Genomic DNA, 1,153,433 nt, shown 5'->3' on the forward strand with positions numbered 1-1,153,433 from the left:
CAGCGATGAAGTTATGGGAGTTCTAGATGACTACAAAGTAAATATAAGTATCCTGAAACCAGAATGCACCTTTCTGCAGAAAACTCTGCCTTATTGACTGAGTTGTTCAGATTTGCAAACACTTTTTTGGATCTTTCCTCCACTTCAGCTAAGAGATTTCTGTTCAGAGAAACTACAGAAAGAGATGTCTTGGCATATGATCATTCTGTGCCTAAGTTTTTAGACAAACTTTTCCCCCTTAAAGCGTCTTCCTTATCCTCATCTTCTTACATAAGAACGGCCATATTGGGCCAGGGTCCATCTAGCCCAGTATTCTGTCTACCGACAGTGGCCAATGCCAGGTGCCCCAGAGGGAGTGAACCTAACAGGTAATGAGCAAGTGATCTCTCTCCTGCCATCCATCTCCACCCTCTGACAAACAGAGTCTAGGGACACCATTCCTTACCCGTCATGGCTAATAGCCATTAATGGACTTAATCTCCATGAATTTATCCAGTTCTCTTTTAAACGCTGTTACAGTCCTAGCCTTCACAACCTCCTCAGGTAAGGAGTTCCACAAGTTGACTGTGCGCTGTGTGAAGAAGAACTTCCTTTTATTTGTTTTAAACCTGCTGCCTATTAATTTCATTTGGTGACCCCTAGTTCTTGTATTATCTCCCTGTATCTTCTCCCTCCTTTCCTCTTTTCTCCATCCCTCCTTTTCCTTCTTCCCCGTTGCAGGCAACATTCATAAACTATAAAGAGTTGTACATCCAGAGAAAAATACTTCTTATCACCATTGAATTTCATGGGACAAAGAGAGACTGTGGGAGTAACATAGTAGGGGAAATGGTCAATATGGGTGCTGAAAAATAGAGATGGCTGACAGACTTTGGATGCATTTTCTCCTAGCTCTCATACTTGCCATCCTGTCCCAACCCCTATCACTTTGATTACTCCCTGTTAATTTCACTTTGCTGCCAGTCCTTTCCTCTTCTTTCCCCCTTTTTCTGCATAGCTCTGGCATTGGAAATGAGATACTCAAACTGCAGTGATTCAGGAAGGGCTTCCTGCTATGTGACTTCATCTAAGACAGGTTGCCAAAGCCTTCAGCTTTGCTCTGCGTGGGTTTGATGTGCTAATGTGGGCATCACAGAAAGTGTTGCAGCCAGGGCTGTCAAAGTCATTCCAAACCCTTTTCTCTCTTCTCATGAGTCCCCAGAGGTCTCTCCAGCCTATGTCCTGTTGCTTCTGCCCCTCTCCTGACCTTCAAAGGCAACAACTCCCCATGCAGAGGTCCCAGGACTTGCACGTCACAGATGTCTGGAAGAGCTGAACAACATCTGGATTCCTGTGTACTGTGTTATAACCAGTGTGCAAACAGGAATCCTGGTATGATGTGTCCTTTATGCTGTTTATAACACAGCAGCGTATATCAAAGGGCCAGTTCTGTAATCATATATAGATTCTGTAAATATTTAAAGGGATGGTGTGAGGTCAATCTTGCTCCAAAACTTTGGTTTTGTAAAAATAAAAATAATGATTTAAGAAAAAAATTCAGTGGAAACAATGAGCTTCATTCTGCAGGCTCCGAGTCCCTTTAACGCATATGAGGAAGGACAGCTTGTATGACTGTGTGAGTAAAGGATGCAGGACTGGATCCAGGGATTTTTGCAAAGAAGTAAATATGCCCTTTCCGGTTTGCAATACAAATCTGGCACTATTGGGCTAATGCATGAGATCCTGACAGTAAAATGGTTTAGAAACTGACAAACTCAAAGGCAACTAAGTAAGTGCAAGAAGTGACAACAATAAATAAAGTGAAAAATTAATGAGAATTGTAAAATCATTTCAGTTTTAATAATCTCAGGTGTTTGTACTAGGTTCAAGGATTTTTAAGTGAAAAACTATCAGAAAACACTGCTCAAGGGCCCAGCAAAACTCTGTGGCTCAATGGAGGTAGCTTTGTAACAACTGGTAGAGCAGAACTGTACTCAGTATATTTGGCAACAGTATGGCCTGTTCTCTCCAAACAGGAGGTTAGCTAATAATGATGGTGACTGGAACAGGTTTCACGCTATAGTTTTTCACTCTGACAGTGACCTTTTAAAGCCTATTCTCATTCCTTTGTTCTCTCTTCATCCTAGGATTGCCTAGAAAAGGCAGGACCCCGGCCCCAACTAACAGATTACAGTGTCTTGGCTGATTACCTGCAAAGAGAAAGAAAAGAGTCCTCAGTCATGGTATCTAGGAACAATTCTGATATATCCAGAAAAGTGTTCAGTCATTATAAAGCAACCTCAATTGTAATATCGGAGGAGTCAATTTCTTTGAGTACTTTAAAAAACTGCCTTCTGGCTGCTGCAGGCAAATCCTTTAACTACATCTACCAGATGAGAGTCTGTCCTAAAAACTTGTCACTTAAGTCAAATTAATTTCTTAAAATAGTGAAAAATCATCATGGATAGTGAGAGTCTCGGTGGGGAGATGGACTGATAAATTACCTATCCTTTTTATCAAGGGTTCAAATCCTGGATCAGGCATTAGGTGCCCAAACCACAACAAAACCCTGTCATGTCAATACCTGTTCAAGAGAAGGGGAGTCAAAGGGGCGATAGGCAAGTGGGGTGCCACAGATCAGGAATGAGGTGCAATGTTTAGCACAGCTCTGTGGGGAAGTTGCAGTTTACCACTGATGAATCCATCCTCCTTCTTAGAGCTTGTCTAGATCAGGGGAACATTCAGATAGTTACACCAATGTAAACCCTCTACTGTGTAAAAGAGGGCTTGCAGTGGTCTGATTTACTCTGGTAACTTACCAGGATAAATTGCACGGATATTAGCCCCATTTTATGCCAGTACATCTCATCTATACTGGGCATTTATACCAGTGTAACTACATCACTGTAAGATACCCCAGTATGGACAGAGCCTTAATCCTGCATGTCCATGAGCAATAAATAGCAACAATTTGTATAAAAAAAATAATTCCATATATTTTTCCAGCCTCTTCAAGCACGTAGAACACTTACGCTAATGGTAGAATTAACCAATCTTCTGCGAAAAACATTGTAAACAAGTCTTTTTAAAATAAATCTTCAGGGTAATTTTGTATGCACACGACAGACACATATATGCCCAACATAAAGGTGAAACAATAAGACATATATACAAAGAGAGAGAAGTGTATAAATACAGATCTAAACCAACGTCAGCTGAAATAAGCCCTTACTTACACCAATTGGCTTCAATGACTCTGCACTGGTGTAACGGAGGATAGAATTTGTTGAAAGAGAGCAACACGTCAGCCAATCAGAATTCATTGAACTTCTCTTCACTTCTCAACTCCTTTTGCCATTTACCTTGCGTCGGAGTTGTTTACCATTCTTAGCCACTCCTTCTGGTCCAGGGCACGTAGGACTTGGGAGTTCCAGTCCCTTTCTCTTCAAATTTTTTCTTGACAGTCTTTCCATTGTATCCTTTGTCTTTCATATCCTTTCTCACGGTCCTCTTCCTCCCAGGATTTCTTTGCTGGTCTTTCTTCTTCCATTCTTATCACATGTCCAACCCACCTCAGTGCACTCTCCATGCTATCTATGAGGGTATGTTTACACTGCAATAAAACACTTGTGGCATGGCCACAGCTGGCCTGGGTCAGCTGAGTTAGGTTCATAGGCTCAGAGTGGAGTAGAGGGTCTGAGATCACATGTGGGGAGAAGGTCTCAGAGCCAGGGCTCCAGCCCAAGCTCGAATACCTATATTGCTATTTTTAACCCTGCGAGCCCAAGTCAGTTGACTTGGTTTCTGAGACTTGGTGCCATGGGATTTTTATCACAGCGTAGACATACCTTAAGTGTTCCAGGTTCATCTTTGCTTAATTTCTTCCAGGTACACTCTGTGTGCCCTCTGCTAGCCTGCCATTCTCCTCAGTATATTACTTTCAACTGTATCTTCTTTGCTTACATCTCTGTAAGACCCACTGTTCCCAAACCATAGAGCAGGCAGGGACAAGCACATGCAGCATCCACTTTTCTTTTCAATTTGTTACTTAATTGCTTGCTTTAATTACATCAGCTAATCAGAACTGATATACAATACCTTAAAAAATATTAAAAAAAAACAAGAAAAAATTACAGTACAGAACTCCCCGACCACCCTCAATGTGTGTGTGACACATTAGTGTTGCCAACGCTCCCAAATGTATTTATAATTCTGCCCTGCATACCCCACTCCCATTAGTTCTTCCCTCCCAGCTCCCACCCCGTTCAGCCCCTTTAGTTCAGCTCCTCATCAACCCCCACCCATCACTTCAGCCCTCTCAGTCACTCCCCAATTTAGCCCAATTTCACCCCCCATTTAGCCTTCCCCCCCGCCCAGCCTCACCTCTGCTCCTTCTTTGCCCTCCTTCCCTAGGCCTGGGGGACTGCAGCAGTGTTCCTTCTTCACCTTCCAGGATGGGGGGAGGGTAGGTGGGGTTGCCACCACTGGGATACCAAAAAAAACAAACAAACAAACAAACCAAGCCAACAGGAATTATCCCAATTCCTGAGCCACTGGAGCTGCACAGCTGGCAGCATGTGCTGAGCACCCTTATGGAATGCCTGGGACAGAAACCTCAGCAAAGGGACAATACGACAGCACCAGCTCCAGAGTCCCTTTCCCAGGCCAGGAGCTGCAGGACTGAAAGGAGAGGGAGAAAGGAACAGAGTTGCTGTCCCCTCACTCACAGGAAGGGTGTGGGAGCTGCCCCCATCCCCTCCTATAAAAATGGTGTCAGGAGCAGGGGTGGGAAAGAGCTCTGCTTACTTCCTGCAGCAGCTCTGGCTGGCTGATCTTTCACATTAGGCACAATAGAGGGGCGCTCCCTCAGGCAGAGGGGCTCCAGCTCAGACTCATATCGAAATCCCCACAGCTGGTAACACTGATAAATAGATTCAGCCATCTCAATCTGAAGCTTCTTTTCACAGAATAATGGGTGGAATCCTGGACCCAATGGCAACGCTCCCAGTGACTCCAGTAGAGCCAGGACTTCACCCAGTGAGGATGAAGATCCACATTGTGATACCCACAGAACATTTTACCTGTTCGATTTAACACATTTGTACAGTATTCAGAATACACCATGTTGATGAGTGTGGGATGATTAGATTAGATAAAATAGATCTCTATTCTTTAAAACGCATAATTATCACCCATGATTTAGTCACATAAATTATTGTACCTGTTTAATTGTTTAAAAAAATGGAGGGTAATTAGAAAATTTAACAATGCTGACAGCAGATGTGTTTCTTTACTTTAGGTGTCTGCTTATTAAAAAAAAAAAAAAAAACCACACACAACAAGTATGTCAGAGGCACAAAGATGACAACAGAAAAGGTTCCTTAATTCACAGATGACTGCACCTTTCCAAAAACATTAAAATGGAAAAGCTTTATTGATTTAATCACCCATACAAGCGAAACAACGTAATGATGATACTTAGTGCCAAATTGGTCTTTTGGGACCTTTTCCATGTAAATAATACAAATCAAACCTTGAGGTTCAGTGCAGATATGATCTGACAAGTGAGCCAAGCTTTTCACTTTACTTTGATCCAGCTCCAAAAACATACCCAAGGTAAAATTGTGTTTAACCATTTTCCATTTCAATTTTAAATTTTAGACATTTATCATATGGGAAACTTGCCTATAGTGCTTAAAAAACAAGTTGACTAAACTGACTCATAGCCTTTAACATGAAAATATTCCTATGTTTGCTATTAAGACTGAAAAACATAATCTGCAATATGTCATCTGATGAGATTCTGCATTATCTGATTGTTTTTAATGGTGTGTCCTAGATTTGTACAACCTGACTCAGAATCTTGAAATATTTCTAGCACTGTTCCCCTTCTCTTAGATTTAATTGTTTGAACCTATAGTTCTGAAGATAGCAAAGTGGATAGGCCTTTGTTTTCTAAAGGACTTTCCAACTTTACCACATGCTTCCTTTCTACAAATAGCCAGAATATACTCTGCAAACTGCAGTGAATTGCTTTAGAAGAAAAACTCTGGATGTATTAATTTTATTTTGATTTGTGGACTCCTTTGGTTATTTTGTTATTATTGTCATGCTTAGGTGTTAATTTTAATTTTCACATTTGACTGTAAAAATAAAAGTCTCTTTCCTTAGACCCCATTTTAATAACAGAGTGAAGGTTCAGCAACTTGAAATCTATACAAATAAAAGAAAAAAATCCTGGCCAATGCTTTCAGAATTGGATGCCTAAATATGGATATAGTAACCTAGCTTTAGGCACCCAATTTTTTTTTAAAAAATTGGCTCTTGTGAATAATATAAATCTTGGGTATTTTTTTTAAACTTCCATAATTACTAACTGGTGTATTTAGGATTAAAAAGGCTTTTCTCTTCCTCTCCCCCCCTCCCCCTTTTTGTTGTTGTATGTGTGGGTCAAGGTTAATGAAAATAAGATAGATCTTTTATTTTGGGTCTTAAATATAATATTATGTGCCTACCAGAGATATAGGATAAAATATTTGCTCTGCTTGAAGATTATGTGATATTTGTATTCTAAGCCTCACCACAGTGGGTTTCTTTAAATAGAAGCTATACTTTACTCCTAAATTGCTTAAGGCAAAGGAAGCAGAGATGATGTTTTTATGAATGTTTAAATGCAAATGGAACTGAGAGTGAATGCTATGCTAGCTAACATCAAAGGCTCACCAAAATCTCTGCATTAATGAGGCTCTTTGTTTCCCGGATCACAGATTACAACAGGTTTCCAACTCATTGCCAAGGTTTTATCTCCATTTGGGAGGGCTGTAAATCTGCCGATTTTTTTTTTCAGATGCAAAACAAGAGGATCATCTGAAAGAAAAGAAAATTTAAAGTAGCAAATATTTCATTCAAATTATTCCTCACAATTGATTGCAGCTTTTGATTCTTTTAAAATATAATCTGAAAAAGAAAGGAAATTTACAAATGGATTCGCCTAAAACTGTAGCACTTTCATTAATTTGGTTTGACTAGCTGAGTAAGGAGAGGTATAAGCAATATCATGTATAGTATCCTGTCTATTTCACATATCATCTAGTTTTCCCCATAAAAAAGTAGCAAAAAAAAAAAAAAACCTGGTCAGTGTTTTTTAAAAATTAAATATATTGATTACTTTTTAAAGTGGCACCAATTAATTATTCTCACCCCAAAAAGCAATAAAAAGCCACACACAGCAATAAGCTTCTTAATTAACAGTCAAAATAGGGACCCAGATTTTCAGCTCCTTCAAGTGTTGAATGCGACAAATATGTGCTATATTGGGTCATAAAGACCAATTTACATGGCGTCATTACAACCTGTAGAAAAACTCTCCGAAACTCCGGGCTATCTTATGCAATCTTAATTAAGGAAAACAAACAGCGGTATGTTTTTCTAAGCTACCAGAGACAAGCACCGGACCTGTTGTATGTGATCAGCCGAGATGGGGAGTTTCCTTTCCATGGGAACTGTGGGGTGGTTGTTTTTTTTTTTCCCTCTTCTCTCCAAACTGACGCCAGAACAGACGTGTCTAGTGTCTTTGGAAATTGGCTGCGAAGATGTTTAATTTCAGGTTTCCGGACCCTCCGGGCAAGTTAGGAAAACTAATAATTTTCTGAAATCCGACGTCACGTCTATGTTCCTAACGAGATCGGGGAGGGGGAGGCGGGTGTTTGCAAGACTTGCAAACGAGAATGCCCCTGCCCAGGACCCAGCCAGGACTGGACACCGGGGCTGGGCAGAGGGGACGTGGAGGCTGAGATGTCCCCTTCAAGGATATGCTCAACCCACTGCCACGCTCCCTCGAGGTTTGCACGTTGCCTCGGCCCTGGGCGCGCTGGCAGAGAACCGACGACGCACGGGCTCGGTCAAAGCTAAAGAAATAAAAAATAAAAATCAATCCCCACAGCAAAACGTCTGGGCTGGGCCCGATCCTACTTCCCCGGTGTAAGTCAGGGGCGTCTCCCATTGGCTCCAGGAGCGGGTCCCCGGGCAGCCACACGCCCCAGCGAGCTGGGTAGCGCCAGGGCCGGCTCGGGGAGAGGCTGAAATTTAACATTTCAGCAACTGGTGCCTGGTTAGTCCACAAATAACATTAAAATCTCGCTGTGGAAACCCCCCGGGGAGACCTCCCCGAGCCCAGCGCGGGCCCCGCACAGGCGCTGGGGCAGAGACGGGCTGTGCCCCCGGGGCGCCTGGCGGCTCTGCGGTGGGGCATGTAGCGGTGCCCAGGCTCCCCCCAGCCGGGCTCCAGCTCGCTCCGCGGGGACGCGCCTGGGCGTGCAGCGAGCGAGCGCGGGCCCTTTAAGACAGGCGCGCGGGGCTGTGTGTGTGCGCGCGAGAGAGAGAGAGCCACCCAACCCCTCCCCTGCGCTGTCAATCAGCCGGCGGCTGCTTTGATGTCTCCAGCCCTTGGCTGCTGGAGCTCCTCCGTCTCGCTCGCACACACCGCTCGGCGCCGGGCGCTCCAGAGCCGTGTCTCTCCCGGCCAGAGCCTCGGGCTTGCACCACCCCAGGCTGCTACTTCGCTGAACTTTCCGGGGGCTGGGGGGGCGGGGAGGGGGGGTGCTGCTGGCCCCAGGATCTTGCTGCTGCTGCTGCTTCATCCTCCTCCAGGCTGCAGCATTGCAACCCCCCTGCCCCCGCCCCTTCCCCCCCAAAAAGGGTTTGATCTTCGGGGGGTGGGGGGAGAGCGGCTGCAGCCGGCGAAGTTCCCGTGTGGCTCGGAAGGGGCGAGGCGGGGACGGGGGGTGGGGACCATGCCCCAGCTCAGCAGCGGCGGAGGGGATGACCTGGGGGCCAATGACGAGATGATCGCCTTTAAGGACGAAGGGGAGCAAGAGGAGAAGATCCAGGAAAACGCCTTCACCGAGCGCGATCTGGCCGACCTCAAATCCTCGCTGGTGAACGAGTCGGAGAGCAACAGTAGCCCCGCTGCCGCGGCGGCCGATCCGGAGGTGAGAGCCCGCGGCCAGCCCCCAGCCCGCACAAAGGGCTTTGCCTCCTTCCAGCCGATTTCTTTCTGGTTTATTGCAATGAATAAAACTTTCTCTCCCCCCCCCCCCTCCGGCCCCTGCTGTGCTTTTCTCTCCCTCCCTCCCCCACAGGCGATCAGGCGTGTGCAAGATCCACAAAGGGTTTATCAGGAGAAACTCCCGGATCACATGGAAGATGGTTAGTTTCATAAACCATTCATTTCTCCTGCCCTTCCTCTTTCTGTACATCCCCCCTCCCCAACCACTTGGGTGATGCGCTGAGTCCTGGGGCGGGGGGGGGAGAGAGAAGAGAAACTTCGGTTTCTTTCTATAAATCAGAGCAGACAAAAAAAAATCAGGGAGGAACTTTGATTCGCCAGATGAAGAAGCCCTTGCGTGCTTGATACATTGGATTGCCACAACACAAGGGGGTTTAGTCACTCCCTTGACATTTAATGTGTAAACAATCCTCCCCTTTCTCACAGTGTCTGAAATATTATTGATCTGCTCATCTCTTGGTGGGGTCCTGGGAGGCAAGTTTTGCAAAGCGGCGGTGATGCAGGGTGGATGGTCCAGGAATACTGCTGCTGTGTGAAGTGTGCTTCACCCGAAAGGGGAAAAGGCTTGAGCACGAGCTTTTATTTGGCTTTGTTACTAAAGCCAAGTCAGAGCTGTTGATGGGGGTGGGCTAGTCCCACAGATAAAAAATACAGTCCGTTTATAAGTCCTAAGGGCAAACATGAAATAATTCTACTAGTAGAGAAGGCACCAAAAATATATAGGATGCACGGAATGTTCTGTTTGCAAACTACAAGCACCTCGTACAGGCAGAGGAATGACCTGTTGCAGGGCAAGTCCTAATGAAGTACTTTAATTTTAACAGGTATAAAGCATCAGGACACGGGGATGTACAAAGGATCTGCTTATTCTGGCTACCCTTTTCTAATGCTCTCAGACCCTTATCTGCCAAATGGATCTATGTCACCTTTGGTGAGTTCATCATGTTTTCGAGAAGTTTTTAACCTTTCACAGTTGAAGTATATTGCTGTCTGCCATGCAATCACTTGATGCCAGTGTTTTTACTGACCTGATGTAGCATTATTTCTAAAATGCCTAGGACGGTGGCCTAAAGAAATGACAGGAAAAAGATCAGAGAGGATAAATGATGCTCGGCCGTAGGACAGTGGTGTAGTTCTGAATTATCCAGAGCGGTTTCTTTTCAGATCACCTCAGCTTCTAGTTTCATCTCCAGTGTTTCAACAAAAAGAGTTACCTCCAGAATGCCCCCTTCATTTTTGCTTAAATATTAGATGATAATTTGTGATGTATGTGTTTAAGGATCTAGCCCCCAGATCAACTTCCCCTTGTAAAATGGCTTGCTTTGCACTCCCCCCCCCCCCCATGAAAGGGTTCAGTGGTGGATGATCTCCATACTGATGTACGTTTTACCATATTTAATTAATTGTAGTTGGTCCTACACAAAGGTCTAATGTGACTAGTAGGCAATGTTTGTTCCAATCTTTATTTTACAGAAGTTTTGCAAAGAAATATCAAGTAAGTTCTAGTAATTAGATACACTTCAATACTTACAGTAAGTTGTGCTAAATGAATTCTTTGATATAGTGTGCTATTTAGGGAGGGGTTTTAGCAGAAAATCCCTATCCATAGCTATCTCTAGCAGAGTTTCCAACAGAAATTGCAACTAACAAACACAAAGGGGCAAATTCTGCCGTCCTTAGCATTGCTGTAAATCTGGAATGATTGCATGGGTTTCAACTATTATTCTGGACGTGGAGGAGTTGTGTAAATGAGAACAGAATATGGTTGTCATCTTTAGTTTTGTTCTTACTGCTACAAGATTTTGAAGAATACATTTTGACCTCCTTAATGTAAACCCGAGGTTTATTGAAATTCTACTAAACTTAGTAGAATTTCTGTGCACTGGAAAAGTAAGAATACAAAAACCGCTTGCACAGGGTAGTGGTGGTGGCTAGTTATTTTTGAAATCTACTTGTGTCTGTAGTGCAGTTACACTTTACCGGGCAGATCTTCAGCTGGTGGAGTTGTTGTAATTCCACCAAAGTCAGCATACAGCAGCTGAGGACCTGCCTCTATGTTTTTATAATTTTCTTCATTGTACAAAAATAAATGATACATTTGCCAGGCAGTGCCAATATGGAGCATTGTATATGCATCTCGTCGCTTGCTTCCTATCCCCCTACCCATTACTCCAGGTTCCTGTTAATCCTCTCATTTCTCTAACAGATAATGCTCTTCTTTCACTATCACATTTTGAAACGTGATACTAAAGCTGTTTTTTACAATGGCATTAATTTGTGCTCCCTGGTGCAGAACTTGGATGAGCTGTCACTTGTGTTGGCACAGGAGCTATTCAGATGCTTCAGAAGTCTGTGAATATTTATATCAATCTTAACCCTTTGCAGATCTTATTCTATTGGTTAAAACTGTGGCAGCCTATTTATTAGCAGTGTGGTTAAGAAATACGCTTTTGGTTAGTGAACCAGTTAAGGAACCTCCCACCACCGCTAATGTAAAAAAGTACAGGTTTACAGTTGGAGGAAGACAGAGTAAAACAAACAGTACAGAAATCAAGAGAGTGAAAAATGACAAGCTGAGCGGGCATGATTCAAAGCCCATTACAATCAATGGAAATCTTTTAAATCAAGCCATACAGATTGTGCAATGCCTTAAGTTTGGTGGATCGAAATGGTGATTTAATTTTCTATCTCAAAATCTGCAATCTATTTAAGAAGTATGGGAAGAGTTCTTCCTTAAGTCAAAGAGCAGTTGCTAGTCTTCCTTTAAGTGTAAAGAAGGTGCAATACGTATAATACAAAATACGTATACAAAAGTTAACCTAGTAAGTACTTTTACTACTATATTTGTGATTATATTAATACTGTCCATGTTCTATAAGAAGTAGGTCTTGATCTGATGGTTATTCCCACTGACTGTGTGATCAGTATTATACTGAAGATTTGGGATACTATGCTTGTCCTCAAAGAAAAATATTGTGTTTTTAATTAAAATTCTGGCAGGTTAAGGAAATGGAGTTTGTTTTCTTTTAATGTGTGAAGAATGGGGTTGTATATCACTATAGTGCATCTACTTGGTAGTGAAGTGCTTTCTCTAGCTGGGGTTTCCTGTGAACATTTGTGGGTGGCTGGGATGAATTTTGTAATCTTCCCCGCCCTCTCCCCTGCCCACCCCACCCCCGAAAAGAGAGAATGAGCCAGGCAGTGCTTTTTCAAACCATCAGAGGTTTTTTTCATTAAACCATTGAAAAAAATATACCTCAGGCATATCAAAGATCCTGGAAAGATCCAAGAGCATTCAGAATTAAGGCTGAAAGTTGAACTCCCGCACTGTAGTGTGTTATAAAATTACATATTGTCTGGAGATTCCTGCTTTACTTAGACATGGTGTTGTGAATTAAGGCTGGAGTTAGTTTGGAGTGTCTCTACTTTTGTGAAGAAGTCACAACTTTAGCATAACTGTGGTAACGTTAATTTTTTAAAATTTATTTTCACACTAGCCCCAGTTGTGTTTCAGTTTCCTTTAGGGCTCAGTCGTAGTTTGCTAACTGAAGTAATAGACAGGAGTGCTTGAATTGATTTCTTGTTAAGACTTCATATAGCATAGTAGGTTTCATATATACATATACATTTTATTGAAATGCACCCAATCCTGATTTTTATGTGCATCTGTACCTTTCTTGAACCATGAATTAGAAGTGATTTGGTGCTTGAGTTCATCATCAGTAGAATGCTCCGGTTGATGGGTTTTGCTCTCACTTTACAGCGAGATGGTGGCTAAAGGCCATAGGTGCTGGAACTAGGGATGTTGCCACACTCTCTGGTTTGAAGTAATTTCCATCATATATTGGGTTTACAGTTTGGTTCAATGGCTCTCAGCACCCCCATTATACAAATTGCTCCAGCACCCCTGCTAAAGACCTCATTTTAGCGCCCTGTGGTCAGCTATTTGGCACTCTGGCCAAATTCAGGTTGCCCATGCAATAGACCGACAGGGCTCTTCTAATGTGATTATGATCGATCATATTGATACCTGTTTGAGCATGCTGTGCACAGATTGTGGATGTATTAGGTCACAAGGAGTTCTGGACTAGCATTGTCAATATTGGTGCTGCATATGTGTATCCAGGGACTAATCCCGCACTCCATCCTCTGAGAAAACTCTAGCTTTTCCCAGAACAGAAGGTGTAGACTCTGTCAGTTACAAATCTGCATGAAACTTCCAATGAATGAATATGAATGTGTTCAGAAAGTATTTTTCCAAATGAAACATCAAATCAAAAAAGTATATCCTTTTTTTAAATGGTACAAATGACTTTTAAAGCGAATTAAGGTGCGTCCTTAGTAGTTACATCTGTCTTTTAGGTAGTTACAAACAGTAGAGGTCAAACATGTTAAAACTTTGCTCAGATTAAAATCTTCTTCTTGCTCTGGTTGTATAATTGAGTTTAGGCCTGAGGGAGTTTTCTGAACATTGTTACATCTTGTAGCGCATGGTAGTTAAAGGTTTTCAGAAGCACTGATAAGTTTCCTGCATTTTGTATATGGGAATATAAAATAAGGAAATTAACTGTGTGGTAGTGGAAGTGCGTAGGGGCCAACCTTGCACTTCTAAAGTCAGTGACAGAATTCCCAGTGACTTTAACTGGGCAGGATCAGACCATCTACTCCTGGGGCCAAATTTTTCCATCATTTTCCATGCAACACAGTTGGATTTGGTGGGCTTGTAAGGTAATTTAGGGAATAATTAATGCTTTTCAAATACAAGGCTAAGACTCTGGAGTGGCTTTCCCATTCTTTGGACTCCAGCAAACTGAGGCTTCAGTGTCCCCAGTTATTTGGAAAACAAACACCCTACAGAATCTCTTTACAAGTACTTAAGAATAGATCTTCAAACCAAAGCTCAAATTGGAAGGGGGAAAGTAGAAGTACTATCCTAAGCTTCACCCATTTGAGATACCACAGTGAGATGCCATTGACAGAAGATTGCATGGATTTTCAAAATCTAATACCCTATAACTCTGTGGGGCTCCTCAGATTTGGTTCTTTCTCAGTGGAGTTTGGATACAACCTTGGGCAAGGCTGGATTAAGGCATAGCCACACAAGGCATATGCCTAGAGCCCCAGTTCTCAGGAGTCATGTAATCATATCAGAATCTGTTTGAACTAAAAGAGAATCTCCATTAGCTGTTAGCAGTATGACATCTATGGCACACGGCGAACCAGTTCAGTTTCCATTCAGTAGAAGGCAGTGCTACACAAACTCTAACCGCTTCCTTAGAATACATTAGCATGTACTTAGTATAAAAAAGAAGTCCATCCTCCTTAAAGCAAACAAGACATACTAAAGAACCTCCCCAGAATTATCCTCTATAGCCCATTTCACCTGGGAGGAGTCCAGAGTTTTCTAGACAAGCCAGTCAGTTTTGTGTCTCCTCCATTACTAGTACAAGACAGGGCTAAATTCTATTCTAGCGCCTTTCCTTCAGAGATGCAAAGTTGCCTTCTCAGTGTCTGAAAATCGTGTCCTGTTCCTGGCAAGTTCCCTCCACTTGCTGTGCCAAAGTATCACATCGCAAAATATTGATCCCTAACTCTCCAGAATATGAACAGAAAAGAAGTATTACAAGAAGTGGCCAACAAATAATGTGTAAATGTAGTTCAGTGAGCTACTCAAATATACTTTAAATCTGGAACTTTGGGTTCACATTCCCATTGGTGCAAATATTGTAATGGTTTGAGATTTAAAAAATGTTAGGGGCAGATTCTGGTCCTATTGCAATCAATGGCAAAACTCTTCTTGGGCTCAGTGTAATCATAATGTGTCACTATCTATCTCTTTAGATGCTCAGGGCCATATAAATACCTGATTAGATAGATTGGCTCAGACTAGCAGCTGCAAAGGAAAAGTAGCTCCGTGCCTTACCACTAGTGCCTGCTGCTGAGTGAAATCGGTGGTGCCATCATGATTTCAATCAGTTTCTCTTGACGGTAGGTGCCACACTATTGGGCACTAGTGGGACAGTGCTCTTCCCCTGCAGATGCCAACACCAGTTATCCTGCTTCTGTCATTTGAAGGGAAAGGCGATAGTTGAACAACTCTCTGGCCAAGGGACATCCGAGCAGGCCGGCAGATGACTATTTTGCTCTCCCCTGACCAAACCACATCTTCTAGCTCTTCACCTTGCTTGAGATCAGATGAGGATGAAAATAGTTCTTTATATTCAAAGTGAAATGTTGGATGGTCGAATGTATCAAGAGATAGAGATTCCAAAGTATTCTATTTACGTTTGGTTCAGCTGTGGTCATATTCTGGGGATTCATATTGTACCACCATATTGTATTTGAAGCAGTACTTGAAATAATTGAACTGTTTGAAATAAATTAGAGAGTAAGAAGCAATGACAAGGTATGGCCCTTTGTCCCCCGGTAATAAAACTTTCTTTTAAAAAAATTTTGACTGAAAAAAACTGAAGAAAAATCTCACATACAAAAACTTATTTGTTTCTATAACTCTCTTTGCTTGTGAATAGCTGTATGCTCATGTTTAAAGGGTGTAGTATATGTATCCTCCCACAACAATTCCTTAATAGGATACCTTGTCATTTGTTGCATCAATCATGAACATAGTTTACTGGTATTTAGTTGTAATTATGTTAATTTTGACATGTGTTAAAGTCACCACCCATGCAGGTTGGATTATAGTTGTTGCTGTTTGTTAAAGTGTTACCAAATCAGCTGTGTGAATATTTTAAAAACAAGAACAAACCTAAACCAAAATTCACAAGGCTCATCCATGTTAATGATTAATGTCCTGGAAACTTTCGCTTTGAAGAACAAAGTGATTTTTAGGTTTCAGGGATACAATGTGTCTGAAACAAGGGAACATACTTGTTCAGCCTAATACTCACCACTTAGCTCTTTGCAAATTGATATTAAAAAATAAAATCTTTAACACAGTATTGCTCCAAGCTCAAGACTAACACATTTCTGCCTGCAGTCAATTTTTTGCAATCAACTTACAGACACTATTAAACCTCTGTGTTCACATAGAAAGCCTCAGTGCAGAGTTGCTGGCAGAATGCTTCTCTTGTTTACCTGTACATGTAACCATGTATGTGACTAAACATGCAAACACATTAACACGTCTGTATGGCTGACTATATTTACTATTTTCATAGTGTATCTATGCTGGGCCAGATTTTAATAATAGATATATGAGCAGCTTGTATCCCTGTGTATCTTAGAAAATCTGCTAGTATAGCAGATCTTTCAAGGTGCGGTTATGTGCATTGCACACCTAAGATTAAAGTCTGATCCTTACTGTCTATGTATAAAGATGTCAGATTACAGTTATACACTGACACATACCAGCTGTTTTTAAGGAAGTATCTATCACTCATGCTTATTTCACCTATACAGTTCTGTCTGGTTACATTTGCACTGTAAGTATTACAGTGACACCACATTTAAAGTTCCTTTAGTGCAATTTAGCATTTCACTTTCAGTGATTCACTTGTGGCCTTAGAGAAAATAAAGGAAATTCATAATCCAACGTCCCCTACCTCTGCTCCTATAGAATTTAAATGAATGATGTGAGTATTTTTGTAGGGAGATGAATGACATTTTCTTGGATAGAGTGGGTTTGTGAGAGTTGTAATAAAGTCTGTGCATCAGCCATTCAGTCAAGACTTCTGCCTTGGGTATGAGTCCAGATGGAAAGGGTTTCATGCATTCATTGTTGCTTTGCTTCTGCCATGGGCCACTTCCGCTGTAGTGCTGGCCATCCACAAAGTACTTTGCTGTAGTGGTTCCTGGGGTACTGTATTTCTACCACCATAACTGCAACTTCCCTCTCACTTACTACCTTGAATCAGTGATGCATGACTGCTTAGAGTGACTCAACCCCAGACAATACTCATTCCTTTATTCTCTGCTGCTATTCTTTAGCTTTTTATGCCTCTCTCACTGCAGCTTACTTCTTTATCTTGGTGCGTTTTCTTGGTACTGTCAGCATCTCTCAAAGAGTGCTCTATATTGTTGCCTCAATTTACCAGTGGTGGGTGGAGGTCACAAAGGCAGTAAAGTATGTACATGACTCTTGTCAGAGTCTTAAAGGAGTCACCATCCTAGGGGAAAGTTCTCAGCCTACACAATGTCCTGTGTTGCTGCTACAGTGGGATCTCATGAATATCCCCACGTGGGCTCTTTCATGCTGTCTACCTTCAAATAGTTCCTCAAGAAAAAAAAAAAAAAAAAAGCTATACCATGATATTTGCTCATTAATCTTCCAGGATCTGGAAGATGGAACAAAGGTTCAATAGGAGGACTTGATGACTCAGAGGACTTTTAACGGGCTACAGAGCTGTTCGCTTTGTGGTTGCTAATTCTGATCTAGCTGGATCATAGAGACCTAAAGACCATTACTATCTGATAGGCTACTGCACTAACTCCTCGCAGTTTGTCATCTCAGTCCAGTTCCTGATGGACTTGTGCCTGCATTATAAAAGCCACTGTTGCTGTTGAGCTGACTGGTGAGCCGTCCCAGCAGACAGCAAGTTCTGAATGATCTGGATAATGGAATGTCTTCTCACCCTGCTATGTTAGTGCTGAGGCACGCTTGGTGCCTCTTGCTGTCTGCACCAAAACTATTGTGTGCGTAAACTGAGGACTAAGCCGACCAGTTCAGTACATGTTATGAGCATTACCTGCTCCTACTTTGTTTTTGTAAAGGAAATTACAGCATCATATACTTTTGAGCCTTGAGGATCCAAAGGCCTTTTCTCAATCACCTCTAAACTAAATTGGCCAAATATCTCTGACTGTGCATTGGTCTCTCCTCACCATGTGACGCATAATCACCGCAGAGACCCACTGTTTTCTGTCTGTTTGCATTTAGAGGTTTATGAATTAACACCATACTCCAAGCTACTGAGGGCCAAATTCTGCCACCATTACTCAAGCTGAGTAGTTTAATGGAAATCAGTGGGATTACTCAGAGTGAGATACTACTTAATGTGAGTAAGGATGACAGAAACTGGACCTAACTTAACTTGTAGATGTAAGTCATTGAGTGAGAAGGAAGCAGTTGACCGTCCAGGAAGGATAAGCCTTTGAACAGGCCCTTTGTGGTTTAGCTCTGAGCAATGGTACCTCTAGTTAGGAAGCCCATCTCTTTTCTCCACACATGATATATGGAGTGTTTAGTTCAAGTCAGAAATAAAGTGAGTTACGGATATTCTTGGTGCATAATTTTTTTAAAATATAAACGTGATACATGTTGAACTATTAGAAAGTGTCAAAGGATAAAATGTATATAACATGATGATTCTAAAAGGAGATAGCTGCTGCATTGATAGGCTTTGCAGAATTCAATTTTTTTTACATAATTTCAACAGCTAATATCAGTTTTTTTTATGCATTTATTTTTATCAATTTAAATTCACAGTTGTGGGAAATTATGAAGGGTGCCAGAATGGGGGTGCAGACAGTTAATGACCGATGTTGAGATTCAGAAAGTTAAAGCTTTAATTGTTAAAACACAAATTGTCAACAGCACATGTCAAACTGTACAAATAAATATTTTTAAATCAAACTAACTTCTCAAGCAGCATTTTTCTTTTTTTGCCTATAACTAAATTTCAATCATCAGAGGAAATATTTTTCATCAGTTTGTAGGGGGTGGGTGGGGGTGAAATTGACGTTTTACTGACATTTACAGATAAAAATCTAATCCGTCAAAGCCTAGTTATTGTGATGAATCATTTCATATGTATTGGTGAGTATTAAAAAAATTCTCTAGATGATCTATGACTGACTGACTGCTGCAATTATTGACTAGAAGGCTTAATTAATCCTCTGTGATGATCTAGTATTATTGTTAATATGACATTGGTGTAAATGGTCACTCAGCAATGTTTCTAGGTAGCTAACTATCTTGTGATTGTTCCTGGTCTTCTCTCTCCTTCCAAATCAGAGTTGTTTTCTAGTATTTCAGTGACATAGGAAAGGGGTCATGGTTGGAGTGTGCATCCATACTCTGGCAAGCCCCAGCTGACAAAATGGCCTTTTGGCGCCATTGGTACCCAGACTGTCAAACTGGCCAGAAGCTCAGGATTAAAGGGTCACTAAGATGGCTGACACCCCCAACCTCTGGTCCCGTGCTAAGCACAGCTCAGCCGCACCAAAGAATCTGGTCCATTTTGTTTTACTCGATCCCAAAATTAGTATTCTCTTAAAAACTAACATGGGAGGTTTTAACTACAAACTAAAACTAGATATTTTAATCTAGAGCACTTTCCACATCCACTTAGAATAGTTTGAAGTCTGATCAAATGTTAGGCAAAAAACACTGAGTGTCACTTTTGTTCCGCTGAGCCGTTTGAACTGTATACACAAAATACACATCTGTGTAAAAGAGCCACACAGTAATCATGGACTGACCAAATAAGTATATTTTTTAAAAACGTGATTCAAACCCTATGCTGTATGCTGAATTTATTTTCTCCTGTGGTTTATTCTTTGGAATGGCATATGTTAGTGGAAACAGAGATTCTTCTGGGATGTGACATACACAAAAAGGAAAATGTGAGAGGCTAGAATCACAAAATATTATTGACTCGGCAAAAGGACAACAAAATGAGCATGTTTTTAAAATAATTGTGTAGTTGATGTTCTTCACGCAAGGTTCTTGAAATGAACCTGTGTTCTAACAGAAGAGTGGTCCTACAGATGTTGTTTTCATGTTTGGGAGATAAAATCTCCTAAGCCTACCAAGTGAAAATTAGTTCCTGTTCTATGGCATGGAACGATTAATGATTTGGATCTCATAAAATATTGCATCCTGGAAATTACTAGCACATGCTTTTGTGTCATGTAAATTGAAAGAGAAAAGAAGTCGTTTCCTGCTGAAAAATGTTCTGCATCCAACCTCTTTAATATGACTTTGCTGTTTAGATATTGGACCAAATTCTGCTCTCAGTTACACTGGCAGGCATAACCTCATTGACACTGGTATAATGGAGATCAAAATCTGGCCTTTGGACTGTGGTTTCATGCCATAACTTACAACAGGTGGCAATGTGGGCTTTGAAATCAGAACACTAATTGGCAAGCAGATTTTCAGGTCCCTACTAACGTTTTCTGGGCTCGTGAGTTGATTTGATGAAATGCCATGACAACCAATTTTGTCACTTATCACAAACAAATACTAACCCTAAATTTGAAGCAGAAGCAATAATATAAAGTAAGAAATGAAAAAAATTCTTAAATTTTCTCTGATACAAAGCAATTTGAGCAGGACTCTACACCATATGAAACACATTATAAATACTCTTGTAAAATCCACATCATTATACCACATGAAAAGCTGGGTCCTAAAAATAGCCATTCACAGAGGATGCTGGCTAGTAGTAATTTCGGCAATCATGAAATAGTTGCGTTGAAATCCACATGCATGCACACCCACAGAGTGCTCTGACTTGAATACACTTAGCAACGGGACATTATTGTCCCATAAATAGTCTTCCATCTATTGCCTTTTCTTTCTGCTTTTATTCCTGCTCCTCTGACTAGTTTTATTGAAAAAATGGGTAATCAGTAGAGATTTGCTTTCTCACAGGAAAACTCTTTCCCTGTCATCAATTTGACAGCCTTAGTGCTTGAAAACATCAGCTGTTGTGTTCTCCTTTCACCATTCTTCTGAATTATTCCTCTCTTTTTTCTCCTCAATAGGGAAGTTCTTCTCACAGGCATTGTCAATATAATTTCCTTAAACAGTCATATTTTTCTTGTATGGTTTATTAAGTTTTCAGTTTGTCATAGACGCAAAGCATGTACTTGCCTGATATTTAGACATGTGGCTGTCAAAACTTATATTCTTACCTAGTGCTCTAGGTTTAAGAACTGCCATGCCTAATCAGACCATGTTGTTTAGTATTCAGAGGAATGTGCAAGAAAGTCACCAGTAGGCAGTTATGGAATAACTTGTCCAAAAGGAAAGCTTCTTCTTAACCTCATCAGTTAGAGTTTGGCTTATGCCTTGAAGCCTGAGAATTTATAATCTCCAAACTTTGGAATTTGAGGGGCAGATCCTCAGCTAATATAAATTCTCATAGCTCCATGGAAAACAATAAGTTAGGTCAATTTACATTACAAGTTGAACTTCCCCTGTTTTTAAAAAAAATCCTCACTATTTTAAGGGTATTTCTTTTTTTTAAAAAGTTTGCAATGTAGGTGTTGATCTGTAATTTAATTTGTCTTTTGTAAGTAGAGATCTGGACCATGGATCCAAGAATCTTCACATTTTGAATGGGGGTGTTTTGAATGTGGCTTAAGCCCATCCCTACCTTTAACTGTATGTCTCCTCTAAACCCACTGGAAACTATTTATTTCCCTAAAAGTTAGTTTGCTTATGGGATTGGGAGAAAAGCTTTGGAGATATCAAACAAAATAATAGGGTGTTCAAGAAAATAGCTGGCATGAAAACCATAGCTGGCATGAAAACCATAGCTGGCATGAAAATAGCTGGCATGAAAACCATTACGTCTGAAGTTTCATTAAAATCAGATGTAACTGTGGTTCTAATGGTATAGTAGACAAAGTCTTTAGGAAATATAAGTTTAAGGGATTCACGGTGGGAGTTTTATTCAGCCTTCAAATTGCGTTTTAACTTAAAGGGTAAATCTTGTCCCACGTCCAGCTTCAGAGTTCCTTTCCAGTGGTAACATTGTCTACAATTTTTATTCAAGCTGTTGAATTTTTACAGGCCTTCAGTAAGTTTGGAGAATCAAGAGCCATCAAATAACTGTTAGCTGTTGCTAATGTAGTTCCTTAAAAGACTCATGACCTGACTTCATGGCTGAGACCAAGGTCACATTTGGCAATATAAGTGTGTCTAGTTTTCCTGCCATTCCACTGGCCTGGTACAGGGAAACTTTGGGGGTTACTTATTATGAGCAGAACCCACTAAAGAATACATATTAGATTGGTGCTACGTTTGAATATTGGAAGTTCTTAGTGGCACTTGAATGCAAGAGTTAACGTAGAGACAATTTTACTCATGCATTTAAAAGAAAGATAGAGTTGCTCATTACATCAAATTACAGTTTTCAGAGTTTGGCGTTGATTGACATTATTGTGTAACTAGAAACATTGTAAACCTGCTTGCAAAGGTATGACTGTAATATATTTAAAATTACATTAGTTGTATTGCCATAGTGCCTAGAGGATCAGGTCCCTATAGTACTACAGACTGTATAAAAAATTGAGACATCATTATTTTTGGTAAGGATTTAAGCCCAGCCCACATATATGAATGAACACAATAGGTCTTGGCTAAACCTAATCTATGTTGCATAGTGGGAATTTAACTCATGATTTTCTGGTTTAAAAAACAAAAAAACCTAAACAACTTTGGCCTCTACTATTCCACTGCCTTATAGCTGACTCTCTTTTTGAAGAGACAAGGTGGGTGAAGTAATATCTTTAATTGGGCCAACTTCTGTTGGTTACAGAGACAAGCTTACACAGAGCTCTTCTTCAAGTCCTGAAGAAGAGCTCTGTATAAGCTTGAAAGCTTGCTTCTCTCACCAACAGAAGTTGGTCCAATTAAAGATAATTACTTCACCCACCTTGTCTCTCAAATATCCTGGGACCAATACAGCTACAACACCACTGCATTTCTCCTTTTTTAGACTTCCCGCCACTAGCAGGTGAGACCATTGCAAACTAATAAGCACTTGAGCAGTTTTAAACACATTCCACCTAGCACAGGGGATTGCATTACACCCTTAGGGCCAACTGTCTCACAAATAAGACTTTGATCTTCACTTTTGTGACAGTTACTCTTTTGGCTACCATGATGAAGACAAATAGAGTAGAATGATTGTGCAACCTGCTCACCTCACACACAGGCTTAAAAAAATGAAATGAAGCAAACAGTAGAAATTGTTTGACACAGGATACTTGATGGGGAGGTGGCCACATATCTGGTATACATGTTACAGTTGAAGAGCTGAGATCCAGCCCCAGAGACTAACTTCTGTCATGTGACTGGAGGGAGGAAGTGAAGATCAGACTTTTACCAACACTTGTGTGTCACACTGTTATTATATGGTGTCAGAAGAAAGTGAAATCTCTGGTAAAATGGAGATAATTAAGGTGCCCAAATCCCTCAGCTGGAAGGAAACCTGGACAGAGCAGGTTGCACCATTTCCAAATTTTTAATGGAAGCAGTTGGTATTGCAAAGAAGTTGGAAAGGGTGGAATCCTCCACACTGCTGAAGAGGGAAGATCTACAATCCACTGGGAGCATGGAAAGGATGGCAAAACATTCAAAAGTGTCACCTGAAAACATTGCCAGGTGAGACCAATGATGATTACATTATAGGCCTGCATAATGAAGTTAAGTCACATGTTAGTCCATTTGTTCAAATACTAGAAACCAAATTGTTTGTGACTTAACTTATAATTCAGTCAAAACCCATGGTTATTGCCAAGTCAAGTCCAATTCTTGCAAAGAACTGTGGACGTTTGCAGGAATAGTGAAAACTGTTTCCCAGACTGTGGGAAAGGACAGAAGTGCATGTAAATGAAAAATATGTTCTAAGGGATTAAGGTAGCATACTAGGATAAACAATTAGACCAGATTTGGCTTCAGTAAGTGTGCAGGCAGAGGTGTCCAGCACAGAAGCTGGTGTCATTCATACAATGACTTTCAAAATGGTTGCTAGGTGTGTCACTCTTGGCACAAGTTGGAAAAAAAAATGCAAAAGCAAATACATGAACTGTGAATCCCAACCATGAAACACACTCAAAGGAGTTGTGCCTGCTTCCACCAGGCAGGATTTGACCCTCTGTGTATAGCATCTAGGTTCTAGTAAGATGTTCATATTTATTTATTTGTAATTGAGTGATCTTATTGATGTAGGGCACCAGGCGCTTTGCCTGATAGGCACAACATGTAAATATCTAATGAATGTGCATTAGTATAGAAATTGTATATGGGATAATGGAGAATGTTCAAGTCATGTAAGTAGTGAAGGATGTTACCAAGATTTGTGGAAGAGAAATTGGATGGCCTTGTGAATAAAGCACAGGACTGGGAGTCAGAGAACCTGTGTCCTCTCCCAGCTCTGACATTAACTCCCTCTGTGAAATTTGGTCGTTACTTCTGTGCCGCAGTTTTCCTTGAGGTTTAATTATTCAGTGTTTTATAAGGTGTTTTGGAAGCACTGAAAGGAAAGCCATGTCAAATTTAAAAACAAATATCTTGTCCCAAACCCATTGTCAACCTACTAAGGTGATGGGCATTTTAGAAATACTCAGAACGGTTTAAAAAAAAAAAAACCCTACTGTTGCTTTCTACAGCATGTATTTCTGAATATTAAACAAATTGTAACTTCATAATCCTTCAGTAAGTTGCAGGTGGCTCCAAACCACTGTTCCCCCCCAGGCAATGGGCATTTTGTTTCACTTGAAAAAACAAATAGCTTTTCCAACATAAATGATAAATTCCATAAGGTGGTGGTAGCTGGATAGAAATGTTGTTGTGAGTGTGTGATCCCAAAATGTTTTATAAGATACATGCACTATACAAATCCGTGTTATTAATCTGACAACAAAGTATCATTGCTTATTTACCAGCTTGTAACATGCTGATGAGAAAAACCTCAACAGTTGTACTACATACTTTTTGGACACATGTACCAAACCTCTGGATGCATAATTCAAATTCCTTGTTGTAAAGAAGCCTGTTTAACTTGGAACATTTTTTACTTAAACTGTAATCTCTGGGAAATCATTTGTTAACTGTAGTTAGCAGCTAGTCTGTCAGTTAATGGCTTGAGGCAAAGTCAGAAGTAAATAGGATCCTTTCATATGGCACAGAAAGGTTTATAATGAAAATATTAGAGGACTCTGTCAACTGGATATAAACCAAAATTTGAAGACATGAAGGAACTAGGAGTTATTTGGCTGCATAAGTGAGTCTTGCTAGCATGTCTGTTTGTAAAATATTAAAGCCATCAATCATGCCTATGTTTTGGCTTTTAATTCTCTGTTCTTCAGACCAAGAGCGACAGGTGAGAGCATGCAGGCACACAAGTGTTCACGCAGACTGTCTGCTCATTGCTTGACACCTCTTGCGTCGCAGCACATTGATTCTCGTCTGGGCCCAGAGAGCTCCCACAGTTCAGACCGCTGGAGGAATCAACCAAAGCCAGCTTTAGTGACACTCCAGAATTTTCAGAGTAGCAGCCGTGTTAGTCTGTATCCGCAAAAAGAAGAACAGGAGGACTTGTGGCACCTTAGAGACTAACAAATTTATTAGAGCATAAGCTTTCGTGGACTACAGCCCACTTCTTCGGATGCATAAGAAGAAGTGGGCTGTAGTCCACGAAAGCTTATGCTCTAATAAATTTGTTAGTCTCTAAGGTGCCACAAGTCCTCCTGTTCTTCTTTTTACTCCAGAATTTGTCCATGGCAAAATTCTCCCAAACCCCACGCAGGTTGCATCGCAGCAGAAAGTGGGAGGTACAGACTGTATCATTTCTAAATAAAAGCATGGCTGTTATTTTCATTTAGGTAACAAGAATTATCTGCTTCTTTTTCTGAAGAACATCCCATGCACAATTATATCCTCAAATTTCTGTTTACATTTAGCCAGATGCTGTTCAGAAGGAAGCCAAGCAGCAGATATGGCCTAGAATTTGCAGAAAGGGGAGTAGAGAAGTCTACTTGGTCTGCTCTAAATCCTCTCCGTCTCCGTGTCAGGGTGGGGAATAGCTGCCATAAACAGCAGCTCTCCTGGTAACCCACAAAACCCAGCAGAAATTAATGCTGCCTCCTGCAGCAGGATCTTCCTTCCATCGTATCTTTGCACAAAGGGCGGTAAGGTGTGCGCCCTGCCAAGAGCTCAGTAGCAGCACAGGCAAGTTATGTGGCCAAAAGCTATGCGACCCAGACAGAACTACAGATAGGCTTGCCCCCAAGATGTGTGTCTGAGGCCAGATTTTCCGCACAGATTTTTGGCCTTCATATGATTTGAAGATACCCTTATCTGCAGCTGCAGTCCTTCCCTCCCCTGAGGGGAAAACAGGGTGGCAACTCAATGAGCTGAACCCTGCGGAGGTTTAGGAGCGCAGCCATGGAAGGGAAGATTTGGCTGATTATTGTGGAACATTGTGTTGCCAGGACTGAGTTTTGGGACAGAACTAACAGTGTGGAAACAAATGCAGTCAGCTTTTACTGAACTGGTTTGTAGATTACTTTAAAAAGACAATGTTTGTGTCTTGTAAAAGGCAAGACTCTCCTTTCGGATCCATGCAGCAGAGTTTGACTCTGTTATTCGGGTCTGCCTACAGGTGCAGAATGCCCATCAGGAACTCCCATGTGGATATGAGAGAGGAATTTGATCCTAAGTGGTGTTTCAGAAAAATGCGGTTGAATTATTCCTTTAAAAATGTGTGTCCTCCTTATATCTCTCTTGGAACTAGCCATAGCTTTAAAGTCAGAGTTTAAGGTCAAAAGGGGCTATCAGATCATCTAGTCTGACCATCTGTAGATCACAGGCCATTTAAATTTCACCCATTTACCTCTGTGTTGAGTCCCATGTATTGAACCCCTGTACTAAGAGTTGAGCAAAGATTTTAAGGATATTCAGTCTTGTTTAAGACACCTTCGTTTTGCAGATGGAGATGCATAAACTCCGCTTCGAATCAAGTTTTAAAGCACTGCTCTACTCAGCAGTTTGACTCATGCTTCATGTTGCTCTAATTATCTCAATTACACTTAACTTCTCCAAGCAATGTGTTGGATCCCATTTCCTGAAATGTGACATTCCATGATCCCAGGAACAATTATTTAAACTGGTTCTGTAATTGCACCATATAGGTACCTGGGTGGAATACCCATCATTTGCATTAAAAGTTGTCCTTCCTACCTCATCAGCAGAGCCAAGCAAAGCCATTGCTACTTCAGAATTTCATCAGAGCTCATCCCTTTGCGAGCTCCAGTGATAGCCTGAATATTATTGTTCTTCCTCAAATGCTTTCACCACCTCTACCCTGTTGGGCCCATTCTGTCATGGTCTTCTGGGCATAACAGGCATGGTCCACCCATTATGGTCTTTTGGTTGTAACTAAGCATAGGCTCCATATGTTTCAGTCCACCACCAGTAGTCTTTCTGGACTTCCACGAGCTCCTGAGCATTCCCTCTTTTCACAGTGATTTCTGCAAAGGCTTCATAAACACAAAACACACACAGAAAACTTTTCCATGTATTCTGCACCCAAGGTTAGATCAACAAATGGAACAGCCTTTCATTCATGCATTCCTTACATACTCATTAGTCCCAGAACATTCAGTAAGGTATAATGAATGTCTTTTCAATCTTATTATTCTGTCCTCTCTCTGCTGTGCAATACTGTTTTTTTCAGCCAGTTTCTAAACAGATTTCAGAGTAGCAGCCGTGTTAGTCTGTATCCACAAAAAGAACAGGAGTACTTGTGGCACCTCAGAGATTAACAAATTTATTTGAGCATAAGCTTTCGTGGGCTACAGCCCACTTCTTCGGATGCATAGAATGGAACATATATTGAGGAGATATATATATATATATATACACACATACAGAGAGCATGAAAAGGTGGGAGTTGTCTTACCAACTCTGAGAGGCCAATTAAGTAAGAGAAAAAAATTTTGAAGTGATAATCAAGATAGCCCAGTACAGACAGTTTGATAAGAAGTTTGAGAATATTTACATGGGGAGATAGATTCAATGTTTGTAATGGTGTTGTATCCATCTAAACACCACAAATGGCTCAGCCATTCCCAGTCTCTATTCAAGCCTAAGTTGATTGTATCTAGTTTGCATATCAATTCGAGTTCAGCAGTTTCTTGTTGGCATCTGTTTTTGAAGCTTTTCTGTTGCAGAATTGCCACGCTCAGGTCTGTTATTGAGTGACCAGACAGGTTAAAGTGTTCTCCTACTGGTTTTTGAATGTTATGATTCCTGATGTCAGATTTGTGTCCATTTATTCTTTTGCGTAGAGACTGTCCGGTTTGGCCAATGTACAGGGCAGAGGGGCATTGCTAGCACATGATGGCATATATCACATTGGTAGATGTGCAGGTGAATGAGCCCCTGATGGCATGGCTGATGTGATTAGGTCCTATGATGATGTCACTTGAATAGATATGTGGACAGAGTTGGCATCGGGCTTTGTTGCAAGGATAGGTTCCTGGGTTAGTGTTTTTGTTCAGTGGTGTGTGGTTGCTGGTGAGTATTTGCTTCAGTTTGGGGGGTTGTCTGTAAGCGAGGACAGGTCTGTCTCCCAAGATCTGTGAGAGTGAGGGATCATCTTTCAGAATAGGTTGTAGATCTTTGATGATGCGCTGGAGAGGTTTTAATTGGGAGCTGAAGGTGACAACTAGTGGTGTTCTGTTATTTTCTAAACAGAGTTGTTCTGGGATCTGTAAATAGCACAATGAAAGTCTGGATCTCACCTCAGGTTCCGTCTTTCAGTTCCAAGGGTTTAAAATCATAATACCACATTTCCAGGGCTTTCACTCTCCTTATCTAATGTGCAGCATTTTGTATCTCTTGCAGTGGTGCTCTCTCTTGCCAACTTTCCAGTCTTTCTTTCCTAACTTTTATGGAATCCTTGTCTAAACTCCCTCTGCACTTCCTCACTGAGACTGTTGTTGATCCATCAGGCAGACCAGAGATCTCTCGCTTTACTACATTTGTTCTGGGACCACCATATTATCCAATAGTCTCCTTAATTTGCTTCTCTTAGTTGAGAGCTGCTCTTCATGGTGCCTCATGCTATTGCTGGAGAGGATAAGGCTATTCTAGTTCTAACACGCTCATACTGATATGTGTTTGTTTGTTTTTTAAAGTCTTCTCTCCATTTCCCCACCCCCTCCTATTTTTTTGATGATAACTTGTAAGATTCCACTTGCATGGGCAATATGTGTGTGAGGTGTCTTTCATGGTTAGCTGCAATACACAACAACATACAGTATGGAATGTAACTTGCTGGTCCTCCTGAACCTAATGGAAGCACATTCAACATCTCTTTGTCTCTGAGTATGTGAGGAATGGATGGATTGTGAATAGAATAACTAGGTGCTAATTTATTTATTGGTGACAGTCATTTCACCCATAAAGCCTGTATAATCCACACCCCAAGCCCAGGGCAAGGCTATGGGCCCCATCCATGCATGCTGCTGCAATTTATATGCTTGAGTGGTGTTTTCAGTCACCCTTCCCATGCTACTTATATAGGATGTTAAGGGTGCTGGAGCCATGTAACTGCAATTTCCCCCATCATCCCATCCCTTCCAGCCTACTTAGGGCTGGCACCAAGTTTAATCATTCCCCTCCATCCTGTTGTGCAGATGAAATGGAGTTCCCCTTTCACAGCCATTCCACTTGCATTCCCCCCTCCCCCAAACAAACTAGTGTCTTAAGTGGCATGTATGGACCCTAGATGGGCTAGTTTCATGGATGCAGTTCCCACTAGCTATTTTGTTGTATAAGTCCTTCTGAACTAAGTACTTTGGTAATTAGCAAATGCATAAACACTTAATCTTGTGATCATGACAGGCAGATTAGCTCTTCTGCCAGCTTTGCAATTTCTGTGCCAGTTTTGGTTTTAATTGCAAATATATCACTGCCAATTCCCTTGCATATTGTAGCAGTAGGCAAATTAAAACATTTGGGCACAGTTGGGCTGGTCAAGTTTCAGTTAAGAAATTAATTGCTGCTGCCAACCAGTGGGTTTTTTTTGTTTTTTTTAGTGTGTGGTTGGCATTGGCAATTTTACACTTAAATACAAACTCAAAGACCTTTCTCCCCCTGCACCTCCTTCCAAACTGCAGTCTGCATTGATGTGGTGTTAAGCTCTACCAATTTTGTGCAGCAAATTCCTGTTTCTTTCAACTCATGGTCAAGAAATTTTGTAGGTATGCAGCTCTATCACACAGAATCCAGTGGACCAGATCCTCAGCGGGTGTAAAACAATGTGGCTCCAATTATTTCACCAGTTCACACCAGCTGAGGATTGGGCCCACAGTGATGTTATTTCATGGGAGAAAATATAATTGATGTAATATACATCTTGCAAATGGGGCCCATTGCCATGTATTTTCCAGAAGAGAATTCCAGGTAGACTGATGAAGAATGGAGAATAAAGGAGTCAAGTACAACTTAACCTTGAGGGGGTGTCATCCCTCTCCTAATACAAAAATCTAGAGTATCATTAATTTGTATACAAAGGCCTGGTCTACCCACAAAGTTACACCAGTTTAACTAAAGGTGTGATGTTAAACCATTTGGTTAAACTAATGAAGCTTTGTGTGGGGGCATCTTTATATCAATTTAAACGTGTCTTTATAGATTTAGCTTGCACCTACAAGGCCTTTGCCTTTCTTGCACAGAGAAATTGCATTGCTTAACTTAAATCAGTTTTTAAATCAATTTACTTAAATTGGTGCAAAAGACTTGCTCAGTGGCTACTTTTATTTTGGTTTAAACCAGGTTTATTTCAGTTTCAGGAATTGACTTAAACTAAGGCCTGATCTACACTGGGGGGCCAGGGGGCAGGAAATCGATCTAAGTTATGCATCTTCAGCTACGTGAATAACGTAGCTGAAGTCATCGTACTTAGATCTACTTACCACGGTGTCTTCACTGTGGTAAGTCGATGGCTGATGCTCTCCCGTCGACTCCGCCTGCACCTCTTACCTTGGTGGAATACCGCAGTTGACGGGAGAGTGCTCGGCGGTCAATTTATCATGTCTAGACTAGACGCAATAAATCGACCTTTGCTGGATCGATCGCTGCCTGTCGATCCAGCAGGTAATGTAGACGAGCCCTAAACCAAAATACACAGGTCCACACGTGCTTTTGCACCAGTTTAACTAAATTTATTTTAAAATCACACATTGATTTACATCAATGCCATGTCCCCATGTAGACAACAGCCAGGTGCAAGCTAGACCACTATAACTGAGTTTTAAACTGTTATAAGTGTTGTCCACACAGGTGTTTGCACCACTATAACAAAATAATTTTTAAACCAATTTAGGTTAAACTGGTGCAACTTGTATGTTTAAGCAAGACCTGTAGGGGCGTAAAGACCAAAAGGCTGACACTGTGCAGAGGAGTGCTTGTTCTCTTAAAGGTAACCAGCAAAAGGGAGAGTGCCCCCCTTTGGTTGTTTTAGTTTGCTTTTTTAGGCTTACAAAGCAGCAGAGAGGAGGGTGCAGGCAGGGGTGTGTGTTTCAAAATAAATAAAAAAAATACTTTAGAAATTCAGGTCTTACCTCTTCCTGTTTTTGTCTGGAAAATTGTAAAGGTAACTAAGGGACTGGTAGGACTATGCCCTCAGACATACCATGCTAGTGAAAACCTGACTGAGTGAGAGTGTAGGAGAGTGACTTTTATTCAGACTATTAAAACTCTGTTTCTCTGGACAGATCTGTTGGAGAAGCACTTGAGAGAAAAGGCAATTTTGCTAAAATTCTGCAATCCCGCCCTTTCGATGAAGGGCTGAGAAAGCTCATAGTTTCTCTGAAACTTCAGTTAAGTCAGGAAAACCAGGTATGATACCACTGCTATTTCTAAACAAACAAACAAAAGCAGGGAGGAAAGAAACCTTCTCAAGGCAAAACTCACAACCATGGAGGGTGGGAATTGGACATTGCTTAGGGAAGGAAATGCAGAGCAGAACCCTAGGGTGACCAGATGTCCTGATTTTTATAGGGACAGTCTCAATTTTGGGGTCTTTTTCTTATATATAGGCTTCTGTTATCCCCCACCCCCTGTCCCAATTTTTCATATTTGCTGTCTGGTCACCCTAGAGAACCCAGAAAGAAGAAGTAGAGCAAGGAGGATGGGAAAGGAAGAGAACCAAAGGGAAAAAATAGTTGTGCTCCTTCCGGAGAGCGTATGTTCCTACTGAGCGATGCAGAATGTGACAACAATGCATATAATGAATAAGGAGGGCAACTAAAAAGTTTAGTTACAACATCAAAGCCATATTTTTAGGGACATTGGGGAGATGTGCTGTGGATTGAGGTGAATGTGGAGTCCTTAATTTATTCCGAGGACCATAATTAAAAATGGAATTGTGGCCGCCTTCACACAGGGATGGTTTAAGACCATCCAGAGCCCTAGGCACACACATCTGTTTCCCCCCCCCCCCCCCCCCCATGTCCTCACCTGGTATTGGCAGGGAGTGATCACACAAGAGCTGCCTATCATCACCCCTCCACTTTTGGCAGGTTAGGTTTTCCCATGTCCCTGGACCATCAGTTCCTGTCTTCATGTGAGCTAGGGTCTGTTTCAGCGCAAGGAGAACTCAGCCCCTGCCCAACTGAGCAGAGAATTCTGTGTGGGGGAACCCAGCTGACTCTACCCCAGCAGAGCCAGGATGGAATGGCCCAGTGACACCACAATTTATGCCTATATCTTGCCGCCACAGAATGGGTTTGACACCCATCTCTTATAAAGTGGCACAAGTATCATATGCATGTAATATGGTGTTTAAGCTTTCTGATATTAGGGGATATTCAGTGCCCTAAACTCAGAGTGACTCCAATGAGTTGAGCATATGCTGTGACAAGATATGCTGAATTCCCCTGCACTTGTCTCCTGATTAACAGGCCAGAGCTCAGGCTTTTCATGACAAAGATATATTCTATAGCGTTACACTTCAGAAAGAGACTGACACAATTTCTTAGAGGAAAACACCCAGCATTAAATAAAAGTCATCTACAAATCATATTGAAGTTGATTGTGAATTTCTCCTAAGCAACTATTGTGTGACAGCCCTGTGTTTCTCACCTCAACTTCCACACTTGTTGCTCTGACAACACGTTGAGGTAATGTTTACTTGTACCCCCTCACATACACTTCCTTCTAGTTCTCTTGTGGGGCGAGTACTCATCCCGTCTCCTTCTGTGACTCTGGGGGGAGAAGGAGGGAGTACCATCTGGATCCAAATGGACTGGCATCATCAGTGGACACCTCGTGTCTTAGTGCGGTGCAGCCGATGAGTCTCGTCTTATCACGGTCACTTGCCATGCCCCTCACCTTCAATGGAGTTTTCCCAGGTAGCTTCTGACTGCCTTTTGAGCACACCCAGTGCTCACCACACCCCACTTCTGGCTCGTTCCAGCACAGTCCCCACTGACTGACTCCAACAGGTCTCCAGGCATACAAAGCACTCCAAAAGAAAAGAAATTATGTATTCTTCCCCACTGTTTACTCCCCTATGTATACCACTCTATCCCGAAATGCACGCATGTGGCTTACATTATTACTACGATGTCTCCGTGCTAAAGACAAGCTTCAAGTGTATTGTTGAACGTTTTAAAAAGTCTATGGGATCTACAACTTAATAGTCAGTGTAGTGCGCTGGAAAGCTTAACTAATCCACCCTGATCCAATAATGAAATGTTGTGCCAACAATATGTGTGAACAATTGCTCAGCAATGCAGACGGTTGCAGATCTCCTCTCAGTGTTCCCATTCTTATTTCTCCTTCCATAGCCAATACAGCTAGTTGAGAGGTTTTGAAGTTTCAATATGGCACCTGTAAGTGTTTTGAATCTCTGCCAATGCAGAGCCAATATAGTGATGGGAAAGGGAACTGGGTTAAAATCTGGTCCCTACATCATGCAGTAAGTGTGCATTCAAATATAGGCAAGCAGTGAGTGGGGTCAGGTCATTACTCCAAACCTGGCCTCATATATAGTTTATTGAATTTTATTTTAGCATGATGCCTTCCATGGCTAGGAGCTTGATTACTTTGTTTCCATGATAATTGGCCCAGTGATGTGTTAAAGTGCGATTCTTCTCTGAAAGTGGACTCTGAAATTGTCTAATTGTGCATGAAGCTAGTCTATATAATTGCTTGTTCCTACCTCTTTTCCTCTTTTCCCTGTTCCTTCCAGTTGTTTAACACACTTGCTCTATTTTGTCTATTCAGTTTGTATTCTCTTCGGGGCTGAGGCTGTCCGTTGCTGTGTGCTTGCATATTGTCAAGCACCATGTAACCCTGCTCTATAGCGGCACAACTGTAATGCACATAAATAATCATATGATCAATAAATGAACTTTTTTTTTTTTTTTTGGACTGCCAGCACCGCAAACTTAGGCTCAGGTCTGAGAGTCAAGCTAAGTTCTTTCCTTCTTGTGCATTATCACCAATAACTAGAAGTACTACAGGACAAATTATGCCTTCAATCTCACCTGTAAAAACTCCATTGCCTTCGCCGGGTTTGCATATATGTGAATGACTGGAACTTGAACAATTCCACTGATGATGCACAAGGAACCGAATCCAGCTTTCTCTGAGTTGCCTCTGCATTGCTAGCAGAGTTTTAAAAAAACAAAAAAACAAAACAAAAAAAATTATATTTGGTCACGAAAGCCAGCTGTTGGTCTCTGCATTGTTGAGTGAGGTGGACAGTTTTTACGTAGTCAGTGCAGAATGGCACTTTAAACATTGTTTTTGTTTTCTCAACAGAAAACAATGGAGGAAGCACAGTTTTGCTGCAAACAAAACTGAATGTGCTTTAAATTACACTCTGAATATCAAAGAGCATTTATTCAATACACATTACCACCCTTCCGTTCTGCAGCCGGCACCTTGTTGCTTCTGAGAGGGCCTGGAAAACGGCGTAGAGAGTATTAAGTACTTGAGAGTTCTGGTTCAGTGATGTTGTGGCTAGTAAATCTCTATCAGTGCAGACATCAGGTTTGAGTTCAGCCACCATGGAGTCAGGAGAAGTAAACATGCATCTACAGTAAGATCAAAGCACCAGAGAGGTGCGCATGTGCTAATAATAATAGCTTATGAAAGCTCATATTTTCCTTCAACAACATCCTGTCATTTGTGTATTAGCTTTGAAAGGGTAAAAAACATTCAGTATAATTTACTCCAGTGAAGTGAGAGATAAGGCAGATATTTGATTGCACCAGTGCGTATGTGGTTTGCTAAAGGACTGTATATGAACCACCTCCTTCAGTGCATGTGAGAGTCTAGTATGCAGAAACTGAGCTTGCTGTGACCGAAGTACCATTGTTATCTGATTTTTTTTAAAAAAAGAAGGTATATACAGTCTGTGACAATGTGATGCAGAAAGAAAGCTGAGGTAAACAGTCACAAAGTTGGTAACCGCATCCACACCTGGTGGACCTCGGAAAAACGTCTGTAAACAGATTGCGTAGTGTGTGAGGTTACAGCTAGGCTAAACATGGGTGAAGATATGTAACGGTTTCTAACTACCCAGGCAATCTCAGGAAAATAAACACGTTTTTTTTTTTTATACTGGTATTTTTGTTTCAGTGGTATTGCTCCGGATGTACCCAGTGTAATTAAGATCAGAATCTGGCCCGCTTACTACTGCATGCAGACCTACCGGGCTTTTTAATCAACTGAATAGAAAATGTGTGATCACTGGAATGAGATCAAGATAATCACATCACATGAGGCGTTTCAGGACAAAGTGTCCTCAACATTAGCCTAAATGTCAGATCAACAGTGATTTATTTTTCGGACTTACATGACCTACTTAGGATGAGGTGATCGGTCTTCATAACTGGACATAATGAAGCTAGGACACAGGAAGTTGTCACTGTTAAGTACTGTAGAGACTTTGCCTATCAGTTTTTGTGATCTAGGACACAGACCTACATGTTGTGTTAATGTTTGTTTCGCTCTGTACCAACTTATAATGAGCCTGCCGGCGGTCAGTCACAAAGGCTTTGGGGAGTTAGTTAACTGCAAGGGGTGATACTGGGAGATAGGTGACATTTGAACTGGGCATAAAATAGAGCCATTTTGCCCAAGATCAGTTAATTTATGGAGGTGTGCCAAAAGGAGGGGCCAAGATGGAATCAATGCTAGTTGCTGGAAAAGGTTACTTTTCTTTCACATTTCATACATAACTTCATAGATGAACTGAATGTCAACATTTGCAGTTATCTAGTCTAAGGAGAGAGGGGTCATTTGGGGAGCAGGAAAGCAGGGATAAGAGGTGGTGAAGTAAAGTAATCCAGGTTAGTTATTAAAGATGGGCTGGTTGAGGCACTGTAGAGTAGCTAGAAAGGCAGATAGGGATACCTTTGTTCTTAAAAAAAAAAAAAAGGGGGTGGGGGGGGTTGGTTTTAGACAGAGGAGCTGTTCCAGGCATGTTTACCCATCTCTCTGATCCCTTTGCTTCTATGATGTATCCCGCATAAGTCTTGTCTTTATTTTGTAAGCTCTTTAGGACAAGGACTCTTACAATATGTTTGTACAAACAGCCAACACAGATTGGACCCGCTCTTAATTGGCACCGTTAAGTACTACTGCAATAATCTTAGCAACCATAAAGCTAGAAACTTTAACAAACAAACAAAAAGAGCTGATTCTGCAACCTAACTTTGAAGCCAAGATGGAATATACAACAACTTCTGCAGCCACTGAATCCCAGTGAACATGAAATCCTAGTTAATGAAGTGGTGTTACAGTAAAAATAATAAAATATAGGGTTATTTAATGCAGAAGAGAGTCTTATCTCAAGGACAGTGTTATAACAGAGAGCCTTAGATGGAGGATGGATTATACCTGTTCTCTACTTTCAACAATTCAGCTGTGGTGTTGCAAGCAGGTCAAATTGTAATAGTTATTTATTATCTGTATTTCCATAGTGCCTAAGAGTCCTGTTCATAGACCAGGACCCCATTGTGCTAGGCGCTGTACAAAGACTGAACAAAAAGATGGTTTCTCTCCCGCTGAGTTTATGCTCTAAGTATAAGACAAGACGATGGAGAGGGGAATAAAAGGAAAGGGTGAACAGGATTGTTCAGCCTATACACAGTGGTCTTGGTGCATTAGCAGCCTAACTATAGTCAAGTTCTTTTAGGCATCAGGCAAAGGAGAGTTTTAAGGAGGGAGTTGGAGGATAATGAGGTAACTTTAATGGTCATGGGAAGTTCCTCCAAAGTGTGAGGGGCTGCCTGGAGAAAGCGTGAAGGCGCTTGTTGGAAAATTTAGCGAGAAGATGGCATCACTGGGTGATCAGAGGTGGGAGTCGACATTTTGTTAATGAATGAGAGAGGATAGGTAGGGTCGAGATAAACTGAAAATGGCTTTGAGAGTGAAGTATTATGTTTGATGAGGAAGAGAAGGCCGAGCCAGTGGAGGGATTCAAAGAGAGAGATGGCTTTGTCAAAGTGATGGGCTAGGAAAATGATCTTTGCAGCAGCATTCTGAATGGATATGAGCGGGGCAAGATTGCATTTGTCAACACTAGAGAAAAGGATGCTGCACTATATCAAGATGTGATGAGATGAGAGTTTTAGCTGTCTGGATGGACAGGAAGGGCCGTATCTTGGAAATGTTGTTTAGACGTAGCTTGGATATAACATTGGGAGTGCAGGTCTGGGAGTCTGGAGACATAGGGTTTGTTCTCAGCTATGCCACCGACTTGTGGTGTGACCTTTGGCAAGTCACATCATCTTTGTATGCCTAAGGAAGGAACACACCTTAGGGCTCTACATAATCATAACAACAAAGCTCACCCGCCTCTGTGAACGGTTTTAGAATCTGTGATTAAAAAGTACAAAGTATTTGTGTTAAATTAATATCTGCCATTCTAGTCTGTAATTAAAGTGGAGTATTTATGCATACATCCTGCTCCCCATTAAGGAACGGAGTAAGTCAGACTGCTTTGCCATTCAGTACCTGGCCTAGAAAGACAATAGAGGTAAGTGCTGCCATGGGCATAGTTTGGAGGGGGTAGGGGGACATTGCCCCCCAAAACTGCAAGTCTTGGGCAAGTGTGGCATTTGCTCCCCCCCCATTTGCCTGACTGGAGCTGCCCCCCAAATATAGAAGTCAAACTACACCTGTGAGTGCTGCTATGCCTGATGCTAGTGGCGCTGCTTGGTTGGCTCGCTGGATAGACTGTTTTGAGGGCTGAAGGTAATAAGATCTGTGCTGCGTGCGTGCAGTTAGTGCCTAGTGCTGCACCATTGAAGTCAGGGAGCTTTGCCATTAGCGTCAATGAGCACAGGATCAAACCCTTAGCTAGCAATAGTGCTGCCAGTGCAACCAAGCGTCACTGCAAATTGGCACTGGATGGACTGATTTCTTGTAAAGTTCATATATTCAGAACTGAACCGGAAGGCAAACTGCCTTCACTGTGTAGAACATATAATGTACTGTTTTGTGGTACATGTGCTCCACTTCCTATTACAGATGGAGCGGATTACACTTGCCTGAGTCCTGAGAGATTCCTTCATTAGACTGATACAGCGGAGCTGCTCCATTAGTTTCTTTTCTTGGAGATGATGGTTGAGAGTTGTATTCTCCACACAACATGCAAGTGATTAGCTGGTGAATAGACAGTATTTCTTTTTGCAAGGGCAGGGGGCTCCATATTTGCACTGTCTGGTTTTGTGTCACTAAACAGAACCAGTGCCAGACCAGGGGGTCTCCAGCTTTTCCATTCATTGACCCATCTCAGACAAATATTCTCTCCCTACCTATCTCTGTCCCCCAAACACACCGCTGCTTGGTTCACAAAATATAAACATGTTGTGTAGTTCCTCACCCTCCTTCACTTAACTCCCCTATTCCCATAATTATAAAATACCCAGTCATTTCACTTCTCAGCAGAGACTTCATAGCACACGAGGGATTATTGCCAAAGTTTTGTTACTTTTACAGACTATAGTACAGTATATTCACTAGTTTAATCAGAAGAAATGAACAAAGTAGATTCGACGATGTAATCTCCTTGATTTTTTGCAGTCTGTGGTGTTGGCATGTTGCTGATTCACAAAATAACTTACAACCCCTCCATTACAATTTGCCTTCATCATTACTGCTTCACAGAGATGCTGAATCTAATCAAGAACAAACTCACTCCCCTGCCAGGTACACAAAATAATTAAAAATAAGGGCAAAAGCTGAAAGTACTGTAAAGAGCATCTTGTCTAGGTGCAGAACACATCAGTGGCAACAATGATGATGTTCTTTTGTTTCATTATTGGTGTGTGGCATCCCTGGATATATGCCTTTGCAGATTCAGGGCTGTATCCTCAGCAGCTGTAAGTCAGTTAATGGAGCTGCACTAACGTACACAAGCTAAGGATATGGCCTTTATACTGCCAGCATCTAGGGACTGCAGGTAATATAGCACCCTCAGCTTCATATTTTACCTTTGATTTTTGTGGCAATGGTTTGCTGTTTCCCTACAGCAGCAGCTCCTCTTGCTTTTTGATCATTCTTGCACCATATGGAATAAGTCACAAGGGAGACTAATAGGCCGGTAATCTCAAAGGATCAGTACTTTTTATTTATGGTGGACTGTTATGGAAAAGTCCTAGGAATCAAATAGCTATTAATAACTTTTCTTTGGAATGTGTTAAGCCAGACTACAGCTTTTATGACCCGGTCACCACTCCCAGAGCACCCCTCATCAAATGGGCGGCTCTGCAGCAGCCCTGCCTCAGTTCTGCCTCCCCCGTTTCTCAGGGCTCCTCAGAGAAACTCCAAAACCTGGGTTGGCTGCTGCAGTGACTTGGCCCTCCAGCTAGGTCCTTAACACAAATCCATCCCTTCCAGGGAAATAAAGTTCCTTAGTCCACGTTCAAAACAAAATACAAAGTCTTTGACCCAGTCTCAGACTGGGCCCAACATCTCCTCTAATCACTCTGCCAGCCATCCAGGCTCAACTTTCAGCCCTTCCCAGGCTCTTTTCCATCTCTCGCCTCAGCCCATCCCTTGGGTTGCTCGCTGCTCCTTCCCAAACAGGCACTCCCAAACCTTCCTACCTGCAGTCTTCCACATGCCTCTGCCAGCTTTGTGTTCTCCTCAGTGCCATCTGCCATCACCCTTTCTCCCCAAGCCTCTGGACTGGAAAAGGTAGAGTCCTGATTGGGTCACATGATATTCATTTTCTTCACCTGGTGAGGGGAATTAACTGCCGCACAGGTGAGGAGAGATCCATCTTCCCCTAAACAGCCAGCCAGCCTGTGATACAGGGATATAATTCTTTATTAAATTCTGCACAACGCTTAGTATACTTCAAAGAAAGGAGATAGTTCTCTGCAAAATGCTGTAGATTTTTAGATAAAATTCTATATGACTTTTTCCTAAAGCAGAGGTCTTCAATCTGTGGGGCACCCCCCTCCTGGGGGGGTGCAGCATAAGATTCGGGGGGTGCGGCTGGGGCCTGGACCAGCTTCCACAGGGGATGGGGCAGAAGCATCACCCAGATCCGCTCTTGGCCCTGGTCCTGGCTGCCGGTCCTGTGCCCGGGGATCCATTTCCAGCTGCGGCTGCCCACCCCATGCCCAGAGTCCCGGCTGCTCGCCCCACACCTGGGGCTTCACACCCAGACGTGGCTGTAGGCCTCGGCCCTGGCCAAGGGTCCGCTCCTGCCCCCAGCCTTGGCTCCAGCTTTGGCCCCCTTACCTTATCCATGTGCTCCCTTCCAGGAGCCGCAGCCCGGCTCCATGGCAGAGATGTGGACAGGGGTAAGGGCGGGGGCGTGCATGAGGTAAAACGTTTGGGGATCACTGTTCTAAAGGTTTTACACTCCTCTTGAATGATGAATCTAAACTTTCTGATCCAAGCTGTACAAGTCATGGTTTACACTTTGGGCAGTGTGTCTACATGAGAGATTTGCACCAGTGCAGCTATCTCACCAATGGCTAAAATCTCAATGTAGACAAGGCAAGAGGTCTATGCAGCTCAATCTTTTGGAGCAGTTATTAAAATTCAGGGTCCTGTCAGTTCTTTATGGATGCTAAGGCCCAGAGCTTCCAAGGTCTGTAGATGCCTAACTCCCTTTTCAATGGGATTTAGGTACTTAGATCTGGGTCTGAAGGCCTTATGGCATTGTGAGTAAAAGTAGAGTTCTGAAACACTGTCCTTTATAAGAAACAGCCCCTAGTTCCAACTTCCAGTAAAGTTGGTTGCTACTTTCCACTACACAAGTGACTTAAAAATTTCTGTGTATTCTATGTACGTAGGCTCCTACCCTGCAAACATTTAAGCACATAAGTAACTCTGTGCACATGGACAATCTTGCAATCAGCTATACACATGTATAAATGTTTGCAGCATCCGGGACGTAGTTTGTAAAATGTTTAGGAATAAATGTAAATGCTAATAACAGTGTTATTGGCTAGGATGTTCAAAGGACCCCAGTGTGGTTAAATGCCCAGCTCCCATTGAATTTCAATGAGATTCACGCACCTAACTATCTGGAGCTCCTTTGAAAATTGTACCTTTTAGTATTATTTTAAAATTTATGACAAAGTGAAAAATTGTTTAATTTCAATCCAGGAGACAAACGCAATGTAAAGTGTAGTAGATACAATTGGCAATATACAGTTTTATATAGCCAAAGACAGATTTTGCATAGAACTGAGGAGTATACTTTCACCCATGGCCTGTTTTAATATGATCAATTAAACAAAGATAATTATGCTGATTTGCAGCTGGATTATTTTAATACTTTGCTATAACATCATTTTGACTGACAGTATCTTGAAACCTGTAGATTTTGCTGTTAATCATTATGTACATGATAATTAATTCTTCATCTGATCTGATCAGATGTTTAGCATCTTACAACTATTTTAGACAAGACAGATTGAGTAATATGGGACACAATTGATTTCATTGTCATTTTGGGGTTTGAACGATATCCAGGCAACTATCCCAGTAAATTTCACTGCATCTATCTTCCAAGTCTATTGCTGATGTCTTACAAAATAGTGCACTCGGAAGAGTTTTCACCAATAGGTTGAATAGCCAACTAGTACCCAGGGTGGAAGCTAAATTTCAGTTTTGAAGACATTTTTAGGCCTTCTGTGGTATCAAAGGGGATAATTTTTTCCCTGAACACTTTGATTTTGAAAATCCTAACTCACAATTCATGTGGTCTAGGAGCTGGCAGTACTTACACTGAGTTCTCCAGATTCAACAGGAGCCTGCAATCTGCTGGAGCGCAAAATGTAGGCCAATTACATCAGCAAAATAAACCTTTCTTTGGAGGGACAGAGGTTCCCCTGGTCGCCTCCCCACATACACACACTTTCCCTCCATAAACATTTTAAATGCTTTTTTTCTTAGTCACTGAAATCTGTAACATTGTCAGGAATGCACTATGGCTGCTGGAAGAAATAAATGAGGAAAATGAAGTCTATGCATGCTACAAAACTGTAATCTTTAGTTTATGAAAAAAAAATTGAATTTGCCTTGATAAAGTCTAGTATCCTGCCTTCAGCACTGACCAATGTTTGATGCAATCTACAACTAAAAAACCAAACAAACAAACCTAAAAACCATAATTTAAAATTCTCTGTATTGTCCTCGTCTAGTTTTCTCTAGAATTTTCCTTCTGCTTTAAAATGTTCACCTCAATAGGCAAAGTGGAGGTTTTGCACTTTATCTTACAATTGACTTGCCTGGTGCTAAAATCAGAGTAAGACATGGAACTGGTACAGAGGGAGCAGAAAGAAGGAGAAAAGACAGCAGCGGACTTAGTAGTTCTTCAGTCAAGTTATAAAGAGGAGGGTGAGTTCAATAACTTAAGTATCAGGGGTTGCATCTGAAGAATGAGGTTTTTACCCACGAAAGCTTATGCCAGGGGTCGGCAACCTTTCAGAAGTGGTGTGCCGAGTCTTCATTTATTCACTCTAATTTACAGTTTCGCATGCCAGTAATACATTTTTAACATTTTTAGAAGATATCTTTCTATAAGTCTATAATATATAACTAAACTGTTGTATGTAAACTAAATAAGGTTTTTAAAATGTTTAAGAAGCTTCATTTAAAATTAAATTAAAATGCAGAGCGCCCCCCGGACCGGTGGCCAAGACCCGGGCAGTTTGAATGCCACTGAAAATCAGCTCGCGTGCCAGCTTCGGCACGCGTGCCATAGGTTGCCTACCCCAGGGTTACCATATTTAAAAAATAAAAAAAGGACACTCCACGGGGGCCCTGGCCCCGTCCCTTTCCCACCCCCTTCCCCGCCCCAACTCCGCCCCTTCCCTGCCCCTTCCCCAAAGTCCCCGCCCTAACTCCGCCCCCTCCCCTGAGCACCCTGCATTCCCCCTCCTCCCTCCCAGCCACGCAAAAAGGGCTGCCTGAGTGCTACCGGCTTCACGGTTTGCCGGGCAGCCCCCAGACCCTGCGCCCCCGGCCGGCGCTTCCCCAGCGCAGCTGGAGCCCGGGAGGGGAAGCCCGGCAAACCGTGCCCGGCAAAGCGTGAAGCCAGTAGCGCTCGGGCTTCGGGCAGCCCCCATGCCTCCGGACCCTGCGCCCCCAGCCGGGCACTTCCCCTCCCGGGCTCCGGCTGCTGTGCTCCTCCCCTGACTCTTCGGCTCTGTTTACGAGCCAAGCTGCCTGAACGCTACCGGCTTCGGGCAGCCCCCTTGCCTCCGGACCCTGCGCCCCCGGAGCCAGGGAGGGGAAGTGCCCGGCCGGCGGCTCAGGGTCCGGAGGCATGGGGGCTGCCCAAAGCCGGTAGTACTCGGGCAGCTCGGCTTTAAACAGAGCAGAAGAGTCAAGGTAGGGAGCACAGCAGCCGCGGGAGGGGAAGTGTCCGGCCGGCGGTATTTTTCCCGGACATGTTTGGCTTTTTGGCAATTCCCCCCGGACGGGGCTTTGATTACCAAAAAGCCGGACGTGTCCAGGAAAAAACGGACGTATGGTAACCCTGCCTACCCCTGGCTTATGCCCGAATAAATCTGTTAGTCTTTAAGGTGCCACCAGACTCCTTGTTGTTTCAATAACTTAGATACATAGCGAAATTATGCTTATACGGGAGATAGGCTGCCATTCCATCCAACAGATGTCAGCCTCCTCCCCAATCTTTGGACTGTATTATCTAATGCAAGACACCTGGCACTTTTGCTATCTAGGTTCCCACACAACAAGATAACCTAGCAGATGGGGGAGCTGAAACCCATTGAAAGAATGGAAGGAAAGATCAGAGACTTGTAAATGTTTGTGTAGCTGGTGTAATCAGACTTTAAGATATTTACCTCATCCAAACTCTGTACTTTTTATCATGTACCTGCATGTAATTTTATCAAAATCTATTTGTTGATGACCAATCTGGGGGGAGCAAGAGGAGTTACGTTAATTGTTGGTTCCATATTCTACACCTCCCCCGCCCCCTTTCCTCACCATAGCATACATTTTACAAAGGATCCTTTTTCTCTGGAAATGTACATCGTAGTCAGTATTTTTTTTTAAACATTCTGTAAAGTGTTATGTGTATTGGCAGTGTGGGTGAGGACAGATGTCCCAAATGATAAAACTGTTGTAGCACAAGTTGCGGTGGTATATTAATTGCTGGTGATCATGATAATATAGTCCTTTGCACTTACTTATTTGATCATCAATTTGGTTTTCAAAGCACAGATTTGTAGTCTCCTTATAATGGCTTGTAGTGGTACCCAAAGACAGTATTCTGTAGAATATTTTTGTATGCAAACTCATCTTCGTAAAACATGGAGTGTAAATCTGAATGTCCTGGTCAGATTCTAACTCAGATAATTATATTCAATCTCCCTAAACCTTCCCTGCGTTTTCATGTGGGTATGATATTCTTTGCTAATTGTCCCAAATTGTAGAGTTACTGTGCAATGGTAAAGATGTTTAGGGTTGTTGCTAAAGATATTGAAAGGGGTTGCATTAAGAGCACTGCGGACTGAAGTCTTTTTATTTTCTGCATAAAGATGGGAAGATTGAATGGGCATGAAATTATCTATCATTTGCCTCTCTGTTGAGACAACTGTGGTGTTGTGTTTTTGTGGAGTGGGTACTGGAAGTTGGATTCATTTTTCAAAGGCCACCAAACAGCTCTCAGATTAAAACAACTTTCAATCACTACTGGTCTGGGCTGGATTCAAATTGACAACCTTGAAGCAAATGTCTCTCTGGGCCAATGCAAATCCTGTGAGTTTTTCAGCCCTCAAGTAAGGTTGGATTTAAAATGTAAAATTGCCGGGTTGAACAGGGTAACTGGGGCATAATTTGAAGATGATAGGGCTGGACAGTGTGGCAGAGTAGAATTTGGCATATATAATCTTTAGAATTGGTGATGATGTGCAAGGAAAGAACCCAGCTTGGCTTTCAGATCTCAGAATGAGTTTTCAGGATGGGCATATAGAAAAACTATAATTTTATTTGTAAACTTGGCAAATGTGTGTTGAAATCACTGAGCGGCAATAAACACGGAACCCCTCATGACTATTTTTGTAAAGCCACTTATCAAACCCACACTTTAAATGGGAAATGTGCTATTTGTAGATGAACCCACATTTAATGTGAGATTCATAATGCCCACCTGAACTAAAAGGAAATTTAAAATTATTAAATCATTTTCTTTCAGAAATTCAACTATAAAGTTACGTTTAATAATTTCATCTTGAAAAACTTTGGCACTTTGTACAGTTGAAGACCATTCGTGCCTCTTGTTGTACCGTAGCATAGGTTCAGTATATGTGTTCATGAACAGTCTTATGGAAAGAGCTATGATAAGCCAAGCAAGCCAGTATATGGAAGAGTATAACAACCACATGCAACAAAAATGACTCTAAGATTTATGTTCAGAATGTATATTGTACATCATCATATTCCATTTAATGTTACTGGCATTGCAATATATCTACCCACTGCAGTCTTCAACTGAGATATGTTGCTTTCTGTGAACATCCAGTAGGGAGAACACTGAGAAATAAGAGAACATCAACTTCAGTTGCTTCTACATTTACGGTTTACACCAGTGGTTCCCAAACTGTGGTGTGTGGACGATTGGTGATAGCCAGAGGACTGACTGGTGGTCCAGGAGCTGCCAGATCACATGATCTTTGATCTCTTGCTCTCTGACAGTTGCTTCTACAGGTTTCTAGGCTGTTCATTGCAAAGAAGAGTGTGGAAGTCTATAAAAGCAGCTGGAAACAAGGAGAAGCCAGTCTTGCTGCCTCTACTAGGCTCTTCCTCTACCTAAGAAGAGGAGAGGTAACAGGGTCTTTCCTTAAGGACTGGGGCCACTAATGAGACTAGAGTGGTCAGCCACCAGTGGGGAAAGGAATGTCCAGAGAGCTCAGCAATGTATGGAGAGGAGAAACAGGTAGCTTGGCAGGTGTTCTGCACAATCACAAGTGGGAGTAGAAGTGTCCTGGAGACAATCTGTCTAGTAAGAGGGGCCCATGGCTTAAAAAAATTGGGAGGAACCCTGGTTTAAACAAAACCATTATTTGCTCCTCCTAACATATGGTTTCTATCGTACAAAATAACTAAATAGTAATTTTCCTTTTCAATCTAACTAATAATCTCAGCAACGAGTTTATATGAACAGAAACCATTTGTGTTATATTTCCTTACTCTTCTACTCATGAGTAATGCACGAGTAAACCCTGCATGATGCATATTACACCTCGGGACTCCATAGGGCGGTGTTTAGAAGCTAATGGTAAGGACTGGTATTTTGCCAACCCATCTTATCTCCAGATCACTGGACACTGCCTCTGGAATTCCCTGGAGTGCTGGGTGGAAAGAAGTGATACTGGGTGTAGTAGGAAGAGAGCATAAGACATAAGTCCTTGTATCAGATGCCTGGTATGAGGCAGGACCTGCTCACAGAATCTGGCAAGAACAGGGCTGATATTGCCAAAATACACATTCCTAAGAAGTGGTAGGCACTGAGTACTCAGGCAAACACATCCCAATAACAAATGATACCAGAACATCCCGATATCAAGGATGGTACAAAAACATTCCCCAAGGATAACAGGAACACACTGACCCCTCCTAAAAGATAAGGTCAGGATGACCGTATGTAATAGAGATGTTTTAATCAAACCAACATGTACAAAGTGATGGGTAATAACTAGCCACATCAGGGGGCAGTAACTAACTATGTCAGAGGCAGTTTGTAACTTGTTTGTATCCGGGTATAAAGATGGATCTCAGAAGGAGTCTTTGTCCAGCCAAGGTGGGAATGGAAAGTCCCACCATTCACTGAGCTGCGTCCCCATTGTCACGGGTATATACGTCTTAGTATCCTTGTAGAGTCTGCCAGGTACTATTGCAGTGCTCTGTTGACAATAAACTTGGCCTGGTGCCTTCGGACCTGACAGAGCTTGTGGTCATTGGGCAGTTCGCTCGAGGTCTGCTGTGCTGGCTGTCAGCGCAGAGCTGGGGCAGCACACAGGAAGAACACACACGCAGCCAAACATCTAACCATGCTGGGATGGACTGGGGATTCTCAGGTAGTTCAGGTGACCCCATTTTTATTAATCTCCACCAGGGGAAACTAAAGTAACAAAACAAAACAAAATCTCTTTTCATCTCATATGGTAGAGATCAGTTGCCACGTCTGATTTTTGAAGTCTTGTCTATCTCGCTGCTTGTGGTAGTAAGTTGTCATTTGTAGTAGGGAGTAATCACAGAATCACATAAAATATCAGGGTTGGAAGGGACCTCAGCAGGTCATCTAGTCCAACCCCCTGCTCAAAGCAGGACCAATCCCCAGACAGTGTAATGATGGTGCTGAGACAGCCATAGACTCCTTTTAAAGAAAGATTACTGTACCTACAAAGAATGTAGGTGAGCCAGATTAAATGGTGCAACTTTCTTAGGAAGAGACTAGCAACAATTGCAAATAAGAATATCTGGCCACTCACCCAATGGCTTTATTTTCTTTCTCCCACCCCACTGCTTCTGTTTTATCCACCAGCTGACAAGGAGACAATATAAAACATGGAATAACACCCACTGCTCTATCAGAGGAGCCCTTTGAGCCCTTCTGCTGCTTCCCATCCCATAGCCAACTTTCCTAATAAAGGAGAGACATGAAAAGCCTGATTAGGAGCCATATGACTTAGGAACTTGCCTTTGCACCACCATAATATCACAAACTGGATGGAGCTCTGGGGTTAGGGCAGGGATCTCAAACTCAAATCAGCACGAGGGCCACGTGAGGACTAGTACATTGGCCCGAGGGCCGCATCACTGACACACACACCCCCACTGCCCCTGGCCTGCCCCCACTCTACCCCTTCCATGAGGCCCTGCCCCAGCCCCGCCTATTCCAACCCCTTCCCCAAAGTCCCCACCCCAACTCCGCCCCCTCCCTGCCCCATTCCAACCCCTTCCCCAAATCCCCGCCCCTGCCCCGCCTCTTCTCCGCCTTCTCCTCTGAGCGTGCGGCTCCCCACTCCTCCCCCCTCCCTCCTGGAAAGCGCTAAGCGCTGCCAAACAGCTGTTTGGTGGCAGGAAGTGCCTGGAGGTAGGCAGAGGAGCGGGGATGTGGTGTGCTGTGGGGAGAGGGGGCGGCGGGGGAGGGGAGCTTGGCGGCCGCATGAAATAACTCGGGCCGGGGGGAGCTTGGCAAGCCTCAGGTAATAACTCCGCGGGCTGCATGCGGCCCGCAGGCCACGTGTTTGAGACCCCTGGGCTAGGGTCTGATCCCTAAAATCTAAAAGATCCAACCTGCCAAATTTCTTGTTGCATGTTGGATGGTGAATGGGAGTGATTATTTAGACACCAAGTCAGCAGTGTTTAGATGCAGGCCGTGGGGCTGGGGAGAGGATTGGTATTCATTCGTCTAGTACCTGAGAGTACTGCTGAATTCCATCTCAGATAGAGGCGCTGGGGAAAGGAGTCGGAGAGTGCAGGGGTAGTTGTACTCAGAATCTGGTCTTAACCAACCCAGACAGACCAGGTGTTTGGCCCAGAAAAATAAACCAAAATTCAAGCTGCAATTTTGCTAGTGCTACACAGGACACAATGGGGCTAGCTCTGAGGTTTATTGCTTGTGGTTGAGAATTTAACTTTCTTGTTTTTGAAAGTGCTTTGACATAAGACAGTTCAGGGGTTAGGGTTTGAAATGAAACTAGGATTTCTCTGCATGCAGGAGCTGCTTGTTTGCAAATACAGTGATGTGAATTTAAACCCATTGTGGTTTACCATGGAAAATAGAGATGTAGTGTTTTTCACTTGAGCTACACTACAAATAAATTGCAGTGAGAGGAGACCACTATCGAAGAGTAAGTAACTTCAGGCATGAAACTAAAATTAACCCCCCAAACACACACGTAGCTCCTCTCAGGTAACTTCCTAATATGTACTAGTTTAGCTTGTGGGCCAGTTCCTGTCGCTAGTGAATAGGAATTGGTGGCAACTTGACAGAGTTTGTAAGGAAAATCTGTCTTGTATCACCTAATTAAATACATTCAAACAGATAAGGCCTTGTCTACACACAAAAGTACTGGTCAAGTGGTATAGCCTCACTAGTGTAGATGCAGTTACACCAGTATAAAAGTGCTTATACAGATATTGCTTATTGCCATAGCGATACCAGTATAAGAGGAGTAAGCTCTACCGATATAAGCACTCTCATACCAGTATAACTGCATCCACAACTATATCAGTTTAAAAAAAAAAAAAATCAGACCCCGAACTAAAATAGTTATATTGTTACAAAATCCATGTGTAGACAAGGCTTAAGTCTTTTATTTAGAGCCATAGAGTTTAAGGCTAGAAGAGAAAGCCAGATCATCCAATCTGACCTCCTGTATATCACAGGCCACTAAATACCACCCAGCCACATCCATACCAAGCTCAATACCAGGATTAGACCGAAGTATTACAGCCCTCAGGAGACTAAACTATTGCATGGGCTCTTGTTCAGGGATGAAGCATAAATGCAGTCCTTGCATCCCCCTGAGCGCAAGGTTATATATTTGAGCGTAGTACCCCGATGGCATTACATTCCCCAACATGGGAAGGGCATGTGTGTGGCTCTCCTACATCAGTTAGGAGGTGTACACAGGCCACACCATGCACCTCGTAATTCCTGACTGTGCTACCTCCAAACACCTTCTGCATTACAATGGATCAGGCCCCAGGGAGCAGAACTGCAAAGTGCAGAGAGGCTAAGGGATGTGCAGAACATAAATTCATTCTAAACAAATATTATTCATTCTAAAATATCTGTTACTCAGTGTCAGGGATAAAATTATGACTGACCAGGTCTAAGAATAATCACTTGAGATTGAAAGTTTCTGGTTTGATATTGGAGATTCAATCTGCATCAGAAGAGAGGGAAACCCAACAGACATCGTGCCAATGAGATCTTCTGGATTCATTTTATGACTGTGTTTGAGACCCAGATAACTTCCCCCAATAATCAGAACTGCATTCATTTCCGATTCTTTCTGGGCTAACTTTAGAGTTGGTTACATACAGCCTATAAAGTTCAGAATGGGCTGTGGGTTTCACATATTAATGTATAAACCTTAAGTGAAATGTATTCAACCTCTCCCTCTCTCACACACGAACATGCTTTTCGTGAGCTCAGGGCATTGCCAATAGAATGTGGAACCTTTCACTTCAGTTGCTTCTGGATGGTCAGTTATCAGCAGTGGAAAGAGAGCATTAGTTTTCAGATGGCAATAGTTGTGTTACTTTCTCTCTCAGATGTGGAATTTACCACAGTAATCCATTCCTTTGTAACCTCCAGAGTGGGTTATTGCAATGTGCTCGACATAGGGCTATAGCTTGAGACCATTTTGAAATTGGACATGGTGCAGAATATGACAGCCTGCTTGTTGAAAAGTATTTAATGCAGAAAACAAACAAGTATTGACACAATTGATTTTTGGGTGAAACTTAGGTTGTTGGTTTTGACCTGTGGTATAAAGGCATAAATTATTAGGGTCCTGACTACCTCAGAGCAAGCCTTTTTCCTCCTGTGATACCACAGCAGCTGCAATCAGATACTGACTGAGTATATTTCTGCATGTGGATTCCTTTACTTTCAACCCTTCTTAAAGTCGGTCTAGCTTCAATTCAAGCTCAAATAAAAGTATCTGGCCTTCCCAAGGATTTGCTCTGATGGAAGGTGCATTTTCTGGATATGGGTCTCTCTAAACTTGCTAGCATTGCAACAGAGGATGCTCTTCCTATGGTCGGAGTACAAAGCAGCAGGGTGTTCCTTTTCATTCTCTGACTTTATTTTGGGATTTATGAAGGAAACTTTGGTGCTATTTCAGCATCTACCAAAAAAAGCCTTTCTTGGAAAAATCTAGGTTTCATTAACAAATATCTATTGTCACCACTACAGTGAACTTCATTAAACCACTTGACCAGAATCTTTTCCAAAAGTGAATAAGGTGAGCTCATGTACTGCTTTGAGGTTCAGTAGTATAGCAGAGGGAAAGCTTTAGTAAGTTCTATTAACTTTCAGATGAGATCAAGGCATTTTAATAGGGAGTGTGCAGGATCTATTGATAGCCCTAACGATAGCCGTTTGCTCTTTGGATCTTGTATTTTGCCTGGATGCTGCGTTGCACATTAAAAGTAGTTCAATCTCCAACTCCATCACAAGAATCAGCTGTTTTCTGATTTTGCTTGCAAATAAACCTGATGCTTTTTTTCATGGAGGTATACATATGCAACAGAAGGACCTTTCCCACTTTGCAGCTTGCCAGCAAACATTCAAGATATGTGAGTGTTACCCCTATTCTGCATGAATAAAATAGTTTCAGCATTCATTTGATCAACAGTTCAAATATTTTCAGAAGGGCAAAAAAAAGGGATCAAATTGTTTGCAGTCCCACTTTCAGATGACCCCAAAGAAACTTAAGGCTAAAGTTCACCTAGAATTGAATAATTTGCTGTCTTCCCATCCACTCTGTTTAAAGTTTCATGAAGATCTTATTTCTAAAAATAGTGGCTGAATGACAAATGAAGAACTTGCATTTTGGGGCACATCTTTTCTGATTTGACATTAAGCCTTTCAAAAGATTGAAGTCATCTCACAGGTTCAAATCTGCATCCCATTATGTCTGTGGACACCTCAATGATAAAGCCATACATCAAGAAGTTAGTTCTGAAAAACAATGATCGTTTTCCCATTGATACTCCTTCCACTTCAGGCTTCCAGCTGTATTTTTTCTTTCTACATGCTTTGTGAAATGCTGTATACACCTACTGTAATCTATAAATAAAAAATCAGATGCATTTAATGCTTATTAATATCCTCTTTAAATTTATATGCAAACTAGTTGCAGCCACAGGCTCCTGGCAAGTTGCCTATGAAGCCCTTTGTACTCTTAAGGTTGTATACCACTGATGAGGCAGATACATTTGTCTCCATCATCATAGTCTTGTCTAGGCCCTGAATCTTTTTACAACTGCTGGAAGATGTAGGTTGAGAAATCCTGGTTTGATTAACTGAGCTTGCAGTTGGTCTTTTTTGCACGCCGAAGTCATGCACTTAAGTGTTCGTGTCATGGCGTGTACCCATGGAATCTATTAATACATTTCTTCTGGAGGCATCCTAATTCCTAAAGTAGTATGTGATGAAGCATCAGGATCCATCTTGAAGATAAGCTATCTAACTTTAACCCAAGCTCCAACCTATCTGAGAAAATGTTAGCTGTGCAGTCTGTTGGCTACCATTTAATTAATTAGTTTTTGTTTCTATAAATTTTTTAAAATGCTCCTCTTCAAAGCTCAAGACACATGTAGACATATTTTTTTTAAATACATAACAAAATGAGCAACGCTTCTCCACCTACTAATCCAATATCCACCCTGATCGCACCCACCGACACAGCTTACTGCCTCAGCAGGCCCTGAAAATCAACAGACCTTGGGTCTGTCAACCCAGTGGGTGGAGTGAATTCCATATTTGAGGAGCTTTTTGTGAGAGAACCCTGCTTGCAGCTCCCTTACATTACAATCTGGAGGCTGTTAGCCCCAGAATTTGTTGATCTAACTTCCTGCAGTTTCACAGGTATCACATTTAAGGAGTTTGAGACAATAGGTGGCAAAAGGAAATATTTCTCTGTTGTAGCCCAGTGAGATTATGTCGGGTGGTTGTGATATCAGACTCAGTTCCCCTCACTTTACACAAAAGTCTGGATTAATTTTTTTTAAACAATTTTGTAGAAGTATCTTATTTTAGAAAGTCTTCCCTTTTACCTTTGACAAGCAAAATACCTAGTGACAGTGAATGCTGCAAAAACTTTCCCAGGTATAATCCATAGTTTGGCATGGACAATCCTGAGCTATTAAAGCTCATCACAGATAATGATGCCACAATCTATGTCCAGGGACCATGTTCCAGCAGCATAACCAGCTGCCTCTCAGCTGTTCACAGCAAGAGGCCAGTATGCAAACATGACCCTTCCCTAGATCCCAAACTACTGGTTTATTTAGAGAATTGTCTCTGACAAATTTCTTTGCAAGTTGGCAACTACAATATTCATTCCGTTTTTTTAATGAATTGGCTTCAGCTCTCCTCATAACCTTTTGTTTTCTTTAAACATTGGTGCAAGAAAGTTTTGCTAGCACGAATGCTGGCGGGAAAATGACTTTTAAGCTGACATTTTAGTATTAGCAGAAAGATAATTGACTTTCAATCAGACTTAGGTTCCTATGAGCCAGATTTGTAAAGACTTTTAGGCCTTGTCTACACTGCCACTTTACAGCGCTGCAACTTTCTTGCTCAGGGGTGTGAAAAAACACCCCCTGAGCGCAGCAAGTTTCAGCGTTGTAAAGTGCCAGTGTAGACAGTGCACCAGCTCTGGGAGCCGCACTCCCAGCGCTCGGAGCTATTCCCCTCATGGAGGTGGGGGTTTTAGAGAGCTGGTGCTGCAACTACACAAGCCATGTTAAAGTGCTGCTGTGACAGCCCTTTACGTGCCCTTAGACACCTAGTGGGATTTTCCAAAGTGCCTAGTTACCCAACTCCCATTGATTTCAGTATGTCTAGGCACTTTTGAAAATCCTAAATACCGTCACGAAAGCTTATGCTCTAATAAATTTGTTAGTCTCTAAGGTGCCACAAGTACTCCTGTTCTTCTTTTTGCTAAATACCGTCAAAACTCTGACCCTAAGTGCCTCATTCATTTTTGAAAACAGGACTTAGAGCGTCTCAACATGCAAAATTTAGTTTGGGTTGTGTGAATCTACCTCACTCTAGCCTGCTACGCACTAGCTATCCATAAAAAGAAGAACAGGAGTACTTGTGGCACCTTAGAGACTAACAAATTTATTAGAGCATAAGCTTTCGTGGACTATAGCCCACTAGCTATCCATGTGCACCCTGCTGATGCGTATTGACAGTTTCTTAATGAGCTTGAATCTAGTCCTCTTTGAAATGGGTTTCACATCCCAGCTTGCCGCAAACTGAATATTCATGTAGCTAAGCCATGAGTCTCCTAAGTCACTTAGGTGCTTTTGAAAATTGTATCCAAAGTTCCTGCAATGGAGACTTCAGTGCAACTCCATATTGGTGCAGGGTGTCTGCACAAGAACCTCCCCAGGTGCAGGAGGAAAAAAACTTGTATTGCTCGGGTGTGTGGATTCAGAGATCTTTTTAAGAATCAGAATTTAAAGGATTTGAGAGTGCAGCCCTCTGATACTTCTCTAGTTGTTTTATGCCAAAGGATTTGCACCTTAGGCATCCAGAGACCCAGTTGAGGTTATCTGCCATTAGAAATGCTTCTATCTACAATGGAATTTGCAGTGGTCTAGTAAATTATAATTATGCTGATATGACTCCTCCATTATTGTGACACACACACACACACTTTTGAAAAAAACTAAATAGACTTTTTTAAAGAAACCACTGTCAAAGGGTTTCAATGCATCATTGTATTCTGCAGAGTTCTTTGGGGTTGGGGGGGGAATAGGTCCCTTTGAACTTTGGCTCTCTGATTTTAGTGTAACTTTTTTGGGTTTTGAGATCTATGGATCTGCACTGTACTGAACTGAAAAAGAGGTACAGGAATCCCTGTCCAGTTCTAGAAGATTAATGGATAGAAATATTTGGTAGAGTTGCGTGGCTTTATACTTACCAGCAGATGTCATTGTAGCCAATGCAGATTAGGATGCAGAGGATGAGAACAAAGATATACACAAATTCAGTTAACCAACCAACCTATACATTAAATTTAAGAAAAAATCAAATGATCACTGAATCTCATTGCTGTATTTGGGAAATCCAGGTTAAGAAAATTAGGGATAGCTAATTTAAAAGAGATGTGCCTGGGGTGTAACATACCACACAGTAAAGTTGTTTTCCATGGAATACTTATGACTCATATGTCACAAGTTAAATTATAGTCCTTTTGTATCAGATTTAATATTAAAATTTAATATGTAAGCAGAAATGTATTTAATGATGCTAATCTGGACCATGTAGCAGACATGCCAAGTCTGAATTTATTTTCCCAGCCGTGTATTCCTTTCCAAAATTCTGTGAGTAGCACCAGACTTAACTGCAAAAGGAAGCGCTAATAATTTCTCTTACACCTACCCCTCCCATCACTACCTGCTGAAAACTCTTCTGAAATCATAGGGCCTAATATCAAAACCTACTACAGCATAGCTAATTCCTATTCAGTTTAAAACATGTTGTTTAGAGATGTGTCGGTGAATCAATTCAAGTGGACATTTCTTAGGAGGAGAATAATTCTGCATATATTACGGTTTGTTAAACCTCTGGGGTGAAATATTGGCCCCACTGAAGTCAATGGCAAAGCTCCCATTGACTTCGGTAGAGGCAGGACTTCATCCCTGAAGTAGAGTTTAGCAGGGGTAGGCAATCTATGGCACGCGTGCCGAAGGCGTCACCTGAGCTGATTTTCAGTGGCACTCACACTGCCCGGGTCCTGGCCACCACTCTGGGGGGCTCTACATATTAATTTAATTTTAAATGAAGCTTCTTAAGCGTTTTAAAAACCTTATTTACTTTACATACAACAATAGTTTGGTTATATATTATAGACTTATAGAAAGAGACCTTCTAAAAACATTAAAATGTATTACTGGTACACGAAACCTTAAATTAGAGTGAATAAATGACGACTCGGCACACCACTTCTGAAAGGTTGCTGACCCCTGGTTTACAGTCTAGATCAGGAATAACGTGAACATAGGTTGGAAAACATGATCTTACTCCGTATAAATGCATTGCAAAAGAGGCTGCTTAAATTGTCCCCTAGGATTTGTCTAGATGCAGAAAATAGTCATGTTTAAAAATGTATTAACTAGCACGTTTTAACTTATACATCTTCAGCACTACTGCAGATGGGATTTAGCACAATTTAAAGGTGTTACATCCTGTGTATACTAGTATTTAAGGGGGGGTGACTGGTTGGGGGGGGAGGAGCGGTTTGAGGGGCCAGAGGAGAGTAATCTCTCCTGCATCTTACAGAGAGGAAGCATTATTTAGTAGCTAAAGCACAGACTGGAGCATTGGGAGATCTTAGTTCTATTTCCAGCTCTGTCCCAAGTACCCTGTTTGGCTTTGAGCAAGTAATTTAATTTTCTCTGTGTCTCAGCTTCCCTGTCTATAAAATGGGGAGAGTAATATGCACCTACATCATAAGGCTATTGTCAGGATTAATTAGTCAATGTTTGTACAGGGCTTTGGAACAGGAAAAACACTATGGGCTAAATTCAGATGTCCTTACTCATGGTAAGCGCCTATTAACTTCAATGAGAATGTTGCCTTAATAAGCACATTAGGATTTGGCCCTATCTAAATGCTGAACATTATTGTTACTAATAAGGAAGAAAGACATATGCTGACAAAACCATACCATAATATAGCCAGAAATCATGTTAAAGATGCAATCATGCTTTCTGTGTTGTACGTATAGTGACAGGTGCTACAGAAAAAACCTTAGCTGACATTTTAAAATAGATGAACTTTGTGTAGTAGTAGTAGTAGTAGTAGTAGTAATAATAATAAAACCTTCTTAAACAAAAGGAAAGCTCAGATGCCTTTTGTATTGGCTTACCTCTTTTTCATTTTAACTCGTGATACAGATATTTAAAGGACGGTGTTCACAGAAATGTTTATGCATTGCTTGGACAGCACTCAAAAGTGTGCTAGGTCACTTGGAGATACACAGGCAAAGATAAGGGCCCTTCCTGGAAAGTTTACAGGCTGATTTTAGACACGACACAGCTACAGGATGGCAAACAACAGGGTTAGGTGTGTAAAGAAAAGATTTATAATACTAAGATCTCATCGTCACCATTAGTTTGGGCTTGTGCCACATTTTGAGGGTTTTTTTTTTACACATTCATATTAATTAATTCTCTTAAATTTTGTAGGTGTGAAGGCAAAACATTTTCTAAATTGAAACAGTTGTTGTTACCATCATCTGTCAGATGTCACTAGTGTGAAAGAACACAGGACAGACAACTCTTCTAACCACAGGCAGTTTTTGAAAAGGAGCGGTGAAATTAATTTTACCTGAAAAGAGAGAAGATGGTAGCCACTGGGTGACCTTGTACAGCCTTTCCAGCAGACGTGGGGGTGGCTAAATCTGAAGAGATTTGGTCTCATACCTTACTTGTGTTGTGAAATAATTATATTTATGTCATGGCACTAGCTCAGAATATTATTTAACTTTTAGAATGACACAGTGGTTAAAATGGTGGCGGCCAGTCTCCATTCACAGTCTACATTGTGATCATCAATGGCGTTGTGGGGGCATTAGTACCACACAGGAAGATTGTAAGAATACTACCAGTTTATAGGTCCTAGACGCCAGAGAAAGCAAAAGAGGGAAAGTTAGTATAATAACAGCAAATTATATGTTGAATCACTAGTCTGCTGAACACTCCCCCCAGTCCACAAAATGTTTAATTTACCATCGAGTTGCCAGGGCCGGCTCTGGCTTTTTGGCCTCCCCAAGCAAAAAAAAAAAACACCTGCGGCGCGGCCAGAGCACAGGTGCAGGGGGACCGGCTGGGGGCGGGGGGGAAGGGGGAGGGAGCAGGCGGGAGAGAGAGAGAGAAGGGGGCGGCCAGGGCTACAGCAGGGGCGCTGCCACGCAGCCCCTCCCACTGCGCCGCCTCCTGCCGCCTGCCGCGAGGGCTCCGCTCCGGTCGGCGGGGAGGGAAGGAAGAGGACTGCCCTGCAGGGCGCTCTGGTTCTCCACGCCACCACCCCCTACAGGGCGGCTGGAGCGGAACAAAAAAAAAAAAAAAGCGGCCGTGCCGCCCTAGGATTGGGCCGAATGCCGCCTCGAACGATCTGCCGCCCCAAGCACCAGCTTGCTCAGCTGGTGCCTGGAGCTGGCCCTGCTGGTTGCTTTCCAGCCACCATTTGTCTCCCTTTGTGCTTCTGGCTGTGCGGTGTGATCCCACAGCAGACCAATGCCACAGATGTGGAGGGGAGTGGGAACTAAGGGCAGGTCTACACTAGAAGCGCTAGTGTCTGGTGAAGACGCTTTATGTGGCAGAGCGTCTCCCGCCAACATCGTGCCGGTGTGGACAGCGCTTAGGTCGCTGTAACTTGCATCACTCTGGGAGGTGTCTTTTTTCACACCCCTGAGCAACTTAAAGTTAGATCGACTTAAATTAGTGTAGACCTGCCCTATGCCCGTGTGGAGGTCCCTGGCCCCCAGAATGCCCCACCTTTGGTTCGTAAGGAGCAACCATAAGAGAGAAAGAATTGTAGTGAGTTTTGAAAATGGCAAGACATGGAAAACAGAACTGTAAGGGGAAATTTTTCTGCAAATCTGCACAGAAGAATATAGAATAGTGAACGTACATACTCTAGCAGCGTTGTCTGCCGGTGGAGGTGCTTGTCCAATTAGATTCTAGAGTGCCAGGCTCAAAGTCTTTTAGTGGAGGAGAAGGAATAACCTGGCCATCAGACCACATGAAAGAGTGTGGGGGTGTAGCCAACTGTAACCAAACATTGCAATAAACCGTTTTGGATTAGCAACCAAACACTGAAGAACTGGAAATCAAATGATATATATATAGATATAGTCATCACTGTTACAATAAAGGCATATATAGTACAATACATCATTGCTGTTAATAGCTATTCAATATTATCAGACATAGAATGTAATATTATCCCAGCATTTACTGTGCTTCTCGGCTCTCTGTGAGCTGAGGGGTGAAAACATTATCTACTATCTGTTCTTATCAGTTTAAATGTGTTCACTATACTGTTACCAGCTGTTCATCTGCAGTGCATCTACTTCAGCTAGCTGTGCTGGGAACTGTGGGATAGGAATCCACAATGCACGGTCACTGCAGACTTTGCTGCCTATTAGTAGTGTACCCACCCACCCCCCAAAAAAACCAAACCATGGTTAGTGTGAGCACAGTGGCAACTAGAAGTGTTTCAGTCCCATCACTGGAAGTTTCAGTGGTATGATTCATTCTCTCATGTAGACAGAGCTTCTCTGTTTGTGCAAGGGTACTTACTTTCCAGAATGCTATTTCTGTCCCATTGCTTCTGATTTTGGTGTTTACTCCTCTCTACTACTAATCAGTGATCTGGCTTTTTGTTTGTAAGAATCAGATAGGGAGGTGGCTTTCTATGGGGCTTTCACAGGCTTGAAAGAATTTCACATCTCTCTGGAAAAAGAACAGGAGTACTTGTGGCACCTTAAGAGACTAACAAATGTATTTGGGCATAAGCTTTCATGGGCTAAAACCACTTAATCGGATGCCGAAAGCTTATGCCCAAATACATTTGTTAGTCTCTAAGGTGCCACAAGTCTGCCTGTTCTTTTTGCTGATACAGATTAACACGGCTGCTACTCTGAAACCTGACACCTTTCTGGGTGCAGCTTGGCTAAAGGTATTAAAAAAAAAAAAGTACCAACTCCTGGGAGTGCTAATTACAGCCAATTATACATTGATTCACCTTTCTTGGTAACAAAATGTCTTGCAGAATGCCCCTTATCCTTCAAAGATGGAGGTTTTGCTTCCATGCAGGTGACCTGGGATACTCAACAACTCATGAAACCATATGTAGTTGTCATTCGTACGCATTAATCAAAAAGAGAGATGGTTGTCCTCCAAAATGACCTCTCTGGGCTCCCCGTGATTCATCTGAAGATGCTTCAGAGCTGACTAAGCCTCTTCCAAGCTCCCTTTGTGTGCTTAGCTCAAGACTCAAATATTGAAGACATAAAAATATGACTCCTTTGCACATGATCATTATTGTGATGTGACAAGAATTTTGGAAACAGCCTGATTGTCTCCACTCAGGATTATGCATTCCTTAAACAGCCCGATGACACTCTATCTAGTTTCTAGCACAATTATTTCTCTGCACAAACATACATTACAATAAAGTGCTAGTGCAATATACCTCCTATTGAGCTGGCATGATGGCTTAAGATCCTTCTTAGAGAAGTCTCAACATTTGATAGGATTACTTTAGCTAACCATGACAGGCTTGACAAATAGCACATTCGCATATGTGTATTTGGAGTCCTTCCAGCTTATTCAAGTACTTGGGTGGGGGGAAGGAAGGAGGGAGTTATTTTCTTCACAGTACATAGAGAAGGCCTACTCCTAAATTGTATTATTATTTGTATTGCAGTAGCATGCAAAGGCCCCACTCAAGATCAAGATCCTATTGAGCTAGGTGTTCCAACATAAGATGACACAGTCCCTGCCCCAAGAACTTAACAGCTAAGAAATATGAGTTGTGATTGAGCTGTTATTGTATGAACAGGGCAGTCACAAAAAAACAAAAAACAAACAACCTGTAGGGGATAGCTATTAAGATAAGATAATCCCTGTTTAATGCAATGTATTACCAGACTTATGTGTGTTACTGGTATCTTCACAATACTATAGACAGGGATTTATCTTGTGATAAGCTTAAGGGTGACTCTTCAAGGTTTTACACAGAAACTTTGTTCACAAAAGATAGTTGGTTATATTGCAAAAAGATTGTACGTGCACAGTACCTTCTATACACCTGTGTGTAACCATACTCCTTTAGTGTGGTTCTCTTGGGAACCAGGATAAAATACTGTCAGTTAAAAAGCAGAGGTAAAGTAGGTTTGCAGATGTTCTGAAGAAATAGCAGAGCTGTAGCTGCTATCTTCATGCCTGAAGCAGCTTTTAAGCCTGGTTTTCTCTTTACCCTGGTAAAGCAGGTGGCTTTTCAGTGGTGCAGTTGTTTTGAAGTTGTTCTTGGAGGTGAATGATTAAAAGGAATACACTAATGTCTAAATAGGACACTGTAGTCCTAAATAAAATAAAATTGTATATTCCTGTTAAGACCTTCAGAGTGATTTTTGGTATCTTTGTTATCTATTTAGATATTGATGCCATGCATATCACCATAGTAGCTGAGTGTTTTACTACTTTAAAGCACTTTGGGCACCTAAAGATGCAGCTAGGTGCCTAATGGGATTTTCAGAAGTGTCTAAGCAAGTTAGGCACCCCCCTGAGCGTAGCAAGTTTCAGCGCTGTAACAGGCCAGTATAGACAGTGCACCAGCGCTGGTAGCCACGCCCCTCATGAAGGTGGATTTTTTGGCGCACTCACCCAGCGCTGTGCCGCGACTACACAAGCCACGTTAAAGCGTTGCCGTGGCAGCGCTTTAACGTTGCAGGTGTAGACAAGCCCTAAGTCTCAATGATTTCAATGGGCTTTGAGCACCTAATCTTCCTAGGCGCTTTTGAAAGTCACATTGGGCACCTAACTGTATCTTTAGACACCTCAGTATCTTTGAAAATCTGTCCTTCTGTGCCTTGAAGTTAAAGGTAAAATTCCCATTGACTTCAGTGGGAGCAGAGTTAGTCCAATGCTGAGCACTTGTGAAAATATGTCTTTTAAAAAAAAAAAAATAATAATAATAATAATAAACTGTTCCCAGCCTCAGAGGTCACTTTTTCATTTTACCACAAATCTGATTAATGAAAAAACTGGAATTTGGGGCTGACAGTACATGTTATGTTCTAGTTTATAATAGGAACAACACAGAAATGTAGATGGGTGAGTGGTCCATCTAGTCTAGGATACCCCCTCCTGACAATGGCCAGTACCAGATGCTTCTGAATAAGGTGCAAGAAACCTCCTAGTTGACAGTGATGGAATAACCCATACTTGAGATTTTTCTTCCAAAATCCTGTCAACTAGAGGTTGGCTTGTATGAGGATGTATGTCTTCAAAAAGTCCCAGCACAATCTCCTTTATAGTCTGAAACAGTACCAAAAAGTAGGCAACAAATTAAAGGGGTATGGTTAGGCTTAGCAGTATGTCTAATAAATGTCTTTCTTTGTGGGACACCTTAGCTTAGTAAAAACTGAAAGAACTTTTAAAATGTCTAGCCGTTCATCATTTCTACGTTAGTTTCCTTTTTGCTTTTAAATTATCTTAGACAGTGGACACGGAATAGTCAGTTTCGTTTTTGGAAATTATGCTTTAACACAAAATCATCATGTTTGGGCTTCAGAACACTGCAAGGGAATATTTAAATCCCAACCAAATAAAACATTGTTTAGTGTGGATTTTTTTTTTAACAAATCCTGAAAACATTTGTTTCGTAGAACATTTTTTACTTTTATAAAACCTCAATTAAGGCCTCAGCTCCATAGCCTGTCCCGTTATAGCAAGTTTCCTTTGTCCTTTGAGCATGCTCCCATTATAGAGAGGGGTTTTTTTTATTCTCAGACTTTCAGAGATCCAGGTGTCGAATACACAGGCCTTTTAAAAAGGTATGTCAAAGACCCTAAATGAGAGAGAGACAAATAAAAAACAGCAGCATACGGATCTAAAAATGATGTGGAGGTGGGTGGGGTAGGTATACCACTTGGGTACAATCGATGTTCTGTATAACCTCCGTTTCAGCGTTCAGCATTGCCGCTGTCAATTACAGTAATAAAACAAGGATAATCCAAAGTAAATTCTAAAATGAGTTTCATGCTGCAAAATGCCATTTTATTTATTGTGTAAATTAGTTAATTGTCTGGCGATAAGCATGAATAATTCTATCATCAGAGAAAATCTTATTCCAAAATATCCACAATCTTGGTACGTTGACTAAAAACCAGAATTGTAATTTGTCTTCTTCCTTTTTGTTTTAAATCCACCTTTTGGAACAAATCTGGCTGCTAAAACTGTTACAGTGGATGAGAGCTTGCATTTCAGGGCAAAAGCAGCCACAAAATAATGCCCAAGTACTTTAGTACAGTAAACTACAGCAGTGGAAAACCCCTAGGTAGTTCTCTGAGTTCTGCTATTAAAAGGATTCAGATTCCTACATACATATGAAAAATTGTACTTTTTTTTTTTTTTTAGACCAGACTGTTTGCATATTCAGATCTGCACACTTAACTCTGGGGTATGATAGTATACTATAAACTCAAGTCTGCTCTCAAGGCAGTGTGGTCTAGCAGATTAGCACAATGGACTGTAGGAACCTGGCTAAGCCTGGGTTCTATTGTTATTTGAGTCAATAGCTCCCAGTGTGACCTTGCACAGGTCACTTCAGCTCCTTGTGTCTTAGACCAGCCTTTACCCGTGGGGCACGACCCTTCATTTGTTCACCATGGGACATCCAGTGAGTCACACCCACAAGGTGAGAAAAAGACAATGTCACAGGAAGCTCAGATGTAGCAATGAGGAAAAGCTAATAAAGTATCCTTCAGCTTTCTAGGGAATTAACCCCCTCAAACAACTGTTACAGTAAGAGCCTGTCTACACTACAAAATCAACGATGTAGGGGGAACTTATAGTTGTAACACAATTGTCTTCTGACATGGTGATAAGATAGTTCAGTCGTGCAGTATAGACAGGACCTAAGTATGTTATAACTATAATCTTTAAAGAGACCCACTCAGGTGAACACCCACTGAAGTCTTTGGGGATCTGTATGGACACAGGAGGTCCACCCTCTCAGTTCTCTTTTTAGGAATGGGTTATCTGTCCTCATCCGTACTGCAAGCTGAAGCTAGGTCTTAAATGTGTTTGCAGACTAACATTTTCTAATCAAATTCCCTGACACGGCTGACTTTGTAGTGTCAGTGGTTCCTAAGTCAGGTGACTGGCTCCCACTGTGAGGAGGTTCCTAAGTCAGGTGACTGGCTCCCACTGCACTGCATTCCGTGGTTTAGTTTCCTGTGGGTTTGCACCCTTTGTATTTCATGTTCAAATGAACCCCAAACTCAAAGCAAAATCAAGTTGAAAGAGCAAAGTTGCACGGGAAAAAAAAAATTCTCATCAAAACCATATGAAATTGCGAGTTTCACATTGTTTCAACATGAAACCTTTGATCAGCCCTAGTTTGTGAACCTTTTGATGAGCCTAGGCTGAGTTTCATGTTTGTAATGAAACCCAAGGCCAGCCACACTTTGTGTGGTCTCAGATTTCGTAGTGAAAGTTTTTCATGGCTCTACAAACCATGTTATCCCCAGAGTGTAGTTCATGGTCTCCCTCTTCAAGCAGTCGCTGGAACCTTTGAAAAAATTCTGCTTCGAAGCAATTCTAATTCTCTGTTCCCTCATTATTTAATAATTAATATGAAGCGAGGAGAATAACTAATCTGCTGTTTAGTCTCCTTGTAGTCAAAGTCCTAATCCTCCATTTATAATGTCACCTTGCCACCAGCAACTTGTTGTGGTATCACAAACAGGAGATGATAACTTCAGCTGAGGTTTGAACAGCAGAAGCAAGCAGCCTCTCAAAATCCTGGTTTCATATCAAAGACTAATAAACTGAAATGATCATACCACTTAGTACTTTTGTGCCAAACATTACGCAGTCCAGTTGAGGAATCTCAATACCTGAAAAACAGGATTTGATGATACATGATAAGATCTAATTTATAATATGAGTGACATAATACGAGTCAGGTAGGTAATCCTTATTATGCCAATTTTATAGATAGAGAAACTGAGGTACAAAGCAATAAGGAATAGAACTAAGGTTTCTTGACTTCATGCTGTTCCTTGACTACAATATCATCCTATTATCACTCCCACCCCCAAAATTATATCAGAATAAATGTTTCTTAATAGAATGTATTGACAATACTGATTAAAACCTGGAAAAGGAACTCAGAAATCCCCAAATGTCAAGGGTAGGTACAGACGTTGCTCTGGCAGTTAATATATCATCGATTGCTGTTATTTGTTTTACTATGTGTCCTCTAGTATATGGTGTGAAATATAACATAGTAGTGTTATTAACAGTAGAGCTGGTCCTTTGAAATATGAGTTAGCTACTTATGCTAAACAATCTGTTCAACCTTTTATTTAGCCGTGACACTGGGCTGGTCCACACTAACCCCCCACTTCGAACTAAGATACGCAACTTCAGCTACGTTATTCATGTAGCTGAAGTCGAACTATCTTAGTTCGAACTTACCGCGGGTCCACACGCGGCAGGCAGGCTCCCCCGTTGACTCCGCGTACTCCTCTCGCCGAGCAGGAATACCGGCGTCGACGGCGAGCACTTCCGGGTTCGATCCGGGATCGATTTATTGCATCTAGACAAGACACGATAAATCGATCCCAGAAGATCGACTGCTTACCGCCGGGCCCGGAGACTGAATACATTTCCTAGACCTGAAGAAGAGCTCTGTGTAAGATGAAGAGCTTGTCTCTCTTACCAACAGGTCCAATGAAAGATAATACTTCATCCACCTTGTCTTTCTAACCGAGCTGGTTGAAATATTTCAAAATTCAGAATTTTTCATCAAAATTCCATCTGGTATAAATCCAGATTAAGGGCTCAATCCAGCTCCTTTTCAATTGAGTGACAATATTTTCATTGATTTCAGTGGGAGTTGGATTGTGCTGATGATTTGCAATAGAGTTATTTGGGTTTACAGCAGATGTAATTGACTGTGGATTTACTCTGAAGTAGCTGAGAGATGATAGTCTACAAACCTAAGTGCTTCCTTTTGTCATTTTTTCTTTTTCTCAAATAAACTAATTTAAAAATACCATCCTGATTTCCTTTCTCGACCCCCTTCCCTCCCCCCGCCAAATAACCATTTGAAACAATTTCCACCTTTTTCCTGGTTGAGTATTAAATATAAGAGGAGGCAAGGTGTTAATTTACATACAGGGTGAGAGAGAAATCAACAAACACTTATGCAAGGTTACATGTGAGTGCGGATGGAATGATTGGCCTTGCGGACCAGCACTACGCATTGCCCGGGAATGCAAAGAGTAGCTAGCATAGCAGAGACTGCCTGTTGAGACTATTATATTTTCAATTTAATTACAATTGGCATTTTGGCTAACTGGGGTGTTCTCACAAGTAAGAACTGCCCTCACAAAACTGTTTTTCAATCAGGCTTGATTGATAGCAGCCATAAAAATGGTTCATTGTGTCAGAAAGGTGAAAAGCAAAAGGATCAAACAGTTTCTTCTTTAAATCTGGGTGATCTAGGGCACATTGAGTCAGCCCTAATGTATATTCAACATTCCCAACACAGGCAAAGAAAGCTCTCACTAAAAGTAACTGAAATCCTATTGAAATCATTGGGCCAAATTTGACCTTTCATTACACCAGTGCAACTCCATTCAAGTCACTGAGGTTGCATAGATTGTATCTGAGTGAAAAATGTGGTCATAGGGAGTTTTACCAACAGAGGACCAAATTGTGCCAAAATGGTGGAGATGTGGGTCCAGGGGAGGTAGGGAGGGATTACTTCTGAGGGCCTTTGGAAGGTGCACTGTTCTCCCCTCCTAGTGCCTAATCAATTCCAAGGCCTCAGCTGGAGTTCTGTGTCCAGTTCTGGGTACCACACTTCGGGAAAGATGTGGACAAATTGGAGAAAGTCCAGAGAAGAGCAACAAAAACGATAAACGGTCTAGAAAACATGACCAACAATTGAAAAACAGATTGGGTTTGTTTAGTCTGGAGAAGCGAAGACTGAGACAGAGACTTGTTAGCCTTCAAATACATAAAAGGTTGCTATAAGGAGGAGGGTGATAAATTGTTCTCCTTAGCCACCGAGGACAGGACAAAAAGCAATGGACTTAAATTGCAGCCAGGGAGATTTAGGTTGGACATTTGGAAAAACTTCCTAACTGTCAGGGTAGTTAAGCACTGGGACAAATTACGTAGGGAGGTTTGGGAATCTCCATCATTGGAGGTTTTTAAGAACAGGTTGGACAAACATCTGTCAGGGATGGTCTGGGTAATACTTAGTCCTGACTCACTGCAGGGAATTGAATCATAGAATCATAGAATATCAGGGTTGGAAGGGACCTCAAGAGGTCATCTAGTCCAACCCCCTGCTCAAAACAGGACCAATTCCCAACTAAATCATCCCAGCCAGGGCTTTGTCAAGCCGGGCCTTAAAAACCTCCAAGGAAGGAGACTCCACCACCTCCCTAGGTAACACATTCCAGTGCTTCACCACCCTCCTAGTGAAATAGTGTTTCCTAATATCCAACCTGGACCGCCCCCACTGCAACTTGAGACCATTGCTCCTTGTTCTGTCATCTGCCACCACTGAGAACAGCCGAGCTCCATCCTCTTTGGAACCCCCCTTCAGGTAGTTGAAGGCTGCTATCAAATCCCCCCTCATTCTTCTCTTCTGGAGACTAAACAAAATTGGACTTCATGATCTATGGGGATCCTTTCCAGTCCTCCACATCTATCATTCTAAGAATCTGTGCCCTGTTTTCTCCCCACTTTTCACTTTGGGGCCATTTATACCCCTAGAGACATACAGAGGGAGCATTGCCTATGCTGTCCAAGCAGAGGAATTGCAGCTTTCCCTGGACCTTACATGAGGTCTGCCCTCTACCCCTGCCCAAGGCTTTCATATGGACCTCTGGCAGTCTGGCCCATAGGAGTCAGTAACAATGGCTGAATAGTGCCTGCAGTGGGGATTAGCTGACCAGTCTTCAAACTGCTCCTTGTTTTAAATTAAATTGTAGGTAACGTTGAAGGAATTTCCAGAAGTCAAATGGCAAAATGAGATTAGTTGGGATTCTTTTCTAATCTAACAATGGGGGCATTTGCTTCTCACTGTAGGAAGTATTTAGTACCATATGTGTATGTTTGGATTTTTACCCTTCCTGCTGCTCCCCTCTTGACAAAAAGTTTAAGTAACATTTAATACATTTTTAAAATGGTTTAAAAAACAAAATTAAACTCTTTTGTCTTTAATCTGGTAAAAGCATCAGATGTGGTGGAGGAGGAAGCCATTAAATTCCCTGTTAATTTCCCTGGCTGTCTAATTTTATGCAAATCCACCAAGCACAGGTTTTAATTCGGCCGTTCTCATCAAGAGATCAGAGAGAGAATTGAAACGGGAAAGTGGGGTTTGACATATCAGTGCCGGCTTTCAAGAATTCAGCTGTAAAAACATTTTACATTTTAATTAAAGTGTTTATTTCATTTGGCACAATAAAGCATGCTTGTTTTCAACTGAAAAAAGGGTGTTAGGCATTAAAGAAACTAATTCCATATATCAAGAAAATTAAGATTTCTCCCAGGCAGACCTATAGTATCATCCCGGATTAGTGACAGTGGCATTCTTTGTAAACATGTCATCCTTGAAAGTGAGTAACAAGGAAAGCTCCTATCACTTTCCTGCTGCAGGGTGTCAATAAAAGATTCATTTGACTCTAAAGAGGATTATTTTTCCTTTGCCTCCTCAAGAGAGGAGTTTAAGCAAGAAACTGAGAAAAAACGTTAGTGCAGATTAATATAATATGCTGGTGGTTGTGAGCAGAGAGACTGTTCTGGGTTGGCTATCCCTGTCACAGAGTGGCTCTCCACTACCCTGCATTGGGGACAACTATTATATGTTTGTACCAGGGCTTTTCATTTCTGGCCATGCTCGTGAATTTGGTTTTGTGTTTCTGAATTTCAGTTTAATTGCTTCAAGGATGTATTTTAGACATTAGCAATCAACATTCCACAATCAAAGCTCTGGGTGTGCTGTGACAAGATTGGCCTCAATTCTTCAGCGAGGGGCCTAGATTCAGCCGCACTGCAGTGCTGCAGAGTGGAAGTTCTGCAGCAGCTTCAGATAAATTAAAAAACAAACGTTTTTATTGAATTAAATGGGTAATGGGTAATACAATTCGTAGGCCGTTCACCAAGTCACTTAAATAAATTTCATTCTGCCCCCTAGTTTTAAATTTTCAGTATGTCACAGGTTAGATTTTGGAGCGTGTTTTTGCGACAGGGGGTGGGGTCTGCAGAAAGTCTTATGGCAGCAGAATCATGGTGTGCACAAGGCCTTCTCCATATTGGAGAGAGGGGAGCACGTTCACAATTGGTAGGGTGACCAGATGTCCTGATTTTATAGGGACAGTCCCGATTTTTGGGTCTTTTTCTTATATAGGTACCTATTACCCCCAACCCCCTGTCCTGATTTTTCACATTTGCTGTCTGGTCACCCGAACAACTGACATAAGCAGAGGCAAAACCATGGGAGTTAAACAAACAAAGTTCCACCTATTTATGTCAGTGGTGAATTAGGACCATGCTGTGAATTTCTCTCTTGTATTCACTAGGTGAATTTCTGGTCCCATTGAAGTCAATGGCAAAACTCTCATTGACTTCACTGAGGTCAGGATTTTATGCACTGTGTCTGTTTTTCTGCCTGGCCTTTGTGAGACTTCAGTGGAATTTGGATCAGGCCCTAATTAAATTATTCATGATCATTTACAGTGGAAATGGTTTTGGCATCCACATAAATATCGAAGGAGTTCATCGTAACAATAAAATAAATACTGAGGAAATGTAATAATGATTATAAATTACTATCCCATGTTGTCTGTACCTTATTATCTTTCAGTTAGGCAGTAGCCCGCACCATAGAATGTATGTGTGATGTGAAGCACCATGTCCAACATGTTAAAATGACCTCAAACTAATGTCATCTGACACTTGAATAAATATGTAGCCTTAGGAATTGTGTGAAATAGGGATCTAAAAGGGACATCAGGATTAGTTTATCATTATTTTACTCTTACTTACCCCTTTTGCTGAGCGCAATCAGCATGCTTAACGTTGTGCAGAACATGGAGGAAACGTGATATGACGCTTACAAAGAAAAACGGCAGACAACAACATACTGAAAGCATCAGTCAAGGACGAAATGATATCATCATAGAGTGGTGTAGGAGGGGATTTTGTTTCTCTATTTTTTAAATAGATACTGCCCACTCTTCTTTGGATGGGGAGTTAACAATGATAGACTTTAAGTGCGTTTTGGAGAAGGGATTTGAGAGAGGACAGATTGGACATAAGAACAGCCATATTGGGTCAGACCACAGGTCCATTTAGCCCAGTATCCTGTCTTCCGACAGTGGCCACTGCCAGGTGCTTCAGAGGGAATGAACAGAACTAGGTAATCATCAAGTGATCCATCCCCTGTTGCCCATTGCCAGCTTCTGGCAAACAAAGGCTACGGACACCATCCCTGCCCATCCTGGCTAATAGCCGTTGATGGGCCTATCCTCCATAAACTTATCTAGTTCTTTTTTGAACCCTGTTATAGTCTTGGCCTTGACAACATGTTCTGGCAAAGAGTTCCACAGGTTGGCTCTGCGTTGTGTGAAGAAATACTTCCTTTTCTTAGTTTTAAAGCTGCCCCCTATTAATTTCATTTGGTGACCCCTAGGTCTTGTCTTATGAGAAGGAGTATAACACTTCCTTATTTACTTTCTCCAAACCAGTCATGATTTTATAGACCTCTATCATATTTCCCATCTTAGTTGACTCTTTTGCAAGCTGAAAAGTCCCAGTTTTATTAATATCTTCTCATACGGAAGCCATTCCATACCCCTAATCATGTTTGTTTGCCCTTTTCGGTACCTTTTCTAATTCCAATATATCTTTTTTGACGTGGGGCAACCAGATTTGCACGCTGTAGTCAAGATATGGGCATACCATGGATTTATATAGAAGCAATATGATATTTTCTGTCTTATTATCTATCCCATTCCTAATCATTCCCAATGGTCAGCTACTTTATGAGGAGAAGGGAGGACATTTCAATATTGCCAACTCTAGATGTTAAAAAATAATGAGTCAGACCTGAAAAACTCAATATTTTAAAATATAATAAATTTGGGGTTCTTGTTATTTGCCTTTGGGCTTTTGAGCATTTAGGGGTCACAGTTTCAAGTTTTTCTCTCCAACCAGGGCTAGACACTTTTTTTGTTTTGTTTTAATGACCTCTGAGATTCTCAAATAATAACATGACTTCAGGAGCTGGGACTAAGAAAAGCATCAGATATCACAAGAAAAACACAAAAGGCCTGATGCTGCTCTCACTTTCCCTGGTGTGAGACAGGGGTTGGGGGTAACTCTGGTGAAGCTGACTGAATTTTACTGATGTGAGCAGACACTGGTCAAAGGAAGACCAGGTGAAAGTAGAATAAATGGAGTGTGGGTGGGAATGGTATAGGCAGGAATGAAAGTGGAGTGAAGCCAGTTGGGTGAGGGAATTCATGTGAATAAGGAAGGGAAACCAGTGAAGAGATTTAAGAAGGGAAATTTTATGATCAGGAGGGCTGATGCTGTAGATGATCTTGGTGGTAACACGTTGGATGGATTGAAGGGACATTAGGTAGCACAGGGAGGCTGGAGAGGAGCAGGTTACAGTGGTAAGTCTATTTGAGAGAGTCTTGTCTGGAGGATTACTGTTTGGCTATAGTTGTGCTGAAGCACCACTCAGATTGCAGCCATTCATGCCCTTGGATTTATATACAAGGCCAGCCAACTTTCAGCTGCTCCACTTAACGCCTTCAATTTTACCCAGCTTGTGTTTGTGTCAGTAAGGGGTGCATCATCAACAAGCACTCGTGTGAGTCAGATCAGTGCAGCCCTTGTCACTTGTGTGAAGAGGCCAAGTTTCATCACCTCTGATGTTAGAGAAAATCGAAACACCGTGAATCACATCAGGTTTTTTTTTTTTTTAATTTCCCTTCAGCTCTTTCAAGTGAAGTAGCTGTTTTTGTTTTTATTTTTGTTGTAAATGGGGAGGGGAAAAATCTAAGCAGTTGCAAGCCTTGTCATGAGTGGAGAGACAACGTTTTAGCAAGTAAATGGCAGAAAATACGGACTGATAACAGACAAGGAAATCATGAGGTATTTGCCAGTAGATATGCTGAGAAATCTCTCAAAAATTTGCCATCCTACTGCTAGAGCATATCCTGACTAAAGATGAACCCAAACCCAGATCCTCAATCTGATAATCCCTTTATCTTTGTTCCAGATTCAAATCCATATCTGGATCCATGTTTTGTAAATGTCTCCTTCAGAATGGCGTAAACTAAGTCCCTGGATCTGAACTTTAGATTGTTTGAAATCTGGATCCAGATCTTGCAGTTGGAGCCCATTTCTAGTTCTCAACAAAGGGTATCTGTCTCCGTGTTTTGTCTGGCTTGATGATGTTACATACATACATACATACATACATACATACATACATACATACAAGGCAAATCAAAATAATTCCTTTAGTACCTTATGGAATGGCTATCTCACAGCTCCTTAAAACATAATGCAATAAATAACTAAACTTCCTGCTTTCTTGTTTTTGCTTTCCTCCCCTTCCCTCTTGAATATTTTCCTGATTATTTCTGAGTAAAATCTCATACCTCTATCAGACTCTTAGCATAAAATGGAGGCCAGATCTTACCAGCCTTTGGGGGTCAAGTAAGTACCTTTCTAATGCGATGGATCTGCCCTCTCTCCCCCGCCATGACAGCACCCGAGCTGGGGCTGGGAAGGAGGGGGGATCTCTCCCCAGCAGCCGCAGCCCTGGAGCTGAGGAAAGTCGCCTCTTTCTCTGGCCACTGCAGCCCTGCACGTCCCAAATTCCCCCCACCCCCTCTTCTGACCCCACTGCCCCCTCCCATCTACCCCCTAGTCCCCCCCAAGGCCATCACCTCATCTTACATGTGCATTTTCTTCAGGGTCCAGGCACCTAATTAGTGGAGCTGCCCAGGTGCGCACCTTAGAGGAAACTATCCACGGACCACCTGAATGGAACTCTTGGACCACTGGTGGTCTGCAGACCACAGTTTGAAAACCTGTGGCCTAGAGCAGTGGTTCTCAAACTAGGGCCGCCGCTTGTTCAGGGAAAGCCCCTGGCAGGCCGGGACGGTTTTTTTACCTGCTGTGTCCACAGGTTTGGCCGATCGCGGCTCCCACTGGCTGCGGTTCACCGCTCCAGGCCAATGGGGGCTGCAGGAAGGGCGGCCAGCACGTCCCTTGGCCCGCACCGCTTCCTGCAGCCCCCATTGGCCTGGAGCAGTGAACCATTGGCCGAACCTGCGGACGCAGCAGGTAAACAAACCGGCCCACCAGGGGCTCTCCCTGAACAAGTGATGGCCCTAGTTTGAGAACCACTGGTCTAGAGGATGGCATGCATACATTGAAGCAGGAGCCCAGGACCCAAGTGGAGATGGATGTTACAGAACTGAAGTAGAAATAAGCATTGGATTAAATACTGCTTTCTGTTACAATACAGTTAGTTTTCAGAGTAGTAGCCGTGTTAGTCTGTATCCGCAAAAAGAACAGGAGTATTTGTGGCACCTTAGAGACTAACAAATTTATTGTAGCATAAGCTTTCGTGGGCTACAGCTCACTTCATCAGATGACATGCATCCGATGAAGTGAGCTGTAGCCCATGAAAGCTTATGCTACAATAAATTTGTTAGTCTCTAAGGTGCCACAAGTACTCCTGTTCTTAATACAGTTAGTGTGGTTGTACCACTGTGACATTTATTCCATTACCCCGAATGTCCCTTTTACTTTGGCACATCACTATACTTGTAGGGAATTTTGGTACAGTGTACAGGTCCCCTTGAACATGTGCATTAGTGTGAGTTTGATTAAGTTGATTAGTATTGCAGCCGTGGAGGGTTTCATAAGCAAAATTTGAGTGGAGAGCAGGGGGACTTTCTGCACCATTAAGAAGGCTTCTCGAAGTGAGGTAGCTCTTCTTCTAAATGTGACTGTAAATATTGGGCAGTGATGTCAAAAGTTCACTTTGCAGGGAGTTTCTTTTCTCTGATATGGATGTAATCAACTCAGTACTTGTCCCTGCCACTCTAGGAGAGAAGCAGCCACTCAGGGACCTTTCCGATCTCTTTTTTTTTTTTTTTTTTTTTTGCAAAGAACCACCTACATCTTTCTCTCAACAGATAGATACTCCAGAATTGAAATGTCTCTTCCTGTGCCCGTAAGCAGTGACAAGTTCAGCTCTTTCCCCTACTGAGTGTAGCTTAAAAATAATAACCATCCTCATTTAAAAACAGAAACCCACAGCAGCAAAATGAACATCAAAACTACTCCTTTTCTGAGACAAAAGAACCTCATGCCAACAGTAAGCTCAGAGCATTTTAACTTTTGTTCTTTTAGGAAAAGTTAAAGCCCTCTGTAACTTAAACTTTGCCAGTGATGGAACAGGTGTGGAGTTCTGACCAGAAATGTATAGACAACTGAGAAGATTGCTCAGATCTTTCCTCAATCATGCATAGAGCTATTTATAAATAACAAAGTTGGCATTGCTTTAATATTGGATAACCTTAACATTTAGGACAGATGAAATTATTTTCATAGAATCATAGAAATGTAGGGCTGGGAGGGTCCTTGAGAGGTCATCTATCCGCCCCCAGCACTGAGGCAGGACCATCCCTCAGGTGTTTGTCTAACTTCTTCTCAAAAATCTCCACAACCTCCCTTGGAAGCTTGTTCAGTGCTTTACTATCCTTATAGTTAGAAAGTTTTTCCTAATATCTGTCTTAAATTTCACTTGCTGCAGATTAAGCCCATTACTTCCTGTCCTACCTTCAATGGACATAGAAAACCATTGATCACTGTCCTCTTTATAACAGCCCTTAACATATTTGAAGACTGTTATCAGGTCCTCCTTAGGCTTCTCAAAACTAAACATGCCCAGTTTTTTAACCTTTCCTCATAGGTCAGATTTTCAAATGTTTGATCAGTTATGTTGCTCTCCTCTGGACTCTCTCCAATTTGTCCAGATCTTTCTTAAAGTGTGATGCCCAAAACTGGACACAGTATTCCAGCTGAGGCCTCACCAGTGCTGAGTAAAGCAGGACAATTACCTCCCATGTCTTACATACAACGTTCCAGAATACACCTCAGTTTTTCTACAACTGCATCACATTGTTGACTCGTATTCAATTTGTGATCCACTATAACTCCCAGCTCCTTTTCAGTAGTACTACCACCTAGCCATTTAGTCCCTATTTTGTGCATTTGATTTTTTTTCCTTCCTAAGTATAGTATTTTGCACTTGTTGTTATTGCATTTCATGTAGTTGATTTCAGACCAACTCTCCAATTTGTCAAGGTAATTATGAATTCTAATCCTGTCCTCCAAAGTGCTAGCAATCCTTCCATCTTGATGTAATCTGTAAATTTCATAAGCATAGTCTCTATTCTATTATCCAAGTCATTAATGAAACTATTGAATAGTTCCAGATTCAGGACACCCCACTGTGAAAACTGACTAGATACAGCCCCCCTAGTTTGACAGCCAACTATTGGTAACTACTATTTGAGTATAGTCTTTCAACCAGTTTTGCAAACACTTTATAATAATTTCATCTAGACCACATTTTCTTAGTTTGTGTAGGAGAATGTCATGTGGGACTGCGTCAAAAGTCTTTATCAATATATATCTTATCTACAGCACCCCCCGTCTTTGACTAATAAATCTGTTAAAGAAGGAAGTTAGGTTTGTTTGGTAATATTTATTCTTGGCAAATCCATGTTGGCTATTACTTATAACCCTATTATCCTCTAGGTGCTTACAAATTGACTGTTTTATACATTTGTTCCAGTATCTTTCCAGGTATCCTAGATAGTCTAACTGGCCTGTAGTTCCCCAAGTCCTCTTTGTTCCCTTGTTTAAAGATAGGTACTATGTTTGCTCTTCTCTAGTTCTCTGGGACCTTATCCATCTTCCATGTGTTCTCAAAGATAATTGCTAGTGGTACCAATAGTGCTTCAGCTAGTTTCTTAAGTATCCTAGGGTGAATTTAATCAGGCTCTGCCAACTTGATTAATCTAAATATTCTAATATATTATCTAAATATTCTTTAATTTGTTCTTTCCCTATTTTGGCTTAGGTTCCTTCCCCTTGCTAATATTCATTGTGTTAAGTATCTGATCACAATTTACCTTTTTAGTGAAGACTGAAGCAACAACAACAACAACAACAAAAAAGGCATTAAACACTTTAGCGGCCTTGATGTCATTAGTTATTAGCTGTCCTTCCCTGCTGTCTAGAGGACCATGCTTTCCTTCATCTTTCTATTACTCCTGGTTCTATTTATAAAATCTCTACTGATTTGCCTTTTATGTGTCTTGCTAAGTGTAACTCATTTTCTCATTTTAGTCTTTCTGGTTTTGTCCCTACATGCTTGTGCTATTCTTTTGTACTGGTCCTTAGCACTTTGTCCATGCTTCTACTTTTTATAGGATTCCTTTTTGATTTTCAGGTCACTAATGAAACCATACTTGGCCTCTTATTCTTCTTCCTATCTTTCTTTTGCAGGGGGATAGATTGCTGTTGCGCCTTTAATATTGTCTCTTTGAGAAACTGCCTGCTCTCCTGAATTCCTTTTTCCCTTAGATTTCTTCCCTTGGGACCTTACCTGCCAGTTCTCTGGGTTTGTTATAATCTGCTTTTTTGAAGTCGATGGTCCTTATTCCACTGCCCTCACTCCTTCCTTTCCTTAGAATCCTGAAATCCGTCATTTCAAGATCTCTTTTACCCAAATAGCCTTCAGTGTTCAGACTTTCAACCAATTTCCTCCCTGTTAATCAGAACCAAGTCTAAAATTGCTGTCCCCCTAGTTATTTCCTCCACCTTCTGAAACAATAGCAGAGAAGTTCAGTGTCCTAGCGCAGCGAGTGCTACTCTAGTGTATGGCTTTGGAATTGGATATGGAAAAGATTTATCCGTTCATCTTGTCTATCCAGGCTCAGCACAGGATTGTTTTCTCAGCACATTCATCAATGTGTTATCCTATCAAGTTTTAAATGCCCTGATATCCAAGGCTTTTTACCTCTTTCCTTTGGAGACCTCTTGCTAACAGGACATTTCTTCTGATATACAGCTTAAAAATTCCCTTTTCTGCATTTCATCCCATTATTCCCAGTTATCGTTCTTTGGACCGAGGCAATTCCTCTCATCTTTGGTGTTTACATCCAGGTATTTTGCAGATGATCCTCACATCCCCACCCCTTAATTTGTTTGGCCATACACACTATCTATATTTAGTTCTTTTGGTCTTTCCTCCTAGGTCAATCCCTCTTGCTCCTTAAATGCAATTTAGCTCTGAAAAATAGGTAAATAAAGCAGCTTCTTACACAACAGATCTGCCTTCTTTGTATATTCAAAGTCATAGAATCATAGAAATAAATGTAGATCTGAGAGGGACCTTGAGAAGTCATCTAATCCATCCCCCTGCACTGAAGCAGGCTTAAAGTACCTAGACCAGCCCTGATGGGTGTTACTCTAACCTGTCCTTAAAAACCTCCAAGGATGGGGATTCCACAAACTCCCTAAATAACGTGTGCCAATGGTTAACTATCCTTATACTTAGAAACTTTTTCTTATTATCCAAACTAAATCTTCCTTGCTGCAAACTAAGCCAATTACTGCTTGTCCTATCTTCAGTGGACATTGAGAACAATTGATCACTGTCCTCTTCATCACAACTACACCGCTACCTCGATATAATGCGACCTGATATAACACGAATTCGGATATAACGCGGTAAAGCAGTGCTCCGGGGGGAGGGGGCGGAAGGGAGAGGGAGGGGGGCAGGGCGGGGCTGCGCACTCCGGTGGATCAAAGCAAGTTCAATATAACGCGGTTTCACCTATAACGTGGTAAGATTTTTTGGCTCCCGAGGACAGCATTATATTGATGTAGAGGTGTATTTACATATTTGAAGACTTATCGTGTTCCCCCTTCAACCTTCTCTTCTCTAGCCTAAACATGCCCAGTTCTTTCAACCTTTCCTCATAAGTCATTTTCACTAAACCTCTCATGTTTTTGTTGCTCGCCTCTGAACTTTCTCCAATTTGTCCATGACTTCCTTAAAGTGTGGCCCCAGAACTGGACACGGTACCCCAGCTAAGGCCTCACCAGTGCTGAGTAGAGTGGAACAGTTACCTCCCCAATCTTGCATACAACACTCCTGTTAATACATCCCAGAATGACATTTGCCTTTTTCTCAACAACATCACACTGTTCACTTTAGTGACAAAACCTCCTGTTCACTTTAGTGACAAAACTAAGTTTTTACAATGTTATTTTACTCTTGCTGCTGCTCTTATTATTTTTTCTTATTTACTGTTTGTATTACAATAGCATCTGGGGACCCCAGTCAGAATCCTGCCCCTCCCAAGGTGTCAGGTGCTGAACATATATAGAGTAGGAGGACAGTTCCTGCCCCGAAGCAGTTCTTATAGCCTGGGAGAGTAAGCTGAATTCTATTCTGGCTCATGCACAGTAAACAGAATTCTGAGACATGTTCCATCTGCTTCTCATAGGGCTCCATGCTTGTCATCTTACTAATTTCAAAGGCAAACTTTATCAGTAAAATAAAAACAGTTTTATTTTACTGATCAAATAAAAAACAGTTGTCTAGTTTATCCCCTGAAAACTCAACCTGAAATATGAAAGTCAAGCAGGGCTCCTGGCTTGGGGGTTTGTTCTGGTGAAGAAGGGAAGTGATAAAGTGTAAAAAGATAGCACTGCACCCGGGAACTCTGAGCTGGCAATGGCCCTTTGAGGGACACAGCCAACTATCATCTAGTTTGCCTCAGAATCAGGGACATTAAACTAGCTCCTTTTTGCCCACCCCAACCACTCAGGGCACCTTGCAGCTGAGAATCTGGCCCCAGAGGCTTTAGCATATGGGTACCTATTTTAGGATTTCAAAATGCAGCCGCAACCTGCCATTGTTTGTCACCCCACTCATCACTCGCTAAGTCCTTTTAGCTCATCTCCACTTTCTAGTATCTCTTCTCAGCACTCATCATTTGCTCATTAGAAGAAGCAGGCAGGCCTCCATTTGTTCTAATTAGGTCAGAGGCCAGTACTCATGCGAACCCAGAAAGTCATATCTGGTAGCCAGTACTTCAGTGACACAGAACAGAGCAGCAGCAGAGATGCTAACCCCCCCCCCCCAACTTGGTGAAGGGAGCAGCATGGATCGTAGCCACTGAAAGTAGCACCCAAGTGTGAGCGGCATTAACTTTCCTTATTTCCTTTCTGCTACGACAGTGGGCTGGAGAGATGAGACAGTGTAGCAAAAGTGAGAAAAGAGAAAAAGTGCACAGAGATGTGAAATGAGTTGACACTGGATGTAGCCCAGTTGCTAAGAGAGTTGAGGTGTCAGCGGCTGCTACTGCTATATTCAAGTGGTAGGTGCTCACACGCTTTCAAACAACAACAAAAATTATATTGAATTTTTACTTTGGGTGTGATATTTTCTATCAGTTAAATTTTTGTGGTGCAATAGCACAAAGAGACAAGCGCTTAAGGTGTCTAGAGGCATCAGAACAATCCTATTTGTTTTATTTTTATTACCCAGTGGCTTAAACTGGCAAACCAGCCAGACTCTAGACATATCATGGGGCTGTTCAGATCTGGTTCTGAACTAGGTTGTTCAGGCCAATACCTGCAGTGGACCTAACTCAGAACATTGCATGCAAACACACATCCACCCACCCCTGTGAGCTTCTAGTGAACTTCAGCTCCAATCTGCAGCATGGATCATGTCCCTAATACTTATGCACTAATTTGAGTTGGTTACAGTGCAAGGAGATGAAAATGAAATCAGCAAAGGCATGAGGGTATACCCCATCTGAGCTTGGGAACTTTTCCAAAGCAAAACGTGCTTTGTATTCAGTGCAGCCTGACCTTATAGCTTTATTTCTCAAGCACAGAAACTGGGCTCGGATGACTAATTTTACAGAAAAAAAGATAATTCCCCATTGAATCAGCAACAGTAAATGTTCATGCGTTTTTGTTTTTCATGGCCTAAATGTGGACTCATCTCTCCCTGAGAAGTGGTGTGTGACAAACACATGTAGGATGACTTCTCCTGACTTGACTGCATAGCTTGCAGTATGTATGTTAGAACCAGAGTCATTCTAAGGTCTTAAGTGGGAGATATCCATTTACTTCGGATTATGGCTCCCCAGCAAGTCTGCGTGCAGGCTTCAGTCTCTTCCCCTTAAGCCACCTCAAGTGTAATGAACAGGTATACAGAACTCTTAGGACTAAGCTCTGCACATACACAAAATTCTACAGAAATGGAGCTCCTCTTTTCAATTGGGCGAACAGGGAAGCCAGCTCACTGATTATCCAAACTTTTCTTATCTGAATTGTCCAGGGGACACAACTCCCCTTCAGATAACAGGGTTTTTGAGACAGTCAAGGCTCCACTGCTGAAGACTGCTGTTTTCCAGCAAACCCAGATGGACAATGAAAAATGGTTATTCAGTGAGTACAGTTTACAATTGTCCTTGTTTATGTGGCTCCTATGGGAGAGTGAGGTGAATATTCACATGAGTTCTGATTATTGCCTATCTCCCATCCATATCAACATGTGCAGCTGTGTTTATGTGTAGGACCTACACTAACTGTGGGATATGTTGGGATTTTCTACTTAGAGTAGGAAAATGTAATCCATTTTAAAATATTTGGGGTTTGATTCTCTACCAGTCTGAGCTCTACTTGCATGCTTTGGAGAGGGGAGGCTGTCAGGGACCTGACATGCTCCAAAGCGGGACCGCTTTAACTCACATGTAAGGACCCAATCAGTGGAAAATTGGGTGTAACAGAACTTCCCCTCCCTGCCCTGACACACCTGTCCCTAACCCTTTCCCTGCCCCAGCACTCCCCTCGCCTCCTGTCAACACTTGTGTTCCAGCGCAGACGGCCACAGAACTCGGTTACAGAGCTGATGCAGGTGGCAACACTGTCACCTTCTCCAGCTTCGTTCTGATGGAAACCATCTCCCTACAGAGGGACAAGTCTCCTGGGGCAATCTCCAGCTGCTTTAAGTTCAGCTTTTTGGACTGGGGAATCCAGACAATACATATAATAATAAGCAGGATATGGAACAGCTCTAAGGATGGGGGAAAAACCCTTGGCAGCATACCTCAGAGCCCGGGTCTCATGAGGCTCGTGTTATGGTGCTAAAAATAACCATGTGTGGATATTCCCATTCAGGCTCTGAGGCCTATCCCCATTGCCAACTTTCAGAGCCCAAGAGGGAACATCTACATGGCTATTTTTAGCACTGTAGTGCGAGCTCAAGTCTGTAGACCCAGGCTTTAAGACCTGCTGCCAAGGGGTTTGGGGTTGGGTTGGTTGGTTGTTTTTTTGCAGTATAGACACCAATACAAGTCAGTGCAGTCCCATGTCTGAACAAGTGGTGAGAGAAAAAAGGAGGGAATTGTGCAGCTCCTCAACTTTGTTTAGGATCTAGAGGTTAGTGACTAAGGGTCAAAATTTCAAAGGGGCCTAAGTGCTTTAGGCACGTGTCACTGAAAGTCATGGGATGTAGTCTAAGTGCCAAAGTCACCTTTGAAAAATGGGGTTTAGGCTTCCAATTCATTTAGGCCACTTTGACAGTGTTGCCCTGTACGTACAACAATGCTTAGCTCTTATCTAGTGGTTTTCATTCTTCCATTGAGCTCAAGCACTTCGCAGTGATGGATTACTATCCTTATTTTACAGCCGGGGAAACTGAGGCAAAGGGCAGAACAGTGACTTGCGACACAGCAGCCACTGGAGCTGGAATGAGATCTCTTCGTTCAAAATTTTGGGCAGCTCATTCTGTTCTATTTCTTTATTTTGCCAGGCAGGGATTCCCAGTCCCGTGCTCAATCCCTGAAACCACAACTTCCCTTCCATTAGATGGAAAATCAAATGCTTCCTTCAGTTGTCTGAATCATTTTTTTGCCCATCTCTGCCAAGTAAAGTCAATCTGGTAAAATACAAAAATAAGATGGAGTGAGCTGCCCAGAATTGTGACTATTTTCATTCACAAGAATTTCTCATGGAGTCATGGAGAGTCTCCCCAAAGGTAAAGGGAGCTGACAGACTTGCCCGCTGCTTTTTCAATGAGCTATTTCTGGGGCCAGCAATGTGGGAAAGTTTGAAAGTGATATGACTAATCTGCACTTACCGCTGCTTAGGTTACCCTGCCGAGTGCTAGAAACCACAGTGATCACTCAACTCAGCAGCGGCGGCGGCAAGCTAGTGTACAGTATTTGGTTAGTGACAGTGAGGGACTAGTCATACAAAAACTTAAGGGGGTGTTTCCAGATTTGCGCCTCTTGTGACCAGAGCTCACTGGTAGGAGCTCACTGCTATGTGCATGTGTCATCAGAACACAAAGAGATTTCAGCAAGGTGGGGAGGCGCAATTGGAGAGGGGAAATGCAGAAATTCTGCACAGCAAGCTTTTGTAAGGATACATCTGGATAACATCGGTAGCAATGTCTACTAGTTAAAAGACAAGACTAGGAACCGATGCTTTGGATTCAGGTCCCAACTCTGCCACTGCTTTATTGTATGACGGCAGGCAAGTCATTTAACCTTCCTGTGCCTCTGTTCCCCATCTGTAAGGAAAAAAGGGCACACTTAAGACTTTGAGATGAAATGAGCTGCAGAAAGGCAAAGTTTTATACTAGGCAGCAACCATTGGTAAATATATCCTTGCTGATAGTCTTTTTTCCTACTGATCTCTTGCATGTGGCATATTCCTGTGATCACAAGGAGACTGTATCACACACCATTCCTCAGGGATCATACTCTTATAAGGCAGCAGCGACATCACCAGGGAAACAATTAGGTAGCAAAAATGGAAATTTTACTTTTTTGTCTAAATAAAATAATATTTGGGAAAAACAACCCTCCTCCCAGATTTACACTGAGTTGTCTGTGCCTGTTAACTGCTTAGAAGCCTGGCATTTTCCATGGCGTCTGCCGAACTAATTTTCAGGAAGATGAGGCACCATGATCCAGAGACCTGGGCAGGGGGTCTGGAATCCTGGTTGTATTCATGAATCTGCCATTGACTTGCTCTGTGATTATAACGGAGTCACCGTGCCTACCTATTTGTAATATGGGGCTAATGGTCTTACCATCCTTTGTAAACTGATTTGAGATCTAGGCATGGAAAGCATTAGATAAGTGAACATTATTGTTGTAATAATTAATTCGGCCTTTGCTAAAGAAGAGCTATTGTGTTTTACCGTTTGGATGATGAGGAAACAGACTGTGGCAGTGCGAAGCTCCATGAGCCAGATCCTCCATAACAGGCACAATTCATTACCAAATGGTCAGTGTAGAAATGTCTGCGGTCAGTACTTGATTTCTGTTTCCTTTACGGCTGAGGTGTTGGTAAGGTCTGGAGACCACAAGTGTCAACTGTCATCCACTCCTTGCAGTTTACCCACTCCGTTTAAGGTAAGTAATCAGTGAATGCAATGGAAAGTCAGAAGGAAATTAAAATGTTTTAAATGTAAATTAGAGGATAGTCTAAGATTGTTTTCACCTTACAAGGTTTCCAGCGTTTTGAAGCTGATGGACCAGATGAGCCCATTGTGTTCCACTCTGCAGCTGCAAACCAGCCTTACAATTGGCTAGTGTAGGGAAATCCTCAGGTGGCATAGAGCTGATTCAGCCAACTTGACACCACAATCACTGTTAACTCCTTGGCATAGAGGTTAACAGGAAGGGGCATGGCCAGAGCATGCTATGCTCCAGTGATCGCTGTCTGCTGAAGGCAGATACAAGTTAGAGCAGCCCAGAGGCTACTCTAATTTATGCCAGGAACCCAAACCAATTCCAGCAGCCCCAGGGAGCCAGAGTTGGCATAAAATGTTTCTCTTACAATAGGGCAATAACTGAAATATGATAGATGCTCCCCTACTGTTTCTCCCTGAAAGAGAGTGTAGGAAAGAAAAGGCAAGAGTCTTGCTCTTGTACTAAAGAAAAGATTTGAGGTAGTTAATAGGAATTGGAGCCAGAGGTTAGGATATTTCATATGATGTCTCAAACATAAATTTGGAGAGCAGATACTTTCTTACTGTTTTACTTATTTTATATTATTGGTATATTTTGTAGTGGCTTCCTTGGATGAAGTGCTAACAGACTGCTCTGTAGCTGCAGAGTCTGCCATTTGACTATAGTTTTCCAAAGCCTCAGGAATACTTGCAGTCCTTTACAAAAAAAAAAAAAAAAAATAGAAGGCAGGGCAGAATAGTGGCAGAGTATGATTTAAAATATCGAAAGTGTAATGGAAGAAACTTTGATTATAAATCCTCACCCTTATATGGAGGATTCAGGAAGCTGATCAGTTAGTTTTAGCCCTCTTCATTTTTAGTGGGGATAGAGTGACATTGCAGGTTCTGAATTTTGCTTATCTCAGCAGTAACCTGCTGCTAGGCTCGATTGTTATAAAGTGTCAGCAAAATCCTCCAGCTAGTTTCTTCTCAAACAGAAGGAAATCTGAGAAATGACTTTTGTAAGTTTCCCTCTTACAGGAGATGCACCTAGTTTTATTAAACATCTTTGTACTAGTTCTATTTTGTTCAGAATGGGGAGGGGGTGAGGGGGGGAAACCTTCTTGAAACATTAGCACCTCTATCAAATGTCTGTCCCACCAAAGATGCCCCATGCACAGACCCTGCTAGGATGAACCATGTTCACCACAAAAGCTAAGCTCCTCTGTTGTCTTTGTCTGTTGTGTAATTCAAATTGTGGTTGGATGTGTGTGCTTTTTTGCTTTAATATATTAATTCTGGTGTTACCTGCATTTCTCTCTTATTTTTAATGTGTGAAGAACAAAGCACAGACCTGGAATCTCAGGTGAGAGTCCAAAAGAAGTTTGGTATCATGCTGAATGCTATATCCAGAGTTTACAGCTCACGGCTGCAGACCCTGAGTGCTTGCTCCAACTCCCAGTGAAGTTAATAAAAAAGGCTTTCATTGGCTCAGGCCCCTAGTGGGTTAAGGGTCACCAGAATTACGTGTCTTCCTTTCAGTTATGACTTGTCTACACAAGGGAATATTTCTAAAAAACAACATGTCCTCTAGCTGCTACTATTGATGCAGTTCCACCAGCGGCATCAATGGTGGGATCCCAAGTGTAGACAAGGGTCCTGCGGCTGTTGACATTTTTAGCACTGCATCAATACTTGAGCAGTTTTGGATAATGCAGTAGTAAAACTGCCGGTGGCTTCAGGAACCTTGGGTAGCCAGGGATAAATGGTACCCATTTGCATATGCATCTTGGTCACGTTTGGCCAAGGATGGGAGTTGCCTAGCCCTTCATCCTGAAGAGAAGGGAAAGATACTGCGGTGGTGGTGGTGATGATGAATCTTCTGGTTTTATGTCCATTCAGCAAGAATAAGAATTTGATAGTTAGCCTAGAGCCTCTCTGAAAGTTGGACACACCTATATGTGAGGGAGGAAGTCTCCTAATTGTCCCTTGCCAGAAGTTCATCTTCCTTAATAATCAATGCACCTGCATTTCTGCACTGCCCATCTAATTACATTAGTTAGGAAGGTGGCTTTTCTGCTTCAAAGTGATAGCTGCTGCTCTCTGGGTCATTTTTATTTTTTTTTCCCCTCTCTCAATTTCACACAGGTTAGTACGGCTGAGTAATCTCAGTAGTGTGGCTACTTAAAAGTAAGAGCAGTATAAGATTATGCATGACGGTGACAGGAAGTCTGCACCAGAACACAGTGTTATTTGGTTACCAGGGTGAACAAAAAGAGAATGCGCAGTTGCGCACTTAAGAAAGTAGGTGTTTAGAGACCACTCTGAGATGTCAAGCTTGTCAGAGAAAATGGTGGTCTGGGACACAAGAACATTCACGTACTGTCTCTCATTTGGGAAAAATAGTTCTTGTGTCCATCCTCTTGTCCATAAAACAGGTCCTGTGTGGGTAGCAGAGCAGCGTAAGCTGGCCTGTAGTGTCCTATGAACGGTCCCACTTTTCAGGATGAGAAGACAGGTTAATCTCTTCGGCCCATTCATTCCTTGGCCTCTACTGAGACTGCGAACAAAGACTCCAGTTTTGGTGGGTTTTGATGTAGACATCTGTGCATGGGAGGCTGGACTGAAACCAGACTGGTTATTTTAGATAGGCATCTAAACAGCCCATCAGTTGATAACTAAAATCTTTCAGTCACCACTGACCTAAAATCGATTTGAATCAGTGACTTTTAGATAAAAGTTCATGGAACCCTTCACCAATCCCAGAGTCATCCAGTTCCTCATATTTTTAGTATAACTTATATTTTCCCATCCCAGTTTCCCCTGTATTCTAGATAGACATATTTCTGATACCATCACATCCTTTACAGTGTCATTTAAATGGTTTTTTTCCCAGGTGAAATATTTAAACTACATAAAAATAGATGCAAAGCAGTACAGTTCAGAGTCCTCCAGTAACAGTTCTACTTCTCCTGCGTTCTCTCTGCAAATTGTCTTCTCAAAGCTAATATAGGTTGAAGGTTAAATAGGGGCCTGGTTGGAGGGACTACTAAAATTTTTAAAATACTCCTATATTAAATGGAATTCAGCTTGTGGAAACATTTGTCTTCAGATCAGTTTTCCTAGCATAAGGCAGTTATTGGTTGGTAATTTCAGATTTACCTTGAAGATTCTCTCAGGGTTACAGTTTTTGCAGGAACTAAATCCAGGCCTTATCAAAAGAGGAAATGATTCGCCCTGTCTTGAGTATTGGCTTTCATAGCCGTCAGGTTTGATTTTACAATTTGCAGTGTCTGGCAACTTATAGAGAATCTGATGGTGACCAGTAACCAGGAAGATGGGTCCTGGTTGTGAACAGATACAGACTGAAATATTTAAAGTTGTGAATCAAAGTGGAAGACACCTTCTCAGTTTCTCAGCATCTTCCCAGAACCTTCCTTCCTTCTCCCTATTTTTTACCCAGGGATTTTAAAATACTTTATACAAGTTCAGCTTTGCAAGACTGCTCTGGAGTATGCATTATTATCCTCTTTTATAGATGGAAAAAACCAATACACAGAAGCCTGATTCTCCACTTTCTTCTACCTGTGCAAATTGAGTGTGAAACTGCTATGAAATCAGAAAAGTCATGTGTTTTATACTCATCTTTTACAGGTGTAAATGCTAAACCAGATGAAAGGTAGTGGAGAATCCAGTCTAGAGATAAGTGATTTGCCTACAGCTACACAGCAAATAATTTGTAGATGCTGAATAGAACCCAGGAGAGCTGATTCGAAGTCCCCTCCTTTAACCACTGATCAACATTTGTATATGGTCCACTCTTATTCCTCCTAATCTTGTACCATTATTAGTCCTAATGTTGTCTGCAAATTTTCCCTGGGACATATCCTGATTGTTTCCCCAATCATGGTGAAGTCAGTTTGGGTTTAAAGGCAATTGTGGGCGAAACTGGGCAAGTATGAAACAGCAGACATGCTTGAGGCAGACAGCAACATTTGTGTGTGTGTGTTTTCCTTACAGCACTGCAACTGTTTTAAACAAGTTCCCTTTTCTTTGCTCCAACATGCAGAAATATTCTGCATTGTGCTTAACACAGCAGCCTGATTTCACAAAGATTTCAGGCCTTGATTGCTCTGATAATGTAACAGAGAGAGAGGGAGACTGAAATTTTCTTTTCTGAATTTAATTTTGTTTGCTGCATCCTTCAGATTTGTCCATGACTACCATAAAGCTACCACCAGGTTACTCAGGTTTGGCTGTGTAGAAGATATAGATTTTGTTGATGTTTGCTCTGGATGAGTGCTTACACAGCACTCAGGAAAGCCAGTGTTTTCAAAAAGTGTCCACTAAATATGGGTTTCTCCATTTCTGAGAACCGTCCATGAGATATTTTGGGCCTGATTTTCAGAGGTGGTGAAAACCTTAAACAACAAGAATCAGTGACTAGAACATGTGAAAACCTAGAGTGTTCCAAAGTGTGGGCCTATAAGCTCCTAAATTCTGTGTCCCAGAATGTAGACTCAGGGTAGAACCTATGCAGGAAGCTTTGGGGCCAGTATTTCCTTTGGGTTTTCCAAAGTATAGCTCAGGAATCTGGAGGGGCTGTTCTCAGGACATACTGTCCTTTTGCTTCCTATTGTTCTCCTTCCTTTTTTGCTCCTTCCTTTCTTCACCAGCAGTTGAAGGGATTGTGCTCTTTCCAGAATCTCTACATTTGACACCTGTCCCTACTTCAAAAAGACCACTGTGTATGGTTTAGCAGAGTCTGAGGCAGGGAAGTGTCTTTTGTAAGTACAAATTAGCACTGAAGGGCAGATCTGCGCTATTTATTCTTTACCTTTAATTACACACTTTTCTGTCCCATTTTTTCTCTGTCATATAGGGCAACGAAGAGGGGCCAATGTATCCCTTTCCTTGAAGCCATTTTGCTGTGTGTTCTTTAAGCTTTCTTTCAAGGGATTACCTTATTTCTGCCAATAGGGAAGAATTTGGTAGTTGAAGCGGCTAGATGTAAAGTGTAGCACTTTATGCACTAACAAAGGTGACTAAACTTATGCCAGAGATGGTGGCAGAGTGAGGGCAGTGGCTTCACCAGATGTTACTGAGCATGCTCAGTCTGTTTGAGCATGCTCAGTCCAAGCCAAGCAGCAACTCCGGGGGGGGGCACATGACCTCATGTGTCCCCCCCACCTCCAATGCATCGCCTCTGACTCATTCCCTCCGACATCTGAGAGTGCAAGAAATAGGCGTGCTTCAAGTCTGCTAAACTGAGGGGCCCCTGGAGTCAGAGGGCTGGGTCTCTCTATTAGTGCGTACCTTTGATATAAAGGCACCAGGCCTGTCGCTTACTTTAGTCTCGAAAACACGTGTTCAAATTTAGTTTTAGAAAAGAGAGAATGTGTGTGTGTGTGTGTGCGCATGTGCGCAGAGCACACACACCCCGGCATGCCTCAGCAGAGAGAACTGGCAGAGCAAAACAGAGGGTGCTAGCATAGCAGTACATTTGCTAACATGCTCCGTATCATCTGGAGATAAAGAAGCTATTGTAGGGTCTCACAACAAATTTTTTGGTGGCCTCAAAGTGCCGCCACCAACTCTTGGTGGTGGCCGCACTGACAAATTTTTCCTAAAATACTTAATTAACTTTAGGAAAAACAAATAAATTTGCACATACACATGTCCAAATCATTCTAATTTATTGACTCTTTTTGTAGACTCAATAATAAAAACAATGTAGTTGTCTCTATTGTTTACTGAACCTAAACAGAATAGAAACACAAATAAGGTACTCTGCAGGTTCTTGTCTTTTTTGTTGTTGTTTCTTTTGCTTTTTTGGTTGCTTTTTTTAAAAAGACTTGCTAGCTAGTAAGTCTGCTGCTGTGAAAAGGGATATCAACAAACATACACATATCACTTTTCACATCAGCAGACTTACTCAGTCCTGGCAAGCCCAGGGACAAATTAAGCCTTGGATGGGGAGGTCAGTAGGGAGGATGTGGGGGACGGGGGGGTGGGGGGGGAAACCTGACAGGCTGGCAGAGGCAGCAGGGGTCAGGGGCGATGGGGGTTGGAGCCCGGTGACCAGAGCTTGCTGCCTGCCACCCCAGGGAACTCACTAGCTGCCTGTTCCTCCAGCATTTGTGTTTCCAGAAGGGGGGTAGGGTCCAACCCATGCTGGTGGCCCTGTGGGAGGGACCACTGCTTTGCTCTCCCCTCCCCCAATCACAGGCGAGGAGGCTGTGGCCGCAAGAAAAGCCACTGGTGGCCACATTTGAGAAACGCTGTGCAGAATAGGTACTACTTCAGAGTTTGAAAACTTCATGTTGGTTGTGCTGGTCTAGGGTAACATCATAAATATTACAAAACCGTGTTTCATTTTACAGTGATGGTCCAAAATACACCAGCTTACAGCAGTGCCACTGCTGTTGTGGATCTTTCCTGTAAGGGACTGTAGCATTTATTTATTTAGGTAAAGCTATTTTTCTGCTCTGTTTTTGAGAGGATTTATTATAATTCTCAGCATCTCACTTCCAAAGCCAGGCCTATAGAGGGCACTTGCAGTCTTAGGCAGGCAGGAATGGCTGCTTTCATATATTTACCCCGTGAAGTCTCTGAGCCAGAGCTTTGCTGTTGCTAGGAATAGCAGTTCTAATGATATTTGCTTAGACACTTAATACCAGATACTCAATATACCTGGATTGTAAAGCACAAAGGCATAAATTGCTGAAGCCTTTCCCCTCCCCTTGTATTTTACAGTCCAACAAGGTTCCTGTAGTGCAGCCGTCCCACGGAGTCCATCCACTCACCCCACTCATTCCATACAGCAACGAACATTTCAGCCATGGCTCCCACTCACCACACCTGCCAGCCGACATCAACCAGAAACAAGGTAACTCTTATCCTACATAAGCTTATTGGGGCAGGGGTCCTCATGATGATTTAGAAGAGGGGGCTGATGCCGAAAATTGTTGAAATTAGAGTTGCTACATAGCCAGTGGTTCTCCAGCATGGCCAGATTCTTTAACCTATGTCCAGTTCAAAAAATAAAATGACCATCAAATTTGCAAACGCTGAGTGCAGTGAGCCATGGGCAGGTAGGGGCACGGGCTAGCAGGGGAATTTGCTTTGGATTTAGCTCCTTGAGGATGCTTTGCACTCATGGCCAAGAGAAGCTTGAACATCAAAAACTGTCTGCCTTGATCATCCATTTTGCTTAATTCTCCGTGTAATAACTCTCTTTGTAGCCTTAGAACAGACCAGAGTCTGGGGATGATTCACAAAAGTCAACCAGAAAATGGAAAGTAACCTTTCCTTTGACTCATAACCGAACAGTTGTCAGGTTGTCATTTTGAGAAAATAAATGCTTGAAACAGGAAATATTTTGACTAACTAGGATCTGTGTCTGGTGTGTAGCTGGATTTTTACAGTCCGCGGCTGTGCATATGTGGTTGTCACGCAGTTTGACTATTTGGGTTTCTCTTATTTGTTAATATAATACATAGCAGACAGACAATCATCTCAGGAAGGGTATAGAGGAAAGTACAATAAGGAGAGGTTAGACCCTGTACTGTGAAAAGTGAATACGTGTGTGAATTTATCATAAATCATTTTTGGTTTGGGGGCTGGTGAGAAGCTGCTATTATATGTTGTATTGGTGCAACAGACTCAAAAATCTTCCAAGTTCATCCAAAGCCATGCTAAGATTCACAAACTTTGGGCTGACCCTGGGCATAGTTTCAGGTAAATCTAGGTTAATGTACAGCTTTGTGTCAACCTCAATTCTGGCAGGGATTTTGGGTTCATTTGAACCTGGAAGTCAATGGAAAACTCCAGGTGCATACACAAGATGGTGTGTTTCACGCAAAGCCCTGCATACGAAAGCCACATGGCTATCTGCTGTTCTAAACTTTATGTGAAGCTATCCTGCCAACGCCCCCATTGAGAGGTAAAGACATGAAGTCTTCCACCCACACAGTATTGCTGCTCACCTTTTGGAGTGGGGGAGTTTTCTGTAATTTCACGCAACAGTCACCAGTCCGCGTAATCTCAATTTCTAAAGCTTCTGAGTATGTTGCAAAATGATAGTTGAGCTGAGTTACAAGTGCTGCCAAACAATGTGCCATCAAGTAAGGGGAATGGCTAAGGAGGTGATGGTGATTTGTCAGCAGTTTGAACCCTAGGGGGCACATTCTGGTCTCACCAGTGTTACCCTCAGGAAATCCACAGACTGCTGAGGATTTACACCCATGGAACAGATACCAGCATATGTCTGGTGTTTCTTCCAGACAGCAAATCGCTTGCCAGCCACCAGCATGTAATAAAGTCAACAGAAAAATACGAAGTTAAATTAAAACCTATTAGAAGCACAGCTCATGGAAGATGTCCAAGTCTCACAAAAGTGGAGAGGGAAGATTATTATTATTTTTTTTAATCTTGCTTGCCTCCTGAGGGAATATAACACAATGCACCTTATTTCAGGCTACCCTTGAAAACTACTTGCAGAACACAGCTCCATGACTACTCAAGGGCCTTTGAAAGTCCCTGCCTGTGAGTGTGCTTCAGGGACTTCCTATTAGTATGTAAAGCTTTAAACAATAGAGCACCAGCCTACCCCAGGGACTGGCAGCTGCCCTATGTCCTTTCATGAAAATTAAGATTGGCACTGGAGCTGCTAATGGTCCCACAGCACAAGTCTCTGTTGAGGGCCCATGAATCTAGAGTGCTCTCCTCCTGGAGATAGGCCAAACTACATCTTCAGTGTCTTTCAGGGCAAGGCTCTAATGGCTAATACATAACTGGAAGGTTATTTGATGTTCTGTTGTCACCAGGTAACTATACAAAGGTCAGTGTTGTGTTCAAGGGATCATTCATTTCATATTCTTTCACCACAAGGCATTTCCCTGGCAGCATCTCACTCTTCATCACACAGACAGATGCGCACACATACACACACTCTCTCTTTCTTCCCACATCGGGGGCATTAATCTGGGGATCTTTCTTCCCCATGTGCCTTTTGGAGGTAGAGATCTAAAGCCTGGTTCTGGGTTTTAATCCTGTGCCAAATGCAGTGAGAGCAAAGCAGGGTGCTTATGATTTTCAGTTCCCCAATTCTGAGGGCAGCTGAAGACCCATTTGGCCCTCCGTGTAGGAGCAGCTTCAAGGCTGCTCTAACTTCTTCCCAGCTACCCAAGGCTCCAAGAGAAGCTGTCCTGAAAGCCAGGAAAATAGCCAATGTAGAGGGACACTCTGGCCATACCCCCTTTCCTCTAACTACACCCCAGTACCAACAGCTGTGAAGAGCACCCAGCGAATCCCATTACCAAAGGGGAATTCTCAGCTGGCCACATGAACCAGTTTTATGGTTCCTTGACACCAGCAGAGCAGCACAAATAGGTTGTGGTGTAATAGAAAATCAGGCCCTTAAAATCAAGGCCTCTCTGAAATGGAATACACAAGGTACGCTTAGAGAAACAGCCCTGAGGGAAGCTCATGGAAAAAGTCATTATGGATAAAGAGTGCACAACAAAATGGCAGGAAGTCACAGGGAAGGAAGGCCTTGCTCCTGAATGGTGTCATTGGTCAGCATTACCGTGAACACCCTAAGGAAGAGTTTATCTGTGATGAACTGGGGAGTGGGGGAAAAAGAGAAATAGAAACTGATGGGATGGAACAGAAATGCAAAGCACAACATTGTTTGGCAGGTGAGTGTTGTGGCCTGTGGATGACCGAAACATGAGTAGAGGAGTCATCTTTTTTTCTGCAGTAATATTTGAAGGTTATCGCTTTGCCCCGCCCCTCCGCCCCCCCAAAGGGCTACACCGAAGGGCATGTCTGGGGGTGAGCCTCCCAGCCTGGGTCCATGGTGTTAGCAGGGCTCACACTAGCCCTTAAAAATAGCTGGCTAAATGGCGCTTTGATCTTGCCGATCAGGCTGGAGCTTGGCCTCTCAACCCCAACTTGCCTCCTGCCCAGGCTTCAGAGCCTGAGCCGCAACATCTATTTTTAGAGCACTAGTGTGAGGACCCCGAGCTGGGAGGCTTGCTCCCAGATGCAGTGTAGACACACCCTTAGTGGTACAACCGAACCACTAAAAGGGATTAATTGTTGTACTCTGTCATTTGGAACGATTGTGCATAGGAGAAAACTTTTGTCACACATGTTTCTCCGGGCAGGTCTGCACTAGAAGCCCTGCAGTGGTGCAGTTGCATCAATGCAGTTTTAGCGCATCTGGTGAAGATGCTGTATGCTGATGGGAGAGCGCTCCCCCATTGGCATAATTACTCCACCTCTGCGAGAGGCAGAAGCTACGTTGGCAGGAGAGTGTCTCCCACTGACATAGCGCTGATGTGGACAGCGCTTAGGTCACTGTAACTTGCATCACTCAGGGGGGGACGGGGGTGTCTTTTTCACACCCCTGAGCGACATGTTACATCCACTTAAGCGGCAATGTAGACCTGCCCTCACGAGTCACAAACCTACACTGAGTTGCTGTCCTTGAAATACATGGAAGTAAATACAGAAGTTGAAAACATATTGACTACCATAAACCTGGAAACGCTAGTGCTTGCTCTTCCCAAATTTCCTTCTCTAACCAAAGTCTTCATCCTCTGCTTAGGTGTGCACCGTCCTTCCCAAACATCGGATATCCCTGGTTTCTACTCCCTCCCTCCCGGCGGGGTTGGACAGATAACACCTTCTATGGGATGGTAAGTGTCGACAGTTTATCCAGGCCTCTGAAGGCAAATTGAGCATTGCTCTTACTCCTGCATCCTAAGCTGCAACAAGGTCCATTTACTCTCTAGGTCTTTGATCCACTCTAAATAGTATAATTTACTGGTGCACAATTTGTTTACCAAGCACTTTGCAAACATTATCTCTTTAATCTTCACAATTGCCCCACCTGTGAACTTACAAGGCCTAATTTCTCCTGTTCCCTGTGAGGTTGGCAAGTCGGAAGCTGAGACACAAAGAAGCTAAGGTATTTGCCCCAGGTGACTCAGCATCAGAGCTGGGACTGGGACTCTGGGCCACTAGCTAAATATCTCTCTGCGTTCCCCGATGCCTTTCACCATAGTATATGACGTTGTGCAGGGATTTAAAATAAAAAATTGAGAGCTGTTTGGGTCAGCAGTCCATTGCCCATCCTGCTTTAGGTGTAATCAAGGCGTCTCATTTTGAGTGGGATGCTAGTTCTGTCCTGCTCTGGATTTAGCCATGGGCTGTTATTTGTGAACATATCAAACTTCTGTGTCCTAGCTCTGTGTTCAATCCACCAGAAGCTGCCTTTTAAAAAGGGTAAGACAGAGAAAAAAAAACACAGTATGGCAGAGAACTGTTTCAGCGGAGTACAAAGAATGCTTGCTCACCCAACGGCAGGATGTGTGCATCCTGATATTATCCAACCCATGATCTCTTGGAATCCTGCATTCTGAGTGGCCCAGAGACGTATTTAAATCCTTTACTCCTTATTAATTAATGTTTTATTTTTGTCATTAAAACTGAGTGACTTTGAGTACACATAGGAACCAGATCTGGTGAGTCAGGAGATGCCATTTTTGCGTGATCTCTGTTCAGATTGGATTAACATTTGCAATGAGTGCCATCATCAGTCCCTGGTAAAGTATTGAAATTGTAGAGACATGAGGCAAGATTTACAGTGGTAGGGTGAGTTTGGGAACATACATCACTGACCACTGGCATGGGGGAATCTTAAGGTGAAATAATCAATGGACAGCAGGTGCAAATAATTTCCTGCCTGTTTCTCTTGCAAAAACCCAGTATAGACATGTAGATATCTTAAAATGGGAGAGGTGAAACAATTAAAGAACAATGTGAAATGTTAACTAGATTTTTGTTTATTGTTAGTGTTCCAAATATTTAACCACAAAGAAACGGAGACTGAGGCCAGACTAGATTTATGTTTGGCTGTGAGGAGATTAAATTTTGCTTTCCATCCTAAACCTGCTGCTCTTAGCCCATGGTTTAACTCCTTGGACAATGTGATTCCTCCTCAGGACAGACAAAATAGAAACTGCAGGAATGACTGTGCTGTAACGTGGAAAAAAAATGTTGGTGGAAAAAGCACCTACTTTGCCAAATGCACAGCTGGGAGAATGGGAAACGGTTAAAGGCAGCCTAGTTACATGGAAAAAATCTATTTTTCAAAATGTTTGTTTGTTGGTCAGACAGGAAATCATTCTGCTGACAACCACTACAGCATCTGGCAGGATTTGGCGCCTTTAACCAAGTTAGTCAGACAAGTTCATTAATGACTAATGAAACCGATATGGTAAAATGACAAATAGAAAAACAGCCCTGTGGATCAGAGAGCAGACCATTCAATTAGCACGTTTCAAATAGGAAATGTATGTAATATAGACTTTTCTTTTTTTAAATGGTTGTCTGCTTGAAATTTACAAAATTCCATAAAATCACTTCCCAAGGTTCCTAGTCCTAAACTTTAGTTTGATGCTTATTTTTCAAGATCTGTTGTGAACAGAAACATGGTAAGCTCCAGTAAGTTTCAAGCTTGGCTTCCCCCAGAGGAATGATGGGCCTCCCAAAGGGAGTTCCCAGTCAGAACTGCCTCTGAGTTATGTAAATGATGAAATTCTGCATTTGAGAAGTGCCTAGAAGCAAAGATGGTTCTCAGCTGTGTCCGCTTAGACCTTCTGCATGTGTTTACAACCCAAATGTTGTATATCTCCAGAGCCACAAGTTATCAGCTCTCCCCACGCACTTCAGGGAAATGTAACTGATATTTTCAAAGGTTTCATCAAAGAGATAGGTCACCAGTTTATGCTTTTACAGAGGTTTGGTGCTTAAACAGTGTGGAAACTAATTGTGTAGGAGAAGAAACCCTACAGAAACTCCTTGTGCCAATAACTAGTGCTGTGGTATGTGGACAGTTCTTAAGGTTCACTGTTCTGGAATGAAGCTGACTTCAAACGCAAAGCGGTCTTAATACAGGAAGCAGCTTTTCCTTAGCAAGCTGTCTAACAAGAGTTCAGCAGAAATGGTCTTTGTTCCTGCTGAGCATTTTGAGAAGAGGAGCTGTAATAACTCTCTCTTTAATTAGCTGGGATGACAGTCAGGAACTTCGAATAAAAATGAATTATAGTCCAGTCCAGTGAGTTTGATCGCTGGAGCCTGACAACACACCTTAACCAAGAGCCTTGTAAATTGTGTCATTTGCACAGCTCACCAGCTGAACTATGCACCAGGTTTGCTGGTGTCTCATTATTATGTTTTCCTCTTTGTCTTTAAGAGCTGTTCTCTCATCATGGGGTGATAAAATCTTTAATTGTACATTCCCAGGGATCATGGATTGGTTTTGCAATTGAATTAATTTGCATGTCAAAATCACTTTGGATAAAGGCTTGAGTGCCATGATCCTTTTATATTCGGATATCTTGGCCTCTAGAGTAATGAATGTCACTTCTGGATTAACTTTGAATGTTTTCTCGCCCCTGGGGCAGGAATGTTAAACTTCAAAGGTTGTTTAGGTTTCCTGATATATTGTAGCGCTTGGCTGTTTGTTGATATGTTTATACACTACTAACTTCTAAGCAGTGTGAGAGGAATTTTTGTCTGGCAGGTTGTAAACAGAGCAGGCCAGTTCTCAACCACGTGCACTAACTTTAATACACACAGAGCTTTTTAGATTTCATCAAGCTGAGACACAGTAATTCACTGAGTGGCATAAGCAAAAACCTTATTCTTTCAGGTTTAGGGGCTAAGTACCATGATTCTACAGTTATGGCTCTTCAGATCAGGGACTGTGATTACCTCTGTCTGAACAGCACCAGGCAAAAGGCAATCCCAGTCCTTTTCAGGACATCTGGATGCTTTGGTGATATAATAATTAATAATAATGGACCTCATTTTCAGAAGAGTGGGAAATCAGTTGGAGCTGTTAATGCAGAGCACATCTGCCAATCATGTTCAGTAATAATGACTGAGGCAGCACTTCTGTTCTAAATCCCCATTTTCTTGTGCTTAACAAAACTCTCATTTCAATTTCTTTGGGTTTGAAACTTCATGCCCAGCTTTAAGCCAGAGGTGAAATAATTTTTGGAAAGTGTGTAGAAAATCCATTCTGAGGGGGTATTTTAACCTTTCATTGATTAAGAACATTACTCAGAGATTTGCACTCTAGTAACTCCAAAATAGTTTCAAATTCCAAACCTGGCACATACATTCCGTACTCAGAACGGTGTAAGTGTTACTTCATTTGACGAAATATGGCCTGACCCTCAGCCAGTGTAAATCAGCCTATCTCCATTGAAGTCAGAGTCTTCAGTTGAATTCAATGGAGCTACACCAATTTACACCGCTTGAGCGTTTGTCTCCTACTTTTGAAATCAGATTACTTTAAACGGTATAATGTTTAACGGTATAACGGTATAACATATAATAAAGTATGTTATTTTCCTTATTGACTTAAAAGATCTACCAAAGCCTGCTACTCCAGTGATCCCAGGGGCAGCTATTTGATTGGTTGATCATTCCCCAATCACCAGAGCGGGATTGAGGCTGATTTTGAACTTGGCAGTTCATCTTGGTATTGCACAGCAAGTTTCTATGCCTTGTAAACTTTACCTTTTCAGTTAGGGTGTGCACTGCTGAACAATTTGTTCCTACAGTAATAATCCACCTGAACGTTTCATCTTGATACCTGTATAGCAGATTTTAACTGTTTAGAGCTAATGAAGCAATACGCTCACATAATGCTCTAGTACTTTCAACCTTTGGGGGAAGTTGGGATCCACATTCAGATCTGAACTTTGCAGTCCAGGTCCATCTGCATTACCTCTGCACTGAGGTTGGAAAAGAATGTACGCCACAAGCATCTGTCTAGCCGCCGGAGCAACTAAGGCTTTCACATCGATGAGTAGCAATGAGTCCAGTTATAGAGGATATTTTTAGGAAAAGCCACACAGATGTAGATGCTTTATAGACTCTTTCTTCCCGATCCCAGGCAGAGCCAGTCTGTCTATCCGCTCCCGTCATGTGGATTTAGACAGCCGTATTCGTCAGCGCTCTCTGCTGGGGCTACTTTCTCCAGGTAAGTATGAGCTGTGTGAGACAAGACAGCAGCTTTGCTGGTCTCGCAGCTTGCAGTTTGTGCCATACAAGCTTGCAGCAGACTGCAAATGTCCAGGGAGGGGCTGTCAAGATTCCAGATGGCAGGAGTAGGGAAAGAATTTTGCTTTTAGTTGAGTCTCTCTAAAATCATAAAAACATTGAGTTTCCATGGAGAAGCCATGAAGATGTGGTTTTGAGCAATAAAAGTATAAAAATAAAATATTTAAAAAATCCCCCACTATCAATATTATAAAGATTGGATGAGATCCAGTTTTTATATTTGGTGTCACTGAGGTCACTCCAAACAGCTCCTTACGTTGAACTGTAATCTTTACTAGAGATAAAACGTTCCTTTCCTCAGTATAATGGACTGGGTTATGTTGTGTGGAGACTGACATGTTTTACTGGCTCTCGGTCAGGTTGTAAAGCTGGTGGAGAGTATGATCACTACCAGTGATTTTATTTGTCCACGGGACCGCAAAATTTAAACATCTTGAGCCTTTTAAATTCCATTTGTCTCCTGCTGCACTTCCCTGCATTCCAGTAGATGCTGCATCACTGGATTGTTGGAACTAACTCCTTGATGACCCCTGTAAAAGCCTCCCCACAAAACTTAAAAACCTAGGGTCAGGTACTTAGCAGGTATAGAACAGTGTAGTTCCATTGACTTCAGTGGATCTCTGCCAATTTAGACCAACTGAGGATCTGGCTGCTAGAACACAATAAAACTTTCATACAGAGCAAGTTGCATTCTGCAACACAAGCCTAGGACATTGGAGTACTGCAATGTCCCTCTCTTCTCCCTATGTTACCCTGGCAGATATATGAGCATGTCAGGCCGAACTCTGCCTTCAAATACATGTACACAGTTCCCACTGATTGCACTGACATGCCTGTTAACACAATTTGCCCCTTAAGTGTGGATTTGTCCTACAATTACATAGCACTAGAGTGCTCACAAACATGTTTGGACAAAATTGTGAAGAGTTTGTTACAAATGCTTGCGTTGTTCCTTCAGCCGACCGACAGCAAGCCCCTATGCTACTGTTGGTCACTTCAGCTAGACTAGATTAAGCCCCAGGGGAGTTTATGTGCAAGCAACATTTGTTCGCATCTCCAGCTTTTGCTTCTGCTATGTGTTGTCATGATATGTAGGGGATAACATTCAAAACTGTTGTTGAAGGCATTCTTCAGGGACTTATCCCTGGAACAGTGGCAGGAAAATAGTCAGCCACGTTACCTTAGTTTTCCACCATGCTGCCTGAGGCAACTTCTCCTGTTGAGCATCTAAATAGAATATAAAACGAGAGAGAGAGGAATTTACAGTCCTCCATGGTTGCCCCAAAATCTCATCTTGAATGGTGTTGGCATTTTCACTTATACTATAGAGTGGGACAGGTTTTGCAATACTGCAGACAAAAAAGAACTCCTTGTTAGATGAGGATCAAACTCACACTGTGGCCAATGGATCAAATCAAAACCGTCTTTTTTTGTGTGTGACAACGTATCTCATGAACAGTTGTTTATCTCCCAGGGGCAATTCTTGCTCTCTCCAAGCTCCAGCCATAAAATGGCAAGCTTGGCAAAGCCTGGCTATGACCTCAAAAATCTATACAGACCTAATGAATCTTGTAAGTTAGTAAAACCTCTTACGATCTCATTTCTGTGTTGGTGGATAACGTGGCTAGGGCTGGGCGTTGGGTGTACCTCCAAGAGTTGCAGTTTGATTTGTGCTGAGACTCATGCTTTTTCTATTTAAAAAATATGGAGGTGTATGGGGGTCCCCATTCAAATCCAAATGTTGGTGTGGTTTTGGTTTTTGCTGTAACACTAACAAAAATAGTGTGATAACTGAGATCTGAAAATGCCTTTTTTTTTTATTAAATAAAAGCTGCTGATCTCTGTAAGGCTAGATTACATTGCAAATTAATTTTTATAAAAAACCCATGGAATCTGAATGTCATTCCAAATCTTTTCTGCTATCAGTTTGGCTACTATGTTATGCACTCATCCGCTGTCGTCATGACAGAGGAATACTCAGCAAGGATGCATTGATGGATGAAGCCAAAGAAAAGCATCAAAGACCCCAGGCAAAATGCACACCTCCCCTTTGTTTTCATTGATTCAGAAACTTTGTAAGTGCCATTCTTCAGGTGAAATCAAACACCAAGTGAAGCACTGCTGCCTTTATTTAACTACTACTGCTAGAACACCAGCAGTGATGGAAAAGTCCTGGGTTAGGCTTGGCAGATCTGCAGCACCTTGGCATCCCTACATGGACCCCTATTATTATTTCAGGAAGAATGCTTTCCTTACAAAATTTCAGAGCTGCATAAGATAAGGAATGTATCTCAACGATTTGCTTTGTTTACTCCTGTTTAGCATTTGTTCCTGTGACTTAAAAACAACTCAAAGAGTGCCATCTAGTGAGAAAAGATGTGTTCTCCATCTGCCAGACACAAAAACTGATGGAAAGAGCTGTACCCAGCCACCCCTTTTCCTGTTCATCTGGCAATAATGTTCTGCAGATGGGTCTCTCTCCCACATCTGAATCCTTCTTTAAGAGCTGAATCCAGCCATCTATCACGGGAGGGTTGTGCTAAACGCAAAGTCCCAGTGATCACTGACATGCCCTCTATTGCAGGTTTACACATCCCCTGATGCTGAGCTCTGGAATGCATACCACTGGAATCCCTCATCCAGCCATAGTACCCCATTCCGGGAAGCAAGAAATGGATCATTACGACCGGACCATGTAAGTCAGCAAGTCTTGAGACAATGGTGAGACTATCAAAATGGTCTCCTTAACTATTTAGTCCTAGTCTCAATTATTCCACTTTTTATATGGGAGGGGACGCTTTGGGTGGGAAAACCCTGTGGAGGCCAGACATGGAACATTTGCAACTCTGTCGATTCAACAAGCAAGGTTGGCGGCACTACGCTGTTGCCCCAGCAACTGAAAGGCGCCGGTGTCATGATGGGCATGATCATTAGAAGGGTCCGTGCCCTAGTTGCATAAAATACGCATTAGTCTAGGTTTGAGCTCAAGTGTTTTACTATTTAATATTTTCACGAGGAACAATTTCTTCTGACTACTGTTCAGTTCCAATAGCTGAGATGCAAGAGCATGATCGTTACTGACTGTTTTGTTTTTGTCCAGGAAACCCCAGCCAGAACCAAAGAGAGAGAAGGAAGCCAAGAAGCCCACTATCAAGAAGCCCCTGAATGCTTTCATGTTGTATATGAAAGAAATGCGGGCAAAAGTCATTGCTGAGTGCACTCTGAAAGAAAGTGCAGCTATCAATCAGATTTTAGGAAGGAGGGTAAGAGCACAGAACAGAACATAATGCTAGCTTCTAAGCAAAGCCATTCTCTTCTTCACAATCCCTTAAAGAGAGAGAGAACTGATTAACTACTTAATAACAAAACTATTACCTGGGAGGCTTTGAGGAAATCAGTGTTTCTTTAAATGTGGTCTGTGTCACTCCACAGAATAAAATGTTTAGATGAGCAAACAGTAGGAGTGATGGGGGTGTTCCTTAGAGGGATTAAGCCCATGGGAGGGTCTCTCCCCTACTAGTACTTTTTAAAATAACATTTTTAAACCACCAGGTAGGTGCCGTTTTATATCCTGTTACTGAAATGAATATTTACAAACCCCCTTTCAATATATGAGGGCAGAGGGGTGGAAGTACAAGATCGTTACTGTAATGGGGCTTGGCCGCGGTTCGTCCCTAAGCGGGGCTGTGGGGTATCCCACCGCCTCGCTCTAGTTCACGGTCAGTCCTGGTCCTGCGGTAGTGGAGGACAGCAAACCCACTGTTAGGGGCTCAGGCCCTTTAGGCAGGGACTGAGCCAATAATTCTATACAGACACCCAGGCCCTAGGTCAGGGCGGGGCAGCAACCAAACTGTCAGGAACTCAGGCCCTTAAGCAGGGGCTGAGTCAATAAGCAAGAGGTCCCAGCCTCTCCAGGCCAGGGAAAGGGGGAGTCTGCCACCCAAGGAGTGGGTGGCAGGGGGGACGCAGGCCCTCCCACTCCACTGCCTCTCAGCCCGGGGCCCTAGCAGTAGCGGAAACTCGCTGCTGTCAGTGAGGATCCTGGCCGCAACACACTGACATAGGCTCTGGCAGTGCTGCAGCCTGACTGTGGGCTACTTCCACACTCCCCCTCGTAGGGTAGCTGGGTCGCACCAGTGTCCTCGGCGGTCTCCAGCAGCATCGGTTCCTCCGGGTAGGTGGTGAAGGGTAGGCTCGGCTGCTCCTCGGGGTAGCTGGCAAGGGGCAGGCTCAGCTCCTCCTCGGGGTAGCAGGCACGGGGCAGGCTTGGCCAGTCCTCCTTGGGGTATCGAGCGAGGGGTAGGCTCGGCTGGCCTGGTGAATCCTCAGGCCGGCCGCGGCCTGCTGCCGTCTCCCAAGTGGGGGCACGGTCACAGACGTCTGGTCTCTCTGTGCGGCTGGTTCTCAACTGAGCTCTGCCGGCGGGCTTTTATACTTCCGGGTCGGCACCGTGACCTCTGAGGGGCTGGCGCAGGACCCAGTGGCTCCGCCCCCGTTGGTGTTAGGGGAGGTTCGTCCCTCAGCGGGCCTGTGGGGTATCCCACCGCCTCACTACAGTTACCAATAGATCAGTGATGTGTAAACTAACCACTCCGACACTGGATCCTAATTTAAGGAGTATTATGACTAAGGCTGCGAGTTTGTCATGGAGGTCATGGATTCCGTGACTTCTGCAGCAGCCAGTGTGGCTGGCTCTTGGGCTGCCCTAGCAAATCAGGCAGCGGGGTATCCCACCGCCTTGCTCTAGTTCACTGTCAGTCCTGGTCCTGCGGTAGTGGGGGACAGCAAACCCACTGCTGCTGCTGGGCCTCCCCACGCACCCGCAGCACCCCCCCCCCCCCCCCAAGCACTCGCGGTGCCCCCCAGCACCCGCTGCACGCGACCCCTCCTGGACTGCGCCTCTTCCCCTCCCTCCCCCCAACTCAGCACCTGCAGCACTCCCAAGATTTAGTCAGGGGTATAGTACAAATCAAGGACAGGTCATGGGCCGTGAATTTTTATTTACTGCCTGTGACCTGTCCATGACTTTTACTAAAAATACCTATGACTGAAACGTATCCTTAATTATGACTATTGTAGAGGCGATGTGTTTGTTCCTGCTGGGGAAGAAGTGACCCCTATGGATCCAGCCATTAGGGGTCTATAAAACCTAAGGAGAAAAAGACTGTGGGGAAAGTGTTCCAAGCACCACTAGCTACATAGAGAACTTTCCCTTCATTCCCTGGGGAAGCCAATTAGCCATGCCACTACAGATTGAAGGGTCAGCCTTGCATCGCTTACCAGTGTTTTCCTCAAGCAGGTAGCAAGCTGCTCACCTTTAGAAGTGTGTACATTGTCCTTATGCCACTGTAGATGCCCAGCATCAAATTACCCTGATGGAACTCAACTGACATGAGTGGCGCTACGCAAGGGATAATGGAAGGAGATCCCATCTAGCCCTCATCTCATTCTGACAGCAAAGAGGAATGGTGATGAAATGCACTGAGGAGTCTCACATGGACTTTTTTGTTGTTGTTGTTGTTGCAGTGGCACGCACTGTCACGGGAGGAGCAGGCCAAGTACTATGAACTGGCTCGGAAGGAACGGCAGCTTCACATGCAGCTCTACCCAGGCTGGTCTGCTAGAGATAACTATGTGAGTGCTTAATGTAGCGAGGGACTAAAGGCCGCATCTTGGCAGCGTGTTTAGAAATCTATAGTTGAACCTGAAAATGTCACCTGCCTGATTTAACAGCTGTCCCTGATAGCGTACCTCCTGATAGCCATGGGGCACACCAGTGCATTCATACAGATAGGTGATAGAGGGGAGGGTATTCATATACCCATAGGCATAAGAATATATGTCTAAGGAATACATTACATTTTTTGTTTGTGGATTAATATATACTTTTGGCAAGCATGTCACATTTCCCAACAGCTGCTAAATGATGTGTCTTTATTAACAAGGAGGTTTGCATACTTATTGTCTTAGGTAGAAGCTCTAATAAAAATACCGAGGTTCATATGAAAAATAAGCAGAAATCAAAATGATTTTTAAATTACTTGAATGGTTGTTGGCAATATTAGTCCTATGGAAATATACTCCTATGATGGCCTTAGGCAGTCAATGGTTTTCCATCTGTGGTCCATGGACAACAGAGGAGCATTTCCTGATGATCCGCAGAATGGAACATTTTGAGAACTACCTCTTAGGGCGGGGTGAAGGTTAGGAAAGGAGGGGGGTCTAAGAGGAAATCACAGCCTCTGAATAAAAGATCTGGAGAACTCCTGGCCTAAGACTTTGATAAATAGAGAGCTGCAATGACTTCCACAATACTCACTATGGTGCTTGTTAGGCCCTTTTCCTGAATTCCTTGGCGGGGGGGAAATCAGCTTTATGGATTCAGGAATGACCGAGAGAAAATCCTTCTCCTTTAATATGGCTACCTCCCCCATGGAGACTTTATGGTTTAAAGACTTTATACTCATTTTTTATTATTTGTTGATGGTAGCACTTACTTTGCTGGTAAGATGGAATGTCCCTGCCCTAAAGAGCTTACAGTCTAAGGACAGATAAACAGAGGTTGGGGGTAATGGGAAACCTACTTTTTTCTTTCCTTTTACTTTATTGTTCTTGTCAGGAGATTTACTGCAGGTGGCAGTAGGTCTTCAAGAGTGCCTTAACTGTGGAGAGTATACAGGCTTTGTAGATGAACTCCCTTACTGGCTAAGCAGTCTCTCACCTATCCTTATAGTACTGTATCATAATTTAAAAAACTATTTAATCTAAAAAATTAGAAATATCCCTACTCAATGACATGACATGTAACATCAATATTGTTTTGCTCTGGGACTGATGTGTCTCTCACTTAAGCCGGTTTTATAACTGAGTAACTCCACTGATCTCACAGGAATTGCTCCTGATTTACACCAGTGTGAAACTAGACAAAGTCCTTTGATAAGTTTGCCAGCACTGGCCTCATGTACGGAAGCAGCTCTACTGCCCAGCATCAGTCAGTGCCCTGAAGTTACTGGCGATATCAGTCTTTGTATTTTCTGTTTCCTTAACTATACAGAGCATAAAATATTCACAAGCTGATTCTGTTGCATTTCCCACCCATATATAACAATTAACCAGTAGTTTTAATTAGCTATAAATATACTGTAACAAGTGAAAGTTACTGAACTTCCATGAGCTTTGGGGAATTTCAAATGGGATCCTTATTGTTTCTTCACTCTAATTCCATTTACCATGGTTATAGCCTCTCTTGGCCATTATTATGACACCTTTATTATCAGCGGAGTTGGTGGCCTTTGGACTTTTTCCAATATTGCTTGCCATTCATTAGGAGAGAATTCCACAACAGTGGAGATAATGATCTTCATTGTACAGATTCTAGTCCCGGCCTTAGGTTAGCTGCCTACCTGGGTTAACTTTCAATCCATTCATGATGCTGCTGTCATAAATAAAGGTAAGTACAATGTTGTCTAATCTGGGATCATATGCTGCGTTTACAGGATGACAGACTCACTGATCTAATAGGTCTTTACCCGATCCTATGATTCTAAAGGGGTCCCAAACAAATGTTATGTTCACAGTGTTCAACTAAAACAGGAACATCCAAACATGGCAGCGGTTCGTCTCTCAGCGGGGCTGTGGGATATCCCACCGCCTCGCTCTAGTTCACTGTCAGTCCTGGTCCTGCGGTAGTGGGGGACTGTCGGTGTGCTAAGCCTAACTCTTCCATGATTCTCCAGTCAGAGCAGGGATACCAGGGGCAGGTGTTTTTATTTTAAATGACCATTTTAGACAAGTGTCCAGAATAAGGTTGCTGAATAGAACAGCAAGAAATATGCTCTGTAAACATCTCAGCTGTCACTGCTGGATTCAACACATGGCAATGTCAGAGCAGCGTTCCCCAGTGGTTGTTGGCAGTGTGAAGCATGATCTGCAGTAACCAATGGGGAAGGCCATGAAGCACACTGAACGTTGGGATTTCGAGTACCCATAGGCTATGTCTACACTTAGGACGGCATGTAGACTACATACACTGCATGGCTGTCTAGCATGGGTATAAATAGCAGTGTAGCTGGTGAGGCACTGCTTAGGTGAGTAAAGTAAAGACATCCTAAGGTTCTGGCGTACGTACCCTACCTGGCTCTCTACACACCCAAGCCATGCCTTCATAGCAGTGTAGCATCCTGCCACCTCCCCCTGCCAGAGACTTTCCCCGATGGGTGTAGCTACACTCTGCAATATGGACACAGCCTGCAGCTATGCACACCCTACATGCCGCAACCACCAGTGTAGACAAAGCCATAGTCACACAAGCCATATCTGGGTCTCTCCAATTCTCTGTATGTTTGTTCTCATCTTGATTAGATTCCTAGAACAGTAGGATCCAACAGCCTTGGTAGCAATTCTGAATCAATTCATTAAACATTAGTGAAATATTATTTGTTTTGTTCTGTCTAGAAATCTGATTAGGTGGTTATATTTATAGAGGATGGGATTTTCAAAAATGCTCCCTGTTGGCCTAAACTCTGCTCCCATTGAAATCAAGGGGAGTTTTACCAGCAACTTCAATGGGAGCAGAGTTAGGTCATTCATAGATGGTAGGAGCTGAATCTCTTGGAATCAAGTAAGAGAGAATTTTGAAACACAAAGCCTTATTTGAATTAGACTCTAAAGAGTATTTTTTAAAGCAGACACCTGATGTCCCTTTAGCACCATTTTCTTTGTGTTCTAAATTGATTTTTTTTTTCTCCTGACCATTCCAGGAATGTTTCTGTGACTACTAACTTTCAGGCGAGTACCAGCTTCCAGTAGCTAAACCCTGGTATAGAGTAGTCTGTCTGAAACAGTCTCATCACCTCTTTACTTTCTAATCTGTGGCACATTTGAGAAGAGCCACTATAAAAAATAAATCATTTCCCCATTTTCTCTTAGCTGTACTGATCATTTAAGCGGCAACCCCGTTAAGTGAGGTTTTGTAGGAGTAAGAGTGCTACACAAACGTGCACATTCAGCTTTGCTTTTCTAGTCTTTATTTTGAGGCTAGATAGAAATTCCTAACTAGTTAGCTTGGGACCTGATCCAAAGCCCATTGCAATCAGAGGGAGTCTTGCATTTTCTTTTAGCTGCTCCCTTCTCTCCTAATGCTGCTAAGATAAATGATCACGCCACCAACTGTGTTTATAGCCACTCCTTGGCTTCCCAGAATGGCTGTTCTCCAGGTGACTCCTCATTCCATAAGTCTGCATCTCTCTCTGTGGCACTCCACCAACCTCAGCCAAGGATCTCCTGATGGAACATACATGGGGGAATTTTGCATGTAGCTCTTCAGGGTTCTCAGTGGCGTGTATTCCCCTGGGATGGCTACTAAACCAGTATCCGAAGCAGCAGTCAGTGGTGTTATGAGTGCCAGGGCAACACCAGCAGCCTCTGATACAGCAGGTTGCTTTCCCCCCCGCCCACACATGAAGATGGAGTGCTTCCTTTAACAAAACCGCCTCGTTCTGCATTTCTCCCACTGAATCTTTTCTCCTCAAAAAAAAAAAAAAAAAGGAGCTGCCGTCTGTGCTCTGGAAACATTCTCTCACCCTACCTGCACTTCTCCAGTAGCCCCCATATCTTCTGCTGACCATCTAGGCTCTAGTAGTCTGCTCATCAGCTCATCCAAAATTGTTTTGGGACAGAAGTGCCCAAAGCCAGGAAGCGGCTGCTTTGTGATTTTTCTCACTGTATCTACAACAAATGCTTTTCTGTCTCCCCAGTTTTGTAACTCAAATGGGGAGGAGGAATCTAGGTCAACGCCCTTGGCACGTGACTTGATATGAGACAGGAAATACAGTTACTCCCACACTGAAGAAAAGCTCACCGCGATTAGGAGCTTTCCACCTTCACTCAAACCACAAGAAGTCATATAAGAAGTCACAGGTCAAAGCCAGCACTGCAAGCAGCCCTTTCATACAGGACAGATTTGCTCCAGCAGCTCTTGTGCGCTTGTTAATAGAACTCATTGGGACACAAAGGGTGTTATTATGCATTCTGTGTCAGAGAAGCAAGTAGAGGATAAAAATGTGTTTCCTTACTAATGGGCAGAAGAAACGGAAGAATTGATAGGTGGGTCCAGAACAGTGAAGAGAGAATTGAAAACACAAAACTGGCTATTTTTAAGAGTCCTTAACAACACTAATGTGGTCATGGCTGTTATCACCAAATATTGTACACTAAGAAGAGCATCTTCTCTTCAGTGATACGTCAGCCGCACAGAATGCTGTCAATCCCATGGAAGCTCTTCTGTTCAGCCTTAACATAGGCTTCCTTTAGAGTGCACTGCTTTACTAGCGTGAAGATAAAATCTATTTTATTTTTACAAGTTTCTAAAATGCGCCCAGCACTGCACAGAAACATAAAAAGGCATGGTCCCTTCTGCAAAAGGTTTTAGTCTCATTTTCTTTGTGATGCAGTGAGGTGACAAGCAATAGGAAGGGAAGTTGTGAAGAATGGCCAGAGTTACGGTAATAAGATCACAGAGTGCCTCAGTGGGGTATGGGCATATTTTGTTCTATTCATTTAAAAAAATAATAATAATAATGGGCCAAACTTACTGCTGGTGTAAATCACTGGGAGAAGCTAAAGAATGTTGTTCAGCAGTTTAGACCCAACGCTAATGTGAGTAGAACTATCAGTATGTAAAACAATTCCAGTGATAACACGGGGGAAGAGGGGAAGACAAGGAGTCAATTGAAATATTGCCCTATGGTGTTGGCAACCCAAATAAAAGAGGGAGTCTGAAGAAAATAATAATCTACTGTGTTATTTGGTAACACAGGCAACATATGAATTTATCTTGACCATATTCTCGAACGTCTACACACTGAAAGAAAGAAGATACCTCTTAGGGTTGTTTAACCAGCCAGTTGCCATTTTGAAGAATCAGTTTTGGCACACCTGGGAAGCAACAAGAAGGGATTTGCTGATTCGCCGTTACTGATTTAAGGTTGGGACTAGTATTGTATTGTCAATCAAGTAACAGTGCATTACTTTCCTCTTCGGATCTCATTATACCCAGCTTTGCCAACCCCAAGCATTCAAGAGTCATGCCTTAAAAACAAAAAAAACCCACACACACCATTCCTGATATTTTAAAAGTAATACAGTTGGGGTTCTTTTTGTTTGCCTTATGCTGTTTGATGGGTAGATCTCCAAATATATAAGGTTCATGATTTCAAGCTTCTCCCTGCAACCCTGAGGGCTATTTTTGTCTGCTGAGATTCTCTCATACCATAATTCTATGAGCTGGGACTTTAAAAACCACCATTGTGAGACTTGCAATAAAGTCTGGGGCGTTGACAACACTGTTTACCTTCTGTGCATGTATTGGATTTATTTAAAGAGATCAGTTACTATTTTAAAACTTTACCATTTTTACTATTTTAATACTTTGCTCTTCAGTCTTCAGGCTCTTCAGCCCGTGAACACACTCAGTTATACTCAGGGCCCCTGGAATTCTGCGGCACTTCAGGGCCAGTTTCTGCGGCAAGGGTAAGAGAATTCTGCAGCGAATGTTAGTCAACTCTGCAGCAGTGAGAACGTGTAGCTGTCTGCCACTCTGTACCCACCGACTCCAGTGTTAGCTGCAGAATTCCAGGAGCCCTGAGCTTTTCACACTTCCATGGCCATGGAATCGCTCACTGGCTATGGAATTTATTTAATCCTCTCACTACACTTCAGAGTACAGTGTGGGCTAAATGTTGCTTTAAAGTCAATGCCCGGTATGTCATTGGACATTGTTCTATTATGGAACATAACAGAACAGAGACAGACGTGAAGAAATTGCAACAAATGGACGATGTGTTTTTTCCATTGAGGTATTGGAAAAAGTTAAGTCTGGGACCAGCCCAGTAGTGCTGGTATCTTTACTCCTGATCTTCAAGAACATTAGCTGGAGTGTGAGCATTCAACGCTATCCAGCGACTTATACCCATAAGTCAAGCCTGTGTCAGCAGGGCAGCTGGCATCAGACACTCATTGACAAGCAACAGTGAATGGAGTGCCCTGGATTTAAAATGCCAGCCTTATTTTGCTCAGATGGAGTTTAGTCCAAAGGAGGAGGGTTATAGCTGTGTTCTAACCAGCTCCTTCAGTGCAGCTGAATTTGTAACGTGGATGTGATCGTAGACTAGAGTTACATAACGTGGTTTGACCATACCCGCAAATATCAGGGAAGCAGTGTTAGCACCTTGCTAACAATTAACATGTTTGAGCACAGTAAAAGCTAGAGTGTGGACAGGGCCTCAGTGGTCTCCAAACTCTTAATCACTTTTCTTAAATTATATGTAAGTCTTATGCACCATCTTTGCTGCCTGTTGTGGAATAATCAAAGTGCTTATGATATTGGATTCCAGGACTTTGAAAAATCAGGAAAATATATTCCAGAAAATAGTAGATTTGTGGAACGTGAAAAACAGGCCCTAGATAGTTGAGCAAATGTTTATTTTAAAAACATTGGCTATGGTTTCACTCAAGGGGACCAGAACATGTAGTTGGAAAAGTAGGTGTTCAGATAAATAAACTGTTTGGCCATCTCACCTGCATTGATTTCCATTCCATGTGCCTAGTGCTTAGCCTCAGAATGGAAAACAATTCAACCATCACCTCTCTGCTTTTTGGTTACGATCAAGTGTTTTGTTAATCTAACTGGGGGTCGTATTCTCCTGTGACCGGAGTTTATGATCTACCACACTGGGGCATTTCCTTCTCTAACTACTTGACGATGATTTATCTAGAGACACAAAGTGGGTGAGGTAATGTCTTTTATTGGACCAACTTCTGCAGGCAAGAGAGGCAAACTTTAGAGCTTACAGAGAGCTCTTCCTCCAGTCTGGGAAAGGCACTCAGAGTGTCACAGCTAATTATCTGTCAGTGGCATCCTCAGAACTGCTCATCCTCTCTCATTTTTAGTAACTCCTTCATGACAGTTGAGGAAGATATAGCCTCTCTATAGAATTTGCTACCTATGTTAGCGATATCCCTCCCTATCAGTTTACTCATGCCTTTAGGCACATCCCTCCAAGAGGAGCTTCAGGAAGAAGAAATTCCACCTCCAAGTTTCCTGCTGCACAAGAGGAGCACCAGGCTTCTACAGTCTTTCAGGCCCCTCCCTGCTGCAAGGCCAGGCCATGATGGTGACTCTCTGCTGCACAGGGACCCAAAGCAGGAGGCTCCTTATAGCTTCCTTCTCTCCCCTGGCACTTTCAGAGATCATCAAGGCACAATCTGGCCCTACATGCCCAGAACTGTCTATACACAATATATATTACTGCATGTGGAGAGAGATTCTGATTTGGTGAATTCTGAAAAATGGTGTTGCAGCCCGTAACTTCCAGTGTATGTTGAAATACTTGTCCTAAGTCGTTACCAGTATGTTCCCTTTCCACGAGGGTTCGCGCTATATCTTTTTGTCTGTCCATCTGTGTTGAGTTGGCATTTATACAGATCAAAGAAGCAGTGTTTCATTCCTGCAACGATTCAGCTGGCCCATTGGCGGCTACCTTGTGGAAGATCCCTAAGCCTGCACAGGCTGATTTGTGGAATAAATCACTGGTTTTGGTATGTGCTTGCATTTGGGAATATGGCTGGCAAAGGAAAGCCCCCACTGTGCTGCCTGAGCACTTCTCTCACTGAAGGGGAGACAAAGTATAACAGTTGTTGTTCAGGACTCTGTGTCTCTTCCTTTGTATTTAAAAATATGGTATTTCATAGTAGAGTTTGCTGTCTCCAACTGTCAACAAGGTTCTTCAAAATGAATATCAGAGACTAGATCATCTCTGGCAACTGTGAAGACAGATAGCTCTAAACCAGACAGAAAATGAAGCAGTGGTTTCTCCCTATGCTTTTGTTACACCACGCAGGCCTGTGTTCGCCACGACTCGCTAAACTGTAGCTTAACCATGACTGTACATACATCTCTAAAACTCTAAGGAAAGGTTGGTTTTACCAGCAACCTTTTGCTGAAGTTATCAACCGTAGCTTTGAAAAAAAACCCACACACCTTTAATTCCTAATGTGTGGATTATTGATGGGCAAGTGGCCAATCAGGTGCCACAGAAAGCTGTCTGGTTCTGTACAAGGCCCCTCGTTGCATCATCTGTGATGAATGAAATGACAAAAAGGGAGATGTACATATCAGACTGGGCAGGTCATGTTGGGAGGTTTAAGTTTGCTACTGCCCCTGAGCTAATAGACCTGTTTTTTTTAGTATAAGCAGAAGAGGGCTCATGCTTTTAGTTCCAAAGGTGCTTGGTTCAGTCCTCATGGGCAACAACAACTCCAGATGTTGTGACGCTTCATGAATTTTACTTATGCCCTATGACTGTCCCTTTCAATTGTTGTAGTCATAATACTGAACAGCCTCCTGTCCTGAGAGAAGAAACTAATATTATTTCCCCTCTTGCATCTTAGGGAAAAAAGAAAAGACGAGCAAGAGAAAAGCAGCAAGACTCCAATTCAGGTAAACTAATTGGTACTGGATTCAGCATGTTACTCAGTAGCTTATCACTGGGTGTTGTATTTTGCCATCCAGGTTTTAGCTCATTTGATCAGCTTTCTAAAGCTAAAAAAATGGCATTTTAAAATCACAGTAAATTTCTTCTATAACTATCTTGTTCCTAAAAACACATGGGTGGCGTTTATGAAAACTGAGCAAGCGGGATTCCAGACCTGAAGAGCTCTTTGTAGCTCAAAAGTTTGTCTCTTTCACCAATGAAAGTTGGTCCAATAAGAGATATTACCTCACCCGCCTTGTCTCGAATATCTTTGTACTGACACAGCTACAATACTGCAGTCAAACTAGATTGTGGCTAATAAATCATTTTTAATAGAAGTCACCCCTACAATTTGTTCTGCCACAGAGATATTCAGGGGAAATGCTCCAGTAGGTTCTGAATGGCAGGAGGCACCAATGTCCTTTAGGCAGAAGTGATGCCTTTATCCGTTAGATGCATCAATATTGCATATCTAAGAGCTATGAAACCTCTTTAAAGGCCACCCCAGGGACCACATCACAAATCTTTTTGTAGTAGAAGTGGCCTAAAAGTCAAACAAAATTGCACTGAAAACCATGGGGTACTTTAATGTGGTTGCTAACAACAGAGAGCTCTTTATTGGAGGTGGACCTAGTGCAGATTTCACTGTGTAGATAGATGTGTGTGCACACCCACACAATCCAAAGTTATTCACATCCTAAATTTGGAAGCATTTCTAACTTATCTGTACTAATGGACCTTTGTTATATCACATCCAGAGAAAATGTCCAGGCATATGCTTTGTGTCTCTCATGAAGCTAAACTGCACATTTCTTATAGTAAGTTAATGTTTCATCTCACTTCTTGCCTAGATTGATAACAAATGTAAGATTTCATGTAATATAAGTGGTGTAAAAATAAATAATTTCACCCACCACTGGAATGCAACCCTCTTTGGGCTGGAAGGCAGCTGCTGATTAACGGCACAGAGCAGGAAAAGTTGGCAATTATGAAAGTGAACGAGTAACATTGACACAAAGGTACTGCTCAGATTTCATTTACACTAGTGCAAAAAGTTCAAATGAAAATAGGGCACTACCCCAATCAGCCCCTATTGTCACACAGCAACACTACACAGGACTTTAGGGCAGTACATGCAGAAGAGTGGCTTGTCCATTAGAACTAGAGAGAGAATTTAGGGAAGCAGAATGGAATTGCCCCATATGGGTCTCATTGGTGCTATTTGTTTCCAATCTGCTTCTGCAGTATTTTCCTCTTCTGTTTTAATATATATGAGGACTCAGTTCTTTGGGCGGCCATTTAACCAGGGAGCAGGTAAGATTTCAATACAGGAGGCAATGGGTGGCTGTCTGATTTGGCAGCATTTCAAATCTAAGAAGTTTGACGTTCCATAAGAAGCAATTAATTTCCAGGTAAATTCCTAGCTTTCCTGTAACTGAGTGTCGACTGCCTGGACTTGGCTTTGTGGAGAAGTGGTTGAGCTAGGAGAGCACCAGAGGTGGGAGGGACCAAAGTCTCCAACATCTGTAACATGAGGCCATTTCCCAAATATCTCCCCCCTCCCCCGCACTGGGTGTAATCTCTGAGGCTAGGTCTACACTACCCACCTGAATCGGCGGGTAGAAATCGACCTCTCGGGGATCATTTATCGCGTCCCGTCGGGACGCGACAATCGATCCCCGAATCGACGCTCTTACTCCACCAGCGGAGGTGGGAGTAAGCGCCGGCGACAGGAAGCCGCAGAGGTCGATTTTGCCGCCGTCCCTACAGCGGGGTAAGTCGGCTGCGATACGTCGAATTCAGCTACGCTATTCACGTAGCTGAATTTGCGTATCTTAAATCTACACCCCCCCCCCCCCCCCCCCGTAGTGTAGATGTAGCCTGATACTTGCCTAACAATCCCTTTTTTACAGGAAAGTGGGGTCTGAATAGTTCCGTTGCTGAAGAATTGGATTTTAGTCTGTTAGTTTTGTCTTAAGTGGCTGAAATGATGTTGCATCTTTTCTTCTTCCTCCTGCTCCTCCTCCTCCTCCTCCTCTTTGTGCCTCTGTCTTGCCCATTCTCCGCCACGCATGCTTCTGTGTTCAGATCCCGCCTCTCCTAAGAAATGCAGAGCTCGCTTTGGCCTCAACCAACAAACGGACTGGTGCGGCCCATGCAGGTGTGTATCAGAGAAACTCTACTCTGCTTTTAGTGCCTTTTCCTGAGCGCATTGTTTTCCCCCCTGTATGTGGTTTTATTTTTCATGCATGTTTCTATAGTGCCCTTGGCTCCTAACACACAAAACAAACTACTGGCATTGCTAAAATTTGTTCCTTCCAAACTGGGAAGGTTTTCCCCGGGTATCATTGTTGTGGGCTGGTATTGCTGAAGGTTCCCCCCCAATTCTTTCAATTTCTAAGAGAAGGGAGTTAAAGGGACGTATGTTGTCAAGGTTGCTAGACCCAAAATTCGACACGTATTTCTTAGAGCAGGTTGGTGAAGTGCATGTAATAGTTTACGTGTTTTATTAAGATTCATATTTCACTGTTCCTGGGAGGCTGATCTACAGGGTCAGAGGTTCCTACAATGGTGCACATGTGGAATGGAGGAACACAAATGCTTATTCCCCATCTTCCTATTTCCAAAGAGGGACCTGATGTGGAGCCTTTTCCCCGCCTATATGGCCACCACTTTGAGGGCCCATACAACGTACCCAAAGTGCTGCCTTTCCCTATTTACATTTGGGACTAAAAATGTACATTACTGTAGTACGCTGCCATTAGAACAGTTAGTGCCCCACGCAATGAGATGTTCTGAGGACTCCACCAACTCAGGCTTCCAAGGAACGAATGAGGGACTAGAATGAAATACCTTGACAAGTGAACAGAATGAGTAATACCTGGGTCAGAGTGTCATTAAGCAGTCCCAGGCATGAGAGGCCCATGACCTACTTCTGGACAACCATCTATGGAGTAAATGCAGCCTGAGCAGAGTAGAGGTGTGTACAGTTCTCAGTACAATCTGCTGAGTCACAGGGCATTATAGTTCCATCTTTTGGCTTCTGTCTAGCAAAACCTGAAAGTTATTTGCATTGCATTAAAAAGCAAATAACCTGAATCTCTAAAGGAATATGCAGCTATGAGGGGCCTAGATGTTGGCTGATCACAGCCTGTGATGCTGGTACATTCTTGGCTGGAAATGGGGGCTTCCAGACTGGAGCTTCAAAAAACACTCTCTTCTGATTGATCCAGGGTGTCAGATACTGGTTATCCTTCAGAGACCGCTCTATTTAACGGGCAGTGTCCTGATGCAAGTTGTGTAGTTAGATTGGTCCAATTTCCAGCATATCACTGGTCATAAAGAGTCTTAGTTAACCCCTTGTATTCTCCTCCTACACAAAATTGCTCCCAGTCTGTATTTGATCTTTCCCCGGGGGAATTCTTTGTATAGCCCTGAAAATTCCTCATTTCCCTTTTTAATACAACACACCCTCATGATGCCACCACAATCACCACCTTTCTGACCTTGGACGACTGGGGTGCCCTTGGCAGCGCTGAATGCTGCACCTAAAATTGGTCAAAGAGCCTCTTGTGTGATGTAGGCCTTTCCTAGCAGCAGTGCCAGTCAGGGAATTGACAGACCACGACAAAGTGTTGAATCCGGGTCTCCCATGCAGCCCTGAAGAGCACAATTCCTAGGTGTGTGGGCAGTGTTCGTATTTTTACTCCCAAGTTTATTTGAGATCTCTTAATTAGGATGCAGTGCTAACACTTTGCTTTGCCTGATGTTGCTTACCAACTAACACGCATTGCTGGAGTGCTCCTAAGACCTTAGCATGCTTTCTTGTTTTTTACCCTGACATCTCACATACTGTATAGTAGCAGCTGTTCTGCAATTCCAGGTACTAATACACAACAGCCAACTTGGGGGCTTCAGAAGTGTATGCTTTCTCATCATTGACATCTGCCTCTGACAGAAACCTCCAGAGAATATCCTTTCCAAAATGGGAGAGAATTAACTGATTAAAATGCTTTGTCCCCTCAGAAGTTGTATCTTCATCTGGGAAAGCTTGGTTCTATTAGACTTCTTTTCCAGTCCCAACATTTAGAGGAAAGATAGTGGAATCTATGTAATTGGTGAACTAGTCTAAGCAATCCATTGAAGTCTCCACAGCTTGGGTCATGAGGTGTATTTTTATTGTGTCCATTTATCTTTTAAGTTGCATAGCCTACATGTAAATTTTAGGCCTCAAGGGTTAATGTATCTAATCAGGCATGGCAGGTCTCCTTATGGTTTATAATTTTACTGTTTAAAGAGGGAGTTATTCAATTCATTAACCTTTCCCCTCCCCCACACAGATTTTTTGATTGAGTATAAAATACGGTAGTCAGTTTTCTTCCTGCACCTACCTCACACACAGCAGCAAGTGCCTGAGGTGGCATGGGGAAATGACTTCACCCTGGGCTTGTCTACAGTGGAAAATTCTATCCCATTAGAAGCCAGGTGAACATTCAGTTTACACAAGGACTGTCATGTTTAATACCATACCTGCTGGTTCACCCTAAAGTGAACCACAGCACTGACACTTTGAATATAGAAATCCTAGAGACCAGGTGAACTGGGAGCAATGTGATAACTTTAGTCCAGGCCTTCTTGCTGTAACACTGAGAATACTGTCTTAACTCCTCCTGCGTACTTACAGATAACTAAACGTAGGCTAAATCTTAGCATTTCCGAATAGATTGAACAATGGAGTAACCTGTCAATGACTCACTGCCAAGTAAGTTTACAGAGAAGAGGATTATTAGTACATGCACTGTTGAAGCATCCCTCCTCATAGTCTGTGAATGAATGGGGCCCCTGGAGCTACTCTTCTGCAGTGATGTATGGGGTGGACTGTAATGACCCAAGTACCCTTCTCTTCTGCCTGGATTTGCTTTTCAAAGTGGTTAGAGTTTGTCCTACAAAGGGATCTGGTCCATAAGACTGGGGTCATGTGAGAATAGAGGTAGTGGAATATTTTAGTGAATATTTGCTGTGAATTTACCCATTTTCCTTATTTGAGAATGGATTTTTCGCAACATCTGACCAGCTCTGTTTAATCACAGTCCATTGAGAAAAGGTGTAGAACGGATTGTTTTGAATCAAGGGTTTGGTTAAGGGTTCAGTCCAACACTTCCCCCTATTCTACCTCCATTACACTCCTCACCAGTATCGGAGCTTCTTATAGGGACAATTCATGGTCAGCTTTCCTCACCCAGAAGGTACATTGGTTGAAGTGTGAGCAATGGAGTTGTCATGGCAGCTGCTGTCTTTTCCTGAGCTAATTAAACCAACAACTGCAAGTGGCCTGTACACCAGTATAAACAGGCGTTCTACCCTCCAGAGACTCACAGGCCAGACAATTCTATGTATTCGTGACTCTGCTGACTTTCTGCCTTCCCCAGGGACAATGCTGGCCCTAGATTAATTAGCATCCCAGACTTGAAAGGATTTGGCACCTTCTGACCACTTTCCTCCTCTGGCCAACCCACCCAGTCCACTCCCCTGCAGTTTTTCCTCCTCCAAAAGATGGTCCCTGTTCCTCTACTCATGGCTGAGCAGGAGCACGTTTCAGTCTTAGATATGCCCCAGAGTGCTCTGTGGTTGTGCTTTAATGCAGGCACTGCACAGCCAGTGCAAAGAATTTGGGATTCAGATACACTGTGGAGGCCTAGGCAGGATCGAGGGTCCCCTTCAGGAGGAACCAGGGTGGGCAGATGTAGGAAGCAGTTCAGAATAGCACTGGGGATAGATCTGTTCTTCCATGAGGAGCCATGGGTGGCCATCTGCTATGCCTGAGGCTGTCTCTGTCTTCTACCTGATCCCCTCTTGTGGATCAGGTAAAAGAACCAGAGTGGGTGGCACTGCAGCTAGAATGGAGGGACATGAGCGCCCTACCCCTAATTTGAGTCCAACTTTTGAAAATGTTGGCCTCTTTTCGATCCTCTGGGGAAACTGCCATCCTTTCACCTGGCTAATCCTGAAGGGGAAGGGCAGAACGCTGTAGTTATCCTTCCTTGTTTCCCCAATGACTACATTGTTCCCAAATCATTCTTCCTTGTGCCTTTGTTTCCACTTCAAACTATAGCCGTAGAAGAGTTCAGGTTGGTGCACCCCTCCTCCTCTACTGAACAGGGATGTTACCAACGTGCTCTCGTTGTTGGGTTCTCAGAACGAACTATTGGTAGGTTGTCAAGCTACCATAAAAATGATCGCGTATTTACTAACAAATGTTGACACATGTTACAGGTCTTACCAGCTGATTGTTTAAAATACATGTATAGAGAGAAATCTTTTTGTCCTGCACTTCAAGTGTAGCCATCTCTGGGGTAACCCACAGCCCACATTACTCAACAACTTGGAAAAGAGAAGGAGTCTATGGCCTACTGAAATAGCCATGGGGAAGGAGATAGGCAATTAACCTCAGCGACAAAATCCAACTGGGGTAACACCCCTATTCTTGGGAGAAGACCATGAGTGATCTGAAAGCGTTACATCCGATCTGAAAGAACCACCAGTAGCAGCAGTGATCTCAGAACCATGACTGGGCACTGGCTCACTCTGGATTCAGTAGGTGACACTTTTCCCTTTGAATTACCAGCACCATTTCACTTCCCACAACACTTGGGCTTTCCCTATATCCTAGCCAAGTACCTGCTTAGCTTATGTGGTCCAGCTAGATCTTGGCTTAGTGTGGTCTGAGTGCCAGAACATTGCATGGTCGGCTGTCCAAACACCCTCATTAGTCATTCCCTTCCTACTGCTCTGTAAAACCAGTATTTTGAAGTACTTACAGGACTGGAAAGGATGAGATTAAGGGAGCTGTAGAAGAGGACTCACCACTGGCACACCTCCTTGTGGCTGGTTGTGGCATAGCGTGCTCTCTGTGTCCCCTGCCAACAGCTGGTCAGGCTCTGTGGTGACATGCTTCTTCTGGTGACTCAACCCATCCAGCCAGGTCACTTTAAAGTGTCTCCTCTTCCAGGGAAACCAAAAATCCAACAAACAATTGTCCAGCATACTCAAGCCAACTCTTTGACCCAAGTCCCAGCTTGCTAGTCCTTCCACTCCTGGTTTGCAGGGTCTTTGCATAACCTTTGTTGCCAACCAGGGAACCCAGACCCTCCAGCCCAGAGACCTTGTTACAAGCAGGCAAGGTCTGTCCATTCAGGCCCCCTACTTCCGCCTTGAGCTTCTTCCTGGCTGAGCCAGTACATCAGCCCCTTCCTAGGCTCACCACACACCGACATTGCCCCCCAAGCTACCAGAGGTCTCAGGCTTTACCCTTCCTGCAGGGCCTGGCTTGCAGCATTCCCCTGGAATTCTCCAAATCCCCAACCAAAAGTTCAAACTTAAACCACTGCTGTCATTGAAGTGGAGTTCTTCACAAGCCTTCTGCAGTACTCTGCTCCTCAGCTGAACACCAGCACCATCTCCCCAGAGCTTTGGCCCCAGTTTGAGACCCACCACCAGAACTATCTCCCCTCTTACTGCTTTTCACAGTTCTCTCTCCCGACATCTATGAGCCCATTTTCAGACAGCAGGGTCATCTCCAGCTGAACCCTCTTAAGCCTTTTAAGGAAACTTGACTCACTTCCAGGTGGATCTGCTAATTTACCTACTTGGCACCTCTCTAGTGCCAGCAGGTGCATTAATTGAGCATTCAGACTCCTGCTAACCCTCTCGGTACCAGTGTGGGCTTTACACCCTATCACAGGGGCCCTCACTTAAGGACCTGCTGTCTGGGCCAGATAACGGCAGCCCTTTCTGTGCCCCCGGTTCATTGTCAAGTTACCAAGGCTGAGCGCCTCTAACTGAAGGGGTCTGCCCTTGCTGCTGCTTTGTAATTGTCTCCCCTCGCAGTGACCCACTTCTATAGTGGGTGTGACTCTTTCCCAGCCCTAGGCAGTGCCAGCTTTCTCATACAAATGCAGCATTGCCCATCTTCCCAGAAGTGACCTTGGGCCACGTAGGCACAAAATAAGTGCTCTTGGGCTAGACATGGAGGACAGAGTTGAGAATCAGCCCTTTTCTCCAAGTAAATACATAAGATAGCCCTTCCATCACAGTCATCGTACACACCCCTTTGTTAGAAGTGAGGGAGGGCTCCCATGCTGACGTTTGAACTTTACATAGCAATTCATGCCGACCATAAGCCTTTGCACAAATTCCACAAACCTAGGCTTTGTTTTGGGTATCCTTTGTAGGAAGTTAGCAAGGGTGCAAACGCCAGAGATAGGCAAGGAAAGGCAAAATCTGCACCTGCTCAGTTCACCCCAATATCAAGCAGAGGTAAATTCAAGCAGTGCCACTCGCAGCATTCCCTGATTCTACAGGGGGTTTCAGCCTTCGCAGCCATACTTGTTGCTGGGGTCTGACGTCTGAATTGGAACTAGTCCAAAGTATAGACCAGGCCCTAGACTGGGGTCAAATTCAGATCTGATGTAAGTGGGTGCACCTATTGAATCGCCAGGGATGGGCAAGCACAAGCCCGCCTACATTTAAAGTAAGTGGGTGCAACTGCACGTTGCATCATGGGGTTTCAACCCATTTACATGAGGCCTGAATTTGGCCCTGCTCCCATTAGGTCAGCAATACAGCACACAACTCAAATGGTGAGCAAAAAGCACCTTCTGAAAGTGGAACAACTTTGCTATTAGAAGGGCTGTGCCTAAGGAAGGGAGTAACCATGAAGGAGAGTTAAATTTTAGTAGCTTTAAATATTTAGCACTTGTTTTCTTGACCCTCATATACTCCACTTGACTTGTGTTTTGAGCTCTGAATAGTCACACTAGAGGTGTTGAGAATAATGGTATCAGCTGAAGCTTTATTTTTTGGCTCATTCTGGATTAGTCTAATTGTCCATTCTTATTAGATATCAAAATGGTTAAACTCGTTAAGGTTACTGATCTGTATAAAAGATCCATAGAACAACTATCTTCTTGTCACTGAAAAAAAGATGGTCTTCATTTGCTAGGGCCTTTGGTTCTTTATCCACCAGCCTAAAGTAAGGCTGAATGCTGTTATGCTGCCACCTAGTGACAAGATTTGGAAACTGAATGTAATCAAAGACAACACAGGCCCAGTTCAATTCTTGAGTTATGCCGATTTGTATTGACGTTTTGACGTTACTCTGCATTTACACCAGTGCAGCTGAGACCCGAATTTGGTCCTCCACTTCTGTTCTGCACACTGTCTGTCAGCCAAAGGCTAGCTCCAAATACTTTTGGACAGGCCAGTTACAGTTATCTAACAAAGAGTAGCAGAGAGCAATAGTTACAGGCCCAGAAGAGAGAGGCTGTTGGCTCAGCATTGAAATAAATTGGATTTTTATTTTTTATTTTGTAATTCGATGTTCTGTCTTTAGCACTCATTTCTGCTGTGTGCCCTCTGTTTACAGTGAATACTGTAATGTTTTCATTTTAAATATATGACACTGTAAATTCACCCTTTATTTACAGATAACTCTCTTCACTGTTCTTAGGAGGAAAAAGAAGTGCATTCGGTACTTACAAGGAGAAGGACCCTGTTCCAGCCCAGTTTCTTCCGATGGAAGTGCTATAGACTCCCCTCCCTCTCCTCTGGATACACTCCAATGCATATCCTCTGCTTTTACTTCAGACAAGCTTGCTACACCTGCTGATTTCGCACACAAAGAACAACGCAATCCTTTCCCCACCTCTATTCATGTCAAAAGCGCTCCATGCTCCTCTGGACTGACCACTCACTGCTCATCCACGCCACATGTGTCAGTAGCATCCAGCGACTCCTCAAAGTACAGTGTGCCATCAACAGGAACATAGGACCACATTGTACAAGTCAACACTTACTAATGCATGGGGCACTTTGCTTTTACCAAGTGGTTTTGCTGCCCATTGAAATGGACTGGAGGCTCATCCAAATTACCCATCATGCTGTAAAACTGTGTTTTCAAAGTCAAGGGACAGCTGTGTCCTGAGCCCCCAACTGATTCAAAGATGCTGGAATAGTCAACGTTTTTATCTAGAGCAAAGACAGAAAAATGGTGTCTCCCTCCATAAAAAGGGTGAAATGAGGACTCGCCAAAATTAAAAATGCCAATCAGTAAACAAATCTTTCATCCCCACCCTGCGCTTCCTTTTACTGCATCATCTGCTCAAGTAGATGAAAGTGAAAGCTAACTCCCGGGCTTGTTGCATTAGATGGTAGAGGCTATAAATCTTAAGCATTGGTTTCTGTTTCTTGCATCCCAAACAGCTTTGAATCATAGTCAGTCACAGATCTCTGGCAGCTATTTCACCATGGAGTTAGGAAAGCCCGTCTCTGTCTGAGAGCTAAATGTTGGGAAGCTAGATTTCACTCTGACTGGCTTATAAGAAAAAAGTGAAATATAGGCAAATATTATTAAACTTCTTGTTCGAGGACAAGAAATTATTGGTTACAGGTAACAGGTCTTTGCAGACATGTCAAGTTCTCTTAGCATACACAATGGCAGACAAACAGTGAGAGCACTCAAGGCAGAAAAGGAAGCTTGGACTGGCTGCTTGAAGATCTATCTAGCCAATGTTTCATTGTTATAGAGCTAAAATACAATAGTAACATGTCAGTCAGGTGCAGAGTCCTCCTTGCTGCTCAAGTTCTTCACAGTAAACACTGGAGAATCAGACCCCTTCAATAGAGGACCTTGCAAGGCTCAAAGTAGACCCCATTTGCCATTAAGGCCTTGATCCTACAAGTTCTGGCACAATAGCTGCAGCAGGGTCCATGAGATTATTAAGAATCAGCCCAAGTGTAAATAGAGGCTATATGTAAGGTCAAAGCATGGCTTGCTGCACAGAGCTGATGTAACTCTCAAGCCCCTGTGCACTCGTTGCCTTACTCTTACAAACCCAGAGTAGGGTTAACAGGGGATGTTCATCACATTAATGAGGTGCTTACCTCCACTCTTCCCTTTTCAGCCTTTCTCCCCTTGGAGGCAGGGATTTTGAAGCAGAACACAGTCCCTGCTGCAGGGTTTTGCTCCCCATCCCCTTTAACCTCAGGTGTCACTCTGCAGTGCAAGATCAAGCTCTCAGTGTGGTTATAAGTGAAATGAGCTGGTATACAGCTTCGACTAGCTAGTTACACTATAGATTTTACAATGCAAATGATTTCCTCTCTGCTCCCTTTCCCATCTAGTGGCTGTCAAACATTAATACAGTCTCTCTCTCGCTCAAGTGTCTAGGGATTTCTGATATTTTATTTATATTTTGAGCCTGGTAAACAAAAAACCTTTAGGGGCCAGATTCTGATCTCAGCTCCACTGATGTAAATCCAGAGTTATTCCACAAAAGTAACTGGCATGACTCCAGATTTACACCATTGTAATTAAGATCAGAATCCAGACCCTTGTGGGTTTTTTCCTGCTTTATAAAAAACCTATTCTAGAGCAGTGATTCTCAAACTTTCGTACTGGTGACCCCTTTCACATCGCAAGCCTCGGAGTGTGATCCCCCTTATAAATTAAAAACTTTTAAAATATATTTAACACCATTATAAATACTGGAGGCAAAGTGGGGTTTTGGGTGGAGGCTGACAGCTCATGACTCCCCCCCCAATAATAACCTCATAGGCCCCAGAGGGCTCCCAACCCCCAGTTTGAGAACCCCTGTTATAGAGTGAAGAGAAAGTACCATAAAACATGGGGGGGGGAGGGGGAGGAGGGAAGAGAAGAGGAGGAGAGACTTTTTTTTAATTATACACGATAGGATTTAGAATACTGAATACAAACTTAAACTAGTAGTATATAGGCTTGCAAGAAATTTAAAAGGACCTTTAATAGACAAACTATTTTTGTATTTTTTTCTTAAGGCAACAAAAACTTTTTTTACATATGTTTATTCCAACTCATTAATAGGTTTCTATATCAGAGACTGAAGATCAGAAAGCTGCTTATAGTGTAGAGCTCTATAGTGATTGGTTCCCTCCACCCCATTTAGTTCCTGTTGCTTCAAGCTGCTGTAGATTTTGGGGGGGGAGGGGAGGGGACCATGCAAATTCTTTACAAGAAAATCTAACATGGTTGCTTTATTAATCTCCATTCTCTGTACAACTGTAACCTCCATTAGTACTAATGGAAGTTACTCTAAAAGAGCTTATTTAACCCTCAGACCACTGGCATTGTCTAAACTGCCACACATATATACATAAAAGCATATGCTGACAGTCACCACAGCATTAATGGTGTAGCACTGGTTCAATATTTGAACTAGTAGCATTTGAATGATTTCCAACCAATGTGGAAGACAGCATGGCCAAGTGGTTAAAGCTGAGGTAGGTGTCTATTTGCAGCTTAACCACTGACTGTGACCTTACGCAAGTCTCTTCACCACTCTGTGCCTCAGTTTCCCTATTTGTAAAATGAGAATGCTAATATTTTTTCCAAGCACCTTGAGATTCTCAGATGTAAGGTGCTGTGGACGTGACAAGTAGTAGTAATAATATTAAAACCACAATATATGGTTCAGCTATAGCATGGGTTAGTGGTTGGATAGGTTAGTAAAAAAAAATTGGGTGTGACAAGTGAAACTTGCATCTACTATAGTTGTGCAAAACAAATGTAACCTACTCCCTCAGCAGACACGAGAGGCGAGTACAAATGGACAAACAGAGGTGGCTAGCTAACAGCCCAGGATGCTATTGGGGAAAGTCCTGCTGTATGTAACTAGCACCCTTTGACCAAGGGCCAAACTCAATGCTGGAGTAAACAGACATCACTACCATTGACTTCAGCATTCAGTGGAAGTTGCACCCACTTAGTCTAATGCTAATTGGGACCCCAGAAGTGCATGGCAGCATCTGGCATAGTACAGGGAGGCACCCCTTCCCAATTTAGGGCATGATATCAGTCTACTCTTAGTTGATTTCCATTTCCCACTGTTGCAGGATCTGCTTGGTGGCACTCTGGCTAACACCCCCTATTCCTCCTACAGCTTTTCCTCTTCCCCCCAAAGTAGGCAAGTGATGTTTGCATAGTTCTGGAAGCAGGATTAGATCCCTCTGCAACTTACACCCATGTTCTGACTGATGTACACTATCACTAAACGTAGCCCTTAACCTCTAGCCTTCTTCTGACTTTAAAGCAAGGCAAATTATATTTTGCATAGATGTGCACATTCAGCTTTTGACCCTATCCTCTGCTCTCAGACAGCAGGGTGGAGGGCTGTAACTCCAACTTACACACACCAGTGTAACAGAGCAGACTTTGTTTATTATTCAAAACATGCAAGGAGACCTTGAAGCTGCCCATTCCAAGGAAAAATATTGAGTAAACGTTATCACCTTTTACAATATGCCACAGGAAGCCAAAACACAGATCCTAAGTTTTTTAAATACCAAAAAAAAAAACAAAAAAAAGTCTTTAGCTATGCTATAGGAAGTTTTACTTTTTTAAAAAAAGAAAACCTTGCCTGTAAATTTTTACTGCAGCAAGATTTAGTTCTCATATGACAATTTCAATTTTTTTTAAATTACCCATTTGATTTCCTGTTTGAATGTAGAAGTCACAGAAATACCACTTCATTAAGTCAAGTAAAACCACTGTATGTATGTAGCACGGATAAGTGTTTTGCAGCTGTACTTTCATTTGTCCAATAACTATCCACCATATACTGTAATTTTTTTTTTTACTTCACTGAGTTTGTATTTTTTGGCTTTTATGTTCAAAATATGTTTATAAATAAAGAAGTGTGCCAGCCTGGCCCTTCAAAAAGGGCCACTGGAGGTTATAATCCTATAAAATCATATGATATGATCTCATTTCTTACTATTTTAAAGATTCCTGTGTTTCCTCCCCACCTGTAGGCAGCAGGGCTTTTTAGACTATTGCGTGTAGCTAACTGAGTATATGAATGACAAAGAAATCTGCTGCTTCAGTTACTAGCATTCTCCATATCACCAATCCTCTTTTCCATGCACAAGGGCCTAGTTCAGTCACCCTTTGCACTGGCTCAGCTAACAGCTGTATCTGTTACTGAACATGTCAAGGGGAAAAAGCCAAACAGAAAAGAACATGAGCACAGCTCAGAGGGGACAGAAGCAGCCTCATTTCTTTTTAAGCATTTTGAAATGAATGTAGTGCTGATAAAAGATGCCCATTTATTCACATCACTGACAGAAGCCTGGGCTACCGCCTCCTGTATTCTACTCAACACATGCTATGTCCCAATAACCTAGAACTACCACCTTTATATGTGAGGGGAGCTCCTGCTCCACCTCCTTACACAGCTGACTGATCTGAGCAGTCCAGTATGTCACTGTAGTCCTATATCCTCCCCCCTGCAACAGTCAAAAACCTAGATGCTTTAAAGAAAGGCGTAAGAATTCTGCAATAGGCAGCTATAAAATATGCACTATCCCTACCCGCTCCCCTGGATCTCATCCTGCTCTCTAGTAGACTGGCTTTAGCTCTCAAACATGAGCCTTAGTCTTTCTTCCAAAGCTTTCCCCCTTCATTAGTTAGGACAACCCTGGCTATTCTTGATATCCATAGAAACCGCCAATCCCTTTTTGACTCTGGTTAAGTTCACCCTACCTTATCTGCTGAAAGTAAGACAACTAATATTTCACAGGCTCCTACTGCCCTCGGCTGGTTTTGAACTGGCACTGCAGAAGCTGAAGCCTGTAGTCCTGTAATAACTCCTGAGCCAATCAGTTCCCCAGAGACACATTTCTAATGCACACTTATAAAGGAAGATGTGTAAAGGCTAAAGGATGAGCTGTTGGATTTAAATCAGGTTAAAACTGGAAGAGTTGAGATATTAGATTACAGTATCTGATTAGCAACAGCTGATTAGCTGAAAGTTTGGGGGGCCAGAGGAACCACTAATCCAAAACTACCTTGACTTGTGCTGGGGGTGGGATGGGCAGGGTTCTTTTCTCCAGCTCACCCAAACAGGAACACAGTAGGATACAGAGCAAGTGCTTTTTGGGCAGTAGATTAGGGCCCCGGCTAAAGCCTGAAGAGTTGCTCCCCTAAACAGAGGCATAATCAGCTATTTTGATGGAGCAGCCCCACCCCCACACTTCTAGTTTTCAGAATTAGCGTAAGGAGTACCAGGGAGCATACTTCCTACCTTAGTCCCTTTAACTAGGCCTGTTCTCCAAAGACCTCCACACAGCACTTATCACATTGCTTCTCCCTTCACACACAGCTCAGAGGCACAAAGACTAAGTTTTACCTATGCTCCTCTCCCCAGCAGGGTGGGTGGTCTTTAGCACACAGATTTCTATTGACAGTGCCTCAAATCAAGGGCACCCATAAACTCCCCTCTGTAGCTTTGCTACTTGAACTCACTTAAGGCAGCAAGTAGCATTTTAAGAGGGCGTGTTCTGCTTTGAAGAAAAAAAATAAAAAAAAAAATCACACTACTTTCCCCAAACTTTGGTACAGGCACAGCATTTTTTATTTATTCTTTAAAACACTAGACTAGTTAGAATATCAGCTCATTGCTGATATTTTAGACTAGAGAGAGTTATTCTGAGGTCACAAGAATCCTGCAAATGAACAAACATCTTGGATTATCAAACCATCCATTGAAGATCAGCAATTCTCACACCAGAGGAGACACCGCTTCTCAGGTGCATTACCTACAGTTAGGGCAATTCAATACATATTCTTTAGTCTGCCCCCCCCCCCCCCCCACTTTTCCACTTGTGCCATGTGGCACTACACATCTGCCTCCTCCCCATCCTAAACTCTGACACAGTCCTCACTTTATGGTACAGCTGAGCATTGATACCCGCCAAGCCTAGGTCAGGACGTACTGGCAGATAGCAAGAGTGCAGCTGAGCTGCATATAGGTTTGCCTCTCATCTTCTAACGATGCCTTATGACATGGGAAGGGAACATTTAACGAGAGAGAGGTGAACTGCTCCCGATTCGTAGGACTGCAGTGTCTCTTCCACCCACTAAAAAGAAGAATCAGTTTGAAGTTGGGTATATCGCATCACTTTTTGTGGTGGCCAACCCTTGTCTCAGGGGATAAACTTGCTGAGTGTAAGCCCTTTGTTGCTGAATGCAACATAAAACAAAGCCTAAAAACAAGTTCATCTTGATACCTGTGTTAAGGAAAGAATTGAACATCAAAGGATCCAGGACCTTGCTTTAATATTAGTCTTCGAAACAGGATTAACTTACTCCACTAACCATAGCACTGGGTCTCATTTTCTTTCCTAAAGAGTATACTGTTTCCTACAGAAGATTTTTGGTGTTAACATGTCTAAGATTAACTGCATTGCTTGCATAGAAGAGGCCCCATGCGTCATCAAGAGCATTTATTTTTGGTAGCATTAGGATGCTCCAATGATGCTACCATTAAACTGAACCGAGGACCCATTATCCAGCAACCCCTCTTGAGATGCTTTGGCAGGCTGGAGGAAGCCAGTTAAGGGATGGATGGAGAGCAAGTTTGCTTGGGTGCTACAGCAGTGGCTCGCCAACTTTTCATGCTGTTGACCATCTCTTAATAGCTATCCCCAACTCTCCATTGTTTGTCACTCAGTTCCATGGACTGTAGTCGGAGAAACTGTTTATAGTGCAAACTGCCAGTCAGTCAACACAGAGTCAGATGTTAAAATGTTCTCTACATAGATTGTTTATGCAGCAGCTACATGGAAGTTTACCAGCAACTTCAAGTTTTAATGTTTAGCAAGACGTGTGCTATTCACTGAGTGTTCTAGAGGCTGTCAAGTTGCTCGTTAAATTAACTAGATTTTTCTAACACAATGGTCATTAACCCTTTAACACCACTTAGTGCAACACCATGACCTTTAAAATGAAGATAAGTATATTTATTAAGGTTAATTCTAGTCTAAGGTTTATACAGAAAATGGAATGCAATAAGCTAAGATCACACCTCAAATGTTTAGTACACATCCATCTCCTTCTCCCTATAAGGGAACCGTAAAAGTCAGAAAACCAGTTACTGTTTAACTAGTTGTAAGTGGCTTTGTCCAAAAGAAGTCACACTAGATACAGCGTTAGCTTTGTTTTGTATGCAATAATGAAGAATCTACAAGCTGTGATTGTGTACAGTACATAGGTGAAATATTTCTTGCAGACACATGAAGCCATGTTTAATAAACCTACATCACAAGCGGGTTTAGAATTGCCTAAAGCCAGCTACTAATGACATGCTGGATCAGTAAGTTTAACTTTGGTAAAGTCAGTCATTTTTGGTCAAACTGGGAATTAGCTTTTCCTATTAAAATTCATAACTCTCCTGTGCCTACAGCAGTTCAGATTTTGCTTTGTACCAGCTAGAGGCAGGTCTTAAGATACATGGCTAAAAAGAGTTTCAGGTTAACTGTAACTAGCTTACCCAGTTTTTGGGAAACCCACATTTGTGCTAGGGCTTATTTTTTTGCAGGCAAAACTGAAACAGGGTTAGAAAGTACTAGCCACTGAAGAGATTTTGTAATTTCTAAGTATTTGCCTGTGACCAACTAAGAACTGTGTCAAGTACTAACTTACTCCAAGGGTAATAATCCTTCATATTTAGAAGTTTGGAGGAAATTCAACAACTCTTCACTCAGCCTGGTTCCCCAAGAAACCCTTTGTTCTTTGAATAAAAATATGCTTTGTTAATTCTATTTCAGAAAACATTTGCAAGTGGTTTTATTTACAGTGGAGTTTAAATGCTTATCTAAATTCTGACATCTCAAGAGAACATTGTAACTGGACATGGACAGTTAAGAGTAATGAACAGGATGGCCTGAAGTGCTATTTCCATACAGAATCCACGCTTAGTTCAGTTTTATTCTTTGCAGGGTAAAGTAAAAAGACATCTGATTACACTGGTAAAAACTCAACCATAGGATTTAAATCTGTACTCAAAAAAAACCACTACACATGCAAAGGGAACAATATCCTGCTAATACAACTTCATTTGCTGCTGCATTTGTCTAATATTAACAATTATAAACAGAGCAGTGCAACTAGTATTTGGAACGATCCTTACAGTGTTAGAGTGTCAGGCACAAAACTTCACTTCTCTTCACACCACTGGTTTTCTTTGCGTACCTTAAACAAGATAAAGCTTTAATTAGATGCAGTGCTACACACATGCTATGAACTTCTAAAAACTAATTAGACAAAAACAGTCACAGTGGCATCTTGGATTATGCTCCTTTCCTGTAAAATAGGGCGACACTGGAAGAAATGCTGAATTTTTACTTGGATGGTTGAAACTAATTTTTGTAAAATATTTACCATTGCAGATTGAGAAGTTACCGAAGATAATATATGCATCTTTCAACTACTTCCTAAGAAACTATTCCTGAGTAGAACATGGTCATCTTACTATACATCAGCAGCTGGCTGCTGACACATCTCTGTGACCTGTGGGGAAGGATCACTGTACACTGCCTGCGTCCACAAGCACTGCCCCTGCAGCTCCCATCGGCCAGCTCCTGGACAATGGGAGCTGCAGGGACAGTGCTGGGGGTGGGGGCAGCACACAGAGCTGCCTTCCCCCCACCCCAGGGGCCAGAGACATGCCAGAAGCCAGCTGCTTCCGAGAGCGGTGTGGGGCCACGGCAGGCAGGCTGGCCGGCCGCCTGCCTGAGCCCCTTAGCGACCCAGAGATTGCAATCGACTGGCAGAGGCTCCACAGATTGGTGACCACTGCTATACATGATTTAGGAAGAGCTGAAGTGCATTGACTTCACACTCAAGTTCTTCACACACTGTTCAATGATGTTTGCAGCTTCTATAGTACTCTGCTTAAAAATGGTTGTTGAATGATCATTTTAAGGTAGATCATAAATCACAGCTTGTTTTATTTAACTCTTTGAAAGGCCTTATTAGGGAAATTCTGAGCAGCTTGAATCTTCGTAGGTGGGTGCCCCAACACACCTTCAGCTTTACTGTTGAGGCTTTTGAAAGGGCAACAAAGGACTATTTATGGCAACCCAGAATATCCTATTACTGGTTTAGCTTCAGTGATTTACTTAGGGTTTGTCTACTCTATGGAGGCTACAGCACCATAGCTGTGCCACTGTAACCCCATAGTGCAGACATACTACAGCGATAGTACAGTGACAGAAAAAACCCTTCTAACTCCATCTCTGAGTGGCAGCAGCTAGGTTAAGGGAAGTGTTCCCTCAACCTAGCTGCAGCTAACACCAGGGTTTAGGTCAGCAGAGCTACCTTACTCCAGCTATGTTACTCAGGGGATGGGAAATCCCCCGCCCCCCCGGCGTGATATAGGTCAATCTACATTTTAAGTGTAAATCTGACGGTCAAAAAAGTTGAGCAAGTCTGACACGGCGATATTAATTCACTGGTGAAAAGTGAACATGAACATTAACTTGTAACGGTATGTCTACACAGGGATAAGAAACCTGCAGCACGGCCGCAGCTGGCCTAGGTCAGCTAACTTGGGCTTGCAAGGCTAAAAACTGCTATGTAGATGCGCAGGCTGGAGCCTGAGCTCTGGGACTCCCCACCCCCAAGGTCCCAGAGCTTGTGCTCCAGCCCGGGCTCAACCCTCTACTCAGTGATTTGTCAGCTCCGGAGCCCTAGCCACAAAAGCCTAATCAGCTGATCTGGGCCAGCCACAGGGTATGTCTACACAGGGATAAACTTAAGTGGCAAGTTAACGGGGACACCAATTCTAGCACAATTGCTTTACACTTTATAACATTTGGACCAAAAATCCTAGTTTTACCTGGGAAGTCTGTGGGTTGAAACACATATAGCTATAACACTAGTGTGGCTACTTCAATGTATAAGCAACCCAGAATTTAATGAAACCCAGACTATGGAGTACCTGTGCTTCTTCCTCTTCAGTGAAGTCATTCTTGATATTGAAGGTCTTGCGAATTTCTTCTGGAGTTTTCCCCTTAATCATATTTGCAACTGTCTTGCATGTGACATCAAGCAAACCTTTAATGTCTAAGTAATTTGCAGCCTGCAAAAAGAGTCACCAGATTTAAAGTCAATGTTCTGCCTCTGTGGATGTACAACCTCAAACCAAATACAGGCTACTTTCGTTTTATGATAAACGTATTACTTTAGTACCTCATTACAGCAAGCATTTAAGTATATTGGACAGGGCAGTCCTAGTTGAACGGTTCACATAGTTCTAAGCAAACTTAAAATTTGAGACATTCCTGTTAGAAAGGGCTTATAGAAGCCTATGAACACGGAGGTCTTCGGGGCAGCCAGTTGGCTATCCAAGCAATACAGACATTGCCTGTACTAAGTGCACACCAACTTACATACCATTAGGGTCAAGGGGAACTAGGCCTCAAAACATTAAGACTGAATTCTGAAGTTAGAAGTGGGTTCAGGCTGCTCACCAGAATCTAGTACACAATCCTATTCCAAATGAAGGAAGTTACCGTGTCTGCGACAAACTTGACTCAGAAGACCCAATTCTGAACTTGAGTGCAAAGCTAAACATCAAATTTGTACTTGGGTCTGCAAGTGTAGATTGGGCTGCTTAGTATTAGGTAAGCATTTGAAGAATGTCCACAACACTTATCTTGAATGATTTTACTATGAACTGGGAAAAGTCAGACCAATTCCACCACTTCTAGGTACACAGCCAAGATAAAGTTCAGAAGTCTAGAGAATGTCTGAAGAGAGCATCTAATGGAACATGAACACCCACCAGGATAAGTTCAAAAAGTGTTCCTTGGTCTACTTTCAGGAATTCTTGGTCCCACACAGGGATGTCATCTGTTCGTTTTTCCTTGTTCTCATCGTCCTCAGGGGGAGGTGGATCATCCTTGTGGTGGGTGCACCATTGGATCACCTGATATTAAGACATTTGAATCAATATATTAAAAAAAACACACACTGTCCTTAAGCATTTTCATCAGCTCTGTTTAGACTGACTTCAGATTACAGGAACAGTTACTTTCCCAAAACTGCAAAAAAGCCACAAAATCTTGGACACAGTGTGCTGTGTCAGTGCTATTTGTGCCAGATGGTAAGACATGTACAGACCCAACAGTCTTAAATACAAGACCCTGGAATTTCAAAGCCTTTTAAAATCCTGTTGAGTGCGCCTGGGTAATGAGAGTCAGACATTTTGGTTCTCGCGATTTCCCAGAAGGTATTTGAGCAGATTTACATTTGCATTAGTGCACTGTCTAATCAAACACAGCATTAACATTAAGAGCACAGTTCTAACACAAAAGGGTTTAAGTATGACCTTCTCCATACACTTGAGAAATGCAGATTAGTTTGCTTAACAAGAAAACTACCACCTATTGGCAGACAGCATGGTCAGGCATTAGTGCTACTCTGTGTGAAAGATTATGCATTTGTATTAGGGAGAAAACAAGTAGTTAATCTACTAATATTACATTTTTTATTTAATCTGAATTTTGACTAGTGAAGTGTTACCTAAGCACTGCACAAGGAATATAAGAGCAGGCAACCCCTAATCTCCTTTTGCACTCTGGCTAGGAGTTTATAACACACTGTCCTAGCCTCACTAGTCAAACCCGGCTTATTATAGAACTAACCCAATTCATTTCAAACATTGAAATTGGTTCAGACTCTTCCAACACAATGCAGACAGGGTCCTCAAAGAGACCTGACCTACAAATTTGTTCCTCCTTTCATTTCACCTAGTAACAACAGATTCCAGCCAGTGCATTTAATGATCTGAACGTGAGCCTCCCCATCTTTCGTTTCAATTTGGTGTGCTCAAGTGAGTGCTCAGATAACACCAGCTGTAGACTTCTTGTGGAGAACCCCAGGACAAGAACAATGAGGGAGTGGATGGCGAGTTTGGTGCACAGCATAGTAGGTCTGGCAACAGCTATTACCACTGCTACTGGCCCCTCACTCTGAGCATTAATATGAAAAGATTTGTTTTATCTGTATGATTTACAGGAAAAATCTCATCTAGAAATTTAAAACTGCAGTTCAACAAATCCTGCTTTTGACTGATAAACAGTTTATGTTCTAAAAAATATAACTGGTACACAAGGAAGTTTGTGTTTAAATCTAGTATTTCCAGTTCTCATTAAGTGATGGCTCAGTCTACACATTTTTGTAGTTCAAAGCTACTAACAGCACCTTGGTAGCATCTTACCTTTTTTAATATAGCTGCATTAACATTCGGAAGAGGAACTGGGTCATCATCTCCTTCATCATCCATTCCCAGATCTAAGAATGGAAAGAAAATTTAGATGCTGTAACTTGCCATTCACTCATTTTTCTGAAATTCAGATGGCTTCATCAATCCACAACTACAGATATAATTCTGATACAGAATGTTGCTAATCCACTCGATTTGTATTCAGATTATGGTTCTACTGCTAAGTTAAGCATTCTTAGACAAGGCTTCATAATACCACGGCTGCATCACTTTTACATGCTATGTAACAGAATGCTCATCATACTCAAGTAGCTAATATTTTTATTTATGTAGGTTTCCTTATTCACAAGGCTATTAAATTGCCATTAGATGTTCTTTTCATCCCTATTTCACTGTAATCCCACTATTAACAGTGTTGGATAATTGGAAGGAAAACTCTCTAGCCACTACCAGCTTTTAGGTCCCAAATTTGCTATCAGCATTCCAAAAAAGAATTCCCTTTGAATCTATTAAATGAGATCTTAATGAACTACAAACTATACTTTGTCCTCTCTGCAGGATCAGTTTATACTGTAGCCATAGAGATTCTGGGTATTTGGCTTACAAGGCACTGTATATTGAAACATAAAAGCCATATTAGTTTCCAGAGACCAGGTGGGTAAAGATATTACCTCACCCACCTTGTGTCTCAAATATTCCGGGACTGATACAGCTACAACACTGTATACAACAGTTAATTTCCACTCTATTTGAGGCAATGACAAATCACTTGACCACATTAAGAAAAATTCTTTAGGGAATGTGGTAAAACCAATAACCACTGTTTGAAAAAATTCAGAATACACTTGAGACATGTGTTAAACACATTTATGCTCTACTGAGTCATCAAATTCAGAATTAAGTGACTAACAGCATCATGTAGAGAATATTGAAAGCACACTGCAATTCACAATGTAGACTTTAATCCATACCTGGATTGAACTACACAGGATAAATACCACATTAAAGTAATTGCCCTGATTAAAACGAAGCACCATACCATTTTATTGCAAAGCAAGATATCAGAATTGGTATGTTATCTTAATTTGAGTGCCCTGTATAAGGGTATGCAGCCATGTAAAGTGATGCATAAAATTATCTATGCATTTGATGAATAACTGAGCTGCATCATCCAAATACATTAAGAAATTAACTTCGTTAGAATACACCACTGTTGCACCTGCACCACCACCACCACCACCACCACCTCAAAGCAAGCTAACATGCCAATGTCCTACCTACACTGGCACTCCACAATTACCACTATTGGGAGATTTTAAACAGAAATGCTACTGTTATCCAAGTCTACTTGCAGTAATGAGTTATAACAGGTATTGTGTATTTCACGGATGATCATTTTATTGGAAACTTCAAATATACTTCATTGAATGCAGTGACATATATAGGTGCAGCAAGAGAAGCTAGTTGTCAAAGTGTTGGACTGTGGAACGAAGAATTTAAACACTCCAAGGAAGAGAGCAGATATGTCCTGGCTGAAGCCTCTAGCACCCCCTAACTAGGAAAGACTGCCTCCTGCTTTCTTGGGGTAGGTCTACACTTACCTCCGAGTCCGGAGGTAAGCAATCGACCTTCTGGGATCGATTTATCGCGTCTTGTCTAGACGCAATGAATCGATCCCAGAAGTGCTCACCGTCAACGCCGGTACTCCAGCTCAGCGAGAGGAGTACGTGGCATCAACGGGGGAGCCTGCCTGCCGTGTCTGGACCCGCGGTGAGTTCGAACTAAGGTACTTTGAATTCAGCTACATTATTAACGTAGCTGAATTTGCGTACCTTAGTCCGAATTGGGGAGTTAGTGTGGACCAGGCCTCAGTGTCAAAACCCTATCTGTCCCACCATCCCCCTTTCAACCCTCCAGTTTCTCCTCCTGTTCCCCTTTGGAGAGAATTCTGCATTATCAGCATATGAATCTGCAGCAGAGATGTCTGGGAGCAATAGTGAGTGTTTTATTGGCACAAGAGATTCTAAAGCAGTAAGAGGCAGTGCCATGTAATTCCAGAGTTCCCAATACATGGTTTGTCTAGTGTGCTACTTCTGATTTTCAATGTAAACCAAAAGCCACTGATAACACTGAAGAGTTTAACAATTTTCTGAACTGTAAAAGTGGCAAGATCCCTTTGGATGGGCTTACCAAGCAATTGTATTCTCTGCCACCTGCTCAGAGAACTTTTATAACTTCCTGCTCATGTTTTCCAAATTGTTTATTGGTCACACAGAGCAGCATCACACTAAGCAGCTTTTGGTGGTGTTACAAGGTGGAAATGACAGACAAACAGTAAAAAATAAAAAAAAATACAATTTTAAGTGTCCATAGTATTTTATCCTGTCTCTCATTGCTAAAAACAATTTCTACTTGAGGGTATGCAGTCTGTTCAGCTAGATCTATAAAAGTCATTTCTAGAAGTTAAGGCACTAACGTATTCATTTCTAATGTTTGGGATTTTGCGTGTAAGAGCACAGACAGGCATCCCTATTGAGAAGGATTAGGCATAGGTTTGCTATACATACAGACCATCTGGTAGACTTGCACAGATGTTGGTTTGCAATTTGTGTCAGTGGGAGATCAGAGCTAAGTATTATCCTGAATAATTTAACTGCTTTCACAAATGAGACACAAAGGTTTCTGCTTTAATTTTCCATGTATTGAGACTTTCTGAAGTCTCATCCAGTGTTCCAACATATGAAGGCGAGATCCACTGTATTTGGAGCTGACCAAGCCATCCGGTCTGTCCATCTTTGCAGTATCTACTATAGTTTAACATATTAAAACAGTAAGCTAAGGCTGCATGCAAATGAAGGTAGGTGGCTTGTGTTTTTATGAACCTCCTTTCTCGAAAAGTGTTGGAACTACACAAGACTAGAATATTCAGGGGACATAAGCATTTTAAAGGGCTTTTGCCTAAGAGTCCGTATAACCTAGACTAGAACTGCTGTTAAACGTCAATATATTTGTAACTTTTGGTTCTGTTCCTACCACTCCACATGGGAATGCCAGCTTTCCTTATACCCCTACAGGCAATATCTAGATGGCACTTTTAAGTGACTGCCTCAGCCAGCTGCAGGGTGGATAAAAATCAATTAAAAAAAAACACACCTGATTTTTTTATTTAAATCCCCCCCCCCCACAAAAGCATTATCAAAATCTGATCTAAAGATAGTTTTAATTAGGATACATTATAGCTTAAAGCTCTCTCATCATGGAATCAGGATTATAAATTCTAATTCTATAGTATTCATGTAATGTTTAAGAAAAGTTTTGTAAATGAGTTACAATAGTTCATGGATTAGGGACCCAATCTTGTGGGGTTCCAGGGGCTTCTGTATAGATTATTTAGGTTAATCTTTCTTAGGGTGACCAGACAGCAAGTGTGAAAAATGGGGGGGGGAAGGGAGGTAATAGGAGCCTATATAAGAAAAAGACCCAAAAATCAGGACTGTCCCTATAAAATCAGGACATCTGGTCACCCTAATCTTTATATCTACCCTATTGGACTCAGTGCTCAGTCTAGAAGATACCATCAGAGCAGCTTAGTTTTGCAGTTCTCAAACTGCGGATTTGTGTCTCCAGAGATAACATTCTTGTTAAAAGCAAAAATGTTTATTTATATATAAATATAAATAAAAGGTGAGAAACAGACCTCAACCCTGTTGTCCCTCTGCAAATTTATGTACACAGAGTTAATCCCTTACCTCTCTCTAAAGTGCAAAGTTTCAAAAAGTTCAATGAATTTCTAGAAGATTGTTAGGGGCGGAACAGATCTGGACAAAGAGAAGAAGTCTGGAGATAAATGTGAGAAGGGAGGGACACGCAGTAGAAACAAAAGTGAAACTGTTTGAGCAGTATATTCCAGAAGTCTTGAGGTTTTTCTGAGTGTAGCATTCATTGATTTGAGATCTACCATACCATTCTCTCACTAGAAGGGAAATACTAGAATGGCAGCAGGCTGTAAAAGAGACCCAGTTTGGGAATAAGAACCATTCAAAAAATATGTTTGCTGATGATGTTTTAAAGACAGTCACACCAGCGAACTGGTGGAAGTCACTTAAACACTTGGATTCAGAGACTGTTGAAATGATAATCTCACTTAGCAGTAGCTTCGTCTGCCGGTGTAGAAAGACTATTTTCTTCCTTTGGATTAATTCATTCCAAATTGAGAAATCATTTGGGACCTAAAAAGCAGGAATGCTTGTTTTTCTTTTCCAGATTATGAACAAACAGGAAAATGAAGGTAAAGATGACAGAGTTCGCTGCAGAAGCCAATATTTTAAGTTTCTCAGGTTTTTCGCAGATTTTTATTTTCATTTAACTATTTTAGTTAAAACCAACAAACCTGATTTTAAAAAACTTGACTTTATAAATTCAAAATTCATGTTTGTTTTGTTAAAATATTATGTTTGCTGTTGAAGAAAAAAATCCAGAACACATAACATTGTTTTAGTTAACAAACAATTTAAACATCTGTCTAGTGATGTTCTCCTCCTATTACAGCATAGCAAGAAAATCCTCCAAATATTAATGATTAACCTGTTGAATTGGAGATATTTATGAAGTCATTGGGAGGGGAACTATCTGCTTCACTTCTCTTCAGTAAATGCAATAACCAAACAATCATTCATTTTCTGTTATAGCTGTAAAACTAATTTGAAAAAAGTTTTCAAAATAAATCACTTTAAAAAAAGGATAGTGTGTACCTTCTAAAAATGAAACCTGCATCTATCTCTGAGTTGTGAAGAATATGCATTAAGGTTATACCGACCAACAAGAACGCACTTTTATGTAGAAATCATGATTAAATCAAGTCTTCCTGACTAGTGATTTAAATCAAATATACCCTTACCATGGCCGCCTCAGGTGCCAGACTGGGGGGGAGGAGGCGGGCGCCACTAGGACCCAGAGGGTAGAAAATTGTATCTGCTGCTGGCACATATATATGCTCTCTGCTCTAGATGCACAGAGATGGCGGAGTGCTGTGCTGGAGGAAGGAGGGCACAAGAGACAACAGGCAGGAGAAAAGGTGAGAACAAAGCAGCAGGAGCTGCAGGGAGAGAGGAGGAGCTGCCTCTTCTGTATCTCTCTAGCACCCCCAGGAGCCTGGACTGATTAACACCAGCTTCTCAGGGAGCTTCCTGTTTCCTGCTGCTTCCCTGAACCCACCTGAGGAGAACAGGCAGTCAGCTGTAGGAGGAGCAGCCAGTTAGGCCCTTAAGACGATGATATCTTCCATCACTCAGGCCCTGTTACCAGCCTGCTTATTTGTCCCCTTCAACTGAGTGTTGAGAGCCACTACAGCTGGCACAGAACAGCAGTCATGAGTGAAAGAAGAAAATGCCTCTCTGGGGCAGCATTCAGAAAAAGAAAGCAAAGGAAGCTTTTCTATCTAAACAGGAAGGAGCTCTCCTGAGATACATAGACAAGTGTTCACGGTGAGCCTTCCGGCCCCAGTGAGGATGTGAATGGTGAGGCTTATCTTCCAGTTAGTCAGAGTGCAGGTGTCCTGGCAGCTACTGCAGCATCCATATCTCCATCTCAAATGGATGTAACCATGCACATTCCCGAAGAAAAAAGTGTAAGTCAGAGAAGAGTGTGGTGAAGGTGCAAGAAACAGCTGCTGCTGAGTTTAGTTCATGAAGTCTAGAAGATACAGGACTGGACCCACTTGAGTAGTAGCCTGAGGGACTTCCTTTTACTGCATGGGCACAGCAAGTGAAAAAACTTCATGTTTCCAAAGACAATGAAAATAGAAGTTTCCATCCAATACATTACTGGCATGAAATCCCCAATGGTGACAAAAGTGGAGAGGCCATGGCTTATGTACTCAAAAACCCAGAATGCTGCATACTGTTTTTGTTGCAAACTCTTCCAGTCTAATGTTCCAGCCACATTGGGTTCTACAGGAACAAAGGACTGGAAAAATCTGGCATGCCATGAGAAGGCAGCAAATCCCCAGAGAGCATTCCATAGGTGGAAAGAGCTTGAGAGACAAGACTAAGGTTAAAGGCCACCACAGATGATCAGCATCAAGAGAAGATTGCATCAGAGTCTCTTTACTGACAAAATGTTTTCACAGTGGCTATGAGCCTTTTCAGAATGCTTGTTACCCAAAACCTAGCACTGCATGGCACTTCAGATCAGCTGTATGTGCCAAACAATGGAAACTTCCTTAAAACTGTGGAGCTGATGGCCGAGTTTGATGCTGTACTTCAGGAACATCTAAGCAGAGTCACCAACAAAAATGTACACAGCAAGATTACTGTTATTCTGGACTGCACACCTGACATCAGCCATACAGAACAAATGACTTTAATGGTGCGTTTGGTAACAACAGAACCTAGTGAAAATGTCCCCGCAATGGTGACTGTCAAAGAGCATTTTCTAGAATTTATTGACATTGATGATACTACAGGAACTGGTATGACAAATGTGATTCTTAAAAAGCTGGAAGATATGGGAATTGTGATAGCCGACATGAGAGGTCAGGGCTACGATAATGGTGCCAACATGAGAGGAAAGAACAGAGGAGTACAGACATGGATCCGAGAGTTAAACCCTTGAGCTTTTTTTGTCCCATGCAGTTCTCATTCAGTGAGCTTGGTGGTCAGTGAATCAGCATCAGCTTCTAGTGAGGCTGCTGAATTTTTTAATGTAATTCAAAGCATCTATGTATGTTTCTCTGCATCAACTCATTGATGGTAAATTTTGAAGCAACATCTGGGAACATCCTCTGACACTGAAACCACTGAGTGCCACACGATGGGAAAGTCAAGTGGAGGCGATAAAGCCTATCAAACACCAAATTGGGAAGATAGATGATGCCATAGTTGCCATTATGGAGGCTAGTGCTATGACAGGAACTGTTCGTGGGAGAACTGTGGAAGAGGGAAATGGAATCACCAGAAACATACATTGCTTCAAATTTCTGTGTGGCTTAGTGTTGTGGCATGACATACTGTTTGAAATAAATGTTGTAAGCAAGAGACTCCAAGGTGCTGACCTTGATATATCTGGAGCAATGGAACAACTGGACAAAGCAAAGTCATACCTACAGTCTTACCGGTCAGATGAGAGATTTCAAATAATTCTGAAGAGTGCACAGAAGTTGGCAGAGAGCACACTTAAGCGACTTTCCCCACCCATTCAAGAATACAAGAATCCCCGAAGAAGACATTTTGATTACAAGGCACAGGATAATCCCATAAAAGAGATTCAACAACAATTCAAAGTTGAATTCTTTAACCAGGTGCTAGATTGTGCAGAACAGTTGAACGTTTCACACAGCTCAAGGAACACAGCAGTATATTTGAGATGTCGTATCATATCCCAAAACTCCTCACTATACCGGAAGACCTACATCAGCAATGCAGCGCACTAGAGACAGTGTTGACATATGATGACATGCAAGATATTGATGTGAGTGATTTAGGTGATGAACTGAAAGCCCTTTCAAGATACATTTCAGCAGGATCAACTCCAAAGGCTGTTCTGGAATACATGTGCACAAAGATGATGACCACCCTCTTTCCAAATATGTTTGTTGCTCTGCGCATACTTCTAATACTTCCTGTAACAGTTGCCAGTGGAGAACACAGCTTCTCCAAGCTGAAGTTAATAAAAAACACATTTACACGCCACAATGACACAGGAGAGGCTGGTCGGCCTTGCAACCATCTCAATAGAGCATGAGCTGGCCCAGACTGTGGACCTTCAGGAAGCAGTTCAAATCTTTGCGACCAAGGAGGCACGGAAAGCACCATTTTGATTCTTCAAACAGATAAAAATACCAGTGTTTACTATGCAGACAAGAAAAATTAACTTTCAAATTCCTGAACAGCAAATGTAAGGATTATTTAAAATTTTTGAACAAGGCATTTTAATTTGTTAGTTCTACTTCTCTCATGGTACTGCTCTGCTACCTACCCCAATAAAGGAGAACAAGAAGAAGGCAGAATTGAGACCTTTCAAAGTTCTGGCCCAAGCAAGGGTGCATGGGGTCATCATTTGAGCTCCCCGCCTGAAGTGCCAAAATGTTGTGGGCCGGCCCTGCAGCTGCTCAAAGGTATTACTGTCTTCTCCCCAACTGCCTCACAAGAAGGCAAGACAGACTTCAAACCTCAAGGACAAAAACAGGAAAGCTAGCTATCTAAGAAACAAGTTGCCTAAATAAAACCAACATGGAAAAATTGAACGGAAACAAGAAAAATGGTATGCATAACCTAACCTTTATTCTGTAGGAGGTACACTAGAAAAAGCAGTCTTTTACAAGTTTTAGATATGTATCCTCTCCCCCCACTAACATTGGTGGCACAGAGCAGGTCAGAGAGGCTCCCCCAGTTTCTAGTGTATTGCCACACCGACACTGCAAGAATATAGTCTGATCCTCAGTGTTCAAGAGGTAGCCCTTTTCCATAAGCCCAGGCACTTGAACAGAAGTATTTAGATAGACATCACTCCTGAGAGAGTAACTTTAAAACAAATTTAATTTAGACTCTCACTATTGTAATCACTGATCAAGTAAATTATCAGAGGGGTAGCCGTGTTAGTCTGAATCTGTAAAAAGCAACAGAGGGTCCTGTGGCACATTTAAGACTAACAGAAGTATTGGGAGCATAAGCTTTCGTGGGTAAGAACCTCACTTCTTCAGATGTATCTGAGTGGCCTTGAGCAGTGTCTGCCCCAGGGTGGTTGGAGGTTACAAGAGGCTATGTATCTGAAGAAGTGAGGTTCTTACCCACGAAAGCTTATGCTCCCAATACTTCTGTTAGTCTTAAAGGTGCCACTTGATCAAGTAAATGGTTCCCCCCGTTTTACTTATTTTGGTAAAAGGCTTTTTGAAGGCTTATCCACAAATTAGTTGTGCAGAAGTCCAAATTAGCATCTTAAGAGGACTTCTAACAGTCAGCCTGAGGATGACGAACGCAAATTTGCCTTTCAGACTATCCCTGACCAAAACAGCTCAATCATGGAAACAGCTCACTGCCTATAAAAACAGTTTATATTTCTTATTTTCAACTGTATTCAATATGAATTTGACATTGACAAATTTGTCACAGTTGAGGAAATAACTGTATTTAGAAACAAGCGTCTTTTCTGACATCTTAGGAAAAGATAAGAAATAAGACATGAATGAGTACTGTATAGACCCTTTCTCTGAAGTAGTAGTTCAAGTGAACCAGCAGACTTGTGGGGGGGGGGGAGGGGGGAGACTACAGCACGTCTACAAGAGGGACGGTAGTTTGGAAGGAGACTGCCACCAGTGTCACAGGTGAAGGTTCATGATAGACACCCTGGGGCAGACACTGCTCAAGGCCACTGGCACTTAACACCATGTCATAACTCTGCTCAGGCTAAAAGCAACAGTGATAAGGATTCCAGTGCTGAAGTCTTGTATGTATCAGGGCTTCCACCAACTGGTAATTTTGTGCTAAAGAAGCCTAATGTAGAATATTCCTGAGGGATTCTGTACCAAAAATAAAATAAAAATTCTGCACACAGTATTTTAAAATTCTTCCAAATTTGTCAATAAATAAATGGTGGTTCCAGCAGCGCAGTAGGGAGCTCAGGCCACTGGCTGCACAGAGGTGGGAAATCACCCTGCAGCCCCCATGCATAGGACATGGTGGTGAGGCTGCACCTGACCCTGACAATGCGAGGGCCAGATCTATCCAAAGACACCCTGAGGCCTTGCCCCTCCAAATCAGGGCAGGCTCAGACTGGCAGGATCCAAATGTGGAGGGATCCAGGTGAGGTGAGAAGGCTTTGGGTGGGGCAGTCTGGGTGTAGTCAGCTCAGTGGAGGGCTGAGGGGTGGGAGGATCTGGATTCACAGGAGCTTGTTGGGGGTGCCGGGGCAATGGGATTCTGCAGGGGGGTCCAGGTGAAGGTGGTTGGAGGTCACAAGAGGCTATGCAGGGAGGAGCAGCTGCCTGTATAGTGACTGACCCTCCCCCCACAGCTGAAGGAGCAATGGGAGCAAGAAGCTGGGTTGGGTGAGATGCAACGCTTCCAGCAGCCAGGGGAGGTTTCTGGTGGTGGGTCTGACCCGGCCCTGCCATTCCTTGCAGGGGAAGAGGAATTCCAGTACTGCCCCACCCCCACGCCAAGCTGGGACTAGGATAGGCGCCACCAGTCTTGGCATCCCCCTCTCTGGCATTACCTCTCCGCCAGCTGCTCTAGGTGCCTGAAACAATGTGCCCAAGCTGCTGGGGAGGGACATGACCGCTCTTACAGCTTCACTTTGCTTCCCCCATCAGAAAGTCATTTTTCTGTGGGGAAGCAAAGAAATCTGAGGGGGGACATAAATTCTACTCAAACGCAGTGATGCAAAATTCCCCCAGGAGTTGCAAACAAGGTTTAAGAGAAGCACTCATACCACAGACATGTCAAATACAGAGGTGCATTTTGCAGAGGCTATGATGACACCACAACTTCTACAATAGGAAGTCTTTCAAAAGATAGATAGTTTTCACATCAGCTGGAAGATATCTAGTAGACTTGCACTGACAGTCTGTCCTCTGTTGTAAGCTGCCAACAGTGGGAGGTTAATGTATATGAGATCTTGAGACATACTGGGTATTTCAGCTTTAAAAAGCAGCAGCAGCAAACAGTTAAAGATTCAGACGATAGGGCCAGTGATACTTTAAAAAAAAAAATGGTGACAGGTGTAACACACTTATCTCTTAGCTTTGATGTTTAAGTTATGTTTGTTGTACCTTAGTAGCCATCATACAAAGCCAGTAAATTCAACCCATAATAGAAGTGTTTTGTAGAGATCAACTATTTAGCATGATCACATGCCTAGAATCAATTTGTGTTACTTGCCTACCACCACCAATCACTACCTGAACATTAGAAATCTAAATATCCAAGTAGGTTGCACATCAAAACATCTCTATCTTACAACTACCCCATAAGAACCCACACTTAAGAGTTACTTGCAAAAGTTTTTGCTTTGCTATTTGTGGTTGTACTAATCCCTTCTCTTACTACTATATCTGTGCCTAGGACAGTGCTTCCAAGAACCATGTAAGTGGAGTTGTGGTAATGCACCTCAGTTTTTAAAAATTCTGATTTGAGTGATGTTTCCTGGGACACTAGTTTGCGATAAGCTTTTATCTCAAATCTGCACTCTTACCTTCCAACATAGTCTTGATAGTTACAGATTGCTTTGCAATTTCAACGTCAACTTCAAAAATTTCTCCATCTGAACTCTGTAGTTTAATTGAAGGCATCTAAAACATGAGAAAGTCACCAGTTATTTTCATGCAATAGTTTGCAGAGAAGTTAGTGTACAAAGTGCTGTTCAAGTTATAAAAGCCATCTTTACCATTCACATTGCCTCTTCAAGACAAATGCCATCAAGATGGGACACACCATTGTATATGGAAGGGCAAATGAAGTGTCCCCCATACAATCAGAGACATCTTTACAAAGTTTACTGTTTGAATAAGCAAGTCTTAATTCACTACTTCTAGATTAAAGCATCCGAGGATGAGAGAGTGGAAAAGGAGTAATCTAAGACTGATCTGAGCAATTATGAAGTGTCTAATATGTTAAACAAGAGGCCAACACATTTCACATTTAAATTTTAGGGCAATGATGCAATGTGAATGAATGCCAGCCATATGTTGGCAGTACTACAGATGCAGTAGCATCCCTCCCTGGTCTTGAATATGGTTTTAAGTGACGCACCAAAACTTCCAAGTGCTCCCAAATACCAATGTCAAAATATTAAGATTAATATCGTCCTTCAAATCTGCTAGCTAGCCCTTTCTGCCATCTGGAGACTATTCAGGTGCAGTTAGATCCCACAGCACTTTCAAAATTCTGGTTTCTTGGACAAGTCTCCCTCAAATGAAACAAGATTGACATATTACTGATATTGGAGAGCTTTCAGAACAGATTCCGAGCAAGCTTTTTGCACCTGCCCCCACACTTACTGTTCAAGACATTACTAGGTCTAGGGGGAAAAAATGGATTTTAGAACATAAGTCAGTCAGTCTTAACAAGTTCAGGAACAACAACAATAAATTGTAAGATCACTGCTTCTTGTTGCAGTACGTGTGTTTGAGTTTCCTGGAGGTGTTTTATTAGGAGTCCTATTATCAAACCTCTCAAAACTGATCTTCCTAAGAGTTATGCTACAGCTCAAATACAAGTTATAGGCTTGATGCAGGAGTTACGGGTGAGGTTCTATGGCTATGCAGATGGTCAGACTAGATGATAATGGTGCCTTACTGCCTTAAAAAAAAAAAAAAAAATCTACCTACCTACCTACCAAGTCCTTCAAGTGCTTCTGAAGTCAGGCTACTTCAAATTTTAGAAACTGGCTTTAATTCATTACAACTAATATGCAGGCTGTATTAGTGAATTTCTTCAGTTAACAGCTAACAGAAGAAGAAAGCAAGCTTGTTTCTATTGCAGTGTTAAAGAAGTAGTCTAGACTAATTGGTTCTATGCTAGCTGTGAAAGTGATTTGCTTTAACAGGAAAGGTCTTTGAAGGCAGCTATACTTGGAGAAGAGCCTGTGTGAAGTCATTAGCCCTAGTGCCTTCGATGTCTCAAGACCTTTTTTGGTCATTTATTACCTATTTGTTATTTTGCTTTGCAGAAGGATCTCACAGTTTAGAGCTCCTTTAGTGGATATAAGAGAGCTAAGTCATGCATCATTTGATGCAGCCAGACAATCCAGTTCAAAACCTGTTGGAAAAAGCTTTAGGGACAAAAGGTACACAGAGGTTAGGGGGCCTAAGGCCTTGGCTACACTCGCAGATTCACAGCGCTGCCTCGGCAGCGCTGTGAAGCGCGAGTGTAGTCACAGCGCTGCAAGTACTCCACCTCTCCAAGGGGAATAGCTTGCAGGCGCTGATTACACTGGCGCTTTACAGCGCTGCACTCGGGGGGGTCTTTTTTCATACCCCTGAGCGCATCAAGTGCAGCGCTGTGAATTGCCAGTGTAGCCAAGGCCTAAGATTCCACAGACCCAAGATCTACTGCAATTAAAGCAGCTTACTGGCTGTATCCCTTTCAGCCAGCTTGCATTAACTGCTCCACAGAGCAGACTAAGGCATGCCAATACTGCTGATCCTGACTACTGCAAAAAAACCCAGCCCAATGAAGCCCAGCCAGTGCAGGTTATTAAGCAGCACGCAAGCTGAATATAGAACCTCATCTGAGAGGATAAGTGCAATCTCAATTTATGTTTGGCAGCGTTAGAGCCAATCCTTTAACCCCATATGAAAATATTATATCTTAAGTGGTATGGGTATTTTTGGATGGACTCCGACTCATGAGCACTGCATCTCTCATGGAAGTATGATACTGAATTATTGCTACAATGTTACAACTATGGTGTCAAGTATCAGAGGGGTAGCCGTGTTAGTCTGAATCTGTAAAAAGCAACAGAGGGTCCTGTGGCACCTTTAAGACTAACAGAAGTATTGGGAGCATAAGCTTTCGTGGGGAAGAACCTCACTTCTTATCTGAAGAAGTGAGGTTCTTCCCCACGAAAGCTTATGCTCCCAATACTTCTGTTAGTCTTAAAGGTGCCACAGGACCCTCTGTTGCTTGTTACAACTATGGTTTCTCTTAAGAGTGCTGAATATTGATTAAAGTTATTCTATATTATTAAGCAGACCAGTCCTACAATGAGAAGTTAAGATTGCTCAAGTACAAATCTAGCTTCTTATTTGCGAGATATAAATATGACTTCACATCTAAAAACAGTCACCCTGCAGTCTCTTACTTTTTTGGGTGGGGGGAAAAAAAATCAGCGACAAGACAGGAAGTCTATTTTTGACTATTTGGACTTCCAAAATTTCAAGGAAACTAATAAAATGCAGAAATTAAGTTATTGCTTCCCGTTTGTTTAGTGTCAATACAGCAAATTTCTACTAAGTGTAATTTGATTTACATCATAGCACTGCTTGTTCCATAAGCAGAGTGAGTAGGCATTATTTTTAAATGCCCTATTTTCAGTCTAACTATTCTGAAATATTCTGTGAAGTGAGAGTCTCATACATTTAAGTATTTTAACTGCATGATGTCATAGAAATTACTGCTTATTGTGATCAGAAAATGCAAGACTTTCTTTAAACTGAAATTTTCATATTTGGGATTTACACTTCTCCCTTCATGTGAATGTTTTTTTTAAAAGGAGCAATTTCAAGTTTATGTTTGTTATCAGAGAGACAGTATCAAGTTCTCTTGTATATTCAGTCTACATGCATGACAACTGCATTGACACAATAGGTCGAGTAGTTATTAGCATGACCTGATTAACTACATGACATTAAGCAGCACAAAATATTTTCACACAATGAATGGTTTAAAATTAACCACAGCATCTTGACATTATACCTATTTGGATCTCATCAGCCAAAATTTAGTCATGTTAAGGTGCAACAAATGCAAGAAGTGTAAAATTAATTTTCATACATGTCTAGGCTGTACACGTCAAGGATTATTACATAATTCTACATGATGGGATATATCCATAGATTTTGCCTGATCAAATTCAGTCAATGCAAAACTATTTACATTAAAGTCGGTTTCACACATTAGTTTTAGTCCATAATTCAAATACACATTGATTACATCCCTTACACAAATAGGGCTTTATTGTTAGCAGTCTTAATCAAAAGGACATTTTAAGTAGTTTAATTTTCATTATCAATCATGGAGATCAGTGTTTATACTTCGTTAGTAAAAAAGAGACTACCTCCTGGAAGAGAAATATCATTTGCAGTGCAGAACTTGGAAAACAAGTTAGCCTCAGATACCAGTACAGCACAGTGACTAAGCAGAACAGTGTAGAGCCTGTATTTAACAACTCTGAATCAGGTAACTTTTATTGTTATTATTGTTTTTAAGGGATGTACTTAAATTACAGCACTGTGCTCTACGGGCCCTAGCTGCTCAGCTCAACCATTTACGGTCTCTTTAGCCAACTCTGTGCCCTGCGAAGCTGTTAAAGCACGTACTCCGGGCTCTTCCCCTGTATTTCTCAGGCTCACACACAACATCCATTAATAAGGGCCACGTTTCAGACACTTGTTTAACGGTTCTAGTCGCAAGGTCTGACACACACACACACACACGAAACGCGCCGTGGAGCCCAGGCAACGCACAACACAGCAGAGCAGCCCGGGGGTTGTTTGCGTTTCAAGGGCTCAAAGAGACCCTTCTACCCGAGCAGCATCGGGGCCAGCGCCAGGCCCAGGGCCACGGCCGGGCTGCCCTTCGCCCAGAGAAGCCCGCGGCCCTCCCGCCATAAGTGGTACGAAGCCCCCAGGCCCCCGCCCCATTGGGAGGAAGAGGAGGCGCCCCAGGGAGCAGGCCGCAGCCCATAGCAACCACCTGCCGACACCTCCCCGCTCACTTTCCTCCGCGCGGGGCCAGGCCTAGCTTCCCCCGGGCGGCCGCTGCGGCCTCCATCCCCGACCTGGCCTAGAGCCCTCGCCCCGCCCCGCCCTGCTCCCGGGACTGCCAGTCCCACCGCGGGCACGCGCAGCCCAGCTGGGGGACAAGACCTGAGCCGTCGGCCCTCACCGCGAGACGGCGCCCGGCTCTACGTCCCTCCGCGCTGACCGAGACCCGGCAGCAGCTGCAGCTAGGGCCTGACTGCGGCGACGCCTTTTATACCGCGGGGCGGGGCGGGACTCCGGGAGGTGGAAGACGAAGGACCCCCCTCCCCCCCACTGCCTCACAGACCAACTGTAGGTGTCCGCGCAGATCGCCTGACTGATCGTGAGGAAATGTAAAATGCAGCCTGCCCGCGGGACACAAACGCCCTCCTCACTTCCACCTTAGATACAGGGGAGCGAAGGGGAAGGGATTTCATGCATGTAAACGGATTGGGGGAGTTAAGTAACAGCTATGGCGTCTTTCAGGCAGAGGGTGCCCCTGTCAGAAAAGCTGCCTCACATGGCAACGGCAACAGCCTCATAGTGGATGGAGGGGGCTTACCCCAGCACGTGTTTGTTGCATGCCCCTTGTCAATGCTGTGCACAGCCTTCAGTGCTAGGCCCCGTGTTGCCCTGTTCCCAGGGCCCAGCCTTTAGCCAGCAGCTTCTCATCCCCCCTCTGCCTTCCTCCCCCACCAGGAGGGAGTAGTGCAGACTCCTCCAGGACTAGGCACTCATGGGTTCTATTCCCAGTTCTGGCACCAACTCCCTGCATGGCTTTGGTCTATCTCATTCCCCCTTAGCAAAATGGGAGGGATGATATTTCCATGGCAGCAGAGGCGTAGCGAGCGCCCTCCATACCCTCCGACGGGAGGGGGTCCCGCAAGGAAGGGGGCCCCTAAAAGTGGCAAAATAAATACCGCATTCCAGTTTCTGCATTGTAAGGGGCCCTGCCCGGACATATGTTCGGAGGGGGCCACGTTCTTTGTTGCTACGGCCCTGCATGGCAGGATTCATTAATCCCTGTCAGGCAGGGGCCACATCTTCCTATGAGTTTGTAGCATGATCCTGATCAGATCCTTGAGCTTCAACTACTATACAAAATCATACTAATACATTTTGAAAACTGCATTGGAGGAGTATCATAACAAATCTCAGGGCAGTTTGGACATGGTGGATGTTACTGAGCTAAACACCTCAGCCACTCTGTCCTTCATCGGAATAAAATTCAGCCTCCTGCTCCAAAAAACAAAGACCCCTAACACTTGCACTAAAGGGAAATCTCCACCAGCTCTGTCAAGTGCACCTCATTTTCAGAGATTTAATCCTAAAGTTTCCTACCTTCTACACAAATTGGTGTCCCCTCATTTTTATTGAGAGAGGAAAATTAATATTAAACAGGTTATAGCAAAGTTATTTTCACTACAAAAGAATGAAACCTACAACATTTTAAGATTCCTGTATGAATCATTTCTGTGTCCTTCATTTTGATTCTCTGACGCACACATTTGTGCCTCTGCAGGTGCATGATTTTCATTAACTGTAAACTGTGTGGCATTGGCCCTATACTGTTGAGAGGTTCTGATTCTGTCCTGTGGAGGGCGGGGTTACTCAAAGGATTATGATTGCATAACTACATATATTTTACTCTATATTTTACTCAGAAGGCGGAGTCAACTCTGCGAAGATTCATACCTCTGCTTTCAAGGTATTGTACTTACCTGCACGCACTGGGAGTGTAAAACAATGAAACTCGCAGTTGTCAATTCCTCTGAGTGAGCTAGGGTTACAATCATTGTCTGATGAAGGGAGCGTGACAGAAACTAGGCTATTAAAAAAATTAACATTGAGGGCTGCGGATAAATTTGCTAAGCAGCAATTTAATCTAAAAGCTGCATGTCAGCTAAAATCCTCTTACATTAATGTGTTAATGCTGTCAATCGTTACATTAAACCCCATCTCCACTAAGGGAAATGCCATGTCTCTACTGCAGCACTTGATTTCTGAAGAAAGGTTGGCTCAGTGCCATCTCTTGCAAACAAATGGCCTAGAGCCCTCAGGCACCGTTCACAACATTAGTACTAGAATAAAACGCTATTCAGAGTAACCCTGATTCAGTTTAAGGGCCTATTTGTATGGCTCCTGTCATCCTCTCAAAGCTTCAGTGTGAGGTAAAATTTCAAAATAAGAGATCTAAGAAAAATAATGGTAAGAGAAGCTTAAAATAATGGATTCATTCTGTATTACTTCCGTTTCTTGAGTCACCCTTTCAGATGTAAACAATAAAACCTTGCCTTATGCAACCACTCAGCAGAGTAGCAAAAATTTGGTCTTTAACTAAACAAAATAGGATTGGAGATCTTGAGGATAATTTTTATTTGTTGCTTAAGACAATGGTTTGCCAATCTAAACTGGAAATTTATAACCATATAGCTGGATAGCAGTTTCACACAAGTTTATGTGGCACATAATCATCATTAATGATGATTAATCATTTAAACCCCATGTCTCCATTGAGTCCAGGCAGGTGGATAGAACCCTGCCTCTGAGTGGAGTCTTACTGATGCCTATGAAGGGGAGTCTGCCAGCATGGAGCTCATAGCAATAATTGGCCCTTGGGCCCAGAACCTCAAAGTACTTAGGCATTGCTCTGCTCCGCGTTGCAACGCCTAACCCCTACGGCAGTCTGCAGCCTAGCGGAACCCTCAACCCTAAGCTAGGTGCCCAGACTCCATATACAATGCAGGAAATAAGTTAGGCACCTAAGCAAGGGATCCTCAGAAGCCAGAAAGCTGCGTAAGCAGCTGACCCGGTGCTCTCATGCTCACCCTATATTTCCCTTTACCATCAGCTTTTTTGCAGATGCTATGTGTGACAGGGCTACTGGGGTGCCACCTGGACTGTGGGACAACTTAGCCCTCTGTTCCACCAACCTAGGGCATCCTTCTCACACTGTGAGGCTGTTGTTAAGCCACAAACCTCTGGCAGGTACTGCACTTACACAGACATCCACAGGCAGGGACACACACAACTGAGTTACATGGATGCTTTGCCAGCCACTCATGAAACAACAATAGAGAGGCTCCAACCAGTCCCCCGCACACTCCTTCAGCTCCCCAGCCTTGCTCCCTGGAACTGTACCATCTTGCCCTGTTCAGAAGCCTGACCAGTGTAAATTCATTTCCAAGTCCGATCCTCCCCTGATGTGGAGAGGACACACATTAGCCTTTGTAACCTGAGCTGAGATTTCCTAAGCACTTCAACCAAAACATACTGTTTTAGGTAAAATATAGAACAGATGTATTAACTACAGAAAGATAGATTTTAAGTGATTATAAGTAGCAAGCATAGAGATCAAAGTTGGTTACTTAAGAAACAAAAATAAATTCACAGTCTGAGTTCTACAAACTAAACGGGATTTGAATCAAGCAGTGTCTCATCCTGACAGATGGTACAATCCTCAATAAACATGCGGGACTCTTTTCCAGCCTGGGATCACGTTGACCAGTTCAAAGCCTTTGTCAGCCAGATGTTTCTTCCAGGTGTTGAGTTGGGGAGGGGGGAAGAGAGATCAAGTGATGATGTCACTTCCCTTCTTTTATAGTTTCTTCCAGCTTGCTGGAAAGATATATGTGATATAGATACCCTTGTGACATGAGGGTCCGCCCCTATTGGTCAAGCAGTCTATCGTCTACGTCAGGGGTGGGCAAACTACGGCTCGCGGGCCGGATCTGGCCCATCAGGGCTTTGGATCCGGCCCGCGGGATTGCCAGCCCTGTGGCGCAGCAGGGCTAAGGCAGGCTCCCTGCCTGCCCTGGCCCCATGCCACTCCCAGAAGTGGCCGGCACCACGTCCCTGCGGCTCCGGGGTGGCGGGAGAGGGGCAGAGGGCTCCATGAACTGCCCTCGCCTGCAGGCACTGCCCCCCACAGCTCCCATAAATTGGCCGGGAACAGGGAACCTCACAAAATGATACCTCACAAGGCATACTTTTTACAAAACATAATTATATGACAGTGGTGAATACGGGGGTTCCAGGGTGCTACTCTGAGGTCACACTGTACTGCCTCTAAACCTAGTAGTAGCCTGCATCCAGCCCTTCTGCTGGGGTCTGACAGGCATGAAGTCAGGATCAGGCCCCACTGGCAAGATAGCATTCCCTCACTTAGTATGAGAATCCTGCTTCACGGTCTCGAGGGCTTTGGCTTGAGTTAGGCCTCCAAGTGGCTCATTAGCTGTGGGGTGGCATCAGCACTTAGGCGACTCTGCAAACACCAACCAGCAGAAATATAGGTGCCTGCAGGGCTAGGCAACAGTTTTGAAAATGTCACCATTTGAAAAGAGGCAGATAGGCACCTAAATACCTTTGAGAATATGGGCCTAATTCATCAATAGTGCCTGTCCATTTTAAAGAAAGAAAGAAAGAAAGAAAGTAAAGCCTTTAAACTGCAGTTAATGTATGTAACCTGGTGGTCCTATTACTGTCACCCTTTTCTTCCTCCCCAACCACCTCCACTGTGTTCTTCAATTCTCTGTTGGTCTTGTCCCTTGACCACTAGTCCCTTCAAAGTAAGCTCTTTAAACTAGCTTTTATTTGCTGTTGATATAGCATTCAGTACAATGAATTCCTGATCCTGATTGTGGCCTCCGGGTGATACATAATTATTGTTAATTATTATACCTGTCCTGTGCACTTTATCTTGTCTTTGTATTATTAGAATTGTTCATCTGCTTTGCTTAGCCCAAATACAAATACAGTAGACCGAAGCTGAGAAAATCCTGTCACACTCCAAGACGTGAAAGTCACTAATTGCCTTTAAGAGCCTTGTTTTCCCAGAACTAGCAGAACCAGTCCCGTCTAGCAGGATGGTGTCACCATAGAGAGAACACAGACTTCCTGGGGACTCAGACAATAGCATAAACATATCTAACAGGACAGATGGGAGAAAATATTAACGATAAAGATGCCTGTGGAGTCAGTGGATGGGAAAAGAAACCACATATACTTAACTTTGTTCTGCTGTTATTTGTTTGTATTTTGTTGTTGAACTACTCCCCAGTAAGCAAGTAGAGGTGGGAGGATGTCATGAAATACTGTAAATAAGTGAAATGTCTGTCCAAATGTTATACCAAGGGGATGAATCTTTCATTGTATATTTACCAGTCTTCAAAAAAGAATTAGCACAAAATTTTCTGAAGCTGTCTGCAACCAGCCACTTCCACCAGGGAAAAGTGTTTCCATGGTCAGATTATTGAAGCATACACAACATAGGCCCAGGCCTAGAGCCCACATTGTGAAGTCATGTGATTACTTTTTGTTTTGTTTTTTTAAATGAAAGCTGATGTTCTAATGTAAGTTTCTTGTTTTCCTGGTTACAAAGAAAAGTTTGAAACCGTGATGTGGAACCAATGCATTGATGTCTTCAGAGAGCCTGAAACAATAGCTCTGAGATATGAGAATTGCTCCATGGATCTCACCCAGGTATTAATTCCCAGACTCTCTGCTCCAGGGGGCCCCACCAACACCATCTCAGCAGAAGATTCTATAGCCATGTCTATACTAGGGGAAAAAAGCTGTGTGTTTAACACCTCTTAACATGTTAAAACCATAGTGTAGCGTTAACCCCCCTCCCCCCACATAAACAAGACAAGTAGTTCTAACACATTAGCTGGATGAAGTAAACTTAGGTTCCCTCTTAGGGTTGACCCTGAGCAGCGAACACGTATGAAAATACAAATTGCTCTGTCTAAACCAGGGTTTTAACATACATTCTATAAACACTTTTTTTCTAGTAAAGACTAGGCGTATGTGTTGGAGAAGAAGAATGCAAAAACCAAGACCCATCCACCCCAGCTGCTGGGAGTAAGTACTGAGGGCTACCTCGATACACCTGTGACGGGTTGGGTCACAGAAACCCGCTTGGGACTGCCAGCTGATGTACTGAGACTACCTCTGAGCCCATTTTCCCTGGTAGCTTGGGACTTCAGTACCCTATCTTGAGCCACACACGCTAGCCTGCTACAAACACAGACCCAGGTCTGAACCACATCCTCCACAAGCTGCAGACTTAACTGAAAACAGCTTAAGACGTGCTCCTATCTCTAGCATCCTGATACCCAGTTCCCAATGGGGTCCAAACCCCAAATAAATCTGTTGTACTCTGTATAAAGCTTATAGAGGGTAAACTCAAATTGTCCGCCTTCTATAACACTGATAGAGAGATATGCACAGCTGTTTGCTCCCCCAGGAATTAATGGCTTACTCTGGGTTAATTAATAAACAAAAGTGATTTTATTAAGTATAATAAGTAGGATTTAAGTGATTCCAAGTAATAACAGACAGACCAAAGTAAATTACCAAGCAAAATAAAACAAAAACATGCAGGTCTAAACCCAATACAGTAGGAAACTAAATGCAGGTAAATCTCACCCTGAGAGATGTTCCAATAAGCTTCTTTCACAGTCTAGACTCCTTCCTAGTCTGGGTCCAGCAATCACTCAAACCCTCACAGTTGCTGTCCTTTGTTCCAGTTTCTTTCAGGCATCTCTTTGGGGGTGGAGAGGCGATCTTCTGAGCCAGCTGAAGATAAAATGGAGGGTTTTCCAGGGCCTTTTATATTCTCTCTCTTGTGGGCAGAAACCCCTTTGTTCTCCTGTGTGAGATCACAGCAACAGGACAGAGTCTGTAGCCACCTGGGCAAGTCACATGTCTATGAATTATTCACCTTTTTGCTGGCCAATGCCATTGTTTGCATGTTAGTTTGAACGTTCCCAGGAAAGCTCAGATGTGGATTGGTGTCTCCCAAAGTCCACTGTCAGTTAAGCATTTCTTGATTGGGCACTTCCTGAGAACAGTCCTTTCTCAAGAAGCTGACCTAATGCTTCACTGAGGCTACTTAGAATCAAACAAATACATAGCCAATATTCATAACTTCAAATACAAAAATGATACGCATATACAGACAGCATAATCATAACCAGCAAACTACAACCTTTCCATAGACACCCCACTTGGCCTCCTCTATATAAGAACTGGTGCAACCATAGGACCCTGGTTGCAGCAATGATCTGTACGATCACAGTTTATGTCAATAATGTCACAACACCCTTGCCTCTACAAGAGGAGAGGGGATCCCTGCTGCCACTTCTGGGGTGTGAGGGCATGCTACTGCCTGTACATGGCTGAGAAAGGTGACAGGGCAATGCTCACTAATCACTGCTCCAAGTGGACGGCAGGGCAATAGCATGTGGACAGTTTGAATTGCCTGAATCCAGCTCTGGATTGTACAAAGTAGTTTTCCTTTCTGAGATATCCTAATTTTGCCTACATTTTTGTAAGGAGGGGCTAAATTTGAGGAACTTTGTCATAGGAACAAGTATAGTGTGCTTAAAAAAAAAAAATCAACCTGCGTCCATCTCCTCTTTCTCCATTGTAACTCATGTTATATTAAAAAAACATAGTTCAGAGGATCAGACAACTGTAACAGCTGGTCTGTTTTTCATATTGCTTTGTTACATCTCTGAAGGAATAGTAAACCTAATCCACTTTTTTTACACCAAAAAGTGGGGGGGGGGCACCTGCCAGAAGAGAGACTGTAAGCTCTCCCTCTAAGCCAGGAGGTCAGACTCGAGATGTGTTGTTTGTTCTTTATACAATATACTACCAGTTCCTACATCCATGCTTATTTATGGTCCATGGCAGGGTGTATGTATATAAATTCAGAACAGTCTCTCCCACCCCCTCACACTGTACAGCAGTTCACCTAGTGGTATTAATGAAAGGTTTGCATAGATATCAAGGGGAGAATATAGCCTTTATGGTGTAACTAAATATGTAGTATCTATTATTTGTGCTTTGTCCTGTCGTTGCATCCATCACTCAGGGAGAAGCTACATGTGGGCCCAACGAGAGGTGGTGTGTATTTCTGCCCTTGGTATCTCTTCCTCCCACATCCTCCTATCTCTATGCCTTTGTGAGTTTCCACTGTTCCTTCTGCATTTCCTTCCCTACAAAAGCTCCAGATTCCCACTTATCAAATTCCACCTTTCCAGCAACTAAACTAATCAGCCATGAAATAGTTAATGTTATCAAAATGTCATCACTGGGCTTTACAGCTGATGCTTTCATCAGATCAACAAGGAGCAGAGGCGTTTACCCCTCTCAGAATCATTAATTCATACTTGCTGTTGCCAACTCTCACAATTTTCTCTCATGTCTAGCATGTTTGGGGTGTTTTTTTTTTAAACGTGTCTCATGAAAACATGATAAAAGGCTGCCAACACAAATTTTCCCTTATTCAAAATGGTCACCATCTCCTGTTACTGTCAATGGGGCTGAAACCAGCAAGATGGCCACCATTTCCGTGCAGCCTATCTGCACGTGGCAGTGAGGCTGCCTATAATAAAGTTGGCTGCCACAGCTCACTGTTTTCAACGACATTGAAGCCCCGACCCACAAACAAAATGGCTGCCTCTCCATGGTTCGGGGGCTCAAAGGACACAGGGACTGTGAGGAGTAGCAGAGATGCTGTGAAAAATGGATGGGGAGAATGAGTAGCATCAGAAGGCAGGATTAGAGATTGTAGTGGGATGGGATACAGGAGGGTGCCAAGAATAGTGATGTGGTCAAAGATGTAGGATACGGGACACTCTCTTTCAAACAGGCACTGGCTCAGTGGCTGTGAAAATCATATGTGCTCTGAATTATTCAGCTGTACTATTTGTCAGACTATTACGGCGCTGATAGATCTACGTACGTTACTATTTATTGTTTCAAACAAGCCTTTGAGCCATTGTATAGCTACCATGAAGTCTGACTGTGTTTCCTGTTATATTTTTATGCAAAAAGACTATTCTATAGTTTTAAAAAGCTTTGAGGAGAAACTAAAAATGCTCCTCCACAATAACCACACTACCACAGTTTCTTCCCTTCAAAAACACTGTCTGACAGTAGCATCTTTGTGAGTACGAAGAAGAGCATCATGTTCCTCTTATTGAGATGTGGGCCAGCAGTTAAACAGCTGATGCAGTTTGTCTCACCATCTTAGGTGTATGGCAGGTTCAAACATCATCAGTATAAATGTAAGCATTCTAGACATACAAAGCATAAATATTAACAAGTCTGAAAAAAAAATCAGATTATGATAAGAAGCAATTCAGTCTAGAGGACTGAGCATGGGATTGGAAGCTAAGAACCTCAAACCACTAACCTCAGGTCTGCCAGTAACTTTATGCAAAGCCTACGAGCAAGTCACTTCCCTTTTATTCTCAGTTTCCCTGTTTGTAGATTAAGGATAATACTACTTACCTCTCTCTTACAGTTCTGTGCGGATTAAAGATTGAGTAATGCTCTGGAAATACAAAATGATTTTACATGACTGTTTAAAAAGGAAAATTATAAATAAATCTGTAACTTGAATGCATCTATAATGGGTGTTGCTCGACCCTATCATCCCCTTCACTTGGTATTTATAACCACATTATCTCAGTCTCAGCATTATTACCATGGGATCTCTACACTTGCATCCATGCATAGGTTACAAAATTGTTACCATATAGCTCAGGGGTCAGCAACCTATCAGAAGTGGTGTGCCAAGTCTTCATTTATTCACTCTAATTTAAGGTTTCGCGTGCCAGTAATATATTTTAACGTTTTTAGAAGGTCTCTTCCTATAAGTCTATAATATATAACTAAACTATTGTTATATATAAAGTAAATAAGTCTTTTAAAATGTTTAAGAAGCTTCAATTAAAATACAGAACCCCCCGGACCGGTGGCCAGGACCCAGGCAGTGTGAGTGCCACCGAAAATCAGCTCGCGTGCCATAGGTTGCCTACCCCTGATATAGCTAATAGAGAAAATGGTGCCAGGCTGGTGACAAAACTTGCATTCCACTGAGAATCAAGAGATTTGTTTGAGCTCAGATAATGCAGGCACGAGGGCCACATAAATACCTAAAATATGGAATTAAGTGAAAAAACAAAGAACTTTAGTCATGGAGTTGGTAACGATATCTCCCTGATAGATGTCCACTGTGTGCAGAGAGTAATACGGATTTATCCCCAAATCTCCAAACCCAGCTACTGCAATTTAGAGCAGTTCTGAGGATCCTCTGGGTTGCAACAGCGTCTGCTTTCAAGTTTAGAGGGATGGAAGAGTGATGAATGCCGCATTTGCCTCTTCTCCTTGGAAGGTGTGTGTGTGTGGATTTTAAACCCTTTCAAGCTATCTTTACCCACAGAGAAAATGGGCACAACCCCAGTGCTTTTTGTGTGTTTATCTTTAAGTGAGAGATAAACAGCACTACAGTAAGTAAATGGTTGAGGATGAATGTGTTATTTAGTTTATCCAGCAGATGGTGCCAGACTCAGAATTAGATAGACCCAAATAACAGGCCTGTGGCCAGAAGTATTCTACATTGCTGTAAAAGGAAGTTTCAGAGATAGTTAAGTCAGTACTGCAGTTCTCAAGGGGAACCATTCAACATATACTGCTCCCCCACAGCGGGCGCACATACACACACACTTTTTTTCTACAACATAGCAGTTGTCCTGCCTACCCAAACCTCTGCTGTATTAGAACATCACAAAATCATTTTAGTGCCTGGGGCAAGCAAGCAAGCATATTTGCACCTCCTAGAGGCAACATTTGGGGAGACATGCAGAGTGTGGTCCACCCTAGATTTCTGCCTTCCATTTAGTACAGAGGATTTCAAACTGTGGGGCCCCTTGCTCCCCTTGGCTGCCCTGCCCCAGCCCCATGGTTGCAGGGCTTGCGGTTGCCCAGCCCAAGCTCTGAGCTCGGCCAGGCAAGCCTGGTGCCCAGCCCAAGGCCTGGGGGCAGGCAGCTGCTGCTGGCAGGGCAGATTCGTTCCCGCCAGCTCTGGAAACCAAGGCCATGAGAACAGAGTGACCCCTAGAGTGACTATATTTCAAGTTCCCAAATAGAGGACACTGCCAGGAGGAGAGGGAGCTGGAGGGGGGTTTCAGTTGGAGAGTGCTGGAGGGTGTGCGTTTGTGTGTACTGGAAGGGGGTATTTGAGGGGCACGGGAAATGGTATTCAGGGGGTTCTGGAGGGGGTACCTGCAACAGGGAAACCCACTGGAGGTGGGGGCAGTGTCATGCTCCCTGTCATGGTGGCAGTCACAGGTCTAGGATGCTGTGCCAGGCTATCAGTCAATAACTCCCCGTGGGCCTCTCCCTGAGCTGGCGGCACTCAGGGAACTGCTCACTTGCTGATGCAACCCTCGCGCCGTGGGGCAAACTTGCTCTGGCCAGGGTCCCTGGGCCTGTGGGGAGGGGAATGGCACTAAGCATCTTGGGCTACAGCTGTTGGGCCCAACTCAGTGTGTGTGTGGGGGGGGGGGGGGGAGGGGCTGAGCACCCTTAGCTCCAGCTGATACCACTGGGTCCAATCCTGCACCACTTCATTTTTTCCACCCCTGCCCGCTTTGCGCCCTGGCAGCTGCCCTGCTCACCCTGCCCTAGTTACAGCCCTGAATGTAGAACTGAAAAGGACCTTGAGCAATCATCTAGTCCATCCCCCCTGCAAAAGCAGGACAAAGTGAATCTAGACTGCCTTTGACAGGTGTTTTTCTAACTTGTTCTTAGAAATTTCCAATAATGGGGATTCCACAATCTCCCTGGGAAGGCTATTCCAGTGCTTAATTATCCTTGTAGTGAGAGATCTAAAATCTCCCTTACTGCAGATTAAGCCCATTTCTTCTTATCCTACCTTCAGTGGACATTGAGAACTGATCACTGCCCTCTTCCCAACAACCAAGTTACTCTCAGATGGCATTTGAGCACATACCCTTCACTTCACTATGCCCCTATGTCTATAGGAATCCCTGTAGTCCTGAAGGACTGTTTGACCTATAAGGATAGAAGACTGCAGTGCAATGGTGGAGATAATTTTATTAAGACAGACTCCACAGTTGGGTGTTGTACCTAATGCTCACTGAATAGAATAGGAGAAAGCAAATACAATACATACTTGAGAGCATTAGAGGGAATTTAGGAAAGGACTCACTCAAGAAGAGATCTGCACAAAATGGTGAAAAGCGGTTACATTTCAGTTTAAATAAAGAATCACATGCCATCCTAGCAACTGCTTGTTTACTTCAGTGACAACACAAGTGAAGGCTTCTGAAGAATGAAATGCAACATATTTAGAAGCAGTAGTAGACAGGTTCCAGAAAAGAAGTTTGACTGGGTTCAGAAACTTGCTTTGCAACCTACTGCCTTCTCGAAGATCTAAAAAGAGAACTCAGATCAGGGACTCAGTATTAGAAAAGCTGGCTTCTAATTATCCATGGGATAGTAAGGAAGAGATGGACTAAGGCCTGGTCTACACTACGACTTTAATTCGGATTTATCAGCTTTAATTCGAATTTACCCTGCAACCGTCCACACAACGACGCTATTTATTTCGATGTAAAGGGCCCTTTAAATCGATTTCTGTACTCCACCCCGACGAGCGGAGTAGCGCCAAAATCGATTTTAACATTTTGAATTAGGGATAGTGTGGCCGCAATTCGATGGTATTGGCCTCCGGGAGCTATCCCACAGTGCATCATTGTGACCGCTCTGGACAGCAATCTAAACTCGGATGCACTGGCCAGGTAGACAGGAAAAGCCCCGCGAACATTTGAATTTCATTTCCTGTTTGCCCAGCGTGGAGAGCACAGGTGACCACAGATAGCTCATCAGCACCGGTAACCATGCAGGCTGATAATCGAAAAAGAGCACCAGCATGGACCGTAAGGGAGGTACTGGATCTGATCGCTGTATGGGGAGAGGATTCAGTGCTTGCAGAACTTCATTCTAAAAGACGAAATGCAAAAACTTTTGAAAAAATCTCCAAGGGCATGATGGAGAGAGGCCACAATAGGGACTCTGAGCAGTGCCGCATGAAAGTCAAGGAGCTCAGACAAGCCTATCAAAAAACAAAGGAGGCAAACGGTCGCTCCGGGTCAGAGCCGCGGACATGCCGCTTCTACGCCGAGCTGCATGCAATTCTAGGGGGGGCTGCCACCACTACCCCACCTGTGATCGTGGATTCTGGGTCGGGGATAGTCTCATCAGCGACGCCTGAGGATTCTGCCGATGGGGGAGAGGAGGAGGAGGAGGAGGAGGAGGATGAGCTTGCAGAGAGCACACAGCACTCCGTTCTCCCCAACAGCCAGGATCTTTTTCTCACCCTGACTGAAGTACCCTCCCAAGCCTCCCAAGCCAGTACCCAAGACTCTGACCCCATGGAAGGGACCTCAGGTGAGTTTACCTTTTAAAATATAAAACTTGTTTTAAAAGCAAACGGTTTTTAATGATTACTTTGCCCTGAGGACTTGGGATGCATTCGCGATCAGTTCAGCTACTGGAAAAGTCTGTTAACGTGTCTGGGGATGGAGCGGAAATCCTCCAGGGACATCTCCATGAAGCTCTCCTGGAGGTACTCCAAAAGCCTTGCCACAAGGTTTCTGGGCAGTGCATCCTTATTCCCTCCTCCATGGTAGGACACTTGACCACGCCATGCTTGCAGCAAGTAATCTGGTATCATTGCCTGACAAAGCCTGGCAGCGTATGGTCCCAGTGTTTGCTGGGGGGGAGGCTCCGTACACCTTCCCATTCCACCCCAGTAGACAGCCCAAGCAAAAGGCTGTCATTTTTTTAACCTTTTCTTTGTGGCTTTTTCCTTCCCAGCAATCCTCCTCCCAAATACCACCCGGGTTCCCTCCCTCTTTTTCTAATCTATTAATAAAGAATAAGTGATTTTTAAATGATAGTGACTTTATTTGGTTTGAAAGAAAGCTGGGGGAAGGGGGAGGGTGGGTTCCTTACAGAAAATCAGTCAATAAAGGGGGCGGGTTTTCATGAAGGAGAAACAAACAGATATTTCACACTGTAGCCTGGCCAGTCATGAAACTGGTTTTTAAAGCTTCTCTGATGCACAGCGCTTCCTGGTGTGCTCTTCTAATCGCCCTGGTGTCTGGCTGCGCGTAATCAGCAGACAGGCGATTTGCCTCAGCCTCCCACCCCGCCATAAAGGTCTCCCCCTTACTTTCACAGAGATTGTGGAGCACACAGCAAGCAGAAATAACAATGGGGAGATTTCTTTGGCTGAGGTCAGAGCGAGTCAATAATGATCGCCAGCGACCTTTTAAACGGCCAAATGCACATTCTACCACCATTCTGCACTTGCTTAGCCTGTAGTTAAACAGCTCCTGACTCCTGTCCAGGCTGCCTGTGTACGGCTTCATGAGCCATGGCATTAAGGGGTAGGCTGGGTCCCCAAGAATAACTATTGGCATCTCAACATCCCCAACGGTTATTTTCTGGTCCGGAAAGTAAGTCCCTTGCTGCAGCCCTTTAAACAGAGTAGTGTTCCTGAAGACGCGAGCGTCATGAACCCTTCCCGCCCAGCCCGCGTTGATGTTGGTGAAACGTCCCTTGTGATCCACAAGTGTTTGCAGCACCATTGAAAAGTACCCCTTGCGGTTTATGTACTCGGTGGCTTGGTGCTCCGGTGCCAAGATAGGGATATGGGTTCCGTCTATCGCCCCACCAGTTAGGGAATCCCATTGCAGCAAAACCATCCACTATAGCCTGCACATTTCCCAGAGTCACTTTCGTAGCAGCACCTGAGTGATTGCTTTGGCTACTTGCATCACAGCAGCCCCCACAGTAGATTTGCCCACTCCAAATTGATTCCCGACTGACCGGTAGCTGTCTGGCGTTGCAAGCTTCCACAGGGCTATCGCCACGCGCTTCTCAACTGTGAGGGCTGCTCTCATCTTGGTATTCTGGCGTTTCAGGGCAGGGGACAGCAAGTCACAAAGTTCCATGAAAGTGCCCTTACGCATGCGAAAGTTCCGCAGCCACTGGGAATCGTCCCAGACCTGCAACACTATGCGGTCCCACCAGTCTGTGCTTGTTTCCCTTGCCCAGAATCGGCGTTCCATGGATAGAATCTGCCCCATTAACAACATGATCTCCAAAGCACCGGGGCCCGTGGTTTCACAGAATTCTGTATCCGTGTCCATGTCCATGTCAATGTCCTCATCATGCTTGTCGCTGCGCTGCCGCCGCCGCTGCCTCCTCGCCTCGTTTTTCTGGTCCTGGCTGAGCATAAACTCCACGAGAACGCACGAGGTGTTTACAATGTTCATGACTGCTGTCTTGAGCTCAGCGGGCTCCATGCTTGCCGTGGTATGGAGTCTGCAGTGTTCACCCACCCAGGAAAAAAGGCGCGAAAATGGTTGTCTGCCGTCCGTTGCTTTCATGCAGGGAGAATGGGGGGAGGAGGTGAGGCTGTACCCAGAACCACCTGCGACGATGTTTTTTTGTCCCATCAGGCACTGGGATCTTAACCCACAATCCCAATGGGCGCGGGAGACTGCGGGAACTATGGGATAGCTACCCACAGTGTAACGGTGCAGAAATCGATGCTAGCCCCGGTACTTGGACGCACACCACCGAATTAATGTGCTTAGTGTGGCCGCATACATTTCGACTTTATACAACCTGTTTTTCAAATCCGAATTATATAAATTCGGATTAATCCCGTAGTGTAGACATACCCTAAGAGTCATTCAGTGTTCCTAGTATGCTAAAAAACTTCCCATGTTCTCCCTCCACCCACTTGCTCTTCGGAAAGTTTTCATAAGTGAACTGAGTGCAAGAAGTTGATGTGCCTTTACCTATTTACCCATCACATTTCTTAGTAGCATAGCTGGAGCTATAGGCTAAGAGACAGAATGTGCCCTTTGCATCTAGGTCTTCAGCGGCAAACTGTAGAGAATTGTCATTAGATTAAATTCACTCTTGTGCAAAGGGTCAGCACAAAGTGATGCACCACTTGAAGCTCAAAATAGGGTTGAGTGAGACATAAGCGGTGCATAGACCTTATGCAAGCTCTCCGCACAGGAGAACCTCTCCCATTGGCACAGATAGTTTCTACACTTAAAACCCTACAGTGGTTCAACTGCAGTGGCACAGCTATAGCATTTTAAGTGTAGACAAGCCTTCTGCCATTGATTTAAGATGTGGCCTTGAGCCTCAGTTTCCCTATCTATAAAATGGGAATAGTGACACTTTATCCACCTTTATGTAAACCGCTTTAAAAATCTACCAATGGAAACTATCAAAACTAATCATGCAGAAAAAGCAGATTTTCTAAGTAATTTTGTCAGAAAATGCAATTGAAGTCTCAGAGAGCTTACCCCCAGTTTCAGTGTTAACTGTGCGACTACCAACCAAACAAAATTATTTAGCGGTATATGTTCAGTATACTGTTTTCAAACCATCACATCTTTGTTAAAACAGAACATTTGAGGACATTAATACCCTGTGACGTTGTGCAGTCTATATGGTTTTATAAAAACTTGATAATAAGTCAATATAATGTAACTGAGATAGTTTTAGAGAAAATACGGTAATAAGTGAATGTAAGTAACTGGGATATGCCTCATGCAAAAGGTCTCTTGTAAGGTATCATTACAAAGCTTATAATCTACTGAGTGTGATCATCTGATTTGTATAAATGTACCACTCTTGTATCTAAAACTAGAAATATAAAATGTAACTCTGAGGGCCTATTGTAATTGTGTAAAGTGTGGACCATTAATGATGGTTTGGAATCTTGATGACTCCCATTGTCTGCAGATGGCTGTATTTACCTGTGAGTCTTCCTGTATATGTGTGTGCTGGCAAGTGAGTAATGAAGTCTTGCAGTGACATGTGATCATGTCACCTGAACTGGAATCCATCTTTAACCTGGTGCTTTTCCAATGAGGGGGGGTGGAAACCCAGAGAGACAAAGAGTTCCCGCCTTATGCAAAAGATATATAAAGGGGGGGAAGAGAACAGAGAAGGTGAGAAGCCATCATGAAGAATCCCCTAGTTACCACCTGAGCTGCAACAAGAGCTGTACCAGGGGAAAGAATTGTGCCCAGGCCTGGAAGGTGTCCAGTCTGAGAAAAACTTACTGAAACATCTCTGAGGGTGAGATTATCTGTATTTAGTTTGATTAGGCATAGATTTGCGCATTTTATTTTATTTTGCTTGGTGACTTACTTTGTTCTGTCTGTTACTACTTTGAACCACTTAAATCCTACTGTCTGTATTTAATAAAATCACCTTTTATTTAGTAATTTACTCAGAGTATGTATTAATACCTGGGGGAGCAAACAACTGTGCATATCTCTCTATCAGTGTTATAGAGGGCGGACAATTTATGAGTTTGCCCTGCATAAGCTTTATACAGGGTAAAACGGATTTATCTGGGTTTAGACCCCACTGGGAGTTGGGCATCTGAGTGCTAAAGACAAGCATTCTACTGTGAGCTGTTTTCAGGTAAACTTGCAGCTTTGGGACAAGTGATTCAGACCCTGGATCTGTGTCTGGAGCCAGACGGGAGTGTCTGGCTCAGCAAGACAGGGTGCTGGAGTCCTGAGCTGGCAGGGAAAACAGAAGCAGGGGTAGTCTTTGCACATCTGGTGGCAGCTCCCAAGGGGGTTTCTGTGATCCAACCCGTCACATACCCCATTCCAAAATTCAAAACTTGACATTTCCACTGCCAAACATCTAAAAAAGGGCACACTGTGTTTTGTATGATGGGAGAATGGAGAAACGCACTAAGACTTTGCTCAAACATTCCATCAAGATTCTCTTTCTATATTCTCCCATAGAATAGGTTCCAGCCCAAGAGTTGTGTCATGGAAACTATGAACATAGCTATTGTAAGTACCTGCTGTAGAAGGGACACCTAGCCCTGTTGAGCAAGAGTCTCAAAGGTACTAGGGGGATTAGGCACCCAAATCATTTTGCATTTCAATAGAAATTGGGCAACTAAACTTCCAGGTGAAATTTTTAGAGGCACCTAAGGAGCCTACAAGTAGTGCAGTGTGGTAACATAGAAGACATGAGTTCAGGACTCTACCTCCAGTGCTGCCCAGGAGTGGCAGGAGCGATCTGTGCAGAGGTGGAAGGACTGCTTCACAACACTACCATGTTAACTGTCTAATTAAGAACTCCATCCAGCCTTTCTGTGGTGGAACACTGCAGCTCCTTTTAAGGTGGCCTGCAACCCTCTGATTGGCTAACCCCTTGCAGCCTCTACACTGCTCCTTTCCTGGGATGGGTGTGGCAGGATCCTGAGGCCTCCAGCAAGGGGCCTCTGGGCCTTGCCCATCCTGTCATTTCACCCTGCCTCTCCCTGCTAGGATTGGAGTGGTAGTTCTATAGAGAGTAATCTCTCATAACCCCATCTTTTGCCCCACTTTGGCAGGATCTTCTTCCCAGACTTCTCTGTGTGGAAAGCTACTAGTAATAGTCTCTGTACCCCAATCTACTAGGGTCCTTTTCTTGGGCCTCTGCCTTGAGAGCTGGTCTTTCCTTTCTAGCAGGTCTCTCTCCCCCAGAACTCTGTCTGGAGAGCCTCTATCTGGTCTTTGCCCTGGTCACTCAGGGTCTACTCTCCCATATCTTTCTTCCTGAAGAGCATGTCTATGGTCTTTTGACTCATTCTCTTCTCTGGATTTCAGGGTGTCTGTACACCGAGCCTCTAGCTGCATCTCCTAATCATATACCATGTGGAACAAGCGCTGTTTGTTTTTCATCCTCAGTGAACTGGAGATCTTCGGTCAGCTGAACTTGAGATCCTCCCATTATTTTTCTGCTGCCTCCAATCATTTCGCCAGGTCATCCTCTTAGGAGGGAGCTCACAAAGCCTGCCTGTGCTACTCCCTTCCCTATCCTAGGGTCCTGTTCTATACCCTAGCTCTTCGCTTTCACTTCCCCCTGCTGGGGCAATTGTTTGGGCCTCTGTGCTAGTTAGCACACTGGGTATGTTAGCTAGAGTTCCTACAGTACCCTGCTGAACTCTGAAATCTGTCCGGGTCTCTATGGTATCCTGCTGTGCCCAAGGCTCTGTCTGGATCCCTGCTGTAGTTCCCAGAGTTTTCTCCCTGGGCCAATGCTTCCTGCAAAGCCAAGCATTGTTCCCTCTGCCCCTTGGCTTCCACTAGCACCCGAGCCAACTCCTGCTCTACCCGGACCAGCTGACTAATGACTTTTCCTCGGGAGATGCTGGCCTTGTCCAACTCTTGTTGGCATTTCCTCAGCGGGTACCTCATGTCTGGGCCATTCTGGTCTCACCTCTGGGCTCTTTTCCAGTGTCTCCCTACCCTGGCTCCCAGCCCCTGCTTTCCTTCCCAGCTGGGCCCAGACTCTCTTGGTCCTAGGTCACTATCCTGGTCCCATCTTTCCCACATGAAGGTTGAGTAACCCACCCAGTCTCTTCCCAAAATTATGGGCCACAGCAGGTCCTTGACCCCGCCAACATGGAGTCAAGCTCTCCAGTCCTGTACCTTCAACCCAACTTCTGCCGTGAGATAGACTCGGGTTCCCCTCTCTGTTTACCAAACAGCTTGGGCCTTTCCTCTCCTTCAGCCTCAAATTAGGCCTCAGCTAACTTGACTGCTTCCCCCATGGAGGCCGGCTGAAAATGCCTTACCCAGCTCTGTACCCCTCCTGGTAGGGCCTTTAAGAATTGCTCTAGAAGCTTTTCCACCAAGCTGGTCTCTGGACAAAGCCAGTGCATTGCAAGGTCTCAACTTCTGGTCTACTACTACACCCCTTGTGGGAACAATTTTGTCCAGAACTTGTGTCTGTATGCCACCGGAGTCAACCCCAGCTGATCCAAAATGGCTGCCTTCACCACTGGGTAAGAATTCGCTGCTCATCACTTACCACTTGGCAAGCCACCTGCACCATGCCCATCAGGAATGTAGCTATGTGGGCCACCCAAGTCAATTCTTCCCATCCTGCTGCCTTTGCCACCTGCTCAAAGGTCTGGAGGAAAGCCTTTGGGTCATCATCCAGTCTGAGCTTTGCCAGGCCCAGAGCCAAACCAATCACCAGTTCCATCACAAACTTGGTTCCTAGGTGTGGTGTGACCCAACTGCTTGTGTATCCACTCCTGCAGGTTGGAGTGGATCTCCTGCCACTGTTGCTGCACCACAAACTGGATTTCTTGTTGTTTCTGTAGGTTCTCTGTCAACTGCATCAGGAGAGTGCATAGCTGCTGCTCTTGCTGCCAACAGGTAAATCCTCTTCAATAGTTGTGCCCCTTGTTGATCGGGGGTTGGGCTGAAAGAAACCCTACTGGTACCAAATGTAATGGCATAGCACCTACCTCTCGCGCACCCCTTCTAGTTGGGTGTATGTGCAGTCTTTAAACAGCCCCAGCCCTGGTATTGGGCCATATTCCCAGGACTTCCTCTTGGAGGCAATGGTTTCACCCTTTTGGGCCATTCTGGCCCCAGTTCTCCAGCTGGGCCACTAAATAGTTCAAGTCCCCTGCTGGTGATTTATCGCTGTCCAATTATAAGCCACTTTGCCCAGTGGCCTATGGGTGGAGGGGAGGGGGAGACTCAGGCCCAGCCCAGGGACCCTAAGAATAGCAGCCATACACCATTGTGTCCCTTTAATGAAACTGCTTTCAGTTCTGTGGGCTACCTCCCTGTGGCCCCAGCCTTCACTAAAGCTTCACCCTTATCTCAGGGCCCTTTTATGTTCAGGCCCAGCAGCCAGCCTGCAGCTCTTCCTTGCTTCCCTCCCACCCCTGAGCTGTCCATGGTGCTGCAGTTCCTTTTGGCCAGACAGGAACACCATGTTTACTCCTCTGACTGGTCTGAACTGCAGCTCTTTTTATACTAGCCTACAACCCTCTGATTGGCTAGCCCGTGGCAGCCTCCCTTCCTGATTGGCTGCTTCCTTCGCAGTCTCTCTAAGCTGCTTGGAGTATTTAGCTCTACTGTTCCTTCCCTGGGCCAGGTGTGGTAGGACCCAGAGGCCTCCAGCAGGGTGCCTCTGGGCCTAGTCCACCCAGTCACATGTATATTTTAAATATCCTTCATGGGGGATGGCTGAAAGATCTGGAAGCAAGTTAACATTAACAGAAGTTCTGAACGGACATCCAACATTTCCACTGCTTTACCTCACAGTGAGTTTATACTTGCATGCAGCACTTCTTGTCAATCACTGATGGAATGTGTACTGTAGTTAAAGTGTTCTCATGGTATATGTAAAGCAACCACAGTGAGGATTTTTTTTTTTTTTGGCATATGAATCCCAAAACTCTCCAAAATAATTTAATTTACATTCACTTGCAAAAAATGTATTTGGGGCAAGATATGCTTTACCTTCATGGCCAAACATAGGGATTGTCTCCAGAGGGAGTGTCTGCTTTGATAATATATGCACTTGTTTCACATCAAATACCCAAACTGCTTTCATAAATGACTGTCCAGGCTGCGTGAACCTTGGTCCTTTTCAAGCTGGTCTGGCAACACTCTCCTTGGTGTTGCAGTAGTATTCTTTCAGTTTGGCTGCCATTTTCTTGAACACTCCTTTTAAAAACGCATTCTGCTCTGCATCTTCATTGTACTTTTCCTTTGCATTGAGTCTGCCCAGTGTGTCAAATCCATTACAGAGTTGTGCAGTTGATGGATAGAAACAGAACATCTCAAAAGATTTAATAGTTTTCATCGATGATTTGGCATTCTGAGCAATGACTATGTCAAGTGGCAAGGTCATGTCATTTAAAAGCAAGATCAGTGTGTCCATTACCTGAATGCAGAGTGAAATCTCCATTTCACTTTCAATGAACTCACAGTAGTCACACATTCAGCGTGGTAAAGAACTGCTTCAAACCAGAATTCCATCGTGTCACTACTGGTTCTGGACACAGGCATTTGGTCAGGATTAAGCTTTTTTTCCCCCTGCAAAGAAAATCCTGAAACGCGGTTTGAGAGCTGGGCAGTGTTTAAACGTTTTCTTCATTGCAGCAATGGCTATTATTTTAGAAAAAATGAACACGCCACCGATTGTTAGCCAGACTTACAATGTATGCATTGCACATTACATGCACCATATTAGGAAGCAGGCCCTGTTGAACCTGAGTATATGCTCGAGTACAGTATGTTGCATTGTCTGTTACTATCCCAGACACCTTAAAGTCTGTATCAAAATTGGTTAGGCAGTTTGGTGACAAAGTTGAATAATTTACCAGGTTAAGAACAGGACTGTCCAAAAGAAATGATCGTAGCTTTTCTGAGCCATTAATTTGGGGTACAGCAACGATATGCAGTACATAATTATCTTTGTCAGCTGTTGACTTGTCAAACACAGAATCATCTTTTTTCATATGCTCTTTCAGCTCCTGTGTACTTCAAACATCTTGGATAAGTAATCTTGGTGATGCTTATTAGCAGAAGGAAGAGCACCCGTGTTTGGAATTTGTTTCTGAATGTACTCCCTTAAGACTGCGCTATACCGTTTCTCCACTGATATAGTTGCACTTGAGAATGCCTCAACCAGTTCAATATATGCCACATTTTGAGCATCACGACTCTCGGTACTGCCATTAAACAGATATGACAGTTGTCTGATGTTTTGCTTTTGATGTCAGATCTGTTTCTGCTTTGTGTTTGGCATTATGATGCTGATCAGAATTTAAGAGTATCAATATTTGACTTGTGTGTGGTCTAATGTGACATTGCAACTTTCCTCCATCAGCATGCAATTGCTTGGGATGCTGCTCTGTACAATCGAAGCACTGATTTTATTTATTTTTGCAGTTTGAGTCTTAGGATTTGCCATATGCTTAACCTCGTGGAAGTACTGTACTGTGTGTAAACAACCGCTTGTCTCCTAGCAACGCAAGTATCGCGAGATCGGATGAGCCTGTTTAATTTGTCATGCACATTCAAACTTGAACACAGTACACCCTCGCTATAACAAACCTCTGAGGATCTAAGCCATTTGTTCAGTATACCCCAGGCTTAGTTATAGCAAAAAGGAAGGGACCACAGCCCCAGGGCTAGAGGATCTCTCAGCTCCCCACCACATTTGATCTCTAATGTTGAATTGAGCCAAATAAGCCACCCAAGAAGTTTTTCTTCTCAAAGTTAGTGGTCTTTTGCATCATTTGGGATGGGGCAGCCCAATCTCTCTCAACTACAAAGAGGGTATAAAAACTGTTGTAAATGTCTGCTCTTACCCAAGTCCTCTGGCTGGCTCAAATCCAAGCGGTTGCCTTCCACTATGATCTGTGATGCCTTGGTCTCCTTCTGGAGTTGAATTTTCAGCTTCTTAAGTCCTTACTGCAGCTCATCTATTAGCAAGTTTTAAGTTGGCAAAAGGTTGCTTGGTCTCTACTATTTTGTGGAAAGTCTTCTGGTCTATGGAAATCAGATTGTTGGTCACTTCCACCTGTTTTACTATTCCAGCCTGGTTGGTGTTGCTGGATTTCCAAATCACTTTGTAGTTGCTGCTCCAACAGGGATCTCATCGCAGCCTGCAAGTCATCAGAGTCCTTTCTGGGAAACCTTCAGCTTCTTTTAGGTAATCTTAATTCCTTTTGCAAAGTCTCGAGCTCCTGTTTTAAACCTTGGCTGAATGTTTTTGATATTTACAAGCATTTCTAATTATTTGTTTCATCTTAGTTCAAGAGGAATCCTATACTCAATCTCGCTCCTTGGAAACTCGAACCCACTTCTCTCTCAGTGTTGTCCCCTTTTGACTAAGTGCCTAACCAAAAATTTGGGCATCGGGGATGTTCTAGTTGGGAGTAGAGGTTGATGGAGTCTAGTATTTTCTTTGATGCAATCTTGTTTATATACGAAGGACCACACAAAATGCTACTCCTCCAAATGTTCTTAGTTCCTTCTGCCAAAGGAAGTTTTAGACCCAAGCCTTTTTAGCCAACAGACCCAAAAGCTCTCTAGCTTTTCCCAGGGTCACACTGCTTACAGGCTTTCTTGCCTCTAGTTCTGTTCTTTTTGGTCCTGTGTGTTCTGTCTTCACATTCACACACAAACACTATATATGCAGCAGAAGCCCTCTGCCCACTCAGTCCAAACTCCTGGACAGTTTCACATAACCCTTTTGTCCTAGGCAGGGGCCTATGATTAATGTATTTGACAATTATGTTAACTGAAGGCTGAGTTCACACTACCAGTCTCAGTGAGGTTCTGACTCTACCCATAGAAAGGTTTCACCAAGTTTTAACAGTATGTGAAGCTCTGGAGATCTTCTCTTCACACCTGTCTAAAGCAACAAGTATGCTGCTGGTACTACACAATCAGCAACGGAGGAAAAAAAAGGCAATGCGGGGATAGTGCTTTAGACAGCCCCTTATTCGGTTAAAAAGTCCCTGTAATGTCTACACTTATCACAACAGGTAAGCATTGCACCTGCACCACTGTAGTGAAAACATTTAGAAGAGGTTTTCCATTGCTGTAGTAAATCCACCCCGTTGACAGGCTGTAGCTAGGTTGAGGGAAGAATTCTTCTGTCAACCTACCGATCTCTATACCAGGCTTATGTTGGCTTAACTACATCTCAGGGATGTGAATTTTTCACACTTGAGTGGTGTAGCTAGATTGACCTACATTTTGGGTGTAGACCAGGGCTAAGACTTTTGTGCTCCTAGTGTCTTAAGTTATTAAAACTGAAAGTTTTAACTCATTAGAACACTTTAAGCACGGTAATAGACTATTCAGATTCTTTCTGGTTCTCATGCACTAACTCGTAATGTGAGCTGCAAAAACCAAACCTTTAAGATTCCATGAAAGGAGAAACAGGAATAGTCAAAGTTTGATTAACTCTTTATGTAACTGAAACATGAGGTAATTCCTACCACCGTAAATGTGGTATGCAGCTCATTTCTCACGTTACTTACTCTGCCAGAGCAAGTGACAACTCAACTTCAAAATTAATCCAAATTTTGTTTATGGGAATTGTCAGTTTTTCTGGTGCTGAGTAACACAACTGACCAATTGCTCATATTTGTCAACCTTGGAGGAAGGTAACTTAATAGCAAGATTACATTTTTAAATAGGCAAGCACTTCTTTCTTTGGAATCTTTTAAACTTTTTTCAATGGTTAATGATGTCATGTAGCTCACCAATTTTCAATTAAACCATCCCATTATGAAGAACAATTTTAACATGTTAATGGAATCTTGAAACACACATTACATTCTCCTTGGTTTTCCAAGTAATTAAAAACAGGACAGATTATGCAGAGCAACTAGAGAAAGGCTGGATGACTATGCAAAGGGAGAAAAACAAAAATATTTTAGTTCAGATTCTGTGCTCACATCTATTTATGCAGCACCCATTGACTTTACGGGAGAGCTACTTTTGTGTATCTGCAGAGAGAATGTCACTAAGTTACCTGCTCTGTTCACATGCTTCTGCAGAGGCTGCCTTGCACCTCCTTGAAACAGAAAATTCAACGTGCCTATTTATATAATAAGGAAGGACTGGTGGGGCAGCAGGGAATGATGTCAATTAAAATTGAGTAGCAAGTTCACTCCACAGACCAGCGTTTACAAACATGGGAAAGGAAGGAGCGCAAAAGCAATTCAGAGTACAAGCTACTTGTAAAAATTCGTATTAAAAAACTGCAAAGCAAAAAAACCAAAAAAACTGACATATTGAACTAAAGCCGAGCTCAATACACCCCCTTCTATTTATGGATTAAAGAGCACTGCAGAACATGTTTCTACCCCTGATGCTACTTAAAACCCATCATACTAATCAACCTTTTATGAAAACCCGCACAGAGTTGACCTGAAATACTTAGTTCACAAGTTTATTATGAAAAAACACTGCAGTACTCTCCCGCAGTAACATCATTTTACAGGAAAAAAAAACAGTTCTGTTCAAAATAACTCACTATGCTTGAACAATTACAAGGGACAATGAAGGAGGCAGAATGGGGAGGAAGAAAATGAGTGAGACAAAAATCAATACAATTAAATTAAACAGTATTCCCTGAAAAAACAAATCAGAACAGATTCAGAACACAAATAGGAGGCGGGCTTGGTACTTATTTTAAAAATGTTCATTAAGCTTCAATGATTGTTTGCTGCTATCCTTATCTACAGTCATGCTGAATAAAGCTATAGCTAAATGGAAAGTTAAATGTATTCACGAGGTGTTAATGTCTACATCTTAACATTTGCAGTCTCTCAGAGAAAGCAAAAGTAACTACAAATAGTGCTATGCCAGAAACTGGTTTCTTGACCGACAATGTTGCTTCAGCATGCAATGAACTGGTTCATTCTAAAGTGGTCACGGTTGTTGACAAGAGGCTTTGTATTTTATTATGGCACATCTTTTGGTCCATGTGAAAACGAGTTTGAATGTTAAATATTTTCTGACACTTTGGAGTTACTGTTGCTCTTCCCATTTCCTTTAGGTCAACATATGGTTCATGGCAATACTGTACAAGTGTAAAATCTTTACAGGAAGTAGTCTGGGGTGCGACGAGTAACATGTGGTTCACCTCTGCGTGGTGCTGGATCAAACTGCAAGCTGAAAGAAAACACATTTTTATTCAAATTGCTACAGATTTTGTTGACTTGAATTCATAATTACCATATGCGTGCCCCTGATTAGCTGTCTTCCCCATAAGAATTCTGGGACTGGTGGTGTTTCCTTTTTAAAGAATTACTTATTCAAGCTACGAAGGTCTTCTGAAATGTTTTTACATGGTATTTAAGTGCAATTTTCTTCAATATTAAACCCATAGTTGGAGCCATAGCTTAATGGTTTTTTTCTACAGTCAATATGAACTGAGGACTGGTGAAAAATATCAAGGCTGTCACTAAAATGTATTCTCTACAATACCCACAAACCAGGGTGCATTTAGGAAGTCTACAAGGTACCCAAATACCAATGCTGCAGAGTGGCGGCGATTTAAAAGTATGCCACATTTCCAGGTTCTCACTCGTCTTTCATATTCCAAGCATTCTTGTAACTCAGTGCTTTTCAACCTTTTTTCATTTTGGGGACTCCTAATAAATTTTGAATGGAGATTGGAAATTCAATCTATGGTTCACGGATCCCTACCATAAAAGTCTTAGACTGAACAGAATTGAATTATAAATGTTGTGCATGCTCAGCACGGCATTTGATGCAGCATGAGGCAGGGTGCTAAACTGTAGGCTTCCCTGGTAACAAGAATACTTCCCGATTTTGGCCTGTAAGTGGGGTATGCACATACTTTTGATCAGAAAAACGGAATGCCTTTTTTTGGATTTGAAGCTTTATTTTCAGAATCACCTTTTGCAGACCCCTTATATATAGTCCGCGGACCCCGGGTTGAAAACCACTATTGTAACTAAATGCTTTCAATGTATGACCCCCACCCTACAGAAATCAAACGTATGAAGAATTCCAATAACCTCTGACATGGGGCAAACATTGGAAGAAACATGTTTTCTGACTTTAGAACTATCAGAGAAGAGATCTGAGCTGAGCTTCAATGGCTAATATTCCAAAACCAAACAAAAAATAGTTGAAAATAGTAAATAAAATATCAAGTCACGTTTTAAATGAAAATATATATAAATAAAAATAAATATAAGGGGGGGGAGAGAGAGCTGCTGCTATATGAAGTGTTTAATTCAGTCATGTCTGAAATGTAATTTCTGGAATCTGTGTTTAACAATCCCTTCTCCTTCCACCTTCAAATTACCTAGTCTTAATACTTAACATTCATATAAAAGCTTTCATAGAATCATAGAACATCAGGGTTGGAAGGGACCTCAAGAGGTCATCTAGTCCAACCCCCTGCTCAAAGCAGGACCAATTCCCAACTAAATCATTTCTGTTTGCATAGCTCTGTAGAGCTATTGAAGTTTAATTTCATCTTTAAAGAATTTCAGAATTGCAGTTAAGAATTAACTCTACTTGATGCCTGGACAGCCACTACTCACTAGTCCCTTTTTAGATTTATTTGGCATTTGATATTAGTCTTAACAGTTACCATACTCCTCTCCCCCACAGCAATATAAAGTGATCTATTTTCTTAACTACATTGATTAATGAGAATCTGATCTATAAATACTTACAAGGAGTATTTTAGAGTATCATCAAGTTCCATAATTGCAGCTTGGTTGCCACAGCGGTAACAATAGTTTGGAGCACTGAAAATTGTTACTACATTCCGATCATGGCACCAGTTGTACCCCTAAAGAGGGAAAAATACAAAAATCAAATAAGTCTTTATTAAGGTGTCCTTCAAACATCCATTCCCTTTTCTCTCTGTATGTAGCTGTAAGAACCAGACAGTCTCAGTGGTTCACAGATTATGGTTCATCGAACCCTTCTAGGTAGTACATCTAAGAACATTAAAAACTAAGCAGTGAGGAATCAGAAGGAGAGGTTGCCCACATTGGATATTGTATCTTCACTGATAATTCTCAGAAGGGGGGAGAAATCTGTTCTTCATACCACAACCAGAGATTTGTGATTTGAGAAGAACACAAGAATTTCCCTGGTTAAGATCAGACAAAGTTAATATTAAGTGTGATTATAACTAGTGGTGCAAGTAAAATCCATGTCTTACCGGTGGGTGAAGGGAAGCTAACGGGGGAGGAGCTAAAGGGGGCATGTGACCTCACCATGTGACTCCTCACTGCAACACCCCTAGCTCGGGGCCCCCACATTCTCCCTATCCCTACCCCACATCCATCCCGTTTCCTGGGGCAACGGGGGGAGGAGGCGGCTATCTCCACCTCCTGCTGTGCCTGAGACAGGGCTAAGGGGGGAGTGAGGCTGGGGGCCGGCAGTACAGCCGCCGGAGGAGCTGCCGGCGGTCTGCTCCTTTCCCCGCTGTCCTTCCCAGCCCTGGCGGGGTTGCTGCTGTGTCTTTCCTGTACGTTGTACAGGCTATAAATAGCTTGCTTGTATGGCATACCAGAGCGTAATGGCCTATTTGCACTGCTCATTATAACCTCAATGGATTTTATCAGTAAAATTTTATCTCAATTACACCAGTATTAGAGTAACTCCACTGAAGTAAATAATTGCACTGGATTTACATTGGTGTCGCCAAGATCAGAACCTTGATCTAAAGAAGTTTTACCGGAACCACTGGATATAAAAGTCTTTTTGCTTTTGCATGTGTAGTTAAGGTATGAAGCCTACACAAAGCCTAAACAAAATTATATGGCAAACATTTAGACACATTTACCAAATCAATACAGATTCAGCCATAAACTAATAGGTAATTGATTTTATTGTGTGACATTTACCTATGTCAACTGTAAAAAAAACATGAAACAATTTTGTAAAACTGCAATGAATTCTCAAAAGCAAGGCAGAAGATTAGTAGTCGCAATGCATTTGACTTTAGATACATTAACTATTACACAGAAGTTTAATGCTCTTCCAGTTTCAGGATGAAGCTTCTGGGTGTCTTTACTTTCTCCTATCGGAGAAGGACTACGTATTGCCACAGAAGCCCATTCTGAAACAGAAGCACTAGGATAATGGCATTTAAGTATCAACTGCTCAAATTGTGGGTATTTAAAACAGAACTGCACAATACTTACCTCCATTACCAGCTGATGCGCTCTTGAAACCAACGTAAGGCCATTGGCATGATTAAAAGTTTCTGAAATATCTTGCCCAAACGTATAGCCAGCACCACGAGGAGAAATGCCCCAACCACCGCGATCATCTGGATCTGACCATAGCAAATCACACATTGGACCCTGCAACACATTTTTAAAGTCATGAGTTTTCAGTCGTATGACATATGGGGGAGATTATATATATCTGTGTGTATATCTATCAGACTCAAGTGTTCATTTAAATATACTAACAGCACAGTTGACACTTGGGAAACCCTGGTAACCGATTACACTAAGTGAAGAATCTTAGGCCTAGTCTTCACTTACCGGCTGGTCCGGCGGCACGCCATCGATGTTCTGGGATCGATTTATCGCGTCTGGTTAAGACGCGATAAATCGATCCCGGAAGTGCTCACAGTCGGCGCCGGTACTCCAGCTCGCCGAGAGGAGTACGCGGCGTCGACGGGGGGAGACTTCCGGCCGCGTCTGGACCGCGGTAAGTTCGGACTAAGGTACTTCGAATTCAGCTACGTTATTAACGTAGCTGAATTTGCGTACCTTAGTCCGAAGTCCAGACTAAGTGGGGACCAGGCCTTAGTGAGGAATGGAATTGCTCTAAGAAGAGACTGGAGACCTCAGATTAAAAGGGCTTGTCATGATCTAGTATGATCACCTTCTCCAATTTATTCTCTAAACCAGTGGTCTCCAAAGTGGGGTGCGCGACAGGAAAAGCGTGCATCTCCCCCCGCCCCTTCGACAGTTTGGGCGGGAGTCTGAGCGGCTTTTTTTTTTTTTTTTTTTGCGCGCTTTGGCAAAAATGGTAGAGCCGGCGCGGCAGGGGGTGCGTGCTCAAATTTTTTTTACACTGATAGGGGTGCGTGATCAAAAAAGTTTGGAGACAACAGCTCTAAACCATGGGCAAGAATAATGTATGTGTACCACTACCTTCCTTCAGACAGTCTGCAGGGAGACTGACATTGTCACACTATGAATACACATCCGTTTGTCATGAACTTCATTCTTGAACTATGTTTACATAAGTACACAAGGATATAAAGAAAGTATGCTGAAATGGAAAGACTTGTGTCTAAACAGCACATTTTGATAATAGATCTATCAATACCTCGTGGGGAACTTCTTGCAGGCGATCAAGTGCTCTGATGTGATCCAGTGTATCTATGGATGGTGAGAGGCCACCATGTAGACAAAAAATCTGGAAGAGTTGTACATCTGTTAGAATCATCCAATTGATTTGCAAGTATTTTATATTGACACACATGCTAGTAAATTGTATAATCAGCAGCAAAATTGCAAATGAGAAATAAGCAATAAGAAAAGAGCTCTGAGATTTAATCTTGATTCTACACCTCTTAAAAGCTACTCTTTTTTTAAGACAGCTTTTTTTTTTTTTTTAAAGTGTCTAATTTCAACATACCTGGCCATCCACCAAGGCAGTTAGAGGAAGATAGTCAAAAAGGTCTGTGAAGTACTTCCAAACATTTGCATTTCCATATTTCCTTAAACATTCATCGTAGAAACCATATACTTGTGTTATCTGTCTGCTTTCGTGGTTCCCCCGAAGAATTGTGATGCGTTCACGGTAACGGACCTACACAACACAGAGCATTTATGATGACTATCAAGTATCACTCCTCCCTTAAAAAACAAAACAAAAACAAAACAAATCTTCCCAGAAGGAAAAGTCAGAACCAAGGGAGAACAGGGCTAGGTTATATTTTTCATGAAATGCCCAACAGAAGAGAGTTATGTAGACCAGATCCATTTATTTTGATGTAATCTGCAGAAAGCTAAAAGTAAAAACATTTAAGCAGAAGATCTATTAATAAAAGACCTTGAACTGCCAAAGCCCTACTATGGGCCAAAACTGAGCTGAAAAGGTCTGTGGCCACTACTATTCATGGATTTCACATAAGCTTTTATCTGCTCTCAGTTGCTTTCTCCTCATAGCTTTCATTTAGTATACTATTTTCAGAAGATTTATAACCAATTAGTTTAACCCTGACTCATTAAACTTTAAAGTATCTTTAGGCTCTCCCTTTTGTCAGGCCTAAACACCTCAAGTTTCTGTCTCTACCTATGGATAGTCTCTCCAACCCTCTTAATTCACCCCCAGCCTTTGCCCAGTAGTGCAAGACCCACAAACTTGAGAAAACTGATATTTATAAAACCAACCCTTTCAAACATGAATTGCAAGTTACTATAGTTAATTAATACAGCACTGGTTTTCAATAAAATATTCTTAGAAATCACAACTTTTGCTGAGGCAGAATAGTCTAGTACGAACAAAGAACTGGGAGTCAGGAGTACCAGCTCTGCCAGTGACAAACTGTGATTTTAAGAAAGTCATTTAGTCAGTGTGTCAGTTTCTACATCTATAAAACAGAGGTAACATCTAACAGGAGTGTTAGATGTAGATGGTACAAAAAGTATATTGTAAAACAGCTTTAGTAAGTTAAATATAGTCATAAATACAGAATAAACTTGAGGGGGGAAAATGTTACCTTAAGAGCTACAAGCAGTGTGACTGTTTCAACTGAATAATATCCTCTGTCAACATAGTCCCCCATAAACAAGTAATTTGTGTCTGGTGATTTGCCTCCAATTCTGAAGAGTTCCATGAGGTCGTGAAATTGCCCGTGGACATCTCCACAGACTGTGACTGGACATCGCACTTCTTGTACATTGGATTCTTTTGTCAAAATTTCTTTAGCCTGGAATAGAATATTTAAGAAATTGTTTACAAACAGCCATGATGTTAAAGCTCTGCTCTACATTTCCAGATCATTTACTGTATGCTCCCTTCAAGTACTTTTGCACAGCCGTTTCAAGGCTGATCTGTCTTACCCCAAATATTTTGTTACGTGCATATTCTTGCTTTACTATTTTTAAAGTAGTTTTAAAATAACTGAACTGAAAGTATGTCATTCTGCTTAATACTGGTTTTTGGTTTTTCCTTCAAAGGAGAAGTTTTCAATTGGCTACTGTGAAATATAAAGGCTGACATCATGCAAACAAGTGTGCCACTGGAGACCTTTTATGTGGTGGGGAGCAATGTCCACGGACAGCCTAAGACAACAGCTCAGAGAAATGCAAACTATTTATCTCAATGAGTTAGTGCTGATAATTACAGTATGAATATTTTAGAGTGTCAGTTGCTTTATTGCTCACCATTTAACAGAAACATCAAGCTTAATCAATCATTGTTGGATATTGTGGGAGATACTGGGGCAGCTACTTGATGTTAATGGTTGCTGGGCTTAGCAGGTAAGAAATTCATAACCCTCTCTAACTTTAAAGTAATCTCTACCCTTTTTGTTTCTCTCAGCCCCCCAAAAAAGTGCAAAGGGGAAGAGGAAATGCATCTCTTTGACAATACCAAAAACGAAAGCAACCCCCAAACTTTTGAGTATCCTAGAAAACAATATCCTACTCTCTTGATACAGTATTTCTAAATTTCGTGTAGTGTCTAAATAATACACCTTGGTATTTGAAAAATTTAACCTCCCCCCTCCAAAGCCTCCATATTCAATTACTCAGTGGAAATAAAACAAATTAGTCTTCATCTGCCTAATTATAGTTCTAGGTTCTCTGCTTTATAATTTAGATCTAATGTGCTGCATAAGACAAAGATTCTTGGTTACAGACCTAAAATAAATAAATAAATAAACTAAATAAATAAATACAAAAAAAATCTATTTTTCCTTCCTGGTTGGGGGTGTATAGAACAACTCTTTCCATAGTGGAGACTACTTAAAGAGAAATGCATTACTCCGATCTGTTAGGGGAAAGGATGCCAAGCAATACCCCACAGTGAAATAAAGGAATGATTCCTTCTCTCCATCAAAAAAAAAAAAAAAAAAAAAAAAAAATGTACTGCATGGAAACTAGGAGGAACAGAATGTCCTGTCAGTATCACAGGTATTAGGGCTGCCATTTGTGTGCCCAACATACAAGACGTCAGTTCATATGAAAAGTAATAAAATGTAGCATAGAAAATCATTTTAAAGCATTCAATTCATTACATTATTTTAATCAGATGATCTTGCTGCCAGCTGTCATAGTTTGTCCCCATTTTGGGCATAGGATACATGCCAAAAAACTTTACACTTCTCAAGCCAAGGGGATATGTGCAATATAAATAGGAGCACATTTAACAAGGTACTTCTCTTGATATTTCAGCTTAACTTCTGTAGCTCCAATATACTTATTTAATACGAAAAGTCAATTTTCTAGATGCATCACTACAACTAATCAGAAACGTAGAGCTACAATGACCAAACTATATCTTGCTTTACGGTTCTGAAACATCAAAAATAAATAGGCTTACAAAAGTATGTCACTGCTAGTTAGACTATCTGTACACAAGCTCCGTTTCAACTCTGTTCACGGACTACTTAAAATATAAATCTAATGATTATATTGGTTTATACTTTAACTAGTCCGTGAACAGAGTTGAAACAGACTAACAGCTCACCTCCACTTTAGGGTCAGTTTGACGCCCTAAAAAGACCTAACAAATCTGACAATCTTGGCCCATGCACCAGTTTACTTTATTTTGTACAGCACAAGTCTTCTGAAAGCATTGTAGGTAGAACTAATTCGTGTCCATTTAAAGAGCATTATATTTAAAGTTTAGGGAACCAGAGACATTAACTCAAGTCAACAACCTTCATTTAATGTACTGTTTATATTCAGAAACTTGGATATACAGAAGCATGTTTCATATCAAAGTTTCCACATTATCTATAAAACAATCAGCTGGATGGCTGAAATGTCATCTCAATGTTTCTGGATATTATCCAGTCTAGCAGCCATGGTAACAGAATTTTAAACAAAGCAGTGCCAGAGATAATTAAACTTTAACTAAATATATTAAAGTAAGATGTAACTCACCAGACTTCACCTAAACCTGGAAAGAAGTTAAAAAATGCCAAAAGGTGATAGGTGCCCCGGAATACACAAAATTAATCTGAGGGACAGAATTCTCTTTGTCCTTAGAATATAAATAAATATCATTAAATTAATCCAGTTGGCATAAGAGAAACCTGGATCTACTCATGCTGTGTCCAAGACTGAAGTCGCACAAGGCTGGTGGTGGCTACATACTGGTATGGTAACTTTAGGACAGAATTCTGATTTGTTATTTTAACCCAGAGCACAGATTTTATTAAGAACATAAGAATGGCCGTACTGGGTCAGACCAAAGGTCCGTCCAGCCCAGTATCCGGTCTACCGACAGTAGCCAATGCCAGGTGCCCCAGAGGGAGTGAACCTAACAGGTAATGATCAAGTGATCTCTCTCCTGCCATCCATCTCCACCCTCTGACCAACAGAGGCTAGGGACACCATTCCGTACCCATCCTGGCTAATAGCCATTAATAGACTTAACCTCCATGAATTTATCTAGTTCTCTTTTAAACCCTGTTATAGTCCTAGCCTTCACAACCTCCTCAGGCAAGGAGTTCCACAAGCTGATTGTGCACTGTGTGAAGAAGAACTTGTTTCAAAGATGCTAGTTGCCAAACATTGCTTTGGATACTATTTAACTCTGTTCTTTAATATGAAATGTTTAACATGACGACAAAACAATTTCATTCAGAAGTGGCTCATTTGTCTTTTCCAAAAGTAACTGATTCTGCATAATCATGCACAAAACATGTAGGATCAAACTCAAGGAAGTTGTCTCAATTGTTAATTTGAGTACTGAGAATGTTATTAGTTCATAAACTCCCTATGGCATTTCACTACTAACCTGATTTCTTCATTAAAAAGAGAGCATACTTCCATCAAGCCTTGCTAATTCCACTCTCAAAAACCATTATCTTCACCATTATGTTAAACATCTCTTTTCCTGACTAGCGTTTAAAGTTAACATTGTAAGAACAAAAATGTGTTAAGGTGTACAAATTTGCCAGTAAATGTCCTTACAAATAATTTCAGCTGTAATAGAATGTGTAAGCAGTTTTATGCAAAAATAGCACAAGTGCTACAAAGAAGATCCTCCTAAGAATTTTTCATCCAAGGTTAACACCACTTCACATCAAAATTGCACACACCTTTTTGTTGTCCCTATCTTTAGGAGATAAAAGTCACTTTCAAAATATTAAACATCCTTAGTCAGCTTTTAAAAGACTCATTTGTTGAATCTTAAGAGCGTGTACCCATCCTTTAACAACAGCTATGTTTTCCAGTCTTAAAGCCACAATATAGAGGTACAGATTTCAAGAATATGAAAAGAATTAAAGATTTCAAGATGAACACAGGTATTATGAAAAACCTATGCTGAAGCAATAGTCTTGGTCAGAAGTACACTGCTACAGAAAATATTTGTAGTTCCACTTTAAAGAGAAGAGGCAGGAGAAGTCAGCAAAATGTGATGTAATGTAGGCTGTTAATGGAGAACTCCACCCATTTTACTCAGCAGGGCAATCCAAAAGCTCAAGACATAAGAAGCACTTATCAGATGCACTTCAGATTAGTCATACTGTGACTAAAGTTCATTTACAATTGGCATCTGAGTTGTCTGCTTACCCAGCCAGTTTTCTCAAAAGCAATTTGACAATGACAGAATAAGCCCTCAGACTACAAATGGAAAAGACTCAATATTGATTTAGTTAAAAATAGGAATTTGGTTTGCAACATGCTGTAGTACAAGTATTATCAGAGGAAAACTTAAAATGGTATTTTTTTAAAGAATACATTATTGGATTATTGCTCATCCCACCCTATGCAGTTTGTAATGAGATCTCAGTACCTAGGAAGAAGACAAATCTAAAGTACTATTCTGTAGATTTGCTTTTGACTACCGAGCACATTTCTGCAAAAATAATCATTTTAAATACACAGTTCAAATATTTTGTTGGAGGTCATCTTTTTAAGGCATAGAGCAAATTATTGGTCCACTAACCTTCAGGAACCATTTATTACCAATCGTCAATTTGGTTTTAAGTATAGAAGATTGGTCAACTGCACCTGCCACTGCTATTAAAAAGCAGATAGTTTCACTTAGCAAGAGTCATAGGTTGTGGCCCAGATTCTTTGGTGCACAGAATTTCTGCTTGATGCAACAGAGATGGGTGTGGAAGTATCATGTATATGTATACATATTGGCATTCATTTCTTACAGCTCCCCTGATTCTCAGGGTAGATCTTCAGCAGATTATAGCCCTGCCAAAGTCCAAAACACCCAGGAGCGCCTCTGAAATATATCAGCTGGGGCACACTGCATTCCAGCTTTGCCCTATTTACCACCTCTCTATGCTGGGGCTATGTGAGTTTGATATAGGCATATATCAGCCTAACTCCAGCAGAGCTTCTCTAGATCTGAGAATTCCCTTAGATTCAGCTGTTTTCCGGCCTTTTTGCACTGCCAGAGTGCTCCAGTCAGGCACAATCATTTTTCAATCATTCCTGTATTTCCTTCAGGTCCTTTCATGGTTTTCCAGTCAGAAGTCCCTAGCCAATGCATTTGATCATTTATAATAATATTATTTGGTGCGTGTAGCTCAAACGTTGCAGGCAAAATAGGATCCCTGCTCTGAGAAACTTAAGGACTAAATGCACAACACAAATATGAAACAGAATAATGTAGGAACTACTGAAATTTTGTAGATGTAGAAAACCTAAAAAAAAAAAAAAAAATCAATACAGCGTAGTGTACACCAGAAAGAACCCACAGGTAACAAACACCAACTAGGAGTTTGTATGCAGATCATTTTAAATAAAAAACTTAACATCCAACATCTTATTCTGAATAGATCACAGCCTCTTAGATCCCCAAAAGACCTGATTTCAAGTCAACATGCATAACCAATCTTTGCATAGAACTCAGAGCTATTTATGCAAGCACAAATCCCAAGTTGCATACACTGCGTATTAATAAGATATTTCCTCTGTAGCCCTGTCCCATGTGTAGCAGTTTAGCATATGTATCTTTTTTCTCCTTTAGAAGACCAAATCTTTGAGCTGCTTTTGCTCCCGTGGATGCCCCAGGATATTAATCTGGCATGTCTTGCAAGATGGACACTGGTTTCAGCAGTAACACCTCTTCTATAGTGTGCTGTTTTCAGTCACCAGGAAAGAGGGTGCTCTGACCAGTCTGAAGACACCACCCATTCCCCCAACTTCCTCCCCTAGATCTGCTACACAGGATATGACTAAACCAGATTGATCAACTGAATGGGATGAAGACTGGCCTTGGCTCACAGGTTCAGGTCCTGGTACAAGACCACAATTCCATGCAAGGCCATTCACTGATGGACATTATTTCTTTTCTTTGTGTGCAAAGATTCCCTATTTGTATGTTTCAGCATGGGGATGGGGGGGAGGGAAGGGGTGAGGAGAAGAGGAAATTTGGATCAGGGTGATTTTAAAAGCTGTGAGGATCTTTTGACTACATAATAAATACCTGAGTCAGTTAAAAGAATTGCAATTCTATGAACATTCTTAGAATGCAGATGTTAGCGTTTTCTGCCATTCAGCCTAACAAGCCAATTTTGACCTATGTTGAACCTTAGAAACTGCTGATGAGAAAGTTGTGGGTAGGTGCAGGAGTCAGATCAAGAGATAAGGCTCTCCCCTGGGGGTATCTGACTCAGCTTAATTTACTTTTGCCTTTTAGTTTATACTTCAGCTTTTAGTGGGAAGTAGACTTTCATCCCGAGGAAGGAATAGCAATAAACCTTGTTTGGCCAGGCTATTACTTTGAGCTGAAAATACACTGTCCTTCATTTTGTGAGCTTCCTGCACTTCCAGATGTTCTCGGTTCCAGCTATGGTGAATATTTAGGGTTCAACGAAAATGCAAGCCTGGCCCTTCAATACACGTGCTATGGACACATAGTACAGCCATACAGTATACTTGCTGCCCTTTCTTTTAATGATTGCTGGGGACGTGGAGAAAGGTGCTGAAGAGGATCAAGACAGCCGTTAAAACTGTAGGTTGTGTGTGTTAGGGTGAAAACAAAAACAAAAGCTGCAAAAAGCATATGGATAGTAGGTTAACTTTAGAAATGGGTAAACTGTACCACTACTGGAGTTCAAAAGCTTTACCCAGGGGCTGACCATTCCAACTGAAGGCACGGTAACAAAATATATAGCTGCCTGAAGTGGGTAGCAATGCTCAATCTTGAAGGATACAAACACTTCGCTATCCACAGATTGCTACTTGCCTGAGTGACAGAGGGAGCAACTAAACCAATTTGATTGCACTAGCAGCAGCAAGATCAACAAACAACTCATTCATAAGGAAGTTAACTAGAAAATAAAAATCAAGCTAATATACTCTATAATACAACATAGGTAAGCAATTTATTTTTCACTCATGTTTTGGAAGAGTTTCTCCCTCTGAAGAAAAAAAAGGTTCTACAGTGCTTTTAAGCTTAATTCTGCCAGAGCACTCTCCATCCTTGATTTTTAACTCAAAGCAATAGGTTTGTCAAGGTTGCAAATACCTATAGTTTTAATGTATTTCTGTCTCCACCCCACCCCCAAACTGGAAAAACACATTATTATTCTACTAAAATGATTCATTTTAGGTACTAGACTATATTAAAGACTTGGGGTGGGAAGGGGGGAGAAGAATCACATTTCACTTAACACCAACAGCTGACCTGTCCAGAAATGTCATGAATAGCTCTGAAGCAAAGGTCAATCCTTGAACTCAAGTTTATGAAATTTTAACACAAGAGTCACAATGAAATGGATGGCTCAGGTAATTAAGTAAACAAACCTTCATCCTTAGATGACATTCAAAAACAGATTGGTAGTACATGAAGCCAACTATTCAGGTCTTGTCTACATGCAAGAGTTGTATTGCTTCAACTTAAGTCAGTTTTTAAACATTTAGTTAAATCACTGCAAACCTCTGCATGGATGCTTTTTTCAGTTTAAGATGGTTTATTTTAAACCAATTCCTAATTCACTTTAAGTAAAATCAGAATAAGCATTTCCACACAATTTAACTAGTTAAAAGTCACACCTTTAGTTAAACCAGTGCAACTGTCGTATGTAGATGAGCACTAAAGTTAGTTCTCAGCAGAACACGGATGTTGGTAATATGGCCACTGGAATTGGTAGTTCAAGCATTTAACAGGCAGGACTGAAACCCAATGAAGTACATGGCAAGGACATTGTGGGTAAGCCAACACTGCCGCTGGCTGTCACATACCTGTTCTGTGGATACAGGATTTCAGCATTACATTAGCAACCAGCACTTTCCATAAAAACTAGGATTACTTTAAAGAGTGAAAAGATTGAATACTTTTTAACGAAAACTATCGTAAAAATACAGAGCTGGAAGGGATCTCAAGAAGTCATCAAATCCAGTCCCTGCACTGAGGCAGGTCCAAGTAAACCAAGACCACCTTTAACAGATGTTTGTCCAACCAGTTCTTAAAACTCCCAATGAGGGGAATTCCATAATCTACCTTGGAATACTATTCCAGATCTTAACTACCCTTATAGTTAGAAAGCTTTTCCTAGCATTTACCCTCAATCTCCTTTGCTGCAGATTATTTGTCCTACCTTCAATGGACATGGAAAACATGATCACCGTCCTCTTTATAACAGCCCTTACAATATTTGAAAACTGATCAGGTTCCCCCCATAGGCTTCTTTTCTCAAGACTAAACATGCCCACTTTTTTTAAACCTATCCTCACATCAGGTTTCCTAAACTTTTTTTTTTTTCTTTTTTAGCTGCACGCTCCCCTCTGGGCTCTCAATTTGTCCAGATCTTTCTTAAAGTAGAGCACCCAGAACTGGACTCTCTGATACTGTACAGTAACTCCTCACTTAACGTTGTAGTTATGTTCCCGAAAAATGTGACTTTAAGCAAAACGATGTTAAGCAAATCCAATTTCCCCATAGGAATTAATGTAAATAGGGAGGGGTTAAGTTCCAGGGGAAAAAATTTTTGCCAGACAAAAGGCATTAAACAAGTAATTTAATACATGTATTAAACACGCTGGCAACCTCCCCATCAGCTCCCTTACCCCTCTCCCCCAGCACCTCCTACCCACCGGCAGACCCCATGGATCAGCGCACATCCTTCCCCATCCCTCCAGCCTCTTGAACACCGCAAAACTGCTGATTGCCGTGGGCAGAAGGTGGGGGGATTAGGGGGAAGGCACTGTTCTGGAGTCCGCTGACGGGCAGGAGGTGCTTGGGGGGGTGCGGAGGCGTAGGGGAGCTGATAGGGGGCTGGCAGCCGGGGACAAAGCAGGCGGCCAAACGACGTTATAGGGAAGCATTGCACAACTTTAAAGGAGCAAGTTCTGTAATGGAGCAGGGACGTAACATCGAAACAACGTTAAGTGAGAGGACATTACGTGGGGAGTTACTGTAGTCCATCTGAGACCTCACCAGTGCAGAGCAGAGCAGGAAATTTTTAGTTAGAAAGTTATCAAAAGCTTTCCACAAAGCATCAACAATTCTTTAAAAGTCCAAGCTGTGACAATATGCCCTCCACATCAATGACTCAGTCCTCAGCTGCACTAAGCTCAAGGGTGCAGAGGCAAAGATGGTGCTCAATCACCTTTTCCATTTCTCTTGGAATGGCTAAACAGACTCCCCCAAGCTTCCAGAGCTCAATGTATGCTCTTGTAGTGTACCCCACAAGAAGGGCAAGAATGTGAAGCTGGCTATGTCACTTACACTAACTCTGAGTTTCGCTACACTAGGGTTGGGCAAACTACAGTCCGGGGGCCACATCCGGCCCTTCAGACGTTTTAATCTAGCCCAGGTCATGGGTTTGCCCCACTCCGTATGTGCCGTGGCTCCCGGAAGCAGCAGCATATCCCCTACTCCAGCTCCTATGCATAGGGGCAGCCAGGGGGCTCCACATGCTGCCCCCTCCCCAAGCGCCACGCCCGCCAACAGGTTCCCGGCCAATGGGAGCTGCAGGGCAGGTGCCTGCAGACAGGGCAGCACGGAGAGCCGCCTAGCCGCACCTCCATATAGGAGCTGGAGGGGGAATATGCTGCTGCTTCCGGAGGCTGCTTGAGGTAAGCGACGCCCAGATCCTGCCCCCTTGCCCCAGCCCTGATCTCCCTCCCACCCAACCCCCTGCCCCAGCCCTAGCCCTGTTTCCCCTCCCACCCTCTGAACCCCTCAGTCCCAGCCCAGAGCACTCTCCTGTACCCACAACCCTCATCCCCAGCCCCACCCCAGAGCCAGCACCCCCAGCCGGAGCCCTCACCCCCTCCTGCATCCCAACGCCCAATTTCATGAGCATTCATGGCCCGCCATACAATTTCCATACCCAGATGTGGCCCTTGGGCCAAAAAGTTTTCCTATCCCTGCGCTACACCAAGGACTCCCCGGCTGTCCCTTTAGTGCAGCTTTCCAGCTGTCTGCAACAAGTTCAAACAAAAGCAAGCTCATTTTTACAGAGCGCTCTCAGACAATATTATGAACTACGCAGTTTTGCATGAAGATAAGATACAAAATGTGTGGCCTGGCATTCATGTATTGAATTGAATTAGCCCTCAGGATCCATAAGCAAGCTTTGTTGCTACAGATCATGCTTTCAACCTACACCACCACCACTTCAATTAAAGCGGAGTGGACAGTCAAGTTCAGAGGTCTACAATGGGCCTAAATTACCTGCTTGTTAAGTTTGTTCTCAATTGTAAATAGTCTCGGAAACTAAATTAGAAGTACAAATTAGGTTTCAAATTTAGATTGCTATGAAGAGTTGACTCAATGAAAAAGTTTGTAATAACAAGTAAATTATTCCATTAATTACAAAATTATGTCAATTGAGTTTGTATGGCTTTATAAACCTGTTTACACTAGGAAAGTTACTTATTGCTGACAAGTACTGAACATAGGTAAAATAGAAGTGTAGCCAAGGACAGAGTGTCCCACAGTTTCCGAAATTATGGTATGAGCAGGTTTGGACCAAAGTTTCTGGAAGAGTGCTGAATGCGGTTTGCTCTTGCCACACCTGCAGTTAATCCATGTTCAGTACTGGTTTAACTGCATCCATTTTTTACTAGCTAATTTTGCTAGCAACAGATATACAGAAGTAGAACAAAGCAGTTGCAGCTACCCTTTAAGAAAAGATTTTCCTACACAGTGATGTTTTTTAAGGGGGGAAAAAGTCCAAGTCTAAAGAGTGGCCAAATTATAGATTGTACGATCTCCAGAGCAGGGACTGTATGAACATCAATTTTGTGCTAGTTGTCGTATAAACAAGACACTGACTGGAGTTTCTAAAAACTATGATATAATTCAGCCCTTAATGCATCTGTAAGGTTGCATCTTACCTTGAAACTACACAACACACCCCTGCTACATCTCTTTTCAGCATACTTCGTCTGCAGACAGGCCAGGGGGCAACTAGACCATTGCCCCTTCTCCCAGTAACGCACTGTGGACACTGCATCCGAAGAAGTGAGGTTTTTACTCACGAAAGCTTATGCCCAAATAAATCTGTTAGTCTTTAAGGTGCCACCAGACTCCTTGTTGTTTTTGTGGACACCAAGGAGTATGAAAAGCAGCCCATGTTCCAGAACTTAATTTATGCCTTGCTTTCCCCTTCTTTTCATACTCGCATAAGAGCTGGTCTAAACCTGATCATGGGGGATTTATACTGCCCTCGATTTATAAACACTCATTAAGGAATCTTCACACAACGCAATGTTATCAAAATTAACATTAGCATCATGGCCATCCAAATAGCAACAAGCTATGCGCAAGTTTTATTATATTTTTAATAAATGGAATACTTAAGAATTAAGAATTAATGGAGATATCCCATCTCCTAGAACTGGAAGGGACCTTGAAAGGTCATCGAGTCCAGCCCCCTGCCTTCAGTAGCAGGACCAAGTACTGATTTTGCCCCAGATCCCCAAGTGGCCCCCTCAAGGATTGAACTCACAACCCTGGGTTTAGCAGGCCAATGCTCAAACCACTGAGCTATCCCTCCCCAGGTTTTAAGCAAAACACCTGTAAGATGTGTCAGTTATACACTAAGAAGCCATTCATCTTAGAATAAATATCAACTGTTGAAAAATCTAATCACCATTCCTGACTGAAGTTTTATTTTTAATTTGAAAAAATAAAAATTTAGAAACCTAGTACTTCAAGGAATTATTTCTTTCATACATCCAGTGGACATTTTGCCAAGTTATAGCATAGTCACCATTAGCTATGTGACCAGGCACAATACAACGAGGTGGTATATTAATGAAGCAACTAGATTAGAGTCATATTACAGCATGGAATAATGCAAACAGATGTGTATTCTTAACCAGGAGAGCTGAAGGAGGAAAGAACAGAACCCTTAGGCGTACTACTATTCCACTAGCTCCAATTTACAATGCATACAACCCAAGCTTCTTAAATGGCAGAGTTCAGGGTCTGACAATCCTTATCAGATAAAAGTTATGAACAAAATATACAAGAATCCATTATAAACTGATTTTTCTTATCACAGCACTAAAATAAGTCTGTAAAACACAATATATATACTCAATACTGCCATTCCCCTTTAAAGGCACATAATGAAACTATTTAATTCAACTCCCACTTTCAAACATCCTATTTTGTTAATAAACCCTTCCTTAATCCCATTCAATTTTCAATTATTCCCTCCCTCTCCAGCCTTCTATTCATGTCTTGGAACCACCAGGAAGCTTCATTTCCAATCCAATCTCTCACTGAAACTAACTTTAGAGTCAGTAAGGCCTGGTCTACACTAAAAAGTTGGGTAGACCCAGCTAAGTCACTCAGACATAGGGAAAATCCACACCACTGAGCAACATAGTTAAGCCAACCAAAGGGCCCCCATGTAGATAGAATTCTTCCCTCCACCTAGCACTATCTGACTCATGTAGGCCCTGCTGATGCACTCTAAAAGACTCATAGTGCATGTTAACACAGTACTGTTTCCAATGGGACTAAATCAACATGTACTAGGATATTGCAGATTATGTATTCCTTATGCCATCTGATCTTAAACCAAACTTTGCCTCACTATGAAGACACGCCTTAAGTCTGTACAAAAAATTACTCCTGCTAGATCAAAATATTTATTCCAAATTAAGCAATCACACAGAGCTGCACCTAAATAACAAAAGGTGCGACTTTAAGCCAATTTAGTTACTTTAGTTGAAGTTTGTGTGTTAAGCTAATTTCATAGATGTGCAAGGGACTGTCAGTTTCAGTGGGGGTAGATATATTTTTACAAGTTGAAGCAGATCCATGCCAGAGGCTCAACTACATCCCCTTCTCTGGCCACTCCTGTTACCTATCTACTCTCACTTCTGTTATCTCACCCTTGAAATCTGACTACCATTCTTATGCCAAACTTCTTTCCTTCTACAACCTCATCTTGCCCACTGACAATTCCCCCATCTTCACAATCTCAGAACTACTTTTTTACGTTTATTTCCTTCTACACTGTGGCTGAAAAGGTCTCGTTGCTTCAATCTATCCTTACTGCTAAAACTGGTTCTCTCACCTTATGGGAGTTTCAACTTCCCTTCTCTCTATCAAAAATGGTTCAGTTTAGGTCATCTTTCCTACCAGCTGTATAAGAGGTACTTCTGCAGTGCTCATCACCATTATACATAAGCACTGAGGGAAAGATCCACAAAGGAAGTAATGCATCTAACTGCCACTTTAGCCACCTAAGTCCAAAATTCAGATCCTCAAAATGTCCATTCAGCAGCTGCCACCTAATGCCGTAGGTACACAAGTTTCTTTTTATGAAGTCCCAGCGGCACCTAAAATTCTGCCAGCAATCATGGAAATACTGCCTCAGTCCTGACTCCAGATGCCTCTCTCATGCCTAAGCCCCAGCAGGATCTTAAAAGGAGATGTTCCCCCACCACTACCTTCCCTGAAGGGCCCAATCCAGTAGGCATTATTAGAATCAGCCTTAAAGCACATCTACTGGATCAGGCCCCATACAGAACCCCACAGGAATATAATGGTGTCCACCACATATAACCTTTAAACAAGTGGTTATAGCAATCTGCCAGGATGCGGGAGATCTGGATTCAATTCATTCCTCTGGATTTGCAGCATGGATTTGAACCCACATCTCCCATGCAACAGGAGAATGGCCTACCCACTGGGCTATAATCATTTTCACATATTCCAATTACTATTTAATTTATATATAGTGGAACAGCTTCAACAGGAGATACTGAAATACCAACCCTAGAATGCCACTTTGCACAGTGGCTAGAGCATTCTGCTGAGAGGTGGGAGACAGGTTCAAATCTCTGCTCCACATCAGATGGGGAGGAGATCTGACCCCACGTCTACCACATTGTGAGTGCGCTAACCACCGGGCTAAAGGTTATAAGGGGGCACTACCATCTCCTCCTCAGTCTGTTTTTTTGGGGGAGGAGAGTGTTCATGGCTGTGAACCCCAAATGGAGTTAGGCACCTAACTCCCTTTGAGGAGTGGAACTCATGCCATACACACACCCCATGGCATTTTCTATGTTCAACTTGCTGGTTTCTATGGATTCCATTTCTAGGCACCTAGCTCTCCCCATGCATCATACAGGGAAGCCTGGACATTTAACTTGGGGATGTGGATTCCATTTGGTAGCAAGATGTCCAAACTCAGGAACTGCAATACTGAGTCAATTCCCTTCCCATTCTTTGTTTTCTCTCCTTGCCTCAACCAAGCTGCTTTCCTTAAGTCTCCTTTCCCAACCATTCTTCCTAACAGTGTTCAGATTCCCTGCATGCCCACCAACCGTAGTAAATTGTCATTGTGTTTAATTTAATTGCAAGCTCATTGTGGCAGGGAACTAGTCTTGTGTATTTGTAAAGCATTATGCATTATTTTAACAAGTATTAAGGCATATGTATAGGCATCACCATGCTTACTAGGATACCCACTTTATATATCATTTGGAAGAGTAATTTAAGAAAAAGATGAGTATATTGTGTTCAAACATATGACAAACAATTTTTGCACTTATGTCTTATTACCTATTTGAAACATTACAATTTAGAGAATTAAACGTGCACCATAATTTGAACAAAATTGAAGTGTTGGAATACTTCAGAGTTGTAACGTTTGGACTCAGTACATTAATGTGCACTTGTCTATTAAAGTACTTTTCAGTGACTATCAAGATTACAAAGAACCCTCTGGAAAGAAGCAGATTCAAACAACACACTGTAGTGATGATAGACAATGCCAAATCAGGCTCTTCAGTATTAGGGATAAAGAATATTTACAGTGGGCGTACATCAGCAATGTCTCAAACTCTGCAACCTGAATTCCTTCAAAACACTCCACAAATATTTTCCCCACACTAGAATTATATGTACACCCTTATACTAAGCCATAAAAACTTTTCAGTTATAAGTCAACATAACTTGATCAGTATTCAAAATTAGAATGCCATTTGTGAACGACAGGTTGGTATTAAAGGAGACTATTGTGACCTGCACAAAAACAGTTTCTAAAACCCAGGAATGAGCATACCACATCATTCATTGCTCCAAGTGATCTTACCATGGTGCAGATTTCCATTTACCTAAAATGAGTTACCTATTCACACAGGTATAAGACCTTGGACACATGTCAGAAAGCCACTGCACTGCAAATAGACTAGTTTAAGAAAAACAAAATCTGCTCTAGCATAAATTTTTCACCTTCTGGCATTAAACCACACTTTGAAGGGGAAATAAAAAGCAAGCGATTATACACCCTCTGCAACAGCTTTACAAAATTGTCATGAAAATGTACTTGTCCAACCACTGAATCTACTTTTTTTTTTTTTTAAACTAGAGTATCAAATGATTATTCTCTAGGTAAATTTTCCAGGGCTTCTCTAAACTGATGAACTCCGTGAGCATAGGAATGACCCCCAAAATAGATTACAAGTCCAATCCTCAACACCTATAACAACTCCACATAGTTGCATAACATGAAGTAAGTTTGTTACTTCTTAAATAAGTTTACTTCAGACAAAATTTAAAAACTCCTACAAAGAGAAACCGATACCTCAAATTAATCTAATTCCCAACTACATTTTAAAGGCCATTCCAAACACATCCTGAAGTTAAAAAAAAAATGAATGCAATGAAAGTCAGAAAATCCCAAATCCAAATTACTTGGGGGGGGGGGGGGGAGAGAAGAGGGGATGGGAACATCTACATTCCCACCTTAAAATAAAAATTTCCATTTCCATTGTAATTGCTGCTATTTTGGTAGACTATTACTAGAAAAACAAACATGTATTCACTGTCCCAAGGGGGCTGGCATCTTGTTCCCAGGTGCTCCAAGATGGCAACAATTACAGAATAGGTTGGAGATTAGCATCATAACACAGAAGATACAAATTTGTGGCCACAACACCCCCCTCTCCTGCTCATACAACTGAATACCAAAGATATTTCAAACACTTTTTTTGAAATGGCAAGTGGGGCTGGGGCACTGGAGAGACGAGGATGCGCGTTTGGACGCCGTGCAAATGTTGCTTTACGGATTTGCCTTTGTACGGCGAGCACGGAGCCAGTAAGAGGAACTAGGCGAGGACACCGCGAGCGAAATACCCCGAGCGCCGAGGATGGCTGATGTGCACAAGGGTCTCTTCGCCCCGGAGAATCCCTGCGAGAGGCGCCATTTTAGGAGGCAGCGAAAAGCAGCCGAAGGAGTCAGTCTCCGAGCGGAGCGACAGGGGGCGGCGAACTGCCCGGGAGGAGGATACCCCCGCCTCGCAGCTCTAGGACCCGCTATCCCCGCGGGGTGACAGAGCTTCAGGCGCTAGGAAAAAAAAAACGGCCCCGCCCCAGGAGATTCATCCACGGAGCCCCCCGGCCATCGCCGCTTCCCCGACTCTGCCCTGCTCCACTGCCCCTCGGAGAGGCCAACCCCGCTCCCCTCCCACAAGCGCTTCCCCAGCCCCCTCCTTCTCCTCCCCCTGTCAGAGGCGCTGCAGTTGCCCGCCCCTCCGCTTCGCGCCCCCAGCCCAGACTCCCCTCCCCAGGTCTCGCCTCACCGCAGAGGCTCGCTCGTCCCTGCCTCCCAGGCCCCCAGCTCCGCTTACCTTCTCGCAGAGGCTCTTCACCTGCCCCTCGGACAGCTGCTTGCACTCGTTGAGCTGCTCCACCCACTGGTCGAGCTCCTTGGTGAAGACCTTCTCCTCCATGCCGCCCGCTCGCTCTCCTCACCGGCTCCTGCCGCTGCCGCTCGGCTCTGCCACACCACCGCCTACGATCCGCTCCAAGCAGCGGCCGCGGCCTCACAGGACACACGGGAGGCGCGGTACCGGCGGTAGACGCTAGCAGCTCCCCCGGCTAGATTCCGGCTCCTAGCAGCGGTTCACTCGTTCTTCGCTCCCCTCCGTGTAATGGCCGCCGCGCCCTGACGTCACCCCCTCTGCTTCCCCCTCGGAGGAGGAGGGGTAACACGGCGCATGCACAGAAGCGGACGAGGAGGCGGCGCATGCGTGATACCGACAATGAGAGGGCGGGGCCGGCCGAAGAGAGGCAGCGCATGCGTAATGTTCGTAGCAAGGGGAGGAAGCCCGAAATATCAGCGCATGCTTACTTCAACGCCGTGGCGATGTCAGGATTAGCGCATGCGTAATGATCACAGTGATTGCCGGACGAATGGAAAGACGCATGTGCAGTGCTGGAGCAAAAGGAAGAGGAGACCGGCTGGACAGCGACGCATGCGTAGCACTAACAACGAAGCGACGGGTGAAGGTGCCGGGACTGACCGACTGGAGACGATCAGAGCATGCGCAGTACAGCTGGGGGGTGTTGTAGTCGGAGTCGACCACGGAGTCTGGATTCTAGACTAGAGCAGCGTTAGGTCCCCCTCCCCATTCCTGTCAGGGTGCTGCCCCTCCCTCTAGGCAACTCCCCCGGCAGGGTGCTCCCTCCACACCCACTCCACGGAGCCGGCTCTCCATGGGGAGGTGGTTGGTGTCTGCTCCTCACCTAGTGGTGCTGAGTGACCTGTAGGGGAGCATCAGCTGTGTGGTTTTCCTAAGAGCATCAGAATGCAGCTGATATTAGTCACCAGGACACAACAGAAAGGTAAAGTAGCTGATGAGTTGTAAGTGGTATGAAGCTTTCGGCTTACAAGGAAAGGTCAGTATGCCCAGTGAGACGTAGCGAAAAGCATTGCTCTGTCTAGGAAAGCTAGAACTAAGGTGACCTGCTCCTGGCCTAGGAGACAAAGCCCATCTCTGCGCCCATCCACTTCAACCTTGCTGAGGCATTTCATGCTGTTGATCATACAGCGTTAATGACATGTATGAGATCCTGCAGGAGTGAATGGGTCTGCCCTTTGCTGGATCCACTCATTTCTAGTAGAGAAGTCACAGAGGGCTGTGGTGGGCACATGGTCCTTGTTAGCAAAGTCACTCTTACAGAGACCCACCTGGCTCAATACTCTATCCCTTCTCCTACCACGTCTATAATACTGCAAGGTAAGATTACACAGATTCATGTGCCCTTAATGAGAATATTATTCCAACTGTATATCTCCACTGATGCAGCTTCCATCATCAGCAAGGTGTCTCACTATCTGCAGATGGACGAGGAGCTGGTGGCCCAACTGTAAACCAAGATTAGGCTTAGTAGGAACCACTTAGAAGAAATTGCCAATAGTTTAGCCTCACCCATGATCAGGGGGAATAAGACCATAGAAATAAAGATTCTGAGAAGCCTTTGAGTCATCTTCAATCATTAGTACTATTATATACAGTAGTGTTATGAAGATGTTTTCCGCATTTTAATTTGGCAACAAAATTGTGCCCCTTACTCTTAGGTGAGAATGTAGTCAATGTGAGTGGTTCTTTAACTTTCATCATCTCTGAATTAGACCAGTGGTTCTCAACCAGGGGTACGTGTACCCCTGGGGGTATGCAGAAGTCTTCCAGGGGGTACATCAACTCATCTAAATATCTGCCTAGTTTTACAACAGGCTACATAGAAAGCACTAGCGAAGGCAGTACAAACTAAAATTTCATACAATTACTTGTTTATATGGCTCTATATACTATACACTGAAAAGTACAATATTTTTATTCTAATTGATTTATTTTATAATTCTATGGTAAAAAAAAAAAGAGAGAAAATAAGCAGTTTTTCAGTAATGTACTGTGACACTTTTACACCTGATTTTGTAAGCAAGTAGTTTTGAAGTGAGGTGTAACTTGGGGGTATGCAAGACAAATTAGACTCCTGAAAGGAGTACAGTAGCCTGGAAAGGTTAAGAGCCACTGAATTAGACTACTATAACTCTCTAGCTGAGGATGCATGAAATGTCCACAGAAAGGCTAACATTTGTGCAGCCTACAGTGATAACTGTATTTTACACTCAGTTTAGACGGATTTAAATGACTTCACAAGTTTCAGGACAACACTGAATTAGGCCCACCTAGTTTGTAGTATTTGAGTCAAGGTGAGCCAACTGATTGCTGGACATAGCTTTGCTCACACTCAAGTCACCACTGCCATTGTTATAAACAGCCTTATTTGGAAGGTGATATTAATTGTGAGAGTTTGGGTTTTTTTCCCCCATTAATATTGCTTAGGAAGAAGATTCACGTTTTCTATTAAACAGGTCATGGGAGGGGTTTGTTGTTTTCTTCATACTGGAACAAAGTCTATCATGGAAAAATAAAATAAATGTAGCATTTATAAGTGTAAATTACCTGCTCCACTAATGGGTGACGGTACCCATCTTTCAACTTAATTAACACATGACCTACAGTGACACTCCAGGGCTCTAATATTAGAGTTGGGAGAGGGTGTTTCCATCAGTGGTATTGTAAAAATGCATCATAATTAATGTTACAAAAGTTGCCATTGTGGTCACTAGTCACCAGCAGGGCACTGCAAACTTTATGAGCGACCTGATTCACCCCATAATGAGGGTATAAGCATCTTTGGAAAAAAGTATTAGACTGAGAAGAGAACAAAAAAAAACAGAGCAGCAAATCCTCACTGATGAGCATACCAAAAGAGACAATGTCAGTGTGGCTCCCCTATTATGAATTCAAGGCCAAATTCTTCCCTGGTATATCTCCATCCATTTAGTCCATAGAGTTATATTAAAAATTATTTTAGGCCTCAGAACCACAGCTGTTGATAAAAGTGATGAATCTGCTACCACCCAATCCTTCTAGCCAACAGTAAGCAGAAATAAGGGCCTACAAAGTATGACAGAGTATCAAACTGTAGAGAAGATTGCATGCAGCAAACGGGGAGGATTAAAGGGGATGTTTGCCTTACTGTGAAGCATCAGGCATGGATTACTGCAGGAGGCAAGATCTGGTCTGGCTAATGTTACATTCCTGTATAAACCCTTTTGTGAGGAACCTAAACACTTTATAAAAAAATGTCACTCTGAAAATATCAGTATGTTTAGGACACTTTAAATATGAGCTTTTTGGTTATTCTGGCCAGAAAGCAAGGAGAGGGTGGCCCTATTCCTTTATTTTTAAAAAATGCAACAATTTCTTTGTATTTGTGCACATCCAAACATAAAATCAAATAGAACAAAATCTATATAACTCCCTCATACACACACAACCCAGGACAAAGTAAAGTATAAATATATCCCACTCCTTAGGCAAAAGCATAGCCCAATATTTTCAACTTCAAATTTTGTGTCCCCAACCTAAGAAACCATGGATCTGAGTTTCAAAAGCACATAGCACCCACATTTTCTTCCAAATGAAGTTAGTCCCTTCAACAAGAAATCTCTCAAATCACACACTTTTGTTATTCAGTGTTGCACTCCCTTCCCCGCCCCCATATTTTATATTTCATCACAAGAAAAACTGCCATGTTGTGTTCAACGTGTTCCCCTAATTATTTGCAGAACACTTAGCTGGGTCTGAATATAATAATCATAGCATCCACTTAACACTCTGAATCTTCAAAACACTTTACAAACATTCTCTCATTAATCTTGCAGCAACTCTGAGATGGGGTAATAATGCTTACTTCCCTATGTTACCCTCTCGATCTCAGTTTCCTCCTCTGTAAGTGTCTTGCCGCAGGCCACAGAGAGAGTCAGCAACAGTGGTGGGTTTAGAGGCTCCAGTTCAGCAAAAAAATTAAGCACATCATGCTTAAGTGTTCTGCTGAATCAGTCCCACAGCACTTTAGGTTTGCTGACATGCTCACATCAACACACTTCACACCACTAATTCAGAAATACGTTCCTGTTGCCTGATGATCATTTCCAGAAGCTTCTTTTAAACTCTTGGAACATGGAACAGATCATAAACAGGCAGTTGTCATGGAAGTAATATGTGACAGGTTTTTATTGCAAGGAACATACACTTGGCACCTCCGCCATGCATTGTATAGACATAAATCCCACCTAATCTTTCTTGTGCTCTGGATGGAATCTCTTCTCTGCTCTTCCTACCCACACATAAAGGAATGACAACTGTTTCTGACTGAAACAGCCAACTTCAGAAATCCAAATTATGTAGGATTTAAATGTATCTAATATTGTAGCTAAGTGACTGCAGTCTTCACTTCCTTTAAAGTCAACCTCAAACAAAATGTAAGGTCTAAATTAGCTAGACCTGTGCAGGAGCAGAAAGTATCTTCTTTTCCTATCCCAGTGAACAGGGCTGTGGCAAAACACAGACATCAGTGATTCCTACCCACGTAGAGGGCAGCTGGCTAATGCACTCAGGCATGCTTCATAGTCCTAAGGAGCCAGCTAAGTTGGCAAAGAGACCAGGATTCCCTCCCCCTACCTTCTTATAAGCCCAGGACGAGCATATGCTGCACCTTTCATCAGCAAATATAAAGAATGCAAAGCACTGCCCTTCCCCCTGTAGTCCCACAGGCCTTCTACCTGGATCTGCTCTTTACAGACCCAAAGCACCATTCTTCTGCAGCTATGCGTCTATAGCCCAGCTCCAAGGGCAACAGAGAGGCGTAAGACACAATTTAGCCAAGGGAATACATGATTTTACTTCTATTTGTGAGCTGTAACTCCTTTTCCCTTTCTTGAACCCAAGTAAGGAATAGCAGTTCCCCAGCTTGAGAATGCTGAACTTTGCTGACATAAGCAGAGTAGGCATTTTTTGCTGATTATAACAAGGGGTTTTCAGAGTCCCCGTCTCCAATTAACACCTCATCTCACAAAGCCCCTGTAATAATGACCAACCCTCTTTGCCCAGATGGAGGATGAGAGTCTATCAGAGCTATTCCTAGATTGGCCAGAGAGATCACTGCAGGGAAAAGCCCCTTCAGGACACATGCATACTGCCTCCACAGTGCACTCAGCACCTTGCCGCTCAGGAAGCAAGAGTACAGATTATGGGAATCACACCCATGTTATTCAAATGGTAATGAAAAGTTTAACCACAGGGTCACCAAGCCAGTGTGATTGATAATCCAGAGCTGCGGCTAATATTGGTTTTGGTTTGGTGATATTACAACTAGGGAAGGGGAAGACAGAGAATTTTGCCCCAGGGCAGATTCACTTATATTTACGTTCACATCCAAAATATAACTTAGGGGGACCAGATGTCCTGATTTTATAGGGACAGTCCCAATTTTGGGGGCTTTTTCTTATATAGGCACCTATTACCCTCCATCCCCTGTCCCAATTTTTTACACTTACTATCTGGTCACGCTAATATAACTCCTAACGCAAATGCTAACCAGTGCCTTTTATCCAGTTCATCTTCAGCTCAGAGACCTAATTCTGAGAAATGCTGAGCACTTGCAACTCCTGTTGACTTGACTAGGAGGCAACTCCACATTTGTAAACAGTTCAGAGTTCAAATAAATTCTGACCTTTTCCTATATGTAGGGCAAAGTGTTCAGGAGGGAGAAAAAATTCCATTTGAGACTCCATATTCATGCTCAAGTACAAAGAAACCGGATAAAATGAGAAAGGGCCTGTGAATGTAACAGGCACTGCACAGAAAAGCTATTCTTAGATCAGAATTTTAATTTTGTTTCAATGTGACTGATAAAGGCATTAGGTTATTATTTATCCATTATTAATACTAATAAGGAATCTCCTTTTTAAACAAATACGTAATCAGATTTCAATTTAATGAACAGATCCACCTTGTTACATTTTGTTCTCTAGACAATACTATACTGAATTTCTGTGCCTCACATCTTGGCTGTTATAAATAGATAGTGATGCAGTTAAGATAATTATTATGGTTCTGAATGTAGTTTACATCTTACATAACAGAATGTTCTAACCAAAATCCCTATTATAAGGGTGGAGTAGAAGAACATGCTGCAGCACCCTGAAATTATTGATGTATCACAGTTCACTTTATACAGCATCTACAGTGAATACACCTTTTTGGCTTGAGGAAAGTTTGGAAGCATGTTTAATGCTTATGCAAGTGGGCTAACAGGACCGACTCAAGTCTGGCATTATGCCATCAGGTGCTGCTGTTAGTGCACCTTAATCTTGACCTGCAACCACACCTACCACTCCACCCAGGCATCATCAGAGCAGAGACTGTGAGGCATAACTTAAATTAGTGTAATAATAAATCAGACAAAAATAAACCATAATTCTCAATCACAAGGAGGAAGAACATTCCTGTGGAGTGGAGCCAATCCCCAGGAGCTAGGGAACTCCCCCATCAGTAGCAGCCAGGAGCAAGGCAAGAGCTGAAGCCCAGCTAGGTTTCCCTTGTCCCCTCACCCTCTCAGATCTGAAGCAGCTGGGACATCCTTCCCTATTCCATGTGGCTGTCAGAGAATGAAAAGCATTGGGAGGGGAAGAGAGAAGGGAGTCAACTCAGGAACCTAGGTCATCCCAAACCCAGCAGCAACCACCTTCCCAATTCTCTAGATGCCCAGAATGACATCAGACCTGCCTTCTCCTACTTGAATTATGGATAGGGCTGTCAATGAATCGCAGTTAACTAATGCAATTACCTAAAAAAAATTAATCGCAGTTTTAATCGCACTGTTAATAGAATACCAATTGAAATATATTAAATATTTTGGATGTTTTTCTACATTTTCATATATATTGCATTGTGTTGTAATTGAAATCAAATATTTGCACTGTAAAAATGATAAATAAAAGAAATAGTATTTTTCAGTTCACCTCATACAAGTACTGTAATGCAGGCGCTTTGTTGTGAAAGTGCAAATTACAAATGTAGATTTTTTTGGTTACATAACTGCACTCAAAAACAAAACAATGTAAAACTTCAGAGCCTACAAGTCCACTCAGTCCTACTTCTTGTTCAGCCAATCGCTAAGAAAAACAAGTTTGTTTACATTTATAGGAGATAATGCTACCCTCTTCTTATTTACAATGTCACCAGAAAGTGAGAACAGGCATTTGCATGGCACTTTTGTAGCCGGCATTGCAAGGTATTTACATGCCAGATATGCTAAACATTCATATGCCCGCTCATGCTTCGGCCACCATTCCAGAGGACATGCTTCCATGCTGATGACGCATGTTAAAATGATAATGTGTTAATTAAATTTGTGACTGAACTCTTTTGGGGGCGGTGGGAGAATTGCATGTCCCCTGCTCTGTTTTACCTGCATTCTGCCATATATTTCATGTTATAGCAGTCTCGGATGATGACCCAGCACACGTTGTTCATTTTAAGAACACTTTCACTGGAGATTTCAAAAACGCGAAGAAGGTACCAACATGAGATTTGTAAAGATAGCTATAGCACTTGACCCAAGGTTTAAGAATCTGAAGTGCCTTCCAAAATCTGAGAGTGACGAGGTGTGGAGGATGCTTTCAGAAGTCTTAAAAGAGCACACTCCGATGCGTAAACTACAGAACCCGAACCACCAAAAAAGAAAATCAACCTTCTGCTGGCGGCATCTGACTCAGATGATGAAAATGAACATGTCTCGGTCCGCACTGCTTTGGATTTCTATCGAGCAGAACCCATCAGCATGAATGCATGTCCCCTGGAATGGCGGTTGAAGCATGAAGGGGCATATGAATCTTTAGCTCATCTGGCACAACAGTGACGCCGGCTACAACAGTGCCATGCGAATGCCTGTTCTCACTTTCAGGTGACATTGTAAACAAGAAGCCGGCAGCATTATCTCCTACAAATGTAAACAAACTTGTTTGAGCAATTGGCTGAACAAGAAGTAGGACTGAGTGGACTTGCAAGCTCTAAAATGTTACATTGTTTTATTTTTGAATGAAGTTTTCTTTTTACATAATTCTACATTTGGAAGTTCAACTTTCATGATAAAGAGACTGGACTGTAGTACTTGTATTAGGTGAATTGAAAAATACTATTTCTTTTGTTTTTTTTACAGTGCAAATACTTCAAAAATATAAAGTGAGCACTGTACACTTTGTATTCTGTATTGTAATTGAAATATATGTGCATCAAATGTATTCTACATTTGAAAATGTAGAAAACATCCAAAAATATTTAAATGGTATTCTATTACTGTTTTACAGTGCAATTAATTGCACGATTAATCACAATTACTTTTTTTAATCGCTTGACAGCTCTAATTATGGATACTTTTTTTTCCTCTGCTGAGTGTTTGCTGTAATCTCCCTTACCCATCAAAGAATTTATGCTACCAGCATCATTCTCCCAGCACTCCAAGCTCCTCCCCATTTTGCCTTGCCTCCTCTACCCCTTTTTTTTCTGAGGCTCAGACTTCAAGGCCAGAAGGGGCCATCAATCTGACTTCTTCCTTATCACAGGCTGTAGAACCTTATCCATCCACTCCTCTAATAGACTCATAACCTCTCTCTGAGTTATGGAAGTCCTCAAATCCCTATCACCATGAGTACTTCCTTATGGCTGGGGGAAGTATTGCAATCTTTCTCTCACCCCAGTGCCTCCTGCAGGCCAACCTCAGTAGGTCTTCAGTGACAGCCCTCCAGCCCAGTCACAAAGTCCAAATGAACCCCTTCTGGAGTATTAAAGAGTCCAATATATAAACAGCCTCTCTGCCCTTACTAGGATCTTCAGCCCTGATTCTGGGTCCTTTAAATTTAGCCCCTTGTTCAGGCTCCCAAATAAGCTCTAACTCTTCTGGGAGTTTATGCCACTTTACTTGGTCCCACACAGGGAACCTGGGCCCAGCTATTACACCAGGTTTCAACCCAGGGACCCTATAAACAGCAGCCACATACTGCTTGATTCAGTTTGTCACCACTTCTTCCCTGTGTCTCTTCCCACCTAGCCTCTTTATCTTCACCCTTATCTCAGGGTTAAGGTTCTTAGATCTTGAAAACCTAGCTATATAAAATACATCCAGAAAACAAACTCAAGCTCCTCTAGCCAAGGGGAGCAGTGGAGGCAAAAGACATATCTGGCTTCAAGACTAAGTTTGATAAGTTTATGGAAGGGATGGTATCAGGGCCGGCTCCAGGGTTTTGGCGGCCCCAAGCAGCCAAAAAAAAAAAAAAAAAAAGCCGCGATCGTGATCTGCGGCGGCAATTCGGCGGAAGGTCCTTCGCTCCGAGTGGGAGTGAGGGACCGTCCGCCGAATTGCCGCCAAATAGCTGGACGTGCCGCCTCTCTCTGGAGTGGCCGCCCCAAGCACCTGCTTGCCAGGCTGTTACCTGGAGCCAGCCCTGGATGGTATAATGGGATAGCCTAATTTTGGCAATTAATTGATCTTTGACTATTAGCGGTAAATATGCCCAATGGCCTGTGATGGGACACTAGATAGAGTGGGATCTGAGTTACTACAGAGAATTCTTTCCTGGGTGTCTGGCTGGTGAGTCTTGCCCACATGCTCAGGGTTTAGCTCAGGGGTAGACAACCTATGGCACACGTGCCAAAGGCGGCACATGAGCTGATTTTCAGTGGCACTCACACTGCCTGGGTCCTAGCCACCAGTCCAAGGGGCTCTGCATTTTAATTTAATTTTAAATGAAGCTTCTTAAACATTTTAAAAACCTTATTTACTTTACATACAATAGTTTAGTTATATATTATAGATTTATAGAAAGAGACCGTCTAAAAATGTTAACATGTGTTACTGGCACGCAAAACCTTATATTAGAGTGAATAAATGAAGACTTGGCACAACACTTTTGAAAGGTTGCTGACCCCTGGTTTAGCTGATCGCCATATTTGGGATCAGGAAGGAATTTTCCTCCAGGGCAGAGTGGCAGAGGTCCTGGGGGGGTTTCACCTTCCTCTGCAGCATGGGGCACGGGTCACTTGCTGGAGGATTCTCTGCATCTTGAAGTCTTTAAACCACAAGTTGAGGACTTCAATTGCTCAGACATAGGTCAGGGGTTTGTTACAGGAGTGGGTGGGTGAGATTCTGTGGCCTGCGTTGTGCAGGAGGTCAGACTAAAAAGATCATAATGGTCCCTTCTGACCTTAAAGTCTATGAGTTAGAGAAGCAAACCCTTCCTTCCCTAGGCCAGGGGAGCTCCTTTTATCTGGGTCAGCAGGGCCCTGATTGGCTGCTGCTAGCCCTTCTACATCTTGGAGGACCAGGTTTCTTTAGCTTCCAAAATGGCTATTATAGTAAGGTCTCTCTAGGCAGGCTCAGAGAACTAATCTTTGCTATTCTTTTCCTCCCTTCTGCTTGCTCCCAGGGGTGGAGATGATATAGGAGAGCAGTAGGGTCTCCAGCAGGGGGCTGTGAAAGCCTGGTACACCCCTTCAAAAGGCCATTATCTTAACTGGTGCTGATCTTACTTGATGGGACATGGAGGTGGTGTCTCATTATGCAAGCCAGATCTTGCATAATATTAATCTGGTGCCTTTGCTTGTACTGTATCTGACTGGGATGATTCAACAGAATGGTTTCTCCTTCTCAGAATGCAGACTGAAAAGATAATGAAAATGGTCCTTCCAAATGATAAGCATTGCTTTCACCAGCTGAAATTCAGGAATTATCTAAGGATATCAGATGCTTTGTCTGGAGGAGGAATGAGTTTCAGAAAGTTATCATTACCCTAGGCAATTTGAACTGTCTGCCAAATTTTCAGTCCCGTAATTAGTTTAAATTTATTAGGGGATTTTATTAGCGGAAAGGAGATATGGGGGTCCATTGCAGCAGTATTTTAGCTCTCTTTTCATTGCCCAATTAGCTTCATAGTGGGGGGAGGCAGCAGTTTGCCAACAGCACACAGGTGTTTTTCTATTACACAGAAGCCTTGTTGTCAGGCCTTGAGAATTAATGGGATATTGAATAGAAATTTTAGCTCTGTGAGTTGTAATTCTTGTTTTACTTTATAAAATGATCTCACTAAAAACTGACTGCATTGCCTAGGAAGAATGTATTTGTTTGGTCCAGAAAAGGCACATTCAAGAGCACTCTCTGATAGCTGTGGCAGAAATTCCCAGTCTTGACAACCAAGCAGTGTTAGATCTACTGGTCTGTAGGCACAATTCACTCCATCCACGCTGAGTGTGATTAAACTTAAGCATTTGTATAAAGTGTTTGCAGGAGTGAGAACTTAAGGAGTTGCTATTTTGTTGTAAAAATGGCTTTGCCATTTTTCTTTAGCATAATAACAAATACTGTCTTGGGTATAATCTTAATTGGGTTCCTGTGTTTATATCTATCCACAAATGATGCCATGGTTACTTCTCCTGGCTGGTACTGGCAATTCTATGGTTTATTTGAAAACTAGAAGTAGTATAATCGTAGAATAATAGAAATAGGGCTGGAAGGGACCTCAAGACATTATCTGGTCCAGCCCCTTGTGCTGAGGCAGGACCAAGTAAACCTAGACCATCCCTGACAGATGTTTATCTAACCTGTTCTTAAAATCCTCAAATAATGAGGATTCCACAACCTCCCTTGGAAGCCTATTCCAGTGCTTAACTACGCTTACAATTAGAAAGATTTTCCTAATATCTTTAAGCCTATTACTTTTTGTCTTACTTTCAGTGGACGTAGAGAACAATTGATCCCTGTTCTCTTTATAACACCTCTTAACCTCTTGAAGACTGTTATCAGGTCTCCGATCAATCTTCCATTCTCAAGACTCAGTATGTCCAATTTTTAAATCTTTCCTCATAATCACAGGTTTTCTAAACCTATTATCATATTTGGAGAGAGTCCAGAGGAGAACAATTTATCCAATCTTTCTTGAAGTGTGGCTCCCAGAACTGGACATAGTACAGCATTTGAAGCCTCACCACTGCTTAGTAGAGCAGGCCAATTACCTCTCAGATCTTTCCTATAATACTCTTGTTAATGCCCCCCCCCAGAGTATCAGACTTTTATACAACTGCATCACATTGGTGACTTATATTCAATTTGTGATCCACTATAACCCCCAGATCCTTTTCAGCAGTAATACTGCATAGCTAGTTATTCCCCATTTTGTAATTGTGCATTTGATTTTTTTTTTCTTCCTAAGTATAGTACTTTGTCCTTATGGTTTTAGTCAAATTATTATTAATAGAGGTAGACAAAAAGAGTGATATGTTTGTAATAATTTGTTATAGCCTATACAGGGGCCCCAAATACAGGGAAATATGAGTGAATTGGGGTTGCATTGCCCAATTTACCTCACAGTGGAACAAACACAAGGTTGCTGGTAACAAGCAGGTGTTTTTGATTTTACAATACGCTGAAGGCTTGATCTCAGAACAAGAAACATTGTTCACCTAAGGAACTATTCTGGTGTTTTGCTACTAAAGCATGGAATGAGAGATTAGTTAGTAGCTATTTGGGCATTTTGAGTTGTGGACTCAGCAAGAGGTTGGTTGTTTAGATGGTGAATCCTTATAAGAAGGTCTTTTCAGAAGCATTGCTATGTATATAGGTTTCTGAAGAGTTTATTTGGTTGCCAATACCTGTGTCATTAAGAAACAGTTTCTCTTTAGTCCCTCACTGTACCACCACTAGAGAGATGTTTTCTTTACATTTGAAATAGAGACTTGCCTTTATTTCAAAACTTTGTTCTCTTCTTTGTAGAAAGCCAAGGCACTTCCTGGTGCTATGTTGTGTGAGAAGCAGATTAAAGACATGTGGTCCTTAATAACAACTGGCTGGAAAGGATATCTTAGTAGTGAAGCATAAGTAGAATACCTAATCTCCACTGAACAGATTCAAATACCAGCTGTATCAAGTCAACCCTTTATCCTTCTGATGTAAAAAAACAGACTACCATGCAGTTTACTATGTGGTGGGTCAGGACTTTGATTTTATTTTCCATCTGAAAGACAGCAATCTCCCTAGCGCTCTGCTGCGGTATTGTTTTCTCTGTATATTCATTGAGCTATTGTTAGAAACTATTCTTGCTCCGATAACATGGCACTTAGTTTAGCAGCAGCAGATGTTCTTCGTAACTTCAATCCCACAATATAATGTATGTATTGATCACTTTAATTATAATAGGAATGACTCAACAAGACTTTCAAGGTAATTATCAGATTTAGACTATTTGTAATAAATAACTTGTTGGTGTAAAATCTCATTATAAATGTAAAAATGTATTTTAAAAATGATCCCTAAAGGGATTTAATAATGTGGACATGTTACTATTTACATTATTTAAATAGGAAAAAGTTGGTTTCTAACTTCCATTAATTCTGCAGTGTCAAGGGATAATCTTGCAGCATTAAAGTGTGCAATTTGTTGTAATGTAAGAATAATTGAGGCTTTGTATAAAATCTGCTTAAGACTTCACATCCTATTTATTTCTTATAGATTTCTTTTGAAGGGACAGAATGAACATCTAGAGGGCAGTACTTCCTCGGTGATATTCCCACCATTTAACCAGAAAAATATTGATTATTTGAAGTACATTATTAGTACTGAATTTCAAAGTTCAGACCAGCACAGCAGTAACAATGTACTAAAAGCAGTAGTTAGTATTTTGGATCCTATTGTAACATTGTTCAATAAATCTTTGCAGAAGTGAGGAGTAGGTGCTTAACTTTATTCTTATGAGAAATCCTTCTGTGGGACTACTCACATGAGTAAAGTTAAGCATGTGTGTAAATCTTCGCAGGATTGGGACTATAGTGAACATTTGTATGGTGCGTCATTGGTGCATGTAGCCCTTTACAAAGAGAATAAATTTAAGGACATACAATACTTTTTTTTCTTTAAATATATCTCTTTTTCTTCTCCTCTTCATCTATCCCACTTGTCTAATTAAATCTTGCTCCTGCAGCTGGATCTGCTTGGACTTCCCATGAATCTAAGTGCAGGATCATGGCCTTAAGACTGTAAGTCTTTTGGAGAGGGGGGTTGTTGTCTTGTATGTCCATAAAGAAACTAACACACCATTTGGCTGATATACACTGTGGTAAGCTGGACTGAAGCTCTGCTGCAAGACCTGTGGACTTATGACAGGCTGGTGCTGAATTCTGTGGCAGACTAGAATATAGAAGGTTTTACTGAATGAAGAGAAGAAAGCACCACAAGAGTGAGCATTGTCATATATCTGGCAATGGCAGGAAATAGCAGAAATCTCACAAGAATGCTTATTTTGTGAGCTTTCTCACCCAAATTTGCAGATAGAAGAGATGTGGATTGTTCTGGAATAAGCAGCTGAACTTCTGGAGCCTTAGCTGAAACAAGCCCAACTGCAACTTTTTATGGTTCACATGTCTTTATATTGAATAACATGTCCCCTCTGTTAAAAGCCACTACGATGTACAGTGGTTTATTGATTTATATTCACACCTTAGATTGTGCTGAAAAAACTTTCCAGTGCAGACGAGGGCTAAGGTAGGTTCACTTTGGTTTTTTACACTGCAGAGTGTGCAACTCCAGAAAGAGGCAGGGTCAAACAAAACTGGGATAATGGAGATCCAGCAGGTGAGACTCCCAAATTCACACAGATGTACCAAGCCCCCCCCCCCCCCAAAAGTGTAAGCTTTTAAAAAATAAAGGTGTGTACATTACTGTAACCCTGAGGCAGGGGTGGCTTTTTCCAAAACAAGTTCTGCTGGTTTCATGTGACTATTTAACATACGCTAGTGTTCAGGAAAGATAAATCTTGTTCTTCGGAAACTGCCATATTACATTGCAGAGGGAGGCAGCATGATCTGTTTACTGGTGCAGAATAGGAGACAATCACTCGCTGTCTGAATTTGAGTGTCACTTCCCCTTTCCAAGCCTATTTCCCCATTTGTAAAATGGCATAATACTACTTATCCACCCTGTAAAGTGCTTGAGATATGCAGATGAAAGGAGTTATGTAAGTTCAAAGTAGTGTTATTAATGTAATAAAATACCTAATAATAATAAAAACATTTTCCACCTCTACATCTGAAAGTCTATTCAAAGATAGATACGTATTATTATCCAATTTTTCTGATAGGGAAGCAGAGAGAATTGAAGTTATTTGCCTAAGGTAATACTGGAAACCATAATATAATATATTATGCTATAATAGTGGCAGTAGGAATGCAATCCATCTTCTTTATTCTAATCCAGTACCCCATCTCTTGGGCAACACTGTCTGCCCCGATACATATACTACAATATATGACGAAAAAATGCTATAACCCAAGCAATTTCAATTGTATTGAAAGAGGAAATGTTTCAAGATGGCCCTTTTGTCAAAACACTAGCCTGAGATTTCCATTAATTCTGAGTTCAAATCCCTTGCTCCACCACTGGCTTCCTGTGTGTACTTGGGTGAGTCATTTACTCTCTGTGCCTCACTATTCCATCTGTAAAATGGGTATAGTAGCACTTCCTTATCTCACAGTTGTGTTATGAGAATAAATACCACAGTCATGGAGGGCCACGTAAATACCTAAGATAGCTAGAAGCTGCAGATATCGTTGACGAAGATATGATTCCTGAAAAATACAAAGCTTCTTTAAAAAGAAAACTGTGTTTCTCTAATTATTGGGTGAACAAACAGCCCTCTCCCTACTTCCGTTTTTGACTGTGGGCAACAGGATGACAATGACATTTTGGCCAAGTGGAAATACTTGCTTTCCATTCCTCTGCTTGTAAATGCTCTTCCCATGTCACCCAGCCTTTACCAGTTTACTTATCACTCCTCCCACCACTTGGAACCCATCACATGCCATAAATGATCAGAAAGATGCCCAGTGGATAGATAGTTGGCATTGGGAAGAAGAGGAAGGGTATGGACAGATGTTAAAGTGGATGAGCCGGGAGCCCACTCCAGACAGATTTTTTTAAATTATTTTAATCAAGCCTGAGGCTACATTTTAGTAACCAAATTAGTTTCAGTTTGGTTGACTGATAAACTGTGTTCAGACAAACCTGAATTTTCTGCTCAAGATTCCTCACTATGTATTTTCTTGCATTTTTAAGGAAAATACTGATGTTAGCTGATTTGCTGCCGTAAACAAACATGGTCGTTTTTTTATAATTAAAGATGTGTCCAAGAAGGTGAATCAGAGACAAGAAAGATTGTTAAAGTCAAATTAAAAAAAAAAATCATACTGCTAATTAAGTCTAAGAAAAATAGGGTCATTTATTACTTCTGAAGAGGGTAGTTTGGTTTGGAAAATACTGCCCAAATGTGTCTTTGGCCTTTGCTTATTACATTTCTGTGGCACCTTTTGTCCAAAAGGGTCCTAAGGCCCTCTATGGACTGCATTACCCACCCCAAAAAGCAGCTGTCTCTCAGGCAGAAACAGAGCAACAACACCAGAGAACACAATTTCTACGCAGGAGCGCCGCCAGCTTTTTTGCCGCCCTAGGCGGCAGAAGGTCCTGCCCCCAAAATGCCACCCCCGACAGAGGCGGCGGAAGGTCCCACCTCTGAAATGTGCCCTAAATGTTAGCGTCCTAGGCGACCGCCTAAGTCGCCTAATAGGTTGCGCTGGCCCTGTTTCTAGGGGAGGGAGTGACTACCTATTTAACCAACTGAAACTCCCAGGGAATATTTTTTTTGAATAGGGATGGTACTACATAGCAATGGCTTCTAGTCAGGTAAAACCCTTTCTATAGCAGATGCTTGCAGTCTGGAATATAAAACATATCTGTGGATCTAAATCACTTCTAGTCTAGTTTTTATGACACAATGGTGAATTGAGTATTTGTAATTAAAGGTGGAACAGATGGTGAAGACTTAAAGTATTGCGTCCATTAAATTAACCTATGCTATGTTTCCACATGAGTATAATGGAGTATAACAGTATAATGGAGCTTTTGCTGCAGTGAAACAGTACTGGAAAGAAACTAGACCTTGGGAGATGTTTACTATATGAAGAGCTTCACAGTTAAAGGAGTTCATTGTATTTCAGCAAGTCAGGCTCCAAATACCATGTCAGTGTCAAATACCAATCATATGACCAGTTCAGTATAAAGAATGGTGTTTCTTCATGCCAATATATTTCACCTGTATGTTCATGCTAGCCTAAGCTGCATTCAACTTCCACTATATACCTGCAGTTATCATATAGAACAAAGAAATGTATCCTAACTGCATATTAAAACAAATCAGGCAGATATTAACAAACTATCTCTCTTTTAATGTCTACTAATGAAGATAATAACTTTAAAAGGACTCAGCCATATTTAAGAATGTTCAAACTTTAATCAGAAGCACAGAGTTCTCCTTGATAGAAAGAAAAGGACTTAGGAGAAAGATGGAATCTCTTCCAAGAGCCAGACTGGCCCATAGCTGAAATCATGTCATCATAACACCCCAAGAAGATGGTATGGGAGAAGGTTGTTCACCAATAATATCCAAATAGGGCTTCTCCATGTTTCTAGATGCTACTGTTGGATGGCTACCAATCCTGAATGCTCATTGCAGCTGCCTTATGTGTATCTCAAATGCAAATGAGGTGGGGTTTTCAAGTTCTATGGCTAACAGAGGAGGAAGTTTCTGAAAATAAAGCCATGAATTTCACAAGTAGTAGTGGAACTGTGCTAGGTTCTCCTAGATGTCAGGTAATGTTTTCATTAAATGAGGAATTCCTCTGTGATACGTTTTTTTGGGGGCACTAGATGCTATTGAAAAATTCTTGAGCTAGAGTGAGGTTTCAGCAAATGTTTCACAATACATTTCACCCAGCTACAGCTGTGGCTGGTATAATGCTCATCTCCCAAGGAACTCACCTACAACTGGTATAGTATTGATCAGTAAGGTATTCTACACACAAAGGAAACTCCTCCAATATGCAGGCGTTGGGGCAAGGATGAAATCCTTATGAAAAATGGCATGAGATTGAACACAAAAGACCCACAATGGGTTAAATTAGTCCCTGCCATAACTCTTATTGCAATGGAAGTTACACAACGAATTAATCTGGTCCAATGATTAATGATGAAAGAAATTAAAGGGACTGCCATACACCCTATTTAGCAGGGGTAGGCAACCTATGGAACGCGTGCCAAAGGCAGCACGCGAGCTGATTTTCAGTGGCACTCATGCTGCCCGGGTCCTGGCCACCGGTCCGGGGAGCTCTGCATTTTAATTTAATTTAAAATGAAGCTTCTTAAACATTTTAAAAACCTTATTTACTTTACACCACAACAATAGTTTAGTTATACTGTATATTATAGACTTATAGAAAGAGACCTTCTAAAAATGTTAAAATGTATAACCGGCACGCGAAACCTTAAATTAGAGTGAATAAATGAAGACTCGGCACACCACTTCTGAAAGGTTGCCGACCCCTGCTCTACAGCTTTAAACTGTATTTTCTTTTAACTCAATCTGTAAAATTACTATTGTGTTCTGTGGAAATGGCTTTGAAGTCACTGAGGATAATGACACAAACCAACCTCTGGCATAAGTGGGTGCAACTATATTGCCATTGGTAAAGTTGTTTGCATTTTCAACAACGCCGAGTTTGCCTGTATGATTTAATGTGAGTAATAATAAAAAAAATACTAGTAATAAAGTCATAGCAGTGTAGGACTGGAAGGAACCTAGAGAGGTCATCTATTCCAGTCCCCTGCACTCAAGATGTAGGAGCAGGATTTTATATTTGTACTATAAGAATTAATGTATGATTTGAGCAACCTGCCAGCCACCCTTTTTGAATAGCAGAAAGGACTGATCCTCTGGGACATTGGTAGAAACGCATCTGACAGACTGCCAATGTCTGAACTGATGTTAAGGCAGGGACAGACCAGAACAATCCTTATGACTGATTATGGTCACCCTTTTGTTTTAGGATAAGTTATAATGTCTACTATGGTTTCCTATATGTGTTATAAATTAGGCACTCTAGTTAAATATACATTTCTTTGTTTTAAGGTTTAGTAAGAGACAGAATCTTGTATTGTGTCTATGTTAAGGAGATTAGAGGAATGCTGAAGGCCTGGGCCACAATGTGAACTGTTTTGATTACAAGATTTAGTGAGGTGTAATTTACAATGCCTTTCTTGCTCAACCTAAAAACTGCTGTATACCTTTGAAGGTCTCTGTAAAAGACTGTTTGTGTGAATGAGGAATGCATGCATCAGGAAAAGATAAGGTGTGAAGGCCATTGTTAAAGTCAGATGGTCAAGGAAGGAGGAGTGAAGAAACTTAACGACATCAGAGAACCATCAACGCGCATCCATAAGTGAGGAAGGGCAGATTGATGAGGTGGAGGCTGGCACCCCTAAAGACAAGACAATTGATTAAATCAAAATCAGGACAGGATGACCCTCTCGGAGGTGTTTTGGAATGTTAACATCAAAAGATAACACCAATTAAGGAGTAACCGGTCATAAACTGACACAGCAAAATCCATGGGCTTTAATGAAGTGAAAGGACTATAAGAACAGGGTGCTTGGCCCTGGGACTTTGGGTTCATCTTGCCACAACTCCAGGAGCATCAGATCACTACCGACAGAACCCGGCTCCCCTCTGCGACCAATCTGGCTGGCCACTAGATTGATCCAGACTCTGCACTGGTACTTATAAACATCAACTGGCAGAACTGTGTGCATGGTGTGTGTGTGTGAGACTGAAAAGCATATGCCAACTGCTGTATTCTCAATAAATGCGGCGTATTGCCTTTTTCCCTGAAAAAGATCCCGTGTGCTTCTTATAAGCATAACAAAGGCAGGACAATGTAATAACTAGACCATTCCTGCAAGGTGTTTGTTTAACCTGTTCTTAAAAACCTCCAATAACTGTGACGGGTTGGATCACAGAAACCCCTTTGGGAGCTGCCACCCGATGTGCAAAGACTACCCCTGCTTCTGTTTTCCCTGCCAGCTCAGGACTCCAGCACCCTGTCTTGCTGAGCCAGACACTCCCGTCTGGCTCCAGACACAGACCCAGGGTCTGAAATCTCCTGTCCCAAAGCTGCAAGTTTACCCGAAAACAGCTCGCAGTAGTGCGCTTGTCTTTAGCACTCAGATGCTCAACTCCCAATGGGGTCTAAACCCAAATAAATCCGTTTTACCCTGCATAAAGTTTATGCAGGGCAAACTCATAAATTGTTCGCCCTCTATAACACTGATAGAGAGATATGCACAGTTGTTTGCTCCCCCAGGTATTAATACATACTCTGAGTAAATTACTAAATAGAAAGTGATTTTATTAAATACAGACAGTAGGATTTAAGTGGTTCAAAGTAGTAACAGACAGAACAAAGTAAGTCACCAAGCAAAATAAAATAAAATGCGCAAATCTATGCCTAATCAAACTGAATACAGATAATTTCCTCACCCTCAGAGATGTTTCAGTAAGTTTTTCTCAGACTGGACACCTTCCAGGCCTGGGCACAATTCTTTCCCCTGGTACAGCTCTTGTTGCAGCTCAGGTGGTAGCTAGGGGATTCTTCATGATGGCTTCTCCCTCTCTCTGTTCTCTTCCCCCCCTTTATATATCTTTTGCATAAGGCGGGAACTCTTTGTCTCTCTGGGTTTCCACCCCCCCTCACTGGAAAAGCACCAGGTTAAAGATGGATTCCAGTTCAGGTGACATGATCACATGTCACTGCAAGACTTCATTACTCACTTGCCAGCACACACATATACAGGAAGACTCACAGGTAAATACAGCCATCTGCAGACAATGGGAGTCATCAAGATTCTGCAACCTCCCTAGGCAATTTGTTCCAGTGCTTAACTCTCCTGACAGGAAGTTTTTCCTAGTGTCCAACCTAAACCTCACTTGCTGCAATTTAAGCTTCTTGTCTCCTCAGAGGTTAACAAGAACAATTTTTTGCTTTTCTCCTTGTAACAAACTTTGATTAACTTGAAAACTATTATCATGTCCCCCCTCAGTCTTCTCAAGACCTGAACAAATCAATTTTTTTCCAATCTTTCCTCATAGGTCATGTTTTCTATATTTTTTACCATTTTTGTTGCTCTCCTCTGGCTTTCTCCAATTTGTCCACCTCTTTCCTGAAATATGATGCCCAGAACTGGACATAAAACTCCAGTTGAGGCCTTATCAGTGTGGAGTAGAGCAGAAGAATTATTTCTCATGTCTTAATATGGACTTATTTATCATCTATCCAAGGATCTCCAAGCACTTTAAAAACACTAATGAAAGACATTTCCACATACTCCTATAGTGAAAGGAAACTGAAGCACAAGGAGGTTATACAATTGTCAGAGTTCACACAGTACATCTCTGGCAGAGAACAGACACTATGTTGTCTAGTGGATAGGGCACTGGACTGGGTGTCAGGAGACCATGAGGTTCTGTCCTTGGCTCTTCCACTTATTTTCTGTATGATGCGGGGCAAATCACCTCACCTCTCTGTTTCCCCTTCCATCCTTTGTCAATCTTTATTTAGTCAGTAAGCTCTCCAGGACGAAGCTCTTACTATAAGTTTGTACCGCATATAGCACAATGAGGCCCCCATCCTGACTGAGACCGCTAGGTGCTACTCTAATACAAATAAAAAATCCAAACTTCCTGACTTCCAGTCCTTAACTACTAGCTTCTGCGTCCTCTCCTTAAAAAGCAAAAGTTCTCTTTTCATGTAAATGTTCACAGTAATTAAAAAGAATATAAACATTGTTACCTAATAGAGTTTCTCATGTGGCATCAGCGGCTCTTTAAATTGCAATAAAAAACATTCTATCAGATAATTAGCAGCTGTATATCAGTGACTCAAGGGAAGCTCCCAGTTCTGAATTTTGAGTGGATGTTTGTACCTCTGATGTAATTTTTTTCTTATCGTAATCTGCACAAGCTCCGTGTCAACACAACAAAGAATAGAGTCAACCATCACATATTTTTTTGAGCCAACAAGCCAAAGAAACTATGATTTATTTTGTTAAGAGTTGCTACTCTATTTTTACAACTCACTCTTCCCTTGTGACAGGAACTGCAGACGATCACTCAACATTGAAAAATACAAGTTTTGCAATAAGATAAGAAAACAACAATTTGAAAGGAAAGATATTGCTACTGTTAGAATAATGTTTGTCTAGTGCATTTGGGCTCAAAGCTGGTTTTGGAAATAATTTACCTGTAATAAAGCAATCATGGTTTAGTTCTGCACTATGCAATAACATATATTTAGAGATATTAACTAACACCCTATTTGTTTACTCTTTCTACAGAAAAACTCAGAGAATGGAACTGAGAGGAATAAATCTCTCTCACCTTTTAGGATCAGAACCCTAACTTTTTGTTAGTCTTCCAAAGACAAATCATGATCTGTAAACCTGTGAGCAGAAACATGCCCATAGCTGCAACAATAAATGTAACAAATACTTTTGAATACAGTGGTTGCTTTCATATTACTCACATACACAGTTCTATTCTTGGTTGTACATTTTTGCCTTGAGGGAAGTTCCTGCCTGTATCCATCATATTTGATAGCATTGTTGTTACACTGGTTAACTCTACAGGGTGGAGGTAGTCCTATGCTATTTTTCCTGGGGGAAGAATTTCTTAAGGCAAAGACTGGCAAGTTGTTTAAGTTCCTCATCAGGACTTTTTTTTACCACTCTGTCAAATTCTGTATCTAACAAGGATGGGCAAACGCACTTTCAGAAGAGTCCAAATATTGGCCCTCTTTGGGGAAACTGTTTTCAATTAATAATACCTAGCTCTTATAAGCCCTTTTCATCAGAGAGTCTCATGGCAATTTACAAAGGATGTCAGTATCATTATCTCCATTTTACAGATGGGGAAACGGAGGCATGGCACAGCCAAGTGACTTGTCCAAGATTAGCCAGCAGGCCCTTGACACAACTGAGATTAGAACCTATATATCTTGAGTCCCAATCCAGTGCTCTATGCAATAGGCCATGGTAACTGAAAATTTTTTAACTGTTTGTTCTTGCAGCCTCCCCCTTGCACCATGTCTTTGAGCCTCATAGCTGCAGTCCTTTTCCTCTGAGGATCTTCAGAGTACACTAGGTGGATGCTCGCCCATCTTCTATATTGGGGTTGGGTGGGTGGTAAACGCACTTCTTCCTCCCAAATCTGACCTCCAACTCCAAGAAGGCCTTTTCCAGACTGGGTGACAATGGGCCTACTATACACCATGTACACCCATCCCCCAAAACACATTTAAGATAAGAAATGGTTCCATAGAGCGGCAGCGGGAGAGGTTTGAAAATGCTGATATTTGAGAGATCTATCATCTAAGTAATAAGACCCACCCCTTCCAAATCTCAGCATAGTCTCTCATCTCTAAATTCACATATTCCCACTATGTGAGCATTGTGTATAACCGTGGGTCTACTCTGGGAAAGTATTGGTTCAGTGCCGGTGAGGAGGCGACAAAGGATCATCCAGCACACGTAGAACAGAAATTCCAAACTGCTGGCTACACCCTAGTGATATCATTACACATTTGCCTACAACAAATCTGCGTTGTGTAGGGGACTGTACAGCTTATTCACATTCATAGCTGAGACAACCCACAAAAACATCTGTTTTTTATTCTAATTAGTGCCTGTCAGTCAAATACTTCCCATTTAAACCTGTCAACACTTAAGAAGAGCTAGAGTGTCAATGCTGCATAGCTGGCTTACAACAAATGGCAAAGCGAAATTGTATGGACCCTGGTATATTTATATATCTGTTTAATCTTGCATGCCTCAGACATTAAATAAAAAGCAATTAAACTGTTCTCAAGTAACCTAATTTTGATTCTGTTTGATTGCTTTGCTACCATAAAATCTGCTTTTTAAAAATGTTAGTCGTATTTCCATACTATATTTTAATTGCTAGATTTAAACAGCCACCATGTTAAATAGACATAAAGTGAAATAGATACTTTTAATAAAGCTTACACATTGGGTCTTTCTTAAATTTTCCACTCTTTTCTTTAGATTTTCCTTAGCCCCAAATACCTAGCCTTAAGTTATGTTTAATTCTCCCTGTTTGGTTTCTTTTCACTATAAAGTTTTACATATTTTATTACCAAGTATTTTTCTTCCTTATCTCCTAAGGATAAAGACAAGAAGGAAAACGAGGGTCCTCATAATAAGGTACTTCTTCTCCCTCCTTGCAGTGTGGAGGATACACTACAAACCAATGCTGCAGTTAGCTAAATCGGTTGTTACAGTACTTAGAAACGTCAAACTTTGATGCTACAGCTTTGTATGTATTAGTATGAGGAAGCTTCACCTCCTCCTGTTTATTGTGATCTAATAGTTTGGGGAAAAAGACAAAGACAAGGAAATCCTGAGTCATCCAGTCAGTGATGATTTAACAACTTTTCCAGCTGCTCCAGTGACCTTCTGGAAAATAAAATAAATACAGTTAATAGAGAAATTAAAATAGGTAATAATTAAAATGAAAAATTAGGACAGGAAGAGCTGGTATGTGCTTCCTAATTCTTGACATGCCACCTATCCTTCCATCCCCTTTGCATACAATTTACATTCATTTTGCATACCCACTGAATGCCACATCACTCAAATTTACACTACTTCACCTCTTACACACACTTACACATATGTGTAACTGCTTACATTGTTATTGAATATAGCCTATATTCAATCAAGGCAGGATTAGTAACATAGGAGAAAGCAATAAGGAATACAAAATATCTATTAATGATCTGTTATCTTTCTCTGTTCTTCCAGTATGCATTTGTTCCCTTGCACAGATGCATGCTATTGTTTGTTAAACTTGCAGTGCTATGCAGGTTCCTCTTACATAAGCAGACTGTGGGCTGTAGTCCACGAAAGCTTATGCTCTAATAAATTTGTTAGTCTCTAAGGTGCCACAAGTCCTCCTGTTCTTCTATAAGCAGACTGATCCCTCTAATGGGTCATTAATACATAGAGGTGTTAAATTAATTCATACATGCAGCTTAGAGAAACACAATTAAAACATTACTATAATATCAGAAGCCTGATATATTTTTGTTGTTTTAAATACCACAATGGCCAATTCATGTTGGGAAGAACTGGTTGAGAATTTGGAAGTGGAAGGCAACTTGGGTGAAAGTGATCATGAAATGGTAGAGTTCATGATTCTAAGGAATGGTAAGTAGCACAATAAAGACAATGGATTTCAAGAAGGCAGACTTTAACAAACTCAGGGAGTTGGTAGGTAAAATCCCATGGGAAGCAAGTCTAAGGGGAAAAACAATTGAAGACAGTTGGCAGTTTTTCAGAGACATTATTAAGGGCACAAGAGCAAACTATCGTAGGAAAAGATAGGAAGAAACTGCGTAGGAAAGATAAGGAGTATGGCAAGAGACCACCTTGGCTTAACCAGGAGATTTTCAATGATCTAAAACTCAAAAAAGAGTCCTACAAAAAGTGGAAACTTACAAAGGATGAATATAAACAAATAACACAAATATGTAGGGACAAAATTAGAAAAGCCAAGGCACAAAACAAGATTAACTAGCTAGAGACATAAAGGGAAACAAGAAAACATGCTACAAATACATTAGAAGCAAGAGGAAGACCAAGGACAGAGTAAGCCCATTAGTCAATGAGGGGGGAAAGACAATAACAGAAAATGTGGAAATAGCAGAGGTGCTCAATGACTTCTTTGTTTTGGTTTTCACCAAGAAGGTTGGTGGCGATTGGATGTCTAAAATAGTGAATGCCAGTGAAAATGAGGTAGGGCCAGAGTCTAAAATAGGGAAAGAACAAGTCAAAAATTACTTAGACAAGTTAGATGTCTTCAATTCACCAGGGCCTGATGAAATGCATCCTAGAATACTCAAGGAGCTGACCGAGGAGATATCTGAGCCATTAGCAATTATCTTTGAAAAGTCATGGAAGACGGGAGACATTCCAGAAGACTGGAAAAGGACAAATATAGTGCCCATCTATAAAAAGGGAAATAAGGACAGCCCGGGGAATTACAGACCAGTCAGCTTAACTTCTGTACCAGGAAAGATAATGGAGCAATAATTAAGCAATCAATTTGCAAACACCTAGAAGCTAATAAGGTGATAAATAACAGTCAGCATGGATCATGTCAAACCAACCTGATAGCTTTCTTTGACAGGGTAACAAGCCTTGTGGATAAGGGGGAAGTGGTAGATGTGGTATATCTTGACTTTAGTAAGGCTTTTGATAGTCTCGCATGACCTTCTCATAAACAACCTAGGAAAATAAATCTAGATGGAGCTACTATAAGATGGGTGCATAACTGACTGGAAAATCATTCCCAGAGAGTAGTTATCACTGGTTCACAGCCATGCTGGAAGGGCATAACGAGTGGGGTCCCACAGGGATCGGTTCCGGATCTGGTTTTGTTCAGTATCTTCATCAATGATTTAGATAATGGAATACAGAGTACACTTATAAAGTTTGCGGACGATACCAAGCTGGGAGGGATTGCAAATGCTTTGGAGGATAGGATTAAAATTCAAAATGATCTGGACAAACTGGAGAAATGGTCGGAAGTAAACAGGATGAAATTCAATAACCACAAATGTAAAGCACTCCACTTAGGAAGGAACAATCAGTTGCATACATACAAAATGGGGAATGACTGCCTGGGAAGGAGTACTGCGGAAAGGGATCTGGAGTCATAGTGGATCACAGGCTAAATATGAGTCAATAGAGTAACACCACTGCAAAAATAGCGAACATCATTCTGGAATGTATTAGCAGGAGTGTTGAAAGTAAGACACAAGAAGTAATTCTTCCACTCTACTCCACGCTGATTAGGACTCAACTGGAGTATTGTGTCCAGTTCTGGGTGCCACATTTCAGGAAAGATGTGGACAAATTGGAGAAAGTCCAGAGAAGAGCAACAAAAATTATTAAAGGTCTAGAAAACATGACCTATGAGGGAATATTGAAAAAATTGGGTTTGTTTAGTCTGGAGAAGAGAAGACTGGGGGAGGTAGGGAAATTATAACAGTTTTCAAGTATGTAAAAGGTTGTTACAAGGAAAAATTGGTTTTCTTAACCTCTGAGGATAGAACAACAAGCAATGGGCTTAAATTGCAGCAAGGGAGGTTTAGGTTGGATGTTAGGAAAAACTTCCTAACTGTCAGAGTGGTTAAGCACTGAAATAAATTGCCTAGGGAGGTGGTGGAATCTCCATCATTGGGGATTTTTAAGAGCAGGTTGGACAAATTCCTGTCAGGAATGGTCTATATCAGGGGTCGGCAACCTTTGGCATGCGGCTTGCCAGGGTAAGCACCCTGGCGGGCCGGGCCAGTTTATTTACCTGCTGACGTGGCAGGTTCGGCCAATCGTGGCCCCCACTGGCCGCGGTTCGCCGTCCCGGGCCAATGGGGGCGGCGGGAAGCGGCGCGGGACGTGCTGGCCGTGGCTTCCCACCGGCCCCATTGGTCTGGATTTAGTTTCTTTTATTTTCAGAAACTACAACAAAAATAGTAAGTAGAACTCTAATGAGCAAAAGATGCAAATAATAATGAGCAAAATAATAAACCAGAAAACACAAGGGGCCAGGTTTTTAACCCTGACATCTGATTTTGTGTACCCACTTTTGTACATACTAAAGTGCATACATAAACAATCTATAAATGGGGTAGCTGGCCATTAAAATGACCAATCTGCATGTGCAAAATGGATAAACGACCACATATGCAGTCACAATAAATTGTTTGGAAAAAATAGTTGCTAAAATTAAACAGCCAGAAAATTTGGCCCACATTACCCTAACCCTAAAGCGTCTGAACACATGGAATGATCCATTGTTGTCTGGTACACTATTACAGAAGTCTTAAATCATCATCTATCAGAGAAAAGAGTAACAGACTCTTATAGAAATGCCAGGCTAATTAATGACCTTTAGCCAGTCTTAGATCAGCTGGACATCCAGTAGTGATAGGTGTACAGATTTTATACATAAGTACTGGAAGGAGCCTAATGTTGGTCTTAGCCTTCAAAAATAAGTTTTGTGTGTTTCAGATTTCATAAAAGTTTAATGTAAGCTTCATTTATATAAGCAATTTTAGGACCAATGCATTCTAAAGTAATTTCCTGGAGAGTAACCATATATTACATGAAGTCTATAAATTTTTCTGCAGAATTATCCAAATATCTTCATTTATTAAAGGTTAATAGAAAAGCACAGATTTTACTGTACTGTGATTCTTCAGTCTCTCAAGCTTCATGCTTCTACACTGCTTATTCTACATCTCGCAGATTGGTTTTATTTTCACTTTGTGTATTTCCGGTATTCTGAAAAATAAATTGATAAGGAACATCAGTTGATTGGCTATTCATTCTTACATCTATTTAGTTTTATATTAACACTGTTTCTCCGCTAACAATTTTTGCATCGCAGCACTAATTGCTAAAAGCAGTCAGATTTGTGAATCAATGGAAAATGATGCCTTTAACCATTCCCCAAACTCCTCTTCACTAGTGTGAATAGCTACTGGAGACCCAAGCTTGATGAAATTAAGCAGTGTACTCTCTTATTTCTCATTTCCTCCATCAGATCCTATCTGATGATGAAGATTAAAGCCCCTGACAAGACAGTGGTGTCTTTTGTTTTCCATCTGTCCAGCCAGATTAGACACTTGGCATCAACTACTGGTATCATGGGCAGGCACTGCCCATGAAGCATTCAACTGTCATCCTCAAACATTTAATTCAATGTCACATTTTTCCAAATACATAACATTGTCCCATAACACTCTATGATATAAAAGCATATAGTTGTGTTTGGCTTTACTCTTTCCTTGACTCTTGTAATATTTGTGCACAAAGATGTTAGGACTCAGTTGTGCAACAATTCTTCACAGTGTACATCCACAGAAACTAGGATACCAATGAATCTTTTTATATCATTGAAGCTGGATGGATTTTCCTTTCTGGCACAGTTCAGTTCTCACTATATAAATATATGAAATCTGAAAATTATGGAAAATACGATCAAATAATAATGGGAAAAATCCTTAGGTCCTTACTCAATTTTCAGTCAGTTCTGACTCAGGTAAGTAGTAACCGGCTTTAATGGGAGCTGACCTCAGTAAAAATGGAGTAAGAACCTCAGGATAGGACCTATTTAATAATACCTGACATTTATACAGAACTTTTCCTCAACAGAGTTCAAAGTGCTTTATGAAGATTAGGTATGAGGGAACTGAGGTACAGAGAGTTTAAGGTTATACTGCAAAGTATGCAATACATTTAAGTTACAGACTTTATAATCATACACTTTACAATGGATTGCAAATCTATTTTTTCAGTCTTTCTTACTGTAAAACAATATTTTATATAATTTAATAAACATGTGATCTTGCATGATAAAGCCAAAAAGGAAGAGTTTGGTATGCTATCTGATTCACTGACATGCCCACAAATGTTGCAACCCTTGTCCTTTCTCCTTCTACTTTTAAAGCCTAACCTGCTGGTGACAGTACACATAAATTAATGGAGTATCTAGCACAAGAGATGCACATAGATGCTGGAACTAAGGGTGCTGCACCCCCCAGCTTGAAGTGGTTTCCATCATATACAGGATTTACAGTTTGGTTCAGTGGCTCTCAGCACCCCCACTGTACAAATTGTTCCAGCACCCCAGAGATGCATGACCTTTATTCTTTTTATTGGTGACAGTGTGTAAGATCTTGCCCTTCTATTAAATGTTGTTTATACTAAAAATGATCAATCATGGAACAATGCATTATCTATTGAAATCCTGGTCTTCTTGCACACACATAAATGGACTTCATATAGTGCCTAATTATGATATTGAGATGCAGCATGACCTGGTGGAACAGAATGAAACTGGGAGCCAGGAACTCCTGACTCTAATCCCAGCTCTAACACTGATTCAAAGTGATTCTTTGGGACAGCTATCTGTGCTTATCTTCCCTGGGTCTCAATTTCCCCTTCTAGAAAACGGAGAAAATAATACTTACTTTGCTGCTTTACAGAGATATTCTGAAGTTTAATTAGTTAATATTTGTACAATGTTTCAAAATTATAAACTGCTACAGATATGTTAAGTATTACAATTGTGTGTAAATTTAGGCTGGGAAATAGCGAAGGAACTTGTTCTGTGTTTGGCAACTAGAACATCATACTCTGATCCTTATATCCACCCCCAGATTTGTCTAGCTTTGGGGTGAATAATTACTATGTGTTTGGTTGCAATGCAAATTTGGAAACCTCTTCCCTTTACAAGCAGGAAAAGATCTGGATTGATTTTTGATGCCCTGCTTGAGCGCAGAGATCCTCAGAAAATTGGCAGATCTGCTTCTGAGCCTTCCAAACAGTAGCATTTAACTCTTAACCTATTTTGATTGCATTGTCAGAAAATGGAAAGCAAGGAGTTTCTGCAGGAGTATCTGGGGATATAGTGAGCAAAATCAAGACCAGCTCAGTAAAGTCAATAAAGTGGCACCTGGTTACACCAGATCTGAACTGGTTTATTGTGTATTAAGTTCAACATATTCTCCGCAGTCATGGATTCTGACAGTAGATCAATTGTTTACCAGTTGTAGTCATTTATCTTCAGCTTAAGTAAAGTTCCAATTCTTAATGATGTATTACATTCTGAAGCAGTTATAGAGTTATATTTTTGGTTACTGTGTTAGAAATATGGCTAATAACTGCTATCTATTATTTACAAATTTAATTATGCAACATACTTATTTGTAAGTTACTGAACAAGGGAAACTTTTATTAGATACAATATCTAGTTTTTAATGAGCTCTTGATTTTAAGTTTTTATCTAATTTCCAGCTAGGTTTACTCAGACACAAGACTGAGTAATTTTCCCCCATGTTCACATAGTGAGTCAATAGCCCAACCCACACGATTTCTCTACTAAACAAACATACAGTATTAATTTACCTCTTGTTTTTCTTGATTCTGATCCACATTTAGTAAAGATGGTATTTTAGATACTTCCAATTTCTTTGACTCCCTCTTCAGCACTTTTACCTGTTTAACTTTTACAAACAGACACCTTATTATTTCCGCATATTGTATTTTTTCTTTTCTACATGGTCCTTCAGTTTCATCTTCTGTGTTTAATTGATTACTTTTGAAATAGTGTTGAACAAGAAAACCAGGGTCGTACTGAAAATTGAGTATGGAGATTACAGAAGAAGACAACCACTTGTTGTATGCTGAAGGACTGAATATGAGATACAGTTCCCATTTAAATTCAGACTGTGATCATTTTAATTACAAGAACCAAGTTACTGAAACGCTACTAAGGGTGTCCATTTGGCTGCACAGCTGCTGTTACTTGAACTAGTCTCTAGATGTCATTGTTTTCTATAGAGAGACAAGGTAGGTGAGGTAATAATATCTTTTCTTGGACCAGCTTCTGTTGGTGAGAAAGACAAGCTTTTGAGCTTCCACAGAGCTCTTCTGTCCTAAAGAAGAGCTCTGTGTAAGCTCGAATGCATGTCTCTGTCACCAACAGAAGCAGGTCTAATAAAAGATATTACCTCACCGAGCTTGTCTCTGTAATAACCTGGGACCAGCACAACTACAACATAACTGCATACAACAATGGAAGATATTTTTATTTCCCTAGAAATCCTGATTGAATCATTTGTCTGGCAGTTCACATACGTGGAAATACAAATAAAATAAAACAAGCTGACAAAAAATTCCAAACTATATTTTTAAGGTTTGCTTAATATGTTAAAAATAAATGACCTCTTTAAAAGATGGTGCTAACTTCAATTTGCAAATGAGGACTCTTGTCCAGTCCAAAGACTCGGCTGTGTGCACAGCAGTGATTTTGTCCAATTTGATGCATTTTTTTTTCTCAGCACCTTTCACCAAAAATCACATACTGGTTTTTAAGTCTTAATTAGATTAATCCTTCTCTTCAACTGGCACATGATGTAGATTTGCAAACAGCAAAAGCCAATTACAATTTCATACCTTCTATTCCTTTCAGCTCCTTTTGTTGTGCTGTTACTGGCAGTTCTGGGAAATGGATGTCTTTCTTCTCAGATTTTGAAATACTGCGTTTCTTTCGGTTCATATTGGCCATTTGATCAATCTGAGCAGCTCGTTCATACAGTGTGACTTTTTCTGTTTGCGTCTAAACAGAAAATCACAACATATTTAAAACTGTATGTGATATGAGTATGGCTATATCTTTCTTGGCATGTTTCAAGAGGTTGCCACCAACTAAACAAAGTAAAATATATTTAAAGTTCAAACTTCAATAGTGTTCCAAAAGCCAAGGTCTTCACATGCTAGAGGAAGCTAACTCTGTATCACTACTAGTTATGAATCACCATTATGGGATAGGAGAACATTTAGAATTTTTATCTTTCAAAAAAGGTCTATCATAATGTAGCTCTGGCTCCCCTGCAGGTGGCGGTATTCAGGGACATAGGCACTTACATCACTGTGTATTGTTTGCCACCTTACCAATTTAAAAATGAAGAACAGAAGCATACAATTACTTTGTCATACCTCCTTTCAAGTGGGAATGGTCAACTGACCTGAGACATACCAAAAGAAAAATGTGTGTTATTCTTTGGCCCCACCAGGGTTTTCACAATAAAAGATAGGAAGTGAGCTCTGCAGGGAAATGAGTGTATTTGTTAATGTCAAAAAGTGGGGTTCTCAGGATGAAGATATGATTATCTTCATCTTCACTTGCATCTGAAGAAGTGAGGTTCTTACCCACGAAAGCTTATGCTCCCAATACTTCTGTTAGTCTTAAAGGTGCCACAAGACCCTCTGTTGCTTTTTATATGATTATGGTAATTGGTCAAGGATTATCATGGAGAAAACCCAACACTAGTGAGAGAGATGTACATGAAAGTGTAAAACTCTCTCAGGAATATAGGGCAAAATCCTGGATCCACTGAAGTCAATGGTGAAACACCCATTGATAGGTCCAGCATTTCATGCAGAGTCTGAATTTCTTTTACTCTAGTTTCTGGAGCTGCTCCTCCACCCTCAACCCCTGCCCATCACCACCAGCTGGGAATCTCCAGAAACCACTAGGCCTGTCCTTAAATAAGAGTTTCACAACATGAAAGTCTTATTATGTGTCAACAGGAAAAGTATAAACACATAAGACAGTAGCATGAAATACAGAATATTATGGAAGAGAGAAGAAAGGGTTTAATTTTAAACTACCAGTTTTGTAAACATACTTGAGCCAGGGTCCCATCATCTTGTCTGTTGTTTGGACCTATTTGTCCCACTGACTGCCAAGGGCTTCTCCTTTTCTTTGCTTTTTCAGGTAGCCTATGACAAAGAAATACAACTATAATATGCAACATTAATTATCAGTTAAGTGCAATATGTAAACAAACATGCACATTCACAAATGTATTCTAAACTAGCTTTGTTGGTGAGGGTGATGTCTGGCATCTGAGAACAGACATATCTCAACACAGCTTTGGAGGCCGCCATTTAATAGTAATACTTAGCATTTAAACACTACATTTCATGTTCTAATTATTTTAACAACATTAACTAATTAATTTTTACAACACTCTTATAAGAGTGATAGGAAATATTATTCCCAATGTACAGAAGGGAAACAGACAAAAGAAAAGCTAAGGTCACTGATCTAAAGTCATAGAGGGAGTCACTGTCAGGGCAAGGATTCATATGCAGGAGTTCCTGCCTTGAGACCTTTCCTCTGACCATGCATCTATCTCCATCTCCCATAATATTCACAGATGCCCACCACCACGCTGCAGCCACTTTTACAGTGCTCACCCTTCAGCCAGAGGACCACTTTGCCAACTTGTCAAAAGCTGAAAGACTACATCTTATTTGGAAAAAAAAAAGCAGATTACAGGAACCCTCTTCTTCTGAAAGAGCATTTGTTCTTATTTTAATAGAGGTGTGGATTGTAGAAATGACTGAGCTCGGTTTGTCCTATCTTTGACCCAACAGACCTGATCTGTCTCAATCCATGACAGGACAAGTAATCGCTGTGGGCTCCATCTCTGTACTTAAGATGAAGCAGCCATGTGGGCTGCACTGTGAAATGTCACAGCCAAGCTGGCCTTTAGCTAGCCCTAGTCATACAGCATATTAACCAAATGAAAGAATCATTCATGTAACCGAACCATCACTAGATACATAAATGTGGTAATTCATTTCAAAAGATACTTTAATTAAATAAAGAGTAACTGTCTATTCGAACACTACCTCATTACATAAGCAATAGGCTCTAACCTTGTATTGGAGTGTGGGAAGGGTGAATTGAAATTTGCAGTAGTAAGGTTCCCACAATTTGGATTGATGGGTGGCATTGTTGTACCAACTGCTATTAGTGGAGGATCTTCCTTCACACCGCTGGGATCGTTGCTAGCTGCTACAGCGGTGGTTATATCAGTGATTGTAGGTTTACTCTCTTGAGGAAAACTGGGAGGATTCTGTGAGGAAGGAGCCCACTGATTAACTGCATCTTCTTGTTCAATCTTTTTTATTTCTGGAATCTCTGGTTTCCCTCCTTTCACTTTTGTACCTTTTACTTTTAAGTCCTTTGATTTTCTGTCCTTTTCAATATCCTGGAACAGATACTACATCAAAATATACATACACTGTGAAACATAAAATGTCACCTAATTTAGTCTGCTAGGTCCTGGTCAGGCGAGGTGTTGAGTGTCTTTCAATTCCCATTGAGTTCAGTGAGAGTGGAGAGTGCTTATTGCCCCGCAGGACTGGACCCTACCATTGTTTATGCTTTGGAAGTCCTAATGCTCTTTTCAGACCATCAAAGATCAATTTTTAGAACTTGTAAATTCAGTTTTTCAAATTCAGGCATCAAATGATGACGTCAAATGTACCAAGGTGGCAAGATCATTTTAAAATAAATAATAATAAACTATTATATTGCTGTCCCAGTAGAGGAAAACATAAACTGCATTTCTAACACCAAGTTTGTTTCAGGCAAACTCCTTTGCCATTTGATAACTTGAAAACTTTTAAAAACGAAAGTGTTAATGAAAGGACTATTTAACCTGGCAGCCACATGTCAGAATAAAACTCTAGCTACAGCTTAAAATTAATAACAACAACAAATAAGTTTCAGGTCAGTAGTTTAATGTGAGATCTTATTTTCTTTTTCCCAGCCCTGTCTGCTCAGAGGCTGAGGTTACTCTGTTGATGGTGACTGGCCAGAGCAGATAGGGTACCAATAACTATACCGGGACATTGCAACAACAGGTAAGTGACATTTCCCCCATCTCTTAAATGAAGGTCTAGCAAGCTACTAGGACTATGTTTTACCTCGTATTTCCCTTGGTTTGACTCTTGCTCTATGTCTTATAGGAGGACTACAGTCCTAGGGTTAATTGGAGGGTGGTGGGACAAATGAACCAAGCATATGTAGAAAAGGAAGCTGCTGACAGGCCAAACAACCACTTCTATACATAGTGGTGCGGGAGAGCCTTTATCCCTGAAATGTTCTGGGTCTACTGCCAGAAGCCAGCTCCTTCCTAAGCCTCCCTTCCCTGGACCAGCAGTAGCCTGCTCCACTCACCAGCTAATCTCCTATTCCCTACATTTGTTTCTTGCAGGTGGTAGATCAGCTAGTGAGGGAAGCTTGCTGCCAACAGAGGAAAGAACAGAGCAGGAGCTACTCAGGAGAAAGAGAGAGAGTGAGTGTGTGTGTGTAAGCAGAAGCACCCATCTGTCCTGTCAGAGGCTTCTTTTCCGCTGAGGAGTCACTTCTTTTCTTGGCTTCCCACCCACAAACTAAGCCCTAGCACTGTGGTCTTGCTCTCTGTCTACCCTCGCTAGACCTAGAGAAGGGAAGGAGAGGGGAAAATATCACTTACCTGCTGCAGTATCCTAACATAGTAGCCAACTAGCTTCTGGTCAGAATGTCATCAGCAGAATAACCTTAATACATGCCTTCATCAAGGAAATAGGATGTGGCCTGAGAAAAACAAAATGTGAACTACATTTAGACTGCTGATTTTAATATATTTTTCTAATACTCTAAATGGAGTCCAGAATTAAAGGACCTATCCATACCTGCAAAATGTAACTGGGGAAGAAAAGGCTATAGCCATGCTTTAAAGGGACATGCAATGAACATAAAAATCACACTTCAAGTAACACCCAAGATTACTTACTGTAGCTAAAAGCAATTAGAGAAAAATAATAATCTATTTTTTGTTTATTTTTATCATTTGACAGTACTTGGTAAACAGTCAATTCCACTTTTTATAACCAGTCAATCTCTTATTTAGTTTGTGTCGGTCATTCACACAGCAACAGAGAATAGAAAAAACATTTTTACAAATAGGGAAGTGTGATTACAAAACCACAAAATTTGCCAGCAAATTTAGACTTAGTACTTAAAAGTACTTTTAATTCATGTTTTGAAATTGACTGGATTTTAGATTGATTATGTTCCTTTAATATAGTACTATTTGTTTCCAGAATACTGTGATTCTCCTACCTTTTCATCATGGGGACCACTTCATAACAAAAATAGCCTCTCATGGATCATCTCTTCTCTCAGCCCCTCACTGCTTGGTTCTCAAATTGTTCCAGTACCAGTGTTGCTAGTTGTATCTTATCGATGTTTCTGAACAACACTAATATTATGGATTCCTCAACTAATAAAGTGGTCTCAAACTTTCCTTTGAAGGCAGGGTATGTGTTTTCATCTGTCTTTGGAAAGTGCCTAGCACATTTTTGGTGTTACCACAATGTGAATAATAATTTGCAAATCACCAAGAAAGGTTCCTTGCTCCCTAGTTTGAGGACCACTTTACAACTGGAAGAATCCTTGGTACTGTTGTCCCAAAACATCTGTAAGATAGAAATGGCAATAGAAAGTGTTATATATAAAGGTAGCTAGCAGGTAGATTAGAAAGGTATCTAAATGAAGTCACATAAGACCCTTGCTTCTTTCATCATCTTTTAATCAGATTTACTCTAACTACAGACATCTAGACTCCAGTTCAGCGAAGTATTTAAGCATGTGCTTAAGTCTATCCCTAAAGTGCTTTGCTGAATCAGGACTGACTGCTGAATCAGGGTCCCAATGAATATATAAAATTATAAGATAATGGATTAACAATTTTGTTTCATTTTGATAATATTTGTCTCTCAAATTGTAACAGACCAAATTCATTCCTACTGTAACTACACTGACTTCAGAGAGACAGTCAAATCTATTACATAGAACCTCAGAGTTACGAACACCAGAGTTACGAACTGACCAGTCAACCACATACCTCATTTAGAACCAGAAGTACACAATCAGGCAGCAGCAAGGACAAAAACAAAACAAAACAAAAAAAGAAGCAAATACAGTGCAGTACTGTGTTAAATGTAAACTACTAAACAAAGGAGGGAAAGCAGCATTTTTCTTCTACATAGTAAAGTTTCAAAGCTGTATTAAGTCAACGTTCAGTGGTTGAAAGAACAACTATAACATTTTGTTCAGACAAACATTTCAGAGTTACGAACAGCCTCCATTCCCGAGGTGTTTGTAACTCTGAGGTTCTACTGTACCTCTATATTGTAGGTATACAGTTTAAGATGACAATTTAATGCAGCAATAAATATTTTAAGAAAAATAATTCTCACCTTCCCAACCACTGGACCATTCTGAGAGGCATTAATATGAATAGTTCTCTTTTCATCTTTTATTAGTTCCATCTCTTTATTATTCTCTCTGAGTTTTGAAAGAGAATTTAGCTTTGCTTCTTGTAATAATTTAGCCTTCAGTTCTGGTAAGAATCTGATAAAGTGAAATGTTCTTTTTATTTTCATACATACAGTTTTTCTCTTAACATTTTATGGCCAATACTTAGCCTAACCCATTAATTAGCAAATTTATTTGCCAAATAGCTCATGAGCAGATCTATGCATGACGCAACTCTATCTGGCAAAACTATAAAGCATTTCAATAAAGGACATATCTTTAACAAATTTGATTTTGGCTCTTTAGTCAAAAGTTAAAAAAAAATATTTGCTAATAAATACATTATGTTCCTTATAAAGTCTTTTTCAAAAGGCAACGTTTATTCACGTTTAGAGAGTTCAATTTTAGTGTTGACAAATTATATACCAATCTATTTATTGTTGTTCTAAAGTTCAAGAAAACTTTTTGGCATCACACATTAAAAAATCCCTTTGGGGTCTGACTGATTCAACATATGTCTAGCCAGCTTTGCAACATTTTTAATAGATGCTTTAGTTCTTTTTTGCTAAATACTTGACACCAACATAATTAATTCTGCAAAAGGAAATTTCACACTGATCTAATTCACACACTATTGTTTTGCATCAGGTCTAATTTACATCCACTGTACCAATTAGCAGTTAGTTATACTGTACTTCCAAACTGAAAAGTATAGTGTTATTCCAAACCATTTATTCCATTTCATGTTTTGTTTTGTTTTTTTCTGGCCACTAGAAATCAGTTTTGAGAAAGGTGGCTGACACTAGTCCTCCTCAAAACTACAACACAGAGAAACTAAAACATTTAAATTATTGTACACAACTGCTCTTAAGAACTAAACATTTAGGGCTGGTCTACACTAGAAACTTACATCTGTATAGGTACATCCCTCAAGGGTGTGAAAAATCCACACCCCTGAGAGACATAGCTATACCAATCTAACCCATAGTGTAGACCAGTGGTCCCCAACCTTTTCCGTGGGGCGGGTGCCGGACAACTAGCTACCAAGGACCGTGGCTGCCGGACAAGCAGCCGCCAAAATGCCGCTGTGAAGCGGCAATGTCAAGAGGCATCGCCGCCGAAATTCGTGAAGCGGCAACGTCAAGAGGCGTCATCGAGAGGCATTGCTGCTGAAATGCCGCTGAAATTCGGCGGCATTTCGGCGGTAGCGCTTCTTGACGTTGCCGCTTCTTGGCGGCATTTTGGCGGCTGCTTGTCCGGCGGCCAGTAGGCGGGCGCACATGGATGCCCCGGCGGGTGCCTTGGCACCCGCGGGCACTGCGTTGGGGACCCCTGGTGTAGACAGTACTAGGCTGATGGAAGAATTCTTCCGTTGATCTAGCTACTGCTTCTTGGGGAGGTGGATAAGGTACAGTGATGAGAGAAGCCCTCCCTTTAGCATAGGTAGGTGTCTACTCTGGCCTTGTCTACGCTAAAAAATTAAGTAGGCTTCACTATGTCACTCAAGGGGGTGTGAAAAATATGCCCCTGAGTGACATAGTTAAGGTGACCTAACCCCTAGTGTAGACAGCTGTTGCGTCTTAAGTGTAGACATACCCAGTGTAGCGCTACAGCAGTGCAGCTGCAACGGCACAATTGTGCTGCTGTAGTGTGTTAGGTGTAGACATTCTGCCTGCTTCATTGAGGGGGTGTGTATCGGGAAAAATCTGTACATTTTTGCAATAAAAAAAAAAACATGTATATGCATGCAAAACAGGTAATACCACAAATTAATGGGCACTTGTGTGTGCAATTAGAGATTTTGGGCAAACCCCTGGTTTCTGAGGTTGCAAAGTGGCAGACCCATTATGCCCTTCCCCTCCTAGAAATGGTGACCTTTAAGCTTTGAACCTCTTTGTGCATTTTCTATTGTTCTCTATACGGCTAACTCAATACTGAAGCTATATCTACACTTGGAGCTAGGGGTGTGATCCCTTGCTTGTGTACACATACTCGCACTAGCTCTCATTGAGCTAGCATGCTGAATATAGAAGTGTAGCTGCAGTAACATGGACAGTGGCAAGCAGCAGCATGGGCTAGCCACCTCAAGTACAAACCCACCCAGAACCCGTGGGTACACGCTCGGGGGGGCTAGCCCAGGCCAACTCTTGCCGCTGCCCATGCTACCATGGTTATGCTACTATTTTTAGCACATTAGCTCAATGAGAACTAGTGAGAGAATGTGTATGCAAACTTGGAATTGCACTCCTAGCTCATAACCTCAGAAACCTATGTGTGTGCCCAAAAGCTCAGGCCTATAGTGTAGACGTTGCCTTACTGAAGACAATGGACGAAATCCAATCAACTTCAGTGGGCATCAGGCCAGGTCACATAGGTATAACTGGCTAACTACCTAAAACAGGCAAGGGTGGTGTAATATAAAGGAGTGTGGATAATGTAAAGTTTTAGGAATGGCTGCATTACCAATGAGTGATGAAACTAAGTGAATTATACAGGCTATCCCAAAAGAATGTTGATAAAACCTTTATTCTACCCACACCATCATGTCCTCTGTATGAGTCAGAGAAAATGTATTTTCCAAAATGCTTTAGAGAGTTTTTAAAATGCTACTGGAAATATTTTTGGTATTCATCCACCTGTGAATTCAGATGCCTTAGTTACCATGAGTTCAACATACAAGGGCAAAAGAGAGCCCAAAAAGTCTAAATGTGGCCTAAAATAGCTTTTCTGTAGATGAAAGTGTCACAGTTTTAAGCTCTAATATCTTGCAATTAGCTAGGGCTAAAAGTAAGAGTCTCAACAGAAAGATGGTAATTTCCCCTTCCAAGCGTATAATGATTTTGTTTCTACTCCTAACAAATTATAAGATATCTAATTATGACCATTTAAATGCTAACACGGTTAAGCATAGCCAATCGCTTTTTTCACTCCTGCTTAGTTTAAAAAAAAAAACTAGAAAATTAAATGCAACACCTATTTAAGTAATTTTAGCACAATTAAATTCAATAAATATAAGGAAATGCAAAATTTAAGATTTCAACAGCAATATTAAGTCAATTGTGTTACACATATATTTATTACACACAAAAAAATTCATATGAACATTTTTAAGATTGCAAAGTCAAGCTCTAAAAGGTTAGGAAATGCCAGAATTAAGACAACCTTAATTCGGACCCCTTTTTTACGATACAGTCTTTAATAACATGATCACACACTATTTTTTCCACGGGTTTCTCATCCTAGTCCTACTCTCCCCTTCTGGGATTGCTTTCTGAGTTCCAAACTCCCCTTGCCACTCCTAGTTCTCCCCATCTGCACATCCAGTCCTAATCTCCTTGCCCAGCCTTCCACTCCCCCTCCCCCATTCCAGGTTCCAGTCCCAGACTCTCCTCTCCAGCTCCAGCCTCTCCTCTCTCCCAGTCCCAGCATCCCTTCCCCACAATTACCAGTCCCAGTTTGCTTGACCAACCAGTCCCAGTTTCTCTCCCTCCTCCTCCAGTCCCAGTCTCACCAGACTCCTTGCCCCTTTTTACTCTTTTCCCACCCCACGGTCCAGCTTCTGTCTGTCCCCACTGCATTTGACTCAGATGGCTTCTTCCTCCATGCTGCTTGGGTGCCAGTAAGGAGACCAGTGGTCACTGAAGGCAGGGAAGAGACAGGCTACCTGCTCTCAGTATCAGTGCCTGAGCAGATGGGAGCCATTACAGGGAAAGCCCAGTTTTGCCGCTGAGCTTTGAGCAGGAGGGAACATGCTCAGGGACTCTGTGGCTCTGAGTCTGCAGAGTCTGGTCAGCACTAGGAGCTCTGAGTGGATGAAGTATGCTCAGTGAGGATGGAATTTTTGGAGATTTTAACTACTAAAATCAAAGAAGTCTCAAGCACGCACAAACTGCCATTTTGCAAAGGCTTATAACTTGCTCAGACTTGGATGGATTTTCACTGCAATAGCAAAAAGCATATTCCTGAGACAAATTTCAAATCCCTGCTCTCGAAGGCTGGGTGTGACAGTGCTGCTCAAAGAAAAAAGTTGCCAGGATTTTTTTGACACAGGCAAAACAACATATTTTCCTTTGCTTTAGTCTCAGAAACAACTGAACCATTTCTGCTGAAATTTTTGAGAAAAATTCAGCCAGTGGTAGACACCTGGCATGTAAAATTGCAGCCCAAGCAGTTAAAGTTTGGCAACGTCATAAGCAACTGAAAACCAGGTCTTATAATGTGAAGTGTTGGGCAACCTTAATAATAGACAGCACTACCACTCCCGCGTATAATTATAGTTTTTCTAGTTAGATGTGTAGCTTCATACATTACTATTTCTGTTCTTGACAGTATTTTCTAATTTTTTGTAATTATATCAGTGCTTTGCATGACAGGATTTCTTCCATTTAATTTGCTATTTTTACTTGTATAAAATATACCAGCTGTACAAATAAGCAAATAAAAATTACAAAGAAGTAAAATGTCCCTTGTTTTATGTTATATAAAGGCTCAGGACTATTCAATTATATGTCAGACAGGGGTTAAAATTCACTTTCTGTGACCTATACAAAATTAGCAGAGATACCTTTATGACAGACAAAGGGCTGGATCCTCCAGCTGGTGTAAGTCATCATAGCACCATTAAAGTCAACACAATCATGATGACTTACAACATCTGAGGATCCGGCCCAGTGTGGTAGGGACATGATTGGAATTTGTGAAATCACCCCTGTATTAAAGCCTTTTGGGAGGACATAATAGCTAAGATTTCTCAGTTTATCTTAAAGAACAGTTTTCCTAAAAAAACTCATGTTCAATTTTGGGGACACTGCCATATTCTTATTCCCATCTCTGGTTTACTGTTGGCAGGTAGAACAGCTGTAATTATGTCCTCAACTACCCTAGACCCACCAACTGGGCAGAGTTGGCACAAGTACTTAATGAAGCACAACTTTCATCATGATCTGTTACCTACAAGGATGTTGAATTCTTTTAGATCCTAGGAATAAAACAGTCAGTCATTGAATGTTCCTATAGCTTCACAAAAATACACTTGTTCTAAATTATTACCCTTGTATATTTGTATACCATGTACTTCCCTATTTACCGTAACTCTTACAAAATCATATAAATTATAATAAGCTGAAACTAGGGCTTTTTATGTTTTATTGGCCAACAAAATACTTACTTTTCAATAAATCCATCTCTAGTAAAATAGTCATGTTGCAGCAGATCTGTAGATGAGATCCTATCAGTGGGATCCATTTGTAAACAAGCCTGTAAAATATTAGAGAGGTTATTTTAGAAGGACTTTTAAAATCACATACTGCATAATGTAAGCAATGTTGTGTATTATATCTCTTTAGAGTCTAAAGCATCTTTCAGGTATAACACTACTCACTGCCTCTACACTCTAATCTGTAATTCCTGTACAGTTGAAAGCCCTGCATAACATTATTTCATTGATTATTTTCTCATTACACCATTTTTCAGCAATGCCTATTATGTCTAGGTCCTCTTCTACTGCTATACTATCTAGTTTATTTATTTTCACTGTAAAGCTTTTTATGTTAGTAAAGATATTTTTAGGAACAGATCTCTAGCTGTAGCCAAACTTTGCTTAGTGTCAGTTGGTTGGAAGATGGCTCTAAGCCATCATTATGCCCTCCTGATCCTCAGGCTAGCCAACGGCCCACGGGTTACTCTAAATTATACTGGCTGGAATGGTCCCCTATGGACTGCACTACTGTCTAAAGATTTCCACAGCATATTCCTCCTGCCCCCTACATAGAGCAGGTTCTGGCAACTTTACGTCAACCAGGGATTCTCTCCCTCCGGAGGGCTCCTCTGCTTTCTCTTCAGGGCAGCTTTCCCACTTTGCACTATCAAAGAAGACTAAGTGGCCAAGCATCTGACCCCTCCATTTTTATTTTTGATTGGGTGCCTATGTTCATTTAACTCCTTATTCTCACACCTTGTTGCTATTCTGGAATTTACCTAACTAGTCTCAACATGACCTTCCTCTACTCTATCTATAATTTATGTCCTATCCTTTACGGGATGCAGAGTTATCTTTGTATTACTGACATCCATGTCTTCCAGATGTCTTTGTCCAATCAGAGTTCTCCTCAGCACCTGTTAATTTTCTCCCAGGTCCTCATTTAAATAATATACCAAAAGTGTGGTAGTTTCCTTTGCCTGCACTTTGATTATTTTTTTGACCATCATTTCTGTATATGTTCCTCCTTCCTCAGAGGTCCTAGGTGCCCAGTAAATGTAAATCCCTCTCCTTTACACCTTATTTTCATCTATGCACTGAGAATCTGAAGCTTCTTCTGTCTTGCTGCCCAAGCATGGAGTGGGAAGCATTTCAGAAAAAGCTACCAATCTAGATCTTTCCCCAGTAATCTAAATGTCTCTACCATGACCACAATCCTCACCACTTACTCCATGTTGTCTCTAGATGTCTTGGGAGATTTAACACCTTTGCACCCAGTAGAGAAGTCACCAAACAGTCACATCGTTGTCAGAGATCCTTCTGTCAATATTTCTATTACCACAGCCTTTCTATGTCTCACATCTGTAACTCCATTTTCTGGAGTGACCAACTTAGAAAATGGGTCCTAACTAATGGAGAATATCCTGCATCCCCAACTAACTAGATGATCAGGATGAATAGTTCTGAGATGGGTCTGTTCAACAATATTCTTATATACCGCCTCTGTAAAGACACACAGAGAGCTAAAAGAAATCCACTAAAAACTCACCTATTTGCTCTCTCAAGTTTTGTAGATTAAACTTAAAAAAAAAAGAGCTTTGTTGAGCTGAAGTGATGCAATATATAAACTATACTCCCTCCCCTGAGGCTTGAGTTCAGTGCTGCCTTTGATCACAAATGAAATGATCTTGGTGGTCACAACCTATTCCCTTCTGAAAATATATCAGTTTCACAAAACCACCACAATTAGCACTATTGGCAATTTCTTCTCACAATAGATTTCCTACTGAAATTGTGAGGGATGTGTACAATGCAACAGAACTAGGCAGAGAAGAATGGAATAATCCTGCAACACTATACCCACTTTAGTCTGTGTAATCATTCATTTTGTGAGTGCTATAATTCATCCACTTAAAGAAAACTTGGCTTATGGTCCTTTCACTGAATGAATGAGATTCTTCATTTTCTTGAAACCAGCAGTATTTTCCAGTGCCAAAGAAAGAACTGCTGTATTCCAACAAAATGCATTCATTTTTTCCACTATTACTCTCTGTAATTGTACAGTAGTGAATATAGTAATTAAACAGTACATATATGTATAGCATTGGGTAGAATTTTTAAAAATCACCTAAGTGACTTAGGAGCATAAGTCCCATTGACTTTCAATGCCAGCTCTAAACAGACCAACGTGGATGGATTGGGTCATTAAGGGTTTGCTAGAGGAATTTTGGCTTGTACATGTGTGATGTTGTCTAATTAAAATATAACCATGCAAATCATTATTGCTACCACTGTTATATAATTGCAACAAATCTTATACAAAATATAACTCATGGCCAGAAAGGGTTAAACAGCTTGCAGACTAACTAACCCAACGCTGACCTTTAAAGACATGTTAGAAATAGTAATTAGGGCCAGTCTATGGCTAAGTAGGCTAAAACTTTGAAATGCAAACCTATATTGTTAGAAGTGATACTAATTGTGTGTATCTTAGATGCTACCCATGTAAACAGACAGTTCCTGTCTGTCCCTATAGCTACTAATTCAGAGATCAAAAGGGAATATTAACATTTAGATCAGGGGTCTCAAAGTCCCGGCCCGCAGGCCATCTGCAGCTCGAGAACCTCCCCACTGCAGCCCCTGGATGAGAGACGCATACAGCCACGCTGCCGGTAATGTCTGCTGCAGGCACCGCCCCCCATAGCTCCCATTGGCTGGGGGAGAGGGACAGAGATACCCTCACTAGTCACCGGGCAGAGTCAGCCATGGAGGCAGCATCATTTGTTGCCAGGCAGAATCAGCCATGGCAGCAGTGTCACTTTTTTCCACAATGACTATAAAAACAAGTCAAAATACTGAACACAACTATCTGATGCACACCTTGCTGCAATCCTGAAGGTTTCAACTGCTCAGTCACTGAGGCCAAACATCAACAAACTGACAGAACTGAAGCGTTGCCAGGTGTCTGGCAAGCACTAAAAACTCTCTGGCAGGCGAAGAATTGTATAAAGTCGTATGACAGTTTTATTATTTCTAAGAAATTCAAAATAAAAAATGCAATATAAATGTTTTCTTTTCTGAACACCATCTTCAGTTACATTATTGGCCCACTGATAGGTTTTGAGGACTGGCACTGGCCCTAAAGTAAATTGAGTTTGAGACCCCTGATTTAATGAATCTTGAGTGAAGTAATGTCATTGTCTATATGTCTCTTTGAAGTTTATGATAGACTACCTAATGAATAAATTGTTCTTAGTTAATGTGTGTAACGAATTACTGGTGATGTTTAGAAAGCAGAAGGTTACATCAAAAGCCTATTGTTTACCCAGGACTGTATGGTCCACTGGAGGCTAGAAAACTATATAAAAGACCGTTCGGTCCTCATCCTGTTTATCTCAGATCTGCTTGAGGTTTCATGCAGGGGATGCCTAAGCCATAAGGACTGAGATCCAATCTCAGTTCTGACTGGACCACCCTGAAATATAAACATGGGACTATAACCTATGAACTATTTCTGAAAGAACTCTTTGCAACTACAAAGCTCATCATCTCTGCTATGTATCTGAACCTCAAGAACTGAACTCATGTCTGTATGTATACTGATCTTTTAACCATACTCCCTCTCTTTTCTTTTTTAATAAATTTTAGTTTAGTTAATAAGAATTGGCTATAAGCATGTATTTGGGTGAGATCTGGAATATTCAGTAACCTCAGAGGTAATGTGTCCAATCCTTTGGGATTGGTAGAACCTTTTCTTTTATATGATAAAATAAGATTTTCAGAAATCTTCATCATATTTGACTTGGGTACCTGGATGGAGGCCTGAGGCAGGGTTACTTCAAGGGAACTGTGTTGCTTGGACTTCTGAGTAATCAGTAAGGTATAACAGAAGTTGTTTAGTGTTGGCTTGGTAAATCTAAGTATTGAATTATCCACCATTTTGGGGGTTTGTCTGCTCCATTCTTTCCAGTTCACCCTAATTGGGTAACCTCAGCTGGCCCCCACTGGGACCCTGGTCACAACATGATATTATACATTAGGCACAGCTACAAATAATAATCATCAGCAAGCATGATACTCAGACCTCTTCTAACATACATGAACAATATCTGCCAGTAATGCACAGAGCTTGGGATATTTTTTCCTTGCATTTTTAGGGTGCTGGACTTCCGGAAGGACCACCCCTGAAAAAACTGGACTCCTTATAAAAATACTCTGAAGATGAGGTGTCAAATTCCCTGAAAGAAAATATAGTTTTCAAAATTCACTGTGAGCAGCCAATAAATCAAATACATATAATTAAGTATATATACACAATACTCTTATTCTACTATTTATGAGGATGGCTAAGCTTAATTAAAAATCTCTCAGCAAAAATGCCTTTAGGCTTCAAAGTAAAGCTGAAAAATATTCAACAATGTTAGATTGCTAAATTTCCCTCTATACTTCCCCTCCCAAAGAGGAAAGCTACATAAAAAGCAGATCCCTGCAGTAAAGACTTGTTCTGCACTATAGATTATATTTGCAGTTTGATGCATGAAGTAGTTTATACATGTATAACCCTGCAGATGATGAGGCTTTACCCCCATCTTTGCAGTTCATGTCATCAGAACAAACTACTACAGCAGCATGAATAAGGATATTGACTATGAAATGATCTTCACTCATCTTTACAATTAGAATTCTCCTTCCTACAGTTTCATATTGTTAGGAGAATAAAATAAACAGGACTTATGTTGCTGCAAGTCTGAAGCTCAGTGCAAAAGAAAAAAAAGACTGTACTCAAAGAGTAGTTATGAATGGTTTGCTTTCAGGGCCGGTGCTACCATTAAGGCGAACTAGGCGGTTGCCTAGGGCGCCAAGATTTGGGGGCGCCAAAAAGCGGTGCCCCCAATTTTTTTTTTACAGTGTTCCTCCCCGAGCGCGCGGCCGCCGCTCCACTTCTCCCGCCTCCCAGGCTTGCGGCGCCAATCAGCTGTTTGGCACCGCAAGCCTGGGAGGAGAATTAGAGCGGGGACGGCGTGCTCGGGGAGGAGACGGCGGACCAGAGGTGAGCTGGGGTGGGGAGCTGCTGCACGGCTCCACGGGCGGGGGGGTGGGGGGTGGAGAGCTGCCGCGAGGGTGCCTCAGGGCGGGGGGGGGGGAGCTGCCGCCGGGCTCCCCACCCCAGCTCACCTCTGCTACGACCCCTCCCCGAGCGCGCCGTCGCTGGTCCACTTCTCCTGCCTCCCAGGCTTGCGGCACCAATCAGCTGTTTGGCTCCACAAGCCTGGGAGGGGAGGAGAATTAGAGTGGGGGCAGTGTGCTCGGGGAGGAGTCGGAGCAGAGGTGAGGTGGGGTGGGGAGCTGCTGCAAGGCTCCCCGGAGGGGGGGAGTTACCGTGGGGAGGGGTGCCGCAGGGCGAGGGGGGGCGAGGAGCTGCCGCAGGGCTGGGGGGGGCAAGGTGGAAGTTTTGCCTAGGGCGCGAAACTTCCTTGCACCGGCCCTGTTTGCTTTCCAACTGGGTGGGTGTATCTAGTGGGGTCCTGCAGGGGCCCGTCCTGGTCCAGTACTATTCAGTATTTTCATTAATGATTTGGATAATGTAGTGGAGAGTATGCTTATAAAATGTGTAGATGACACCAAGTTGGGAGGGATTGCAAGCACTTTGGAGGACAGGGTTAGAATTCAAAACAACTTTGAAAAATTAGAGAATTGGTCTGAATTCAACAAGATGAAATTCAATAAAGATAAATGCAAAGTATTTCACTTAAGAAGGAAAAATCAAATACACAACTACAAAATAGCGAATAACTGTCTAGTGGTAGTAGTACTGCCGAAAAGGATCTGGGAGTTACAGTGGATCACAGTTTCAATATGAATCACCAATGTGATGCAGTTGCTAAAAAGACTAATATAATTCTGTGGTGTATTAACAGAAGTGTTGTATGTAAGACACCTGGGAGGTAACTGTCCTGCTCTACTTGGCACTGCTGAGGCCTCAACTGGAGTGCAGTGTCCATTTCTGGGTGCCACACTTTAAGAAAGATCTGGACAAATTGGAGAGAGTCCAGAGGAGAGCAAAAAGAAAAATATAAAAGATTTAGAAAACCTGACTTGTGAGGATGGGTTTTAAAAAAGTGGGCATGTTTAAACTTGAGAAAAGAATACAGAGGAGGGAACTGAAAACAGTCTTCAAATATGTTAAAGGATCTTATAAAGAAGCCAGGGATCAATTGTAATCCATGTCCACTGAAAGTAAGCCAAGTAATGTGCTTAATCTGCAGCAAGGGAGATTTGGGTTAGATATTAGGGAAAACTTTCTAATTATAAGGGTAGTTAAGCTCCGGAATAGGATTCCAAGGGAGGTTGTGGAATTCCCATCATTGGAGGTTTTTAAGAACAGGCTGTAAAAACACCTGTCAGGGATGGTCTAGGCGGTTTACTTGTTCCTGTCTCAGTGCAGGGGGCTGGAGTTGATGACTTCTCAAGGTCTCTTCCACTTCACATTCTATGATTCTATAGCACAGCAATCCAATTGTTAAAACATGTCAATGTTTTTCTTAAATACTGTCTGCATTACACATCAGCAATACTCACCTACTTTTGTCACAATTTTATGGAGCAGGTCTAGGTCAGAGCTGCTGGGTAGATAAGGATTTCCAGTGGCCATCTCAATGATCATGCAACCTAAAGCCCAGATGTCCACAGGTCTAAGATCAGGAAATGAACAAAGTGCTCAACAATAATGCTGATGCTAAGATAAAACATATTTAAAGAGAGCTGATATTTTAAAAGAACATTTTTTTAAATTAAATACCTCTAAAATAACAGAATATTTGACAATATAAAAGGATAAAACATAATTAATCACACTTTAAAATAATTTCACAGTTAAATGCTGCAGTATTATTTTGTAATTAATTGTGAAGATATTTTAGATTGTGGAACTGTATATTAAGATTTATAATTAATATAGCTACAAAACAACTATCTACTAAGACAGTCCTTAAACTTGTGTAGTAGCATTAGCATGTATTATGAGTGAATTTGGCACATTATTCTCCAAAAGTCATACTTAACAGCAGAACTTTAATTAGCATTCTCATATGAAATTGCCAGATATTTTTGTTTCTTGTTTCATGACATTTCTCTTAATCCTCTTTTTGAGACTCAGACAATAGCCCTAATCTGATTAAAGATTATGATGTTTTTGATGTTGTAACACTTAAAGGATTGCCATCTGTCTAGGAACTATATAAAAATATTGAGAATCTCCATAGTCTATAAAATTAGAGTATTCTATTTAATGGTACACCGTGTACCACTGAAGTCTGTAAAAGCTTTGTCACTGACTTCAATCGGCTCAAGATCAAGCCTTAAATGCATGTATGTGACCCCATATGTGGATATTTTGTTGGGTATTGGGAATGAATTTTGTTATTATTTTACTCTCCTCTAGCAAAATAAGAGCCACTCTTTAAAATATGTGACAGAGCGCATCAAACGTTCCCCTACTATGTCCAGGTACTAGAGATTTGATTTGTCAAAGTGATTTTAAATCCTTTGGTTGGTTTAAAGTGATTTTTATATGAAAATTGTTTCACCTACAAGCAAATTAATTTCTGGCTTTTTGTCAACAGTATTATATTGCTCTAAAAAGTGTAAGTTCTAACAATGCTGCTCCATGCCAGTTTAATAATAAGATATGTAAATAAAAATACATACTTCCCATATGTGGTGTCTTTTAACACCAGTTCGGGAGCCCTGTACCATCGTGTGGCCACATAATCTGTATAAACATCACCAGGGGCAGCTAATGTCCGAGCAAAACCAAAATCACATAGTTTAGTAATTCCCGTCTGTGATACTAAGATATTCTCAGGTTTGATATCACGATGTATGACCTGGACAAAAGAAAGAAAGTCAAATCTACCTTAATAATAAAAGGGATTCTGCAAAAAAGATTACTCTCAAAGAGCATGGACTGAAACAAACATATACATTTTGCCACTTTAGGATCACAATAAGCAATACAGTGTCCTAAATTCTCAAAATTGTCTGCAGAGGGGAAGACCATAGGCTGCTACTGCTACGCATGGCAACAGCCTACTGTGTATGGGGCGGAGAGAAAAAGAGAAGTAACAGTGCACCCCTCAAAATAAAGAAACAGAAAAAATAGGCACCCTGGAGACAAGGGAAGAAACTGCAAAAAGACAGAGAGAGCTGGGGTGAAGAGCTATGTGCTGTAAGCAGGGCCGGCGCTTCCACTAGGCGACCCTAGGCGGTCGCCTAGGGCGGCAGGATTTGGGGGGCAGCATTTTGCCGCCCTCGGCAGAAATTCAGCGGTGGGGGGTCCTTCTGCTCCGGGTCTTCGGCAGAAATTCGGCGGCGGGTCCTTCACTCACTCCGGGACCCGCTGCCAAAGTGCCCCAAAGATGTGGAGCGGAAGGACCCCCCCCCGCCGAATGCTTAGAGGAGGAGTGCTGCCGCCTAGGGCTGCAAAAGCCCTGGCGCCGCTCCTGGCTGTAAGCAAACGGCCCTGAAAATCTGAAACTGGGGGATACAATGGTGCAGTAGGTTAATAAGAAAGCTATAATAATCAGAAATGGACAAGAACCATAACCCATGCTCCAAACATCTCAGAACCAAAGTTTAGATCTGGATCAAAACAGTGTGGACACAGCCCACCCCTGAGAATAACAGTACCTAACCTTTTAATGGCTAACCCTTTAATGTATTTCATCTTTTACTGCACAAGTGTTTCAGTTCTAAAAATCAAAATTCAGTTGGAGGCATTTAGGCTATTATTATGAAACTATAATATTTTAATATGGAATTAACATTTTCAAACTCTGGGAGATGATACACTATGTAAAATCAAAAAAATGTAATCAGAAAACATAACACCACTTTGTTTTAGCCTTATTTTGTAGCTTCTATAAAGTACTTACATTGTTGCTGTGGAGATACTCAATTGCTCGAAGGATCTGGAAGAGGTATCTTCTAAGTCTTTTATTATCCAGGCCGTGACAGTAATGTTGTAGCTCATCTAAAACTGTATGATCAATAAATTCAAACACCAAATGAATTTTTTTTTTCTGTCTAAATACTTCGATCAGGTTGACCAGGTTTTCATGACGAAATTGCTGTTGGCGAGAGAAAATAAAACATTGTACTGTAGCTTTTCAGTATTTATTTCTATTGGGATAGTTTTTCTCCTTGACCAAGACATACTTGCAAGGGTAGACATGAAAGATTCACATCATTTTGTAAATATTCAGAAATTCTTATTCCCTCTACTCCAGCCTTCCCCCAACATTTAAACCAAGGCTATTCAGCTATTTTGCCAAAATGAAGCTGAATCTGACCCCCCACTTGGTAAGGCAACTCCCATCTTTTCATGTGCTGTAATATTTATACTGCTTACTGTATTTTTCACTCCATGCATCTGATGAAGTGGGTTTTAACTCACGAAAGCTTCTGACCAAATAAATCTGTTAGTCTTTAAGGTGCCACAAGGACTCCTCGTTGTTTTTGCTAATATACTCCAGTGAGTTGCTAAAACCACTGGACCTAATTAAAAAAAAAATCCATGCTGTACAGACTTTCAAGTCCCCAGAAAATCAACTTCTTCTCTGGTATAAAAGCTAGAACTTTCCCACCCCCCTTTGTCAGAGCTCACTAACAGTGAACCAAACACTGCTGTCAGTTACAGGGGGATAAGCCAGGAATAATATAACTGAAATGGTTGACTGAGAGAAGGTAAGAAAAACTCCTGTACATGCACTTTATTTGCATTGATCAATTAAAGATGCAAAGCCTCGTGTCAAACTGGTATTGTTAAAAATGTGCACCATTTCCCATTAAGCTCCATATTCTATTTTTATTTATATTCTAGTTTTAGTATTTTTAAAGTTTTATTAAGTTGTTTATTAATGGACTACAAAGATGATGTGTCTCAGCTTTTTAATTATAACCAGTCTGAATAATTTTGGGTTACATTCTCAGTTATAGAGGCATCCATTCAGGTTAATACTACTAAGGCACATGGAAATTAGTCTAGATTTAGAGCCAGAGCCTTTATTCCCCTTGACTTCTATACAAGTTGGAGGATCAGGCCCTTGGCATAGAATCTGTTTTTTTGTACTTTCGCCAAGTCTTAATTAAAAATTGATAAGGATCAAATTAAAAAATAAATGTCCTGTGAGGGCAATGAGTGGGGTTGGTACTGAGAGTCAGACTTTATGACGCAGTCATTCAACTGTAAAAAATGAATTTAAATCTTAGGCTTTGAATTTGCAAACACTAGGTTGGCTGAGAGAGAAGAGGGCAAGCCAGGTCAAACAGGAATCTGTCCCAAACCATCTCTAATATGTTTAACAAGAAAACATAATACATTATGTCTGCATTAACTTTCTTGCAGGATCCTCCACATGCACTGCTTTTACCTCCCCTGAATCCACTGCATTCGGGGGAGGATGCTGGGGAATCTCTGGGAAGGAATAGCCAGAGATTCCTCCTCTGTTCCTAGATGGCACAGAACTGGGATGACGACTACATCACACCCCTGTGGTGATGGTGTAGGCTGTAGGAAATGTACTGGAGAAAGGGCCTGGGGAAAGTGGTGTCTGGGTACTGCTGTATTCTGGTGATGTGCAGCTCCCAGAGTGGCCTCCCCGGGGCTGCTGGATCTAGGCACCACTCAGAGCTGCAGACCTGGAGTTTAGATTGGAAAGTCACAAAAACTGGCTTTGCAGCCACTTTTGCTCTTCCTACCCAGTTTCCTGATGCAGCTGAGGATCTAGTCCCAAAGAGAATGCACATGAGTTATCTGAAGTCAAATGGTAAATCGGTGACAGACTCAAGCATGGGACTCTGTGACTCCCAACCCAATATTAAAAATGGGGAATGTTTTAATTTTATAAGTCAAATATGTATGTAGATTGGTAGAAAGAAGTTAATGTGTTTAATATTTCTCTTACAGTTGAGAACCTTCAGCAAAGCTGCCATGTATCGCAATAGACTGAAACACAATTTTTGGGGAAAAGGGGTAAAGAAATTACAAATTTATCCATGTCAACTGCATCAAAAGCTGACACCAGCAGACTTTTGTGCCAGTGCAGAAGTCCATAAGACTACACAGAGGATTAACGGTCTGCAAAATTGTGGCAAATTAAAAGCCCATCAAAATTCGTATCCGTGCTCTCTACTGTTTTAAATATTAGCGAGACAAGGTTAATATGTTCATAAATATGGAGTGTTTAACTTATCAAGTTTCTTTTAAAATCATAGTCACAAGTTTTATCTTCACTTTACTTTTTATATTCACTTTATTTTTTAAAAGGCTGGGCAATAAAACAAGTCAAATAACACGCTTTTTCTTGGTATATTTTATGTGTTTAATAGTCCAGGTATATGCCAATAATGATGCAAATTTTATTTCTAAGCACTTTCCCTTTTGATTTACAAAATGATTAAAGCAAAAGAAGCAAACCTTTAGAAACTTTATTTCTCTCATAGCAATTTTGTTGACAGATTTTTCTGGTTTCTCATAGAATATCTTAATGGCTACTATCTGTCCTGTTTCCTTGTGTTTGCACTTCACTACTGTCCCATAACTCCCCTCTCCCACTTTGCCAAGGGTCTCGTACATCTCCATCTTCCAGTCTGATTTTTATTTCTTCATAGAAAGAGAAAATGTTAAAAATTATTTTGAGGCATAAACTATTTTTTAGTTTTCTTAAACTATAATTTGCAGACAACATTAGCAAGGTGAATTACTCCTACAGACAGCAATAACTCCATTGTACATTTTAAATATTTGGTTCTATGTGTGAAATTTATCCCAGTAACAACAATAATAGTCTGATTGGACGGCAGGATCAGGCCCTTTCTCAAATGTGCATTCCCAGTTCAATCAAGTGGTCAGCTGCAGGACTGGTGTTATAGACAATATCTAGAAACTTCTTAAATAACAGTACATTTAAAACAATTCTTGTATTTAACTCTCATTAAAAGGAAAGGACCGAACAATGAAACCATGAACAATATAAGAGGCAAAGTTAGTGCGAAAATATTCATATCATTATACAAGTCTAAAAAATGTAAAGGTAAGCCAAAAAATGAACAAGAAGACTTTTGAACAACCTAAATAAAGTCAAATTTAACATATTTCAGAAAGTTCACTTGACCTCTGCATAGTTTGTACCACTGATTACATGAATACACAAAATTTGCTCTTACCTACAAATGAGGAAGGGGCATAAGAATGAGAAAATCACAACTCCTTCACTGACTAGTCAGTGAGATCAAAATCACTACATTTATTGGGGTGTGGTGAAAGCAAACCAGAATAACACTGTGATTCACTCTCTCAAACTCTGTGATCTGGAAATGTTTCAAAAATAACCTCCGTCATTTTATGGGTGGCAGGTGCTTCTTGAGAATCCAGACAGACCTTAGCTACCCTTTGCCCAGAATCTTTCACATGGGTCTCTCACCTGAAACTCTTCCCAGCAACTGCCCACACCCACAATGCCTGAAAAAGAGAACCAAATCCTCCCTGAAACCCTGATCTAACTGTCTAGGAATTTATATTGAGTTTCTTAGTGCAGTATCTGTACTTCCCCCACACGGGGGCACATGATTCCTCAGGAAGAGTCCAACTCCCCCCGCCCCCCTTCTTCCCAATTACTACTAGGGCTATACATTGGGAGAGAACAGTTACATTCCACGCCTTGCCAGGTTTATTACACACCTGAGGAGGGCCCTGACTGGAAGACAGCTGCCCTCACAATCCCAGAGAGACATTGGAAAAACTCCTCACTTGAGCCCTTGCTCCTCATGCTCGAAATCAACAACCCCCCAGCCTCCCGCCAGCTCCCAGCTCCCCAGCCACGGCAACATCGCCTGCTGCCCGGCCCAGCCACCAGCCCCTACCCAGCACAGTCTCCCCCCAGCCCTAGCTACTCATCCAGTTCAACCCCCAGCCTAGCTACCAGCCCCTTCCCCCAGCCGCCATCACTGCCTCCCTGCCGCAGCCGCTTCCCCTGCCAGCCCCTCGGTTCTCCCCCTGGCCCGGGCAGCTCCAAGCCCCAGCCTCCCTGAGCTAACCTGACCTGCTCGAGCCCGCTTTCCATGCTGGGCCCTGCTATCCCCGCTCGGCACGGCTCTCCCCCACGGGCCCTGTTACCATAGCAACCACCAGCTACAGCAACAGCGCCCGCAGCATCCGCCCACGGGCTGCGGTGCTTCCGTGACCTCACAGCGTTCCAGCCGGAAGTGACGGCAAGGCGCGGGGTCCTGGGCGGCAGAGGGGGAGAAGGCGGGGCTGTTAGGGGTGGTAATGGGGACGGGGGAGAGCAGGGGACGGGGCTCTGACTGGAGCAGAGGTGGGGGTGGGATTCAATGGGGGGGGAGAGAGGGGTGGGTGGCTGCCGGTGATTGGCGGAATGATGGGGGGGGTGGGGGCGGCAGCGACAGCGACGCAGCTGCCTGTTACGTCACTGACAAGCAACACAGAGCGTGGGCAGGAGCACAGTCATGCGTGTCAGCATCCCTGCCCACGCACGGGATAGACACGGGCGCCCTGTTCTCCCCCAGCCTTGGCAAAAGGACGCGTGTGACGTCAACGTTATATTTGTTCGCACATCAGTCGGGCTCAGCCTGGGGCAGGCATGTGCGAGTTTGCCGCGGACAGATCATGCCAGGCACTGTTCCCGCTCATCTACATATGCAACAAACAAACAGCAGTTCTGAGCACCTTATGAACTCCTATAGTGTCTATACATATATGAAGTAACCCGTCCTACTGAACAAGCTCTCTTAGTATATTTATGATTACAGACAGAAAACAAGATAACAAAAATGCACTTTTAAAATCCAGAGGTTAGAGTTAAGGTTGTGATAAAATGCCTACTTCTTTGGGCTTGGTAAAAATAACGGGGCTATGGTTATATTAATATATTGGGAGGCAGTGTGTTATATTTCTTTTATCAGCCTTTACCTGCTCCATTTAGGGCTCAATCATTGCTTTGTTTTGCTGCCTCAGAAGCCGTCTGGAAAACGGTGTCTCGGTCACAATCTGGCTCCCTGTCTCCCTTTGGTTCTGGGGTGGTATCCAGCCTTACAGCTGGTACAACATACATTCCTTGGTGCTCCACACATCCACATCTTCGTTGTTTTTGCTGATACAGTCTAACATGGTTACAACTCTGAAATCCATTACTAGTAGTGACTTTGCAGAAGCTGCTAATCATGATCCTTATATCCAGTTATTCCCCTTCAGAAGAGCACAGAATGGGTCACATTCTGGTCCCTTATATTGTAAACTTTTGGAGCAGGGACTGTCCCTCACTATGTGTTTATTGAAAACCTAACAGAATGGGGCCTCAAACTCAGCTGGGGCCTATAGGTGCTACTGTAAAAGAAAAAAAAAATTATGACAGATGCCTTTGATTTTTCAGTTCCTTGATTTTAGGTGCTTGGGGTGTGTAGATTATATTATAGGTCTTGTCACGGAGGCTCTGATCCTGCTATAAGCTCCACAAGGACATTGCAGGAACAGGGCCCCAGTAGCCTGAATGTTTTTAATGAAGTTTTAAAGGGTTTGAAATACCATAACAAATATAAAAGTAAACAGTTCAGTTTCATTGCCATTTCCTAACATTCTTAAGGCTTATTAAAGGGCAGAAATCCTTTATTTCTGCATGTAAGAGGATTTTCTGTTTGAGGATGTTATAAACATGTATTGTTTATAATCTGAGCTGTTCAAGATTTTAACAAAAATAATGTCACTGTCTGAAAATATGCCACTTTTGATTAAATTTCTGCCATAATCAAATGTTATCCCTTTTCAGGGAAAAATAATTAAGAATCAATAACTGACTTAAAACCAGACAATTGTATTAGCCACTACAGTGTTATTCTGCACATTCCCGAATGAAAAAAACCCAATAATGTTTTAAATATATGAGACCAAGTAAGACAAAAATTCTAGTTTGAAAATATTTTATAATGAATCATTGTAATGCAGTGTTGCATGATGAGTTATAGTACATGATAAAGTGAACGTAATATTTTAACTAAAATGTCCTTAGTGAGATACAATAGGATGTAACTGCAATAACAAGTTAAAGTCTATTTAACAACGTATTGCAGGATAACAATATCAGCAGACATGTCTAAAATGACTGACTCCTGCAGTGAGGTTTTCGGTAAATACCAAAAATTGGTTATTTACTGAAGATTCGGTTACCAAGATTCGGTAAATCTTCATAGCAAGGGAATTATAAGAGAAACCCCAAAATCACATGCATATTAACTGCATACTTTGACTATTGCAGTTGTGATTTAACTTAAAATACAACCCAGAATGAATTTAATTTGATTAAAAAAAAACTCCACATAATCCACCTAAATAATAGTGTTACATATAACTGCCTGAAAGAGAAAATGCACAAAACTTTGTTTTTATTTTTTCTAAGAAAATAAATTAATTAAAATGTATCTTTAATCTCAGGATAAAATAAAATATCCCCTTAATTAGTTAAGATTAATCCATATGATATGGTCACACTATATCTGATTTTGGACAAAGCACTGTGCAATATTGTAATGAACTAGCCAGTGTGGATGGATACCACTGCCCTCTACTGGAAGGAATCATAACTGCTCAGCTATATGTCATAGGCTGTACTCTGCCAATCGCTAATGTAGTGAAGGTCTCCTTCAAGGAGTAGGGAACTATGCTTTTGGCACAGGAGATCTGAATTGTATCCCCACTGCCACCACAGAGTTCTCAGTAGCAAGGGTACGCAGTATATTAACAACAGTGAAGTCAATTAATTTTGTTAAACTAACATTATTATTATTTTTATTATTGTTGTTGTTATTTATTTTATTATCTATTACCTATATAGGGCCAAACATGCATATGGCTTTTACAAACACAAAGTTGGATAATGTCCTTCCCCTGAAGAATTAATAATTTAATTTGCACAATATAAACAATTTGAAGGCCAGGTATGCAAGAGAATTCGAGATGACCAGCAATAGAATAAAAGTGAAGGAAGTCAGGGGAGCAATTTTGAAAGAGGAAAGAGAGATCACTTGGCACACGGGCAGAGGGAATTATTTCCTATTGATGTAGGCAGGACCGGCTCCAGGGTTTTGGCCGCCCCAAGCAGCCAAAAAAAAAAAGCCGCGATCGTGATCTGCGGCGACAATTCGGCGGGAGGTCCTTCGCTCTGAGTAGGAGTGAGGGACCGTCCGCCGAATTACCGCCGAACAGCTGGACATGCCGCCCCTCTCCGAAGTGGCCACCCCAAGCACCTGCTTGGTAAGCTGGTGCCTGGAGCTGGCCCTGGATGTAGGAAACAATTCTGCATTAACAAGTATGAACTAGCTCTAGCTAACTTAATAGATCCTTTCTGTCTTCCATTACAATGGAAGATTTTATAAGATTTTTGTTTCTTTATATTAAGCCCTGACCCTGCAAACATGTATGCACATGCCTAACTTGCAGGTGAGCAGTTCCATTGTCTTGTGACAATGGAAATATAAACATTATTAAAATTAAGCATGTGAATAAGTGTTTACAGGATGGGGGGCTTACATTATAAACTCTTTGGGGCAGGGACCATCTCTTTGTATATGTTTGCATGGCACCTAGCACAATGGGATCCCTGAATAAAGCACACAAAGCAGCTTTAGTTTAGAATCTGTTTCATCTAGTAATAAGAAAACACCATTATTAGCTAACACAGGTGTTTTTAAAATACTGCATTAGGGGTTACAAGTAATTAAGGGCCTGATGATCCTCTTCAAGTATATAGGTAGCAGGAAGCAAAAGCAAGCAGGTAAGGAAACAAGTGACAGTTGTTAGGTCAACGTCCACACTAAGGGTTAGGTTACATCATACAGGAGTGTGGATTTTCCACACCCCTGAGCGATGTGGCTACGTCAACCTAAATTTTAAATATGGACTATGATTCAGTGTAGCTGCTTCTCTGCTCCACACTTTAATTGCCATAGAGTGCCCATTTCATTGTGAACAGGATTCTGGGGGGTCCAAGGATAGGGTTGCCAATTTTGGTTGGAGATTTAATCACATGCCATAATCTTTACTTCAATATTAATCTTTAATTCCTGGAGACTCCAGGCCAATCCTGGAGGGTTGGCAATCTGACTCAGGGAGGTGGTGTTCTTACACAAATGGAAAAACCTCTACACAGATGGACAAACCTCTTCTGTCAGCGTAGGCTGTGTCTTCACTACTGGGTTATGCTGGGGCGATGTTGCTATACCAGTATAGTCACTGTAGTGTAGGCATGGCTTCAGTAGCATCTGCTTCTTGAGGACTGTGCTGGAAGCAGCATTAACTATGCCCTGTGCCTGATAGCCCCTATGGGGGCTAGTTTACACATGAAACGAAAGTAGGGTGACCAGACAGCAAGTGTGAAAAACTGGGACAGGGGATGGGGGGTAACAGGAGCCTATATAAGAAAAAGACCCCAAAATCGGGACTGTCCCAATAAAATCGGGACATCTGGTCACCCTAAAGGAAAGGCCTTTTGGGATAAGATGGAGTGTGAATTTAAAGCAGAATAGCTACTCCCAAATAGCTCCACATGGGTGGATGTTCTTATTTTGGAATAAAAATGTCTTTGGTTGAACTCAATCCACTTCCAAAGCAGAAAAGGCAGGGGGAGGGAGCTGCAGCCCACTTTGCCCTCTGCTCACCCTATGGAGCTGTGCAGCTGGCAGGCCCATCTGCCCACCTGGCAGGTGAGGCTAGGCAGGAATTTGCCAAGGCCGCTGAGGATGTACCTAGGGCAGGGGCCTATTTCTCTGTGTGCAGTCCTGCTGGCACAATTTGTATAATGGGGGGGCTCTGAGAGCCATTGAACCAAACAGGAAACCCTGGAAACCACTTCAAGCCAGCAGTGCGGCAGCACCCCTAGTCCCACCAGCACCCGTGTTTGTGTGCATTATTCATACGTTTCTAAAGCGCAGGGAACTTGTTAGACACTGAGTTGTGCCTCCAGAGCGTTCTCCTGCCTCCAGGGCCGTCGCCTGGCAGCCGGGCTGGGCTCGCGAAGAGATTCGCTGACGTCGCACGTCCCTACTCCGGGCCGCGGCCGGTCCTGAGGTTAGAACGTCGGCGGCTTGCCTCCCCCCGCGGCCGGCGCAGTGGTACGTTCGGAGGGCGGACACGCGCACACACTCTCCCCACCAGAAGTAGTGGTACGGTCGCAGAGAGGGCCTGTGACTTTCCCTCCCCCAGGCGGAGGGAGACGCCATTGCAGGGTTGTTTGTGCCGCCGTCACTGCTGCAGGCTGGGGAGGGAGACCGCCGCGCTGTGAGCGGTGCTGAGGCTCCTGGGGACAGGGACTCTTTTCCCAGAGAGGATCATGTCCACTCCGGCCAGGCGGAGGCTCATGAGGGACTTCAAGAGGTGAGCGTCTCGCCTTGGCCGGCTCCCCAGCCCTCCCCGGGGGGTGCGTGCCGGGGTCGTGCCCTCCCGAGGGAGCACAGGGGCTCCCCTCATGCCCCCCCGTGGGGCCCCCTGGCGTCCCGCCATGCCCTGCGTGTAGCTGGCCCAGGCAGGAGCTTCCCCGCGGGGTCCTGGCTCGCCCCGGGCGCTGCTCCAAGCTCCTGGGGCTGCGTTGCGTGCGGTGGGGAGAGGGGTAGGAGCCCCCTGGCACCCCCACCACAGGGCCGTGTACCTGTGGGGCTCGGGGGTACCCGGCAGCTAGCCCCTTGTTGCTGCGGGGTGGGAGCAGCTGTGGGCGCTCCCTGGCTTGGGGGCGGGGTGGCAGCGCAGGGGGTTCCCCTGTCCTGTTCCACCCCGCTGCTGGGCTGGGGTCGGCGCTGTGAGCTGGGTGAGTCAGGCCTAGGGAGCGGCCCCGAGGCTGGCGCACAGGAGCTGCCAACACAAATCCACAAGGCCTCGGGGCCTGGCGAGCTGTGCGGGCGTTGCCCAGGTGTAAAGCAGGGGGCAGGCAGACCCCTCAGGTGTCTCGGGTATCTGCCTCCGGATCGGCCTGCCATGGTCTGGAGACCAGGAGTGACACTTGGCTCTTGTACAGCCCTCTCCAGCCACTGAGCTCAAAGGACAGGTAGGTATTGCTGTCTGTGTGGTACTTGGGGAAACTGAGTCCCGGAGAGGTGAAGTGACTTGCCCAAAGTCAGTAACAGAGCTAGGAATAGAATCTAGTCTGCTGACTCCCACAGTCTAGAGCCCTATTCACTGGACTACACTGAATCCCTAAATTCTCCAATGTATCAAGTATGTGCACCAGTATAGGGCTTCTCCATGTTTAGGATTTAATCTGCTTTATTTATCTTTGTCCCCTTTCCCCTTCCCCCATGCTGGACTGTTCTTTGAAAGGGAGACTTAATAATACAGAAACAATCTTTTCACTTTCTGGATTGTCTGCTCTCAAGGAATGCAAAAAGCTCTCTTAATGCTGGTAAGAGGGCAAAACGCTGGTTTGTCAAAGCTCTGTTCCTGGGGTCAGGACTACCAGACCAGCAGTCTTTTCCCCTTGTACTCTTTGGGGCAGGGATGCTGAGCAAATTTGGGTCTATATGGTAAATGCTGTTCCTACACACACACACACACCCCTTGATAAGAAAGTTAAAATATCCTGCCCTACTAAAGGGATTAGTTGAATCTCTGCCTCTGTAGAAAGGAGGCTGCTTTTGTTTTTGTTTAGGGTTACTTCCTCCAAAGTTCTCTACTTCTTACTGTATGCTGACATCTGGAGGCATCTATGGATAAAAGTTGCTGCTTATGTCTTTAAAACAGTGGCCACTCTCCTTTCTCTGTCAACAGCTTGCATGAGAAATGTCCAAAGAGCCTTTCGTTATACACCTCTACCCCAATATAACGCTGTCCTCGGGAGCCAAAAAGTCTTACCGTGTTATAGGTGAAACTGCGTTATATCGAACTTGCTTTGATCTGCCAGAGTGCGCAGCCCTGCCCCCCCGGAGCGCTGCTTTACTGCGTTATATCCGAATTCGTATTATATCGGGGTAGAGGTGTAATGCCTGTGGTTGTGTTAGGAAACCTGTATTATTCCTAAAAGCCACTGTTTATAGACCAAACACTTAGTTATAACATTTAAAGCAGTACATTCTGATTATATCAGAGATTCCATGATGCAATAACCCTCTAATTTAAGGGAACTGGCTGCATGATGTCAAACTTTGCTTCAGGCTGGAACTTGACAGAGGAGGAAATATTGAGCCTGTAAATATTTATGCAGGTTTCAAATATACTCTCATTATTCAAAGACTTAAGATCTTTTAAAAACAAACAAAACAAAAAAAACCCACCTCTGGAGATCACACATCAACATTCTCTAGTTGTTTTTTGTAACTTTTTTGTGAGCCTAGAAGTGAAATGCTTAGTCAATAAAGCTAACATTTTCAGAGTTTGCCTCATTTTTTGGGCCTCCGTTTTTGGGTACCTGTCTTGAGGTACTTTGTTTGGTCTTCCACCCTCCTTGCCCCCATCCTCCCAGTGCTGAAGATCGACAACTCCAGCTGAAGTGAATAAAAGCATCAGCTTGTTGGCACCTTGGCTTGTCTCAAGATGAGCACACAAAACTACTAAACACTTCTGGATTCATGTATATGCTATTCTGGTTGATAGTTTGTCACACATTGTTTAAAAATGTTTGTAAACAAGGACCTTTTTCTATACATTAGTGAAAAAAGTACGGTAGTTATATTCTGTTTAAAAATGGTAAGTGCTGAACTACAGACACTCTGGAACAACTGTTCCAGTTTATCATTTAATTACATGTGTTATGTACAACATCTATTATGCACGTAGAAAAGCCTTTTATAAGCTAATTGTTATGGGCTTTAAATTGTATGCTTTGTTTCAACATGATATGAATTAACGTGGCTGATAAATTATTGGAAATGAGTCAACTTTAATAGTATTCCTTTTTAGCTATAGTTGTATTTGCAGGTACCACAGTATTACATCCGTAAACCATGGTCATATGTGTATGATATGCATTTGTAGCTTCACATAGCCTTGTAATACAATATTAAAAGCCTGATTTGAACCTACAAAGCTGGGAACCTCTGAATTGAGCTTTAGACGCTACTTAACTCACCCATTGCATCTGGATATTGCATTATTTGAACATAACGTTTTTTAGTTCCCGTTAAACGAAAATAGGATATTAAATCTTTTTGCTTGTGGAGGGTCTCGTAGAGGGTAAAAATGAAAGTAATTATGATACCCGTGAAAAGGAATAGCTGTTGGAAGCAGTGATTTTTATTTTATTTTATTTTGTTAAAATTGGAGGTGAAGTGGAGATTTTACATGTGAGGGGAAAGTACATCTAAATAAATACATTAAAACATGGAATGGAATGTATCAGACATGTAATCTATCCATCTTATGCCTGCAAACTGAGATCACATATCTTTAAAATGTCAGAGTCTTGTCTTAAGTGAGTGGGGAATATTGTTTGTTTTTGTTTCCTGTTTCTTTTAGGGTGACATAGCAGCCAGGACCATGCAGCTTATCTGTGCGGCTATGAACTCTGATTACTGTTTGAATGTAAACTTTGTACAGTGACCAACAAGGTGGTGATGAGAAAGGGATTTGACAGATTACACACCTAAATACTGATTTTTTTCTTCCCTTTGAATAAAATTACAGAGAAATATTAATTTAATTACAGCTTTTAGTTTTGCTTGTAGAAAAGGAATGTGAATGCTATAAATACCATATTGTTCCTAGCTCTTAAATATCTCTGGACTCTGTTCAAACAAGTTAAGCTTCCAGTTCAGGCCACACCACAAATTCTCTGTAGTTAAAGACCTTCCCACAGTGCAGTGTGTGAAACTTTGTCCTGATTTAAATGCCAAAGCTATCTTCTCTTCCTGGCCAAAGTGGTAGGTAGCTCATGCTGTTGACATTTAACTTGTCTGAACTGAGCATGCTGAGAGAACAGGTTACTAGTCAAAATAGGCCTATGTGGGCTGGCTAAATTTGGTCCATATAGTATTAAAAACATAAGAAAAACCTGATCCGTGTTCCCTTCTACTAGTTTCCAATGTGTGCATCACACAAATATAATTGGTTGGTTTCCACAATAGTTACAGTTTAGATGTGTCAATTTGTGGTTATACATCATTTTCTCTTCACCGCTGTAGCCAGCGGGTGTCGTTCTGAATGCTCATTTCATCATTTGCTATGTGGTGTTTTAAACCAGATGTACAAGATGTTTCATAACTGCTCTTGTATTTGATGCTGTGTTCCATGCATGAGGAAACATATGCTGCACTTATTTATTTAGTGCTGATCTGTCTTTATATATTGACAAAATATTTGAAGAGAAAATCCTGATCTGCATCCCTTGGTGGGCTTCTGTGTCTGGAATATTTAATGTGCATATAACACTGAAGTATGTAGTCTGTGTTCCAAACCACAGCCTGAATTCTCTAGTCCTGAAGGAGAAATGGGTACAAACTCTGAATATGCTTACACGTTTCTGTCTGAGTATTATCCTGTTTTGCTTGTGTGTGTGTAATATATATATATTTAACATGTATATCTTTTCATATTCTATTTTTTTAATTGTTAGATTGCAAGAAGACCCTCCTGTGGGTGTCAGTGGTGCACCATCTGAGAATAACATTATGCAATGGAATGCAGTTATATTTGGGTAAGAGAAGACTTTTGCTCACTGTAGAGAAGATAATACTAAATGGTTAAATATAAGTTAGATAATGGCTGATTCTGTGAAAATGCTTGAGACTATGTGCATGTACTAAGTCAAAATGCTGAGTTTGAGACAAACTGGCAAAAATTAGTAAGTATGTTTTGAGGAGGAAATAGGTTTCTTTGGTCTATAGCCTTGAATACTGAGGCATAGTAGAGCACACAAGGAAAGCAGCTACATTTTTGTCCTGCTGTAGCCTTATAATGTCCATTTTCTTGTCTTTTTTTTAAATTTTGTATCCATTCATAGTGAAAGCAAGGAGATTGTTATGTTGAAGATTGGGTAGGAAAACAAGAAAAGGCAGGGTTCCCCCTAAGAAGCACATAAGAATTCCATGCCCTTTGCAGACAAATTTAGATGTGTTAGCAGTGACCAGATTGGTTTACGATACAATTCTGTGGGCAGAACTTGTCTAGTTACATTAGGTATCTCACGGATTGGGAACCAGTTCAGTCTTTCATCATAAATCTTAGTACTTTGCTAGTGACCTTATTGCAGTTTGAGTGGAATCTGAATCTGCCCATTGATTCTGGTCATCCCCATTTTATGAAATACAGTTATTGTCCTGGATCAATTGTAAGAAATCCAATTTCTGGATTAAAAACTAAGTTACCAGTTTAATAGGAGAGTACTTTGCGTATCCTGGGAAATATCAAGGAGTTACATCTTAATTATTTACTCCCACCACCCCACCCCTATTTCTAATTTGAAGGGGATGGGGGAAGTGTGGGTGCCTGTGTAAAAATAGATAGTATGTTTATATTTGTATTTTTTATTTCTAGGCCAGAAGGTACCCCTTTTGAGGATGGTAGGTAGCTAATTTTTTTTATTCCCTTCTTCTTTTGTAAATGGTCCCAGCATTGCTTTTAAGAAGGATTTTTATATTTCGTATATATAAAATGTTGTATGTTGGGGGTTTTTTTTTAAGCCACAATACACACAGAACTTAATTTTGAACTAGGAAAATCAAGCCAACAAACAATGTGAGTTGGTAAGGGCTTGCTGTCTAACAGAGACTACTGTATTTTGACCAAAACTCGTACCAGTGCATTGTCTTGTCTCTGCAGTGGTTGATGAGTAACTGTAAACCTGTGAAGCAGTGGCCATATCTAGAAGTGTTTATATACAGGGAGAGTGGAATGTTCAGTAGGAGATCTGAAGGCTAATACCATCAGACTGTTTCATATGTCTTATGCCTAATCACAAAGATTTTCACAGTCTCTGGTTACGTATGGCTTTGTCTTTAGCACAGGGTACAACACAAAGGTGAATCAGATTTCATTAAGAGCAAGAGGAAATAATCTTGACGTGATCTCTGTATAAAATTGTTTTAATGAAAAAGATCAATTGTAAACAAACACGAAAGAACTGTATAAGTGTAATATCTACTGTATATGCAGAAAGGGGGGGTGGTTTCAGTTCTGCAAGGAATGGTCATTAAGAAGGGGGCTTTCTAGTTTCCTTGCAAGTCAGAAAATAGCTTGGTGGGTGGGTGTGTGGAGCGGGGAAGGGAGAGAGAGGTTAGGTGAAAGTGGATGGAAATTGGTTGAAATTAGTGCTAAGTGGCATACATATTCACTGGTCCTTAATAAATATTTTTCAGTAAATCAGTCTCAAGTTTTAAAGGTTGAAGCCATTTCTTATAAAAATCCATCTTTTCATGTACTGGGCTCAGCCATAGTCCATTTTTAGGTCAAACTCCCATAGATTTCAATGACTAAGCACTGGAAGGTCAGGCCTACTGAAGAGACACTAAAATAGCTAGTGGGTGATGATAGTCATTATTTTTAAATTGTTGATTAATGGTGTCAACAGAAATTCAGTAGTTCTCCTTTAAAAAAAAATTCTTCTTTAGAAGTGTTTCCAGGCAGGAAAACTTACCTTCTGATTCACTGAATCCCCAAAACTGTCAAAACAGGAACCAATTGGAAACTTTGGCTGAACAAAATGGCAGATGAGAGAGCGCGCGCGCTCTCTCTCTCTCTCTCTCCTTTATTTATTTATTTTTTTTTTTAAACTATTGGTCACATACAGTTGTCCAAAACTTCCTGTTATCCAAATGCAGTGTCACCTCCCCGGAATCTGGTAATAACCTAGAAAATCCTCCAGTGGTCTGAACTAAGTGTCAGTTACAATTTTTAGATAACTAAAGTTGTACGCTATTTAAATAGTTGCTTTTCTGTGTATTGAGTAGGCTCCTCTAAATTTTACAAAGATGCTGATGCTATTTTTGTTCATAGCAATACGTATCAGCTTTATTGGCATTTGAAATATAAATACCATGTTGTCAAGTGTTCACAAAGATGTTTTGATACAATTATAGTTACATAATGTTTTTGTGTTTGCTTTCTTGGACAGGTACTTTTAAACTAATAATAGAATTTTCAGAAGAATATCCAAATAAGCCTCCAACTGTTAGGTTTTTATCAAAAATGTTTCATCCGAATGGTGAGTATTCAGACTTATTTTGCCAAAACAAATATAGAATAGGATAGTGTGATATCACAGCCTGAAGCTCAGCAATGTTTAACATTTTTTTTTCAAAGTAGATATACAGTATATCAAATGTTCAGTAAAAATCCTGATGCCAGGAAAGTTTTAGTTAGAAGAAGCTACTTCTGTATTCTGTAATCATTGTGTAGTCTTGTTAGCTAATGCAAATATTAGCCAGTGAGGAAATGAAATATCTTGGAAGACTATTGATATCCTACTCTCTTATAACCACTGTAGGTTTCTGAGAACTTTCCATTTTAGCAAGATGCTTTATTGCTGGGTCTCTTGTCTCCTGCTCTCACTAAAATCAAACACTTAATTTTTTTCCCTCTTATTTTTTTTTTTTCTTCTGCTCCTTCTTTTTTAGGAAGGTCTTTTGTATAATCCTTTTTACTTCCTTGTTCCACTGCAACTACCTGTCTTGAATAGTGGCAATCTTCTGTTTGGCAGAGGAGACCTTGGTGGTTTTTTGTTTTTTTTTCTTATTTTAAACAAAGCTTATCAAAGCTGCTCCTTCAGCCTGCTAGAATGATGATATAATTACTCTCTTAAAAACTGAATGAACTACTTCTGAAGTTTTGCTGGCCTAAGCAGCAAGGGACTTAATTCAGACCCTGGTACCTGTCACTAGCTACCTGAGGCTGTCTACATGAATAACTTAGCTGGAGTCAATGTAGCTTAGGTCAACTTACTGCGGTGTCTACACTGTGCTGGGTTGACAGGATACACTCTCCCATCGACTTACCTTACTCTTCTTGTTCCTTGTGTAGTACTGGGGTCGACCGGAGAGCGCTCTGTCGTCGATTTAGCAAGTCTTCACTAGACCCGCTAAATCGACCCCCAGTACATTGATCGCCGGAGCATTGTGTGCATTTCTCCTTTGCTCTTTTTTTTTTTTCTCTGTTCCCCTTTTTCATCAGGATTACTTGCTTTATGTATGCATATGTGTCATGATCATGCACCAATTCAAGTTAGCAGGAATCTTAACTTCACTGGGAGCAGGATGGGTCCTTAGTGCTTCTCTAGTCATGCTCCAGAGACACTTCACAAGACACTTGGTGTGAGGGGTAGATAAGCTGTATTTTTTCCCCTTCTCTAAGAAGCAGCAAAGGAGTGTAATTATACCTCTGCTATTCTAGAATACTAGTGCTCCTGTTGGGCAAACACTGAGTGAAGATCACTGGCATCATATCAGTTTGATTCAGCACTGTGGCATATGTAGCACTCTGATGATTCTTCCGTCACATGGGCCATGAGAAATGTAGGCATACCCTACCCAAATTCAAATCTGCCTACTCATTTTTCTCCCCACTGTGAAACATAAAGAATTCCAGTATCTCTTTTTTAGGTACTTCATATGGCCCTTATTCTCATAGTATCTGAGTTCCCACAATCTTTTAACATAATTATCTTCACAACACCTCTATGAGGTAGGGAAATACTGTTATCTCTGGTTTACAGATTGTCTCTTTGTGACTCAGTTTCCTAAGTGACTTGCCCAAGATCATACAAATGGAGGAGGGAATTGAAGCCAGAGCTCGCACATTCCAGGCTAGAGCCCTAAGTCCTGGACCATCCTTCCTCTCCTCTTATGTTACATATTTTGTTTGCTTTCAGTATTTTCCCCTAAATACAAGGTATAAAACTGGTGTCAGATTCTTACAAAAATGCTCTCCTCAGAAGTACACTTTATTTCCCTTTATCATGCTTCCTAAAATGTTCAGTGAAACTGAATTGTCACATTCCAATATAAATAGTGCATCCATTCACGCAGTGTTTAATCACAACAAATTAAAAATGGCCAGAGTTTTAAATAATTTCTATGTTCTGTTTACAGTTTATGCGGATGGTAGCATATGTTTAGACATCCTTCAGAATCGCTGGAGTCCAACGTATGATGTTTCATCTATTTTAACTTCAATTCAGGTAATTTTTAGCAAGCTAAGTATATGATGATTACCCTCCTTCACAAAACCGATGACACAGTGAAATAAACAGCATCAACACCAATGAAATGTACTGAAAAGTAATCAAGTCCTTTTAAGCTGATTTTAAAGACTAGTTCGTTGATGAACTATATATTCACTTTATTTCTAAGCAATAAAAATAATCCCGTCAGGGAATGCTTATAGGAGGACATTTATTTGGATTCATTTTTCTGATCATTATTATTCCAGATGTGACAGTAATGTTTGTGTATTTAAGGCCAGGGTGTCTGAGAAATGTTAACGCTTTTATTTTGAAGCCTATGTTTCGTTATGCTTATGAAATCGTTAAAGAGCCAGTATTACTGGAATCCAGCTACTTGGACTGCATTAATTTAGGATGGAACTATTTCATATGTTAGGGCTACTTCTGGGGGAATTCTGCACCAAAAAATGAAAAATTATGCACACGCTATTTTAAAATTCTGCAAAAATCTGCATATTTTATTTGTCAAAATAACACAATGTAATCACTCCATTTTCAATTATTTTGGTAATTTATTTCAAAATACCTGTCAACAAGTGTGTCAACAATACACACAACAACAAAAGAGATTCCCCAGGAGTAGACAGTTAAAGAAACCCTATGACAACCTAGTTCCAGTTGGGGGGTCTTGGAGGGCGCTGTGTGGGGCCCCCGGAGATAGCCACACCCTCCTCCCCCCAGTGGCGTGGCACCCCCTGACCTAGACATCCTCACCCCCAGAGCCTTTACTCCCCTCAGCTTCTTTACTGTTCCGGCTGGGTATATGGTGTGGTGCAGCCCTGCTCTTCCTCACTCTTTGCCAGACCTGGGTCTCTCAGGCCCTCTTCCATCCCAGGGAGAATGAGGAGGCTGGGTGTTAAACTTACTGTGAGCCTGGCTCTGCAGAGTCCAGCGGCCCCTAGTGGCAGTCAGCAACTCTGCAGCCCTAATTCTGTCGGGGGGATAGAGGGGGACATGAAATTCTGCATTGTGGCACAGAATTACCCCAGGAGTACAGGGCTTGAGCTAGTTGTAAAATCAACATCTTGTTGTTTCCCATGGTGTGTGGGTTTTTTTAAATGAAATTACTATCTAGAACATAATGGTCCAAGTATCTCATTTTTTTTTTCTTTCCCCGTCCTCTCACAGTCTCTGCTTGATGAACCTAATCCAAACAGTCCTGCAAACAGTCAGGCAGCACAACTTTATCAGGAAAACAAACGTGAATATGAGAAAAGAGTTTCAGCTATTGTTGAGCAAAGCTGGAACGATTCATAATAGATGACTACTTTGTTAATCTTCCTCCTCATAATCATTGTGTACAATTTAACACTCAGTAGAAAGGCTACCAGAAATTTTAAGTGCCACAAGTTCTAAGGATTTGCATACAAACATGTTTGCAAAAAAATTAAGCCCTTCAGTTTAGAAACTTTAAAAGCTTGTGTATCTTGATTAATGTACTTTTTATTGCATGGTATGAACTAAGTTATTGCTACATAAATTTGTAATATATCCTGTTTGTATTTTTTTTCCAAGTGTATAATGTTGATGTGGAGTTTTCATGAAAGAATATACACATTTTGTAAATCTGTACTTTTTCAAATATTGAATGCCTTATTTTTGAATTCTTTAGATTTTTAAATTGGAGAAAAGCACTTAAAGTTTTTATATATAAATATTACATGTAAAACTGTTAAATACATAACCTCAGTGCAAGACATTCTTTTGTTACTTTCTTTTGTATCTCTTTCAAAGGGCTTAGTTTTAGTGTTGAATCTTTTTTCTCTTGATAAATGCTAATATTATGCACTTTACAAATATGAGGAAAACCTTGCTGTGATGTGTAACTCATTAATAGTCTTCAGTGGAGACATGTCTACCTACACTGGAGCTTAATTTGGTCCTGAAAGTCTTCTTGCTCATATGTGGTAGGGAAGTATCTGCCCCATTTTACAAATGGGGAAACTGAGGCACAGATAAGTGACTTGTCTAAAGTCACACTGCAAGTCAGTGGCACAGCTGCAAATAGAACCCATATCATCTGACTCTGTCCTGTGTTTTGGCCCATAGGCCATCCTTTTTCTCACTAATACAAGCTTTATTAGTATCACTGTTTCTTACATGTATAAGATGCTTAATAGCTTGTCACATGCAGGGAAAGTATTAATAACTTAACAGGTCTTTCACATCTCATTTTAACACATATGAAATAGGTTTACTATAACTTGATCTCTGATCATCCAAAATTGCGTAATTCCTAAATAAGAGGTTTTGTGTCTTACTGTGCAAGTTGATACATAATAGGATATTATTTTTATTATTATATTTACTCTTCCTTAAATTGGGAGTATGGGATTTTCTAAATTTGTTAGTCTCTAAGGTGCCACAAGTACTCCTGTTTTTGCGGATACAGACTAACCCGGCTGCTACTCTGAAATCTGAATTTTATCTAATTGCAAAGCATTACCTAAATCTATCATGTATCACATACTGTTACTGAGATGTATTGTTGATGTTTATTTTCTAATTGTAGCCAAACAGTTGGGTCTCTTACCCATTCCACCTAGAAAACAAACTCCTGCAAGACAGAATGATTTCAGAGAACTACATTTAAATGTGATTGTAAAAGTGATATTGTCTAGTTCCATGGCTGTTTCTGAGACTTGAGATCAAATTTGTTCACTTTACAATTAAAGTGAGGTGGGGTTTTATAACTGCCACTTTAATAACTTCTCCCTGCAATCGGAAAGTTAGGTTGGGTCCCTGTAATATCACATCATCTGTAATAAAGATTTTACAGGCCCTATTTTGTCCCCAGCGATACACGTACCATCTCTTAGACTTCAGATTCCATCTTCCATTACCTGTGTACAACCGTGCAATCTCTACGGGGGTTGTACAAGTATAAGGCATGACAGTAACTGCATTTCTATCTTAGTTAACAATTTTGCTGAGGATGTACAAGCCAGCACAAACTTATTTTTATCATTAAACTAAGGACTTGTCTACACAGGGAAGTAAGTGCGAAGTAATCTAGGGTGTGAATTTAAAACATACTAGCTATTGCCTACCAGCTACCCGTGTGGACACTTATTGTGCATTGGATGCCTGCGGGTAATTTAGCTTAATCAACTTCCAAAGTGCAGTAAGCTACGGTGCACAAAGACTGTTTTAGTGTGCAGTAAGAGTGTCTACTGGGGCAGTTAGTGCAGAATAGCTAGTGTGCACCAGCTGCTATGGCCTTTTTTCCCATGTAGACAAGCCCTTGGAATACATTGAAAACACACGGGATACCGACGCAACAAAGGTGCTGATATTAATCACTTTGCCAAACTGCCTTTTAAGGGCTCATTTGTAAGATGTTGTACGAATGAGTAATAAAAAGGGAGCAATGTAAATATATGCCAGTGTATTGCTCAATACTCCTCTTGAAAAAAACAGAAGTTTAATTTGGCTTCAGTTAGAAACTAAAAGACTATGAAATGCTGGCAGGTAAAAGCAAGCTCTGCCTTTATTTATACACTGATGCAGTAAACAGTTGTATTATAATTCATCATGGACTATTTACTGACTTTTGCATGTATTGATATTAGATTTCAAAACTGAAACAGTATATGCCCAACAGAGAAATGCCATCTAGTTGAATATAGGACCTCACTTTGCTCAGCCAATTACGGTACATAATGAAAATAACTTTTTGTATTGGTCATCCTTAACATCATGTGCCTCTTCCTTCCTCCAACCATAGATGGAATGTATTCATCTAGAACGTTAATGAAGTCCACCTCATTGTCCTTCAAATTCTCTTCTGTGATGCGTATAAAAAATTTTTGCAATGGTTAGGCAGCTGGTTGACTCTGACTGCTGCTGCTTATAGTGACCTGTGTTGTCTCACTGTTACCTTGAACTTCCCTCTCTACTGCAGCTGCCCATGGTCTCTTATCTTATACTTAAGCTATAAGCTCTTCAGGGCTGGGACTGTCTCTTTGTGTTTTATATGGGGCCTGGCACAGCAGGGCTCAGATCTATGGCTGGAGCCCATCGGTGCTACCGTAATATAAATAACAGAACCATGGGATGTTAAGAGAAGACTTCTCCTGATCATAGATAAATTTGAAATGTCTCCACATTGAAAAAACATTGTCAAATTACTGTTTCAAACAGCACAGCATCTCAAAATGATTGCCCTGCCAATAATAGGTGTTTTAAAGCTATCAATTCACAGGTAGGCAATAAACCAAAGAAAACTTCAGTTTATGGGGAAATATTTATGAAGATAATAATGGAGTGAAGTCACTGCCGTCAAAAGATACTAAAGCAAGAGGAAGTGTTCCAGAGTGCTGGTTGGTTGAACTGAGGCAGCTGCTTTTATTTATTTATTTTCAGATGCAAAATGATCTGGAGAAGCCACTTGTAGATGAAAGGATAGAATGGACTGTAATTAATTGTTTGGGGGGATGACAGTAGTTCTCTGCACAGTTGTTTCTGGAGAATTTGGTGTACAGCAGGGATATTAGAAACGAAGCTCCTAAGACTGCGTATATTAATTTGAAATCTTTTGAAGAACATGTTCCATTATGGTACTATAAGAGCTATTTAGATGAGTAATTTATTCATGTTTCTTTCCTCGATAGTGCTAGTCTAAACTTGTGGCTATGTATTTAAACTTCTTGATAAATAAATATATGCTTTTATTTAAAACTACTGAGAAGCTTTGAGGAATGGGAATGCTTTGAATTTTCCATCCCCAGAAGCTCTTGATACAATCTGCTGCGTAAACAGATTGTTTATAGCCTTTGTAACTCAGGTGGCTGATTTAAGAGAGAATATCAAAGAAAGATGAATGGACAGAAGTTGGATTTTGTGTTAGCCCATTGCAAATATAACAGTAGTTTTATTTTTTGACTACTCTCTAAACATGGTCTTTGTCGTATTTAGGGTAACATTGCATAACTATGTGCAGTACTGGTGGACTGAGATATGGAAGTACAAGTGTCACTCTAACAACTTTTATATTGGTAGAAATGCCAAATAATTTAAGCCTGCTCATACTACCACTGAAGGAGAGGTTTGCCATTGCAGAAGCAGATCCTTAACCCTTAGGAAACTGGCCAGTTCCCAGTGGGATTCAATGTGAGCAATAGGTATTTTGAAGGGCTTTAGGGCACCATAGTAGAGATGAAGCTAGGTCTGTTTCTGCTGGAAGGAGAGGCTAACTGAGGCCTCCTGCCTGAAGAGAGTCCCACTCTTCCTTCCCCTCCCCTTCTTGGGGATACTCCCTCTTCTTAGCCAACCTTCTCTATGAAATGCCTTTCCTTCCATCAACATAGCAGGGGAAAGGTGGCACTGGTCTGCAGCAGTGAGCGAGGTGGGGGCTGGACATTTCCTTTACATGGAATCTGGATCAGCTCTGGGAGGAAAAACAGGATGGTTGCTGAGAGCAGGTAGGTGCTGTTTGGGGTTGAGAGGAAATGAGTACTGTTCAAGTGGTCATGACAGGGATGAGGACTTCCTTATCTTTCCATTTTTAGGAGGGAAGGATGAAATGGGGCTGAAGGGCCTAAGACAAGTATCAACCACCTCAGTGTACTTGTTCTTAGCTAAGAATCTTAGGGTGCTGAGTGGGGACAGCAGCTTTTCCTGGCTTGGGTAAATAGAGTTCATTACAACTTCTCCTCTCTGACTGGTGCAGTCAGAGCTTCCCCTCCTCTGTCTACTATAACTACTGCCTAAGAGTAGTTACTATTTCTCTCCCGACTTGGCTGAGAGATCATTGCTCATAGTTGCTTGAAATTGATATTTCTGAATTCTAAGATGCGCATTAGTACAGTGGTGGTGTTTTTCAATCTTTCGGCATCTTGTTTTAAAGGAATAGTAATTTGAAAGGATGTAGAATAAAGATCTTTAATTTTGTCCCACTTCAAAGTCCTTCCCTGTTGCTAGTCTAAACTCACTGTACCAACTTCAGTAACAACTTTTCAGCTGTAACTTTCTACATCGCTACTGAAGCATGAAAAAAGGGAAAATATAAGTAATATCATAAAAAACATGATTTTCAAAAAAGGTGGTCACATGACTGTTAAATAATGCTGACCTCCTCTAGTGGAAAAGAAATATACTCGGCTGCAGGTTTCCCTTTTGATAAGCCAGGTGCAAGTGTGAGTAGATTAGGCAGAAACCTATGGGATCTCTAGGGAAGAATATTTTGGGGAAGCAATGTGTTCAGTTTCCAAAGTCCAGGACACACACTGTCAAGGTAGTTCTGCAACTCCAAGGTAAGCAGAACACTAGCCACTTATAAGAAAGTGAGTGCAAACAATGACCCAAATTCAAAAGTGTATTTATTTACAAAAAACTGTATGCGAAAGATGGCTGCTACTCCTTAATAAGAGAGTCTCCAAAGTAATTGGGAAATGCATACAAAGTAATAAACTGTTGTAAAACACTTAGGGCCCAGTCCTGCAATTGTTCTTGACATATAGCTCCCACTTCTGGGAGGTATGTATGCAGGATATCTCCAAAGGAATAACTTAGTGGTCTAAGTGTCAGGTAGTTTAGAATAGATTCTCTGCATCCATAGGTTTAAATGCTGGTTGGATTTACACCCTTAATTCTTAAAGGTAGATAAAAGCAGTGTCATGCCATGTATGTATATACACACTAGAGTGTGTGACTTCACTGGTACTATTAACATATGTAAAATTACTTGTGTGCCTAAATGGTTACAGGATCAGAATCATAGTGTGTAAATACTTCAGGATGAAAAGAACGATGTGGGTGTAAAATATATAGTGATGGTCAGCCTGCTCTATTGGCTGCATATTTTTACTGTAATACTTAGAACCGGCCCTACTGTAAGAGTGAGAATAGGAGTCGGGGGACATCAGTTATTACCACTTATGACCGTCACTGTCAGACCAGATGTCATAGGCCATGCTCTCAGAATTTTAAGATGTTTAAAAATAAAACTTCCAAAGAAAAGATTTTCCTCTTTTGGGTCTGAGGCTGCCACCCTCAACAAAACCCAACTCCAGTCCCAGAAATGGGTTAATCAATTATGCTGGTGAAAACAAAGGGCTGCATAAATCTCACTGCTTCTAGAAATGTGAAAGATACTGCTATTTGCTCATTTAAAACAAAACTTTAAAAGTGTGATGTCTAAATTTGACGTACTTACGTCACCTGTTTTGTTGTTGTTTTTTTAAAGAGGGCTGAGTGCCCCCAACATATTGACTTCAGAAGGAGTTCTGGGTGCAGAGCCACTTTTATGTAGGGTGCCTAGATTTTTAAAAGTGACTAGTTTATTTTGAATAGCCCAACTCAAGGCACTTTGAAGGACCTGAATTTCAGAGGGGAGGTTCTCAACACTTAATGAAAACTATGAAGTTAAAAACCCAAAAATCACTAATGACTTTTGACAGTCTTCACCTAAGTATAGACACCCAAATTTGAAAATTTTGCCTTTAAATTTTGTTTTAAAAGTCAAATGTTAGATTTTTTTTTTAATATTTCTGGCTTCTAAGGTTTTATAAATGATACTGTATTAATGGAAAAGTAGTTGAGCATCTGATTTGATGTCATAACTCATTGGCCAAACCTATTCACTAGTTGTACTAAATACTTTCAGGAAACTTTGTACATTCATATTACAAAAAGCTTTCAGTGATGTTCAGTCAGTCAGTGTTCTTGAATAGTTCCATTTAATAAAACATTTCATGTAATGTGTGTTGCACTTGCAATGATCTATGGTCCAACCCAGCCTCCACAGTCATTAACAAACAGACTATGTACAGCATTAGAAATAGAACTCTGGTCCTTTAGTACCAAATGGGAGGACCAGGTTCCCTAGCTGGGCAGCCAGAGGAATTAGTACAGCAGCCTTAACGTTCTGGCCAGGGCACAACAGGTGTGATACTACACACTGTTAGCTGCTGTATGAGGGGGGATATCATTAGTGTCCCACATTTACTTTAACTTCTGGAAAATATGGGCACAATGCAATACATTTACAGTGTCCTAAGCAGAGTTTAGGCACATAGAGCAGCTCAGTGTAACCTTCGCTCAGAAAAGTGGCATTGTAAAAGAAACTGAAGCTGTTCCTTTATAATACAACTTTAAGCTTTTGCTGTCTGCCCAGCTTTAAGAGAGAGAACATGATACAAAGGGAAGAATTCTGCTGCCAAAACAGAGCTGAGAGGCTGAAAATCAGCTCTAGTTAATAAGTATAGAAACTGCTGAAAGTAAGCTGTAATAAACTAATTTAAGAGGTATGCATGCTTTTTCAGAGTGCAGTTCTTCCACTTTAAACATGTTTTACAGCTCAGTATTTCATCCAAGTGTGGTTAGCAGTTGGCCAGAGCAGCAGTTCTCTGCTATATATTATGGATTTTCCTTTTATTGGCCCTGTGATACCCTCCTAAGTTGAAGCTGGTAGCTCATTCCAATTATTCAAAGCATTCTTGGAACTCTAGTAAATCTTAATAAACCAAATCTACTGTTTATTATTACACCCAGCTGAGCACTGCTGTATTAAACATGGGGGATGAGTAGTATAAAGAGGGCCTGGTAATGCCTCACGGAGGGGCTAATGACATTTCCATTCATTGGAGATTTGAAATTTGTAAATGCTTCTTCACTAATGTCTAGAATTTTTTTTTCATTTTAGGTCATGACTGTTTTATTCCCTCTAGCCCCTGCTTCCCTATTGTCTTGACATTGATCAGATTCTTAAACACAATAGAAAGACGTTCTTCAGTTCCTACTGTTCTTGTTTTGGCCCCCGATACAATGGGGGGGGGAGGGGAGGGTACCTGTGCCTTCACAAAATAGGTAAATAGCTTGTTCCACTCCGCATTTTAACATTTCCTACATTGTTTCAATAGGACCTTCACTTATACCATGACTTTGATGCAATGTTATAAATGCAAGAGCATCATAGGTATGTCAACTATTGCGTTAAGAACACAAGCCTGGGAGTCGGTAGATCTGGTTTCTGTTTCCAGCTTTGACAATAGCCCTCTTTGAGGCCTGGTCTACACCAGGAACTTACACCAGCATAGCTGTCTCTCTCAGGGGTGGGAAAAAGCTACACCCCTGACAGACATATCTTTGCCAGCCTAACCCTAGTGTAGACAGCATTAGGTCAACAGAAGAATTCTTCCATCGACCTAGCTACCACCTCTCTGGGAGGTGGATAACTTATGCCAACAGGAGAACTCCTCCTATCAGCATAGGTAGTGTCTACACTGACGCGCTGCAGTGGTGCCACCATAGTGGTTTAAATGTAGACAGATCCTGAGATCTTGACCAAGTCACTTAATCCCCTCAGACTGAGTAGCTTAATTAGCTAATGTCTAAAGCACATTCAGAGCAACAGCTGGAAATCAAAAAAGCACAACATATCCTTCTAAAATGTCTGGTTAATACTGGCAAATCATGACACCGCAGTTGAGTTGAAAGTTTGCTATCCAAAACTGTATTTAACACAGCTGAAAAATACATCAAACTCAGATTTAGGGTACAAGGTGTCAGCACATATGAGAGATTTTTAACCTTTAGAACCAATAGGCTCTAGGTTATCAGTCTTCTTTCTCTCAAACCACAGCACAACCCCCAGCCAGTGATCTATCCCTTCCCCACAAGGAAACTTGACCCTGAACAACCAAATTCTAATATAGACTATTTTATACTGTTACCACACCTTCCATCAGAGAATCTCAAAGCAGTTTACAAACAATGAATTAACCATCTCAATCCCCTTGTCAGATGAGCAAGTACTATCCCCATTTGTGTCTCAGTTTCCCAATCTGTAAGAGACAGGAAGTGACTTTACCTAGTGCTACATGGGAATCTGGATCTCCTGACTTCAAGAACTGTGCTTCAGCCACAATGTCATCCTTCCTCTCCCTCAGCCCAGCACAACCTTTGTGGACATGGACTACAGAGTCCAGCCTCACCAGCTGCCCCTCACTATTCACAATCACTTTACTGACTCAAGTCCAATAGGTTTGCATCAAGTCTCTAGACATAGGAGCTCAGATATAGGGGGTGACATCCTGGCTCCACTGAAATCAGTGGGGCTAGGACTTTAACTTTTCTTTTAAATATGCATTTTGAGATTGTGTGTGTTGATTTAAAACATGAGTTTGAAAACACATTGCCAATATCAACAGTTATTCTATGTAGAAGTGGTGCTACTAACACCAATACCCATGTACTCTGTGTAAACTGATGTATTGTCTTCCCAAGTCTTCAGGCAGCCTGAACATGAAGTTTGAATTCTCATTTATGTCAGTGGGGTGTTAGCTCTGAAAACTACTAATAATTTAAATGTCAGCAGCTAACAACTTCACTGCTGATCAAATGAGCAGAACGATTCAGCTAATGTGCTGATCCCAGAATCCCCAAACTGCCTCCTTTTGCGTATCTAGATTTTAAAAGCCCCAACGCTCCCTACCCCAACATGCAAAATCCTCCAGCTTCCCATTACTTCTATGATACAATTATAGACTGGTCAGTACAGTCTGTGGTATACTGAAAATGCTGGGACAGACAAAATAAATTGAATATCAAAACAACACAAGCTACTGTAGTGATGGTATTCATTTTTATATTTAATGCAATAAAACATTCAGTTTTAAATGTAAATAAAGCTACTGCAGAATGTTCAGTCTGCTGTACCACAAAACCCATTGTTTAGGTCCAGAGCACAAAGGATCTTGACCTCATTTATGAAATGGCTACTGTAACTCCATGGTGATTGGAAGAGGCTTTCCAGAAAGGCAATTTATCAATGGAGGCAATGCTTTTGGTAACTGATCTGATTACTGGTCTGGCACTTATGCTATTTAAGCCTCTGTTCAGATGAAACCTTCAGCATTTCCCCTGACATTTCCCAGAGATTACAAGATACATGTGAACAAATCTATGGCAATTGTTATTCATTTGGAAGATTACTAATCTAAAGCATTCTGGGGCCTTGATTCCAATGGGCTTTGGATCAGATCCTGACAGAACAGCAGTAGATATGTTTTATCTAAATAAAGCTTCAAGAGAGGGAATTCACTTTACATGAAAGGAACATGGTTTTATTGCTAAAATTCAAAAGAGAGTTATCCAGATTTCATGATTGAAATTTTCATTCTAGTGACTGAATGGACAGTTATTAGGCCTTCTAAAGACTTTAAAAATGTGGCATAAAACACTTAAAAATAAAGACTTTTAAAAGAGAGAATATTCTGTGTTACTTTTAGACTCCTAGGGTTCCCCTGCAGTAGAGAGAAACTCTGGGGAAAAGTCATGCAGGCATGCAAAGGGGAAAATCAGCTAATTGGGACATTTGCCATCACCACAGACCCATCTAAGTTGCATATAGGAGAAGGGGAAGAGCAGAGTAATGACCACTTTGTGCACCATGCCCTCCCTTTCTCCTGTTACACAGAATGAAACCTGGGTAACTATAATATTAGTCAATGGTCAAAACACCCTTATAAATTCCCCTTACTTTCAACTGAGAGTGAAGTGTAAGATCCTGTTTTCCTAAGTGGGTGTGTGCTTTGAGGCAAGTATTCCCCATGGCCTCTCATCCTAAATTGGACTCATTGGTCATTACACAGAATTGTACTCAAACAAGAGGGGATGCTGCAGCTCCCCAGTCCGTCCCCCCCCCTTTTCTGGGAGTTATTGCTCTTCCCTGTCTTCATGTGAAAGGGGAAAATACAGTCCATCATATCTTTTTCTTTGCTCTATGAATCAATGAGTTGTAAAATTGTTTAAAAAATCTGATTCTGTCATTTTAAAAAGCTTTGGAAGTGGATGTCCATCATCATAATGGCACAAAGTTTTTAAAAAAATCCTTTCCCTAGGGTACAGCATAGGTAGTCCTTTTAGAAACAGTATGTTCAATTAACACTGGGTCCTCCACATAAACTGATCTTGTATTATGGCAAAAATTTGAGACCTCTTCTTCGCACGTATTAATGTTGATGCTAAAAATAAAGAGAAAACAAGTTATGTATTTGTAATAGGGAAATGCTCATGGTAGTGAAAGCAAATGATACCTGAATTTTTACTCCAGTGAAATAATAGGTAGAAAGAAGATACAAGTACTTGATATCTTGCAACAGAAAATTCTGTAGAATACAACTAGTATCTATTTCTTGTTCTCCATAAGGCAGAGCATATTTAGTTTACATCTGCTGACAATAATCAAAATACTTAAAATAAAATCTTACTCCCCAAACAGTTAGCAATACAGTTACTTGAATAGTTAGATTGTTCTAAATTTAAAATAGCAAAACCCATAGAACAATTTTCAAATTTGGCTGTAGTGCTGAATAAAGTAATTATGGGATCTGAACTTTATTCATTTCTGAATGTAACACTCTGCAACTGTAAAAATACGGCCGCCAAGAAAGTAAAACAAACAACCTGCTCAGCATTCTTTGCCACTGAATGAAAATTTACATTCTGATTTAACCTACTTTTAAACAGCATGAAGAACTCACACTGACTTGTACCTACATTAGCTTTAGAGGATTTCCTTAGCATAATAGAGTACAAGACTTACACAAAACCTACTTTATTACATCCTAGTGTAACTTCTTGTAGAGTTTTCAAGGAATAGTTTTATATAATCCCCATTAAATAAGAATAAAAGTGCATCCCTGTGCACGTGCGCACACACGCACACATACAGAGCTTGGTCTTGAAATTTCAAGTGATTTTGCAAGCAACTAGATTTTAATAATCCAAATTGTTTAGATTGCATTTTAACTCCCTGTAAAGCCCAGAACCAACTTTGGGAGATAAAAGCCGAAGTATTTTCAGCTTAACCATATAAAAATGTCATTTAATAAGATTTGGAACCCCCTCTTCACCTGCTTATATATCCAAAAAGTGTTAAACAACTAAGTGAACAAACAAATCATATACATAATTTTAATGGCTATGTTTTAAAATCCCAGTTATCTCACAGTAACTGCTCACTTAGGAGTTTGCTATCCTAAAAAATGATAAAAATACAGGAGATCTCCAATAATGACACCAAAAATGACCCCCATTTTCAGAATATAACAATTTGGAACCATTTATTCATGAGAAGACACTTTTTGTACTCTCACAGTGCCTCATTTAACACCACCAAAAGTATTTAGAGTCATATTAATAGGCTTTGAGTGTGGAAAATAAAGCTTCCAAAATCAACATGAAGGACAGCTGCATATCTACTTAAGGCCTCTAAATGTTGTCTAAAAGAGAAGCGATTTCAATTGCTTCTCCTCTTGGGAAGCTGTTACCATTATTTGTTTGTTTGTCTTTTCCTAAGGGGGGGGGGGAAGAGAGAGAGAGAGAGAGAGATGCTAAATTGAGTTAAAAAAAACGGAGCCATAATTTAAATTCAATGATTCAAACTCTGCCTGAAAACAACAGGCAGCTGTTTCTATGGCACAGGGGTTTACTAGTTTGTTTTGGGGTTTTAGTACTTGGTTGTCACAGTACTTTCATTTATAGCTCTACTTCTCATCTAGTTGTAAGAGAGATATACAAGCATTCCAGCTCACCCACAACCCAGCCAGATAAGATTAATGCCTTGATCTTGCAAACACCAGCATATGTACTTAACTTTAAGCACATAAGTAGTTCCTAAAGTCAATGGGACTATTTACATGCTTAAAGTTAAGCAGATGCACTAGTGTATCAGGATTGGGGCCTTAATCCTCTGGGAATTAGCTTCTCATCACAGTACTTTTTAGAGTACATAGCACTTGCAAAGCTGGTGATAACAATTCTTCCAGTGAAATACGTAAAAATGAAATTAGTGGTTTCCAATTAGCAGAATGGATAATAAAAATGCTTTTTAATAAATTGTAGAAATATATTTGACCAACATTTCCTTAGTAACAAAAACTGAAAAGCAAATATTGCAAATATGCTAGTAGCTCCACCACCAATGTATAACTGATCCATGTGTAATATTCTTCTGGGATGTTGTTATTAAGAACGCTGTAAGAAGCACAAGAATGAGAGGAGAGAATTTTAGAGTAGTAAAGCAGAACTCTTAGGAACAAGTACTTGGCATACTTTTCTTGAGACTTATTGGTTCTGTACATCGCACAAACCTGGAAATTTGACATAGTATCATCCCCACAAAGCAAATTCTGAAATTCTAAACTGAATAGTTACCTTTTTCATTATTTCATCACGTGTAGTAAAATGTGGTACATCTTCAACTTCAATCCCCTCAGCCATTTCTATTACCTTGTCTAAAAGGTCTTTGCTGTAACTATAATAAAGATAAATGCCTGTGAAAAATTACCGATCCCACATTAAGAAACTGCAGTGCACTGTATTATAAAACTAACCCTCAAATGTCTCAATATGTTCAGATCAGTTATAAAGCTGAATGAAACAGTCATCTCTCAACCTGTGTGGGTCTATCAAAATTTAAATACATATAGTTTTTGTGCACAGGTGTTCCATACTAGTTCTGCAGCAGCACAGTGTTGAAACCAAAGTTATACAACTTAATAACATAACCTTTTGCACATTTACACAGACACAGCAATGCTGGTCATGGTTGTAGGGTTTAGATCAAAAGTTTTCCCTACAGTGTTAGCTTAAGATGTAACTCAAGCATCGCCTCTAACCAGACTTCTGTATATACACACACATCTTCAGCTCAAGTTAAGGGGTGCTTTCAACTTTGGGGTGCATATTGAAATTTAGATCCTACTAACACTGGAGCTCATAATGCAGTGCTAACTCAGCTGTATGCTAATCCAGTCACTTGGTGCTGCAATGTGTTGTTTTGCAATGTGATGCTCTCACTGGAGCTAGGCTAACCTGAGAGGCATTAACTAAATTTAACAAGGCAAGGACCACTAAAAAACCAGAAGTGTTTTGTTGTTGTTTTTTTAATTTGGTGATAACTAATGCGTGTGAGCTATCCCGAGGTAAACACACACTGAAGACAAAAGGTGCTTTAGTTCTACAGCAAGATAAACTCTCCCCCCCTCCTGGAGCTGATCTCAGCAAGTTTGCCTTGATGTGGTAAAACTGAAGTGCCTTCGTGCTGTCTTCACTGTGCGTTTCCCTGGGGGTTGCTCACATACGTTAGTTACCTCCAGGTAAACCCGCCCACCCCTTTTCAGCCGCGACGGGGAGCTCGGAGACGTTCAGACCCAGGAGGCGCGCTGATGGCTGGAGAAGGGAGTGTACAGGGGTCTCTCCGTGTACTAACCTACTGTGTAGGCAGGGGAAGGAGAATGACGGAGGCAGGATAGAGCAGCTGACCCTCTCCCAAGGACTCTCCACCTTAGCCCGGGGGTGGGTTCAGTGGGCTGCCTCTGCCCGCAGAGAGAGCTGGCTGCACTTGGGGGATGGGGGGTGGAACCTCCCTCCAGCTCTCTACAGGTTCGGGATGGGTCACTCACTAGGCCGCACCTGCAACCGAGAGGGGAGGATCACTGGCCTCCCACCTGTAACGGGGGGGCGGCGGGGTCAGGGGCGGATTCACTGCCCCCCCCCCACACACACACCTGCAACGGGGGGTGGGGGCGGCGGCGGGGTCAGGGGCGGATTCACTGCCCCCCCCACACACACCTGCAACGGGGGGGGGGGGGTGGCGGCGGGGTCAGGGGCGGATTCACTGCCCCCCACCTGCAACCGGGGGGGGATTCTCTGGCCCCCCACCTGCAGCCCAGGAAGAGGTGGTTGGCCCACACCATGGAGAGCGAGAGCAGATGGTCGATGCGGCCAGCGGGCCATGGCGCTTCCTCCACCCAGTCCGGGGGCAGGTTCCGCAGGATGAACTCGCGGCGGGCCTGCCAGTGCCTCTCGTTCTCCGAGTAGGAGCGGAACCGCTCAGGAAACTCGGCCTCGGCTTCTTCCACCTCCCCCACCATCCCGGCTACCATTGACCCACAATGCAGCGCGCACCGGAAGTGGCTACCACCGACTCTTCCCCCCCCCCCGCCCGGAAGCGTCAGGCTAGAGCGGCCCAAGCAAGTCCGCTCTGACCTGCACACTCGACTGCGCTGGAAGATCTCGGCCCAGGTGGCTGTGCTTTACCGCAGCCGCCTCCGAGCAGCGGGGCGCAGAGCCCCTCCCCCCACCCGAGCTCGGGCTCATGGGGGGGTACGAGCCCCTTTGCTGAGAGGCCCCCTTGAATTGGGGCCAGCTTACTCCAGACACTATATCCGGGCCCCGCCGCCCGAGCCCTGCGTCCAGCAGACACCGACCCGGCAAAGCCGCCCCGCGAGCGGAAACCGGCAGGTCGGTGGCCGCTGCCCAGGCGGTGCCGGGGAGCGGGGAGGCCCAGCCGAACCTACCCCGGGACCGCTGCGAGCGGAATGCCCGGCCCGGGTCAGGCGCAGGGCTGGGGCCTCCGCAATCCCCGGGCGCTCAGCTTCCCTCCTGGGGGCTCAGCGATAAAACCAAACCGCCCGACCCTGCTCTCCCTTCCTCTGGTTTGACACCTGTAACGGCACTAAAGTCAGGGGCAGGGCTCCTGGTTTACGCGAGTGGGAGAGAACCAGGCCCAAAGATGAACAATCAATGGTCAGATTTCAGGGCAGAAGTAGATTAATAATAAGATGCCTTCAAGAATCCTGCTAGAGCTTGGCTTAAAAACTAGATTAATGACCTGGAATGAGGGTGACCGATGAAAGGGTCAAGTTTGCAGGTCACACACAATTATTTGGGTTGCGCTAAATCAATGGTTCTCAACCTCTTTACCATTGTGGGCCGCAGATGCAATTCTCTCTGTGTTACATCCACACTATATATATATTCACACACTACCTGTTGGCCCTGAGGATGTCACATGGACTGCAGCTGTGGGCTGCAAGCGGCAGGCTGAGAACCCCTGCTCCATACTCAAAAATACTGTGAAGAATGTCAAGACCCTAATAAAGCTAGGAGATTAGATGACATGTTGGCATATGAAATTCACTGCGGGCAAGTGCTTGGTGTGATGTATGTTGGGTCTTACAATTTGAACTATTTATACGTATTGCTGGGTTCTGCATTAATTACTCAATAAAAAAGCCTCTGTGTCACCATGGTTAGCTCATTAAAATTTTTAGTAGTGATCAAAAAGGGATGGATAATTATGGAAAATATTTTAAGGACAATGCAAATTGATGGTGTCCTCTCATCTTGATTGTTGTGTCCGCTTCTAGACACTTCATTTTAAAAAAATCCATGGAAGTTGTCTAGAGAAGGGCAATAAAAATTATTAGAGGTTTGGAAAATCTTCCAAAGGAGAAGCAATGGAAAAGGTCTGTTCAGTTAAGAGAGCAGATTAACGGGGGGTGACACGATAGTCTATAGAGGTATACAAAATAATGAATGGTATAGAGAAAGTAAAATATGTGTTTTTATTTACCCTCTCATAATACAAGATCAACGGGACATCCACTGAAATGAAAAGGCAAACAATTGTAAACAATATAAAAATTTACAGTAAATAGAGATGCTTTAAAATTGTCTCTAGAAAGAAGAGCTCTCGTTTGGTCTTCTTTAAAGTAATAGGTTACTGATGCTGGATTCTTTTTGCATTTACAAAAAATGAATTTAGCGAGGGAGAATGTAATAAACCAAGATGGAATTTTGCTAGTATTAAGAGAAGTTAGTGATCAAGATAGACTTCGATTTTATATCTTCTCTGGGATATGGTTTATTAATAATAAAGAAGTTCATAATACCTTTCCTTTCCATAGACTTCCATATAAAAGTCTGAAATCAGTTTAGAAACATTATTAAATTAATCCTCCCAGCATTCCTGTCATGTAAGTAAGTAGTGTTAGGCCTATTTTACAGATGGAGAAACTGAGTTTGAAGGGCTTGTTCAAGATCAGAGAGGAAGTCTGTAGTGGATCTGTGAATGCAAATGCAAATCTGTAAATATCTCCTGACTCCCAATCCTTGGCTTTGACCATAAAATTGTCTTTCCTCCCAGATTCAGTACAGAATTTTCATAGGAAGAAGTACCAAATATTGAACCACCAACACTCTTGCTCTTGGTTCCCTAGAAATCTTTCATCCAAATGCAGACCTGACCAAAACTTAAGTCCTGATGCTGCAAACACAAACGTGCTTAACTTTACTATTGGGAGCAGTCCCGCTATTATTTCTCACAGTCCTTACTGGGACTATTAGTAAAGTTAAGCATGTGCATAAGTATTTCCAGGATCAAGGCCTTAGGGGGTGGGATGTGATGAAATCACAGTTTGAGATGGCACATCCATAGCTTCTTGTGGGAGCAGGAAGGTTTTGAAATAATAGTCAATGAGTGTCAAACAAATAAATCTTTAGATATTTAGCAATTAGAAGCTCCCTACAAAAATCTGACTGATCCATCAGAATGATACTTAGATAATCTGGGCATCATACAAATGCCTATTAGATAGGATTAGATACATAGATTTTAAAATATTTTTGCAGTGAGCCTGTAATGAAAGCCACTGAGGGTCAGAGAGTGTAGTTCTTGACAAGTGTCCAGTAAGAGGCAGCATAACCCTCTCATGCCTGTTCCACTGTGGATTCAATACTTAAATTGTTATTGAATTGGTTAGGGCACCTGCCTGGGAGGTAGGAGACGGTGGTGCAGTTCCCCTGCTCCAATCACTCATTTGTCCACAGTGGCAAGCTTCAATAAGAAGAATACACATCAGCGTATCCTATAACTCAGTGCTTAGAGCACTTTCCTGAGAGGTGGGAGGCCCCTGTACAAATCCTTTCTCCCTCTCAGGCAGAGGGGGTAACTGAATGTGGGTCTCCCACATCCTAGGTGAGTGCTCTAACCACTGGGGTAAAAGTTATAAGGTGGGCATTCGGACCACCACCTCTTCATCCTCCATCAGCTGGGTTTTGAATGGGACCCAATCCGGTAGGCAGCCTACTGGATTGGGCCTCACACTCAATGAATGCCTACCTTCTTGTGGTTTGTGAATTGCTCAGGGGAATAGGTGGGATATACGAGTTTGGAAGCCCACTGGGAGGCAACAGTGCACGTGCTTCTCTCTAGGCAGGGGGGCCAAGGGAATTTTTACCCTGAAAACTTAGGTGCCAAGTGAGTTTAGGCACCTCCAGGGTTTGACAAGAGTTTTGTGGTTTGCAGTGGAGCCTAAAGCTGGGATTTAGGCACCTAAATCTCAGGTTTAGGCACTTAAATACCTTTATGAATCCCACCGTCAACTCCACAACACTTTGACTATTTAAAGAAAAGTACTGTGGGAGGAAAAGGAGGAAGGAGCTAGACTCAGAAATAGGCAAGAATTAAATAAAAGGCCTTACTCCCAAACATTCCCACTTCTCAAATTATTGTGAACGTAAAGGACAGAGCAGTTCTTTTTAAAACAGAATATACGCTGCACTATGAACTTCAGTCTGACTTCTCTTAGTGAAGATGGGTACTGGAGGTTTGGGGAAGGCTCTTTGAGCTGGATGGTATGGAATTTTGAAAAGCTCTAGCAAGTTTGGATACAAGTATTCAAGATGACATTCAAACTTTGGACTATTCCCCCCCACCCTCCAATGTTCCTCTTGCACCTTGAGTCTCTGTCAAATCACAGTTATCATGAGCTGAGAACACCCCCCCCCCCAACTTTAGATGATCTGTCATAACAGTTGTAATTAACATCAAAAAGTTATGGAAATTGCTATATTCTCCAGAGATTTTCCATCATTCTTCTATGTTTCTGCAGTACCAATAAAGATTTTAAAACAGGCTGTCTTCTGTGTTTAGAACTATCCTGCCAATGATAATTAATATTCCAGTTCCCCATGTCTGTGTCAATCTCTTATTTATATTTGTGATAGTTTGGCATTTCTAAGTCAGGTTCTGTGAAAGCTCTATCCTGTTTCAAAGTAAGAATAAGACTCTTAAAAATAAATTATGCTCTTCTGTGTCCCAAATGGGGCAAATTGTTTTCCTTTTCCTTTCTGACTGCTCTTCCAAGGTATGCAGCATGCTTTTTGTTGGCCAGTGAGAAGGCCAGTAAAATAAATAAAATACTTTTGTCAATTCCAGCATGGAATTTTACAGTCTGGAATTTGATAATGTATAATGAATTATTCCTGCCTATAAACACAGCAATGTCAAGAAGAGCTGTTGCACACAGGAGTTGGTGGGCTGGTGGGGCCATTGATTGGAATTCAGGATATCTGGGGTTCTAATCTTGATGCAGCCACTAACTACTGTGATCTTGGGCAAGTCATGTAACTGCTTCATGCCTCAGTTTCCCTATCTGTAAAATGGAGTAATGAATCTTAAACTCAGGATGTTAAAGGGGTGTTAACTGTGTCTGGTCCAGCTTGAGTAATTGTGACAACTACCATCTTGGATGACACACTGGGGACCTGTAAAGTTAAAAGCATGAACTACTATATCTTGAGCTAAAGTGCTGTAGCTGATGCTGTAACATGCTCCTATCTTCTGTGAACTGGGCACAGAGGGAGACTTGTAGATACGCACACCAGTGAATTACATACTGCTTCCTCTGATTAACCAGATCTCATCCTGAGCATATGAATAGTTCAAATCTGATATGATGACTTCTATTTTGGTCAGTATGTCCACAAAGCCATTCAAAAATTCCATTAAAGGTTTTAGAAGCATTACATTAGGTAATGAATGTTTTATTGACTTAATATTTCTTTTGTTTTCATTCAGATCTCATTGGGTATGGAGAGAAGACCATAGGGTTGGGACTGTGGCCAGAGTTCAATCATTCAAGCAGATGTCTGGTAAATGCTAAGTATTATTATTTGATGTTATGGTGGGAGTAGAGTTTGAGGAGTTTAGACTTTGAAATACAGCCCTTTCATATTTATGGAGGGGCTGCCTTGTCTTTTGTTACTAAACAAAAAAGAAAATAGAAATGCCATCTCTTTTGAATTAATTATGAGTGACACAGCTCTTCCAAAAATCTGTTTACACATTACTGACCTTGTGATGTGCTGGTGAGAGATTTTCTTTAATCATCTCTAGCTTTCAGATTAGGTCCAACTTCACTTAAAAAGGCTGCTTACTTTACTTGTTGAATGGGTCACTGCACGGCCTATTCAAGTGTTTTTATTGTGCTAGTTTCCCCTGAAACCCATTAACTATTTTGTAAACTGAACATTTGATGCTTGTGAAAGTTGCTTTACTGATATCCTTGGAGCCTGAAATTTATTGTCTACAGAGATCTTTAAAGTGATCTTGTGGAATTCAGGTATTTGTGGTTAAATGCTATGGACCTCATGCTGTTCCTAAGTGAAATCTAAAGGAGTTTGCCAATGGGAAATTCAGTGAGAGTAAGAGCAGGACATTTATTCACTGGGGAAGGACAGGAGTAGATAAGTCATATCTAGGTGAATTTGTTGTTGTTGCTGTTTCTTGTTTGCACGTGTGTGTGTATGTTTTTGCTTGGGTTGTTCTGTATTTTAAACAAAGAGAACAGAAGAGATTGAAAGCATTCAAATTAAGATGAATCTGCATGACACTTATTGCAGGGCAGTGTCTTGAGGGGACAAATGCAGCGTCTTCTCTGTTTGATTTATGGCCAATGTCTTTCCCTGAAGTGTCTGTGACATTTCAGGAGGCCACTGAATATCCCTCCTGGGTGCTAAAGGTCAGCAGTGATACAGTCACTACCTCTTTCTGAGAGTTGGGTGCCAGGGGTGTTCTCAAGCAGGTAAGATCTCTAGTCAAGAAATGGATCCATAATTATGATGATTTCACCAGCTAGCTCTCAGGTAACACTGAATCTCCTGGCTTTTGGATAGATAATCAAGCAGGTCCTGGTAAAGCAGTTATGGTAATATCTGCAGTCTTCAGACTCCCTTCCCCAGGCTACCACAGGTTATGTTTGGACCCAGCTTCTGGTTCAACACATATACAAAGCTGTGAGGATGGTTAGTAAGGAAAAATGGGATAAAGTGTATAGGTTATACAGATGACAGTCAGCTGTATAACTCCATTGTAGATGAGTCAGTGTCTACAGGAGGTTGGGGTTTGGCTGAGGTCTAGCTGGCTGAGGTGTAATCCAGATAGGAGAGATGTTAGTAGGTTGGGGAAAGTCACAGAAAGAATTGGCTATAAATGAATCCTCCCTCAGTTAGTGATGATTGAAGCTGGTATTTGTGAAACAGGTTTGCAATGGAGGGATTTTGGTAGACCCATTTTGCTGCTGAATGTGGTGAAATGCTTAGTAAGAAGAATGTGACTTTTTGGTTTGGATGCATATTGTGCTACACCTATTCGTGACGGTCATTGGTTCCCATGATGCTTTCATGAAGGTGTTTTGTTGACTACTCTATTTTAACCTGCTTGTGCAGCACCACAAACACTGGGTGGAAGGAGTGTGCATTTGAAATATTACTATAGTTGTAAATTCTTTGTACATTTAGAAGCTTCTCTGAACAAATTTTACTGTTAATATGGTATACAGCCTCTAGTTCTATAGTGACCATAGTTCTTCCTTCACCATGACCTAAAAGTGAAAGTTCTGCTGTTACATGTGACCTTTGGGTGCCTTGCCTGTGTATTTATGGCAGGGGTGGGCAAACTTTTTGGGCCGAGGGCCACATCTGAGTGGGGAAATTGTATGTAGGGCCGGGGTGCAGGAGGGAGTGCGGGGTGTGGGAGAGGGTGCGATGTGCAGGAAGGGGCTCAGGGCAAGGGATTGGGGCAGAGGAGGGGTGTGGGCTGTATGAGGGGGCTCAGGGCAGGGGGTTGGGGTGCAGAGTGCAGGAGGGGGCTCAGGGTAGGGGTGCAGGAGGGGTGCAGACTGTGGGAGGGGGCTCAGGGCAGGGGGTTGGGGGGCAGGGTACAGGAGGAGTTCGGGGTCCAGCCTGGCACCGCTTACCTCAAGCGGCTCTGGGGTGGCAGCGGTGTGCACTGGGGCCAGGGCAGGCTCCCTTCCTGCCCTGTCCCCAGCCCCGCGCCACTCCTGGAAGCGCTGCAGCCCCTGGGAAGGGTGGGGGGGGCGGAGGGCTCCGCGTGTGCTGCCCTTGCCGCGCCTCCAGGTACCTCCCCTGAAGCTCCCATTGGCCACAGTTCCCCGTTCCCGGCCAATGTGAGCTGCGGGGGGTGGTAGCTGGAGGCAACACATGGAGCCCTCTGCCCCCCTGCCCGGGGTCCGCAAGGGCGTGGTGCCAGCAGTGCCGCTGGCCGTAGTTTGCCCACCCCTGGTTTATGGTTTAGCACAGGGGTAGGCAAACTTTCAGAAGTGGTGTGCCGAGTCTTCATTTATTCACTCTAATTTAAGGTTTCGCGTGCCGGTAATACATTTTAACGTTTTTAGAAGGTCTCTTTCTATAAGTCTATATTGTATAACTAAACTATTGTATGTAAAGTAAACAAGGTTTTCAAAATGTTTAAGAAGCGTCATTTAAAATTAAATTAAAATGCTGATCTTACACCACCAGCCTGCTCAGCTCGCTGCCAGCCTGGGGTTCTGTTCACCTAGGCTGGCAGCGGGCTGAGTAGGGCCTGCGGCCGGGACCCCAGACCTGGGGGTGGGTGTTTCAGGGGTCAGGGCAGAGGGCTGGGGTGTGTGTGGGGGGTGTAGGGCAGAAGGCTGGGTGTGTGTTGCGGTGGGGGGTTCAGGGCAGAAGGCTGTGTGTGTGTGTGGGGTTCAGGGCAGAGGGCTGGGGCTGTGGGGGTGCAGGGCAGAAGGCTGGGTATGTGTTGGGGTGTGGGGGGTTCAGGGCAGAGGTCTGGGTGTGTGTGTGGGTGCAGGGCAGAAGGCTGGGTGTGTGTTGGGGTGGGGGGGGTTCAGGGCAGAGGGCTGGGGGCATGGGGGTGCAGGGCAGAAGGCTGAGCGTGGGGGGGTTCAGGGTAGAGGGCTGGGGGTATGGGGGTGCAGGGCAGAAGGCTGTGTGTGTGTTGGGGATCAGGGCAGAGGGCTGGGGTGCTCGGCTCGTGGGGATGCTCCCAGCCCCCTGCCCTGAGTGTCTCATGGCAGGGGGCTGGAAGGGATATGCCCTGTTCCACCCCCTTCCCCGAGGCTCCGTCCCTACCTCTCTCTGCCTCCTCTACGGAGCTGTGTGCACGGTGACGCTCTTCCCCCTCCCCCTTGCTAGGGCCATCAGCTGATTGGCCAGGGACGGAGAGGAGGCGGGGCAGGAAAGCACCACGCTGGGGGAAGAAGTGGGGGACAGGGGAAGCTTGGCTGCTGCAGAACCAAGCTTCTGCCTCCTGCCCCCGCAGGGGAGAGCGGGGGGGGGGAGGGGTTGAGGGCCGGGACTGCATCAGGGGAGATGAGTGCCACTCAAAATCGGCTCGCGTGCCGTGGGTTGCCGACCCCTGATTGAGCATAATTGACTTACGGTCCAATCCTAGAGTTCTTGCACAAGCAAAACTCCCATTGACTTTAATCAAGGCCTAAACATTGTATCACATGATGCTTGTAGCAGGGTCAGCTGCCTCCTGAGCACTCCCTTACAGCTAGAAGTCACTCTGCAGGACCCTGCTTCTGTTCCTCTCTTCAAGGACCCTTACTACCTCACACAGTCCAGAGGTAATTAAAACATTCCCCTTCTGGGGTCCAATTTATTTAGTCCTTACACACTGGGCTTCCAGATCCTAACTCCAGTTCAATGTGTTTCTCCACTTAGGTAGGGCGTCCCCAGCCCTACTTCCTAGACCTGGGTCACAATTCAGAATCACTCCCAGGCTTTACCTGGTTTGAATTAAGACTCCTGGCTCTGACTTCTTAATTCCCCTACTGTCTAGGTCTTTCTTGTAGGCAGGGCTGGCTCCAGGGTTTTGGCCGCTCCAAGCAGCCAAAAAAAAAAAAAAAAGCCGCGATCGCAATCTGCGGCGGCAGTTCGGTGGAAGGTCCTTCGCTCCGAGCGGGAGTGAGGAACCTTCCGCCGAATTGCCGCCGAATAGCTGGACCTGCCGCCCGTCTCCGGAGTGGCCGCCCCAAGCACCTGCTTGCCAAGCTGGTGCCTGGAGCCGGCCCTGCTTGTAGGAGACTCCCTCTTCTATTTCCTGCTGCCCTTTATAGGGGAATCAGTTTTCATCCATCAGGCCCAATCAAGGCTGCTAAAGTGGCACAGGTGGGCTGGAGCAGTGCCTTCAGTAATCGGCGTTGGCTGGCCCCAGGCCCCTAGCTCTTAAATGGGAAGCCATCCAGTTACAATACTGAATATTGTACTTCTAATGGAGATCTTAAGGTGAAATCCTGGCTCCACTGAAGTCAGTAGAATCGTTGCCATTGAGTAGGGCCAGGATTTTACCCATATTGAAGATCTTCCTTTTTTTGGCCCACAGTGAGATTTCTCTTGTTCCTTTTATAGTGCTTTTTGACATTCACTCCCTGATGTAGAGGATGATTAGAAATTATAATTTCATAGTCACTTTTTAAATATTTTCCCCTTGAGGACCTTCTAAAATGACTCCTAGGGGAAATTCTTCATATAGATTTTGCTATTTATGTATAAATAAATCTGAATGTGGTTAGGCTTTGAATGTTCTGGATTGCTTGCTGTTTTCTTTGTAAAGCTGTATGAGTCTAGAGAGAGAACATGACTTTAATTTAAAATGGAGCTAGACTTTACTATTGCAGGGGACTTCTTGTTGTAGCTGTCTCCCTTGACACGTGCATTAGTAATATCAATAGGATCAAAGAGTTCTGATTATTGCAGTTTTACAGCAGGCTGGAACCTACTTTTCAGTGTCTGACACTGGGTTCCCTCACTGCCTGTTTCATAGCGAGGCCAAAATCCTGTTCACATTTTCGTTTATTATTACTATTTTAATATTTTATTTTATTACCATAGTGCCTATGAGCTTTAGTCATGGACCAGGACCCCACTTTTATGTGCTTTACAAACACAGAACAAAAAGATGGTTCCTGTTCCAAAGAGCTTACAGTCTCCGTGTAAGACTAGAGACATTTAGATGGAGAGATGGGGGAATACAAGGAGACTACTGGTCAGCATGATAGTGGTCTCACTAGGGACTTCATTACTGCTAATCTATTTTTTACGTGAAAGGTGCTCAGATATTACAGTGATGTGCAACAGTATGAAGCCTTAATATAAATAGATTTATTGTGACCATTTTTTACTTTGAATTAAAAAACGAGGAAGTTAGGCACATACGAGCAAAAGACCAAATTGGCTCCAATTCATGTCTCAGAGCTCCAAGAACTCATGACACACAGTATAATTTGCCTCTAGAAGGACAAAAGATTAATGTTTCATTTCCTTTTGTTCAAATACATATTTATCTGTCACCTGGATCCAAATATGCCAACATAAATATATACTTTATATGCCTATATCTAAACAACAGTTATACATTGTCATTACAATATTATGCATAAGGCATTTTTATTGAATTGCTCTCAAGCATTATCATGGTAGCTTGAAAATGATCCTCAAAACGTTTTCAGCTCTAAAATGGTTTAACAGTGTTGAGAATTGAAGGAGACTCCAACTGTTGCTTGCTTTTAGCATTCCCCAGATATTCTGCTTACGCAGCAGGTAGGTAAAAGGGATGCATTGTTACCTGCATGATCAATAACAACTCCCTTGCATATGTACTTCAAAGAGGCAGTACCCCTAACTACTACAGTTATGTCTGCCATACTGTATTGCAGGTACTAATGTCACAGCATCTATTTATGGTCTGGGTGAACAAGTATGGATCTTGCTAATTTCCTGCATTTGCTTTTTAAGAAGAATCAGATCCCCAGTGTTCATCTCAAGTCCTTTTGTCACTGACTTCAGTGGGAGTGAGATGGGGCTCATAATAATTTTGATCAGCAGAACACAGCTAAGTCAGCGCACAAATCCACAACTTTGCCCCAGGCATCAAGCAATAGCTGTGTGCAAAAATATGTTTGTGCATGATGTGCACCGTTATAATAGCAATATTAATTATGAGCAAGGACAGTCAACATTAATGGAGAGTTTGGTCTATGAATCTATGAGTATGGTAAATAATTAAGGGGACTGGTCACTGATACAGAACGATTTGGATTGGTTGGTAAGCTGGGTGCAAGCAAACAATATGTATTTTAGTACAGCTAAAAGTAAAAGACAGACATTTTGACAAAAATAGCAGGCCAACCGGTGCTCAAAAGTAATTACACTAAAACAAACATCCTTGAAACCCAAATGTTAAGCAGTAACATCATATTAGAAGGCAAAAATATCAAGAAAATAGAACAGTTCTTCTTCGAGTGCTTGTTCATGTCAATTCCAATCAGGTGCGTGCATGCGGTGTGCACGACAGCCGGAAGATTTTCCCCCTAGCAGTATCCGTAGGATCGGCCTGTGTGTCCCCTGGAGTCATGCCCTCATGGCGCTCAGTATAATGCCCTGACGACCCAACCTCCCTTCAGTTCCTCCTTACCGCCTGTGATGGCTAGCTGGAACTCCCCGTTGCTCTTGTCTCAGCAAGCGCATGGTTTGCAGTGTCGTGTGTGTATATAGTTAGATTCAGTAGTAGTTTAGTTAGTATACATAGTTCTCTCATAAGTTTCCTTTGGGGTTCCCCCCGCCCAATGTTTTCCCCAGCTCCGGGGTATGCCTTGTCCCCAGGCTTTAAGCCATGCTCAAACTGCGGCAGGTTTATGCTGAGAAATGACCTGCACATTTTGTGCTTGAAGTGTCTCAGGGAGGGTCACCTTAGGGACCATTGTAAAATCTGTAGAGGGTTTCGCCCCAGGACCCTCAAGGACAGAGAACAGCGCCTCCGAGTTCTGCTTATGGAGGCAGTGCTTCCGCCTCAGTCAGACCCCAGCCTCTAAGGACCCTTAGCACCGCCACGGCTCCGCGCACAGGTCCCAGGCATTGGTCAGGTACCGGTCTCACTACCCTGTGCCCCACAAAAGAAAGAAGGCCGACAGAGGGCGCTCCCCGAACAGGTCTAAAGAGTGAGGTGGCTATGAGGAGGAGTTCCTGGTTGCAGGTCTCTGGCCCCCTGTACGAGGTGCAGCAGGCAATCCAGGATCTCCCCTTTCAGGGTCAGTTTTTGTTTTCCTAGAAGACTGACCCTCGTCTGCACACCCTCAAGGACTCTCGAGCCACCTTGAAGTCCCTGGGCCTCCACACCCCTGCAACTCAATCGAGGCACTTTAGATCCCAGCCCCCTCAGAGAAATTATCAACCTCAGAGTAGGCAGGACGGGTCGCGTAGGAGAAATAGGAACTCAAGGAAGAGACCTCACCCCTCTTCTGGCCAGTCTAAACCCTCCTCAGGCCCAAAACTGGCCTTTTGAAGATGTGCCCAGGGGCAGACACACCAGTACAAAGGATGGATCCATCCTGCTGTACCTTTTTGTCCCATCTGTCCCCTTTCTACCATGCATGGGCCCATAGTACATCAGACCTCTGAGTACTCTGCACGGTAAAGAGGGGATATTCACTCCAATCCTCTGCCCTCCCGCCCTTCCAGCCCCCATTCCCCATCCCTCTTCAGGGACCCTTCTCATGAGCAACTCCTCACACAGGAGGTGCAATCGCTCCTCTTGCTGGGGGCAGTGGAAGAAGTTCCTCAGGAATAGAAGGGCAAGGGCTTCTATTCCCGGTATTTCCTAATACCGAAAGCCAAAGGCGGGCTCAGGCCCATTCTAGACCTGCAAGAGCTCAACAAGTTCGTGAAGAAACTGAAGTTTCACATGGTCTCCTTGGCCTCCATCATCCCTTCCTTGGATCCAGGGGACTGGTATGCTGCCTTCGACTTGAAGGACGTGTACTTTCATATAGCAATCACACAGTCCCACAGAAAATACCTCAGGTTTGTGGTGCACAACAACCACTTCCAGTTCACAGTCCTTCTGTTCGGCCTGTCAGCGGTGCCTCGAGTATTTACCAAATGCCTGGCAGTCGTGGCCGCATTTCTGCGCAGGTGCTGGGTACAGGTGTTCCCATACCTCGATGACTGGCTGATCAAGGGCCGCTCCAGGGCTCAAGTGGAGGTGCAAATTGGATTTATCATTGCAACGTTCAATGAACAGGGCCTTCTCCTGAACGCGGGGAAGTCAACTCTGTCCCTGGTTCAGAGGATAGAGTTCATAGGGGCAGTGCTGGGCTCAACCCAGGCCAGGGCATACCTACCGGAATTGAGGTTCCGGGCCTTGGGTGACATCATTCGGAGTCTCAGGCAGTTCCCTACCACCACAGCAAGGAATTGCCTCAAACTCCTGGGACACATGTCCGCTTGTCCCTATGTGGTGCAACACACCAGGCTCAGACTTCGGCCGCTCCAATCATGGCTAGCCTCAGTGTATCGGCTGGTCAGGGACAGTTTGGACAGGGTTGTGATTTCGCCTCACCCGGTCCTTAACTCCTTTCTGTGATGGCTCTATCCATAGCTAGTGTCTGCAGGAGTCCCCTTCGTCAGCCGCCAGCCGACTCTCTCCTTGGTTACGGACGCATTGGACTTGGGGTGGGGGGCACACCTGGGAGACCTCAGGACACAAGGTCGCTGGTCTCAGGCGGAGCTCACTCTCCACATCAACGTCAGGGAGCTGAGAGCGGTACGCCTGGCATGGCAGACTTTCCGAGCCCACTTAAGTGGGAGATGTGTATCAGTGATGACAGACAACACCACGGCGATGTTCTATATCAACAAACAGGGGCATGTATGCTCCTCTCCCCTGTGCCAGGAAGCCCTCATGCTGTGGGACTTTTGTTTAGAGCAGTCAATACAGTTGCAAGCATCGTACCTCCCTGGGGTACAGAACGAGTTAGCGGATTATCTCAGCAGGTTGTTCCACGGACACAGGTGGTCCAGACATTGCAAACTCCATTTTCCATCAGCGGGGGTTTCCCCAGGTAGACTCCTTTGCCATACGGCACAACAGGAAGTGTCAGCAGTTCTGCTCCTTCCTGAATCAAAGCCTGGGCTCCATAGCAGATGCATTCCTCCTTCCCTGGGAAGGCCGTCTCCTATACGCGTTCCCGCCTACCCCTCTTGTTCACAAGGGGCTCCTCAAGATATAGAGGGATCGAGTGGTGGTAATTTTGATAGCCCCAGCCTGGTCCCACCAACATTGGTACATATTGTTCCTAGAGACGTCCGTGGAAGCCCCAGTCATTTGCTGCTCTTCCCGGACTTGATAACTCAGGATCACGGCCATCTCCAGCACCCGAACCTTGAGTTGTTGCACCTCACGGTGTGGAAGGTCCATGCCTAAACCCGGTGGAGCTTTCCTGCTCAGACCAGGTTAGACAAGTTCTCCTTGGCAGTAGGAAACCCTCCACTTACCTTGCCAAGTGGAAGAGATTCTCAATTTGGTCAGCACAGCATCGTTTGTCCCCGATGCTCACCTCTATTCCACTCATATTGGACTACCTTCTCCATCGCAAGCAGCAGGGACTATCCATGTCATCAATAAGGGTTCACTTGGTTGCCATCTCTGCCTTCCATCCAGGCGTAGAGGGCCGGTCAGTCTTCATCAACCCTATGGTCAACCGTTTCCTCAAAGGTCTCGAAAGGTATCCACAATTTCGACAGCCGGTCCTGGCCTGGGACCTCAGCCTGGTCTTTTCCAGACTGATGGGGCCGCCTTTTGAATTGCTAACGACATGCTTCCTGCTCTACCTCTTGTACAAGGTCACATTTCTGGTAGCGATAACCTCAGCCAGGAGGGTGTCTGAGCTCAGGGCCTTACCGTCAGAGCTTCCTTACACGATGTTCTGTAAATACATGGTTCAGCTCAGGCCCTACCTGGCTTTCCTCCCGAAGGTTGTCTCCCATTTCCACATGAGCCAGGACATCTTCCTCCCAGTGTTCTATCCTAAGCCGCACTCAAGCGTCTGGGAGCAGAGGCTTCACTCGTTGGATGTCCACAGAATGTTAGTCTTTTACATCAAGAGAACAAGGTCGTTCCGAAAGCCTGTGCAACTTTTCATGGCTGTGGCAGACAGAATGAAAGGTCTTCCAGTCTCTTCTCAATGAATTTCGTTGCGGATCACATCCTGCATCCGAGAATGTTACAAACTGGCAGAGATGCCTGCCCGTCTGCTCATTGCGCAGGCTTCTTCAGCAGTGTTACTGGCGCAGGTTCCCATCCAGGAATATGCAGAGCGGTGACGTGGTCCTCCATACACACTTTCACCGCGCATTATGCGATTACCCAGCAGGCCAGAGACGATATGGCCTTTGGTAGAACGGTGCTCCAATTGGTGGACAACTCCGACCCTGCCTCCGTAACTTAAGCTTGGGAGTCACCTGATTGGAATTGACATGAACAAGCACTCGAAGAAAAAACGGTTACTCACCTTCTCGTAACTGTTGTTCTTCGAGATGTGTTGTTCATGTCCATTCCAATACTCACCCTTTTGCCCCGCTGTCGGAGTAGCTGGCAAAAAGGAACTGAAGGGGTGTCAGGTCAGCAGGGCACTTTATTGAGCACCATGAGGGGCGCCCCGGCTGACCTTACGGATACTGCTAGGGGAAAAATCTTCCGGCTGTTGTGCATGTGGCACGCACACACACCTGATTGGAATGGACATGAACAACACATCTCAAAGAGCAACAGTTACGAGAAGGTGAGTAACCATTTTTTCATCTACCCGGGCAGCACCATATTAGCCAAAGTGTACCTCAAGAAGGAAGTGATATCAACAATAGGAAAGGTATCTGCTGCATTCAGTAAACTCCGGAACATATGGACATCAGAATTTTACAGCACCAGAACAAAACTGACAATTTTAAATTCAAACAATCTCGGTACTAACATATGGCTGTGTGCAGGGGTAAACAAACCCTACACTAGGCAACAGGGTTAAGGAGCTGCCCTGAGCTCAGCCAGCTCTGTCCCACCATGCCTGCAAGAGATGCACAGACCGGAGGAGGAGTTAAAAGGGAGAAGAACAGCTCACTTGTAGGCAGGTCAGGGAAAAGAAGGGACCTTTGTCTTGCAGCCCCAGAAGAAAGGACTCAGGGAAGGCAGGATCTCTCTTATCCACAACTGCCTGAAGGTCCCTCCCTGAGGGAAGGGAAGACCTGCTTTAGATAGACCTTGAGAGGGAGACATTTCCCCCTCTCATATGCTAACCCAGTTTATTTGTGTTGATTTCCTGTGTTTTGTTTATGGACCCCTGAAGGAGAGAGACTTGGAACTGACCTGGCTGGAGGGCCAAGGCATGAGAGGAAGCAGCCACTGCCCCAAGAGGGAGAGAGTGACAGTGTCCCTTCCGGGCACGAACTGGTGTCACACAGTGAGCTGACCTCCTTCACACTTTCCTGTACGGACTGCAAACTGTGGACAATAGTGGGGTGGTAGGAAGTGGCCCAGGGAAGGCAGCCCTAAGGCACTCCTGGGTGTCAGACCCTTTTGTTGCTCTCATAGGGCCTTGAGCTGGAGCCCGGTGGAGTGGGAAGGCCTCAGCTCCCCTACCAAAAACCTCTCTGTAGGTCAAAGGGCCTAAGCACTGACCATGAGCAATGCTCCCCATGATTTAGTTGGTGTTGGTCCTGCTTTGAGCAGGGGATTGGACTAGATGACCTCCTGAGGTCTCTTCCAACCCTAATATTCTATGAGTGCAGACCATCACAGGCTGCAAGAGCTGGAGAGCTACTAAAATTTTAGAAAAACTAGGCACCTTCAAAAATAAGTGCCTCCAGAAAATGTTGGGCATTGATTGGAAAGACTATTCATCATCAACATCAAAGATACCTGAAAAATGACCAACGAGCACTCGTTTTTACCAGCATCAGAAGGAAGCACTGGACACGTTTGGGGCATGTACGCTTGATGTCAACACAGTCTCCCACATGAAGCTGTCAAGGGAAACCAACTGGTGTAAAGAAAAGAGGGCACCCAAGGGAAACCTTAAGACGACTTATCAGCAGTAAGGTTAGAATAGTTGATCTCAACACCACACAGCAAATGGAGGCAGCAGCAAATGAAAGAGGAGAATGGACGAGACTGGTTTTCTCCTGGTTCGCCAACATTGGCATGGGAACGATGTTAGGGAAAAAAAAGTAACAAAGAATGTGGGCATACTTACAAGATGGGGGACGCTATCCTGGGAAGCACTGACTTTGAAAAAGATTTGGGGGTCATGGTTGATACTCAGCTGAACATGAGCTCCCAGTGTGATGCAGTGGCCAAAAGAGCTAATGCAATCCTTGAATGCATAAACAAGGGAATCTTGAGTAGGAATAACGAGATTATTTTACTTCTGTATCTGACGCTGGTGTGACCACTACTGAATACTGTGTCCATTCTGGTGTCCATAATTCAAGAAGGGTGTTGATTCATTGGAAAGGGTTCAAAGAAGAGCCAGGAGAATGATTAAAAGATTAGAAAACATGCCTTATAGTGATAGACTCAAGCAGCCCAATCTATTTAACTTAACAAAGAGAAGGTTTAGGGGTGACTTGATTACAGACTAACGTACCTGCCTGGGGAACAAATATTTGATAATGGGCTTTTCAGTCTAATAGAAAAAGGCATAACAATCCAAGGGCTGGGAGTTGAAGCTCGACAAATTCAGACTGGAAATGAGGTGTACATTTTTAACAATGAGGGCAGTTAACCATTGGAACAATTTATCCAGGGTTGTGGTGGATTCTGCATCACTGACCATTTTTAAATCATGACTGGATGTTTTTCTAAAAGATCTGCTCTAGGGATTATTTTGGGAAAGTTCTATGGCCTGTGTTATACAGAAGGTCAGACTGGATGATCACAATGGTCCCTTCTGGCCTTGGCATCTATGCATCTATGAATTGCAAAGCACAAAGTGAGTCATTACATAGCTAACACCTTACTGAACCGTCTTCCCTGCTGACTGCACAGTACAGATAATTTTTACCTTCATTTTTAAAGACATAAGAGTGTTTCAACTATATGAATGATCAAAAGAATATTTTACTGTGTGCACAATCAGAACTTGCAGCCTATGAAACATTCCTTCAAACGAATGAAATATCAAGACCTGATGGGTATATCCAACCTCACTGAATAAGCATGTTAGCTGGAGGTTTCTAGTACAAACAGTCTAGTGGTGAGATACGTACATTAGAAATACCATGATATAAATTTGATAGCTAGATTAGGACTCCTATTACTGTAATTTAGGGAATCATAACAAATCTTGAAAATTAACACCCTATTAATATGAGTCGGGGGAGGTGAAGGGGAATCTGCATTTTTTTTAGTGTTATTGTTTTACTCTGTGTCCCAAGATAACTGAGCATGTTGCTTTATGTTGTTAACAATATTCTTGCGGTCCATGGAGCAAAGGAGAAAAATAAAAGTAATTTTTTTTAAACTCAAAATCTTAGATTGTAGAGAATTGCATAAGAAGACAATAGATCCTTGGAACTCACCAATTTTACACTCCGAGATGATGTTTTCATTGCAGTCTTACTGTTCTTTATTGTTTGTGTGTGTGCATTTTATTCCAGTCTTTTTCACATTCTTTTGATTCTCAGTATATCTATTAAAATGATACAGATTCTCTCTGCTACGTTAAGTGGTTAGGAGCTCTGAGACCTTAGACGGTAATTACACTGCTTCAAATGTCAAGTTCTTCAAAAGCATATTATTTTTCATGATATAAACCTAAGCAGCTTAGGTGATAAAAACCTAAGTAGCTTAATAGCTGCACGATGCCATATAATAGACTGGGAATGTCCCCACACAGGGAATCTGATAGGAGAAATCTGATGGTGGCAGCTTTAACAAACATGAGGACAGTTAAATAAAGTGGGTATGTGATGAGCTCAGAATAGGTGAGTTGATGATTTTCTATTTATAGACTCACTGAGAGGCTCAGTGACAGGAACTCCAGACAGGGACACTATTTGCTGCTGTATGGATATTATTCCTTTCTAGACTTGCAAACAAAATGGAATTCATGATTCATATATAAGTTCTGTTTGAGGGGGGAAAAAAACAGTTCTGAGTCTATGAAGCACACAGGTGCCTCCCAAGCAAGAACTCTGCTCTTTGACAAGAGCCTGAAAACACAACAGAAACCCTATTTTGTTTAAAAAAAAAAAAACGATGTTGTGCCTCCTTCCACCTCTCAGCAAAATGGGCCCTTTCACACCATGCAGCCCCATTGCATTATTATGGGGCCTAAATCAGGGAAGAATTTGGCTCAACTTTTTTACTGAAAATCCCCCTCTGCTGACCAAATTTGGAACAAGACTTACTGAAGAACCCAAATGCAAGAAGCTTTGTTTTCTCTTCTTAATGGACTTAATGGCAGGAGCCAGCAAACAGAGCTGTAGACAGGGGAGTTTGAGTGGGAGTTCTGTTGGAGGAGAAGGGAGGAGGCATGCCTATGTTCCTTAGGAGCAGTGAGTGAGTTTTTGTGTGTGTTGTGTGTTTTTTCTGTTTTGTGTGTGGGGCCTGGGGAGGGGGGAGAGGGGTGTTCCTGTTCCTGTTCCATTTGCAGAGGCTGGTAGGGAGCAGTGTGCTGTGAGAGAAGCACAGCCCTGGTTAGGGGGTGGGGCTGCCCTGATTGGGGGTCCTCCTATAAATGCAGCCAAACAATGAGTCAGCAGCACAGGAGCCAGCCAACAGATCTGCAAAAAGGGAGTTTGTAAGTGGAGTTCGGGGGAGGGGGGGTATGTAGTGTTTGTTTGACTTTTATTTTATTTTTTTGTTTGGGGTTTTTTTGTTTTTCCTTGACAGGACTTTCGGTGGGAACCTATCAAGGGAGATTATGCCAGGCTGGGGAAGATGATTAAAGAAATGGAGGCTCAGGTGATCTTCAGTGGGATTCTACCTGTCCCTGGAGGAGGAGAATGAAGGCAAAACAAACTTATGATGATCAACAGATGGCTCGGGCAGTGATTGTATAAGGAGGGCTTGGGGATGTTTGACCACTGGATGGCATTCATGGACGGAGGACTGTTCTCGGGGGATGGACTCCACCTGAGTAGGGAGGGAAGAGACTTTTGAGATGGAGGTTGGCACAACTCATTAAAAGAGCTTTAAACTAGGAATTCAGGGGAGACTGTTGGGAGATGCTCATGTAATCTTCATGCCCAATTCTAGTACTGAGCGAGAGGAAAATCAAGTAAGAAAGGTTACAGCAATGGACAAAGGAACAGCAGTGGGTAGGAGAATGGATATTAAGGGGAAAGAGCTTTATTGGTATCTGCACTAACAGTCAGGTAGGCAATACTGGCAGTAGAATGACTGTACCCAGTTGGGTGAGGAATGTGGGCGAAGCTAAGCAGAAACAATTAAGATGTTTGTACACCAATGCAAGGAACCTGGGTAACAAGATAGAAGAACTAGAACTACTGGTGCAGGAAGTGAAACCAGATGATATAAGTATAAGAGAAACATGGTGGAATAGTAGTCGTGACTGGAGTACAGCTATTGAAGGGTATGTGCTGTTCAGGAAAGATCGAAATAAAGGTAAAGGTGGTGAAGTAGCACTGTATATTAATGATAAAGTAGACTACAAAAAAATTAGAAGTAATGGAATGGATAAGACAGAGTCTGTTTGGGCCAAATTCACTTTGGGGAAGAAAGCTACTGGAGATTCCCCTGGGATACTGCTTGGGGTATGCTACAGACCCTCACTATCCGATTTGGATATGGACAGAGACCTCTTTTATGTTTTTAAAGAACTAAAAATACTACTGGGTATTGTGCGATTATGGAAGACTTTAATTTCCCAGATACAGATTGGAGGACAAGTGCTACTAATAATAGTAGGGTCCAGATTTTCCTGGATGCCGAACAAACAAGAAGTGATGCCATTTTAGATTTGGTATTGGTGAGCAGTGAGGATCTCAGAGAAGAACTGGTTGTAGGAGACAACCTTGGTTCAAGTGATCATGAGCTAATTCCATTTAAATTAGATCTGAAAATAGGGTCTTTGATTTCAAAAAGGCAAACTTAAAAAAATGAAGGGAATTAGTTAGGGAAGTGGACTGGAATGAAGAACTCAAGAATCCGAATGTGGAGGATGTTTGGAATTAAGTTTAAGTCAAAGTTGCAGAAACTATCTGAAGCCTGCATCCCAAGCAAGGGGAAAAAAATCATAGGGAAGGATTGCAGACCAAGCTAGATGAACAAGCATCTCAAACAAGTGATTAAGAGAAAGCAAAAAACCTACAAGGAATGGAAGATGGGATGGATCAGCAAGGAAAGCTACTTCTTGGAGGTCAGAAGGTGTAGGGATAAAGTGAGAACTGTCAAAGGCCAGGCAGAGTTCGACCTTGCAAAGGAAATTAAAACCAATAGTAAAAGGTTCTATAGCCATGTAGATAAAAAGAAAACAAAGAAAGAAGTGGAACTGCTAAACCTGGAAGATGGGTAGAGATTAAAGATAATCTAGGCATAGCCCAACACCTAAGCAAATACTTTCCCTGAGTTTTTAATAAGGCTAATTTAGAGTTTAGGGGTAATGGCAGGGTGACATCCAAGGTGGAATTCAAACTCAATAATGGGACTAAATTGGGGGAGGAGGGGGTTGGATAATCTCCATCCAAGAATATTAAAGGAACTGGCACATGAAATTGCAGGCCCAATAGCAAGGAATTTTAATGAATCTGTAAATTTGGGGTTCATACCTTATGCAGGGCCGGCTTTACCAAGAGCGGGGCCCGATTCCTGGGGGCGGGGCTTGCTGCAAGCCCCGCCCCCAGGACCCGAGCCGCGCAAGCCGCGCTGGGGGGGGGGGGGGCCGAGCCGCGCTGCGCCACCGGGGGGGGCGGGGGGACCCAAGCCGCGCCGCCGGGGGGCCGGGGACGGGGGGACCCGAGCCGCGCCGCAGGAGCCGCGCTGGGGGGAATCCCAGCCGCGCCGGGGGTGGGGGGGGATCCCAGCCGCGCTGCGGAAGCCGCGCCGGGGGGGGACCTGAGCCACGCCGCGGAATCCGCGCCGGGGGGGGGGGACCCGAGCCGCGCCGCGGGGGCCGCACCGGGGGTCCCAGCCGCGCCGTGGAAGCCGCGCCGGGGGTGGGGGGGGGCCCGAGCTGCACCACGCCACCGGGGGGCCGGGGACGGGGGGACCCGAGCCGCGCCGGGGGGAATCCCAGCCGCGTCGCGGAAGCCGCGCTGTGGGGGGGACCTGAGCCGAGCCGCGGGCGGAACAGGGGGGCCCCGAGCCGCGGGGACTGGGCCGGGCTGGAGCCAAGCCGGGCCAGAGCCGCTGGGGCCTGCGGGATGGGCGCGCCTCCCCGGAGCCCTTCTCCCGCCCCCACCCCAGCTTACCTCGTGCTGCTGGCCTGCCCCTGCTTCGTCTCAGACTTCCCGCGAATCTCTGATTCGCGGGAAGCAGGGGAGGGGGCGGGGCGTTCAGGGGAGGGGAGGAGGGGCCGGGGAAGTGAGCTGGGGGCGGGGCGGGGTTGATAGCTGCAGCGTGGGGCCCTCTTGGCGCGGGGCCCAATTCAGCCGAATCGGCTGAATCGGCCTAAAGCCGGCCCTGACCTTATGACTGGAGAATTGCTAGTATAGTTCCTGTTTTTAAGAAAGGGGGGGAAAGTGATCAGGGAAACTACAGGCCTATTAGTTTAACCTCAATTGTATGTGAGGTCTTGGAACAAAATTTTGAAAGAGAAAGTAGTTAAGGACATATAGAGGTAAACAGTAATTGGGATAAAATACAACATGGTTTTACAAAAGGTAGATTGTGCTGGACGAACCTGATCTCCTTTGAGATAACTGATTTTTTTTAGACAAAGGAAATGCAGCAGATCTAATCTACCTCAATTTCAGTAAGACATTTCATACAGTTCCACATGGGAAATTATTAGTTAAATTGGAGAAGATTGGGATTAATATGAAAATTGAAAGGTGAATAAGGAACTGGTTAAATGGGAGAGTACAAAACGGGTCATACTGGAAGGTGAACTATCAGGCTGGAGGGAGTGTACTGGTGGAATTCCTCAGGGATTGGTTGTGTGACCAATCTTCATTAACATTTTTATTAATGACCTGGGCACAAAAAGTGGGAATGTGCTAATAAAATTTGTGGATGACAAAGTTGGGAGGTATTGCAAATATGGAGGAGGACCCAAATATACAAGAAGAACTGGACAACCTTGAAAACGAGTAATAAAAATGGGATGAAATTGAATAGTGCAAAGTGCAAGGACGTGCACAAGAATTTTTGCTTCAAGCTGGGGACTTACCAGTTGGAAGTGACAGAGGAAGAGAAAGCCCGGGGTGTACTGGTTGATTACAGGATGACTATGAGCCACCAGTGTGAAGCGACCGTGAAAAAGGCTAATGCAGTCTTAAATGCGTCAGGCAAGGTATTTCTAGTAGAGACAGGGAAGTGTTAGTACTGTTATACAAGGCATTGGTGGCACCTCATCTGGAGTACTGTGTGCAATTCTGGTCTTCCATGTTTAAGAAAGATGAATTCAAACTTGAACAGGTGCAGAGAAGGGCTACTAGGATGATCTGAGGAATGGAAAACCTACATTATGAGAGGAAACTGAAAGAGCTTGGTTTGTTTAGACTAACCAAAAGAAGGCTGAGGGGAGATATGATTGCTCTCTATAACTATATCAGAGGGGTAAATACCAGGGAGGGAGAGGAGTTATTTAAGTTAAGCACCAATGTGGACACAACAACAAATGGATATAAACTGGCCATCAACAAGTTTAGGCTTGAAATTAGATGAAGGTTTCTAACCTAACTGGCTTAACGACTGAGCTTGGTAAGTTTACTCCTGGGGGAATTCTGCACCAAAAAATTAAAATTTTTGCAAACAATATTTTAAAATTCTGCAAAGTTTGTCAAAATAACACTATCTAATCACACCAGTTTCAATTATTTTGGTAATTTATTTCAAAATACCTGTCAGGAAGTATGTCTGTAACAATACAGACACATACAAAAATGCCCCCAGGAGTAGAGAGTTAAAGAAACCCCTATGACAATTCAGTTCCTCCTTCTCTGCCCCCTTCTCCTCCCAGAGTCCAGCCAGGGGGTCAGGCACTCACACCCCGTTTCCCTCAGATCCCAGCCATGTCCCTCCCAGTACAGACACATCCCCCCCAGAGCCCCACCCTGCCCAGATACTCACAGACCCTAACCTCCTAGAGCCCAGGAATCCAGAGGGAGAAACAGCCTGATGCTGCCTCCTTCCTTCAGGGCATGCTGGGAACTGCAACTGCTGGGAACCCTCCAGTTCCCTCCTCCTCCCCCTGGCCTTGTCTTTTATTTGCGAGCTGGGCTCTGCTGGGTCCAGCAGCCCCTAGTGGCAGCCACCATCTCTGCAACCCATTTCTGTGGGGGAAAAGGAAATTCTGCACTCACAATATTAACTTCTGCAAAATTCTGCATTGCGCAGGGATGCAGAATTCCCCCAGGAGTATAAGTTTATGGAGGGGGTGGTATGATGAGACTGTCTACAATGGCATGTAGCTGATCTGCTGCTGCCAGCAGCTAATATTCCCAACAGCTGGTGATGGGATGCTAGAAGGGGAGGGCTCTGAGTTACTACAGAGAATTCTTTCCTAGGTGTCTGACTGGTGGGTCTTGTCCACATGCTCATGGTCTAACTGATCACTATATTTGGGGTCATGAAGGAATTCCCCCCAGGTCAGATTGGCAGAGATCCTGGGGTTTTTTTCACTTTCCTCTGCAGCATGAGTCACTTGCAGGTTTAAACTAGAATAAATGGTGGACTGTCTGTAACTTAGTCTTTAACTAGGGTTACCATATCTCATAAATAAAAAAAGAGGACCCTCCACGGGCCATGGCCCCGCCCATTTCCCCACCCCTAGCCCCGCCCCAACTCCGCCCCTTCCCCCACCCTAACTCCGCCCCCTCCTCCCTCCCACTCCCAGCCAGGGGGAAAGGGCTGCCCCAGTGCTACCAGCTTCACGGTTTGCCGGGCAGCCCCCAGACCCTGCGCCCCCAGCCGGCGCTTCCCCAGCGCAGCTGGAGCCTGGGAGGGGAAGCGCCCAGCCGGGGGCGCAGGGTCTGGAGGCTGCCCAGCAAACCGTGAAGCCGGTAGCACTCGGGCTTTGGGCAGCCCCTATGCCTCCGGACCCTGCGCCCCCAGCCGGGCACTTCCCCTCCGGGGCTCCGGCGGCTCTGCGTAACTTACACTGTATAAGTTACACAGAGCCGAAGAGGAGCAGAGCCCCCGCAGCTGGAGGCTCTGCTCCGCTTAGGCTCTAAGAGCCGGGCTGCCCCAGCGCTACCGGCTTCGGGCAGCCCCCGTGCCTCCGGACCCTGCGCCGCCGGAGCCCGGGAGGGGAAGTGCCCGGCTGGGGGCGCAGGGTCCGGAGGCAAGGGGGCTGCCCGAAGCCGGTAGCGCTCGGGCAGCCCGGTTCTTAAACAGAGCCTCCAGTGGCTGCGGCTCTGTGTAACTGACACTGTGTCAGTTACACACAGCCCAGGGGGCTGGAGGCTTTGCTCCTCTTTGTCTCTGTGTAACTGACACTGGGTCAGTTACACAGAGCCCCGGGGGCTGGAGGCTCTGTTTAAGAGCCGGGCTGCCCGAGAGCTACCGGCTTCGGGCAGCCCCCGTGCCTCCAGATCCTGCGCCCCCAGCCGGGCACTTCCCGTCCCGGGCTCCGGCGGCGCAGGGTCTCCAGGCACGGGGCTGCCCGAAGCCGGTAGCTCTGGGGCAGCCCGGCTCTTAAACAGAGCCTCCAGCGGCTGCGGCTCTGTGTAACTGACACTGTGTCAGTTACACACAGCCCCGGCGGCTGGAGGCTCCAGCTGCCCCCGCTCTATTTAAGAGCCGGGCTGCCCGAGCGCTACCAGCTTCGGGCAGCCCCGTGCCTCCAGACCCTGCGCCGCCGGAGCCCGGGAGGGGAAGTGCCCGGCTGGGGGCGCAGGATCTGGAGGCACGGGGCTGCCCGAAGCCGGTAGTGCTCGGGCAGCCCGGCTCTTAAACAGAGCGGGGGCGGCTGGAGCCTCCAGCCGCCGGGGCTGTGTGTAACTGACACAGTGTCAGTTACACAGAGCCGCAGCCGCTGGAGGCTCTGTTTAAAAACCGGGCTGCCCGAGCGCTACCGGCTTCGGGCAGCCCCCTTGCCTCCGGACCCTGCGCCCCCAGCCGGGCACTTCCCCTCCCGGGCTCCGGCGGCGCAGGGTCTGAAGGCACGGGGCTGCCCGAAGCCGGTAGCGTTCAGGCAGCCCGGCTCTTAAACAGAGCCGCCATTTTCCCGGACATGTTCGGCTTTTTGGCAATTCCCCCCGGACGGGGGTTTGACTGCCGAAAAGCCGGACATGTCCGGGAAAAAGAGGACGTATGGTAACCCTACTTTAACTCATGATTTGAGGACTTCAGTAACTCAACCAGAGGTTACAGGAGTGGGTGGGTGAGGTTCTGTGGCCTGCAATGTGCAGAAGGTCAGACTAGATGATCATGATGGTCCCTTCTGGCCCTAAAGTTTATGAGCCTTTAATTTTTACAGAATCTAATTGCAGCTCACTACCCTACATCATCTCAAATAAAGAGAAAGAGATTGTGTTTGTTTCAGTTGTTTAATAAAATTAACAGAAACTATAGCTTGAATCCAGTACAACAGGGGACTCCAGGGCTCAGTTCAGCTTTCACTTCTTGGTTGCTAGATAGAAGCCTTCTACTTGTTGTTTGGTGGCCTATGTAAAATGAGTCAGTGGTCTCAGTCTTGTTGTTAGTGGAAAGATGGCCATAACCCAAACATACCAAACATAATTGCCACAAAAGTAACATGGAGATCAGGGATTCATTAGCCACAGAAAACATACAACTCATTAACCCCTGGAGGTGGGCCTTCTAGGGCAATGTAGATCCATATTGCCTACTTGCATGGGGAAGCTTGCATTGAGGTTGTCTGTTTTTCCAAGCAGTTAGTTTACCACCTTTTGTGAGTATCATAGAGGGGAAACCCCAGTTTTTAAAAAACACAAAATATCAGACATTGTTATTCTATGGCCAGTTTTGAACCTTTGCACCAAATATTTCCTGCCCTTCTTTAAATCATAATAGGAAGCCTATTTGTATTTCTGAAGTCAATGGATCCAATTCTGCCTCTACTGAGGCCCTAATCCTGCTTCTATCAGAGTCAAAGACCAAAATCCCATTAACTTCAGGGATGCAAGATCAGGCCCTTAGGGCCCAACCCTGCAGTTAAAGAGAACCCTGACTTCAATGGGTATAGAAGGTGCTCTACACCTTTCAGGGTTGCACTCTTATTCTGCTCTCATTGAAATCAATGTGAGTTGCATCCTTATAAGGGCCTGATCCAGCTCCCATTGAAGCCCATTGGAGTTGGATTGGGCCCTCAGTGATATTACATTGGACTTAATGGATGTGTATGCAGCTTACAAGAAGTTATTTCCTGGCGGTGTAAAATTCAGACATTTTTTCAGGTGTTTTTGCACAGCATGAAGCTAGCAAGCTGAACTGTATTCATCTTCTGCATAATGAGACCAGTCACCAGTCTTGTAAGTGGCAGATGGGAAGAACTGCCACATTGAGAAATATTGGCCCTGTTTATAGGATCGATTTTAAGCACACTGTCCAGCTCCTATTAACCAAAGTGAGAGTTATGTGTCTAACATTCTGTGCTGCATGCTTACAGTTATTTGTTCCATGATGTGCAGGAAGGAAGGAGACGGGTGCAATCTCCGTTCTTGTTAACAGGAATTGTGCACCTCATTCTCTGTGCATTGTACTGAAAATGAACTAATAAGCCGTGTTCTGAATCAGCAAAAAGATTACCCTATTCAGCTGGAATGAGAACATGCCGGCTATAACCTGGGAGGGAAAAAAAATCACTGGAAATGATTTTATTAAAAGACAGAATCTGTTTTGGGGTTTTTTCCCAAAATGTTGCTGAGACTGAAAATTCGGAATCATTTTTCCTTCTCTCTTCCACTCAGTTGCTAACCTTTGTGTTGCATGCAATTCAGCTGTAACCAGCACTTCCGTTTCAGTGGCAGTTTTTCATCTCTTTACTAGTTTATGGCTAAAACAGCCCTTGTAATAGTAATTTTACAGTTACTTACTTTCCAGTATAATTATTTTGTGCTCTCTCGCTTTCTCTGTCTCTCAAGTTTCCCTAGGGGAAGGGCTTCCTGCTGTGTCACCTTCATAGAGCCAGTCTCAGAATTCCTCTGCTTAGTGTAAACATCTTCATTGCAGGTGCAAAATCAGGTGACAGCCCCTTTCTGAGGTACCCTTTCAAGCTGTAGTGACTCCTTATTCCTGGCTTTATGTTGGTTGCATCACTGTTGAAACTTTACCAGCTGGTTACTCAATTGGTAAGTGGAAACTAACATATATTGGCTTACACACTCTTAATGGTGAAGATACTTTATATTTCTGTGGTAGGTTCTGTCTGATGATTCCAAAGCACTTTGCAAACTCTGGGGAGAATGGGACTGAGCCTTTCTTTTACTCCACAGCATGTCCTGACCTCTCTAGCTCCTTCTTTTCAGTATTGGTCATTACCCCTTATCTCTTGCCTGGAAGGTTTATGGGGGCTATGAACCTGTATAAAATGCTTATTTGTCTTTATGTACTGTGAAGAATGCACCCAGGAGCAATATATGGTGAGTGCATGCCTTTTCTCCTTCTATGGGCAGAATGTATGGAATTTGGAAGTACTGTAAGATATGAAGAACAGTATGACTTACATTGATATATCATATGAACTGTTTTGGCAATATTTATGTCCCTTCCTAGGGATGTGCATACAAAACTAAAACATAATGTTAACAATACAAAGCTCATGGTGAAGAGGTTAGAAAACCACCATATGAAAACAAGGATGAGCTGCCCTAGGAGAGATGATTCCTGTGGCTTCTTCCAACTTTTTTTAACATTGTATTTAAAACTCAATAACTGTGCTTGGCATCAAGTATCTGGGGCAGTATACGAATCTGAATAGACATTTGTTGAAGTCTTCACTTAAAACCTTGACCTAAGTGGCAGCAGTTTTACCCGAATAAAGGTTGTCTAAAGACTTCAGGATAAGAATGATGATGATGAATAATTAACAGCAATAATCAACACCACCAGAAGTGTCCATACCTGTCCAGCTCTAAGAGAACCACCCAGGCAGAGTGTGACGTTAGCAATGTATGAAGTTACACTATATATGGAGATATACCTATCTCCTAGAGCTGGAAGGGACCCTGAAAGGTCATCGAGTCCAGCCCCCTGCCTTGTCTAGCAGGACCAAGTACTGATTTTGCCCCAGATCCCTAAGTGGCCCCCTCAAGGATTGCCCATGCTCTATTTACTGTTTGTAAAGAGAGTTCTAAATGAGGATGTAATCCATAGCTAGCTGAAGAGTCACATCAGTGAGGTATGCCAAGCAAAGCAGACATTCCAAGTGTCAGGTTTTCTCAAGGAATGTAAGTCCCTCCCACTGTCTACCTGACGGCAACGAAGGTGTTAGAATCATCAAGTGATTTAAAAATCTGTTCCTCCCCAACCCAAATTATGCTGAGCTTTGCAGGGAATAGGACGGGTGGCAATAGCTCCATATCTTTCAGACTCTTCTTTACCTCATCAACACTTTTCCTTGACTTAATGAGGGACAAGCTGCCACAATCCCAAGTCATCTGCCTTAGCTATTTTGAGACTCTTGTTCCTGATGAGGTAAGTCTCGCAGACTTTGTGTGAGACTCAGGAAAACAGGACACTATGCTTTCTCAGTAGCTTTTAGAGTAGCAGCCGTGTTAGTCTGTATCCGCAAAAAGAACAGGAGTACTTGTGGCACCTTAGAGACTAACAAATTTATTTGAGCATAAGCTTTCGTGGGCTACAGCCTACTTCATTGGATGCATGTAGTGGAAAATACAGTAGGAAGATATATATACACAGAGAACATGAAACAATGGGTGTTACTATACACACTATAAGGAGAGTGAACAGTTAAGGTGAGCTTTTATCAGCAGGGGAGAAAAAAACAAACCTGTGGTGGTAATGAAAATGGCCCATTTACAGCAATTGACAAGGAGATATGAGGAACTGGGGGAGGTGGGGCGTGCGAATTTCCTTAACTGAATTTCCTTAAGCTCACCTGTACTCCTGTTCTTCTTTTTGCGGATACAGACTAACACGGCTGCTACTCAGAAACCTGTAATTATTATTCAGTATAAGAATAGATTTTCCATGGTACTTTGGGGTCTACAGTGTAAGTCATACCATGTCTACTCAGTAAGACTGAACCATGTTTTAATTATGTTGGAGAACTGCTGGGTTGTGACCTGGATCCCTTAACACAATAATGTAGATGGGACTGTTTTCTTCCAGCTCCTCTGTTCTTGGCTTCCATATAACCTTCAGTCTAGGAAAGTCTATACTGCAAGGAGAATGTATTTACTGCAGTACCTAGAAGCTGACATTTCAGCATATTTACACTTTCCATTTTGTAATATGAAAACAGAAAATGTTCAGGAGGCTGTTCAGCTGTAGAGGAGACTCAGGACTCTCTTGGCTGAGGTGACCCTATAATGGTTATTTATTACTAATTACCAAATAGCTAATGCAAACTAAGTACTTTTTATTTTAACGTTTGAGTTCTGCAGAGGAGTCCCAGTCTCTGTTATATTTGCTTGTATGTAAAAGTGATTTATTTTTTCTGACTTAACATCCATTTTTGTTTTTTCTTTGTACTCTCAGTGTGCAAAATTTAGGGTCACAAGCTTGGTTTTACTTTGTTTTTTGTTTTTAATAAGTGTAGGGCCGAACTTTCACCCGCTTCCAGGTTTTCACACAGCTTTTGCAGGCTTAATAAGTTAGGCATGGAAAAGTGGGGGCACAAAATGTGGAGGCTTAAGCTGAAAATGTGTCCCGTATTGCTCGGAATTCTGTCTCCCATGTCAAAGTCTGTATCCAAATTCAACACCCAGGGTCCCGTAGTATGGTGGGAAATTAATAATTCAACCCAGATCACGAAAAAAGGTGGAGTGCACAGACTGCATGTAAGTATGCCATTTGGAAACGCATTAAATTAATTTCCCCAGGGTGAAAACAGTCAGTAATCACCTTCCCATTACCCAGAGATGGGTGTGGGCATGGAGGAAAGGTACTGAGTCAACAGAATACCAACTAGATTTCATGATGCTCTGTTTTAATTGTGTGCAGAGAATGAACCTGCCATTTTCCCAGGAAGAGGCAGGTCTTCTAATAAGGAAAGCGTTTTCTTCTTGGTAGAGGAATGTGTGCTAGTGCTGGGTGTGACGTTGAGTTGGCAGACGGAGATGTATGCGTTCAAAGTTTATAGCAGGGATGGCATTCGGCTTGGAATTGCAATTAAGCCTTTAAGTGACCTCCTAAGACACCAGAAAAAGTCAGTCGCCTTCTAAATTGGTCTTTAACTACTGCTTGACCAAAATTGCCCTAGAAACATGGAGACACTTTAAAGTGAAACGGGATTGTTGCCTATTGTAAGAATGTCTTAGTTTTGGATTCATGGTGTATTATTATGTCCTCTATTTATTCTAACTGCATGTGATACTCAGTTATATGTGGTCACTGGTGACTGGTGAGTGTAACAAGCCACAAAATCTTAACCAACCATTGTAAATAAAACTGAAAACCGAGCAGACATTTTGTCCTGGATCCTGGATAAAGTTTGTACCCTTCATGGCTAGTATTTGAGTGAATCTTAATAAAAAGAGAGAGATGATCTCTAGCCTGGCCTCTAACTAGGAGAACCAGATAATACAGGCACCTATAAAATATCTCAGGAGTCAGTCTCCTCCTGGCTGCTGAATCCTTTTTTTAAGCCCCTTTCAGGTGTATTAGGCCATTTCTACATAAGGCTGCATTTCAGCCAGGAGAGTCTGATGGGATCAGACATTAAGAAATGAATAAAATGGTATATGCACAAACAAGAGCCAACCAGAACCTTCTCCTATAATGAGAGGTGTCCAAACGAGTGCTTTGAGAATCCAGACACCCCCAGACTTTGGGAAGGGAGAACTCAGGATTCAAAGCTGGATCTTGATGTAAATTTCACAGTGAAACCTCTGTCTTTAGACTGGGCTGAACTGAACCAAAATTCTGAAAGTGAAGGCATGCTGTTGGCACAGTGTGGAGAAGCTTGTATTGCTACCATTCGTGCTGTACTAATTCTGTAGACAACTGACTTCACTCTCAGGGACTGTCAAAATGGCACCTATCCCCAGTGTTGAATGCCCTTTAAACAAAGAGTGCTATACACCAGGACCATTTGGGAAAATATGCATGAGAAGGTATTTCATCAATGCCTGTGGTTTGCGATCTAACATCTATGCAGGTTAAAACATGCACACTGATTAAGTTTTTGATTAATTATCCAGTATCAAAAACATATATATTTAGGGCTTGCAGAATCAGATACGTTCTCCAGATGTGGCTTCATTTCAGTTAAGTAAGATGAATGGAAATCAAAGCCTCTGATCTTTAGCCTGGCTGAAACTTGCTGATGACATAAGGCCCTAGAAAATTACACATCAGAGAGCACGTGACCATTCAGAACCTTGATACAGAGACAGCAAAAATATAAGAAAAAAACTCCAAGAAGTATAAATACATCATTAGGTCCCTACTGGTGTATATAAATAGCAATCTTCCAAGAAACTTCCTCTTAAAAAACACATTAAACACATTTAAATACATTGATTTTATGTTCTAGCTAACGGATGATTTCCAACACATGAATATCCTCCTCGCTTCATAGAACTGGCAGAGAATGTCACCATGGGCAAACCAGATTCTGGCAACCGATAAGGCTGTTTCCATTGTTCTAGCAGTGTAAAGCAGACAAAGCTGGCTTCCTGTGGTGAAATCTTCAGGGTATCATAGGGCCAGCATCAGCAACTCTGTACCAGTCTCCTCACAGCCCTGAGGAAGAAGTCAAGAAAAGACAGAGAGCTGCAAATTCTGGCTGATCCTGGCTACTGTAATGCCTTATGGAGGTGATAGGCAGCTGGGCATATGATAGAGCAGCTCCACACAGTATATACAGACAGCACCCCTGAAATACAGCCAACTCTGGTGGAGGGCAGCACCAGTAGCCAACAGCTGCACAATGCACTGCACAGCAAAAGGGGAAATGCTCGACTTACATAAAAAGTGCTACAGGGTCCTTATCAGCACAGAGCTGACAGGACCTTGGTTTTTAAGGTCTCCTCAGGAAGACCCCACACGCAATAAGCAACACGGAGCGCAGTTTATCTGCTCTGGTGGGATGATGGGCTGTGGCAATGATTCTGGGATTTAAGACTGTGGATGGCTCTATGGAAACAAGATATGTTAAATTAGATGATTTCTCCATTAAGCCATTCCCCACCCACTTTAGGTCATAACATTAAGAAAAAGAGAAATTGTTCACAAGGCTTCTTCAGTTATAATATAATACTAACAAACTACATCGAGATGATAGACCCAAATCAAAGCCCTGCATCCAGATGCAGATGAGATCCTCTCTCTAATGGTTTGAATCCAAACATCCTGACCTTTGGGAAAGTTAGGAGCTGGATTTTCAGGCACCCCAATTTGGTAGTGTTCAGACCCATCTGTATTTAGAGGAACAGTCAAATCCATAAGTTTACTTATTGCATTTTATGAAACATTGTTCAGTTGCCAGAACAAGATAGGTTGCAGGGTGCTATTTCCCCAAGCGACGTATATAGTTTGTTACCAAGACATGCATTTTGTGCTTCCTCAGATATTTACAGTGCTTATTTTCTTATGTATAACTTCCGTGGTGAATGTATTGGAGCGTAGTTCCAATGTGACACACAGCTTATACATTAAATCTAGCTCAGAGAGACTTCCAGAGCCATTGGCACGAAGTGAAGATTTCCACTCTGCTCCCTGTTGCAATACACAGCACATAGGTTGCTGTTCATTTTTATTTGCTTTTATTGCCCCTCAAACAATTCCTCATGGAATTTGTTTGAATTTTACATATAATTTGCACAGATTTAATATGACCTTATAGTAATCTTTGGAAAGCCAGAGGACCTGATATTTTGACCAAGACATCCTGTTCGATGTATTATCTTTGCTGTAATGTAGGTGCGGTTTTAGCCATGAGAACTGGGGAGTTGGGCTGTCATATTACACACCTTCACCACTCTCAATTAAATTATTCTGAGCCTAACAACTTCTGCTTCAACAAATATGCATCTCAGCAATACCATATGACAGTGGACAAATAATTTTATTTTTTAAAACAGAATTGGCAAACTCCTGAGCCACGTTGAACTCCACATTAGCTCCACCTAGGGCCTTCCATTCTGCCTTATGATCACTTGATACTGCAAATATTTTTCTACAGTCCTAAATATCATTTTACACAGTGGACCAGGTAATTCCTATTAAAAATATGAATATACTTTCCTAGTGGAAATACATTTTTAATTCTTTTTCTGTCTGCATTCAAGCTACTGTACCGTGAAAGTTGTAGGGCACTAAATCTCAGCCTCACCAAGTTTGTTTCAGGTTCCTAGTATAGATCACAGTTTGGTTCCATATTGAGATGACTTCCCTCTACAGTAAATTTCTTCAGTTTGGCAGCATCGCTATTACTGAGGCTATTGTAAAATACAAAATATAAAGTTCCCTGTGTTGAAAATTTCAAGTTTCCCGTGTTTTTATAATCACTTGAGCCATGCCAAAACACCTAGGGACTGAATCATATTGAATTTGCTGAACCCAAAATATGAGACAATAGAGCTGTTCAAAACTGTGATACAGTGGCACACATACAAAGTCACTTGGGATCTACATCATCTGAGCGTGAACGACAGGGTCCAGCAGGGGAAGTTTCAGTTTCTACAGATTAACTAGTGTTTCTTTTGTTTCCTTACATTGCATTTCTGCTGCAATTGTTCTTTTTGGACCTTCAGAACAGCTACAAGGATGAAAAGCTATAGTGACCAAAACCGTGTCATTTGAAAAAGTCAGTAAAAAGTAAACTTTAAAAAGAAAAAGGGTTGTTTCTAAGAACAGATTAAAGTAACAAGTATCAGGCATGTAGCTTTGTTGTTAGAAATAACATTTTTGCAGTGGAAAGCAATGAGAAACTCCAGCAAACATTGCCCTTCTTGCCCTCCCCTGTTCTGCATCCAGCGGTGAATTGCAGTTTCAGGAATATATATTGCAACTCACTCCAAAACTAATGCTTCTCCCTAGAGTGTATTTTGGGAAACAAAAGATGAACAATGAGAATGATTATAGTAAACACACCTAGTTGGCAATGTTGCAAGTATAATTTCCAGAGAAAACTTTGTTACGATAGAGCTAAATTTATAATTACAGATTAATCCGAGATAAAAGGCAGATCAGAAAAAGCTCTATATTATCATAGAATGTTGTAGTTACTTTAGAAAAATGTTTGAAAGCAAAAAATTCTAAGTTAAAGGTAAAGGAACCTTAGCTGCTATAAATCATTGTAGCTCCACTGAAATCAATGGATCTATGTTAATTTACATCCACTAAGGATCTGGCCCGGTCTTAAAAATACTACTACTACTAATAAAAAAATCAATTGCAGAGTGCCCACATCACATCACAAAAATGCCTTAAGTGGTACCACAGCTGATGGCAAAGACTGAATGGATTGTGGAAACTGAGTGACCCTCTCACCTTGAATGTGGTAACTTCAGAACAGAATTGAGGCAAAAATATAGGGGAGCCTGCCATTAGAGATAACAGCAGTTAGATACTGCAATGATGGGCACTATATTAGCACTGTGTCCCGTATGTGGCACTTCAGCCAAAATACATCCCCTGGTGTTCTGCCAAGTGGCTAGTGATTTTACTCTTTAATATGTAGGAACAGCCTTGGAAATGTACAATGATCCATCTTAAATTGAATGGATAGGATGCTTGGCTCAAGATGTAACATGCATTCTGAGACCTGTAGTCTGCATTAGAGATAAGTGGCTGCAGTGTATTAGATTTTAATGCAGATTAGGTATTGCCTTAGGCTCCTGGCCAGTTGACAGTATGGCCCTCAATAGGGCAAAGTTTGGGCACCCCCATTGTAGCATTCCTGCTGCTGATGTGGTATCCGTCAGATGCGTTAAACACAGTAGGTTCTTGGAACAATATAATAAGCTCATATAGTCTAGTGTTAACATTCCCTGTTGCACTCTCCCATATCAACTTCAAATTTCTTTGGTTAACCTTATGCAGCTTCTGAGCAGAAGGCTGAGTCATCGCATAGGCCATTAGCTTTATCTGTAATAAAAAAGTTTACAGTCTCAAAAAGCCGCAGGCCCATATGGTTTCACATCTGATTTGTTTCAAGTCATTTAGGTAACAAGTTGAAACACTCTCCCTTTGACATATGTTTGGGCATGGGGATGTGTGTGGATTTCCTTACTAAAGGCATCTTCCGCCAGCCTTTGAAGACAGTGACACTGTCTTTGATCTATAAGCAAAGAAGGGGCTTAGTGTCATGACAGTAATATAACTGTATTTCTTTCACAAATACCTCAACTGTAGGATGTTATTTATAGTTTGTCTAGGAGACTGGGGGCAGAGCCTTGCCATACATTGCTAATCCTGATCAGGCAGAATTGACTATAATTTATAGTACAGTATGTATACACTCATTCATACATTTTGCTCCTGCTTAAAGTAAGGAAACCTTTTCGTCTTACTAGATAGAAGAACTTTTAAGTCTTAAATCCATTTGCTTTAAAGGGGAGCTTTGTGAGATGAGTCATGATAGGGATTCAAGGCTTTAATAAAAATGGATCTTTTGCAGGGACTAGGAACTTTTGGGGAAGAGAGGGAGATGCTCTCCCGTGGACACAGCTCAGTGTAGCCACCGCGGTAAGTGGATCTAACTACGTTGACTTCAGTAACATTATTCACGTAACTGAAGTTGCGTAAGTTAGATCGATTTACTGCAGTAGTGTAGACCACAAATGAAGGACTCAACATATCATCCTCTGAATCATTCTTTCCTTTCTACAAATTTCTGAATACAGTGTGTGCATCTTAATGTAAACAGAGAGTTCTGCATGAGTAGAGAGAGAGAATCAGTTTCAAAAGACTGCCCTCTGCATGGTGGAGGACAATTTCTCCCTAAACAGAGGTCTCCTGATTTAGACTTTAAAGAGATTTAACAGTTATGCAACTGTTTGTGGAATATGGATAACTCCTGCCCAATGTTAAAGGCAGCCAAAAATATTCATGCATGAAGGAGGGGGCTAACGCCCAAGTGGCAATCACTGGATTTGTTTGCCTTCTTCATGGAACATATAAGCCTCATTAAGAGGAATGTCATTCAAAGGCTATGCTATTCTTGTTTACCCTGCCTGTGACTTTCAGAGGGCTGACAGTGGTTTCTCTAATTCAGTTTTTCCAAACAAAATACATTTAACTCTCCCTAAACTTCTCCTCCTTGGCAAACATTCAATTCCAGGCCAGCCCAAACCTTTTTATAATGGGCTGAACCAAAATCTTGGATCAGAACACCGCAGTGGCTGCATTGGGGAAACTTATATACCGCCCTGTAGCTGAAGGCACTTGGAATAATTAGCTGACCCTTGATTAAGGCATCTGGGTAGTGAGAACGTTACCAAAGCTTCCTGTATTTCACTGAAGCTACAGAACCTTTGTCTTGTCAAGTATTTGTTTAAAAGGGACATTTGTCAAGGCTGGACAGCTTAAAATTAGCCCCTTCAGCTGTGTTGTAGCTCACGGGTGTGTGCCTATGCTCACTGCCCGTCCCTTCCCTCTGCCTCTCTGCAACCTTTAGTGAGCTGGCCAAAGTATAAGGATCCTTCCCTTTGAGAGGAGAATGCATTGCTTGCACCATTCACTCCTCTGCCTACTTAGAAAGGATTGGGCTGACAGAGTCTAGGGAGGGGCAGGATGACCTGCACATGCTCACATCATATGTACAGTTGCCATTGGTTGCACTGGCTTAGTTACGGTTGGGTGGCTGTACTGTTTGACAGCCTTCAGTGTGGTGATGCATTTTCTTAGATTCAAAAGGAAAAGTTTTTAAAAAATAGACCAAAGTTGGCTGTTGTTTTCGCTTCGTTCCTCATCTGGATGCAGTTATGTTACTAGCCAATACAGGGCGAATTACAAATTGTATGGGTGAGTGTAAAACCCTGTTGTTGCTATTGCTATTTTATTTATTTTAAAGTCTCTATTGTGGTAGCACCGACAGGTTTGTTGTACACTTTGAAATTTGCATTTGGTGAATATATAAGCTTATTGTAGCTTTCTGGGGCAGCGGCTATATTTTGGTTCTGTGTTTGTACAGCACCTAGCTCTCCTGGTCCATGATTAGAGTGCCTAGGAACTAAATTAATATAGATAATAATAATAAAAATAACAGTCAGTGATATTCACTATCTTAAATCTTTATTTTTTTATACTTCTTACATTTTGTAACTGTACCATCTCCTGCGCGTGTTCCTAAACTGACTAACCACAACGTCATATTGCTATAACCCCCATCTTTCCTTGCTCCATCCTCTTCCTACTGTTAGTCACACTCATTTCATTCCATATAAAATTTAGGTTTGGGGTAGGGACAGTATCTTTCTGTGACTTCTGAGAAATGTTTAACACACTTTTCAATGCTGTAAAGTAATAATAATCATTAATTGTACTTTAAATATGCAAAGGCTGTTGTGGGGGATGTTTTTCTGGGAAAGAATCTTTGCAGGTGTTTCATGCTGATTTTATTGGAGACTGGCTGAAACAAAAGCTAGTTCCAAGCACCTACGCACTTTGGGGGTGGGGGTTGAAATTTGGATCCAAATGTTGTAGCTGGAACTTACCTCCTTAGAAGCCAAAAGAAACTAGCCTATTTGACTTTGGGAGCAGATCCTGGCCTGAAAATTTTGTCAGTAGTGTTATTGGGAACATGTGGTAAGGGACTTCACCTTGAACCAAGTCTAGTTTGTTAAGTTTTAGATACTAGAAAGTGTTTTATCTTTATTTCTCTTTTAACCATTTCTGACTTTAATTCCTTATATTTGTACTCACTTAAAATTTCTCTCCTTGTAATTAAACAAACTTGTTTTATTCTTTAATAAAAACTAATCCAATATTGTGAAATGTGTGGGTAACTCCATTTAGGGTAGCAGACTGTTGTATATTGATCCCTGTAAGGGGCAACAGACCTATTATATCTGGATTGTCCAGAACACATGTTTTGGGGGGAAATCCGGGACTGGGAGTGTGTTAGGGTCACCCTGCAAGTGGTAACCCAGGCTGGTGGAAGCCAGAGTGTGACTGGTGTGTGGCTAGCAGGCTGCAGCTGTACACAGACGTGCAGGGTGTTACCTGCAGGCTGGAAGGCTGTTTGGGAGTGGCCCAGGAGGGAGCTACAGCATCAAGGCATCGTGAGGTACTCGAGTTTGTAGTGCGGGGGTGACATATAGCCCCTCACTGGTCTAGATTGCACCCTGCAATGTCATATTGAGCCAGTACCAACCACCTCATTTTATTTGCAAAGTGAAAAAATGTGCTTTTCAGTTTAAGCAGAAAGAACAAAGGTAAATTCTCCATCATATACAAAGCAAAGTGTGTGTCTCTCACACTAGAAGACCCTCCATCTAAAATTACCTCCAAGCACACTGCCCTCCCAGGAGCCTGGTGCAGAGACAGCTGGTTTAAAGGGGGTAATACACATAAACTAAAATTATAACATTGTTTCAGTTACATAGCCATGTGCATCACACTGCAAACTTTAGGTAAGATCAGCTATAAATCCAGTGTTGTGTCTTTGGCCCTATCTTGAACTCTGAGCAACAATTCGCTGTGTCATAACCTGGGCAGGGAGCTATTGAATGTAATGTGTCTGGGAAAGATCTGTTTTCTGCCATTGAAGCATCTCTCTTGAGTGGAATAATGGGTTGCAATGGAAATGCCGATAAAAGCTGTAAATGCACAGCTGCTGATGCAAAGCTATAATGCCTGTTTAGTTTGCTATCACACAGCATATCAAACAGTTACCGCTTGTCCTTTGATCAACATTTTTTGGTATAAACTGAACCTGCTGATAAATTATGTCACCAAAAAGAAGTTCAGCTCTTTGATTAAATAAAAGGAAACAAGCGAAAGCTGAGAGTTTAAAAACGTATGTAAATAGAACAGAATTTCATTTTACATAGCTCCCTTCATGCTCAGGGTATCTCAAGGTATTTGACAAAGTGATGGGTTAGATAATTATGGGAAAGTGTCCTTCTGGCATAGGCTGATGCAGCAGCCCCGACATGCTTGAGAGTGGCTCCCACATAGCCCCCTTTGAGTGGGATGCTAGCCAGAACACTAGGGTTTTAGCCAGTCTTTTTTGTAAGTGCCATTGACTTTTTTAACATCTACCTGGGGCAGATGCCAGAGATGGTCATAAGTGAATGTTTCATCAGAAGGGTGGCACTTCAAACAGCACTGCACCTTCCAATACTGCACTGTGGTGTCAGCAGTAGGTACAGGGCGAGACTTGAACACATGACCTTGGGATTAGAGCACTGTGACCTTTAATAATACATGTTGAAAGCAAGAACATTTGAGGGATTCATCTGCATTTAGCTTTGATTTTGGGGGGGTTAATTTGAACCTGAAACTCAAAGTGAAATTCTGGGCCTGCAAACCTCTCTGCTCAGAATCTCCAAAAAGGTTTGCACAAGCCCCATTTAACTGATACCATTGAGTTTCCCACAGCTTTGCATTTTGCCCAAAAGTGAGAGTGTTACCAACTGCACTGAGCCATCATAAATAGCCCCAAAATGCAAAATTTGGTTCCAGATTTGGATCAAAACTCTTCCAAAGCGTGAGGTTGTTCAGGCCCAGGCTTTTCATTCAGTCCATTATGGAGTCAGGGGCCAGCCTTGGAGTTTGGATCAAGATCAGATTTCCCCAAAGTTTAGATCTGGAGCTTTGGTTCCTTTTGAGTACTGCCGTAAATAAATGTCTCTTTGGACTCAGGACATATGAGAGAGCGTGGGTCCCAAAACACAGCTAAGAGGTTGAAAGTTCTGCTTCTGTGTAGTAAACAGGACCTGCCAGATTGGATCAGGCTCACGGTCTATCTAGTCCAGTAACCTGTCTCTGACAGTGGCCAGCCTCAGATGCTTCAGAAGAAGATGCAAGAAATCCGCGGTAGACAGATGCACAATAATGTGTCCCCCATGAAGGTCTCATGTTAATCCCAAATAGTTAGAGATTGGCCTTAAACCTGAACCTGAAATTTTATATCCCTTCCAGGGTTTTTTTTTAGCAAAAAGTATAGTTCTCGATATTCTATTTATCTGTATAAATGTCTAATTCTCTTTGAATCATGCTAAGTTCAGGGCTTCAGTGGTATCCTGTAGCAGTGAGTTTCACATTCTAATAACAATGTGTGAAAAATCTATTTCCTCCTATCAATTTTGAATTTGCCACTTAATTTTGGTACACGAATTACATTATCATTCTTCATGTGAACACATTATCCACGTTAACAGAAATTATGTCTTGGTTAGTCTAAGGGTATGTCTACACTGCAAGTCAAGGTGTATTTGAAGCTTGGGTGGATATACCCACAGTAGCTTTTCCCATTCTAGCATGGCTGAAAATAGCAGTGTAGATGTGGCATCATGGACTTCCATAATGTGAGTAGGAACCTAGATTCTGGGCAGGCTTGTACAGCCTGTGCTGAAGCCCATGCTGCCAGATCTACACTGCTATTTTTAGCCATGCTAACATGTCTAAAGCTAGCGCAGGTATGTCTACCTAAGATTCATAAAACATTGGATTGCAGTGTAGACATAATCTAAACTAAAGATGGAGGTTTATAATGCACCTTATCAATGGTTCATATACATGATACCTCAAAGAAATGCAGCATAGCTAGGAAAATACCCAATGAAGTACAATATGTAAAAAAGGGGCAATGAGATTAATTATGTCATGGAATCATGATTCTACATTTTGGGCCAATCTGTACTTGTATGCATGCAGCTTTGTATGGGAAATCACTTGGGCACACATTTTTTCACGTGGATGGGATAGAATTTGCACTGACAAAATGCCAGTTTTTACACTTTCTGTACAGAAATGGGGCTTGTGCTTATAGACTGCCCATGTGGGTGACTACACACCAAAAGTTACATATGCACAAAATGGAGCTAGATTATGTATGTGTCCCTTTTGTGTCATCACAATTTGATCAGAGCAAACCAAATAAATGGGAAAAGGCAGGACGTGTTCCTAGAAGGACTGATGATAGCTAAATAAAGAAACAAGAGAATTGGAATAGATGCCAAGGACTGGAAAGTGCCATCGTTGTAGACAAAATACCAGATGGGGAAACAAAATATTTCAGCTGGAGGACTGGAGAGTAGATATGATTTGACAGGAGAGGCCTTCATTAAGTTGTTGAATGAGAATACTAATGCTTAGCATTCATACAATGCTTTACATTTTCAAAGGCTTCAAGTGCAGATTGATCTTTACAACGTGGCTGGAATGTTGGCAAGAAAGTATTATTCCCATTTTACAGATAGGGGAACTGAGACACAAGGGATCTGATTGGGGGAAAAAGCTACTAGAGCCTGGGATAGTGCTTGGGGTGTGCAAAAAACCCCTGGGATCCGATTTGGATATGGATAGAGACCTCTTTAATGTTTTTAATGAAGTAAATACTAATTGGAATTGTGTGATCATGGGAGACTTTAACTTCCCAGATATAGACTGGAGGACAAATGCTAGTAGTAATAATAGGGCTCAGATTTTCCTGGATGTGATAGCTGATGGATTCCTTCACCAAGTAGTTGCTGAACCAACAAGAGGGGATGCCATTTTAGATTTGGTTTTGGTCAGTAGTGAGGACCTCATAGAAGAAATGGTTGTAGGGGACAACCTTGGTTCGAGCGATCATGAGTTAATTCAGTTCAAACTAAATAGATCTGTGACTAGGGTTTTTGATGTCAAAAGGGCTAACTTAAAAAAATTAAGGAAATTAGTTAGGGAAGTGGTTTGGACTGAAGAACTTGTGGATCTAAAGGTGGAGGAGACCACGTCAAGTCAAGTCAAGGAGACCTTACTTCAAGTTAAGGTTGCAGAAACTATCAGAAGTCTGCATCCCAAGAAAGGGAAAAAAATCATAGGCAGGAGTTGTAGACCAAGCTGGATAAGCAAGCATCTCAGAGAAGTGATTAAGAAAAAGCAGAAAGTCTACAAGGAGTGGAAGATGGGAGGGATCAGCAAGGAAAGCTACCTTATTGAGGTCAGAACATGTAGGAATAAAGTGAGAAAGGCCAAAAGCCATGTAGAGTTGGACCTTGCAAAGGGAATTAAAACCAATAGTAAAAGGTTCTGTAGCCATATAAATAAGAAGAAAACAAAGAAAGAAGAAGTGGGACCGCTAAACACTGAGGATGGAGTGGAGGTTAAGGATAATTTAGGCATGGCCCAATATCTAAACAAATACTTTGCCTCAGTCTTTAATGAGGCTAATGAGGAGTTTAGGGAAAATGGTAGGATGACAAATGGGAATGAGGATATGGAGGTAGATATTACCACATCTGAGGGAGAAGCCAAACTCGAACAGCTTAATGGGACTAAATTGAGGGGCCCAGATAATCTTCATCCAAGAATATTAAAGGAACTGGCACATGAAATTGCAAGCCCATTAGCAAGAATTTTTAATGAATCTGTAAACTCAGGGGTTGTACCGTATGACTGGAGAATTGCTAACATAGTTCCTATTTTTAAGAAAGGGGAAAAAAGTGATCCGGCCTGTTAGTTTGACATCTGTAGTATGCAAGGTCTTGGAAAAATTTTTGAAGGAGAAAGTAGTTAAGGACATTGAGGTCAATGGTAATTGGGACAAAATACAACTTGGTTTTACAAAAGGTAGATCGTGCCAAACCAACCTGATCTCCTTCTTTGAGAAGGTAACAGATTTTTTAGACAAAGAAAACGCAGTGGAACTAATTTACCTTGATTTCAGTAAGGCATTTGATACGGTTCCACATGGGGAATTATTAGCTAAATTGGAAAAGATGGGGATCAATCTGAAAATTGAAAGGTGGATAAGGAACTGGTTAAAGGGGAGACTACAACAGGTCATACTGAAAAGTGAACTGTCAGGCTGGAAGGAGGTTACTAGTGGAGTTCCTCAGGGATCGGTTTTGGGACCAATCTTATTTAATCTTTTTATTACTGACTTTGGCACAAAACGTGGGAATGTGCTAATAAAGTTTGTGGATGACAAGAAGCTAGGAGGTATTGCCAATACAGAGAGGGACCGGGATATCCTACAGGAAGATCTGGATGACCTTGTAAACTGGAGTAATAGTAACAGGATGAAATTTAATAGTGAAAAGTGCAAGGTCATGCATTTAGGGATTAATAACAAGAATTTTTGTTATAAACTGGGGACGCATCACTTGGAAGTAACAGAGGAGGAGAAGGACCTCGGCGTATTGGTTGATTACAGGATGACTATGAACTGCCAATGTGATATGGCTGTGAAAAAAGCTAATGCAGTCTTGGGATGCGTCAGGCGAGGTATTTCTAGTAGAGATAAGGAGGTGTTAGTACCATTATACAAGGCACTGGTGAGGCCTCATCCGGAATATTGTGTGCAGTTCTGGTCTCCCGTGTTTAAGAAGGATGAATTCAAACTGGAACAGGTACAGAGAAGGGCTACTAGGATGATCCGAGGAATAGAAAACCTGTCTTATGAAAGGAGACTCAAAGAGCTTGGCTTGTTTAGACCAAAAGAAGGCTGAGGGGAGATATGATTGCCCTCTATAAATATATCAGATGGATAAATAACAGGGAGGGAGAGGAATTATTTAAGCTCAGTACCAATGTGGACACAAGAACAAATGGATATAAACTGGCCATCAGGAAGTTCTGGAATAGCCTTCCAATGGGAGCAGTGGAGGCAAAAGACATATCTGGCTTCAAGACTAAGCTTGATGAGTTTATGGGAAGGATGGTATGATGGGATAGCCTAATTTTGGCAATTAATTGATCTTTGACTATTAGCAGTAAATATGCCCAATGGCCTGTGATGGGACTCTAGATAGGGTGGGATCTGAGTTACTACAGAGAATTCTTTCCTGGGTGTCTGGCTGGTGAATCTTGCCCACATGCTCAGGGTTTAGCTGATCGCCATATTTCGGGTCGGGAAGGAATTTTCCTCTAGGGCAGATTGGCAGAGGCCCTGGGGGTTTTTCGCCTTCCTCTGCAGTGTGGGGCACGGGTCACTTGCTGGAGGATTCTCTGCACTTAGAAGTCTTTAAACCACAAGTTGAGGACTTCAGTAGCTCAGATGTAGGTCAGGGGTTTGTTACAGGAGTGGGTGGGTGAGATTCTGTGGCCCACGTTGTGCAGGAGGTCGGACTAGAAGATCATAATGGTCCCTTCTGACCTTAAAGTCTATGAGTCTATGATTCTGATCTTACTTCCATCAGTATCAATAAAAAATAACTCCATTCAAATCACTGGATTAAACTGGTGTAAATCCTGTTCTCCTGTTGGCGTAGGTAGTCCACCTCCCCGAGAGGCGGTAGCTAGGTTGACGGAAGAATTCTTCCACTGACCCAGCACTGTCTACATCGGGGTTAGGTTGACTTCACTGTTCATCATAGAATATCAGTGTTGGAAGGGACCTCAAGAGGTCATCTAGTCCAACCCCCTGCTCAAAGCAGGACCAATCCCCAACTAAATCTCCAAATCGGCCCCCTCAAGGATTGAACTCACAACCCTGGTAAAAGCAGGCTAATGCTCAAACCACTGAGCTATCATCCCCTCCTCCCCCCTTGTTCACTCAAGGATATGGATTTTTCAAACCCATGAGCAATGTAGCTGGGTAGACCTAACTTTTTAGTATCGACCAGGCTTTGGCCCTTCTTTCTCCTGAAATAACATCACAGCTCAGTTCACAGAATGATACAACTCTTCTCTTTCAAACACTGCCTTCTATGGGAATTGGGCAAAGCAGGTAGCACAGAGCTGCCTTTTGCTAAAATTAAACCTTGGACCAGGTTCTGCTGTCACATACACTGGTGTAAATCTGGAATAAGCAGTGTTCTTCCGGACTCACCCTGGTGTAAGTGAGAGCATCTCTAACACACTTGTGCTAGTACAGGGGGCCCTGCTCTGCTCTCTAGCTACACTCTGCCCTCTAGCTTAACTGATTGACAGAGCATGTACAACTCCACACCAGACAATAAGGCAGCTTCTTCCACAATAAACTGTACAGCTGCACAATTCATTTAGTCCCTCTGACTATCTCACACTTAGGGCTCAATAAATGCTTTTGATCCAGATTTTGATAAAGCTGCTACAGCGATGGAGGCTCTGAAAATCAATGCATTCACTCAATACATTTTAACCTGCACGAGTACCTAGCAAGAGGGCTTTCATTCCATTTCCCCAGAAAACAGCTGAATTAGAGAGAGGACATTTCTCAACAAAAACAAATATTGTTTGACAAGGTCAGGGTTAGCAACCTGCTTTCCAGGGTACTTTGGGGCCTATGGCTTCCCCCTTTTGCTGCCTTAGACTCACCTCTTCACATAGTTGATAGGAGTGGGGTGGTGATAATAATAATTAATAGTAAAGTAGCCCTGATTGCTCCCTCTCACCACAAGGTTCTCCTCACTGAGATTGCTCTGAGTTACTCCACTCAGGATGAGGGGATGCCCTGGAAGAAAAAGGGGTTCAGCCCCCCAAATGCAGCTGATTCCCTGAGATCTACATGGACCTTGGGAATCCTCCAGACGCACAGATCCAGCTTTGGGAAGGTCCTGTCCTTCTGCTCTGCCTCCTGGCCTCCAGCCCCTTCCCTTTGTCTCCCTGGCATTGGAGCCAGGTTGGCAGGGAGACTCCAGCTTCAGCTGCCCCTGGACTCCTTCCCCCAGATGGGAAGGGAGGTTCACCAGTGCAGCACCAGGCTAGGGGATGATGTGTGTACCTCTCTTCCTCCCCATCCCTTCAGGATCACCCCTCTCTGCCCTGTCCACATATGCATATTCTGGACCTTGCAGAGAGGCCTCCCTAAATCTCAGGAAGGTGCTGTGCGGGCAGCTAAGCATCCTCCCAATGCAGGTGGAATGAAAGCCATATTTTTTTACTGCTTGTGACCCAAGGAGCTCTTGATACCAACTGGCAGAGGGCATAGGGGTACAGAGATCCCCTGCGTTCACTAAAAAAGTCATGTAAAGTTTCTAACGAAAGCCTGAGTCACTCTGGTCATGATAATCATTGAGAGATGTTTGTATGGAAAATATGTGAGAAGTTATATATATCAATTGAGAAGTATGTTCTCTAGGTCTGAGTTAAAACAGGTCACCAACAGGTAATGCGCATACTCCTGGCAGGTGTGGGGAAGAGATGCTTATCTCACTCTGGCTGATCATATGCAAACTGAGTATTGTATCACTCACAGTGGACATCTGTTTACAGTCTGAGGAAAAGGCTAATCAATAGATTGTGGGGCCTGGAGGAAAAAACAGAAAACAGCAGGAAGTATCCTGTTTAGGGGTAAGAGAATGAACTTTAGAAAGTACAGATGAACTCCCTCAGGTATTCCTTCAGTCTGTGAGGACAAGCTGCTAATGGGCTTGATTTTATGAGAAGGGGTCTCAACCAAACTGGTTGTAAATGCTGGGGAAAGAACTTGGGGTAAGCTGTCTAGTGGGAGAGAGGGGATTGTCTCATTAGTTAAGTTTAGGTTTTAGAAAGTGTGCTATAATTTTGTTTTATATGTAGCCATTTGTTTCCAATATTCTTCAATATCACTTGAATCTCTGTTCTTTGATGGTAAACTTATTCTTGTTTTCACTATATATATACATTATATATATATATGCTGTGTGTTAAGCAAAATGGCGATCCTGAGTTAAGTCTGACAAGCTGGTGAGTAGTACAGTATTCCTTTGGGAATAGCGGATCGAAGAGTTCTGGGAGTGTTCACTGGAACAGGGGCTGAGCACCCCAGAAGATCACTTGGAAGCTTTGGAGGTTCCTGTATGCCTGTCACGATCCCGTACAGAGAGAATGAGGCTTGCGGAGGCCTGGCAGGCAGTGCTTCTGCTGCCAGAGGCAGGTGGTTTCAGGGAGCTGATCCACAGCAGGCACAGACCAGACTCGCTTATGCTACGGGCAGGTGGTAGTGAGGTGCCTTCCAACCCTGAGTGCCCCTGGGCAGCGTCACAGTGTTCACTTAGGTGCCAGACTGAAAAGAGCTCTGGAGACCAAGTCCCCGTCTGTCCAAAGAACAGACACAGCACAGGCAACAACAGTGCAACTCTTCCCAGCATATCTTTTAAAAGAAAGACAGTCTTTATTTAAAATTTGCCAGTGATGAAGAATCAATACAACCCTTGGTAAATGGTTAATTACCTTCACTGTTAAAAATCTACACCTTATTTCCAGTCTGAACTTGTCTAGCTTCAACTTCCAGCCCTTGAATCTTGTTATACCTTTGTCTGCTAGCTTGAAGAGCTCATTATCAAATGTTTGTCCCCCAGCAGCTCCCACAGAAATGTCCAGCACCTTTGAGGATTGGGCCTTTGTTGATGGACAACTGTGCTGGCCCAAGTGCATTCCACTTCCTGCATTCCATTAAACTATGCACATTCTAACCTGGCATAGAACTTGGACTGCTTCAACCCCTAGTCTTGCTGTTGTGTGATGAGGGCTTGGAGCCCCTCGGGCTCCCTGGTAGTCTAGATAGCACACAACTGAATAGAAGGTTGGTGGGATTGGCTCGTAGAGCTGGGGTCTTAGTCTAGAAAACTGGTAAAGGTGGCTGAAAAGGCAGAGAACCACCATTTCAGGTGTTTCCAACACCCTGGAGGCAGAAGATCTGCAGGAGAGATGAAGCAGCAAGGATGGAAGTAGAAAAAAAATCAGACTACCAGCCACAGGAGTTTTTATCATATTGATTGGTTTCTAATGCTCTAAGTGTAGACATTGAATAGAATGTTAAAGTCCTTTGAAATGAAGCTACAAGTATCAGCCCATTATACGTTATCTATGACCTTTTTAACATTAAAACCACTACATTATTATTATTATTATTTATTTTATATTTGGAGATTTTTATTAGGCTTCCAAATGCTGCTGAAGCTTGATTCATAGGTATTGCTCACTCATTGGCATTAATGTTGTATTGTTAGTAAAAGAGATGCTCCTTTGGTGTTTTTAACAGAAGCTTTCTAATGCCAAGAAACAGCCATTGCCCTTGACAGATCATTGAAAGCTGATGAAAGCTCCCTACTGAGGAATATTACATCTATTACAATATAACTTCTGATACTGCTGCAAATAAAATCTAAAGCCCCCTGCAAAAGATATAGGTGAATAATTTCAGAGGCCCAATTGATGGGGGGAAAAAATCCCCTTCAATTAGTTGGGTCAGATTTACTTTCACATAGAAAGCAACCTTTTGATTCAATGCTCCTTTCATGAGAAATGTCCTAGTTTTAGGGGGCTCATACTCCTGTGAAGTTGAGATTCAGGTTTGAGGAGAAGCAGTCTCATTAACTGATGGAAGTAATGAAAGGCCTGGAAACAAGCACACTGTGGAGCAGATTCTAAATCTGAAGTGAGTTGGGGTAGCACATTACAGTGTGTCTAAGAAAAATCTCCTGTTGCATTTTGCACATATGATAGTGGATCATTCAAGAGATGCACCAATATGTGCCACTTGTCTGAAACTAGAATTCAGCTCTTGGAATATTTTCTTTTGATTCCCACAAAATACTACAGCCGTGTGAATTGTTATTTTGGACTCAATTCTGCTTACCGCATATGAGGAATATTGCTTGCTGCAATGGAATTACTCACATGCTACTCTGAGTAAAGGTTGTAGTCTTGTCATTTATAAGCAAGGTGGCTTCAGCTGGATTTTATATGCAACAATGCAAAGCAAGGTTTATCAGTCTGATATTATCGGAACAGGCCAATTACAAACCTGCTCCATATTATTATTATTTACTGAGCAGTGACTGTGCTAGACTCTGTCCAAACATAGAAAAAGTCACTGTCCCTGCCCTTAGGGGCTTCCATTCTATATTAATGTAATAGTTAGAGTTACGTGTTGTCCGCCATCTTTCTGTACACTAACCCTACTGTGTTACCATTGCAAACTGTGCTGTACATACAATCCCTGACTCTTGCATAGCTGCAACCTGCAATCCATTTTCCTTACTGATGCACAACAGACTGAGAAATGTGGTATAAACATTTTCAGTCCCACTTGTTTAACAATAATCTGGGTTATAATTGGGTTTAAGACTCAATTAAGGAAATGCCACTTTTTGTGGCTACCCTGTTGGTATCCTTGAAGCTCTAAAAGCTATGTTGGTTAAGTAATGTAGTCTTCAATTTTATTCACTTTAGACTGCAACACCTTCAGATATTTTCAGGAGGCTCATGGAAGGAAAGCAATGATTGTTTGACACAGTCTAAAAAGTATGAAGAGTAAAAAGTCCTAAACTACCAAAAGGATTTGAAAATAAAGGTTGGGTTTTTATTTCTTTTCTGATGCAACTCCTTTGTTTATTTTCACATTTTTTTTATGACCTTTGCTCCTACAATACATATTGGTGACTCACAGTGAAAGGTCTGCAATAATGTTTCATTGCTATGAAGTCACTCTATAACCACTATTCATTGTCCAGTCTATCACGGTTACAGATATTTTAGAATATGACCAGCAGTGAGCTAGAATCAGTAGAATTATGTGTGACAGAATCTGAATCAAATAAAATGAGCAACAGAAGAGCATAACGAAGCACGTACCAAGGGCTTATATACATCCTGCGTACGGTGTTAGAATGTATTGTAGTACATCACAAAAGGTATGTGAAAATTCAGTGACATTCTATGTCATGTGATAGTTGTCATTAAAATAGATTATTTTCTTCTTCCTCCAGTTCAGATCCTCACAGTTTGCCCTCAGTCACATCTGTGCAGGCCTGTGCTATGATTCGCAGTGACCTTTCACCCTCCATTTAGCATCACAAACTGCCTTTCATGAGAAATGCCCTAGTTTTAGGGGGCTCATACTCCTGTGAAGTTGAGATTCAGGTTTGAGGAGATTACCATTTTTTTTGTCTTGTATATATTGTAAAATAATATGGTTTATCTATGTTTGTAAGGGGATGTAGATTTACAGTGCTACAGAAATGATTTTTAATAGTTGTGGCCCCAATTTTCCAAAGTACTCATCAGGTTCTGTTGTCTCAATGAGAGCTTTTGGGCACAGAGCACTTTTGAAAATCTGGCAGTTCATTTAGGTTACTTGACGTGAGATGTTGGATGCTGCCCAATAATAATAAGGAGTCCAATCCTGAGGGCTTTTCTCAGTCTTTACTCATTATAGGGACATCCCACAAGACTAAGTTCTGAGTAAGGAATTTGGGATTTGACCCAACAATAACCCCAGTGACTTTGGTCAAAATTTGATTCCAGGTTTTTAGTTAGAATTGGCATTCTAACTAATGCCGTCTTCATGGCTGAGGATGTTAGGGAGATTCCCAAACCTGAGCCGGCTTTTGTAGGTGACAAATCTGAGGAACTGTCACAGATTGAAGTGTCACTAGAGGAGGTTTTGGAATTAATTGATAAACTTAACATTAACAAGTCACCGGGACCAGATGGCATTCACCCAAGAGTTCTGAAAGAACTCAAATGTGAAGTTGCGGAACTATTAACTAAGGTTTGTAACCTGTCCTTTAAATCAGCTTCTGTACCCAATGACTGGAAGTTAGCTAATGTAACGCCAATATTTAAAAAGGGCTCTAGAGGTGATCCCGGCAATTACAGACCGGTAAGTCTAACGTCGGTACCGGGCAAATTAGTCGAAACAATAGTTAAGAATAAAATTGTCGGACACATAGAAAAACATAAACTGTTGAGCAATAGTCAACATGGTTTCTCTAAAGGGAAATCATGTCTTACTAATCTATTAGAGTTCTTTGAAGGGGTCAACAAACATGTGGACAAGGGGGATCCAGTGGACATAGTGTACTTAGATTTCCAGAAAGCCTTTGACAAGGTCCCTCACCAAAGGCTCTTAAGTAAAGTAAGTTGTCATGGGATAAAAGGGAAGGTCCTTTCATGGATTGAGAACTGGTTAAAAGACCGGGAACAAAGGGTAGGAATTAATGGTAAATTCTCAGAATGGAGAGGGGTAACTAGTGGTGTTCCCCAAGGGTCAGTCCTTGGATCAATCCTATTCAACTTATTTATAAATGATCTGGAGAAAGGGGTAAACAGTGAGATGGCAAAGTTTGCAGATGATACTAAACTGCTCAAGATAGTTAAGACCAAAGCAGACTGTGATGAACTTCAAAAAGATCTCACAAAACTAAGTGATTGGGCAACAAAATGGCAAATTAAATTTAATGTGGATAAATGTAAAGTAATGCACATTGGAAAAAATAACCCCAACTATACATACAATATGATGGGGGCTAATTTAGCTACAACAACTCAGGAAAAAGATCTTGGAGTCATCGTGGATAGTTCTCTGAAGATGTCCGCGCAGTGTGCAGAGGCGGTCAAAAAAGCAAACAGGATGTTAGGGATCATTAAAAAGGGGATAGAGAATAAGACTGAGAATATATTATTGCCCTTATATAAATCGATGGTACGCCCACATCTCGAATACTGCATACAGATGTGGTCTCCTCATCTAAAAAAAGATATACTGGCACTAGAAAAGGTTCAGAAAAGGGCAACTAAAATGATTAGGGGTTTGGAACGGGTCCCATATGAGAAGAGATTAAAGAGGCTAGGACTCTTCAGCTTGGAAAAGAGGAGACTAAGGGGAGATATGATAGAGGTATATAAAATCATGAGAAAGTGGATAAGGAAAAGTTATGTACTTATTCCCACAATACAAGAACTAGGGGTCACCAAATGAAATTAATGGGTAGCAGGTTTAAAACAAATACAAGGAAGTTCTTCTTCACGCAGCGCACAGTCAACTTGTGGAACTCCTTACCTGAGGAGGTTGTGAAGGCTAGGACTATAACAGTGTTTAAAAGAGAACTGGATAAATTCATGGTGGTTAAGTCCATTAATGCCTATTAGCCAGGATGGGTAAGGAATGGTGTCCCTAGCCTCTGTTTGTCAGAGGATGGAGATGGATGGCAGGAGAGAGATCACTTGATCATTGCCTGTTGGTCCACTCCCTCTGGGGTACCTGGCATTGGCCACTGTCGGTAGACAGGATACTGGGCTAGATGGACCTTTGGTCTGACCCGGTACAGCCGTTCTTATATTCTAGTGAGCCTCTCACTATGAGGAAGCTTCTCTCATAGCAAACATTGCCACTGGACAATGCAACAGAGAGTATCTGGAGAACGAACACTGGCTTAGCAGTGTTGCACAGCCCCCTCCCGAATCTCATCCATTTCTCAGCTGTTGCCTGCCTTAGGTCTTAGTAAAATCATATTTATTTACTTGGCTGCATTGCTTTAATGAAAAAGCCACTTAAAACAAATAGAAGGAAGGACATTTGCAACCAATTATGTTATTGCTGATCAGTCAAATTGCTTTGGAAATTACATGTTAACGTTCATTTTAGGCAGCTGATGAATTAAGTAGTGGTCTGGCACCAATATTCAGTATCAGATTAATAAATCAATTTCGTTTCAGTCAGAATGGCAGAGGGAAAAGTGTGTGTGTAAAATATATAAAATAATGGCTAGTTACTGGGCCAAACTCTGTGCTCACTTATATGCCATGCTACCCCACTGAAGCCAATGGAGTTGCAACAGTATGTAAGTCAATGTGGAATTTGGCTAGCTATTCTGTAAATATACCCTTGGGCACATTTAAAATCATGGTTTTTAAACCTTTATTTCTCACAACCGCAAGGGAAGTTAATACTCCAGCATCTAATTCGGGGTTGATCAAATTGCCAGCTAGCGATCTGTTTAGGGGGAATACTTGCTGTACACTCTGGCTTCTGGAAAGGATTGTAGCAAAATTGCTGCTTTCTCTTCCACGGCAGATGCACTTCTTTGGTGTTTTATGCACAGCTCTTTTTTCTTAATGAGTTCTGACATTTCAGCCTTCATGTTATAGGCTTGTTTTAGAATAAAGGACTTAAAAAGCCAGTCTCTTCTGAAAACAAAGTTTGATTTAAATTAATTAAAACAGAGTTTTCAGATTGGTAGAAACTTCTATCATACAGGGCTAGAGCCAAGATTACAAAGATTTTTGAGCTATGGGATCTACGTGTCACTCACTTCTCCACAAAATATCAACCATTTATATTGCCTGTGATCTCATATTTAATTCTTGTTCGTGTTTCTGTGCAGTGTTAAGCAGCCCATGTGCTTTGCACCAGTGGTGACTGCATTCCAATTGTGGGCCCTTGGCTGCTCCTTTTCCATCTCACAAGCATGTTGTGAGGCTTAATTAGTTAATGGGACATATGTGTTACCCACTTTGAGTACATCCTTGAGCCCAGTGGGGTTTCAGACCTGAACTGAGAAAAGAATTTGTCCTACTGTGTGAAAAGTGCTTCAAAATCCTCATAATAAAAAAATACTACATTTTGGGAAGTGTTATTGGGCCCAATCCTACCATCCCTTTTCAGTCTTTACTCATCATCACTATTAGTAAATATTTATATAATAGTAGCTCCAAAAGGCCCTACTTGGGAGCTCCCACCGTGTTTGGCACTGTACAAATGCGCACTGCCTGCTCGGAAGGGCTTGCAGTCTAAAGACGCACACAGTCAAGGGCTAGGAGATGGGGATACAATATACAAGCAGTGAGGAATTGACATAGCTTTGTTAGTTACATGGATGGTAGTTTGATTTTTTTTAATTGAGGGCAGAGGTAGAATGTAAAAAAAGGAAAGAATGTGAACAGGGACGGTCACAGCTCACCATCCCAGCCATGCTCCATCCTGGGTTTTGTAGGCATCCCAGCAGAGGGGAATGTTAAGGAAGGATTTAAAGGAGGATAAAGCAGTGGCTGCTGGGATTTTATCAGGAGTTCTTCCCACATATGGGGTAGTGTGGGGGGAAAATAGGGAGATGTTTAAGGAAGAAGCTGTGTCAGTAAAGGCTGGTAATGCTGGCGGAACCAAGGCTGTGGTTGATGGCATGGTACATTAGTGGATCAATTAAGTAGGGGGAAGCTTGTGTTTGATGCAGAGGTGAAGAGAGAACCAATGGAGGGACTCTCAGAGTGGGCTGATGAGGTACTTGAGGGTAGCAGGTTTGCAGTAGTCAAGGCCTGAAAAGAGGACGCTGTAGTAGTCCAGTTGTGATGAGAGTTCTGGCTGTGTATACAGAGACGAAAGTCTGGATTTTATAGAATCATAGAATCATAGATTATAGGACTGGAAGGGACCTCGAGAGGTCATAGAGTCCAGTCCCCTGCCCGCATGGCAGGACCAAATACTGTCTAGACCGTCCCTGATAGACATTTATCTAACCTACTCTTAAATATCTCCAGAGACGGAGATTCCACAACCTCCCTAGGCAATTTGTTCCAGTGTTTAACCACCCTGACAGTTAGGAACTTTTTCCTAATGTCCAACCTAGACCTCCCTTGCTGCAGTTTAAACCCATTGTTTCTGGTTCTATCCTTAGAGGCTAAGGTGAACAAGTTCTCTCCCTCCTCCTCATGACACCCTTTTAGATACCTGAAAACTGCTATCATGTCCCCTCTCAGTCTTCTCTTCTCCAAACTAAACAAACCCAGTTCTTTCAGCCTTCCTTCATAGGTCATGTTCTCAAGACCTTTAATCATTCTTGTTGCTCTTCTTTGGACCCTTTCCAATTTCTCCACATCTTTTTTAAAATGCGGCGCCCAGAACTGGACACAATACTCCAGCTGAGGCCTAACCAGAGCAGAGTAGAGCGGAAGAATGACTTCTCGTGTCTTGCTCACAACACACCTGTTAATGCATCCCAGAATCATGTTTGCTTTTTTTGCAACAGCATCACACTGTTGACTCATATTTAGCTTGTGGTCCACTATAACCCCTAGATCCCTTTCTGCCGTACTCCTTCCTAGACAGTCTTTTCCCATTCTGTAGGTGTGAAATTGATTTTTCCTTCCTAAGTGGAGCACTTTGCATTTGTCTTTGTTAAACTTCATCCTGTTTAACTCAGACCATTTCTCCAATTTGTCCAGATCATTTTGAATTATGACCCTGTCCTCCAAAGTAGTTGCAATCCCTCCCAGTTTGGTATCATCCGCAAACTTAATAAGCGTACTTTCTATGCCAATATCTAAGTCGTTGATGAAGATATTGAACAGAGCCGGTCCCAAAACAGACCCCTGCGGAACCCCACTCGTTACGCCTTTCCAGCAGGATTGGGAACCATTAATAACAACTCTCTGAGTACAGTTATCCAGCCAGTTATGCACCCACCTTATAGTAGCCCCATCTAATTTGTATTTGCCTAGTTTATCGATAAGAATATCATGCGAGACCGTATCAAATGCCTTACTAAAGTCTAGGTATACCACATCCACCGCTTCACCCTTATCCGCAAGGCTTGTTATTCTATCAAAGAAAGCTATCAGATTGGTTTGACATGATTTGTTCTTCACAAATCCATGCTGGCTGTTCCCTATCACCTTACTACCTTCCAAGTGTTTGCAGATGATTTCCTTAATTACTTGCTCCATTATCTTCCCTGGCACAGAAGTTAAACTAACTGGTCTGTAGTTACCTGGGTTGTTTTTATTTCCCTTTTTATAGATGGGCACTATATTTGCCCTTTTCCAGTCTTCTGGAATCTCTCCCGTCTCCCATGACTTTCCAAAGATAATAGCTAGAGGCTCAGATACCTCCTCTATTAGCTCCTTGAGTATTCTAGGATGCATTTCATCAGGCCCGGGTGACTTGCAGGCATCTAACTTTTCTAAGTGATTTTTAACTTGTTCTTTTTTTATTTTATCCGTTAAACCTACCCCCTTCCCATTAGCATTCACTATGTTAGGCATTGCTTCAGACTTCTCGGTGAAGACCGAAACAAAGAAGTCATTAAGCATCTCTGCCATTTCCAAGTTTCCTGTTACTGTTTCTCCCTCTTCACTAAGCAGTGGGCCTACCCTGTCTTTGGTCTTCCTCTTGCTTCTAATGTATTGATAAAAAGTCTTCTTGTTTCCTTTTATTCCCGTAGCTAGTTTGAGCTCATTTTGTGCCTTTGCCTTTCTAATCTTGCCCCTGCATTCCTGTGTTGTTTGCCTATATTCATCCTTTGTAATCTGTCCTAGCTTCCATTTTTTATATGACTCCTTTTTATTTTTTAGATCGTGCAAGATCTCGTGGTTAAGCCAAGGTGGTCTTTTGCCACATTTTCTATCTTTCCTAACCAGCGGAATAGCTTGCTTTTGGGCCCTTAATAGTGTCCCTTTGAAAAACTGCCAACTCTCCTCAGTTGTTTTTCCCCTCAGTCTTGATTCCCATGGGACCTTACCTATCAGCTCTCTGAGCTTCCCAAAATCTGCCTTCCTGAAATCCATTGTCTCTATTTTGCTGTTCTCCCTTCTACCCTTCGTTAGAATTGCAAACTCTATGATTTCATGATCACTTTCACCCAGGCTGCCTTCTACTTTCACATTCTCAACGAGTTCCTCCCTATTTGTTAAAATCAAGTCTAGAACAGCTTCCCCCCTAGTAGCTTTTTCAACCTTCTGAAATAAAAAGTTGTCTCCAATGCAGTCCAAGAATTTGTTGGATAGTCTGTGCCCCGCTGTGTTATTTTCCCAACATATATCCGGATAGTTGAAGTCCCCCATCACCACCAAATCTTGGGCTTTGGATGATTTTGTTAGTTGCTTGAAAAAAGCCTCATCCACCTCTTCCACCTGGTTAGGTGGCCTGTAGTAGACTCCAGCATGACATCTCCCTTGTTTTTTGCCCCTTTAAGCCTAACCCAGAGACTCTCAACACTTCCGTCTCCTATGTCCATCTCTACCTCAGTCCAAGTGTGTACATTTTTAATATATAAGGCAACACCTCCTCCCTTTTTCCCCTGTCTATCCTTCCTGAGCAAGCTGTACCCATCCACACCAACATTCCAATCATGTGTATTATCCCACCAAGTTTCAGTGATGCCAACAATGTCATAGTTGTATTTATTTATTAGCACTTCCAGTTCTTCCCGCTTATTCCCCATACTTCTCGCATTTGTATATAGGCATCTAAGATACTGGTTTGATCTTTCCTCCCAGTTTTGTCCTGACTCTCCTTTCTCTCTGCCAGTATAGCCCACACTCCCTCTTGTTTCCGACCCATCTCCCCGGTCTCCATGTTCCCCACTTACCTGTGGGCTTTGCTCACCTGTCCCCATCGAACCTAGTTTAAAGCCCTCCTCACTAGGTTAGCCAGTCTGTGTCCGAATAGGGTCTTTCCTCTCCTCGAAAGGTGAACGCCATCTCTGCCTAGCAGTCCTTCCTCAAATAGCATCCCGTGGTCTAGGAAGCCAAAGCCCTCCTGGCGACACCATCTTCGCAGCCAGGCATTCACCTCCATGATGCATCTGTCTCTGCCCGGGCCCCTACCTTTGACAGGAAGAATTGAAGAGAATACCACCTGGGCTCCAAACTCCTTCACCCGTACTCCCAGAGCCCTGTAGTCACTCTTGATCCGCTCAGTGTCACACCGCGCAGTATCATTTGTGCCCACATGGATGAGTAGCATGGGGTAGTAGTCAGAGGGCTGGATAATCCTCGACAATGCCTCCGTAACGTCTCGGATACGGGCCCCCGGCAGGCAGCATACCTCCCGAGATGAAATGTCAGGGCGACAGATGGGCGCCTCCGTCCCCCTCAGCAGAGAGTCTCCGACCACCACTACCCTACGTTTCCTATTTGCATTGGTGGCAGCAGACTTTCCAGCCTTAGGGGTACGAGGCTTCTCCTCCTTTACTGTAGGGAGTGATTCCTTCTTTCCTGTATCGAGAAGAGCATAACGGTTACCTATAACCACGGCAGGAGGGTTCGGAGCAAGGATGGAGCACTGCCTGCTGCCAGAAGTAACCAGCTGCCAGTGTCCACCCTGAGCCATCTCCTCCTCCACCAGTGGTGTATCAGCAGTCCTGTGTACTGGGACAGCTACCTCAGCTGTCTCCACATGGACACTGTCGAGGAATTGCTCGTGGATACGGATGCTCCTCAACCTAGCCACCTCCTCCTGTAGCTCTCCCACCTGCTGCCTGAGAGATTCCACCAGCAGGCACCTCTCACATTGGATGGTCCCCCCAGCCTGGATATCAGTAAGTGGAAATTGCAAGTTACAGTCTTTGCAAAACCACACCAGGATCTGAGTAGAGGCATCCATGCTTAGGCACTCTGTCTGGCTACAGGCACAGGTGGAGGAGACAGCAGCAGTGCTGGCACAGGTGTTGCGGGTCTTCCTAACCATTGTAAGCCTCCCTCTGTCAAACTCCCGTCTGCAGCCCCCTGTCAGCTGAAAGGATTGTTTAAGCAAAAAGTTATGAATGTAGTTGCTTTATAGGTATTAAGGGGAATCAAGAGAAAACAGATGGAACTGGCAAGGGACCCTCGCCCCCTGCCTAACTCCCTTGTGAAACTCCCTGTTAGCAGCCCCTGGTCGCAAAGCTCCCTGGTCGCTTGTGTGCTGCTTTATAAAGCCCTGGCCTGTATGAATGCCCCGCCCACTGATGAAGGCTCAGCCACTTACCAGAGGCTTCTAGCTTTCAAACCTTCCAACTGCCAGCCACAGCACACGGTCCTTCAAACAACCAAAACAAACAAACAGACTGACAAACACAAGCTCAGCACACAGCAAGTAACCCTCAAACACAAACAAACACACACTACAGACAGTCACTTACCCCAAAAGGGTGCTGTATTGCTCCTCCTTCACCTGGAGAACTCCCTTGTGAAACTCCCTGTTAGGGATGTTGTGTAAGAAAGAGTTGCAAGATTTAGAAATGTCCTGAACATGTTGATCCAGTGAGAGGGCTGAGTCAAAGATGGCACCAGATTAAGGGCCTGAGAGACTGGGAGGATGGTGGTGTTGTCCACCATGACAGAGAAAAGTGGGGAAGAGGAGGATTTGCAGGGAAAGATCAAGAGCTCAGTTTTGGCCATGTTCAGTTCATGCAAGGACCTGTTGAGCCACATGGAGTGGAAATACAAAGGCAAGGGTCCCTGGCACAATGCCCCTGGCGTCCAAACAGTCTGCAGGCGTGAAGGGGGTCAAGCCTCTCAGCCCCTGCTTTGTGGGGTCAAACCATGCCAACCCATGACAGAACTACAAGGTGAATCTCTGAGTTTCCTCTTCTGTATATGGAAGTCACCTGGAGTGCCTCTAGAATTCATGCTTTGGGGGTGGCGGGTTGACCCCTTTGGAGTAGGCCAATTTTCTATCTCCTAAATCCATAGATCCCCCATGATCTATTTAGTTCTCAGGGATGCCTCAGAGGAAAAGACCATCCACACGGAGATCCCTTATCTTTGTTCTGCTGCTCATGTTCCCAACCCCTGCAGGAGCTGTGCTTTTAGGGACTCCTCTGGCCACTGCTGCTCCCAGAATCCCAATCTGGGAAGGAAGGTGGTTTTCCATGACACAGAGGGGGAACTGTGTCTGTGGGTTTGATTAGGGGAATCCAGCATACACAGATTATAATTCTTTAGGAGGTACATTCGGGTGTTTTCAATTCCCTTTTCTTTCCATTGTGTTTGACATTTCTGTTTGACTGTTTTTTTTCCTGATTCCTTTTTGATGAAAGAATATTAATTTTTTATCATTGTTTTTCTCATACCTTCTCTTGTTAACAAAAGTGGGTGGCATTCAGGGTCAGAAAAAGAACCCGAACTTTCCAGTTGATCCAGTCCTTTACAGTCTGTAAACGTGTGCAGAAATCTCACACAAACAAGCTTTCTCTTGAGATTTCAAGTGCTACAGTTATGGAAGAAATACTGTGAGAAAAGTTTTTCTTGTGGTGTTTTATCCCTTCCGATTCTGGTCAGCACTCAAACCATGAATTGCTGGGGTGTGCAGAAAAAAATAATAATTAAAAATAGCTGTGCAGTAAAATGTTACCAAACCACTGAAAAAGGTTCCATTGATCTTGAATTTTGCAGAAAGTCTGGTTCTTATTTTCAAACTGCTTTGCCCATTCTTTACAAAATACGCAATCTAATAATATCTTCCCAGGATACAGAATGATGAGTAGATTCAGAATTCAGATATGGTTCTTCATATCTGTCTTGTCAACTGTAAAAGATAATCAGCTGTTTGCTCTCCTCCAAATCTTTACATCTAGAAATGGTACAAAGTTAATTTATTTCCCTTGATTAATTTATTGTTTTTTTTCTGTTTAGATTTTTTGTTTGTTTCTAGTCCAAGTAGATGGTGGAGAAGAGATGTGTGTAGCTATGGTGAGGAAATGGGAGATGTAGATTTATAGGCACGTTGTATTTATAAACCAAAACTCAGTGGGTGAAACTCTGCTCCAATTACACCAAGGCATCTTGTAGCTTTGGTATGGTACACATGGAGAGAAGGTGAAATCCTGACTTCATTTAAATGAATGGCAAAACTTCCATTGACTTTAGTGGGGCCAGGATTTCAGTCAGAATGTTTAAATTACTATTGTACTCATCATATATCTCCAAGAGCAAAGACTGACTCCCATCAAAAATACATCGTTGCCTTGTGATCTTCTCCAAAACTGTCAACACATTTATTTCATTTTACTACTCAGACACATTTATACCAGCTGTGGTTTTCTGTCTGGAGAGAATCCTGAATCAAAATCTCAGCTCCAAGCTGTATGACCTCCTGCATGCACTTCCATGTGGGAACTGCTGAGCTCTGCAGGGAATGGTGCTGCAGAGAGGCACTGCCAATGTTACCCTCCACCCCCTGCTGCCCGAGGCCTGCCCCCTCAACTCTTCAAAGCTCCAACCAATGGAGGAGCAACCACAAGGGGACAAAGAAGGGAAGACTGTGGTTGAAAAGGCAATACTCCCCAATTCCTGTGGACAGCAGGAAATCTGCTTGTGGAGTGTGCCTTCCACATGTGGACCCTCTGGGGCAATCTGGCAGACAGTTAATGCATAAAGAACCACGGGAAGGGAATGGCTCTGCCCATTGGAGAGCTGTCTTCTGCTGCAAGTTCTATGGAAGGAAGCTGTGTGGCCAAACGATCTCTTGAATCTGGTGTCCTCTAATCAGTGAGGTTGTCCATTGTCAATACTTCTGGAGACCCATAAACTCAGAGAAGGAGGTTCTCTTCCTCCCAAATCATTTAATGAAGTTTCTGGCTAGCACCAGTAAGTGTTAGATTAATGCCTAATGTCTGTTGCCACTGGGAGATCTAAAAGCATTGTTAGAGCGATTTCAACTGAGGCCAATATTTGGGCTGAAAAGGCCTGTGCGATCAAATAAGTCCATTAGACATGACACTGTGTATTAGTAAGAATACTTGGCAATTGTATAATTCTTTTCATGCCTAGATTTCAAAGTGTTTTGCAATGGTAAGTACCTACCAGTTTAGTGCCACTGGTAGTCATGGTTATTATCCCCATTTTACAGATGATGCAACTGCGGTATAGAGGTGAAATGACTTGCCCAGGGTCATACAGTGACTCAGTGGCAGAGCCTGGAACCTTAGATCAGTGTCCTGTCTATTGAAATATACAGCCTCCAATGTTATAATATTGCAAGTCAACTGAGAGTTCTGTAAGAGAGTTGTCTGCTGCACAATGAGAGTGGCCAGATCACTGAGCTTCAGTTTGCACTCATGAGGTGACATATTTATACCAGGAGAGGTATCTCAAACAGCCTTCGATTCAAAACTTTTCACACTCCTAACCCAGAAATACTGTATTCGTATAAGAAGCCAACTGAGTGAGCAATACCTGCTTCTGCAGAGACATCAAGTGCTAGAAGTATTTTGTGGTCAACTTGCTGCTTATCCTGGGCAGGGAAGATACACCTTCCTCCGAAAGCTAACAATGAAAGCTTTTGTGGTAACATCTGTTCTTTGAAAATGATAAAGCCAAATCATCTGCACAAGCAACTGTTCTGCTATCAGGCTGAGTGATCTTTCAAAAGAAATTAACACCATAGCTTAGAAAAAACTGCGCCAACCCAACTGGAGTCTTAAACCCTCTTTGTATGATTATCCCAGGTCTTAAGCTCATCCCCATCAAATTATAACTGTGAGTTACAGAGAAATTTTCAGGAGATTAGTAATGGGTTAAGGAGACTTTCACCTTCAAGTTGCTGATTTGAATCCAAACCAAGTTGGTAGGGATCAACATTAATTGCCATCAGATGGCTGTTCAATGACAATGTGAATGGAGTTGGGGGTGTTGGCCCAATTCCTAGTGGACAGGAGTGCACATTACAAAAACATGACAAGCGGCACTAAACTGAGGCTATGATTGTCATCTCAACAGTGAGGCCAAGGATGGACTAGTATGGACATTGAACACCCCTCTGCAGGTAGGACCTCCAGCTCAGGGTTAGGATACATTGATTGGACAATGTGTAGAAACTCACAGAGCTCCTGCTTGTGTGTTCTGGGCTTCCACCAAAACTACATGCATTTGCAAATATATATATAACTGTAAATTTGTAGGTCTTTCAGATGTAATCTGAGGAAGTGGGTTACCAACAAAACACTGAGTTAATACAGCTTCTTTATTTACTGTGTGAGAATCTGAACATCACACTCATTTTCACATCACCTAATATTAAAATCCAGGCGTTTGGGTAAACTGGTAACTTAATGCCCCAGGGATTTAATTACCACTACTCTGTAATCAGAACTAAAATGTGGAGAAAGCTGTAGCTCTCAGCTTCAACAAGAAATGTCACTCTCTGCAAAGCAGTCAATAAAAAAGAAGATATACACCATACACTCAAATGTTGTGGTCCTTCCCATAGCTGAACTTGCAAGTCTTCTAATACTAACAATTTTCTTTCAAAGCTCAGATTTTTCCTTAGCTATTATCAAACTTCACAGCGTCTTGTCACTATGTTTTAACTTTGCTCTGTCTATAATTTCAATCTCAACATGTGTGGTATTGAATTAAAAGGAGCTTGCACTGTTGGAAACTGAATTCCTGTTTTTCCAATATCGGCAGAAAACATTTGTCTGAACTGGTCCAAATTGTCCCTGATGATTTAAGCTTTTACCGGTGGCCTTGGAGAAAGAAGTGACAAAAGGCTAAATGGTCTCCTTCCACAAGAAGGCAAACAGAGCTTGTAGATCTTGGCTAATGGGGTCTGTGTCATGTGACATTGTTCTCTTTTTCTTGGATGCTTGTCTGCTGGAGCTCCTTAGGGTCAGAACTTGGTAGTTTTAAGGCAAAGGCCAGGAGGAAGTGGACCAGCAAGAGGACTTCAATAGCTCAGACATTGGTTAGGGGTTTATTACAGGAGTGGGTGGGTGAGATTCTGTGGTCTGCGTTGTACAGGAGGTCAGACTAGACGATCATAATGGTCCCTTCTGACCTTAAAGTCTATGATTCTACAATCATCCCCTGCTGACCCTGCAGATATCCCACACAGATAATGCTTGAAGTAGCATGAACTCTATTCTGTCCCTTTCACAGCTGCTATTCCTCAACCTTGCAAGGAACCCAGGAGCCTGCTGTCAGGGACAGGGGACCAGTGGGGCAGCACAGAGGGGCCAACCCTCCATTTGCACTCTTGTCTCCATAATTATAGGGTTTCCATTCCCCACAAGGGCCATGAGAAAGAAGGTGAGAATCCACAGTGTTCAGAGGATGTACTCCAAAATCCCTCCCACCAGAGGGAACAAATGGCTATACAGTGCATCTTCTGGAGGGAGTTCCCTAGGCCCTTTGCCCATCATTGTGGGCCTCTCTGTAAGTGGGGATGATCCAGCTGTAAATTCTTATGTCTTGCAGTTAGGATCAGAGAGATGACTTGGTTCATAATTTTTTTTTCTTGTCAATTTCTTAATAAATTAAGAGAGAGAGACTTGGCTCCAGTATTGTCTGCACTCTCATTGCCAAAGGAAGGGTTAACTGGTTCCCTGTTAAAAACAACCCAAGTTGCAACCCGCCCCTATCTGCCAGAGGAAATAAGAGATACCCTATTAGCAGGCCTTGTACAAACAAAGCATTGGCCTGGTTAGTGCCAGCTATTACCATCCAGTAGCATTATTTGTTTTTCCATGCTCTTAATCTTATAAACTGAAATGAGACGGCTAAAAGGGACTTCCTGAATGTTGTGTAACATTCTGTATATGTCAAGGTGGAAGACAAACAAACCTGACTTTGAACTTAGGAAAGTTTTCATAGGCCAGGTAGATGCCTGCAGGAGTCTTTCCAGGGACGCTATGTGCTTTCTCCCTTAATTCCTGCAGCCTGCAATGGGCCTTCCCTGGCAGTTACACCCTTTCAGAAAGAGCCTAGGAAGCATGAGATTTGCGTCATCCTAAGTATGCTACTGTTTGCTGTCGGTACTGGAGACCCCCAGAAAAGAGCTGCAGCAGTAATAGAGGGCTGATATCTCACCATAAAAAGGAGGAATTCTCTAGTTCATGCTTAGAGAAAGGGGCCTAGTTGGGCTCCAGTGATGAATTAAAGGCTTTAACAATTCTTATTTTGGATCACCAAGCTCGTCTCTCCCTCACTGTAGCAAACAGCTCCAAATGAAGAGAAAGTAGATTGCTTTCAAAACCGTCACTAAGAATCCCCCAACTGTTTCAATTCTTAGCTGTCACAAATGGTGTTTTCCCTGTTGGGAATAGCACAGAGAGGCCAGACTTTGCTCTCCTCAGCAGCAGACTGTGTATTGCTAAGAACAGTCCCTTCAATGCATGCAGCCAAGAGGCAGCAAACTCATTTAATGTAAGATGTAGATTCTGTGGTGATGGGCGACTAGCTAGCTGTCAAGTTAAATAGCATCTGGGGTAACTGAAGTCATAAGGTGCTATCTTATTTATCTGTCATATTTTCTCCAGCTAGCCCCCTTCCTAGCATTTCTTTTAGTATTTCATAGGCGGTGTTTTTCAAACAGGTTTTTAATTAGCCAGTGACAGTCCTGGCCCTAATCACAACAAAACAGGTGACCACTCTTTGGCCTTCATCTTTGGGGCAGCAAGGTGGACCCACATCCCAAGGAAATTTTGCAACTCACGGGCCATCCTGGTCTCCCTCTCCTCCAGCAGGACTAGAAAGAGAGGAAACAACACCCAGCCAGACCTCCTTCCCCCATTCTGCAGGCATGACCAGAGAGTCTAATTTTACACTTGCACATGGGTGCTTGAGTCCCCCACTTTTGCCAAGGGCTCTGCAGATCATAAGGCCGGTGCATTTGTATTCTGACTCTATTACCTATTCCAGTTTGGATTTCTGCTGCTTAGATTTGATTATTGTAAATCCCATAGATATCTGATTATTAGCAGCCCAGCCAGACCAGATACAAAGCATCCTTGAGGATCCCCTGCAGCAAGGGAGGTTTAGGTTGGACATTAGGAAAAAGTTCCTAACTGTCAGGGTGGTTAAACACTGGAATAAACTGCCTAGGGAGGTTGTAGAATCTCCATCTCTGGAGATATTTAAGAGTAGGTTAGATAAATGTCTATCAGGGTTGGTCTAGACAGTATTTGGTCCTGCCATGAGGGCAGGGGACTGGACTCGATGACCTCTCGAGGTCCCTTCCAGTCCTAGAATCTATGAATCTATGAATCACAGCGGGATAACTTTTCTGACCTTAATGCAAGTATGCGTGGAGGGGGAGGAGAGAGTGAGCGAGCATTATGGAAATGACAAAGCAGTACTGGGCGGGAGGCAGCCTCTACTCTCCACTGCTGCAGCCCCAGAAAAACTTTTCTACCCTGACTGCGGGAATATCTAGCTGCTGTAACCAACCAAGATATGGAGAGATCTGCAATGACAAAAGTTTGCCATCCAACAGGACACATCAGTAACTGGCATCCTAGTGCACACTAACCCCACGCAAGCAGATGAGGATGCTTCTGGAAACAGCAGACTGAAAAAAGCATAGAGCTCTATTCTCTCCAGTACAGCGCTTGTCCAAGGCTGTACAGCATACCAGCCTGTTCAGCTTGCAGTGAATTTGTAATGTAGCAAGACAGTTCGGTGCAGCCCTTCATGGCCTGGTTTTGCTCCTACCCTGAGGTTCTCTATTGTTATCCTAAGGCTTCTCCTTCCCCTCCTCCCCCAGGATGAAGAAGCCTCCAGCTGGACTAGGAGGCTTATCTGCTCTGTCTGTCTGGGTGTTAACAGTCTATTTGCATAAGTACCCGTCACTATCACATGCCAGGTTTCCTTTGTGTATTTGTTTGTTTTTTCCCCTCAGCAGTTTGGCTTCAGGCACTCACCCCTCTCGGGGGAACCTTACGCCAAGGTAGATGCGGAGACAGTGCTGGATGATATAAATACATTAGTCAGGGTTCCCATCCCTTCTTTTAGGTCACCTTTTCTCTTGGAAATGAAATGTGTAACTCATGGGATCTTATTTTCTCCTGATTATAGACAGAAAAGTGAAGTCAGATCTTCCTCCCACCTCTTAGCAGCTGCCACCATCAGTGCCCTGAGGCTGGGGTGTATGGCCTTTGCTGGGAGGGTGAATCTAGCTTTCGGGGCATGGATGGGGGCAGGGGGGAAGTGCTAGACAAATGACTAGGATGGATAACCCACCACTCCTCCCCACAAACACTAACAAACCCAGCCTTTTGTGATCCAAGGAGGAGAGATTCCCAAAGTCCCTTCTGAACCCTGATTTCACATATGACAGCACACAGCGCTTACTGTTAGACCATCAGGCTGAGATCCCATGAGTTGTTATAGTAAAGGCACCATAGCTACAGTTCTGCTCTAACTGATGGTGACCCTGGACTCACCTCCCAAGGTAACAGCTAAACTCTCTTTTTTCTAGTCATTAGGTCTGAAAGGTTTTTTCTCTCCATAATATGAAAGTCATTAACATTAAACTTTAGCTACCAGGTAGAATTGATTTGAAAATTATAACCTCCATAAAACGTGTATGTACTGCATATCCAATGTGTTAGAAGTCTGACATGTAAGAATTGCCTCGTTGATGATTGTCGGTCTATTGTACGACAAGATTTCCAAAATGTATGTACCCCTACTTCAGGTATTCCTTCAAGGGCAGAGTTGAGCAGCATGAATGCTGTTACTGTGGTCTATTTCCTAAAAGTAGTCTCAGTTTAATATCTGATGTGTCCTCTCTCAGGCCCTCTGTCCTGCCCTGGCAGGGAAATGGACTTGATGATCTAATAGGCCCTTGCCATTTCCCACTACTGTGATATTTTACAAATATGGGGCACAAGCTAGAAGTCCTCATAGTTTTCATGCAGACCTGCCTCAGGCAAGCACCCATTGACTTCATTTTGCCTTCATTGAGGGTTTTGTCACCTTATGGAGTTTGTGATAGCTAAGTAAGGTCTTTAGAATTTGGCCCAGATATATTAACTCTTGAGGTTATGCTATACCTCACTGGCAGAGTATCTATGTATGTAAACCATCATCATACTATCTAGGTGCCAATTCAGCAGAATAACCACCATTGTGCTATCTATACAGAAATTCAGCAGAATAGCAACTTTTTGCTGGTTTTGATAGTGTAATATGTTCACTGCACTAGAGACAGGGTGTCTGGAGAAGAGGGAAGGTTTGGGAGAAAAGATAAGGAGTTCAGTTTTGGTCATGTTTAGATTAAGCTGCTGACATGACATCCAGGAGGAATTGTCAGAGGCGCAGACTGAAATGTGAGTTTGGATGGAGGGAGATGAGTCGAGAATGAAAAGATGGATATACAGATTGATGAGACATCAGTGTAAAGATGTAGTTGAAGCTGTGTCAATGGATGAGACTGCCCAAAAAAGGGGGTGGAGTGAGTAGGGGAGGGGGAGAAGATGTACGCACTAAAAAAGATGCTAAATGGAGTGGCCAAAGAGCCAGGAGAGGACAGCAGCATCAGAACCAAGGGAGTGTAAGATTTTGAGAAAAAGAGCTTAGCTGACTGTCATAAGCAGCAGAGATGTCAAGGAGGATGAGGATGGAGCTGGGACCCTGAAATTTGTTCCTAAAGAGGTTGTCCTTGAGGAGAGTAGTTGCAGTGGAGGGGAGAAGATGGAAGCCCAACTGGAGGGGATGCAAGATGGAGTTACAGGATAGCTGTAGACAGCTCAGCCTAGATCAATCCACACAAGCGGTCCATTTCCTGGACACTACTGTGCTAATAAGCGATGGTCACATAAATACCACCCTATATCGGAAACCTACTGACCGCTACACTTACCTACATGCCTCCAGCTTCCATCCAGGACACACCACACGATCCATTGTCTACAGCCAAGCCCTAAGATATAACCGCATTTGCTCCAATCCCTTGGATAGAGACAAGCACCTACAAGATCTCTATCAAGCATTCTTAAAACTACAATACCCACCTGCTGAAGTGAAAAAACAGATTGACAGAGCCAGACGAGTACCCAGAAGTCACCTCCTACAAGACAGGCCCAACAAAGAAAATAACAGAACACCACTAGCTGTCACCTTCAGCCCCCAACTAAAACCTCTCCAGCGCATCATCAGAGATCTACAACCTATCCTGAAAGATGATCCTTTACTCTCACAGATCTTGGGAGACAGACCTGTCCTCGCTTACAGACAACCCCCGAACCTAAAGCAAATACTCACCAGCAACCACACATCACTGAACAAAACCACTAACCCAGGAACCTATCCTTGTAACAAACCCCGATGCCAACTCTGTCCACATATCTATTCCAGTGACATCATCATAGGACCTAATCACATCAGCCATACCATCAGGGGCTCGTTCACCTGCACATCTACCAATGTGATATATGCCATCATGTGCCAGCAATGCCCCTCTGCCATGTACATTGGCCAAACCGGACAGTCTCTACGCAAAAGAATTAATGGACACAAATCTGACATCAGGAATCAAAATACTCAAAAACCAGTGGGAGAACACTTTAACCTGTCTGGTCATTCAGTGACAGACCTGCGGGTGGCTATATTACAACAGAAAAACTTCAAAAACAGACTCCAACGAGAAACTGCTGAGCTAGAATTGATATGCAAACTAGACACAATCAACTCCGGTTTGAATAAAGACTGGGAATGGCTGAGCCATTACAAACATTGAATCTATCTCGCCTTGTAAGTATTCTCACACTTGTTATCTAACTGTCTGTACTGAGCTAGCTTGATTATCACTTCAAAAGTTTGTTTTCTCTTAATTAATTGGCCTCTCAGAGGTGGTAAGACAACTCCCACCTGTTTATGCTCTCTGTCTGTGTGTGTATATATATCTCCTCAATATATGTTCCATTCTATATGCATCCGAAGAAGTGGGCTGTAGTCCACGAAAGCTTATGCTCTAATAAATTTGTTAGTCTCTAAGGTGCCACAAGTCCTCCTGTTCTTCTTTTTGCGGATACAGACTAACACGGCTGCTACTCTGAAACTTTTCATGCTCATAATGTGAGGAGAAGGCACCAGGAGAAAGTGAGACATTAAGGAGGAAGGTAAGACAGGGGGCTAAGGAGGTCAGGAGGTGGGAGAGAATGGAATAGGTCTCAAAATATTTTCCAGAGATGGGTGTCATTATCCCTATTGTACAGATGAAGAAGCTGAGACAGAGAGGTGAAGTGTTGCCCAAGACGACGCACCGAGTTAGCGGCAGAGCTAGAAATAGAACTCAGGTCTCTTAACTCCCCGACACTATCCCCTCTGCCTTCAGGTGCTCAGTACCTCTTAGGATCAGGCCCCAAAGTGGTAATTTAATAATGGATGTTATTGTGTAGGAGCAAAGTTCAACTATAAGAGAGACTCTCTTAGAAGCATCTTTTCTTCCCATTCCATATGTAACCATGTTCTGCTAAACCAGGGGTTCTCAAACTGGGGGTCAGGACCCCTGAGGGGGTTGCGAGGTTATTACATGGGGGGGTTGCGAACTGTCAACCTTCACCCCAAACCCCGCTTTGCCTCCAGCATTTATAATGGTGTTAAATATATAAAAAGTGTTTTTAATTTATAAGGGGGGGTCGCACTCAGAGGCTTGCTACGTGAAAGGGGTCACCGGTAAAAAAGTTTGAGAGCCACTGTGCTAAACACTAATCTCATAAACAGAACTTAAGAAAATCATCTTAAATTGTGGGTGTATTCTACAAAACATGTTCAGGAGATTAATTCGAAACAAAGAAATGGGACCTGTTCTTTTCTGTTCACCGGCACTAGTGCAAGTGAGACATAATGTGTAAGAATTTAATTCCTTTAGACATGCATCCTGAAAGTGTTACACTTACAATTTTCCTTTACAGAGCCAAATTTTGTTCCCAGCTATACCACTGTAAATCCAGAGTAATAGAAATAAAGCGAGTGGAGTTACTCCAAATTCACACTATGTAAATGAAATTAGCTTATATTCTTTATTAGCCCTATCCTGAAGTATTGTGCAGTGCTGCTGTGCACTATTAAACAGCTGTTGAATTTCACACTGGGGTGACTGCATTTCTATGGTGAATGAAATGATCCCTATACATAAGGCAACATTTCCCGCATGCTCTGCATTGAACCAATTGGCAAACTTTCATTGATATCACTGGGAATTATACGTGCATAATATGAAACTACAATGCAGGAAAGAGATCCAGTGTAAATCAGATGATGATGTACACATGATCTGTAACTCATTTTGCGAGGCATTTTGTGGTCCCTTTGAAAGAATGGCAGTATGGGCCTATTTCTGCTCCCATTGACTTCAATAGGAGATACGAAGTTTGGAACCAGGTTGGATCAGAACTTCTTCAGGATTCAGAGGAGTAAGAAATGGAGGTTTTGGACCCAGCGTTTTGTTTATTGTCAATTTCTAATATAAAATGTTAGTTGTTAGCTTAGTCTCCATCCTCAAAGGGCACTTTGCGCCGCATAAACATAAATAAGGCTGAACACTAATGGCCTGATCCAATCCCCAATTAAATCAATGGGAGCTGCAAGGTACACAGTACTTTGAAAGTCAGGTCATGCATTTACATGACTAAATATGGGGAATGAAGGATCAGTATCAACTCCCACTGGTTATAACTAAACTCTTGGACCAGCCTATCTCATTTTATTTATGTCCAAACATTTGTTATAATGGAAATAATGTAACTACAGAGACACTTTCGGACAGGATAATGGTTTTTCACATTGAAAATAAAAGTTTCTACTTCAGCATTTATATTGCAACAGGAGAAGATTCAAGTGACATTATCTGATAAATATCACATTAGACAGCTGCAATTTACAATGCATATATTTTTAATGGTGCTTCTAACCTAAATTAAATGCTCCTAAAATATGGTATTTATGGAAAACAAATATGTGTTCTAGCAATTTTGTTGTTCAGGGTACACTATTTTTTTTAAAACAGATAACATCTTTATCCTGTCTTACAGTAAATTATGCACTTGCACTTTTATAAACTTTCCCCTTGGGAACTTATTCACTGAAATGGAAATGTCTTCTTTACATCTTCATACCTCAGAGAAATGGAATGAAATTGGCTAACGTAAGTGATATACTGAGCATCTAGAGGAAATCCATATAGAATACGGAATTTGGACAGTCTTAATGCCTGTATTGTTTATACAATGAGGAGTCCTTATGGCACCTTAGAGACTAACAAATTTATTGGGGCATAAGCTTTCGTGGGATATAACCCACTTCATCAGATGCATGGAGTGGAAAATACAGTAAGCAGGTATAAATATACAGCACATGAAAAGATGGGAGTTGCCTTACCAAGTCGGGGGTCAGTGCTAACGAGGCCAATTCAATTAGGGTGGATGTGGTCCATTCACAGCGGTTGACAAGAAGGTGTGAGTATCAACAGAGGGAAAATTATTTTTTGTAGTGACCCAGCCACTCCTAGTCTTTATTCAGGCCTAATTTGATGGTGTCCAGTTTGCAAATTAATTCCAGTTCTTCAGTTTCTCATTGAAGTCTGTTTTTGAAGTTTTTTTGTTGAAGAATGGCCACTTTTAAGTCTGTTATTGAGTGTTCAGCGAGATTTAAGTGCTCTCCTACTGTTTTTTTATGTTAAAATTCTTGATGTCTGATTTGTGTCCATTTATTCTTTTGTGTAGAGACTGTCCAGTTTGGCCAATGTACATGGCAGAGGGGCATTGCTGGCACATGATGGCATATATCACATTGGTAGATGTGCAGGTGTATGAGCCCTTGATGGTGTGGCTGATGTGGTTGGGTCCTATGATGGTGTCCCTTGAATAGATAATGGACAGAGTTGGCAACGGGGTTTGTTGCAGGGGTTGGTTCCTGGGTTATTGTTTCTGTTGTGTGGTGTGTAGTTGCTGGTGAGTATTTGCTTCAGGTTGGGGGACTGTCTGTAAGCGAGGACTGGCCTGTCTCCCAAGGTCTGTGAGATCGTCCTTCAGGATAGGTTGTAGATCCTTGATGATATGCTGGAGAGGTTTTAGTTGGGGGCTGTAGGTGATGGCTAGTGGCGTTCTGTTACTTTCTTTGTAGGGCCTGTCCTGTAGTAGGTGACTTCTAGGAACCCTTCTGGCTCTGTCAATCTGTTTCTTCACTTCTCCAAGTGAGTATTGTAGTTTTAAGAACGCCTGATAGAAATCCTGTAGATGTTTGTCTCTGTCTGAGGGATTGGAGCAAATGCGGTTGTATCTGATGGCTTGGTTGTTGACAATGGATCGTGTGATGTGATCTGGATGAAAGCTGGAAGCATATAGGTAAGTATAGCGGTCAGTAGGTTTCCGGTATAGGGTGGTGTTTATGTGACCATCGCTTATTTGTACTGTAGTGTCGAGGAAGTGGATCTCTTGTGTGGACTGGTCCAGGCTGAGGTTGATGGTCGGGTGGAAATTGTTGAAATCCAGGTGGAATTCCTCAAGGACCTCCTTCCCATGTGTCCAGATGATGAAGATGTCATCAATGTAGTGCAAGTAGAATGGGGGCTAGGGGATGAGAGCTGAGGAAGCGTTGTTCTAAGTCAGTCATAAAAATGTTGGCATACTGTGGGGCCATGCGGGTACGCATAGCAATTTGATATATGCCATCATGTGCCAGCAGTGCCCCTCTGCCATGTACATGGCCTAATCGGAAAGTCTCTACGCAAAAGAATAAATGAACAAATCAGACATCAAGAATTATAACATTCAAAAACCTGTAGGAGAACACTTCAATCTCCTTGGACACTCAATAACAGACTTAAATGTGGTCATTCTTCAACAAAAAAACTTCAGAAACAGACTTCAACGAGAAACAACAGAACTGGAATTAATTTGCAAACTGGTCACCATCAAATTAGGCCTGAATAAAGACTGGGAGTGGCTGGGTCACTACAAAAAATAATTTTCCCTCCATTGATACTCACACCTTCTTGTCAACCACTGCGAATGGGCCACATCCACTTTGATTGAATTGGCTCATTAACACTACAAAAAGTAATTTTCCCCTCTGTTGATATTCACCCCTTCTTGTCAACTGTTGGGAATGGGCCACATCTAGCCTAACTGAATTAGCCTCGTTAGCACTGACCCCCCCACTTGGAAAGGCAATTCCCATCTTTTCATGTGCTGTATATTTATACCTGCTTACTGAATTTTCCATTCCATGCATCTGATGAAGTGGGTTATATCCCATGAAAGCTTATGCCCAAATAAATTTGTTCGCCTCTAAGATGCCACAAGGACTCCTCGTTGTTTTAACTGATACAGACTAACATGGCTACCCCTCTGAAACCTGTATTGTTTATGTATCTTACACTCAAATGGTGCATTGATGGTGGCTCAGATCCTTAGTCATTGACAAAAGTGGGAGAGTAACTGCATTCTATAAAAATACTGGACAAAGCTGGTGTTTACTCATCCAACAGTGGGAAAGAACATCTGCCACTGGCATCCCATCCCTCACTTCCACAGGAAGTGATATCACAGAGCGGGGAAGGATAAAGCTCCACTTTTTCCTCACATGCTGCTTTTGATGCCGGAGAGAAAGAGAGAGCCTCATGTATTGCTCCCCCCACCCCTGTAGGAAGTGACAGCAATGGATGGGTAAGGTGACCAGATGTCACGATTTTATAGGGACAGTCCTGATTTTGGGGTCTTTTTCTTATATAAGCTCCTATTACCCCCCACCCCCGTCCTGATTTTTCACATTTGCTGTCTGGTCACCCTAATGGATGGGGGAGGAGAAGAAAACTCTGCTGGTCTCCTTGGAAGTTGCAGTGGCCCAGGAGGCAGGAGCTGCCTTTGCAAATAAATGGCCCTATCAGAGTGAATTTAGGCATATGCCCAGGGAAGTTGAGGACCCACACCAGCGTGACACTCCCTTGCTGGAAGCTGATGTTGGGGTGAAAGGGCTGCTTACTTTCCCTTCTGTCCGTGCTATTAGGCTCAAATACCTTTATTTTTTGTCTTGTTTCTTTTTTATTTATGTTTCAAATCATCTTTTTACAAAGAGTTGGGATGCTTTATAAAATAAATCCTTAATTTTAATGTTAATTTCTTATAATTAACAGGACCTCTTAGAACCGTTACTATGACTGTGTAAACTGCTCAGCTGCTCCTAGCACTGCTCATTTTGGAGTCTACAAATTTTTCTTTTATTAGTGAAACGTCTTAAGTGCTGCACTCAGGGCCATGTTTCCCCATTATTGTATTTTAATTGTAAAAGTTTAAAATGTCTCCAGGAACAGAGGAATAAAAATGGGGTTACAAGGAGAAAGTACATTACAGCGGAATCTACTGTGATGCCTAAAGTATCCATACAAGGCGAAAGGAGATATAACAGGTCTCCAATCACAGCCACAGCACTTAAAGGTGTTCAGCTCTCTGACAATGCTTCTGATTTCCCTAAAACTACTTTTACACCTGCGGTTTCTTTGAAAACTGTAACTCTTCTAATGCAGGGATTAAAGGAAGGGGTTGCTGTATTTGACTCCAAATTAGATTAGCTTTCTAATAGAACTGCACAAGTAGAAAACAGAGATGTCAATGAAAAGAATTTTGAAAAATTGCAGAAGAAATTCAATGCATTGGATTGTGCACAACTTTACACAAAATCCCTTATTGATGCGTGAATGAAAGATTATTCCTTCAGATACAGGAAGACTGACATTTCTGAAAATGATATTAAACAATCAATGCTAGGATAGTCTTGAACTACCTGTGGGGGGGAGGAAATTTCTTATTGAATATCTGCTTTTTTTCTTATTTTATATTTTATTTTGACCCAGCTTTCTGGTAACTAAAGGTATTTGCGATTGCAAATAAAATCTCACTATCCTCTAAACTGCCAGATTTAAGTTTTCCTCTATTGTAATTCTAGTACCTCAGTTTCAGACAGAGAAAGAATTATGTAACAAGAATGGGAAGGAAAAAGGATTTTGATATAATGACCATAGGATCCATCTCTCCCCAGATCTTTCTATGACAACTCATGCTAGAAGATGGAAATGATTATTATAACATAACAGATCTTGTTATAAATAGGATGGTGTTAAATTATTCTCTTTATCCACTGAGGACAGGACAAGGAATAATGGGCTTAAATTACAGCAAAGGAGATTTAGGTTAAACATTAGGAAAAACTTCTTAACTGCAGTTAAGCACTGGAACAAATTACCTAGGGAGGTGGTGGATTCTGTATCATTGGAGTTTTTAAAGAACAGGTTAGACAAACACCTGTCAGGGATGGTCTACATAATACTTAGTCCTTCCTCTGTACAGTGGACTGGACTCAATGACCTACTGAGGTCCCCTCCAGTCCTACAATTCTATGATTCTTGCTTTCTGTTTTTCTGTATCTATTTATTACCCTGCAAACTTACACCTGTCTTAAAAAAATAAAAAACACATAGGCAAAAATCCTCAGCTGTAGCCAAAAAGTGGGCATTACAAATTGGGAGAGGGATGCACAAGTGGCTTTAAGCCACCGTGCTGCTTCCCAATCCAGCTTGCTAAATGCCAATCCAGTTTTCTGATGTAAATTAGAGCAGTTCTTAGGTGGCTCTAACTTCTGCTGGCTGCCAAAGGCCTCATGAGGCAGGTACAGCAGGCAGGAATCAGCAGGATGATATTGCCTACATCAAACTGCAAGTTGTGGAGTGGCAGAGACGTTGCTATGCCAGCTCTGTGTCATCGAGGATCTCTACATTTTGATGATCCTCCAATCACCAGCAACCCTGGCTTTAGGCCACTTTGGGTATGTCTTCACTACCCGCCATATCGGCGGGTAGCAATCGATTTATCCGGGATCGATATATTGCGTCTTGTTAAGACGCGATATATCGATCCCCGAACGCGCTCACCGTCGACTCCGGAACTCCACCAGAGCGAGCGGCGGTAGCGCAGTCGACGGGGGAGCTGCGGCCATCGATCCCGTGCCGTCTGGACCCCAGGTAATTCGATCCAAGATACTTCAACTTCAGCTACGCTATTCACGTATTCATTGTTCTGCTGTCTTTTTCTCTATCCAAGTGATGTCCACATTATCACTTGCATTGGAAGTTGTATTGGTGGATCCCTAAAGCATGTCCTAAATCTGTCCATTGTCATCTTCTTACCATTTTTGATTATTTAGATTGGTTTGCTCTACTTATGATTTCTGATGTTGCAAGAAACACTTTCCAATGGACTCTGAAGATATTCTGAAGGCATTTACTTTGAGATGAGTTGATCTTCTTGTCAATTTTTGTTGTAGGTTTCTATGACTCTGCTCCATAAAGGAGGACAGGCATACTGCCGGTGTTAAAAATTCATATTTTTTGTCAGTATCAATCATGTTACTTTTCCAAATCTTTTCAAGTTTATGAAAGTTGTTTGCTGCTTTTGATAGTTGTTGCATAATGTCACCATCACTGCACATCTCACTCCCTAGATAGATTAAATGACTTTTTTCTTCTAGTGTTTCTTCATCCACTCTAATGGTTGCGTTTGGGACATTGATAGCTATATATTTTGTCTTTGGGTTGATGAACAAACCAACTTTTTTCCTGCCAAAAGCTGTTTTTTTTCCCCTTCCATTAAACAATGTGTTGAACTAAGCAGGACAAGGTCATCAGCAAAAACGAGGTCATCCAATTGTACTTTATCAATTGTTTATAAAATTCCTCAGTTGCCTTTGGTGGTTACTTTCTTCAAGATACAGTTAATGACCAGTGCAAACAGTAGTGGGGACATAAGACACCCTTGCCTTACTCAAGTTGTCACTGCCAACCATTGGCCAATGTTGAAGGTCCACTCTCCATGTGTTTCTTGATACATTCCAGAATGATGTTGCACATGGTTTTCCCAGGCACTGAGAGTAACATGATTCCTCTCCAGTTCTTGTAGTTGGTAAGGTCACCCTTCTTTGGCAATTTTATTATGATGCTTCTCTTCCACTGGGTTGGGTTCTTTTCTTGGTTCCATATTCTATCCAAAACACAAGGAAAGTCTGTAGGGGGCTTTTTGTTTTTTGTTTAGTTATGCAAAAATAAGTACTCACACTGTTTTGGTGAATGAAGATGAAAGAAAAACGTTGCTGGTTTCTTCCCCAGAGATCATATTTCTTACTTGTTGCAAAAGTGCTTATTTAAGCATCAATCATCTTAGCCTGTGCTGTATAGAGAACTCTGTTTTTTTAGAGGATTTGTACTGTTATTTCTTCTACAATGTTTTTCTTTTTTACTATTAGATTTATTTCTCCTATAAGCAAAGACCAACTGACAACATTCTGTCAAAGATCTTCATAATTGTCACATAAATGTCATGTCACATATATATGATATTCAGATCACATAACACGACATATATGAGAATTATGTATTACACACAAAAACTATGTTAAAATAACTTTATTAAGATTCAAAAATTCACAAGTTAGGAAATGCCAGAATTCAAGTTGCTTGTGCAACCTTAATTCAGCCTCCTTGTGCACACAGAATCATAGAAATGGAAGGGACCTCGATAGATCATCTAGAGTCTAGACCAGTCCCCTGCACTGAGGCAGGACTAAGTATTATCTAGGCCATCACTGACAGGTGTTTGTCTAACCTGTTCTTAAAAACCTCCAGTGACAGAGATTCCATAACCACCGTAGGTACTTTGTTCCAGTGCTTAACTACCCTTGCAGTCAGGAAATTTTTTATAATGTTTAACCTAAATCTCCCTTGCTGCAATTTAAGTCTTCTTGTCCTCTCCTCAGTAGTTAAGGAGAACAATTCACGAGTCTTCTCTGTTTAACAACCTTTTATGTACTTGAAGACTGTTATCATATCCCACCTCAGTCATCTCTTCTCCAAACTAAACAAACCCAATTTTTTCAATCTTTCCTTGTACATCATGTTTTCTAAACCTTTAATCATTTTTGTTGCTCTCCTCTGGACTATCTCCAATTTGTCCACATCTTTTCTGAAGTGTGGTGCCCAGATCAGAATATATTACTCCAGTTGAGGCCTTATCCATGCTGAGTAGAGTGGAAGAATTACTTCTCATGTCTTGCTTACAACACTCCTGTTTATACATCACAGAATGACGTTTGCTTTTTTTGCAACAGTATTTTGTGATCCACTGTAACCCCCAGATCATTTTCTGCAGTACTCCTTTCTAGGCAGTCATTTCCAATTTTATATTTGTGAAATTGATTATTCCTTCCTAAGTGTAGTCCTTTGCATTTGTTCATATTGAATTTCATCCTATTTATTTGAGATCATTTCTCCAGTTTGTCAAAATAATTTTGAATTCTAATCCTGCCTTCCAAGGTGCTTGCAACCCCTCCCACATTGGTATTGTCCACAAACTTTGTAAGTGTACTCTCTATGCCATTATCCAAATCTTTTTTGAACAGAATTGGACTCAGGACAGATCCCTGTAGGACACCACTCAATATGCCCTTCCAGCTTGTGAACCATTGATGATTACTCTCTGAGAATGCTTTTCCAACCAGTTGTGCATCCACCCTATAGCAGGTTCATCTTGCCTATATTTCTGTAGTTTGTTTGTGAGAATGTCATGTGAGACAGTAACAAAAACCTTATTAAAGTCAAGATATATCACATCTACTGCTTCCCCCCATCCACAAGTTTTGTTAACTGTCAAAGGAGAATATTAGGTTGATTTGACAGATGTTCTTGACAAGCCTATATGGACTGTTACTTACCACCTTATTTTCTTCTAGGGGCTTGCAATGGATTGATTACTTGCTCCATTATCTTTCTGGGTATTGCAAATGAGCTGACTGGTCTGTAATTCCCAGGTTGTCCTTATTCCCCTTTTTATAGATAGGTAATATATTTGCCCTTTTTTGGTCCTCTGGGATCTCTCCTGTCCTCCACAAGTTCTCAAGGATAATCACAAATGGCTCAGAGGTCTCTTCAGCCAGTTCCTTAAGTATTCTAGAATGTATTTCATCAGGCCCTGCCGACTTGAAGACATCTAACTTGTCTAAGTAATTCTTAACTTGTTTTCCATTTTACCCTCAGCTCTTACCTCATTTACACTGACGTTCACTGTTAGTTGTCCAATCACTGCTAACTTTTTCTGTGAAAATGAAACAAAAAAGGCATTTAACACTTCAGCTATTGCTGCATTTTCTGTTTATTGTCTTTCCCTCCTCATTGAGTAATGGGCCTACCTTGTCCTTGGTTTTCCTCTTGCCTCTCATGTTTGTTAGGCTTTAGGTATCCAGCTAGTTTAATCTCATTTTGTGCCTTGGCCTTTTTAATTTTGTCATTACATGCTTGTGTTGTTTTTTTTATATTCATCCTTCGTAATTTGACTTCATTTCCACCTTTGGTATGATTCTTTTTTGAGTTCCAGATCCTTGAAGATCTCCTGGTTAAGTTAGGGTGATCTCTTACCATACTTCTTATCTTTCCTATGCACTGAGATAGGTTGCTTTTGTGCCCTTAATAATGTCTCTCTAAAAAACCTGCTAATTCTCCTGAACTCTTTTTGATATATGCACTATGATACAGATTATGATACAGGTTTTAATTACATAGTCACATATTAGTTTTTCCATATGACATCTGCCTCATTCAGTGCACAGGATAGACAATGATCAATTAATAAGCAGCTTTTCGATATTTTTTTTATCCTCATTGTACATTGTGTAGCTTGAGGCCTTATATATGGCACACTATTCAAATCCTGCTCTGAAAACAGAATTATTAATTTCCTCATGGGCTTTTTTATGGCACTCATCACTTTAGTATCTAAGTGCTTCACAAACATTAATTAATGTAAGACCCCCCTGTGCGGTGAGGGGGTAGTATATCCCCATTGTACGGATGGGGAGCGGAGGCAATTAAGGTAAAAGGTATCTAAAAGGGTGTCATAAGGAGGAGGGAGAAAACTTGTTCACCTTAGCCTCTAAGGATAGAACAAGAAGCAATGGGCTTAAACAGCAGCAAGGGAGTTTTAGGTTGGCCATTAGGAAAAAATTCCTAACTCTCAGGGTGGTTAAACACTGGAATATACTGCCTAGGGAGGTTGTGGAATCTCCATCTCTGGAGATATTTAAGAGTAGGTTAGATAAATGTCTATCAGGGATGGTCTAGACAGTATTTGGTCCTGCCATGAGGGCAGGGGACTGGACTAGATGACCTCTCGAGGTCCCTTCCAGGGCTAGAATCTATTAATCTATATATTCACTAATTTTGGGTGCCCAATTTGAGATGCCTAGGCACTTAACACAGAACACTTAGCATTATATGGCACTATATATGTTCAAAGGAAAGCTTCCATTGATAACTTTGAGTGGTCACCACTTCTGCAAATCCTCTCCCAGGTTCTCAAGTTTGGCACCTAAAAAAGGAAAAACACACAGTTAGGTACTACCTGTGAAAAGTTTGGTTTAAGTGACTTGCTTAACATCACCCAGGAACTGTGGCAGAAGCAGGGATTGAATTCAGTTCTCCAGAGTGGCATTCAATTTCCTTAACGATGAGATCCCTCCTTTCTCTTCCTACAATTCCCTGCCTCGTTCACTACATACTTTCCAACTCCTGCTACAAATCAAGCAGGGGTCCTACAGAAAACAGCCTTCTTCACTGCACAGCCCTGCTCCATCCCCGGAGCAGGTGCATCCTGTGCACTGAATGAGGCAGGGGTTGTGGGGAAAAAATAGTATGTTATGTAATTATAGACTGTATCAAATGCATACACACAAGGGGAGCAAACTGAGGTTGCACAAGCAAACTTCAGTTCCAGTCTCACCGGACTCCTTGTTTGAGTTACTCCTTTTCCTTCTATCTGTTCTGGCTTTTGTCTCCTGTGCATTTGAATCAGATTACTTCTTCCTCTACAATGCCTTGGGTGCGAGCAGGAGGGGGTTGTTGAAAACACAGGGGAGACAGCTCCCTGCTCCTAGTTCCAGTGTCTGGCTCAACTCCAGCCTGGAGTAGCTGGAAACAGTCATGACAAAGAAAGCTCTCCTGAGCCACTATATTGCCTTAGGCTGGACCATGCTCAGTCTCTCTGTGGCTTGGCCACATGATTGGTCTGGTCAGCAGCACTAGGAGCTGTGAGGGCATGGAGCATGCTCCGTGAGGATAGAATCTTAGGAGACTGTAGCTGTTAAAATCGAATAAGTCTCTACTGAGCATGTGCAAACTGCAATTTTACAAGGTTTATAATATGGGCAAATGTGGGTGGATTTTCACAGAGATGGTAAAAGGCACATCCTAGACACAAAGGCTATCCCTGCCCCCACCAGATTTCAGGTCCCTGCACCAAAGAAAAGGTCTCAAGATATATTTAATATGGGCGAAACAGTGTATTTTTCCCTAACTTTGGTCTTGGATGTGGCTGAACTGTATTGGCTGAACAAAGCAATAGAAATAAAGCAGACACTCAGCATGGAGAATTGCACTTCAAATGGTTACAGTTTGACAAAATTATAAACTGAAAACAGGGTCTTATAATGGGAACCTTTATTATAGGCGATGTTGCCAGCCCAGTGTGTAACTATATACATCAAATTATTGATGAAGTTACCAATCACTAACTAATAGGCAGTTTTAGGTCTAATAAATTCAACAGAACTCTTCCTAGCAGATTATTTTTGAAAGGGGAAAGTGGACTCTTTTGTTAAATATACTACAGTATTCTGCAGCAATGATGCTGCAGAATTATAATGGTGCGCTGCAGCTTACAACAGAGTTACTGTAGTGGTTTTTGACTGTTCCTGTAGAACACTACATCATCTTTGAAAGGTAAGGTACATTTTATAGCCTAGTAAATCTAATACAGTTAGTGAAACTTTTTAGTTTAAAACTATCAGCTCCATATTTTAATAGCAGTTTTTCAAAAAATACCTTAATTTGAATGCTCATCCTTCCCTTTTGGAATTGTAAAGCAGCTCTAAACTATTTGACAGGATCTATGAGCAATTACAAACAAGATGAAATAATGAGGGAGCAGCCACTGTATATGAAAAGCCTAACCAAACTGCAGTGTATATTTTGAAGAAAGGTCTCCATTAGAGGGGAAAAATCAGCATAAACTGCCTTAAACAACCAGACAGTTTAGGAAGGTTGGGCACCTCCTCCCCCCACTTCCTCCCCTCCACCCAAGATCCCTCACTGCATAGAAATAACTGTTCTTCCCACAGAGTAGGTGTCTAGTTCAAGCAGCCAGCGGTGGGTGTGGCCAGCTAGATACTGGATCAAGCTCCAGCTACTGCCACCACCACCACAGAAAATAGAAAGGCAGAGCAAAAGCACTAGCAAGCAACAAACCCTTCGAGAAATCAGTAACCGATTAAAGTGCATTTTTTGTGCATGACAAGGTCACACTGAGAACAAGAATGGAGAGCTGTCTGCTCTCCTTTCTTGGAAAACTGTGCAAAGTTTTTTTGTGTTTTTAACCCTTTATATTTTTGCGGCTGGGGGGCGGAGGATGTGGGTGTGTGGGAGAAACAGCCCTAAGAAACCACGCCGAATAGCTCCTAGGACAGCATCTGAATAGAGTGTTTTCTTTTTAACCCCTTCCCCCTGTTGCGACTGCTAAAAAAAACAAATCCAGCATTTAACGGCCCCTCCCCCGCAGCCTTCTCCAGAAGTGATCAAAATAATAACAAGGGGGAAAATCCCGTTTCCTAAAGAGGTGGTATTTCAAATACCCTCATCGTCACCCTCCCAGCTGCCCAACGAAGTTTGTTTGTCTAGAGGAATAGCCTTCGATTGCATTTTTATCCTGATCTTACCGCCCTCCCCCACCCCCACCCAGCTGGCACTTTCAGGCACTTCTGGGCAATGCAAGCCCCTTTTTGCCCTTCACGAGGGTCTCCTGCAGGATTTTTTGAGTCCCTCTTTCCGCCTTGCCCAGAATCTGTTATTTGCAAGAAACGTCTTTTTGACGCAGGAGACATGGCAAATTTTAAGTACGTCATTAATATGGCGCCAAAAGATTTTTTTTAAGTATAAGCTTATTTTTTTTAAGGTTGCAGCAGCAGCCCAGCGTACGCCTGTGCCCATAGCTCGGAGAAGAGAGGGGGAGTGAAGCAGAGGGGGGAGAGGAGGTAAAGAAGTGTGTGCCTTCCACGGCTGCTGCTGAGGGTGTTGTGGTGTGTGTATGTGTGTGTGCGTGTACGCGGCTGGGGATCATTGCGAAAGCGACCTGATCAGACTTGTACAGTGTGTGTGAGCAACCCGACCCCGCTGCTTGCCTCTACCCAGAGCAAAAGAGAGATGGGGACCCAACGCATCGGGGGGAGGTGAACAGCAGGGGGGGGGGGGAGAACAAGACAACACATGCACAAACACAACCAGAGATGGGACCCATGTCTGCTGCACCTGGACCTGCTGCTGCCCAGGAAGAAACAACAAACAAGAAAAAAAGAAATTGAAGAAAGATTTGGGGGGAAGTGAAAATCATTCTTGATCATACTAATAATTTGAAAAGTCACTTCTCCGGTCCTCCCACCTGCCCCCCTCCCCAAATAAAAAGGTCAACAGAAGAATTGGTCGTTGTTGCAAAGAGATCCTAAGGAAGTCTGGGTTAAAAAAGAAACAGAAACACGCATATAGGGCTGGATCGTGCACAGAGCGGCCATCTCGGCTGGAAGCAATTCTTTTGGGTTCGCATCCATGGAGTTACTTTGTATCCACTCCTAAGAGGAGGGTGTCATCTTCGGATCCAGCAGGGGGGTTATTCCCCCCCCCCCCCCCTCTTCGCAATGATACCAGATTGATCGTGCAAAGGGGCTTTCCTGATCGTTTCAATCGCTGGACCATCCCCCCGCCCCCTCTCCACACTCCTCTTTTGTAACCTGAGGGACAGTCTCAACTCTTTGAGGACACTCTCCCGGCAAAGGTAAAGGATGAAGGAGGATTGCATTTTGGATTGCTTTAATTTGCAGCTGATCTTTATTTTGCATCTCTCTGGCATTTTTTTCTCTTTCCATTTCTCTGGGCTGACTGCTAGGAAGGAAGGGGGGAAATGTGCAGCATTTTACTCAGATCGATTGCGCATGTTGGTCACTCATGTTTTAAAGAGTAAAAGGGAAGCAGCAGGAATGTAAACAAGAACTTTTAAAGGGTCGGCGCAGACGGTTTTTTTTATTTTCCAAATTAATGACTGCGGCAGAGCTCACCCCAAACCGCCTCTGGGTTGGGGAGGGGGAAACAGCACCGTTTATTTTTGCAACGGGCAAAGCAGCCAGGCATCAGGGTCCAATCCGGATGGTTTGGGTCGGGAGGGGTGTGTGAAATGTGCCACAGGAGGCAGCGAGGGCAGCCCAGCAAGGGAGAGACACGAGTTTCATTTTGTTGATACGCAGCACGTTTTGGAGCCTTGCAATTCTTGGAGCTGGTGCACATGATCCGCTCCTCTCACGTGCTGGGGCTGCCAGGTCCCTGCCAAATCGTGCACGGACCCAAACAATGCACCGGGGAGCGGGGCGGCGGGCAGCGTTCGCCCCGCTGGCGGGGGTGGCGGAGCCCGGGGCTGGCCTCCCTGGGCGCTCCGGGTTTGCAGCCCTGCTGTAGCGGGTGGGGGAGGGCCAGCGAGCGAGAGACGCACGCTGCTGGGGGCACGGCGGGGTTTGGGAATGGAAATGTACAGGCAGCGGCCGCGGCAGTCCGGCTGCACGTTGGGGACAGGACTGTAGGGGGGGCATGGCTGTTGTTTACCTTCTCAAACTCTCACGGCTCCCGGCGGACTCCTCTGGGGGCGTCTCATCCTCTCCTCCATCTCTGCCTGCCCACCCCCGAGCCAGTCTCCGCTCCCTCGCTCATCCCTCCTTCCTTCCTGCTCCCGTGCATTCCCTCACACCCCTCCGCTCTGCTCGCTCCTGCGGTCTGTCCTTCCTCTCGCTTTCATCCCTGGTTTTCTCATCCCCTCCATTCCATTCCTGTCTCCTCAGGGAGACTCCTCCGTCCAGCCCCTCCGCTCCGTGCAATGCATTCCATCCTCCCCTGGCTGCCTCTCTTGCATCCCTTTCCCTCTCTTTCTGGATTTGTATCCACTCTCTTTCCTTTTCTCCTGTACCCCACCTTCATCCCTCTTGCCTGCAGCTGTCTCTTGCTGGCTCACATCCCCCCATCCCCTTCTCTGTCTGTCACTGCCCCTCTTCTTCTGGCAGGTGCCCATCTCTCATGCACTGTCTCCCTTGCCAGCAGCCCTCCTGTTTGTTTTCTGCAAGGGTCACATCTTTCTTCCAGGAGATTCATTCAGCAGCATTTGAGGGAATCTCTTTTAGCGAAGATGGGAACAAGAAGTCCTGACATTGAGCAACAAATATTCCCTCTCATCCCCTCTTCTCTCTCCCTTTGCTGCGGGAGAGACATAGAGATCCTCCAAAATGTCCTTCTCACTTTGGTGGTTTTTTTTTTTTTTTTTTTTTTTTTTTCAGATCTGGGCACATGAATACAGCCCTTCCCCTCCTGCTCTGATACAGTCCTCCCTGCCCCCACCCTTCTCTGTATCTCATTATCTCACTCTCATCTTCACTCTTCCATGCTCCAATCCCTTCTACACATACATGCTCCCACTGGCTCGCCCTAATTCTCACATCCAGTCTCTTATAGCCCTTCTCAGGGCTGCACTCCATCTCTACCCTTCACTGCTAGAGAGAGACCCATAGTCTCCCACTGGCCTCATGATGCCCACGCTTTCTGTTCCTGCCAGCATCTCACTGGCCCCCTGGTGTTTACCTGGTTTCATTCTTTTACTGATCTCCTATCTTCCTCTTTCTGTTTCACTGGTTTGTCTACTCCCCCATCCGTTTCATGCTAGGTTTTGCCGACTTGTTCTCCTCTTTCCCTTCCTCTAGGGGGAAGCAAAATGCATCCAAGATAGCATCTTCTGCAATGTTTATTTTGCAAAGCAAGTACCCTGCTCCCTTGTCTCGCATGTGCACATAGTTTACAGAAATAGGAGTGAGCTCTAGGTTTATTTCCCTCTTGAATGACTGGACAAACTGCTGGGGGCCCACCAATGTCTCTGGGGAATCATTTAATGATCAGCACTTGCCTCCTACTTGCACAATCTTGACCACATTTTTTTACAATTTGGTGTGTCTCTTTGGTGGAGCATCTAATAGGATTTTAATTTTAGGAACTGGGTTTACATTTAATTTGGAGCTAATTACCTTTTCAAATGACAGTGACTCCATCTGTCAAACTCCCCTCCTTGAAAGGTGCTTTCAGAGTGAAATAGTGTGGGAAGTTGTGAACTGCTTCTGCAGGGTGCAAAAGCTACTGGATTTTCAGGCTCAGGTGCAATTGTGGAAAGCCCCCTGTGTGTCCCTAAGTCCCATTAATCTTTTGAACAGCAAGTGCAAATCTCAAACTACCTGGTAAGATGCTCTTTCCAAATACCAAACCAATTTGTTTTCTTCCCTTCCCCCACACCAGCTATCATTTACACATAATACAATTATTGTTTTAAATCTGGATCCCCCTTACCAATGAGATCTTTGGAAATGAGGATTTGGCTCCACAGAAGGCGGTGCCCAGCCTCTCCCTTGGGGTAAAGAGCCTTGGTCTGAGGAATGGTGTTTGACCTTTAAGCATTTATTAGCCGTTGAGGTTAAAGTAATTGTGAGCTAAAAGTAAAAATAGTTTGCAAAAAGGTTAGGTTTGTTTTTTGGTAGGAAAGATCAGGTGGGTTTCTGAAAATCAAGGCTTTGTCCAGAGACTGAGTTAAGGGTTATAGGCAGGGAGGTGAAATTAATTTAATTCAATCGTGATTCTGCTAATAGAGCATTTGGCACCGAGCTCTGGTCCTCAAACTGCCAGTTCAATAAGGATTTGATCCTGTGGGATTTTGTGCATGTTCTGCAAGGTGTGGCCTGAACTCTCCTGGACTTCAGTTGGAGTTAAGGGGGCTTAGTAGCGTGCAGGACGGAGCCATTGATTCTGTGCACAGTATGCAGTGCCCATCCTCATTTACTTTTCTCTCTGTATTTGTGCATGTCACAGGGTGGGACTCACCCCTGCAGTGCCTCCTGCTGGTCGTCCAGGGAATTAGCGTTTCCAGCCTCCAGAACACCCTCTGCAGGCCAGTGTCCCACTTGCAACTGGGCCCAAGTCCCTCCTGGACCCCGGTGCCCCTTTCAAGTCAAGGTGCTGCCCCCTGGCAGTACCCCACAGATTTGGTTCTCCCCTCCCCAGGAACCCCCACCCTCTATCCCCACCTCAGACTATGGCTACTGCCAGTCTCGATCTAGCCCCCATTCATTGGGGCAGACTGCAGTGTAAATGCCACTCATCACTGGCAAAGGGGGTTTGCACCTGCTGCCTCTGCCTACCCTTGGGCTGCCCCTCTGCAACCCCAGTATCCTTTCCAGCCTTTAACAAGGCCTGCAGCCTGGGGGGTTTCCAGGCTGGAGCTCCCCCAGCTCCTCTAGCCTTCCACCAGCCCTGCTCCACTTTAGGTACTCTTTCTCAGCTCCCAAGCAGCCAGGCCCTTCTCCCTCAAGAGCTAGAGGGAGAGTCCTCTCAGCGCCTGGATTCACTGGCTTTTATAGGGCCAGCTGCAGTCTGATTGGGGCATGGCCCAGCTGCGGCTGCTTCCCCAATCAGGGAGCCTTTAGCTTGCAGCCCCAGCCCTCTCCCAGGGCTGGCTTCAAGCCCTTTCAGGGCAGGAGCCGGTGACCACCCCGCTACAGTGCATAACGAATTTTCAGTGTGTGGCAACCTCTTCATGCCCAGAGTAACCTCTCTGATATCTGTGATGGGTTTAAACATGTGGAGAGAGCTGGTTAATGAGAGGATGAAAATAAAAGTCAGAAAAGGAAAGGAAAGTCATAAATATGAGTAATAAAGAAAAAAAATCCCCTACTAGATATGGAAAAAATGCAAAGCAGAGGAAGTGAGCGGGACTTGTTTTGTTTTAAATTTAAATGAGATTAAAATTTGCTCCAGGAACCAAGACAGCAAGCAGTGCTTAGTGCAGAGAAGAACAAGGACGCTTGTCTTTTACTGAGACACTTTAGATGCCCTTTGCTCTAACACATTGAAATTGACTGCAGCCCACACAGAAATTAATGGGTCAGATCAGATTCACCACTCCGGATGCAGTGGGGTGCTGTATGACACTACCCATGCCTGTGGGGACGCTGCTGCCGATGGTGCGTTCATCCCCAGAAAAGGGCAGCATTAAAATCCAATTGAGGCTTCTTATTTGAAGCCTGCCCAGGAGAGCCAGCAAGCTGGGACCCATCCTGTCTCAGGCCAGCTACAAACACTTCACGACTATGCTGGCAAGCTTTGGCTTCCCATCAGAGCAAGGGTTGTGGGTGGTTTGCAGTGCTGGGCAGAGGTGGAAAGGTCTGGGGAAGGCCGTGCAAGAGGGGACCAGAGGGCAATATTTTTTTCCCTAATTAACATAGCAAAGTGTCTTAATTGAAGTGAGAGTAGGCCAGAAGGCAGCACATGGGGGACAAATCCTAGCTTAAAATATATGTAATGAACCACAGCATCTAAAATAGATGCAGTGAACTACTGGGATGTTAGCAGGGATAGTCAATGGAGCTGATCCACGGCTCCCCTGGCTCTTAACTTCCCTCTCCTTTCCACTGACCAGCCCTCCCTGCATTCGCATCCCGTAGACCCTGGCTGTCCCTTTCTTGTTCCTCAGCACCCAGCTGCCCAAGACCCTGATCTCTCTGTTCCTCTGCCTCCTTCTCTCCCAGCCCTCTTCTTGTCCCTAATGATAATGGAAGATCCCCTTTGCCTTTCCGTCCCCTTCTCAAAGCTGTGTGCATCAGCCTTCCCTTTCCTGTCTCCTAGGAATAACCTCCAGCTGTCTCAAGTCTCTACTTCTCTGCCCTGACCCTTTTCAAGCACCTCCTACCTCATGAGGACCTGCCTCCCCGGCCAGACTTTACCACCAGGACCTAAAAAGTAGGAAATTGACCAAGACCAAGGGTTTCAGGGCCAGGGCAACAGGGAATTGGTGCTAATGCCGGGTGGGTCAATCAGGCATCCTGGTTTGCAGCGGGTCACTGGGCAAGTGGTAGCTCAGGCCTCTTGCCTGGGGCTAAGCCTGTAAGCAGATGGTGGCTCAGGCTTCCTGCCCAAGGGCTAAATAGATAAACAGCCAACGGCTCATCCAGCCCCGAGTGAAGGGCTGGGAGTAGGAGGATCTGGGCCTGCCCTTCTCCACCGGGTCCCAGCCCAGGGCCCTAGAAGCGATGGGTGGTCCCACCACAGGGTTGGCAGGGAAGCGTGGGGTAGCTACCTTGTCTCCCAGCAGCACAGCCGAGTCAATGTCTCACTTCCCTGGGCTACTTCCTACTGGCGGCTGGTGAGGCTGCTCCACGGCTGTTGAGACCTGGTTCCTCCTCTCCACGTCAAGCGGCTCACTCTTCGCTTCCTCTCTGGGTCTCCATCTCACGGGGCAACGGCTGGTCTTCTCCCAGGCCGGCTCAGGGGGACCATCGTCTGCCACAGTTGGTTGAGGATTCTGCTGGCACTTTGGTGCCCTGGGAAGGACATCTGGCTCCTTCCCTGGCCTAGCCCCAACTGAGCAAGGGCAGGGCCCTGCTCTTGTACTTTCTGTCCCACGCCCTTATGTCCTGTGTGGGGGGGGAGCTTGGTTAGCTGAGCTCGCAAGGTGGGTTAATCCCCTCTGTCCTGGAGTGAGGCCGCTTTGCATCACACATGCCTCGATGATTTACCAGCAGAATCAGGGAATCAGAGGGATTGGGCCCAGTGTGTGTATTTCCTTGCCAGGCTTTAATAATGCTCTGTAGAGATTTGTTAACCATGTGAAGCTAATTCAGCCCTGGTGTAAGTGGGAAGCATTGTAACATCCATTGAAACCTTAGAAGCTGCTCTTAGTCGTGTCAGGGTTGAATTTGATCTGTGGTGTTTTTGCACAGCAAATTCAGCCCCTTAACTGAAAAGTTTGTTCTCTTGGTATCACAAAGCAATCTGAATATACCAAATGCAAAAACCCCATTGGAGTTCATGGGAGTTTTGTCTGAATAATGATTGAGTCCTGTAGGATTTGGCTCCAAAAGTGTAAAGATAAAATTTATGTCACAGTCCGATGAAGATGAATGAGTCTGTGACAGTATAACATCTAAAGCCTCTCTATCCTCTTCTCTGTATGTTATACCTGTCTAATTGCCTGTCATACAGACCTCAAGACAAGGCAAATAAACAGTTAACACAAAAGCGAAAACACAATGAGCTGCCCCATTCTTCTAATTCACAAAAATGGAATGGAAGTACCATGAGTTGTTACAAGAAAGTGACTGATTTGGAAAAAAGTTTCCTAAGTTACTACTGGAGCCTCTGCTCTCTATTTGTATTTTTGTTTCTTTATGTTAGTATCAAACAGGGAAGTGGTTTCTCACAGCTCCCATTGCAATTTAGGAGGAAAACACAGAATTCAATGTATTTTTTCACAACCATCACACAAAATAAGAAGTCGTTGGAGAGGGGAAGCTAGGAGCACAAGGGAAGGTCTTAGGATAGGCATACCTCCCCCCCAAAACAAATCAGAAATATATGGTGCCACCAGACTCCTTGTTGTTTCAGAAATATATGGTGACCAAATAATTTTTTACTGTAATTTCCTCTCCAGAGAACATTTGTAGATTAATTAGAGTTTAATATGGGGGCTCCAATCACATGTTAAAGTGGTTTAGGAATTTGCAAATAGAGTTTGCTGTATAATTCTGTCTTTCATGTTAAAGAGTGCCTCTATAGGAGAGACCTTTCCAGTCAAAATTATATTAGCATCTTATTTTATTCATGCTCCTTAGTGACCTGCTGTAGAGGTGGTCTCAGAAATTGCCTGCTTGGAATGCATTTTTTGGGAAAGTAACTGTATTTTGTACTGGCATTGTTAGGCCATGGTTCTGTGCTTGAGTCTGAACTGTAAAGCTGAAACCAGAGGGGAGTTCAGGCAGATTTTTGTGCCGTGGCCCCCATGGTCCGTGGAACCACTCATCACAGACATATGTGAAGTCTTCTAGCATTTCCGCTTCACCTACAATATCCCAGAATGCTTTATTCTAGCACATCACAGATACCAAATGTTTCATTGCAACCCCAGGTACCTGTGATGCCACAGAGTGAGATAGTGTATTTTGGCCAATAGATGCATTTGCTGTGCTAGAGTGGAATCTCTGCCCAGTGAGCTAAGATGTGCCAGTGGATTTCCCAGAGCATATGAAGGGTGAAGGGTTAGTCAAAAAGTATTTCATTTGCGAATGCCCCCCAAAGCCTGGTAAAAGCCTTTCTAATGGTCTTTGCTTCTTTAAAACCTAAATTTTGAGCTAAATATGACCTGACAGTGACCTTTAAGAGCATTATTTTTTTTTTCACCATTTGTTTAGAACTTTGATAAAGATCCTCTAAGTGGAAAAGGTCAATTAAAGGAGAAATGAAATTAAAACATGAATCAAGATTATTTTTAAAGTGTCAAATATGTGTGTGGACTTAAAAAAGTACCGAGTAGTATGTTTTCAAACCAAATTGGCTGTGAAAACTTCTTTCACAGACCAGGCAAGGCTTGAGTCCAGGCTCTTATAGGTCTGTGTTTTCTCTGTTAGAGAGGATGACATAACTAAAGGAATGCAAGGAATGTAGCTTCATGCATTGTTACGTAGGATGCCTGAGGGGTGGCTTAGTGATCTAATCAGCAGGATGGGGCAATTGAGAGTCTTTGGAATCACATGTTCAAATTCTGTTCGAGTTGACTCAGCTATTTATTCCTCCAAGATTAATGAATTGAGTGCCATCTACGTCACTGCCTAGGGGCTTTCAGACAAGACATTAAGAAAGCAGTGTCCTTTCTGTGCTGCATGGAAATTAAGGACCCTGCAACATTTTTCCTAAAAGCTGTGGCTGGTCCAGTGCCCTGGGCAAAAACATCCTCTCCCTTCACTTGTGCAGTGCACTGTGCATCAGCTGGCTGTCTTCATCCACCCAAGATCTGGAGGCATTTCAATAGTGCTGTATGGCCAGATTCTGTTCAAATCAATGGAGTTAATCCAGTTTTAAACCAGAATTATGTAGAGCAGAATTTGTCTTAGAGGGTGCAATCCTGGCTTCACTCAAGTCAGTGACAAAACAATTGATTTATATAGAACCAGGAGTTTACCCATGCTGTGTAAAGCACTTCGGAATGAAAGATGCTGTGTAAATGTAAAACATTATATACTGATCCTGTAGTCTTTCTGTATTTAGAATTCACATGGAGTTTGATGGGAGAGATGTGTGTGGAATGTCTGTATTATTGCCTTACCAGAATAATGTTTGCCCTTCTATAATGGCTTCCATCCAAGGATCTCGAAGCACTTTACAAACATAAATTAAAGTTAGCCTTCTCACTCCTGGGGGCAGGACCTTATTTGCAGGTGAGGAAAACGAGTTATAGAAAAGTTAAGTGACTTGTCTAAGGTCATTCAGGAAGTCTGTAGAACAGCTCGGAACAGGACCGAGGGGCCAAATTCAGTCTTGGTGAATTCAGTGGAGTTTCAGCAGAGTATGCCAGGGCAGAAATCAGTCCTAGTCACTTGACTCCCAGACCTGTGCCTTGGTCACATAACCATCCTTCTTCCCTTGGGTAAAGGCCTTAGGAGTCAGTAATACTATCTATCATATCTTCCAGGAGAACCTTAGATGGATGACACATGCCTTGGTGTTCTACTGGAAATTCCATTGGGCATTACTAGAATCCTTTGGTTTCCATGGCTCTCTGTTTCATTCTACTAGCCTATATTTGTTTCAGTTGTATGAAGAATTAGCCCCAGGATTCAGTCAATCAGAAGTCCAATCATTGTGCTCCAAAATCCTGTGTGCCAGTTGGAACCAATAGGAACCAGTTGAAAATGTCCAACTGGAATTTCCACTAAGGATAAGTAAACTGCTGTTAAATCCATCTTCAATATCTTTTTCCCCAAGCAAAATCTAATGGCTAGTAAGTACAAGGCTGGTTTAATAACATCTGTTTCCTCTTGAATCACTCCAAGTATTGATATTGCCATATTCTCAAGGAACATTTTTAATCATGTTTTGACAGCGCAATGTTTTACCACAACAGTGATAGTTAAATGTTTATGTTACTTTGTAGTATTATCCCTTATAATGCTGAGATAAAACATTGCACATGTACTGAGAAATAAAGACATTGCTAGGATTTTATATGTTGAAGTATTGGTGGGTATTCTCATATTCTTTGAGGGAAAATGGCATGCTATGGCGTGCTATCAAGTGTGGTTTGTTGTTAATAGCTACTCTGATTAAATCACACACAAAATACATACAAATGTTTTATTCTCCTTTTCCTCCTAAGATTTTAGGAAAAAGGGGGGTAAATGCAATCTAAGTCCCCCTTAGCTTTCTTAGGAAAAATAAATTACTGGGAGGAATGCCATGAGAATATGCGTGCGTGTGTGTGTGTAAATAACATATGAAATGTCTGCCCACATCCCATAATACAATAATTTAGATTAGTTAATAAGATATCACTTTTCTTCCGTAGCTCTCAAACCTCTGTTCAGAGGTGGGGAAATACCGTTATCCACATTTTACAGATTGGGAAACTGAGGCACGGAGAGGCTAATTATTTTAGAGTGTTTCTTAGTCTGGATGCTTCAGTTTTTGTGTGTCCAATATTAGACTCCTAGGATCTGATTGTCAGGACTACTAAGCACTCACCATTCCCATTGACTTCAGTCAATTCTGTGACTTGTCCGAAGTCACAAAGCGAGTCAGCAGCAGAAGAGGGAATATCCCTTGTACCATGCTGATAGCACCCAGACGTTGGATTGCTGAACTGGGCTGTAGAGGAGGCCACCCCTTCAAATCCTCTGGGGAGATTTCAGAGTAGCAGCCGTGTTAGTCTGTATCCGCAAGAAGAACAGGAGTACTTGTGGCACCTTAGAGACTAACAAATTTATTAGAGCATAAGCTTTCATGGGTTACAGCCCACTTCTTCAGATGCATATAGAATGGAACATATATTGAGGAGATATATATACACACATACAGAGAGTATGAACAGGTGGGAGTTGTCTTACCAACTCTGAGAGGCCAATTAAGTAAGAGAAAAAAAACTTTTGAAGTGATAATCAAGATAGCTCAGTACAGACAGTTTGATAAGAAGTGTGAGAATACTTACAAGGGGAGATAGATTCAATGTTTGTAATGGCTCAGCCATTCCCAGTCCTTATTCAATCCTAAATTGTTTATATCTAGTTTGCATATCAATTCCAGCTCAGCAGTCTCTCCTTGGAGTCTGTTTTTGAAGTTTTTCTGTTGTAAAAGAGCCACCGCAGGTCTGTCACTGAATGACCAGACAGGTTAAAGTGTTCTCCCACTGGTTTTTGAGTATTATGATTCCTGATGTCAGATTTGTGTCCATTAATTCTTTTGCGTAGAGACTGTCCAGTTTGGCCAATGTACATGGCAGAGGGGCATTGCTGGCACATGATGGCATATATCACATGGGTAGATGTGCAGGTGAATGAGCCCCTGATGGTATGGCTGATGTGATTAGGTCTTATGATGATGTCACTTGAATAGATATGTGGACAGAGTTAGCATCGGGCTTTGTTACAAGGATAGGTTCCTGGGTCAGTGTTTTTGTTCAGTGATATGTGGTTGCTGGTGAGTATTTGCTTTAGGTTGGGGGGTTGTCTGTAAGCGAGGACAGGTCTGTCTCCCAAGATCTGTGAGAGTGAGGGATCATCTTTCAGGATAGGTTGTAGATCTTTGATGATGCGCTGGAGAGGTTTTAGTTGGGGGCTGAAGGTGACAGCTAGTGGTGTTCTGTTATTTTCTTTGTTGGGCCTGTCTTGTAGGAGGTGACTTCTGGGTACTCGTCTGGCTCTGTCAATCTGTTTTTTCACTTCAGCAGGTGGGTATTGTAGTTTTAAGAATGCTTGATAGAGATCTTGTAGGTGCTTGTCTCTGTCTGAGGGATTGGAGCAAATGCGGATATATCTTAGAGCTTGGCTGTAGACAATGGATCGTGTGGTGTGTCCTGGATGGAAGCTGGAGGCATGTAGGTAAGTATAGTGGTCAGTAGGTTTCCGGTATAGGGTGGTATTTATGTGACCATTGCTTATTAGCACAGTAGTGTCCAGGAAATGGACCGCTTGTGTGGATTGATCTAGGCTGAGGTTGATGGTGGGATGGAAATTATTGAAATCAAGATGGAATTCCTCAAGGGCTTCTTTTCCATGAGTCCAGATGATGAAGATGTTATCAATGTAGCGCAAATAGAGTAGGGGCATTAGGGGACGAGAGCTAAGGAAGCGTTGTTCTAAGTCAGCCATAAAAATGTTGGCATACTGTGGGGCCATGTGGGTACCCATAGCAGTGCCGCTGACTTGAAGGTATATATTGTCCCCAAATGTGAAATAGTTGTGGGTGAGGACAAAGTCACAAAGTTCAGCCACCAGGTTAGCTGTGACATTATCGGGGATACTGTTCCTGATAGCTTGTAGTCCATCTTTGTGTGGAATATTGGTGTAGAGGGCTTCTACATCCATAGTGGCCAGGATGGTGTTTTCTGGAAGATCACCGATGGATTGTAGTTTCCTCAGGAAGTCAGTGGAGTCTCGAAGATAGCTGGGAGTGCTGGTAGTGTAGGGCCTGATGAGAGAGTCCACATAACCAGACGAGCCTGATGTTAGGGTGCCAGTGCCTGAGAAAAAAATGTCTGTACTGGGCTATCTTGATTATCACTTCAAAAGTTTTTTTTCTCTTACTTAATTGGCCTCTCAGAGTTGGTAAGACAACTCCCACCTGTTCATGCTCTCTGTATGTGTGTATATATATCTCCTCAATGTCACTTCCGAAGAAGTGGGCTGTAGCCCACGAAAGCTTATGCTCTAATAAATTTGTTAGTCTCTAAGGTGCCACAAGTACTCCTGTTCTTTTTTCTGGGGAAATTGCAGTTAGTGCAGAGTGCAGCATCTCAGCCAAGGCTGAGCACTCAGTTCTCCCCCATTCCTCACAAACTGGTAGGTGGAGAGGGGTGGGAGGGTGAGGAGTAGATGGAACCATGGCTTTTTAGGCATTGTTTTTCAGGCAGAGATCACATTACACCTGTGCTCTGCGATCTACCCCTGCTTTCATTTGATTTCCAGGTGACGTTTATTGGCTTGGCTCATGTCTCCTACAGACCTGTCACATCATGTGATTCCTCAGCAGTGGTGATGTAGGATGATTAACAGACCTGGGAGGGGACTGGTGGCAGGGTGTTCTTGGTGAGGGGTTCAGGTCTCCCGAGCAGGCTTCCCACCTTGATTTGCTAGAGACTGGATTTTGTGACCTTTGAGACATGATGCAAGACTCACTTGTTCTCGCAGGCTTTGCCGGGATGGGTCGGGGTTGAGATGGAGGCCTTGATGAAGGTTACACCGGTGTTATGGAAAGGTTGGTAGGAGGTCTGTGTTATGGGAAGTATATTTCAGGTTTGTATGGAATGCAACTAGGATTTGACAGGCACATGTGAAGTCAAGTTAAACGGATATTGGCTCAGTGGGCAAGTGGGAAGATAAGTCAGAGGGTGACATCCTGGCTCCTCTGAAGTCAAAGGCAAAACTCCTATTGACTTCAGTGGAGCCCAGATTTCACCCAGAGACCCTATTAAAAGTGCATAGATCCATTTCTTACATCTATTCCCTTCTTAACATTATCGCTCAATCCTGTAGTTCACTGGCCATCTATTGCCATATTCGACAAGTGACTGCTGCTTGATTCAGTAGCTCTGTATTCCAGTCTTTACGGCATCTTTCCATGGGTTCTCTGTGCTGTAGTGGTGAGCATTTTTCACCTAGTGCATTTGGGTGCCAGACTTGAATGGGCATTAGGCAAATTGCTGTACAGAGCAGAGTGACAAAAATGCGATCACATCCTTACCTCCTACCAGCGGAGAAACTCAGGAGAGAAATTTTGCCATCCTTAAAGTTTTGTGAAGTAGGGACTCAGTGCTGTTTTACATTCTTTCCCCCTCCTCCCATACTTCTCTGTCATTAGGGTAAGTATTTGCTAGTGTGACTGGGTTAATGTGATGCGTGGATATTCAGAGATAACAGTGATTTGGTACGGTGATGAGTTTCCTGAACAGTAAGTGTAACATTCAATTTCTTTTGTTACAGATGGAAGAGAAACGACGAAAGTACTCAATCAGCAGTGATAACTCAGACACCACTGACAGTAAGACCTTTAATTCAAGGCTTTGAACAAGATAACTAAGCGATTCACCTCCAGCAGGGAAAGCATTTGAATAATTACTTTGCAAGGAGTTGGGAAAGCTGCATTTACTGGGTAGTCTCAGTACAATAAATTGTGCACTGGGATCCATTTTCAAAAATGCATTACTGATGTACAACGAGTTGATATCAATTTAAATGTCTGGCTGTGGGCGACTCTTATCTGATAAAAGTGTCCTCCTCCGGTGAGAGTTTGGGTGAGAGACTGAGAGCTACAAAGCAGCGTTGATTGCAGAACTTCAAATAAAACAAAGCCTTTATTAGACAGGACACTGCAGACTGTCTTCTCACCTTTATTACACTCAGTGTGCATTTAGCTTCAGATGGAATCATGTTGATGGAAAGTAAAGTTCCTATTGGGAAACTATGTATTGAGCACTCCCTGTGGCCTCTGTGAAGATGAAACCCCTTGATTTCTCATAATGAGAGGCGGATTAGATTGGGGGAAAGGCATTAAGGCCTCAATTCAGCAAGGCATGTAAGATTATACTTAATTATAAGCATGGGTTTCACTTCATTCCCTATTCAGCACCTCATTAAAGCGCATGCTTAAGTATAAGCATGTGGGTAAGTGCTTTGCTGAATTGGGGCCTTAGGGCACAGCCTTGTGAATTGCAGAATGCCCTTGACTCCTACTGGCTTCAGTGCCATTGCCCGCTGCTAGAGAACTATAGTGTCCCAGAGACTCTATTGCAGGGATCAGCAACGTTTGGCACGCAGCTAATGGGGGCGGCGAGAAGCGGTGTGGGCGGGCGAGAAGTGACGCGGTACTGGCCGCGGCTTCCCGCCGCCCCCATTGGCCCGGGACAGCGAACCGCAGCCAGTGGGGGCCGCGATCGGCTGAACCTGCCGCGTCAGCAGGTAAATAAACTGGCCCAGCCCGCCAGGGTGCTTACCCTGGCGAGCTGCGTGCCAAACGTTGCCGACCCCTGCTCTATTGTAACCCTCAGCTGGTCTCTACAGTTTTCTGTTGGTTTCAGACACAGGAACATATAAGTAGGCCTGGGATTTATTGAGAGCGAGGCACTTTGCAGGATCAGGCCATTCGAATGTTGAAGACTGGGAGACTCTCAGCCACTGACATTAAAGTCATGGCCTGATGGTTCTTTGTCCAGCAGTATTTTGTCCTTATAATGCGGGTTAGATGAGATAGATGGTGGTTGCAGTTCCCACAGCTGTAGCCAGAGTAAGGCCCTCCCTGACCATGGTGGGAATCCCAGAAGGCAGCACCAGTGGGGGAGATTGCAATGTTAAAAGGAATAATTAGGGCTATACACCAGGGTGGCAGTAGGGTCCCTCTTTTTGTAGTCAATATTTTGTATTGACACTGGGGTTACTGTACAATGAGCTTACTAAACCCAGTAGCGTTAACTAGCTTCCATGGGCTTCTTGGGGTAAGGCATATATTTAATCATGGTATTAAACGACACGGACTTATCTCTATTGGACTTTGGTATTTATGCAACAGGTAATATCTCAGCTGTTGACAAATGCTCTCCCGCAGCGTAATTGTAAACAAAACTATGACCTTTTTTATGCCTTTGCCAGAAAGAGATGGTAGCCTGGTGTATTATCTTGGTTCACATGGTTTTAATACCACATTATAGTTTGCTTTGAGGCAGGTAAAGTGGGAATTATTGATTTGATCTCTTAGTGCAAACTATGGGCCTGATCTTGTAACCCCTACTCATTGAGTAGGGTCTACTGGTGTGAGTAATGACTGCTAACATCTCTTTTCTTGTGTCCTAAAAATCAACAATCTGAGATTTAGTCAGTCATGTGGGGGAGTTGACTTCAAAGCCAGGGTTCCCCACCAAGGATGCCCTGGGAAGAGACAGCAGGGACACCCGCTGATAGCAGCTGCCACAGGGAGGTATGTAGGTGAAGGCTTCCCTGAGACAGGATAGTGATCATTTGCAAGTGCCAAGGACAAAAATTTACTATTGATACAGCTTGTATTTTATTACATTCTTAACAAGTGACATATTATTCCGTGGAGATTTAGGACAGATATTCCTTGAATTATTTAGCACAGCAGGGTCTTGCTTTCCCATTGTTCTTGCACACTTTGATGGAACTCTAGACCCTACAGGATACAAATGATTGTGACCTTTGAACTAAGGGCTAAATCGTCTGCTGGTGTAAATCAGTGTCGCTCCATTGACTTCACTGACTTACACCGAGGGATTGAACTGACTGATTGACACCAGCCTTAGCTCTTTAAGCTTTTTTGAAAGCTTTGTGTTAGGCCATGTTTCTGCCAGCTTCTTGCATGGTTTGGCTTTGGTGATATACAACGTAGAAGTTGTCCCTGCATGTGCCCATTCAGCCATTGGCTTAACCTGTCAACGGCATTTAATTCTCAGTAAACGTAACTGACGGTTACTCTGGACCCAGCTATAAAAGATGTATTTATAGTGGTACGTGGAGGGGTGCTGCTGTAGCTAAGATTGAGTTGTCATTATTATTATTATTATTATTTATTTATTATAATGTTTAAATATTTGTGGTATTATTTATTACCCAGCATGGACAAGATTTATTATTACTTTTCTTATGCTTGGTGCTGCACAAGCCTCAAAATAAAGAGAGTCCTTTAATAATAATGGAAAGACAGTTTTAGCACTGGAATGTGATGGGAATGTTGTGTTTATTTCCTCAATACAATGTGTAGTGTAGCTTTTTACTCGGTGCAGCTGTGGGCTGGTGGAGTACCTCTAGGCTTAAGCATTAAAAGACATGGGTTCTAATCTTGGCTCTTTCATGACAGGGTTATCTGGGCATCAGTTTTGTCAATACTTTCAGCCTTGGCAGCTGAAGTCGAAGTATGGATTTAGGTGGAACTTTAGGCACCCGTGTTTGTAAATTTTAGCCCTAAATTCTTATTTTGTCCCCTAAAAAGTTGTCGATTTCGGAGGTGCTGAGCCAAGGGAGCTACAGTGTTCAGCCCTGCTGGAAATCAAGCCCCTCTTATTTAGATGCATAAATAGGTGTTTGAGCGTCTAACTTTAGGCTCCCGAGTTTCCAAATACTGGTCTGAACTGCTGTGTGCCTCTGTTTCCCTGTCTCAAAGGGGGGATAATAATGCTTACCCACCTTAGTAAAGCACTTTGGGATCTACAAATGAAAAGTGCTAGATAAGGATTATATTTTGTTTCAGTGTCAGTCCAAATTCACTCCTACTCCACACAAACCTGATGCTCTTCTCAGTGTCAGCTATTGGCTTCAGAAATGCCAAATAATGGAACTGAGACTGGACTGACGTGAAGTTAACCGCAGGTCATTTCTAGCTTCATAATCTTGCTCTACTAGTTTTTTTCGGTTTATTATTTTTGGTCTTTTGTGGTTTAAAGTGGACTTTGAGTTCTCATCAGCAGGAGATTGACAGTCCCAGAGCCTGGAGACAGCAGCAGTGCTAGCTTCCCTCATGCCTCCCCACTCCCATGCCTCCTCCCTCTACCAGGGGATCACTGGAGAGGATGAGAAGGGAGTTCATTCACCATGGCCCATTCACTCTTTGGCCTCCCAGCTGAGGGTCCAGCAAGGAGGGGGCGGGGGGGAACTGTTGTGATGGTGGGTCTTGTGACACAGATGACAAAAAAGCTGTGGTCAGTTTCTTCTGCAGATAACTCTTATCTTGTGTCTCATTTAAGGTCATACGACATCAGTGTCAAGATGCTCCAAAATTCCAAATACAAAATCCAGCTGGTCAAGACAGAAGGAGAAGAAGCCCTCTGAGGTTGGTTGCTTTTCTTGTTTCTAATCAGCCCGTGCTTTGGTAATTTTAGTGCTTGTCCAGGTGTAATGGAAACCAGCATAGCCAAGGCTGACAGTAGGCAGAGGTGCTAGAGCCATCTGTCCCTCTAAGAAGCTCCATACCTCTGTCAGTGTGCACTCAGCAACAGAGGCGCATTGTGCTCTTCCACCTCCCCATTGGCCCTCTAGAGCTGTCACTCTTCGTGGATCTCTCCCTGCGCATGTCTTTTGAGAATCTTTCATAATGGCATGGAATTATGGGGTGGGTCGTGGGTAGTCGGGAGGTAGTAGGATGGAGAAGAAGCTGGATAGGACCCTGTATATTACTTCCCTCAGGGACCCATAAAAGTAGAGCTGGCCTTGAGTGTATCAGCCAGAAAGCTATCCTGATAATGGCCTGCAAGCATCTCCAGTGCGTCATGAGCCTGCTCTGCTGGGAGAGTCTCCCCCCTGATTTCACTGTGAGTGGGATTGGGTTTTATTACAGTATTTGAATTTGCCTGATGGCTGAGGATTCCCAGTGATGAGCTGCCTGGCCAATTAGCCTGATCCCTTGCAAAAAGAGGCATATCTTGCAGAGGGAGGCATATCCATCAAGTATTTATATTCCTGTCATATAATTAGCTGCCCCTGTAGACCGTAGAATTTGATGGAGTAAAGTTTGAATTAATTGGTCACATGGGTCATATATATTAGAAGTCTCTGAGGCCAGGGGGAGGTATCCTCGGTTTAACATGGCGACTCCTCTCTTCTGGATAATTAGGGTGTACTGGGGACTGTTAAATAGGAGCCAATATAGTATTTAACCCAGAGGGGGAAATAAAGTTTCATTATTTTCCTTTGAGTTCCGCTGCGGGGCACCCGTGCATTAGGCTGAGGCAGTTGGCATATGGCCTTTTGCAGTGCCAGTCCCTTGCTCTACTAGCAGGGGATAAAAGGCACTGTCCACGTTGTGGCTGAAATGGTGCTAGCTGTAACACATGCTTCTGGCAGGCTTTCAGCACAGTTTCTCTGAGTTGGTTGGAGAGGAGCTAGGTTTTTTTTTTCTGAGAACCATGCTGTGATTGTGTTATAATACCATCCTGTAGCATGGAGTGAAGCTGTGTCATGTTTTGCCTAGCATGGGCCTCAGACATAATTCCCATGGGCATGGAAACTATACTAGCAACAGCTGTGTTGTAGCAACAGCAGTGTTTAAAGCTAGTCATTGCTATCTTGGTTTCCTCTGTAGTATGAACAGAACTTAAAAGCGGTACCAGTCTCCCTTTCCTTTGGACAAAGGTCCAGATCCAGAGTTGATTCAGAGTCTAGAGGGAGTCTACGTTCGTGTGACTGACACCGTCTTGCAATTTCCCCCTTGTATATGCTCCTCCAACTTAGACTCTCTCTAGATTCCTTTAGACCTGCTTAAGCACCATGTGTCTTACAGCCCCCAGCCTTGCACAGCATCTCTAAATTTGACCCCCAGTATGTGCTTGACCCTCCGTAACATTCTCAATTTGCATCAGATTGATAGATATTTGGGGGTGGTTCTCAAGGTTCTTCATTCACTCCCCAGGCCAGATGCACTGCCCCCTCCTCACTGGGACAGATCTAAACAAATCAGTTGACATAAGTCTCTATAGCCTGAGTGCTTTAGGCCCTGGCTATCTGAGAGACAGGCTGTCTCCCCAAGAATTGCTATGGCTGTTGAGGTCAGTGCAGGGACCCTTCAGAGAATCCTAAATTTAAACATCTGGGGGCTGCTGGCAGGGCAGTCTGAGAGGAGGGTTCGTCTCTCTGTGATTCATATTCCTGACAGTGCCTGAGTTTGTTGATCTTTTAAACCCATTGCAAGACCTGTCTCATCTCACTTAGGCTTTCTTGGCTGGCAGAGCAGGCTGGTAAAATAGGTTTTCTGTTCTGTATATGGCCCTTGAAAGATAGGTGACTGGGGACAAAAAAACCCCAAACAAACCAAAAACAAAAAAGAGGAAACTTGCAGCGTTGCCTCCTCTGTGGGCACAGTGGCCGCATCCTGTAGAGTAGCTGCTTCTGCCTATGTGTGACACATTTTAAAAGGCATCAGATTAGATATTTGTGAATTTCCAGCTTCTAGAAGGTATAAGATCCTCAGTCAACATTGGAACCCGCAACCATAGCAATGATTGAAATCACTCAGCACAAACCAAAGGGGAAACACTTGGCCTTTTAGCATGACACTGCACGGCTGGAAAGCTGTATCGTTTTCATGCCACAAGTACCATATTCCACTGCCCTGCCAAATACAGTTCCCTTCTGAAGTGGCACGTGTCAGGAATTCTCCCTTTGCACTAGTAGGAAAGACACATTTATTGTTGCTGCTCTTTAATATAAGTTGAAAAGGCTACATTTAGTGGCCAGCTAGAAAGAATATGGTTATTCATGCTGAGCAGTAAGGAAAATAAACCAGTTACAAATGAATTAACTGGAGGTGGGCCTGAACCAAAACCCCAGGTTCAAGCACCCCTGAGGAAGTTCAGAGCAGCTGGAATCAAACCCAGCTCTGAGCACCACTGCACTTTGGGAAAATTCAGATCTGGACCCATATCCAACTCTGCAGCTCAGGCTCATTGGTTAATACAGATGTATTGTGGCACCTTTCATCCCAGAAGATCCCATGCTGCTTTGTGAACTGCCATACACCGTGGTCCATTCTCAAACCAGGGAAATGTAGTCAGCTCTGGACTGGAGCAAATGTTTAACAGTGCTTTGCAGCACTACCCAACTATTCAGACAGAAAGTGAAGGAAGATGTCATATCTAAACTGAAACTGCAGGGGGGATTTTGGGAGGCAGAGTGTAATTACCCAAGTTGGAAGTTGGCCACTTGACACTTTAGCTAACAACCCATCTTTTACAAAAAGTGTCATGGGAACTTTAACAGCCTTGACAGGGCTGTCAAGATCTCAGCTATACATTTCTCATCCAACATCTCCGGTAGCCCAGTCTACACCCACCTGGGGCACTGATTCTATATGGATTCTGACCCAGCATTAATCTGAATAGCTTGGCAGATAGATCTATCATGATCACAGTGCAGGGTAGTGTTTGTGGAGGTCTGTGTGCTGAGTGCTTGTTTCCAGGATTTTAGGCACAGGCTGGGACCAGCCATCGTATGATCTAGTACAGTATGTGCCCTGTGTATGTGAGGGGTTTGGAAATGTAAAAAAATCAACAACCCAAAACCATCTCACACAGTGCACAGAGGTGCTGTATTCTCTAAGACTGCGTTAAATGTAGGAGAGGTTTTCAGGGAAAGGGAAGCACAAAAGGGAGATAGAAAAAGTGTGATGAGGCTGTTACTAAACCTGCAGACCCCCACCCCTGAGCAGTCCAGTCCATTGTGGGGAGGCAGGTGTAGCCATTTCCCAATCCAATCCCAGATCCAGATTTAGTAAATGGCTCTTACCTTTATAATGAACTGAACCAAAACCTCAGTCACTGACAGCCCTGAACTATGGTGTTTGCAATCTGGCCGTGGATAGTGAGCCCATCTCTTGCTGTTAACCTTTATGGCTTTGGGGGGAACCCCTGCTGTCGGGCAAACTACTGTGAAGAGATCCTGGAAACCAGTGATTTCATGTACCTGGCTAATCTCAAACCTCTTTCAACATCCCTCTGGAAGCTGTGTTCCTGCTTCGCTGTGACTAGGTTGGGGGCTGAGGTGCCATCTGCATTCCCTATGACAACAAAGGCATTAGTGTTGCATAGTTATTAGCTAGGTCAGGGTGATGTTTATTATGAAAGACTCTGTGACAAGGGATTAGCCATACACATCATAAACCCAACGCAAGGCAACTGGAAAAACAAGCTTCTTAACATGGAAAAGTACTGAGCTGTTTGTAAACATCCGTGGTGCAGGGAGCCAGGGAGCACACTCGTATTGATCAGTGCACGTTGCAGAGTCCTGACAGGGCTCTTCTTTGACGTGATACAGACCCTGGGCCTGATTCTCCATCCCCCTGCACCTTGTATAGCCATTTACACAAGGGCAAAGGTAAGAGCCACCCTCCTCTGCAGAGCCACTCCCAGTGAACTGAAGTAGCCCTGCACTCTGGGAAGGGTAAGATTGAGCAGATCCATGGGGCAGCCCCTCCCTTGGCCTGCTCCGGTCCCTCCCACTGCTTGCTGCTATGTGTGAGCTGCTGTGTAAGCTGGATTTCATGCTGTGGGTGAGCACCCTACCCATATCCAGCCCTTGCACTTAGACAGCAGAGACACATGGGTTCATCTGTCTGCAGAACCTTGCATTCACAGTGTCATTAACATCCTCTTGCCTTGCTCTATTAAGATTTTTATTACCTTGATTAGAGCTCGGACTTCCTTGAACCCAACACCAGCTTGAGTTAAAGCCAAGTTGTCCTGTCCAGTCCTGAGTATGATTTGTGGGTCCCCAAGCCAGTAGAGGGCCCCCAAAAGCCGGGGCCCACTAGAGAATGTGGAGATTTATCCCTCTGCTCTTGCTGCTGCAGGAACTGGGTGTGCAAGGGATGCCTATTGAATGTAGTAGAAAATTCTCTCTCACTCTGGAGTGGGAGCTGAAATGGGCCTGGACCTCTTGTCTTCAAGCAGCTGCATTTGCTATCTGTGCATGAAGCCTTAGCCCGTGTTACCTTCAGCTGATGGGTCTGTGGGCCGTTGTGAGGTGGGTTTAGTTACTGGGAATGCCATACTGTAAGAGAGGCTTCTACAAAATCTACCCAGCCAAGCAAGAATGGTCATATTTGCTGAGCCTCGTTAAGAACCGCAGAGGCCTCACTGAGAAGTTTGTAAATTGAATCCAACGTCTTTGTCAATTTTCCCAAACCAGTGTGGTTACAACAAATTAATGCCATTGTCTTTTGATTTGCTGAGAAGGGCGAAACAAAGATGCCTCCTGTTCCCACTTTAATTTCTGTTGTTCACTGAACCACTGGCATCCAACAGTTTGAAAAGAAATGAGGATAGATTAAGGGATACCAGACTGGCTTCCAGACGAACAGATTAAGTCTCTTTTTTTACCAACAGACAGATAATATTAATGCTTACAGATACACAACAAGCGCTGCCTCATCTCAATTCGGAGTGAACTAGAAAAATGTGACATAATACAATTGGATAAGAAGGACGCTGGCTAGAGCAGTGAAGGTAGAAGTGAAGCTGAAATGGACAAGTAAGGGCATTAACTAGCTGGGTGCTGGCTGGATGCTGATGCAAGGAGAACGTGTACAATGGAACGTGTGAAATCACAACGTTGTTTTCTCTTTTTCCAAAAGCATTTGTGAATTATGTGCTTGTGAAAGTGAGGAGACAATAGCACTGGCTAGAGTCCAGTATAAAATCCTGCAAAACACAATAGGTCAGACTGGATGACTTAACGGGTCATGTTTGGTTTTACTGTGTATGAAAACCTCCCCGAAGCAACTCCATCAGTCTTTCCTGTGATGCCCTCACTAGTCTATTCCTTGGTCCTCACATGCCATCGTGACATGCTGCAATCGTGTTTTTTCATCCTGAACTCCCCATTTATCTCTGCTGATGGACTTCATCCCTCACCTGCAACATGCTGCTTTTCCAGGGCTGGGCACCCCATCATAGCTCTGCCAGTGTGCCTCAGTTCTAACCTACAACACACTGTTAAATGACCTCTTGTATCTGCCCATGGATGGATTGGGTAGCACTTATACACACATGCATACATGCCTGCCCTTAAGTGAGATGAATCAGACTTCCAGAGGATGATGGATTTGTCACTAAATTAGAAGAAGATTGTCAGTAAACTTTGCATTTGGGAAGCCATTGCTCTCGGTACATTGGCTGTTGCTGTGTCCTATGTAACATCAGTCAAGATGGCAGACAGAACAGAATGTTGTACCTAACACCCAAAAGAAAACCTGATAGATAAGTTTCGAAAACCAAAAAGCATCCCCCTGTCCTTCATGCTGTGAACCATTGCTCCACAACCACAGAAGAAATTATGGCCATCATTCATAGTGAGGTACATACAGCCAAATGGAATATGTGAACTGTAGAGAAACTGCACAGTAAATCTTTGTTACTGTGGTGGATAGAAAGACATCAGTGAAAAGTTCCAAATTATTAGGTCTACAAAGGGGAAGAGATTCAAATGTGAGATTTCAAAAGTAGATAATAGCCCTTACATTTCCACCTGTACTATACCCTGTCTCACTAGCTGCTGTATTATGCTTTGTTGCATGCACTTGATTTTGAATGATGGTTATAATTTCCCTTGTGTTTCCTGGCAGAGCTTTGCAGCACAAAGGACGTTGGAGTGGCTTTGATTTATTTTTGCTAAAACTTTTTATGACAAAAAAAGTTTCTCTTTATAAACCAGGTGTGAATGTTGGGCGCTATTGCTTTTTACTGTGAGTTCTGGAGCAGTGACTTACAGTATCCTAAAGATTTCTCCTAGGGATCATCATTCTGCCCTTGGCTATGGGAACTGAAGGCAGTGGGGTCACGTGATGTAACCAACGGGAGGATTTAGAATACAATCCCCACTCAAGCAAAACTCCTGCTGAGCAGGACTTCAGGATTTGGCCTGGTGGGAGTCACTTCGTGTTTTATTGAGTGAATTGCACGTTTCTTGTGTGTTCCGCTCTCACCCTGGCTGATTTATGGACAGGACATTTGTCACAAGGCTGGATCTCTGCATTAGAATGAGAGCTGGCAAAGAAAGGAAACGCTAAATGTATTTCAATGTGAGCCCAACCCTGAACCCAAAGAAATCTTGCCATTGACTACAGCAGGTGCAGGATCACTCCCAGAGGCATTCGACACAGATTATTACTTGGAGAGGCACATTGAAAGCCAAGAGTTTGCAGAGTTTGTTGAAAGTGATTCCCAATTGCTGGGAATCCATATACTGGTATTGGTGGTTCAGGTGACTGGAATTCCAGGATCTCTTTCTGTACTAGAGGGCCCAGTCCTGTGAGATCCTGAGAACTTCCTGAGGTCACGCAATGCATAGTTTTTACAGAGAAAGGCTCTCAGAATGTAGCCCATAGTGCTGCATCTCCATATAACTGTGCGTTTTACTTCCCCATGGACTTTCTGCTGCTACGATCCTAATCGGGTACCAGTCTCTTTCTAAGAGACTAGAGCTGGGGAAAGAAGTGCTCTATTTGCACTTGCTGATTACCAGTAACAGTGGGGGGAAACAGATATCACATACCTTTGGGGCTATTAAATAATAAACATTGTAGGATGGTAGACATTAGAGATGGAAAAGACTTACTGATATCATGCATCCTTCTAGGATGTGTTTGATTAGACACGCTCTGGTCTCACACAGCACAGCATAAGGCAGTGTGCATTCACACAGTGCAGAGTTCTTACACAATAGTCCCTGGAATCACTGCCGTTTTAAAAGCTAATTAAAACCCGTGCCAGACGTGTGTTTCTTTAGTTTAGATTTAAAGACCAAAACAGATTCAGCCCCTTGGATTTCAGCCAGAAACTGATTTCACACAAGTGGAGACTAGTTAATAAAAGGATCTGGATCCAATATTTTAAATTGATATTTGGGACTAAGCAGATAATTGGCAGCTTCAGCCCTACCATGCAGTTGTTTTAAAAGCATGGCCCTTGACTAAGAATTTAAAGCAGGAGCTGAATGTCAGCGAGACTGGTTAGGCCACTCTATTAAAGAGTTTTGTAAGTGAGAAAAGATCCTTGAAATCGATACAGAAATTTTGCAGAAAGCTAGTGAAGAGACTTGAAAATGGGGCTGTTAGGCAGAGAAAAATGTGAAGTGGTAAGAAATGGAGCAGAAGTGTTTTGTACTAACTGAACCCTATGAAAGGCAGCACGTTCTGGGAATCCTACAAGTATTGAATTGGACCAGTCAAGTGTAGATGTGACAAAACCATTGACCATCATCCCCAGGTCTTTCTTGTTTCTCCGTGTTTCAAAGGTGATAAAAGGAAGTCCCAGAGGCAGTGAGACAGTGGCTTGTCAAAGGATAATCAGAGGCCAGTGTGACACTGAATCACTCTGTGTTTGAAATGGGTGTTGTAAGATCTCAGTGGAACTTGCTTCCAGTGAACTCAGATGTAAAGAAACTCCATTTGTAGTGAAATGGAACAAAAGGCCCAGATCATTACAATGCATCACAGTGCACACACTGCAGTTCCACTTGTAGTGAATCTGTGCTTACAGTAATAATTGTTTGCCCCCATCACAGGCTGTCCAAGTGCTTTACCCCTATTGGTCCAGATACTTGGCACGTGTTCCATTAACATTCACAGTGCTTTGCTGATCTATACCAGCTTAACATCTGGCACAGTGAACGTAGGCTATGACATAAGGAAGCATTGTTATCTCCTTATGACAGAGGAGGAAACCGAGGCACTGAGAGATTAAGTGACTCATCCTAAAATGCACTGGAAGCCTGTGGCAGAGTCAGGAATGGAACCTGAGATCGCCTCGACCAGTCTACGTTGGAGTGAAGTGAAAAAATATTTCCTTGTAAGGGGTGGTGTTAATTTGCTGAAGAGGGAGTGTTACTGGTATGTGCTTGAGGGCTAAATCAGTAAGACCTCAGTTGTACCTGGAGGCAGGTGGTGGGGGCCATCAATCCTGGAGTGCCCCTTGGCGGCCCAGTACGGCATCACAATTATGTTTCTGCCTTAGTTTCCCCCGGTGGGCTTCAGTAAGGACAGTGAGGATCATGTATATTGAACAGTGCCCTTTTAGGGGGTCTTGGGTTTATTTAACCCAAAGGTGGAACATAATACGAATAGGCCTCAACCCAGCATCTCTAGCTGGAGGGGGTTGAGTTAACCTTAGTCCATCAGCCCTACCTATGTTCAGGTCCTAACCAGCTAGGCCCTCTTGGCCTGCAACCCTTTTCTGGAGTCGGCCTCTCGTCATCAGATGGGGAAGGGTCTCTCCTCTTGGGTCAAGGTCCCCACAAAGGTCAAACCACGACCACCCTTCCTCGAAACAACATATAATTCCTCTGATCTGGGGCTTCTGCTGCTACCTGGTGAAGTCCTTCCGTGGGGGCCAGGTTCTGCTGAGACTTGGCACTCATAGCTCCTTCGTTTTGTAGCCTCTGCCACCTAGGAGCATACTTCCTTGATTTCCTTTCCTGGTGAGTCCCCTCCCCTTAGAAGCCTTTGCTTTCTGTGTTCTGGGGGCTGTTCCTCTCCTCAGGCACCTCTGTTCTGTAGCCCCACCCCACTGCAAATAGCTTCCTTTTATCATGTCTGGATGCTTCCCTGCCTACCTAATTGTCTCCCAGTTATTCAGTAAGTTAATTAGTCCCAGCGAACTTGAGTTGCCTCATTGCCCCTTGTGAAGCCTGTCAGAGGTATGCTGAGCCTTCCTGATGCCTTCAGAGGGCCAGCTACTCTAACAAGTGAGTTCCTCAAATAATAACACTTGTTATTTATTATTTGTTTATGGTGACACTAGTGGCGTGCTAGGTGCTTTCCACATTCATAGACCCCAAGACTGGCCATCATGAATGCAATCAGTTTGGGCTGTGACAGGTTGAGGGCATAGCTGAGTATGATAGATCTGGCTGAAAACCCTGGCCATGCTAATAAAAAGTGGATCGCAAAGACAACTTGTAGACACTAGAGAGAAGAGGATTTGCAGCGGAGCCAGGAAACACAGCACAAACTGAACGGGGCATGTGTGCTGCTGCTACTCATGAGTCCCTCCCATGGTAAGAACTGAACCTGTGAGAGTGTCCCTTCATATGAGAAGTCTGTGGTTGATAGTGTCCGATATTGTCGAAATATCTGGAAGAAGAGAACACGAGAAAGCTAATCTGATTGTGCATCTCATGATAAGTCATTTCAGTCTGTGATGCCATGATGAAGTAATTTCCCATGTAGAGTTAAGTGGTATTGCAGTTATGATCAAACACTTTCCGTAAGTTCCTGGCAGGGCAACTGCAGGAGGCAGGATCCCCGACTCGATGGGTCAATAGTTGGGTCTGGTTTGACAAAGTCAGTGTTCTGCTCTGGATAGAAGTTGTTAGGACTAGTCAGTAAATAGACCTGATGGGCCAAATCCATCTGTGATGTCAGTGCATTTCCACTGGGGATTCACCCATCTAACAGCTGAGAGAATGTTTTCAAGGAAATGCCCGTTGAGCAGGTGCAGTAACAGCTCCGGAATGCAATTGAGCTTGCTGTTTGCCCTTTTGAAATGGCTGGACAGGGACAAGAGTGGGGAGAGTCTGTGAGCATGTGTCTGCAGAGCTCTCTCTTTGCTCGTCATTGTAGGGTGGTTCATTTTTTAGATGCTCATTCAAGCCAAAAAAACTTCCCGTGCATGCCAAATTTGAGGATTGTTGTTGTCTTTTTCAGCATTTAACCTGCCCTAAGGTGGAGCCAATGGGACATCTCTTTAAAGTGGTCATTAGAGGCCTGGGACTAAGTTTGAACTTAGAGCTGAAAGGCTCCAAGCCTTGAGCTTGCTAGTATCCATAGCTTTAATTCACAGGTGTAAGGAATAAGGAGAGACTATTAACTGCTGTGAGGAGACCAAGAGGTATCTTTTACTAGACAATCCCATCTGACTCTTTATCTTTTGTGATTCAAATCCAGGCAAACAGGCTTGAAGAAAATTAGCACTCATGTTGAAACAAAGAGTCGAGAAGCAGGAAAACGAGGGGGCTTTACTCTTTCAAGCAGAGCTTGGGGTCCGAGTCAGGTGCTCCAGTAAGTGTATGAAGGTTGGGAAATGGGATCCAGCTCTGAAATCAACACAATAAGAAATCTCTCAGTCATAGGAAGACATGACATGAGAAAAGGAACGTGCGAAACCAGCAGGTGACATTAAACAATCATGCTGTTCACAAATGTTTTCCTGCACCCGGCAAAATGCCTCTCCAAGACTACCTCACTCTTGGCAATGCATCACCATTGAGTTGACAATACTCAGCACCAACCGTTCAGAGGAACCATGTTCCACGTCAGCAAGGAAGGAGTTAAAAGAAGTATATTTTTCAGACTGCTGACAGATTTAACTCCCTTTTTATATTTCCCATGGCAACATTTTAAATGCCCTTTTATTTTTCCTTTCCCTCGCGCCCTACTACGAGACACTCTTCATCTCTTGCTCTGCAAACCTCCAAAGGCGCCAGGGTTAGCAAACTGTTTGAAATTGGTGTTGGGGGTGTTTTTGTGTGTGTGCTTTTCTTTTCTGAGCAGTGCGTTCTCCGGTGCTTTGAAGTCTCACAGACATAGATTCCTAACTTTTATTCCCTCCAGCTCAGAAGTAAAGAGGGGGCAACGTGACTGGAGAGACGTTGGGGGATTTATTAATTCTTTCTCCCTCTTTAATGGTGGTGCAGGAGTACACCAAAGGCTGTCCCACTAGATATTTATCTGACTGAGGATGGATCACTTGATGCTGCTCTGTCCTCCTGCACCTGAGGTGTGGACAGAGACAGGCACCTCAGAGAAGTTGTTTTGAAACGTGAACCACATTTGTGCTTCCTTTTCCTTTTTGCTCTTCGTGCTCTGCTGGAATACTTCTAAGATACTTGAGTAAGTTGAGTTAAAATGTGAATGCTTCATTTTTGACTGTTCAACATGTTTAACACTAGAAGAGCAATACATGATCAGCTTTTTAGCATTATTGTTCTGAAACGTGGGGGAATAACCTTTAATCAGCTAAAGAAGAACTACTGGACCCAGAGCATACATTATAGATCTCAAGGCCTACACTGCACTGGAAATGTGGCAGAGAGGCCAATAGAATGTTTCTCGATGTAGCAAGACAACAGCGATTGACTGAAACCATATATGGTGGGAAACACCAAGTGACTGAGATATATATATATCAAAGGGCCAGCACCTCATCTACATGTGTGATGCCAGCACACCAGGGAGAGAAGCAGGGATCTCCAGGGCTAAAAGCACCTGCTGCTACAACTGAGCTAAATATTCAAGGCTTCCAAGCTGGGGCTGTAACAGACTCATAGCCTTTAGGAGTGGGCGCAGAGCGGGAACCCTGTAATACACCAATCATTGCTTTATATATGCACCACATAAGCTCTGTTTTGAAGACTTCCAGGACTTGTGCTGGCCCTCTGTAAAGAGGTGAATTTTACCCCACTGTGTTTTTAAAATCAGCGTGCAGAGCCTGAAGAGAGATCAAGATGCTTTGGGGATTGAGTCGCACCCCATGGGTGGTGGGGAGAGGAGTGAAAAACAGTGTGACCTGATGACTAATGTTTTTCTGTTTTGCATCTTTTTTCAAAGTGAATTTAGTGCTGGTCAATAGTTGCTGGGCTGGTAGCTCTGGAGACTGAAATCCTTGGAAGAGGGAAGGTGATGGGTCAGACTGGCAAAGACCCTGGGGAGTTTTCACCTTAATCTGCAGCTTGCGGCATGGGTCACTTGCTGGTTTGAATTAAATGGTGGGTCTTCTGTAACTTGAAATCTTTAAATCAAAATTTGAGGACTTCAGTAACTCAGCCAGAGTTTTAAGAGTCTATAACAGGAGTGGGTGGGTGAGGTTCTGTGGCCTGTGATGTGCTGGAGGGCCGATTAGATGATCACGATGGTCCCTTCTGGCGTTAAAGTCTGTCTATGAGTGTGGGCAAAGGCAGTGACAGTTTCCCTGTGCTGCCCCAATCCTGACCTGCAGGGACCACCTCTCAGGGATGAGAGGAGAGTCAGTCCCCAGGGCCCATTCAGTCCCGAGCCTTTCTGTGGCAGTTGCCAAGAAGAGTTTGGTTCATGTAGTTTTAAGAAAACAGTCATGATGTTATCTGGCTCCTGGGCCTTTAAGATCTGTGAGATGTTCGTTGCAGCTGGAGTGGAGCCTGAATGTAGGAATAGACTGGACAGGCAGGATGCAATTCACTCCAGTGCAGAAGGTGAACACCAGAACTATGCACCGGCTAAGCCCCATGTCTGAAGTGGGGAATTAATTGAGGCATAGAACCAGCTATGTGCTAGCACTCAGCACAAAGGTGAATTTCACCTGCTTTGCTTGGTCCATTTGTTGCCATTTTCTTGTTGTTTTCTTTTCTTTTCCATCTGATTAGTCATTTTCCTTTAGCATGGAAGTGTGATTGATTTATTGGGTATCAGGAGCCATAACAAAATGTGCCAGTTTTGCCGATGTGGTGTTGTAATGCCTGTCACTAATGTGCGTCCCCCTGACTTCCTTTTGATTCTATGTTTATTCTTCAGATATGTTTAAAACGTTCTCTACCACTTTCCTGAATAGGCGGCAAATAAGAGCATTGCAAATGGCATATTGAAAGCACACGATGATTTGATTCTGTCTGTGCCTCTCAGGATCACAGAGCCATGGCAATGCCATACATTTTCATTGGGCTGATATTTAACGATGGTATTTATCATGTTAAAGCAAGTGTCTAGGCAGGGCCAATAATGCAGGGGGGGAAAAAGCCAGTGGGAAAAAGAAAGATGCCTGCCCGCTGTAGCACTGCTGAAGCTTCCCAGCCCGAGCTCCCAGAGGCGGTGGAGCATCTCTTGGCACAGCTTCTTTTGGAGCAAGAACGTTGGTCCAGGTATATAAGCTTTATGCTAGAGAAGGGAGACACCTGGGGCTCTTTTCTGGGAGAGGTATAGCATTTAGAGCTGGTTACAAGGGAGCAGCTAGGCGGAGGGGCACATGCCTTTCAGCACCTGCTGTGGTCCAGGTGTGCCCAGCAGACATTGAATGTAGGTATCAAAGAACAAAAGTCAGGACTAGGGGAAATCAGGTCACGAGTTACCTCCTCCTCTGCTCCTTTTGTTATAGGGAGTTAGAAGAACTGACAAGGAGGTGTTTCCTGCTTCTCCAGATGCACTGCTGGAGATGGAGGGGGGGTCAGCCTAGGAGTTGCCGAGCTTGCAGGGGACCTGGGGCCACCAAAAGTGTTTGGCCTCAAGTAGATTCGTGGTTTGCTTGTGTTTGAGGCTAGCCCTAAATATGGGCCCCTGGGGTCAAATTTTTAAACACCTTTATGTGCCTAAATGTGCAGATAGGCACCTAGTGGGATTTTCAAAAGCACTTCCGCAGGTTAAGTGTGGTAAGTCCCATTGAAATTAATGACAGACGTCTAACCTGCTGGGGTGCTTTTGAAAATCCCACTAGGCATCTATCTGCAACTTTAGACACCTGAATATCTTTGAAATTGTGGCATGGGTCTTGTTCCCTTTCAGGTGGGCAGAGTTCTCCATACATTGAGATCCTGATTGTGCTACTTCACAGTTCAGTGAGAGGGAGAGAGCTACCATGGCCGGTCCATTACTGAAGTCACTACGCCGCTGTCACAGTCGCCATAGTTGGTCTCGTGGCTCACGTTGGTTATTAAATTAGAGTTGTAGCTCTTTAAACTGTTGTTCACATTGTTTGAAGAAGCAATTAACATCTTCCAAGCAGATCAGCGGAACCGGTGTTGCTAAGCAGCAGGCCTTTAAAGACTATTTGTCAATTTCTGCAGAAGGGAGGAAATAGTAAACAGTCCTATTGAGAGAAAATTGCTTGTTTTCTAGTACACAACTTTCCCTCCACCACCAGGTCCTCAGTTCATCAGTGCCCAATTTATCCTTTATTTAGTTTTCATAAATAATTCAGAAGAGTTTGAGTAGAATAATTGAGTCTTTTCCCAACCCTAATCCCAGACAATTCAAAACAAAAAGACATTTAGATTACAATTTGAGCATATTAGCTGCTGGTAGATTTCCAGACAACTGATCTGCTTTCCTTTAGAATTTCTGTGGCATTCTATCATTTCTAAAGCGTTCTGCTTTGATAGTTAGTAATTTATGCATTTCCAGTTCTTCATGGAAAAACAGAGGCATCATCATGATAGAGTTTTGGCACACTTGCTGCCTTTGAAAGTGGAAGCTTATCTGTCTTCGAAGAAGGACTAAATAAGCAAAGCGGTAATATTACAAATCCAGCCTGCAATGTGCCTTATCATCTTTGAGGAAATAGATACAATCGTACTTATTTGGTTTAAAATTAGAACTAATCTTCTATCCCAACGTAAGTTGACAAGCCTGAAGGGACAAGTTTGGGGAAAGACTTAGTGCAGGAAAACACAAGCCTGTGATTTGTGCAATACACTGATGAGAAATGGTGCAGAACACTGATTCGCTCCCCCTTTTCAATTGTAAGGACTGCAGGCTGTGTTCTGTAGCATTCAGGGAGGTCTTGCACTCACAACACTATGCTTCACTTCAACCCCTGAGGATCTTGTGAACCATTTGTAGAGCTGGTCCTGCTTTACTCAGACTAGTGATCAAAGTCAGGTAGGCTGCACAGCATAGGCTTTCAATGGAGATGCTACCAGGGGTGCTGAAGGCACCCTAGGCAGTGAAAGAGCTGTGACCCCTTCAAGCAACCATGCAGACTAAGAAAGAATTAAATAAATAACCCCAGGTAACAGCTGTAAACAAAGCAAAATGTGTTGATCTTAGTCTGTATGGTGAGGAACTGAGCGCCCACAGAACAAAGGTCCAGTCCACACAGCACACATCAAGATAAAATGAGTCCACTTTCTGCTGCAAGAGGAACAAGGATTTTTAATGCTTTTTATAGTTGCCCTTGTGCTCCTGTGCCAAAGAAGTCATCCTGCAGACAGAAAGTACTGGAGCAAAGCAGCACTGCCTAGCGGCAAGTGACACTGATCACCAGTTTTAGGACTTTCTTTTCTCCATTCAGAGCCTCTTTTCAGTCCACTGTCTGCAGAAAGCCTCTGGATGCCAGGGGTGGGGTGTTCTTTATTGCAACGATGACAGATTACATAGCCAAACTCGACTCTGATGGCGTTTGGTCCATGAATGATAGCTCACCTTTGGGGGAGTGTATTGGACGGGTGCTGGATATGGTGGTGATATGACTATACAAGTAGAGAAACAAACAGATTAGATAGCTCAAGCCAGCTTTATTTTCTGAACCCTTACTACAGCCATTAGGGTGATATATACAATTGGAGGCTCCATCACTGATTTTTTTATGTGGGCTCCAAAGCTTCTGCAATTTCTAAGACTGAACATGACCTACATAGACAATGAACAATCCAGCATTTAGTTCTCTGTCCTGCACGGTTACACACATCCATCAGATAAGGCACATGGCCTGGATGCTCTTCCCATCTCTGCTACAGACTTGTGTGACTTTGAGCAAGTCACTTTGCATTTCTGTACCTCTGTTCCTTCAATTTGTAGAATGAAGATAGTGGACCAGATTCCAGGCTGGTGTAAATCACCTTTGCATACCTCTCTCTGGTCCTGTGCCAAGACCGGAGCATCCAACCCACTGTCTTTAACATACTGCAGTCATGTGATCGTGGCTTTGCAAATAAGAATTAAGATCCCTAGCTAGGTTACTCTTCTAAAACCAGGGCTCTGTAGCTGCCAAGTCCTCTTTTCAAGAGACAGCAGAATGATCCTTTTGGTGGTGGAGAGTAAAGTTAGGAGCCCAGAGAACCACTAGTCAAGTCATCCTGCTTTCCCTTATACAGTGTAAATCCAAAGTAGTTCTCTGATGTCAATGGAGTTAGCCGCTCGGGGGAAAACCAGTGTGAGACAATCAGCCCCTTAGTCTTCACTCTCTGCGATCAGACTTTTATTTTTATTTTTTTAATCAAATCTTTTATTTTTAAACCAGTAAATATTTCTTATAACTTAGCCTAGTTTTTTTAAATCTTGCTGATAATTAAGAGAATAATCAACACAGTACAGTTAAACCCATGATCTCTTGCAACACTAAATATCCGATGATAGGTAACTTCTTTAGTGAGGTCGGAGGTAATTATTTGGAAAAGTTTCTGTTTCTCTGTAGGGTTAAATTCTCAAGGGAGATGACGATGAGGTGTGGAACCTTTTGCTTTTAGGTCACCAGTTTAAATCAAGGTCAGATTGGGAGTGACCAAAATTGCCATCAGGCGGCTGTTTACTGGCCTCTGTGCCAGAAGTTGGTGGAGTTAGTCTAGTTATTGATAGCTGTCCATATCCTATTGTCACTATCACAGTTGGCAATCTTAGCTTCCCTTCCCCCACCAATCCTCAATGAATCCCATAACTCTGAGTTCTGATGCTGCGCTTGTCAGTTGCGGACAGAAAAAAGTAGGGACGATCTCCCAAGAGAAGACTAAAAGCCATGCGTGATGCTGCAGACGTTGGAGCTGGGGGCCTGGTAGTTGTGCTTTCCTGACAGGTTAGTGTAATTGCACAATCATACTGCAATAAAAAAGTAATTGGGAGGAAGAAAACATTCTTGAATTTCTGCACGAGCTGTGTTTTTCTCAGCAGCGTTTTGTCTGCTGTGCCAGTTTCAGACTCCCGAGCCAGAAAATTCCTAGACGAATTCTCGTTATTTGCATATCATGAAGGAGTGATGTCATATTTGTAATTACTTATACAACTAAGGCTTTGAAGTCAGTATCATCACCAGGTAGCTGATGTGGGTGGGTGATGAAGCACCAGGAGGAAGAGGCTGAAAGTACTGAGTTGACAACAAGGTCAGGTAGCTGAATGCACACTTCAGGGATCCTACAGCAATCTCAAAGGCGGGCAGTGTCTCTGAGACTGAGACTTCTGACAAACTTAGCAACTGTTTCAAAGAGAGAAACTTGGCTTTGCATGTCTCTTGCTGTTATCTTGCTTGTTGTCAATTAGCACTTGGCACTTCACCCGAGACACCCAAAGGGAGAAATTGCTGAGGGCCAACACAAGATCATGAGTCCCACTTAAGCCTTTTCAATGGAATCTAAGTGGGACATGGTGTTTGGACCTCATGCAGAAGGGTAAGTTTTACCCATCAGTAGGTTATGCCTGTTACCCCTGTGAGTCAGAGTCATTATCCCCATTTTATAGATGGGGAAGCTAAAGCACAGATTGGTCACACCTTAAATTTTCAGAAGTGTTTACTTGTTTTGGGTACCTCGATATTTCGTTGCCCAACATTGGGCCTCTCAGAGGTACTGAGAACCTGCAACTTTCCCTCACTTCAGCTAGAGTTATGGGTGCTGTGCTGAGCACCTTTGAGAATAAATCCCTGAAGGTCTCAGGTTGGGCATAAAAAATTGAGAGACCCCAAAATCAGTAAGCCCTTACTGAAAATGTTGGCTGGCAAAGGTGCCTTGAGTTGGACACATTACAAATGCTATAACATTTTAGCCCCATTGAATTTGCAAGTAGACAAATACTAGGATTTTAAATGGATCTCATGTCCTGTCATTAAAACATGTACAATTCAGAGAGGGAGATCTTCATAGCCACTGAAACAGAATTATCCCTTGTCCTAACGGGCTAGCCAGCTGGTGGAAACTCAGAGCAAGGTAAAAGGTTCAGGTTGACGCTGAATATTGTTTGTTTTATATCCTTTGGAGATAGTCACTTGGTGATACTGAGTAACTTAAACAGCCTTTAGGTCTGAATGGTGACATTGGGGACTGTAGATCTATCACTAAAAGGGCACATACATACATTATGTTTTAGAAATGTATTAGAGCTGCTTTGGGTTTATTTATTTTTTATTTATATTTATTTATAGTTTTCGTATTGCTTGATATTCAGAGATGCAAAACTGTAAGGACTGTGATGTCTTTTTCACATTACTTCTTATGTTTATTTAGCATTTATCTTAATCTTATTTTAATTTTTCAGACTAGTAGCATAATAAAATGTTACTGTGGTGTTCTTAACAATTAAATTATATCGGCACATGGAGACTTCAAGGAACTTGACCTTTCTCAAACCCAGCCTAGCTCTGACTATAACATGTAGGCTGTTAATTATGTTTTTATTGGAAGATGCAGCCAGACTGTGTCTGGGCAGTTTAATTTAGCTCTTTATAGATGTGGTCAAAAATGTCTCCAAACAAATGCAGCAGGAAAAAGGTGCTACTGCTGTTCAAAGAGGTAGCAATATAGAAAAGGTTGTTTATGTATTTGTACTTAGCTGTAATTGGGTTATCAGCTGAGGCGCTGAGGATTAAATGAACTGACCTAAATACCGGGTCTCAGTTAGGGGTTAATGTCTATTTTCCTATATAGTATCAGATTTGGTTTCCAAAATACCCTCCAGGGCATTTGATCTTTGTATTGAAAGTGTGAAGCCATCCTGGAATCATTCATTACAGTTCATGCCAAGCAATGGTTAGTTTGAGAATAAGCACTGAGAACAGATTAAACAGCATCTGAAGAAAACACCTGATCCATCCCAGCCTCACATAAGGTAATGCAGAAGTAGCCTGAGACAGACTGATTAGGGATAGCTGGTGTCTGGATATTATTGCTGGCACTGTGGATTATTATTTCAGATAATAACAGATGCGGAGAAAAGGAGAAATCATCCATTTTCATTTACAAATGGTTCTTTATTCTCCAAGAGACAGGGTAGCTCTAATCAAATCGTTGCTGTCAGGCAATCCCTTGGACGAAAAACCTTATTTACCATGATCTGTTTTATGGAATTATTTTTCCCCCCACAGTGTACATCAGGGAAACCTCAGTAGGTCCAGAAGCAAAATGGGAAGGGAAGATGAGCAAAATCACTATCCCAGGGCTGGAGAATTCTCCGAGAGGAGGGGCCCAGTTGAGCAGTTTAATGGGTCAGTGAGAATCAGTGTGTGTTCGGCTGCAGGCTCTGGCCATGTAGGCAGGCATGTATACCACCATTTAGTTTGATTTTTTTCCTGTTCACTAAACAAGCTATTTTTTCCCCAAGACTGTAAACAATATCCATCCCTTTGGGAAGCCAATATTAAAGTGTGAAATAGCTTTATAACCTAGTCATTCCTTTGTGTTTCCAGCAAATTGGCATGCTGTTAGTGATCCCCAAAATGTGCCAGGTATTGGTCTCAACATCTGAGTCATTCAATAACCATTAGCAATTAAGACCAACAATTACAACCTTGTGAATTTCGGAAGTGTTGCTGACACCTCAAAGAAAACCTTAAGAGGCATTCTGGGCCAAATTCTGGTCTAAATCGGGAGTAAGTTCATTCTCTGCAGAAGAGTCACCCCAGATTTATGCTAGTGGAATGGAGTAGAATCTGGCCTCCATTCAGAAATGATTCTGCAAACCATTTTCCGTTCTCTTCCTTCACTTTTTATTACCAGCGATACTGAAAACAGATGGCCAGAGCCCTAGCTGGTGTAAATCGGCATACCTCTGTTCAAGCGACAGTGATTTACATCAGCTGAATATCTGGCCCATCTTCATCTATTCCTTTGGGATCTCTGAACAATAACGCCACAGAGCATTTGTGATACCCTGACTAGAGCTTCTATATTTGTGAGGCAGATCCTGGTCTTAGTTACACCAGTTTAAATCCAGAATACCTCTGTTGGTGCTCTAGATTTATTGTGGTGCAGGTGAAAACAGATTTGGCCCTGTGACTCACCTATGGATGTCTTTCTCTCTTGGTATCCTTTCATTTGCTGTAAAATAAAAAACTAGTCCCTCCAAACTAAAAGGAAAGTAGCCATACTTCCTAGCAGTACGCAGACTGAGAGTTGAGAAGGATAAAGAGGGTTGTTAGGTGGAGGGATCCTGCTGTCTGTGGAGGAGAGAGTGAGCTGCCAGCAGCCTCTGTCCACAATCATGTCATTTTCAGAAAGGGGTTCAGCCAGTTGGTGTCTTCCCCCAGCAGTCCTGGCTTCTTCGGTCCAGGGAACGTTGGGGACAGGAAGACCAGTATCTTCCCCCCTGAAGAACATGAGGACACCAGCCACCTCAAATGCGTCTTGTCCCCTTCTTGATATCAAATCTTATGGGTGGCTCTTTCGAAATCTCACCCCCAAATAGCAGGAATCTCACAAGGTTTCCACCAGGCGACAAAATCTTTTCAGCTGCCAAGCGAGAACCCTTTGCACTTACGGAGCCAACCTGGAACCAGAACTCCAGGAGCAGGTTTCAATACTCATTCTGGTCTGGGAAGATTTCTTAGGTGTTTGGATTCAAGTGTCCATTGATCCATCCCTATATGTAATGGGGGGCGGGGGCAGTGACTGCCATTGTTATGGATACAGAAGTCTTGTCATTTGAACTGCCTGTTCTCAGCCATTTGCAGCTTTCTGAAACATTCACATTATGGGATGGAATTTCCCAGGCTTAGTCTCTCTCCAAAGAGAGGTAATATTTCTTGGAAACTTGAGGAAAAAGGGTCACAAAGCTTTTTAGTGACCCTTGGTACTTTTTAGTACCAAGGCAATGCAGAAAAAAATATTTCCGCTCATTTTAAAAAAATGCATACCATGTTTTTGAAAAAAGCTGTAGGGCTGGAGTGGCTGAAGGTAAAAAATTCCCACACCCTTTGCCTGCCCCCAGATGTTTCTTTGGGGGTAGCTTGCACCCCAGGTGTTGCCGTCTGGGACTAAAATTGTAGATAGCTTCTGAATGGTTCCTTATACCTTTCCTCCCCACCCACAGGTACCCATACTGAGGGCCAGCTATTCTACCCCTTAGAAAATATTTGTTTTGCCCATTAAGATTTATAATTAACACAGGAGTTTTCCTTTAAGGATGCTGCATGTAGCTCAACCCAGGGTTTTCTGGCATGTCCCTGAATCACTGCGTTGCAGAGACAGGGAGTTCACTGGCAATGCTATGTTTACTTCTGAAACGGGGCAAGGTCAGTGTCAAAGAATCTGGCTGTTTTTAAGTGCCTCTGCATTTGCCAGGGCTGCTCTGACTATGTTTTAAGAATGATGAGTTTTAGAAAAAAAGACCCAGAGCATTTTGTATGAGAATTGTGTTGTAACCTGAAAGGAGCAGTTTCTGAAGGCAGATCATAGAAGGGTTTTGCTGATTTCCCTGCATTTGTAGCAGATAATAAAAACTAAAACATGCATGGGAATCAGGTGACTGTCTACATTCACTACAGCCTTATCTGTATCAGCCATTCAAGAAGAAAGAAAACATCAACATGCCCCAAGAAAACTTAATGCAGTGAAAACTTGGGAGTCATTGTATTTTCTGCTGAGTTCAAAGTAGATGTTTGTGTGAATATGTTTAATCCATTTATTGCCTGGAGGAAAATAGTGCACCCTTTATTTTATCCTTCTTTAGTGTTGGCTCTCTCTCTCCCAGCATTGATTGAAATATAAAGTCCGAATCTCATGTACACACATCCTACACTGATGTAAAGTGGAGTTACTCTTGATTTACACCAGTGTAAGTGAGATGAGAGTCAGGCCCATTATGTTTATATATCAAGATATTTGCTGCTTGTCTTTTCATCTAGTTGTAATTTGACAAATGGCTAATATGCCTATTAAGTGGCAGGAGGAGAAGAGAAGAGAGTGAATCCCACAGTGAGATTCCCCAGTCATAAAGGCCAGAGGTGCTAGTCATAAGGGTTTGATATTCTAATTGCACGCAGTCCCATCTCTTAGTTACCTGCACCTCCCATGCTGACAATCTGCTCCCTCTCCTGGGGAACACACGGAGAGCATTCTGTGGTTTGTTCCCTCTCTCCCCTAAAGTCATGGGAAGAGAAGCCTGCATTCTCTTCTGCTTGTTGGAATAATAAGAATAGTGGCCCAAGTTCACCCAGGCCACCAAGTTCCAGGATCTCAACCTGCTCCCAGACATTGAGGCCTCCCAGTGGAAAGACCAGAATTCCCTGGAGCAGTTTTGTCTCAGTGTCTTTAAGGAGGGATGATTCAGCAATCAGTTGCAGTCAGCCAGGTCTTCCCCTCACTGGGAGCATGAATAACAGGAAAGTAAAATAATGTGAGAGAATCAGGAAGTAAAGAGATACTCTGCATGGGCTCTGGCGTTCAGTCCAGTTCTGTGAGCAGCCACTTCAGTAGCCTGTCCCCTTGACCCCCATGAAAGGGGAGGGGAAGCTGAGCTGAAGACAGGAAATGTTCTTGAAAGCCCTTGCGTTATAATATGAACGAAAACAGAAGGCCTGATGATATACTCTAGTGTGTGAACAGGAGTTTACCTGTTCTCCACATTCACTTCCACTACTCCAGGCGGGACCCTCTCTTTTCTCAGGCCTGGCATGACTGTCCCGTTGGGAAATCCCTAAAGGCAGCAGAATACCAGCTTGCAAGGGGAATGCCAATGCCCCAATGCAATGTCTTATCTCTGCTGAGTCATTTAAGACGTCTCGTTGCTTTTTTGCTGTAGGTTTTTCGTACCGATCTGATAACAGCCATGAAAATCCCTGACTCACATCAGTTGAGTCCAGATGAGTACTACATACTTGCCGATCCCTGGAGACAGGAGTGGGAGAAAGGAGTCCAAGTTCCAGCGGGAGCAGAGGCGATACCTGAACCAGTGATTAGGTAAGTGAGCACAATACTGATTGTGCTGCTAGATGCCTGCTGTCTCTTTTCCTGTCCTTGGACGGGATACTTATTTACTTGGCATTGTTCTGCCCATCTGTTTATTTGAGGAGCTTCCAAAATAATTTGGGTTTATAGTGCTGTCTAAACTGCAATGTAGAGTAAATAAAGCAGGCAGGCCTGGAACTTGAGCTAGGTGGAAGCGAGCCTTAAGCTGGTAAAAACCCATCAGTCCCAGGATTCAGATCCAGGGGGAGGGGGCAAATGATCAAATGCAGTAGAACCAGGTGACGCTTCCAACTGCAGCAGTGGCCTGTGCTTCTGTGAGGATAGCCAAGACACAGTAGAAATGTGCAAGAGGGGACAAGTGAAGGGCAAAATCCCTTAGTAAGCAAGTAATATGTATGCGAGAACATATCTGTCTGGGCAGACAGAAATGTGGTTTTATATGTACCATCATGGTCCTGAAAGGGCACACTCTGGGCTCTACAAGCTTAGCAGCGCCCCAGCGGCCATACACACAAGTGACTTTGTTCAGGTTGGTGTAGAAATCAGGTCTGGGATGGGTGATAGATTTTAGGCTACGTGACCCAGCACTGCAGCATTCACGGTCAATTTATTGCTTAAAACGAATCCTTCAGTGTGGCCTGGGAATGTGCCGACAGAGGTTAACATGGAGCTTTGGGATGGGATATGGACTCAGACTCCCTCCCGCCAGATGTTATGACAGAGATGTGAGTGCTCTCCCCTGAAGAAAGTCCTCTCTCTTTCTTGGATGGCTGAGCATGAGTGAGAGAAGGACTCTCAGGGGACACCAGCTCTGCATTTGCCCAGGTTGGTGGCATTTTGAAATGACCCAGGGGTTTGGAGAGGGTAAAATAAACATAAAAATCCACACACACGTTAACCTCTTCGGTGATTGATGGGCATGCAGGGTCCACTGGGAAGCGCAGTGCCTGTGCTGGAGTCCCACTGAAGTCAGTGGGAGTTGAGACTTGGTAAGGGCTGCAAGACTTGGCCCGATAACTTTAACCTGCTATCTTTTAGTGCAGTCCATTTTAACACCTTGCGCACAGGAGAGGAAAGAAAAACGCTGGCTGCTAAATAGACAGATAGCTACCAGAGGCAAGCTATAACAAATGTATCAGTCTAGATAATTATAATTTCAATAAATATTTTAAAATAGGCAACAATAAAAGATCAGTAGCTGCTCAGGTAGAAAAGGGATGTGGAGTTACTGCTGTCATCGATACAGAAGCTGAGCATTAGGCATAGGCAAAGGGCAGCAACATCATCTGCTGTCTGCATTGAAATTCAAGGACACTTTTTTAAAGCCAGAGACTTAATGCCTGTGATGAGATGACATAATACTTGTTGAACTGCAGGACAAGGGGATCGTGACTCCTAGCTGCTGGGAGTGTCCAAAAGTCCCAGAATTTGGGTCACAAGTCTCTCAGTGCGTCACACAACTACTCCCTTGGGATTCTCTTGGCACATGTTGTATCCTGCTCAGTGTAGTAAATATGGCCGAAGGTACTGTTGCAGCATGATGCAAGCAGGGGGAACAATCCAGTGTTTCCCTCTGGCTAGCAAAGGTAAGAGAAATATTAGTAATAGGGGGCTAAGAGACACCATCAAGAAAAAGTATCTGGCATGAGGTCTTTCATGGTCTATGCCTACAGTTCAGACAAAGCTAAGCAAATTGTATTAAGGATTTGGGGCTGGATCAGGACATGGCCACTGTGCCCACAATCCCCCAGCTCCATTACTGAAGATTAAGCTCTATTTTTTCTATTAAAATGTATTTCAATTCTTCCCTTTGCCATATGATGACACCCAGCTGTCCAGGTAACTCCACCAGAACTTAGGGCAAGTTTTATGCTCTATTCCAGTGGGCTGCTGCCAGCAGTGTGTCCACCCCCTGGGCTGTTTTCCTTTTCTCTTTTTCTTCCTTTTTAACTTATATGAATCATTTGGATAAGAATATCAAAGACCTTTGGATTCCATGCCTTTAAAATGGTACAGGTCACCGTGGAGACCCTGTATGTTGTTAATCTTTAAAAATCAATTTAAAAAATGCTTTCAGGAACTCAGCAGGGGGAGATGACTTCAGATTATATGCAGGAAATTCTGTTTTGCTCCTCAAATGATGGAGGAATTTCAGTAAAGTCAATAACCTCGTCTGAAGCACAGTTTGTCCCTCGGTGACAGCTGCTATTGCAGCTGCCGGCCAAAAGTTATGAAGTAAACTTTTGTACACACATGCCCCCCCCCCCCTTCCCAAGAGAAAATATAGAAAGAAATGAAACTTTAATGAGAAGTCTGAACACATCAAAAGGGAAGTTGTAAAAGGGACTGTTGAGGTGACTTACTCCTTGAAAAACACCTGTGTGTGTGTGGAATATCTTTTTTTAGTCATCTTTGATAGCTAACCACAGTCTGAATTCGGAAATGTCCAGCTCTTGGACTGAAGGCTAGTGTGGGGTTTATTTCAACATGAAAAGTGATAGCTTGGCACTGCTGCTGCAGTAAACGCCCATCTAAAACCAGCCTGAGCTGTTACACTGGGAATTCACATTTTTGCAAAAAGCTTTCGTTTCTAGGCATTTTGTTGGACCTTGTTTTGTTTCATAGCTTTGTGAGCTAAATCTTCCTACCCCTGCCAGGGGACAGGGAAAGCCTGGATTGCAGTAGAACCTGTCCAGGTGTGCTGCACGGATGGTGAGACTGCACAGAGGCCCTGGGGAGGACAGTTCCATCATGGCTCTACAGTGGGCCAGGGGATTGGGTTGGGGCAGGTGTGTTGCCAAGCATGGCCATCGTGCCCACGACCACCCATATCCACAAATCTAACCCTGCCCCCTGGAGCTGTGGGAGCACTCACACAGTGTCCCTGTGTCATGGGTAGGATCCCAATGCCCCATTTCCCCATATAGTTCCCCTGCGCACAGATAACCTGATCCAGCTGTGCACAGGGACCAGGATTTTACCTTGAGTTACTAAGTGGAAGCGGAAACCACAGTTTCCTGTATCGCTAAAGCAGGTGCGGCCATGCTGTCCCATGCAGCACATGGTATTTCAGTAGATTAGCTTGCAACAACCTTCATCTTCGGTCCTGAGGGAGCAAATAGAAACAGTCTCTCTCTCTCTCTCTCTCTCTTTCCATCTCCCTCTCCCTCTCGCTCTCTCTCTCCCTCTCCTCAAATTCTTCAAATCGAAAACTCCCCAAGAGAGTTCACTTCTACAGGGCCCAATCCACCGTTTCCCTGCTGTCATTTTCACCAGTGCAAAGTGAGTGAAATAAAGTGCCTTCCTTCGGATGTGGTAGCACCACATGCCCACTTTGCACTCCATTGACCCTGAGTAAGCAACTGTGCCCAGGTACAGGGTTGTGGTGAATCAGGCCCACAGAGAATAAACGGTGGTACTGTCAGATTTTCGCTTTTAAATCCCACAAGCGTCTTTCATCACACAAAACAGGAAGCACAGCAGATGTATGTGTATGCCCTTCCTCCCCAGAGCTCCCCGTTTGATACAGTCATTGGTCCAGATGTTTTCCGTTTTTTGGTGCGGATGGGATAGTCACAGTGATGAGACATGGGTTTGAACTGCTAAGCATGGATCTGAACTGGAACCCCTGGCATCTCCTGGTTTAGAGTAGCACAGGAAAGAATGTGACCCGCCTTAACATTTGTCTTCTCTGGGGGCCATCGTTAACTCTTCACATTGCTAACTGCATTTTAGAGCATTGAAAAGAAAAATATTTTCAGGACCCACAGTTTTACTTGTCTGAAAACTTATTTTCCCCCAGTACGGGGGCTTAACTTTTTCCCCGTCCATCCCCTTCAGGGGTCGTTAATTTAAAATTGAAATTGCATCAGCTCTTCCTCCCAAATATTTTTATAGTGCCAATCTTATTTCAGGTCTGAGCATAGGAACACTGTGTGCATTTGTCATGGCATGAATCCACAGTTTTATTTATGTTAGGCCCTACAGTAAATTTTTGCTTTGTTTCTTGAATATTTTTTTCCATTTAATGAATGATTTCAAAAGAAATAACGACAATATCTCAGGGAACACAGGGAATCAGGAAGTCAAACCTGTTAAGGAAAAAAAAGTCCAAATCTGGTTACAGTAAGTGATATATAGAGCCTAATTGACACCCTTCTGGCTTTTTGAAAACCCTGTGCTCAAGTAAGCAACGTAGAGTGCCTAATTCTCATTTATAATAAGGTCATTGCAACTACTGTAGCAGTGTAAAGGGACCTTAAAACAGGTACAGCACAACCCTTTACACTGTCAGAGAGGGGTAAAGTGGCCATTGTATAAAGGAGAATTAGGGCCGTAGGTTGATGAATGCTCTGTGTTAACTCACTTGTGCTAATGCTGTCACTTTGACAGTGATTTGTATGTGAAATTCCTAGAGGGGAGGAGAAGCCACACAGAGATCTGGGAGCTGTGGACTGGTGCGTCATAATATATTTAACAAATGATACTGCAACCCACAGGAAAACAGATTCCATGTCTGGGGAGCGAGGGAGCATTTAGGCCGTGAGCAGATAGATATTTTGTGCAAGGGGGCGGGGGTCACTTCCTACCCAGCAAGTCAATCTCTGGCTCTGAAAGGGATTTTATACCCAGCTTCTGCCATTCTTTTCATCTTTCAGCTGGGATTTGAGAAATGAACTCTTCCTACTTGTGCGTTGCCTCTAGGTCTTGCAGATCCAAAGCTGAAAATTAGATTTGGAAACATTTTATTTTCTGGAGCTCTGAAATGTCAAAGCTGTGGGTGAGGTGGAGAGGAAAGGATTTGTTTTAAGGAGCACTTTCCCCAGAAAACAACCGTCTGAAATAACTGAAACCAAGAGCCACCTTAAAACAAATGGGTTGCTGAAGGTGAGCACTGTTGAGTAACAGGTGATGGAGGGGATCCAGGCACTGAGTTTAGCACCACTTTTGGGAGGTGCAGAGACTCATCTTTTGGCCCTGGGTCATGTTGGCTTGGCCCTCACAACCTTCCCCTGCATTATCCAGTGCTGAAACCTGCTTAATTCCATTGAATGTTTGAATGTCATCAGTGTCCATCAATACATCCACCGCGTCTGACTGTCCATGAGATCACCTGGCAGGCGGTACTTAGCAGGGCTGTTTCCTCTAGCTAGCCGCTTCTAGTTGACCAGTACCTGATAGGGTTTTATTTTGTACAGATGTGTGCCTGAGAATTGGCCAGAGTTTAAAGGGGTCCAGCACAGATATATAATGCCATTTGAAGCTGATGAAAACAGGGGAAATGAGCAGTTAAAAGCAAGTTTCCTAGCTGGTAGGCACTGGAATGACAGGTTGACATGCTTTGCTTACTCAGCTCATGCTAGCATTAACCCACAGGTGTACACCTACAAGAATCAGATAGTAATGCCAATACTTTGCCTTTCTATGGAGCCTATAATCTGAGGGTCTCACAACGCTTTACAGATCTAGAATTAAACCTTGCCACACCTGTGTGAGGTAAGGGTTCATTTCACTGGTGGGTAAACTGAGGCACAGAGACTAAGTGACTTGCACAATGAGTCAGTGACAGAGCCAGGAATACATTTCAGGAGCTCCAGCTCACAGTGCCCTGTGGTGTGAGAGGCACTGCCTCCTCTATGTAACTGATCCAGTGAGTTTTCAAGACCTGGCTCCCCTGAAAAACAGGCTGTCGTTCTGTTGGTAGGCAGATAGAGTTTGTTCTTGATCAGTGAACACAATCTTCGACCATATCGACAGGGTTTGAATGTAAGCACTGAGCAAGGTAAAATAACAGAATAAATGGAGGAGCAGCAAAGTTAATGGGAATTGCCCACGATCACACAGTGGCAGAACTGGGAACAGAGCCACAAGTCCTGACTCCCAGTCCTATGCCCTAAATACTAGAAAACACCTTCTCATCCTCATATGTGCCTATGACCCTGTGAAGCCCCCTCCTATCTGAACAATGAGGATAGAGAACTGACCAGTGTGTTTTTTTCCTGTGGATTTGGAAAGAGATGCAACCCACCCACACCTGCCGATATAGAATCATAGAACTGCGAGGGACCTCGAGAGGTCATCTTGTCCAGTCCCCTACACATGTGGCAGGACTAATTATCTAGACCATCCCTGACAGGTTTTTGTCTAACCTGCTCTTAAAAATCTCCAATGATGGAGATTCCACAACCTCCCTAGGCAATTTATTCCAGTGCTTAACCACCCTGACAGGAAGTTTTTCCTAATGTCCAACCTAAACCTCCCTTTCTGCAATTTAAGCCCACTGCTTCTTGTCCTATCCTCAGAGGTTAAGAAAAACAATTTTTCTTCCTCCTCCTTGTAAGAACCTTTTAACATACTTGAAAATTGTTATCATGTGCCCTCTCAGTCTTCTCTTTTCCAGATTAAACAAACCCAGTCATTTCCCATTTTGTATGTGTGCAACTGATTGGTCCTTTCTAAATGGAGTACTTTGCATTTGTCCTCACTGAATTTCATCCTATTTACTTCAGACCATTTCTCCAGTTTGTCCAGATCATTTTGAATTTTAATCCTATCCTCCAAAGCATTTGCAACTCCTCCCAGCTTGGTATTGTCCGCAAACTTTATAAGTGTACTCTATATGCCATTATCTAAATCATGGATGAAGATATTGAACAGAACTGGACCCAGAACTGATCCCTGCGGGACCCCCCGCTCGTTAAGCCCTTCCAGCATGACTGTGAACCACTAATAACTACTCTCTGGGAACGGTCTTCCAACCAGTTTTGCATCCACCTTATAGTAGCTCCGTCTAGCTTGCATTTCCCTAGTTTATTTATGAGAAGGTCATGCGGGACAGTGTCAAAAGCTTTACTAAAATCAAGATATACCACGCCTACAGGCATGTGGGCCTATCACTGGCAGTGTAGGCTACACTTACTTTTCTCAGTTTGAGATGCTGGCTGACTTTTGACTTAGTAGCAGCTTCCCTTGAGGCTCAGCTGCAGAAGGGGCAGTGGAGGATTCTGCGGCAGCTTGTGTGTCCTTGTAGCAGTGGTGTTGGATTTTTTTTAATACGATCCAATTTTGGTTCCTCTTTTGGAGTCTAATGAAGATGTGCTTCCTCTCGGCAAGTCTGGGATTGGAGTACGGGGACTCATTCTGTAAAGGGACAGACATGATATAGATATAGTATTTTCACAAGGGGATACTTTTGTGCCAATGTTCTTGGTATCTGGATGCACTGGCCTTAAATTTGCCCTGATTCTGTTACACTATCAAATATACGTAGATTCCTCTGAAAATCAGGATTAAATCCTGAGGCTTCTAGCTGATCAAAAGATGAAAAAATCCAAACTGAAGTGGCCTGTGTCTGCTTAGGAGGGCAGAAACCTTTGAAAAAGTGACCTAGGGGAAAAATAAAGCTTCCTGTTTGCATGAGCATGCTGGGCCTCTGCAGGGTCCCACTGCAGCCACTTCCTGTTCTGGCTGTGATGGCCTGACCTTCCGAAGAATCAGTCCGGATCGTGTGCAGCTCCTCTTTGCAGGACAAAAGTTCCTGTGTAGCCCTTGTGGCCCAGTGGCTGTTTTGCCTCAGTGAGGACTAAGTAAAACCGAGTAGCAGGATCCGAAATAGAAATTTAAAAATCATAGCACCCTGTTAGGTGAGTCTACACCAAGAGTTGGTATCAACGGTCAGTCGTGAAGTCCTTACGCACTTCACGCACTCAGACAAAACTTCCATTGGATATGCCTTGTCTCACACTATTCTCTGTTTCCAGTCTCCAGTCTTGTGAGTGTAATGGCTGAGCACGACTTGATTAGTGCAAGTATTGTATTAGGAATGTGGATGGGTGTCAGACCATTGGGGAGTGGTATATCAGGCATCGTTGACTTCTGGTGTGACATCATGCTTTATCATACCTCTGGGGCCAGATCCTGAGCTGGTGTAATTGGTTGCAGTTTTCCTGAGTAACCTAAGGCAAGCTGTGCGCACTGCAGTTTCGCCATCTCTAAAATGTGCATACAAAATTTGTATAATAATGCGAGAAGTATGGGTAATAAGCGGGAAGAACTAGAAATGCTAGTCATTAAACACAACCATGACATAGAGGGCATCACAGACTTGGTGGAATAATACACGATTGGAATATTGGTATAGAAGGGTACAGCTTGCTCAGGAAGGACAGGCAGAGAAAAAAGGGAGGAGAAGTTGCTTTATATATCAAAAATGTATACACTTGGACTGAGGTTGAGATGGAAAAAATAGGAGACAGACTTGTTGAAAGTCTCTAGATAAGGATAAACGGAGTAAAAAATAAGGGTAATGTCAGGGTAAGGGTCTACTACAGACCACCTACCCAGGAAGAGGAGGTGGATGAAGCTTTTTATAAACAACTAACAAAATCATCCAAACCACAGGACTTGGTGCTGATGGGGGACTTCAACTACCCAAACATCTATTGGAAAATAACACAGCAGGGCACAGATTGTCCAACAAGTTCTTGGAATGTATTGGAGACCTTTTTTTTTTTTTTTAATTTCAGAAGGTGGAGAAAGCCACTAGGGGAGAACTGATTGAAAATTTGGAAGTGGAAGGCAGCTTGGGTGAAAGTGATCATGAAACGATAGAGTTCATGATTCTAAGGAATGGTAGGAGGGAAAACAACACAATAAAGACAATGGATTTCAAGAAGGCAGACTTTAGCAAACTCAGGGAGTTGCTGGTAAGATCTCTTGGGAAGCAAGTCAGTTCAAGTGAGTTGGCAATTTTTCAAAGAGACATTATTAAGGGCACAAGAGCAAACTATCTCACTGTGTAGGAAAGATAGGAAACATGGCAAGAGACCACCCTGGCTTAACCCAGGAGATCCTTAATGATATGGAATGCAAAATAGAATCCTCCAAAAAGTGGAAACATAGATCAAATTACAAAGGATGAATATAAACAAATAACACAAGTATGTAGGGACAGAATTAGAAAGACTAAGGCACGAAATGAGATTAAACTAGCTAGAGACATAAAGAAACCATTCTACAAATATATTAGAAGCAAGAGGAAGACCCAGGACAGGGTAGGCCTGTTACTCAATGGTGGGGCGGGGGGGGGGGGGGGGGGAGGGAGGACGACAATAACATAAAATATGGAAATAGCAAAAGTGCTAAATGACTTTTTTGTGTCAGTTTCACCAAAAAATTTAGTAGCAATTGGACATCTAACTCGATGAATGCCAGTGAAAATGAGGTAGGATCAGAGGCTAAAATAGGGAAAGAACAAGTTAAACATTACTTAGACAAGTTAGATGTTTTCAAGTCACCAGGACCTGATGAAATACATCTTAGAATAGTCAAGGAGCTGATTGAGTAGATAAAGATTCCAGATACTGGAAAAAGGAAAATATAGTGCCCATCTATAAAAAAGGGAATAAGGACAACCTAGGGAATTTCAGACAAGTTAGCTTAACTTCAGTACCTGGAAAGATAATGTAGCAAATAATTAAGCAATCAGTTCGCAGACACCTAGAAGATAATAAGGTGATAAGTAACAGTCGCCATGGATTTGTCAAGAACAAATCATGTCAAACCCGTCTAATAGCTTTCTTTGACAGAATAACAAGCCTTGTGGATGGGGGGAAGTGGTAGATGTAGTAAATCTTGACTTTAGTAAGGCTTTTGATACTGTCTTGCATGGCCTTCTCATAAACAAACTAAGGAAATACAACCTAGATGGAGCTACTATAAGGTAGATGCATAACAGGTTGGAAAACCGTTCCTAGAGAATAGTTATCATTGGTTCACAGTCAATCTGGAAGGGCATATCAAGTGGGATCCTGCAGAGATCAGTTCTGGGTCCGGTTCTGTTCAATATCTTCAACAATGGTTTAGAAAATGGCATAGAGAGTGCACTTATAAAGTTTGCAGACAATACCAAGCTGGGAGGGGTTGCAAATGCTTTGGAGGATAGGATTAAAATTCAAAATGATCTGGACAAACTGGAGAAATGGTCTGAAGTAAATAGGATGAAATTCAATAAGGACAAATGCAAAGTACTCCACTTAGGAAGGAACAATCAGTTACATTGCACACATGCAAAATGGGGAATGACTGCCTAGGAAGGATCTGGGGGTCATGGTGGATCACAAGCTAAATATGAGTCAATATGGTAACACCGTTGCAAAAATAGCAAACATCATTCTGAAATGTATTAGCAGGAGGGTTGAAAGTAAGACACAAGAAGTAATTCTTCCACTCTACTCCGCGCAGACACAGCCTCAACTGGAGTATTGTGTCCAGTTCTGGGCACCACATTTCAGGAAGGATGTGGACAAATTAGAGAAAGTCCAGAGAAGAGCAACAAAAATGATTAAAGGTCTAGAAAACATGACCTATGAGGGAAGATTGAAAAAAATGGGTTTATTTAGTTTGGAGAAGAGGAGACTGAGAGGGGACATGATAACAGTTTTCAAGTACATAAAAGGTTGTTACCAGGAGGAGGGTGAAAAATTGTTCTTGTTAACCTCTGAGGATAGGACAAGAAGCAATGGTCTTAAATTGCAGCAAGAGCAGTTTAGGTTGGAGATTAGGAAAAACTTCCTCATTATCAAGGTGTTTAAGCACTGGAATAAATTGCCTAGGAAGGTTGTGGAATCTCCATCACTGGAGATTTTTAAGAACAAGTTATACAAACACCTGTTGGGGATAGTCTAGATAATACTTAGTCCTGCCTTGAGTGCAGGGGTCTGGACTAAAAGACCTCTCGAGGTCCCTTCCAGTCCTATGATTCTGTGATTCTATAATACTTCCTTTCCTCACAGGATTGCTTTGAGGATAAATTAATTAGTATGGGGGGGTTCTTAGTACTCTGGAAGTGGGGCATACATAAGATCTTGCATAGATCTTGTTGAATTGTGTTAGGGCTGGCAGAGCTTTGCCTTTGCACATCACACTGAAGAACATCTGAGAAACTCACAGAAGCTGCTTCAGAGAAGCATATTGAAATTAGTGAAAGGCAGGTTGGTTAAGCATGTTTTCTCTGGATTGACTGTGAGCTGCCCTGAAGTGATTCTGCTGAGAACTCCCGGGCAATGTCTTTTTATAGAATCAAAACTTTCCTCCCTGATTTCAGGGTTCAGGATTAATGCAATGGATCATGAATTTAATTAAGAAAGGGTGTTCTTAAAATAGGTGTGGTTTTGTGTGACCTCACATATCCCCACAAAAAGGTTGGTTTTATTTGGTTCCAATATTTTGTACCCATCCAGCCATCCTGCAGTGGAGAGCTACACGGTCTGGATCATATTTGATCATAATGATGGTAATATAAAATTCATACTGAGGTTGAGGTTTTTGCAGCTCGTCCTATACAGCTTCATTAACAGTTTTATAGATGATATTTGGCTAATTTCTGAGCAGCTGCAGGATCACAGTCACATGCTCTGAAGCCCATAGTATCGGCAGATGTGTGCCTACTGCTTGTCAGTTGCAAAACCTTCCTCTATTGTCCTTTAATAGATGGCTGAAAATGAGTGGCTATCTGTTTGCGTTATTGAAATAATTCTGGAAACATTATCTGGCTTAGATAATTAATTCCAGATGCTTTAATGTTAGTAGCTTGGCTCCAACTATATAGAGAGGCAACCTTTTGTATAGAGAAAACATACGCTCTAACTTCTTTGGTTTTACTAGTAGCAATTCCAAAATATAAATTGCTTCATTAAATTGAAATCAGCAAAATGTTAGCAACCGGCCTCCTCTGTTTTAAGAGGATTGGCATACAGTTTCACTCTCCAGACAGCTACCTGGCAGCCTGACAGCACTTTCAGGGGAGCCCAATGTAGAGGTAATGTGGTATAGCAGATAGGGCACTCATCAGAAGAGGCAGGAGACCTGCACTCTCTGCCACTGACCTGCTGTGTGAGTTCACTTCTCTGTGCGTTTGTATGCCCTTCCTCCCTTTGTCTGTCTTGTTTATGTAGATGGTAAACTCTAGGGCAGGGGTCGGCAACGTTTGTCTCGCGGCTCGCCAGGGTAAGCACCCTGGCGGGCCGAGCCAGTTTAGTTACCTACTGACGTGGCAGGTTTGGCCGATCGCGGCCCCCACTCCCCGCAGTTCGCCGTTCCGGGCCAATGGGGACGGCGGGAAGCAGCGCGGGCCGAGGGATGTGCTGGCCACGGCTTCCCGCTGCCCCCATTGGCCCGGGATGGCGAACTGCGGCCAGTAGGGGCCGCGATCGGCCGAACCTGTCGTGTCAGCAGGTAAATAAACTGGCCTGGCCCCTAGGGTGCTTATCCTGGCGAGCCGCGTGCCGAACGTTGCCGACCCCTGGTCTAGGGCAGGGACTGTATCCTGTTGTGTGTTTGTACAGGGTATAGGGCTCCTATCTCAGCTGGGGCTTCGAGGATTTCTCTCTCTACTTTTTAAAAGAAAACAGAATGTTTTTTTACAGATGGCCTGTTGGTTAGCGCTGAATGCTGGTAGGATATGAAGTGACATGTTTAATCTAAGTAGGGCAGGGCTTGGCTAGCTCCCAGGGCAGAGTGTTCTGAATGCAGCTGTTAGAAGGGTCTCACTTTTTTGAAGGATTGAGAAATAGAAGCTCTTTGAGCAAATTCCCACTTGGACCAACCGAACGACATGGGATTTTGTTCTACCCCCCTCCCCCCAAACCAAAACAGGGAGACCTAGAAAGCACTTTAGGGTGATGAGACACTTGTTTACAATGAGGTGTGCAAGGGAGAGTTTTTACACCCACTACCAGCACCTGTTAAAACAAATGACTTAAATATGTGATTGACACACATAGGAAAGGGAAGACAGTTTGAAGAATAACTAACAATGAGTGTCAAAAACCTCATCTCCCCAGAATCACAGGGACAGAATCATCTCCCCAGAATCACAGCTCTTATATTTCCTAGGTCCCACGTTTTATGAAATCTGCTAAAATGTAGTGGATATGATTAGGCAGCAGAAGAGAGAACTGCTCCAAGGAGACTATTTTATATACCGGTAATTTTTGTATTTATCCTCCATATAATCAGCAGTTACAGTAAATCACAAACTTTGCCATGTCACTTTATGGGTCTTTCTCTTATTAACTCACTGCGGAAGTTCTTGTTGGGATACTGGTATTTTTAAAGGACTTGGGGAACAGATTGGCTCAAAGGCTTAGTAATGGTATTTAGAGCCTTTCAGCTCTAGGTTACTGGTTTAAGTCTGGCCTAGATCAGCACCAAAAGCCCTTGCTATCTTCTGGTTTTTTGGATGGCGGGCTGTGTGCCAAGGCACTGAGGCCTTAATTCAGTTCCTTGAGACAAAAGGTTCTCTATATAGGGTAGTATGAGCTCAACAAATTAAGGTAGCTTTTGGCTCCTATTATCTTAGAGGGCAAGGAAGAAGAGAAATGAGGACTCTGCTGTACAACCCTTCTTATCTAATTGTTCACAAGGATACATGGAATGGCACATTCACCAAGGATCTAGTCTGTTGCATGGTTTGATTTCACCACAATGAAGCCAGTTCATTGGCTTTCCTGTTCTCCAGGCATGAACATTACAGCACACGCTGGATGGATTTTAATGGTTACCTACGGGGGTCTCCGTTTTTCTGCAAATCAGAAAAGCCATCTCCATCCTTTCCACCTGTTCTGTGCAACTACAAAGCTGCAACTCCTCCATATTTATTGCTGCTCGGGAGATCGAGGTTTGCATTGTATGAGATTAAAAATGAGAAGAGGTTTTAAGCCCTTACATATGAAGGAGCTACCTATCCGTGCATCCTGCACCCGTCTACATGGCATCAGAAACTGGGAATGGGCAACAGGGGATGGATCACTTGATGATTACCTGTTCTGTTCATTCCCTCTGAAGCACCTGGTATTGGCTACTGTCAGAAGACAGGAAACTGGGCTAGATGGACCTTTGGTCTGTCCCAGTATGGCTGTTCTTATATTCAGAGCACCTTCCATTAAGTTAGTGTGAGTTTATTGTGGTGGAATGTTGCAAACTGGCTGTGAGAGGTCCTTTCACACAGCCTCGGGCTATTGCATATTAGATATTTAGCCCTCAACAAACACTACCTTTGTCCAGGAAAATCCATGTTCTATTGTTAGGGTTTTTCAAATTCATGGTCCATTTTGGTCAATTTCACAGTCATAAGATTTTTAAAATAATAAATTTCATAATTTCCGTTATTTAAATATAAAATGTCACTGTGTTGTAATTGTAGGGGTCCTGACCCAAAAAGGAGTTGTGGAGGGATCGCAAGGTTATTATAGGGAGGTTGTGGTACTGCTACCCTTACTTCTGCGCTGCTCTTGGTGGCAGCGCTGCCTTCAGAGCTGGGCAGCTGGAGAGCGGTGGCTGCTGGCCGGGATCCTAGCTCTGAAGGCAGCACAGAAGGATGGCAAGGTAGAAAAAGACCAGCGTTTTCTCAGATTGGGGGTGCTGGCCCAAAAGGGAGTTGCAGGGGGGTTGCAAGGTTATTTTAGGGGGATTGTGGTATTGCCACCCTTGCTTCTGTGCTGCTGCCTGCAGAGCTGGGCCTTCAGTCAGCAGCTGCTACTCTCTGGCCGCCCAGCTCTGAAGGCAGTGCAGAAGTAAGGGTGGCAATACCACAATCCCCCTAAAATTACCTTGCAACCCCCCTGCAACTCCCTTTTGGGCCAGCACCCCCAATCTGAGAAAACGCTGGTCTCCTCCGTGAAATCTGTATAGTATAGGGTAAAAGCACACAAAAGACCGGATTTCATGGTCCGTAACACATTTTTCATAGCCGTGAATTTGGTAAGGCCCTATTTATTGTTCAGGCAAGTCCTTGATAATCTTTACTTGTTCACACAGTAACTATTTTCCCTGGGACTGGTTGGTATCAGACCGGAGTGCTTGTTCTCCAGGTCTCTTTTCTGATCTACATGGAAGTTATTTTCCAGGCACTGAATAAGAGTTGAGACTTAAATAATTCATTTGTCCAGCTAGTCTTACTCAAATTTAGCCTGAAATATAAATGTGAGAAAGACATGAACATCAACACTCTGGACTTTATCTAGTCTGCTGAGTATCAGGCTTTTTTATATGGTGATAAACAGCTCAGAAACTAAATTGGAAAAGCTGTCTGGGTTTAACAAGGTGGCTGTTTAGTGCCTCCTGTTCACTTATTTTTCTTTTTTTAATACATCAGAGAAGAGTGAATCAGTTTCCGCTTAGAGGATTAGATTGTTCAAAAGGCCTGGAAGGACCCATGCCGGTTACAGATTGTTTCTAGAAGATATTGTAGCGGCAGAAGGGGAAAAGGGAGCATTTTCTTATTGTACCTGTTAATTGGGATTCGGAGATTCAGCTCCATTTCCATAAAGGGAACAGTTTTAGAATGCACATCAATCAGCAACCTGTACCAGTATCTGAGGAAGTCCCCAACTCCAGTCTTTAATGCCAGGTAAAGAAATACAGGCATTTTCTTGCCGGGATTTGCAAACCCAAATTGCAAGACCCTTGTTAGTGTCACAAATCCAGAATGAAATGAAGAAACCACTGAAGGGTGAAAACATGGGCTGCAAGCAGAGGGACGCATTTTGTGGTCCTTAATAAAGTCAGTGGGAGTTGTTCTCGAGTAAGGATCATGGAATTTGAGTCAAAGGTGCTTGCTGCAAAGCTCAGTGAAGGTGTTTCTAACCTTTTCTTGTATAGAGCTATTGGTTAAACTACCAGAAGAAAACTGTCTTACTGGTCAGGGGCAAATTAGGCCCAGCGCATGCAAGCCCTCACTCCCATGAGTAATAATAATAATAGTGCCATTGGCTTCATTAGAACTGCTTGTGTGAGTAAGGATTACTCATGTGAATGAGGGTTGGCTGGTCTGGGGCCTTCCATTGTGCCAGAAAACTATCTACCTAGCCCTTGCCTTCTAGAAACATGTTTGGTGCAGTCTCTGAAATGAATATACACCACAAGAACCAGCAGTTCAGACTAGTTATCAGACTGAAACTGGTGAATCTGCAGGTTAGCTTTCATAATACTTCACCTTTGATCCCCTAGCCTGAGCTGTTGCCATTAGCTGGGGACTGTGTGCGTATGAAGTTCTGTGGATGTACTAAGACTCTTGCCAGAACTTGAGTATTTTTTGGCTCAAACAGCCAATCAGGAAATACTACAAATTCTTATTTTTCTGAACGAAACAGTCCTAGGGATGCCAGTTGATATGTTGTTTTAACTGATTTTCTTTGAAATAAATAGTTTTCTTGCCAAAAGTGTGCCAGGGCATACTGCACCATTATTTTCCTCCTTGGAACCAGCATCCCCAAGAGCTTTGCTGGTGCATCAAAAATGTACTTTGGCTAAAAACACCGAGTATTCTTCCAATCTTTCCCTTCCCTCAAGGAATGCTACTTGCACCTTTTAAAAACAGAATAGCCCAGGTTTTGCTGTTAGTCACTCCGGTTACAATTCTCCTACCAATTGCTTGTGCTAGAAGTTAAACCAGAGCCTGTAGAGTGCCAAACATACATCATAGACTGTTGAACTAGCCCAGTGCAAAGCATCTTTGGTTGACTATAGACAAAAATATTAATGTCTAGAATCCATTATTAATCTGAGACCTGGCTGCTGAAGACGTTTACTGGCTACTGATGCAGCAAGCCCAGGTGACTTAAGTACCATTTTAAAATCAAACCACTATCAGCCATTTTAAAATATCTTCTTGGTATATATTTCCTTATTTGAGCTGTGACTGAACCTGTAGCCTTGGGAGTATAGTTGTGTGACTGATGGTTTTATAGCCCTGAATAGCAGCTACAGATAATGGCATATCCAAGTCTGAAAGTCTGACTCCAATCACCATAGTATATAGATATGCACAGACTAAGGGTCATGTAGTCTCTGAGTGCCACTACAGTTGTTGGCATTGATACCATTTCATCATTGCCTGTGATTCCATCACTTTCCCTTATGTCACCTGGCCTCTATTCTCACATGTTAAAATCTGCCATAGGACACAAAAGCAATAAAGTGTAATAAATCTATTATCCTAAATTCACGAGAAGATTGGGCATCTGCTCTGAAGGGCCTACTAGATTCTATTTTAGTAAACAGATACAGCCCTAAGAAAATGAAAATCATCTCTTCAAATTGCAGAATGCTTTTTTTAAGTTCGAGTGTGCTGCAGAAGAATTCCCCCGTGAATAAAGCTGGCAGTAATAACAATATCAGCATCCACTGAAGGCTGCTGGCAGAATTATCTTTCCACTGACTTTCCTAAGCTGATTTATTTATGGGCACTGGACAAGACTAATTTAGTCTGGAATGTAGGTAAAGAGACGATGACTGACTAAAGCCTTTGCTGTAATAAAATTAAGTATTTACATAAGAGAAGCACTATGCAGGATAATTTATCATTTCTATCTAGCACATTAAAGGGAAACATTCTGGATATAAAAAATAAAATAAAATGCATAGGCTCTTCAGCTGGATGAAGCGTTTGGTTTTTGGAGATGATTAGCCAGGGGAACTCACTCAGTATTTTTTATTAACATGTAGTACCCTCCTGGTGCAACCCTGGTCCTCAAGAGTGATGGAGCCCACTTAGCGCTTCTTCAGAAGTGCCTCTGAGGCCTACCTTATGACTAATGGACCTGTGCTGCTTGGATTGATCACAATTCTCAGCTCTTCGTTGAACTGGGCTCCTTGGTTGATACCAGACTTCTGAGATTTGGTGCTTGCATCTAATAGCTGGGTAAATAAAGGAATAAACACAGCTCAAGGAGAAACAGAGTTCTGTGAAGGAGAAAAGAACTGCAGAAAGCTCCTAATATGTCCCTGTAAAACAGGATGAGGTGGCAAAATATCTAAGGGGGGGGATGTAGATGGAAACAAAAGGTAAAAGAAAAAGGCCTAGACATCAAGGGGAAATGGGTGAGCAACCCCCCCAGCAGCAATCAAACACCTCCACCAAGAAATCACATCCCTTTTACTAAAGTAAAGAAACATTATCAGAGCCCCCAGAAGCGAAGTGGGTTCAACCCCGAAGTGTCCCTACCAGATTCTGTGTGGACACTGTCCCGTGAACCAGCTCTACGGATTAACTTGAAGAAGAGAAGCTTTATAGTTAGGACTCAGCTCCAGGGTGGTAGCAGGTCTGGCTAGTGCCTGGGGTGTGCTGGTGCTGACACCCCTCTCCCACCCTTGGTGAGTCTTCATGGAGTTTAGCTGAGTCCTGTGCCCCACTGACGAAACTGTAGTACTCAGTGTTGTGCTATCATCTCTCCGGGTGTTGCTGGAACCATTCCCCAGGCTCTGGAGCAAGGGAGGCTTAGCGAGTGAGACTGTCTTCTCCCTCGGGTGGAACCCTCCAGGCTGTGGAGTTTCGGGGCTGGCAGGTTGCCACTTCTCTTTTCCTGGTGTATCTGGCTTGTGGCTCGTGACTGCCAAGGGGATATGGAAGCTTGTGGCTCCTTTCCCTGGCCAAAACCCTGTGATAGGGCTTAGCCTTTCCCTGCTGCCTCCTTGAGGGCAGCTAGCTTGGGGTGAACCCTTGTGTGAGCCTCTAGTGCCTCACATCAGCTGGGATTCTTCCCTTCTGCTCAGTACAGACACAAAGTGACTGCTCCCGCTGCTGGGAAATGAATAACTTTCCTTCCCTTAAAATGTGCTTATCAGGTCTCTGTGCACATGAGTGCAGCCCCAGGCATGAACACGATTTCCTGGGCTTGGGGTTAGTTGCCATGGCTGCCCTGCTTCTCCCATTTGTGGCTCAGCCAGTGCTGGCTATTTGGGCACAGGTGCCTGTGACCGGCTATCCTGTGAGGTCCTAGGGAGCTTTTCGTTCCCTGGCACCTCCTTATAAGCTCCTTGCGCAGGGGTGCCCTGCAGCCAGTCATCTTCCCAGTTACTGCTTCTGGGCTACTGTGGGAGCTGCTGCTTTAAGCCTCGTGATGATGCTGGTGGTCAGGCTTCCCAAGTACACCCAATAAACTGGCTGGAGCCCAACTCAAGGTCGAGAGTTGAATAGTGATCAGTGAATCATCAGGGTTATGGACAGCGCAAGGTGATAAAGGAACGATTGTATGCCGTACCTGCTCCGCCTGTCCCTGGTCCTTAGCTAAAAGGGATATTTCAGGTCTCAGTTATTTAACCTGATGTCACGGTCATTGCTGCATCCTGCTGATGCTGACTTCTCCCTCCTTCCACCAAAAGAGTTTTCTGATCTTTGTATGTGATCAGGAATGATCACAGTAGCGTGTCAGGACATGTAACGAATCAGATTAGCCTCTGGATATAATGAGTATTGGTCAGTCATCAAGTAGGAGCATCTGTGACCTAAATGTTGGAGCACCGGGCCAAGAGATGTGGGTTCTGTTCTGAGCTCTGCCGCTGGTTCACTGTGTGGGCAAGTCACTTCACCTCTCTGTGCTTCTCTTGTTCCAAGTATAAAGCAGCAACAATGATTCTCCCCCACATTTGTAGTGAGCTATGGGCGACAAAGAATTATATAAGGGCGAATTATAATTATTACCATCACCTGCCATCTCTATTGGCTCCAGTGTTGCATCTAACAGGTTGGACTTTTCTGTGTGATTTGAGATAAAGAGCCGATAAATATAACCACAGATGAGAGAAAAAGTTCAACTTTGAACTGTGACTGGAGTTGAGCAGCGTGGGTCTCATCCATTGAACCATCAAGCCGTCACTTTCTCACCTGTTTCCTTTGTCCTCCTCAGTTAGAAGAGGCAGGTTTCTCCCCTCTTTCTACACAGGGTTAGTCACATGATAAAAATACCATTTTAAAGATGTCATCCAGAGAGCCACCAATCCGTGTGTATAAGAGGTGGGAATTTAGGAACCGGTAGCTCTGGTCATTTCAGAGAGTTTGCCCAGGTTAAAAGGGAAGCTATAATAGGCCACTTGCACCACACCCTGAGCAGAACCCTCAGAGGTTTCCTGTTCTAACATCACTTATTAACATCTCCCTGAGATGAGTCATCTCTGTCTGTCATCCGTCATGTCACTACAACTGGAGGCACAAACTCACTGCTTTAAATGGAAAAAATGTATCAGCCCACTCCGAAGCATATCAGGCAGCAACAGTAATGTAGTGTGTGATCTGCTGGCCATGTGATTACCCTGAGCAGACACAATATATATGTGGACTTGCATAGCCAGCGACTAACTATGTCTTCCTTTCCAGGGTGACACTAGAACTGGGAGCTCATAGCAAAAGAGCTGCTCTAAGTTCAGTGCATCAGCCTACGTTCACAGAAGTTCAGTGGTTCAGGGCTGAGGTTGTTCAACTATATGGAAGCTGGGAAACTTCTCTCCCTTGTTCTCCCCCAACAACCATCTTTCTTCCAGTCCACCAGCATGCTAAGGATGTATGTGGGAGCAGGGCTTCTTGAAAGGAGGCAGGTGGGAGCTGGCTGCAGGAGCTTTGTTCAGGTGAAGGGGCTGGCTCAGTTCCAAGCCTGGTGAGACAAATGTCAGGTCTGTGTTCCTGAATCTCTCCATGAACTGACGCCCTCAGGGTGGATGCTCTACTTTGGAGCTCCATTAGATGACCCCTTCTGGTAGCCTGCCCCTTACCCCCTGAGCCCTCCTCTGGATTGGAAGAGGTGATGTTCTCTTAGGAAAGAATGCCGATTTTAAATGTTCTTGTGCTCTGTGAAGGTGCCAAACAGACATCCCTGGGGAATCAAAGTCCGCTCCACTCATGCCTGAACCCTAGTCCTGGGAGTTCACCTTCAGGCGTGAGAGAGTATTTCAGCATCTATGCGATGTTCAGCCCTTTGCATCTCTCCTGGAGACCACTAATAGCAGTGCCAAGTGTGGGGGAGGTTTTGTGATGTGGACATAAGACCCCCACCACCATCTCATTTCACATAAGTAGCCATCAGAGTTTGTCTGGTTGCAACTGACCTGGGCTGGATTTGAACCAGGGACCTAGAATTAAAAAGCGCTGTAACCCACAAGGTGTAATCAGAGGCATCCAGTTCCTATCATGCTGTGTTGGAAACTTTCCCTTTACACAAGTGCAAAGTGCTTTTGCACAAATCTTGACCCTAGGGTTTGTATTTTCTGGATTGTTTGTGTGCATATTTTTCACCAGCCAGTATCTCCAGCCAGTGTAAACTGGGGATAGGGCCATGGCTCCACCCCATTTGAAGAGGCTGGTGCCAGCAGCAGCGCCTGGCCTGGTGAGTCCTGGAGCTCCCTGGGGTGGGACTGCCTAGTCCCCGCACAGAGGACACAATGCAGGAGGGAGGCTGTTTTCTCACTGTAGTGTGTGGGATAAATTCAGTGACATGCATGGATTTCCATTGACACCAATGGGGGTTTGCATAGGAGCAGATTGGACTTCCATCATCGGCTTTGTTGGAAAGCAGTAGTGCTTTGTTTTCTGTTACAGAGGTAATAGGTCCTTACTAAAGCTGACAGGCACAGTGGTTTGTCACAGTGGTCCATTCAGTGCAGGGTAACCAGGGCTAGTGTAGCCTGGAACTAAATAATGGCTCACCCCTTCATAGGATCTCTGAATCTGCTATGTTAAAACCTCGAGGGAGGCTAGGGACCAAAATAGGAAACCCACTAAAAACTCTGTGGGGCAGGAAAACTCCAGACAATGCATGAAATTCCTACTGTGCTGCAGAACAAGGGTTTTGGAAAGTTGCTTTTTTTACCATCCAACTCTTCTGCTGTTAAAGAAACCCATCAGAGTTGTAAGACAGTGCCAATGATCTGAGTCTGTTAGCTGCCTGCTCCATAAATGGCACAGTAATGAACTCATAGCCTGGAGTTTGCTGTTTACCTGACTACTGTTTAAACAGAAAAGGTTAAACTCTCTAAGCAACCCAATAGAAACCCTTCAATACAGATAAAAGGAAACAGCAACACAGGCAATTAAAGTAATTAAGAGCATGGCCTTCACTTTCTATCTCAAAACAAAATCAATGCAGGGCCAGAGCTAGCGCTGTGTGTCCCCTATGTAGACAGCTGGTGTGGGGCTCTTCCCAAGCCAGGATAGGTGTAAGGGCACAGAATAGCGGCCCTCTTGCCTTTGTCCACTGGCCCATGCTCCTTGGGAAGATGAATGGATATTTTGCCAACCTCTGGAAAGCAAGCTCCCTAGGTATCATCTACCCCTAACGCCAGCTGTAAATCAGTCCTCCCTCCTCAAAGACAGCTCCTGCCAAATGGTAGTGCATTAACAGACCATATGTATCCCTCTTTTGGGGCCCTATTGATATAATTATGGTAGTGCCAACCCCAAGCATTCAAGAGTCTTGAGTCAGAACCCAAGAATTACTTTTGAGGTTCTTTTGCATTTCCTTCTGGTTTCTGAGCCATTAGGGTTTGCATTTTCAATATCTTCTCTGCAGCCACAAGACCTAGAAAGTTTATTTTTGGCTTTTAAAACTAAAGCTGAGATTTTTACTAATCACTGGATTCCAGGAGCTGGGGCTTGAAGAAAAACACCAAATGTTGTGGAGCTCACAATAAAATCATGACATTGGTCACACTTGCTGCAGATATCCTCATTTTTTTAACCTCAAGTACCATCAGGATTGCACTGTATATTTAACCCTTTCTGGTATCTGAAAGTAAAGCCTTAATCTAAGGTGTATGAAGCAGAATGTCTCTTCCCAATGATAATTGTGTCGATATAACAAGGGGCTATTATTAAATACATTGAGGGGTCTTTCATACTACTTCTCTCCTCCCCACATTCACACACCTGCTGTAACTCAGGGTTGCTTAATTTGCTAATGGATTTGTAAAACCAGACTTGGCAGGAGCTGACTTTGAAGCAGTACAAAATACTCCAGGCTAATAAGAATGGCCTCTGTGTTTTTTCCTCTTTCTAGAAAACAGAGATGCATTTCCACTGCAGTGTGTTTGAGCAGCATAAAATCACTTCCCAAGTGAAACAAGGTTATGGCCTGATGCCAGCTAAACCTCCGCCTGCCTATGTAGATCTTCCAGGTTTATAAGTAAGTTAGTGGAAATGTGAATGAAGCCGAGTGGCAGCAGTGTAATCATTTGCGTTTGCCTGATTAATTGCACTGCAAAAGTACTATTAGGGCCATCGGCAAGGGAAGTTGATTAGCTTTGGGATCGGTCCCCAAATGGACACATTAACACAACAGAGATAACCATGGCAACGTGTCTGGCATTTATGTGCAGGCAGCTTGGGCATCTGAATCAGAGAAGTATAAGACAAAATGGCTGCTTGGTAAAAGTCCGCACATATTTTTAGGAAGCTGTTTTTCTCTTGCATTCTGTTCCTTCTCTCATTCAAGAAACAAGCATCAGAACCGCAGCAGGGACAGCGCATGAGGAGGGATTTTTCAAAAGGAAGATAGTTTGCGGAGTACAAAGAAATGTTGTTTGTGAAAGACCAGGCAGGACTTAAAAGGAAAGCTCTGCTGGCTGCTTTCAGGAATTTAAGCACTCAGAGCAAGGTTTCTTTTTTAAATTAAATGTTTATTGTTATACACTAAGGCTTGTCCCTCCTGTCTGTGGCTGGAGAATTTGCTCTGTGATCCTGATAAGGAGGATGTTCCATCATTTTGCTAGGCAAACTTTGACAACTTAAATTAACTCTTCATTTTCTTACTCTCTGAGCACATTTGCCTTGTTCTTTAGCTTTATGGCTTTCAGGTCACCAATTTCCCTTTAGTTTATAGTGGAAGCGGGGCCTGAATGGCCATTTTTTTCATATTGTTATAAATCAAGGGTGCAGGTTTGTCTAAGGGTCACATTATTAAATTGTTGACTTTCTTGCTTTCATTGCACTGCCTCGCCCCAAGCAATGTCTCTGAAGTACCTGATCCCGTGTGTGTGTGTGTGTGTGTGTGTGTGTGTGTGTTTACATATGGCAGAGGGGGATGTGTTGACTTTTAGGAATACTATTTTACACCAGTGCAAGTGAATGCAGCCTATGACATGGCTTGGGACCCTCCTGTTCAGCCTACCCTGGAACATTCTTCCCAAACCCTCTCTTTGTTCCTCTCCAGTCCCAAGTCTGACAATCTGTCCCAGCCACCTTGCCTGTGTGCACTAAGCCCCTTCGTAAACAGCAGATACAATTATATTAGCAGACACAGTTTTGAAGGTGCAAATACAGTTTCCCTGGCCATTACTGAGCCATGTTTGAACAAGTGTTCTAGATTAGTGAAGGATCTGATTTAGATCAAACTTCTGCACGTGGTTTTCAAAGGGCCATTCTGAATACAGATGAGCCAGGCAAGCTGCATATAAACTGTGTGAACGGGCACTGTGTTTAAACTGGGTTTATTAAAGTCAGCTCTCCCAGTGCAGACAAGGCCTGAGTGAAATGAGTTTTGATCCCTCAGCACATTATACTCAAGAAACGTGATCTCGAAAATCCATGACTTAATTCAACATATTTGACAGCCTCCATTTAGGAGAAGCCTAGGACTAAGTCCACATGTAGTCATAACTGCCTGTTGCTGCTAGCAAGTGTGATCAGTGATCAGGGTGTTGTGATTGCTGTGACACAGTGGGCACCTGGATTGTTACTTGACCTCAAGACACAGGTGTTTCAGCATCCAGTTCTGTCAGCTGCATCTGTGTCATTGTAAGTAGCTGTTGGTGCAGGACATATACAAAGGGTAAGGATGGTTGCACTGGGAAACAATGCAGCATTTCCTGCCCAAAATGCAGCATAAGAGGGGAAAGTGTTTGATTCACCACCTTGTGCTCTCATTTACATGAGTGCAAAGCACTGATTTAGCAGCATTTTTTAATCATTCTGCACAGGTATAAACTACTGCAGAAGGTCCTGGACAGTGGCATCTGGCCTCTAGTGCATTGCTGTCTCAGAGAATCTAAAACTTACCGTCAGTAAATGTGAACCAAGCCTTCAGCCATCTGTAACTGTAGCTGTTCTTGTTTGGTACCAGACTGGAGGGGTAGATTTCCACTAAAGTCTCACAGAAATGCTGTTATTACAACTGATTGGAAAATGTGCAGCATCCTTTTGTGCATCGTCTCATATCAGGCAGTACAGATCATAATTCAAGTGGCAGCACTGAGTGTGTCCCCATGCCGATAATCCAGAGTAAGGGCTTTTTGCTTCCCAAGGCTGAGAAGCACAGGTGCAGTGTTGGACTTCAGAAGATCTAGGCTCAGGGGTGGGTTCTAATCGCACACCAGTGCAAATCTGTTGTAACGCCATGGACATCAGGAGAGTTAGACTGGCATAAAACCAGCGTACGTGAAATTATATTCAGGCCCCCAGTTTTTACCCTGTCTCTGTACATATCATAGAGCAGGAACTAACTACACTGCTAAAGTAGCTGTTGAGTCCAGGGTGAGCTCAGCTACCAGTTACTGGATCCGTTTAATCTCACTGCAGGACCTTGGTCGTAGAGTTTGTCTTCATGAGACTAATAGGAACAGCTTCACACCAGTTACCTGGGCGCTGCCAAATTCTACACACTTCAGGAGACTTCATTGGGAATGAAATAGGCTTTCCTTTTGCATAGCTATGCCGGTCTCAGAGTCGATTTACTGCATTGACAGCCAGGTTTTTAAAACATTTGTAAAGCCTTTTGGGATCTATATAAGTGCTATCTATAGTAGGTACAAAGAATCACTTTTATTAGGGTGCTGGAGTCCTGCCAAATAAGGGGAAATTCCAAAATCACATAAAGTTTAGTGGTTCTGTTTACAAGAGACACTTCGTATTAATATATATTCCTTACAATACTCTTAGTAGTGGTGAGTAAATTGCAATTTAACAGGAACCATGGAAACAATATCATACTGTAATAAACAAATACAGTAATGCTTTAGTTATTTTCCCCAATATGAATTTGAGTTAGACATCCTAAGACACTTTCCATAATATCAGTGGCTTGTTTTAAAGATATTTATTGAGGATCAATAACAATGCATCATGCACTGTATCGGTTACATCTTTCCATTTTAATAAATATGTTTTTAATAATCAGTTAGCATGTAAGGAGCAAGCAGACAGTGGCTGTTCCATAAAATCCAGTTCATTTTGAAATTAAGAAAATTAACTGTAATGTTTATGTTGAAATGTTGGAGAAACCTTAATTTAGGGCTCTACTATGGATAGTGGCATTAGCAACTATAGACTTCAGTCCGCACCTTTGGTATTCTGGGGATCTCAAAGCCATGAATTAAATACAGTCTTGCATTTTCAGGTTCTCAGTATATAGCTAACACAGCAATTACCAGCGTTAGCCAGATGATTGGAAGACTGGGTGAAGGTTTAGGCCTGATCTACACTAGGGTGAGGGGGGGAATCGATCTAAGTTACGCAACTTCAGCTACATGAATAGCATAGCTGAAGTCGACGTACTTAGATCTACTTACCGCGGTGTCTTCACTGTGGTAAGTCGACAGCTGACGCTCTCCCATCGACTCCGCCTGCGCCTCCCGCCCTGGTGGAGTACCAGAGTCGACGGGAGAGCGCTCGGTGGTCGATTTATCACATCTAAACTAGACACGATAAATCACCTCCTGCTGGATTGATCACTGCCCGTCGATCCAGTGGGTAATGTAGACAAGCCTTTACTTCTTTCCAGTTTATCAACATTGGGTTCAGCAATGTTGTATTTTAAATTCCTTTCTGCAGAGGGATAATGATATACGGGACCTATGCATATCAGTGCTCCATTAACAGGGCAGTATCATATTTACTGATAATGCATAAAGGATCCCCCAGCCACCATCAGTCTGCACTTGCATCTCTATCAGACTTAGTAAGTTCTAATGACTGTCAATACAGTAAATTGCCTAGGTATGCTATCCCTTTGATATTCACGCAGAACATTAATCTTTGCATTTTTATGCCGGGCTAAAAATAAACTCTTCGTTCTGCTGAGGTTCAAAGATCAACATTTTGCGCATCACCAACTGGACATGTTTCAAAGTATCACCTGTTGCAGCTGGCTGTTCAGTAAGCACGTTACATAACTAGGATTAATAAAGGCTTACAGTCTGATTGTGCAGTGTAGTTCCTTGTATCTGTTCAATCATCTCTTTGCACCGGTGAAACAGAAATATTCATTGCAGTTGGATATTTTTTCCAAAAGAGCATTAGGCTTTCCTTTAAGAGCCACTGTGCTGAGCTTTCCTGGTGACTTACTATAGACTTGCTGCTTCGCATTGTAACCAGAAAGCTAGGTTAGTGGATAAGTTAATGTCAGTTCTGGCTGGTCCCGAGCAAGATGCATTGGTGACTCCTATGTTCCAGGTGACTCCTATGTTCCAGGTGACTGGGTGCTCCTTAACTCAAAGCACTGACACTTGCTAGTGATTTTCATAAGTCTAAGTTTTATTGCTTATGCCTGCATTGCATGAATACTCATACAGAATTTACTTGAGATCCAAAGCCCTATCCTAGATTGCACTGGGCTCCGTGTAAAACCTGGGAGGGAATCTCTGAGGGCGAGTCTTTGTTTAGTTTCCAAAATCCTGGCCAGACATCTGGAGGTGCTATCCCCAGGTTATTACAGAGGCATCTTTCACCGGCTGACTGACAGTGGTTGTATTTCCTAGTGCATTGCTCCTTGAAGTCACCCTTTGGATCTTTCTTGGAACTTAGCTTGCATTTTGCTCCTGTAGCACATAATAATACTTTGCAATTGTATAGCACTCCTCATCCATAACTCTCAAAGCGCTTTACATAGGGGCTTACAGGTCTGTATTCTCAGTTCACAGATGGGGAAACCAAGGCACAGAGAGATTAGGTGGCTTGCACAAGGTGATGCAGTAAGTCAGTAGACAAGACAAAGAACCCAGGTGTCCTGATTTTCATGCTGTTGCTCTGTTCGCTGAGCCACGTATTCTCATCTTTTGCTCCTGCAGCTGAAGTGTGGTGTTCTGAGGACAGTGGCCAGTGTGGCTAATGAGCAGGCAGTGGTTAGGACACTAGCCTGGGACTTGAGAGACCTAGGTTCAGTTCCTTGCTCTGCCACAGACTTTCTGTGTGACTTGGGCAAGTCATTTCGTCTCTCTATGACTCATCTGTATCATGGGGATAATAGCACAGGGGTGCAGTGAGGGTAAATACATTAAGGGCTATGAGGCGCTCACATACTATGGTAACAGAGGACATATTACCTAAGATAGGTGGAAGCCAGTTATGGGCTTCAGTAGTGTTGTACTGAGTGTAGTAAGTACAGAATTTATCTCTAAGACTTCTCAGCTCCAGCCCATCTTTAATATAAAGCAGTTTGTCATTTCCTGTTTCACTGCCCCCTTCCTCCACTCACACCCTCTGAGAGAGAATCCCTGTCTGCCCATGTTAACTCTTCACTGTCAGTGAACTGGCATACAGAGTGGAGATGGCCATGCTGGTCACTTGTTCCATCAACCCCACCCCTACAGCTGTGCCCTCCTTTATGAGCAGTGCAGGGAACATGTCTAAGAAGTGTGCATCTGCTGTGATAAATTCTTTGACAGCCCCATTTTAAAATCAGTTGTAAGCACAGATAGCAGGTTTGATTGTCCTCTTATTTACACCAATGTAACTCTCTGACTTTGAAGCTATTCCCAGTTCACAGCGGTGTAAGTGAGGGGAGAATCAGGCCCTCAGGTTTGGCATGATCCGAAATATCCCAGCCACAGCCGTTTTTTTGAAGGCTGTAATACAGTAAAGTTTGTTGCTTTGTGCTTGTTTGTTTCCTTGCAGCATGTTTGTATATTGACATTTGTGTCATGATGGGATATTTCAAGGAGGAAATGTGATCTGTGCAAATATTGCTGCAAGCTTCAGCTCCTGAGTTTACAGAGAGCTGTCAGAGCTGGCACCGTGCTTTGCTTTTCAGTTCTAGCTCTTCCTGTGATTGCATGTCATTATGTGTGACACTGTTGTCATGCTCATGGCAAGTGTGACACGTGATGCTATAAAGTTGCTGAAGAATGCGGGAGAATTGACAGCGAGTGCCTGCTCATTTCCCATCCAGGAAGTTAATGGCAGATGAGGCAGCTTCGCTTCGCTTCTCTTCATCCTGGTTCTTATTACACAGTGTCCAGAACCAATCCATAAGTGTGATATGTGATTCCTTTCATTCCAAAGCATCCCAAAGTGCCCCACTCATTATATACATACAGGAGGGCAGCCACCTTCTGCAGTATCATCTACAAGGATTCCTGTGCCATCAGGGTAGTAGACAGCTTGCTCACAGCACATTACACAGCAGTGTAATCGCATTTGGTCAGGACATCCCTGCTCTTACAAATGATGTTCTGGGAGCTTGAACGTCTACACAGAGCAGACAGGACCTCGGCTTGTCTTATCCAGGAGCAAAATCTGATATTTTTTGCCCTGCTGTAAATGAGAAGTAACTCTCTCTGATGCTAGCGGCGTTACAATCACAGTCAGAATCTGGCCCCCAGTCAACACTATAATACTCCACGGGCCTGATTCTCTTCTCGTTTACATTGATGTAATTCAAGAGTTAACTTCACTGAAGTAAAAAGAATTCTGCTGTATTTAGGGGAGAGCTGAGCACAGTTTATCTAGCTGGGAAGGATGAAGAAGTGAAATGACCCTTTTACAACGTGATTCTATAGCTTCAAAGAGGCTCAGGCTCAGATTTTGATCTTAGTGACTCCAGGAACACCGGACTAACTCACTGCAGTAGCTGAGGTATATTGAGATGCAGGGCAGGATGCATTGCTGGTGGAAATCGGCCTATGCTGATTTAAACCAATGCAAGATGTAGCCCATCTTCTGACCGTTAATGTTTCCAGTCAGATGCTCAAGAACTCAGTCCAAGACCCATCAAAGTCTGTAGGAGCCTTTCCATTAACTTTTCTGTGAATTAGACTGGGCCCTGAATCGCAATGCCTCCCCAAGACAATCTCCATTTGTGTGGGAGGGTGGGCAAGGAGGAATTCCAGTGAGTCTCTGTGTGGTAGCCCATCATATTATGAAACAGTTCATCCTGAGGTTTCTCAGGAGTATGTAGCTGTAATGTACATTCCTATGTAGGGCTTGTGTCAGTTCAGTGGGACTGCTTGTGGAGTAGGGTACTACTCAGTGTGTCTAGAGAGTGGAAGCACTGAACCCGTAGCCTTCCTCCACTGGCAGAGAGTGGGGCTACCTTGACATCTCTGAGGCCTGGTAGATAATAGACTTGAGAAGAGGCTTTCTCATGTGATGGGCAATTCTGGGACACTGTGTTTGGGAAGTGGGAGCTCAGTGTCTGGTGGCTGAGCTGATGTTTCCAACTCATCTCACCTAAGACAAAGTATTAACCTCACATTCACTCAGAGGGTGAAAAAAGAGCTCCACCCTTTAATTCTCGACAAGGGAGGAACAGCTTCAAAATGTAGAACGAGGACTTGCAGGCAGATCCTGATCTCCTGTATTGCAGGGCAAAAGGGGTCACTCAGTGTAAAAGAGATTGGTATCTGGCTGTCGGTATTTCCTAATTGGGGATTTTAATGTATCATCCCATATCATCCAGTTTGAACTCAGATTGCTCACCCACAATTACAGTTGATCGAATATTGCTGCATGGCAAAGCTCCAGAAAAGACTTGTCAGTTCAGTGCCTTCTGCGAGATAGTCTTGGATCCCTGGGGTGCACTTACGCGACTTGCCAGGGCAGTTGTTGAACTGCACACACTCCTTACTGAGCACTGTGTGGGAGGGATGAGCATTTGATCACAAATGATCATTGTACAAAACTAAGGGATGGCCTTGTTTTTGCAGAGGACCCCCTATACAAAATAAGATAGGCATGGCGCCATCACCTCCTTTGATTACACCCCCCCACACACACTTCCTGGCCTGTTGGCAGGCATGGCTCTATGTATTTTGCCGCCCCAAGCACGGCAGTGAGGCAGCCTTCTGCGGCATGCCTGCGGGAGGTCTGCTGGTAATGCGGATTCGGTGGCATGCTTGCGGGTGGTCCAACAGTCCCGTGCCTTCGGCGTACCTGCCGCCGAATTACCGCCGAAGCCACTGGACCGGCGGACCTCCTGCAGGCATGCCGCTGAAGGCAGCCTGACTGCCGCCCTCACAGCGACCGGCAGGCCGCCCTCCGTGGCTTGCCGCCCCAGGCACGCGCTTGGTGCACTGGTGCCTGGAGCCGCCCCTGCCTGTTGGTGGTACTGTGGCTGGTGGGGTAGGGTGTGTGTGATTGGGAATGTGCAGAGAGCCCTATCAGGCTTAAAGCCCCGTGTCTGCCTGTCCATCTGTGTAAGCTGCTAACCTACCTAGGCACAAAAACAACAAGGAGTCCGGTGGCACCTTAAAGACTAACAGATTGTTGTTTTTGTGGATACAGACTAACACAGCTACCCCCTGATACTTGACTACCTAGGCACAGAGCCTCTCCTTTCTGGCTGGGGTAGGTCAGCATCGGCTCATTATTATGGAAACAGTACCTCACTGAGAGAGAGGCAGGATTCCTGAGCTCCTTGAAAAAGCAGCATTATCCTTAACAACCACATTCTTCTGCTTCTAGCTTCACAGTCTAAGAATAACAAGAGTTTCATTGGCTTCTCGTCCCCATCTGATAGCCCTCAAAGTAAATGACTGTAATAGCTGTCATAGCTTGGCTTACCACATCTCAGCGGAGGCTGGAGTAGCCTACTTTTCACTTGTGCTTTTTCACATTAGATTTCCCAGCTCTGTACAGAGCAGTATATATAAAAATCCAGGCTGGCTATTTCTTTCCTGAAGTGGCACTTCGTCCACGTGATTATTCTCAGTGATCCCTTCAGTGAGCTCTGAGGGGGAAAACACCCTCTGATAGCACAGGGACCAATGTGAGGAGATTGATGCAGACAGATTTAGCTGGAGGTAGGGTTATTTCTTTGACTTCGGAATCAAAACATGTGGGAGGTTGCTGCCAACAGATGTGTAGTAATGCTCGCAAGACAGAAAGAAATAAAAGCACCACATGAAGAGAAAAAATGGCTTAATCCTTCATGGTGTGAGAGGAAAGTATTTAATTCCTCGAAAGATAGATTGTTCCCACAGAGACCTAGGCCCAAAGCTTTCGTATTGGTCATTCCTGATGGCTCTCTTGAAATCTGGGATTCTGCTGAATGCAGGGTAAAAGAGGCAAGAATGGAGTGTGTGAAGAACAGATGAATTCTTATGGATAACAATCATCTGTTTTTGAAAAGAATAAGATACGCCATTAAAAATTGCATGTGATGTCATGTTTATTACTCCTGAAGTCAGTAATATTATGAAGCCAATTTAGCAGAAGGGGAAACGTGGGCAGAAAGTGCCTGAGGCCACAGAGACAGCAGGAGAGGGAGGCTTGGAACTCAGGAGTTGCTTTATAAAACAAAATCAGCAGCTCCGTGTTTACATCTATTGAGACTGGTGTGGAAGCTCCTGAGGTGCAGGAGAACTGCTTGTTGTATGGGCGGCTCCTAAGGCTGTAGGACAGGGTGGCAGAGGGAGGTAAGCCAGCAAACTCTCTCAGGCTGTGTGGGAAAAACTCATTCAATGATTGAGTGTCCCAAAGAACTGACAGCTGCTCTCTCTTGTATCATTGTCATATTGCCTAGGGCTGACTAAAGGATTACCTTAAGGTAGCAGTAAAAATAAATGAAAGATTGATGGGGCCACCCCCCTTTTAGCGTTAAGGAAAAGCCTTGTTGTAGAGAGCCTAACACAGCTCAGTGCACTGTGTGGTTTTTCTTGTGCCAGAGGCAGCGTCAGACTTGGTAGCATGCCTAGTAGGTTCCAGTGTAACGCAGACCTGCCCGAGCTGGGCTGGAGGAATAAGGAGAGCGCTAACCCGAGTCCCATGCACATTTGTGCTAATTCAAATCATTTCATGATCAAACTTGCAAATAAAAATTTTGCAAGTTCGGGGCTCTGCACAAGTCTGCGATAAGTTCTGCTCAGACTAAAGTGAGGGAGAGTGATTTCTGGGAGAAAAGGAATGTCTGGAATGGCTGTTAAGTCCTTCCTGGACATAGCTGTGTGCAGGGATATGTCGGGCAAGTAATGGCATCACAGGGTGGGCAGCTTTCCTGTGCAGAACTAGGTGATTGGGGGCATCATTAAAAAGAGAGAGGGAAGGTAGACTAAATTTAGAGTAGTGTGGACTAGAGGTTAAAGCAGGCATTGGGAATCAGGACTCCTGAATTCTATTCACAGGTCTTCCACTGTCTCATTGTGTGGACAAGTTTGGACCGATCAGTCTGTTCCATGATCTGTAAACTGGGGATATTGTGAGGCTCTGTTCATCCATGGTTGTAAAACACTTGGGGCTCCCTAGATGAAAGGCTCTACAGAGCTGCAAACTGTTGTTGTTTGGTAAGATGCTTGTTTAACAGTTTTCTGCATCCTAAGGCCAGGATTTAGGGAGCATAATGGTACAATAAGGCATTCACAGAGCTGGACTCCGGAAAGTGTAGCGGGCACAAGAAGGCAGGACCCCAGTCCTCAGTTGGCAGGCTTTCTTGGAAAGGAAAGTGCTGTTGAGAAAAGGAAAGTTCCCAGATGACTGCAGCATTTTCAATGGTTGCTATGAATGCTTAACCAGCAGCATTCTAAGCACCCAGGTGAGTCCACTGCACAGCTGGCTTGCATGCTGTGGCTGGAATCCGGTTTCAGTCTCAGAAAGCCTGACAGCCACAAAGCCAGGTACGCAGAGTGAATTTACTTAATGATCTTACTGAACTGGGCCTAAATCTCTCTGCCTAGTTTCTAGATAAAACTTGGGATCTTTGTGCACTTTCAGTGGTTATAGCAACATAGAGGAAGTTTGGAAAACTCCTCGCTAAGTTCCAAACTCCTTGTGAGTATCCCCCAAGCTCAAATTTACTCCCTCGGGTTGAGTAGCCCAGCAAACACAAACAACAGACACATGGTTTCACCTGTGCTTTGACTATAAGCTCAGTTTATCTTCATTCTTTCAGTGTGCAGTCCTGGACCTGAACAAATAAACCCCTGACTGTAGGGCTCTGCTTCGAGGTACTTCAATCTTTATACAAGTTTTAAAACTCATTTACAAATATTCATGCTGTCTCGGCCAAGAGTGTGCATTGGACTCTATTGCTAATCCGTGGGATTCATGTTCAGATACCCTATGCAGTAACGTTTTTCACTTCCGCTGTCGATCACCATCCGCTGGAGAAGACCAGGGGGGCTGATCTTGCATTAAGCTGGTGCCTAGGGGACACAACCAAGACTGAATCCCCATTGTATTATGTGCTCCGTATACACATTGTAAAAGCGAGCTCCTACCCCAAACATTTTAAAGTCTAAATAGACAAGGCAAAGGGTGAGAGAAGGAAAGGATTATTATTCCTACTTTACAAAAGGGAAGCAGAGAGAATAAGGGTTTGTCTACACAAACAATAAGTTTATGGCAAGCTGGGGAGTAACTCTATCCCGCACTTGCCTGCCGCACACTAACTGTCTCTGTGGACCCTGCTGGCGCACACCAACAGTTTCAAAGAGGATTAGATCAAAGTGCATTAACACATTGTTAATGAGCGTCAGCAGGGTCTGTGTGGACAGTTAGCTCATGGCAAGCTAGTGCAGGATAGATTCACACCCCACCTTGCCGCAAACTAAATGTTTGTCTAGACAAACCCTAAGTGACTTGCCCAAGGAGTCTGTGGCAAAGCTGGGATCTGCACCTTGCTTCAAGAGTTCCAACTCAGTGCCTAACCACCAGACCAGACCATCCTTCCGCTCATAGATCAATTTCAGATGCCTTTACCCCTCATGAAGCAAGTAAGCATTGTTATCCCTATTTACTGATTGGGAAACAAAAGACAGAGGGGGTAAGAGACATGCCCAAGCTCGTGCAGCAAGTTAGCAGCAGAACCAGAAATACAGCCCAGACCTCCTGAATCCTAGTGCCTTGCTCTAACCACTAGGCAAAGCACCACGCTTGTGGAGAGTGCTTTACTGTACATTTTGAAAAGCATAGCCTCTCCAGTACCTAAAAACCAAATACTTAGCAAAGTCGAATGTGGATATTTTTCTGTTTTCACATTATTTTTCTTTTGAAAGACATCCAAAAAAACCCTCCCCCCCAACTAAGCTCAAATGGTTTGTTTTGGTGCAGTGTCCTGTTTACCCTGGCACATCCTTCTCTTTCTCATCTGAAGGCAGTCACCCCACCCGGATTGCAAGCAGCGCAAAGTATTTTTTTACAGCAGCAGCGCATCTGACTCTTTAAACACCTTCCTTGACCCACCGCTTTAAGCAGCTGAGTTGTTATCCTGGAGGTTCTTTATTCCTGTTTATTTTAAGGAAATGAAAATTAGTGATGTGTAATTGCTCACTGGTGGTTTCTTTACCTCTGTTTGGGCTGTCTTGTCTACCATCTGCTTCTCAGTTAGAAGCAATGCCAAGGTATATGGAGGGGAAGTCAATCTATGCCCTTTTCATGCTGTTACAGCTCCTGGGACGCGCTTAAAAAGATGCAGGGCACACATCCTTCTGCATTAATCACTGCTTATGCGAATATATCAATTAAAAACAACACCTGCTATGGCAACGATCCTTATGGGTTGATAGATAACCAAGAAGGTTTAGTATCCTGTCGAAATAGCCAGCATCTCTCAGGGTCTCCCACGATACCACATGTTCCTTTTAGGGGAGTGCAACTGCGGCTCCTGATGCAATGATAAACCACTGCCTACATCACTGAATATAAGTCCATTAAAGGGTAGAAAAAGAGATTGCACTTCCCATGGCGCGCACACACTACAAGCTTTTGTTGCAAAGGTGCATTCTGTCCCGAGAGTGTCTGCAATGTGGGTCACTTGAACGTTGAGATTTGCTGCGAGGTCAGGGGTGAAACACACGGGGTTTCGCCTTTGTGCTGAACATTCACTGTCCTTCTCATTTGTGAAGCCGTTGCTACATGAATAGGGACCCTGGTGTTTACAAAGACTACATCTAGTGTCAGCACATGAGCATTTTTCCTCCTGTAAGTTAGGCCTGGTCTGCACAGATTGTGTTACAGTATAACTGTGTCAGTTAGACGGGTGACTTTTTACCTTTTTATCAAAATAGTTCTACCAGTGGAACCCCTAGTGTGGTTGCAGTTATAACAATATAAAAGTGCTTACGCCAGTGGCGCTTACTCCCCGTCTCATGCAGGAATACGCTATACCAGTATATGGACTTTTATACCGTATAACTGTGGCCATGCTAGGTAGGGTTCACCCTAACTTGATGGGTGTCGTTAAAGCGGTACGACGTTTGTGTGTAGGCTGGATCTTCATCTTTTTCAATGTCTTTTGTTAGTATCCAAAAAATCATGGAGATTTCATAAACGACTTGTGATTTGGGAGCCTCAATTTTGAGGGCCCAACTTGAGACACCAGATTTTCACAGGGTGGTTGCTCAGCACTGTCTGAGCCTCATGCCTTCTGCATGGCTCAAGTCAGGCCTCCAAATCTGAAGCACCCAAAATCACTAGTCACTTTTGAAAATTTAGGCATGTGTGTAAGAGCCCTGATTCTGCCAACACTTATGCACATGCTTAAGTTTAAGCATGTGAGTAGCCCCATTGCCTTTAATGGGACTGCTCGTGATGGGACTGCTTAAAGTTAAGCACATACATAAGTGTTGGCAGGATCAGGGCGTTAGGGATAAATAGTTTGTAGTCAGGTTTCTAATGATAAATTCTTTACCTACTGCAGCTCCTTCTTACGCTCTCCTTTTCTTCTCCTAGGATTACGCCCCTGCTAGAGGAGTCTCCTCCACAGGTTTCCCCAAGCAGTCTGTCTGTCTCTGAGATTTCGGAGGTCCACAGGACGTGCTCACAGGGAGTGATCCGCTACGACCTGGATGAGATTGACGCTTGCTGGCTGGAGCTTGTGAACATGGAGTTCAGGGAGATGGGTAGGTGTTGCTGTTACTTCTCTGTTTGTCGGGGAGCACAGAGTTGGTATTATGCCTTATTAATTATAAAATCAAAAAAGGTTGAGGCCTTCAGTGCTGCTTTCATCCAGTAGAGTAGGGGTTCTCAAATTGGGGGTCATGGTTTATTAGCCTCAAAGGGTCACAAGATGGTTACGTGGGGGTTGTGAGCTGTCAGCCCCCGGGATTGCCCATACAAAAAGTTTGAGAACCGCTGCAGTAGAGCAAGGAGGTTGATTTACAGAACAGATAACAGAATCCAGACTCCTGACTCCCACTGCTGCACTTTAACTCCATTCCCACCTCTAGCTTCATCTTCATTACTGCTCCCCAAAGCACTGTACTGCAGGAAGTGCCCCATGGCCAGGAGAGGAAAAGGAAAGGTACCACACCGACATCTACCCCTCTTCCCTTGATTCTCTCCAAAATCACAAAGGCCCTGCTCAACCGTCTTTTTGCCAAACTGACAAATGGAGTCAGAGGAAAGAAACGGCATTATTTCGGTCAAAATATGTACAGCTGAGGAATACCGGTCATGGGGTGCCTCTCATTTTCCAGTTGTCTGTGCATGGCACAGTGTGGTATAGCTAGCATAACTGTAGCTTTATATCACTGCACATTTTAATCCATTTCAGTTAAACAGAAGTAAGTGGGATTGGGAGTTAGCCCATTAGTGTTTATGATGTTCAGCTGGGCAAACTTGTTAGCACTGAAACAGGGTGGTACAGTCGTCAGGACTGGCGGAGTCACTCTGGAGGAACTTTCCAACCCTGGCTGGGTAAGGGTTACTGTGTTGTGATTACAACCACTAAGCTAAGACTAGCAGACTACTAGTAATTTAAGTATAAACATTCAGCTTTTCACAACAGTGGTTGGAATTTACTGACATAAAGTGCTACTCCCAGAGACAGTGGTCTACAAGGGAGGGACTAGATGTGATATAAAACACCTTAATAAACAGAATCACACATTGCTTATTAAGAAAGACATGTTCGAACGTACAGTTCGTGAGCTAAATTCTGCATTGATCTATACCCTGTGAGAACCTCTTTATTGCAGTGGAATCACACAGTGTTAAATTAGCGCAGAATTTAGCCCCATATATTTGCTGGTCTTCTGCATTTTTGTTTTCAGTGAAACTCTGCTCCTTTCACTGACTAATGTTGTGTTAGCCAGATTTTGCTATCATTATCACCATGCATATAAGAGAATTCTAGAGGTCTTTTTGGAGCCTGGTTAACTATGTTAAAAATTCATTGCCTCTCCCGCAGCCTCATTAGTGAATCACAGACAGCCTAGCCCATGTTAGCAGCTTCAGCCCTATAGGGATCACACCCTGTTTTTGCCACAGGTTTTGAAACGTCAGTGATTTTGGCCAGGTCTTTGCACCAAGTAAACAACCCAGCCATAGGAATCATACCAACCAGCACTAGTTTGAAACGTTGCTGTCTGTCTTCAAAGGAACCAAACTTCCTATCACTCCACAGATGAAACTTCTGTTTCTGAGAAATCACACTGTGCATCCTTTCTGACTCTGCGGGATTGTTAGTGTCGTCGCTCTTTACACCCTGTTTTGAACTTGATTGCTGTACGAAGTATAGCTCAGTGGTTTGCGCACTGGCCTGATTGATTAAGCCCAAGGTTGTGAGTTCAGTCCTTGAGGGGGCCATTTAGGGATCTGGGGCAAAAATCTGTCTGGGAATTGGTCCCGCTTTGAGTGGCGGGTTGGACTAGATGACCTCCTGAGGTCCCTTCCAACCCTGATATTTAGCCTGGGGGGTGGGATAGCTCAGTGGTTTGCGCACTGGCCTGATTGATTAAGCCCAAGGTTGTGAGCTCAATCCTTGAGGAGGCCATTTAGGGATCTGGGGCAAAATCAGTACTTGGTCCTGCTAGTGAAGGCAGAGGGCTGGACTCAATGATCTTTCAAGGTCCCTTCCAGTTCTAGGAGATAGGATATCTCCATTAATTAATTTATTTTATTTTATTTAATGAAATAGTTGTATTTCCACTTCCGATTCCTTCTTGTAAGTGGAACAGGAGGACTTGTGGCACCTTAGAGACTAACAAATTTATTTGAGCATAAGCTTTCGTGGGCTTCAGCCCACTTCCTCGGATGCATAGAATGGAACATATATTGGAGATCTATATACACATACAGAGAGCATGAAAAGGTGGGAGTTGTCTTACCAACTCTGAGAGGCCAATTAAGTAAGAGAAAAAACTTTTGAAGTGATAATCAAGATAGCCCAGTACAGACAGTTTGATAAGAAGTGTGAGAAAAAAAATAATAAAATAAAAAAAATAATGGAGATATCCCATCTCCTAGAACTGGAAGGGACCTTGAAAGGTCATCGAGTCCAGCCCCCTGCCTTCACTAGCAGGACCAAGTACTGATTTTGCCCCAGATCCCCAAGTGGCCCCCTAAGGATTGAACTCACAACCCTGGGTTTAGCAGACCAATGCTCAAACCACTGAGCTATCCCTCCTTCCAGAGAAGACTTACATGGGGAGATAGATTCAATGTTTGTAATGGCTCAGTCTTGTAAGTGTTTCAAGGGCTCATAGAAGGTCAACGGCCAGAGATTTGGCTGCTCCAAGAATCAGTTTGGTTGAGTTAAATCTGACTTGCTTTATTATTTCTTTAAAGCATCAGGTTACAAATACAGTGTCTTAAAGGATTGTCAGTTGTGAAGCTGCCACATTCATTGTTAACTTGCAAGACTGAGATGAGAAGACTGGTTTCACAGCTTCGGGAGGAACGGAGACTGAGGTGCTAGCGTGGCACCACAAGCAAACTGGGTCTCTTGCTTAACCAGAAGTTGCTTGTTATCTTTAATCTTGCATCTTCCAAATTTTAATATTTTGGATTAGATAGATTGTTTTACCAACAGAAATGCAATAAGATATATGTTGAATTTAAAAGACAGAGATTAGGAAAGGGAGCTGCTTGTTGCAATAGTACACAGTGTAGCTATTACTATAGTATCTTATTTTTATATTGCCAAAGAGGCCTGGAGTGGAGCCCTTTGGAGATCACAACCCAAACCTTCATCATTGTAGGAGTTTCTGTAGAGATGATGAAATATACTCCTCACATCCCTAAGGAGTGAGCCTGCTGCCTCTGCCACACCTCCAATCCTTGATGAACCAGACAATGGGAGAATTGGACTTGCTTGCATGGAGATGAAGGGTGATCCATTGGGGCACTGATCTGGGAATCAGGAGATTGACACTGCCACTGGCCTTCTCTGTGAGCTTGGGCAAGCTGCTTCACTTGGCTTCTGTGCATCTTTGTGCCCTCTCCTTTGTCTGTCTTGTTTATTCAGAGAATAAGCTCTTTGGGCCAAAGACTGTCTCCTACTGTGTGTTCGCACAATACCTAGCACAGTGTGGCCCTGATCTCACATGGGGCCTCTAAGTGCTGCTGTAGTACCAACGATAAACAATAGTATTGAATCCGTGGATTTCCAATCACAGTAGTGCAAAGAAACCAGTAGCCCATCAGGCCGAATCAGCAATCTATTTTTGTTTTTAAAAAGAGCCCAGTAACTACTGTCTTATCCTTTAGTATTCTGGGGAGGGGCAGGGATTTGAAAATAGTATTTAGTGATTTCCACGAGATCCACTGAGAATGTAGCTCTGGTATAAGGATTCTGCTGTCTCTCCCTTCTGCCCCAGGTCTGCATTAGAACTAAACCTAGGACATTTTTTCCAGTGACTTGAAAGAGAAACGTGGCATAGATTAATAATACAGCCTCCAACATTGTGTGGGCATAAAAGTCTGGCAGGTGAAGAGTGTTGTCTTGAGGTTAATGCTTAGGATGGCAATTCACGAGTTCTGCCATCTTCTGCTGACTTACTGTGTGACCATGGCCAAATCACTTAATCTCCCTGTGCTTGAGTTTCCCAATCTGTAAAGTGGGGGCGGTCATGCTTACCTACTCGCAAAAGTGTTCCAATGAAATATATTAGTGCTTTGTGATCCTCGGCTTGAGGACACTATAGAGGTGCAGAATATTATTATTATCAGACTAAAGTGATGGGTTGTATATGCTCGTGGAATAAAACAAAGCTAAACCATTGAAATAAGCAGGACTCCAAGCTTCTGTAACAAATTTCCAGAATCCGAACAACAGTAACACTTTGCACGTGTACAGCATTTTTTCATCAGTAGGTCTCAAAGTAGGGAGAGGTGTATCGAAGGAGGGTAAGCAATTTTATCTTCATTTTACAGATGGGTCAGGTCACTCAGCAAGTCAATGGCAAAGTAGAATTAGAACCCAGGTCCCTTCGCCTCCTCATAGACTCGTAGACTCTAAGGTCAGAAGGAACCATTATGATCATCTAGTCTGACCTCCCGCATGATGCGGGCCACAAAAGCTGACCCACCCACTCCTGGAATAATTCCCTCCCTTGACTCAGCTGTTGAAGTCCCCAAATCATGATTTAAAGACTTCAAATCACTGAGAATCCTCCAGCAAGCGACTCCTGCCCCATGCTGCGGAGGAAGGCGAAAAACCTCCAGGGCCTCTGCCAATCTACCCTGGAGGAAAATTCCTTCCCGACCCCAAATATGGCGATCAGCTGAACCCCGAGCATGCGGGCAAGATTCTCTAGTTGAACGCCTAATCCAGTAGATAGCAATGTGCATAGGCTGGCCAGGAGACAATCTGTCTTTGAGATCTGCAGTGTTAGTAGTCCCAGTGATTCATAATATACTGTGATTTCCAAACAAGCTTTGTTATACTTCCGAATTGCCAACTCACTCTTACTGGAGAATCGTAGCCTGTCCTCAAATTCAGAGAACGTGGCCAAAGTCAGAAGATGTCCCTCAGCATAAGGAGGTTTGCAAAAGTGTAAAACGGCATCTAGACTTGCAGACAAATTTCTGTCACCAGAAATGATATTAGGCTGTGCACAGGATGTGTCACATACAAAGAATTTAATGAGAAAGAAAAAGGCAGCATGATCCAAGACTGACTTTTAGGGAATCACAGAAGGTAGAGATGGAAAATACCTATTAGATCATCAGGTCCGTTCCTCTGCCGGTGCAATATTGTTCCATATAGTGTATTCCCTAATGCCTTTTCCAATCCTGTTTTAGATGACCCAAGAGATGAGATTTGATCACTGAGATCAAATAAATCTTCCCAATAGCAAACAGCTATATGTAGTTACCTGGGCACTTTCTGAGACAAGTAAGCAGCTTTCCTGAGAAACAAAACATTATCAGTTTAAATGTAAAGTCTAGTAATGGATCACATAAAAAGCTTTAAGTCAGTTAAAAAAACCTTCCTTTGTCATGAGCACATGCCAATAACCAGCTATTATATCCTGTAGAAATATACTGTTTAAAAAGCTCCTAGCTGATAAAGATGAGCTCAACATTTAAGTGTGCCTGAACAATTTTTTTGTTACTGCAGCAATGTGAGATAATAAAGAAAGTGGATCTAAAGTAATTTGGATCAGACATTGACCAGATTTATGAGTATAGGACATTATAGACAGCACAAGACCTTTCCTTTTAGGGAGAAGCCATGCCGTAAGTCTTTGGTTTTTATTAAGATTTCACGCCACATGTTGTGATCTCCATTAAATTCAAACCTATTGTAGGATTGTGGCTAGACAGACATCAAAGCCTCAGACTGAAAAGTCCCTTTGCTGTGATAGGCACTTCACACACACAAAATCCTAGAGAAATTGCTAAAAATGTTGATGCTTGAATCAGTCTTGCTGAAAGCAGAATGAACATTTCTAAGTATTCCTCGACTTAATCCATACAGTATATGCTGCTTATATAAGTTCACTGTGGGCTCTATAAACTCAGGGCTCTACCATAGGCACTTGAGGTGTTCTTGTTGTTTATAGGGATAGCAAGAACCACCTGGGTCAGATTTACTCCCGGTGTAGCGGGGATGGGGTAGGAATTCATTGTAATATGTGTAAGATATGTCTGTGTGATTATTAGAACATCTCAAGTGAAGGGAGGTGAAGTCCATCTTAAGTGGACATTGCTGGAACAAACTGAGGTCGGTGGAGTTACACTGGGGTGAAGTCTGCCCAGCTGGCCAAATTCAGCTGTTCAGTATGAGAATGTGCATCTCCCATTGATTGTACAAAATTTATACCTGGGGGATCAAAAAGGGCTCTTTGCTGGAGGTTCAGATGACACCCAAGAACCCACCCTCCACTGATTCGTTCTAATACCAGAACCTGGAAAGCATGCAGCCCGTGTAAGCCCCGAGGCCTGAGAGCCACCGCCGCTCTCCCCATGTGAGAGCAGGAGCCCTGTTGGTATATATGGGAGGGACTGATGGCAAGACATTCTCTTTGAAGAGAACTTGATGTTAGAACTCGCTCCCCTTCATGTGACCAGTTCTTGAAGCGTGGGGTGTTCCTTCAGGAGTCACACAGGTCAGCAGCAATACCTGGCATTACAGCTAGAGCCTTTTGTTACGAAAAGGCTAATGATTTTCAGTCACTTCCAACGTGAGCTGCAGTCAAACTAGTGACCTGGCAGTGAAAGGCACTGTAGCCAATTACCACTCCATTAAGCCATCCAGTCCCTTATGAGCCTTCTCTTATCAACATAATATGCATACCTGTATTACCGTTGGCTTTCATGGGTCACCTTGGTTTACTCAGCCAGCCTTTGTCAGAATGTAATGACTCTGACACACCTCAGTCAGCTGGTGCAGAGCCCAAACTCAGCTCATAACTTCTCTCAGCAGATTTCCAATCTGTTGCACAATCTCCAGTATGGATTAATTAACCATTATTTATCCCTTTGGGAGGGGCAGCAGAGATTAAATTGAGCGGGCGTGTACTGAGCCACAGCTCTGCCTACAAGTGGTCTGATTCCCCTGATCACTGCACTTGTACTAACGGTAACAGCTGATTAGAGGCACTACCAATAACTTCCTCACATTAGGCAAACACCTTTTCCCTTGGAAATAGAACCATTGCACGGCAGATGGAACGGAGCGTAAGGTTCCCAGATATGCATTCGAAGTGGGGGCATAGAACAAAACAGTTGATCGGTCAGTCTATTCACTGAGCTTTCACTGCTGCACTGGGTAGTGAGCCTGCTACCTCATTTTTATGCTTCACTAGATATGCTTTTAATCATCAGTATTTTTAAGGGATATTATTGTCTTTTTGGATCTAAATCTGATTGTTGTAGATCCAGAAAGGAATATACCGTAGCCAGTCTTACACTCCCAACTAAGATATAGCTATATTGTTCTCTTTCTGAACCCTAAACAGTATGGAAATCAAGTTAGCTACCTCAGAAGGAAGAAAACTGACTTGAGGGTTTAAGCGTTATATACTTGATGCTTAGACTACTAAGCCACTGCTCTATGTAAGCGTTGCAGTTTGTGAGGCGTTAGCTATGTGCTATATCTCATGAAAGTGCCATTGTCCCAGGGAACACCACTGTCTTACACAGGGCGCAACAGCGGTCAGCAGGCGAGTGGTTAATTCTCATTCACATCAGGCCTTTCATCTGAGGATCTCACAGCCTTTCAGAAGCATTAGGTCTGAGTCTCCACTCACACAAGTTTTACACTAGAGTAATTCCATTGACTTCAGTGGAGCTACTCCTGATTTACACTGGTGTGAGGGAGTGGAGAATTAACCCCAAAGGGTCTCAGAACAGCCCTGTGAAATAGCTATCATTTATTATCCTCCTTTAGGGGGGAAGGGGTTACACTCTGGGATAGTGGTGGAGTCAGAAATAAAACCCTGGTCTCCTGACATACAGTTCCCTTCACTAACCGCATCCCAGTGCTTCCGTCATTGGCTGTCTCCAGGGTCTTTTTCAGATCTCGCTTACCCTGGTTCTACACTGGTGTAACTCCATTGACTTCTCTGGTCTTAATCCTGATTTACACTAGGGTGAGTGAGAGTAGTATTAAGACCTCTTTATTTTTTTTGCTCATACCATTTGGGAGTGGGATTCGTCTGCATCTGAAGGATGAAGATACCAAGGGGCCTTCTGTCCCCACAATGCAGCATGTTTCACATACGCTGCTCCCAGTGGGATGTGTGGAGCCCTGTCCTTTTTGTAGTGGGTTCCGTTTCCTTTAAATTACAGACTGACTTCCCCCTTTTAATTGCCTCTTCACCATCCTGCTGCCATAAGGGATTGTTAATGTACAAAGGCTTTGACTGGAATCTTCTGCTAGTCATCTACTGTTAATGGCCATAATGGACTATTTACCCCTGTGTAATCCATATGCAGGGCTCCCACATTGTGTGGTTTCACAAAGATGTTCAGCTCTGCAGCTGAATCCAGGCTTGCGGTAGTTATTGTTAATCAGTTGAGAAAGCTTATCTCCATTAATAATTCAGGCTCTGTTTGTTTGGATTTTTGTTTTAGAAAAATCTTGCCAGTTTGGGGCTGTTTTATAACATATCTGTACGGCAGCCCACAAAAAACATTCATGGGTACTGTGTGCGTGAATGAGAACATAAGCTCATTGCACAATCATTTTAAGGGTGGACTTGTGTGATGCTAATAGAAAAACCAGAAAATCCTCCACCACTTCTCATTGTATTAACAATTTACAAGTGAAGGATATTTAGTACACAGAGTGGATGCATATCTACAGTGTGGAAGTATCTTGAGAACAGATTTAGGGCCAGATGCTTGTCTCAGTTACAGCAGTGTCAGTCTGGATTAACTCCGTTGGTGTCAATGAGAACAAAATGTGGTTTTTCGTTATTTACTGTTCACGGCCAGCAGAGCAAATGCCATTTTGAAAATGGATTTGACTTCTTTTTTTATTTCAATCATTGGGATGGATTATTAATGATGATCATGATGATGCTAGGCACCTAAAGGCCCCTGACTGAGTTTATGGCCCCATTGTGCTAGGCACTGTACAAACACATAGTAAGAGACTGTCACTGCCCTAAAGAGCTTGCAGCCTAAATAAAGAAGGCAGGCAAAACGTGGAAGGGGAAACAAACACACAGAGAGGTGTGGTAAATAAATGACTTGCTGGAGAATGGCAGAACCAGGATTAGAGTCCAGGTGGCCTCACTTCAGTGCCCTATCCACTAGGCAATACAGTATCCACTTACACCGTTCCTCCCAGATCCAATCAGTGAGCTTATCTGAGAACAGAAATGGGCCCATAGACCTTTATTGGACTGATTGTTTTATTTCCAGGCTGCCCATGAAAAAAGTTAGAAGGAGGAATCAGAGAGTCAGATTCCGATACTCTTATTCCAGTTCAGGAGCATTTTACTCCATGAGTAGTCTCATTAGCTACAGCCAGATTACTCAAGGAGTAATGTACAATTGCATGTGAGTGAGGGTATCAGAATCTGTCCCAGTAATGGCAAAAGTTAGGCAGTGTGTCTCAAAGGAAGAAGGGGAAAAAAAAGAAAAGAAAGATACTTAAAATGATAATCCAAATTAATTTTGTGTGAAAATAGCCTTGGCCTTTAAGCTTATATCGCCAAAGCCTGCTGGGGAATCTAGAAGTATTCGCAGGTAGCTGTTCCATAACCATTTGCAGAGGTGAAACATAGTGACCCCCTGAAAATGAAAGCATTAGATGATTTAACTCCTTACGGAGACAGAGATTACAGGAGCACCCCTCTACTGTTGCCTTACAAGTAGATTAGTAGGATCTGTGGTCAACAGTGGAAATGTAGGTTTTAGCTCTCTTGATTTTATTCGTTTTCAGCACAATCAGTTTTTCTGTCTAGTTGTTTAAACTCTTTAAAATAATTGCATCAGTTTCAAACAATATTCAGAGTCTTGCTGGTGGAAGGGATGAAGTAGCTTTAATCAGAAGTGCCCCAGGACAGCTCTGCGAGTGAAAAGCATTCTTACAGAAAGACAGCAGATTATTAAGTGGCTTCTAAAACACTTTGTCATCATCTGAAATTTGAGCAATAATTGATGTCAGTGGGTGGCATAAAGGGTGATAATTGGTTCCTGTAAATCTTTTAAGTGCATTAGCAGGATATGATTATAACAAAATACCTAGAAGTTTTGCTGCACGTGTTTAGCTCATATGCAGATTGTATGCTTATTATTTATTTTATTGGTCACATTGTATATTAAAGTTCCGTTTATAAATGGTTAATATATGATGATGAGATATCATAAGCATGTTGTAGAACACGGGTAGTTTGGATTGTAGATAGTTATAAACATGTAAGTAGAAGATCTTATTGACTGTTGCAAGCCATAGTTATAAGCAATCTGTTCACCTGGTGGAGTCTATAACAGTCTATAACAATTGATTAATCAGTTATTAAAACGTTTATTAATAATTAACCCTTTATAAAATGATACCTTAATATAAAATGTGAGCACTTTATATGTTAATGTGTCTGTGCCATGCATCACAGCAGTATCTGAGCATCCCTGGGAGGGAAGGAAGTATTGTTACTCCCCTTTTTACAAACAGGGAGCTGAGGCACATAGAGCTTATGTAACCTTCCTACAGTCACATGTTAATTTTGTGGCAGAGCCAGGAACAGAACCCACGCCAGTGAGTGACGAGCACATGGACACTGGGCTGAGTTTTCAAAGCTGCCTGGGGGATTTAGATACACAGCTCCCATTGTAATTAATAGGAGCTATGTATCTAAATCCCCTCAAGTGCTTCGAAAATCTCAGTCTACATCATCACCATTGTGCAGTCGGACCACTTAGTAACTAGAATTCTCTTCACCGAACATCTACAGAAATGTATTTTGATAAGAAAATAACCCTATGAATACATAGCACTTAGACAGCACTTTTCATCTTCAGATTGCTTTAATTCTCAGAACATCGCTGTGGGATAACTAAAGATCATTATCCCAGCTTTACAAATGGACACACCAAAGCAGACAGTTTTCTGAGTGACTTGCCCAAGGCTATAGAAGGAAACAGTGTTAAAACTGGGATTTGATCTCATGAATCCCTGGCTTCCAGTCCTGTGCGTGAACACTCCCCTTGCTGGCTCGTAAAGGAGTCTATGCTCTTCCATTTCTAATTTGTCAAAGATTATAATAGACCCAGGAGCAACGATCAACTTTAGACTGTTTCGCAAAACACGTTTGAAGAAAAACTGGGGTGGGACAGTGATCTGTTTATTTATATATATATACAGAGAGCGAGAGAGAGATGCTAAGATTTATTGTTTGTGAACCAACTAATGGCACAGCCTGTTGTCTTGAAGATTAAGAACATAAAAATGGCCATACTGGGTCAGACCAATGGTCCATCTAGCCTAGAATCCTGTCTTCCAACAGTGGCCAGTGTCAGATGCTTCAGAACGAGTGAACAGAACAGAGCAATTTATCGAGTGATCCATTCCCTGTCGTCCAGACCCAACTTCTGGCAGTTAGAGGTTTAGGGACACCCAGAGTATGGTGTTGTGTCACTGACCATCTTGGCTAATAGTCATTCATGGGCCTGTCTTCCATGAACTTATCTAATGCTTTTTTGAACCCAGGTATAGTTTTGGCCTTTACAGCATCCCTTGGCAACAAGTTCCACAGGTTGTGCATTGCGTAAAGAAGTGCTTCCTTATGTTGGGTTTAAATGTGCTCCCTATTAATTTCATTTGATGATCCCTGATTCATGTGTTATGTGAAGGGATAAATAACCCTTCCTTATTCACTTTCTCCACACCATTCACGATTTTATAGACCTCTTATTATATCCCCCCTTAATTGTCTCTTTTGAAAACTGAACAGTCCAAGTCTTTTCAGTCTCTCCTCATATGGAAGCTTAATAGCTGTTCCATATCCCTAATAATTTTTGATGCCCTTCTCTGTACTTTTTCAAATTCTAATATATCTTTTCTGAGATGGGATGACCAGACCTGCACGCAGTGTTCAAGGTGTGGATGTACCGTGGATTTATATAGTGACATTATGATATTTTCTGTCTTATTATCTATCCCTTTCCTAATAGTTCCTAACATTCTGTTAGCTTTTTGACTGCTTGTTTGTTCATAGCTGTTTTATCTCCAGATATACTCCATAGGGTAAAAGGATTTATTGTTTCAGTAAATTGATTTTAGTAGAGTGCAGTTTTGTTGGAAATAAGTCTCAGTTTTGCGAAAGGTGGCTCCTCCTAAATATTTTTGCCCCAGCATACCAAGTAAATTCAAACCAGAATATAGAAAGGTAGAGAATGTATTTTAGCAAAAGAATGTCACTGTTTCACATAGAGTGTATAAGGGAATGCGTCTAGTAGTAGTACATCGGTGTCTGGGAAGCCTGAAGTTCTGAGTATTAGTCCAGCCTATGCTACTGACTTTCTGTGTGACTTGGACAAGTTACTTTACCTCTTAGACTCAGTTCCCCTACCTGTATAATTGAGCAAATAATATTTACCTACCCTATTTACACACCCTTAATTTGTGTGTGTAAAACACTTTGAGAACTTCAGCTGAAAGGTGCTACATCCCTGTAAGTGCAAAGTATTGTTATTCCAGGGTTTGCGGTGGCTGTTGTTAGTTGTCACTTCAAGGGGCTCTCATCCCATTAGCCATGAGCCATTAGTACCTTTCTCCCACTTCCTTCAGAATCTGACAAGGAGTCTATGGGTATGTCTACACTACGGGATTAATCCAAATGTATATAATTCGAATTTTAGAAACAGATTGTATAAAGTCGAATGTATGCGGCCACACTAAGCACATTAATTCGGCGGTGTGCGTCCATGTACCAGGGCTAGCGTTGATTTCCGGAGCGTTGCACTGTGGGTAGCTATCCCATAGTTCCCGCAGTCTCCTCCACCCATTGGAATTCTGGTTTGAGATCCCAATGCCTGATGGGGCCAAAAACATTGTCGCAGGTGGTTCTGGGTACATCCTCCCCGCTCTCCAGGGAAGCAACGGCAGACAACTGTTTCGCGCCTTTTTCCTGGGTGAACAGTGCAGACGCCATACCACGGCAAGCATGGAGCCCGCTCAGCTCAAGACAGCAGTCATGAACATTGTAAACACCTCACGCATTATCGTGCAGTTTATGCTGAACCAGAACCTGCAAAACCAGGCGGTGAGAAGTAGGCTACGGCAGCGCGGCGGCGAGAGTGATGAGGACATGGACATGGAATTCTATCAAACCACGGGACCCAGTGCTTTGGAGATCATGCTGTTAATGGGGCAGGTTATAGCCTTGGAACGCCGATTCTGGGCCCGGGAAACAAGCACAGACTGGTGGGACCACATAGTGTTGCAGGTGTGGAACGATTCCCAGTGGCTGCGAAACTTTCGCATGCGTAAGAGCACTTTCATGGAACTTTGTGACTTGCTTTCCCCTGCCCTGAAGCGCCAGAATACCACGGTGAGAGCAGCCCTCACAGTTGAGAAGCGAGTGGCGATAGCCCTGTGGAAGCTTGCAACGCCAGACAGCTACCGGTCAGTCGGGAATCAATTTGGAGTGGGCAAATCTACTGTGGGGGATGCTGTGATGCAAGTAGCCAAAGCAATCACTGAGCTGCTGCTACGAAAGGTAGTGACTCTGGGAAATGTGCAGGTCATAGTGGATGGCTTTGCTGCAATGGGATTCCCTAACTGTGGTGGGGCGATAGATGGAACCCATATCCCTATCTTGGCACCGGAGCACCAGGGTACCCAGTACATAAACCTCAAGGGGCACTTTTCAATGGTGCTGCAAGCACTTGTGGATCACAAGGGACGTTTCACCAACATCAACGTGGGCTGGCCGGGAAGGGTTCATGACGCTCGCGTCTTCAGGAACACTACTCTGTTTAAATGGCTGCAGCAAGGGACTTACTTCCCGGACCAGAAAATAACCGTTGGGGATGTTGAAATGCCTATAGTTATCCTTGGGGACCCAGCCTACCCCTTAATGCCATGGCTCATGCAGCCGTACATAGGCAGCCTGGACAGTAGTCAGGACCTGTTCAACTACAGGCTGAGCAAGTGCAGAATGGTGGTAGAATGTGCATTTGGACGTTTAAAAGGTCGCTGGTGCTCATTACTGACTCGGTCAGACCTTAGCCAAACCAATATCCCCATTGTTATTGCTGCTTGCTGTGTGCTCCACAATCTCTGTGAGAGTAAGGGGGAGACCTTTATGGCGGGGTGGGAGGCTGAGGCAAATCTCCTGGCTGCTGATTATGCGCAGCCAGACACCAGGGCGATTAGAAGATCACACCAGGAAGCGCTGCGCATCAGAGAAGCTTTGAAAACCAGTTTCATGACTGGCCAGGCTACGGTGTGAAAGTTCTGTTTGTTGAAAACCCGCCCCCCTTGATTGACTCATTCCCTGTAAACAAACCACCCTCCCCTCTTAAATCACAGCTTGCTTTTAAATGAAATCAGGTCACTATCGTTTAAAAATCATGTATTCTTTATTAATTGATTATAAACATAGGGAGAGCACCGACAAGGTAACCCGGAGGAGGTTTGGGAGGAGGATAGGAGGGAAGTAAAAGGCCACTGAAAAAATTCAATATAATGACAGCCTTTTGGTTGGGCTGTCCACTGGGGTGGAGTGGGAGGGTGCACGGAGCCTCCCCCCCCCGCGTTCTTACACGTCTGGGTGAGGAGGCTGTGGAACGTGGTGAGGGGGGAGGGAGGTTATACAGCGGCTGCAGCGGCACTCTGTTATTCTGCTGCCGTTCCTGAAGCTCCACCAGACGCCGAAGCATGTCTGTTTGATCACGCAGCAGCCCCAGTGTTGCAGCCTGCCACCTCTCATCTCGAGCGTCCCTCATGACCTCACGTTCACTGGCATCTTTCCTGTACTTAGATACTGTGTCCTTCCACTCGTTCAAATGAGCTCTTTCATTGCGGGTGCATTCCATTATTTCCAAGAACATCTCGTCTCCCGTCCTCTTTCTCTGCCGCCTTATCTGAGATAGCCTTCGGGACGGAGGAGGGAGGCTTGAAAAATTTGCAGCTGCTGGAGGGATGGAAAAAAGGAGAGAAGTTTTTAAAAAGATACATTTTACAGAACAATGCTTATACTCTTTCACGGTGAAAAACACTATTCGCATTACATAGCACATGTGATTTCAGTACAAGGTCGCATTTTCCATCTTAATATTGAGTGCCTGTGGCTTTGGTGTTAGAGATCACAGACGCAGGTCCGGGCAACAGAATTCGGCTTGCATGCGGCCATGGTAAGCCATTGTCTTTCGGCTTCTGCGCCCTCCTTTCCCACATACCAAGCAAAGCCCGTTGACTGCTGCGGTTTTCCTGTTAACCTTCAGCAGCAGAAAACAAACTAACCCGCCCCCCCCAATCCAATTCTCTGGGATGATCGCTTTATCCCTCCCCCCACCACGTGGCTGGTATCAGGGAAGATCCCTGCAGAAACCAAACTAACCCTCCGCCCCCTCCACCCGCCATGAATGATCTGGGATGATCGCTGTACCCCTCCCCCCACCGCGTGGCTGGTATCAGGGAAGATCCCTGCTAGCCAAAGGCGAAAAGCTCGGCGCCAATCTCCCCACCCCCTCCCACCCCACCGCGCTTGGCTAACTGCAGGGAAGGATTTCTTTTCAGCCACAGGCAAACAGCCCGGTAGGAACGACCACCTCTGTCCCCTTAATTAAATTCCCGCATTTCAACCAGGTTACCATGAGCGATATCACTCTCCTGAGGATTACACAGCGAGATAAAGAACGGATGTTGCTTGAATGCCAGCAAACACCGGGACCATACGCTAACAGGCTTTGTCATGCAATGATACCAGATTACTTGCTACTAGCATGGCATGGTCAAGTGTCCTACCATGGAGGACGGAATAAGGCTGCACTGCCCAGAAACCTTCTGCAAAGGCTTTTGGAGTACCTCCAGGAGAGCTTCATGGAGATGTCCCTGGAGGATTTCCGCTCCATCCCCAGACACGTTAACAGACTTTTCCAGTAGCTGTACTGGCCGCGAATGCATCCCAAGTCCTCAGGGCAAATTAATCATTAAAAAACGCTTGCTTTTAAACCATGTTTTATATTTTAAAAGGTAAACTCACCTGAGGTCCCTTCCATGGGGTCATGGTCTTGGGTACTGGCGTGGGAGGCTTAGGAGGGTACTTCTGTCAGGCTGAGAAAAAGATCCTGGCTGTTGGGGAGAACGGAGTGCTGTGTGCTCTCCGCAAGCTCGTCCTCCTCCTCCTCCTCTTCCCCGTCCGCAGAATCCTCAGGTGTGGCTGATGAGATTATCCCCGCCTCGGAATCCACGGTCAGAGGTGGGGTAGTGGTGGCGGCCCCCCCTAGAATTGCATGCAGCTCAACGTAGAAGCGGCATGTCTGCGGCTCTGACCCGGAGCGACCGTTTGCCTCCTTTGTTTTCTGATAGGCTTGTCTGAGCTCCTTGACTTTCACGTGGCACTGCTCTGAGTCCCTATTGTGGCCTCTCTCCATCATGCCCTTGGAGATTTTTTCAAAAGTTTTGGCATTTCATCTTTTCGAACGAAGTTCTGCTAGCACTGAATCCTCTCCCCATATAGCGATCAGATCCGATACCTCCCGTACGGTCCATGCTGGTGCTCTTTTTCGATTATTGGCCTGCATGGTTATCTGTGCTGATGAGCTCTCTGTGGTCACCTATGCTGTCCTGTGCTGGTCAAACAGGAAATGAAATTCAAATGTTCGCGGGGCTTTTCCTGTCTACCTGGCCAGTGCATCCGAGTTCAGATTGCTATCCAGAGCGGTCACAATGGTGCACTGTGGGATAGCTCACGGAGGCCAATACCATCGAATTGCGGCCACACTAACCCTAATTCGAAACGACAATATCGATTTTGGCACTACTCCGCTCGTCGGGGAGGAGTACAGAAATCGATTTTAAGAGCCCTTTATTTTGAAATAAATGGCTTCGTTGTGTGGACGGGTGCAGGGTTAATTCGATTTAATGCTGCTAAATTCGAATTAAACTCATAATGTAGATCAGGCCTATGGCTGACCTCACAGTGAAGAGGTAGAGTCAGTGCTACTTGTGGGTTGGCCTGTAGGGATTTGTATGAGAACTGGGCCTCTAGTCTCTCCACAGAAATGGGCTGTGTCATCTGAGTCAGAAGTGTGGTAACCCACAGCATTGAGGCCTCCAGGATTTGACGGGGATGAGGCAAAAGGTTAATTCTAGTAGAGGAACATGATGGGTTTCTTAGGAATCTGTCAGTTGTGTAGATGACCCCACAGTTATGTGGGTAGGGAGAAAATTAATCTTTGTAGAATAGTTCCCTGTCACACACCCAGAAAGCACATATACAAGGAATAGCCTCCTGTTAGGAGCCAGGTCCAAATAACAGGTATGTGTTGTCCTTTCCTAAGTCATATCTGGAGACCTCCTGGAGTGAGTTATAGTCTGACAACTCCTCCACCTCTTCCGCTTCCTTCCTTCCCCTCTATGGGATGCTTAGTTTGGTAGGATACATGATGCCTGCTTTCTCCTCCTGGCCTGTGCCAATCTGGGAAGGAAGAGACTATCAGCTTTACCTTTGATTGTGTGACTGCCAGAGGAGGACATGGACACTGTACTTTTCAACTTGCATAGGTTCTACAGCATCATCCCATCAGGAGGATGAGGTTCCTGTCACCACAGAGAGGGAAGGAGTATGGCCTCTAAGGACGTTCTCCATCTAATAGAAGCACCGAACACTCCCCAAGATTCTGGGGATCTTTCCACAAGTTAATCCATACATATACCAGAGGAGGGGAGGGCAGAATGTCTTGCCAGTTCCTACAGTAAGCTGGCAGTTGAAATGTCCTGCTGGCGATGGGACTGTGTAAGCATGGTAAGGGCCTGTATTTGCTGGGAGCATGAGATTAGGGCCGCACTGGAGGCCTCATGTAAGATAATGCTGATGGGGCCATTCCTGCGGATTGGGAGGGGGAAGATGGTGCCTCACTGTCCCTCACTGAAGCTTCAGAGTCCCAAATCCAGGAAGTTCCAGTAAAGGGAAAGGTGGTGCTTACCCTCATCTCCTGTCACTTCCACACATGCAGTGAATTCTGGCCATTTATGCAGGCTCCCTCCCGTCCATAGGTGTATTTTAATAGGATGACTTGCCCCTGTATCTCTTACACTCAGACAGTCAGCTAATGACTAGGAATGGGTGACGCTGACCAGCTTTGCAGGTTCATTTCAGTTCATATCAACACCCAGAAGTTCTAGTTTGCTCATATGAAAAGTGCTGAACTTACTTGGTGTATAAATGGGCCTAGTTAGAAATTCCATGAGGACACTTGTCAGAAATGGCCATCCCCAGCATACCCAGCGTTAAAATCTGGATGGCCTCACAGAAAGGATAATAGACATGGAGCCTTTTACTTCCTCGCTAGTGTTTTGAATAGGACCCCAGTCTGGCAGTGTTTAGAGGGGCATGAATATTAAACTCTCACTTCCAGACATGGTCCCTCTAGGTCAGAACTGTCAGAACAGTGTAGGTTCTGCCGATAGGTCTTAACTGAATAAAAACCTATTTCTCTTGAGCTACATTTGGAATCCATAAACCCGATTCTGATCTCAGTAATTATGTGCGTACATGTGGAATAACTCCATGGACTTCATTGGACTTATTTAGTGTCACCAAGATCAGAAACTTTTTCCTTTTTCATCATGCCATGTTGAAAATAACAGTATCAGTATTGTATACAGCATGGGATATTTTGGTTGCGTATTTTTTGTATTTTGCTGGACACTCAATACAGATAGCAACTTTCTCTGCCAAAAAAACAATTTTATGAATGGAGCTTAATAGTGACAACTTTATATGATGCAGAAGAAGATAAACAGGGTATAAATGAAAAAGAACTTCACCCTCAAGCCCCATTGTTTAGTGATTCATAAGCCATTAATTGCTTTGTACCCATCAAGTACAATTGTCACTTCAGTAGACTCCATGGTATTCTGAATAGAGCTTGGCAAACTAATTCCACATGTAATTACATCTATATTGAATTACTCTTGGGGGAATTCTGCGCCAATCCATGTGCGCAGAATTCATGTCCCCCGCAGATTTCTTTCCTTCCCCGCAGAAAAATGACTCTCTGACAGGGAAGCAAAGGGAAGCTGCAAGAGCAGTCACACACCACTCCCTAGCAGCGCAGGTACATCGTTTCAGGCACCCAGAACAGCCAGAGGAGAGGTAAATCACCATGGGGCTGGGGACATCCCAGCCAATGGCTCCTACCCTGAGCCAGGATCAGCTGCTAGTCCCAGTTGGGCTGGAGGCAGGAGAGGATGGGACTTCCTCTTCCCCTGCAAGGAATGGCTGGGGCTGTATCAGACCCATCCCCAGAAACCTCCCCTAGCTGCAGGAAGGTCATCAGCCTCCCCTGCTTCCTCCCCCCCATCGCTCCTCAGCTGCAGGGGGAGGGGTCACTGTATGGGGAGCTGCTCCTCCATTCACCCAACCTCCGTGCATCCCGACCTCCCATACCCAGACACCCCTGCCAAGCCTCACCCCGTACATCCAGAACCCCCCTAACCCTCCATACCCAAACCCCACCCCATTGAACCTCAATCCCTGCATCTGGAGCCCGCCTGCACCCAGACTCCCTGCCTCCAGGCCCCCACTCCTGCACCCAGACCACCCCCCACTGAGCTCCCTGCACTCAAACCCCCACACTAATGAGCCCGCCCTGAGCCCCCACATCCAGACCCCATGGCATTGACCCCCAGCTGGCTGCACCCAGACTCCCACCCCACCAAGCCCCACTCCCCCAGCACCAGACTCCCCCGCTGAGACCCCCACACCCAGACCCCTCCACTTAGCCCCAACAATTTTCACCTGGAAGCCCCTGTAGAGTCCCATTGCATCTGCACCTGGAACGCCCCCCTCCCAACAAACCTCTGTGCATCCAGATCCCCCCACACCTAGATCCCCCCCCCACTGAGCTGCCTGCACCCAGATTGTCCCACACAGAACCCTCTTACCCCACACCAGGATTCCCCCACACTGAGCCCCTTCATATTTGGATCCTGCCTGGTTGAGCCTGCCTGCCCCACACCTGGTGCACCTGGCGCAGAGGGGCAGGGCCCCAGGGTGTTTCTGGGGCAGGTCCAGGCCTTGTGTTGTGTCAGGGTCAGGTGCAGCCTCACCGCTGAGTCCGTGTCCCAGGGGTGGGAGGTGGGGGAGCTGCAGGGTGATCTCCCACCTTCATGCTGCCAGTGGCCAGTGCTCCCCACTGCCATGCTGGAGTCTCTGCATTTATTTATTGACAAATAAAACTTGCAGAATTTTAAAATATTGTGTACAGAATTTTTTGGCACAGAATGCCCTCAGGAGTACCAAAATGTATGTTTGTTTATGCATGATTCATAGATATGCCATCTAAAAATGAAACATTTTAAAAGGTGATGAGCGAGTGCTGATTCATTACAGGTGTTGCTTGTAAATTCCACGTGCCGTTCAAAGGCTGAATTCTGCTCCTGAGTGCATGTCCAAAGCTCCACTGAAGTCAGACTCGCTTTCAAAGCTAAGTAGGACATTTGGTTTTTAAGCAGTGAGGTGGGAGAGGTTTGACATCGACACGACCTTTCCTGTGGGTTAGGCAGGCAGTGACAAGGTATCACTGTCAATTAAAAATGTACAACCTTGCATAGGAAAATGGGCTGTCACAGATGGGGGAGGAATATAGAGTTGCAGTTATGAGAAGTTTGTTTCCACTTGGAGTGTAATGGGTACTCTCCAGGTGCCAATGTGATCCTGACTCCGGAGTTTGGGTCAGTTTTAGGTTTCCTATGGAAACCACCTTCCCTCCTTCTCCTACTTCATGAATAGCAAACACTTAACCACACCCTTGATAATAGTCATTTCTTAGCTATTCAGAGGCTACTCTAGACGCTGCAGCAAGCCGGCTCTGTCAGGTGTGATATGCAGAAAACTCTTCTGCGTCTGTCCCCAAGGGATTTTAATAGTGACTTTTATTTCCAAAAGAGTGAAAAACAGAGGCTGAAATATTTGCTCCAATAACAAAGTTGTTGAAATGGTCTGTTCCTAAAGGGATCCTGCCAAAGTAAAATTAATGGGCCAGGTTTTCACACAACCCACTCTCCCTGCACTGGAGGAGTAGGCTGCACCATCCCTAAGGATGGCAATTCCCTTTTGGCGATCCCCTGTGGTGGTGCAACTCCCAATCCAAGGCATTGGCTACATCTAAGCTCTGAAGCATGAGGCGTCTTGAACCTGATTGCCAATGAAGGGTGCTTGAAATGGTTGCATGATTGCAGCTCTCCAAATGCCTATGAGGCACCATGTGCCAGATTTGGGCTCTGAAAGGATCACGCATCCATCCAATGGGCTTGCTCGCAATAAAACAGGTAACGTCAGGCTTCTTTGCATGTTGTGGCATAACAACTCAAGTGCTTGAAAGGGCCCTGATAGGGAATGGGGTTGACTGGCTTAGATTGACAGAGACATGTAAAATGCCAATCCAGAAGTTTGCATAGACTTGTCAAGCCAAAGTAAACCGTTCCAATGGAAGAGCGTGGGAGAAGTACTTAAAAAGCCAGACAACGGCCTGTTTGTTTGCCCACTTCTCCCTACATGTGCCCTCCATACCTGAGGGGTTTTTTTTTCCAGCATGTTATTGGGTCATTAGGAGTTGGTGCAAAAGGAACACATCCTGCAGGCCTTATCAGCAAAACTCCCCTGGAAGCCATTGGGAGTTTTGCCTGAAGACATGGGACTGAATCCTGGTCCTGTTGATATTCCTGGAAGCTTTGCCACTGGCTTCAGTGTGCTCAAAATTTAGCCCTAGGTGAGAACTTCACGATTTGGTTCCGTGTTAGTTCAGCATACAAAAACTGTGCACCATATAGCCACTTAACTTTTTAACATGAATTTATATTCATCTTTTTCCCTTCACTGTTTAAAAATCAAGAATTGTTCCCCTGCTGCCCAGCAGCAGGGGAAGGTAGAAAACCTCTATAACGAGTACTCTGCAGTAATCTACAGTAATGGTCCCAACCACTGTAGCTACTCTGTTGTAAACTGAAGTGGCTCATTATTATAATTGTTGAAAATTGCAGTGTTTTGCTTTGTGTTTTTAAATAAAGGAATCCTGGTATACTGAAGCATCACAAGTCAAGTTCCTCTGTTGCCTTTGTACATATGACACGTCCCCCCATCTGATCATTATTATATATTAAATAATCTAGCCCACTAAAGTTCAAAGCTTAAATTGCTACTGTAGACCTTCAATGTTTAGTTGGAAATCACCTTCTCCCTACCATGAACAAATATTCCTGACCTGTGTGTGTTGGTTTTGTTAAAATTCTGCGTTCTCGCGCCTCATGGAAAACATCACATAGACTCTGTGGATAGTTTTTTTTAATTTTGCTTTTTCTTCTTTCTTTCATTACCTGCAGTGACCAAATGCTGTTTGTAACATCCTAGTTGTTGTGCAGACAGCTATAATCTTACAAACAGGTGAGCGGAGAAACAACAGGAGAAGATGAATTCCTAAGCAAAAAAAGATTTGCATTTCATGGAAATATCCTTAGCATTCTATGGGGGAGCAGCAGGATTGTTTGCAAATAGGGGAAGGTGAACCACAGTTACTGGGTAGTTAGACTTTCCATGAAGATCAAGGACTGTGTCCTGCCATTGATCAGTGAGCTGAACTCTTATTGACTTCCGTGCAATGGCAGGAACTGTCTTAGAAAGAAGCACCTGAAGTGGAAGATGGTGAGAGACTGAATTCATTGGAACGCTGTTAAGCAATGGCAACATTTCACTGTCAACAAGCTACTGGGGTACTTGTTGGTAGCTACCCCATGGTAGCAGTGATTATGGATATGTCACGGCCACTATGGAAAAGTGGTATCATCCCCGTACTAGGGGTTGTCACTGAGGATAAGCCTCTGGTGGAAGCATCCTCTCCACTAGTTGTCACTAGAGGTGCTAGTACAATGAGAATAAAAAGTGAAACAACAAATACAAGCCCAAACCCCCCCCTGTAACTGACCTTGTGACTGTATTTGTACTGACCAGAAACAAAGAATGATGTTACCCTCAATTTCAGCCTTTGTCTCCAAATTTACAGTTCTATTTAACTATCCTCTAAAGCAGGGGTGGGCAAACTTTTTGGCCCGAGGGCCACATCGGGGTTGTGCAACTGTATGGAGGGCCGGGTAGGGCAGGCTGTGCCTCCCAAAACAGCTTGGCCCCCGCCCCCTATCGGCCCCCTCCCACTTCCCGCTCCCTGACTGCCCCCCTCAGAACTCCCAACCCATCCAACACCCCCTGCTCCTTGTCCCCTGACCACCCACTCCTGGGACCCCCGCCCCCTATCCAACTCCCCTGCTCCCTGTCCCCTGACTGCCCCAACCCCTATACACACCCCCACACCCTAACAGCCCCCCCGGGACTCCCACTCCCTATCCAACCACCCTTTGCTCCTCATCCCCTGACCACCGCCTCCCAGGACCCCCCACCCCTAACTGCCCCCCGGAATCCCACCCCCTTATCCAACCCCCCCTGCTCCCTATCCCCTGACTGCCCTCCCGACCCCTATCCACATCCCCATCCCCTGACAGGCCCCCCAGGACTCCCACACCCAACCCTCCCTGTTCCCCATCCCCTGACCATCCCCCCCAGAACCTCTGCCCCATCCAACCACTCCCTCCTTCCTGACTGCTGCCCCCCAGGACTCCCGCTCCCTTACCCAGCCCCCCCTTCCCCCCCAGGACCCCCGCTCCCTTACCCAACCCTCCCTCCCCCCGCTCCCCACCCCCTTACCAGCAGCAGGAGCTCACAGCCGCGATACCCGGCCAGAGCCTGCTGCGCTCCCCACGCTGCCCAGAGCGTGGCCCGTGCGACGGCGTGGCTGCGGGGAAGGGGGGACGCCGGGGGAGGGGCCAGGAACTAGGATCCCCGGCCAGAATCTCAGGGGCCGGGCAGGACGGTCCCGCGGGCCGGATGTGGCCTGCGGGCCGTAGTTTGCCTACATCTGCTCTAAAGGGTCAATTTTCACAGTCTTAACAAATAAAGCATTGACTTTGCAATGCCAACGCTTGTCTGAGCCCTTCCTGCAGCAAGCATCTTTGCAAGACTTGTCTCCTTGAACATTTAAACTGTCAGACCCAATTATCCGCCTTGGTTCAGCTGAATGGAGTTTTTTCCCCTCTGCCAGCAGCAATATTTTGAAACATAAACTGTATCCACAGTTAGAAGCAGCAGTTTTCTGAATCACAGATCTTATCATCGTCATGAATTCGCCTCTTAAGTTAAAGCCCAAAGTGTCTCCTTTGTGAAATACGGCTTTGTGCAAAGACTCTCCAAAGGGAGGGCTCTGCCTGCTTCACCCCAGCGGGCAAAATGTCCTAGGGACAGCAGGGCTGGTGGCTCTTTGTTTTTAAGAAGCGAGATTGGTTTAATTGTGAAGCATCCGTGTCATTATTCTGCCTCTTGCCTTTCAGAAAAGCCACCGCTGGATGAGATCACCTTGGAGAGAGTGCTGGAGGAGCTGGAGACGATGTGCTACGAGAACATGAACAGTGCCATTGAGACGGAGGAGGGCCTGGGCATTGAGTACGACGAGGACGTGGTGTGCGATGTGTGCCGGTCCCCGGAGGGAGAGGATGGCAACGAGATGGTTTTCTGTGACAAGTGCAACGTCTGCGTGCACCAGGTGAACGACGTCTCGTCGTATGTGGGCCGGCGCTATCAGTGCCTTTCAGCCCGATGCATGTATCTGGCCTTTGATTAGCTAGAACAAACACAGGCTTGACATTGAAAGTCTGAAATAGCAAAGCATGGTACTGGCTTGGGCACCCTCTGCCATTCCTGCTGTGACCAGAGTGCTTCACCCCACCTCTGCACCTCAGATAAACGTTCTGGGGTCCCCTGGAGATTTGCTACGTTCTCTTAAACGATTGTGCACAGGGCGGAATTCTTTGGTCCTTACTCGGGGTTAGGGTGTACAGCCCTGCATCAGGGCAGAACAGAGCTGCAGCAGCCCAGAGCACACACCCGAGAGGCATTGTGCCTTAACGGGAATGCAGAGCACAAAGCAACACGAAGGAGTGGGCCCAGCAGGTATTGCTCCCCTTATGTCAGTGGTTCTCAAGCAGGGGTTCGGGTACCCCTTGGGGTACGCAGAAATCTTTCAGGAGGATGTCAACTCATCTAGATATTTGCCTAGTTTTACAACAGGCTACATAGAAAGCACTAGCGAAGTCAGTGCAAACTAACATTTCACACAGACAGTGACTTGTTTATACTGCTCTATATACTATATTAGAGTTTCTCGACCTGGGGGTGGTGACCCCCAGGGGGGCTGCGGGATGGGTTTAGGGAGGTTGCAAGTGCAGGCTGGCATTAGGAGTGGCAGGCAGGGGCCCTGCGGAGCTAAGATACATGCTGAAGGCCAAGCCCTGCTGTCCGGGGCTGAAATCAGATTCCTGAAAGGGGTACAGTAGTCTGGAGAGACTGAGAACCACTGCCTTATGGAATGCAAACCAGGCTGCTATGGAAGGGGCAGATCATTGCACATTCTCCTCCTCACCTCCCTGCCCATTTACATGTGCTCTGGCACTCTCTCTGCTCTTCTCCAGAGAGTAGGGAGGGATCAGAGGGACTGTAGTTCTGCCTAGTCCTTCCCTGGGTCATGCATTAGGAGGAAAGGTTCCTTGCACCCATTGCCCCACACGTTGCCTATGGGCCAAACAGCAGCTGGCTCTGAGCTTTGACTTAGTAAGTCTCCCTTGGAATCCTGCAGGGCTTTGTCTGAGTAAAGACGGAGGAAACACGAGTAAAGATGTCATGATTTGGTTGTGATGCAGCAAACCTCACAAGTGCATGGTGCACAGTGCACATCCCTAGGTTCATAGTGAGACACGCTTTGCCTCATGACACCATGCCTGGCACATCCAGAGAGCAAAAGAGGGGTTCGTAGACTCTCTGCTCATGTAATATTTGTCTATCTTCTTACCTTTCCCTGCCCTGTGTTTGTCTGTACCCATTGCTATTTATCGTAGGCTGTGCCTTTCCCTAACTTTATTCTGCAGTCTCTTGTCTTCTTGTTTTGTCTGCTACCTCCTATTCTTTGCTATTTTTTCACCCCACCCTTTCCATTTAATGTGCCAGCTCTCTTTCTCTCTCCCCATTAAACTGCTCCCATGGGAGCTTTAATGACCATGAGTGCCCAGAATATAGATGTGGCTACAGAAGGTCTCTTTTATGCATCACTTGAGGTATGCTTATTGCAGAACTGGACAGAGCATTAGTCTGTGCATTGCAGGCAACACTCCTGCATTGGCCAGAAGGATGGACCAATAGGTTTCTCCTCACATTTCTCTTCTATGGCGCTGATCTTATAGCATTGCATTGTGTGTATAAGCAACCACCCAGATTCAGTAACATTCTCTCACATGACAGGGTTTATAGCCCAGCCTGTTGTCGGAATGCAGGATTGGATTGGATTGGATTTTTTTTTTTTTGCCTGAATATTTGTTTTGTAGAATTGAGTGTTAATGCTCCAAGTACTTGCTGCAAGGAAGGAAGAAATATGATAGTATCTTGTGCACTCATTTGTATGTCTGTGTGCATGCCATTTTGTGCAGGAGGGTGTGTGTGTGAGTGGGTGTGTGTATGCTCACATGCTCTAGAGAAGCCAATTTTCCTATTAAAAAAAAAAAGCCAAATTGAGTAAAATTTTCAGACGCACCTAAATGCCATTGAGTTTCTATGGAACTTAGGCTCTTAAATCACATCGGTGCTTTTGAAAATTTTACCCACTGTCACTTCAAGGGAAAGAAAATTAGTTAGGTCACAAAAGAACAGGTCAGCCATCAGATATAGATATTGATTAGCTGAGTTTGAGGCATCCATTGTAAACAAAAGATACCTCTTTAGATTCGATTACATACAGTATTTGAAGGTGTCTCTCTTTAAATGGGTCTGGTGCTGAACTTCACTGGCAGTATTTGTATCAGAGCTTCCAGGAAGTGGGGGAGCTTTCAAGATACTTGTTGTCAATGTAGGAGGATGTTTTGGATGGTTTTCATCAGTGAATCAGATTCTGCAGAATATCAAGATGATTCAGAATTTTCATTACAAACCTATGGTGGAAAATCCAGGCATGGAGATAGCGCACCTTCCCCGTACAACACAGGCATGGAGACAGCACACCTTTCCCGTGCAACACAGGCATGGAAACAGCACACCTTTCCCGTGCAACACAGGCATAGAGACAGCATGACTTCCTTGTGCAACCCAGGCATGGAGACAGCACGACTTCCTTGTGCAACAAAGGCATGGAGACAGCACACCTTCCCCATGCAACACAGGCATGGAGACAGCACGCCTTCCCCGTGCAACCCAGGCATGGAGACAGCACGCCTTCCCTGTGCAACCCAGGCATGGAGACAGCACGCCTTCCCCGTGCAACCCAGGCATGGAGACAGCACGCCTTCCCTGTGCAACCCAGGCATGGAGACAGCACGCCTTCCCTGTGCAACACAGGCGTGGAGACAGCGCACCTTCCTTGTTTAACACAGGCAGGGAGACAGCGCACCTTCCCTGTATAACACAGGTGTGGCGGCAGCACGACTTCCCTGTGCAACACAGGTGTGGAGGCTGTGCACCTTCCCCATATAACACAAGTGTGGATACAGCGTACCTTTCCCATGCAACGCAGGCATGGAGGCAGCATATCTTCCCCGTGCAACGCAGGCATGGAGGCAGCACGACTTCCCCACGCAACACAGGCGTGGAGGCAGTGCGCCTTCCCCATATAACACAGGCTGGAGGCAGTGCGCCTTCCCCATATAACAGAGGCATGGAGACCAACATCAGGGAGGATTTTGCTCTTCAGTGTATGTGCCACGGCCACCTGAAAGCAGAATGTGGCAGCTAAGTAGCATTTACTCATGTGAGTAGCCATAGGGGCTTTGTAGGATCCAGTGGGTCTACTCACATGGGCTGGAGCTTCTTCCACGGGTAGGGGCTGCAGAATTAGACACTAGTGGCCTGATCCCATGCCACTGAAGACAAGTTGAGCCTTTCCATAGACTTCAGTGGCCTTTAAATCAGGTCTTAAATTATCAGCTAAGTCTCCTACCAGACCTCTACACTAACTCTAAGCTAATTTCTGGCCTGACTCACACTGCAGGCAACAAGGTTACACAGTGGGTACATCAGGGTAGCGGAACCTGTGAATCTATTCCTTACCTAATCCCCTGTCCCTCTGCATCCCCCATCACACATTTTTAACCTCTATTTGAATTCTCACACAGTGCTAATGGGCCATGATTTCCCTACTCCCACGAGAGAACATGGTTACACCCCCCCAGTAACGAAGGGGTTGTCATGTCGGGTGGGCTGTGTTTCCTCTGGAAAGAGCAACATCTGGTTCCTGCTGCACGGCCCGTCACATCAGGCAGGCAGGCTGAGCCGATAGCCGGTCTCGCCCCTGTGTATCTTACCTATCAAGTGCTGATCCTGCCCACAAAGCGGGTCACCATCATTTTCTGTGCGCCGTCAGATTTTATGAACCCTCTAAAAATGAGAGACAGAGACTTTGATAAGATGGGAAAATGGAATGAGCTGATCTTGGTCTGTGCATCTCGGAGCGCTTTTGTACATTTCCCACTCAGGCTGATCTCAGGTGGAGATCTCGAAGAAGTGCTGATGTCCACTTTGCACGGAAAATATATTTTCATTTGAAGATTTTGCAGTTAGCTCCTTTTCATACCTCCAAGCAAGAGATGGTGTGCAGCTCATAAATGGCTATTCTGTGTAAGAACACACCGTGCTGTGATGTTGCTTCTGTGCCATTTGCAGAAACGGGAATGTCAGGAAGATGAACATTAAAGGCAGTTGAGTGGGGAATTCATCTCTTTAAGAGTTTGTTCTTCTAACTGTACCTCTGGCCAGTGAAATCCATGCTCTTCAAACACTGTGCTTCCAGGATGAATGAGCATGGAAGATAGAAAGAGGGTACTGGATTTTCTTAAAAGGCACTGAAGTAATTGGAATGATTGACATACTAACCTACAAGCCAACTACACCTCTCAACCCACCAGAAGGGAAAGCACAGTATCTACGACACCTTGTGAATTCTGATGCTGCTTGGATTAGAGCTTGGCTATATCTTTCTGTTAAGTATATGCAACTCACTGAATAGCAGAGGGTCCAGTGGAGAACCTGCAGAAGCCATGCTCTAGCTTATCTGAGGGGGGGCAGGTTGTCTTAGCACAGCATCACCTACTGTCATGTGGGAGATCAGTGAAATGAATGCTGCCAGTCCTAGCATAGTTGGTTGTATATTACCTTTAAACTTTAAAATGTCTTATTCAGGGGACTGCTAATGAGATAGAGCACCTTCCACCTCTAGGTCACTGATCTGAATAGGACTCAGACTTGGAAGGACTGAAAGCTATTGCTCTTCCGGTAGCTGTTCAGTAGCCTGTGTGACATGAGCCTATGGTCTCAGTCTAGTGCCTGCTGGACAGATGTCCAATTTCAGAGTCTGCTGTCTTCACTTGCTCCCTCCATTGATGATCTCAACAGAGAAATCAAGGCCTGTGAGAGAACAAGTCTCTCAAGAACATGTGGAAGGCCTGTTAGCAGAGCAGCACTGGGAAGCCTGCACTACTGCTGCCTGGCATGATGCAAACACGGGTATTCAGGCCTTTAATTAAACTACATGGCATATCTCTAGGGGCGGAGCATCAATACAAATCCGATAGATAGATTTAAACCAGTTGTTGCTCATTGATTCATGTCTGCTTTTAATTGTTATGACAATATCCAGATGCCATGGCATTAAGCCACTCATGTAAAAATATGCAAGTAAATGAATAAATACAGGAGGGTATTGGTGGGGTATTGGTGGGGTACCCTTCCAGAGGAATGTGTGGTATAGCTAATGCAACGTTTCTTGTGTTTGCGTAGGCTTGCTATGGAATCCTAAAAGTTCCCATTGGGAACTGGCTTTGTCGAACCTGTGCCCTTGGAGTTCAGCCAAAGTGTCTACTTTGCCCGAAGAGAGGGGGAGCTTTGAAACCCACCCGGAGCGGGACAAAATGGGTCCATGTTAGCTGTGCCTTATGGATCCCAGAAGTAAGACTTTATTCAGCATGTTCTCCAGATGTGGGTGGGTGTGGATTGTAGTTCGTCTTAGCATGCCCAGTACAGTCAACAACCTTGTACTATTATCACTTGTTTCAAGTATTCAGTGGTAAGGGGCAGGTAACTTGGGCTGGCATTTTCAAAGGAGTCAATGGAGTTAGGCACCCAAATTCCTTTGAAACTACCTAAACCTACTTATACATAAACCTTTGGAAATCAGAGCCCTGGTGATTTCCAGCACTGATCTTAGAACTTTCACTCAAGTTCTGTGCGGCAGTTCCAAGCCTCTGCTCATAAAGTCTGGGCAATATAAGAGCAAGATGCCAAGGCATGAGAGTGAACCAACAGCAGGTACCTACCATCCTGCTATCTGTACCTACCCTTTCTGCTTGTATCCCCTGGGGAATGTCATTCTTGTTTATATCACATCTGCAGTGTTAATCTCTCCACATTACTGAGCAATCCTTTACCAGGAGGACTATGTAGGGTTTTTTTTTATTACAGTGAACTGATAGATGACTTAGGTGCACGTACAATGCATGCATGCATGGCACTCTGCCCTCTGACTGCATGCAGCACATGTGTTCCTGCAAGGGAAGTGATTGGGAGGATGTGTTTTCGAGCAATGGTTTAGTGGTATTTCCTAGTCTTTCGGCATGGTGTGCCAATAGAACAACATGGAGGCACACATGTACCAGCATCCGCATTTAGTAGAGAAATAAAGAGTAACGTGGAGTAAGAGTACAATGTAAGTGGATACATAAAGAACAATACAGCAATGGGTATGTGGAATTCTTTAAAGAAGAATTCAGGCTAAATCGCTTTGGGCTCAACCGTAAGCCCTGTTACATGGCTGTCCGGGGCACGAGGGTGCATAAAGAGCTCCCTTATTCTTCTGCAAAAAGCAACAGAGGGTCCTGTGGCACCTTTAAGACCAACAGAAGTATTGGGAGCATAAGCTTTCGTGGGTAAGAACCTCACTTCTTCAGATACATAGCCTCTTGTGACCTCCAACCACCCTGGGGCAGACACTGCTCAAGGCCACTCAGATACATCTGAAGAAGTGAGGTTCTTCCCCACGAAAGCTTATGCTCCCAATACTTCTGTTAGTCTTAAAGGTGCCACAGGACCCTCTGTTGCTTTTTACAGATTCAGACTAACACGGCTACCCCTCTGATACTTATTCTTCTGCGTGGCTCACCCACATGTCAGAGCCTATGTGGGAAGGAGAGCTGCCATGCCACCTACTGCACAGGTGTGTGGGGAGTGGGTGGTCAGGGGTGGGGAATAGATGGCACTTCAGACCCACATACCCCCAATACGCCAGCTGAGGCCCAAGAGCCAGTGCAGGGGGAAGTTAGCTGCACGAGCACAAAGGCTGCCTCAGTTACTTCCCCCCTGGAGAAAGGGAACAGCAACAGATTGTGACCCTCAGGATCACAGTCGTGTGCCTGCCCCGCTCTGCGGCAGCTCAGGTACATGCTGCCCCTCACGCAGGCTGGATTGTTAGGGAACAATTCAGCCCTGTTGCGCTCTGCCAGGGAGAGCCTCTAGCTGGGTTCGGTCACACTAAGCGCACACGCCAGTGCACCATCGAGAACAACACACCAGAGAGGATTCAGCTCAGAGGTGGCATTTGGCCTTACCCTCCGTGTTCCTGCCATTTCATTCAGCTTCATAGCTGAGTTTTTTCCCATGATGGGTGATGGTAGAGCCGGCTTTTAGAACATCCTCCTCTCATTCTAGCCCCCTCAGGGAATCGAGCTTTGCATTATCCCAGGGAAGATGCATCATGGTAACTGGTATAAACACATGTACTCTGTGTCGTGACTAGGTTAGCATCGGATGCCCGGAAAAAATGGAACCCATTACAAAGATCTCGCATATCCCAGCAAGCAGATGGGCTTTGTCCTGCAGTCTCTGCAAGGAGTGCACTGGAACGTGTATTCAGGTACGTAACGCTGCTTAATGACGCCCAGGGCTAGGTTTTGCTCTTCAGAGCCCTGCGCGTGCACTGGAGGGCAGGATTTGTCTGTTAGTTTGGGAACAAGTTTTCTTAGTCACTGACAGGGAATAAAAGTAACATCTGGGAGCACAAGAGCCAATCAGTTGCCACCAGTTATTGTTGTTTGTAATGTTTTAATACATGAAATGCTGCAAATCTAAATAAACCTTGTTCGTTCACCATGATGCCGATGCCATAGTGACTCTGTAGTTACAAGGACTGACAATGACACTGCTCTAAAGTCAGAAGCCGGCTGTATTAATATTTCACATGCCAGTGGGGCTAGGAATGAAACCTTTCTACCATTGGAAAGCCAGAAAGCTTAGCTCTCCAGTGTTACAAAGAACTGCACTTGATTTGAGCCCTACCAGCTCACGAAATAGAATACTTAGAATTTACACACCCCTGTTTTGTACCTATTCTATAACACAGTGGATCACAGCAAATATCCTATTCCCTACCCTTCCCACAACAATGCTACATGCTTTCATTTTGTCCTATGGAAAAACACCGCTGTTACAGAAAGTTCTGCTAGGTCAGGGCACTGACCCCAGGAGATCCTGCTCTGCCTGTAGTGGTGAATCCCTCCTCAGCAGGTGCAGAGGGCTCTGACTGCAGCAGAACAGATGTGGTTCTTCTGTGCATGGTGGGGGACCAGGGTTTGCCAAGGGGACTGCACCACTGCAATCCTCAGAGACCAGTCCCACATGGCTCCCTCCGCTTCCCCTTGGTTTGGTGTGGGGAGGGTGAGCCAGGGGACAAGCAGAAGGGCTGGTGGATTTGCTGCTGCACCGCGTCATTAGCTATTGCTTCCCCCAGTGCTGAGGTGGGATTTGGCCCTTAAACATCAGACATAGCAACACTATATAAGTGACAGAGAGTAACTAGCCGGTTGAGGAACAGTGATATGTCTTATGAATAGAAAGAGCTGCAAGCCTCTGTGGTGTTTATGCAACTGCAATGGTTTTAATACTTTAAAGGGAGCTATTTAAAAGCAATCCTTTGAGCTTGAAATGAGATCTCACCATATTTCTTTAAATCTCCAGCATTGACTCACTTCTTTTTTGATGGCACTGGGTGGATCTGCTTATTCACCCTGCCAGATGGAGATATTGTGTCATAATGGCAACTGCTTTCAAAGAACGGAAGGGCAGCGAAAGGAGTCAAATAGACTTGGCAGCATCAAAAAGAATTCAGATTCTCTGAGACTTCATCCTCTTAGCACAGGCATCACACGTTAGCTGTGAGAACCTTTGGATTGAACGGATTTGAATTAAAGGTCACCTGAAATGGAACACAGAGTTTTATTGTCTCGTGTGCTGACAACTCAGTTTATAAGTCTCCATAAGATTTCCACTGGAGTGTTTGTCAGTGCCGCCATAGCTCTTGCAGAACAGCTCTGCGGAAAGGAAAAGGAATGTGCAGACGGTGCCTTTATTGAAGGATTTAAGGGATGAATAAGCAGCAGATTCACACGTAGAGGTAAATAAGCGTTGTATCCTCTGCTCTCATCAGAGGAACAAAGGCCTGTGTTTGCAAAGCCCTTATGTTTATGTAACGTATTTTTGATCAGTACCTGTTTATACAGGTGAAATCTAACCATCTTTGTCACCACTATAATTTTGTGACAGCTTTACAGAGAGAGAAAATCTTTTTGTTATAGTACTTAGGCCCAGGTCTTCTAAGGTGCCTAGCTCCCATTGATTGAAATGAAGATCTGGACCTTAGCGCTAGCTCCTGAGGATAGGAATGAGATAGTTAAGGTGTGCGCAAGTCAGTTACAGCTGCAGCATTAGAAGAAGCTCATTTCAGAGGCTTCCGGTGTTAGCTTTTCTTTGTGGCCAGTTTGACTGGGTTTCACTGACCTGGCAGAGTAAGACACTGGAAGATGAATTGTGCCTGGAGAAGAACTCCTTTGTCTCGAACAAGCCGGGGGGCGTGGGGGGAGGAGGAGGCCTTCTCAGTTTCATTGCTCTTCTCTCCTGATGTGTGGAAACAGGATCACATTTTAATAAATGGAGACTTCTTGTCCACAAATGTGTACATAGTTACTGCAGTTGCATGTGCAAATGGAGCAAACGTTCATGCAGATTGTAAGCTAGTCACCTAACTAGGCATGTGCACCCCTGTCTGTGGAATTTGCATGTGCCCCCAGGCTCCATACTTCTAGAGAATTTACCCCACACAAGCTGGCAGTTGAATCATCAGCCTAATGTTAGGTAACAAAGGGGATGGTTTGGGAGGAACTTGTTTCCTCCTGGCTGATATTGCTTCAGGCACATCACTATCTTCTCCTTGTCTTTACTTTTAAAAAATCGTGGGCCAAATCAAATCAGCATAGCTCCATAAAGCCAATGCCAGTTCACACTAGCTGAGGATACAGTCCTGTCTGAGCAGTTTTCCAACTTTCTGTTCAGGGGAAATCATGACTTCATAGTGGTTCTTGTGGTTAGACCTGAGAATGTGCCAAAAAGAGTGCTGTATCCTCTTGGCATTTTCTTGTTTATGTTGCTGAACCAAAGAACAAAGTATAAGGAAACATACTGATTACATATCCCGAAGGTACTGCAATTCCTGAGAATGCTGTGCACTCCAACTTGCAAGATGGATTCAAGACCCCACGGCAGGTCAAAACAGGGACTGGTGAAGCATTGGACCCTTATTGGCAGAGATTGTCAGTGCTCCTCTGGGAGAGGCCCTGTTACCAGTTCTCCATAGATTGGCAGCAGTTCGGCCTTCTGAAGACAGCATCTCTTGATACTACTGTCCTTTAACCTTCCTTCTTTGGGAAAGTGATTTTGAAGGTTACAGGCAAGCAGCTGTGGTGTCATCTGCCATTTAGGTAGTTCCTTAACCCTTTTCAGTTTGGTTTTGGTTTGGGTATAGAATAAAAACCTCACTGATTTCATTAGTAAGTGGTAGTTGCTGGCAGTGGACAAAGATCAGGTGCCAAGAGACAGACCTGCTGCATGGATAAGAGGCCAGTGTCTTTGCAGATTCTGCATCAAGCCAAACCCAGAATGCTAGGGAGAAATGAAGACCATTTGATCACTAAAGATTAACATCCATTTACTGAAGAACCACAGCTATTTGTGAAAATGTATTTCCCAAAGTCTGCAGTAGATACGTCAGTTAGTCCTGTTCTGGTCAAATAGGGAACCATTCAGTGTTGAAAACTTAAAAAACATTTTTGGGGGGAAATGGAAATGAGTCCAGCGTGTACTGTCCAAGATCCTAGCTGTGATGGTCTTCCCTCTGCGTCAGTATTGAACCAATGCCCCAGCATCGTGCTAGGGCAGTTGTGATGCTGGAGATCCCCTCTTCCAGATGAGACCTAAAGCTGAGGTCCAGACCACTTGTGGTCACTGAAGATCCCATGGAGCGTTTTGTAAGAATACAGCCATGTCAAAACTGTTGCCCTGACTGTATTTCAACTTTGGTAATTACATTCTCTCTCCCTAAGTGCCCCCCTCAAGTTCTGCTGGATACTGCGTTTTCATCACCTTCTGCCCTCACTCTGTTGTGTAGCATTGCTGTGAGCTGTTAAGCAGCTGTAGCATTCCACAGCTAGAGGTGGCTGGAGTTCATTGGTGAAGAAATATTCCCTATCTCTCTACTACATAAGAGAGTCTGAAGACATATTAACAGGTCAAAATCATCTCTGGTGCAACTCCATTGGCTTCTCTGGACTTACATCTAGGGATGGACTTGGCCCATTGCCTCCAAAGTACTTGGAGATACTTGGATGAAAGGTGCTATACCAGGGGTGGCCAAACTTACTGACCCTCTGAGCCGCATACGATAATCTTCAGAGGCTCGAGAACCAGGCGTACCTGCCAGGGCTTGGGGCTTCTGCCCGGTGGCAGGGTGGTGCAGCTAGAGGCTTCAGCCCTGTGGGAAGCGCCGGCCTGGGCTTGGCCTTCAGCAAGAGCGGGGCTGAAGCCCCTAGACCCCTCCTCCCTGTTGGGCAGAATCCCCCGGCCCCACCATCCCGCTGCAGGGCAGAAGCCCCGAGTCCCCTGTCCTTCCAGTCCGATAGGTGGAGAGTGGGGTGGGGGGGCTCCGCGAGCCGCACTTTAACTGCAGTTTGATCACCCCTGTGCTATACAGTAACATTATCACTATGTTCTGTTACTGTCATAAGTATTGTGAGATCCAGTGTGCTACCCTAGCCTGCAATACCTCAGCTCATTCAGCTTGTCAGACTGCTGCGTCATTCCATTGGCATTCTGTGCTCATGAATGATTTGATGGATCAATATGTTTTTTATTGTCAGTTTATGCAAGGTCCTTTGGTAGCTGCTGTGGAACAGGTACCTTTCATTGTTGCCCTGTCAGCTGAGCTTGCTAATTATTTTCTATTTGCATTTGGGGCACAGTCTCTGACAACTGCTGCTTGCCATCTGTCAAAGGAGAAATCCAGGACGAGTGTCATTCGATTTGTTTTATTTCTAAGGTAGTGCAGATAATCTTTCCTGTGTAAAGGGCGCTCTGTAGGCTGTTGTTTTGCCAAAAGCCACAGGCACTTGAATAATGATATTAATACTGTTTGTGACGTAAATAGTCAGGGAGGAAGGCAACACTGATGCATCCATTTTTTTTTTAGTTTGAATGGTTCACTAGAGCCAGTTCTGGGTGTCCACTTTTGTTACGGTACAGTAGCTATTGATGCACATAACAGCACAAAGGATCTTCCCAATGATTTGGTTTAAAGTGCCCCCAGATGTTACTCCAATAAAGATACGATTGACTACATCAGTAGCTAGATAGCTCAATGTAGTAAAATAACCATTTTGGCAACCAGACAAGAAAACTCAATCAAGGTAACTTACAGCTGGCAAAGGTGTCCAACCTTAAAGTTCCGTTAGAGTCAGGAAAGTGACTCCATCGAATGACATTGTATCACTTTGTTGAATATATTCTGTCCCAGTGACTTTCACAGCAAGTGTACGAAGCTTAAGAACCAAAGGAAGATACGCTGGCTCTACCAAAAAAATCTGGCGTCTGATGATCAAGCTGGTATCTCTGCCCCTCATAGCATCAGCAGAAATAAAGATCCTGTATTCAGAACTTCGCTGGCACTTCTGTCAGTGTATTAGGCAAAAAGACTCCCGCTCACTCTGCAGTAGCAACAGTGGTAGCCATCAAAACATCACCATTTACCAGTGGCTACCACACAGTGTTATCTGGTGTACTGGTGTTGTTTCTCAGTGTTGGTATAGGGAAATACCATGGTGTCTTAGTTAGCAGTGCTATGTGGTAACTATAGGTAAATACTCACTTTTTAGTGGAATTTGCTTTTTTTGATACACATTAACACAATTAGAAATCAGGTATCCACATATTTAAATCTGTTAAGAGGGGGAGACATGGATTCAAACATGATTTGGATTAAGTATCAGAGGGGTAGCCGTGTTAGTCTGGATCTGTAAAAGCAGCAAAGAGTCCTGTGGCACCTTATAGACTAACAGATGTATAGGAGCATGAGCTTTCGTGGGTGAATACCCACTTCTTCGGATGCATGTATCCGAAGACATGGGTATTCACCCACGAAAGCTCATGCTCCTATACGTCTGTTAGTCTGTAAAGTGCCACAGGACTCTTCGATGATTTGGATTGTGGTTCAAATGGGCCCAGTAATCTCAATCTAATGCCTAGTGGGCATTTGTCCACATCCCGTGATGTCCAAACTCAGAGCTAGATACGTTCCGTGCTCTCTTTCCACCCTGAAGGTGACCCACTGTTGGGTACTGTGGCACAACTGGCAGCCCCTCTTCATCAGCGATGTCTGCATAGAATTAATATCAAGCGTGCGAAAGGTCAGGAGGGAGGTGATCCAAAGCTGACTGAAGTCACTGCAAATTTTTCCATTGATTTTAATGGGCTTTGGGAGAGCTGTGTGAGAGGTTAACTTGGACACCACTTGCCTGCTCTATGCCTGGGTCTAGTTAGTCTCTTGCTTTCATAAGCACCGGCAAATTTATAAACAAAGTCAAGGGGAAATATCTAAAAACAGCAATGTTGAAAGCTCATGTGCTCTGTAACTTAATAACAGGGCAGGAAGCCAAGACCGATGGGACAAAGAGAAAAAACAATAACGTTTTTGCAGTTTAAATACAACGGGAATTTGTATTTTTGAAAATTAAAACTTACCCGAAACCTCACCAAAAATGTGCAACATCCTGTATTTTTGTCATCAGCCTTCAGGAAATATCAGACGTTTTAATGTGGTCATTCGTGCTGGAACTGCTCACTCCGCTTCCCCCACCCCCAGAATAATGTTATATAAACTGCTAAATGTGGTGTCTACAGTAATAAGCCCCTCAGAATGGCTCGTTATTGCCGTTTAACTGGTCATTAACAGCTGAAATAGACTGATTTCGCATGGATTATGGCTTAAATAATTACCTGACACTCTGAGCCATTAAAAAATAGTTAATGAATAGAGGAGGGCTGGGGAGGAGAATGTGCTGAAATGCGTACAGCCCACATGTTAGCTGGGAAATGGGTTGGCTTCAATGGAAACTCATAATTTAGGTTTTGCTGCCTGTAGAATCCAGACAGAATAATTTAACTATGAGGGAATTTAGCAAAATTGTTTAAAATTCTAATTTAAAATAACTTTGGACAGCAAGTTAATCCCTGTACCGATTTTAATGTTCATTTTCACATTGTCTGTTCTAAATAAGCTAGGGTTCCATTTTCTTTTCTTCTTTTTTTTCCCTTCTTTTTTTCTAAAGCTAACTAGAGGGAGTGGAATTTCAATAGGAGCTGCTTACTTATTAATGAAGGCCCTGTGCTCCAGGAGCGTTAGAAGCTCCCTAGATTTCTGTTTTACTCATGGACTGTGACCTCCTCTCTAGACTTCAGATAAAATTAGCAAGACCGTTTTTAGAGTTAACAAAAAGGAAACTAAGGTAATTTAGAGAGAGAAATTACAATAAGAAATACATTAATTCTCTGTTGGGAGAGGCTCATTTACCCAGCTACAGTCATTTGTCCATAGTATTGGACCATAGTGTTGACAAGAACAGTATTGTCTATTTTATTGGATGAAGCTTATTTTTAGAATAACCAACAGAAAGGCCTGGTTTATGTGGGGGCATCAGAAGGGCCGTAGGGATGAGACTGAAAGGAACCAAGTGGAGGTAGCAGTTTAATGAAGATTCTTGTGCTTGAAATTATGGTTACCAGCCGTACACACATGAGATTTGGGAAATATACTCATTTCTCAGTATGGGTGTCTGCTCTTTGTACAGTGTCAAGTTCTAAAGCAACTGGGTGCCTGGAGTAACGTGCAAAGTCACTTATTGCATTACATACAGTAGGGTGATCCCTTTTATAGTCAGGCCAGGCTCACACATCTCGTCGTCCTGTTGCAATGGCCAAGTGCCGCTGTAGTCAGTGATGTCTTGTGTACAGTGATTTAACAGGAGTAAGCACGTTTCCTCAGTGTGCCATGATGGGCGTTGAGTGAAATAACCTGGGTTCCCTGCTTTGTCTTTCCTCCAGTGTTCCATGCCCGCCTGCATCACTGCATTCCACGTCACTTGCGCTTTTGACCACAATCTGGACATGCGGACTATTTTAGCGGAGAACGATGAAGTGAAGTTCAAATCCTTCTGCCTTGAGCACAGCAGTGGGGCCACCAAACCTCCAGACGAGGCACGAGCAGAGGCAGACCAAGCGCAGCTGGACTTGGAAAAGGTCACGCTGCGAAAACAGAAGCTCCAGCAGTTGGAAGAGGATTTCTATGAACTTGTAAAGCCCTCCGAGGTAGCCGAGAACCTCGACTTAACTGAGTCGCTGGTGGATTTCGTTTATCAGTACTGGAAGCTGAAGAGGAAAGCGAATTGCAACAAGCCACTGCTGACACCAAAAACAGATGAAGTGGACAACTTGGCTCAGCAAGAGCAGGATGTGTTGTACCGACGCTTAAAGCTCTTCACACATCTCAGGCAAGACTTAGAGAGGGTGAGTACAACTTCTGGTTTAAGGACCTACTCTGTTGTTCTGCCAGGGCTTCTTTAATATGGGCCAGTGTATGCTGGAAGAAGCTGTCTTCATGTCTGTTGACCTTGTTAGATTTCCTTGACAGTCACTTCCCTTCCACAGTTTATGGCCACGAAAAAGGCCTCACTTAGAATTCTGCATAATGCAGCTCATTAGCAACCCTCCAGTGATCCCTCTTCTTATGTTCCCTATGTTTAAGTGTAGGTGTTCCTTTTAAAATATGAACAAAAGTTGTATAGGCTTCTCGGTCCAGTCCATTTCCTAGTGGACATATGCGTTCATCACAAAACCACGAGCGCAATTGAGACAGTTCTTGGCAGTCTCAGCAGAGAGGTCAAAGACTGAATGTGCCTGGAGTCCGGACTCTCCTTGCTCCTCCACATGGGGTCCCCCCAGAACAGAGGCGAGGCATGTTGGCAGTGCAGTGCAGCCGAAAACCAACACTGCGGCTACCCATTTTGGGGATGAAAGTCCCAATCCTGCTTTTTGATCTCCAGGGGCGCAGGATTGGACCCAAAATAGAGGTTGTCCAGTGTTGGCAATTCGGCACCTTCCAGCAGCATGACATTCACATTAAAAACAGAAATGTAATTTACATATTGTCTAAAAAACAAAACAATATGGACAGATAAAATGGTAGAAGTGAACTGCAGGGCTGGCGGGACTGAGTGTTTCATGGCTTGGTCCAGCTGTCTCCATAGCGGGAAATGGGCCACCTCCTCTGGGAGATCTCTGAATGGACAGAGCCTTATGACACATGCCACCTGGGGTGTATCACACTAAACTCCGCTGAGGCAGGTTCACTGCACATCAGACCATCCCAGGTCCCCTTCACAGGCTGGTGGGCCCATTGTTTGACCTGAGTGTTCTGTATCTGACGTGAGTTTGTGGAGAGGAAGGAAAACCCTGAGGGCTTCTGCCTGTTGGCTTTTTAAGGAAGAGTCGATGTCAGCTAAGTTACAATAGCAAATGATTGTGACTGATCTCTCGCACTTAATGCCGCCTGCTCTCCCCGGTGCGTCCGCTGCTGGCTCGGCCTGTGTATGCAGGCAGCAAAGGGAAATTTATAAGAGACCTGCTTTCTGAAGCACCATGTTAGCACTCTTAAATTCTTGTAAATTTCATTTTAATGACTGCATACAGGCACGGAGCTGACAGAAATAGTAGGGTCAGCAGAGACGGTATGAGCAGGGGGGCCAGGTGCCGGGAGAGACAAAAATAGGAAGGGGAAGAAGCAGTATAAAATGTGTAGTGAAATGACACAAAATTGGCAGTGGGGAGAGAGAGGGATGCCAAAGCACTGAATGGCTATTGAAAACCACTGTAGCAGGAAGGAATAGTGCCCAGGAAATAGGGGCATAGATTTATGGGAAAGGCCTATTAGAGCATGGAGTCCATGCCCTGAAAGTACAGAATATAGGCCTTCATAGAGAACATCTTAGATGCAATGCAGCTTACACGGCTGTGCCAAATTTAAGGCATGGGTTGTGGGAGGCTTATATGATACTGAGGGGAAGCTGGACAGAGCTAGAGGGAAACTAGGACTTTGTTTCTTCTGCTACGAACCTTCCTTCCTCCCTATATTCCACACTTCTCCTTGCTGGTGTGTGGAAGGACTGCCCACCTACAAAGTGCCATCCCTCTTCTCCTTCAGTCAGTGCAACCATCAGTGCTATCCACTCTGCCTGAATCACTCTGCCTGAGGAAACAGCTGAGTTCAGCTGGGGATTAAACAGAGAGCACAGAACACTTGCAGGCCAGCCCTCAGCTGCTGTTTGGCCTGGTCTTTCAGGAGTGAGAGAGAGAGGAGCAGGTTGGCAGAGTGGCACAGTTTGTCCTGAGCATTTAAGGGGAGCAGGTGGGATAGGAGGGAAGCAGGAAAAAGCGTATTTTAGCTTGTGCTTTGATATTGCCATCTTTCTCAAGCTAAATAGGGATGGAGCTGGTCAGTCCTTGGATGGAAGACCTCCAAGGAAATTCCAGGGTGCAGCAGAAGGTGGTGGGTAGGTGATGCTTCTTGGAGTGGGCCATGGTTGGGAGTGATGTCTTCCTTGTACATCCCTTTATCTACCTCACAAGGCTGTTGTGAGACTTAGTGTTTGTTTAGTACTTTGAGCTCCTCAGGAGAAAGACCCAATAGAAGAGAAGATTATTAATTATTATTATTTTTAGCATAGGGAATGTGTTAGCCTTGAGCTAACCTCGCTCCTGTCGTGTCCATTCTGGCTTGGTGCATCAGGTGTAGCTCCATTACTAAGAATGGGATTTTAAATCAGGCAGGCACACTCAGAAATATTCTCTGGATGCTATTGCTTTCCAGGAACATTGGGACTACAGATAAATCTTTGCCTAACTGATGTGAAAGCCCGATCATCCAGAAACATATTACAGTTTAACGCAGCCTAAACTGAGCTACTTGCTTGTGGAATTTAGACGCCAGCTTTTATCACCCTGGTCTTTCTCGCTGCCTTTATGTGACTCACTTACAGGATCTGGGGTAGCTTTAGTGGTGCAAATTTGGAGTCATTTGGCCATGGAGTTTCTGAGAGACAGAGGTCCTAAAGAAAGGACCTGAGAATAACATTTTCTACTTCTTGTAATGTTTTTTGCACACACCCGTGGCTCAAACTAGTGCCTTGATCTGCCCCAAACTGATATCACCGAGTCGGGTTCAGTCTTCGCTGGTGCCCAACACCCACTGCTGCTTCAGAGAATTAAGATTTAAAGAGCTACTAGGGGTCCAAGTTAGCTTTGCTAAGTGGCTCGAGCCTTGGGCAGTGTGCTACAGACTCTGCATGTGCCATGAGACTGGTGCCATGGTGAGCAAAGGTGTGCACAGGCATGCTTGATCTCAGATGACATCAGGTAGAGATGTTCTTATGGGTGAGGTTGTTAGACCTTGTCCTTTTTGTAGTGGAGATCCATACAGAAGAATAGAGAGATAGACAAGACTAGGGAGAGTGGACTAGAGAACCTTGGGGTGTAGACTACATGACCTAGTAGATATTTGTCATCACTTAACAGCTATGATTCTAGCACTTTTAAATTTCCTTTTCAGCAAATTTCCTCTACTGAAATGTCCACTTCTCTGTTCCCGGAACTCTAACAGGACTTTGTTTTTAACCTACTCCAAGTATTGGTCTGTTTAAATCAGCTTCAACAAAAAGCTCTACACTTCCAAGGGGATCAGGTCGGCATCAGAGGTTGGCCGGGGGAGGCAGGAGGGGTGTTGTTTAGTAGTGTAAATAGCAATGTCTAAGCAGAGGGAAATAATGTTTTCTTTCAAAACTACAAAATCATAGAGGAAAGGTACTGCCAAACATTTTGATACACAGATTGCCAGAGGCAGTTGTTTTCCTCATAAAGAAATTTCAGTTTGATGTTTGCTTCAATCCAGAACAAAAAGAAGGGCACATATTAAAATATACAATATATAAATCACTTCTTTATATTATAAAAAAAAAAAAGTAAGTGCTTCCCAGTTGTCCTGAGGTAATTCCAATGCCCCTAGATGTTTAGATAATCATGTATGACTTTGTAGTTAAAAAGGAAGGGATTGGCAGTAAAGCCCATCTCATCTCAATACCAGAAAGATGCAGTCATATTGGAGGGAGTTCAGATAAGAGCCACAGAATTGATGAAACGGCTGATTAAAGAGCTAAATATGTATAGCATGGCTAAGCAGTGAAAAAAAGAGGACTGGAGGACCACCTACAATCTGGGAAGGACACAAACGTGCCAAGGGAGGGAATAATTATTTTGAGGGCTGCAAGGGGATATCACTAGAAATAACAGAATCAAATTTAGAAAAGAAATAGGCTGAATATTGGGAAAATTTCCTGGCAGTGAGATCAATTACACTGAGGAATAGTTTTCCCAAGAGAAATAATGGATGCCTCACTGACTGGGACAAACTGCTAGAAAATGAACTGCGGGTAGCAATCATGCACTTGCAAGGGGATGGACTAGATAATTGAATAGGTCTTCTCCATTTCTGTGGTTCAGTTATCTCCCTCTATCCCTATTTAACAATTTATTTTTAATATTGAAAAAAACATCATGCCATTAGCAAATGGCCATGATTGTCCCCCTGCATTCAGAGCCTTTGAAAAGCATAATTGTTTGAGCACAGGGGCTCGTCTTTAATTACCTCACTTACAAGCAGTTGTTTTGTTTGTCTAGGCTGTTATTTACAATTCAGATCCTGGAAGCTCACTGTCAGTGTGAAAATTCATGGACATTAATTCATTGGTAAAGAGCGAGCAAATGCAGAGCATGGGGCAAATGTAAATACATGATGTCTCCCCATTACCACGGGCAATGAAGCTTTCAGAAACAGCCCATGACACACAGGACTGCTGTTTATAATTTTGGTAGCCACATTAGAGAAGGTGGAGGGGGGGGGGGGTAAAGGTCAGGTTTGATGTGTCACTATTAGAGACACAAAGGCTCCTGAACACTTTCAGTCTAGGTAATCTGTGAGTCATACACAAGGTCTGCTAAGTGATTTGGATAGAGCAGATTGGGAGAAAGAAAAGAAGAAAGAATTTATTGGTGTGTCAATACAAGTTATTGAAAATGTCCTTGTGGCCAATTCACTTCAATGTCAGTTCCTAGGACCTAACTTTTGTCTCCTAGTTTATTGCCTTCTTCTTGAGCCCCCATCTAGCTGTGGCTTTTGGAAAGTCAGGAGGCTGAGTAAACACGCACTGTAAAGTCAGATTAGATTCCATTAGCATTTTCTGTTTTACAGCAGAGACAATACATTTCCTCTAAAAATTATTGACCCTCTTCCCCGCCCCTCCCAAAGACACAGCCATGGAGACAGCGTCAGACTGTCACTCCAACCACAGATACTTCAGGCTGACAAAAACTGCAGTGCTTACATTCAGCACAAGACAAATGTTAGCTGGTATCACTTGGCAACTGCACCATCTTTGCAGGCTGCCAAGGGAATTTTGATCAGTAACCTCTGCATGTGCATCTGACATTTAACCAGCGGCACAGAAGTTCAGATGAGCAGCTTACACATTAGGGACCAAATCCTGCCCTCACCAGTGGAGCAATGGAAAACAGAGAGGATGCCTGCTGCATTTTTTGCTCCAGGGATGCTGCCGGTCAGGGCTGGCTGAGAGGTGTCCTTTGCTGAGCAGGAGCAACATGTGCATCCATTGTTTGCTAGTTAGTGGTTTGCAGCTGATGGCAACTTGTATGGGGGTGAGCATGCCACCAGACTCACAGACCCAGCCCTTGTGGGGACCTGAGCTGTGGGGCTGTGTGGCCAGCTTTCTGTCTCTCTCATTAGAGGGCAGGATTGAACCTGGCACTGGTAAAGATATCAGAGCAAATTCAACTTTGAGTTCCCCACATGCACGTCCATTGAGCTCATCCATTGTAAATGGATAGGTCTTGAGTGGGCTGAGACAGAATATTAATGAGAGCAGAGCTTGGCTCATCAGTGACTGGAAGAACCAGGAAATCAGGTGGGCTCAGGACCGAATCAGAGCTGCGCCTCTGTTTACCTTACTCAGTGTCACTGACAGAGCGTGACAAAAGGCTTGAACCATAAACAAAGTCTTGTTGGAGGAGAGCAGTTATGTTTTACCCTGCACTGAACTGGAAGAGCAAACAGAGGAGGGCTGCAATTCTTCAGCTTGAGGACTGATCCTGAATTCAGGTGTCAGTCCGGAGCGCTGGAGTCCTGGACATGCACCAGCACAATGACTGTAAGGAAGTAACTTAACACTTGGGTTACTTCTTCCTCCCTCTCCCCTCAGTCTATGGCTGCCTTTGCTTGTGCAGGTTTTTACTTCCCCGTTGAAATTCCTGAAGTGTACAGTACTTAGTGTTTCTCTGGAGAGGGATGGGGAGGTTACAAGTATTCAGGAGAGTGACAGTCCTAGAAGGTTTGGGACAGTTTCGACCTCTTGATGACTAGACTTATTTCTGAAGCTTTGTCATTTGCACACAGAAAGTTTCTCTTGTTTTGAACAAAGTTCTCCGTGTTGGACAAAATAAACCGCAACTAAAGGCAAATATTTGACTTCTATGAATAAACAACATATAGGATGGTGCAGTGAGCAAGATTCTAGAGTATATTGGCATAACTTTTGTGATGGGTTCCCCCTGGGATGCCACCTGGTACTGGGGTACGACTGAGCCCACCTGACCCACCAACCTGGGCTCCCTTTACGCTGTACTGCTGTAATAGTCAATTTTATGAGGAGTCCCTGATTTCAGTAGCTTGTTATGCTAGGTGTGCAAATAGTTTTACATGCACAGTTCTCAAATAAATGCATATTTTGCTTCTATTATTGTAATGGCGGGTAACTTCCTCACTGCCTAATCCTGCAGCCCAAACTCATGCAAAACTCCTCTTGATTTCAATAGAACTAGGGTGACCATATTTCCCAAAGGGAAAATAGGACACCCCCTGGGGCTAGCCTGAACCCTCCCTCCTCCCCTGCATGAGGCTGGCCCGAGGCGCACGCCCAGGGCAACCCCCCAGTCTGCACGGGGCTGGCGGCGCTGCTCACTCGAGCCCAGCCTACCCCCAGCCTGAGCCCTGCCTCCCCAAGGGGCTGGCCTTACCGCTCCCCACCCCCCCAGGTCCTCCACACCCCACTTTTTGACAAAAGTGGATCTTTGTACCACTTGCTGTTGCCAGCTGATGAAGTTGGCAAGAACAAACAGGACAAATGCCCACTTTTGCCAAAAAAGTCGGGATGGCCAGGACAGGGCTTCAAAAAGGGACTATCCCAGCCAAAACAGGACGTATGGTCACCCTAAATAGAACATATGAATCAGAACTGCAGGAGTGAACCCAGGGGAAAACATACCAGATAACCTTTGGATTTGTACAATTTTTAAGGCACGTACGGTCCAGATCCTCAGCGGGTGTCAATAGGCAGAGCCCTACTGCAGTCAGTGGAGCTACACTGATTTGCACTAGCTGTCAACCTGGCCTGATAGTTGGATGCGCTCCTCACTTTTTGCCTGCCACGCCTTTACTGTGGTCCTTAAATATCCGCATATAATAAAATCTTTTGCACTTCTGTTGCATTTTTTCATCCATGGATCACAGAGCACTTTACAGACATTAACTCGTTCATTATGTCTGTCACAATAGCCATTGCGTTAAATTAAGCAAATCTGTCGACCACAGTTGTTGTAAAGCTAATTCCCAAAACCAAAACTGGGTAAATTGGTAACACAAGTTACCCCACCCCACCCTGCTTCCACCCCCATCGGATGTTAGTTACTGAATCCTTTCATTCAGATCAGCAGCATGGCTTAAAGATTGTGCCACAAGTACTGAAAGTTAATCTTGAGTAATTGTACCAGGATTTGGGTCCAGATGGTCAAGTGTAACTTCCTAGTTCCTACATCTCTTGGACACTCTGGACTGAAGCACGGGGAAGCTCTAATGCTGAAGTCCAGACCTTTCTCCTGAATTCAAGTTACTGAACTTTGACTTCAATGGTAAAGGTAAAGATCAAACTTCCTGATATTTTATCTTCAGCAGAAGATGGCAAATAAAACCTCAAATAAACCAAAGCCTGAAACATTGTGCACAAAATGTGGATAAAATAGAGTCTGTAAATGTGTTGTAGATTCAAGCAAAGGGTCTGGCAAGCATTCAGTGACCAGCATGTCTGTTCACTGTGCACCCCTTTCTGTTTGGGGTCTTCACTTGCCCAGGAGTGGAGGGAGGAATCCAATTGGATAGTGGCATAACTGCCCCACAGCTTGGGTACAAAAGGAGCAGCGATGTGTGTCTCTTTCCTGGCCATCAGCAGCAATCGGTGTGGGGATCTGTGCATCGGAGCCATTACTGGGTCCCTATGTTGGCCGTGCCCTCTGGACATCCATGGTTCCCATCAGAGAAGGCCTGCAGAGCAACCTCTCCATGGATGCTGGAGGCAAAGCCTAATAAGAGCAGACTGCCCCAGAGCATGGGTGGGAGGAAGAAATCCCAGGAAAGTCCCTTCCCCCTAACATTCTCCATGCGGGGGGCAGCTGTGATATGGCTGCCTGTTCACAAGGGGAGCAGATAATGCTGCCAGGAGTGTTCCAGACCTCAAAGGGGACAAAAAGGGATTGGGTGTGGAGATAGCCATGACCTCTTTCCCTCTTGCACGCTGGCTAGTGTCTGGAGGGCTGTACTGGGAGAGCACATGCTACACATGTTCTTTGGGTGTAGGATCTGTCACTGGTGAGCAGGCTGCCTCTGTGTCCCTGGATGCATTGTGCCTTCTGGCCTCTGCACGCATAATGACTCCAGCTACTGCCACTCACACAGTGCTCCTGTCCCTCTCCCTCCTGCAAGGCTCGGGCTCCCTGAGCCAGAACTGAAGCCTTTTGCCTCTGTCCCTGTTCTCTGAATATCTTTTTTGCTAGACCAAGAGCCTGTTGATGGCTCCTATCCTGCAGGCCTGACCTACTCAAAATCACTTGGGCATACCAGAATCACAGCATCACGCATCCAAGCATAAGGTGAACAGACAAATGAGGATAAAAAGAAGAGTGTCTTTGTACAGCGCCTAACATGGTGGGGTCCTGGGGCTTGGTTAAGGGTTCCTAGGCGCTATGGTAGAACATAATCATAATACTTGGGATTTCTCTGAGCAACAGAGAAGGGACAGCATCTAGAGAGCCACCTTCGTCAGCTGACTCTTCAGTAGCACTGCCAAGCAGCTGGGGCTTTTCTCAGAGTCCACTCAGAAAGTGGAAACTCTTTCTTGTGTTTCTGCAGGTTAGAAATCTCTGCTACATGGTGACGAGGCGGGAGAAAATGAAACACTCCATTTGCAAACTTCAGGAGCAGATCTTCCATCTCCAGATGCAACTGATCAAGAAGGATCTTTATCCAGGTAGGTACTTCTGCTAATGGCTTGGGAGTACTTGTAATCACAGATGCTTCCAGTTCCAACATATACTATGAAACACTCATATCCAAACCGGCGCACGTGGAAGCAAAAGCATCACCAGATTAGGTCTTTCCTTCCTTTTTTTATGTTGATAAACATGTGGTTGAGCTATCTTGTGCAAATTATAGATACTTGGGAGCTTATGCCCTGTCCAGGGTAGGCTTGTGGTAGAGCACAGAACTGGGGGTCAGGACCTGGGTTCAAGCCTCTGTTTCACCACAAACTCACTGTGCCACTGTGGACAAGTCATTTAGGCCTCAGTTCTGCCCTCTCATAAAAGTCAGTAAGAGTTTCACTCTTTAAGTGAGGGCAGAATCGGGACCTTATCTTCTCTGAGTCTCAGGGAATTTCTGCGCTAGAGTTGGAGGGGTACGTTCCAGCTCAAGAAGACATACCCAGGCTAGCTCTGATCGAGCTATGTGCTAAGAACAAAGTGTAACCGTGGCAGCGTGAGGGGGCTACCCACCCCGAGTCTAATCCCATCTGAGACGATAGGTATGTGCTCAGGGCGGCTAGCCCCTCCTGGTGTTCTCACTGCCACTACTACACTCCTGTTGTTAGCACACTAGCTTGATATCTGCTCAAGCTGGAATTTACACCTTACATCTCCAGTGTATACACACCCTCAGTTTCCCCAACTGCAAAATGCGGGGAGGGAGGAAGAGAATGATCCCTCCTCCTCCTTCCTCACTTGCTTTGAAATCGACAGGTGATCAAGCACTGTGCATTTTGAGTATTCTGATTATTACTGTTTTATTAAGAACAGGGAAGAGTACATTCTTACCCTGACTCTGCTGAGAGGCTGAGATGGTAGTTTTCACTGACCCTATACAAAGTAGATCTGTATCACCTCTGGGTAGTAAACGCTAATCATTTTGCTGGATAGTTAAATTAAGACATCAGTCTGGCCTGCAGTGAGATGCTGTGACTGGAGCACATTGTTCCGTTCCAACTCCTCATCCTGTTTGGATGGTGATTACAAATGCTGGGTGCAAGGCTAGAGAGGTTGGTGTTTTTAGTTGTGGCATCTGGCTCGTTGGTGTGTTTTAGTAGCAGTTGCATTGGCTTCTTTTCAGTTGCCTCTGGCTCTGTTAAGAATCAAAGGTTAAGCTGCTGATGGAATGTCTTTTGCTCCTAGATGCCATCTCATTTTAACACTGATTGTCTGTAATTCACTCGGCTATACGTCTCTATTAGCGGAGAACATCTTGCACACAGTACGGGAAGCACTTGGCAGCATTTTATTAAATAGCGAATATAGAATTAATTTCTTTCTTTTTTTCTTTGATTATTTTTTTTTAAACATGCAGTGGTTGAGCCCACATCTCATAAATTCCTCTTCCTTTTTTCAATGGCAGTACAAGACTCAAAAACCAAGGCTGCATAACAGTTTTTCCAGAAACAGCATCTGGTTCTTTGGCAGACTCCTCCGCCAGTTGTTGTGTTTGTGGCTTTGGAGTTGCTTCTGAAGCCATCACGTGTTTGGGGTTTCTTAGGAACTGTCTGGACTGCACTTTCCCTTACCAAAGTTTCCTTTGACTCAAATTTTGAGTCTGAGAAAGGTGGTGTTGAAAAGTTTGTGACTTTGATTCTGTGCAAATTTTTCTTGGTAGCCTGACCCGGGCTGCTCTATAGTGCAGAGAGGAAGATCCAATAATCATATACAGTATGGCCTAGTCAGAGATGGGCCCAAGCCACAAAAAGTCTGCTACTGGGTGAGGCTGACCAGCCATGACACTGATTATCTTCAGTGGAAATTTCAGGTGTTCTGCACTTCTCAGAATAGGACCTGTCTTTTGGATCCAGATCAAAACTATCCCAAAGTTGTGGGGAAGTTATGCGCTGAGTCTTTGAGTGGGGCCTATTTTACATAGAGGGCCTGATTAGTAGAGGTACTGAGTGTTGAGCACTTGCTGATCCCACTGGGACTAACTCTGATAGCCTTTATTGAAAGATACCTTACTCCATAAGTGATCACATGGTAATTAGTGAAGCTACTTGTTGACATCGTGAATAAGAGTAGAAGAATCATAGGGTTAGAAGGGACCACAAAGGTTATCTAGTCCAGTGGTTCTCAACCAGGGGTAAACGTACCCCTCAGGGTACCCAGAAGTCTTCCAGGGGGTACATCAACTCATCTAGATATTTGCCTAGTTTTACAACAGGCTACATAAAAAGCATCAGCAAAGTCAGTACAAACTAACTTTTCATACACACAATGACTTGTTTATACTGCTCTATATACTATTCACTGAAATATAAGTACACTATTTATATTCCAGTTTATTTTATAATTATATAGTAAAAATGAGAACATAAGCAGTTTTTCAGTCAGAGTGTGCTGTGACACTTTTGTATTTTTATGTCTGATTTTGTAAGCAAGTAATTTTTAAGTGAGGTGAAACTTGGGGGTACACAAGACAAATCAGACTCCTGAAAGGGGTACAGTAGTTGGAGAACCACTGATCTAGTCTAACCCTGTGCCAAGATGCAGGATTTGTCATGTCTAAACCATCCAAGAGAGATGGCTCTCCACCCTCCTTTTGAAAAGCTCCAGCGAAGGAGCTTCCCCAACCTCCCGAGGTAGTCTGTTCCGTTGTCCTACTGTTCTTACAGTTAGGAAGTTTTTCCAGAGATTTAATCCAGTTTGTTGACTTTATTTTGAGTTGTGGGTCGTAAGCATTCCTCTAAAGTTAGGTGCGCATCTACAAAGTTCAGGGTATTCTGACCAGAAGGGTTGCTTTGAACCTTTACCTACTTTGAAAGTAACAAGATTTCCATGGGACAGCATTTGAAGTCCAGAAATAAGAACTGCTCTGAATGACTTGAAGGAATGAGGTATTTTACTGCTGTAAAATTGTAAGTGTTCAAGCTTGTATCTGAGCAGTATTTATTGTTTGCTTAAAATAAATGGGAATGACTTTCAAATGGACACTTCATCATGATTTTATTTCCACGGGGGAAATTAAGCCAATCTGAACAGTAAGCCATGAGATGCAGATCTCCACAGCTTTGTTCAGCTAAGGAGAATGAAGGATAGTACCAAAATGAAGCTCTAATAAGTGAGTTGAAGAAATCAGTGATAATAGTTTCCCTCAAGAGAAGTCAAGTGCTTCCCCATGTAGATAGGATGGCTCGTAGTACAGAGAGGATTGGGGTGCAGAGTTGTCAGTTTCTGAGATCGTTTGATTATTTGCATATTCTTCTACTGCATTGGCTCCTACTACACAAGTTAGCACACGGTAGCTCGGACATCTGTATGCTTCCCTGAGACCCCCCGAGCTCAGCTTTGTTTCTGACAGTAGGACAGCCTTTTGTAGTGTTATGAGCCAAATCAGTAGAGTTGCTTCGTGTGGCAGTCACTACTCTCCATTTCATTATGGTACAAGAGAGGCACGGTTTTAAGGTCCAATCCTATAAAATGCTGTTGGCCTCCATAAATTGCTGAGCTGCTGTCGACCTCAATGGCAGTGGAGGATGATCAGCCCCTGGCAGGACCGGGCTCTTGGAAAATTTGTTGTTCGGTTTTACGACACGAAATGATTTGCAAGTGGAGGAGAAAATTTGTCTCCTAATATTTCCTCACCCGTATTTCCTCCCCTCTGACACTTGATTTCATTGGCCGACATATCAATAACTTTTGGGGGGAAAGCAAGAAATCTGTCTCACTCTTCCCGATTGAGTGCAGTTGCTGATTATTATGGGGCATGGCAATTAATCAACACAACCTGGTGGAGTTACCCCATAGGCACGTTTGGCACACTGTATTTTTCGAAGAGTCTCCTCCTAAAACTCCTAACTTGGAGGTTTATTTTCCCATTGATGAGAGATCATTTAGGTAGGAGGTTCTTATTAAAGCTGTTGGGAATTGCCCACGTAAAACTACCCCTCTTCTATCTCACATATATGTCTTGCATGAAATGTCAAGTTGACTCCTGACTGTGAAATGTGGCTGTTATTTTGACAGGCTCCTTTTGAAAAGGTAACATTCATATTTCTGTTTAGAACCATTGTGATGTCTAAACAAAGTCATATTTTTATTTGTAAGTCAGGTGAAAAATGTGTCTGTTTGGAACTTCCCCAGTCTTCTGGAGTCATTTGGCAGGAATGTAGTATATATCAATGTTTATTTTCTTTCTTTCTTTCAGTGAGTCCATTGCTCATGAAAGATCCTGGATTGGCAATCCTGGAAATGTAAATCCTCTCTTAATCCAGACCCACAGATATTCTCAGGCAGCTGTAATGCAAATTCCACCACTACATTTCAACCTAGAGAGACTACCTCTAGAGAGAGAGGAGACTTCAGCCTCCATGGCCTCTCTGCTAAGACTGCTAACAAATCTGATGGTGGTTTATATGAAGCTGATACCTTCCACCGATCACTGCATAGATCTCTTAGAATTATTGCTCAGTTGTCATTTTACAGCCATCACATAGTAATAACTTTTGGTCAGTGCCAACTTGGGTCAGCTTCAAGCTAATGATCAGATTACGGAAAGCTAGAAATCATATTTCCAATTCCTTCAGCCATCCAGGCTCCCACTTTTGCTTTTAGGGCCCTGTTCTTTCCCCACTGAAGGTAGTAGGAGATTTAGCATGAGCTTCTGCAGGTGAAGATTTGGGCCCTTAATATATAAAAAGCTTTGAGTATTTCACCTAGTAATACAAATTGTTCTTTTCAGAGGGTACATCTTAATCCTGTTCCCCCAAGAAGAATAAATCCAGTACATATGCAAAACCATTTAGTATATATTGATTTTTAGTTGAATGTCCAAATAGCTGTGATTTATATTCCTGGTTTTCAATAGGCAGTTTTCAATAGCCAAGTCTCTCCCACTCGGTTTAGTTGGATTTTATGCAGTGTTTAGGTGTTAGAGGTTTTTTTTTTCATTGTTATACAGTGTAGGCAAGGGTAGTTATTATATCCAAAAGATCAAATCAAGACAGGTCTGCTTAAAAATGCTGCCAATAAGATCTTTGTCAAACTTGTTTTGCGACCTTATACCAGCAATGGAAGAGTAGGTTGATAAGCACTTTGCATTTGCCTGTAGTTTACATTGCAAATTCGCATTATACCACAAGCTGTAAAGTTTGGAACTGCCTGAGTCTTTTGGAGTGTTCCTATGTAGGGGTTTGGTTTATAAGCACTGCATTCTCAGGACTGAAATCTTGGTGCCCAAAGGCCTTGATCCAGCAAAGCACTTAAGCAAGTGCTTAATTTTAAGCAAATGAGCAGTCCAGTGATTTCAGTGGAACCACTTGTGTTTAAAGTTCAGTTTGTGCTTAAGTGCTTTGCTGGATCAAAGCCCAAATTTCTTCTTTATACGGTCTCTGGGACTGAAACCCTTTCCTTAATCTAGAGCTCTGTAGTGTCCACTTGCCCAAAATGGCGGTACACCGATCTCCTTTGCAACTCTTGACCCAGATTTACACTAGAGCCTGCTATTGTTTCACAGAAGGTGATTAGCAAGGATTCTTCTAGTTCTTAATTTCATCCTTATCTCAGTGCTCCTGAATGCTCCAAAGTGTTCATCATCATGTTACCTGGTTACGTGAGCTCACATTTCTTTTTATTTGAAAAAAAAAAAACAGAACAAACTGGGAAGAGAACAAAGGGAAAGAAAAGTGACCCCAAAAGAAAAGGAAGAGATGGTAGAAAAAGTAGCCCTGAGAAGAAAGAAAAAAGGAAACCAGGGAACGACTCAGTCTTGGGACAGCTGGGTAAGTCTGACTGTCAGAACACAGCACTGAAATATACTGAGTGCAGAGGCCAAAGTCATAGAGTTAAAGGAATTCCAAAGGCTTCCCTTATGGGGGGGGTTAAATGTAGTGCTTAATGCCACAGATAGCCCTAGAGATTAGGCCAGGGGTCTCAAACTCAGATGACCTTGAGGGCCTCATGAGGACTAGTGCATTGGCCCAAGGGCCGCATCACTGACACCCCACCTCGTTGCCCCTGACCCCGCCTCCACTCCACCCGTTCCATAAGGCCCCGCCCCGCTTCACCTCTTCTCGCCCCTTCCCTGCTCCCATTCCAACCCCTTTCCCGAAGTCCTCACCCCAGGGGGTGCAGGAGGGGGCTCAGGGCAGGGAGTTGAGGTGCAGGAGGTGTGCAGGGTATGGCAGGGAATTGGGGTGTGGGATGCACAAGGGGTGAGGGGTTCAGCGGGGGCTCAGGGCAGGGAGTGCAGGAGGTGTGCAGGGTGCGGCAGGGGGCTCAGGGCAGGGAGTTAGGGTGCAGGAGGGGTGAGGGGTGCAGCAGGGGGTTGGGGTGCAGGAAGGGTGAGGGGTGCAGGGGGGGTCAGGGGAGGGAGCTGGGGTGCAGGAGGGGTGTGGGATGTGGCAGGGTCTCCGGGCAGGGGGTTGGGGTGCAGGAGGGGTGAGGGGTGCAGCAGGGGGTTGGGGTGCAGGAAGGGTGAGGGGTGCAGGGGGGGTCAGGGGAGGGAGCTGGGGTGCAGGAGGGGTGTGGGATGTGGCAGGGTCTCCGGGCAGGGGGTTGGGGTGCAGAAAGGGTGCGGGGTACAGGCTCCAGCCCGGCGCCGCTTACCTAGAGTGGGGTTACAGCGCCGCGCCCCACGGCCAGGGCAGGCTCCCTGCCTGCCTGCCCTGTCCCCGCTCCGCTCCAGGAAGCAGCCGGAGTCCCGGGACGGGGGGGTACGGCGCCATGTGCTGCTCTTGCTGCTCCTCCAGGTACCTCCTCCAAAGCTCCCATTGACTGCGGTTCCCAGTTCCCGGCCAATGGGAGCTGCAAGAGCACGGAGCCCTCTACTTGCCTCCCACCCCCCTGCTCAGGGCTGCAGGGACATACAGTAGTTCAGCTACTTCAGGGAGCAGCATGGGGCTTGTGGCGACACGGGGTAGGTGGGGGGGGGAGCGTGGGGAGCTTGGCGGGCCGCACGAAAGAACCCCACGGGCCACATGCGGCCCATGGGCCGCGTGTTTGAGACCCCTGGACTAGGCTCTCTTGCTTATCCACATTGGAGTTACATCACAGACATTGGCTGTGTGAGCTTCCTTACACTGCTTCTGCTCTGTACTGGAGGGACCAGAGTACACTAACCCCCACCCTGACACTGTAGATGGGGTCCTTTGTCTGTAGGCTGTCAGCTAGTGGCACAAAAACTTAGGAAGTATTCAGCTATCAGGCTGAAGGGTTGAACTCCAGCTGGAAGAATGCATTAGAATATTGCAATGAGAAATAGTGATTTTACTTTCTGGCAATGTAATCTGAGTTCTCCACTCTAGTGTAGTGTTCATTCTCTGAATAGTCTGCACCATGCGTCCTGCTGCTGCTTGTGAGTAAACTGCATGGGCCATGTGTTTTATTTCAATGCATGCTGCTCTGTTCCTCTATGCAACCTCCATCACAGGAATTCGTTCGGCCAAGTGGCTGCTGCTGGCAGTCCCAGACCAGCCAGGAGATGGATGCAAAGTGATGCTGCTTTCTCAGCACTATTTCCAGTCTTTTTCCATGTCATAAAGGGCCTGATTCTGCCCCCATTACTGTCATTCTGTGCATTATGTTGATATATAACACACCACCCAGTCCACCATCAAAAATAACCTTCTGCTACATAGCAGGGGAAAAGACCTAAAGAAAAAGGGCTTTTTCAACAATTCCCTTAGCAACCACAAATGATTTCTTGTAGAATTTGATCTCTTTCCTACTTTCTGATGTTGATTAAATGACATTTTTAATTCCACGCACCCCCCCCCCCCCATGTGTCAGATTACTGTGGGCAGGTGCAGAAGCTTGACTTGAGCACCAGCAAGCAAGGGGTTAATTCTATGTTCAGCTCTCCCACAGGTGTAATGGCCTAGCACCAGAACTGACAGCCCAATCAGCAATTCAGAGGAAAGCCAGGGAACACTATAAAAATAACTCCCTGGCCCTAGAAAGGGAAAGAACTTCTGGGGGAGGGGTTTGGGGCAGGGGCAGGGGCTTATACCTGGCTTTCTCTTCACTTTTCTGTTAATATAAAATCCTGTTTGTTTTTTCTTACAATTTGCTAACTCTGAAACTGAAGCCTTAGAGGAAGAATTTTACTTAATGAAGGACATTCTCTGTTACTATTTAGATCAGCTGTCCTGTTCCGCTAGCTTAGAATGACCCAAAAGTCCTTCCCTTGAGACAGCTCCCATGATGGCTTGACATGTTGTGAAAAGCCCCCTGTAAATTTTAGTTATTGTCTGCAACACTCATTTTTTTTCCCCCTTAGGCATATCCTACACCTACAGCAACAACTGATTTAAATCAAATAGTTAATTCTGTGCTGATACTTGGCAGAAATATTTTCTTATTCCTTATGAAAGGGAGATACTGGGCCACATGTCCTGCCATCATTTTAAAAAAGAAAGTGTTGAAATCTTTAAAACAATGAATGATACAAACCTCCTCACAAGAACAACAACTATAGACATGAATCGCTTCCTCCACAACACAGTCCCAGTGACCTCTCCCCTAACCCATCTGTAGTTTCTTTTTAAAAAAGAGAAAAAAATACTCCATCAAAAATCTGCCCTTTTCTCATCCATTTTATAAATAAGTCCAATGTTTTTATTTTTTTTTTTCAATTTATTGAGAGAGTATTAACAAGTTTACAAATCCTTGCCATGTAAATATCAGAAACCAAACAATCATTACAACAGGGAGCTTTTCTTTAGAGACATTTTTGAGGAATATAGTCATCAGATCTCTCTATTTAACAGGATGTTCCCATAGTACACAGTGAGCATCATTACAACTGCTCACATGAATGAGACCAGTTTTTAATGTACAATTCCAGTGGGTTTCAGTCATAGCAATTAGAACAGGGACACACCTGTGCTATTAGGATCTCTTTGTTTTCTTCCCTCTGCCAGTGCAGAAGTGTTCCCTCCCATACATTTTAAAGGCACTTAGAACTTCTAAAAGTAGGTAGATAAGTAGTGGTGACCTCCACCACTTCTCTTGAGAGCTATTCCACACGCAGGCAAACCTCAATACTAGGAAGTTTTTCAACCAAATTCTTCCCTCTTTTACTTCTAGTTAGTCCTCTTTGAGCTACTCCAAATAATTCCTCTCCGGTATTCACTCCTTTCAAGTATGTATAGATGACTCTAATGCCTGCGCCCTTCTGTCTTCACTGAATCCTACACATTTAGCTGCTTTAAACTTTCCTCATCAGTCAATCCCTCCAACCCACTGATCGTTCTTGCTCCAGTTTAGCCAGTCTCTTTTGTACCTAATGAATGCAGTCTACCAGGTGCCAGTGGGAAAATCCATCTACAGCACCAATGGCAGGAAATGACTCAAGGCAAAAGAACTCTGTAGCATGGACTTTACTAGGCGTGATTTTGAAGATCAGTAGGTCCATGTTGCACAGAGCTGATTTTTTACAGCACAGACTGTTATCACACTTTCACTTTTCTCTACGAAATTAAATAGCATAATCCAATAATTGTCTCCAGGTGCAAATCCTCTTCTCTGTAAGGATTTACCAAATTCTTAGGATCAGATAAAATTAGTCCAGTCTGTTACAATAATATGAACACGAAAAGTAACAGCTTAAGAATAGGAGTGTCTACAGTGTTATTTCAGAGCTGCTGGGAATAGATTAAAACCGCTCTCTGTTTAATGACATCATATGATATAGACACTTTTATCACTGCCTGTCTTTAGAAATTTGGCTAAATCATAAGTAAATACTCAGACCAAATCCTGAGGTTCTTGCGCAGTCCTTAGCCCAAGCTTCCACTGACTTCAATGAGAGTTTAGCCTAAGTGAAGACTTCAGCCCAACATTTGACACCTCAAAGCCAGTATGAAATGCTGCCAGCATTTCCTGTTTTAATGTGTGTGCAATGGCTGTACAACTGCATGTTAAAGTCAATCAGCCTTTTTAAATTTGAGGAAGGTTTCTGTACTAATATTTGCTTAGTCCAAGTTCCGAGGTACTTCTGCGAAAGCATCGGAGTCACAGGCAGTCAAAATGAATGATCCAAGGCAGATATTTATTTGAGGAAGCTAACACTGTATCTAATATAGAGCGATTGACATATACTGCACATTAAACCTCGGGTCTTACCTTATGGCTTAATGGATTGCTTACCAGCATGACCACTTGGTCTCTCCTTTATGCTCTGCCCCATAGCAAGAGAACTAAAGGGCCACTCCAGTAAATGAATACTGAATACATCTGCAGCACTTAAAGGAAACTTTTCTTCATGCAATATATAATCAACCTTCAAAATGCGCTGCCACAGATGGGGGAGTCGGATAATATATGAAAAGGGTTCTCATTTTTATGACCATTAATAACTTTTATAGTTATGCAGCTCTGGTGAGGACTATCATACACATGCTTCAGGGTACTCATGGAGCATTGAAGGGTCAGGCAGGAGTTTTTTCCCCACTCTGTCCATCATTTCCACAAATGATGAGACATCTCATGGGGGATGGGGTTTGACTTCTGAAGCATTGGATGCTAGCTAGTGACAGAGGCCAGTTGATCTGAGCTGTGTGGCAAATCCTACTCATGCTATTATATATCTCGGGTAGGTGGTATACTCTTTGGGGCGAGGCCCATGTTTTTGTGTCTGTGCTGTGAAACATACTTTTGGGGCTCTCTAGAATTATTAATCATAAGCATGATCATCAGTTTTCACTTATTCCGGTTCTGATAATATTACATTCACACTAGTGTGATCCTAACCAGCTATCACTGCCCATAGAGTTGAAGAAGAAAATTAGAATAACTGTTTTAAGCAGCTAAAACATAGTATGTAGAACCAGTGATGTTGTTTGTGTTTTCCCAGCAAAGGGGAAGGCAAGAATCCAGCCAAAGACCTTCCTTACCTAACTACCCATATAAAGATTATGCCAGGAGGGTGTTTCTACCCCAGCCCCCATGTAAGTGTTCTGTCCTAGGGCTCTCATCAACCCAAAGCAGCAGCCTGTAGAAGTAGAGTTCTCATAGCTGAATTCATCCAGCCCTTCATCTCCTGCCCATTCTTCAGGGTTTCCTGCATGTGTTAGCACTATAGCTGAAGGAACTGTAATAATTCTGTGTGGCCAGATACCAGGGGGTTTCAGACCTGTTCTCCCCAATCACCCAGCCTTCACAATCTTCTCAGCCTTGCTGGTTAAAGTTCTGTGCGTAGTTCGTCTTGAACACCATATAATCTGCCCTAACACACTGTAGGTCTTTGTCCCCTTTCTAGTAGCTAGACCACACATAGAGGAATATGATTTGGCTCTTGGCCTAGTCCTTTAATTTATGCAGTCAAAGCTCATGCTTTTCGATCCAAACATCCCAGGTTCAGTCCTCATAGATGTCCAATCTGGGGGCAATGTTATAAGTGGTGGACGGTGTAGGTCGCTATCATGTAAGGTATAAGAATACCCCAAATTAACCATTATTACCTGAAGTAAAGTATGTTTGCCATTTACTCACACATTACATGCTGTATGGTGCATTACAATAGACACTGGAGATCCTCCATGTTTGCCGAATACCAAAAAATTGTTCCAGGTTCCTTACTGCAGTTTATAGTTTTGACACTGCATTGGTGCCTCTTACAATCAAAGCACAAACTGAATGATTCTGACTTCTAAGACAGTTGTCCTTTTTATTTTTACAGGTTTGTCAACTTCCTTTCCCATAGATGGGACCTTCTTCAATAGCTGGTTGGCCCAGTCAGTTCAGATTACCACTGAGAACATGCCAATGAGTGAGTGGTCCTTGAACAATGGCCACCATGAAGACAACACTCCAGGCCTTTCAGAGGAGCTTTTACAAGATGAAGAGACCTTGTTAAGTTTTATGATGGATCATTCATTGAAGTCACCATTCAAGCATAGTGATGCAACAAAGAAAGTTAAAAACAAAATGAGAATGAACACTAAGAAAAAACTGTCAAGAAATGACTTGAACACAATCTTCAAGAGTCACCAAGAGGAGGATTCAAATCAGTGGACTAACAACACGAATAACTTATCAAATGATACCACAAAGCCCTTCGCCCATGATGCAAGACCTAGCAAATCAGAGAAAGGAACGGTGAAACTTCACATGGACCGCAAAGGGGCCAGTGAAATAAAAAAGACAGCTAAGAAGGGATCTTCACATCCTGTTCCAAAAGCAAATGATTCTCATGCCTCATTGTGTCTGAGAAGCTCCTTAAGCAATGAGGAGGAGACAGTGAATTGTACTCAGTGTGAGTCCAGTTCTCTGACTAAAGTGCCTGACTCAGTAGGTAGTCTGAAAACGGTAGTGAGGTTCAAATTACCAAAGGAGAGCAGAGGGACTAAGAGGTCACAGATCCAGAAGCCTGACACCGTTAACGGGCCTCCAGTCAGTGAAAAGTCAAAGGTCATCTTGCATCATTTTGACAATGAGACTGATGGCTATTTTTCTGATGCAGAGATGAGCGACTCTGACATGGAATCCGGTAGTGGCAGAGTGCAACATAACCAATTAGATTCAGGAAATGAGGATATTGTCAGAATGAGTATTTTGGCATCATAACTCCACCAGATTTACCAACTGTGACAGTTCTATGAAGCCTAAACCCAGTTACAACTGCCATGTTCAATTTTTGCCTGGTATCATAACAAAAGGGTTTTTTAATATGTATATATAGTTTAAAATTCAGCACTGTTGTCTTTCTCTTCTCTGTATGCCTGAGATACAGCTTAACCATCACCAACATAGATTACTGTAACAGTAGTTGTCCCTTCTTAGTTAACTTGCATATCCCAGTTAAAAGAAATGCAAGCATGCGCATTAAGGGACTTGTGCTTGCAGGCAATGAGCAAGACATCCTAGATTCTTAATAAAGAGGTTTAATTTTGCCAGTATCCGTTGTTTCTGCAGGGATGACAGTTTTATGGGCATTATTTAAAGACAGACAGATTTCATGCTCTGCCTGGGATTATTGCCCCTGTATGTCAGGGTATTGGGGTACTATGAGAACCACCGACACACACAGAACTTACTGAAAAAGTCACTATCTGTCCGTGTGTTTGCGCGCGCACAAGGAAGTAAAATAAGCGATACTAAAATATTTTTTTTTTAAAAAGCACAAAAAGCTTATTTGAAGAAAGCACTTATGGGTGGAGGAAAACAACATTCTATTTATATTTTATTAAATCCTGTGTTTTTTCTCACCTTCCAGTTTGATCAGAATCCGTCCAGGGGCCAAGAACCAAGATTTAGCCCTGCCACTACATCTGTCAGAGATAGTCGGCAGCACTGTAAACAGTCATCAAAGGCTTTCAGTAGATAGAAGAGACACATATCTGTATTAGAGCTGCAACGCTATCTACAAATATTCCTCCTGAGTAGCTCTGGGTATTTATTGATGTTATGTAAACCTCGGAGGTCCTTTGAACCCTTTAAGGTTATTTGAAAATTTTAAGTGATTTACTCAGGTTAATTGATTAGCCTTTACCAAAACATTCGGGCCAAAATGGAGCGGGATGGAGAGGGGAAAAATGTCTTCAAAAACAGGAGGGTTGTAAAATATCAAATCAGTTTGGCAAAAGAGCCGATGCCAGCACTTCATCTTTAATGGTTGAAATTACATTCAGCTGTGCTGGGAGCTGTACATTCGAGCCCTGTGGGACTACTTTTAATCCTGGTTCCGTCCTGCCCTGCAACACCCACTCCCACTTGCTTCCGCTATTATGGCAGTGGGACCCATAAGATCCCAGTCCCACTGCAGGGTTCTATACTAGTCCTATGCAGGGCTCTATTGTACATGTAAACTCACCATGCACGACAGTGGACAATTGGCCCTCAGTCTAAATGCAATGTCATTTAGAGGAAATTAAATGATTTGCCTTTATCATTTTGTTGTTCTACTAAATACCATAACTAAAACAATAAATTTATCCCTCCCCATCCTTTTTTTTTATTCTTTGAATCCTAGTTACAAGCTGTTGACTTGATGTAGGAGGGTGATTCACAAAAGCTGACATTATAAATATTATAATAATTTAATGCATAAAATGTCCCCTATAAGCCTTAAATGTCGTTTAAAAGCCCATGTTACCTATGAGTCAGGCGAATTTCCATGTTTGCACTTAATTACACCATTATTTCAGTTTTGGCTTCAAAGGTCACAGTTAAATCGTACCGCGTGTTTTATTGGAGTGACCCCAGTGTGAGCTCAGGGAACAAAAAACAAACAAACAAAAAAAGGAATTCACTGAAACTTTTTTCTGTTGTTTTTTAAAAATAAAAAAAAACAAACCTGGGACACTTCTGCAACTGGTAAAACCCATCCCTTTAAACAAAAAAACAGATGAATCAGTCAAATAATTTTGTGTATGCCAAAGAATATTTTGACAATAAAGCAGCACAGCCAGAAACCGGAAACTTGTCATTTGGAAAAATTGGAAGTTATTTAGCAACAAAGGACTAGAGACACATTCATGACACAAAACTGAGGTGTTAGTTTCCAAGCTTGCTGAGGGGGGATGCTTCTGTCACTGAAGCTGCACCCTGCTGTTTTGATTTCTGATGCTTTTTACTCATTTGACTCTGAGCTTTCTTTAAACTCTGTGACTCCGAAAATTGACTATCGGAGCATTTTTAAATCTTCAAAAGTCCTTCTGATCAATTCTTATCAAATTATTATCAGATTGCAGTGAAATTAATAAGATTGGCTAATTCCAAAAAAATCAACTCTAAAACCAAACGTACCTGGGTGTTTTCCTCATTTGATACATTTTATACAAATTATTGTCGAAAAAGAAGAAAAAAAAGGAACCACCAAAAAACGTTGTTATAAATTAGCATAATCCGCTGAGGTTGGAAACTAAAGTCTGCTCATTAATTAAGGCTCAGTATGTTCAGATAATGTTAAATACAGTAAATAGGACTTAGTTTATCTTATCAGGCTTGCTAGCTTTAGCTACAGTATCCTAGTATAAGAGTCATAACAATAATCAATATGCTGCCTTTTAATGAATCTTGCTTCCGTGTGCTTCACTTCAACTATGGTAAAAAAAAAAAACCAGACACAAATCTCACTGTACACAGCTTCACTCATTAGCTTCTGCATTCCTTGCTTGCTCAGTACAGGAGAGCAAAAGGGGATAGACTTTAAAGAACAACCAAACGAAAGTGGCACCATATTTCTGTTGATTCCGATGCAGCACTGTGATACACTCCATTGTTACTGTGATCAGGAAGTAGTTCAAAACCAAAAAAAAAAAAAAAAAAGAACAGTTCAAAACAGCCACAACAAGACTTTAGGCATTGTGATTTGTGATCAGGGAATAAAATTGCACACAGAGGGGCCAAATTTGGCCTGTTTGTATGTAAAATAAGAACAAGAGAATGAGAGGAAACTAACAGAGAAGAGCTTATCAGAATTACTGGGAGAGAAGGATCCAGAAGAGTATTACCAGGCAGTGGCAGAACATGTATCTGGTATACACACTCTATGAGAGCGCTCAGTACTGTATGTAGATGCTGAATCCATTGTCTTTTGGCTTGAGTTAACTATTGACATTTTGTATAATTGCTGTGGGATTCATTTGAGTGGATTCTTTGATTTATTAGAACCAGTAATAATAATCCCTAGAGTGTCCTGGTTTAACAGAAGAGCTCTAGAGATAATTTGAGGGCTAAGACATGTTCCCAGCGGTACCCATACTGCACCATTGATGTCCATGTACAGGTGCCCATACAGTATTCTACTCCATACATTTAGTGGGGGCCACACTAAAATAGACTTACAGAGGCTGTTTTGCTCAAGATGTCTAGGAAATCTCCAGACCTCCACTGGCCACCTGCTATTGCTTCCAAAGGCGTGAGAATTGACAGCAGGCTGGCTGGCTAACAACGAAAGAGGTTATCAGGGAAGAGGTGGTGGCTTCCAGCAGGGGAAAGGTAGGACAGAGGCATTCACTGTGGGCAGGAGGCCAGATCTAACCCCACCTCCAATCAGGACCAAGGCCATTTCACAGCCATTCCAGTGGCCCCACCAAAGCCCTGGAAACCTAGCTACTATATTCAGTCATTAGACACCTGGTTCCTAAGAAACACTCCACACGCCCTTTGTTCCTATGCCACCTACTTATTTCATAACAGAAATGTTAATAATTAAGGAAAGAAAAATGTACAAGGAAAATATTTTTGATGTATTGTAAATGTATTTTGAAATGATTAGAAAGAAAAAAGTATAATGGTTTATTTTATTAAACAGATGTTGTCTTTAAGATGATATATAACTGCAGGAGTTGATATTTGCACTGTAAAAGGGACCTGTTTCCTTTGAAAAGCACCACCACACTTGTGGGTTAATGTGATGATGCACGTAGGCTCTGATCAACGCTCATTTCTAATTCATAGAGAACAACCCAAATTAGTGTTAAAGCATTGGTGCCCAGTGGAGTTTCCTGAAGACAATTCTGAGTTCACACATTCATTTTTCACCCCATATAATTTTGCTCTTCTGGATAAGCTGTATTGGGGATATTTTGCACCTTTATTTATTTTTATTTTTAAATGTCTAATATTTGGATGACACTTTCCCTCAAAGCACAATAGAGAATTAGCCATTTCAACACAAGGGGGAGAGAACAGAAGATTTCTCTCACTTTTTGTATTGTTAGTATTTTAGTGAACCCATCCTGGTGTTATCCACATCAGCCTAAGGACTAGCAACTCGTCATGAAGGAACTTCTCTGTCTATTGCCAGGGCAGTGTGTTAATTTTGGTTGTTCTTTAAGGAAATTCCCATGTACTTTGCTCCATTCCACACACGAAACAGACCCGCTTCACATCAGTTACAGGAAACTATATGAATGTCACAGGAGGAGAAATCCTTCTGTTTTCTTTGTTTCAAAGAACGTGATGTGCCATTTGTTAATATAAAAGAGAAATATTGAAATATATTGAAAAGAGCAATTTTAAATTATTTTTGGCTTATGTTGCAATATTTATTTTCTTGTATTAGAAATTCCTTTGTAGAGAAAAAAATGTATTTTTCATTAATGCAAAAACCTATTTCTCCTTTTTGTACATTTTCCATGTTAGTTAATCCTTAAAGCAATATAATGTATCAAACTTGTTCCGTGTGAGACTGTATTATGCATGCTGTTTGTGTTGCCTTGCAATAGCTCTGTCTGCCATTCTTTTCATCATGTTTAGATTTAGTGTATGCTTTAATACACATTGGGACCATGGCCCATTGCTTATGGACAAAACTTTGCATTCCTCAATGTGTTGGCAAATGCAGTCAATAAAGCAGTGTTTTATGTGTACATTTTTGTTTGAGTATTATGTAGTCAACAGGTTCCAGTGTAGCAAATTCACCTTGGTATCGAAGGACTCGTCTTCCAAGTGTCCCCCTACCTTAGTAAAGAGGATTTGATTTGTACTACATCTATGACATTCATTTGTTTCTGTTAAGGTTAGTAAACTGTTAATATACTATTAGGGAACTATGTAACTGCCCGTCACTTTCAATGAGCAATAGATTTCCATTAACCAACATAAGTTAACCATTACAGAGCTCAACAGGAATGGCTTACTTGTCAGCTCTGTAATTTATTGCTCTGGGGGAGGAGTTGAAAAAGGCTTTATGAATGTTTTAAGGTAGTGTGGGATCTATTTGTATTCATTGTGAATGAACAAGGTTGTAGAAGTCTCGGCCGAGGTTCGGCCCTCAGCGGGGCTGTGGGGTATCCCACTGCTTCGCTCTGGTCCGCCGTCAGTCCCAGTCTGGCGGTAGTGTGGGGCAGCAAACACACGGTTAGGGGCTCAGGCCCTGAAGCAGGGGCTGAGCCAATAGTTCAGGAACCCAGGTCCTTAAGCAGGGGGTGAGTCAATGGGGTTGTAGAAGCCCAGGCCCTAGGTCAGGGCGGGGCAGCAATCAAATAGTCAGGGACCCAGACCCTTAAGCAGGGGCTGAGTCAATGGGTTTGTAGTCCCAGCCTCTCTAGGCCAGGGAAAGGAGGAGTCTCCACTGCGTCCCAGCCCGGGGCCCTAGCAGCGGCGGAAACTCGCTGCTGTCAGTGGGGATCCTGGCCGCAACACACTGACATAGGCTCTGGCAGTGCTGCAGCCAGACTGGGGTCGGCTGCCCCTGGGCTACTTCCTACCTCCCCCTCCTAGGGTACCTGGGCCGTACTAGTGTCCTCGGCGGTCTCCACCAGCATCGGTTCCTCTGGGTAGGTAGCTGGAAAGGGGCAGGTTTGGCTCCTCCTCGGGATAGCTGGCACAGGGCAGGCTCGGCTCCTCCTCGGGATAGCTGGCACAGGGCAGGCTCGGCTCCTCCTCGGGGTAGCTGGGACGGGGCAGGCTCGGCCAGTCCTCCTTGGGGTAATGGGCGAGGGGTAGGCTCGGCTGGCCTGGTGAGTCCTCAGGCCGGTCGCAGTCTGCTGCTGTCTCCCAAGCGGGAGTTTGTCCACAGACGGCTGCTCTCTCCGGCGGCTTGTTCTCCACTGAGCTCTGTAGGCGGGCTTTTATACTTCCGGGTTGGCGCCGTGACCTCTGAGGGGCGGGCGCCGGACCCAGTGGCTCCGCCCACATTGGTGTTAGGGGAGGTTCGGCCCTCAGTGGGGTTGTGGGGTATCCCACCGCCTCGTTACAAGGGTATTCAAGGTCGCTGCTTTTCGGGGGGTGGGGGGAAGGTTACATTCTGAGTGCTGACATTCTATCCCCTTTTGTGATTTTTTTTTCTATTGACAACAGTAAAATACTTTATTTACTATAGTGTCTTGCATACAAACGTCTGCAAAGCATTTTGGGATATTATAGTAACAGAAGCAGGAGACAGTATTTAAGAGGCAGTGGAAAAGAGATGTCAGATGAGATTTGAGAAGAGACAGAGAATAGAGAGATGGGGGTATATGAATAAATAGTTCTGACTGACAGGAGTTGCAGAGAAGAAGGTTCTCAAACCAAGGATAATGTCACTCTCAGGGAACAATATAATCCTCCATTTACTATTTATAGCGATAGCTATAGAAACCAAGGCATAAAACTAAATTTATAAAATGATGATTTTCCCTTGCATTCTATTTGGGTTTCAAATAATAGTAATATGACAATTTCCAACAAGAAAAAAATGCTAAAATTACATAAATAGGATTTGGATTTATGGGACGTATTCATCTTCAAACAAATGAGCCTCTATTGAGCTTATAAAGAAATTGCTTTAGTGAGGGTGAGAAAGTGACTAGTGCAAGAATTATTTTACATATATTTTTTAAATACATTTTTTTCATTTCTAAAAAAACCTGCATCTATCATGAGGCACATACAAACAATCATTGGAAACAAATTGACTAATGTCTAAAATGGATCTCCGTTAATCATGGCCCCCCACTCAGCTCATGCTATTATATGAGCCGTACTTCTCAGCACAGTGAGGAAACGCGCTAAGACTCACAATGCGCATTGACTTCTGCTGGCCTGTGGTAGATGAGCACCTCTAAAAATTAGGCCCCACCTGTCTTCTGCTGGGCATTCCCAAACTGAGGCATCCAAAATTAGTGAACACTTAAAATGTTGGTCATTCCAAATGGATGTGCTGCCATGACGGCAACAGGTTTGAGTTCTGGGAGACCAGTAGCCTAGAGCTAAAAGCCTCACCATGCCCCTAATGAGTTCAAATCTTACCACATCCCAGCTGATCTCAATTATAAGTGTAGTACCTACGCAAAGTGGTCTCAGAAATCTAGACACCCCCCCAAACCAGGTATGGCTTTGAGCAAAATCAAGACCTGTAACTGGACACCCAGGTAAGCTATGAAGAACAGGTGCAATATACTCCATATATCTATCAATGCTATGTGTGTGTACAGCCATGCTCTGGCCAGCTATAGCTTCCACATGGAATTGCAATCATCTAGTCTACAGCCCACAAAGACATGGATAACTGACCTGATGGCCTTCTCTAACCTACCCATCAAATACAGGTGGATAAAGACACGCCTCGTCAACACCTGGGACCTAGGAGTATCTTCATAGTGCAAAATATTGACCCCCGGATGGGCACATCCCCATCAGCAGAGAGGCAGACACCGCTGCCGGTCTGACTCAGCTCACAGTGATGGCTTGTAAGGCTGTTGTTTAGGGAGATGATATTTAGAAACCACCGTACTGAGGACAAAAAATGATTGTAATGTTCTGCCAGCCAGCACTGGAGAGACCCACTGGCTGTAAACCACTATCCTATAGACAAGTCTGAACTCAACCTGGTCAGACTAATGACTCAGAACCAGTTTCATTTGTTTCAAGAAAGTTCTTAGACGCAATGCGCCAGTCAGAGGTGAGGAACACGTCAGCTCTCATTGGCAAAAGCAATTTTAAAAAACAGACGAACAGATAGCTTTGTACAGTGGTCCAATATAGCACCAGCATGGATTCATATTACTCAACTGGGATTCCAGAGTGATATAAATGCAGTTATGATATAACAGTGTTACAAAGTGGCCATTAGTCAGCATAAAAATTTGCATCCCAGCATGGACTTGAAAAATGCCTGCATGTGTTTCTACATACCACTGGGATTCAAGAGTTCAGTTCTGAGACACTGATTTGAAAGGTGTAACCATCAGCGAGCCGCAAAGAATTGTACCAGATGGAAAAGGGGAGGTGGAGGTGGGAGAGGCCATAAGCAGTAATAGGACAAAGCTGTGTGGTGTATAGGAATTTGACTAGCATCCTACTAAATAGTTTGTGAGCCCTCTTGTGGCCCCTCACGACTTCTGTTTCATAAGCCACCTGAATCCTGTTAGAGCAGCAGTGTATACCTGTAGCTAGGCCTTGCATGTTATAGATGTTTAGTAAACACTACAGTTATTTGCACCCTTCTGCGCTTGTGTGGTTCTTTCATATTACCCTCCGTAGTGTAAAGAACAGAAGACACAAGTGCAGCAAAGCAAAATATAGACTGATTGTCAGCAAAATGTCCGAACGGTAAGAGCTGTTCAATTGGCAAATAGTCTTCCAAGGGAAATGATGGAAGCTCTGTCACTTGGGCCACTGAAAATTAAATTCAACATAACCTTCAAGAATATCCTGTAGGGCACAGTCATGCACTGAGCATAGGAAGGACACTTCATTTAGTAGGTCTTCTCCATCCCTGAATTGTATGATCCTTTGGGAGTTTGTTCCAACCCAATGGGAGCGCACTCTATTAGTGCATGGGTAACTGGTAACTTTGTCACATGTTGAATGCACACCATGTATAAACCACTACCTTTTTATTCTACATTGTATTTAACAAGCTATTTCTTGTGGGAGGAGGCAGTATTTACTTAAACATTTTAAAAACTAACTTTACCACTTAACTGAAAATATGTCACTGGGAAGAAATGGTGGGTTTCGAACTGGGATAATGGCTTTATTTGCGTCTGAGTAAACGATCTAAATATTGTAAGTTGATGCGGCTACGTGCCAGGACCCTCCCTGGGAGAAATCTAGACTCTGTTATCTTCTGCCCATTGAATATTATCTGTCAATTATTCATCACAGGTTTTTTTTCACCCTGTGTTAATTTTGTTTACCTTTCTGCATTTGAAAAAGGAACTGTCTCTGTGTTACCAAAAAGACCTTAAAGCCGAGTTAACAGATTTGTTTTGCTCAGTTTATTGTCAAAGTGATTAGTTAAGCAAATGCCAGTATGTTTTTTTCCTGTGCTGTCTTTAGCTAATATATTTGATCACGAAGACAGAAGAAGGCTCTAATGCATGAAATTGTAGACCCAAATTTGGGCCTTTTTTGTTTGTTATGAAAATGTGGGGGAGGGTAAAGCGTGGGAGACAGGAGTCCGACTCTAAAATATCACATTATTGTTTTTTTGTTAAAAGCAAAAGATCAGGTTATTGCAAACTAAGGATTTTATTACTTTACTATTTTATTGCTCACCATTGCCTGAGGCAGCTCTGTTATGAACTTTCAAACTCAAACTCAATTGACTTTACAACAAGCCACTTGGCGTGCCATTGTGATACACTCTGTTAGCATCCAGCACCAACTCCTTTGTCTAGACTCCTTTTAGAATTATTTTTCTTTAATAAGTTCGTCACCTGTCCTATACAGGGGAATATTAAAGAATTAGATTTCATAACAAAAAGTTCAAGGATAGACCATAAAGTTCCAAATGCTGGGTAGCCAATTTTAACTGCTTTCTTTCTTTCTGCTAGCAAGACTCTGAATAATGACACAATAATTCCTTGGAATTGATGTTCTGGTTTGGGCAGCAGCAGTGTTTGCTGATCATTGTCCCTGAAACCACGTAAGGAAATATTGCCAGTTGTATGGAGAAGCCTCTCACCTGGCACCAGTACGTGCAACTCAATTGTTTGTTCAAATCACATTCTGGAAAAATTCAGTGGAGATAATCTTCCCACTGTCCAGCAAGAATTCAATTTGGCTGGATAAACTATATCTTGCTCCTAAATGTACAGTGCAGGTTTCCCTATCTACACTATCCTCCAACTGCAAAAATCGCTACCAGCTGCCAATAAATGGATCTAAATCATCTGCTGGTTCTAACCCATTTCCTGGGAACTGGAAATAGCTTTGCCAGGATTCACTGTGACAACTGAGGCCATCACTGATGTGATTCCACTGAACATTTTGATAGTTTCACCTGCCTCATCTAAATGGCCACAAGAAAAACCATCTCCGGTGGCTACTGAAAAGGATACACCCCACCACACTGGAAAGAAACAGAAAGACGATTACAGGCGATTGACCCAAACACTGCAACCACTCTACTAGAGTCATTGAGCTTAGCATGCCATCAAAGATGGATCAAGACAGTTGAAGCTTTGGACTTTATTCACTGTAGCCATAAAGCTTCGGTCAGCTTGGGGCTGAAAGCCGAATGAAACATCGAAACCCTGCAGTCTCAACTGATGCAATTGCAAGAACATTTCTGAACGCAAAAGCGCCAGGGGACGAGCCTATGAAGTGCAAAGTGCACAATCCGCTCACTACCCATCTCATCCCGCCTATCACTGCTTACTCAGCTTTTCTAAGCCTCCTAGCATTTTTGTTGCTCTTCTCTGGATTCTCTCCAATTTGTCCACATCTTTCCTAATTGTCCCCTTCTGAATAGAGTGGGACAATTACCTCTGATGTCTTACACATGACACTCCTGGTAATATTAGCCTTTTTTTTTGCAACAGCATCACACTTTTGACTCCTATTCAATTTGAGATCCACTATAACCCCCAGCACCTTTTCAGCAGTACCACCACCTAGCCAGTTATTCCCCATTTTGTAGCTGTGCATTTGATTCTTCTTCGAGTGCTTGCTCATGGTGAGTCCATTCTAGGTGTGTGCACACGCCAGGGTCAGTCGGCAGACTCAGGCCTCGACAGCTCTGTGACCAAGTGGGAATGTTCTTGATGTGTTATTTGAATACTTAGGGGGGAGTATTGACCAGGGAAGGTTGCAGGGGAGTTTTGCTGGGACTGCCTGCATTGGGGAAGGGAGGATACCTGAGCATGTAACATGAGAACCCAGGAGGGGGCTTGGAGGCCAGGTAACATCTCTGCCTGGGAAACTGGACAAAGGACACAAAGGCTGGGGGAGGAGCCAGGGGAGGCCAGAAAGGAGACGGCTGGAGGGAGTTTCAGTTTGGAGCTGGCTGGAAAATGGAGAGGGCAAAAGGGTTTGAATGTCTGTACACACACCCGCCAGCACCGTCACTGGTAGTGTCCGCTGTTAATGAAAGGGACGGGCAGGGCCAAGTCAGTGGCATGCCGAAAAACAAAGAGTCCAAGAGACTGGACTTATTTGGCAGAAAGATGTATTCGACGGCAAGCCTGCAATTTTGGGTATCTAACCCCCAGGCCCTGTTAGGCAGGTACAATTTTAATCTGTGGGACTCCCTTAACAAATTCAAGGAGGCCCTCCCGCAGGACCGAGCCCAGGAGTTCACTGCTTTAGTGGACGAAGGCACAGGGGGGCCCTTCAAATGGTCTTGGACGCTACTGACTCAGTGGCCAGGGTGGTCACCGCCATGGTGGCCATGAGGCGCAACTCCTGGCTGCAATCTTATCCAGGTTATGCCAGGAAATGCAGGCCACTATATAGGACCTCCCATTTGAGGGGGCAGGGCTCTTCTCCAAGCTCACGTACTCGAGACTCCATAGCCTTAAAGACTCCCAGGCCACCACCCGCTCCTTGGGCCTCCATCCTCCTCAGCAGGCCAGGAAGCCATTCCACCCTCCACCTCCACAGTCTAGGTTCTGGGGGACTCCCCGGCTGGGCACCTACAGAAGAAAAGATAGAGACAAGGGGGTCTAAGCAACATCTATCACCTTCCCATTCATCTGCTCGGCTTGGCCCTTCCAAGGAGGCCAGCAGCAGTCATTTTGAGGTTGCGCTCAAGGACGACGCCCCAGTCACCTCCCAGGATCCACCCTCCCACTCTTTCCTTGGCCGCCTCCGCCCCTTCCAGTTGGCCTGGTCTCAGCTGACCTCGAACCTTTGGGTGCTCGAAGTAATAGCCTCAACAAGCCCTGCAGTTCGTTTGTAACTGTTGTTCTTCGAGATGTGTTGCTCATGTCTATTCCATTACCCACTCTCCTGCCCCTCTGTCGCAATTGCCGTTAAGAAGGAACTGAGAGGGCGTAGGGCCGGCAATGCCGAATATACCAACGCATGAGTGCGGCACTCAAGGGGGCGCTACAGCTGACCCTACGGATACCGCTAAGGCAAAAATCTCCAACAACCACACACGTGGGCACTCACACACCTAGAATGGAATGGACATGAGCAACACATCTCGAAGAACAACAGTTACAAAAAGGTAGGTAACTGTTTTTTTTCCTTCCTAAGTGAAGTACTTTTCACTTGTCTTTATTGAATGTCATCTTGTTGAATTCTGACTAAGTCATCAATTTGTCAAGATCATTTTGAATTCTAATCTTCTCCTCCAAAGTGCCAGTATAAGCATACCCTCCACTCCATTGTCTAAGTCCTTGATGAAAATATTGAATGGTGCTGGACCCAGAGCATAACCCTGCAGGAACCCACTATCTATGTCCCCCCAGTTTGACAGCAAACTATTGATAGCTACTCTTTGTATGGTCTTTCAACCAGTTTTGTTCTCAGCTTCATGTAATTTCAACTCAACCACATTTCCTTAGTGTGTTTATGAGACTATCATTTGGGACTGTGTCAAATGCTTTACTAAAATCACTCCTGTTTTCCTTTCCTTAAAATAACTTTAATTGTTATGAGTTTTTCAGTGCTGGGGCACACCACACTAAATGTCTCATCACTGAAATAGAGATAGCATTTCTCACCTACTTCACAGGGGACTGTGGTACTCAGTTCATGTTTTTAATGGCACTTTGAAAATATTCATTACCAATTAATATTATTATATTTAGAAAACTGAACATTGAGAAAAATATCCAGAAAACTCATACACCTCTATGACCTTTACTTTCCTGCATGAGTGCTGTGCTGACTGGATTTGGTACTACAATCCGATATAACCATATCTTCTTTCATTCAATGGTTAACTTTTGACAAGACACAGAAGAGTGAATAATGATGTTGGGATGTATCAACATACACAATGCTAGATGTGTCATCTTTCAGATAAGGTCCAGTGCTTGTGGACAAGGCTCAGCCAAAAATATTTCCATTTGTAGAGACATTGAGAAGGCATGTCTTTGGTTTTAGCCCTAGGAATTGTCTTCCTGATGGTGGAAAATAGTAAAATTCCAGCCTCCCTTTGTGGAAGCCACTAACTAAGAATACAAGGAAACCAGTTTGCTTCATGAGATACCATCCCAATCATACTGGAAAGGGAAACAAACTAAAATGAGATGGCAAAGCACAGTTAGGTTAAACATTCACAGGAGAGATCAACGCAAAGAAAAGAATGATATGTAAATCAGAAAAATCATGAATGTAAGATTGCAACTCAAAAACCTCTTCTACTGCCCCCTTTCACACGCAACAGCCAATAGACTCAATAATCAGATGTATACAAATGCATTAAATATGAGACAGAAATATCGCTCACACTCTCTGCTCATAGTCTTTACATTAGCCTTCATAAGTACTGAAGAAGGGAACTCCTGACTTTCACCTCTAAAAATACAGGGTTCTAGCATTTTGATTAGAGAAAGTTGTCCTTTGGGGTAAATAATAGGACTTATATATCTTCTTAGCCACTAGATCAGAGGGTAATAGCATCAAAACATTTGAGCAGGTCTGAGTCCATTTATCGAAGGACAATGTTGAATATGCACATTACATCCTGCCCTCAAAGACAGGTGAAACAAGATCTGATATTGAAGCATGTAACCTCTTGCCAAGACTTTTTCAAGTTGGCAGGGCTCTTGAGTCCCAATTCTTAAAGTCTTGTGAAAGCCCTTTTGAAGGAAAGCCCATCCAAAATGTATGGGAGGATTTAGGATTTATCCTAGAACCTGATATTCTATTAAAACCTTGAATGAGAGATGGAATGTCATTAACGTTTTTTTAGGAAGAGATATGTGGGGTGGGCACCATGGTGTGGCTGTTCAACAGTAAATGAGGAAGGGAGGGAATAAAGGATGGATAATCAGACTACACCCCAATTCAGTGAGAACATTTGAGAGCGAGCCTATACCTGAGGCAACAGAAAGCATAACCAAGCAGAAATGGCTCTGCTCTTTATTTCTGGATCCCTTCACTAAAGCCATATACCAGTAAACAAAGAAAAAGACACCTTCTAAAATAAACGTTCTGCTGTTTTTAATATTCACATGCAAATCAAACAGCTGAAGAGTCTATCAACATAATTTGAGTTGGTCAGGGGCCAAAGGAAATAACAATAAAACTGCATTTTGCCAGACTGGGATGAAATATTGGGCATTTCTGCTGTAAACATGAATAATGGTCATAGGACAACTGCCATGCTACTTGAACGTTGCTTTTTGTTAAGTGATAAATGACCATCTAGCAGCAGTTATATGGTGCCACTAGCAGCAAGAAGCCAACCTCACACATGCAAAAGCTAATCAGCCAGCCCCTCCATTTACTATATAGTGTTCAATCAGATCTCAGGAAGATTAGCAGAGTGTGAGGCCTGTGGCTATCTAGGAAAAAATCCCACTTGCCATTATCCTCAGCTCACATAAGGTCAGCGCCCCATTAAAAATAGCTCAAGGAAACCCCAGTGATTTAGATAGTTGTTATGTCTGTAGAAACACAGCCAGCCTTAATGCACCTTCAGTAAACCAAATGGCCACTCCAATTGCTGTTTAATATATTTACTGAGGAAGAATCAAAGACAAACACGACTGTATCCTCAAAAATCTTCAAAGCCTGTCCTGTTTTCACTCATTTCATAATGGCAAATCAGGCTGACACAGCTCAGTGAGAACGGCCATTTTACTCCTAATCCCCCACAGGAAGGCCAGTCTACTGACATAGTTCGTGACAAAGGAAGTGAGAGTCAGAGGACAAACACATGACAAAGAGGTTTCAGAGTAGCAGCCGTGTTAGTCTGTATCCGCAAAAAGAACAGGAGGACTTGTGGCACCTTAGAGACTAACAAATTTATTAGAGCATAAGCTTTCGTGGGTTACAGCTTATGCTCTGAAACCTGTCATTATGCAAGGCACTGCATTTAGCCGTATGGAGTGGAAATCCATCAACTTCATGAAAAAACTCGTACAGATACAGACAGACATCATCTTCCTTTCCAAATGCAAGCAGATGGACATGATACCAAAAGGACTAAAGGTAAAAAATCCATTACAATCTACATATCACACAGACTATGCTGAGAGACTGTGTCACACACTCTCAAAGAAACTGCGAAACCACCTGATCAGCATCCTATACAGCAAACAGGGAAAGATTAAGAATGAGCTCTCAAAACTGGATATTCTCATAAAAAACCAACCTTCCACACAAACTTCCTCATGGATAGACTATACAAAAACTAGACAAGCCATTTACAACACAAACTTTGCCTCTCTACAAAAGAAAAAGGACACTAAACTATCTAAATTGCTACATGTCACAAGGAGCCACAACAGTAGTTCCCTTAACCCACCCTTTCCAGCTATACTCTTAGCCCAGCAGAAGAGTCTGTCCTATCTCGTGGCCTCTCCTTTTGTCCCTCCAGACCCACAAACATGATACAGTTCTGCGGTGACCTAGAATCCTACTTTCGACGTTTCCACTCAAAGAATATTTCCAACATATCTCTGAACAGCATACTAACCCACAGAATCCCCCCTACCAGCACTACAAAAAAAAAAGGATTCTGCGTGGACTCCTCCGGACGGTCGAAACAACAGACTGGACTTCTACATAGATTTCTTCCGTCAATGTGCAAAGGCTGAAATTGTGGAAAAGCAACATCACTTGCCCCATAACCTCAGCCATGCTGAACACAACGCCATCTACAGCCTCAGAAACAACTCTGACATCATAATCAAAAAGGCTGACAAAGGAGGTGCTGTCGTCATCATGAATAAATTGGAATATGACCAAGAGGCTGCTAGACAGCTCTCCAACACCACATTCTACAGGCCATTATCCTCTGATCCCACTGAGGATTACCTAAAGAAACTACACCATCTGCTAAAAAAACTCCCTGACAAAGCACAGGAACAAATCTGTACAGACACATGCCTAGAACCCTGACCAGGGGTATTCTATTTGCTACCCAAGATCCATAAACCTGGAAATCCTGGACGCCCCATCATCTCAGGCATTGGCACCCTAACATCAGGCTTGTCTGGTTATGTGGACTCTCTTCTCAGGCCCTTCGCTACCAGCACTCCCAGCTATCTTCGAGACATCACTGACTTCCTGGGGAAACTACAATCCATCGGTGATCTTCCAGAAAACACCATCCTGGCCACTATGGACGTAGAAGCCCTCTACGCCAATATTCCACACACAGATGGACTACAAGCTATCAGGAACAGTATCCCCGATAACGTCACAGCTAACCTGGTGGCTGAACTTTGTGACTTTGTCCTCACCCACAACTATTTCACATTTGGGGACAATATATACCTTCAAGTCAGCGGCATTGCTATGGGTACCCGCATGGCCCCACAGTATGCCAACATTTTTATGGCTGACTTAGAACAACACTTCCTTAGCTCTCGTCCCCTAACGCCCCTACTCTACTTGCGCTACATTGATGACATCTTCATCATCTGGACCCATGGAAAAGAAGCCCTTGAGGAATTCCACCATGATTTCAATAATTTCCATCCCACCATCAACTTCAGCCTAGATCAATCCACACAAGCAGTCCATTTCCTGGACACTACTGTGCTAATAAGTGATGGTTGCATCCGAAGAAGTGGGCTGTAGCCCACGAAAGCTTATGCTCTAATAAATTTGTTAGTCTCTAAGGTGCCACAAGTACTCCTGTTCTTTTTACATGAAAAAGAGGTTTTCACAGTGGTTTGAAGGACAAATGCATGATGATGACTCACTTAAAAGACAAAGGCCAGGCAGACATTCTGGAAGATCATTCTCCACCCTTGTCGCCCCAACATCATTCATGTCATCATCTCTAGAGTTTGGATGAGGGTTTCCTAATGCGTACCATTATAATTAAAAATGTTTTACTTGTCAAGTAATGTTATGGAGACGCTATTCTTCTGCAAAAAAAAACAAAACACCAAGCAGATAGCATTGCCACGTTGTTCGATACCTGGGAATTCATCTGTGGACAGTAGCCCAGTAGGTTTTGTAAAACACTGTGTTGATTCCTCTAATTAGGAGTGAACAGGAAAGAGTCATTTTAGTTCAGTACTTCAACGCAATTGTAAAATAAATGTTAGACTGTCCCTATATGTTTTACATAAGAATTGTTAGTGCCGGCATAAATACTAATGGAGCAAATATGGCCGTGTGTCAGTAAATCATCAGTGAAGGATATGAAGATGAATTAATTTAGCCTTGACTTATCTTGAAGAAGTGCAGTAAGATCTCTTTCTGTTGTGTTTGATTAAATACTAATGGCATAACTTAATTTTCTCTAACCATTAAAAACCGTTGGTACAGTACTTCTGCATAAATGCCTCTAATTTGATTAGCATGTATTTAATATTTAGTCGTCCAAGGATAATACATTTAGAGAAGCTATTTTGTCTACTAAAAATAGTTTCTTCCTCCAGATTTCCATGTAAGGTTGTGAAATTATGTATGTGTCTGCTGTGATTGCAACAGATAAATGTAAAACAAACAAACAAATAAACCTCCAAACAAGGGAAAAATCTCTTTCCAGCCAAAGAGAAGACCCTGACTGAAGCAGATGTGTTCATAAGCATTCTTGTGCTAATCCAGCCAATTCTGCCAGTAGCTACTGGAAGAAATATTGTTATGAATACATAGTAGGGTTTAATGGTACCTCTGAATGTAACCTCTTGCCAAGGCTTTTCATCTCCTCTCACCAAACTTGTTCTCTATCACTGGAATGCAGAGGTTAAATATAGAACTCAGTGTCGGATGGGGACAATTTAAATTACACACATCGGGAGTTTACTAGGAAAAAATAAGGAGGACACAGGAATTAATTTTGGAAGGAGGTCACATTCTTTGCAGGCAATGCCTTTCACTCCATACCAACACCTCCTTATAACATGGGTTATCCACAGACCTGGAGACCCGTGTGTCAGGGAAACCTGCCAGTGCCTATGTTTGGAAATGTAATCATCTTCAGCTGGAAAACAGCACCCTTTGCTTTTCACTGCTATTTGTGCAAAGCGATTCAGCAAATTCACTCTTGTCAGTTATGCTGATCACCTGCAAGAAGGCCTGCAGCGAGCTCTCAGGAGGAATTAGCCTTGGACTTTATTCATAAAGTGGCGAGAGGAAACATGTAAATGGCAAACAATTAAAGATGGATTAAAAGAAAGTGGCATCCAGGAGTACAAGACATCCCATCAACAGTTTAATTACTTGACAGAGCTAGAGGCATTTGCAAAAAAGCCAACACAACTGACAGTTGAAAGTGCCAAGGCTCCAGATGCCTCTATTGGAAAAATAACTTCTCTACCTTGGCAGCTGGGTTCCATGATTGCCATCCAATCAGGAGGAAAAGGAGGTCATAGAATGGGCCCAGTACATTTAGCAGCCTCACACCACCTTTGCCTTGTTGGATGAATTAACAGTCGTGTATGGCCCATCAGAAAGAGACACATAGAGGCAGATTCTGGTCTCAGTCACACTGATGCAATTCAGGAGTAACTCCGCTGACTTCACAACATAAAATGATGCTGGAGTAACGGTATCTTGGATGAGTACTTGGGAAAGAAATGCTACTACGAAACAGTTGCTCAAATTAAAAAGCAAAAACGCTATACCATATTTTCTCATGCACAGTCCTGAGCAAATAACAAGGAACAACTCTCTCTGACTTTCACTTCCAAACACATAGATCAAAGCACTTCTGGATTCTTAGCCTACTCTCTGGCAGATATCATCACAGTGGCATGCTCTCTGCAGTGATGTCTGGTGTGTAAATGGGTAGCTGGACCAGACGACTGGTTCCCCTAGACCAAACACACACAAACCAACTGCACCCAACCGCTTTTTCAATGGAGGAGAAATATTCTTTCAGGTACCAAACAGTTAACCTCCATATTTGGCGACTAGGTCACTGGGGTGCAGTATATAGCTATGAAACTGATACTTATTCCTCTTCCTTTATATTTTGAAGAAGTCTCTGAGTGCAGAGTTCAGGAGCCATTTAAGGTTGCTTCTCACTTTTTACATAGAAGACACACACACTATGCTCTCTCCTGGAGACTTTACCTTTGTTCTTTCTTGTTAATTTCCTTGGCCTAAAATAAAAAAAAAAGGAAACCAACAAGAAGAAATGTAAATCAGTTTAGACTGAAAGAACGGGTTTGTACATGGAAGCTTGTGTCATATAATTACCCACTAGCAGTCAGGATATAGAACCTTAGGCCGCAGCTCTTGCTCATGTGAATCATCCTGTCTAGGGGAACTATTTGCATAAATAAGGTCTAAGTATGTGAATAAGGGCTGTAAGGTTGGGCCCCTGGTGGGTATTTCAACTCAGGACCATCTAGGGTGACCAGATGAGAGGAAGAAAATATCGGGACACATGGGGGGGGAGGGATCCGCCAGTGTAGCAACAAAAAACAAAAACAAAAACCAAGAGCTACCGGCGGAGCAGAAAAAAAACAAACAAAAAAAACCCGAGTGCTGCCGGAGAAGTGAAATATCGGGACAAACATCTAAATATTGGGACGGTCCCGATTTTATCGGGACGTCTGGTTACCCTAGAACCATCTCTGTTTAATACAAAATGCACACTTTTTTAAAAAGGGCAATGAGTGATAGCTATTTAGATTTAATGAAGATGTAATCATTAACCAGATGTGCTTGTCTTTTCAGCAATAAATTATAATACTATTACCAACTACAGAGGAAACAGACACTATAAAAAGGGCGACAGTTAAAATATTGCTGTTGTGAATCAGCCATTAGCAGCCTTGCCACTAGATTGAAATTGTCTGATCAATAAGATGGAATTTTCCTTGCAAGTCAAGTAACAAAATAGCAAATATTCATACAGTTGTGACTTTTGCCAAAAGATGATATACAAGATAACTGCTCTCAAAGCCTCCTTGAGGAAATCCAACTGGAAACAAGTGAGAGGTTGAGCCAAGAGTACCCAAGCAATTCGTTACTACTCATTAAGGATTATCCACCTTGCAGTGCTCGCAGTTGCTAGTGCGCCACATGCAGTGCTCAGCTGTCTTAGAGTAGGATGTAGAGCCAGGAACCATGGTCAGATGGATCCGATTCGTTTGCCCATTGTAGGATAGGTTTTATGTTTCTACCAAATTCTTGTGGTGTCTCAAAAACTGTTACAGTGGTAATAGAAGTAGGCTTTCAAATCAGATACCATTAAGTATCCTGACATGCCACATGGTAACTGATAGCATTCCACTGTGCATGGAGCAAAATGTTCTCACCCATCTACACAGAATTTTGGGATGCGTCAATGAATGTGGTGTGCTAAAAATGGTGAGGCTTATTGTACATGGTTCCTTCAAGAAATTTGGCATGGTACCCATCCCTGCACCTCAATTTGTGATTAGAAAATGTTTACCTACAAGGGCTTTGAGACAGGGTAATTTTGACGTGAAATGTGCTTAACTAATCTACCGTTTTCTATTAATCTTTGGAACAACTAGGACTGCACTGAGTAGCAACAACACATTGAGGACAGTGGTGTCCTTGCATGTGGGTTCTGCAGCTGCTCCGCTTCTCCCCCTGCTGAGATCGGACACAGGACAGGCAGAGGATGCAGATAAATGGGCAATAGCCTGACAAAAGAGGCTGACCCTCTGGCTAATTACACAGGTATTTTCTACTGCCAGTCTAGAAATTAGTTAAACTGAATGTGCAGCCTCTAAAACTCCTAGAAGAAGCTGATGCTGCCATAGGAAGAGTTTAAGGCTTTTCCATGCTACTATGTGTAAACCTTTTTCATGTTTCCAATTCACTTTTCAGTCTCCTCTGTATTTATTTATTTTTCCTCTCCTTTATTCTCCTCCATTTCCTTGTGTTCTCAACTTCTGATTCCATAGCTTTCCACTTCTCCTCTTCATTGCGATATACTGCATGCGCCTTTCTGCTCAGTAGAGGCTGGGGAGCATGTGACGGCCAAGAAGGTGGTTGGATGTGAAGCTTTGGAGTTAGAGATGGGGTCAAACCAAAACTCCACGCCCGGAAAGCAACAGAATCTGCTCAAACTCTGGATCATTCTTGAAGGCTGAACCTATCTTCATGCACTTATGTGGAAGGGGGCACCAGTGGCTCAGGGCTACCTGCAAGGCAAGAAGCTTACGAAGTTGCAAACAGTGCATTAAAAATGTCCAAAAAAGCCCTTAAAAAGGCATTTGCTTTCTCAGATACCACAAAGAATGCTAGCTACTGCACAAAGGGAATGGCAGAGAAGGGTATAAATACCTAACCTTATGAACCCAGCAGGACTAATAATGCAATTCCAAAGGAGAGAAATCCGTAATTTTTGCAGCTCCTAGCCTCTATACCTGAGGGAACACAGCAAAGTTCAGAGGATAAAACGGAACAGCAGAGATACAAATCCTTTCCACTAAAAGTTGCCTGCAGCTCATTTCAATCCAGGTAATGGTCTGGAAGCTATGACTGAACAAATGAGCCATCCAGTACACATAGCGCTCAGTGATTCATATCCAGTCCAGTTCAGTGGAGATTAATGGTTGTTACCAGAGGCCATCCATGATAATCTGCTGCCCTAAGCAAAACTTCAGTGCTGCCCCTCTCCTCATAGGCCTGAGGCAGCAGATTTGGCCCAGCGGCCCCTCTGTCATAAAGGAGGGGCAGCCAGGCCAAATTTGAGTGAGAGGCTGTGACACAGAGGCCTATTGGGGATTCACTACTCTGCGTCAGCAACTCTTGTCAGGCCTGGCAGACTCTTAACACATTGTTGTCATAATGTTTATCTATAGAGAAAATCATGCAAGGTATCAAATGAAAGCTGGTAATGTTTTCATCCCTCAGCTCACGGCGAGCCAAGAAGCTGGTCATTAATATCATTCTGAAATGTAGATATTGGCACTATATGAGGAATTATGGATATTTACTGATATTATGCTTTAAAATCTATCCCCAAACAAACGGAGAAACAGATTTTCTGCCAGACAAAAGGGAAGGTAGTTAGCTTCATGCCTCTAATGTAAATTACGTGTGTGAAATCAACACAAAGGAAGCACCATTTGCATGTAAGTCAACAGGAAAAGCCAGATTGATTGGGGTATGTGAAATCAGCAGGAGAGACCAAGGCCTCAGGGGTTGTCTTGTCTCTGGGGTCAAAACAATGAGTTTTAGGGAAATATAAGGTGAAGAAAAAAGACATTTTGGTATCCATTCATTGAGGAAACCCCTTGCAGGGCGTAGGGGAATCATGAAAATCTGGACCCAGTATGACTAAATACCAGCAAAATCTACAGGAAACGTTTTAGGTAAGACATTGAATCTGTCTCCCCTTGTAAGTATTCTCACACTTGTTATCTAACTGTCTGTCTGTACTGGGCTAGCTTGATTATCACTTCAAAAGTTTTTTTTCTCTTAATTAATTGGCCTCTCAGAGGTGGTAAGACAACTCCCACCTGTTTATGCTCTCTGTATGTGTGTATATATATCTCCTCAATATATGTTCCATTCTATATGCATCCGAAGAAGTGGGCTGTAGTCCACGAAAGCTTATGCTCTAATAAATTTGTTAGTCTCTAAGGTGCCACAAGTCCTCCTGTTCTTCTTTTTGCGGATACAGACTAACACGGCTGCTACTCTGAAACCTTAGGTAAGAGACTATTTTAGATAAGATTAACTTTCCAGAGTTAAGTTCTAGCCTTGTAGAAACGTGGTATCTTTCTGTGTTTGTAATCATTTTCTGTTGCTATTGTCTTTGCTTAGTATCACTTAAATCTCTGTTCTTTATTAATAAACGTATTCTTGGTTTTGCTATAATTTCTTCCCCGTGTTCTACCCCCAATCGGGGATATTGCAGATTATGTATTCCTCATGCCACTTTATTTTAAGCCAAACTTTGCACCCTCGATAATCTGTATGTTATTCCCTGATAACCAGAAACTTCTATGCCCAAACTCTGTTCACTATTTTTTTTTTAACATCATCTTAATAAAATTTTTAAAGTGCAAGTCCTCACCAAGTAGCAGGCTGGAATGCATACTGTCTATTTGGAGACAGCGGCCTTGGTCATTTTTGAGAGTGTCCAGTGACGGGGGCTGGATACTGCACAGGAATGCTCGTCTGGGGGCTCAAGGACTAGGGTACATCAAATGTTACCTGCAAGGCAAAGTAAAACCCTGGCAGAGCTTTAGAGGGGATTGGTTGGCTAACAGACAGGGAGCTGTCACCCAGGTTAGCTCCAACAAAGTCACCCATAGTTCTGGGTGACCCAAAAAAGCGTCACAGTGGCGTTGCAACCTGGGGCACGGAGTGACAGCACCACTCAAATGTCTGCCGCCCTAGGCATCTGCCCCCTTCTCCTACAGCTAGAGCGGCCCCTGGTTGTTACTCCCCCAGAAGGTGTCTTGTGGCCTATGTGAAAGGAGTTGGTGATCTCAGTCCTCTTGCTAGGGCTTCACTTGGCAGAAAACACCATCAGAACTGGTGCAGTGCTAACTAGTGCCCTCGCGGAGAGTCTGAGCAGGAATGCAGATGGCTGAATGGGCCATGTACACTAACCTACTCTCTCAAGAGTACTGGAGCAGAGGTATGGATGAAAGAGAAGTTTAGTTTCTATTGTCTGTCACTTTGGTTTTAATGCCTTCAGTTTGGCATCTAGTTCTTTACGGGCATGGATCTGAGGGAGTGCCTCATACCCACTACACACTTACATTTCACCAACAACAAACAGTAATGAGCTGTGAGCTGATGGTGTTCCTTTAAGACCCTGGGATGCTGAGGTAAGGAGGTCAAATAAGGGTCAGTGGAATTTTCTTGTATCCTTGTGTCTGTGTTTATCAGTGCAGCAAGGAAGTCGCTGAAATTTGCTGAGTTTTAAAGAGTTCTGTTACTCCTCTGAGTCTGATCTAATATGGCTTTTACCAACCCTCTGTGTGTCCGTTTGTTTGACTACAACTGTGAACCCTGCTTATATAAATACACCATCAAGAGGTAGCACTGGGAATAGAGGAGCTCAAAAAACACAAGCCTATAACAAATAAGAGAAAGGAACTCCATGACTAGCTCAGGCAGTGGAGGGAACTCTTATAAATGAAGCAGAGAATGACAGAAAGCAGGGGCACGTATACACCCAGATAAACAGCAAATGCCTTGTCAGCATCAGCATCCAGTAAACCATAATAACATCAGACCTTACATGAATATGTAAAGTCTTTCACCCAAACGTCTGAAAATGCTTTACAAACATTAATTAACATCCTCTGCTCCCTATGAAGTGGGGAAATATTATTATGCCAATGTTACAGTTATTTTCTAAATCTAGAACACGCAATTTTGGTTTTAAAATTTAGCAAAATCAGTTCTCCCATCCTTAACAGAAATTTGAAATACCGTGAATAACAGACAGAAGCCAAGATTTTCAAAGATGACTAGTGATTTTTGGAAGCCCAGCTTGAATGGGCCTGATTTTCAGAAAGTGTGGAAAATCTGCAGGCATCTTTATGGCAGCCAGATTCACTAGTCGCCTTTGAAAATCTTGGGCAATGCGTTTAGCTAGTCTCAAAATGAACTTCCATTTGAAGCTAAACTCTTTTCCAGCAGCGGCACCTATTCAAGCAGTCAGTTGCACATACAAAGTGGGGAGTGGTTTAAGGCTGTCTGAAAAATTGGCCCTGCAAGTCTATTTATATACTATTCTCAAGCACTAGCAGCAGTTTCAAAAGTACTGGTTAAGCGTCACTTTATTTACAATACATCAAAGCAGAATATACAGACTCAGTCACTCAATGCATGTACAAATTTCTCTGTCTCCCACATACACACATACCCGTTATACCAAACACAGAGTGGCTGGGTTTTAAATTTGCACATTCAAGCCCCTCTTGTAATCCACCTGAGAATGGAATAAAATTAATCATTTGAAACAAGAGGTGAGAAAATAGTGCTCTGGCCCCTGCCCTCCTAATCTGCCCCAGCACAATGCTCAACATCCCAGTCCCACAGAGGCGTCTGTGTATGGCTCTGTGCATGGCAGCGATTCAACTCCGCAGCAGCTGATCCAGCAGTCACTTGTTTCCATTCCTTTCCCTGCTGCCATGAGTCAGGAGGAACAGAGGCAGGGTGGGATGAATCAGATAATAACAAATAGCTTTTTGTAAGGAGCGTTGGATCTGAACTGCAGGGGGAAGGGGTGCAAAGAGTTAGCCCATGACTCTAGGCAGCATGATGTGTTTGCGATAGAGAGCAGCAGTCCTGGGTCACTTGTATCCCAGAGCCTCAGTCTGGAATGAGTGTGCAACCCACATGCCAAAAAAGTTTGGCCACTCATGATTAAAGAATATCATAATCCTACTCTGCATGCTTTCCAGGAGGCTAGTTAACGCTTGATTAATATTTTCTATAGACTAATGCCAGACTCCAAACAATTACTAGATTAGGGGTGGGGCTCTCTCTTGTATCTTTTATCTGTGGTTCCTCTGAGAATGCAGAATGAAGCTGGACTCCCCTGTGATGTAGTGTATGCTTTTGTGTCTGCCTGTTTGTTTTTGTCGTATTGAGATCATATTTACTCACATGGCAACATGCATGTGTTAGTCACTGTTGTCCCTTCTTGGCTTTAGTTCCCCACAGTGTAGAATGCTTCTGATCTGTATCGTTAATACTGGGTCATTGTTTAATGTCTCATTAATAATACTTGCTCACCAAATCGGGACAAGAATTGTAAAATCCCATCGTTACAGGGCAGAATGGCATCCAGGATTATTTTAGTTTATTACAGATTTGTGGTGTTTTATTGGTCATTTATACAGTTGGGCCAAAACCAAAATCTTTGATCTGAATACTCCCAAACTTTGGGGAAGTTTGTATCCAAATCCAGAACAGAATTTCTCAACAATCTCTGTAATGGGCCAAACTGAAACTTCTGATCAGAACATTGCCAGTCCTTAGGAAAGTGCAGATCCAACCTTCATAGCTCATTCCTATAATGGGCTGAATGAAGGTGTCCCCCCCAGTCTAAACAACCCACATACAATTCTAGATCCAAACATGGCAGCTTGGCCCCATCTTGCCACTAATTTTAGAATTCTAATACAATTGTGATTTAAGGCATCTCATATTGAAAGTAAGCTAAGGAGAGCACCTGGTGTCTATGCTAAAAGTTTTGAAGCAGAAAATACCTCTGGTGATATGCTGTTTTCACCTGGATGAGTGATGATAGTGTTATTCTTTTTCCTACCTTGGGGACTAAACCAGCATTTGTTTCAGTTTGGCTGATGTCCTGCACGCATTATTTGTGATACTTGGAATTCAGCATGACAGTCTCCATTCCTGCTGAACTCCACTGGCCTCTTCCTAACACAAATCTTCTCTTCCCCTTGGAAGATTAATTGTAGCTCTGCCAGCTCTTTGGCAATAAATGAAAACCAGAACAAAACTACAAATAGGTCCTTTTTTCTTGAAACACAAATGAACTTCAAGGAACAATATCTGCTATTTTGTTGGAGGTTTCCAAAGATGAGGTGTATTAGTTTATATGATGAAGCATCTATGTAGAAATCTCCCACACAAAACTGAGATCCTGCCCAATTGTGGTTATTAAAGATGCATTAGATGGCACCTTTCTTAAGAGTAGAGTTGTTAGCCTCAATGTTCTAACAAAATTCCTATACCATTATTTATTTTCTCCCTAATACAAATTTTCCTTGCAGCTTCAACTGTATTCAATGCTACAGCTGTATTTCAGTTGCACTTCCAATTGAGCCCTGGAAAAAGGGATTTCTGTGAGTGAGGACTGTAGGACTTGGTGTCATTACAATCATATAAAGCTCTGCAAAAATATATATCCCTAAGGGATAGGGGAGTGAGATAAAATCATTATACGGCGAGCAACCCTACAATAGCAAACCAGTGAGCAGAGCTCATTAATGGATCAACCCAATGTGCACAGCTAAATATTGATGAGCAGCCCTGCAACTTCTAACCAAACGTGCGCACACTCACTCTTATGATCAACCCTGCAATAACAAATCAGTAGGGTTACCATATTTTAAGTGTCCAAAAAGAGGACACTCCACGGGCCCCAGCCCCGCCCCAACTCCGCCCCTTCCCTTGCCCTTCCCGGCCCCGCCCCAACTCCGCCCCTCCTCTGGACGCTTCGCCCCCCTGCCCCTCCCCCTCCCCTGCTTCCCACGAACATTTGATTCGCGGGAAGCCTGAAGCAGCAGGCAAGCTGGGGTGGGGGGGGCGCGGCCCAGTCCGGCCCCCCCGGCTGAGCAGCTCCCTTCGGCGGCTGGCCGGCCGGCCTAGGCCAAGAGGCTCTGGCCCTGGCATCTCCCGCCCGCTTGGCTCGGGCCCTGGGGCGCCGGCCCCCGGCCGAGCACCGCCGGCCCCACAGCGCCGGCCCCCGGCCCGACCCCCAGCCAAGCACCGCCGGCCCCCGACCCCGGCCCTGCACTGCTGGCTCCAGCCCCCAGCCGAGCACCGCCCGGCCCGGCACCGCCGGCCCATGGCCGAGCACTGCCCGGCCCCGGCCCCCGGCTCCGCACCACCGGCCCCCGACTCCACACCGCCTGGCTCCCGGCCGAGCACCGCCTGGCCCCGGGCCCCGGGCCCCGGCCCCCGGCTCCGCACAGCCGGCCCCCGGCCCGGCACCACCCGGCCCAGCACCGCCGGCCCCCGGCCGAGCACCGCCCTGCCCCGGCCCCCGGTTCCGCACCGCCGCCCCTGGCCGAGCATCCCTGGCCCGGCCCCGGCCCCCGGCTCCGCACCGCTGCCCCCAGCCAGGCCCCTGGGCCGAGCACCGCCGGGCCCGGCCCCTGGCCGAGCACCCCCGGCCTGGCCCCCGGCTCCGCACTGCCGGCCCCGGCCGAGCACCGCTGGCCCCAGCGGCTCCAGCCCCCAGCCGAGCACCGCCGGTCCCTCCCTCCCTATTTTCCCAGACATGTCCGGCTTTTTGGAATTTCCCCCCGGACGGGGATTTGAGGCCCAAAAAGCCGGACATGTCCGGGAAAATCCGGACGTATGGTAACCCTAAAATCAGTGACCACAGCTGAACAGTGAGGTGCTGTGCTGGCCATTCTGCTCCCATGGGAGTTTCACCATTGACTTCAATGGCAGCTCTGAGGGCTTTTGAAAATCCCCCTCACACACATATGATGCAAAGCCCAACAGCTATTAACCTTTGTGCACAAATAATCCTAATGGTCAGCTCTACAATAACAAACCAAGGTGCACGGCCTAAATTTCATGAGCAATCTGACAATTAACTACATTGCTCAGTGGTGTGAGTATTGGCCAGCTAAACTTAGCGTTGTGAGTTCAATCCTTGAGGGGTGCATTTAGGGCAAAAATCTGTCTGGGGATTGGCCCTCCTTTGAGCAGGGGGTTGGACTAGATAACCTCCTGAGGTCCTTTCTAACCCTGATGTTCTATGGTTCTAACTCTATAATAACAAACCACTTTCCATCTCTGATGAAAACAGATTGGGGAGGAAAGAGGTTTCAGTTTCAAACTTTCTACAGGGCAGTTTCCTTTTTGTACTTTCTAGCTAGCCTTTATACCTTTCACATGGGGCTGTGGCTCAAATGTGCTTTTATAATTTGATAAGATTAAACACGATACATTTTTTGTTTAAAATAAGCTTACAATTTTTTATGTAGTTCACGTAGTTTAAAGTTGTGCAAAGCTAATGGAGATGTGACATGCAAATTTTCTCTTCTGTGTTTTAAGTAGGAGACACATTTCTGCTTGCACATTTTATCGTCTCTTACCGAATATTTATATGTTGAATAATTCCTTATTTAATCACACTAGCTTATCTTTGTGATACAACTCTACAGATGTGACATGGCAGGATTACTGCCTTTGAAGCATCTGTAACAACAGAAGGATGAAAGATGTCAACATGAGAATGGGATTCACCCAAGGCAAATATGCACTGAGTACTCAGCATTGTTTTAAGAAAAGAAGAAAGATAATGGGTTGACTCCCATCTGAAGAGCATATCTAATATCTGCAACGGGAAAAAAAGGTTGTCTCTGTTTTTTATTGCTCTGGGGTTCATGTAGCTTGGCCTCTAGGATAGAGAAATAACACAAACACACCTGTAGGGGTTAGAACCATAGGCAGAAAATAACACAGTGAAATTCAACTTGGAAAACACCGTATATTAATATACCTCGGGATTGAAATACATGTATATTACTGGGAAGGAGAAATGCTGAATGAGACCTAGAGGTGACAGTAGGCAGCAAAAAACTGTGAATTTGCAATATAGCTAAAAAAAGCCCAATTAAATATTGGCCTGTATACACAAAGGCATAAAATTAGGAGCAAGGTCCCTCTCTACATGTTTTTAGTACACCTGCACCTGGAAGGCTGCATTTGGTTCTGGGTATTACAAGAAAGTTATTGGCAAATTGGAGAGAGTTTCAGAGAAAAACAGCATGAAAGATCGGGGCAGACTCAGGACAAAATATGAAAAGAGCTAAATATACAGTTTGGCTAAGAGATGACTGAGGGAAGCATGATATGAGCATGCAGAGAGTTGAAAGGCGTAAACACCATGATGAAGAGGAATTCTTTACAGTGGTACAGTACATGGAGTAGTGGGAAAACGTCCCAATGCCAGGACAGCCACCTGTGGAACTGTCCCTCAAGGGGAGTGGTAAATGATCGATTATTTGGCTTATTTAAAAAGAGGACTGGACAAAAAACTTAAAATGGCACCAGTCTGCATTTACAGGAAGATGGAGTGACTGAGCTAACAGATCTCTGTTTCTGGGGCGTTTATAAGCAAAGCCGTTGTTTTATTTCTGAATGTAGAATGAAGATGCCCAATACAAAGGGAAACTGAGTCAGCCTTTTGCGTTGTTTAGTTTCGCTTGCTCTGGCTGACCAGAGCTCAGGAATGACCTCATTTTCCTCCTTTCCATCCCCCAAGGCAGTATAGGCAGTGTGTGATGGAAAGACAGTGAAGACTTTGTTGTCCAAGGGAAGCCAGGCCGACAATCTACAGTTCAATCTCTGTATATATCCAGTTTGTTTTCTCCAAAACCATGTGTAATTTTTATCAACAAAGACAGAGGGCCTGACCGCCAGTTAGCATAACTTGGTGCAGCAATGGAGCGACACCAATTTACACCAGCCAAGGATTTGACCCCAAGTCTTGTATCCAGCAATGGAATCTGGGAATGGGGAAAAGCCTATAGCGGAGCTAGGCAAAGTAGCTTTTCGCTCCTGGCAAGTTCACTCCTGTTCTCCCTCACAACAAGGGCTGATTAAAGCAGGAGCCTCACACTCAGTGGGGACCTTGAAGAGATCATGAGGCAGAGGGAGAGGTAAAGTAAGAGGCAGAGACAGATCAATGCATAGCTGTTTGCCAACAACCAAACTGCAGTGCAGGCGGGCAGGGCTGCTTTCCCTATGGGTACTCTCTGCAAGTCAGAGCTCAGGGCACTGTGGGCAGCAGACACTGGCCCTGCTGATGACCCCTGTTCTGTAGACTAACAGAGGGCTCCAGCCTCGAGGGCTGTGAGTCAGCTCCTTTCACCAGCACTAAATTCACATGAAAAATTAAAAACAACTCCCCCAGATTTCTGTGTGTGAACAAACCAAGCTATTGATTCCTCCCAGCCGTGTATGCTGCTCCCATGCACAGCATGTGAGCGGTGACAGAAGCACTTTAACTCAGTGCCCATCATGTCTTCCCGGTCTCAAAACCTGGCTTTTCTTTCTGCCACTTTATCCTTTCAATACAGAGGCTGTGGGCTTTGGTGGAGGGTCATTTCTTTCCTTCTTGGTACTGCTTTGCCTTGTACAGTGCCATTGTGTCATTCGACACTCATTTCTTACACTATAACTTGGCTAGTTACAGAACAGCCCATGGTGTTGTCTCTTCATTGCCTTTTCATTTTCACGTATCCATTGGATTGCTACCGGCACGTCGTCTAAGCTGTAATGTCCCAGACAACTAACCCAGTAGGCCCTATTCTGCCATTCATTGCTTGTTTTAATGCTATTCACTGTCCTTTATTGGCTCTTTTAACGTCGGGTTTAAGTTTTACTGCAGAGTGCAGGAAAAAATCCTCTTTTCCTTACTTGGACCAAAAGGAAATACAGGCTGGGTTGGAGTTTAAAAGTACTCGCAGTGCAGAAGATTAGTTCTTACAGCACCTGTAAGTCAGTCCGGGCTGACCTCCACTGAGTCTATGAAGCTTTACCTGCCGCCAGGCTGAGTTTAGCCCTGGACTGGAGAGTGACTGCAATTCAAACTTGGTTTCATGTAGACATAGCTAGGCACTGAAATATCTGACCTGCTCACTGCTGGGCCTTGGCACCGGGACTCCTCCCACCCAGAACTGTTACTGCAACAACCCCTTAGAGCTAAAGGCAAATCTCATTGGCTGTGAGTGATATCAGACTTATTAAACCATTGGCTATTGGAAGCATCAAGAAGGGATGTTTGCAGGTTATGAATATAGTAAAAGGCGACCAAGACAATGTTAACATCCTAAACAGAGATGAGCAGATGTGTGCTCGGTCCTAAAGCAGAAGGCTTCAGCAGAACAGCCAAATGGGCCATGACAATCTTCTAGGAGAAATGTCCCTTCAGCCAATGAAAGTGCATGGGGAAGGCTTTCAGGATAGTGCCAGCATTAACATGTATGGGATTTGAAAAACCATCTCAACATAAGATCCAGGCTTCTCCAGCTTCAGGTGTCACTTCCATTTTAGAAAGAAAAGATTTGTGCTGGGCTATGTGGCGATCTAGTGACAATTTGGTGTGCTCAGGCCCTATGCTGGGTACTGCACTCCTAGGCCAACCGCGACTGAGAGCAGAGCAGGCCTGAGGCCAGCCCCTGGAGAGAGGAGGTCTGAGATATTGTTTCCTCTAATGGTCACCGTGGTTTAATGGTTTGGGCCTATACCTAAAACTTTGCTCAGCCTAGCTATGCTGTTCAGAGGTGTGAAAAATTCACACTCCTGAGAGATGTGGGTAAGCTGATATAAGCCCTGGTATAGACCTAGCTAGATTGATAGAAAAATTATTCCGTCAACCTACCTACCGCTTCTCGAGGGGCTGGATTTATTACAGCGATGGAAAACTTCTTCCATTGCTGTGGCAAGTATCTACACTACAGCGCTACAGCAGGGTAGCTGCAGCTGTATTGCGGTATCACTTGCAATGTAGACATACGTTGGAGATACCTTCAGCCCTTTTCTGTTGCAGGGAGAGCAGCTGGGACACAGATTCTGTTTTAATTCACAGTGTTCTAGACCAGAATAATTGCAGTGATTTCAGTAGAGATATTCCAGATTTTCACCAGTAGAGCTGAGATCAGAACCTTGTCCAGAGCCTTTTGTATCAATGCTGGGAATCTCTGGTCATCATCTGTACTTAAGTGGGGTATGCTGTCTATGCGCTAGACAGTCTCTGGCTATACACTTTCTATAAGTGGTCTGTGTATACACACCATCCATGCCAATGTTCTGTCTATGGCAATACAAAGAGGATCCTTAGAAATCAAAGAACCCATGCATGGGGAAAGTAGTACTTGTTACCTGATTTTGAGATCACTTAAACAGGTTTAAAGCAGGAATAACTTCATTGAAATCAGTGGATTTAAATGGGTGTAAAATTGGGGTAAGTGAATAGGGATTCAGGGCCTTATTTTACTAAGACTAAGAAGGAAGGAAGGAAGGAAGAAGGGAACTGAGGAAAAATTCTTAGTCATTGTTAAAACATCCCACTGACATAAAGTTGTCACTGTGCACATACGTGAGAATGAACTGTTTCATAGCTCAGTAATATTATTAACATTGATAACTAAGTGTCCTAATATATGTTAAACTAATAACCACACTGAAAGCACAAACAATTTAATATCATGATCGTGCACAGTACTTCCTTTCCAATTTGCCATCTTGACCTAAATTATAATTAACAGCCATGACTGTCCTTTTAAAATGGGCCCTCATATTTCACTTACATTTTTCTTCATAGTTTCCTAGGAAATTGAATTACCCTGAGAGAAGCCTAGTGGCATTGATGCATCTCTATTAGTACACAACATAGAACTGTAGATTGTGGGGGGGGACAGTCCATCTAGATGTTTATATTTATCTAAGTTTAAATGGAATTAGGTTGCTATGGAACATATTTTTACCAATTTCCCTCTTGCTTTTCCTCTGGGCCCTTCAATCTTTTGACGCTGCTACCTTAAAAGCTAAAATTTTATAAGTAACCTGCTGAGAGAAAATTGGACTTGAAAACAAGTTTCTCACAGCTGCTGTCTGTCAGTTCCTGTCCATGAGTCAGCAGCAAATGGCTGTATAAACAGTGCTACTTCTCTAATACTCTTTCTCCCTGGCAGCTCCAGGCGCTCCTCACCACTGCCAAGAAGGCTAATGCACAGACACTATTCCTGGGCAGCAACAAAACATTGTCATTCAGCAAACCTGGGACAGTCTCCTCTTCTGCCTAACTTTCCCAAGTCTTCTAGCACTAGGAAGGTAGGTAGCCACTATCAAATCCAAGTGGCAGCACCGGCAAATGGGCTTCCCCTCAAATTAAGGCATTTTGTGTAAGGTTGATTTTCCTCAGACTGTGTTAAACTGTCGAGATAGGATTTCCATTGTTTAGTTAGAAAAATAGTCTGAGTTAGAACTTAAAGATGCAGAGGAAGAAGTGACAGGGCAATACTGATGTCTTTCCACTGGGATGTTCAAGTTTTAAAGATGACCTGCAGTGGGGGTAAATAATGGGTTAATGCCCTTTTGGATTTCTTTATGATGAATTAGGAAGGCCTAAACTTTTCTTTCAAAAATATATTTTCCCACTTGTTTTTACATTAGAAATTTAGGACCTGTCTAGCCCACAAAATGCCATGGTGGCTGGAGAATGGGTGAAACTATTACACCACAGAAGCTAAGAGAATGAGAGCTGAGAAAGGACTTTTAGAGCGGGGAAGAGACTTTTAGTCAGACTGTTTAAAAGATTTTGTTTGTTTTTGGTAAAAACCCATTTGACTTCTATGATCAATGAACATTCTGAAGAAATCATGGGTTTGCTGATGATTAAAGAGCCCCTCCTGTTTGACGAAGGTGTTGGAGCACACAATAACATCTGATAGATTCTCCAGCAAAACCAGGGAAGATCAGAATCATGGTCCCTGATTCTCTAAGGTGAAAAACAGGCAGAAAAAAACTCTTGTTTAAACAAACAGAAAATCCTTCTTTGTACTTATAAAGAACCCAAAAAGGCCCCAAGGGCAGTTTTTCAAGAGTCCTTTGGATCCTTTCAAGGCACTGTTAATGGGATGTAAAAACAAGCCTTCAGTGACCATATGGTCATACTTTCTTGTTCCGATTTTATTGCTGAAAAACAAAGTCTCATCAAACACACCCACGTGCTCAGTCTTGGATTTCTCTCTCCACTAGCTCCAGGTGCTTGGTGGTTTTGTTACAGACTGTAAGATCTCAGGTTTAAATGCAAAACATTTTTTGCCAGGGAAACAAATTGATACCCTTGCACAGTGGACTGCTATCAGGTTCAGTTCCACACACAAGTTCCCAGCGTCCTGTTCATGTTTTCAGAGTTTGGTTCTGAGCTGAGTACGACTATAGATAGAAATTGCCATTTGGATCATATCTGGTCTATTATCCCTTCTCTGAAAGTAGCTAGTGCCAGTTACTTCAAAGACAGGCACAAGAAACCCAATAGCAGACAATTATGAAATAACTTCCTGAAAGGGGATGTTTCTTCCTAACCCTCATCAGTTATTGGTTGGTTATGCCCTGAAGCATGAGAGTTTAAATCCTTAATTGTTATCCTTCTAGTGTATACACATGAGCTGTCTCCTGTGTCCCCAATGGCTAGAGATGCTAAAGCACATTCATATATTAATAGCTCAGTGGTTTGAGCATTGACCTGCTAAACCCAGGGTTGTGAATTCAATCCTTGAGGGGACCATTTAGGGAACTGGGATTAAAAAAAAAAAAATCTGTCTGGGGATTTGTCTTGCTTTGAGCAGGGGGTTAGACTAGATGATCTCCTGAGGTCCCTTCTAACCCTGATATTCTATGTTATTGCACCTAATTTTCTAGATTGCACTTGTCTCCAATTAGTCAAAGTCTGTCATTCTCTAAAATGAAAGATGTTTTATCTGGATTGAAACTGCTGTGTTGACCAGGGTCTCTCCTTGGAAACCTTTTGTGCATTTAGTAAATAAGGGTCAATATTTTGTTAAGGAAATCCAAGTGGGTGCTTTATGATCCTTCTGAACACAACACAGCTTTAGTTATTTGAGATTTGAGGATAGTGGGCTAGATGGACCTTTGGTCTGACCCAATACGGCCATTCTTATGTTCTTGTGTATGAGATGTTCCTAAGAAGTGCAGGACCTGTGTAATAAGGGTGTGACACACAGGAGTGCTGCTAAGAGACACCTTTTTGTTTCCTGGCCCCAGTCACATGGCATGTGTCAGTATTACAAAAGATTCTTCCCTTGGCAGGGGCCAGTATCCAGTGACTCCAGTGGCTACTGTTAAAACCTGTAACTTGATAACATGGAGCTATGGTGTAGCTTACAGACTGTGTTAACAGCAACACTTGAAAATCGGCAGCAGAATTCCTGCCTTTGCCCATTAGTTTCAGAATGTTAACCCCAGCAATTACTCTCATTTTAGGGAGTGTCATCACCTCAGAGAAAAGGGAAAGATGTGGTCTCATTCACCTTGTCATGGTGTGAGACCAAAACCAGCCACTCCCAGTCTCCAGGAGGTTTAAGCTAACTGGACTCCGAACAAGGACAGAAGGACGAGCAGCAGATGCTGAAGTATCCTTCCCACAGAATAGGTCTGCCCCAGTAATGTTACATTCTCACTTGGAACTGATTGATCTGCCCAATTCCCAGTCCCAACACAGTTCTTATCATCTGCTATTTACCTCCATTGCCCTGCAACAGTGTCTCTCCCCCCTGCCTGGTTGGCAACTGGGTGCTACCACAATGAAAGGGCTGGTTCTTATACACAAGTTGCAGCCAGTAAACTGATGCAAGCGAAACCAATATTAGCTGGTTGTCAACTGATATAAACATGTCCACACCGGGGTTTGAACTAGCTTAATTTTCCGTGTTTTAAGCTGATTTTAATTAAAATAGTGCAGTTGCTGTGAGTAGCCCTGGTCTATGGCTAATAACAACTAAAGTGCCTGAGCTAAAATCTTTAGTTAATCAGAGTATGGAAAAAATGCCCTGGTGTTCCCCTCCCCCATTCCCATCTACATCTTCCTTTCCCGAGGTTCTGTCACAGTGAGAATAATTCCTTGAAATGCAGTGAGGATGGTATCTATTTCCTGTCCAGGATACTTCCCACTCTTGCTGAATGCATCTGTGCAAATGGACTGCATGGCAGAATTACGCCCTGTCTCAGCAAACTGCCAACTTTCTCCTTGACAAAACTAAAGGAACACCCTTGCCCCGCCTCCTGCCCCACCCCGATCAGCCCCTTCTCCAAGGCCCCACCCCCCACTCACTCCATTCTCCCTCCCTCCCCCCGCATTGCTCACTCTCCACACCCTCACTCACACTCTCATTTTCACCAAGCTGGCTCAGGGGATGGGGGGTGGGCTCTGGAGTGGGGCCAGGGATGAGGAGTTTGGGGTGCAGGAGGAGGCGCCAGGTTGGGGGGTGGAACCAAGGGTTTCTGAGTATAGGAGGGGGCTCTGGGCTAAGGCAGGGGGTTGGCATGCGGGGTGTGTGTGAGGGTTCTGGCTGGGGGTGCAGACTCTGGGGTGGGACTGGAGATGAGAGGTTTGGGATGTAGGAGGGTGGTCCGGGCTGTGACCAAGGTGTTTGGAGGTGGGAGGGGGATCAAGTCTGGGTCAGGGGGTTAGGGTGCAGGAGGGGGTGAGGGCTCCGGCTGGGGGTGTGAGCTCTGGGGTGGGGCTGGGGATGAGGGTTTTGCGGTGCAAGAGGGTGCTCTGGGCTGGGATCGAGGGGTTCAGAGGGCAGGAGGTGGATCAGGGCTGGGGCTAAGCGGTTGGGGTGCAGGCTCCGGGAGGTGCTTACCTCAAGCAGCTCCATGTCCTATGCCTAGGAGCCAGAGGGGGGACATGCCGCTGCTTCCAGGAGCCGCATGGAGCCATGGCAGGCAGGAAGCCTGCCTTAGCCCTGTCGTGCCACTGACTGGACTTTTAATGGCCCGGTTAGCAGTGCTAACCGGAGCCGTCAGGGTCCCTTTTCATCCGGCGTTCCAGTCGAAAACCGGACATCTGGCAACCCTACTCTTGGGGAGCCTCTACCCAGGGAAATTTCATAAGTACTTTTCTGCATTGGTGCAACTACACTGAGTGTCGGCAACAGTGCATTGCACTGTCTAGGGCTTAGCGAGTGTAATGAGATGGCTTTATTGGTGAAAGACGGTCAATTACTTGTCTTTAATCAAATACAACTGGACAGTAAGTGTACAACAGACCTCATTTAGGAGAAGGCAAAGAATTGGCCTCCTTACAGCCTCGGAAAACTTCTGGCTGGTATTTCATCTATGAAATATTCTGGCAAGCAACAGAGTCATGCAACCATAGATGGTCACAAGACACCCTCTGAGAAACCATTCTCTGAAATGAGTCCCTATATATACTGCTGTAAGTTGTACCAGCTAGCAATGGTCCTCAAAGGGTTATCGTACCAGCCAGGAATCACGGGAGTTCAGCTATGCTGCACCTCCCCAGGCATACCTCTCACATGCCCCTGTACCAGGGGCTATAAGGTGGTGGCATAAAGCCAGTCTAGCCAGCTTTACGCTAGCCAGGGATTTCCCCCGTGCTAGGAGAATCTTCAGCTGCCTAGCTGGGGTTACTGTACAGTCTCTCTCCCTGCCATTAGGGCAGCACAAAGGAGTCATAGCATTGGTCAGGTGAGTCACCGTCCTTTGGCTTCTGAAATCCTTTCTGCCCAGTCTCAAGCAGAACCTGAAAAAGCGTCCTTTGTCCAGCCGACTGAATCAGAAATATGTGCACTCTTGCAAATGTGGGCATCAGCCCATCTGTCTGCTCCACGTGTAGGACTAGTGATTCAGGCCTAGCATTAGAATTGCAGTACAATTACTCGGAATATAAATGTAGACATTTTACACATCAGCTAAGGGCGTGAACCAACACCCGAGATCTGAACGTGGGGAACTTTGGATCTGAATCTCGTGCTAGACGTGAACACTGCAGCTGCTTACATCTGCAATGAGCCAAGCTAATACCCCTGTCTGAACCCTTCTCTAGAATGGTTGGGAAATTAGATACATAGTAGGGTGTGAATATAGCCTTGCAGGCCCATCTCTGCTCCTTGCAGACAGCTGCAGATATAAGCTAAAGGCAGCTCAAATCTGTGCTTGTAGCTAAAGGCCTGAGCATCCCTGGGACACAGGCACATGAAGTCACATCCTCTTCTCTCCTGTGCCTAGGCCATATTGGCAAAGGAGCCTCTGCCCACCCGCAGATCCCCCTACACAGGGGAGATCTTCCAAGGGCCAAATCCAGCAGATTTAGGGCTACTTTGTGCCAGGCTACCGCACAGACAGGCTGGATCAGGGCTCAGGTTTGCGTAGATCATGGGGTAATACCGCCTTCTCTGCTGGGGTGTTTTTTTTTTAAAACGTCGTTTCTTTGAAGAAAATGTTACTAGCGCACCAGTCGAGCCCATCCCCAATGCAGCCAAGGGTCTTCAGAATAAGGAAGAGCTGCAACATTCAGTGTAGTGCTCAGCGTCCTGTTCACACTGCCGTGACTATTTGTTTCCTCTCCTGTTAGTTTATTGACAATAGTGCTGGGCCAATATCAGCTGTCTTTCCTTCCGCCCGCAGAGTCTCATCCCCGGGAGTTCTGAAGGCTGTGCAGTCTGCCTGACAGACGGGAGCTAATCAACAGTTTGTTTTTGTAACAGACGCACGAGCCCACGTTGGACACCAACAACAGAAACAACATTCAATCAGCCCCTGGTTGCTGGCTCACCCAGGGAGTGGGAACTGCTGCTGCAAAGCCCGAGGCTGAGTCAGCTCCACACCCTCTTTCCCAGAGGTTTGTAGCTCCCCACACAGGGCTCCCGCTTTCTCTTTCACGCCCAAAGCCGTTTTCAAATTTGTGTTTGGTTAGGTGGTGCCCTGGAAGGTTTTTGAGTGCGTAGGTGGTGCTCTGAGCCCCCAAGTAAGGATGGAAGTCATAGTCTTGGTGTCCCAAGTTTGACCACCAGGTCCCCAGGGTGAATAGTACAAAAAGTGACTGGTTATCGAATCCTCTGTCTGCTTCTTGAGCTGCCCTCTATGAGTATTAATACATAAACTACTATGTATGTCACACCTTTCATCTGAAGACCTTCGAGCCCTTTACAGACACTGATAAATTGGAGTCTTGCAACAGCCCTGCGAAAGGTGGTTACGGATTATTGTTCCCATTACGATAATTGCCCAAGGTTGCATAGTGAGCCAAACCCAAAACTCCCAGCACTAACCACTAGACCACATTCCCTCCCTGGATACGACCGTTAGATACCCAACAGAAATTAGATTTTGTCACACTCAACAGTACTGCCTCTGGCAGGCTTGGCACAAGCCAAACTCCCACTGCAGTGAATAGGGGCTTTTGTGCTCATAAGGACTTAAGATTGGATTCTATGGCATGGACTCTATGGCTGAAAACACTGTTTGGGAAATGACTGTATTTCCAACACTCGTGCTATTCAGATTGGTGTCATCGGTCGCTCTGTCGGTGAGCTAGGTAGTCAATAGGCTACTTTGGGTTCCCTGAGGTGTGCAAATCTTTCAAGACACCTCGGCCAACTTTCATTATGAAAGCAATTGATTTCAAGTGGAAACCAATGGACAAAGTCCACAAGAGCAGGCCCTAAAGCTTGGATGTGTTTTGATCTGGAGTTTTGGTTGGGATCTAGGGATTTGGAGACACTGGCTAAGTGCGGATCAGCATCTGAACTTCCCCAGACCTCTGGCAGTGTTTGGATCTGGAGTGCTGTCTGAACCCATAGAGAGACATGAAGATTGCATACAGTTCTTACCCTCTTCATATTGAAATCACTATTGAAAATATCTACTCTGATGCCTACACAAAATTAAATGGCTAATAAAGGCAAGAAGGAGGCACTTTGGGGACTAGGTTATATATCCAATGTAGTGTAAAAGCAACTGTATTATCAAGATGTGGCCAACCAATCCCTTAACCACTTTACTTGTATGTTGTACCCCCTTTTTGCTTTATCCTTTGTCTTTTTAGACTAAGGGTGAGAGCCACAAAGGGACTGAGGCACCTAAACCCCAGCTCAGGGAGGCACCCCCAGCTAGAAAATAATCAGACACAACTGTGCCTAGTTAGGCTCAGACCTTTAAAAAGGGCCCCTGCTGGGCTAGAGATCCAACTTCTTCCCCACCTTCCCACGTAGTGTTTCAGTACATTGCTTTAGAGAGACAGCTGGGAGATCCCTCCAGAGGACTAAAAGATTTGTACATCCATCCTGGAGGTCTCTTTGTGGATCCAGGCCTAAGCTCTCAGGGCAGGGACCATGTCTTCCTATGTGTTTGTGCACAGCCTAGTACATGGCTGTCACTACATAAACAAATAATAAATATTAATAAAGATGCAAATTGTAGGCACTCAGCTCTGGAAGGTTGAATCTGACCCATCGCTAGCAGAAACCCAGTGTTTGTAAAGTGGTTTTAGCTGAGCTTTGCTTTGAGATTTTGGGTCATTCCAACCTGAAACTCAGAGGGCGCAAACCCCAGGCACAGTGAAACCTGGGGGGAAGTTTTGCCCAAGCCCTTTGGAGATGGAAGCCACTGAGCACTGCATGGCTCTGACTGTGACCCACTTTCCTGCAGTTTAATTAGGAATTTGCATCTCCTAATCCTATGGTTTTGTGGTGTTTACAGGCCCTCTCTCCATGTGTGAGTGCAAATGTCAACATCTCTCTGGTAATGTGTGCGCTGGCCTGAGCTGCAGTAACAGGACTGATGGCCTTAGATCCACCTCAGAGGTCTCTGATTTTTGGCCTGGTCAGCAACTTTCTGTGACTCAGCTGAGTTTAAGCTAAAGGAAAACCCAAGATTGAAACAGACCCAAATTTGAGGTTGGTCCAGAATCTGAACTTGAATCCATCTCCAAATTTCACAGGTGGCCCCACTTCTATAATAAGCTGGTCCCCTCTCTCATAGTCTCTTGATTTGGGGCTCCCCTATATGTTACCATGCAGGTATGGACTTGGGCCGATCTCTCCTTTAATCCTTGGTACAGCTCTGGATTTCAGCAGGGGTCAGAGAGAGGTGGAGGGACACCCTTCTGAACTTGACGGCTCCCCATGGTAAGCACTCCGCACCATCCCTGATCCAGGAAGGTTTTCTGACAAGGGCACAGTTAAAATGTAACCTACATCAGAGCAATGCAGCCCGGTCTGGGGATAGATTCTAACTCCTCTCGTCTCGCAATTCTCAGGGGGACCTGCAGCAAAACGATCAGTAGAGGGCAGAGGTTTTTGAGAGCTGCATTTTAAAAGGGGAACGTTTTAGTCCGGCTGGTGCATCAGGCACAGTTTTGGAGGAAGCTCAGAATCTCTGGTGCTGCAGGCGGATGGATAGCTTCTTGCTAAATCTGTTGGAGAAGCAGGTAGAGTGGGGTTGTTATACTGGCACACGTCCCTACTCTTAGCTCATTACCTCTTTGACACGCATTCTACCCACGTTGGCCCAGGGCCCAGAAGCCCAAGTAATTTTCCAAACCCAGCCCTCTGAATTAGCAACACAGAGAGCACTACATTTCCTTCTTAACCAAGATTAACAGCAATTAGAGCTCCCTGCTTTAACCATGTGCTCAGTACTCTTCCTCCAACCCCCACCGTCTCTCTCTCTGCTCACTCCTGCTGCAGGCAGCGCTTATGGCATGTTCACCTGGGGGAGGAGAGGGGGGAAAGGAGGAGGAGAAGGAGGGGGAGCTTCTCTCTCCCCGGAGCAGATAGCATCATCTTCCCTGTGAACAGAATGACTCATCTCTGCGCTCAGCCGATGTCAGCATGAAACACAGGATCCCATTTCTGTGCCTACAGGAGCCAGCCAAAATGGGCATGTTTAATTTACAGTCCGCTCCCCAGCATGGCCTATCCCTCCCACCCTGCCTTCTAACACTTATTTTTGTGACCAGCAGCTTTGCTTGCAAACATAGGATTTTGCATAACACTTTGGCATTTGCTCTGAGCTGGCTGGTTTGAGACGAGTTCGCCTGTGCATTTTGTGACTGTGAGTTGCCGCCACTGCACCAGTCATCTACCAGAAAGGACAACACACAGGACAAACCCTGGCTTGTTTTGTAACACAAAAGGGGGGGGGGGAGTTGGAGCAGAGGGGGACACATCAAAGTGTTTACTGCATATGCACCAATCTTTGTGCTGTATTGGCTGAATCTGCTTTGCAAAGACGAGGCTAAAGGATATTATGTTCCTGAAGCGGGGGGACGTGAATCATTTTCCAGTGAAACACCCCACCCTACCCCTGCGTTCAGTCACCCACACGCCGGCAGACCTGGGAGGATGAGTCAGCAGCATGCTAAAGGGAAATAGAGCTGTCTCAACGACAGTTTTCACTGAGCAGCTGGTGAAGTCTGCAAAGCCAGGGGCAATGGACAGTTGGTAATTTTTGCACTGCCAGGCAGGAGAGTCAAGCTGAAAGCATTTGCCTTGGCACGAGCCGTTCAAGCTGGCCCCACGTGGCTGAGCCAGAAAATAAGTCACCAAATGATGAGAATAGCTCCCTCCTTTAAAACGTTAGGTCCTGATCCAGCTTCCAGCGAAGCTCCCCTGAGATCAGTGGAGGCTTAAGGTGATTAGCCTCAGCCTTATTATACCTTAGTATCACATAGTTGTAGATCATTTGCTGGGACGCCAGGTGCACAGAGGTCTATTTAATACCCGGTGGAAGATCCTTTATTTTTTTAATGCTCATTTCAATTGGCTCTAGAGGAAACACTAGAAGCATTAGGATAGGCAATCAGCCTGGATAGCAGCACTGGATGACTGGAGCAATTGCTGATTAAACCTTCACATGAGCTTAATTTCTAGGAAACTTACAAAGCACATACGTGGAATTTTCAGATAATGTAATTGGGAAATGTGTGAAATTGCTGTTGCGCATGACACAGTAAATACAATGTTACACCAGAGTCCAGGTTTTAAAAGGAAAAGCCGATTTACAAGTGGAGCTCCCAAACGTACATTCTGGTAACTGTCGATCAAGATTCACAGATAGCTGGGCATTCATCAAAGAAAGCCACAGAAAATGGGCTTTGACCCCCCCCCCCACACACATAAACCTTTATGGCACCAGTTCAAATCCAGCACAGGCTAACACAGATGGCTAGTTGCAAAAAGAGTTTGGTGGGCTCGGACCACCTCTTTCATATCCCTTAAGAGGGAGACAGTGGCTACAGCCCCTCTGCTTGTGGTGATACAGCTCAGAATTAGGGGCAGTCTGGTCCATAGGATAAAGCAGTTGAGTCACAATCATGAATTGTTCTACCATTGACTCACCATGTGGCTTTGGGCAAGTCATTTAATCTGTCCGAGCTTCAGTTTCTCCATCAGTAATTAGGAATTATGATATCCTCACAGACGCTGGCTTATATTTTTCCCATGGTGCTCCACCCCCTCTCTGCCCCTTCCCCCCAGGCCACGTCCTCTCTCCGCCTCTTCCCACCCCTCTACTCTGCCCCCCTCCTCCGAAGTCCCTGCCTGCCCACCAATCTCTGCTCTCCAACCCCTCCCGAGTGCCTCCAACCAGCCGCCAAATAACTGATATGGGGCTCTGCCGAACAGCTGATTGGTGGCCCCGCCAAACAGTGGTGGCCAGTGGGTGCTGAGCACCCCCTATTTTTTTCCATGGGTGCTTGAACCTTGGAGCACCTACAGAGTTGGCGTCTCTGCTTACCCTCCTTTTTTAAAGCACTTTGGATGCTTGGATAATGAACACCAGGTGCTGTATTAGTATGTAGCAGGCTCAAACAAGAGATCAGCTTTATGTGAATAGTATGACAGGCACTGGTTACACTCATAAGGAAGCCATTTCCTGAAAAGTCCCTTGCTCAAGGCCAGATCAGTCATGAAAACTGGATTTTGGAATGTGAGAACTATTAAAACTGCTCAAATAATTAAAGAAATTGATAGATAACAACTTGATGTCCTTGGAATCAGTGAGAGTAGATGGACAAGTGTGAAGAAACTACACTTTAGAGAAACAAATAAGACCATTATCTACTCTTGGAAAGTGGATGATAGACATGATGCTGGTGTAGCAATTCTAATGTCAAATGAACCAGAACACGCACTGAGTGGGAATCATTCAATGAAAGAATTATTAGAGCTAGTTTTCAGAGTAGATTCTTAAACAGTCATACAATGATATTCACCAACCAAGGAAAAGCCAGATGCGGAAAAAGGTGCTTTTCGTGATTTGTTACAGATGTGTTAACCAAGGTCCCAAAACATGGTGTCATAGTGACTATGCTTGATTTTAATGCAAAGGTTGGAAGCAACAATGATGGGCTGGATAAAGTTATGAGCAAGTGTGACAGGGGTTTGGATATAAACCAAAATCATGAATGATTAGTAGAAATCTGCACCGTGAATCGTAATAGGTGGAACAATATTTCCTCATCAAGAAATCCATAAAGTGTCATGGAATTCCTCAGATGGTACCACAAAGAATCAGAAAAATTACTTCTGCATTTCAAACAGTTAACTGGAACCTTTAGCAGTACTAGGGGCCCTATTAAAGACTCAAATGGAAAGACTCTTAATACAGGAGAACAACAAAGGAAAAGATGGGCAGAAAAATTTGTGTTTAAATAGATCAAGCCCAGGCAAACGACTTGAAATATGTGATTAAGATCTACCACCATAGCTTGATATTGATTTAGGAGATATCACAATGGAAGAAGTTAGAAAAGCCATTGGTAAACTCAAAAATGGGAAAGCAGCTGGAGAAGATAACATTACTGGAAAAATGCTTAAAGCAAGTGATGAAACAGCTCTCCAGACTTTCCTGGTGTTTTTGGATAAAATATGGAATGAAGACAAGAACCCAACTCAGTGGAAGAGAGGGCTTATAATACAATTGCCAAGGAAAAGTGACCTTACCAACTACAATAAGTGGAAAGGAATCACATTACTTCAGTGCCTGGGAAAATCATATACATCATCATCCTGGAACAGATCAAAAAAACAAATAAATCTCCAATTTAGAGAGGTACAGCAGGTTTTAGACCATTAAGATAATGTGGTGAGACCTAATTGTTGTTTTCAGACATATTATAGAACAACATGTGGAGCGGCAAGCACCTCTTGTGATAAATTGTATAGATTTCCAGAAGGCTCTTGATAGTGCACATAGAGACATTCTTTGGAAAATTATGGCATATTATGGAATACCAGCAAAAATAATTAGAGTAGTCCAGGATCTATATGATAATGCTGAATGGGCAGTCAAAGATGGTGATAACATCAGCCAATGGTTTGCAGTGACAGCTTGAGTAAGGCAAGGGTGAATTATGTTCCCACTATTGTTTCACTGGTCATTGACTATGTCGTGAGGAAAGTAACAGCAGAAGGCAACGAGGAATTTTATGGACAAATGATATAGCACAATTGGATGACCTAATTTTTGCTGATGACATTGTCCTATTTAGTTCAACACATTGCATAATAGAAGTCACAGTCTCTGTCAGATACAGCAAAACAAATTGGTTTGTTTATCAACAACAAGGAGAAGATAAAAATATATGGTAATCGATTTCCCAAATGTAAGTATCAGAGTAGATGGAGAAACTCTAGAAGTAAGTCATTTTACCCAGATCTGCTCTAGGCATTATTTTGGGGAAGTTCTATGGCCTGTGTTATGCAGGAGTTCAGGCTAGATGATCACAATGGTTGCATCTGGCCTTGGAATCTGTGAATCTATGGATTTATCTAAGGAGTGAGATGTGAAGTGATCTTGACACCATGCTAGATGTCAAGCAACGACTATCAAAAGCAGCAAACAACTTTCATAACCTTGAAAAGATCTGGAAAAGTAGTATGAATGGCACTGATACTATAATATGAATTTTTAGCACTAGCATCATGTCGGTCCTCCTTTATGGCGCAGAGTCATAGTAGTTATTTACCCAGTCACATAACACACTAACTAGGGGTCACCCAATTAAATTAATAGTCAGCAAATTTAAAACATAAGAAAGTACTACTGCACGCAATGCACATTCAACCTGTGGAATTTGTTGCCAGGGGATGTTGTGAAGTCCAAAAGTAGAACTTGAATCAAAAAAGAATTAGGCAAATTCATGAAGAATAGATCCATCGATGGTTATTAATCAAGATGGCCAGGGACACCACCCCTAAACCTCTGACTGCTAGAACCTGGGGCTGGACAACATTGGATCACTTGATAAATTGCCCTGTTCTGTTCACTCCCTCTGAAATATCTGGCACTGGGCACTGTTGGAAGAGATGGGCTAGATGGACCATTGGTCTGACTGAATATGGCCATTCTTATGTTCTTATGGACATATTTAGGATATGCTTTAAGGATGTCACCAACTCGTCTTCCACGTCAAGTGATATATGTATACTATTTGGGAAGAGAAAAAGAGGATTTCCTAGAGAAACTACACAGAACAATAGAGAAAGACGCAAAATCCATCAACATGACACTCAAAAGTCTGAACAGACCAGAACAAGACCAAAAAAAATGGTGGAAACTAGTGGATGGCCAACTAGTGGGAGGATAAAGACATACTAACGTTATCGATTGTTACTTTGAAGACTGACAGCACAGCCGTACATTGTAACTTTCCCACCTTAATCTACAAAGAGCAGAATTTGTACAAGTTAAACATTCATCATTTATAGACTCCTTAGTCAGCGTCTATTAAAAAAATTATAATAATCTCAAAGAAATGAAAGGAAGCAGCTAGGGAGGGTCAATGATCATTGATGTCCAGGTCAGGGCACAGTGTTATGCAAGGACAATACTGTGACGCCTTAGCCCTGTAAGTACAGATTTCAGAGCTGTTTTTAATACTTCCGTGTAATACTTACTGAGCTGTTTTCTTGGAGTTATGGGAATTTAAGTACTGAGTACCCTGTTAACCAGCTTCCTCCCATTTATTACATTAACCATGTGGTTAGCTGAGTATCTAAAGAAATATCATTTTGGCCTTTCTTCTAGATCAACTAAGGAGTAGGGAATGCTTGTCAAGTCATTGGTCTCATGTGACTTAGCTCTTCTACATGTCTTGTCATTGTTGTTCTTGAGCCAGGAACTTTGAATTCAGCCTGGAAGCCAGGGGGATGTATCTTTTAATCCATGCAATGTTTCACTCCACTTTGACTGCAGTGTACAACTTGTGTACTAAGATGCCATCTTCTGGAAGCTGACAGTTGCAAATGAATAACTAGCCTCAGCTAGGATCTCACCACAGGAGGATGAACAAAAATCTGCAAACTGGATATAATCGAGATGATCTGACTATGGAAACAAATGTACAGAGGAAATTAGACCAGTCTGGAGTCTGTGACCACCTTCAGGAAATACTGCAAAGCCTTCCACTTTGATACAACTTTTCCACCATAGCCAGAATGGCATCACAACATCCACCTCCCTTCCATCACCCAAAAATGCCTGCAAACTGGCATTTCTATAACCCAGAAAAGGAGAACAACAGACTTCTTGAAGGCTACTAAGAATTTTCCTACTGCAATCTAATTAACATGGGAGGATCTCAGGTGCTATGGTGATACGTGGCAGTACAAAACCCTAAGATAGGTAGTATGTCTCCTCTTGCAATGCATTCGTCTCTCTGATCACGCATTTTACAGGACACAGGGTATAAAACTATTCCTTATCATGTTCATATTTCCCAACCTTACCTTTTTGTAACATGGCTGAAAAATCAACAGCTGGCTTAGTTTTAATGTATATGTCACCTTTTGCATTTCAGTTTTGTTGATACAGCATCTCAATGAAATCCCCCTTAATAGTCGTTTCTTTGTCAAAAACACTTTTCTTTCCTTCACATCATCAGAACACTGAAATATAACACAGCCCTAGCCACCCATGTACTGTTTATAATAGGTATGTGGAGGTGCCACTTTGTGACAATTTTAGACTTTGTGAATTTTATTGATGGCCACATTTCACCCAGGTTTTTATGCGCGCTGCCATTAACCATTATTGCAACAAGCTGTGCACCAAGCCATTTGAGAAGGGTGTCATTTAAATTTGCGGGTTCTTGTTGCTTGCAAATGCAATTTGGCTGCATGGGAGTTACTTATAAAATGTGATTTATGAAGTGAAATCATGCAAACAAATATAAAGTGGTATCTTTTACAGAGACAGATTAACCTACAGGATCTGCCTGCTGGGGATTTTTAACTTCATGCTATTGAAAGGGAAAGAAAATCCAGACAGCATATCACTTTACATAGTACATATACCACAGAATTCCCAGAGTCCTTGTAGACATTGGGCTAGGTCCTCATTTGATATAAATCGATTCGATCAGCTCCATTGATTGACACCATCTAGCTGAGGGTCTGGCCCAACATCAGTAGAACCCTGCATTATTAGTAGCATGCCCCCATGTAAACAGGTGGGACATAAACACAAGAACAGTAAAATAATGGTTAACTGTAGATGAGAATCCTGTGTATATTCCACACAATATTAGGTTTCCGTAGGGTGGTACCAGGGACTGACTTACCTTGAACTAATGAACCAGAAATCAGACTGCTCAATCACGGTCTGACCCCACTGAAATAAAAAAGACTATTTCTATTGTCTTCCAAGGGCGCAGGACAAGCCCTCAATGACTAGCTAGGGCTGAACGTATATAGGCACATATACAGTATGAGTAAAGCTGGCTGGAAAATGGAAACCAAAAAGTGAACAATGTCTTGCTTCTCATCGAAAGTTTGAAATTTATAAACTTTTCTGATCTGCTGTAAACAGAAGCATTGCACAATTATTGGGGTACGGTACCTGTTACCTAGCCTCGATGCATGGGCATTAGTCCTACTGTGTGGGGGTTATGCATGTATGAAAGGGTAAGGAGTAGACCAGTTTATTAAAGAAAAGATTTTTCCTCACCTGACTGAATAAAATGACCATGGTATAGAGCAAAAATGTAGCCATACAACCTTGTGTGCTGTGATTTCGCTGCTGTTACAGGCCCAGCACAGCCAGGTGAGATCACTGCTAGTCTCACATGGGTCAAAATATGGGCAGTTCTGACTGTAACGCTAACCACTGTTAACATGCATATTACTTTAGAGCACTACCGTGGAACAACTCCTTGTATAGAAGCCTGCATGTAACTAACTTCTCAATAAAATATGTTTAAATACTTACCGAAGACTAAAATAACAGGAAAAGCCTAGAATTCATAAGTCTATGGTGTGCTTGGTGAATTCAAGGTTCCCGTTCATTCACAGTCATACAATTATGCTTATCTTACCTCTATATGACGTGAAGATATCGCATCACGGTGTCACTCAACCAACTTTACTACATATATATTTTAAGATTGTTACTTAAAAAATTCTAATACTCCAAAATGTCATGTGCTTTCCTCACAGAATCATAGAAATTAAAGCTGGGAAAATAAACATATTTGGTTGCATTTAAGCCACCCTTTGGCCAGAGGAGGATAGTTCCTAAAGTATATTTGAAAGTGCTTTAGCCTGTCTAGCTTTAAATGTCCCAATAGCTGGAGCATCCATCTCTTGTCTCGGGAGATCACTACACCATGACATTTTCCATCAATTTTCCTCTTAGGAAATTGTTGTCTTGTCTCCCCTTAGTCATCACTTAGCCAGGCTGTAACTATTGGTTCAGATCTGCTCTCTATTACACTGCTGTCAATTGATTTACACCAAATGTAAACGGATGTAATTGAAAGCAGAATCTAATTCAACTGCCATTTTGAAGTAAATGGTTTAACTCTCACTCATTTCTCTGGCGCAAGATCAAGCACATAATTTTTAACCCTATTTCCTGGCTCCTTGATAACCTTTGTTGCTCTTCTCCAAATCTTGCAGTTTGTTAAATCTTTTGGTAGTGAGATAACTAGAACTGGGGGGAGGGGGGAGGGGGGAGGGGGGAGAAACAAGGGAATAGTTTTCCACTCCCCACAGTCATACAGAGTGAGAATATTACTGTACCCCAGCTACTTCATAATGCAATGAGTTGGTGTATGCTGCCCAGTATTGCATTTGCTCTTCTTTTGCCACCATATCACAGTCCAAACTGATGCCTGACTTTGATGTCCTCCTCTCAGCCCTAGGGTAACTTTCATTAATACTGACTTCCAGTGTTCTCCATCTCATGGAACACCTGAGTTTCAGATATCTTGGCTCAGCTGTACTGAATGTGTTGTGTTGTAGCCCATTTTCCAGCATTGCTGATAACCAGAGTATCTTTGTGTATTACACACAAAATAACTACATTAAAGAAACACAAAGATTACGAAGTCAAGCACTGAAAAGTAAGACATGCCAGAATGAAGGTTTCTTGTACACAGACTGTTTTTTCCCCATGGATCCCTGCCTCATTCACTGTGTAGACTGGTCAATGATAAGTTAATAAGCAGCTATTCGGTACTTTGTTTTCTCCTCATTGTTAAATGTGTGATCCTCGGCTTTTCTTACCGGTCACTATTCAAACCCCACTCTAAATACAGAATGATTAATTTCCTCACTGCCTTTTCTATGGTGCTCATCATTATAGTATATAAGGCCCAGATTTTTAAAGGCATTTAGGCACTGGTCCACTTAATATTTCCTGCCTCAGTAACTTAGGCAGCTAAGTCCCATTTTCAAAAGTGACGTAGGCACTTAGGAACCCAAATCCTAGAGACGTAGGTTCCTAACACCCAGGTCCTCAAAGTTATTTAGGTGCCTAACTCCCACTGAGATCAACAGCAACCTTAATTCCGGCATCTCCGAATATTTGAGCACCTGACTTCGCAACATTAATAATGTTCTTTTAACAGAGTTTGTTGTGTATAATTTCCGAAGATTTTAAAAAAGCAAGCTGAAAAACTATAAATTCCATCATGTGGCATCATTTTGCACCTACATGTGTCATCAGCAGTGTTGGAACCTTTAGATCCACCACACAACCCTCTGCCACTTCATCTATGGAGTAACTGATAGCAGTAGTAGGCTAATGTCCTCTATGTGGACCAGCACTATAAGGGGAGGTAACATACACTTCACCACTGGGTTTCATAGATACTTGCTGACAGCAGAGGAATGATGAGACTCAGGAAACCTGAGTTCTGTTCCTAGCTGGAGGAGCATGTTGTCTAGTGCACCAAAATCTAGCTGCTCAAATCTAAGAATATTGCAATTTGTCAAATACTTACAACTTAGCCAAATCGGGGTGGATTTTTACAGGCACCGCAAAAAGCTAATCTTTGACACAAAAGACTACCGAGATGCCCAATTTCAAGTCCCTATGCCAAAGCATGTGGGTGCTAGAACATTTTTTTAAAAGGTTGCCAGATTTTTTTAAACTGTAAAATAACGTTTTCCCTAGACTCATTCTCAGAAATGGCTGAACCACTAAAACTTTACAAAAAAAATTCAGGCAGAAACAGACACCGGCATGGAAAATTTGAGCCCAAATGGTTAAAATCTGGCAAAGTTATAAGCAACTGAAAACTGGTTCTTACAATGGAAAATGTCAGGTTACCTTAATAATAGACAGTGCTACTAGCTTTGTCTATAATAAATCAAAGCTTTCCTTTTCCTGTTTGGCTCCATCATCATGCCTGATTCTTATAGGGATGACACTCATCATCCATATATACATTACAGTGATTTATTTTTAATTATTTATTAATTATTATTATTGTTGTTGTTGTATAGCTTTATTCATCACCTTTCACAAACCTCTAAGCACTTTACAGAAGCTCTATCGATTTAGGGTTCACTTCACTCACTACTGAAATCCAGCCACCTCTGTGGTAAAATGCGGATACCATTATAACGGCCCCAGCAACACTACGCCAGTTTATTGCCAGGAAGTGAAGAATACTTTATCCAATTAAAGTGATGGGCAAATATCTTCTTTTTCTCGAAGCAGGTGAAATGTCATCACCCATGTGGGAATTTGGCCAAGGCACTTGTGAAAAGTGCTGTGGGATCTTTAATGACCCAAAGTGGTCAGGACCTTTATGATTCACTATATTATGCCTTAGACATGGCACTGACAATAGCAAAGTGCCTGTAACCCATGATGAGACACTGGTCCAGTATAAAGTGCTCCCTCCAACTCCACTTTCTGCAGTCATGTGGGTTACTCCTTGGAGGTCACTTCTGCTGGTGATAACCAAGTCCAAACCTTCTGAGTTTATGACAGCTAATAAAATATAAGGAAAGAATCTTACTATAAAGCTGCATGATTGAGAATGGTGGGAAAGGGCACATTCATCACATGAGTAAAAACAACGAGAATTCTAGGCAGTGTGTAAAGGCACTGACAGCTGATGGCTTTTAAAGGGTCTTTTCTCTCTCTTTTCTGGTGCTATAGGTGACCTCTGGGCAGCCAGCAATGGCGTGATCCATTAACCTGAATCTCCGCATTTTAAAGAGCTTTCCTTACTAATGGCTCAGCAATTCTTTAACAGGTTTCTGATTCAGTCACTCTGAGTCATCCAGTGACTGATTTCAGTCTCAGGACAAAGGGCTGTTTCTCTCCTTAGACAATTTCATCTGGGTTTGTTGCAAGGAGTGATGTTGTCCTTTCAGGCTCATCTGCAGCTTATAGAGCTTTTAGCTGTTTCATGTCAACACAGTCCAAATTGTTTGGGTGATTCTGATAAACCCTCACAGCAGCAGCAGCAGTCCCAAGAACTAGAATCTTACTGTCAGCTCTCTTGGTGCTGGGGTGGGGAGCACTATACATCACCATGCAAGGTCTACTCTGGCCAGCTCATGACCAGCCTTGAAGGACTCCAGTAGAAGTAGAGGTTGGGTGGGGGGATGGTCAGCCACTTTAATGGTACTATCCCCCATCTCCTGAACTGCAAAAAGCCCTTGGGGAGTCTGGGGATCAGGGTATAGGGAGGGAGAGGGCTGGGGGTGGGACCAGATGTTTGTTGTGTCCCCACCAACATCGGGGGAATCTACAAAAAAACTGTCACAGCCTGAGGCTGATTCCTCGGGGGCTTTGTGGGTACCAGCAGACAGCAGAAGCTACAGCCATGTGGCATGACTGGAACTGCACCACCAGAGGCCTGGGAGCAGGTGTGGGAGGCGCAAGGCCTCTAAGCAGATGGTCCTGCACCTCCAGCTGATCTTGGGGATATGCGTGTTCTAGAGAGAAAATTCCCTGGCCATTCCAGAGGGCTCAAAGCCCACTCCTTAATGGGAAAATCTGGGATAAGATCCATAAGGTGAACCTCCCTGTTTTCTTTCTCCTCGTCCCCTCTTGTGGCTGCTTCCATGGGAGTGGGTGATCTGGCACCCTCAGCTAGAAAGCTTGTCAGCAGCACAACATGGAATCCTTGAGCGGGCAGTGGAGTAAAGAGGCTTAGGCTTTGTCTACACTGGCACTTTGTCAGCAAAACGTTTGTCGTTCAGGGGTGTTAAAAAACCCACACCACAGAATGACAAAAGTTTTACCAACGAAAAGCATCAGTGTGAACAGCGCTTTGTTGGGAGGAGCGCTCTCAGGAGCGGCCACTCCTGGGGGCGTGGAAGTTTTTTGTCCACAGGAGAGCGCTCTCCTGCCGACAAACGGCAGCCACACTGTGCACCTTTTAGCGGCACGGCTGTGGCGGCACGGCTGTGTCGCTAAAAGCCTCGTAGTGTAGACGAAGCCTTAGACGTCTCCTCGCCTCCAGCCACAGAAAAAGAATAACATTGCAACGAGCTCGGTTGTCAATAAAATACAGCTTGATATGACCGCCTGTCTTTCTGTCCAGTGTTTGGTGCTTATAGCGTGCCAACCACGTCAGGACCGAGGTCGAGTCAGGCTGATGGCTGGATGGCCTAGCGGTGAAACTCTGCTTTGCTGGACTGCAGCCTTGGGTTGAGTTCCGGTTTCCTAGACTTGATTTCTCACCCCGGAGCCTAGCATCTCTGCAGGACTACTCCATGATGACTTTCTGACATGTTAAAGAACAGGATTGACAGGCATGGGTCAAGGAAGGCCTGGGTGAAGCAAAGATAGGGACTCCTCTGAGGCTATTCACTAGGGTTCCCCTCAAAAGGTTCAATGTGCGACCTTTTGCCCCAAGCTTGCTCCAAACTTCTCTGCCAGGGCAGAGCTGGTGTGTGCTTTTATGGAGAGAGCTTGGACTGCGGAGAGCAGTAAACCAAAGCTTCCTATTACACAGGACAGGGAGGGAAGCTGTAATGTGCCCCTGCTAGAGGCAGAGGAGGCAGGAGAGACATCCTGCTTCCCCAAGAGGCTCCAAGTATTTATCACAACAAAGCTCTGTCAGCATGAAGCAGTTCATACTCCACATGGTGCTGCAATATAAGCAGGCAACATCACACTCGTATTTCAACCTGTCTCCATGACTCTGAAGTCCCCTGCAGCTGTAGGTTTGACAGCACCATCTGAGTCAACCCTGGATAGGAGCTGGAGATTAATACGGAGGAAAAGAGGGGGCTCCCCAAAGTCTGCCAGGGACACAGACAAAATGCAAAGAAGATTTGAGTATAGCAACTAAAATTTGCATAATTAACATGAGCTTTTGTGTCCAAATGCTTTTGCTGAGGAAACATTAAAGTCATAATAATCCAAAAAAATGTTCTGGATGAGCAAGTTTGCTTGGATGATTTTTGCAAAACAAGCTCTTAGCCTTTCTAAAGGCAGCCTTGGATCTAAAGGGGTGTTGATCTTGCCTTTTAATCCATGTGCTCTGACTTTTTGTTAATGTCTTGTGAAAAGGGTTGTGTACATGAGCAACAAGGGTTTTGTTCACAAAAAATACCCTTGAAAACCATTTAAAATTATTTTCAGTGCTTTGATTGTTAGCTGAAGTAAAGGTCAGCCAGAGTCAGGGGAAAGTACCTCATTAGATCAGCACTTAGCGAAAAACATGAGGAGCGTGTTAGTTTTTAAAGACTGCTGCCATCTAGAGATGAGAAGTAATAGGAATACCCCATAGAACACTCTAGGTAGGTAGGTGAGGTACCAGAGATTTAAATGTAAGACCTTCTGCCCTAAAAAATCCTATGAAGAAATGCCCAAGCTGCAGCGTTCACATCCAAATTTTCCATTGCTTCAGGGCAATTTGAAGCTGGGATTCTGGTTCAGCCCATTATAAAGAGAGAGTTCAGTGAGGACTCATAGAACTTGATTTTCTCAGATACAATGGAAAGATATTTCTTTTCTGGGATTCTGTCAAGACAGATGTTGTCCAAACTTTTTGCACAGGACAGGGCAAGTCTGAGACAGAATCAGGCGAAGAGCCTTCATTCAGCTGAGATTCCAGGGAAGAAAACCTGCACGGTCTCGCAAGGCTGTTTGTGTAGCTTTTCTTACTGTGGAACACGGTTTCAATTCTCTCTCTTTCCTGGAGCACTGGGGGGGAAGTGCGGGGGAGATTCTATTACGATAAAGCCTATTGTTGTTGGGTTTGTTTTCAAAACCTACACTGGTTCTGACCTGTCTTCTAACAATGTGTCTATTTCAGTATACTATAATAGGTGGATTTTTTTTAAAAAGCGTGGGCATATTCCAAAAGGCTGAAATTAAACCTTTTCTGTATTTTCTTTGGTTAATGCTTAATGACTCTCTTCTAGGTTTCGTCCTATTCCTGGAGAAAACCCTAGACTGCCACAGGAGGGATATTTGCTGCTGCACCTTTTAGGTTCTAGAGACCTGACCATTTGGGGTCTTGGAAGTTGAATGTTAAGTAAATTTCTGACGTTAGATCTGAGCTTCCAGCCTGAAGGACTGTTGACACTTATTGGGATATACGGTGTCTTGCTTTAGAGGCCTCCTGTTTCTCTTTATTTCTATAGTCCTTTTAGAATACCCTGCACACGCAATGTGATTGAGGTTTGTGATGGTTAAAATGTCAACATTTATGAAAGAAGAAGTCAAAGAGAAAAAAAAAATACTTTGAAAAAGAAACAGCATCACAGTGCAGCCTGGTCATAGGCCATCTGTTGCCAAAACACAGTTTTCTTTGGAATGGTTGAGTCTTTTGGATTAATTTGATTGCCTAATCTGCAGGCTCTTTTGGGCCACTAATTCTTACTGACAAGTCATAGCTGCTCCCTCTCCTTAACTAGCTATTTTTGATTTTATTAACCTCTTGAGAGCTAGCTCCTGGTTTGCAGTCAGGATGCCACATGGGTGATCAATGTGCTGTAAAATTCAGTGGACTATACCCACAGGTCCATACGGGCTACAAGTGCCACTAAACTGGCATAGGCTGTGGCTCCATATGGACCTTGGAGCAGGATAGAACAGGCCTCCATCATTGACAGGCTACCTCATTTTTTACAATATCCTATTAGTAAGGGGGTTGGTTTATGGTTGGGGCTATTAGGGCCCTTGGGTATTTCTGAATGTAACAGAGAAAAAGAAGAAGTCAGGTAGTATTTACTGTGGAACCACAGTGCAACTCATCACACATTTATCATGCTAGTGCCCAGGCATGCAGGGTGCCCTATAGACAAAGGGCTAGCTCCCTGCTCCACGGAGTCTACGAGGTGTCAAGAACCTCCCCGGGGAATTGAGGGTGTTCAGAACCTTAAGTTTTTACATTAGCTATGACATAGGGAGGACAAACAAAAAGGGGTGGGCTATCTGGGAAGGATAAAGCACTACAATAATCCTAGATCATGAGATACACTTTGCTACATGCAGCATGTGAGTTCTAGACATGGGTACAGTCTAGTATGTTAATATATTACACACACACACAGAGTCTGAAGGCTCAAAATTAGTTGGGGGCATGTATGGTCTGATCAAGTGGCTTGATGTGGATGCTGCTGCAATAAAGGAAAAGGTTGCGGGGGGGACAAAATTTCAGGCGATGATTTTATTTTCTCTCATCCTGTTATTTCACAGGCTTTGGCTTATTGAAAAACCTGTTTATCTTTTACCCTGAGTCATTTCCCAGGAAGAAACTATATTGTTCTAAAATGCTAATAGTCAGTCAGTTTGTATCGACAGTTTCTAAGCCCTTTGGCTGAATGTAGGCTCAGAAGTAGCCAGCAGTGGCCAACCGTTACTTGCCAATATGTGTGCACTTTATTACTTTGTATGACTTGTTACTAATATTACTTCATATGACATTTAAGCTTCTTTTCATTCAAATTCCACAGTGATTGTCCTGTATTGATCACTCTGTTTACACAAAAATCTTCCTTTTACAAATGGCATTCACATGAAAATGATATGAATGAAAAATCTCTCTTTTAACTATGAACACAGCATCTATAGGGAGAGACAGGTAGCAAACTATTACCACTGAAATATCTGGAATTATCCAATTACCAGATGTGAGGCTTCTGCTGGGCACAAGAATCAAAATGATAAAAATGCCCAATTTCTTGGCATTTATGTTTTTTCAAATAAAACTGTCTAGCTTATTTAGACCATCTTATATTTCAGATCCTCATTGACATCAAATGCTCTAGAAGCTCTTTGATCTGGATTCCCTTTTGCAGCTGGGCTTCCCTCCGCAATGTGGATGAAAGGTGCTAAGGAAAGGAACCAGGGATATATCACCTACTGTACTGGGACTTCAATGCCTTTATCACATATTAGATAAATGTCTCAGAGTTCCAGGATGAAAATGAAAGGCGTTGTCCTGCAGCCCTTGTGTGCCCAAAACTCAGTAAATTGCCTTGCACACCTTTATTATTGAACGAAGATTAATATGACAACAAAGCTATCAAAGGAGTGATTCTGCAGAATTAAGGGCCTAAATTGCGAGACGCTGAGCACCCCCAACTCCCTCGATGTCTCTGGGATGCGCAAGATCACTCCGTAAACGCATAACACACAATTCTGCAGTTTCCCATTGGTACAGACTAAACTACAAGCCCAGTCCTCAAGTCCTCCTTTTGCAGAACACCTGATGAAGTCAATGGGAGCTCTGCAGGCACAGAGCTTGCTGCAAGATCAGGCAATGTACCTGGGACCGCAAATAACTGACACATGCTTTCCAATATTCAGTTACTTTGAGATTCAACCCTTGTACAGAGAGACCACAAGAGGCCCTGTGAACCACTTGAGCCCTTACCATAGTTACTATGTCTGAGGAAGACAGTACATGGAAATGGAGGGGGTGGGGGAAGAAGAGACATTAGAAATAATATTAATTATGGTGGCTCTTGATAACTATGCCATAAACTGGGCTGTATTTGAACATGGGCTTAAAGTGGGGCATAACTTTTAGATTTTCTCTAACAGTAGGCAGCCTATTGGGGTAAAATGTCACACAAGGATAACTTTTGTGCCTTTTGACTTTTCGATGTACTTTTTATTTGGTTTCTCTTTATAAAATTAATAGGAAAGCCTTTGAAATTATGCTCTGGCTGAAATTTGTCCTTGGCAGGCTCCACCATTTCATTGTTAATTGATATTTATCTATTTACACAGTATTTGGTAGACAGGAGAAATCCTGAATAGCTCTGGTGCAACTTATCCTTTAAAAAAATCAGACTGGATTTTGGGTCATTTTTTTAGCTGTTGTTATTCTTGGCTGAAAGTTGATGCGCCAACAGTTGCCAATGAATACGATCGTCTCATCATCAGCTACAGTTTGTCCAATTGTATACTACACTGTAGAAGTTTTATGTACAGCTGCTCCCAACCTAACTTTTCACCTCCACTCTTGAACTTAAAGAAAATTAGAAAATATACACAAAATAACCCATTGTAAAAGTAGGGGTTATTAGTACACACAACCTACCTGATGCAAACCCACAAAAGTGAGGAAATGATAAGTTAAGCCACCTACTACTGCATGCCCTCTTCTCCACACAGACACATTATTTACCGTTACTACAAAGACCATAACTCACAGATCGCACACCATAACCTTAACTCTGCCCATATGAGGACACCCCTTTTATCAAACTGCTTCTTCCCAACACCATACACTATGACACCAAACATCCACAGGTAATAGTGTTTGGCGTGGGTAGTTTGGGAACGAGAGGGATGCAGAAGCGCAGGTTGAGGGGGAGAGAGTTAAGGTTGCAGTGCATGGTCTGTGGGTTATAGCCATGGTGTAATGGTTAGGGATAGGCTGGTGCATGGAGGAGTAGAAGGTGTGTACTGGTAGATGGCTGAACTTTTCATTGCCTCACTTTTGTGGGTTTGTGTCAGGTGTGCTGTGTATGTCGCAACACTACCTGCCTCATGACAAAGCTTGTGAAATAATTTTGCATTTACTAGTTTTCAGCTATGAGACTGAGCTGGGTCATGATTTATGCCTCGTTCTCATTTCAGACAGTCAGCTTGATTAATTAATGCTTGAGATGGTCCAGGAACTCCCAAACTTTCCCTCCAGATTTTTCCTCTCTGCCTCCCTTCTTGGGCGAACTTCCCTCCCTGTTCCCATGATAGTCTTCTGTATTCCTCCTACCCTGAAGTCCTTGATCTTCTTGCCAAGTGAAGCCAGACTGTCTGCTTGCCCCAGCAGGCTGCTGGCTGGTACAGTTCAGCTACATGCTACACCACAGCCTAGTTCTTTGACTCTCACTTGCAGCTACTTACAGGCACCCTTTGGCAACAAGATCTGTATGTCAGAGATTCTACCTTGACGTGCCCTGGCAAAAGTGTTTCACGGATGGTGAAAGTGCGCATAACTGCCCTGAAGTCAACAGAGTTGGATTCGCTTAAGTCAGTGGTGAATTTGGTCTAATTAATTAAAAAAGAAAGCCACCTTCATGGCACTAGGTTTTATTTCTTCCAAATTAAAAAACAAACCCAAATTCCCATGATGCGGCAAAGTTGGTTTAATGGTTGTTTTGCAAAAGGCTCCAAGGTGACAGAGGCAGAGCGTTATTGTGATTAATTTTAATGATACAAAGAAAATCCAGTTGTTTAACTCACCTGAAAAAATAAATGTCTAATCAGTACTCCAAGACATTGTTCTTGTAGGAAATACTGTAGTCGTGTACTTAACGATGTCTGTGTCAGGCTCTACATCCAAGACACAAACCTTTATGGTCACTCAAATGGTCTTTTATTAAATACATTGAAATACATTTCTCACCATTATGGGTTCTAGGGAAATTTCTTTGACAGCCATTTTAGAAGGATGCACTGTGAGGGCTGATGGGTGTAAATATGGATGTGGTTTTAGAATTGGTCATTAGTGCATTTTTTTCTTTTTATTATAAAGTCAGAGTGAATTTAGTGCTGAAAGTGAGAGGCCCTAACACTGGCCAGACCTGGCCATTGTGTATAGTGGACAGTGCTTATGTTTCTCTTTTAGCATCATTTTTCATCCGTAAAAACAAGCATCTCTAGTCAAAACAGCTAGTGAATTTTACACACACTCACTCTTAATGGGTAAATGGTATAATAAAAACCATTGTTTCAAAATTAGTTTTCCAAGGTTCAATATAGTAATTCATACAAAAGATGCAATATGTAAATCCAAGCATTAAGAACGACATAAAGGAACTCAATTGCCCTCTTATGTGGTGAGATGTTCAACTGCTTTATCCTAAATTTTGGCGAACATTGTGAGTCTATTTCCTTCCCAGTAAACAACTGTTTTCAACAGCTGTAGAGGCCAATAACACATTAAAATGAACTCCTTTTACCCATTGAGATTTGTAAGACAATCTAGTAGATGACACAGGTCATGCAAGGACTTCAATAACATCTCCATGGAGCTTATCTCATGATTTCATGTTTACAGTGACATAAATAGAAATGGTGCTGTGGTCACATGGATAAGGATCTGTTACACATTCTTAGCATAATAGAAGTAGCCAAACAACTTATGGCAGCCCAGGGAATTTTAATTGACCAAGTTGACTATACGTTATTTTTCCCCAAAGTAGTAGCAATCAGCATGTGTAAACCCTTTGCTTTATCCTGCATTGATTCTGTCAAAGCCTAGGCAGGGCTTTGGGTTTGACAAAAATACCTGTCACAAGTACTTCGTCACCATGACTTTAAATGTTAGGCTCATTATGAAGAAAAAATCTCGCCCAAATAGCCTCATAATCACATCACTGGAGGACTGGGAATTAAGTGACCCAAGTGCCCTCCAGCTAAGGTTTAGGAAATGAAGGCTAGACAGAAAGATGTGTAGGATTGGGTCGAGAGGAAAACAAAAACTGAACATAACTCAAAGAGGAAATTTCCTCTACAAGCAAATTTTCAGATTTGGCCACTGATTCTGTGTGCCTCCATTTTGGGGTGTCCAATTTGAAGCCTCTCAGGCCTCGTTGTCAGAGGACCAGCAGCTACAAAGTTAGGGCCATGTAGGACCTTAGGTAAGGGATGACGAGGAGAGATGATAAAAGGACATATATTTGCAATTTTTTTCCTGCATAATTTACCCATTTTTATATAAATATTTGGAATGTTTTTGACCAGCTCTAATGATGAGTTTATATCTGATGCTGATAACAAAAAAAGTGCTTGTGAGAAAACAAATCGAATTATTTGCACATTTGCTGCTGTTCTGCCTAATTGGTGTTTCCCTACCAGCACTTTAGTCTCAAGTTGCTTTCTTTGCTGTAACTGCATATGAGAGTTTTTCCTACGATGACTCCCACAGTTATTTATTGGCCAGACCAAAACTCTCTATTTTCTGTACGGCAAATTCCCTGATTTTTAGCCTCAAGGCCCTTACTTCACCATGAGCCCAGGGCTTTCACTAAGTGACAGCCTCTGTACTTTGATAACATTAGTTCTCAGTATTTATTCTCCTCTAAAAATCTTTTCCAAATAGATCAGTGTCATTTTAATTAGAAGAGTTGGGGAGATAAGTAGAACATAGTTAGTGCAGGTATCATTCAGGTTCAAATCCAGTGTGGGCCCAACAACTAAAACTGATGGGGAGAGGATGTTCAGAATCCAAATCCAGATCAAAATTCTGTGGCTGATGTTTACATGCATAGTGGGGTAAACCTACATCTGAACAACCACAGACTTCTGAGGGATCAAAATCCGATTTTAAAAATTTTGCAGTCCATGCTCATGTCTAATGACCCACCAGTTGATTTGTGTCCTCAGTTTTGTCCTTGGAGAACACTGGCCCCCATAACCAAAACACTGCAAAATTAGCAAAATTCAGTATTTTAGCCTTACTAAGAAGGTTATTCCTAGAATAGCTGAGGAATTTCAATGTAACGCTGAAAACACACTGGGCACCGCTGTGTGCATGCATGTGGTGGTTTGTTGCTCAGTTACTGTCTCTAGCCAATTCTATCCCCCTTTTTGTTTCATAAGCACCGACATTTCAGAACACTGACTGCGAATATCCTACAAGCAGACTGGGTCAGCGCACCTTGAGGAGTTCTATTCACAGGTACTATTCCCTTCTCCATTGACAATATGGCATTTTTCAATCCAACCAATTCCCCCCTACTTTTATTCTATAACGCTCCCAGCCACTTAACTTCTGATGTGCAACTTTGCTGAATGCTTTCTGAAGATCATAGAACAATCAAGTGCCTCACCTTTGTCAGCCCAGGGAGTAATATTTGAAAGGAATCCAAGTTACTGAGGCATGACCTCCCATCTAGCCTATTCACTACTTGAGGACTATGCCACCTTGAAAGGGCGCTGACTGATCTATTCTTTCTTGTGAAGGTTTTAACAAGCCCCAATTTTTAAACATAATTAGGAGCCCAGTCCAAGTCTCCTCATGCATCCCATCATCTTGCTGAAGTGTGACCTCATTTGCAAGGGTAACCCTCCATGCTACAGAATGTAAACTATTTCCCATCCTATTGACATGATTTCACATTCAAAGAGTGTGATGGTGGGTTTTTGTTTTTAAGATTAGGTTCCCCCCAACCACATCCCTTACCTGTTTGGTCTGAAAATCCTTGGCAAGCTCCCATCTGTTCCTTTCCCAAACCAGTTGCGTGTCACTGTGCTGGTTTTGTTAATATGGTGATTACGTTTACTTCTAGGCTTGTATGTACTCAGGTATAATGAAAATGGTAAGATTAAGTCTTAATGAAGAGAAACTGTAAACCCGAAGTGGCTCTGAAGTTCCTGATAGTTCACATGTGCACACGTGTTCCAAACTATTGACAAAGGTTTATTTACTCTTTGATTAGCATAAGTACCGCTCCTATTATTTCATTAAATCATTCTGCAATTAAAGGAACACTTTTGGAAAAAAAAAATCCTACTTAAACTACAGACAGGATGATAGGCATCAGACTGTATCAACAACGGGTATTTGCATCCAAGAGCCCTGACAATATCCCTTCACTTTTTGTTTTGTTTAAAGCGACTGCAAGTAAAGTTCTGACTGTAAATTGATACCATTAACTTGAAATCTAGTGTTTTAAAAAATTCAGTAGAAGTTTCAGATAGTTACACCTATCCCAAACTCCCCTGGCCAATTTTTGTGGTATGCTTTTGGCTTGTTTTCTATCCCTTACGTTTTGTCATAGTTCATTTGTCATAATAGTTGCAAGTGGGCATGCAAGTTTAGAGTGCTAGGGATGGCCTGGGGATAGGTGCCTTAGAGATAGGAAGCAGCTCAGAAATGCTGCAAAGTTCTTCCCAAAACTCTGATAAATGGGACGAATGGCTAGTGCACAGAAAAGATGCAAGAGTCAGAGTTTAAGGAGTTCTGGGTTCTACTCTGTCACTGATTTGTTGAGTAACTTTGAGCAAGACAATCTCTTTGGGCCTCAGTTTCTGCATGAGTAAAATAGGGACAATAATACCTCTCTGACTCACCGGGATGTTGAGCGCTTAATTTATTAAACTGCAGAGTGCTTTGAGATCCTGGAATGAAAAGCATTAAGGGGCGCAAAGTATTATTGTAATAAATGACACACTTAATAGAAGAGGACACCAACCATAATAAGTGGTGTCTTAAATAAGCCCATGTATAAATTCTTCATGTTGGCTATTTCGATTCATCCATTGACAACCAGTGGAACTCCTGAGAAAAGACTGAGAGTTAAGAATTAAATTGGTAATTTTAATCTGAGAACATAGTCAAGGTTTGCAAGTTGTTACATGGCACAGTGGGTTAAGCTACTTTCACCAGGAGAGAATTTATGTCCATAAGTGAAATGAGTTCAATGCTCTCAGTCTATAAGTTTGTCTGCATTTAAAACACAGAATTCTGAATTGCTGGCAGTCCTGACTCAATATAGACACAATATCAGTGTGACAAAAGTCAGCTGCAGTGAATCAGCAAAACTATATGAAAAAAAGTACTGATAAGTATCTGCTTGCATGATGCAAACATCCAGTTAACATTTCCCCACTTTGGTAATGCCTAAGATTCATGTGAACATTTTGAAATTTCGAGAATAGGAGGGTAGGGATAAAGACAATTTGTAAGTACTTGAAAGTTCTCTAAGTCTGGGATTTTATATACCTTAAATTCCACAGGGTAGCTGATTTTTAGTGTAATCAGCATCTTCTACACTTAATGAAGAGATCCAAACTCATTACCAGAATGTTTATAAAGCTAGCAGGTTATTTTTTCATTCTTTGATTACGTAAGCATTCAACAAGAAATGTGACATTTTAAAACTACATTTCTTCAAAGTTCAGGTCAGAATTTTATTTTGCTATCCTGACATTTAAATTTAAAGCACGTGATGGGATAACATAACAGTGATTAAAAAAACAGCACATTAACCATTTAAGAACATTTTAATCTATAACTATCCTTCTGCAGAAATACATAAACTGAAAGTTCATTATATAAATTATATTTTTAAACATTTACAGCACTCACATTCCATAACAGAAAAGGTTAATTCCACACTGAGATACTAGTGCAAAAAAGTGGTTTATCTAAGTGCAAATAAGTTAGTAAGAAGTTAAGTCTTCCCACAGTGAGCCAGTGGACTTCCCATTTTTATGCAGCTCTATAAGTCCATAATTGGGGACTTACATTTACACTAAATCTAAGGAAGTAGTACTGTGTGGAAATATTGGACTTTAGAGAGTACCAACCAAATCCTTTGTGAATGTACAGTAACAAGAGAAGAGGTTGGAGTATTTCCCACTACATGCAGATCTGCAAATTCACTTGGGTTAAAGATACACAGCACCTTGTTTTGCTGACCTGGCTCAAGACATAAATAAGTAAGTGTAAAATATCTTATGTTACTCTCTGATTATTAAAATACAATATGGCAAATATATATTATTAAAACTCACAAACATGCAGGTATTATATTCCAATGGATGCCATATGTCATCTTTGGCACATCACGGACAATACCTGAACACTGAGTATAGCACTAGACAATATATTTTAGGGAACAATCCTGCACTGGAAGGAGAATGAACTAGATGACTTAATAGACTTTTGCCATCTCTAACTTTTATGATTCTTTTATTTATTTGTGCTAAAAAATAATTTAGCAGGCCAGGATAGAGATACGATTACACCTCAAATCTTGAGGTTATACAGTGTATCCTAGAATGAAAGCGTAAGCGCTACCCAGGCAAAAATCAATGTTAAACAATTCACAAGAGGAAATATTAAGTGACTGCAATGCACAGGTCACAATCTCAGCAGCAGTTACTGAAATATATGGAGTCTGTGTCCACATACCCTAAGAAACTGTTGTGGTATAAAAATAAGTTGGAGACACTTCATAAATACACGTTTACTAATGACGAGCTTTGTTTTTTTCAGCACATATTCTTTAAGTCACTGTAATGTTTAAACTGAAGGCTGTATAGCTGGATACTCAGGAGGGCAAAAAACTTTCACAGGAGCTGGACCTAGACAATGAAACCCACTCCCACAAAAATACAAATGACCACAGACGAACCACTTTAGAAACTAGTCACCTCCAGAAATGCCAAACTCATTTCACTAACTTAACTTTCCCTCAATAATTTCTTCACACAGACACACAATACACCCATTCACATACACAACCAAAACCAAATAAACCTATAAATTAATCAAGGTATTTCTCTTACAGGCTGGAAAGGAAGTGAGAGAGAAATTGTTATTTCTTTATTTAAATACTTGAGAGATGCTCAGATACTACCATGAGGGGGGCCATGAAAGTACCAAGATGTATAGATACAATTTCTTGCATGCCCTTGTTATGACTACATTTTAAACCAGCATCTTACAGTATCAAGCATGAAATCTGCATATTTCCAAAACACTAAAAATTACTCTCAATATACACTTTTAAAGATTATCACCTCCATTTTTATTCTCAACACTACCACCACTTTCCTTGCTGCCACTGTCACAGGTTGCTTGAAATATCAGCTGAAAAGCACACATCTGTTTCAATGCCCACCATAATGGATTAGCCAGCAGAAGTTAACTGCAAGCATGGCCTATTCCGAAGAGGGGTAAACAGGTCATCTCCATAAGCACAGGCAACAAGAATCCCAAGTCTCCCATATCAGCATTGTGCCACCTAGCTGCAAGAATTATTTTAAATATTTACACTATCAGTTGATTTAGTTATTCTCAGCATTATAATGATCATCAGAAATAACTGAAGAAAAGCATGTCCTCAAAAAATATCCATGGTAGGACCTGCATGATGCCCTAACTCTGATAAGAGGCCATTTCTTACCTAAAAAGTTTGGTTTATGCAACCCAGACACAGTATTCTATAGTAGATAGATAATTTTGGGGGGAGATCACCCACATCGGAGTCACTTTTAGGTTGCATTTAAGCTATCTGTTGCCTTCACTTACTGCTAAGACCTCACCACCCACAAACGACTTTGACTTAGAAAAAGGCTTAATATGAAGACAGGATCTGCAGAATAGCAAACGTGAGTTATAAACATTAACTTCAAGGTTCTGAATTATTCCTCTTATTCAGATGCACAATTCAGGACTGTGGAGATATGTTTATCAATACTCTGTCATTCAAGTTCAGATCAGGGAAAAGGGTAGCTCACATCTACCCACTGTGATCTTGTATACCCTGCATCTGGAAGTCAAACCCAATGAGACAACAAGAAGAAAACAATCAATTCCAGACATACATTATCAATATACCATGAATATTGGACACCAGGATCCACATATATTCCCGAAGAGAGAGCTTATATAGCCAGGAGGGAAGCAGGCCCAACCTTTCCTTGAAATCAACCTTAAACACTAAGAACTGTATATCTGTCCTTAGTCTCTTAGGCAAAACCTCCACTGAACAACATCACAAAAAGAGGACTCCCAGTTTGAAATCTATTATTCAACTTCCATCCCTTTTTTCAGATATATGTAAAACAACAGCCCACCTGCCGTAAATAGGCTCAGATAAAGGCTACAGAATGTGACATCTTACACCACACAAACCACAATTCAAAAGTAAGTACCAACTAACAACAAGTTGACATGTGCTCCAACACTTTCCATCTTAGAAGATAATCTTCATTCCTTCCCAAAGAAGTAATGCATGCAGAGGAATGGGAAAAGGAACAGTCAAATGTCAGCACACAAGTCTTTGTGATATTAAAACTTTATCCCAGTAATAAGCCACCTCAGATTCCAAGACATAACATACAGTTTTCCAACATGGCAAAACTGTCCAAAGAATCCTTGAAAAAAAGACAGAGGCTAAACTCACATCCAGTTGGGCGAGGGATAGCATGAGTTTCCAAAGGTAACATGGGCAAACGCCTTTCTGGGAATTAACAGTTATTCAGAATCAACTCCTCTGGCACAACTAAAGTCAATTTAACTGGGAGTACATTATTTCATGCAATTTTTTTTTTAATTTCTTCAAGGAAATCTGAACTTCCTGTGCCAGTTTACAGGTTCATTTTAAGTCACGAGACCAATAAAATGGGCTAACTTTTGCTTTTAGTGCAAGAATTGTGTAGGCACTAATTGATTAATTTAATGTGATTCTTTTTTTTTAATTACAGATTAGTGGTTATGGGGCATCTGATTAGAGAATTATAAGCTTTTCAAACTACCTGATTGCATTTGTTAGGATTTTGCATTAACAGCGGAATAATCTAAAGTTCACTGAAACTACCTTGTGGCCTCCTATGTTTCAGGAAGATATTCCACATAGTCAGATCTTCAGACATCCTCACTAGTTAAGACACATTAAAATGAAACATTTCCCATCAAAGATGCCAAAAACTGGATTTAGTTTTATTGCATGACGTTGCATAAGAAAGTGTATTATTGAAAGCTGTAAGGCATCATGCAATTATCAATAAGCTAATAATTTATTGTTCCTTGAGAGGTGGTTATATAATCTAAATTTATAAAACCAGTTTCAAAAAAGTACATAAAAAATTTAACATGATGAGCATTAAATGTCGTTCACATGGCTCTTGTTTTTAGCTGTTAAAAAGTGCGTTTAAACATACTGTCCTGGAAAGTCACTCTGTCAAAAAATGGTGCAGAAGACTATTGTCAAGTTATAAATTTCAAAAGAATGTTGTGTTATGGGATTTGAAAGCTAACATGTGGTGATATTCAGTCTTACAAACTTGCTTAAAATCAGTTTTCAATCCTTACACTTGCAGTTTAGCATAGTTGATTTAATAATCTAAAAAACATTTGCTTTTGTAACCAAACAAAGTCTACTGAGTTTAAGTTATGTACACTGAGTGATCAAATAATGAGCAGACTTCATATTCAGACATAGGACAGAATGTACTGATGTGATTTTGGTGTTAATCAATGTATTGTGCCATCCAACGGAATCCTTCTCCATAGCCTTGTCTCTTTAGCACGCTGCACATAAAGACTTCCAGTGGTCTGGCATTCAATTCTTTCAGAGATACATTGCCCTGGAAGTAAGAGATCAAAAGTATATCAAATCTCAATAGTATGAAAAAATGGGTTCTTTCTACAAAAACAAACATTTTTTAATGTAATGTTATTACCTAATTTGTTTTAAATACTAGAAATTTGAAAAATTAACCTGAAGTTACCAAGAATAAAGTCCCTTTCTGAAATATATTGTGCATTCTATCATTTCTATCTGTTATATTCAGAGGAGATGAAGTACATGCAACAGGAATGCAAGAGCAAGCATGGTCAAAAAGGAGATTTTTAAACCAAGATGATTTTTGAAAACTCACATTAGGAGTTTCTCTATGGATGGGCATTATTCATTTTGCAATTAGATAAGAAGGGCATTTGCCACTAATGGTAAGACTGACCTCAGTCATGCTGACTGTAGTCCAAGGCCAAGGAATAGCAATAACAAAAACCGTTACTGCTCATTTGAAGACATTTTTGCCTATACTGCATTTTGGGTTTGAACTTGCACAACATAGGTGCGAGTGTTATGAAAATAAGAGCAAGATAAAAAGGTGATAAGGAGGGCAGAGAAAACGGGAGAATCCAACCACCATTGTTCTCCATGTCCACTGACAGTAGAACAAGAAGTAATGGTCTTTATCTGCAGCAAAAGGAGATTTAGGTTAGATATTAGGGAAAACTTTTTAACAAGAAGAGTAATTAAGCTCTGGAATAGGCTTCCAAAGGGAGGTGGAATCCCCATGGTTGGAGGTTTTTTAAGAAAGGTTGGACAAACACCTGTCAGGGATGGTCTAGGTTTACTTGGTCTGGCCTAAGCGGAGGGAACTGGACTTGATGACCTCTTAAGGTCCCTTCTAGTTCTACATTTACATGATCCTACAATAAGGATCCCCCATCACAGACACACTCTTTTACCCTGTGCACTTCTGAATGAGGGATCGAATGCACAAGGGACTTGATATTTACTACTGCTCAGTGTGGAAAAATCTGTCTAGCACTTAACCCTACCTGTGCCCATGCATAGGCTACACTGGCACTAAAACATAACCTCATGATACACACTGTTGAGAAGTTGCAAATACAGCTGTATAATTGTAACTCTCTCCATCTTTTTTCCCCACATACTTGATAATGCCCATTATAACCCAAATGCTGTGTTACGAGCCAAAGGTGGGTCTTGTTCTTCTCCAGAAAAATATATTGAATTTCACATGGCTGGTCTAGAAAAATCTACATTACAAGCATGAGGGATATTGGAGAAACTTGTTTTTAATCCCCTACAACTGAATATCTGTTACACATTGAGTGTGCTATTAGAAGTAGAGAGTTCAAATAGCACAATGATTCAGATGTAAAACCTACTTTATTGCTACAGGTATTAGTAAGAACTTTTTTTATAAACTACCAATCAAGATTTCCACAGTAGTGTAGTGGAGTTTAGTATCTCATTTCTAATCCTTGGACTAATATTTTCAGATTGTATCGCTCTATGAACCTGCACTATAAATCAGAAAGATCAGTGCCTACCAAACTTTATCAAATCTCCTAACAGAGTTCTAATCTGAAGAACTACCTTTAGAGACTTGCTCACTCAAAGTATTTTACAGGAAGCTATAAGCACTGTACCAGGATAGTTTAAGTGTGATTCTCTTTCTCTGAACAAAGATGACCCTGAAAACAATTAATAAATTATTAGTAGAACTATATCTAATCCAGAAGTTTTAGACTTTATTTTGTAGATATTACATTTTTTAATCTATGAATACTAAAGTACACAGTTTGTGTGTGTAGCTGGAAAGAAGTGATGCAAAAGAATGCTCGCTCTGGAGTACAGGGAAAGCAAATTCTAACAAGAAAACAAGCATTACCTTTCCTGTTGTTTGGCCATACAAACCAAACATCTCCCGTAACCTCTCTTCACTGATGGCTTCAGGTCTGTCAATCTTGTTACCAAGAATTAGGATAGGCACATTTGCAACAGTTTCATCTGTCATTAGCGACTATGACGGGGAGAAAAAAGGAAGAGGAGTTCAATGAGAATATGTATCCTTGTATGCAAGGAGAGGAAACCAGCAGCAAACAGTACTTGGGATGAGGGATGGAGAGAGCGGAGGGAGGAAAAAGAACACACTGCTGAACCCCCTGGTTGGGTGGCAGACGTGCCCATTTTCAGGTACTGAGAACATAAGTTCAATTTTTTTAAAAAATCCAATTTATTTACTTACATCAAGTTCTTCTTTTGATTCAGTCAATCTTTCATGATCAGCACAGTCCACCAGAAACACAATGCCATTGATGGCAGGCAGATAATTTTTCCACACTCTGCGAGCTAACAAAGAGCGTTATAAATTAACAGCAAAATTCAAAGTAATGCACAGGATTTCATTAAATAGCAGAATCTTTAAAAGGACAGCCAGTTCTATTTTAAAAAGTTTAAAATCTTTAGGACAACCTACCCTGCTTGACATAGCTTGAAATAAAGAAGCAAAAAAGGAATGCTTTACTATTTGAACCAGGAGAAAAACTGTTCATATCCGTAAGTACAGCTCTAAAAGTCTGTGACTTAGTGTATTATTTAGCAGTCAAATGGCTTATGACGATCTGAAGAATTTGAAATTTTTGATAAACTGTATTGGACTTTCAGTCCAAGTTAGCAGTAGAAGAGGTGGAAGTTTTATTAGTGCCCCTGATAGATCAATTCCACATGTGCATAGATATACTGCAGTTTACCTTTTCTATAAACTTACATCAGCAAATGTAAGTTTAAACCATAAAGGCTGATGGTAAATCTCAGGGTAGGGGTTTTTGTTTTGATCTTTTTTATTTGGTTTTTCTAATGGTCACATCAATCAACGGCTTTCCCCTCTACTTCAGCTCTTTGTTGCTCCCACCTAATTTTATATTAGGGTGCAACGAACGGTAGAGAGAGAAAGCAGATCAGGAAATGTTTTCTATATTGGCAAAAAAAAAGCCTGATAGAATAATATTTGTAGCATGGTCATTTGTTTGATATGAAACAAATAAAGGTTACAATTATTGGCACTGAAGTCAATATAGTTACAAGAACAAATGAGCCAATTGAGCCACTATCTTACCTTGAGCATGTCCACCCAGATCAAAAGTGGTAAAAGTCATACCAGCAATTGTCAGCTCTTCTGAGGCTAAAAATACACAAAAATGGTATGTTCTCTTACTGTCTTCAATGGGAATATTTCCTGAATAAGTGGTACGGGGCTAGGCCCAATAATCAGTTTTCTTACTTCACTAGTAACACATTGCAGGGGAGCTTGAGTGTGTAACACTATGTAGCCCACATAAGCAAAATATCTAAAATATTGTTTACTCTGTCTCCTTCCCCTCTTCCTCCCAAGAGTCCTTTGGGTCCTCATGGACCTATTAGTCCATTTTTCATCTGGGGTTGAAGTCCCTTCTTACAAAGCCACCCTGGTAAGTCATAGTCAACACCCTTTCAGCCAAAGAGAACCAAACAGCATTTCTGTAGAGGCTGTTAATGCCATGTTTGCAACTAGCTGTAGACGCAGCTGTTGAACAAACCAAGGCACTCCATCTCTCATGATCTGCACTCTCAGCCCCTGCTAACGTGCTCACTCTATGTCTAAGATTTTTAAGTAGCCCATATTGAACTATATTACAACAAATGTAGTTTTTGTAATATTAGTGAACACACTACGAAGGACGTGGCACACGAGAGATTTAAGGCACTGTTTCTAGTGTTAAAGAACTGGGGGTGTTAACTTACTGGGATGTAATGTAGGGACATGTTGTCCCAGTCTGTCATCTTTGAGCATGTGCAGCAGTGTAGTTTTTCCAGCATTGTCCAATCCAAGAAATACTAGTTTACCAGATTTCTTATACAGTCCTGTTTTAAAAAAAAAAAGTGTTTACTAAATATATTGATTTTATAGTGGAATATTATAACAATAAAATGCAGTACGACCAAAGGACTACAAGTTTAAATTATGACATGTAACAGAAGATTAACAATAGTATTTTCAGCTATTCTTAAGCAGAGGACTCTTCCCTATCCTGTGGGACCTCGCCTATGCTGGAAGCCCAAGATATCACCCTCAGACTGAACAGGGGATGTTTTCCTCCATTTTCTTCTCTGTCTATAACTGTTGCAAAGGAAATTGTCTTGGCAGATAAGTAAAGGAGAAAACTGGTTTTAAATATTATTTGCTGTTTTTAATTCTACACATATTCTATTACTGTTTGGTGATCTTACACATACTAAGATGCATTTAGGAGTTTGATGAATAGAGCTTGAAGACATGACAAGCCTTGCCTAAGACACGCATCGATGCCTCAGGAGAGTTACAAGCTTGTGCTATCAACAGTGTATAATGCATAGATGAAATGTTTCCTGTCATGTGATAACGCTCTAATAATATGGATTAGAAGTTTTACATTTCATTAATCTTTATAAGAACAAAACTTCCCTTTTAATTTCACCGTGTTTACGCCTCCAGTATAAACAATAACTAGAGGGGAGGAGGGAAGGGTTAAAAAGTAAGACATTTTAAAATAATAATTTTTAAATTGAGATCATCAAAGGGTGATTCTCTTAATTTATAACACTACCTCCCTCAACACTGTATCCTGGATCAGAGCTATTCTCTGCTTCTGCAAACTGTTCTATATCAGAGGGGTAGCCGTGTTAGTCTGAATCTGTAAAAAGCAACAGAGGGTCCTGTGGCACCTTTGAGACTAACAGAAGTATTGGGAGCATAAGCTTTCGTGGGTAAGAACCTCACTTCTTCAGATGCAAGAAGAAGTGAGGTTCTTACCCACGAAAGCTTATGCTCCCAATACTTCTGTTAGTCTCAAAGGTGCCACAGGACCCTCTGTTGCTTTTTACAAACTGTTCTATGCTAAGAATGTAGTAATCTTAAAACTAATGTCAGGTTGAAAGTCACCACCTGCTTTGAGGACCTGTAGAACATAGAATCTGCTTTAAGGGAGACCCTTACCCCCTTCAAAGAAATGTGACCTGGCCAGTCTGTTCAATACATTCTGTTAATTGCCACTGCCAGCCACACATCTGTTAGTTTTCCATTAATGTAGAACAAGGTTTAATGATAATAAAAATGGTATAAGAAGGAAGAGTGAAGTATGAATTTCAGCAAGAGAAACCTTTTTTTTAAAAAAGATAGAATTAGGCTGTTACATGTTCCTAAAGTTTGAAAATCACACACAAGTACAGAAAATTCAGCGTTAAAGTGGGTGCCATTAAGAAAAACAAATCAGCATTACTTGCGATAGCTAAATTTACCACTGCATTTCTATTACTTATTCTGTGTATAAGGAATAAGCAAGGCAACTACTGTAGTGAAGTAAATGTTTGGTTATCTAATGGTGCCCACTCTATGACTGGGTCTTTCATTATATGATGCCATTGTACTTGGCAATGTGATATACAATTAAGGAAATATTTATTTTACAAACTTTATGAAGATATAGAAATAGCTAATATAGTAAATTATTGGATTATACAATTAATATTGTGCTATTAAAGTTCACCAGCTTAGTTTCTCTGCATTCATTATGCTTAACTGTGTACTATAATGCAACTGTCAAAAGTTGTGTATTATTTATATTTCCAATTGCTAGGTTCACGTGTTCGAGAAAAGAGAAAAAAAGTCTATGTATTTGTGGTCACAATTCTTCTAAAAATGGGCCAGACAGAGCACTGCTTGTGTCTTAGGTTACTGATGAAGGCTTTTGATAAAGAAGAGATCCTGCTCACACCATACCTGATGAAGGCTGAATTGGTGATCAGACTTTTTCTGATCTTTGTTTTTGTTTAGTGAGGACTTTTTAAAACGAATCTTTCATTTGGATTCTGAATTAGACAACTTCTGAGACACTGCAGCATTCCACATACATACAAACATCTACCCTGTTAACCTTTATCCTGGTATTATTTACTTACCTTCTCTGCTTTTAAACTGTAATCTCTAGGATCACATTCGAACAGGGAACATTTATAACCTTGGCAGAGAAGGCTGTAATTCTCTAACAGAATCAGATGAGGAGAATGAATCTGGTACTCTTCTAATACTACAGGTATGTTATTTGTTATCTGATGCCTGAATGTGTGTTCTCTTGTGCCAAGATCATAAATACTAGTAGTATGTGAGTTAAAAACATAATGTGTATATAAAGACCATTTAAAAAACATTGGTTTCTTCTTCAGATACAGCACATCTGACTTCTCAAATTCAGCTCTTGGAACATAACGGATAACCAGGATAATTTGTAAGTTACTGAGTAAAGTAGCAAGACATCACCATCTACAAAACAAGAAAAGGTCATTAACAAGTTCTTACATTGTTCAACATACACCACAGAAGAGGTGCATGTCCTCCCTTCAGGAAGTTTGGGAACAAGTGAATTCATTACGTGGAAGATAACTGCGTAGGATGGCTCTAGTTTTTTTGGCATCTCTTTCTCTGGAAAAATAGCTAAATGTACTCCCTTCAAATTTTCTAAGAAGAACAAATAATACCTCTTTCCTGGCCAAGACATTATTTACCTATTCCAAACAAGAGCACATTTGTACCGCAGAGCTATACATTTCTAAGTATAGATAGGTACATTATGGACAGAATGAAACAGCAAATGTTGCCCCTGCTTCTCAGTACTATAATACAATTTTTGTTGGGTTTTTCATAAGAATACAAAGTGCTCAATTGGTAATACTCCAACTATAAAGTACAGCAAAATCACAATATACAGAAAAAATTCCTTCCCAGAAATCTCTTCATGGACATTTTTCTTTTATGATTTACAAAATGTTATAATCCCTTCAGGATAATAATATATCAGTAACAGTAAAATCAAGGGCTCCTAATTTATTAGGAAAGTCTGTTTAATCATGACAATATAGTCCCATTTTTTAATTTAGAAAAAAATTTGAGCAAGAGTAGGAATAGAGGAAGCAAGTTGCTCTTAGGGTACATAAAAGGACACGTCAAGAAACATTTTCCCTGGCACTTTGGTCTATAGTATCTTTCTCACTAGAAATATCCTTGGAGGAATGTGGGGGTGGGGTGGAAGTGGCGAAGTTTTCAAAAGTGCAGCAATCACTGCTTGATTAAATAAAGTAAGAGCGATAAGAGGTTATTCCACTTAGTTGACATTTCACTGGCTAACATTCAGATAGCTGGCCAAGGGTCTAACATACAGTGAGGAAGTTTAAACATCTAACTGATAATGGCTAGGCGGGTGACTTGGCGTGATTCATTAATCTTCTATTATTTATTTAATAAAATACATAAAACATGTAAATCATACACATTACTGGTCTATGTAACCCTGTGTCCCCTTACTGTTATCCTCATATCCCTTTCCTTGCCCTATCTGTTGAGAGTTAAGCTCACATATTGCATCCTGTATCAACCTGGCTTGAAACACTTTTGGTAGGCGCTGTTTTCATATTATGGGCCCTTCCGATGCCCTTCATCTGATTTTAGTAACACCTAACTTAGTATGGTACCACTGACTTCACTGGTACTGCTCATGGAGTAAAGTAAAGTACTGTTCAACATGAGTAAGGGTGTCAGAATCCAGCTCTCTATCATTATACAAGGCCACAATTGAGCTCTTTGATCCTGAAAGAGGCCTCCAGGTAATACCATAATACAAATGATAAGTGATAATTGAGGTATAAAGTCAAGTCACTGGGCCCCGTTCTCCCCTCTTGCACTAGTGAGAATCAGGAGTAACTCCACAGAAGTGAATGGAGCTACACCAGTATAAATCTAGTGTGAGTGGAAAATCAAGTCCATTGTGTTCATACTACAGTAATGCTTCCCGAGGTACACAGGTTTGTGAGGCACCTCACTACCACCTGCACTTAGTGTGAGGAAGCCATGTCTGTGCCTGCCAGGGGTCAGCTCCTTGACTCCACCAGCCAAAGGCAGCACAACCACTCCCCTCTAAGCCTATGCAGGCCCCACTCTCAGAAAAACAAAACAAAAAAACGTATTTTCTCTAAACAGAGGGATGGATGAAGAGTACAGTAAGGACTCAGTGCTGTTAAGAGAATAACTCTGCTTAATATTTTACATCTTTAATCTGAATGTCATTTCATTTACACCAAAATAAATGCTGCTGTTTAACTAGTACTATGTTTTAAGGATGCAAATGTAAATGAAAAACACTATAACAGAGCAGCATAAAAACTTACCTAAAAACTGCAGTACACTACTGAAACCACTGTAAATCCAATCAAATATGAAGGACATATCCGAATCTTAAGGGGTCTGAAAGAAAAAGAGAAATGCATTTAAGCACTATCGGAATATCATATAAAACATCTGTCTGAATTATGAGGAATCCAAAATACTGGATGAAAAAACTAAGAGCAATTAGCATGGATCAGTAGATAGATTCATTTTTTGGTATTCAATTATCAATCACCTGGCACTCAGTTTGATCTGAGCTTTGCTTTATATAGTTTACCCCTGAACACTATGCTGGAGAGCTAAACATTTTGAATGTGTTAAAGAATTATTGTTACAGCAAGGACTGCCAGAATATGATGTACTCAGGTGAAGCAGCCTTGTAAGAGAATGCTATCAGAGTCTAATGAGTAGTTTGTATTCACAGATAATTTATTTATCGGAGTGGAAGTTTAAGCCCAGAAATCTGAGACATCAGTTTTACCCTCATTTCAAAATATATGTTTATCTTTTTTAATGATTTATAAATTAAGGGTCTTTCAGCATTACTGTTAAACACCTTATTTAACAAGATTTATAAACTTGCATTAAAATAACTCCAGGAGTGGCTTGGTGCCCCATAGAGTATACTGCCACATGGTAGATCCAGTTCAATTCTTGATCCCATTCTATTATTCTCACTGCCAACAGGACTTAGGACTATTGCACAGACTGCATACTAAGACACTGAGATGAGGACGGTGCCACGCAGCACTCAACAGCTTCTTCTAGGAGTGAGCTTTCCATATTTTGTAAAAATGTAATAAAATCCTTTTTTTAACTAAATCAGAAAAAGAATAATTTTGCCTTAAATTTCAAAATACAAATGCGCACTTCCGTAGCACCTTTTGCTTCCATTGGAAAATTTCAAAGCACTTTACAAACAATGAATTTAGACTCACAACATCCACATATTTTACAGGTGGGGAAACTAAAGCATGGACAGGCATTAAGTGACTTGTCCAAGGTCACACAGCAAGTTTGTTGCAGAGATGGGGAAAAGAACCCAGATCGCCATACTGCCAACACTCACCGTTCTTCCTCTGTATTGTGATGGGAAAAAATGGAAGTCTTAACAATGGTAGTACAAATTAATTTATTTTAAAATGGGTCTGTGTAGAAGCACTGAGAGTTATTTAACTGAACATTTCATATGGAATTTTAGAATATAAATTTAAAGGGATAAATACTCTGGATAGGTCAGTGCACTGTCCATCTTATCCTAATCACTAGAGTTGAGTGAATTGACTTTCCAGTATGGTGATTGTACCTGAACCACCAGGCTATAGTATAGTCATTCCCACATTCTATACTATTTGTTGTCATTCATAATGGGACTTTATAAAGACAGACTAGTGAATAGTCATTATGAATTACTATGAATGATGATAAAAATCATTGGGCTAGAAAGAGAGAATTACTCTTTAATTTGATGATTAGGGTACTCACCTAGGATGAAGGAGATCCAAGTTCAAGTCCCTACTCCAGTGACTATGTAATTATTTATACAAAGTGAAATAACTTCAATAGGAAAGACTGAAAGAGACATACACCACAATATCCCAAAGCCAAGTAGCTAGGGCATTTTCTTGAGAGGTGGGAGACAGTGAATAGTTTCTGTTCTCCTAACCATGCATTTCTGGGTGAATTTTCTAGTTGCTGATAATTTTTTGTCCAGCTCCATGTCCAAAAGGAAGAAAATAAATATTTTTTCCACTAGAGACTAGCTAATTATGGAGGTGTCTATCTGCTGCTTAAATCAACCATCAAGCTTTAAAGTTACACCCGTGTTCTCAGGGAGAAACACTGGTACATCAGATCATGGAGGCGTACAAATATGTTTTTCTTGGCCAATAAGATACAACTAGAATGGTCCTGGTTTAGACCCTCTTCTCCTGGGAAATAACAACTAAGTGACAGCAAGAAGGCCATATGCCCTAAGTTTGTTCAAAGAGCAGTACCAAGCAGTAGAATCTTATCAAGCAATGCTGCATTTGTGTGATAGAAACCCATTAATGGACAACCCCCAATACAAAAATAGCCTCTCCATGTACCCACTAGTGATGGATGCTGAATGCTCATCTGAGGAAGTCAGCATTCATTTTGCACAGAGCTAGAATGTACATCACTTCTGAAGCAGTATTTGTGATGTACAAATATCACTGCCACTGACTCACTGCTCTGCCATGGGCAACTTGCTTAATCTCTTTAATCTCAATTTCCCAAGCTTTAAAATGGAGATAAGTACTGTATACTTACCTACCCCCGGGGATGTTCCAAATTATTGTTTGGACAACATTTTGCAAGCATAAGGTACTTAGTGCCAAGTATCAATTGCCAAGGCACTCTGGCCATGTCCTCTTTCCTTTGGCAAAGCCTCATCCCACCCCGCCCCTCAGACTAGCTACAGTTTCCAATGCCACCTGAGGATTTTCTAACACTGGTGATCTTCCAGTGGCTGGGTGAAATGGTTTTAGAGACGCTTTGCATCAGTAATATAGTACAAACTGGATGAAGCTCGACACAGGCCAAAACCTACCAACCCACCTTTGTTACAATGATGAGAAAAAAGTAATAGCTTAGAAGCTTGAAACAATCAATTACTAGCCCTAGGTGAGAAGAATTTTTCAGTGTTGCCACAAAGGGACAGACCTATCCCAGGAACAGAGCATGAAGGAAAAAAGGAAAGGAATATTTTAATTTGAGTCTTAAAGCAAAGTTTGATCCATCCAGTGCACATTTGCTGTCCCATCCTCCTCAAAATTTAAACGGTTAGGTTTAGCCACGAAGAAACCTAGGACTCCTCATTCACATCATGAGTTACTGGAAACAGAGTTGATCAAATAAGACAAAAGAATGACTAAGGAATAAAAAGTACCACATGAACACTAAGTCCCACAACACTATGAATACAACTGTCATTTACATGTCTCAAAAGCAAAGGTCAGGAACAAGCAAACACAGAACATACACGTCAGCAGATTTGTTTATTGCTCAAACAAAATACCAATCAGGAGAAGCCTCTTTGAGGCTTAGAAATATTATCTACTCAAGTAACGTACAAATCAGTGCAAAGGGTGTGATGCAACAGAACTGCTCAAATTACTGAAGTGAAAATAATTTCTTAAAGCCTAGTCACCTTAAACTGAAATGATCCTTTTATGTTTACAAAACTTGTGGACAACAATAAAAATCTCCAAAGATTTTCTTTACGCACTATTAAAAACTGTAACAACATGCAAGATTTAAATATGCTATTAAAATGAGAAAGGGTTATTCAGCGTATACAGCTGAAATTAGAGCATTAATGGTTAAATCCCTATCATAAAGTAAAATACAAAATTAAGTTCTCTAGTGCAATGAAAGAATCTTAGATTAGTCAGAAGATTTGTGGTTTTAAAATAGGACGTGTCCAAATAACTCAAAAATATACCAACAAAAATTAACAGTAATAACACCTGACAACACTGAAAATTAAATAATTCTATTAAAGGAAAAATAGCTTGACAGTTATTTTAGAAGGGAACATTGTAATATTTGGATGGGAGTTGGTTAAATCTACTGTTACCATGCAGAAAACAAACTGCATAATTTTAATCTGAGCTTCAAATCTATTAATTAAATGACTTATCTCTACATTTGATATGAAACGATTATGTTGTAACTAACATGCTGAAGTCTGGCCACTACAAAACAAATAAAACAAGCAAAGGCTTGCTGTACACATCCATTTAAACTGGCATGACTGATCCAAAAGCACCAGAAAAATTTAACATCCATATTCTACAAACCACAAGGAAGCCAAAGGCTGTCTGTCTTAGGGTTCTTTTAAATGATATAGCTTTAATTCTTTTCAAGGCAATTTGAAATCATGGGCTGCTGTTTTTTGGGGAGCCATTGTTTTTGTTTGTTTTTGACTGCAAACAGATTTCAGTTGGTTTGTGACGATCTTTTGGTACTGGCTGTTTCAATAAAAATCACTTTAATTTATTGACCCATGCCCTCCTTAAGAAAACAGAAATAATTTTATTGAATCACAGCATAATGCCTAACATATGGTTATCACTTCCACGTATGTCTCAACTGTGACTAACATTATATCATCATTACACCCTGAGCTTGATTTTGTAAGTTATATGGAACCTGTCTTAGGCAGTCACTCAACTGATCAACAAAAACTGTTGCTTAGTGGAGGCGATCTTCTACTTAAGGTGAAGTAGAATTGGACACTATAACTTTGGGTAAAGCTTGAACAACCTCTTAAGACGGAAGGTTCCTAATAAGAAAGAGTTATCAAACAGACTCATTGTAATTCTATCATTCCTTACCTGTCAGGAGATAGATCAGAAAAGATTACATTTTCTTTCCCTCTACCACTATAAATTTGTTACAGATAAAAATAAATTCTGTTATGCTTTCCAAGCTGGTTAATATAGTGGTTGTTCTTTTTAATATGGTGTTAAATTTGCAATTTTAAATACGTTTTGTTAGGATAGTGGATTGTGTTCTTTTTTTAAATTTAACATACTATTACTTTACAACACAAAAAGCATAACTAGTAAAAAATTACTAGTTTTATTCAAGTAAAATGCCCTTTGCATAAACTGAAAAGTGCATTCTACGGGGCCTGGAGAGACTGCTAACAAAAGCTTAGTGAATCATGACTATCCAACATGACTGCACTTTAACCAGTGTACTCTGAACTTCAATAATTCCAGGAACACAGTCTTCTAGAAACAACTTGGCAAACAAGTGTTTAAAGTCTACTTTAAGGCTGTACGCAAATTTTATTGCAGATTTGATCTAATTTCATAAAATCTTACCAATGGGGAAAAAAATCAATATCCTTAACAAAACTCCTTATTTGAAGTTATGATATACATCTGCTCTAGTACAGATCATTTAAAAAATAAGGCTGGAATGCATATTTTGGCCCAATAAGTCACCTCAAGAATACCTCTGAGGCAGGGGGAAAGGGAGTCACTTCAAAAATGAAAGAAGTAACAGATTTTTATGCATTTGAATGACTTTCTTGTAAATATTTGTGAAACCTCAAAAATGATTTATATCATCATCAATATAGCTCTGTAACTATGTGCTTCAGTAAACAAAGGAAGATAATGTTGCAGGATGTGCTAAGTTTTTTTTACACTATTTATTTAGGAAATTTTAACAAGTTTACACATCCTTGCCATGTAAATACCAGATACAAAACAATCATTATAATGTTTAGCTTTTGTTTAAAGAGGCATTATATAGGCATAAAAATCAACAGATCTTTCTATAATCTTGCACTCTAGGCATAGCATAATTTTTAGCTTTGTTTGAAACAATAAATAAAAAAATAAGACTGTGAAAATGGTGATGCAGCAGTTATGTTAGATCCGAAAGGAAAATAAATACACTATAACTGAAATAATCCAAGTAACAAAACCTGGTTTCAGATCATATTTTGAAAGTAAAAATAGACTTTATGGCCTAGTGTAATAACTCCTTTTCTTACATGAAAAAAAGTTTACCTAGGAATTTGAATAGATATGAACCTTTTTCCTCTTAGCTGTGATAATATATTTTTATTATTTTTACAAACGGAATGTTCCGAACAAATCAATCCAACATGCCACACTAAAACAAGATTCACTGTAGCAGATAAATTCAAAAAGTTTGTAAATTGGAAATGAATACTTACTGATGCTGTATTGAAGACCATCAACATCAAAGAGAAATACAATCCAACACTGAAAAGGAATTGCCAAATAGTACTCTTACAGATTAATACAATCAAGATAAACACAAGGAGTATCTCTATCGTTTAGAAAGCCCTTTCTTTGGAATGCGTTTCCAATAACGAAGAGAAAGGAAAATAAATTCCAGCAAAGACAGGTAGGTGAAGAAAGGGAGAGTAATGAATCATCACTACAGGGATTCTGACTCTCAGTTTTCAGAGTCACTTAGCTATTTTGGATGATGTAATGAATTCCAATTCTGTTTACAAAAGGGAGGTGGTCACACACTTCTCAGACAAAATAACTGAAATAATGTGGAGACGTAAGAGTCCACTAAAATGTATTAAATTCAGCAATCTGATGGTCCAGCTGAAGTGTAAGAGTCATATTCACATCACCTTCTAATACTCAGAGTTGTTATATCTTAGTGTTTCCAGTAAGAGAGATGCATTTTTTATTATTAGTCTGACAATACCAAACCAAGGCTTGGAAAACATAAATTGCCGCATATCTACTATTTAAAAAAGACTTAAGAAACTCAAGGTATTTTCTTTCAGTAAAGTTTACTTTCAGATTCAACAGGCGGCAAAGCCAAATAGCAGTTGTGTGTGATTACACAATCCTTTGCACTGGGCCTGTCCTTCCAACTGCGCCTGCCTCTTTTTATTTGTATATGTTTCCTAGTCCTTAATAGGTAGGCAATATTTTGTCAAAATTTCTCAGTGCCAAGTAACTCCTTTGAACAGATTGAATGAACATTGTTAACATAATAAAATAAGCAAACAATCTTGCTGGTGTTTTATGAATGAAAACACTTTTATAATAAAATATCCTTTCTTATATAGTCTATCTGATAAAATATCAATATTTTTCATTTTTAAGAGTTGTCATCTCTAGTTCCAACTTTTAAAAAAAAATCTATAAATTTTGTGATATGTTATTTGAATTACTAATATTTTCCCAATAGATTCCTTCTAAAAAAACACTTTCTAGTATGAGCCATGCCAGGTGACACGAGCAACTGAGTTCTCATTTCCTAGCTTATGAAATCCTAATAGGAATCTTCCATGCCTGTTGTGCAGTGTTTTTAACAGGGCTTATTGAAAACCATGCCTGAACTCCAATTCACAGGGAGTGACTCCTACTAGATCACTTCTTATTAGGTCAGATTGGAACTACAGTTCCAGTGAACTTGTCCAAAACCCTTATGCCAACAGTACCATTTTAACAGTTTTTCAGTAACAGCTGTATAAATTAAATATTGACAAAATGCTAATGGCTGATATTTAAATGTAGCCCAAATTACTGCAGATACTCAGTTGAGACATATTTTCCTTCCAATCAGGAATAGTTCTCAATACCACTACAAAAGGGATGGCTGAGACCACCTTTCAGCATCGGTTGAAAGCATTTTTGTCCTATCTATGCAAGCAGTTAAGTGTTTTCAACACCAAGTGAAGGAAGACTGACGGGGGAGGAGGATATCAATTTCTGAAAACCATTCGGAATTGGTCATTTCCCTTATGTCGATGGCCCTTATGAGTTTCAAACCACACTAGCTAACGAAAAATAACATGCTAAACCTCAAAATTCTTGTTACTCAGTTCTTTACAAATTTACTTTAATTTTTTGGGGGTGCAAGGACCATGGCTCTTCTATGACATACTCTGTGTGGGTGGGATTATCCAACTCATGGGTCAATAGAGGAAGACACAGTCATGACTTGAAATGTGAGTTCACCTGCAAAGAAACATTCACAGAATCCAAGTCTGTAATTGTATAGCACTTAGCATATTGCAGCGATGATCCTGCACAGAGCCCACGGGTGTTACCATCATAACAAATATATTTCGTAAGTGCATTGTTAATTCTCTGGAAACTACACTGAATCTATATCAAGCAAAATCCTCCTATTACAGATTGTAATAATCATTATATTGGCCACACAGTGCATTTCCCCCCTTTTCAAAAGCCCTGAACATAGAAGGGATACAACACCTTCCTTCTAATGATCTGTCTGTCTTCCCCTGGCTCTAATCTCCAACAGCCCATCACTATGTGTCCCCCATCCCATCATCTGATGTGAGCTTCCATGACAGAAAAGACATCAGTTGTGATTTAATCATTTAATTCAATGAGTTATCTACCCAGCATGAGAGGGGTGTTGGAAAATAACATTTTACGAACAACCTATTACTTTAACAGTGTATGTACACACGCATGAACAGAATGAGGGCAGCACGGTCTAGTGGCTGAAGCACAGGCCTAGGAGCCAGGACGTCTACCCACAGCTCCAGCACTAACTCACACTATGACCTAGGGCAAGTCACTTAAGCTATGTCTACATTAGCACTTTTGTCGGTAATGTTTTTGTAGGTCAAGGATGTGAAAAATACACCTCCCTGACCAACGTAAGTCTCACTGGGGACAGCACTGTCAGCAGGAGACCATCTCCCACTATCATAGTTACCACCACCCGTTGGGGATGGTTTAATTATCCCGGCAGGAGAGCTCTCTCCCGTCAGCAAAGAACAGCTACACAGGAGATCTTACAGCAGCACAACTGCAGCAGTACAGCTGTGCCACTGTAAGGTGTGTAAGGTAGACATAGCCTTAGGCCTGGGAGGGCGGGGGAGGATCAATCTAAGTTACGCAACTTCAGCTACGTGAATAACGTAGCTGAAGTCGACATACTTAGATCGACTTACTGTGGTGTCTTCACTGCGGTGAGTCGACTGCTGCTGCTCTCCCGTCAACTCTGCCTGCGCCTCTCGCGGTGCTAGAGTACAGGAGTCGACGGGAGAGCGCTCGGGTCGATTTATCGCATCTAGACTAGACATGATAAATCGACTCCCGCTGGCTCGATCACTACCCTCGGATCTAGCGGGTAGTGAAGACATACCCTTAGTGACTAAGTTTCCTTGTCTTTAAATTGAGGACAATAATAATTATTTACCTACCTAACAGGGATATTGAGTGAATGAACTAGTTAGGCTGTGAGAACTAGACCTAAACACTGCAAGAGAAAAATAGAGTATTATTATTAAAAGGGATCAATGAAGGAAAGAAAAATACAAGATCTAAGGAGAGGAGCATACAGTAGTTTACATGGAGAGAAAAGCTCTGCAGGCAGCTGAGAAAGAAAAAAACATGGTGAGAGGATGAAACCTTGGGGCGACAAGTAGGAGCAGAATAGAAGACGTTGGGGGGCAAGTGGAGGAACCAAGTGGGGGGAGAGAAGAGAATGAAGTGGGGGCAGAAAGGAAGACACTGAGGGCACAAGGGAGTGAAAGGGAAAGAGGGTACAAAGAGGAAAGTATGGGCAGGCAGAGAGGAAAAAGGAAGACTGAGAGGAAGGTACAGGTTGGGGCATGGAATATAGACAGGAAGGTGGAGGGAGACAGTGATTAATGTACAGATGGGGATGGTGGGGGCAGAGGGGAAGGTATGGAGTGCAGTGGGTATAAAGAGGAGGATAGGGAAACAGAGAAGAAGGGGAGCAGAGGGTCCAGGTGGGGGCAGCAGTTACAGTGAGGGGGGGCAGCAGGGAAGCTACAAGTGGGGGGAGTGATTACAGAGGGGAAGGTGGGAGGCAGAGTGCACATACAGGGGCAGTGGATACAGGGGGTAGAAGGGAAGATGGGGGTACAAAGGGAAAGATTGGGGAGCAGCAGGTCCAAAGGGGAAGGTGGGGGAGCAGCGGGTCCAGGTGGGGGGGCAGCGGGTCCAAAGGGGAAGGTGGGGGAGCAGCGGGTCCAGGTGGGGGGGCAGCGGGTCCAGGTGGGGGGGCAGCGGGTCCTGGTGGGGGGGCAGCGGGTCCTGGTGGGGGGGCAGCGGGTCCAAAGGAGAAGGTGGGGGGCAGCGGGTCCAAAGGGGAAGGTGGGGGGCAGAGGATCCAGGTGGGGGGGCAGTAGGTCCAAAGGGGAAGGTGGGGGGCAGCGGGTACCAAGGCGAAGCTATGGGGGGACACAGACGGATCAGACAGCAGGAGACAATGGTGGCGTGGGGGGTGGAGGGCCCGGGCCCAAGCGCATCGCGGCGCCCCCGCCGCTCACTCACCCGCTGGTGCAGAACCTGAGATCCAGGCCGCCCCGCTCCGCCCGGCACCGACACGGACCCTCAGCGCCCTCGGCCCCGCCCCCACCCCGCTCCTTCCGGGCCCAGCCGGCCTTGTCACACTCAGCGCGCTCCGCCCGGCGCCGGCTCCTGGAGCTCGGGGGCCGCCCCAGGAGCCCGACTCACCCGCTCCCCTTTCCTCGGAACTGCGCTTACTGCGGTCTGCCTGTCCCTCCCGCACATCCCCAAGGCTAAGCGCTCCTCCCCACAAGCGGGTTGCCTCCTTCCAGTACGGGGAACTTATCCTGTCCCCGCTCCTGCCGCTTCTCGGGGCTGCCCCCAACTTGGATTCAGCCCAGGGGCTGCTTCCCAACCCCCCAGCCCCTCGGGTTCCAACGGGCTGCCCCCCAAACAAACTCCCTAATACTGGGGCCACGCCCCCAGTCACCCTCGTTCCATACTCACCCTTTTCTGGGGTTGCCCCTCAGATCACCCCAGTCCAGTACAGAGGCAACCAACCCACCCACCCTAACTCCCCTCCCCAGTGGAGCATCCCACACCCCCAGGCACCAGCCCTGGAATTAGGGTTGCCAACAGTGTATTTTAAAAATAAGGGACTGTTTTCTTAGCCTCTCCACCCCACCTCTCTTCCCCATATTATTATTTATTTACTAATAAGCAGTACTCACCTACATTCACCAGGGGTATTTGTTGTTGCTTTTTGCAACACTCAGCAACTCCCAAACCTGCACAGAGATGAAAAAATAACGGGCAGTTGGCAACCCTATCTGGGGCTAGGGTGACCAGATAGCAAATGTGAAAAATCGGGACATGGGGTGGGGGGTAATTGGAGCCTATATAAGAAAAAGACCCAAAAATCAGGACTGTCCCTATAAAATCGGGACATCTGGTCACCCTAATCTGGGGCTGCCCCCCAACTCATCAAACCAAGTCTGTGTGCTAGCCTCCGAATCACACCCTGCCCAAAACAGGGGGATTTCCTAACTCACTCTCCCCCCCCCTTTAGCATTAGGCGGGATGGCTTTCCAAATTCAGCCTCCTGCCTTTCTTCCTCATCACTGGTTGGATCCCCAGTGCAAGAGCTGCAGCCAGGCCCTAAATCAACCCTCTGTTTTCTTTGCCATGGTTCCTTGTTGAAGAGGTGCTTAGAATTGTATTTTTTTAATTTTTAAATTCTTCGCTTACAATACAAAGAAATAATGGAAATGGGCTGCTTTCTTGATGTAAAGGCAATACATACAAATGTCACAAGAAATGTAGCATTTATAGCACAAAAGAGGTTCTTGTGATTAAAACACAAGGCTTGGAGTCGTGAGACATAGGTTATGCTTCTGACTCTGACATACACTCACTGTGTGACTAGGCAAGTCACTTAAATTCTCTGTACCTTAATTTTACCATTTGTCAAACTGGAAAAACACTTCCTTACCTCAGAGGGGTGGTGTGAAATTCAGCTATTAATATTTTAAAGCACCCAGTTGTAAATACAAACTATTTCAGTAGTGCTCCAACTGGGCTTAAGCTTGCAGGATCAAAGTCTATTGTTGTTATAAAGAAAGCTTAATATCCCAAGCTATTGTAAAATGTATGTTTGGTATTGTCACTGATGCCAAGGAAGTAAATGAATTAGTACCTGTGGGAAGAAGAGAAAATTGCGGTAATAATGGTGACTATTTTTCACTTAAGAACTGCTGTAGAGAACTTTTACTCTTCCATAATTTCTTCTACCGATTTTATTAAAAAGTGGCTAGTAATTTTACGTGTCTCGTCCTAAGTTGCTCAAGTTGAATCACTTTAAAGAGGTCTGATTTTCAGATGATGAGTGCTCAGTACTTCAAGGTGTATCAAGTTGGGCACCCAAAAACTGAGATCCCAAAATCACTAGTAACACGCTAAAGTCTTAATATAATTTATCAAAATGTGGACTATGACCAAACCAAAAGCAATTGGCTTTAAAGTCCCAGCACAGTACATGATTCTGCACAGCTTGCCTATGTGTGGCCTCCATGTATGGCCTCCATTGCACTTTACACTTGCTTCTGAGAGAAGTTTGAGTAAATTATCCTTGAAGCAAAGTCATGAGCCAAAAAAGTCACCTGCAACAGCATTAATAGAAACTATAGCAACTTTTAAGTTTCATTCTTCCTTTTTACACTTACATAGTGTCTTATATAAAAACAAAGAAATGCTGAACAACCCAGAAATATTGTACTTCTTTCTAGCCTTCCACCGGTCCATAAATATCCCTACAGTAAGAACTCTCAGGCTATGCAAGAAGCCATCAAATTAATGCATGTTAAAAAAATCTAATACAAGAAAATCCAGTGTGAATTGCTACATCTTTAGGGCCTGATCTGATTCCCATGTAGTCAATGGAAAGACTCCCATTGATCTAATTTAGAAATGAATTGGACCCTTATACCACTATTTGTAGAATACCATCCTCTCAGTTATACAAAACGTGTTAACAATGAACAACCAATAAATAAATTCGCAATGCTGTTTTTTAGATTATACAGAAACTTTTTTTTTTGTTCAAATGAGGAATTTTTGAAATTCCACCTTTACTGAGTGAGGATTTGTTGTCACTTTTTGTGATTTAAGCATTTCTATGTTTTTTTTTATTTTTAATGGCATAAATCCAATAAGTCATGTGATGTGCACGTTGTATAATCACATACTTGTTTTGCTTATATATGCCTCTTTATAAATGCTAATCTCAGGTTTCCTATTAAAAAGTGAACTATTTGTTGGCTGCAATAAGAATGCTGAAATCCTAAACGCCCTTTTTATTCAAGTTGGATAACTGTGATAGAGACGTACTCCAAAGTATTCTGGTTGGAAAGAGTAGACTTTTCAGAGCCAGCATTACAGCATTTGAAGGCTGTTCAGTGACCTGTATGAAATGAGCTGCCAGTAAACAAACGTCTATCCCACAGAACACCAACACAGTTGGCTCCCTAGCCTCATGAGAGAGACTCAGTTAAGGCCTGAATCAGCCACAGAGACTATACTATATTAATTTACTAATTTCCATTCAATCCTTTCAAACATTTATAAATTTATCACTGGAATATACTCCATTATGCAAATCTGAAATGGAACAAGGTTAGTAATTTGATTGTCTGAAGAGTAATTTGATGGCAGTAGAAAATACTAAGAATAAAAAAGTATCTTCATTTTGTAACTTGAGGCAGGATTTGAAACAATACGATAAGACAATCATGTAAGAGGAAATTGACACATTTGAATTAATTTGAACACCTTTTTTTAGAAAAGGTGGTTGGAATAGAAGTAGCTCAATCATTAAAAAATATCAGGAGTTAATAGTTTATCTTATATTTAAAACTGTATGAGTATGAAATATTAAGCCAAATTCAGTCCTGAGGTACATGGGATTCTTTTGTTCAGTTGTTTTGGTCCTTTGTTCATCTCTTTTTACATGTTGTTGCTTTATTCTTCTCTATTTGGTTTTGTAATTTTTACTTTATTAATAAAGATTGATGAAATATTGTCTAATTATCTTTTCAAATATTTAAAATTTTATTAATAAATATTTGCATCGGAGTCCCATTGAAATTAACAGGGACTTGCAAAGAAGCATAGGACCACAGGAATAAATCCAATTGCAAGAATAGGACCAGAGATACTTCTCTGAACTTTGACTATGCAAACTTTTATTTTAAATTGCTAATTTTGAATGTTATTGATGGAGGTATGCAGTGTAATTGTATCCATGACGGTCCCAGGATATTAGAGAGACAAGGTGGGAGAGGTAATATCTTTGATTGGACCAATTTCTGTTGTTGAGAGAGACAAGCTTTCGAGCCACACAGAGTTCTTCTTCAGGTCTGCGAAAGGTACTCCAAGTGTCACAGCTAAATGCAAGGTGGAGCAGATTGTTTAGTATAAGTCGTTAGCGCTGTAGGAGGTAAAATAAAGCACTAACAGTTAACTTAATTTTGTATTTTAAACATAGATATCATAGCCTCATGCTATGCACAAAAGTGATGGAAAACACAGTCCTGGGAAGTACTTAGATACTAGAGTGATTGAAATCACCCTAAGAAAGATAGATTTTTGTATTTTTTGTACATTCACAACCCAGATGATGCATTGGTCTGAAGGGAGTGAAAGATGAGGTACCAAGGTCCAGAGTAAATGGGAATGAAAGTTAAGCATGTGTGTAAGTACTTGCATGATCAGGACTTAAACTGGTATGCCGGATTTCTACAATCATAATTTAATCCTTTCAAAGGTTCTTTAAAGAGCTGGTAATATTTTAAGGAATTTTTTTTAAATATTCTCTTTATAACAATACTGTCAGTATTATTTCATATTTCTTTTTTCACTATTTGTATTATTAGTAGGAAGAATATTTGGTTGAAAATCTAGTATTTAGTGTTTCTAAATTCTTCTGCTCCTGTTGCTTATTCCCACTGGGTTAATTACATTTCAGAGATTGTTCCCCTCCAGGCTAACATTCTAAATTGTTTACTTTTATGTCAGGATGTTATGCCCAGGGCCTAAACCCCAATCCAGCAAGGAGCTCCATGCAGTTGGACCCCTGCTCCTGTTTAGAGCCCTCTTGAGATCCACTTGCGTGCTGCTCCTTGCAGGATCGGGACTCTGCTTTACAAACTTTCTCAAGAATCTTGTCTCCCCTACACCCCAGGATTCTAATAGGTAGGTGGGTGGTGTTCTTCCTTCTGAGTTAGAATTGCTGCCATAGGTGCTGGAACCAGAGGTGTGGAGGGTGCTGCAGCACCCGATGGCTTGAAGGGATTTCCATTATATAGAGTTTGGTTCAATGGTTCTGAGCATCCCGACTATAAAAATTGTTGCAGCACCTCTGATTCCTGCACCAAAATTTATGGCATTTATGTTGTGGGAATTTAAGTGGAATCTTTTTGCATGTAAAACAGAAGCGGTCTCGTGTTTCTTATAAACCCTGGGTCACTTTGCAGAAGAGAAGAAGTCCCTGTTGATGTCACCGAGAGTTTTGCCATTGACTTCAACTTGAACAGGATCACGCACAAAAGAACTCTGCTGTCATGTTAGAGTCATTACATTCTGCATCCCTAATATTCCTTCCTCTTCACCCCTTTTCCCAGCCCCGTTTCAGCTGGATGCCCTCTTTTTCTCGCCTAAACTATTGTGCAGTACGTCGTCTGCCTGGCTACTGGGCTCGAGGATTTTTCAAGAAAAAATGATACTGTATTGGTGCTCAAACAGGGGTGGACGGGTAGCATTATATTACTGTAAGCTATTGTTATTATGACATGAAATAAATTGGTTTAGGAATGAAAAGCTATAATTAACTACTCAGTGGGAGACAAAATAAACCCAAACTCTAATACCGGGGTGGACTATTCAATGTAATGAGGGATACAGGAATCGTGCTACACTACAGCTGTTCAAAGAACGACCAAGTCCATCCAGTATCAGAGGGGTAGCCGTGTTAGTCTGAATCTGTAAAAAGCAACAGAGGGTCCTGTGGCACCTTTAAGACTAACAGAAGTATTGGGAGCATAAGCTTTCGTGGATAAAAACCTCACTTTGGCCTCTGGAGATTTCCATTACTTGCATCTGAAGAAGTGAGGTTCTTACCCACAAAAGCTTATGCTCCCAATACTTCTGTTAGTCTCAAAGGTGCCACAGGACCCTCTGTTGCTTTTTACAAGTCCATCCAGTACAGCACCAGCAAAGCAGGGAAGCGAACGCCCCCTCTGAAACCCCACCCACTTCAGACTCCGCCCCATCCATGCCCTGGCCACGCCTACTGTCGCAGACCGCTTGGGCCCGGAAATGCCACGTGTACGGAGTGCGCCTGCGCGGCGTAGCCGGCGGTGCTTCCGGTGTGTGGTTCCCTCCCTCCGTCCTCCCCCCAGGCTCGGAGCTGGGGCCGGGCGAACACAGGCAGAGTTGCGTCCGCTCCCGCCATGGCCCAGCCCGGGAGACCCCCCGCCCCCTCCGGGCACAGCAGCCAGAACGGGGCTGGAGGGGAACGCTACAGCAACGGTGAGGCCAGGCCGCCCGGGACCGAGGGTCGGGCCGCTCCCTGCCTCGAGGCTGAGGGGAAGCTCGGCCGCTCCCCGGGGAGGGCGAGGAGAATCCGTGCGATTCCCCGGGCGAGGGCAGGCCGGAGACCCAGCCTGGGGCCTGCGGCGCCTTACGGGGAGCACGGTCCCTAGCGCAGCCTCCGTGCCCGGCCCTTTGTCCGGGGATCCCCCAGAGAGCAGGCCCCGGGCGGTGGTGGGCTCCTGGGGCCCGGCGAGGGTACTCACTGATCCTCCCCAGCTCCCTTCTCGCCGCCCCACCGGGACACTGAGGGATCGGGCAGCCGTGTTGGGGGGATGGCCGGCCACGGGGGTCTCCAGTGGGCGAGGCCTGCGTTTTCCCGGGATTTAGTTTGCCCCTGAGACCTCTGCGTTCCCCCACACTGGCCCCGTGGTGGGGCCGAGCGGGCACAGCTCCCCTGGGCGGGCAGTCAGAGGGCCAGGGCTCACGGGACGCCAGCTTGTGCTCAGTTTCAGGGTTTGAGTGGGGGTGTGTGTGCCACGTAGGACGTGGGTCATCATTTTGGTTCACTTACGTTGTGCTCATCACTCCAGTATCGGAATACCCGTCCCAAACTGGGTGAGTGGGGAAGGGCGTGAGCCGTGTCCCCACAGATACACCCAGTGACAGGTTTCTGTGGGAAACTAACACAAACCAGTTAAAAAAACCAAACCCATGGGGAAGGAATGGCTCCTGTCTGTGAGGTTGTACGTGTGTGGATGGGCATTACTGAGAAAACATTTTCCAAGTACCTTCTTTGTGGCATTTTGAGCAAATCACATTCAAATTGGCTACTAGTTTCATCACTAGAATACACACGGGATGTCTGTTAACCTGTTTTGCTTTATTCTGATTTAGCAACAAGCCATAAAACAGTGATTCTCAAGCTTTTTGTACTGGGGACCCCTTTCACATAGCAAGTCTCTGAGTGCGACCCCCCCCTTATAAATTAAAAACACTTTTTAATATATTTAACACTGTTATAAATGCTGGAGGCAAAGCGGGGTTTGAGGTGGGGGATGACAGCTCGTGACTACCCACATAATAACCTCATGACCTCCTGAGGCGTCCTGACCCCCAGTTTGAGAACCCCTGCCATAAAAAGTGGCCAGATGTTGAGTTAAAAGATGTTTGGTAGCAACATTAAAGATTTCAGTATCTGATTGCAAACAGCTTTGCGCATACTATTTCTCTTTATGTCCATCAGTAAGGTTATAGAGGAAAATAAGTTGGACTTTTAAGAAGGGGATGGGTTATTTTTAACAATAATATCAGGAGAGGACATAACCTGATCCCTATGAGGGGATGGAGTTCTCACTCTCACAAACCCCAATGCACATACAGTAGGTGGTCATGAGGCTTTGTTCTCTGGAAACATAGGTGATGGCACAGATGGGGAACTACATGAGATAATGAGCCAATGGACTGTATTTGCCGTAATAGAATAGTATTTCTATAAAAATCAGTCTGTTTTAGCCCATTATTTGGTAAATAAGTTGTCATCCTCTGCTCACATTATAGTGAGAGAGAAGTTTTAATAATGTGTGTATGGTCCTCAGACTGCTACAGGATGCACATTATTTTACAAAATAGGGCTTTTTTTCTAAAAAAGAAAAGAAAACAAAGTTGAGTGAGTGAAAGATTTTTTTATAGTATATCTCACCAATTATAGATTGCATTCAACTTTCTAAATTCAGAAGTCATTCATAATCTGAGCGTCTGTGACCTTTTGTAATGTAGTGTACATGTGGCACCACGGTTATCACTTGCAGTGGGAGGATCCTGTAACTTTAGAGTAAAACACATAATGTAATTTTACTTTGCAGTTTATGCAAAACAATGTTCTCCCATTCAATAAATTGTATAATCTGAGAGCTCTTTGGTTTTAATTTTTTGTAACCACTGATTTAGTTAATATTGCCTGGAGTAGGAATGGACTGGAGTTATCAGAGATGAGCCACTGACACCAAGGAAGAGAGAAGTTTTTAGCCAGCATTAATGGCTTATCTCCCCAACTCTTTTCCTTGGCTCTTCAGGCATTGTAGCTCATCAGTCTGTGCTTCTGGTTGCAAGCTGGACTCCCATGGAAATAAGCAGAACATAAGCAGTGTAATCCAATCAGGTTTTTCTGGTGGAGAAAACTGGAGAGGAAAAGGCAGGTCCCATCAGGGCAAAGAGATGAAAAATAAAATAAGTACCTGGCTGCAGCAAAATGGCAAATTCGGAGGCATCTTGTAAACAGGCCATGTTCTACAGTTACAGAATGGAGTCTGTTGGGCTCTGATTATGATGAATGGGGGTGGTTCATATCCCTTAAAGCTCTTGTTTCAGATTTTCTACACACTTGGGCAGATTTTACTGCATTGGTTTACACTGGATGTGGGTGAACTTTTTCAGACAAATAGCATATTTGACCAAAAGTGCAGTTTCAGATGTATCAAAAGTATTCATGAATTTGTGTCGAGTTCATCAAATAGTTTTGAGCAAGCTGAAAAAGTCAAAACAAAGTATTTTGACCTGAAATGTCAATTCACAACATGGCTGGAGGACGTGGTGAATTTGTCTCTTTTATAGGCGTTAGCCCAGTGATTGGGGTACTCAACTGGTATGTGGGAGACCTGGGTTGAATTCCCCCCTCTGCCTGCTGAGGAGAAGGATTTTGAACCAGAGTCCACTACATTGCAGAACAGTACCCTAGCCACGGGAATATTCTGGTGTGTAGTGCTTTCTCAGTCTTTCTTCTTGATGTTGTTCCACTTTTATAAATAGTGATTGGAGCAGGGACTGCAATTTGGGTCTCCCATCTCCCAGGTGAGTGCCCTAAATCCACATCAGTAGAGTCACTCTTTCCTTGGTCCAATGATTATTTACAAATAAGAGTCTCTTTTGTGCTTGCAAGTAAAGTTACTATACGACTATTTACATTTTTAATATTCATAAAACCTTATATTTGCTATATTTACAATATATCAATATATTTGGAGCCAGTCAATTCAATGACAAAACAAGAATGTATGAAGCACAATCCAACTATGTATATTAAATCCGTATCTCTTTGTAAGCAACTCTCTACTTTGATTGGTTAACTTAAAATAACACACTGGCATTTACTTTTTTTCAGTGCACAAGTATTGTTCAAATCGTCTCCAGAGATAAAATGTCTTTACGTTTGTTTGTAGATAACAGTGAAAAATATCATCTTGAGGCTTTCATTGAAAATTGGACTGGCAAAAGTAATATTGAGTTGTATTCTTCTGACACTATACTTTCCTTTTCATAGATTTTTAACCTAATCTTCATCTCCTTCTCACCCCCCCCCCCAACAAACTTCTCAACAGATTTCTTTTTTCAAGGTGTTATCTTAATTATAACTTTCTCTTAAAATACAGTAGTACATTAAACAAAAACAGTTCACTGTCATGTTTCTAGCTACTGTATCAACAGCATTAAGATGATTTGGTGACATCTGATTCTTATCAGGGAATCTGAATACTGTATTTTTGTTTGAAAAGCAGGTGTTCAGTGATCCAGGAATGATTCTCATGCAACTGTTCTATATATATTATGTATTGTAAATGTTGATCTTATCACTGAAGTCATGGGAGAACTGAGGATATTTTAGTTATCTGTATATAATGAAGGGACAGAAGTTAGAGGTTCTTCCTCAGAGACAGAAGTGAGGATGCATTGAGCAAAATAATTGATATATTCCCTTCTTAAGATCTGTCTTGAAGACTGAAACGGTGAGATTCCAGTTAATACAATTTGACCTAAACAGCTTGAAACACCTTTTTTGCAAACCTCAGAGATAACCAATATGACTGTTTCCTTATTTTTAATACAATATAACAGTTAAAATACTATGATAACTTTAAGGTTGCTACTGTGTATGCACATCAAGGACTGCTTGCTTAAAAACCTAAGCATTAAAAGCAAAGATATTTTTTATAGTCACTTAAATGGGCATGCAAAAATCACACAACATTTTTATAAACTTGAGGTAATGGAATGGGAAGTCATTCAGAAAGACACAGCTTGACTACGAATAACCAAAAACAGTTCAAGAGAGAACTTGTGGCAGAAAAATAGTTGTAATGTCAACTGGGATACAATAGGCAGCGTATTTAGATCACCCAAAAACATGTCACTTGGAGATATATACCGCCTCCCTTCAGGGTGGGGATGTGTGTCTAGTGGATAACATATGGTGTGTACAACTTACAACTGTGGTCTTCAGTTCTGAAATCTTGAAAAACAATTGTTCCGATTTGGAATGAAAACTTGAAATTTCCTGTGGAAAGCAAACTCCGAAGATTTCATTTCACAAAAATCAAACATTTATCAGCTGTCTGCCACCTGCCCATTTTGTTAAAAAATAATTCCCCACCAGCTATAGTCCCAACATTGTGAAAATAAATAATGTAGTACTATTTTCCCTTATTGTATCTAGTTGTCATCTTTAAAATATGGAAAATGAATGATGTCCTAAGAATGTAAATCATTCTCAAAATGGCTAATGGTTTCATAAACTGCTTGCTTCTAAATATCTTCTCCAAATGAATTCAGTTTAGTTCAGCTATACCAGCCAGGAAAAATCTAAAAAGCAGATTAAATGCATAGGCTACCTTTTTTTTACTTCACTGGGCAAAATTTCTGAGATTTTGATGGCAGAATTGACCTCTGTGCCATGATCCTGACAGAGATGCTTTAAAAAAAGTATTAAGGAAAATGTAGCTGCTAATTGGTATAAACAGCAGCTTTTAAAAAGCATTTTCACTCTTGGTCACTTCAGCATGTATACTCTGTTCGCCACCCTTCATGTGTGCACAACAGTTACTTGGGGAATCAACACAAATGCCCACTGCCATGTGAGTATGATCATACCAATATATGATTTTTCCCGTCAAATACATTTGGCTTAGCTGATTGTCACTTGGCTTTAAATGGGCAATAGAAAATAACTTTTCTATTAATTGCCTTCCAGAACTTGCATTTTCCAAAGTAAATGCTACATGAATAATATGGGGATGAGTTTTTCCTCTTAATAAAACTGACCACTAGATGTTTTCATTCTCAAGCTTGTGGGAAATATCAGTCATGGTTTATTACCTTAAGAACTATGCTGATAGGTCCACTAACTTGTATGTTCCCCAGTAAATTAACAGTAGGGTCAATCATCATGTTAAAAGGAATATTTCTAAATTGTTTCAAACTCCAAGCATATTTTCCCTGTCTGCCATCTACATTTAATTGCCTCAGTCTGGTTTACCAGCCAGTTGCATGTGAGAGCATCACAGTTATGTTTGATTTGCTTTTATTGAACGTCTAGCTTCTGGATGTTCACGTGCAAACATCAGCCACGGATGATGGCCCATGTTCAAACATGAAACTTTTAGAGAAGATTAGGGTTCTACTAGTTGTCAGAAAAATAATTAAACAAAGATCTAGTGTATTAAGAGCAATTAATTATGAAGTTCATGTGTCTTATACTGCTCTCCGTATTCCTGGCTTGTTACTAAAAAGCACTTCATTACTAAGGGTCTAGTGGTAAATTCCCAGGGGCTGTAAATAAGTGATATGTTATTGGGAAGCTGGAAATTTCTTCTTGGGTACAACATTGACTCTTTGAAGGTTTTTTTCTTGTAGGTCCTGTGCAAAACTCACTGATGCATTCATCACAAATGTTAGATGGCCAAGGATTCAGCTCTACAGTTCCAGGATTATACTCACCTCAAATACCAACAAAGGTTCCTGTACATCCATCTTCTGGACAATATAACTTTGGTGGTTCTCAGAATGTTTCTCCATTAAGTAATCAGGGATCTGGGCAGACTCTTAATAGACCACCTGTGGGACCTATTTCTATGGCACCTTTGCAACATGCAAGTTCTGTTTCCCAGATGCTCCCTCCATCACAAAACTCTGCTGCGATACCATCATCTTCTAGTAGCTTCGTTCCTGGAGCTTATCCCCCAGCACTTTCAAACTGGCAGTATGGTCAGACTCCTATGAGTCAGCCAACTGGGTCTCAAACAAACCATTTTGCTCATGTAGCAGGAACATTATCAACCCAGCCATTATCATCATCAGGGAGTACAAATCCTGCAACAAGCTATCAGTATACTGTTTCCCCTGGAGGTCCTCCACTTCAAAACAGCTACATGAAACCAGGTAAGAAAGATAAACATAAGGACTCTTGTACAGTGGCATATCTGGAATACTGTGTCCAGTTTTGGGCCCCACACTACAAGAAGGATGTGGAAAAATTGGAAAGAGTCCAGCGGAGGGCAACAAAAATGAATAGGGGGCTGGAGCACATGACTTATGAGGAGAGGCTGAGGGAACTGGGATTGTTTAGTCTCCAGAAGAGAAGAATGAGGGGGGATTTGATAGCTGCTTTCAACTACCTGAAGGGGGGTTCCAAAAAGGATGGAGCTCGGCTGTTCTCAGTGGTAGCAGATGACAGAACAAGGAGCAATGGTCTCAAGTTGCAGTGGGGGAGGTCTGGGTTGGATATTAGGAAACACTATTTCACTAGGAAGGTGGTGAAGCACTGGAATGGGTTACCTAGGGAGGTGGTGGAGTCTCCTTCCTTGGAGGTTTTTAAGGCCCGGCTTGACAAAGCCCTGGCTGGGATGATTTAGTTGGGATTTGGTCCTGCTTTGAGCAGGGGGTTGGACTAGATGACCTCCTGAGGTCCCTTCCAACCCTGATATTCTATGATTCTATGTTTGGACTGAATTATACATCTAGTTGCAAAAGTTGATTCTCACTTTAGCTGTTGTGGTTAAAAATAAATAAAGATCTGATTCTGCAGTGACTCCTAATAGTAGTGGAACTGCATTGTTGAGCTAGATGCTCTGATGAAATGCAGTTTAGAACTACTTGGAGAACTTCCATTCACTTCAAAGAAAGTTCCACGTAGGGAGCAGGCTCTTAATTTTGTGTTTTGGAGAATCCTGCAACAGGCATTTGCTGGGAATTGGCCTTTCTCACTCATTGTCTTGTTTAGATTTGTTTAATACTGCTTATTTAGGTCAAATGTTTGCATGTCTTAATGCTTTCTAGGGGTTCTTTCTCACAGCTCTGAACCTAGAGGTTCTTTTCTCCCCACCACTTAACGCCTCTTTGTGGTAGCTATCTGCCTTTTAAAAAAGGAAGAGAAGGACTAGAAATATAGAGAACGGAGGATTGGCAAAAATATATATTATATTTGTGTGTCGGGAAACAGGTATACAGTACAGAGGTTGGGTAAGCATATATGGTACCTATATGCCTTTTCGTGCTTTTCTGAATGATGCCTATTTGAACATTTGCACACTTGGATCAGATCTTGGGCTCTTGCGATTTTCTGGGGTGTGTGTGCAAGTTGAAGTTTTTTTAGGATTCCTGTTAATCATTTAATGCTGGCAGTTCTCAGCATGGCCTCTGTTGGAAAGTTGCAACTTGAACTTCTTGAGCATAGTTTGTTGAGTCATACAACAGTCATTCTGAAATACAGAAGCCTGGTATGTATGTGTGTTTGAAAGGAGAAGCTGGGAGAAAGCAGTGATGCTACAGTTCAGTTCACTCTAGACAAGGATGATTTGTTCGGGAAAACACAACCAGGCACACAGACTTCATTGAGCACAGCACAGATATCAAAACATACATTAGCAAATAAAATCTCACTAATGCTTCTCTCTTCCCTGGTAATATGCACCAGCCAGTCTCCGACCTTATCACTGGCTTCTATTAGTGGTAAACATTTAACATTTTGTGGTCATATTTTCTTAAATGAATGAATTTGTAACAAGCTATAATAGTTTCTTCAGCATCGTTCACTAAAGCAAGTCATAAAAGTGATAGAGCAGCAAATTATTAGACATATCAGCTCTTTTTTTTTTGTGACCTATGATATGCAGGTGACAAAATTTGCATAACACTAACTGCTGACTTTAACCATTTTGGAAACACAATACAGATGCAAACCACTTGTACAGTTTCAGTTCACTACAGTTTTATCATCAGGTTTCTACTATCCAATTCACATCCAGCAGTTCCTTTTCTAATTATTCTTCTACTGAGCACACGTTCCTGTTAATGGGAGTAGTGTGCTATCCTTCTATAAAATTTATTGCAAATCAAAGCAACTGGAATGCTAAAGTAAATATTTTCTTTGTGGATGACTTTTAAACTCATGTTGACTGATGTGTCAATGTTAATCATGCACATTAAAAGGAAACTAATTGCACAGTGGCTTTCAAACTGTGTTCTGCGAGCCATTAATGTCCATGAAGATACCCCTTGTAGTCCACAGGTGGAGGGAAATTAAGAAGTAGATTGTTGGGAGAAAAGGCAGACCTTGTGAGACTGGTTTTTCAGAATGGTCTACAGAATAAAAATGAAGGACTGTAATAGCAGAACTCTCATAGCCATAATGCAATAAAAAATTTTCCTGAACTAAATTGGTTGTAGTTATTTGTAGAATTAGTGACATGTATTGTCTTTAAAATTAGATTGCATAACTTAGCTTATTGGCTAGATGCTTCTTGTATTTAGTGGGAGCAAAGGTTTCTGCTAATGTTGGTAATGTACCTTGCCCGAAGCTATCTGTGTTGGCAAAGTCTAAGGTAAAGGAACAAAATGGAAGTAACTGTGATAAAGATATACTTTTGTTTGATGTCACCACTACAGATACAACTGGAATATTGAATGTTGTTTCATAAATAATCAAGCAGATACTTTTTTAAATGATCAGTTAAGTTTGTGTAGTTTGGTCTGACAACTTACCTTATGGCTAAATAATCAGTGTACTATAGAAATACTTCTAATATATTTTAATGTGTGGCCACATGCTGCCCATCCTGGTGAAGACCTGATGTACTGACAAAAGTTGGTGATTGATCCTTGGAGAAGATATTAACTATTTCAAATTTAGTTAATGCCTGACAGTGCACTTGGTGCTTTTAGAGACGAATAGACCTACCACCCTCTGAAATGGAAAAAGGTGCTCCTAGGACAACTCTTAAGCATAAAGTAAGAAATTAAGGTTGGGATGGCAATTAAATAAGTAATTATCTTTAAATTATCCATGAATGTCCAGGAAGGGGAAAATCTTCCTTTGGCAGAGGGAGGGAGAAAGTTACAGAAAAATGGTGTGGTCTTAGAACTTTTGTACATTTCTCTAACCTAGGAAGATTAACACTTGATGTGAGCTTTTCAATATATAGATGCTAATAAATCTTTGTGTAGTATCCTTGACCTAGAGTATTTAGTTTCAAAACAAAAATCCCTTGCATTGCAGAAGTATACTTGGGCTGTGTCTCATTGCGGTGTCTCATTACTGCAGTATTCTCGGTGTAAAATCTTTTTTGACAAGTAATTAAAAAATCTAGAAAATACGCATTTCTAACAATGACAACTTAGCATCAAATCATATAGGTGGCAGATGGACATCCTATCAAGGGAAATTTGTTTAAAAAAAAAAGTATGAATTTATAGGATCATCAGATGCATAGTATTGACATAGGCTGGCATTTTCAAAGGCAACTCTTGTGGTTAATGTGCCTTTGAAAATTTCACCATAATGGTTATTAATCGTCAAAACAGGTAGTGACATAGATCATGGAGCTACAGAAGTCTCAGTACTTAAAGATGAGAAGAAAAACTGGCTAAGAGCTGTTAAACTTCATGTGCTTCTTTTGGGTTTCTATAACTTGTGCTGCTCTTTCCACTGAATAAATAAGATTAATATTCAGATTGACCTGTATGTAAGTAACCATCTGTGACTCTTCAGTCGGTTTAAAGCTCTTGAAAATGAATTATCTCTACAGGCTCTGTTCCTCCACCAGTGAATCGGCCTTTAGCTTCAGCATTCCCTCCTGCTAGACCTCCTCTAGGACCGCCTCCGGCTGGAGGTCCACCTTTAGTGAGGCCATCGGCAACCCCAGTAGGACCGCCTAACAGCTCTCTACCCCAACCTCTGCTAAATTCAGCTACAAACCAAGAAGGTAAGGGATTGATCAGTTCTATTTATTTGGTATTTCCATATCAATATAGGTAATTGTAAATACAGAAATTAAAGTCACTCAAAATGACTTAGTGAACAGAAACTTTTGGCTGCTAGAAAACTCTTTCCCATGATTTCACTGAAGTAACTATGCTTCAGAACTCTTCCATTTTTTTTTTTTTTTTTTTTTTTGATATCTAAATGTTTTCATCACCAGTACTTCCAAATGACTGTTAGAGGATCTTTTTTCTTAAACTTCAAACTTTTTTCTTTAACTTAAACTTAGAGGTAGTTCAAATATGAAATGTTTCCCAAATATCAGTTTCTGATACTATATTTGCAGAAGAACAAATTTATTTCATGTGTATTGAATGTGTTGCAATGTGTCTGTGAAAAAAACTGTACTAATTAATGCACTGATTTTATTGCATTGACATAAGTTGAGAATTTGACATCAGTGTAGCATAGTTTCCTCAAATTTTCAAGATAATACTGATGGGAGAAAGATGGTATATTATTTCCCATTGACAGATGCAGAAGAGAAGTAAAAAACTGAGTGTTCAAAATAGATATCTGTGAGTGATACATGTGTGATGTTATGCCCTTGGTTTTTATATTCACTTTTTTGTACTTAGGAGGGATTTTTCTTTTTTCTCATTGTTTCAAAACTGTGTGGGAAATTTAAATCTCTCTACCACCAATCCTGCAGCAACTACGGAGGATTAAAATGTGTTATTCCTGCATGGAGTTCTTGCCTTTATCCAGTAGGATCAAAATAGGAGTTAGCATCATTTGAATCCTGGTATCATTGCTCCTGGAGCAATTTTATAAAATGTGAGCTCTGCAAAGCTGTATCAGATGTAAGTGCTGTACGTTATATTTAACTTTTTGTAGTGAAACTTTTGAATCATACTTACTGTGTGCTTTCTTTGCAGTATGTTAAGGTAGTTGGAGAGTGACACCTGCTCTTAATAAATGCCCTACACAGTACCAGCTGTCCAGGACTATCAATAATCTAAGAAAAAATATGGCAGTCATGAGGTTTACTCCTATGGCTGCCGCACAAGTATGCCATTGTGTTTAAGCACTCATCACTGCTTTGTACCAAACCAGGGTGGATTTGATTTAAATCACTAGTCAGGAAGACTAGATTTAATCATGCATTTCTACATAAAAGTGCATTCTTCTTGGTTGTTATAACCTTAATACATATTCTTCACAACTCAGAGATAGATGTAGGTTTCATTTTTAGAAGGTACACGCTATACATTTTTAAAGTGATTTATTTTGAAAACTTTTCAGATCAGTTTTACAGCTATATCAGAAAATGAATGATTGTTTGGTTAATTCATTTACCAAAGGTAATTTAAGCAGATATTTATGAAGTCATTGGGAGGTGAACTATCTCCAGTTCAACAGGTTAATCATTAATATTTGGAGGATTTTCTTGCCATGCTGTATTAAGAGGAGAACATCACCAGACAGACATTTAAATTATTTTATTTAACTAAAACGACGACGTTGTGTATTTCTGGATTTATTTCTTCAACAGCAAACATATAATATTTTAATAAAACAAGCATATGAATTTAGTTAAATATTCAAGTTTTTCTTTGTTGCACTGTTTGCATTTTGCACGCATGACTGTCTTACCTACAGGTAGAGGAACTTCATTAAAATATTTCCAAACTGGGTCTCTTTTATGGCCTGCTGCCACCATAGGTTTTCCCTTCTAGTGAGAGAATGGTATGGTAGATCTCAAATCAATGAAGGCTACACTCAGAAAGACCTCAAGACTTCTGGAATATGCTGCTCGAATAGTTTCACTTTTGTTTCTACTGCCTGTCCCTCCCTTCTCACATTTATCTCCAGACTTCTTCTCCTTGTCCAGATCTATTCTGCCCCCAACAATCTTCTATTTATTGAACTTTTTGAAACTTTGCACTTTTAAAGAGAGGTAAGGGATTGACTCTGTACACAAATTTGCAGAGGGGTAATAGGGGTGAGGTCTGTTATTTCTCATCTCTATATATTATTTATTTTATTTATTTATTTTAAAACATTTTTGCTGTTAACAAGCATGTTATATCTGGAGAGACAAATCCACAGTTTGAGAACTGCAAAACTAAGCATCTCTGATGGTATCTTCTAGACTGAGCTCTGAGTCCCATTGGGTAGATAGAAAGATTAATCTAAATAATCTATACAGAAGCCCCTGGAATCCCATAAAATTGGTTCCCTAATCCATGAACTACTGGAACTCATTTACAAAACTTTTCTTAAATATTACATGAATAGATTGTCTCATACTATAGAATTAGAATTTATAATTCCTATTCCATGATGAGATATTTTTGAGGTATAGGTTGCATATGCATCCGAAGAAGTGGGCTGTAGTCCACGAAAGCTTATGCTCTAATAAATTTGTTAGTCTCTAAGGTGCCACAAGTACTCCTGTTCTTTGAGGTATAATGTATCTTTAGATGGGCTTTTTCCTCAAAGTACTTTATTTAAAAAAAAAAAAAATCCGATTTCAATTAAAAAAAATTGGATTTTTATCCACCCTGTACCAAACCACCTTGTAGTGTTTCACAGTTAGTGTTCATCTTAGACAGGGTCATATAGTAATTGGCACTGCTTTTTTTGTTTTTGTTTTAAATCTAGTAGTGTGGGATATCAAGTCAAAATTGTTCTTGGTTTCCCCCATGCAGTAAAATTGATAACTGCTTTCTCCTATGGTAGCTTGGTGAAATTGTAGTATGAAGACCCATTTTAAAAGGAAACCTGCATGGACAATGAAGACTATTTTTTATCATTTTTGAGCATATGAAATTTACTGGAAATTGCATTTGGTTAGCAAACTGGTATTTTTTTCCACATTTAATAAAAAGCCATGTAACACACTCTTTCTAGATAAGTTAGAATTTTTAACAGACTATGAAGTTGCTTATTTACTTCTGGGTAGCAAGTCTCTTTAATTTGGGTTACTGTTTGGATATGGGTTGGGTATGTTTTTCCTTTTACTAACCCAAATAACCCCTTTATGTAATAGTTGATGGTTCCCAGTAGCCCTTCATTAATAATTCCCTTCCTTCTTTTGCCACTTTACAATTCTTTTGGTTCTTTACCACAGTTTACGCTTGATTGGGTGTGTGACTTCCAGAAGCTGCTATTGGTAGAATCAGTAGATGGAGCAGGATGGGTGCTCTTAAGAGAAGAGTGTTTGGTTTCTTGTTCTTTTAGCAGACATAAGTAATCATTTAAGGGTGGAATTTTCAAAAATACCTAAGGGAATTGAGCATCTGAATCCCTGAGGTGCTTTTGAAAATCACTTTTCCAACATGTGCAACCAGGGGAGGAATTTGGCATCTTGCTACACTGCAAATCAAGTTGGACTCTTTGCAAAGCCTGTTATCTAGCCTAACTAAAAATTACATCTCTGGTAAAGTAGTTCATTCAACTGATAAATAACTTTTTTGAAGGGTTGATGACATTTAATGTGCTCGGCGCAAGCAGAGTCAGCAGGGGGGAGCACAAGTAAGCTGTATTCCTATATCTCTAGTTAATCACTGGTGCACAAGCAAAATAAGCGCAAAATCATGCTAACCTCGAGCTTCATCCAAAACGTGGGAACACTTTATTTTGATAAATTGAAAAGGGATTATTAACATGCATGTTTTACCACAGATACTGAATATAGTGGAAGGTTTTTAAAAGTAACTATACCTAAGCCTACGATTTAGTTACAGGTATTTTTAGTAAAGGCCATGGACAGGTTGCAGGCAACAAACAAAAATTCATGTCCTGTAACCTGTCCATGACTTATACTAAAAATACCTATGATTAAATCTTGGGGGAGGGCGCTGGAGGAGCGTTGGGGTGGGGGTGCTAGTTGGGGGGATGGCCTTGGCCAGTGGCCAGCCAGGGACTGCTGCCGCGGACCACGATTGCTCCAGCTGGCCGGGGACCGCTGCCCGGGGTCTTTTTCCATTAGATGATCCTTTTTCGCTTCATGTTTTAGAATCAAGCATTAGGATTTTCACGCTGAAATGTTCTCCAGCTTGTCACTATCATATTAAATCAATTGCTGATATTAAACTTCCAATGAGGAAAAGCCGCTTGTTTTCAGAATTTAAGCCTTCGTTTCTTAATGGATTGTTTTTAGCAGGTGATGCAACCGCCGCTGCCAGTGATGGATCTTTGGTCCAAAACAGTTACGATGCAATAGAAGGAGGAGGCTTCATGGGTAGGACATTCTTATTAAACACTTTTTGAGGAACTTAATTTTTAAAGCCATTTCAGGCTGGAGGTGGTGGGGTGTTATTCTAACAAATGTATGCTTTGCTCAGTGTAAGTTTATCTCAAGGAAATTGACTTTGGTGTTTGAAGCTTTGTTTTAACATTTTATCGTGCTTATCCATGTAAGTGTTTTTTAAACAACAATCCAGCCAAAACCTTTCAGTAAGTGCCTGGCCAGAATGTCAACATAATAGCATGATATCAATGGAAGTGCTATTATTTTTGTGTATTAACCTAGATGCATTTCTTGGATAACTTATTTGAATATGTAAACCCTCTTTGTCCACTCTAGCAACCACGTATCCATCTCCTGCTCCCCAGAATCTTAAAATGGGTAGAAATGTTGGGTATTCTTATCCCACCTTACCACCAGGCTACCAGAATTCATCTTCACCTGGAGCACCAGGAATGCAGTCCTCACCCCTGCAATATCCAGCTGGACCACAACCATTTCCTCAGGTAAACATTGATTTTGTCTATCACTAAAGCTTCAGTCCTGTAAACTGCTTGGCTCACTTTACCTATTTTAGAATGCAGTGCACAGATTTGTCCCTGTTTAAAATAATAGACTGAACATTATTAAACATGGAATTCTTCATCAAATTTTGTATTAGATGTATTCAAATAAGTTTTCTTGCCAAGACCGCTTGTACTGTGCAACGTGTTCGACCTAAATTATGCAGCAAGGGTCCCCTGATTTATGTGGCATGGCTACATTGAATTATGCAGCATTATACTGCAGTGTTAATCACCACATAACTTGATAGGCTGAGAGACAGTGGTAGAAGGGCTGAAGCACTGTCAGTGGGGCTTGGAGGATGTGGTTGCCAGGATTCCTAGACTCTCAAAAGTACAGAGCTCCACAACACTGAGTCTTAGGAGTTATGCACCCGGGGAAGGCATCTGCCCAGTAACTTCATGTTTGTGTGGTTTAGAAGAACAGATATGGCAAGTCTCCCCTTGCTCCATCCCAGATAATAATTGTGGATCTCATGCTGCTGCATGTACTCCCACTTGAGCTGGCCACACTGGTCCAGATCCTCAAAAGTATTTAGGCATCAAACTCCCTTTGAAATCAAATTGATGCAGCAAATGCATACATACGCAGATAAAATATGATTATTTCTGTGCCTGGATAATAGCATACACCAGGGTCCTGTTGACTGCCAAAAGAATTCAATAAACTCGGAAGTCTTAGAACAGGTTCATGGTGGTACCTATCTTTGCTATAATACATAAACTGCTTGTTTCTTGATAGTTGACAAGATTAAGTTAGTTTTGTAACTAGTGCCCGAATATATTGCAACAGAACACCAAATAATACTTGAACTACAAAATTCTGAAAGGGAAATAATTTGTTTCTTTTTTAAATTGATGTATCATCCAGATAAGGTCAATTAACTTCTTAATTTTTTATTATTTTTTTTTAACTTAGCCTGCCTTGGGCACTAATCACATAACTGGGTCTATGGGTGGCCTGAGTCTGCAACCAGAAGGATTAAGATCTATCAACCTTCTTCAAGAAAGAAATATTCTTCCTACAACACCTTTGCAGGCTCCTATCCCAAACTTGCATGAAGAAATCCAGAAGCTCAACTGTAATCCAGAGTAAGGTTTCCCATTAGCTATAATTTATCAAAAGAAATGGAAATAAGAACTATTCCTCAGATTTAAAAAAATCCTTAGGGTCTAAAAATCAGCATATAAAATTCTTACATTCCTGAAATATTTGCTTAGTTTTTTTGGATACTGCTAGTAATTGTTTGGAAAGCAGCTTCATTTTTATTAAAATAATGAAAGATGAAAAATGGCTTAATTTTTTTACTTTAAAAAAGGTGAGTAAAGTACAGACCAGAGTGCAAACACTGCTCTGGACATATTCCAGGTATAAGACAAATAGATTCATTCGTGTCTTAAACTATTCCTCATAATCTCTCTTTATAGTTTATACTTACTTCAGCAAAACTGCTGGTGTTCAGTTGATCAGAGGAGAGTGAAATGCAAGTCCATAGCAGCTTTTATTGCTGTCAGTCAGTTACCTCTCTCTGTCTCAAGTGAGAAGGAGGGTTCATGTGTTCTCACTGGAAAAATTCCTCTGGGAACATTGTAATGTCTTAGAAGTTTGTATGAAAGTATATTGTAGTTTATATAAGATAATATCAATTACTAAATCTTCTTCTAAACCCTGTTTTTAGAACATTTTTGGTAAACCGTATCCCTCCTTTTGCCCTTGCTCTGTCAGAGACCTAAAAATAGGTTTGATGAGATTAGTTGGATAACTCCCATCAACAACCTCATCTCCTCTTATAAACAGGGGATTCCTTGAGTGTAATCCTTTTTTCCAGGATATAGATCTGGTTAGTTATCTAACCAGCTGAAATTATTTCTCCACTCACCTCAACATATACATCATATTTTGAGATAGTCATGCCTAACTCCATCATATCCATTAGACAAAGATCAGTACTTTGAAGTACTTAGGCTCTTCAGTCCTAAGGCTAATGACTAGGCCTTCTCCTGCTACAATATGTAACTAAAGTGTTTTTCATGACGCTATCTACAGCAATATAAACACAATAAATACAAAACTGTGTTTAAGCCATCTGATAAAATGAGTCTGCACTGTGCATCTCAAGAGTGGATTGTGATCCACCTTGTGGGAACGTGGTCAAAGGCCTGGTACTTTCAAGGCACTTGGATAGGTGTGATAGAACCCAAGAGTTACAACCGGCAAGAAACAAAAGTCAAAAACAGAATGGATTCTGGGCAGTTGTAGAAGTAGAAATTAAGTCATTTAAATAAGGCAAAGCAAATAATAATAATAATCTTGAATGTACATTACATTTTGAACTCTGTGCCAGAGGTAACCAGTGAAAAGTTTTAAATAATGGAGTAAATAGTTGGCTAAACAGAAGGCTAGCAATGTAGTGTCTACTATAATCTAACTGAGAAAACCTTGGCAATATTATCAATTTACATATAACCAAAGATACCCTTTTGATGTCTATCTGAGAAGTCTAACTTGGGGTTAAGTAACCTGTATGTAAGTTTTGTATTTGTAACAGAATGTGTTAGGGGCCAATATACTTATTCCACTCAACCAAATGTATACAAAATACGGTGACAATTTAGGAAAAACAAGGGACGTGTGATGGTTATGCCTTGGATTCAAACAGTTCAGGTTGAAGTTGCAGTGGATTTGGCATAAAGCTGGAGAGGGTATTCTGTCAGGAAATAGTAATTCACTGCTATCAACTGTGAAAAGAAAATATAAAAGATGCTATGTACTACTTAAATAACAATGTTATTCTCTGAAAGTCTGAAAATAACCCTTTATCTTTCATGTAGGTTGTTCCGATGTACCCTGACTAACATTCCTCAAACTCAGGCCTTATTGAATAAAGCCAAACTTCCTTTGGGGCTCCTGCTTCATCCTTTCAAAGACCTATCGGTATGATGAAATATTCAAAGTTTTAAATACTGTAGTGCCAGCTATACCTGTACTAGAGTTCAGTAACAGATAACTAACTCTATAAGAGGCAAATGTCTCAGATAATCTTGGGCCCAGGAAAAAAACCTCCCATAGAAAACTGCTTAGTCCTGTTGCTTCTGCTCCATGAAAACCAGTGTCATCTTTTTAAATATCTGCCCCCATTGTTACAGTCCCTAGCCTCATCTTAAATGATTTTGGAAGCAGAGGTGCAGTACACCACTCAAACTATAATGAAGTGAGTTAATATATTTTAATATTGGTATAGCTTGTGTAGTTTTATCTTTTCACCTAATCACCAGCTGTAGCCATTGATTTCTTCCTATACTCCAGTTCCCTGAGCACTAACTCTTAACAAAGTCAAAAACTGAGACTCAGATGGCCTCAGACCTCCTTTAAGCCATGTATTACTTGGATTTAATTTGCTACTATTGCTGCTGTTCCAGATAAGTGTGATTTTTGGTGGTGGTGTAGTGATCACTAGAGTCATAAGGAAGGCAATGTGGATTCAATTACTATAAATTCATATGGGTCCCACAGCCTGTTACTTCCACAGTTGACTTCAATTTCTAACATACGTCTTTATATAATGTCTGTTTCTGCAGTGCTGAGTTGGGGGACAGTGTTCTGTCTTTTTTTAAAATAAACTGAAAATACAAAATTAGACATGCAATTGAGAGGTTTATCATCTTTTTTTGAAAAAGAAACATACACAGCTAAGTAGGTTGGAGCCTGAATTTAACCAGCCTTTCTAACAGTTAGTTTTGGGGGCACCATGTGGATTGGGGTATTTTCTTCCTCTATTCTGTTTAAGTGAGAGTTGCATTTAGGCTGGCTAACCTGAGAGCACAGAGAAGATAGTATTACAATTGTAGATATGTCATAAGCATCTTGCTTTGGGGTTTTAAAGCAGAAGTTCCTCTTTTCCAGCAATTACCTGTGGTCACCTCCAGTACAATTGTGAGATGTCGTTCCTGCAGGACATATATTAACCCTTTTGTCAGCTTTCTAGACCAAAGGAGATGGAAGTGCAACTTGTGTTATAGAGTGAATGATGGTAGGTTTTAAACCAATGAGCCCACTTAAACATTCATGTCAACTTTTGAATTTGACTTCTACCAGTATTCCATCAATACATTTTTTTTCCTGACATCTGAGGTCTGCTGCTATACGTCTGGTCCTTCCCAGACCAGCATTGTGTGATGTAGGGAGTCTTCCACTAACAGACCAAGATGTAATCACTAAAGAGCTTCATTGAGTTTGAAACAATCTCCAAATGTCGAAATATTATTGTACTAACTTGCTGCCCTACTTAGTACCCCCTATATATTTCCTCTTACACAGTATCTCACTGCAGATACAGCATGGTTACTCAGACATGTCTGTGCTAAATCCTAGCGCAGTTAATATTAGTGTATGTTAGTGTGAATTGTAATAATATTATAATTTTCATTTTATGTAGTTCCTGAAGAATTCATGTACAATCCTGTGACAAGAGTATATGGAGAACCTCATAAAAGACCTGAAGTTCAAAATGCTACTATTGAGTTCATGGCTCCCTCCGAATACATGGTGAGGTTTTGTTTCCTCCTCTTAAACTTTGATATATTGCTTTAATGTCTAGGGGCTCCAATCAGAAAATATCCCTATTTTTTTTTTTTTTAACCCTCATGGTGTCTGCATGTGTTCACACCCAGGGTTTCTTATACTAATGTACTGCAACTTCAACACAATGTTTTCTTGACTTAATATCAAGAAAAATTGCACACAATCATTGCTTGCACTTCTGTTTTTGGTAGATGAGTAAAAGTCATTTGATGGTGCTCCCCAACAGTATATCTGAGATTGATCAATTTTGTCGTCGTCTGCAGTTATAGCTGTAGGTGCCAGTGGTTCCTTTACCTTTACCAATACCTTTTGTGTATTGATCTTGAATTATGACAAGTTTTTGGACCTCACCCCTCTAATATAAATAAATGTTTTTTGTCTCTCTCATACTCTCACAAAACCTAGATGTATTCAGGACCCCTAAGCTGAAAACCCCGAGCATGGGACGCCATGATCTAGTTTCTGTTAACATGCCTGGCGTGTTAAGGCAAAGAATCTTAAATAATATATATATAAAAAATTGTGGTTCCATCGTCTAAATGTTAATCTTTATTTCTGGTTCATATTAGCTCTTAATATTGTAATGAAAAATATTGGAAAATGTTGTCATTGTGGCTTAAACTGTACTTAAGATGATATAGTTGTACTAAAACCACTGGGTAATAGACCAAGAGTCCAGTCCTGCAACCTTTGCATATCTGAGTTCTCCTATTGACTTCAGTGAGTGTTTGGATAAAGGTTGCAGAATGTGCTCCTTAAGCATTACCAGCTAAACTAAACTAATGGTGATGAAATGTATCATTGTGTCTGCACTTTTCTAAAGTAACTTGTGTGTCATCTAGATTGGAAAATACCAGTTCTGAGAACTTGGGGAAGACAGCTTGTTAAAGGGACAACATCAAATCAGATACATTGAAGTACAAATTAATTTGTTCAAAATACCTTCGGTTTTAAAAAATTAATACTTTAGAAAGCTAACATAGATATTCATATATTTTTTCCTTGCATTATCTCAACTTTGGATTATAACTAATCACTTCTGGATTACTATCAGACTCTCGTATGCTATCAGAATGCTCCACTGTTTGGGTTACAAATATTGCTGTGGAACGGTCAAAAAAAGTCCCTTGGTAATCTTTAAATTACATGGGAATATTCTTGTTGACTCTGGATTTTATAAAATCTTATTTTTACAAACATCATTTTCAGGCCAAATTTGATCTTGCTGAAGTGAAACTGTCAGGACTAGAATTTATCCCATATGTTTTTCCTCCGTATTTCCTACTGTACTATCTTTGCTTATTTGTCCGCTATTACACAAATGAGAGAGATTTCTATTTTGGGGATGTGTTCTGAGTGATGCAATGTAAACCTACAGTATAACCAATAAACTGAGACTGACAATTTCAATCACTGGACATTAAAAATCTCTTGGGTGTTTTTTTTTTAGCTACGTCCACCTCAACCTCCTGTGTATCTCTTTGTGTTTGATGTCTCCCACAATGCAATAGAAACGGGATACTTGAATACAGTCTGCAAGACCTTATTAGACAATCTTGACTTGTAAGTTTTGGTTCTCGTTTCAGAATTTAATCTTTTTTCCTTATATTTCCAGTATTTTCTTTGTTGAAATGTTTTTTGTGATCTGTGAAACTAGTTTAATGTTGTGTGAACAGGATTTTAATTTAGTCCATTTATGACCCCGAGAGGAAAATTTTCAAAGTACTGCATAGGAATTAGCCTTAAATTCAGTTCTTATCAATTGTAGTTGCAATGATAATTTTAAAATGTAGCTGTCAGTCTGATTACGCAACTTCTTGGTTTTGCTTTAATAATGCAAAAAATGCATAAGAATATCATAGGTTTGCTTTGAACAAAGATTTGGAACTATGGCTTTAGAAACAGTAATTCAGTGTGCACTCCTTGCAACAAATGCACATACATGTCTATAAAGCTTTGCATGAGACACAAGTTGGGTGAGGTAATATCTTTTATTGGACCAACTTCTGTTGGTGAGAGAGACAAGCTTTCAGGCTTACACAATGATCCTCCTCAGGTCTGGAAAATGTGTCTATACATACATGCACACAAGGTAACAATTTGTAGCTACTCCCACTATGAACTTGTGTAATGCTTTACATCTTTTACTCCTGGGAGAATTCAGCGCCTTAAAATTAAAAATTACATGCACAGTATTTTATAATTCTGCATATTTTATTTTTCAAAATAACACAATATAATCACACCAGTTTCAATTATTTTTGGTGATTTATTTCAAAATACCTGTCAGCAAGTATGTCTGTAACAATACAGACAACAAAAAAGATTCAGGAAATGTTTTTTGACAAATAGATTCCTAATCATGGCATATTAATACAGAACTCTGAATAATAATTCATTTAAACTACAATACAGAACCGTATTTCCCACACCCCTCAGAAGCAGTGCAAAGGCTTGGGGGAGTCAGGAGTAACAGAGGAGCTGAGGGAGGGGGAAATAAATTGCTGGAAAGGAGCCTGGGTGTGAACTTGGATGGTTGTTGGGTATGGGTGGGAAGAGTATGGAACAGGTTTTTTGGGGGAGGTGGGGAGGGATTATTAGGGACCTTCCCCCATGCAGATGACAGGTTGAATTTCCATAGGGGTCCACAACTCCATTCAAAAATTTTTAGGGGTCCACAAATGAAAAAAGCTTGAAAAACCGTTGATTTAGAGTAAGTCTCAACACAGGTAATGTCAGTTTATTGCCGTAAAATGGCTCAAAGCCAAGCCATAAACAAATTTCAGTACTGCAGTTGTTCTAACTCCTTGTTGGGGGGTGGGGGAGTGTAAGCATTAGCCTGATGCAATGGATATTGCAGAAGCTATATTTCCCAGCAGGAATAAAATGTCCCTCTACCTTATGTCATTGTAATAGCTCTGAGAGAACGTACTTGCACTTGAACAGTGTAGGCTAACTAAAATTGACTTGCTGAACACTTTGTTTTTGATTTTTAGGCTTCCTGGGAACACTAGAACAAAAATAGGTTTTATAACATTTGACAGCACAATCCATTTCTACAGTCTTCAGGAAGGTCTCTCTCAGCCTCAGATGCTAATAGTTTCAGATATTGAAGGTATGTAAGAATAACATCTAAATTGAATTTTTATAAAATGATACCTAATGATTTTGACATACTATGTTGGCACAGTCTAGAACTCTAAATATTAAAATGGGTGAACTAGGGTGCCTTGCATTAAATTAGGATATTGACATAATTAAGATTACAGAAACTTGTTGGAATAAGGATAATCGATGGAACATGGTAATAGCAGGGTACAAAATTTATAGAAGTGATTGTAGGTCACACTGTTGGGGGAATGGCATTATGTGAAAGAAAGAATAGAGTCAAATATAGTAAAAATCTTAAATGAATTGAACTGTACCATAAAATCTCTAAGAATAGAAATTCCATGCTTGGACAATAACAATATAGCAATAGTAATATACTACCGACCAGCTGAATGGTGACAATGACTGTGAAATGCTTAGGGAGATTAGACAGGCAGTGAAGCAGAAAACTCAATAATAATGGGGGATTTCAGCTATCCTCATATTGACTAGGAACATTTCACTTCAGGAAGGAATGCAGAGATAAAAATTTTAGATACCATAAAAGACTGCTTCTTGAAACATCTTGTCCTGGAACTTAAAAGGGAAGGGGCAATTCTTGATTTAGTCCTAAGTGGAGTACAGGATCAGGTTTGAGAGGTGAATATAGCTGGACCGCTTGGTAATAACCATAATGTAATTAAATTTAACATCTTTGTAGGGGGGAAACATGTCAAAGAAATTCACTATGGTAGCATTTAACTTAAAAAAGGGGAGCTACACAAAAATGAGGAAGCTAGTTAAACAGAAATTAACACGAATAATCACAAGGGTGAAATGCCTGCAAACTGCACGGAGACTATTTAAAAACACCATAAATAGAGGCTCAGACTATATCAGGGGTTCTCAAACTGGGGGTCGTGACCCCTCAGGGGATCGTGAGGTTATTATATGGGGGGTCACGAGCTGTCAGCCTCCACTCCAAACCCTGCTTTGCCTCCAGCATTTATAATGGTGTTAAATGAATAAAAAAGTGTTTTTAAGGTATAAGATGGGGGGTCACACTCAGAGGCTTGCTATGTGAAAGGGGTCACCAGTACAAAAGTCTGACTATATGTATACTCCACATAAAAACCCCCAAAACATGCCACCATGACTAAAAAGTAGAGTGAAAGAGGCAGTTAGAGCCAAAAAATGTTTTAAAAGTTTGAAGTCCATTCCATCTGAGGAAATTAGAAAGGAACATAAACTCTGGCAAGTCAAGTGTAAAGTTATAATAAGGCAGGCCAAGAAAGAATTTGAAGAGCAACTAGCTAAGGACACAAACATTTTTTTGCCATTAGTTTTTAGGTACATCAGCAGCAGGAATTCTGCAAAACAGTCAGTGTGGCCTCTGGATGATCGAGATGCTAAAAGAGCACTCAAGGAAGATAAGGCCATCATGGAGAAGCTAAATGAATTCTTTGCATTGGTCTTCAATGCAGAGGATATAGGGGAGATTCCTACACCCGAGCCATAAATAGCAATAAGTAGCCGGGGCCAGATGGTATTCACCCAAGAGTTTTGAAGGAATTCAAAAATAAAATTGCAGGTGTACTAACTGTGGTATGAAACTACCATGTAAATCAGTCTCTGTAGCAGATGACTGGAGGGTAGCTAATGTAGCTAATAATTTTTAAAAAGGCAATTACAGGCTGGTAAACCTAATTTCAGTACCAGGCAAACTGGTTGAAACTATGCCAAAGAACAGAATTATCAGACAATTAGATAAACACAATACGTTGGTGAAGACTCAGCACAGCTTGTGTAAAGGAAAATCATGCCTCACCAATCTATTAAATTATCTGAGGGAGCCAATAAGTTTGTGGACAAGTGTGATCCAGTCAATATAATGCACTTAGATTTTCAGAAAACCTTTGTCAAAGTCCTTCACCAAAGGCTGTTAAGCAAACTAAGCAGCCATGGGCTAAGAGGGAATGTCCTCTCATGGGTTAAAAGACAGGAAACAAAGGGTAGGAATAAATGCTCAATTTTCACAATGGAGAGAGGTAAATAGTGGGGGTCCCCCAAGAATCTGTACTGGGACCTGTGCTGTTCAACATATTCATAGATGGTCTAGGAAAGGGAGTGAATAATGAGATGGCAAAATTTACAGACAATACAAAATGAAGATAGTTAAATCCAAAATTGACTGCAAAGAGTTACTAAATTGGGTGACAAAATGGCAGATGGAATTCAGTGTTAAGTGCAAAATAGTGCTCACTGGAAAACATAATCCCAACTATCCATACAAAATGATGTGTAAATTAGCTGTTACCATTCAAGAAAGAGATCTTGGAACCATCGTGGATAGTTCTCTGAAAACATCAGCTTGATGTGTAGCAGCAGTCAAAAAAGCTAACAATGTTAGGAACCCTTAGGAAAGGGATAGAAAATTAAACCAAAAAAAAATCATAATGCCACTTTATAAATCCATGGTATGTCCACACCTTGAATACTGCATGCAGTTCTGGTCACTCTATCTCAATAAAGAGATATTAAAATTGGAGAAGGGCAAGACAGATGATTAAGGGTGTTAGAACAGCTTCCATTGAGAAGAGATTAAGAAGACTGGGACTGTTCAGCTTAGAAAAGAGATGACGAAGGAGGGATACAGTAGAGGTCTATAAAATCATGAACCGTGTGGAGAAAGTGAATAGGGAAGTGTTTACTCCTTCACATAACACACAAAGTAGGAGTCACCTGGTGAAATTAAGAGGCAGCCGGTTTCAAATAAAAGGAAGTACTACTTCACACAACGCACAGTCAGCTTGTGTGGAACTTGTTACCGCAGGGCATGCTGTGAAGGCCAAAAGTATAACTAGGTTCAAAAAGTAATTAGATAAATTAATGGAGGATAGGTCCATCAATGGCTATTAGCCAAGATGTCAGAGAAGCAACCCCAAGTTCTGTGTCCCTAAGCCTCTGGGGGTGCATCTACACTGGACTAAAAGGGCTGTGGCTAGCACGGGTCAGCTGATTTGGGCTGCAGGGCTAGAAATTGCTGTGTAGACATTTAAGCTCAGGCTTGAGCCTGGACTCTGGAAACGTACCCTGACTGCTGCTGGCTGGGACTAGACAACTGGGAACGGACCACTTGATGATTGCCCTGTAGTGTCCATGGTCAGAGACAGGATATTGAGCTAGTAGAGTTGTTCTTATGTTCACATACGCAGGGAGTTGCCAGATCAGATCACTAATTCATCTAGCAGTAGCCAGCACCAGATGCTTCAAAGAGTAGTGAAATCTATTTAACGTATCTAGGGTCTCAGCTAAGGCCCGTTAAAGTTAATTGTTCAGTGCTGTAATAGGGCTTCTTTAGTGGCCTTAACAGGTGATCTGTTCATGACCTGAAACATGAAGTCAACTTTCCTGGCATTCTAGTTTAACTCCTAAAATTATCTAAACTTTGTATTACAATCCTGTTTAAACTATTGATCTCAATAGCTTCAATATAATTTCTAAGTGGCTGTATGATGCTTAAAAGATTTTTTCTTTTATTCTTAATTGTATTGCCTGATAGTTTTTCACAATACTTTTGTTTTACAGGCCGTGTTCTTATCCTCTTTTACTCTTTTGCTTTTCATGCTAAATAATCAGTATCTCAAACTGAAATGCAAGGGATTGCACAGGTATAACTGAGGGCAGAATAAGACCCAGACTGATCTGAAAACTAGCTGAAATGTTTTCAGATAGCTTTAATCGGTTCATTTTTCTGCTCTTCCAGATGTGTTTATACCAATGCCAGAGAACTTATTAGTAAACTTAAATGAAAACAAAGAGGTAAGACCTGTCTTAAACTGTTTAGGTGACATTCAGGCAATATGAAGTGCATTTGATAACTTGTACAGTACTTAATGAAATAATGTACTTAAACCACACTTGTCTGAATTTCTAGTCTACTTTTATTACAAAAATTACTGTAACTGAAGTAAATGGAAATATTTTGTTCAGTTTTACTTTGTGCATTTAATTGCGTTGTATGTAATTAGTGTTGCTGTTTCCCCTGTGTAGTCAGCTAGTTTGTCTGTGGAGACTCCTCTATCTTTAAAAAAACAAACAAGCAAGCAGAGAATTGCCAAATCACTTTTAATTGGTTACATTTCAAGTTAATGGTGGCCTTTAAATATCTTAGGTCTCTGTATTTAAAGATAAGGGAATCAATGCGTGTCTCTTACTAGATGAAATAACTTAAAATAAGGACTGTCGATTAATTGCAGCTAACTCATGCGATTAACTCAAAAAATTAATCGTGATTAATCGCATTTTAATCACATTGTTAAACAATAGAATACCAATTAACATTTATTAAATATTTTTGGATGTTTTTCTACATTTTCAAATATATTGATTTCAATTACAATACCGTATACAAAGTTACAGTGCTCACTTTATATTTATTACAAATATTTGCATTGTAAAAATGATAAACAAAAGAAATAATATTTTTCATTCACCTCGTACAAGTATTGTAGTGCAGTCTTTTTCGTGAAAGTGCAACTTACAAATGTAGATATTTTTTGTTACATAACTGCACTCACCAAAAAAAAAATTTAAAACTTTAGAGCCTGCAAGCCCACTCAATCCTACTTCTTGTTCAGCCAATCGCTAAGACAAACAAGTCTACTTACTGTTACAGGAGATAATACTGGCCGCTTCTTGTTTACAACGACACCAGAAAGTAAGAACAGGCGTTCACGTGGCACTTTTGTAGCCAGCATTGCAAAGCATTTAATGCGCCAGATATGCAAAACATTCGTATGCCCCTTCATGCTTTGGCCACCATTCCAGAGGATGTGATTCCATGCTGATGATGCTCGTTAAAAAAAATAATGCAGTAATTAAATTTGTGACTGAACTCCTTGGGGGAGAATTGTATGTCTCCTGCTCTGTTTTACCCGCATTCTGCCATGTATTTCATCTTATAGCAGTCTCAGATGATGCCTCAGCACATGTTCATTTTAAGAGCACTTACACAACAGATTTGACAAAATGCAAAGAAGGTACCAATGTGAGATTTCTAAAGATAGCTACAGCAGTCGACCCAAGGTTTAAGAATCTCCTTCCAAAATCTGAGAGGGGTGAGATGTGGAGCATCTTAAATTCAGAAGTCTTAAAAGAGCAACACTCCCAATGCCGAAACTACAGAACCCAAACCACCAAAAAAGAAAATCAGCCTTCTGCTGGTGACATCTGACTCAGATGATGAAAATGAACATGCGTAGGTCTGCAGTGCTTTGGATAGTTATTGAGCAGAACCCGTCATCAGCATGGATGCATGTCCTCTGGAATAGTGGTTGAAGCATGAAGGGAATAAGAACCTGTAGCGCATCTGGCACGTAAATACTTTGCGATGCTGGCTACAACAGTGCCATGTAACCGCCTGTTCTCATTTTCAGGCGACATTGTAACAAGAAGGACATTGTAACAAGAAGCGGGCAGCATTATCTCCTGCAAATGTAAACAAACTTGTTTGTCCGAGCGATTGGCTGAACAAGAAGTAGGACTACATTTGTAAGTTCAACTTTCATGATAAAGCGATTGCACTACAGTACTTGTATTAGGCGAATTGAACAATACTATTTTTTTTGTTTTTTACAGCGCAAATATTTGTAATAAAAAATAAATATAAAGTGAGCACTATATACTTTGTGTTTTGTGTTGTAATTGAAATCAATATATATGAAAATGTAGAAAATATCCAAAAATACTTAAATTGTCTTTTTTATTATTGTTTAACAGCACAATTTAATCACAATTAATTTTTTTAATCACTTGACAGCCTGCTTAAAATGTTGGCAAGCTTTGCCATATTGAATTCCTAGTTTTTTGTGTCTTGTTTTATTAGAAGCGGTAGGTTATGGAATACTGTAGAATGTCACTCTAGGTAAAACCTGAGAGCTTACACATGGACACTTGGTTATGGTGGCAGTTCACATACCTCCGATTAGTTTGGAGCAGATTTGGTACTTTCTTCCCAGGTATTGTTGGATGAGAGTAATACATCCACTCTGCTCAAAAAGGAGCATGTGTGTATCAACACTGAATGTGAGTAGTAGATGACAGACTAGGAAAAAGTGAATTATTTAACTTTGAAAAGTTGCTTTGGTCATCTGAGGCAAAATGTTCAAAATAACTCTTAATTAGTTCCTACAGTTTTGGAAATGCTGAATTTCAAGTGGAAAAAGTAGAGGTCAGATAGAAAGCCAGGTTTTTAAGAGGCCTCAGTGCTGGCTGGGTGCTGTAAAACAGCAAACTACCCTCACATCTTGTTTTAAGGTATTAAATGATACACAAAAAAGTATGTATTTAATTTATCTCTTTAATACCTGCAGTACTCAATGTTACATGCATAATAAATAGCCTGTGCAACAGAGGAGAAATCTCTTCTGAAACATTTTAATTCTGAGTAACTTTTTACTTTATACCAGCTAATTCAAGATTTACTGAGGACCTTGCCACAGATGTTTACCAAATCCCTGGAAACACAGAGTGCTCTAGGACCTGCGCTGCAGGCCGCCTTCAAACTGATGTCTCCCACTGGTGGTCGAATTTCAGTCTTCCAGACACAGCTTCCATCTGTAGGAGTGGGATCACTGAAATCCCGAGAAGAACCTAACCAAAGAGCATCTGCAAAGGTTACAAAAACAGTCTTAAACACAGATTATGAAAATTTACAATCCTGTTGCATGAGTTTATATAAATTTTGAATGGCATGGTCTGGATTATCTTAGTTTTATTGTAGTTCTGTTGTGAGAGCTGACATTCTTATACCGTATTAATCAAATGTTACTAACAAGGAAACCTATAAACCCAGAGTAATGTTCTGATTTTGAAAGATACTGAGCACTCAGAACAGCCATTGAAGTCAGTGTGAGAGATGCAGTGAGCATCCCTGAAATTAGGTGACAGGAGTGTGTGCCTTTTGGAATTCCTCTTTTCTATTTCCTTGTATTAACAGGACATACATCTTACACCATCCACTGACTTCTATAAGAAGTTAGCCTTGGACTGTTCAGGGCAGCAGGTTGCAGTTGACTTGTTCCTTCTTAGTGGGCAATATTCTGACTTGGCTTCATTAGGTAAGTCATTATAAGCTGCTTTTTAAGTTTGTAGCTTCGGTGTTCTATGGAACACTGTGTAATGCTAAAAAAAATTGATTTTGCTTTTTCACTTACGCATATTCTACCATTTTAATGTAATGGTTGGTATTGGCAATCATGCCCAAGAGGGCTACCTATGAGATTGCATGTTCCCCTATCCACTGTTTGACATTTCTATGGATAGAGATTATGGTATTTTGTTTGAGGACAAGCTAACTAGCCTGTTTTCTTCTTACCTGAGGGCTGAGATTTTCTCATCGCTTAGAACATTGTCAGGACTTGTTCCCTATTACTAGACAAAAATCAGAGTTCTAGAAATATTTAAACAAAGTCCTATTTAACAAATAGAAATATGTTTAAACTATCTGGATATAATCTCATCATTTCCAGATTCTGAAAAGACTCACTAGTGTGGGCCGTGAGACGACTTCTTAAAAAAAATTAAAAATTGGTAGCTATATCCTTGTATGGCAAAGCAGTTCATAGCTCAGTATCTGATTGTGTCTGTTGGCTGCTCAATGACAGAGTTCTGTTTACAAAACTTGACCCTTTTCCCCCTAGATCGTGTCCTAAATTTGTACAAAGAGGATTTCCCTTTGTTCTGGACATAAACATATGTCAGATACCATGGTGATAAACACAGTATAAGAACCTGAATAGGGTGAATAGCAGGGGTGGGGAACCTTTTTCTTACCAGGGGCTATTGACCCACAGGAAAAATGAGTCGTGGGCTGCGCACAGGCTCGGGGCTTCCCCCTGCATTGGGGCGAGCTGCGGAGGCTCCGGGCTTCTGCTAGGCTCCGGGGTGGGGCCAGAAATGATGGATTCAGGGTGCAGGAGGGGGCTCCGGGCAGGGGCTTGGGGTGTGGGATGGGGATGAGGGGTTTGGAGTGCAGTTGGGGGGGTTGGGCTGGGGATGAGGGGTTTGGAGTGTGGTAGTGGGCTCAGGGCTGGGGCAGGAGGTTGAGGTGTGAGCTCCAGGAGGGAGTTAGTGTGTGGGAGGGGATTCTGACCTAGGGCAGGGGATTTGAGGTGCAGGCTACGGCCGGGCGGCACTTACCTCAGGTGGCTCTCGGGCGGCGTTGCACTGGAGCTAAGGCTCCCTGGCTCCTTGCAGCTCCTAGAAGCGCCCGGCATATCCTGCCCCTAGGCTGAGGGGTCAGGGGGCTCTGTGTTGGGTGCACTGCCCGTGCCCACAGGTGCTGTCCCCACTGCTCCCATTGGTCATGGTTCCCAGTCGATGGGAGCTGCGGCGCTGGCACTGGGATTAAGGGGCATCACGTGGAGCTTCCCTGTTTGCCCCTGATCCTAGGGGCTGCAGGGACATGCCAGTCGCTTTCGGGAGCTGCGCGGAGCCGACTGCACTTTTAACAGCCTGGCAACCCTAGCTTCTCCCCGCAGCAGGGTGAGCCAGCGCTCGCAGCTCCAGCCCTGCAGAGGGGTGCCGGGGCTTGGTGCTTCCGGCCCACAGCGCAGAGACTTGCCACGGGCCACATGAAATGAAGTAGCGGGCAATAGGTTCCCCACCCCTGCTGGGTAGGATGGAATTTCATGTTGAGATGACTGCACCCTTAATGCATAATGACATTGTTCATGAGGCATAATATTACAACTTCCTTTTGGTTAGCATGATAATTTCCAAGACGCTCTTCCCCCTCGACTTGTAGGAGTATTTCAAAGAACTACTTTGATTCTGGAATAAGGTGCGAGTCATCTGAAGGAATTTATTTTCATTCTTACCTCTCAATGCATGATGGAGTAAAACACCTTTATACCCTGTTTCCCCGAAAATAAGACATCCTCCAAAAATAAGGCCTACTTACAGTTTTGCCTCTTGTTGTAATATAAGGCATCCCCCCGATAATAAGACCTCCCCGATAATAAGGCATCCACCGATAATAAGGCATTTTTCATTTCTGAAAAATAAGACATCCCCTGAAAATAAGACCTAGCGCATCTTTGGGAGCAAAAATTAATATAAGACACTGTCTTATTTTCGGGGAAACAGGGTAGGAGCAAGCTTTGTTACCATTTTAATTACTTTCTCACCCCCAACGTATCCTCTGATTTCTGTTCCTGAGTGGCATGGTACCATCTTTCCTTTAGACCAATTTTAAATCCGTTTCACACTTTATAACCTTCATAATCAAGTGAACATGCAAGTTATTGGTCACATCTACACATTATATCTAGGCCTATACCTGTTTAGAATAAGGTTATTAATGTTAAACTGTTCATGCTTGCAAATAAAATTACAAGGAGAATTAGGTTATCTGAACCGATATTTGAAGACCGCAGCAACAACTGTTGGTTTGAACTCCCCCGACGCACATTTTCTATTCCAGGCTGTATATCGAGGTATTCAGCAGGAAGTGTCTATTACTATCAATCTTACCATCATCAGCACAACCCTGTCCAGGTGGAGAAATTACAGAAAGAGCTGAAACGATACTTAACTAGAAAGATTGGCTTTGAGGCCGTCATGAGGATAAGATGCACCAAAGGTCTGAATAGAATTTTTTTTGCATAGTTTATTATTTAAAAATGATTTATTGGTATTTTGTTTTTATATAATTCTGAATGAATAGTTAGCAAATATGTATGTGTAAAATCAGGCATTATGAATCCAACTGTACAAAAGAAAGCAGAATTAGTAGAACGGCACAAAAGAGTTTATCTATCAAGGTGCCAGTGGTGTTTAGGATCAGTATCTATGGCTTGCCAAAGCTAGAAATAGGTACTTCATTACCATGTACTTCCACATGCTCCTCAAGCAAAAATAAGGAATTCACAATTTAATATTCCTGCTACATGGTTTACTTTCAAAACTGTGTCCTACCCTGTGGTTAAACCAGAAGCCTGATTTTTTTTTTTTTCAGTTTTTCATAAGCTGAGAGGATAAAGGGAACTTGTTACTGTCTTGTACCTCCATCTAAAAATTAAAAGAAGCAACAGAAAAGGATTTGAACAGTGTATTGTAACAAGGCTCCTGTACCTTGGGTCTAACTGAATTCAACGTCCTGTATTTGTAATAGCGCTGTCGATTAATCACAGTTAACTCATGCGATTAACTCAAAAATCATGATTTAAAAAAATTAATCTCAATCATCACAGTTTTAATTGCACTGGTAAACAATAGAATGCCAATTGAAATTTATTAAATATTTGGGGATGTTTTTCTACATTTTCAAATATATTGATTTCAGTTACAACACAGAATACAAAGTGTATAGTGCTCACTCTATATTTTTATTACAAATATTTGCACTGTAAAAAGATAAAAGAAATAATATTTTTAATTCACCCCATACAAGTATTGCAGTGCAATGTCTTTATCGTGAAAGTGCAGCTTACAACTGTAGATTTTTTGTTTCGTTACATAACTGATATTTTTGAGTGCAATGTAAAACTTTAGAGCCTACAAGTCCACTCAGTCCTTCTTGTTCAGCTAATCGCTAAGACAAACAAGTTTGTTTAAATTTACGGGAGATAATGCTGCCGACTCCGTATTTACAACGTAATCAGAAAGTGAGAACAGGCGTTCGCATGGCAGTTTTGTAGCTGGCATTGCAAGTGCATTCATAAAACATTCTTCAACCACGACATCCAAAAATATTTAAATTAATGGTATTCTATTAATCGTGCTGTTAAACAATAATTGTGATTAATTTTTTTAATTTGCTTGACAGCCCTTTTAGAACTAAACTACTGGTTCCCAAGGGTAGTACTTGTATAGAAAAAGTACTTTACTGTGTTGTATATAGTATTTTCCCTTAAATGACTGATCCTATCATATATTCTGTACTAGAAATGTCAGCGCATTGTGACTTTCAGCCTCAAAGAGTTAAAGAAATTTGGAACATTATTAATCTTTGAGCTGACTCGTATTCTGAGTGCTTGGTAGCCATTGGCTTTAGTGCATGCTACAAATTAATATGCAACTTGCGATATTTAAATTTACTAAAGGAACTGTATTTTGAAAAGGGTTTGTCCATAATCTAGAGTAGAACACAATCTAAAAATCAGGGCAACTATGTGATCAGTTCATAGTTTACATTAAATGGCAAAAGTAACATTAATAAAACACATTACATGTTTTTTCCTTTTGTAGGTCTTTCCATTCATACCTTCCATGGGAACTTCTTTGTGCGATCAACAGACTTGTTGTCTTTACCCAATGTAAACCCGGATGCAGGATATGCTGTACAAATGTCAGTAGAGGAAAGTCTCACTGACATGCCAGTTGTTTCTTTTCAGTCAGCACTACTGTACACATCCAGCAAAGGTAAGAAAAGTAAACAGCATTGGCTGGTACGATGATATAATATGTTAGCTGCCATTGTGTGTAAATTCTTAAATTATAATCTAGTTTGCTTGTAGTAAGTAAATAACTTCAACTGCATCTTCATATCCCCAATAAGAGAGGGTAGAGTACAAACATGGTAGCACACTCATTTCTCAGCTGCTGTTGGTGATAGTGGTTATTCATTATTCAGCAGCTGCATTTCAGGGGCTTACAGATTTGCTGAAAAACTTGCTCTAATCTGAAATGGGCAATTTTAGCCCAGAAATAAATTGGCCAAAGATAATAAATTGGCTGCTTAACAGGTGTTAATTTAAGATACTTGTGTGACAAGTTAATGGTGTATTAAATCCATTTTATAAGTTATTTATCTAAAATATAGACTAATTGCTTTTGGTAAATTGAGCAAAAAAGATACTCTTAAATAAATTGACTTTAAAAATTAGAGTTACTGCAAATTTTAGTGTACAGGCTTCATTTTTGCTACATTTATGATCCTCTCTCTCCTCCCCCCACCCCCCAACCACAGTTTAGATAATGGTGTGGAAAATGCCATTTGGCGACTACACATATTTATTTTCTCCCTATAGGTGAAAGAAGGATTCGAGTCCACACTATGTGTTTACCTGTTGTTACAACTCTGAATGATGTCTATCTGGGGGCTGACGTACAAGCTATTACAGGGTTATTAGCCAATATGGGTAAGCATGATGCTCTTTGATGTACATGTGTAAAATATCTAAAACTTTTGAGGAATAATCCTTCAGGAAGGAAGATTACAAGGGAAGTATCCTACCTTCTGAATGATTGAAGGCACTTCGCCACATGATTTACAGCTCCTCTGATGTGTGAGGACATCAGTACAATTGTATGTTGTCACCTTGTTTGATATGGCTTTAGAATTCTGCACATCAGAAGTTAGAACAGCAATTAGGACTCCTGGATTTTTTTAATTCTGGGCAGTACCATTAATGTTCCCATCCCTCTATGCCTCTTGAAGGCACAGTAAAGCTCCATTAATGTGTGCTTGTAACCATCTTAAGATCCTGAGATGAGCTATAGAAGTACAAAATAATACGTGTCAGTAATTCCTAGAAAAGAAATAGGGTATAATTAGCTGTTAAATGTCTCTCTCTCTTTTGCTTTTTAGCTGTGGACCGGTCAGTTTCTGCTAGTTTAAGTGATGCTCGGGATGCCTTGGTGAATGCTGTAATCGATTCACTATCAGCTTACCGCTCTTCAGTCCTAAGCATTCAGCAGCCTGGTCTGATGGCTCCCTATTCCCTACGACTCTTTCCACTTCATGTACTGGCTCTCTTAAAACAAGTAAGAATGAAAATAAAATCTTTCCAGAGAATGTTATTTTTATATTCAGTATGTCAGTCTGAATGGTGTATACGTAAACATTTCAGTGAGATGATATTATATATGTAGGGTTTTGCCAACATTTGAAGGGGGGTGATTTCTTCATTGGTTTAGATCCAGTTTAATTAAAACCAGCCTTCTCGCCATATACTGTCACAGGAATTGAGGTTGTTCGACATTTAAGATAATAGCCTCTTCTGGTCTAAATGGGACCGCTCTGGAATCAACTTCTTCTCTCACTTCTCCAGACTCGGTGATTTCTCTCCCTCCCCCTCTCCTCCTTCTCCCTCCCCTCTCCCCCCCCCCCCCCCCCCCCCCCGTACCACTGCAAAGCAAGACTGGCTTGTTCACCTAGGCTTTCATTGGGGCCAACTATAGTAGAAGATGGCTTGGGTGTCTGTCAGCCACCAACAAAGGGTTTTTTAAAAGTTATCATAATATCTAAATGTGACAAGTTACATATGTATAGGCTGTGTCTGTGTACTGCATCTAGAGCTTATGTCAGATGCATTTATCATACAGCTTCAATTTTTATGAACAATGTGGGGAGGTGGTATAGTTGTGGCGTGGAGTGTGTCATGACAGAAAGAAGGGGCCTCTGTTCCATGTATAGAGCTGCAGCAGTGTAGGATGGGGAGTATGGTGAAGAATAGCACCAGGGAGGTGGAGCTAGAGGGCAAGAAGTTTGGGTGCCTGAGACTGCATTGGTATTGAGGCAGAAGTGGGCAGCCAAGAGAGGAAGCAAAGGAAAGTGTGAGCAGGGAGTAATATGGGGAGACTTGCCGTGATTGCCTGATACTCCTGACTGCTAGCCTGGGGAACATGCAGCAATTGCTGCTCTGTGTGCTGCTGACAAGGCAAATCTATACACCAGCTTAATATGAGGTGTAGAGCAAGAGCTAAGTGCTAGCTTTCAAATAACTGATCTTTCCCTTTTCTATCAAAGGGGTTTGCAGCATTCCTGAGTCTTGTCTACACTATAAAACGGAACAATTTCTGAAAATGGCTTTCAGCCGTGGGTCCCCCGGAACTAGTATAGAAAATGGTTAGTGTTAGGATAGATGGCTTACTCTTTCAGAATGCAGCATGATCAAGACCTGGTGGAATCATTTCATTCACACTTTCTCAAATGTTACTAAAAACCCTTGTCAAGTCTATACTATGGCTGTGTTTATGCTGGGGGAGATCTGATCTTTTTAATATAGACAAAGTCAAACACTTGAATGGTTTTCAATACTTGTTTGGGATGGGATCCTGCTTCAGCAGCAATTCAGCTGTGCATTTACCAATGGAGTGCATTTACCATTAAGTCAGAACACCTCTGACAAAGATGTGCATTAGAGCCGAAGGATTAAGCATAGCATGTCTTTGGATTGCGATTTTAAAATATCATTATGTAGCTTCTTGAGACAAAGTAGTAAGCATAACTTTATTAAAAATCCATCTTAATATGTCATCATTCCAACTCCACTCTTCAGAAAGTGTTCTACAGACATAGGACCAACATATATTACAGTATGTTATGTCAGTGGTTCCAGAGTCCAAAGATGCACTGCTTTCATGATTAGTCACAAAGTTATTTGCATATAAATAATATACGAAACTTGCTTTGAGTACAGATAATCAATTAAGAAATGTGGATAAATTAAGTAGGGGAGGTCACTGTAGTAATGAAGACGTTTTTATTATATTTTCAGATCAAAATACTTAAGGCTAAATTATGTGTGGGACTCAAAATATTTCTTAACGTAGTCTAGTGCTTTTCACTTGCTGACTTTGAATTAATAAATTAAAATATTTCAAATACTGGTTTTATTCACAGAAAGCATTCCAGACTGGGACAAATATCCGTTTAGATGAGCGTATTTTTACTATGTGTCAAGTGAAAAATCAGCCCCTAATTTTCCTCATGCTTATGACCCATCCCAATCTGTACAGAGTTGACAATCTCACAGATGAGGTATGAGGTTTTTTTTGTTTTTTACTTATTACACTTGTTCTGTGGTTGCTTGATTCCAAACACCTTTATTTGTAGTGATGAATATGTATTGCATAGAAAACCCTTTAAATAAGAACTGTATTCTTCAAGGTATGTTGTCTGAAAGCTCACAGGCAGTTACAAGATTAAAAGTTTTAAAGATACATCAAAGCAACCTATCCATTAAAGGCAAACTGATAGGACAATTCCTTGGCACTTTAATTAAGTCACATGACATGAATCATGCATGTGTGTGACTATTAAGAAATAATCATAAAGACTGCCGCACTAAATTGCCACTCCATGTAATCCAGACTTATTCTAAATCAAGTTTTGCAGTAATAACTTGGAAGCAATACATTCATGAATTATAAATCGTGAGATGAGGAGTAGTTCCAGTGTTGGATTGCATTTCAGACTAAATTGAAATGTGTAAAAGTTTACAAATACTGTAAACCATACATACATATAAGATGTAGCTCCTTTATTTTCCAGGTTGACTGTTGGGGGTGGTATAGATGGGCTCTGGAAGGAACATGTGGCTAACACCCCACTCTAGACACGATGTGGATTGGATTCTTTAGACAACCATTTTGAAAAATGTAGCTAGCATTCTGATTTGAAAATCGTCTATTACACTACAAAGCACATCCCCTTAAAAGAGGATATGCTGCAGCAGGAATGATGTGTTTCATACTGTTGTACAACTTCCTTTTTAAAATAAGTCCTGTCATTAGTTCCGTGAACAAGTATGTGTAGGAGTTACTCAGTGCAGGCAGACTAATTCTGTACATCCAGACTTTGAAGCCTAACATAACTGTATGAAGTTTTCAGAAGAGAATCAATTTCAATAAGACAAAATAAAGACTGATTTTTTTATAATAAAGTATGTTATATCTGAATTTTAAGAATATAAAAGTCAGACATCAACAGATGATGATGCACTTGGGTGCAAGGGGTATAATTTGTCCTTAATTGTTTTTACTAATAAAAATGTATTCCACTTGAATATTTTTCATTCCTGTCTCCCTTTTTTATCTATATATCTAGAAGCACACTTACATTGTAGCAATTTTTCTCTTTAGGGAGCCCTCAACATCAATGATAGAACAATACCTCAGCCACCCATTCTCCAGCTGTCCGTGGAGAAGTTGAGTAGGGATGGTGCTTATCTTATGGATGCTGGCTCTGTAAGTTAAAATTTTATATGAACTTGTGGGTTTTTCTGAAGACTACTGAGCACTTTAGATAGACAGGTGAGTATAAGGGTGTATGTATTGCATAGATTAATGCTGTCATTATCGGACTGTCTTGTAGGTAATGTTTATGTGGATTGGAAAGAATTGTGGACAAAATTTTATCAGCCAAGTCCTTGGAGTTCCAAGTTATGTATCAATACCACAGAATATGGTAAGTGCTTGCTTTGGTCTTAATAAGACAAATAACTTTTTAAAATATAATATATCACCTGTATAAGCTAAAGAGCCTTTTAGAATTGTAGCTGATTGTAATTAATTCCAGTTTCAGGAAAAGCTCACTTCCCCCATCACATGCCACTCTTCCTTAGGTTCCCCACTTAAAATAATCTTAATCCAGCTCTCTCACCATGAAACCACAATAAATAGAAGTTGATAACCATCAGTTAGATCCAGTAAAAATCTGAGCAGATTGAGAATATTGGGACCAGGAAGGAGAATATTGGGACCAGGAAGCTCACCAGCCCTCAGTTGCTGGAAAATTCAAATCCTAGTTTAGGTCACAAGTGAAAATGAATCTGTTAATGTAGTCCCAGTTATGACAGCCAAAAGCCACTATTCAGTTTGGCACAATTGATAGTTTGTTCAAGGATGATCTGAGACTGAAATTGCAGTGGTATGTGGAACAGTTTCATACTAACTGTGCCTGCTTTATGCCTGATTACGATGCTTGGCCCTTTTCATTAACACTAAATTAACTCTGTCTCCTAAAGACAGTGTGTGTTATACTATGTATTAATGATAACTTTTGTCTAATAGACGCATCTTCCAGAACTTGAAACAGCTGAATCTACCAGAACAATAGCTTTTATCTCTTGGCTGAGAGAGCAAAGGCCATTCTTCCCTATACTGTATATAATAAGGTAAGTTCTTTTTGACAACTCTAATACACAAGTATGCATGGTCATACTTGCAGACGTGAATGCATAGTCATGTCAGCCACTGTAATGACATATTTTATACTGCATTGCCCTCACACAAGATTTGTAAGAGTTGCGCATAGTGTGAATTGTAAATGCTTGAAAACCTGGCATGTGATTTTAACTTTTCTTGTTTTGTCATATTTTAATTTGTGGAGGTTTGATGCTTTCTCAGGGCATCCAGAACTGTAAGTCACCTTGTTACCCATCTGTCTTGGCAAGAGATTTATTGGTGCTATACTGTGTGACAGCTTCCTGCCCCCCCGTCTGCTAGCTAGCCAAACAGACTCCTCAGGACTTTGCCACTCCAAACTTTGCCTTGCAGGCTAACTCTTGGTGTACTTCAGTTCCTGAATCCCCTGGAAGAGTGTTCCTCTGCAGCATCCAGGCTTTGTCACTATATGCCCACAGAAATACCAAGTCCACTGTCTCCAAAGAGACAGAATACACCCCAGGCTATTAGCTCAACTGAGGATGCACACCTTACTTTAGTATAATAGCACTGAGATGAATTTATAATAAAACAAGAATAAGTGATACTAAGCAGATAATAGAAATAGAAAGTGGTTACAAATAAACAAAAGAATAACATGCTTCTAAAAGTCTGCATATAATCATAGTAGGCTCCAACCTTTGTTCTCACCTACAATTGCTTTTCAGCCTCACCAACCCACATAGTTGGGGATCCACTCTTCATAGTTGCAAAGAGCGCTGACCTCTTTGTTCCCTCAGTGATGGATCACAAGATGCCCTTTTGCTTTTCCTTATATTCCCCAATGTTAATTGTCTGTCTCAAGAATCAGGATGACACACTGGGGTTCAGACTGCGGTCTCTTCCTGCATGCGAACACCAGGCTTTTCTTCATCCTCCTGATAACTGGTGTTTACTGCAGATACAAATAAATTGCCCATTGTCTGTGGCATCCCCGTGCTCAGTTTACATTATAGACAGGCAAATCAATATTCTTCTTCGAGTGATGGTCCCTATCTGTATTCCACATGTTGGGTGCTCATGTGCCTGAGTCCAGAAGTATTTTTTAGCAGTGTCCCTTGACCCGCAAATGCATGGTGTGTCCCCTCATGCTCTCAGTCAAGTATATAATTGGTAATGCAGGTCAACGCCTCTCCAGTTCCCTCTTACCGCGGCATGGCGTGAGTCAGAACCACTGTTCCTTTGTGCCCTTAGTTTTGCTAAGTCAGTGACCACTCCTCGTTCAGTGTATATAGTTGTACACAGTTGTATATTGTCATTTTAGTGATAGATAAGTTACTGTAGTTTTTCCCCTGTTTTGGGGAACGTATCCCATCCCATCCCCTCATCTCCCCCCAGGACTATACCCTGGATTCTGGGATTTAAAAACTGTTTCCTGCCCACACTCCTTCTCTGTGAACTACAGGCCTCAGCAAGTAAAGTCCTGCAAGTCCTTTCCTCCCCGAACCCAGGAAACTCAAAGCTTTGACTCCGTAAGTAGTTGATGGAGGAAGCCATGGGACAGAGGGCGTACTCGGATCTGGGACCAGCAGAACCCCTGGTACAGCAATTGTCATTGGTGGTGAGCGCCCCTCTGAGCACCTCGCATGCCCTGGATCCATTGGTGCTGAAGACAAAGAATAAGTCCCGACATGAGAGTAAAACACTCTCACGGGCATAAGAGCACATCCCTGTCATGGACTCCTCCTAAGTGCAGCATTTCCTCCTCAAGCCAAGCCAAGTCAGGTGAGATGTTGTGCGCAGATCCATCCAGACCAGCGCCCAAGCTTCTCCGTGTGGAGGGTACGGCCAGGTGCAAAGAAGATCAAATGGTACTGATTACTGCCCTGGTACCCACGCATCCAAAACACTCACCGGCACGTGCACTGCCCATCCTATTGGTGCCTCTGTGCCTCCCAGATAGGCCAACCCCGCAGATGCTGCCTGGGACCTCTGGAATTTCCAGAGGCACACCATAGACTCCTGGACATCTGAGCCTTTCTTTTCGATGGAGGAGCTGATCCTTCAATATCCACAATCTCCTCTCCGGACCCCCACTCCAGAGGACAAAGCTCTACTGCTGCTGCCAGAGAAGCCTGTCCCATTGCTGCATTGCAGCCCTCCGGAACCGTCTTCGGAGTCCGAGGAGTTCTCTGAGAAGAACCCTTGTTTTCTCTGATGTCCTGCTGAAGTCCAGACTTGCGGCCCAGACTGCCTTATCCCCCAGCATATGATCCATCAGCAGAGGCCTGTACTGCTACCCATGGGGCCCACCACACCCCAGGGACCCTTCTTTCTGACCATAATGGGCACCTGTGGATGCAAGGCACCATCACAGGCATCTTATCGACCATCCCCCATTCGCCCAATGACACTATCCGTCTATGAGGAAGAGGCAGACATTAACCGTTACCGCCAGCTCTGCCGGTCCCCACTGTTGCTTCATCATTGCTGGACAAGGTGCTTATTCCTCTCCCACTCTTGACGCCGGATGACCATCACCAGTACCAGGACTTGCTCCAGAGGGTAGCAGCAGACTTGGGAATTCCATTGGAAGAGGTCCAGGACCCACATCAGCTCTTGGACATTCTCCAACCCCGATATACACAGTACTTATAAGTGATGCAATAAATATTTTACTAGCTAAATGAATTAACAAAACCCTTGAAGACCCAACTACCTTGATAGTAAATCTCTACTAAGTAAATGTGAAAGGCAAGGAAGCTAGGACTGTTAACAGAAAATTTGTTCTTGGCACTGGGATGGTTACTCTAATAGACATATCACTGCGAAAATTTCTTTTTAATCTGCTTAATCACACTTCCCAGTGGAAAGCGAAAACTGCTTTTCTTTCCTTTCCCTTTCTTGTTTGAATTCCATTGCATCTGACCCTTTTCCCTTGGCAAGTTAAGAATGAGGTAAAATAAAAGGCTCATTAATCAACCATACCAATGATAGCAAATTAAGAAGGCTTGTAAAGGGGCCCTCTCAAGCGGCTCTACCCATTAATGAGGCCATTCTTCAACTGGCACGGGCAATATGGCACACTCCCGCCTCCTGTGCTGCCACACCGAAGAGGGCAGCGAGGAGATATTTCGTGCCTGCTAAAGGGGCAGTGTCATCCTCCCCTCCCTACTCTTCCCTCCCTTTCCCCCCCCGCTTTCGTCCATTCAGCAATAGAGCGGCCACGCTAGGACCCATAGAAGTCTGCTCCCCCAGATAGGGAGGAAAAGAGGAGGGACCTAGGCAGGAAAGTGTATTCCTCAACAGGACTACAGTTACAGATTGCAAACTACCAGGCGCTGCTATGACTTAATAACTACAACAAGCTAATAAAGTTCAAGGACAAGCTCCCACCAGACCAACAGCAGCAATTCCAGGTGCTGGTAGACCAGGGGTGACTGATGGCCAAGGTGGGCCTTCAGGCTGTCTGTAGACATGGCTGACATGTCCTCTTGCTCTCTAGTGACCGGGATCATTATGCACCAGGACTTTTGGCTACAATCGTCTGGCTTTTCCAGGGAGATCCAAAATACAGTTGAGGACCTCCCCTTTGAGCAAGTTGTTCCACGAGAAGATGGATGAATCCCTTCATGTGCTGAAGGACTCTACGGCCACACTACAGTCCCTTGGTATATACACCCCGGCCCTGAGACACAAGCAGCAGAGACAACCATTCTGTCCCTGACCATATGCTCCTTACCTGGCCTACTACCAATGCCAGAAGGACGTGCCACTTAAGTGGCACCGCTTGCAACAGCCACGCTTCCCTGCCTTCGCCACAACCAATTCTTTGACCCTTTCCCAGCAGCAGTCAAAACCTCAGTTTTGACTTGCATGTCGATCCCTTAACCTTCCCCGATGCCACTGCAGTGCCTCATACCATCTATGGGGGCCATCTTGCCCTATTTCCCCACAATTGGGACAAGATCACCATGGACATTTGGGTACTGGAGAACATCCACCATGGATACTCCATAGAATTCCTCTCATTCCCACCTCCTTGTTTCCTCTTTCCCCTGGACTTCTCCTGGGGATCCCTCCCATGAATGCATTCTCCAAAAAGAAGAGAAAATCTGCACCCGGAGAGGGCCATAGAGCCTGTCCCACCTCAATGCAAGGGAAAAGGCTTCTACTTACCATACTTCCTTGTCCCAAAGAAGGGTGCCGTGTGCTGTCCCATTCTAGATCTTCAAGAGCTAAATACCTTTTTCAGAAAATTCAAATTCTGCATGGTAGCGCTGGCATAGATTATTTCTTCCCTCCCCCAAGGAGCCTGGTTCACAGCTCTTAACATGGACACTTACTTGGGTAGGACACCAACACTACCAGTTTCAGGTCCTCTTAGGGTGACCAGATGTCCCGATTTTATAGGGACAGTCACGATTTTTGGGTCTTTTTCTTACATAGGCTCCTATTATCCCCCACCCTCGTTCCGATTTTTCACATTTGCTGTCTGGTCACCCTAGGTCCTCTCGTTTGGTATAGCGACAGCTCCAAGAGTGTTCACAAGTGTCTTCGCTGTGGTGGCAGTCCAAATGCACCGCCTCTGCTGCTCAGTATACCCCTACCTTAACAACTGTCTCCTTGTGGTGCTTATCGTGCCAGGAAGTAGCTGCCGCGATCCTCACCCTTAGCATTCTATTGGCATCTCTAGGTATTTGTGTCAACAAGGAAAAGTCAGTATTGATACCTACACAGATGATATTTTCTCAGAGCACGTCTTGACTCCATTGCAGGGAGAGGTTTCCTCATGGTGGACTACTTCTCAATACTTATGTCCATCATCGTGGACCTGCATCATAGACCTCACACCACGGTCTGCCCCTCTCTCTCTCTCTCTCTCTCTTCTCCCCCTTCCCCCTCCTTGGCCATGTGTTGCCTCCAAGTGTGGCTCCTTTCCATCTACAGAAGCAGCACAGACCATATGCTGGTCATAATCATAGTTCCTTGGACCATGGTAGCCTCACTCACGTAGTGGGCCAATCCTCCCAAGATGATGATCAGCACCCCCTTCACCCTTTCCATATCACAGGTCACCATCACAACTGACGCCTCCCTCACGGGTTGGGAAGCCCACGTGGAGCACCACATGGCCTATGGAGTGTGGATGCCACGGGAGGGCAGGATTTATATAAACGTGCTAGAGCTCCATGCAGTCTGTTCAGTGTGTCAGGCCTTTCTCCTGCTCATTCAGCCCCTCCACATTCAACTGCTCTCAAACAACACTGCAGCAGTGGTGTACGTAAACAAGCAGGGCGGCGCCATGTCTTCCTCCCTCTGCCCCGAGCCCGTCCGCCTTTGTAACTGGTGCATCAAAAACAACGTAATGCTTCAAGCCACATACCTCCTAGGCACCCAGAATTCCCTGGCCGATGCGCTCAACAGGACTCTCTACTTCAATCACGAGTGAGAGCTACATGACGCCACGCTACAGTACCTCTTCGAGAACCAGGGCACCCCTCAGTGGGACCTATTTGCCACCCTGAAGAACCAGAAGCTGCCCCCCTGTTGCTCCATAGTAGAAATAGGGAAGAATTTGCAGGGCGATGCTCTCCTCCTCCCCTGGAAGACCACCTCTGTTACTCTTTTCCTCCCATTCCCTTCCTGCTGCAAGTACTACGCAAGATTTGTTGAGACAGAGCCACGGTGATGCTCGTAGCCTCATTCTGGCTCTGTCAGTTCTGGTTCACAGATCTCCTCAGATTCTCCACCTGAACGCCGCTCTGCCTTCACGCTCTCCCGGATCTAGTCTCATAAGATCGGGAGAATCCGGCATCCCAATCTCGGCCCTCTTCACCTCACAGCTTGGTATTTGGATGAGGGTCGAGGGTAGATCAGGCATGCTCCACCTCAGTGTGGCAAATCTTTACCCAGAGCGCTGGAGAGAATCCACCAGGGCATGCTACTGAGCAAAATGTAGATGCTTCACAGTATGGGCTCAATGTGACGGTCACTCACTGAGTGTGGTATCTATACCAGTCGACCTAGACTACCTTCTCGCCCTAGTAATCAACTCTGTAGGGCTGCACCTGAAAGCAATCAGTGTCTTTCTTCTCCCCCCGGACTGCACCTCAGTGTTTACATACCCCACCACTGTCTACTTCATTAACACTTTTCCACCAGTTCTGAAGCCCACACCCCCATGGGACCTTAATCTCATCTTTTCTGCCCTCCCAAAGCCACCCTTTGAACCACCGGCAACATGTTTACTCTCCCACCTTTTGATGAAAGTGACATTCATGGTAGCCAGAACCTCAGCCAGGCAGGTCAGTGAACTTGGAGCCATGATGACAGATCACCCTCCCTCTCACACTATATTCCACAAGGACAAGGTGTCCCTATGGCTCCACCCTAAATTCCTCCCAAAGGTAGTGTTGGAATTCCACCTAAATCAGTGCATCCACCTATCTGTTTTCTACCCCAAACTGCCCACCTCCCCCACTAACAGGGTCCTACAATCCCTTGATGTCTGCTATGCACTGGCTTTCTACCTTCACAGGACTCAATTCTTTTTGCACATCGCTGAACAGTTCAAGGGTCAAGGCCTCTCCTCCAAACCAATTTCCAAATGGGTCTCAGGGAGCATCTGTGAATATTGCAAACAATCTGGCGTACCCCTGCCTGATGGAGTCACAGCTCACTCTACATGAGTGCAAGCCACCACATCGGCTTCACTGGCAGATGCAAGACCTAAGTCGTGCAGCCATCTGGCGCTCTGTCCACACGTTCACAACGCAATACACTATTGCACAAGCGATAGCGGGCTAGGCTGTAGTGCAGACCACGCTTCCATTGACATCCTCACACCCACCTCTGTACTGATCACTGCTCGTGAGTTACCCACGTGTGGAATACACATAGGGACCATCACTTGAAGAAGAGAGGTTACTTGCCTGTAACTTCTTCAAGATATGTGATCCCTATCTGTATTCCACTACCTGCTCTTTCTCCCCTCTGCTTCGGACTGCATTCCAAGATGGTAAGAGGGAGACTGGAGAGGCACTACCTATTATACCCTCGGCTGGGAGCATGAGGGGATGCACATACAGGTGCTGGTCAGTGGATACTGCTAAGAAACACTTCAGGATTCAGGTGCATGGCACACCTGCCTACCCACATGTGCAATACAGATAGGGACCACACATCTCAAAGAACCTCCAGTTACAGACCAGTAACTTCCTCTGCCTTAGTCTAGGACAATTTGTTTATCAAGTCTGCCCCCAAAACATTTTAGGATTTTATTTCCAGCACACGACTCTTTACACACCATCTGTACAAACATCACAGTGAGATTATTGGCTACCAGGTCACCAGCTCTCATTTGATACTACACACGACACTCTTTACAGATAAATTTTTCACTTGACCACAGCTCAAAGAGCTGGGAAGCGATAACGTATAAAGTGTCAGACCTGATGGGAGTTTACAGACGAGTGGGCCCTCTACCAGGTGGTATTGAGGGGCTCTTACATTATAAATGTAACCAGCTTGCCTGTGTTTAACAGCAGACATTTTAGTGAATTAAATGTGAACATTATCCAGCAATATTGTGGTATGAATGATTGTGAGGGCTACAGTACTGGCTTTTCATTTACACTTCACCAGTTGATGCACTTATTTTTAAATAGCTTTCAAAATGCTAGTTCATCCTATAACTTTAAAAATACTGTACTGTAGAGGTTAGTGAATGTTTCATTTCACTCAGTCATTTTATTTCTATTTCTAAGGGATGAAAGTCCACTGAAATCAAGTTTCCTACAGAACATGATAGAAGACAGAACAGAATCTGCCTTATCATACTATGAGTTCCTCTTGCATATACAGCAGCAAGTGAATAAATGAACCACTGGGTTGTATGGCTCGCTTGCTTAATGAAAATTTCTGCAGTAAAGAACACTTGTGCTTGTAATATCTTTTGTTAAGTTTGTGGCCTGGTGCAGTGGATGAGAAGTTCTCACTGTGATTTCAACAAAGTAAAGCAAATAAAGGACCACAACTGAGAATCATATGTGCAACTACATAATATTGTACTTTTAAAATCAAAATATATTTGAAGAGGTTGGGGATCTTTAATTTGCTGCAAATTATGCTTTTACTGTAAGCAGTTGCAGCATGAAGTACATTGGCAAAGGCAATATTGAAGGGGTGAAATACATTTTGTAAAATGGAGTTCTTTGTTCAAAATGTATATTTCTGTAACTTTTAGTTTTGCTTTTTTGGGGGGAGAGGGGAGGGTTGCTGCTAGATTTAAAACCTCAATATGATTGAGTTGCAGGGAAATTATATTGTCTTTATGATACAGTATATCCACTGATTAAAGATTGAACATTTCTTTTAAAAAAGAGAGCTACCTGGTACACTTAAAGTAGCAATGAAACAACTCATTGTGAAATGAACAAATGTTTGGGAAAAAAATTGTGAAAATTTTAGAATGTAATGTTCTAGAAATGGTTATGTTGGATAGGTCTAAAGGTAGCTTAAACTGACCTAGCTGGATTGAGATAGACTGAAGTAATTTGTTAAAAAGCTTTTAAATGCATCAATATTCTTGTACCTAAACTGAAAGACAAAGTTGGCATAGCATACTGTGTAAACTGAAAACTATAATCAAGTGGTCTGGCAGCAAAAATGGGCTAAGACGGACACTGAGCCTTGTGTTTGTAGTTAAAAATAATGAGTTGGTCTTGTCTTAATAGTTCATTAAATGGCAGGAAAGTGGGGGAGAAGAAGGAAAAGCATAAAACCACCTGCTCCTTTCCGTGCGTTACATTAGATTTCTGCTCTAATTTAGGTTAACTAAATGTTAGGCCCATAAAATGATTGTTTTGTGAAATGAGGCTGTGGTAGCATTTCATCCTTAATTTATCAATATATTTTTGAGACAGCACTGAATATTTTGTTTGACATCTAAAACTGAATCCAAGTAGAAGTAATCATTTTGCTCTTGAAATAAATGGGGAAAAAACATATTGGTAGGAAGTGTTTTATAGTTCAGTTAATATATTTAAAGTTCTCAGAAATCTTTTTTTTATTGAACTATGTAACAAGCCTAATTCCAGGACATGTGTGCACACAATATACATGTTTTAATTTAACTGACAGACCTGCAAGTGCTACAAATGAAACATGGAAATTGGATTTATAGAAAGCTGGTATTCTTAAATGTAAGATGTGTAAAGTACATGGGAATTAAAGTACATTGGTTGGGGAGCAATCTGTAGATGACAGGCTGTTTCTCTTTATGTTGCTAGTCAGTTTCTGCCCCTTATATGCTCATGGAAGAACTGTGATGTGGAAAAATTGTTGTCTACTTTAATTTGCTTTTAGTTCATGTTAATGCTCATACACTTTTATAGGAGACTTGCAAAAATCTCCTTGTTGGGGTCAAGTAACTTTTCATTGATGAGTGAAATGTTTACTATAAAGGTAGGCAAGTAGATATTGTGCCTAGGCTAGTAAACTTGTGAAGGTTTTGCAAAGAGGATTTAACAGGATCTGGTAGGATCACAGTTTCTGCAGCCATTCGTCTGCTTCTGCTCCACTTACAGTATAATTGACTGACAGGAGTTACCTCAATGCAGGGGAGAAGCAGCTGTTTCTTCATAGAAACATCTTGTGCAATTTGAGCACAAAAAAGCCACTATCATTTGTGCTGATTTTTGTGATGTTTTCAAAAGAGCATTTTGGAACAGATTTACTTCTCCCAAAGATTATTTAAACACCCTGCCTGCTGTGTCTACATGACTAGTGGAAATGTATTTCCCAAAAGTTTTTTATAAGATTGTGCATTATCTTCAGTCCATGTGAAAATATATTGTAAGTACATAGGGGAAAATTATGTTTTAAAATTTACTCGATTACTTTATTTCTGGCTTCACGCACATTTAAATCCTACATTTTTTATTTCTTAAATGAGAATCAGTCATTCAGACAACCACAGTTTTATTAAGTGGTTCCTCACTCCAGGCACGTGATGATAAAATGTACCCACTAGGATGTTGGAAATCATCCATGCATCTCACAACAGACCCAAAGCCTTTGGTTTTTCTTATTATTACCACATACTTTGTCATTATATTCCATAAACTTACATTTTTAAATATGTCTGTTTCAGAGAGTGTCACTTGCTTTATGTAAACCAGGATAACAGTTATGAATGTCAGTCTACATGCCAATACAGTAACTAACAACATTTCAAGTTAGGATCCCTAATATTTTTCTCTGTGAAACTTATGAACGAGCGAGCAAACGAACCCATTTGAAGTAGAATGCTTTTGGAATGTCCATATTGTATTTAAGAAATATTCTGCAATATTGAATGTGTAGTTTAATTCCATGCAGGGGAGGACAAAACATGCTGCTTCAATTTGTATTACTCTTACATCATTGCAGAGCATACCGGTGTGTAAACTGCCTATGCCACACTTCTCACTGTATTACAAATGTCAAGGATAACTTGTTTATTTTAAGATCTTAAACAGGCAAGGGTGGTCTTGGTTGTTCTGTCTTAATGTGACAACCGTACCACAGCACATATACTCTATTTTTCTAGTTTCTGAGGTTTAACTATTTGTTTGACACATTAATGTTAATTCAGTCAACATCAGTACCATCCATTTTAATTTGTATACATTATCTTTTATAATTTAATATATTTGAGTATCAGTCTAAATAGACTATTTTGCAATAACTAGAATAAGATTTACATTTCTTTTATTCAGAGTTAATTTCTTAACAATTTCTAATCAAAGATGCAGAATGGCTGTTATATAAGGGACCATCAAATGTGATTTTAAGCTTTTTGTTCACTATTAGGGATGTAATCCTTATAAATTTAATTTTGTAAAGTAGTGTATAATATTGTAATATTAAATCCTTGTTTTCTGAAACTCAGACACAGATCTTCAGCATGAAGTTATAAATCTTGCCCCTTCTGAATCTGAGACAGGATTTACTTGTCCTCCTTTTTACAGTTTGTAATTTTCACTGTTTTATTCCTGTAAAAAGTCATTTGTAACACATGCAAATGCTTATTTTATCTGTGCTAATTTAAAAGATTTGGCTACTCAATAAAACTAATTGAAAGTGCTCACAAAAGTCCATCAGTCCTTTAATTAATAAACAGAAGTGGGATTCCATATTTGACCAATCACTGGGTGACATTTTTTCCCATTGGTTGCATTAGTAACTTCAGTAACGGTAATTGCATAGCTAAAGGAAAAAATTGTAACTTGCTAAAATTGTCAATCTGTAAATGGTACAAAGATTGGGGGATTTCATATTTCAGGAGAAAAAGATGGAAGCATTTCTGTTACGTAATTGCAATCACTGGCAAAATTCCACTTTGTTACTGCACAATATTTATAATCAACTTCAAACAAGGAAAAATCAGATGTACTGGCTTTTGCACCGAGGCATTTGATGACTGTCACTGTAAATTTTTTTCTTAGAGTAAAGCAAGTGTTTTTGGGACACAATTAGTAGCTCCATCTCCAGTGTGCAGCATGGTGGCAGAAAAACTTAAGTATTGACAAATGCAAAGATAACATACATAAGAAGGGATAAATTTAACTACTCATACGCACAGCTGAGTTCTTAGTTACTTGTAACCATTCAGAAAAAATAGTTGGAAGTCCTGGACAACTCAATTCACTGTGAATTGAGCAGCTGTTTCCACTTTTAGGATGTATAAAGAACAGGGTAGAAAGTAACATTGAAAATAAACCATTATATAAATAAAGGTATTCTCACCTGGAATGCTATATTCAAATGTGGTCAGGCTATTGAGAAAAAAAATAGCACAAATAGAACATACACAGCTGTTGGGTGGTAGAGAAGAAGGTAAATGGGACACTACTGATCCTCCTGTCTCATAATACAAGAAAAAGGAACACTCAATGTGAAAGGCAACAGATTTAAAAGTAACGAAAGGAAATAATTACAACCAACAAAGGAGTAGGAAAAAAAGTTGTCTATAGGCTGGTCGATTTCATAATCTACTACATCTTCCTCTGAAGCATCTGGTACTGGTCACTGTCTGAGAGAAGATACTGGACTAAATAGATGGTTTATCTGGTATGGGAATTGCTACGTTTCAGAATGTTCAGCACCTGTATTTTACTCCTATCTGCTGCACGAAACCTTTAGCAGCACATGGATCTCTTAATACCAGATTAGGGCATTAGTTAAAGGAAAGATTCTCATCATCTTGAGCATTAACATGAGGTTAAAACAGTATTTCAGCTAGGTATTTACTAGAGATGGGACTGCACTGTGAAGTTTAGATGTGAATTTTCCTTAAGTTCTGGGGAGTTGAGAGAGGTTTGCAATTCGGGCCCATCTCTAGTGAGTTAGCTGCATGAGTTTTCAGGCCCATCTCCACGTGTATGTGTGTTAGTTGCATGAGTTTTGAACTAGGACAAGAGTACTGTGTAAATACTATGGTCTAGTTAGCCCTCTTTGGGTTAAAAGTAGGGTGGATTTTAAGCCCTTTCCTGGGACTTGGTCATATTTAACGTTCCCACTGTTTTTTGCAAACATAGGAAATTGCCACGGCAATAAGATACAATCTTTCAAAAGCCATACTGAACATCTGTGGTGGAACTAAAGATCCCATGGCACTTTGAGAAGAGCTGTAACTCTGGAATTCTTGTCAGCATTTTTCTCCTCTAAGAGCTGTTTTCTTAAGTACTCAGCCTTTTGAGGTTGTCTGTATGAACACCGGCAGTGCAGTAACTGTATACAAACTCACTCTCTCCCAATATACTTTGGGACACCTGGCTATACAATAGTTTACCAGACTAGATTTTACTACCTATTTAAAAAGTTCATTTTGCCATCTCTCTAATGAACAGCACCTCATTCTCTTTCCTACAGGGGGTACTTAGGAAAAACTCATTTCTGAATATGAAGGTACAATGGGGAAGTACATTAACAGATAAAAATTATCAATTGCCGTAGCTATTATCCATAGAAAACTTGACCCAAAAATAGGAATAGCAATGAGCTAATTCAGGCATTTCAGTGGGCTAAATTTAATTGTCGGGCACATGGGGCAGTAAATGGATTTCTGTGGAAAGTGTTTGATTAAACTTGACCTAATGCTTTCAAATTAAATATTAGTACAGAGTTCCAGGAATGTTTAGTTCAGAACACTGTAAAATAGTAGCTTGCCTTTTACTGACAAAGGATCTAAAAGTGCTTCATGATCTAAACAATTGATAATATATCTGCATGAAACAGCAATGGTTCAACAGTAGCCATGTGCAAGAGTTTAGGGTAGTAAATCCAAACAAACGCTTGCCTCAGTTGAATCTACAGGAGAATATTAAACCATGTGGAATTACCTAAATTGGCATTTTGCCATTTAGTACCTCTACTCCTACACAAAGGTCCCTGGGCTACAATCAGCCCTTTATGGTTGGATGCTGAGAATATAGTGAGGTGTATTAACAAAAGAAAGCTATTAGTCAGAGACACTTGCTTTTTTCAGTCATTTTCCAGCCCCTGGGCAGTAATTAGAGCATACCCTGAAGGACAGAGGCGAGTACACAGAGTGACAGATTCGGGAAGAATTGACTTTTGGTTTTTGTAACAATGAGCCTTGTCTGAGGATTTCCCCTGTGCAAGTCATTTCTGTACTTGTCATCATAGTGATAGTCACTCGCTATTGCTGCTGGAGCCTCAAACATTAAGGACGGGGGTGCGTGTGAGATCCCCTTTGTAGAGAATTGGCGCTCAAAGGAGCGAGCTGCCCTGTGTCTGATGGGTGGGACCAGGCACAGCCAACTGCCCTGTGTCTGATGGGGGGGAGTGGTGGGACCAGGCCAGGGCTAGCTCCAGGCACCAGCTTAACAAGCAGGTGCTTGGGGAGGCCAAGGGAGAGGGGCGGCACCTGCGGCAATTCGGGGGCGGCAGGTCTCTCACTCCCTCTAGGAGCGAAGGACCTGCCGCTGCCGATCCTGGCTCCGCCCCCCCATTGCTGCTGCCAATCGCAGCTTTTTTTTTTTTTTTTTTTTTGCTTGGGGTGGCAGAAATGCTGGAGCCGGCCCTGGACCAGGCACAGCTAGGTGCCCTGTGACTGGTGTGGGGGAGCGGGCACAGCCAACTGCCCTGTGTCTGATGGGGGGGAGCGGTGGGACCAGGCACAGCCAACTGCCCTGTGTCTGATGGGGGGAGTACTGGGACCAGGCACAGCCAACTGCCCTGTGTCTGATGGGGGGGGGGGGGGTGCTGGGACCAGGCACAGCCAACTGCCCTGTGTCTGGTGGGGGGGTGAGTGAGCACAGCCAACTGCCCTGTGTCTGATGGGGGGGGGGGGTGCTGGGACCAGGCACAGCCAACTGCCCTGTGTCTGGTGGGGGGGTGAGTGAGCACAGCCAACTGCCCTGTGTCTGATGGGGGGGGGGGGGGAGTGCTGGGACCAGGCACAGCTAGGTGCCCTGTGTCTGATGGGGGGAGTACTGGGACCAGGCACAGCTAGGTGCCCTGTGTCTGATGGGGGGGAGCGGTGGGACCAGGCACAGCTAGGTGCCCTGTGTCTGATGGGGGGGAGCGGTGGGACCAGGCACAGCTAGGTGCCCTGTGTCTGATGGGGGGGAGCGGTGGGACCAGGCACAGCTAGGTGCCCTGTGTCTGATGGGGGGAGTACTGGGACCAGGCACAGCTACGTGCCCTGTGTCTGATGGGGGGAGCGGTGGGACCAGGCACAGCTAGGTGCCCTGTGTCTGATGGGGGGAGTACTGGGACCAGGCACAGCTACGTGCCCTGTGTCTGATGGGGGGAGCGGTGGGACCAGGCACAGCTAGGTGCCCTGTGTCTGATCGGGGGAGCGGTGGGACCAGGCACAGCGAGGTGCCCTGTGTCTGATGGGGGGAGTACTGGGACCAGGCACTGCTAGGTGCCCTGTGTCTGATGGGGGGAGTACTGGGACCAGGCACAGCTACGTGCCCTGTGTCTGATGGGGGGAGCGGTGGGACCAGGCACAGCTAGGTGCCCTGTGTCTGATGGGGGGGAGCGGTGGGACCAGGCACAGCTACGTGCCCTGTGTCTGATGGGGGGGAGCGGTGGGACCAGGCACAGCTAGGTGCCCTGTGTCTGATGGGGGGAGTACTGGGACCAGGCACAGCTAGGTGCCCTGTGTCTGATGGGGGGGAGCGGTGGGACCAGGCACAGCTAGGTGCCCTGTGTCTGATGGGGGGAGTACTGGGACCAGGCACAGCTAGGTGCCCTGTGTCTGATGGGGGGAGCGGTGGGACCAGGCACAGCTAGGTGCCCTGTGTCTGATGGGGGGAGCTCTAGAGTTGCCACCTCTGAGGCACACAAACCGGGCCGTCGCGATGACTTAGCCCCTAGGCACCGGCACAGACACTCAGCCGCGGGCCAATCCTGGGCGCCTTTGGCCAGGCGCCAACGCCAGGCAGCTCTGACTTCACCCTCTCGCGCGCCGCACCGCGCTAGACAAAGCGCTGGGGCAGGCTCTGCGTGCGGGTCGCGCGGCCAGGTTGTTGGATCGCCGACCGGGGCGCAACGGGCCTGTGGACTGAAGGCGCCTGTCCTCCCGGCCGGTGGCGTCTGTCCCCTCTGCTGTGCCGCCGCCTCCTCGGTAGGGCGCCCGCCGGGACCCTTCCCCGCGGGGAGCCGTTTCGCCCGCGGAAGCAGGTGGTTGCTCTGACTCTAATCACACCGGGCCCTCCCCTCTGCCGCGTGGTGCACCCGGCCCTGTCACCTAGCTGGCGAGCGCTGCTGCGACACGCCTCCCCTCACGCTCTTTCTTTGTGTGGCAATCCCGAGGCCGGAGCCGCCATCTTTACTGTGGGCATCAAGTCCGGAAAGGTGCGGGGGTTGGCGAGGTTTACTGGCGGGACGTCACTCCCAGTTCCTGTGGCCTCTGCCCTCATCCAAGATGGCGCTTATTGCTTCAGCAGTTGGAGGCGGTTCTAGGATGGCGGCGGGGGTTACGCCTGCGCACTAGGCGTGAGGGAGGTGGCGAGGCCTGGCAGGCCCCATTGTTTTGTGGGGGGCGGAGCCGCTTGTGCTGTTTTTGCTGCGGATGGAGCCGGAGGCGCTGGCCGGGGTGGATGGCGGGTCTGCTTCTGGTCCCCTGGGGGTCCCCCCAGTGCTCTCAGTGTCGCAGCGCCGGGCCGAGCTCCGGCGGAGGAAGCTGCTGCTGAACTCGGAGGAGAGGATCAACCGCATCATGGGCTTCCACCGGCCGGGCGGGGTGAAGGGTAAGAGGTGGGGAGACATTGGGGGGCCAAGGTGGGGGCCGGGTGTCGCTCAGCCCTAGCCCGACGGGAGGCCAACGGTGAGGGGCTGTGGCCTCCACGAAGACACTGAGGAAGGGGCTGGGGGCAGGCAAGAGGGAGAGGCTGCTGGGGGGGGACCCTGCCACTGAAGGGAGCCAGACTGGGCTGGAGATTGCTGGGGATACTCCTCCCATTAAAAAAGGGGCAGGGGGAGATAGAGCCAGCATAGGTTGGAGGCTGTGGCTAGCCCCATAGCTTTTGGGGTATATGATACACAACAGCCATGCTCTTGTTACCTTGCTTCTAGGCAAGGCGAGGGGCTCTGGGGATGTATAGTGATTCATAGATTATAGGACTGGAAGGGACCTCGAGAGGTCATCGAGTCCAGTCCCCTGCCCGCATGGCAGGACCAAATACTGTCTAGACCATCCCTGATAGACATTTATCTAACCTACTCTTAAATATCTCCAGAGACGTAGATTCCACAACCTCCCTAGGCAATTTGTTCCAGTGTTTAACCACCCTGACAGTTAGGAACTTTTTCCTAATGTCCAACCTAGACCTCCCTTGCTGCAGTTTAAACCCATTGTTTCTGGTTCTATCCTTAGAGGCTAAGGTGAACAAGTTCTCTCCCTCCTCCTTATGACATCTTCCTCCTCTCCGGGAGCGGGGAAAACACTCTTCCCCACCAAGATGGGTGGGGGCATGACTGTGCTATCGGTGATGGGTTTTTTTTTGTGGTAGTTACATCCTCACTCCTCTTCTGCCCATGCTTTGCTGCAGAGATTGGAGGAGTCCACTTTGCTGTGCAGAAACACACCTCAGTGCAGCATACAAATGCCTGTGTGATTTCCCTCAGTGGGTGAGGGATGGTATCTGGCGATCTTTTCACTGACCTCAGCATTTTCTGCTCTCTCTAAAATAGTTTAGGTGACTTCTGCACACTCCAGTTTAGTGTTGTTGAGATTTGCTGCTTGTGGTCATATTCTTTTCTTCCGTGTTTCATATATTTGGAATCACATTAAACTTCTGTTCAGGGCCCTTTAGTGTATTAGGGTTATTATTATCTATAAAGCACCATAGATGTATATAGCTCTGTATACACATAAAATAAGGGGTGTGTGTGTCCTCCTCCTGCCCCCTAAAAATAATTTACAATTTAAGGGTCTGATCCTGCAAGGACTCTACACACACAATTGCCATTGACTTTAATGGAATTTTCTGCTTGTACAGGAGTAGGCAGGATTGTGTCCTGTTGTGCTGATTGGGGGTTCCTTGGGCCCAACAAAGGAATGCTAATAAAACTCTTCTTCACTGTTCACACTTAATCCTGTTTAATGTTGTGTTTGGAGTTTTGTGTGAAATTATCGTTGGTTTACTCCCATTATAGTAGCCGCCATCTCAATCTTTTTAATATTTTATTAAAGACACAGAAAAACAAAAAGTTAAAGCGTTAGAAATGTAAAGTTGTAAGTAAGGCTTTCATTTTAACAATATTCTTTATTCCTTTTGCCTTGATAAGGAGTAACCACTTCTTGACAGTTTTGCAGATGGCATTAAAGAAGGTAGTAGATGTTGTACAGACAATTGAAGAATGCAGCCCAAGTGTCAGCACAGGCAGAGAGTCACAGACGGCATGCATTTGACAAAGTGGGTGTTCACCCACGAAAGCTTATGCTCCAATACGTCTGTTGGCCTATAAGATGCCACAGGACTCTGTCGCTTTTTACAGTCCTTGTTTGGGACCTTTCCACCTGTTGTTTTGCCACCCCAGGACTTTAGCGGGAGCCTTTAAGAGCCCTTATTACAATTTGCTTCACTTAAACAATCCAGTTTGTATTTGTCTCCAACTTTCATTAACCATTCTAATTAATAAGCTAAATTTTGATTATGAAAAATACTTCTCTTATAGTTTTTCTTTTTTTCTGGTTTAATACCCATGACTGGAATACCCTTTAATTGCATTTTCTCTTTCCCCACCAAATGAAAGGTCATTGTCCTCATTTAGCACTCTGCAGCTCCACAATTGACTACATCTTGGCTTGTTTCCTTCCATACCTTCTAGGTTGCGTATGGTTCTTAATGCTCCTTCTGTCTGCTTCACTTACTCTGAATTCTATGTCTCTTTTACACTGCTCTCTTTGCTTGAAATAACCCCTTGCTTCCTGTGTTCCAGATGTCATTCTTCAAGTCTCTCCTCACACCCAGTGCTTTTACTTGGTTTTTCATTGCGGAGTGACTGTGCTGTGCTGACACTTGGGCTGCATTCTTCAATTGTCTGTACAACATCTGCTACAGTTTTTATAAACTCTTTATTGCTGGGTTTTAATGTATATTTTGTATTTTGGAAAGTGTCATATGCACCTATGGAAGTCAGTATGGTGGTAGAGGGAAGTCATTGAGCTTCTTAGAGCCCATTGCAAATGTATATATAAAAAAATAAAAGGATGGATCTTATGAAGTCACTGTCAAGATAACAGATTTTTGTCTTGATGCTGAAGCTGGCTTTATGCAATGTTTTTTTATTGTTTTCCACCAGGAGACATGGTGTAATGGTCTGAGCATAGAAGTAGTAGTCAGGAACGCCTGAATTCTAATCCTAGCTCTAACACAGAGGTCTTCTATTGCCTAGGGCAAGTCACTTAACCACTGCCTCAGTTTCTCCATCTGTCAAATGGGACTGCTGATAGTCACTCATTTACTTCTCAGGGGGTTTAGGAAGATTAGTTAAATACTGTTTATAAAATGCTGTGAAGAAAAGCTTGAACGTATTTGTTATCAATAGTAAAGCTGTGGTTTCACAAAAATGATTTAATACATCAACCTGATGCCCAAAATCCAGCAGGCTGAGAGGCTGATCTAAATATTCAGTGGGAATAACATGCTTCATGTTTTGTTTCTCCTCTTCAGATGATGAAAGTCACACAGAATCAAAACTTCAACATGAGCAAGATAAATCGAACTCCCTCCCTATTCCTGCAGTTTCAAAGCGAATTGTGCTTGGTGATTCTGTCTGTAATTTGGCAGGAACATCTGACCACACAAGTGGCATTATAGAGCTCAAAGGAGATAAAAAGGACTTGTTCAGTAAAACTCCTGAGCTTGGTAACGATGGTACCAGCGAGCTCCGGCATCGTAGCAGAGGGGATCTGGCATCAGAAGCTTCACAGAGAGCACCTCGACATGGATTAGATCAATACTTATCAAGATTTGATGAAGCTATGAAGCTAAGAAACCAGCTGATGAATGAGAAGCCTAGTCAAGAGAATGGGAATGCAGTGGAGGAATTTGATTCTTTTCGCATTTTTAGATTGGTGGGATGTGCGCTTCTTGCCATAGGAGTTAGGGCTTTTGTGTGCAAGTACTTGGTGAGTTAAGAAAAATATTTGTTGCTGCAAATCCCACATTAGTTCTCTTCTAGAGGTAACATGAAATTCAACATGGCCCTTGTCTGTAGTTGGTGACTGGATGAGTAGGGAACTTTTTCTCTTATATAAGCCCTGAGCAGTCATTACCTTCTGAGATGACTGCCTGCCTCAAGAACCTGCACTGTCTGGGTAGTGCAGCCAGTAGGTAGCAGTTGAGAGAAGTGCAAACTATAACCTCATCTCCTAGAGACTAAGAACATTAGCACCAGAATGCTTCAAGCATTTGCCTGTGTCTCCAGCTGGAATCTCATCTAGAAGTATGTAGCTAGCACAAAATACCATCTTCTGAGTAATTGGGTTGACTTTAGACAGCATTGATGTTGTAACTGTGGCAACAATCTTTGGTAAGTCTGTAAAGCCTCCTATGTCTATCTCCTTTCAGGGTCAGGGCCTAAGAGAATTTATGCAGCTATTCCTCCTTAGTGGTTAAATTTATCTATTTAGGCAACCAGTGTTCATAAAAATGGTTATTTTATTTTGCAGTGCAGTGACTGAAATTTTATTACACACAAATGGCATTTTCCTTGGAAGAGTAAGTTAATGTGATTCCCCAATTATCCTTGTTTGTCTAACTAATTTTCATGTTTTCTCTTCAATCTTCACAGTCAATATTTGCACCATTTCTTACTCTACAACTTGCATATATGGGACTGTCCAAATATTTTCCAAAGGTAAGATCAGTATTCAGAAAAGATTAATTTAAAATCTTTAAAACTGAGAATGGTTTAGCATGGGCCCAGCTAGTACAGAATGTACTTTACAACAGGATTAAGTGACTAATTGATGTATCAATATGGCCCCCTTTCATTTTAAGGTAGTGAAATGAAAGGCACCTATTATTGTGGATTAATGCACTAGCCTTTAAATTGTCAGGACCTTAATTCAAATCCTGTTAAACCCTCGAGTGAAAATGAGTTCTATTGTCTTGTTCTTGTGCCTCGTGAACATTTAGTCATACTACCATTGGAAGGATCTGGTCAAAAGAGGACTTTAGTTCTTCTTTTGTGTTATGAAGCATTTACCTTCCATCCATGCAGTACCATATATACTCGTTCATAAGCCGAATATTTTTGGTTAAAAAGTGATGCATCAAAGAGCGGGGGTCGGCTTATAAACGGGTCTACACCAAAACTTGATGATTTTAACCTCTATGGAATCATTTAATTGAATATCTAATAAATTGTCATTTTGTTTACCTGGAGCGTCTGCAGGCATGGAGCCCCTCAGCTCCCTGTGGCCACGGTTCGCCGTTCCCAGCCAATGGGAGCTGTGGGAACTTCCCGCCGCTCCCATTGTCTGGGAACGGCGAACTGCGGCCACAGGGGGCTGAGGGGCTCCATGCCTGCAGACGCTCCAAGTAAACAAAACGTCCCAACCTGCCAGCAGCTTACCCTGATGGGCCAGGAGCCAAAGTTTTCCAACCCCTGAAATATAGGGTCGGCTTATGACAAGGTCATACAGTTCTTGCTATTTTTACCTGTCCATTTTGGGGGGTCGGCTTATAAACGAACGGGCTAATGAACGAGTATATACGGTACTTATCTGCGGTCACTGTTGTGTGGTTTCATCCACAGATGATGTGCGTGAGATGTTCGAGCTAACAGAATTTTTCCCCTCTGTGTGAACTAAACCCTAGTCCTTCATTTTCAAGGTCACTGAATTCACTTACTAATAACTGTTTAAATGTAGGGCAGAAGTCAAGGTGGAAGACTTTGAAATGTGAGGATTTATTTACTTGCCTAACTTCCTGTTCATCAATAGGAAACTGTATCCCTTGCTTTATATATCTATCCTGGTTAATTACAATTAAGTGACTGCTTAGCTGATGTCTTTATCAGCCTACATTGTAAAGGAAGGTCAGCTAATACTTGATCCATAGTTTAAAATTCTAATGTTCCTTTTCAAAGGAATAGTAGATTAACTATAGACTGTAGGAATAAATGAGTGGTTGGGCTTTCTTAGGTAAGATGTAATTGAAAACAGTGAACTTTCAAGAAGTCATTCTAAACTGATCTGCAGACAACACCAGACAGTGTATTAAGGGGATTCATCCTGGATTAGAGCACCTGGACTAGATCACCCATTAGATTTTTTTAAACTCTAGTTTCCATGATTCTAATTTCAGTTATTTAACTGTAATATTTTAAGATGTGACTTTTTTGAATTTGAAAATAATATGCTTGCTGACAACATTTACCGTTCATTGTGTATGTTGCTTTAATGATACTTTAAACCACAGGCCTGTTGGTCCATCTCTGGGCTAGCTAAGTGGAAAGTACAGCTTTCCTGGCACATTTTGAGAGGAAATGGCCAAACCCCTTTCCCTCATTTTAAATATATTATAATGATTAATCTTGTGTGAGCTAATTACTTAGTAAATAATTACTAATACTTACGCAGGTCATTCTGCTATCGGTGTCCATTTTTGTTGCTTTATAAAAATGTTGGGATACCATGAGTATAAGACTGTTTAAATATTCATAAATGGCTTGATTTACCTATACTGTACAATAGTAAGTTGCAATACTAAACCATAATAGATCACAACATTTTGAAATTTCACACAACTTAATGTTGCCTTCCCAAAAATGAATTTCAGTATAAAATGCCAAACAGACATCTATTCTAGAATTTAGGACCTTTGACAAATAACTTAAACCACAACCTGTAACACAGAGAGTAGCCAATTCACCCATCCTACAAAAACCTTAACCTTACAGTCTCAGCCCTTTCCTATTACCCGTTTTAAGAGATGGAATTGTCAAGGCCTCCTAATGGTCAACAGATTCAAACTATTTCAGACCACTGAGAAGGGAGTGAATTTGAAGGTGGTCATGGCCCTTCTTAAGAGAGCTCTGCAGCAGTTTCGTTTAGAAAACTGATGGAGCACCAGTGTGATCACCTGTGCTGATGATATCTGAAGCAGTATTGCATGGAGAGAGAAGTGCCATGCCATTTGTGGCTTACTAGGTCAAAACCAACATCTTGAACTTGACCCAGAAACCAGCCTGATAGCCAGTGTATGTGTGTTCATGGAGAGAAAAGCTGCTCAGCAAGTATCATTCTATGATAGTTGTTGCCAAATGCATTTAAGATGTAGCCCTAAATAGAGCACATGGTCATAATCTAATTTAGAGATGATAAAGGCATTGATTACAGTAGCAGGGTTGCATCAAGAGATGGTTACACTCTCTAACCAGAAAAAGATGGGGAAAAAGTAGTTTTGATCATCATTGTTAGGATTATCCAGTATCAACTGTTAATATAACAAGACTACTGATTGCACCCTTGAGTGACAACCAGTGGGGACAAACAATCTGATTAGTCTTCATTATAGCTCCTGGCTTCTTGCCCCAGCTGGTCATAAAGCTCAAGGGTATAAAACTAAGGTAAACTAGCTTGTTCTCCTCATGCACCAGTCTCAATCAGACACAGAAAGATGCTTTATCGCACTTTGTGTTGGATGACCTGAAAATACAAAGTGGGTATTGTCAGGATACTAAAAACAAAAAAAATTCACTGCATGTCTCCTTGCTAGCCGTCCTTTCAGCTCTCTATGCATAGTGGAAACCTGCGGCATCCCACATGAGATCATCCTCAGGGCAGAAAAGCACCCTCCCAAAACTGCTCACTGGGATCTCTGAGATAAAAGAATAAAACGATCAAGTAGCAGTCCCAGATACTCTTGCTGGAGTCCACACGTGGGGTCAGGTTTTAAACTAAATAATTTTTCTGCATTAGAAAAGGATCAAGATCTCAGATTCCCAAGAGGACGTGATCAAATTGGTCTTAACTGAGTAATACAAGTGAAGACGGTTCCAGCCCTGAAGAGCTTACAGTGCAAAATAAGCATGACGCACCAAGTGAGCTTCCACTCTTCCATTGTCAGTCTTTGGGAGATATAATATCCATGATGTCTAGAAAGATGAGAGAAGATTGTATCCTCCATAGCAGCCAGTGGCATTTACTGCTGAAGCTGAGTCTTGCTGTCTGGACTTGCTGTCACAGGATTAGCACACAGTGGCAGTTTGAGAATAAAAAATAGGGTTGGATAGTTTGAAATGAAAGGATAGATGAAAGCCTCCCAAACTTAGAGCAGGTCTGCACTAGAAATTTTTGCTGGTAAAGTAATGTCCGTTAGGGATATAATCTTTGACATTTTTATAATGGCAAGAGTCCTAGTGTAGATGCAGCTATACTGGCAAAAAAGTGCTTTTGCCAGTGTAGTTTATATAGGGAACTGGTATAAGCTATACCAGCAAAAGCACATTTTTTCCCAGCAAAAGCTATGTCTGTGCTAGGAAGTTTTGCCAGCATAGCTAAACTAACTCAGACTTCCCTATTTTCCACGGTGGTTTGGGAGAATATTGGAGCCATCTCAGCGTGAATCTGTTGCAAAGACAATGAGAGAAATGTTCAGAATCCTAGAGCACAATTGCAGAGAATGGATACAAGACTTCACAGGGGGATAAAATGTATGTTATCTATACTGACAATTCAAACAAATAAACATACTAAAAATATTCAGGTATTGGCTTAAAGGTAGGTGTGTTGCTTTAAGCAGAACTGGATTGTGACAGATGAAATAATTTAGTAATCACTGTTTTTGTTTTTTGATGTTTAGAGTGAAAAGAAGATGAAAACTACGGTATTAACTGCTGCTCTTTTACTGTCAGGAATCCCTGCAGAAGTGATTAGTCGCTCCATGGATACCTATAGCAAAATGGGAGACATTTTCACAGATCTCTGTGTTTATTTCTTTACTTTTATCTTCTGCCATGAACTGCTTGTTTTTTTTGGTTCTGAAGTGCCGTGATGTCTGTAGAACTCAATACAGTAGTTGCATAAAAGTTTTCCGTTCTGTATTCCTATAATATCGCTGGGTATGCCACACCGGTTTATACCTTACTTAATTCTTACCTATTCAAATGCTTGAAAGCGGTTAAATCCACTCATATGAATGGAAGAACAGGGTCCCAGGTTTGGGGTTGTATTAGTACAGTTTATTCAATTTCTAATGTGGAGATTAGAGTGCAAGTGTCAGTGATTTATATCTTTTGCTTATTTAGTTAGATGTCCTTTTCACCGTACCCCAAGCATCACTTACATTGTGTCACTTTCTTGTTGACTTGGTAGTGTGAGAACACAACAGAACTGGTGTGCTCTCAACAGAACTATTTATACATTGTGACAGGACTTACCTAAAGACTGCTCCCTGTGTATTACTTCTGTTTTTTTAAATTTAAATAAAGTAAAATGTACCCAGACATTCTATTGTTCAAACTTTGAATGTTGAACAAAAATAGCCTCAGCCCACACGCCTGCTGCTTCTGCAGCAGTTTGGTGATGTGCCACCTCACTGTCTTGCTCTCAGTTGAAGTCCTCATTCTCTCTGTGCATAAGTTATTTGTTATAGCCATGACTGATTTCAAGTGAGGAAACCGGAGCAAAACTACTAAGCAAAAAAATCCTGTTGTCCTACAAATGTCGTTCTTCAAGAAGTAAGAAGACATATTTAGAAACTATGCTAATCTCATAATGTTTCCCTGAGCATTTGGCAGCTCTCTAATCCTAGTAGTTATCCTAACCCTAGTTTTACCCACACTTTCATCTTGACCTCGGTTTACTACTCTCTAGAGGGTTCACTTTCTACAGTGAAAGCAGCACTCAAGAAGCCTGAGTCTAAAGCAGTTGCTTCATATTTATTAAAAATGTCTGTGTTGTTTTGGTCAACCGCTAGTTAACCAGGGGACTACATATTTTGACTATGTATATCTTTTCTGTATTTCTCTCCCTGTGTTTATTACTAAAGACATTTGCATGTAAACAGGATCTTAATTGCATGGGAGTTCTGCTCCGCTGCTTAATACTGCTACTGCTCAACAGCATAACAACCTTTGGCTGGCATTCAGCAGAGCTATTTATATATTGACTGACTTGCTTATTCCTTTGTTCTACATGTTGGTTTGAAGTCCCCCCAAATAAATCACAATAGCCATGCTTATTCAAATCTGAACTACTGAAACAGGCAATGGAAAAAACATTTTCTTATTGCCATGTTGTTTTGAGTTTATTTCCACATGAAGATCAATGTGTTGAGGGGGAAAGTGGTACCTGTTAGGAGCACATGTAAAACCAGACAGGAGGGATTTAGGAGGCCGCCAAGGCGGATAAATACTATTCTCTCTCTAGGGGGAAGTGAGCTACCTTTTCAATCCCATAGAAATGTGACACATTGAGAGGAAGGAATGGGCTATGTGAAGTGTTATCCCAGCTAGCCACCCCTTCACATTGGCCATCTTCAATTATTTCTGCTGCATCTGAACTAGGTGTTACCTCCACCATGTAGCTTGTCTATTGGTGAAATAGGCCAATATCAGTTTTTTAATTTGGAGAGGATCAATAATTTTATTGGTGCTTGTCTACAGTGATAGTTTTGCTTCCTAAACAAACAAACAAACAAAAATCTGGCTACATGTTGCTAAAGTAAACAAGACTGTGCTTTCTGCCTAATCTTTCTCAACTAAAATTATCTGCATTATAATTTTAATTCTGTATTTCTCAGCCAATTGTTAGACCTATGTCTATGGCATGAAAAAGAATCGTATGTTCTGAGTCTACACTACATTCAGTTCTTTTGCACTACCATTGTTTTTGTTGGCCAGCCAATTGTATACATTTAGGGCTAGATTGTAAACTATTCTGATTTAGGTCTGATAGCACCAATGCAGTTTGTGGTGACAGTGTAGCTGTGTTGATCCCAGGATATTAGAGAGAGACAAAGTGGGTGAGTTAATATCTTTTACTGGACCAACTTCTGTTAGGCCTGGTCCCCACTAACCCCCCACTTCGGACCAAGGTACGCAAATTCAGCTACGTTAATAACGTAGCTGAATTCGAAGTACCTTAGTCCGAACTTACCGCGGGTCCAGACACGGCAGGGAGGCTCCCCCGTCGATGCCGCGTACTCCTCTCGCCGAGCTGGAGTACCGGCGTCGACGGCGAGCACTTCCGGGATCGATTTATCGTGTCTAAACCAGATGCGATAAATCGATCCCAGAACATCGATTGCCTGCCGCCGGACCCTCCGGTAAGTGTAGACGTACCCTTGGTAAAAGAGGCTCTGTGTATCTTGAAAGCTTGTCTCTTTCACCAACAGAAGTTGGTCCAGTAAAAGATATTACCTCATCCACCTTGTCTTAGCACAAAAGTAGACATGTTAAAAGGTTCAGTCAACAGATTCAGATAGGGGCTTTTCAAACCATTGTTGAAATGTAAATAATGAGTCTGCTCAAAAAATGATACGTGACCTAACTTTCAGGATTATATAGCACATAAACAAGTATTGCAGAAATGCAACATATTAGTCCTATGGAGGGTCTAAAAATGCGGAATTTCTCATTATTCCTGACTAATATTTCAGCTTTTAAGAATGGTTTCATTGTAATTAGTTAAGCCTAGAAAAGCACCTTGGCATACAGATTATTATTCTTTCTGCACTCTACTCCTTTTGCATTCCTATAACTTGGAAATGACTAAACCAGATTTTTTTCATAGGTGCCAGAAGGAATATTGCTCTGAGGCTTAACATGGAAATTTTGACTCTGAAAAGAATACTTTTGTCAGACATATAATCCTGCTGAAGATAGGGTGGGCATATAACCCTCCTCCCTGCTGTAATTAACGAATGAAGCATAGGGCTGATAGGGCAAATGTTCATAAGATGGAATTCTTTCATTGCTTGGTCGAGGATGAATTCAATCGCCATGATCTCATTTTCTCTGTTCATGTACAATATGCTCTTTAATGTTTCTTTATTTCGACACTGGTTGTTTTCTATTAAATTTATTAAATTTATGCTTGTTACCACCTTCTCTTATGGTTTGACTGTGCTTGGGAAGCCACCCTTTTTATTAATTGAGATCTCCTGCTTTAATGTTCTGAACGAGTTGCCAATTCCACAAGGAACATCAAAAAAGGGCTAAGTTTTATGGTCTTGTATTAGTAAACTGTTTAATTTGAGCACAGGACTAAGAGCTGGAAATTCCTTAGTTGTAATCCCAGCTCAGATGCTTTCAATGAGTAGTTGAACCCCCTGCCTCAGTTTCCCTATCTGCAGAGCTCGGTTCTGTTTCTCCCATTCTACAAAGCTGTACTTGTTCAGGTATCCCAATGACATTAATAAGACCCCAGAAGATACAATGCTTGCCTGAGTAACACTTTGAAGGGGGGAAGCTCATGGTTACTTACAGGGTATTGTATAAATTAATAATATATAATATTTGTAAAGCTCTGTAAACATTAAAAGAACTATATAAATGCTAAGTATTGTTTGGGGTTAATTACTACACATAAACTGCATGTGTGTTAAATTACAGCACATGAGGTTAGCACACTGATTACTGAGTAAACCTCAAAATTGGTGTTCATTATATGCATATACATTTATTTTTTTTAAATCTGAATTGATTGCATGTACAAATTGTTTACCTAAATTTGAATGCCAACTGAACAATCAATCTCAATGTACAGATGTTTGGGTACTTTGAGGTGACCATACCTGATCCCAATATTACCTTTTTTACAAGAATTTCTGAAGTTAATAGTCCCTTTGGTAATTGATATCATACACTTGTTACATGTGATGAGTCTTTGTACCAGGTATATCACATGTAGGAGCTCTAAGTGTCTGGCTGTGTTTATTTAGGTTCATATTTTTCTCTGTAAAACAGATTTGCCTTCAGCAGTCATTTAAAATGACTGTTTTTAATCAAACAAATCAAAATTCTAATCTGTATTCTCTACAGTCTTACTGTAAATGCACAGGACTGACAACGTGTCTTGTTATGGTCTTCATAAAATAGTTATTTCCCTAGTAAATCTTGGTTTTTATAACTTTACCAGTAAAATTAGCATCTGCCTAAGACACAAGTGGTCAGTTTTCAGATGTAGTTTTCATTTGACTGATTAATTTTTGTTAATTTTAGTCCCAAAACCATTAAAAAGAAGTTTGATATTTTGTAAATTTAAATAAAAATGCCCCTTAATCTGGACTTGTAATTTGTATGGTACAAATTCAGTCCTTTTACCTGGAGCAAATGTTTCTGGTTTCAGACAGTGGGACCCATTAGCAAAGAAGTAGTTATGTATGGAAGTCATAATTAGGTCACTTTTCTCGATCTGTATTCTGAGGTGTTTTTTCCCCTCTAGATTTAAATATTCTGAAAAATGAGGCTTCCATCACCTTTGAGGTGCAATTTTTGCAGGCTAATTGAATTCACTATGATTTTTCATCCTGATATGTAGCCTCAGATTTAATTTTATTGCATTTTTTTTTCAAGTTACACCCATTGGACCATTCTAAATAAGAGCCCTTCATTTATTTTTAGATAGGTGCGGCTTCCCTTCCCAAACTACATTCCTATACACAAAGAAAACCTGCCCTCTAACAAGGGTTACAACATGGTAAAAATTAGGGCTGTCGATTAATTGCAGGTAATGCATGCGATTAACTAAAAAAAAATCGCAATTTATTGCACTGTTAATATTCCAATTGAAATTTATTAAATATTTTTGGTTTTTCTACATTTTCAAATGTGGATATCAATTACACCATAGAATACAAAGTGTACAGTGCTCACTTTATATTTTTATTTTATTAAATATTTGCACTGTAAAAATTATAAAAGAAATAGTATTTTCACTTCACCTCATACAAGTACTGTAGTGCAATCTCTTTACCATGGAAGTGCAACTTACAAATGTAGTTTTTTTTGTTACATAACTGCACTCCAAAACAAAACAATGTAAAACTTTAGAGCCTACAAATCCATTCAGTCCTACTTCTTGTTCAGCCAATCGCTCAGACAAACAAGTTTGTTTATATTTACGGGAGATAATGCCCACTTCTTAGTTACAATGTCACCTGAAATTGAAAACAGGTGTTCGCATGGCACTGTTGTAGCTGGCATCACAAGATATTTACATGCCAGACACGCTAAAGATTTGTATGCCTCTTCATGCTTCGGCCATCGTTCCAGAGGACATGCTTCTATGCTGATGATGCTCGTTAAAAAAATAATGCGTTAATTAAATTTGTGACTGAACTCCTTGGGGCAGAAATGTATGTCGCCTGCTCTGTTTTACGTGTATTATGCCATATATTTCATGTTATAGCAGTCTCGGATGATGACTCAGCACATGTTGTTCATTTTAAGAACACTCTCACTGCAAATTTGACAAAATGCAATGAAGATACCAATGTGAAATTTCTAAAGATAGCTACAGCACTCAACCCAAAATTTAACAATCTGAAGTACCTTTCAAAATCTGAGAGGGATGAGGTATGGAGCATACTTTCAGAAGTCTTAAACGAGCAACATTCTGATGTGGAAACTACAGAACCCAAACCACCAAAAAAGACAATTAACCTTCTGTTGGTGACATCTGACTCAGATGATGAAAATTAACATGCGTCGATCTGCATTGTTTTGGATCATTATTGAGCAGAACCCATCATCAGCATGGACACAGCCTCGGGAATGGTGGTTGAAGCATGAAGGGACATGTGACTCTTTACATGCCAGATGTGCTAAATATCTTGCAACACCAGCTACAACAGTGCCATGCAAATGCCTGTTCTCACTTTCAGGTGACATTGTAAAAGAAGCAGGCAGCATTATCTTCAGCAAATGTAAACAGACTTGTTTATCTGAGCGATTGGCTGAACAAGAAGTAGAACTGAGTGGACTTGTAGGCTCTAAAGTTTTACATTGTTCTATTTTTGAATGCTGGGGTTTTTTTGTACATAATTCTACATATGTATGTTCAGCTTTCAAGATAAAGAGATTGCAGTACAGTACTTGTATTAGGTAAATTTAAAAATATTTTTTTTGACAGTGCAAATATTTGTAATAAAAAATAAATATAAAGTGAGTATTGTACACTTTGTATTCTGTTGTCAGTGAAATCAATATATTTGAAAATGTAGAAAACACCCACAAATATTTAAATAAATGGTATTTTATTAACAGTGCAATTAATCATGATTACATTTATCAAGCGATTAAAAAAATTAATGTTATAGGTTGGTTTCAGTGACACTTAGGTTTCATCAGCACTATAACTTTTAACTCAGGATTCCCCCAAGTCTAGGGTACAGAGGCTTTAGTCGAGTATTACATGACAAAAATATTCCTGTTTGAGTACTGCTGGGACCATGCCAGCATGGTTGTGCAGTGGTGGGATTTTGTCCCTGTGGGCAAGAATAAACTATGTTAGAACAGGGTTAAGTAAAGGGTGTTCCAACATGGTTATTTTTGCATGCTAAAGAGGCTGATAGCCACAGGATCTGAGTATGAGGTGTGAACACCAACTGTGATGTACTCCCTAGTGCTCTTGAACATTAAGGCCTGGTCTACACTACGGGGGTAGGTCAAATTTAGCCATGTTAGGTCGATTTAGAAATGAATGCATCCACAAAACCAACCCTGTTCCGTCGACCTAAAGGGCTCTTAAAATTGACTTCTGTACTCCTCCCCAGAAAGGGGAGTAGCACTAAAATCAACTTTGCTGGGTCGAATTTGGGGTAGTGTGGATGCAAATCGATTGTATTGGCCTCTGGGAGCTATCCCAGAGTGCTCCATTGTGACCACTCTCAATAGCACTTTGAACTCCGATGCACTAGCCAGGTACACAGGAAAAGCCCTGGGAATTTTTGAATTTTAGTTCCTGTTTGGTCAGTGTGGTGAATTCAGCAGCACAGGTGTCCGTACATTCCCCCCAGAATCGTAGAGCGTAGAATGTTTCTACTCTCCCCCTATCATCTCCGTCCCTGAGGTTATTGCAGATTAGAAGGCGAAAAAAACATGTTTTCCATGCTCATGCAGTCCTCCCCCACTGATAGGGCACAGCTTAGTTCAGTGGCAGAGACTAGGAAAGAATTAAGTGAGCGCGAAGAGCGGAGGCAGGATGTGATGCTGAGGCTAATGGGGGAGCAATGGACATGAAGTGTCTGTTGGAACTGCAGGAAAGCCAACAAGAGCACAGACCCCCTGCTGCATCCACTGTATAACCCCCTCCTCCCCATGTTCCATAGCCTCCTCACCCAGACACCCAAGTACGTGGAGGGGGGGGAGAAGAGGCTCCGGGCACCCAGCCACTCCACTCCAGAGGATGGCCCAAGCAACAGAAGGCTGTCATTCATACAGTTTGATTTTGAGTGTGGCTACAATAAGCAATGTGGCCTTATTTTCCCTCCTCCCCTACCCCACCTGGGCTACCTTGTCCGTTATCTCACTTATTTTTAATTAATAAAGAAAGAATGCAGGGTTTTAAAACAATAGTGACTTTATTTCAAAGAGGGGAGTGTGGTTGGTTTAGAGGGAATTAAAATCAACAAAGGGGGTGGGTTTGCATCAAGGAGAAACACACAACTGTCACACTGAAGCCTGGCCAGTCATGAAACTGGTTTTCAAAGCCTCTCTGATGCAACAGCAGTGGTGACGGTGAGCTGAGTGGGCTCCATGCTTGTCCTGATATGGAGTCTGCACGGGAAACCCAGGAAAAAAGGCAGGAAACGATTGTCTGCCGTTGCTTTCACAGAGGGAGGGGCGACTGACAACATGTACCCAAAACCACCCGCGACAATGTTTTTGCCCCATCAGGCATTGGGAGCTTAACCCAGAATTCCAATGGGCAGCAGAGACTGCGGGAACTGTGGGATAGCTACCCACAGTGCACCGCTCTGTAAGTCGATGCTAGCCACGGTAGTGAGGACACACTCCCCTGACTTAATGCGCTTAGTGTGGACATACACAATCGACTGTATAAAATCGATTTCTAAAAATCGACTTCTATAATTTCGTAGTGTAGACATACCCTAAGGCCTCTGGGTTTAGAGGGGGGTAGCCATTCTTGAGATGAGGAAAATGAATCAGAGACTGTGACCCCCCCCCCACCCTGATTCCACCAATGGGAGAACAGGCGTGGAGCAGTGACTCCCATTTTAACCACCACTGGTTAGCCCTGCTAAACGCAGCTCTAGTTGAGAAGGTGGCCAGTCAACAGGTGCACTCCGGCCATTGCTAACAATGAGAAACTTGACCAAAGAGGCTAGTGTAGACCAGACCCGACCCAGGCCCTCTTGGAGCTGCTGCTCCAACTCCCAGCAGCCTCCATAAAGGACCTTGCTTGGGACTCTGGGCTGGGCCGGGTTTGATCGCCGTGGCTGGGATGTTCCGGAGTGCAGCAAGGTGTAAGTGACAGGTTTCAGAGTAGCAGCCGTGTTAGTCTGTATCCGCAAAAAGAAGAACAGGGGTACTTGTGGCACCTTAGAGACTAACAAATTTATTAGAGCATAAGCTTTCGTGGACTACAGCCCACTTCTTCGGATGCACCTTGCTGCATCCGAAGAAGTGGGCTGTAGTCCACGAAAGCTTATGCTCTAATAGATTTGTTAGTCTCTAAGGTGCCACAAGTACCCCGTTCTTATTTTTAAGGTGTAAGTGCGCTCCCTGCACTGCTCTCTCAGGCCCCCACCGGCGCGAGGCGTAGGCTGCACTTCCCGCCTCCCGCCGCCAGGGTGCGCTGCATCCCGGGGACTAGTGGGGCAGGCAGCTTCCCGCTGCCGGTCCCGCTCCTTCCTCTCGTTGGTCACCGCGCTACGGGCTCGTAATGGCGGCAGCTGCGTAGGGGTTCCCGGATCTAGCTGAATCCCGGAGGCCGCCGCTGCTCCGCGCGCTCGGGCCCGGGGCAGTCATGGGCCGAGAGTCCAGGTGAGGAGGCGGGAGCGGCTCTGCCACTGTCCGAGCGGGGCGGCCCCAGCCCGGCTACGGGAACAAAGGGCCGCGGCGGGACCGAGCTGAGGGAGGCTCGCCTAGGAGCGGGGGCCGGGGCCTGAAGGAGCTGGGGAGCGGGCTCCCTCAGGCGGCTGGGCTGGGGGGAGAAGCCGGCAGTCGCCGAGGCTGTGGGGGAGCGTCCAGGGAGCCCCCGTCCCCAGAGGGGCTGCCCCGTACGGGCTGTTGGCTCCAGAAGCCCCGCATGTGGCCTTCGGGGAGTCCGCGGCTCGGAGGCCCGAGCGGTGGCGTCACCTCGGCCCGCCGCGGCGGGCGGGGGGAGCTCGCCCTGGTGGTGTCGCAACGCGATTGTTTGGCGCTCCAGGTGGCTCCGCTCGGCGGCACGAGTGGGGCCCAGTTCTTGGAGACGGAGAGTGGGTCTGATCGCAGGTCCACATGGCTCTGATGCCGCCTGTTCGGATATTCCCCAATCTCCGACCAGTTATCTCCTCTCTCTCCCCACCCCCACCACCTCCGCTCGGCGTCTCCCGAAAAGCGATGGGGTTGCATTGGCTTCAAGTCCTCAGGGCAAACGAAGGGGTAGAAAGTGGTGGTTCTCGTCTCCAGCACAGCGGAGCAGACTGCGTGTACCAAAATGATGGATAACACTGTTGGGATTCAAGCCCATAAATTTATTATATGTGAATGGTTTATGCTGGTTTTTTACGTCCGTGAAGTGCATCATCTCGCTGAACGCTAGTGGGGACAAGGCATTGCCGTTTTTATCTTGATGTAGCTGGTGAAGGTCAGCCCTAGGGGTGGGGTGGGGGGAAATATAGTTACTCACAATGTCAAGCCTATATCAAGACAAAAACTACTTGTGTGGTGCCTCTACTAGAATTTTACACAGAGGTAGGTTATCCTGATGTCATGAGTGCATCTTTTTTTCAATTAAGGAAAAACCCACACTCTGTGGAATGCAGTGGTGCCATCAGAGAAGGGTCAGACTGGCAGGCATGTCACAACTGACCTAATTCAAGCCATACCCATGAATGATATTGGGAGATTATACCCAGGACTGGCTCTATGCACCAGCAAAGCAAGCAGGTGCTTGGGGCGGCACATTTGCAGTGGCAGCATTCGGGCCATCTTTTTTGGGGGGGGGCGGGCTCTGCGGGCACTCCCCCAGGTAGACATTGTCCTGGCCCCCAAGCTGATGCTGCAGTCCAGGTGGAAGAGCCGCAGCGGGTGGCCAAAGCTGGCCCTGTGACTGGGGTCCAGCAGCACTTCGTATACGGGGGGTGCCCTGGGGCTGCTGTGGTTTGTGCTGCCAGGCCCGGGCAGGCCATCCGGCGGGCTCTGACACGTGGAGCACGGGACACTTGGGCTGGGGGCCACCATGCAGGGCACACGGAGCCACTTGCAACTGCTGCAGGGCGGCTGCCCCCCAGCGCCGGGGCTGGGCGAAGCGGCCCGAGTCGCTCAGGGGCTGCGGCAGGGTGGCCAGGAGCAGCAGCGGGGCCATAGAGGGGACCGGTGCCCGGGGCGCTGCTGTGTGGAGCCCACGTCCCGCTCTCTGGGGCTCCGTTCCCCGCTGGCTGCTCCCTCTGAGGCTGCCCTGCCGAGGCAGTCCCTCCCGGCTCTGCCCTTCTAATTCCCTGCCGGTCCTGGAGGCAGGAGTCCCGGCTCGAGGGACCCTGGGCTGAGGCGCGGGAGCCCCGCTGCTTACCCCGACCCTGCCAGCGCCAGACCGGCTGGAGATGAGAGGGGAGCGGGTGGAGTCAGGGCCCCCCTGGGGGCCGGGAAGGAGTTGGGTGGATGCAGCCTCTGCTAGTGTCATGAGCGGGATGCTGATGACCTGCCCTGGGAGTGAGTTACCAGTGACCTAGGGCTGGGGCAGCAGGAGGGTACAGGTGGCGGGGGGGAGAGGCTGGGTCGGCAGGGGGTGCGGGTGGGGGGGGGGGAGCCCAGGGCTGGGGCGGCAGGGGGATGTGGGTGGGGGGGAGGGGATGTGGGGGGAAGAGCCCAGGACTGGGGCAGCAGGAGGGTACCGGGGGGGGAGCCCAGGGCGGGAGTGGGGGGCAGCCAAAATTTTTTTTTGCTTGGGGCGGCAAAAAGCCTAGAGCCCTGATTATACGTCTGAGATGAGCAGTGTATGCAGAGGGTGGGCTGCACTGGATGCTTCTGGACTCTTTGCTTTGTCCTTTTCTCATCAGAGTAGTCGTTTCAGTAGCTTCCTTCAGAACCATGTGGCTTCCATTGCTGCTTCTACCATACTTTGTTGCACTGTGAGCTATCGGATCTCTTTAAATAATAATACTTAGTGCTTTACACGTGAAATAGATAGATTTTAAAATTTTATTAGAGAATATTTAAAAATAAACGATACAGAAAATTTGAAGCGTCAGTTGTTGGTTATTGGGGGTAACATACAGAGTGTGGGGGGGATGCTAGTATTTTGGGGTTGGGCAGCACACATAATACATACAGTCTGCAATGTCCCCAATGGCGGGGTAGACGGTGGGCAGGATCAAGATACAGTTGACAAGCGGTGAGGGTCAATCACTCATACAGGGAGTACAGACGGTCGTGGTAATAAGTAAGTGGACTGGGTAATGGTATTACTCCTTTGCAGGTGCCAAAACTGAGGTTCTCAAGGGGACACAGCAAATCCATGCGATTAATCCTAAAACCATATCTATACTAGGAGTGGGCACGGGTCACTTGCTGGAGGATTCTCTGCACCTTGTGGTCTTTAAACCACGATTTGAGGACTTCAGTAACTCAGACATAGGATAGGGGTTTGTTACAGGAGTCGGTGGGTGAGATTCTGTGGCCTAGATGATCATAATGGTCCCTTCTGACCTTAAAGACTGAGTGCTATATGCGCATACTGTACTGGCAGAGTGTTTTGCTTCTCGGCTCTCTGTGAGCTGAGGGGTGAAAACATTATCTACTTATATCGGCAAAGCGCTGTTACTAGTATGAGCTTTCATGCTTGTAATCTCCCCGAAGTGAAACCAGTACAAGTACAGATTTGCCAGTATAATTGTGTCTACACTAAAATCTTTTGCTGACATAGCTGTGTTGGTCTGGGATCGTACCTCTGTGCTGGCAGAAGCCTATAGTGTAGGCATAGCCTACGTCTCATGGCTCCTCGGCTTGGTTTACTCTTGTAAGTTATATTGGCATAGCTACGTTGTTCTGAGATCTGAAAAAACCATACCCCTGACCGAAATAACTATGCCGACATAACCCTCAGTGTAGACACAGCTATGGTGACAGAAGAATGTCATCAGCGCAGCTAATGTAATTTGGGGGGTGTTTTTTACACTGACAGAAAAACCTCTACTGTTGATGTAGGCTGCATTGGCCTACACTCCCCACTCCCCCAACACAACTGTACTGGCAGTAACCTACTTGATGAGCAAACCCCACAGTATTTTGGGCGCTGCAGGGATCTTTAACTTAGGTAAAAGAAGTGTTGCTGTAGAGTGAATGGGGGAAGCTAAAAACACAAACGAGTAAAGTTCAGCAAGAGAGAGAGAAGCAACCAACTTAACCATAGAAGTTATTTATTGAATAATAGTGATAACTACACAAGGAGGACTAAACCAACCTAACATACATGATTAAAGGTTAATACCTAAGGTAGAAAGGAAAACAGAGAGAGAGAAAGAAGGGGGGATCTCACCCACTCCATGAGGCTTGAACTGGTGGGGGTTCCCAGGTGATGGTGGTAACTGAGGGTCCTGAATGCTGGAGACAGGCAGAGCCCCCAGCACAATCAGTCAGAAGATGGAGTTCCAGTGGAACTGATGCATAGTTTGGATCTAAGCATCAGAACCCTGACTAGAGGGTGAGTAGGGATTTTTGTAGAGAAAATACAATGGTTCAAGGGAGAACACTAGATTTGTTTATAGGTAAACTGATGACTCAAGGGTTTTCTTTAGACTAGACAATAGGATCTGATCACTCTTGGCTATGGGTGGTGTTTTCTTCCAGGGAGCTCACAATGCAACTAGGCTACTTCAGTATATCAGTTAAGGATTCATTACTAGAATTGGTCTGATAACTGCTGAGCTGGGTGTGTGTGCAGGCGTAGGTTCATTAGCATCTGGAGCAGAGATTCCCAGGATGCAGTGCTTCCCTGCTTTTTCTGGTCCCAGAATTTAGTGTGGTTCTCTGTTCTCCATTCTGTATGTAAATTGAGATGTCTTCCTGTCCCATCTTTCATGCAGATGAGGCTAGGGGAGTTGTCTCTGCTCTCCATTCTGTATGCTAATGGAGATGTCTTAATCTTGTCACCCTTGTCAGGAGGGGTCTAGGTGTGTCTCCCAACGCCCTTTACTGCTCTCTGCAAGTTTTCTTCTTCTGATGGGTTTTGGTTTAAGCAGAGTCTGGGGGGAGGTGTCTTTCATGAGTCCGGCTGGATACTGCACCCTGGTTCCCCAGGAACACAGAGGTGTCTGGTATCAATGTTAGTAATAGAGCTGGGAAGAAAATCTACGTCTCTTGACTACCAGTCCAGTGCCCTTTCCATTACACCACACAGGCTCACGCTTGCACACAATTTTTTGAATGGAGTTTGATAGTATCTTTTTGGAACTGAGATATAAACTGAGGCAGACTGCCCTATGAGACATCTTCACATGCAGTTTTAATCTTTTTCCTGCATATAAAAATTGATGGATTACTAAATAGTAAATGCCTCTTGGAATTCTGATGCTATCACAAAGCTTTGCTCTCGTGGTGTGACCTCACTAGGGCTCTTTCAATGATATATAGCAAAGTAATCCAGCTAACTTCAGTGTCTCGGTAGGTGCATATGTGTGTGTACTAATTCAGTTACGCAAGACCAGGAAAGAATCCTAGAATATCAGGGTTGGAAGGGACCTGCACAAAGCAGGACTAATCCCTATACAGATTTTTTGCCCCAAATGGCCCCTTCAAGGATTGAACTCACAACCCTGGGTTTAGCGGGCCAATGCTCAAACCGCTTTGTAATCTTTTTAAAAAAAAAAAAAAAAAAAAAGGACCTGGTCTTTCCTTTTTATGGTTTCTGTTCTAAATGTAATTAAAGTACCTTTAAACTGCAAAGTGTTTTCCTGTACATCTTGACTCTCTTATTGTGAATTTGCAACTACGCAGACATTATCGGAAGCGCTCCACATCACGTGGACGTTCTGGTAGCCGCTCTAGAAGTCGATCTCCAGCTGACAAAAGAACAAAACGTGGAGAAGACAGACGTTCTAGAAGTAGAGATCGAGAACGCAGGCGTGAGAGGTCACGCAGCAGGGACAAGAGGAGATCTCGGTCACGGGACAGGAAGCGCCTGAGGTATGAGTTGCAAAGTCTCAGGAAATGTATGTGTTCTTCGAAAATAAGATTTGACTTGAGTCAGTCTGGGCTATCTTTTTATGAATATCTGAAGTTCCTCTCTGTACGATTGGTATCTGCCTTTTGTAATAGGTTTTACTTAGCTAAAGTAGTGCATAGTATACTTAACTTGATTTCAATTTTGGCTGTGGTAAGCTGCCGTAATTCGGATTTGGTAACCCTTTCCGTAACCTTAATGGCTCTTGGCTTCCTTTTGCAGATTTTTGCTGAAGATTGTTTTTTCCTATGTTAACAGACCAATTTATGTTAACCCCCCCCAAACCAAAACTTCTCAGTTTTCATATATTCTTATATTTTAAAATAATGGCCATAAGTGCAGAATACTAAATAAGTCAGTTCTGCTTCTGTGGCAGACGTTCAAGAAGCAGAGAGAGGGAACGGAGCAGAGAGAGAAGAAGATCACGCAGTCGAGAGAGGAAACGGTCCAGAAGCAGAAGTAGACGGTCCCGGTCCACCAGTCCTAACAAGAACAAGAAAACAGAAAACAGGTACTCTCATTCACAGCTGTGATTAATATGTTAGTAACTAGACATGGAAAGATTTATAGATTATAATCTCTTCCTATACGGGGACTGGATATAGTTGCCAGATAGATTTATCAGATATTAAACTGGTTTTCCAGTATTTCTGTAAATCTTTTTTTCAGGAATAAAAATATTCCTCACCATGTTCCTTGGCATACTAAGGCTTTTTCGTGTGTGTGTGTGCGCGCACATTTGCAAAATAATGTTGGTTTTCTCACCCAAGTAGCTTGAGTGTAACTAGGGATGTAAAAGTTTAACCATGAGCTTGATGCTTATCGGTTTCAGTTAACAATTAAACTCTGCTGCTGTCCCATGCGCCCAGTGGCCGGGCAGGACCCCAAGTGTACCGGGCGCCAGCGGGGTCCCAAACATGGGGGTACTGCAGAACCCCCCTCACCCTTAATTCCCCAGCTAAACGTTTAACCTTTTAACCGATCGAATTTTAATAGGTTACATGGTTACTTTTTGTACATGCTATTTACATCTCTAACTGCAACCCCTTTTTATGCTACATCCCTTGTCATCGTCACTCTCTGCGTTTGTGAAAATGTAGTTGTGCTTGTTTTGTACGTGCACAGAATGCCTCATCAGCATCTTAGGCTATTTATGCCTGTTCCTGGATCATCATTTTCCAGATGATTAACTTTCACCATTGCAGAATTTTGCTCAAATTCAAAATGCTCAAATTGGTAGCTAGATCAAACATTAGGTTAATCTTTCAACCCTAGAGACAGGAGTTCACTCTCATATTCTCCCTGCTGGACGTTTGTCCCCTTTTTTTGGTAAAGCTCTCCATCCCCGTAGGAGAATGAAACAAACTTCCTGGAAAGTCTGAATAGATTTTGGTAAAAAGGCTTATCTTTAGATGTTGATCTTAGTTTGTTTCAACTGAGATCATTGTGACATGTACTTGACTTGTATTTGAGTATGTAGCTATATTTGATATCCTCCATTATTTTAATAATCTTTAGAAAATGCAGCACTTTTTATATCTTATATAAGTGGTTTTGACCTTGAACACAATAAGCAATTTCGAGGAAGAGTAACCATACAAAATGTTGTTTAAAATAGTACCCTTTGTTCTTGATTTCTGTGAGCCTGCGTTCAATAGCAAACACATACTGAATGGCTTAGTTTGTTTCGCTATTTGCAAAATAGCCCCGCTCAATGCATCGTGTTTGTTTTAAAAACTCCTCATATGTATTTAAATATTGCACTTGATATTAAGGCCTGGAGGCAATAAGTCAGGAAAGCCATGCACAGCTCTGGCTTTTAGAAGGAGAATATTCAGTGAGTGCACATGTACTACCTAAACCTTATGGTTTGTTCCCATTGCTTAAAAACTCTTTTATAGATCTAAGTAGCTACATATCCTATATTTTATTTATTATTTGTATTAGCATAGTACATAGGAGCTCTAGTCATGGACCAGGACCCCATTGTGCTAGGTTCTGTACTAATACAGAGCAAAGAGACAGTTCTTGTCGCAAAGAGCTGACAGTCTAAGTGGAAGATGAGACAACAGATGGATACAGGCAGACAGAAGAATATAAGGAAGCAATAAAACAATATTTTAAGTTCTAGAAATGCTGTTTTACGTTCACTGGAGGAATATTTCTATTTCAGTAATTCAGGAAAAGACCTGAATACACATAAATTTAAAGTTAAGCTAGTGACACCTACCAGAAAAAAAAATTCACACTGGCCCTTTAGTCTAATATCTTTAAATCATAGTTACTTCAGGGTCTAGGATCAGTGAGTGCTGTTTTGTGGTCACACCTCTGTGGAAAAGATGTGTTAAAGGTGATCTCTAGCACAGCTGACACTCATGCAGTGTGTTGAAAATGTAACTCTTGTTGAAAATACTGTGGCTAAATCACGTAATGCCTCTTAGAAAATTGAGTGATGGTGTCATTCATTGTTCTTATCTCAAGACTTATTTAAATAATTTTAATATATTAATGTCCTCCAAAACCTATGTAGGCAGCAGTCCTTCTTGTAACAAGTGTTTGCCCCATGCCAGGTGCCAACTTCATCTGGGAAGTGGTGCTCTCCAGGGCTGTGGGTTGTATTGCTGGCTCTGCCATGAATTTATTGGGTGTCCTCTGCCAAGTCACTTAAACTCTTTGAACCTATGTTTAATATTACTATATTACAATTCAGAGGGTTTTATGAGACTTAATTAGTAGTTATAAACTGCTTTAAATTGTTGGATGACAGTAAGCTGACTTTTCACTTACTAAAGTCACTTTTGTGCATGGTTTCCAAATGGTGCACTGAGTCCCTGCCCGCCTGTCCCACACATGTGCACACATCTTCAAAGAAATTAAATGATTCATGTTCTTATATTTAAAAAAAAAAAAGTAGCATGACTACAGTGGATTCATAGCCAAGATTTCTTTCATATTCATGCTAACAGATAAAGTGCATAGTATAACACTTCAAAGAAATCCATGAAATATGCTTATACCATGCCATCACTTCTCATCTGTGGTGTTTGTTGAATACGGTCAGTGTGCTCAGCATTGTAGAGAACATGGAGTAGACAAGGTCCCTACCTGTATGCGTTTATGATCAAATAAGATGACTAGTAACAAAAAAGTGTAGTTTAAGGTCCTTTTAATGTTGAATTTAGAAATATGTAAAATCTTACTTCAGGTCAAGTGCTTTCTAAATACATTTTAAACTGAATTTTCAATTATAATCACAAACAGACAATGAAGTTGCACAGTTTAAAGAAAAGCAGTACTGTATGGGTAAACTGTAATATTAATGTGTATATGGAATAAGGAGGTTGGTGACTATCCCAGGGCCTTAATTAAAACAACATGGAAATTATATTCTGAGAAGTTGGAATGACATAACATCTTGTAAAATAAACACATGGTTTGCATTAAAATAGCCCTATGGGCTCTGAAAAAAGCTTACTATGTTTTTTTCCCCCTTTCAGCTGAAAAGTGAATTTTAAATGTATTATCATGGGTTAGCCACACATGTTTAGGTTGGATGCATCTATTTTTTTTTATTATTATTAGAGGGGGTAGGAATAGTAAAGTCTATAATAAATGTGAATGGGTTTTAGATCAAGTTATATAGGTAGCCTTTCCTGACGGGAGGTGTTCTTATGTTTTTCAGCCAGTAGTTAAATCCTTCAGGGGCACTCAGACTTACAAGGCAAGGTGCTAGATCACTTTGATATTAGAAGGGCAAAAGACAGGAATTTCTGAGTATCTCTATTCCAACAGCTATTTTCAAGATGGTGTAAAATAAACTCTGGAACCATGAGAGTATCAGTTCTAAGTATTTCTGGAAATGAAGTCTGCAACTTCCTCCCATAAAGAAATGAGAACAACAGAACTAGAGCTTATGAATCAGTGTGTCCTAATAGATTTCTGCATCTCTGGTAGTTCTAGGAAATATGTCCATGAAATGAAGAAATTCTCTGGGAAGTGAATATACTCTGCAAGATATTTAAAAAATGTGTGAATGACATTGTTTCTTCCAGCACACACACATCTTTCCCAAGAAAAGCTGGAACAATCTGTTCAGATCAGACATGCAGTACATACATTTTTGATCTTATCTTTCAGATCAAGGTCTAAAGAAAAGACAGAAGGTGTGGAAGTTTCCAAAGAAAAGAAAAAAGAGAAAGAAGACAAAGAGGAAGAAAAGGATAAAGATGTTAGTGTATGTATACTGACCAATGAGAGAAGATTGTATCAGTTAAACATTAGCTCTTACAAATGATAAAGTTCTCAAATAAATTTAGATATAGTTTACTGTACTTTTAAAAAATCACCTTAGATAATCCCTTTTTATGTCTGGACTTCGTATAGCACGGACTTCATATAGCACAGACTTCTGTTACAATGGGTATGCTTCTACCACTTGACAGAAGAAACATTCTTCTCTTAATGCAGGACTTCTCAACCTGTAGAATGCAAACCTCAGGTGGATAGTGAGGGGTCACTTGTCACTTCAGTGATTGCTGGATGTGGGGGGTTAGATGATTTGGAAACGCGTAAAATCTTACTTCAGGTCAAGTGCTTTCTAAATACATTTTTATGTAGAAAACATCCTTTGGTCACTAGAACACAGCAGGAGTCAGGGGAAGAAAGGGAAGGAGCAGTTTGCTTCCTCTGTTTTTGCCTATGCTTCCCCCAGTTCCAGAGCAGCACTCCAACACACAGACAGTGCTTGGCTCTGGGGCAGGGGAAGCAGTACTTCACGAGCAACCCTCCAGTCTGGCAGGAGTCAGCAACAGGCCACCAAACCAACATCCTCATCAAACCCAGTCAAGAATGCATGCACCTTCAACCAGCACTCCTGCCTAGGACTCATTGGTCATAACCACTCATAGCTTGTTTCTCTGACACAAATCATTTGGGGGAATAATGAGTTGCAAGGTGGCTTTTCAGGGTCACACACCAAAAAAAGGTTGAGAATCATTGCTGTTGTATACTTTCCCTATGAGGGTGAGGAAAATTTGACGTATTTAGGAGTATTTGTTTAGAAATGTAGATCCCTAGGCCCAAGTTCTGGCATTGTATGCAAGGCAGATAACTACATTTCACTTTATTTTACAGTCACCTCACTCATGCAAGTATAGTAGTTGGTGTCACTACAGAGTGTATCTGAGATAGATTAAGTTAAACTTGTATTGCAATATGTTTTTATTAGGCAATCCTCAGACAAAACTCCCATAGATTAGAAAGAGGAGTTTGTCTAGAGAAGTGCAGAGGCAGGCCAATAATTCATAACTTTTGAGTTTGGTTGTTTGTTCTCATAGAACTTTGATCAGAACAAACTAGAGGAGGAAATGAGAAAACGAAAAGAGAGAGTGGAGAAATGGAGGGAAGAACAGCGCAAGAAGGCTATGGAAAACATAGGAGAACTGAAAAAAGAAATTGAAGAGATGAAACAAGGGAAAAAATGGAGCTTAGAAGATGATGATGGTATTTCCTTATATTTTTATATAACAATTAACAGATAATTGCTTCATTTTGTAGTGATAAACACAGCTTTTAATTACCATCTTTGATTTTAAAACTTAAATTATTCTTCAATGAAATCTAAAATTATGAAATCTAGACTGGTTCATGGTCCCAAACAGCTTAAGACACAAGTGAGCACCTGGTGGGGGATTAAGAGAAAGAGAGGACAAATGATACAGTAATAATGATGTGCAGTTATTCAGATCAGTTATGGGGATATAATGGTAGTTTATCAACATATGTTTAAACTCTTTTCTTCTCCCTCTTACTTCAGTTCCAGTTTTTAAAAAAATTTCACCTAGGCTTTGGACATTTTTGTGGACCCAATTCTTTTCCGGGAACCCGTAACTGCTATTTTGTACCCACTAAAATCCTAGCTAAATTTCCCATTTATTGATGACCTCTCTCAATACAGCCAGTTCCTCATACCTCTTGTGGAGAATCTCCATCCTCACTTCTCCCCAAGAGAGGAGAAGTCTTCTAAAATGACCTAGAGGCATTAGAGGAGCTCCTGCAGGCTGCGGGAGCATGCTGGCTCCCCTGGCATCTCCACATTTAGTCTGTCTTCTTTCAGGGAACATTCCGTCTCCAAGGGGAAGGGAGAGTGCCCATGTGGTGTCAATGGGGAACGATGGCCTTTGATTCCAGGGTTTCTCTGACTGGTGACTAAACCCTTAGACAACATTAGAAGATCCCCATCCCTTCTGCTCCCAGATACTCTTCTTCCCCCGTGGCTGGCTCCACTCCAGGGGAAGGGGTGTATTCCTATCCTCATGGTGTTCTTCACCTTTGTTCTGTAAGTTTACAGTATAGTGTCCCCCCATTTGTATGTGCTTTGTAAACATTTTTCAGGGTTCTGTACACCTGCATTGTACTAAAAGCAGGAAAAAACAAGGATTTTGGAATTCATAAGCACAACGTGTTTTTTTTTTTAAACAAAAACATTTCTCTGTCATGTACTAGATGACGAGGAGGAGACTGCAGAAGGGGAAAAAGAAGCAGATGAGATTGAAGATGAAGAATTAGATCCACTGGATGCTTATATGGAAGAAGTTAAAGAAGAGGTCAAGAAGTTTAATATGAGAAGTGTGAAAGGTGGAGGTGGGAGTGAAAAGGTAAAAAATTAAGATTGTCTTGTTTGTCTTTTTTTAAGTAGTGTTAGCATTTTAATATAGGAAAAATGATATTGAAGAGCACATGTTAAGATGGAAAATATGCAAACAGACAAGAAAGAGGTTATGCTACATGTAATGCCTACCTGTCCTTACCTTTTATCTCCCCAAATCAGCTGTTTGATATTAACCCTGATGAAATCTCATCTAAGGAAGTGGGATCAAAGCCACTATACTGTGCTCAGGAGTATACAGAATTTGTACTAGGATAATGGTTTTCCTTAACTGTTTTATTAGAAATCTGGGCCGACTGTTACCAAAGTAGTAACCGTGGTGACAACCAAAAAGGCAGCTGCGGAATCAGAAAAGAAGAAAGGGGAGCTCATGGAGAATGACCAAGATGCAATGGAGGTAACTGAAAAGTCTTAGGTGTCTATTGTGGAAATGGGCTGTTTGTTTTTCTAGCAAAAAGGCCCTGGTTCAGCAAAGTACTTAAGTGCACAAGTAGCCCTGTTGGCTTCAGTGGGACTACTTACATGCTAAAAGTTTGGCATTTCCTTATGTATGTTGTTGAATCATGGCCAAAATAGAGCTGACACTGATTAATTTAAAAAACACCACAGCTCGCACAGTCTTGTGTAAAGACAACATGGTATAAATGAAAACTAAATTAATGCATCAAGTTGTTTAGGTTGATAACATCTTAATATAATTGAGTTGCTGTGTGGATGTCTAAACTTGGTGCATACACAATTTATACACAGTTATTGAAATTGTGCCTTCAGTCATGGCAATTTTGCATGCGAATGACCAGTTGAACATCTAAGTGGTTATATATGTATGTAGCTACTGAGCCCACATACTCAGTCACAATAATTACAGGTCCATTTGAATATGTTTAATTATCAAAATCTGGGTTTTATGTTTATAGTTAAATGATCTTCATGCTTCTAAAGTGCCTTTAATTTGAGGATCTCAAAATACTCCACAAATATTAATGAGAAATCTCTGTGCACCCCTGGGAGGTAGCTATTTTCCTTTTACAGAATGGGAAACAGGTACAAAGAGGTTTGATTTTTGCCCAAAGTCACAAAGACAGGAATACAATGCCTGTCTTCTGACTCCCAATCATGTGCTTCTAATTATCAGGTAACACTCTAAACTCAACTAATAAACTTCTCTTACACTGCCTGTATGTAATAAATATGCAATGTTGATACTCTGCTGGGGGGATTTGCATAGCCTCCCTGCACAATTATTGGGTTCCAGCTTATCAGAGCAATTTGTCCTGTGTCCAGATTACTCACATAAAAGGGATGTCAAGTGATTAACCTATAAGGTGCTGTGGTTTTTAGGTCTTAAATAGGTTTTAAATCTCTCAGCACTGCACTGGCAATTGAATAGGCTGGATGAGTTCCATTGCATGAGAATCTCCTCTCTCTCTCCCCCCTGCTTCCCCCACCCCCCGAATCACTGTTGATTAGTTCTAGATGGCAAGTCCTATCCAGTTGTCAGTTAAGATTGGTGGGAGCTGGAGAAAGGTGGGGAGTGATGAGAGGGGAAGTTGCCAAAAGAATGAGTGTGTGTAAAACTGGGGAGATCCTTGAAGCTTAAAGTAATTCTCCCTCTCGTAGATGGTTTTGGTGCAGTGTAGGAAGAGTTAAATGTCCCCAATCAATGTTCCATTGTTATGTCAGTGAAAAATCAAACCCTTGAAGAGGGTTTTTGTCACTGAATATATTTCTTTCTTATTTATTACAGTATTCGTCAGAAGAGGAGGAAGTTGATCTTCAGACTGCCCTGACAGGCTATCAGACCAAACAGAGGAAGCTGTTAGAACCAGTGGATCATGGAAAGATAGAATATGAGCCCTTCAGGAAAAACTTCTACGTTGAAGTACCAGAGCTGGCTAAAATGACCCTAGATGGTAATGGCAAATAAAAATGAAATTTGTAGGGTAGTTTTTAATGGAAGAAAATGTCTGTCAAATTTAGATATGCAAGGCACCAATGAGTTCTTTAGGTCTTGTCCTTTGGACATTAAAGCCAAAATTCTGTGGACCATCGATAAGGAAAGTACAGGCTATAATTTGAGAGGCTGACATAAAGCAGTAACCCAATTATTAGTTACAGAGAGGAATTAAAGCTTGCAAGGGAATTTTTCTTGGTGCAACATGACAGGCCGGAGGTGGGGCAGGGAGGTTTAATCACCCCGTCAGTGAGTATTACTGATGTACTGTTACTTTCCATTTAGTTATATTTGTGACCTGCTCATTGAAAGTTTTCCGCTACACTTTCTACATACTCAGCATCTGTCTCTGTAGCTAGCTAAAATCTGTTGCATCATGTTCGGGGACAGTACGTTTCAAGTAGACTTTGAATAAGATAGCAGAGAAATACTTAGTTTGATTGTGTATTAATTCATAGTGTGTTTTTTTCAGAGGTAAATGTATACAGGCTGGAAATGGAGGGCATTGTAGTCAAGGGAAAAGGCTGCCCCAAGCCAATCAAAACCTGGGTACAGTGTGGTATTTCCATGAAGATTCTCAGTTCTCTTAAGAAGTAAGTGAACAATTTATGAACCAAAATATCAGTTGTTTCCATTGTGTCCTTGTGTTAAGACTGTGGAGTGTTCAGGCCCGGATACTTATTTGTTTTACATATTCTTATTCTATGGCACCACGTATACCAACCATCTAGATTAAGGTGCTCACTCAGGATTGCTCTTCTGGGCAATTATAAACTATTCTTTCCCACTAATTACATAACACACATTTCTTCACCCTGTATTTGTTGTGCTGTAGTTGCACGGAACTAAAGCTTCCATTCAAGTGGAATATGTAAATCTTTCCAGCAGGATTATGTGCAATTCATGAGAAATCCTTTTTTGCTCCTGACAGTACTTTGTTTTTCTTTCTTTGAGACATGGCTATGAAAAGCCCACTCCCATCCAAACTCAGGCTATACCAGCAATTATGAGTGGACGTGACTTGATAGGCATTGCTAAAACAGGAAGTGGAAAGACCATTGCATTTCTGTTGCCTATGTTCAGACACATCATGGATCAGAGGTCATTAGAAGAAGGAGAAGGTCCAATAGGTACAAATCTTTGTTTTCGGATATTGACAGATTGAAATTTATACTTTTTTTTAAGTCTTGGATACCATAATTTAAACATCTGTGTTTATTTTGATTTTTCTAGTGAACTGTGTTTAAATACACTAGTTGTGGCTAAGATATATTGTGACAATAGAACTCTGTGTGTGGTATAAATTCCCTGTACCAATGTGTAACTTCAGAACTGTTCTCCCCGTGCCAGAAGGTAGAATGAGAATCCTCAGAGCTCTGGGATGATGACACAGAACCTACCACAAACATTTTCTTCTGGCACAGCTCAGTTTTTAAGCTCTGATTCAGCAAATAGATTTATTGTACATCCTTCTGTTTCGTGTACATTGAGGGATTTTTTTGCTTAACGTATCTCTTTATATAGAACGACTAGTTAGGAAGAATGAAAGGGAAGTTTGTACCCTTTGATTTTTTTCATTGGAAATTGGCACAGGGCTGCTACATGATTTTAACAGTCAGTGCAAGTCCTCTTACTCATTAGGACCTGAAGTACAGCATTCTCAATTTGTTTTGTCAGATATTTCTTTATGCGCTTCTATAAGCTTTTCAGAGGGGCCTTCAGTTCCTCTCTTGGTGTTTTGGAGGAACATGTATTTCACGACTGTACGTCAACCCTGAGAGGCTTTTTTTCTTAGTGAGCACTGAAGGTTCTGCCAACACAATAAGCCACAAAAATGTATTTTTGCTGTATGGTTTGTACTTGAGGAATATTTGCATTTCCACTCAACTACACGTTTCCATATACCTTTAAAGGAGGAATTTTTCCCCTCGTTTATCCTGTTTTCAGTGGGTTGTTGGAGCTATGGTCAAGTTTATTTTTAATTCCAGGGCAGCCTCAGATACTGTAAAATCCCTTATTTCAAGCGATCTAAAGTACAGACAATAATGTATACAGTACAGCTGTATTAGTCTAAAAGAGATGGTTTAAGCTTCACCATAAAGGTTCAGTTTCTACCATGTAAAGGATCATTATCTCCTAAATTTTTTGTGGTTACGTTTTTAATATCTTTGTTTTTCAGCTGTCATCATGACCCCAACTCGAGAGTTGGCTTTACAAATTACCAAGGAATGTAAGAAGTTCTCAAAGACACTTGGGTTTAGAGTTGTCTGTGTCTATGGAGGAACAGGAATCAGTGAACAGGTACACTTAAAGTATATTTATCAGAAATCTCATAACATCTGTCATTTACCAACCTTGCTTAGTGGGTGTTTCCCATAAATCCAATATTAGTTCTGAACTCTCATTTTTGATTTTCTCTATATGTTGGAGATTTGGTAGCAATTAGGTTTCTTTTAAAAGCCTGCTTTTGACTGCCCCTCACTACTACCACCAGCACCTGTCCTTTGCACATGTACACAAGCATATGTTGCCAGAAGTCAGTCAGTCTGTTTGAAGTTTCTCATGGATGGGCCCATGTGTCTGACAGTATTTTTTTTAATATAGTTTGGTGGTAATTAAGCAAAGCATTTTTGGGACATGATAGTTTGAAATAACGGTTTCTTGTTTCCAAAGAGTTCCCTAACTTTTTTGATATCTCCTATCTCAAAAAAGAAGGCTGAGGAACTCTTAATCTGATTTGTCTTTAGCGAGTAATGCTTTTTGACTATTTTCATAAAGCTTGATGAATTTTGAAGTTACCCAGTGTTGTTGTTGTTGTTTTTTTTAACCCATGGAAACTACAGGATTTATAAATTCAGTAACTATATGTAATAGAGATTAATATATTCACAGCTGTAGAGATATTTTAAGATTCCCTACATGAATTGTCCTAATATGCAGCGTTTGCTATAATATACGGATGAATGCTACGTTGTGTAGGAATCCTAACCCTTTCATGTGCACTGCTCTAGATTGTAGCAACTCCAGGTCTTCATAAATCATTATTTTAAAAGTAATTTCCAAACACTAAGGAAATTGCCAAACAAAATCTTCAAATAAATAATCAGTGTTCTGCCAATGTTGTTGTAAATTATAGTTAAACATGAATGGTTAATTACAGTGACTGAAAACATTACTTACATGATTCAATCTCTGATCTCCATAAAAACTTCAAATGGTTTGTTAAATTTAATTTAATTGTCTTTAAAATCAGATTGCTGAACTAAAAAGAGGTGCTGAAATTATTGTTTGCACACCTGGACGTATGATTGACATGTTAGCAGCTAATAATGGTGAGTAGAAACTTTATTCCTTTAGAGAGATTTTTATATATTTATTTCGTAATTCTAATCAACAAAATCAGGAAATAATGGTTTTTTTTTATAAATTGTCTTCTGGTATTTATTTACATCTCTTGAAGCTGTGATATCTATTAGTGGCATTTCAGAATGTACAGCAATGAAAATGGCTCTATTCAATTATTAGCTTCATTTTGAAGGACAGGCATTGTAACATGCTTGAAGAATTTCTAAGAATTTATATGTACAGTCAATTTATAACTCTACTCCAAATTTCTGGTACTTTTGGGTAGTTTTGGGCTTGTCTACATGGCAAGTTATTTTGCAGCAAGCTAGGTTGTGAATCTACACCTCACCAGCTTGCTGTGCAGTAATGTCCCATGTGGCACTTCTGTTGCTCACTGAAAATCCTAAAGACTGGCTTGGCTTACTATGCTTTCAAGTACTAGTATGTCAAGCTGCTCTCATTTTCAGTGTGCGGTAGCAGTATTCACCGGGGAAATTACTGTTCAGCAAGCTGGTATGCTGTGGATTCACAACCTAGCTTGCTGCAGACTAACTTGCCATGTAGACAACCCTGTAGATAAAGGAAGGCTTACTTATGTAATGCTTGCTTATTTTGACTTTCCATTGCCCAATAACTGATCTTCAGCATTAGCACAACTTAACAGCAGTTCACTTTTGCATAAAAGAGACTTAGCTATACAGAAGACTCTGCTTTTATCTGTTGCTAAAAAACAAAAATTGTTACCTGAATGATCATCTATTTAAAATGTTTTAAAAATTAAAACTAGTGTCTTCCTAGATCAAATACCTGCATAGGTTAAAATGAGATACTGCAGCTTTAAGAGGCTTTGGCTTACTGTAATCATTGCATGCTTGTTAGACAACGTTTGATTATTAAAATATTCCACATCAAACCACTAATAAACTGTTGACATTATTTAACTTCTGTGGAAAAAGTCCCTTCAAGACTTATAGAACTGGGCTTCCAAGACTTAAACCGTCAAAGGTAGGTACATTAATGCTGTTCCCAAGTAATTTTGCAGAGTTATTATTTGGGGATGCAAATATTAACATGTTAAATATGTAGGTTTTTAATAAATATTATTTTGGACCACTAAGTGTGAATTGAACATATAAAAAAGTATTGCATTATATTTTTTAAAATAGTAATTTGAGGTCTTGACAGCTATAGTTTAAATGTAAAAGTAATAGGTTCTCACATAGTTTGATAAAGGTACCAGTTTGAGTGACGATTGTAGGGAAATGTGCAAATCCTACTTTCAGTCTGAGAACAGACAATAAAGTATCACAATATTATTGCTTGAAATCCAATGTATTCTTGTGTAAACATCTTTTAAAGATAATATGATTTAATTCACTTTTTTTTTTTTCACCTCTTGATGTTTTTATTTTCACTCTTTAAGGGGTGCCTTTTTCCACTGCTTGGGAAGGCTAGTAACTTGTTTATCCATGACCATTTCAAAATGAGATGTGTACAGATGTACAACTTTTTGCGTGCTTTGATTCCACTTGTACCAAAGACTGGGGTTCTTGTTACTTTTTATCTTCGCGGGTTTAATAGACAGGTTTTAATCTGTATATGTTTGTTAGTAAAATGTTGGTTACACTTTATTATTCTATTAGCAATTAACTACAAATAGTTAATACAAATGAATATCCTCAAATCATTATTTCTAAATCCAATGAGGCATTGCAGATTATAATATAGAGGGAAATTTTGTGAGGCTTCATCAGTTAGAACTGGAACTTTGCCTTCCACACATGCGCTGTAATCTCTAATATGTTTTTTCCTAGGTGGCGCTATCAGATAATGGCTGATGTGGCTCGTTGCTTCATCTCAGTCTTAGTTTTATGATGTGTTTTGGCGAGGGCTGTTTTCTGAATTTTACAGGTTCTTCTGGCCCTATGATGGTACGCACGAGAAGAGTTTGACAAAATAAAGGGCCTTGTGCATCTTTACACATTTGCCAGAATGTATATGTCGTTAGAACAAGAAATTTAAAACACATATGGTGAATTCTTTAAAACAAAAAAAAACACCCTATTTAACTTTTATATGTTTGTTAGAAGCTAGTCAGAATACTTAACATTTTACTTAAAATTACTCCTGAGGGGAAAGAGAGTTCTGTATGATATTGATTCTTCTTTTTTCCCCTCTCCTTTTTCACAGGTCGGGTGACAAACCTTCGCAGAGTTACATATGTTGTATTGGATGAAGCAGACAGAATGTTTGACATGGGTTTTGAACCTCAGGTAATGAATGGCACAGTGGATTTTAAGTTTTGATTTTAGTGGTGGAGGAGAGATGGCAATGGAAGTAACTTAAGGACATGCTAGGCTTGAGGACATTATTCTTGCTTAAAGGATTTTGTGGGGCACAGGTAAAGAGGGGGAGAATTAATTGAATTAAACCTACATGTTATCAATGCTGTCATATAATGAGACTACTGACACCTGGTCAGCAAGGCGTGCTGGTTTTGGGTGACAGTTTGTAAGCTGACTCTGAGGTTTTTTTGCATTGATCATGACTAGGACTCCATGTCTCTCATAGAATATCAGGGTTGGAAGGGACCTCAGGAGGTTATTTAGTCCAACCCCCTGCTCAAAGCAGGACCAATCCCCAGGCAGATTTTTACCCCAGTTCCCTAAATGGCCCCCTCAAGCATTGAACTCTCAACCCTGGTTTAGCAGGCCAATGCTCAAACTACTGAGCCTTAGAGGCTCCATTATCTCCTTGGATAAGCCCTGGAAGTGACAGGACTATAGCACTACAGTGAATCCGGGTGGTGGGGCTCCCTTTCACAGGCAGCTTGGGGCTTCTAGGTTACGCCAAGGGACATTTACTCCTCTAGAGTTGGGAAGCCACCACCCTTGTTCCCATGGACTGAGGTTTGTGTTGTGCCTCAGAGGAGCACTACAACATCCCACCCTTTTCCATTTCTGTGGTGTTTCTACTGAGTACAGCAATTTCTGTTGCTTTTCCAGTGAAATACACAGACTCTGGAAGATAAAACTTGCAAAAGGATATTTATATTCTGTGCAAAGCCGTTACTCCTTAGTTTTAAAACTGACAGGCAAATGTGTGTGTGAAGTCCATTCTGCCTTGTGTAGAACACTTTTTGGTATTAACTGTAATTTTAAATAAATAAATTCAATTTTAAATTAATGGAGATATCCTATCTCCTAGAACTGGAAGAGACCTTGAAAGGTCATTGAGTCCAGCCCCCTGCCTTCACTAGCAGGACCAAGTACTGATTTTTGCCCCAGATCCCTAAGTGGCCCCCTCAAGGATTGAACTCATAACCCTGGGTTTAGCAGGCCAATGCTCAAACCACTGAGCTATCCCTCTCCCCTATTTTACTCTTCATCCAGGTCATGCGCATTGTAGATAACATCAGACCTGATCGTCAGACAGTCATGTTCTCTGCCACCTTCCCCAGAGCTATGGAGGCATTAGCTCGCCGAATTCTGAATAAGCCAATTGAGGTACAAGTTGGGGGCAGGAGTGTTGTCTGTTCTGATGTGGAACAAGAGGTGGTGAGTATTGCATTGCTGCATCTTTTATCTTTTTTGTTTCATTAATGATAAGACATTTCTGGAAGAATATTTAATACTGAATGCAAAACCATATACTAAAGGCTATTTTACTTCTGGATATTTTGTGGGCCTAAACCATTAAAAATACTTTCTAATACTTTCACTCAATGAAGTAGTAAATAATTTAACAATGATTTGAGACACTGACTTGAAAAAGTAATAGGTTTCTTGGAATTGATTGGAAAGGACAGCATATTATTAAAATTATGTCAGTAAATAAGATTATTTTCCCCCTTACATGTATGCCCAAGGGATACAACTTGTTTATTTGGTGTAATGAGTTGTGGGAGATACAGAAGGTTTCCAGAAATGTTTGCTAGTACTTAAAAGAAAATGGCACCTATTTTGGCTAGCTCAGCAGCATGAAAGTTCTCACGAGGCAAGCAGTCCTCACTCTGGGTAAAATATTAAATGTATATGGTCAGTCACAGTTAAGTGGCATTTCTGAGCTGCCATCCTAATTAATGTGACATTAGATTATATGGAAGTTCAGAAATGGCAACTGTAATGAAGAATGTTTTAAAAATATATATTCCACAGTTTGTTCATTGTACAGGTGCTTCTTACCTTGTGAATTTTTAGACTGTTGGACTCAGCAGAAGGTGCAGTTGTTTCTTTAAATTTTCAAACATCCTACTGATATGGTAATATCTTCTGGTTTGTCAGTTAAATCCTAGTAAATACTATTTTTCTTCAAACAAAGCTAAAGGGGTTTAAAAGGAATTGCTATATTAAAGTATGTTTTTATTTGTGGCCTTTCTTGTTTTTATGATTCCAAAAGTTTATAATGGAATGCTTAAATCAAATAATGTTTATTATCCTGGCGTATCTCTGATGGCCACATTCTCTGAATATGAAAACAACTGCCTTGCCAAATAATTGCAGCCCAAATCAATGGATAACTATTAAGTTATATTTGTAGGGTCATTTTGGCTTGCCTACTAGTCACTTTGCTGTGCCACTCTGGGGTGTCGTCTTTCATGTGCCATTTTTCATTAGAACATTACATTGCTACAGAAATGGTATCAGGTATGTTAGTGAGTACTAATGCAGTTACATGGCAAAAAGCTTGGTTAATGCGGAGTTCAGAGTGCCTAGTGATAGGTTTTGCCGTTCCAGAACGTCGAACTCAGCACAATTGAAACTTCTGAAAATCAGGAAATAGAGTTAAGGGAAATACCCACTCAGCCTTAACTCTGCGCCCCTGGAGCTAGCAGTAGCCACTGGGAATTGTCAGCATGCCCTCAGCTGCAATCATTGCATTATGTGTAGCTGTATTGAATGGTGGAGGAATAAACTGGGGCAGCTTGAAAGAGCTGTGATTGAGATGAGGAGATCTGGGTACCCCTGTGTGCTATCAGAAGAAAGAGGTGCATGTGTACTTTGAGGTTTCAGTCTACATCATTGCACTACGGAATTGTGTAGGCTGTCAGTAACAGGGCCCTGGGGTTGTCTTGCCATGGGTATTGTCAATAGGGCAGTGGGATAGGAGAGCAGTCTGTGGATTTAATGATAGGTAGGAGAAAGTATAGGTTTAGGTGGTATATTGTGTGCCAGTATGAAGGAGTTGTAAAAGGGTCTGAAGTTGCTGTTAAATTTTACAAATGTAGTATTCTGTCGGTGGAATAGACTCAGCGTTTGAGCGTAAGGGAAGTGCAGTTTGTGCCTGTCCATTACAGTGAAAAGAGTGTGTGTGTGTGTGTGTGTCATTGCTCAGAGAGCAGAGTTAAGGCTGAGTGGGTGTGTGACCGGGGTCCCTGTGGGAGCCATCTGTGGTTACTCAATTAGGGTGAATGGCAAAGAATAGGGCAGACAAACCCCCAAAAGCTGGTGGATATTCCAGTATTTAGATTTACCAAACCAGCATAAAACACCTTCTTTATTACCTTTCTTGTTACTCAGAAGTCCAAACAACATAGTTCCCTTAAAATGATCCAGCCTTAGGCCTCCATCCAGGTACCTAAATCAAATATGATGAAGATTCCTGAAAATCTTATTTCATTATATAAAAGAAAAGGTTCTACCAATCCCAAAGGATCGGACACATTACCTCCCAGATTATTGAATATTCCAGATCTTACCCAAATACACGCTACAGCCAATTCTTATTAACTAAACTAACATTTATTAAAAAACAAGAGTGAGTATGTTTACAAGATCAATATACATACAGATATGAGTTCAGTTCATTGAGGTTTAGATTCACAGCAGAGTTGGTGAGCTTTGTAGTTGCAAAGAGTTCCTTTAAAATTCAGTTCATAGGTTATATATAGTCCACTGTTTAAATATCATATTCAGGGTGTACCAGCATAACTGGGACCTCAGTCTTGCGACTCAAACTTCCCCTGATGTAGCCTAAGCAGATCTGAGATGACAGAATCAGGACCCAAGGATCTTTTATACAATTTCATGTCCTCTTTGACAAGTTGGGAGTTCCTCCAGGAACAAAAGGTCATTAGGATGACTTTGATGGAGGTCCATCACTGGTACTTAGCTATAGAATTAACATAAGGCAATTTGCTTGTTTCTCCACCATTCACAGTATATTTCAAAGAGAGATGAATACTGAGATCCCGTTTTTACAATTTATTTAAATGCTGGGATGTTCTTTTGATCTCTGAACTATCAGAATACAGCATATACAGGGACTGTTGATACATTGTCAACCCTACTCAGACCTATGTAAATACACAAAAACACAAACATTCTCTCTCCACGTGTCTTTTGAGGGTTGTTTATTTTGCAGAATGTTTAACCCTTTCTAGCCATGTGTCACAGGGTGTTCACCTTAACTCTATATTTTCAGGTTTGGAGAAGTTTGAGGTTTGCTGAATTAGATATTCTGGCAGGGCACAAGCTATCACCACACAACCTTAACTCTCCATTAGTGAAGCATTTTGCCATTTAATTTCTAGGTTTTTTTAAACAGAAAGAAAAATGTTTGTTGGTAGGAGTTAATAATCATTTAGACAGCTTTAGTCCTCATCTGCGTTTGCAGTTGATATGCTACTGTGAGTAGGTAATATTCCAAAGACTTACGCCATGTCTACACTAGCACTTACGTTGGCAAAGCTTTTATCGCTCAGGGGTGTGAAAAAAAACACCCGTCAAGCGACATAAGTTTCCTGGCATAAGCCCTCGTGCACAGCATTGTGTCGGCAGGAGATGCTCTCCTGGTGACATAACTACCACCACTCATTTTGCTGGTTTTGTTATATCGATGGGAGAGCTTTCTCCTGTTGGCATAACGCAACTACACGAGCAATCTTACAGCAGCACAGCTGTACCGATGCAGAACAGCTGTACCGATGCTCCTGTTCCACTGTAAACTTGTAAGTGTAGACGTGGCCTTAGGATGTGTCTCCACTTAATGCTACAGTGGCACAGCTGCAGCACTTCATTGTAGACACTAACTACAGCGATGGGAGAACCCTTCCTGTAGTTAATCCACTTTCCTGAGATGCGGTAGCTAGGTTGATGGAAAAATACTGTCAGTCTAGTGCTACCTGTACCAGAGACTAGGTTGGCATAGCTACGTCTCACTGGGGAGTGGAGTTTTCACACCACTGAGATGTAGCTATGCTGATACAAGTTTTCAATGTAGACCATCCCCTAGCTTTTATACAGTGCTGTTCATTAGTAGACCTCAAAGAACTTTACATCATTTTCCCCTTTTACAGATGGGAAACTGAGGCACAGAGAGGTGAAGTGATTACCCAAAGTTACCCAGCAGGCCAGTGGCAGAGCTAGGAAAAACCTCAGTCCAATGGTCTTTCCACTAGGCCACATGATTGATATGTGATTCCTAAGTGCTCCTCTTGTACATTTTGTTATAAGGAAATGGAGATAATGGTTGTGCTGTGAAATGTTTGCAATGTGTAGTTTTTTTTAACAGGTCTGGTAAGAGAAATTTCTTCCATGGGTTATGTCCCAAAACCTTGACAGTTTTATTACTGGCATGTCTCTTTCCTTCACCACCTGCCCCACCGTTCCCCAGAACATCTGGCTCCCCACCAACATTTCCAGCTCCCCTGCCCATACTCATCCCTTTAGGAGTTGCTCCTTGCTGTCTCCTGCCCAGTGCTGCTGTGTACACATCTCACAGGCAGAAGCTTAATGGAGGGCTGCACACTACCTTGGTTATGTAGCCTGAGCGGCACACTGAGGTGAGCCCCTCACTCCTACTACCCACCTCCAGCTGGGACCCCTGCCCCTGCTTCATCCAGGCTTCCCCAGCCATGCCCCATGCTGTTCTGCTATAATAAGCCCCCCCTGCCCTTTGCGGATAGTAATGTAACTAGTTTCTTTATTAGGTTTGGACCAGCTTAGCTCACTGGCAGCTTTAATATTCCCACTTCTATCTGTGGATGCAACACAAAGAAAATCCAGCTCCTGTTCACAGTATCCGTGTAATCAAAGCCCAGTAAAAGGAGTTAAAGAGTTTGTAATACCCATAATCCAGTTGAAGGTGCAATGTCTCTACTTGGTTTGTTCTGTTTGCTTTTCAGATCGTGATAGAAGAAGAGAACAAGTTCTTGAAGTTACTTGAGCTTCTGGGACATTATCAAGAGAAAGGATCAGTCATCATATTTGTCGATAAACAGGAACACGCTGACGGGCTGCTGAAAGATTTAATGAGAGCCTCTTATCCCTGCATGTCACTTCATGGAGGTAGTGTGCAATCTTAAGGGCTGACATTTTAAACTAGAATAATAGGATTGGGTAATTTTAAGGAAATGTTTTTAATTTTTTTATTTCCATACAATACTATTATAGACCTTGGAATCTTCTCTCCCTCGCCACTGTGGCCTTTCATTTGGGAGACGGATATTTTTCTCACAGTTTGAATGGAACTGCAATTGACATGGCGTTTTAAACCTATAAAATGCCATTATACCAAAATATTTCTTTATGCAGCAGGATTACGAACTGGTCTGGCAGTAACGCATCTCTGAGAATAGTAGTTCATTGCTGCTGCAGACCAATACCGGGAGTATAAAATGGGTTTTTGTAGTGTCCACAAAACTAGTGGCTGTTTAATTTCTCTGCCGTGCAGTAGTAATTTAAAAATGTAGGTGGTGGAAACCTGTCTAGAACACAGAGTGGAGCATAAATAATTTTGCTCAGGCTACTGTAGTGCAGAAACTAAATGGTTTATTGTTCTGGAGGTAACTGAATTTTGTATTAGGTTTTGGCATTTTAAATAATTGGTGAGGGTTCCCTGAGCCTCTGTAAGGATGCTCTTTATTATTCAAAATTGAAAGAAAATAAATGCATAAAATTAAATCAAACAATGTTTTAAAATGAGGTATTTTGTGTGGCTCCTTGCAGGTATTGATCAATATGACAGAGACAGCATAATTAATGATTTTAAGAACGGAGTGTGCAAACTTCTTGTGGCCACATCTGTGGCAGCACGAGGCTTGGATGTAAAGCAACTAATGCTGGTAGTCAATTACAGCTGTCCCAACCATTATGAAGACTATGTGCACAGAGCAGGCCGAACTGGACGAGCGGGCAACAAAGTATGTAAAAGTAATTATTTGTTCTTCTTAACTGTGTTTAGAACCCTGCCCTGTTTGTCTAATATAGTTATCCAAAACAGGGATTGGGAGAAGAGAATGTTCCTTTGGTATTTGATGAGAAGGGATCCTAGGGTCAGGCACCACAGTAATACAAATATTAATAAATAATAATAAAAGAATGCTGTGAGGTTTTTAGAGACATCAAGAGTAAGACACTGGTCTAAATTTTAAAGCTCTGCCTCCTGTTCTGAACCAAATTTATGTGGCACTTAGGAAATGCTTACTGGAATAAGATTTCCCCGTGAGTTTGGCCCTGTTGCTGAACATTTGATACTGCTCATGCTTGGTAATGTGCATGAATGACCTTGGAAGATTTCATGTTCTAAACTTACAACCATGACCAGACTTAAATAAAAAGCTTTAGATTTAATTGTGAATGGTTGAATTATTGTATCACTTTACATGCTAAGCTAAGTTAGTTCTAGGGCTGTCAAGCGATTAATCGCACGATTAAAAAAATTAATCGTGATTAAACAATAATAGAATACCATTTATTTAAATATTTTTGATATTTTCTATGTTTTTCAAATGCATTGATTTCAATTACAAAACAGAATACAAAGTGTACAGTGCTCACTTTATATTTATTTTTGATTACAGGTATTTGCACTGTAAATAAACAAAAGAAATAGTATTTTTCAATTCACCTAATACAAGTGCAATCTCTTCTCACGAAAGTTGAACTAGTTCGTTCAAATTCCTCTTAAAAAGGAAGTGTATATTTAAAAATGCAGTTTAACAGCGCTACCTGTGCTACAATGCTTCAGTAGAATAAGAGGTCAAGGGTCTTAATGGATTATTAATACTGATTAAATTCACGTTTTTTATTAATGTTCAATAGGGATTTGCATTCACTTTCATTACTGAAGATCAAGCACGGTATGCTGGTGATATAATTAAGGCATTGGAATTGTCAGGGAAACCAATTCCTGCTGAGCTCGAGAAGCTCTGGAGTGACTTCAAAGATCAACAGAAGGCTGTAAGTAACCTTTTTCCTTCTTGATGTGAGTTGTGCTTTTGCTACTTTGCACTCTTGGGTCTCAATTCTGGGCACACATAACTCTACATGCATAAGTAATCTCACTAACTTCATTGGGGCTACTCGTGTGAGGTCAAATAGGGGTTAAATGTTTGCAGGATTGGGGTCTGAAGTGTTTTCAAGACTTTTCTTGTGAATTTGAATGCTGTGACCATATGTATGTGGCTGTCTTGAGACTTTATTTTGTCAGAAATCATATAAAAGACGAGGGTGCTGTATTATTTATATTTTATTTATATTGGTCACACCATCACAGTATTTGAGCACACGGTTCAATTTAAAATAATGTGTTTCTTGTCTGCCAAAGAGAGAATTCTGTTATCTTAGAGAATATTTTAGTTTATACACTTGTATTACTCAAAAATAAAAGATTTGTTTAGATCTACTCAATTGATATAAAATAGCTGTTAAACTTTTCATTGTAAAATAGTTATTTCAAGGTTTGAAAAGCCTGATAAATGTCCTAATTTTTTGTCTTGATTTTTTTTTTCATTTAACGTCATTATCAGTTAGATAAATAGTCTATATTCACAATTGTTTTACTACTTCTGGAAGTGTCTTTTAAAACTTTTAGTGTTTGAAGTGACTTTTTAAAATAAAATACCTGTTTTATAGGAGGGGAAGACTATTAAAAAGAGCAGCGGATTCTCTGGCAAAGGATTCAAGTTTGATGAAACAGAACATGCTTTGGCTAATGAGCGAAAGAAACTACAAAAAGCTGCTCTTGGCTTGCAGGATTCAGATGATGAGGATACCGCTCTCGATGTAAGCATTAGGGGGAAAAGTGTTAACATTTTTTAAGGGATTTCACTGTATTCACTAAAATAACCCATACAAATACAACTCTGTCTAATAACCGATTGCAGAATGCATGGATTTCTGCTATTTCACACATCTTGTGTAAATCTGTATTTCCTTTAATGTATGAGGGTATAGACCTCATAAAGAGTTAAAAATCTGCCATTTGTCACTTACTAGTATTTTATAAATAAGATAAATACGGATATTATTTCATTCAAAAGGGCACAAGCAGTTTTTTCACCTTTGCAAAGTTAATCATCTTGCACAAAATAAAATGGTTGCACTCATTCACAATAGTCTTGTTGTATAGTGCTTGAAAGAAATGTATAGCAGCTTTTTCCATTTCTAAATCCATATAAGGTAATTTTCCTTAATATTTGCTACCTTTTCCATGAACTGGAAAAATAATCTGACTACTGGTACAAGGGCTGTAGAAGAACTGCTGCTGGAAATCCTCCCTCACAAACGAGCTCTGTAGCCTTCACAATGTGAACGCTGCCCCCCTCTGCCTCTCCCAGTTTAAGGGTGAGATTGCTTACAGAATTTGGTGCATCAGTTTGCACTTAAATGGCACTTCCCATGTGAGAATCCCAAAGTGCTTAACCTTAACCTTTGTGTGAAACTGAAGGATTCAGTATAAATCCCTTGTTAAAGGTAGAAAGTAAATCTCTGGCACAGCCAGAAATAGATCTCCAATCTCCTGATGCCCAGTCTGTTTCTTGACCAAAAGATCATCCTTCCTCATGGTTGCACTGTAGTTCTGTGCAGGCTTTGGCAACGTTTATTGTTGCAAGATTCAGAATTTATTTTTTGAAATATAAAGCAAATGCACACTGGTATTTTCTTACCATATGTGGACAAGAATTGCGTAATGCTAAATGTACTGATGATATTGTTCTATTCCTTAGATTGATGAACAAATTGAGAGCATGTTCAATTCAAAAAAGAGAGTGAAAGACATGGCAGCACCGGGAACATCTAATGTTCCTACACCAACAGCTGGTAATGCAGAAAAACTGGAAATTGCCAAAAGACTAGCTTTAAGAATTAATGCTCAGAAGAATCTTGGAGCAGAGGCACAAGTATTGGTCCCTTTTCACTTTAAGGTCACCCTCTCTACCAAGCAACCATTTTTTACTAAATGTTTAATAGAATGTATTTTTGTTTTACAGCCATGTTAACGTATTGTTCTATTTAGCTTCTTTATTCGGTACTTAATGGTAAATCATATGAGTCTTTGACTATCCGTTTTGTAATCTTTTTGATGTGACAAAATGCATTAGCACAAAGACTGGAACCCTGATCTGCTTTGACACAAAGGGGTTAATTATAACTAATTTTACCAGTAGTGACTGACGGATTTGTTAACATTATTAGAATTACAAAATATCTCTGTCTGCTGAAGTATGCAATATACAATACGTTTTCTCTTGGTTGTAGAACTCTGTAATTTAATTTAAAATGTATATGAACTTTAGTAGTAGTTTGCAGAAGATGGTTTTAGTTTTTGAAGTTTCCACAGTTGGAATCAACATAGTCACCATGAACCTCTGATTCTTAGTGGAGGGCTAGAGGGGAGGAGGAGATTTTGATCCAAATCTAACTCCTAGCTAACAGCAGTCAACTCACTGCTGCTATAAAGCATTAATAATGTTCAGCTGAAAGTTTAAGCTTTTTAGAATATATTGCTGTGAAAGTTATTATGTAGTTTCTTGTTTAGTGTTGGGGGATTTCAGTTCACAATGTATAATGTCTTGGATGAACTAAAGCAGTGGTTCTCGACCAGGGGTACACATACTCCTGGGGGTACACATACTCCTGGGGGTACACATACTCCTGGGGGTACACATACTCCTGGGGGTACACAGAGGTCTTCCAGAGGATACATCAACTCATCTAGATGTTTATCTAGTTGTACAACAGGCTACATAAAAACACTAGCGAAGTCAGTACAGACTAAAATTTCATACAGACAATGACTTGTTGCTCTATATATTATACACTGAAATGTAAGTACAATATTTATATTCCAATTGATTTATTTTATAATTATGTGGTAAAAATGAGAAAGCAAGCCGTTTTTCAGTAATAGTGTGCTATGACCCTTTTTTGTATTTTTGTCTGATTTTGTAAGCAAGTAGTTTTTAAGTGAGGTGAAACTTGGGGGTACCCAAGACAAATCAGACTCCTGAAAGGGGTACAGCAGTCTGGAAAGGTTGAGACCCACTGAACTAAAAAACCAAGTATATTGTCAGAGCAGTCCTTGTGCACTGCTGAGTTTTGATTTCCATCGCAGGAAGGAGTGTATGCTCATTTTCTTAGCTTAGTAATTGGACTAGAAGTGTGTGGGAAGAGTTAAAATTACATTTTGTTTTGCTGACTGCAGTCTGGAATGTCCATAGCATTTAGAGTTGAAAATGCAGCAAGGCTTTTTGGGGGGAGGGAAGTGTTGAAGCTGCCTACATGGACATTTACTATGTGTAGAAATGTAATGAAACTCTGGTGCTGAAAAGGCCAGGTTTTTATGGTGCTATCTCTGGGTACTTTGAAATGAATGTAGACTTGTTTCATTACAGGATGTGATGCAGCAGGCTACAAACGCTATCTTGAGAGGAGGCACAATTCAGGCTCCTACTGTATCTGCCAAAACTATTGCAGAGCAACTGGCTGAAAAGATAAATGCCAAGCTCAACTATGTGCCCATAGAAAAACAAGAGGAAGAAAAACAGGAGGGAGGACAAAGTGAATCGTTTAAGAGATATGAGGAGGAATTAGAGATCAATGACTTCCCACAGGCAAGCATCCATTTTTTCTTTAATCATATTTTAATGCCAATCACTTAACACAGTGCTTTACCTCAGATTCTTTGTACCAAGTTTATAATGTGTTGATTCCAACCGAGAGGTTTTAGCTGTATTTCAGATCTTTATCAGCTGTATCCAATAAAGCTCTGTGACATTAGCTCAGCTGTGTAATCTGCACCATGTATCTATTGACTTTCTTTCCTCGTGCAAGAGATGCATAATCTTTCAGACACATTCTAAGAATGTTCTTTACCACACAAAAACGTGAAGCTCTGCCCTTGACCTAATTTGCATCTAAATCTTATTGCATCTTCCTCTCTAATATTGAAAAGATCTGGCCTTTTTTTCTCTGGCCACACTACCATAATTCTGGTCTAGACCCATATGTCTTGATTATTAAATCTCTTCTGAAATTAAGATTGTTAGGGGAGATTTTCAGGGGCATAAAAAGTAGTTAGGCACCTAACTGCCATTTATGCTTCTAAAAAATCTCCACTGTAAGCTTCTTGGAACAGGGACTGTCTTTTGCTCTCTGTCTGTATGTCTAGCACAATGGGGCCCTGACTAGTCATTGGGCCTCTTGGTGCTATTCTAATACAAATAAGAAAGTTGCCTGACTAGTAGAATTAGTGAGAGAGATGTGAGTTTGCTCTTTCCCGCCAGCTCTTCCTAATGCAAGTACAGTAAATGTTTAGTATAATTGCATGAGTTTTCTCAATGGGACTCAAATTGCATGCACTTAATCACTGTATGGGCTATATCCTAACCCTGAGTTTGTTCTTCATATGCCCCTACCTTTGTACATTAGATCATAGTAGGTGATACACAAGATAACAGTTTGTCTCATTCTTGAAAAGAATTTGTAACTGTGTGTCTAAGAGATTATTTCTGTTGAAATCTCAATGTCTAAGTGAATGAAGTACTCTTTCTCACACTTCAGTCTTCGGGCTTGTAAACTTCCCACAGAGTGAAATGGAGACACTGGCGAGCTCTCTCCAGTGGTCCTGTACATCCATCATTCTCTTTCCTCCCCTTTCTTATTCCCCTGACATAAGGGGCAGCAGTGCTAATGTATTTTAGGTATACATTCATTTGGACGTGGGTACTCCTTTTTAAAAGAACTGATTAAAACCCATTTGCCCTGAAACACGTTTTTGTTTAAATAGCTCTTACTATATAATTTTGTTGCTACATTTTTTCTCGAATGTCAGCTTAACCCTCTGATTTCTCTTTTATAAAATGTCTCTCACTGCCCCTCTTCCTATACGTTTTTTCTTGTGCAGACTGCTAGGTGGAAGGTTACCTCCAAGGAAGCACTTCAGAGAATCAGTGAATATTCTGAAGCTGCCATTACAATCAGAGGAACGTATTTCCCTCCAGGCAAGGAGCCCAAGGAAGGAGAACGAAAAATTTACTTGGCTATAGAGAGTAAGTATGACAGATGTATTTAAATTTAAAAAACCGTCCCCAGTGCAGAGTAAAACTTGACGTGAGAATCCTTGTGATAGTAACCTTTGGGTCCTCACTCCAGACCATCTTTGGTTATGGAAAGGTGGGCACCCAGGGAAGCCACTCATTTGTCTCGATAGTTTTTGCCAGTTAGATCATGGAGCTGTAGTGATGTAGGTCCCAAAAAATCTTCACATGCTACCCAAAGTGAAAGTCCTTACATGGTGTATATGACAATATTCAAAAAAAAGAATAACAAGAAGAATTCACCTGGTGCTAAAAAGTGAGAGGAAACGGGGAGACCTTATTTGAGCTGCCATGAAGAAGAGACACAATGTTGCTGTTATCCAGCAGCACCCGGCAGGGATCATATCTGCTCAAATCTATTGTCTGCAACCTATGGCCCAATTCATCTTATGGTTACTCTGCCATGCTCTGTTGCTGACGTGAGTTTGTCTGCAAAGTAACCTGTTGTTTTAGGTGTTTGTGTGGGTAGTGTAAAATGTGACTTGAAATTTTAAGTATGTCCTTTGTTTAAAAAAACCATACCAGCCCTGGTAATAAACACTAGTAGACAGTTCAACAGCAAACTATTAAGATGTGTTTGGCAACGTACATGGTGCTACTAGAAGTAATTTGCAGTTTTACTTTTTAGGCTTTGTGTGTGGAAAAGATTCTAATATTTTGTTTCTTGTTCTGTCTCCAGGTGCCAATGAACTGGCTGTGCAGAAAGCAAAGGCAGAAATCACTAGGCTTATAAAAGAAGAACTTATCAGACTGGTAAGTGAAATATACTGTATTTCAGAAGAATGTGCTTGGCTTTTTAAAGCTTTACAAGAACACGTTTCAGAAAGTTTATGCCAGCGACAGAGCATAAATCTTTATTAATATCTGGGACTGGAAGCTGCAGATCTAAAATATGCTGTATTGGTGAAGAGCAAAGAAAATACATTTCTCTGTTTTGTGGGTCAACCCAGGCTCGTAGGTATTCTATGCCGACAAAAGACATCAACAGAATTTTGTGACATCACTATAAGGGCTAGTTCTTACCTAACAGAACAGTTCATTTCCTGGCTTTAGCTCCATCAAGCAGAGCTGGGCGTGTAACAGATTGGTTTTTAACTTTTCTTGTTTTTAGTTCTGTTTGTATTGTTGGGGTTTGTTTTTCTTTCTATCTGTTGCTCCATGCAGCACGCCCTGGAGCAGTAGTCGTCTGTATTCAGTTATCTTTCTCCTTGTTTTCAAAGCAGGGATTGCCCTGGGAGATTGAATTCTAAGTTCTTCAGAAGCACAAGCCTTGGCTTTTTGTGGAGCAACCTCCCATAATATTGCATTAGACTCGGGCAGAACTGCTGGTAGCAGACACTGCTCAACCGAACCACTTGTGGGTCCCGTTGTTCTTGTTGTGTCTTCATTGACCTAGTTTTGCTCTGTTTTTAAAATTGCTGAGCTCTACGTAAAAATTCCTTCCAACTGTTAAAGTTACTATTGCTGAGCAATTCTAATATTGAACGATTCACTGTTCACTTGTCTGTTTTCAACTAGTGCTGTGATTGACTTATTTTTCCTCTTTAATTGCAGCAAAATTCATACCAGCCAACCAACAAAGGAAGATACAAAGTTCTGTAAATATTTGGAGTAACCTGTCTGCCAGTGGCTGGTGTCTGACACTTCGTGGCTTCTGTTGTCTTTGGTGTTCACACTGCTTATTGTAAATTAAGATATTTTTATTTTTTCCTTGCTGACATTTTTAACACAAAATTGATATTTGCTGAGACATCTCATTCTCTTCACTAAGGTTAGCAGTCTTAAAGCAGACCAGCTTTGTCAGGGCATGATTTAATTGAAAAGTATAGTTTATATAGTTTTTCACTGTAAAACTACTGAATAAAACAGATTTTTAATTTACCTGACATTCTAGTATAATGTAAATTAAACGATTTCGGCTTTGCATTGGAATTTGTTAAGGTGTACTTACAGCTTCACATTTATTGGGTAGTTCACACCTTTTCAGTTTTTTGTGGAATAGTAAACCAGCCAATATAAGAGCAGAATTTTCCTCCCTAATCTGTAGCATCTCTGTGACCTATTCCATATGCATTCCCTCTGCAAAACCCCCATTGATGTCAGTGAGAGCCCTGTGCTGATCAGAGTTTAAAATTTTGTCCTAGAACAATTAGGGTTTAGTTTTTACAGATGTTTTTTTCCCCCTCATCCTTCTTTACTTCCTACTTTGCCTTTATCATTTGGGGAATAGAATAGTTAAATCTTTGGGTTTCTTGTAAAATGAGACATTTTGTAGTACAAAAATGGCTTTCAGATTTTCTCTAAATGTCAGCATTTTAGGATTTGATTTTGTTCCCATTCTTCAACCTTTAGTAAATAAAATAAAATCAAGCTCCGCAAAAGAGAAACCACTTTTGTAATCAAGTATAAAGTTCGACACATTTTTATAGTGTTATATATATACATTTAATGTGATTCTTTCAGGACTACTGTCCTTATACTATTAGAGAATGGCTTTAGACAAAAAATTAACTTTGTAGGTCGGCTCCACAAGCGTTGACCCTTATTGCAGTGGTGGAACGTGATCACTTCCTGGAGTCAGCTTTTTTTAACCCACTTTTCCCTCATCCCCAGAAGCCATTAACATTTCACATTGTTACTGTCAAGATTTAATTTTTTTTTTAGCCTCTTGTCTTATCTGTAACCAAAGTTACTGATTGTTGAGTCGTTCTAGCAGCTGAAAAAGCTTTCAAGAAGATAAACTTACAAGGCTTTTTGTAGAAAGCTTTCCTGACCTGACATTGTGGAGGACAAAATATAATTTTAAAATAGCTATGTGTATGTACTGCTTTAACCCTAGTGAAGAACAAATCAAATCCTTGCATCATGGTTATAAATTCATTTTTTCCAAAAATCAAATATTTTGAAGTCCACTCCGGTTTTGAGATACAAAATAAATTTGTAGATTTAGAAGAAAACACTGGCCATATCCACTAAGCACTATACATTTACTCTGCCAGGAACAACCTTAATACGATACCTAAGAAAGTTTAAAAACAAAAACAAAAAAACCCTGAATGGAGCCAGAAGTAGCGCATATAAGAAAATCTTCTTAAAGTTCAAACAAAACCTCAGATATTTTCAAAATCAGATTCCCTTTAAATGTTTCAGGCTTCACAATTTAGTTAGGATTATTTATTATGTAAGATGTTTCACACAGTTTGTGCTGACTTGTCTAACTTTTTGACAGTGCTGTAAATTGCGATGTCCCCCAGAGTTGTGGTGGGTTTTGATATGTTTGGTGTAGAGCACTTTCAGGTTCAGGCATTCTGACTTTTTTTTTTTTTTTTTAAACGTCTTTGGTTTGAAATTTCTGTGATGATATCTACTGAGCAAAGCTCTGATAGACATACTTCTGTGATTTCCAGCTCAACGCTGTTGGATTTTCAGCGAGGTTGGAAAATGTACAATCTTCCAAGGTTTTTTAAATGCAATGTCAATATTCATATTTTTTTTAATTCCTCTAAAAATAAAAATAATTTCAATGTGTTTTTCTGAAATGCTCTCTCTGATGATGTGTTTTCTGCCCTGTTTGCTATGCCTCTGCACTTGTTCTGCTGCAGCTCTGTGCTCACTAAGGGTACGTCTACACTTACCTCCGGGTCCGGCGGCAGGCAATCGATGTTCTGGGATCGATCCCGGAAGTGCTCGCCGTCGACGCCGGTACTTCAGCTCGGCGAGAGGAGTACGCGGCATCGACGGGGGAGCCTCCCTGCCGCGTCTGGACCCGCGGTAAGTTCGAACTAAGGTACTTCGAATTCAGCTACGTTAATAACGTAGCTGAATTTGCGTACCTTAGTCCGAAGTGGGGGGTTAGTGGGGACCAGGCCTAATTGTAGCTGCTCCTTTAAGGGGAGGGAAACATGTGCACTACCATTACATTAGAATCTTTGTTAGGCATGTAATGAAAAGCAGGAGGACAGACACACTAGACAGTAAAACTGCTGCAATAGAAACATCACTGAAGGAACTTGGGATGGGGAGGGTCAGCAAATACGCAAGAGAGGAAAAAAATGAGAAACTCTTAAGGAAAAAAGAGAAATTGAAATGAAGAGAAAAAAGCTATAGTGGCAACAAGACGAAGAATAAAAGAATATGGAGGAAAACAATGAAGTAAAATTGTTGCATTAAATCTTTCTTCCTAATTGTTTTTGTGCTCATGGAAATGGACCCAGCTCTCTGATAACCATAACATGTCTGCTGCTTCCTTGGGGGATGCACCCCCTTTCAGATGCTGGAAGAGAACTGGAACTGTATTTTTTAATAATAATTAAAAAAAGGCAATATAATAGAGCAATATACCCTTTTTGCTCTGTTATCTAACACACTTTCCGAAGAGTGTGTGTTCCCAACTCCCTATATTTTCCTTACAGTTTTGGTGTTAGAGTAACCAAAACATCCTGCAGCGATTGTATTTTGGGCAGAAATATCAAAAAGTGATGCTGGATAATAAACTTTTAAATGTTTTGCTGTAATCCTATTTTGTCAGCAGCTACTAGCCATGGGTTCCTCTTCTTGTGGCATCTCTTGTCCTGACTAGTGGTAGATCCAGGATGCCTTATATACTTACCAGCTATTCTATAGTGTGTGCAGTGCAGAAATATCCCTCCTGATATTGACTAACCACTGGTTGTGAGGGTTAGATTGTGATTTTAAGGCTATGTCTACACTACAAAACTAAGTCAAGTTAAGTTGATGTACAGCCACCACAATAATTAAAGCAGTGTTTCATGTCCACGCTATGCTCCTCCTGTTGGTGATGTGCGTCCTCACCAGGAATGCTTCCACTGACTAACTGTATGGGGCACAAGCCCCAAGGCCCCAGGGCTGACAGCCAACAGGCGATGTAAGTAATGATGTCTACACGGACACTGTGTTGTCCTAACTACATCCTAAGTGCTATGCCTCTTGCAGAGGTGGAGTTACTCTGTGTACTGGGCAATTTACATTGGTGGGAGCTACATTTAGTGTGGATGCTTACAGAGTTAGATCAATGTAAGGCACCTTACATTGATCTAACTCTAGTGTAGACCAGCCCTAAGTGCCTGTGCAATGGAGTGAAAGGCGAACAAGCACATCCCTTACACCTGTATGTTGGCTACATGGACCTTGGGTCGCTGGGTCCACAGGAGTAAGCAGGTGCTGTACGTCCACTTCCTCCCTGCACCTCCTTCCCAGCAGCTGAGTGGCAAATTGGCAGAGCCTTAGCTCCACTGGCTGGCCAGCGCAATGGGACTTGCGTAGTGGGAGTCACAATTTGCTGCTGGTTTTGGCTGGAACCTAATTCTTGCTCTCCAATCCTGAGTAGGGAGGAATTGTGCATCAGTTGGATGTTGGAGTCACAATACCACATGAGACTATTGAGGGCGGTTAAGTTTATGCACTCCTTGCTCACAGCTGGGCCTGTTTTATTATTTGTATTGTAGCAGTGCCTAAGAGCCCCAGGCTGAGACCAGGACTCCATCGTATTAGGTGCTGAGCAAACACAAGCAAAAGGAGGGTTCCAATCCTTTTACTTTGTCAGAAACACTGACTGGGCTTGTGCACGTAAGAAGTCACATTAGTGGATTTTTCAGAATACATCAAAATGGGTGTCTGAATACAAGAATAGCATTGGCTCCAATGACTGCATTAGAGGCAGCTAATTACATGATCTGCATCTGTTCCTGAGGAGGTATGAGCACAAGAGCTACCCCTCTGCTTTGCTTTCAAGTTGTGTACAGGGGGTTGTACCTTCGTGAGCACAGCAGTGCAACAGAAATGTGAAAATGGTGACATGCTCAGAATGGTGCGATGTAACTTGCAGTATATATAAATTGCACAGGCCCTTCCCCAAAGAACTAATTGCACTCAAGATGCAGCAAAGGGGGGTGGGGGAGCTTGGGAAAGGATTCAAAGGAGGGGTGACGTGGTCAGATTGATGCTCTTGGCATCTGCTTTGTATTTTATAGGAGGTGGACGATGTGAGTGTCGGGAAGAAGCTGCCGATATTAAGATGGGAGACAGCAAAAATCAGCACAACTGTGTTTGCTTTCTGGAGAAATACTTTGATTTTATAGTGGTAGGGGTCTTTCTGCTGGATGATTCCAAGAGGCATCCTGGCATTCTGTGGCCTAAAGGTTATGGCAGCTGTCCTGGGACACAATACATTGCATATGTTTAATAATGAATGTTAGAGTAATCAAGAAGTGCAGCAGTTTTAAGATTTTAAATTAAAAAAATCTTGCAGTGGTCACAAGAGTGATTTTTGTGTTTCACCACTCCAGTGAGTAGGGTTTTTGGTGGTGGTGTTTTGGTTGTTTTTTTTAAACCATTAATATCTGCTGCCCCATGACACTACAAAGCTTCAAAAGTAAAAAATATTTTTTATAGAAACCTAAGAGTCTGTGACTCTACTCAGATTACAGTTTAGCTTGTCATATGGTAGCAAAATTAAATCTGTGCTTATGCACCTAAGCAGAAATTGAAGAAAAGAGTCTCATTTCCTAGCCCTTCCTTCGTGTAACTTGTGAATAAGGAACTTAGGAAGAATGGCTTGTGATTAAGCCAATGGACTCAGAGGGTCTGGGTCTGGCATTGCTAAAGACTGGAGGATAGGTCCATCAATGGCTATTAGCCAGGATGGGCAGGGATGGTGTCCCTCGCCTCTGTTTGCCAGACGCTGGGAATGGGCGACGGGATGGCTCACTTGATTACCTGTTCTGTTCATTCCCTCTGGGGCACCTGGCATTGGCCACTGTCAGAAGGCAGGATACTGGGCTAGATAGACCTTTAGTCTAACCCAGTATGGCCGTTCTTATGTATGACCTGGAGTCAATTAATAATCTCTGTGGCACAATTTATCTGTAAAACAGATACCACCACCCTACTTCTCCTGGGGGTTATGAGAATAAATTCATTGTTTGTGAGACACTCAGATACTATGATGGTGTGGGCCATAAAAGCATCAGTGTAGCATACTGTACAGAACTGATTGTGCTATTGCCACTCACATAACAGCTATTTTCAGGGAAGCCAAAAAGTAAAACTCCTCTATTATTTTTCTGATTCCCCCAATCTCCTAGAAAAATCATTTTGTTAGTCAATATCTGTTTTCCATCTCAAACAGCCCTAACCAGTTGCTTAACTTCCTGCCCTGGATATCTAATATTCAGTCCATATAAACAGCTGCCATGTTTTTATCACAGAAGCACCTGAATTTCAATTATGAGGTGAAGTGATTCCTATTTTAGCACGTGCCCAGGCTCATCATTTTCTAATATTCACCTTTTGAGTTGAAATTTTCTGTATCCTTATACTGTGCCATGCTATGCTCTGCCTCGGGCGCACAGTGAGGGTTTTTTAGCAGAAAGTTCATCTGTCTGTATTAAAAAACAATACAGTCCTCCAAAGCCCTGCACATGCACGTTGGCATAGAGCTACCACAAGGCTGCTCCAAATATGGATGAAGTTTAAAACCTAGCATGCCAATGGTCCCTCGCTAGTGCCTTTGTTTGATTTAAGAGAACTTCATTTAACAGAGAAATTATTATTTAGAAAATCACATACTGAGCATGTTCAGTAGAAAACACTTAAACACAATTGTGCTGCACATGTGTGTGGCTGCTGGAGCGCACTATTGTTGGTCAATGAACTAGCTCCAGAATTTCTTTTCTCTTTAAAATAAACCAAGAGACTTAAATGCAGAAAGCTGTGTCCATGCAACATGAAGGTTGCACAGGGAGAATCCCAAAAGATGGGAAATGTAAATGTGGGCATGCTCCATTGCTAACATTCGTTGAGTAGATGCAGCCATGTATTCCATGTGGGTGTGCATGCCCTGCGCATCGGAGCCAGAGAACTTTGCCTAGCAGTACCCGTAGGGGTTGCACTCATGCCCTGCAGCCATAGTCGCTCCCCTGGCTGTATAAAGGTGGCACCACCCTGGCTACTTCAGTCCCTTCTCACTGCCTGTGGCTAGAGTCAGAGCTCTGTGTGAAGTTTTCACCTCACACTGTTGCACTCAGTTTTCTGAGAACTTTTTTTGTATATGGTGGTAGTAGTACCTTAGGGTTAGTTTAAAGTTAGTTTAGTTAGTAGAGTAGTTGGCTCCATTGTGTGATGCCCTCATGAGGGTTCAAGCATTGTTCCTCATATAGGGCTATCTGCAATAGTGCTCCCCATATGAGGTGCTTGTTGTGTGTTGGCAAGGGACACATTAAAGAGCAGTGCTCCATCTGCAAGTGATTCACCAAGAGGACTCGGGTGACAAGAGACTTGAAGCAGCATCTTCTGGAGCAGGCCATGAGACCCGTTTTGGCACTGAGACCCTTGTCTGACTCTGGTTCTGGCCATGGGTTATCAGTTGAGTCCAGTACTGACAATGCTGGCACCCACGCTGACCATCTCCATGGTAACAGCATATGAGGTGGCTTCAGACCTGCTTTGCCTCTCAGTCCCAGACTCTCTGCTGGTTCAGGAGTTTTCTGGTGCTATGGCTTCTAACGGCTTGTCCTCTGTTGTGCCTCTGACACCTTCTGACTGTGTCACAGAGCCTTCAGCTCCATTGGCAACACAGCTTGCACCACTTAGGCTGCAGGCTATGGAGTTTATGCTGCGCCTGGCACTGAAGGCCCCCTCAATGCTGGTGCATCCTTTGGCATCATCATTGTCTTGGCAGCAGCTCCTACCATCAAGTTTGGTACCAGCCTTGTTGCCAATGCCTGGCTCTCCCATTGTCACCACTGAACCTGTGTGATTCCTCAAGATTCAGGCTGAGATCATCCTCCTCATCGGATGGGCACCAGAGATCACCCTTGGATCACTATAGGTACTGAGACTGGCATCTGTCCTGCAGTTGAGAAAGGAGCTCTTGGCCTGGTGCCTACTGACCACGGATGCCTTATCTGTAAGCCCAGTGGCCTACTTGGAATCCCTGGGACACTCCTTAGTCCCTGATGTCCCACTTCTTCACCCGCTCCAGAGTGAGATTGCTGGTCCCGAGGGTGGCTCCCGCTCCCATACTACTGCAAGTGACCACTGAGTCCATTCCCCTGGGACCTGTGGGGCTCTTCTGACTGGATCCTGTGGGACAAGAAAAGGATCTATCGTTGGGACAGTACACCACCTCCTTGTCCTCCCTGGGTGACTCTAGCATGCTGAAATCTTCCTTTCCCTTGGTGCCCGAGGACTTGAAAGGTATATCAGGATCTCTTGAGGTGTATGGCCACTATCTTGGATATCCAGGTGGAATACTTCCAGGAGAATACACTTATGCTGCTTGATATTCTCTAACCATCAGCTCCAGGGGAGTAGCCCCCTGATAAATGAGGCTGTCCTGAGCCTGAAAAGGCCCTCTGGAATATCCCTGCTTCATTGCCCTCTATGGCGAAATGTTCAGAGAAAGAGTACTTCATTTCCATGCAAAGATTTGACATTTTCTACTCCCACCCAGCCCCTAACTTCCTTGTGGTGACTGCAGGAAATGACAGGACTCAGAAGAGAAGGTATAAGTCCACACCAAAAGACTGAGAGTCCAAGATAATCGACTTGATGGGGAGAAACATTTATACTTCCTCTTCCCTGCAGATGTGCATCATGAACCAGCAGGCACTGCTCTCAGAAAATGACTTTAATTGGGTGGCCACGTGTAAGTTCGCATAAAGGTTACAAGAACCCTGCAGGTAAGGGTTTAAGGCATTCATTTCAGAAGTCCATGTGGCAGCCAAGACCTCCTTGCAGGCAGCTCTAGACATGTCGAATGCCTCAGCCAGGATTATGGCATCGGCTGTAGTCATGAGGAGGCCGCATGGCTGCAGAATTTTGGCATTGTGCCTGATGTGCAGCAAACCAATGAGGACATACCATTCAACGGCTGGATTTTGTTTTCAGAAAAGACTGACGAAAACTTGGCCTCATTTCAAGACTCCTGAGAAACTCTGCATGTTTTGGGAGTATATACTCTCACCATAAAGAGAAGCCATTATAATGGTCAGCAGCAATACCGTGTGCAGTGGTTTTTTTTGGACAATCCTCCCTTCTTGTGCACCAGCGGGACTACTTCAGAAAGAGTCACAGATCACAAAGATGAAGGTCCTCTGATTCTGGGTTTAACTAGCTGCCGCCCTGCCCCCGGCACCCAGCAAGTGCTCATTTTGACTTGTGTGTTCAGGATAGCGATCCAGTGGTAACCTCTCCTTCTTGGTCCTCCCTGATTGGAGACAGGCTGACCTTCTTTTACAGTGAGTGGGACTCAATTTCAACAGACAACTGGGTCCTAAGCATGGTCAGATTGGGTTATGCCATACAGTTCCAATCCCTCTCCCCTCCCCTGTCCCTCTTCAGGGACCCTTCTCACGAGACACTGCTCCTTGAGCAGGTTCAGTCTTTACTGGCTCTGGGGGCTGTAAAGGAGGTCCCCCTGGAGCATTTGAGGCTGGGATTCTACTCCCGGTATTTCCTGATCCCCAAGCCCAATGGAGGGATGAGACCTATTATTGAGTCTGTGATCTCAACAAATTCATCAGATATGTGAGATTCCATATGGTCACCTTGGCAACTATCCTCTCCACCTTGAATCACAATGACTGGTTTGCCGCTCTGGACCTGCAGGATACATATTTCCATGTAACAATCATCCCAAGCCACAAAGGTTTCTCAGGTTTGTCTTGGCTGGACAGAACTGCTAGTACACCATGCTGCCTTTCAGCCTGTCTTCTACTCCCTGGGTTTTTATTAAGTATGTGACTCTGGTAACTTCATACTTCAGACAGAAGGGAATTCATATCTTCTTGTATCTGGACGATTGGTTACTGAGTGGCAAGTCCAGAGAGGAAGTCCTCTCTCATGTTCACTTCACACTATGCCTACTTGAGCATCTAGGTGTCAACCAAAACAGCAGGAAGTCAGCATTGGTTCCAATGCAAAGAACCGAGTTCACTGTGGCCCGGATAGACTCTACAAGTTCAAGAGCATTTCTACCCACTGAGCAATTTCAGGCAATCCACCCCCATTGCTGGAGCTGCAGTCTCTACACTCAACCACAGACTGAGTATGCCTGAGGTTTCTAGGCCATATGGCCACGTATACACAAGTAATTTAATATGGGAGGCTGTGACTCTGTCCTCCTCAGCTATGGCTGAAGTCAGTCTATTGTCCAAATCGATATTCTTTGGACACACTGGTCTGACTGCCTCCACTGATTCTGGGCTCCTTATGGTGGTGGGCAATTCAGGATGGTGTGTGCTAGGTATCCCTTTCACATGGCCTCTGCCAACCAGGACTATAGTCACTGATGCCTCCTTAATAGATTGGGGAGCACATCTGGACTCGCTGAAAGTTCAAGACCTATGGTTGGAACAAGAAGTTTCTCTGCATATCAATGTTCTTGGAGTTTCATGCCATCTACAATGGCTGACAGACTTTTTAGGATCACATCAGGGGCTCAAAGGTTCTCATACTCACTGACAATACCACCACAATGTATTATGTGAACACGACTGGGGAGCACATGCCAATGTGCTGTGTCAGGAGGTGATCAGGCTCTGGCAGTTTTGCATCAGGAAAAACATTACCCCTATGGCCAATCACTTGCCTGGGATCCACAATCATCTGGCAAGATCATCTCAGCAGGAAATTCTCCCTAACTCACGAGTGGTCTCTGAAGCCCAGCATCCTGCAGTCCATCTTTGCAGTTTGGAGCATTCCAATGGTCAACCTGTTTGCCGCAAGAGAGAACGAGTCACTTGAACCAGGTTATATATTTATTAGTGTTCTTCTCTAAGCCACATTCAACCCCAGAGGAGCAGCATCTTTACATGTGGATGTCGGGAAATGTCTAGCTTTTTATCTGGATTGAGATAAGCCTTTCCATTCCTCACCTCATCTGTTTGTTTCATACGCAGATCAAATGAACAGAAGGACATGTGGGTCAGATCAGTTTGCCCACTCTGGAACTATGCCTATGTTAGAAAGTGGGGGGCATGTCCCCCCTTCTACAAAGCTTCCGGTGCCCTTGCTTCCCTTCCTGTGTTTTGGTGAAATAGGTAATTTAATACATTACTCTTTATGCTGTAAAATGTGTATCCAAAATGTAATAGATGTGCACCTTGGCCCAGCTAGGGGTATAATTAGAACATTAACTGTTCAGTGGAACATTAATTATTGTACAGCTTTGATTGTACTATCATTTTAAATATGTATATAGCTGGTAATTGAATAAATGGTTGGGAGGGTTGCAGACAATGTATCAGTAGCTTTAGGAACAATTTCTCACATGAATCGCCCAATTACTTGAAAATATAGTTTGTTTCTAAAGCTAAAATGCTTTATTTGGCTAAAAGTTTGCAATTGTCATAGCCCAAGAAGCTGAAATTAAGTGGTAATGGCTGGATCCAGGAGCTTGCTGAGATAACATGAAAAGATGGCATAGCTCTCTGGAAGGATGCAGTTCAAGGCTACGACCCTGCAAACATATGTGCTTAGCTTTAAGCACATGAGTCGTCCCAATGACTTTGCTAGGACTTCGTGCTTAAAGTTAAGCACATGTGTACATGCAGGATGGGGACCTAAATGGGAACCTACATATCTGGTTGGTTGTGCAGATGCTAAACTATCCAGGGCTTGGTGCAGTGCACCTCTATGCTTAAAGGTTTTCCCAAACCAGCATGGCTCACCTTTAAATAAGCCAGTAAAACTGAAGTTTTTAGAATGTGAAACAGTTTATGATGCCAGTTCACCTCCCTATCTCCCACTTGCACCAAAGCTCGACGGTGCTGTTTCTTAGAGCAGTGTCCTGTCCCTTTGCTTTGGGTGATGCTAAAATGAGCATGTGTGCACGCGTGCAGTCTGTTCCAGTCACATGATTGAAGAGGAATGCACTTCCCTTTTGATTATTTTTCTTGACGCAGATCTCTTCCAAATATGGTATCAGCTTAACCGAGTTTGTGATCTTAAGCTCAGGCTTTTGCAGAAGAAATTCTGGCTTCCAGAATGGAGGGGGAAAAAGCCTTCTGCCTAGAACTCTTTCCAAAAATACAAGGACAAAAGAGACAAAGTTGGACTCAAATTTGGCCCCAAGTGCACATTTTGTAAATATTTAAGTGTTAGCAAAACCTCAAATAGATTAGTTTCTATTATTTTCTTTTTAGTTCCAGTGGAAACAATTGTTTTTAAACAAAGAGCCACTGCCCTGCAGTGACTGCAACCCAAACATTGCTTCACTGAGAATTCTCATCTGAAACAGGCTTACTTGCAGGATGAGCCACACCTGGGTTGAATCAGGTTATCCCAGGATAAGGCAGCCGGAAGCTGGGGGGCCTCCTGCGGTGAGGGAACAGCAGTGTAAAGGTACAGGGAAGGCAGGCTTCCTGCAGCACAGTTCCTCAGGAAGGAGGGGCTATGCCTAGCTTAAGGCTGAGTGGAAGGCTGTTTTTAAATATAAAGCTGCCCTAAGAAGAGCTTTAGAGTAGCAGCCGTGTTAGTTTGTATCCGCAAAAAGAAGAACAGGAGTACTTGTGGCACCTTAGAGACTAACAAATTTATTAGAGCATAAGCTTTCGTGGACTACATGCATCCGAAGAAGTGGGCTGTAGTCCACGAAAGCTTATGCTCTAATAAATTAGTTAGTCTCTAAGGTGCCACAAGTCCTCCTGTTCTTCTTTTTCTAAGAAGAGCTGTGATTGAAAGAGACTGTGGTGTTTTCCTGGGGAAGGAACCCTGGTGAAGGGAAAAATAGGGGCAGGGCATAGCACAGGCACTTCTGTGCATGAGGGGGTACTTGGGCGGCAGCTGCTCCTGTTACAGCCAGCATAAATGGGGGGAAGGGAGGGAAATAAAGTTAGATTTAAAAAATGTTTAGTTCTGATTATCTAAGGAGTTATTGGTAATGTAATACAAAGGGGTGTATAATTTTTATGTTGACAGTGTTTCTTAAATATGACTATCGCAGGCATTCTAGTTAGAAGGTCACCACTACTCTGTGACCTTGTTTCCATAAGGGGTAGGCAACCTATGGCACACGTGTCAAAGGCGGCACATGAGCTGATTTTCAGTGGCACTCACACTGCCTGGGTCCTGGCCACTGGTCTGGGCGGGCTTTGCATTTTAATTTAATTTTAAATGAATCTTCTTAAACATTTTAAAAACCTTATTTACTTTACATACAACAATAGTTTAGTTGTATATTATAGACTTATAGAAAGAGACCACCTAAAAACATTAAAATGTATTACTGGAACACGAAACCTTAAATCAGAATGAAAAAATGAAGACTCGCACACCACTTCTGAAAGGTTGCTGACCCCTGCACTAGATACAGGTGCACTCTTGTTCTGAACCCTGAGCCAGGAAGTTGTTATATTATTTTTACCTTAAATGGAACATTAGCCCCTGTTGCATGTAGGTGTTAGCATCTGCCTGGTGCATTTCTAGAAATGAACTGTTTTATTAATTTACTATTAAATAGACATGAATACACAGCTGGAGTGGTCCAAGAATGAGATCTCCGGCACGTGTAGCTGCAGCACAGATGTACCCACACCCTACTTTTAAGAGTTCATGTAGCATCCCTTCCTCTTCCCACTCTGCTACATGTGGTCCCAACTCCATGTGTAAAGAGAGAATGTTGCAAAGCTGTTTTGGGATGTGTGTGTGGGAGGGAAATAAAAGGAATAAATTTCCCCAAAATCCTCTTCTTACAAATTCAAATCCCCTGCCCTGTCCCTCAGTGAGACTACAAACTGCATTGGTGGGTGGGGATACTGACCATACTGAAGGTAGAGGGAGAACTCCATTCTTTTGGTTGGTGGGGAAAAAGGTAGCATTTCATCTCCCCTTTCCGTACAGATGGAAACTTTTATTAGTTTGTATGGTGCCTGGGTGCTTTGGAGACAGAAAGAGAAGGTCCCTGCCCCAAGTAGTTTACAATGTAAATAAGGGCCAGACTGCAGATCTTGGAGCGTTTTTGGAAAATCAGCTAGTGTAACACTCAAATTCTTTTGTTTGTGTTAACAAAAAAAACCAGACTAGAAATCCAGACATTAGTGCTACCAGACGAACATTTGAGCAATATGGGAGAGTAGCACAGGCACTTCAGTAAGGCAATCCTCTCCAGGATTGCTTTACTGATCACCTGGAATTAATTTGCCCCCAGAACCATACAGATCAGTCACACAGTCTTAGTACAGCCACAAATCCATTTCCAGCTTGAAGGTCAAATGTTTAGATCTTGCTCTGTCAGTCTCACAGTGATAGTTGTAACAATAGGCTGACTTTGGTTTCCCTCTTTATAGAGATGGAACAGTTCAGTGCATGGAAATGCTATTGCAATTCACTTGTATACATTATTTTGCCAACGCTTGCTTCTGCTGAGGTCAGAGAGCAGAGTTGTTTGTAGGGAAATTGGGGCATAAAGCATGCCAGGACTTCATCTGATTTCAAAGAATGGGGATAGTGGTGGTTGGAAAGTAAGGGGAAATAATATAAAGAAAGGTAGCAAGGAAGTACTTGGAGCCTAATTCTGTTTGATTTGATATGGTGCCTCTCAAGTAAAAATTAACCCCAGTCTGGCAGAAAGTCACATAAATAAACTAAATCATTATGCAGGGATGAAAGTGGTTTTAATTAAAAAAAAATCTTTATGCTTCTCTTCCATGCTACTTCCTAATGGCAGAGGTTAAGAATTCCACAAACCTTGGGCAACAAAGGCAAGGAGGCAACTATTCTACCTCTATCGTTCCTTTGGATTAAAACCTTATTCTGTCTGAATTTAGAGGGCAACGTGGATTATAGTCCTGACAAGATAAATGTCGCACATTTGTATAGCAACCTTCATCCCAAAGGACCACAACGTATTTTAGAAATGATATATACCTCTGGGGTGGACCACGGCAGCCACGACATTGCACAACACTGGAGGAGGGAAACATTTGGACAAGCAGTGTTGGAAAAACTCTTACCTAAAGTTCCAATCAGCTCTGTCTAATCAGAGACAACACACCCTTGGTTTGTTAAGGTCTCGTTTGAATCACACAGTACGTCTCTTACCACTCAACTTCAGGTATATGGGACTCAGTCCTTTTCAGGTTTATTGTAATTTAAATCCAGGACCTTTAACTTGAACTAGTCCATGCATTGGACAAAGCAGCACTTAGGTAGAACAGCTTCTGACCTTATTGCTGCTGCAGCTGCATTCATTAGCAAATTCAGACAAAAATCAGCAGTTGGTAGCTCTGTAGAGTAATATGGCTCACCTTGCTAACTAAAGGCCTAATGCTGTGAAGCACTGAGTGCCTTCAACTTCCATTGACTTTGGGTCCTAAATTAGCCCATTCGGTATTTAAACCTCCTTCAAAATCTCAAGCGGAATTTGCTGTTCACACTTTAAAGGGGCTGAGATGAGTGTAGAGTCTGGTTTATAAACTGCCTACCTGAAGGGAAGAGATGATGAGGGAACTGCACTCTCAGGCTTCATAGGATTCAATCATCATTAAAAGAAATACAGCAGATTAAAATGTAATAGTTCTCTTGCTGGTGGTGCTGCAAGTCTATACTGGCCCACGATGTATGTACCCAGACACTTATGGCTTATACATGTCAGAGCAATGGCTGCCTTCCCTGTTGCAAATCTGCAGGGAAAGGGGGAAACAATTTTTCAATACAGTCTTAGGGCTCGATTTTTGCTCTCGTGGATTGCAAGGGGAGCGTTATTGGGCCTTTGGAAGAGAACCCATCAAACTCCTCAGCACCCCTTCTGAAGGCAGCAATGGAAACATTGCTTGGGAATAAAAGGCAGCTTTTGCTATTGTGTTTAACCCTTCACATTCCAGAAAAAATCCCCTATAAAAATATTTTCTATTTTAAGGTAAAATAAATCAGTAATTTAACTTGTTTTTAATAGAGAGGCAGTTAGTGGTAGTGGTCAATTTCTACAAAGATCAGAATAGTAAAGTCAGGAAAGGAAGGATGGTTCAGTACTAGCCTGAAACTTGGGAGACACTGGTTCAATTCCCTGGTCTACCACAGATTTCCGGTGTGACCTTGGGCAATTTACTTAGCCCTGGTCTACGCTGGGGGGATCGATCTAAGTTAAGCAACTTCAGCGACATGAATAACGTAGCTGAAGTCGACGTACTTAGATCGACTTACTGTGGTGTCTTCACTGCGGTGAGTTGACTGCTGCTGCTCCCCCGTCAACTCTGCCTGCGCCTCTCACGGTGCTGGACTACAGCAGTCGACGGGAGAGCGCTCGGGTCGATTTATCGCATCTAGACTAGACATGATAAATCGATCCCTGCTGGATCGATCGCTGCCTGCTGATCCGGCGGGTAGTGTAGACATACCCTTAGTTGCTCTATGCCTCAGTTTCCCAACTGTAAAATGGAAATAAATAGTACTTCTCTACCTCACAGGCCTATTAGGATATTAAATTAATTAAAAAAAATTGCAAGGCACTCAGATACAATGGTAATGGGGGCCTAAAACAGACGTATGCGCCTAAATAGAAACACTTGATTGGACATACAGAATCAGAAACACTAGTTACCAACTCTAGTATAAAGCAACAGAGGGTCCTGTGGCACCTTTGAGACTAACAGAAGTATTGGGAGCATAAGCTTTCGTGGGTAAGAACCTCACTTCTTCAGATGCAAGTAATGGAAATCTCCAGAGGCAGGTATAAATCAGTGTGGAGATAACGAGTGAGGTTCTTACCCACGAAAGCTTATGCTCCCAATACTTCTGTTAGTCTCAAAGGTGCCACAGGACCCTCTGTTGCTTTTTACAGATTCAGACTAACACGGCTACCCCTCTGATACTCAACTCTAGTATGTTGCTTCAAGCACTGGCCAATATCAGAACCTTCAGAGGTGCTTTTTGGAGAATATACTCGGTCAGCTATCAACAATGCTGTGTGTCAGTACATATGTTTTTGTATTTAACAAGTTAGGAAATTAAAACAACACTTAGGATTTATCTAGCACTTTTCATCTCCCAAGTGTTTTATCACCCTAGCTAATTAATCTTCACTACACTGCTCCTGAGAGAGCCAAATGTTCTCCCTAATTTACAGATTAGGAAATTGAGACAGAGTAGTTCAGTGACTTGCTCTAGGCCACAAAGGAAGTCATTATCAGAGCTGGCCACACCTCTCTTTTTAAATTAAAATCCTTTTAATAGTTGACTATGCAGGCAAAAAAGTCACAGGTACATTCTAGTTTGGTGGCTCTTTTTCAGCTTCCAGTTTAAATTACAATAGGGCCTTGTTTACATGACAAAATTAAGTCAACCTAAATTAGGTTGCTGCACAGACACCACAGTAATTACTGCGGTGGTTCATGTCCACACTATGCCCCCTCTGTCGGTGGAGCACATCCTCACAGGAGTGCTTCCACCAACTTAAGTGTGTGGGGATTGTGGGGCACTGACAGCTAGAGCCCCCCCTCCCTGGGGCTGACAGTCAGAGCTGTCACCCCATGCAGGGCTCACAGCTGAAGTCCTCCCCCCCAGGACTGGCAGTTGGAGCTGTGAGCCCTGTGTGGGGTTGACAACTGTGGCTGTCAGCCCTGGGGCAGAGGAGTTCCAGCTGTGAACTCCTTGTGGGGCTCCCAGCCAACAGATGATGTAAGTAATGCGGTGACTACACAGACACTGCACCGCTTTAACTATATCAACCTAAGCGCTGTGACTCTTGCAGAGGTTTAGTTATTACGTAAGTGTAGCAGTGGGCAACTTACATGGGTGGGAGCAACATTGTTGTGTAGACACATAAAGAGTTACATTGACTTAAGCTGCCTTATATTGACCTAACTCTATAGTGTAGTGTAGAGATCAAGCCTAGGAAACACGATGTGGATTGCAGTCAGGCCAGTTTGCTGGAATCTTGATAGGAGATAGTCCTGCCTTATTTCAATGTGCAATGCCAAATTTTCGGTCCTTTTAAATCACTTTTTTTTAATTCACTATTGTTCGTAAAACATGGATACGTACAAAATGATATTGCTCTGATTTGGGGTTCCTCAATCCTTGAGGATGGGAATGGAGCACAAACAGCCACTATGAGAAAGTCTAACCACTCCTGGATAATCATTTCCACTGCAACTAACTGCCCTTATAAAATAAAAGTGACAGAAGAAAAGAGACCAGAAAAGAACTCAGGGTGTCAGTCAAGATAAGAACCCCCCAAATCTCATCCCAATTCTCCCTGAACTTTCCCCCCCCCACATCCTCTCTCACTGCCCCCCAGGACCTCCCTCCATCTACATCCCCCCACTGATTCTCCCCCTCCCTCCTGGATCTCCAGCTACACCCCCACTGAATCACACCCCCCCCTCCAGTGCTTTCCCCCCCACACATCTACTTTCCCACTGCCCTCCAGGACCTCCCTCCATCTACACCCCCCCCACTGATTCTCCTACACCCCCACTGAATCACCCCCCCCCAGTGCTTTCCCCCCACATCCTCTCTCACTGCCCCCCAGGACCTCCCTCCATCTACATCCCCCCACTGATTCTCCCCCTTCCCCCTGGATCTCCAGCTACACCCCCACTGAATCACCCCCTCCCAGTGCTCCCCCCCCCACATCTACTCTCCCACTGCCCTCCAGGACCTTCCTCCATCTACACCCCCGCCCAGTGACTCCCCCCCCCCCCCGGATCTCCAGCTACACCCCCACTGAATCACCCCCCACAGTGCTCCCCCCCACATCATCTCTTCCACTGCCCCCCCCCCGGACCTCCCTCCAGCTATACTCCCATCCTACTACTCCTTCCCACCGCTGCCCCACATCTACTTCCCCACTGCGCCCTTTCCCCGGCCCCAGGCTCTCCCCACGGCTCCTGTCCCCCCCCCCCCCCTTCCGTTAACCGCCCCAGCGCGCGCCCGCTTCCCCACTCAGCCGCCAGGCTCGCTCCCCCCCTCCGGTCGGGAGCGCGTCCCGCTCCCCGCCCGCGCACGCCGCAGCCCCGCTCCCCGCCCGCTGCTTGCAGCCACCCGGCCGGGCCCGGTCGCTGTGTGCTGGGGGGAGGGGGCCGCACGGACTCGTCCTCTCCGGGCCTCTCCGACACCCCGAGCCGAGGAGGGGAGGCGCCGCGCCGCGCCCCGGGCAGCCCTGCGGGTAGGTCTGGGCCGAGCCCCGGGAAGAAGCGGCGGGCGGGCAAGATGGAGACTCAGTCAGCGGGCAGCCACTCGGGAGGGATGGGAGCCCCGTCTCCGGGCCCGGCGGGGGCCGCAGGCAGCTCCTCCCTGAGCGCCGGGGGGAGCAGTTCCCCATCTCTTCCCTGAACTGGCCCCCCATCTCCTCTCTCAGTGCGGGGGGGGCAGGCGGAGCAGGGGGCCCCCCATCTCCTCTCTCAGTGCGGGGGGGGGCAGGCGGAGTAGGGCCCCCCATCTCCTCTCTCAGTGCGGGGGGGGGCAGGCGGAGCAGGGGGCCCCCCATCTCCTCTCTCAGTGCGGGGGGGGGACAGGCGGAGCAGGGGGCCCCCCATCTCCTCTCTCAGTGCGGGGGGGGGACAGGCGGAGCAGGGGGCCCCCCATCTCCTCTCTCAGTGCGGGGGGGGGCAGGCGGAGCAGGGGGCCCCCCATCTCCTCTCTCAGTGCGAGGGGGGCAGGCGGAGCAGGGGGCCCCCCATCTCCTCTCTCAGTGCGAGGGGGGCAGGCGGAGCAGGGCCCCCCATCTCCTCTCTCAGTGCGGGGGGGGGACAGGCGGAGCAGGGGGCCCCCCATCTCCTCTCTCAGTGCGGGGGGGGGCAGGCGGAGCAGGGGGCCCCCCATCTCCTCTCTCAGTGCGGGGGGGGGCAGGCGGAGCAGGGGCCCCCCATCTCCTCTCTCAGTGCGGGGGGGGGCAGGCGGAGCAGGGGGCCCCCCATCTCCTCTCTCAGTGCGGGGGGGGGCAGGCGGAGCAGGGGGCCCCCCATCTCCTCTCTCAGTGCGGGGGGGGGCAGGCGGAGCAGGGGGCCCCCCATCTCCTCTCTCAGTGCGGGGGGGGGCAGGCGGAGCAGGGCCCCCCATCTCCTCTCTCAGTGCGGGGGGGGGCAGGCGGAGCAGGGCCCCCCATCTCCTCTCTCAGTGCGGGGGGGGGGACAGGCGGAGCAGGGGGACCCCATCTCCTCTCTCAGTGCGGGGGGGCAGGCGGAGCAGGGCCCCCCATCTCCTCTCTCAGTGCGGGGGGGGCAGGTGGAGCAGGGCCCCCCATCTCCTCTCTCAGTGTGGGGGGGGCAGGTGGAGCAGGGCCCCCCATCTCCTCTCAGTGCGGGGGGGGGGGCAGGCGGAGCAGGCCCCCCCCCCCATCTCCTTCCTCAGTGCCGGGATGGTGGTGGGGACAGGTGGAGCAGGCCCCCCCATCTTCTCTCTCAGTGCGGGGGGCAGGTGGAGCAGGGCCCCCCATCTCTCTTAGTGCCAGGGGGGCAGGCGGAGCAGGGCCCCCCATCTCCTCTCTCAGTGCGGGGGGAGGGTGACAGGCGGAGCAGGCCCCCCCCCATCTCCTTCCTCAGTGCCGGGATGGTGGTGGGGACAGGTGGAGTAGGGCCCCCCATTTCCTTTATTGCCCTGGGGCAACATGGTTAACACCACTCTCCCAGGTCTCCTTTCTCTGTGGGGTGTGGGGAAGTGACAGACTTGAGTAAAGCTGCCCCTCATCTACTTCCTCAATTCTCTCGGGACAAGGTGACAGAGCGGGGAACTCCTCTAAACATGTATCTATCTCAGTGCCCATGAGGGGGAGGTGATAGAGCTGGGCTACTCCCCATCTCCTTCTATCAGTGCCCCAGGGAGGTGGCAGCTGGGCAACCCTCAGCTACTCTGGAGGTTGGGGTAGCAGCTGGACAACCTCCCCTGCAAATACTTCATGGAGGAACATCCCAACTCAGAAGCCCACAGGGTTGGGGCAGCTGTGCAACCTGCTCCCCCTCTTGTTTGTTGCCCACTTCTCTGGCCTCTAAGCAGCAGGGAGAGCTGAACATCATGTTGTCTTAGTACAGAGTCTTTGTAGTGCCTTGAAATCATCTGTTTATTCTCTTTAGTTCATATTCTTTTTAATTCACATTTTTTGAACTTTCCATTTAGTGCATAGTTCAATTAGTGCATGGAATTTTAATGCATATCAACAGTGCCTATTTATTAGGCGGGCATATTGTTTAATGTACATGAATAGTGCATATTTTCATTATCACATAATTTGAGTGCATCTACATTGTCTCTGATTTCCTTTTGTGCATGTTTATTAGTATATACTGTACTATTGTAATGCATGTAAATAATGCACATTTCCATTAGTGCATATAAATAGTACCTATTTATTTCCTTTAGTGTGTACTTAATAGTATATAACACTTTCAGTGCAGTTAGCTAGTAGATATGTATGTCTTAATTGTTTATTTTACATGTGTTTATCACTGGGCATATATTCAAAGGGGAATAATATTATGATTTTGCTCTCTATAACTCTCCACAAAATACAGAAGTAGCAAGAAGTTGCTTTTGGAGTGTGACCCTAGATTAGTTTAAGATGATTAGAAAAATAAATGAATGTTACAACTGGTTCCTCGGTATACAAGGGTCAGAGGGTCTCTTACTCCAGTTTATTTTTTTATTGTTCTTCAGATAGATGTGTGTATTTGTGTTTCTGTGTAAGGATCCAAGTGGCAATTGTTAAATATGCCTAGCAAGTGGACTTTAAACCGAACACATGCTATCCTAGGTAAATTATGACATGGCTTGGTAATGCAGGGCCACTGCAACCTTTAACGCATAGTGCTTGAGTAAGTAGCTCCATTGAAGTCAGTGAGGATACTTGTGTAAGTGCCATTCAGTATGAGGAAAGGTTGCAGTAGCTGGCTGTGTCATCAAGCCAAGGATCACAATTCTAATTTATTTGTGGTACCTTGTTTTGGTTCAGGAACCTCTGAACAATTTCATAGAGCACTTCTTAGTACACAGAGAGTCTAATAAACTGCTTTCTTCCCATTCAGTCATCCACACTCACTCTCCTGTCATTCACAGTCTCTTGACATCCTTGTGGCATCTGTAACAATTGTATGTAGGGTAATACTAGGAAATAATTTAATATTTGTTTAGCTTTTTAAAATATAATTTAGCAAGTGCAAAATAAAAAGCCATACTATATGACCAGTCTACTCTCTATGGGTCACCAGGAAATGCTTCATGACTGAAGCTTGGGAAACTCTTATCTAGCTTCAGAAGTAGATTATACTTTGCATGTATGTTTAGGTGTCTTGGTGGTGTGTGTTGTACAAATACTGATAGGACTTCGAAAAACTAGATACAAAGTTTGCTGGTGTTGGAGATTAGGGTTTACAGGTAGCTCTTGCATATTTAATTTATTTAGGAAGTTTCAACAAGTTTACAAATCCTTGCTATGTAAATGTCAGAAACAAAACAAACAAACAAAAAGAAATGTTACAACAGTTAGATTTTGTTTAAAGAGACATTATACAGTAATGTAGTCATCAGAACACCTATAATATGTTGCTTTAATAAAATCTCTAAAATTGAGTGAAAGTTCTCTCTACCCATTTAACAGACTAGGCATTTTTCTCAAATTTAATATTCAAAAACTGGACAAGTGCGCTGGGTTTTTTTTGCAGGTGAATATACTTTATTGGAGTATTGAATAAAAGATACATACTTAGATATTTGGTTATCTATACTCTGTCTATTTTGCTGGGTACACAATTGAGATAAACCTATTTAATTCACTGGAATACTCAAGATAGGTGAATGTTTCTTTTTATAAACTATTTTTAAAGCTTTATTTACAAGTTGCAAAAGTAAGCACTTAGTGTTTTAAACAAACAAACAAGGTCTTAATTGCAGAAGAGTTAATTTGTACAGACTGAGCTGATAAATATTAACTTTTTTTAGGTAATTGTACTGTTCCTTTTATTTGTGGATATTGTTCATTTTATAGATGTTGTATGCCAGTGTCTCTCTCATTGTTTGTATCCTTTGGTGGAAGCAGTAAAAACAATATAGTATGTGTGTTACTTCTTTTGGAAGTTTTAAGGTAAAATGTGCTCCTCCAATAGTAATCTGTGGCACATTTGGGAACCAGCACTCCATAACATTGTAGCTTCACACTCAGCATCATACCAGTACTGTCCATGCTAAGGCCTTGTATATGCTAGACTTTACAAACACTCTACCTTGCTCTTCCACTGTTGCAGCTTCACCAGTGGCAGCGACAGCTGGGAATACTAGTGCAAATAGAACACTGGTGTCTTCTGGCATTTTTATTATCACATCGTGCAGACTTGCTGTAATCAAGGTTAGATGACAAGATGATATAATGCTGATGCCAAGTCTGCACTAGCTCTATCACTGTGATAGCCACTAATAGAGTTGGTAATTCAGTAGCAGGAGATTTCAGAAAATAAGGTTAGTTATGTTTAAACATTATTTCTAGCACAATTCTAGAAAGGACACTAGGACCACTTTTTAAAATGTCTCATTTTTGTCAACACAACTTCAACTCTAATGGTGTTCACAGTGTTGAGAGCCATAGTGTAGATGCGCTGCCAGTTATTGTCATAATTTTTAACTCTGCATCAGGTAAACCTATTCAGAACAGGTCTTATCAATATTGTTAAAAACACCATCTGTGAGTCAACACTACAACTTCCATTTTATGTTGTTACAACTGGTGTTAACATTAGGGGGAAATCTCCCTACTGTGGACAGGACTTCACTTCCTGTGCTGGAAATAGTTGTCCCATTAATGTAGGTAAGTTGAACCACATTCAATACGCATTGTAAGAAATTATGATCAACTGATTATTAGTGGTGATTGATGCTTTCCGCCTCTGGTGTTGAACATGTTTTGGCTCTGTCCACAAAAGCAGCCTAACCCATAGTTAAGGAGGGAGTAGAGGGCATGGTGTTTGACAACTGTTATCAAACACTGCACGAGTGAAGACCTAAGGGGTTTGTAACATGGCTTGGCTAGCATTATTCTTTAAAAATACCCTCTTTGTCTCTTTGAACTGAGAAGCTGATTTAAACACTGTGTTAGCACAGTTTCCATCATCGTGTTGGATAGACCATAGTGGTGAAAGAGAGGTCCCAGTAGCTCTAAGCTTAAAGCATAAGGCTATATTAACATAAACAAAAACTATGATTAGTGATAATTAAGGTTTCATCAGGATGTACCCTGTCCATCCATCTCTAGGCATCTCCCTAGAGTGTCTAGCACCTGTTCTACTGGACACTCTCAGTACACCTCAGCTTACCAGTTACTCCTCAGGTCACCACTCCGCTTAACACACAGTACTTAGGTACGTTTATAGTGAAAACAAGTAACATAGAGATTTAAGTGATGGAAACAAATGGTTACATATAAAATGAAATAATAACATGCCTTCTATGACGTAGACTGACTTAACTAGATACTTTGATGTTTTATAGAGCAGTGCTCAAGTCCTTCCAACATTTTATAGCTAGGCTTGGCTGACTGTCACCCTCCATTCATAAGACAGACACTCTATTAGCTTGCCTCCTCAGTGAAGGATCCACCCCTAAATATACCCCAACAATCCACTGCCGTTATTTGTAAACAAGATCCTCTCTTGCTGTTTTTCTCCCTGTAAATTTCCTCTCTTGAAAATTTTGCAATCTTGATTAACATTTGGCTCAATATGCAAACAGGCATCCACTGAGAGTTGTATAATGCCTAATACACGACCAGACACAGTGGTAAATGTCTGTTACCATCTGCTTAAAAGGAACCTGTCTGAGACATGTCACCTCGTGGTTACCTGCCTTCAAAACAGAATTTTCAGTACTGACACAGCTCTTTAAATATTATGCATACATATGTTTTGCAGTGATTAGTATGTTCAGTGGGCTACTGGCTCTCAGGGACCTCACATGCTATGCTTTAATGAATTATTATGCATATACCTGCCCTCAGGGATCCCTGTAAAACACTCTGCACCCCCTGTGACCTCTGCCTGTCAGTACTAAGAGATTCCTGGGTCTTAGTTGATAACACCCCATAAGGCTTTCACTTCATTCTCCAGCAGATACCAAAAAGCAATATGTACCCAACTTTATCAAACTTGATCGTGGTACATGTAGGTACCAATGACATAGGGAAGGGTAGGAGAGACATCCTGGAGGACAAATTTGGGCTGCTAGGAAAGAGACTGAAATCCAGGACCTCTATGGTAGCATTCTCAGAAATGCTTCCAGTTCCATGTGCAGGGCCAGGTAGGCAGGCAGAGCTTCAGAGTCTCAATGCATGGACGAGACGATAGTGTAGAGAGGAGGGATTTAGATTTATTAGGAATTGGGGAAACTTTTGGGATAGGGGAGCCTATACAGGATTATGGGCTCCACCTAAACCAAAGTGGATCAAGACTGCTGGCACTTAACATTAAAAAGGTTGCGGAGCAGTTTTTAAACTAAGAGATGGGGGAAAGCCGATTGCTGCAGAGGAGCACATGGATCGGACAGAGACTTCTCTTAGAGGAGAGCCTATTGATAGAGATTCTCTAGGTTTTAGTCAGGAGGAGAGGATGGAAGAGGATAAAGTATGGGCCAGATCAGACGAGAAACATTCACATAAAAAAGAATGTGACGCATCAGAAAAGGGCAGACAAACAAACAGTGACAAGTTTTTAAAGTGCTTGTACACAAATGCTAGAAGTCTAAATAATAAGATGGGTGAACTAGAGTGCCTCGTATTAAAGGAGGATATTGATATCCTAGGCATCACAGAAACCAGGTGGAGTGGGGACAATCAGTGGGACACAGTCATTCCGGGGTACAAAATATACTGGAAGGACATAACAGGTCGTGTGGGGGGTGGGCAAGGAGAGTGGCACTATATGTGAAAGAAAATGTAGAATCAAATGAAGTAAAAATCTTAAATGAATCAACATGTTCCATAGAATCTCTATGGATAGTAATTCCATGCTCTAATAAGAATCTAACAGTAGGGATCTATTATTGACCACCTGACCAGGACAGTGATGATAAAATGCTAAGGGAGATTAGAGAGGCTATCAAAATAAAGAACTCAGTAATAGTGTGGGATTTCAATTATTCCCATATTGACTGGGTACATGTCACCTCAGGATGAAATGCAGACACAAAATTTCTTGATACTTTAAATGACTGCTTCTTGGAGCAGCTGGTACAGGAACCCACAAGGGGAGAGGCAATTCTTGATTTAGTCCTGAGTGGAGCGCAGGATCTGGTCCAAGAGGTAACTATAACAGGACCGCTTGGAAATAGTGACCATAATATAATAACATTTAACATTACTGTGGTGGGAAGAACACCTCAACAGCCCAACACTGTGGCATTTAATTTCAGAAAGGGAAACTATGGAAAAATGAGGTGGTTAGTTAAACAGAAATTAAAAGGTACAGTGACTAGAGTGAAATCCCTGCAAGCTGCATGGACACTTTTAAAAGACACCATAATAGAGGCCCAACTTAAATATATACCCCAAATTAAAAAACACAGTAAAAGAACTAAAAAAGAGCCACCGTGGCTTAACAACCATGTAAAAGAAGCAGTGAGAGATAAAAAGGCATCTTTTAAAAAGTGGAAGTCAGAGCCTAGTGAGGTGAATAGAAAGGAGCATAAACACTGCCAAATTAAGTGTAAAAATGTAATAAGAAAAGCCAAAAGAGTTTGAAGAACAGCTAACCAAAAACTCAGAAGGTAATAACAAAATGTTTAAGTACATCAGAAGCAGGAAGCCTGCTAAACAACCAGTAGGGCCCATGGACGATCGAGATATGAAAGGAGTGCTTAAAGACGATAGTCATTGCAGAGAAATTAAATGAATTCTTTGCTTCAGTCTTCACGGCTGAGGATGTTAGGGAGATTCCCAAACCTTGAGCCGTCCTTTGTAGGTGACATATCTGAGGAATTGTCACAGATTGAGGTGTCACTAGAGGAGGTTTTGGAATTAATTGATAAATTTAACAGTAACAAGTCATTGGGACCAGAGGGCATTCACCCAAGCGTTCTGAAGAACTTAAATGTGAACTTACAGAACTATTAACTATGGTTTGTAATCTGTCCTTTAAATCAGCTTCTGTACCCAGTGACTGGAAGATAGCTGATGTAACGCCAATATTTAAAAAGGGCTCTAGAGGTGATCCCGGCAATTACAGACCGGTAAGTCTAATGTCAGTACCGGGCAAATTAGTTGAAACAATAGTAAAGAATAAAATTGTCAGACACATAGAAGAACATAAATTGTTGGGCAAAAGTCAACATGGTTTCTGTAAAGGGAAATCATGTCTTACTAATCTATTAGAGTTCTTTGAAGGGGTCAACAAACATGTGGACAAGGGGGAATCCAGTGGACATAGTGTATTTAGATTTCCAGAAAGCCTTTGACAAGGTCCCTCACCAAAGGCTCTTACGTAAATTAAGTTGTCATGGGATAAGAGGGAAGATCCTTTCATGGATTGAGAACTGGTTAAAAGACAGGGAACAAAGAGTAGGAATAAATGGTATATTTTCAGAATGGAGAGGGGTAATTAGTGGTGTTCCCCAAGGGTCAGTCCTAGGACCAGTCCTATTCAACTTACTCATAAATGATCTGGAGGAAGGGGTAAACAGTGAGGTGGCAAAGTTTGCAGATCATACTAAATGGCTCAAGATATAGTTAACACCAAAGCACACTGTGAAGAACTTCAAAAAGATCTCACAAAACTAAGTGATTGGGGAACAAAATGGCAAATGAAATTTAATGTGGATAAATGTAAAGTAATGCACATTGGAAAAGATAACCCCAACTATACATAGAATATGATGGGGGCTAATTTAGCTACAACTAATCAGGAAAGAGATCTTGGAGTCATCGTGGATAGTTCTCTGAAGATGTCCACGCAGTGTGCAGCGGCAGTCAAAAAACAAATAGGATATTAGGAATCATTAAAAAAGGGATAGAGAATAAGACAGAGAATATCTTATTGCCCTTATATAAATCTGTGGTACGCCCACATTGTGAATACTGCGTATGGATGTGATCTCCTCATCTCAAAAAAGATATACTGGCGATAGAAAAGGTTCAGAGAAGGGCAACTAAAATGATTAGGGGTTTGGAACGGGTCCCATATGGGGAGAGATTAAAGAGGCTAGGACTTTTCAGCTTGGAAAAGAGGAGACTAAGGTGGGATATGATAGTTATATAAAATCATGAATGGTGTGGAGAAAGTGAATATGGAAAAGTTATTTACTTGTTCCCATAATATAAGTGTGATGTGCAGTCTATATGGCTTTATAAAAACATGATAATAAGTGAATATAATGTAACTGGGATAGCTTTAGAAAAATATGGTAAAAAGTGAATATAACATACCTGGGATATGCTTCATGCAAAAGGTCTCTTGTAAGGTATCATTACAAAGCTTATAATCTACTGAGTGTGATCATCCGATTTGTATAAATGTACCACTCTTGTATCTAAAACTAGAAATATAAAATATAACTCTGAGGGCCTATTGTAATTATGTAAAGTGTGGGCCATTAATGATGGTTTGGAATCTTGATGACTCCCATTGTCTGCAGATGGCTGTGTTTACCTGTGAGTCTTCCTGTATATGTGTGTGCTGGCAAGTAAGTAATGAAGTCTTGCAGTGACATGTGATCATGTCACCTGAACTGGAATCCATCTTTAACCTGGTGCTTTTCCAGTGAGGGGGCGGTGGAAACCCAGAGGGACAAAGGGTTCCCGCCTTATTGAAAAGATATATAAAGGGGTGGAAGGGAACAAAGGAGAGAGAGGAGCCATCATGAAGAATCCCCTGGCTATCACCTAAGCTGGAACAAGAGCTGTACCAGGGGAAAGAATTGTGCCCAGGCTTGGAAGGTGTCCAGCCTGAGAAAAAGCTTACTGAAGCATCTCTGAGGGTGAGATTATTTGTATTCAGTTTGATTAGACATAGACTTGCACATTTTATTTTACTTGGTGACTTACTTTGTTCTGTCTGTTACTACTTGGAACCACTTAAATCCTACTGTCTGTATTTAATAAAATCACTTTTTATTTAGTAATTTACTCAGAGTATGTATTAATACCTGGGGGAGCAAACAACTGTGCATATCTCTCTATCAGTGTTATAGAGGGCGAACAATTTATGAGTTTGCCCTGCATAAGCTTTATGCAGGGTAAAACGGATTTATCTGGGTTTAGACCCCATTGGGAGTTGGGCATCTGAGTGCTAAAGACAAGCACACTTCTGTGAGCTGTTTTCAGGTAAACTTGCAGCTTTGGGACAAGTGATTCAGACCCTGGGTCTGTGTTGGAGCAGACGGAAGTGTCTGGCTCAGCAAGACAGGGTGCTGGAGTCCTGAGCTGGCAGGGAAAACAGGAGCAGAGGTAGTCTTTGCACATCAGGTGGCAGCTCCCAAGGGGGTTTCTGTGATCCAACCCGTCACAATAAGAACTAGGGGCCACCAAGTGAAATTAATGGGCAGTAGGTTTAAAATGAATAAAAGGAAGTTCTTCTTCACGCAGTGCACAATCATCCTGTTGAACTCCTTGCCTGAGGTGGTTGTGAAGGCTAGGACTATAACAGGGTTTAAAAGAGAACTAGATAAATTCATGGAGGTTAAGTCCATTAATGGCTATTAGCCAGGATGGGTAAGGAATAGTGTCCCTATCCTCTGTTTGTCAGAGGGTGGAGATGGATGGCAGGAGAGAGATCACTTGATTATTGCCTGTTAGGTTCACTCCGTCTGGGACACCTGGCATTGGTCACTGTCAGTAGACAGGATACTGGGCTGGATGGACCTTTGGTCTGACCCAGTATGGCCATTCTTATATTCTTATGTAATGCAAAACCTTAGCGGCAACCTCAAATTATTAAACCATCAATTTGTAAGCACATGGAGGATAATAGGGTGATAAGGAATAGCCAGCATGGATTTGTCAAGAACAAATCATGCCAAACCAATCTAATTTCCTTTGTTGACAGGGTTGCTGGTCTAGTGGATAAGGGGAAGCAGTAGATGTGATATAGCTTGATTTTTAGTAAGGCTTTTTACACAGTCCCACATGACATTCACATGTCCATAGAAAACTAGGAAAATACGGTGTAGATGAAATTACTAAATGGTGAGTGCCCAACTGATTGAAAGACTGTACTCAGAGTAGTTATCAAGGGTTTGCTGTCATGCTTGGAGGATGTATCTAGTGGGGTCCCTCAAGGGTTGGTCCTGGGTGTGGTACTAGTCAATATTTTCATTAATGACTTGGATAATAGAGCTGAGAGTATGCTTATAAAATTTGCAGAAGACAACGACCTGGAAGGGGTTGCAAGTACTTTGTAGGACAGGATTAGAATTCAAAATGACCTTGACAAATTGAAGAATTGATCTGAATTCAACAAGATGAAATTCAATAAAGATGAATACAAGTACTTGTAAGAAGGAAAAAACAAATGCACAACTACAAAATGGGGAATAATTGACTAAGTGGAAGTGTTGCTGAAAAGGATTTGGGGTTATAGTGGATCACAAATTGATTATTAGTCAACAATCTGATGCAGCTGCAAAAAAGGCTAATATTCTGGGATGTATTAACAGGAGTGTTGTATGTAAGATACTGGAGGTAATTGTCCCCCTCTGATCGGCATTGGTGACGCATCAGCTGCAGAATTGGACACAGTACTCGACACCACACTTTAGGAAAGATGTGGATAAATTGGAGAGAATCCAGATGAGAGCAACAAAAATGATGATAAATTTAGAAAACCTGACCTATAAAAAAGGTTAAAACAACTGGGCATGTATAATCTTGAGAAAAGAAGACTGAGAGGAGACATGATAGTATTCAAATGTGTTAATGACTGTTATAAAGAGAAGAGTGATCAATTGTTCTCCATGTCCACCGAAGGTAGGATAAGAAGTAATGGACTTAATCTGCAGTATGGAAGATTTAGGTTAGCTATTAAGAAAAACTTTCCAACTATAAGGATAGTTAAGCTTGGGAATAGACTTCCAAGGGAGGTTGTGGAAATCCCATCACTGGAAGTTTTTAAAAACAGGTTGGACAAACATCTGTTAGGGATGGTCTAGGAGTTTTTGTTGGTCCTGCCTCAGTGCAGGTGGCTGGACGGGATGACTTTTTGAGATCCCTTTCAGCCCTACATTTCTATGATTTTATGCTTTGTATTAACAGATCAGCACATCTTACTGTCAAACATTCAGAGTATTTGGGAAGTTAATCTGCTTTAACATTATTGAGGTTGCCATTAAGGGTTTATCTTGTCCTGGTGACAAACCAGCTGTATTTTTTTAGGCTGGGACCTGCTACTGTCCCCAAGATTCATAGGTGTCCCCATCAGAAATGCCTCGCAAGTTCCAGGAAAGAAGAACTTATTCCTTGACTCCTGTGTAGCACTGGTAGAGCTCCCGTGCTCCACTATAGAGGAGGTCCCTAGGCCACCCATCCCTCTTTTCCCAAATCCTCTGGCCTATTGTTCTCTTCCTTCTGCCACAGCAACACCTATTAAAAAAAAAAGAAATTACCATAAAGACCCCTTTGTTTACAACCAGTTATAATTTTTAACACTCCTTCGCCACTGACTAAAATCAAGAAAACCTTTCTGGTCTCGTGCCACAGCCCTCCTCATGGAAGATAAGGATGTTCACGGACGATGGTCTAAAGCCTGGGTGGCTGCTGATGTACCAAACAAAAATCTAATCGACGACCCAGCTGTGCAAGTGCCAGGCTTCTCTTCCCCACGTACATATGGACAGCTCTAAACCATATCTGCATCTAACATGGAAGATGCGCATACTTACTCCATAGATTGAAAGCAAGGGAATTACCAAACTGCGACTGTGGTCTGATGCAAACTGTCAGACACATCATGGACAATTGCCCAATCCATGCTCTTCCTGGAGGTGTCTCAGCCATTTACATGGCTACCCCCTCTGCTCTGGACTGGATAAGAGATTTCTTAAGATCCAACTGTAGTCATACTGTTGCTTTCACTGTTTGACTATCGCCATATGAAAGAAGAAGTTTTTTAAGTGACACCAACACAAACCCCTAAAGGCAGGGAAATGAATAGCTAAAATAATAATTTTTTCACTACCATAATACCCATCTCTCATATTAAGTGTTCTTATGGCTTGTTTATACACAGAAGCTGCACTGGTTTAAGTTAGATTGGTTTAAAAGCCAATTTAATTAAATTGGTTCAAACTGTTGTGAGGATGCACTTACATTGGTTTACAACTGATTATATTGGTTTACCTTGCTCATCTAAATTTACAGGTGTAAGATAAACCAATAGCAGCCAGGTTCACATTGATTTAATAGTGTCGACACACACAGTTGCATGGGTTTAATTGAATGGGTTTTAAATCACACCTTTTGCTAAACCAATACAAATTTGTGTGTAGACCCGTCCTCACTTGTACTCTACATCCCTCTGCCAACAAAGTCACTTCCACTCTGAACATGAGTCTTAAAAACTTATTTTGTAAAAATCTCATTACATTCTTTGTTTTTATTTGTGCCATTTTTAAACTTTAGTAATACTTGCATTTTTCATAGCACGATGAAAAAATGGATACAGAGAGAATAATAAGCATTCCAAAAATATCCCTGTTGTCTGTTTGTTTTTAACTGGATTGTCTCACCTTTTTTCAGACTCCCCCCTTTTGCGAGAACTCTGAAACACTCTCTGTGATCTGCGCTTTGCTCCTCATGTGTCAATTCTGATATCATCAATTATAGACAGGTAACATTTGTCTCTAGAGAATTTTATCACTTGTCAGAAGTAAGTGCAAGTATGTACACAAAGATGAAGTTGCAGCATTTTACATGTTAGTGGTATATATTTGCGGGTGAGAACTCCCTGCTGTAGTGTTGGAGTGGCTGGGGAGGTGGATCTTGGAAGCCATGGCAAGACTCATTGTTCCCTGTGGGGAGAGGGGATGCAGATGGTAGAGTATGGTAGACTCTGAATAGGAGGAAAATGGTGATAGGAATTTGGGGTGGTGGTTGTTGATATTTGCCTGGCAATGCTCTCTATGACTGCCTCCTTTGTGCATCATTGTGTCTGTTCTGTATTCTGTCCGATTCCCTGTGTGACATTGCTCTTGCTCAGCTGAAGCCAACTTTCTCTGTGACTGGGCCATTGAGGCAGACTGGAGAGCCGTGAGCTCCTCCTGAAAGCTAGAGCTTGCGTGCCAATGTTCAAATGAGACATTGAAGGAAAAAATGTTGATTATTACTCTGATTAATGTTCTCAGATATTATATCAACATATACAAATCTAGCATCATATGCATGGCGTGCTTACTTGCTGTTTGTTATATCTTTCCATTACACTAATACAACTTGGTGACACAAAAGGAGAATTTGCAGAACCCTCATGCATGCATTAAGTGTCATGAGAAGTCTCAGGCAATTCTATAATGTAAACTATATTGAAGAGTCGAAAGAGAAGTGAGACGTTGCCTTGTTAAAATCAGAAGATTTTTGATTGCTTTTTACAGACACTAACTACTTACCTCTGTTATTACCACACCAAAAATTCCCCTTCCCAAATTGTATCTTACATTTTTTTGTCCTTTTCTAAACAACACAGGATTATTGCGTATTCTTACTTTGAAACTGAAATTGTAATGCAATCTTAACTATGGTTTCACGACTGCTCCACCATATGTTGCTCAAAAAATCTGAATTATAGTGCACAGAGAATCTGTGTTATAACAACCATTTAATATATGGATGTGCTGAACTACATTATTACTGCATCTATATTTAAATATTGCACATGTAAAATCATGTTCACATATTTACACATGCACTGCATATGCACTGTGATAAGGTTTATATACCCATGCACCTTAGAAGGAAGAAAGGGGTTAATGCAGGCAATAGGAAGCAGGAAATGCCCCAACTGGAACTGATTACAACTGCTATGAATGCTATGCCCTCTGAAGGAGAGAGGTGGCTGAAGAGAGATGTCAGCTCTGGGAAAAGAGACTCAACCTTTATATTGTTGTGAACTCTTTCTGCCAGTAAATAGACCCTGCAAGCAACTGTGTGATACTATTTAAGTTTGGCTACGCTAAGCCGTTTATTATATTTCTCTTTTTCCTATATTTAACATAAAGGGCTACTGACCTAGTATACACTGGAGAAATTTGCTGTGCTGAAAACTGTGGTCTCCTTGTCATGCTTGTAAGGCACTTCATGGCCACATACATGTACTCCAAATAGTTTGTGTATTCCAGATAGTGTTTGGATTAGATTTGCCTCCAGCAGGGTTAAATACTGTTTTAGTCTGAATGGTTTCAGCCTGTATAAATTTAGTTTCCATGTAGACCGTGCTAAAATGGTTCAAATTGTCCTCCCACTACTGTCCAAGAGTGCACTGGTGGCCTTTTCCAATCTCTCAGGATCCACTTCTCTTGAGATTTGTGCTGGGATCTGCATGATAGGAATCTAGAAAGCATTACAACAGAAAAAGGGTAGAATGGTGCTAGTATGGAAGTGAGGCAAAACTACAGTGATTCAAAATATAAATAAGCTTGGCTAATATGAATATACTGAACAGTTTGTGCTTAAATCAGTTATGCCCAACACATTCAATTAGAAATAGGTCAATTCTCAGTTGTGGACATGGCCTTAAAGGGGTGCTACCAGCTGGGCAACAGACAACCCATTTGGAACATCATAGACAGGTGCATACCTTTTTGTACATTAGGATTAGAGTGCACTGAAGTGATGTACAGACAAAAGGTGCTGATAAACTTTTTGGAGATTTTACCCTATGAAGCTATTCTGAAGGTCTGGCTGTGATCTTACTTTATTCTGCTGCTTTGATTAAAAAAAAAAAAAAATCCGAGGCAAATCTCTGGAAACATAAGGATCACTCCTTTTAATGTGTGAATTATTAACGTAATATGTAAGAAGTTGTTACAGTACATCATAAAGGTACAGGATGCTATAAACCCTTAATTTGCAGATTATTGACATAACAGGCCACAATTGCTTTGCAGTATTGATGGAGATTTGTGCAAATATGTATGAATCTGTAAGACATGTTTGTTTGTTTTTGGTCTCCTTATACCTTTAAAAGCCAGTAAAATCAATTGTTAAAAATTATCAATTGTCACGCTTTGGCTGAGGCCTTGCATTCCATGTTTCTGCTTGAATCAAATGTTTATGGCTATTTTATAAACTGCTGAAAAATGGGATTTATAATGGGAAAAAAGATTCATTTATTTAAAAAATACTTTTTTGCAGTGTTCAGCCAGCTACATAGTTGGTTAGAGACTATTCAGAATTTTTTTCCAGCTATTTGGCCAGTCCTAATAGTGAGTTACATTTTTAAATGTAGTAAATATGATTATTGTTAAAACATGTTAAAATTAAGTGCTGTGGACAGAAGCAAGGCCTTAGGGTGTATGACTGCACAGGTATTTTTCACTCTGATTTTTAGGCTTAGATCTCTGGATGTTAGATGCTGGGTAAATGTTTCAAGACTTGTTCGTATCACATAATCTGTTATCACAAATTAAATCTTTAAATCCACAGGCAGACTGAAGTTTGCATTACTGGTGCCCATTCTGTACCTGCTCTGTTAGTAAATACTGAGGTTTTTGGTGCTGCCAAATGCGCTTGCGCGCTCTCTCTCTCCCCCTCTCCACATATACACACCTCTACCCCGCTATAACGCGACCCGATATAACATGAATTCGGATATAACGCGGTAAAGCAGTGCTCCGGGGGGAGGGGCTGTGCACTCTGGCGGATCAAAGCAAGTTCGAAATAACGCGGTTTCACCTATAACGCGGTAAGATTTTTTGGCTCCCGAGGACAGCATTATATTGGGGTAGAGGTGTATATATATTAATATGGGTATTGGGCATGTGTATGGTAGTGTTGGGGAGATAAAGATAACTGTTCCATTCCAGTCACAGGTTAAGCCTCAGTGTTGGGGAGATAAAGATAACTGTTCCATTCCAGTCACAGGTTAAGCCTCAGTTGAGGCACAGTGCATTCATTTTGGGATATCAAGTTTTAATAAAAAGATGAGTTAAACTGAAGAAAGGGTCAGAGGAAAGAAGCACACATAATAAAAGCTTTGGAAAAATAAGACTATGAAGCATGTTCAGTTTAGAGAAAGAGACCTGCTTGCTGTCTACGTATAACTAAAGGGATGTACTAAAAATGATAGGGATCAATTATTCTCCATAACTAAGGACACAAAAAGAAGTGATGGGCTACAGCAGAGAATATTTTAGGAAAAATTGGCATCACTAAATGCACTGTTCAGAAATGGGAGAAGCTGCCAAAGAAGGTTATGGAATTGGCATGACTGGAGATGGTGAGAGCTAGATTTGGCATTCATCTAAAAATATCACTAGGCACTCACCTAGAACCTTGTTTATATGAGGGAAATAATAAAAAAAAATTCCTACTGTTGAAGTCAGTTCTACTCTGCAATACTACAGGGGTCTGTGCTGATGGAGCCTATGCAGGATCTGTACTTCTGCTAGTACTATAATTTCAAAGTGACCCCCTGGGATCTCCTAAACAAAAGATTCTGTGCCAGATCATCAGCTATGACTTAGGAACAACACAGCATAGGCTGTGTGCTAATGTGACCATTGCACTTCCTCTATCCTGTGACTGCTATGTGCTGGTCTGGTTCCCAGGCCTAAGTTAAAACATCTTAAAGGGTACATTAGCTGCCAAGAGCCCCAAGGTGAAGCTGATCATCAGTGAAGCCTAAGGGTGTCCTAGCCATGCCCCTTATGTCAGCAGCAAGGGCAGAGGTGGATAATGGTGTAGGAGCTGTTACTTCTGTAGTGAGTTGGTCCTCTCGTGACTGATTATGGCAGCTCTATCCCATCAGATTTTGCCAGTGGTGTGATGCAAAGCAGATCTGGTCCTATGTTTTGGTAAGAAAATGTTATTTCACATGAATGTTACAAAGCATATGGAAAGATGGCACATAAAATAGGGTATATTTGCAGGCTTGTTCAACTAGAATGTTTAAAAGAGTTCCATGAGCCATGAACAGCTCTTTAATGGTTATGGGGAATATTTTCCCTGCAAGTTCCATGCACCTTACAATAATGTATCTGAGGTATGGTAACAAAATTACTAATTTTAAAATTCAAGTCACTGTTTAAAGCTGTTAAAATGAATGTATCTACACGTTACTCTTTAGGAAAGACGTGGTTGGCAGGGTGACTTCTGTACAACAGTTGTCTCTGGAAGTTTTGTGAACCTTACAAATTGTGCGCTTTATTTGTTTTAATTCTTAATAGTGTGTGTGAGTTTGATGTTTTTAGATGTGACTAACAGCTATGCCAAGTATAGTGAGGAGTTGTGTTGTGCAAGTTTTATTTCTCAAGTGCCAATATTTTTCTCGATGCTGTGAAAGGCAGCTTAAAGTGTATTTGAATGGAATAGTTAGTGGCAGGTGTTGGCCTGATTTTCAGAGGTGCTGAGCGCCTACTGCTTACAGTTACTTCTGGTTGTAAAAAAAACTTTGAAGTGTGATCCAACTCTGTTTGAAAGGGAACCAATTGAAACCATGACTCTGAGAGAGATTTGAGCGGACCACATTCATCTTATCAGGGTGGTAGCTCAGGCTAATAGGTGTTGGATAAATTTAAGCTCCACCATCCTTCAAGCCCCCTGAATGAATTGAGAGTGATCTTTTTCTCTGGTTTCCCCTTGCTGTTCCAGGGTCTGCTGCCTGCTTTGATAGTAGTAATGGAGTGGGAGAAGGGAGAGAGTGTCTCTGCTAAACAGCCTTTGTTTTAGGATAGTTCTTGCCTGTGAATAGTTTCAGTACTTACCTCAGCTGTTTTCTTAACCCTCAGCAAAACTAAATTGACTGGATTTTTATCCATTTGTATGTTTTTCACAACGTTCTGGATAGCAGCAGTGAAATTGTTTATTAATTTCACATTGCAGCAGTAATGGAAAATTTAGAAGCAGAAGCATTGGGAGCCATCTGCTGAATCAGGAAGATGACACTGTATTGCTTTTCATTTGATAGGTTATTGATGCAACTAAGTGGCTAGAATTGTTTTCCTCAAACGAAAGCTTAGATTCACCCAGGAAAGCTTCCAAATCACTGTGGGTGAGAGGATATTTCAAGTCCAGATCATTTAAATTTTATCGTTGATGCATTTCTTACATCATTTTATGTGTTTGAAAGATATTTTTTTAAATGTCATGCTACCTTTGATTTTTTGAATCTGTTGATAGACATCTTGTTTCCTTAAGTGGTTTGCATTCAAGCCAGTTCAGGGTAATTTTAGGGAACCTTCATAGCTGTTGGAAAAGAGAAGTTTTTGGTTAAACGATGTCATGTTATATATTTATACATATTTGTCTTTTATTTTTGGTAGAAAAATGATGCATCCTGTTGCCAGCAGTAATACAGCTTTCTGTGGGACTGGCAAGAGTTCTTGCCTTAACGAAGACAATGTGAGATCCACTGATCAGTTTGACTTGTATTCTACACAGCAAAGCAAATACAGCCACACAGTCAGCCACAAACCAATTGCATGCCAGAGACAAGACACGTTAAATGAAACACACTTGCAGGCCACAAGTGGCAGGAATATAGAGACAAAAGATGAACTAAAGAAAAAGAAAAACCTCAACCGATCCGGTAAACGTGGAAGGCCATCGGGGACCACAAAATCAGCGGGGTACCGAACCAGCACAGGTCGACCTCTTGGGACCACCAAAGCAGCTGGATTTAAAACAAGTCCAGGCAGACCCTTGGGTACAACTAAAGCTGCAGGATACAAAGTCAGCCCAGGCAGACCTCCAGGTAGCATTAAAGCTCTATCACGGCTTGCAAATCTAAGTTATACTTGTGGCAGTGCAGCTTTTCCCTATCCTATGGTGCATAACAGAGGAGTACATGCTGCTGGTGAAACTAGTAGCAAAGTCAAACAACCCAATGAGTGAAAGAAAGGAATTAGATAGTATTTCCTAATTAATCCTTTTTAAACTGAGTCTTGGCATGTTTCTCACATTTTTATGTAATATTTCTATAACTTTGGCTTTCCAACTTTTATTTTTTGTTCTTATGTCCAACGTGCAGTCCACTAATTTTTAATATAGCATGAAAGGGCATAGGTATTGCTTTGTTTTTGTTTTTTACATAGGTTTATAAGTAAACTCTTAAATTATGCCCTTGTGTGTTTCCTTAAAGTAATACTCAGATCCTGAGCTTCACAATTATTGTCTGAAAAATTTAATTGTGTGATTATGCACCAAGAAATTGAAATAAGCAGGAAAACATTATCTGGCTGTTGGCTATGAAGTGAGCCTAGGCCATAATAAAGATCTTGTCCAGAAGAATTTATAACTGATGAAACAAACAATTCTGGACTATTTTACAAGTAAGGATCTGTTACAGTTTTGAAATGTCTGTGGGTTTTGTGAATAGAGAGCAAATTAAATTTTCCACTTTTGCTAGACCTGATACAGACCTCAATTGTTCATAAATATTTTGAAACTTTAAAAGCTATTTTTTTTAAAAGTGCTAATTTCAGGCAGTTTTTATTTGCTCTATTGTAGCATTGGCAGGTCTCACTGATGTTCCAAAAATATTTTTTGAAAATGTGTAATAATAATAATAAACATGTATGCAGCGCTTTACATCTTCAAAAGCGCCTTACAAACATGAGCTAATTTGCCTTTAAGTGATGGCAGATCTTGTAGTTATGCTACTTACAGGATTCTGCTGTATAATTTTAAAAATGCCTGAGAATGCATATACCAAACTGCAAATAATTAATTAAAAATCTGATATATTTTATAAATAACTACAAAATAAGTACTGTTAATTCTAGTAACAAACTGAATAGACAGTAATATTACACAGTATGTTCTTAAATCTGTAAATAGCTACATAAGCTGTTTTTTGCCTTCACAGTATGTGCTTTGATGGCAGGAGTTAATAAGTTTTAAAGTACTAATTTAATATGTTTATAGATTAAACTTTTTTACACTGTTGCCAGCTTTTCAGATTTCGTTTTTCCAGATGTTCCAGGAATAGTTATCCCATTGTTTAACATTTATACTTATTTAAGTTATGGAAGCTTATATATCTACCAAAGGATAACATTTTCATGATTCAGAATAGCAAACTGTATAGCTGGTTCAAACAGGATGCAGTTTACCGAATTGCCAGACCCCAGATAGAAAGCATTTCATAGGAATTAATCTATGCATGCAAGTTGAAAAGCTATGTTTGTTAACTATAAATATCTTTTTCTGACTCAAACTGAAACTTTTCCTGCATCTAACCAGTTTCATTTTCAACTGGGTGTGTGTGGTTTAAAAAAGTGCGCGTGTGCATGTGTGTGTAATATGTACACACCCACCTATACTTGGAAAATAACATTCCTCAATATTGCATATTGATATATTTATTCTAAATAGCTCTTGCTAGAGTTAAAGCTTTTAATTCTGGAAGAAAGTTTACATAAAATTGTTTAAAATATAGTTTAAAATTATACTGAATTTGTAGCTTCAAATACCGGTGGGAGTTATATAATGTTTGCAGGTTTCTGGGAACCGAAATCTTTCAGGTTAATTAGAGCTTTTGTTGAAAATGAACAGTATCAATACTTTTGTTGTAAGATAAAGTCTGGCTTGCTGTAATTTTGATGACAACTCTGATTTCAATAATGACAACTTAAGAAACAGATGTCATGTTTCATACCTTTTTTATCAGGAAAAAAGCAGCAAGCCTTCAGGTGTTCCAGTGATGCCTAACACATAATGAGCTGGACTTTATGCTGTACTTTACAATAGGTGTGTTGAATTGTGATTGGGGGACTATGTATGCACTGGCAACTAAGACAATGAACCTCAACAATACTGGATGGCTCCTTATTCAATGTGTAAACTAATGGCAGCTAAACTGCTACTAAAATATAGTTTCTCCATGCTGAAGCTGTAAAGTCAAGTTACACTTTCTGTTCCTCAACAAACTGAAAAATATGACACTCTTAGTAATTTTTCTCAGAATGGTGTAACTTCTGATACATGCAAAAAGCTAACATGAGCTAATTCACCCTCAGGATACGTGTTATATTGGCTGTTTTATCAGATGATTTTTCAACAAAAGGCTGCTTTAGGTTTCCTGAACTCTTCCTGGAAAGCAGTCTTCTTCAGCTGAATGTAATAACTACAGGAGTGTCACACCTCGCTGGCAAGGAACACTTTGCATGTCACCAATGTACCTTCGAATAATGCCACTTCTTACCTCCTTCTGTTTATCCTGTTCACCCGTTTCGTTTCTCACTTGTGCATCTACTCAATGGTGCTGTGCCGTGTGTCAGGAGATAATGCAGATGTATTATTGTTCTACTAGAATAATGAATTTTGTATTCAAGTATGTGGATGAAATAATGAAATCATCTAAACAATTTATATTCATTATAGTGTTTATTAATATCAGATGAAATATAATCCCAGTAAAAAGAATGAATGTTGTCAATTGTGAAAGGATGAACTAAAGTAGAAAAATGTGTTCATGGCATCTGTAAAGGGCCACTTGGCATCTTGGATTTGGCAATGAGACCAGAAAGTGCAATGCTGGGCACTTCCTCATTCTGGTTTATTTTATACATAACTGCAGTTTACTGGTGCCATGCTGTGGGAGAAAGCGAGAGAAGTCAAGAAGTCAAAATGAAATACGAATGGAATCGTCAAATGTTTTTGCTTTGCCTATTATATATAATCTACAGAATATATTGTGCTTTTTTTGTAACACTGTCTGTTGTCATGACAAACACTGAAACAGCATGTTAATGCCCATACTTTGATATTATCAATGGGAAAACTGGCCTTTTCCACTATAGTATGAAAACATTATTTGTAAGGTAAATCGCTAATTTTATATTATGTACAATAATACTGCTCTTCATAAGATAGGGTTACTGTTATGTATTAACACTGTTGAGAAAAATGATCTACATGTCAAGTTTTGTGTTTTTAATGATTTTTTTTTAAATATCACATTTCTAATGTCTTATTTATACATAAGTGAAACCTAAGTAATAGAGAACTCAAAAGCCATTGTTTAAAATACATCCAGTAACTGCTATTCAATTTCCAATTAAATTTACATAAACTTTAGAATTCAATAATTTTGCTACTATTTTTGAAGTTTTGCACTGTATATTTTCAGAATGCTAGCAGCACATATTGTCAAGAAAAAAAATCTATCAGAAAGTGGCTAACTTTTAATACTAAAATGGCATTTTTAAATATCCACTGTTAGCTCCGTCATTAAAACAACACATTCTTTATATATTGTATTTGCTTTTAATTAATCCCACACCACTTCATATATCGAGACCCATTAAACATCTTTGTTCCGAAATAATACATTTTCATTTTGTCTGGAAATTTTCTTTGGATTCAGTCAGGACAAAACCAAACCTAGTCAGTGGAGTGATATGTTTGGGGAAAGAATTACCTTTATCTGCAACATATAAAGTAATTGAGATCAGAACTTCACTTTCCCCCCCCATTTTGAAGAGCTTTAAAAGGCAGAGCAATTCAAGGTTGTGTCTGAAGTTACTTTCGTTGTGACTCTGCTGTTCTTTGTACTACATGGACAGTAAAGTTCAATGCTATTCCAACAGAAAATTAAAAATACAAAGCAGTGGATCATAATCATAAAAACTTGGAACTGCAAACTTCATTTCTGATCACAAAAGTTTGTTCCCTTTATTATTATTATACATATATTTTAACATTGCTTAAATATGTTTTTGAACTCTAGTAGACACTAGAGCCTTTTCCTAGTGATTATTTTCCTCATGTAGGCAAATCTGTGTTTTCAAATTTTTGCAAGTATAATGATGATACGATAAATTGTTAGGAAGATTTTGCTTATCATGTAGTAATTTGGACCACTTTGATTCCTTAATCTTTCACAGTTTGCTTTTCCCACAGGTTATTTTGGAGGAGACAATTACCCAATAAATATCTAATATCAGCACCCTGTTCTCTGCTGTAAAAAGCCTGTTTAGATGCTGTTTGTTTTTATGTCCATGAACTTGAGCTACTCATGTGCAATTATGTGTATGGGAATGGAGTAGTCTTCATGATCTGTATTTACATCACCATATGGATGTATATTTATTAATAAAGTCAATACATTCAAACCAAATATTTTATTCTTGTTTTACACCATTCTGAAACTTGGTTGTTCTCTTTCTAAAGAAGATGGAGTGGCAGCATTGTGAGCTACTTTTCAATAATTCATCTTAGATTAATTCATCTCTTGTGAATGTAGGGATGTTGCTTTTCCTTCTGCTTTACTCATTCATGTTTTCAAGTGATCTAAATTTGATACTGCAAATATTACGCCATTTATTATATGGATTATATTTTAAATCCATTCTTATTTTCCTTTTGCTCCAAACATTATATATTTTCAGCTCTTTTTAAAGAGAGAGCGAGCGAGAGGAAAGACCTCTTAACTACATCAGATTTCTCCCCCCCACCTCCTCACCCCCACAGGGATGTCACCATATGACTTAATTTTTTTCTTCGGTACAGGATTTGCTAAGCTGATGCTTATATTTGTTAGTGATAAATGGCCAAGTGTTCTTTATAAGCGAGTGCCAGCAGATTTGTGGCCTAACAAAAAATCCCACTTTGTATTGCAAGTTATTAGAAAATAGAGAAATGGCAACTCTTTTATTATTAAATGGAAAATGTAGCCAAGGTAGTTTTCATAACTTTGAAATTATCCTTCTGTTGATGCTTAAATATGACAGTCATGAGGGGTCATATAAGTACATAAATAGATTAAAAGCTCTGTTTATACTATTGTTTATAACAACATTATGCAAACTTCCGTTGTACTTCCTTTTTGATTTTCCCTTTCTTCACTGCATGTGAATGACAATTTGTTATTTTAGAGTTGCTCATGAGTTGGGCTGCATGTACCAGTTTATTTTTGTGTGGTATTCATTAGTTTTGGCTTCTGAGATTATATTTAAAACTCTCACAAAAAAACCAAAACCATAGCACTGAAATATTTGCCTATTGTTTGTTTAAAACAGTACATTATGTGGTCTTTACAGATACAAAGGAAGGGGAAGAAATAGTAAGTGGTGAGTTTACCAACTTTCATAGTCTGTATATTGCACTGAAAAATCATTTGAAAGTTAAAGGTAGGGAAGAAGACTAACAGATTTCACCTGCCTACAAATATTTAATAGTCTCATGAATGGTTATAAAGTTAGAGAGGCAAAGCCATCCTCTTTGAGTGTAAGCCGGAGTATTCCAACCTTCTGTCCCAGTCATTAAATATGGCAGTTTTTGTAGGAGTGGTGTGTTCATCCCTGTGTCCTGGCTACATTCCAGTGTGGGTAATTACACTGTTAGGGAAACCCTTTAGAAAAATACCAAAAACCTGTGTTGCTCCTATGGTGTAAGTAATTCTGGAGTAAGAAGGACTATACTTATCCAAGCAGCTGCACTTTGGGGACAGAGAGGGTGTAGGCAGTCTAAATACTTTACTCTGTAATAACTACTCTAAGAACACTAAATGTGGCTAGGAAGGGATCATTTTAGAAACTATAGCTTGTGACTATGCAAAGGAGTATAGTGGCTCTTACTCAGAAAAGCTAACCAATGCCAGTTTTGATTGACTTAAACTGGTCTGGTAGTTCTAAGTGCCCTGGCTTTCAAGGCGATTGGATATATTTAGAACAGAGTGAGTCAGACTCCAGGCAGTCTACCACATCTTATTGTATAGATCAGTTCTCAGATGCAATTCTTAGGGGAAAATGAGTAAATCCGTTAGTTTTCCATAAGACCTTAAGTATACAATACAAAGTCATTCATAAATTATATCACACGACAATACTGGCTTTTTAGCTGTGCTGGGAGCTACTTTACCACTCACATGGCTATTGTGTTCTCTCTGCCACATAACGAATTGAACAATAAGAATTGCAAAGCAGTCTGCTCCCTCAATATGCAGGCAGTGTATAATGCCAGGTGCAGAGTCGCTGACGACAGAACCACATTATGATTTATTCATGCTGAGAGACTCCAGGATTGTCAGTTTTTTGACACTGCTCACAGCTATGTTTGGATGGCTGTTAAGCAAGTAGGGCATCTTGGGAGAGTTTTCTAAGTGGTGACTGTCCTTTTGTTTTAAGAAAGACATTATTTACTTGGTGAGATACCAAGCTTTTCTGTGAGGCAGGGCTGTTTTTTATGCTTTTGTGCAGTATGAAGCCCAATGGAGCCCTGATGCCTGACCTAGGCCACTAGGTAGTACTGCAATACAAATAATTTCAAGTGAGTTTATGGAAATAATAAATGTTAAACATGGTGAGATGGTGGCTAGGCAGAGCCGCCTTTCACATTGAGACCAAAATTAAGAATGTTCCGAAGCTAGCGTTAAAGCTGTATTGTGAGAAATAAAGGCTTGGCTGGCTTGCTTTGTTGCTTTGCTTGTTATTTTTACTAGGATCTCTGCCTATGGTTGAATATTGTTTTATATTTGAGAGACTGGCATAGTTTAAGCACATAGGACTGGCAGCCAGGAAGCTCCTAAATTCTAAATGTGGCTTTGGCCCAGATTCTCTCTCCGGTCTTGGAATAGGTCCACCTCATTTACCCAGCTATAAAAGTGAAGTAAAATTACTTGCCTACCTTGCAGGGGTGCTGGCGGGACTAATTAATGATTTTAAAGCACGTTGAAGATGAAAAGCATTGTAGAACTGCTAAGTGTTATGTCAAAACAGTTATAAAGATTTGACTCAGAACCTTAGGGTACATGCTATTTACCTTGCATACCACAAAAGCCCGTTCTAATTATTAAATAAAACTTTCTATAATGGTGAAAATGAGTTTTATTATTTAGTCCTTTGTGATGTACATAGTAAACAATGTGTAGGTTGGTGCTCTCTGTTTCAAGTATTTTCTATGTTAATACCACGTTTAGATAATTACACACACAATTACATTAAAACAACAGTATTATGATTGTAAAATCAAGCACTCAAAAATTAGGAAGTATCCGATTTAAAGTTGCCTGTGTAATTAGACTATCACAATGCATAAGCACAAGGGGACTGAATTTAAAGTTGCACAGGCAATCTTAAGTGTGGCATTTCCTTACTTTTGAGTGCTTGACTTTGCAACCTCAATACAGTATTGTTCTTTTAATGTAGATTTGTATGTGTGTAATTTTCTAAGTTTTTCAAAGAGCAAACAGAAAAAACTCTCAACAAATTCCATTAGGTGCCATCATATTGACATGGGTCATTAGCAGGATTGGAACTAGAGCTGTCAAAAAAACAAAAATTCCTTCCCAGGGAAATAGAGATTTCTAAATTTTGTTTTATTCTAATTCAGGACTAAAAGTTGAAATCTGAAAGTAGATTTTTTTTTTGCCCTATTACATATTCTGAAATATTTAATTTTGACCTTATTGTTTTAACTATTACATTATAATAAATTGTTATAATAAATCCAATCCCAGTTCTCCCCCTACACCTCATTTCTTTCAGATCTGTCTCCTTGCCCCCCTCTTCCCTCCGCCCAACTTATTCTCAGTCCGTCTCCCTCATTCCTGCTCCTCATCCAATCTGTCCTCCCTGCTCTCTGTTTCCTTGTCCAGGCCCCCCAGATTTCCTCCCCAGTCCCATTTCCCTCCCCCCGTGCCAACCTGCAGTCCCAATCTTTCTACCATTTTTTTGTCTCAATCTAGGCTTCTCCTCACTCCTGCCCCCATGGCTCTTGTTCCCTATGCATTCAAATCAGTCAGCTTCCTCTTTGCTACTGCCCAGGCCCAGCAAGGATGGGGTCGAGGGTGTCATTGAGAACACAGGAGAGACAGTCTCCCTACTCTGGTGCCCAGCTCTGGCATGACCCACAACAGTCCAGAAGTGCAATTGCAGGGAAAGTCTTACTCAGCCCCTACATAAGAAGAATGGCCATACTGGGTCAGACCAAAGGTCCATCTAGCACAATATCCTGTCTTCCGACAGTGGCCAATGCCAGGTGCTTCGGAGGGAATGAACAGAACAGGTAATCATCAAGTGATACATTCTCAGCTTCTGGAGATGCCCAGTGTGGACAGAATCTTTGGAGAATTTGGCTCTAAAATCAAAATCTCTATAGAGCATATATAACAGGTGGGCAAACTATGGCCCGCAGGCTGGATCTGGCCCAGGAGCCGTTTTAAGTTGGCCCGCGAGCTCCCGCTGGGGAGCGGGGTCTGGTGCTTGCCCCACTCTGGCATTTCAGCTGGAGCACACGGTCGGGGGGCCACACCACGCAGCTCCCGGAAGCCACGGCATGACCCCGCTCTGGCTCTCCAGCTGGGGCACAGGGTCGGGGGCTGCTCCACGCGGCTCCCAAAAGCCACGTCATGGCCACACTCTGGCTTCTATGGCCCCCTCCAGCGCTCCAATGGGAGCTGCAGGGGCGGTGCCTGTGGATGGGGCAGCGTGCAGAGCCGCCTGGCCACACCTCCGTGTAGGAGCCAAAGAGGGGACATGCTTCCAGGAGCCGCTTGAGGTAAGCGCTGCTGGGAGCCTGAACCCTTGAGCCTCTTCCCACACCCCATAGCCTCTTCCCATGCCCCTACCACAGCCCTGATACCCCTCCTGCCCTCCAAACCCCTTGGGTCCCAGCCCAGAGCACCCTCCTACACCACAAACTCCTCTTCTCCAGCTCCACCCCAGAGTCTGCACCCCCCAGCTGGAGCCCTCCCCGCCTCGCTCCCCGGAGCTCCCTCCCACATTCTGAACTCATTTTTGGCCCCACCCCAGAGCCCGCACCCCCTCCCGCACTGCAACCCCAATTTTGTGAGCATTCATGGCCCGCCATACAATTTCTATTCCCAGATGTGGCCCTCGGGCCAAAAAGTTTCCCCACCTCTGATGTATAAACTGATTTGTTAAAGCTTGTAACTTGGATGGATTTCAGCGGATTTTCTCAGGGAATGACAAAAGGCTTATCCTTGACACTAAGGCTACCCTGTTGACAAATTTCAAGTCCCTGCTACAAAGCATGGGGGTGCCAAAGCTTCTCAAAAAAAAGGTTGCCAGAATTCTTTTAACATGAGCAAACCAATGTAATTTTTCCTACCCTCATTCGTGGAAATGGCTGGACCAGTTTGGCTGAAATTTAATAATAATAATAATTAATAATCGGCTTGAGGCTGACACCCAGCATGCAAACTTTCAGCTCAAATGGTCTAAGCTTGGCAAAGTTGTAAGCAATTGAAAACAGGGTATTATAATTGGAATTGTTAGGCAACTTTAATAACAGCCTTGCCTAAAATGTATGCATAGACTGGGACAATACATTTATCCTGACTTGTGTGGGATATTGTGCTGAGTACCCACATCTTTCAGGGGAATATTTTGTTTAGTTCACAATACAGATTACTATCCCATTCTCTTGTGTAATGTGTGTGTAAATTCACATATACGCACAGCTCCTGTCCCTTCTGTTGTGATGGAAGCAAATTCTACAGGGATGATAGTCATATCATTTTAGCAACACATCTACTTTGAGGGGTTGCAATATAAACAACTGGGGACAGAGATGTGATACCAAGCAGAGCAGCAGTTATTTGAAGAAACTGGTGGCTGAGAGGTCAGGGCAGGAACCCACATTCAACCAGGTATGGGAAAGAAATAGCTGTCGGGCTGGAAATCACAGTTTCCTTATCCAAAATTCACCAAGGTGATGATGAGGAAGAAATACGGTTTCCTGGATAATCTACTCCAGGCTGGATTCTTTAATCCTTCCTGAAAGAGAGAAGCATGTAAAGGATGGGAAGTGGAAAAATTCCCAAACTCAGACTGCCTACATGAAACAAAACTAGGTAAGAGATGGTTAGTAAAATGTCTGATAGCTATAGGAGTTGATAAAGACAAGGTCTCATTTCTATTTAGTGCATTTTTGACATCTGCATTCATTTATATGCCACACAATCTTTTGCCTGTTTTGATATGGTGGACATAGTTCATTCTTGTAATCTGTATTCCTTGTCCTTATTTTTGCCTGTAGTCTTGTTAACATTAATAAATATGTTTCTTTCCCCCACCTTGTGTATGCTGCTGATAATTTTAAGGAACAATGGAAAATGAAGCTAAGGAAGGTGTCCAAATGCTACTCTGTCACCGGAGGAGTCAGGTAGCTAATCCTTAGATTTCATCTTTACATTCAACCAATGTTTTCCCCAGGAATTGAAATGGGGTGTGGGGGGGTGTTCGAATTTATGGGGGTGGGGGAAGAGGAGTCAGGGCCGATGAGGGGTGAGACAGTGAGGGTGAAGGTGGGCTGTATGGCACCATAGTAAAAACTGAAAAATGTTTCATGACCATTTTATTAGATTTAACTCATGTTTTAAAATCATCACACAAATTAAAGTTGACTACTCAAGCCTTCTATGAAGCACTACATCCCCTACATCAGGGATCGGCAACCTTTGGCACGCAGCCCGCCAGGGCCGGTTTGTTTACCTGCCGTGTCTGTAGGTTCAGCTGATCGCGGCTCCCACTGGCTGTGGTTTGCCGCTCCAGGCCAATGGGGGCTGCGGGAAGCAGCAGCCAGCACATCTCTCAGCCCGTGCCGCTTCCCACAGCTTGGAGCGGCGAACCGCGGCCAGTGGGAGCCGCGATTGGCCAAACCTGCGGACGCGGCAGGTAAACAAATGGGCCCGGCCTGCCGGCTGCTTACCCTGACAGGCCACGGGCCAAAGGTTACCGATCCCTGATCTACATCCGTCCTGGTTTCTTTTTATAATTTTGCACAACTCTGTTAATAAACTTCTTGAATGCATTGCGTTCATCTTTAGTGGCTTCTCGTGTGTCCAGTACTTCCATTCCTACAATTGATATGCTCATTAGTTCATTCACATGATCAGGCAGAAGGCGACTCCTTTCAGAGCACAAAATTCTATTCAATGATGAAAAAGAACACTCAACTGTAGCTGTTGTGACTGGGAGTAGCAAGAGATTAATTCCTACTTCTTTCATCCCAGGAAACATAGCACAAAGATCAGGTCGAGCCACTAGAGATGATAAAAAAGAAGTTGAAGTCAAATCTTCATTCATTCGTTGTATGATATTCCACTCTGTGTTCAAATTCTCTATTCTGTCCTGAGCACATGGCAGCCCCATTGCAGGTAGTGCCTCACTCCACTCAACTGTCAGTGTTTTATAGGACAGGGATCTGTAAAAGCTACATAGAGGTTGAGTAGAATCTAGAAGTCGCTGTTGTAGATTTAAGAATCAAGGCTGTGTACTTTTTCAGTTGTCTTAACAAACGTTTCTTGTCCTCTTCACTTAAGGATTCAATATAAATGCCTTCATTAGTCAACTTCTGGACTGAAATCTTTGCTTCTTCCAGTACTTTTTCAGTGGATAACTCTCTGATTGATCCAAATGTAGCTTCTATTGCTGGACAAAGATCTACTACTGTTGTAGAAGATGCCTTTAATGACCCAAGTGGTTTCAACAGTAGACTTACAAGAGAGAGAATGGCAATAGTCTTCTCTGAACAAAGTAGCAAAAGTAATCCAACAGCCTCACTACTTAGATCCTATCTTGGTAGATACTTTCCAAAGCCAGTAATAACAGCTGGAGTAATTTTAAGACAATAGCCAAGGATCACTCATGAGAAAGCCAGAGGGTTTTCCCAGGTTGGACTAATTTGAACTTCAGTCCCAGTGTATCTTCTATATTTTCCAAGATATTCAGTCTTTTTGGACTCTTGCTGAAAAAAGAATATAATGAAGACATTATATTTATAGCTTTTTAAATGTCTTTTGAAGAGTCTGCAGCTTGTACTAATGCTAGTTGGAGTAGATGGCCTCTGCAGTGTGTATAGGAGAGATTAGGGTTACACTTTTCTCTGAGCAAAGCTTGTACTCCACCATGTCTTCCAGAGAGGTTTGCAGCTCCATCAAATGCACAAGCAGCCATCTGTTTGGGGTCCAGTTGACAAGCATTTAACTCTTCTAATATGTGGGTTGTCACAGATGCAGCTGATGTATCTTCTATAACTTGAACATCTAGAAATGTATCTATTGGCCTACCACTGACCTCAAGATAATGTACACAATGACTTAATACTTGATGCTCATTTGCATCGGTGCATTCATCAGCCATGTATGCAAATTTTTTGAATGTGGTGAGAGAGTGCTTCACTTTTTCAACTGTTGAGTCTTTCACTGTTGCACCACATGCTTCTAGCCACAAAGATAGTGAGCATTTGCTGGTCTTGTTCGGAACCAGTGTTCAACTTCAGGATGAACAAGTGACAATACACTTAACATTGGCCTCCAGTTTGTAGTGTGTGGTATCTCTTGCTTAAATAGAAAGTATGATGCCACAGCCATGTTTGTTTGCATGAACTATGTTGTGTCTCCAGCATTCTTAACAGCCTCATTAACACTCACCGGTGTTGTCCTTGGTCAGTGGAGACTGAGTTCAGAGGCGCTTTCACATGAGTTCACCTCCCAGGTGGGAGGCAATAAGGCACCTTGCTCATTCCTCCATCTGCTCACTGTTCGCTCTGTCCACTGTTGTTCATTGTGCCACCGTTCACTCCATCGCTCTGTTGCCAATGGCCCTGTGCCGTTAGCTTCTGTTGCCACCTGCCACTGTGAGGTCTGCAAGTTGGTCTCTTGAGGTTCCACCCAGCTATGAATGATTTGAGCTGAGCTCTCAGTGGGGGAACCTCGCTGCTAGTGCACACTGGGCTGTCTCTTCCACAGAAATACTGTCCCACAGCAGGTCTAAGCACTTAGACCTGATTATCAGTGATTTCAGCTGTCACTTAACAAACAAAGGACTATCTATGGAACCTAATCAGCTCTGTCTTCAAACAATGGAGAGGGGCAGGTCAAATAGTACTTGTGACTTACGCAGACCATCAAGCAAAACACCTGTCCCCACCCTCTCTCTTGATGCCCTCAATCAGCACAGGCTAAGTACAGTTCTACTGCCCTTTACTCATACAATAAGAATAACATTTCATTACCCCCCCCCCACACACACACACACATTCAAGTGATTTGTAAGCCAACCCCAGCCAAAATCTATCACTTGGGCAACACAGCTCTGTTTGCTGGATACCTAGGTAGATTAGGTGTGAATGTAAATACAATCTGGTCCTGAAGCCTTTCCCCCCAGCCCATCACTAGCTGTCAGGGAGAGCTCATTTAGACTTTGCTTACAAATCATCATTTGAAATTATTAGCTTGGCCAACATCACCGAAATGAATGCACTGACATTGTCATAAAAAACAACAGCTGTATAAGGAAGCTAGTCTATATTCATACTTTCCAAATCTATTATACTTTTCAAATGCACGTATTTTATCATACACTTTATATGTTTTTAAAATGTGTATTAATGTTTCAATTTCAATTCAGATTTTGGAACAATCACTAAATTGGCAACACTGCATGTAACTAGTTCACAAAACTGGGGAGGGGGGTGTTGGGCAAATTCGGTGGGGTGTAGGCAAATCCCTGCATTCAACCCAAATGGGGGTAACTCTCTGGCAAGAATACTACCCCTTTTCCCCCTCTCCCTCATCCCCACAAAAAGGAAAATTACCAAATTTCTCTTTACTGATGGTCTGCTAAATGAGGAGTGACATGCTCAATTTGCACATGTGCTTGTCTGTTCCTCCTTTATAGAATTTTAAAAAGCAGGCTGTAGCAGGTGTGACGGAGCAGGGAGCAGGGCAGATTTGACCTGGGAATGTTGCAGGGGGGTTGCAGTGGGGATGTGGGACTTCCCTTGAAGGAAGCTACCTGAGCTGTAACCTGAGCCAGGAACGGGGGTGGGGAGAATTAACACCTTCTGCCCGGGAGACTGAATAAAGGAGAGGAGCAGCGGGAGGAGTTGGGAGTTTAGTTTCGGTTGGGGCTGGGTGGTGCAACGCAGGGAACCCCAAGCTGGGGTCTAAGCTCCCTGAACCTCCCAGAGGGACCTAATTGAGGGGGTCTGGTCGTACCTACACGCTCTGCTTGAGACTGTGTTCCTGTCCTTAAATAAACCTTCTGCTTTACTGGCTGGCTGAGAGTCGCAGTGAATCTCGGGAAGAGGGGTGCAGGGCCCTAACTCCCCCACAATCCGCAACAGCAGGTTGGCTCATTGTCCTTATAAAATGACAGGTTTCAGAGTAGCAGCCGTGTTAGTCTATCTCCTCAATATATGTTCCATTCTATATGCATCCGAAGAAGTGGGCTGTAGTCCACGAAAGCTTATGCTCTAATAAATTTGTTAGTCTCTAAGGTGCCACAAGTACTCCTGTTCTTCTTTTTGTCCTTATAAAACTACCTGTGGCTGGCTTGGTGTGCTTGAATCACCCACTGTGTCTGATCAGGATGGCAAATAAATGTGTGCTAGTGTTCCACTGAAGCCAGCATTTCAGCTTTGGAAGGCCAAGGGCAACTAGGGCTTGAGTTCCCATAGCTCAAGGGGGAGGCCTGATATCTTTCTACCATGCTGGGAAGTTGGTAAACAATATTCCCTGCTACTTTCACTCATTACCGCTGGAGTCTAGCACTGTGATATTGTGCTACAATGAAGCACACTTTTGAAATAAACTGCATGTTGTGTGCTCATGTACTGTATAAGCTTCCATACAATCAAAACATCCTGTCATAGCCACAGGGCCACCTCTCTCTCACTGCAGAAATTTGGACCTGATCCAAGTTAAGTCCATAGTAAAATGTCGATTGATCTCTATGGCAGCATCAGCTGACACACTCTTGGCAAGTCTTTAAGCCTTCTCATTAGTGTTGCATTTGCTCTGAAACACGCTGTAATAAACAACAGTCAGTTGAATTTTCCCTAATTGTGTGAAAAGACTGCACAAATAAATTAATGGAACTGCCCTATTTGCATGCTTGCATGGAAGTTAGAGGAGGGCTTCTGGCAAGGATCAAAAGGTATGCAACAGTGAAGGTTTGAGTAAGAAATTGATTTAACAATTAATTTTTGTGTCCATGTTGCTATGAGGATAGAATGGTCTAGTGTAGTGTTTTTCAACCTTTTTTGATATCAGGGATTGGCTTGCTGCCTTCATAAACTGTGTCAGGGAGATCCATGGACCCGCTGTTGAGAAACAGTGGTCTAGGGCTCAGTCAGAACAGAGGACTGGGATGCAAGAACAGAATTTTAATTCTTTTTTGCCACTGCTGTAATCTTGGGCAAATTGTTTAATTTCTAGTAGCTTTCCTATCTATAAAATGGGGATGATAAGATTATCTACTTTAAGGATTTGGTGAGGAGTAGTTTAATGTTTGAAGACTAAAATTGTTATGGATGATAACTCATAACTCTGTGTTAATCAGGTTGTCTCCCGTGTAAGACACTACTGCCTCCTTTTGCTTCTGTGGTGAAGTCATAGTCCTGTATTTACATTACCAGCCTCTTGGGATGGAAATGCATTTTACAAATAGTATGTAGGTGTAGTCAATGTCTTTTTAAAAATGCAGATAGCTGTGCTTATATGCAAATAAAAGGAATTAGCCCCTCTTTAGACAACAATTACCAAAAGCCAACACTGAATTATTTACTGAAGTTATGAAATAGACTAAACCCAGTGCTTCTCAAAGCCGGTCCGCTGCTTGTTCAGGGAAAGCCCCTAGCGGGCTGGGATGGTTTGTTTACCTGCCGCATCCGCAGGTTCGACCAATTGCGGTTCCCACTGGCTGCAGTTTGCCACGCCAGGCCAATGGGGGCTGCGGGAAGGGCAGACAGCACATCCCTTAGCCCGTGCCGCTTCCCGCAGCCCCCATTGGCCTGGAGCGGTGAACCGCGGCCAGTGGGAGCCGTGATCGGCCGAACCCGCAGACGTGGCAGGTAAACAAAGCGGCCGGGACTGCCAGGGGCTTTCCCTGAACAAGCGGTGGCCCAACTTTGAGAAGGACTGGACTAAACCATCCCTGAGAGGGATTTTGTCACTCCCCCCCTCCCATCCCTGCCAACCTAGGTTGGGTGAAAGTTCACACTAAACGGTAATTTTAGTTTTCTAAACTAACCAGTCACCTAATCTGGCTCATAAAATAAGAGAAGGATGCTTAAACTAGTGAAAAATTAATGGGCCTAAGTAGCAGACTTCCTGAGTTCTGTACCCGGACCGTGCCTCTTGCTCTGGGCTTGAGCAAATCATCTGACGCAGTAGCTCTTAACCTTTCCAGACTACTGTCCCCTTTTCAGGAGTCTGATTTGTCTTATGAACCCCCAAGTTCACCTCACTTCAAAATTATTTGCTTACAAAACCAGACATAAAAATACACACTATTACAGAAACAACACACCCACCGAGCACACTGTCACAGAAAAATTGCTTACTTTCTCATTTTCACCATCTAATTATAAACTAAATCAATTGGAATATAAATACTGTACTTTCATTTCAGTGTATAGTCTCGAGCGAGGTATAAACAAGTCACTGTATGAAATTTTAGTTTGCACCGATTCGCTAGTGCTTTTTATGTAGTTGTAAAACTAGGCCAAAGGCTAGATGCGGTGATGTATCCCCTAGAAGGCCCCCAGTACCCCTGGTTGAGAACCAGTGCTACAGCCGATCGGCCTCCCTTTCTCCATCTGTAAGGTGCGAGTAACCCTCCCGCGTTACTGGTCTGTCTATGAGGATTAGTTATGGCATGTTTGCAAAGCGGGGGTGATGGAAAAACACTCGCCTCCCTGCTAAACGTTGAACACAACCGCTACAGGCCAGCCCAGGACCAGAGGCTACAGCCACCCTAGGCCACGGCTGGACCAACAGGCCCGGAGTGGCTGTGAAGGGCGGGGACAGTCTGCCACCTGTTGGCGGGCATCCGGCTAAGGTGAGAGGAGCTGCGGGATGCAGGCGGTGGGAGGGCGGGGCCAGAGTACCTCGGGCGCTCGCGGGAGGGATGCGATAGGGCATTCGCACGCACAGCGGCCGTGATGGGCAGTGACTGACCCGCGTGTCTTGGCTGAAGTCTGTAGACCCTACGGATCCTTTGCCCGAACCCAAGATGGCGGCCGAGGCCTCGCTGCCCAGGCCCAAGATGGCGCTTTCAGCTCTGGGTCTGCAGCTTTGACCCCGGTAGCGGAAGCGAGTGAGGAGCCGGCCGGAAGCGGTGGTTGTCAGTGGAGACGCAGGCCGGCTGGGCTCGTTCTTTCTCCCGCCCGAGGATGCGGGCTCTCTCCTCTCCCGGGTGGAGACTCCGGCAGCTGCTCTGGGTGACCTGGCTGAGCGGGAGCCTCCTGGCAGGTGAGGGCACGGGGGAGAGGCCACGTAGCGGGCCGGCCGGCCCGAGGGAACCAGGCTGATCCGCCAGCCCTGCTCGCTCTTGCTCCCCTTCGCCACCGTCCTGTGTGTGTTGGGGGGGAGGTGTCTTTGTCTCCACCATTCCCGGGCCTGACCCAGGTTTTAGGGTCACGGTGCTGGTACCAGCCCTCTCCCACTGCTCTGTGCCGGGTAGGAGGGTCGCACAGCCGGCCCCAGGCTGGCTCCCTTCTTGCCTGCTCCTCTAAACTGCACCACGGCCCTCTTGAGTAAAGGGGTAGGAGGAGGGGACAGGACACGTTCATCTTCCAGCTGCCCTCTGCTTGGATGTAGGGGCTCGTCTGTGTGGGGCTCTTCCCTGCTGTCAGGCAGGGCTCTCCAGGTGTCAAAAGTAATAGAACTCTAAGAGCAGGAGATATTGGCCGTGGTGGTTATCGCTGTGTTCTCCTCCCCCTGACCCTCACTTGCATGAAAACTGCTGATCCCTTAAAAAAAAAAGTAGCCTGAAAGAAGCTAAAGCTACAACTGAACGCAGGTGCTAAATATTGTTACTTTTATAGGAGCAGCAGCAGAGGAAAATGCTGACCCACTGTCTGAAACTGCCCTACCTCTTAGCACAGAAGGTGGTTCTGCCCTTACTGGAGAGCCTCAGGCGCCAGTGCAGTACAAGACTGCAGAAATTGCTGATGCAATGCTGGGTAGTGGGATTCCTGCTGATCAGTCTGTGGTGCTGTCAGTTATTCCAGGAGAAGCAAAGGACAAACGCATGTCTGAATTCGGTATTGGCACCTGCGATGCAGCAGTAGAAGATGCTGAATGTAGTGTGGGGACTAGCCTTGCTTCTCACTTATCACAGCCTGGTTCACATGTTCAAGAACAAGCAGGGGACACTAATGTAGTGCTAGAGGCTATTCCTGCTTCACCAGCTGAGGAATCTAATAGCACAGACAGTGTAAAAACTCCCAAAGTGAACTGTGAGGAAAGAAATATTACCGGGATCAGAAACTTCACGCTACAAATCCTGAATGTTTCGCAAGTAAGTAGGAAATCATTCTGTTTGCTACTTTCTATGTTTATCGTGATACCTGGGTAGGTGTTACACAAATATATGTAGCATTTGGGTAGAAACTCTATAATCCTTCCAGTATTTGCCCTTGTGAGTTTAGTAGCACAAAAAGGATAACTTAAAACAAGTGTTTAGTGTGCTGGTGGGAGGGGAGTTAGCATACAGGGCAGTGCACTTTCCATATTGTTTTGAAATACAGAAATAGTAAGATATTCAATTCCACTATGTACCATGCCTATGTTCCCCAAGTCTGAAGGGTCTCACGGAACCCATCGTGACTTGTGCCAGCTTCTCTGCAGCGCTTTTTTCTTTAGACCAATTTCCTTCCGCAGGAATGCTTTGCAGCACTTGTTTCCACTAAATTCTAATTTAGGTGGCTTTACTTAAAGAGAGGGTAGAAAATGAAATAAAAAAAAAGCAGATTTCAGATAAATATTACTATGAATAACAGCTGGTAGGAAAATGGAAACTTTTCAAAAATTTTAGTTGAAATTTCATTTTTGACATTTCTGACCAGCTCTACTAAGTATGGAAAATAATTGAGACACCTTAAAAATCCTTCAACTGGCCCATAGTTTAAAAAGCAGCTTGTCTTGTTAGAATCTCAGTAAGGCATTCTTGTTCCCAGGAGGCTACAGCAAGTCTCTCTCCCCTTTGTTAGCTCCCAGCTTTGTCTTAAAGACTGGTTTAAGTATTTGAGATATTACATCACCCCAGACCAAACTATAGGGTAGCAGAACCAGTTTGAGTCTGGTTCATACAATAGAGGTTTCTCTCTGTTCCCCCAAATGCTGGGGAAATAAAGAGAGTCAGAAGGGAGCATGGGCCTGGGCACAGTTTATTTGAATAAGTTTAGCTTACCAGGTCCTTGCTTGCCTTCCTTCCTACCCTTCCACAAACCATCCTTGCCTGTGATTCCCTAGCCTGATCAGTTCTCTGTCCTGTGACTTAAGTAACTTCCTTTCATATCCTTGTTCATCTCCCGCTTTCTCTTCTGGCCCTTCACTTGTCTTGTTTTTGGAACAGCTCCACTACCCTTTTATCCCACAAATTAGCTTCTTAGCCCTGTTAAGGCTTGGAATTCCCGTATTAGAGAAGAAATGAAGTGGTGGATCTCCTAACTTTCCCTTCAGAGCTGTCAGGCCCACTTCCTGATGAACAGGATTCAGCTCCTACATTACACATCTGCAGCCAGGGAGTAGGGCCTCTTAGGTAAGGGAGGAAAGAATGAAAAAATGCCTTTTTTATTTAGCAATAATCCCCTAAGTATTATTTGTCTACCAAGGAGATTTTTACATTTGAAAAATGCAGTTAGGATTAAAATCGGTCTGACTAAATTTTTTTTGTTTGAATGTTTATGTACTGTTGAAATACTGCTAAAAACAGACTTCTGACTGAAATGCCAACTCAAATTTGCTTATGATGGTACTACAGTATTCTCCTGAAATTAATCTGTTACCAAAGTATTATGCAATGATATGTAATAGAACCCTTTTAAATATTTTATTGGCCCCTCCTTTTTAAATCAGCATGTTTTCTTTCACAGGACCTGATGGAGTTTTTAAACCCAAACAGCAGTGACTGTACATTAGTCTTGTTTTATACACCCTGGTGTCGCTTCTCTGCCAATCTGGCCCCTCATTTTAATTCTTTGCCCCGAGCATTTCCAACTCTAAACTTCCTGGCATTGGATGCATCTCAGCATAGCAGGTAACTTGCAATAAATACACTTCACCTTATAAAGCTTCACATGCTACAGTATTAGCACTTTGTTTCTGATTCTGACAAACCTTATGTTTTTAAAATGTATTGATGGAGTAATATGTACTCCCTGAGTAAATTTGAGTTCTCTGCCCCTCTGACTCTGCCTTTACTTCCTTTAGTTTTTCTTCAGGCAATTTTCTCCCTCATTCATCTTTTGATAATGAAGTTAATATTTTCTTAAATGTTCACATGAACATCTTGCTCTTCAAGATGAGGGAGTAATAGCACTGGCTAAAATTTGACCTAGTGTAGATTGATGCTGGGCTCTGCTAATTCATCTAAATCTTGACATGCAAATTCATTTCCGGGTTTCTTCTGAGCAGAGACTGTAAAATATGCCACATCCATTTCTCTGACCACTTCACAGTGCATCCTCAAAGGACAAGAACAAGACCCTTGTGCCCTAAGACAGGATTGAAACGTGGGTCTCCAAAATGAAAGTTAATGCACTAACCCACTGCAGAATTTTGTATTACCTAAATTCACTAGTGAAACATTCCCTAATGCCATAAGAAAATAGTTGTGGCCTTGTTCTTGTTATTGAGTTAAATTAAATGTTAATTTAGTAAAGCAGGCTTTTCCTTCTTCTATTGTGACCTCATTTCTTACCTACTTATTTCCTTCAGTTTATCAACCAGATTTGGAACTGTGGCCGTTCCTAATATCCTCCTTTTCCAAGGAGCCAAACCCATGGCCAGATTTAATCATACAGACCGAACCCTGGAAATGCTGAAAGCATTCATTTTTAATCAGACAGGTATGTAGGCTAAACTTGATGCAGAACTATGAAGGTCAGGATCAGGTATTGCCTCAAACTGACTTCTCCCTTTTTTTAAGAGGGTATATTAGGGCCTCCTAGAGCCTTCCTGCTGCCAGGAACAGAGCCTTAGGAAGTTCCTATTCAGTCACTATAGCACTGAGTGGAATTTCAGGACAAGGTAGAAGCAAACAGCCCAGTTATCGAAAGCTGTTTTGGTGGAAAGTGGGGGAGGGTGCTTGGAGCTCAGGCAGAGAGTGTAAGTAGGAGGATCAAGCACTTCCCCACTCCTGAAGTCCTGGATTATTCGGGAATAGTTCTAGACAGATATGAGTACTACCCTTATCTCCACATTCCAGGAGGGGAAAGGATCAGACTCCTATGTCCCATTGCTGTTGGCTAGGCAACAGGTGGGGGACATGGCAGCCTTAGTTCTTATGTTGGTGTGGACATAGGAGCAGAGGGAGCCCTGAATAGTTTTCCTGGGAATCAGCTGTCCAGGCTCTGATCTCCATGGGCTGAGTTTACCCAGCTCCCCTCTCTCTTCCAACAGCATAATTAGCCTTATGAGAGTAGAAGAAAGAACATGCACTAGTATTGTGACAGATTAATGGAAGAGACTGCTAAATCGTTATTAAAGTAGGATTACCTTTACTGTTGTTGTAGATTCCCTAGCTGGTACTTCTACCAAAGAATACACTGGGAATGGGGAGAATAAAACTCTTCTAATGACACAGTACTAAGAAAATATGTATTAAGATACTTTGACAGTTTGAAAATGGAAAACTGATTGCATAGGTCACTGAAAACAGATTTGTGCTGCTCTACTGTCTAAAACGCATGAGCAGATGCCCCATAGTTATATAGTAAAATCCTGGGACTATATGAACCAGAGTTGTGTTAAGTCCTGTAGCACAAGCTGCTTAATTTGGAGATGAGAATACAGTTCCTACAATGAACTAATCACCCATAGATTTAAAAAATGCCTATTGCTAGCAGCTTTTATCGCTGGTTTCTTCTTTCAGGAATAGAAGCTAAGAATGATGTGGTGGTAACTGAGGAAGACCGAGCAGGCCCTCTACCGAGTGTCCTAACAAAAGGAATAGATTGGTTACTTTTATTCTCTTTATTGTTTCTGGTTAGTTTTATTATGTATGCTACCATTCGGACTGAGAGCATTCGTTGGCTAATACCGGGACAAGAGCAGGAGCATCAGGAATAAGTTGAGATAGTGACGTGAGAACACACTTCATGCCTACAGATAAAGCAGGAATTTATGTGAACTGAAATTGCATAAACTTGTACAGTGAATTAGATGGTTGTAATTTATAATCTTATTAGTTAATTTATAATAAATAATAAAATCACTTTTGTTCATTAACTACTGTATGTGTAAAGTCAAACTGCTGGTAATTAAGTAAACAAATACAAAAAGATTCAGTAGAAGGGTTTTTATTTATTTATTTAGGAAGTATTAACAGGTTTACAAATCCTTGCTGTGTAAATATCAGAAAACAATAATTATTATGAAGATTGTTTGTTTTTTAATAAACTGACTCACTTTTTTAGGAATAATGTTAATTTGTTGCAAAATTTTACTTTGAACTTGTAGTTATCAGTAGTATCATACAGTGGGACGTTGAAATATTGCAGATGATCTTTATAGGGAAAGTAAGAGTTCTACAGCCAGCGGTACTGCTTTGGCAGCAATAATATACAACCACTTCCATTATTTTGGAATTGAGGGATCTCAGCCTTTTAATGTGTTTTTCCTTTTCAAGACCCATGACTACAAATTCAAACTGCATACATGGATAGATGATGTGTATTGTAGAAAACCACAGAAATTACTAGTAATAGGTGTAAACCTACATGGAAGATGTTCATGTTATTGCAAGAAGGGAGAAGCCAAAATAAAAGGTTAAAGGATATTATATGTCCTTAAATAAAGGCATCCAGCATTTTAAACAGAGGTCACTAAACAAATTCAAATTGGTGTTTTTCCACTAAGACAAGATACAGTAACACAAAGGGAAAAGATTACAGTAGAACCTCAGTGTAATGAACACCAGAGTTACGAACTGACCAGTCAACCACACACCTCAATTGCAACTAGAAGTACGCAATCAGGCAGGCAAGACCAAAACAAAACAAAAAGCAAATACTGTACAGTTCTGTGTTAAACGTAAACTACTAAAAAAAAAAGGGAAAGTTTAAAAAAAGATTAGACAAGGTAAGGAAACTGTTTCTGTGCTTGTTTCATTTAAATTAAAATAGTTAAAAGCATTTTTCTTCTGCAGAGTAAAGTTTCAAAACTGTATTATGTCAATATTTATTTGTAACATTTTGAAAGAACAACCATAATGTTTTGTTCAGAGTTATGAACATTTCAGAGTTACGAACAACTTCCTTTCCTGAGGTGTTTAACTCTGAGGCTCTACTGTATTTTTAATAGGGTTTTAAAATTGTTTATTAATATGTTTCACTAATATATTATTAAGAGTAGTTGTTTCTCCCATCTTATATTTTAATGGTACCTACTGGAGGAAAGACCACTTCCAAAGGAGTTTAGTACTGATGTTTGGGGTTTGAGGAAAGTGTGTTTTGCACTTGCTGGTTAAGTTTAGCAATAATAAAAATCTTCATTTTGCAGCTGCGGAGAGGGTGACCATGTATTACATTTGGCCCTGAGGCTAGATGTTGTTTGATATCCTTGGTTTACCATGCTCTATGAGGGATCTGCCTTTCCTTTCTAAGGATTGTGCAGAAAAGGCATTTTATTGTGTATGTATTCTTCCTTGCTTCCCTACACAGTTAAACTTCACTTACTACTTGTTTTTCTACAGCAGGGTTTTAATGTAACTTTTGCGGTCAGAATTGACTTCCTTTTCTCTAGGTATTGATTTCTGGCAGGAATAAAAATGGCCATTCAGCATTCCATACAACTTCAAGTACTGATCAGTCATGAGCCTTGTTTGTATTTACATAAATCTTTGTTCATTGTTAGTTTGAAAGCCTCAGCTGCTGAGTGTGTAAATAGTTGATAAGCTTACTCTAATTATGACTTTTAGTACTAATAATCTGATTTTATTAACGTTGAGGCTCTAGAATAAGATACAGTTTAGCTTTAGACATACAGGGTCAGATTCTCAGCTGGGGTAAACTTGTGTAGCTCCCTTGGCTTCAATGGAGCAATGCTGATTTACATCAGCTGAGGATCTGGCCCACTTTTAATTTCCCTTTTGGCTTGCATTATTCCTCACATGGTTAATAGAGATCTGTAGAATACTCTTGAAATTGTTCCATTTGTGCAAAAGACTAAAGATAAGATTTTCCTTAAGAACCTACAATTTTATACTACAGTGGGCTGTATTTACCCTCCTGGCTGTTGGCATGTGGTTATGTATTTAAAATAGCCTATGAAGTTTTGTCTATGAATATGCACTTAGCTGAAACATATAGAACTTCAGACTGTGGACTTGATTTTGTAGCTACCCTTCCCTTTCCCCTCAGCAACATTTCTACCCTGAAAAGTGATTTGTAAAAAAGACAGGTCCATGTTTTATTTCAATCATTCCATAGCAAAGGCAATCAATTTTTTTTGCATTGTTTTAGAATAGAACCATATTTTCCAAGGCCACAATTTATACCCAAATTAAAACTTTTATAAGCAATCCTTTACAGAACATAAGCCCTATAAAGAATTGTAAAGTCCTCTCTTTTTTTTTTTAACCATTCCCTGGTGAGTGGGAAAGTCTGCCTTTGCAGATCTAAGAACCTGAACTGAAACCAACTTCACTGACCAAACTGAACTGAATGGAAATAGGAACAACCCCCTTGAAGGCTGAAGATTAAAGGCCTGGCACTCCCTTGTTTTGATAATCGAAGCCACTAAGACGTGGTGATAGGGTGACCAGACAGCAAGTGTGAAAAATCGGGACGGGGGTGGGGGGTAATAACCAATATAAGAAAAAGACCCCAAAATCGAGAATGTCCCTATAAAATTGGGACATCTGGTCAGTCATTCTAGCCAGTGAAGCGTTCTGCCTGCAGCTGCACGCTGCAGCTGGCGGTACCTGCTCCTTCTAATGCAGCTGCCATTGACAAAGGTGAAGGGTCGGGGTCCCGGGGAGGCTGGGGTTTTGCAGCAGAGGTGCATGGACCACAGCTGGGGGGAGAGTAAGTACCATTCGCCCAGCGCAGGGGTGCTCTGTGCAGGTGAGGGGGTAAGTACCATTCTTGTCGGGGTTTGGGGGAAAACCCCTGACGGGTGCGCTGCGGAGGCGCGGGCGCAGACGAGCCTGTGTCCCTCCCTGCGCTGCGTGACGCCCCTGGCGGCGCAGGCACTTGCGTAGGCCCCTGCACTGGGCCCTTCGCGCCGTGAGGGGGCGGGGCCGCGGCCGCGCTGAGGCGATGGGAGGCGGTGGGGTCGGGCCGCGGCTGGCGCTGTTCGGAGCGCGCCTGGCAGCGGTGGCGGCGAGCGCGGGGCGTGGCGGCTCGGGACCCGGCAGCAGGAGCCTCTCCGCCATGGTGAGAGGCAGGCGGCTGCCGCCCTGGGGGTGCGGGAGGGCAGCAGACCTGGGGAGCGCCCCAGAGATAATGGGGCAAGCGAGCAGCGATCCAGGGGCAGGGCAGGGCGAGTCCCCCAGGTGGCGTGGGGTGGACAGAGGAAAGCCCCCTAGGAGCAGGAGTCCTGGTCTTCTCTCCTAAGCTCAGCCCTAACCCAAGTCCCGCACTCTGGGGACCCCATTCCAGATGTTACTTGTGCTGGATGCTTCATAGTAGGATCATCCCTCTTCTTCCCTCTGTGCTGTGAAAGAGCGAACTGCCTGGGCACTGACATCCCCATCATTAGGGTTCAGAGCCAACGCTGCTGAGATAAATACGGCAGTTCACCTCTGCCAGAGCTTTTGTTTCATGCTGTCTGCAGAGTTGGGCGCCTACCTCTACTTAGGCGTGTTTTGTGATTTTTCTTTGCCTTTATAAGGATTTGATGCTTAATTTGTTGGGGTTTGTTTTAAATGAAAATTTTAATTGTGGAGCACAAAATGGAGCTACCATGAAGAAAATACTTTCCAGTCACAGCATCGCAAATTTGTTTGATTTGTTTCCTGTTAAAGGGCCAGATTAGGTGGGTAAGGGGGTGGCTTTCTGGGGGTCAGATGGGTATCAGCCCCTGAAGGCAGGCAAGAATGACTTCCCCAGAGAAATGGGGTGAAGGGTGAACAACAGCCTCTCAAAATGTTGCATAATCTGTTTTCTATATCACCAATAATGTGCCAGGTGCGATTCACACTGAAGCAAATAACAATTGGTTTAAAAAGTTCTCCCAACTCTTGGTGCTTAATTTAATTAAATATTCAAGGGAAAATGGTGGGAGATAATGGACTCAAATGCGCTTTTAAAATCCCCCCAAACGAAGGAACTAAGAAATTATTATTCTAATCCTTATGTGCTTGATTACCCATCAAAAAACTTTTCCTGCTGGACTGACTTTGATGTTCCATTTACCAGCTGAAAGCTCATGATCTGTCAATATGAGAAGCAACTTTAGTTCTTCATATCTGTCAACATGTGAATGGTGGGTTATGTGGATTTGATACTGGGAAGCACAGGATTTATAATTAGGAGATTTGGGTTTTATTTCTAGCTCAGACACAAATTCACAATTTGATCTTGAGCAAGTCACTTGACCTGTCTGAACTTCAGGTTACCCATTTTTAAAGTGGGAGTAATACCTGATTCCTAGGGTTGCACAGAAGTGCAATTCACTCATATTTGCGGTCCTGCCCTGGAAGGTTCTAAAGAAGTGAAAATTATCTTGTGCAGGTTGTCTGAATGTGATTTTCCTGGGCAAACCAGTTGATGGAGCTTTCAGGCTGTGCCCAGTTTATCCATCTAAACCTTGATTGCCCCAGATGCTCTTCACACCCAGACCAGCCATCCCATCTCCTAATTCCTCTGAACGCAGAGTCCTTTAAAAGCCACTGCGTGAAAAAAATGTACCAAGTATGCATTAGGCAGAATAGTAAATCTGCTAAGTCAAAGGAATACCAAAGTTAGGATGCTGCATGGGCCTAGGAGCCAGGATCCTGCCTGGTCCCCACTAAGCCCCCACTTCGGACTAAGGTACGCAAATTCAGCTACGTTAATAACGTAGCTGAATTCGAAGTACCTTAGTCCGAACTTACCGCGGGTCCAGACGCAGCAGGGAGGCTCCCCCGTCGATGCCGCGTACTCCTCTCGGCGAGCTGGAGTACCGGCGTCGACGGCGAGCACTTCCGGGATCGATCCCAGAACATCGATTTCCTGCCGCCGGACCCTCCGGTAAGTGTAGACGTACCCGAAGTATGATAATTCTTTAGGAATTATCCTTGGGGTAGTGAATTAGTTCTTTATCTAGTATTGCTAATAACTAAACTGTATCTTTAAATGTTCATCTAAATGTGGGTTATTGCTGACTATGTACTATATGTACTGTATGACTTTTAAACCAACCTTTGTACTTTCCCATAATTTAAGCACTATACCCAGATGTACAGACACTCTTTTCTTAACCTATGTATTATATAATTTTAACGTTCGCTTTAATAAAAAAAATTAAATCTGTTTCAGTCTTGGATCTACCCCCTCGTCTCTCAGAAGATATATGATTATTTACATCCCCTGCATTTCAGTCTCTATAGAGCATAGGGAGTCTGACATCAAGTAATAGTAATACATAATTTTGCATATATGATTATCTAATAGCCGCCCCCATTGCCCCCAGAACATATTTTATCATGCAAATCTTTGATACAGGATAATGGATGCTTTGGCATCAGACTCCTCTCTTTCTTTCCTGGACTACTTTCAAATAAAGCTGTTATTTTTTAACTAGCTTAGGGCCCATCATATGACAGGATATAATCAGTAAATCATGGGTCAGTTTTGTATGCTAAGTCTTATGTTTACATTTCAGTGTCCATACTCTGTTTGTTTTTGTTGTACCTTTCCACCTCTTCAGTGGGTTTGCACTGTGCTTCATTGTGTGTTACCACAGATACATACATGTGAGCATGTTTCTGGAGCTTGCACCTCCTTAAAGTTGTCTTAAAATAAATCAACATGTGCTCAGTATACTGCTTTTTACTAAACTTTTTAAGTCAGTGGCAGGTGCATGTGTATTTGCAGCCAGAATGCAGAACTTGGCTTTTACGACCATTATTTCTAAGTTAAATTTCTTCAGTGTCAAAAGAGCTGCTGTGCACTGAGGACCAGGCCGGTGGCAAACAAAATAAATCTATTTATTAAAATCTGATGATTAGCTCTGAAATGAGTGGATGGACTCTTCGTTACTCCAGTGGGGTTTGGATAAGGCCTCAAGAAAGCAACTGAAATGTTTTAACTGGTTCTAAAAAGTAAGAACACAAAAATCTCCAACAAAACAAAACAATTTTACCTCCTGGCTGACTATAAACATGATAAATTTCAGCGCAGAGACTATCTGTGCATGCTTTAAAACAGCCTTAAAGGGAAATTCTAATCCATAAATGTTCCTATAGCAACACTAATATATATGTTTGTGGAACATTAATTTTATATGAAAGCAAGGCACATATTTTATAAGACTAGATAGACTAAATTGAAATGTTAGTTTTTGGATATTTAAAACTTGTCTGTTAGAATGGGTGAATCCAGTTGAAAACAATTGTTTAATTAGTTGCATTAACTGCATCTGTACAGAGGGCTCTTTTTATCCTCACTGTTAGTGAATGTGTTATATTTGGCTTCTTGGAGTTAATTAGTAGGTTACAGTAATAAGTATATTTCATCTTTAAATGATGCATGTGTATTTATCATTACTTTCTGTGCCAATATCATTCAGTAATAAGGAACAATCTTAAAACCTTTCTGCTGCTTAATTAGGATTAATTGAATTAACTTCTGATTTGACATGCAGCACCATCTAGTGGTGAAGTGGTAACTTTATATTTATAATAAAGATGTGTACAAAGATACAGCACTTATACACATACACGGCAGACTATATTTTCAAAAAAAGTTCACATCAACATTGCCAAATGAGTGTATAATTAAGTGTGAGAACATAGCAGGTGGACTATACATGGTCTGGCACTTCTAGAATGAAGTATCCACACACTTTAAAACCGTCAAAATAAAAACTGTTTACAAAGTCAGATATATTGGGTGGAACTCCCATCTTAGATTCTATTTTGCAGTTTTTGGTAGATAATCATTCAGCTAATTGCCAGTAAGTTTTCAAAAATGAGGATGGTTGATTATTAATATATGCAAAGACAAAAGGCAACTGAGAATTTCTGTTCTACCTATTAATGAAGTGGGTTTTAGCCCATGAAAACTTATGCCCAAATAAATCTCTAAGGTGCCACAAGGACTCCTCGTTGTTTTTGTTCTACCTATTGTGTTTTTAGAATAAGTTTGGGATGGGTCTCTGACCAGGGACAGAAAATTGGATAATCCACCTTTGGATGAAATACTTGGATTTTAGCTAAAATCAAGTTTAATATCTCATACATTCTGTCAGAGGGAGGGAGTGTGTTCTGTATTTTCAGGGAGAAATTTAGTAAACTTTTAGGATCTTATTCTACTCTCAAGATCTGATTCTGACTTCATACCAGTTTTAGGTCCTGATTCAGCAAGATACTTAAGCATGTGCTTAAATAGTTAGCGTGTGTGTAGTTCCATTGACCTCAATAGGGGAGTACTCATTTGCTTAAAGTTAGACAGATACTTAAGTACCTTGCTGAGTCTGGGCCTTTTAGTGGGAACTCTATTTAATTGAGTTACTTCTGGATTTGTAATGGAATGAGAGTGGCCCATGCTTCATATCCTTAGACAGAACTCCTCAGTGCTGTCTGTGGAATGCCTTGGGCAAATTGGGGGTAGCACATATCCTTAGTGCCGGATTGTTTTTCTTTTCAGTGCCAGAGAGAAACTATGTTACTATTTGAGTTCAGTAACTATCTTGCTTTTTGTTTTTTAAACTTTCTTCTTAGGAAATACAGGGTACAATAATTATACATAATACACAGTGATTTCTGGTATAATCAGTGCTTTTCTAATTTAAAATTGGTCATGCTTAGTATTTTTCAGGTGATATTCCCCTTTTAACTTCAACTAATTACTGTACATTACATTTAACTTTAATATTTAAATGAGGGAAAATGGCAAAATTGGATTGTCATCAAATATTTCAAGCTTCACAGTATATGGATAATTCAGATAGACCTAGTATAAATGAAAGTAATACTACTACTGGACAGAGGTATTCTTGAGTCCATATTTCATCCCAGCAAAAGAGTAAAAAACTCTTATATGCAAGCACATAACCAAAGTTAATTCACCAAAATAGTTATGTTTCAACGCTCAGTTAACTGGCAAGAGATGGTGTTCTGTTAAATTATAAAGTGGAACAAAACCGCACAGTAAATTTTCTACTTCTGTTGTCCTGAAGGATTATATTTTTGAAATACATAAATCATAATTTCAGCACATAATTTTATTGTTGTTGTGTAAAGAAATGAGAGAACATTAACCCTAGTTCTGGAATGTATTTTTTTTTTCTTTATAGTCTTCACAGTCTCACTGGTTGACAACAGAGGAAAGGACCCAAGTTTTACTTGACCTCAAAGCTTCGGGATGGTCTGAGCTGGGTGAAAGAGATGCCATCTACAAAGAGTTCAATTTCAAAACTTTTAATCAGGTAACTATTGCTATATATTATTCCTAATATAAAAGGAAATGTAATTATCCTAGTTTGTATTGTGTTCCTAGTGAAGAGATGTTCACATCCACAAATCTAGGAGTATTTGGGACCAAATCCTGTTTGCTTTCCTCATGTCAGTAGTGTCACTGAAGTTATCGGGCCAGATTCTAATCTCAGTTACCCAGGTGTAATTCATTGACTTTATTGGCATTGTTCCATGGTAAGGCAAGCAGAATTTTACTCTTGATATCTTTGTTATTACTAGCAGTCCTAACTCAATGATAAAAATATTTGGCTATCAAGAACTTTACAAAGGTGCGTAAGAATGAAAGTACTGATATTTATCAAGCCAAACTTGGGGGGAAAATGTGAAGAGAAGTGTCATAAAACTCACCTTTTATACAGGAAGGGAGTGTTATGGTACTGTCTTGAATGAATTGCAATAGACACTTTGTGAGGCTACCTTGGTACAGCAGATTGTAAACCCTGTTGGGCTTGAATTTTAAGTCAAAACCCTGGGCCATACTGTGTCATCAGTTTTTAAGAATCTTTAAATTTGAAATCAGAGATGAAACCTGCTTTGAAAATTGGTGGCACCATATGGCCAACTATTATTTAATATATTTTCTTAAGATAAGATTGTCAACTAGAATCACGCTACCATATCTCATTTCGGAAAGAAAATTTGATTTCTGATTAATCAAGTGAGACGTACAAAAAGATACAAGTTAGAAGAGGAATAATTAGCTGTATTATGGCCCTGCTAAATAAGACAAGAATTAGTCGTAACATACCCTTCCCATTTCAGTGCCATTAAACTTGGGTTTATCTGGAGAAAATGCATTAGTTTCAGTTATGTCTTATTTAATTTTCTCATTGCTCTTTTTTTAAAACCTGGCCTTACTGATATTTATTGCACCTTTTATATAAGGGACCTATTTTTATTCTAGCTTGGATCTTCTTATGCAGATTTAGGGTCACATTATCAAAAGGTTAAAGCTTAGCCTTATAGCATGTGACTCTGCAATTGTGCACATGTTTGGGTGTAGATATCCACCCAGTGTTTTTGAAAAATTGCCACTAAATGTGTTTGTTTAGGTCTCCTACTCCTCTTCCCCTCATTTCTATTGCTCGGGTACAGTCAATTTAACAATCCTCAGTTCTGATCAAAATAGTAGTAGATTGTTATATGCTAATGATTAGCTGTGAAAGATCAGCTATTCTTACAGTTTTAGGCAGATGGTAACCTACGTGTGGAATGGGAACAGATGAAGATAATTCCCAGTTCCTACTTTATTTTTGAAAGGGCTATGCTGTCCCAGGGGTGAAGGGTAAGATTACATTTTTTTAAAAAATGCCATATTCCTCTGAAGATATCGCTTCTCCTCCTCCCGCCCCGTCCCATCCACACCACACTCAATTCACAGTGTAATATCTATCTACATTTGTAGACTGACGCATGTAAGTGTTGTATAATGTGCTGTTTATTCTCATGGCCCTAATATAATCCAGACAAAGGTCTTTAGGAGACCCTGTATGGTGATATGTGAAAATGCCAATTTGCAATGCCCACCCTTTTTAATATTTCAAATAGTTAATTGTCATAGTTAGGAAATTGCAGCCATTCGAGAGAACATAGAATAAAATGTGTGTGAGGTAGGGAGAAAAGAGCAGCATCGCTACAGTACAGAGCAAGAGCAGGTACAGAACTGCACGTGTGGAGCCCTGAGTACATTTTTCCTGGATTGCACTTTAAACCTGGGAGTTAATAATAGAACAAAACAAACAACTTCAAATAAAACAAATTATGAGGCAATGAAGGAGGGGGAAACTATGAGGGGGAGTTTACATGAGACCTGGATGGGAGAACTGGAGAGCCAAGGACCGAGGGATAGCTACTCCTCTGCATCAAACTGTAGGTGCTGAGTTTACAGCTTTCACGCTGGGGGCACTCTTGAAAGTGTCCATGCAACGGTGTAATTGGAGAGCTTGTTGGCTCAGCATAGCTGGAAATGCTTTTTTAAAATTAGCGTAAAGTAACCTTTGTATATTGCAAATAAGTGAAATAAATCATTTCTGCCGTTCATCTTTAGGCAGTGGACCTGAAGACTATATACCAAAGAGATGAGAGCAAACAGCCCTGTAATAGAAATCTGGAAAACCCAGCAGCTTAGATCAGTGAAGACATCAGAAGGAGAATTAAATAGTTGATTTTTTTTTTTTTTTAAGGCTTTATCCTTGAAATGTTACAGGGTAGAAATTAGTCAGCTATTCATAAAGTTGCAAGTCCGAGAGGGAGACATGTAGAGGATGCTAGAGTGGAAAGTCAAAATATATTTAAATGTACACCGTAGGTTATACTAAGCCTAAAGCTAATAGTCTGTTGTTTTTTTCTGGGTTCAGAATTGGCTAGGTCTCACCCCATCAAATATATCATCCTAAAATGGTCCTTTTTTGAAATGTCTATTCCAGTTGGGTGGAAGATATTGGTGGGTGCTCAGTGTGCCCCCATTCCTGCTTGACCCTTAAAAGTGTTAGATGAAAAGGGATACGCAAGAGCTATTATTACTCTGCATGATTGGAAATTGGCTTAAGAATTCAAAACTTCTGGCACTTTCAGCTGTGTGTACCACTGGGTAAACTAACAGGGGCCAAACTGTCTACACTGTTTTCATTGCGGTCAAGGGGGCTACATGTATCTATATGAGGGCAGAATTTTGCCCGTAAGCATTTAGAAAATTGGGGCAGCTGTGGTGATGTAACATCGCCATTTGAAATTTCAAGCTGTAGAACAAGTTGGTGATCTCTTAGCCTTGGGGTATGGCTTAAGATGGAATTTGGCTAGGGAATGCATGAATGTTTGCAGAGAGCAAATGTTTGTCTCCTGGGAAGGTGGCACTGAAGATAAACTGACCTGGTATATTTTAATTCATCTACCAATGCTTACATTTACTAATGTCCCCATACAACATTTATTTATTTATTGGTACGTCTCAAAAGCATATTACAGATCAGGGAAACAAAAGTGCCAAAAATGGAGCTAGCTACCTGCTTTGTAGAGTTTTGCAGTCAATATGCTGTCCTTTAATAAACATGGACTTTTAGGTGTAACTTTTTATTTAATAAATCTTCTGTTTACAGAACTTAGTGTGAATATTTAGTAAAAGTCAGACAGCCAAGAAATACAGTTTCCTCTATGATCTCCATCCTGCCCTTTTACAGATGGCATAAAATCAGGTGTGTAAAGGGAATAAAAAAAAAAAACCAAATCCAAATCCAAACCTGAGCAGTTGAACTGACATGAAAGGTATTTCAGATTTATGTTTTGCAGATGATATGAGTATGATTAATGTATTCATTGTTTCTTTATTGCTTCCCACAGATAATGTGCATGATGCATGGAAAATTCTGTGGCTTTAAAATCTATGCCAGGTTTACAAAGACTATGTATGTCAACAGATGTTAAGAATATAAACAGAGTTTTTATTATAAAGTCGCTCAAATGCGTAGACATGAACGTGGTTTATGTATATTTTCAGTATGAGGGAGAATGAAATGAAACTTCTGTGAAATGAGAAAGTTATTTAGATTCCTAAAGCTTTCAGACTGAGATTAACTTGCTTAAAAGCTATCAGAAATTACGCTTCTGGCTTGGGAAATTATTTTATTACAGGACTTCACTTGAAACCGCTGGTGGTGTTTGTTTTTTTTTGAAGATAAATTTTATAAAAATGGGCTTTAGAGAGTGATTTTCAGAAAATGAGTTGGAAAACAGTTTGAAATGTTCCTAAAATAAGTCAGTGACTGTACTTCCTGTTGTCAGTCCTTTTCTCTGCTATAATTGCCATTGCATGCTAGTTGTGATGTCCTGGTTTGAAAAAAATATTGATGTATATAGTGTCCTCCACCCAACCCTACCCAGAAAGAAAAGCATCTGGTATCCATTGCAGCTTGTTCCCCATCCCTCATTTGGGCAGCTTCTATGACTGAAATGTTAGTTTCCACTTTCTCCTCATAGCCATGTTATCATCATTGCTGTTCACTCCATTCCCTACCAGCTGGGGGGACTGAGGCATAAGAAAATCATGGTACTTAATCACTTCAAACTTGTCCACAGTAAATCGCAGAATCCTGTAATAGCTCTGGAAGAAGACTAGCCATCATACATGGTCCCATCTTCACTGGATTCAGCCATCAGTACAGCCTGATATTGATGCATCCTGCCATGTTCACAGATTTTTTTTTACAATTACAGCTTCTGTTTTGACTGACAAGACAACAAACACAAGTAGGGTGAACATACGTCCTGTTTTGGCCGGGACAGTTCCCTTTTTAAGCCTTGTCCTGGATGTCCCGACTTTCTTGGCGAAAGTGGTCATTTGTCCCATTTACTTTCGCCAATTTATCAGTTGGCAAGACCAAATGGGACAAATGCCCAGTTTGCCAAAAAAGTGAGGGGTTCCTCCCTCCCTCCCAATGGAGTGTGGAAGAACTTTGAGGGAGGTGAATGATGACACCAGACGCTGGGCCTCAGGCTGTTAGCCCTATGCCACAGGGAGAAGGGGGGGCCTTGGGCCCTGTGCAGTATCCCGTTTTCCCATGGGAAATATGGTCACCCTAAACACTGTTGTCATTGTCTGTTTTCCCATTGCATCATTCCTCCATTCTTCTGCCCTCTATTTGTGTGAACTGGCAGGCTACAGATGTTTATGAGACTATTGCCTTTTAAAATGGGGCTGTGGAGAGAGATAGCGGAAGAAAAAGAAAAAAAAGTAATCTGTGCTTTCAAGCCACTTTGTATTACATAAAAGAAACATGTTTTAAAGTCTCTTAATTTCTATTCCCAAGTGACAGATACAGAAACAAAATGCCTATTACTCACTGATAGAGCAACCAATCCATTTCAATTTGCCAAAGCAAAAGTCTGAGTCAATGAGAGTTACAAAAATACTGTCATTACTTCAGGAGCCTGACTAGCAATGTTTGCTAATGCACTTTTTTTTCTTCATTTACTGAAATTTCTGGCAAAAAGAAAAAGTTGAAAAGTTTTTAGTCTAGAGCAGAGGTCTCCAAATGGTGGGGCATGCCCTCCTACGGGGGCATGAAGGAACATTTGGGGAGGTGCTGCAGGGCCTGGGCCAGCCCCCATGGGGGTGGGAAGGGAGTGTTATCTAGCCCCGCTCCGGCCCAGGCTTCCGCCCTCAGCCCTGCCCCCAGCCTTGGCCCTTGACCATGACCCAACTGGAGCTTCTGCTCCTGGCCCTACTCCCACCCCCAGCCTTGGCCCCTGGCTGCGTCTTTGGCCCCGCCTCCAGCCTTGGCACCTGACCATGGCTCTGTTCCCAGCCCCAGACCTGCCCGCAGCTGCAGCCCCAGCCTTGGCCTCCTTACCCCTGTTCGTGCCCCTGTCCGCCCCACCCCCTGACCCAGCCACAACCCCGCTCCTGGCCCCAGCTCCTGCAGGAGCAAGGTGCAGACAGGTAAGGGAGAGGCGTGATTTTGAAAAGTTTGGGGACCCCTGGTCTAGAGGAAATAGAATTGTCACCAAACTGTTCAAAACTTCAAGTTTCCTGGCCTGTATCTGGTCTGTTATAATTTGGCCTACAAATTTACCCTTCTTGTGAGCTCAACTGTAAAAAAATACGTGAAAATTAATAACATGTCACAATCACCTGTTATAACAAAGATTGATAGGAAATGGTGCACAAAGGAGAGACTGAATTAGTCCAAACAAAAAACTGTACTGTTATAACTCAAGGACTGTGTTAAGATCATGCTTGGTAAGTCAGAAGAGTGTGGAACCGGAAATCAGTGAACCAAAATTGGTGTGTGGGGAAACTAGACCTAATTGGTTGACAAAATAATGAGGGCATGGGCTATTCAGTCCACCCTTCCTTTTGTGAGTCCTTAAAGAAACAGACATAGGGATAAAAATTGGCTACTAGAGTGAGGTTCACCATCTTGGCTACCACTACCACCATCTCCTGGGACTTCGGACCTTTGTCATCCTGATCCTGAGAGATGTCCTGACCAGACCAGGCCAGAGAGAGGGACCCAGATGATATGTCCACCTTTACTGGGTTCAGCTGAATCCCAAACACCATTTGGGATGAAATAGACTTCAACAACAGCTTCAGCCATTCTTAACTAACGTCTTCTCTTTTCCCTGACAGGACAGTTTTTACCATCTTTGGTACCATATAAGAGACAACTTGGTATTTTTCCCAAAAACTCTCTCCAGCTAAAAGGAAAGGGAAAAGGGATTGTTGTTGTTAAAATGAAAGCCTTATTTAATACTTAATATTTCAAATGCTTTAACTGTTTTTCCTTTTTATCTTTAATAAAAAGATAATGTGTTTTAAAGGTGTTTGCACCATGGTACTAAGCGGACTGAGGTCTCTGTATACCAAACCCCAAGATTTGTTTAACACTGTTCAATGTTGGACAATGACTGGTTTTATACAGGGGTATTCCATCTAAATTAATAAAACATGTTCTACATAACTCTCAATTCTTGAAGAATCCCTGTCCACTATAGTGCAGAAGGATGAGTCACTTCCATCTGAAAATGTTTTCCCTACTGCTTTTAGAAGGAACACCTAAAATTACTACTATTGAAAGAAGAAGAGGAAAAGTTGTTTCTGGTTTGTTCGCATAGGGTATGTCTATACAGCAACTAGACACCCAGGGCTGGCCCGTGCCAGCCAACTTTTGCTCAGGGGGTCAGGCTGCAGGGCTGTTTCATTGCTGTGTAGACTTGAAGGCTTGGGCTGGAGCCTGGGCTCTAGGACCCTGTGGGGTGGGAAGGTCCCAGAGCTTGGGCTGTAACCTGAGCCCATAAGTCTACACTGCATTGAAATAGCCCTGCCTGCCTGAGTCGACTGGTATGGGTCAGCGATGGGTGTCCAGTCGCTGTGTAGACATACCCTTTGGGTTCAGTCAGTTTCACGCTTACTCTGTATAGTCAATCAGTTTCCTCTGTTTGTGTAGGTCCATCAGATAGCAACAGGGGAGAGAGAAACACTTAGGACAATGTGGTTGTAAAACCAAAATATTTGGCAGGGATGCTGAGGTTTAATACTTGTGACTACTTCACAGATTTTTTTAAATGAATACATTTAATCTTTTATCCATCACACTTTCTAGATAGGTGAAGTGTGTATGCTTGTGTACAGAGTTCAGTGACTGAACCTTTAGTATTAAGGTTAAGATTCTGTTATGGGGATTTTTAGTAAAAGTCAGGGACAGTTTGTGGGCGATAAACAAAAATTCACAGAAGCCCAGGACCTCTCCCTGGTGGGCGGGAGGGGTGGGGAGACGACTAACAGTTGGAGCGCTGTTGGGCGCTGAGCTCCTGCAGCTGCACCATCCCCACTGCTGCTCCTGTGGCAGGGGCTGACTGCTGCAGCTCCAGCCTCAGGGGGGCTGACCCAATGGTGGCCCCTGCTCTGGCGGCCCTGGGGTTGACTGCTGGCTGTTGCTATGTGGCCCGTTGCTATGGCGGCCTCTGCTCCTGTGGCTCCAGGGCTAACTGCTGGCCATTGCTATTGTGGCCCCTGCTCCAGTGGCCCCAGGGCTGGCCGTTGCTCCGATGGCTTTGCGGCTGACAGCTGCTCCAGCCCTGCCCCTTCAGAAGAAGTCGCGGAGGTCCCAGAAAGTCACGGAATCCGTGACCTCTATGACAGAATCGTATCCTTATTTATTATATAAAGTAGCAGGTGGTTATATCCCATCTTAAAAGTCTGATTTTTTTTTTTATTGTTTAAAATATATTTTGCATTCAGATGACGCAAGAACCTATTTAAGTTAAAAGATAAAACTCTGACTGGAGAAAATAGCAGGGAGACTGCCTGCTGTGTATCAGAGGGGTAGCCGTGTTAGTCTGAATCTGTAAAAAAGCAACAGAGGGTCCTGTGGCACCTTTGAGACTAACAGAAGTATAGGGAGCATAAGCTTGCAGTCTTGCATCTGAAGAAGTGAGGTTCTTACCCACGAAAGTTTATGCTCCCTATACTTCTGTTAGTCTCAAAGGTGCCACAGGACCCTCTGTTGCTTGCTGCCTGCTGTGTAGGGCTCATAGATCCTGAAAATCGTAGCAAATCTTGTCTCTTTGATTATTTGTTTAAAGGAGACTTGCACAGCTTCTGAAGAATTATTTCAGAAGAAATTAAGTCATTGTAGCTCTTGCATTAAGTTGGTATACTTCCCAACTTTCCTTCTCCAAACCAGTAATAACACCCAAAACTCAGAAAGCATCCACTGCAAACAGAGTTTCTGTTTTATATGCCCTCTCTGTATTTCCAGCTACTTTGCTTTAACTGTGCTAGGGCATATTTATTTTTGTGCTCTCTAATGGATGGTCCCTGTTATCAGTATATCAAAACTAACTTGCTGGCTAAGCGATTTATGATCTTTATATAGTTTAATCTTCTTACTCGGTGACAATCCCTTGGTGCTAGTCCTTTCTATAGGTACCTTCACCTTGATTAATGACCATGAAGAACTTCACAAATTTACCAAATCCCATGGAACTGGGATACAGGGAACACATTCTTAATGAATTTAGTGCTCTTTTAGTTGCTGTAATCACTTAATTTAGTTTAACTCACTTTGTAAAAATACTGAATATTCCTGAACTTAATCTGTGTTGATACTTCCTTTTTTCAGTTTCTCGGCACATCACTTTGTCTCCTCTGTTGATCACAGGTTGGAAAATTTGTTTTTATGTGCATAGCCAGAGTATTTCATAGCTGTTTTACGAACTTAATATTTTGGCTGTTTGGCTGAAATATGTCTGCGCCATTTATGTATTGAAAACATAAACCTACAATCTGCAGAGGTAACTTGAATTTTATGTAAAATATTCACTTGTGGACCATATCTCCAGCTTTTTATATGCCACAGTGGTATTATCCTCCCTCCCCATTGTCTGTTAGTGAGGTCATTTTCAGTCCTCTGAGAAATTTTATTCCCAGCCAGATGCAGCCCATATATTAAAAGTAGCACCTGTGACTAATATCACAGCAGCTTACCATAAATTTACATGGTAACTAGGATTATGTCTGTCAAGACTGTTAAAAAATGTCTAGATTTAATTTGATTTCCAGTATTGAAGGAGCTCTCTAACGTTTTGCTTCATAACTATATTTTAAAAGTTAAAATCACTCCATTGTTAAGTTTTATAGCACTCCCATTGCCCATTAAGTTGATTTGTTAAATGGAGGTCAGAGTAAAGCAAGTTGGCTACATTAGGATCGGAAACCAACCCATTTGTGACAAATTTAGTCCTCGCGTGTGAATCTTCTCAAAGCCTCAGCCCTGATTGGTTTCAGGTGTAGCTTATGTCAGTTGTGTTTAACCTCAAAGAATGAGCAACATGAGTCCATTATTGTCAGTTTTGCTTATCAAAAGACAAACCAATTTCATTTATTTGGTGGGTTAACTGTTTTTAATGTGACTGTTGACTACTTGCCCCTCTGTTAGACTTTTGTATTAGATTGCCTCTTGGATGAAAATAATTGGTTTTATATCCACCTAGGTAGGTGTTGTTTTTCTTATAGTGTTTCCTAGACTGCTCAATTTCCCATTATTCTTCGAGTCCTCTCCCATTTACTATGATTTGTATACCTGCAAAATTATGAAAGTATTTCTTTTGGTAGGTATGTTTGCTAATGTCCTTGCATTTATGAATACAATAACTGATTTGCTATAAATCAAAATTATTTGAGTGGGTTTACAGAGTAGAGAAAATCTTTGTATTTGAAAATAAGGCTTGAATATTGAATTTTTGGCCTATCTGCCTATTTGTTGTTTTTCCTTATTAGAAACTGACAGTAAAATTTTCAGGCCTCGTGAAGATTAATTCAGGCCAAAATATGTGAGAGTGAGCTGGGTCAAAACATAGTTTAGTAAAAATATATTTTTATACAATCACACCTTCCTTATGGTTATGCTTGTGAATGGCTTAGTAAATAACCCTCTTGCCTCTGCGTCAGAAGGTTATAGGGTCAAGATCCAGCTGTGGGACTGGACACATTCCACCTACCCATATCCTAGTGTTGCACTGGGTCTGAAAAGCTAGGGTGCTTGACTTCTGGATGAAAAATAAATGGAGGTTCTCTGGAGATCATTCATCTGAAAATTTAAGATTCTCCTGCCCTGGCTTTAAAAAGACAAAGAGACAACAATGGTGTACTAGTCAATGCAGCCTCTTTCCAACAATACTACCAGTTAACTGGCAGAAGTAGTTTTCTTATTGACGAGAAATGCTGCATAATTATACAGAGTCTGGTGTGATGTCAGTGGTCAGTCAGGAGCTACCAGATACAAATTAACTCCTTGTTGCTGGGAGTTTGGAAATATTTGTTATTTATTTACTTACTTATTTGTCATGGCCACTGTGCAAAATACAGAGTGAAGGATGTCTCTGCCTCAATGTTCAGTCCAAATTTTTTAAATTACCAGCATTTTTTCCTACTTGTAAATAATTGAATTATCATATTATATTGGCAACTTTTGTCTTTACTTTCACCCTCCACACACCCAAATTTAGTCTTGCTGTACCTATCTGAGCTATTTCCTTATCGCAACGTCTGTGCCCACCTTCCATGAGTGCCAGCAATGCCAGCCTCAACAGGCCACTTCTCCGACAAATTCTTTCAAGTTTTCGGTCATGCTGCCCTTTGTGAGTGGAGAAAGCTTAGTAAGAATCCATCAAGTCACCTCTTTATCCTCCAAACTCATCTCTGCTGTAATGCATATAGAAAACTGAAGACCAAGCAGGTGGCAAGCTGTGATCACTGCTAGTCAATGGCTAAGAACTCTGCACATCCCACTTAACTGTCTTACCCCCCATTACGTCTTGTTTTTTAGGTTACAAGCTCTTTGGGGCATAGGCTATTTGTACAATGGAGCCCAACCTGTTTGTGGCCATAGGTGCTATTGCAATATTATTATTAATGTCACAGTATTGAAATTAACAATACTATTATATTAAATTATATTTAAATGAATCATAATGACATTAAAGATTCAGAACATACCTTTGTGTTTCGCTTTCTTGAGGTAGGAAGAGGTTTTTATGTTTGTATCTATCAGGAGCAGCAGGCCTGACAGCCACAGGTAAAAGGTGATATGTAGAAGTTCAAGACTCTTATTCTCCAGGTGCTCTAGAAACAGAAGTTGACATCAATTTGTTATTAGTTAAACTTAACTGTGACTTAGAATACCTTATCTCTCTTTCCTTCCCTTCATTCTAGGGTAAAAAAATAAAATACAAATAAAGAAAGAATAGCGTATTTCCAAGGGGAAGAGGCTCTTCTACAATTACTGTGCATGTGCTGCATACCCTTGGAGCAGTTAGACCTGTGTTATCTAGTCTAAAGAGGACCAGGAAGTTCTCCTCCTGACCTTTGGTCCACTTTGCAGTTGGCTCTTCTACCAATGCTTCTCTTAAAATATTAGTGTAGATTTATGATCACTTAAGTGAAAATTATTATAGCATTTAATTTTCATCCATTAATCTGGAAATATTGTCTCTGGGGGTTGAATTTGAACTGGCTAAAGATTTTTGTAAATATACTTTTCACTTCTCACAAGTATTCATTTAGATTGAAAAAGAAAATGGAAGTGTCACACTATTGGCTGCTCTATATAATCCATAACTACTCTTCTAATGCTTGCTCGTTGCATTTGAAATAAGGGAAGAAAATGGTTATGTCCACTGTGGAGGCAAGACTTTCCTTCACTCCTGTAAGATACCAAATGCCGGCATGTTGACTTTGATTTTAACTAAAATTTGGAATCCTCCCAGATTTGTTAACTCAGTGGTGGCAAGTTCTGTATCTGTACTGTTTCAGTTGGGGAAATTAGTAAGATTTACATTCCCTCTATTCTCAAGAATATCTTCATTCAGAATCACTTTTACTTTTTCAGTTAAAGAAACCTGTTCTCTTGTAGCTTTCTAATGTCCTGGGATAGCTATTATGAACATAGGGGAACTGGGAAGATATTAATTTCAGTACAGATGGTAAGTTCTGTCTCCAGTTTGATAGTGTTTAACCTCTTGCATCCCCTTGCTTTCCAAATGGTGAGCATGACCTTATTAATAACTGTAAATAGCGTTCTACAATAGTGGCTTTTCCCCCCAAAGAGTAAAGAAAAGGCATGTTTTGGAATATTATACTCTGCAATTGTAATTAAAAATGGACTCTGGCTGGTAAAAGGTAAAAAGTAAAATAAAAAAAAAATTACAATGAACCTATTTAAAAATTAACCATTACTTGCCAAAAGCACATCAGACCTACTTAGCGGACATCCGTTAATCCAGCGGTTAGCTGTTTCAGGCTTTAATGCACACTGTTTTACACGTTAACGGTTTTGAAGTTCCAGGCCAAGGTTGACCTTTCACATCTGCTCCTTTCACAGTAGGAATCTCCACTTACTGCTTCCTGTCAGAATGGATTAGAGTGACAAAGTGCAGAGCTTGCGCTGGCTGCAATTTAGTTTTTGATCAGAATTATTTCTTTCACAAACAATCACATTTTGCTAAAATGTTACATCTGCTCTGAAAAACCACTGGCAGACCCACAGTTGATCAGTGCGATGTGAGTATAATTTTTCATTTGTCTTTCATAAAGCTGTAAGCCAGCTCTAAATGTATTTTGGGGACTGCCTCCTCCCCTCCTTCATTTGCCATTTTCTTCCTTTAATTTTTGTTGGGTTGAGATTAAAACTTGCTTACGTCTTGAACTAACGTGGAGCTGGCTGAATTCTTTGAGGGATTTGTGTGAGATTGTTTTGGTAAAGCACATGTTGTTCAGTTAGGAGCCAGGGTTCTAATTTTGGGTCCTGTCGTGTGAGATACTGAGTACGTTCAGGTTGTGGGGGTTGAGGTTACTCAGCACCTTTTTTTTTCTTCTCCTGAGAATTGTTCGTGGTGGTGCTTTACAAGGAAACATTCTGGCACTGGGATTCTGAGTGGAGAGTAGTCATTCATTTCATGGACTGGATGATTTAATCTTGATTGGGATAGTAACAGCAATAGCTATGTAAATGTGTATTTTGTATTGTTAGAGGAATCTCCATAACCTGGTAGAAGTGGGCATTTGGAGGCAAAACTTCATTAGCTTTACAATCTTTGGTTGGTTACAGTTACACACAGATTGTAAAGTGTCTAATCTAATAAAAGTATACAGATGTTAATCTTTCTTACAAAGGACCATATTTCATCTCACTTACGTTGGATGCATCTTTTTTTTTTAAATGTTATTTAAAAAAAAAATCCCTTGCCTGGCTACAATCAGTTTTCACCATTCATGGACTGCATCTATTTCAAGAATGTATTGATTTGCAAAAGGTGTGTGTGTGTGTGTGTGTGTGTGTGTGTGTGTGTGTGTGTGGTGGTGGGTTCTACAAAAGGGAAAGAACAATTGTGGGTTAAAAGAAAAACCCCTGGAGTTTCCCCAATATATTGCATTACACATACTGTCTGGCACTTAGTCATAAATTTGGAGTACACCAAAAGTTTTTCAAGACAGCTTAAAATATTGACCATAGGTCATGTATCCTTATGCAAAATATTGCTAATAAAATTAATCCACTTTTGTTTTTAATAATCTGTTCTTACTTTGTCACTTTTTCTGTTCATTTCTGTATTTCTAGCCCCATTTCACCAGTTGTTCAAATATCAAGAACAGCAAATGAAATACAGTTAAATGTAATTTATACTGATTACATAACTTTTTGCATAAGGAAAATTGGAAATATTATGTAAGAAATTATAACTGTCTAAAACAAATCAGGTTTTTTTTAAGTCTTATTTTTCTTTTTCTGTTTTCTCGTATTGTCTAGGAAGATGGTCCTTCTCTCCATACTCTTCTTTCAAAGAATGCATCATCACTAGATTTGAAATAAATACATGAAAAACACTTCATACAATTATTCAAATATTACAATTGGATACAAATTATGAGCTTAACAACCCGGACTCAGGCAAAACTCCCATTGGAGTCATTGGGTTATGATATAATCTCCTTTCCTGAAGTTTTATAGAAACTTGTCGAAGGCTTGAGAGAGAACTTGTCTCAGTATGGCTCGATACCATGGCCAGAGTGCTTTCAGCCACACGCAGTGGGACCAAATGACCTACCTGATTGGACCTGCAGTTCTTGTTTCTCATCTCCTATCAATTTATAATTTCAGACCTTTTTTCTGCTTTAACATGTTTGAATGATTGACATTGAGATATGCCTGTGCTGCCAAAAAAAAAAAGATCCCTGATGATGATGTGGGCCAACTGCTTCCTCTCTCCATCCATCCTAACAATAGTAATACCTAGTCTTACATAGCGCTTTTCATCAGCAGGTCTCATAGACTCATAGACTCATAGACTTTAAGGTCAGAAGGGACCATTATGATCATCTGGTCTGACCCCCTGCATGCTGCAGGCCACAAAACCCTTCCCTGGACTCTGCCGTTGAAGTCCCCAGTCCTGTGTTTCAGTGACTTCAATCGGCAGAGACCCTCCTGCTAGTGATCCCTGCCCCATGCTGCGGAGGAAGGCGAAAAACCTCCAGAGGCTCAGTCAATCTACCCTGGAGGAAAATTCAAGCGCTTCACAATCTTTAATGTATTTATCCTCACAACACTCTTGTGAGTTAGGGAAGTATTATAAAGGGAGGCTTTCTTATTGTTCTTTGATGTCCTCTTAGGATCAGAATTAGGATATATGCTCAGTAGAGACTATATTGGATATTGAGCTGACATTGCACATGGTCTTGGCAACAGACCAAGAAGAACCTTGTATCATTGCTACTAATGTCATCAACTGCATGTCTGGAATGTGGACTGGCTTTTCATGTTCAAAGTGAAATCCTCTGTGTTCTTTGGGAAGTGAAAGAAATAGTTGGAAAACCAGCAGAATTTTGTTCTTTTTTCCTGCTTTTTTTTTTTCTGATACGACATAATTAGATAACTAGCTAATTTCCCTTGCATTTCTCTATTTGTTTTGGCCTGGCCTACGCCAAAAATTATATTGGCTTCTGTTGACATAGCTAACTTCATCTGGGTAGGTGATTTTTGTACGCCAATAGAAAGACCCCTTCTGTCTGTGTAGGCTGTGTCTATAACTACCAGTGTAATGTCTGTAGTATGGACATACCATTGGGCACCAATTCAGGAAAGCATTCCTATTCAAGAAAGCTCTTAAGCATGTGTTGTAAGTCCAATTGAAGTCAATGGGATTTGTATTTAAAGTTGGGTCCTTTCTTAAATTGGGTTTTTACAAAGTGCTTATATAGCCATATGTTTTGGTATAGTAATATATACTCAAGCATTTTTAACATCTGAGTGGCAGAACATTGTAAAGTATAAAAGATCAGGGTGAGTAAAGTGAGGTAACGGAGCATTCAGGTATATACATTCAAAAGGTCTGAACAGGGCCCAGAGTGCATTTTATTACAGTTTGTGTAGTGTTTTGTTTGAGGGTTTTATTACAGTACATCAAGTGTTTTTATTTGCTAGACCAAGCATTTCTTTTAACAAGTCAAATTATCATTGTCCTTTCAGTTGCACAACAAAGAGAGTTTATTATTTTAAGTAACTGATTGCTTTAACAGGTGCTCAGTTAATGAGGGTTTCGCTGTATTATTTAATTGTTTTGGTTGGGTGCACTGCCTGTTTAGTAAATAAAAAAGAAGTCCAGTTTCTTTAAGTGAGCATTTCATTTAGTGTAAACCTCTTAGTGAATACTTTGTTTTTCATTTTTGACACAACACACATTAAACCAACATGCTTGGGAAGAGGAAGGTGGAAGTTAGCTGCCTATTCTTGTTGGTAAGTGAGATTTTAATTCAGACATGGTGCTTCTTGATGATTGTTTTTCTCTACTGAGTAACTGACATAAAATATCAGTAATAAAGAAAAATGCAGCTTGATACAAATTTTCTGTGAATCTGGGTAATATTTTAAAATCTGACATGGCTTCATTTTTGAAGAAATAATATTATAGTTACAAGGTAGCTCTTGCCCTAAGCATTAAATGCAAAATGTAGAAATCCTACCCATTTGCCAAATGTTTCTGAGTGAAATTATACATAACAAATAATGCCTTTTGGAGTGCTTTGTAAGCTTACATGCTTTTAGCATACTGAACTTTGTTTCTCATACTGGTAGTATGGAATTTAATTAACAATAAGTCTGTAAAGTATTATTAAGTCACAATTTTTTCCTTCATTTTCCTTTTCCTTCTTTGGACACAGTGCAAAGTGCACAGTGAAATGCAATATACAGTATTACCTAGACACCAGATTTGTGGTACAAAGCTGAAATTAATTTTCAGGAATTTTGTCTAGGGTCACTAGTAAAAGCCAGCCAGGTTGAGATTGTAAGGTTTGCCATTACATTTGCCTATTCAAAAAGAATTGTATTAATTAGTACGCGATTGTTGCAACAGACTTCAAAGTAGATGGCACAATAAAGGAGATTTTAATTGCTGCAAGCTAGTGTGAGTTAGTCGCTCCATTTCAAGCTGTGATTTTGTAACTCCAATCTTCTCAGTTTAGGAATCATACTTACTTTGCACTAGTCTTTATGGGCAAAGATAATTATATATTTGCCTGTGTAAGAAAACTGATACACTTTGTAATAAAGCGTATCAGACCATTTAGTTGTCAGGGCCAGCATGGCTTGTGAAGCAGAGCACTTTCCAATGGAGCATGAAAAGCTTTGAAATGTCTCAGCAACAGCAGAAAGTAGTTTTTGATGCCACTCTAAAACAATTGTTTGTCTTCAATCCAAGTTTATAAAAATTTGGTTGTAAAGTCTTTTAATTGAATCACAGTGAATAGGGCCTGCACATGATTTCCAGTTGCATTCTGTCACCGTTGCATTGTAAAACGGGAAGAGGGAAAGATGATCTCCAAATAACATTGTGGTTATTTTGGAAGGCTACAGATGAGGAAAAGGGTGATAGACCTGATACCCTGCTTCCCTTTAGGAGACTATCCGTAACATCAGTTACAAGAAAAAAAAATATTTATTCATAGGGCCAAATGCAGCAGTGATACAAATCGGAGTGTAAGTTGGTCAGAAAAGCCGAATGTGTGGCTAGCAATAAGTAGTGCAAATTGCACATATTTGAATTTCAGGGAGTGTGCAAAAATGAGTGTAACATACACTCTGAGGAAATAGCAGGAAAGGAGTGTAAGAAGCAGAACAACTAAGAGAAGGGCTTAAGGGAGAGAGTCTATTTTATCTGCACCCTTCTTTTAATGCTTTTTCTTCAACAATCCCCCATGCCTCCTTGGCACAAAAATGGTACCCATTTGCACACCCACTGAATGCCAAATAGAGGCAAACTACACTTGCACCTGTTTTCTGACAAACTTATACCACAGTTTAGAGCACTGCTGAACTTGGCACATAATGTCTTTGACTCTGATTTATTTTGTAGAATTGTATCTTTCGTAACATCAAAAATATGTAGCTTCTAACACTGCACCTGGTCCAGATTGTACAGAATGAGCCTAATCTTTTTTTCGCTGTGATTTTTTTTTTTTCCTGAGAACAGAATTCTTGGAATTGCCTTCGGTCTCCTGCATTTCTTGACATTATACTGGTACCTGTGTGTGAAAAGTTCCCAGTGTAAGAAAGGCCATGCCTCCTAGCTGCAGTTCTGTTTCGCAGCATTTTTTCTTCATGTTTTTAAAATGAGTAAATCATATGACAATAAACAGAAATACCCTCAGTGAAGAGAGAAGGGGAAACTGTTGTTTATCTGGTCAGGTGGTTTAGATTAGCAGTGATGCTGGTCTGTATTATGTTACTTTAAATCATAGTGTCCCAACAGGATATAAATTATGAAGATTGTTACAGTATGTTTCATCCAATGTAAGATCAACAAATTGGAATAATTTTTTTATAGGAAAATCACAGTGCTTTGGCAGGGTTATTGTTAAAGAATTTAATTTAACTTCAGATTTGCTCACATTATTTCTTAATATATAAAACACTATTTGCATGATGTATGAAGTATAAACATTTGAAGAATCAAAGGCAAGAATGCCTTTTCCAAGATTACATAGAGTGGCAAACTACTTAGAATAGATCAGTGTTTGTGCTTTTGCTGTCAAAATGTTTGATATAGAGCTGGCTAGCTAGTTTCTTCACCGACATAATTGTAAACAAGTGTTGCAAGCCAGAGACAGCCTCCTTTGTGGAAAAAAGTGTAAAGGTTTTCAGATATTTTGAAAGCTTTAACATATAACTTGGGGTATAGAATTTACAGCTCTAATATTTATATATAATTTTATTTTAGGGAGCAAAGCAAACAGGCTTCAGTTTTGCATAAATGGGATGTGATGATCAAGGATGGAAAACTTCAGCAGCCAGTCCTCATTTGATTTCTAATATGATAGTCTAAATTAGGAAGAATATAGACCAATAATTGAGGTTAATATTTCTTACAAGGTCAATATTTTTTTAGATGTTCCAATAAAAAAATTCCATGTCCATGCATGCCTACATGTCATTAGTATTGTACCCCTACTGTTTCCCTCCATTAGTATTTTTCATAGTTAAGCGCCCAATCTTCTAAAGTGATGAGCAGCACCTGTGAGACAAGAAGAATTTAGGGTGCTCAATATATTGCACGTTCAGGCCCTTTAGGTGTCCATAGCTTTCACTAAACCTAAATGATCAGGTAGTGTTGGCAGTAGAAAAACATAAATTCACCTTGTTTGCTAGGAAGTGCTGATGTTCTGGCCCCAGTGGTCTATGCATTAGGCCCCTCCAATATGTATTAGTATAACTCCCTGGGCCTGAACATGAAAGCAATGCAAAGGCTCCAGCTTGTGTTGAATGTGGTAGCCTGCCTCCATGGTTGCTGTGCATCCATCACCCCTGCACTATGGTCCTTCCACTGGCTCCTGTCTGTTTCTGTTGCCAGTTCAAAGACATAGTCCTGATTGTCAAATAGGTCAGGATATCAGCAACTGCTTCTCTATCCATAGGGTGAGCAGATGTCCCCGATTTTGGGGTCTTTTTCTCACATAGGCACCTATTACCCCCCACCTCCTGTCCTGATTTTTGACACTTGCTATCCGGTCAGCCTATCCATCCAGGACGCCTCAAGGCAGCTGCACTTTTCTGGAGCAATGCAGCCCACAAAGTGCAGGAGAAGGTGTTTGAGAGGTGGAGATAAAGTTCTCTGGGTCAAGGAAGTTCAGTTGTGGAACTTGCTCCCAGAAGGAGTCAGACTATGCAAGAGTGTGATTATATTTAGGGCATGCTTTAGCTACCTCCTTTTCTGAGTGAACTTTCCCACCATTCTTGCAATGATATTAAAAACCATTTTTTATGTGATGATTAATGTAAAACCCAGCTAGGGAAAAGGAAAGGCAGTTCCATGAAGATAGCTGCTTAGTGCCTTGTAGCTCTAATTTACCTAGATATTATGGTGATGGACACAATAGAGAATCTTTAGATGGATAAATAGATAAAGATTTGATAACAAACACCTCACCAAATGTCTCTTCCTTCCCTTTTTTAACATTGGTGGAATTTTTAGGTTTTTAAAAACTGAATTAACTTTTTAAAAAAATACCATAACCATGTAACAAGATGGCTCTGTTTTAACAAGGAAAAATCTTCCCTAAATGTAGTCAATAGAATTTTTTAAAATGCAGATTTCACTTGGAGCACAACAGAAAAAGTAATGAAACTAACTTAAACAAAACCAAGTGACCGACTATAAACGAAGGTATTGTACAGCATACCTTTAATTTAGCTCAACATTAAGCAACTTCTTTTCTCTGCCTGCTGACCCATAAATAAAAGTTAGCTAGTTACAGGAATGAGGTTGCATGCATGGAAGTTTCACAATTTGGAGCTGAGGCCTAATGATGTGTAATTCTCTTTATTATTCTGTAACATAGGGAGTTAAACTGCATGAAGAACAAAGAGGACAAATGCAACGCATAGTGTTCAGTGAGAATATGTAATGGTACGAAGTGAAAGCAAACATGCTAAGCACTGTATATTCTAAAGTATAAATGCATTATTATGACTTGTATTATCCATTACGTACGTGTATCCCATTAATAAAGGATACAAAATGTTTTTGTTATTAAATAGTAATGCTGCAAAGACAGGTAGCCCTTACACCAGGTCAAGGTTAATACTGCCCCCAGCATTATAATGACAGATTGGAAATAAAAACCTTAATGTATTTGTGATTAGCTTATGTTTCTCTTGGCTGAAAGATTTAGGAGGCCCGGGGACCCTAAGTTCGTAACCTTTGCATTTAAAAACAAATAAATAAAATGCTTGCTAAATTGCTAGGTCTCAAAGCTGTTTTTCTTGAGGAGCCCCATCTTTTGAGTAAAGAATTGTCTGAATGCTGTGTTCCGGTGATACATTATGGTACTCTATCACTGGGAACTCACCAGGCGGTGATATATTAGCACCACACATCAGCCTGCCTTGCTTTGATGTATTAATCATCAGGATAATGTTGGCAAGCATTGTGCAAAAGCTGTATGTTTAAAAAGTGTTAAGATGAATTGAGTCCTTGCTTAAGACATGTGAAAAGAAGAATAGCAGATTAGCAGAGAGACTCTGCAAGCCTCCCAAAGCTGTTAAATACTCTATAGTGCAAAGAGGTAGATGGAATTTCATCTTTCCATTCACTCCTGAAAGCAAAGCGTATAGCACAGTTTTTTCCCTTTCTCAGGAAAAGCAAGTTGCATTAAGCCATATTTAGTGATAGCATGTTCTGTCATTTTAAAAGTATAGTTGGGCTGTCCCAGGGCACAGCTTGAGCAAGAGGTACCAGCTGAGCTTGCTTAAAACACTTTCTCAATATGATTTCTTCTTTCAGGAGTGATTTAGCAAGGAAATATTTTCCCAAAACAGGCATGTCAAAACTGGGAGCATCTAGAAAATGAATCTCTGTCTTAGAAATTGCAGCTGAGCTACTCCTGCAATTTCAGTAGTTTTTTAGTTATTCCTTTCATGACTCGTAGAAGACAGAAATGGAAAAGACCCGTTGGATCATCCAGTCCATCTCCTTGCCAGAGCAGGATTGTTCCATACAGTAAAAATTCTAGTGTTGTTTCCACTCTAATTTAAGTGTTGCTTTCAATATTTCCCTGGGGAAATTTTTTCACAGGTTAAGAAATGTGTAGAAACCTATATTTCTAAACTTTATTTTAGTAAAACATTATCTAAATCTAAACTAAAATTACACAGTCAAAAATCTATATAAGGTATTCCTGTGGCTCCTATTACCGCAGTACCAGAGTACCTCACAATTTTTAATGTATTTATCTTCACAACACCCCTTGTGAGGGAGGGAAGTACTATTTTATCTCCATCTTATGGATGGGGAACCAAGGCACAGAAAGACTGTTGATCTCATCCAGTATGGTATTTCCTTTATTCAAAATAGCTGCTTTTAAAACTTGATGCACAGATTTTAGAAAATGCTGCTGAGGTTCTGTGTTGTGGATGATTATATATATATTCAAATTAAGATCTTAAAATGATGTTATCAGTGGTTATAGGTGCCACAAACAATCTGCTAAGGTCAAGGCCATGTAGGGACTTATCAGCATAAATAAAACACTTATCCACCTAGCAACAAGAAATGTTTTGGCTGTCTGGTAAACTGTACCCACCAATGCCAAGTGACAATACTGTCATGTGACTCATGCTTGATAATGATCTTGCACTGCAGACTGCTTAATAATTTTCATTATTTTTAATTAACGTTGAAGAAGTGCAGACTCCAGCTCAAAATAAGGTTGGTTATGTTGCCGGAATCAGGTAATTACTTTAATTGATCACAAGATAGTTTCCTTGATCACCAATTAGACCAAATTACCGATCATGTTTCAAGACGTGAAGAAATGTCCAAACTGATTGTGTAATAGTGTTTTCATATCTAATCAAACCTAAATATCTTTTCCTCCAGAGCCAATTGTATTTTGTAAAAGGAAGGTTATTGGCCTACAAACATAAAGGTGATCCATAAACAATAGAGTTCTAATTTATGTAATTAGAAAAGGATGTATTTAGGGGCCTAATGGAGATTGCACTGGTGAAATTACTCAGCAGAGCTGCTGCTCATTTTCTTAGTGGGAGATATGTGCTCTTTTGTGCATAATTAAAATAGTCTATAATCAAAACAGAAAAAGTAGTTTATTTTAGTAACGTGGAGCAGAGAAGATTGCTTTGGGTAAAGCAGGGTTATATGTGTATGTATGTAAATACCCCTGCGTGTATATAATTGCACACACACGTGACGTATGTATAAAATCATAGTTTCGGGATCCTTTTAGCTCTGAAACCTCCAAAAGCCTCTGCTGTGGTAGTTATGTCCCACTGGACGCTCTTACTACCTGTTCCCAGGATTGAGCTCATAGGAAAGGACAACAGGACATTCTCCATGGAGGGCCCAGTGCTTAGGAATTCATTCCCTCTTGTAGTTGATGAAAACCTGAGTTTGGCTATCTTCAGGATGAAGTGCAATTTTAAGATGACTTTCCATTTTTAGCTGTGGTGGTGGTGGTGGGGGGGACATCAAGGTCTGCTAACTGCTGATTTCTGGTCAAGTTGGTGAGGGGGGAAGGCACAGGGAATGGTCTGGTAAAGTTTAATGGTCATATTTGGTCACCAATTAATTTGTTCTTTAATGTTTTTTCCATTTGAACTTAAGAGTGAGTGGTGATGGTTATGCAATAAAATAAAAATATCCATGGAAAAATATATGTATGTACTCGTGTGCGCACACACACACGTGTGTGTGTCTGTACATAGATATAGATACTGGCAGTGCATATATGGATTTGGTCAGATTTTTCATGAATTCCCTCCCTTTTTCCCTGCACTACCTGACGATAAAAAGGCAATCTAGTTTCAGATGCCTTTCTGACTACAGCAGTGGCTTTTAAACTACCCTTTGGAAGCAATTCTATGTATAATTTGGTATGGTCTTGTAAATAAAGATGTTAAGGTAGTGGGTATTTAAAAAAATATTTAAATAAAATGTAAATCTTAGAATTTTTAATAAAGCTGTATATTCCCTAATGTCTAGTGCTGAGTTTACTGCTTTATGCTTTGAAGCATCTTGTTGCAATGCTTGAAATTTTTGAAACGTAATTGTTCACTCCAAGTAAAATTAAACCAAACTAGAGCTTCAAGGGAAGTTAGTGTTCCCAATTTTTTTGAATGTTCTTGGGTCAAAGAAAAAAGCTTTTTAATTGCTGACAGTTTGGTGGTTTCCAAATGACAAACCTCATTGGAATAATTTGCTCTGATTGTAACGTTTGCATTCATCTGACTGGCAAAGTGACTTACAAAGTCATACTTCATCCAGGCCCTGATTCTTTTTCTTAAAGTGTTTGTAATTTGTGAGAGAAAAAAAGACTGAAACTATTATCAACCATTATGTTATTTATTGACCACATGTTTGTTTGAAATGGCCATTGCTTGATGGGCCATATACAGGCTAGTCTATAAATTAGTGCTAAAAATGATCTAAACAGGTAGGTCTATGTCAAGATACTAACTTATGGCAAGTATTTTAATATGAACCAGATTATGTATGTGGATAGGGTTTTTTTTTGCTTTGCAGTTTTAATTTAGGCCCTGATCCTCCTGGATGGACTCCTACATCTGTGCAGAGCCCATTGACTTCCCTTGGTCTCTGGGCAGGCATAGGGGCCTACCTACATGGGTCCTATCGTAGAGTGAGTCCTTGATTTGCATGGAGTTTTTTTTTTTTTATAATGCAGAGATTTTCTGCAAATATTTTTGGCAAGGGCTTCCCACATTTTCTCCTTGAGCCTGTGATTAAATCCTGTATCATGGGGGAGTGTGAAGAGAAGAGGGTGGGGGACTGGGAAGTCTGTATTCTCTCATTTAAACCAAAACATTTTCTCATAAAGGAGAGAAGTGACCTCACGTGGCCAACCTCCCTCCTCCCCCGCTCCAAAACAAAACAAAACTAAACTGCTTACATTCAGGGAAAGTCACTGGAACTGAACTCTGTTCCTGAAAAATACACTGGGTATATCAGAGGTGGGCAAACTACAGCCCGCAGGCCACATCCGGCTCGCGGGACTGTCCTGCCCGGCCCCTGAGCTCCTGGCCTGGGAGCCTAGCTCCAGCCTCTCCCCCACTGTCCTCCGTCCCACGCAGCCTCAGCTCACTTGCTCCACTGGCGGCGCAATGCTCTGGGCGGCAGGGCTGTGAGCGCCTGGGGCAGCGCAGCTGCAGAGCCCGGCCTGACCCGGTCTCTGTGCTGCATGGTGGCCGTGGCGGCGGCGTGGCACGGCTCCAGCCGGGTGGCACAGCTGTAACGCCGCCAGCCACAGGCAGCGCGGTAAGGGGGCAGGGAGCAGGGGGGGTTGGATAGAGGGCAGGGAAGTTCAGGGGGTGGGAGTGTGGATAGGGGTCGGGGGGGACGGGGTTGAATGGGGGCAGGGGTCCTGGGGGGGCAGTCAGGAAGGGGGGGGGTTGGATAGGGTGGCGGGGTGCACTCGGGCAGGGGTTCCCAGGGCAGTCAGGGAACAGGGAGTGGGGGGCGGGGTGTGAATGGGGCAGAGGTTCCGGGGGGGCCATCAGGGAACAGCAGGGGTTGGATGGGGCAGGAGTCCCGGGGGGGGGGGGAGGGATGGGGCAGAAAGGAGGTGGGGGCCGGGCCATGACCTCCTCCCCTAACCGGCCCTCCGTACAATTTACGAAACGTGATGCAGCCCTCAGGCCAAAAAGTTTGCCCACCCCTGGTGTATATTGATAGTATAGCAGAGTGTTTAACTTGGAGGAAAGGTGGGGTGAAGATCTAGGGGCATAGGGATATCTGCCTTGGGTGAATATTTAAAAATATCTGATACCTGTGGTACACCATAGGCAAAATAATTGTTCTTCATCGGTATCTTTGGATAAGTCATTTTGGATAGAACGATCGACCAGTATCCAAAGAGGGAGAGAACTCTATCAGCAGCAGGAAAATGACCATAATCCCTTTAGATTGGTAGTAAATTTTTAACAAGGGGACCATGACTTGGAGCAGTATCCCACTGAGCAGAGGGGGTTGTAACCCATTGCAGGAAGAAGCCAGCTAATCAGAAAGCCATGAACTCTGGGAGTTAGGGTGACCAGCTAGTAAGTGTGAAAAATTGGGACGGGGTGAGGGGTAATCGGAGCCCATATACCCCCCCACCCCCAAATATTGGGACTGTCCCTATAAAATCGGGACATCTGGTCACCCTACTGGGAGTTCATCCCCGGGGCATGTGCTGCAGAATGCTGCTTTAGTAAGGGAACAGTGATGATAGAATGGGGAGTAATCCAGGGAAGGTGGAATGCTCCAAAAGGTGACGTACTCAGAGTACTCAAAGGGATAGGGTACAAAAAAATTATCTTTAGGTCCCAGTACACAAGGGCCATCCCTGTCATTACATATCGCTGGGCTTTTGGAATATATCCTTGTAGATCCATAACACTAACCTTAACGCACGTTCCTAACAGATGAAATATTTCTCTGTATTCCTTTTATCCTAGGCTTTTGGATTTATGACACGAGTTGCTCTGCAAGCAGAAAAGATGAATCATCATCCCGAATGGTTTAATGTGTACAACAAGGTAATACATTGAATAACTTTTTAGGTACCTTTATGAACAATTTACTAGACCAGATCAGCGTATAGAACATCCATTTCTGTCACTCCTTTTCACATTAGGAAGCTTCTGTACATCAAAAGAGTAGTGACTTTACCTATCTCCTTTGTGGATTTTAAAATAATATTTGCAAAGAAGATCCAGTCCTGCTAATGGACAGAATAAATTAGCATTTTGTTCTTTTTTGTGTGTGTGGGTGTTTCTTTTATCTTAGGCTAGGTCTACACTACCCGCCTGAATCGGCGGGTAGAAATCGACCTCTCGGGGATCGATTTATCCCATCGGGACGCGACAATCGATCCCCGAATCGGCGCTCTTACTCCACCAGCGGAGGTGGGAGTAAGCGCTGCCGACAGAAAGCCGCAGAAGTCGATTTTGCCGCCGTCCTCACAGCGGGGTAAGTCGGCTGCGATACGTCGAATTCAGCTACGCTATTCACGTAGCTGAATTTGCGTATCTTAAATCGACTCCCCCCTGTAGTGTAGATGTACCCTTAGACTAGGCTGATTTTCTTCCTGTTGTCATCATGGTAATGTGCTTAACATTTGACACACTGTGAAAGTGTTTAAACTTCAAATTGTTCCTACCTTTTAAACGTATATATTAAATAGTGAAGAGATTGTCTAGTCAGTGGTTAGAGATCCGGGACTCCATAGTTCTCTCAGATTTCTCACCACAGGCTGTGTGACTTGGACACATCATGTAACCTCTTCGACCAAGATTTCCTAAAATCTAAGCCTAAACTTAGGCCCCTAAATCCATGTTTAGGCCATCTAAATAAATGCTCTGATTTTTTCAAAGCTACTGAACACTTATCAGCTCCTTTTGATGCATGTGGAAGTTAATGGGAGTTCAGAATTTTGGAAGATCAAGCCACTTGTTCCGGTGCCGAAACAGGAGCCTGGAAAGCTAACTTAGGCCTGGTCTACACTGGGGGCGGGGGAATCGATCTAAGTTACGCAACTTCAGCTACATGAATAACGTAGCTGAAGTCAACGTACTTAGATCTACTTACCGCCGTGTCTTCACTGCGGTAAGTTGACAGCTGGTGCTCTCCCATCAACTCCGCCTGTGCCTCTCACCCTGGTGGAGTACCAGAGTCGACGGGAGAGCGCTCAGCGGTCGATTTATCGCATCTAGACTAGATGCGATAAATCGACACCCGCTGGATTGATCACTGCCCGTCGATCCAGCGGGTAATGTAGACAAGCCCTTAGACTCATATTCTGAAAATCTTGACTCCGGTGTCTCAGTGTAGCTGCCTGTAAAGTCAGTTATAAAACTTATTTAATTTGTAGTGGTTTCATGAGAGCAAATATTAGTCAGGTGCATTGAGACCCTCCGATAAAAGGCAATACTTCAAGAGCCGATTATTACTATCATTTTATTTTCTAATCTCATTTTGTTCTATTAACTATTTTTTCTTTAGTCACAGGTAAATATATACCATGCCTATCTAAAACAAAACAAGGGACAAGCAGAATGATGATGCATGCACATAAAGCAATGGTTTTTGTCTGACTGGCACAAAGTGCCATGTGTATTTTTTTCAAAATGGGGATTAATTGGCACTGAAACGGTCTAATTCTTTTTTTAAACAATAAGGCAAAATTAAATACATTCTAACTATCTTATTTAAAGAGAGACATTAAGTGATGTTGGACAAAGTGCTTATCTCACTCTGGAAGTTTTGTCTTGACTTCCCAGGGTGTTTAGATTTTCTTTTTTGCAAATCCCTGCTACACAGGAACAACTAACAAAATGTAGCACATGACTTTTCATCTGGGTAAGTCTAAACAAACTCATACAGGCAGCCTGTATCATAGCGACATGCACACCAGTCTGTTTATTTTTTCCTTTCAAAACTAATCTGCAAAGAGCTCACCAGTTTCTTCACCTTTAAGATACTGATTTTTATGCTCCAGTCACTTTATTTGGTGTTTGCAACTTGGTCAATGACCTGAATTCTTCATGAAACCAATATGTGGAATTTAAATGTAAAGAACGAGTAATTTAATCGGATGCTGCCTATTGGATGAAACCCAAGAACATGAAGCCAAAATTATTTTTTTACTCTGTGAAGTGCCTCTTTGGTTAGTCTCCAGATTCTGTTGAGCCTACTCACCTTGCAGCTGACTCATATGATGTCTTACAATTTGAAAAAATAGTAAGATTCCTACTCTTCGTCTGCAGGCAGGATTTTTTTTTAAACCAATTCATTAAAGATCACCCTCCCCACAAAAAATTTCAAATTGAATTCTGACCAGTCTTCACTGAAAGCTTGGAATGTAAATTGTAATCCACTTCCTTTCCTTTTGCTTACAGGTTCAGATAACTCTTATTTCCCATGACTGTGGAGGACTGACCAAAAGAGATGTGAAGTTGGCTCAATTTATTGACAAAGCTGCTGCTTCTGTGTAATAACTGAATGTTGAAAATAGCATTGCCTTCAGACCGCTTTATATTTGAACTTTATCATTCAGTGAAGTGTTCTACATTCTAAATTGCTGCTGCCACTTGTAGTGTAAAATGATTTGTAATAAAACTAGTTTAGCAGCAGCATTTAAAAAAAACAAAACTCATCAACCTTAGTCTGAGAAAACTGCCCATACCTCATACTTATCATTACTGGTCACACGTACAATACATCAGACAAAGCAACAAAGGTAATTTTGAACAATCCTTCCTTAGAAATTAAAATAGACTTTTCACATTAAAAACCCAAACCAGAAATGTGATTCGCCATTATTCCACAATGGATAAAGGCCAGAATGACTGCTGGAATCCTTCCAGAGTGATAGGATTCTCCAAGCCCATAGCCTAGTAACCCTACAGGGAGTAATAGCACTGGGGTACTGCCAAGTGAGCGTGCCTTATTCTTGATCCCAGCCAGCAGGACAGTAGCTTTCTTTCTCTGTACTCTTGTATGCAGACACCAGTAGTGGTGAGGTGCTTTTCAGACCTGTCACCTTCCCAATAGCAGGATATTGAGGGCTTGATCCTGCAAGCTGCTGAGTACCCTGGCCTTTATCCGTCAAAGCACTTAAGGACTTATTGAACTTTAAGCACATGAATAGTCCTGCTGAAGCCACTGGAAGTACTCATGTACTTGGGTGAAGTGCTTAAATATTTTGATGGATTGGGGCCAGAGAACTCAGTATTTGAATCCTTATTTTGTGATAGCATTCTCATATTTTATTAAAGCCCATCTATAGGAAAGGGGAGTGTGGACTAAGCCGGGTTTCCGTCACACCAATAAGTGCTGCCAGCAGTAAAGGAAACGACGTTAGCAGGGTTCTCTTGATAATGTGGGCAGGGCTAATCTAAAGTTATGGTGACCCATTTTCTTATAGTTAAAAAAATTTGTTTGTAAATCTTGTTCTAAGAGCTACAGATCCTACAGACCCAGCTAGGTTTAAAATCCATTTCTCACAACATCCCAAAGGTCATAAAGTCTATGGCCTTTATTCTCACTCAGACAAAATTCCCACTGATCGCAGTGGGAGTTCTGCTCATGTAAGTATGGAAAGAACTCTCTCTGCAGTACTAAGTGTACTCAACATGCACAATCAAGCCTTTCTAATAATTATGTTGCTGCTTAACTACCGGGTTAATTGGCATCTTATAAATGCCTAGATACATAGATAGAATGACACCAGAGGCACAATTACTAACTACTAAGAAACTAGATCTGTATTGATTCATGTCATTGTCAAAGCCTTTTTGTATGTATTAGATATGTGCTCTCCCAATACTTTTTGGATGCAGTGCAGTAGCTGCCATCCAAATATTCCCATCAATACATTTATAAAATAATGAAGCACAAAATAATTAACATATGCCGTATCATGCACTTGTAGACGACAGTTGTTGATTGGTAAGATTTTTGAACCAAGAAGTTTTTTAAGTTAGCATCCACAGGCTACCAAGTTAAAACTAAAGGGAACCAATCTAGGTTTTATGCTTTCAAATGCCCATCCCTTAAAATCTGTTTGTATTTGTATGAAACTAAGAATTTCTTTGACATGATTTTAAAGTGATCACTGCTGCAGGGAATTACTTGAAAAAATAACTGGTGTCTTGTGTTACCCACGGATAAATAAATCTGGTCCTGAAGGTTTGACAATGCCTCTCTAATAAGCTCTGAAAACTATTTTTGTTTTTTAGAAATGAGATATTATGGGAAAGCTTTAGATAAGAACAATAAAATCTAATTCCTCCTCTGTAATTTTGTTCCTGTATAATTATTATATACACGCACATATGTGACAAAGCTGTTTGGCATTCGCATAACTTATATCTAGTTACTGGGAGGTCTTGGGTTTAAAATATTAATATATATTTACATTCTCTTAGAAAAAAATCCCCACAACTTCATTTAGAGCTCAGAGCAGTATTCTCTAGTGACGCCAGGCTGTGCAGTGTTGTTATTTTTTTGGTCTGCTGCTTGGTGATAGAGACTGAGCGAAATAAATAGAAAAGGTGAGCAGTGCATTGGAAATACTCTTACTTCAGCATAGCTTTTGGGGATAATATTTGTTTGGCTTCTGCCTCCTGCTCCTCTCCTGGTGATTGCAGAGAGCTGTGAGGTGTCCTCTGTGAGTATTGCTGTGTAAACTTTGTTATCTTGTAATGAAAATAGTAGTGAAAAACTGCTCATGTCTGTTCAAAGACTGTTGACTTCAGAGACCGAATCTAAGGGGAAAATCCTGGCTCCTTTGAAATCCGTGGGAGTTATGCCATTGGCTTCACCTTAGCCTCAGAGGCAATTTCCTTTCCTCCAGTTCCTCTTCAATCTTTTTGCTAAACGGCTATTGGCTGCTTCTTTCTCCTGCACTCCATGATACCTGCAGCTCCTCGGCACAAAAAGCAATGATGTTCTCCTGGGCTTTGGTTTGCCTTGCAGACACTAGATTCTCCTTTCATTACCAAAGTCCAGTTTTTAGGTTTTGACAGAGTTCTTAGCATTTTTGAATTGCATCCAAACTGTGTTGAACCTTCATCACACCTCCCCCGCCCCCCCAATCCTTAGCTTTTGTAATAAACTAGCTGCTTTGTGTGAAGCAAGTGGCAATGGAATCTTGGCACTCCACTAACTATGCTGAAAAACCTCTGGCTTCCCTTTCTGTATCTGGGAAAGATTAAGGAAGCATAAATCCGCCATCTAGCTTGAGTTCACAGTTTGTGCATGTGTCTGTCTCTCTCAAAATACGTTCCTGTACATGAGTATATACGCTCTTGTTATACGTTGAGAGGATGTGTAGAGATATTGAGAAGTTGGGAGAATAATCGTTTCACTCAATATTGACCCCTCGGTTAGAGCTTTGCGACCGTGTATAGCAACTTTAACCAAGGAAGTGAATGGTGCCATGTCCAGTTGAAACTTTATGGGAAATTTTATATAGGAAGAATTTAATTACAGGTATTGCATTTTAGTCAGGACATATGGGCTAATGCTTCTCTTGTGAAAAGTACCAGTGGGTTTTGGATGACCAAAAGTGGCCAAAACTTCAGTTTTTAATCTTGTCTGAAAAACAGAACCTGTAGAGTCCTAATGCTCCATCACATCAGGCTGGTTCAATAGGTCAAAACATCCTATTTCATCACAAATACCACTTCTGCGGTGTCCTAATTTTTTTTCTAGTAGCTTTCACTTTCTAGTACTGACGGGTGCCTGCTCTGCTTGGAACTTCAGAATAACAGCCCACCGCAGCATGGTGCCCCTTTCTCTTACACTGGCAATGTTTCCCTGCTCGTTGCAACCACTAGGTCAGCAACCACTAGGTTATATTTCATTGGAATGTTTTTGTTTCCAGGTTGATTGTGGTGCTGATGAGTGTTTGGATTATCTGTCATTAAACAACTGTTTCCTTGAAGGTAACTTCCCTGCATCTGGATTAATCTAGACCTGTTCCCAGTTGCCAATGGGATCTCCAGTTTCACAGGGAAGTCTGAAACAAATTCAATAAATTACCCCAAAAGCAGGAGTCCTCAGTGGGACTGTTAAGCAAACCATGCAAACACCACATTGGGTACTGGGTCTTGGTGAGGTAATTAAAGTAGTGATTATAATCACTGGCAGGAGTGCTGGCTTCTGCTATCACAGTGCAACCCTGATGCTATCCCGTGCAGTGCTAATATCACCAAGGTCACCAAATGTTCCCCATTTCCCACTGGCCTGTGTGTTTGCTCCCACTTTGAGCCGTCATCTGATTATAATCAAAGAGAACTGACAGAGATAAAGACATTGTCCTCATCACAGAATATGTTTGAAAAGAAAAGTAACTTTTCCCTAAAAAATTCCTGTGGAATACCAGAGGCAAAATAGAAAAGGAAAAAAAATAAAGAAAGCCTTACAAATGTAAGTAGATGTAAGTGAAAGGACACAATCATTGGACTTTACCAGATCAAGCAGAAAGATTGGAAGTAAACCCATTCACCATTGAAGCATGTCCATCTGTCTATAAAAAAATGAACTTTTCCTAATCCTTCTTATTACTCAATTGTAGTGATGGAAAGACTTTGAGGTGGTTGCTGAAGAGAAAGGTGTCTTTTTCTTTTGGTATTTCTTTTAATTAAATTTCAGTTTTTAATTAAATATTGTTGTATTCTCATTTCATTCTCCAAACTTGATCTGTGAAACATTTTCTGTTGTGCTGTGATGCCCAGATCTCTATATCTAGTCCAGGAGATAGAGATTAGACAGATTTATCTGTGGAGGATTAGACAGTATTCAGAATATCTTCAAAGTATAGATTCATAGGTTTTAAGGCCAGAAGGGACCACTCTGATCAACTAGTTTGACCTCCTGTATTACACAGGCCGAGGAATTTTCCTCAAGTGATTCTTCCATCAAGCCCATAACTTCTGGTGGAGTTAGACTATACTTCTTAGAAAGTCCACTTAGTCTTGATTCTGAGAACTTCAAGTGACAGAATCCATTACATCCATAGGTAAATTGTTGCAGTGCTTCTTAACCCGCACTGTGAAAAATGTGCACCTTATTTCTAGACTGAATTTGTTTAGCTTCAGCTTCCAGCCATTGGAACTTGTTATGCCTTTTGCCTGGTCCACACTAACTCCCCACTTCGAACTAAGATACGCAACTTCAGCTACGTGAATAACGTAGCTGAAGTCGAAGTACCTTAGTTCGAACTTACCGTGGGTCCAGACGCGGCAGGCAGGCTCCCCCGTCGACTCCGCGTACTCCTCTCGCGGAGCAGGAGTACCGGCGTCGACGGTGAGCACTTCTGGGATCGAGCCGGGATCTATTTATCGCGTCTACACAAGACACGATAAATCGATCCCAGAAGATCGATTGCTTACCGCCGGACCCGGAGGTAAGTATAGACCTACCTTTTGTCTGCTAAATGTAAAGCCCTCTACTGTGTGAAGAGGGATTGAATATGGCAAGAGAAGTGAGTAATGGTAGAAGACACCACTCATACCATTACCTTCTGTGCTGCAGAAATTTGAGATTAGTGTCCCTCTCCTTGCCCTTCTGCCTTATTTTTAGAAAATATAATTAGACTGAGAGCAAGGAAAAGAAATGGCCCTCTTAAAACTTAAGCATATAAAAATGAGTTATAATTTCCCAACATCCTTCTAATGCTTTCAGACTGAGGCTGCTGCTTTTTTGGGGGCTAAACCAATGAAATATTGAGCAAACTCAGCCATTTGATTGGTGGAATGCTCTTGGGCACCATTCGATTATATGGCCCTCATTCAGCAAGGTGCTCAAGCACAGGTCTAATTTTAAGCTTCAGTTGAATTACTCCTGCTTCAAGTTAGGTCCGCTCTTAACTGTCTTGCTGAATTGGGGCCTTCAGCATATACAAAGAGAGCTTTGTTTACTAGTTGCCTCATTCCTGAATAATAAAAATCCTCCTCCAACAAATTGTTGCTGTAAGGCTTGTATCCAGCAGTAAAAATGTCTTTCTCCCACTGCTTTGGCTCATCACAAAGCATAAATACTAAAAATGAATGTAATTTTACCTCATTGTGCAGATGTCTGCAGTTTTTAAAAGGATTTTGCCAGGCTGAAATATAAATTAAAACAGAACGAACAGTAAAATTGCTTGCCTGACTTGCTCACATTCTTTTAGAATATTAAAGCATAAAGAATTAAAAAAAAAAAAAAAAAAAAAAACTTCATTCCCCCCCCATTTATGCTGTCTGTTTGCTTTTCTCCGGGGTGAGACAGTGAAACAGGATTAGTTAATTTCACCTTTGTTTTTAATCAGTTTTATGCCTTGGTCCTCCTGCACCAAGTTAAATTCAAAACATGATAGGGAAATGCAGGGCTGGATTAAGACAATCCAGGGCTGTAGACACACTGTGACTTGTGACTCCACCCTTGTAGCCTTGCCCCTGTGCCATGGTGGTGGCAGGTGGGCCCCCTCCTCTGCAGGCAGTGGCATGAGGCCCCTTCTTTCCCCTCAGGGGCAGCATCAACATTCCTCCAATCAGAGAGGAAGAGGTTGCAGCAGCCCCGCCTCCATGTACACACCTCAGCTACTGGGGTGTATCTGCTTGGATGAGTGACTGGATTCACTGCACTTTTCTCCTCCTGCCTCACACACAGTCCTCTGCTGGGGTGGTGTTGACTGGGTCTCACCGAGTGGCACGTCTTGGAGTTAACATTCCATTGAGATGCATGGGGAAGTTCACACCTTTCAGGCCATCTGCAGACTCAGGCAGACATCACTGAATTGGTTACATCTGGGCCACACTTTTCAAACTTTTCTTTATAACTCTGAGGACTAGAAACTTACTAATGAAAGCTGTGGTTTTGATGTAATAATCATGTGGCTCCAGGATGCAGATGCCTAGGGCTATAGTGTCTATGGCTTAATCTGGCCCTAGAGAAATATCTTTAAAAACGAACAAAAACTTACACTGAATAAAACACATTTCTATTAATATTAGATTTGTATGTACTTTTAAACAATCCCTCTCCCATTTTGTGCCTAAGGTGCTGGGCAATGTTAATCCAATGTTGCATTATATTTTCACAGCAGTGAACGTTTATTGCCTTCTTGCCTTACTGACTCTTCACAAGAGTTTTCATTTGTCCAGCACTTTGTTTCAAGTGCTGACGTATCATTTTTATGCCTGGAAGTGACCTCATAAAGTGATGATGTCAAATAGAAAATTCCATTCTTTTCTATATAGAGTATTTCGGTTCTCTGTGCTTGGCCTTGTGCACACTGAGTTACTTAAGGGAATACATAATGACCCACCTAGATCTCTTAAACTAAATAATCTGAAAGTGTGAGTATGGAGCCTACAGAATCTTTTCATCAGAGACGACTTGTGTCGAACTTGGTTGTTGAAAATTTTAAATCCTCGTCTGATGCTGACGTGAAACGCACTCTGTTCTGGCGATTCAGGTAAGTACTTGACCAAGTCCTTTTAAATATGTATTTAGGGTTTGATCTACAAAGAAGTTACAATGAGTCAGATTCATCCTCCATATAACTCTGTCAGTGGCTGGAGCTACCAAGTGATGACTTTGACCATTATTGCTTTATGTATTAAACTAAAGGCAAGGGATTTTTGCTTTCTGTTTGACTAAACCTCGGTGATTATATCAGTAAAAGTTTAATGAGGGAGACTGTTCATAAACATGCATTTAAATTAAATACCAAACATTTTTTGCCCTAGTGCCTTTAAATTAATTGCTAATAAGACTGGGCATCTGCTCATCTGGATATCCTGGGAAAAGAATGGGAATTTCTTTGTTGTCTTGGAACTTTCTGAAAAATACTGGGAGCTTCTCAGTGATTCTGGATTAAAATAAAAAATTACCACTGAACATGCAAATCTATTTTTAACTCATTGTAGATTTCACAATGATTAACTACCCCTGAAGGGAAAGGGCTGTCTTCTTTGCTAATTCCATTTGTAATCAGTATTAGGGGATGTTTAAAGGGGAGGGGGAGAAATCCACCTGGTCCCTGACCTTGCTCTCTTTGAAGTCATTGGGAAGGAGAATCAGCCTGTCGTTTGCCAGACTCTTAATGGTCCTAGAATTTACCCTATTTTTTTTGTCCCTTAAATTGTTTGATAGGAGACGGGACACTGAATTTTGTGCATATATACGCAGATTACTGCAGAATCCCCTGCTCAACTCAATCATGATAAGCATCATCTCACTCAATGCAGTGTTCTTGGCCTTGGAAACTGATTATGCTATTAAGCTTAATTCTTACGCATATCTGGAGGTAAGGAGCTGGGCAATGGAATGGGTGGTAAGTTCTCCTTTCAGTTCACTAGCATCTGCTGACGATGTAGCAAGTTTTTTAAGTGTTTTTTTTTCTATCCATGAATAATTGAGGAGTAAAGTGAAACAAAAAAGGGAACCTGCATTACAGAAACGAATGTGTGTCCACTTTTCCATGTGCAAAGCACACCAGTATCAGCAGCCATTGGGCCAGATCCTCAGCTGATGTAAACTGATGTAGCTCCATTGACACTAGTTTGCATCAGCTGTGCGTCTGGTCCAAGGGGCACTGTAAGAAAGATCGGAGAAAGATTAACGCTAAAGCAACATCACTGAGATGCTCTTGATAGATGCCATCTGGAACTGGCCCCTCCTCACTATTCCCCTACCTCAGGGTCGCTTTATTGTTCTCTGGCCTAACCCCATTCTTGTCCCTGGACAGCCCCAGAATATCTTTATGCCCATAATGGCTGGCTATGCTGGTTTTACACCACTGGGGATTTGACTACATCAGGCAACTTTGTGTCTCCTTTGTGCTGCTGGAGTGACACCCAGGACATTACTCAGGGCTGAGGCTCTGCCCCCAAAGGTTTAAATAAAAAAGTCAATCTTATTTTATTTTCTAAAATTAAATAAATGAATAAACACAGTGGTTGAAGCCCCTTCCCAGCAACTAACCCTACAGTAACACTTTGGTGGGTGTGACTCTGCCCTGGTGTGGCTCTCTAATGGGGATGGGGCCAGAGCCAGAAAACCCAAGTCAGTGTCAAGTTTCACAACCATTGATTATTACTAAATTATTTTTTTAAATCCCATGACAGGGTCCTTTTAGTTGTCACCAGTATTTTTTTTTAAACCTTAAGAAGTTAACACCACTAACTTGAGCTCATATTTTCAATATTCAGTTTTCATACTGAAAAATACTTCTCTCCCATGCACACCTTGATTTTCTTGTCTTACACAAGTCAGCTACTGTAGACAAATCTCTGAGTCTTTATAATATATCCCAGTAATGTGGAAACCAAAAGACAGGCCTGACTAATGTCAAGAAATCCATTCCCATCTTGGAAAGTTTTAGAAAACTCCACTTCCAGAAGTAGACCCTGCTCAGGGAAAGGGAGGATGCATCATCTAGAGGTTAGAACAGGAGATGAGGTATCAGGAGACTTCAGGTTCTGTCCTTGGCTCTGCCACTGACTTGGGCCAAAACACAACCTCCCCATGCCTCAGTTTCCCCATTTGTACAATATCCTGTGAAGGGATAATACAACTTTCAATAGCAGATAAAAATGGTTTTATGATTAATGACATATTTGGCATTTGCCTGACTCCCTTAAATAAACATCCTCATTCCTCTTCAAGATCAGTTTGCATTCTTGATGACACTCATGAAGTGTGAGGTGGAGTTATATTATCAAGTTTGACTGGCTCACCCTGGCCCACTGCATAAGGCGGTAGGGGCAGTAGATAAGACAATTCCCTGAGTGAAACCTATTTTGTTCTGTCAGTTTTAATAGTGTATTAGCAATTGTTCTCATTTCAAGTTAGTATTGTTCTGGGTCCTGTTAGCCAACCCAATTGTTTAGACAAGCAAGAACTAGCCTAAGAATTGACTCAGAAGAGGAGGGAGCATAATGGTCCACAAATACATTGGGTGCCATTATAAAAGTGGTATTTACTGCCCTGTGGTATTTATGGTATTCCCTGCACTTGGAATGGTAAATTTAACTGTGGTAAATGTCCAGTTTCTAGTGTGCTCAGCGTATTTGAAGAGTGAAAACATGAAGGATGGAGAGGAATTCTGCAGGGTGGTACATGGCAATACACTGCCATGTTCCACCCAAAATAGGTCTTAATTGTAACTAGGAATATTGGGGTGAAATTTAAACTATTAGGGAAAACTCCCTGACAGTGAGCTGCATTCAGATTGCCCAAGAATGCGGCTCCATGTTATTTTAGAACATTTAAATAAGAGTGGATGAAACACTAGCAGGTGCCCTGGAAGGAGCAGCCTTGTGATGGCAGGAAGAACTAAACCGCTTGACTTTATTTGCATCCCTGTGTATCTAAGGGTACGTCTACACTACGAAATTAGTTCGAATTTATAGAAGCCGGTTTTATTGAAATCGGTTGTATACAGCCGATTGTGTGTGTCCACACAATAAAATGCTCTAGGTGCTCTAGTCGGCGGACCGCGTCCACAGTACAAGGCTAGCGTCGACTTCCAGAGCATTGCACTATGGGTAGCTATCCCACAGCTATCCCACAGTTCCCGCAGTCTCCGCCGCCCCTTTGAATTCTGGGTTGAGATCCCAATGCCCGGATGATGCAAAACAGTGTCGCGGGCGGTTCTGGGTACATGTCGTCAGGCCCCTCCCTCCCCCGTCACAGCAACGGCAGACAATAGATTCGCGCCTCTTTACCTGGGTTACCTGAGTTACCTGTGCAGACAACATGGAGCCCGCTCAGCTGAGCTCACCGTCACCATATGTCCTCTGGGTGTCGGCAGACGTGGGACTGCATTGCTGCACAGCAGCAGCTGCTAACTGCCTTTTGGCGGTAGACGGTGCAGTAGACTGGTAGCCTTCATCGGCGATCTGGGTGCTGGCAGCCGTGGGGCTTGCCTTTTGGCAGTAAATGGTGTATTACGACTATTAGCCGTCCTATTACAAGTCGGGTCATCGCACATTAGCAGAGTCTTCCCCGAGCAGCCGATTGTGCAATAGGCCTGAAGACCATCGTCATACGCCGCCCCGTATTTGCTGCCAAGCACCCAGAAAGATGCCGAGGGCTATCAGTCACGCTGCACCGTCGTCTTAAGATGTAAAAAATAGATTTGCTCTGTATTCATTTGCTTCCCCCTCCCTCCGTCAAATCAACGGCCTGCTAAGCCCAGGGTTTTCAGTTTAATCTTTGGGGGGAACATTCTGTGTGACAGTTGTTTGTGTTTCTCCCTGATGCACAGCCACCGTTCTTGATTTTAATTCCCTGTGCCTGTACGCCATGTCGTCACTCGGCCCCCCTCCCTCCTTCCCCTAGTCCGTCAGATACTACGTTTGCGCCACAGCTCAGAGAGCCGAGAAGCGGTTCGCGCCTTTTCTTTGAATTCTGGGTTGAGATCCCAATGCCCGGATGATGCAAAACAGTGTCGCGGGCGGTTCTGGGTACATGTCGTCAGGCCCCTCCCCCCTCGTCACAGCAACGCAGACAATAGATTCGCGCCTTTTTACCTGGGTTACCTGTGCAGACAACATATCACGGCAAGCATGGAGCCCGCTCAGCTCAGCTGAGCTCACCGTCACCATATGTCCTCTGGGTGCTGGCAGACGTGGGACTGCATTGCTACACAGCAGCAGCTGCTAACTGCCTTTTGGCGGTAGACGGTGTAGCATGAGTGATAGCCATGGGGCTGGCAGCCGTAGGGCTGCATTGCACCAGCCCCTTGCCAGGCGATGGTATATTATGACTGGTATCCGTCGTCATCGTATTGGTGTGGCTGTCAATCATGGCCACCTGGGCAGACATGCTACTGTTTCGATGATGATGGCTACCAGTCGTAATATACTATTTTCTGCCAATTGCCCAGTATTGTCTGCTAAGCACCCAGAAGAGGCCGAGGGCGATGCTGGGTGCTGGCGGACGTGGGGCTGGCAGACGTGGGGCTGCATTGCTACACAGCAGCAGCCCCTTGCCTTTTGGCAGATGATGGTATTTTATGATTGGTATCCGTCATCGTCGTACTGGTATGGCTGTCACTCATGCTGCACCGTCGGCTGCCACCTTAAGATGTAAAAAATAGATTTGTTCTGTATTCATATGCTTCCCCTTCCTCCGTGAAATCAATGGCCTGCTAAGCCCAGGGTTTTCATTTTAATCTTTGGGGGGACCATTCTGTGTGACAGTTGTTTGTGTTTCTCCCTGTTCCTGTACCTGTACGCCATGTCGTCACTCGGCCCTCCCTCCCTCCCGCCCTCCCTCCTTCTCCTGGTCCATCAGATACTACTTTCGCGCCTTTTTTCTGACCAGGCGCCATAGCTAGCACTGGGATCATGGAGCCCGCTCAGATCACCGCGGCAATTATGAGCACTATGAACACCACGCGCATTGTCCTGGAGTATATGCAGAGCCAGGACATGCCAAGGCGAAACCCGGACCAGGCGAGGAGGCGATTGCAGCACGGCGACGAGAGTGATGAGGAAATTGACATGGACATAGACCTCTCACAAGGCACAGGCACCAGCAATGTGGAAATCATGGTGTCACTGGGGCAGGTTGATGCCGTGGAACGCCGATTCTGGGCCCGGGAAACAAGCACAGACTGGTGGGACCGCATCGTGCTGCAGGTATGGGACGATTCCCAGTGGCTGCGAAACTTTCGCATGCGTAAGGGCACTTTCATGGAACTTTGTGACTTGCTGTCCCCTGCCCTGAAACGCCAGGATACCAAGATGAGAGCAGCCCTCACAGTTGAGAAGCGAGTGGCGATAGCCCTGTGGAAGCTTGCAACGCCAGACAGCTACCGGTCAGTCGGGAATCAATTTGGAGTGGGCAAATCTACAGTGGGGGCTGCTGTGATCCAATTTGCCAGGGCAATGAAAGACCTGGTGATAGCAAGGGTAGTGACTCTGGGCAACGTGCAGTCAATAGTGGATGGTTTTGCTGAAATGGGATTCCCAAACTGTGGCGGGGCCATAGACGGAACCCATATCCCTATCTTGTCACCGGAGCACCAAGCCACCGACTACATAAACCGCAAGGGGTACTTTTCAATGCTGCTGCAAGCCCTGGTGGATCACAAGGGACGTTTCACCAACATCAACGTGGGATGGCCGGGAAAGGTACATGATGCTCGCGTCTTCAGGAACTCTGCTCTGTTTCGAAAGCTGGAGGAAGGGACTTTCTTCCCGGACCAGAAAGTGACCATTGGGGATGTTGAAATGCCTATCGTGATCCTTGGGGACCCAGCCTACCCCTTAATGCCATGGCTCATGAAGCCGTACACAGGCAGCCTGGACAGGAGTCAGGACCTGTTCAACTACAGGCTGAGCAAGTGCCGAATGGTGGTGGAATGTGCATTTGGACGTTTAAAAGCGCGCTGGCGCAGCTTACTGACTCGCTCAGACCTCAGCGAAAAGAATATCCCCATTGTTATTGCTACTTGCTGTGCGCTCCACAATATCTGTGAGAGTAAGGGGGAGACCTTTATGGCGGGGTGGGAGGTTGAGGCAACTCGCCTGGCCGCTGATTACGCGCAGCCAGACACCAGGGCGGTTAGAGGAGCACAGCAGGGCGCGGTGCGCATCAGAGAAGCTTTGAAAACGAGTTTTGTGACTGGCCAGGCTACTGTGTGAAACTTCTGTTTGTTTCTCCTTGATGAACCCTCCAAACCCCCCCCACCGACCCGGTTCACTCTACTTCCCTGTAAACCAACCACCCCACCCCACCCTCCCCTCCCGCTTGCAGAGGCAATAAAGTCATTTTTTTTTAACATTCATGCATTCTTTATTAGTTCCTTACAGAGGTAGGGGGATAATTGCCAAGGTAGCCTGGGATGGGTGGGGGAGGAGGGATGGAAAAGGACACACTGCATTTTAAAACTTTAACTCTTATTGAAGGCCAGCCTTCTGATGCTTGGGCGATCATCTGGGGTGGAGTGACTGGGTGGACGGAGGCCCCCCCACCGTGTTCTTGGGCGTCTGGGTGAGGAGGCTATGGAACTTGGGGAGGAGGGCTGTTGGTTACACAGGGGCTGTAGCGGCGGTCTCTGCTCCTGCTGCCTTTCCTGCAACTCAACCATACGCTCGAGCATATCAGTTTGATGCTCCAGCAGACGGAGCATTGCCTCTTGCCGTCTGTCTGCAAGCTGACGCCACCTATCGTCTTCAGCCCGCCACTTGCTCTGTTCTTCCCGCGATTCAGCCCGCCACCTCTCCTCTCGTTCATATTGGGCTTTTCTCATCTCCGTCATTGACTGCCTCCACGCATTCTGCTGTGCTCTATCAGCCTGGGCGGACATCTGCAGCTCCGTGAACATCTCGTCCCTCGTCCTACGTTTTCTCTTTCTAATGTTCACGAGCCTCTGCGAAGGAGAAACATTTGCAGCTGGCGGAGGAGAAGGGAGAGGTGGTTAAAAAAGACACATTTTAGAGAACAATGGGTACACTCTTTCATTACAAGGTCGCATATTTCGGCTTGCAGGCAGCCATCGTAGGCCACAGTGTTTTGGCTTTTTTAACCTTCTTAACATGCGGGAAAGGTTGCAAACAGCAGCGCATTTCCCATATCAAGGATGAATTGGGTTGTCCATTTAAAATGGGGTTTCAATGTAAAAGGAGTGGCTGCGGTTTCCCGGTTAACATGCGGCACAAACACAAGTAAACCCCCCCGCCCCACACACACACACGATTCTCTGGGATGATCACTTCACCCCTCCCCCCACCGCGTGGTTAACAGCGGGGAACATTTCTGGTCAGAAGAGCAGGAACGGGCGCCTCTGAATGTCCCCTTAATAAAATCACCCCATTTCAACCAGGAGAGCTTTCTGGAGATGTCCCTGGAGGATTTCCGCTCCATCCCCATACACGTTAACAGACTTTTCCAGTAGATGTACTGGCCGCGATTGCCAGGGCAAAGTAATCATTAAACACGCTTGCTTTTTTTTTGTAATGTTTACAAATAGTTACAAAGTTACACTCACCAGAGGTCTCCTGTGTGCCCTGAGGGTCTTGGGTGAGTTCGGGGGTTACTGGTTCCAGGTCCAGGGTCACAAACATATCCTGGCTGTTGGGGAAACCGGTTTCTCCGCTTCCTTGCTGCTGTGAGCTACCTACAGTACCTCCATCGTCATCATCCTCCTCGTTCCCCGAACCGTCTTCCCTGTGTGTTTCTCCAGTGAGAGAGTCATAGCACACGGTTGGGGTAGTGGTGGCTGCACCCCCTAGGATCGCATGCAGCTCCGCGTAGTAGCGGCAAGTTTGCGGCTCTGCCCCGGACCTTCCGTTTGCTTCTCTGGCTTTGTGGTAAGCTTGCCGTAGCTCCTTAATTTTCACGCGGCACTGCTGTGTGTCCCTGTTATGGCCTCGGTCCTTCATGGCCTTGGAGATCTTTTCTAATACTTTTCCATTTCTTTTACTGCTACGGAGTTCAGCTATCACTGCTTCATCTCCCCATATGGCGAGCAGATCTCGTACCTCCCGTTCGGTCCATGCTGGAGCTCTTTTGCGATCCTGGGAGGACTCCATCACGGTTACCTGTGCTGATGAGCTCTGCGGGGTCACCTGTGCTCTCCACGCTGGGCAAACAGGAAATGAAATTCAAACCTTCGCGGGTCTTTTCCTGTCTACCTGGTCAGTGCATCTGAGTTGAGAGTGCTGTCCAGAGCGGTCACAATGAAGCACTGTGGGATAGCTCCCGGAGGCCAATAACGTCGAATTCCGTCCACACTACCCCAATTCCGACCCGCAAAGACCGGTTTTATCGCTAATCCCCTCGTCAGAGGTGGTGTAAAGAAACCGGTTTAAAGGACCCTTTAAGTCGAAAGAAAGGGCTTCGTTGTGTGGACGTGTCCAGGCTTAATTCGGTTTAACGCCGCTAAAGTCGACCTAAACCCGTAGTGTAGACCAGGCCTAAGAGTAGGATAGAGCTGTTGATTAAGCTAATTCAGGGTTTAACAGGAACAACTGAAGGCTCTTTTCTTCTGTAATCAAAGCCTTCCCCGCCCCCACAATGACATGTTCATGACTCATATGGTTTTCTTTTCAGCTGGCCGATCTGATTATTATATCCATCTACACCACAGAGATTTTGCTGAAGTTTTATGTGGATCCCTTGAATTACTGGAGGAGTGGCTATAACCTGTTTGATGTTCTCATACTTCTCATTGCTTACCTCCCATATACCATTGACAAAAATGACATCAAACACTACAGAACATGGGACATAATTAATGGTTTCCAGGCACTCAAGATTCTGAAGCTTATCTCCTACAGCAGAGGCATGAGGGTAAATTGATTATCTATAATAACCGTGGAAACACACTTCTGATTTTTATATCCAGTCCATTACAACTGCACTTGTAAGCAGTCATGGGATAAGAGGGAAGGTTCTCTCATGGATTGGTAACTGGTTAAAAGATAGGAAACAAAGGGTAGGAATAAATGGTCAGTTTTCAGAATGGAGAGAGGTAAATAGTGGTGTTCCACAGGGGTCTGTGCTGGGCCCAGTCCTATTCAACATATTCATAAATGATCTGGAAAAAGGGGTCAACAGTGAGGTGGCAAAATTTGCAGATGATACAAAACTACTCAAGATAGTTAAGTCCCAGGCAGACTGCGAAGAGTTACAAAAGGATCTCTCAAAACTGGGTGACTGGGCAACAAAATGGCAAATGAAATTCAGTGTTGATAAATGCAAAGTAATTCACATTGGAAAACATAATCCCAACTATGCATATAAAATGATGGGGTCTAAATTAGCTGTTACCACTCAAGAAAGAAATCTTGGAGTCATTGTGGATAGTTCTCTGAAAACATCCACTCAATGTGCGGTGGCAGTCAAAAAAGCAAACAGAATGATGGGAATCATTAAGAAAGGGATAGATAATAAGACAGAAAATATCATATTGCCTCTATATAAATCGATGGTACACCCTCATCTTGAATACTGCATGCAGATGTGGTTGCCCCTGCTCAAAAAAGATATATTGGACTTGGAAAAGGTTCAGAAAAGGGCAACAAAAATGATTAGGGGCGTAGAACTGCTGCCGTCTGAGGTGAGATTAATAAGACTGGGACTTTTCAGCTTGGAAAAGAGATGACTAAGGGGGGACATGATAGAGGTCTATAAAATCATGACTGGTGTGGAAAAAATAAATAAGGAAGTGTTATTTACTCCTCATAACACAAGAACTAGGGGCCACCAAATGAAATTAATAGGCAGCAGATTTAAAACAAACAAAAGGAAGTATTTTTTTCACACAACTCAGAGTCAACCTTTGGAACTCCTTGCCAGAGGATGTTGTGAAGGCCAAGACTATAACAGGGTTAAAAAAAGAACTAGATAAGTTCATGGAGGATAGGTCCATCAGTGGCAATTAGCTAGGATGGGCAGGGATGGTGTCCCTAGCCTCTGTTTGCCAGAAGCTGGGAATGGGCGACATGGGAGGGATCACTTGATGATTATCTGTTCTGTTCATTCCCTTTAGGGCACCTGGCACTGGCCACTGTCAGAAGACAGGATACTGGGCTAGATGGACCTTTGGTCTGACCCAGTATGGCCGTTCTTATGTTCACTTTCCTTTCTTTTGACTTAAGGTTTTTGTTTTCCAACATTTTTGTTGCTCTTTGGATCACATTCACCATAAATAACTGATGAGGGAACAGCGTAGGAAGAGCGGTCCATCATGCAGAAGGCCTAGGTTCCATTACCTAGCCTAGGTTGCTTTTTAATCCTAATTTCTGAAATGGCGCTGAACATGAATTATCCTGGGCGACTCGTGCAACTAAACTGTGTTCTGTATCAGTTGAGCTGCAGCCATTGCTGGTACCTGCTGTCAAAAGCAGGTAATTTTCTTAGTGTAGACAAAGCTTCATTGCCCGGAGCAGCGGGCAATGCTTAGGGAAGCATGCTCAGGGAGTGGTTGACGTTGCTCCATAAGGAGCCCAATCCAGTATTATAGGTCATTGTGATTTGTAATTATCCCCCCTCCTCTTAAATTTAGTGGAGTTTTCAGCAGAGGTTCTGCAGCCTTCTGACAGCATTCCATAGAATGCTAAAAGGGTCACTGCACTCGTTATTTAACAAAGGCAGGATAAACTGATGAGAGAGCATCCGCACACAAAGTCACTCTAGTTTAAGTAAATCGATGCAACTTTAGGTGTCGAGTAGGGCTTGGTCTCTAGTTAAAATGTATACCGGCATAGCTGTGTCAGTCAGGGGTGTGAAAATCCAATACCCCCTGACCAACAAACACAGCTATGGTGACAGAAGTGTGCTTGTGTAAACATAACTAACATCATTTGGGAAGGTGATGTTCCTATACTCACAGAAAAACTCCCTCCTGTTGGTGCATGCTGCATCTACATTAGGGGACTCTGCTGGCCTAGGGTTTTGTAGCGTAGAGCTAGCCTAGGTCTCAGTGATATGCTAATCCAATGCCTGTGACGTTTGTACTGGAAGTAAATGCAGGATTATGGCTCCACCAAATGAATCAGGCAGGAGTCTGAAGCGATTGTGGCTGCTTACAAAGGAGACAGCCTGTGTTTCTATAAACTTCCCAGTTTAAGATGCGCTCCTCTGCTTTGCTGCTGAGGGAGTGGGATAGAAGAATGAATCAGGACCGTCAGGAGAACTTCAGTGAAGCCTGAACAGACCACCTTCTTCGGGAGCCACCTGTCTAAAGAACCCCCTCCAAAGTAGCTTGATGAGAACTGAGTACAATTCAGCCTTAACAATTAGAAAAATCACCTATGGAATGCAAGCAATTTTTGTTAGTCCCTTGAGTGATCCTGGGTTTCACTGAATTTTGTTGTAATATAACTAACCCCTTTAGCGGCTATAGTTCGTGCTGCAGCACAGAGGTAGCTGTAACATTTGCAGTGTTCTCTGTATGTTAACAGTGTGTGCTGAGCCTTCTGGAATGATGTTGGTTGTTTCTTGAGTATGGTGCGGGGAGCTGAAGAAATTTAATATTTTTTAAAGTCCACAGCATGAACATTATTTGCTTTCTGCTTCTCCCATGTTCAGGAGAGATTTTCCTTTCCATTTTCATTTCACCACCGTGCTACGAATGGGAAAAAATAGCTATTAAAAAATAAGTCAGACATGCTATTTTAAACCATGAGTTTTTCTCTCAAGCACACCATTTCTTACTTAGTTTTCTCCGGACAACCCTGGAGGTTTATTTTTTAGTGGGGAGTTAATGTGGGTAGTGACTGCTCAGCCTGCATCTCTGCATGTAATTAATTGGTTGGGTAGCCCACCAGAAATGGAACATTTATGGGCATAAGGCTCTTATAATATTCACTTCTGAGCCTTCCTTCCTCTAGTTTGGATAGTAAACTTCAGTGATTGCCAGACTTTTACATGTTACTTATTCACTGGAGCTGGAAAAGGGGACAAAATTGAGGTATGTGAAATAATGAGTGTGTCAGGTGCTGCTATTTATCCTTTCTGATAATACTAGAGCAGTGGCTCTCAAACTTTTGTACTGGTGACCCCTTTCACGTGGCAAGCCTCTGAGTGTGACACCCCTTATAAATTAAAAACACATTTTTATGTATTTAACACCATTATAAATGCTGGAGGCAAAGCGGGGTTTGGGGTGGAGGCTGACAGCTCGTGACCCCCCATGTAATAACCTCACAACCCCCTGAGGGGTCCAGACCCCCAGTTTGAGAACCCCTGTACTAGAGCAAGGAGAGCCTCAGCAAAATGAACAGCCATTTACATTTTCTAAAAGCTTTTTTATAAACAATGGTGGATGATTAACTTGCGGAACTCATTGCCACTGGATAGGAGTGAGACCAAGGTCTTACCAAGGTTTTAAAAAAATAAAATAAAATAATGTAAGGTAAAATTGGGCATCTAACTCACATTAGGCACCTAATCTGATTAGGCCCTTTTGAAACTCCCACTAGACACCTATTTGCAATTTTGGAAGCTTAAATAGCTTTGTAAATCTTGCCCTTAGGAACTTAAGTCCCATTGATTTATTGAAAGTCAATGGGACTTAAGTTCCTAAGTCTCTTAGGTACTTTTGAAAATTGTACTCTTGGGCATTTCTATGGATAAGAACATCCAGGGAATAGGATAAAAATGGATAAGGGCTGTAAATCCTCATGCTTCAGGGTATAAGGCTGCCACTTCCTATTCCAAGGCAATTAGAAAGATCCTTAATGAGCAAGTTATCCTGTAATTATCCATCATGATGTTTCTTGCATCCTCCTCTGAAGTATTTGGTACAGGCTGTTACTGGAGACAGGTTACTCAATGGACAATTGCTCTGATCCAGTCTGGCATTTCTTGTGTTCTTAGTGACCGAAACTCTCTGCTAAAAGAAATTCTTTGTAAAATATGTTACAATCTGCCCCAGTGAGCTTTGCTGAAGGGGTGGGAGGTTGTTTCTACCTATATGTGTATTATAATGAATTAATTGAAGTCTATATTAGCCTTTCACTGGGGAAACTGTATTTAATGCTGAAAACTCAAACATGTACCACATTCTTGGCACCACGTCCCTTTATTAATTAAAAAACTCTTTAAAACACACTGCCTTACACCTTGGGGCAATAAATTTCCACCTCGAGGAAATAATTTCCTTGCTGTATTCCATACAGAGCAGTTCTGTTAGCTGTGATCCCAGTCGTCGTATAGGCTCCATTTATCCTTATTTCAATTTGAAAATAAACTTTTTAAATGCTAGGTTGTTCCAAAAATCAACTTTTCTGCTTTTTTTAAAATGTATTTGGGATTAATTTCAGCATATTTACAGTTTAGGAAGACCATGAGCCCACAAAGCTGCGTCTTAAGAGCAGAAGCACAGAGGACCTGTTATGGATTTCTGAAGGTGTACAGGAACCTCAGGATGTGCCATAGAAACTGAAAATTATTTGATGCTTCTATACAAGGGGCACTTGCCAGACTGCAATCACCAATGGCATTTTATGGCTCTCTTGTTACCTTCAGCTGTAGGTGATTGTCGTTTTTTAGGATCAAGTGCACAACCCGCATTTGCGGAACACCATGACATACCTTGGTAAAAATGTCATATGTTTTTTTGTGTAAATGGCTTTTGTTCCTACTCCCAGACACAGATACAAGAATAAAATCAGGCATTGAGTGCTTGGGACAATCAGGATTCAGGTGATGGCTAGGTTTCCGTGGACAAAAGATGAAGGTGACCAGTGTGGGTTACATTAGAAGAAGCAGTGTCTGTACCCAGATTTCTGAAATGTGTCATGCTTTATGTCTGTTGTTAGCAGCACTCTACAAAGTGTTCCTTCCTGTAAGAAAGGGCGCTCAGCTTCTATGGGTAGGTCTACACTTACCTCCGGGTCCGGCGGTAAGCAATCGATCTTCTGGGATCGATTTATCGCGTCTTGTCTAGACGCGATAAATCAATCCCGGATCGATCCCGGAAGTGCTCGCCGTCGATGCCGGTACTCCAGCTTGGCGAGAGGAGTACGCGGCATCGACGGGGGAGCCTGCCTGCCGCGTCTGGACCCGCGGTAAGTTCGAACTAAGGTACTTTGAATTCAGCTACGTTATTAACGTAGCTGCATTTGCGTACCTTAGTTCGAAATGGGGGGTTAGGCCTATGTTCTATAGCCACAAGATGTTGACATGATTTCATGCACCTAAGCAGCTCTGACCTTCCATCCAGTAGAGGGCGGTAGTGTTTACGTGCAGGCGGGAAGAATCCTAGGGAGTTGCATAAATTATAGATGGGACTGGTAGCACTGCCTATTATTCAGGTTGCCTGATACTTCCCATTATAACAGTGGTTCTCAACCTTTCCAGACTGCTGTACCCCTTTTAGGAGTCTGATTTGTCTTGTGTGCCCCCAAGTTATACCTCACTTAAAAACTACTTGCTTACAAAATCAGACGTAAAAATACAAAAGTATCACAACACACTATTACTATTACTTTCTCTTTTTACCATATACTTATAAAAATAAATCATTTGGAATATAAATATTGTACTTATATTAAAGTGTATAGTATATAGAGAAGTATAAACAAGTCATTGTATGAAATTTTAGTTTGTACTGTCTTTGCTAGTGCTTTTTATGTAGCCTGTGGTAAAACTAGGCACATATTTAGATGAGTTGATGTACCCCCTGGAAGACCTCTGCTTATCCCATGGGTATGTGTACCCCTGGTTGAGAACCACTGCATTCTAAGACCCCATTTTCAGTTGATTACAGTATAACTTTGCCAAACTTCAGCCATTCAGGCTGAAATTTTGCATGTTGGCAGTCTGCCTCAAGCTAAATATTTTTGAAAACTTCAGCCAAAATGTGTCTGCCATTTCCAAGAACAAGGCTAGGGAAAATATATCGTTTTGCTCATGCTAAAAAACTCCGGCAATCTCTTCTTTGAAAAGCTCTAGTGCTCCTATGCTTTTGAGCGAGGGCTGTATACAGGGCCGGCTCTAGGCACCAGGCACCCAAGCACATGCTCGGGGCGGCACCTGGTAAGGGGTGGCGGGGGGAGTGCGGCGCGGCATTCCGCTGCGCAGCGCTGGGGGGGCGGGCTCCGGTTGCGCGGGGCTCGGCGAGGGGGCAGCGCGGGCGCGGTGCTGGAAGGGGGTTCCAGCGGTGCTCGGCAGGGGGTGGGGGCAGGCTCCAGCAGCGCGGGGCTCGGCACTCGGGGGGGGGTGCGGCGCGGGTGCGGCGCTGGAGGGGGTTTCCGGCGGCGCTTGGCAGGGGGCGGGGGTGGGCTCCGGCGGCGGAGGGCGTCGCGGGGCTCGGCGCTCGGGGGGGGGGGGGTTTCCGGCGGCGCTCGGCACGGGGGAGGGGGGGTGGGCTCCGGCGCTCGGCGGGGGGGTGGCTTGGGGGGGCGGCACTCTGGGGGGGGGGTTCCGGTGGCGCTCGGCGGGGGGGCGGCGTGGCGCTCGGCTGGGGGGGGGCGGCGTGGCCCGGCGCTCGGTGGGGGGGCGGCGTGGAGCTTTTTTTTGCTGCTTGGGGCAGCAAAAAAGCTAGAGCCGGCCCTGGCTGTATATTTAGTGTGATGGTGGCCTTTATGACAGAGATGAGTCTTTTGCTGTGCCCATGAAATTCTGCCCAAATTATAAGACTTTCTTTGCATATTCTCAGTAGAGATTTCATAGATTTTAGCAGCTAAAAACTCCAAATCTTCACTGAGCAAGCTCCATCCCTTCACAGGTCCTATGTGTGATCGGACTTTGCATGCTCTACCCGCACAGAGTGACTGAGTCCAGGGCGATAGGGGCTCAGAAGGACTTTCCCTGTAATGGTTGCTCCCAGCTGCTCCAGACCAGGGTGGGTCCGGGCATTGGAATTGAGATCAGGGAGCCTGTCTTTCCTGTGTTCTCAATGACCCCTCCTCCCTCTCCCCTGCTGGCACACTGGCAGCGAAGAAGAGGGGACAAAACAGGACTTGGGGAGTGAAGGAGTAGATTAGACCAAGGAGTCTGGTGAGATGGGGACTGTGGGGAAGAGAAACTGGGACGGGGAATGGCTGGGCAAGGAGCCTGGATGGGGAACTGGTATCGGGGAAGAACTTGAGGGGGAGGGTAGGCTGGAACTGGTTGGGCAAGAAGACAGGAACTGGGAGCCAGTGAAGGAAATGCGGGGAGGGAATGGGAGTCTGTTGGCTGAGGGAGGAACATTGAGAGTGATGAGGCAGGGTGGGAGACTGGGACTGGCTGGTCAAGGAGACTAGGAACCATTGGAGCTCTAGTCTTTAATTACATCATCACATTCTATTTTTAACCCAGGACCTCTGCCTCATTCAGTGTGCGCGGCCCTCGGCCTTATTTACTGCACACTGTTCAAACCCTGCTCTGAAGACAGGATTATTGATTTCGTCATGGGCTTTTCTGTGGTGCTCATCACTACAGTATCTTGAGTGCTTAAGAATATAAGAACGTAAGAATGGCCGTACTGGGTCAGACCAAGGGTCCATCCAGCCCAGCATCCTGTCTGCTGACAGTGGCCAATGCCAGGTGCCCCAGAGGGAGCGAACCTAACAGGTAATGATCAAGTGATCTCTCTCCTGCCATCCATCTCCACCTTCTGACAAACAGAGCCTAGGGACACCATTCCTTACCCATCCTGGCTAATAGCCATTAATGGACTTAACCTCCATGAATTTATCTAGTTCTCTTTTAAACCCTGCTATAGTCCTGGCCTTCACAACCTCCTCAGGCAAGGAGTTCTACAGGTTGACTGTGCTTCACAAACAATCCCCTGTGAGGTGACGGGGTGGCGTTATCCCCATTGCGCAGACGGGGAACCGAGGCACAGACCGATTAGGTAAAAAGTTTCCACTAATTTTGGGGGTCTAAACTGAGACCTCTAGGTCCTGAAATTCCATGGTATTTAATATTATCTAGCACTTCATATGTTCAAAGCACAACATCCCATTGACCAGTTGCAACTGTGAGTGCTCAGCACTTCTGCAAATCAAATCCTAGGTATCAAGTTTGACATAGAAAATGCGGGACGCACTATAAGTAACCATCTGTGAAAAGTTTGGTTTAAGTGATTTCTCAGCATCCCACAGAAAGTCTGTGGCAGAGACAGGGATAGAATCCAATTTTCCAGGGCAGAATTCAACTGCTTTAACTATGAGATCATCCTTTTTCTTCCTGCAATCCTTTGCCTCATTCACTTCACACCTTCCAACTTGTGCAACAGATAAATCAGGGGTCTTACAGACAACAGCCTCTTTTACTACACAGCCCTGATTCATTGCCAGAGCAGGCCCATCCTGTGCACTGAATGAGGCAGGGGTCCTATAGAAAAAATACTTTGTGGTCATGTAGTTAAGACTGTCATAATGTGTACACACAAAGGGGCCTAATTAAGGTTATGCAGGCAATCTTAACTTTGGCTTTTCCTAACTTCTGAGTGCTTGCATTTGCAACCTTAATAAAGCTCTTTCTTTATATATATTAATACAGATATATCTTCAAGCATTTTTATGTTGCAGATTGCTTGAAAGTATCTTATAGCTGAATATTGTGTTACTTTTCTCAGATTAAAAAAACAAGGTTGTTTTAACCTTATTGGGCTTTAAATACATTATTCTCTTCCTCTGATTCATACTCAGGAAAAAGCAAAATGGAATTCTTTTTAGTGTATGGTGTATGACCAATGTTTAGGGCTTTGTAGATAATGACCAGCACTTCAATTTGCAACCAGGAGTAATTAGCAACTAGTGCAGAGACAGCAATGCAGAATATTGTTTGCTCTTCTTTACTTAAAAGGTGAAGTAGCAGCATTCTGCACTAGCTGAGGCTTTTCAGTGGCTGCAGCAGGATGGCAGGGCTCTGTCAGCAAATAGTAGAGCCCTACATGAAACAGTTGATGGTCTGCTGACTCATTGTGGTAGATGCATCCAGGTAGAACAGCGGTGGGAGTGGCTCTCTAGAAATTGGGAATTAGTGGAGATCCTGGAGGGAATCTTTAGGAAAAGCCAAGGTCAGGGAAGAAGCTCAGACTGAGGTTTATGATGTGTTCTTCTTTTTGTTACCCATAAAGCCAAACTGCACAAAAGAAGTGAGTTTGGACCTTAACTCCAGGTCTGTGTAGCCTGTTGACACAGCATTTAAAACAACAGTAGCGGGTCTATGCTATCTCTCTCACCATTGCTATCATTGTTGGAGCTGCCACAGTCAAAAATTTTAGGGAAAAAGGCTAGTGTAGATGCTGCCCTCATATAAAAAAGGTCCAGCATCTTGTCACATCTGACCTGGATGGAAGCTAGCTGCATGAAACTCAGTCCATATAAAATGGAGGTGATGCCTAGTGCCAGAAGGAAACATCTGGAGGAATTAGCCAGAGTGCGACTGCTTCCTAAATTATTGATGTGAGTATATATTTCTTAGGGCAGACAAGGTTTAGGAAAACCTGGAACTATCCACCTGATTGCAGGGGAAATCCTTAATCCATCATAACAAGATTAACTGTTTGGCAATCATAGGGGATTGGAAAGTACATCTTACGTTAGCTTTGCACAAACCTCTTTACCAGGAAGTGCCACCTCAACAGATCAACTGTGTAGATCATGGAGTTTTAACTTGAGATGCTTGAGACATTGTCTAAAAAGGAGTTGATAAATGGATATTCCCTGAACCAGTGCACTGCATGAGATCCTCTGGCATTAGCACATTTGTCATAATCAGGGGAAATCATCAAATCCATTCATTAGCTAGAGTCTGGAGTAATATAACGTTGGTGCAAGAGGCTGTGTGTAGTTTTCTGCAACCTAGAGTTATTAGAAATGTTTGCAATTTGGCAGAGATCCATTACCAATGGTCTGACTTAAGCTGTATTCCCAAATCAGTACACATCAGTTCCTAAGAGCGCCTGGTGTACATATTGGTGTCATCCGTAGGATTTGTTCTGTCTCTCAGGCTGTTCCTGCCTAGTGAACCCTTGGTTTTCAATGATTTCTTAACAAGTGCAATACACAGGAGTTACCATAGTGGAAAAGACCATTGGCCTATCCGACACCCTGATTCTGATCAAGCACTATTGGACGCATCTAGTCACCTATACATTGATGATAGGGATGGGAATTTCTTCCTGACCCCAGTTCATGAGCAGACTCTACACTGAAGCATGAGGATTAATAGCTTTTGTAATTTTTATCCAACTAATTTAATACAAATGTTCTTCTTACAAAATGTGTAATCTTTTATGAACATAAAATATTGTGCAGCAGTGAACCCAACAAGGTAATTAAAATAGGTGTGAAAAATTGTCTTTTTTAAATGTGCTCCTTTTAAATTGATTGAGTGCCCTTGGTTGTTTTAAAGGACACCACAAAGCTCCTTAATTTTTCATCTTTCCACTTATTTGTACATTTGTCCTGCTTAATAGTAGAATAAACAAAATGAGTGGTATATGCATTGTGGACTGCACGGCTGTTAGCTAGAAAATATGGAAGGAGGGATGGTGTGATCTTGACTGTCTAGCAGCTGGACTCTTGAGATGATAATGAATAATACTCGATACTTCTATAGTGCCTTTCGTTCCAAGACCACAAAGCATTTAAACATGAATGAATGAAGATTTACAACACCCTATCCTAAGGTGTAACGGGGAGTCAGTGACTGAGTTAGGAATAGAACCTCTAATTCCATGGTCCCTGTCCCAGGCTCTCACCTGAAGGCAATACTTCCTTATTGCTGACAAGTAAAAAGGACTCTCCTGTAGTTTGAGGAAGAACTGTGCCTGTAATGGCCACACATGATCAGGACCTTGGTGTTTTCAGTGTCTCACTACATAGACAGGCCATCTCCCACAGCGCAGAACCCTGGGGGATTGGCTCAGAACAGGCTCAAAGGGAAGAGTGCCACCTGCTGAATCACGGCTTTCTGTGAATTAAACAAGCATTTTCTTTCATTTAGAACTGCTTGTCTCCGCTCTAAACTGCACACGTTTGTTTTTCTCTATTGCAGAGTTTGATAACAGCTCTAGGCCAGACTGTGAAGACTGTGATCTACGTCCTTGTCTTGCTGTTCCTGTTAATGTTTATCTTTGCCATTTTGGGTTACGGATTGTACGGAGACCCTGAAACCGGAGACAGTAAAAACTGGGGCAACCTAGCATCTGCCCTTTTCACGCTCTTCTGTTTAGTAACGGTAATTTCTGCTGTCCTTTCCATTTGATGTCTGCCTGTTATAGAAACTAGTGTAAGTAACCATTACCTCTGATTTTGGTCGGGATGTTGGGGAAGTCATTTAATTAAACTGTGATTGTTCTCAGCATTAAAGGTGGTGGGAGCTGTTCCCTGGGTTTTATTTAATGTCAGATGGTTGTGAAAATTCAGCTTGATGGATAGATTCATTTTTCTGGTATTAAAGACTCAGGGCGAAAGTTTGCTGCTGAGCTGACAGCAATGGGATATTTAGTAGCTTTCATATGGCATCTGAGTCTGGAACTCTAAGCAACTGGGGGAAAACAGAGCTCAGATTAAAAAAGAGAGAATGAGAGAGAGATTTAATCTGGTCTGTGAGGCAAGCTGTGGTTTGGAACTAACTGATCAGAGATTCAATGCATTTGCAGGTTGACGGCTGGACGGACTTTCAGGATGAATTGGACCAATATGGTTTTAGTGCTAGCCGAGCCTTCACAATAGTGTTCATCTTGCTGGGGTTCTTTTTGTTTTTCAATATGTCTATTGGAGTTGTGATTATGAATATCCAGGTAAGTTGGGTTTCCCTTATTTTTTGTGTGTGACTAACTACGGGGCCATTTGTCTGAAAACTAGTGTGTGCACCTTTTGAAAGCTGGCTTTTTGACACAGCTGGAGACCGAAGTCCTCTGTCCACTGCACAGGAACAAAATACCTTCCCCACATAGCCCTGCTGGTTTGCCTCAGACCAGAAGGGAGCATCTTCAGGGGAGAATGGTAGTGAACTCACTGTTCCCATTTAGGGTCAGTCTTAGGCATAAGTACAACAGGGAGCTGTACAGTGCCCTGGCCCTTGTCTGTGTCATGCAGAGACAAACAGAGCTAGCCAGAAACTCTCCATCCTCTCCTGTCCTTCCAGTCCTATCAGCTGCCAACACCTCCCATATATGAGCATAAGGGAAATTTGCCTGAAGCTCCACACACTGCAACAAGGCCCATCAGAACGAAGGGGAAATTTGTGTCTATTTAAATCCATGGCCTACTGCAGGGTTTCTTGCAGCTTTCCCTGAAGCATCTGGTACAGGCCACTGCTGGAAACAGGATACTGACCTAAACAGACCGCTGCTCCAATTTGTTATGACCATTCCTATGTTCCTGGGTCATCCCGGGTGAAACTGTTAGCAAGGGTGCCAAGTGTGAGGTGGAAATCTGCTGGACTGACCCTACCAAACTCAGCAGGTGGTAACAGCTTTGTTGCTACCAGTTTGGGCTTGATTTAGATCAGTGACTTAAAGGCGAAAGTGTCTCTGATTAATTGCCTGAGTCATCCGGTTAAGAGCATTTAACATACCCTGTTTTGATATTTATAGGATTCCACTCAGAATTATGAACGAGAGCTTAAAGCAGAAAAACAAGCTGCTCTTCGGGCAAAAAAACAGGCCATATTACAAAGACAACAGGAAGAAGTAAACAGGCTAATGCACCAGCAGGTAGATGCACTGAATTGTATGTACTTGAAGTTTATTGAACAGCATAAATATTACAAACATATGTAAGATACAGTTTAGTGATGCAAGACAGCATAGAGTTATCTTCAGTATAGGACTTTATAGTCATTTCTCTCACAGAAGCAATTTTCTAAGCTTTTTCACCTTTAGAAATAAGCCAGGCCATGGACCTTCATCTGTATCCTTTTATAAGTTTGCGTGTCTGTTTGCCTGTATATATATGTGTGTATATACAGATTTCATTTTGAATCTTCTATGTAAGAAAAAAATGTCAGAGTGGAAAACTCCCCATAATATTTAAAATGATAATTTCCTAAACGGATTCCCATTGCTGTTTTTTTCTGAAATATTTCTGCATTGTTCCAATGTTATTAAATGTAGGTCAGTTTGTATTGTAATGGTATCTCAGTGCTGTGCATATATTCCTCAGTAACCATATGTTTATTTTGATTTGTTATGTTCTATAGGCAGTATTTAGAAACCCACTAAAATCAGGTCACAGGCACCTTTCAAAGATGACGTAGGTTATGTCTACGCCAGTGGTTCCCAAACTTGTTCCGCCGCTTGTGCAGGGAAAGCCCCTGGTGGGCCGGGCCGGTTTGTTTACCTGCCGCGTCCGAAGGTTCGGCCGATCGTGGCTCCCAGTGGCCGTGGTTCGCTGCTCCAGGCCAGTGGGAACCGCTGGAAGCAGCGGCCAGTACATCCCTCGGCCTGTGCCGCTTCCAGCAGCTCCCATTGGCCTGGAGCAGCGAACTGCGGCCCCTGGGAGCCGCGATCGGCCGAACCTGCGGACACGGCAGGTAAACAAACCGGCCTGGCCCGCCAGAGGCTTTCCGCGCACAAGCAGCGGAACAAGTTTGGGAACCACTGGTCTACACTGTCCCACAGATTGGACTACAGAGGATATGAGTAGCAGTGCACTCCGAAGTGCTGCATTGTAACCCTCTCATGTGGGTGCTGTGGGTGCGAACTTGAAGGTTCCTAGTTTGCATTAGTGTAGTCCTGTTTGAAGAGGACTACTTTTCCGTGAACTAGGAACCTTTTAGTTTGTGGTGTGTCCCCCGGGGGAGGTACAGTGCAGCACTCTGGTGTGCACTGCTATTCACATTCCCATAATCTGAGTTGTGGGGCAGTGTAGACAAACCCTTACTCAAAATCAGCTTTCTTCCAGTTCTTTAAGTGGGAATATAATTTTCCTTGTCTAACACTCTGTCCATTACATTTATCTAAAGTCTGTTTTTGTGAACGTGAAATTCATGTAATGGATAATTTTGATTTTTTTACTCTGACAATTTTTGAAAATGAAGCTGATTTGATATAATTGTAAATACACCGCTACCTCGATATAATGCGACCCGATATAACACGAATTCGGATATAACGCAGTAAAGCAGTGCTCCGGGGGGGGGAGGCTGCGCACTCTGGTGGATCAAAGAAAGTTCGATATAATGCGGTTTCACCTATAACGCGGTAAGATTTTTAGGCTCCCGAGGACAGCGTTATATCGAGGTAGAGGTGTACTGCTACTTCAGTGTAGATGATTGGAATAATCTGACTGCCTGTCCCCTGCCATCCCTTCTGTTCATTCTCATTATTATCAGGTATAATTTAAATGCAATGCTGACAGACCCTGGGCATCGGTGGGCGGGATCGAACCTGGGACCTCATCTCTCTCTGTCTTGTGGTCTCGGTGCTACTAGATGGGACAGAACACCACACCCAGGAGGTGTGTGGGTTACATAAACAGCTCAGTATGGCTCAGTTGCTGGTGCTCTAACCTTTCGGCTAGAAAGTCATTGATTCAAGTTCTGATTCAAATGACTGATTTAAGGTTAATGATTTCAGTTCCATCCACTGGTGATGTAAACTATTATAGGAACAATCTCTTTGGATGAGACCCTGAATTGCCATCCCCTCTGCGGGATCTGGTAGTTGTTCATGTGCAAGACAAAGATCCTATGACACTTCTGAAAAGAAGTAACTTTGGCATCCTGGCCGATGTTCTCTCTAGGTATGTCTACACGGCAGCTGGGAGCGCCGCTTGAGGCTAGCAGGCTACAAATAGCTGTGTGCTTGTTGCTGCACTGGCAGAGGCTCGGACTCAGGGGGTCAGGTCAGTCTGAGCTCGGGTGGCCACATTCACACTTCTGTTTTTAGCGCGTTCGCTCAAGCTGAGCTAATGCTACCCTGTCTACTTGTGTTGGGAGGCTTGCTCCAAACTGCAGCTTAGACATATCCACTGGGTTTTAAAAACAAAAGTTATATGGCCAAATTTCCAGCCCTTCTTCCAGTTTTGAACACCCCTTTTCAATGCTCATGAAACCAGGCACTCCTCATGCATGTTGCCAGAGCAATTGGCTGTGTGTGCAAAGCTGGGTGTGCAAAACTGGAGGTCAGGGTTGAAAGCTCTGGGTAAGTTATTGTTGAGGCCTAAGGCTCCACCTGTCTCCATGGTCCCTGCACTGCTATCATCTTTCATAAAGCTCCTTAAGATACCTGGAGAACGAAAATCCCTGTATAAAACCCCCATTCTGTTTTGATAATGTGTTTCCCTGGGATATTTTTTCACATTAGAAAACCAGTGAATATAAAACCTTCAGTGAATTGGTGGAGGACTTTAAAAAGACATTACATCATTCTGATCCTATGGTCTTAGAAGATTTTTGTGCCAGTATCCCATTTATTGATCTTTATTTGACATCCCTCGATCTTCAAGATAACACAGTTTATAGGTAGGTAACGTAGGTGTAAAGAAACCGAGACCAAGATGCTAGAAATCTTAAAAATGTGCATTTGAGTTGTTGTTTTCTTTCTTTGGATTAAATACTGGCCATCCCTTTGGCATTGTTACTGGAGAGTCTGTGACCAACTAGTCTCCTTGGGTGAAAGATCTCTGAATGGACTGTGTGGGCACAGTTAAAGACATTTGATCTTACTGAAGCTGATGGTCAGTGTTTGCAGGCCAAAGCTTACAGAAGCTTTGATAGGCTGTTGCTAAAGTCCAGCAGTCTTGGATATTCCATGGACGGTTAAATCTGGGTCATGAATGGCACTTTGGTAGCACTGACCTTCCCCTCATATTTGCAGATCTCTTGCTCTAGGTTCTGAGGTCTGCTGCAGATGATGGTGCTTCTCTGTTCTATGCACAGGGGCGGCTCCAAGCACCAGCGCAGCAAGCATGTGCCTGGGGTGGCAAGCCGTGGGGGGCGGCCTGCTGGTTGCTGTGAGGGCGGCCATCAGGCTGCCTTCGGCGGCATGCCTGTGGGAGGTCCGCCGGCTTTAGTGGTAATTTGGTGGCAGGGACGCTGAAGGCACGGCACCGGCGGACCTCCCATAGGCATGCCGCCGAATCCACGTTACCAGCAGACCGCCTGCAGGCGTGCCACCGAAAGCCGCCTGACTGCCGTGCTTGGGGCGGCAAAAACCATAGAGCCGCCCCTGTCTATGCCAACAGTACGTAGAGTGCTGATACTTATTTCTGGTACTAAGTGATTACAACAGAATGCCTTCTGACCCGGGCACAATGCTTTGCCATGCTAGGGATCTGAGTTTGCTCCTAACCTTGGTCTTTCATATTTGAGTCTGGGAGCTCTGCAAAGGCACTCCGGTAACAAAGCCATGTCTGTACATTCAGGTATTATGGTCTTTGGCTACACACATATGGAGCATAGGGCCTGGAATTCAGGAGCTTTTGCTCCAAAACTACTTGAGCTAAAGGACAGGTTTCAGAGTAGCAGCCGTGTTAGTCTGTATCCGCAAAAAGAACAGGAGTCCTTGTGGCACCTTAGAGACTAACAAATTTATTAGAGCATAAGCTTTCGTGGGCTACTTTGGATGCATCCGAAGAAGTGGGCAGTAGCCCACGAAAGCTTATGCTCTAATAAATGTGTTAGTCTCTAAGGTGCCACAAGTACTCCTGTTCTTTTTGAGCTATAGGAGAAGCTAGGAGATGAGAGTATCGTTAAGTAGCCCTCTTTATGAGACAGCCACAAAGTGATCCCAAACCCTTGAGCAGATTTGACATTCCAGTCAGTAGAGGGCAGAGGTACATGTGCACACTGGCCAATACATTTACAGGCTCTCCCACCAGCTCCCTGCCCTCCACCCCAGGAAAGAGTGTAAGGAAAGAGAGGAGTACCCCAGATGTCCCATGGCGAAGGCATGCAATGCTAATGATGAGATCTTGGAGGGAACTGATGTCCGACACTACTCTTTCATTGATGGGAAAGCTATCATGATGCGGTCCTGTGTGGGATGGAAGGAGTAGGAAATGGGAATACTCAGTACCCAGCAAGTGCAGAGGCCTCTATTAGGGAGGATGAAAAGAGAATGCACACACAAAATAATGCTAAAACCTAGAAAATTTTGACTGTATAACAGGACCTTATTTGTCATCTGTTACTACAGGAAGATTTGGATTTATCCAGTTATTGTTCCTTGTTCTTTTTATCTTGTTAAATGAACAGTGAAAAAGTCAGATTAGTTGAAGAGATGATAGTTCTACGTATACGTTTTTCACTCGGCTCTTCACATTTTCCATTACATTTGAATGCACTGAAATCATAATCTGATATTATTTCAGCCATGCGCTTGTTTTCTCCCTGTAGGTTACAAGAACTCTATTATGAACTAGTTGGCACATTGAACAGCATCTTGGAAGATGTAAGAGAAAAATCCGTGCTGCCCCCTGAGAAAGATATGAAGAGTTAAATGTTCTAGTGTAGAAAATGTGATGCTTTGCCATTGTAAAAAACATTGTTTAAAAACAGAGCATAAATATACATAAATAAAAATAACTCAGAGGAGATTTACTTCCCCCTTTGATAACTTACTATAGAGTGTCTCCTTATAATAATACTGCACACTAATGCAGTACCTTTGATAAGAGGCAGTGTGAACTAATGGATAGAATGTTTGCCTGGGATTCAGAAGGCCTGAGTTTTATTCTCAACTCTGTGACTAGCCTGCTGGGTAACCTAAGGCAAGTCACATCACTGCTCCATGCCTCGGTTTCCCCATCTGTAAAATGGAGATTATGATACTAACCTGCTTTGTAAAGCGCTTTGAGATCTACTGATGAAAAGCACTAGATAAGAACTGAGTGTTGTTGTTATTATTATTATTATTTATTTATATATTTAAGGACCTCAACATGCCTTATAAATATTGATTGATTTAGATATTATTGTGCATTTCCATTTTACAGATGGGGAAGCTGACAGGCAGAGAGATTTAAGGGCCTGAGGCTTTCTGGAAAGTTTGTGGCAAACTTGAGATTAGATCCCCATTCTCTTGACTCCCAGTCCAGTGCTTTAACTGCCAGATCATCCTTCTTGCCCTTATAATTCAAAGTATTCGTGAGCTAACGTAGGGACTATGCTAAACAAGAGGCATTTGAAACATACTAAAGAAATTGTCCATAATCTCTCTAAATGTAGCAGTTCATTTTAGTGATAGGACTCCAGTTAGAATATTGGCTGAACCTGTTTGGATTTGGCCCTCTGGAGTTTTTTAAACAAACACACCCACTGTGCTCTGCATTAACTCTTGAATATCTGAAGAGAGAGATGTAGCTGTTTCTCAATGCCATGCACTTTGTACTTATACAGGTAAGTGTAAGGTGGTTGACTGAAAAGTTGGCCTTTGGCTGTGATAACATTTTTCACACTTTTGCAAAGCCACTGGTGCAGTTCCACCTGCAGCAGTGATCGTGGGAGCCTGTGTGTTGATCAGCCGGTGGCGTTTTAGCACCATCTCACATAGACAGGGTTAAATGACGTGGTCGTAAAAATGCCTGCTAGCTGTTGATCTACACTAGCTACTATAGACACAGCCATCACAACTTGCTCAAGGCTGCACAGTGGCTGAGCTAGGAACAGATCTTAGAGATTCTAGATTCTACTATTTGTGTCTAGACGCACTCCCACTACGAAGGATTGCTAACCTGGAGCCAGTTACATTATCCTGGATCTGCACACTCTCACGTGCCCACGGTGAAGGCAGTTCATGGCCTAAGAGTACAGTTTAGTTTTCCCCATTTCTTTTGGGAAGAAGGCAGCGCCAGGCTGTGCAGGAGAAACCTGATTAGCCAAACTGCTGTAGTGACACCAAATAAGTTTGGGTAAACAAAAATACAGACGATCAGAAACTGGTAACCTCAGAAATCGGTGTCAGAGGGAGACAAGTTGGGAGTTGATTAGAGACAGAAATGTTGTTTGGGGTGCTGCATACAGGGCCGGCTCCAGGCACCAGCCTAGCAAGCAGGTGCCTGGGGCGGCCAATGAAGAGGGGGGCGGCACGTCCGGCCCTTTCGGCAGCAATTTGGCGGCGGGGCCGTCACTCCCTCTGGGAGCAAAGGACCTGCCGCCGAATTGCCGCCGTAGAATGAAGCGGCGGTAGAGCTGCCGCCGCGATCGCAGCTTTTTTTTTTTTTTTCCCCGCTGCTTGGGGCGGCAAAAGATGCTAGAGCCGGCCCTGGCTGCATAATTAGAATTCTACTCTACTCGTATTTTATTATACTCAAATCCTGTCTGAACACAGCTTAAAACCTCAGAATAGGACACTTAAAAGGAGGGATTTAAAGATTGTACGCTTTCTTAGGTGTGTCTGTCGATCCTAGAAAAGAACCTTAAGCCTGTCAGAAAAACCAACTGAACATCCATAACGTGATCTAATGCATGTGCTGGAGTCTATCCCATATTCAGCCAGGCACTTACTGCATCCATAAAAGAAAATGACCCACACAGGTAAGTGCAAAAGAGAGAGCTGGAGGAGATGACTAATTGTTGTAATGTGGTTTCTCAGCACTCCAGAGGCAATGCTACCCTGGAAAGAGATTCAAGAAAACCTCAATGTGGCAATGCTACATTTGGCTGTTTAGTGGCTTAGCGATGGAGAAGCCTGGCCTTCCCGGATCTAGTCCATTTTCATGTAGAAGAGGTATCCAATGTTAAGCCCATACCATGCTTGATCTTTGCCAGACCGCTGAGAAGCAGCAAGAAAACACATCCGACACTGTTGACTGGAAAAGTCTTCAGCTGTTGAAGTATTTTGAGAACTAGAGTTACGTGGATTTAATCTACTACCAAAAAAAAAAAAAAAAAGTATAGCATTTGGTGCTGAGTTCTCTGAATCATGTATAATTTTTATATTACAGCTGTGAAGTACTTTATGATTATATGTAGTCAATAGATGTATAATATTACTGGAAGAATCACTTGAAAAATGGCCTCTTTAATAGCAAGTGGCTATTCTGGATCACTCAATGGCTTTCAGTACTAAAATAAATTAGAAACAGACGCATACAGTATCTAATTCTAGGGTTTAGAGCTTGTGAAAAAACTGGGCCCATAAAGCAAAATTATTGACACTTTCTCACAGAGAGGGGGGGGAATGATTTTTTTTTTTATAGAGACCTCTCTCCAGCTGCATGCTGCACATTTATGTCTTGAGTACAATGTACCAGACTTGTTATTCTGTGCCTCTGTGTCTCCCAAGCATCTCCACTACTAGAGTCTAGATGTTCATCTGCCTAACTATCACCAATGCTGGCATACTACTCTTTATATGTGTAACCCGCACACCTCTGGGGTGTGGTGTTCTGTGCCCTCTAGTGGCACTGAGACCACTGACAGATTAATGAGTCTGCTACGGCCTTAGCTAAGGGCCATGTGACTTTTAGTTCATGCAGTAGAGGCTCATGCATTTAGCTCAAGAGGTCCCAGGTTCAATTCCGCCCGCCAACAACCAGGGTCTGTCGGTGTTACATCTGCACATATTGTCTTTTGTACATCAGCTTCCTAAATGCGCTTCATGTCAGTTATTAAGCCACACAACCAGTCTCCCTCATCTCCCGTAGAATGAGATTGATTTACTCATGAAATTATTTAGACCAGATTTGATTGTAGTATAGGAAACACTCAAATTCAACGTGAGCCCTGCATCTTTGCTTTTATTTCCCTAGTTTAGCTCTTCAGAATTAGCCAACTTCAGAGGCCCAAAAATGCCTTGATACACTTTGCCATCTCTACTATTTTCCTTCATGAAGATGTTTATGGCTGCTAACAGATGCCCCTTGTAAAAAAACTAGAAAGGAGACAATGACACAAGTTCCTACTACATTTGTTTTCATGTCCTCATTTGTAATAATTTCACATTTTATGAGGAACACTTCCTAAAACTTCCGCAACATGATGGAAACATATGTGGCTCTAAAAGATGTTATGTGACCATTTTCATGGAGAGACTAGATCAAAACCTCCTTTTCTCTGACAGTTATATGGGCCACATTTCAGCAAGCTGGATAAATGGGAAAGAACATTGTCAAGAATTCTTTTAAGCATACTTACGCTATCCCTACTTTCATAAATATCATGGTCATTTTTCACATTCACTCTTCAGATGGATTTCTTGCGGTCTGAAATATAATTATTTAAACTTTTTATTAAAAACCCAATTTCCATCCGTGGCTGGTAATCTTGTCACCCCACGTATTCCATAGTAAGTGTGTAAAATAAAATAGCGAATGTGATTTGGTGGTGGTGGAGGGAGAGAGAGAACTACTGGAATAACATTAACTAACTTGGACCTGATCCAGCAATGCGTTGTGCATGAGGGGATTCCCACTGACTTCAATGGGGCTCTGTGGGCACAGGGATCTTTCTGTGTGCACCGAGCTGCAAGTTGGGGTCTAAGGTGGAATTCGTCCCCGTGCACCAGCGAAGTCTGTGTCCAGTGCAAAGCAGAGCTGAGCTGAATTTCCAATGAAATTGACAATTTCAGATATAAATTTGGAGAGGGTGGAGGTGGAGAAATGCACTCATCTAGCTGTGTCAGGTATATTAGGCACTGCAATTATTAGATCCAGGCAAGTGGACCCATGCTCTTGTGCTGAAGTTAGTGGGGTTTTATGTGGGCATACGGGTCCGTCCCCCTGGGTCAGTTGCAGGCTTAGGTTGTTAAGGTGTCCCTTGAAGACACACAGTTCAGCCGGGCCCAGGCAGATAAGAGAAAATTGGGTGAGGCAAAAATGTCATCCTGACTTGAGATTGGATTCCAAGTGTACTTCTGCCCTGTGCTCACTGTTCATAGGCAGTCAAATGGAGTGAGGCAAATATCAATTCTAGAAATTATGTCTTAAAAAATCTGGGACTTTGGAGACCTGGATGCAATTCCCTGCTCTATCATGGGCTTCCTGTGTGACACTGGGTATCTCTCAGTTCCCCTCTGTACAAGTAATTGTATCTCTCAGTTCCCCTCTGTAAAATGGGGTAATGGTACTTCACAGAGGTGGTGTGTGTTAAAGATTGTGATGCCCTCAGCTATGCTACAGGCCTGTTGGCCTTTTATAAGTATGATAGATAGATAGATGAGCACCATAAAATACGGACAAACTATAAAATATTCTGCTGGCACCACCTGTGACTTGATAATGAAAACAGATACCTCAGATAGGAGTTATTTATTGGCAAATCATCTGTGGTTGTCACTTATTAGCTGCCCTCCAAAGTAAGTGCGACAAGTATTTGCCTTGGCAACCAGATAGACATCTGCAGGGCCGGCTCCAGCATTTCTGCCGCCCCAAGCAAAAAAAAAAAAAAAGCCGCGATTGGCGGCGGCAGTTCAGCGGCAGGTCCTTCGCTCCTAGAGGGAGTGAGAGACCTGCCGCCCCCGAATTGCCGTAGGTGCCGCCCCTCTCCCTTGGCCGCCCCAAGCACCTGCTTGTTAAGCTGGTGCCTGGAGCCGGCCCTGGACATCTGTTAAAGGAGGCTGGCCTGCTGTTTTCCACCAGTTATGCTCTCGTGTGCAGGAATCTGCCTCTTTATGTGTCGGGGTATGTTGTGCGTCTGGTTTTGTGTGTATATGGGCTTGTGCACCCCACACTGAGGGGAAACAGGTTATAACCTCCTGGGATAGGCACTTTATGGAACCAGTGTTGAGCTGGCCTCAACCCAGCCTGAAAGCAAAAAGGTGTTTCTGTGCATGGCAATGCTACAGTGGGGAGGCGGGAGGGAGCTAGAGGGGAGTTTAAGGGGCTGATTAGGGTGATGGTTTCAGGCTGCCTGATGAATTACAGGGAAGTAGTTGTTGGCAGGGCACTCTTTGAGCCATATGTGTGACACCCCTGCTCCTAGAGCAGAGTGCTGGATGCCTCCTGTGTAAGCTACTGGCTAGGGGAGAAGTCTTGCCTTAACTGTGTCTGGATTTCTTTGGGGAGGACCCAGCCTTGGGGTCCTCTCAGTGCCTCCCTGCCTGATTTGCATATGCACAGCCCCCCCTCCCACTTGCAAATGAAGTCATTCCAGGCAAGGTTTTGCGTGTGCCCCGGCATGTTAGAAGTTGGGGGTTGAAAACTAGGGTCTGTATTTTCAGGTGCTGGGTGACTTTGAGTCAGCTAAAAACGATGCCAGCCCAGACCTTCGCCTCAGCCTTGACCCAAGCCCGCAGTGAGCTGCCGATAATTGGTTTTTCTCTCATGATTTTCCATTTTCACGCACCTTTGCCCTTTCTAGATATGGCTGCGAGTGAAGCCAGAAATGCTGAAGCACAGCGAGAGAGGATCTTAATATATTGGGCCAAATCCTGCCCTTGCTGTGGCTGCTTTGGGCTGCCCTGATGATGGAAAGCAGCCAGGAGGCCAGTGTATCTGGATCCTTGAGATTCCTTTGGGGAAATCCTTGATGGTGTAAAGAGAGCACAGCGGCTCCCTAAACTGCTCCACTCCTGATCCTGAGTGTAGGGCATGAGTCTGGGAGAAAGGACACCTGGATGGGGGCACCTTCACCCAGTTGATCCCTGGCTGCTAAAATGGCCCTTAGGGGCAACCAGCAGATGCTGCAAAGTAAAGGCATCTTTGCCTCCTACATCTCCCTGAGCTGTGCTGTGTGCAGCTTTCAGACCCAGCCCAGGTTCAGAGGCCTGATCTTTCTCTGGTCAGGAACAGTTGTCAGTCAATTTTCTGAATAGTTCTGCTTTTTTGGGGGGCGGGGCGGGGGGGGGGAGTAAAACTATGAGGAAAATGTTCTAAAGAGGTATGACTGGGAGAGGGAGGAGAGGGGCTACAAAGAGTAGCTGGATTGTGCCTGATTTTTCCTCTTTGTGCTGTTTGGAATTTATTTTTACAGTGCAGCTGCTCAGAAATTCCAGCTGTGAACATATGATCAGTCCTTCTACGGGTGAAAAGAAAGGGGTGTTTTGTCACAGAAGGAGTAACCAGACTCACAGTTGTGCTTTTGGTTCTTTCCAAAGCTCTGCACACGTTATTAGGCAACTCCACAATACGCAGCTATTTACGGGGCTTTTTAAAGTAGTCTTCAGTACATGCCCTCCTTAACCACTTCTTGAGCATATAACGAGCCGGAACACCCACACTGTGATGATGTGTGTGTCTTAATACATCTGATCCTGTTTCCCGAGCCATGTGAATGACGATTGTTGGACTGAGACTAGGTATATAATAAATCATATTCTTTAAAAATAATCCATGTGTTTATATATTGGAGGAGGGTAAAGTCACACTCTCTCTACTCTCTCATTTTATTGTTATGCTGGAAAGTGTTAATGGCTGCCATCAAGCACATCTTTGATCTATAGCTCAATCACAGACAGGATTAAAGTTGATGGGTGTACTAACTACGCTTCATGGAAGCTAAATGGAAGTAGCAATTAAATGCCACTTTGAATAGTGAGAGCTGAAACAAGAGAAGCCAATGCCCAGGGTACTGGCCAGCATGGCAAGGCCTGAGCAGAAGCTAAACCATGTGGGCTGAAGGGTTTTCCTGGGTATTGATTGGTTGCAGCTGTATTTGTGTGTGGCAAAAAGTGAGGAGAAAGCCTTCAGAGCGCAAGAGAAGTAGTGGTGGGAGGAAGCCAAGAGACAGAGCTTTTTTTAGGAACAGGATTGGCTAGAAAGGTAATAGATTTCTTGGATTTCTCAACAAGGGAACTGCCTGTTTGTTTCTATTGAGTTCAAAGAGAGAGGATTTTGTGTACATTCTCTGTAAATAAACAGGATTGCACTAAAGAAATACCTGACTCATACAATCAACTTATTCTCTTAACGGTAACAACCTGGCAAGGCCCCAAATATTGATTTGCTGCTCTGGTCGAAAGGGGCTATGTTATCAGCCTCTTTTAAAACTACTTGTAACCCATAATCCATGGAGTGTCAACTAATGGCATCTGTCCATGGTCTGATCTCATAGTCCTGCAATGCAGACAAAACGCTGGTGACTTCACTGGAAGTTGACAGTTTTGCTCTTCTTCTGGAACCATGTCTTGACAGCCAAAGGGAAAGAATGTCTAAATTTTAAACAAAATTATTTCTCTCAGAAGATGGACCCCAAATGAAACCCTGATGCAAGTGTTCAAAATTGGGATCCAAATGTGGGCCTGTCTCTCGCCCTAACATAGCATGATTTGTCACTCAGCTTTGAGCTACAGAAACTTAGGCAATGATATTAAGTATACACAGTAAAAAGGGGATATGCTCACTGGAGAGGTCTTCAAACGTTATCTAAATGTTAGTGATGTAAATTATTAAAAATTGTGATTTTTCCCTGCCTTAGATTGGTGTAAATTGGGAATAGCTCTATGGAAGTCAGTGGAATTGCACCATTGTAAAACCAGTCTAAGGGGGAGGAGAGTGAGGCCCCTTGCACTCAGGAGCTGACACTTAGCATTTATGTAGTGTTTTTTGCATCTTCAAAGCACAGTATAGATATTAATTGATTCCAGCTTCACTCTCTGAAGCAGGCAAGCAAGTTCCATTTTGCTGATAAAGGCTACGCAATAGGTCTGTGGTAAAGCATGGATAAAAATGAGTTCCTGCACTCTACCCACTAGACCACACTGCCTTGCTAAATATAAAACATTTCTGACGAATGTTAAAATCATCTGTGAACCTATAAACCCAGTTACATTAAACTCAGTTTAAACGAAAGCTATTTATGTCTCAAACTCTCACTGAAGGTCAAAACAGAACGTAACTAACTGATACTGTTTGTGTTCAAAGTCTCTTAAACCACACATCTGACCATCTTGAGAGTGAAATATAAAGTACTCACTTAGATATGGCCCTCTTCCAGACAGTCATTTCAGGCTCTCACTCCCTCTCTGTACCTCGGATGTTTAGAAAAACATCATAGAATTTAAACAGTGATGGAAAAACCATTTTAATTCTCTTCTATTTACATAGCATTGGGAGCTTGTACAGTTCTGCATGGCTGTTATTAATACTTAAACTGGCATGTTACAATTATTACCCTGTCCTGTGAACATAAGACTAGTTCTGGAGCACCCGGGGCTGTTTAACCAAGTGTTGCGTTGAGAGAGATATGGACTAATACAGTGGTTGGGTCCATTTGCTGGATGAGTGTTATATATACCTGACTTTTATATTGGCATAACACATCCTGCACCCTGCTTGCTTCATTAACACTAAGTTATTAAAAACTAAGGCCTAGATTTTCAAAACTGACTGGTGATTTTGAGGCCCTCAAGTTTTGGGCACCTGACTGGACATCTGAGCTCCCACCCTGTGAAAATCAGCCCCAAATAGGGTGTCTTAAGAAGGATGCCTGAACATAAGAATGGCCACACTGGGTCAGACCAAAGGTCCATCTAGCCCAGTATCCTGTCTTCCGAGACTGACCAATGCCAGATGCCCCAGAGGGAATGAACAGAACAGGCAGTCATCAAGTGATCCATCCCCTGTCACCCATTCCCAGCTTCTGGCAAACAGAGGCTACAGACACTATCCCTGCCCATCCTGTCTAATAGCCATTGATGGATCTATCCTCCATGAACTTATCTAGTTCTTTTTTTAATCCTGTTAGTGTCTTGGCCTTCACAACATCCTCTGGCAAGGAGTTCCACAGGTTGACTGTACGTTGTGTGAATAAATACTTCCTTATGTTTGTTTTAAACCTGCTGCCTATTAATTTCATTTTCTGACCCCTAGTTTTTGTCTTATGAGAGGGAGTAAATAATACTTCCTTATCTACTTTCTCCACACCAGTCATGATTTTATAGACCTCCATCATATCCCCCCTTAGACATCTCTTTTCCAAGCTGAAAAGTCCCAGTCTTATTAATCTCTCCTCAGATGGAAGCTGTTCCATACCCCTACTCATTTTTATTGACCTTTTCTGAACCTTTTCCAATTCCAATATATCTTTTTTGAGATAGGGTGACCAGATCTGCATGCAGTATTCAAGATATAGGCATACCATGGTTTATATAGAGGCAATATAATATTTGCTGTCTTATTATCTATCCTTTTCCTAATGATTCCCAACATTCTGTTCGCTTTTTTGACTGCTGCTGCACATTGGGTGGATGTTTTCAGAGAACTCTGAAGATCTCTGAAGATCACAACTCCAAGCTCTCTTTCTTGAGTGGCAGCAGCTGTTTTAGAAATCACTGGTCAGTTTTGCAAATCTTGGCCTAGGTGTTTAGGAGCCTGATGCTCCTTTTGCTTGCGCTCATGTAAATACAACTTTACTTGACCAAAGCCAGTGGAGTTACACTGTTGTGCATGAGAGGAGAATCGGGCCCTAGGTAATAAACAATTATACTATGAAAATGTCTTGATTTTATTTTTAACTACAGGAGGAAGCGAAGATGAACGTATTCAAATGGCACATATTCAGCAGGTATTAACGTGCACCACCGTTGTCCGGCCACCTGCTACAAGCATCCTTGCACACCTCGATCAGAAGACTCAAACACAGTTTTACTAGTCTATTGCCCAGCAGGATCTTGTACCTATAAAACTGCTCTTAATTACTGCCTAAGTTACTAAGCCAGGTGATGGTGATTTGTCATATAATCCAATAGGGTTTTCTTCTTTTCACAGAACACCCCCCTCCCTCCAAACTTCTTTTATTTTATACATATACCTATACATTACATATACACCCCACCTTCCTCACCCCCCCAAAAAACTCAGCACAGGCCAGATTTTCAGAGAGGCCTCAACCTGCCCTCTGAAACAGCATCTCTCCTTTGCAGGTCCATGTTTTTGCAGGCGCAGTTTTTCCCACCTAGGCTTCTGTATGCACCGAAACTTGGCTTTGCTTCTGTGCACATAAATTGGTTAGTGAGTTGCCTGCAAAAATGATAATAATAATAATAATAATAATTAATAATGACAACATGACCCCTAAGGCACAGTGACCACTTGGGAGCCAAGTGTAAGGGGCCAGATTTTTAAAAGAATTCCAGTCCTGATTAGGCACCTAACTGAAGCGTCCAGCTTTTCAAGGGCTTAGCACCCAGCAGCCTCACACTGTCTCCGTACTGTAGTGTTCACAATATTTCTGATCCTGTGTCTCTCTGCTTGGGTAGGGGAATTTGAAGTCATGGAATGTGGTTGCAAGAGTTTATTAGACTATAGGTAAAATAAAATGACAGTACCTGCTGAATCACCGGCACCTGTTCTTGAAACACCTTGGGTTTTCCTTGGAGGTCTCCAATCAAACCACTAACCACGTCTAGCCTTGCTGAGCAGCTGAGATCCACTGAAATCGCAGCACAAGGTGGTACAAATCTCAACACTAATATTACAATGACCACAAACACTCAGTGTACCTGTCTACTCCGCCAGTTCAACCTGACACAGATTGTAATACAAAAAGGACTAAAATCATGTTGATGTTAGAGGATGATCAACTTTATTATTGCTATGGTTAGATCTAATTGCAGTATGGTACTAATCTGACCTGATAAAATAACACATTATATATGGACTGCAGTGATCGAAAGAGAGCATTTAAAGAAGAAAATTTGCTCATGAAAAGAAAGGTCATGAGAACATTTTTCTAAAGAGACCCCAGATCCATCACCAAAATTAGCCCTGGCAAAGACCTGTTAGATCATCTAGTCCAGCCTCCCTTGCAGTACAGGCTGTAATCTCTAGATCGATGACATTTAGAACTAAGAAGTGCTACAGTCTCATTAATAAAGTTCTTTATCATGTAAACAGTCTGAGACACTGAACTATTTTTGGAAGTGCTACTGATAGCTTCAGCTGCAAGCAATATGAAAAGGGAAGTTGCAGTGTCAGCAGGGAGCTTCTCTGATTTACAAGGCCTGAGCGTCCTGCTGGAAGGAGATAAAAAGGGACAATAATGGTTACCAGCAGAACAAATGGAGTGTGTAAGTTAATAGGGTTGAACAGACTGGTTAAAAGACAAAGAGTCTGATTCACCTTTCACTTACACCCATGTAAATCAGGAGTAAGGCCACTGGATGCAGGAAGTTGTTGGCTAAGCTGGTGGGAGAGACGAATCAGCCCTATAGTTCTGAAACCTGATCTAAAGGTTTGCAGATGTGAGTGGTTTGGTGAATGTGAAAGCTTTGCAGAGAATGGCCTTTTCCTTTGCTGCAGCAATGAAGAGAACACTATTTCCCAGCACTGGGTGTGGCCTCCTGTTGGGCACCCCGCACAGCACAGCAGAAGGAGAAGCTTTTACCTTTGGAGAGCTGGGGTTATGTACCTCTGGGTCGTCTCACCTCTTATGCTCTTATGAGCACAAGGGGAAGCTTTTAATCAAACAAACAAACCAAGCCCACGTGGTTTCAAATCCCAAAACAGAATCTGGACCAAATTCAGCCCATAGAGGCACCCAGGGTTTTTAGCAGGACTTTCATTTGCCTACCTTCGTGGGACAGAATTTGCCCCCAAAGCCTCATTTTTAAAGTTAGTCTTATTATGCTCAGAGTAGACTCAGACCTGTCTCCATTAACAGCCACAGAAAGAATAGCTTATCACTGTCAAGATCAGCTATATGAATGTAAAGAAACGTGGACCCTGTTTCTAGATACATTTACATAAAAAATCATGGGGCTGCTCAAAGAATGCCAGACCTCTATTTCGGGTGACCAGATGTCCCAATTTTATAGGGACAGTCCCAATTTTGGGGTCTTTTTCTTATATAGGCTCCTATTACCCCCCCACCCCCGTCCCGATTTTTCACATTTGCTGTCTGGTCACCCTACCTCTATTCCAGCTAACTCCCTCCTCCTTTTCCCTCCCCTCCTTGGTCCCTGCCTTCCCTTTTCTATTTATGCAGGTCTTTTCTTGTTTGATTACTGTACCCCCTCCCACCCACACCTTGGTTTTGCATTGTCTGGTCTTGCAGCTTTGACAAGTTGTAAAATGGCATAATTCTGTTGGCGCTCCCGTGAAGTGTGCCATACTCGGAAACATATACAAGCTGTAAATCATTTGCCATCTTGTATTTTGCACTATTTTAGTTGTTGTTATAAAAAGCAATAAAAATATTAATCGTGATGCCCCCATCCTGCCCCTCAAGCCTTCCATTTTATACCCCAATTTTGGCACCTGTAAATAATTGCAGGTACCATTTTGTGGGCATGATTAGCTGCCCATGCCAAGGATGCAGGTCCTGGAGATTATTTAACAAGCACGTTGCACCTGCAATCAGGGCCGGCTCCAGCATTTCTGCTGCCCCAAGCAAAAAAAAAAGCCGCGATCGGCGGTGGCAGTTCAGCGGCAGGTCCTTTGCTCCTAGAGGGAGTGAGGGACCTGCCGCCCCCGAATTGCCACAGGTGCCGCCCCCTCCCTTGGCCGCCCCAAGCACCTGCTTGTTAAGCTGGTGCCTGGAGCCGGCCCTGCCTGCAATGAGATATTTAGATTGAAGCATGCCATTACTTGTGGGTGTAAAATGGGCGAGCCAAGCTGAAGCCCCATTAAAAATCAGGTCCTGCACATCTGTGCTTAGGCAGTACAAAGAAGTGACTGGTAAAACAAAATATTGGGAAATCTGTTTCTTATTTACGCTGTTGCCAAGTGCTGACTTCAGGATTCCGTTTTTCTTCTATGAAACTTGGCCTTGTAACCACAAACAAAAACAAAACAAACAAAAAAAAGTGGGGTGGGGAAAGCATTTTGCCTATCTTTAGGCATGTGCTAGCGATGTTATCAGCTGTGGTGGAAGAGAAAGCCAGCCTTTGACAGGTGTGTGCAAGAGGAACTGATTTTCAGCCGTTTTAAGTGGTGCCGGGAAGAAAATCTATTTGCAAATGTCCCATATTTCTCTCCATTCTCTTTGAGATGGAAGTTTATTAAGTGTTACAAAAATACAACAATGTTATGAGGACAAACCAGAATTCTTTGAGAATGCAACTCTGAAAGAGGTTTTTGTGGTTCACCTTAAAGGCAAATACTTTCCTGGTTTTTCACTGGGTTCAGGGTTTGAGAGAAAAATCATCCTACTAGGAAAGAATTAGGGGGTTCTGGGAAGAAGCAGTGGGCACAGAATCAAATTTTGGAGGGTGATCGGGAAGCCTCTCTAGTGGTGAGGCTTGCGGGCTTTCTGCTGGTACCTTCCCACTCTCTGGGAATTGTTATATCTCAGCAGGGCTAGTTCAAAGTTCTGCCCAACTTGCCTTCTCCATGCATCATGGAGACTCATCCCACCTCAGCGAGGGATTGAGTGAAATGCAAGTGTGGGATTTATTGCTCCAGTAGCATGTGTTATAGAGTAGGAGATATTCTGAGGTAACAAAAAACTCACTTCTGTACAGCAAGAATCTTCCATCCCCAATTTGCCTAGTTCCCTCTACAAATACAGAGGTGGTAGAAAATTAACTAGCAACCTGCTGGGTAAAAACAAGAGGTTTGCCATGAAGAAGACAGTCTTACAGTTAATCTGTTCCCAGTAATGTCATTGGAGTTTTGCTAAGGAATAATTTGGCCCATAGAAGGGTTGATGGAAGGAAGGAGAGAAGGGGAGAGGTACTAGCTGGGAAGGGAGATGGGGTTGTATTGGGGTGAGAGGAATTTGGAATCTTTATTTGGTGGGGAGGGATTGTCCAGGGGGAGGCAGCAGCAAGATAAGCTCTCTGGGGCAGGGTCTGTCTTGTTCTGTCTGCAGCGCCTAGCCTAGCCCAGTGAGGTCCTGGTTCATGATGATGATGAAGGGTCCTAGGTGTGACAGGAGCCAGGTATATCCTGGGGTCTTCTTAAATGGCTATTTCTTGAACCTTAAAGCACATATGAGTTCAGATCAAGAGGTGGAAAAGAGATGCATCTTATTTTACATGTGAAGAGTGGCACAGAAACAGAACCTGCACAGACAAAGGTCACAACATCATCTGCCTGGGTAAGGGAGATTGTTATTTTAAGTATATAGTCAGTGTCATTGGCGTGCGTGGCACTATATAGACAAATAGCAAAATAGGACCCTGCCTGGACGAACATACAATTCAAATTCGACATAAAACTCAGTGAAAGATGACCGTCGTAATGGGCGTGAGTGGGGGTTGAATACAGCTGTTGGGAGCTGTTGGCTTTGCAAGGCCAGGTGGAAGAGGCTGTCTTTGTTTGTCATGTATTTTGGATGACAGTGTTGTCTTTGAGAGGAATGTAGGCTGGGCTGCCAGAGCAGTGGCACAGAGTTCAAGCCCATTCAACCGGTGCATTAGCAGGTGAAAGCCACTTGAAAGGAGTGAGTCTGGGAGAAGGTGAGTGAGGTTGCTTGGACGGCAGCAGTAGGGAGGCTGTTCCAGGTGCAGAAGATGAGGCCGTGAAAGGCGCGGAGTTGCATACATCAGAGGAGATGAAGGGAGTGTTCAGAAGAGTTGGCGCTGGGGAGGGAGCACGAAGATGAACGTGCTGAGACACTGGCAGAGACAAATTTGAGTAGAGCCTGGAAGGGGAGGGCAAGAAGTCTGGACTCCATTCCAAAAAAGCCAGGAAACTGGGGAGTGGACTTCAGGAACTGGGTGAAATCCATGCTGGACAATATGTCTAAGGTGATAGAAAACTATCTGGTGGCAGTAATTATATTCTGCGGTGGGGTGGGGAAGCTTGGGATCAGAAATCACCTCTCCTTCAGATTTTGCTGGGATACATTTGATCTAGACATGGGACTGATCCAGATCCCCAAACCCAAGCATTGCCAAGCCTTGGGAAGATCCTATTGACTCCAGATTCCAAGTTCATAGAATCATAGAATATTAGGGTTGGAAGAGACCTCAGGAGGTCATCTAATCCAATCCCCTGCTCAAAGCAGGACCAACACTAACTAAATCATCCCAGTCAGGACTTTGTCAAGCTGGGTCTTAAAAACCCTGTAAGGATGGAGATTCCACCACCTCCCTAGGCAACCCATTCCAGTGCTTCACCACCCTCCTAGTGAAATAGTGTTTCCTAATATCCAGCCTAGGCCTCCCCCACTGCAACTTGAGACCATTGCTTCTTGTTCTTGTTCATGGCTCAGAGCCATCTCTTGTTTGGTCCCAGTGAATTGCAAAACCCCAGGGAGCCTACCTTTCTTAGTCTTTTGTAGGAGTCCAGGGCTCAAATGGAGCAGGAGCTTGGGGGAATTGTTTCCCTTGTTAAAATAAATGTATTAGTTTAATATGTACCAGGAGAGGATAGGGAGTTCTCCTTGTTAAATTTTTACCAGTCAAACCCTGCTGCGGACCTACTTGGAGAGCCTTTGCTCTTTCTTGCTATTCTAGAAAAAATCTCCAGCAGGATCCTAGACTGTAGAGAAACTGCCACGTCTGAGGCTGGTCTACACTGCGGGGGGTGGGGTGGGGGGTGGGGGATCGATCTAAGATACGCAACTTCAGCTACGAGAATAGTGTAGCTGAAGTCGACGTATCTTAGATCTAATTAAAATTACTTATTGGAGTTCAGCAGTCGATGGGAGAGCGATCGGGGATCGATTTATCGCGTCTACACTACATGCGATAAATCGATCCCCGATAGATCGATCGCTACCCGCCAATCCGGCGGGTAGTGTAGACGTACCCTGAGGAAAAGCCTAAATCTAAGTGTCACCTGCCCAGCAGTAAAAACCATATCAAACCATATCATGCTATTTGAATAGAATAGGTGCCCTGCTGGAGCTAAAGAGACTGCACTAGGAATAGCTGCATGTGGTAGAACTTTGCTCTTGGAGGGTTAAAAACTCATGCTTTCAAGGAAGACAGGGACAGGTATAACTAAACCAAAGGTAGCAGCCAGCTTAATTGTTTCTACTGGAAAATAAAATACCATGTGCTTACATAAAGTGGCATAAAAAAGATGATCCGTGATGCATGATATTGTTCATTACTTACTAGCCACCTTTTACAATGCACTGATAGCTTTTCAAGTGCATTTTTTAGCTAATTTTAATCAGAAGACCCATATTCCACTGTGGGTAGAAAAAGTATGCACAGTATTTATAAAAATCTAAATCACAGGCTGTTTTCAGTTCAGCCAGACGTCTCTTCTCCCATTTGATGGCTTATTAAGCTATGTACAGTAACCTGCCAGAGCATAGCCTTTCTTAACATGAGTAATATCTCCATTTTTATCAAAAGGAATTCTGATTACCTGTCTAGTCAATTAAACCCTTTTTGTTTTGTAACCTTGTTATTTCTTTTAAAGCCTTCTTAGAATTACATTTAGATGGCACATGTGGGGAAAATGGGTGTGCATTTTACACAAGTACCACAGTGTACTGCACCCATGTAATAAACCTTTTAGACGAGAAACAGCTGTATCAGGTTTATACCCAACAATCTGGATACTCCAGGAGATGCTGATTGTTAGAAACTATGGCCCTGATTCAACAAAGCCCTTGAGCACACTTAATTTTAAGCATGTTTTTAACACTGACCTCAGTGAGGAGTCAATACATGCTTTGCTAGCTAAGAAGGAACTTAAGTATCTACTTACACTTAAGCATGTTCTTAAGCATGTTCTTAAGCTGCCAACATTTCAACTCCCCTAATATATTTTTAATCTTAGCTGCCATCTAGTAGATTAGGAAAGAATAAAAAGATAATTTGTTTTAATGGTGTCCCCTTCCCCTTCAGTTAATGAACACGATTGCTTCTCCTGAATCTCCATAATCTTAACATTTTAAAAATGGACATTAATCTTTTAACCTTGTTATCAGTTGACTGCTCTAGTTAGTCTTTTTTGTTGCTATATTATATTTTGATTTGGGAGCAGAAAACATTACTAATTTTTTTATTGGTCCATTGGAAACATTTTCTTTCATCATGTTTCTTCATTTAACAGGAGCCTGTTTAGTAGAGCTTCGCTGTATTTTGATTTAGCCTCCATGTTCTGCTTAATGCAAGGGAAATGTAAATTTTTAAAAGGTTCTTTTAATAAGTTTTTGTCCAAATAGGCTCTATTATGTATCCTTTCACCCAATAGTCATGCCTAATAGTAAGCAGCCATGTATAAAAAAGCATATTGACAAACTGGAGAATTGGTCTGAAATCAACAAGATGAAATTCAGCAAAGATGAGTGCAAAGTACTACACTTAGGAAGGAAAAATCAAATGGAGGTTTTTAAGAACAGGTTAGATAAACACCTGTCAGGAATGGTCTCGGCACACTTGGTCCTGCCACAGCATGGGGAGGGTGAATTAGATGACTTCTTCAGGTCCCTTTCAGCCCTGCATTTCTACAGTTCTATAGAGGAAAAAGTCAAGGAAACCTACTGGATTATTGGGCACCTCTCTTTCTCTTCTATCAATCCACTCTGGATATCCTCAAATGACACATGGTAACTCTGAGCCTGTTCCAAGGTACTGACTACACTCAACTCACACGGAAGTCAAAGGGAATTAAAAGTGCTCTGTGCCTTGTATTACCAGGCCCATATACAATCAACACAGGTTACAAACTCCACGCTCAATAATTCTTGTTGACTGGGTTCAAATACTCTTCTCTTATTTGTTTGGGCTCTTTGGGGGAGAACTAAAATATATATTATAGGTCTTGAATCAGAATCTAAAAGCAGAAACTAAAGCTAAGAGAGCAATGTTGGATCCAGGACCAAACTTATACAAAGTTAAATGCTTCTGATCTATTGGTAAAATCCTGGACTTGAATGGGGGCAAGATTTCTTTCACCCTGAGGTTTTAGTTTTGAACGATTTCTAAGACAGGGGCAGGACTGAGGCACTAATTGAACAGACGCAGTCTAGTTTTACAACAAACCTGCCTTTCCATTCCCAGTGTTACAGTTAGGTTTCTGCATGCATCTCACCCACTCCTCCTCCTGGGGAGATAGACAAATTGAGCTACTCATTGGAAAATGTATGTATTTATAGAGTAACTATTGATTTGGAGGTCAAAAAACATGCCCAGAGTACCAAATCCCGAGGTCTTTACTGAGTCCTGACTCAGGGGTATCAGACTCCCCTGACGTCACTGGGAGTTTGGGTTGAATAAAAACTAAATAAGGGCCTCAGGAACTGGCCCTTTGTGCTTGTTTTCTTTGCATAGGGCAGAATCCAAGTTCAAGTTATTCTGTGTCTTAGAAAAAGAAAGCAAGTCTCCAGCAGAGCCCAGTACCTGGAGGACTCCAGGCGATGGTGTGCACTCCTGATTTATGGAGTACTTGTTAAAACCACTTGTTCTTGTCAAAACAAAACAGATCGAAGTAAGTTTGGTAGAAGGTCTCCTCCTAGTTGGCACTTCATCATGACTTCTTACTCTTTCTTAGGTACTGGGGGTTTACAGTTATATAAAACTTAATGAATCAGTATACTTTAGATTTCCTTCCTAATACATATGGGTTCAATTAACTGCACTGTTTGCTTATTCTGGCATTTTCATTAAATTGGTTTACTATATTTTCCCGCAGTTGAAAGAGAACATGGTGGAGCTGATACCATCTGCCACCAGCAGTTTAGCAAGGCTTTTTTCTTTGTTCAAAATTGTTTCTTTTTTAGTATAAACGATCCTTTCCCCTATTATTTCACCGCATGCCAGGCATTTGTTTCATTCTCTTCTATTAACGGCAGAACTATAAATAAGAGGATTGTGGCGTGGACTTAGTTTGCAGAAAAGGTTGCTTTTGCGTCATATTTTGTGAACAGCCTTTTACATGAGCAAATTGTGCTCTGCTCCCCCTCTGCCTCCACGCACAGCGTCCTCCTTGCTTCAGCTTGCGAACAATGTTTTCTGTCCTACAGTACCTAGAAACTCCTGCCGCCTGACTCTGTCGGATTACAGTCTCCTTGGCATAGCCCCAGTTCAGGGCTGCAGACTCAAACGGGGACAGCTTGAGTGAGGCAGAGTTAAAAAAAAAAATCATTTAAAATGAGCTGAGTGGGATTTGACTTGTCTTGTTGAAACAGAGCAAATCCTTCCTCTTTTATAATAGCCCTTTCTCATTCTACAAGGCCTTCTCCCTGAGCTGCTCCAAGCACTTTGCAGACATTCTGGGCTGAGATTTTGCAGCAGCCCTGCGGTTTAAGGCCAGGTCTACACTAACCCCCTAATTCGAACTAAGGTACGGAACTTCAGCTACGTGAATAACGTAGCTGAAGTTCGAAGTACCTTAGTTCGAACTTACCTTGGTCCACACTCGGCAGGCAGGCTCCCCCGTCGACTCCGCGGTACTCCTCTCGCCGAGCTGGAGTACCGCAGTCGACGGCGAGCACTTCCGGGTTCGACTTATCGCGTCCAGACTAGACGCGATAAGTCGAACCCAGAAATTCGATCGCTCGCCGCCGAACTACCGGGTAAGTGTAGCCAAGGCCTAAGTATTCATCTCATAGCAGTGCAGTTTCCGTCTCTGACCTGGTCTCCCTTTTGCATTTATGGTGATTATTATGTTGCCACCTTACATGTTTATGAGTGTGGTGTCTAAGGCCCAGCCAAAGATGGGGCTCTATTGTGCAAGGTGTTGGAAGGGACCTCAGGAGGTTATCTAGTCCAACTAGATAACCTGCTCAAAGCAGGCTCAATCCCCAGACAGATATTCACCACAGTACAGTAAATGGCCCCCTCAAGGATTGAACTCATAACCCTGGGTTTAGCAGCCCAATGCTCAAACCACTGAGCCAGCCAGCCATCCCTCCTAGTAGATTCTAGTGAGATTGAGCCCAGAACATGATGCTGCTCAACATGACTAAGGTGGCAGCATCTGGCCTCTTCTCTGGGTTTCCTGTTAAATCCAAGGGTGACCTAAACTAATGAATGACGCTAAATTATCCCCATTGTACAGAGGGGAAAACTAACCTTTCTGGAAAAGTCCTATAGAATTGATTAGGGGTGAAATTAATAGGCTCTTAAGGAAATGTAGTAGGTGTATATAGAAACTACTTAAAAAACCTCTGGATTGTAATAATGAATGATATTGTACAGAAGGTTTTCAGGCTGTCCGATGGAATTCTATTGCAGGGATACATCTCCTGTTGCAGCCTGTAGAAATGCTCCATAAAGGGAAGGGGATCCAAAGAGAGTAGATAAGTCTGTGCAAGAGTCAGTGTGCGGATTCCTTGTCTCTCAGGCCGGTGCACTCGCCAGTGCTTTCCATGGGGAAGATTTGGAGCCTGGGTAAACTTCAAGGGGAAAAATAATTGTCCTGCCCTTGAGCCATGGATCGCCAGTGGAGCTCTGCTCTGCCATTGCTCCAGCAGCCTAAGGACTGCAGTAGTGTCTGCAGCCTCTCTACTTCCCCTCCCATGGGGGGATCTGGCCAGTATAGCTGTGCATCCACCAGCTCCACCCACACCCTTCCTTGGCCAGCCTTCTTGGTCACCTTCCAAGCCCCCTGCATGTTGACATGCAATGGACCACTGGGACGCACTGCAAGGTGTGTAGAGGAAAGTGGGATCTTCTGCTAAGACTCTCAGCTGCTGAGACCCATCCACACAGCATCCCCTTTTCACGATTTGGCTCCATAGTAGGGAACCTTAACGTCAATGCAGAGCCTGGGCAAAACGAACCGCCTTATGAACAAGGGAGATTGATAAAGCTGCTAGCTCAGAGCTCTCTTTGGTGCCCTTTCTTCTCCAAGTGAGAGAGAGAATTAATGGAGGCTGCTAATTATGGAAAATGGTCTCTCAAAACATGCCTTCCCTGGATGCCCCCAAATGTGAAGATTCAGTTGGGGGTGAGGGAGAAGACGACCCTTCCAATACACTGTATGTAGACTGTGATCACTTACCAAATGCTAAAAGGAAAATGATTTGCTTTGAATGGTCTCCAGAAAGACTCAGCTACAGTGTCTTGTGGAGCAAAATTGAATCAGTTGAAAGTGCAGATGCCAGCCCAGCCTAATCCCTCCCAGCTGCTTTGCTTTGCCTTTTTTCCAACAAGCAGCCCCTAAAAGTCTTCTGCCTAATCCTGCACACTGAAACCCAATCTTCTATTTTTTTTGTAAAAATCAAGTTTCAAGCCTGGGGCTTGGGGGAAGGAGGAGGGAGGGCTCCAAATTCTCTTCTCTCCCCCTCCCCAGTAAACAAAGCCTTGAATTCAAGGAAAGCCTTTAGAATACAATTCACGTGGCTTGAGCCAAGCACACAAATCTGGTGTCTTTAAAGCCCCTTTAACAGACAATAGATAGCTTTGAGATTCTCACTAAATGGCTGTCTGATGGCTGACTTTTTGTTGTTGTTGATTGAAGGGCCCTAGTAGACTTTGTCTCTGGGTTTTTTTTTGGTCTCCTTTTATCAGTAAATTTAGGTTGGGCATTTACCTAATACAAAGACCAAGACAAACAATTTCTAACACACGCTTGTGATTGTGAACCCAAAGAGAAACACACATACAAGATCTGCTATCTTGGGGAATACCAAAAGGAATTTATGACACTTTCCTAAGAGTTTCCTGAATGATTGCCCTCCCTCCCCCCCCCCATGCCCTGCCCACTCTCCACCCTTGATTTGCAAGTTACAAGGACTCAGCAAACATTCTTTGGTCTCTTTGTTCCTTGTTCTCTCTCTGCTGTATGTTGCAAATGAACCACAAAGGTAATGTGATGTGCTTATCTGAGTTGCTTTGTCGGTTGCTCTTTGCCTCTTGATAATTTGTTGATCCAAAGGTTTCTAAGCTCTAGATGCCCTCTTCTGATATTTTTCTTTTGGGAATTATTAAAAATAGACAAAATGATAGAGAGGGGGCCCAAACTAGAACCCCAGATCTGAGCGTCATTATAATGGGGTGCCCAAACCCTGGCTATGAACACCCCCACACTTAGGTGTTCAAAATCCAGAGTTGAGTCTGGACTTTCCAGAACTTCAGAACCCTCAGATTTACCCCATTTGGGTTCACGGTGCAAACCCTGATTTGAACCCTGGCCAGGATCCAGACTTTTAGCTGAGAAAACAGATGACTACGAGTTGGCAGGCCTGTAACTTGGAATCTGTTGCAGGAAGCCTTAGTATTGTCTAGTTGTGGAAGGATTTTGGAGTACTAGCAAAAAGAAGAGGCCAGTAGCGTTCAGGGAGAATGAAAAATGTATATCACTTTTTTTGAATACTCAGTATATTCTCTCTTCTATTTTGAAAGATACTGTGACAAAGGACACATGTATACAAAGTCTGTGCAAGTACCCCATGTAAGTAAAGATCTATTGTTAGTGAAATAAGCCCCACCACGCCATTAAAAATCATGCATTTCAGAGTATGCTCAGAGCAAATTTTTGTTTGCAGTTGACTATTGTTGCTGGGATTCATTGATTTAAATTAAGTTTTAAAGAAATCATAGCTAGGCACACATCTCAACTAAGGTAACTTAATGGCATTAATTGAGGCCAAGGAAAAGGGAAGCTGTATTGCTCACTTTCTCTTGAAAGATGAAATACAAAGCAAATCTCACATATTTTGGATGTGCAGAGTGGTATCAATGTTTTGGTTTTTTTACCTCCCCTCATAAAGCTTATTTTTCATTAATTTATCCACAGTAAGAATATCAGGTCCTGACTTTCCTCTCTCTGATGGATGCCTGTGGTAAGAGAGCTTTGCAGGACTTTAATAGTGACGTCACTTTGGGATGAAAGCGGAGCTGTTACTCCCAGTGGCTAGGGGAAAGGATGCTGATTCTAGTCACCCCCATGTTCCATCAGGGTGAGAGGCTTTACAGGTCAGATTTCAGCCTTGTGTGATATCGCTATTGAGGTCCTGCAGAGTCCTCTGGCAAAGGGAGAGAGTCGGGACCTGATACTCCTAATGTAATAAAACTAAAAAAAAACATTTTGGGTTTTTTTTTAAGGGAAAAACTGAACCTTGATGAATCCAGTTTTTTATATACAATAAAGGGCACAAGCATAATTTCATTAATTTTGCATCTCACCCTTAGTCTTCTTGGTCAGGTCTAACAGCGGCTTCAGAATGGGAAGCCCTATGTACTACAAGATTTAAGCATCACAGGGAGCAGCAAAGATACAGCTGCTTCCTTGACTGAATGTCCTTGCTTTGTTGCTCTCAGTCAGAGCCTTGATAGAAGGCCTTCCGTAGGCATGAATAAAATGACAGAGTTTATATGAGCTTGTATTGTCCAAGAGAGTGCTGGTCAGTACAAGACGCACATTTCTGGGGGAAAGTCTGGGACTGGGAATTTGCTGGTGTTGCTCTGCAGTGTTTTTCAAGGGTGGCTGGCTGTAGCTCTCCTGCAGTGTGACCGGGAATAATTTACATGCTGGAGGCTGTGAGAGAGCAGATCAGGAGTGGTAGCTCTCATAGCAAAGCAGTGTAAAAGGCACCCCAGGATGGAGAACTGAGGGGGCGCAGCTGTTCATCGGTTCAGATTGATTCCCCTGGGTATTGTCACAAACACACTGAGTTAGATGCAATTATAAAAGAGGTTTATTAACTATAAAGAATAGATTTTAAGTGATTACATGTAATGATGTACAAAAGGGGGGTGGAGGGATAGCTCAGTGGTTTGAGCATTGGCCTGCTAAGCCTAGGGCTGTAAGTTCAGCCCTCAAGGGGGCCATTTAGGGATCAGGGGCAAAAATCTGTCTGGGGGTTGGACTAGAGGTCCCTTCCAACCCTGATATTCTATGATTCTAAGTCAGAAGTGGATAGAAGAAAATAAAAGTAAATCACAACTAATGCCTAACTTAACAAGTTAGAGTAAATTCAAAGGGAAGGTCTCTCTCACCACCTTTTAGTAGTCTTAATGGCTGAATCCTTCAATCAGGATCATTCCCCTAGTCCAAAGCTGTTTCCTCTGTTCTTCAGGTGGTGTGGATGCTTTGTGGCACCTCCTCTCTTCTCTTATAGTCCTTGCTTTTCTTTGAGAATCATCTCCAGCTGAGGTTCCGGAGACAAAGTCTGTGTGGATGGGGACCCCCAAGATGTAGATTTTCACCCACATCCTCTTTTCTGACAAAGAATAGCCACGTATCCAGGTTCTAGTCCGTTTGATTTTGTTGACACCTGGCTGAGGCATCAGCCTATGTTTTGTCTCTGGGGATCTGGTTTGGGACTGCTCTCCCAAGACTTGGAAAATGTCTAGTAATACCATACAGAGGAATCCCATAACTTTACATATAATGTTGCCACACATATTTTACTAGGACAATAATGATCAGTACATTATGAGTTTTTCAATGATACTGCACAAGGCATACTTGGTATGAAATTTATCATAGTCTTGTAAAAGGGATGAACATAGGGCTACAAGCTCACTCAGAGTTTTAAAACTGTTAGTTAAACTGGAGAAAAACCCCTAATTGTAAAGCAATTCAGACCTGGTTTATGTTGATATATCTTAATTTGGTTTCTTGCTGCATTGAGCTAAATTGATGTCAGTTTTCTATAGATTTGAGCGGTTTGCACCCATTTAACTAAGCTAATTAAAAATATTTAAGTTAGGGCTGCCTCTCACACACTTGCACTGAAATCAGTTTTATTCTTCAGACCTATAGATATTTCCTATTCAACAACAAAAGGGGGTAAATTAAAACTGAAACTTAATTTCAGAGCAGTAATGGCCGTGTTCTTCTGGCAGGAACATATGATCAACAAAGGCAAAGTGGCTGAGAAGTGGAAATAGATGGCTTTATTCCACATGTTTTATAATGACAATTACATCCTGATAGGTCAGTGCTTGTTCACCTCTGTTCATTCAATATGCTGTAAACATTTTTCATGTCATGTTCTCACACTCTTGCTGAAATAATGGATACAAATGTGTGGGTCTCAAGAAGGGTCTTACATGGGAACTTTTCAACAACAATAATACCTTGCACCTTTAGAACAACTTCCACTAGAGGATCACAAAATACTTTGCGCACATGAAGCCTGACTGCATCCTTGTAAAGTATGTACTACAAGCCCCTATTTTACAGATGGGTAAAATCTGTGCATAGAGGAGATTAAAGGACTTACCCACGATCACAAAGGAAGTCAGTTTGAGTCAGAAGCAGGAAAAGAACCTTGTTCTCCTTTCTTCTAGCGCCAAATCCAAAGCCCATTGATGTTGATGGAAGGACTCCCATTGACTTCAGTTGGCTTTGGATTGGAGTCATAGTCCTGTGTGTCAGCCAAAAAGAACATGTGGCTAGAACTTGACAGCCTAGGCACTTCAGCAAATATGAGCTGTTCTCTGAAAGGTCCCAATACACCAGGAAATGACACCTTCGGTGGTGAATGGCATAATTATTTAGGGATAATTGGATGCCATTTAACATGTCTGTTTGTTTCCACAACCTTGTGGTGTTGTTTCATGTGGAATCAACTCAGAGTAGCATGGTCCATTATGTTCTTGTCAGTAGAAACACTGGGCGAACTGTTGTGCAGCATTTCTATGTGCTGGTGCAACTGTAAGCCCTGTGGCCTGAAAGCCCTAGAGCAGTGGTGAGCAACCTGCGACCCGTGGGCTGCATGCGGCCCGTCAGGGTAATCCGCTGGCGGGCCGCAGGACAGTTTGTTTACATTGATCGTCTGCAGGCACTGCTGCCCATAGCTCCCAGTGGCTGCAGTTCGCCGTTCCTAGCCAATGGGAGCTGTAGGAAGTGGCGGCCAGCACGTGCCTGCGGCCTGCGCCGCTTCCCGCAGCTCCTATTGGCCAGGAATGGCAAACTGCGGCCACTGGGAGCTGCGGGTGGCCGTGCCTGCAGACGATCAATGTAAACAAACTGTCTCGTGGCCCACCAGCAGATTACTCTGGAGTGGGCCGCAGGTTGCCCACCACTGCCTTAAAGAGGGAGCTCACTATTGACACCTGTTGGTAAAATGGGAGAAAAGCAGCCCAGAGCTGCTTGAGAACTCCAGCTGGACAGAGTTGGTGAACAAGGGGAAATGGCTGAAGTGGCTGGCCTCATTTGCATTTCATTTATGTGACAGTTTGGGGCACTTTGGTTAAAATACAGGTAAGTTTTAAGTTTGGGGCCAGTGAAGTGCCGTTATCCCTGTTGGGAAATTAAAGAACAAGAGAACAGCATCAATGTGATGGGGCTGACAAGTCACCCCGACCAATACTGCACTCAGGGACAGTTGGGTAAAGATGCCTATATGCAGCTATGGGGCTGTGCTTGGTTTCTTATGGGTGTGATTACTCTGCAATAATGATTCTGATCAGCGTCCCATATGCTACTGATCTCTCGCTCTAGAGCTGAGCTGTGGCAGTTACAAAGCGGCAGACGACGCAGAGCTGAAGCAGCTTTGAGGAGATAGACAGCACAGAGCTGAGGTGGTTCTGAGGCAAGTGATGTTGCTGAGGCAGTTTGGGCTGAAGATACGGAGAGCAGCAGTCTATTTGAGGGACTTGGGTGTGGGCCTCCCTATCCAGCAATCAAAGCTGAAATCACCTCAGCTAGGTCGGTGGTAGAACCCCTGGAGCAGCTCAAATAGAACTGAACTGCCAGAATTTTTGGACTTCTCCAGGCCTGGACAACAAAACGTGAGTGGGGAGCCTGGAAGGAGGGAAGTGTGAAGAGTGCATCAGCCACTCACAATTTTGCAAGAGGAGGACTGAGGTTGGGACTCTTATTAAGACACCTTGGAGGGTGGGGGAGTCTGAGCTAATGGATATGGTTAATGTATTAATTTTTGGCTTTTCCTAGCTTATTCTATTTTCTCTCCTTTGCCTCCTGGCAAAGTTTTCTTTTTTTTTTTTTTAACCTCTGGACTCAGTGCTTGTGAGTGGGGAAATATTGCCTATCCAGGGTGACCAGGATGGTACATATAGTTCCCCAGGTGTCTGGGTGGGGCTTGAGCCAGTGTTTTTAAATCTTCAGAAGGAACCCCTGGATAATTGACCCTGGCTCTTTTTGCTGCCAATAATAGCTGGCAGGAAGGTTACACTAATGAAGTGATCCTCAAGTTTGTAGGGCTATATCCTACCCTCTGCTTATGTGAGTGGAGGAAACGGATCCAGTAAAGCCTGTTTGGAGAGTAAGGAAGATGGGAATGTCAAGGCTCAAGATCTGGGTACTGGGAGAGAATGGGTAGGGACAGGAGGGGGTGGGGCAAGGCCTGGGAGACAAATTCCCATGCCTTTTGTAGGTAGGTTAATGCTTTTAGGTGTTGCATGGCCAAACAGCTGGAGCAGTCTGGGAGTCAGCTGGACTCAGTAGAGGGAAATAGGGCCCTGGAAGGCTGTTATTCCCTGGATCTTGGGGGGGTTCTACCAGTTTGGAAGGAAGAACTTGGAATCCCTGGACTAGTTCTATGAAGTGAGACTAACCCAGCCAAGGAAAATTCCAGGGAAAACCTGCACATCACATCTCATGGGGTGACATCCTGCCTCTACTGTAGTCAATGGACTTTGATAGGGTCAGTATTTCATCTCATGGAGTCCCCCTGCCTTGGGGGGGCACAATCTGGCTGATAGTCTGCAAGGGTGGTGTATTGTTTCAGAGTAGCAGCCATGTTAGTCTGTATCCGCAAAAAGAACAGGAGTACTTGTGCCACCTTAGAGACTAACAAATTTATTAGAGCATCCGAAGAAGTGGGCAGTAGCCCACAAAAGCTTATGATCTAATAAATTTGTTAGTCTCTAAGGTGCCACAAGTACTCCTGTTCTTTTTAAGGGTGGTGTAGTGAGGCTTGTGAAGGATGTTGAGTAAATCAATTTATAACAACACACTAATAATATCTTTCCAGCATATTGTAACTCATACAGCATAGTTTTATCAATACCATCAAGAGTTGTGAGTCCTATAAGACACAACAGGCATATGCTTGATAAGAGTAAAGAGAGTGGGGATGGACTGGGAAGATCCCTGGGTTTATTAGTATATGCCTTGACTTCTGAGTTACATTAACGTTCTCTTCAGTTTCATTTGCGGAGACATTTTTGGGAATAGTTGGGTTAGTTTCATTCATGTTGCTTTGCTTTCATCTTGGCACTGTAAGGAGACGTTGTGCTGTTCTATTGGCATTGCTTTGCCAATGTCATTTATATGGATTGTTTCCCTCTCATAAATTGTCATCTTTTTGAAAATTGACCATGTGACAAGCCTTCATAGAATTCCATGGGAACTATTACGCTAGAGAAATCTCACTTCTTAGCATAAAAATGGCCTTGCCTTGAAATAGTTTCTCCAAGATAACAGCATGCTAAGGGGATCTCCATGGGCTTGTATAGCAATTGCCAATGAAATTATGTCCCCCTTAAATTAACAGGGTGTTAGGTAATTTTCACATCAGTACTCCTATTTCAGTTTCTTTTCTAACTCAGTCTCTCTCCCCATGCCTTCCAAGTATGAGAAGGTTAAGAACATGTTATCCTGCACCTTGTGTGGTCATCTACACCTGTAGAAACCAGGTCGAAAATGCTACTGATCTAGTAGCATTTGTACTCTCTCTGCTCTCAGGTTGCACTGTTATACATGACTAACCCAGGAGAATTGGGCCCATTGACTTAAATAGGACTACTTGTGCAAGTAAAGGTTTCGGGAACTGCTCGAAACTACCTTCACATTCTTCTCGCTACAGCCTTGGTTAAAACAGTTGGAAGTGCCTTCGAAATACCTAAGATGTGTAACCTGGTGAATGTGACGAAGTGGGACTGTTCTTAATGTTTCCTTTGAATACTGTGTGGGTGCCTCAGTTTCCCCAATGCATTTCTTAAGTCTCCAGTGTGCATAAATGGCCGACACTCTGTATCCTGGCAACAAATGGCTGGGGCCCTTCCCCCCCTGCAAGGGAATAACCTAAAGGTGAACAAAGAGATCAGGTGACCTCCTGGCCCGGGGAAAGAGACAAAGGCCAGAAAGGAGGGGCTGCAGGGGGTTTCAGTTGGGAGCTGGCTGGGGACGAGAAGTGAGTGCAGATGGGATTGTCTGGCTCACTGGGCCCCAAAATAGACCCGGCTGAGGGGTCCTGTTCTCTGTACCTACAAGCTCTGTTTTAGACCATGTTCCTGTCATCTAATAAACCTCTGTTTTACTGGCTGGCTGAGAGTCACGTCTGACTGCGAAGTGGGGGTGTGTGCAGGACCCTCTGGCTTCCCCAGGAATCCGCCTGGGCGGACTCGCTGTGGGAAGCGCACGGAGGGGCATATGCTGAATGCTCCAACGTCAGACCCAGGAAGGTGAAGCCGTGTGAGCTTCTTGCCCTGAAGACAGTCTGCTCCAAGGGAGAGGAGGCTCCCCAAAGTCCTGACTGGCTTTGTGGGGAGCAGTTCCAGAGTATCGCCCGGGGACTCCATGACAGTGAAACAGAGTCAAAATCCTGGTCCTGATCTAATACTAATATCCATGTGTGCTGACTGCTCAAATGCTCTGTTTAATGTTGATACAATATGAAGTTACTTACAGCTGCTAATACACTAAATCAAAATAACTGAATTTATTGGTACTGATTCAACATGACTGGGTAAGGTACATCCGGGCAGTGGAGTGAAATTAGTGAGAAAACAGATTTTAACACCACACCTATCTGTGGCTTAGATACCACAAAAATAAGCACCTTGAAAATACCTGAGATATACCTATTTTGTGCATGCAGAACAAATTCAGATGAATATAGATGATCACACTAGATAAAATATAACACCACCAAAACTTTTCTGGTAATTAGTTGGTACATGTTCAGACAGTAGATAGTAAAATTGGCCTTGCTTGAAGCTCTGGAAGGACTTGTGTATTGAATAGGCAGAAGATAAATATTAGAGGAAGGGCATTATGCTTCAAATTCTGCCATCCTCAGGTAATGGGCAGATATTGCTAAGTGCTAATGCAACGTATTGTACCTGCTTTTCTGCCTGTTGCCTATAGTTATGTAAGGAAAAGCAATCTTAATCTACCAAGTCATCTTCGTTTCATAAAAGCTTTAAGGTTCTGCACTGTTAAATATTCTCCATGATGCTTTCTATTAATTTTCCTCAGCTTTGTTCTATCTGAGGGTTTAGAAGTCAAGATGGAAAAGCAAAGTAAAACAGTCCTCAGAAATCACACAGCTGAAAAAACTCCCAAAAGAAAAGCTTGCTTTTATTGGAAAAGGTTCTGACGATACTAGAGTGAATTTATATAAGACCTGGAATTCAAAGGGAAGATAATTTCTGCTGTTGGTAAATAGCATCGGCAGCATGTTTAATCTTGCCATCTTGATGTCACTTTAAAGGTTTTGATTTCATCTTAGTAGGGTTTGCCCTTTATGCAGCTAATTTCATTTGCATCACAAAGGGAAATGTTGATTGGTTTTATAAACATATTAATTATGATATAATTACAAGAATGACTCCCATCGTTTGTACTAATGTAACTGCGTGTGAGGAGTAGCTGATGTAGCTATTAGAGTCATGACCTAGTAACACTAGGTACGTTTTTTAACAACAGGAGCTGCATATTAGACTCCAAAAGTCATATTTAGACTTTTAAATACGTGACCTGATTTTCGAAAGTTCTGAGTAATCTACAGCTTCTTTAGCTTCCAGAGGAGCTGCAGAGAGTTGGGCGCTTAATGAAAATCAGGTTATTCAGGCTCCGATCCTGCAGCTAACTCCAGGAGGGTGCATAGGGCTACCCATGTAAAGCCAGTTGCAAGATTAGGCCCCTTTTTAAAAAGCCTTACTTCAGGGTCCTTTTTAGTGTTTTTATCTTGGTCTTAATTTTTTCTCATTATATGAAGTCCAGAAGCCTGTTGTTGCAAGAATAAAATCTTTCAAAGGACACACACAAAAAGTCACCTCTTCTTAGTTGAGACTGGCTGTAGTGTGAGGTTTCATATCACTGGTATTTCTTTATCTTGACAAAACATACTACAGAACCTTTATAAGGATGCTCTGAAGCAGAATTGTAACTAAAACTGCTCCTGTAAAAGCAAATGTTGCTTAATTTATGATGCATAATAAAAATTGCCCTGTATTTCTCCTTTTTCTTTTTGTGTTTCTCCTGGTTGTAGGATGTGGCCCTACAGTGAAAGCCAGCTCCCAAGGGGGTCAATGGAAGTTGGATTCGGGCCCTCATGCATAATGTTACAAAACTCAGTGACACGTGATGGGTATTTCAGGCCTTATTGTGATGCAAGGATTTCCCAATGAATATTTAAAAACACAAGTTTTAAAATAGAATATAACCATAAACACTCGTATCTCAGTATTTTGAAGTACTTGAGGGCAGACTCCCCTCCGATAAAACAAACTGATCCAGAAGAAGTTAGTCAAAATACTAATTTTATCATAATCTACAACTACAGTACTCTGGTATTTATCATCAGATTTGACAAACTAAGCCCCTCTTTTATAATTGTAGTGTCAGTTTAGCCACTCTAATAATTTGGTTTGGATTTATTGGCTGATTTTTCTTTGTGGTTAGTGGTAACCAAAAGAAAATAAGTTGGGACAAATACCTTTTCTGAAGAATCTCCATCCATGCTGAAGACAGCACTGCCCAGCCCCTACTTCTACCTACTTAATTTGATGGACCAAAACAAAGATCTCAAGCTCTGAGGCACTATATGTGAATTTTCTTGTTGTATATTAATGACTTGTAGAGCTGGTCAGAAATTTTTCAGTAGATACCTTTTTCCATTGAAAATGCTGATCTATTGAAATGAAAATGCTCCATCCTTTCTCCACTGAAGAAGCACCAGTAAATTGTACCCCTCAATTAGTGGCTCAGTCCCTGATCTTTGCCTATTGCTTCTCCTTCGCTCTGTGGAGTCATTTTACCTTGTATCGTATTTTCATTAGCTCCCTTCCCTTTGCAAGCCATTCCCCTCTTTGTACTCTGTGGCATCATTCTCACCCTCAAAGCCGGTACAATATTTCAACAGGAACGTTTTGTGAATTTATTTCTGTGTGTAAAGCATTCTTGTTCCAATGGTCCCTAGGTACATGTACAGCGTTACTATGTCAATCAATATCCGCATCAATAGATTGACTCCAGAAATTATGGAAGCCCTTAGGCAAAAGAATGAGCAAATGGGTAGGCCTGGCATTGTACCCGTTAGGCCAAACTCCGACTCTGCTGGGTTAGTAGAAGGAAAGGAACTACAAAGTGGAGGGTCTCCTTTGAGAAAGTTCAACCTCCAGCGCCCAGATGTTCAGATGTAGAGACTGTGTTAACAAAGGAGCTGATCTCAGCTGGCACAACAGAATGTAGGGAGAGCTGTGAGCACACGTTTCCCTGTCATAGATGAAAAGGTTTCTTGCCCCTTCAAATATCTGAGCTGACAGTGGTTTTTGTTGTTGTTTTCACACTTGCAATGCATTTCACCGGGGAAATATCCTGTTCGGTTAAATCACACTATACAAGATGCTGTCTGTCCAGTTCATTATAGGGCATCACTGATTAGATAATAAGATCCTCTGGAAAAGATCCTAGTGACAAACTCTCAGCCGTTGGCCATCTGCATACGGAAAGGTCTGGAGAGAAGCATACTTTTAAAAAATGAGTGTGGAGAATGTCCTTTATGTGAGTAGCAGAAGGCTTTGTGGGCCCTAGTGGCATTCTCTGCTGACCTTCAGATATTTATAACCTAACCTTTTAATTGTATAAAAACTTGGGGCTCATCTGTGATCTCCTGTACACACTTTAGTATTTGACTTCAGTTATTAAACTCCCCACTTCAGCAAAGCACTTAAAACTTGCTCAACTTTAAGTACATGCTTAAGTACCAATGAAATCAGTAGTACTTAAGCACATGCATGATAAGCATGGGGTGAAATGCTACTACAGCTGAAGTCCATGGCAAAACTTCCATGGAGTTCGGTGGGGCAAGGTTTTCTCTTCATGTGTTTAAGGGTTGTGCTGGGCTGGGTATGCTCATGTAGAAGTGCTTTGTTGAGTTAGGACCTTAATACTGTCTGGAACTGATTTTCTTTTTAAATAAGTAAAAATTAAGGGGATTGGTTCTAGAGTGAGATTTTAAAAGGTGACTAAGTGAGTTAGGCACCTGGGGCCAGATTTTTAAAGCAATTTAGGTGTCTTAAGATGATGATAGGAATCTAGTGGGATTTTTAAGAGTGCCTAGGCACCTATATCCCAATGGAGTTAGGCATCCAAGTGCTTTCAAAAATTCCTCTAGGCATAGGGTGACCAAGTAGCAACTGTGAAAAAACGGGACGGGGGTGGGGGGTAATAGGTGCCTGTATAAGAAAAAGTCCCCAAAAGTGGGACTGTCCCTATAAAAACGGGACATCTGGTTACCCAATCTAGGCACCTATCTGTGTCTTAAGGTGCCTAAATTCCTTTAACATTCTGGCCCCTAATTCACTTAGGCACTTTAGGAAATCCCACCCCAATCTCCTACACCCAGGCATGTATCATTTTGACACCTGTAAATTACTTTGCACTTCTAGGGAATAGTTCCTGCTTTGTCCCTCTTAGTTGGATGTTAGACTTCTCGTTTTTTAGATGTGAACATGTAGATTCTGCAGAAGCAATCAGACTTCAAGCTGCCATGTGAGAGTTGAGCTGTCAGTTCAGATTCTTTTTTTGTTTGTTTAAAGAATAAAAATTAGTTGGCAGTTAAGACTGAGAACTGATTTACATGTTATTGAGTCACAGTCTGCCCTCAGTTGCACCTCTACATCGACAGTGCTGTTAGGGGAAGCTAGCTCTGTGCTTGTTTTAAATAAATAGGGCTAGGTTGTGCAACCTTCACTCATGTGTGTGAGCAGTTGATCTCTTGAGTAGCAATACTGGTCTCAAAGGAAAGATTTGTGGGGTAAGGTACTACTCAGCAGAGCCAACAGGGTCACTTGCTTTTTGTCGAACATTTTTTGGGGAAAAATCTGTTATGTTTCCCATGGAAATGTTTTTTTATGTTTTAAATGAAAAATTGTAGAAAATGATTTTTTCCACCCCCCCATTTTGGTTTTTCACAAAATTCTCTAGTTTTTCAAATGAAAGATGAAGATTTTCTTTAAAAAATGTCACTTAGGAAAGAAAGCCCTTTTCAAGTGAAAAAAGCAGATTGATGGAAAATATTCAGCCAGCCAGTTCAAAGTGAATTAAAGAATCATTATGTGGCCCTTAGTTAGCTAATAAACAGTGCAGCTCTCTCAAGCCATTTTCACATTACTTAGCTGCAAAAGTTGATTTTATTTGTAGCCACAGGTGTTTTTATTTTGCAGCTGCATTAGTGGTTTACTGAAAAATATTAAATTTGAGGGAGTTATTTAAAGTCAAGTGTGAAAAGAAAAATGGTTTGAAGCAACCAAGTTAAGAGATGCTTAAACTGAAACAAAGATGTCAAGCGTATACAAGCCGTGCTAGTCTCAAAGCTGTTTGCTAAACGAATTCTCACTTTGCAAAATGACTGTGTAATTTTTTCCCGATTCCTGTATAAACCCTGCTTTGTGAGGCATCTCAGATGTTTTGATGGTGTGGAACTAAATTTGCACATACTAGTTGCCCATTGAATCAAAAGTGCTGTTGCAAATCCTGTTTTAATCAGTAAAGTGACTTTTGATTTATACAAGGGTAAAATAAAATAATAGGGCATGAATCTGGGCCCATTGAAGTTAACAGTGAATACTGATTGACTTTAGAGCAGACCTGTATATTTATTATCCCAGTTCCAGAGGCTTTTGCTGCAAGTTTGCTACAAAATATTAGGGCATTTTGCTATACAAAGTCCCATTTAAAATTAATATTGAAGCATTCCATTTATTTAAAGGGGTTTTGACTTACCGGTAGTTTGCTGAGTTCCAGACAACAAATAAAGACCAAGTTTGGAGTTAAACTGATCACAGCTTCTATGAGCAGACCCTTAAACCCAAACAAGCAATTCATTCTGAGGCAGGAAGTCTTTATAGACCAGATCTGGACCGGTGTGCCTTGGACACCTCCACTGTCATGGGAACCACATATGCTGATCTGCTGGAACCAGCCCCATGGGGTGAGCTGAACAAGGCCAATTACCCAGTCAGATATGCAAAGCCAAGGTCCCCCATCCATTGTCAACAATTGGCCTTACCTTGAAGACACTAATAAATATATTAATAAATAAATATGTTAAACCATAAACCCAGCACAGCTGGGAGTCTTGAGCCAGCTACACTCCTGGATGAAACTTTGTTAGCTTGCCTGGGTAAATGCAAATTGTCAGTTAAACTGTCCCATGGAAGGCAAAACTACACCATGATGGAGCCAAATTAGGATAGAACAAAACAAAGAGAAGTTCCTTCCTGATTCTAGGTGCAACCTGAGTTAATCAAAGGAGTGACAAGATGAAGACATAATTCATCATCTCCTCATGAAGGGAGCCAAATTCTGTGCTCATTGACCTCCATGACCTGGAACTCTCAGGAGCTGTGCAGCTCACCTTATCTTGGTAGTGTTGGTGCATGTGCCAAGGGGAAAGGTCCCCTCCTTGCGGTGGATGTGTATGTAGCCACCCAGCCACTTCCTCTTCTCTGGCTTGTAGTTCCTGGGCCTGTTTCTGTTTTCACTTATGCTGATCTGATCCCACTGGCTTCAGTGGAGAGTTACTCCTGATTTATGTGGGAGCAGAATCAGGACCACAGACTCTGCCCAGCCTGACTTCAGTAGATGACACTAAGGTCATGGGGGTGACATTAGGGGAGCTGCTGAGTATGTGCAAGGCTTCCCCCACTCCCATTAAAAAAAAACCCTGGTGTCTGAATACCAGTGAGAATGCATGAGATCTGCAGCCTGGTTAAGGGGGATTGTGACAGAGTTTGGGAAGCTAACAGGTGGGCCAGTGCTCTGACAACTTAGGCACCCACCAATTCCCCTAGAGCAGTGGTTCCCAAACTTGTTCCGCCGCTTGTGCAGGGAAAGCGGGCCGGGACGGTTTGTTTACCTGCTGCGTCCGCAGGTTCGGACGATCGCGGCTCCCAGTGGCTGCGGTTCGCTGCTCCAGGCCAATGGGGCCTGCTGGACATGGTACGGGCCGAGGGACGTACTGGCCGCCGCTTCCTGCAGCCCCCATTGGCCTGGAGCAGTGAACCGCGGCCATTGGGAGCCACGATTGGCCAGACCTGCGGACACGGCACGTAAACAAACCGGCCCGGCCCACCAGGGGCTTTCGCTGCACAAACGGCGGAACAAGTTTGGGAACCATTGCCCTAGAGAAGGCTGATTGGGGAGTAAGCAGCTAATTAGCTGGTCATTCTGGGAGTTCTGATGAACCAATTAACCCATCAGCTGAGTCTTATAAAAGAAGAAACAGGAAGAAAGTGTGTGTGTGTGTAGGTGGGAGCGGGAGATCAGGGCTAACTGAGCCTGCTATGTGCTGATATCTGTTTATATTGATCTCCAAGGCCCAAAAAGTTAAAAGGTGTTTATAAACTTTAACTTTTCTACACTAAACAATGATAGGTTTGGTATTATTTTAAACAGAGGCCTTGGTCTCCCCCCATTACTTGGCAATCACCCAAAAGCATTCGTTCACATTAAAAGTTTGTTAATTAAACACAAGAAAGAACAAGAAATCAAACCAGGCTTTTATATTGAAACTGTGGTTGAGTGATTGTGCAAAACAAAGCCTTTAAAGCCTTTCTCCTTTTGGAGACAAAATGTCAGTGTCTGCTATTTGCAGAGCAAACTCTCTTTGATGAAAAGGAAAGGGTTAATTTTACTCAGTCCTGATGGGCATTTACTTATCCTGTTGTTAATAAACAGACAGACACAAGGTGGAGGAGAGACAGGCTAGAAAAGATTGGTGAAATACAGCTTTTGTTGATGTTTTTGGAACACTGGATCGCTGATTAGTTACGAGTGGATGCTTTTGGTTGACAAGTAGACCACCACACCTGCTGCTTGGATCCTGGTTTACCGTCTGGTCATGGACGTCCTCTGATCGAATCTTTTCTTGTTAGACAAGGCAGGCTTGGATGAATACAGCATAGTTGACTTCTGAATTCACTGAGAAGCTGAGAGAGAAAGAGGGAGGCAGGGCAGCAAATAACACAACAAGGGAAGGGAAAATAATACAAGATTTTACCTGCCTCTGCAGTGCTGACTATTGGCTATTCCCACTGATGGGCTGAAGACTGGATATCATGATCATGTGATGATTTTCAGCACTCACCGGTGAAAACAAAGTTCCTTGAACAAGATTTCTTCCTTCAAGAAGAAAGTCCTTTAGCTGAGCAGAGCTGAGTTGCAGTGCTGGCAGTTTGGGGGATGAGCTGGGATGTAAGGTGGGATGGGAGAGCTCATCTAATCATGTTTTTTCCCCCAAAAAGGAAAAAGTGGGTGTCGTAGTTCATCTCCTTCATTATTTTGTCCACTAATTAGGTCTAATATCCATCACACCAATTCTAGTCCATTAACTTCTGATTCCACATCTTCTGTTTTTATCAGGCATAATTTGAACAGTCCTTGGATTTTTGATTGAGTCTAATCCAGCTTCTTTGACTAGTTCTTTTGCACTTGTTACAACTCTCAACGTCATTAAACCATTTGCCCTATTTTTTCCATGGTTATTGTAACATCTTAGGAACAGTCACATACTTTTCTATGTTGGAGTTTACAAGAGGGGTACACCTTGTAGGCTTAATAGTCACAACATAATCCCTCTCTTTTATGAACCAGTTCCACCTGAGATAGGACATTTCTTCATAAAAATACAATTATAAACAAAACAAACCTAACATGTTCTTAACTTAACATTGCATGAACTTAAAGTGGCTTGGTACTTCTTGTCAAATATGAACAATCATATTAGTACAACTAGTTGCATTTGAGTTAAATCAATAAATCAAACACTGATGTACTACATGCCTTCAGCCAAAGGCAGGTACCTTGATCTTATGTGCATTAGGGTGGTACAGTTTAACACTGTTTATCATATCAAACTTATTCGTTATATTTCAAAAATAAAATTCCATTTTGTTTCAGACATTTTTACTTTTAGGGTTGCTAGATACACACACACACACACAGCCCTTTAAGGCCAGGTTGTAACACACCCATTTTGTTTTGTCATCTCATTAAATAGTTGTTTCAAAGATGGTTTTCTTGCAGGGGCAGGTTGAGAACATGAGCCCTGGGGATCTGCAGGTCCTGGCCTACTCTTATCAGTCCTTGTTTTCCTGCATTTCTTAGGCTGTTTAGGGTCTCAATAATTAAAAGAGAAAGCCCTAGAGTGATTGAAAGTGCTGGAATTCCTTCTGGGGTGCATAGGCTCAAAAAGATCTAAGGCATATGGCTGGAGTCCAAGACCTTCAAAAATAAAAATGGTGGAAGATATGGAGGAGTCAGGGGCATTAGATGCCTCGTGGGCGGGGGGGGGGGGGGTTGTGTTGCATGCACTGGATAAATTACAGCGACTGGACATGACCTACCTAATCTAGGATGTCTAAAAGTGAAGGTAGAATTGATGGGATTGAAGAAAGTGACAGAGGGGGTGGAAGTGGCAAAGGATATGGTGAGGGAGGCAGAGGGGAGGGGAATGGTGGGTATCTCCATTAACGTGTTGGATAATTTCTTAGGTCATGTATTGCTGTCTTAAAATAGATCCAAAATACAATAATCAATCCCAAAATCATAACGGCATTGATCACTGTTGAAATAGTAGCTGTTGCCCAATAATAAAAAGTTATTGCTTAGGGTCTGTAAATCCTGTACTCCAAAATTGGGAACCACAGATTTAATCTGATCAGATTCCATAAACAAATTAATTTGATGGGAATCTTCCAAACCCAGCAAAGTATGCAACTCAGAACTTATTGGTACCTTTTGTCCTTTAACAATATCAACAAGTTGCATTTTAACTTTCATTGAGTCAAACTCCAAAGAATACAAAACCTTTGAACGTGAACACAAATTGAGCATTTAAAACTTATTACACTCAGAAAAGAATTATTTGCCAATGGAAGTTACAGTTCGTTTATAAACATGGAAGTCCTTATATTTGCCCTGGCAGAAGGCCCAGAATTAATTAACTCTCTTTCTTTTTTGCAACAACAACATGAAGGAAGAAAGGGAAACTAAGTGTGGTTTTTCTTGAGCTAATTTTTGGTTTCCAAAAATGGTTTTATTTGGTTGACTTGCCCATCATTTGTTTCAATAGGTTACAGGAGATATTTTTCTGTAATTTCAAACGGACCAATCCAGCTAACTGTGACCTTCCTGGGTTCCTTCTTTTTCTTTTTGATAGTTAAAGTAAAACACTTGTTGCCTACCTGGTATTCTTTAGGAACACCCTTCCTATCGTAGTATGATTTTGCTCCCTTAGCACATTCTTCCATACTTTGTTGCACAAAGGAAAAAGTTTTTTGCAAATGTCATTTTGATTGTTACTTGCTCTTCTGGACTTAAGGCAGGGGAAGGATCATTTTCTGCCAGATCCTGGTTATAGACAATGAGTTGCTAGTACCATGGATCTTCCTGACATAAGTTCAAGGAGTATGTCCAGTCATTTTGCTAGGTGTCCAATGCATAGCCCAAAAAATTAAACGTAACTTAACATCCCAATCTTGTGGATTGTCCGGAAAGCTTTTATGCAACATAGTAACAAGCCTGTTGATGGCATTTTCAACTAATCCTGAAGAGTCAGGGTGATAGGAAATATGCAATTTCCTTTTAATTCCAAGTCTTTTTTTATAGGTGGAACATTACTTCAGAAATAAAATTAAAGCCTCTGTCAGACTCAGTTCTCAAGGGCAATCCCTATCTGGTAAAAATGTTATTTTCCGAAAGACATGCTGTGGTGACATCATTGTCATGGGGGGCTGCAAAACATTCCACCCATTTGGTAAAGACACAAGTCACAATTAGTAAATATTTGTTTCATTGTTTAGATGTTGGTACAGGTCCAATCCAGTCCACTTGTAGGTCTGTCCAAGGCTGACAACCCTCCTTTAATTCGAGTGGAGCCCTAAACTGAGGTTTGGTGGGTTGGAACTTATGACTTGCAATACTGGTTTTTACATAGTTTTGAAAATCCTTATACAGATGTGGCCAGTAATCAAATTGTTTTCAGGTTTCATAGGTGGCTTTAATACCAGGATGTCCTTTCCGTACCTCATCATGATTATGCAGTAGCATAATTGTTTGATAAGATGTTGGAACCACCATTCTATAGTGTTGGTCACCTTTGTATTTAAAAATGTACAATTTATTTTGAATACTAAGGCCTTGTCTACACTACGAGAGTAGTTCGATTTTACTTGCATCGAATTTTTGTAATCGATATTGCAAAGTCGAACGTGTGTGTCCACACTAAGGACAGTAATTCGACTTTGTGCGTCCACACTAACGGTGATAGCGTCGACATTCGAAGCGGTGCACTGTGGTCAGCTATCCCACAGTTCCCGCAGTCCCCTCTGCCCATTGGAATTCTGGGTGTAGCCGGCAATGCCTTCTGGGTAACAAAATGAGTCGAGGGTGCTTTTGGGAAACTGTCATCATCCGTCCATCACTCCCGCCCTCCCTCCCTGAAAGCGCCGGCGGGAAAACAGTTCGCGCGCTTTTCCAGTCATTGACAGCGCGGACGCCACTGTACTCCGAGCATGGAGCCCGCTGCGACCATCGCTGCAGTTGTGGCCGCTCTCAACGTCTCGCAGCTTATCATAAAGGTTTCCCTGAGGCAGATGCAGAAAAGTCAGGCGAGGAGGCTACGGCACCGCGGTGATGTCCTGAAGTCTGAGAGTAGCACAGACCTGTCAGAAAGCAGGCGACCCAGCGCCGAGGACATCACAGTGGCAATGGGTCATGTTGATGCCGTGGAACGGCGATTCTGGGCACGGGAAACAAGCACTGAGTGGTGGGACCGCATAGTGCTGCAGGTCTGGGATGAATCCCAGTGGCTGCGAAACTTTCGCATGCGGAAGGGAACTTTCCTGGAACTTTGTGAGTTGCTGTCCCCTGCCCTGAAGCGCAGTGACACCCGGTTGCGAGCTGCACTGAGTGTACAGAAGCGAGTGGCCATAGCCCTCTGGAAGCTTGCAACGCCAGACAGCTACCGGTCAGTCGCGAACCAGTTTGGGGTGGGCAAATCTACCGTGGGGGTTGTTGTGATGCAAGTAGCGAAGGCAATCGTTGATGTACTGCTGCCAAAGGTAGTGACCCTGGGAAACGTGGAGGCGATCATAGATGGCTTCGCAGCGATGGGATTCCCAAACTGCGGTGGGGCCATAGATGGAACTCACATCCCTATCCTGGCACCGGACCACCAGGCCACCCAGTACATTAACCGAAAGGGATACTTTTCCATGGTGCTGCAAGCACTGGTGGACCACAGGGGACGTTTTACCAACATCTACGTGGGATGGCCGGGCAAGGTTCATGACGCTCGTGTTTTCAGGAACTCTGGTCTGTTTAGACGGCTGCAACAAGGTATTTACTTCCCGGACCACAAAATAACTGTTGGGGATGTGGAGATGCCTATAGTCATCCTCGGGGACCCAGCCTACCCGCTAATGCCCTGGCTCATGAAGCCCTATACTGGCGCCCTGGACACTGAAAAAGAACTCTTCAACTACCGGCTGAGCAAGTGCAGAATGGTGGTGGAGTGTGCTTTTGGCCGTCTCAAGGGGAGATGGAGAAGCTTACTGACTCGCTGTGATCTCAGCGAAACCAATATCCCCATTGTTATAGCAGCTTGCTGTGTGCTCCACAATCTCTGTGAGAGCAAGGGGGAGACCTTTATGGCGGGGTGGGAGGTTGAGGAAAATAGCCTGGCTGGTGATTACTCACAGCCAGACAGCCGGGCGATTAGAAGAGACCAGCGGGAAGCGCTGTGCATCCGGGAGGCTTTGAAAGCAAAGTTCCTGAGTGAGCAGGGTAACCTGTGACTTTATAGTTTGTGTACTGAGAAGCTAAACCTGCCCCCGTTTCTTTACCCAGGTAATGTTGACTATCCTATCCAGTTACATACCCCCTTCACCCCCCCTCCAACACACGTGTCGAAATAAAAATAGTTCTACTTTGTTAAAGCACACCGTTTTCTTTAATACTGTTTTCGCGGGAATTTTTTAAAACTGGGACGCAGACTGTGGTGCGGGGCGGGTGTAGTGTTGTGACGCGAATGCAGCTTCTAAACTCAAGGATTGACAGGCTCCGCTGTGGTGGGATGCTTGTTTCAACGGAGCCTGTCAACCATCCTGATCGGGACTGTGTGTATGGGGGGTCTATTTGACTTTGTGGCAGGGGGAGGACGGTTACAGATCCCATGCTGTGTGGCTCTGTGATCCTGCCTAAGGACCGGCGCTTAAGATCTGTAACTGCCCTCCCCCGCCACAAAGTCACAGAGCAACCCACCCCCCCCCAACATTACATCAAAACAACCTCCCAGACTAACCGGGGCAACTAGTCACTGCATCACTGCACTGTGTATGTGCCCTGCTGCTGTGCCTGCCCCCGACTATGTACCCTGCCAAAGGAGACTGTCCTGTCCAATTACCAACCCCCTTTCCCCTCCTCCTCCAAAAGAACATGATTGAAACAGTAGTTAACAGAAACGAATTTTTTATTATCAACTACACATGGCATTGGGAGGTGAAACTTGGACGGGGGCTTGTGTCAGGCGGGAAGGAAAGAACTTTTCAAATTTTGGGAAATGAGAGCCTTCTGCTACTAGAGCTCTCTGCAGGGGTGGAGTGAGACTTAGCAGGGACTCTGCCGCCTCTCCTTCTTTGCACTTTGGGTGAGGTGGGTATGGGACTTGGTGGCGGGGGAGGGCGGTTAGAGATGGACTGCAGCGGGGCTCTGTCCTCCTGCCTCCGTTCCTGCAGAACATCCACAAGGCGCCGGAGCGTGTCCGTTTGCTCCCTCAGTAGTCCAAGCAGCGTTTGAGTCGCCTGCTGGTCTTCCTGCCGCCACCTCTCCTCCCGATCCATGTTGGCTTGGTGCATTCGGGTCAAGTTCTCCCGCCACTGGGTCTGCTGTGCTGCCTGGGCTTGGGAAGAGGCCATAAGCTCAGAGAACATGTCCTCCCGTGTCCTCTTCTTCCTACGCCTAATCCGCGCTAGCCTCTGGGAGTGTGATTCCAGGCTAGGTTGTGAGACAGTCGCAGACGGGGCTGTGGAAATGGGAAAAAGGGAGTGAATTCCTCAGAAAGATAAATGTAGTTGTGAACAAAGAACATAGTCTTTCTCTGTGAACAAGACCATGCACAGCACCTTTCACATGCGCACTCAGCACAAGGTCGAATTCTCGGCCTTCGCATTCAGTGCCTGGGGTCTTGAACAGCACATTTGAGAAGCGAGGCAGCACAACGGAATTTCTGTTGCAGGCAGACATGGTAAGCCGTACACTTGTGGCAGTTTAAAACTTTTATATTACCACTGGCCTCATTTCACATTTAAATCAATGTCAGTCCCTGCTGCCAGCAATCCGGCAAGCGGGAACTCTGCCCCTGTCCCACCCCCTCGCGGCTGTCCCCGGGAACGATCCCTTTCGGCTGCCCCTCTCCCGCCTCCACCGCGTGGCTGCAAACCAGCGGTTACAGTTCTGTAAAGGAACGGGAAAGCAGTCCCAACACTAACATTCCCGTACCTAATTAAAAGCAGGTCACCATGGCCGACATCACCCTGATGAGGATCTCCGAGAGCGACAAAGAGAGAATGCTCCGGGAAAGCCTCCAAAGACCAGGGCCGTATGCCGCCCTGCTGTGCAGAGCAATGATCCCTGAGTACTTGATAATCTCGTGGCGCGGCAACGTGTCGTACTTCGGAGGACCCAATAAGGCCGCTCTCCCCAAGAACCTCATGCAACGGCTTTCAAGTTACCTCCAGGAGAGCTTCATCGAGATGTCCCAGGAGGATTACTGCTCTATCCCCGGACACATAGACCGCATTTTACTGTAGCTGCAGTAGCAGGGAATAAACAGTAGAGCGGCTTGTGCAGGACAATCACTGAAAACCGGACATTGCTAGATTTCTTTTCAAAACTTGCACTGCCCCTTACTAAACCGTTAAGCGCCTAGGGCACACTAATCATGAACAACCCATTCTTTTAATTGTTAATATTCCTGTTTTGTTAAAAATAAATGTTTAGATGTTTACAACACTTACTGGCTGATCCTTCACCAGATTCTGTGTCCGGGGTAACGGCTGGGGACGCTTCGTAGGGGATCTCTGTAAGGGTGATGAAGAGATCCTGGCTGTCGGGGAAATCAGCGTTGTGAGAGCTGCCAACTGCCTCGCCCTCCTCATCTCCTTCCTCATCTTCCCCGTCCCCTAACATGTCCGAGGAACCGGCCGTGGACAGTATCCCATCCTCAGAGTCCACGGTCACTGGTGGGGTAGTGGTGGCGGCAGCACCGAGGATGGAATGCAGTGCCTCGTAGAAACGGGATGTCTGGGGATGGGATCCGGAGCGTCCGTTTGCCTCTTTGGTCTTCTGGTAGCCTTGTCTCAGCTCCTTGATTTTCACGCGGCACTGCGTTGCATCCCGGCTGTATCCTCTCTCTGCCATGTCTTTAGAGATCTTCTCGTAGATCTTTGCATTCCTTCTTTTGGATCGCAGCTCGGAAAGCACGGACTCTTCGCCCCACACAGCGATGAGATCCAAGACTTCACGATCAGTCCATGCTGGGGCTCTCTTTCTATTCCCAGACTGCACGGCCATCACTGCTGGAGAGCTCTGCATCGTTGCCAGTGCTGCTGTGCTCGCCACGATGTCCAGACAGGAAATGAGATTCAAACTGGCCAGACAGGAAAAGGAATTCAAATTCAAATTTTCCCGGGGCTTTTCCTGTGTGGCTGGTCAGAGCATCCGAGCTCGGACTGCTGTCCAGAGCGTCAACAGAGTGGTGCACTGTGGGATAGCTCCCGGAGCTATTAGCGTCGATTTCCATCCACACCTAGCCTAATTCGACATTGCCATGTCGAATTTAGCGCTACTCCCCTCGTCGGGGAGGAGTACAGAAGTCGAATTAAAGAGACCTCTATGTCGAACTAAATAGCATCGCAGTGTGGACGGGTGCAGGGTTAATTCGATTTAACGGCGCTAACTTCGACATAAACGCCTAGTGTAGACCAGGCCTAAGTTTTGGATTTCAAACTAAACATTGTTCACAGTTCTGGATTTTGTTCAAAGTCCTTGTCTGCAATGGGGAACTTAACAGGATTCTGGACATAATGGTAGAGTTTGGACACATTTGGATCATTTAGTTGGGCTTGGATCAAATCCTGTTCCGGATCATCCTTGACACAGATCTCATCACCTTTGTCTAACTGATACTCATCTGCAGAAGTAGGAGCAGTGGCTTCATCAGCAGACAAAGCTTGTGCTTTCTTTGCCTGACTGAGAGTTAATATTCCCACTTGGGATTTTACAGGAGGTGCCTGGTCAAGTGATGTAAATTCCCATGGTGCTCCATTTAGTGCACCTTCCTTGGCACGCTCTCTCATTGCCCAGACGACCTTGCCCATTTGCATATGAGTGGCCTCTCACCTTTTTTCCAATAAATGGTCAATTTATATTCCTGAACTAGTTGATGTTGCTTTAATCAGTTCAAAGTGTCTGATCTGCTTACCTTTAGCATTTTGGAATTCGTTGTTATGCCAAGTATGAAGATAAAACAGGAAACTACTCCTCACATAGCTTGAATCTGTACAGAAAACCAAAGTTGACACATTCGTGTCCACAGCTGATTTTAACGCCCATAATACAGCAGCAATCTCAGCATACTGATTGGTGACTGAACCTCGTTTAAATTTCTCTGCAATTTCTCCCTTTTCCCAACATTCCTGCACCAACAGACTTGACCCCATCTTGATGGAATGAGTGACCCTCTATGTATGCAATGGATACATTGACCCAAATATCTTCATAAGATTGGTATTTTGAATCCTGAGGGCAAACATCAGTCACTTCTTTAATTATTGTCTCAGGCTCAGTATCTTGACACTGGTGTAGTTGGGCTAACCTTTTTACCCTTAAAACCATTTATTTTTTAACATATTTAATTTCTACAACTTTTCCTTCCATAACTAGCCTCCAGGAGTTTAGTCAGATTCTTGACACTTTACGTTCTCTAATTTGATTGGGTGTCAGGTATTTTAAAGAGTCGTGGTTAATTTCAGTGATGACCATTGTTACCAGTATTGCCTTTTCAGTCGGAGTATTTCTCCTCTACAGCACGTAGTCCTTTGCAATAAGTAATAGCTCGGTGTTCTGAGTCCATTTTCTGATGTAACGCAGCACTCATGCTATGTTCTGTCCGTGCAATCTCCAGGTAAAACTCTTTTCCTTTTTGAGGGTAAATCAAACAAGGGGCTTGGCTTAACTTTGTTTTTCACTCTTTCATGGCTTGATCTCACGCAAGTCCCCAGTCTCAATCCTGATGTTTTCAAAATAGTTTACTGAGTGGTCTGGCAATTCTGGCATATTCTGCAATGAAACAAACTGCCTACAGTAATTGCAAATTCCCAGAAAACTATGTACCTCTGATACATTAGGAGGGGTTTTCAAATTAATCGGAGCTTGTTCTCTGTGAGCTTGGGGTTGTAGACCCTCAGAGCAAATTTCAATTCCTAAATTATTTACCCTTTTTCTGGCCCGTGGATTTTTTTGCTAAGGACAGTTTTGCCCCAGCCTTCTTTAGTTGTCCCAGCACATATCTGATGGCCTCCAAGTGCTCTTCCCAAGTCGTATTAGAAATTAAAGCATTGTCAACATAAACAGTTATGCCTTTTTCTTCTGTGTCAGGTAAAGCCTTGTGGATAAAATAGTTAAACTCACTTGGAGAAAATTTTAACCCCTGTGGCATTATTTTCCAAGCACATTGCCCTCTTGCAACAGTAAAAGCCAATTTATGTTGGTCCTCTGGAACTACTTTAGAGCCCAAATCTGCTCTTGAGTCGGGATGGTTTCCATTGAACTGGCCGCAATGATGCATTATATGGAGAAGGAAGTTCTTTTCTAATTCCCCTCTCTGTTAGGGAGTCCAAAATTTTTGCATGGATTCTTGCTCATGGAATATAATACTGTTTTTAGGGTGACCAGATGTCCTGATTTTATAGGGACAGTCCCGATTTTGGGGTGTTTTTCTTATATAGGCTCCTATTACCCCCTACCCTCTGTCCCGATTTTTCACATTTGCTGTCTGGTCACCCTAACTCTCTTACATACACTGGGTCTGATCCTGGAGAGGTCTCAATCCTCACTTTGTGGAGGTGTCTTCTCACAGTCTAGGCTGTCTCTAGAGAACAAAGATTAATATCTTTGAATTAGTTCCTTTAATTCTGTTTTCACTTCTAAGGTTAAACCATCACCAAGTTCTGTCTAGTTCTCTACCTGTTTTGGAAAATCATATGCAGGTTCTGAGAGAGGAATTTCAATCTTATCTTCAACTTTAGTCAGTATATCAGATTGTTGAACTGATACTGTACCAGAATTAAGCAGGACCTCATTAGTTATTTCTTCCTTCAACACCAATTCTTGCCCTTCAATTAGCCAGGTGTAGGGAGAATTTTGTAACCTTATCGGATAAATCCCAAACTGAAAGGAAGGTACAGTATAACACATACCCTCTCTATCAAAATATTTAGGGTTTAGTTCTGGGACTTCACCGGTCATGCTGACTGATGGGATAAACTAAAAGTCTTGTCCTTTCCACTTGGAAGATAACAGGACATTTAAATAAAACTGTGCAGGAATTGTAATTGTTTCAGACAATGGATTATGTATGAAAACAAAGGCATTACCCTCTTTAAAATCCAAGAGATAAACTCCATCTTCAGCTAACATCAGGCCAATTTCCTGGAAATTTCAAATAGGATGGAAGTAACCAATAGGATAATTCCACACTTGTCCTTGCTAATTATCACGTTTAAGGGAAATTCTCTGCAAAGGGTGGGACCTGTACAGAATATTCATTAATCACATGTGATACCTCTGGAATTGTTTGACCAGATTTTAACAGGCCTTGGTGGGTTTCAGGGGCACAGATTTGCCCTCCAAATTGTTGAAAGCCTGGTTGTGTTCAAAATCTCAAATTGTAGCCATTTGTACACTGAGCATGGGAGGTCTCCGACCATACTTGGGCAGTGGGGGAATTTCATATTCCCTACCTGGATAGGGAGAGAAATCACTCCCCAAACCTGAAAATTTTGAGTATCCCAAACAGGTTTAAGGAAGAAAACTCTTTTCTACCCAGGCCATATTTTAGATTGCTTCTGTAGAACTGTTTAGACATTTTATCCATTGTTAAAGACTTTGCAGAAGGCAGAGAAAGACCTTAATCAAGACACTGATTTCTTGTTTTCAGTGGTAAAAACACTTCTGGTCAAAGAACACAAGAATGGCAAGTTACACATGTTTTCACTCTGCGCAGATTTGTCCTTGAACTGACTGAAGGCTGGGAGAAAATAGAGGGGGAGAAAATGAGGGTCACTTGGGAGAGTAGGTTGGTTGAGGGAGGGGGGAGAGAGGTAAAATAGGGGAACAGTTAGATAAGGAGGGAGGGGAAAGAGGTGCAGAGGAAAGATAGGCAAGTTTGTATAAGAAAATTCAGTTTTTTCTTTTACTTTTTAGATGCACTTTTCCATGGGGGGAGGGGGCAGGTAAAATTCCTCCTTTCTTAACCTTTACTTTTCAAACCTTCATGATCAGCTGACCAAACAGATTTCAAAACACTTTCCTTTCCATAGGAAGGAGGGTTTACTTTTAATTGCAAAACCCCCATCTTCTCAATCCACTTGTGCTTTAAAGTGGGTAAGGAAACTTGCCCCCACAACAACGCTGTCTCTAGAACCTTTAAAGACATAGAAGGGGTGTGAGCCCACCCCCACCCCCTTCGGCAGAACAAGCTCGAATAGCAAACAAACTCAATCTTGAAAGGGTGGTTTAATCAAAATTGGGCAAATCAACTGTGCATTTCCTTTCTCAGCCTGGTTTATCTGAGGCATTGAAAACAAAGGAACTCATGACTAATAGTGCTTGTAGGAGGTTCTCACTCTGGACTGTTAAATCAAAGTAGCTTCTTCTATCACCTGGTATTTTCTTTCATTTTTCATGTCCTGCTGTTTCCCCACGTAGCCATTTCTTTCTTGGGACTCGAGGTTGGGGGACAAAATTAGTTTGGTTGGGCAAATTGGTATGGTCCTAGGTTCTACTGTGGGTAGAAGTAAAGGGGGAAAAGAAGGGGCTGGGATAGGAAAAGGGTCAGGTCCCTTTCTTTCCAGGGCAGAAATCTTTTCATGCATTTCACCTATTTTGGTTAAACTTGATCCATTTTCTACTGGAATTTTTCACAGTGCAGATGGGCAATTTAGGTTCTTCCTTCTCTTATTCTTTGGTTGGTTTACTTGGGTCTTTCCCACTGTTCTCTAGCCTGCTTCAGGATTTCACTTATTGAGTCCGTTTAAACCCCTGAAAACCATGCTTCTCACACTGAGGAAGCTCCTGTCCTGGAAAACGGGTTTGCCTTATAATACTCCAATACTTTGTCATTCCTGGTTAAGATTATAGGCCACTTGTCGGGCTCTGAGAGAGTCTTTCTGTTCTTTTCTCAACCCAAGCATCACCAGTCTGTGTGAGGTAGTGCTCTCTGGCTTAAATTCTTCTGGTGGTTTTCCACAACCGTTAACTGCGAGCAAACATTAGCATCTGCATTAGCTGAATAAAATTGAATTTTTCTCATCATTTGACTTAAATACCAAATCGCCTTCCTAATCACCTCAGCGTTGCTTTTGTTCACTGCCTGTCTTGTCCTTACAGGAGTGCTTGCTTCAAGTTCTCTGCTAGTTAATTCAAGGCAGAGTCGAATTCTTGCTGATTTTCAGCAATGTTACCTTGTTCCTGTAACGCCGCACGTTTGAAACCGTCTAACTCCCCTAGATTTCTGCTTTCAACGTTGCTTCAGTTTTTAAAGTAGCTTGCAATTTCTTCCTAGTACCAATCAGTTGTTCTTTTCCTCCACTCTTCCAATTTTTGCATCCTTCTCTTTAGTAATTTAACATAGGCGTGCGCATGGGGTGTGCCAGGTGTGCCCAGGCACACCCTAATGCAGGGGTGGGCAAATGGCCCCACTCTCCCAGCGTGGCAAGCCGCAGCGTCTGTGGTCCAGCTGAGCACAGCAAGCCGCCGGCTCCTCCCCTGCCTTCCCCCCTTCCCGGAGCCATGCCGCTGCGCGCGCAGCGCTCTGGGGGCCAGGGCTGCACACTCCCGCGGGGCAGTGTTTGGCTCCGCTGGGAGGCAGACATGCTCCCCGCTCATCCGGAGCCATGCTGCCACGCGTGCAGCATTCTGAGGGTTGGGGCTGCCCGCTCCCATGGGACAGCATGTCTGGTTCTGCGCAGAGCCAAACATGCTGCTAGGAGCCTCATGTTAAGGGGTCTGGGGCCGGGGAGGTTGGATAAGGGGTGGGAAGGCAGTCAGGGGACAGGGAGCAGGGTGGATTGGATAGGGGGTGGAATCCCGGGGAGAGGTCTCTGGAGGGGGCAGTCAGGGAGCAGGGGGGTTGGATGGGGCATGGGAGTCCTGGGATTTGTCAGGGGGCAGGGGGTGGATAAGGGTTAGGGGAGTCAAGGGACAGGGAGCAAGGAGGGTCCTGGGGGGGGGGCAGTTAGGGTGGGGGCACTCTGGAGAGGGTGGTCAGGGGACAAGGAGTTGGGGGGGTTGGATGAGTCAGGAGTTCTGGGGGGGCTGTCAGGAGGCAGGGGTGTGGAGAGGGGTTGGGGCAGGCAGGGAACAGAGGGGGTTGTATGGGTCGGGAGTTCTGGGGGTCCTGTCAGGGGGCAGGGAGTGGTTGGATAGGCGTGGGAGTCTCGGGGTCTATCTGGGGGCAGGGGTGTGGATAAGGGTCGGGGCAGTCAGGGGACAGGTAGCGGGTAGAATCCTAGGGGGGCAGTCAGGGGACAAGGAGCAGGGAGGCTTAGATAGGGGGTGGGATCTGGGGGGCAGTTAGGGGCAGGGATCCCAGGAGGGGGTAGTCAGGGGACAAGGAGCAGGGGGGTTGGAGGTTCTGAGGGAGGTAGCCAGGGGGTGAGAAGTAGGAGGGAGTGGATGGGGGCAGCGCGGGGCTCCCTGGGTGCACACCCTAATGAAATGTGCTGCGCACGCCTATGTAATTTAATCAATCATAACAACTTTATTTTGCACTTCTAACTGCAGTAACACTAATTGTTTTGTCTCTTTTCTTTATCCAGTTTAAACAGCCTGATTCCAAAGCCTCCTTTTTCTTCCTTAAGCCTGCTGTGTCTTGTAGCAACTCTTTATGTTCCTGAATTGCAGTTTGATACTCAATTCCTTTCCCCCCAAACACAGTCTGAACTCTCTCTCCCTTTTTAACATACTCATCTGAGATTGTTATAGGCAGAGTTTCTTCTAACTAAACCATCCTGTGGCTCAGAATTTGTTTTATAGAAGCCAATTCTTTTTCTCTTAACATCATTTCTAAATCTGTTTGCAAGGTTACTTACGTCTCCTCTTAATCTCAAGTTTTCTCCCAGTACACTATCGAACTCTTGTGACACAGACTGTAACTGATTTCTGTGCTTCAGATTAATAAACCAGTTATTAGCAGCCAATCTTGTTAAAACCGCAATTAAATGTTTCTCTTTTTTACACAACTGGTACTTTTTCAAGTATGCAATGTTTCTCTCAATTAACTCCACCCCAAGCCCCCTTTTATTCTCAATGGATACTTCAAAGGAATCAGCATCTTTTGGAACAATTTCTCACATCCAAGATAGAATTTTCTTTGCTTTTTTCTAACAAATCCCTATTCATCCCTTCATTCCTTATGATAGTTAAATCCTGGGGAACAGCTTCAGCAGAGCTAAAATGGCTACAATTAGCTAAAGGAGTAGCTGCATAGGAGGAGTAGAAGTGATAGCCTCTAGGGCAACAGATCAGGTACCATTCCTAACATTGTTCTTTGAAGTCTTTTTGAAAAAAACATTTTTAACTTAAAAGTACTTACAGATTTTAGGAAAAACAACCAGGATATAACCGTGGCCAAAATGCAAAATACAAATCACAGATCATAATGGAGAGAGGAGAAAGAGGAAATGCAAGTCATAACTCAGTTTAAATCAGGCAATCCATCAAAATACGTGAAACAACGCCAAGATAAAATCCTGTAACATTAATGAAAGTGAAACAGGTATACACCTCTACCCCGATATAACGCTGTCCTCGGGAGCCAAAAAATCTTACTGTGTTAGAGGTGAAACTGTATTATAGCGAACTTGCTTTGATCCACCGGAGTGTGCAGCCCCTCCCCCCCCCCCCCCCCCCGGAGCTCTGCTTTACCGCATTATATATGAATTCGTGTTATATTGGGTCACGTTATATTGGGGTAGAGGTGTAGTTACTCCCACTTTAAACTCCTAATTTTTTCCCTCAAGAACCAAACTTCCCAAACCCAATTATGGAGGCATTCTGTTTGCCAAGCAATTTGTTTGCCAACTTTATACGGTCAACCCTTTAAGATCTTTCTTGAAGTCCCAGCACCACTTATGTGGTATAGGTATTGATCTCAAAGGCCCGAAGAGTCACAGTTGTTTATAAACTTTTTCACTTTTCACCACTGAACAGTGATGGGTAGGTACCAGGTTATTTTAAACAGAGGCCTTGGTTTCACTCCCTTACTTGGCAATCACCTAAAAGCATTCATTCACATTAAAAGTCTATTGATTAAACACAAGAAAGAACAAGAAATCAAACCAGGACTTTTTATTGAAACTGTGGTTGAGTGATTGTGCAAAGCAAACTTAGTCAAAACCTTTAAAGCCTTTCTTCTTTTGACGGCAAACTATCAAAGTCCCTTACTTTCAGAACAAGCTTTCTTTGATGAAACAGAAAAGGTTAATTGTACTCTCAGTCCTGATGTGTAGAGGGCATTTACTTATTCTCTTCTTAACAAACAAACAGACCAGCTCAAGGTGAAGGAGAGACAGGATAGAAAAGATGGGTGAAATACAGCTTTTGTGGTGTTTTTGGAACACTGATTAATCATGAGTGGATGCTTTTGCTTGGCAAGTTGGCCATGACACCTGCTGCTTGGATCCTGGTTTACCGTCTGCTCATGGACGTCGTCTGATTGGATGTTTTCTTCTTAGACAAGGCAGGCTTGGACGAATACAGCAGTTGGCTTCAGAATTTGATGAAAAGCCAAGAGAGAGATGATTGAAGGAAAGAGGGCGGCAGGGCAGCAAATAACACAAGGGAAGGGAAAATAATACAGGATCTTTTGTGCCTCTGCCGTGCTGCCGTTGGCTATCCCCACTGATGGGCTGAGGATTGGATGTCATGTGAGTGCTGAAAGTCATCACATGATCAGGTGAAAACAAAGTTCCTTGAGCAAGATTGAGGCCAGCCAGCCTTCCTCCCAGGAAGAAAGTCCTAGATAAGTTGAGCTGAGTTGCAGTGCTGGCAGTTTGGGGGATGAGCTGGGGTGCAAGTAGGATGGGAGATAAGGGAGAGCTGATCTGATCATGTTTTTTCCCCAGTCTCTTTTTAAGGAACCCGAAAAGGGGAAAAGTGGGTGTCGTAGTTCATCTCCTTTTGTATTAGGCCTAATAACCTATGTTTCATGGCTACTGTCTTGTGAACTTTCACATATTTTTTACATTTGAGTTTACAATAGGGTTACACCTTGTAGGCCCCAATAGTCACAAGAAATCTCAAGGGAAAAGGAGAGGTCCATTCTTTCCTGCCCCTGTGGGTAAGGGCTAAAGGGCAGGAGACACTGTAAATACTTTTCTTCATGAGACTGTATTGGTGTTGATCATGGGAATATAACTAAATTCACATGAAGTTGCCACCTACTGACAGAGTCTGAGAGGTTTCTGAGGAATCTGCCGCTGGGGATGGAGTGTGCCTTGTTACAGGGACAGAAAGAGTAAAAGTTTAGGGTTTGATGGTGGGGAAATATCCTTTACCCCACCCCTTCTCTGCTGGGTTTTTTTGGGGGGGGGGGAGTGCCTCTTTTTCCTGGAACACGAAGGGGTCCTGCTGCTCAGTCAGCTGAGCTCAGTGGTTTGAGCATTGGCCTGCTAAACCCAGGGTTGTGAGTTCAATCCTTGAGGGGGCCACTTAGGGAGCTGGGGCAAAGATCAGTACTTGGTCCTGCTAGTGAAGGCAGGGGGCTGGACTCGATGACTTTTCAAGGTCCCTTCCAGTTCTAGGAGATAAGATAAGAAATAGAGATGGCAGGAGCCAGGGAGCTGAGATTATAGCTCATTATCCTGAGGAGGAAGAGGGAGGAGTGATATGCCCAGCGATTCCATTCCTACACCCCTGTTTGGGTACAAAACCAGATGTGACTAAGCACGACCCATCTCTCCTCCCTGATGGGAGTCAGAGCTTCCTGCAGCCCCAAGCTTCCCAGCAGCTTTGAGAGAGAGAGTTGGAAGTTTCCATTAATTTCCTGTCTTCCCCCCTTCCCCCAGCAGTTCTGTGCCTCTCAACTGGAGGGTGGGTGAAGGTCTCGCCCCTTTCCTTTGAGCCCTGGTCCAGTGTTGCCTTCCAAAGACTGAGCCACTCAGACCCCACGGTGATGAGTGCCGGGCCAAAACATAAGTGGATAGACAGAATCTATCCCTGGTGCACAGCTGGTTTATGCAATGTATTGGGGCTTACAAGCCCTTTACAAACATTTAAAACAGCCTCGGGATTTGGCTGAGCGATATAGTGGTGGCTAAGTATCAGAGGGGTGGCCGTGTTAGTCTGAATCTGTAAAAAGCAACAGAGGGTCCTGTGGCACCTTTAAGACTAACAGAAGTATTGGGAGCATAAGCTTTCGTGGGTAAGAACCTCACTTCTTCAGATGTGGGTAAGAACCTCACTTCTTCAGAACCTCACTTCTGGCATCTGAAGAAGTGAGGTTCTTACCCACGAAAGCTTATGCTCCCAGTACTTCTGTTAGTCTTAAAGGTGCCACAGGACCCTCTGTTGCTTTTTATAGTGGTTGCTGTGTCTGAGATGGTAACAACAGGGCGCTGTGCTTAGATCCAAGAAAATTGACTTTGAAAAATCATGTTAAAGAAACATTTGACTTAAAAAACCGGGCACTATGAAAGACCCTGATGCTTATATATGAATAGCTACATCATCGTCATCAGTAATGTAGCAGAGGAGCCTCTCACCTTTTTCTGAATTTAATTAGATGCTCTCAGCCCTGTCCTACAGGCCCCAACTGTGTGCACAAGAACAATTAAAAAAAAATCTTCGCAAAACTTAAAATAATCAAATATTACCCTAAAGAACAAATCCATGAAAAGTTTAGATTGAAATACTTCCCTGCAGTGTTTGCACCGCAGTGATCATGCATGAGAACCAGGAACCTGAAATTGACTATAAACAAAAATGAAAACAGACAAGTCTCTTCATTCTGGGCACGGAGTGAAAAGCAAGAGGGTAAATGGAAGTGAACTGTCCTTTCAGCAATAACGTAGGAAGGCATTAGCAATGCAGGATTGCATTAACATCTGGGGTGAAATCCTGGCCAATGGCAAAACGTCCATTGATCTCACTGGGCCAGTATTTCAGCCATGATTTTCAATCTGCCAGTATCCCTTCAATTCACTTCTTTGCGCTATTGTCGTTTATATCCAGTGCAAGGTGCGTGCAGGATGAAATGATATGACCCAGTCGTATTATTTAGTGTTACCATTTCGTGCCAATGAATAACCCGTGAAAGGGAGCACTGGGAACCCTTCAGGAGTTGCGCTTGCGGAGATACTAAATTCAGAGTGGGAAGAAAAGTGGTTTAAAAACGAGGAAAGAAATCGGTCCTTCAATCCTAGCTCAGCACTTTGGAACGAGGTTCCCGATTCTTTCCAGGGACCCCTGAGTCTAATGGGCAGGAGGGTCGCTAGCCTCCCCGCAGCCCGGCGCTTTGGAGAGGGCTGCCAAAGGGGTTTGACACAGGTGAGACACACATCTGCGGACGGGCGAGCAGCCCTCGCCCCTCTTCTCGCCCCTGGCTGTGCAAGCCCAACAAGCCCTGCTTGTTAAAGCAGCCTGCGCTTGGCCATCAGAAGGGGAGGCAGACCAGGGGGCTCCAAGCCGCTGGGACCCAGCGCTAGGTATCCATTTCACCCCGCAGCTGGAAGAGGCGTGGGGGCCTGGATCCAGCGGTGCTTGGGGCTTTCGTGGTGCGTGAGACAGAAACGCTGCGGGCATCAATAAGCGCCAACCCCGACCGTGGCTAGGGGCCTGACCCTGCAGTCCCTGGAAAGCCTCCCGTTGGCTCTAGCTGAGAGTTGGATCCTGTCCCGTAAGGGGCGTCGATCGCCACTGACCCCAATGGGAGCAGGATCAAACCCAAGGGGAGAATGGAAATCACCTTTGCTCACAATTCGGTGTGGGATCAGGCGAGAGAACTCTGCAGCCCTCTGGAAGAGGGACTGGGTCAGAGGGGATGAATGCTCGAGACAGGCAACGTAGCGACGGGTATAAATGTAGCCATTCCAGCCGGTCGAGTTTATTTTTATTTTTATTTTTCGAAAATGTAAAATGTCGACTTTTTTTTTCCTCGAGGAATTTCCCCTCGATTGTTCGGAGTTCCCTCCCCCGCCCCACGGGAAATACTCCTCGTTTTCTGACCAGCTGTAATCGCAAGATATTCCTACCTCTGGCTAGCTAGATCTGCATAATAGATACCTTCGTTTTAATCAGTCGTAACCAAACGCGGATGTGTGCTGTCCTGTAAAAAAATATCAACACTCTGCCGTTTTATAAACACTTTAGGACTCGTTTTAATGCTCTTACATTTGTCTATAGGTATATTATATTCAGTTGCCACCAGGGCTCCTGGAAGCAGCATGAAGTAAACACGTGTGCAAACGTTTTCATAGACCTTAATTTCTACAATCGATTTAGTTCAACACGTTTGGATTTTGTGGCTAAAAATTTACAAGGGAAAAATGCTGTGCTTGACCCCTCTAAAACAGCTTACATGAGTGTGAATGCGGGCTGGAGCCTACTTTCATAGCAGATAATTTATTGATCAGTTGATGGAATCATATAATTTTCAACAAACTTGATACAAAAACTCAAAATATGAATGTCGTTGGTTTGACATGACTGTGCTTGCAATCTTGAAATACAAAATATTGGGTCGAAACCGTTTGGATAATATAGAAGAGCTATGAAAAAACGTAAGCGTTAGGACATGCAAAACAACACACACAATGATTTGATTCCAAACTTCTAACACATAAAGGGAGTACTTTTGGATGCAAAGATTAGCTCTTGTAAGTAGTTTTTTTTTTTTTGGGGGGGGGGGGGAAACGATGATAAATAAACAAACAAAAATGGGATTCAATCAAAGCATAAAGCCATGCAATTAGGAAAGCCGGATGTATAAAGGCTGTTGTGTCATTGAACTGGTAGTGGTAAAGTGTGTCACAAAATTAGAAGTGGGAGGATCTCCAGTGGATGGAGCTGCCACTCAGGATTACCGGACCTTAGTGGTGAACTTTTCCCCCTTCCAAAAAGAATGAAACTTTAATAATAGATTAACTTTAATGACTGATTCCCCTCTCCCATCGAGTAATTAATCGGGCCCTTAAATCTTATCTTGCTAAGAGGGCCAACGGTATGTATGTTAAATATCTGCATACTCTATTGCACTTCAAACAAATAAGCCAAACAAATGCGGTTTACATTTCTCGAAAATTTAATGATTCTTAATAAAAGCCAACTCCCCGGAATGGTAATGTTGGATGTTGAATTTCGAATAAACTATAAGGTTTTTTATTATTATTATTATTATAAGTTGAGATATATCATAAATATAGCCAGAAAAGAACATTAAAAGCATTGCTAGAGTTTGTTTTTTATTCCCATGCTTTTAATTTTGAAAAAAAATAATCACAAAACATAACTTATAAAACAATATATACTGCATCCTTATCCACAACAGCATTATTGAAACATCCAGCGTTACGTTTACCACAGATGTGAAATACACTGGGAAAGGACATACCTTGTGCATTTTATATTATGTTTCTTTGTCATCTACAGGTAATAAGTATCGACAAAAATAAGCAACAACTATGCAATTAAACTTCATATGCGTTTTGTATGCGTATTAATATTTAAAAGATCATAGTTATCATTTCCTTTTTTTTTTTTGCCAACAAGCATCTACATTTACATCATAACACCTTAAGATTATTTTTGGTTCCTTGTTTTTCCTTCACATCTAGAAAAACAAGTCACTTTTCAGAATTGCTAAGCAACCTTTCATCATTCGAGACTCGCTCGGTTTCTTTAGTAGAGATGCAGTATCCGGATTCACTTAATGACAGTCCATTTTTTGTCCTTAGTGTTTTTTTTCTAGACTCTCTAGAAGTTTTTTTTAAAATTTTTTTAAGGAAAAAACACTTTTTAAGTAAAGATGACTGATAATTTCATTATCAGGCTAAGATTTTGGATGGAGAAAAGGCTGCCCAGTTTCTTTTTTGTGCTCTTCTCAGAAAAGGCGATACTGCAGTCCTTTGGAAAGGCTAGAGAGGTAGGCACCTGTAGCTTGCTTAGTCCTAGGAATGACTGGATCATAGCTTTCAACTAAAGAAAAAACATCAAGAATCATGCATTTTAAAAACATTTTATTCAACGGCCAAGCACAATGATCTGGCACAATGTAACGGCAGATATAAATAGAACCTTATTTAAGTGGTTGAACCTTGTCTTTAAGTTTTTTTTAATAGTTTCATATCTAATATTTTAACCATATTCCCGCAGAATTTATTCTGCACGTAACTTTTTTTTTTTGTCAGTGGTAAACATTAACCAAACCTCTTCCCCTACCACAAACTGGGCAGCACAACCCCAGCCTTTACCACCATCCATCCACCCCCGGCTTCCCCTTCCACTCTTCAGCTCTATAATAAAGTGGACGCTTTAGAAACTCCTGTGCAAGTTCAAGTAAACACATACAACCCGCATAATCCAGAGGAAAATTGCAACTCATCCGTGTATTAGATTTTGGCGTCTCTTGCAAAAGATTTCTGGTCCGTGTTTGTTTTGTTTGTTATCAAGCCCTCAGAGCTTCCTCTCTCACGCTGCTTGGGCCCTCGTTAGTCCGTCAGCTGTTGTACTGACAGGCGTTTAGACTAGATCCTGGGCTTTGCAAACTGCTGTACCCGAAAGTGGAGTGCTGCTTGGATTTCAGTCTGAGACTGGCCAAGCTGGAGTTGCAAGTGTCTCTGTACACGCTGTAGGGCGAGCCCGGCGGCCCGTAGGGGCAGGCGGGGGAGGACATGGCGGAGTTGAGGGAGGAGCCGCTGATGTTGCTGAGGTTGTTGATGTTGTTGAGGTTGGCGTTGGCCATGCCGGGCACGGCCGAGTGGCCCATGCTGGAGGGCATGCTCATGGAGGAGATGGTGCTGGGGGCGGAGAACATGGACTGCGAGGACAGAGGGCTCATGGAGTTGAAGAAGGTGAAGCTCTTGGTGGAGAGCGGCGCCGGGGTCAGGCTCTTGGTGGCCCAGTTGTTGTAGGGGTAGCCGGCGTACATGTCATCGTAGGGCTGCATGAGGCCGCTGAACTGGGGCACGTAGCCGTTCTTGCACAGGTCCATCTGCTGGTTGCGCTCCCGCTTTCTCCACTTGGCTCGGCGGTTTTTGAACCAGACCTAGGGGGGAAGGTCAGAGTCAAGGGTAAGTGCGGGAGGCTCCTGCAGGGACCCGGGGAACGCAGCCCAGGGGGTAGGGATGCCCAGGGGGGGCTAGCTCCGGTTTGGATTCTCAGAGCCTCTGCCAGGAGCGGCTTCAGCTCCCCACACCAGGGAGGATTTGCAGAGGGAAAGCCAAGATTTGCAGTGGACAGTCCCTGGCTCACCCTCCCTGGGTGTTGCTTCTCCTACCCGCTGCGCACCATAAACGCTGCCCCAGCCTGCCCTGCTGTCCTCTCCCTAAATCCCATGGCTTGTTCCCCCTGGCCCAGAGAGATGAGTCACCTCCCCCAGCCCAGCCCCACGCCGCGGCTCTGGATGTGTGCGCAGCGCGTCTCTCTGCTTTTAATTTACCCCTGCCTGTCGCTGCGCTTATTTACGGAGAGCATTAATTGGCCACGCTGCAGCGCCTCGCCCAGGCCCTGTTCTGATTAGTGCCGGCTAGCCCGGCTCGGCGGTGTTTCCGAATGCTAAAACTGGACAATAAAAGTCCTCTGTTACAGATCATAAAATGGGGATTGGATTAGTGTGTTTAGGTTTAAAAAAAAAATGCCTCGCCCTTTGGGTGGATGCGGCCTGGGCCTTTATGTCTAATGAGAAGGTACAGCCCTGAGTCGGGAACGGAGGAGCGAGGGGCGCTCATGTGTGTTTGATGCCCAAACCTCATCCAAGCTTTATCTCCAGGGCGGTGCTGGAGACCCCTGGCACCCAACCCAATGCATTGCCCAGAGAGCAGGAAAAGCCGGAGCTAACTCAGATTAAAGCAGCGCTCCAGCGTTGCGCGGCAAACTTTACTGCAGGGTCCTGTTGGAGTGGTGTGTGTGTGTGTGTGTGTGTGTGTGTGTGTGTGTGTGTGCAGATTTGGGGATAATGCCCTCCAAAGATCGGGCTGGCCAGGTTGGGGAAAAATTCCTCTTCCTGCCTTGCTGGGTGATATCAGCCGGTGAACTGTCGTCTCCTTAACTCTTTGATCAAGACAGGGCCGTTAGAGCCACTGAGGTTTGGATCAGGCCCGTCAAGAGACATTCCACACAGCAGCGCTTGCAAAATCCCCACTAACCTCAACTCCGCGGATTTTACCCCCCCCCCCCAAAGTAGGTGATTCTTGTGGCTGCGAGGTTCTGCTCTTTGAGCCTGTCCTCCCAGCGTTTTTAATGGCAGGGCTTTATTTTTAAATAGCGATAACAAGGATCGCGGGGTCTATTTGAAAAAAAAAATCCCGTATAAATATGAAGAGGAAACGAAAGCCAGAATGTTCAAAACCTGTAATTCACTCCTCAGAAGGTGCTTCCAGACAGGAATTTCCTGAAAACGAGGGGTAATCGTTTTAATTATGGCTTCTAGACATTTTAAAGGAAGGCCCTCGTAGCAAAGGAAAGTTGGATTTGCAAAACTGCAATCTCAGAACATCAAACCAAAACATCTCCATACAGAGGGGAGAAAGAGATTCAGTTAATGGCAACTCATGTTAGTTTTATTTGCTTCCTGAAATATTCCAGCAACATAAATGCACATTTTAGTCCTTGAGTTGTGGTTTTTTTTTTTTTTAACGAAAACTGCAGTTAATACAATGCTTTCAAATCCAGCGAGTATTTAGCCTTGAAAAGCCTTAAGAGCTAACCTTACAGATAGTCTCATTTGATCAGCTAGCCGGTTACTCATCTAGACAAAAGTGGCTTTTCTGAACTGTAGGGGTTTGATTTGTTACCAGGCACTGAGACCCAGAAGTGAAGTGACTTGGTTAAATCTACCTTCATTTTCTCCTTTATATATTATTCGCTGTGCTGGTGAATTTCCAGAGAACGGTTTAATTCCCCCGTCCCAACCTACTAGTTGCTTTCTTACTAAGGTCTCAGTTCAAACCGCTCTCCCCCTCCCCCCCCCCCCCCCCCCCCGCCTTGGGGCCCTATCGTGCTACAAACGTGTAAAGCGTATTTCAGTGCTGGAAAATCCAGACCCCCTTTAAGGACTTTTCAAGATGCAGGATTGTGTATGCCTTTCATTTTATGGTGTATTGTGTCACACTGTGGGTCTGCAATTGGTGAGGGACTATGTAGACAGGACACCGTGAGTAAGCAATTCACAGCAGACACTAATACCCCTGCCCAGAGCGGAGTATAACCCGGTCAGCAAATCCGCTCTCGAAACAAACCAGGGTAATATCCCGGGATGAAAAACAAATTGGAGGTGGGAGGAAAAATGCCCCCAAACAAAAAGAGCAACACACAGACCAACCCAGCACAAACGAACCATCCGAATCAATAAAATCCGAATCCCAAGAGGAGCCGTTCTGATTTGACATTTGATTGCAACAAGTTAATATATTAAAAATAAATAAATAAACGACCTAACTAGATATTCTGAGTTCGCATTGGCTAGAGACCTATAAAGCAGGACAGCTCAGTCCTACAAGTATGTGTGCCTACAATGGTTATTGACTTTGGAGTCTAATCTAGCCCAGACCCTTGTCCTTTCGTTTGTCTATTGACAGTTTGTACAGTTTGCTAGTACAAATAACTTATCTGCCTCATCATAGAAGTTTAATTGTGTAGAGGAACATTTGCTATATGCTTGGGTGTGTACATTGCTCCGAACGGGGCCGTTACACACTCCCTAGTGATGTACAGTAGTCACTTTCCATTAGAGTTATGTTCTTTATAGTATACAGACATCTGCTCCGCGGTGCGAAGCAGATTCTTTTAACCGCTTTCTCGTCACTCTGTAAGATAGCATCATGTTTGAATCGCATCACTTATTGTATATATTTTATCAGCAGGCACCGTATGTTTCCTTAAAAAAACAACAAGGAGTCTGGTGGCACCTTAAAGACTAACAGATGTATTTGGGCATAAGCTTTCGTGAGTAAAAACCTCACTTCTTCGGATGCATCCTTGTCACTTTACTGACTGGGGCCAGGAGAGTATAAACTTGCCTGTATTTCTATGTTGGACTATTCCTCCGTTTTAATGGAATTTATCCATTCAAAACCCTGTCTAATCTAGCCCCTAGTGAGATTTGTAGGACAGGAATACCCCGCAGTTAAACCCTGTACCTGGGACACCCACATGAGTCTCTTTTACATGGGGGGAAGAGACGTGCCTTGGGGTTGAGCCATTGGCCTCTCCGGATCTGCGGGCAATTTCTAACCATTGCTTGTTTACATTAAAAATACTGACCCCCTGAAAAGATCCGACTTCATAACGTGTGTTAGGAGGGTGTCTCTGTCCCTCACTCTCCCAATCATGGGAAGAGAATTGCAAATATATTCCCTGTTTAGAGTTAAATTACTGTCTTTAATTAATCCAGGAGAGAACAGTAAATCCAGCAAGATGGCTTTTATGGGCTAGATTCTGCCCTTTCCAGACACGGGGGGGGGGATTTAAAAATGGGCTTCTCTGGAATGGTGGCGGAGCTTTCTCTCTGGCTCTCCGTATTATTGTGTTGCATATTATGTATGCTCCTTAAAAAGGGATTAATTTAAAAAAAAAAAACTTGCCCGAGATCCTAGAGCCTTTCCCTGGTCAGTTACACTAGCGGAGTTTCCTGCATTCAGCTGTTGATTCCTGGTGGCATCCTTTACCTTCTAATTCCTTCTCCCTGCCTCAGCCTAGCTGTCTTCTCCGAGTTATGACGGCACACTTTCCCAGCTGAGCTTTAGATGAAGTCCCTCTGTGACCCGCTGTTGCCTTTGATTTCTCTATGCTCTCCCGAGAGATCCCGAATCTTAAGAATGGGGAAATCTTGGAAAGGAAAGACAGGGCTTAAAGGAGACGGCAACTTTCCCGAGCTTCTGACAACTGCTTGCCTGATGTTGCTGCCTGCAAGACATCAGGTCCTCTCAGCCAAAGATTTCCTTCTCTCCCTGACTCCAATGAAAGTTGACCAAACGAAATGAAGGCCGGGGTGTTCATATATTAGGGATTCTCTATGTATTGCGTGCCTCCCACATGTATGGGGTATGTTCAATATTATAATTATACCCGGGTATTATTTAAGGAGCACAGTAGGTCCTGGGTAAGTATTGGCAATGAAAATGAAATTGACAGATGATGTTATGCTATAATCGGTTTTAAAAGGCCAGCCACCTAGCAGCTGTTAAAGTATTTTTTCCCTTTCACTCCTCACCGCCAGGCGCCTGTTCACCTTGATAAGTTTGCATTTTCGCTTGCGATGCATCCTACCAAATAACCGGAAGTTTTTCAACTTCAGAAAAGACTGCGGGCCGGAGCCCCTGCCACTGGGAACCCCAGCCAGTGGGCGCTGGATCGGGCCCTACAAGGACAAGGCTGATGTCTCTGGATTGCTCAGAAATGAACCGCCGGTTGCCCCTAGTGTGGCTGGGCCCCCCCTTACCCTGACTCTGGGCTCGGTGAGATTGGTCCACACAGCAATCTCCTCTCTCATGCTCATGTCCGGGTAGCGGTTCCTCTGGAAAGTGGCTTCCAGCTCCTGCAGCTGCTGGCTGGTGAAGTGAGTTCTTTGCCGCCTCTGTTTCTTTTTCTTCGCCGGATCGTCCGGGTTTCCATCTTCGCTCTTCTGTTCGCCGCTCCGGTCTTTTTCTGTTAAAAACAACAAGGCACCGAGACCCGAGCGGTGACACACACGGACTTGGCCGCCTGGCCCCTAGATCTCCCTCCTCCCCCAGCCATTTGGAGAAGGTACAAAACAAAATCCTCTTTTTAAAAATCTCCTTCGTACGTGCCTCTGCCGTACAAGGCTAGAGCGCCTGTTTCCTACCACAGGCCCGGCGCGTTTTCTGTTTCAACCAGCGCCGCGTGATTCAGAAAGGTTTCCTGAAACAATGTTCCCCTGAAATTTATTTTCCAACCAATAGTTTTCAGTTATCCTCTCCTCTAGGCCTGTCCTTTTATCCAGGGGGCTCTGAAACTTACAGAGGGAAAGAAACTTATTTCTAATTGGCTCGGCGTTTAGATTGGAAGCTTCTTGGCAAAATAATACTAATTAGTAATAAATCTATTTAAAAATCGTTTCTCTGCTTTGTGGGGTTTTTTCTCTCTCTCTCACTCTAAAGAGAAACTTCTGCTCGAGTGCATTATTGTTGTATATGGTCATTTCCCCACCGTATTAATCTCAGAAAACGTCAGAGTGTGTAAAATAAAACATGAATAAATCGAAAAGGCAAACTCTCCTTCCCCTCGGGAATATTAGAATTTATTTAAGCAGAGAATGACCCATTAAAGGCTTTATCCAAAAACCGAATAAAAGGTAAGAAACGCTGGTAGCTGTCTGCAACATTCCCCTTTTGTGAATTGTGTTTGTCCAAATTTGTAGAAGGAATTCAACACAATCGCTTGATATAACTAGGGAAAAATAGAAAATCTACCTAAAATCAAGGGGGAAACGCGCTGATCTTTTTATATTTTTTGAATACATTTTTGGATTTACACATATGGAATGAGGAATTCGATACATTATTTGAACGGATTTAAATTATAAATGTGTCGAGATAAAATCTCCCTCCCTGTATATATCTATAAAACACTTCCGTAGATGTATATACATAGATATATAATATGTTTAATACATATGCATGTCAATGTAAGGATTTAAACTATACCAATAAAATATACTAATAATTTTATTAATGTGTAGAGATAAAATCTCCCTCCCTACATATATCTATAAAACACTTCTGTAGATGTATATACATAGATATATAATATGTATAATACATATGTATGTCAATGTACAATTTTGATCTATTTATATTCACAATAGCCACACATCACTTTAAATAACTGCGTGCATATATGCCACACGTGTATGTTGTTTCTCTCTCTCTCTAATTTTGATGTATTTATTTAATATATATATACATACAAATATTAGTGTATAATATACATATATATACAAATGTAATACTAATCTATATTACACACAATAACTAAATCAAAATTAGAGAGAGAGAAATACACACACGTGTTGTATATTCAAACCCATCCCTTTGTACTCATACACATGAGTTTGGCTTAATTTTGGAGGGTCTTTTTGAGAGGAATTCACATGGAGGGATAGCTAAATAATGAGACTATTCTGCGGTGTTGTTCATCGTAAAGGTAGGAGGCATGTAAAGATAATGCTAACGAATTGAAATAGAGACTTCCTTTCAGAGCCTGCTAATAATAATATTTTAAAATGAATTAACAATAATCCTTGCAAAACAATTGATTCCTCATACGTGAAAAGACTCTGTACCTAGGCTTCCCTGGGAACTCTTGGAATAAAAATGCAGGCCCTCAAACGGTTAAATGGAAACCAAAGGGTGGTAAATGGGCTTATTGCAGCGCGGATGGCCACTATTTCCAGTAAGTGGTTTGCAGAGCAAACAAGGCCTCGAACAGAAACCCCATTTAAATATCCTTGGTGGCCAGTCAATTTTCCCCCCTTCCTCGCTGCCTTTGCAACTAATTGTGTTCCCAAAAATTAGCGGCTGCTGTAAATGTGTGTCTCTTCGAACCGAGTCCACATGACCTAACTGTAAAAGCTGCATGTAAAAATGATTCCATTTTTGAACACACAAATCTTTCTGGCAGACAGTTTTTTCCACCCCTCGGTGTCTGGGGCCGCTTCTCGTGCAGGCAGGAGAGCAAACAAGTAAGGAAAAATCAGTGTCCTCAAAGAAACCATCCATCAAAGTGATTGCAATCTTTGCATTTGATTTATCCCTCCTATGATTTCCATGAAAAATGCTGTCTGGTCATAAGGCTGTGATACCATTTCAAATCATAATAACACACATGAGTCTTAATTGGCATTAGCACACTTTTCCACTCAAAAGTGAAAGGTATTTTGTGAATTCTCTTAAGACTAAATGGAACCTGTTATTTAGTTTCCTTAGAATGTATGAGTCAGCTTTTAGGGGTAGAGCAAAATGGAGCAATTATCCCCTACAGTATTTCAAGAGGGGGGGAACCCACACACCTCTAAGCACCCCCCGTCCAGACTACACTCAAAGTCTTGTTTTCAAATCAGATTTGGAGGCAGAAACGAACGTGTTTGCTGCCAAGTCAGCATTCGGATTTGTTTTGGTTGCAGGCACAAGACCCGTTTAAATTTAAAATAACCATTATTTAAAAAAAAAAAAAACTACCCTCTATGCAGGGAAATTTTGAAGAAGGAACCACGCACTAATCCATATTTTCCAGGGCTTTTTGCTTCCTTCATATGGTGTTTCTTGTCATTAGAGGGACGACTACTGTTTTAATTAAATACAAACTAGGAAACCACAGCTTTCCCTACAATAATTGCACATGTTCAACAGGCGGATATAAAAGCGGAGACCAAACGACTCCTGTTTAGATCCAACTCAGTTCTTGTAAAATGCTATGGTTTATTCCCCGTCTATACATAAAATTAAAAATTAGGCTTTGTAACGCTTACCCCATATAATAATAAATCTGAGCTGCCTGGTCTCTCTCCAGTCCCCTCCTCATCCCCCCTCCTAATGCTTTGCAGTTTCCCCCCTCCTCTGACGGAGAGATCCTTTTACATGTCTGTACAGCCAGAGCTGGAAAATAGACTCCGGCAGAGCTGACATTATTTCAGAAATATTCTGCAAAACCGCACTCCCCGTGGTAACCCCCCTGATAAATTAATATCTATTAAAAAAAAACCAACTGCTTCTCAGCTTGAAGTTGGTAGCAATATTCTTCCATTCCCTAGACTGTCAGAGCCGGGGCATGGAAGCGGGTCAGTTCGGTATCTGTGGTCGCCCCCATCCACCTTCCCGGTTTGGCTCTAATTAATTCTAGTGATTACACCCACCCACCACCTGGCATTTCAATCTCTCTGGTGCATCCTGCCTGGCCAGGACAGTCTCTTGTGCAGCGTGCATTAGAATTAATCAAGCAGGGAAAGAAAGAAAGGAAGGGGAGGAAGAAGAGGAAGTAAAAGGCTTTTACCTGGGACTTCTGTATCTGACGATTCACTGGCTGAATTCTCAATCGGATCTCTGGATTCAGAAGATCTTTGCAAATGGAAGCTGGAAGCCATGTCATGGGAAGGCTGGGGTCTTAAACTCTCTGGCAGTCTTTCCAAATTCATCCCACCTTTAAAGGAATCCATGGCAAGGAGGCTGGGTTGATTTTGGTTTATGCAGGTGTTTATTCCACAATATATATAGATAGATAGATCAAGGTCTGAAAATCCACTTAGTACTAGTTATGGATTGCTTTACTTTATTGTTATTTTCAAAGTCAGAAGAAGAGCTTTGAGAAATGCCTAGAAGCCCGATTGTCTTTGCTTTGCAATAGCTGCACCGGTCCAACCGCGTATGCATGAAAGTGGTAAAGATCCCTGGTAGAAAAATGCGGGTTGCGAGTTGGATAGTTTCAAGCTAAAGAGATTAAAGCGACCTGCCCTAGAACAAATGCCTGTAGTTAAACCGAGCTCCTCCCACTTAAGGTTAAAACCTCCCAGTCTCGCTAATATATCACCCCATCTAGCGCTCGCTCAGCCTAATCGAGTTGGAAGAACCTCCTGCAAACTCCCCATAGATGTGAGCTGTCTCTAAGGCGCCCTGGAATACTAGCTGCACGTTTCTTAAAGCCACAGCGCTCTCCCTCTGCCCCGGGATCCCGGCGGAGTGTCTCTCCGCTGTTAGGAGCCTCGTTGGTCTCTTGCCCTCTCTGCTCCTCTTGCTGGAGGAAGAAACGTCTTTTTGTCCCCGCGCTGGCTCTAACCATCGCAAGCCCTAAACCAATCAGCGCCCCCCCTCCCCAAACTTTCCCCCAAAGCCAGTGATTTATTCCGCGCGCAGCATTAGCTCTTTGACCATCTACGCGATCTGTTAAGCCCCAAATATTTAAAAAACACATTTCAGAGACTAATCTAAATAGATCAAATTCTTTCCAGTCTTCTGCAAAGCAGATCTAGGCATCCCCCCCCCCCCTTCTCCCAAGCAGGGCAGGCGCAGAATTGCATTTTGCACGGGAATGGTTACTCCCGCTGGGTACACTCGCTGTACAATTAAGCACAAGGAAGAAGCTGCGCCTTGCTTATCTATTGGGAGAAATAAACGTGCGTTCCCATTTCGCTGCGAGACTAACACTTTTAAGCCCGCGGACAAGCAGTTTTATTGTGGACGTTTCTGAGGCACGTTTTAAGGGGGGAAATCTGCTTGGGGGGGGGGGGGATGGGGTATTTCCTAGGAAGTCAGAGAATATTTGGTAACAAAAATGAAACCTTCCTCGTATGCTCCCCTTTCATGCTGCAAGAGGCAGCCCACCTCCCTGGCTCGCCGTGGCCTGTGTTATCACAGTCACAAGGGGTTGCACAGAGATTGAGAGATGTGACCTTGATTTGAGTGAATCAGGCAGCAGAGCTCGGGAACAGCGGATAAATATTGGGCGCTAACTGGCTTGTTGTTTTTTCCTCCGCACTTCGAAGCGGAAATCATCCAGGGCCGATTTCTCCTCTGATTTACACGCCTGGACTTGGGGCTCGCCAGGTAGAGCAGGCTGCGGCCCAGACGTGTTTCCTATTTGTTGGCGTGCAAGAAACACAGCACAAGCGCCTAAGGTTTCCCCCCCAGCCTCCCGGGTCGGGCTGGGGTGCTGGGAAAGCAGGCGAGGAGTGAATTCCGGAATCCGGGGTGGTGGAGAATTTCCTACGGCCCTGTGGTTTGAAAGCTACAAATAGGAGGCGAGTCCCTTCGCTTTGGGGCTTATACCATGGACTCGTAGTAGCCTGGCGCCCATTTTCGAGCAGCTCTCACTAAAGCGCTGCACGATGCGTTTGGCTGGAGACAGGCAGGTCTCAGGTTCTCTGGCTCTGCCTGTTGGTCCTAACATCTCTGGCAGGAGGGTGTGGTGTCACTTTAGTGACTAAATAATGAGTTGTTTACAGATCTAGTAAACAATCCGATCCCCCTGAACTCCCCCCCCCCCCCACACACAGAGGCCTTCTTGTTAGGAGCCCCTGCTAAAGCTAGTTAAACAGCCCCACTCTCTCTGGGTTGGCACAAACCAGTCCCATTGGGGTCTCTCTCTCTGTCTTGTTCTTGCTGTTTCTTAAAAGGGGAACAACTGTTCCCCCCCCCATGCTCGGTGTATGAGCCTTCCATCTCAGGCATCCAGAGGGAGAATTTAAATCCCTAACCTACCGATGGAAACCAAGTCTGCACACACAACCCTAAACTATTTTCCCACCGAAGTTTTTATTTCCAGTGAACGTTTAATAGATTCGTTGTGGTTTGATCGCTCGCTAACTATAATCTAATAAATATAACATTGCTTCGTGTTGCAATAAAACGGCCTGTTTCACTTTTCTGGAAAATCCCATTATTGCAGCGTATTTACAATCCCTTCATGTGGCTATAATAACTCCTTCAACTTTATAAATTCCACACTCCTCTTTTCTTCCTTTCGAAAGAGCATTTAACCTCTCCTTTTGGGGGACAAACCTTTATTTAAGAAAGAACAGCATAAAGTACTCTTGAAAAACACTTCCGTCTCAGTGGACCTTTCCAGTCCCTTTCCAAAGCCCACGGGCTGGCCACCCTCTCCAAAGCCCAGGGTCTGAAAGTCGATGGGAGTTTTGCCTGAGTGAGGACTGCTGCAAAGTCCTTCCTCGAGGCAAGACTGATTTCCCCATCTTTCAGCACTTTATCCTTGGCAGTGAACTCTCTGTGACCTATAGAAAGTGGCTGGTTGTTCTAGGGATGGATTTCAGGCTTGGAGATCTGGGCAATTTTTAAAGGGAGAAAACAGTGCCCAAACATGTAACAAGAAAAGGATCCGGTCCAGCAAGTGTCAAGATCAGGTTTGGAAGTGCCATCCAAACGCAGGGCCGCTTCGCAATTGTCCTCTGTGCCTGTGCTGTTGTATCTCCGTGAATGTCAGCTTTCTAATGCCTCCCAAGGACAATCACCAGCCACCGGCCCTTCTGAGGGTGTGGCCGCCACTTCTACACTAGTCTCACGCTGATCAGCACAAGAGTTATTTTTCGTATGAATAGGGACCCGGGCTTCACGTGACTGCTACCAGGGTAGATGAATCACCTGGTTACAAGCCACGGTGTCTGCGTAAACAAATGTGGGGTTTTCTCTCTCTCTTAATTTTTTTTAAACCCTTTGATTAAAAATATCAGTTTCACTGTAACTTGAAAAAACTGTTTAAAATCTCCAACAGATCTTTGGCATCCCTGTTAAATGTGTTCGGCGCAGTCTCAGAATTGCCTGCCCTATGGACAACGCACATTTCATTATCTAGGTCGCAGCAGGCTCCATTTTTTTTTTGCATCAGTTTGCTCGCTCCGTCCACTCCCCAGTCTGTGACCTTTGGGCTGTTTTACAGCATAGGGGAGGGGGATGTTTGTGGTGATTTCAGACACTAAGAAACCCAGTGTTGCCGTGGGGGCAATCAGTCCCTTGCTTTGAAGCTTCCCCAATACCCCAGCAGGCCAGTGAAAAATACCCCGGCAGGTCACTTTTCCTGAAGGACACCTCGAAAGCACAAGGGAGAGCCTGGACTTGTGGCAATGTTTCGTTGGCCCGATCCTGCATTACTGCTCCCTCAACCCCACGGGGGAGTTTTGGGTGTGCCCGGAATGCAGGATGGGGCCGGTCCCCGGGCCTGCACCTGTTAGCAGCGCAGTAACCCGTTCTATTAGCACTCCACAGGTCTGTCATCTTCCCCAGTCCACACGTGGGGCAGACGCGTCTGATCTGCGGAACATCCTGCCCCGCAGAGCTGCATGGTCCATATTACATCAAAGTAATACAAAGGTCCTATTCCCTTTTCCTTTATAGCTGACTCCGCTGAACTCACCCTGGAACTGTGGGTACACATGCTTGACACGCTTGGAAAAGTGCAGGTCTAGTAATAGGCAGGGGAGGGTTTTTGGCCGCAAAGTGCCAGATGACAGCCTTCCAGTGCTCCTGCTTTGCCAGCCCGTGAATCACTGGCAGGCAGGTAGTGGGGACGATTTAAAAAGCAAACTCATGGAAACGGGATCTTCACTAGGGAAGGGGGTAGGGGGCAAGGGACCCAGGGCACAGATCTGGTTCTTTCTCTAGAAAAATAGCCGTCTCCTCTTTATCTTCTCTGCTCAGTTTAACTGATCCATCCTGACACTCGATTTTGCTTTCAAATCAAGCAAAGATGAGGAAAGGAACTTTTGAACTGTTTCACGGACAGGGGGATGGAAGCATGTTCCCATTCTTCAATTTTTCCTCCCTGAGATTTATTTTGGGCTTCCTCTACCATTCTCTCTGTGCTTGCCCAGAGTATTTCTTTTTAAAAGCGATAGTGGGGATTTGGAGGAGACACTCAGGCCCAAGAGAGCCATGTAGTGTCAGTATGTAACATCGAAAACGGGAAGGGGAGCTGAATGAGGGATACCCCAAACGCTTAGCAGGTACAACTTCTCTCGCAACAGTTTTGATCCTGGAGGGTTTGTTTTTGCAGTTCAGCACAGCAACAGATAGCTTGAAAATGACAGTGGATAACTTCTCTGAATTGCATATGAATTATATCTATAGGTACAAAGCTCTTAAACCGATTTCATACCAGAGTTGGTCAAGTTTGAATTAAAATACACTTAAGAATTATGTGCACACAGGGCTAATCGTGCGATTTTTTAGGTTATTTAAAAGGGACACCCTTTAAAAATGCATCTTGTATTTAATCAGATCCACTGATTTATACACCTCTTTGACTTAAAATGAATTGAGTCCTTCTGAAAAGAATAATGAAAATGGGAGATAATGATTCATATCTTTTCTCTTTCTAGCTCAAAAATTTGATCTGATCTGGAGTATGGTTTTTTTTAAATTCCTTTATAGTTTCCCTTCTTTGCAGCCAAAAACAGGTTTGGACAAATAGCAAACCATGAGCACCAGGCTCTCGTGGCGCTTTTGCTGAGTTCTCTCACAGGTCTGAAACAGAAGCGTTTTGTATCTGTCCCAATCTGTAGTGATGCGAGACTACACAGGAAATTCTGAAAGGAAAGTGTGAACAGGAGTGCTGATAGAATCTGACCCTTAAAGCGGTATGAAAATTAGAGGATTTTTAAAATTGTTTTTTTGTTGTTGGGGTTTTGTTTACATGCTTACCCTGCGGTTTCTTTTAACAGAGTTTTAAAAAGTTGTGTGTTTTAGATTCAAAACTTCCCCAAACTTTCTTCCGCTACCGCAAGGCACAGCGTTGCCCTCAGCATCGGACATGGGTAGGAGATATGTTCATTATAGCGCTCGATCTCAGGGGTGCTATGCTTTGGGCTTGAGAAAATGAGTTCTCTATGGCTAATGTTTCTCTAAATGGCTATTAGCGCGCCAGAGCAGGGCTCTGTATTCCTTAGCCAAGCAGGGCTCCCAGAGATGTTAATTGGGCTAGAGGGACCCGGCCATGACCCCCTCTGCTCTCAAAGGAAAATTGAGTTTATTCCTTCTATAAGGGAGTCTTTGCATTAATTTCAAGCAGCTCTGGGTCATGTCCTTGGTCCTTTTAATTACCTCGTTCAGGTCTGATCTCTTTGGGCTCTCAGAATGGTTAGAACGGGCTATATTGTCTATAGTGACTGGAACAGGAGGAAGGAACCAAACGCAGACCCAGGAACTGGCGGAAGAGCAGATTTTAGGGGCGTCCACTCTGGGTCTTCAGAAATGCCCCTGCGCCTGGCGTTTGCCTGCTTTGTGCCAGCCACAGTTTCTTTGCGTTTGAGACCGAAGGCAAACGGGGGCGCTCCTAGGTTTCCAACGCCAAGCAAAGCGCAAATGCAGAGCAAAGCCGCGCGCCACCCTTGGGGCTTTATTTCGAATTGTAATTAACGCCGGGACGCAATGGAAACGAGGAGTGGCCTGCAGTCCTCTCCTCGGTCCGCGAGGAAGTCACCCAGGATCGGCACCTGCTGAAGTGCTTTGCTGGCGTTTAGCACCTTGCGGGATCGAGCCCCACAGCGAAGGCTCCTTGAGTGGCGACACGACCGCTGCTGGGCAAGCTCCTGTTGGTGCCAACGGGCGCTCTGCCTGCGGGACCAGCTCCCTAAGTAAAAGTCTTGCTCCAATTCCCTTAGAGGCTTCTATTGCCCAAGGCATCTGTTAATGTCGGAGTGAGACCGGAAGTCCTCACCCAGCCAAAACTCCCCAGTGCCGTCTGAGGGACTCTGGCCTGGGGAAGGCTAGGGGGGCTGCGCCCTCAGATTGCCTCCATTTCCATCCTGTAGGAGAATACCCCTTGGGTCTAACAAATGTAACTGAGCCACAAATGAGCCCATGTATTGATTTATAAACGACCTATTAATGACCTGAACGGTTGATTTATACATGGTTTATTAATATATTGATTTATAAATTGCTTATTAATGAATGATGGAATCGATTGATTCATAAGTGGTTTATTGCTCTATTAATGAGTCGGTCTTTTGGTTTTCTAAATGGTCTATCAGTGATTTATACATTATTTACACACATGGACTACCGAGCTATAGATTCCACTGATCTATACATACTAGTACATTTGCGAGTATAGAATTCCCAGATCCAGTCTATTGGGTAAATGATCCCTATAGTATTTTAAAACAAAATGCTGCAGATTTTCCATCTAGCCAATAACTTGGGAAACTGAAAACAAAACCGGCAAGAAATTAAATGATAACAATGCCAACCTTAAGCGACCCTGAGGCTGTGTCACAGAGCCCTGCTTTGAATTCCCCTGGGGCAGGGGACCCACGGTTAGATCTATAGTGGCAGGCACTTTATTTTGTTGTTTTGTCTAAATTGGGATAGTTTCTCTCCCACCCCTCTAACCACCTTTACATGAGATTTTATTGTGGCGGCACGTCTAAATGAAATGCTATCGGGACCTCCCGAAGAGTGGCACAAAAAGATCGACTGTACCACGAGTCCATACAATACAGCAGAAGTGTCAGAAACCGGTGATCGCCTCCAGTTTTAATGCTGGCGCCTATAAAATTGATCGGTGTCAGCATGTCATATTTTCCATGCACAGGAGAGATGGTGCCAGGGCTCACTTTCCCTTCCATTATAGCTGTCAAAAGCTACACGTCCTCTTCCATTTTAGGGATGCCTTTAACTGATTATCTCAACAGATCGTTTCTCAACGGATACTCCACGCTTGTGGCTTTGCGAGATTTTCCAAACTAAACAACAAAAACAACTGCAGCCTGGCTAGCATCTCCCAACCCCAAAGTGTAAAACACACTGGCTTCAGCAGGCTACCATTATGTCAGCCTGGCAACACTCGCCTCGTTTTTTTATTTTATTTTATTTTATAAATGCAGACGCCAAATCCCAGTGCCACTTTAATTGGCAGGGGGTAGATTAAGAAGTGGAGGGAGAGGAGGGATTTATTTATTTTTTTTTGGGGGGGGGGGCGAAGAGGGAAGGGCAATAGTTTGAACAATCTATGGCCATTTTAAAACAATGTTGCTTCCAATTCCCCCGCCCCCATCCGTGAATCTAGCCACCGATCTTTTGTCCCAGACGTCACTGCATTAAACTGGAAAGGTTCCCTGCAGTGCTTGTGCAGAGGACTGCTCTCAGCGCTGGTTCCTAAAGTGGCATGACTTCCCCCACCCAGGCATCCTATTGCCTCATAAACGTGTGGGACATGTCTGACCAGCCTAGGCACTTAGAAAGGGTGGGATAACACGCTCCCACCCAACCCCTGAATCTGGCATATAGAAGTGGCTGCAAGGGAGGAGGCTGGTGTGTGACGTCCCTGGGTGTGACGTCACTAGCGCCTGACACTGCCTGGGTGTGACGTCACACGCTCTTTTACAGTGAACTCCCCCCACTTAGGGCAATGGCAGGCCTTTCAGAGGGCGTGGCTGGTGGCAGGTTGTATCTAAAATAGCTGAGCGGAGGGTGTTGAGCGCAGCTTTATTATTATTATTTGTTAAATGCCAAGTGAAAAGCTGCAGGCTCCATACTAAGCGAAAAGGAGCAAGGGGAGCCCCAAAGAGGGTGTTTCCCACTCTGTTGGAAGAAGAGAAAGGGTGTTAGGCAGCTGGATGGAGGAAGAAAAAGGGAGTCCCAAGGCAGGGGGATGCTGGATGTGGAAAATCTATATAGCTGAGCAGGACAAGAGGGGTAGACTGATGGTGAAAGAGGAAAGTGGGGCCAGGTGGCTTTCGGGGCCTGAGCCTGCAGGGAGGGATTCATGGGGGACTCACTGGAGAGCATTGCCTGAGTAAGGACTGCAGAATCGGGTCCTGTCGTCTAAGGGCCTGATCCAGAATCATGGGAATCTTTATTGACTTCAAGGAACTTCGGAGCAGGTCCTGTAGGGACATTCCGCACTCACTTTCCTCCCTTGCAGTAAGTGGGATAGAATTTGGTTCGGTGCATGAAGTAAAGAGAGAGAGAGGGAGAAATGGTTAAAAGGGAAATGAATGTACTCCAAACACTGGAGTTTTCCCCACTCCTAGAGCCCTTTATATCCCGCATCAAGCATAGTAAGATTGCGGGTCGGGTCCTGATTTATTATTCTGTTGTATTTTGCAGAGCCAGCTGTGTCAGACTGTTCATTAGAAACCACCGTTTCCAGGAGCTATTACGTCGGGAATAAACACAAATCACCCTAGTTGGCCGGAATGTGGCATTTAAAAACAAAGAAACAAACTCCACCCGGTAGGCTTTGAGGGTGTTAAAAATAGAACAACATCTAGTTTGGAGTTTTGCAGGTAACAGAGACACACTGAGAACAGTTAAAAATACTTTTATTTTACCCTTCTAGCAGTAAGAGGGTTGGCGTTGATAAATAAATCTCTGTTGGCCATTTTAAGTTCAAACACCTCACGAAGAAAGAGAGAGAAAAGAAATGATAAAGGCTTCAAGTGTTTTCAAAACAGCTGATTGTTCCCCGGCAATTCACAAATTGCCCAAATATTTGCTAACGCTCTAACTAGCAGGCAGCGGCCCTCACTCCTTGTTCAGACAAAACTCCGATTGACTCCCAGGTGGCTTTTTGCGGGGGGAAAGGACTGCAGGATCGGGGCCACAAGACAGAGAGCTAATTCGTGCCATCGGTTAAGGAGCAGAAATTCTCCATTGATACCAAGACGGATTTTCTACTCAAACCAAAACAAAAAGCCCGGAACGGGCCATATATTTTAGTTCCATCCAGACACAAAAAAAGTTTAATTGGGCCGCATATCAGGCAGAAAAGTAAGTTTCTGCCAGATTTTCCTCTTTGGATTTATTAGCATGGTGTAGACTCCAATGTGTCTATAAATTATTAAGAACTGTTCCCAAAAAATCAGCATTCCCCAAATTCAAGGGCAAATACCATTCCAATACACGTCTGCAGTGTTTTTGTAGCTGCCTGGGTTCCAGGATATTTCAGAGATAAGGCGGGTGTAATTTCTTTTATTGGACCAACTTCTGTTGGAGAGCGAGTCACACTTTGGATCTTACACAGAGCTCTTCCTCAGGTCCAATACATGATTAAAAGTAAATGAAAACCAAGGGAAGGAGCCAAAAATCACAGCCCTCTCCAAACAAAGACCATCCATGTGTAGCCAGGACTCCTCAGTGATTTCAACAGAGACTTCTATTTAGCAACTCATAATATGATATGGACCGGAGTGAGCAAGGAGGAGGCCTGTACTGATTTTGTCCATGGGGTTTCTTTTGTCTAGGAGGCTGCTTCTGGTGATTTGGGGTTGAACATATAAACAATATGGGGCTTGATCAGGCGGTTCTTGTTCAAGCAAAACTCCCCACTGGCTTGATTGGGAGCTCAGTCCAGACTGCAGAGTCTGGTCCATAAAATAAATAAGGAGGGAGAGAAAGCGCTTTTGATCCTTATCACAAAATAAGAGGGGCAATCAACAGGCCCCAGCCCTCTTGGCTCGGACTCATTGTGTCAAGCTAACCTAACAAGAAAGCTTTACATTTCCAAGTGAAATGCGTAACTGTTTTATCGGAGGACAATAAAACTTTGTGTGTTGCGCTGAGATGCATGCAAGGATTCCTCCATTTACCTCCCCCAGACAACAAAGCGAAGCCCCTGGCCACTTCTCTCCAGTGTATAAAGATAATTTCTAGCTGATGTGTCAGCAATATACTATCGCAGGGCATTGATTTCAATGGGGGGGGGGGGAGGAGGCGGGTTAAAACTGATGGCAAGATATGACTCCCTCAAGAGTACAGTTGATGCAGAAAAAACTCCCAAGAACAAAACTCACCAGGGTTTAAAAACCAGTCCAACCCCCTGAGCTCACCGATATGCGCCGCTCATCAGCTGTGAATCTGTATTTTAAACCCCATTTATTTCTCATCAGAAGGGCTGGAAAATATTAGTTTGGGTTTTAAATGAGGAGAAAGGCGATCGTAGCAGATAATTCTGTCTATTCCCCCACTGTCTATTCCCCCGATTGCTAAGATCCCAGAAAGTCGGTGGATAATATTTTACCGTTGTATATAAAAACAGATCCCTCAAATCTCTGAAAACCTCCCTCATTCATTTTTTGTCTCCAGCGGCTGCTCTCCTCGCCTTTGCTTGGTATTTAGACACTTCCTACACTCTCCGTCACTCTGCGTGATTTCCACAGCGTTGTGTCTTTTTTAAACACAGACACACAAATCATACAAAATACAAGCAAGACGCATACGCACGTACACAAACAAATCAACCCCACATACATACCCCTACGCTCATTATGGGGTGCGTTTGTATGTGTTTTGTGTTTGTGTGTGTCGTTTTTGCGCGCATGAAAATGTGAAATACACACAAAACACACACAAAAATAAAATCCTACAGGCACGCAACACAAAACAAACGTATATGCGTATATGATGCAAACACACACTAAACACATCCCCGCCAGAACATGCATACGCGCTTAAATGCACAACACAAAACAAACGCAGAAACACACACACATAATAGAAACAACAAACAAAAAGCACACATTTATACCCGGGCAACAACACCGACATACAGACAGCCAACAGGCAGCCAGCCACAAGAGACACACACAACCCCAAACCAAAGCTCCCGGACCCACGTGCACAAACCCACACAAACAGACCAGGGAAGCAAAGCGTCAAGTTTTTGCAAGCCCGGTTGTTCTCTGTCTCCGGGCTCGCTGGAATCTCCCACCGGCTCCTCGCCCCAGTCTCAGACCTGACCCCCACAGCTGCAAAACCCACCCGGGCTGGCTTTCTCACCGCGCCCGCTCTCAGCTGCCTTCACTGGGCCATAAAGTACAGAGAGATGCCAAGGCTGGACCGCCAGTGGAAGCGACTTCATGCCTTTTGCACCTGCAGCCGGTTGCTTTCGGAGGAGTTTGGCGTGCCGGGGAGGCGAACGGCAGAGGGGGCCCCCCGCTGCAGAGCCGGGAGCGGGCGCAGTACGGCGCGAGTCCGCCCGGAGAGGCCGGGGTTTATAGAGCGTTTTATTTTTACGCGAGACAATAAAACCGCTCCCGAGCCGTTGGGTGAAAAAAAAAAAAAACCCGAGTGAAATGCAATTGAGGGGCAGAGCCGGGGCTACGCTGCGTCCCTGGGCTTGTGTCAGCGGCTGGAGCTGCTCACACGTGAATTAAGTAATGCCCACTTGGCATTACTGCTGCAGGAAAGATGACAGTCCCCTGGCCTTAGACTGCCGGCCAGGGCCGCAGACCTCACTCCAAATTGCAGGGAGCGGCAGTTTAGTCTCATGAAAGGCTGCCGGATCCCCTCCCGCAAGGAGGGTTTTGTTTGTACCAAAATAACCTGGTAAGATCCTATATAAACAACTAATTACTCTGGTCAGTTTCCTTCACAGGCTACAGGCTTGGGCCTGGCTTGAAGGCACTAATGGTGTTTTCTTGTCCATTTAGTCCTCCCCGTTTAGCAGGCGGGGGGGAGACAGACAAGCGGACCTGTGCAGCCCCCTGAAGGCGGATAGGGGGCGATCTGGAGTGCAGAGAGGCAGAAAACTCATGTTCAATCTGGCAGAGGATGGTGGAAAATTACACTGGCTCCTACCCACATGTCCGCTCTGTGCAGCAGTGAAAACCATTTCCCCACGGGATGAGCGAAAATAAATCAGCACGACAAGCAGTCATATAGCGGAGCCTCTCCCCTGCACTAAGGCGGCCCCGATGCTGCGGCTAGTTCCCTGGCTCAGAACCAACCTGGCCCTTCGGCATCACACTCCTCCCAAGTCACTAGGCAGCACCGATGCGCCTGACATCTTGCTGGGTTCCCCTCCAGCTTTCCCCTCGGCATTTGCCGTGTGCTCTTAGCATTCCTATCGAGTTTTCTATCGAGGAGTCCCCATTAGACGAGAGCACCCTGTTACCTCTCCAAACTATAATTGTAAAGTTATTTAAATGAGACGACCCCAAATTCGTCCCTGGCTTCAGTGAATTCGTCCCACTGGTGTGTTCTGGCATTAGCCCATTTCCCCCAATTAAAACCCAAAGGGAAAAAATGGAATTTGCTTAGAGGGGTTTGTCTGTAAAACTGCCTCTGGGCAATCTATTTATTCAAGTGACATTCCAGTTCTAAGCCTCACAAGTGGATAAGTTCAAACTAGAAAACCCAGTTTAGTTAAATAAATGCGCAGGGACCACCTACCTTCTCTCAGCACCGAACTAAACAATCCCACCCAATATTAAAAGGTTAGGGGCATTCGGATATGGTAAACACACACCATATCACGTTCATCCATTTTATATATATATATATAATATGCTGGACTGTAATAGGAAAAGGTATAGAGCGCCTTGTGAATGCAAAATTATTAATATATACTGTCTAAACAGATTATGGGACTTTTATAGTAAAGCTGCACACTAGATTTAACCTTGGGAGAGTTTACAAAAAACTGGGGATAAAAAGTTGATGGCTTAATTTTTCTGACCGATACAAATGATACCCCAAGGCTTTCTTGAAACACAGCAACTGACTGCAGGGAAAGTGCTTTTCCTATCACTGCAGCTGGAAAGAGAGGGGTTTTCCTCCTTCTCCCAAAAAGCATCTAGTTGTATGTCATCACCCCATGACAACCGTCTCACCAAAGTACATCTAGTTCATTTGAGACTGTACTTAATCGCAAACCCAAACCAGAACGGCGAGCCGAAAGGGATCCCGTATGTCCCTTTCAAGGCCCTCCAGACCTGATTTGCTATTTGTAGCGTCTTGCCTTTTAGCCTTGTATTTAGCACTAACAGTTCCCAATGTGACCTGGGAGAGATACAGGTACAAAGATGTATAATTTAGAAGTAATTTTTGGGTGGGAAAACTATCATATAGTTCCATAGCCCTCTCCCTCCACAGAGTAAAAAATGCTTTTCTGATGAACTGATTGAGGAAAGGGCACAGGAATTTGTTAGCCAGCCAGCTCATGTTATTCAGTGCATCTTTAGATCTAAAATGTGTGTCTGTTTGTGGATTTAAAAAGATGTCACTGATCTAGCATAATCAAAGACCCAAGGTCTAAGTGTCTATCATTCGCTAGGAACCTTTTTAGTTTTTGAGGAACTAAAACCTGTAGTTTAAGCAGAAAAGAGGCTGCAATTGGAGCCACTCGATATTATGTTTCCTTTTATTCCCTCCCCCCCTTGTTTCATTCGAGCAGCCTTTTAATTGCTGGCAGTGTTTTGATGGGGGAAACACATCCCCCCTACACAGGACATATCCTGAAAGGTTGAAATACTCCAATAATGCACTGTGTTCTTTAATGTTCTCAGAACAACACTGACATGGAGAGCCAGGATATTTCCTGTTTTAAAATACAAAATCGGAGAGACGATTAACTTTTGTGTGGATTCAACTCCTTAAAATCAGAAAAAAATCCCCAAAATGTTGACTTTAAAGGTTAGAAACCAAGGAATATAGTGTCCAATTTTGCTCTCTTATTCACCAGTGTAAATCTGGATTTACCACACCGAAGTCATTGCAGTTACTCCACATTTACACCGACAGCAGAGTTTGGTCCATTGGGATTTATTTTACACCTCTCGCTGTCTCGTTTGTGTATTTTTCCTTTAGAAATTATGCAGAGAACAAACATAATAGAGAAATCTCAAAGATAAGAACTTGACACTTTCCTTCCAGTTTTATTGTAAGAACTGTACCTTAACTAACAACTTGGTAAGAGATAGGAAAATACTGCCTTCAAGAAAGCTGTGTTAATCAGCACAACGGGTTAGATGTAAAAGTTCAGAGCAAACAAAACGAATTAGTCTCTATTAGCACGTTTAGGAGGCAGTCCAGCTAAAGAATTATGCTTTACTAGAGTGTGGTTTTTCTCCTTTGTTACTTAAAAGTAACACAAATCTGATATGTATCACCAAGAAAGAAAACAACAAACCTTTCAATCCATGTTCAATTTCTCTATTGTCTTACCTAAATCCACATAGGAAGGTATATTCTTGGAAAGACTCAATTCCATAATAAAATCTGTGTGAACAATAAAATAAACTGTAAACGAAAGTCGGTGGGGTTCGCCAGATTATTATCTAACTTTTTGTTTAATTAACTATACTATGGCTAAGGCAAATTTTTATTAAAAACAATTAACTTTTCACACTGGATGTTGCCATTTTTTGAATAACTCGGCGGGACTTCTATAGGGACTTGGACAGTATTCCAAGCCAATAAGAAACTCTTAATGAATTATATTTGAGTTAGTTTTTTTAAAGCAAACAGCACTCCTCACAATATGGAAGTAAAATGTAAAATCAATAGGTAGAAACGGGGGCAATGAGCCACCGTGAGAACATTTAAACTTGTGTGGTAAGTAGCAATATGATTTATTTTGTATAAATAAGCAGAAAACACCTTAAAGAGCCAATTCATGTACCAAAAGATAGTTCACGATGTTCTATTTTAATATGAGTTTTGTATTAACCATTTAAATATGCTTGTGTTGTTGGAAATATTCAAGAAGAAGACAATAATATCCTGGGTTGTTTTTTTTTTAAGTCAAGATTTAGAAAAACTTCCTAATCACATAATTCTGTATGAAACCACAATATACACTTTAGCCTAGTTAAGAGATGGAAAAAGATTACTTATCTACAGAGGTATGAGAATGTTATGCCTCATTTCTCCTTATCACTGTTTTGGTAACAGTTATTTCTTAAAGTTTCAGGAGTTTTAGGATATATACATGCTCTCTTTACTACTGACTGAGATGGTGTCTATTTTAAAAATGAGATAGGAACCGATTTAGGAAGGATCTAAAATATTATTTCTCTAAAAATGAAAATTAACATTGAACAGACTTTTTTCTTCCTATGCATAATGCTAATCAATATGTCGTCACCTGTTACATATTTGCATAATTGTGATACTTTTTTTCAGACATTAGTATGAATCCAATGCTCCTTTCCATCTCCGAGTAAGAGGAATTTAAATAAAGCATTTTAAAATGCCATTTTCTAACCTTTACTACAATAAATTCTTACGGCTTAAAATCACACTGTTAAAACCAACTTGTTTGGGTCATAAATGATTGTCATATGAATTTTTACACCTGTGAAATATTATTATGGTCCTGTGAGCTGTAAGAAGTTACCCGCAATAGCGTTGCCTCGCAAGGTTATTTTTTAATACCAAAGATCAAGTAGCTTCAGCCCGTAAAAAAGAAATCTCACGAACCCTTTCCATAAAAGTATAACATTTATTAGCGATGTTAAAATTTGTTCCTTGTCACGTTTATCGAGGAGTTTCTCTTCGCCAGCCTTGATACTGTACAGCCCTGGCCACGTAGAAAAACCACCCTTAGCTGAGACTGTTTTTGCTTAAATCTTCCCGTATGTAAAATGAGGTAACCCCCTTGGAATTATATTTTCGAACGTATTTGTCAGTTTTGACGAAGTGCAGAGACCCTGAAGAATTTATACAAGGTATAAAGATGTCAAGGACTGCAACTTCAAGGCGAAGGCCAGCAGTCAGGAGACCAGCGGGAATGGGCGAGTTTGCCTGGGAAAAAGCAGCGCGGGTGGAATTGGCTTCCCCAGCCCGTCCCCTCTCAGCTCCCGGCTGCTTCGGGGCCGAGCAGACCGAATTGTCGCCACGTTCAGCCCCGCCGTGGAAGGGCTGTTTGGGAAGCGCTTTCCCCGGGGCAAGCTGACGCGCTGATGGGGGAATTCCCTTCCCAGGGGCAGGCTGGCTGCTTCGGTCGAGGGAACTGCCGGTGTAGCTCGCTTCTCTTTGAACGTCTCTGCTCAACCCGGTCCTGAAACGGGGCAGGGGGCCACCCGCCTAATGTACCGGTCACGCTCCCCTAGAGCAAACCCGGGGAGAGGGCCCTGCCCCATGGGAGGAGGGATGCAGGGCGAGGGTTTAGGGGGAGAGCTGGGGATTGGGGAGTTATGATTTCAGAGTTTGGCGCTAGACACTTGCAACCCAGGCAAATGCCGCCCGGCTCCCCCGGGCCTGCAGGGCAGAAGGCGCCGGGATCCAGGCTTTGCCACCTGCAAAGGTGAAGGAAGTAAGAGGGGCACTTACCTGTGAGCCGCTCCGGGCGACGCGGCTGGCAGGGCTGGGATCGCTCCTTAGGCACCCGGTACAATCCCAGGGAGAAGGGCTAGGGGCCGCCTCGGCTCGGGACGGGTATCCTGGGCTGAGTTTTGCTTCTGCTCCGGAGCAGCGACAGCTCAGCGCCCTCCGGGGCGAGGGTCCATGTGCCCCGAGCTCTGAGCGCTCCTGTCCTGCCCTCGGTGCACTCCGGTGCCGGGGGAGCCTTTGGGAGGGGGCCGCAGAGAGGGTCTGGCTTCGGGTCTCAGCCTCCTACCCGGGGCTCCGGTGCAGAGCTGGCGCGCGCCGAGCTGGGAGCTGCCCGGGGCTCCCGTGGAGAGCTGGTAGCCTCGGCTCGCCGCGCTCCTTGCCCCGGGGCCCAGCACCGAGCTGTGAGCTCCCCGGCCGGGGGCTTTGGGGTTTTCTCCAGGAGATTCCCCCGGCTCCTTCTGACGTCACCAGCGTCCCAGGGTGCCACACACTCGGGAGAGGGGAGTGCGCCGCGGAGACCCGTGCGCGGGGCTCCCCTGCCACGGGCCCGTGGGGGAAACACGTTCCTCTTGGTAGCTCCGGGCGATTAACCCTTGCAGCCGACCCGCCTCTGCCCCTCGCAGCCAGAGCACATGGCCGGGACTCCTTCGCAGGGGGGTGGGCGGGGGGAGCCTGCTTATTTATAACTCTCTGCACAGGGACGCTTAGGAATCCAGGGCTCTGGGGGGAGGAGGGGGGCTGATTATCCCGGAGCTGCCGGCTGGTCCCCAGCACTGTCAATGGTTTGACTCCTCAGCCGAGATCTGTTCTGGGAAGGAACAAACCGGGAGCGGCGTGCGCTCCTCAAAGCAGGTTTGACGCATCTGCACCGCTCACCCGAGGAGGGGGCATTGGTGCGGGTTGATTCTCGTCCCTGGCAGAGACGCGTTTGGAGAGTCCACGGACGTCCGTCGTTCGACAGCCTCTTATTCTCTTGCGCCCAACATTTTTTTTTTAGTACTTTCAAATCAGAAGCCCTTTATCAGGGGAAAGGGCCCCAGTGCCCTGGCTCTGAGGCCAAGCAAAGGAAACACAAATTGGCCTGCTCGTTTTTCTTTCTCTCCCTGAACACTCAAATGGCCCTTTCTGCCAACAGCTCTCCAGCACTTCAACCGCGCTGGACACTATTGCTATTGACAGATGCAATAACATTCCCCCCTAACCTTCTCCTCCCCCCCACCCCGTTGCTAGGACCTATATCAGGGATCCTAGCGTTGGATAACAAGGACTTGCCTGGGGATTTGCAGAAGGGGATTCCTTTCGGTTCCCAGGCCTAATCCCCCAATTTCTGGAGTTAGCCATACCTTTGATTAACTCACTGCATAACAGGATGCAGGGTCAACCTGCAAAGGAAAGCCTAATAGGCGCAGGGTATTTGCAGGTGGAGGATTGGGCTGGGGGTTGCTATGATTTTCCTGGTGTGGGGGGAGGGCTCTTCTCTCACTGGGGCAGGAGCACTGGGTGCAGCTACTTGGTTTGTATTTTACTCAGGATCAGATGGTATAATTGGACCGGGTATGGGAACACTACTAAATCCACCCAGTTTTCTAGCCCGAGCCCTCGGTTCTCAGGACTCAAGTGCCAGGAAAAGGGATACAGAAGTTCATTTTCTCTTGCCCTTTTTTGCAGGGGGGGGGGAAGAGGAGGGGGAAGGGGCAGCAGAGGGTTAGCCATTTATTTATTTTTATTGAAAGAAAAGCCCCAGGAAAAACTCAGGACCTGGGGGTTTTAACCACTTAGTTGTTGAATCTATCTATCTATCTATCTATCTATCTATCTATCTATCTATCTATCTATCTATCTATCTATCTATCCTTTTAAAGACCCTTTACATGAATTCAGTCTTTCAGAGAACTTTCTGAAGTTTCCCTACTCAGTAAATTCAACTCCAAGATCTTTCTTTTTTCTTTTCTTTTCTTCTTCAGAGACAATCACCAAAGCCAGGGCTTTTACTAGCATGCCCACAGTGTCCGGAGACACTCACAAGGCAGAGACCCTTTAACCATTGGGTTTGAGTAGGGGCATCTCTTGGCATTCAGCAAGTCTCAAGGCCTATAACTGTAACTGAAAAACAAGGGAGACAAATATGGAATGGATCACGAAGATAAATAGCATACAACCAGGAACAGTCCAATCCCACACTTGCCATTTGTTGCATAGCGAAGGAATAAATGGGATTCACATGTTGGGTATTAGCTGGCTGTTAGACTGTAAGATAATATTAACTTTAGTGCTTTATGGTTTACGCCACTTTTCCAAAGACCGCTCCAGAAGGGATCCAGCCTGTAATTTAGGATGGCACACACTGTGCCAAAAAGGCTTTGGCACCAGGTCTTTCCCATCACATTAAGGTGATATTAACACAATAAAACGTTTGGAGAGGGAGCAAGAGCTCATAAATTAATGCATTCTACTGTTTTAACGCTAGCAGCTAACAATGTGTTTCCTGTTTGGCTGATAGTCCCTGCTGCAGCCTAGCAGCTGTTTTAAAGGTGCTGTGAAATTAAAGAGAGGGAAGATGATTGTCTTTAAATCAATGTTTAATGATGTGTTGTTATAACGTCTTCCTCGAACAGCTGTTTACATGTGAAACCTACATGGACATGAGGAAGGGGAGCTTCCCCCGTTGTGTAGATCCCTGGGTGCCTGATGGAAAAGGAGGAGAGAGGGATGCAGAGGGTGGGGTTGGGTTGGGGCGTGGGAGACCTGGAGGCAACACAGGCAGAGAAAGGGAGAAAACAATCATTACAGCAATTGTGTTGTCTGCTCCTCCCAATGCTTCCAGCCTCCTATAAAGGCTTAATAGCTTAGAGCAGGCCTTAGACCCAGCCCAAGCTCCAAAAGCCCCCTGAAATACAACAAAACTGACCCCATATTAATCCGGAAGAGCTCTAAACTGTTGCAGCCGAGCCACCTCAATTCCATCCAACCTGCTCAATCCTTTCCCCCAGTGTATCCAGAGACACACACTGAGACTTTCCAGCAACCCCCCGGCCATTGCTGCTTTCCCCTGTAATGTAAACAATCAAAACGAGCAACAGCCCGAGTTGGTACAAACACATTGGGTCCAGTGGAGTTGCTTGGGGGAGGAACGTGTCCCAGCTTGTGTAGCTAATAACCTGCCTAGTCAATGTGCATTTCACTGGGTTGTACACTTTAGGATGATGTGACAATACTGCTGGCACAGACATTAGGTACCAAGGTATCACACCTCTTCTCTAATAATCCTGAGTGTCCTGAAATATAATGGGGGAGGTAATTGGGAACCTCCCTGAGGACACACCATTTCGCCAGTGAAAATTTAGTCATTTCTTCTCTTATAATCTTATTGCACCAGAAATACTATGAAACTGCTGCTGTGTAAGATGGTCCTAATGATCTGCCAAGGTTCCTTTTCCAACGTGGCGTCTGTGGCATTAATAACACTGGACTGTTCATGCTTCCATGCGATTGCATAGCCATGTAGCAAGGCTGCTGAGTTGGCTTCATACTTAACAGTCAACAGTTTTTATACTGCTGTTTGCTGCATCTGAACGAGACAGACTCTTGGACAGGTAGTTAGAATGCTCCCAAGTCAAAATGGCATCAGACCATTTCCAGGCTCTCTGGCTTCTGCACCAACAAAAAGCACCAATTTTATTTTACAACCTCTGTGAAAAAGTAAGCCATGCCTGAAATTGTTGAAAGCACCCTTTGCTTTAGGGACTTAGCCTCCTAAATCTCATTACCTTTCAAAAGGCTCCTTAGAGCCCATTTCACTTTTGAAACTGGGACTCAGGCTCCCAAGGCATTGAGGTGCTTTTGAAAATGTTACCCAATGTCTTTTGTGTGCCAAAGCTATTTGTGACTTAAAATAGCCCCCCTGTTAAAGATGATCTGTAAAATGTGCTTTTAGAAAAACATAGGAATCTTATACACTTTTGTACTTCAGTCGTGGCTCTTGACACCTTGCCAATTGCCTTCCATACCTAAAAAAAGCATTTGTAATTAGATAACCTCAGTATTTGCAGTATTTAAGATAGTGCCTACAGTATGTATCTGGACAAGGGAATACTGCAAATACTGAGATAACCTTATCTGTTTATCTTAGGTAAGCCATGACAAGCTTTCAAGCCACTGTACCTGTCATTCAAAGATCTCAAAGCACTCTATAAACACTAACAGAGATGCAGAGTACCTCTGGAAGAAATTTAATCTCCTGTAGAGGATTCCCATTGCGGATGGATAAAGCCATAATTTATCCCAGTTTTAGAGAGGAATAAACTTCGATAGAGAGTAACTTGCTAAAGGTCAAACAATAAGTCAGTGGCAGGGCTGGGGCTAGAGCACAGGCATTCTGTCTCCTAGATTCCTAACTACTTGAGAAAACTCATTAACTTCAATTGATTATATATAAATCTTTCTTAAGTCAAAATCCTGGCCCTTTTGATGGCAATGGGGGTCTTGCAACTGACTTCAATAAGGCAGGATTTCACCTTCAGAGTTTAAAATGAAGTATGATTTTGCGGTGAAGGCACAGGATCAGAAGTTAGGAAACCTGCTCTGTGCTGGCTTATACCATAGTTTCAGTGTGTGGGGCTTTGATCCAAGCCAATTTGAAGTTAGTGGAAGTTTCTCTGTGCCTTAGTTTTCTCATCTGCAGAGTGGGGATAATAATACTTCTCTCATAGAGGTAAGGTTACATTCACATTGAGCTCCTTGAATGAAAGGCACCATAGTAGTGTAAAAGATTACTGCAAATAATGACACAATTGGGATCTGTCTGTGGACTAGTATTCAAAATGGCACAAAGTCAAAATGGCACCAAATAATTCCTGTTTCCAAAATACTAATGAAAGGTATGTGCAGTGGCCAGTTTAATCTCACCAGATTAATAACTGTAATCTTAATTTCTGGGTAGGGAAAAATGAGTAGTTTACATTGTTATCTGCTTGCTGGTAAAATTGCATACAACTGCCTGCAACTGTCTTGGTTTGAGGTTTCTAAAAACAATAAACTTCTTCGCCCCTTCTAAATCATGGAAATAAAAACAGTAATAATTAATACATTATAAACAAACAACTTTGATACATATACAACCTTAATTATAACTGGCGACTGTTATACGAAAAGTTTGCTGCAATCTTTCACTGTCTTATATCAGCAATTAACAACAGTTTAAAACAAATTCCACTCACATAGCCTGCAAGACTCTTTAAAAGGAGATATTGGAATGAGGATCTGGATTTTTGTGTGCCTGTGTTTATATTCTTTTGTGGTGAACTGTCTCTAGCTATTGGCAAACTGAGCTGCAGAATCAAGAATCACACACAGCAAACAACTTTGTAAACGGCTTTAATACACAATCTAATTCTGTTAGGCCTTTAAAAATATTTACAGTGCTGTTTGTGGCTAATGCAAAGGCCATTTATTCCTATAAAACTGCTTATCATTTCTTAAGAGTGACTTTTTTGAGATGTTTCTGTACAAGCTAAACATCAAAGGATGCAGAAATATTAATCGTTAATGTATTTTCATCTTTTAGTGGACAGTATTGTGATTTTACAGCTTGTGGCCTGCTGTTTACTTACCAGTTAAATCACAACACTTTCTAGATATCTGTCTGTCATTTTCTGCCAAAAAACAGGATCTTGGGGATTTTAGTATTAGTGAAAATTTACTTATGTCTAGACACTGATCCAAGTACCTGTAATGCTTCATTTCATGGCATTCAGACATCTTCTTTAGCTACTATCTGACATTACATATAGATCTTGAACAAATCTGTGATGTTACATATGTATCTTTAAATATAAACATAATAAGACTGAGTCATGTTAATTTTTTCATATACAGAATATAGTTGTTCTATGTATATTTAACTTCATTTACTTATATATTGAAGACAGGACCAATGTTATACTTGATTTGCTAAGTGCTATACTAGGTCTTAATCTGACAAGTGTTTTAGGCTTTGATTCATTGCTCTATTCATCTACCTAGGTCCCATCTCAGGAAACCACTTAAGCATATGCTTAAGTCCATCTCTGTTTAGAAAAATATTTAAGCTCGATTTCACTGAGTCTTAAATCCCTCATGTTTAAATGTAAGTACCTCATGTTTCTTAAGTACCTCTCACTACCTCATGTTTATGCCTAATACATTGGGTCCTTCTAGGTTTAATAAATAATAATAATAATATAATACATAATTCCTTTCCCAAGTTTCCTTAAAATTACTTAAGTGGCCCATCTGCAACTCATCTACATTCTATGCACAAGTCCCAAGTATTAGTTTTATAGGTGTCCATGCTGCCAAGTGAGCAGGAATGAGGTGAGTGCATGTTATTTGATAGGGATTCAATTTCACTGAGGGGAGAGGGGATGGACACTCAAGGCACTGACTGAGGAGATATCTGAGCCATTAGCAATTATCTTTGAAAAGTCACGGAAGACAGGAGGCATTCCAGAAGACTGGAAAAGGGCAAATATAGTGCCCATCTATAAAAAGGGAAATAAGGACAACCCAGGGAATTACAGGCCAGTCAGCTTAATTTCTGTACCAGGAAAGATAATGGAGCAAATAATTAAGCAGTCAATTTGCAAACACCTAGAAGCTAATAAGGTGATAAATAACAGTCAGCATGGGTTTGTCAAGAACAAATCATGTAAAACCAACCTGATAGCTTTCTTTGACAGGGTAACAAGCCTTGTGGATGGGGGGAAATGGTAGATGTGGTATAGCTTGATTTTAGTAAGGCTTTTGATACTGTCTTGCGTGACCTTCTCATAAACAAACTAGGGAAATACAACCTAGATGGAGATACTATAAGATGGGTGAATAACTGGTTGGAAAATCATTCCCACAGAGTAGTTATCAGTGGTTCACAGTCATGCTGGAAGGGCATAATGAGTGGGGTCCCGCAGGGATCAGTTCTGTTCAATATCTTCATCAATGATTTAGATAATGGCATAGAGAGTACACTTATAAAGTTTGCAGATGATACCAATCTGGGAGAGGTTGCAAGTTCTTTGGAGGATAGGATTAAAATTCAAAATGATCTGCACAAACTGGAGAAACGGTCTGAAGTAAATAGGATGACATTCAATAAGGACAAATGCAAAGTATTCCACTTAGGAAGGAACAATCAGTTGCACACATTCAAAATGGGAAATGACTGCCTAGGAAGGAGTACTGCGGAAAGAGATCTGGGGGATCATAGTGGATCACAAGCTAAATATGAATCAACAATGTAATGCTGTTGCAAAAAAAGCAAACATCATTCTGGGATATATTAGCAGGAGTGTTGTAAGCAAGATATGGGAAGTAATTCTTCCGCTCTACTCCGCACTGATTAGGCTTCAACTGGAGTATTGTGTCCAGTTCTGAGCACCACATTTCAGGAAAGATGTGGACAAATTGGAGAAAGTCCAGAGAAGAGCAACAAAAATGATTAAAGGTCTAGAAAACATGACCTATGACGGAAGATTGAAAAAAATTGGGTTTGTTTAGTTGAGAAGAGAAGACTGAGAGGGGACATGATAACAGGTTTCAAGTACATAAAATGTTGTTACAAGGAGGAGGGAGAAAAATTGTTCTTCTTAACCTCTGAGGATAGGAGAAGAAACAATGGGTTTAAATTGCAGCAAGGGCGGTTTAGGTTGGACATGAGGAAAAACTTTCTAACTGTCAGAGTGGTTAAGCACTGGAATAAATTGCTTAGGGAGGTTGTGGAATCTCCATCATTAGGGATTTTTAAGAGCAGGTTGGACAAACACCTGTCAGGGATGGTCTAGATAATACTTAGCCCTGCCTTGAGTGCAGGGGACTGGACTAGATGACCTCTCAATGTCCCTTCCAGTTCTATGACACTATTTTCTGTATACTCCAGCTATGTCCATAGGACCTCATTCAGCTAAAAACTGATAGTATTTTCTTACATTTTCCCGCTAGAACTATGGCTTCCTTAAATGCAGAGAGGGATTATACCAGGAGGAACATGGTTGTTTTGATATACCTGCCCCTGGAAATTTCCATTACATGCATCCGACGAAGTGGGCATTCACCCACGAAAGCTTATGCTCCAATACATCTGTTAGTCTTAAAGGTGCCACGGGACTCTCTGTTGCTTTTTACAGATCCAGACTAACACGGCTACCCCTCTGATACATGGTTGTTTTGGGAGATGCTGCCATGGATTTACCCTTGTGTCAGCCTTGGACTGCCAGCTGGTGCACAGTGGGTAGGACCTTGGTCACGTCTCCACCCTTCCAGCCATAATTCCCCTTTTGGGTGTGTTTAGCTCTGGCCCTGCTATAACTTCCCCTCCCATGCTCTAGCTGTCTATTGCAGAGATGCACAAACTGGAGGTTGCCTCCCTTCATTCTCGCCGCATACATGCATCTGCTCGCCAAACAGCAGGCAAAATCTGACCTCATGCAGACTGGTGAGCAGTTTATAATGCAGTCTATAGGTCCGCTTGGCAGAATTCAAATTTTATTTTTCATATCATGTTGATAGATAATATCAATATTTATTTTTAAGTGTTTTTTGATTTTTATCAATTTAAATTTTCACAGTTGTGGCAAACTAGGGGAGGATCAGCCAATAGGAAGGTCAGCCAACAATTATTTTGTGACTGTAAAAACAGAGTTTTAAAAAGTTAAAGTTTTTATAACTGTTAAAACACAAATTGTCCACATCACACATCAAAATAAACAAAGCAGATACCCTTAAATTAAACTCTAATACGTTCTCAAGCAGCATTTTTCTTACTTGGTCTATTTATAAATTTTGATTATTATTGATGGAAATATTTTTTGTTGGTTTGTGTGTCTACAGTGAAATTGACATTTACTACATTTTCTGATAAAAATCGGATCTTCCAAGCCTATCTATAGCTTACATTCCATATGACGTGGCATTTCCTAGGAAATTTGCATTATCCAGGCAGCTACAGTTATTTAGGAGGATACAACAAACTCCCCACAGATTTCTCAAGATGCATCTCATTACTCACGAACGTCTCATACAAATAAATATTTAGCTGGCCTCTTTATTTGCCAAGGCTATCCTTCAGGGCTGTTGAATTCATTGGGGGCATAAATGAGAGAAAGCTTCCAGTAGAAGAATAATAAAGGTCATAGGTACTGAAAGGGGAAAATGTGATTAATTCCAAAAGAAACAGGAACTTTTGGTTAAACATTCATTGTTTTCATGTTGTCGATGGTGAACTGGTAACTCAGGTTAGAGCCAGCCTAATGCAAACAGGTGCTGTGCAAGCTTCCTCAAAGACTTTTGCCAGTGCATCTCAAACTTGTCTTACAATGCTCCAGCTGTTCCACTGCTGGGTCTTGATTTTGTGATGCAGACAAAAGACTCTCTTTGGGGACTACCACGTTCCTTTCCCTTTGTGATGTGATTAGGTTTTGAACCTCTGTTTCCAAGCTTAAAGGACACTACCATACTACACTAGAACCTCAGAGTTATGAACACCTCCGGAATGGAGGCTGTTCATAACTCTGAAATGTTCGTAACTCTGAACAAAATATTATAGTTGTTCTTGCAAAAGTTTACAACTGAGCATTGACTTAATACAGCTTTGAAACTTTACTATGCAGAAGAACATGCTGCTTCCCCCACCCTCTTTATTTTTTAATAGTTTACGTTTAACACAGTACTGTACTGTATTTACTTTTTTTTGGGTCTCTGCTGCTGCCTGATTGCATACTTCTGGTTCCAAATGAGGTGTGTGGTTGATTGCTCAGTTCGTAACTCTGGTGTTCGTAACTCTGAGGTTCTGCTGTATGTGGTTTAGGACCTTGAGTGTTACTTCTTTACCCACCTACAGAAACAGAGAACTGACAGTTTTGCTTTATGACTGCAGTTGAGAATTGAAAGGTGATATTAGAGTGGACAAAAGCTAATTTCCTGCAACTTCATCCCATTATTCTTTCTTGAGTTCTCCGTGTTTCATTCACCACAAATATTAAAAGCACAGGCATCCCTTCAAACTCAAAACTGCATTTTTAAAGGAGAAAATAATTTTAATTCTCATGAAATTTTCTGGTACGGTTAGTTATTTAGGTCATTCTTCTAGGGCCTGAACCAAAGCTCTTTGACGTCAGTGAGGCACATAATGCCCAAGGATATTTGTCATCCTGACCAGCTGATTTCTAGATGTTCACATTTCCAGGTATACTCTGACCTGCTCTTCTGTTTACAAGATTTGCCTTACTTCTACATTGCTCAGAATTCTTGTCTTTTGTCTTTTTCTTACTAAAGGCAGATTTACATAATTAGGAATGTCAATTGCTTTTTAAAGTTGCCATTAAGTTAATACCTCTTTTTATTTATTAGTGGACTCGCTGTCACCTTGTTTTCCCCCAATAACCTCACCAAACTGACATATTTGAAAACCAAAACCAAATACAAACACCCACTTGTCCTCAAGTCTATACAGAATGGGAGAAGGAGAGAGAGAGAGATCTTCTTGTGCCCACTTTCACTGCACAGATACCATGATGATGGACCCAGTATAGGAGCCTAGATAGACAGTTGGCTTATATTTAACTTCAGATCTTTGAATGGTCATTTTGTGAAACTTTATCTCCATCTGGGTATTGTATAACTGAAGATTTTGTCTGTTTTGTATTCTTTGGAATGCACTGTGTCTTTCTTGAAGCTCTCTATATGGTTGGGGTGTTTTCTTCCTTCCTTTTTTTGGCAGGGACTTGGTAAATTTTGATCTTGGCGTCCTGAAAGAAAGATACTCATTCTGGTGAATAGCTGAAATTGCCAAAAATATTCAAGGTGCGTTAGTATAATTACATATTGTATGTCTCTGGATTAGCGAGTGCATTTAAATGTTTGCTTTTAAGGACTAAAGTTTACTCCATTTCATACTTAAGTAAACATTGAAACATGGGATTTCCCATACCGGATAAAACCACTGGTATCAAGTCCGATATCCTGCATCCCATCAATAATGCATCAAACCAGTTGCATGGTGTGTATCTGTATATTATGTGTCTTTACTTCCTTTGTAACGCTCTCCCACTGAGCACAAGTGGCGCCTTTTCAATTTCTTGGCGCCTTTTTAATTTTTACTCACCCGGTGGCGCTCCAGGTCTTCGGCGGCACTTCGGCGGTGGGTCCTTCACTCGCTCTGGGTGTGTTTGGCGGCACTGAAGGACCCGCCGCTGAAACGCCGCTAAAGACCCACGGAGCGAGTGAAGGACCCACCGCCGAAGACCCGGAGTGCCGTCGGGTGAGTAAAATTGCCGCAGGGGTGGCACCCTTTTTGTGATCGCTCCCCCTGTTCGTTCCACCTGGCTACGCCACTGCTCCTACTATCACGCAGCATTTAACTTGACTCAAAAGGTCCTAGCGTGTGAAATGCTAAGCAGCTTCTGTGAAGGATGAGTGTCCACCACTCCCGCTGGAATTGAGACCACTCAGCTATTGGGAGAGACTCAATACCTCACTGGGTCAGGCCCAATTGTGAATCTCAAAGCTTCAAGCTCTGTCCCTAGGTTTGGACCTATGACATTCAAGTGAGTTTGAAATTAGACCAAATTTGTTTACCTATGGAAGTGGCTGCTGTAGACTCTTTCACAATAAAGTCAGTGGCTGAAGTAAGGACTACAAACCAGTTTTTTAAAGGTATTTAGGTGCCTGAAGATGTAGATAGGAGGGTATAGGATAGGGATTTTCAAAAGTATCTAAGCAAGTTTGGTGTCTAACTCCCATTGATTTTGGGAGTTAGGCACCTGGGTGCTTTTGAAAATCCCGCTATCTATCTATCTGCATCTTTAGGCATCTAAATACTATTAACATCCAGCCCTACATCACCAAATGTATTGGTTTTGTCTTTGTTGCACTTTCTAAGTTTTGTACAGTAGTGTTGTAAAAATAGGGAAATAATTTTTTAGAGAACCACACTCTATTCCAAGTACAGTGTCTTAATAACAATTGGCATTGCTTGGAGTCTTTAGTCCTTTTTCTACCTCATTTCCATAGTTCTGAACTAGCTACAATCTGCCACTGAGAAATCGCACCCAGGCACCTTTTTGCATAGTTCCCCCTCAAAAGTGCTAGGATCATTGATTATGGTTTGTTTACATGGAGACTTGGTGGTGGTTGAAGACTGCAGATAAAAAAATGTCCCCCTTCATTTATTTTGGATAGTGTAACTGCTCTCCTCATTTGTAATATGTGTCTGATCTGCACTGTGGTCTTTTTTTTTTTTTTTTTTTAAATATAACCCCCCATGTGACATACTATAACTTTGGATTGCATTGTAAACCAACATTGTGAGAGATAACATTAGGTGAAATAATATATGGGAAATAAGGATGTATGAAAGATCATGCGCAAAGGAAGTAACCCACTTTAAACAAACTGGGTATCTGCTCAGGGCAGGCCTTTGAAGTTTAAGGGATTATTTTTTATGGATTATTACCCAAGGGCCCATTAAATCTGCTCTCCCAGTAATTTGATAGTCACGCATCTCAGCTTTCCCCGCCCCCTTTCTAATAACACTCCTCACATGATACAGGACCTGATTAATAAAATCATTGCACTTTATTTATGTGGAGGTAGGGAATGTTTTTTAACTGAGGCGAATATACAATCTATTGCAATTCACTACTGCTGTTCCCCTGTATAGACAGGAGGAGCTATGTTACTCACCCAGAGACATACATCACAAAGGGCAATACATCGATAGAAGGGATCCAGCCTCAAACACAGAGGACATTTATTTATTAGAAAACAAAACAAAACATACCAAAGCTTTGAGCTGCTCGGGTTATTGTTCTCCTATCTTAGGGTGTGGAACTGAGGCGTAAAGAATAGTAAATAGAGAAGATTGGAGCAAAGTGCCGTCATTAATGAATAAACTCAGAATATTGGAGTCTTGGCATCTCATTTGCATTTTTCAGAGACGGCAGCAACGTTTTGAAAGGAAAAGGATACTTCCTTCAAACACTTGCTAGGATGGAAGATCCCATGCTTATCATCATTCAGCTACGAGCTCTTCTATCAACTGTATAACAAGTGCAAGTGTGCACAAAAACGACACAATTTTTATTCAAAGGAGAGCTTAGTAACACATAGAGCTAGCCAGGAATTTTCTGATGAAATGTTTTCTCATTGAAAAATGACAGCTTGAGGCAACGTGGGGGTATGGAATGGCTGCCATTAGGGGTATGGAATGGCTACCATATGAGGAGAGATTAAGAAGACTGGGACTTTTCAGCTTGGAAAAGAGAAGACTAAGGGGGGATATGATAGAGGTCTATAAAATCATGACTAGTGTAGAGAAAGTAAATAAGAAAGTGTTATTTATTCCTTCTCATAACACAAGAACTAGGGGTCACCAAATGAAATTAATAGGCATCAGATATAAAACAAACAAAAGGAAGTATTTTTTCACACAGCGCACAGTCAACCTGTGGAACTCCTTGCCAGAGGATGTTGTGAAGGCCAAGACTATAACAGGGTTCAAAAATGAACTAGATAAGTTCATGGAGGATAGGTGCATCAATGGCTATTAGCCAGGATAGACAGGGATGATGTCCCTAGTCTATGTTTGCCAGAAACTGGGAATGGGTGACAGGAGATGGATCACTTAATGATTACCTGATCCATTCATTCCCTCTGGGGCACCTGGCTTTGGCCACTGTCAAAAGACAGGATACTGGGCTAGATGGACCTTTGGTCTGACCCAGTATGGCCATTCTTATGTTCTAACCCAGGGGTCGGCAAACTTTCCGAAGTGGTGTGCTGAGTCTTTATTTATTCACTCTAATTTAAGGTTTCGCGTACCGATAATTCATTTAAACGTTTTTAGAAGGTCTCTTTCTATAAGTCTATAATATGTAACTAAACTATTGCTGTATGTAAAGTAAATAAGGTTTTTTTAAATGTTTAAGAAGCGTCATTTAAAATTAAATTAAAATGCAAAGCCTCCCAGACCGGTGGCCAGGACCCAGGCAGTGTGAGTGCCACTGAAAATCAGCTCGCATGCTGCTTTTGGCCCAGGTGCCATAGGTTGCCTATCCCGGTTCTAACCTAAGCTGTCACAAAACAGACGTGATTCAGATTTGCTCTGATGAATCTCCTGATTTGAAAAACTTGAACAAATTTGTTAGCTAGACAAAAAAGGTAGAACAAATGTCAAAAGTGAAATCAAATTTGTTTAAACAAAACATTTCAATTGACCTACACTGCATTTTTCTCAGTTTTGTTTGTGATTTTTACTTTTTGCCCTGATTTGAGATGTGAAATTTTTTTGAACTTTTGAAAATATTTCAGGGATGGGAAACCATTTCCCACCCAGTTCTAGTAACGTATCTGTTTGGTCTGTTGTGAAGTTTCTTGATTGTTTTGTCTCAGAAGCAAATCTATTTACAGACACGCTGCTTATATACTTCATTTGTTCAATCTACAGTATCTGTATTAGGACTGGTTGAAAGATGGGAAAATTACACACAAATATATGTGAATTTCTTCCTTTTCTTGTTAAAATTCAAAATGTTAATGAAGAAAATCAACAAAATTTCAAAATTAGCATTTCAACCAGTTCTAATCCATACTGTGCTCTAGCATTGACAACTATTTCCTTCAGTACACATACTGTTAGAGATTCGGGGTAACATTTTCAAAAGCACCTCAGTGACTTAGGAGCCTACCTTGATTTTCAGTCACACTAAGGGCTTGTCTACATAGTATTGCAGTATGGATTATGGGGGTGTGAACTGCAAAGTGCACCAAAGAGTTGAGCTCTAATTTCCCCAAGTAAATGTTGCTAGTGTGAACTAAAAGGCACCTAGTTCATGTTAACACAGTCCTCTTTCAAACAGGAATATATTAATACAAACTTGGTATCTCTTGTTCGCACCGGCAGTGTCCACACAGTGCAGTTAAACTGCAACACTTCAGTGCACTCTGCAATTACACCCCCGTTGTCTGCACTGCAGTAGCCTTTGGCTTCTAAGTCACTTAGCTGCTTTTGAAAATTTTACCATTGGTCTATGTTGAAACCCCTAGTTCCTGGTTTGACTGTAGACTGGAAATATGCAAAAAACCTGGGTGACTGAAAAACAAAGCTATCTAAAAAAGATTAAACAACGATTGCACTTTTTATCTTTCTGCGCTATCTCTCAGCTAAACTTAATTGCAAGGGATGTCCCTATCCTTTTAGACTGACGTTTATTCTTGTCCCATACAAACATGGTGTTATCTCACAGTTTACTATTAATTAACATTATAAATGCTAATCAGTTGGGAAGTTTTATACATACCACATTCAGTAAAGCAGTTGCTCTTGATTTCATTCTTTCTCCACCATTATTTTTTTATTTCATTGTATTTTTATTTTTATTTTTGCTATGTGTAACCGTGCCTTTGTGGGTCACAACTGAGGATGCCAAATTCAGGATGAACTGCTGAGAAATAGGGCAAACACAATCCAAAACTGGTGGTTATTATTTTATAAGATATACCAAACCAGCCACAAAAGTAAACTCCTGTTTCATCACACTGGCTAACAAGAAAACATAAAGGCAGTTTCCTCAGGCATTCCAGTTCTCATATCACCACCAAAAACACCGGATTCAGGGATGAGTGGTTCTTTACAACTAATCTCATCAAATAATAGGTTCTCCTGATCCCAAAGGACCAGCCACACACCCAAGTCAATATATAACTTAGATCTTACCCAAAAATCATATGAACAAGATTATAATATCTGGCAAATTATAACATTTTTGGCAGATATCTTACCTGGCATATCTCGCTATGACCGGTGTCTCAATGGGGGACAGCTATGGTCACTCAATTAGGGTGAACTGCAAAGAATGGGGCAGACAATCCCCATAAAACTGGTGGATAGTTCAATACTTTTAACTTCACATACAAAAATGATACATGCATACAGACAGCATAATCATAACCAGAAAATCCTAACCTTTTCATAGACACCTCACTTGACAACCTTTGTACAATATTTGCTGCAAATATATAACAGGTGTTGCAACAATGATCTATAGGGTCATACTGTAATCAGATAACGTCACATTTTGCCCCTCATTTTGGGTCTTTGTCACTTCGTTTAAAGGTGAGTGTCATACATTTGGTATCATGTACAAACCTCAATGTGTCTATACCTGATGCTTTTAGCGATAACGTTGACAGGTTATATTGTTCCAGCATTGCTACTCTCTAAAGCTACGGTGGAGCATTTCCAATCCTCTAATTATAAATGTAGCACAATGAGTCATATCACAGTGTAAGGATCCTCCAAAATTCTTCCGTCTTTCTCAGTCGATCAGGTCTCCTCATTTATCAGGTTTGTGGGGAAACGCTCTCGTCTGGTTAAAAGGATTGGGAAATAAATGGACACTCATGTTATCTGCATGTCCTGTGGTGTGTACTTACTCAACGGAATCAGGTTGAAATTCTCATGAGAACAGGCACTTTCTAATTTCAGATGAGCTAGAGGTTCTGCAAGAACCACCATAATTGTTGCTTTGAGATTTAAATGAGAGGTTGAGCTGACCTGCAACATTTGGATCCAGGTTTCAAACATGCCACAGTTCAGGTAAAGATAAAGGGTCACGCTCCCACCAAGGGCAGTCAGAGTCAAGGGGTCAGAGCAGGGGCAAACCTTGAGACTGGGAGTAGCAGAGGAGTTCATAGTCAAGTCCTCACCGGGGTCGATACCAAGGGTCAGAGTCTGAGTCAGGTCGCAGGGTCCGAGTCAGGAGGCGAAGTCCAAATCAAGCTGAGGTCAAGCCAGGAATTCAGGAACAAGGAGTGGGAATGGTCATGGTAGCTACAGAAGATCTGCATTGTTGCCTGGACATTTCTGGAATGCCTCTTGGGTTTGTTAAGGGCAGGGAGCCAATCAGGAGCCACGGGGCTGCTGTCTGTCAAACCTTGAGGCGGAACTTCTCATGGTCTGGGTCCACAGTGGGTCATGGGAAGTGGAGCGCACAAGTTGGTTACAGCTGCTGCTGGTGGCAGCCTGGCGATGGCAGCTGCCTGGTAGCTCTACAGGTTTGGCTTCTAGACCCTGTTTCGCCATCTGGTTACAAATTGTGATCTAAGCAAAATTATCCAGAACCTTTATTGCATTTGGTTTGTTTGAAATTTTGGACAGATATGCACGCCAGTGGATCTAACCCTGCAAGGTGTTGAGCAGCCTTAGCTCCCTCACGTCTAGGGGCTTAGTACCAGAGTAGACCCAGAGAGGTAGGACCTGGTGTTTTGTCAGCTCCCTTTGCTCCTGACAGTGGAATTAAGGGCATATACTACTTGATCAGGAAGGGCCGGCTCCCTCCCTGGCACTCACCTGACCACTGCTCAGGAGGACAGGGAGGAAATAATCACAGAGGTAAAAGATAGAAATGACCATTGTTCCCTACGGATCCTAGTGTTTAGTCAAGTCTAGTTCTAAATTTCCCAATTGGCGTGGCTCCCGCCATGTCCTTTAGACAATTATTCTACAGCCTAACACATCTCACAGTTGGGAAATATTTCCTGATATTCAGCCTCAAGTTTTCCCATCATAATCTCGTCCCATTACTCTTAGTAATAACCCCCCACGTCCTACCGTAAATAATTCCTCTCTTGCCTTGATGTTTACAAACTGCAAATATTTGCAGGCTGTTATCATGTCCCTTTAGTCATCTCTTAGCTAAACTGTACGTACGAAGCTCTTTTAATCTTTCCTCAGAAGTCGACACCCTCACCCCAGGCCTCTTATCGCTGTTTTCTGCTTTTCTCTGAACTCCTTCCAAAGTGTAGCTATTTTTCTGGTTATGAGGTGCCCTGACCTGAATGCAGTGTTCCCTATGGAGCCCACCCAGACCCATATGGAGAAGTACTCTTACGATGTGAGTCTTCTGTGCCTGCAGCCCATCAACTATTTTTGCAAACTCACTTCTAATTTGCTGTCTGCTGCCATCCCTTGGTCTCTTTCAGCCTTACTGTTCTCTCTTTTCCTTGCCTCTGGTTGCAGCAGGGGGTCCCGAGCCTGGTCCCCTCCTTGTGGTCCCTTGTGGGCTGGATGAAAGAGAGAAAATAACCCCCTCTCCTCACAAGCTCTCTCTTGCCCTTTATTTGTTTGAATAAGTGAAGTTGAGTGTTAGGTTCCCTGGATGAAAAACCACACTGGGGCAGAATTATATATATATATATATATATATATTTAGTGTGTGAAGTGCTGACACCTCAACGATCTCTTTCCTGACATAATTTGTATTTTGTCTCTCAATCCTGCTGCCTCATAAAACAGAGGTCCATCTTGGAAATGATCACTGTGTTTTGTTAAATGGAGAAATCCTGACTCCGTTTAAGCCAATAGCAAAATTCCCCTTGACTTTCCTGGGGCCAAGATTTCACCCAAAATGGTTTTTGAGTTTATCTGGCCTACCCCTTTCCTGTGCACACCACAAATGGCATGCTGTGAAGATCTAATGCCACAGAGGGAACAACTGCCATGTACAGGGGTGTGGCAAACCTCATCACGCTCGAGGGTGTGTGAGTCTCTTTAACAAGTGAGAGCAGCTGACTTTTTAAAAGATAGCTAGTAGAACTTGTATTGAAGTGCCTCTCCTCTACCCAGCGATCATTTCCCTGTCCCGTTCCAGATAGGGAAAGGCCAAGAGCCTGGGAAGCTCATCTATGCTTCATCTCAGGGTGAGGGGGGTGAAGATGCTGGTGCTCTGATCTGTCCTCTGTGCAGCAACATGTGCAGAGTTGGCGGAGAGGGTTCACCTCCAGCACTGCTGTGACACCAGCCTCTCAGAAACCTTTCCCCCCCCAAAAGAGCAGTGGGCAACAGGCAGATAGCAAGATTATCAGCATCAAGAGCTGGTTTCTTGAGAAAGGGCTTCACAAGAAACTGCCTTTAGAAGAGAAAAGGTGGATGAGGTAATATCTTTTACTGGACCAACTTCTGTTGATTGAAAGAGGCAAGCCTTCAAGCCACACAGACCTCGTCTTCAGGTCTGGGAAAGGCACTCCCAGAGCCACGGCAAAATGCAAGGTGGAACAGATTGTTTGGCAAAAGTAAAAACATATTGTAAGGGACTATTCAAGGTAGAGTGCCTCTTTAACACCTCTGCAGTTAGGGGCTTAGTGGATTACAGATTGTTGTAATAAACCATAAATCCAGTCATAGGCGCTAACTTTCCCCGGCGCTGGAGGGTGCTTGTGCCCCTCCTGCTCCCGGCCCAGCCCCGTCCCGCCCCAACTCCACCCCTTCCCCTCCCCCATTCCAACCCCTTCCCCAAAATCCCTGCCCCAACTCCGCCCCCTCCCTGTCCCTATTGGACCCCTTCCCAAAATCCTCGCCCCGGCCCCGCCTCTTCCCCGACTGCGCCGTATTCCCTCTTCTTCCCCCTCCCTCCCAGCGCTTGCCGTGTGAAACAGCTGTTTGGCGGCAGCAAGTGCTGGGAGCTGGGGGAAAAAGCGGGCATGCACCGTGCTCAGGAGAGGAGGGGGAGTGGAGGCGGAGGTGAGCTGGGGCGGGGAGCTCCCAGTGGGTGTGGAACACCCACCAATTTTTCCCTGTGGGTGCTCCAGTTCACGGAGTCGGTGACTATGAATCCAGTGTCTCTGCTCAGTCCGTGATTTTTGGTGTCTAACTGAGTAATAAATTTAAGCTCTCAGGCTCATCTTCTGAAAGTGTTGTGCAGGTTTTCCTTGGGGATCAAGGAGATCAGATAGAGCGTGATCGCTTTGTGAACGGTATTCACCCACAGGTGATAGGGCAGGTTTTTTGTCTTTTATCATTTTCCTGTGTGAGTTCATTCAAGAGCGTAGTGACCCACATAGTTGCTATTGGGGCATTTAGTGCACTGGATGAGGTATACCACATGTGATAGGTGTGTATAGGACCCATGGATCTTGAAAGGTGTGATGTTGGGGGTTGTCGATCACTGTAGCAATGGAGCAAAATACATCTGCAGGTATTGCATGTATTGTTATGGCAGGGTCTGGTGCCGCTTTGAGTTGGTGGGTCCTGGTCTGCGGGGAGCTTGAAGGGGTTGTTTGAAGGCCAGAAGAGGATTTCTTTCAGGATGAGGTCCCCATAGAATATGGGTTGGAATTGTTTGATGATACCCTTATGGGTTCCAGCGTGTGTATGTGTGTGTGTGTGTGTATGTGGGAGGTAGGGGGGTAGGTGACAAGTAGACTTGTACTGCTGGAGGGATCTAAGGGATTAAAGAATCTGCTTTTGAACACATATATCAAGGGACCAGTCAAGGTGAAGTGGCCCCTTTAACACCTCTTCAGACATAGGGGCGAAAGGGTGGGGCTGGGTGTGTGCGTGGAAGACCTGGTTATTAATTCCCAACAGCGTACATTTACCCTCTGTTTTGTTCTATAGCACTATGCTGGATGCAGGGATGACAAACCCTCTTGGCAAGGGGGACCGCCCAGCCACTACAAATTAGAGCTCTGAGTGGCAGCTGTCCTAGGCCTGCTGCACTCGCTTATTGACACATTGGCATGCCTCAGGCTGCAGACTTGTTGATGCTTATTGCACCTATTATGGCACTTTCCTTTTGATGCAAAGCATTTAATTATTTCTGTTACTCTATCCCGATTATCTTTGCTTGTCCCAGTTAGCCTGTGGCAACAACAGGCGCAAAAGAAAGCAGGTGATTATAAATGTGCTGTTGCGTTGGTGCTGCGCAGAGGGCTATCTAGGCAAATGTGTATCACAGAACTGCTCCGCCGAAGGGCTGAGTGTGTGTCATCTGTGTGGATGAGACTTTTGCCAGCTTTATTCTACAACTGAGAGGGAATTAAAAAACCGTATCTACACAAGGGAGGTGCGTTAGACAGGCAGTGTGGTGGTGAGGGGAAGTCGGAACTTCCGGGTTTTATTCCTAGCTCTGCAACTGACTTGCTCTGTAACCTCAGGCAAGTCACTTAGCCCCAGATCCTTAATGGCATTTAAGTGCCTAATTCACACTGAAATCAATGGGAGTTAGGCACCTAAATATCTTTAAGGACCTGAGCCTTAATCTCTCTTGGGGCCTGATTTTCCCTTACATGGTCACTTTCCACCCCACTGACAATGCAAAGTGGGTGCAGATATAATGTACACTGTCAGAGCGGTGTCAAGGGGCATTAAAGATAATCAGATCCTCAGTGTCAGTTTCTTCATCTGTGAAAAAGGGAAAATGATTCTTATCTTCCTTGCAGCTGTGTGGTGAAAACTAGGGGCTTGCTCTTGGTCCAACAGAGCCAGTAGTAAACCTCTTGTTGACTGATGATACAGCCCTGAGTTTAAATTAGTTATTAAATATTTGTAAAGCACTTTGTGTTTCTATGGCACTATTCACCTAAGGGAACAAAGTTTCATTAGTTTACTTTATTATAAAAACTTTGTGTGTATCTGCAAACTAGAAGTAAGGGAAGTATCTCTGTGAAAAAGCTGGTAATGTAAACAGGTTGGACTTGACTGCTCAGTGCTGTGACCAGTGGTGTATATTATATATATTGATGTAAGACCTAGGAGTGAGAGTGGGCAAAAGACGGTATGCCAGGTGCCCGATAAAGGCAAAGACTCACAAAGTCAATCCAGTGGCAGTACAAGAGGCTGAAGACTGACTTAAAGTGGGGAAAGTGATAAAGCAGCTCACTTGATTGCACACCTGCCCCATGGCAGAAATGCTTGGCAGCAGGCACACAGCCTCAGACAGACCAGCCGTTGTTGCAGGAAGGTTGGTGGTCAGGGCAGACCATGGAAAATATGCTTTGAATATGATGAAACTGGCACCCCTTTATAATTCTGAACTACGTTGGGCTAGATTGAAAATATGAGTCACATATTCACAGCTGTATATTTTGTAAAATATATTGCTCATATTATACACACACATACACATACTTGATGTCAATGGTTACTTTCACATTTTCATTTTCTTGATTTTTTCAAATATATATAGTGCTGCTCACCTGATTAGTCCGACTGGTTTGGAAGGCACCACTTGTGAGTTATGACTATAACAATTTTTAAAATTTTTCTACCAGATTTATAATATGAAGCCATGTATAAATATATTAGCAAACAGGAATTAAGTCAAGGAAGTTGTATTGCCTGTGTTATACACAAGGTCAGTCTAGATGATCATAATGTAGGGTGACCAGATAGAAAGTGTGAAAAATCGGGACGGGGGTGGGGGGTAATAGGTACCTATATAAGAAAAATTCCCAAATATCAGGACTGTCCCTATAAAATCGGGACATCTGGTCACCCTATCATAATGGTCCCTTTTGGCTTTATAATCAATGAAAAATAATTTGATGTATCACTGCTTTTTATAAATGAATAGATTTACACACTGAGTAGACTTCTTGAACTCACCTGCTTAAAATCACTCAAGTTTTTGCAAGAGCATAAGCTTGTTTTGCATATTCTATACTGCAAAACCCCACCCATCTTGGACTTATACAACTAAAACCAATTAACCTACATTTGGGAGTTTAATATACATCCAGTTTTGCATCTCTGCTGAAAAATTTACTTTATCAAGGGGAATTCTACTGAAGCCATTGGGAGTTTTGTGTCAAAAATCAATGGCTAGCTATTGCACTTACTAGTATTATTTCTTCAGAGATTCTGCTGATCTACGTGTTTGTACAATGGAATACATTGCTAACAAAATGCTATTCTTTCTTCTAATATATATATTCATTCTTTCAGCAAGTACCATTTCACTGTGATCTAACAAGTTCCTACTGTTCTAATGAAATAACTTGCCCATACATATTACTTTGTTCTATTACAAAATCTTCCTCTTTATTTCAATACAGTATATAAATCGTTCCCAGCATTTGTTAAGACTTGTTCAATATTAAAATGTTTGTCTAGTCATCAGAAAAAACAAAGATTTAGAACAGCCATTGTGAATAATTAAAAATGGGCTTTAAAAAATGAATAGCAAAACATAAGGAATATCTTGTTGTTATGGTATTAAGATGTAAATGTCAATTTAGAAGTGACTTCTGCATCACAGACTGTCAATGCACACTGAAAATGAAATAAACGTGGTGCAAACAAAACTTCCAGCTGATAATGGAAAGAAATATATCATTTTCTTTTAACATTGTATTGACCTGTGCATTCTTAATGTAGCCATCATATTCAGTAGAATTGGTCCACAAATATAAAAAATATTTCATGAACATTTGTCATTTTTTTTCACTTTTTTCACAGATATTCAAAATGACGATTATTCATAGATTCTAGGACTGGAAGGGACCTCGAGAGGTCATCGAGTCCAGTCCCCTGCCCTCATGGCAGGATCAAATACTGACTAGACCATCCCTGATAGACATTTATCTAACCTACTCTTAAATATCTCCAGAGATGGAGATTCCACAACCTCCCTAGGCAATTTATTCCAGTGTTTAACCACCCTGACAGTTAGGAACTTTTTCCTAACGTCCAACCTAAACCTCCCTTGCTGCAGTTTAAACCCATTGCTTCTTGTTCTATCCTTAGAGGCTAAGGTGAACAAGTTTTCTCCCTCCTCCTTATGACACCCTTTTAGATACCTGAAAACTGCTATCATGTCCCCTCTCAGTCTTCTCTTTTCCAAACTAAACAAACCTAATTCTTTCAGCCTTCCTTCATAGGTCATGTTCTCAAGACCTTTAATCATTCTTGTTGCTCTTCTCTGGACCCTCTCCAATTTCTCCACATCTTTCTTGAAATGGGGTGCCCAGAACTGGACACAATACTCCAGTTGAGGCCTAACCAGTGCAGAGTAGAGCGAAAGAATGACTTCTCGTGTCTTGCTCACAACACACGTGTTAATGCATCCCAGAATCACGTTTGCTTTTTTTGCAACAGCATCACACTGTTGACTCATATTTAGCTTGTGGTCAACTATAACCCCTAGATCCCTAGATTTTCATCAAAATTCAGAAATTTAAAAAATTTCAGCTGGCTCTACGGCTGGTTGTAAAAACAAATGGCGAACGTTTAGTTGAAATAAAGTTATTGTTTTTTTTCTTAATTTCCTAATTTTCAAAATTAAAAATTGTGATGAAAAATTTTGTCAAAAAATTGAATTTCAGAAAAAAATTGACCAACTCTGATTTTCATATTGATTTATGAACTAGCAGGGGGAACAAAAATAAGTATAAAAATGGTCTCTTCCGATGGGGCCTAATTGTGAGGTCACACCAGTATAATTTCAGTGATATCTGTGAATATCTCTGGCCCAACTGACTTCAGTGGAAATTCTGAATGTGTGGGTATTTGATCAGAGCCTGATTGTTCTTGTGACCAGTTGGACTCCCCTCTGGAATGCCAGATGATGTCCTGGGATTTTACTGAGTCTGCCTACTCCACTAGCCTGGGCTCCCTCTCCCTGTTTTGCTGAATTAGGCTCTCTGGCCTCTGGCAGCGCGCGTGCACACACACACACACACACACACACACACACACCAGCTGTAGAAGAACACAGAGTCTGCAAACAGCTCTCTATGAGAAGACTCAGCTAGGAAATTGCCCAGCACTCAAGTGCAGCTCACTTCTGGAAAGTGCACCCAAAATAATATTGTATTGCACTGTAGAGCAGTGTTTCCTAAACTTGGGATGCCACTTGTATAGGGAAAGCGCCTGGTGGGCCGGGCCGGTTTGTTTACCTGCCGCGTCCGCAGGTTCGGCCGATTGCGGCTCCCAGTGGCCGCGGTTTGCTGCTCCAGGCCAATGGGAGCTGCTGGAAGCGGTGGCCAGTACATCCCTCAGCCCGCGCTGCTTCCAGCAGCTCCCATTGGCCTGGAGCAGTGAACCGTGGCCAGTTCATCTCAGAGGTCCAGAGAGGCCAAGGCCATTTTCAGCTTTTGAGGCCCCTAACCATAATACAAATAAAAAATGACAACACATGAAAACAAAATAAGGCACCAAAAGAAGAGTGAGACATAATTTGAATATTTTTTTGTTTAACAAATGCTTTTCTAGCCTTTTTCTGTGCAAATGCACTAATGATTGAGAGAAAATCTGGCTTTCGTGCAATGTCACAGTTGATATTAAGCATGGCGAGGCCATTCGAATGCTCTTGTCCCATAGTTGAATGGTGATAGCTCTTCACCTGCTTACATTTGCAGCTCTAAGCTGAGAGAGGGTGTCACACCTTGGTCCGATAGGGATGCGCGTAAAAACAAGTTGCGAAACTGATCAAATGCCCCAGAATTAACAAGTGCCTAAATTTGAGGGCCCCGTTTGAGCTTGAGGCCCAGGCCAAATGGCCCTGGGAATGCATAAAAGCCAGGCGAGGATTCCCCTGGTGTGGTACTGCGTGTGGAAGACTGCCATAAAGCTGCCTTCTGAGGGCTGCCGTGCAAACCAGGGCATACGGGGTAGGTTGGACGTAGGGCTGCAACCCATAGCATTGCAGTGAATCCAAGCAATGCTACACCCCATAGGGCAGCCTGGGGAGGCTGTTGTAATTTAGACAGCCCCCAGGGCTGAATTATGCCAGGACCCTCCGCAGCCCAGGACTGGGAGGGAACAAAGGGAGCCTAATGCTTCTTCGAGGCGCAGCTCAGAACCTGATCTTAAATATTAACAATATGCACCATGCTGCAATGTAATGTAAAAACTCCCACACAAGGAGTCCATCTCAGAATTCACCTTCACGAAATAACACACAGTTTCATATAGCTACAAGGAAGTCATTTTTACTTACAAGCAAGCAAATCTTTGGACCGACTAGGGGTCATATTCTGGATATTTTGTCATATGTACAAATGAAAATAAAATACTTGATCTCCTAACTTTCTAACAAAGAAAACAAAAAGTGATTACTAAACCTCAAGGCATGTAAGAAATCTAAGAGTCTGAGCTGTTTCTGACAGCTTTTTCCCCCCTGGGAGATTTTTTGTAGGTTTTGGTTCTATTTTAATAACATACGGTCGGACCCTGCAAGTCTTACTCATGCTGAGTGATACCTTTCTCTGGTTTAATCCTGCACCGTTAACGTTAATGCGAGGTTTCCTTTGACTTGAACGGGAGCAGACTCAAGCCTTCTGTGAGTAGTTCTATTTGATGTCAAACCTAGGGCCTGATCCTTCATCCAGATTTCAGTGGAATAAAGTATGAATTTGTGTGAGAAAGGGTGTCAGAATCCAGCCCTTAAAGTAAATAAAATAGTTTTTTTTTCTGTTAAAATACGGATTTAGTAAAGTATTCCCATAAAATTAATTAATTCATCATCACTGGGAACAGCTGGTGTGGCCTAACGGATAAACCACTGCACTGGGACATGAGTTCGGTTTCTGGCTCTGCTGCCGAGTGATCTTGGACAAGTCACTTTACTTCTCCGTGCCTCAGTTTCCCCACCTATAAAGTGGGGATAAGGACAGTGGCCTCCTTTGTGAAGCACTGTAAGATCTACTGATGGGAAGTGCTATAGGAGAGCTAGGTAATTAATAGTCTCAAGGGTCATCCAAATGTGAATATTTTGTTTCCTTTTTTCAAGTGATAAAAAGATGCTATTTTTGATTCTTCATAAAACGCTTCCCCCTTTCAATTGCTCTTTTAAAAAATCACGGCAGTGAAAAACACTGACTCTATGCCGACGAATAACATTAACTTTGGTGTCAGGATGATGCAAATGCTTGCGCTGTACAACATTTAAAAGCTACATTTTTAATCATTGCTAAAAAAAGGTCAGTGTTTAGCACTTGTTTTTATCCTCCCATGATGCTGTGCACAGACAGTAGTCCTCCCTCCTTATTCATTTGAAGCTACTCAGTGTAACACTTGCTTGATATATGAAAATAACGCTGGGGAATGGAAAGCCAAACCTTTGCCTCTGCTTCTCAGGAAGTTCAAAAGTTTTTGAAAACTATAAAACGTTGGCTGGCGTGATTAGTTTGAGTATATGGAACTGTACAGTACAGTATAAGACGCCAGTTCTGCACACACTTGGGTGCATGCTTAACTTTACCCACGAGTAAACTATTGACTATTCATGCACACAAAATAAAGCACACGCACAAGTGTTTGCAGGATCAGGGCCTAATTCTGAAAGGTTTTAAATATGAAGAGTAAACAAGGAAAAAAGAATGAACTGCAAGGTATTTTTTTTAATTAATAAAGGATAATTTAACATCAGATACTGTAACTATCACATGCAACACTTAACTGAGCCCTGTTCTTTGGCTGGAGTAAATAGGCATAGCTTTATTGACTTCAGTGGAGCTACGCTGATTTACAGCAACTGAGGATCTGACCTGTGTTCCTTAGGTCATGTCTGCATGGGAACACTCAGGAAAGTGAAGGCAAATCAACTAAAGGTGTAAAGTCAATGGGTATAAGTTAAAGCATGTGGATGGTCTCATTCAGGAGAAAAATGGCCTTAATTCGCAAACGTTATCCTCCTCTGAACAAAGGCCACTTTACTTGCGAGTGAGATCATCCCCAGAGGAGATGAATGTGCTTTAATGTCTGCATATTGACTTCACACCTTTAGTTGGTTCGCCTTGACGTTCCTGAATGTCCCTGTGTAGACACGTGTGCATGCGGGACTGATGCCTGTTTCCTTTTACACTTCCGCTCTCAGGCCTTGTCACACTAGGCTCTTTCACTGCTAGAAAAGGTGTGTTTCTTACCTCCGGGCAACCAGGGTTGGCTCCAGGCACCAGCCTGGCAAGCAGGTGCTTGGGGTGGCCACTCCGGAGAGGGGCGGCACGTCCAGCTATTCGGCGGACGGTCCCTCACTCCCGCTCGGAGCGAAGGACCTCCCGCCGAATTACCGCCACAGATCGCGATCGCGGGTTTTTTTTTTTTTTGGGCTGCTTGGGGTGGCCAAAACCCTGGAGCCGGCCCTGAGGGTAACTAACATGCATGAGCTAACGTGGGGGGAAAGGTGAAGGATCTCAAGGAGGTTTATAGAAAGAGCTGCAGATAAAGGAGCTGTTCTTATGAGAGAAAGAATCATGGTCTGGAGATCAGAGTTAAAATCTCCAAGGTTATGTGCTGGATATATGTCACTGTGCCAAAGCTAGATACCTAGTGACTTCTCTGATTACACAGTCACTGTGCTACCAAGGGCTCCTCATTGCTTTGTAAAGTGCCTCTATTACAACAGGCCCTAAATAAAACCAATACCAGTTCTTTATTTTCTAACATCTGATAAGAAAGCAAACTTCATTCCATTGAATATCGTTTTCTTTAAATGCTCTAAGACTCCATGATTACAAGACTTCCGGCGTTAGAATTTTATTGAGTCTCAGGTTCATTTCACATGCCAGGCAAATATGATTTGTGATCCAGGTCAGTTTTAAGCAATTAATTGTTCAGCCTCTTTCCCCTTCCGCACCCCCAAGTCACTCTATCTACTTTGCCGTAATTACCTGTATGACGCAATCCTGCAAGGCCTTTGGGCACATAATTCAATGACACTTCCAGACAGGTTCTGACTGTAATTTATCAAAAGACAGCCTGGTCGACCGGAAATGATCCTTTCACCTCTGAGATCATGGTTTAATTTCACCCTTGAAGGGACTGAACAAAATCATTGCAATCGTAAGACTGTACAATAGAAGTGATTTGCAGTACCTTTTTCTGTCTATAGGGGTTATCTTTGTTATAGTAAGAAAGACCAGACACTCAAAACAACATGACCCTTTGCAACCACAGGGCTTCATAAGAGAGCCCTGTAAATCTTTGTAGTTTTGCTTTGCAAAGGATTGTGCAAAGCATAATAATTTATTGCCTGTTTTATGCTTGGATGCTACATTTTGTTCCACCAGTAAACAACAAGGGCACCAATATTGCAGCTCAAGTTGTTGGAGGAATTCTGTGCTTAACCTTTTATTGGACAGTTGGTTTCGGAATAACTACTTATTCCCTCGGGTAGGCAACTAATGAATTGAAATGCCAATTACTTGCACCCTCATTACTAGTCAGAGAAGATACGTTACATAAACATTTCCCATGGGCCAGTCTCATCTTCCAGAGAGAACCCTATTGGAGGGGAAATGATGGGTCAGAACCTCAGTTGGTGTAAACCAGTATAGCTTTATGATATTAAGGGAGCTTTGCTGAATTACAGGCACTGAGGATCTGGCACAATGTGTGAGGAACTCTTGAGAGTTTAAAACATGTGGATTTCCAGGCAGATTCTTCACTCACGGGGGACGTACTGAAGGTCGCATGGAATAAACAAACCGCATGGATGCTAAATCCTGCAAAATTGAAGGATCTGCAGGGGAATCCTACAGATCTTGGGGCCACTGTGCAGCATATCAGATATTTTTATAGGCCAATTTGCCCTTCCCTTCAAGCAGTACAGCGCCAGCCATGTTCGGATGGGCCTCTCCACCACCCATGCGCAAAGGCCCTTCTCAGGGGTATGTGCAGGTATGGAGCTTAAGTTAATACATAGCTATCAGTGAGGAGATCTGCTGGTTTTGAGGGGTGATTGCTGATCAGTTTGATTGAGAAATGGGTATCCACATCCCTTTGGCAGTTCTGTAAAACCTCACCCTAAAGGCTCATGTCTGGACCGGGTAATCACCTCATCTACACTGATGGAAATCCGGAGCGACTTCACTGGAGTTAAGTGAAGTGACACCAGTGTGAAAATGGAGTTCGGTAATATCAGAATTAGGCTGTAGGTCTACACAATCCATGCAAATTTGTTCTGAGAGTAAAAGTGCGAGGTATAGATTAATGGTATTGGAATGTCTGTGTTTCTTAATCTCATATTCCACAGACTCATTTCAATGTTGGTGACATTCAAAGTTTATGAGGGGACTGTCAGGAAAATTCTTTAAGACAAGTAATTTCTGATTTTGCCTTTGCTTGTGGACTGGAGCTAGGTCTGGGAGAGATAAATGGAAACAATCAAATAGGGATAAGAGGAAGCCGCATTTCAAGAGAACTGATGATATGTTTATGCTAGACTTGGCAGCAGTCTACAGAGTTTGATCCAACCAAAAATTGGCTCTGCAGGTGATGAGACATGGTGCTTCCTCAACTCTCTGGCTCCGTCCTCATGAAACATAATTGCAATTCCAGTCCGAGAGGATGCTAAGGATTTACTACTGTGCGATGCCTAACTAGCCCTTCCATTCTTTCCTTTTACAGGTTCTTTGCGCTATCTATAATCTATGGCACTTGTCATTATTGTGTTGTGAACACTGGTCGATTGTAGAGCTAGTCAAAAAATGAACAATAAAACAACTTTGAAATTTCATTTTTCTCCACAAATACAGGTTTTCAAGTGGTTGATATGGATTCATTTCTTGTGTTTGGAATTCCTTTTCATGAATATTGTTCTATACTTTTTTCAAAAACACAATTAAAATGTTCCCTAAATGGACGTTTAGCTTAAACATTAAATTTTGTTAGCAGTTTTGAAATAAAAAAAAAAAAAAGGGGAAAAAAATCTATGAAGTTTTCAATAAAAAGTGAAAAATGGGAGGGGGGGGGGGTAGCTCAGTGGTTTGAGCATTGGCCTGCTAAACCCAGGGTTGTGAATTCAATCCTTGAGGGGGCCACTTAGGGATCTAGGGCAAAAATCTGTCTGGGGATTGGTCCTGCTTTGAGCAGGGGTTGGACTAGATGACCTCCTGAGGTCCCTTCCAACCCTGATATTCTATGATATCAATAAGGTCAGGAACTTTTCCTGAAAAAAACTGCTTTGGAAAAATAGTCCATTTTTAACCCCTACTCCTTCCCCCAAAAGAAAAGTTGAAAAATGTTGACCAGCACTACTTAATAGTCATTTTCATGGGGAATGGTCTGAAGTCATTGATATGCATGTAGGGTTTGATCTTCCTCCCATTCAAATCTATGGAAAACTCCCGTTGAGTTTAATGACTCAGAATCAAGCCCTTAAACAAGAATAATAAGATAATGGAAGTCATTAAAGCCACAGAATCCTATTGTCTAACTTGGATGACTAAGTCCATATTTTGGTTTGATTGAGCACAATACACTCTTGATATAGCTTTCCTCTCTTTTAAAACCAAAGAATGTCCAATTTTCAATATCTAAAGTTAGGTGCCAAAATCAATATTTAGGCACCCAGTTACATATTTTGGGCACTTAGGTGCTGATTAAATGCTTAAAACAGGTACTTAAAAGCATATATCTGTGTTTAGACACCTAAATTTAAGTACACCATTTCCTTCAATTCTCATTTGAATGAACCCTAAAACTCAAAGCAAAGTTAGTCAAAACCACTGAGTTTCAGCAGGTTTCTCAAAATGGATCAATCAAAAAGTTGGAGAAACTTTGCAACTGAACTGAGTTTAGGTTTGTGATGAGACATAAAACCAGATGGGTTTCACATACTTTCAGTTTTCCAGGAGAACATTTTGCACAAAAAAATCTGGACCATTCCAGGGGATCTGTTAAAATCCATATAACACATAAGTTTTGTGAAATACAAGAGCCTCATATAATTATTACATTAATTGTTCTAAAAACAAACAAGCCATTTGAAAGTGACAATAAGAGTCTATTTAATGAGGCAAATCTGACCAGAGATTAATTTTGTTAAAGTTACTTACTCCCAGGGAAAAAGTAGTTGGGTCACCCAGACCCCTCTGAAAATTTATTGCTCTGCTCAGGAATTCTGCATACATACCAGGACTGGGAATCTGAGTAGCAGGCTGTTGTGGCAAGTAAAAAAATAAATGGTGTTATCTTGATAGCCAGATAACACAGTATCTGTTCACATAAAGTCATTTGGAGAATATTGTTTGGGAAAACCACTTTGCTTTGGATCCATTCCTTTTTCTTTCCGTCTTCTGATAAAAAATCCTAAACACCAAGCAGTTAAAGGCTGCCATAAAACTGAGAAGAAACACTGACACTGGTGCTTTATCACACTCCATCTGGGAGGCAAGCCAGCTCTTCCTACTTCAAGTTTATTTCTCCTACTCTGCTTTACCTCAGATAATGTCTCATAAACAGTTAAGAGGGTCATTTATAAACGTTTCAGAATGGTTATTGCTCTCATCATAGCCTTTGGGTCATCTTGCTTTAAGACAGGGAACATCAAGTTAAAAAGAAAAAAGAAAAATGTCATGATTATTTGATTTGACTTGCTCACTCTAAGTCAGAAAAGTAAGTGGCAAGCTGTCATTTCCCCCAACCTTTTATTTGTATTATAAAGTTCACATTCAAATGTTAGCAGGGCTTGTTAGCTTTCCAAGTATGGTGCAAGGTCCATCCATTCGATCAACTTTTGGCTGCAAATGTCTAAACTAAGGACTGAGCTACACACAAAGTTGCACCAGTTTAACTAAAATTGGTTTAAAACCATTTTAATTAAATGGATGCGCTTAAATCAATTTATATAAATTTAGTTTGAGGCCTTGTCAATATACAACATTTGATTCCTTAACAACTTAAACTATTTTGGTAAGGAATCAACTTAGGCCTTGTCTACATACACACTAATTTAACTAAATCAGTTTGAAACTGATTTAAATGTCTACACAAAGGGTTCCATTGTTTTAACTAAATCAGCTCAGAATGTTCAATATTGAAACAGGACTAGATCAAAGCACACTAATGAACTGTTAATGTGCATCAGAAGGGTCCACATGGACAGTTAGTTCACGGCAGACTAGTGCAGAGAAGAGTCACACTCCAGCTTGCCACAAACTAATTATTCATGTAGACCAGCAAGCCAGGTTTAAATTGAAACGTTTACAGAGGGGTTTGCACTAGTTTAACTAAATTGTTTTAAAAACACTCCATTAGTTAAACTAATGGACGCTGGTATGTAGACAAGGCCTAACATACTGAATTTTCATTCCCTTCATTTCCAAGTACTTCCTTGCTTGGTCGGGGGTTTTCATCCATTGACATGAATAAGGATTTCTCCTGATTTCAATATTGAAATAATAATATAATAACATTAACTACATAATCTACTATGTATTAAGGTCTCTAAACATAAGTTGCCCTGGAAAGTGGAATCACAGCACAAGAAAGGCATGGAGCATACTGTGATGGGAAGGTCTCTTGACATAAAGGTTTAAGGTGGGAAGAGAATTCAGATTTAACTCTCTTACATTTCAATAATAATAGGATGGTGACACAAACCTGCACAAGCCACAGAATTCGGATTTAAGGCCAATATTCTGTCCTGAGCAAGGTCATCATGTTACTGAGCAATGCAGGGAACAAAGGCAAGTATTTAAGAACAAAATGTCTGACTTGACATTCAGTAGCGCTTGCTTCTCCAGTGGGCTGTGACTGCTTGGCACAGAGGAATCCTTGGGTGGTAGAGAGCTGTTATAGCAGCACCTGTGCTACCAGCAGAGGGGATGTGATTAGAGAATAGGGGGCCTGGCTGGGCCACCCTGGTGTCCTGCTCATTCCTGTCACCAAGTGTAAGAACTTGCAGGGCTAAAACCCAGGCACATAAGGGTTCTGGGCCACTGATGGCTCCACACCTCCACAGGAGGCTTAGGCTAAGCTCTCGTGGGAGGATCCTGTGAGGCGGGGCCCAGTAGGAAGTACCGCCCAGCAGGACCTGAGTGGCAGCTCCTTGTAGCCCACTGATTGGCTGGCACTGGTACTTAAGACAGGAAGCCATGCTAAGGAGTTGTCTGAGCAACAATACAGACTTCTATCTGCCATCTTGCTTCAGACCTTGTGTGAGAGAAATCCCAGACTCCGGCTTCTGACCCTGCCTACCTCCTGGTTCCTGACTCTTGGTTTACCCTTTGGCCTGTTTTGGACTCTGATCCTCTGGTACCCGACTTGGCCTGACTCCTGACTCCCACTCTGACCACTAGGTCTGACTGCCCATAACTGGTAGTGACAGCATGTACACCTAAGGCACTTTATCAATAATAGCAATTCCTTATCCCCTTTTATGGCCTAATCATCAATCTGGTCATCAGCCAACCATGGCAAATTGCTGTGTACTAGCCTTACCCGGGCAGCCACCTTTCTGGACCATGGATTGCTAATCCCAGGTTGTACCTGAGCCACAAAACCTCCACCCCAGTCAGTCCCACCTACCCATGGGTGTGTTACCTTTGGCTGGCCACCAGCGTGAGTCCTTAGGAGACTTTTTAATTTCATTTTTAGACTTTACACCAGCATGATTTCTTCACACCACTCCTGTGAGGTAGGGAAATGTCATTACCCTTATTATATAGATGAGAAATTGAGGCACAGAGGGACTAAGTGACCTACCCAAGAGCACACAAAACGTCCATGACAGAGGTAGGCGCCAAACCCAGATCTTCTGAATCCCAGTCTATTTGGGCAACCACAAGACCACTCTTCCTCTCAGAAAGACCCTGCTTGAGTGCTGGGGGCCATGCTAATGTCAGTGTATTTGGCTAATTTCTTGGGACTGAGTTTGAAGAGACCGGCTTTTAAAAATAATGTTTACAATAATCTTTCATGTTCTCCAAAGGAAAAGGATCCACCTGTGTAATCTTTCGAGTTAATCTTGCCTCAGGTCTTGTTTAACATTATGAAATGGCAGCTTGTATAACTTTATTACTTGAGCTAAATATGATTCTTTCGCTGTCTTCCAGCTAATGTTCTCCTAATCCATATCAATAAAGCTACTAAAGTATAGTGACTTTATAGGCGTCTTCTTTTTTTATTACTCCAAATATGTTACCTCATTAATTAGCAATTTACTGTAACATTGAGCAGTACATGTTATTACATTACTATTGAATACAACAGAGGTTGGCAACCTCTGGCACGTGGCTCGCCAGGGTAAGCACCCTGGCGGGCCAGGCCAGTTTGTTTACCTGCTGCGTCTGCAGGTTCGGCTCCCAGTGGCTGCGGTTCGCTGCTCCAGGCCAATGGGGGCGACGGGAAGCCGCGGGAAGCCAGCACATCCCCCGGCTTGCGCCACTTCGCGGCAGGTAAACAAACTGGTAAGCACCCTGGCGGGCCACATGCCAAAGGTTGCCGACCCCTGGAATACAAAATAGAAATGACCAAATATTTACTTGTAACATAATCTTTACTTTGCAATGATGCTTGAAGATCAAAGAGAAGATGAATGTTTTGAAATAAGACGTAAAATTAATAGAATTGCTGTACTGTTGTTAGAATCATAGAATCGTAGAATATCAGGATTGGAAGGGACCTCAGGAGGTCATCTAGTTCAACCCTCTGCTCAAAGCAGGACCAATTCCCAGCTAAATCATCCCAGCCAGGGCTTTGTCAAGCCTGACCTTAAAAACCTCTAAGGAAGGAGATTCCACCACCTCCCTAGGTAACCCATTCCAGTGCTTCACCACCCTCCTAGTGAGAAAGTTTTTTCTAATATCCAACCTAGACCTCCCCCACTGCAACTTGAGACCATTACTCCTTGTTCTGTCATCTGGTACCACTGAGAACAGTCTAGATCAGTGGTTCCCAAACTTTAACAACCTGTGAACCCCTTTCACTAAAATATCAAATCTCGAACCCCCTCCTAACTAACTGAATATTTCCAGGGATTTTCTCCTTTACCTGAGTATAAATTATAAAAGCAGTGATCTGGAAATATAAAATTTGTTTTTATGACATGCTTATTACACACTATTTATTATTATTTATCATTACACTATTTTTATTACATTATGAAAATTGCAAAACTCTTCCAAGATCTCACTTTCGAAGCTTGTATCACTTTGAATAAGCCTGTTATAAGACAAGGCTCCTATGTTTCATCAAGGAGTATAAGATGTGAAACAGCATGAAGGTATTTAAGAAGCCAACTCAAAGAGTTCCTTCTACACAAGCATTCAGGTCTTGAACAGTCCCGGCAAACAATGCACGTTACAACAAAGCTTAAACTTGCTCTTCATAATAATTTTAAAAACAATACTAGCTGCCTATTTAATTTTAAAACCAGCAAAAGATATCCCCCTCCCTTTCCATTTCTTATAAGGAGTCTTGAAGTTTAAATCTCCTCAGTGTGATAGAGATGCTTGCTTTGATATGCTTAGCTCTTGGAAGTCCAGGGGCTCCAGGCTGCTGGCTCCGTGCTGCCTGGGATCCCTAGGGACAGCTCTGTCCGCCGTTAGGGAATTTTTTCCTGGGAACACCCTGTAACCTTTCACGAACCCCAGTTTGGGAACCACTGGTCTAGATCCATCCTCTTTGGAACCCCCTTTCAGGTAGTTGAAAGCAGCTATCAAATCCCCCCTCATTCTTCTCTTCTGCAGACTAAATAATCCCAGCTCCCTCAGCCTCTCCTCATAAGTCACGTGCTCCAGTCTCCTAATCATTTTTGTTGCCCTCTGCTGGACTCTTTCCAATTTTTTCCACATCCTTGTAGTGTTACATTTGTTCTGGACTCTTTAGGGACAAGGGCCTTAGGTTAGGTTCTGATCTGACTCTCCTTACCTCCCCAAACTGGCTCTTGGTGGATTTCCCTTGCTCACAGCTGTGCTGTAATGGAATTACCTGGTTTAGCCACAAGGACCTGACTTAAGTCAATGAGAATCTCCAATATACTTTGGATCAGAGCCTGACTCAGAAAGCAATTCTCTTTACAGCGTTCAAGATTAAAAAGGTGAAAATATCAATGATTAGAAAAAAATGTTTATTAAATATGCCTACTTGGAAAGACCAAGAGCCAAATCCTTCATTCTTGTCCACACTGGAACTCTGAAGCACAGTGTATGTGTCTAGTGCTTAGTCAATGCGCATTCCATGTGTGCGAATTCCATAGTTCTTGCCCAAAGTCCACTGAAGTCAGAGGGTTTTCGCTTGACTTCACTGGGCTTTGGGACAGGCATCATCAGAGTTCTGCATGTGATATGAGAGCAGACGAGGCATGAGAGGTCTGCTTTGTGGTTCACAGAGCTGCATTATGGATAGGAAGGGAGAAAATTGTCTCCCGTCAAAATCCTAAAATTCTGAACTCATACCAAAGTTATTTTTCTTAAGCTGGTCATGGTAGCCAATTCCATTATTATATCATAGTATCAACCTAGTTTCTTCTCATATCATTGCTACACCAGTGTAAATCTACTGGCTTCAGAGGAGGCATTCTGGAGTTACGTATTAAGAGACTAGTGTGTAATGTCTGACTTGAAAAGTTTTCTTTTCTCTAGTTATATTTATCTTTGTCAATTTGAAGCACTAGTTGATGGTTCCGGGGAATGGCATTTTCACCTGTATAGCATCAAAGATGCAGTTGCCAACTCTAGCTTTTCTATTTTTTTTTTTAAAACACCTCAGCTCCAGGAGCCATGTAGCTACATCAGAATCTCATCTCTCAATTTGTAAAAAAGAGTATCTAGTACTCATGGTTGCAAAGGAAAGCTTGGAAACATGAACCTAACGGCTCAGAAAGCAGAAAGCAAAATCAAAAGAACTCAACATTTATTATCTCATAACTTCTAAGGGTCTGACTTCTGATCTTTGAATGTTTGGCGGGTGCTGGTAATACTGAGCTACAGAAAGCTGAACAAAAGAGAAACAAGTTTGTGCTTGAAAAGAGGAAATGAAATTGTAAGTGGGCCAGGTATCGTCTTTTTTACAGTTTCACATTTATATTTACACATATACAAAGGGAAATCAAAGTAACACAAGACTGGGAGGCTGGAATCCCAGGGTTCTAAGCTCATCTCTGACACTGACGTTTCTATAGCTTTGAGCAAGTCTCACGCCCTCTGGGTCTCAGGTACCCATTTGTAAAATGGGGATAATAAGACTTACCTATCTCACAGGAATGTTGTAAGTTCTGGTTAATGTTTAGGAAGCACTTTGATGATGGAAAACTCTGTGAAACTGCCATGCGTTATTTTTATTGGGCTCAAACCTACAGTCCCTACTCATTCAGGGACAGATTACGACCTTTACTCTACCAAGTAGTATTTAACTCCACAAATGACCCCACTGATTTCAACAGGACTAGTCACTTATAAGGTACAATTTAGTGTGAACACTAAATAGTACAATCTTTGCCTTTTACACAGGCAAAATCCCTTTTAGCACAATACACTGTAGGTCGTATGTTATTACTCATCTTTATTTATTTGAAAAATAAATGATCGTAACATTTGCTAAAGTACATTGTCTGTCTTGATTGTCCAGGTCTGTAAAGTTTCCAGTATTGGGTCCTGACAATTTAAAAACAAAATTAAATACTTCACCTAATTATAGTTCTATCCCTGTCTAGTTAGCTTTGAGCTTTTGCAGCTGTCAGGTTCAAATATTTCTAGTAAATGTGGCAGTGACATTTGTTCAACAGATGAGGTAGGAGTAAAAGATAAAGGGGCAATAGATTGGATTAAGCAGTGGAAAGAAGATAGGATATGTATTTGAATGTGACATGGAATATTGTAACTTAAGTGTGAAGATAAACTTGAGTTTACTAGATTACACAACTAAAATAGGATAGCAGGTGGTACTGTAGGTTGCACAGTACTGGCAAAAAAAAAAAAAGGGGGGGGGAGGGGTGGATTCATCTTCCTTAATAAATTATTGAGAACCTAGTTACCCAAAGTCCTGGTCCAAGGAAACAAAGTCAACATTTTAGTAAATAAGAGTTTAAGTTCCTTTTCAGCTAGTTTTTCACTTCTCTACAGTTTTTTGGAAGGAAAATATTTATGATGTTTGCATTTTGGCTCCAGTTTTCTGACGTTGGCAGTTGCACGTCTTACTCTAAAATATCTAGGAGCAAAAATTCTGCTCTGACTTACAAACCAAACAACCCCATTGACTTCAGTGAGGTTGCATGTTGCCCTTAAATTTAACTCCAGAACACCTGAATGGGAACTCTTCCCTGCTTTATTTTGCCCCTTTTACACATTTTTCTTGCACAATTATTTGATCTTTCTAGCTCTGTTGCATTTTTGATGCATCTGGAATTCCATGGCATCTTAGACGATTTTGCCTCTCCCCCCTCCCCAAAACAATGTTTTATAACTATATTCCCATCCTTTGTAAAACAGCATTGTGTCATTATTTCTTGGTTTTCAAACTTTGTATTAAATCAACAAAGATCTTGACTGAGAAGTCCCAACAGGAGATTTACTGGTAGGAGACACCTTAAAAGGAAAGCCCTGTGAGGAAAAACATATACTTGTTTTTGGGGGGAAGGTAGGTAGAATATTATGAACGTGAAAGTCTTAAATCTATGATCTTTGCTGTGGAATCCAACTGTCCACATGTATGATGTTCAGCTATGCTTCAGTATGCCACCCAGGTAGAGAATTTAATCTGTTAGATAGTTGAGCTCCCAACTGAAGGAAGATAGAATGACATGAAAAACATGCTCAAACCTGTTCTTCTCCCAAGCAGGATTTGGAGAGCGGCTGCTCTGATAACTCTATGGGAGCTAATTCAGTGTGAAAAACATAGGCAGGGCCTGGGATTTTTGGCTGCAGAATTTGTATTTGATTTGCATAAAGTAATTACAATTACACAATTGAATCCTCCCTCTTTACAAGTGAAAGGAAAGAAGGAGTGGGACCATCTCCGATCAGGTCAAATACTGGTAGGCAAATGTATTATACTCCTTTGGGTATTTTTATGATAAGATGTGGCTGATATGTAGGGTGACCAGATAGCAAGGGTGAAAAAATCGGGAGAGGGAGTGGGGGATAATAGGCACTTATATAAGACAAAGACCCAAATATCAGGACTGGTCCTATACAATCGGGACATCTGGTCACCCTACTGATATGACCGGGTGTAGTGCATACTGCTGAAGGGCAGTCTATGGGCCTCTGTATTTAAGTGTTGTAAATTGAGGGTGGTATTTTCAAAGCTGCACAAGGCATAATTCCCATCTCATTTCAATGGGAGCTGCATGTCCAAATCTCAGCCTGAGTGTTGTACAAAATGTTTATTCCACATTCTGCTCTACTGTAAATGGTGCAGGTCTCCAGATTCACATGGATGTTGTGTTTGTGTTACTGAATGTCTAACAGCATAAAGGGACCCAACATGGTTTGGGTTAAAAAAAAAATGTAATGAAGTGTTCATGTTCCTACCTATGACACAGTCTGGAACAGGTGGCTCTGGAGCAGCTGAGGGCCTTATTTCACTCAAACCACATATGAAACTTCCACTGACGTCACTAGGAGCTCTGCATGAAGAACAGTGGTCGTATAGGGTTGCTAGCGAGCGTAATTTAAAGTTGACTTTGGAAAGAATAATTTATGCTTTGCCGCCTCCTCAGATGTGTAACCAGTAGGTCGCTACACCTGTTTACACGTTGTTTGGCTCAATCTGAGATGCTAGTGAAAAACCCAGCGCTTGTGGACATTGTAAGAATCTGTAGCAATCACTGAAATCCAGCAACCAGAACGGATTTCACTGACTGATATATCTCAGTAGGTTTTTCTCTAGGATAGATAATATTAGCTGGGAGTTTCAGAGGACCCTAACGGTATGTCTGCACTGCAATTGGACATTCACGGCTGGCCTGTGCCGGCTGGCTTGGGCTCAGACTGCAGGGCTGTTTAATAGCAGTGTAGACTTTCCATGTCGGGCTGTAGCCTGAGCTCTGGGATCCTCCTATCTCAGGGTCCTGGAGCCCAGCCTCCATCTCGAGCCTGAAATTAAACAGCCCATGATTAGCCTGAACCTTGCGAACCCGAATCAGCAGGCACGGGCCAGCTGTGGGTTTTTAATTGCAGTGTAGACATACTCTACGTGAGTCAGGAGCCCAAATTTCATTGACATTCACTGGGAGTTGGGCACCTTACTTAGTCTCCTTTGAAAGTTCCAGCCCTTAATTTTATTTCACATTTTTGTTAGACAGAAAGCTGGGTACTGGAACATAAGAGGGTAGAAATCTCTGATACAAAAGATATAAGCTAAGTAACGAGACTGGGAGTTAGAATGCCTGCATTCTATTCCTGAGCCCACTGTAGACTTCCTGTGTGATCTTCATCAAACCACTTAACTTCTCTGTGCCTCAACTTCTTCAACTGTAAAATGGGGAAAATAAGAGCAGCTTAACAGAGTTGTAGTGAGGCTTAATTCCTTATTATTTGTAAGGAGTAGTGAGCTACTCATATGGCAGGTGGTGCAGAACAATCCATTTGGGGTCATAACATTCTGCTAATCCAACAGCGTTCAGTTGGAGAAGTTATTCTTCACTTTTGCTCCTAAAAAGCCATTGCACTGTGGTGGTGGTGCAGAATGGCTGCTGTTTTCTATCCCAGTGACTGCACTGGACTGGTAGTGATGAGCAAGTGACATTGTTTCAATGCTATTTATTATAATGACTATAAAGCATGAGTTTATTTTCTAAGATAACTACAGATGCACTATAAAAATAATAAGCCTAAAGTGGATGAAAATAGTCTTACACATTTTACAATGATCTTGATTGGATTTTTCAAAAGGGCTGTGTTGGCCTAATTTTATTTCCATTGAAGTCAGTTCAAGTGGTGGCAAGTTAAACCGGTGCTGAGAACTTTAGAAAGCTCACGCTAAGTCTTTTCATTCCACTTCCTTCAGATCATATGGTAGAAGCATGACAAGACTGCCTAAGGAATTGTGTTTTAGGCCATGACTCACATTCAATTTTACACTGAGATTAGACTAGGACATATTCTATCTGGAGATTCAACGTATGTCACAGCTCTACCAGCAAGACCACACACACCACGTTACAAAAAAAAAAAAAGTGTAAGAGGTTGAAGAGAAAATCTTTATGGTGTATCAAGTGATTTAATTCCCTTTCCAGATATAGGAGCCAGTGCTCGGTGTAAAGTTTATTTAATAGGCACTTTGCACAATATGCACATGTGAACATTTCCTTGGTTTTGATCTACCTGAGATTGCACCTGGAATAAGGGAGAAACACACAGGCGTGTTTGTCATCTTTATTTCCTGGCTCCAGTCACAAGGCAGGGGTCAGGAGGATTATAAAAAGTCACATGCCAGTGGCCAGTCAGTATCCACTAACTCACCCCAAATCCTTAAGCAAGGATCACTGTATCACTTAGGAGTGGGGTTGTGTGTGGGTGCCTGTCCATCCTCCGCATGCTGCAGCAAGTGTCTAAACCCCAGCCCCTTGAAGTAAAGACTCCAGAACAGGGCTCTGTGGTTCTGATCCATTTTTTCACTGGGAGCTGGCCTGGGCCTGAAGAATTCATTTGAATTTGCATGAAAAACAAAGGCATACAGCTTTCCTATGATATGACCAGTGTAAGGGGTCAGACTCACCCCTGCGGCACCTCCTGCTGGTCTCTTCCAGGAATTAGCTCATCCCAGCTCCAGAGCACCCTCTGCAGGCCAGTGATCTGCCTTGCCACTAGCCCCATGTCCCTCCCAGGACCCCGTGCCCCTTTCTCTGGGTGCTGCCCCCTGGTAGTACCCCCACACTCTGGGTCTCCCCTCCCAGGGGAACCCCCACCCACTAACCCCACCTCACCTCAGTGTAAGGCTACTGCCAGTCACCATCTAGCCCCACTCCCTGGGGCAGACTGCAGTATCAGCCACTCATCACAGGCAAGGTTGAGTTTGGACCTGCTGCCTTGGCCTACCTCTGGGCTGCCCTCTGCAACCCTCAGTACCTTTGGACCAATGCTAGGCCACAGCCTGGGGCTTTCCAGGCTGGAGCTCCTCTGCCTTTCCTCAGCCCTGCTCCACTCACATACCCTGTCTCTAGCTCCCTGCAGCCAGGCCCTTCTTGCTTTGAATGCAGCAAGTGAGTGTCTCCTTGCTCCTGGCTCAAGCCTTTATAGGGCCAGCTGGGCTCTGACTGGGGCGTGGCCCAGCTGCAGCTGCTTCCCCCAATCAGCCCAGCTCTTTCCTTCCACAGCCCCAGCCCCCTGCAGGGCTGGCTTTAAGCCTTTGCAGTAGGGTTACCATACGTCCAGATTTTCCCGGACATGTCCGGCTTTTGGGGGCTCAAATCCCCGTCCGGGGGGAAATCCCCAAAAGCCGGGCATGTCCGGGAAAATCGGGAGGGAGGGCTCGGCCGGGGCTGGTGCGGGGCCGGGCCGGGGTCGCAGTGCCGGGCCGGGCTGGGCGCGGGGCCCGGCGGGGAGCAGGGGGCGCGGTGCCGGGCCGCTGGGGGGTGCGCCGGGCCGGGCCGCTGGGGAGTCCGCGGAGCCGCGCCGGGCCGGGAGCCGCGGGGGTGCGCCGGGCCGGGGGGCCGGTCCGGGGCCGCGGGTGCGCCGGGCCGCGGGGGTGCGCCGGTCCGGGGGGCCGGTCCGGGGCCGGGGGGTGCGCCGGTCCGGGAGGTGCGCCGGGCCGGGCCGCTGGGGGGTCCGCGGAGCCGCGGGGGTGCGCCGGGCCGGGAGCCGGGCCAGGGTCGCGGGGCCGGGGGGTGCGCCGGGCCGCGGAGCCGCGGGGGTGCGCCGGGCCGCGGAGCCGCGGGGGTGCGCCGGGCCGGGCCGCTGGGGGGTCCGCGGAGCCGCGGGGGGTGAGCCGGGCCGGGCCGCTGGGGGGTGCGCCGGTCCGGGGCCGCGGGGTGCGCCGGGCCGCTGGGGGGGTCCGCGGAGCCGCGGGGGGTGAGCCGGGCCGGGGCCGGGGGGTGCGCCGGTCCGGGGCCGCGGGGTGCGCCGGGCCGGGCCGCTGGGGGGTCCGCGGAGCCGCGCCGGGCCGGGAGCCGCGGGGGTGCGCCGGGCCGGGGGGCCGGGCCGGGCCGGGGCCGCGGGTGCGCCGGGCCGCGGAGCCGCGGGGGTGCGCCGGTCCGGGGCCGGGGGGTGCGCCGGGCCGGGAGCCGGTCCGGGGCCGCGGGGTGCGCCGGGCCGGGCCGCTGGGGGGTCCGCGGAGCCGCGGGGGTGCGCCGGGCCGCGGAGCCGGTCCGGGGCCGGGGAGCCGCGGGGGTGCGCGGGGCCGGGGGGTGCGCCGGGCCGCAGAGCCGCGGGGGGTGCGCCGGTCCGGGGGGCCGGTCCGGGGCCGCGGAGCCGCGGGGGTGCGCCGGGCCGGGAGCCCCGGGATGCGCTGAGGCGGGGGGCCGGTCCGGGAGCCGGTCCGGGGTCGCGGGGCCGGGGGTGCGCCGGGTCGCCGGGGGCCGGCAGGCAGTGCTGGGCGGGCCGGGGGTGGTCAGCCGGGGCTGGCACCCCAGGCTGTAGCCGCAGGGGGGGCCAGCCTGGGCCGCACCTCCTCCCCCCATCCCCCCCTTACCTGCTTCAGGCTTCCCGCGAATTAAATGTTCGCGGGAAGCAGGGGAGGGGGCGGAGACTTTGGGGAGGGGGCGGAGTTGGGGCGGGGGTGTGGGCGGGGTGTGGGCGGGGCCGGGGCCGGTGGAGTGTCCTCCATTTGGAGGCACAAAATATGGTAACCCTACTTTGCAGGCAGGAGCGGGTGGGCACCCCGCTACAACCGGGTTGCCTTCATTAATCCCCTACTGCCCCTTGTGTAACAAGTCTGCAATTTGTTGCATAAGCAGTGGATAGCCTCAAACGACCGGGGTGTGTATTTGATAGTTGTGCACATTTATATGAAAAAAACCAACGCTTACAAGCCATTTTATTAAAAGAGGCGAAAGACCATTTCCTTATGCTGCACATTTCTGTCTATTGACTCAGGTATTTACTAAAATAGCACAGGTACATTAGCAATTGCTGCATCCCATGGTACTGAAGCTGGCTCTGAAGTACAGAGCACCTCCTTAAAGAAACAAACTCAGCTACGTACGAGATGTGGCCTTCGAAGTGCGGAGCAACAACAGGAAATGTCATATTCCTCAGGGCATGTGGAGTGGAAAGAGACCTGAAATGTGCTGCCTTGTCTCATGGACACTGAGGTCTATCTTTTCAAGCTGCCTGGTGTTAGACACCGAAGTCCATATTTAGGTACTTAAGACAAAGTGATTTAATTCTCAGAGACGCTGTTCGCACTGACCTCAGTGGGAGTATAGCGTGCGCTGAAAACCACCTACTTTTATTTAAGTACCCGCTGTTGCAAATTTTGGTTTAAATAATGCCGGTTGGTTGCCTCCTCGCACCACATATACATATGTTGGTCACCATGGAATCTAGGTTGCCTTACAAAGGTTAAAAATCCCACAAAAAGAAGGAAAATCCCAGGGAACCCCCCTGCCACTTTAAAATGTTTTCTTTGCTTGGTTGACATTAGCAGTAATGACCTCTGTGTACTCAATAAATGGCTGGCTGGGGTTAATGATGCGAAGCATATCAACTCCTCTCAGCTGGTTACCAATCCCCAGGAAATGCACCCTGCCTTATTGCTGTTGCCTAAAGGAGTGTATGCTAGGAGCTTTCGTTTCATTAGCATTACCTGTGTGCATAGATATATTGCAGAAACATATTTTTTCAATCAGATAATACATTTTCAATGAAACAACTTTGTTTCTTCTACTCATTTTCTCCTCTTTTTCTGTTACACACTATGCATCTTTGGTTCATGTTGTAATGGCATCTTACAATAAAGTTAGTTATATTCTTTTGACATCGCTATTATTATTAAGTGCCATACAGCTGCATAATAATGACCATACCCTGTCCCCAAGAGCTTTCCATCTAACTCAAGAGACGGTGCAATGGGTGAGTGTAACAAATGTTAGCAAGGAAATGGGAAGGAATAAGAACCATAGAAATGTTCTTGGTAAAGGCTATTAAGAAAAGGCAGGGTAAAGGCTAGTCATAAACTGACCCATGGCGCAATCCAGTAGACTTACACCATAGATGAATATGGCAGGCAGCTATTAAACAAGGACATGTATTAATTATAGGAGTTTAAAAAAGCTGGTGATATGTGCTATGTGTCTTAACAATTGTTAACAATATTTGTAAAGGACCAGATTGTTTTGGAAATTGGGAAGAAAAGTAGCCAGTGCAAGCCCCTGGGTTTTAAGACTTTGCAATGGCCCCCTCTTAAATACAAAACAGTGATAATGCCACCAAAAATATTCATTCCACTAGCAGAGATGTATTAATCATGAATGCAAACACGATGTGGAACACTGAGTATGATTAGTGTTGGAGAAGGATCTTCATTTAACTTGAAAACTATTCCAGAAACCTTATTTTTTTTAAATTTAAATGTAGCATTTGCCAGTGCTGTTAAACCATAACTATTTTCTGATTGCCAAGCTTGCGCGGGCATGTGGTAAGAGCAGTGGGCTTCCACTACCTGCCCACAAAAAACAACAAACAAATACCCCCTCACCATATGGAGTAAGGCCTTCAGTACCCTGGCACAAGGTTAGGAGGCATTAAGGATCAGTTAAGGCTGCACAGAAGAAGAGCTCCAGCAAGTATTAAGAGGGGTGAGCACAATAGCCCCATGGATGGCAAGAGGCCTACTTGCCTAGGTCTCCCAGCCTGGGTAGACAGACATGAGCTCTCTTTGCTCGAGTTAGTGTGCTAACAATAGCAGTATGGATGTCGCAGAATGGTTGGGGCGGAAGTATGTGCTAGCCAATTGAGTACAAGCCTGCCTAACCCCTGGGTCAATAATTGGGCAGCTAGCCCATGCCACCTACACTGCTATTTTTAGCATGCTAGCTTGAGCAGAGCTAGCATGTGTCTGTCTACCCAACTGGGACGCACGCTCCCAGTTGCAGTTTTGACATACCCCTTGATCCACAATGCCCTTGGCCAGCTGCACCCTGGGGCATGAGGACAGGAAGGAGGTTTGCCAAGTCCTTTCAGCTCAGATGACATTTAGCTGGCAGAAGAGAACTAGCTCCGTATTTGTACAAGCACATATTCAGTAAAAAGGCTGCCTGTTTTCCCATGTAACTTGTGGTGTCTGTCCTCACTAGGGCGTGTCCCCTGTAACCATGGTTTTCATGTTCATCAGATTGGCATCTACTGACAGGAATGATTCATTGAGACAAAGAAGTTTGGAAGAGGAAGTTTAACCATTTTTCAGGTTGCATATTTTTGGAGTGGGAAATCACTGTTCCCAGTCCCCGGAACCATAGAGTGTTCTCTTTTCCAGTCCCCCCACCCTTTTTTGGTGTGCTGTGGTCTAAGGACTGAGCAGGACTCATCATTCCAGAACATTTTACTTGGAATGTGAGTATGGAGACAAAATTATACTCTATGGCAGTTGTCTGTGGCATAACATCTTTGTCACATACTGGAAAGGAAAGAATAATGGGCAATTTGTTATATCATCTTGGATTATTTCGACTCAAAAGTTTCAGGAAATCCATTGTTTTAAAAGCATTTTCCATTGTTGACCTAAAAAAAGGGGCAAAAATAAATAACCCTATAAGCAATTTTCTGTGTATTACACAATCAATAGCTTTGCAATGAAACCCGAAGTAAATAACTGTGAAGCTTAGTTATTCTTTGGTCTTGGTTTCAGTGGTACACTTCCCACTGCTCAAGTGCCATTGAGAACAATATAGTTTTTCAGGACAAAACAGTTAAAAACCCCTTGTCGTGTTTAATGGAAATCAGTTTGAATTGGGAATTCAGCTTTCAGCAAATTAATACCATTCCTGCGCCTCTTGTTCATACATGTCTTTTTTCATTATTGTTATTACTAAGCACATTTATTTAACATCGACTAGCAATGCTTAGCACACATCAGTAAATTAGGCTGTGAATTCCCTGCACTTTAAATTAACCACACTATAGGGCTGGATTCTGTAACCTGTACTCGACGGAGTAGTCCTTTCTCATTGATGTCCCGGGATGATACACATGCAAAATTGTTGCAGGATCAGGCAGTGCAGTGTGCTTCCACAATACACTCATCCATACGGCACACTTCACTTTGTGGTAGCATAAGTGAAAGCTCCCTGTAGCGTGCTGGGCCATGTGGTGAATCTGTGCCAATGCTGATGTGAAGTGAAGATACCCAGCAAACGGACAAAGGCTGCCAAAGGAAATAAATTCTTTGAGACATGGATTTTTGAGCTCACTGAAATCAAACCCTTCCTGTAAGTAACCAGTGGTTGCAGTGTAGGACTTCACCTTCCCGGCAATATTGCTTGGCAATGTATACAGTTTGTGTTTAACTCCCATCCCAGGAAGCTACATTCATCCTTTGCATCACTGTCTACCTTAAGCCATGTATCAGTGGCAAGCACTAACTGAGTCCCTTTTGAGGATGGGCGGCAAATGAAGGCATATCCAGAAGAGTCTTTAGTGGAGGAACAAGTCTTCATCTCTGTGGGTTGGTGTTATAGTCCTCAAACATGCTCTTCCGGTGGGCATGTTGTGCATGACCCAGGGAAAGCACCTACTCCACCCTCAATAGGATGATGGGGAGATGTGGGTTATGGAGTTACAACCAGCGCATTATACACAGAGGACAGAAAAATTCTCTCTTGCTGATTATATCTACCATGGTTGCACAGGGGGAAGTGGTGGTCTGAAAGATGGTCAGCATCCTTATGAGGTTGGGCTAGCAGTGTAAGACACATACAATCCACCACTGGACACGTGGCCACTCAAATACTTGCTTGCATTTGTAACTAAATTCCCCTGGGCTATGCTCACGTCCCTTTTGTTATGACTGATGATTTACTAAGGGCAACAATGTCCTGGTTCTGTGCGAGGCAAAAGAGGAACACAGTCCTGCCCTAAATAGCTTGTAACCTAAAAACAGAAACTTTCTGGAGGGCACTGTGGAAGAAGGGAATCTGCAGTGTCTAGTTTCCCATGAACATTTGAGTGATCATACTTGACTGGTATGAATGCTCAGAGGAAAGCGAAATTCAAAGCTGCATGTGTAAGTTACCGCAGACCCTGAATTTTCAATTTATGTGTGTGTGCATTTGTACCAGAAATACTTGCTAGTTTATCTAGAGAACAGAAACAGTAGTATGTGACTTGTCCAACCCGGCACACAACTGAGCAACACAGCTCAATTTTTGACTATTAAATGCTCATAGTGAATTGCTCATGATCATTCCATACAGTGGAAGAAAATTATTCACCAATTTCACAGAATAGTGAATCAATTCAAGGAGATCATCACAATCCACTTGGGGATGTTCCACAAGCAGGAAAAGAAGCTAAATTAATTGGATACATCCTTTGTTTCATATTGTTTGCTCAGCTCTAGTGGCTACCAGTCCCCCAGCAGAAAGATGCTATGGAATCTGTATCCACAACAGAATTTTAAAATCCATGAATTGAGCTTGGCACTTGATCGAGAAGGGGTTGTACATGGCACTTTTGTGCTGAATACGTCCACATCTGGTGCAACTGGTTTATTGCAGCCTGCTTCATGGTGTTACAAACAATGTAAGCCAGGATAGTCTGCACTGAGAAGCCTTCAGTTACTGGAAGCAACGCAGAACAACTGCATGTATAGTTAACACTTGCATGATCTGCCCCATATGCAACCATCTGGTTCTGCTGAAGCTTCTGATCTCTCAGCATGGTTTGATTTATGTGGCAATAGCAACAGCATTCCCATCATGGAAAATAGAGAACAACAGTTAATGCTGCCACTGCTTAGGGATAAAGAAAGTTCCCACCAAGGGAACTTATTCCCCTTATTGGACACATCTGTATACAAAGTAAAGAAGCTATCTTTTTCAATAGCTCAGTCAGGCGGGGTTTGGGCCAGGGAAAGTGAAGCCAGTACATATTTAGCAGCACATAATACCTTGCCTTGTTAGCATGCTTCTTTCCAGGCTGTATCAGATTTTGGAAAATGACACTGAATAGATGGGTGCTGCCATGTTTTCTCATACGCAAAGAGCAAAGTGTGTATTTTACAGTGTGGTGGAGTGAGGTTGCAATCACTCAGGGCAATGGTGGAAGAATGTGGCTGATAATCTTCCAGTTATACAAAGTAGAGCCTCATTATTCGAAACTCATGGGCGTGCTGCATTCAGGGAAAGCTGTAATGCTAATGATCTTTCATGTATTGGAAGTAGAATCTAACAGACGACACACTACTAATCTGCATACTGCTTAAGCCGCTCGTAAATCACTGGTGCTCTCTCCACACTTCACTAAGGATTGAAAAGACAATAGTCAGATCTTGTGTTACTGAGATTTCCTTATTGTTTTTTACAACACACCCTTCTAGAGGATATTTATTAGTATGTTATGTAGTATTATATATAATTAAAATGCAATAGTTGAAACAAATATTTTGTGATGCATTATTTTAGCTTTTTGCTCTATGGAATGCCATTGCAAAATCCACTAATGCACAGTGAGTTTTCCAGTCAGTAGAGTGAGATCCTACTGTATCAGGCCTTTCAGCACAGAGGATCCCAGAGTACGATAAAAATGAAAATACAAACTATAGACTGGAGATGAAGCTGAACCAAAACTCCAGATCCGCTCACCTTCACCTACCGCTGAAATTCAGCTGCCTCTAAACAGTGGCACTAAAAAGCAGTTTAGGACAGGAAGTGAAGAAGAATACTGTATTCAATTGAAACATCATAGGAGGAATGTTAGTGAGGGAGAGCATAATTATTCAAATTGGAATTTGTCCAGGATCTATGTAGTGGCAGCCAAAGCAGGGCTGGATAAGCCCTGGAAAAAGTGATTTGTTAGGGCTTGGGTGAAACTGGAAGGAATTTTTATTGAATCCGGCCCTAAGTTCTTGTGGAATCAAGAGGATTAATTGACAAAGGGAAATCTAATATGCTGCTTGGAACTTATGGAACAAAGAAATAAAATTAATGTAGCCACTGGAATTGCAATAGCATGTGGAAGGCCATTTTTTATCTATATGTACTATGAGGTAGGCTTTGAAATTAAGTCTTCAAATGCATCTGAGTTGTAATTTAACATCACATGGGAATTTAGATGGAGGCACCACTGTTCATTGGTCCATCAATGTAGGATTGTCCCTTAAATGATATGATGATATACAGAATAGTGCTATATAGATTTGTTCTGTGTTTAGCCTGCTGCTTTTACACCTATGGAAATTTGTTAAATTTTTATTGTTTGAACTATTCTCAAACATCAAGAGAGGGACCAATGGAGCTTTCAGACATATAGGCGTGTGTTAGTGCATATCTTGGGAAATTAAAAGAGGGAATATGGTCTATTGGTTAAAGCAGGGAAGCGGGAGTCAGGACTTCTGTGTTCAATTGTCCACTTTGCCACCGATGCAATATGTGTTCTTGGTCAAGTTACATAACTTTGCTGTCTCCCAGTTCCTGTGTAATTGAGACATTTGCCAGAACATGGTGGTGGTAGGCATAATTCTTTAATGTCAGTAGAGTGTTTCAAAACATAAGATGGCAGATGATATAAAAGTGCCAATTATTATAATGATAAGATATTGCATTTATGTAGGTACTCAGAATAACTGATTATAAATGTTGGCGACTATGCATAGCCATGTATTCAAGGGCAGGAACATCACCCCAGAATTGGTGTATTCTCATGTTTCCATGCCTGGTTTATCTCTGAATCTGAGTTCCAAGAGACTCATGATAAATTGTGGCTAACCACACAGCAGACAGATATTATATGTACTATTGATTTGGCAATGTGAAGCTTCACTCATTTCACTCATACCTGATGTTTAGGAAAGGTCAGGATTAATGAGTTAAAAGCCCAAATGGTGAATTTGTGGCCAGTTCTATTTGTTTTTTGATTTAAGTTTCCCAAGTAGAAAGTGTCAATGCAGGTTGAATAGTTAAAGATGACTTTTTACATTCTAAAAATAAGAAGAGAAGAAAAAAATAATCTTGGTTCTTAGTTTGGCTCAAGTCAAGGGTTAATCACCTTTTCCTTTCATAAAAAGGGTACATGCTTGGTTTTTAGGTATCTTTGTAAACAATATTTTTGTATCAAAGAAGAAATGCCAAGGGATTAAAGGCCACATTTTCAAAACTGCCTACGAAGTCTGCATTTATCCTGATGTGCCTGCGAATCCTGCTTTTGTTTCTGCAGAAGCGGTAATCACACATGCACATTTAATGGTCACAGCTGGTCAGGTTGCTTTAAAAAGATGGCCCAAAGTAAGGAAAAAATCCAAGGTGCCAGCAGCAATCCTTTAATGAGAATGGAATGATGGAGAAAAATATTTTACTAGGTAATGTGTTGTTCCAAACAGGGCCGGCTCCAGCTTTTTTGCCACCCCAAGCGGAAAAAAAAGAAGAAGGCGATCAGTGGCACTTTGGTGGGAGCTGAATCACGCTTCCTTCGCTGGTGCCTGGAGCCAGCCCTGGTTCCAAATAGCAAAGACAATATACACAATCTCTAAAATGGTGGGACAATGGGAAGGTAATATAAGTTAATAAAAACAGAAGGTTTAAGGCAACTGGAGAAGGATGATACTCTTGGAATTGTAAAGGCGCATCCAAGATTTTCAAAATCATCCTTGTTTAAGTGCCTAAATCAGTGTCCTGATTTTTAATGATGCACACTCAGCATCCCCCACTGAAGTTAATGGAAGTACGTAAAGATATGCAGGTGCATAAGTGTTTGTGGGTTTAAAGGTCCGATTGGGTCATCACTTTCACACACATACTGGAAAGCAGTGGGATTTGCTTGATGTGTAAGATATTTCTCAGCTTGACGACGGGCCGCAGAATCCAGACCTTAGACACTGGAGTGTCTCTATTCCGTTAAAAGCTCCACAAATGATTCAGTTACAGCTCATGACAGGTACAAAATCAGAAGCCATTTTTGAAAATGACATCTATAATGACAGGGCTAGATTTCGGTCCTCTTACTCATCTTGCGTCCTAACCCTACTCCTCAATGCATCCCTTTGAAATCCCCTTGTGAGTGTGACGCTTGTGCAGGATGAGACCATTTGAGGAGAAAGCTCCTGCTCACCACCGGTAAAGGGGGCAGAATCTAACCCATCACTATTTGTCAGCCTGATAAAGAAATAACAGTGGGTGCTTGATCACTAGCTAATTGCTTACTCTAGCATCATGCGTCTGTACCAAAGCCTATGGAGGTAGAAAGGCAACGACTCCCATTGACTTTGGGAGAGGTCCAGGTTGGATATTAGGAAAAACTATTTCACTAGGAGGGTGGTGAAACACTGGAATGCGTTACCTAGGGAGGTGGTGGAGTCTCCTTCCTTGGAGGTTTTTAAGGCCCGGCTTGACAAAGCCCTGGCTGGGATGATTTAGTTGGGAATTGGTCCTGCTTTGAGCAGGGGGTTAGACTAGATGACCTCTTGAGGTCCCTTCCAACCCTGATATTCTATGATTCTATGACTTCAATGGGCTTTGGCTCAGGCCCTATATATGTGTATGTACACCAAGTATATTATGATCAAGGCTCTGTGCTGTTAGGACTTTTTTCTATTAAAGTGTCCAGCTTTGCCTGTAGTTCAGGGATGAAGAATTGGGGTGTGTTTGTAAGATTTAGCTATGCAAGTGCTGCTTTAATCACCCAGGCCACTTTAGCACCAGAGCAGTGACCTGCCAACCTAAGTGATGTGTCTCCCTTTTGATATCTTGCCGTTTTGACTTCAGTATTCACTTAAACGGCAGAGGGCAGGGGGAAGGGAGAAGGAACACAAGGCCTGCAAATTAGCATCAAAGGGCTGGTGCGAGGTTTATTGGGGCATTTACTAGGGTTGTTTTCATTATTTACACCACTGTTGATTCCAGGAGATCTCATTAAAAGTGTAATAAATGTAAAAATATTTTACAAGCCAATAAAAGTTCCAAAGCAAAAATAACTATATAGGACGATTTTTCTTCTTTTAAAAAATACTGTGTGGTATCATACTGACTTTGCTGATTACTGATGGGATGATAAGAAAAGCTCCGTTCCTGGTCTAGTGCAAGTGGGCAGTGGGGGTGGGGGGGTTCAGGATGGCTTTTCCACCGACTAATTCAGATAGTGGGCACAATTTTGCTCTCCTTGATGTCAGTGGAAAAACTCCTACTGGCTTTGGTGAGAACGGGGTTGGGCCAAATGTAACATTTCATTGTAAGGAAAGAAAAAAAATCTGACATGTTTTATTAAAATCTTTCTTATATTAAAAGGGGAAATATATCCATGAGTGTACTGGAAAACATGGTACTAGCAAAGGGAGAATACATTCATGCTTTTAAGTTCCTCTGTAAAATATGTTTGCATAAACACACTGTGTGTAGTCAGAACAAGCATATATTTTTTGGAAGTATGTTAAACAAGGCCAGTGATATTTGCCAAATCCTCTATTATGGTTTTGGGATATGCAGTTTTCTGCAAAAGGACTGAGCTAAAACCAGGAAACATTTTGGAATGAATCCAGTTTGGATTTAATCCAAAAAATTTGGGAATGAGCGGGTGGGGAAAAGAAGTTGAATTTAACCCTTAAACCACCCAACCACAGTTTAGGAGAAGGAGTGTTAACAGAGGAGGTTATGATCTTGTCCCAAAGACAAGATATAATGGCATTGGATACTGTCTTTTATCATCAAGCAAGAAAACCTGCTTCCAACTTTTTAAACTTGGCTGCCTAAAGTTAGGCACCTAAATCATAGAGTATCCAGAATGCATGGGCTGATTTTCAGAGATGCTAAGCAAATGCAGCTCTCCTTGACTTCAGCATCATTACCTCTGAACATCAGACCAGCCCATGAAAGTGGGGTTAGGAGCCTAATTTTAAGCACTCAAATTTGAAAAAGGTGGAATTAGCACCAAACTTTCAAAAATGATCTCTAAAGCCATTAGTAGAATTGTGTATATCCCCCCAAAATTGTGCAGGCAGTTTTGCACGAATCAGTTTTTGTATGTGAAAAACTAAAACGATACGTATGCAGCCTGCATTTGTGTGTGCAAATGGATAGATTGTCTCATTAGATAGCTGGTGTAAGAAACAAATTTAATCTAATCCATCTGCAAAACAGCACAGCTGTACATGCATTTGATTGGTTAATTTAAATCCACATTTTTGGTGAATGAATAGTTAGTTTGAAAACAAAATACAACAATGAATTTCTGAGGCGGCAGAGTTGGGCACAATTCTGCAGTTGGAAACAGAACTTGAGTATCCCACTCAATTCATGACAATTGTCATAAAGATAATTCATGGCAGATATGATGAAGTTTTGGAGCTGTGGTTAAAACCCAAAAAAGAAAACATGGAAAACATGAAAATAAGTCTGAAGATGTTGTGTTATATCTGCCAACTAGTGGCTGAACATTCAGGGCAAAATTCATCCGCAGAAGTCAGTGCAGTTACACGAAGGTTGAATTTGGCCTTCAGAATGGAGTCTTCCATCACTCTGTGTGTGTGTATGCATGTGTGTGTATGCATGTTTGTGGGTGTGTGTGTGTCTGCTAAATTTCAAATCCAGATGCTCACTACCTACAAGTTTGGGGCAGTTGCTCTAGAACAGGGGTCGGCAATGTTTGGCACACGGCTCGCCAGGGTAAGGACCCTAGCGGGCTGGGCCAGTTTATTTACCTGCTGACGCGTCAGGTTTGGCCGATCGCGGCCCTCCCTGGCTGCGGTTCGCCTCCCGGGCCAAAGGGGGCAGTGGGAAGCCGCGGCCAGCACATCCCTCAGCCCGCGCCGCTTCCCGCCGCCCCCATTGGCCCGGGACGGCAAACCGCGGCCAGTGGGGGCCGCGATCGGCCGAACCTGCCACATCAGCAGGTAAATAAACTGGCCTGGCCCGCTAGGGTGCTTACCCTGGCAAGCCGCGTGCCGAACGTTGCCGACCCCTGCTCTAGAAGGTCATCTAAAGCAGTGGTTCTCAAACTTGGGCCACCGCTTGTTCAGGGAAAGCCCCTGGCGGGCCGGGTCAGATTGTTTACCTGCCACGTACGCAGGTTTGGCTGATCGCAGCTCCCACTGGCCGCGGTTCGCCACTCCAGGCTGACGGGGGCTGTGGGAAGGGCGGCCAGCACATCCCTCGACCTGCCCCGCTTCCTGCAACCCCCATTGAACTGGAGTGGCAAACTGCGGCCAGTGGGAGCCGCGATCGGCCAAACCTGCGGACGCGACAGGTAAACAAACCAGCCTGACTCGCCAGGGGCTTTCCCTGAACAAGCGGGGGCCCTAGTTTGAGAACCACTGCCCTAAAGGAAAGTTATGATCTGGCCTAGCTGGGCTAGGTTTTTTTAGAAGGAAATTTCTATTTAGCCCATGCACTTTTCCTAAAAACTGGAAAGACACAAGAAGTTACAAGTAGCCTGATCATTTCAAGAGAACATTATTATTTTTACTGCTACCACAATAGTGTCCAAAGGTCACAATTCGATTTGGGAGCCCATTGTGCTGTGCATTGCACAACCACAGGTAACAAAGAGATGGTCCCTGTCCCAGGTAGCTACATTGTTTATTATTTTTTAACTGTTTGTGAAATTACTTGTTTAACATTAAACACTATTACTAAATAATAATAATACTTTGCACTTATACAGCATCTTTTATCCAAAGCTCCCAGGGTGGGTGTTATTTCCCATATTTTTATATATGTGGACTCTAAGGCATGGAGGAGTTAGGGGGATTTTTAAAGGAACCTCTTGGAGTCTGGCCCAAATTCCTTTAAAAGTCAATGTGAGTTGGGGACTGAAGTCCCAAATGCCCCTTGGAAAGCCCCATTCTAAGTGACATGCTCAATGACACACATCGAGTCAGTGGCAGAGGTGGGAGCAGAACTTGAGTATCCCATCTCCTGGTCTCGTGCTCTATTATTTTATATTTTTATTTGATTTAAAATAGTATTTCTTATCCCTACGAAGGCTCTGCTAGCAATATCCTGCTAGCATGACTCAGCCAGCCACACTGTTGCAAACAACCATTAATTTCACTGCAAATGCAGGGTCTAGCCATAATTCTTCACTTTGACTGCTTGCGAAAGTATCATTCACTTGTCTTTCGAATGCTAATGATTCACAAATTGATTCGGGTTTTCTCACTGCGATGTTGCTATCTCTTTTGCTCTCTTATAGCTAACAGGAAATTCAAAACTGGATGCAATCACTTCTCATAATTTGAAATGTTAAACCTTGGCACGTCACTCCAGCTGTGATACATACAGCCTGCTCTATTAAGCTTTAATGTATACTCCTAATGGCCATATGAGGGTAGAAATCCAGGGATTAACTTTGATTCCAGTTTAACTACTGATAGGCGCCTGCAGTATTATAAAAGACTCTCTCCCCTCTGAGAGACATTGACCATCTTTGCCTTTGTTTGTTCATAATGCTATTGAAACTTTTAGCTAAGCATCGATTTCCCCCTAAATTGACAACTATAACCCAGGTTTAATCTATCTGAGGAATAGTGCATACAGAGCTGAATGACTAGATGGAGGATTTAGTTTGAAAAATGGGAATTGCCGCTTTAAATATGCTATGGATTATGGAAAGATGTCCATTTTCTTTAGCAATGGGCCCCAGCTGCAATGTTCAAAGCAATCTGGATGTTGAACATCCCGTCGTTGTGGGATGCTTGGATGTGATGGATTGGGAGGGATAGCTCAGTGGTTTGAACATTGGCCTGCTAAACCCAGGGTTGTGAGTTCAATCCTTGAGGGGGCCACTTGGGGATCTGGGGCAAAATCAGTACTTGGTCCTGCTAGTGAAGGCGGGGGGCTGGACTCGATGACCTGTCAAGGTCCCTTCCAGTTCTAGGAGATGGGATATCTCCATTAATTTATTTATTTATTTATTTAAATCCTGGCTGCACTGGACTCAGTGGCCAAATTCCTACTGCCTTCAATGGGGCCAAGATTTTACCCACTATTTTGGCTTGGGGCGTAGCTCTAATTTTCTTCAACAGTTTTCCTTGAGATGGGGAAGAGATTTGTATTCCTAGCATGAACGAGATCGGCAAGTGATTAGAAAAGAAGGCCAGGCTGTTTGGATTATACAAATAAACAGTGAAAAGAAGAGGTAATTATTGCCTATTCTCATTCACACTCAGGCCTCCTGTACATCACTCTCGCATCATAAAGAGGTCTGACAGTGGGCATAGTGAGACTCTGGCCATTGTCTTTTCCATGTTAAAAGTAGGTAGAATGTATAGAAAAGTTATTTCTTGAACAGAGCTAGCAGTCTCTGATTCTGTGCATGTAACAGAGTTCCAGGGAATAATCTAACACTTATGTAATTCTCAATTATCATCTGGACCGAAGAAAGAGCATTCTATAAGCAAAGGAGTACATTTTTTTTTTTTACAGAGGACGACATGGTCACTGTTCCAAAGAAGAAGGTTGCACCTATCCTTTTAAATACGGATTTTGCTGCAATCATTCATGCCTTTGTCAACTCCAGGATGGATTACTGCAATCTGCCTTCTCTGGAGCTATTCCTGAATAGAGCTGGGGAAATAACAGATTTTCTAATTCCCTAGCAATACCAAAACATTAAAAGAAAAAAAAAATTAGGCTCAAACCGAAAATGCAATTTTTCAACATTTTCAGCAAACAAAAAATTCAATCTGCCCCACCCAAACCAACCAACCAACCAAAAGCAAAATTGGGGGTTAAACCACATGTTCTGTTCAACCTGAAATGAAACGTTTCATTTTGATTTCAAGCATTTTTTAAAAATTAAAAATAAAGAAAATTAAAGGAAATTTCAAATTGAAAAGTCATTTCAATCAAAACATTTCATTAAGAAAATGTCAAAATGATGCTTTTGATATTTTTGGATTTTTTTGGTAATAGTTGAAAGACGTTGGCAAAATTGACACAACGCCACAAAATGTTTTGCTGTTGCAGAATCTGGATTCTTCACTGAAAAAAGTTTTGGTGAAAAAAAAGTCACCCAGTTCTGCTCCTGACCATCTGCTCCTGAGGATAGTTCAGAACACAGCTAAATGCTCTTATAAAGGCCGTGAACCTGCAGGTTGTTCTGCACAAGAGCATCCCTGAGGCTGAGCAGAGCCCCATTGTAGATGGGGATCCACCTATATCAAACAATTTGCAGAATTAGGGCTTATTGGTGTTTCATGCATGAGACATATTAGACCTGTGCTCCAGAGACTACACTGATTCCCAGTCATTGTTTTTTATCTATAAGGCTATATAGTCTAAGCCCTCTGTACTTCTATATCCTCACTGAGTTGTAACCCAGCTGTTGAAATCAGCTGGGACTTTCAAGATGACAGGACAGTCTACTCCTAACCTCCAAACATACAGATCTAGAGTCCCAGTGGAGAGTCCTTGGATTTAGAGGCATCTTTAAGACTAACAGAAGTATTGGGAGCATAAGCTTTCGTGGGTAAGAACCTCACTTCTTCAGATGTGGGTAAGAACCTCACTTCTTCAGAACCTCACTTCTGGCATCTGAAGAAGTGAGGTTCTTACCCACGAAAGCTTATGCTCCCAATACTTCTGTTAGTCTTAAAGGTGCCACAGGACCCTCTGTTGCTTTTTACAGATTCAGACTAACACGGCTACCCCTCTGATACTTGGATTTAGAAATTGCTCACTACTTGGTGTGACAGAACCCACATAAGCTTACTGACCTTCTGGGCATTTCCCAAGGACTATACATTGTACTCAGGTTTTTCCAGTGGGGTTATTTTGAGTGGGCACCAGAGGTTTACGATGTGTATATAGGGAAGTTCTTCACGATTGCTTTGTGTGCGGTTTATAGTTATTTTTCCACATGGGCCTAGAAGCCACGCTAGCTGTACTCATAAATCGTAAAAGAAAAACCCTTTCCTCTCTGCTGTATTATCTTTCTATTAATGTATTTTTTTGCTTATTTTGCTGGGCTTCCAAGATGGAAATTTGTACCAATGTTTCAGAGTTCTGAAAAATAATCATCAAAGGCTAGGGGAAAAAAAAACACCAAAGAGAAAGAGGATCACTGTCAACTGGTTCTGTCCATGCACTACGTTATATTGGCTAGAGCTTCAAGTTGGCTTCATCAGTTTTGTGAAGGCTGAGGTGATGGTGAGACATGACATATTGTTCCTTTCATGTACATTCTTTGGAATCTTTTCTCTCAGGCTAAATAGCTCCATACTTCTGGGAGATTATGTACATACGAAGAAAATAAAGACTGAAGATGGCATGCAAATACCTGTGGGTGATCAGGTAACCCAACCCATCCTCTGGCTTTAAAAAACTCTGAGTCAGGTGTTTTCTATTCAAACAAATTTCCCAAAAAATCATTTTTGGGGGTTGCACACCCAGTCTCATTTAATCTCCATTCAGGTCTATTGTCACAGAGTGATGGAGAATCTTCTGATTCATGAGGAAAGGAGATTAAAGGAGACAGAAGGAGAGACAGAGCAACGAAGAGAAATGAGACCACAGAGAGAGCTCACTAATTCGAACCAGCAACTGGGCAATGCATTGTGAATTAATGAATTTTGCACGATATTAAAGCAAGGATCAAGCAACACAAAGGGTATGTCTACACTACGAAATTAGGTCGATTTTATAGAAGTCGATTTTTATAAATCGATTTTATACAGTCGATGGTGTATGTCCCCACTAACCGCATTAAGTTGGCGGAGTGTGTCCTCACTACTGTGGCTAGCATTGACTTACAGAGTGGTGCATTGTGGGTAACTATCCCACAGTTCTCGCAGTCTCCACTGCCCATTGGAATTCTGGGTTAAGCTCCCAGTGCCTGATGGGGCAAAAACATTGTCGCGGGTGGTTTTGGGTACAAGTCGTCAGTCACCCCTCCCTCCATGAAAGCAATGGCAGATAATCGTTTCGTGCCTTTTTTCCTGGGTTACCCGTGCAGATGCCATACCGCGGCAAGCATGGAGCCCACTCAGCTCACTGTCACCGCTGCTGTTGAGAGTATTGTAAACACCTCACGTATTATCCTGGAGTATATGCAGAACTGGGCTAAGAGACACCAGCACGAGGAGGATTTTGATGAGGATATGGACACAGACATTCCTGAAAGCACGGGCTCTGGCAATTGGGACATCATGGGGGCAGTGGGGCTGGTTGATACAGTGGAACGCCAATTCTGGGCCAGGCAAACAAGCACAGACTGGTGGGACCGTATAGTGTTGCAGGCGTGGGATGATTCACAGTGGCTGCAAAACTTTCGCATGCGTAATGCCACTTTCCTGGAATTCTGTGAGTCGCTTTCCCCCACCCTGAAGTGCAGGAATACCAAGATGAGAGCTGCCCTGACAGTTGAGAAGTGAGTGGCAATAACCCTGTGGAAGCTTGCAACGCCTGACTGCTACCGGTCAGTCGGGAATCAATTTGGAGTGGGCAAGTCTACTGTGGGGGCTGCTGTGATCCAAGTAGCCAATGCCTTAGAGACTAACAAATTTATTTGGGCATAAGCTTTCATGGGCTAAAACCCACTTAATCAGATGCATGGAGTGGGTTTTAGCCCATGAAAGCTTATGCCCAAATAAATTTGTTAGTCTCTAAGGTGCCACAAGGACTCCTCGTTGTTTTTTAGGTAAGGAAATGTGCACTAAATGACACATACGCCATCAATTTAGGGCATGCACACAATGGGCCTGATCCATGACAGGGCTCCCAGGTACTTTCAGGATGCTGATTGATGACTAAGACCAACAACAACAATAATACGTTTAAACCAACTATGTTGCAAATCAACCACTCCTCATTATAAGGTTAACTACCGTAAGGGAGCTCTGACAAGCAACATCCCATCTACTTATTGTATCTCCTAAACATGCTACATTCTCTGGCTGAGACTCACTTTCTTTTAACTAGTGCTTAAGGACCTTTAATTGAATGTATAAGCCTTTGAATGTTAATCATTCAAAAGCTAGAATGTGAAAGTCACATAGTTGCGTGGCAGTATGTAGGTGGATTTTAGGTCAGGCCTCTTAATCATAAGGCAAACAGAAGACTTTGTCCACAAAAGGAGGATCACATGCTCAGGGCAGAGTGAAAACAAAATAGTTGGTTAGAGGAGTGCCATGGCCGATGTGTTGCAGCTGTCCCTCCTATCTGCCATTTCCCCCCTTCTCCAAATGTAAATCATCACCCTTTTCCTTTTTTAACATAACAGTCTTGTCATTTAAAAGCTCAAAGAGCTGAGAAAAAAGTCGCTCTGTTTAGAGAAAACATTAAAACAAATGATGAGCATTTAATAAATGGGGAAAAACGTCTGTTGATCATAACAGAATTTTTTTTCTTTAAACATCCAAACAATATCCCCAAAGGTCACTTTCTACTGGTGTGTTTGGAGGTATGTCTTTGTCCGGCTGGTCGGGCTCTCTGTCTCTCTCTCTCTCTCAGGCTGGCCTGTAGTCCGAAGTAACATTCATTGGGCCAGAGCCTTGGACAGAGCTCAAATGTATGGAATGCAAATCAGGGGGCAGTGTGCAAAGCTTGCTAAAGCCCTCACTTGGTGGTGCCGCTCTGGCCTTTCCTCCTCCATGCACTGTGTGAGAGTAGTCATACTGAACGAATGCTATCTGTATACTGTTTTGCTGATTAATGACGGCTAGAGAAAGACGGGAGGGATGGTGAGCTCAGACTTTAGTCATTCAGTGGGAGTTGAGAGTGCCCAGTACTTCGCAGAATCAGGCATATAACCATCGCTTTATCTCAGACGTCAGCCTTCTTCCTTGTGAATCCAACCTCATGCAAAATATCTCATGGCCGTCTCTAACGTGCCAAAGGTACAAACTCCTTAGGATTCCCAACGAACGCCACAACATTTTGGCTCAAACAATATAAGCAGGTATATTTCATGCCAGTTATCTGACGGTTAAGGAATAACACTGAGGAATACATAATGAACACCGTCGTGTCCTCCTACAAACATGCAGAAGTGGAGAGTGTTCTATTGCTCTGTGAATGAAAAAGGAATAAGCACACAATGAGGAGCTGATAAACTGTTCTCGGAGAGGTCACTAACGATGAGGCTGGGAGTGCATACATAAAGTTCTAAGCCATTAAAATATTGCCTTTAGTACTAGTTTAGTAAGTGTATTTTATTGATAAATTCTAATGCTTTCTTGCATCTCATGAAATTTCCTTTTTCTTAAGAGTCCTGGATCCCAATCCTCTGTGCTCTGGGAAAGTTCAGATCCAGATCTGGCACTGAAATGTGTGGCTCAGGCTCATCTTCTTCCCCTTATCCCATCATCTGGGGCGAGCGGTCATGCAAACATCTGCCATCTTCATCTGTCCAAAGCAGCACTAGGGTCCATCTGCTTAGCATCTTCTTTAATGCAATCCATCCGTCACTGCCTCAGCATTCCTTGTCTCTTTCTTACCATCCTCTCCTGCCATGCTGTCTTCACAAGGTCCTTTTCAGTCATCCGCTGTATATATCTGAACCAGGAAAGCCATGCTTCCTGGATCCTGTCAGCCATATCATGGACTTTGACTTCCATCCTAATGCTTTCATTTTAAAGTCTGTCCCTTTGTGTACCTCCTCTTTATGAACACAGACATCTCATCTCAAAGACCTGTAGGTGCTGTACCTGACCTCTCTTTACTACTCCTGCTTCTGCACCACATAGCATTGCAGGGGTCACCATTGTCTTTTTCAGTTGGGCTTTCAGTCTCAGTGGCTTATGCTTGCCATACACAACAGCTGAGATGCTCTTCCACAGTCTTCCAGCACTGCCCAGTTTGGACGGTATTTCACATTCAAACTCACCCTCTTCCGTAATTTAGTTCCAAGGTACTTGCATTTATCAGTCTCGTTTAGTCGTGCTCCATTAATCTCCATATCCATTTTCCCTGTGGCACCTCTACTGACCCACATGACCTCAGTCTTAGTAAACAAGTGATATGACCTGCTAAGCAGGCAGGGGATGAAAATGAGCATAACCATTTCCTTTAGGTCTTTTGAGAAAGCCCTTATTGCTAGGTCACCAGCATATAGCAGCTTCTCAGGCTCACCTCGAATTGCTTAATATGGGATGATTGGTCAATAGGATTATCTTGGGAAGCCATGAAGCCACTTCCACAGAACGATTGCTTCCTTAGCACTTATAGTATTAAAGGCCAGATTCTCCCTCCTTCGTCACTTACTCAGCCACATATTTCCAGTCCATGGGAATACTTGTCTGAACAATTGCTCTTCAATGTGATTCAGAGTTCTGCAATCAAGTTCTGGATCTGTGGTCTGATCTTTAAGAAGTATACACTCCCTCTCTCTCTCTCTCTCGGAAAAATCTGCATCAGCTACAAACTCAGTACTGTGCTGATAGCCTATTAATGTGTCTATTAGGCATCCCTGTGCAGATCACCGACTTTATCGCCCCCCACAGCTCTGCAATTACAAAGAAAAGGACAAATGGATGTATTCTAATTCAGGATCGGAATGCCTTCCAGCTCCTTCTTATTGCTGGAGTTCAACTCACTGCCCCCCCCCCCCCCAGTTATTCCATCGCTGACACTGACATTAATTGTTTTGGTCATAGAGTAGTTCTGCCAGCTGCAGACCTGTGTTATAAGTCCTATACTGATGCCAACGTATTTCCTCTAGGCATTTCAGCTTATTGCTTTGTCTGGCACCTCTATTGGCACTTACGCAGCTCAGCTTGCTCTGAGTATATTTATATGAGAGAGGATGATATGGCTTAGTTCTTCTTAAGATTAATATTGTAAAAATACTCCTGGCTTGGAACTAAGCAGTTAGATTTCTCTTTTACCTCTGCCCAGGTTTGAAGTGTGCTCTCATTCTTATGGGATCAGCCTCAGGGAAGCCGTGCTTCTGTGCTGACAGGCTGCACAAGTTAGCTGTGGAAATGAAGTACACGTTTACTGGCCATGAAGGGCGACGTTTTGTGTTGGCGGCAACCTCGAATCACTGGAAGACATTTGTAAGGCAAAGGGGAAAAAAGCAAAGAACAAAAAACTTTGTGCATTATTTTCAGCCCACGCTTGGCTTCAAACAGACCAATGAGTTATGGCCAATAGGCAGAAGAAGGATGGTGGGACTGTGATATCAGATGTTAATCAACCAAGCAGTTGGCAATACAGCCATGCCACTGGTTAAGCTGATGTAAAAGATGTTTTGGATTTTGTACAGTACATTTAAAAAGTCATCTTCCCCTGCTGTGATGCTACAGTCATGAAATATAGCTCACCGCTGTCATCACATCTATGGTATACAGTCAGGCTGTCTGATTTCCAGAGGTGCTGAGTCTCCGCAGCTCCTATTGACAGAATGAACCTTTCATTAAGAAACCCCAAACCATGGGAAACTTGGCTTGATTTGGGCTTCCACATGGCAACAAAACTAACTGGATTACATGCACATAGTTTGAGCTCAAAAACATTTCATTGAAACAAGATGCAAAATGTTCTGCTGCATCTGGGGAGACATGAATTTTAAGAGACTTCGTTTTGTGGGTTCATTTCAAAACTTCATTCCAGAGGTCTTGTGGAGTAAGTCAGATGACTGATCTTCTAGGTTAAGAAGAGTCTTAAAGGTAAGATCAAGAAGACTGTACTTCATGCACCAGCAGAGGAGGACCCAGTGGAGGGACTCAGATGATGGGGATGACATCGTCATAATGATGGGTCAGAAAGATGATCTTAATAGCTGTATTTTAAACGGACCTGAAGAGGTGTGTGTCAGCCTGGCCAAGAGAATGAGAGTTTACAGTAGTCAAGATGGCAAAAGATAAGGGGCTGAACAAGAGTTTTGGCTGTGTTGGTGGAGAGAAAAGGTTGGATCTTAGAAATGTCATAGAGGATGACGCAGGAAGATTTTGAAACAGGGTGGATCTGTGGATAAGAAGGAAACTGGAGTCAAAGATAACCAATTTACAGGTCTGGGTTGTAGACAGATTCTTCAGACATGGTTGGACTTTTCAGTCCCAGTGAGAGCTGCAAAATGGACATCTTTACCTGCGGAGCTTCTCAGGGAATCAGATCACAAACAGAAAATATGACGAGGGGCATTTTTTACATTCAAATCAACCCAAAGTTTTACTCAAACTTTCAAAATCGGTCAGCCCGTGGTCTTGACATTCAACTTTGGGATGCTATGACGTAAGGAAAAAGTTACGCCCAGAAGGAATTGGTTGGAGAAAGTTCTAATGGGAATGATCTTTTGAGTCATACCGTCGACCCCGGGTGAATATTAAAGCAGCCTTAATAAGGGCAGGGGACTGAAAGAGTCTCAATTTCAGGCGGATGAGTATTTTTTTTACCTCCACATCTTAAAAAAAAAGAAAATCCTTTCCCTTTAACCATCCCAGCCCTTTAATCTCCAAATTCTCTGCTGTCAGTTGCATGAAAACTTTTCTTTGTGAATCAAAAGCATATTCTCTGGCTTCTCTCCCGCAGAATTTAATCTCTTCTTTTGTATCACTGTGCGGTTGTGTAAGCAGTTCCCTGGAAAATGGGGCACCAGCAATATATAATTAAAGGAAACATTTGGCACTAATAATTGATCTTATCATTTATCTGGGCTTTTTTTCAGTTCTTTGTGTGATATTCATCGTCTGCCCATTTAAAGTGGGTTAATGACAAGGTCCCTCCAACACAATTAGGTCCTTGGATGTTTTTTTGTCTTATGTTACACCACATGTTATGATGCTTTGTGCACTTGTTGGCTAAGAGGGGCTGACACAACCCTTCAGAACATGCGCTGACAATGCTGACATGGCAGTGATTATGTTTATGATGAGTAATTGCTGAAGGGAGGGCTCCTTTTCTAGTTCTGACAAAAGCAAGTGCATATGCGTAGTGTGCTTACATCGTTATCACTATCAGGCCATCATGGGCGATGCAACGTGAAACACTTGTTCCTTAAGTTTGTTGCCGAATAAAAATATATGGCAAAAAAAGGAAAAAGAAAAGTAGATATAGACGGTACTCATTGGCAAGTTCCCAGTGTGATGCTGTGATTAGAGGATCAAGATCTCCTCCATCTCTCTGCAAAGATTATTTCCTATTGCCCATGTATTAGTGTTTTTTATCTGTCTCATGATTTATTATTTGTGTTGCAATAATGCCCAAAGGTCTCATTCAGGGTCAGAGACCCATTGTGCTAGGCTCTGCATTACCATATAGGAACACTTGGGGGCACATTTTCAAAGGTATTTAGGGGCCTCAAGATGCAGATAGGCACCCAGTGGAATTTTCAAAAGTACCTAGGCTCTTAATTCTCATTTAAATCCAGGGGACTTAACGAGCGTAAGTGCTTTTGGAAATCCCACTGGGTGTGTATCTGCATCCGTAGCCTAAATACCTTTGAATATATGACCCGTGGTGTCTTCCCCAACGAGCATGCAAGCTGATTGGAGACAAAACACAACAAGTGAGTGAAAGCAACAGAAGGGACCAGGGCAGGTAGATGGGTATAATGGCCATACGATCACATGATAACATCGGGTAGCTATGTGCACAGCTTGATGGTTTGACGGTACAGCATTATTTTAAAAAAATAATCCCTCTATCCTCAATCACCCTTCTACCTGGCCATCCGCAGCTGGCTGTTTGCTTGTAGACATCAAAGGAGAGGTGGGGTCTTGTGGAAGGACTTGAAGGAGGAGAGCATGGTGGCCGGCCGGACTAGTCCAGGGAGAGCAAACCATGTGCAAGAGGCACTGCAGGGGCATTTGTGGAAGAAGTAAACCAATGAGTATACAAGAGTCGTATGCATTTAACTCCGCACATGAAAACCAGTCAACCCATTCTGGTTTCGCCTTTTCCACTTGACTGATCACCAGAGAAGGCACCTCCATTTGTGTGAATTCATCAACTGGGAATCTGCAACCTAATTCAGTGCAGCTTCCTAGTAATAAGCACAGCAGTTTACTGCATATATGAATCCAGAGCTGATTTTGGAACAGTGTCCATTAATTACTTTAAGGTAAAAAACACTTCATCTGGGGTTAAGTAGTTAATGAAATTATAATCAAGTAGGGATTAGCCTACCCATCTTCATGTTGTCATTTTAAGGCCTTGTTTACTTTGTTTTCGTCTAACTTGGAATGCTGTTTCATTTACTAACTTATTATTTGCTTTACTCACAGGTCACTTACCTATCATCACTAGCTACAGAACAAACAATTGCTATACAGTAATGAATAGCAGCCCTTTTTTTGTAGGCACACCTGGTTCAAACATCTAAGATAAATGGGAGTGACTTTCAAATTCTCTTCTTCTTTGCATAGCAGCAGAAAGTTTTTGACCCCTTTCCATCACATTTATGCTATGACAGCTCTAGGGCATTCACCAAGAAGTTTGCCATTTATTCAGAAGCAAAGCACTTTCTCAAACTATGTCATGTCAAAGCAAAGTTCAAGCACTGTATCTGAATGCCTTTCCCCCTTACTTTGTTTGGCCTTGCATTATGGCAAGCAATTTTGTGTAATACGGGCAAAATTCAGCCATAGCGTAATACCACTGACTTCAGCTGAGTTGCATTAATTTACAATAGGCTTCAATTTGGGCCAATATGTTTAAACTTACCTCTGGTTCAGAAAAATCACAAATTCTGAGGAAATGGTCAAATTGTTTATGAACTAGGGTCCTGATCCAGTAACTCACTCAGGCAGGTAGTCTCATTGATTTCACAGTCAGTGTGTTTAAAGTTAAGTGCTTTGCTAGATCCAGGTCTCAGACTATAATACCATAAAAAGCAATGAAAATCCACAATTCCTTGATCAATAAAAGCATCTCACAGATGACTCTTAAGGTAGATATTAAAAGGTAACTGGAAGTAGGAAGTTACCTACTGTAAGCAAACTAGATGTTGATATAAAGCATTTAATTAAAATGGCATTAACATTTAACTTAAGCTTACTGCATGTCCTTATATACAACTAGGCAAATAGTCTGAGTCCTGCCATAGAAATGTAATTTCTTCTGGTTACCTCAAACTCAGTTGGAAAGTAAATAACTAGAATGAATATTATGGGCCTATTTTCTATGGTCTTATGCTTTGGGGAGTCATTTGTGCTTGTGCAAAGTGGGTGTGAAACACCATTTCAGGTTTCTGTGTGGGGAGAGTTCTGATTTGGTAGGGTTTTAATGGGCCTGACACTCCACTCACCCCATTGTACCAGTTTGGCAGTACATTGGTATAACATTGGTATAATGAGCTCAATTAAGTTAGACCAACATAAAATTGGTGAAGTGGAGTGAAGAACCAGGCCCAGTTCATGTAGGTGTAAATGGCCAAAAGTTGCAAGTCTGTGGAGAAGCAGGCCTTATGCTTTTTTAAATGGATGGTCAATAGTCAGGGCTCAAAAATCACAGGATTGTCTTAAAAATCATGAGATTTAAACAAAATAATATTTCTTGGGTTGTTTTTAATTTTTCTCTGGTTTCTGAGCCCTTACGTTACACTTGGATCATGTTTTCAAACAGAAGGGATAGACACTTTCTTTGTGAGAATCTCAACTTTCATTTTTTTTTACAAAATCACTTGACTCCAGTAGCTGAGGCTTTAAAAAAATGACCACCATGACAAGACTCATGATAAAATTGTTAGAGTTGGCAACATTATTAGCAGTTTGATGTTAGCTCCAATTGTGCACTCCATGGGTAAACACAACAAAGTGTCTGTCAAATTTAGCAATGATTCTTGAGTCATTTAATCAGAAAATTGATATTGATAAGGAACATATTATTTTCCCCACCCAAATGGCAAGAAACGCTGGGGAGAGACTCGTATGTGGTGATTACTCAGTATTCATTCTGATAGTGCTCCCCAAAGATCACATCCTAGATCCTTGCTACCTTCAATACTATGAGCATTCTTCAGGTCCCTCCCAGGAAATTCTTTCTCAGCTCTCGAACTGCTCCCACAGCTAAGATGCCAGTAAACACAAGAGCAAAGTAAACATAACCTACGTTCTCTGCTCCCTTTCCTCCTCCCTTAGAGGGTGGAATGCTGGAGGAGGCTGTCTCATGTTGGTGGGCCGGGTGAGGTCTTCTCTCTTTCCTTTGTCTTGCTGAAAAATGGATATGTCATGTAATTTGGATGCTCTACTGTGTAGCAAAAACAAATGTGGGTGGTTGGAAAATTCATGGGAAAATGTATGGGCATGTAAAGCTAAAAATGTAACAATAGAACCTTAAATGAACTGCCTAATCCCATATATCATCAGTAGAGGTGCCCATTTCTATGGGCATTGGTGTGCTCCTCCTTATACACCATGCTTTCTTTCTATTGAGTGGTGGCTCATCCTGAAGTGGCTATGCAGTTTACAGGAATAAGCATAAAAATCCAGTTCTTGCCAGCTTTTCTAATGTTCATGGACCGAACAAAGGATTGGAACCAGGTTCTGTTCCTGACTCTGCCACTGACGCACTGGGGCATATCACTCTATGTTTCCTCAGTTTCCCTATCTGTGAAATAGGGATAATTAGCCACTGTGATAAAGTGCTGTAACGTATACAAAGGAAAACCACTCTGTGGGTCCAATCCTACCGTCACTAAACTCATTGGCAAAACTGCCATTTGAATTGAAGGGGAGCAGGCTGACTCTAGAGTGAGTATTAGCACCTGATGCTTGCATGTATCAAAGAGAAATAAAGGAAAACAATGACTAGACTCCACCTAGAAGAGCAGGATTGCAGAATAGCCCTATTCCTTCATTCTTGATGAGTAGAGTTGGTCTGATATCAAAATTGTCTGGGCCTGGTTATTATTACACTCTAGGTTGTGTTTCTTCTAGCACGGGTGACTTTTCTTTATGGAGGGTCACAGACCTTGTTCATGCTGATGGCTAAACTAACCATCTTCCATTCAGGCTAAATGGGGAAACATTTAAATGCCCCTTGGTTTAGTTTTAACTGAAACAATGGAAACCATGGCTCAAAGAGAGGATGGAATGCAAACACAGGGGCTAAGGATTTATTTGGTTGTGGCTATCTGTATGTGCAGGTAAAAAAGGAACCAGAGAGCCAGCAAAAAGTGTAGAGAAAGCAGCATAAAACAAGTAGGCAGCAAGAGAAGCACGGATAGTTTGGCCCTGAGAGAAAGTTAAGAGTGAGTTTTTTGGGCAGCGTGCTGTCTGAAAAGATAGGTTTGGAATTGTGAGCAAGGAAACTACCACCTGTCACTTGATCCTACTATGTTCTGGGAAATAGGGCTTTGTGCACATTCTTTGTGAATAAAAAGGATTGCATAACATATATACCTGTCTCTTCATCAATTTCTCCTGCTAACACAGACAACCTGCAAGGCCCCAAATATCAGCTAGCTGCTTGGGCAAATGATGGAAAAGGAAAGGTTGAGCTGTTTGAAAGCAGCAGTGAATGAAGGAGACACTAGGACTAGACAGTCCAATATTTCATAATGAAGGAGTCCTCGTCTAAGTGGCTATTGACCTGCCATAGGCAGACTTGGCGGAATTCAATTTTAACTTTTTAATAATTTCAGCAAATAATATTGATGTCTATTTTGAAGCATTTTTTTCCTGATTTTTATCCATTTACATTTACATTGTTGTGCCAAATTATGGGTTTTAAGCTTTTTAAATTTTTATCAATATAAATTTTCACAGTTGCAGGAAATGATGGCGGGGGGAGGGCAAACAATAATTATTTAATGACAGTAGACACTGAGATTCAAAAAGTTAAAGCTTTATGCAACACTTCAAGCACACATTGTTGACATCACATGCCAAAATATACAAAGGAACTATCCTTAAATCACACTCTAATAAATTCTCAAGCTGCAGTTTTTTATTTTGCCTATCTGTAAATTTTGATTATTATTGATGGAAATATTTTTTCATTGGTTTTGGGTACAGTGATATTGACGTTTATCGATGTTTACCGATAAAAATCCAATCTTTCCGAGCCTAGTCATGGGACATGCCGCCTGTATGTCACAGCCCTATGCTTTTCATTGTATAGCTTTTGAATGTGAACATGACCTCTACCAAGTGTTAATCCACATCAGAAAAATGGTGCGTTCATCACAGTTTGAACTGTATATTTCACATTGTAATTCCCTTAAGACATAACCACATCTACCTGTTGAAACTTGCCTCCAACATCCAAGAAATGACGGAGAGATAAGGGCTGGGGTGGAGCACTGTTTCCCTGACAGAAAGTCATACTTCACTCCTGAAGTTCTTTAGAAGTTCCCCATTCATATTCCGATTATTTCCTTGAACATTATTTCCTCAATAAACGGACATTAGAGTTCTTCATGAAGTTTTTGTGTGCTGCGAGGTTGAAAATAAAAATAAAACCTGTTCCTCTAATGACTGAGAAAGCTTAGCTCATCAGCAGGATGGGAGATGCTTCATAAAACTGGACTGGCCCATTTAGACCAGGGTTAGTGTCAACATGTTTCTGTCTTCACTTTTTACATCCATTCTATTTTCAGATGCTTTGGCTGAAATCTACTCAATGCCTTATATCCAAGAGACATGCCAGAGTGCTTTTGGGTTTTGTGGTTGGGAAAACTGTGCATTAAAACTGAAGGTGGGTGGTATAGTTCAAAATATCAAATAGGTGATAAATATATAATAGACATAGTGGGAGAGGTAACACTTATAGTGGCCAGAGCATGAGAGAGGACTCAGGACTTTGAGTTTCATTCTTATCACTGCCATTCATCTGTTTTATGCAGTGTTGTTCTAGCCCAGATGGTTCCAGGATATTAGCGAGACCAGGTGGATGAGAGACCAGGTGGTCTTTCGTTGGACCAACTTCTGTTGGTGAGAAAGACAATCTCTCTCACCTATTATGTGACTTTGGAGAAGTCATTTAGACCATGTTCATACAATCTGATAGACATGCATGGGATCATACATATGGATGGATCCCTATGCCCATACTGATGGTATCTTGCAGGGCTGCTGTTGTAAAGTGCTCAGGGTGTGTTTGCATTCCTATGTCATGTTTTCTCTGATTTCAAAGTACTATTATAATGACTTTATTTGTCACTCTTTATAATTGCATCGTTATGTAGTGTGCTGTTTTGTCAGTCCATTGGCAAAGAATTACATACGGATACATAATCTATCCTATCATGTTTATAATAACCATGATCAAAAATGGTTTTTAGAGAGAACTTCTTACATTTATTTCCAGCATAGGCCTATCACAGGCCCATCTGAATACAGCAAAAGAGGAATAATATACAGCGTGTGAATATTCCAAGCAGAAGAACAGAAGAAATTAAAGGGTCACTGTTAACCTGAATAAAGCAAACTAATTAAAAAAAAAAACAGATTTCTGCGAGAGCACCCTTGAAAGAAAATAGGAACTTGATACTACTCCCATGCAGTGTGTATAAGTGTCTTTTCCATGTTCTGTGTTTGTACTGCGCTTAGTATAGTGAGGTCTCGGTCCATGACTGGGGTTTCCTAGGTTCTGCTTCGATAATAATAATAATGATGATGATGAATAGTAATAGGTCCGAGAGCAACAACACAAATATGCTTGGGCTAGACCCTCTTCCTAGTCCCTTTCTCTGTCCACACACCTGCCTTCTGGTTCCTGTCTCCTGCCTCTTCACTTACAGCTTTACTGCTGTTGTCCTCGGTGAACAATCTACTGCAGCATCTGGGGAAGAGTGCTTACCAGCTCTCTCTAGAGCAACTGACCAGCAACAAAACTGTGAAACGCAAAGGTGGTGGACTCTCTTACTTCCTAGTAATGGTAGGGGTTACTTTTACCAAAATGAAATAGTCTGGCCGACAGGCAATTGGCAAGCTACTGGTGTCCCTTGAACACTCAGATATAATATAGCACACTCCTTTAAATAAAAACAAAGATATATAAAAATATTTCATTAGAATGTATTACTTTTTTTCTTCTTTCTCATCTCTCATGAACAGGCCCAGAGAGTACAGTTTGTGTAATATACTGTAGACCCAGCACGAATCATATTTATCTTCAACCACTGTATGTAGATGTGCCATTGATAATTTTCCTTTTTTTTTTTTTAAATTATCTCCAACTATAGAGCAATCGACACTAAACTGGCAAAGATGACCTCATTCCTTAGTGTTGCCATATGTGTTTTCTAAAAAAAGTATCCCTTTCAGATGCTTTATCATTTTGAAGCTATGTCAGAGTAAATATGATTTACGGTGCTTTGCTTTATTTGGGCATAAGCTTTCGTGGGTAAAAACCTCACTTCTTCGGTGCTTTGCTTGTTTTCCTGCATACAGGCTACCTCTGATTGTTTAGTTTTTCCTCAGACAAAGACAATTTAGCATCAGAAAGCTGCTTGAAAATCGTATTTGTTTGTTTAACTGAGTGATAAAAAACAGAAGAGGCTATGTTCTATTCTTTGCAGGTTTTCATCGCTTTTAATACTTTGCAGGGTCTATGTATGGCTGCGAGTCATTAAAAGGTTTAAACCACTTGTGGTGACAGAAGCTGACTACGAAATGTGCAGTCCTAATGGTATGTACATACTATATAACTCGAACATAATGTGACCCATCACTGTCATAGCAAAATGGAGCAGTGATGACAGATTTGCAGAATGATAGTATTTTTCCTTGACAATATTTGCACAAACCAGAACACAAATGAATAAAGTTTTTCATGAGCTTGTATAAGTTAGTTGGCAATGCATATACACAGCTGTACGACATGACAGAACAGACCTACAGATTATTATTTATAACTGGGTTCCTGTAAAGCCCGGGCCATGGTTTGCTGTCAGAACTTGGAAGGGTTTGTTCGATCTGCTGCAGTTGTAACGCTTTTTTATTATTGCAGATAAACAACAACAACAACAAGGCTTTCGTTAACTTGTAGCCGGCATTATTCTGCTGCGGTAGGTTACCCCTCCAGGGTCCCTTAGATGAGTTGTTGTGCTGCAACAGTGGATGGAAATCTCCATTGCGATGCCTTGGTTCATACAGCCCCACTGCAGTGCTGGCAACTCATTCAGGGTGATATTCAGCAGAGGACCCGCTCAAGGCCAAGGTAGTCATGAAGACCACAAAACCAGGGATTTAAGAGGTGCAAATGCTCTCTGCACAGGTGTGGATTTCCCTGTAAATTGCCGGATCTGCCATTCTTTAACTGAAGTTGTTTAGTTCATTGTTACAGGGGTAGTCCCACTGAAATTAGGGTTAAATGGCACAGGTGGCCAGACTACACTAATATACTCCCCCCTTGTGCTTCCCCTGGTGTCTCTGCAATGGTGGGAAATATTAAGAAAGAAAAATAGACATAGAATTGGAGACATCTCCCAGGAAACCAGTTTAGCCTAATGATAATGAGTGGTAAGGCTTACTGCTTAATCTGGGCAGAATTAGTATAAATTCCACTTGATAGGGATGCATTTGGCTAGTGCTAAGTGATTAAGTGGTGCTTAATCAAGAATTATGCAGGATTTCACACCAATTAATCAGTCTGTTAAAAGAAGTGACTAGATACATAATTAATTAATTAATAAAAGAAATAAGGATCAAATCAAGACAAAGTGCAAGGAATACACTTTTTAGTCCCTTCCGCTTTTATGTGATGTAAAGTCTTTTCTATTTAAAAAAATATGGGCTCAGTGTTGGCACCTCCAAGCTTTCAAGAAACAAGGCTCCAAAAAATCATGAGATCGACTTATAATCTTTTAAAATTCTCATGATTTTATTTTGGGTTCTTTTTATTTGTTTTTTGATGTTGGAGCACTTCGGCTTCATGTTTTTAAGCTTTACTCTGAGTTCAGAGTGATGAGAAATGTACATTTAAAAAAAATGAAGTCAGAGATTCTCAGGTAACAACCTGATTCCAGCAGGTCTGTAAGAAAAATACCAAATGTTGCAAGATTTGTGATAAAATCATCAGCCACTTAGTGGCATTAAAAGGGGTGTTCTCTTCAGGTGGAAGCGACTGTTCTAGTGATGGCTATTCTGAAATGTCGGCAGAGAAACATGTTGATTTCCTTCTATTAGCTTGATCATGGTTCATTGAGTTTAGAATTTTTTGTGTGTGTTGCTAACAACAACAGAGCCTATGCTCATGAAAACATTTGTAAATATATTTTCCAAACAAAAAGGAGTCCTAGCAAATAAAGTTTCTCCTCTAAAACATCGTGGAAATGTAGATGTAAAAAACAAAACAAAACAAAACAACCAGAAGTTTTTGTTAGCTCTGAAAAAAAAAGAAGCAAAATATGAGGGATGTGAAATGATGCATAAAATAAAGCTTGAAAATGGGAAAGTGAAATTCCATGTAACGAAAATTTGTGAGTTTGCCCAGCTATAGAAGTAACTCACTAGAAAAACAGTAGGTACAGGAAATATTCACAGAGGCTGGGTGCCAATTTATCGAGACTGGCTGCAAGCAAGACAGGATGTTTCTAGTTTGTGTAAGTATCCAATGCTAAATATACTAAATTTCATAGTGCTCAGTGCAGTATGTAGGCAAAAAAGGCCCCAATCCTGCAATCTGATCTGTGGTGAAAGATCGCTGCACCCATGTAGGGTCCTATTCAAGCTGCACAGATGCTGTCCTTGTTTTGGTAAAAGCCTATTGATACAAGGTAGCCTTGATAGCAGATATGTGCTATTAGTTCAGGTTCACATTCAGAATATGCATATAGTGATTGGTCTGTAAAGTATAGGGCCCTACCAAATTCATGGTCCATTTTGGTCATTTCACGGTCATAGGATTTAAAAAATCATAAATGTCACGATTTCAGCTACTTAAATCTGAAATTTCACAGTATTATAATTGTAGGGGTCTTGACCCAAAAAGGAGTTGTGGGGGGGTCACAAGGTTGGTTATTGTAGCGGGGGTTGTGGTACTGCATCTCTAACTTCTGCGTTGCTGCTGATGGCGGTGCTGCCTTCAGAGCTGGGCAGCTGGAGAGCGGCGGCTGTTGGCCAGGAGCCCACCTCTGAAGGCAGAGTCACCGCCGGCAGCAGCGCAGAAGTAAGGATGGCCTGGTATGGTATTGCCACCCTTACGTCTGTACAGCTGCCACTCTTTGGCCCCCAGCTGTGAAGGCAGTGCAGGAGTAAGGGTGGCAATACTGCAAGCCCCTAAAATAATCTTGTGACCCCCCCTGCAACTCCCTTTTGGGTCCCGACCCCCAGTTTGAGAAACGCTGGTCTCCCCTGTGAAATCTGTATAGTATGGGGTAAAAGCCCACAAAAGACCAGATTTCACGGGAGGAGAACAGATTTCACGGTCCGTGACATGTTTTGCATGGCCATGAATTTGGTAGGGCCCTAGTAATGTACATGGCACATCCTATTTACAGAATAGTGTAAACCAATCGTGAATCTCCAAGAGGGATGGGAGGAAGATGCACTATGATTTGGCCATGTAAGTACCCTGCATTGACTCAAGGGGATACAGGTAGCAGTCCTCTGATATTGTACTAAATCCTGCCTCCTGGGGGGGGGGGGGGGGGGGAAGGGGGGAATCCTAACAATGCTAGTTCTGCGCTGGTGGCACAAATCCAGGAAGACTATTTTTGCTGTTGTTGGTTTGGCTTTTCTCCACTTACACTTACTGCTTTAGTTGAAAACCAAAAGCCCAGCTGTGGTAGGGGAGGGTTTCGGTACCAAATCACACTCCCACCATGCTGATGTGGAAGAGCAGAGAATATTATCTATAGAAACCACTAGTATTTCTTCTCTTGCGAGGAAGAATCGGCAGGTAACAATAGTAACTTCCATGCAAATAGCAAACATTTAACAAAGTGGCAATAGAGATGTGTGAGTAATAAAGTACCAGCCACCACCGAAGACAGCTGAATTTTTCTACTTTATGTAGAATCTAATGCCAGAGTGAGTAGAAGGAAGAGACTACTTCTATTTAAAACTATAGACTCCTGAAACTGACCCACCTACTCAGAGACATCATTATATAAAGACTTTTCCTTCCTACAATTAGCCAAATTGCTGTAGTTTTCTTGTATGCCAACAGTTACATTTTGTCCAGTATTCTCTTGGCTATTCAGAAGCGTTTGCTCTGTCCTTTCAAGTCAGGATAAATGGGGTGATCCCTGAGCCATTGGCCACAGGGCACCATGTGGCTGCGACATATTTACAGGATTCAGCAAGGGGATTTGAGGGACATTCTTTCACCTTTTGTGACTGTGCTCCCGAGTGCTCATCTGAGCACTTCCAAAACATGCGTGGCGCTGGCATACTTTTCCAGCTGATAGCATTGTGCATGGGCCCACTCGAGTCAAAGGGAATCTTTGCATTGACTTCAATAAGCCCTGTGAGAGGCAGCATTGTCTAATGGACTGAGTGAGGTCTGCAAGCCAGGAACTCCTGAGAGTTGATCCTGGCTCTGACTATTCTCTCATCTGTAAAACAGGGATAACACTTACTTTCCTTGCTGAGGTCTTGCAAGGGCTAACCAGTTATTGTTTGTTTGTTGCTTTGAAAATGTAAGACCCTATAACAATTCACATGCCTGTCCCATACTGGTCAGAGGAATATTCTCTTTCTCTTCCTTCATCCATGAATCTGTTTATTCACTGGCTTTCTCTCCTGAGAAATCTGAGTACATGCGAGTGTGCGTACCATTTATGTGAGCTGAATAACAATTGTAACTCCCCCTCCTCCCTTGCACCAACTGGTGCTCCTATTGGAAACAGATTTTCTGAGTGCAGAATAAAGGAACACTGAACAGTAGTCAAGATGCCAAATGACAAAGCTCATTTTCTCCTCACGATAACATTTCTGATTTTGTTAATGAACACCAAGGTTTCCTTGAAATCTCTAACCAGTCTAGACATTTTATAATAATGTTCGCGTTTGTGTTCTGGGGGGTTCAGGCTTTTGGAATTATATTTGAGCTTTCTTACCTTTCAGCACCATTAAACATATTTTAAAAAAACAACATTAAAGGGAATATGTCAGCTTAGTTCAGGTTAAAATTTAGGTTTAAGACATGGGACAAGGAGGGGAGGTGAGGGGAAAAAGAGAGAGACAGAAGATTTTGCAAAACACAATCTAAATAGAAATGTTCTAAACACATTAAAAATATCTTAAAACAGGTTACCTTTAGATTTGAAAAATGCCCCTGAAGCCTTGTGAATCATTACATATTTGTACAGCACGTGGTACAATGGGGTCCTGATCCATGACTGAGGCTACTACATGCCATGGTAATACAAATAATCAACAGTAATTGATTACTAACTAACTAACTAACTAACTAATAACCTTGTGTTAGTGGATGAGAAACAGAGAATGAAACTGACCAGAAACCACAGTGAAACTGAGCAGTGATTTCAAGTTGAGTGAAACAAATACTACTTAAACTGCCTGAAAGTTTTCTATCACAATCTTTTTTGATGCAAAAATGGCCTTTTATCTAAACAAAAAATGTGGCGGGAAAATGTTCCTGTCATTTGCAAATGTTCTGGTTTTTCAATGAAAATCAACCCCCCCCAAAATTTTCAGTATACAATGTTCAAATACCAATAAACTAGTATACAGGTATTCAGTTTTCATCTTTTGTGAAAAAATTGAATACATTTATTTATTTGGTAAATTTTAATGGAAAATATTTACCATTTTCTGACCAGCGCTAAACACTATTTACAAGCCCCTAAAACACCCATTGCAGGAAAAATTGAAATAAAGTTGGTTTATGAAGAACACACACTAGCTAAAAAGTTTTGGCATGGCTGATAAAATGAGTACACAGGTAAAGATAGCATTATGGCAGGCGTCACTAGGTGGCGCTGTTACATATAGCCTTCCATGTGTGAGCAAGCTTTGACTCTTGGGAGGACATCCTACATTGCTATTAATTTTGGGTTAGGGTTATGCAACATTTAGGGTAGAGGCAGCTTTGGGAGAGAGGGAACTGTGTGGGCAGCAGAACAGGTTACTCACTTTCTTGCGCTCTGATCAGTTAATTCTTGAGGAGAATTGCTCCTGGGGAACTGGGCACTGGTATTGGACTGACGTTCCTGACAGAAGGAACCATTTGACCGCCTCATTTCAGGACTGGTGTATGAGTGTCAATAAAGCAAGTTACACTTAGAATATACCCAGACTCTGCATCACTGATTCTTCTCCATTGCAAAGCAGCCCTGCAAAGCCCCAGACGTCCGCTACTGCTTGACAGAAGGATGACTCCTGCCTAAATGGGACATTGGTACCATAAGAAGGGGCAACGGTGCTCTTAATAAATCATAAGACCTCTCAGAGATTGCATCCGGGCATCTAGAGTTCTGTCTCTAGGTATCATGACATCTGGAGTTTGAGAAAGAGATACAGCTCAGACTGCATGCTGTTCTCTATTTAAACCATGTTGGTCCATCCTCCCTTCTTGTAAATTAGATTAGAAAACATTATTTCGCTTTAATCAAGGAGAGATGTTATAGTAACACAAGTAATAATTAAACTATGTGGGACAGATTCACTGCTGCATTACTCTGGTTTTCTGGTATTGTAATTATTCTTCCTATTTTGTGCCTCCGAAGGGCCCAGCTATTTACATCCGTTGTCTGAGTTACTATGAGAAGGACTGGAGGTAGTAGTCAAGCCACAGCTGGAGTATGGCTTTACATCATCTTCTTTTTTGACTTCTCCGATTTTTGTAACCCAGAACAGACAACAGCTCGCTATTTGCTATCCTTGTATATTGCTTAATAAGGAAAACACAACAAGCTTCTGCCAAACTCCGCGGACTACCATCTATGGGGAAAAGGAATGACTTTCACAAACCACAAGAATACAGTCTCCACTCTGCATCTAGAATGAATAAAAGATTAAGACAAAGCTACTAGTTACAAATAGGAGAAAAATGTGTTTAGTGGCAAGTAATGAAGGCAGGAGTGTATGCTGATATTAGTAGCCCGGCAGGTGTAAATTCGGTTAATGTGCTGGAAAGGCAATGCTATGTTCAAATGTTAACTAAGAAGATATTTTAAAAGCCAATGCTTTTGATTTTAACCATGGGGAAAAGCACTGGAAAGTAACTCAGAAGTAGTGCAAAATTGGCTCATGTTAAATCCTCTCAAAAATCTGGCATAATTGAAGCATTTATCATAAAACATCAAACCAAGTACAATCCATAAAACATCAAACCTGTATAACACAACAAAGAGCCGGAAGCATTGATTATGCTACTGCATGCTGAAATTTCAGAGTGGATCACTTGTGAATGATATTGATGAGAGAAACCTTTGACAGACAGACAAATACATCATCTCTCTCTCTCACTTTGTGTCTTTCTGTCTGTGGCTTCCATTGATCCACCTTCCCATTGATCCACCTTCCCAGATGTTTCAATCCTGTGTATCACCATAGTATCTAAACACTAAACACATTCTAAACACAGAGTATCTAAACACTATTCTCCTGTTGCATCTTGAATGCTAGGAGAAATCATGCCTTATAGCTTCAGGGTTGTGGTTGGTAGGAGGTGAGCCGGGAAAGCGCCTTTACATCCTCTTTCCCCCTTGCACCCAGCATAGAATCTTAGTTTTAATTTGCCCTGGTTGGACATGCACATGACATGAGAGATTCCAAAAATTGAGTCCGAAGTGCCCAAGAAATCTAATATTTTAAAAACCTGCTGTGTTTTCTTTGGGCACAAGGAGATCAGAAATTTCTATAGCGATTATCGTTTTTTTTTAATTGGCATGAGGTTAAAATGACTTGGATCTTTAATTCTTTATTCAAATTTCAGAAGAGAATTCCCTCCCAGGCTATGAACCTATCTGCCAAGTTGCAGCTCTGAGGGAATTTTTACTGTACAGCTGTAAACTCTGGTCTACTGGGAAATTATTAAGAGCTGAACAAATGCTCTGCACCACATGTTTACACAATAGACCCTAACGGCTTCAAAGGGCCCTTAAAGTTAATGTGGGGAATAATCTGTATTTTAAAAAGTCCCTAAAAATATTTATCTAATCCACACTTTGAAAACTCTAGTCAAATGTACCTATGTGACTAACTGTCACAGGCCCCAGGGGCACACATCACGGTGCATCTTGTCAGATCAGACACACCGCTTCTAAAATTCGTCTTTAGAAAATAAGGGGAATTCAGAGTCAAACCCTACTTAAGTGACATATAATAACCATATGATCCTGGTAAGTGACCCGTACCTTACGCTTCATAGGAAGGTGAAAAAACCCCAAGGTCACTGCTAGTCTGACCTGGGGGAAAATTCCTTCCCCACCACACATTTGGCAATCAGCTAGACCCTGAGCATGTGAGCGAGAACCAGCCAGCCAAGCACCTGAGAGAGAGAGTGCTTGGTGCCACCTCAGAACCCTGGCCCACCTCAGAGCAATGTCCCATCTCCAGCCATGACCATCTCTGATGCTTCAAAGGAAGAAGACCAACCCCTCCCCCACAAGCATACATGGGGGATGGGGGAAAAGGACCTCAGTTTTTAAAGTCTTGATCAGAAGACGCTAGCACAATTACTTAATCCCTAGATTTGTTCTGTACACGTTAGCCTCTCCTCCTGAAAGGATTCTGTGCTGTGTGAGGACAGAATTCAAACATTTCTCTGTGGAAATTTGGTCTGCCTTCACCTTTAAACAATATTATTTTAAACCTTCCACTATGAAGCAAAATCATTAGAATACATTCATAAAAAGAGTGACTCTCATTTAGTGCCACCTCTGCATGAATCGATGGTTCCCTTTGACATCATTTGAACGGCACTAGCTGAATGCTTTTCCTGGAGATTATTTGCATCCAAAGTAAACTTTCTATAATCTGTATTCTCCTTGTGGGTGCGAACAGCACCAGGCATTCATGCAAAGAGATATATCATGGACGTTAATAGGAATTTTGCCATTAACTTCAATAGCTGTGGGAGCTCAATGTATGAAGAAGGCAGAAGAATAAGTGTTACGTAGTTGATTCACCTGTTAGTCAGTTAGGGTTTGGGGAAAAGGGAGGATTTTTGTAACTGATGCTTCGTCACCTGTGGGCAGCTTTGTCATTTGAACAGCCCCATGGCATAGCCCAGAGGAGCCCTAGGGCTGCTTTACGATATGCTGACTAGAGAGGATCCCTATAGAGCACTCTGCTCCCTGATGAGCTGGAGACTGTAGCTGGAGAACGTAGAACCTTGGAACGGGACAGTGGGTGGGGTACAACTGGATTCACATGACTTGGGAATGCCCCTGTTGCCCTATTAGCCTTATGTTTTTGGGACAGAGGCAAAGGCCAGGATCTGACCTATGGCTTCAAACCAACGCTGCTTTTGCAACATATATGAGTTTCCATTGGGTGGGCAATACACCTTGTTGAGATACCTGCCAGAATTTGGACACATCCCCGCTATGTATTTATTCTGGTTTTTCCAACTCTACAATAAAAGAGCATCAGACCAAGCTCCAGGTGCCTTTGACAATCTTTTAATAATATGCAAATAAACGAACAATTTACAATCCACAATGCACATCAATTACTCATCAGTGAAATATCCCAGTAACAGCTCAGATATACCAACATTTCATTTCATTCACTCACAGACTCCACACTGGAGCCCTGCATCATTGCTACCCAACCTGACTCATCACCCACAACCCAGATGGGCCTGGCAGGGCATCATTAACATAAACAGAGAACAGCCAACCATAAGCACCATCTCTTTCATTCCCAGGTGGCTCTATTTCCAGTGCCTTCACTGAATGACACTGTGGTGGTATCTCACAGTGAGAGAGGCACAACCTTGGCTAGGGAGGTTGTGTATATCACATGTCATACACACATATACATACACACGCTTGTGTGCACACGGCCATATGTGTGTTTGCGCATGTATATATAATATATAACAATTTAAACACTTTGATCAAGATTTGTCCTACGTCAGTTGATTAAACCCTAAACCTAATTAGGCCCAACAGCCCATATTACAGAATTTATAAGAAAACATTTAGTACACTGCTTGTTGCCTCCTGCACGTGTCGGGAAAAAATATCCATTCAGCAATGAAGGGGTTAAATCAAAATAACAAGGGTGATTTATCTAGTAGCTTTGGCTATACCCAAGGGGAGCAAATCTACCTATTTGTCAAGTCACTGACAATATCCTATTTCTTTTTTGCTACCCATATGCTTTATTAAAGAAACACTTGACCTACCTGTCATATCAAACTGCTTTCTTTATCCAAAACAGAATAATATAGACATTTCCCTTAAGGGAATCCTGATGCAAATATATAAGGACAGGTTGCCAATTTGTTGAGCATATTAGGGTACAGAAAACTGTCAAGGGAAACAGCTGTAATACAGAATGTTCTAACAAGCTCATTTTTCTTTTTTTTCCAGTGATACTTTTGGGCTCTCTGTAGTTTATATTATACCACTCGTACATTGCAGTTTTTATGGACAGCTGTCAGATGCAAGTGTCTTTTTCGCTTTGAAAAAAACAAAACAAAACCCAACCCAAAGCCAAAGCCAAAATTTGGGCTTCCTGGGCATATCGCTGATCTGTTGGTGAGCCTCTGCCAATCACTGTCACAAATCTCTCAACTGCAAAACACTGTGGACAAAGTTGTCGGATGAAAAATAAATAGATTAAAAAGGAATAAGCTTTATGGTGGGGGATGGGCAGACTTGACTGCTTTAAAAGGCATATATTTTCATGTGAAGGCTTTAAAATGCACTCGACACTTTGCATTTTCACCTGTCTGCTTGCCTATTTACAAAGGCTATTTGATATCCAGTATGAAAACATTTGTTTGAGCAATAGGCTGATTTTGAAATTACACAGAAGGGTCTAAATTTTGCCCTTAGCCCAGCCAAGCCACTCTAATGGTTTCAGTACAGTCAGGGCTGCCGAGAGCGGGTTCGAGCCCCGGTGAAAATTTTTTTTCAGGTCCCCCGGCAAGGGCGGACTGGCTAAACAGGGCTGACGGGGGGAAAGCCGGGCCCCGGCCCCCTTCCGGATCAGCGGGCCCCGGTAATTTGTACCGGCTTCCTCCACCTCTCATCGGCCCTGAGTACAGTTAAAGGGGTGCAAAAGAGGGCAGGGCCTGGCAGTAGGAATTAAATAAAGCTTGAAGCAGAATGGCTATTTCATATTTGGTACTGAGATGGTTGGAAATCCAAGAAACTGGTTTTGATGCACAGCTTTAAAATGTAGTAGACTCATGGGCTAGGAGTTTCTTTTGATATTGTGCAGACCCTAATATTTTTCAGAGTAAAATTTGTAATTTTCCAACTTTCAAGTGAACTCTTAGTGGACCAGGAATGATTTAGAATGGCCTCTGTAGCATTTAGGTTCTCCACTGGCTTGGGAACAAGGCAAAGACCATGTTAATTCAGCACAGAACACAGGTTAAGACAGTAGATCCAATTTGTTTTGTCTGGTTTCAGAGTAGCAGCCGTGTTAGTCTGTATCCGCAAAAAGAACAGGAGTACTTGTGGCACCTTAGAGACTAACAAATTTATTAGAGCATAAGCTTTCGTGGACTACAGCCCACTTCTTCGGATGCATATAGAATGGAACATATATTGAGGAGATATATATACACACATACGGGCTTTCTTGATTATCACTTCAAAAGTTTTTTTTCTCTTACTTAATTGGCCTCTCAGAGGTGGTAAGACAACTCCCACCTGTTTATGCTCTCTGTATGTGTGTATATATATCTCCTCAATATATGTTCCATTCTATATGCATCCGAAGAAGTGGGCTGTAGTCCACGAAAGCTTATGCTCTAATAAATTTGTTAGTCTCTAAGGTGCCACAAGTACTCCTGTTCTTTTTGTTTTGTCTGTATTTGTTTTGGCTCCATTGAAATCAGTGGAGCTACAGAGGGGATTAATTTTGCCTATTTGTGTTTGTTTTCAGGTAGGATACTGTAGATAATTTTCTGAATGAAAGTGACTCAGTCCGACAGTTCAAAAGTTCAGACAGCACTGTAGTACCTGTAACAGGAAAGAGAAATCACTGGACTTCAGAATCCAGAGCAGGTTGGTTTGCTTGCTGCAGCCTCATTGCTCTAGTTAATGAACACATCATCCTAGATTCTTATGTTCTATAAAGTACCTATTAAAAGGTGATTATTGGATCCTGGACATAGGAAGGACCAGACCTTGCGGTTCCTATTCAGGCAACACTCAGTGTGGATTAAAGAGAAAGGGAAAAAAGCTCAACAAGAACAATTTCAAAAACCACAGTGTAATTCTCTGGAAGGATCTCTGGTTCCCAGAACATGGTCAGTGCTACACATGTTGCCCTAAGCACAGTTATTAGAAGAGACTGTAAACTTTTTATTAGGAAACAAGTAGAGAGCTAGATTCCTCAAATGAAGAGAGTGTAGCACTCCCCATCCGTCTGAATGTCTGCGTAAAATAAAACCTGGACATAAAACTTGCTGTCATACTTACATCTTAATCAGTCCAATGAAAACTTTATTGGAAATGGGACTAGTGAGACCAGGGGTGTAATAACGCACTAGGGGTCTGATCGTGCACAACTGAATTTAACGGGAGCTTTTCCATTGACTTCAACGGGCGTAGGATCCAACCCAATGAAAATGCTTAATATGGAATAATTTGGGTCCCTCCCCCAAGGAGCTTGGGTCTGGTTTTTGATTTGGGACCACCTCTGATATAAATACAGCGTACACAGGCAAATTAAGTTGGCAAAATCTTGGTCCCATTGAAATCAATGGGAGTTTTACCATTGCCTTCAATAGGGTGAGGATTCTATTCAGTATACTGTACTTAGCAAGAGAAAAGACCAACCGGCCATTAAAGCAGTGGAAAATTTGCTGGCATATGGAATATAAGAGAAACTGAAGAGGAAAAGGAGGGGGCTGCAATACTGTGATTAGGCTTATAAAAGTGCTGGATAATTTATGTCTATCAGTAGTCAGATCTATAATGGCAAATCCCATGGAAAATGTAATATATAAAACAATCTACTTGTGAAAAAGCCATCACTGGAGATTGTCAAAAGCAGGTTGGGTAAAGTACTAATGAACACTCAATAGGGATAATCCTGTATTTTGCAGAGGGTGGACTAGATGACATCTTTGATATACACCACTTCTCACTTCTGCTTATGTAAATAAATAAACATAAAAATCACATGCTTGCCGGCTGCCTGTCATTCTGAGATAACGGGGTACATTGTCAGAAAGGTGCCTCCCCTTTCGTACACTTTTTGCGCCTGCATTACATTTTCTGAGCGCAAACTGTGGCCACAAACTGGGCCTTAGCTTTGTTGAAATATGTTCCAATATATACGCACAGGTATATTTTTAGATTGCACAGTAGAAACTTGGAACTTGGAGCCGAAAGCTGCTGAGTTCTAATTTGGGTGACCAGATAGCAAGGGTGAAAAATCGGGATGGGGGTGGGGGGTAATAGGCACCTATATAAGACAAAGCCCCAAATATCGGGACTGTCCCTATAAAATCAGGACATCTGGTCACCCTAGTTCTAATCTCAACCCTGCCACTGACACATTGTATGGCCTTGGGTAAATTACTTAAAATATCTTGTCTACTTCTGTTAATCTATAAATCGTAAAAATGATACTTGCATAACTACCAGCAGGAGTTGTGAAGCCAAATGTGTTCATGGTCACACACTACTTGGAAAATGTAAAATGTTTGGGGAAGCCCCAATTCTACAGACACTTCGACACATGCTTACATGAGGCATCCATCTCAAGTCAGTGGTACTGCTAGTTTGAATGAAAGAAGGATTTGGCCCATTGTAATTGCCCAAACTGGAAACTCCTGTATTAGAAGAGGGTTGCTTCGTTTTCACACAAATATGTACTGCTTGCCTGCCTCATGTGAGTGGGCCCCGGGTCCGATCCACTGGACATAGACCAGTTTGCAGCAGCTGAGGAGCTGACCTGTAGCCTTCAGTGAATAATAACTATCTAGCATTTTCCAATTGTATTCTGTGGGAGATTAGGAAAGCAAAGTTTACCTGAATATTGTCATCAAGGGGTCATTAGATTCCTGAATAAGAGGAATTTTAGCCTTTATTTCTCAAATAACTCCCAGGTTCAGATTGCGTCCCATATGCAGTGTACAGATTGGATTAGGTAGCAGGTAAGTAGAGTAGCTCAGTACTTTTGCATTACTTAGGGCTTGTCTACACATAAGCCACCACAGTTCACCACCGGCAGTGAAGATGCTAACTACACCGATGGGAGGGGGTTCTCCCATCAGTGTAGATAATTCACCTTCCTGAGAGGTGGTAGCTAGGGTGGTGGGAGAATTCTCCTGTCAGCCTAGCACTGTCTACACTGGGGGCTAGTTCAGTTTAACTGCTTTGCTTAGGGGTGTGGATTTTTCACACCCCTGAGCGACGCAGTTATACCAACCTAATTTCCTAGTGTAACCCAGGCCTTTCCACTCTAGCTGAAACTGTGCAGTAAACTGTATACATGGACATGTTACTCATTTGGTTTTAATTCTTTCTGCACCATGTGGTTTCAGCTTGTTTTAGTCCCTGCTTACTTTGTAGATGCTTTCGGTTATTTTCCCTTTTTTTTGCTTGAGCTCGCGAATTTCAAGGTCAGGCTGAAATTGAACTGGAGTGTTTTCGTGATGAAATACAAGCAGATGTGGCTGTTTCATGTGACATTGCCCACACCCTTGCAGTTGAGTTCTGGTCTGTGGGAGGAGCCTGGCAATCTGAACAAAGGCTGATCATTGACAGCTCAGGATTTCCATTTCTTGGATTCAAATTTCAAAGTGAATGCCAGGCCGGCTAATGTTTATCTAGGGAAGTTGAAGAGGGAAGTGACTTTAATTTAAATGACACTGTGTAGTGTAAGTGCGCCACCATAGTCTCTATTTTTATAACCCTAAGAACCATCCAGGATCAGCTGACCAACTTCTGTGTTGTTCTTTTCCATAATATTATTTTGTTTCATCTTAATTCGAAGGTCTAACTCCTCCTGCACATCCGTCAGGCAATCTCTGCTGGCGACCACTGCTTTGCCCCAAATTCTTAAGCTTTGGTTCTCTCCAGGACACATTGCAACAATCCCTCGGCTCCCTGGCTTTCTACAGCTGCATACATCGAACTCTAAGCACTTTGTCTTCTAATGGTTCAACACATTTTTTATGGTTTACATTAAGGAAGGGCAACCCATTTGGAATAAAATAAGAACCCTCCCACTCCCAAACCACTGGCCAAGCATGGCTGTGGCCTTTTCGTGCGGTTGTCCTAATTCAGTAGAAACACGAGGCCCATTCTTGTTATTCCTGGTTACCACTCTTCTCTCTTCTGCCTGCTCTAGACTGACATTACTGATGCTGTTATGCTCGCTACCATGAGAATTTCCACTGGCTTCTGTAGGGCTACATCTGTGGCAAAACTATGTGAATGTGTGTCTGTACAATTGAGCCCTTAATATTTTTCTGGTGTACCTACTCTTTCCACATAGCTCAGTGGTTTGTGCATTAGCCTGCTAAACCCAAGTTTGTGAGTTCAATCCTTAAGGGAGCCATTTAGGGATCTGGGGCAAAAATCTGCCTGGGGATTGGTTCTGCTTTGAGCAGGGGGTGGGACTAGATGACCTCCTGAGGTCCCTTCCAACCCTGATATTCTATGATTCTATGAATCATGCCCAAATGCAAAAACTCTTACCAACATAAATTGCCCCAGACTTGGACCCTGTGATAATTGATGGAGAGGGAAAAAAATCTGAATATTTTTTCAAAACTATTGACACACCTGGCACTAGACACTCTATGGCAATTAACCTCACAGTGTACAGATGAGTGTTAAGCCATGTCTACACTCAGAGTGCTTTACCAGTACAGGAACACCAGTATACTATATCAGAAAAGTATGTGGATACAACTATCCCAGCAAAGCTGTGCTTTTTACAATATGGATTTCTGCCAGCACAGTTGTTGGTTAGGGATCATACCTAGTTACACCCCAACTGACAACTATCATAGAATACCAGGGGTGGAAGGGACCTCAGGAGGTCATCTAGTCTAACCCCCTCCTTAAAACAGGACCAATCCCCAGATAGATTTTTGCCCCAGATTCCCTAAATGGCCCCCTCAAGGATTGAACTCACAACCCTGGGTTTAGCAGAGCAATGCTCAAACTACTGAGCTATCCCCCCAGTAGCGCAAAACTAATGTAGACCTGACCTTACTTTAGGTATAAATTTTATGGGCAGGGTGACAGCTGGACAAAAACTGGGGGAAGGAATGCTCTAGGGAACTAAGGGCTAGTTTCATTGATATTCTATTTGCACTGCTTCAGGGATGCAAAGCAGCTGCTAACCACCCAATGACGCAAGGTTTACACTTGTCTTGCTTTGCCACAAAGGTGCAAAACAGCCAGACCATATGCATGAAATACAAGCCTAAATATCTAAATGAAACTACATGTCCCATGAGGTAAAAGGATGAGACGAGTTCTATGCAAAGGCTTCTACGTAGCACAGAGATTTTATTAACAGTAACAGATCTGATGTGAGTTATTCCTGACGCTTTCCATGGTTAGATGATTCTCCTTTGCAGTTTTGAAGAGTTCATGGTGTTATTGTGCATGGGGCAGTTTTACAGTAGAGCCCCACGAATTTGCATTCATGACTGCAAGACCCATTCACATGGTGAAGGCTGAGTAACATGAAACTTCTCTGCGGTATTCTGCTACTGGTATTTAATCTTTGCTGAGAAGATGGGTGAGATTTATCAGGTTAGCAGATTGGACAAGTGAGAATTAGTGAACTTCTAAAGTATTTTGAAAGTCATATAGCATTGGCACTTTTTCTTCTCCTGTCATGAGTATATAAGAGCGTGATTATTGTTATTTGCGAAAGATGAAAGAATTCATATTCACAACAAGGCAACTAGCCAAATAACTCAATATGGCATATTCTTCCCAAGGAAAATCACGATCAAATAACCAGGCTATATTTTGCCTACACTACTTTCGGCATTAATTAAATTCTTCCAGATAAAAGAGAGATCCCATGCAAAAAACATCATTAACCTGTAGCTAGAAAGGAAAGAATCTATCATTTCAAGCATATAACCCATCACTGCAGTAACAAAGCTTAAGATAACGTTGCAGTTTTCTCAAAACATGCACACTTTTGGAAGCCTGTCTGTTCAGTGTTAAGGTGATGCTTTACAAAAAAGCCCTAACCAGTCCTATCCCCAAGGTTTGAGGTCTGATTTTTAAGGAGTGCATCAGCTACGTGGACTTTATTATATATATGTAAACTACAGCCAAGGCCTAACTACAATTTGACTTGTGGTTGCTCAGCGCCTCCGAAAGTCAGGTCTTAATTAATGTCTAAATAGTTCAATATCCAAGTCTAGTCAAAAGTACGGTCCTCACTGGGCCAGCAAAATAAAACTCAAGTAGAGTTTCTAGGTCAGGCCATTTTGGAGACATGGGTGGTCTGATTCCAAGCCCCTTGAAATCAGTGGGAGTTTTTTAACTGGTTTCAGTGGTTGTTGGGCCGGGCCAATAATGAACAAAATATTACATTTTTTTTAATAAATGAAAACGCCTCCATTTTGGATGTGAGCTTGTAATTAACATAACCCATTGGACTCTGGGTATGTCTAAAGGGCAATCGCAGGTGTTTGCAGCTCAGGTAGGCATACTTGCTCGCACAGCTAAACGTAACATACACGGTAACATGGGCTTCATTGCAGGCCTGTCCGGACCCTTAGGTACAGAGTTGCATTGTTAGCCTGTGCCTGGATTCATGCGGCTGTGCCAATGTTCGCCATGTGAGCTAGATTAAAGCTAGTGTGGGTCTGCCTACCCCAGCTGCAATCACACCTCCAACAGAACCTGTGTGTGTTACATGTCCTGCTCTGTGCCTGATCTACAGATCTGGGTCTGATACAGCCCCACCTATAGAACTTGGTTCTTTGGCTTATGTGTTCAGCTCTGGATGTCCCAGGATCAATTCACTGGTCAAAATGTTGGTCATGACAGAAGTGCTGACTTGTCTGAGATTTGAGCTGCTCTGAACCTCAGAAGGTCAGGGTGAGATTCCTTTGTCCAGAAGAAGCATGTAACCCATTGGTCGGTGTGTGTATATGTTCCGGATCCATAGAGGATATGGGTCAGTTACTGTCCCAGCTAGGGATACTGACTCTTTAGCTGAAGTTGTAGAGCAGCAGGTCCCCCACATGTGTAATGGCCACAGTCTTGGTTGACTTGACATGCTGGGACTTGAACAGGGGAATCTGGAAATAAAAGCATGAGCTACAGAGCCAGGCTCTGTTACAGGCTCATATCCTCTTTGGATTGGCAATGAGGGGGACATAACACACCCTGACCAGTGGGTCTCACACACACAGGCATAAAGTTACTCATGTCTAAATGAATTCCAAAGGGCTCTGTTTAGTGGCCTAGCTCCTGCAGTACTTTTTCATATGTACAAGACAATATGATCCAACAGACCTTTTGTACACAAAACCTTCACTCAGCTGAAGTCAATGGGATCTTTGGCTGCACAGGGGATTCAGGATCAAACCCTTATTTTGAAAAGCATCGTTCATGCAAAGTGTACGCTGTTTCTTTCACGGACAATCCCTCTGTCTGTTGGCCCTGATATTTCTTTCTAATGTCTTTGTTTTATGTTGTGTTTTTAAATCATTGGGCTTAGTTGGACCCATTTAGTAGTCTCATGGGATACACCGTTTAACTCTGAGCTGGTAGCTAATATACACAGGGTAGGAGAAGTTGGTACCGGACATTTTGGTAATATCACTGATTATCAGTAGAGTTTTATCCCAAAAATCTGTGGCGCCCCAGCAGTCTCCAAATGTGTCTGTAATGCTTTGATTTTGAGAAATTGTGTGCTTCTGATTTGTCAGCCGAAAGGATTTCACACTTCATGGACACCCCATGTTTGATTTATTTTGAGAATAACCACAGTAGTACAATTCTGGTATCCAGACTCATTTCCAGTGTGATCTGAGCAGCCACCCATCTTGAAGTATGAAGAAATTCACACAAGCATTTGATCCTTTCTTTTTACGAGCATCAAGAAAAATGCAAAATATTTGCCACTGAGAGAAATCACATCTTTCCCAACTTACAGTTCAATTGCAAGAGCCTTTTTAAAAAAACTCAATCCAGTCTATCAAGAACAATATAGTATCGTTTTCTTTGTTTGTCATCTATATACTCTGATTTTCTGCCTGCGGAAATTTTACAAACTTTATTCAGTGCAATGCTGTATTCATCGTACGTTTATTACATAAAAGAAACAATCACTGTACTGCAGAGCAAAATAATTTGGAAGTTCTAGTTGAGAGTTAACATAATATTGAGAAGACAGAGAAGTTCAAGCTAGCATTTCTACCTCCTTTTTTCCCTGCCTACTAATGGTTTTGATTCTCATTATTTCTCAAATGCCAAGGGTAAAAACCCTCCAGACTGCCAATTAATGGTGTACTTTATTGATACAACTGCTTCCATCCAGTACATTTTTCTAGACGTTGAAGCTCTCTTTGGGAAAAGGCAATTTGTATGCAGCTACGTGTGGCATTTTTCAAAGATTTCCTCTTGCTGAGTAATAGAGAGTGGAGTTGGTCTTAATTTAATTAGGAAACAGAGCTTTTTATTAGCTGACTTTAAATATAACTGATTACCATAAATGGGAACCTGGGAGCCATGTTAGAAGATCACATTTATCTGCTTCATTTATATTTTATTAAAGGTTATTATTTTTTTAGAGTCTAGGAAAAAGTGTATTTGAATTTACTGGGCTTCTATTTTTCTGTAAGAAGTTTGAGATTTGCTTTTATATTATATTATTCTAAATGTAAACAGGTGATATATATATTGTGACACACTGTATCATTATTCTATTTTCTATGCTGCTTAAGCATGACATATATTTAATGATCTGGAGGATGGTGTGGACTGCACTCTCAGCAAGTTTGCAGATGACACTAAACTGGGAGGCATGGTAGATACACTAGAGGGTAGGGATTGGATACAGAGGGACCTAGACAAATTAGAGGATTGGGCCAAAAAAAACCTGATGAGGTTCAACAAGGACAAGTGCAGAGTCCTGCACTTAGGACGGAAGAATCCCATGCACTGCTACAGACTAGGGACCGAATGGCTAGGTAGCAGTTCTGCAGAAAAAGACCTAGGGGTCACAGTGGACGAGAAGCTGGATATGAGTCAACAGTGTGCTCTTGTTGCCAAGAAGGCTAACGGCATTTTGGGCTGTATAAGGAAGGGCATTGCCAGCAGATCGAGGAACGTGATCGTTCCCCTTTATTCGACATTGGTGAGGCCGCATCTGGAGTACTGTGTCCAGTTTTGGGCCCCACACTACAAGAAGGATGTGGAAAAATTGGAAAGAGTCCAGCGGAGGGCAACAAAAATGATTAGGGGTCTGGAGCACATGACTTATGAGGAGAGGCTGAGGGAACTGGGATTGTTTAGTCGCCAGAAGAGAAGAATGAGGGGGAATTTGATAGCTGCTTTCAACTACCTGAGGGGTGGGGTTCCAAAGAGGATGGAGCTCGGCTGTTCTCAGTGGTGGCAGATGACAGAACAAGGAGCAATGGTCTCAAGTTGCAGTGGAGGAGGTCTAGGTTGGATATTAGGAAACACTATTTCAGTAGGAGGGTGGTGAAGCACTGGAATGCATTACCTAGGGAGGTGGTGGAATCTCCTTCCGTGGAGGTTTTTAAGGCCCGGCTTGACAAAGCCCTGGCTGGGATGATTTAGTTGGGAATTGGTCCTGCTTTGAGCAAGGGGTTGGACTACATTACCTCCTGAGGTCCCTTCCAACCCTGATATTCTATGATTCTATGATATTCAAAGGCTATTTTCTCATGTCAAAAGAAAGGCACACAATTTTATTTTCAAGGTAATTACATTGGTGCATGTCACATCACTGATTTTAAGCAGAACTTTCCACTGAATTTGGTCCATCGTGTTGTACTTAAAAATCGGTCACACAGAATTCTATTGATAGAATTTGCTATGGGTATATTAGCAACAAAGCATCTCAGCACCTCACATACATTAATTAATGTATCCTCAAAGCCTTCCCCACTGTAGATATTAAGAGGCCAGTCTTGTAAAGACTATTGTTTGACTAACATGAGTAGTCCCACAGAGTTCAGTGTGGTTATTCAGGGAGTAAAATGACATATACCGTAAATCTTTGCAGAATTGGGCCCTGTGTGACTTGCCCAAGGTTATATAAGAAGTCTGTGGCAGAGCCCAGATCTGAACCTAGAGCTCCTGAGTCCCACGCCAGTGCATTACTTACATAGCCATCCTTTTTCTCATAGTCAACTGTATTAAAGCATCTTAATTTCTTGTATCTTATGGAATTTTCCTCAGACCCCTCTCACTGGCATCTCCACGTCACTCACAAGCATCTTTGCACTTTCTTCCACACCATTGTTACACAAGAAGCATCCTCGCTAAGCTCTTCCACAAAAGGACTATCCTCCGCTTCAAATCTCTCCATGGGGCCCATTATGTGGTGGAAGTAAATGAGAATTCTACAGTCCATTCACTTCAATGGGAACATACCAGAGTACATAAACTGTCCACTTCTGCAGGCCCTGAACTCAACAGAGGGAGCTACTGTCTATGACCCTGATCCAGCAAAGCACTAGAAGGCCCACATTAGCAGTATCTCAGTGGGTAATCACCACAACTCTTTGGATTATGATTCTTTGAAATGGATAAAAGGAAAAATAGCCACAATGTGTTTTCTTTGGATCAAAACTTAAGGTGATGAAAAAATTAAGAGAGTCAGATATTTTACTATGTAAAATTTTGAAATATTTTCTTAGCCTCAGTGCAAATAGCTGTAGAGAAAGCAATTACACGGGATAAGAATGTTTTAGCCAAGCCTGGTTTAGTTCATTTTCTGAAAAGAATGCCTCTTTGGCCCATCACTGAGTAACTAAGTAGAAGGTGATTAAAATCCTTCAAGTTCTACAAATTTATTGTAATGTAAGTATTTTTGAAAAGCAGATTTAATATCGGTACATTATTTATATTAACAGAAAACTAACATTTCACAGAATATACTGATATTTCAAAGTCTGATACAAAACAGATTGTACAAATGATGAGAAAATGTATACAAGAAGAAAATTGCTTATATTTAATAAGGAAGCATGATGTAAACATTTTTGAATGCAACTGCAGAAGCAGCTTCGAAATCGCTGGGCTCTACTTGCTGTATTGACGCCATGTACCATTCTGAACTGATCTTTCTCTTTGATAGCCTGAAGACAATAATAAGGGTCAAGAATGTTGACTCAAACCTCTCACCACTCAAATATACCAAAAAGATAGTTAAACATGTAGACTCTGCTTTGGAGAGTTTGAATACCTGATGGCATGGGCTAGTTTCTCCTGTAAATTTCAGGTTCTTTGTCCAGGAAGATTCACAGTTGGCTTATTTTTACCCTCAGATGCATTATTGCTGTCATTTATTTGCTACCTTTGACTCCTTACATTTTCCTGGACTCTGCGCTAGATCTCACTGACCCCTCCTGCTGACTCAGGACCCCACAGGCTACTTGCCTTCTTTGGCCCGAATCTCATCCCTTCCCTCCCCAAAGTCTTGCTCTCTTCTGGCGCGTTCCCCTCAAAATAAAAGGGAGCCCTATTCTTACCATCATGAAAAGAATCAACCATTGACTCATCTGCCTCTTTCGCCACCACCCCATCTCCTTTCTACCCGTCACATTGAAACCTACTGAATGTGCCACTTTCAGCTTTTCCGCCAAATTCCCACTTCCAACTGTATCCTGGATTTCTTTCAGTCTGGATTCTGCCATCAAGACTACTCCAAACTGCTTTCACCAAGACTTTTATTGGCGTTTCCTTGGTCAGATCCAAAGGCTTGTAGTCCATCCTCACCCTTCTTGATCTCTCTGCTGCTTTGGACACTGGCTTTCATAATTATGGTCCCTGAAAACTTCTCTCCTCTTGCATGTAGTACTTTCCTCCTCTCCTGGTTCTCCTCTTATCCTATTGATTGCCCCATCAGCATCTCTTCTGGGAGCAGGGCCTGACCCCCAGCCCCACTCTCAACGGAGGTCCCACTGACCTCCATCCTTGGCATCTTCTCTTTGCATTTTACACACTTTCTAGGTGATCTCATCTACTCAGACAGTTTCTGCTGATGAGTCACAGATTTACCTTTTCACTCCTGACGTCTCTTTCCATCCAATCCTGCAAGTCAGCCTGTCACTCTGTCATCTCCTACTTTTACCTACACGTTTGTGGTCAACACTGACCTCCTGATCTTTCCTCCAAAACCCTCTTCATACCGTTATCAACCTTGCCATCTCTGACAATACCAGCATCCCGTGATCTCGGGATCATCTTTGTTTCTTCCCTCTCTTTTGCCCCACACATCCAGCCTGTGTCCCATATCCTCCTTTCTGGATCTCTGACAACCACAATATCCCCTTTCCAGGCCATGCCAAGATCCTCTTCTTTGCCCTTTGCTCTGACCAAGTCATCCACCCCCTTTGAATCCCTCCACTGGTCCCCACTATTTCACCACATCAGTTTCAAGCTTCTTGTCTGCACCTTCAAGGCCCATCACAGACCTGCTTGTCCCCACTTGCCTGCTCTTGTCTCCTATTGTGTCACCATTTCATGGTAAGGAGTTTTGGAAATCCTGGTCCCTTGTGGTGTTAAACAGCATCCCATACGGAATATACCTTTTCTAGCATGGGAGCTTTCTACAAGCATTGATGCAAGTACGTCTAGATTGGTCAAACACCCGCAGAAAACAAACACAAATGGGACATGTGTACGGTCAAAACAAACATGTTTTAAAAACTGAGTGCATACTCTCAGGAAATGTTTTGTGGCATTTGCCCAGCTCTAGTGAAACTTATGCAGTTCATGGAACCATTGCAGGGTTGAGATACCTGAGATATCTATATAGCCATATGTCACAGTTTCTCCTGTGCTATGGTTTTTATATTTAGTAGACAAAAACCACATTTTAGTAACTGATTATATTGTTGTGTATATCAATATTTCAGTGTAACCTTTTACTTGCACTAAGGGGAACCGCTTTATGCCACCTAGTGGTCATATGGGATAGTTTCACCTTCTTAAATATTTCAGTATTTACACTGAATGTGGTAGTAGCCTATAGAAGGAGGAGGCGCTCCTGATAAATGGTTGTGAAACCTCAGTTTGGCTTGAAAACCTATTTGAGCACAATCTGATAAAAAAATATTAACACAAATAAAAAAAAATACTGTCCTTTGTTACATTAAAACCAGGCCGGCATAAAAAACGGTTCCCTAGCACTGATCAAATATCTGTGTCACTGATTATTTGATGTTCTTACAAAAAGTTCTACTTTCTTATACTCTGGTTAAGCTTGGTCTGATATTTAAAAAATTGAAGAAGTTTTTGGCATGATAGAGTGATCTAAAGCAGAGATGGCTGCAGACTGATTTTTGTGTGTGTCTGAATATTTATTTAAATTTTTAAACAAATTTGCATCTATAGTGTTTGAACCCCTATTGTGTTCAATTTCCACTAATAGTCTAGTGAATGTGGTTACTGGTAGGAAGTTAATGGAAACAGTGATTTTTAAGTAATTAATGGAGAATGTTCCTGGAAAGGAATTTTTGGGTTGATAAATGCAAATATTGCATTGGAAACCTGACTCTATGAATTATGCTCATCCAATCAGGATTCAGAAATAAATCTCTGGACCAATGGATTTAATTAAAATTAACCAAAAATGTCTCAAATTTCAAATCCTCAAAAACCAGGTACATTAAAAAAATTATTTGCAAAAATTATTGGGGGAATATTATCAAATAATGAATGAATGTTGAGAAAATTGCAGTATACTCACAATTAATTTGTGAACAGAAAAAAGAAGGGGGCAAAATTCGCTGAATAAATTGCTCATTATAAATTTTTCACCACTTTTAACAATCTTACAGTCATTTGGATGGATGTCCAAGGTGACATCCTGGCCGCACTGAAATCAATGAGAGTTTTGCCATTGACTTCAATGGGGCCAGTATTTCATACCAAATCTGGTTACAGAATTCAGCAGCCTGACTGTGCAAAGTATATTGCTCATACAGAAATTATTTAATCCACTACTGAATTGTAGCTACTTCCGGCGGGGGCGGGGGAAATGGCAGCTATTTAAAAGCACATAAAACACTACAGGTAAAGAAGAATTACAATATATGATTCTATGATTTAGTTGGGGATCGGCCCTGCTTTGAGCAGGGGGTTGGACCAGATGACCTCCTGAGGGCCCTTCCAACCCAGATATTCTGCAATTCTATGATTCTATGAATATATATCTAAACTGAAACCTAATATTGGTAGGAGGAAGGTAGCTGAAATGTGTCCTGAATCTCATAATTATTGTTAGAAAAACTACCATAAAGTCTTTAATGACTGCAGTTAGTCTGGACTGTGGTTTTACATCTCATTTGAAAGATGACACATTCAGCAACATAGTATCTCCTGACATTATACTGGGACATTCATTCTATATTTCCTTATGGCAAAATTTTATTACTAGCCACACAACATTTGGGGGCCTCATTCCCATTGTTTTATATGGGGTTGAGAGCTGGTTGGAAAATGGTCAGTATTTTTCACGAACATTTTTGAAAGAAACAAAAGTTAGAATCATTCGAAAGAACATGGACATTATCTGTTTTTTTTTAATGAACAATCAAAATATTCTGGTTTTTGGAAAAAGAAAGAAAGAAAGAAAAGAAAATGAAAACAATCATTCATTGACAATGTTTTGGTTTTGGAAAACAGGAAAATGTTTGTTTTCATTTTTTTTGTCAACAAATTGAAACATTTCCAAATACACTGAAAAATTTCATGAAACAAGTCTATTTTCTGTTAAAAAATATTTAGAGAAACTGTCCTGGTTTTACAAAGGTGTAACTCCATTAACTTCAGTGCAATGAGACCTGATTTAGGGGAATCAGGACCTCTATTAATAACTTTTTGAGCCTGATTCTGCCCTGGTCACACAGGTTTTGGCTTCAGTAGAGTTACACAAGGATAAAATTGGTACAGTGAAGTGGGGAATTAAGCCCTCTGAGTTCAGGGCAAGCTAAGTTAATTGGGTGATGTTGAACTAATCACGATTTATATTACAGAGGATAACCCACAGTTATTTCGCTATCCATCTACCATCAAGACACATTCTCCCAGGCTGTGGAGGTTACCAGCTACCTGTAGCACAATCTTTCCTCTTCCCCAGCAAAATGGGAACAAAACAACTGCATGAAGAATCAGATAAAGTCTGAGGTGTATGGCCACTTCCAGAGCTTGCACTGTGTATCTCCTACATGACACACAGATAACAGCAACAGTTGTTGGGACAGGAGCTGACTCAGTGCTTATCTTCCAGTGTTGTATGCCTGGCTTGGAGCAAGTTGCTGTCACTGACAAGCTGGGACTAGAGAGGAAGTGGTGGGAAGGGTAGACAGCACAGGGGAATAGCCTGGTGAAGGACTGTGGGAGAGCAACGTATGTAACAGCATAGCAGCTGGAGGCAGGGTGAGCGAGCAAGAGAAAGGGAGTAGAATTGCAGAGGACATTTTTGAGGTAGAGGAGTGAGGGAAATCCAAACTGTTTAGCTTCCTTTATCAAGCACGGTATAAAAAGGCAATCAGCAAGGCTGACATTTGGCAACAGTCAATATATGCTCAAAAGCAACCTGGAGAAATGAACCTAGGAACCATTTCTGGTGACCTTTGGAAGGAAGAAAAACAAGTTTAAAAGAAAACAAAGGTTTTGGAATAGAAATGTGAACAGTTCAGTTTAACTAAGGGTGTGTAAGGACATTTTCCCTGCCTATGTGGGAGTTGTTTGTGTGCTTGAAGATATGTGGCTACACAACATATGGCCTGCCACCTTTTCCCCTGCAGTGCGTGTTCCACCTCTGAATAACAAAGTAGCCACCTCTATGACAATCCTATCTATTGTTTCATTTTAATCTACTTCAAAACATGGCAGTATTTTGACGTTATCCTGAGTCACCATTTACAGGGTTCTAGCATTTATTTGAGGAAGCAATCAGAACGAATTGCTATTTATGATTTAACAGAATGAAAATTCCAGGGAAAGCTATTCTGCACCATGCTATGTATTCACTTAGCCCTAACCTGAGAGGCAAAGTTTGGATCCTCATTAGTTTAGTTTAGGATTCAGGGTTCAAGTCTGAGGCCAAATCAGGTTAGGAGCACTGAGGACAGTGAAATCTTATGAAGTATTCTCACAAGATTTAAGGCCTAAACAGAAGGAATCTCAAGAAATTAGCCGAGTTTGTAAGATTTCCACCATCTTGCATCAGTTGTTCTCCCAAGCATTCTGCCATTTTGGGGAAATTTCATGAGGACAAACATTCCTATGAGATTTCAGCTCCAGTTGACCAGAACCAGATAAGAGACTACTTCTGTTTTTGGATCTGACCTGGTACCAAAACTATAAGAGTCCAGTGATTTGAAACCAACTCCCCCCTTAAATGTGAAGGGCTTTGGATAGAAGGGTTCAGTTTTGACCAGCCTCTAAGTAGAATCCTACAACAAGCATGTGAAGGCTGAAAAGAAGTGTTTAAAGCCATTCCGATTGCTCAGCGATGTGCGGCATGCAGCAGTGGCACTGGAAGATCTGGTTTCTGTTAAATGTTTCTTTTCCCTGCATTATCGGTATTATAACTTATAAAATGGATGATTTGTATCAGCTGTTCTGCTTTGCGGTTCTTGCCATTTTCAGCTGTAACAATAATAAACTTCTTGTCCCAAGTCTTGCCCTCCCATAAAGCATCCAGAAGCTCCTAGCTATGCGAAACAAAAGATGCAAGTTTATCACAGTGCTGTACATAATTGTGTTTAAAAATAACACACAGCGATGCTGCCTATGAAAGTTGAGTCTTTGGGGAAATTCTTTCCTAAGATTCCAGGTTTTTATTCTGTGCGTGACTATTGATGCAATAGATGCTCATTTTAGGTATGAAGCTAGGGGGAACCTCTATTTAAAAACTCCTCATCTTTGAAATATCCCCATTGTCCAACAGGGGTAGAACCCCCATGATGGGCTGAAATGTTTTCTGTGGTTGAGGATACCTGGATTTGAGGCTTATTTGGGAACATGGATATGCATATCGTTGTGATGATGCACAGACATGTCATTTCCTCCTTTGATGCTAGAGGCATCTGAACATTTCTGGGTGGTGGGTGGGGTGAATACTGTTACCTACAGTTTAGAATGTTGACAAAGCTGCCAGCCTCATTTCATGGGGTTTTGGCCAATGTAACCTTTTGGGAATGCCCATAACTGAAGGCACGTTCCTGATCCCTTATGACTGTAACATTGGCGGATCTTCATGTGCGGATAGATATATTTGGCCACTGCTTCATATTTCTTCATTTATGGAGACGGTTGAAGAACAATTCATCCACCGGCGGGATGAAGACTCTTTTCTGCAATGGCCACGATTCTCTCCAGTTCAGAGATGGTAGAATCTGCATTAATGTTACAGTTTACTAAATCCATCCCTTCTTTGGCACTCCATTAATGTCAGTGTTTATGTATTTCACAGGCTGCAGAAAACCCTATTCAACCACATACAGCAGAGCAACAGGCCAAACAATGGGCTATATACTGATGTCAATGAAAGCTGTGCCCAAAAGTTGAGGGCAACATTTGGCTCTCAGTTTGCTCATACAGGACCAGTTTTAGAAAATGTCGTCCCTTTTTTGAAGTCCACAATTTGCAAATATTCAACGTGTTTATAGGACTTTACACTCTTACCTCAGTCTTCTCGACACCCCTGTGAAGCAGGTGAGTAAGTATTACTCTTGTTTTATGAGAAGAAAAAGTTGTCCAAGAGTGTAAGTGACTTACCTGAGGCTAGAGAAGGAATTGATGTCAGAGCTAGGCTTAGAATTCAGGAAAAGTTATTAATACCAGTCCGTGGCCAGACCATGCAACTGGGCCCCTCCTTGAGGTTTACTGAAAATATTCTGAAGACAACTTTTGAAATGTACTTATCTTGTAAGTTACAAATACCATGACATTCAAAATGAAATCTCCTTGTTGCACAGGTCTACTTTTCAGAGGAAATATGAAGGAAATTAACAACGTAACACTTCAACAATGAGCAAAACATATTCATCTTTTACACAGAAGGGAGCGGGCAGCCAAATTTTGTAACTGAAAATACTTCCTTAAATATGGCACATGGAATCAGCAGCCAAGGGGTCATTTCATATTTTTATGAAAACAAGCAAAACCCTAATGGTGTGTTTAAGTGGGATATACCTTGAGAGCAGAATGTTACCAGCACTTCTCTTGCCTATCTTTGAATAAGATAGGAACCACCACATTGCTCACAGAACAAATCTGGAATGTCTGGAAATTAACTGCAAGCCAAAGTCTGAAATGTAGAAGGTAATATTTTACTTTAAAAAAAATTAAAGAGCGAGATCACAGCTGGAGTAAATGAGCAACCTCAATGGAGCTATAACGGACATAGCATTGCAAAAGTTTGCAACGAATTATAATCTTTCTTTTGTTTCAGAAACTTGGTAGAGGCTTTGTATTTCCTTATTGCAAAATGTTATAGTTCAGGCTGCGATGCAGTTTCAATTATGACCGTCCATTTTTATTTGCACCTAACATTCAGTAAAACTCTCCCTTAAGACTTGAACTTCCCGTATCTGGTCTCAATATAAAGGTGGATGGAAAGTTTGGCCCTTTTAGGATTAGCAGAGGAGAGAATAAAAATTGTACTTTTTCTACTAACACCTTGAAGAAAACCTGTTTTATGGAGAAACAGAAAATATTCATAATGAACTCATTAACTAGGGTGACCAGACAGCAAATGTAAAAAATCGGGACAGGGGTGGGGGGTAATAAAGAGCCTATATAAGAAAAAGACCCAAAATCGGGACTGTCCCTATAAAATCGGGACATCTGGTCACCCTATCATTAACTGAGTGCAGTGCCAAAGAAGACTAATCTGATAAAAGGGCAAATAGGTTTTTGCTGAGATCTGCTGAAACTATTGATTTTTGCAACTATTTGGAAATATGAAAGAAAAATCTGATTTTAGTGATTCTGTTGTTGCTTGCTCCATTTTTAACACCCCCCCAAAGTTCAGAATTAATTGCAAATGTGACATTTGCTTCCTCATTTCAGACTATATAAGGCCAGCGTTTCGACTATTGGCATAGTTTCTTTGAAGTTTTGCTGATTTACACCTGTTGCGGATCTCTCCCATCATATCCTATTCTTGGTTTTGCTGGGACAAGTTGAAAGGAACCTGTACATTTTGGATTTCGAGGGGAAATTCTTTGCAGGTGGGCTGCACATTGCTATGCAAACATATCTTAGACTGATGACAGTATTTCTGGACCACAAAGACGGAGGCATAGAGAAAAACTAATTTTTTTACAAAAAATTGTGTTCAGCATGGAAGAGAGGAAGCTTTTATGCCAGATCTTATGGTTACAAATATAATCAGGTTCAGTGATTTGTTTCCTCTGTCAACGATGCCTTGCAGCAAAGTAGCCTTTGTTCCGATATTAGATCAAAACAGCCACTCAGCATCCAGAGCCTTCATAGGGTTCCATGGCATTTCCATATGCCTTAGTCATGCTTATAAACAGACAAGAGGCCAAAGAAGAAGCCTTTTAAGGCACCAGTCAGGGACTGCTAGAAAATCCATCCCAGAGCGTGGGATTTGAAAGCCTGCAGCTGCCAAGCGCGCTGCATGTGTGGTAATGGGTGTTGTCTCCAGTGCTGAGCGTCAGTAGAACACGTGGCTGCAAAAGGAGAGCTAAGGAGAGCAAGCATTGAAATAACACTGATGTATCAACTTGTTTTTGCAACTGCATTGCCACTTCAAAATGACAAAGCTATATCGCAAGAAGTCTTGCCTGTGGGTGTGTGGATTTTTAGAAGGATAGACGGGTACTAACCCACACGAGGGCGAGATTCAACTTCCATTGACTTCAGTGGGAGCTGGATCAAATCTTGAGTCTGTGAGCAAAGCATGGGTGTGCATTAGATGGGTGTTGTAGAATCTACCAACTTTCTAGGAATATCAGGAATAAACAGCACAATCCAATGCAATAAGAAGTGATCGGTAAAGAGCACCTTCTAACCGAGGCCAGCTTAGCCTTTAGATTTCAAGACCTTTAGAGGGAAACAATAACACTAGATAATGTATTGAGTTTTCTATGTGACAATAGCAACAGGACAGTCAATGAAGGACCTTATTGGGCAGTAGCAATACTGGCAAAGCTATATTATACTCAAGACTCTTCCACAGCTTCTTTCACTTCACCGGTTGGTCTGAAGACTTCCAATCTCAACTGCCCACATTTCTCTCTCTATCTGGACCCAGCTCTCATCGAAACGGCACCTCCATAGCATATTCGCGGCTCCCTGCCAATCCGTCTCTTACACAAACAATGATGTTTCTTTGCGATATTGGCAAGGCGTTATTTGGAGTGCATGTAGCTACTTGTACAGCTCTCAGATGGGATTCCGTATTGAGGCTGAATACAATTTGTTCTATTTACAATTCCTCTGGGTGATGAGGTGGGAAAAATGTTTCTAGCAAGGAGTAACAAACATTAGCGTCGTCCAGTGCTCATAAGATGCCAAAATACCCTGTTTGAACATCACTCCACTTCTAGGGGCCACCATTAAATTCTTTGCAATTGCCACTTGCAAATAAGTTGAAATTCACAGGGTCCTCTATAGACAGTATAGGATGGATTAGGCAAAAGGTAGAATTGTTCCTGTGTGAGGAATCTATGCCCAGTGGATGTTAGAATTAAAAGGGACAGAAATTGCACTATGTTCTCAACTCAGCCTCAGAAGGTACGTCACAAAATGCTGTTTCATTATTTTTCCACCCCGAGGTACACAATAGCTGTCAGATCAGATGTGTACTAGGAAAAGGAAGGAAAATATAGATGGAGAAAATTGGTAACCATTGCTGCCAGTGAACCTGCCCCTAACACTCCATCACTTGGCAAGCAGTTCACTCTGCTGCAGGGGCTGCCCCCCTCAGGAAATACAAAGACCACCCTCTCAGTGAAATGACAAGAGTTCAATTGTCAACACTTACTCAATCACTTTCAACAGGAGCGTCCTGTGCATTCACCTCTGATGGTTTCTTTTTCTTTGTGGGGAAAAAAAAGTAATTTCTTGATCTTTAGTGCCATCAGGATTTTCTTGCCTGAGGTTATCCCAAACTGCTGAGAGATGCAGTTCACCTTATTCACAATAACAGCAGCTGAGTTACCGCCCCACAAACCACACCGAATTATGTCATTATAATTAGCCAGAAATTGCATTTGCTTCATACTGAATCAAAATGAGCATCCTTTGCAAGCGATTCAGTTCGAAAAGACTGGTTAATTGAGAATAAATGATTTTCTAACCAATATGACGTGGCCTACAATATCCCTGGATGACCAATAATTTCGGAGCCGTCATAAGTTCCAGTTCCTAAGTAAAGGTGTATGTCAACAACCAGAGTCCTATGTCTGAGTTACATTAGATGTAGATGCACCTGGGCAAAGACTGCACTGAGAACACTCTCTGTGATTCCTTTGGATGTAAGCCAGGCACAGAATTTGGTCCAAAGTGATGCACTTCCAAAAGTGACGTACTTCCAATGGACATATATACTCTGTTCACATACTCTACAACTGAGAAATGTTACTTTTCACATGCATTATGGGATCCCATCTCACAAGACAGAAAAAAAATAATTAGGGCTAGGTGACCCTCATAATGGTCAGAAGTCTGCTTCCAGTGAGCATAGTCCAGCACTCTGCAGGCTTATCCAGAGCACACTGGGACTTCTTGTTTCAGAAAAGCAAGTAGCAGTGTCATGATAATGAGCAGTCTTGTGAATCTCCCAACAGTTCCTGGCATTTGCTAGTAGAAAAATGGCAAAATTGCCCTTTCTTAAGGTATTTCTGCTTCCTGTCCCAGTTGCCATTAGAAATACTGAGAGGTGGATGAAAACTTTTTAAAAAGCAAAACAAAAAGGCAAACTCACTTACCGAACAAAAGAAGTTATAATTCTGAGTCTCAGAAAAAAAGGGTTGGGAGTTCAAATCCAGTTGATGGAATCGATGGAGGGATAGCAATAGTTCAAGCCGTAGCTAAACCAGTACCACCCTCCCTACTGGGATGCAGATTTCTTGCAAAATCCTTCAGTTCAAGGCAACACTTTTCAACAGTTTCTACCATACATTCCTCTACTATTATTCTGTGTGCAGATAAATGGCATAAAACCATGTTCTGGTATGTTATTGTAGGACAAAGCTAATAAAACATCTGGCTCATTCTCAGGAAACTTAACCTTCCAGAATGCTCTCCTGATCGTCAAGGTTACTCCATTTTGCCTCTTTACCTTTGGAGTAAATGTTTTTATTTTAATGCCTTTCATCTTAGGGTTCTTGCAGCCCTTTCCGCTTTAAGGATTTTGGTATCTTAAGTTTGAGCAAGATATTTCAAGTTACCAGAATGTTTTAAATTAAAAGTCCCCTAATATGAATTTAATTTAGATGTATTAAGACAGTTTTATATGTTAAATACCATCCGATTAGAAAAATAATAGTGACATTTAGCGTTTCTGTAGTGCTCTACGTCTTCCAAGGGTCTTTACGAACATAAACTAACCCTCACCATACCCTGTGAAACAGGTGAATAAATATTATTAAGATGGGAAACGGAGATAAAGAGAGGTTGAGTGTGCTTGCCAAACAGTGGCTACAGAGGGAGTCAGGATCAGAGCTGGGTTTAGAAGTCAGGAATTCCTGGCTCTCAGTCACATACTCAAGCCATTAGGTGCCTCTGCAGAATAATAGTTACCCAATTAAAAAAAACATTTTAACAAAGACAGACTAGTCAGATATGGCCCAGAACCACAAAGGTATTGAGGCTTCCACTGATTTCCTTTTTCATTGAAGTCAAGAGCCTAAGCACCTTTGTAGATCTGGCCCTTAATCATTACAACTCAGTAACGATCAATTGGCATTAAAAACAACACACAATATCCATCCAATTGGAAAGAGCCTTGAGGTTTTATGGAGCAGGAGCTGGAAGCTTAGGAATATGTGAATGTCGATAGCTTTTAAGAAGCGTTGCGCAGTGGAAAAAGTAACGTGTTAGATCTAATTCCTTATAAATGATAAGACAGTCCTTTTTATATTAAACAGTGAATGATTATTGTAAAATCAAATGTTCATATGTAGTTTGGGAAATGCAGGCATAGCAGACATACACTACATTATGTATTTTTAACATGGAATTCATGTGTTTGTTTGTTTACCTGCCCCGTCCGCAGTGGCCGAGGGACTTACTGGCCGCCGCTTCCAGCAGCCCCCATTGGCCTGCAACGGTGAACCGTGGCCAGTGGGAGCCATGATCAGATGGACCTGCGGACGGGGCAGGTAAACAAATCGGCCCGGCCCGCCAGGGGCTTTCCCTACACAAGCGGAGACCCCAGTTTGAGAAACACTGCACAAGCTGCAGGTCAGCAACAATACGATACAATACAATAAAATAAATGCTATTCTATATTATATTACATTGTGGAACCTTTACTCACACTGATAAGGACTTACTCACTCAAGAATTCCCACTGAAATCAGTGGGACTACTCAGTCGGCATTGGGGCTTCTTCGGTTTTACGATTACTGTGACCAGATTCTGATAATCTTATTCATGTTGTTTACTACTTACTTCCCCAATAGTCACACTGAAGTCAGTGGGACCACTTGTGGAGCAAGATGATACTGACTGTCAGAAAGGTTGGCCCATAATGGTTAAGGTAGGCTGTTAAGGAGAAACAATTCCTTGTGAGTGCAACCCACTCCATCCATATGAAGGCCAAGTGATCAAGACTTATGTGGGTGGAGCACAGAGAGGTTGGGAAGATAAAATTTGTCCTCAAGTGACAACCCAAGTCAGGGGCGTGAGGCTGCTACCTATGTTTGGTTTTCAATAATGTCACAGAATCTACGTTGTTACTGTTGCTAGTTAACTTGAGGCCTTTTCCTAAACTAGGGGAGAGACTGAATGGCAGATGGGATGAACCCACATTCAGCCAATGTTCACATTAATACAACTGTAATTAAATACACCTAAGAAAAACCTGTCTGTGAAACTAACACTTCCTAAAGCAAGGACTTTTGAATATGAAAATAACCTTCTTGACATCTGTTTAACTAATCCCTCACACATCTGCAAATTGGTTCGTTATAGCAAATGAGAAGTATTTTATGGAGTGAAAGATGTATTTGAAAATTCATTCAATACTCTTGAGCAAACCTGAAATCTGAATTACGGAAGCAAATGGCTTCTAGTTCTTCATTTTTCCACTGTTCAGTTGCACTCAGTCTAGTTGAGAAGTAGCATTATTGCAGAATTATTTTATCTCTGAATACATTTTATATAATTTATAATGAGACAGCCATTTTTTAATACACAGCTTAAACCTGATCTTGATATATCTGTACTTAAGTGCCCACTTATGTACCTAATGAATATTTCATCGATTAGTAATTACAGTGACTCTATCACCTCTCCCACTTCTCTTTGGATTGTAAACTCTTTTGTACAGTTCCCGGAACAATGGGACCCTTGATTGGGACTCCTAGGCTCTACTGCGGTATAAATGTTAAATATAATAATAACTAAAAGAAAAACCCAGTGTTAGAGACTGAGTCAGGTGTTCTTAATGCATTCATCGTAAATGGTCTATATTTTCTGTTAGGTGCAGGGTGAATTATATAACTTGGAAATACAAATTAGTTTAGTAACTTTGCTCATGTCCTGTCTATTTCTATTCTATTAGAATGGTTTGTAGATTTAATAAAAAGCCTGCATGCTATTTGATGGATGCTACAACAATGAATGTAAAGAAACTGGTGGACATTTAATTAATCACAGCCCATAAAACAGTTTTAACTGATTAAAAAATATTTCCCTTCTTTTATTCGTGGAATGGCTTCACTGAATCTTTTCTTCTATGAGTTCAATCCTGTGTGAAGAGAATGAGTTGCTACCCGTTATACAGCATGTCCTGCCCTTCCCTTTCTCTCTGTAAACATGAGCAGCTCAATTCCATGATGTGTTTTGATAAACTGCCAAGAACCAGCTAATGTACTATTTGCTGACAAGTATTTGTTGTTAATCCAAAAGCATTGAGCTTGTGTGCTGTGATAGTTTTTAAAAAATAGGGAATCTAAATTAAACAAGGGTGTGGAATCTCTGAAAATGTAGCTACTGTTCTTTCCATAAGGCAGTTACAAATACTCTGCCATTAGTATCTCATTTTGCTCTTTTGTAGTTTGTAATTCCTGGAGCAAATCACAAAGCCCAACCATTTTATTAGTAGTATTTTTTTTTATAAAGGAGGACATAGGTGGGAGAGGCTGGAATCTCAGAACAAATATGATGCAACAAATCTGTGGCCATTGACACGGTCATATAACAATCTGTTGCACAAAGTGACTTGAGGGAATCTCATGGTGACAATAGGAAAGGAACTCAGATCTTTCTCAGAAAAAGCAGGCTCTACCGCTTGAATATTGGAGAATCTCCATTAGCAGTTAGCAATATAGAGCCACCTTTTAAAAGATATTTAGGAACCTATGACACACAGATGGCAGTTCTCATCCAAGCAGTCAAGGGCATACAGACTGTCCACTTCATTTCAGGAAGACCATATTGTAAAGAAGAAGCCTCCTTTAAATATACATCTCCACTAAATTATGTAGTGTGTGTATATTTTCCGTGAGTAGCTTTGGATTCTGAGGTAACTTGATCAGTTGTGTTGTTTCACAGTTAATGGCTGAGCTAGTTTACTGAGCAAGGACTTTATAGTGTCGAACTCAATTTCAGAAGATTCCATCTGCCCAGTACGGGAGAGTTAATTGATTGAAAGGGCAGGAGGGTTTGGAAACGTACAAAAGCCAAACATTTTAGATGTCTGTTTCTCAGGGTAGCTCCAACAATACTAGTGTGTTAAGCTGGGTACCTTGTTGTGCAGTCAGGTCTGGGCAATAAGACCTCCCACAAAGGAAACCCAGAAAGCTGACCAAGAGCCTATACTAAAACCTCACCCCAGGGCAGATTAATTTTACAAACCAGTCCCTTGAGATACTGATCTTAAGCTTGCTGTAAAATGATGGCAACAATACAAGACCCGGTGTGGATTTGAGGCATAGGGCCTTTCATTTTCATGTGCGTGGTGCACACTATAGATTGCCTTCCAAATTCAACTGACAGCTTTTGAGGCAGTTCTTTCTAGTGACAAGTGACTATAAAGCTTTTATTTACACTGGCTGTTGACTCATCTTAGGTGGAATTATGTACAGAAATAAGTAAATAGCTTTCTATTCAACATGATCCATATACAGCTATAGTCTTATTATAGAATGCAAAGCTCCTGTATAGACAAGATTCTTATTTATTGTGTACTTTTCCAGGTCACTTAGCACATTGCTTCATAAACGTGCTTTTGGGAGTATAAATCCTGCTGTGAGTGGTCTTTCAGTTTGTGTAGAGTAATTCATCCCTTAAAAGCTAGCAAAATTGTGACTGCTTTTTAATTTGCGTTGTAAACATGTTAGGCATGAGATGAAGTGATCTAGCAACTCTGGATGCCTCCTTAGATATCTGCATTTTAGGAAGTGGCGATCAGGTGGTTTATTCTCTGTGCTGTTCTCCTCCTATTTGGGGGACTGCATCTTGATTTTGGCCTTCTTGGAAGTAGCACCTTATGAAAAAGATACTTGTGGGAATTAAGTGCAGTAATTGGAATTGCGGGTGGGACATTTCCCTCAAGCTCAGCTTGAATTTTCCTTAGTTCAATTTCATCCCGATTTATGCTTGTGAACATGAGCAGAATGATACTTGTAGAAGGTCACACACGTAGGCTGTTCATATTTTAGCCATGTTTCACAGAGACCCTTGCAAGTCGTTTTGGAGAATTTTAACCCACTTCATCGTCACAGGTTTAAAATTCACTACATTTTGTTGACCCCACCCCCATCTAGTAATAATTTCACAAACATTTTTTTTTTCAAAAATGTGAATATGTTTTTGAAATTAAAAAATTTCAACAATTCCATTGACATTTACCAAAATCAAAACATTCCCTCAAGCTCTTAGAATGTTAGGGTTGGAAGAGACCTCAGGAGATCATCTAGTCCAATCCCTTGCTCAAAGCAGGACCAACACCAACTAAATCATCCCAGTCAAGACTATGTCAAGCTGGACCTTCTGGTAGTGCCTTGGGCTCTCAGTGAAGGGTCAGGTCCCCATCATCCTACACATTGTAAAAACAAACACATGGAGAGCCTTTCTCCCAGGATGTTCACAATTTAAATGTAGACAAAACACGACAGGTAAGACAATAGGGAGGGGCTGTTGGAAGGACAAGGTAGCAGTCGAGACAGTTATGTACGCATAAATTAGGTTCAACAGTAGTCCCATTAGTAAAGTCCCATGTGGTTTCCAGCCTAACCATTGCCAGATGGTATAATTAATATAGCATTGAATGTGTTCCCCTCCATCAGTTAATGAGTTGTAGCAGCCCGGCTCAGAGTATTTCAGTGTCCAAAAGAAGAGGAGAGATGGTAGTGGGCAAAGAATGATAAAACCATACTAATAACTGCGGTGCCTGGTGGCAGCTGTAGCAAGCAGCGAATGTGATAGGACAAACCCTTGCTTTCCCCATGCTAACAGATTAGAGAACATATAGTTTTTCAGTCGCTTGCTACAGAAACATTTACTCCTGAGCATGCTACCATTGTTTGCTAAATTTGCTACTCTTTAAATCTCCTGTACTCAGTGGTATTTGGGGAAGGCCATGTTCCCCAATGCTATCTTTATTTCATCTGAGACGGGATTGGCACCCCCATTGTTATGGGGATTACTTATCCCCTCTTTTTCAAATATCTGACTATTTCACTGGCTTAAATGTCGTTTGGTGACATTATGACACAGGTTTACACCCACCTGTTGGCTTCATTGCTGGCTGTTCTTTTAAACTGTGGTTTGCACATAAAGAGGCAAACGTAATCTTGAGCTACTTAAACATATGCTTTGTTTTGTTAAGATTTTATCAGTGCCCAGAATTTCTCATGAAATACTTCAGCCAGGTCTTGTCAGGTCTGTAGAGTCTTCATAACTGTCAGGCAGGGTAGAACCTACGTTACAGCAGTGGTTTTGGTGTGGAAGTCAGCAGCGAATGGATCTCTATTGTAACATTGTTTGTCTGGATTAGAAGTTAGATGTGAATGAAAGAAATATGGTTTCTGATGAATAGACAATAAGGTTGAGTAATAGCTGCTTCTAGGAAAAACAAAAGTTTATTAAAATTATCATCCTGTGCTGAGTCACAAAAGTGCCTTTCAGACAATGCCTAGTGCTTTAGGATAGGGCAACAAACAAATACATGATCTGAACCCAGAATACATTGAATAAGCAAATAAACAAAGAAAGTAGAATTTACAAAAAGACTCAGATCTGAACATGTAATGACGTGATGTCTTAACCAACCAGTTGATACCTTGAACCCTATCACAGTTGCAAAACTGATAAAAGGTTCTATTGGGCCCGATCATGCAAGTTGCAAAGCACCTCTTAGAATATACTGAGCACTCTTAAATCAATGGGATTGGAGGATGCTCCACACTTTGCAGACCCGGGCCTGCTGGTTCCAAAGTTGTCTATTGAGATGGAGATGTATTTGCTACATTATTGCCTACATGTAAGGGAGTTATCTGGGGAAAATGTTTAGAACATTTAATTAGGATGCAATTAGGAAAAGTACAGGAATCTGAGGTGAGACAATTTAAGGGCAGGTGTGTGTGTATAATCTAATCCAAAGTGTAAAACCTACTTTCCACCTAATTTATGTATCTGGAAGATTTCACAGCCTTTTCACACGGGTCCCAGTTTCAAGTAGTGTCCCAGAAAATAGTGTCCATATCTGAGCACCCCAAACAAATGCGGATTTCACCAAAGGAAGGCTATTTATTTCTGCCTTGTAAGAGTACAACGGCCTGGTTGTTAAAGTTAAAAATACATGATGCCCAGTGTGACCTGTAAAATCCTGATGTTGGTACTATGCTCTCTGTATTGAAAAGATGTTTTTGCTACAGGAGTCACAGCTCAGTACTCACCCAAGCTGAAGTGACCATGGGGTGAAGGGGAGCAGAGGTATAAAAACCCTTCATTCTTGTGTTTGTGTATTTGAGTGTGGGAAGGAGCTGCTAAGGGATGGGAGAAGCTTTGGATAAGAAGCCAGGACTTCTGAGGATGGCTCATCACTTGTGGACAGCAGATGGGATTAAAAAGGAATAAAGATTACATTTGAAAGTTGGGCTCCTTCAGAATTAGGCCATGCAAATAAGGAAAAGAGGAAAAGAGGACCGCTCCTGAGAGCGCAAAAGGAGAATATTTTGCAGTATGTTCAAGACAAGAAGCAATTGGTAGCCAAGGGTGACACGTATACAATGAGCCTTACATTTCCATAGGGTTGGGGTGAGAATCGGCTGCTGAGCTGAGGTGTGTGCAATGAAACAGCTCAGACGGGGCTTACCACTGGCGGGGAAGGAGGTGTGTTGCTAGCTTCTGAGGGAGGACCGCCTGCACTCCAAGACGCGGAGGCCAGCCAATCGGAGACGGACCCCGACACACCAGCATGGGACATTGAAGAGAGGGGAGATGCTGGAGAATGCCAGAGATGGAGAATCCCAGAGACTCGGGTAGAAAGTAACCCATGGAAGTTTTGCGGGGAAACGGTTACAGAACAGGACCAAGGCTTGGCGTGTTTCAGTTGGCGCCCCGCCGAGCTGTGGTGGGCAACCCTGCCACTCATAGGGCCCTGGATTGGGACCCGGTGGAGAGGGCGGGCCCAGGTCCCCCTCTCCTGGCCACTACCCACCCTGAGGTGGTGGCCCTGCTCACCGGTATTATGGACTCTGGCCATTAGGCCACACTGCCCTGACAAGAGGGCCGTATCCTTGACTCTGGCCATTGGGCTGTGCTGCCCCGAGAGCAAGGGCTGTATTATGGACTCCAGCTGGTAGGCCGCACTGCTCTAACAGTAAGGGCTGTATTACGGACTCCAGCCGCTAGGTTGCCCTGCCCTGAGAGCCAGGGGTGTATTAAGGATCAAGGCCACAAAGCTGTGCAGCCCCGAGACACGGGGCAGCCTTTCAGGCTCGACTGCGGGGCTGTGATGGGCAACAAAAATGATTAGGGATATGGAACAGCTTCAGTATGAGGAGAGATTAAAAAGACAGGGACTGTTCAGTTTAGAAAAGTGATGACTGGGGGGGGATATGATAGAGGTCTATAAAATCTTGACTGGGATGGAGAAAGTAAATAAGGAAGTGTTATTTAATCCTTCTCATAACACAAGAACCAGGGGTCACCCAATGAAATTAATAGGCAGCAGGATTAAAACAAAGGGAAATGCTTCTTCACACAACGCACAGTCAACCTGTGGAACTCTTTGCCAGGGGATGTTGTGAAGGTCAAAACTATAACAGGGTTCAAAAAAGAATTAGATAAGCTCATGGAGGATAGGTCCATCAATGGCTATTAACCAGGATGGGCAGGGATGTAACACCATGTTCTCAGTGTCCCTAAGCCTCTGACTGCCAGAAGCAGGGACTGGACAGCTGGGGATAGATCACTTGATACTTGCCCTGTTCTGTTCATTCCCTTTGAAGTTTCTGGCACCAGTCACTGTTGGAAGACTGGATACTGGGCGAAATGGACCATTGGTCTGACCCAGTATGGCTGATCTTATGTTATCATTGACTGTCATGGCTCTTTCCCAAGCTTTTTTAAGACCTGAAGGGCTACTACTGACTTTTTTTTTAAATCATCATAGTCTTTGTACTCCCTGGAAACCAACACCCTTAGTCATATAACCAAAACAATTCCTCTCACCCTTGTAGGAAGTTATGTGCCCCCTAAAAGCTATTCATATTTAGTGCTTTTAATCTTTCCTCATAAACCCCAATTGGAAAACACATCATTGCAAAGGCAGCCATCCTAACCTCCACCTATGTGGCCAGATTGCTTTAAACATCATGCAAATCAAGTGTGTATGCAAGAAGGAAATGATACCTTGGAGAAAGAGATAACACAGGGGGACTCTATTCATACAGATTGGGCTTGGAACATTTTGGAGAGGTCTGTGTCACAGCCTGGGACATTGCAACCAAGATATGCATTATATATGGAGGAGACATAGAGGTTCTAGTGTTGTTACAAGGTTGTATTCTGTTGTCCCACCACTGTCACTGCAATAAGGAATCTGAAAATCTTAGAATGATGTGTTGCATGAATAGCATCTCCACATGATATCTATGTATATATACATCTCATATACACATAAAGTTTAGAATACCTGACCCATAAGGAAAGGTTTAAAAAACCTGGGCATATGTAGGCTGGAGAAAAGAAGACTGAAGGGGGACCTTATAACAGTCTTCACATATATTAAGGCTGTTTATAAAGAGGATTGTGATCTGTCATTGTCCACATCCACTGAAGGCAGGACAAGTAGTAATGGGCTTAATCTGCAGCAAGGGAGCTTTAGCTTAGATAGCAGGAGAAACTTTCTAACTATAAGGACAGTTAAAGCACTGCAATAGGGTACCAAGGGAGGCGATGGAATCCCCATCATTGGAGGTGTTTAGGAACAGGTTGGACAAACACCAGTCAAGGATGGTCTAGGTTTATTTGGTCCTGCCTCAGTGCAGAGAGCTGGACTACATGACTTCTCAAGGTCCCATCCAGTCCTACATTTCTACGCTTCTATGATCACCAAAAGGCAATAAGCATGGTCTTATATTGCTGTATAGTAAAAGGTGAAAGGTGTTGCAGTCCTCTAGAGTGCAAAGCGACCTAAAGCCCCCCTCAGTGGGAGGCATGAAGTTATGAAGCTCATTAAACCTTAAGAAAACAAAGCGAGAAGCTGCTTCCAATTATCAGGATAAAAATTAATGAAATAAAAACGACAGACAGGCTGCAGAATTATGCAATAAAAAGGGCTTTGCTGGCATTAACAAGGCAGTGTGTAATATTTGTGTGGTTCTAGCTCAGTCTTGATCTGAACACATGGTGACTCTGCACATAAAATGTATCCAAATTAATGAATTAAAAATCCTTGATAATCCCACACAATTCTCTCTTCATGGCTAAGTATTATTAGATGGGGAAACCTAACGAAAAGAAAGGGGGGCTGGAATCTGCTGTCTTACAGATAAAATGGTGTCTGATGTGTTTGGGGCAGGAAGGCAGACAAAACGAAATTGCTGTACTGACATTATAGTCAACCAAGATCTGATATTGGTAGAGATCTAACATAAGATGGAGCAATAGATATCACAGGACTGAAATGAGTGCATGCCTCCTATGCCCTACCTCCGCAAATGCTTCAGAACATTAGTAACTTTAGGCACCTGAGTCGTCCCATGGATAGCCCTCACGCCAGTGTGTGCAATCAAACTAGAGCTGATCAGATCTACAACCTCAGCTCAGGCTTCGGACCTGGATTATGAACCCTCACCTGCAAACGTTGGAAGTTCCCAGCCAAGGTTCTGGTTCTGTGCATTGCAGAGACAAGCTGTCATGTTTCTAACAGACATATGCAATAGCTCAACCACAAGTTATGGTCTTGACGCAGAAATGACTGTGTGAGATTCGTTGACCTGACCAGAGGATCATAATGGTCCTCTGTGGCATTAAAAATGGATGAAAAACTGTGATCTGGGTTCAGAGCTGCAGTTTCAGCCCTCCTAAAATTGGAGGGTGTTTTTGGAGTTAGGATTCCTGTTCGGGCTGGTCTCTTAATAAATGTAGGAGAATACAATAGAATAATTTGCAGCCCAGTTACAAATTGACCCATGGGTGGGTAACAGCAGAATGACCTACTTAGCTTCAGCCTTGGGAAATCTTCATGTCTGCAAATATTAGAAACTGAGGAAAAGACTTGCAGTCAGCCTGGGAATACATGTTTTCCGCTGTATATCACTTAGCACTGTGTTGATATTAATGGCTCAATAAAAATTGCATTATTCCTACAGTTTGTCTCTTCCAGATAGGCATATGCAAGAAAAGAGGCTGCCTGGTGAGATGAGATGTTCCTTCTTACTCCAGGCTTCACTTAACCTGCATAATTCACACCATGATGGGCTTTTTCTGGGTTGGTATTAGGGAGTGTGCTTGGAATGTTATAGTGCACATGTGTCAAACTCAAGGCCCGCGGGCCACATCCGGCCCGCCATACAATTATATCCGGCCCGCGAAATCGTTTTATATATCTGTTTTTAATGGCCCTGTGATATGACGCCCCAATAACACACACTACAAATCCCATGATGCAGTGCAATTGCCGCCAACGGCAAGCCGCGGTTCAAGTTCGCGGTCTGTTGATGTATACAACGCTAATATCAAATCAAAGCTAGACCCCAACAATGGCCAAGAGAAAAATTGATTCTGAAAACCGAGGCTTTCAAAGCCGGTGGGAGAATGAGTATATGTTTACTGAAATTGCAGGTAAACCAGTGTGTCTCCTTTGCGGGAGTAATATCGCTGTAATGAAGGAGTATAACCTAAGACGGCACTACGAGACGAAACATGAGAACAAATTCAAAAACCTGAGCGCAGGACAGAAGCTACAAAAGGTAGAGGAGTTGAAGAAGAATTTGACATCCCAGCAGACGTTTTTCACCAAAGCAAAATCACAAAGTGAAGCTGCTGTGAAAGCAAGTTTCATTGTGGCCGAAGAGATCGCCAAATCAGGACGGCCGTTTACCGAGGGGGAATTCGTAAAGAATTGTATGATGAAAGTGTGCGACGTCCTTTGTCCAGATAAAACGCGAGCGTTTGCAAATGTAAGCCTCAGCAGAAACACTGTTGCTAATCGGGTTTGTGAGATGGCGACTGATTTGAAAACACAGTTGACTGAAAGAGCAAAAGATTTTGTTGCATACTCCCTTGCCGTGGATGAAACTACTGACGCGACTGACACTGCACAGCTGGCGATATTTATCCGTGGTGTGGATTCCAATTTGTGCGTAACAGAGGAAATACTGGACATTAAATCGATGCACGGGACAACGAAAGGAGAAGACATCTTTGGAAATGTATTTCAAAGTGTAACCGACATGAAACTGCCGTGGGAAAAACTCGTTGGACTTACAACAGATGGCGCACCTGCTATGTGTGGTGAAAAAAATGGACTGGTGGGAAGGATGCGCTCAAAGATGCGGGAGGAGAACTGTGCCGGTGAGTTGACAGTGTATCACTGCATCATACACCAGGAATCGCTGAGTGCTAAAGTCCTAAAAATGGATCATGTGATGAACACTGTAACACAAACCGTCAACTTTATCAGAGCCCACGGTTTAAATCACCGCCAATTCCAGTCTTTTCTGCGGGAAATAGATAGCGAGTTTGGCGATATGCCATATCATACGGAGGTCCGGTGGCTAAGTCGGGGAAAAGTTCTCAAAAGACACTTTGAGCTGCGAGAGGAAATCTGCCAGTTCATGGACAGTAAGGGGAAAGACTGCACAGTTCTGCGGGATGAAAAGTGGAAATGTGAGTTGGCGTTCCTGGCTGACATAACGTCGCATCTTAGCGCTTTAAACCTTCAACTCCAGGGACGGGAGCACATAATAACCGATATGCATGATGCAGTGAAGGCATTTCAAGTGAAGCTGCGCTTATGGGAGACACAAATGCACCAATGCAACTTGTCTCACTTTCCCTGTTGCCAAGTAATACGGAACCAAGAAAGTGCCACAGTTTTCCCAAATGCCACCTTTGCTGAAAAACTCAGCGCGCTGCGCACTGAGTTCGCACGGCGCTTCAGTGACTTTGAGGCACAGAAAAGTAACTTCGAGCTGCTTCGCAACCCATTTGCAGTCGATGTGGAAACCGCACCTGTAGAAATGCAGATGGAGCTGATAGAACTGCAATGTAACGGGACACTGAAGGCAAAGTACGACACTGCGGGGCCAGCACAGTTCACTCGCTTCATTCCTGAAGCGATGCCGCAGCTCCGCCAACATGCGGCTCGAATCCTGTCCATGTTTGGCAGCACATATCTGTGCGAGCAGCTGTTCTCTGTGATGAAAATTAACAAAACGTCACACAGGAGTCGCCTCACTGATGAACACCTGCAATCGATCCTGAGAATCTTCACAACACAGAACCTAACCCCAAACATAAACGAACTTGTTGCAAAGAAAAGACTCCAAGTATCAGGCTCTGACTAAATAGGACAAGAAAATGGAATGTTATGATTTGTTATGATTATACTTTTGCTTTAAATTCAATTTTTTATTTATATTTTCAGATTTTTTAATATTCCAGCATGTACAGATTTTGAATGTATTGTATTGACAGGATATTTTTTTATGAAGAGCAAAATATTTTAAGTTGAAATGTATTTATTTTGGAATGATATCCTGTATTTTGGTTCATATTAATGGTTAAAAAACATAAATATTTAGTTTGTTAAATAAATGGTTATACTGTTCGGCCCGCGAGTTTTGAGTTTTGGCCCCCTGTGCAATTGAGTTTGACACCCCTGTTATAGTGTATTCATGGCCTACCTCTGCTCACAGAGTACTCCTGGCCCTAATGGGAAGAATCTGAGTGGGAGGAGTCTATATAGGATTAGTAGCAGCTGGAATATGGACCCACAATAAAGCTGCTTTTCATTCCTTAACGTTTGCCTGTCACATAACCAAAAAGGGACTGAATTTGACCCACAAAATACTGTACTTGTTATACTGGGCCAGATCGCGGAGCTCTTACTGACACTAGTGAGCATTTACTCATGTGAGCAGTCTCATTGAATCCCTTGGGACTACTTGAGTAAGTGATCCCCAGAGTGAACAATTATAAGAATGTAACAAACATACTAAAGTCATTATCATTTTGCCCTTGCATGTGTACCATGGCTTTTATTTTTGCCAGAGTGAATGTATTGTATTAATTTCTTGTTGTATTATGTTGAGTCCCTGTACTCTCACTTTTCCCTTTGTTGGTCTCGTTTCTTTAAACATATTGGAAGCTTCACAAAATATATTTTAAATAAAAAGCCTGGGATACGTTTTGGAACAAAGGTATTTTTTGGTGTGTAGAGTTCTGCTCTGATCTGTAAAATCCCTGAAACCCTCACTCCTTTTCTTCCCTTCTTTTGATTTCTATGAAAGGGCACAATTGCTTTCCTTGACGGTTCAGCGAAGAGAGTTCCCTCTACTTTTCAGATGCTGTAATTGTTATCTTTGTTTCTGAGCTATCGCAGTGTTGTCTGCTTGGCATTAGACGTTCGTATGGTCTGGAAAGTGTTCTCCAGGCACGAAAGAGACCACTGGCCTGCTGAGCCGGGCACAGTAAAAGTAGTATGCGTGAAACGGTGTTAGTGAGATCGCTGCTCCCATGATTGTAGATACACAATCTCCAGAGAGGGGAGAATGTTGCAGTCTAAACATTTATATTATAAAAAATGGGAAATCATTTGCTTAGACATAAATTAGTCCCAACTAGACAGATTTATTACTGCCCGGAATGTTTTAATGAGAAGGGGAGGCTCCACAATCACAAGATACAGTTTACACCAGAATGGTTGAAATATATATTGTGAGGGCCAAGAGTTCTACCCCCAGATATTTAGCACTTATCTGGGGATTTGAAAGGAATTTAAGGAACAGGTGTGTGTAAATTGGTTTCTCAGTTAAATTTTAATCTCTCTGAATTCTGACGTCAGGTTTATCCACAGGAGCTTTGGTGGGATATACGGGAAAGAGACAAAAGAGAAAAAGGTGCAAATTAATAGGCTATAAAGGCCAGCATAAGTTAAGTTTGCAAAAGACAGCTCCACCGCCTCCCTTACTCAAACCAATCCTTTCATGCCCCTAGCTTTAAAGACACATGAAACATTAATACAACTTTATATTATATATATTCATTTTCACCCGTGCTCCCCAAAGGACTTTACATTATTTTAAATATCATATGAGGGATTATGTGGGTTAATGGTGATTATTCACCAGATTTTTACGGATGAGCACATATTCACTGAATGAATCCAGAAAAGAATGATAATCGGAAAATGTATAGATTAAGTCCACAGCCAGGCATTCTGATCAGCGTCCAGCCTACACACGAGGGAAAATATCCACAAAATGATCCCCAGAGGAATACAAATGACCAGATCATTGGACAGATAAATATCAGAATTTAACCTAATTTATTTGGATTCACAAAATAAATTACAAGATTAAATACCTCTAGTCAGAAAATACGTAGGCATAGTCAATATTATAAGCCGGATACTTTTGGGAGAACACTGCATTTCTATCCCCTTCTTTTGTCTATAATCTCTTATTTCTTCTCATTCAAAAGTTGTGCCTTGAAAAAGTTCCCAATCCAGTTCAGCAAAACACGCCTGGCTTTTCAAAAGCAGTTGAACAATCTTCAGGCTTTGGAATTCCTAGCCTGGGTGGCACAATAGACTTGTGCATTTTGTTTGTACTGAGAGTCAAATAGCTTTCATAAAAAACAGCAACACATTAGTCTCCACACTGCACTACTTGCTCTTTTGGTTTAATGCTTTCAGTCTCCTCATGTGGTCTGAGAATGTTTAGGAAGCAACAAATCCTTTGACAGGGATAAGGAAGGGAAAAGAAAAAGAAAAGAATTGTGATGCCAAGAGCTGTCTCGGCACTGAGAAATCATAAATATAATATAATATTAAGATTTTTGCATTCAGACTAAAAATTCCTCATCACATTGCTTATACGATGGAGACCAGTGGGGTTTTTTTATGGGAACTCTTTGAATAAATACAGACGAATGAGCAATACGTTTATGGGCCAGAGTCACTCAATTTTCACACCAAACACAAATTTATAGCAGGGTGCTATGGAGAAGCAAAGCTAAATGTTGGTGTTTGAAAGAGGATCAGAGGGATGAATAATTCGGACCAGAATACAAATTTTCTGAAGGGCAGATTTTTTTTCCGTATCAAAAAAAAAAAAAAAAAAATATAATTATATAATCAGAATAATTATAATGCAGAGACCTTGAATGATTAATATAAAAGAATACAGCCTGCTTTATTTACATGGAGTAACAATAATCACATCCATAGGTAATGTGATTTCTACCCAAGGATCTCAAAGCACTTTACAAAATGTTTCCTGGTGAGGTTGCTGGTGATATTATCCCAGTCTTACTGAAGAGAAAACATTTGGCCAGATCCTCATCTGATGTCAATCAGGACACCAAAGCTCTATTGTCTTTAAGGGAACTATACCAATTACCACCAGCTGAGGATCTGACCCTATATATAAAGAGGGCCAAATCCTGAAGAGTATTACTCTGTCAAAATCAAGTCCTTACCTCAAGTAAGGACTTCAGAATGGTTAAGGGCCCAGTCTCTGATCTCACATTTTTTACTCCATTGACTTCAGTGGAGTTCTTCCTTATTTACCCCAGTGTGAGAATAGAGTCAATATGATTTGCTCACAGTTCTACAGGAAATCTGTGGCAGTCCTAATCAAGTTCCCAGCAGGAGCTGAATCTGCAATGTGCCAGAAGAAGAAGAAGAAGAAGCAGAGCTCTGTGGAAGCTTGAAAGCTTGTCTCGCTCACCAACTGAAGTAGGTCCAATAAAGATATTACCTCACCCACTTTGTCCTCTAATATCCTGGGACCAACACAGCTACAACAACATGGGATCTACCTGAAGTAGCAGCTAGCCACACCGCATCATACCACTGTCGTATGCTCTCCTTCTCTTTAGGAGACAGTGACACCTTAGGACGTTCATGTTAAGAAAGGGGGAGCAAAGGGAGCAAATGAGCATGGTGAGTTCATGGAATTGCAGAGTTCAGTTTTAATATTGATAGTTTTGCAAAAAACACCCTCCCCCCTACCAAACACACACACACACACACACACACACACACACACAGCAAAAGGCAGGTGTCACCAGCAAAAATTCAACTTTTTCCAGAAAGAGGTGTTTTCACTAAACTCATAACATTTTTGCAATTTTCCTGGCGTAGAACTTCGCTGAGTTTGCTGTGAAAGTAATAAATTCACTGCCTTGAATTTGTAAAAATATTAACCTATACCAAATCTTGGGAAAAGTAATGAAAACATGAGCCTTGGCATTTAAAGTTTCCTAAGCTAAAGTTGATTGGTTTTACACAACTGCTGTCATGATAATTTATATATTTCATTTATCATTTCTTTTGCTTAATAAATGTATAGTTCCGATAGACCTGACATTAAATTGTACTGCACTTGGTTTGAATGTTACCCTTCCTACTAGGGAATTTTAATGGTCTACCCTTCTTATTGCTTCAATGCTTTCCCTGCTATTGGTCAATTTCATATGTCTGCCAATCAACTTCAAGAAAAAGCCACAAGATGTACAATAAATCTTAATACTAAAACCAGCAAATTAATCGGTTCCTGTTTTCTGACTTCTGAACCTGCCCTAAGGTGAAGGAAACATAATCCACAGAAGATCATGTTGCAGTTAAAACAATTCTGTATGAATCAGCATCACAAGACAGGTGCTAAGCAAGCATCTATACAATTAAGTTGATTTAGTAGAAGGTTTTGGTAGCTCTATTGTGCTTTTTTCATGTCATTAGGCTTACATTTAATACTGGTAGCAAACAATAGCTCATTAGTGGATTAGGAGTAATTACCAGCAGCTGTCATTATTCCCAAGGTTTAATGGGCCAATTCGCTCTGTAATTGTACCCCACTATTGTGGTACTCAAACACAAAAGCTGTGGGTTTTGGAATCCATGCCAATAGCCATTCACTGAAACCCCAAGCGTACTGCAAATGGCCATGCTATCAAACAGTTTCACTGGAGCTGTAGATAGAGGCTTGCAACTGAGTGTGAGGTCGGAAAGCAATCCTTTTGGTATTTTAGGCAGATTGTATCCATGCTGAGGATCACAGATCCCTTCACAGCTTCAATATTTATAATGGATCTAATGAGATTTAATAACAAAGCTATTTCCATATAGCCAGATAGTTGCAAGGATATTTTAAAATTTCTTATTACGTTTTTTTTGCCCCCAAAATCTTAGAAACACAGATTCATATCCAGAGACTGCATGTATACATAATTAATTACTTGTATGCAACTATGTAACCTATATGTATATAAACTGGTGTTTAGATAGCAGGGTCGTAGGTTCCTTAGAATTAACTAAGACAGTTAGGGTTGTAGAAGCTACAGTAAAGAATGCCAAATGTTAAGGTGCCAGTTGTGTCTAATTCAAAACTCCAAATTCTATTGTGATCAGTGATCATAGTCATTAAGAAGCAGCAAATGGAGCATCTGTATTGGAAATGTGGTTCTTCAGCTCCATCTTCAGACACATAATTCCTCAAGTAGGTACTGGTTCTCTGGAGCCTGTGACAGCTCAGACCGCCACATGTCCCAGGAAGGATTTTTTAGAAAATGTGAGTGCAGAGGACTAAAAAGGGCATTAGAAAATTCAAAGTCTTCCTAATTGTACTCCAGTTAATGTGCAAAGTAAGATGATATTGATGGCTATGTTTTTATTTCTTAGAGTTATTTTTTCCAGTCATTTACTTCAATCTTGAGTGCCGTATCAATTTTCTGATTTGAAGAAGAGGATTAAAAAAAGAAAAAGAAGGCATAATGCTATACCTGAGTTAAGTGCCACTGCTTCAGACTCTGTCAAATTGGGTAATTTGGAATAATTACCAGGGTCAGGTTTGGGAATGGAGTTTGATGTAAATTCTGTGGATTTATACTTATCCTGTGAAGAAAAAATATCTTAAAAAGTGTAGGAGTGATCGGTGAGTCAAATGGAAAATGATGTCATTGTTCAAGTGACTTCATTTTAATAGTCAAATGTATATTTTCGCTACCATTCTGGATGCATCCTTCTCACACTGAAATCAATGGCAAACTCTCATTTATTTTAATGGATCCAGCGTTTGGCCGTCTGTTTAGAAAGATTTCTGCTGTGAGTTATGAAACAATATAAATCATTACCAATTTTTTTAAAACAACTTTAAAATGTATTTAGGGTAAAATTCATCCCCTAACTCCCCCCCCCCCCCCGGGCAGAGCACAGGTAACTGGATTTTGTGTTGAGGAGGAATTAAATTTGGTTTGAGGGTATGCATTAACTGTAAGATTGACTGCTGTGCTTGTGAACACCCTGTACAAGGGTTTTGGGGCACTGGATCTGTATAATTACGGCTTACCCCTTGGCCAGCCCTTCCACACTGGCCCATTCATGACTCGTGCAGGGACTGTGTTGAATCAGGCTGCAGAGACTTCCCTCCAGCAGCTGCTCCACCCGCATTCATTCTCACATGAAGACGGCTAAAATAGCACCTGTGGGAGAATGCTTTAGACAGGCCCTTCACAGGTAAACTTCACCCTTAGTGAATTATAGTGCCGCTCAAAGGTGCCTGGCTGACAGTCCTGGCAAGTTAAGCCATCTAGCTACCCACAGTACAGGTACAGATTTAGGGACAGACAACAGTGGTCCTCCAGCCTCCATGTGCTCAATCCTTTGCCTCTTAGTGGAGGTATCAACATACATGTATGCCTATTAGTACTATCGAGAGTGGTGGTTCTGTGATTGGGGCACTGATCCAGGTGCTCTCTCGCCTCAGTATGAACATTTGCTCTTAAGGTATTATTTACCAGGCTGTCTGGTGAGTATGTATAGTACATGTGTATATCTCCTTATAAAGATGCTACACTGTAGCATCACTACTGCAAGATGTAGTGATTATTTATTCATGAACATAAGCATGCATGCAGCTTTACACACTACCTTTCGCACTCGGCATATTCAGATACGATGTTCTGATTCAGCTTCTTCTCCGATGCAAACATCTCACAAGTCAAGTGGATTTCCCAGGGAGAAAGGAGACATTTTGGAGTTACCCTACTTTGTAGAATCACCTCATTCACTGAACTTCTTTGTTGTTTTCTTGCAATTACGGCTCATTAAAATTTGGAATTTGGAATTTTTTGGGGATGAAAAATGCCATTTTCAAAAATGCTTCTTTTTTTTAAAATGTCTATTTTTGTAATGAAAAAAAAAAAAAAACACAAAACCAGAATATTTTTTGGAGAGTGTGTGTTCAAAAACTGAAAATAACCAAAAACTGATTTTTTTTTAAGTTTTGGAAATAAAAAACAAGTGAAAAAGGAAAAACAAATTAGATTGTAAAAAAAATTTAAAGTTTTCATTTCTTCCCCCTTTTTGGGTGGAAAATACCTACCGTTTCCAACTAGCTGAAGGAAGACGTTCTGTCTATTTCATAAAATAGTCTACCAGCATAATGATAAAACCCATCACCTCCAATACGTCTCGGAACAGGTCTCAGAAAATCAGCACCTGCGTGTTCTCATGGGTAGGAGGCATGAACAGGTACTGTGAAGTCGGTAGATTGACGTTGATTTGGATTTGTCATTTAGAAAATAATCAAGTACAGTATCTGATATGCCTGCCAATGTCAGCCCAAATTTCTGGGCAGTACACACAGTGATGTATCAATCAAAATTTAGCAATCCCAGGGCGGCCGGGAAGTAGCTGATCATAATAGTACAGAACAACGCATCTTGTAATTACGTGGGCACTTATAATTGTATACAGTACCTTTCTCAAGGGCATTCTTGACTGTTGACATGTTTCAACAAAATACATTGACTCATCAAGGTAGTACTGTGTGGGGTTCCCATTTTTTGGCAGAGGAACAATAGAGCACTAACAATTGACGGAAATTTTCCTCTGCTATTTTCACAGGTGGCTGTTTTTTGAAACGATGACAAGATAGCAGGGCAAAGTTTATATAGGTAGACCAGCTAAAAAGGGATGAACTGGGCACTATTAGGTCTTCATAGCTGGACGGAGCATCAGGTCCAGTCACTTCTTCTGAGAACAAATACTTCCGGTGAGAGATTCCAGGGTATTTGCTTAGAGAGGAGACCTGACCAATTCACGAGCCACTGCAGAGCATTCTCATCCACATGGACAATAAAATGACCTAACTTGCCACATAGAAAGAAATGTTCCAAGCGCCAAATAACTCTTTCCTTATTGAATATTAAGGATGCCTGGATTTCAGCGGAGTTTTGGTAGTAGGTAAAACTGATAGCCAGATCTAGCCACACACCTTGGGACACTATCTCAATATCAGCAATCATAAATCAGCATCTGCCTGTACTAAGAGTACTCAACTCCAACATCAACCTAACGCTAAATGTTATTGCAAAGACAGGGAAGGGAAGGACTCCCTAAAGTGACACATGATATTGCATAAGAGCTGTAGATATTTGCTAAGAATTACCAGAACTTTAGGTTCTTCTATTTTACCTTTGTACCCCTCTTCTTTTTCATGAGTGCTGCTTTCTTGATGCTCTGAAAGGCCTTGAAAAATCAAGAAAACAGGAGGCTTTGCTTCTTCATCCACATAGGTGGACTCGATTCACAGAACTTCTCTGTTAATCAGCACCGGGGTCAAGATAGAGCATCCTGTAGGAACAGGAAATTGGTGATACACAGACCTGGAAAGGAGAAGAAGAAAAGCTCAAATGGACGTCTTTCAGACCGTCCGTTGGATGACTGTGTCTAGGAGCCAGGTAATCTGTGCTTTTACTCTATGGCTCACTTGATTAGGGATTATCCCTCAATCAAAACCAACATAGGCAAACTTTTGAAGATGACAGAGTGTTGGCCTTTGGTCACCAGGATGGGACTTCACTCTCCATTCTGTTCAGTCTGTACTGTCCATTTAGGCTGACCAGATAGCAAGTGTAAAAAATCAGGACAGGGGGTGGGGAGGTAATAGGTGCCTATATAAGTAAAAGCTCCCAAAATTGGGACTGTCCCTATAAAAATGGGACATCTGGTCACCCTCTGCCCATGGCACTGTATTAGGATACATGCAATATTTGTGTATTGGACAGTTACGGCTTTATCTTTTGTGGCTAAACTTGTGCCACAGGTACCCTGGCCCACCATAAATATAAAATAAGGTGTTTTCAGGCAACACTTTCATGTTATAGCTTTTGTTATACAAAAACGAAAAACAGCACATCTGGATGATGACGTAAACTGGAAGCTTTTTGGTTCCGGGACCATAGGTGCCAACTCCATGGGTGCTCCCACAGGGAAAAAAATGGTGGGTGTAGCACCCATTGGCAGCCCCCCTATCAGCTCCCCCCCTCCTCTCCAGCACTTCCTGCCTGCTGGCGAGCCCCATTGATCAGTGCCTTCCTCCTCCCTCCCCTCCCGCCTGCTGCGATCAGCTGTTTCGTGGTGTGCAGGAGGCTCTGGGGGGGGGGAGAGCAGGGATGGGGTGCGCTCAGGGGAGAGGGCAGGAAGAGGCGGGGTGGGGGCAGAAATAGGCAGGGAGGGGGTGGGGCCTTGGGGGAAGGGGTGGAGTGGGGGCGGGGCCTGGAGCAGAGCCGGGGGTCAAGCACCCCAGCACTTTGGAAAGTCAGTGCCTGTGTCAGGGACCATCTTCTTATTCTGTGTTTGTACAAGGCCTAGCACAGTGTGTCCCTGATCTCTGAGGGGCCGACTGCTACTGCAGTACAAATAAACACTAACACACAGAATAATAAAATCCTGCAATCTCCCAGTTCTCTATTACATTGAGACACAGAGAAATTAAGCTATTTCCCAGGGTCTGCAGGCACCTATAACAAAACTAGGAATCAAACCCAGGACTCCTGAGTCCCAGTTCGTTACCACAGGGTCATCCTTCATCTCTGTGTGCTATATTAGATTGACATATCTTTTGAAGCATTCAATAGAATTCAATAATTTTCCATTAAATTCTATGGGAATTTTTAGTCAGGGCACACAGAGTAAACAGAAAGTTTCTGAGTTACCATATCATTGTCCCATAAAAATACAGACACTTGAATAATCATCAATACACAGTGGTAAAATTGAGTCTGTGATATGGAATCCACATAATGGTATGAATTACAGAACTATACGTACAGAAGGTAAAACTAGTACAGAAAAGGTGAAGGCAATATGTATATCACTATACAAGTTCTTTATTTATCTTGTCTGATGAAGTCCCACCCAGACCCAGAAGAGAATGCTACATTGTATATAAAGGAGATATTCCCATCTTTGACTATCTGTTAATTCAGCGTTTCTCAAACTGGGGCCGCCACTTGTGCAGGGAAAGCCCCTGGCGGGTCGGGCTGGTTTGTTTACCTGCCCCGTCCCCAGATTCGGCCGATTGCGGCTCCCACTGGCCGTGGTTTGCCGCTCCAGGCCAATGGGGGCTGCTGGAAGCGGCGCGGGCCAAGGGACGTACTGGCCGCCGCTTCCAGCAGGTTCCTTTGGCCTGGAGCAGCGAACCTCGGCCAGTGGGAGCCACGATCGGCCGGATCTGAGGACGCGGCAGGTAAACAAACTGGCTCGGCCCACCAGGGACTTTCCCTGCACAAGCGGCGGCCCCAGTTTGAGAAACACTGTATTAATTTCCCCATTCTAAGCATGCCCTACAGTTTATTGAGACATGTAGCACTTACGGTGTTATGCAGGCTGCTCATCGCAACGTTTCTTTATTATCTGTGTTCTGATGTGGGGGCCATTCAGTTTAAGGGCAGGCATGAAGCTATCATAATACATGGGTGTGACCTAACTCAAGGTTGACAGTCAAAATACCACGTATCTGTGTCAACTGTGGTTGGGGAGAGCAGGAATCCTGGCAAGCAGCCGCCAAACATTTGCCCGTTTTGAGGTTACAAACATACGGTTAAGGGGATATGCAATAGCTAATCCTGTTGTCATCTGGATTAACTTTTAAATGTGAAAAAAAAAAGCCCAGTGGCTGCATAATAAGAGGTTTAAGGTCCTGAGTTGGGGAGTCACGTGTATGTTTTGTGCATGCCAGCTCAGTGATAGCTCTATAACTCCCTTCCAGGTTTAAGTGAACAGTCACATTTTAGTGTAACAGATGTTGTTTTCCTATGTAAAATATATGACATTTTTTCTTGCTTCAATTACTAGTTGAGTATGCGTGTTGAAAGACTAATTTTATACTTTGCAATCCCATCAGATTTCATAATACAAGCTAATCGGGGTCAAAGCTAATCGGTATTTGCAAGGACAGCTGTCGAAGAGCATCGAGATGCCACAGGCAGTGGTTTTGATGACTCAACAGTTCATCCTCCTCCTCCCTCTGAATCAGTACTGAACCTTGCCTCCAGCACTGGCCCATGAGTAATGGTGCTGCTGAAAAGAAGTCTTTTCAACGGACTCTTTAACCGAGATCTGAAACACATGTGGCTGTTAAAGATTAGAGCTAGCCCAATAGTATATTGGACATAATTTGGCAGGTTTTTTTCAAAGAAATTATTTGACAAGTGTGGATTTTAATTGTTTGCTCAGCTCTTCTAGAGATCCCATGGTCCTTTTCATTGTAAAGGGATGGGAATCGTACCAGGTTCATGCACCAACCACCCTTGACTGCGCAGGATGTGTTTGGGGAGTGGGGACATGTCGTGGTCATGTGGATTCCTTGCAAACGATAGGAAACCTCAAGGCTAGCCTATCTTACACTGGGGTTGAGAATGGTATAGATCAGGTCACAGAATTGGGGAGCCATAACTGGTTCTCGGACAGCCCTCCGATCTCCTGCACCAAGTGGATCTCAGAGCGGGGCAGAATCTGGGCTAGAATATTATGGGTGCCTCATAATGTCTCTATTTCTGTATTGGGAGACACTAGCAAAGCAAGTAGAACTCTGCAGAGTTGCCAGGTCCATGCTATGGTATTGAGGACTATGGCTTTAAAGAGCTGAGTTCCCAGACAAAGTGTCTGGGCCAGGTGCTGTGAAGTTCTTATTGTTATGCACAGCTAGTTGGAAACAGAAACAGAATAAAGCAGATAATACTTAGTCCTGCCTTGAGTGCAGGGGACTGGACTAGAAGACCTCTTGAGGTCCCTTCCATTGCTACAATTCTATGATTAGAAGCTCCTTACGCACTGAGTGATCACTGAACACCACACATATGACTGGATTTCAGTGCAGGATCGGGGCCACTGACTGGCCAACCAGAATATTTTACATTTTGTATTTCAATATATTGTAAAGTACAGTATAAGAAAGGGCAGATCTGCAGCCTTTACTCACTGAATTGAATGAGAGGAGTCATGTCAATATGAGCCATAGCATCAGCTGATCTGAATCACTATTTGCAGGTTCAACCTTTTATAGACACTGTTCCAGAAATGTTTATTTGTCTTTGAAAGAAATCACTACCTACGTGTGCAAATTGAAAAGCGATGCTCATTGGGCGGGAGGCAGGGGGAAATGAGGAGGAACGCGATTGACCTTGTCAAGATATAAAAATAAATGCGTTAAATTAACAATTAATTAAGGAAAAGGCAGATGGAAGGGGAGTTCCCCTAGTTAAATATTTATCATTTGAACTGTAATTATAGTTACAAAACACACAGAAAATAGAGTGGAGTTAGGCATCAAAAAGGATCATTTAATGGTACAATACATATAATGTCAATACATATTTTTTGCATTTGGGTCATTTTTCCTTTGCATGGACCTGACCTAACAACCACTATCAATGGGAGTCTTTTCATTGACTTAAGGGGGCATTTGATCATGTCCCAGGTGAGCAGAATGTGTTGATTTCCTGTGATTTCTGTGTGTAAAGGTAAGACTAAGAATGAAAGCTGGCAAATGTTCCCCACAATCAAATCAGCAAACTCTTTTGGAGTAGGGATCTCTACCCCAGAACTCTCCAGAGTCCATGATTGGACCCTACCTGTACCCTCACCAGCTTGCCCAGTGGCAGTGGCAAATGCTGCATAAGATTATCCCCAATTCTCTAGCAATGCATCTGAGCATCTCCACCTGAGCGTTCTTAGGTCATTCCAGGCTTTGGCCTCTCCTGGGATGAGACTACCAATCCAGATGGAGTATGGCAAATTGTGTGGTGTTTTCTGTGATGGGGAAAATCATCCCTTAGTGCTAAAGAAGACAACCACAGTACCAACGGGAAATTTTAAAATGAGGACAACAGTGACTATTCCTGAATCGTTGCTTCATGTCTTCCCTGATTTATCTTGGGGTCCAATTCTGTGATGTGCTAAGGACCCTCAATTCCCATTGACTTTTCTTTTGCAAAATTCAACCTTTCTCAGTGTTCTCTAATAATATCTAAGGCTCCTCTACAAGGACCTCAAACAGTTTTTTTCAGGGCAGGGCCATTAGCAGATGAAAATATTGAGATCAAAAGAAAGCTGAAAAATGAACAGGGGCTGAAACTATTTCTTTTAACTGCTTGATTATAATTGAAATGACACCTGGTGTACAATGACATCTTCCTCACAAGGAGTAGCTAGTGAAATGTCTTTAGTACAAGGAAATAAAAGTAGTTTTCAGTTCTAAAAAGAAGATAGCGTAGTCAAGTGATGCTGAGAGTCTTTTCCTAAGAAAAACTGTAGTCTTAAAAGATACTTTATGGATTGAAATCACCTAGTATCTGCTTCAAAGTTCAAGACAAGCACTGAGTTTTCTATACCCTTAATCTGACCAGTTTATTGCAATATATTTCAGTAACTCCAAAAATTACTTTCTACAAATAAAAGACCAGATTTTTAAAGGTATTTAGGTGCCTAAGGATCCAGAATAGATGCCTAGTAGGATTTTCAAAAACCTAATCCCTATTGGAGGATCTGTTCTTAAGGGTTAATGGAAATCCACATAAACAGCTCCCGTCTCAGCTTATTCTCTTTGTTGTGTGTAGATACAGGATAAAGTGAATCGAATCCCCCATGGACTCAATCAGCCCTTGAACAGGTAAAGCTCCTATTGTAGTGAGTAGGAGTTTGGTCTGTAAAAGAGATGCCAGAATCAAGCAAGCCCTAAATGGAGATCTCTGCAATACCAAATGAGGTGGGTGAACATAGGATGGGGTTTTAGCTTCTAAACTGAACGCTGTAGCTTTAGCTGGAGAGAGTCTTTAAAGGAAAAAACAACAACCTTGTGTGACAGTCTCTTAGGTGGTAGCAAAGATGAAAATAACTGTCCTTTTTGGGGAAAAGAGAAGAAATTAGTTGCAATGGACTGGAATCATTGCTGTGGTTGTTAAAATCCAACCCTGTTTCCTAGAAGACACAGCGAGACAAACACACACAAAAGAGAAGAGAAAAGAACAACAAAGATAGAAATGCAGCTTCCGTTTCTGGTGTTAACTCTAACTTGCAACCTCACCACTCAGAAAACACAGGCCCAGCACATGGTCTTATTAGCCATGCTGAGACCCGGCAAACTTGTACCAGTGTCAGGCTGTTTAGGGCCTTGCTTTAAGCTGCCTCTTTTTGGTCACAGGTTTACAGCAGCAAAATATACACTCTTGGCCTGCTACACCAGACTCTGATTAGACAGAAAGCAAAAAAAGGGGGACAGGAAAGAGAAGAAATCAGGTGGGGAAGGAAAGGAACACAAAAGGTGTGTGTGTGTGTGTGTGTGTGTGTGGTGTGTGTGTTGGGGTGGGTGTGTTGGGGTGGGTGACAAAGTCTCACGTCCATGGTGATGTTTGGAATTTAGCTGGAACCGGTGAAGGTGGAAGTGTCATCTCTCTACCCTGTTCTGGTGAAGATATCTCTCAGGAGTAGAATGAAGAATGTCTGGGGTCCCAGAAGATGGTGGGGATGGCAGCCATGAGGAAGTTCTCTCCTTTCCTTCTCTCACCTTTCTGTGTTTTCCCCCACAAAGACTTTTTTTGAGGGCCCCAAAACGAAGTGATGGGAAGAATAACTCGTCCCGTCATTATTTTGTCCAACAGCGAGGTCTAATTACTGAGACACCAATTCTGGTTCAGTGATTTCAGGTCCCACACTTCTCGTGTTTACCAGGCATGACCTTAACATAGCCCTTGAATGAGATCATTAGGCCTTTTTGTTTGGATTAATTCAGTTTCTCTGTCTCCTTTTTGCACCTTTCCCCATCAACATTTGTTATTATTGGACACTGTGACACTTTATAAACTTTCACTCACTTCTTACAGTGGAGCTCATGATTAGGGTACATTTGTAGGCCCAGTTATCACAACAGGGCCCTGAATAGGGAGCATGGAGAGTCAGGAGAGGTGGGAAGAAGTTGGGGTGTCAGGAATAGAAGGGGGAGTTGGGCTGGCTGCTCTGTGTCAGGAGTAGGTGCAGAGGGAGGATGTCGGGGTGCCAGGGATAGAAAGGGGAGTCAGTGTGGGTGCTTTGCTTGGGGAGCTTGTTGCAACTGAGACTCAGTGGGGGAAGTTAGGGGCAGCCAGCTCCAGGCTGGGAAGGCGGTTCGAGTCTCTGTCTCCAGGGATTGCTGCCTTCGTCCCAGACCTGATCACCCCTATTTCTACCTGCTTTCTGACCTGATTGTGGCAGCGGCTCCAGCCTCTCTGGTTCCTGCTTTTGCCTCGACCCCCATCAAGTGTGGAGCCCTGCCCGGACTGAGTCACCAATTCGGCCCTCACAGTGCTCGCCCCAGGGACAGAGAAAGTGGCTTGTGACATGCACAGTATATTAAAAATTGCTGCATGGCCATGTGTGTGAAGTTTACAGGGACCGTTGCAGGCAAATAGTTTAGATGATTTTCAAAATGTCTGTTCTGCAACAGCTCTTGCCTTCTGATGTGCAACCCTGGAAAACTTAAAGGGCATATTTATAGATCAATAATACAGTCACTCCTAAGGAATTCTCATGTTTTAGCTGAATAAAGAGACATTTTGCATGGTGTGGTCTATTATGCACACCTAAAAGAGAGACATTTCATTATTAAATATGATCGTATTGGCTCATATGCTCCCTCTGCTGGCTGTGTGGTGAGAAGGGGATCAAATTCATGGACAAAACGGGGGGGGGGGGGGGGCAAGATGGGGCAAATAATTAAATGCAATCTTCCTCCTCAGCCACACTGACTGCCTTCCCTTAACTATCTTCCTCCTCAGCAAAATATGCAAGTGGCTCCTGGGCCATGAAGAAGTGGGCGTGGCTAGAGGTTAAAGGCGGCCCCAAGAAGAAACCACACTAACTTCCATGCTCTATCTCAGCTGAAGAAGCTGGAGAGTGGCAATGCTGCTTGAGGGTGGATGCTCCACCCTTCTAGTGTCACAAAGTGCGATGGGGGTCCCTGCAGCAAATGGCATCACAGTTACTGGTCCTGTGCTACTGCCAGGCTCTGGGGAGGTGGCAGGTGAGTGCGAAGGGAGAGTCCCTCTCTGTAGTGATCTGATGTTTGCGTGGTTGGGGATCTCCACGGTTCCCTCATCATCGCCTTTTGAGTCTCTGAATGACTGGGAAGGGGAGGAGAAAGTATAGACTCCATGGGTGAAATCCTGTTCTCATTTAAGTCAATCGCAAAACTCCCATTTGACTTCACTGGGGCCTGAATTTCACCCTCTTGTCTTCAGGGAAGCTGTAGTCTATCTTCCTCTATGTATGCTTTTGCACAGGAGGTAAACAGTGAGTTACTTTAACGTGGCTTTGCACTGGCATGGCAAATAGGAAGAGAATTTGGCTAGGCAGCTATTTTTATGGACCCAGAAAATGCCTCATTTATCCACAGAAAGGCTAGTTATATGATCAAAAAAACAGGTGGAATTTATTACGGTAAAACGGAGCAGTCCCCATTCTGTCATATCCCCTCAGGGCATAAGCAGACTGAAGAAACCCGCTGACCACACTCCACCTGTCCCGTCCATTTAGCTTTTTCCTCTTCCTTGACTGTTGTTTAAATTTTTTTTTTTTAAATCTCTATGTTTAGAATGTGAGAAAAGAAAATATGTAAAGTGGCTAGTACGAAAGAGAAGAAAGTGGAACACGCTAATAGCAGAGCTGTACTGTTTTGATTCACAGGCAGTATGACAAACCCGTGTTTTGGTTTGATTTGTGTGGATTCACAGCCCTTGAAATTCACTTTGAGTTTGGGTTGCCAGCATCTGAAAACTTGAAGCAAAACCTAGCCATGTTTCCAGTAGAGATGAACCAGAACCCTGGATCCAAACTTTGAGGCAAAGGGAGGAATCTAAAAGATAGACAGAGGCATGCAACCAATTCAGATTTGCCTTAGCCAAAACACCAGTTCTGAACACCCTGGAACTATGGAGGATTCAGGATCTGCATTTGGTTCTGCATTATGTGGTTCAGACGTATATCTAGTTCCACATCAAAACCTTGTGAAATCACTGAATGTGGCATAGCAAAACACAAATCCTCCCCAATACTGGGGGCAGAGAGGAAAAAAGGAAGCAGGTTACCTCATAATTTAGCTCCGGCTTGTCCAAAATGTTCATAATTCCCATGAAGCAATTTCAATCTTGTTGTATTTTTTTTCTTCAAAAGACCTGGGCCCTATTTCCAGCTCTGCCAACATGGGTAAATCACTTAACCTCCTTGAGTCTTAGTTCTGCGACCTGTAAAGTGGGGAGATCCTTTCCTTTCCTGATAAGGTCTAATTATAATTTTTATTAATAGAAAAGATATCTGTTTATATCAACATGTATAGGTTATTGAAAAAGGCCTGTTGGCTTGATCAATCCTGCATTTCTAGTACACCCCAAATCCACCTCAGAGCATCACGGATTCTGATACACAGGCAATAGAGGACGTGGCCCTTAGCATAGAGACATACAGCATTTCAGGCAAGGTACCGGAGATTTTTCCTTAAGGAGGCTTTGCTTCAACTTACGACTGATCTTTACATTTAAAAACTGAACAAGTATTAACCCCTCCATATTTTTACTGTGCTGATGGCTCTTATCACCCCTTTGCAGACTCACTGAAGCTGGCAAAGAAAGGATTTGCTGTGCTTTTAACGTTGTAATGAGGAATAAGTCCCTTGATTTGGTGAGTGAAGGTGGAGCTATTTGATTCCAAACCTGATGGTCATTTCACGATAAGTGATAATTCTAATAATCCCCAGGACCTTTTTGCCTTTGAACTGAACACTTTGCCTGTCTCGACCACCGTTGCCTTTTTGAACTGTCAGTTTGAGAGGATTAGATGCATGTTTAGGCTGGGTGAACTCATGAATGAAAATATTTTGCTTGGCAGTTTTTAAAATGCGTCCCCCTCCTTTAAGTGCCGTACCCTTTGGCAACCAGCTCCTTTTCACCCAGATTACCCTGTCATTTTGGGAGGTCTTTTCCTGCAGAATAAACAATGGAATTTTAATAATGCAGTGAAATAGAGTCCGGCCCGCTTTATTTATATTTTCTTTATTTCCCCTTATTTATGACTAAATACTTAGTGTGCAGCTCCAGCCACTCAAAGTTAGGCTTTTCTATTACTTCAAAAGGATGAATTAAGCTTTCAGAGATTTATTTCCCTGGAAAAGGCTACATTGATTCATTTCTTTGAACGCAACCTCATAAAAACAATAAATATCAGAGAAATTAAAAATATGTTGCAGCATCTCTGTCGAAAACTGAAGACACAATGTATACGAGTTATAACAGCTGTCTATTCTATACCTCGCTTTGCAAACAGCTATATTGCAATTGTTCAGTTTATTGAAGTGTTGGCTGAACAGTTCAGCAATCAAATGCAGAGATTGTCCATAAAAATGGGCTTGTTTTTATCCAGACAGTATTAGCCCATTTATTTTAGATAGACCAAATCTGGAGCTGTGCACTGAACTGTTCAACTCAGGGCTAGTTATTGCAACCTCAGCAAACAGGCATTAGTTAAATTTAAAATGTCATCGTCTCTGAGAAACTGCATGCAGAACATTCCTAGAAATTACACAGCTTAATATTAGGGCCAAAAAATAGTGCCATACACAAGCAAAAAGAATTAAGACATAATGAAAAATGAAGCATAAAACAGTTTCAGTCCTTACATTTAGCCTTTCACCAGACTGGAGAATGGTTTATGTCTTGTACAAATTCTTCTCAGCAACTTTCAGTAAATTTGAAAGTCAGATTTTTCTATGACTCAGGATACATCTATTGTAGCCCTAGACAATGATGCACTGAAGATTATTTTTTTCATGTTGCCAATATATTTTTTCCCCCAAGAGAAGCCTCTTTTCTATTATTTTTCACCATGTGTCCACTCCTTCTAACACACCAGCTTCTCAGCCTTGATCAAGGGGCTAAGAAACCAGTTTATTAACAGAATATAGATAATAAATCTGTTCCAGGGCCTAAATAGCTCACTGGCCGATAAGTTATTGATACTCTGCTGTGTTCAATTAAGATTGATGGGATATGGTATAAATGGAAAGCAGCCAAATGCATCAGGGAGTCTATGTTTGGATATGGAATAGATGGGGAAGAGTCAGGACTATACGGGAGAGAGGAGGTCTAGCACTATGGTGGGAGGAATTTATCACTGGATGTTATTGGTGTTATTGTGCTATTTTTTTTAATTGTTGATTGTATCCCCTTTCATTTTAGCCACTACAATAACATTAAAATGCACACAATCTGGCACCCAGCCCATTTTTGCGTTCAGCCAGGAATTTGAAAAAGATGGTGAATACAGCTTCTCCAGATCCTTTCACTGAAAATTATTTTGCTGACAAATTCCTTTTGACAAAATTTTGTTCACAAAAGTTTCTGTTTTTGTCAAAAATGTCTGGGGTTTTATGAAAAAACTCAAAGCCTGAAAATTGATATTTTGGTTCACGTTTTGGCAACCAAAACTCCAGGCTTTTCCATAGGCTTCAAAACATTTTGTGGAAATAAATACATTTCTCAGGCAGCCTTCATTATGTAAGGCATTTATCTTTGGTGTTTACCCTGAGTATATTGTTTTTTCAGCGCTGACCTTGTCAGTAGTTATTAGCATGCAGAGACAACTCAAATGATATGGGCATGGCCTTTGTCTTTAAGTATAACCTTCCATTTGTTTTTTTTTTGCAATAGCCAAGGGATATTAGCAAAGCCCAACGGATTGCTCTCTTGTATCTTTGGATAAAGTCATGCACTCCATATAACCTTCCGAAGACAACATACAGTATGGAGCACTGAATGGATCCTAGAGGAACTGTGATCTGCTACTATTACAGTTAAACTTAACAAGTTCAACCATTTTGCTACTCACATATAACTACTTGGCTACTGTATAAAATATCTGCCAAGGATATTACAGCTGTCTCTCTAACTTCCTCCCCTTACAAAATGAAAGGTCAAGAAGCTGTGGGCGCATCGCACATGTCTAAGAATGTGATAAAAGTTGCAGAAGGTTTCTGTTGTTGTTATTGTTTGTTTTTGTAATTAACCTCCTTTGACGTTTATTGCAGCCTGGCTTCCTAGAACCCAAGTTGTTTTTGCACCTGTGCTGGCTGACTGAAGTGCACAGCACGATTGTCAGAGATGTCCTCCTCCAAGAATCAGCTTCAGGTGGAGCGGTTATTGCCTCTCCGATGTATTCTGTCTAAAATGAAGCATAAATATGCAAGGACAAAGACAGTGCTGCTGGCTACTGTGACCTTTGAGCAACATTTTAGCATCACCTATTGAGGTAAAGAATTTGTTTTAAGTCCTACTGGCTAAAGCTGTTTGAGATGGTGACTGTCCTTCCAGGGACCAGGAGTACAGTTTGTCGACTGGATTAAAGGACTGCTAAATTTCGGCTGTTGCATTGTGCGCTGTTTTGAGACAAAGCACAGACACGCTAATGCTCTTTGCTATCCATCTAGAGAGGAGACAGAAAATGTTTTTTTACAGCAGAAAAAGCTGTCAGTTCTTTGTGCTCTCCTGGGAGGCAATCCACAATTCAGAGAGCCTAGAACTGATGGGAAGAAGGGTAATTGGCAAACCACATGAAAAAGAAATGCTGCAATTAGTTTGCTGAGTGGTGAAAAAAGTGAACTACACAAGGAAGAAACAAGAATCCAAGAGCCCTCGAATAATCTGATCAACGGCCCAGTGGCCCAGATCCTTAGCTGGGAGCAAATGCTGCTATGCTGATTTTCACCAGTTGAGAACTTGGCTCAAAATTATTTAACCCTTCCCAGAATAAAGTCAGAGCCTTTGGAGAGGTATATACAAGGAGCCACTGCAAGCAGTGGATACTGGTTGGAAAATGAATTTTCTGTCCCATGAAAACCTTTGATATTTTTGGGGGGGAAACTTATCTTAAATTGGGACAAAAAGCCAAAATGTTAAAATTTTTGGCAAATGAAATTCTGGAAAAAAAATCATTTAAAGTCCATTGAAACATTTCCTTCAAATTCCCTTCTGGGAATGTCAAAACAGGATATTGCAACATTTTAAAAATGATTTCCCCCCCCCATTTTTAAAACAAAATTTCACTGGCAATTCAATGAAAAACAGTTCTGATGATTTTTTTATATTAATCCCTGCCATGTGACTGTTTGTAGGGCTGATCCACATCATGTGACCGGGCCAGGAAATATTGATCAATCTCTTACCAGCACTCCAGCATATCACACCATGAACGCCAGTGGCAGAGGACACTCCAGCTGCACACTCTTACAGCTCTGGACTCTGGCACCCTCCGGCATCACCAGTAATTATGATGAACATCAGGAAGGAGTGGCATAAAGGGCACTGGAATTGAGATAGGGGCTTGCATAGTGATGGGAGAACATAGGGATTTGGATGGTTGAGGGATGATGTGAAGGAAATTAGCAGGAATCTAGAAGGATTAACACTATATTTGTATAGATCTAAAAATAGAGGCCCAGGGTCTCCAGTAGGATCTGTTCATGTTGTGTTACTCTGGCTACTCCAGTGACAGATTCTGGCCATAAATGGTCACCAGAGAATTCTCAGTGTGAACTAGGGGTGGGAGCTGTAGGGGCATGGTGAGCAGAGCTCCATTTCAACAATTCTTCACTAGCGTAAGATCCCCTAGGGACCACTTGCTGGTGGTATATATTAGAGCAGCCCCATAGCTGCTCTTACTGCCACCAGAACTGTGCAGTGCAAGATCAGGGATCAGCAACCAGCTCCTTGACTATTCCCTTCCCCCTCCCCATTTCTGTTGTAGGTCTGCTGTACGTAGTGTAGAGAAAACAAAGTTCCATCGAGAATATGTCCAGACTCTGTGTCACTGATTTCTCCTTCAACAGGAAGTCAACCTGCAAGGCCTGACATCTGCTGCTGTGTATATTAGGACTATCCATTCTTCAGTAGCTCAAACTCAGGATGTTTCTGGTTAGGGGACGTAGAGGTCCATACAGTGAGCTGTGATGTAAAATATGTATTTTTTTTATAGTTTACAATGCACCTATCACAATTCCCTAAATGCATGCAGAAGCATCCCGTGTTTTACATTCTGTCAAAGACCATTTTTTTCCCTGTCTGCAGTCCTTTGTTTATTTAGACTGATCTTTTCATTATGCACTTATGTACATTTAAAACAAGAGAAAATAGTGTTTTACAATGCTAGCTTCCAAGAACACTGAAAACAAGCCAGAGTTCTACATACAATAGCAGATAAAAATGATTAGAAAAGCTGAGAACAACTCTAGATCTACATATATTCACTTTCTCTTGAGTATCCATTTTAGACCAATTTGATATATTTAAAATACCTAAAAAGATGAAGAGCTAAATCCACGAGGCAATGAAATAGGGAGATTTAATAGGGACTATGAAGTGGCAACCAAGTTAGTAAGGCCTGAGCTGTGTGGGTAAGAGGGGGGAATAGATTGTATTACAGGGTCAAATATGACCAAAATAGCACAACCCACCAATTTAGGTCCCAATTTTGCAAACACTTATACATGTCACTTTAGTCACATGATTGAAGTCAAGGACTCATGACTCGATGCATGACAGTAAAGTAGCTTGTGTGCCGTTTGTAGGCCACCAGTTTACACCAGCTGAGGATCTGTCCCATAATTTGAAGCAGAACACATGTGTCTCTTCCCTGCTCATCTGGGGCAGAGGAGTCAACAGAGATGATGAACCAAACTAGTTTGACAAAGTCTGTTTACCTACAGGCTTAGGTGCTGGAACTAGGGGTGCTGGAACTAGGGGGTGCTGCTGCAACCCCTTGCTTGAAGTGGTTTCCATCATATACAGGGTTTACTGTTTGGTTCAATGGCTCTCAGCACCCCTCTATAAAAATTGTGCCAGCACCTCTGCCTACAGGTAGGGAGTGCCTTGTCTTTCATAAAAAAAAAAAAAGCCATTTAACTGATGATCCGATAGTCTGCTGGGGAAAAAATGTATTCCTCATAAAAGTCCTCTTGATGGGCCTGGCCAAACTTCACAGACAGAATTGAGATTCACCTAATCAAAATTTTATAATCAAAGTTCCTGGGCACTTTAATGAAAAAGAACCACACCAAAATAAAGTAGAAATTGTGGTTTTGGAGTGTGCTTTCCCACACGGTTAATTTACTACATCACCCATCATTACAGTTTATCAGAGAGTCCAATAATTTTAATTAATCAATCCAATAGCTTTAATTTCGATAATGGTTCTATTTCTTGATTTCTGGTCAACTGGGTCAAAGAACATGCTTCATTTTTTAGTTAATTCAAAATGTGAAGCCAGTTCTTTGTTTTCCTTCTAACATCCTCTACCTGCCCTGCTTGCAGTTTAGTCTCAGAGATCATAGTTTAATCAATATTAAGTCATCCACATAGTTTAAGTGTTTACTTATGTGCTTTGAATTATTGCTTGCATCAAGAACAACACTGATGCCCCTAATCTGCTTTCACTATGCCCCCAAAACCCTAATTATGTAATTTAGAAAAGGACATTTCCTGGCAGCAGTTCCTCAATTCACTGCAACAACCACTATTGGAATATGGACAAAACAACTTCATAATAGCTAGCACATGTGGACAACTGCTAGAGGGGCAATTAACCCTAGTTTTAGGGTGGGCACTAGTCCATTTTGTTTAATATTTCCAAATGACAGAGCGTTAGTGCAAGCAGAAGTAAAACGCATGCAAAGGCCCAATGTTAATTTGTCCAGCATCCTCCTCTGACATTTCACGGTATCACACTTCAGGTTATTGAAGGCTTTGTTAAAAGAACACAAATATTGTGTATTTATTACAGAAGTAATGGTCTCTATCGGGATACTCTAATTGTACACAATTGTGTACTGCAGCTTCAACCAGTAAGTGGCTTCTCGATATATAAGAGCAAATGGCAAACACGCCATTTAGCAATGTGCTGTTGCAGTTAGCACATGCAGTAAGAAAATTCCATTTGAATGCTCTAAGGCTCTGTTCCTGCAACTGGATCTACACAGGACCTGGGAGTAAAGAGAAAGAAGACGTGAGCTTACTAAGGAGCCCTTGAATGCACCGTTCTAGCTTTCCATGAAAAAGGATTCCTTTTTCTAAAAGTGAATTTAAAGCTTGTGAAAGTTGCTGTCACCACAAGTCAGCTACGTCGTAGGCAGAAGTAGCTCTCCTACACTGTGCTGCCAGTGTGTCACATGTCTGAGGTAGACAAATCATATCCGGGGGTGAGAGGTCATTTCAGTTTCCAATCTTATTCAAGCCCTTGACCTCAATGACAAATCAATTACTCTGTCTGTTTTGTTAGTAGTTATTGTGATGCTAATAGTAACAGGGCAAATTCTGCAGACCCTACTTGAGAAAAGTCCAAAGGAGTTTTGGTTGGGTAAAGTATACAAAACATGGCTCTCTAGTTGTAAAACTGTGGGCCCCTGTCCACTAGGAACTGGAATGAAACTACCAACTAATCTAATATTGGACACTTAACAGCAATAACTCACTCACTGGCAACTTGAGATGGCTTTGAATTGGTAACACCGCTTTTTGGTGTATTAATGTGATCCCGAGTCACCATTTTTTATGGTTAAATTTATCTTTTCTGAAGATTTCTCCTTTTTCTCTGAAATGTATGTTCCCTTTCCCATATATTGCCAAGCAATGTATTTATATGGCAGTATTTTTCTTTTGGAAGAATGCCAAGTTCACAAACTAAGCAAAGAAAACAAGATTTAAGCAATTCTCTATTTCCATAATTTACCTGAGAAGCCCGTATGTACTATGTAAATAAAGGTAGGTGGGTGGAGCTGTACATCAGGGCTGTAAGACAATACAAAAGTATGATAGAGCTAACATTTTCAAAGGCGCGTTTAGGATTTAGAAGTCCTGAAACAAATTCTCATTTATATCTTGACTACATGTGAATGTTCCATGCTTGTAACTACTTCTTCTCTTTCTAGAGTACTGTGACTTCTTTACAATATTAAACATATGAAAATAAAGAGAGAATTTCAGATGAAACCATTATTCTGGGGAAATGAATTAATTCTATTATTAATAGTCACATTTCCATTATTGAGGAGGTAAGTGAAGTTACTTTTGTGACGTAAGATTGCATCAGTTTTCTGTGCTCAGCATGAAAACTTCCAGAGCTGGAACCTAGACTATTCTGAACAAAACACAGGGGAAAATACACATACGTGGATAAATAAAGATAATATAAAATATGAGCATGACAATTTTCTCTATGAGACATATTAAGCCTAACTGAATTCTCCCCACCCCACCATCCTTCATTGCTCTTTTAGGCTCTGGTTCATCAAACGTTTAACTTTAAGCATGTGTGTAGTCTCTTTGAAGCTAACAGAACTGCTTGTGTGCTTAAAGTTTGCTCTGTGTTTGTACAGAACCCAGCACAATTGAGTCCTGGTCAATGAGCCAGGTTCCTAGGCACTGTGATAAATACAAATAAATAATAATAAAGTTATGGATGTGCTTAAGTACTTTGTTTAATTGGAGCCTTCAGCCTACTCAGGCAAAGCATGATTCTTCCTGTAGTCACAGCTGTGTTTGTTTCAGACGTGTCAAACATCTACTAACTATTGATTTCCATGTGAATTTTCAGGAGCCACAAACAAACTGGCTTCTTGATAAAATTTGCTTGTGTGTGCAGCCAGAATCCTGATCAACAGCTTCCATAGAGTCAATATCAAGGTGTTGCTAATCCCCCTGCTAGCTAATGTTTACCAAAGAAATAGCCTCATTAGTAAGGGTTGTAAAAGCCTGATAAGGTCCTTCTAATTGAACCCCCCCCACTAACAATCAATGTTTATATTAAATATAATAGAGACACTGAAAAATAAAGTTGATCTAGTTTGCCCAATAATAAAAAACACTGTTTAATCTGTTTTACATTCCCATATAAACTAAGGATTTATTCCTAAAGGAAAAGATAGCAACTTATTTTTAGGTCACTATTTCATTTTAGCAAATCAATGTACAAGCTATTAAAACTCCATTTTTCCATGAATGATAAGTGTAATTACATTTCTCTTGCAATAAAAACTAGTTCTTATTAAATGTAAATATTTAAAAATGATTAAAATACATTTGAAGGAAGTTTTACAGCTTTATTTTATATGCTTACATCTGGGTTGCCTTTCCTAAAACACTATACTTTTTGCAGAGTTATTACATTAGTATTTTGAGAAGGACTAACATTCTAATTGTCCCTTGTTTCAATTTTAAACTCATACGTTTTTAGAATTTATTGAATTTCATTGAGTTATGATTCAGTCAATGCATTAATGTGTTTGGAAAGTATACATATAAGGAAAATAGCAAGGGGAATCCTTTGTCGATTGGAAACACCACACTCACATTCCTTTTCTATCTGTTAGATTTAATATCCAGTTATGGTTTCTTTTGTTCCATTTCCCACTTTATTTTCAAATCAGGAAAGCTGTTTCCCTTGATGTTTTCTTTAAGCTTTATGTATGGGTTATTCTGATAATAATAAAATGCTAATTTACTACTAGCGGAATGATAATACTTTAACTCCAACAGAAAGATAAATTTCAGTATATACCCCAATCCCACAATCACTTACATGCACTAGTAACTTTATTCATGTGAATAGCTCCACTGAGTTCAAGTGCAAATGACACACATGCGTATTTGCAAAAGAAATCAGTCACCGTACCAGGATTCTCATGAGTAAGGTATACACAAAAGTAAGGATTTGTAAGATTGAGCCAAAGGAAAATAAAACATTTGTTCCAGGTTGAATCCTTACCACAGCAAATCTTTTCAAATGCGTTTCCTCCCTTCCGCAAAGTCCTACTGAATATAATGGAATTTAATAAACTATTCATACAATTTTGTATATTGCTTTAAAAATTGTGTGGCTGAGGTATATATATTAATTTATGTAGGCTGCATTAAAAAACTTAAAGAAATTAATAGGGAATAATATCTTTTTGTAAGTTTTTGATGTAGTTTCTGTTCAACCCCCGCTAAATTCTACATGATTTTTCCACTGCTACCACTTTTTTAAAAGGGGAACTTTAAATGTATCACTTGGGAGAAGTTTGGTTTACATGGTACAAAATCATGGATCCTACCAATTCTTACTCATACTTTTCTCCCAGAAGTAGTGGCATTGTGGTCAATTAGCTCACTTGTGGGAGTGTTTACAGAGTCAGGCTTCCAAAGAGCTTATTTAAGGCCCCTATCCTGCAATGAGATTCATGCAGGCAGACTTTGAGCCCCTGCAGAGCCCCTTAAAGTCACTGGCTATATGTCATTGCGAGACGGAGGCCTAAAAATATCACTAAGGTCATCCATAAAATGAAGAAACCCCCACCACCAATGTTGGCCAACTTGTTTTAAAAATAATAAACAATTGTCACAAATACTGTCTCTCTTTCCACTGACCAGGGAATTAGCCAGCCATCAGAACAGCTGGTTTTTTTTCCAGGGTATCTTTACACTATTTTTTTCTCCTTTCAAAATATTAAACGCCTTTAGATATTTCAGGATATTGCATTAGGCACCGAGTCAAACAATGTGCTCATGTAACTTTTCCTACATTTTTCTTTGAGAAGGAAATTTCTCTTCAAATAAATCTTCAAAAAATCAGTATTTTCTTTAAAAACAAAACAAAACAAGAGTCTATTTATTTTTTAAATCAACACACAAGAAATCATTGTATAACAATATCTTCCTTGGTTTGGGTTATATCTGATGAAATGAAAATTGCTGTATTGCCAATAATCTCCCTCAAGATAAACCTTTAAAAATAAAGTTTTTTCTTGGGGAAAAATAAATATTAGCAACACAGAAGGGCTTTGCAATGTGGGTGTTTGTAATTGCTTGTTTAATTAAACTTCTCAAACAAATTGTCTTTCCTTTCACATATTTCTGGTCATGAAAAAAGGTTGGCGAAAGCTAGACCATACATATGTTAGTTTTAATTATGGATGTGTTTTTCCTACTGAGAAATGTGCACCCTTTTGATAAAACAATTGCAGAGCAGCACAAGAAACCTCTTCTGTCTACAGAAGTAATCAGGAATACAACGCAAATATTTGTATGACTTTGTCTCAGGGTCCATTCCTGCTGTCACTGAAGTCGATTTGGCATTACCTTTACTGGGATCAGTAGCGGGATCTGACTGGTATAGGTGCATAGGTATGTGGTAAAATAATTTAAAGTAATCATTCTTCTGGAAATGTTTTAAATGATCTTTAAATGGTATGTGTGTGCCTGTGTACAGAGTAGATGCATATTTATACACATACACACAAAACCCCTTAAGCTAAACATTGGCTAAAGTTTAAGGTTTGTCAATTAATATCAGGCACTTATAGAAGATCCTTTGCTCTCTAACATTGGCCACATCCTGTTCATTTTACTCACAAAAGTAATCTCACTGAAGTCAATTTGTCTAGTCATAGGTATAAATTAAGCAGGATTTAACTCAAATATATCAATAACTTACTAGTATTTGATATTGTAAAAATGCACTTATTACATGTGTTCCCATCAGTTACAATTGGCACTTATTAAGACATAGGTAATAACCACCTCCTCAACTATTTAAGTTTCCTGGTTGTCTTTAGACAAACAGTATTTTTTTCCTAAAATAAAATGTTTGTTTTATATACTTAGGTGAAATATTCCCCTCTGCTGTTTCATGAATCAGCTTCCTAATAATACATTTAATTTTCATACATAATAATAATAATAACAACAAATAATATCTAATAATATGGGGATGTAAAATTAAAAAATATATATAAAATATTTTGTATTCATTTCTCCTTGAAGAATGTATTTGATTTTAAAACTACAGCAGAATGGGCTGATTTTAACCTTTAGGTTTTGCTCTGTTTTAATTTGGTGCCAGCTATTTGCAATAAAAAACATTAAATGTTAGCTAGTCAGAGTTATCATGTATATCTAGTCTTTCTGCTAATTGTCTTTTACTGTGTGATTACCTTAATAACAAAGGTACACAAAACTCATCATGTTAATTGTCTTTAAAGAACAAAGGACTGGATCCAAAGACATCTGAAGTTGTGGGAATTTTTCTATTGACTTTAATAGGCTTTGGATCAGGCCCAAAGTTATTTAACCTCCAGCAACCACAAGCAGACAGGTATTATATTATATTATCTTCAACAAAATAGTCCAAAGAACATTGAAAGTTATGACTCCATCTGCTTCTTCAAGATCTGAAGCCTACAAATCTCCAACAATATTTCCTAATCTAGCATTTTTCTTTGAATAAATTGTTTACAAATAAACTTTCCCTTGTTTAAGCAGTTCAAAACTGGCTGCCATTTAAAACTGATGTCCCTGACAGAATTTTACCAACAAACTTTGAAATTCCATAATACTAGTACACAATCCTTTTCCAGTGAATTTGCATTTTATCAGTTAGCTTCTCCCAGGTGTTCTCTCTGTGTTCTTCACATTGATTTCATTTGTGTTTCCCACCAACAAAGACCTTGAACATTTATACTTTTATGTGGGGTTTGCACTTTAACTGATACAATTTCTACAGATGTGAAGTTTCATTCCCATTGTAATAATAATTTGCCCTCTTATAATGCCTGCTGTCCAAGGATCTCGAAGTGCTTTGCAGACATTGGATCAAATCTGCTTGTAGTCACACTGAAGTAAGTTGGTCAGGAACTTCCCTGATTCACACTGGTGTAAGGGAAGGTAGAATCTCACCCATTAATTACTACTCACATGCGTGCAAGATGATATTGTTCTCATTTTAGAGATGGGGAAATTATGGCCCAGACAGGCAGCGCCACACAGTTGATCAGTGGGTGAGCTGGAAAAAAGAATCTACCCCTTATGATTCCAAGCTTTGTGCTTTAACCGCTAGACAATACTCCTTTCCTCTGAGCAGTTATATTTTTATCTCTTGACTAGCAGTTGCTAATTCTAGTGTGTCATTACTTGATTGAGGAAACGGGTCACAAACTCACTAAAATTAATCTGCAATAGGCCTCTTGACTGGAGGCCTTAATAAAAATAGCACAGTACATTTTAAAAGACATTTAAATAATATACTTAGCACGCACACTGCTTCTTGATAAGGGATATGAAAGATGAATGCTTTAATCTTTCTGTCTAACCCCTCATTTAGAACTTGCGGTTGGACCTGAAGCTTGCAGATGCAACTTGAACTCTTATTGCAAGGATTTCTGACAGGGCATAACATTACTTAAAACTGAATTAATCACCATTATAACCTTTCTGATAAAACATCTCTTCTTACCACCCAAGCAATTCATTCCCAAGGAATAGTGTGGATAGAGGAGACCCGATCCTGCAGCCCCTACTCCTGTGAGTAAGCATTACAAGGTCTGGCTCAAAATTGCTAGTAAAAATTACAGTTAGGAAGTTTGGAGTACAACCTAACTAAGGCCCCGATTCTGCACACACACCTATGCTTTAAGTATGTGACAAGGCCCACTGACTTCAGTGTTTGCAGGATTAGGTCCTATGGGGCCAAATTCTGCTGTCAGTTGCATTGGTGGAAATCCAAAGTTACTCCATTCACATAAATGGAGTTATTCCAGATTTACTCCAGTGCAACGGATAGCAGAATTTGACCCTAAGTATTTTATGCAGGGGTTCCATTGATTTAAATGGGAGCGTTGAATATAGGTGACAGCATACAGCCCCAGGTTACTGGCAACTGATTGCTGTAACATAATTATTCTCTGACAAACCAAAAATTTACTGTAATTTTTAACAAAGTTCTAGGTCTGTCAGTTACACCTGTGTAATTTTGGAGTAATTCCAACAAAGTCAAAGGAATTAATCTGGATTTGCAGTGAGAGAACAGTTTGGTGACGGATCTCTCTTTCCCACACTTTAATTATTATTTTTCATATAAATCTCATAATAAATATTTCTGAAGATGAGCGCAGGACTGGTTAAATTTGATGGCTCACCACGTAAATTAACTGGCACAGTAATAAAACACAAACTAACAGCAGCTTGAAAAAGTTCCTTGTATTTGCTTTGGAATTTGGAACTATAAAAATGATATAATTTTTGAAAGATGAACTTATAGCTATAACCAGCAATTTAAAAATAAGTGTTTTTGACACAGTTGTTAGCAATTTATGTGCCCTGTCCTCCAGTCATAATGCAGGCCAAATTCCAAGCAAAGTCAAAGGGAGTGTTTCCCCCATTTGGGCTGTGGGATATGGGCTGAAAATGATAAAGTACTACTCTGAGGCCCAAATGAGGACATATCAGAGCTGAATGAATAATTCAATATTGATTATTTTATGAACTTTGCCTCTTTCTTTTGGTTCAGACCAATTATGATGTACTTGGCTCAATTTATAATCTGGAGAATAGTTTCTGTTAATATTTTTTAGCTCTGTAGCTTGTTCACCATATTTAATAGTTGAAATTCAAGCTGCTTTGGTTGGATACATAGGTTATGTGGGTCACGTTTGTTCCCTGAGTGGATTAACATCACTCTTAGAATCAGGTTCTTGGTGCAAATATAAATTTCCAATGATATTTCTATTATTTTTTTAAAAAAAGTTTGCTTGTAATTCACTGTTTCTATGAACATGCCCTGCCAGTAAACTGACTAATAAGCAGACTATGTGTTCACAAAATGGGCCAGGCTCAGCTGAAATGAGTTGTGATAAAACTAAAATGAATATGAGTGGAAATTTTACAGTGTTCACCCAGTTCTGGAACAAACACACTGCTTCATCTTGAGAACCTTCAGGCTTTCTCCTCAGATATCCCACTCCACTTTATACTTGGCTACCCGCACTCTTCAAACTGTTCTGATTCTACAGCCTTACCAAGGCAAATTCCCAGTAATATCAATGCAAGTTTTGTCAGAGTAAAGAGCTCAGGATCTGATCTAAGATTTACTAAATCCATGGGTGAAAAAATCCTGGCTGCACTGAAATCAATGAAAAAACTCCTGATGACTTTAGTGGAGCCAGTATTTCACCCCATGTGTGTATATTTTGTTATACAGTAATGCATTTCACTAAACTTGCCGATGAAATATCAAACCATTTCATGCATCTTCTCACTTAACAATTTATTTGATAGGGTATTTGGGGATGATGGAGGGTATGATCACAGGAGAGTTAAAGAGACCATTTTGCTGTTTTGATTTGTTGTTTGGCTGAATTAATTCGTTATTTGTATATGATTAATTTTACTGCCAGGAGTGCCAGGTGGTCATCCTTTGCTCTTGCATGTCTAATTAATTGTGAGGAAGCTGAGAATTTTTTTTGAGTGTGAGTTTTTATTTATTGCAATATAAATCTAAAGAAATAAAAATAAATAAATAAAATATGGAATACAATAAAATGTACTGAGGTAGAAAAATGTTCCTTTAAGCCCAGAATCTACAGTCTAAATCTTGATTGTGCATAAAACTCTTATGGATTTAAATCAGTGCAGGATCGGGCTAGCATGGGATTATTTATTTAGCTCTGCATGTAAAAACCTGGCTTTCCCTGTTAGAGCATTCACAATGACTAATGGGATCAATTTTAATTTCTCTAAACCCCCAATTTTTGGTGGGATTTCTAACTTAGATGGGGGACTTTACTTCTGAAATGTTAGGCTTGAACTGAAATCAGAAACAGCTTTAGTCCTTTAGACACAGCATTTGTCTCTGCTGATAGCCGGTTGAAAAAGACCTTGTTCCTTCAGTGAACGAGAGAGCGATTTGTATTTAAACAAGAGGCAGATAATTTAGCATTTAAACAAAATGACAAGAGAATGTGCCTGAACTCAGGTGAGTCTTTTCTTCTCTGCTACTCCTGGGGAAAAAATAGTCTATTCTGCCACCTGTTGGCAGACTAAAGGTTGTGAGAAGGGTTGAGACATCAACACTATCTAATCAGGAAGATCTTGGTGTGCAGTGTGGAATGGTTAGCACTTCTTCACTGATTTAGTTTAGAATTTGTTGTGTATTTTCTCCAGCATCAGAGGGAGCAAATTGTCCACCTTTCCCAGTGAACAAAGAAACAGGCTTATATGGCTAGATCTGCTGTTTAAGTAAATAGGGTATCTTTATAATGAATCAACTGGAGAATAACACTAGAATATATCAAGACATTTATATCAAACATATCATGGGAATATTCTTGTTACGACAGGAGAAAAATATATGTAACCGTTTAGCTGGATTCATTCCAAATGAAAGGATCAGTCTCTTAAACACTCTGGCCCGATCCTGCAAACACGTAAACATATGCTTAACTTTAAGCAGCTGAACAGTCCTATTGATTTCTGTGGGACTCCCCCACGCAAGAACATTGTTAAGTATGTGCACAAGAGTTTACAAAATTGAGGTTTTACCACTGAATGGAGTAATCCCAGGCAAGCCTGCTAAATAGGTGTTTGCAGGATCAGGCCTTATTTAAAACAAAGTATACTTAAGGGTTTCCTGATTTTCTTTAGTTTATTTTCATCCTCTGAGCTGCTAGTGATGTCCCCCAAGATCCCCAGCCCTCCAGGCATGAGCTTGCTGGTGAATTGGTATCCTACGCATGACTTTTCTTCTTCTTATGGGCCCGATCTAATTCCCATTGAAATCTATGGGAGTCAGTCCATTGATATTAATGGGCATAAGATCAGACCCTATCAGGGCTGTTTGAGTTTTAAACAATTACTGGATACAATGAGGACTTTTTACTAAGCCCCCCCACCCCCAACCGAACAATTATCAAAATCTTAATTTTACATCAGTTATAAAGGAAGAAGAAAAGAAATAAAGAGAGAGAAAAACTCCTTTGTACATAATTTATAGCTACCCACCCAGCTGGGAATGAGTCATAAAAAACATTTTTGGCTAGTTTCAAACTGGTTTTAAATGTAGTTTTTCAGGACTATCCCTTTCTTACCTGTCTGTCTCCATCTTATACATTAAGACAGTTTTGATTAAGGCATGTGTAGGTACAACAAGCAGGTTCATTGTGTGAGATCAGCGTACAGGATAGCCAGCTGTCTTTTGTGCCATAGTTTGCTCACTGTTCTGGGAAAAAGCAACGAAATATTGGCTACCAACCAGTAATCTTTTGAGTAAACCAGACACAAGCAGCAGATTTTTTTTTTTTTTTTGCCATGCGGCTCGTCCTTGTATAAGCAAAGTGGGATGTTTCTCAATTCCATATTTGTTTTCGGCGCTGAAATGCTGCACTCATCTGACCTTTGCTTACTGATAATGCTTGTACAATTCAGACACTGTGGGGCAAATTCTGTCCTGTTCCATCCCTGCAAGGCCCACTGAACATAAATTCTGCCTTCAGCAACACCCTGTGGAAGCCTGTTGAAACAGTGGGTTTGTACTGGTGTACGTGAGGACTGAATTTGATCAGCGTTTACATTTTAGTAAGGCATGGCCCCCAGCTGCTAAGTTTCAACACAGAGGATCCAAATTTACCCAGGCTTTGAGGGTGTTAGTATCTGGAGTTTAGGTCTGACCCATTGGCGAGGTAAACAGGTTCATATGTGGACCCCAAACTTCCCGAGATGTTTTCCTGCAGGGAATGGGGACTACGCGTTATACCCTGTAGATCCCCCAGAGGTGCAGGCCATCACCGGTAAAAGGACTGGGACATCTGAACAGAAGTCCTGTGCCTCTGCATTGGCCCTGCGCATCCTCTACAGCTTTCCCTGGCAGCCTGAATAAAACCATGCTGACATCGCTTTCTCTACCTATAGCAGACCCTGGAACCCCCTTTTTGGAGGGTTTCCTAGAGTGGAGGCAGTTCCACACAGAGGTAATACAGTCCCCCTAACCCTTTTTATTTACTTATTATTAATTAATTATTATTATTATTATTTCCTCTGGAATCTGGACCTTGACCAAGAAATTTGTACCATGACAAAAAAAATTTTTTTTTGACTACCCCTGCCATACAGCCTGATTTGTAATCCATGGACAGCACTAGGTTAAAGCACATTAGGGAACTTTTAACTTGTCCCAGCAGGATCTACACGAACCAATTAATGTGCAACATGTTAGCATGCTTCAGAAATCACACCCCTGTAGTGTGCATTGCTGCTCTGTGTAGACAAGCCATAAACTGTATTGTACTGAGCTGCGTGGATCTTAAAATCTTACAACATGGAGAATTAAAGTTGAGCACAATGGACCAAATTCATCCCTAATGTAATGCCAGGGAGGTCAGTAGAGCTGCAAAAGGGAAGAGTTTGGTTCAATAAATCTATCTGTCAAAGAGCAGAGTTTTTATGGAGCAGGAGGAATGTTAGAAAAGTCAGTGAAGTTCTAGGACAGTTGGTGCCTTGAATAGACGCCACAAAGAATTGGCAGCTGGCTAATCACAGTGGAAAACAAAAGCTGTCTCTGAAAGAACAAACTGCTTTTTCTTTCTATTCTCTGGGTCAGAAATAAATTATTGACTAAAAGCACCGTTCTCTATCCATCATGCAAATATTGGTGGGCTGCAGTCAATGCAAACTTTAAACACACCTGACACAGGTGGCTGTCGCCTTTCAAATCTGAATGGCTGATGGCCCACTATTCACGCCACAGCAGAAAGGAATTCTTGTGACGAGCAACCTTTCCTCTGTTTATATTTGTTATTCCAGACTCGAGCTATTCATCACAGCGGTAATGAAATTGGCCGGGTCAGTAACCTCACTGAACCTGTAACTCTAAGAGGAGTTTAACTAAACTGTGAAATTAAAACGGGTGGTAAAGGAGGGGCGGTAGGAAGAATGCACAGAAATTAGAGATGGAGACCTGGCTGAAGGCAAGCATGTTGCTTCGTCATTGTCCTGTTGGCTTGGTCTCTCTAATGGACCCTCTCCCAATCTACCACAAGATAAATAACATGTGGTGTGTTCTTCTGCCAGTGTCTCAGCAGTGACACAAAAACAGAAGTGCATATGTAACAGAAAAATCAGTGGTTGATTTTGTGATATCAGTAGTCAGTTATCTGGTGGGTTTTTCCAAAATTTGTCATAACAGATTCAATGCCATTGCTCTATCTTTCCCTGTAAACTGTTGAGCTTTGTCTACATGGAAATTGGACTAACCAGATTAGTTTTACTTCACACCTTTTGTTATTTCAGTGCCTGCCTCTGGGTGCAATCCCTTATTTTGGATGAAGAGGGTCCTAATTCAATATAATTTAAGTCAGTAAAAAGTAAACTTGAATTGTCTGATAAAAGGACATTAAATCTGAAATAAGTGAGTCCACACACCAAAATAACTAAAGGGGTGAATTCAAAACAATTTGGTTATTTTGGTTTCAGTTTATGTGCAGATAAATCCTAAAACACTATCAGTGACTGTATTAATTTTCACAGAGGCCAGGGATTGTTCAGGATGGAATTAGCTGCACTGTAACTTCCAGAGCTGACATAGGAACACAGGACATAGGACTGGGAGGGACCTCTTGGGTTATCGAGTCCAGTCCCCTGCTATCACAGGCAACCCCGTCATATAATCCTTGTTCATAAATTTATCAAGCTGCATCTTTAAAGCTAGTTAGGTTGTTTTTCACCCCTGCTAAGTCTTTTGGGAGGTTGTTCTAGAAACCTTAGAAACCATCTTCTAATTGCCATCCTAAATGTATTCTTGGACAGTTTATACCCATTTGTTCTTCCACCATTGTTTTTTAGATTAAATAGCTCTTTTCCCTTCTTTGGTGTTTACCCTTCTGATTATTGATGCTTACCCTCCTTATGTATCATATATCCCTTCTTAGCCTTCGTTTTGCAAGGCTAAAGAAACTAAGCTCTTTTAATCTCCTCTCCTAAGATAGACTCTCCATTCCCTTGATCCTCCTCCTAGCCCTTCTCTATAGTTGTTCCAGTCTGAATTCATCTTTCTGACGTGCACAGCTGCTGCACCAAGTTCATTCCGATTGCTATCTCTACAACAGCTTTTCTTGGTCTTTTCACAGTTCGTACAGTGCCGAAAGTGTAGTAGTTAGTGGTCCTTCTTGGTGTACGACTGGACTTCACAGGATGACATTAAATGCTAATAAAATGATTCTCTTCTGCAGGATCCTTCTGAGGTTCCTCATAGTAACCGTGAAATATCAGTAACATCATAGATATCTTCCAAGACTTCTGACTGTCAGTTCAGAAAAACCGGTGAGAGTAGGGTCCATTGCAGTGCATGTAGCCTCATCTTTTTTATTTTGTTTGACTCCTGGTTTAACTTGTCTTTCAGAGTATAGCAGCTTGTGGCAGCTGACTGGGGAAATGAGCCCTCACAGATGGAGAGCACAGGCAAAAAGAAAACGGGAGAAAAATTGAATTGGCTGTATTTAAATTGAATATGAAGATTACTGTTATATGCTGTATAGCAGCAAAAAGATATTTCTGCTCAATTTGCCCACTGCTGCCCAAAGTGATAGAGATGTGATGTTTCAGCATCAAATAATGTTTTTCCTTATGTGTGAGCATAACCTGTCTGCAAGCAAAGCAAACCAGTCAGAGGTGTGCAAAACTTCTTTATTCAGCAAGAGAGCCTAGGCCGCAAGAGGCAGATCAAAAGTGATACATTACAACTTCCGCAGATACAGTGATAAATATGTAAAAGCCACAAATCAGGCACACCACACTGATCAGTAATGTATCCCCAGCGCCAGGTTCACATCAAACACCACCAATGCACGGATTCAACGGGAATACGCCCAAATCCGTTCAATTTACAGAAAGTCAGAGACAGAGAAAGAGAGAGACAGATGAAGGGAGAGCAGACTACCCTTGTGATATACTGCACTTACAGGACTGCCAAGTGTCACATGACACTCATGCGTTTGGCAGCCCTGTTACGCTTACCCACCACCTAGCTGGGTCGCCATACCTCCGTCTGGGCTGTGGGAAAGAGCTGTAGTAGCTGCTCTGCAGACAGCTGTGCGGCCTCTCTGCCTCTGCCTTTTACTGTACTGTCCCCACTCTGGTGTGTGGCCTGGAGAGGAGGCAGCGGTGGCAATAAACTGATAGGAAGGGATGTGAGGAGTGAGGAGGGGCTGGGAAGGAGGAGAGAATAGGGCAAGGGCTGAAAATGGGCAAAATGGAATGCAGGGGCTGAAAAGGGATGGGGCAGAATAGAGAGTTTGATGGAGGGGATGGGGTGGGATGGGGAAGGTAGGGGAAGCTCCCCCAAGACTGCACAGCCTTAATGACCCTCAGGGTTCTTACTGGCCATCCTATACAACCTGCCTCCCAGGATCTCGCTGTACCAATTATTTCTTCACCTCCCATGGAAGAAGTATATGCTGTAGGTCTGACAGTTCTGGGTAGGAAACCCTGCTGCCACCCATGTGGGGAAAAGCAGAATGTGATCCTGTCACTAAAGACGTCAGTGTACTTGTAATGAAGACCCAGAGAGGAGAAGAATTAAAGTTGCAAAGGCAACCCTCATTCTGGAATGTCCTGTCTTGACTTTACAGCCTTAATATTCTTCTAACATAGTCTCTGTGTGTGAGATAATTATAGGTGGAGCTGGTAATGTTGTTATGATGTTGCACTCCATATTGTTTTTGAAATATACTTATGAGTGTGAATATGATGTAACTGGAATATGCTTTACGCAAAAGGTCTCTGGTAAGGTATCATTACAAAGCTGATGACCTACTGAATATATTCGTCCTATTTGTATGCATGTATCATCCTTGTATCTGAAGCTAGAAATATGAAGTATAACTATGAGGTCCTATTGTAACTATGCAAAGTGTGGGCCATTAATGATGGTTTAGAATCTTGATGGCTCCCATTGACTAGGACAATTGGTTGTAAATGGTTTATTTACCTGCAAGCCTTCCTGTGTTCGGGTGAACCAGCCCAGGAAGAATGGAGGCTGGGGTCTCACAGGACATGTGAACATGTCACCTGATATTGGAATCCATCTTAAACCTGGTGCTTTTCCATTTAGAAGGAGGGGTGGGGACTCAGAGAGACAAAAGATTCCTGCCTTGTACCAAAGCTATAAAAGAGGGTGGAACAGAACAAAGGAGGCTGCCGTCATGAGAACACCCCTAGTTTCCATCTAAGATGTCTGTTGGAACTAACCAGGATTGTACAGGGGAAAGGATTGGGCCCAGACTAGGAAGGAGTCTAGTCTGTGAAAGAAGCTTATTGGAACATCTCTGAGGGTGAGATTTTACCTGTAATCAGTTTCTTAATGTATTAGGCTTAGACTTGGGTGTTTTTGCTTTATTTTGCTTGGTGACTTACTTTGTTCTGTCTGTTATTACTTAAAACCACTTAAATCCTACTTTTTATACTTAATAAAATCACGTTTGTTTATTTATGAACCCAGAGTAAGTGATTAATACCTGGGGGAGCAAACAGCTGTGCATATCTCTCTATCAGCGTTATAGAGGGCAGACAAGTTATGAGTTTACCCTGTATAAGCTTTATACAGAGTAAAACGGATTTATTTGGGGGTTGGATCCCATTGGGAACTGGGTGTCTGGGTGCTGGAGATAGGTGACCTGCTGAGCAGTTTCTGGTTAAAATCTGAAGCTCTGGGGGCATGGACCAGACCTGGGTTGCAGCAGACTAGCGTGTCTGGCTCAACAAGGCAGGGTTCTGGAGTCCCAAGCTGGCAGGGAAAACGGGCTCAGAGGTAATTTCAGCACGTCTGGTGACAGTCCCAAGGGGGTCTCTATGACCGAACCCTTCACATTTGTCTCTAGTTAAGTTCTTAAGTTAGCATTTCTGGAGGACTGGATGCCCCAGGTCACTACCAATGAGCTTCTCAAGAGACATGCCAGCCCTGTAGTGCCCCTTGCTGGCTAAGCATGGCTCTGCTGAGGCCTGCCTCAGTTTCCCCTTCACTCAGCATCCCTTTAAAAAGTTCACAAAGTCCATATATTCAAAACTGTCCCCTTTTTGGGTTCCAATTTATTAAGTCCTGCTCCAAGTCTTTCAAAATGGAACTCAGACCTACAAAGTCTTCATCCCACTTTCAAGAGGGCCCTCCTCCTCCTTGATAAGGACCTGTCCTTTCTTTAACATTCCTTTCTTTCACCCCACTCTCAAGCTGGGCACAGTCCCTCCTCCCTGAGGGTCTGTCTTCCTGCTCTCCCAGCACCTCATGTCTGGATTTTGGCTTTCTCTACAGCCCTTCCTCGCTGATGTCTCCCACAACCCTTCCTCGCTGATGTCTCCCTTTTTCTGACTCAGGTGCCTGCAGGAATATTTGTATTTCCTGCAGTGTCAGCAAAAACCTACGGTTACAGATATGGCAATTTCCTGCAATATCTCTGGTAAATATTATTGAATTAAATTTAACTATCTTTGGAGTCCATTGTATTCAATGCAAAAATTAATGTAGTATTGTGGGCCAAGATGATTAAGGACTATTTCAAATACCGTGGCAGACAAGAATAAACTTTTGGGACAATACGTGTGAAGTGGATTTCCTGGCAAATATCTAGGAGGAATTGAATGCAAATTGCTCCCTCTCCCACAACGTCTGGTTGTGCAAAAACCCAGCCCTTCAATGCTACACCTGGTGATTGTCTGCTGATTACTTTAAGAATACATACACTTGTTAAGAGAGGGCTGTGTGGTAATTTGTGACTGCTGACGATTATGGTGATGATAGCCTCAGAGGAGAAAGCAAAGCAGGACTGCTTCGGCAGTCTGATTTGCTGGGGAACTATAAGTTTAGGCCGGGAACTGTGCAGCCTGGAAAACCACCAGTCAGGAAAGAGAGACGTGGGTCTCTGCCCAAGAGAGGTGACAGCTGAGGAGCTGGAGCCTACTGTAGGTGCCCTGGCTGGACCATAGACAGGAACTACAGGTGCAGCTGCCCTGAACTGTGACACCCCCCTTGTAGGTGTCTCTCCCTTTATAAAGCCCAGGTGCCTTCCTCAAGCCCAACCGGGCAGCAGATGGTCAGTCCAGATGCACTGGACCCCTTCCTCTCTCTTCAAGGGGCCAGCCACCCTGGGACATAGCTACAGAATCTTTCATTTTTAGGTCACCAGTTTGAATACAGACAAATTCAATAGAGATTAAAAGCAGTGCCTGTCTGATGGATCCTCCTTGTTCTGCCCACCCATGGGCATGCGGGTAGAATGAAATTAGTGGAGATGTTTATAAGGGAGTGGTGTTTCAGACATGACATTGATACGGGGTGTAAGTGTTACAAATTGGTCTGGGGCGGTGTTTTTTGAGTGGACAGTGTTTCTGGAGTGATGTTGGGTTTGGGGGGAAGAAGAATGAAATGCTCTGTGAGAGAAGGAAGGGGAAAGAGAATTAAATGCTGAGTCTTTTTGACCCTGTCTCCCCTCTATCTCTCTCTGTCTTTATCTGTATCTTGGTGCAAATCTATGAAAATACATGTAAATAAATGCATATTTATGCAGGTTGTGCAAATCTGCAATCTACTGGGACTTCATTCCTAGGCAATTGGCGGGTATAAGCTTTAAAGTTCCTGTTGTTCTATGTAGGCTGGGAAACCTGTTTTAGTTAAAGCTTTTCTTGAGCTGCATTGGGGCTCCTGGCTTTTGGCCTTAACTGCTGATTGGTCGAAGGCAAATTTGAACATAAGGAATGACTCAGTAGTAGTTAAGCAAATGCACTGAAGCATCCTGCACTCCAGCATAGCAGGGTCTGGGCCTCCTCTATCCTTCTTGATTTCTTTACTAACAGGTGTTCCACAGTGTGTCATGTCTTTTCTGTTTGCCTAGTTGGGTAGATGTGGTGATGAAAATGATAACTTAGTAAATGCAAGATATTTATGAAGAAGTGTGTCCCTTCTGTGCATTTTGTATGTGTTCTATATAGAGTGGGTTCCTTTGACATTATCACTCAGAAGAGCAGATATTCCTTTGCTAGATTAAGAAGTGCTGTCATTATTTGATTGCGTTGTATTAGAGAGAGTATGTGGGGTGATCATGAAAGAAGAAGATCAGGAAAAGGCCCTTGAGCTTAACAAACTTTTATCTGCTAAGCTTGTCTCAGTCCTATTTCCCTATTGTTTTTAGTGCATGTCTCAACCTCTTCCTTCTACTTCCATAGAAATCTCTTGCTGTCCCATATGCATTGATATTAGCTGCAACAGACTCACTTGGTTACTGCTTTTGCACTGGAACCAGTTCAATGTGAATTCCTTACTTACTCTTACTCCTGTACCAGTGTGTGACCAGTTTACTGCTCACTTTAACTAGCTCCCCTTCGTAATTTTGATGTTACACCAGATGGTCTTGAAGCTCCAGTTAGAATAAACTTAACCAGTGTAGCCCTCTTTTCTGCTAAATACTTTGCTAGCTGGGAGTCATCCTGACTGCGCAGCATTGTAAATGTAGGACCTGCTATTTTAGATACATGTGCCTGGTACAAAAATGATATCATAGAATCGTAGAATATCAGGGTTGGAAGGGACCTCAGGAGGTCATCTAGTCCAACCCCCTGCTCAAAGCAGGACCAATTCCCAACTAAATCATCCCAGCAAGGGCTTTGTCAAGCCTGACATTAAAAACCTCTAAGGAAGGAGATTCCACCACCTCCCTAGGTAACCCTCGTAGTGAAAAAGTTTTTCCTAATATCCAACCTAAACCTCCCCCACTGCAACTTGAGACCATTATTCCTTGTTCTGTCATCAGGTCCCACTGAGAACAGTCTAGATCCATCCTCTTTGGAACCCCCTTTCAGGTAGTTGAAGGCAGCTATCAAATGCCCCCTCATTCTTCTCTTCTGCAGACTAAACAATCCCAGTTCCCTCAGCCTCTCCTCATAAGTCATGTGCTCCAGCCCCCTAATCATTTTTGCTGTCCTCCGCTGGACTCTTTCCAATTTTTCCACATCCTTCTTGTAGTGTGGGGCCCAAAACTGGACACAATACTCCAGATGAGGCCTCACCAATGTCGAATAGAGGGGAATGATCACATCCCTCAATCTGCTGGCAATGCCCCTACTTATACAGCCCAAAATGCCGTTAGCCTTCTTGGCAACAAGGGCACACTGTTGAATCATATCCATATCACTCCTACATATTTCGATTCACTGCCTCCATAGGTGTGTCCTGGTTTCCTTTTAGCCATTTGTATCTTATTCATATGCAGAGTTTAAGGCTTCTGAGATTTTTCTGCAGTGACCCCTGAATCCCTTTGCTCGTCAGAATGATATATCAGCAGTCTGTATAATATCTGTTTGTTTTGGGTTTTTTTGGCCCCAGACTTATTATTTCATGTTTCTCTACATAAATTGCATTTTCCATTAACTGGCCTAGGCACCTGGAAGGTTCAAATCCCTAGTTCCTCGTTATTTGCTCCCTCTCCAATTTCATATCCTCCACAAACTTTGATATTTTACGTTTGATATTCTCATCCAAATCATTTGCGCGTATTATAAATGAGCATGGCCCCATGGGGTCCTAATTTGGTAACCTCCTTCTGGCTAGGATTACATTTTCATGGTGGCGAACAGGGTTTGAGCGACATGGCTAACGGACACTAAAGCATGTCGCATGGCAATGACCCTTTGCAGTGCACTATTATTTTCAGTGTGGCCCTTTTCATAGGTTGAGGTTCCACATGTCTCGCAATGCAGTCCTGGGGCTGAGCTGGGGGAAGATAAGGAAGAGGGGACTGTTAGCTTTACAGTTAGCAAAGCCATTCTTTGTGTAAGGTCCCTTTAACATCTTTCGAAGTGATAAAAAAAATGATACAATCTTGTGGGAAATGTTGGTATTTCAACATTTGCTTTTGTCCAGAATTGGGATGGGAAGTTGAAATATCAAAACTTTTTGTGGAGTGAAAAGTTCAGAAAAATTCCAGTTCAGGAAAGTCAAAACATTCGGGGTTCTCACGATGCACTGCAGTGGCTCAGCTGCAGGGAGAAACTACCGTTGATCATAAAGAATATACTTCTGGCTGGGGACCTGCTCCTGTTAGGGGAGAATGGAGGCATAAGGTATCCAAACTACAGCTCCCATGAGGAACACGTGGGTGAGGCGCACATAGAAATTAATGTTGACTTTATCTGAAACAAAACTTTTTTTTCTGATTTTCCCGAGGGGAAATTCCACTGAAATCAATCTTTTCCTGAGGAAAATTTTGATTTTGACGAAAACCATTTTCCTCACAGGAAAATGTTTCACTCCAAATGTTTTGACCAACTCGATCCATCTTTGGATTAGAAAGAAGTCAAAGAAGCCAAGTCAGTTTTCAAAAAGGGAAGGGTAGCACATAGCCCTGGCATTGTGGCTAGTGGTCCCTCACCCACTAAAAAAGGTGTAATATCCAAAACTGGGGATAGGATTATCCTGGGGATATAATTTACATTGCCAGTACATTACTGTTCTCCCATTCCAGAGGCTTTCTAAAGCGGTGGTTCTCAACCAGGGACACATGTACCCCTGGGGGTACGCAGAGGTTTTCCAGGGGGTACATCCACTCATTTAGATATTTACCTAGTTTTATAACAGGCGACATAAAAAGCACTAGCGAAGTCAGTGCAAATGAAAATTTCATCCAGGCAATGATTTGTTTATTCTGCTCTTACTGAAATGTAAGTACAATATTTATATTTCAATTGAGTTATTTTATAATTATATGGTGTAAATGAGAAAGTCAGCAACTTTTCAGTCAGAGTGTGCTGTGTCATTTTTGTATTTTTATGTCTGATTTTGTAAGCAAGTCGTTTTAAAGTGAGGTGAAACGCAAGACAAATCAAACTCCTGAAAGGGGTCCAGTAGTCTGGAAAGGTTGAGAGCCACAACCCAAAGGTTGAGTGTTGTGCATGTAGAACGCACTATATGGAATCAAGTTCTATTATCTCTTTAGGCCCTCAACAGGGTAACATCTGAGTGCCTTACTATCATAATGGATTTTAGCCTCACAACACCCCTATCAGATCAGGAAGTATTATCTCCATGTTACAGAGGGAGAATGGAAACATGACATAGATTAAATGAGTTACCTGAGGTCAGTCAAGAAACTTGTAGCGGAGCTGGACACTGTACCTACTTCTTCTGAATACTAGCCTAGGGCCCAATCCACTAGATCACCCTTTCGTCTTACTCCTCCTCTCTTAATTCAGTTGTCATCATATACACACCCACTCTGCTCTTCTACTAACACCAGGTATGAATGTTATAAAGAGAGGATAAAGGGAATACACATAACTGTGCTAAAATAACCTCAAGTTACGATGCAGCATGCTAATGTTGCAATAGCCAGCTGTATTGTAATAAAGGTAGAAATGAGGGCCCTGATCCTCAAAGGCATTTAAGGAGTTTAACTCCCATTGAAATACTTAAATGATATTCTTGGAGCATCTGGGCCCAAGTCCAAACCCAGATTTCTTATGAATATTTACAGCCACCCCCACACCATGAAAGGAAACAAAGATGTCTCTCCATAAACTGCAAGTTTTATTAACATGTTTGGTTCAAAGCCAAACTGCACTCGGTTTTATCACTGTTTATGCCTGTCTTTCACAGTCTTTATCAGCCATCCAAATCAGACCTCTAAAAACTACTGGAGCTGAATCACACTAACAATGCTTTAATCGTCAGAAGCATCTATAATCAGGCAACCAAAAAGAACTTCGCACTGCTACTTAGAACCCTAACTCAGGATCTTAAAAAAAGGGATTTTGCAAAAGAATTTCAATAATTATCCTCTTCCCTACATCCCCCTGATGTTGCTGTATAAGATATAGGTATCTGTGCATACTTGAAAAGATCCCTCAGACCTGGCGTCTCTTTAATGGAAGACTTTAAGAAAAGTGAACTTTTACTTTTAAACTTCCGTATGAAAAACAGATCCATGTTCAGTTTGATACTATTTGCCTCAGGATGATGTCAGCTCTTAAAATATGATGGTTTTAGTCCGATTAAGAGCCTATATCGTTGTTGAAGAGAACGGAGGTGCCTCTTTAATTGCTGCTCAAATCTACCTAACGATTGCCACATGTTGAAGAAGATTTAAGAGTTATTAAATATGAATGCCGCTATTGCTCTTCCCACCAAGAAATCCCTTTGTTTTTAAAACTGGAAAAGACAAAGGAAAGTGGATGAAAAAGTCAAAATGGAAAATCGAAATCTGAAGCGATATGTTCGATTCTCTCTGAAAGCCAGAGTCACTGAAGTGAGTTCTTTCTGCAGCAGCATTTGCCAGACCGAGTGGAAAATATTGTCAGTGGGCCTTGTTATTGTATTGGTAGGGATATTTGGAACATGTTTATAGCAGCTGCAGGGTTCCAAATACATCTTATCTGAGATTATTTACAAACAGCTGACTGATAACATGACCAGGGCATGGTGGGAAGAAGCCAATTCTGACTCTTTGGAATTGCATTTAACAATTAAGGCTTTGAGTCTGGCGTGTGCAGACTAATTTTGTAGGCCTCTTGATCAAAAGATTACAGAGCAGAACAAGAAGCGATTGTCAGATACTCTGCTCTGGGAAGTATCAGCAAACGCACAGATAGGTTGCTTCTGTAAGGTTCTCTATAAATCTCTCCTACTCTTTGGCCCCTCAGAAAGGGAGAGGTCCCAAAGTTTGGTTTTCTTTGTCTGTGCCTCCCCAACCAGGACCCTCAAAGGGACAATCTCAAGAATATTTTTAAAAATACACTTGGCTGAGTAGCTCACAGAGTCTCTAGGATCTTCCCAGGCTCCATAGCCATGTAGGCTGCTACCTAGTCTAAGAGGGAATTGCCCGTTGGGAAGTGTCTGCTGCCTTCCCAAGGGCAAAGTCACTGATTTCATCCAACACAAGGACAATAAGCCTCAGCAGCCTAGGAAGGCAGGTTCTTCACTTTCAGTCAGCTAGCCAGCGAAGGGTCTTAAAGGGGCAATGCACCCAAAGCCCTCCCCTTGCCTGAAAGCTCCAAATCTGAGCTCACCCACACTGATGGGAACAACAGGGCCCATGAGGCTGATGGTTTCCTCCACTTCATAAATGGTCATTTATGGGGAGGAGGATGGAGTCCCCCTCATGCGGCTAGGTAAGCGCTCCTCTGCAATAGCACGGCTAACTGAACGCATGTGCCCTCCCTTCATACATGAGCTGTTCCTCACCAAGGATCAGAGCAGAAAGGACCCTCAATGTGCCACCACCCCTACCAGCGTAACTTTTTTTTTCGTTTTATAAATACAAGACAACTGTCTGTCTTGGATCCGTCTGTCTCCTCACGGGAGTGGGGCAGGGATTTTCAGAGATGGTGCTAGTTTCTACTGCCTGGGAGGAAGGTGAGGCAAACCAAGAGGGTCTGTGTGCTGGGGGTGGAGGGGGTGGGCCAAAGAGCTTGTTTATATGAACTCCACACAAAGCAGGTCCCCTGCTCCCTGCCATGAACTAGGTTATTTTAGGGAATTTTTGCCCATTGTGCATCGTTCTGGTTTGTACCCTAAATCCTGTTCCCATTGGAGTCACTGGCAAAACTCATGTGGGCAACTAGGCTGGTTGAGTGTAAAGGCTCCCCCACCCCTGCAAACAGCCTTCAGGTGGCCAGGGGCCATTGACTTCAATGAGTTTTGGATAAGGCCCAAAGTGCCCCAGAAATCCATATATCTATTCTGCCAAGCAAGGACCCAGAGCATGCAGTATGACCAGATTATAGCAATTTTCAGGTAGGTGAAACTGAATATTATATGTTTTATAAATCATAGAATCTAAGAACTGGAAGGGACCTCGAGAGGTCATCTAGTCCAGTCCCCTGCACTCAAGGCAGGACTAAGTATTATCTAGACCTGACAGGTGTTTGTCTAACTTGTTCTAAAAAATCTCCAATGATGGAGATTCCACAACCTTGCTAGGTAATATAGTCCAGTGCTTAACCACCCTGACAGTTAGGAAATTTTTCCTAATGTCCAACCTAAACCGCCCTTGCTGCAATTTAAGCCCATTGCTTCTTGTCCTATGCTCAGAGGTTAAGAAAAACAATTTTTCCTCCTTCTTGTAACAACCTTTTACATACTTGAAAACTGTTATGTCCCTTCTCGGTCTTCTCTTTTCCAGACTAAACAAACCCATTTTTTTCAATCTTGCCTCATAGGTCATGTTTTCTAGACCTTTAATTATTTTTGTTGCTCTTCTCTGGACTTTCTCCAATTTGTTCACATCTTTCCTGAAATGTGGCACCCAGAACTGGACATAATACTCCAATTGAGGCCTAATCAGTGCGGAGTAGAGTGGAAGGATTACTTCTCGTGTCTTGCTTACAATACTCCTGCTAATACATCCCAGAATGATGTTTGCTTTTTTTGAAACAGTGTTACATTGTTCACTCAAATTTAGCTTGTGATCTACTATGACCCCCAGATCCCTTTCTGCAGTACTCCTTCCTAGGCAGTCATTTCCCATTTTGCATGTGTGCAACTGATTGTTCCTTCCTAAGAGGAGTACTTTGCATTTGTACTTATTGAATTTCATCCTGTTTACTTTAGACCATTTCTCCAGTTTGTGCAGATCATTTTGAATTTTAATCCTATCGTCCAAAGCACTTGCACACCCTCCCAGCTTGGTATCATCCACAAACTTTATAAGTGTACCCTCTATGCCATTATCTAAATCATGGATGAAGATATTGAACAGAATCGGACCCAGAACCGATCCCTGTGGGACCCCACTCGTTATGCCCTTCCAGCATGACTATGAACCACTGATAACTGCTCTCTGGGAATGATTTTCCAACCAGTTATGCACCCACCTAAATGATCTCTTGTAATTTATAGAAAATTTAGGGTATGTCAGATCTGGCACCTAAGTCACCGTATATCCAAGGAAATGCTAAACAGTGATTGTTAATGTGCCATATTTAATTTTCTTGCCTAGATATAAGCCCTCGCCTCCATTTCCATATTTGCTGGAGGATATTTAATATGGATCTTCAACCTCTGACAGTGGGATTTGAAAGTCATGGTAATATTTTTTGTACGATACAGTATTCATTTTTCTACTGTCCAATTTAGCAATCCTCGCCTCTAAGTAAGATGATCTATTTTAGGGCAAGTGACACTTTGGTACAATTTGCAGATATCTGCAGTGTTGCAAAAGAACTAAGTTAAACCTCCCAAGTTACAAAGGAAAAGCATTTTTCATGTATCCCTTTTGCTCAGCAAACCAAAAACCAACTCATTTTGAAAAAAGAAATCTTGATAGTTGACTATTCAGTGTCTGGTCTCAAGATACACCCTTGTAATCTGGAATAACTCACTGTGCCAGATACTCAGGTACAGTGAATTAGCACTCAGTGCACCTTGCAGGGAGAGGGAGGATGTGGTTTACCATCACCTTTCTGCACACAAACTCCCCTCAATTCAGGGGCAACCAGGAGCCATTTCATACCTTGTGCAGGGCTGGCTCTGACTTTTTTGCCACCCCAAGCAAAAAAACCCCCCAAAAACAAAAAACAAAATAAAACAGGGCGCAGGGCGGCCAGACCCGGAGGCAAAGCAAAAAACCCCCAAAACCCTGGGTGCAGGGCAGCTGGACCCGGAGGCAAAGCAAAAAACCCCAAAAACCCTGGGTGCAGGGCGGCTGGACCTGGAGGCAAAGCATAAAAAACAACAACAAAAAACAAACAGAGCAGCCGTACCGCCCTAGGATTGGACGGAATGCCGCCTCTTAGAATCTGCCACCCCAAACACGAGCTGGTGCCTGGAGCTGGCCCTGCCTTTGTGCTGGCCTAGAATGATCCCCAAGGGAACTGGTGAAGATTACTGGAATTAAACATACTCCAGCTATGCCCTGTCCTATCCCATCATGCACCCGACACACACTGTGGGAGAGGGGTGACATATTGCTGACATAGCTAACCAAGGATTCCCCCACAGAGAGGGGGATCCCCAGCTGGCCTATTAGGTTAGTGGTGCAAAGGGAACTTAGTGGGGCCAAAGACAGTCCACTGACTTTACTGGACTTACATGGGATAACAGAGTAGACTTTACTCCTATAATTTTTTTATTGTTTCAAAAATATTTGAGGTCCCCCCCCCCCACTTGTGACTGATCACAATTACAGAGAGGGATTTATTGTGGCTGGAAATATATCATATCCTTTGGAGCACTGGTGCAGATGCTCAGGTGAATTGCTAAGGTTGCTTTGCTCCTCTCTGAAACGAACTTACTGCCTAACAGATTTACAGAGGCTGCTGCTGTATTGAATTCTCCTAGTGGAGTGGAATTCACTGTGTAACGGGTTCAGCACCCACCTCTTGCGAGCGCCCCCTCTGGTTGGGTGTATCTGCATTCGTTCAGTTCTGGTGACCCCTTCCGGTGGTTCTTAGGCACTTTTTTCAGTGAGTCAGCCCTCCGGCCAAGTCAAACACTGTATGTGAACCAGAACAGACCCCTTTGGGGGTATACAGTCCACCAGGAGCTATTTCAGTACCCCTCTGGTAGTGTCTCTCTAGCCCTCCCTGGGTTCAGTCTTTAAGTAGTCCTAGAAGCCAGCCAGGAGCCTCTTGCTCCCCTGTCCCTGCCAGGAGACTGTCTTTGGTCCTGCTGCTTTTCTAGCCACTCTGGCATACAGTTCTTTCTTCTCCAGCTCCACGCAGCAACTAACTGCTACTCTGTTCTGCAGCTCCTTTTATATGGCCCTCCTGGCCCCTGATTGGCCACTTCCACAGCCCCTCTGATTGGTTGCTTTCTCGCAACTACTCTAGGCCACTTGGCGGACCTCTCCACTGCTCCTTTCCTGGGATGGGTGTGGCAGAACCCTGAGGCCTTTAGCCGGGGGGCTTTTGGATCTAGTCCACATACTGGTATAGTCAGCTTTGTGCCACACCTTCTGGCCCCAGCATGGAGGGTAGAGGAGGAGGGAGGTGTGTAGCCAGAGCATTGCTGTGCCAATTCCCAGGCTCCCTAGGAGCTGTTGCAGCTGGGCATAAATTAGAATGACCTTGAATATTTTAATGCCAGCTTTTTCTTGGTTTCCTTCCCTCTACCTCATCTGCACTGAGCAGAACTCTGGTACACCCGAGGATCTGGCCACTGGTTCCTACTGTAGGAGGAAGCCTTATCTAGTCATTGGTTGGATAGAATATGGGACTCCTGGATCCTGTCTTTATCTGTTTCCTCTGAGGGACCACTCTCACAGACCTGATCATGACCTTTTAAAAAATTATTCTGAACAGTGGGACCAGGTTTCAGAACAAAACTCTGTCTTGTAGCTCCTCTTGTTCATCCCCATGGCAGAGCTAGAAGGCTGGAAGAGAGAGTCTTGTGTAATCTCTGTCCAAAAGGAAACAATCAGTGCATTCAGGGAACATAGTTTAGGAACAAAGCACCCTTCCTGATCTTTTACTATTTGGCTCCGCCCCTGCCCCTAATAATAAAACAGAACCTCAGTTTCTCAGTTAACAATGGTCTGGACGGGAAATTGGTGTTGTTTCTTCTTTTTTTTTTTGGTGTTTTAAAGAAAACTTTTCAACTTTCATTATTATAAAATTCCAACTTCCAGCTGACCCTTGAATAATTGGTTTAGTTGCAAGGGGTATTTGAGGTCTAAATGGAGCTGATGACATCTGTTTAATTTTAGATGCCTGGAATATGTTCCAAAATTAATGAAATCCACATGTATGACAAAATAATGGCACAATTTTATTTATTAGAAAGGTTAAAAATAATTCTAAACATTTCAAGAAAACAAAGAGGTGAATGGGATTTTTCATTGTTTAAATTGTACTTATTATATTACATTTCAATGAAATGCACTCTTGACCTTAAACAGTTTGGCCAATTTCCTCATCAGCCTCCTTCCGCCTAATTTGCCTTGACATAAGCAAAAAGAAAATAAGTCAAAAATCAAATGCAGTCGTCAGATATTTGGGCTCTGGGTGTTGATTAGAGCAGGATGAGTAATACAAAAAGTGATTTGACACTATTTATGCAGGAAAATTTAGCAAGTTCCGTTCACTTTTATTTGTGGGGCCACTTTATTGATTATTCACGAGTGCTCGGATGGTCAGTGGGTGTACATGTGTATTCTCTCAGGTCCAAAAAGTGTCAAAAGATTTAGCTAGAATGATTATTCATTTGCAAATCTGTATTTGAAGTGCACAATTTATTATTCTCCTGTTCAATACGTTTTAGAGGGAGGCAGAAACTTTATCATCTCATTTAGGTGACCAATCGCAGATCATGAATGAAGAATAGAGAAAAGTTTATTTTATTTATTTAGCTTTATACACACTCATGCTATAAAAAGAAGTGCTTAGCCTTGGTGCTTGACACTTCTTGACACAGTTAAAGATGCAGTTATACCATTAGACTATTCCAGAAAGCTCTCTTTGTCTGGTCATTAACATATAACCCAGCAATGAAAACGTGCTTAACAGCTTTATGATTTTTCCAAAAAAGTCCTCCTGAAGTGAACAGCTCATTGGTCACAGAAGTTATCTGGCATATCCTTACAAAACCCACATCCCACCCATAACAATTGAGGAATGGTTCACAGACAATTCTCAAGCAGAAAAAAAAGGCCCAGGCCTCAATGCATCAAGGTACTTACGTTTGAGGGGAGTTCTACTGATATCAGTGAGACCTCTCATGGGCTTAAAGTTAGACATGAGCCTCGAGTGCTTTGCTGATGGGGGTGGGGGTCTCTGTTTGCAATGGCTATTATTCACTATGAATGATTTGGCCAGTTCTAGAGTGTTGATGGGCAACCAGAGGTTTGATTCAGCTAACCTGCCCTCACTGGTGTGAACTTTATCAGCATTCTCCTAACTTCTTGAGCCTGTACACTTGGCCTTGATATCTTTCAAGAAGAGGTCCATGAGAGTCCCAATGCTTCCTGCCAAATTGATGCTAAGATTCGCTGGAACTAAGGTGCCACAAGGACTCCTCGTTGGTTTTGCTGATACAGACTAACACAGCTACCCCACTGAAATCTGGAGCTGTTGTTTCTTGTGGAATTTTTTACTACAAAAAATGAAACAAGTACCAGTTAATATATATAGGATAAGATAAGGGAAAAAGAATTATTTGACTGTGTATAGCACCTTTTGTATTCCAGGCACCTCAAAGTACTTGATAAGCAACCAATGAGACATTAGTGATTGTGCAGGCAAATACGGCAGTTCTCAAGAGCTCAGCAGTAGCTCTCACACAGCCTCAGACATCAGAAAGGAAATGCAACATGATACTACAGACACAGTCTCTCAATCTAATGTTTCAGCTTGGACATGTTTCATATGGAAAGTTTTTGTAAAGGTCTTGTTACTTAAAAAAAAACCCCAAATATAATGGATGCATGTCTGCCACTAAGAACCAGATCCTTGGGAGTTTTGTATTCATCAGGAATGTAGTACTGACACTGCAAGCCTCAGTGTTTGCCCTGTTCCCCCGGTAGAGTCGTAAATGTTAGGGGGAGTCTCCTTGCACAATCTTTCCCCCCTTTGTTCTCCTGCATATGAACGGGAATAGTCTACCCCTTAATATTAATGGTGGCAAAAACTAGCAGAAGTTGGGACAAGGGAGTATTTCTTCTTGGTACCTGTGTCTGGGAAGGTTCTCTGAACCAGCATGCCAATTCATTGCATTACACATCTTTTTTTTCTTAAGTGATTTGCTGTTACTCTTTCTCAGATGACTATTTCCCTCAGTTAGATGCTTTGGCATAAAAGCTATCAGCAGCCTGAGGAGATGCCCCAATAGATCACAGCCTGGCAACCAGAGTCGAGACAAACGGAGACTATGAAAAGACCAGTTGCAAATACTAATATGTTAATGATTTTCAAGCATATCTTTTATAGCTTCATTTACGAGGTGCTCGAGAGAGTTTCTTGTGAACAAGCCAAGGGCACTCTGGAGCCTCCTAAAGCCTTTTAAAAATGGTGTTTTGTTTAGGCTACCAAAATAAGGTATGAGAGAATATCCCGAGGTGTTTGATTGCTATCTATTCTAGTCACTTTTTATTTTGCCTTCTATTTCTGGTAGGTGCTAATAGCATTAACCAGGACTTACAATCATTCTTGGAAATCTCATTCCAGCTCTGCCTAGTTGTAGAATATAGAATTTTAAAAAGCTCATGCCATGGCTATGGAAGAGCAACTCTGCAAAATTCCAATCAGTGGAACTGTTCCGAATGGTGATTAACCCAGCTATTCCTGGTGGTTTGAATGCAGCAACAAAATGGAGCATTTCTCATAGTGAAGAGTTTTAAAATGATTTTGCAGATAAAATTGCTCAAACCCAGATCAAGTTGTCTGCATTTGCGATGTAAGAATCTTACAGGGGGACTCTGCTTAAGTTTGTTCTGGTGTTGCTTGCTGTTGGATTGAAGTGTCCGTGAGCTATGATCTGCAAATGAAATGCATGTCCTTCCTGGCTGACAAAAGCAACTGAGGAGATAAGGATTAGAGCTGCCATAGGAGGAGGTTTTCAATGCCTCTCTCAGGGAAGGGTAGATGCTAGCTTAAAGAACCATCTCTTGACACTGACAGTCTCATCCCTAGATCTGATCACTTTTTAGGGAAAAATTGTTGAAGAAACAGTTCTGTCTCTTTCTGCTGTGTCTTCTGGCACCTCTTATGACCAGGATTGGGGGAAGTCCATATATATATATATATATATATACATACATATATATAAAATTCTTTGTATACCACAACAGAAATCCTCACTTGTCTGCCTTCACCATAGAGTATATGGCCCTGGGTATACAGATGGCCTTGACACAGGAGCCGTTAACAGAGTATTCATAGAGGCCTCCATGGCTTAGCGCAGGGATCGGCAACCTTTTAGAAGTGGTGTGCCGAGTCTTCATTTATTCACTCTGATTTAAGGTTTCGTGTGCCGGTTATACATTTTAACGTTTTTAAAAGGTCTCTTTCTATAAGTCTATAATATATAACTAAACTATTGTTGTATGTAAAGTAAATAAGGCTTTTAAAATGTTTAAGAAGCTTCATTTAAAATTAAATTAAAATGCAGAACCCCCGAGACCGGTGGCCAGGACCCGGGCAGGGTGAGAGCCACTGAAAATCAGCTCGCGGCACATGTGCCATAGGTTGCCTACCCCTGGCTTAGAGGATAATATGGTGTCTGGCTTCTCTTTATCCATGTAACATATACAGCACTGGTGTAATGGAGCAGCTTGGAGTGCCAGTTGAATATTTGGCTTCTTTGCTGAGATTGTTATTAAGGATGCGAATTCTGATGTAGATGCCTGTCTACTTTAGTGCCTGGTTTAATGCAGCTCACTAACTGAATTTACAAAGGCCATCAAACAGCTGTAAAAAGTCCCCATGCCATTTGGACTCCACTAGCCTGTACTACATTTGAACCAGTGCCTTAAAGGTGAAAGGCTCTCTATCATGTTCCCAAATCTCCTGAATCATCTAGTTATCCAGCCAGGTGCATTTTCAGATGTGTGAAGACAGGATCTGAAATATTCCACTGGCACAGAGAATCTGTCTTCACACAACTCCCATCTACTTTTGTGTGCGAGGCAAAAATCTGGTCCTGTGTGCCATGAAAATCTGTTAAGTTTTTGAGAACCAGCGACTTACCATTAGCAGTAGATGAGGACTAACCTGACAAATACACAAAAGATTGGTAAAATCAGGATGATCAACAGCATTCTGGAAGCTTGTTTTATTTGCTATCCTTCTATTTGATAACAAAGTAATAATATTTAACCATACTTTATTGGACATTTTTCTGTCGTACAGGTGCTGAGCTCTAGATAACTGTGTTATGTGACTCAGTACTTAACCTTATCATTCAGTCATTTTTAGCTCAGTTGACAGAAGGATCATTGGTGTAGCTGTAATTGGAGTTTACAATGTTTGCAAGTATTAGGTGACTTGTAGCTTAATGCCATAACTATAGGGACAATAAATTACACAGTCATTAGGGGGCTTTAGCTATTCATATGGCATTAAGCATAAAGAGAGACAGTAACATTAATCTAATAACACATAAAATCTATGTTCCAATTAAAACCATAATAGGATAGACTCAGCGTTACATTACAGCCACTCATGAATTTCACTGCTTAGAAATTATTACCGTACAATCATGGTTTCAAAGATTTGCACATAGGGATAATAAATTCTTGCAAGCGGGTTTAGGAGGAAGCATTGCAAGCCCATGGAGAAATATTTGTGTTTTAGAGCTGTGAAAATTCAACTAGTGAGCAAAGGTTTGGAGGGCTATTGGGTTTTTATTAATTTTTTTATTCTCCAAATTTGGCAGGCTCCCTTGACCAAGCTTCATTAAAAACAATTGAGTCAACAAAAAAGCAGTCAAAAATAATGGTTAGAGGCTTTATCCGCTTCTAGAGGCAGTTCTGCCCCCTACATATGGCTGTTAGCACTCCTATGTACTTGGGATATTTCTGTTGTTGAGAGCTGCTTAAATCATTTTGCTTTTAAATCCCAATCTGCATTCTGTCCCTGGACATGTATGGGTTTTTCGACAGGGCTGACTTGAAGGGGAGAGGAGAGCAGAAGGGAAGGGACAGGAGACTGTGGTAATGTAGGAAGAATGTGTCTCATGAGCAGTTTAGTGCATTCTCCACTCCTGTGCTCATACACTATTTGCAATCCCCACCAACATCGCTGGGGACTGAGGAAGGTTCACAGCTGCTAAAAATATGTATAAAGAGGTCAAAATAATCAGTGTATCTTCATTAAGTCAAGAGCACATGTCATTTATGTTTGAAGGTCCTGATCAGGAACTGCTTAAGCACATGCTTAACTTCAAGCCCCTATTTAAGGTCAATTGACTCCAATGGAACTTAACCTTGGGATTTTGGATAGGGATAGAATTCAGAATCAGGGCCCAATTCTGTATTTGCCATTCAGGCTTTCCTGTTCACCCGCCAATCTCTTCACCCCTGGGGGGTTAAAACTACAGGAACTTTACAATTATTTAAAAAACAGAAACATAACATTTGCTTCCTGGGTCACTCTTAAAATCCTCCCCTCCCACATTACCTGACTTAAATCCAGGTTGTCAAAACTATTATAAAGATGTTTTGAGAGATTAGACATTTGCATCACAATTATAAAGAGCCTATTTGAAGTGTGTCTAATCTGGACTAAAATTTATAATCTCTCAAATGTTGTTTCATAACAAGGTGAATTACTGAGGACTTAATTTCTGGTTATTAGGAGATTAGAAAAGAGAGTTAAAGATGCCCAATGGGTAAATTCAAGGACTTCAAACACCTATTACAAAACAAATTACCAGTTTTCAAAAATGATTTAAAAAAAGGAATGGTCATAAGGATTTTCCTGAGGCATCTTTTTTTTAAAAACAAAAAACATCCTTTGAAACTCTTGGCTAAGCAGTTTGGGTCCTGGTGGGTCTCTCACAGAGGAGCAGTGGCTGCACCAGTTCATTGGGTCTCTGGGATTAGCACCACGATGGTAGCAGAAAACAGAGATGTCCCCCACCTCCCAGCCATATTTATGACCCTGTGTCCATATACCACAATTGTCAATATGGGCTGTGCCAAAGAGAGAGGGCAGTATCTGCTCCTTACATGCTGTATGAAGATACACATGCATCCCAATCCCCTCCTAGATGGTCTGCATCTTATTACGCCGAAGAAGAAAATGCTGAGAGTCTCCAATAGGTGTGACACCATTCCACAGGCATGTTTTTAAACACTGGATTACCTGGGCTGTCTCCGTACCAGGGCTGCCCAGAGGATTCAGGGGGCCTGGGGCAAAGCAATTTCAGGGGCCCCTTCCATAAAAAAAGTTGCAATACTATAGAATACTATATTCTTGTGGGGGCACCTGTGGGGCCTGGGGCAAATTGCCCCATTTGCACCCCCCCCAGGCAGCCCTGCTCCACACACACTCCCTTCCCTCAGCTCCTCTACTCTCTTGAGCTTACTCAGTGCTTTCTACCTGGTCTCCTCTCTTCTATTCCGTTGGACAGATACAGTAATCTTTGCTCACGTGAGTAGCCCTGCCCAAGTCAAGGATACTGTATGTGACTAAGCTTTGTAAGACCAGGTCCTATATTGAGTTCAGAATAAGATGGGGGAAGGCATATGCTGCCTTTGGAACTGTTCCCCTCCTCAATTCCATTAGCAAATATCAGAACTGGAGACAGAGCTAGAGGACTATCTATAGCTGTAAGCTAGCAGCCCAGCTCACCAGCCACCTATTCTCAACAGCGTCAGGATCTCAGTGCCTTTTCTTCAGGGACTGAGTCTTATTTCTCAGAATGAGACTGTTCTGCAGATAAGCCATGCCCTTTCTCCTGCAGGCGTCTCTATGCTCTCTGCAGATCCCTGCCTGGTGAGCTAAGGCAGCTCTTTCTAATCCCTTCTGCTGGGGCTTTCCTTCCACACACTGGCTTCCAACCTTCTTAGCCTGCTTCCTAGAGGGTTGAATTCCCAAGCCATCTGCCTAGGAACTAAAGAGAGTCTCTTCTTCTCTCTCATCTCCTCCCTGAGCTTAGGCTGCCTTTTATATCCCAGCAAACCAGGCTCCAAGTCACATGCTTCTACCACATTACCCAGGATTTATTCTCTTCACCTGGGAAGGTGGGCTGAGTCTGGTACAGGGTGCAGCTGAGCCACACCCACTCACTCTGTGACAATCGCTCTAGCAGCCTTATTCTGTAGTTGAGGTTTTATGCAGGCAGAATGATTCAGAGAACGCTGGTCAGCAGCAAACCCCCTCCCCCCTGGCCACATGCCTCCATATGGTACATAATTTAGCCATTTAAGTACAATCTGCCCAGTTTCTCTGTACCAAAGTTGCTGGCATATAATAACAATAAGTGGGGAACAGTCAATAGTGCACAGAAAAAAGTTATGGTCGCTGAAGGAAGCATACGCAACTATCTTCCAATGGAAAAAATATATCTTCTTGCATCTCCAGAAATTCTTTATTCTGTCATGACAGTGCAGTCTCCCTACTCCCCCTCATAAGCCCTCCCTTCTTCTTCACTAATGGTTTACAATTTAACTGTATATACTGATGTAAATCATGTCACCTTCTCTCTGAATTATATAAAATAATTCATACCAAAGAAGGGTTTTTAATGCTGGAATTAATCTGGTTCTTTCCATTACACTGAGCAAGAATAAAAGCCAGATACAAATTTGGCTTTCTAGTTTGGAGGGGAAACATTGTAGTTATTTTATATAGGATACCTGAAATGCCTTTTGTTCATAAATTGGTTTGCAAGATCTTGGGGGAATGTACATTGGTTCAGACTCTCTGCTAATATAAACCAATATCACTCCAGTGAAGTCAATGGAGCTATCCTGATTTATACCAGCGGAAGTCTTTTTATTTGTCTGTAAAGTGCCATGCAGATGTATGGCACTTAGAAGTAGTAAATAATAATAACACAAAAATAAAAATAGATAATAATGGTTCTTGTAGGATCAAATCACTCTTTAGATTAGTTTTCAATTTTTCAATAAACTTGCTAAATCAAAACAAGCATTTGGTTGTTTAATATCAAGTCCAAATAGTGAAAACACACACACACATACACACAGAGTAAACTATGCAGGATTTTTTGATGCTTATCACTTTTAGGCCCAGATCTTCAGCTGAGGTGAATGGAGCCAGGTCAAATTACACTAGTTTATGATCTGGCATATTGTACTGCTCATCTGTAAAGCACATTAATAAACATTGATTAATTAATCCTTACATTTAATCCTCACAATACCCCTTTGGGAGAGGAAGCTAGGTAGGTATCTGTGACCGGGGTCCCAGGGGAGCCAACTGAGGTCACTCAATTAGGATGAACTGCAAAGAATGGGGCAGACAATCCCCAAAGCTGGTGGCTATTCCAATACTTAGATTTACCAAGCCAGCATAAAACAGCCTCTATAACACCTCATTGGTTACCCAGAAGCCAACAACACAGTTCCCTTAAAGTAACCTAGCCTCAGGCCTCCACCCAGACACCCAACTTGGGGTCATGTGGGAAGTGGGGCGGGGACGAGTCACATGGGGAGGTCACGTGCCCCCCTTTAGCTGGTGTCCCCTTTGTGTCCCTCCCAGTAGTCGCCTCTGCACCCAAGTCAAATATGATGAGGATTACTGAAAATCTTATACATCATATAAAAAAGTTCTACCAATTCCAAAGGATCGGACACATTACCTCCCAGGTTAATGAATATTTCAGATGCTACCCAAATACACGCTTACAGCCAATTCTTATTAACTAAACTAAAATATATTTTAAAAGAAAATAGAGAGCGTTGGTTAAAAGATCAGTATACATACAGACATGAATACAATTCTTGATGTTAAGATTCATAGCAGAGATGGTGAGCTTTGTAGTTGCAAAGATTTCTTTCAGAAATAGTCCATAGGTTATAGTCCCATATTTATATTCAGGGTGGTCCAGTCAGGACTGGGATCTCAGTCCTTATGGCTAAGGCTTCCCCTGCATGAAGCCTCAAGCAGATCTGAGACGACAGGATCAGGACCCAGTGGTCTTTTATATCTGTGTTTTCCAAACTTGGGACGCCGCTTGTGTAGGGAAAGCCCCTGGCGGGCCAGTTTGTTTACCTGCCGCGTCCGCGGGTCTGGCCGATCGCGGCTTCCCTGGCCGTGGTTCACTGCTCCAGGCCAATGGGAGCTGCTGGAAGCGGCGGCCAGTATGTCCCACGGCCCGTGCCACTTCCAGCAGCTCCCATTGGCCTGGAGCAGCGAACTGCGGCCAGTGGGAGCTGCGATTGGCTGGACCTGCGGACGCGGCAGGTAAACAAACCGGCCCAGCCCACCAGGGGCTTTCCCTACACAAGCGGCATCCCAAGTTTGGGAAACACTGTTTTATACATTTTCAGGCCCTCTTGTGATAGCTCGGAGTCCTTACGCAAACAATAGGCACTCATGGGGACTTTGAAATGGACCCATTTCCTAAACATCACCAGTAATTATCCCCACAGATTAACATAAGGCAATTGCCTGTTTTTCCACCATTCGCAGATGATTTGCTATACATTTCAAAGAGAGACAAATACAGCGATATCCTATGTTTACAGTTCATTTAAATGTTAAGATGTCCTTTTGATCTCTGAATTAACAGAATACAGCATAGACAGGGACTGTTTGATTACATTGTTGACCTCTACCAATATATATGTAAACACACAAAACCACAAACATTATCTACCCATATGTCTTTAAGGGTTGAATTTGAGTCATTTATCCTGCAGGATGCTTAATCCTTGCTGGTCATGCGTCGCAGTATCACTATCCCCATTTTACAAATGGGGAAACAGAAGTAATAGGTTGGAGACTTGCCCAAAACTCCAGAGGCTGTAAGTGTCACATTCAGGATTTGGAACCTTGGGTCCCAGGCCTGTGCTCGGACCACTACTCAGGGTAACGCACACCATTTTGATCGATATTATGAGCAAGACATTCTAACTGCTGTACAGATGAGCAAAATGCAAACAAATCCTATGCACTTAACCGTTAATGACACGGTAGGGCCCACAGAGTTAGGGGAAATCATGTTGCAGTCTCTGACATCCTCATGTGTATTCAGGATATTTCCAACTATCTTTTTAATGAGCTAAATTTTAATTGTCTGTATTTTCCCAAACGCTAGCCCATATGGTTGACTGATTTGCATGTAAGATCTGATTTTAAAATGTGGGCACGACAGCAAGTATTGGATATTTGAATAGGCCACTGCACATGTGAAATGGGGGTTTTGCGAACCTTTTTCCACTCTGACCATCAGGAGCGGCGCCAGGGTTTTTGGCGCCCTAGGCAGGGGTCCTTCCACGCTCCGGGTCTTCGGCGGCAATTCTGCGGTGGGGGGGTCCTTCTGCGCTCCCGGTCTTCGGGGCACTTCGGCAGTGGGTCCTGGAACGAGTGAAGGACCCGCCGCAGAATTGCCGCCCAAGACCCGGAGCACGGAAGGACCCCCTGCTGCCAAATTGCCGCTGAGGGTGGCAAAATGCCACCCCCCCAAATCCTGGTGCCCTAGGTGACCGCCTAGGTCACCTAAATGGAAGCACCGGCCCTGCTGACCATCTAAATTTGAGATTTAGATATCTGATTAATCTGGCCCACAAAACACAAGACCTAAACAAGCTCATTAAATGTGAGGTTATGCTTGCCTAATTATGGTACTCCATGGAGGGGTAATTGATTGGACTTCCTGGAGAGAAACAGACATAGATCCATTACAGGGCAGGAAACTATTCAATTGTATGTGACTGTATTTGTAGGCATAAAATACACACTAACCCCTTGATGTTGGCTATCTTTGTTGCACCTTTTAATGCCAGAAATGGGCAGAAATGGACCATCCGAGAATTCTGGCACCAGGCATTAATATTATATAGCATGACTTCAGAACTCCCCTTGGCTGTATCTCCTCCTTTTCCTGTCACTTTAAATGTTTTATTGATTAAGACCTAGATTACTTAACCTAAAGCCCTGTGTTTACATTTAGCCAAGGTAAGTTACGAGTCATGAGTAATCCTTTTGATCCGAAGGTTGCCATGGGTCACGAGAGAAATGAGTTGAGTTATAAGATCCTAGCAAGCCATTTGTGTGTACAGAAGAATAAATTATATACAATTCTCCTTTAGAAAGTCTCAGTGACAGCTTACTTCATTTCTGTTTGACCAGAAAATGTTGTTTGTTTTTTCCTTCTAAAACCTAAACATATTAGTAATGACTGACACAAACATAGTCATTGGTGTTTGCAGTCAGCTGAATTACCTTCCTAGCAGTGCTTTCATCTAGCAAGAAATGCCAGTGTTTGGCTCCGGTTAGACAGTGTGTCGTATGGCCTGATCTTGCAATAATAACTGAATAACTTGACTCATGTGAGTCAGTCCCATTAAAATCAAAATAGAGTTATGGTGTATAAGACTTTGCAGATCTGGCTCGTAGTGTGTGACTAGTAGAGAAATATAAAGTTGCACTCTAAATCTTCAGAATCTGACCTAGGAACTAATTCTGTGGAATACAGTAACTAACAAGATTTGTATGTGCATGCATGAAAATTCCCCCATAAATGACATCCAGGAAGAATATCAGCACAGTAAATAATTTCACTTTTCAGGGATGTCAGGTGTGCAGAACTTTAAATGTGATAGATTCTTCCTTTCAGATCTTTGCTGCTCCAGGTTCCAGTTAAACGAGGAGCCGAACCCCGCAACTTCCACTGAAATCTTGTAGGCGTGGGTTCCAAGTTTGCATGAGCCTTCGTGTCCCTTCAAACCAGAATTTTGGAGACCCAAAGACTCTCTCTTTTTCCTGTGTCCAGATCCAATCTCAACTGAAATTAGTTTCATGTATAATACACGAAGAAAACAGTTTACTTTCTTCTGTGTAATTTAGTTAAAATTTTTAAATATTACTAAATTTCCAAGAAATTGCCTGAGTTTTTATTTTGGAAATTGTATGTATGTCATGGCTGCTACTGGGTGTGTTACCATGCACTGATATTTTAGATCAAACTGATCCAGCTACTGCTGTGCTATAAGATAACTTTCTTAGATAGTCACATACCAAAATCCTATAGAAGATGTAAAGACTGATGTTACTTACCCTGTGGAACTAGTATATCCAAATGGGTTGAACGAAAACTGCATACACAGCATCACAGACTGCCATCTATTTAGTTAATCTGACATTGTATAGTAACTACTGGGCCCGTAGAGATTAGCTAGGTTAGTTTGAATCTGAGACTCATGATGGTCATCAGAACACATATGATGAGTCCCAGATGTTTGACACTAGTGGATTACTAAGGAAAGCAAATAGAGAGAATAATTCTTTTAAGGAGCTTTACCCCCCACCCCCACCCCCCGCGCCCTAAGAGCCAGCCTGGTCTGCTTTAGGTTGCTAACTTGCTAAGAGATGAGTGAAGGTCTGTTCATATCCAGATAAGTGTGGGGGACCTGGGGCTGTAAAATCATTAAATTAAAAGCTCCATCTTTCTGCAGGTCAGGACTGTAGATCACATGGACTATTCAAGTGTGTCATCTGAGCACGTGTAATTCCAGACTCTGAGCCATCTCAACAAAATTAGATTTTGCACAGGCTCAGTTCCTTGGTTGAAAAAGGCAGTCTAATTAAAGAAACTACATTTCTATGGGTGGGGAACATCAGACATCCTGATGGTTCAGCGAGAGAGAGAGAGAGAGACAGTTGGTTTTAGGCCTTCTGGAGAATGTAGGTTTATAAATATTTCAATTTCAATTTCTTACATAGACTTATAGTTCTTTGCTTTTTGAGGCTTGGTCTACACTAAACCCCCAAATCGAACTAAGGTACGCAACTTCAGCTACGTGAATAACGTAGCTGAAGTCGAAGTACCTTAGTTCGAACTTACCGCCGTCCAGACCCGGCAGGCAGGCTCCCCCGTCAACTCCGCGTACTCCTCGCGGCGAGCAGGATTACCGGAGTCGACGGGGAGCACTTCTGAGTTCGATTTATCGCGTCCAGACTAGACGCAATAAATCGAACCCAGAAGTTCGATTGCCTGCCGCCGAACCAGCGCGGTAAGTATAGACAAGCCCTTAGTATGTATGGCTTCTGTCTGTTACAATTATGTCTTGTAACTTGCTGTTTTTATGTGCATTTGATTATTAAACAATCTTTCATCAAGATATAGTTAAAAAGGAGCAAAGTACAATCTTCCCATTCCCTACACAGCCTGTCTGTTAAACAACAGAAATATAAACATGCAACCGCTTTATGGCACCGATCCTGCAATTAGATCCACATGGATAGACCCCAGAATGCCATTGACTAAGTGCAAGAATCCACCCTCATGGAACTGATTGCAGGATATTTTGAACCTAGGCAGGGAATCTAGGATTAAAATATAGAGGAACAGATCTGTTCTGCAACTAACCTGCTCTAGTGGAAAACAGGCTCAAAAGGTGAATTCTTCTATTGCATTGTTCCGTGTGTAGGTTAATAGTTTCTAGTTTGTTTGAACACACAAACACTTCTAGGCAATTCATCATTCTGCTATAATTCCTTTCTGGAGTAGCCCCTGGTAAAGCTGACCTTTGCACAGGTTTAACATTTCACCTTCACACCTTAAAGACTGGAGAATTTGACTGACACAAATAACTAATGTGTGAACAAATACAGCACTCCCTTTGTGGGTTCCTCTCAGGGATCCTTGCCTCGCAGCAACACGCCCATTAGAAAGGGGAGAGTCCAGTGGATATCAGTGAGGATCAAAGTACAGCTCTCAAGACTGCTTCCATGTGACTATAACGTACCATCTCACCTCTACAGTGTGGCCCCCCGTATGCGATTATATGGCACTATTATTTTTGGTGAAGAAGAACGCTGGCTCCATAGAACACCTCCATACTTCAGGGAAGTTTCAATCTGAATGCGATCTCTATTTTGAAGCTGGCACCTGTTGCTCTAATGCCCTGAACCACAATCTCTGAACTCTGGGGATGTATGTTCTGTGCTTAAAGTGTGTGTGTAGGGAGGAGGAGAGGGGGGCCACAAGGAGTTGCAGACCAGCAAATAAACACATTTAAGAATCAAGTTGCTGAGGGGGCCCTTCCAGCATTCTCTTATCAAAGCTGTTCCCAGATTACGATAGAGCTCCCATTTTTTCAGACCACTTTAAGCCCTGGGTATGTTGTGGCCCTGTAGCTGAACTTTGTGCCTAGGCTCACCTTGGATTTTCCCCTTTCAGGTTGACCTAGGCTATACACAAAACAGCCGGATCAAAGGCCAGGAAAACTCTGTCTTCATGGACGACCCAATGAGACCTTGATGCTTCTTTCTGCTGCACACCATGGAAGGGAGCCCATGGGATGGGGGAGAATGGGCTGCATGGGTATCAGCTATGCTGCCTGCGCCTCGCAATCCCGCCAGGCCAGCTTGTGCAAGTCCCTTGCATGAATTTTGAGGCTCTGCTGGAACTCAAAAGCAGCTGGCTAGGGGAAGAAGAGAGGAACCGGGAGATCAGCTGGTCCACTCAGTATTTTTCCTCTTTCAGGGCAGCATAAGTTAAGATACAATTTGCACATTGCCACATAAATCACTGCTGCCTTAAGTGGCAGTAATTCCCCTTCTGCAGTTCCAACAATCAGAGGGGCCTGTTGTGACAAGTGGGCCTACAAAATTTACCCTAATTGTGAGCTCAACTGTAAGACGTGATTGAAGTTCATGAAGTGTTGCAATAACCTCCTAGAAGAACAACTGTTGATGGGAAAGGGTGCAAAAAGGGGACAGAAAGACTGAATCACCTCAAATAAAAAGGCCTACTGGTATAACATAAGAACTGCATTTAGGTCATGCGTAGTAAACAAAAGAAGTGTGGGACTGGCAGTCAATGGACTAAAATAGGTGTGTCGGGAATTAGGCCTAATTGGTGGACAAAATAATGAGGGGACAGGCTCTTCCCATTTGGGGTCCTACAGTGGGAGAAAAAGTGGCTACTGGAGCAAGCATCCCTATCATGGATGCCACCCCAACTATCTCCTGGGACTCTAGGCCTTCATCAGCCTGCGCCTGAGAGAAGTCTTGACCAGGGGGGCAGAGAGAGGGACTCAGATGAAATTGCCACCTCTCCCAGGTCTGGCTACATCCCAAACACCACTTGGGATGTGAAATTTTGATTCTCCCTCTCCTTCCCCTTCCCTTTCTCCCTCCCCCAATGAGGTTTCCTTTTCCTTCCCCATCTTATTTCTACCCTTTCCTATCCCTCTTCTTTTGCGCTCTGTCTAATAAGAGTCTGGCTTAGCTGGCCAAGACTGCATTTTTTACACTTCTGTAAACTTCTGACCAGAGGCAACTGAAAAAACCAATGCCCTAAACAGCTGGTACAAGTTCGCCAGGTCTCAGAGTGGCTGGTAAGATTGTGTGGTGGGCCTGTGTTTTTCCAGCAGTGAGGTTGCAAATGAGAATCAACACCAGAGATAGAAGCTGCATTTTCTATCTTTGTTGCTGATGTTTTCTCTCCCCTTGTGGGTGTGTTTTTCTTGTTTTGCCTTCTTGGAAACAGGATTGGATTTTAACAACGACAATGACAGCTCCAACTCATCACAACTAACTTCTCTTTCCCCCCAAAACGACAGTTACTATCAACTTTAATACTATCTAATCCACTGAAAATCGATGGGAGTTAGATGCCTGGGCACTTCTGGAAATTCTTTTAGGCGCCTACCTGCATCTTCAAAAATACTTTTGAAAATACTGACCCAAAGTACAAGAGTGGAGGAGACTTCAGATTGACAGCTCTGTCTTTCCTTTTCATCCTTTCTAATGCTAGGAGAAGATTTTGCCCGGTTTAGAACATTTACGGACCTAGTTTCTCTTCAACACAGAAAGGGAATGTAATTACCCTCTGTGCTAATGGGAATGTTTCATGCATATATAGCTGTGACATTGTTTCTGAAAACCCACCCTGTACAGGCATCCTTAAGATGGCTTCACGTACTTTAGGCATCTAGGTTGAGACTTTACAAATCTGCCATCCAATTCATGAAAGCAAATGGGAACGGTGAATCTAAATCACGGAGGTGGCTTTCCAAACTCAGTCCCACAATTCAAAATTGTAGCCCACAGTAAAAACAACAACTACCTGTGTGTAAGTAATATTGTAATTGTGCCATGAACCATAAAAACCAGGATTTTGAAAGTTCGGGCTGAAAATCCTCCTGAAATTCACAATTACAGCCGTCTGACTTGAGTTGGGGCCAATGTGTACATATGCTGTTTTGACCGTAATGTGTTATCAGGTCTGTATACCAAAGGAAGGGGAAAGGTTGATGTTTCCTTGCTTTTATCGCTCACAACGAACATCTTGAACCGGATTTTGACCAGCATCTTGTGCCTGGCTACCATAGCCAATTAACGACTCCTGCTTTTTATGCTTCAGAAAGGGGGAGGTTAAGAAGTAGCCACCACCAATCTGGATACGAGTGGATATTTGATCTAAAACAGCCGATAAAATGGAGTGCATTTATAAAATAAATCCTGGCTTTTGAAGAAGCTGTGGAAAATTGATTTTTTGGCGCTTCCCTGGTCTTACAGCAGGATTCTGCGGGATAGAAGCTGGACGTTTTTTTCAACTGATCATGCACTGAAGTAATGTTCCTGCTCACACAACTGTAAAAAAATGGGAGACACCTGGCACCCTAACAGATGTCATAACTCTTTACCCAGCTCTCCCCTTGATCTCTCTTTTTGTTCAAACATACTGTAACTAAGAGAGAAGAAAGAAAAGAAAGCCAGCAGCAAGCTCGGATCTCTCCTGCAAATACCACACAAATGCACAAGTGCTGAAAGAAGTGCTCAGTTTTGGAGAGGCAGCAACCTGCCCATAGGCAGGGTCTCATGCAGCCTCCCCTATAACTTTATTTTGGAAAATTAATTTTGGCCTGAAAATTGCAAGATTCACTTAGAAGGGAAATGAGAGACGTTCTGGGTCGTTTGGAGCAAATTCATCACAGTGGGTTTTTTGGTCAATTTACAGATTTATAAAAATTGACCCTGGCTTCAAACTGTAACTTTTTTTCCAGTAATAAAATTAGGTGGGGCAGGCCAGCCGGGAAGTTCACCGATGCAGCATTATTCCTTGGCAGTTTCCACTGGCAGGGATCTTAGGAAACCCTGATTGGATTTTAAAGCTGCCCAGAGGAGAGAATCTGGTCCTCCATACTCATTCTGTTATGCCTCTCCATCAGTGCGAATCCATATGTGCTACAGAATCACACTTATCTAGAGATGACCCGTATTCCAACGTGGCCATAACTGTATACAAAAAGGAAAGCAAACTGACTTGCAGTGTAGCTATGTTTAAATCTGTGCGCTGCAGGGATAAGGTAAATGCACAAGCCTGAAAGGGAAGTGTATAAATAATAATTTAGTCGCTCTATGGTGCCTTTTTGCTAGAGGCTCTCAGTGGACTTTTCAGACATGGGTGTTATTACTTGGCATTTTACAAACAGGGAAACTAAGGTACCCTAAAGTTAAAAGATTAGCTCTGGAATCACAGTCCCACCCCAGCATGCACCATGGTGCTATGATCCTCAAACTGTCCCCAATGCAAAGCTGAGCTACAAAGGGCACAATCCTAGCTCATAATGTTTTTGGCATTTTTGCTATAACATTTTTGTTCAACAAAACTGACTCCAAATTGCTTGAAAATCCCAGACTTTTCAGGAAACAAACAGACACTGTCATTTTACCCTCTGTACTTACCCTCCCCAGTAGAAAGTCTATATATAGTAGGCCAGGACCTATAGACTAACAGTATGCTGAACTTCTATAGTGCTTTTCATCTGAGGGTCCTGTGCCCTTCACAAATCACTAAATAAGCTTCACACAGCCCTGTGAAGTGATTATTGCTATGTCCATTTTACTGATGGGTAAACAGAGGCACAGAGAGATTAATTAACTTGCCTGAGGTTGGGGTGATAGGGGAAGTGGTGCCCATATCATGGCACAGACACATTTAGGGATTGCACTCATAAATGAAGGAAACACTGACTTTGGAACAGAAGCTAGGACAGCCAAATAAAAAGGCTGTCTATGCTCTGCATTTCCCCCAGTGAAGGGTACATTAAAAATAGATGGATAGCGACAGAAAGACATTGGCTCATCCAGACACTGAACCCAAGAGATTTGACTTCTAGTTCCTGCTCTAATGATTGGACCACATATTAAAGTTGATAAAACTAAGGGCTGTGTGGGCATGGAAGGGGATGATGTCAGCCAGGTAAGAGTGAGAGCATTTGACACCTATTGGCTGAGAGGATATTTGTTAACAGGAGAGTCCACACATCTGTTCAGCATGGATATGGAGCATCATAGTAGAATATTATTGCAGGAGGGTGGAGTCTGGCCAGCAGCTACATCAGCTCAGTAACAATTTGCAAATATTCATTTGGAAAATGCAGATGATAAATGCTCTACGTATAATTTTATGATGATGAACTTGAGCAGCACGTTCCCCTTCCCTGTAATGGTGGAGTGCTGAGTTAATGGAAAGCAGCAGAAGGGAAGGATGTGACAGCATATCAGATTTAATGCACAGTTCCTTGGGGTGGTATATGGAAAACTTAAAATTGTATGCTATCATTTTAGATGCTCAGGGGTTTGCTAGACTTTGCTTGCAGGGTAATGGGCTCTGTGGAGAAGGGTGCAGTTAGTTACCCTGCAGAAAGACACCGTAGACAGAGAAAGGTGGGTTTAGCTGTGCCTCACTCTTTTAGGGAGCAGCCTGCTTTGTCTCTTTCTGTATTTGAGTTGTTGTGTATTATCATTCTGAATTCTAAGAAGTGTTACAGAGCAGCCTTCCAGCAACAGTATTTTGTATTTTTACCTAACTTTGCTGCGTGTATGCCGGGAACCTAACATTTGACATTTGCATGTGAAGTTTCTATATGTGCTTAATTACTTTCTGCTGGAGCATATGTGGTGGTTTTGTGGGAGATACTACTGACCAGCATGGGCTGAACTGAAATTAACCAACTCACAATTTGAATTTTCTTCACTATGTTGAACCTGCCCCATGACTTCAGAGCTTCACTTTTCAAAGTGGTCAGACATGTATTCACCATATTCCCATTCATTTTCCATTACCCATGAACTGAAAGGAATAGATTACCAAGCAGAGGTATTTCTATACGTGGAAGGGAAGAAAATTTCTTCCAACTAAGTTTCAGATTCTTTGTAAATTGCATAATATTCTTCTATTTCAACTGGTACTGAGCATGGATTTCTGACCCAAATGTAATTCATATAGGGCCTGTATCATAACTATAAAGGAAAGGGTAACAGCCCTTCTGTGTACAATACTATAAAATCCCTCCTGGCCAGAGACACCAAAATCCATTTACCTGAAAAGGGTTAAGAAGCTCAGGTAACCTGGCTGACACCTGACCCAAAGGACCAATAAGGGGACAAGATACTTTCAAATCTTGCGGGGGGGGGGGGGAGGAGAGGCTTTTGTTTGTGCTCTTTTTTTTGGTGCGTGTTTGCTCTTGGGACTAAGGGGGACCGGACATCAATCCATGCTCTCCAAATCTTTCTGAACAAGTCTCTCATATTTCAAACTTGTAAGTAATAGCCAGGCAAAGCATATTAATTCATCTTTGTTTTTCTCAACTTGCGAATGTTCCCTTTGCTAGAGGGAGGTATCCCTGTTTTGCTGTAACTTTGAAGCTAAGGCTAGAGGGGGTTCCTCTGGGCTCTTTGAATCTGATTACCCTGTAAAGTTATTTTCCATCCTGATTTTACAGAGATGATTTTTACCTTTTCTTTTTAATAAAAATCCTTCTTTTAAGAACCGGATTGATTTTTCCATTGTCCAAAGACCCAGGGGTTTGGGTCTTTGATCACTTTGTAATCAATTGGTTAGGATATTATTCTCAAGCCTCCCCAGGAAAGGGGTGTAAGGACTTGGGGGGATATTTTGGGGGAAGAGGAACTCCAAGTGGCCCTTTCCCTGTTTCTTGTTAAATCACTTGGTGGTGGCAGCGTACCAGGTTTTAACCTAAACTGGTAGAAATAAGCTTAGGGGGCTTTCATGCGGGTCCCCACATCTGTACCCTAGGGTTCCTTCCCCACTCTGAACTCTAACAGCCTGATTGTCTCTGGCTCTTAGGTGCGCAATGTGAGAAGGGGAAGGAAGAGCAAAGGGAACACTCCCCATTGTGTGGCATGCATACGTCCCAGGCACAGTTTCAGTTCCTGTGTTTAAGGGAAGACAGTGACTTATTCTCTAATCCCCTGGGAGCCCTATCCCAGCCTGTAATGCAGCACTGGTTAGCAGGTTGGAGCATGCTGCCCCTGTAAAGCAATGTAACAGCAGGCACTGAGGAGCTCTGGAAAGAGCAATGTAGGACTCTCTCTTGCAGGCATAACTGAGTCTATAAATGTGAATAGCAATTGTGTAACGCTAGTGGAGGTGAGGATTAAATACCTATGGTAAGGAAAACAAAATTTCACATTAAATACCAGTAACAATGGACGAACTTTGCTCATTTCTTCATTGATCTGCTTCCCTTCTTTCACATTCATCTACCACAAGAAAAGAAAACTTCCCCAATACTATGCAGAAAAACTAACAGTAATGGTTAAACTCTTATCTACAGCACTTCTGCACTGGTATGTGAAACCAAGTGTTCAATCACACTGGGGGCAACACAGCACAATAGCATGCAAAGTCTGTTCAGAGGGGAGGAGATGCAGCTAATGTCTGTTTGCCAACAGCTGAGCGCTTCCTCTGGCTGCAAGAGGGCACTCAAAGAACAAAGTGCCTCTCCTTCTCCCCTTACGACAGCTGGCAGTACTGCCAAAATACCTGCCACAGCAAATGAATGCATTAATTAAGGTGTATGTGGCTAGCTGACCAATGTTCTTGTTACCATGGCCAGCGAATGGGAATGCCCATGCTTTGGTATCCCACATTCCTTTGGGGCCCAGTTCTGAATGATCTAATCTCATGAATAAGGTCTACTCAATGTAAGAGCTGCAATAGTAAACACAGCTGTTTGGTACTTGGCCTTGACCCGGCATAGAAGTAACAACGTTTAATAGAAGATGGTGTTTAAGGAAGATGCTCTGTAATCGTTGAGTATCTGCATTGGTTTGGCTTAGTAAGAGGTTAATGTGGTTGATTCCTGGGTAAGTTTGATCCTGCTTTTTAATATTTGTGCTGTGCCCTTTGGAGGACAGTACATTACAATTTCTTCTACATGGCTTGCCCTCTTTCGTTAAGTACCTTCTGATTGTGTAACAGGGGTGGCTGTCTTTACAGTGGAAAATTGGGAAAGGAGTTGAAAAACAGGGCTGTTCATAAGATCATTAAAAGGTCCCCTGTCTTTTGAAAACCTCCCCATGTGGTTTCCTGAATACAGAGCAGGAGCACTGCAAGGAACCCTTTGCATTTGTTTGACGTATTTAAGTAATATTAAAGTCTGCTGTTTGTTTATGTTCAAAGGAAGAGAACCTATATATCAATACAGCCCATTTTTTAAAGCCTCTTTTAAAATTCTGTGTTAGGCAACCCTCTTTGAAGTCTAATCCAATCAGCAACATACGTCTTCAGAGTTAATCCCAAATTCTTCAGTACAACCAGTAATGTTACATAAAGGCCATCCAAAGAATAACAGGATAGTAACATTAATATTTATGTAGCTCCCAAAGTGTGCTAGGTGCTATCCAGATAAATCAGGAGTTAGGAGGGCAAATGATGATATTATTTACACTAGTGTAAATCCAGAGTAACTCCATTACTGGGGTAGCTGAGAGCAGAAATTGATTCAAGTAACCTTATTTGTATCTCACCTGCACTAGGTTTACTCCATTATGTGCATTAACAGCAATTACTACTCAAATTGAGACTAAGATTTCAAACATTAAGTTTTAACAATGCAACAATTTCCACTCCAAGCAGTTTCCAGGAATTAGTTTCTGGTTTATGTCCCTTGTAGAACTTTACATTCTTCCCTGCTCTCCCTTCCACTTGCATTTTCCAAGTGCCTTTACACACAGCTCCTGTTATATTGTATTGTTTGGGTCTCCCAGCTGAGTAGCTGGGCTTTGGACAATATAACTGTCTTGAAGTGGGCTAATTTTCAATATCAAATGGAGCACTGGTTAAAAAGGGGGAACAAAATCACAAAAAATTAGTGAAAAGTTGCATTAATTGCTTACCTCCAACCATATCTGAAAGCTGCCAGACGGAGACATAACAAGACCCAGTGGCTGAAAGTTGAAACTAGAGAAATTCAAACTGGAAATAAGATATACATTTTTTACATTGTAAAAGTTATTAACCACTGGAACTATTTACCCAGGGATGTGGTAGATTCTCTATCTCGTGCAGTCTTTAAATTAAGACTCGATATCTTTCTCAGAGACATGCTCTGGTTCAACCACGTGCTATAGGTTTTGCTGAAGGAATTACTATGGCATGTGTTATGTAGGAGGCCAGCCTCGATGGTCCCTCCTGGTCTTAAAAATGTATGACTATATACCCTTTAGCAATTATAGGGGAACGGGCTGAATTTGCAAGGTCATTATTAGAGCTAGATGAATTGTTTTTCAATGAAAATGCTGAAAAATGCATTTTTGGGGGCACTGAAACTATTTGAGAATTTGAGTTGAATTCAGTGAATAGTTTTTGTGAACTGAATTTTTTTCAGGACTGTCAAAATGTTTGGTTTTGAATTTTTGATACTAACCATTTCAAAAATGTTGTTTCAAGTGGACATTGGTTTGATCTGAATGAAATGGGTTTGGTTTTTCATTTTGGTGAGAAAAAATCAGTTTCAGCTTGAAACTAAATTCTCTTTTGGATTTTTCAGTTCAGCCAACAATTTGAAAAAAAAATCAATGATTCGCTCAGCTCTAGCCTCTAGTAAGAGTTCCCATCCACATCTGAGCTTCAGCACTGAATTTCATTAGTGCATTTCTGTCATCTTAAAAACACATAGGCAAGAATATTCTCTCTTTTGATTCCTATAGCTGTTGGTTGTTACATGTTACTTATAATCTGGGATCACGGGCACAGCATTATGTAATGACCATGAGTTAGCTTTTCTGAGTTGTAACCAATTTCCAGGACTTTCATTGTGTTGTACAGATGTTCTACATTATATCTGTTTTTTGTCTCAAAGGCTGTAAGAAGATAGGACAATTGTCTTTATTATTGTTCTCTTTTACAAATCATTTGCATTGGTGTTTGCTCTTGGTGGATGGTTCATTTGTTCTGTGAATTGTAGGATATGTAAATAATATGACTCAGAAGATTTTTATTGCGGGATTGGCAACATTCTAATACATTAAGACATGAGCCAAAATCCTATGAGTTCCAGAAAAGATTAGGTAGATTGCTATTACAGATACCATATTATATAGTTCTCTTGGTTCATTGGGATACTGTTAAGAGAATTAGGCTATGGACCATAAATCCTATATTTCCATCTGTGTCAGTTTACCATGCAGTACGACTATATTATTAGCATGTATAATTTTTTGCCGCCATGAAACATTTTTCATGTACAGAGCACTCCTTGATGTGTGATCTGACATTTTTCTCTTTATAGATTTGAAAGACAAGCTACACAAAATAGTTTCTCTCCCCGCTCCAATTTTTGAACACACGCTTCTGTTTCCTTATCAGAAGAGAATATAGTAATGATCATGTTTAGAGAACAGAGGAATAAATGAAGAGCTGCAGCAAGTGCTTTAGAAATAGCGTTCTATGCAGAGTTCTCATCATGGATTTATTTTCCCCCAATAGAAAATGTTGATATTAAAAAACTCATTTTCATCTACATTTTCCACAGAAAAAATGGATTTTTGGCAGAAACCTGAAGCCTGAAAATTTTCTATTTCCATTTGAAATAGTTCAGTTTTCTGGCAGTTTGCAATGAAAAAAAAAATCAAAATTTCCCCACAGAAAAAAGACACTTTTACAAAATAAAAAACCCAAACAAAAATACGTACCAATTTTCCATCAAAAACAGTTTTGATAGAAAAATATTGGTCTGACCCTAGTTATATGGCTTTCTGTCTTCAAACAATAATTCCAGGAACAAGCCCAGAGCAAACTTCTGACTGGATGAGCAAACCACATTAAGGTTTAAGTCATAGCCTGAATGTTCGTGCTCCGACCTATTGTCTCATGGCCCATGTGACTTGACAAAGGTTACAGACAAAATCAGCATCAGTGCTGTGTTTAGTTTCTTAGTGTCAGTCCATTGATCAGTTCCCTAGTTCATGCTGCCTTTCGTGATACTGAACTGTCTTCCTCCTTGTGACCAAAATTCTCTCTGCAGCTCAGCAGAGGAGCAGGCTGTCTTCGATAGCTGGGTAGGGTAGGGAGTTTGACCCCTTCAGCTGTGAACTGATTGGGAGTCATCCAAAAATCTAGATGCCTATGAGAAATGCTTTTTTCTGACCTCCAAAGGCCAGAGACAGAGAATAACTTCTGAACTTAAGGAAACAGCTGTGGCAGGATTTCTGTGACAGTGATCACTCTGAGTCAGTTACATTTGCCAGGCAGTCATCACCAGGAAAAGGGGGAGAAACTTACTCTTTTAAATTTACACTGAAAGTTGAGATTCTAATTTACATTTTTAGGACCCTCAAATTAGAGACGCCCATAGTGGTTGGCTTTTCAGGCCTGCAAAATCTGACTCTGCTGAATATAAATAGCACTGAACTAGCTAGTTTGCTGAAATATAACCCCAAGTAAGAAAACAAACAGCCAATACTTTTTCCTGTGGGTGATAGTATGTAGTTCTGTACATGCAACACATGTGTAAGCAAGGCAAGACAACTAAGACATCCTGACTTATAAAGCTTACCAATATACTTATTAAGTATATGCAAGAAGCATTCATAACTTTTTTTTGCTAGCCTCCAGCATTGCCAAGTCAGAACAGTCAAAAATAATGAAAAATAGCCACAAATGTCTTTCTATTATTATTTTTCTTGGTCGATAGCATCACTCCTTTCTGGCCTCAGAATTGTGAAATATAGAGCAATACTTGCTCCTCTTAGGTCTTATTGTATAAGGTAAGCAAACGTTCTGTATCTGTCAAGTTTCTGTGGCCACATCTATCCCTGGACCCCACTGCTAGTTCTTGTCATTTTACTGCCATATTTTCCTACTAAAACAAATTGTCCCCATTGCTGTTCGGAGGACCCACACAAATTTACTAGCTGGCTAACTATCAGGGCCAGCTCTGGCTTTTTGGCCGCCCCAAGCAAAAAAAAACAAAAACAAAAAAAACTCTGCGGCACGGCCGAAGCGCGGGTGTAGGGGGACCGGCTCGGGGGGGAGGGAGAGGGAGCAGGCGGGAGAGAGAGAGAGAGAAGGGGGCAGCCAGGGCTACAGCAGGGGCGCTGCCACACGGCCCCTCCTGCTGCACCGCCGCCTGCCACGAGGGCTCTGCTCCGGTCGGCGGGGAGGGAAGGAAGAGGACTGCCCTGCAGGGCGCTATGGTTCTCCGCACTGTCATTTCCAGTGATCTGAACGGTTATAACAATAGCAGGGAATGCATTTGCAGACAGAAGGGTGAATTTTAAGTTGACGGTGTCTCTGTAAGTTAACTGGATAGGTGAAAGTATTGTGCGCTAAACAGAAACTTAACTGACTGCTCTCCCCCTGCAACTATTCTCTGTAAATCCAGACTGCGATACTTTCCAGGTTTGGCCTGCGTTCCCAGGGCGACAGAGCTAAATAAGTGATTAAATGTCAGTAGAACAAAACAAGTGGTTGTAAGGGTTAAGCATTATACACAGTGGTGCTGGGAAATTAAAGTTAGTTTAATTGACCATGAACGGGTAAAATTTCTCTCTTTTGGTGACCTGACAATGGTGTTAATTTGGCTGCTCTGCAGTTCAATGCTGCTTCAGGTCCCTTTTGTACATGTGCTCAGTGACTTGAAGATGTACCTGTGATGCTGATGAGAATATTCAAAGCATTGCAGCTCTAAACAGGAAAACAGAGTCTAGTTTTTATTTTAAATTCTGCTTTTCTGTTTCCCACCGTGCTTCTTTCCTCATTCTCCTTTCAGAAGTCATCACTCACAGGGGAGCTGCAGCATTACTGAGACGTCATCTTTGCAGAGGACCAGTTTTTGATTTTAATCCCTCTTTCCAGAGCACAGCTCTAATTCAGCCTTTGTGTGTGTCAATGGCAGTCCATAGAGTTGTAATCCAGAAAGAACCAAGATTAAAAGAGTTTGATTGATCAAGTTTCCCATGCAATCAACTACAACATGGGGATGGTCCCATCTTTGTTTCATTTCCTAGATTCTGTAGCAACTGCTGCAAAACACACTGTATGGGCCATTTTCTACCTCCCTTCTGCTTGGGGAACTGGCATTTATTTCATAGGCAGGGCTTGTGTGCATCTCAAAGGTTGAGTGTGGGCTTATAGTATTTTGTAAGGATTCACTTGTGCCACGTATGCGTAGCCCTGTGTTGGGGCAGCACAGAGTCCTATCACCTCAGCAAATTTCCAGGAGAGATTCCGCCTCCAGGAGAGTTCCCTGGGGTGAGCACACTCACTGCCACATCCCTTCACAGGGCCAGGGGCGGCTCCAGGGACCAGCGCAGCAAACACGTGCCTGGGGCGGCAAGCCGCAGGGGGCGGCCTGCTGGTTGCCGTGAGGGCAGCAGTCAGGCAGCCTTCGGCGGCATGCCTACGGGAGGTCTGCCGGTCCCGCGGCTTCAGCGGCAATTCGGCAGCAGATACACCAAAGGCGCAGGATCGGCAGATCACCCGCAGAAACGCCACTGAATCCGTGTAACCAGCCCGCTGAAGGCTGCCTGACTGCCGTGCTTGGGGCAGCAAAAAACTTAGAGCCGCCCCTGCAGAGGGCAAAGCAAATTCCCACCAGATCTTCTGGCTAGTGCAAGGTGGGACAGAGGGCCTGTATGTATGGTCATGTATCCTTGCCTTCTCTCCTAATCCCTTTGGAGAGTCTTGGGAACCTAGATGGTGAAATCCATGTAAATTACAACTAAGGTTTCATTCCCTGCCCTCCGTGTGCACCTATATAACAGCTGAGCACAATCTTTAAGTGATCTCTTACTAGAAGAGAATACATTATCCTACTGGATATTTTTTTTCCCCTTCACATTAAAATGAGAAGGATAGTGCCAGTTCTTAAACAACTTGCCTTAATTTATTGGACATGATCAGTTATTTGGTATGTTTAAACTAACACATCAATGTCAGTCTGCTTCCTACCATAATAGATTGTCACTTCTGTGATGTCCCTGACACCACAGCACACTGGTTTGCCCCGCCCCCCTTCTTAAAAACCCTTTTCAAGGCTATTTATTTTAGACAACTGTTTGGACATGATGTTGAAAGCCACTTCATTTATTTACGTTTTTGTATCATTTAGGCCCTGCAGGATGAAAAATAAAGTGTTTGTAGTGAAAACAGACACGGGGAGCAAAGAGGCATAAAGAGGACGACCCTTTTCATGCATCATTTTTGTCTGATACATTCACTTACACCCTGATTTGATACTTGAGCACATGCTTAACCTTGCCTTACATGGTGGCTAACTTACCAATCCACTTTCTCCAACTGGAGCCATATGTACTGACACTCCTCAAGACCCTTATCTGGTACCCTTTAAAAACGCATCTTCCTCTCCTAGTGGCTTGATGCAGTTTCAGCTCCTTTTAGGTGTAAGAGTTCACAAGTGGGAATGCAAAGAAAATGGAAACCCCGAAGTCTTGAACGTTCACCTCCTTTGTTGTGGGAGTTAAAAGGAGCCCCTTTAAACAAGGGTCAATATGAATTGAAACACCACCATGTTCTCTCACCACCCATTAAATATTGCTGAGATTCCTATTTAATTAAAACAGTTCTTAGGGGAACAATGACCAGCATAAAAGTATCACCGTGCTGTATGTATCTATGGTAGTGTAGAGAGGTTAGCCAGGGCTCACCTCTCCCTGGGGCGGCGGGAACCCACACCACCTCACTAAGTTCGGGAAGTAGCAGGGAATTAGTCCAGCTGCAGGAGTCTTCCTCTGCGGCCTTTGTGAGAGTAGAAACAACACAGTTAGGCGTCAGGGCGGGGCAATGGTGAGTCAGGTGCTCAGGCCTTCAGGCAGGGGATGAGCAATAACAGTATATACACAATGAGCCCAGGCCCTGTGTCTGAAGGCCTGGGAGAGGGGGAGGCTGCCACCCACATGTCGGCTGCCCCTGGGCTACTTCCTGACTCCCCCTCTTGAGGTACCTGGGTCAAGGTGGTGTCCTCAGGGATTGCCGGTGCAGGACAGGCTCAGCAACTCCTCTGGGTAGCTGGCCTGGGGCAGGCCTGGCCAGCCCTTGGGTCTGCCGCAGGGGCTTCCCAACTGGGAGGTAGGCCAGAGGCATCTGGTCTCCCTGGCATCTGCTCTCTCAGTGAGCTCTGGGGTTGGACCTTTATACTTCCTGTGCCACGCCTGACCCTCTGGGGGACGGACTCAGAGCTCTCTGGCTCCGCCCACTCTGGTGTCCGGAAGGGCTTGTCTCTCTCTGAGGTGTTGGGGACCCACACCACCTCCCTACAGGTAGCAACTGTGGTTCATTGTAAAAATCCATTCTCTAGTGCTGCAGATTTCCAAGGTGCTTTAGCAGAGAGGGAGGTGGTTGAAATAGTCAAGATAGAAGTTGACTAGGGCTTTCATTATAAGCATGGAGAAAAGGACCAGATTTTGGAGAGAGTGTAGAACCACCATCAGCAGGATTTAGTATTAGCTAGAAGGTGTACAGAGAACTATAGGTTAGAAGAATATGCCCTTGCATGATTTTGTTTGCCTTGTTTGTCTTCTGGGGAATGTACATGTCTCCCAGGGAGGGGTACTGCTTGTGTAAATAAAGTAAGCAAAGATTTGAACCCTTGGAGATTAAAAAAAAAATGTTCTTACTTATTCCAGTCTCTGTTTTTCAGCGTTCAAAGATACCAATGCTACTAACTTTGTCAGTTAGATTTTAAAAAAGCTTACGTGGAGACTATGCAGATGTTTATTAAGTCATTTGGCTATTGAAACAGAAGATTAAGGAAGGTTTGATCTTCACTTATATAAGGACAATGTCTTTACTCTTAAAAGGTTTCCTTTGAACATTCAGAATGTGGGCTTCAGAGATTCCTGACCTGGGGCTGGATCACCCCTCCTCTCCCCTTCTCCCCCCATCCCTTGGTAAATCCTGGGGGAGATTTTCCATATGGAGTTTCCTACATGTCATTGAGTCAAAGGGGCAGGATGTGGTCCCCATGGAATGAGCTGCTGGGCCTGCCCACAAACTCCATGGATCCCCTATGCAAAAGCCCTCTTCCTCCAGACCAACTGTGGAGCCTCAGTGTCCCCTCCACACTGATTCCTGGTGTATTGCCTAGGACAGGGGTCAGCAACGTTTGGCATGCGGTTCGCCAGGGTATGCACCCTAGCAGGCCAGGCCAGTTTATTTACCTGCTGATGCGGCAGGTTCAGCAGATCGCGGCCCCCACTGGCCGCGGTTTGTCGCCCCGGGCCAATGGGGGCAGCGGGAAGCCGCGGCCAGCACATCCCTCGCCCGCGCCACTTCCCGCCGCCCCCATTGGCCCGGGATGGCAAACCGTGGCCAGTGGGGGCCGTGATCAGCCGAACCTGCTGTGTCAGCAGGTAAATAAACTGGCCCGGCCCGCTAGGGTGCTTACCCTGGCGAGCCGCGTGCCAAACGTTGCCGACCCCTGGCCTAGGACATCTTTGGCCATGGCTTCCTCGGGGACTGTCTTAAATGTAGAAGTCACATTTACAGTCCTGGGCTTCAATGGGATGCCTAGAGAGTAAGGTGAGGAAACGCAGAATCAGGCCCTTGATTAACTTTCAGATAAATGAACGATAAAATGTATGCAGCTTTCAGGATCTGAGAACGTTGTCAGGAATACCCAGGAGCCATGCAAATCCTGACGAATAATAGGACTCCACAGCTCACAACAAACCAGACTTGGCTCTGGTATTTATAAAAATATTCACAAATCCATTCTTTGTACCTTTCCGACAGCTCTGTGTATACCAGAGAAATCCCACAATAACACAATCCAATCATAAAATCACACAACACAATTCAATAATAATAAATTACCTCCTCTGTAACTATTGAAATTCAGTGGCATGGTTGCACAAAGATCATCAGTTGGTAATTAGTGCTATTAGTTATTCATTGCTGTGTGAATTTTAATGACTAGAACCCCTTTTTGGCTCCCTAGAACCTCAAGGCAGAACAATATTTTCCTCTTATCGCATTGCTGAAGCTGACTCGGAGTCTCCTTCACTCCATAAATACAGTCACATCAAAGAGATTAGACTATTGTAAAATAGTCTGAGTTATATTAATGCGTAATTCTTCTACACATCAGTGTTTTTCTATGATATGTAGAGTATGGAACTTATTTTCATCTTAGGCTATCTTAAAGGATTTAGCACTCCTTCCTTTGGAGTAATCTTCTATGCGTTTGCTATGCACCACGTCCTTACTAATAAAAGAAAATATTCAGACTCCCATTTTACAAGCTTTTAAAAGAACACCAGACTCCAGCAACTTGGTAAAATCTCATTTCTACCAAAGCTTTTAAAAAAGTAGATAAGTTGGGAATGTGTGGCATTCTTATTTGCCTGGAAAGTCTTTGATTTGACAATGTTTGCAACCGAGTTCTGTATGCTGTTGTTCAAGACAACTAATAACCGAGCATGCTTACTTTGGGCTAAATGCAACTCACTCTGTGGGAATAAAGCTCTTTGCATACAATGTGAGAGATTTCTTTAGCTGAAAGTAACCCTCATTCTGGCTATTGTTGATTGTACTCAGTGAGGCTAAGTGACTCTGCAACCTTTTTATAGCAGTGGAGGCAATGGTAAACTTTTAACTACATTCTACATTTTGACTCTATTTGCCTGTAGGAAAAATCTTAAACTTGATTTGGTAGCAGAACATTTTCTTGTCATTGGTTACTACTCTATAACTTGTAAACTGATTGTCAATCTGTTATCTATTGACTCATTTACATTTAACTGATAATTAGACTGATTGCAGCTTTTTTCTTTAAGGGCATGATTCAAAATCCATTGAAGTCCATGGGAGCCTTTCCATTTACTTCAGTGGGTTTTGGATCAGGCCCTAAATGGTTAAACGAATTGAAAATACAATATATATTGTCATTTCAGTACAACTGACAGAAGTGTAGCCAGATAGTTCTGCAAATGTATTGACCAAGCTACACTGATAATAGATTCTCTGTCCTTTTAAACATTTCAGCATTTTCCATCTTTATTGTTTTGATTCTTCAAGTGTTTGACTCGCAAAACCTGAAATGTAGTTATTTCAAGGACAACATTAATAGAATTCATTGTTTCTTTTACCAGTAGTTTCATTTCTTAAATTAGTACATTTCAAAAGCTAATCTACTCAAAAGAGAGTAGATGGAAAACTTAGTTCAGTTGGTTTATTTGTCTGACTTGCTCTGAGTTTACAAATCTAACATTACTTACTAGACTTTATTCTTATGAGATATTAAAAGGTATTTTAATTTAAGGAAATTCTTTTCTGTGCATCAGTAGAAATAACAGAATCAGAAACAGCTTAAAGTGGTGGAACATAAAATCTATTCTCATGTTCGAATGTGCAGCTGAACTGTATGATGGCAGTTTGTTAGTCTATATGTTTTTATTTAAATGCCTATTGAGTAAAACATAATTCATGCTGCTGTTCACCCTTAAAACAGGAAATAATATACCCATTTAACTCAATCACAATTTATATTACATGTGCATATTTCTAAACAAGTGCTGTAGATGGAGAGTTTGGTAGCAATAATATTTATGAATTATACTTTTAGTTAGCAAAGGAAAATGTGTGACCTCTTACATTTTGTTTGACATTTGAATTTGGTATTCAGTATATATGACATGGGTGATGGATGCTTATTAACACAATGTATAAACAGGAAATGCTTCTAAGCTGACCATTTATTAACGCAGTATGTATTACAATTTGAATTTTAGTTGCAGTATCCTTCTCTGAAGACTGCTGAGATGAAATAAAAGGGCAGGCTTCTTTCCTTTTCTTATTTGTCTGACTATAAATACACTGTACAGTATGTACATCAAAGGATTTAATTGAAAATATTGCACAAGAACCAATCTGGTATATTAAACATGAGTGTGTGCGTGTGTGTGTGTGAGTGTGTGTGTATACAAAGTTAATTAAATGTGACATTTTTTGTGAGCTGGGTAAAAATAAAGTGGTGCAAATGCTATTGGTGGAATGAGTTTGTTAAGGCTTATGCTAAATTCTTAATTTCCCTGCAAAGGAAAAAAATGTGTCCATGCTCATTTTTGCATTCTGAGGCATAAAGAAGGCCTGAAAGATTTTATTTTCTTCACTAACACAAAAAAGATCCCCCCCCCCCGCTTGTTTCTTTACAGTGGAAATATCAGGGGTCAGAGCCACCATGGGGGTAAACTGCCATAACTGCACATTGGAGCTATTACAATTTACATCAGCTGAGAAGCTGCCCCTGGGTATTTACTTCTTTGTTTCTGCTGGTAGATCCTTTGAAGGACTGGAGAGCTAGTGAGATTTTGCTCACACTTTATTGTTTTTTTCCCCCCTCACTCAGCTTCCTTACAAATATTTGGTAGAAAAGCTTTCCGTATGAAAGCTTCAATGCTCTCATTCCTACAACTGGGCTGAAAGGGTCTAGTTCTTCAGTCCTCTAAGGAATCTTCCAGCAAAAACAAGCTCAGGAATCCTTGATATTTTTCAAGAGCAGAAAAAAACTGTTTTTTTGCTGTTGTTGTTTTTGAGGAAAATAATCTGGTCTTTAAAAAAAATAATCTGATAATGACGATAAAAAAAGACACCACATTTCTCTCCTTTCCATGACATCTTTAAACAAGATAACCCATGAAAAATTGAGCACAAAATGGCTACGCTCCAGCCTAAAATTTTAAAACATTAGGATACAAACAGTTCTTGTAACACAAGAATCAAGATGAACTGGCAATGTAGCTGAAGACATTTTTTTTATTTTTATGTTTCTGCTCCAAACAGGTCCACTGAGTCATACAATATTGATGAAGAGGCAGCTCAATTAAATTATTCTGTGTTTAAAAAGTCTATGGAGTTCCTCCATCTAGTTATTAAAGCTAACAGGTACCAGACCACTTTGACTGGCCAAAAATTAGGTCTACATATACTATTATTAATATTAATACAGATGCTAAATACACAGGTATCCAGGTTTCAGAACTCAATCAATAGCAAGGTTAGCAACCTGGAAATTGAAACTGGCAGATCTTTAATCTGACATTCTGTTTTTCAGAGGGGAAAAAGTAACTTCTTTATAGCTGAAGGTCAAAGGTTAAATTTAGTTTGTATCAAATTACAAAAATATGCTTTTGGTGAGGTTAGATTCTCATGCTCAGAGCTATTCAAACTGTAATGAAAGCAAACATTGAAAGAGATAATCCCATTAAAGATGAACTATTCACTTTAACCTCAAATATTTGGTAACTAAAATAAAACCATCCTAGGACAAGAAGGATGAAGTTCAGCTCTTTAAGAAAACTGGACTTGCATGGTCCCCTATGGAAGAGATGATAAAATAACATTTCTGTTTTGCAAAAGAAACCTTATTTTGAGGGAACAAATTAATTCATGTTCCGCTACTGCTGGCAATGTAAAGAATTGGGAACTGTTTTAGTAAGGCACTGTTATACCTAAGGGCAAATCCTGCCTCTTCCTCCAGATATCCTGCTGGCAGTGAAACCAGTATGGTCCTGCTGCCCAAGGGGGAGACAGGAATTGAGGGGTTGTATCCACAGACTGGAGCTGCATCAAACTATCACTGCATATCCACATGGCCCCAGATCATTGCAGATGGAGAGCTTCTAGCTACTACTCCCCCAGCCCAGTTCCATCAGTATCTGTTGTGATCTTGCAGCACAGATCCCATTGACCATACACCTGGTTTCTGAAAGTAAAGCCATTTTTCTCTTGATTTGCTTGGGGACTCAGGACTGGGCACAGGATAAACCAACTGCCAACTTATTACTCCTACACTAATCTACCCCTTGCTCCATTGTACAGCACTCATTGATGTCGAGTGAAGTTTTTCACAAAAATGAAGGGCAATGTATATTAAGCAGCATGATCTCTGCTGTTGTCTTTGCCCTTGGATGCTGATTAGGGTGAAAATGAGTTGCTTACTCTGGGTATGAACTGACGCCAGATAAGCCCCTGCTAAATGGCTAGACAGGTGAGCAACGTCAATAGTTATTTAAATACTAACAAAACCAAATCAATACAATAGAAAGAATATATAAATGGCAAATGTATATCAAATGTATGTGGGGAGATTGTCAAAAAGGGCAGCTAAGCATATAAATTCAATTGAAAGTCAAAGGCAGTTGAACACCTAACTTCAATTTGTGCTTTTAAAAGTCTCTCCCTAAATGTAGTAAGACTGTGTATTTTTATCACCTCCCTAATTCTCCTAGGTGGCTCATCTTCTTAGACCATAAGTAAGGTCTTTGAGGTAGAAACTGTCTGCTTCGGTTTGCACAATACCTATCACAACAGGGCCTAGATCCAGGGCCTTTGGGCACTACCAAAATATAAACATTACAGAATGATAGTCCTTGTGAAGGGAAAACTTCCACTTAAATCCACAGGAGCTTTTTCTGCATGACAATTACAAGATTTAATGATTTGGGGTGAGGGTAAGGGAAAGATTAGGTACCCAATGCCCATTGAAAAACTATAGGAGTTAGACGCCTAACTCCTTTTCTGCCTTTCAAAACCTCCTTCAGGATTATTTACCTGGGGTTTGAAGCACAGCAAGATTGTGTGCACAGCTTTAAAGGTTCTTTAGAAATATGGTCCTAGCAATTTAATGACATTAATGTTTCTGACTTTAAAAAAAAAAAAGGGTGCTGAAATACTGCAACGACATCCCCAAAGCAGTGGTCTCTACGACAGCGTAATGCACTGCAAATTTTCACTTAGAAAAACAGTGTCATTTTGGAGTTCTATAAATGCCAAAAGGCATTTTAAATCACTAAGCTTCTTATATCCTGATGAAAACTCAACCATAAGTGTAGTCCTAGACATGGTATTTCTTGGTTCTCAAGGGACTGGATGCTGATCTCAAGAATTTGGGAACAGTCTCATATATTTTGCTGTTTTGTAACTTAAAATAGATGGAAAAGATTTTTTTTCCAAAAGAGTAAAAAAAGATTAATCACAGGCTGAGTTGGATTTTTTTGTGCGCCAAGTTTTAGCCTGGAGCAAATTTTTATGGTGGGGTTATAATCTCCCTCTCCCCCGCCCCCAAAACAACCCAACAACCTGGTTTATAACAGAAATGCTGACACAATGCTAACTATAGCAATAGAAATGGTGGTGATATACTATTTATTGCTCCCCTGTGCCAATAGGGGGTTAATCCTTATTAAACACATTTGTTTTCTGGCCTGGTTGAGATCAGAGAATTTGGTGATCATACGAAATACTTCATATGGCTTCATAACTGGATTAATGGACAAGCTCACAGTGAGACATGCTAAGTGAGACTTGCTCAAGGGAGCGACTGTAGGTGGTTCAGTGGCTTAAGCATCATCTCTGGAGCCCTGGGTTCAAATCCAGGGTTTCTTTATCCAAGAAGTATCTTTGCTGGAACAGAATATAACGCATTAAAGGACCTATTTTTTCTTTTCTTTTCAGCAACAAGGAAGAGTATGAGAAAATTAACACAGAGCATTATCACAATAAACATTGGGATATATCCTTTAGATCAGCAGCTCTCAACCTTTTCCATACTTGGGCCCCAGAACCCCTCATACGTCTAGCTTATGACCCCTCTACTATTTAGCAATCTTGGAAAGACAGGATGGTCACTAGCTTCACACTGACTCACTGGGCTTGATACCATTAGCTCCTTCATACAATTTACCAGAGAAAGCAAAACATTTACAGCACTTTTTGGAACTAAATAATTGAAGAGAAATATCTGTGGGGCAGCACCTATGTTTGCCATACGCTGTCCTTACTCTCACTGATTTTTATAGCAGTTTTGCTTTAGCGAGGACTGAGCAGAAACGGAGTCAGGACCTCATGATTTGGCTCTGCAAGAATCTATACTTAACAGTAAATTCTCTAGACACTTAGGGTGGATTTCACGAAGGTATTTAGGTGTCAAACTCCCATTGAAATCAATGGGAGTTCAGTGCCTAAACACCCTTCCTGAATCCCACTCTTATATTGCAATAGTGCATATTAGGGCACGTCTTCACTACCCGCTGGATTGGCGGGTAGCAATCGATCTATCGGGGATCGACTTATCGTGTCTAGTGAAGGCAAGATAAAATCGATCCCTGATCGCTCTGCCGTTGATTCCGGAAATCCACCGCAGCAAGAGGCGGAAGTGGAGTCGATGGTGGAGCAGCAGCGGTCGACTCGCCGCCGTCCACACAGCCCGGTAAGTCGACCTAAAATACGCAATTTCAGCTACGCTATTCACGTAGCTGAAGTTGCGTATCTTAGGTCGACCCCCTCCCCCCCCGTAGTGTAGACCTAGCCTTAGACAACACCACCACCTTAGACAGCCGGGGTCTGTCCATGACCACACTGTAGGGCTTTATTCCAGGTGCATAAGAGCTGGATGCTAAATTAATCATGTACTAAGCAACAGTTCAGCCAACTGTTCATAAGAGATTGAAACAAGGAAAAAGAAGCCGCTCCAAGCTGCTGAAACATGTTCTCCATGGCAAGCCTGAAATCACCTGTTAAGTTTGCTGTCAAGACGTAGGCTAAAATAGCTCTGCAGATTCTGAGCAAGTGAGCTGCTAGGTCTGAACAGGTCCCCGAGCAGAATGAGTGAGAATGCCAGGCATGTTCGTGTGAATGCCCAGTGCATGATCACATGCTCCTCATTATAATCAATATTTATATATTGATACATGCCTGGAAGGCTGTGATGTGTAGGAGATGCAAAAGCAAAGCCTTATGATAACAGCAAGACAAAAGAATGAGCCAGAGCATGGACGAAGTACAGTAACTCCTCACTTAAGGTCGTCCTGGTTAAGGTTGTTTCGTTGCTGATCAATTAGGGAACATGCTCGTTTAAAGTTGTGTAATGCTCCCTTCTAATGTCGTTTGGCAGCCGCCTGCTTTGTCTATTGCTTGCAGGAAGAGCAGCCCGTTGCAGCTAGCTGGTGGGGTCTTGGAACCAGGGTGGACCGGCAGCCCCCCCATCAGCTCCCCCTATCAGCTCCCCTAAGTTCCCTGTGCAGAAGCTGCCCACCAGGCTAGCAATTGCAGCTGTCCCTCCCACCATTGCCATGTGCTGCTCCTGCCCTCTGCCTTGGAGCTGCTCCCCGAGACTCCTGCTTGCTCTGCGGCGGGGAGGGAAGAAAGAGGGGGGCTAATGTCAGGGTGTCCCCCTCTCCCCTGCTCCTACACCCCGCTTACCCCATCTTCCATAGAGCAGGGGGGACACACCAGGGCTCAGGACAGAGGGAGCTTGCAGCAGCTGCAGTCTCAGCAAGCTGATCTAATTAACAAGGCAGTGTACTTAAAGGGGAAATGTGCATATCTCCCTCCATTCCTGCTGCCTTGTAGAGTGAAAGAGTTAACCCTTGAGGGCTCAGCCAATTGCTAGTTCATCATTTAGCAGTAAGGGAAATATCCCACCCTCTGACTCCTCCACCTCAACCAAGCTTCACAATCATCATCACTGTGTACCAGTATTAAATTGTTTGTTTAAAACTTATACTGTGTGTGTGTGTGTGTGTGTGTGTGTGTGTGTGTGTGTGTATAGTCTTTTGTCTGGTTAAAAAAAATTTCCCTAGAACCTAACCCCCTCATTTACATTAATTCTTATGGGGAAATTGGTTTTGCTTAAAGTTGCATTTTTCAGGAACATAACTACAACGTTAAGTGAGGAATTACTGTACCAAAGTTCCTCATTTCAATGTTGTTTCTTTTATAACTGATCCCTGGAGAGAAGAAGGGTGAGATCCACAGGCTTCACTTCAGAGAGAAGTTTTTAAAAAATAAATAAGCTCAGTCATGGAAAGAAATGAAAAACTTGAGTTTGAACACAGAGCCCAAAGCAGAATATTTAAGTCCCTTTTCCTCCCCTGGATGTTCCGTTTTTATACCTGAGAAGTGCTAGGCAGGGATGCGGAAGATATATAAATATTGACCAAAGAATTATTGTTTGAGACTGATTTTACTGATTCCATCTAAAGTTCCATCTGAATCTCAATGCATAAGGACTCACAAATAATTGAGCTGCTCTAACATTTTTTCATTAAAACTTTTTTTTTCCAGTGACAAATGGCTTTTCAACAAAGCTGAAAGTTTTGGGGAAAAGTTTTGATTGTCATAAATAATTGGGGGGGTTTTCTCAGAAGTTTTCAATAGTTTTTTTCATGAAAATGCCTGAAACAGTTTATAGAAAAAATGTAGATGAAAAATGTTAGTTTTTGTGGAATTTTTTCACAGAGGAAAAAAATATAATTTCCAGACCAGCTCTAATAAATAAGTTAAGATTGATAACCGCAACTTGGCTGTAAAGAAAATATGAGTATAGGAGGTTTCAGAAAGGCTCCTTTGTCACGGACGTAGAAAGGTCTTCTTTGTCTTATACTCTTCATTTGTCATGAAGATTAAGCTGTAAATCGTCTACTCCTGAGGAACTACCCATATGGAGTCTGAGCCTGTGAGGTGCTGAGCATCTCCAACACCAATTTTAATGGGAATTGAAAGTGCTGAGCGTGTCTCAGAAATGCTCAACACCGTGGGGGGAGGGGCAGAAGGGAAGTAGCTTCAGAGACTGTTACTTTAAATCCATGGAGTGTCCATATATCACTGCAAGGGAGAGAGGTTTCTATAGGCCCCTGGGATGGGATAGAGGAAGTTACTAACTATATTGATATCCTGAGATGTGCAGGGAAGGATATGGAGCCTCTGTGTAAAGGGGCCAGCCCTTTTCTGCTTGTCCAAGACCTCTGCCTGTTCCCAGTAGCATGGCCCCTTCACTTTTAGCCATATATTGCATCCTTATCCTCACGTTAGTAGGTAAAAGGCAGACAGAGTTGAGGGCAAGACAAAGCTGCATTAAGTTTCACTGGAATGTCCATGGGGTTGCTGAAAGCTTTCATGGTCTTGTGCGCAAGGTAGAGAGAATTCTTCAGAGGCTCATCTTCCACTTCCAGTTCTTTCCAGTCACCTTTGGCTGGTATTTGTCCTTAGTTTTGAAAGGACACTCAGCTGCACAGCTGAAAGCAACTTTCAATTAACCAACAGCAATTTGACACAGAAAGTGAGCGTGACCCTTAATATCTGCCCCAGCAGCACAGACTGGTCCAACACAGTCATGTAAATCTTTGAAGTTAGCAACGTAAGTGAGTTAGGCTGCTGGGGCTTTTTATAAGGTTGCATGTGAAATTGTCAGAGGAATGAAACCATTTACAGATGGTGCAGTGATAAGGATGGTACGGTATCTTGCTTGTATGTGCTCCTAATTTCCGGGGGAGGGGGGGAAAGCCCACAACAGGAAAAAGAAACTGAAACAAATGTAATTCTTTTGACTGTGCTGTGGTTGAAGGAGTAAGTGAGATTTCTGGCAACACCAAAAGAACTCCAAAGACAAGCTGGCTGCTGCAGTATTTATTAGTTTGCCTTTGATGAAACCCCTGACATCAAGGATTTTCCTCAGTGACTGATTTTTGTCAGAGTAATTATGAGTGAACTGGATGTGACAGAGGATTTTTTTGGACATGAAACCCTTGCATTATGGCATGAAAGGAGAGGACATAAAAACAATCAACCTGGTGTGACAGAGACCCTGAAGCAGTTTGATGTGGCCCTGGAGAAAAGAACTGTTATCACTACTTACTGATGTGGTCACGAGGAGGGAAATTGCTAAATAAAATGTATCTTGGAGTCAGATAGGTCAGTGGGGGCCACTTTCTCTTACCACTGTTCTCTCTTATCAAAAGTAGGTCATGCCCGGGGGAGGGTGGGATTGGGGTGAAGTATTTGAAACATTTAAAAATATTTTCAGAAGAGGAAAGTGAAGTTGGCTTTACGTTGTGTCTGTGTTGGGTCTGTCACAGTTCAGGGTATGTGCATTTGTAGTCTCCCTCTATGGCCCAGCCAGGGCACCCACTTCTAGGCTTCCAGTTCCCCAGCTGTCATGTCTCCTGAGCGGAGACACATGTCTCTCCCTCCTGTGAATTCCCCAGCAAAGTCAGACTGCCTCAGCAGGCCTGCTTTGCTTTTCTCCTCAGAGACAGTAAACAGAGTAATTGCCACAGTTAAGTTACCCCACAGCTCTTTCTCGGTAAGCACATTTATTCTTAAGGGAAAAGTATTACAGAAAAATCTGTTAAAGGCACTAAAAGAACTTACACACATGCTAATAAGATTACCAGCGATCACCCCCAGTGCCAACAAGGGCTCCTTCGGACCCCACCCAGGAGTTTTACTGTGGCTACAAGTTCATCACTTCTTCTGCTCAGAACAAGACCCCTGTGAATCCTTTCCTCCTTTATGTTGTTTGGGCCTTCTGAGACTGGGAATAGGTAATTTGTAGACAAAGGCTCCTCCCCAGGGCAAAGCTTCAAAAAATCAGATCTGGAGGTGGGCATTTGCTTGCCCTTCCTCCCAAGTATTTCCTAGGAAACCTACTCAACTAACAGTTCATTCTTGTCTTAGCCCATTTCTTAAAAAAAAAAAAAAAATCCTTTGAAGCTCATAACACTTTCCAAGGTTTACATTAGTCATATCTCCTAGACAAGCTACATAGAATAACATATAAACAGTTGAATTTTTGATATAATGAGCTCCTAAGATACTTAAACTTAATTCAATAACATTTATCCAAGATATTGCATCTATGTCACAGGGACTATCCTACATTCTGTAATGCTATAAAAAAAAATTGGCCCACTGGTGTAAATCATCTAAGCGCAGGAGAAAGAAAATCTGAAAAGGTCCATCTGGGTATCTTGCCTTCATTATCACCTTTGGCCCAATTGGGGTCTTTTGACTTCCTACTCAGTGCTAACATAAGTTGATCAGAACCTTATTTGAAAGCATATAGTTAGCACCAAAGAGACATGGCTTCAAGATGGCGAATGAACACAAAAATATGTTTCTTCTCATGCAGTGCTGTGTGAAATCTTTCCTACATGTCTGCATGGAGGTATGGGGTCTAGTTATAGCTGAAGATATCCATCTGTACAGAAAAAATATCTGAACAGTGGAGAAAAAGGAGACACTGGTCCTGATTCTCCTCTAACTTACACCAGTTTATCATTGACTTCGCTGGAGTCACGCTGACTTTACACTGGAGTAATTGAGATTAGAATTAGTATGAAGCACATGGATGGTTCCTGGTGATGGATTTCAAGTTGGGACATTTGGCAGAAGTCTGATTTCTAAAACCATTGGCACTATGTGAGAGTCAAGTACGTATGCCACATGCTTTAGGCATTCTGGGTGAACGTACTTCCATAACAGGCCATGACAGCTACAGACAAGCTCAGGGCTTTGGGTTCGTGGTGACTGCAGAGGCAGAATGCCATTGCATTCTTGGAGCTATCAGTGCCCTGCCTGCATATATGAATGTAATGTATGGAGAGTGGTACATGATACACCCTCAGCCTTTGTAAAGTCAGTAGGCTAGGTTTTGTTATGGGGGAAAAAATCAAACTACTAGGAAAAAAACAACAACAAAATCCAATATTTCCAATGACCAGTCTACAGTCCCATGTACACCTACAGTCTCTGGTACTTGGCAAATAACAAAATAATCCAGAACAACCCTGGATTATCTGAATGTAACAGTGGATGCTGAATAATTTAGGATGTAGGTTTTGGATGGCTAAGGGAATTTTCAATGTAATTAACAGATATCAGGGGACATGACCCCATTTCAGATACTAGAGATATTTTGATAACGGAGATTTGGATAATCAAGGCTGTACTGATATTGTATTTAAGCTGGTTGGTATTTATTCCTTTCAAAACGGTTTGAGTTTTGATATTTTAACTTCCCTTAGCTCACATTCCCACTTTTTTGAGACAGCAGTCTTCATTTGGGAGAAGCCTGTAGTGAAATTGTTGGCATTCTGCACCTCTTCCTGTTAAAAGATATTGATGGAAAATCTGGGACTAGGTTACAGTGCTCTGCAGCAGGACTGTTATTCTAAACCAAGGGGCCAGTATGTTAGCTAGATATCTCACTACATTTCTACACCCTGTATAAACACACTCTCCTGGCCAAATCCTGCTTTGATTAACACCTTATGCAAGCCCTTTGAGTTCAGTGGGGGTTGCATGAGGTGTACTGACAGGCTGGAATCTGTGTGTTGTACAAGACAAATCATCTTTTGTAGGAGGACAAACTATGGCAAAATATTCTCAAGCTAAATTTTGCTCTGGATTGGAGCAAAGAAGTTTCCCTCATTTGTCTTTGACCTGCCCTGGCATGGGGTCACAGCCTGAGACTCAGTTTTTACTCCAGGGAGGAATTTGCCTGAGTAAAAATCAGAACAAAATGTCTTACTTTTAATACAGCGGTAAGAATGTATATACAAAGGCTACTTGATTGAATGGTAAATTAAGTCCCTGCATGAAAAATATGAGAGTAGAACAAGATTTGGAGTTGGTCTAGCTCAGAAATGTACTATAACGCCTTTTGGATTAAATAAAAGGGGGAAAACAAGCCAGCTATTAGCTCTTGAAACATCTATAAGTATAAGGCCTGATCTTATTGCTTTCAGCAGCAGCAAGACTAGGCACATAGTGCAGAGGTTATAATTCATATAGTGTCAAAGAATGTAACAGGATTTGCAGGAATTGAAATCACGAACGCTTAGCGGTGTTATAAATTAACACACACACAAAAATCCACTTTCTGTCATTTCTGTTCATTGACTCACTTTCCGTTTCATGTGTCAAGGTAGGATTGTTCTCTGGATCTTGGAACACTCCATCCACCTGTCAAGCAGAAGCTTCAAGACCCCTCCTGGGGATCATCCTGAAGAGACACTCTGGCACTAACGATGAATTCATCACACACTTGCAGGCTGTTTCTTTAAAGGCTTAGAGATTTAAAACTCACTGACCAAACCAGTGCAGTTCTCAAGGAGCCTGCTTTGCAGCACAATGTAATAGACGTTGTGGACCTGATTCTCATCTCTCTTACACTGCCGTATGCAGGAGGTACTCAGTCGAAATCAATGGAGTTACACCAATGTAAAAGTGGGGTCAGCGAGAGGTGAATTAGGCCCACTTATTTTGCAGATAGTGGTAGTTTCACATGTGTATTGGCATAAGCGTGGCTGTTAGGATGCTTTTGAAGGAAAGCTGGTTTTAAAACACTGGTGGCTTTCAGTTACACAAGGCTATAATTCATGGAGATTTTACAGTAAATCCCCTACAGAGTTGCTGATGCCTCCCAGAAAACTTTGCATAATCTTCTGGCTCCGATGCTTGGCTAAGACCAAGGAATGTACAGTGCAGCTGAGGAGGTAGGGTGCAAAAGTGAACTGAAGCCACTCTGAGTCAGTCCTGCCTCTCAGGATAGCCTGCAAGTAGCTTTGGATGAACCCAAAGGCAGAGGAACTGTTGTGGTTCTGCTGTGCGTGCATGGGGGTAGACTGGGAACAGAAAGGTTATGCAAGAGGTTTGAGTCTCCATGTAGGGTCATTGTGAGATATGTACAGGATGAGGGCTGGGGTGTGGCCAGTGGGTCTGAAAATGTACTGGTCGAACCCACCTGTGTGTGTGTGTGCAGGGATCTGCTTGTATAGTCCGTGGGCTGAAAAGCTGCGGTATGGTTTCCCCATAAGAAACTCAGCAAGCCTCTGTGTACATCCTCTGTGCAAAGACCATTTATTTGCTTTGGGCAAGGTGGGAGAATTTGGCCAGTAGGTAGTTTTAATTTGGGCTCAAATATGTGTCACATTTTATTTTATTTTTTTAATTGTATTTTCAGCGTGTATGTTGGCGCATGAGCCCGTGAACTGATTTTAAAGGACTCCTTGGAAAAATAATCATATTTGGGCTGTTTCAATCTCTCTCTAATAAGTGGAAAGATTTACTAAAAAGGTCTATGTGATGATTTGGGGGGATTATTGAACACTGATGCCAATGTATTTCCGACAGGCTGAAGAATTAAGCACTCCTAGTGTTGAAAGCAATCTGAATATTGCCTAAAACTTGTGCTGAGTGAGGCTCTTGTCTGCAAGTGGACGAAGATGTCAGAAATGCAGGCTGAGCAGAGGCAGTGCGTTGCGGATGAAAGGAAGTAAGATCTGAACCTGTGTTTTAGTACAAGTTCTTCAAATTGCAAGACATTGAAGGTCTGTAAAGAAATCTGACTGATAAAGATGTCAGGTGCAAGACATGGCTATTGATAAATTGCATGTACATTTCACAATTGCATTATTATGGAGCATATCCTGTCACACATTAAGCATATTTATTTTTTCTTACCCTTATGTTGCTCTTCGTTGTCTTGGGGATCAAGGTATTAGAATACTTTCCCCCCCACCTCTTTACCCAGTGATGAGGAAACCAGGTACAAATCATCATGGTTTCTTTACTGGTTATATGGCTCTTCTTTAATCTGGTATACAGTTTTTGGTGAATCTTTAACAGGGTAGGTGTTTGGCTGGGGTTGCATGGAACCATAGAGACCAAATGGATCTGTGGATGCAGAGAGCTAGGTATATATTTAGAGGCACAATCCTGACAAGTGGTGCTGACAGTGCAGGCCCTGAGGGGAGATTGGAGGATGGATCCCCAACATAGTGTTGTGTTGGGAAATGAAAAATGGGCAGAAGAAACACTATTCCATCTCCTTCCCTCCTTCGAATGACCAGTCAACTGGAATTTGTGTGAGAAGTGGTTTTGTGAAACAATGGAGGTCAGTTCTGTCATTTTAAGTGTCTGCTTGCACAAGTCTGAAAACTTAATGGAAAACAGTGCTGCACAAAGGCAGAATCGTGTACTTATACGTTGCCCTGGTTTTTCAGAAGGCCCATTTTCTGTAAGTGGGACTTCTCCCTCCACCCATTTTTCTTAAACCAGCATTTTCCCAATCTGTGGTCCATGGGCTGCTGGTGGTCTGTAGAAAGCTTGTTGGCCAAATGGCACTGGCTCTCCACCCCTTCCTTTCTAGCTGTTACATTAAATACTTCCCTCATTTTCCTTTTCCATGGAAGCAAGTGCTCTAGCTTTCATATTGATGTTATCCTATTGTGAATGGCTGAAGAGAGGGTCCATTCAATTGCAAATGGATAGTCCCATGGGTTCTGTGTGGCACTCTCTCTCTCAAAATGGGATCTACACTGTGAAAAAAGTTTGAGAATCCCTTCTGAGACCAAATCTGGGTAATTGTTACTCATTCTTTGTATCTGAATTTTCTGTAAGCATGCAGTTTTGTTTCTACAGAAGACATTGTTCTGGACTTCCTATACCAAGGACTTCCTATTCCTTTCTTTACTCGGTCAGAGGGGTGTTGTCCTCCTTACCATGTGTGAGCAGTATTAGCATAATACAAACATAAATTATGTCGAAACTTCATGCTAACAATAACAACATCATTGCCACGAAAGTTGAAACACTTCTGATAACAGAATGCATGGATCCTTTCCTTTCAAACCTGAGATTCTGGTCATTCAGGTCTCAGGTACAATAAGAAGGTAGAAATCTACTTTTCAGAATGCTTGTTATACCCTCAGGCTCCTGACTCATAAGAATATTTAAATAAATCTCTCACCTTGGGCTTGAAAGAGGTGAGTGTGGGCAGGTGGACTCAAATCCTTAACACAATAAGGAGAGGAAGTTCTTTGTGCCTCTACTTGGGAGGCCTGCACTGGCTGGTGAGTGTGGGAAGCGGTTTTTAGAAGATGGCCTGAAAGAAGCTACCACTATTCAAGGCAGGAAATTGCTTTAGGTTTCGTCTCTTGCTCCTTTTCTTTTTCCTCACACAGTTGCTTTTGAAACCAAGCCATAGTTTAATCGAGTTCCCCTTCCTGTATCTTTTGGACACTGTATTAAACTAAAAAACCCCAAAACAACCAAAAACCTTAAAAAAGGAGGGATGGTCCTGAAGAGCAAAGTGTGGATCCACATCCAAATTTTTGAACTCTTACACACACACACACACACACACACACACACACACACACACACACACACACACAGAGTGTATTCAGGTTTAGAGTTTTGCTTTGGCCATTATAGAGATTAGAAGCTGGCTGGGAAATTTGGATCTACATGCTGATTTGAATTCCAGAGCTCATCTTCACCACATCATATTTTGGGGAGTTCAGATCCTGACTTTATTGTTTAGGCTCATCACAGTGTAAAAATATTCTCTTGGTGCTAAAGACTTCAATAGGAATTAGTTCTGGGCTGTTACCCTTAAATCTCACTACTTCCTCCTCCTCCGTCACTTACATGGGCATATTTAAAAATGCTGTCTTAAATCTCATTTATTAATAGTGAAACTACCTTTATCTAGATTTTACATTCACAAGTAATCACAAGTTAAAGGATCTGATTTTCATTTACACTAAGGCCGCAAAGTTATATTGACCTAAGTTGACTTGTTTTGCCTTAGTTTTGCATGCATCCACATCTAAATTCATCTCCTGCCGACAGATACCCTATTACATGGTGTAAGAGGTCGGACTCACCCCTGCGGCACCTCCTGCTGGTCACCCATGGGAATGAGCTCAATCCAGCCCAGAGCACCTTCTGCAGGCTGGTGATCCGCCTTGTCGTTACTAGCCCCCATGTCCCTCCCAGGACCCGGTGCCCCTTACTCTGAGTGCTGCCCCCTGGCAGTACCCAAACTCACTGGGTCTCCCCTCCCAGGGGAACCCCCACCCACTAACCCCACCTTGCCTCAATGTAAGGCTACTGCGAGTCACCATCTAGCCCCACTCCCTGGGGCAGACTGCAGTATCAGCCACTCATCACAGGCAAGGTTGGGTTTGGACCTGCTGCCTTGGCCTACCTCTGGGCTGCCCTCTGCAACCGCTAGTACCTTTGGCCCAATGCTAGGCCGCAGCCTGGGGCTTTCCAGGCTGGAGCTCCCCAGCTCCTCAGCCTTTCCCCAGCCCTGCTCCACTCAGGTACCCTGTCTCAAGCTCCCTGCAGCCAGGCCCTTCTCTCTCTGAGTTCAAAGAGAGACTTCTGAGCTGCTGGCTGTCCTGGCCTTTATAGGGCCAGCTGGGCTCTGATTCGGGCGTGGCCCAGCTGCAGCTGCTTCCCCCAATCAGCCCAGGTCTTTCCTTCCCCAGCCCCAGCCCTCTGCAGGGTTGGCTTTAACCCTTCCCAGGCAGGAGCGGGTGTCCATCCCGCTACACATGGACACAATAACATCACCTTCTTGGATAACTTAGGTCTGGTCTATACTACCCGCCTGAATCGGCGGGTAGAAATCGACCTCTCGGGGATCGATTTATCGCGTCCCGTAGGGACGCGACAATCGATCCCCGAATCGGCGCTCTAACTCCACCAGCGGAGGTGGTAGTAAGCGCCGCCGACAAAAAGCGGCAGAAGTCGATTTTGCCGCCGTCCTCACAACGGGGTAAGTCGGCTGCAATACGTCGAATTCAGCTACGCTATTCACGTAGCTGAATTTGCGTATCTTAAATCGACTCCCTGCTGTAGTGTAGATGTACCCTTAGAGCCAAAGTTGACCTACTTCCATCAACCTGGTTCTAGTTCAGACAACGCATTACCTGAGTCCACTGTACAGTCCTCCACGTTACACTGCGGTAGCACTGTAGAGGGGCCTTAAAGTGGAACTAAATTTTACGTACTCTTTAAGGCCTCTATACACCATGTAAAGTAAATAAGAATCTGGCTCAGACTCCTTAACTATCCCTGCAATTATCTCATTGCAGTAACACGGACAAGCTAGACCCATGTGCTCTAATAGGACACTAGGAAACAATTCTAAAAAGGGAAACAGCATTAAACTGAAAGCTACATTTGCAAATAGTATCAATTTTCAAGATAAACTATTCCTTTGTGGGGCTGTAACCATAAATCCCAAAGTACCTGCAAGCAGTATATCAGAGGCCAACACCACCCAGCACCTGCACACCAAACCCAACAAAGGAAATGAGACCAAAGGAAATGCCACCAACAGGAGACTACACTGTTATGTGCCACTGGCAGAGAATAGGAGGGACCGAGGTGCACCGGTGCTCAAGGCTCCTGCAATGGCAGGGAAATATTAAATGAGATATAGCAAGATAATCTGCACTCACATGCTGCAAAGGAAGGTGAATCCCTCTGCCCCAATGTTGCTGCCAATCTGATTTGGGGACAAATTCCTTCCCGACCCCACATACGGTGATCAGTTAGACTCTGAGCATGTGAGCAAGAACCAGCCAGCCAAGCACCCGAGAGAGAGAATGCTCAGTGCCACCTCAGGGCACTGGTCCACCTTAGTATCCCATCTTATAGCATAGGACCATGATTCTTCTATATTGAACTAGGAATATACTGCTTATCTTCGCTGAGGCAGGAAGAGTATTACTGCAAGTTAGTCTAAATCAGAGGTGTAAGTGACATTAAAGGAGAATCTGAATGGATTTTGTTTAGACGAAGGGCATGTTGCCAAGGTTTTTGCAGAGATGCAGGAATAACAGATTCTGTATTTTAAAAATTATTTCAAGGAAACTTGTCAGTATAATCTGTTCCATTGTGACATCCCATTTAAAATGTACCAGGCAACACAATCATTATACAAGAAGTTAAACACTTCTAAGGATGAATGAAACTTTATCAGAGTGGCTCCAAGTGCAGGCCGGGGGTTTGCCACTGACAGTCTGGACGGGAGCCTACACAGCCTGGGGACATGCTTCGTGGGGTGTGGAAGCATCACGAATGGCATCATATGACATTGCTTTTGAAATTGCCACCATGGAGCCCAAGTAATGTGGGATTGATTTGAGGAAGCCTGCTGATTACTTTACACACGTAACTATATATAAATATATATACACAAAAATATACATAGCGGCGTCAATCAGGGCCTTTACTTCTAAAGTGTTTGCAAGTAAGAGAAGAATTGTGCTGACGGGAGGAGACTTTTCCCAGTTGTAGTAGTTATGGCAGCAGAATGAACTTTAGATGTACACAAGTTTATTGCATCTGTTAAAGCAGTATTGGCTTTCAGCAATGAAATGTGTACTCAAGAACAAGTGCCTCTGCAGAATTTGGGGCACTCTCCATGCAGAGATAGAATTTCCACTGCAGAAATGAAAGACAGGACCAGACAAAAATGCACCAAGTATTACATTCAGCGAAAGACCCTGAAGTGGATAGGTTATACCGTGGGAATAGACAGCAGCTGGTGGCTGATGGTGGTGTTATGACTGGATCACTGATGAGGCCACAAAGAAGTCAGACGGCCTTTAAGAAAACCAAAAGGGCCAGCCTGTGGACTAATGGCAGCAAAACGCTAGGATCTGGGTTTGAGTTCCAAGCTTAGTCTCTCATTTCCAGACAGACAGAGTTGGAAGTAACACGTACCAATCTCCACTGATCCCCTCTGGCCAACAGAAGGAGTTATGTTGCACGAGGGAACTGCAGCCAATTGTCCTTGCCAGAAGGCAGGTTGCTACAGTGGGGTGAGAAAGGGGATAAACAGAGGCCCCTATCAATACAGAAGGACTACAACTTGCAAGGAAACATGCTTCTGAAAGATTAGCAACCATGCCATAATCAAAGACAGTTTCAACAGCCAAGGAAAGACTAGACTCACCAGTCACAGCTGAGATAGGAGATATGTCTGAGCCAGGCTTCATCAAGAAATCAGAGGGTGAGGATGCAGTTCTTATAATTCCAGGATGGTTTGCTTTCTTCAGACCTCTGTCCTGGTGCTGCCTCAGGGACCACACTGCCTCACCTGTCAGCTACATGTAGAAGTGACTCATTCATCTGGCCAAAATTCCATGGGGTGCAGCCTAAAGACATCTGTGCTTCAAATGCTCCTGCATCGGGAATGGGCTCCTGCACTATTTCCCCCATGCACTGGGCTCTTTGCAGATGTCTTTCCTCTTTCTCTCTCTCCACTCCTGTTCTTCACAAGCCTCCTGCTCAGCCCTTCACCTTTGTTAAGGGCCTCAGTGACTCCTCTAGCATCTTAAAGACATTGCTGGGCTACTCAGTTGTGAAAGACGTGACAGGTTGAATTGGACTAAACTACTGCACCAACCTCTTCAAGTCTCTGCAATTATCTTCTTTCTAGGTAGGAATCTCTCTCATTGATTATATGGCTCTTCTGATTTTCATCCGCTGGAGTGCTGGATCTTTGGGATTATCCTTTCAGCGTTGCATCCTTTCCCCTTGCCTACCACTTAATGTCACAGGCTTTGGCCAGTTAGTCCAGTTATAGCTTCTCTCAATTCCAGCCTTATCCGCCTGAAAGTCTAGCTCCACAAATAAAGTAGAGTGGGAGTTTCCATGTTAATGTGCTTTCCCCTGGAGCCCTCAGGGAAAGGTCCTGAACATGATTTCTTCCGCTTGGATGGAAAGAGGAATTCCTGCTATAGCCTCCATGAAATTACAGTCTTCTGTTTTTCTGAAATGTAAACCAAAGTCAATATTACCTTAGAGCCTCTTATTCACGTTGTAATAAAATGAGACACTTCCTTGGAAATAAGTTTTAAGACACTTAAGTCTTATAATGTTCATATTTACTAGAGTAGAGTTTGCAGCTGACCTCTGGGCCCTGATGTTTTGGAAGCACAATTCTAGATGATCTTCCAGTTTTCTCTCTCTTCCAACACACTAGTTGGTCAGAAATGCAGATTTTCCCCCATCTCAGTCCCCTTTTCCTCTCGAAACTCTTGTTTGTTCATGTGTCTCTCATGAGGCATAAAGAGTGACATATTACAGCAAATCTGCTGGGAATCGCTTGTAAAACACATTATTTTGAATCAGCCTCATTAGAAGTCTCCCTTCTCCTTGATTTAAAACAGATACAGTGCTTGAGAAATGAGAACTAGAGTGATTTTTTCCCCCGGCTGGCTGTTTGGCTCGACAAATCATAAGAAAAGTGAAAATAAATCTGTAAACCAGGAGTACAAGTCACATGTTGCATTGAAGTGATGCCTCCCCTGACATAATTAAGGGCTTGGAGTGTTTCCCATGATATTCAGTCCTCTATTAATAAAATATTCATATTATTTTACATTTATAAATGGCATGATCTTGCATTCCTTGCATATCCCAAATCCCATTGACTGAGGACCTTACCCCGTTTCACAAAATATGTCTTTGGCCATTCCACTGCTCTCCTCCACAGCTGTTGTGTAGAGAACTTCGCTCCTGTTGGCTGCCTCACAGCACCCCAGAGGTGGCTGCATTTCAGCACTACATGATTCAGTTCCTGCTTAAAATGGTTTTACACTGGTGCAACCCCAGCAAAACCAGGGAAGCTAGTTTTAATTTATCTCAGACCGCAATTGGTAAGATCACAATCAAGCATTGTTGAAATGCAGCAGCTTCTGGGGTGGAAGCCAACTGGTGCACACCTCACCGCACAAAGCTGCTGGCAAGAAGGGTAGAATCTTTGGGCAAGGCTAGAGGGGTAAAATCCCTCCCCAAAATGTTACATTACATGGTATGTCAGATTTGATGCAATTTCTTTTCATTATTTAGGTGTCAGTAAACAACAATTTTCATTGTCGGGGCTGCTTGTAGGCAGCACCTACAACCCTCTTGGCACCATGGTTTGGTTTAAAGGCCTCTGGCTTCACCTTTCTTGAACCACTTAATCACATTTAAAGGCCTTAATAAAATTAACACACATCATTATTTGGTGGCCCTCAGTCCGGCCAGTTTCCTGTCATCATAATCCAAACAGCCCTGATACCCACAAACCCCAGGTAGCTCTCCTCCCATATGGAGCCTGCAGCTCATCTGTAAGGGTGTCTTCTTGCCTGTACATGACAGTAAACTCTTGGGTAAAGTCCTGGACCATTGACATTATTGCTGGCCTTAGTGTGCAAACTTTAATGTACCTTTAACTTCCGTGTTTCCCAGGCACTACCTTGTAGTTTGGGACAATAGGTTAAGAGATCTGTAATCCTCCTGCAAGGTCATTGCTCAAAGCTGTCACAAACAAGTCCGTTTGCACTGCTTTTGTTGAAGGTGCCATAACCACCCAGCATCTGTGCCCTCCGCCTTTGGCTACATGTCTAGTTTCTAGGAATGAGGACAGTCACATTTCTCCTTGAAACTTGCAAGGTTCTCAGAGGAAGACCCCCCAAAACAGCGATCAGGCATATCTGTGTGCATTATTAGACACTCTCCCAGGCTTGTTCATGATACCTGGCTCTACCTGGGCATAACGGGCCTGCTAAGACAGGGAGAGGTTGCAAGAGCTGAGTCAAGGCGGGAGAGACTGGAAAGGCTGCCAGCTGTTGGAGGAGGAGGTGCGCGTCTCTTCATCTGCCCAGCGCTCCCTATACCTGCTGGCTCAGACCAGCAGCAAATTACAACTCCCCCTACCCTCACACAAACACACTGGCTGAGCTACTCTGGCCAGGGAATCACATAGTCCACATAGTCCAGAGAGGCAGTAGGTGGTTACATAACCCCACTTGCATCCCATGCATCCAGACCCAAATTTGACATAAGGGGGGAGGTTCTGGCTCCTAGCAAGGGCACACAGCAGACGTCACAGGTTAACCTTAGGCTATTAAAGCAGAATTATACGTATCAAATTCCCTTTCCAGGCTGTTCACTTTTTGCAGACTTTTGTTTTAACTTTGCCTTGATTTTTGTCAATTCTTCTGTATTTCTTTAGTGGCAACTCACATGATCTTATTTTCCCCAATGTTTTTGCCATTTTTCCCCTATCACTTCTTTCCAGGGTGTGTTATGCTGGACCTGCTGTATTTCAGTCATAGTTTATACCCCTGAGGTGAGTATGTCCTGGATTACTCTTGCCTGTGGAATTCTCTGGGGAGACTCAAGTTCTCAGGACTGGGATTTAACAACTCTGGATTGAGTAGCCACCTACCAGTGCACTCAGAAGATGGACACTTATGCGGGACAGCTAAGTATCCATCCCACACTCAATCTGCCTTTTGAACTAGAACAATAGTAGTGGTTCCAAAATAGCTGGTTAACTTTCGGTATTTTACAATGTCTGTTTGATTCTACACTTCCTTGTATTTCAAGCAATTTCAAAACAGGATTGGATCCACCTGACAATAGCGAGGTGGAGCCCAGGTGAAACATGCATGATATTCTGTTATGCTTTAACTACAACATGTGAACTTTCAGGGTGTCTTCAGACAGTACCTCCATACATAAGATTTTCTCCCATGTTCTCATGAGAACAAGGCAAAATACACTAATCACACTTCATATACTTCATTTTGCCTTTTGTTTCTCTTAGGACCACATCAAGATAATAGGATTTTATAATCTTTTGTGTTTTCCCACCACAATGTTATCTAACTTTGATCAGTACATCCACAGGAAAAAATTCTGAGGCTAGATTTTTGTTATACATTATTTTTCATTATCTTTGTCTCAAATTTGGTGATTCAGGAACTGTTTTATGCAGTATTTTTAGTATTTAACTTCCTGTTTGCAGTGATTGCTTACAGAGTACAATATTCAATGACACTGTATAGCTCCCAACGAGACATAAGGATTGTAATGGAAATATCACACACCTCACTTCCAAGTTCTGATATATCAGCCCAGCACTGAAAGGAAACAGGATATTTGCAACTTTCTTTGCAGTTAGATAACTTGGAAATTTGGGTGAGAAAAACTTGCAATGATATTGAATCCTTGGGGGTTACAATTCTTTCAGCCCTAAATGCAATGAAATAAATGTTAATGCAATGAAAAACAGAAATGTATGAGTTGATTTCATATGTCTATTGGCCATTGCATGGTCCGGACACAATATAGGTCAGAAAGATCCATGTATCAAATTTTGGGACTCCCAGAGTCAGATCTAAACTCCTAGGGGCTGTATTGTGCCTAGAAACACCAATCTAGTGTGAACTCCTCTCCGCAGCTTGACTGCCGACATCCCTTTTTCCTCTTCTACCCCTTTCAGCACCTCTCTAGTTTTGCCATTCATTCCCACAGGCCCTGCATTGTGACCACAGAGTACATATCCAGAAGTTGAGGGACTCAAAGATGCTTTGTCTGCCAGGAAGCTCCTATGAATTTTCTTGTAAAAAAGTATTCTCAGGATGCTGAGGGCTTATGTTCCATAATTCTCTGCAAATATGCATTTTACACATGATAGGGTTACTCCCCTTTACACAGAATCCCCCACTAAAGTTGCAAAATGCCACAAACTATTTAAGTTACAACCATTTCCCGCCCCAGACTCTTGTGCCATTTCAGCATCACTAGCAGTTAAAAAAAGTTAGATAAAATCCTGAGCCTAGGTCTCATGTAATTTAGCCTAACAGGAGCTCAACATGTTTGCTGTTAATCTGGAAATCTGTGCTTTGGATGAGTTCTGCAGGGCTGTAACAGAAGAAATGTTTTCCTGTGCTGTGGAAGGCTGGGCGAAAGGTCAATATCAGGTCAACGCAAGAGAATTCTTCTGCCAAGCTATAGTATATACAACCATGCCAAGAGCCACATCTCAGCTGGTGAAAATTGATGCAGCTCTATTGATGTCAATGGAGCTAGGTTGATGTATATCTGACGAGAATCTGTCCCTCTGAGAAGGTAGTTTCTTTAGTTCTAAAATAAAAGGTGATTGGGCTCATGAATTTTATCAGCAATTGAAAGGTCTTGCTCGTGACTACAGTCCCACCCTGAAGAATTAACTCCTGTTTCTATCACAAGACAGGTAAAAGGGGATTTTTCATTTTGGTTCTGCCTCCCTCATAAAATGTAGGCCCTGCGGTGTATGTATTAAAAAGACAAAGGTAACGAGACACCCTGTCGAAGTGTTCCCTGTCATAGTGGACGAATCCATTGTCATAATGAGCAACCCAATAGGCAACACACTGAGGGTTATTTTAATAGACCCAACACTTTAAATAAAGCCTTCACCATCTGTTCAGTCTTTGGATCGCAAGGGCAAAAGGGAACACAATTCACAGGTGCATCATAAAAAATAAGACAGAATTATTTAAACGCAAATATAGAACTTGTTTTCTTGGCTGCGAAATGTGACAAAGCTTTAAAATAAATGGACCATTAGCTCATGCTAAGTTACATTGGATATTATATGGTGCCATGCAGTGTCATATGAATAATGTGAATATTGGAAGAATCCATCGTAATCAATGTTTTGTCCAAGTCAAGTGATGTCCCACTTAATTCCAATGTGGTGTCCACCATGCATCTGCATTACTTTCCTCATATTTTGCCATATGTCTTGGGTGAAAAGAACCCCCTGTCTTGGGATATGATACATTCCAGTGTAGTGTGACTGCAACGGACACTGTCTAAGGGAAGAATCTCACCCAGGGTATTTTCATGATAATCAAGAATTTATCCCCTTGTCACCAACTTTAGAGCCAAAATCTGCTCTTGTGTCAAGGTGGTTTCCATTGAAGTTAAGGGCAGCTGGGTTTGGGCATAAATGTTTTTCTCTGGGAAGAAAGTCCTTTTACAGGATACTTTTTTTTTCATCTTACCCCTAAAGTGAGAAAACTCGTCCTCTACAAAATTACACAATCAAGTCATAACACTTTGCACTTGTTCTTTTTGTCTGAAGAGCTTAAAACTTTTTGGTAACGTTAATTAACCAAACCTAACAACACTCTGGGTACGTCTACACTATCCGTCGGATCGGTGGGTAGCGATCTATCTAATGGGGATCGATTGATCACATGTAGCGTAGACGCAATAAATCGATCCCCGATTGCTCTCCCGTTGACTGCTGAGCTCCAGCTTGGCGAGAGCCGGAAGCAAAGTTGATGGGAGAGAGGCAGCCGTCGATCCCACACCGCGAGGACGCAAAGTAAGTGATTCTAAGTCGATCTAAGATACGTCGACTTCAGCTATGCTATTCTCGTAGCTTATTTTGCATATCTTAGATCGTTTTCCCCCCTCCCCCAGTGTAGACCAGGCCTCTGTCATGAAAAGAAACATTATGCCTGTTTTCCAGATGGTAAAAATGGACCAACAGAGAATGTCGGTCATCTCAATGCACGTGTCAGGTGCACACTTCCAGTCAACTTAAACAGGAATGGGGCATGTAATTGCGATGCTCCGGATTCGGATACACCTATGCCTAGCTGATTTAATAATCCATTTAAAAATTGGGCAAGTGCATTCCGTGTATATCTGTACTGCTTAGTATACTCTTGCTAAATATAAGGTGTGCCAGCAATTTGTTGAGTCTCTGATCAGACTGCTTTGTGGAAGGAATATGGCAGCCCTGATGGGGGCCTACTGCAAATATCTTCATCAATGAGATGTTTCAAAACAAGAGCTGTTACAGGAAGCTTGACCAACTGTGTATTTTGTGCTATCTGGCCAACAACAAGTATGTTGCTGGATGTTGTTCTTGCAGAAGCAGTGGCTGATTAAATGTAAGTATTTCTTTATGGCTATTGCCACTTATCCTTTCACTTAGGCAACATTGCTAAGCTGTCTCCTTTTAGGGTGTGTCAGTACATTTATTGACTATGATAAGTTACCCTGCAAGGAAGGGTTTACAAACCATCTATATTTTTTTGATTCTGAGACACATATAGATCATGTTAAAAACCAGAAGTCCATTGTTCAATCAATCAAGTTAATCCTGGTGCTCCTTGATAACTATGGCTATCACATTTCAGAGTGATTTTACTGGATATTACTGGGATTACTTGCAGTAGCCACTCAGTCTAGACAGGGGTTTCTATTACAGTGAACACAGACAAAAGGGTAAGAAATATTAATGCCCAGCATCCATTAACCATGCACGAACGGCATATCAGAGGGTGGATCCTAGACACTTTGCCTTGGTTCCCCCTCTCTTTCGTTTCTCTCTCAGCAGGGCATTGACTTTTTTCTTTAACAGGTCATCTTCACAAAGGAAAGTAAATAAGACGGGGTGCTTGAAAACTTTGCCAGTTAGAATTTTAGGATGGTTATAGTTTCCTTCCACTTCAGTTTGACGCAGTGTCATAACATAAGGGATCCCCATTGGACGACCTATTTGAAGTATTATCCTCACGATGACTTACCATCTTTTCTGGCCTCTCTTTAGGGTTTGAGTAATAATATTTCTACCAAAGCACACAGCTTGAAAACCCATGGTGTTGGGATTCCCTCTGGGCTGCCTGGAGAACGCTGTAATGCTAGAAACCTGCTGTGGTGGTAAAGATGATCACAAGGCCACCAGCAGGGCTGGATAAAATTAATACTCACTGTTGTTGCTGAAACTAAGAATGGCGAACACTCCAGGAATGCTGCTCCTTGATTAAACCTCGTGCAGTTCTCCCTGACATGAGCAGTCTTGTGTGAGAAGATAATATCTCCTGCAGCTAAATAAGGCGAGGTGGATGATGATTAAAATTAGGCCTAATTAACAAGGGGCTGATGTGAGGTAACGAAGCACAATTTTCAAGCATTTCAAACTTCTATTTTTTGCTGCTTCACAATATTCTCAGCTGATAACATCTGAGCCAAATATCATCTGTTGCACAGACTGCTCCCTGGCTACCCCGGATTT

General features: G+C 42.6%; 17 protein-coding genes and 4 long non-coding RNA genes across 78 annotated transcripts; 12 read left to right on the top strand and 9 right to left on the bottom strand.

Moving 5' to 3' along the window:
* Window positions 1-1,822: 1,822 nt before the first annotated feature.
* Window positions 1,823-8,284, bottom strand: LOC122173774 (uncharacterized). Its single transcript, XR_006174567.2, has 3 exons — window positions 7,435-8,284; window positions 6,703-6,846; window positions 1,823-2,189 (listed from the first exon to the last, which is right to left on the bottom strand). It is a non-coding gene; the product is annotated as an uncharacterized LOC122173774 (long non-coding RNA).
* A 67-nt stretch (window positions 8,285-8,351) lies between these two features.
* Window positions 8,352-126,845, top strand: TCF7 (transcription factor 7). Of its 26 annotated transcripts, none has more exons than XR_508517.4 (14): window positions 8,385-8,969; window positions 9,120-9,186; window positions 9,871-9,977; window positions 90,142-90,274; window positions 94,001-94,091; window positions 98,366-98,452; window positions 101,117-101,227; window positions 101,633-101,795; window positions 104,059-104,166; window positions 109,972-110,061; window positions 112,981-113,029; window positions 115,152-115,224; window positions 119,176-119,271; window positions 122,572-126,350. XR_508517.4 is itself a non-coding variant. In XM_065555017.1 (13 exons), exons 1-13 carry the CDS (start codon window positions 8,412-8,414, stop codon window positions 122,569-122,571), a joined length of 1,683 nt encoding a protein of 560 aa, XP_065411089.1. In that variant the 5' UTR covers window positions 8,384-8,411; the 3' UTR covers window positions 122,572-126,350. The 26 variants fall into 26 exon arrangements, 20 of the variants coding, with proteins under 20 accessions (XP_065411097.1, XP_065411089.1, XP_065411088.1 ...); XR_508518.4 differs by having other exon boundaries at window positions 122,549-122,737; XM_065555017.1 differs by lacking the exon at window positions 115,152-115,224 and having other exon boundaries at window positions 8,384-8,969; window positions 122,549-126,350.
* A 1,641-nt stretch (window positions 126,846-128,486) lies between these two features.
* Window positions 128,487-150,937, bottom strand: SKP1 (S-phase kinase associated protein 1). 2 transcript variants are annotated; one of them, XM_005309459.5, is made up of 6 exons: window positions 150,769-150,937; window positions 146,354-146,450; window positions 135,161-135,234; window positions 133,724-133,867; window positions 132,878-133,018; window positions 128,487-131,127 (listed from the first exon to the last, which is right to left on the bottom strand). In XM_005309459.5, the coding sequence occupies exons 2-6, from the start codon at window positions 146,448-146,450 to the stop codon at window positions 131,092-131,094; spliced, it is 492 nt and encodes a 163-aa protein (XP_005309516.1). In that variant the 5' UTR covers window positions 150,769-150,937; the 3' UTR covers window positions 128,487-131,091. The 2 variants fall into 2 exon arrangements, with proteins under 2 accessions (XP_005309516.1, XP_005309517.1); XM_005309460.5 differs by having other exon boundaries at window positions 150,750-150,887.
* Window positions 150,938-152,283: 1,346 nt separating this feature from the next.
* Window positions 152,284-156,549, top strand: LOC135973191 (uncharacterized). Its single transcript, XR_010589903.1, has 3 exons — window positions 152,284-152,331; window positions 156,004-156,104; window positions 156,416-156,549. It is a non-coding gene; the product is annotated as an uncharacterized LOC135973191 (long non-coding RNA).
* A 19,720-nt stretch (window positions 156,550-176,269) lies between these two features.
* Window positions 176,270-255,324, bottom strand: PPP2CA (protein phosphatase 2 catalytic subunit alpha). Of its 9 annotated transcripts, XM_024103669.3 has the most exons (19): window positions 255,147-255,279; window positions 254,272-254,415; window positions 253,523-253,708; window positions 250,980-251,174; window positions 249,754-249,932; window positions 248,626-248,738; window positions 246,145-246,284; window positions 242,017-242,105; window positions 236,792-236,945; window positions 233,417-233,763; window positions 232,378-232,471; window positions 231,143-231,305; window positions 230,093-230,190; window positions 182,580-182,789; window positions 181,493-181,666; window positions 181,181-181,270; window positions 180,037-180,198; window positions 178,552-178,670; window positions 176,270-177,010 (listed from the first exon to the last, which is right to left on the bottom strand). In XM_024103669.3, exons 3-19 carry the CDS (start codon window positions 253,685-253,687, stop codon window positions 176,938-176,940), a joined length of 2,565 nt encoding a protein of 854 aa, XP_023959437.1. In that variant the 5' UTR covers window positions 253,688-253,708; window positions 254,272-254,415; window positions 255,147-255,279; the 3' UTR covers window positions 176,270-176,937. The 9 variants fall into 9 exon arrangements, with proteins under 9 accessions (XP_023959437.1, XP_008164625.1, XP_042706815.1 ...); XM_008166397.4 differs by lacking the exons at window positions 176,270-177,010; window positions 178,552-178,670; window positions 180,037-180,198; ... (1 more) ...; window positions 181,493-181,666; window positions 182,580-182,789 and adding exons at window positions 221,503-223,573; window positions 227,370-227,464 and having other exon boundaries at window positions 233,417-233,751; window positions 255,147-255,286; XM_065555003.1 differs by lacking the exons at window positions 176,270-177,010; window positions 178,552-178,670; window positions 180,037-180,198; ... (2 more) ...; window positions 182,580-182,789; window positions 254,272-254,415 and adding exons at window positions 221,503-223,573; window positions 227,370-227,464; window positions 254,529-254,566 and having other exon boundaries at window positions 233,417-233,751; window positions 255,147-255,269.
* A 4,924-nt stretch (window positions 255,325-260,248) lies between these two features.
* Window positions 260,249-272,781, top strand: UBE2B (ubiquitin conjugating enzyme E2 B). 3 transcript variants are annotated; one of them, XM_005309452.5, is made up of 6 exons: window positions 260,249-260,485; window positions 264,648-264,728; window positions 265,568-265,593; window positions 267,144-267,233; window positions 269,116-269,204; window positions 270,378-272,781. In XM_005309452.5, exons 1-6 carry the CDS (start codon window positions 260,442-260,444, stop codon window positions 270,504-270,506), a joined length of 459 nt encoding a protein of 152 aa, XP_005309509.1. In that variant the 5' UTR covers window positions 260,249-260,441; the 3' UTR covers window positions 270,507-272,781. The 3 variants fall into 3 exon arrangements, with proteins under 3 accessions (XP_005309509.1, XP_042706817.1, XP_005309511.1); XM_005309454.5 differs by having other exon boundaries at window positions 260,469-261,149; XM_042850883.2 differs by lacking the exon at window positions 267,144-267,233 and having other exon boundaries at window positions 260,285-260,485.
* Window positions 272,782-279,820: 7,039 nt separating this feature from the next.
* On the bottom strand, window positions 279,821-285,198 carry CDKN2AIPNL (CDKN2A interacting protein N-terminal like). Its single transcript, XM_005309451.5, has 3 exons — window positions 284,919-285,198; window positions 283,410-283,509; window positions 279,821-281,215 (listed from the first exon to the last, which is right to left on the bottom strand). The coding sequence occupies exons 1-3, from the start codon at window positions 285,140-285,142 to the stop codon at window positions 281,204-281,206; spliced, it is 336 nt and encodes a 111-aa protein (XP_005309508.2). The 5' UTR covers window positions 285,143-285,198; the 3' UTR covers window positions 279,821-281,203.
* Window positions 285,199-285,309: 111 nt separating this feature from the next.
* JADE2 (jade family PHD finger 2) lies at window positions 285,310-511,809 on the top strand. Of its 8 annotated transcripts, XR_010589898.1 has the most exons (14): window positions 370,054-370,397; window positions 375,320-375,433; window positions 383,659-383,716; window positions 387,426-387,511; window positions 410,630-410,787; window positions 447,437-447,606; window positions 471,993-472,204; window positions 477,472-477,639; window positions 479,483-479,599; window positions 487,165-487,626; window positions 496,421-496,538; window positions 502,188-502,316; window positions 507,392-507,485; window positions 508,217-508,465. XR_010589898.1 is itself a non-coding variant. In XM_065555006.1 (13 exons), exons 3-13 carry the CDS (start codon window positions 383,659-383,661, stop codon window positions 509,101-509,103), a joined length of 2,565 nt encoding a protein of 854 aa, XP_065411078.1. In that variant the 5' UTR covers window positions 285,310-285,500; window positions 289,903-289,976; the 3' UTR covers window positions 509,104-511,809. The 8 variants fall into 8 exon arrangements, 6 of the variants coding, with proteins under 6 accessions (XP_065411078.1, XP_008164627.1, XP_042706819.1 ...); XM_065555006.1 differs by lacking the exons at window positions 370,054-370,397; window positions 375,320-375,433; window positions 507,392-507,485 and adding exons at window positions 285,310-285,500; window positions 289,903-289,976 and having other exon boundaries at window positions 508,217-511,809; XR_002888552.3 differs by lacking the exon at window positions 375,320-375,433 and having other exon boundaries at window positions 369,575-370,397; window positions 508,217-509,428.
* A 62,246-nt stretch (window positions 511,810-574,055) lies between these two features.
* SAR1B (secretion associated Ras related GTPase 1B) lies at window positions 574,056-597,655 on the bottom strand. Of its 7 annotated transcripts, XM_065555011.1 has the most exons (10): window positions 596,277-596,325; window positions 595,178-595,233; window positions 593,884-593,957; window positions 592,181-592,229; window positions 586,458-586,533; window positions 582,006-582,125; window positions 581,341-581,406; window positions 580,471-580,574; window positions 580,114-580,245; window positions 574,056-578,268 (listed from the first exon to the last, which is right to left on the bottom strand). In XM_065555011.1, the coding sequence occupies exons 5-10, from the start codon at window positions 586,513-586,515 to the stop codon at window positions 578,152-578,154; spliced, it is 597 nt and encodes a 198-aa protein (XP_065411083.1). In that variant the 5' UTR covers window positions 586,516-586,533; window positions 592,181-592,229; window positions 593,884-593,957; window positions 595,178-595,233; window positions 596,277-596,325; the 3' UTR covers window positions 574,056-578,151. The 7 variants fall into 7 exon arrangements, with proteins under 7 accessions (XP_065411083.1, XP_065411082.1, XP_065411081.1 ...); XM_065555010.1 differs by lacking the exons at window positions 593,884-593,957; window positions 595,178-595,233; window positions 596,277-596,325 and adding exons at window positions 596,963-597,057; window positions 597,189-597,633; XM_065555009.1 differs by lacking the exon at window positions 593,884-593,957 and having other exon boundaries at window positions 596,277-596,359.
* Window positions 597,656-602,115: 4,460 nt separating this feature from the next.
* SEC24A (SEC24 homolog A, COPII coat complex component) lies at window positions 602,116-652,867 on the top strand. Of its 2 annotated transcripts, none has more exons than XM_008166411.4 (23): window positions 602,116-602,315; window positions 608,001-608,525; window positions 612,170-612,346; window positions 616,511-616,591; window positions 616,937-617,103; window positions 618,080-618,252; window positions 619,993-620,095; window positions 621,065-621,191; window positions 621,597-621,706; window positions 623,193-623,305; window positions 624,739-624,857; window positions 628,599-628,654; window positions 631,303-631,509; window positions 631,833-631,953; window positions 634,320-634,478; window positions 636,086-636,259; window positions 636,868-636,978; window positions 637,428-637,603; window positions 639,465-639,602; window positions 640,706-640,810; window positions 640,938-641,030; window positions 641,636-641,739; window positions 649,498-652,867. In XM_008166411.4, exons 1-23 carry the CDS (start codon window positions 602,237-602,239, stop codon window positions 649,610-649,612), a joined length of 3,333 nt encoding a protein of 1,110 aa, XP_008164633.2. In that variant the 5' UTR covers window positions 602,116-602,236; the 3' UTR covers window positions 649,613-652,867. The 2 variants fall into 2 exon arrangements, with proteins under 2 accessions (XP_008164633.2, XP_005309503.2); XM_005309446.5 differs by having other exon boundaries at window positions 616,514-616,591.
* A 4,363-nt stretch (window positions 652,868-657,230) lies between these two features.
* On the top strand, window positions 657,231-669,319 carry CAMLG (calcium modulating ligand). 2 transcript variants are annotated; one of them, XR_508519.4, is made up of 5 exons: window positions 657,653-657,999; window positions 660,928-661,385; window positions 662,051-662,116; window positions 665,187-665,308; window positions 666,070-669,319. XR_508519.4 is itself a non-coding variant. In XM_005309445.5 (4 exons), the coding sequence occupies exons 1-4, from the start codon at window positions 657,822-657,824 to the stop codon at window positions 666,259-666,261; spliced, it is 894 nt and encodes a 297-aa protein (XP_005309502.2). In that variant the 5' UTR covers window positions 657,231-657,821; the 3' UTR covers window positions 666,262-669,319. The 2 variants fall into 2 exon arrangements, 1 of the variants encoding a protein (XP_005309502.2); XM_005309445.5 differs by lacking the exon at window positions 665,187-665,308 and having other exon boundaries at window positions 657,231-657,999.
* A 5,712-nt stretch (window positions 669,320-675,031) lies between these two features.
* DDX46 (DEAD-box helicase 46) lies at window positions 675,032-711,424 on the top strand. Of its 2 annotated transcripts, none has more exons than XM_008166415.4 (23): window positions 675,032-675,220; window positions 680,372-680,560; window positions 680,974-681,108; window positions 684,735-684,831; window positions 685,934-686,099; window positions 687,102-687,253; window positions 687,548-687,661; window positions 689,012-689,177; window positions 689,691-689,811; window positions 690,173-690,348; window positions 691,398-691,519; window positions 692,472-692,550; window positions 694,754-694,836; window positions 695,956-696,120; window positions 700,689-700,851; window positions 701,512-701,705; window positions 702,607-702,744; window positions 703,420-703,569; window positions 704,514-704,711; window positions 706,182-706,400; window positions 707,693-707,837; window positions 708,565-708,638; window positions 709,440-711,424. In XM_008166415.4, exons 1-23 carry the CDS (start codon window positions 675,204-675,206, stop codon window positions 709,485-709,487), a joined length of 3,111 nt encoding a protein of 1,036 aa, XP_008164637.1. In that variant the 5' UTR covers window positions 675,032-675,203; the 3' UTR covers window positions 709,488-711,424. The 2 variants fall into 2 exon arrangements, with proteins under 2 accessions (XP_008164637.1, XP_008164638.1); XM_008166416.4 differs by having other exon boundaries at window positions 704,514-704,687.
* Window positions 711,425-727,795: 16,371 nt separating this feature from the next.
* On the top strand, window positions 727,796-752,080 carry C8H5orf24 (chromosome 8 C5orf24 homolog). Of its 4 annotated transcripts, XM_005309443.4 has the most exons (4): window positions 727,800-728,013; window positions 741,544-741,634; window positions 747,282-747,712; window positions 749,630-752,080. In XM_005309443.4, the coding sequence occupies exons 3-4, from the start codon at window positions 747,286-747,288 to the stop codon at window positions 749,668-749,670; spliced, it is 468 nt and encodes a 155-aa protein (XP_005309500.1). In that variant the 5' UTR covers window positions 727,800-728,013; window positions 741,544-741,634; window positions 747,282-747,285; the 3' UTR covers window positions 749,671-752,080. The 4 variants fall into 4 exon arrangements, with proteins under 4 accessions (XP_005309498.1, XP_005309499.1, XP_005309500.1 ...); XM_005309441.4 differs by having other exon boundaries at window positions 727,796-728,013; window positions 747,282-752,080; XM_065555029.1 differs by lacking the exon at window positions 741,544-741,634 and having other exon boundaries at window positions 727,801-728,013.
* LOC135973194 (uncharacterized) lies at window positions 742,440-764,957 on the bottom strand. Its single transcript, XR_010589905.1, has 3 exons — window positions 764,891-764,957; window positions 747,113-747,204; window positions 742,440-743,349 (listed from the first exon to the last, which is right to left on the bottom strand). It is a non-coding gene; the product is annotated as an uncharacterized LOC135973194 (long non-coding RNA).
* Window positions 764,958-764,959: 2 nt separating this feature from the next.
* On the top strand, window positions 764,960-770,222 carry TXNDC15 (thioredoxin domain containing 15). Its single transcript, XM_024103672.3, has 5 exons — window positions 764,960-765,184; window positions 765,760-766,235; window positions 767,812-767,975; window positions 768,656-768,786; window positions 769,812-770,222. The coding sequence occupies exons 1-5, from the start codon at window positions 765,106-765,108 to the stop codon at window positions 770,006-770,008; spliced, it is 1,047 nt and encodes a 348-aa protein (XP_023959440.2). The 5' UTR covers window positions 764,960-765,105; the 3' UTR covers window positions 770,009-770,222.
* Window positions 770,223-773,154: 2,932 nt separating this feature from the next.
* Window positions 773,155-808,427, top strand: PCBD2 (pterin-4 alpha-carbinolamine dehydratase 2). Of its 2 annotated transcripts, XM_005309440.5 has the most exons (4): window positions 773,155-773,316; window positions 778,382-778,513; window positions 804,083-804,163; window positions 806,525-808,427. In XM_005309440.5, exons 1-4 carry the CDS (start codon window positions 773,200-773,202, stop codon window positions 806,618-806,620), a joined length of 426 nt encoding a protein of 141 aa, XP_005309497.1. In that variant the 5' UTR covers window positions 773,155-773,199; the 3' UTR covers window positions 806,621-808,427. The 2 variants fall into 2 exon arrangements, with proteins under 2 accessions (XP_005309497.1, XP_065411102.1); XM_065555030.1 differs by lacking the exons at window positions 773,155-773,316; window positions 778,382-778,513 and adding an exon at window positions 780,351-780,431.
* LOC135973193 (uncharacterized) lies at window positions 780,438-794,451 on the top strand. The gene is made up of 2 exons (XR_010589904.1): window positions 780,438-791,121; window positions 792,368-794,451. It is a non-coding gene; the product is annotated as an uncharacterized LOC135973193 (long non-coding RNA).
* Window positions 808,428-812,272: 3,845 nt separating the features above from the next.
* On the top strand, window positions 812,273-838,160 carry CATSPER3 (cation channel sperm associated 3). The gene is made up of 6 exons (XM_065555031.1): window positions 812,273-814,425; window positions 822,186-822,425; window positions 833,580-833,762; window positions 834,187-834,327; window positions 835,126-835,245; window positions 837,838-838,160. Exons 1-6 carry the CDS (start codon window positions 814,123-814,125, stop codon window positions 837,997-837,999), a joined length of 1,149 nt encoding a protein of 382 aa, XP_065411103.1. The 5' UTR covers window positions 812,273-814,122; the 3' UTR covers window positions 838,000-838,160.
* On the bottom strand, window positions 819,902-822,054 carry LOC135973192 (uncharacterized). Its single transcript, XM_065555028.1, has 2 exons — window positions 821,122-822,054; window positions 819,902-820,526 (listed from the first exon to the last, which is right to left on the bottom strand). The coding sequence occupies exons 1-2, from the start codon at window positions 821,663-821,665 to the stop codon at window positions 820,024-820,026; spliced, it is 1,047 nt and encodes a 348-aa protein (XP_065411100.1). The 5' UTR covers window positions 821,666-822,054; the 3' UTR covers window positions 819,902-820,023.
* A 44,261-nt stretch (window positions 838,161-882,421) lies between the features above and the next one.
* On the bottom strand, window positions 882,422-885,355 carry LOC135973195 (uncharacterized). Its single transcript, XM_065555032.1, has 2 exons — window positions 884,374-885,355; window positions 882,422-883,379 (listed from the first exon to the last, which is right to left on the bottom strand). The coding sequence occupies exons 1-2, from the start codon at window positions 884,948-884,950 to the stop codon at window positions 882,904-882,906; spliced, it is 1,053 nt and encodes a 350-aa protein (XP_065411104.1). The 5' UTR covers window positions 884,951-885,355; the 3' UTR covers window positions 882,422-882,903.
* A 13,024-nt stretch (window positions 885,356-898,379) lies between these two features.
* PITX1 (paired like homeodomain 1) lies at window positions 898,380-925,497 on the bottom strand. Of its 2 annotated transcripts, XM_005313804.4 has the most exons (5): window positions 924,373-925,497; window positions 922,264-922,317; window positions 907,862-908,008; window positions 904,293-904,498; window positions 898,380-899,900 (listed from the first exon to the last, which is right to left on the bottom strand). In XM_005313804.4, the coding sequence occupies exons 2-5, from the start codon at window positions 922,307-922,309 to the stop codon at window positions 899,352-899,354; spliced, it is 948 nt and encodes a 315-aa protein (XP_005313861.2). In that variant the 5' UTR covers window positions 922,310-922,317; window positions 924,373-925,497; the 3' UTR covers window positions 898,380-899,351. The 2 variants fall into 2 exon arrangements, with proteins under 2 accessions (XP_005313861.2, XP_065411086.1); XM_065555014.1 differs by lacking the exon at window positions 922,264-922,317 and having other exon boundaries at window positions 924,373-925,495.
* Window positions 925,498-1,153,433: the final 227,936 nt, after the last annotated feature.

Source organism: Chrysemys picta, chromosome 8 (genome assembly GCF_011386835.1).
Source record: "Chrysemys picta bellii isolate R12L10 chromosome 8, ASM1138683v2, whole genome shotgun sequence".
Lineage (NCBI taxonomy): Eukaryota > Metazoa > Chordata > Testudines > Emydidae > Chrysemys > Chrysemys picta.

Excerpts from the sequence above, each read along its gene's own strand:
- TCF7 (XM_008166378.4), top strand. The coding sequence starts at position 8,412 with ATGTCTCCAGCCCTTGGCTGCTGGAGCTCCTCCGTCTCGCTCGCACAC. Across the intron at positions 9,978-90,141 it reads ATGGATCTATGTCACCTTTG|TCCAACAAGGTTCCTGTAGT; the intron begins GTGAGTTCATCA and ends TGTATTTTACAG. Across the intron at positions 110,062-112,980 it reads GGCCAGTTTCTGCGGCAAGG|GGAAAAAAGAAAAGACGAGC; the intron begins GTAAGAGAATTC and ends CTTGCATCTTAG.
- SKP1 (XM_005309459.5), bottom strand. The coding sequence starts at position 146,450 with ATGCCTTCAATTAAACTACAGAGTTCAGATGGAGAAATTTTTGAAGTT. Across the intron at positions 133,868-135,160 it reads ATGCAGCTATATTAAAAAAG|GTGATCCAATGGTGCACCCA; the intron begins GTAAGATGCTAC and ends TCTTAATATCAG. Across the intron at positions 131,128-132,877 it reads CTGAAGAGGAAGAAGCACAG|GTACGCAAAGAAAACCAGTG; the intron begins GTACTCCATAGT and ends ATCTTGTTTAAG.
- PPP2CA (XM_024103669.3), bottom strand. The coding sequence starts at position 253,687 with ATGGAGATGTACGAGACCCTTGGCAAAGTGGGAGAGGGGAGTTATGGG. Across the intron at positions 236,946-242,016 it reads AGAGATGGATTTATTGAAAA|ATTCTTACCAGAACTGAAGG; the intron begins GTAAGTATTTTG and ends TCACTTTATCAG. Across the intron at positions 230,191-231,142 it reads GGAGCTGAAAGGAATAGAAG|TTAAACAGGTAAAAGTGCTG; the intron begins GTATGAAATTGT and ends TGTTTGTAAAAG.
- UBE2B (XM_005309452.5), top strand. The coding sequence starts at position 260,442 with ATGTCCACTCCGGCCAGGCGGAGGCTCATGAGGGACTTCAAGAG. Across the intron at positions 265,594-267,143 it reads AGGTACCCCTTTTGAGGATG|GTACTTTTAAACTAATAATA; the intron begins GTAGGTAGCTAA and ends TTTCTTGGACAG. Across the intron at positions 267,234-269,115 it reads AAAAATGTTTCATCCGAATG|TTTATGCGGATGGTAGCATA; the intron begins GTGAGTATTCAG and ends TTCTGTTTACAG.
- CDKN2AIPNL (XM_005309451.5), bottom strand. The coding sequence starts at position 285,142 with ATGGTAGCCGGGATGGTGGGGGAGGTGGAAGAAGCCGAGGCCGAGTTT. Across the intron at positions 283,510-284,918 it reads CACCTCTTCCTGGGCTGCAG|TTACAGCAAAGACCTTTTAG; the intron begins GTGGGGGGCCAG and ends TCTTTATTATAG.
- JADE2 (XM_065555006.1), top strand. The coding sequence starts at position 383,659 with ATGGAAGAGAAACGACGAAAGTACTCAATCAGCAGTGATAACTCAGAC. Across the intron at positions 410,788-447,436 it reads ATACCTGAACCAGTGATTAG|GATTACGCCCCTGCTAGAGG; the intron begins GTAAGTGAGCAC and ends TTCTTCTCCTAG. Across the intron at positions 487,627-496,420 it reads TCAGGCAAGACTTAGAGAGG|GTTAGAAATCTCTGCTACAT; the intron begins GTGAGTACAACT and ends GTGTTTCTGCAG.
- SAR1B (XM_065555012.1), bottom strand. The coding sequence starts at position 586,515 with ATGTCCTTCATATTTGATTGGATTTACAGTGGTTTCAGTAGTGTACTG. Across the intron at positions 582,126-586,457 it reads TAGTGTACTGCAGTTTTTAG|GACTGTATAAGAAATCTGGT; the intron begins GTAAGTTTTTAT and ends TTTTTAAAACAG. Across the intron at positions 580,575-581,340 it reads TCTGGGTGGACATGCTCAAG|CTCGCAGAGTGTGGAAAAAT; the intron begins GTAAGATAGTGG and ends GCTCTTTGTTAG.
- SEC24A (XM_008166411.4), top strand. The coding sequence starts at position 602,237 with ATGGCCCAGCCCGGGAGACCCCCCGCCCCCTCCGGGCACAGCAGCCAG. Across the intron at positions 628,655-631,302 it reads ACTTAAATGAAAACAAAGAG|CTAATTCAAGATTTACTGAG; the intron begins GTAAGACCTGTC and ends ACTTTATACCAG. Across the intron at positions 641,031-641,635 it reads TATCAATACCACAGAATATG|ACGCATCTTCCAGAACTTGA; the intron begins GTAAGTGCTTGC and ends TTTGTCTAATAG.
- CAMLG (XM_005309445.5), top strand. The coding sequence starts at position 657,822 with ATGGAGCCGGAGGCGCTGGCCGGGGTGGATGGCGGGTCTGCTTCTGGT. Across the intron at positions 661,386-662,050 it reads CTTTTGTGTGCAAGTACTTG|TCAATATTTGCACCATTTCT; the intron begins GTGAGTTAAGAA and ends CAATCTTCACAG. Across the intron at positions 662,117-666,069 it reads TGTCCAAATATTTTCCAAAG|AGTGAAAAGAAGATGAAAAC; the intron begins GTAAGATCAGTA and ends TTTGATGTTTAG.
- DDX46 (XM_008166415.4), top strand. Across the intron at positions 687,254-687,547 it reads GTGGAGGTGGGAGTGAAAAG|AAATCTGGGCCGACTGTTAC; the intron begins GTAAAAAATTAA and ends CTGTTTTATTAG. Across the intron at positions 692,551-694,753 it reads CATGTTAGCAGCTAATAATG|GTCGGGTGACAAACCTTCGC; the intron begins GTGAGTAGAAAC and ends CCTTTTTCACAG.
- C8H5orf24 (XM_005309441.4), top strand. The coding sequence starts at position 747,286 with ATGATGCATCCTGTTGCCAGCAGTAATACAGCTTTCTGTGGGACTGGC.
- TXNDC15 (XM_024103672.3), top strand. The coding sequence starts at position 765,106 with ATGCGGGCTCTCTCCTCTCCCGGGTGGAGACTCCGGCAGCTGCTCTGG. Across the intron at positions 766,236-767,811 it reads AAATCCTGAATGTTTCGCAA|GACCTGATGGAGTTTTTAAA; the intron begins GTAAGTAGGAAA and ends TTTCTTTCACAG. Across the intron at positions 767,976-768,655 it reads GATGCATCTCAGCATAGCAG|TTTATCAACCAGATTTGGAA; the intron begins GTAACTTGCAAT and ends TATTTCCTTCAG.
- PCBD2 (XM_005309440.5), top strand. The coding sequence starts at position 773,200 with ATGGGAGGCGGTGGGGTCGGGCCGCGGCTGGCGCTGTTCGGAGCGCGC. Across the intron at positions 773,317-778,381 it reads GCAGGAGCCTCTCCGCCATG|TCTTCACAGTCTCACTGGTT; the intron begins GTGAGAGGCAGG and ends TTTTCTTTATAG. Across the intron at positions 778,514-804,082 it reads ATTTCAAAACTTTTAATCAG|GCTTTTGGATTTATGACACG; the intron begins GTAACTATTGCT and ends CTTTTATCCTAG.
- CATSPER3 (XM_065555031.1), top strand. The coding sequence starts at position 814,123 with ATGTTTAAAGGGGAGGGGGAGAAATCCACCTGGTCCCTGACCTTGCTC. Across the intron at positions 822,426-833,579 it reads CCTACAGCAGAGGCATGAGG|AGTTTGATAACAGCTCTAGG; the intron begins GTAAATTGATTA and ends TCTCTATTGCAG. Across the intron at positions 834,328-835,125 it reads TTGTGATTATGAATATCCAG|GATTCCACTCAGAATTATGA; the intron begins GTAAGTTGGGTT and ends TGATATTTATAG.
- LOC135973192 (XM_065555028.1), bottom strand. The coding sequence starts at position 821,665 with ATGGAGTCCTCCCAGGATCGCAAAAGAGCTCCAGCATGGACCGAACGG. Across the intron at positions 820,527-821,121 it reads GGGCACACAGGAGACCTCTG|CTGCAAATGTTTCTCCTTCG; the intron begins GTGAGTGTAACT and ends CTCCTCCGCCAG.
- LOC135973195 (XM_065555032.1), bottom strand. The coding sequence starts at position 884,950 with ATGCAGAGCTCTCCAGCAGTGATGGCCGTGCAGTCTGGGAATAGAAAG. Across the intron at positions 883,380-884,373 it reads ATCTGGTGAAGGATCAGCCA|CCCCGTCTGCGACTGTCTCA; the intron begins GTAAGTGTTGTA and ends CCATTTCCACAG.
- PITX1 (XM_005313804.4), bottom strand. The coding sequence starts at position 922,309 with ATGGAATTGAGTCTTTCCAAGAATATACCTTCCTATGTGGATTTAG. Across the intron at positions 908,009-922,263 it reads ACCTTCCTATGTGGATTTAG|GTGGGATGAATTTGGAAAGA; the intron begins GTAAGACAATAG and ends ATTCCTTTAAAG. Across the intron at positions 899,901-904,292 it reads TCACCGAGCCCAGAGTCAGG|GTCTGGTTCAAAAACCGCCG; the intron begins GTAAGGGGGGGC and ends CTTCCCCCCTAG.